Below are 923459 nucleotides of genomic sequence, written 5' to 3'. Positions count from 1 at the left end.
TGATATATTTGTATTCGCAACGGAAAAACGATTGACAAACAATTTTCGCGATCATATTACGGATTGTATAAATAAAGTATTTATTTACAAAACAACATCACTAAGGCAAATTCACAGAATAAATATATAGCTGAATGCACGAACCAGAAGTCAATTACTACACTGTTAAAAACATAAACGTTAAAGTGAAGTGATTTGCTGTTGAATTCGCACTAAGCCAAACATTTCAATGTGAAATGGGAATCTATTGAAATATATTAATGTGGAGATGAAATCAACAACAAATCACTACATTTGCAATTGTTATGTACATTTGTGTTGATATGCTTATGTTTGAGATACGAAACGTCAACTATTTAGAAATTACCAGCACATCACAATAAATTCAAAAGACTTGATTTTATTCTAAATTTTCCATTTTATTTTAGATTTTAGATTTTTCATTTTTATTTTAGAATTTAGATTTTTCATGTTTATTTTGTTTCAGGTTTTCAATTGGATTCACAGGCTGATCATCGCACCGTATCGGTGTGATCGATACCCGAGCTCTGTAAAAGACTAGTTTGATTATTTTTTGGATATCGAAGAAATGTGCTGCTTGCATCGTTCGCCACCGCCACTATTATTGTTTCGTTCTATATTTGTGACGTTTATCAATTGAAAGTGCAGCTGTTATTTAACTGATTTAAACAGTGGTGCAAATGCAAGAGATACTCGTTTAAATTTGGTGGTAATTTCTATTGAACAGTTTTCAACGCCATATCATTTCGTTGCAAACTGTAAATCATTTTGATCAACACTTAATGTCTTCAATTTACAGTTTCGTGTGATGAATTGAATCAAGTGCAAGAAAATTTGAAGTAAACGTGTTAATTTTTTACAGTGTAGTTGATAGATTTACCAATCGAACATAATAAAACACCTGGACGGAAATTTACTGATATATACACACTTCTGTGTCAAATACACTGGAATACGGTACGAATTGAGGCATGCCTCTGATCTTGAAAGTAGCATTCCCTACTCGACTATGAACTATAATCACGAATAAGCACACCTTCATTGTTTATCAAGTGTATCGAATAAAATTTGTTCGAAATTCTATATTATATGAATTGTCATTACAAACAGTAGTTTATTTCATCAAATGCTACCATCTCAACTAAAGTTCGTCTTGAATTATAAAATCTAATCAAAATTGTTCAATTGATTCCGTTTCGTTGTATTCTAACTCAGTCGATTAATGTTACTTTAATGGCTTTAAAGGCGGTGACGACAAACAAAAACGCTCATCCACGCTCCTCCATGTCAGTGACCGGAAAAGATTCAACACCTTCGAACAATCGGAAGTAATTAATCAGCCTAATCCGTTTCAGTTGCAAAGCAACTCTTACCTGTTGCCACTACGCAGCCGATCGAGGACACCCCTTCACCAAAACTGCATCTCCGCACCTTTTGCGCTATACCGTCTGTGCTTCCGGGCTTATCTGAACACGTTGCTTTATACGTTTAATCCGACAATGTTACCATAACTACAAACGTAAAATTAATTTCCCAATCCGCTCGATTGGGACCCCTTTTTTCGCAGTTGCAGTAGTACGTATACCCACCAGTAAGTATAATCAGCCGCACCACGCAAATCCGCTTAAACGACGCTCCAACACACAATGGTAATGATAGCAACAATAATAATAATGGGCACAACACAAAGAAGCCACAGTCAACAAGGGCTAGGAAAACCTGGAAAAGCTGCTTCCGAGCGGATCGACAGAAGTAATCCTATTTAATACATATATACATTTTTTTAAATCTTTCACTCCCTTGAGATTGAAACCATTCCGTCCAGAGCGTCCTGAATTTTCTCGACTCGTCGCGTTGAACAATGGCACCATTCAAGTGCACGTGTACCGAACAGGAAACAATATGCGTCTGATTATTCGCTTTTGCTTGCCTGTCGTCATTGTGCCGTTCAGTTGGTAATTGAATGCAGCATGCATATAGCAGGACACTTTCCTAACGGGCGCACGAAATTTACCGTCACGCAATTAGACAGTTCCGCGTGGCGAGCAAAATGGAAAATAGGAACTTGGAAGATGCACGCTAACGAGACACTTCCGGTTCGATTGTTACCCGGAAGATCAGATCAGTCATCAGTTGGGAAAATCGGAAACAATGCAAAATAAGAACGTACGCTTTTTTATTGTTCCCGTAGATGTTGTTGTTGTTGTTGTTGTCGTCATCGTCCTTGTCGATTTGGCTCTTGTGGGAAGTCGATTGTGCTTGTAGTTTGATTTTGGTTTCGGGGAGATTGGTTGATTGGTTTTTTTCTTGTGAAGTACATTTATTTTACCGATTTTCTTTGCTTCATCGTTTTTGCTTATATCTATAAATAGGATACAATTAGGACGATTTGGATCGCTAGTTTTCAACAGTAGGGTCTGCCGGTGGTAATGGGGTGATGTTTAGATGAACTTGCCGAAATGGAAATCTATGTACAATCGGAGGGGTGTGAGAGTTGTTGAATTAATCTGCTGGTGAGAGATGACATGTAATGTGGGGAATTGAATTCTTTTTTCTTGTTTTTCTTTATTGTGGTATTTAGAGCAAGTTTATGCAAATACTACAAGTCTTTCATTTCAATGCTATTGTGATTGATTTGGCTAAAAACGAAACTTGAACCACTCTATTATTCATCCTGATCTGGTATAGGTACCTACTGAAGTCTAAAAACGAACGTTGTAACTGAACACTAAGGAAACCAAGAAATAAAAAATACTTCGGTTTCCTGCAAGATTTCACACGGAATGGCAGTCGCTATATTCCTGTGCACATGCAATCTATTTAATTTATTTCCGCCTGGTCTTGGGCTTTTTACAATTTTACGTTTGGAACACGTAAACTACTTTTTCAATTGCTTAAATAAAGGGTTTCATCATTCATCATCAATAAGTTCGGAAAAAAACAGATTAATACACTTAAGGTTTATGAATTGGAATTATATTATTTTGCGAAAATGCTAGAGGGCAATAAAATATCTCTGATATGGTGTAGAATGAAACTATCGTCTGGAAAATTGAAAGAGCAAACAAAATATTTTTTTGTTCAAAAGGCTGGTAAAAAATATATCTGTAGAACCATATATAACGAAGTTGTTTGGACCCATGCTCAAGAACATTTAGAAATCAATCAGGGTTGATTTGAAAATCAATTTGTGCATTTAACCCTCTAGTGCCCAATGCCGCCATTTGGCGGGCTTCAGTCGAAGTTCTGGAAAGCTTCAATAAATACTTAAAAAGTATTTACAATGGTTCATAGTGATTTTACCGAAGCCCGTCTAGAAATTAACTTGGGCACTAGAGGGTTAACTAAGTTTTAAGAATTGAAAAATAATTTCTTTTGATTTTTTGTAGTAGTTGTCTTTCTTCAGATTTACTATTCTCTTATCTTCTTCATCGACCTCATTTTGAATTATCTCGCAAGTTACTGGGGGTCTAGTGTGGTGAAGGAATCATCCATTTTCACACAAGTTGAAAAATCGTTATTTGGTGTTTACCTGACTCGTACATTTGAGTACGGTATTCGTAACCAATTTTGTTTCCTATCCTGTGTACTGGCGAGTCAATTTGCGATACCCTTAAGGCGCAAAAACCGTACAACCATGCCGTACAGTTGTGTCCTGCTATTGGTGTGAAATAAGCCTCGGAGGTGAAAGAGGAGAGTCACATTATGTATTGCTACCACAGCACCTTCGCAATAAGAATATTGGAAAGGAATAAAATTCAGAATTTTAAATGATGCATAGCCAACACAGTTGGTCATATCATCCGTAGTGCTAGGTCAAGCTTATATTTGTGGACGAGCCTTCGTGGCTACGGCCTTTTTTACTTTTCAAATCACTTGCTACACGCAAAAGTTCAAGCTCTAATTAACCAATATGTCCTCTTAAAACGAAAAAAAAAAATGCTCTGAGTTCGCACAAAAAATATGTGAAATATAATATCTCTGTATCATACACACATCGATCAGAATATGTATCTTACACTCAAAAATTGTGATGTTTTTCGATAAACTTCGGTTTCGGACGAACGAACAGTTTTGGGTGTTCAAAAAACCGTGGTTCATTTTCGTAAGCCCGGAACACCTAAAAACACGGCCCGCAGTCAAAACAGTCGTTATTGATGTATTTTGCCACAGAATTACCCAACTGAAAGCTGAAGCCAAGGAGAACAACATTAGCCTCCAAACTTAAGTCACTGTAGACGGCGACGAGCTTGAGGTGGTCGGCGAGTTCGTACATTTGGGGTCCATTGGTGACCGCCGACAATAACCCCAGCAAAGAGATCCAAAAACGCATCCAGGCTGGAAATCGTGCCTACTTTTCACTTCGGAAGATATTTCGATCGAGTCGAGTGCAACGACGCACGAAGTTAATGCTGTACAAGACCCTGATAAGACCGATAGTCCTTAACAGAATCGAGACAACAATGCTTCTCGCAGAGGACCTTAACGCCCTTGGAGTTCTCGAAAGGAAGGTGTTGCGGACTATCTACGGCGGAGTACAGACGGACAACGGAGAATGGCGACGGCGCATGAGCCACGAGCTGCACGCGCTACTTGGAGAGAACCCCATTGTACACCTGGCGAAAGGCAATAGGTTGTGGTGGGCCAGTCACGTCGTAAGGATGCCGGACGACAACCCTGCGTAATTACTTCTCTTCACCAACCCTGCTGGCACCCGAAATACAGGGGCGCTGCGTTCACGATGACTCGACCAGATCAAAGGAGACTTGCGGGTGATAAGACGCCTTGGGAAATGGCGAAACACAACCCAAAACCGAACAACATGGTGACAACTTCTTGATACAGCGTGAGCCACCACGGCTCTCGTCTGATTGGTAAGGTAAGGTATGCCACAGAAATAAATGACGCTGGTACCAGCGGTACCAGTATTCGGCCATTTTAGGTTGTGTTCCGGAAACCGGAAGTCACCATCTTGGAATTCAAGATGGCGTCTGGGATCGTTTTCAGGTTACTTGGCATCATTTCGATTCCGAAATAACTCATATGGGGTGGTATTGGTCAATTATTACTGTTTACCGCAAACCGGTAGTCACTATCTTTAATTCAAAAATAACGTCTGAAGTTGATTTTTTGATCTCAGAGCATCAATTCAATTCCGAAAATACCAGTATTGGTTGGTATTCAACCATTTTGGTTGTTTTTCGGAAACTGGAAGTCGCTTTTTTGGAATCTAATATGGCATCTGGGGTCGTTTTCGGCTCTCTGTGTATCACCCCGGTTCCGAAAATAAATTTTAATAATTCGTTACTATGATCTCTAGAAGCCCCAGTGGAATCTCTTCTGGAAGGTCCATTTTTGGAATATATCACCAAAACACCCAAACATATCCTCAAAAAACCGAAGTAAGGAAATTATTTCGGGCCACCGCTCAAACGCAGCTAAAAAGAATCAGTGCCAAACCAGCGGAAAACCATTAACTTTTTAAGCATAGTGTAATAAATACACTGTTCATACAGTGCGAACTTTTGCCCCGTAAACTGCGTACTTTTGCCCGCTGGGTAAAAGTTTGCATCTGAGGTAAAAGTTCACATCTGAGTATTTTTTCTAAAAAGTGAAATTCTCATGCTACAAACAAAATTCGAAAAACTCTGGTAATACATTTTGAAGGCGAAATGTTCATGTACCGCTTAGAAACAAAACCGAAGTTTATGATAATTGTTAGCAATAGTTCTGTTGCAAGAACAATTAAGTGCGTACTTTTGCCCCTCACTACTCTACTAAGGTATAGTACATCGTCACCTGTGAGATTATTTTCACAAACACCACAGAGAACAGACCTTCATCTTTATATGAAGAAAAATTGAAAGTCGTGTGTAAAAATTTGAATCAATATACCTTTTTTTCTGTGTGGACTCATCTCTGCGACCAGAGATTAGATCTATTGTGATATTGCCCAGGTGTTTTCTGTACTTCGCACTTCATATTATTAGAAGTAGCACTATTGTGAGTGATACGCTTATTATTTATATTCGTGCTTGTGTGTAAGCTTTACCTTTCCATTTAAAGCTTAACAATATCGCCTAATTACAATACCCTGGAGAGAATTTTCATACGTCACTCACACCAGTTTTTTTAGTAGGGACTTATTTTTGTTAGAGGGAGAGTCAACAGGGGTACTGTAGACTTCAAATTGAAGAACGGGTCCGTGGTATAAAGCTTGAGAATAAACCCATGCTAAAGTCTTTTGACAACCAAATGGCCTGATTTTACTAAGATTCGAACCAACGACCACCCGCTTACCAAAGCGGACTCTGTAACCTTGCGGCCAGGAAGCTCCCATCAAAATACGTTAAAACACTAACAACATCTGTCTTGTAGTGTCTCACCCAAGTAACAAAACTGGTTTTATCAAAGATTCACAGCGCTGTTTGAAAATAAAATGAACGTCTGTTCCCTGTGCAAACATTATCATGTTAGTTATGGAAAAACTTCAGTTTCAGTCCTCTCAATCACACTGAACATTTTTTCCGTAACCAGTATCTTGCATGTCACACAGCATAACTTGTGCACTATAGAGTTTGCATGCAAGTTTCTGATTCCGGAAAAAATTGTTTAGTATGATTTAGAGTGCAACGAATTTCGCTTCGTTATAGTTTCTAGTATTAATTTTCATTATGTAAGAAGTTAAAATTGTATTCCATATCTTGTTTAGTTAATTTAATGTATTTTTGGATGTCTTGAGGTTGATGAATATCTTCTTTTGACAACTAATGCTTAAGCCGAAGAGCCACTTTACAGGAAAATGAACCTCTAGGTAATGATATATTGAATGTATAAATTGTGTAACTGTTTCTACAAAAAAATTTTTGGTCTTAATTCACTTGTAGAGCCTCCTTAAAGGATAGAGATTATTCGAAACGCCGGTGATAGAGGAAAATATCGTTTTCTTTTCACATTTTAAAGACTGCACCGAAAGAAATTCCTCTCTAGATTTTTAATTTCACAACTCTTTAGAAAACAACTTTCTTTGCCCCAAGTGAATCGAAACAACTAGGAAGTATAGCAACAGGTCAACATTCCATGTTAGCGTTACTAACCTAGGTGTTTGTGACCGGAAAGTGAATAATAACAATACTAGTTTACGTTCCGATAATTCTCATCGAAATCGATTATGTCTAAATAGCATGTTGATAAGTCTTTGTTTAGTGTAGCTGTCATGATTCGTTATACTGCATTATAAAATATACTGCAATCCATTCTCAGACTCTATGTGACAGAATATACACTATTATCAAGATCAAATTCTTTTACACCGTGTACAATATATTCCCATACATTTTTTATATCATTGTTGTGATAAATTGGTAGCACATACGCACAAATATGTATTGGTGTAATTTTGTACCATGTTCACACAGACTATTCAAGATGCAGTTTGTTCCCTTTCATTAAGTGTCCATTGTTTATCGACGATGAAACAATTTCGTGCCGAAGTGACAAAATGGTTTTTGGAAGGTGAGCGCCCAGGCCATATTTTCAAAATCCTGAAAAACCTGAGAGTAAAGCGTGATTATATCTATCGGACCATTAGAAGGTACCGTGACACTTCCTCACTGGATGACCGGAAGAGGTCCGGTCGGTCACGTTCAGCTAGGACTAAGCGAGTGGTTAAGATCGTAAGAGAACGAAATGGCTAATGGCCGCTGATCTTAATGTTTCCAAATCAACCATACACAACGTGCTGAAGCAAGACCTGAGATGCCAAGCTTTCAAGAAACGTAAAGTTCACGGAGTATCAGCAGCTTCGAAGACAAAAAGGTACGAAAGAACTACTCTCCTACTATCTCGGCACGCCGGAAAAGAATTCATCTTTTCGGATAAAAAATTATTTGTTCTGCAACAGTCTCACAATGTCCAAAATGACAGATTGTGGGCCTATTCTTCGCAGAATATCCCGGACAGTGACAGAAACGTGCCTTGGTTCCAAAGTGCCGCTTCAGTGATGGTTTGGGGAGGTATTTGCAAGCGAGGGAAGCTACCGCTTGTTTTCATTGAGAAAGACGTTAAAATTAACGTTATTTATTGCAAAACGGAAATTTTGAAGAAAGTTGTAAAGCCAAGCGTAGATAGAATGTACGGAGAAGATAGGCTTTTCTCGGGATAAAAACGGGACAAATGGGTTTAAAAAACGGGACACTTGATAAAATTCATTTTTGAAAATTTTTACCAACCAAAGCATTCACACAATTATTTATTGCTTTGATGAACTTGTCCGATCCTGAAGAATGTGATTTTTTGCAATAAGTTTCTGAAATTTGTCACATGATGATCGAAATTTTGACCAACAATTATCATGGTCTGAATTTTCAGTCGCGACTTTTTCATAAATTCACGATAGGGAATGGGAATGATAGGGGCGGTACTGTCAGGAAGACACAAAACTTACTCAGTAATATTAGAAAATCCTGGCTGCTTGGAAACTTATTTTCATTTAAGAAAATTTCAATGCGAAGCTCTATTTAAGATTTTTTCAAAGAGTATCCAAAAACGGTACAAAATGACAAAAAGACGGGAGGGTTAAAACAGTCGAAAAAACGGTACTATCCCGTTCAAAACGGTACGTCTGGTCAGCCTAGGAGAAGATCATTATGTGTTTCAACAGGGGGGCACCCTCTCACACAGCGAATCTGGTTTAGAACTGGTGTCAGAAAATTTGACCGACTTTTTGGCCAAAAATGAATAGCCTCCCAGTTCACCAGATCCGAATCCCTTGGATTATTTCGTATGGTCATACATGTTGTCGAAGATAAACGAGCAGAGGATACCTACATTGGCCCGATTCAGAACCGTAATCCTTCGTATATGGGACGAAATGCCCATGGAAGTCGTTCGTGCCGCCTTGAAATTGCACGAAATCTGCAAATGCATGACGAATCTGAAATCGGATACGTTTAAACCCAAAAGGCAAATCGTTTGTAATGACTGCCAGTCATTGACTGGTTTTATCGGAACGAGGATATCCACTTGAATTGTGCTTAAAACATCGTTAATTGTAATACAGGGTGAGGAATAATTATCCGTGGTTTTTGTTTCAGTGTATAACTAAGATTTGACAGATGTTGAAATGAGATTACCTATGCATGTGTAAACAAAACCACGAAATCTCCTTTGAAACAATGTTCATTAAGTGTCATAATGAAGTCAAGTCCATTACGCAGTGCGGTGATCGAGTTGTATAAACAAAAATAAAATCCCAACATCTCAAATTTGGTTCCATTTGCCTAGTTGGTTCTGAAGTTATGTAAAAGTTTGTGTTTCATTTTTATGGGAGCCTCCACATTTCCTTTACTTGTCTAATTTGGTTCTATTCATTAGCTCTCAAGTTAGGCAAAAATTTTGATGTGGGATAAGGGAGGGGTGTCGAACATGCACAGAAATATTTGTTGCTTCCAAAAACCTCAACATGCCAAATTTAGTTCCATATGCTTGATCAGTTCTTGAGTTATGCAAAAATTTGTGTTTCATTTGTATAGCAGCGCTTCCTTCTAGAGGAGGGAGGGGTCACAAATCAGCTTGTAAACCAGGTTTGTGAGAAAATGTTATTTTGTTTTCGGAAAAGTTTTATATCATTTGATTTTAAACTACTTTTCAAAACATAACTTTCTGATAGCTCTTGAAGTGGTTGAATTAGAACAATTTTGATTGAAGTGACTTAAAAAACAATCATTCTTATCTGCTTTTTCAGTTTCTAAGTAAGCTTATGGATCGCTTCTAGACCTAAAAACAAACTCCACTTTTGGTTAAACATAAAGATATCTTTTACGGGTGTAAAGCTATTAACGTTCTAATTTTGGAAATACGTCCTATTCAAATGTTGATATTTCTGAATGGGGCTAACGAAAAATATATCTTCTGTTTTCATTTGGAAGTGAAAATCGTGTGTTTCATCATGTTTAAAATGGAGATAAGTTATTTTTCTGAAACTGAAAAACTAAGTTTGAATCTGTTCATTTTTCTGAAAAAGGTATGTTTTGTACAGTATAGTTTATTATTTGGTTAAACTATTGTACATATTCTACGCTAAAGTTATAAATAAGCTATTTTAAGATAAGTTTCAGCAACGCAACATTTCCAGTTGGTCTCGAGATACGATGCTGGCCTAACAAGCCAGTCGTCGTGGGTTCGAGTCTCGACTCGGGAGAGACTGTTAGTGTCTGTAGGATCGCTAGCCCCGCAGTCGTCCTGTACATTAACTAGTTGACTACGAAGTCTGTGTTCAAGGTTAAGTTCCGAAACGGAATGTAGGACCAAGGCTTTGCTTTTTTTAGCTACGCAACGAAATAAAAAATTGTATCGTGTAGCGGGCTTGAAAGAAGGACAAATAAATTCATCTCTTGTCAGATAGCAGGAGTGCAGCACTCTTAGCCACGCAACAGTGAATCGGTATTGTGAGCTCTAAGATACTGGTGATTATCAACAATAACTACTGCTCGTTCCCAATGAAATTAAGCAAACGAGATGCATATTTCAGTTAGTTTCGAACATAACACGAAAACGTGAATTCAGCAGTCATAAATCGTATTCCACTGTTTCATGTGAAAGTTACTTTGCATTCCATGAAATGGCATCTTTGGCAGATGCCATTACACATTGATATTATTTTACACAATTGGTTTGTTTAGCTTCCCACGGATTTTTAACTTTTATATATCAGCTAAAAAGTGTAATTTTCTGCGCAAAACGTTTTTTTTTTTAAATTTATATCATTGTCCTTTGATTTTTGAATGATGAATAAAAATCGCTCCAAATCGCTTCAATGACAGTTGGTATATGGGCGAATTGTCATTGTAGCGATTTCGAGCAGATTTCGAGCAGTTTTGATTCGTGATTTAAAAATTGAAGGACAACGATAGAAATTTTTTGAAAATCACATTTTGCTTAAAAATTGCAGCTCTTTCAGATGATATGAAAAACTGATACAGATAAACAACCCAATTGGAATTAGGTTTCATAGTACCATTCTATCTCGATTATTCGGAATTTTCGACTCGATTACATTCGTCAACACAGGTGCCCTGCAAAAGCTCAACCAGAAACAAATGAAAGATTATAGCTATTCAACCACTAGGAATGGTTGCTTTAACGTTATGTTTACGAGGAAACTCATTCAAGTCTCTGAAAAACCTAAATTAACCCACCTAGCGGTCAGATCCAGCCTTTCTCATTCAAACTTTTTTTTATAAAAATAGATTTACTTGAACGCTTCAATCCAATAAATGTATATTCACTCTTTAGGTTATAAAATATTTATATTGCAATCTATACATATAAAAATGCAGTACAGTCTGTCTGTCTGTCTGAACCATATAGGCTCGAAAACTACCGAGCCGATCGAAGTGAAAATTTGTATGTAGGGGTTTTTGGTGCCGATAAAGGTTCCTATGATAGTTTGAGACCCCTCCCTCTTCTGAAAGTGAGGGGTCCCATACAAATGAAACATAAATCTCTGCACAACTGAAGAGCAAACCAAGTAAATGAAACCGAAGTTGGCATGTGGATGTTTTAAGGGGTAAAAAATATGTTCATAATAGTTGGACGCCCCTCCCTTTTCTGGAATGGAGGGGTTCCATGCAAATGAAACACAAATTTCTGCACATCTCGAGAGCTAACCAACTAAATGGAACCAAATTTGGCAGGTGAATGTTTCTAGAGGTAACAAATATGTTCCATAATCGACCTCAGGCAACATTTTGGATTGTAAGATGGCAAATTCCGGTTTCTGGAAAACAGCCAAAAATGGCCGATTTCCACCCAATATAACAATATCCGGATCTAGAATGATACACAGGAGCTAAAATCGACCACAGATACCATTTTGAATTCTAAGATGACGACTTCCGGTTTTGGGTGTTATTCGATCATTTTCGGCTGTTTCCCAGGAACATGTGCTTCCTGAAGAGGGAGGGGCGACGAACCATTATGGACATATTTGTTACCTCTAAAATCATTCAACCAGAATGACCCAACCAGAGGCCAGAAATTATCTTAAATACCATTTTGAAATCCAAGATGGCGATTTCCGGTTTGTGTAAAACAGCCTAAAATAACCAAATACTATCCAATATGAGTATCTCTGGAACCAGAATGATGCAATGAGCTTACAATTGACCTCAGGCACCATTTTGAATTGCTGAATGGCAACTTCTATGAAACAGTCGAAAATGACTGAATAATACTCAATATGGATATTTCCGTAATCGAGATGATGCATAGAAATCAAACATTGACCCTGGACACCATTTTGAATTTGAAGACGACCAATTTTGTTTGTGGAAAACAACCAAAATAACTAAATACCTCCCAATATGGGTATTTCCGGTGTCAGATTGAAGCCAGAAAGTCTGCTGAAAATGAACGAATACCACACAATATGAATATATATTCAGATTTAAGGCGATGTACAGAAGCCAAAAGTCGAGGATGTTGTCATTTCGATGAAACCAATCATTTCAAACGATTTGTTATTTGATTTTGATCATATCCTATGGTCGATTCGTCGTGCATTTGCAGACTTTGAACACATCGCAAGGAATCAATGAATTTGGAATGTTCAAACAGTACGGTTCTACATTTGAATTATATTGAGGCCACATATTTCGATCAAAGCAGGTATAGTTTTAAATAGTCTTTGAATTTCTTTTCTTTCCATAACTTTCGAGCCACATATCAAATTATTATGAAGTTTGTAATTTGTGAGTTCGAGAGATGACTCGTTCGTATGACACTTGCTATGTTCAAATAAATCATGTAATCATTGAAATAATAGACTTTCGTTGTTTTATTAACAATTAAATACATAACGGTTGCTCAAGTTCGATTATAATCAAATGAAATGGGAACGTATAGGGTAGCCAAACTTTGAAACCACGTGTCCAATCATAATTCATCAGTTAACCCTTAACTAGCCCGCTCATCTGATAATAATATTGATCAAATCGGTTGTGTAGTTTCTGAGATAATGGAGTTTCGTGATTTTCACATTTCGGTACATTACAGACGAAGTTACAGTTTGATTACAGTAAAATTCAAAAGGGTGTTATGAGGCAGCTAGACTTATTAATTGACACTAATTTTGTTGAAATCAGGCCAGCCATCTCTGAGAAGAGTGAGTGAGTCCAAGTAGCCGTCGGAATATGTTCCTTTTCATAGCTGGATTTCACATCACACACACACACATACAGAAAATGCTCAGCTCGTCGAACTGAGTCGAGTGATATACGACATTCGGCCCTTGTGAGCACTTTTATACCTTTAGTTTTTGCAGTGATTGCTATACCTTTCTAGGAGAAAGGCAAATCGGTACTAGCCAGGGGCACCAACATTCATAGGAATGGTTGAATATCTATAATTTTCCATTTATCCCCGGTTTGAGCTTTTGGAATGCACTTTTTTCATTTTGTCGACCAGTTATATTCAGACTTTACACTCGATTATACGAAGTTTTCTTTTGCTTCTTAAATGTTTTTATTTTGGATGTAGTGGTTGTATTTTGGAGAATAAGAGGCTGTAAAGGGGACGTTCAGTATAACTATTGAAACTAGATTATCCGTTTACGCTCAAACTCATGAACTCAAATAAGTATATTCATTTCATGTTTGTCATATATTTTGTGGACTATATTCTAGAATTAGAATTGTCCAAAAACAATACTCTAAAATAGAACAAGCAACAAAACGAAAGTACACATAATAAAATAACCTTACTTTAATTATCAAAATAAAAGCTACTCTGCGTCGCCGTCGCGCTTGAGCTGATATCTCGCGTTGAGGAGTTATTCTGACGAATGACAGATGTACGTCTCAATTATAACTATTGCTAGTAACGGTTCAGGCAAAAAGAAAACCTGAAAGAATTGATAGAATCATGCTAATTGTTATTTTTGTTTTTCAAAAGAGTTCAGTGAATTCAACACACTAAGCGACACTTGAGCCAAGAAACGATTTAGCGTCACTACACTTTGATTATTGGCGAAGCGATTGGCGGCGATTTAAAGCATAGTTGGCAAACTTGAGAAAAATAAGTCTACCATTGTAACAATCCAATTGTGATAAGAAGTTCTTATGTAGAGTTAATCTTCAATTCAAATGGATCAAATTTCATTTCAGTTTATTGAAAAACAAATCTTTTGTGTGGGATGTACAAAATATATTCTAAGAAATAAAAGATAAGTTCAGTCGAGTCATCTCTCACCATCAAATCATATCCGCAGAAAAACAAACAAACGTAACAACTTCAGCAGACCCATGTTCACTAATCTTTTTAATTAGATTCGCCTTCCTTCACAGAGTTACAGTTAGCCTACATTCAGCGGCATTCCATTTTCCATCGAGATAAGAAAAATTCTATACAAACTACAACGGGTACCTACGCTACGCTAGACAAACGGTTAAGCCTCCGGACATGGGGTCCATTCTGTGTTCTACTTAGGTCTGCTGCTGCTGATGCTGCTTCTGCAACGCTTTCGGTAGTCCTACGGCAGACGTAGCGGCGGCTGCCGCTGCAGCCAGGCTGCCAAACGCTGCCAGTGGATGTTGATGCTGGTGGTGCTGAGGATGGTGAAGATGATGATGAGCTGGTGTGAAACCTGGTAGCGACGGTAGTTTAGTTTTCTTCTCCGGTGGCTCCGACGGTTGCGGTTGCGACGAGGAATTCACCGACGACGGTGAGCTGGCATCGTCTGGTCGGAGCAGGGACTCTACGTCAAACTGCCGCTTGCGGGAGAAGCTCTCCATAGCACCTTTGATGATGGCCACTTGCTGCTGCTCGATGGCGCTCGGATATGCGCAAACAGTCGCTGCAGCCACCGCGGCTGCCTGCGACAAGGGTTCCGTAGCGGTTGGCATATAAGCAGCCGGGTTCAGAACCGGCGACGAAGGAATTGCTGGGAAAAACTGCCTCGGGGAGCTGTTGTCGAAAATATCGTCATCCGATGTGAGTCCCATGTGGCGGCGAACTTTCCGCTGAGCTTTTCTACGTCGGAAATCCCCTTTTAGGAAGTCTTCCACATTTGCCGGATGGACGGCCCAGTAGTGGCCCTTACCGTGGGCCGACCGACCAGCTTTAATGAAACAGTCATTCAACGAGAGATTGTGTCGTATCGAGTTGCGCCAACCTGGACCACGACTACGAAAATAGCTGTAGTTGTCCAATATGTGCTGGTATATGTCAGACAGCACCAGCTTCCTTTCCGGGGAGCTTAGAATCGCAATCGCGATCAATCCAATATAGCTATACTGGGGCTTTGGTGCAGAGGACAGTTTACTGGCGTCGGCTAGCAAGGCAGTCGGACCGACCTCAGCCGGATTCGTCACATATACCGACGGCTTGAAAAACCGGGACAACGTTCTCGGATCGGCCACTATGTTTCCGTAATTGAAAAACTGATTCGTCCGAAAACGCTCCACCATTGCATAGTTGTACAGCTGCAAGCTGTACTGGTCGAATTGCACTAGATCGGCACAATTTAACATGGTTCTAAATCTTCCGTTTTCTTCCTCCACTGTCACTGATTGCCGTAATACCGTTTCAATAGAACTTTTCACTGCACTTTTCCTGCAGAAACTAACTTGCAAACGGGTTTCCCGACGCGTGCACGCGGATTGAGTAATTAACGAAAAAACAAATCTCTTTTGGCTTCTTCACCTTCCAGCGGAATAGCACACTACTGGCCTATCAAGCGCGCGATCGTTTTCGAGAGCACACACTTCTGGTCGGCAGCAAATCAAACATCTACTGACTCCCGAACTCCGGACTGGGCTGCTGGCAAGCAGTCTGCTCGCGTAAACACATTCCAAACAACGCGGCCAGACGTTTGATTTTCCCCTTGGCCTGTGGCGGTGGTGGCGGCGGCGGTGAACGAAGTAGGCAAAGATTTATATAAATATTTGCGCAAACAAGGCGAGCACCAATCGGAATGCTGCTAGCGGCTCGCTGGCCACTCCTCCCGGATGAGTAGCGGTGCGCCGATTGGCCCAGGCAGCCAATCAGACCCGCACAAACATTGCAGCGCTTGCTTTGTGCCCGAGCATCAGGCATCGATGTGATGACGGCGCGGCGACGGAGATGTTTTCAGCCCACGAGAAGCAGGAGAGAGAGGGAACGGGGCGCAAACAAGCAGCATGATTTATGTTTTGCGATCTGTACTCTCTGCTTGTTTTGTGTATATACACAACAACCAAGCTTCCACCAAAGCAAGCACAAACAACCCTCCTTAAAACGGTGCGCTTTGCTCTGGTATAGGTGCCTAACAACAGTTTCGGTTCTGCTTTGTAGCTGCTGCCTTAGTTGTTGTTGTTGTTGTTGCTGCTGCTGATGATGATGGTGTTGTTGCTGAGCTGTTTTTGTGGGGAAAGATCGCGTGGATGGATGGATGGATGGATGTTATAAGAAGCGCAAGTACGATTCACGGAACGATGACTGGCCGGTAAATGGAGGATTGGAGTGTGGTGCCAAAACGTGATAAATTATTTTAAAACACCTCAACCCAGGCAGGGCCGACGGTGGCAGTGTTGGCGAATGAGTTTGTTTTCGTTTGTTTTAGTTGAATGGCATTCAAATGCTGATTGATATTTTTGTGCAATTGGCATTATAATGAATTTGTTAGTCTAGGTACCTTTATTACGAACATTATGGTCATATTTTTTTAATCGTGTTGCTTATAATGAGAGGTATAAGAGTTGTGTCATCCATTGTGATTGATCTTGAAATACAAAGATGCTCACTGTCAAATGTTAAATGAACAAAAAAATAAAAAATCACAGGAAGGTTGTGTGTAAAGCCACGACCGCAAGGTTGAAGTAGAATACTTTTACAAGAAAGATAACCCGGCTGCTTGCGTGTCAGTCATTTCTTCTAGTAAATAAACGTTGACCGTTCATTGGCAGTATTGTAATTTCTCTTTGTTTAATATTTTAAATGAAGTTTTTGATTTGCCTTACCGTGGTGAAACGTTCAGCTCTTTTTAAGGCGAAGTAGAGCTATACATTTCAACACATTTCGTCTTGCCGAATCGCATCGCGCCGTTATTTGCGCTCTGCATAACCGTAGCCAAACACTGAGCGACGCAAACACGTAATAATAGTCAGAGTATGCATGTAGATGAAGATAATTAACTTTGGATTATAGCGCAAAACGAGAAAATATTAACTCTTCAAATAATCATTTGTGTTCTTCAAATTTCAGTTGTTTAATTTAATATCCGTTGTAATGTTTGTTTATTATCTAATGAAGCTCTTATATAGGCCAAATGATGCATTCCCAATTTATTAGGTCCATAACTCTGCCGACTGTGCTTGGGAAAGCAATCGTATAATGAGCAATCAGAGGTCGAATTTTGTGTTTTGACAAGGCTTCAGAATTTTCAATAGTAAAAAGGTTCGAATAATAAAATTGCAATTTCATGCATTTGGTAGGAAAGAAATCTTAGAAGATATTCTAATCGATTGCTGCAAAAACGAAGGAAATCCATCGAAAACTAACTGATTTATTAGCATTTTAAATTGGACATATTTCTCACTTTTTTCAGTTTTAGATTTTCATTTCACATCCCTATGTAGCCGAACTTCCTGAGAGAAGTATTCTACTTCAAAATGCAATCAGAACGTTTCGTGCTCTGTTATGCAGATATGACATTTAGATGAGGACTTACACACCAAATTTTATTTGCTGGAAACCAGCAAAATTTTGCTGATTTTTGGTGTGCTGTATTTCCAGCAATCTGTTCAGCGAAATTAAATTTGCTGATCAATCAGCAATACTCAATTGCATAAAAATGACAGATCGCTTGCTGTATGTTCAGTAAAACAAAATACTGTTTGCTGGTTAGCCAGTTATTGTTTTTGCTGGAGTTCAGCAAGATTTAATACCGCTTGCTGATTTGTCAGCAATAAAGTTTTTGCTGAACGTTCAGCATAGCGGAGTACATTTTGCTGATTTTACAGTTATTGTTATTTTTTGCTGAACGTCCACTGGTTAACTTTTTTACTGGTTAACCAGTAGGGGCCTGAACACCATGTTTTGTTCAGGCATAAGCTTTCGCCCACCTGCAGAATCATAGCCAAATTACAGTTGATATTTTTCATATTCTTTATTTTATTTTAACATTATCCAACTTAACTGTAATTTAACTATGAATGTGCGCGGGCGTAATAAAATGCTTAGACAGAATATGGTAGCACGCACTATTGAATTTTCTTTATGTACTTCCAATAATAACTGAAAATAAAACGAAAATAAAAATTACAGAACATTGTGAACGAACATTAAAAATGAATGAAACAATAGTTTGAACTAAAAAAAAATATTACGGTAAAAATTTTAAATTTTTATTTCAATTGTAAAAGGAAGCTGTTAGCGGTGGTTGTAGGTTTCGTTATCTTGAGTACAGTTGAAGTGAAAAAAAAGGTAAAAATTCGAGAGTGATGGCTCGAATTTCGTATTGAAGTAATAATGCGATTTGATCAAAGTAAAAAAAGTAATGGGTAATTCGGACCCCGCATAGAAAACGTTTTTTCCTATACGAACGTACCCTTCTCCTGAACTGTATATGGGGGCCTTCACAATTAGGACTGGGTTTTTCGTGGCTTTATACCTCTGAGCATACTGATCGACATCTTCTTCTGGCTGAAAATAGAGAATATTATTTGACTGTAAATTCAGTACATATTTTTTTCATCGAAGAAATAACATACATCAATCCACTCTACAATTCTCTCCAGAAGGTTATTAACTTTCTGTGAACCGTCATTTGTCCGCTTCGCGCCGCGTGATGGATTTTTTTCCTTTGCGGATGAAATCTAAAAAAAAAACAAATTAATTTGGATTAATGCGTTTTTTTAAATAAACATAACGGTGACTTACGATCCGGTATTGTTGAGTGTAGGTGGGCAAATCTATTGGTATCTTTGATCTGCAATGAATCTAGTTCACCTTCGATGTTGGGATTAGCGGATGGAAACATGTCATTAAAATCCAAGTTAATCTATATGAAGACACATGACTAATAAAAATAGAAAAAAAATCTCACTTCAAAATTACCAAGGCTCCTCTGAACGCCGTAGAAAGTGGGAACATTTCCAACATTAGCTCGGGTTCGGTAACTTTTCTGCGATGCTCTTGGCGAATTTTGAAGGTCTTTATCCAGTTTGCTCGTATCATCTCTAGTGATTCGTCGGATGGCACGATGAATTTAAGGTTTTCAACGTAAAAATAACAAATATTAAAATGCGAAAGAAAGTAAACGAAAAATTGCCCGCAAATTTTAATTGGAATTTCAATTTTTTTTAATTATTAATTTTTTCGGAAAAGTTTCTTTTCTGTTTCGCTTACGCTGTAAAACTTCTAATTTGTATGTACGTTCAAACATCTCCTCACGTTTTGTTTGCAACTTTGTGAACTTCTAGTTTTTAAGGTACGAATTCAAATACATATGAAAAAACAAAAACTGTATAATCAAGAAAAAGGAATAGTTTTCCTCATTGAAATAACTTTAAAAAATTAAAAAAGAATTAAGATATCATTCTTTAGGACGCATAGATTATTTTGAATAATCACGAATAAACAAAAAAGGACATCCATAAATACGTAACGCAAAAAACCCAATTTTCGGACCCCTACCCCCCATATGTAACAAAACGTAACGCCAGCAACTACCCCCCATAAAAATTCCGTAACGCTGTAGAAGAATTTGCTAAACAAAAATGCTCGCTTTGGAGAGTCTCTTAAGAGATTTTTTGTTACGTAACGTTGATCTTACCTCCCCTATGCTAAGACAAGACGTGACAGCTGGTCACCGTTACATTCAACCAATTTGAACCGGCTGCTGATTGGCTGAATTCGATAACGCAATCGTCACGTAGAAAATACAACGAGGTTACTTTTCACTGTAAAGCAGTGATGCTGGAGAGTCATAATTTAGAAGAAACTTAGGAAGAAAAAATTTGATAATAGAAGTATGCTTTATTGAACATAAAAAAATAAATAAGAATTGAGTATTATTCGCCTATATATTGCAATTTTGATTTGTTTTATTTTAATTGACCTGCAGAAGTTGTTAAAAATAATCATTCTGGCATCAACGGTATGGAACGTTCAAAAAAATTTCGACGGGAATGACGGCCGTTATGAAAAGAAAAATAAGAAGCCGGCTGTCGCGTCTTGTCTTAGCCCCTATGTAAAGGATGGTAACGCTCAAGGATACCCTCTATCCCCCCTATGAGCGTTACGTAATTTATGATTGCGCCAAAGTTGTGTCGAACACATTTTTTTCACGTGTTAACTAAGAACAGTCCTCGAATTAACCTAAGCTTGCATCAGTGTCTATAACTTGAATAACTCTCGGATGGATGGACTCTTGGACAGCTACTTGGGAAAAAATCGACTAGTCTTTTCAATACTCTTCTCTTGAATTTATCCTACGTGATATAGTTTGCACTTAGTTTTGTCAGATTTACACTGTTTCTGCATGATTTGAATGGTCTTTTCAATTTCGATGGGTAGTGACGCGAAGGCATTGGTAAATTTAACTGCTGATTGAAATTTTCATGTAAATATCTATGTAGGAGCTAAAAGCCGCTGCTAAAACCCTTCTACAAATTAAGATCAGGACGATATGAAACTGACTTTATCGCAAACACGGTCCTATATAACAATACTATGTTATATCTGCATGCAAGTACAATCACCACATCGAAGATTTTCCCATAGAGGTACTGTTTGTATAATAAAACATATAACAAAATCGAATAAATGTTTTATATCAGAAATTCTTCTAGGGGCCGTCCAGCTTTTTGCTTCGCTTTCAAAAGCGAACTCTCGAAAGAGAACAAGAGCGTTGGAATGTTCAAATGTGGTTGTCATCACAGAGAAAATCGAGCTTTTGAATAAACACACACATCGGGGCCCTATTACAGAAGATGAGGCGAGCAACTCGCCTCGTGTTCAGTCACTGACGAGACGAGCCAAATGTTGTATTGCAGAACGCAAATGAAACTTGGCTGATGAAGCTGGGTCAAGAACGAGTCAAACAGTTTTGCAGAAGAGTCACTCGTCCAGCCGACTCGCCATCTGTAATACCATATTGGTCAGACTAGAAACTCGCCACTTGTCGTCTCCTGTAATAGCCCCCATCAAATGTTTTAAAACTATGTCGATTGTTATATGACTCTCCCTGTCAGGATTTCCTGATGGCAATCTTCATGTTGCCCCAACAGTGGGGGAATAATGGCTGTCTGGCGACACACGCTGAGAAAAACCGCGCTGCTCCTGAGACGTGGTGACCAACCACAGGGCTAGTGCTGCTGCTAAGGAAGGACGACTGCTGTTGTCGTTGTTGTCTAGAACTATTATGAGCGGCTCCAGCTGAAACAGGCTCTTATATAGGCCAAATAGCATGTTTTCAATTGCAAGGTATATGATTCTGTCGACCGTGCATGGGAAGCAATCATATAACGACCAATCAGAGGTCGAATTTTTCGTTTTGACAAGGCTTGGCTATTTTCAATAGTACCATAGTTTGAATAATAAAATTACAATTATCTTATTTTGGGAAGAATCTTAGAAGATTTTCCAATCTATTGCTGCAAGAACGAAGGAAATCCATCGAATACTAACCGATTTATTAGCATTTGAAATTGGACATATTTTTCACTTTTTTCGGTTTTAGATTTTCATTTCACATCCCTATGTAGCCGAACTTCCTGAGAGAAGTATTCTACTTCAAAAAATAGGACGCAAAGATAAAACATTAGACTTAGTTTAAAATAAAAATAACAAAGTATAGTCAGGGGAAAATTGAAAAGTAATCCAATTTCAGGCTAACAAAAAATAATGAAATAAAACTTGTCACTAGGGCTGCAGACCTGTGATCAAAAAATATCAAAGGGCTTAAATTTCTAAACGAAGAGACGAAAACAACCTTGACATTTCCTGCCTCGGGAAAATCTTAAATAGCAAATCGAAGTCAGAGCCGGCGTCACACTGTTTCCCGGAGTGGGTAATAAAGAATAGGGAAGGTTCATGGGTGGTCTTCCGGCAGTCACCCGGAACAATCGCCATAGCGGACGAAAACATGCGTGAAGGCATGTTTTTGAGTTCTTTCTTCGTTTTACTTATCACTTTGTTGGACAAAATTGTTGGAGTAGATCATACGCTTCAGTTTTGCCCAGAAACTCTCGATGGGGCCAGCTAAAGGAGGCTCCATCTCCTTCAAAGCTTTGAGAAGTGGCCCAACGGCAGATCCAGCCAGTACAATGTGTTTTCACCCTTATTCACCCACCCCACAGCCGCACCTTCTTGGTGAACTTGGTGTGTCAAATTAATTTCACCTTGGATCTCATTTCCTTCGTGGAGGAAGTGAAATACGAAATGCCCTGCCAGCCGTTGCCAGCCGTTGCCATCCATGTTCGCCAGGTAATTTTCACAATTTGGCCGGTGGCACCAACCTCCCGACCAAGCGCACGCAGCGATGTAGCCACTTTTCCCCCGGTCTTCCTTTTCAGCATCCTTTGGAGCTTCTTATCGCTCAGGGTCGTCGGCCGTTCGGAACCGGGTTTTCTTTTGATGCTTTGATTCTTATCCAATAGTGATAAGCTATTGTAGATGCCGAAACGGGCGCATCCGGCGTCCACAAAGTGTCGCACGATATCCGTTTTGACGCGGCGGGGTACCGTTCATTGAACGCGCACATTTTTGAATGAAGTAGTTTCACTGTTTTTGCCATTGGAGTTAGAGTTATTTTTTTCTACTGACTCATGGATTTGTATGATTGATGCTGCATGGGTTGTTTCGTTAGTGTGTAAAGGTAAACCCATGAAAAATCGACAATTTTTGTGCATTTTTGAATGCAAACGTTAAGGCTCAACAGTTTTTTCTCCTCGAAAAAAGTCTTCATCCAAAATTTAAACTTAAATGAATTTCTGGTAAGGCTTCACTTACAGTAGTGAAAGTCTCACTTGTTTGACCAATGAACAAAATTTGCACAAGAGTAGCTTTCAAAGTTTTTGAATTCTAAATTTTGTTTGATAGCAAATCGCTTAGAAATGTATGAAATCTGTAGCTTTATAAACTTTCGCTCAACGACATCCATTAAATGCGGTCGCTCGCACACGTGCGCGGCAATTTTTAGTTTCTAACATAGAAAACATTGCATTTTTTTTGGTTATAACCGAGAATTCCGTGTGGGTAAGTACCCACAGGGATAATTTTTCAGTAGTATTCCCATACTACCCACCAGGCATGTCCAAACCCACCACACCACTTGCGTGTGTGTTTTAGGCGATGCCACGGAGGGTATTTTCATTGCCCTTCAGTGCTTATACAAAACGGAAACCCCCAGTGTTCTAAATAAAACAGCGCTTCAGTAGCTTCGGCAAACACATGCCCGAGTGTTCCCGAATTCGTGAGCCCCCGGAAGCCCGCTTGCTAACACGTGTTTTCTCAAACGCATCATGTTTACAAAAGTACATATGAAAAAAATATTGCAGGTGTTTGTATGCGATGACTACCGTCAAGCTTTCCAATATTATACCATTGTCGATCTCGTCTTGGCGACCAATGCTTGTGTGTTCCCCGAAACTGCGAGCCCTCGGTTGCCTCATGTGCCGAAGTTAAAAAACCTTCGGCTCGCGTGTTCACGAATGGCTCTCCAGTGTTTTGTCTTCAGCTAGCGACGGAGGGTAATACGAAGAGCCCTGCGTGGTGTGTTTGTTAGCAGATGGGCCCCACGCGCTTTGGTGTGCTGTGTTTTCCCCATACCTGCTACCCACATCAACCGCCGGCCCTGGTCGAAGTTATTCGACAATATCAGCAAAATATTCTGACGAACATTTGCGAAATTATAAGTCTGGGATAATTTGAATCAATATCCCAAAAATGGTAAAAAATCATTGTAATGACAAACAAATTTTCAGTAGAACTCTTCAATTATAGAAGAGAATAAAACACAATAATTATAAACGGTTTTTATTGTCTCCTCTATGTTTTCTCCTCCTCGTTTTGTCCCCCAAAATCAGCAGTCTACATTCTTAAACTCACATCCTGATTTTATGATCTCCCTTCTTTTAACTGGCAAGAACTTGGTTTTTACTCCGTAGTTTCCAGTCTTCAATATTTAGAATCCGTATTTCAAAGATATGGTTATTGACTTAAGTCTTTTGAGTTATTTATAAAAAAGGGTCACTTTGTGCTGTTAGTTTTTATTTGGGTCACGACTAATTTTTGGAAAAAGTTTTTTCCAGAAGAAAAAAAATTAAGAATAAAATTGAATAATTTAAAAAAGTTTTCTTAAAAAATTTTTCGGTTAGCTTAAAAGTTTTCTAAAAAAAATCTTCGGTTAAGCTGTATAATAATTTTGTCCTTGAAATGCACTGTGAAAATGTGAAGTTTTTGAAATAATGTGAATTGTGTGAGATATTTAATTAAGATTTTTTTTTACTTTTCTTCAAGAATAACTTATTTTTCTCACAGTGTATATTTTGTTGGAACGACAAACATATTTTCTACAACTTTGTGGAAGACGTCACAAAAATCCAATAAAACATTCTGACTCATAATAATAAAAATAATAGTTTTATTGAAAATTTTAATTTCTTCGTCGAAACAAACGAGACTTTACAACGAAATCTAAAACCAATGCACTGCAATTTTCCATTTTTTTTTCCCTTAGAGGCGATTCAGCCAAAGGCTGAAAGCCTCTCTAATAAAGAAAAAAAAATTCTTTGTCCATCTATGTTAATATTTGAAATATTTTTTGAATTTATTTTTACTTTTCCTAGACCAACCAAGTTTCGAAAAAATGGACTAGCAAAGAAAACGTCACATTCAGTCTCATCAGAGAACAATAATGAACAAAAAAATTTGTTTCGGATTGTTTGAGGAGATTAGAATAATTAAGTTTAGAGCTGTCTTTATAGACCGTTACATTTTATTTTTTTGGTTAACGAATAAGGGACATTGTGAATTCTACCTCAGTAATAGCAATTATAATTTATTTGTTTGCAGGAATCATTAACATGGTTCCCCCCACAAGGCCGCATTGACTTTCATTGCAATAGAAGGAAGATGTTTGGCATAACTGTTTGACGAAATTGACGCAGTTTTTATGACTCACGGAATATATAGACGACCAGGTACGAGAACATTGTGAATGGAGATGTGAGATAGAAAAGAAGTTCCGGTTAAAGTGACTCGGAAGACATCAGAATGGAATATATTTTCTTCCCTTCTGCGTTGGAAACGGATTGCGATTGTTGACAATCCAGTATTTTAACCGTTGGAATTGAAGTGGTCTCAAAAATTCATGACCGTCTTCTGAAAGAGAGTTGACGTATAAACTGGAATCGATCACAACACTATCAATTTCCACATCTCGTACGAGAATATAAACTGGTATAAAAATCTGATGTAGAAATTTTATTAGCTTGAATAAGGTCCGTAACCACAACTCTTAACTTGTAAGGTCTGGCTTTAGAAATTTCAGTGATGGATTTGACAATCAATCTTAATAAAGTTTAACGCGTAGGAGAATTGAGAAAACAGTGGATAAAGGGTCAGGAGGTTTCGGAGTAATAGAAACATGTTCACCAATTTTTTTTCCATTCACTTTTTATTATGTGCAAAAGGCGTATTATGGCAGGGCAACAAAATTTGGAAATAGATAATAATTAAATAACAAAATAAATGTTACAAATGCAAAACAACAGAAAAAATACCCTGATTTCTTAATATTTTAAACTGCTTAAACTGGATCTCTTGAAATCTTAAATCCTCTTGGAAAACTTTGAACCTAGTATCCTGTAAAGCTACGAATCCTGGTATTTCCGATATTAACTCAATACTTCACATTTGAAATTGTGAAGAAAATTATTGACGGTAGCAGCTATAAAAAAGCGACACTTCAAAAGAAAAGATACCTGGGTTTATGACGAAATTATTGTCTTATTATCATCAACCTTGCCGAAAACACTATCCTGATCAAACAGTTGAAATGCTTAAATTTTTTCTATAATAGACACTCGGTTTTATCAAGATTTTTTTCTTAAAGTGTAAATTTTTCTCTGGAAAGACAAGAATACTATCTACAACTTTGCTGAAGATATCACATAAATCTAATAAGCCAGCTGGCCAGTTTTGTTAAAAAAATTAACTTTATTTTTCATTTAAACCATCAATGTTTAGCTTTTTTTTCTAGTTTTCATAAAAAAGCAGATTTTTTAATGAGGCTTTTTTAGATAATATATTTTATGCTTTTTAAAAATATTTTTTCTTGAAAAAAAAAATTTTTTTCTGTCATTTATATGTCAAATGAAAGGGTTAACTTTGCTGCCCAAAGTGGCAGAGTTTCGTTTCTGTGCAGTTTGTTTACATTGAGTTGTGAGCCATGGCAGAGTTAAGAGCAGCTGTTATCGCTGAATATGTGAAAGGGTACAAACCCGGACACATATTCAAACACCTTAAACCGCTCGGAATCAACCGAAAATTCGTGTACCGGACCATAAATCGGTACCTAGAGACCGTAGGCACCGAGGACAAGGCACGATCTTGACGACTAAGGTCTGTGAGCACTCCAAGGCTGAAAAAGATTACACTAGACCGGATTCGCCGGAATCCCACCCAATCTGCACGGAATCTGGCCAGGAACCTTGAAATGAACCGAGAATCAATCCGCCTGCTTCTGCGCAAGGATTTAAAACTTACACCGTACAAAAAACAGGTGGTTCATGGGGTTACTAAAGCTACAAAGGACAAGAGGTACCAACGGTCGCGGGAGTTGCTCGGTTGACGCGCAAATGACGAGATTATTTTTTCGGACGAGAAGCTGTTCGTTTTGGAGCAAACAGTCAATCGCCAAAATGATCGAGTTTGGAGTGTGAGCCTCCAACCAGCTCCTGCGGACAAGCTGAACGTTTCCCGGTTCCAAAATAAGACGTCAGTGATGGTTTGGGGAGTCATTTGCAAGAGAGGTTAACTGCCTTTTATTTTTATCGATAAAGGGGTCAAAATCAACGCAGCGTACTACCTGAACACGGTTTTGAATAAAAATGTTCTGCCTCAAGCTGAACTATTGCTTGAAGACGATTACTACTGCTTCCAGCAAGATGGCGCCCCATCCCACACCGCAAAGGTTGTTCAGGCGTGGTGTGAGGAAAACTTGACCGATTTCATTTCGAAGAATGAATGGCCTCCGTCGTCTTCGGATCTGAATCCACTGGAATATTTCGTGTAAGGATACATGATGTCGAAGCTGAACGACTATAAAATAACAAATTGGGAGCAATTCAAGCGAGTTATTACAAAAATCAGGGACGAGATGCCGATGGAGCACGTGCGCGCCGCTTGCGACGACTTTCCGAGACGTCTGAAGCTGGTTCGATCAGAGAAAGGTGGTGTAATTCCGAGATATCGTCTGTGAAGTATCTTTATGAGTTACTGATTAAAGCTATGAAAGCCAGATTCAGTTTTTTTCTTATTCTTTAAAATATTGAGATTTTCCCCTGTACAGTGTACATTACTTTAAAAAAAAAAACACTGTGTCGTGCTTGCAAAGATGAGAGTTATTAGCGATAGCGGATTCTTTTGCGTGTGATGAGACATTCCTTCATTCGCAAAAATAACGCCTGAACAGCAGTGTGTGTAGTTGATAGGGATGAGCAATAGAATAGTCTGCAGTGAAATGTGATACGAATATCTGGAGCCGTATCACCGTCGTTAACTCCGGCCCTCACAAGTTTCAATCTCACACCTCCAGTCATACAACAACCACAACCGACGGTGTATAGAACGTGTCAAAGTCGAACGACACGACCCAACATCAAACAACTACAAGATCCCATGGTTGACCATGGGTACTCGCAACAGCTGGAAGCGGTATTACCAATCTACCACTGAAAGAGAAATTTGGCACATGCTCTCTGTAAGATGACCGGAGGGACATATGCACCGCCATAACTAGCTCGGCTATAGCGGGACTAGGAACAGTCACCCCGAAGCGAAAAGAAGGCTGATTTGAGCACGTGTGAGAATGCTGCAGCACCGCACGAGAGCGAATGTGGAACGATATAAATATGCGCGGTCTGCCTGGTCCGGTCCTTCAAAAGAAAAAGCGCCGACAGGAAAAATATAGCGAAGCGATGGAACACCCGTATGTTTTACTGCGTTAGCGACCCCCGTATTTTCTCCAAGAAACTGAACAGCTCGGCCAGCTCGGCTATGTACCACAAGCCGATATGGACCGCGACCTGGAAGGAAATTTCCTGACGAGCGAATGTGAGGGGATCGGAAGGTGGAAACAGTACTAGGACGAGCACCTCAATCGTGATGTTACAGCAACCGAAGGTGGTGCGGCAATCAATCTAGAAGCACGTGCAGAATACGACAGGTTCCTGGCCTTAAGCTTTCAGGAGAGTGAGAGGGAAATCGGCAGGTTGAAAAACAATAAAGCCGCTGGCAGTGACCATTTACCAAGTGAGTTTCTGAAACAGGATTGCCAGGATTTGGGAGGATGAGATGATATCGGAGGTACGGATGGAAAGAATCATGTGTTCTATATACAAATAAGGTAGTAAGCTGAAATGTAGCAAGTATCGTGCAATCACGCCGCTAGCTTAGCGCTGCTTACAAGGTACCCTTTTAACTTCTTCACGGGACAATACCAGGCGGGATTCATTGGGGTTTGCATCAGCACGGGCTAGATCTTTGCACTGCGGCTAGTACCCAAGAAATGCCGCGAGTGCAACGTAACCACGCACCATTTATTCATCGACTTAAAAGTATGCATGAACACAGGTTCCCGGACAAACTTAGGCGATTGGTGAGATCGACGATTACCAGAGTGATGTGTACAGTGCGAGTTTCGGGGACATTCTCAAGTCCTTTCAAATTTCGAAGAGGGTTGCGGCGGAGTGATGGGCTTTCACGTCTGTTATTCAACATTGCCATGGAGATGATGAAGAAAAGCGGGAATAAACGCGAGAGGTACGATCTTCAGGCAGCCCGGTCAGTTACTCGGCTTTGCCGACGACATTGTCATTATGGCACGTAACTTTGAGATGTTGACGGAAACATACATCAAACTTAAAATAGAATCGCACTCATTTCGGACTCTGGAAAACACTTCGATCGAACCAAGTTTGTCACTCCACAAAGTGGCCATCTAAAAAACACTTATTAGATTAGTAACCCTCTACGGCCACGAAACATAGACCTTGCTCGCGGAGGATCAGCGTGCCCTCGGGGTTTTCGAACGGAAGGTGCTGCATACGATCTACGGTGGGATGCAGATGGAAGATGGGACAGGGAGACAATGATGAACGCGGTATTGGGGCGCGCAACGTGCCAAGAAGAGCTTCGCAGCCTATGCAGCATGCAAGAGTTGCAACGGATTGCATAGATCGGGTACAATTGCGTCGGCTCTCAGATACAACAACACAGGACTGATTGGTAAGATAAGGTAAGGAAATACAAAAAAAACACCAACGTTTTATAAATTTAATTGCTTTCAAGGTTTTTTTTGTTTCTGAGCTCATAGGGTATCGGCTCTATTATCGCCAGGTTTGTTTTATCATCGTCCAGGGGGTTCATGAAGTCATGGAGAACTAATGTTTCATAGGAAGCTGCTCTGCAATGTGAAGAACCATCATGCAAGAAATCTAGGACTCATTTATCCCGGGCTCTAGGATATCATGTAGCCCCCGGACAGCAATTGGATAAACCTGACGATAATAGAGCCCTATTACTTTGGGGTATTATAACGATTTTAACCTAGATCTGTATTTACTTATTTCTTTTCGATCGATTCGATTCGCGCTGAATCTATATCATGTTTGTGAATAAATGTTTAGAGAAGAAAAGGCAGTGATTTTCCTCTATGTAGCTGTCAAAATGCTGGTGCTGAATTGGACGTCTTTTTTTTATTTCAGGTGGAGGTGAAATTTGCAACCAAACGCCTGAGGTGACCAACCTCAGGGAGTGTGGGGTTGGTTTGAATCAGTGACCGGACCCACTAAAACCCCTCCTGTCTTCAGCCCATAATACTCCTCGGGACGACCGCTAAGTATTGCTTCGGGGAGCGGCTTTTATGCTTTGTGCAACCTCCTGGCTCTCTATCAAGTCTCTTAGCTAATTAGCTAACTAACTCGGAGACTGGCAGTTAGCTAACACTGGCGTGTTGGTGGTCAACCTGTCGCCTGCTTTGCAACTCTAGGACTATTTGAGAGGCAGTTGCACAAACCGCCCTCCAGATGTTCGGATTTTGACAGGATCTGTGTCAGGTAGAAGTTAACTTCTCCATGGCGTCTCCCGACTCACTTGGATACCACCGGAATAAGTCGGTGCGTCCAGCTTGCTTTCGTGGAATTGGACCATTCCTGCTGCCATCGATAGTGATCTTCTGGTGCCTCGTATGCCCCTTGTGTCACGTTGGTCGAAACATTCTACGTCCTTCCTAATGGCTATGCTGATAGGCATCATGCCGGACAGGACGCAGATTGCATCGTATTACACTGTACGAAACGCACTCGCAACCCTCAGGCACATGAGCCTGTAAGTACTTTCCAGTTTACCAAGATAACTGTTAGTACCTAGCGCTTTGGACCACACTGGGCCTCCATATCTAAGTATGGACGAAACCACGCTGGCAAGAAGATTACGCTTGCTGCCATTCACCGCTGAGCTATTCGACATCATTTGAGATAATGCTGCAATAGCCGTTGAAGCCCTCTTGCAAGCATAGTTGACGTGACTCTTATATGTGAGCTTATCGTCAGCCATAAACCCCAAGAGCTTCAAAGATCGCTTTGAGGTGATGGTACAGACTCTGACTCTGACCACCGCCTGTTGCTCTGATTTGCGATTATTCACAAACATGACCTCCGTCTTATGGTGCGCTAACTCCAGTTTGCTGGAATGCATCCAGTCTTCGACCTAGCGTATACAGTGCGCGGCCGTCAACTCGACCTCCTCGATCGACTCGCCGTAAACCTCTAGCGCTATGTCGTCTGCAAAGCCGACGATCATAACTCCTACAGGGAACTTGAGCTTCAGCACCCCGTCATACATGACATTCCACAACACCGGTCTCAGGATAGAACCCTGCGGAACTCCTGCGGTGATTGGGATGCCTTCTGACCCTCCTCCGTGTTGTAAACAAGTACTCGGTTCTGGAAGTAGTTTTTTATAATCTTGTACAGCGATACCGGTGCATGGATGCTCCTGAGCGCAAGCGCTATGGAGTCCCAACTGGTGCTATTGAACGCATTCTTCACGTCGAGCGTTACGATTGCGCAATATCGTACGCCCACAGACTAACAGACATAACACGTCGAACAAATTTTCAATAAAATCATCATTTGGATGATTTTAGTACTTTACGTTAGTAACACTAGCACCATCTGCTGTCGTGTTCGCGCTGCGTCAGGTATTTCGACATCAGCGCCAGCGTTACTGCATGTGTCAAATGGGGAACTACAAAATATGTATGGGATTACATGACAGCGCCCCAGACGACGTTTTCGCGCGATGACTGTTATTCGATTGAAAATTTGAAATGAACGTTTTTTGTGGCGATGGAGCTATTTATTCAGGTTACGTCTGTTAGTCTGTGGTATGCCCCTTCTTTTGCGCTGGAGTGCTACCTCCGCCGTCTTGGTGACGGAGAGGATAGCATCCAGCGTGGACCTGCCCTTCCGGAAAGCGAACTGGTTACTTGCCAGACCGTTTACACCCTCCGTGTACCTCACCAGTCTGTTGAGGATAATCCACTCAAGCACCTTGCCCGCAGTGTCCAGCAGGCAGATAGGGCTGTATGCCGATGGGTCCCCTGGCGGTCCCGGCTTTCGGCAGTAAGACCAAACTCCGCCGCTTCCACCTGTTCAGGAAGAGGCAGTCAGCCAGGCACCTCTGCATGACTGCCCGAAACAACCCAGGGGTCGTTTTAGTCGCCAGCCTGATTACCAGGTTATGGATTCTATCCGGTCCCGGTGCCTTGCTCACCTTTCAGGAGTTGGCGATCACGATGAGTTCCTCATTCGTAACCCTAACCTCTCCCTTAATTTCGACACGGCTGTCGTCGCTCACGGATCGGATGTTCGGCAGGTTGGCCGACCATCCCTGGTCTGTGTCTGAGAACTGGAACGTCGGACGTGAGACTCGACTGCCGGAGGCCAAGGACAAGGCTCGTGGTGAATTGGACGTCTAGATGGGTTTGTTTTACTCGGCAGCAGAAACAGTCATCGAGAGATTGTTCAGTTTAGCTTCGATCACGGTAAAAGACTAGCAAGATTCCGAAATTCCGTTAGTGGTACTAGCTATCCATTATGTATCCATTATGCCTCACATCCATTATGCCTCGTGTCTGTATGCCTAGCATACTATGCCTAACATCCATATGCCTAGCGTCCATATGCCTCGTGTCCAGTTCCCCAACACAGTACCCAACAGCTCGTAGCCTGCTTGGAGAGGTAAAAAAGTGTCTCCTTCCTTTCCCCCTTCTAATCTAGTTTAATTATGAAACTCATTAAAGCCTCTGGGAGAATGTTGGTGACTAGGGGCACAAAAATTCCCCGGAATGGTTATAAAGCTATTATCTTTATTTTTTCTAGTTTATGTTTACCAATGTAATCGATAGTTTCCAGCTCTACCTTTTCATTCGAGTGGAATCGCCAGAGAACTCTGTTTCCGACCGGGAAAACAGAAAATCTTTGCCCAGGGCCTAATATGGTGAATAAGGACGACGGAAAACCAGGTCGTAGCGTCATTTCTTCAATTTATTTTTTAATGAGCGAGAGCGCTATCTTGGTAAAAGAGCACTTTTTCGCAATATTGCAAAGACCGTTTTGACTCGATTTCAAAGTCTACCTTACAATGTATGGTTATCAATTGCTTCTCTATTATTTCCATGATGTGCTTTTCGAGTCCCAAACATTATTGACCAACACCAACTGATTGTTGTATTTTTGAGCGCTTCAGACGGTGCTTACCAGACAAAAGCTACTCAAACGACTGCGATTGGACCCTGAAGTGTGGTGGCAGATATCTGTTTTATACGTTATCACAAATCGCATCAAAAATTCCGTGCATCTGCCATTGTTCAGATACTCTGTGAAAAGTTTGACACGTTTGTGTTTTAGATCGTTGAGAAACGTGGCACTCATCGCGCGCACGGTTTCTTCATGTGTAAAAATTCATGGTCTGACTCACATAATTTTTTGTTGCGGCCATTCAAAATGACATCTCGATATTTCATGTTGCATTGGTCATGATGAAATAGAGCAAACCAATTCCGTATGGTTGAATTAGCTTGGACAGATTTTCATTGAACTGTTCACTTGAACTGTGTTTTTTCAAATTTTACAACATTAATCAAACTATATAAAAAACCAAATTCGTTTGGCATCCCTGTCCTAAACAAAGGAACCCGACCGAACATATTACGCTCCGTCGGTAATGGTGGTAGGTATGTAGGCACCAATAACAGCATTAGCAGCAGCATAAAAGCACTCTCATCTCATCCATGGCCAACTTACGAGTACTTTGGCATGATAGGCGACCGGTGGAGGATTCCTCGCAGAATTCCGATCCGAACGCTTTTGTTAGACTGCGCCCATTACAGCTGCTGCTGCTGCTGCTGGTGTTTGTGTTGTTGTTGATGATGTCTTTGATGCTGTCGCAGAAGTTATGATAGCGTTTAAAAGCAATCTTCTGGCCGTCCGTCCGTCCATCCCGTTGCGTCTCTCTCTCTGCCTCTCAGGCGTCGATACCGGAACGGCTGCTGTGTCAAGGGGAAGCAGGAGCTACAGAAAATAATATGGTAAGTACCGAGAGCACGGGAGCCCCCTCCAGCGTTACCGCCGGGGCGGTTCAGGCGAAACCCGGCAACCGACGACGAACGAGACTCCCTGGAGGAATTAATGGGAATAAAACGACGTAATTAAATCATACAACCGACGCTGTGAAAGCGAACAATAAGACCGTAGCGAGTGGGAGGGGGAAGCAAAAATTGAAATTCAGTCATCTCGTAACGTTCCGCTGGGTCCGTGTAACTTGCAATAGAATACATGGAATGCCAGGGGTAAGAGCAAAGCGGGAACACGACAGAGAAAAACGGAACAGTTTTTTTTTCTTCCGCTGCTGGATTTACATTTCGCTTTTCCGGCACGACACGGTAGTGCCAAGGCAGAGAGCAAAATGTTATCGAAGAAAATCCTAGTTCCGTGCGGGAGCAGTCGCGAGGACAGGCTGACGCGGTGGGTGAAGATGACATAAAAGGCAAGCGGGAAAATTTCCATGATTGAGTTAATAATATGTTCGTCGCCTTTTTTCTTCCATGCCGATGGTGTGTATCGTTTATGCAAATGCTTTTGTTTGAAAGGGAACTGGTTCGGTCGTTTTTGAGCGCCCAGTGACGGGGTGGAAATTTGGCTGAAAATCGATACTGAAAGTTGTTTACGAGCAATGATCGTATTTTATGTCGTTAGATAATTAAAAATAAAATTGTTTATAAAATAAATAAGTCGAGATCAAAACTTAAAAAGTGACTATCAAGAAAACATTATATTTTTAGTGCGTGAATTAGGTGGCCGAAAACTCGTTTACAATAAAGGAGGGGAAAGGGGCGGTTAAAACATTTGCATAAATCTGTCAAAAATTAAGATGGAAATTTTCAAACAATTTTTTACGCTAGGTTTCACGTGTGACCACTATTAGGGCCAAAACCAGGGGAAACCAGGGGATCCGATTGAGCTACGGTTACAGAAAGGTGTATGCTTTTTCCCCTTTTGTCAGTTTGCTTGTGCCTGCGAAGGCGGCGCAGGCAGGAAAGCAATATAATTATCTGCACGGATCTTTTATTCATTTCGGTTCCGTTCATGATGAAGCATCTGGAGGCTCCATTTTATTCGAAAACCCTGAGTCGTCTCTTCTAGGCAAGAAACCACCAGATGAATTATAATTTTCATTTCGACCTAACGTTATTTTCCCGATAGACAATTAAATAAATACCTTAACAGTGGTAGAGGTGAATTTCATAGCCTTATATAATGTGTAAAGCAGACTGTTTCCAACTGTGAATCCGGATTGGTTTTTTAGTTCAAGTAGTTTATATCAATCCAAAGTTAACTCTTGTTTGTTTTTATTGTTACTTGCAACAACTAGTAAGCCCAAACAGGAAACACATTTCGGAAAAAAATAGGTCCAAATTTGGAATACATATCCAGGCTTCCGTGGAGATACGAGCACGGCCCGAAATCAAACACGAGCCGAAAAAGCACTGATGATAATAACGCTGATGATGTTAATGTACAATCGATCGGCCGCCGGAGATAAGCGGCTGCCGCTCTTGTACCCAGCTAAGTGGATTCGTTTGATTGCGGCTAATTCTTTGTTTTAGTCGGAAGAATTATGCCGGTAATCTAGTTCGACAGGTGTCGAATGAAGCAAACACAGAACCGAAGGAAGCTCGGAGAAAATTTATTCATGTGAGGAGAAATAGCCATTAAAGCGAACCTAACACACAATAAATTGCTTTGGTGTGCGAGAGGAGCTGCAGGAACGATTGTCTGTTTATTAATTCCCAATAATTCAGTTACAAGATAAGGTAATAGTTGTAAAAGCTGTCAGTTTGATCTCTGCACTAGACAAAACATTTTTGTTATTACCAATTTAGTCATATTCAAATTTGAAATAATCAATAAACACTTATATGCTCTATATTTAGTACTGGAAAACTTTACATTATATGAACGAAAAGCTTTACTAGATATTGAAAAGTCAATTCATTATCTAGTTGACTAGTTGAGTTTATCACAGATAAACACAACTGAATCGCATTAACTCAGGGTATTTTCATTTTTCTGCACTAATTTCAATAAGTTTTGTTCCCACAATGATCCGGAAATTAAGTGGCATTTTCCGACAAATAAGTATATTTTGATTTTGAATTTGGCAATTTAATTGTGTTTCTGAGAAAATTCAACATGAAAAACATTAATTACTACTGATAATGAGCATACCTCGAGTTAAAACATTTTTAGGCAAATAAAAATCAAATTAACTCTGATTTGCATAAAAGAGACTGGGCGATTTTGATATCCTAGTGTATACCGGTGTATTATTTGTACATAGTTCAGAAGGTCTCGATGAGACAAGAAAAAGTTACTACGGTTCCAAAAAAATCTCTTTCATTAGATATTGTAAAATTTGATCGGGGATTACATCCAAAATTAAGGTAAAATAATAAGCTTTCAAATGCGTACTGTCCGCTGTAGCGCAAAACTGCGCAAATTGTAGTTTTAGTGAGAAAGGCGATAGCAGACTATTTTATGTAATTTTTTAAACTCGAAATTTTATCTAGGATTCAATTTATTCAAAACCATAATGCTCCATTATTGAAAATATGTGATACCGACATTAATCTATTGAGGATAAAATATAAATTTGGACAAAAATCACAAAATTTGTCATTAAAATTTTATTGTTATTGTTGTAATTGTTTCAGTCTTATTATTTCTCACAATGATTAATGAAATTGCGTCAATTCCTTAACAGATACAACTTCTGCTCAACGCTGTTTTGCTTGTAAAGCTACAATATTGGACTTTAACAACATTGAAAAGATGCGGACATTGAACGTTAACGAAGTTTGCTTGAATTACGGAATATCTTCGCTTCATGGTTGGCTGCGTTGTTTTGAGTGCATGATTTATATTTCATATTGGCTGGGATTCACGCACTGACGAAAATCTGGGTTCGAAACACAGCATGAATCCCCCAAGAAAAAAATCGGGCTAGACCAAATCGATGTTTTAGGTCAGCAATATTAATCAAACCGCAATACTATCTATAGGAAGGATGACCGAAGAGGCTCAGGAGAAGAGTAACTAAATAATTAAATATGCTTGAGAACATTTCACTCGCAAAAATAGTCCAAAAAATACTAATCATTATAAATTCTTATTTTTTCCACAGATCCAGTAGTTAACATTTATTTCGAAAAAGTGAAAAGTAATTGCAAAAAACTTCCAGATAAAGTAATATTTCTAATGAAGGAAACCGTTATTGAATCAGAGAGAGCTGATGATGAATCTGAACACAGTTATAAAGATGTAGAAAAAGAAAAGGAAGATTATGATTTCTCTGGTTTGTAATTAGTTTATATAACTTTTTTTTAATTTGAGTAAAAGAATCATTGATATTCAAGCAAACCTTGGTTTATTTGAGGGGTCGTCCAAAAACTACGTAATATTTCTCAGTAAGAAGGAAGCCCAGCGGCGTTGCTTGTGGTTAAAGATCATATAATACTATTTAATAAAAAATTAAAAGAAAAAGTGCCAGAAAATCATTAAAAGTTGGATTACGTGCTTTATGGACGGCCCCAAATAAAAAAATTGATGCCAGATTCGTCTTCAGCACCCCAAAATTATGTAAATACTCTATTTCTGCCGCATTTATCGAAACTTTTTTTGCTTGGCCATCCTTTGTATGAAGTCGCCTCACTGTGCTTGTGGTCCCCGTGGCTCTGTGGTTAGTGATATCGATGGCTAGCTCTCCCACATGGTTGTGATATCAGGTTCGATTCCCAATCAGGTCGAGGATCTTTTCGAGCTAGAAATTATCTTGACTCAGCACTGGGGCACGGTGTATCGTTGTACTCATCCTACACATGCAAAATGTGCCAAAAAACAATATCGATAACGAATTCTCTCAACTAGTTAATTTAGTTGGTCGAGAGCGCTATTAGCTCAACAGGCTAATGCGATATTGTTGTGGTTGTTGTTATTGTGGTTGCTGAGTCTTGTGCCTCTGAAAATCTGACGTGGTGGTTTGAAGTAGGAAATTTGTGGCTTCAGCACCGTTGCCCCCTAACAATAATTTTTATGCAAAACTAAAAAAAATACTCTCTTGAAATCGTGTAATGGCACTGGAAAGAATCAAAACAGCATCTGGAGTCAATTTAGGTTGTTTGGAAATTAGAGATGTTGACTTCTGGTTCTAGGATATGGCCAAATACCAACTTTGCCAGATCATTCCGATGAGATATAAAGGCCGCAAATGAACGCTAGTTGCAGCACGTCATTTTCAAAGAGCTACTTTGTTAATGTTGCTGCCGATACCCGAAAATATTAACTCTTTAATTGAGTATAAACTTTGTCATCAAAAGCACTATTTGTTGTTTGATTTAATATCGCATCTCTGTAATATCTTCGGCCGTGACAAAAGGGCATTCTTTTGATAACACAGTGAAAAGTTTTTCTCACGATGAAAATTTGAGGGATGATGGCTTTAATTGCCAGGATTTCATAAACGTTTGTGTGTTGCCCAGATACGGCAGGGCTTCTACTCGAAGAAGTGTCGGCAATCGCCGCCTCTGGTACCCGCTGGTACTTAGTTAGGGCCGTTCTAGAGACCACCCACTAGTAAAATGATTAGTTTGAGCAGAAGCGGGCTGTTATATAACCGAAATAGTTCATTCCTGGATAGCTAGAAATATAATTTTGTCGATCGTGTTAGTGAAAGCAATCATTAAGCGATCAATGGGAGCATCTGGAATCTGTGATTCAAATCTACAGACTTGATAATTTTTAAGGCTTGGGTATGCGCTGGAGGCAGATAACAGGAGGCTGATAACAAGAGATTCCACATGCCGTTACGTAACATTTTATCACGCCGCTTTTGGGTGTAGCATATTTCTGCAAGAAAAGGAAATTCAGTTCGTGTTGAGACATGGAGAAGAAGTCGAATTACAACCGTTTTTGTGAAGGCGTTCTAGTATTTTGAATGAAGTGTAATAAAATTACGTGAAACTAGTAATTATTCTACCGCTGCAACTTAGTCGTTAGGACCATCCTAATCACGATATTTTAGGTTAATGGTTGGTTTCATTGGTTGATTGACGAAATACGGTCATTCGTCACTATGATTAGTTTGAGCAAAGACATGCTCTTATATAGCCCAAAGAGTGTGTGCCTGGATTACTAGGTATGTAATTCTGTAAACCGTATTAGGGAAAGCAAAAATTAAGCGGCTAATCAGAAGATGAACTCTGCGTTTCAACATGGCTTGTCAATTTTCAATAGAACAATAGTTTGAATAATAATCAATTTACAATTTTCTGCATTTGGGTAAATACATAGGGCAGTTTGGGGTAATTTGGACCCCCTAAGGAAAACTCCTGTTATTTCGTAACCTGCTTTTTTCTATTCCATAAACGTAATGTTTTATAGTTATATTGATCTGTTTTCTATGTTTCTGCACGAAAAAATCATGATATTGAGGTCAAAGGAAAAAAAAATTAAGACAACTAAAAATAAAGATTTTTGATCATAAAAAAATCGTTCGGGGTGAAAATGGACAGCTATTGGGGTAATATGGACAGTGTTTAGGGTGATGTGGACAGGGTAAAAAATGTGAGTTTTATAGTATAGTGAAAGGTGGTATTAGGCATACGGAATGATAACTGCAATTCTTAGGCATTGCACAGTGGATCCACCATAGGCCAAAAAATTACCCTTTTCCAATTATTCATACTAGAAACTGAGTATGCGTTCGTGTGTTGCGCACGCGCGTTTGTGTGTGTGCGTGTGTGTGCGTGTGTGTGAGTGTGTGTGTGCGTGTGTGTGTGACTGTGTGTATATATGTGTGTGTGTGTCAGTGCACGTGTCATGTAAGTTTCATGAGAATCGGTTGATATACCAATTTTTGGCAGCACGTTGAATGTTGCTGTGTCAGGAAATTTCAATGATTTTTATGTTCGAAAATCACAATTTTAAGCTTAACTTCCATTACCTGTAACTCCCTAAATTTTGATGTGATTTTGGATCAACATTCTTCGTTTTGAAGGGGAACTTATGCTAGTTTTTTTTTTTTCATTTTCCAATGTTTACCAAAAATAAATAGTTTTTAAATCAAGTTTGCCTGAAAGCCAAAATTCATGTATTTCAGAACTCATGTGTACTCATGTGTCTTGTGAAACAAATCGGAATGATCGGATGATTAACAGCCTATGGGAAATTAACCGTACTTTTCGAACCTCTGGGTCCCGCTTTGCATATCGTCGTTCCAAATCCGTTAATCCCAAATCCGCGAAATGGGAAAATATATAACGAATGTACTTTGACGTACGATTTCTTATTTTTCCTTGAAAGGCCTATCAAATACCTTAAATTTTCCATTAAATATTTTAATCGGTTAAACGGCTTAAAAGTTAAAATTTTTTGAAAAATGATTGCCGATTTTTGGCAACCCTAATTCAAAAAGGGTCACACTAAGGACCAAACAAAAAAAATACGGGCATAAAGTTTTTCGATAAAGAACAAGTATACCAATGTTGAGCATGATCTGAACAGAAAAATAAATCTGATAATAAGAAAGGTTTAACGGCATTTTGGATGAATAACAATTTTTGACATCAGAAATGAGCTCAGCGCCCATAAATTGGCATTATACGTCATTTTCAATTATTTTAGAAAAACTTTTAGGTTTTTTTTTTCAACTTTTGTTCAGAAACCTGCCACTGAGCGGGGTATTGAAAACACTTCGTGTACAGATGAATCATCCCGGATTGCCCGCAATACTTTTTACAGGTCATCCTTTGTAGGGTTTGCAATATTCCCGGGAATCGATTTCCCGGGAAACGGGAATGAAAAATCGCATTTCCCGGGAATTCCCGGGAACCGGGAACGGACAATTTTTTTAGTAAAATGAGATTTTAAATGAAGTTCATCAGTAAAAGGTAACAAAAAATTGTTTCAAATCTCATTCTCAATTCGCATGAAAAACAAAAAAAAAAAAATTAAATACGAAACATATTCAAGTTAAAATAAAAAATTCGTGATCGATTTTTGTAGCATATATTTGCAGAAGAAGAGAATTAAGGGTCTTCATGTCGTCAAACAATCGCATCAGATCCGCTGACAATTTTCCGTTAAGCTCAAAAATGTTATTTCCTTCTGTAAAACTTTGCTCAAGTCTTCTGAATCACCGCTTATTTTCGATTTCTGGAATACTTTCAAATCACCGATTACAGTTTTTGCTACACTAAATTGAAAACTGGTGTCCAATTCTTTCAGTTTGTTGAAGAGAAAACTGAGTGTTAGGCAGGCATTGGACGCGAAAAATATTTGCTATATTCGGTACGGACTTATTGGGCAAAATATTTTTTACTCTACAGTAAATATTTACTGTTTAGTTAAGCGGTAGCAAACCTATTCGCTATTTTTTTTTCATTTAAATATATTTGCTATGCCATTGTGATTTTTTCAAACAAACTGCGTCTCAAATCTAGTTTTCATTGACAGAACAACATTTCAAACCCATTTGGAGTTTATATCATTAGGGGTACTGGGGGTAAGCCCGGCCCCCTAAGGAAAATGATTCGTTAGTAGGACTTGATGGCAAATATTTTTATATTTCTGTCACAGAATCATTGCCCAGATTGTTTTCAACAAGATATGATGACTGTCAGTACTTTCAAACTGTTATTTAATAAGGAACAGTGAAGTTTTGAACCTAAGATAAAAACGACGTTTAGCAACCAGTGCGGGTGAAACCGGCACCCCATGGGGGTAACACCGGCACCTAAGTTTGTTCATGAATTTACTCGAGTCAACTGAACCAATTTGAATTCTAAAACCGCCAAATGAGAGATCTTACATTTTTGTATGTTACTGTTGAATTTGGTTGTTGACGGTTAGCTGGTTCTGGGGAGATTGCCGGAACAAGTTCCGGTGAACGATATGCATAAACAATGAAAGAATGGCAAAATAACTATCCCACTCACCAAACAGGTGAGTACATCGCAACGATCGTTTTTTCGAGCGACGAGCAGTTTTTCGAGCTGCGGATCCATTTATTGAATAAATTTCTCTCAAACATTTTTCAAGCGCACTAAACCAATCGACAATAAATAGGCTTTCTTTTAATGTGACAACCGCGGCGCGTGTCAATCGATGACAGATACCAAATATTCAGCAATCGAAGCTAAGATTGCTGAATGTCGGTAAAGTAAAACGAATTGGTGAATTTTAGTTCTCATTTAGAGTGCTGGACCTTCAGTACATAGATTATACTCTTTAAATACAATAAATATTACTGAACTTGATTTGGGGAATTCGGTGTGACAGTGTTTAGAAACATATTACAATTTATTTGAATCGTTAGTATTGTTGGAAATATCATCACCAGAACACTACACTCAAAATAATTTTCACGTTATAGTTACCGGAAAAGTTATGTGAGTATTTTCCACTGTTATTTTCAAGTAAACTCTACGTGATTTTCATTTGAGTTCATCATGGCCTGGTTAGATAAATTGTTCTGTGAATTTTATGCAATTGACATATGCATTTCATGTGAGTTTCACGTAGAATTTACCTACCGGTAAAGCATTTTAGTATCTTATATCTACACTTAAAATTTTTTTCACATTATTGTTACGTGAAATTTCCTGTACTTATTCATTTTCTGTCATTTTGCATGATTTATGTGACAAACATAACATCTACGTGAAAATCACATGCATACTATGTTTTATCACGTAGTAACTTGGCAACGTCAAACAGAATGTCATAGAAGAAGTATCGCGTGAACTCTCTATGTGAAAATACACAGAAATCAAAATGGCGAAGCTGTTGTCTAACTCAGTCTCTGACAATAAAATAGAATTTCTCGACGGCTTGCCAATAAGTGAGCTTTCGAAAAACCGTACGAATTTGACATCAAGCCTTGAGCTTACAGGTTTCACACAGATTTAGTTCAAAGGTCGAGGAGTTTCCCATACATAAACAGTTGCAGCTTACAATAGTTATCGCCGGCAAATGTCGTAATATTTGTCCGTTTTTATGTCGTTTGATTCATTTACGAATCGGCGATTTTGCATGGCCGTGCGATTTATCAAGCAACATATTTCTATAGTTTCTAAAAACTATTTGCCGTCTTTTAATTGGGGAAACGAAATTTGGAAATTTTACGTTGTATCAAACGTAGTAGCTAGCAGATAATCGAATGCTTTCCATTTTACCGGTAGTTGAATTCTACGTGAAATTCACATAAAATGAATATGTCTGCTGTATAAAATTCATAGGATAAATCATATCACCAGATCACGATGAACTCAAATGACAATCACGTAGAATCTGCGTGAAAATGATAGTGGAAAATATTCACATAACTTATCCGGTAATTATGACGTGAAAATAATTTTGAGTGTATATAAGTTCTATACAACGTATAATTTTTCTAATTTTTAAGATACAGGAGATGGTTTTCGGAAATTCTCGAATATTTTGCATAATAAATCAACCAAGTAAAACGTACCAAGTAAACTCGATATCAAATTAATATGGTTTTCCACACCCAACGCAAACGGGGAACATTTTATTACCTTAGGGCAATTTTTTATTACTTATTGTGTCTTATGACTGCGCATTATACACAAATAGTAATAACCGAAAAGTAACAAAAATAATGACGGGCACACGCTTGTATGTGTTTCTGCAGTAGAACATACAGCCAAGCACCGCAGTGCATGTGTTAGCAAGACTTCACTCGCTGCATTTGTATTGATGCAACGGTCAGATTCATTTTTGCTTCCCTTCATCCCCACATAATGAGAATCTCACCCGTCAATGTCTAATTAGAAACACTTTCGTTTCGTCCCCCAGTGTTTACATGAAATGAAAATATGTTATACTGTCTGAACAGAGTTGCCGAAGTTGCGAATATTGTTCTGAATGGGCACGAGTTTTGTTTTTTCAAACAGGTGCAAATGAGTTTCCATGAACCAATGAGTATGTGTTTTGAATAGCTTGCAAGAAAGCGAATGCTTTTGTTTTTCTCTAACGCAGTTTACAGATCGTGATGTCATTTAAAGACGCATTTCAAATCTTTGAAATCATCAACGTTTGCATACTCTATGACGGGGAAAATGCTGCTTGGCAGCTCTTGTCATATTCTTCCTCTACTCCGTATGCATACAACGAGCGAACTAATACACGCTCACCGGATGAATTGGAGATTGAAGAAACTTGTAACATGTGCAACATATGCGACGGTGTGTGATTTTTTTTTTAACTTGAGATGGAAAGGGAGCAGTTTATGACAGAAAAAATCTTGCATGTGGTTGCACGACCATTATTAGATGGTCGTACTCCCGTAACACGTGCTAAATATTTGACAGTATATGTTGTTACTTGACTGGGGAAGATTTTTATTGCCTTTTTAGTAATAGGTTTGTTACCTTAAAGGCAATTTTGCGCTATTGCTTCTAAGGTAATAAGGAAAAGTTTTGCGTGCAGAAACTCATTTATTGACATATCAACGAGAACTTCTGTTTCATGTTCTGAAATTGTATCAGACTTCGCCATTTTGATTTCTGGATATTTTCGCACAGAGAATTCATGCGGTACTTCTTCTAGAACATTTTGTTTGACGTTGTCAAGTTCACGTAGATGGCATGTGATAAGACATATTATGCATGTGATTTTCACGTAGATGTTATGTTCGTCACATAAATCATGCAAAATGACAGAAAATGAACCATTACAGGATTTTTCACGTAACAATAACGTGAAAAATATTTTGAGTGTAGGAAATTGTACCGAAGTTTTGAATTGTTTGCTGAAAATGCTGTAACTGTTTTAAAACTGATAACGAGGTGAGTGCCTACATTGGAGAATTATAACATTGAGGTGTAAAAATCTATTCCTAGAGAAGATTTCCTCAAAACATCAAAATACTAAATAATTTTTTTTTTCTATGGCTATTTCAGCAACTGGCAACACTTTCGGTCAAAATTTACACATTAACGACCTTCAGCTTTTTGGTACTGCATACAATGTGTTCCGGTGTGATCGTAGCCCTCAAAATAGTTGTAAATCTCGTCTTGGAGGTGTGCTTGTTGCTGTTGCTCAATGTAATACTAGTAAAACTATATGTACAACTAACGGACAAAGCTTGGAACAGATTTGTGTGTCTTCCGTCGTCAAAGGCATAAAGCTGCTTATTTGTGCAGTGTATATTCCGCCAGACAGGAGCAGCGACATCTGCACTATGAATGACCACTTAGCAACTATTGACGAAATTAGAACGAATTCTACTCTAGAAGATACGATTCTCGTTTGTGGTGACTACAATCAACCACGCATGCAATGGATGAGTGGCATTGACGGTATTTATTGTAGTAATGGAAACCAACTTCCTCAATCAAGTAGTATTTTACTAGATGGCATGGATTTCATGAATTTAAGCCAGGCAAATCTCGTACGCAACCGCCTGAATCGTACACTTGATTTGGTTTTCTGCACTTTTGAGCAAAAGTTAAGTGTCAATGTTTGCCCTGTTCCGCTCTTACCAATCGACAGTCACCACCCACCGTTAGAGATGTCTTTGCCCGCTGTCACTGATGGTATCGCACCGATTGTTGCCAATGCTGAGCGAACGCTTAATTACCGTAGGATCAATTTTGCTGCTTTACTTGCGTACTTGTCAACGGTGAATTGGGATCTGCTTTTTGCTTCTAGTGACGTCGATGATATGGCTGATAAGTTTAGTGACGAAATATGCTCGTGGCTGCTGACAAATGTACCAACCAAACGTGCTGCAGCTTCGCCTGCGTGGAGTACACCGGGATTACGTAAACTAAAACGTGAGCGTAACGCATGTCAACGTAGATTGCGGCGCCATCGAACACTCGAACACAAGTATAATTTTCGGGTAGCCAGTAACGCTTACCGTCGAGTTAACGCTGCACTCTATAAGTCGTACGTCCTGAGAATTCAATCGAGTCTTCGGCGCAATCCGAAAGGTTTTTGGAACTTTGTAAATTCCAAACGGAATACTTCTTCGATCCCATCGAGTGTTTTCCTCGACGATGAAACCGCCTCGACTGCTGCAACCACATGTAACCTTTTTGCTAGACATTTTGCTTCGGTCTTCAACTCAGGTTGCACATCTCAGCAGGAGGCCGAGTACGCTGCCTCTGACGTCCCAGCTGATTTGGTTGATTTACGATCTTTCGTCATTACAAATGAAATGGTTGTTGAAGCAGCGAAGAAAATGAAGTGCTCCCATTCACGGTTTAACGGCATTTTGGATGAATAACAATTTTTGACATCAGAAATGAGCTCAGCGCCCATAAATTGGCATTATACGTCATTTTCAATTATTTTAGAAAAACTTTTAGGTTTTTTTTTTCAACTTTTGTTCAGAAACCTGCCACTGAGCGGGGTATTGAAAACACTTCGTGTACAGATGAATCATCCCGGATTGCCCGCAATACTTTTTACAGGTCATCCTTTGTAGGGTTTGCAATATTCCCGGGAATCGATTTCCCGGGAAACGGGAATGAAAAATCGCATTTCCCGGGAATTCCCGGGAACCGGGAACGGACAATTTTTTTAGTAAAATGAGATTTTAAATGAAGTTCATCAGTAAAAGGTAACAAAAAATTGTTTCAAATCTCATTCTCAATTCGCATGAAAAACAAAAAAAAAAAAATTAAATACGAAACATATTCAAGTTAAAATAAAAAATTCGTGATCGATTTTTGTAGCATATATTTGCAGAAGAAGAGAATTAAGGGTCTTCATGTCGTCAAACAATCGCATCAGATCCGCTGACAATTTTCCGTTAAGCTCAAAAATGTTATTTCCTTCTGTAAAACTTTGCTCAAGTCTTCTGAATCACCGCTTATTTTCGATTTCTGGAATACTTTCAAATCACCGATTACAGTTTTTGCTACACTAAATTGAAAACTGGTGTCCAATTCTTTCAGTTTGTTGAAGAGAAAACTGAGTGTTAGGCAGGCATTGGACGCGAAAAATATTTGCTATATTCGGTACGGACTTATTGGGCAAAATATTTTTTACTCTACAGTAAATATTTACTGTTTAGTTAAGCGGTAGCAAACCTATTCGCTATTTTTTTTTCATTTAAATATATTTGCTATGCCATTGTGATTTTTTCAAACAAACTGCGTCTCAAATCTAGTTTTCATTGACAGAACAACATTTCAAACCCATTTGGAGTTTATATCATTAGGGGTACTGGGGGTAAGCCCGGCCCCCTAAGGAAAATGATTCGTTAGTAGGACTTGATGGCAAATATTTTTATATTTCTGTCACAGAATCATTGCCCAGATTGTTTTCAACAAGATATGATGACTGTCAGTACTTTCAAACTGTTATTTAATAAGGAACAGTGAAGTTTTGAACCTAAGATAAAAACGACGTTTAGCAACCAGTGCGGGTGAAACCGGCACCCCATGGGGGTAACACCGGCACCTAAGTTTGTTCATGAATTTACTCGAGTCAACTGAACCAATTTGAATTCTAAAACCGCCAAATGAGAGATCTTACATTTTTGTATGTTACTGTTGAATTTGGTTGTTGACGGTTAGCTGGTTCTGGGGAGATTGCCGGAACAAGTTCCGGTGAACGATATGCATAAACAATGAAAGAATGGCAAAATAACTATCCCACTCACCAAACAGGTGAGTACATCGCAACGATCGTTTTTTCGAGCGACGAGCAGTTTTTCGAGCTGCGGATCCATTTATTGAATAAATTTCTCTCAAACATTTTTCAAGCGCACTAAACCAATCGACAATAAATAGGCTTTCTTTTAATGTGACAACCGCGGCGCGTGTCAATCGATGACAGATACCAAATATTCAGCAATCGAAGCTAAGATTGCTGAATGTCGGTAAAGTAAAACGAATTGGTGAATTTTAGTTCTCATTTAGAGTGCTGGACCTTCAGTACATAGATTATACTCTTTAAATACAATAAATATTACTGAACTTGATTTGGGGAATTCGGTGTGACAGTGTTTAGAAACATATTACAATTTATTTGAATCGTTAGTATTGTTGGAAATATCATCACCAGAACACTACACTCAAAATAATTTTCACGTTATAGTTACCGGAAAAGTTATGTGAGTATTTTCCACTGTTATTTTCAAGTAAACTCTACGTGATTTTCATTTGAGTTCATCATGGCCTGGTTAGATAAATTGTTCTGTGAATTTTATGCAATTGACATATGCATTTCATGTGAGTTTCACGTAGAATTTACCTACCGGTAAAGCATTTTAGTATCTTATATCTACACTTAAAATTTTTTTCACATTATTGTTACGTGAAATTTCCTGTACTTATTCATTTTCTGTCATTTTGCATGATTTATGTGACAAACATAACATCTACGTGAAAATCACATGCATACTATGTTTTATCACGTAGTAACTTGGCAACGTCAAACAGAATGTCATAGAAGAAGTATCGCGTGAACTCTCTATGTGAAAATACACAGAAATCAAAATGGCGAAGCTGTTGTCTAACTCAGTCTCTGACAATAAAATAGAATTTCTCGACGGCTTGCCAATAAGTGAGCTTTCGAAAAACCGTACGAATTTGACATCAAGCCTTGAGCTTACAGGTTTCACACAGATTTAGTTCAAAGGTCGAGGAGTTTCCCATACATAAACAGTTGCAGCTTACAATAGTTATCGCCGGCAAATGTCGTAATATTTGTCCGTTTTTATGTCGTTTGATTCATTTACGAATCGGCGATTTTGCATGGCCGTGCGATTTATCAAGCAACATATTTCTATAGTTTCTAAAAACTATTTGCCGTCTTTTAATTGGGGAAACGAAATTTGGAAATTTTACGTTGTATCAAACGTAGTAGCTAGCAGATAATCGAATGCTTTCCATTTTACCGGTAGTTGAATTCTACGTGAAATTCACATAAAATGAATATGTCTGCTGTATAAAATTCATAGGATAAATCATATCACCAGATCACGATGAACTCAAATGACAATCACGTAGAATCTGCGTGAAAATGATAGTGGAAAATATTCACATAACTTATCCGGTAATTATGACGTGAAAATAATTTTGAGTGTATATAAGTTCTATACAACGTATAATTTTTCTAATTTTTAAGATACAGGAGATGGTTTTCGGAAATTCTCGAATATTTTGCATAATAAATCAACCAAGTAAAACGTACCAAGTAAACTCGATATCAAATTAATATGGTTTTCCACACCCAACGCAAACGGGGAACATTTTATTACCTTAGGGCAATTTTTTATTACTTATTGTGTCTTATGACTGCGCATTATACACAAATAGTAATAACCGAAAAGTAACAAAAATAATGACGGGCACACGCTTGTATGTGTTTCTGCAGTAGAACATACAGCCAAGCACCGCAGTGCATGTGTTAGCAAGACTTCACTCGCTGCATTTGTATTGATGCAACGGTCAGATTCATTTTTGCTTCCCTTCATCCCCACATAATGAGAATCTCACCCGTCAATGTCTAATTAGAAACACTTTCGTTTCGTCCCCCAGTGTTTACATGAAATGAAAATATGTTATACTGTCTGAACAGAGTTGCCGAAGTTGCGAATATTGTTCTGAATGGGCACGAGTTTTGTTTTTTCAAACAGGTGCAAATGAGTTTCCATGAACCAATGAGTATGTGTTTTGAATAGCTTGCAAGAAAGCGAATGCTTTTGTTTTTCTCTAACGCAGTTTACAGATCGTGATGTCATTTAAAGACGCATTTCAAATCTTTGAAATCATCAACGTTTGCATACTCTATGACGGGGAAAATGCTGCTTGGCAGCTCTTGTCATATTCTTCCTCTACTCCGTATGCATACAACGAGCGAACTAATACACGCTCACCGGATGAATTGGAGATTGAAGAAACTTGTAACATGTGCAACATATGCGACGGTGTGTGATTTTTTTTTTAACTTGAGATGGAAAGGGAGCAGTTTATGACAGAAAAAATCTTGCATGTGGTTGCACGACCATTATTAGATGGTCGTACTCCCGTAACACGTGCTAAATATTTGACAGTATATGTTGTTACTTGACTGGGGAAGATTTTTATTGCCTTTTTAGTAATAGGTTTGTTACCTTAAAGGCAATTTTGCGCTATTGCTTCTAAGGTAATAAGGAAAAGTTTTGCGTGCAGAAACTCATTTATTGACATATCAACGAGAACTTCTGTTTCATGTTCTGAAATTGTATCAGACTTCGCCATTTTGATTTCTGGATATTTTCGCACAGAGAATTCATGCGGTACTTCTTCTAGAACATTTTGTTTGACGTTGTCAAGTTCACGTAGATGGCATGTGATAAGACATATTATGCATGTGATTTTCACGTAGATGTTATGTTCGTCACATAAATCATGCAAAATGACAGAAAATGAACCATTACAGGATTTTTCACGTAACAATAACGTGAAAAATATTTTGAGTGTAGGAAATTGTACCGAAGTTTTGAATTGTTTGCTGAAAATGCTGTAACTGTTTTAAAACTGATAACGAGGTGAGTGCCTACATTGGAGAATTATAACATTGAGGTGTAAAAATCTATTCCTAGAGAAGATTTCCTCAAAACATCAAAATACTAAATAATTTTTTTTTTCTATGGCTATTTCAGCAACTGGCAACACTTTCGGTCAAAATTTACACATTAACGACCTTCAGCTTTTTGGTACTGCATACAATGTGTTCCGGTGTGATCGTAGCCCTCAAAATAGTTGTAAATCTCGTCTTGGAGGTGTGCTTGTTGCTGTTGCTCAATGTAATACTAGTAAAACTATATGTACAACTAACGGACAAAGCTTGGAACAGATTTGTGTGTCTTCCGTCGTCAAAGGCATAAAGCTGCTTATTTGTGCAGTGTATATTCCGCCAGACAGGAGCAGCGACATCTGCACTATGAATGACCACTTAGCAACTATTGACGAAATTAGAACGAATTCTACTCTAGAAGATACGATTCTCGTTTGTGGTGACTACAATCAACCACGCATGCAATGGATGAGTGGCATTGACGGTATTTATTGTAGTAATGGAAACCAACTTCCTCAATCAAGTAGTATTTTACTAGATGGCATGGATTTCATGAATTTAAGCCAGGCAAATCTCGTACGCAACCGCCTGAATCGTACACTTGATTTGGTTTTCTGCACTTTTGAGCAAAAGTTAAGTGTCAATGTTTGCCCTGTTCCGCTCTTACCAATCGACAGTCACCACCCACCGTTAGAGATGTCTTTGCCCGCTGTCACTGATGGTATCGCACCGATTGTTGCCAATGCTGAGCGAACGCTTAATTACCGTAGGATCAATTTTGCTGCTTTACTTGCGTACTTGTCAACGGTGAATTGGGATCTGCTTTTTGCTTCTAGTGACGTCGATGATATGGCTGATAAGTTTAGTGACGAAATATGCTCGTGGCTGCTGACAAATGTACCAACCAAACGTGCTGCAGCTTCGCCTGCGTGGAGTACACCGGGATTACGTAAACTAAAACGTGAGCGTAACGCATGTCAACGTAGATTGCGGCGCCATCGAACACTCGAACACAAGTATAATTTTCGGGTAGCCAGTAACGCTTACCGTCGAGTTAACGCTGCACTCTATAAGTCGTACGTCCTGAGAATTCAATCGAGTCTTCGGCGCAATCCGAAAGGTTTTTGGAACTTTGTAAATTCCAAACGGAATACTTCTTCGATCCCATCGAGTGTTTTCCTCGACGATGAAACCGCCTCGACTGCTGCAACCACATGTAACCTTTTTGCTAGACATTTTGCTTCGGTCTTCAACTCAGGTTGCACATCTCAGCAGGAGGCCGAGTACGCTGCCTCTGACGTCCCAGCTGATTTGGTTGATTTACGATCTTTCGTCATTACAAATGAAATGGTTGTTGAAGCAGCGAAGAAAATGAAGTGCTCCCATTCACCTGGTCCAGATGGAGTTCCAGCTGTGGTTTTGACCCGTTGTATAGCTGCATTAGTAGATCCACTGTGCTGTATTTTCAACCGCTCGATCAATGAGGTAAAGTTTCCACTTTTGTGGAAGCAGTCCTACATGTTTCCTGTATACAAAAATGGCGATCGTAGAAACGTGTCAAACTACCGTGGAATAACAAGTCTCTCTGCTGCATCAAAACTTTTCGAGATTATTGTGTGCGGCGTACTGTTAGAGCGAACTAAAAATTACATCTCTTTTGATCAGCATGGTTTTATGCCTGGCCGATCGGTGGCTAGTAATTTACTGCAATTCACTTCCACCTGTATTGCGACCATGGAAATGAAGACTCAGATGGATGTGATATATACCGACTTGAAAGCCGCTTTTGACAAGATTGACCATCGAATATTGCTCTGTAAACTCTCTCGACTCGGTGCCTCAAGTAAACTAGTTCCATGGTTTGAATCGTACCTTTCGGATAGAGCACTGCGAGTTAAAATTGATTCCTGCACTTCGGAACCTTTCACTAATGCGTCAGGGATTCCTCAAGGAAGCAACCTGGGTCCACTGCTTTTCATACTATTTTTTAACGATGCCGCCCGATTGCTTGAGAATAACTGTAAACTGATTTATGCGGATGACCTGAAACTTTATTTCGTTGTGCGTTCCGTGGAGGACTGTGAACGTCTACAATTATTACTCAATATTTTTGCTAGTTGGTGTCAAAGAAATAAGCTAACTCTAAGTATTGGCAAATGAGTAGTAATTACATTTCATCGCATCTCCAAGCCTATTGAGTTTGCGTACGAAATTGATGGCGTTACACTAACGAGAGTAGATCAGGTAAACGACCTTGGCATCCTGCTAGATACGAAATTGACGTTTGACCTTCATCGCTCAGCGGTTATAGCCAAAGCGAGTCGTCAACTAGGATTTATCTCGAAAATAGCTGAGGATTTTTCCGATCCCCACTGTTTTAAGACACTATATTGTGCTCTAGTTCGTCCTCTTTTGGAAACTGCTGCTGTTGTATGGTGTCCACATCAAACCTCGTGGAGTATAAGAATCGAGCGCATACAGAAACGTTTCCTCAGACTGGCTCTAAAAGATTTACCATGGCGCAATCCATCGGAACTTCCTTCGTATCCTGACCGATGTCTACTCCTGGGTTTAGATACGCTGCAACGACGACGATCAATTCAGCAAGCGATTCTTATTGGGAAGCTTCTCAACGGAGAAATCGACTCAACTTGGCTGCTTTCGCTGCTTGGTTTGCGAGCACCGCAGAGAACGTTGCGCAACGATTCGTTACTTGTGCCTAGATTTCATCGAACATCTTATGGTTAAAATGAACCAGTCGCCGCGTGCATTCGTGCCTTTTCAGTAGTTGAAGACTTATTTTTATTCAACGAACCTATCCATCGATTCAAAAATAGGCTAATTAGTTCAACTTTGCTGTAATTTAGTTAAGGTTTTCAATTCATTAAAACTTAGTGTCAGATGAATTTAATCACAAATAAACAAATAAACAAATAAACATCTTTGCTAAAAACCTTGGCTATCATGCAAAAACCGAGATATAAGCAGAACAACAGTAGAAATTTTTAGCTAATCAGAGTATGTTTGACATGGAAAAACTTAGAAAAAAGATTAATTAAAACCAGAAAAAGTTCAACTGTATTGTGTTTGTCATGTGAAATTTTCTGAGAATCACGAAGAATTTATCAAATTTCAAATCAGAATATATTCATTTGCAGAAAAAAAGCAGTTTAATTTTTCGAATGCAGAAAGAACATATCTGGCAACACTGCCGCTTAGAATTTAAATTCAGTTTAGAATTTTATCCAAAAATAATATATCAGTTTGTTTCTATAGATTATATATTTGTTGCCATAATCACACACAATTACAAAGCACTTTAGTTCCAGTGGTAGCCACCACAAACTAATTGCTAACAATATTCAGAAAACTATTTAGCACGTTTCCATGGTACACTGGGGCCTTTTTACGCGGGTTTTTTATGCAGTTTTTTCAACACGATTTTTTTACAATAACGCGGATTATTTTTACTCGATTTGGAAGATTATTTGTACGCGATATCATATAAGTTCAGGATAAGTAAATCTACTCTAATCTTTTAAACGCGGTACAATCAGCCGCGTAAAAAAGACCCCAGTGTATCTCTTTTATACCAGCTAGAAAACTATGAAAATCATGTTTTGCACTGATACCCCACGGTGATCGTGTACAGTCAACAGTTTTTTTTTTCATAAAAAACAATTCAGTGAGTAAGAAAGTAACCAAGGTTAAGCACTAAAATAATAGATTATTTATTTACATCGAGTAAAACATGATTCATATCGGTCTAAGTTACAAAACAATCACATTTGATTTAAACATTTGCAAAAAAAACCGTACTTCTGTGTAAACCAAAGATAATGGCACTCAGAAGCATATTCAGCTTGGTAGGAAGTAATTAAACATGATATAAATACCAACCAATGCTACTGATCTTTAACCTCGCCTAATGCACAGTCAAAATATTTATTGTCGAGTAGCATGTTGTGGCAAAGTATTTATTTTCGCTTGTCATGTTTTAATGTTATGTCACACTAAGTGAAGTGCGTAGCTTTTAATGGGTCCTAAGTCTAGCACGAGTAACGCTGCCAGGCGGAGTGTCGAGGACGACAGCAGCAGCACACAGCAGTACACTGTACAAACCGACGAAAAACTCATCAGCAGCCACACTCTTGAAATCGTTGAACAGTGTGAATTGGAACGTGGAAATGTGGGAAAAATGAGAGTGTACCTACCTACCTACCAGAGGGGATTGACGGCCGGCGGCGGGCGGCGGTTGCGCGGCTCTACAACAATGGCCATTCGAAGACGTGCTGCATGCTCAAAGCGTTGCAATGGGACGAAACGAGTGCCGGCTGCCACAATTAGATGTCAATTGCTTTCTCGTCTGTGCCCCGTGAGTGAGAAACAGTATTTTCGCAGTTCTTTATAGGTTTTGTAGTGTGCGGACTACACAATGGAAGTGGATCACACGAGACAATCAACAAAAGCGGCGATTAGACACCCGACGATGGGCGAACGGAACGGACCTTATACGGAGAGAAGGCCTTCGTTTTGGCGGTGGGACTCATACGCCAGTTGAAAAATCGAACAAAGGACTTTGAAAGCTTCGTCAGCCTTGGAAGTGGGCTGATTTTTATCGGTTTTCTACACAGTGGCGAATGGAAATACGGGGCAAAAAAAAAACCGGTAGGTATTCACTGTAGAGAATTTGAAATTTGATTAGTTCCCTGGTTGTGATTGATCAAGGTTCAAGGCTACCAACGCTGAAAAAAGGTGAATTTGACACTGCTTTGTACCGATAAATTGCTTCAATTATTCAATTTTACGAACAATGAAACACGAGAAGGTGCTGAAGAACACAGAGAGCATCAAATTCTTGTTGGTTGGCGTTCAACAAAGACTAGCGATTGTTAAATTTTGCCTCCATGTCATTAAAATAAAACCGGTCGGCCATTTTTATTCCCACTGTTGGCACCATTAAGCAGCGGTGTGGCGGCTACCGTGCAACTGACCACAAGCCGCTCTCTAATAAGTCGACCGCGCTTGAAGCCGGCCACTCTCTGCTTACCGGAATCCACTTTTGCGCTAAACATCGCGCAAATCAATTCGTTTGTGGAATACAACAAAACAGTTAAATCAAACGAATTAACTGTAATTCAACAGAAGTGCTTTTGTTGTCGGCCGTCATGTTCGTGCCGCTGGAAAAAAAATGTGCGGATGTGTACACACCACAACCCACCACGGCACGCACATTCAGTTTCTCAACCGATTGAGGATAAAATATTGCTCTATCGCTCTTACACTGCTTTCTGTCGCGGATTTCTTTTTTATTATGAATTTGAGGCCGCGGCCTCCGATTGAAACACCATCAGGTAATCCGAATGCATGAAAAAAACAACCAAACGGCTATAACCGATAGAAACAATTCTGAAGCATGAGCAGGGCGAATAATCCACCTAAAAGATAGAAGCTTATGAACGAAATTAAAACAGAAAGCCACGAATGTGGTGTTCAACTCGATAATTTCACGATACCACCATTTTTTCTCTACCCATTGCCCAACCAGAACGCCAGCAATAATCAATAAGCAATATTAAAAGGCTCCAAACTATTAATTAGAGTCTGCAAACCGACTGAGGTTCGTTGATTGCCGCGGCACAAAAAACACCGCGAAAAAATGCACGGAGGAAAATAATTGTTTTAAATATTCATTGAATTGAAGCCGTTTTTGCTGCCTCCACCACCGCTCCTCCACACATTCATGGTTGGTTGTCAGAACTGGATCAGAGCAGCAGCAATTGTGTTTCTCGCATCCGTGGCCATTTCCGATGGACATCGTCTATTATATCTGGCCGGGCCTTGGCAGCTTGCGGATTGATGAAGGCAATCACCAGCGTCATCGTCAGCAGCTATCATCATCATCATCCGTGGGTTGGTTGGAAAATAGCGCCAACAATGCAAATCGGCGGCATCACGCGAGTGAGTGCGCGAGGTGCTTTCCTGTCTGGTCTGCTCACGAGCAGGCAGCAGCGGCTTCCACTGAACTCAAAATTTGTCGGCATTAATAATGAGTGTGCGCGCGATGCAAAGCGACTGTGTTGCGGCATCGCAAAGAGAGAAAAAAGGCGCTAAAAGCGATTCGGGCTAATTGATCGATCGATCTATTTCTTTATTCGTGGTTGTTGTTTTTTTACTCTCCTCCTATGCGTATCGTGGTGCCGCACCAATCGGCAGGCGATCGATTCGTTTTAGTAGGTCCGAAAGCGGTGATGCACACATTTCGCAGTTTGTACCCATCGTGAACTATTTTCCATGCGGGGACGAGAGGCGTAGGTTGGAAAATGTTGCTGCTTCGTGGGGTAAACCATTTTCCCTCAATACACAGACCAATTACAGCTTGGTGTAACCAGCTGTTGCTGGCTGTTACAATCCATGTTGAGAACCGAAATTGTTTCCCTGGAGAGAACTTTCATACTTTACTCAGACCAGTTTTATTATAATAGAGACTTGTTTTTGTTAGCAGGAGAATCAACAGGGGTACTGTAGAATTTCGATTGAAGGAAAGGTATGTGGTGGGGGCCTGAGAATAAACCCATGCTAAAGTCCTTTGCCAATCAAATAGCCTAAATAATATTTAGTTTTGAAAATTTTTAATTCTGAAAAAATTTTGGACTAACCAAATTGTTTGACCGAGCGTTACTGTATGTTGGATATCTACAACGAATTGACAATTAGGTTTTTTGGTTATATACGGTTATTTGATTTTTCTATATCAGCTAAAAGTGTGTAATTTTCTTAGTAAAATGTGACTTAAAAACAAATGTTGTTTTTCGATTTTTAAATAAGGAATTTAAATTCATTCTGTGCCGAACACGCATCAGTATCGGATGTGTTTGGTGATCGTTCCGATAGAATATAAAACAAAAGACGCGCGAGCAAGTGTTGGCATTGTTTGCCTGGTCGAGTGAAGGTTCAAGGTCGCCCGCCTTTGTGCAACTGTTTCGCATCGTGGCTGTTTGCTGGTGCGTAAGCCGATTTGGCTGCTAAGTGATTGTGCTACAGCAGTGGACGAGAATCTCAACACAAAGGAGGAAAAAGAAGAAGCCAACAGTTGACAGCGAGTTGTGTCGCTGTGCTGAGTGATCACACACCCGGCTCGCTGCTGGTGGCTGTTTGGAGCTGCTGTATTGGTGCTGCTGGCTGTAACGGCTGCAGCTTTGACCGTTCGGACAACCAACCCTGCTAAAAGGAGAAGTAAAGAGGTACGTGTTCTGTCGGCGCTAGTGCGCTAGATTTAGCGCGATGGATGTAGATCCCTCGCCTCCCGTGCCACCATCCCCGAACCCCTCCGACCCTGTCCCTCCTGCCAACCCTTCCTCTGTTAGTTCTCCAGTCCCCCCTCGCCCCAGGCTTTACCCGGACGGATCTCAGGGCAGCTTTACTGTTTTCTTTCGGCCAAAAGCAGGACCGAAATCGAAACCGTTAAACATCCTGCAGATTTCGAAAGACCTGACGGAGGGGTACAAGGCCGTGACCGAAATCTCCAAGGTCAGACCCAACAAGCTCCGTGTCGTGGTCAGCGACCTGGAACAGGCCAACGCTATTGCTCGCTCCGAGCTTTTCACACGCGAGTATCGCGTTTATATACCCGGAGTCTGTCCGTCGAGTGTATCTTGGCAAGCGGTTTTGGCTGCTTCAAAAATGCTTTGTGTCACGACGTAAAAGTCAAAATCATAGATTGCAAGCAATTGCGGTCTGTGTCTCTTGTCAACGGCACAAAAGTGTACACTCCATCAGACTCGTTTCGTGTTACGTTTGCCGGATCTGCTCTCCCTAGCCACGTCTCGATCGATCGGGTTCGTCTGCCTGTGCGATTGTATTTACCCCGTGTTATGAATTGCACCAATTGCAAGCAGCTAGGCCACACAGTCGCCTACTGCTGCAATAAGGCACGATGTAGCAAGTGTGGAGAAACTCATGCGGACGATTCTTGCAGTGTAAATGCTGAAAAATGTATTCACTGCGGGGAAAATCAGCATGAGCTCTCTACATGCCCGGTGTACATGCAGCGCAGAGATAAAATCAAGCGGTCACTTAAGGAGCGTTCAAAGCGATCTTACGCTGAGATGCTGAAGAAGACCGTGACAACTTCTACCATAACATCGAACCCCTTTGATCTGTTGTCCTCTGATGAAACCGATTCTGACGATTCACCAGCGGGAACAACTTCCCTGGGGCGTCTAGAAAGAGGAAAAATATTTCCTCTCCTAAACTTCCCCGAAAAGGTCCTAAGATTTCCCAAAGTGAAATGAAAGTTACAAACAAACCAAACAGTGCTGCGGAAAAACCGAAGCAAACTCCTCCTGGGCTTGCAAATTTAAAGTCCCAGAAGGAGTTCCCAGCACTGCCAGGAACATCTAAAACCCCAGTTGTTCCTTTTGCACTCCCAGTTGATGAAACAAACTCTGGATTAGTGAAATTTTCTGACATTGTGGACTGGATTTTTGAAACTTTCAATGTACCCGATCCAATTAAAATTTTTCTTACAGCATTCCTCCAAACAGTTAGATCATTTTTGAAGCAGTTGACTGCCCAATGGCCCCTCCTTGCAGCGATTGTATCCTTCGATGCCTAATTCATCTGCGTATACGAAGGATTCTATCTCTGTCTTACAGTGGAATTGTAGAAGTATTTTACCAAAAATGGATTCATTTAAAGTTTTAATAAATAGAAACAAATGCGATGCATTTTCCCTTTGTGAAACTTGGCTTACTTCAAATATTGATCTCAACTTCCATGATTTTAATATTATTCGCCTTGATCGAGACACCCCATATGGAGGAGTACTTCTAGGGATTAAAAAGTGCTATTCTTTCCTTAACCTCTTCTTAACCTCCCCTCGATTCCAGGCATCGAAGTTGTCGCATGTCAAATGACAATACAAGGTAAAGAGCTTTGTATTGCTTCAATATATATTCCTCCCAGAGCACAGGTTGGGCAACGGTTGCTCTTTGATTTAATAGAACTTCTTCCCTCGCCACGTTTGATTTTGGGAGACTTCAACTCTCATGGTGTGGCTTGGGGTTCCCCCTACAATGATAACCGCTCCTCTTTAATCTATAACCTTTGCGATGACTTCGACATGACTATTTTGAACAACGGTTAAATGACACGTATCCCGAAACCTCCAGCGCGCCCAAGCGCTTTGGATCTATCCTTATGTTCGACGTCGCTACGGTTGGATTGCACATGGAAGGTAATCCTCGATCCTCACGGTAGCGACCATCTGCCTATTCTTATATCAATTACTAACGGTTCAACTCGCATGCGACCAATTGACATTCCGTATGACCTCACACGGAATGTCGATTGGAAGTTATACGAGGAAATGATTTCAAAAGCGGTCGAGTCGATTCAACATCACCCACCACTTGAAGAATACAACCTCCTCGCGGGCTTAATCCTCGACGCCGCGTTGCAAGCCCGAACGAAGAAATATCCCGGCGTAACGATTAAAGAACGGCCTCCCACTCCGTGGTGGGACCAAGAGTGCTCCGATGTCTACACGCAAAGATCCGACGCGTTTTTGGCCTACCAGAAGGGAGGTATACCTGGCGACTATTTACGGTATTCGAAGCTTGATACCAAGCTTAAAAGCTTGGCTAAAGCAAAGAAACGCGGATATTGGCGTCGGTTCGTGAACGAGACGTCGAGGGAGACATCGATGAGCACTCTTTGGAACACAGCCCGAAGAATGCGGAATCGCGTAACGGTCAACGAAAGCGAGGAGTCTTCAAGTCGGTGGATATTTGATTTTGCCAGGAAAGTATGTCCGGACTCTGTTCCTGCGCAAAACTTTTTTCGCGATACGTCTCCGAGTCACGACGCGATAGAATCACCTTTTACGATGGCAGAATTTTCAGTTGCCCTCCTGTCCTGTAGCAATAACGCACCTGGGTTAGATAGAATCAAATTCAACTTGTTGAAGAATCTACCCGGCAATGCCAAGAGGCGCTTGTCGAACTTGTTCAATAAGTTCCTGGAGCAAAACATTGTACCGCAGGATTGGAGGCAAGTGAAGGTGATCGCCATCCAAAATCCAGGGAAACCAGCTTCTGATCACAACTCTTATAGGCCGATTGCAATGCTATCCTGTATCCGGAAATTGATGGAAAAAATGATACTCCGTCGTTTAGACCACTGGGTCGAATCAAATGGTCTACTATCAGATACTCAATTTGGCTTCCGCCGTGCCAAAGGGACGAATGATTGTCTTGCGTTGTTTTCAACAGATATTCAGCTGGCGTATGCTCGCAAAGAACAAATGGCGTCTGCGTTCTTGGACATTAAGGGGGCTTTTGATTCCGTTTCTATTGACATTCTTTCGGGTAAACTTCACCGACAAGGATTTTCTCCAATTTTGAACAATTTTTTGCACAATTTGCTGTCCGAAAAGCACATGCATTTTACGCACGGCGATTTGGCAACTTTTCGCATTAGCTACATGGGTCTTCCCCAGGGCTCATGTTTAAGCCCCCTTCTTTACAACTTTTATGTAAATGACATCGACGAATGTCTGGCAAATTCATGCACGATAAGACAACTTGCAGACGACAGTGTAATCACTGTTACAGGAGCCAAAGCTGCCGATTTGCAAGGATCATTGCAAGATACCTTGGACAATTTGTCTGCTTGGGCTTTACAGCTAGGTATCGAATTCTCTCCGGAAAAGACTGAGATAGTAGTTTTTTCTAGGAAGCATGAACCTGCTAAGCTTCAAACACAATTAATGGGTAAAACGATTTCTCAGGTTTAGGTACACAAATATCTTGGTGTCTGGTTCGGATCTAAAGGCACCTGGGGTTGTCACGTTAGGTATCTGATGAAAAAATGTCAACAAAGAGTGAATTTTCTTCGTACAATAACCGGACAATGGTGGGGAGCCCACCCAGGAGACCTAATAAGGCTTTACCAAACAACGATATTGTCTGTCATTGAGTACGGGTGTTTCTGCTTCCGCTCCGCAGCAAACACACATTTGATCAAACTGGAGCGAATACAATATCGTTGTTTGCGTATCGCCTTGGGTTGCATGCAGTCGACCCATACGATGAGTTTGGAGGTCTTAGCTGGAGTACTACCATTGAAAAACCGCTTCTGGAGCCTGTCTTCTCGCATTCTTATCAAATGTGAGGTTTTGAACCGTCCTGTGATTGAAAATTTTGAAAGGTTAATCGAGCTTAATTCTCAAACCCGTTTTATGACATTGTATTTCAATCACATGTCCCATAACATTAACCCTTCTTCGAATATTCCAAATCGTGTCGACTTATCAAATACTTCTGATTCTACTGTGTTTTTCGATTCATCCATGATAGAAGAAACTCGTGAAATCCCGGATCATTTACGCGTGCAGCAGATCCCCAAAATTTTTTCCAATAAATATCGAAACATCAACTGCGACAATATGTTCTACACTGACGGATCACTTCTTGATGGGTCCACTGGCTTTGGTATTTTCAATAACAATTTAACCGTCTCCCATAAGCTTGATAATCCTGCTTCTGTTTACGTCGCAGAATTGGCTGCAATTCAGTACACCCTAGGGATTATCGAAAAAATGCCCACGGACCATTATTTCATCTTTACGGACAGTCTCAGTTCCATTGAGGCTCTCCGATCGATGAAAGATGTTAAGCACTCTCCGTATTTCCTGGGGAAAATACGAGAACATCTGAGTGCTTTATCCGAAAAATCGTATCAGATTACCTTAGCGTGGGTCCCTTCTCACTGCTCGATACCGGGCAATGAGAAAGCGGACTCTTTGGCTAAGGTGGGCGCAACAAACGGTGGAATTTATGAAAGACCAATTGCCTTTAATGAATTTTTCTCATTTGTTCGTCAGAATACGATCATCAGTTGGCAAAATGCTTGGACCAGAGGGGAACTGGGAAGGTGGTTACATTCCATAATCCCCAAGGTGTCGACGAACCCGTGGTTCAAGGGGTTGGATGTAGGTCGGGATTTCATTTGCGTGATGTCCCGGCTTATGTCCAATCACTATAGATTTGACGCGCATCTCCGTCGTGTTGGGCTCGGGGAAAGTGGTATCTGTGCCTGTGGTGAAGGTTATCACGACATAGAGCACGTTGTTTGGTCATGCCCCGTACACCGTGACGCCAGGTCTAAATTAATAGCTTCCCTGCAGGCCGAAGGTAGGCAGTCGGCTGTTCCTGTTCGTGATGTCTTGGCGAGCCGTGACCTATCCTACATGTCCCTTATATACGTTTTCCTGAAATCCATCCACGCCCCAGTTTAGTCCTACCCCCTTCCGCCTGCATCCAGCCTAACGACAAGAACACGTTAAGACCCCGGATCCGGAAACAGCAATCAGACCCACACGATACTCTCAAGGCCCGAGGGAGATAACCCAATATGCCAGTCCGTAATATCTTGGCCCAGCAGCGGAACATGTGCTTACCAATGGCAATGAAAACCATCATACAGTAAACCAGTGCTTATAATGCAAAATATTATAGCTTTAAGTTAGATTTAGTTTCAGCTCGTAGTCGGCAGCGAGGATAAAAAATTTGCTTTTAGTTATTAAGATACTTTAGAAAGTAAGCTACCAGATATAATTAGCGCCGTTAAACATTAAATTGTATTTGTGCCGTGTCAAATAAATTATAGATGAACAATCGCGGTTTTTTTATACGCGGTTTTTTTACGAGGTTTTTTACGCGAATTTTTGAATTAACGCGGTTTTTTTACGCGGATTTTTGAATTAACGCGGTTTTTTTTTACGTGGATTTTTGAATTTGCGCGGTTTTTTACGCGGATTTTTGAATTAACGCGTTTTTTTTACGCGGTTTTTTTTACGAGGTACGTATCCCCGCGTAAAAAAAAACCTGACTGTACAGCAGAACCTTCTCAAAAAAGTAGAACGACTTTTGTCTTTTGCTGTCCGACGTTTCGTCACTGATCAGTGACATCATCGTGGAAACTGCAGGGGTTTAAAAGCTATTAGAATCCGTTCTACATATTAAAGTGGTTAACAAATATACTTACCTACTTACTTTCGTGATGAAACACAAATGTAACGCCAACGTTCATGGCGGTTTGTCTCCAGTTTCTTGAGCGTCTCCAATTCCGAGATCTTGGGGAACATACTTAAATGACGTAGCATTTTTTTGATGATTTTTTGAGACCCCCCTCTCCCCTCGTAGCATTTGGTCACAAAACCTAAACCACCCCGGAAAAAAAACGTAGCATTCGTTTACCCCCCCCCCCTCTCCGCTTCTGAAAAAACGTACAAAAATTCAATTTATTTAGGCGGAATTGTGAACGAGGTTTTTTTACGCGGATTTTTGATTTCACACTGATTTTTTATTTAACGCGGTTTTTACGCGGATTTCTGAATTAACGTGTTTTTTTACGCGATACCACGCTAATACAAAAACTTTTTCGCGAATTTTCGAATTCACGTGGGTTTGGAACCAGAACCGCTTAAGTGTTTATCTAGGAGAAGACTTAGTCCAAAAAATACCCGACGCCCTCCGAAAGATCCGGAATGGCGGTCTCGGTTTTTTCAAAGCCCTTCTTGCTGGTTCACTTAACGCGGATTTTTGATTGGCGCGTTTTTTACGCGGATTTTCGAACTAACGCGGTTTTTTACGAGATACGTATCCCCGGGTAATGCCTAATTTTCGAACTAACGCGGTTTTTTACGAGATACGTATCCCCGGGTAAACCTGACTGTAGTAACATACATACAAAAAAATACTTCAAAACAAAACCGTGTCTAATTAAATTTATTTACAACTTATAGACTCGTGACTGCATCTTCTGCTTCAAAGGGCTTATGTTTTGGTACAAGGAAACAACTGTGTTTAAACAACTTAGTATGATCCATGTCTGCAGAAAGCACAGAAACTATTCCGGAAATGGAACGAGTATCTTGTAGTTTTCACTATTTAAAGCCACAAAAAAGCAACGATTTTTGTATTCAAAGCAGATTGTGTGTTTGGAAATCCAAGTGAATGTTCATATAGCAGAGCTTTTAGAAGATTTCAGAATGCCACAGATTTCGAAAACATTTCGACAGATCTCGCTGCAATACTTTGTGCAATGTTTTAGCGTATTTTTAGTATACATTTTTCCTGCAAAAAAAATCAGTTTTTAAAAAAAATGCTACGTCGATTTTACTAGAACCCCCTCTCCCCCCTTGTCACAGCTTGTCACAAAATGATGATATCCCCCCTCCCCCCATGAATGCTACGTCATTTAAGTATGGTGCCTTGCTCCACTTGGTCCAACCACCTAGCTCGTTGCGCGCCGCTACGTCGCTACGTCTTGTACCGACCGGATTCGAGACGAACGCTATTTTTTCGGGATTCTTGTCCGGCATTCTTACAACATGTACCCTTCCCGCTTTAGCGACTTTCTAAATACTGTAAAGTGGCGCCAGCCTAACATACTACGCCAAACCTGGTCCTAAGCACACGTCGTTCGAAAATAGCCAGAGCCTGCAAGTCCTCCTCGAGCATTGTCCATGTCTCTTGTTCGTAGAGGACTACCGGTCTCATGAGTGTCTTGTACATGGTACACTTGTGGAGTAGGCACGACTTCCAGCTACAATACGTCTGCGGGTTTCTCTACTGTAGTTGTTGTCTGACGTTACCAATGATCCGTCAACCACTTCGAACTCAACTCCATTTATCGCTACGCTACGGCCTCTGCTAGCTCTATAGCGCTCAGTTTGCTCTTTTAAGCCTTGTTTAGGGTTCCAAGCGGAGTGAAAATCTCATACGAAATGTTCATTTTTTTCACGTGCGTGAAACACGCAGATTGTCGAAATTTTCCTTCGCTTGGAACTGTAAACAAATTCGATCCAGCGAAATAGAAAGTTGTGGATCGCAACTTTTACACTTGCGCTTGCTTTTTTCACGCATGGACACACTTGTGAAAAAGAAGCAGCTTGACTTTTCAGCGCGTTTTTTTCTGTCAGCTCCGGCCAATTATAACTTCACTCGAAGGGTAAACTCATGAATTTCACTTCGCATGTGTATTCCACAACCGAGTTTCACGACAGATTTCGCTAGCGAAAATTTACACTTTTTCACCTGTCAAATTTTTCACTTCGCTTGGAACTATAAACTATGCTTTAGCGGATAATTGGTCTTCGACGTAATCCAACTTTTCTGCTTCACGGTTCAGTACTGTTCAGCAACCGCCTGGTACGACCTTCCGACAAGGTCCGAGTCGTCAGCAAAGCAGATGAACTGGCTGGATTTGTTGAAAATCGCGCCTCCCTTGTTAAAGGCCGCACGTTTCATAACACCTTCAAACACAATGTTGAACAGGAGGCAGGAAAAACCGTTGCCTTTTCGAAATCCCTTGCGTGTTTTGATACCGCACCCAAAATCTTCACAAAGCACTGTACACCATCCATCGTGGCCTTAATCAGCCTTGTTAGTTTCGCAGGGAAGCCATTTTCGTCCATAATTTTTCATAATACTATACGGTCGATAGTGTCGTAAGCGACCTTAAAAGCGATGAATTGGAATTGCAGGATCTGCCTAAGCGTAAGGATTTGGTCCGTTGTCGATTCCCATAATCCTTCGTACGAGCAGCGTGAAACGGTGAAGATGATCTGGGAGAGCACTTTGTAGGCTGCGTTTAGAATCGTGATCGCTCGGTAGTTCTCACATTCCAACTCGTCGCCCTTCGTGTATTAAGCATATTACTCACTCCTTTCACTCCTCCGGTAGCTGTTCTGTATCCCTGATCCTGACTATCAGCGTTGTTTGGGATCCACATTTGGAATTTTGGTCCAATCGCATTGAGTGTATCCAAAAACGCTTCATCCGTCGTGATTGTCGTTCGTTACCGTGGAGAAATCCAGATAACTTGCCACCGTATGAGCAACTATGTGCATTAGTTGGTCTCACACCGCTCTTTTAACGACGGCAGGATCTCATCGTTAATATGGCCCACAAAATCCAGCTGGGTGTGACGACCTCAACGACATCAACCGCTGCTGCGTTTTGGGACTCACCGTACTAACTACGGCTCGCATGAACCAGTTCGACATATGGCCAGAGTTTATAACCATCCTCAGGATTTGAACTTTTAGATGTGAATAGTGTGAATTGTGCTGGTATTTCTATTTTTATTATTATGTTATATATATGATTTTTGGAAAAGATGCTGGGTTTTATGCTTTTCCCAGCCACATAGCTTTCATATTTCATTCATACCTTGAGTTGGTTGAAATTAATTCAATAAATATAAAGATAAATATAAATACAAGCTGACGCAGACAGGAAGTCAAACTTTTCTCTGCTCTGCTTGATAAGTTCCGCTGCTATGCAATCCCTTTCAGCTGATTGGTTGTTCTTGAGCTGTTTGATAGCATCCTTCACTTCATTTATCGTGGGTGGCGGTATATGTCTTCCTCATCCGCTGTGCTGACCAAGTTGTTCTTCCTACCGTCTTGGTTCTCTGCCTTTGCGCCATTCAGATGTTCATTGTAGTGCTACTTCCACCTGTCGATCACCTCACGTCAATTCGTCTAGATTATTTCCTCTTTATACCGATACATTTCACCTCGCGGTACAGAGCCTGCGGCACGAAGCGGCACTTTTTGTCCCGGAGAAGATGGGCCTACTGTCTTCGTTTGTGTTTGTATTGACTCACGTCATGACGGGTCCTGTGCTGCAGCATCAATGCCCGCACTGCATTCCTCTCGTCTAGAATCGTTTGACGCTCCTCGTCGAACCAGCCGTTACGTCGATTCCTCTCGACGAATCCAACAGCACCTTCCGTTATCACAGTACTCCAGCAGTTAAGCTAAGCTCACCCTCATCCGGCAACGCTGCCTCAAGGCTTTACACGTACTCAGTAGCGACATCAGAAAGTTTAAGTCGCTCCAATGCGCATGTTTTTGACAACCGAAAGCCTTTGGCGCATTTTGACCATCAGGAGATAGTGGTCAGAATCGACGTTTGCGCCACGATAGGTTCGGACGTCGATAATATCCGAGAAGTGCCTTCCATCAATCATAACGTGATCGATTTGTGATTCGGTCTGTTGTGGTGATCTCCAGGTGTACCCATATGGGAGGCTATGCTGAAAGTAGATGCTACGTATGACCAACATGGTGGAGGCGGCAAAGTCAATGAGTAGAAGGCCGTTTTCGTTTGTGAGCCGGTGTGCGCTGAACTTTCCAAAAACCGGGTTGAATTTCTCCTCCTAGTCAACCTGAGCATGGAAGGTATCTTTTGGCGTACTTGCAAAAAATTCTTCGCCCTTGCGTGCGACCTTCCGACAGTTAACCGGAACATTCGCCATGGCGGACGAAAACATGCGTGTAGGCATGTTTTCTAGTTCTCTCTTCATTTTATTTATCAATTCCTCCTCAGTTTTCACGACAAAATTGTTGACTTAGATCTTACGCTTCAGGTTTGCCCAGAAATCCTCGATGATGCGCAACTTTGGGACGTTTGGCGGGTTCACCTTTATGATATTTCTCGATGAACGACGCAACTTCTGGCAGGCACTTCGTACTATAAATTTCCTCGTTCACGGCCAGTTCAGAGCGAAAGAGAGCAGCTTTGACATCCCTTTCTCGCTGATTGTCAGCCACAGCAGCACCTTCTTGGGGAACTTGATGTGTGAAATAAACTCTACCTCGGTGCTCATTTATTTCGTGGGGGTAGTAAAATACGAAGTGCCCTGCCAGCCATTGCAATCCAGGGTGCGATAGGTTCTCACCATCACCACCACTATGTCATGATTTCCCGGGAAAATCGATTTGACCCTTATTCAGGTGCTGTTGCTCCGTCACTGCCTGCAGGTTCGAGGCTAGTGGTCGGGACTGCTGCTTCCTGACATGTATGGCCATATTCACCAGGTACTTACACCTACACTCACTATTTGGCCGGTTGCACCAACCTCCCGGCCTCTGTGTTTGCATTTTTTGATATTTCTTGTCGTTCAGGGTCGTCGGCCGTCCGGAACCGGGCTTTCTTTGAATGCTCTGATTGTTGCCCAAAAGTGCAAAGTTATTGTAGATGCCGAAACGGGCGTATGCGGTGTCCACGAACTGCCGCACGATGACCATTTTCAACGCGGTGGGGTGCCGTTCTTTGAACGCGCACACTCCTAAACGGAGTAGCTTCGCTGTTTTCGCCATCAAGGTTAGAGTTTAACTGATAGAGTTGTTTTTGCTGAGCCATGGGTCAATATGATTGATGCTGCATGCGTAGTTTCGTCACCGCAAACGTTAAAGACAAGCAATATGATCCACACGTGTTGATAATGTAAAATAGAAGTGATTGGCTCCTAAATTGTTTAAAAAAGCTTGTATTCCATGAAATTTTGAAGTGGCGTGTTTTGTCCAGACTGGGTATTTAATATACAGTTTCCCTACATTGCACATATAGTTTTCTAATATTTGTAGAGTTTATCAGATACACTAGTTGAAGAATAATAAGAGTTTGAAAGTCATTTTTCGAGGTGGAATTTTTTTTTACCTTTTGAACAAGAACAACCAACATTTTGTAAGATCATTCCACACCGCATGTCAATTCAATTTACTCAATTTTGGTTCACTCTTTGATGAGTTTTCTAGGGACCATTATCCAAAAATCCCTTGAAAACAAATACCTAACAAAAGTTAGTCGAGGAGTCCAAAAGAAATATAAATCATAGAGAACAGTGTTACCAGATATACTCTTTATACATTTTTTGGCAAACGAGTAAACTCTCATTCCAAATTTGATAATTTCATCTTAATCCTGAGAAACTTTTACATAAAATCCACTTATTACCCTGAGGTGTCTTAGTTTAAGGAAAAAAAAATTAAATATTCTTTGGTTTTCTTTTCTTTTCGAAGTTTTTAATATCTCCGGATATGCAATATCAATTGATATTCAATTAATTGTATTTTGAAGAGAAAATTTCGTTAATAAAATCCCGTTCTTTGTGATGTTTAAGTTAGGGTTTAAAAATTTCAAATTAACATAAAAAAAATCTGTTTCTCTTTGTACCCAAGCAACTGGCAACACCACCGGGTGAAATCTGTATATTTCTTGAATCACTTGAATAATTTTCTTCAAATAGCTTTATCCAGAATGTCCCAAAATCAATAGAGTTTCATAAATATTAACGAAATAGTAATATCAGATATTAGCAGAATAGGAATAGACATTGTAAGCAAATCAGAGTAAATTTGGTTTTATACCCAAAAATAGATGTCTGGGTGACAAGGGTTTTCATGTAATATATCCCAAAACGATGAAATGCCAGATAGGAAGTTATAACAAACTTATTTTCTGAAAAACGCAAATAAATTTTTCAAATTAAAAAATATCATATCTGGAAACGATGCCGCCTAAAATTGATATTTTTTTGAATTTTTTATTAACTTTCTCCAAAATATAATTTCCAGAAGGTCCATTGATATATCGTATCAGGAGATATAAAAAAAATCTTAGAAGAGAAAACTGCTTAAAACCAGGGAAATTTCAAATTTTTTCTTAAAAATGTTGAACTTGAGTTTTGAAGATAATACCTCGATGTGATAGGGTAAACAGCTAAGCAAAGCCATGGAGACTCGAACCTACGACGACTGGCTTGTTAGGCCAGAATTTTACCTCGAGACAAGTTGGGGGTGAACGGTAACAGACTTATAAATCGCCCACGTTATTCAAGACAAACACGTTAAACGTGGTACATTGTAATGCGTTACTTCCTTGCTGTGCAATATTTACTGTTTACTGCTCAATGTACATTGTGTTGCACATTAACATGACAACGTTATTTCGATCATAAATTTGAAGACTTTTTGTAATTATAAAATATTTTCGTAAGTTCGTTCAAGCACACGAAACTTTGAAATTTTTAAAAGGGTAAATACAATTATTTACCTTAATAACAGTGACTTCAAGTTATCCAAAATCCATTGGATGGGCTAAATATAAAATTGACTCAGGAAAACGATGAGAGTATCCAATTTAAAGTCAAGATAAACCTATTTGCCTCAAAATGCAGTTTAATTTTCCAAATGCAAAAAGAAGTTATCTGGCAACACTACTGCTTAAAACCAACTTTTCTTTTTTTGAATTTCTTGACTAATTTTGTTCAGAAATAATGCATCAGTTTTACGTAGCCATTTGTTTATAGATATAATTAAAAGGAAATAAGTGTTTTATTTATCGAAAAATGACCCTTCCATGAAAGAAGGAAGGGTCCACAAAAGGGATTTTTGCATAGTGACTTTATATGAATAATTCCTTAAAATTTAACCCTTACTTTGGGATTCCATCAGGGCCTGAGACATACAACTCTACATCCCAGTTGGTGATATCTTGACTCAGCGGAACAAGACATACGTATATGATGCTGATTTATAGCTACTTGAAAAACCTCAAGAGCGTCAATATAACAATGCCAACAAATTGAACCATAAGTAAAAACCATGCTAGTTTTAGTTCTAGATAAGGTTTAAGCTAGTAGTCTGCAGCGAGGAAAAAAATGGCTTTAGTTTATAAAACAACCTAGAAATAAGAAATTATTGGCTCCGTTAAACATCATATGTATTGTGCCATGTAAAATAAACTTTTTAAAAAAATAGCTGCTCAAAGTTTAAGTCAAATATGAGCAGGCCGTTGACACGGTTGCGCTCGTTTTGCCCACTTGATGGAGTGACTCATAATAAAACAAAATCGAAAATACAGATATATTGGTGAATACGATATGGAGGTTATGATGTTTTAAAGCTGGCGATGGCCGAGCGAATCAATAAAAAATAGGATTTCAGAGAAATTCATGCGATTCTGAATTTGGAAAAAAGGTGTTCATATGCCAAGGTTTTTTCATGACCCTTCTGTTCAAACATGCACGGTATCACAATTCCTGTGTAGCTTTCATTTCTCAGCATAATATTTATTTTATTAAATTTTTACCCATATCTTCCAAATATATACAGATCATCAGAATAAACCTCACCTTTTCCAAGCTCCAATTAATAAGGTAACTAATATCTCCCCGGTTTGCCTATTAACAGTCGTGAAGCAAGCTCCAGCCGATGAATGAACGTGAAGATTTCCAATCGAAAGATCTATATAGCCACTTGAGTAACGCTTCGACTGTTGGCTAACTTTTTTTGCCTATGGACCTTCCACTCCACAAATCGAAGCACTATTGTAATGATGACCACGCAGTCTCCCACTCCCGCCAGTGTTCCCTTTCCAACTGCTTGCCATAAACTAGGTTCTATTGAAAGCACACAATCACCTGGCACTTGGCATTTCCTTCTTAGTTCAATTCATTCAAGAAAATATCCCATTCAATTTCTGACTTTGTTGATTTTTGTTTCTCCAACCGGAGAGTATTCCGAAGGTTCGACCACCCAACCGAGCGCAGCGTCGATCGACAGGGTCTATCACAGTTGCACGATCGGGACCGGACCGAGTGCGATTTAGGTGCGCGATCCGGTCCGTGATCGACCACCACGATTCCAGCGGCCCCCAGATATCCGATCGAGTGTTTTGAAAATATTTACATCCAATTCCAAATAGAGATTCGGAAAACAACAACATTTTGGTTGTGGGATTGCTTCAGGTTCAGGTCCCTCGCCCTGTGGCAGATTGCGATACCGTTTATAACTAAGTAGGCTTTCTCATGTCCTCGGAGATATTCACCGGTGGAGTGACGACGGTCAAGAGTTGAAAACCGAACAAAAACTGCCCAATAAATAAACATGTCACGCGTGATCGGCTGCTCGAGAGAACGAGGGACGCACACTCGATATCAATCATAGGGTGCTTGGGACTTCGTGTTCGTGCGCAGCTGGACCCACGACAGCCAGAAGGGAGCGGACGCACTTGACGTTGGTTAGTAATATGTATTACCTACTTCGATCGATCCCGGTGCCCGGTCGTTCCTCTGTGCTGGCAGATGGCATCGTAAAAAGGGGTTATTGATTGGTGATGTGTGGTGTTAATTTGTTTGTTCCTTTCTTTCGCTCGAGTGGGGCTCGAAGTGGGCACGGACGAGAGGCCCACATTGCGCTGTGTATACAAATAGTACAAACATTCCATTCGGACGGGCTCCAGTCTGCACTGCACAGTCTGAGGTGGAGATTTGTTGTGACCGTTGCAATATTTGTCGCCCTGCATCGAACGCAGCTGATCGAGATGCCTGTGGTTAAAATGTTTGAAGCTTTGGAATTTGTTCGGTTGAAGCGGTCTATTGAATTAAATCTTCATTATTTTCTGTTGTTGAATTAGGTGAGTTGAGTTTTAATCCAAAATGCTTATTTTACCCTGTTGCTCTACAAGCAAACCTTATGCGCTTGAGCCCTCTTTACTCAGTTTTTCTCCGTTTCGATATTTATTCTTGCTGATCTTTGCAACAGTAGATTATTATCAAGCTACAATGGTTTGCTTTCGCAATGCTAGTTATTAATTTCACTTAAGAGACGCATTTTATGTAAGAGAGAAAGCGGATGAGAAATGAAAAATTAAACCATGATGCCAGAGATTTAGCGCACATGGGTTATGATAATTTTGCTGAGAATTTGTTTTGTCTCTTACAGCCTTCAACAAAGCTCAGGTGATATGTTGGATATTGTGTATATTAGGGTGGGGAAAAGTGATCGATTTTCCAGAGTCAAGTTTTATTTTGGTTTCTTTTGGATCCCATACAACTCCAAACTTACCTGAAGTCGATTGGTTTTGTCTTCGCTTGGCGCATTGCATTTCAAATTTGTATGAAAATTCATATAGGAAAACCGACTTTTTTGCATTTACCTTTCTAGAGAGCTCAATAATGCTCTAATAATGCACTACATTAAGTTAAAGTATAGTATTTTAGATGCCTTACAACTTTGCAGAAGACACTGAAGAGCTAGAATGTCTTCAAGAAGAGCTGAAGCTGTTCAAAGTTGAGTGTGTCGATTTAAATGCAGAAAATCTTGTTTTCAGTAGGATTCCCATCAGAAGTAACTTGTTGTAACGAGTTTATACACTCAGCTGGATCAAGCAAACAAATTTAGGTCAATATTCTAGGCGTAGGTTGAATCTACAACGTGTTTCAGAAGTTACTTCTGATGGAAATCTGACTGACGCCGGTACACTGGCAGTGTTGGCAGAAAAAATGATTTGCAACATAAATTTCGACATAATCAACTTTGAACAGCTCTAGTATTTTTTTTGGCACACCCTAGCTCTTTAGTGTCTTCGGCCAAGTTGTTAGGCATGTGAAGTCATGAAACCTATGGTTTGAGCCATTTTGAGCTCTTTAGAGTGGAAAATGCAAAAAAGTTGGGTTTTCCATTCAAATCTCCATATAAATTTTAAATGCAATGCGCCAAGCGGAGACAAAACCAATCGGCTTCCAATAAATGCAATCCTGGGGCCCCAAATAGAGCAAAAAAAAAACTTGGTTCTGGCTTTCTGCTATCAAGTTTCGTTTTTTCCATATAACGATTCCTCAACCTAATGTATATGCATGTCTCTGACTATTTGATCAATTTGCGTATATATGTGTAGCTGTATATACATAATCTCATGCCGACTTCATGCCAATGATCTTGAAAGTAACGGACCTAGTGTTTGGATCTTCTTCGGGGTCTCAACAAATATAACTGAAAATTTTTGACAAATAATAGTTTGTGTTATACGTCAACAATGCAGATTTCAGGTTATGTTTTTCCAATTTTTTTGATCATTAATATTTTCGTTCATAAATTGATAATCATAAAAACATATATAAATCTAAAGACTGCAAGACTCTCTGATGCAAAGTTGTACGGCAACGAGAAATATCTCGATATTAATCATTTTTATTTTTCTTTTAATTTTAAAATTGAGCAATGAATTTTTCCTACTTTTAGAGAGAAGCATAAGTTATTGATTTGTTACTGTTTATATTTGTTGATCGAACATACCACATTTTGCAGTCGATTATTCATCAAAGAAGCGAACGATTTCGTTTTTACTGATTGTTGTTTGCTTAGGTAATTGGTTCTGTAACCTCCAAGTTCGCTACAATGTTGCAATGTTATTGTTTTTGTCGTATGTTTGTATCTCGGTTTAAAAAGATTTTTTAATTATTAATCTACCTAAAAACGACATAAAGGTCGTCATCGAAGACGCAAACGCACAGGTTGGGAGGGAGGAATTCTTCCGTCCAGTCGTTGGAAAGCATAGCCTCAACTCGTCAACCAATGAAAACGGCCTGAGGCTGATAAACTTTGCCGCGGCCAGAGGAATGGCCATATGTAGCTCCTATTTTCCACGTTTGAATATTCGGAAACTTACCTGGAGGCATCCAAATGGAGAAGCCTGCTCTCAGATCGATCACGTACTGATTGACGGTTGGCACTTTTCGGGTGTTACTGATGTTAGGCATTTTTGGGGACCAAACATTGACTTGTCGAACGTGCTGAAATCTCGCTCAGAGAGGACGACGCGTTTCAACATTCAGCGGTTGAAAGCTGATGGCGTGGTAGCAGAATACGCCAGAGAGCTGGATCAACGGATCGCAGAACAGTAAGAGGAAGGAGTGGAAGATATAAATGGGCTGTGGAGCAGTATCCACGGCGCCATCGAAACGACTGTGAGAGAGGTGGTAGGCACGACGCGTGGAAGACAGCCAGAGAGCGACAGATGACAAGAACCGTGCCGGGAGCCGCATGCTCACTGCGGCTACGCGTCAGAACATAGAGAGGTACAGGGGGGCAACAGCTGCCGAAAATAGAACCCACCGTCGGAAAAGCGCGAGTACGAGGAGCAGGTGCTCGCCAGCGCAGAGTACAGCTATACTCAAAACGACGTGCGGAGATTCTATAGAACTGTCAACAGAGTCAGAAGCAGGAATTTCCCTGTGCCGGTCATTTGTAATGACAAGGTCGGCAACCTGCTTACTGATAAACTGACGGTTGCAGCCAGGTGGAAGGAGCATTTTCAAACGCTATTGAATGGTGAGGAGCCGGATGAGTAGAGCAGAATCAAGATGACGATTATGAGTGACGAACAAGCTGTGGAGCCACCAACACAGGAGGAGGTGATAAAGGTGAAAAGGCGATTAGTGAGCTGAAAAACGGCAAGGCCGCTGGGAAGGACGGTATCCCGGCTGAACTTCTAAAAGCGAGAAGCGAGCGGCTGTACTATGCGATCCACCGGATAATACTAAGGATCTGGGCGGATGAACAAGGGCCGAACGACTTGTTGAAAGGCCTCATATGCCCTATCTATAAGAAGGTCATCGACTGGATCGTTGCAACTATGGAGGCATAACGTTGCTCAACTCCGCCTATAAAGTGCTCTCCCGTATCCTGTTCTTCAGATTGAGACCGTTAACGGAATCCTTTGTTGGCGAAAACTAGGCTGGTTTTCGACAGGGGCGTTCCACGACGGATCAAATCTTCACCCTGCGACAGACACTCGATAAGTTCCGGGAGTACAACTTATCAACTCACCATCTATTTGTGGATTTCAAGGCGGCATACGACTCAGTGAAAAGATACGAGCTGGGGCAGATCATGCTGGAACACGGTTTCTCTACGAAACTAATTAAGCTGAGTCGTATGACGCTGGAGGGATCGAAATCATGCGTGCGGATAGCTGGCGAGACATCGGCCGCGTTCGTAACGTCGCATGGACTGAAGCAGGGGGATGCGCTCTCTATCTTACTATTCAACATCGCCCTTGAAGGTGTAGTACGAAGAGCAAACGTGGAAAGAAACGGTACGATCATCACGAAAGCTCACATGCTTCTTGGTTTTGCGGACGACATCGATATCATGGGTATCAACCGTAAGGCCGTGGAGGAGGTCTTCGTACCTTTTAAAAGGGAAGCAGTGAGATTGGGACTTGTCATTAACTCTGCCAAAATGAAGTACATGGTAGCTGGCAGAGAGCGTGGGAGTTCCCGTGGTGTTGGTGCTGAGGTGGAGATAGATGGGAAACGATTTGAAGTGGTTGACGAATTCGTTTATCTTGGTACGCTTGTGACATGTGACAACGATATGAGCCGTGAAGTGAAACGACGTACAATGTTCGACTGTTTACCTACAAACAATATGCAGCGCAGTCTGTCCTCTTTTTTGAATCTTCTCATTCTATCACCTATACCTCACCGCCTTCTTGTTGCATTAATCCTCTTTGTAAATATTTAAGACAATCATTAGGGTTTTTCATCATACAGCAGTTTTGTTCATCGTCACATCACTATTCCGTGGACTCGGATTTTGCCAGTTACGTTTTCTGGTCGTCGCAAAGGAGGCAAAGTCAAGGGAAAGACAAAGTTCCCTTAATCTCGAAATTAACAACTTCACACCATCAAATTGGTTATCCCAAATCGGATGTTATCCCAAACCTATTGCATGAAGACAGGCAGTCGTAATTCTATGTTAACCTTGCCGTCGTGTCTTATAAACAACCTCTTCAACTCTTTGATTTTCTATTGTTCTCGAGTATTAAATTCTTCAATTCACTAATCAAATTCTCATGTTGGCAATAGATTCTTCGACATTTCTATGCAGATTTCCTACTAAAATTTTTGATTTGAATGAAATGTTGCATAACAATTTGACTTAGCAAGCTAAGTATTTTCCGCAGGTGGAGGTTAAAGCTGGTGGAGGTGTATATACGCAATAAGTCATTTGCAGCTCCACGAACACCATAGATAAGTAAGTTATGATCCTCCTTCAAAGACACTAGATGCTATGTTAAGCTTACTTCCATTGCATCTATTTGTACAATTAGAAGCAGAAAAAAGCGCACTAAGGCTACAAAGAACAGAAAAGTTTCTTGAAGGAGACCTTAGGGGACACCTCAGTATACTTGAAAATTTCAAAATCAGTGCAATGTTATCTCAGGAAGACTGGATGGATAGGCAGTACAACTTTGAACGACTATTCCAAGTGACTGAGCCAAGTCGCACTGAATGGGAATCAGGTGGGCCTAGTATTCAACCAGGCTCAATAGTGTTCTACACGGATGGCTCCAGGTTAAACAATAGGGTTGGCGCTGGGGTGGCAGGCCCTGGAGTCAGTCTATCAATACCTATGGGAGAGTGGCCAACAGTATTTCAAGCAGAAATACAGGCAATAATTGAATGCGCTACAATTTGCTTACGACGTAACTATAGACATACAAATATATGCATTTTTTCGGATAGTCAAGCTGCACTAAAAGCACTGAAATCCGTTTCCTGTTCTTCGAAATTAGTATGGTGTTGTATTCAATTGCTACAGCAGGTGGCTAGAAATAGTAAAGTAAACTTATTCTGGGTACCTGTGCATTGCGGCATTGAAGGGAATGAAAAAGCTGATCTGTTGGCGAGAAATGGATCAATGCAGTTGTTCATAGGGCCAGAACCGTTTTGTGGGATCTCAGAATGTGCCCTCAAAATGGAACTTAAGAAGTGGGAACAATCAATGATAGAAAACATTTGGAAAAACAATAATTCAGCTCGACAATCGAAAAAATTTATTGCACCCCAAAAAACAGTAACCCAGCGATTGCTCAGTATCTCAAAAAAAGACTTATGTACCTACAGTGGCCTTGTAACGGGACACTGCCCAAGTAAATATCACTTTAAACAGATAGGTAAATTGCAAAATGATGCCTGTCGCTTTTGTAACCTAGATAAAGAAACCTCGGAACATTTATTATGTGACTGTGAAGCACTCTCTCAAAAGAGGAAGCAATTCTTTGATAAACACTTAATACAACCATTAGATATCTGGATGACTTCTCCCAATAAGGCAGTGAACTTTATTCGTTCAATAATACCTTATTGGGACGATGCCTATATTCAGCAAGTGGAAACCATTCAACCTAATAGTGGTACGACACCCTGATAAGGCTTACATCAAATAGGGGCCCGCCACAAAAGATCAAATCTCTGGTCGCAGTGGAAAATGTACCCAACAGGAAAAAAAAAAAAGTTATGATCCAAAGTCTAGAAATACTGCCCCTACCATTTTTTTCGTTCGAATACAGAATAGAGCGAGTCGACCAGATCACACAGTACATTGGCTGCACTCGAGCCAGATGTGAATCCGTATTGCATATTATATAGAACATTGTTTATTTGTTCATCGTCTTCGATCACATCGTACAGACTGGTTTGTCTTATGCTATATTTTTAATTCTATTTTTAAAACTATTTTTGGTCATGTTAAAGTCAAATAAATCACTGACGTCATTGAACCCTCTTAGGCAGGAACTGAGCGGATTGTTATAACCATAGCTTGTCCTGTGCCCGGGAATGGAGATCATTGTCCAGTATCGCAACTGGCGCTGAGGAACATTTATTTGGATTAGCAGGAGAAGGTCCGAGCAGTCAATATTGTTCGTTAGGACGTCGAAAACAAACAATCGTTGAAGTTTTATTCGTCTTGTTGACAGCAATTCCAGGTCAATCAAACGACATCGTTGCGAGTAGTCGGGCAGATGTACAGGGTCATTCCACGGTAGGTTACGAAGAGCAAAACGTAAAAAACATTTTTGAACTCGCTCACTGCGAATAACTTGAGAGGTATGGTACGGGGCCCATATGGGAGCAGCGTACTCCAGAACACTGCGTACTAAAGCACAGTATAGTGCCTTAAGCGCGTACACGTCAGTAAACTGTGAAGCATTGCGGCGAATGAATCCAAGGATCGAAGCAGCTTTAGCGGTAATGGCGGAGATGCGTTGGTTGAAGCGGAGCTTGGAATCGATAATTACACCCAAGTCACGGATAGACTGCACACGGTCCAGTGGACTTGTGTCGATGTTGTACTGATGACTAATCAAATTATGACAGCGACTGAAAGTGATCACCTTGCATTTGTTGATGTTCACACGCATCCCGTTCTCTTTGCACCAACGTGAAAGGATATCGATGTCTTTTTGTAAGCAAATACAATCCAACATGGACTTAATTATTCGGAAAATTTTCAGGTCAACGGCGAAAAGCAGCTTTGCAGAAGAAATTCGTTGACACAAGTCGTTAATGAAAAGCACGAAAATCAGCGGTCCCAGTACACTTCCCTGTGGAACTTCAGACGGGATGTCGACTTTCTAGAGCGTGCAGAGTTCACCTGGACGAATGCGCTTCTACCGGTCAAGTACGACATCAACCAGTCGGATATCCAATCGGGAAAGCCCATATGCCTAAGCTTCTCAATTGCGAAGGTGTGCAAAACGGTATCGAATGCTTTTGAGAAGTCGATGTATACCGAGTCCACTTGATTTCGACATTCAATTTCCCGAAATAATACGCTGGTGTAGCATAGCAAGTTAGTTGTTGTAGAGCGACGCGGGACGAAACCGTGCTGATCGGTCGATATTATCGATTTAACTGCGGATAGCATGACCCCATGCATCAGAGATTCAAGAAGCTTCCCTAGACAGCAGAGAATTGATATTCCGCGGTAGTTTTTCAATACTATAGGAGCTAATCCATCAGTTCCAGCCCCTTTCGAATCATCAAGCTTAGTAAGTGCTATGAACACATCCTCACGAGAGAAATTGAAAAACGGTAGACAAATGTCGTGAGAAAGTACGTGCTGAAAACAATTAGGATGGAGCTGAGGCGGCACAGTGTTAAACACGCTTTCAAAGAAGGACGAAAAAAAGTTTTTGGGGCTTCTTCGGGTGTGTTGGCAGTGGCTTGTCCGTAAAACACACCGTCCGGGACGAGATTACTAGCTTTTTGCTTTTTAACGAATTTCCAAAACGCAGTAGGATTATGCTTCAGGTTCGACTGTAGTTCATTTAAGTAGGCTCGATAGCATGTCGTTACTAGTTCCTTATAGGCTGTTTCTGCAAGTAAAGTAATTGCTCATTGGATTTATTGAGAAAAATCGTTTCCGCGCCTTGCGCAATTTGTTGCGCATATTCCTGAGCTCGACGACGACGTGACACCTTCGAATTAAGTATTTCGAACAGCTTGTCGTAGAACGAAAGAACAGCGTTGTCCTTCAATCAGCTGTACCCAGTTAACAGTTGAAAATTCAGCATTAAGAGAGCTAAAGTCACAGCTCCCAAAGTCAAAATCGAGTGAATCCGGCTGGCTGTTTCCGAGTTCAACATGCGTCGAACTACGCACATCAACTTGCAACTCAAACGGTGGATGGTGAAGGTCGATTGGTAAGAGCGGAAGCACGGGTGGCGAAATTTCAAAATCGTCCAGGGAACTCGTGAATGCCAGATCGAATGTTCTACCATTCGTGTTCAAAAAAGAATTCAATTGCACCAACCCGCATGTGGAAATGGATTCACAAAGCGAGTTCTTGCTCACTAGAGGCGTTAACTGTTATGCATCCATTGATATCATCATCAAAATTCCATTGAAGCTGGGGAAGATTGTAATCACCGAGAATTGAAACGATATCGCTTGCTGACGATTCATCGCAAACAGACTGAACAGCGGTTGTGTGGGAACAATATAGTGCGGTGTCAGAATTCGGTCGTAGGTAGATAGCGAAGATGTGCAGAGAACGGTCTGGTAACTTTATACACACAGCCACTTGCCACTTGCGCTGTTTAAAATAATTTATTAATCTACAAGTAGTTCACATCTTGTGGCCTAGTTTCAGCGAGAATGGCTTTTAACTAGATTGAAGCTTCTATTTTTAAATTGCGTTATGGGAAAAATCGGAAAGTTACACAATATTTTAACGTTTGCATAAAAAATTGACAAAATTGCCAATTTCTTATGGGTTTACCTTCACACGCATGGTCGATACTATGGGTAGTTCAATCATAGTAACCCATAAGTTAGCAGAAAAATGACTGCTCTATCAGTCAAACTCCAACCTTGATGGCGAAAACAATGAAGCTACTCCGTTCAGAAGTGTGCGCATTCAAAGAACCTGCCGTGCCGAAAACGGACATCGTGCGGCACTTTGTGGACGCCTAATACACCCGTTCCAGTATATACAACATCTTAGCACTATTGAATAACAATCAGAACATCGAAAGAAAGCCCGGTTTCGGATGGGCGACGACCCCGAGTGCCAAGAGGCTCAGGAAGCGACAGTTCCATTCATTTGTCTCGGAACTTCACGCAATGACGCAGCGGCAGTGGCTATTAAGATGGTCAAGTCGATTTTCCAGGCGAATCGCGACGTAGCGGCGATAATGAACAACGAGATTAATCTCTCCCAGAATGGCAACGACTGACAGGGCACTTCGTATTTTACTTCCCTCACAAAGGAAGCGAGGTGAATTTCATTTCACATACACAGACAAATAAAATTTTAAATTGTTAAAATATTTCATTAGAGGCCTTGAACGTGTTAGTAGTTAATTGTAATGGTATTGGGTTTATGAGTAATGACGTTGAAGGTAGTCAAGTTAAAGTATAGATGCGTTGAAGGTAATGTAATTATTTTACGATGATATCACTTTTCTATTTGCATCAATAAAAACTATATAATATATTCTATTATTTATTTCTGATTAACAAACTGAAAAAAATTAAACTCCAATTCCATAGACAAATGCAGTGGGTTATGATGATGAAATATAGTAAGAGAAATTTGTTTGTTATTTTAATTGAGAATAGGGTGTTAAAACTCTGTCCTGTATTTGATCTGAAACGATAAAGCATAACTTATAAATGCATGAGGCACTCCTAGCTCTATGTTTCACCGTACTGTTTTGTGAAGAGAATTGTTTTTTTTTGTGTTTTACTGGTGCTACTACTATACTACCAACCGACACGGCAACATTGCACAGTGCAACTATGGTAGGGCTATATTTATCTATACCTATATTTACCTAATCGCTCTTATTTGTCCAATTTACTAATGTTTCAGTGAGTCTTTGCATTGCAGTTTGCTCTGCTTTACTATTTTTTCAAAATGAAAAGAGTTTTATTTTACTTCTCGATTTACTCGAGTGGTTGGAAGTTTTACTTTGGCTAAAATAGTCAAATTCAACGGTAAATTGGACAAACAATAGCGATGAGATGAATATAGAAGCGGTTGCCCTATTTACTAGGATTTCAAAGCTCGCACACACGTTGCCAGTGTACCAGATAATTCTGGATTTAGCCAGATTTCTGATTGCGCATCAGACAAACAGATAAACCTCCGAATCTTCCAGCTATTTTAGAACTAGCCAGATTTTTGCTAGATTTTCTTTGCGCCGTCTGGCCAAAAGGTCATCAGCCTTTCTACCTACTTACCCGGTGAGAGCAAAAAAGGGTCATCACTTCAAATTATGCTAAAAACTAATCATTTGTCGCATGAAATGAGTGCCACTCTTTTCATTTTTACCAGATTTTATTTAAAACCTAGTGGCAACCCTGGATCAAACCCTGGCGACGATAGTCGAGGTGCCAACAAGGCATTGTAAATCAAACGTCAAGGAAGAACGAGAGAACGGAAGAACCAGAGCTAGATCTAAGTCCGTATTACATAAGATATAGAACATTGTGCTGTTTAAAAAAATTAATATTCTACAAGCAATTCACTGCTCACTCACTCACATTATATTTGAAAGACTTTATGCATCTAGTGGCCTAATTTCTGCGAGAATGGCTCTTAACTAGATGGCAGCTTCTATTTTTAAATGACGTTGTGGGAAAAAATCGGAAAAATACACAATATTTTAACCACAGACTAACAGACGTAACACTGGAACCTAGCTCCATCGCCACAAAAAACGTTCATTTCAAATTTTCATTCGAATAATAGTCATCGCGCGAAAACGTCGTCTGAGGCGCTGTCATGCAATCTCATACATATTTTGTAGTTCCCCATTTGACACATGCAGTAACGCTGGCGCTGATGTCGAAATACATGACGCAGCGCGAACATGACAGCAGATGGTGCTAGTGTTACTAACGTAAAGTACTGGAATTATCCAAACGATGATTTTATTGAAAATTTGTTCGACGTGTTATGTCTGTTAGTCTGTGTTTTAACGTTTGCATAAAAAATGGACAAAAATTGCCAATTTCTCATCGGTTTACCTTCACACACATGGACGAAACTATGGGTAGCTCAATCATAGTAACCCATGAGTCAGCAGAAAAAAGACAGCTCTATCAGTCAAACTCTAACCTTGATGGCAAAAATAGTGAACGGAGTAGTCAGAGGTGTGCGCATGGCGACGATAGTCGAGGTGCCAACAAGGCATTGTAAATCAAACGTCAAGGAAGAAAGATAATGTCAAAAAAGAAAAATTGGTACACTTTTCCTCTTAAAGTTTTTAGGAGTTCTCTGTTTTTTTTTTTTTTTGAGTCGCAAATAATGTTACTGTATTTGTGAAAGCCAGCGTTTTCCTGTTCATTTCAAAAAGCAAATTTTTATCTCTCATTCAAGTCTGCTATTTAATTTTTACGAAATATACTTTACTGTTGAAAAGATATTATCTATCATTATTTTCCTAGTTTGAGCTCAGGGGCAAAACTTGTGCTCACCATAGATCATTGCACACAAAAAACCATCTCTTTTATGACTGTTCAGAGAGGATAATTTACAAGGAGTTATTATTCAATTTTTTGGAAGTTAAAACAATTAGCAAAGCAAAGCAAAGCCTTGGTGCTACATTCCGTATCGGAACTCGATCTTCTATTTAATTATACACAGATTTCGTAGACAACCGTTTAGTGAACACGGCAATTGCAGGGCTAGCGCTACGATCCTACTATCCCTAACAGTCCCTCCCGAGCTGGGATTCAAACCTACGACGACTAGCTTCGAATCGCGAGACCAGCTTAGAGAATAAAGGGAAAACAATTACTTATAACAAAAAAATCGGATTCCTCTGCGCCTACGCGAGTTCCGTGTAGTAGAAAGCGAAAGCCTTATCACCGGACAGTAAAATAATGAAAAAGTCCGATCCAAAAATTGTACAAGTCTATGTGAAAGAACCTTTACGAACTATCAAATCTCTTTTTTTCTTCTTTCTTGTGATATCGTCGTGTAATAATCTATTATTATGTTTTGTATTCAAATCTGCAAAGACATCAAAATAAACACTGCTTTTTTAATAAAAAAAAGTAAATTTTGATTAAAAATACAGAACAGAGATATGAGAGACAAATGGTTTATTGAAGTTTAAGTTTTTGGGACTTATTTCAATTAAAATATTTTTAGGAAAAAATATTTCTTGATTTAATCAGTTGTTTGCAATCGAAAAGCTTATAACTCAAGTTGTTTTGAATTTGAAATCAGATTTTAAATAAATATAAAAATTCGCTGAATTTACCTCTGAAATTTTTTTGTTGAAACTTGTTTTTATTTAAAAACTTTTGGTTTCCTAAAGTTCAATTTTTCTATTTCGTTTTTTTAAATGATTCTTACGGAAATTTCAAATCATGAAACTCTTGCTGACTAACTTTCTAAATACATCCGTTTTTGATATATTTTAAAATTAAAATTTGAGAATTTCCATTTTTTCATCAAAATCAGATTTTGTGAGTTATTCGTGATTCTTCTGTAACAAACCCAGATTTATACAAATGTATTACAAAATTTACTCTCGCTGCGCAGCAAAGTTTCATTCAAATCAAAAATGATTTATATGGATAGATTTTTGGTATGTAATGGCGTTTGCTTTAAAACATTAACAAAATGCAAATGAGTTGTTTCATGCATCAGATGGAGACACAGTGCAATTTAATCTCAAAACTACTGTAAGTCGGGATAGCTTAAATCCAAAATGCCTCAACACAGGACAAGACACATTTATTTACATAGTGCATTTTGTAAATTTTTCTTGTTTGAAACAGATGACACCAAGAAGTTTTTGTACACATAAAGAAGCAACGACGAGATTTATTAATCTGGAATATTGTAAATATTTCACAATGTTAAGACACTGTCTTGATCCTAGGGTCTAAGGGTACGTGTTAACTAGTGTTTGATGAATATCCGTGTTCTGTGTGTACAGATTCATAGATTCAGGCAAAAAATAAAACGCAGATTATTCTGTACATGTAACAATCCTGGTTTTCACTGCAAAGTGGTCATTTTAGAGTATGTATTGTTTTTGTAATTGTGATTGTGTCAGCACAACCATGTTTAAAACCTGTAAAAACATCGACTCAGAGCACTCCTTTGTATGTCATCATTTTGCCATCATTTTGACGAATTTTAAAAAAAATAAATCCAGAAGTAGTGGCAATATTCGTTTCATTCGAAGAAAACAATGCTTCTTTCGTTATCGTCAGTTGTAGGAACGTTAGGCGAGAAACTTTTCCTCTGTAAATTATTCATCCCTTCAGGACTTGAGGGACAGTTTTTTGGTGTTAGTTCCATAATATTTTATTTTCCATATCGGGAAAAAAAATCTGAAAACCACAAAAGTGGGATCAAATGATGAAACCTGATGTTTTTTTTTTTGAGTATTTTTACTCAAACCGAAACCCTCTTGCATCCAGCAGTATACATACCCGAGCCACCCAAACGTCAACCAATTCCTCTGCGTGTTGCACCCACCCATCTGGGACTGTGTCAGCTCACTCGTTTCGAATTAAAAGAGGAAAAATAAACGAAACGTTACCAGTCGAAAGGCAACCACTGAGCAAATATTTGCGTTTCAAAAAGTGAGTGTTTTATTTTCTGCTATTTTCTATGCTTCTTTTGGTAAGTATGAGAAGGAGGACAAGACGTGCAAAATACCGGAGTAAACACTCATACACACAAAGTGCACAGTAGCGAGGGCGCACACGTACATCGATGCTGCTGGGCTGACTGACTGGTTGGCTGGGGTGGGGTGAAAATAGGGCGTGGCCAGTCCGCTATGCTCAAAGCAGTAGCAGCACAGCACTACGGGGTAAGCCATGCTTAAAGCAAAAGCAAGCATAAAGTGAAGGCATTCGAAGAGTTTGGCGCTTGGTTTGCTGCTGCTGGAGAATGCGCTTCGCTCCTTCTCGCTTACTCGCTCACGCTTGTTGTGCACGGTGAGTGCGGTTTTCCAGAGGATAGCATTTGGGTTGGATGGATTGAAATTTGATACAAAAACTTGAAATAAATGACGTGTAAATTGCTGCTCAACGACGACGAGCACGGCGACGATCGCAGCCGAAAACAAAAATAAAACCATATCGACGAACGCCCGCTCCGGTTCCCGGTCCGGCATTGGTAGATAGATTGCTAGGTAGGAAAACAAAAACCTTTTTCCTTTGCTGCTGGGAGGATGGGAAAAATACACCCCACAGTTGGTAGAAATATGCTTTTGTATATAAATGTAAGCTTTTGTGAAAAGTGCTGCGCTGCTGCCGTGCTTCTCGGAATTGAAATTTCCTTCTGCCGTTTGATTGTTGTTACGCTTGAGAGTGAGGTTACGAGATTCGATGGCTCGAGATAATCTATATGGAATGGAAATAGGTCGCAATATGGGTTTTGTCTAGTGTTCGTTGTCGACGAATGCTTTGTTTGCACGAACAACTAGTTTAACGTTTTGTAATACAATAACATAAAATCGAGTGATGCATTAAGCACAACAACATGTTGATAAAATCGAGGATATTTGCTTCATGCATTTTATATTCAATGTTAAAATAATATGATTCAGGACAGAAAGGTTAAATATAGGGTTGATAAATTTTGAAAGTAATAAGTAGAATAATGTGTTGGAATGGGAGCATAGGTTTATCGCTTCGCGTCCGAAAGGTGTGACAGATTTGTACTGGTTATCACGCGATTTAACTTGTATATAAAACAATTGATTGTGTAAAGTCCAAGCAGAATTTTATCGAAAATATATTAAGCCAAAATAAAACCATTTATAATTCGATAACCAGAAAACTTGGCGTTTGAATGAAGAAAAATGGAATTTTGTGGAATATATTTTCCTCAACTGAAACAATTATTAGGATTCTGATGTCAACCTCGACTATGACTTTGATCTCAACCTCGATTTCAACCCCAAGTCTGGTAAGTTGATGAGCATGAGCATGAGCATGAGCATGATTGACCGCCCGCGGTTGCTACTCCGTTATTGCCAGATCAGCTGTAATTACACAGAGAACCAACAGATGAGGCTTGGGACCAAAATGCATCCTCAATGTGTAAAAACTGGTGACCTTAATCTTTGTATTAGGCAATACCAGCGCCGGCCGCATCCGAATGCAGGTCAAAGAAGGAATTTGTATAGGAAAGTGTTGACGTGATACTCGCTTATTGGAAGCCGAGAACACCTCTGCACTTCCATGAGAAATCACTGGGATGTTGGAGAAAGGGCAAGGTACACAGCAGGGTTCGTTTTGGTAAACGATGCGCTGGTTTCGAGTGTCGGGTTCTTTAGAACAAGTATCGCGCGAACAAGTTCATTATATCCGCCACGATATTCATAATGCGATTCGAACTTATTCAGTTTGACAATGTAACACCGCAACAATAAATCGTACGCGAGAATACTAGACCTTTGATCAAATTGGGCAACTTTAAATGATATGGTATCTCCTCGTGAGGTGATCCTCTTTTCCTCTTTACACCGAAATGAAGGGCGCGTTGTTGATCTATCTTTAGATAATTCGACCTCATGAATGTATCTACGCGGAGTCTAGGGGTTCGTTCAACCGGACATTTCTACCTAACAAATCGACCAACGACGTTTCTCGTATACACTTTGTCTGCTCTAAAAAAAACGATACGATCCCGCGAAAAACACACCTGAAAAACAGAATATAACAATGATGCGCGCTTATTACGAAAACGAACCATGAGTATATTTCTTGCCAAACGGTCCGCGATGTAGCCTTTGCTACTCGTAGCCATCAGCTATTTGTCAATCCCGAGTACTTTCGAAGAAACGACTGCACGTCGGCCGACGCGATTCTTTAGAGGGTATACATTGTGTTTTCGTTAATCGCGATATTTATCGACCGGACGAAATCTTCGGTTAAACAGTCACAGTGAGACATGAACAAGTATCTGGGTATAGCCCTCGAAATCACTATATTCTAAAAACGTTCATATAAGTAAAATGCTCCTGAGCCGGAAACGCAGTTTACATCGAAGCACTATGCACGACCGCTCTATTCCCTCCTACCGACGCAGAAACTCGGGGACACGACTTTTCACGCCGATTCTATCTTAGTTGTCGATGCGAACGTTGCCTATTAAAAAAAAAAAAATGGCAAAGTTTCATGCATGCAAAGCCTTAATAATTTAAAAATGCAAATTTCCATATTGACCAATATATGGTCTTAAGTTTGTTAACAAAATGCCGACCTAGTCATGTTTGGAACATTGTATACAAAACATAAACAGCCCAAAAGCTAGAAAAATCGGAAAAGTGAAGCATAAGATTTCATGTATTATCACTGCACCATACTCCCAGCTTCCATAAACCACACCATTGCTCTCGAGGTGAGAACATGTTTGCTAATAAAACCCTACTTGAAGCCTGACCGTGCAAAACCGTGGTAGATGACGGATTCAAAGTATACTATGCGTTATATTGGCTCATTACTAAGTTGAGCTACCCATTACCTTATAATGAGTGTGATATTGTTGGAAAGATAGAAAAACGGCAAAGCTTGGTGCATCTAAAACATTAAGTGCAAACATCAGGTGTAGATGTACATACTAATCAAAAGTCTTGAAATTATTGACAGGACCAAACCAATCATGATTATTTCAGGCTGACTAAATAATCCTCGGAAGTCAAACTCGACTCCATTGAAGTTTCTATTATCGTCAGTGCGTTTAAAGATTCATGGCACACGACACATCAGTAAATACAATTTAATTAATCTATTCTACCATAAATTCTAATAAACAACACTATTACACAAAACCACACGAAAAAAGTCTCCAGAAAAACATCTTAATTGCACTCTGTTTTCTATTTGGACAATCGAAACTGTAACAGTTGAACATTCATAACGGCCACAATCAAAACGGCACGCTACGTCGTTCCTCAAACTGGCAACTACGTGGTATCCAGTGGGTCATCACATGATGTAAACCATATTCGAACGCGGACCAATTAGGAAAAAAAAATTCCAAAAGCGAATCGTGTATGTCGTATCGAGCCCGTTGATAAGTTAACCTACCTCACCTGACGATTCTCATTGCTTTTATTTGTGGTAGAAAAAAGTAAAACATTTCAAGACTCATCGCGCAAACAAAAAAAAAAACCCTACTCGCAGCCGAAAAGCTACCACACCTCGTGCACCCAACAGATCACACATTCACGCTTCCGCCAAAGTCCAAAGCCCGCTAAAAAACACTACACACATAGCCTTACATTCATGAAATGTTTGATACAAAAAAACATATACTCATCTGTTTTAGTTTGGTTATGCCTATGCCAGCGAAACAAACGCCGACTAGCACAGCGCAACGCTATTCTCTCCGCTCTCCAGGAAGTGCCGTTCTCTTCGTTCACACCACCATATGCACTCCATTATCGCACGTTAATAATGAACCGCTTGTTAGCGCGACGCACGAAGTAGGCACTCACACTCACGCAACCTAACTGGCCTAACAATTTTCAATTTGATTTCGTGGATAAATTATAACTCCCACGCATAGAACACTGTGTTTTTCACAAAACCTCCACTTTTCTCACTTAAACAAAGCATCACAGATCACAACTGTACACTTTTTAGCAAGTTACTTATAAATAAATAAGTAACTTAAAAATCAATAACTTTAACGGATTGCTTTCGGGGCACGTATTATCGGTTAGTCGCGTTGCCAGCTCCTCCTCTTCAACCCCAAGTCTGGTAAGTTGATGTCTTGAAAGTAAAATTTGTATGTAATTTTCATTTTGTAAATATTTATAACATTTTTCATGCAAAATATGCCGTTTAGATGCTTTTACACTGTAAGAAACTGTGTTTGCAGGCCAAAACAAAGAAGAATGAGAAATTTATGCTCCATTTTACAGATGATAAATATTCATGATGTAATATTATTCAACGCGCTGAGAAAACTATTGCTCAGCCTTCTAAATAACTTTTGGTAATCCAATGCGGCACACTGTTATTAAAGTTACATCCATTTTTTATAGGGGCCATCCACATACCACGTGGACAGATTTTTGACGATTTTGACCCCATGTGGACAAATGCCCATATAAATTCTTTTGACGTAGGACTACGTCTAACCGCACTATATCGAGATACATTCTGCGGAAACTAAAACCAAGGTGTAACGTTGGAATGAAAGATTTCAAACGGTAATACTGATGTAACCACATGATGGATTACAATAATCAATATGTCGTTGGATTGATAAAATGAGGGACAATTTTGTGATTCCTCAGTTATCATTATCAATTCATTGTTAAACAGTGAAAATTTCATAAAAGTTTGAAGGTCGAGTTTTCACGAACAATGTACCAATCACATGCGAGCACTCTTGGCACAGACTGCATGAGTAGACACCAACTGCCTGCTGTGACAGGGCCGGCGTTTCATGTGGGTAGTATGGGTAGTAGTACCCACTCGGAAAATATCCATGTGGGTACTTACCCACACGGAACTATCGGACAAAACCAAAAAAAGTAATGTTGCGAGCGACAGATTTTTCGATGGATATTGTTGAGCGAGAGGTTATAAATCTACAGATTTATGTTTGTAGTTTATGTTTGTAGTATGTATGTAGTTTCTCAGGGAAAAGGATTTTTTTATCAATTGTTTCTTTTACGATAGAGAATTTTATTTACGATAGAGTTCTAAAGATTAACAATGTTTTCTCGTGAAAGTTTCCCATGCCATATTTGAGCCTCAAAGCGTTTTACAGTTTTTTATCTCTTGTGTGTTCTGATGTAGCTCGAGTCTCCCAACGTAAAAGTTTTCATGTCCCTGATTTTTTTTTATTTTCAAACAAATTTTAATGAAATAACATCAGATCTCGATAATTCATGCATTTATAAAAGGTTTGCTATAAAAAAAAATCAATTCCGGAAACTTCAAGAACTCTTGTACATTTTGAGGATGGTCAAATAAGTGAGACTTTCGCGACTGTAAGTAAATCCTCATCAGAAGTCCGAAGACAAAATTGTTGAGCCCTAACGTTTGCATTAAAAAAATGCTCCAAAAATGCCGGATTTTCATGAGTTTACCTTTACACGCACTGACAAAACTACGCATGCAGCATCAATCATAGTATCTCATGAGTCAACAAAAAAAAAAAAATGACTCGAATTCTAACCGTAATGGTGAAAACAGTGAGGCTACTCCATTGAGAAGTGTGCGCGATCAAAGATACCGCAACGTCGAAAACGGACATCATACGGAAAAGGGACACCGGTTATGCTTGTTCCGGTATCTACAACATCTTGGCACTGTTGGAGTACAATCAGAGCATCGAAAGAAAGACCGGTTCCGTACGGCCGACGACCCTGAGCGACCAGAACCTCCAAAGAATGCTGAAGTGGAAGACCGAGGAAAAAGTGACTACATCGCTGCGTAGGCTCGATCGGGAGGTCGGTGCAACCGGCCAAATAGTGGAAAAGTACCTGGCGAACATGGACTTCAGAAAGCGGCAATGGACGGCCTCAGAGCTGCAGGCAATGACACAGTGTCAGCGGCTGATTAAGATGGTCGAGTCGATTTCTCCGGCAAAACGCGACGTGATGGTAGTGGTGGACGCCGAGACCAATCTCACCCTGGATGGCAACGACTGGCAGCCAGAAGCTCCGTACTGGTCGTGATCGGGGAAGTTTATAGTACGAAGTGCCAGTCCGAAGTTGCGTCGTATATTAAAAAATACCATAGGGGCGAATACGCGGTGCTCTGGCCGGATATGGAGTCGGCCTACTAATCAATGCAAACGTTGGAGGGGTGAAGTGGCTGAAAATCGATGCGGTACCCAGGTCGGCCAACCAACCCAACGTTCCTCAGCTGCGTCCCATTTAGAGTTTCTGAGCAAACCAGAAGCGTAAGACTAATTTCAATAATTTTGACGCGAAAATTGAGGAGGAATTGATAAATAAAACAAAGAAAGAATTCAAAAACATGCCTACACGCACACGCGTTAAAAAGAACTAGTTCATCTTAGTGAGCGGAACCGATCTGATCCGCTCACCATAGTGAACCCATCGCTTGCGCCACTGTAGATATAATAAGTCGTTATACACTGTGTGCGTGAAGAAATCACTCTCTCAGTTACAAAAATAAACTCCCACCGGGCAGTGTGTGCAGTTCATCGTTGGCGTGCTGAGATACGGGAACACAATAAGAGGGGGTGATTCGACTTTGGTTTAGAACTATTTATACCTTCCCCAGTAGTTTAATTGGCCAAAACACCTTGCCGGAGACAACGGAGATTGCGGGTTCGAGTCCCGTCTGGACGAGGGAAAATTTTTTCTAAGCCTAAAAGTCACACCTTCTATTCCCGTTCATTTTCGCATCCTCGCAAACTGCATACATTGCCCGCTTTACTAAACTTAAAATGTAAGTCATATGACAAAAAATGAAATTAGTTCGTAAAGTAAATTTAGCCAACGGAGCTCTTCCGTGATACGCGTTCGGAGTCTAGCCAGCAACTGACGTGTCTCATAGAGGTGGGCAATCCGCTCACGAACTGATCTAAAGAGCTGGTTCTTCAAAGTGAGTGAGTGATCTATCGCTCTTTTTTGAAGAGCGGTAACTCACCCCTTACTTCAAGCAAAAAGATGAAACCGATTTTGTTGATTAGACACCGCAAGCGAGAGCCATATGAATGTTTTACACCCCAAGCGCAAAGCGGCGTGCGACACTGCAATAGAACTCCCAGAAAATAGCTACCGCCGGCTGCCTGCTCTCCTATGCATAACCATCCACCCGCCGCGGGAATAAAAAATAAAATCTACTTGCCACAGTTCACACACAGCACACGGGCTGGCTAACGCCGGGACGCAAACGAAAAGTGGAACGAAAAGAGCGAAAGAACTGGTTCACTGCTCTTTTGAATCTATGCAGACAACCCGCTCCCGAGCTGATCAGAAAATCAGTTCTTTAAAAGATCGAAATCTTCTGATCGCGAGCGGATTGCCTGCGAGCTGAACAAAAGAGTCATCGGAAGAACCAGTTCTTCTGAGAGCGAAAGATTTCGCTCTTTCAAAGAACTGAATCTTTTGATCAGCCTGCGAGCGGATTGCCAGATCAGTGAATCAGTTCTTCCGTTCTTTTCGTTCCACATCCATTCGTGTGCGTACTCGGCGTTAGTCAACCCGTGTACCTGTGTATGGACTGTTGCAAGTTGTTTTTTTTTGCATGCTCTTGCGACTGGCTGGTGGCTGGGTGATGAAAAATGCAAGTCATGCATATCAGGGCAGACGTTTGGTTGCAGCTTGTTTCTGGGAGTTCTATTGTAATTTTGCGCGCGACCTTGCGCTTGGCAAATCGGGTGTAAAGCTTTCACCTGGCTCTCGCTTGCGGTGTCTGATAATTAGCTACACTGATAAAAACCAAAAATTATGTAGGAACGAAAAGAGCGAGTGAGCTGTTAAAAAGAACTAGTTCATCTTAGTGAGCGGGACCGCTCTGATCCGCTCACCATAGTGAACCATTTTTCCCACCTCTAGTGTCTCATCGCTTGCGCCACTGTAGATATAATAAGTCGTTATACACTGTGTGCGTGAAGAAATCACTCTCTCAGTTACAAAAATAAACTCCCACCGGGCAGTGTGTGCAGTTCATCGTTGGCGTGCTGAGATACGGGAACACAATAGTAGGGGGTGATTCGACTTTGGTTTAGAACTATTTATACCTTCCCCAGTAGTTTAATTGGCCAAAACACCTTGCCGGAGACAACGGAGATTGCGGGTTCGAGTCCCGTCTGGACGAGGGAAAAAATTTTCTAAGCCTAAGAGTCACACCTTCTATTCCCGTTCATTTTCGCATCCTCGCAAACTGCATACATTGCCCGCTTTACTAAACTCAAAATGTAAGTCATATGACAAAAAATGAAATTAGTTCGTAAAGTAAATTTAGCCAACGGAGCTCTTCCGTGATACGCGTTCGGAGTCTAGCCAGCAACTGACGTGTCTCGTAGAGGAGGGCAATCCGCTCACGAACTGATCTAAAGAGCTGGTTCTTCAAAGTGAGTGAGTGATCTATCGCTCTTTTTTAAAGAGCGGTAACTCACCCCTTACTTCAAGCAAAAAGCTGAAACCGATTTTGTTGATTAGACACCGCAAGCGAGAGCCATATGAATGTTTTACACCCCAAGCGCAAAGCGGCGTGCGACACTGCAATAGAACTCCCAGAAAATAGCTACCGCCGGCTGCCTGCTCTCCTATGCATAACCATCCACCCGCCGCGGGAATAAAAAATAAAATCTACTTGCCACAGTTCACACACAGCACACGGGCTGGCTAACGCCGGGACGCAAACGAAAAGTGGAACGAAAAGAGCGAAAGAACTGGTTCACTGCTCTTTTGAATCTATGCAGACAACCCGCTCCCGAGCTGATCAGAAAATCAGTTCTTTAAAAGATCGAAATCTTCTGATCGCGAGCGGATTGCCTGCGAGCTGAACAAAAGAGTCATCGGAAGAACCAGTTCTTCTGAGAGCGAAAGATTTCGCTCTTTCAAAGAACTGAATCTTTTGATCAGCCTGCGAGCGGATTGCCAGATCAGTGAATCAGTTCTTTCGTTCTTTTCGTTCCACATCCATTCGTGTGCGTACTCGGCGTTAGTCAACCCGTGTACCTGTGTATGGACTGTTGCAAGTTGTTTTTTTGCATGCTCTTGCGGCTGGCTGGTGGCTGGGTGATGAAAAATGCAAGTCATGCATATCAGGGCAGACGTTTGGTTGCAGCTTGTTTCTGGGAGTTTTATTGTAATTTTGCGCGCGACCTTGCGCTTGGCAAATCGGGTGTAAAGCTTTCACCTGGCTCTCGCTTGCGGTGTCTGATAATTAGCTAAACTGATAAAAACCAAAAATTATGTGGGAACGAAAAGAGCGAGTGAGCTGTTAAAAAGAACTAGTTCATCTTAGTGAGCGGAACCGATCTGATCCGCTCACCATAGTGAACCCATCGCTTGCGCCACTGTAGATATAATAAGTCGTTATACACTGTGTGCGTGAAGAAATCACTCTCTCAGTTACAAAAATAAACTCCCACCGGGCAGTGTGTGCAGTTCATCGTTGGCGTGCTGAGATACGGGAACACAATAAGAGGGGGTGATTCGACTTTGGTTTAGAACTATTTATACCTTCCCCAGTAGTTTAATTGGCCAAAACACCTTGCCGGAGACAACGGAGATTGCGGGTTCGAGTCCCGTCTGGACGAGGGAAAATTTTTTCTAAGCCTAAAAGTCACACCTTCTATTCCCGTTCATTTTCGCATCCTCGCAAACTACATACATTGCCCGCTTTACTAAACTGATCATTATATCACCGGCACATGTTCCGGTCGTATTCCAGGAACAGTTCTACCGGTTCCGGTCGTCCGCTTCGGCAACATGAAGAACCAAAATACCCTTCTTCTTTTGAAAGATGTTGAGGTTAAATTGATTTATATAATCAAGAAAACTAAGAAATATGATTAGACATTATCGCTCGGTTTTGGCACATGTGTGCCAAAATCGAGCCGTGCCAGAAGTAAAACGAGCTCAAATCAAACAGAGCCTCAAAGGGAAATATAAAACTATTGTAGTCCTACGTCAACTATGCGGCCGTGTCTTGGATACCACCCTCCTACTATTTTTTTTGTAAGGACCGTGGACATTACACAACACCCCACCCCCAAGCTGACCACGTGGTATGTGGATGGCCCCATAGCTCTAGGGTTTATGCAATAATTTCCAAACAGAATTACTTATTCTGAGAGAGGATTATAGAAACAGACTTTCAACTTGAGTGCGATACTTTTGTTTAATTAAATCAGCTTTTTATTCACCATTTCGATATCTTTAACACTTTTTCAAGCAAACTGAGAAAATAATTGCTAATACATGTTTTCAATAAACTAGAGAAAAACTCAATAAGAATTAAAAAAATGAATGCCCAAATTAAATATAACAATTTGATTAGATAAAGCTTAGCTTACGATTAAAATTTGCTTGATCGATTCTGTAAACGTCATTGAATCGCGTGTTAGCTTTCAATTGCAGAGACTAACGGCACGTTGTTTGCCTCTTGGTGAATTGTTATAGGAACAATGTTTGGAACGCTGCGTAGCCGAGGGTAAAACGAAAAATGCTTTCTGTAATATTTTTTAGAATTGTGTTTATATTTTAAAACACATTAGCTTATCATTGGAATCAAATCTTTCCAAGGCCTGGTTTGGCATCGTTAAGTAGAATCTCATCATATTTGTTTCTGTCAGCTCCTATTTGAAACAGATTATACTCTACATAGTTTTGTTTTGTGCAAACCATATGCCTTGCTGCCATTATTTTGGCTGTGTTTCATGCGAGAATACAGGAATGGGGAAATAGTGATCATACTCTTCTACTTAATTGAAAATCCCGTAGAAAAAAATATAAGAAAATCTTTTCAGTCCACAAAATTTACATTCTAGACATAAAAATGATAATAAATCTGATTTAAACTACCAAATATATGTAAAACAACAAAGATTGGCATCTCTGCTGGGAACAATAACATACAGTGTTGGATGAACATTTGCAACAAAAATCGTTCAAGCGTAGTTGGTATCGTCTCCGCAAACTACGCTGGTGACCAGGGTTCGAATCCAACCGCGGACATATGTGTCGATGGTTGTAGGGTGGCATGATCCACTTACAACCAACCCAACTGGTTTAGATTCGATTCTAGCCGACACCGGGAGATTTTCTGAGGCGAAAAATCTCTGGGATCACGCCTTCCATCACATGAGGAAGTAAAGCCTTTGGCGCCGGTCCGTCAATTTACGGGTCGTGATTTATGATCCTGGGAGTCGCATCCCCGGGTGATTGGCGCAACAAACAGTGACGGAACTAGGCGACGGAAAATAAGCGGGAATAAAAAAAAAGTTCAATTCATTGATATCCATCGTTTCATCGACACATAAACAAATAATCATTTTGTAGTTTACGGCACAGCAGTCTACTTTTGACCTACACAAATACCAACAAAGCATTGTTGACAAGCGACTTTTTGCGTTGGTCATTTGCAACAAGGTGTTCATTCTTATACTGTTGTTGGTTTCTTCGTAGAAAAGAAAACGAGCGTTGAGCAGTTGAATATTACGATAGAAATAGTTTTCACATAGCTCTTGTGGAAAGAAGGTAAAAATAATTTGATTTTCCTCTATAAATCCCAATGATTGTATATTTTGTATCTCTTGCATTGTCGAGCAGAAAAATGGCTCCCTACAGCTTCGGGATGGAGTTAACAATAAAGATCATCCATGATTATGTGAACGGTGTCACAAAAAAAAAACAAATATGAAATAGACAAGTTGACCGTATGAAGATTATGCATGGGAGGAAGACCTCGTTCTACCATCTCTAAGGGAGGACTTGAGGGAGCTCCGTAGCCGTAAGGTTACAGAGTCCGCTTTGGTAAGCAGGTGGTCGTGGGTTCGAATCTTAGTAGAATCAGGCCATTTGGTTGTCAAAGGACTTGAGCATGGGTTTGTTCTCAGGCTTTCCACTACGTACCCTTCCTTCAATCTGAATTCTACAGTACTCTTGTTGACTCTCCTTCGAACAAAAATCGGTCCCTATTATAATAAAACTGGTGTGAGTTACGTATGAAAGTTCTCTACAAAGAATTGTAATTAGGCGATATTGTTAGGATGGACAGAGGCTTGGTATAGCAGAGCAGTAAGCTTGAAACGGAAAGGTAAAAAACTTACACATAAGCATGGATATGAATGATAAGCGTATTACTTACTTCAATAGTGATACTGCTAATAATATGAAGTGTGGAGTACAGAGAACATCTGGGCAATATCACAATAGATCTAAGCTCTGGTCGCAGTGATGAGTCCACACAGAAAAAAGGGAGTACTCTTTGATCAACAGGTACATTAGAAAGGGTCCTACAAAATCGCCCTTCAAGGTACAAAAAGAATCGCAGCTCTTGGTAATCAGACGATGTGCCGTTGATACCGGATTATTGTCTCGACGTCCTGCGAAAAACCTTAAATTTTATCGAAGAACCAGAAAAAAGACTAGTATTTGCTCATTCTCATATTGGCTGGACTCCGCAGAAATGGTGTACGGTTCTATTTAGTGATGAGTCTGAGTTCAATATGTTTGGGAGCGACGGAAATTCTAGCGTACACTGATGGGTACTAACAAATAACTGTGAAACACGACGGAGGTAATGTGATGAAGTTGAGATATTTCTCTGCTAACGGTCTTGGTCCAATTCATCGGATCAATAAAATCATAGATCGTTTAATGTACAACAACATCATGAGAGTCGTTATGTTACTTTATGTCGAAAGGATAATGCCGATAAAGTGGATGTTTCAGCAAGATAGTACACCGCCAAAGTGGTCAAACAATGAAGTAGTGGTGATGGCCTGGTCTTCGCAATCTCTGGAACTCAATCCGATTGAGAATCTTTGGGAGATCGTAAACCGGAGAATCAATTGCACAGAGGTACGAAATAAAAATCAGTTATTTGAACAAATCCGAAAGGCTCCATCGCCACAAAAAAACGATTATTTCAAATTTCCAATCGAATAACACTCATCGCGCAACAACACCGTCTGGGGCACTGTCATGCAATTTCATACATATTTTGTAGTTACCTATTTGACACATGCAGTAACGCTAGCGCTGATGTCGAAATACACGACGCAATGCAAACACGGCAGCAGATGGTGCTACTGTTACTAATGTAAAGTACTGGAATCATCCGAACGATGATTTTATTAAAGATTTGTTCGAGGTGTTATGTCTGTTAGTCTGTGGTTTTAGTATATTTCACAAAGCAAAATAATATCGAGTATGTCTGAGCATTAATGGTTATGCGCTAATATCTAAAAGTGGTAGTCAAATTATATCTTATATTGAGTAAAAAAGTTTCAGATATCAATTGGTAGGTGTCTGATCTACGAAAACTGTCAGCAACATGTCGATTTTGCCCCAATTCTCCTAAAATACCAAAATAGGTTTATCTCGACGTTAAATTAACTTATTTGAAATCTGTTTAATGTAATGTCAAGAGTGTAAGTGATACTTAAAGATACAAAAACCATTTGTCTTCACATAATGCTCCGCTTTTTGCGGGGAGGGGGTCGCATTTAACTTTATCGAAGACGCGATGATTCCGGCTCATAGCTGAAGCGAGATTTTTATTTTTTGGCCGGTCCTGACCAAGATTGCAACCCCTTCCCCGCAAAAGGATGTTTGACATTTCAGCAATTATTCATTACCAATCTGTTACCTAAACATCAAAGCACTATATATTATCAAACTGCAGCTTCGAAATAACCGCAATGCCTTCAAAACTGTAATAAATTACAACTTTTTACATCACTGTATGTTTTCTCCAGGTGTTGTTTGGAATATTTTTCACAAATACCGGTTGAGTCGAATCGCTTTATAGTGACATCTCAAGGGACCGTCGTAATAGAGAAATGTCGCAATAGAACGATGAATTTTTTATGTATGTTTATCTGAAGGGACCATTGAAAATGCCGCTATAGATAGATTTGTCATTATAAAAAAGTCGTTATAGGTAGATTCAACTTTGCTTACTAGTCAGCTAACCACTCGAACTCTGTATACTTTTGTTTTACACTTTTTAAACTTGTAATCGTAAGTACCATTCGCTAAAAATCAGTCGAAACGGGCTAAAATCTGCCTCAAAATGGTGACGCGCTGGGAATTCACGGTTTTAGCTTTTTTTTATTTCAATTCAACAGCATGTGTCAAGCTGTGTGGCAGTGTTGTCAGCACTGTCAGTAGCATTGAGATTGAATGTTGCATGTGATGACTAGAACTTTTTCCGTTGTTTAAACTTAACGCTTTATAGTTCCAAATATTTCAACTAATTCAGAAGAATGAACTTAACAAATGTGAGTTTGACTTCCATTGCCTCTTTCAAAGCAGTCTGTTGAAGTATCTTGACAGTGTTCAACTGAAAATTGAACCAACTCTAGAAAAATCTATATGTTCTACTAAATTTGTTTAGGTTTGTTCAGTTTAAAAATGTTTCTTCATTAACTCTTTACGAGTTGTTTGTCGAGACTAAACCCTGAAAAGATAATCAGATTTTGACGTGCGTAAATAGATAATCATGAGTCAAATTGACTCCGACTCCTGATAAAAAAAATGCAAGTTTTTCTTCATAAATTATCGATAAATGGTTAACACATTGATAAATAGCAAAAACCTGAAATAAGGTTTCAATATATTTGTTTATTGTTTTGGAAAAAACGAAAAAGACCGATTCACACTTAGAAAAAAAAGTAATCTTGCTGAAAGCGAGGAGTCAAATTGACGCAGATTATTTTTCCAGTTTAAACGAAAAAAATCACAGGATGGTTGTGTGCGAAGCCACGACCGCAAGGTTGAAGTAGAATACTTTTTCACAGCTCTACTTACGGCTGTACATTAACCTACGGCCGGGCGAATCGATTCACGCCGCTTTTCGCGTTTAGCCTGGCAGAGGCCTAATGCGCACGGCCAACACAATAGAAAGGTGTTTTCACATTGAAAATTAGACACGGCTTTACTGGAGTAAGTGTTGGCAAATGCATCTACCGCTTATACCGCCGCTATTGTACGAAAGCGTGTCGTTTCATGTAGGGAATAATATCAACAACGAAAAATGACGCGCGTCTAAGCACACCCGAACTATTTCGCCGTGCCGCTTCCATTTCCTTCCTGATAACATCCGCCTCATGGAAGTACCGGCTGCACCTACCGCTGAGGCTGTTACCATACTGCTACTGGTACCCAAAACTATTAACTCTTCAAATTAAGTGTTTTATTTGTCCTCAAAAGAACAATTTCATATTGAATATAATGCAATCGCATCTCTGTAATATTACCGACAGTAATATTCTTCTGAACAAAATGATCCAACTTTTCCATTAGAGGAAGTGCCGGCTGATGTACGGCAAAAATCTCGCCCGATCGCTCGCGTTGGCGTTCGTTCTCAGGTAGAGGCCTGAGACGTGGTGACCAACCACAGGGCAAGTGATTTGTTTAATTTGAAGGCAGCCACAGGTGCAACCCGGACGGTCCATCCAGCTTACCTTCCGACTAATGAATGTAGCTAGTTTTCCCAGAAACACTCTTTCATAGCCGAAGGGTGCTACGAAATAGGCCACGCCTTTCAGTTCAGTTGTTCCATTCCCTAATGTTCTTCAGACAAATTATTCCACAATTCACATATGATTTTTGTATCCAGCGAATAAACACCGATGGTGCTCTCACACACGCAACGATTTTAACCCGTTTCTGCGTTCTAACAGGGCAGTTCATTGTTCAAAGTCGGTTATGCTGATCGCAGCCTTTGCGCTGCCCCTACCGTGGGGGGTTTACTAAATAAAGTAAAAATTAGACAACTACAACAGAATTTGATTGCATCCCGCACAGAATGTCCGCTTGTGTTGATTGTTTGCCAGAAAATTATTAAACTTCAATTATTTGTTTATTTGCCTTGAGAAAGGCATTTTGCGGTTCAAAATCGGTTGCTGATCGCAACTTTTGAGCTGCCTCAACAGTGGGGGAATTAAGATACACGGACAACATGGACTGTGGAAGCTATTTCACATTCAGTAAATTAGACGGGTGCGACAGATTTAAATTGCTAGGATCCAACACAGAATGGCTTGCTTGCGTTGTCAAAAATTATTAACTTTCAATGACTTGTTTATTTGCCTTGAAAAAGGCATTTTGATTTTCAAAATTGGATTTCCTGATGGCAATCTTCATGCTGCCCCAATACGGGAGGAATAATGGCAGTCTGGCGACACACGCTGAGAAAAACCGCGCTGCTCCTGAGACGTGATGACCAACCACAGGGCTAGTGCTGCTGCTAAGGAAGGACGACTGCTGTTGTCGCTGTCTTGAACTATTATGAGTGGCTTCGGCTGAAACAGGCTCTTATATAGGCCAAATAGCATGTTTTCAATTGCAAGGTATATGATTCTGTCGACCGTGCTTGGGAAGCAATCATATAACGACCAATCAGAAATCGAATTTTTCGTTTTGACAAGGCTTGGCTATTTTCAATAGTACGATAGTGCGAATAATGAAATTGCAATTATCTTCTTTTGGGAAGAATCTTAGGAGATTTTCCAAACTATTGCTACAAGAACGAAGGAAATCCATCAAATACTAACCGATTTATTAGCATTTGAAATTGGACATATTTTTCACTTTTTTCGGTTTTAGATTTTCATTTAACATCCCTATGTAGCCGAACTTCCTGAGAGAAGTATTCTACTTCAAAATCCCGGAGAATTTTGAAAAACTAATAAAACTTTAAATATAGTTTCTAGCTTCCTCCGAAACAATTTTAGGTACAGGGTTAGTAAAAGATTTTTTTTGTTCTAGTTTTACTGTCATCAAAATTTATAGGTATATTCCAAAGGTTGCAGGTTACACCGGTTTTGCATCCCGTTAATGAGTAGTCTTTTATATCAGCACTAGTTGGCCCGTAGTGGCTAGCCACTTTCAAATGAACTATTAAACGTGAGTATTTAATCTAAAATGATAAATTATTTTTTTTTGGAATATCCAGTTGAAGTTCAAGATGTAACTATGATTGCTCTATGTAACATTACTTACTCGATAAAGAATCTGCACAGCTGTCTTCTCCAATATCTAATATCTCTCCATTATTTGATTATTTTCAAAAAATTGTTTTCTAACGATTTAATTTTTCTAAAATTTCATAACTTGAATAATAGTTGATTTTCTCAATTGTTTGATGTTACATATGTTATATTCAAACTAAACTTACAAAATAACTAAAAATGAATATGATAGAAAAAAAAACAATTTACAAAAACCATTGCTCATTATTTTTTCATTGCTGGATTGCTCGAAAAAATATTCACACCATGCAAAAATTTGTCTCTGCAATTTGTTATTAACAATAGCAAAGCTTGGAATAACGAAGTACTCTCCTCTTTTAATCATTGATGGGTAGTTCAAATCTCTCTCTAATACTCCGATATAATTTCACACATGATAAATGACGTGCATGAAACATCTGTCATCTGCGTTCCATCACAGAAACCTTTTCTTGTGTTGCGTAACAACATAACAATCCTCATCCTATCACCACCACCTTTGTCTTCTTCTACATAAACAAACAAATGTTATTTGATAAACAATAAAATAAGTTGGCTCACTGTAGCGCAAAATATCTTAAATCAAAACAGTTGATCAGATTTTACATAACTTTTGAAAATAATGACCAATAGCTTAACCCGATCCCAGCGGAGAGAAATCAGTTTTTACCTCAAAAAATAAACTTCAAACTCTTATTACTCATCAACTATATACACAATTAACACAAACTGTATTGCATATTAAAGATCAATCTGTTCTCTAAGCTTACTGAATAATTCCATTGTGAAAATTTTTAAGTATAATTGTTGAACTTGAATCAAAGTTTCAATGTCACTCGTCGGGAATGAGTTTTATTTTATACTCAAATTTTTTTTGAAACAGCTAAAATTTTCATGTATCAGCAAAAGAATTATCCCATTCTCCGTACATCTTGAACGTCGTGGTATACTTAAAGAATTAATTTTGTGTAGGTGAAATTTTTTTTCAATTTTTAAGAATATCGAAAAAAATTGTATTGCTCTATCTTTGAGTACAACTTCTTGAGAACATTTTTGTAAATTTTGTTAGAGCTTTGAGTAATAGAGAGAAAGTTGGATAAATTTCAAGTGCGGCTTGTCACACGTTATAAGCTAAACTTGAAACTCGATATGGTGTTTGGCACAAAATGGTTTTACCGAGTTACAGCCGGTTTTCTTCGATTTTTTATAAATGTTCGTTATTAACGTCTTCGGTCGTAATTGATTTTTTAATAAACAAACAACTTTTTGCTACCGAACTGTACTATTGAAAAATACAATTTCAATGCATATAAAAATGGTTACACACTTAAAAAAATCCAAACTGCTTATTTTCTCGAGGAGAAAGGTTTATAATCACCATCATGTTCTTGACTTTTTCATAGTCTATCCACAATGAATTTCAACAGGTACTGCCATATTCCATCACTTGACAACCTAATTTAGATGGCAATTCCATGACGTTACAGAAATTATTTGACATTGTAACTATAAAGTAACGTTCATAATCAACTGACAGTGGTTTGGCTAACTTTAGATTTCATTTACATGCTTGATATCTTTGATACTATGTCTTTCTTACATCTCAAAATTGCCTTCCGCCCTTTATTACGTTTTTGGCGGATTTTGCCGATGCACCTGCATCAGAACCTAAAGCCATGTGCTAATTTAACACGTGTGCCGAATATTAGTTAAGACGCAGTTAGCTTTGATTTCCTTACGACTGGCTTCATACCAGGCGAGAGGAGGTGAGTGGAGGACTAAAAGCAAAGGTAACTTGTAGTCAGAACAGGAGTGTTTGCGTTGCTACCCACAAAAAACCAACAAACTTTAGTGTACCTCAGCTTCAGAGTTTGCTTGGGAAAAAGACAATTTGAGTAACTTTCGTTTGTCGTGCGCGTGACTGAAAGACAAGCAAACTGTATATATTCCGATTTTGTTCGATTTGCATAATAAATCGATTTTGCGAGTTCTATGTACTTGCTACTTTCAATCCAAAACAAACACAGCGACGCCATCTGCATATCACATCGTAGCTTCGAAAGCTTTCGAGTTTAATTCGACAAAGCTTGCTGCGTGATGGTGCTGTTCGGCTGGAAAAGTTTGAACACGTGCCATGCGCACTATAGTGAAGGTGCAGCATCCTGTGCACTTTTGCAGTTTCAGACGGCGGCTGCAGAAGCTGCAAGGATTTCCTACCGGATGGATGTGCACTTTTGTGTGGAATAAGTATCGTAGTGCAATTCCGTTTTAAATTGATTTATGACCGTACAAAACGTTTCATGTCATTCGTGTTTTAGTTCCTAATTAATTGGCTGCAGTTTAAAAGTATAGAACAAGAAATAAAGTGGAAAAACCCTTTACTTACAGATAGAGACAATCCAGACACGCCAGGATGCAATTTTCCAACATGGATGCACCAACTTCTACCCTTAGTCGGCTCAACGTTTCCGGACACATTTTAAACTATTGTTTTGACTGCCATAAAACGCCGATTTGAAGAATTTAGTTTTAATTACAAAGATGCTCAAATGTTAACAAATCATAAATGATCAAACTATCACCGTTTAGTTTGGCGGATTATGCAGGTTCTAATATAGTGTCTTTCTTTTATCCCTTCCCTTCTAATTAAACAGAAGACTCCACCCTAAATCTAGCTATCCACCCTCTATTCGGCGGAGGTGCTTGTCGGTGGCCAGGATGTGAACGGGTCTTCGACGATTTCGATGACTTCTATCAGCATCTACAGTCGGATCATATCAACGGGGATTACTCGGCCGCCCAGGCTCGCATTCAGATGGAGGTAGTCTGTCAGCTGCATTTGCAACTGCAAAAGGAACGGGACCGTCTGCAGGCAATGATTCTGCACTTGAACAGGAAAAATGAAATGGCGCGTATTCCGATGGCCGGCGCTGGTCCGTTTGCGCCGCAGATTCCACCGCCGCCACCACCGTATGAGTTTATCACCGGATTACGCTTTCCACCTGCGGCCGCAGCCGTTGCGGCAGTGGCTGCCGCTGGTAGTGACGGGGCGATGGCCGAGGTGGCGCTACAACTGACGAGCAAGCAGCATGCTGCAATGCATCACCACCACCAGCAGCAGCAGCAACATCAACATCAACAGCAGCAGGGTGGACGTGGCAGCAAGGGAGGATCGGGTGGAGGTATTCGTGCGAAATATTTTGCCGCGTCGCAACAGGAGCAACAAGACGTTGGTCCGGGTTTTAAGGAGATGAATTATCCGGACGTGCAGGATGGTGAGTTTGTGGATAAGTTTTTGGGCAGCATAGCAACCATCTTCACTCACAGCAATCGCCATGTTTTTCTTGTCGACAGATGTGCACAAAAATCGTGAATTCTATCGCAGCCACGATGTGCGACCACCGTTTACGTATGCTTCGCTGATTAGACAGGTTAGTTGTTGTTCAGTAATTAGGTTACAGTGCAATAAATTATTTTTATTTTTTAGGCAATAATCGAATCACCGGAGAAGCAGCTCACTTTGAACGAAATTTATAACTGGTTCCAGAATACGTTCTGCTACTTTCGACGAAATGCAGCGACATGGAAGGTAATGGCTTGTCCTTTCCCAAACTCTAAGCTCAAAGTTAGTGAGTAACTTCTGCTGATATTACTTGCCGAATTGGCCAATCAAACTCACGCCGCATCTAGCATTCTCTGAATGTACCATTAAATTTGACATTTTTTTCTCTCTCGCAATTGTCTCCGATAAAACTCGCATAAAACCAACTTTTTTCCTTTTTGGGGCCGGGGCGCACTTTTTCAAGAACGCCGTTCGGCACAACCTGTCGCTGCACAAGTGCTTCATGCGGGTCGAGAACATCAAGGGCGCCGTCTGGACCGTGAACGAGGCAGAGTTTTGCAAGCGTCGGCCCCAAAAGCTGGGAATAATGCAGTTTAAATTTCAGAACGCCCCCGCTCCCGGCCTGCTGACGACGGGTGGCAAGAAGCACAAGGCGATGTCGGGTCACCACCCGATCGGTCCCGGCGATGCCCTGTCGGCACCGATTCCATCGTCCATGGGTTCGACCCTGTCGGCACCGCCCTCCTCGCTGTCGATGGGGTTGAAACCTCCGCCCGGTGTTTTTTACTACAAACGGTTCGTTCTGTGCATCTGGAATGCCACAGTGTCTAGATTGCATTTTTTGCTCCTTTTTCTCAAATTCAATTTCAAACTTCTTTTGACTCGAATGGTCCCCCGCTTCGAGACGGGGGACCTTCGAGGTTTCTCTTAGATTCCAGTGTTTTGCGTCTTTTTCGAATGTGTGCTCTGCTAGGATTTTTTCGTATGATTCTCTAAGATATCTACGACGATAGTCGCTTGGTTGTAGTGCAATTTTCCAATTTAAGAAAATTGGAAAATGCCGCACTGTTACAGATAGGAATAACATTTGAGGTGGGTTTAAAATTAGCTGTTGAATTAGCTAAGCAAATATTGAATTGAATTGTTTCTTCCTCAAAGCCTAGGTTGTGTTGAATATAAATCTGTGACAATAAGCTAAACTGAAGCGACTATCAGTACAGTAAATCAGCTACTTGCTTATTGTGTCACTTGGACGCTCAAGCAAGTAACTGCCATAAGGTATTTTGCTTCCTAATCATTGAACAAGTCAACTTGTATTTCGTAAATTTGCTAGATCGCAAAATGCCTTGTGAAAAACTATCAAATCATTACCAGCCAAAGCCAACACAAACCACCACACATGTCGAATGGTTTGTGTCTTTGCTGTTTTTATTCCACTCGTTTATTTTATCTCTGCTCCCTGGTAGCGAAGCTTTGCATCACACCCACTAATGGCAGTATGAATGCAAAGCTTGCTGCGATATCCGATGCGACGCAACACAAATCAGCCCAAAGCGGCGGTGCTTTGTGTTGCGTGCTTGCTAGCTTGTTTATCACAAATAGACAAACATAGCTAGCAGTATAGTGATTATGGAATTTTCAATACCTTCAAGCGTTCTGCTTTCCACGAACGACAGTGTGGTGGATAGTGAACGCAGCGCATTAAGATATTTCCTAAGGCTCTGGTTATAGTCGACGCGAATAGCGGTGCAAGGCGATACCACTTGCCGTGCATCAATGTACAGCTCTACTTACGGCTGCACATTACCCTACGGCAAGGCGAATCGTCTCGGGCCGCTATTCGCGTATAGTGTCTTGTGGACGAGAATAGCGGTGCAAGGCAATACGCCTTGCCGTGCATCAATGTACAGCCCTACTTACGGCTGTACATTATCCTACGGCAAGGCGAATCGTTTCGGGCCGCTATTCGCGTATAATGTATTGTGGACGAGAATAGCGGTGCAAGGCGATACGCCTTGCCGTGCATCAATGTACAGCTCTACTTACGGCTGTACATTACCCTACGGCAAGGCGAATCGTTTCGGGCCGCTATTTGCGTATAGTGTATAGTGGACGAGAATAGCAGTGCAAGGCGATACGCCTTGCCGTGCATCAATGTACAGCTCTACTTACGGCTGTACATCACCCTACGGCAAGGCGAATCGTCTCGGACCGCTATTCGCGTATAGTGATAGTGGACGCGAATAGCGGTGCATGGCGATACGCCTTGCCGTGCATCAATGTACAGCTCTACTTACGGCTGTACATTATCCTACGGCAAGGCGAATCGTTTCGGGCCGCTATTCGCGTATAGTGTATAGTGGACGAGAATAGCAGTGCAAGGCGATACGCCTTGCCGTGCATCATTGTACAGCTCTACTTACGGCTGTACATTATCCTACGGCAAGGCGAATCGTTTCGGGCCGCTATTCGCGTATAGTGTATTGTGGACGAGAATAGCGGTGCAAGGCGATACGCCTTGCCGTGCATCAAAGTACAGCTCTACTTACGGCTGTACATTATCCTACGGCAAGGCGAATCGTTTCGGGCCGCTATTCGCGTATAGTGTATTGTGGACGAGAATAGCGGTGCAAGGCGATACGCCTTGCCCTGCATCAAAGTACAGCTCTACTTACGGCTGTTCATTATCCTACGGCAAGGCGAAACATTTCGGGCCGCTATTCGCGTATAGTGTATTGTGGACGAGAAAAGCGGTGCGAGGCGACACGCCTTGCCGTGCATCAAAGTACAGCTCTACTTACGGCTGTACATTATCCTACGGCAAGGCGAATCGTTTCGGGCCGCTATTCGCGTATAGTGTATTGTGGACGAGAATAGAGGTGCAAGGCGATACGCCTTGCCATGCATCAAAGTACAGCTCTACTTACGGCTGTACATTACCCTACGGCAAGGCGAATCGTCTCAGACCGCTATTCGCGTATAGTGTATTGTGGACGAGAGTAGCGGTGCAAGGCGATACGCCTTGCCGTGCATCAATGTACAGCTCTACTTACGGCTGTACATTACCCTACGGCAAGGCGAATCGTCCCGGACCGCTATTCGCGTATAGTGATAGTGGACGTGAATAGCGGTGCAAGGCGATACGCCTTGCCGTGCATCAATGTACAGCTCTACTTACGGCTGTACATTACCCTACGGCAAGGCGAATTGTTTCGGGCCGCTATTCGCGTATAGTGTATTGTGGACGAGAATAGCGGTGCAAGGCGATACGCCTTGCCGTGCATCAATGTACAGCTCTACTTACGGCTGTACATTATCCTACGGCAAGGCGAATCGTTTCGGGCCGCTATTCGCGTATAGTGTATTGTGGACGAGAATAGCGGTGCAAGGCGATACGCCTTGCCGTGCATCAAAGTACAGCTCTACTTACGGCTGTACATTATCCTACGGCAAGGCGAATCGTTTCGGGCCGCTATTCGCGTATAGTGTATTGTGGACGAGAATAGCGGTGCAAGGCGATACGCCTTGCCGTGCATCAATGTACAGCTCTACTTACGGCTGTACATTATCCTACGGCAAGGCGAATCGTTTCGGGCCGCTATTCGCGTATAGTGTATTGTGGACGAGAATAGAGGTGCAAGGCGATACGCCTTGCCGTGCATCAATGTACAGCTCTACTTACGGCTGTACATTATCCTACGGCAAGGCGAATCGTTTCGGGCCACTATTCGCGTATAGTGTATAGTGGACGCGAATAGCGGTGCAACGCGATACGCCTTGCCGTGCATCAATGTACAGCTCTACTTACGGCTGTACATTATCCTACGGCAAGGCGAATCGTTTCGGGCCGCTATTCGCGTATAGTGTATTGTGGACGAGAATAGAGGTGCAAGGCGATACGCCTTGCCGTGCATCAAAGTACAGCTCTACTTACGGCTGTACATTACCCTACGGCAAGGCGAATCGTCTCGGACCGCTATTCGCGTATAGTGTATTGTGGACGAGAATAGCGGTGCAAGGCGATACGCCTTGCCGTGCATCAATGTACAGCTCTACTTACGGCTGTACATTACCCTACGGCAAGGCGAATCGTCTCGGACCGCTATTCGCGTATAGTGATAGTGGACGCGAATAGCGGTGCAAGGCGATACGCCTTGCCGTGCATCAATGTACAGCTCTACTTACGGCTGTACATTATCCTACGGCAAGGTGAATCGTTTCGGGCCGCTATTCGCGTATAGTGTATTGTGGACGAGAATAGCGATGCAAGGCGATACGCCTTGCCGTGCATCAAAGTACAGCTCTACTTACGGCTGTACATTACCCTACGGCAAGGCGAATCGTCTCGCGCCGCTATTCTCGTGCACTGTAACCAGAGCTTAAAGGTGAAGTCATTACCATTAGCAGTGAGGGAATCAAAGCATAAGATTATAACGTAACACAGCGAAAAATAAACGTTTTGTGTCGCGTATCCGAATGGCTTGCTACGTTATGACGTCGTTTTCGTTACTGCACTTGATATTAAACCCAGGAGATGTCAAAATAGGCTGCGTTCACTGTCCACCATTATCGTCGGTGGAGAACGATGATGGTTGTAATGATAACAAACCTCGTAATGCAAGCTCAAGAACGCTTTAAACAGATTGAAAATTATACTTTTGACATCTCGTTAAATGTAACAAAATTTTATTTATTGCCATTTTGATCATTGATGAACGCCTTTCACTATTATTTCATTAGAGCATTTACAGCTCAAAACGTAAAAATATGTCATTTTTACCTTGCCCATTTCAGATTTCAATGAAACTTGGCTGATATGTGGCTATCACAAGAGTACTGATTTCGTTCTTTTTGAATCATATTTTTTTAACGATTGTATACACTTTAAAATGAAAAATAAATTGTTGAAGACATAATCTCTTGAAAATTACTGATCCGATCGAAATGGCATCCCTGACAAAACTTTATACGATTCAGTAATTTTAAAAGAATCAAAAAAGGTTCAAATTTGGACTTGCCCAAACAGTGAACTTTCGATTTTTTTCTTTGAAAAAAATTCTACCTTAACTTTTGTTCAGGAATCCACTACAGCCCTTGCAATTTGAATTTAACAGAAAAATCTTTTAACTTTATTCAGATACTCTTGGAATTTACTTCAACATTATTGAGCTTTGTTTAGGTTTTCATACAGAGCCAAGTATAGAATATTTTGCAATTCGAATGTATCAAAAAATGGTTTAAATTTGGGATTTCAATATTCTTCGCAATTAATTTGAAAACATACATTTTCCATATTGAAGCAGTAATATTTCTAGTTATCATTTTTAATGAATTTAAATGCTAATTGATTTCATGAACTTTATCAAATCAAAAAAGGGATCTACATGATATCTCTGACAAAACTGGAATAATTGAATCCTTAACTTTTCATACTTGCAATGACTTGAGAATGCACACTGGGAAAAAATTAACCCCAATTCCCACTAATTAGAAGCCGCTTGGCTGGCAAGCTGAAATATAGCATTTCTTATGTTAAATTGGTCAACAAATCGATTGGTGATGGTTTCATTTTGGGCAGGGCACGGGAAAGGGTCTATATTTCCAAAAATACGCAAATTTATGCTGAAAAGGGGCGAAATAGACCCTTTCCCGTGCCCTGCCTAAAATGGAACCATCGCCAATCGATTTGTTAACCAATTTTACATAAGAAATGCTATATTTCAGGTTGTTAGACCGGCGGCGATTATATAGTGGAAATGTGAGTTCCAGTTTTTCCACTAAATAATCGTCGCTAGACTGGAAACCTGAAATATAGCATTTCTTATGTAAAATTGGTCAACAAATCAATTGGTGATGGTTTCATTTTGGGCAGGGCACGGGAAATGGTCGATTTCGCCCCTTTTTACCCTATTTTAGCCTATTTTTGAAAATGTAGACCCTTTCCCGTGCCCTGCACAGAATGAAAATATCACCAATCGATTTATTGACCAATTTTACATAAGAAATGTTATATTTCAGGTTGCCAGCCCAGCGGCTTCTAATTAGTGGGAATTTGGGTTCATTTTTTCCCAGTGTGGAACGGTTGGACTCGCATAGAAGTATGTATAACACGATTTTTTTTTCGAAATATACTACTAGTGAAACTTTTTACTAAGCATCATCTAGTCATTTGCAAGAAATAGGTTAAATTGAAAAGGAGACAATGACGGACTTCTCACCATTTGATAACATGAATCTCTTATTTTTCTCCTTAAAAAAGACGAAAAATGCATGAGAAGATTTACATTGCATAAATTTTAACAGAATATTCCAGGGTTTTTAAAGAGTATACATCCTCCAAGATACGTTTATTAACTTCAGCTTTAATTTTGATGTCAGTTTAAGTTAACTTGTAGTTTATTACACTACTGTTTTTAGTTTTTTCGAGCAACGATTTTTTCTTAGAATAATTATAATTTTCATTGAAAAAGGCATCGTTATGTGGTAACCAACATATCAGTTTTTTTAATCAAAGACGCTCGCGTCCAGGCGAACATCGGTTAGGCTTGGAAATATTCCTTGATATATCCGTGATAATATTTATGATGCACTTAAAAAACTTTAAATACATTCAATCTATTCAACACGTCCTCTCATTTTCTCAACAAAAATCATTTTGTTTTTCTACCTTCTCAAAATTGTTTAGTAACTATCAATAGATGTGTTATAAGACGTGATCTGGATTGTAGAGTTTATTTTTGATGCACTATTATTCCAGGTTGGAAAAAAAGTTATTGGCAGCCCTGGTTGTTAGTTAGTGTTCTTGTCATATGCACATCAACAACAAACTTCGATAACACTCCGAACAATGTTAATCAGTAATATATTTATAATTATCCTACTGAAATTATGCTTCGAAAAAGCTGGATAATCACGATCACATTAATTTAGCATATCTTTCGCTTATCGCTGAATAATTCTGCGAAATTCATCGAACGAAAAGATTAGTACCAAAATTCTTAGAAGCGCGTCAAGTTTTCGACGGCTTCAATACCCAAGAAATAATTTTGTTGATTAACAGCTTGTTTTACTATAGTTAAGCCGAAATCCGCCTAACTGACGATGATAGGAGTTAAGGTCTAAACATAATTGATACGTTGCGGCTGCGTTTACGGCAATTTGATAGTTAGACAATACATTTTCTGTCAGATTAACGTCAACACAACGCGAACCTATCCATTATTGTGTTTGGGCTTATGAAGAAAAATTATCAAGAGTTAAATTTAAGGCAATTGTCTAAAATTTTATTTGAAAATATAAAAAAAAAAATGTTTCGGATTCTACACTGAAAAAAAAAAAAATTTGATCACAAGAAGTAATTTAAACAAACACTTACCAAGTTTTCTTTAAACTTAAATTTTTCAGATAAAGTTTTCCTGAACTTCTCAACCACGCACGTTTTATGAACATGGAAAAGTTTTGGTTAAATAACTTTTTTCGCTTAAGTGTACCTATTTTGATAAGGTCAGAAAAGTTTTAGGCAGCTAAGTTTTGCTAACTCATTTTTTGAAATCTCATTTGAAAGAAATCTGAGATGAGCATTTCTTAACTCATTTTTTGGTTTTAAAATCCTATTTTTAGTATGGGATTTCAAATTTATTCCTATATTTTTTCAAATTAAAACGTTGATACCTTAACTTTTCTGCATTATGTTGTCATCGAAGAATTATTAGTCAAGATTAGTTTCAAAATTGTTCTGAAAATTCGGAACATGATTGGCCAAAGCAAAAATAAGTTTGCCGTAGAGCTAAAATTGAAAAAAAAAGATTATACATTTTTAGTCATTCCTGTAAATTTTGGTGTTCCGAACCGAACCGTTCAATACTCAAGAAACAATTTTGTTGATTAACAGCTTGTTTTACTATAGTTAAGCCGAAATCCGCCTAACTGACGATGATAGGAGTTAAGGTCTAAGCATAATTGATACGTTGCGGCTGCGTTTGCGGCAATTTGATAGTTAGACAATACATTTTCTGTCAGATTAACGTCAACACAACGCAAACCTATCCATTGTGTTTGGGCGTTTAGAGAAAAATTATCACGAGTTAAATTTAAGTACACTAGTATTTATATGAGCAGTGCTAACGTAAGAGCTTCACAATACAACACTGATAGAACGGACACGTAAACGGGACCAGACAACAACACTTATTGCTCTTACTTAATATTAAGGATAAATTATGCAATTTACCTTTTTAGAGTCGACCGGTTTCGAGTATTTTTATACTCATCTACAGGAAATTTAAGGTAATTGTCTAAAATTTTATTTGAAAATATTAAAAAAAATAGGTTTCGGATTTTACACTGAAAAAAATTAATTTGAATACAAGAAGTAATTTAAACAAACACTCACCCAGTTTTCTTCGAACTTAAATTTTTCAGATAGATTTTTTTTGTCTAAAGTTTTCCTGAACTTTTCAACCACCAACACTGTTCCACGTTTCATGAACATGGAAAAGTTTTGGTTAAAATAACTTTCTTCGCTTAAGTGTACCTATTTTGATAAGTTCAGAAAAGTTTTAGGCAGCTAAATTTTGCTAACTGAGAAATCTTGTTTGAAAGAAATCTGAGATGAGCATTTTTTCGTTTTAAAATACTATTTTTAGTATGGGATCTCAAATTCCTTTCTATATTATTATCAAATTAAAACTCAGACAATTTGATAAAAGTCATACCTTGGCAACTTTTTTCTATCTTCTATCATTATTCAGTCACATCATTCTATAAATAAAATTCTGTTTTATTCAAATGTAAGTCTGGAAGTCTTGTTTAATGCAGAACTCAACGTTATTTAGTATAGTAAGGCCTACACACCCACAAAATTTTATTGCATTCTGAAAGGGTTCTACCAGCCCTTTCACGTCCTTCATGCACCATGATTGGGATGCTACAATGAATGGTAGTTAAATGTGAACCACCCTGTTCATGTCTGTATCAGGATTTGAGACGATAAATACACGAAGACTCAAAACTGACGTTAGCAGAGTCGTCGAAGGGGTGGAGAACATATTACGAACTATTATTATAGCGTCCGCCATTATAGCACGTAAAAAGCTTGATACTAGAGCGTAGCCATATTTGTGACCATAATCACCCGTGTATCACTTTTTAATGCTGTGTTTAACTAAATATTTGAGGTTTACCGTAAAAAAAGAACAAATTTTCAAACAAGAACAAACAGAAATTCACTTAAACATAATTTCTTATACTTTTATTATTTGTTAAGCGTCTTAATTTTTCACTAGATTAAATTTTAAAATTAAATAATCGAATTTTTATTGATACCGAAAATATTTAGTATCTTCCACAAACGATAAAGGAGAACACTGAAGGCAGCGTATTTGATAAATTTTTTGGAGATGAGGTTATGATCGATTGCGGTAATAGAGCGAAAAATGATCACCATCAAACCGTTATGTTACGGTTTCGCCCTTGTTACAACGATAGATGTAAACCGCACCTCCAAGAGCTGTCAACATGGATATACGCCATTATTAGTCGTGCAAAATTGAATACATGTTGCAGTGCACACTGGGACATAAGGGAATCTAGCGGCACGAAATTATTAGCGCTCTCAGAGTTTGAACAATCGGTTTCAGATCTTCTACAAAGTTTCTTGGTATAGTTAAGGCTTCATTTTGGATGTTTGAATTTGTTCGGACTTTAGCCGCGAAGGTAGCGCTGCGATGCTAACTTCTTTCCCTTACACGGTAGAGCTTTGCAGTTTTCGACAAAGTTGTATATCTTCAAATTCTATGAAATTTTAACTATACCAAGAAACTTTGTAAAAGATCGGAAACCGATTGGTCAACCCCTGAAAGCGCTAATAATTTCGTTCCGCTAGATTCCCTTCCTGGCCCAGTGTGCAGTGACATTCTACCTTCTCAGACTACATTTTTAACCCAAAAATGTTTTTTTTTCACTTTCCGGACTACACTTTTTCTGTCCCGGACTACACTTTTTCTGTCCCGACTACACTTTTTCTGTCCCGGACTACATCGAAAAGAAGCAGAGTGTATTTTGGGAGTGACCAACACACTCACACGTATGTGTCGAAACTGGCTTGTTTTGGTTCTCGTTCCACGTGTCAGGTAAACTTTTTTCAAAAAATTTGAAATATGTAATGGAAACGAGACAAAAAGACGATTGACAAATTGACAGCTCTTTTAATTATTACGCACACCAATGAAACTACGCCGAAAATGCTTTTTTGAGTTGAAAAGCGTAGTCCGGTAGGGTGTAGCTACACCGCGGAAACGAATTCGACATCAGAGAGGGTTAAAATTTGGAGAGTTGTTCGCATAAGTTCAATATGATAAAATTCCAACTTTGATGTCAATTGGACTTTGATGTCAATTTTATAAAAGGGAAATTGATCAAGGTATCCCAAATATAATTTACATTTAAATAATCAAATTGAGTTTTTCGGCAAATAAGTTACTATGTTTGGATTTTTAATCGACGACGAGTTACAGCAGTTTTAGAAATTATAGCTCAAATAAGTTTTGACCGGAAGTTTTGCCAGATGTTTGGATACACATTAAGGTGACAATGACTGTAAGGCAAAAATTTCTCAAACCGTTCAAAGTTGAACATGAAATTAGGAAAATATTTTTTTTCTTTCGATGAGACGACGAGATCTAATGGTATTTCTGAAAAAATTCTAGGCCTAAAATCGACTTTCTGGGACTTTGTCGTTTGTTCGTTAAACGAGGGATCACAACTCTTTCAAAACCACATGTAGATTATTTTGATGTTTATTATACATATTTACGTGATTTTGCATTAGGGTGGACAATTTGTTTTTCACTTGGTTAGTTTTATTCAGATAGGACCAGATCTCGACACTTGGAATCGAGAAATTTTTTTTTCAATTTTCCCAATTTTATGTACTCCGTTCTTGGTAGATTTTCGAACGCATTATAAGCAAATCAGAGAAACTTCAAATGTTTATCTTTAAAATGCAGTAACTCAAGTTTTACTTATAATACCTCAAGCTGATGAGTGTTTTTCAGGCAAAACTCTCTCAAAAACCAGCTGAATTTGTCAAATTCGACATTAAATCAGCTTTTACTCAGCATTTAACGAAAGATGCAATTTTTCAAATGCGTAAACAACATATCTGGCTACACCGCCATTCAATGTTGATATTTTTTTATAGGACTTTTTTCACTAATTTTCTTCTAAAATAATGGTTAAGTTTATTGCTAGATATAAGACTTTTGTAACCATAGTTGAAAGAAAATAAGGGTTTTGACGGTAAATGGCACTTCTATCAAAAAAGGTTCCACGGAACGAGGGGTCAAATTGACACCAAAGTTTAAACTTTGTCATAAACATCTTCTGTAAATGTTGTTGTTGTTAGACCCATATTTGAGTACGTTTGTGAGCAAGAACATTTGAGATAGAATGGCCAATATGTTCATGCATAATATAATCACAATAATTTATTTATCATGCGAAATATTTAAATTTGAATTATATGTATTTGAATTCGAATGTGCAAAAAATTTTTTTTAAAATGGAGAACAAATTTTCATATATATTCCAATGTTTCTTGGTTGTAAATATATTCCACTGTGTTATTATTGAGTAATGCCATGGAAAACAAATTTAAAAAAAAGTTCTTTAGCGTTTCATTTCCGATTTGACTGAAACTTTCCACAGTTGTTCCTTCATGGGCAAGAGGCCATTTTATGATATCACTTCTTCATGTAGACTCAAGACTGCTACTTCCAAAGTGCCTATCCAAAGTCGTGACTGATGAATGATACATTTTACACCAGAAAAAAGGCTTGTTTGATTGAAATGGTGTCTTCAAAAAAGTTGCAGGTAATAAAATTATCGTTCTAGGAGAAATATATACACCAAAAAATTTTTTTTTCTGGATCAAATTTTCCAAATTTTTACTAAATATTGAAAATCTCAAAAAGTATCTATTTTAAAAGTTTAGCTTTTTACACATTTAAGTCGACAATAGGCCGTTTGAATAAAAGAGTTTATTCTGCTTCTCCCATAAGATTTGCACGGGATGAGTAAAGCAAACGCTTTTATTCATAGGGCTTAAGGTTAGCTACAATCTGTCGACATTTGATGATGGTAAAATGAGAAAAAAAAGTTAGGATTTTAAAAACAAATATATTTTTATCCTAAGCTAAAATGGTTTGTGTGATTCATGATATGTCTTTTGTTTGATTCATGATATGTCTTTTTAGATAGCATTTTTTTCGTTCCAGAAAAAATGTATACCTTAAGAAGAAAAAAATCCTCTTAAGAAAAAGTTAAAAGAACCATTATAAATTGAATATCTACAAAAGTCTAGTTTCTAAACATCTGATTTTTTTTTTGTATAAAATCTACATATTTATGTCCAAATATTGATGCTCTTTGAAATGTGGTAGAATGAAAACTCAAAAATCATATTTTTTTGAAAATTATCAAAAAAATTTTTTTTATTTTTTCTACAATGTATATTATTTTTGAAAGAATAAAAATATCATCTACAACTTTATCAGAGTTACTATATCAATTAAACAAACCGTTTAGGTGCTAAAAATATTTTTTTCAATAATGGACACTCGGCGCAAGTGATTATCTCATAACTTGATGGTTTCGTATTGACATAATGATAGAAAATATTTGTAGTGTTCCAACAGTTTGTTTGATCGGTATGGTTTTTTTTGCCAAAGTTGTAGATAATAATTTTATCCTTCAAAAAAAAAAAAAAATACACAGGGAAAAAAATTATTCAATTTTTTTTACCATATTCTGAAAAGCATCAATATATAGACTATAATGTGTAGTTTTTGTGAAAAAACAAATTCTGATCTTTAAAAAGTAGACGTTTGTAGATATTCAGTTTATAATGATTCCTTTAACTTTTTCTAAAGAAGAATTTTTTTTACGGTTTATATTTCTTCTGTAACAATGAAAAAGCTATTCACAACTTTGCTGAGGACATATCATAAATCAAGCAAACAAAAAAATTTTTTTTGAAATTCTTAACTTTTTTGTTTCTCATTTTACAATCATCAAATTTTATCAGATTGTTGCAAACATTGTTATCTTAAAAGTGTAAGAAATTGTTTCAAAAAGGTATTTTATGAGATATTTTTTATTTTCACAATTTGAAAAACTTGACCGAGAAAAAACAATTTTTACAGTGTATATATTTTTTTAAGAACTGCAATTTTATTACCTACAACTTTGCTGAAGACACCATTTCAATCAAAGAAGCCGTTTTTCTGATATGAAATATTTTATCCATCAGTCACCTTTTCGGATAGCCCCCATTTGAAACAGCAGTCCTCAGTCTACATAAAGAACTGATATCAAATAATGTTCTCTTTATCAAAAAAAAAGAAGGAACAACTATGCAAAGTTTCAGCGAAACCGAAAATGATCGATTTGCTAATAGTCGCATCTTCTGAAGAAATCTATTATATTCACTTCTAAGGAAATAACTTCTCGAGGTTATTATGTACCATAATGGCGGACGCTACAATGTAAGTTTGTATCGTAATGCTTACACCAATTTTAGAATCTTTGGTGTTTTTTTCAACAAAAATTAGTGATTTTTTTTGTGTTTCAATGAAACACAAGAAGAATCGAAACTGACGTAAACGCTCTTTGCATTATAACGTCCTCCATTATGATGCTTATGTCGTGAAACGACTCAATGTCAGTTGACCTATCGTTTTTGATTTGCATAAAACTTTGAAAACGGATTTCATTTAGCAGAATGAATATTTTTCGCGCATAGAAAAAAATTTCAGAATGAACAGTAATTTTCTGTAAAGCTGTCTGCATTTTGGTATAGACTTTATTCAAAGCGTTGTACCTCAGAAAACTTTTGGTTGTACAGAAGAACTGTCTGAGAATGAATTGTAAGCAACTGATGATACGTTGTCAAAAATATGCAACGTGAAAAAACTGGTTTGATTAAAAATTGTCAATAAACATTAATTATTTTTAAAAATGGAGTTGAATTTTAGTGTTTAGTTTAAAAACTTTGATCAACGGTTTTTTAACGGTGCGTATTTTGCTTCACGAGGCATCATCAGTTCCTAACGATTTATTCTCAGACATTTTTTCCTCACAACCAGAGTTTTCTGACAATGCACACTGGGAAAAATGAGCTCAAATTCCCACTAATTAGAAGCCGCCGGACTGGCAACCTGAAATATGGCCTTTCTTATGTAAAATTGGTCAATAAATCGATTGGTGATATTTTCATTCTGTGCAGGGCACGGGAAAGGGTCTTTATTTCCAAAAAAAGCAAAAATATGGTGAAAAGGGGCAAAATCGACCATTTCCCGTGCCCCGCCCAAAATGAAACCATCACCAATTGATTTGTTGACAAATTTTACATAAGAAATGCTATATTCCAGGTTGCCAGTCTAACGGCTTCTAATTAGTGGAAACCCCGGAATGCACATTTCCACTAAATAATCGCTGTTGGGTTAACAACCTGAAATATAGCATTTCTTATGTAAAATTGATCAACAAATCGATTGGTGATAGTTTAATTTTGGGCAGGGCACGGTAAATGGTTTATTTTGCCTCTTTGCACCCTATTATTGCGTATTTTTGGAAATATAGACCCTTTCCCGTACCCTGCACAGAATGAAATTATCACCAATCGATTTATTGACCAATTTTACATAGAAAAGGCTATACTTCAGGTTGCCAGCCAAGCGGCTTCTAATTAGTAGGAATTTGGATTCATTTTTCCCAGTGTGCAATGCTTTAAGTAAAGTCCATGCCAAAATGCATACGGTTCTATAAAAACTTACTCTACATTCTAGATTTTTCCATCTTCGTAAAATATTTTGTTTGTTTGAGTCAAATACATGTGCGATGTTTATTGAAATGAAAAATGGTTGATTGACTATTTGTCATTTTGAGAAGGATTTATTTACTGTATTGAATGAAAATTATATTGATGATTTAATTATACTAAAAATAATAAACTATCGTATATAATCGGTGTATTCATTGTGTATGAGATGTAGAACTGATGTAAAACTTTTCACACCATGTACTTTCTAGTTGAGTGTAACATGTTTTAACTGTACTTTCTGTCTACTGAACAATCATTAGGAAGCATTCATATTGCACAGAGTTATTAATAATTGCGTTTCAGCTTCGTAATTGAATTGAAAGTGTATTTATATCTATAAAACAAGATCACTAAAACCACTTTTTTGAAAGTAAACTCTATTTGTAAACATCAATCGCTGCATAAAACTAGCAATGAATTTCTGCTCTCTCAGTTAGAAATACCTGATGGAGTAAAATAAGCAAATTTGCAGCTCGTGTACGGCGAATGCTACTGTTTTTATTTCAACGGAAAGCAGTGTCTTCAAAGTATTTCCAGCTCGAAACACTAGAAAAGGCCATTTGTCTATTAACTATTTTTAATTGGAATGAAATTTCACTGATGTGCTGGGTTTTCTTTTCTATCAAATATTATGTTTTGTCAAAAGTAAATTTTTGGAAGAGCGTACCAGATTTTTTTTTAAACTTGTTACTTGAAAATCGCCTATCCTTGTCTAACTTGGTCGCACAAGAAGATTTCAAGTTATAAATTTTGGAAAAAAAATCTCATTTTTCAATAAATATGCTCTTTTTAAATGTTAATTTTGACGAAAAAAAAGCAGATTTAATAAAAAATAAAATCAACATATTAGCATGTTTTAATTTTAATTAAATTTAGGCAAGACAAATGGATTTGCTGTTTGAGCCGGAAACGCTTCCGTTAAATTATATCTCAAAATGCGAATAAGATTGTCCAGGGGATCAAATTTTCAGGCTGTAAAAGACTACACTCTTCAGACATTTTCAACGCTCGTTCGGTCTTTGTGGATTGCCCCGATTCTCACGATTCACCTAGCGCTGAAAGCGCCAAAAATGTTTGCAGAAATTAGTATTTTACTGCTCCTAATTTGCTCTCCAGGTTCAATTTCGCCCTCTCTCTCTCACACTCATTCTTTTTTTGCTAAAAACCTTAATTCCGACTGTGAGTTAAAAACCAGTTGACACTATCAATTTTCCATCTGTTTCAACCGGCACGATAGTCATACAAGGTATAAAAACGCTACTATTATCCAACCCCTGTCACCGTTGAATTTTCCTCGTGTGTTCCTTCCTTCCGTTCTCTATCTCTTTCCCGCGCGTGCTGCTGCCGGTGCTGCTGCAGAACGCAATCAGGACGAACCTGTCGCTGCACAAGTGCTTCGTCCGGTACGAGGACGATTTCGGTTCGTTCTGGATGGTGGACGATCACGAGTTTTTGAAGCGGCGCCATTTATCGCGAGGGAGGCCCCGGAAGTACGACATCACGATGGCCCTGGAGGCGGACGAACACGGCGGTGGGCCGCTGAGTTCCGGAGCATCCTCCGGCAGCCTCCATCCGACGGCCGTGAGTGGAAACGGTGGTGGCGCCGTTCATGTGGGAGGCGCAATCGAGGAAACCACACCACCGCCACTGATCGGGGGGCTCTGCTTCGAACCGGGTGGCATTCCCGATCGGGTCGGAAGCATTGGACTGAGATCTCCGAAGCGGGAGTATATTAGACGGTAATTTGGTAACAATTGCTTTTCGTAGTGTGCAAGTAGAACCCTAGATTAAGTTTATCTGAATAAGATTAAGGTTTATTGAAAGGTCATATATAATCCAGAACAACGAAGTACTAGTTTTAAGTTTATTTCTAATGTACATTGCTTCACCTGAACTCGTTGAATTTAATTTTCGTCCGTCCTATAACAGGTTTAGGTTCGACTTTAGCAAGTACTACTGAATCAATTTCACAGGAAACGGATGGGTAAAACCAACGGAGAAACCGTCTACAGTGAGAATAGTTTATTAAATTGTGGTTTCATTTCAGATATTGCGTGTTATTTTTGAAAGGCTACTTCGAAGGTCATCCGTGCAAGTTCCTGACATTTGTTCCAAGGAAGGCCGTCAAACTTTCACACACCCTGGCATTGCAGCGAATGTCGACTCACGTGAATTTTAAGTTTTATTTTTTATGAAAATACTTTGTTACACTTAAAAGTGCCTTTTCAAATATTCTGGTTTTCAAAAAATTATATTTATTATCATGATTGCATAATTAGATGACAATTTTCTAAAACTACTTTTCCAAATTTAAATTTTCAGATTGTTGTGATTAGATGTACGAAAAATAATAAAATCTTACTTGGAAGCAGGTTCTCAACATAATGATAACTGAATTGAAGCAGAGTTGGCTATTCAGCCACTATCAAAAGTTGAGCGAGCTTCTCATAGTTCCGATGTAAATACAACAGATACACTAGAGTTTTGTCCTATCTTAGAGATGACAGTAATTGACCATTTCCTCCTTTCAGTTTCGTTTCAAAATGGTTCTAAATATTTTTCCTCTATTGGGAATGATGGAGCTGCCCTGAAATGGAGCTGAAATATATAAAAGGTAGGGCTTCTAATTATTACATCATTGCAATCAAAATCTTTCATCAAACAGAATTTCGTAAAAGTTTTTGCTAAAGCACTCAAACACGCCCTCAAACAGTACTCAAACACTAGGGATACCATCCGTCCTGATTTAGCAGGACATGTCCTGATTTTGAAGTCCTATTTGGGCGTCCTGATTTATTTTTTATATTTTAGCATTTGTCATGATTTTCTTGAGATATTTGACTTTGTTGTGTGGCAATGCAGATTTTTTCAGAATTGCTCGATAAGTGTTTACGATTTCAGGTCGCAACGCACACTGCGATCGAAATTCTTCATTGGTTGAATCTCACTAGAGTAATAAAAAGAATCTCTCACGCGTTGACCGTTACCATTAAGCATCTGGCATTTGTTAAGTTTAAGTTGAAACAGTTTACGTGTGTTCGATGAAAGTGGATCGTCAGAGATACACTCAGATTTTTTACTAGTTGTTTTTCTACACGGATTTTCGAATTAACGGTTTTTTCACGCGGATTTTTAAATCAAAGGATTTTCAAATCACGCGTTTTTATACGCGGATTTCTTTATCAACGCGTTTTTCCACGAGGTACGTATCCCCGCGTAAAAAAATACTAAGTAAATCAAATTTTACGTGTAATATTTGCTGATACTTCGAAGAATAGACTGACCTAGTCAAATTTTTGCCCAGAAAAGGTGTCGTGATTTCTAACTTCGACCAGATGGTATCCCTATCAAACACTGCCTCTTGTAATTTCATTATAAGCAGGTTGCATGCAAGGCTGAGGATACAAAAGTTATCATAAGCCTCAAGTTTGTATGCAGTTAGCTATAATATGTTTCCATCAAGTTCGTTTACATATATGTATACAGTGCATTTTCGATTTTATCACTGTCAAAATGAATTTTACCGTGAATTTGGCGAAACCGTGAATTTGGCGAAAAGATGAAAATTGAATTTTTTGTGTTGGATTCAATTGAAATTTATGATATTTTGACTAAAATGATGCTCTTTCATAGTTGAATGGAATATAAGTTCAAGATACAAATGAATAAACAAGAAAAGGTTAGTTTATGATATTTTCTCCATTGAATTTTCGTGGACTTTCTAACGAATATTATACATGCAATATCAATATGATTTGTACCGCTCATTCTTTAGCATAGCTAGCAGAGTCTAATGCTTGATTTTGTGAGATTGTCGAACCACATTTTATAATTTTTAAATCCACACTCTATGAAGACCAAACTGTAAGGCTATTTGAGTTGTTAACAGATCTTCTTTCTCAACTGCTCGAATAATACGTAATTTTTGCTTCAAAGTCAATGAAATACGTATTTCGTGGTTAATTTTTCTTAAAATTATGACACAAACTATTTGTAGCAAACATGTCACTTGGTTGCCTCAGAAAATTGATCAAATAAATTGAGTTCATAAAATCATACACATGCAAAGACTGATTCATTGGATGCCATTGCCGTTCTAACAAGAGTTGCCAATAAAATTTTCGATTTAACTGGAAAAAGGCTGAAGAAAAAACTGGGGAAAACTGGATCCCGAATAAATTAAAAAAAAAAGGAAAAAAAAGATTGTGAGGGAGCTTTTCTGTTATGGGGATTGAATCCAGTGTCAGTTTTGGGTACAGCATCTAAAGAGTAACTCTTCGCAAAAAATTACTCATTTTAATCAGAACTGTTTTGTTTTGGGCTTACATTTTGTTAAAATTACGGACTAAAAAATTTCCACTAACAGCGGCAAAATTTAAAATTACGCAATCAATCTATCTAAATTAAAAAAATAGAGCTTTTTCATTTACTTTCATCTTTAACAAAAGTATTAACATTTCAACATTTCCTTCCGTTACATCAGTGAAGTTTAAATTTCAATTACCGTAAAACGAGGCGACTTGCAACACTTTTCAGGTTCCTTACATCATAACTTCGTAATGCATGATTTTTTAAACTTTTGTACTCTGGGAAAGTTTTAATAGGTGCGTATACTTGCAAACGAAAATAGAAAAAGAAGTGATACAATTCATCAACTATTTGAAAAAAAAAAAAAAAATGAGTGTTGCAAGTCACCCCACCTGCGGGGTGACTTGCAACATATATTGATTTATTGAAATAACGGTGTTAAAACATGTTAATCATTTTGACCTTGGTGGTTACATTATCCTGTAGTGCAGGAGGAACAACGATAGGTGTTTCTGGTGCTGGTTAATCAATTTTCTTCTTCTTGCCAGTTGGTCCTGTTTTGTTTTTCGTAAACTTTGTCGCTGTTGTTAGCTTTTCCTGCAACTCTTCGGCAGTCACGGCCTGTCCAGGCTCAGTAATGAGTCGTTTCTTCCTAATTTGGCCGAATTCTGGGGACTTTCCAAATCGAGCCTCTTTTAAAACATTAATCAAAGCGTTGGACCACAATTTCCCATCTGGCGGGTTCTTTTTGCAATCCGGAAGCTTCTGCAACACTTGTTGCGGGTTTGAGGATATATTCCGGTTGTACGGAAACCATAGCGAGGATTGTTGGCAGCGTTTTCGAGACTTGCAATAGTTTTTTCCAGGAGACTAGGGAATAGATGTTTCGGTACAGTTCCGCATACTTTGCCTTGTATTCCAGCAGAATTTTTCTCCATTTAATTTTTAATGGACGGAAGAAGGCCACATCCAGCGGTTGGCAAAGGTGTGTGCTGTTTGGGGGGAGGAATATAAACTTTATGTTGTGTTCTTTGCACGTTAGTAACACTCGTAGGGATGTATGACTCGCCAAATCATCCCCAATGAGAGCTTTCGGAGCTCGACTTTCACTGTCGTCGTGATTTTTGTAATGTGGAAGCGCTACCTTGAAGAACCACTTTTCAAATAATTCGTTGTCGAACCAACCGCTTTTCGAGCATCCGTAAACGGTGTTCTTGGGACCTCCTGTAGTCCATGCGTTATACAAAAACCGGCTTTTGTATACAACAAAAGAGGGCAATAAAATACCGGATGCGGTTCCAGAAAACATCACAAATGTACTCATCGGTCTCGGTCTCAGCTCGGTACCTTCTCTCTTTAAATACCGTGAAAGCGTCGATGGGCACAAACGATGACGCTGAGCTGCTTTCCTGATGGACGACAAGTTCTTTTTAACTTCAAACGCTGCGTTTTCCAAGGTTTCTTTCGTAAAATTACCGTAAGCCCGGCTTCCGGTACGTCTTTTGTAGGTTCTAACCATATTTACCACTGCAATAGAAATGCTGCAAAAGGAAATCATCGAAAAAAATATATACCAAAATAAACACCCAGTTTTCAAACATTTAATATGATTGCACATCAACTGTTGCAGTCACTCTGTGGACGGATACTTTTTAAAAAGTTGAATGTCACGAAGCAGTTACAATAAAATTTCATGGTATTGCTGCATAAATGTATTCATTTTTGCATGCAGAATCCTTAGTTATGATCAATTTTAGAGAAGCTATTCATACATTGTCACATTAACTTACGATTGGCGATGTTTCAATATAAGCAGAAAAACTTAGTTCAGAAATTATGCCTGAGAAAACAATAAAAGCGCGTCTGTTTTGCAAACCAGTACACAAGGACAATGAATACAATGTAAACAACACATCCGTGATGACAACAATCATTGTTTATGTGCACGGTGAAAATAAAATAAAATCAAATAAAAACACTAGCGTTGCAAGTCACCCCGCTGTTGCAAGACGCCCCGTTTGACGGTATTTCTGACTTCGCTATCTTTTGGTATCTAATTCCTCCAAATTTTTTTAACTACTACGCAACAGAAAATAAATAGATTTTTTTTATGGTCTATTAAAATTTATTTGTTTGGTTTTATCTCAACCATGTCATGCAGTCTTTTTTCGACCGTGTTTTGTGCGAGAAGATAGTATATCATATATTTATCAATCTACAAAGTTTACGTTTTAAAAATATTTCCGAAAACCAATCGGAGCTTGAGTGAATGAAAAACTGGATAAAACTGGCAAATATCTGAAAAAACTGGACGATTTTGGGAATAAACTGTTTGACTGGATTACTTGAAAAAAACTGGAGGAATCCAGTTTAAACTGGAACATTGGCAGCCCTGGTTCTAACAACGGCTTGCGGTATTAGAAAACTACAATTCAACGACGTGATGCGGTGCTAATTTCAATTGAGACGCTGAAAGAAAGGAAAGAGCCTCTCTCTCCGTCACTCTCTCCGTCGATTGAAATATTCATTAGGTTCATTTGAAACGATCCGACGAACAACAGACGGAAAAGAGAGAAGGAAGTGATTCGTTGACAGCAGCCGAAAGGAATCAAGTGAAAATGAAACTGTACGAATCGAAATGACAGCGCGAGTATATCAGTTTCATTGTTTTGTTTGGAAAATGTAGAGCCCTGCTGTTGATAAAAGCGAAAAAGCACTGTACTAGCAAATTGCTCTCACGTAGTCATATTACTGTATAATCCTGACAAGTAAAATAGCACTGACAATTTATAATTTCTAGCAATTGAAATATTGTAGTTTCACATAATAGTAGGATTTTTTCAGTAAAAATTCAAAAATAAACATATTACTCTGAAACTGCTTGCTTTGAAAAATCAATTGCAAGATTTCGAGATTTTATTATAGCGAGAATCAGGAGCATTGATAAAACGCACTCGACAATTCAGACATGGACGTTTAATAGCAAAAATGTTGATAACATTTAGTATCACTCGTAGCACTTGAAAAAGATTAGGTTTTGGCTTACTCGTACAAGCGCACAGTCGGTTATTGAATACGCTCTGTAAGCGCCGGTCGAGAAGTGAGAAAATTCTGTGCCGGGATTCGTTTGGTGGTTCGACTATCCGATTTATTACCTTCTTGTTTTGATCAGCAGTGTAGTGAAATAGGGAATCATCGAAAAAATCGGTTGAAGTGATAGGTACCATTTTTCTGCTGAATCCATTTTGGCATTCTATTGGTGAAGTGGTCGAAACAAAACTCGTAGCTTACTTGGTTATTCTTTGCTAGACTAGTGACAAAGTGATAGTTTTCTAAAGGGACGACGGAGTCTACATAACCAAGTGGGATTCTAGTGACTACTGTGCAACTTCTGTGAGAAACTACCTCAACTAGGTGAGTACTAATACACCCAGAACTTAAGGTCGTCCGACCTTGTTCCCATATCTTAGTGAAAATGATCCTATAGAGATTGAATGACAGCCTCTGCAAACAACTCCATGGCCTCCAACTCTTTCCTAGTTACTCATCACTCTGAACCAATCCTATAATCTTGTTAATGCTGACCCATCCGCAATCCGAGATACAAAAGGCCTTAGATACCCCGTCGCTTATTTCCACAATTCAACTGAATCGCAAATGCTAGCCAGGGACGATCCTTGGAATCTAAGTTGGAACACACCACACACCGATTTTACTCGAGACTGGATTGCCGATCAATGCCATTAAAAACCTCGCAACGCTTCCTCCAACGATAGTCCGTATATAACGGCCATGCCCAAAAATCCTGGACCTTGAGAGAAAATTTCAGCAAATTCCTGGACCTCGTTTTCTGTTTGGAGACTTCAAAAGTCATCATCCAGAATGGGCGGCAAACGAATAACGAAATTATAAATATGACACGAAACAATCGCCAAGACCACACAAGAAACGGTGACCAATTGGAACTGGCATACTTCTCGAGAACTGTAGCGGCAGTGAGTCGAAATCGCTGCGATTCAGGAGGTTCGGTGGCCAAATTCCGGGGAAAGGGAATCTCTTGCAGTAGACCCTATATCACGCACTCTTTTAAGTAGGTACCACACCTGCTACAGTGGCGACAAAGCAGCGGAACGAGGCGTCGGTTTCGTAGTGCTGGGAAATCAGAGAACAAGATTCATCCGTTTGAGGCCCGTAGATGACCGTATATGCGTGTTGAGGATTAAGGGCAAATTGTTCAACTACAGTTCAACATCACGCACCGACAAACGACAAATCCAACGACGTCAAAGATGAGTTTTATGAAAAACTGGAACTAACCTATGACGAGGGCCCAAAAACAAGACGTTAAAATCGTGTTCGGAGATGCGAAAGCATTGGGAGGGAAGTATTCTTCCTATCTGCGTTTAAATATTCGGAAACACACCTGGAGGCATTCAAATTAAGAATCCTGCTTCCAAATCGATCAGGTACTGATTGGCGGTCAGCACTTTTCGGCTGTTACTGATGATAGGACTTTTCGGGGTCCAAACATTGACTTTGACCATTATTTTTTCGTTTGTAAGATCCGCGCACGGTTTTTGAACGTGCTGAATCTCGCACAGAAAGGACGATGCGTTTACAGGGCGATACAATGGTTGAAAGCTGATGGCGTGGTGGAAGAATACGCCAGAGATCTGGAGCAATGGATCGCAGAACAGCAGAGGGAACGACTGGAAGACATAAATGGGATGTGGAGTAATATTTACAGTGCCATTGAAACGACTGCGACAGAGGTGGTAAATACGACGCCGTGGAAGACAGCGTAACAGTGAACCACATGTTCACTGTGGCTACACGTCAGAACAGGGAGATACAGGCAAGCAAGAGCTGCCGAAAATAGAGTCCAATGTCGGAAGAAGCGCGAGCACGAGAAGCAGGAGCTAGCAAGCGTAGAGGACAACTCTAGAAACGACATGCGGTGTTTCTATAGAACAGTCAACAGGAGCAGGGATTCCGCTGTGCCGGTCATGTGCAATGATAAGGACGGCAACTTGCTTACGTATAAACCGACGGTTGTAGGACAGGTACAGGAGGAGGCTAAAAAGGCTATAACTGAGCGGAGAAACGGCAAGGCCGCTGGGGAGGATGGTATCCCGGCTGAACTTCTAAGAGCAGGAATCGAGCGGCTGTGCCATGCGATCCACCAGATCATTCGGGTGGACGAAGAAAAACCGAACGACTAGTTGGTAGACCTCATATGCCCAAGCAATAAGAAGAGCCATCGACTGGATTGTAGCAACTATCGAGGCATTACTTTACTCAACTCCGCAAATAAAGTGTTCTCCCGTATCATGTTCTTCAGATTGAGACCGTTAACGGAATCCTTCGTCGGCGAATACTAGGCTGGTTTTCGACAGGGGCGTTTCATGACGGATCAAATCTTCACCCTGCGACAGATCCTCGATAAGTTCCGGGAGTATAACCTGCAGACGCACCATCTGTTTGTGGATTTCAAGGCGGCATACGACTCAGTGAAAAGAAACGAGCTGTGGCAGATCATGCTGGAACACGGTTTCCTGAAGAAACTAATTAAGCTGAGTCGTATGTCGCTGGAGGGATCGAAATCATGCGTGCGGATAGCTGGTGAGACATCAGTCGCGTTCGTAACGTTAGATAGACTGAAACAGCTGGATGCGCTCTCCAACTTACTGTTTAACATCGCTTTCGAAGGTGCAGTACGAAGAACAAACGTGAAGGGAAACGGTACAATCATCACGAAATCTCTGTTGTTTCTTGGTTTTGCGGACGACATTGATATCATCGGTATCGACCGAAAGGCCGTGGAGAAGGCTTTCAGACCTATTAAGAGGGAAGCGGTGAGGTTGGGGCTCAACATTACCTCTTCCAAAACGAAGTACATGGTAGCTGGCAGGGAGCGTAGGACGTCCAGTGGTGTTGGTGCTGAGGTGGAGATTGATGAGAAATGATTTGGAGTGGTTGATGAATTTGTTTGTCTTGGTACGCTTGAGGCATGTGACAACGATATCAGCCGCGAAGTGAAACGACGAGTTGTAGTTGCAAACAGGGCCTTCTACGGACTACGTAACCAGCTAAGGTCCCGTAGTTTGCAAACTCGTACTAAACTAGCGCTGTATTGAACGCTGGTCCTTCCGGTTGCCCTTCACGGACATAAAGCTTGGAAAGTTTTGTTCGATACTCGGCCGTATCGATACTTGGCGATGAATAGGAAGATGGAGTGTGGCGCAGACGCATTAATCACGAGTTCTACCAGGTATACAAACATGCTGGCATAGTGAAGGTAATACAGCGGGGCCGGACATGTAGCCAGAATGTTTGACGAGAGAGCCGCCAAAACTATATTCAGCAGAGAACCAGGAAGAGGCCGTCGACTCCGTAGGCCACGCGCTCGGAAGAGGATGCCGGAGGTGACTGGAAAACGACTGCCCGAGACAGAAAAAGCTGGGCATCTCTAAGGCGTTCGGCTTTAGACCAGTGAACGGTCCGTCGGCCAACAAAGTAAAGTAAGCAAGTGAAGAACATACCCCCGAAGAAGTTTCAACTTCACAAAAATTCAACTCCGTGAACGGTAAGTGGTGAGTCGCAGTTATCGTCCTTAAGAACAGGTATACTCAAAATCCCGACATGATGATTAATGAACTTGCCAACCATTCCACAGATCTGTCAGCTATCGACAGTTACTTGATCGAAGTTAACCCTCTAGTGCCCAATACCGCCATTTGGCGGGCTTCAGTTGAAGTTTTGAAAAGCTTCAATATGTACTTAAAAAGTGTTTATAATGATTCATAGTGATTTTACCGAAGCCCGTTTAGAAATTAACTTGGGCACTAGAAGGTTAATCGAAAAAATGACTTCTTCGCCTAGATAGCCCGAAACACCCCTATTCTCGACCAGGCCCCAAAAATGTCATCAATGCCCCGTTAACTATGGCTGAACTCGATTTCAACCTATCCAAGGTCAAAAAATAGTCAAAAAAGAACGACGAGATAGGATGCCCTATGCTGAACAGTGTCTTCTAGGATTCGTCAATCACGAATGGACCGGAATAATCTTTTCAACGAGCTGTACTAACAGTTTGATTGTACCCATCCTCAATCAAAATTGTCAGAACAAGAACCCTGCTGTATATTGAAGACAATGGAGAGGTTGGTCCACAGTCTTTTCGGTCTTTACGGTGTTCTCGATTCTCGTCAACACGCTTTTTGATCAGGACTCGATCAGGTGAGCTGGTTTTGACCTGAAAGAGCCTACAATCGAGCCTCAACTCTGAAAGCCACATCCTCGGGTTAGCCAGGAAACATCCTCCACTTTATTAAAATATTTCTGATAGAGAGGACGTTCCAAGTAATAATAGGTGATAGAAACCCAAAGTTCGTCATGGAAATACGGAGTTCCTTCAAGTTCCGTCTTTGCAGTGACACTATTTCTCGTTCTCATGGACACAGTGTTTCTTAAGCTACCAAAAATGTTTATATACTGGCATACACGGACGATATCTTCCTAATTTGCACTGGATAAACAATGCCGGCCAATTTTCGGAAATCCATGGTGCGGTTAAAGCTTGGGTCTTTCGAAAAAATACCAAAAAACAAAAAGCATTCTCGAAGAGTTGCTCGACCGGAAGCTCACAGTTTAAGTCGCATTTCGGTAAGTTAAAGAACTCTGCGAAACTACTGTCAACCTCCTCAAAAGAATTTCCGGGCGCCACACGAATAGTGGTCGAGGAACCAGGCTCAAGCTGCCAAAGCCTTACTGGTGGACTTCAGGCTTCTCTACGGACTTGAAATAACCTGCAATGCCTCTACAGAGCAGTCTCCCCAGCTGGTCTCAAGGTACGATGTTGGCCTAACAAGCCAGTCATCGTAGGTTCGAGTCTTGACTCGGGAGAGACTGTTAGTGTCAGTAGGATCGTAGCGCTAGCCCCGGAATTGTCCTGTACACTTAACGGTTGGCTGCGAAGTCTGTGTATAGTGAACAGAAGGTCAAATTCCGAATCGGAATATAGCACCAAGGCTTTGCTTTTGCTTCTACAGAGCTCTACTTGGCCTTACATAAAATCAATCACTAAGAATAATGTCGAATCTGATTCCGTCTACTCCAACATATGCCACGCATGTAGAACTGGCTATGTTTCCGTTTGAAATAATGGTAAATATCGCCATAACTAAAAGAGAAACGAGTTATGATAGAGGGGTCCACCTACTCGCCGAGGTTTCGGTATAGACGGACATCTCGAAGACAAATTCTGCCGACTTCCAGCTGCACAGCGGAATCAGTCACAACCTTCACAGGAACTACGACTCCATCTGACATCATCAGTTCCTTCAGCTCGTTACCCATGGATTCAGGTAACTCAAAAATGCGCCAAACTAGACTGTGTAAGGCCTGTTCTCAGAAAAAAGCAACATTTTTATCCGTTTGTTACTTTTTCGCCCGCGGGTAATTGATAACAAGATGGGTATAACTAGTTTGGAGTGTATTACCATTAGTAACTAGTTTGGAGTGTATTAAATGGATCGGAAGACAACTGGGAAACACCCATACAACTGTGTCTCCGTTGGTAAATCGTTTGAGAAGTCTCAGACGTCAGAGCGGCGAGCTGGAAGTGGAAGAAAATCAAAAACAGCTGACTATGTGAAGGCCCGGAAGGATGATTTTAAATGTAATCCAAACCTTTCGTTCTGCAACGTGGCTCTATAGTGTCCCGAACCAGTTCAGCAAACCATGAAACGTGCTGGGCTTCGTGTATTCAAGGTCCGGAAAGAACCGAACCGGTGTCAATAACCAAACAAGGCGGCCAAGTCGCACACAAGAAAGCTGTATTGCGGGGGGTTAACGAAAACGATGTGTGTGGTTATGGAAAACCGATGTGTGTGGTTAGAAACCTAAATCAAGGCAGACGCAAAGCAGACACCGGGGCTGGAGTTCTACCTTGCCATATCACGGTTTGATGTTCCGGAAGACATGAGGAAGAAGAAAGTGAACAAATTCGCCAAAAAATACTTGCTCTGGCAGGTCATATGTCAATGCAGTAAACTGAGTTAACCGTACATCAAACGGGTACCATCAACAACGAAATTTACCGCACCGAGTGTCTCCCGAAGCGTCTGTTGCCCTTCTTGCAGTCCCACGGAGGCGAGACAATATTTTGGGCGGACCTGGCATCATGCCATTACGCGCGATCGACGTTAAATTGGTACAGAGACAATAGCGTTGTTTTTGTACCAAAAACCGCCAACCCTCAAATTCACCAGAGATTCGCCCGGTAGAAAGATTTAAAACTACAATGGAGGCAAGTCATCCAAGATGTTTAAAAACAAATTGCAGTTGAAGAGGTAATGGATGAAGATGACCAAAACAGGTCGGCTCCAGCGATTCTTAGCGATGGAAAGAATATTGAATAAAGAAATTATGCCATTCCCATTTACTGAAGCTTTCACGAAAATCCGACTTAAAATAAACTTTTAGTAAACACCTTTGTCTTGTAATTTTTTTCCTTTTTTTTTTCGTGTACTGGAACTACTCGGTTTTTTTTCAGCTGATCAATAATGTCCCTCGTGATGTCTTGGACATTGGCAACTTCAGATTCTCTGAACGTGACATCTTGATAGCAATACAATAAAAATGAAACCCTCAAGTGCTGTTGGTCCGAACGGCATTCCGTCCTCAAATTTTAATAAAATGCGCCGAGCCGCTCAGTTTTCCCCTTACCGTAATCGTTCTATCCTACACTGTGGAAAGAGTCGTTCATGTTCACAAAAAAGTAGACAAACGTAATGTGGCCAATTACCTCAGAATTAAATGGCATTGTGCTGGTTCCAAACTACTTGAGATTCTGGTAGAAGATGTCATATATTTCACCGGATCAACACGGATTCTTTTCCGGGTGATCTATTGGCACAAATCTTGTTCAAATTACGTCATATTGCCAGAAAAATATTAAAAATGGTGATCAAATCGACACAGTATCTACTGATTTAAGGGCCGCCTCTGACCGTGTTGACCATCGAATAATTAATAGCAAAACTGGACTTTATGGGATCCAGCGTTGGCTAGAGCCCTGGTTAATCGTCGCCTTTGCGTTAAGCTTGCTGCGGCGAAATCCGATTACTTCACAAACATCGCTGGCGTTCCCCAAGGCAGCAACCTTGGTCCACTATTATTTCAACGATGTATTCTGCTTCCAAATGCAGTAAGATGAGTGCATACTGACGACTTGAAGATATATTTTCATCATACGAAACATCGAAGACTGCAAGGAACTTCACTGGAAGATTGATCTCTTTCAAAATTGGTACCTGTGAAACCGAACGACTATCAGTGCCCAAAAATGCTGTATTATATCGTATACTCGTAAAACCGCAACAATTATACAAAATTACCAAATCTGTGATACTCAATTTAAGCGTGTAGATTCAGTAAATGATCTGGGGGTCATCCTGCGCACAAGTCCACTTTTCAATTCTCTCACGGCCTTACACCGGAGAGACTCGCTGAGACTGGAGTTACGGTGAGCGGAATACAGACGAAATGAACTGATAACCTTGATATGTCAGCACTTCAACGAAGTCCACGAGCTATTCGATTACACTGTGTCAGCACCTGTGTTCAAAAACAAACTATAATGACGTCAGGAATAGGTGAGTTTCTATCCATTGCTTTATCTCGCGGAAATATTCTCTTCCTGGTCTATCCTTTTCCGGTACACACTGCAATCTAACCGTGACTTCCGCTTAACTACGTAGTTCCCAGACAGCCACCCAAAAAATCTAAAAATTGTGTGCTAGCTAAGATATTACCAAAGTTGCATCATTCTACCATCTCTTGCACACTTCTCCCGTCAAGTGAAGCGAAAAGATCGCGGTTAGCCATGGCTTTCAGACATGAAACCAAAACTGGCTTAGAATGGAAAACCGAAATGGGAAACGAGAGAAAGAATAGCTTTCCACCCGCACACATAAGCTAAGCATATGCATTCGGATGGAGTCAAATTATAATGCAAGCATTTGTGTCAGCACGGCTGGCCACATACTATTGCAGACTGACACAAGGAGGCAACAGGAGGTTTTAAATTACCCTAAACCGAATCGTGACTAAAACAGAGCAAAGTACTGCAACAGTAAGCAACAATTTGTGTCGGCGAGCGGCCTTCGTTTCCATTCTCCGTCTTATGGCTGCTTAACGGAAAAAAAACGAAAGACGAATGTGACACGTCCTACGTGTTGCTCAACGAATGCTGAGCAGGCTAACGGGATTTTTTTTCTCGCTCCGAAGATGCAAATGTGGATGACGGCGACATCTTGCGAAAATAAAATGGAAGCAAAAACAGTCCATACAGTTGGTTTGATGAGCATAAAGTTTCTTTTTTAGCATCACACAGTGGCGTACTGTGGCAAAAGGAAACGATAGTGAAGCGTCACTGTTGTGCTTCCGAAAGACTCATCTCAGCTTTGCTATTTGTCAGCATTTTTAAGGGTGAAGAAGTTGTGTATGAAAGTGTATATATTGCAAAATGCAGATCTCCAGTTTCGGGTTCAACATTTATGGGATATCTTTTTTTTCTTGGTTGGATGACTGAAAGGAAAACGCAACTTTGATTGGAATTTTATTCTCAGTGAGAAAGTTTTTTTTATTGTCAGACAGTCTGAGCCTGGAAAGGTTTGAAATCTAGTAAGAATTGGGTTTCAAAATTAGTTTCCTGATTTTTATATATCAGCTGGAAGAGTGCAATGTTCTGAGCAAAACGTGATTTTAAAAAAATTTCTATTGTTGTCCTTCGATTTTTGAATGGAGAATAAAGAACTGCTCGAAATGCCTTAAATGACAATTCTCCCATATACCGCTTATGGGCGAAATGTCATTAAAGACATTTCTAGTAGTTTTTTTATTCTTCATTTAAAAATCGAAGGAAAACAATAAACATTTTTTAAAAACCACGTTTTGCTCAGAAAACCCGGCTTTTTCAAATGATATATAAAAACTGGTATAGCTTTAGCTGCAGAACAGAAAGTAATAACGCATTTAAAATTTACTCTTTTATGTACCAAACTACAAGACAACGTAAAAAAATGTGAAAAATTTAAAAAAACTCGATAAATTTCCTAATTAGTATCGATTGTCATTTATTTGACGTGTTTTATTAGTTGCTGAAACAATCTTCACAACACTTACCTGTGTACCATAGGAGTAAAACTAGTTTTCGTATTTTTTTTATTGATTTTTCGAGTGCCCATTTCGTTCCCAAGTAAAATTGCGCATTTAGTTTTTCCATCACTTTATTTCCAATATAGTACATTAAGTAAGCTGAAATTTATTCTTCACTTTCACTTCCACTGTAGTTTCGCTTGTGTGTATGTATTCTTTTGTTTTGTTTTTTTTTTCATCTTTTTTATCTGCCATTTATTTATTACAGTGTCACCCACTATACACTGACTGTTTAGCGGCCGTTAGTTGCCCGTGTTTTTTGTGAATGATTTTTTTTTTAATATTTCACGCGCGTGTGGCTGTCGTGTGTTCTTTTATTTCCACTCTCTGCCAGGTGTGCCCTATTTTTCTTAGCTGGTACACACATGGTTTATAAATATATAGAATTCAATATAAATATTTCTGCTAGCCTCTGGCGTGATCGCGTAACTTTTGCACGATCGCGGTGTGATTAAACTTTCATTCGTGACGTTGGGTCTTACGTCGGCAATAGTAAAATTAGCGCTCTGGTTTTTCCCCTACTACCTTCTATCTCTCTTTTTCTCTCTTGGTTATTCCGCTCCTCTCTAACCAGATTTCACGTTTTGTATATTTGCAGTTTTTTTGTCGTATTTTTGCTCAATTTTTGTATTTTATTCGTCAATGTATATTTTTATATAATAAGTTTTCATTTGTTTCTCTTAGCTTCTGTTTTGTTATCTATCAATAATAATCCATAATACATTGTTACTCTTGTTTTCTTTATCTTTTTATATTAATAATTATAATAGACAGCATAGCATAGGAAGACGTTAATACCTGCATTAGACATGATGTACAAAATTATATTTTCTCACAAAGAGATTCCGATTGTATTCTGCAAAAAGTACGTTTGAATTGATTTTTTTTGTTTGTTTTTATTTTGGTTTTTCGTAGTATTGTTTACACATTTTTAAATATTCGTTCGTTTGTTGGTTACTCAGCTTTTGTTCCTGTTTAACATTCCATTCTAAAGAGTAGTTTTTTTACGATAAGATTCAAGATTTGTTTTATTTGACCGACGAAGAATAACACTGCTAAAGATGAGTTTGTGTAGATGTGATTGGTAAATATGGGCGCAAAATGAAAACAAAATTCACTTGGCTGTCGAACGGCTTCCATGTAATGACAAACAACAACATTTCTGTTGACGATTTGTCCCATCAAGATAAGATGCTTTGCCGATGCTGCGAAACGGATACGGAGCTAAGAATCACGGGGCTGATTCGAGGAAAATCCAACATAAATTTGGATCGAATCAAATTTGCGTATGAAGTGATCCAATCCTCCTGGATTAGGGCCAAAGAATACGCCCAAGACCAGGGAGACGGTACATGTAGGCTATTTTAGATTATTATTCATCGCAGGCTGGAAGCGAGTTGTCCTCATCAAAAGCTGGGTTGCTACATGGGTATAAACTGTTGGATCCCAGGTAGCTTCCTGCTGCTTCTTGAGCGGAGAAACTTGAGGAGAATATGATGATTGTGATAAGAGTGGAATCACGCTCGGTTGTTCGTCGTTCGTTTGTTGGGGAAATGTGGAAAGGGGAAAGCGGAGGGGAAAGTGATCCGGAACAGGGTTACGTTGAATGTGAGCGTAATTTTGAACGTCCATAAAATTCAGTACATCAGATTGCACATTGCTGGGCGGAATAATAATGAGGACCTTGTTCGAGTTCATATTGAACTTTCAGCTTCGTTAACTGACTCCGCCGATGGTCGAACGTAAATCCTCCTGCCGGCACAACGGGCGCTTAATGTTTCGACTGCACCCAGACAAGAATGAACATCTCCTGAAGGGACTGAGAATTCATACCCGTGCACAGGGAGGCGATTTTTGTGGTTGAACTTCGTTTAAGGATTGCAAAATTGATAATGGCGTTTATTTATCAGAAACCAAATTAATGCAGTGTTAGTTGTTTGAAAAAAAAAGGACTTGTCTCAGAATTATGTAAATTGAATTATTCGAATCATCAAACTTTTCGGTGATGTTCAACTATCCTTTTAAATTTCTTCTTCAGAGTTGGAGTAAATCCTAACGTTAAAGCAAAGGTATTGTTGTCATCAACCAAGCTGAAATAAATCTCTGTCCGTGAGTTCAAGGCCAACGATCATCAGAGCCAGTCACGTCGTAAGGATGCCGGACGATAACCCTGTGAAATCACTTCTCTGCAGCAACCTTGCAGGCACCATAAACAGAGGGGCGCAGCGTGTACGATGGCTCGACCAGATCGAAAGAGACTTGCCTGGAGAACCGGTGAAACACAGCCCAAAACTGAGCAACAAGGCGACAACTAATTGATACAGCACGAGCCACCACGGCTCTCGTAAGTAAGGTAAGGTAAGATCATTACAGCCGTCGCGCCCCGTTTGTTGATTCTGTAGTCGAGGTCCTCTAGCCCACTTTTTTGTTGACATTTTTCTTCCTAACGGCCTTTCCACTCCCAGTCCGCTTATGGACGCTCCCAGTTGCTGCATACCAACATTTTTTTTCTTCGAACCACCTTTCTAGACGACCAATTTTACCGTTATCCAACCTGCGGAAGACCCTTAATAGTCTTACCGATCCATTGCTGTTATCTTGTTTTTCGTCCTAGTCGTCCCGGCCGTGAGTCTATTGTGTTAAAGCTGGGATCCTCCAAACTGCCTATCGTGGAAAGTATCTTATTGACAACAAGTCTTCATATCCGTATGGTTCTTCACTTCCTATTACTAGACAACGACAGGTAAAGCCACATTTATCATTCATTGTTGGTGGGATCAACAGTTTTTTCGCTGAGTACCATCTGACCTTCGTTGACGGATGCTTCGATACCCACGCTTCGACGGAATTGTGGCTCACCTCTAACACGATATCAAATCAACTACTCCATACCTCATACCTACTTCGTTTATCGCCAAGATCAAGCCAAGAAGTGGTGTACTACTCGCTATTCGCTCGAGCTTCAAATCATCTTTGGTAAGTTCTCTCGAAGGCGTATCAGCTGAACAACTACGGGTTGAAACTGCCACTCCCGACATAATGCTCTACGTATGTATATTTTACATACCTCCTCATCAAGTAATGATCTACTGGTGATGGTTTAAAGATCAGCTCACAACAACGTATTCACGATATTACCGGCAGTGTCATCTATGATTTCAATAGGGCCAATTTTGAAGGCAAGAATGTTTTCCCTGTGCGCGTCGAGGAGGATGATGTCTTTCAGGATTACAATGTTAACCTTGCTCGACCAATTTGTTCCCGCACTAACGCACTAACGAGCATCTGAAATACTCAACCGGATGCTGTCAACACCGGATTCGTTCGCTTACTTTAAAACGCTGTATTGATATACTTGCAACGCCGCTCGCCACAGTTTGCAACCACCTTACACCACAATGAAGGTTCCCCTGAATTCGATCAAACACAAAAATTCTCTGCAAATTAGTACGTCCGGGGTTAAGCGTTTCAAAGGTGATAAGTTTACAGTGGCTTCTATAACTAGGCATGATAATTGGATCCGACCAAGGAAACTGGCGAAGGCTGAATCGGATAAAGCAACGCTGGACTCTCTCTAATCGGATAATCTGTGTTGTATGACCTGGCAACCTGGCTGGCTGGTAAACGGCTGGATAATGCGTACACGTGGTCCTCAGCCTCTTCTCCAGCCACTCCTATTCCCACCTCCACGCGGTGCCAGCTGGGATACGAGCAACCAAGAGAAGATCGGGTAAACAACCCCAGTGGGAACTTGGTCGTATGCTGACAGGGAAGGAGGGCTCTTCTGAGTTTCCGAGCGTCTACCGTCCTCGTGCCAACGTGGGACTCTAAACAGTGTTATACACAATGGTTCTCCGGCGAGACAGAGGGTTTGTGCGCAGGCCTTACAAGCCGCCACCGTAAAACACTCACAAGTAATGAACGAGGAACAAAGAAATTCGGACTGGAACAATCGGCACAGACCCATGCGACGAAAACGGACTAACGGTTGGAAACTCGGGACGTGGATCTGCCGATCTCTAAATTTCCAAGGGAGCACTCGAGTGCTCTCCGAAGTATTGATATCCCGCAGACTCGACGTCGTAGCGCTGCAGGAGGTGTGCTGGAAGGGCTCAATGGTCATCTACTAGAGCTGCGGCAACACACATGAGCTGGGGACAGCTTTTATAGTGATGGGCGAGATGCGGAAACGGGTGATTGGGTGGTGGCCAAGCCTGCACAGCCCTCACCTCGGAAGTACCGAAGACGACAAGGATTGATTTTACGCGCAATAAAAAAGTACGACCACTGATCTTGATATCAGATCGTCATCGGGAATTTCAACGCTCAGATCGGCCAGGAGGAGGAATACAAACCGGTGGTTGGAGGGTTCAGCATGCACCAGCGGACCAACGAGATGAGCCTAAGACTCATCGACTTTGGCCGTGCGTAGTACCTGCTTCCAGCACAACCTCCTACACAAGTACACCTGGAGGTCACCAAATCAGACGGAAACACAAATCGACCATGTTCTGATTGATCACACTTCTCAGACATAATCGACGTCAGATCCTATAGCAGCGCTAACGTAGACTCGGACCACTACCTGATGATGGTTTAGATGCGCCAAAAACTCTCCGTTGTTAACAACATTCGGTACCGACGCCCGCTCCGATTAGATCTCGCGCGACTGAAGCAACCTAACGTCGCCGAAAACTATGGGCAACCACTCGAAGCTGCGCTGCCGGAAGAGGACTAGCTGGAGGAAGGTCTTCTCGAGGACTGTTGGAACACAATTAAAACAGCCATCAACAGCGTCATCGGGAATGTGGGACGAAATTAACGGAAGGAATGGTTCGACGACTAATGTAGGAGGGTGATGGATGAGGAGAATGCTGCGTGGGCGGCTAAGATGCGCAGTGCCACTCGTTAGAATGTGGAAAGACACCGACAGAAGAAGATGAAGCGAACCCAAATTTTCCGGGAGAAGAAGCGCCGCCCGGAGGAGGAGGAGCTTGAAGAGCTGGAACAGCTGCATCATTCTCAGGAAACGCTAAAGTTCTACCAGAAACTCCACGCACCCCGCAGAGGCTTTGTGCCGCGAATCGAAATGTACCGGGACAAAGGTGGTAGTTTTCTGACGGACGATCGTGAGGTGACCGAAAAGTTCAATCAATATATAAAAATTGTTTATAAAGTTTCAGAGTGATTTTCTCAAAGTCCGTCTGAAAAAAACTTGGGCACTAGAGGGTTAAGGATGCCATCAAGCAGCTGAAAAACATTAAATCGGCTGGGAAGGATGGCCTCGGAGTGGAGCTTATTAATATGGGTCCGGAGATGCTGGTCACCTGGTTGCACTGGCTGATTGCAAGAATTTGGATACAGACCAGCTACCGGAGGAGTGGAAGGATGGGGTTATCTGCCCTATCTATAAAAAGGCGACATATTGGACTGTGGGAACTATCGTGTGATCACCGTTCTGAATGCCGCCTACAAAGAGGTGTCCCCAATCATTTTCCGCCGCCTCTCATCCCTTGACAACAGATTTGTGGAAAGTTATCAGGCCGGCTTCGTGGGAGGACGGTCTACGACGGACCAAATCTTTACCCTACGGCAGATCCTCCAGAAATGCCGTGAATACAGAACCCCCACACACCGCCTATACATCGACTTTGAAGCCGCGTATGATACTATCAACCGAAAAGAGCTATGGAAGGTCATGGACGAAAACGGCTTTCCGGGGAAGCTGATTAGACTGTTGAAGGCTACGGTGGATGAGACGCAGTGCTGTGTGCGGATTTCGGGTGGATTGTCGGGTCCATTTGAATCCCGCAGGGGGCTTTATCCAACATTGCGATACAGGGTGTAATGGATCGAGCGGACATTAACACGCGGGGTACGATTTTCAACAAATCCAGTCAATTCGTTTGCTTTGCTGATGACATGGGCATTGTCGGCAAAACAACTGAGGCGGGGGCAGAACCAGAATAAAATGAAAAGCAACGAGGATTGGGTTGCAGATAAATAAGTTTAAAACGAAGTATATGCTAGCCGGTGGAACCGAAGCCGACCTACAACGCCTAGGCAGTGGCATTCGATCGACGGTGATGAGTTCGAGGTAGTTAATGAGCTTGTCTATCTTGGCTCACTGGTTGCTGAGGGCAATGATACCAGCCGAGAGATCCGAAGGCGTATTATCAGCGGAAGTCGTGCCTACTATGGGCTCCACAAGCAATTGCGGTCGAATAGACTGAGCCCCCGTACGAAGTGTAACCTGTATGAAACGCTCATAAGACCGGTTGTTCATTACGGGCATGAAACGTGTGCAATGCTCGAGAAGGACCTGCGAATGTTCGAAGTTTGCGAACGACGAGTACTGAGGACGATCTTTGGTGGCGGGCATGAGAACGGAATATGGAGGCGAATAATGAACCATGAGCTCGCGCAACTCTACGGTGAACCCAGTATTCAGAAGGTGGCTAAAGCTGGACGGATACGCTGGGTAGGGCATGTTGCAATACCCTGCGAAGATGGTGTCGGCCTCGAATCCGGTAGGAAGAAGACGACCAGGGGCGCAGCGGGCAAGATGGGTAAACCAGGTGGAGCTAGATCTGGCAGAGAGTACACGGTGTTCCAGGGATTGGAGAGCGGCAGCTGATAACCGAGTGAATTGGAAAAATCAGGCCATGTCATTATGATGGAATACCAAACAAATAATAAATAATTATAACCTGGCGACCACACGCATAACGCATAACTACTACAAGGTGCTCCGAACCAACAAGTAATCCAGCGCCTTGAGAGCAGAGGTGTCATTGAAATCGTTAGTGGTACTTGGTACGAATAAATTCTTGAGCTATGAAAGCTTTGGCAGTAGTGATGGAGATGTACTCGTCGAACTTGAGTTTACTATCAACGTTGACTTTAAAATCAAGGATAGAGGCAACGCGTAGCAAGGTCTCCAATAGGCTCCAATAGAATAATCGATTTCGATTTCAGTTTGCCGGCGAAAAAATGTAATGGATATGCAGTTCTCGATTCTCAGTTCCATCCCGTTTTTGAGACACCAAGGTCTCTAGGGCGTAGCAATCGAGGTGAGTCTTCACATTGCGATACATTTTTTAGGCGGCAGCGTACAGATATTTAACAGATTTCAAACTACAGTACAGACCGTTGATGCATGATATAAATATGAGCGGACTTAGAGCACTACCTTGTGGAACACCAGATGAAATGGAGAAGATGCGAGAATGTGAGCCGTTGACGTTGACGAAAGCATTTCACTCTGTCTGATAGGAGCATAGCTAATCCGTAATCTAGCATGGAAAGCCCAAGCAAAGGAGTTGAGCTATAGTATAACTGTGTGGCACTCAAACGCTTTTTTGAAGACGAAATATATGACATCGATCTATTGCTGGTTCTCGATTTCAGTTGAAAGGAAATTAGTGAACGCCATCAAATTCTTAGTTATTGACCGTTCCTTTACAAATCCGTGTTGAAACTTGGATATAAATAGTAGCGAAGCAGCGTAGAATGCATCGTGGACTAATCCTTCAAAGACATTCGCCAAGCAGCACAAAATTGAAACTCGCAATAATTCTCAAATGCGTGACTAGAGCCTGCTTTGTAAATCGGGCTGATTGAAGCGGGCAAACTAAAAAATGTACTTTGACGAAGCAAGCAATTAAAAGCGAGCAATTGAATTCCCGGTCTCTTGAAGCATCAAGCTTTCTCAAAGCAGACAACACATCATACTGGGATATTTCAACGAGTGGGAGATTCATGTTAATGGTTGGACAGCTTTTGAGACTCTCTGGCGATAATGTTGGTGAATTTATTTTATTTATAGGGTAATCTCGGCAGGAAAGCGATTGGAGCGTTTAGCAGTCGTCTTCATACAAGCAATGTAATTGAAAAATGTCACAGTTTGACATTTTTTGTGACGGGATTCAATTGCACGAAAATAACGGAGTTTCCGAACAACATTACGAAGATGCGGCAGCTCCTTTGTCTACCATGGATTCTTGCAAAGGTGTCGTCTACCCCCGATTCAGAAAAGAGTTGATGTTCGCTTAAATTCAATAAACTGTGTATTTGATGGAGAAGAAACCGTCGACTCAACTAGTACGATTTCCTGTTCAGTGGAAACGTTCGATGGCACCAGACCTTCGATGTTACCGTCATTATCCCATCACAAACGGCCACGATCTTGACGGAATCTGACATGCGTTCGCGAAGTTGCATGCGGGTAGTGGAACAGCGGTTGCGAATTGGGTCGAAGATAGATTTCGCGAACGTAAATTCTAGACTTCTGAAACCCTACGTGGACAATGGACTGCTCGAGGTTCTCGCAGTTACCGATAGTAACTGACCTGCATTCCAGAAAAACCTTAACTGCAATTAAAACTCCTCCGCAATGTTTTATTAACCGTCCTCTAGGGTTATTACAACATAACTCCGCCAATTTTGGAAGTTGTGCTGTACAGACGTTCTCCTGCGCTCACAAAATTTCCTTATATTCATATTGAAATTTCGTGTTCTTTGTGGTGTATCGGCTGGCTGGCATTGAGAGGTCAGCTTTCTCTCCTTCCGAGGACGATTTGCAGTGTGAACAAGAGGAAGTCTATCTCCACTCAACTACCCAAGAAGCAGGTGAGTCGCCGAAAGCAGGGCTCAGATGCATCTACATCCGAAGGAGATAATTCTAGACGTGCTGGCAAGCAGCCTGGACCAAAGGATTCCAACAAAATTGCAATATGAACACCCGTTTCAACAAATGTGCTGCTCTAAGCGAATTGAAATTTCCTAAATTGGAACTGAATTGGAATGTGCAAAATCTACCATCTTGGTGAGTTCTTCAAAAGTAATGAATCCCATCTGAAACCTAATGTTTCGAATTTCTTCCCAAACCACCGACTACTTCCTCTAGACCGCAGTAACTCTTCGGGTGGAGTAGTGGCCACTGCCGTTAGGAATAGCATCCAGTTCAAGCTGCTTCCATCCTTCCAACTCAGCCTCATCGATACAAACGTCCTCTTTCCTGCACAGTATACTATCCGACGTAAGCCCGCGTTCGGGATGGCTCAGATGTAACTCTTAAGAATAACATCATAGGGCTGATGAGGAGACACTGTAAGTTTCGCATCGCCGGGGACAACTCGCCGGTGAAATGGAGTTGATTCGAAAGAAGACTTTCATGGTCATTATTTTGGCTTTTGCAAGCCTCACATACTTCAACAAAGGTAGTTTTTCGACACTTGACATCTACATCACCAATGTATTTAGCCACATCGGCCATTCAACCGATCTCGAGGAGCTGATTTCCGACCAATGTTGGGTGCTGTTAAGTTTCGGTTCTGGTGTTGAGGTCAAACAGTAAACCCGTCGAGACTATCAACATGCCGACTGGTTAGCATTTGGGCGGAGTGTAGATCTGTGTGACAACTTTAATCGCAAATCGACACTACAAATACATGGGGCTATCGAGGAAATTTAAGCTCCCGTCATCGGGCTCAGGAAGAAAATATCAGAATGGTTCCGGTTGACCGTAACTACTTTAATTTTGATCCCACCATTAACAAACTAGTCAAGATTCGTGATATCTAACAGAGGCAATTCCAAGAAGACCTATTCTCTTCATGAAAAGAAAATTTCGTCAGATAATTTCACCAAAATAATTCGAGCTAGAGTTGAAGAGTTGCGTGACCGTAACTTCCTCTACTTTGTTAGTGGTCTAGGAAAGTACTCAAAACTCTTCTGGAAACTCACGAAAATGCTTGAAAATAAACCCGAACCAATCTTTCAGCTCTGCTCTGATAGGAAGACACTTACTAACGTCGGCTGAAAAGTCGAATGCTTTTGGAAATCATTTCCCTAGTTCTCATCAATTGGGTAACAGGGTTGAAAGTTCACTCGAAGATTCGAAATATGTTATTCCAGAGGAGCAGAGAGTTACGGTGGACGGCGTCAAAAACGCCGTCAAACAATTCAAAAACGTGGAAGCGCCAGTTTTCCAAGCAATATTTACACGGTGACAAAAAAGTCCGGTCACACTTTTTTGGGGTCGCCTGTAGCCTACACGTTGCATCTCTCTGGTGCCATCTATATGTCAAATGAATGGGTTAACTTTGCTACCCAAAGTGGCAGAGTTTCGTTTCTGTGCAGTTTGTTTACATTGAGTTGTGAGCCATGGCAGAGTTAAGAGCAGCTGTTATCGCTGAATATGTGAAAGGGTACAAACCCGGACACATATTCAAACACCTAAAACCGCTCGGAATCAACCGGAAATTCGTATACCGGACCATAAATCCGTCCCTAGAGACCGGAGGCACCGAGGACAAGGCACGATCTGGACGACCAAGGTCTGTGAGAACTCCAAGGCTGAAAAAGATTTTATGAGACCGGATTCGCCGGAATCCCGCCCAATCTCCACGGAAGCTGGCCAGGAACCTCAGAATGAACCGAGAATCAATCCGCCTGCTTCTGCGCAAGGAAATAAAAACTTACACCGTACAACAAAAACAGGTGGTTCATGGGGTTACCAAAGCTACAAAGGACAAGAGGTTCCAACGAGACAGTGGCTCGGTTGGCGCTCAGATGACGAAATTATTTTTTCGGACGAGAAGCTGTTCGTTTTGGAGCAAACAGTCAATCGCCAAAATGATCGAGTTTGGAGTGTGAGCCCCCAGCAAGCTCCTGCGGACATGCTGAACGTTTCCCGGTTTCAAAATAAGACGTCAGTGATGGTTTGAGGAGCCATTTGCAAGAGAGGTTAACTACCTCTTATTTTTATCGATAAAGGGGTCAAAATCAACGCAGCGTACTACCTGGACACGGTTTTGAATAAAAATGTTCTGCTTCAAGCTGAACTATTGTTTGAAGACGATTACTACTGCTTCCAGCAAGATGGCGCCCCATCCCACACCGCAAAGTTTGTTCAGGCGTGGTGTGAGGAAAGCTTGACCGATTTTATTTCGAAGAATGAATGGCCTCCGTCGTCTCCGGATCTGAACCCACTGGATTATTTCGTGTGGGGATACATGATGTCGAAGCTGAACGACTATAAAATAACAAATTTGGAGCAATTCAAGCGAGTTATCACGAAAATCGGGGACGAGATGCCGATGGAGCACTTGCGCGCAGCTTGCGACGACTTTCCGAGACGTCTGATGCTGGTTCGATCAGAGAAAGGTGGTGTAATTCCGAGATATCGTCTGTGAAGTATCTTTATGAGTTGCTGAATAAAGCTATGAAAGCCAGATTCAGATTTTCTTCTTATTCTTTGAAATTTTGAAATTCTCTTGTGTGACCGGACTTTTTTGTCACCCTGTAACATCAAGCTTAACTATTGAGGTGACGAGACATCTTGCAGCCTACAAATCCTTTGAACTTTGTGCTCCACTTTGTTGGAAAAGCCATTCACAGATCAAAGCCAGATGAAGACCCTATCTCGCCCAAACGCAATCACCCAATTAGCCTCCTCTGCGCTCTTTCCAAGCTATTCAAGAACCTAAAAACCTAAATTAATCCACCTAGCGGTCAGACCCAGCCTTTCTCATTCATACTTTTATTTGTAAAAACAGATTTACTAAATGGAACCATATTTGGCAGGTGAATGTTTTGAGTGGTAACAAATACCTCAGATCTCAGGCAACATTTTGGATATTGTTTTTGGCACATTTTGCATGTGTAGGATAAGTACAACGATACACCGTGCCCCAGTGCTGAGTCGAGAAAATTTCCAGTTCAAAAAGATCCTCGACATAAATATATCAATCAAAGCAGGTATAGTTTTAAATAGTCTTTGAATTTCTTTTTTTCCATAACTTTTGAGCCACATATCAAATTGTTATGAAGTTTGTTATTTGTAAGTTTGAGAGATGACTCGTTCGTATGACACTAGTTATGTTCAAATAAGTCATGTGAAATAATAGACTTTCATTGTTTTATTAACAATTTAATCAGTGGTGGGCACCGCTAACCGAAAATTTAGCGACGCTAATCGCTAAGTCGCTAACCGGAAAATTTAGCTCGATAAGCGCTAAACGCTAAACGCTAAACCCACATTAGCGGAACTTTCGCTAATCGCTAATCGCTAACTATTTAATATGTAAATAGTCATATCGCTATATTTATTGCTCGTGTTTTGTAAGATTTGGACCACTTTGATCTGTTTTGGTTAAACAAACGAAAACAATTACTTTTAAAGCTATTTACAGTAAGAGGTTCAAGAAACGGTATTCATATTTGATTTTGTAAAAACAAGAATAACAAAAGTTATTTAGCTTGCATTGAAAATAGATACTCTTAGGAATGTTTTCATAAAAATTCAATTATTATCTGAATCGAAAAAGTAGAACCAAAGTTGTCATAATTTCAAGCGCATTGCAATTTACCAAAGTTCTTGGTGTGCCGAAAATTCAATCTAGACCTTGTGCTTGCTCTTCAAAATGCTCCTGTGGCTTGTACGATAACTGAAACTCCATTCTAGGGTAAAAAAACTGACAAAAGTAACTTTCGCAGTAAAGTATGTTCATCTTTCGAAACAATTTACGTACGCCATCAGCAATTCAGTTTTTCTGAATATTTCTATTGTCGCTTGTCTACAAAATTTAGCGAATAAGCGATTAGCGTTTCGAAGGCCAAAATTTTAGCGACGCTAACAGTTTCGCTAACCAGCTCAAAAATTAGCGAAATCGCTAAATCGCTAACTGGATTTTAGCGTCGCTAATTAGCGAATTAGCGGATTAGCGGAATGGTGCCCACCACTGAATTTAATACATAACGGTGGCTTAAGTTCAATTATAATCAAATGAAAAGGGAACGTATAGGGCAGCCAAACTTTGAAACCACGTATTGAAGCATAATTCATCAGTTTTCTCTCAACTAGCCCGCTCATCTGATAATAATACTGATCAAATCGGTTGTGCAGTTTTTGAGATAATGAAGTTTCGTGATTTTCACATTTTAGTACTTTACAGAGGAAGTTACAGTCCGATTACAGTAAAATTCGATAGGGTGTTACGAGGCAGCTAGACTTATTAGTTGACACTAATTCTGTGGAAATCGGGTCAACCATCTCTGAGAAAAGTGAGTGAGTTCAAGTAGTCTTTGGAATATGTTCCTTTTCATAGCTGGATTTCACATTTTTAAACATAACAGGCAAAGGAATAGTCCGATTGCAAAACAAATCAATAGGGTCTTATGGGGCAACTAGACCCTCCATTTGAAACTGATTTTATGAAAATTGGTGCAGCCATCTCTGAGAAACATGAGTGAGATTAAACAGTCTTCGAAACACGTTTCTTGTCATAACTTTTGAACCACAAATTCAATCTTTATGAAATTCAAAAGTTAAAGGTTTTTCAGGTAGCCCGTTCATTTGAAATCAATTTTGTTTAAATCGGTTGTGTAGTTTCTGAGATAATGATGTTTCATGATTTTTACATTTTTTAACATAACCTCTAAACTAAAAATCCGATTACAATGAAATTTAATAGGGTCTTATGGGACAAAGAGACCTTTCATTTGCAAATAATTTCATGAAAATCGGTCCAGCCATCTCTGAGAAAAGTGAGTGAGAATAAAAATCTGCACATACACACACACACATACACCCACACACACATACAGAAAATGCTCAGCTCGTCGAGCTGAGTCGAGTGATGTATGCCATTCGGCCCTTTGGAGCACTTTTATACTTTCGGTTTTGCAAGTGATTGCTATACCTTTCTAGGAGAAATACAAAAACCTCGGCTGTTGGATTTTGCCGACTTCCATAACATCTTTCTTAAGGAATAGTTTGGTTTCCGCAAAAGCTACTCCACAGTTCACCAACTTGTGCGTGTCGCGGACATCATCAGGCGGAATAAAGCTGTCGCTAAAACAGCTGTTGCATGTTCGACAATGTCTGGCATGATGGCTTGATCTGCAAGCTGCAGCGATTCCCCTTTCCAATTTTAATGGTGAAGATTATCCAGACTTTGAATAAATTGAAGATGCAAAGAAGTTCGTTTTTTTTTTCAAGTATCGTTGTTGTCCAGTATCGGAACCACGCAATATCGTGTTGCTGTTCCTGGGGTAATGGTTTGGATATTCTTCTCGCGCTCCTTTGCAGGCATGAGAATGGAAAAGGATGGAGTTCTAAAATTTGTATTAACCGTTTTATTCTATAGCTAAGTTATAAATATCCACGCCCTTTTTCAAATTTCATCATTCTCTTAGTTTCGTGATGTGATATTATGACGATTATTCCGTATATCGTAGGAATGTACGAGAAATTAACCTCTCATTTTGTGTTAGCAAGCAGCAGAGTTGGGCTGATATTGAGTGTAGCACTCTCAACCATGACACAAAATATATCACGCTGTTCCGTGTTGCACCCGAGGCTGAATTCTATCGGGTTGGCTACCAGTGAGTTTGATGAAAAACAACTTTTGTAATTCTACGTCCAGGCTATGTTTGTGTACATATGCATATGTTGTGTACATATGCATATAGCTTCAATGTATTAAAAGAAACCCCAGATCTTTACGAAAATCCTAAACTTTCCACTTTTTTTCTAGCGAAACAATCCTTAAATTGGTTGTGAAATGGTGACAATAAACCGTGGAAAACAATAATAATAACAGTTTGTATAACAATTCATGACAAAAGAACATAAATTCGGAAATCTCTCGCAAAATGAATAAATACGGAAAAAAGACATAGGCACTTTGAGGGGAATAATTATAATAATAATTTACAAGCTTAAGCTTAAATAATACAGCGCTGAAAGAGGGCCATATTTTTTGAAAAAATAAAAATCTTCTACGCATATGCCTTAACGTTAATCTACTCGGAGATTTTCCACTTCAAAGTTTCTTGGATACTCTTCTTAGAGTGGCTCTAACCTCGAGTGTATTCCACCTCGAGCAATTCACTTAGTTTCATATGAAAACTGAGAAATTTTTTTTACTAGATACAGCTTCTGTGTGTCTGAATGAATATTTAAATTATCATTCTGGAAGCAAAAATTTTCAAAAGTAGTACTGTTTTTAAAGTATTTTGATGTTTTCTCTCTAAAACAGGTTGTTAACATTATCATTCTCTTAGCTCAAAGTGAATGTTTTTGACCGTTTCACAGTTTGTGCTCCGACATCAACTCTTAATCAGCTTCAAATTTCGATAAATTTCAATTTATTGAAGAGTATCCAAGAAATTTCAAAGTTGAATAACCCCGAGGAGAATAACGTTGAGGCATATGCGTAAAAGAATTTTTTACATCAAATGTAGCCCTCTCTCAGCCCCTGAAACACTCCTAGCAAGAAACCACCGTGTATATTGGCGTTCAAAAGAGTACAATAAATTTCGTGAAATATTTCAACTGAGTGCGAAATATTCCACACAAGCAAAGCTAGGAGTAATTGCCCAAATCCACTGTACAGCAACGCAAAACCGAAATATTTAAGAACGAACAAGTTGAAGAAATTCCCCGAAAAAAAAATCTGTATGACAAGCAATCCGCGCTCGTGGCTAAAAAAGTTATTCTTTCATCATCACTGGCACAATCAGCAAGAAAATTCTTCAGAAAGAGTGCCTATAAAAACCGGTTGTTGCCTTTCAGCAAACACCGCAATGGAAATGTTTCATTTTTGCTGGATCTGACATCAATAATGTCAATATTGTACCAAATCTCTTCATCCCTTCCAATTAATCTGAGATTCGGGCCAGCCCCCTGAGGGATATTGGGTTCTGAGGAAGCGACCGCTTTCTGAAAAGAGTGGGAGGATAAAAATGCCAAACATTTCCAACAAATCTGGACTAGAGCTGCCAGCAACGCTACTGAGAATACTTTTGAATAAACAGTCACACTTGATGTTTGTACTTTTTGTTCCAATTTTCGTGTGTCCAGATTATAATGAACTTAATATGGAACTCAAACCAAAATCCTGTACACGTCTATGGGCAGTTGCGTTCGAGCTTTAAAGACATAGCATCTGGAACCGCAAACCAGCAAATGCGAAGCATTTGGCACGGTTATCCAAAACCAAGTGGCTACAGGTGAGAGGCATTTGTAATTCACCCCGCAGCTAAAAGCATTAACGACTCTTCTGCCGGCCTCGATTCAAGGTCAGTTAATTTCAATTCCCTGGGTTTCGAAACGAAAATAGCAAACATACCGGAAACGAAATGCACTAGCATTATGTTTGCGAATATCCACTGTTGAAAAGCCATTCGGGCACTGAGAGCCTTCTAAAATTACTCAGCTTCAGTATTGCTGTGCTGAGGCATCGTTCGCATTCCAATCCTATTAAATTAGTGATCCCATAGTTTCTACGGCAGGAGTTGGCAAGAGGTCGAGTCGATGGATGGGGTGTTGAAAGGTTGGATCTTGGTAAAACCCCGGCCGGCAAGTATTTCTATTCCTAGAGTGCAAAATTCCGGTCCCGGCGCACTCGAAATTCTCACTGTTTTCAAGTATATCTCATGTCCACTCGGACCTAGGAGTATGGCTGAGCAAAATTTTGCATCCAACATGTGCATGTGATCTTGTAGGGACTTTTTTCGTGCTGGCTGCAGCATATGACCTGGCAAAGAGGACAAACGGGTTGCCGAAGCGAGATTAGGCGTATGTCTTGGCTGACCTCTACTCAGGTTCAGACCGAACGTTTGTGGGTGCTATGAGGAATGCCGTGTGGGAAGCAGATTTATTTTCGGAATGTCGCAAAGGTGAGTCTCAGGAGTACTCTCAAAAACCGAACTTTCACATTGAATTACAAAGCTACAAAAAAGCTTTTTCTGGGTACAAAGTCGTGCGTACACATTGCTATTTTTATTGAATTAAACTGAAAGAGCAATTTGTAAATTTTTGATTTACTTTTTTGACCTCTGTCTTTAACTGTCGGCTCTACCCGTTCCGTTGCCGATCACTAATCCTGTTATTTAAGGGAGTGTTAGCCTTACCAGCTGTTCCAGAGATTCCTAGCATATTAAAATTCGCTGGTCCTTCCGCCAAGCAAGGATAAATTTTCGGAAACGCTCGGTCGGTCGCTATGTCACAAACAGTCTGAAGCGTCTGAAGACGACCGTTCCGACACGAGACGTAGGTACACCCAAAATAACAACAACAGCAGGTGAGATAAGACAGACAAAATGCCGCTAGGCACGTTTTCCTTCCGGCGCGAGAAGAACCACCACGTGGTTGGACTTTACGTGCGGGCGTATGTGTGTACGTGCTTGTGTATATCCGCCCAGCAGCGTCTCCGTTCCGCTCTGTGGTGCTGCGACGGTCCTTCGCTAGCTGAGGGCTTCGTCTAACAGGAAAATATTTCGGTGGTTCCGGTTTCTGTGCAAATATTTTCCCCGGATGAATAGCAGAAATCCCAAAGAATGGAACCTCGTTTGCGGGCGAAAGCTTTTTCAGCCTACTGCGACGACGATGTGTTACCAAGTGCGGTACAATTTAGGTTAGGTGAGTGAATGTGTCAATAACCGGGGAGGAGGGGCAAAACCAAACCTGGATTATGAGTGAAGGCGGTTAATTAGGTGGATGGAATGATTCTTGACAGATTCCGGCGAGAGCAGAATGTTGCTGTTAAATTCGGTTTCAAAATGGATGTGTGTATTTAGGTTAAAATTTTGGTTTTCGAAATGGAATTGTTCTCGTGACTTTTATGTTTTTGTACGGTTGAATACTCTAGCGTTTGTAGAAAAATATAAATTTATATTCATGTCGTTTTCATTTTTTTTGTTTCATAAATAGTATATCATTCCGCGAGCAAGACAGCTTTCGACATGTTTTACGATTCCGTTTTTATGAGCCTTCTCCGCATTCATTCACGCCAATTCATGCATCGCTCACTTCTCACCCTGAACCCCGGTGATACATTATGTCAATTACATCGAAACATTATACATCTGCGTTCTAGGCGCCCCCTGGAAAAGTAGAGAAACTCAACGAGACTCTTACTGCTGCTTGTTCCAATTTCAATTATCCCCTTCGGGAAGGTAAACCTGAAAGAGAAAGTGTTGCCAACCGATTCCGTTTATCGTACCACTTTACAACCACACTCGGCGACTCTGACCAAGCGTATCGCCAACACCCGATGAAGGATAGTCCGAAAACAATCAGACCATTCTTTTGTGCCATCCGAAACTAATTCCACGATGAATAATTCATTACACGTAACGCCCGGTCGGGACAACTCCGAACTTCCCTTTACTTGGACCGGGAGACTTGGGTGGCCATACCAGTGTGACGACTATGCGCGCCAGTTATGGTATTTATTTCAGAAGGACGCGAAAAGGTGTATGGGTAATTTATTGCCCCCGGGCGGAGTCCATTTCGGAAAGGAAGGACGCGAGCCTCGGAAGCCGGCCGGCCGGACTTCGAGCGGAGAAAATGATGAAAGGTGTACCGCCATGATGGATAGTTAATTCATGAGACAATTTATGGTTGCTATCTTGGTCTAAAATTATGTTTAGAAATGAAATTACAATTATTTTTTTATTTTTAACAGAGAACAGCAAGTGCGTCACTTTGAAAGCATTGGTTTATTATGACGTTGATCATATAGTTTTCGGTTATTCTGCTATTGAAGCAGATTTGTGATTGAGGAAAACGCTTTCATGACATCTGTTTAGGTTTTTACTTTATTGTTTTTTATGTTCTCTGATCCAAATTTTGACACCCTTGATATATCAATACGCTTGTACATGCATAAAATGAATGGTGTTGAGTGAAATCAGGGCAGTTTACTTAACTTTTAAATCCTAGATAACGAATGTGTAGTAAATAAAAGCCCCTAATACTCTACCAAAGACTGATGGATCGATGTTAAGTCTTATGTAATGTCTAAGTCTCTAGTTTAGATCTTGAAATACTACAAACCCACCGAGACTGAATTAGTAAACCACTAAGATTTAAAAAAACTTGAAACAAGTCGCTTCAGAGGCATCACCAGCTACATTCGATCAAAGATCCGTTTCAATTTAAAAAATAAATAAATAAATGAATAAAATAAAGAAGAGCTCGCGTTCGATGATCATGGATTTGGTTCAAGCTTGAAAAACTGCTTTTTTTATCACGACAACGCTCTGCCATATGTTGCGCGATCATTTAGAAACTACACGCAAAAGTTGAAGTCTTGTACAATCATTGTGTCTTCCCGATTCGCACAAATGTTGCACAGAAATCGCACAATAAATGTGTGAAACGCATAACGCAACAGTTGTACTGCGAATACATTGACATAGATTGAAATCAGAATATGTATCATATACCGACACTTTATTTCTCACATCGAGTGTATAAGTGACTGCTCTTTCTCTCTTGCTCGTAGATTTTACATGCACGTGCGACGAGACTAGATACGTCACATATAATGTGCAGGTTGCTCTTTCGCTTCTTTTTCGGTTCGGGTTGCGACGCGCAAGACGATGTCTCGTCGCTTCACGAAATGAGCGAGACACCCGTGCTGTACATACTAGATGCCAGTGTTGTTAGTCTCACTCATACTGTCGATGCGTGCTTGCTGCTATCAAAGGAAATGCATGAAGAAGAAAAAGTATCTCGAAGGCGTGTGTGCAAAAGACTTGTAAAGCGTAACATATGTCTCGTCCTCAAGCAGAAAGGAGGAGAAAGGTTTTACTTCTCGCTCGCTTTGCAATGCTGCTTGATACCAGTTGAAACTGTTTAGGTGTAGTAGTTTGGAGCTACCAAATACATTGGAGCAACGCTAGAGCATTAATTGCGTTATGCCCAACACGCAATCATTGTACTGGTTCCGAATTACATCAACAATTGCGCTAAAAACGCACAATTTTGTACTGGTTTCGCACCATACAACTTTTGCGTGTACTTGGACAATACTGGGAAGTTTTTAGGCCTAGGACCTGCTACATTTGGAGTCCCATCTATAAAGCAAAATCTTTCAGAACTTACTAAAAAAACCCCGTGTATTCCAAAAAACAATCTCTGTGTTAAAATAAACACGAATTGAAGGATCCAACTTATCGAAACAGTCTATTGTGAATACTCTATTCACAATAATCATGTGGCCGTAATAGAAAAAGATATTTTGTCAATCCATTGTTACCAGATTGGTTTACCATTTACACGCTCTGCCAATAGATTATTGAGCCTTAGCAACGCGTTAAAGTTTCTTCTCCACCACCAAGAAGATCGGTCCTGGAAGTTCTGCAAGTAGAGCCTTATTTGCGTTGGGAGGGATCTCAAAATTCCACGAAGCTCAATAACTCCAATTACAAAACCTGCAAGTTCCGGACCAAAGCGGTACCAACCCAGAAAGATATGTGGACTTGCGAGAAAAAACGGCCCTCACGCAACACTAGAAGGTGAGGACGGTGAAACCATAGCGGGCGCAGTGGCTGGTTCTTTGGCGGCATGGATTGAATGCGATGAAAAAGCTCGTGCAACGATTCTGTTGCTGCAGGAGGAGCATCAATTTGAAGTTATTCAAGCAAACATCAAAAGAAGCGTGGGCAGCAATGACCAAACGATCACACGAACGTCATTCTATCCACTAGAGTTTCTCTCCTCTAACGAATGTGTTTGACGCGGTAGACGGAAGAGGACGTCTTGGACGAGTACCTCACGAGAATGGAGAATCTTTACAAGAAACTGTGTAGGAGAGGACCTGAAAGAAGATACCATGGTAGCCTGCGTCCTGCGAGGATTTCCGAATTCTTTGAGCTCGTTAGCTACTGAGAACGTCCGGGAGTGATTGCTGGACGAAACAAGCAGGCAAAACGTCACCGCGGCAAACTTTTCGATCATTCAATACGGTGCTAGTTCACATAAAATGTCCAATAACGATTTCTTCATGGACATCAGGCCAGCTACAGGTGAAGTAGAGTTGGCTGACGAGCGTGTAGTGGCGGTCACTGTACTGGCACTGGTGTTACTAACACACGAGGCATCGGCAGTTTGGGCATCGCGAACCGGATGTGCTCGAAATACTCATGAAGAAAGAGCTTGCCACTGAGATTTCTGTGGCAGATTGCGAATTGCTGTGGCTTTCTTCCCCAAAACCACCTACAACGGTTAGACCTCATCCACTCGGACGTATATGGATCATTGGAGATACTCTCGATGAGTGGGTTTCGTTACTTTGTTGCTTTTGTGGATTATCACAGTCGCTACTGTACTGTTTTCTTTTAACGGAAAAAGTCGAAGTCGCTAACCGGATCGTGGAGTACTGCAATTACGTCCATATACAGTTCGGAATGTATCCCAAGCGTATCAGGTCAGGTTTATCTGCAGAGGGGTGAATTCGAGCGATGGAGTTCTACCGCAATGTTCTCCGCAGCGAAGTGGAGTGACGGAGCAACGCAACCAATACATTATCGACACGTTTCAAGTCGGTGCATGTTGTTGGGTGCGGGAAAGGTGGCGAGATTCTGGAATTACCGCAACGGCGGTATATCAAAAAACCCACCTTTTTTCGCGTGCTGTGGAGATCACACCTTACGAGCTTTGGTGGGGGCACACCAGCCGAATGTCTCGCATCTGATCGTGTTCGGGTGCAGAGCGTTTCTTCATGTACCTAAGAAGAAGCGTAGCGAACTCCAGAACAAGTCAAAAGAAATGACGTTCGTTGAATATTTCACAAAGCCTACAGATTCATTAATCTGGCCTCTAACAGGTTGGTGGTTAGTCGAGACGTTCGTTTTATTGAGGAGGAGTTGGTGCAATCCGGTACTGACGTTCTCAAGCTAGGACGAGAAGTCGCCTGAAAACCTTCTACAATCGTTATCCTGGGGAGTTCTGATTCTAGTGTTCTACAGGCGTTACCGTCTAAGGCAGCAGAGGATTCCAAAGTCCTACAGAAGAATGAAAGAGACAACGAAGATGAAAACTGACCATTGAAGCACTCCCAGGGGCCGTCAGCTGTAAGTCGAAAATTGAGTAGTCACATGACGTAAACTGAAGCTCACCCATGGCTTCATTCAGAAGGCTGACATTGCGGCAGTTCCTGTCTATACAAAAACAGAGCTACAACTGAATCAATAAATCTTAACTTTGTCTGATTACGAAGCCAGATGCACAGATTAGTGTCTAGTTGCTCGGACGGAAGGGTAATGCTCGGCTGTTTCAGACTAGATAGTGCAAACCTCGAGGTTTTTTCGGACACAGCTTTGATTACACTGGGATCCAACAACGGTTACATAATCTCCTTCGGCGGCGGTGCGATTTGCTCTACGGGCGATAAGATAGCAAGCCTGCGTTGCCCCAAAGACAAGTTCATTGAAGTATGCCAAGAACTTCTCTGAATCGAGAAGCTGATAAACATTAGAGCAACCAAAGTATCATCCGGAAACAAAAGAGTGACATCCGGCCACAGCGAAGATATAAGCACGTGGGCACTAAATTCTAGTTAACTAACGACCTGGTATTAAAAAGTGTGCTACCAACAATGGTTGCGAATTGTCCGACGACGTTCAAGTGTGTCAAGGCTACGTAATCGATAGAGATCAGAATGCGGAGGGAGGTATTCCGGATCAAACTAGGGTAGATTGCGAAATGCAAATCGAACAAATTTTATAATGACACTACCTATCCATGGACACCAAGATGGCTGATAGGGAATCCAAATCATGCTGCAGTTTCTAATAATGGTCGTGGTCGTAATGAACAAAGCCCTTTCAGACAGTTAGGATTTTTGTAGTCACGGCCGATTTTCGTAATAATTTCCAATTGTTGATTCGCTTCCGATTTTATAGTTGGAATAATGCAAATGAGAAGTAAAAATGGTATCAAGTAAAGTGGTATCAAGGTCGTACATACAGTCAACTCTTCGGCTCAAGTCCATCAATGCGGCATTCGAAGATGATCGGGCTTAAATTATGGTGGAATGCCAGTTTCGATGATAACATTTGCTTGTAAACGGAAACAGTCATTAGTTGTACGGACTACTAAATAAAACTTTAAATCTTGCAAAACTGGCAATCAACCTATAATAGTGGCATAGCATCATTGACTAAAATCGCGAAAAGTAAAAGCCCCATGCTGCTACCTTGCGGAACATACATTAGTGAACTCCCGATAGATTAGTGAATTTCACCGAAGCACAAAAACCAAGATTCACACGTAAAATCCTATCACATAAGGACGACCTCAGCAATTTGAGGAACGGACGGGATGCTTTCTAGGGCGCTCCTTGTCCCATGTTTGAGGTATACCTTGATGTGAATTCCAGTAGGTTTATATAAGCTTAGCAGCTCGGCTTAAATCCATGCTGCGTGGTGGAAATGCAATTCTCAGGAGGTACAATAAAGTATAATATCTATAACTAGAATCTCGAACAGTTTAGAACCCGCTGAAAGATTAGTGATGCCACGTCATATCAGAGGCAACGTACAATATCGTCTGACCAACTGATGTCTAAGGCAACTGTCCTTGGTGCGATATCAAAATCGTCATTAAAAAACAAAAGCTTAGTTTTGGGAGGAAGATCTGTAATACAACAAAATCCAGTAATGCATCAATTTTGTAGCTTACCGAGAACTGGTAATCCGAAGTACCTTCATTTCCCGTAAACACATCAACATGACCAATCGAAGTGACCATGTTCTTATCAACAGGCGGTGCTTCTTCATCAATTACGTCGGATCAGAGCACTTTCTAATGGTTAATAATTAGAGCCTAAAGTTGTTAATTGTACAGAGCAATTCTCGATGAAACCAGGCCAGCAGATGCACAAGGTCTTTCAAATTTCATATAAATGTACATAGGTATTAGAAATAGAGAAAAAAATGATAATGCCATTTTTCTTTGATCGAATTTGTTGACCCCTCGGTCACCAAGGGGTGAAATAGTTTCTAGAAAAGTGGAATTTTCAGCAATTCTTGATGATTTATCTGAGCTATATCTCTGAAATTTGTAATGGAACCTGCAACAAGTAACACTTTTCTGTAAAGAGGAATGATAGGGCTTTCATTTGGAATGATCAGAATGTTGGCCACTATGTTGAATTTGGCCGCCATATTGGATTTCTGATGAAAAATGCAATTTTGGGCGTGTTTGCAACTACCGATTTTCAATGTGAGACCAGCATTGGAAAGCTGAGAAAAAATGCTATAAGATGCAAGAAAAAAATTAGGTGAGAATCAGTGTTAACCTACCAATTGAACGAATTTTTCGAACGCAGTTTCAAAATATCCTATGCATTCCGTAGTAGCCTGAGACCAAGTGGATGCGTATAACATGCCATATCAATATATATTGTAATCAGTTGAATATGCAACTAGTACGCACTATTTTCATTGTTATTAGTTATAATAATATATGCATCATGCTCGATGTTAGATATTATTTTTTTTATTTTAATATTTATTTCTGTTCTTTTTTGTGAGTTATTTTTACTCTCGAAGCAAATTGAATATTGTTAAGTATTGATTACGGCATGGAAATTCCACTCTACATACATGTGAAAATTGTTTTTCTTTAACGGGATATGGGTGAAGTTATATTAGTGTGAACGTACACTTTTAAAATGTAGGAAAAGATTTATTTTTAAAAATAGAACAATATGGTGAAGCAACAATAGGTATATACAGAATTATGGTCTAAAAAGGAGAATCAGGGTTTTGTGATGTGAAACTCCTTTGTCACAGTAGTTGATTGGATAAAGAATAATAATTTGCTATGTATAATAGTGAGATTGAATCTCATTTTGAATCGTCACACTATAATTTTCAGCGAAATCTGCATACACAATGGCTTCATTCGGGTTAAGATTGGCAATTATGTGGATTCAAAAAAACTATACGATATAGTGTTAAGCTTCATTTTATTCATGGCAATTTACCTTAAAGACAGAGAATGAGCTAAGCATTGTTTCAATGCAGGGCCGGATTTAGACGCTGTGGGGCCCGGGGCAAATTTGTTTGTGAGGCCCTCTTTTCTTAAAAGATTTAGAGGTATCGTTCTGGAAGGTGACGAGCAAAAAAAAAGGTCGCCCTAGGACTGGGGGGCCCCTTCAATCGGGAGGCCTGGGGCATTTGCCCCCCCTCAAATCCGGGCCTGTTTCAATGAACAATTTATCGCATTTCAAAAAATAATATTGGAGGGAAGAGTTCCTACATAGGGCTACTACGTTGATTGCACGGAATGCATGGATTAATTCAAAACTTTGTTTGGAAAATTCATTCAAATGGCAGGTTAATACTGATGCTCACCTCATTTTTTTCTTGCATCTCATATCATTTTTTTGGATATTATCGCCGTCAAAACCCTCACGTGGGGCAAACGTGGATTCTGACCATTATCTACTGATGATTTAAATGCGATTTTTGCTGTCAACAACATTTACTACTGTCGCTCACCACGGTATAATCTGGAGCAACTTAACCCTATCCCCGCGGAGAGAAATCAGTTTTATATCGAAATGACATTCAAACTCTTATATGTTAGTTGATGTCATATAGCATCACCCGCGGGGAATGGGTTAAGCTTCCTGAAGTCGGCACTAAGTATGCACGATGACCACTTAGAGCAAGGGTTTCGAAATCTTTTTCAAGCCAAAATATTTGGCGGAGCACCTGCATTGGTAATTCAATGAATAAATTGATTCTGAAATGCAGGTTGGTTAGCAAACACTTTGACTACAGTGTAAATCAAGGCACTGCTGTGACCTGTCGCCTCTAGCGAGGACGTTCCTATCTTAACCTCCTCGGGGTTCTGGGATACGAGAACCTTAGTGCAGATCAGGTCCCAACCTCGGCGGGAATCTCGGTCGTATGCTAACTTAGAAGAATGTCTGTAATCGCCTATTTGGTCAGTGTTAAACAGCGTCTGATTCGGAGCGGACGGCTGAACTAATATCCTACTACGAACAACTCAGTCGTAAATACGAATCGAAACTGTTGGTATGACCCAGAAAAACAAAAAGAGACAATGACTGTAAAATCGTTACTTGGAATATCAGTAAGATACTCGAACCAACACGTGTGGACATATTGAACAGAGAACAACGAAATGTGGAGGTGGAAGACACAGTCATCCAGGATGTGCGATCGCCGAACACGGGAGATCGTTAGTTCCGAGCAGTAGATCCTACCGCGGAGATAACTTTCAAATACTTCATCTACTACAATGGCAACAACAGAGATAAACGAGGCGTCAATTTCGTCATGTAAGGAAAACCAATCAAGCGTGTAATTAGTTGGAGGTTGAAGCCCCATCAGTGACCACTTATGCGTGTTTAGAATCAAGGGTAGACTCTTCAATTACAACCTGAACAGTACGCACCGACAAGAGACAAATCCGCTGATTTAAAACAAGGTTCAAAGGTTCTTTTCGAAAAAACATGCAGAGAGTTTCCAAAACATGATAGAAATATCGTCACCTGAGACACAAACGCACATGTGGATAGGATTAGTTCTTGCGGTTAGTGTTTGCACGGTGGTGTCAGCAAAATGTGTGACACGCCAAATGAGGAATACGTATTGAGAGTCTAGAGCAGCTAAAAAGCGTCTTCACCAACACAAGAACGATCTCTTGTGGAAGCTGACGTACGGTTCTAGGCACGACACTAGAGGGTTTTACAAAGTAGTCAACGATACTCGGAACTGCACTACACCAATCCCTGCCAAATGCAACGACACGGAAGGGAATCTGATAACCAGTGAGGCACTGGCAGTCATGCGATGAAAACAACATTTGCAGGTTTAACGGCGACGAGGAAAGAGCTGTCTGACAGAAAAAAAACTTCTTCTGCAATTGGTTTTAATTTTGATCAAAAACACAGCGCAGCACTTGCAAATACTTCGCGGAGCTCCAGGTGCTCCGCGCAACACGATTGAAGAATCCCTGCTCTAGAGGACTACTGGAATAATGTCAAAGCAGCCACTAACAGAGCGGCGAAACGTGTTATTGGGTTCGTTGAGAAATTTTGACGCTACGACTGTTTCGACGAGGAGAGTCAGTCAATTTTAGACAAGAAGAATGTAATGTGGGCATTAATGCTGCAGCAAAGGGCTCCTCAAAATATGGAGCGATACAAACAGATACAAAGACAGCAGACCTGTTTCTCTCGAGAGCCTGTCTTTTTCGGAATCTGGGATATAGAACATCTACCAAAATAGTGGAAGAAGGTAATCATATCACAGACAAACAGACGAAATTATTTTCGTGGATCAAAATAACGGTCAATTCAAACGTTTTTCAGTTGTGCGGAATAATACCGTCGCAGCGGTGGTACTCAGTTGACAGCTATCGCGAGCCGTGCTGCCAAAACAGCAGAAAGGTTGAAAATTTATCTTTTGTGGTCCAGTAGGTGTCGCACAAGTTAGTAGGAACCGTGTTTTTTTAGAATTTTGTACGAAGTGGTACGTCTGTTCGTCTGTGGTAATATGCCTAATTTAACGAAAAGGGCGACGAGCAGAGATGTAGGAACTCACGATTCTCAACGTAGCCTACAATGCTTCTGCGAATTATTTTATTTATTTGGCATTCCGTCATAATGACATGGCCTGATTTACAAAGATTCTCCAATTCACTCGGTTTTTAGCTGCCGCTTTCCAATCCCTGGGACACCGTATACTCTCTGCCAGATCTAGCTCCACCTTGTCTACCCATCTTGCCCGCTGCGCCCCTGGTCGTCTTCTTCCTACCGGATTCGAGGCAAATGCCATTTTTGCAGAGTAGTTGTCCGGCATTCTTGCAACATGCCCTGCCCAGCGTATCCGTCCAGCTTTAGCCACCTTTTGAATACTGCGTTTACCGTAGAGTTGCGCGAGCTCATGGTTCATTCTTCGCCTCCATATTCCGTTCTCCTGCAGGCCGTCAAAGATCGTCCTTAGTACTCGTCGTTCGCAAACTCCGAGCACTCGCAGGTCCTCCTCGAGCATTGCACACGTTTCATGCCCGTAGAAAAAAACCTTTTGTATGAGCGTTTTGTACAGGTTACGGGGGCTCAGTCTGTTCGACCCCAATTGCTTGTGGAGCCCATAGTAGGCACGACTTCCGCTGATAATACGCCTCCGGATCTCTCGGCTGGTATCATTGTCCTCAGTAACCAGTGAGCCAATATAGACAAACTCATCGACTACGTTGAACTCATCGCCGTCGACCGTAATGCTACTGCCTAGGCGTTTTCGGTCGGCTTCGGTTCCGCCGGCTAGCATATACTTCGTTTTAGACGTATTTATCTGCAACCCAATCCTCGCTGCTTCGCGTTTTAGTCTGGTGTACTGTTCTGCCACCGCCGCAGTTGTGTTGTTGACTGTATTTGTTGAAAATCGTACTCCGCGTGTTGATGTCCGATCGATTCATTACACCCTGTAGCGCAATGTTGATAAAACAATGGTTAGCAAGGAAGTTTGTGGGAAGTTATCAGGTCGGTTTTGTGGATAGGGGATTGAAAACGGATCAATTCTCCAAGCTGCGGCAAATCTTCCAAAAGTGTCACGAAATCGAGGCGCCACGCATCGGAGTACAGAAGAAAGGCGATAATCCGGTTAAAAGGCTTTCCAGAAATAACTATCCTGGCATCAGACACCACTAAAGTATTGCGAGAAGAAAGGCTAAATCGAATCGAGAGCGACCTGTAAGAGATGAGACGTCTGGAATCAAGGTTAAAGAACTTCACAAGCCCTAGGTAAAGTAAGTAGCTTTACTTTTACGAAATAAAAGTTTGTCAAATTGCAACAGACTTGGTTCGTTTTCTGGTACGCGCTGTTCCGGGTTTTGGTACAAGAGATAACGCGTTTACCTTTTGATTTAAACACAGTGAAATTCACAGTAATTAGTAGATATGCAGCTTTTAATTCTACTTTTATTCGATTCTATTCTCTTTGGATGGTTGATCTTTCTCGTTCAAATATACAGTGTGGTTTGCTTACACACTGGTGGGAGAAAAATGTTGTTTTGTCATATCTGACGATGGCTGAATAACAGTACGCCGAAACGTCATGTAAAACAAATATAGTGTGTATATTTCACCGAGAAAGATCAACCATCCAATGAGAATAAAGTTAGACGGTGACAAAAACCTCAAATAATTTTATTCGATTCGGTGTCATAGGGTAACCGCTCCTATATTCATCTCAATACCTATATTCATCTCATCACGCCTTTTGGATCGATTTATCGTCAAATTTTACGTTGTTTTCAACGTATAACTTTCAACCACTTGACAAAATCGAGAAGCAATTAAATTTACTTTCAAACATTTGTAGAAATTTGACGACAAATGAGAGAAATAAGATGAATATAGGTACAGCTAGCTGTTGAGGTGAATAATGGAGCGATTACCCTACATAAACTATACCAGAAGCATTTATTGCCAAAGCGTACTGCAGTTCGCAAGTATTGGGAGAGGAATTCTTTCGAGGATCTTCCAAAACCTAAATTGGAAATCACAAGAAGATCAAAGTGAGATTGAAGAGTTTTACATCTATATAAATATATAATAGACACATTATAAGCCACGGGTTTCCGATGAAAATAAAGAAAGTATCGGCGAAATTGATATCTAAACAATTTACATGGTAACCAGTAATAAGCGCCTTGCAACCATCAGAACATCAGAAACTTGGTACTTGGAGTACCTTGTTAAAACCTGGACGAGTTGGTTTTCTTGCAATGTTAGTGTTGCCTAAGGTTGATGAGTTTCGGTGCAGCCAGGGACGAGTACCTTGTTAAAACCTGGAAGAGTTGGTTTTCTTGCAATGTTTGTGTTGCCTAAGGTTGATGAGTTTCGGTGCAGCCAGGGACGAAACCTCATCAAATTGGCCTTGGCCCAAATGTCTTGATTGAAGATAGATGTTTATCGGTCATCAATTGCGTTAGGTTCTTCCTCAGGACAGTGGAACAAATTGAAAAATTCGAGGAATACAACTAACGAGCACCTAATCTGTTCGTAGATTTTTAAGCAGCGTACGATTCAGTGAAGAGAAACGAATTGTGATAAATAAAGCTTGAACACGGCCTGTCAACCAAGTAATCAAACTGATTCGTGTCGGAACGAATAAACATGATTAATGAATAGCATAATATTTCTCGAGTATAAATCCTCGGAATCAACTTTAGCAATATTCAACTATACTGACACTGAGTAGGCCTCAATAACGGAATTATACATGCAAATAACGATGCTTCTAGATAATCTTCAGCAAGTGTGAATGTTTTTGTCAAAACATTATATCATAATCGACCGTACTTTATTTCTATTTCTGTTCCGGGTTGGTCGGTCACGGTCCCCCACGTTACAACAGGTTTCACACCGCAACAGAAGAGAAAAAGAGAGAGAAAGAACCATTTCTCCACCGGTTACTGCCAGGCCATGAATCATTAACACCAAACCATGTGACAGAACGACACTGGAAGATAGTGATCAGAACCATTGTGAATGCACGTGACGCACGAAACTGTTTGCGGTAAACATTCATTACATTCTAGTTTCGGCTGCCCCCGGGGCAGTGGGGGGAAGGTGTATCAAAACTATTTCGCTTTCGGAAAATGTTTAACACCGGTACTGCGTGGGTTTTTTTCATGTCAGGAGGGGACAGACGGCGGTTGAATAATTAATGGAGAGCTTTCCAACGCGCTCGATGAAGTTTGTTCACGCGCGGCTCAGCTTCATCTCTTCTTTCGCCGGACAATAACGGTGCAGACGTTCCGGCTTTCATCTATGTGCACTTCGCAGCGAGGAATGGTCGTCGCTTTGCTAGAACATGTGTTTAGAGTAATGGATTTTAATTAGAGATTCTGGCTTGATAGAGGCGTATACGTTGTATTCATTCCGCTCTGTAGGGACTCGCGTCATCCCCGAGTGGGAATAATTTGGATTACGCTGGCAGCAATCATCGGAGGCTGGCTGATTTGAATGGCTGTAAAATTGAAGCCCATTAGCGAGAAAATTGGTTTCATAAGTTCAACCAATAAAGTTTGAGTGCCTCATTTGGCAGTGTTTACGATGCTATCAGGAACCGTTTAAAAGTTTATATTAAACTGGATCGGTCCCGCTGCGGGACCCTAATATTTTATTCGGTGCAAAGCACTGAGAAATGGAATCAGATATAGAGCAACGCAAAAAGTTGAATTGGCAACACTTTCTCCGGTTTTTCTACAGTCAGATAGTCTCCTATAAACAACAAACCACTGCTGAACACCAACTTTTTACTAAACACTTTTCTAACACCGTTTAATTATGAATATTCTAATAAGTTATTGTAATAAGCGAAACATCGTTAGGCTAACCAAAAAAATTGACGTAAACAAGTTTAGATTATATCTCTCATCACAGCCTGCTACAGCACAGTTTAACATTCACACACGTACACACACACACCCACAGCAGAGCAATCCGGTACCAACTTCAACAGCTATAATACGTATTCACCTTGTGTATTACCTAATTTTATCATTACAATCTCTGTTTTTTTTTTGTTTGATTCACAATCACTTAACATGTAGCCACGTATTGCTTAGTAAATGATATGTGTCATAGCGTGCTTTGCTTTGTTTGTTTTGTTTTGTTTTAGTTCCTCCGTCAAGCGCATTGCGTTTTGCTAAGGTTTTTAGGTTTCTTTTTTTTCGTTTTGTGCCTTTACATGTCGTTTGGAAGATTCATTTTTGGGTAGCTGGAAAAAAGCTGCGTATAACGGTTAACACACTCACACCTGCATGTCACAAATTGAAACAATAAAACGGAGAAGACGCCAAACGAAACTTACCGAGAGCTGTCGTGTCGATCCGCGGAGCGGTAGTTTGTTTGTTTACCTAGTTTCGTTTAATATATTACTTGTAGCCTAGAAGTTTTGTTCTTTTTTTTTGGAGATTTTTTATTTTTTCTTTTTCTCTGCAGTTTAAATATATCATTCACGTATAGATATGAAACATTGAGATTCTTGTCAGATTTGTCTTCTGTTGTCTATTTTCGTTTAGGAGTTAAGTCCTCGTTCCGTTTGACAGTTTTTTTGTTTGTTTTCTGCTGTTGCATTTGTATCGTTTAGTATTCCTATTTTATCATTGAGAGATAACAGCTTTCTATTTACAGTAGATTTTACCGCCAACATGTTGTCGGTGGCGTTTTTTCTTCTTTTTATTTTTGTTGTCTGAAGTGGACAGCGAACATAAAACATACCATTTCTTACCGTGTTTACTGCGGGGATCGCTTACTATGATGGGCTTATGTTTACGTTTAGTATTTTCAGTTCAAACTTGCTGTATGGTTTTTAGGACACAACTCGGAAAAACGATACTTGTGTTAGTGTGTTTCAAACGACATTTAAAGCTGTATAGTTTTGTTTTTACTTTTTTATCATATCAAATTTCCTATTTAATCCGTTCTATTTCTGCAGTATTGGCTTGGTTGCTTTAGAGTTCCACGCAACCTAGTTCAACTTTAACTCTCGTCCAATTTCGTCCGAACACTTAAATAAATCACCGCTCCAATTATTGGTGCGAAATTCCGTTATCCATTAATGTTGATTGGGGGCGTAGAAAATAACTTACATTTGCACCTTACTATCAAACAGTAATTGACCAGATTAGAAGGAATGTTTCGGTTGGTTTGCTCGTTTGATTTATCTCTATTAAATTTTCTGTTTTTGCGAAACGGTTGGATGGAAATTAATCCGATCTTTGCGGGGGCTTCACGTTCATTCGCTCGAGAGATTGAGAAAAAAAACCCTTTCCTTTTTATTTCTCAGAGCATGCATTCAACTTTGGCATATGCTTTAACAACAATAACAGAACAAAAACGGCTGCTAAAAGCTACAAGCCGGGTGCGTCACGATTTCTCCTAAATTAAATTATTTTCCAACATCACCGGTCTGACGGAACGAAAAATCACGGGTGGGGGGGTGGTCTGGCAGCACACGTAAAGCTTATTTTTTTTATGTGCTTTTCATAATTTCAACATCAACGAGAAGGCGGTGGGGAAATGGCCAGCAGATGCAGACCGGGGCGGGCTGTGTAAGGTTATTTCATCTGTGGAATTAATATTTGTTGTAGTCGAATAAAAGTAAACATGCAGCTGAAATAGCGCGAGTAGCCCAGGATTTGAACGGTTTCCTTTTTTGTGTATATGTCTGGATGTGAGGGCGAAGAAAAAAAGTAAGAGTGTTTCACTAGGGAGGAAAAATAAAATAAACTAAAAGGCAAACGCTCGAAACATCCAAAGTAGGCTGCCGGCCTTGATTATGTCGCTTGTTCTCAGTTTTTTTTACTGACGCTTTAAATTGGTAGAACATGTTCGTGGATTGCTTTCTTTTTTTTCGAGAAGGATGAAAGAAGAAATGTTTTTTTTTTATATTAATATTTTAACGTCTCATCTCGCCTCGTTTCAGCTCCCATTTTTAGCAGTTTGTTGCTTTTTGAGTAGTTTTTGTCACTGCTAGATAATTTGACAGGTATTTCAGGAATTGTGTAATTGGTCAAAAAAGCCATTGAATAGCATTTTTCAATTCTATGAGAGAAAACGATTTAGTTGGAAAACTCAATTATGTTATTATATAATGTTATTTGGGCAACAAATTTCTCAAGGTTCAGTTGCAATGCATAAAACATGGATGGATACACCGCTACACTCATGAGCCCATTCGGTAGTTGGCGAAGTTGGTTTTTGCATAGTTTTTGTTGCTCGAAGCGCTCAGCCGGTAAGATGTTGACCTGTTTATTTTGGAATTCGCAAGGCATAACATCAATCGACAATCTTGAACTTGGTAAAATATTCAATTAAAAATAATCGTACATTATGTGACAAAAGTGCTTTTTACCCATGACAATGCTTCCGCCCATACTGCTTGCGATACGACCGATAAATTGAAAGAATTGCGCTACGACCTGGTTTCTCACCCTCCTTATTCGCCAGGTTTAGCCCCGAGTGACTTTATCTTGTTTACGCCGTTGAAAATGTGACTCTTTGGCTGGTGATTTCACTTGAAAGTAGAGGTAGAGCTAAAAACAAACAGCTATTTTGATAAACTGGACGTTGAGCATTAGAAAACTGGTATTGAAACGTTAGAAAACCGCTACCATAAAAGCATCACTCTAAATGGAGAGTATATCGAAGATTAAATTAGTTTTTGACGTAGAGCTACGTTTTTAATAAGCCTACTACATTAAAAGTTTATAAGTCGGTTTGCTTTCAACCGATTTTCTTCATTCTTGCAGCAATAAATTATAAAATCATACCCGCATCTTCTTAAATTCAGAAAAATATTGTTTGATTATACGAACTATTGCACTATTGAAAATTGTCATGCTTGGTTGGAACGAAAATCACGTCCTTTGATTGCTCGCTTGCTGGCTTTCCCTAAACAGGTCGAGAAAATACTAAACCTAGCTAACCGTAGCATAGCGGATTGTGACCGTAGCAGTAGCGGATTGCGGCAGTATCAGCAGCGCGTTGCGCCAGTGTCGGTTGGCTTTCCGAATTTGTGTTCGGCTCAAACAAATTACTTGACATATCTCGGTAGCAGCGCGGTACTTTTCTATTCGTTTTGTCAAAGTGCCTGATTCCTCCACTGTCGGGGTAGCACTATTCAGTTTTGAACAGCAAACTGCCCTCCTCAGAGTAACTAAACAAATAACGAAGAGTTTCTTGAGTTGAGCAAGCAATAGTAGGCTTTATGACTCATTTATGGAACACTCTCTTCTCGTGCTTAGTTCTTTGTCAGTTATGCAATCGTGTATTAGATACCTCCTACCATTTTTTCATAAAAATTGTCGTTTTTTATTAGTAAGTGAAAGACTTTTTGGCCTATGTAGTAGACAAAAACACAAGCAACTCGTTAAAACATGGTGCTGCTAGGAGTCCTTAGAGATATATTTAATGACTGAGCACAGCGGGCATAATATTCCATAAGGCGGAAGTATATAAAGCCGCATTACAGAGGCATAATTGGAAAAGCGGCCACCGACCCACTGTAAAACGTGACGGCCTCTAGCAAACAAAGAACCGATTCGAAAACCTTACTTCGATATCCTTACAAGTAGCTGGAATATTCTTTATTTGTTAAAAATTCATCTGAGGAAAATAGTCGTAATCGTTAAGACGCACTTGTTAATGTAACTAAAAACTACGACGAACTCTCTTTGCGTGTGATGATGTGCCGAAATCAAAAAGATCTTCCAATTTAAAAAACGATCGAATGCAGCAAGCTAACGGGTCGTTAAATCGGAAATGAGTACGGTGAAAGCTAGGTTGTATCAATGCAGTAGAGCTACGCCTGTTACGGTTCTCCTTGGTTCAGTCTAGCCTTTACGAATAGGCTTGAATTATTGAGAACTGGAGCAGAGGGTCCAAAGCCCCTGTAAACGAGGATGGTTACAACAGCTCTTAACTATGGCTTTTGCGTAAAATCCAATGGTAAAAAGCCCTTAGCTAAGGTGTTATGCGACCCGTGCCGAAGGATGACGTGGGGGGGGGGGGGGGGGTTAACAAATACCCAGCCTCTAACGGAGCCTGTGGAGCACCAGGGCACCCTTCACAGTAATGCGCCCTTACTGCATCACGCGGGTCACTGATGCAGCGGACTCTTCTTTATCCAGTGACTCGTTGGAATTTTTTAGATAACATCAATTCACAAAATTCGGCCACCGGCAGCCTTTCTTTGCCAGTACCCATGGACTTATCAGAGCGCAGTCCCATAAAAACAAACGCACCGGGCAGAACGGAGGATATGGAGCATGAGAACGACTTCAACCTCGAGAGCAAATCGCTGGAAGGAGGACCCTCTGCTTCATCCTTAATCCTACTTTTTCCACAAGGGAATGACGAAAGTCAAATAGATTTATTTCCCGGTCCAGAGACAAGGCCCGATGACGAAGGGAAACCCGAGGCTCTCCTTCCGACAGAGCAGCTTGCTCAAACAAACCAAGTCGCCGTCAAGCGTCAGCGGTCGGACGACTTGGTGTCCCCAAATACCAGTACTAAGTGTCCACAGCCTAAAAAACTGCGGAACGGCACTGGTTTGGGGTCATTGGGTCCGAAGCCGCTTCCGACGGCCACATTTAGAGACATGGCGGGAGCTATAAGCCTTGCGGTTACTTTTGATACCCACCCCTGCTCCCTACTCTCAACGGACCAGCTTCAGACTGTCCGGACCTCCATCCTCGATCACATTGCTGACTAGGAAAATCCAACCACCAAGCCCGAGTTTAACGGTTGCCATCTGAAAAATGGCTTCCTTCAACTTGCCTGTGTCGACACCGACACAGTGCAGTGGTTGGAAAGGGAGGTACCTTCCCTCGTACCGAAGGCCAGACGCTATGTCGGTTACTTCGCGGAAGGTGCGAACTCTCCGGACGAGAAAATCCTTCGTTCACTCCAGAATCAGAATGACCATCTCTCTACCAAAATGTGGCGAGTCTGTAACCACAAATTGGTAAAGACCTTGGTCTAGCTAGTTCTGGATATTGACGTAGAATCGGCCAAACTCATCGAAAGTGGAAACCATGAACTGCACTACGGTTTCGGCAAAGCACGCATCCGAAATGTAAGTGGAAGGCCGAACGTCACAGGTAGGAAAGACTCCGTCGCAATGTCAGGGAAGGTACGTGCGGGTAACTCCTCCGGAAGTACCCTGCCACCACCCAGGCAAAGCGATTCTGCGAATGGGCTAAAGGTCCGCGTGGGAAGCTCCTCTGGGAGTGCCCCACAACCACCCAAACGCAACCCTGCGGCTGGGAAGGTACGCACAGGATGCTTCCTCGGGAGTGTCCTGTCACCACCCAAACAACGCAACCCCGCGGCTGCTCGGACGGTTCCGCTGAAGACTCGCAAGAGTGTGAACCAACAACCACCGAACAGTCGCACCCCCCCGGAGTCAAAAACCGCCACAGAGTGCGGGACGACCTTCTGTTGCCAGTCGACTGCTGCAACCGAAGCCGAACATTGAGGAAGAGCAACTTCCATCAACCAACCAAACCGCTGTTGACAGCCGTCAGCCAATACCCGGATCATCTTCCGATCCGGACAAAGACGGCAACTTCACTGCAAAGTGAGCAGCCTTCGTTGCGTGCAAACGAATCTCCATTATGCAAAAGGCGCCTCGGGTGTTCTTTGCAGGAGATTCGCCAGAGAGCAGCAAGCGGCTGCATTCATCTAAGAGCCGTGGATCAACGAATCCAATGTTCTCGGACTTAACGCTCCTAACAGTAGGTTAGTCTACTTCGACACGCAATCCAAACCAAGGACTACAATTCTGCTAAATAGAGAACTAAATTTTTTACCTAAAACAGGAGTTATCCAACGCGATGTCGTTGCCGTCACGGTTATAGCACCGACAACCAGAGGAAAGCAGGAGATGGTTGTCGCGTCGGCCTATTTCCCGGGCGACCAAAGTGATATACCGCCACCCGAAGTTGCTACGCTGCAAGGCCATCAACAAGCCGTTTCTGATCGGCTGCGATTCCAATGCCCACCACACGATCTGGGGCAGCTCGGATACCAACACAAGGGGTGAGTACCTACTTGAATACCTTACTTGTCAATGTATGTAATGTAGGGAATAACCCCACGCTGACAGACAGGAGGTCCTTGATCTCACTCTGTGTAGCGCCTCTATTTCTGAAAGAATTAAAATTTGACATGTCTTCGATGAACCTAGTTTGTCGGACCACAGGCACATTCTTTTTAATATAAAGGGCAAACCCTCTGAAAAGAGAGCTCCTTTAAGGAACACCTGATCGATTCACGAACTTTCAGTTAAAGCAACATTCGAAATTCAGTTTACCTGAATTCGACAGCAAATGATCTACAAAACAGAATCATGGATGCTTTAAATGAAAACTGTCCACTAACACAGCGGTCAGTATGCCGTGACGTAACCTGGGGGAATGATCAACTCAGTGACCTTCTTCGGAAAACTAGGCGGTTGTTCAACAGGGCAAAAGTCACATCTAACTGGGACGACTACAGAGCGTCCCTCACTAAGTACAACGCCGAGTTCTCATGAACTTCCACCTTCCCGGATCGACAGAGACTGAAGAACTGAATAGTGATGGGTCGCGGCGGGACAATTCGAGACATATGGCGTCTCGGGAGTCCATCCTACTGGCCCGTCGACTGTTCACGGAAGCTTTAATAGGTTGGGCTCTAAGCTCACTCGACCCTATTAAGTCTCCAGGTCCAGACGGCATACTACCCATCTTTCTACAAAATTGGCCGCAGCTGTCATGTCCGAACTCATAAACCTCTTCAGAGCCAGCTTTATCCTGCCCATATTCCGGATAACTGGCTGAAGGTGAAGGTAGTGGTTATCCACCAAGTTGGAAGAAAGGACAAAACCCTACCTAAAACTTTCAGACCCATAAGTCTGACTTCATCACTTCTCGAGTTGATGGAGAAAATAATGGATAAATATATCCGTGATGAGTTCCTTAGAGACTCCCCGCTGAATAGGAACCAACATGCCTATCAAAGTGGCAAGTCAACAGAAACTGCTCTTTACAGCTTAGTGACGTTGATTGAAAAGTCCCTGAGTCATCGGGAGACGGCGCTATGTGCCTCTCTTGATATTGAAGGAGCCTTCGATAACACGTTCTGTGCATCAATTAATACGGTTCTCTCCAATAAGGGAATCGACCACACTTCAAGGAACTGGATACATGCAATGCTCTCTAGCAGAGTGATCACAGCAACCTTGGGAGATTCGTCTGTAACAATGTCAGTGATCAAGGAATGCCCGCAAGGAGGAGTTTCCTCGTCCTTGTTATGGTCACTAGTTGTAGACGCACTTCTAAATAAGCTTTCACAGCTTGGATACGAGGTTTACGTCTAATTAGTGCTCCGCAATTGCAGAGTAAATGTTCCGAAGTTTCACTTTTTTAGTTGCAGAAGCGACAAATATCATCTTGGGTGAAACCAATTTTCAGAAGATGATGTTTGCTCGGACAGTGACCAGTTATTAGGCCAGTAAATATACTGAGATCGTTCTTATTGAGACTCAGCAACTTTTGAGAAATTTTTGTGTTTGGTGTTATAAATCTTTTTGATTGGTTAAAAGATTTCACTGCTTTCCAATTGGCTGCAATCTCTTGTTGTTTCCATTTCTTTAGTTCAGCCTTCAGAACAGTTTAGTTCTGAGATACCACAAAACGGTTCTGGATCAATGAAGGTTCATCTGCAACTTCATTGCACTCTATTCTGCAGTGACCAGGAATCCAGTGAAGATTTACAGAATTCAACTGGCAAATCCCTGTTTACATCTCAACCTTCTTTCTTGCCAAACTAAGAAATATCTACAACGAACGAAAATGCACTTTTTAAAGCACGCCAGATACTAGTTAACGTGATAGCAGCCGTCACCGCGCCTTCGTTCATCGATTCGCTAGTACGCAGGTTTTCGAATTATCATAAACTTCTACGCATTTTGAAATATTGGTATCGTTTCCTTCACAAAATATTACTTACAATCTGAGCCTTCTGCATCATCATCACATTCGTTCAAAGGAACTGCAAGAAGCCGAAGCCATCTTTATTCGTCTGGTGCAGCAATAGTCCATCGGCGAGTAATGGAAAACCTTGAAAATATAACGACCAATCTCTACTGAATCCAAAATTCATTGGTTTCAACCCTTTATTAGCAGTGATCAGATGATCAAAATCCAGGGTCGTCTAATGCTGGTAAAGGTCCTGTATTTTTCCTGTGTTCTAGAAAAAATAACAGGAGGGTTGTGTGCAAAGCCACGACCGCAAGGTTGAAGTAGAATACTTTTACAAGAAAGATAACCCGGCGTGTCAGTCATTTTTTCTAGTAAATAAACGTTGACTAATCAGATCAATTGAATTTTGCGCTTCAACAATAATTGACCATTTTCAATAATTTAGAAAGTTGCTTGTCATGGTTGGGGCTTGACAATTTTTAAATTTTGAGTTGATTTATTTTCGGATATCGTGCTCATGACTGAAGGAAAAGATAATTCAGTACGTTTTGAGACACGGAGATGAAGTAAAATTTATAACTTTTACAAATTTAAAAATGTGAATTAACTCACTAGAAATCAATAACTCTTCAATCAAGTTTTTATTTCATCCTGAAAAGGACAATTTGTTGTTCATTTTAGTATCGGATAAGATGCCGATCACATCTTTGCGTTATCACTGACAGGGCGAATAAAGTATTCCTTGTGATAAAGTAAACAATGATATGCTGATTTAACACTCAAAACTAGACGGCTCACGTGTTGTCAAAATGAGTCAACTTTTCATTGAATGCATTTACTAGTGCGCACTATCGCACAGAGATTGCATTTCACTAAAGTGCCTTACTGCATCAGCCGCTATCGATGCTGAGATCCACTGCAACTAGTTCGCTATTCATAGCCATGCCACAGTTGTGGCCGCTACACGCTGCCATTGGTATCCACTGTCCCTGTATCAGCTGGCCCAGCTGCTATTGTTGCAGGAATCCGCTGCAACTAGTGCGTTATCCATTGCTACGCCACAGCTGTGGCCGCCTTCCGCCATCGCTGGTATCCACTGCACTGCTAGTGCTGCTGCTATGGGAGAACGACTGCTGTTGTCGCTGTCTAGAACTATTATGAGCGGCTTCGGGTGAAACAAGCTTTTATATAGGCCAACTAGCATGACTTTAATTTCAAGGAATATGATTCTATCGACCGTGCTTGGGAAGCAATCATATAACGACCAATCAGAGGTCGAATTTTTTGTTTTTAAAAAGGCTTGATTATTTTCAATAGTACAATAGTGTGAATAATAAGATTAAAATTATCTTCTTCTGGGAAGAATCTTAGAAGATTTTCCAATCTATTGCTGCAAGGTTGAAGAAAATCCATCGAATACTAATCGATTTATTAGCATTTGAAATTGGACATATTTTTCACTTTTTTTGGTTTTAGAGTTTCATTTCACATCTCTATGTAGCCGAACTTCCTGAGAGATGTATTCTGCCGTTCTATGCATATTTGTCCCATGTTCCAAGTCATGCAAACGAGAAAAACGATGTTAAAGTTTTACAATGCTTTTACGCATTGCGCCAATGTGACAAATGCAGTCATGGGTTTCTAAGCAATTTTACCTTGCAATAGACTGTTTTCAATAAGTCTAGTTGAATGTTTTGCGGTTTAACACTCTTTGCCATAAAAATACCCACTGGGACAATAATGCCGAGAAATTTGCTTTACAATAGGTAATTTCTACGCATATCAGTCCCACCACGTGCATTCGATGTTTCCCAATACAAAGTTCGTTTTGGGGATATAAGGCTGTTTAATTTTTCACGAAAATGATCACGCCAATCGTGTTGTCTTTATAAGCAGGTGATGATAGTCGAGATAAGAGTTTAGTTAATTGAATAAGTATCGGATGATTTACAATTACAAAGGTGAATTGTTTTTTCAGAATGCCCATATTTGAACGTTGTTAGGCTTTCACCATTTTGGCTACACAAAAGACAGTTCTTATAACTTTCAATTAGTATGAATCTCATGAAGAAAAGGCATTCAGATTACAAACCAGCACACACGGTTTAGGTATTCCGAACAAAGATGTGAACGTACCGCATTTAAATAATCAAGCAAAGTGATTTTCGGTACCGAAATTCTGACACCCGTGATGTAGCCAAACGTTGTAAGGAGAAGTTTTTATTGCTCTGTAGCACTTCCCAAGTTGTTAATATGGAAATTAGTGATTAGTGGGATCGATTAGAATAGAAAAAATCTAGTGGGACAAATATGTGTAGAAAATCATCGATGGTACAAACAGGTTTGATATGGTTTTTCAAGACTTTCGGAACAAAGAATGTTATTTTTGAAAGTTTCTCAAAAATATACATGAAAATAGACTCATTGGGGATAAAACGAAAATCGACCAAAAGTAACATGGGACAACTATGCGTAGAACGGCAGTATTCTACTTCAACAAAAGTGATGTTACCAACCTTCGAGGGATTACATCGCTTTGTGCTGGATAAAAACTGTCTGAGCTCATGATCGGTGGCTCGTTGCAAAGGAGTGTTACGTTATACATTTCAACGGATCAGCATGTTTTTTTCCTGAAATCATTCTCCGAAAACCACTTCTTCTTTGCAAAACTAGGGAACACAGAATACCGTGATTTCCGAAGTACTTCAGGTGTACCTCAAGGTAGCAATGTGGGACCTTTGCCGTTTTCGCTGTATTACAACGATGTATGCTTGGCACTGCTTCAGGATGCAGAATCGTGTACGCCTGATCACCTCAAATCTGCTATGTAGTTCACTCAGTTAATGATTGTATTGAATTACAAAAACTGATTGACGTATTCCATGAATGGTATATTTGTAACCGTCCCGGTATCAGTTTTGCCAAGTGCTCCGTAATCAGCTTCAACCGAAAAACACCTAATCGAATACAGCTACTCCATTAACAGTAAGGATATTGAAAGAGTAACGATTGTTAAAGATCTTGGTGTTCTATTGGATACCGTGCTCATATTCCACGATCATTACAGCAGTATCATTTCCAAAGCAAACAAGATCCTGGGATTTGTAATGAAAATTGCTAATGAGTTCCGTGATGCGTACTGCTTGAGACCATTGGACTCGCTTGTACGCTCTACTTTCGAAACGGCGGCAGTTGTTTGTAGTCCTTATACTGGGTTTTGGACTACACAAACCGAGTCTGTACAGAGAAGGTTCATCAGCTACATACTTCGAGGCCACTCTTGGACTGATCCCGTGGAGCTTCCTTCATATACAGAGAAGTGCAGGCTGCTGGATAAGGATACATTAGAGAAAAGAAGAAATGATGTGTGTGCAAGAATCGTCAACCGAAAGTGCATTACCTGCGTAGAAGACCGCTCCAAACTGCTTCAGCAATTTGTGTCGGAGCTACCGTCCTCTCGAGTCACTGCAACCAGACCAAATACTACTACCATCGGGATTACTTATTTTTGAGAATATATAGTGAATTATTTGGTGTTATTCACGAGAGAGGTGCTTGCCAATTTGAATCTTTCTATTTCCAGACACTGAATCTGCGTACGATTAAATTAACCGTGGTTAGTTATGCAGTATTAGGCCAGCCGTAGCGGCTTCAAAACAAGCGCTGAGATTACGGGTGAGTAACAGAGTAAAAGTTCTGAAACCGAGGGATGAAGTCTAGTATTAACTGTTAAAAATTAATAAGATGGCGCATGAGCGGTTTTTCGTACAATGGAAAAGCGTTACACCCAAAAAAAAATCTACTCAGAAATCTCATCATCAAAATTTCAACTTAGGCTACCAGATTCTATTATCGCAACACTTGTCTTCAATTTCATGACAGTTTTAGGTAAAGCCACGGATTATGTTGAAAATGGATTGATTTAACTTTGGATGATTTTTACTATTTTAACTCTTTGCTTTTGCTTTTGAACAATTATCACGTTTTACTAAGCGATAAATTTTTGATACCTTGAAGAAATTGTTTGTAAATTTGTGAGGTTTCATTTTCAACGTGTAAAATTTTGCATTCACTTATCGCAAACCAACCCAGTCAGAAGCTCTCAAACTCTCAAATTAATAACAATGTCTTTGATTACCATCATCTCTCGAGACGATTTATTCTGTATCTGTGCTAAATTTAGAAGAAGAAAAAATCTAATTCAGCAGCAACCCGAAACACAGAAGAAGAAAAATCCGTTCTTTACCCTCATCAAATATTCATCGTTTTTTTGACTCTTGTCTCGCGCTCGAGAAGGGTCGTTCAGCCTCCTCAAAAAACAGAAAAAAACGAGAAAAATATAAATAAACGTCATCAACCAATTTTCCGAGATTTCCCGAGGCATTCGTTCATCTCACATCGGACGACCACGCGCGGATTGTCGCCTCCGCCTCCCCGCCCACGCCATTCGTTGAAAAATAAATATTTAGATTTTCGTCTAACGCTACCGTTTGCTCTAAGCAGCCGCCATTGCCGTCAAGTTTGCAATTGTAGAACCGACGAATGGAAAAACAAATCACCAACTTGACCTGTAGGCTCTCTTGCTTTAATGTCTAACTTTTTTTCTCCTAATTTTTGTGGTTGACTTTTTCTCTCTCTTTAAATATTCACTTTCTACTTCTGGTGGAACAACATGTTTCGGTTCTCTGCTTGAGTATTTGTTTACAGTTTTTCTCGGTCATCATTTAGGTCCATTTTTTAGCTTCTCAGTAGTAGAGAATAGGTTAGAACTTATCCGCTGGAATGATTGTTGATATATACTCTCGGGAAGGGTAAAATATTTGGGTTATAAGCAAATTTCGCGAATTCGATCGTGGTTTTTTTTTCAATCGTGAAGCTGCTTCAAAAAATATTAATTCATTGTGGGCAACCATTAGCTGCGAACTCACACACTCACTTACACTCATACACATACACACACAGAGATTTTCTAACCTACGGAGAACGAACTATCGGTTATGCTTCACAATTTATGTCCCCCGTGTGTACAATAGTTTTTATTTTTGGTTTGTTTTGCAATTATTGTGTACGTAAGTTGCGACTAGTTTACCATCCTTCCCGTCCGTATCCAGGATCAATAAAAAACGGGGAAAAATAGTTCCGTTAGCTAACCTCATCAACCGGGTGCTGATTTGACATCTCTGATCTGGGGGTCTGGCTTTCACTCGGGTTGTCTTTGGGAAATCAGTCTACCTCTTATTTTTTTTTTGTTCTGTGATATCTTTACTAACTGTCGCGTACGGAAAATTATACGCTCTACTTTGGCTCTGTACAGTAAGTGCTCGCTGTTGCTTTTTTTTGGTTCTGAAAAGTAAAACGTAGATGAAAAAGAATTATAGAGATTTCAAATATTAATTTTCACTCTAACTAGAATATATATTACAATGTAATATGATATAAGTAAGCCTGTATTCCCGAAAACTCATTTAGAGCCCGAGCTGCAACAAGTCACGCACAATTCCATTGACAAATCAGTGAATTTTATGTCCAGTAAGAGAAGGAATGGTAGACAGCAAAAAGTAATTGCCGTCAGTAAGTTTGTTTGCTCCGGTTGCTTTTATGTATAAACTAAAAGGACGGTTCTCAGCATCACAAAAAGATGATTTTTTCAAAGTTGATAATAAATTCAACATTACTTACGAACATCATACGAAGGACAAAAGTCAATAAAATGGTATTAAACCCCTGCTGAAGCATGAAGATTTTTCGACTAAATAACAATCACATATAATCGATTTTATTTCGTATTTTCCTAGGCCTATCTCTTGTTGTCGATTTTCATTCCCAAACCAGAGCCTTCCTATTTCGGTACACGTGTTCCAATCAAGTCAATTTGGACCCTCACTGCCATGACACGACGCTTTTTCCACCGTCTAGCGGGGAGGGTGAAAAATTATTGCTGTTCGAGCCCCAGATCCGGGTGCTTTTTCTTTCTTTTCGTCTCTAGTGACAGCGAATCTGTTCATCTCGGTAGACACTGATTCGATGATTTGTGAGCTGATGTCGAAATTATTTTCTTGATTATTTTCTATCACACTCATGTCGGTTTCTACCGGCTTCTTTGCTTTGAAACTCAACTGGACGCCAGTCCAAGCCATTATTGATACATCAGTTCTTCATATCCGTCAGGGGGATTGATATAATGGAAATTAATATTCAATTTATTCGATTGGGTTTAATGTAGCAATTCTCCTGTGAAGAAGATTGTCCCGATTCTAGTTGATCTGATTTTTATGAAGCTTTCATATGCACGGCCAAATCTAGCTTAAAATTCAAGCCCATTTGCTTTCCGGAAGCTATCTGTGCTTTACGGTTGATGAAATTTGGCAAACATTATCTATTAAATACCGATCAGAATAATCGCTTCCTCTTTCTGGTAGATTGAAGAAAAAAACTAAAACTGTTCCTTCAATTGTTCTACGAAAGAAGTAAAAGTAAGAATAAAAGCAGGCAAGCGTTGTTAAACAATTAAAGTCACTTTCTGCACGCCGTTTCATGTTCCATGTGGAATTGAAAAGTGTTTAAAAAACAAAAATTAAAAGTGATACTGTCAATAACCAATATGAAGCTCGAAACTTATATACTAATGTCCAATCGTGATACCTGCACGTACATTTTTAATAAACATTTCGACCCTCAACGCACTCTCACCAGCGAGAAACTGTGTCAGCGAATGAGATTCCGACATGCCGCCACAGTCGGCCCCGCTTCTGTCGCTGATGGCGCCGCTGCAGTGACCCATTCTTGGCGATAGACTATTACCGGCTGTTGTTGACCAAAAGTAATCCCCTGTTGGAAATATTCCGGTCAGGTTTTCAACATAAATGACACTTTGGAGTGTGTGTTTGGTTTGGAACAAAAATGGCCTAATGTGATTTCCGCCATTAGGCGGTAAAGTAGGTAGCAGCGTGCTGCTTTCAAAGGGTCACCCCGACCGGAGCTAGGAAGTAAGAGCAGTTTTAGTGTGGTTTAATATCTGATAGCATGTTTTTGAATTTTTGAGAAAATTTACTTGAGAATTTCCAACAGCGACAGAGACAGAGACTATCGGTAAAAATATAAAAAAAACTGTAGATACTATTTTCCTATTGGAATAACGGTGTTCATAATTTTTATCCTAGAAACTGAAGTTCCTTTTGTCATTTCGTCGCTTTTGTGCAACACTGGCACAACTCAAAATTGATGGTTTTGAAGAAGAAAGAAATTTGGACTCAAGCTGCTTCTACTCATATATCTGTTTTTATTTTTGAAAATTTTGAAACGGTTTTTTTAGTTTAAATAGTTTATTTGACACGGCACGATACAATTTATGTTTAACTGAGTGAAAGGGGTACGTGTACTAGTGCACTAGCATAAGTACAATGGATGTAGGTCCCTTACCCTTCATCCCCAAACCCACGCAAATTCAACCCTCCGGCTCACTTCTCTTCTGTCCCTGTTTTAGTCAATCATCGTCTCAGGCCTTTTGCAGACGGAGAGAAAGGCCACTTTATTGTCTACTTTCGGCCCAAAGCTGGACCGAAAACGAAACCGCTGGATCTGTTTTACTTTCTTAAATTACTTGACAGCTTACTTGAGAGCTTCGTGAATTAGAAAACAAATGCAAAATTTTTTGTTTCTGTTTTCGCCGATAATGTTGCTTCCGATCCAGAAGCTGTTATCGCTTCAGTGGATGTTTCTGTCGATTTGGTGGATTTCAGTACACTCTAAATTACTCCTGATATGATATTAGCCGCAAGTAAAAATTGAAGCGGTCGTGTACCCTAGTTCTGATGGTATACCAGCTACAGTTTTTGCTCGCTGTGCTTCAACACTAGTGGAACCCCTGTACGCATTTTCAACAAATCGTTCGAGCAAGCTAAATTTTCGGCAGTCGGGTATATTTCCTGTTTTAAAAAGTGGAGACCGTAAGAATGTAGGAACCTATCGTGGTATTACGAGCCTTTCTGCTACTTTGAATTTATTTGAGACTAGATGAACGTTCCCGGCGATGCTCGGGATCAAAAGTTTCAAAATAAGGAATCATTTTACCTTTATTATACTAAACAAAGGGTAAAAAATCGGTCGAAAAACGCAAAGGTCCGGAGGGCCGAACCTTATATACCATTCGACTCAGCTCGACTAACTGAGCAATGTCTGTTCGTGTGTATGTGTGTGTATATGTGTGTGTGTGTGTATGTATGTTGTCTGTATGTATGTGCCACAAAATAGTAACGCACCTTTCTTACAGAACGCAATATCCGATTTTGATGATCTTATATGCAAACGAAAGCTACTGTGCTCCCCCAGAATGCTACCGAGTGGATTTTTGATTAATGGCTTAGATTTTAAGATATTGATCGAAGAGTATTTTTTATATGAGACATTTAACTTTTAAGATAAAATAAATGTCACGGGGGGCCATGTGTTGTATACCAATCGACTCAGATCGACAAACTGAACAATTTCTGTATGTGTTTGTATGTGTGCCTGTACGTATGTATGTGTAAATATGTTGTTTATGTGTAGTATTTCAAAATCGAATCGAAAAAAAAAACAAAAAAATAAACGCTTTATTTATTTATGCAATGTTTGCAGCTTTAAAAGAGAGTCCCAGAGCTCTTTGGGAATCACATTGAGCAAGATATTTTTATTGGTAGCTTGAACTTTAGAATACTGACCTAAGGAGCCATCCACATACCACGTGGACAGATTTTTAACAATTTTGTCCCCCCCCTCCCCCTTCGTGGACAACTGCCCATATCAATTCTAAAAAAAATGTATGGACCGTGGACATTAGCCAACCCCCCCCCCCCAAAGCTGTCCACGTGGTATGTGGATGGCCCCTGAGTATATTTTAGACATGGGATATTTTACTTAAAGGATAATTTCTCTCTCTCTCTCTCTCTCTCTCTCTCTCTCTTCCTCTCTTTTTATTCTTTTATTCGTATCGCTATTCATTTCTCGAAGAAAAATAACGATCATCGACAACCTTGCATAATTTTAAGCCCGTCGTAGTGCGATTCAATTGTTGTTAATAAATGAACCTTTTGCTTTTAATAACTTTTTCTGAACAATTTTAAATATATCTTAGAGGTAACTGCAATGCCTACTTAGCTCCTGGTCCTGCATGCGAAGCTTTCGTTCTTACTTCCTTTTAAATATAAGGTAATCGCTCCATTATTCATCTCAACAGCTATATTCATCTTATTTCTCTCATTTGTCCAATTTACCGTCAAATTTCTACAAATATTTAAAGTAAATCTCTTTGCTTCTCGATTTTGTCAGGTGGTTGAAAGTCTTACGTTGAGAATATGGTTAAATTTGACGATGATTTGATCAAATGCGTGATGAGATGAATATAGGTACTGAGATGAATATAGGAGCAATAACCCTATATTGAATTGTACGTAGAACCAAGACTTTCGAAGAACAATAAGCATTTACAGCATTCTGAAATAAAGCATTGTAGCAAAATCTAGCCTCACAGCATGCAAATGTAACACAATTAGCGATCCGGATATTGTGGAAAGCTTTACCAAAGATGTATGATATGATACACTATGCTTATGTAAGATATAAATATTGCTTTCTCATTTCAAATTCAGTACAGAGAGAGTATCCATCCAAATTATCTTACTTCTTGTTATCGTAGCAAGTTTTATGAAGTCCCTGTTTCGGATTTCACCTTACAGCTTAGGCCTTCAAAAAGATTAATGTTCTCGACTACACTCTTGAAAGCCAAAATTTTTGAATGTTGCAAAAAACCTTCACTTTCAGATAAGGCAATTAAAATAAAATTGTATTGACAACTTTCATCAGTAGTTATATGATTTTCAATGACACATGATTCAAGAAACGTTCATATAATTGAGCAATTCTCGCTGAAACCAATTTAATATAAGTAAATTTAATATAAATCTACATAGTTGCTACAAATAGAGAAAAATTGATAATGCCAGTTTTGTTTGATCGAATTGGATGAACCCTCGGTCGCCAAGGGGTGAAATATTTTCTAAAAAAGTTGAAATTCTAGCATTTCTTGATGTTTTATTTGAGCTATATCTCTGAAATTCGTTATGAAAGCTACTACAAGTAGCACTTTTTTGTAAAGAGGAATGATAGAGCTTGTATCTGAAGTGATCATAATTTGGCCGCCATCTTGAATTTGGCCGCCGTCTTGGATTATATCAGGAAAATGCAATTTTGACCCTATTCGCAACTTCCGATTTTCAATCTGAGCAAGCATTGGAAGCTGAGAAAAAAATCTTCAAGATGCAATTGAAAAATTGAGTGAGCATCAGTGTTAACTCACCAATTGAACCAATTTTCCGAACGAATTTTAGAAAGCATTCAGTGTATTCCTGTACATTTCTGAAGTATATTTTTTTAGGATTTGTAGAAGTTTGCTGCAATCCGTAATAAATATACGATGCTGATTCATAATTCTAGGTCCTGCGATTTCTAAAAACTAAACCATTGTGGTATTCAAACTTGGATTATAGTGAATTAAAAACAAATATAACTGCATTGAATAAACATACATATTCGCAGTTCTAGTATGAAATCGAGAAAATTTATATCCATTACCGTTTCTGCCAAATTGATTATTTCAAAAATTTTCAAGTTTCTTTTAGCCTGCATTATTAAAGTTGGTTTGTGATCGAAAAATTAACACTCATATACATACTCTAGTGATAACATTCAGAATATTTGTAAAAAACACATCAGAATTTTACTCTATCTATTCCTTCTTTCGTGTTTTGTTCAACCTCTGGAATACTATCTATTAAATTCATTTAATTTATAATTGAAATCGGACTTTTTAAGTCGATATACGTTTTGGGTTTACTGGCATAATAAGCATATAGTAATAGATAGTATAACAAAGGTTTCTGCACCACTAGGTGGATTAATTTAGGTTTTTATAATTCATTGCATTATTAGCACAACTCACTTCAAAAATATTTCACATCTTATACGTCCAACATCACTGAGTACTTTAACATTCTGAGAACGCACAGAACGGAAATGCCCATATTGGATTGCATTTTGTGATTTGGGGACGGTTTACAGAAACTGGAAATCGCCATTTTGACGTATGGAGTTCGAAAGTTTCGGAAGTATTGGGATGGTTGGCTTTAGATTTAGATTATTTTCCTGAAACCAGAAGTCGTTATTTTGGAAAATGTTATGTGGGGTCATCCCAGTTCCGAATATACCACACTCGGGTGATAACCGGATATTCGTCAATTGTTAACACTGAAACCTCTTTTTATGTAACTTTTAGAAGAAAAAAATCAAAGTAAGAAGAATTTCGCGTGACCATTCATGCTTAGTTCTCCTCTATAATCATATCTAAAGAGATAACATGTGAATTTTTATAACGAAAATGTTTGTTGGTGTCCAAGGAACACGTCTGAGAAGAAGTTAACGTTCAAATCCACATAACTACGTAAAACTTCAAAAAATAAAAAGATTAAACCAATGAAATGCGGCCTTTCCTCCAGCCAAATGTTCCAAGATTTAGTTTTGGTAAAAGTAAAAAAGTATTTCGAGTCCCGTAATGTGTTACTATTCACAAAACTACGAAAACATCAGAAATGTATTTTATTTCTGCTCGACTCGCACCAAATTCTTCTGCAAGAAAATATTTGCAGATGTTGAACGTAGATTTTATTGAAAGAAAAAAAAATTATTTACAGGCGAATTGAGCTCATGCTCAAAAAGTCAAAATTTTGCATGTATTAAATGTATAATATATATAAATTTTAAAAAGAGTATTTTAATGTGTTTTTCTGTATGCAGAAAATCATCTTCAAACATACGTAGTTTTTAACAATTACATATTATAGCTTTGAATTTCGATTTAGAAGCAAATTGAGTTTAAATATTCATGATTTTGCTTGTTTAACGTAGTGTTGTGAATAATATCTCAATTTTCAGTAATCAAAAATCTGTTATTTTTACTCAAAAGTCTTTCCTGAACACAAACAAACATTTTAATGGATAAAATCATATATCATAGCTTTGAATTGAGATTTAGAGACAGACTGAGCCAAAATATTCATGATATTGCATGTTTTACTTAGTTTTGTGAATTAGGCGTCGTACACAAATTACGTAACGCTTAAAACCTAGATTTCAGACCCCTTCCCCCCCTATGTAATGATAAGTAACGTTCGATATGACTCCCCCCCTTAAAATTACGTAAAGCTGTCAGACCTGCCGCCCCTGAAAATTTCTAATTTTGAGCAAACATCACAGTTACATAACGGTCCCAAATACCCCCTCTCCCTTCTATGTAACAATAAGTAACGCAGACTTAACCCCCTTTCCCCTATTTATGCATTACGTAATTTGTGTAATCTTTATTTTCAGTTATCAGATAACTATTTTTTTATCTCGAATGTCATTCCTGAATATCAACGAACATTTTATTGAAAAAGAATCACGTGTCATTGCTTTGAATTCTGATTTAGAGACAAATTGAGCCCAAAATACTATGGTTTTGCATGTGTGTTTTTTCGTGTGGTTTCGTGGAAAATATTTAAATTCCAAATAATCAGATACGTATTTTTTTTCCCTCAAATATCTATCCTAAACACAACGAACATTTTATTAAAGTAAAAATCACAGATCATCAAATTCAGCAAAAAAGTAATGATTTTGCATGTTTCACGTAGTTTTATGAATAATATCTCGAGTTTTAGTAATCAGATACCTGTTATTTTTTCTCAAATGTCTTTCCTAAACATCAACGATCATTTTAATGAAAAACAGAATTACTGTCATCGCTTTGAATTTTGATTTGGAGACGAATTATGTATAAAAAGTCATAATTCTGCATGTTTACGTTGTTTTGCGAATAATATCTCAAGTTTTTGTGATCAGATACTAATTAGTTTTCTTAAATGTCTTTCCTGAACATTAACAAACATTTTAGCGAAAAAAGAGTCATATGTCATTGCTTTGAATTTTGATTTAGAGGCAAATTTAGCACAGAAAGTCATAATTTTGCATGTTTTACACAGTTTCGTGGATAATATCTCAAGTATTAGTAATTAGATATTTATTATTTTTTCTCAAACGTCTTTCTTAAACATCAACGAACATTTTAATGAAAAATGAATCACATGTCATCGCTTTGAATTTTGATTTGGAGACGAATAAAATATAAAAAGTCATAATTTTTCATGTTTTATGTAGTGTTGTGAATAATATCTCAAGTTTTAGTGATCAGATACTAATTATTTTTACTCAAATGTCTTTCCTGAACATTACTAACTTTTTAGTGAAAAAAATCATATGTCATCGCTTTGAATTTTGATTTAGAGGCAAATTTAGCACAGAAAGTCATAGTTTTGCATGTTTTACGTTGTTTTGTGAATAATATCTCAAGTATTAGTAATTAGATACCTATTATTTCTTCTCAAATGTCTTTACTGACCATCAGCGAACATTTTCATGTTAAAAAACCTACATTTCACCGCTTATTATTTTTGATTTAGAACGATCCAAAATGATGATGATTACTGTACACCTCAGGGACTGAGGGAATGATATCAATAAGATCAAGCGTAACGGAATTCCATTTTTATGTAGTAGATAGTTGAAAGCAATTTTATATTTGAACGGACAGAGTGCTATCAATACCGATCAACATGATTTTATGCCTAGCCGATCCTTTCGCGCAAACCTGTTATAATTCACGTCAATCCGTATTTCTGACATAAAGCAAAAGGCACAGGTTGATGCTATAAATACTGATTTGAAAGCAGCATTTGTTTATATTGGCCACAAGCTTCGACGAAGCAACGAAAACTTTAACGGTTCAGCGCTCCTCTGAAATTAACGGAATGGCTTAGTTTTTTTTGTGCGATAGAACTCTTCGTGTGCGGATTGATCGCTGTTTTTCGTCTCAGTTTACCAACGTTTTCGGTGTTCCTCAGGGCAGCAGCTTAAGGCCTCTGTTGTTCATTTTATTTTTCAACGACATTGTCTTGCTACTTGGAGCCGGCTGCAAATAAGTGTATTCTGATGATCTAAAATTATATATAGTAGTTCATTCGTTACGTTTGTTGATTGGTACCGACGGGATAGGCTTGTCCTTAGCGTTTTCAAATGTCAAGTTATGAACTATTACCGAAGAAGCAGTCTAATAACTTTCAGCTACCGTAAACTGGGGTGACTTTGATCACTTTTTTGATTGTATCTCAAATATTTTCAGAATATACTGAAAACAATATTCTTTGATATTTTTAAAATAAGTACTGGTATGCAATGAAAAAGATTCAGTCACTACTTCAAAAGTTTAGCAACAATTTTGCTGTTTTTAAATATGCTCTAAAAATTTTACACCAATAATCATTCCGGGGTGACATTGATCACTTCATTGTTTTGATGAATTTGGAGTAACACTTTGCTACTTTCACTAATTTGAACAGCCTTAAACAACTTAAACGAGTTTATAAATATGGAAAGCAATTTGGGGGCCATTCACATTCTACGTGAACAGTTTATAAACTGTCCAATGTCCAAGATTCATAAAAATTTTTTAGAATATATATGAATGATTATTCATTGAGAGAGAAGGTGGTCTTAAATCGTCAAAAACTAGTCCACGAGGAATATGACTTATGAAATTGTCCAAATTTGCATGTTACTTCACGCTTGGGTTTCTGTTAAGAAAAAATATGTAATACGCTGTGGAGAAAATTGGGACTCAACATTGCCTTCGAGCAAAAATAACAATAAAATGAATTGTTATAATATTTGTTCATCTTGAGAACTAATCTGGGAGCAAAATAAAAACACTTTACGTATTGCAACTTGTTGTTTTGAATCTGCTTGAACCGATTGTTTGTATGCAACAAAAATCGCCAAAATTACACTTTATTTTCAATTAATATTTTAGCATGAAAAACACTCTTTAAACAGCAGGAAATGCATGAATAGTAGCAATGCGAACATATATCCACACAATCAGTGAAGATTACGACAAATCCCAAGCACTACGAGCGCTTTTTTACCACATTTTCAGAAAAGAGGTATAGTGATCAAAGTCACCCCGGCGATCAAAGTCACCCCAGTTTACGGTACTGAATCGATGGACATGCCCTTAAGAGAGTAGACCAAGTCAACGAACATGCTGTCCTACTTGATGCTAAGTTTACCTTTAATCAGCATCGCTCGGCTGTTATCGCGAAAGCTTCACGTCAACATGAATTTATAATAAAAATTGCTCATGATTTCAAAATCCTCATTGCCTTGAGACTCTTAATTGCTTGTTGGTACGGCCTGTGATAGAGAATGCTGGCTCAATTTGTGTCCACATCAATTAGTGTGGAATACGCATCGAACGTGTTCAGAAAAGATTTCTATGATTAGCGCTAAGAGATCTACCTTGGTGGGATCCCGTCAATCCTCCGCCATATACTGATCGCTGTCATCTTCTTGGCCTAGAGACTGTGTAGACCACAACAGGAGGCGGCAAGAAACCGTCCGCTGATAAAAGTCATCGCATTTCGATACCAACAAATTTCTACCAATTTTTGAAAGTAAATCTACTTGCCTCTCGATTTTATAAAGTGGTTGAAAGTTCTAGGTTGAAAATATGGTAAAATTTGACGATAAATTAATCAAAAAGGCGTGATGAGATGAGATCAATATAGGAGCGATTACCCTTTTTGAGTTGGATGAATTTCCCATTAATGGTAATTATATTATCGTATTTGCAAAAAATTCTACGCCCTCGCGGGGGGCTTTTCGCCATGGCGGACAAAAGCGAAACATTCGCCATGGCGGACGAAAACTTGCGTGTAGGCATGTTTTTAAGCTCTTTCTTCGTTTTTTTTTTTCATTATTTCCTTCTCCGTTTTCGCGACAAAATTGTCGCAGCTGGGGGACGTTGAGCAGATTAGTCGATTTCGGTACCACATCGCTATTCAGCCGCTTCATCTCCTCCAACGAACGCTTCGAGTAGCGGGTCGACGCCAAATCTGACCAGAACACCATGTCTTCGCCCTTATGGTATTTCTTGATGACCGACGCACCTTCTGGCAGGCACTTCGTACTATAAATTTCCCCGTTCACGGCCAGCCCGGAGCGAAAGAAGAGCGGCTTTGACATCCCCTTCTCGCTGATTGTCAGCCACAGCAGCACCTTCTTGGGAAACTTGACCCTTACTATCACGCTAAAAATCCATCCCCAGGATACCTATAACTCGGTGACGGAATCGTGAAAGGAATCGCAAACACGATCTGGAGGATTCCCACTCACGATTCTTATTTCAAGAATCCTAGAGCCATATACAGGGCATTCCTGAGGATTATTTTTCAGGAATCCTTTTTAAGGACGCTCAGGAATCCAATGTGAGGAATCCTAGAGAATCTATGCGAATCGTATGTGTTCGTCCGGGAGTTGTGAAATAAATTTCACCTCGGAGCTCACAGCTGGGAGGAGTGAAATAGGAAGTACCCTGCCAGTCGTTGCCATCCAGGTTGATATAGGTCTCGTCGTTCATCACCACTGCCACGTCGCGATTCGCCGGGAAAATCGACTTGACCATCTTATTCAACCGCTGTCGCTGCGTCATTGCCTGCAGCTCCGAGACCAGTGGACGGCACTGTCGCTTCCTGACATGTGCGTCCATGTTCTCCAGATACTTTTTCACTGTTTTACCGCATGCACCAACCTCCCGGTAAAGTGCACGCAGCGATTTAGCCACTTTTCCCTCGGTCTTCCTCTTCAGCATCCTTTGAAGCTTCTTGTCGCTCAGGGTCGTTAGCCGTCCGGAACCGGGCTTTCTTTCGATGATCTGATCGTTGTCCAATAGTGTCAAGGCGTTTTAAATGCCGGAACGGGCATAACCGGCGTCCACAAAGTGCCGCACGATATCCGTTTTTGACGCGGCGGGGTATCGTTTTTTGAACGCGCACACTTCTCAACGGAGTAGCTTCACTTTTTTCGCCATCACAGTTAGAGTTTGACTGATAAAGCTGTCAAATTTTTTTTGCTAACTCATGGGTTACTATGATTGATGATGCATGAGTAGTTTCGTCAGTGCGATTAAAGGTAAACCCATGAAAAATCGGCAATTTTTGTCCATTTTTTTACCGCAAACTTTAGCAGACCTCCGCAGTGCGCACCTTCGTGCAAGACGGAGGATGCAACGCGCGCGAACCGCAGAACTTAAAATAGAGCACCAGCATGTGGATCTGTAATATCGGCGCCTCAGGGTGCAATAGAAGCGACTAAGAGGCGTATTCGCGCCTACATAGTAAACACCAGCGATGTTCGAGCGTATCATCGAGAGACTCTTTCCACGTCATGAGCCAAGTCCCTGGCCTCCAACTGTCGAGTCGTATGCCCGACGCTCCTGTAGCTCAAACACAAGTCAGAGATGGTCTGGCTATCTGTCGGACATTATATTTGTGAGCAACAGCACCGAGTTCTGAGGCTGAAGAGGAGGCAATTGTACCGAGTTCTAAGGCTGAGAAAGAGGCAAGAATTACAAATAAGGAGTTCACCGTAATCGCCAACCCCTTGAAGGTGAACAAGGTACCGGGACTGGATAGAATCTTGAACCTTACCATCAAGACGACCATAAAAGTGGTTTCCGGGTTGTTCCGAGTAGTCATGCAGAAGTGTCTGGATGAATGTCTCTTCCCGAAGAAGTAAAACGAAAAAGTAGATCCACGCTGGATGCTATCCTCTCCGTGACCAAGACGGTGGAGCTGGTGAAAAAAGCAAAGCCTTAGTGCTACATTCCGTTTCGGAACTTGACCTTCTGTTTATTTATACACAGACTTGGCAGCCGACTGTTTAGTGTACAGAACAATTGCGGGGCTAGCGCTACGAACCTACTGACACTCACAGTCTCTCCCGAGCCGAGACTCGAACCTACGACGACTGGCTTGTTAGGCCAGCATCGTACCTCGAGACCATCTGGGGTGGAGCTGGTAGTTCAACACAAAAAAGGGGCATTTACTATTCCGCTTCACGCTTGACGTGAAGAATGCGTTCAATAGCGCCAACTGCGACTAGCGCTTGCGTAGTACACGATTCTGGAAAATTACTTCCGGAATCGTGTACTACTTTACTACACGGAGTACCACAGTACAGGTGTCGGCTTTGCGGACAAAGGAATTATGGTTGAAGACAAGTTCACGTTTGAGAGCCGCGTCAACAATGCCTGTAAGAGGGCCTCAACAACTATTGTAGCACTATCAGAATGATTTCGATTAGCTCTGCAGTGTACGGCAGCAAGCGGAAACTTCTTGGCAGTGTGGTTTTGTCCATGCTTTGGTCTGGTAAATCAGTGTAGTCAAAAGCACTTGGTATTAGAAGGTATCGTGGTAAACTGGTAAGTACCAGATGGCAGCGAAAATGGGCCAATTCCCCGAAGGGTAGATGAGCGCACTGACTTGTTCCGGTGGTATTTGTTTGGGTTAAGAGAAGTGAATTTCCACTTGACACAGATCCTGTAAGGCCGTGGTTGCTGCAGACAGTATCTGCACAGGTTCCTCACGTGAAAACTGCTGAGCGTGTCTTCTTCTTATTCAGTCGTTGTGTGCGAGAGAAGAACGGGCCGTATAAGCGTAAAGAGAATTCATCGAGCACAAAAAGCCACTCCTTGTTATAATTCTTAACCGTCGTGCCGGGGAGAAAAGTGTGGCTTGGAGCGGGTCGAGTAGGGACGGTGCTACTGCTCTATTACCACTCCACATAAATTTAAACTCACTCCCTGATTTCTCTTCTCAGGTATTTGTGAGCAGAACAGCTACAACTGGAGAAAGAATAACGAACGTGCGAATAACGATGCGTACAGGGTCAGCATTAGAAATTATAGCAGCTGTACTCGCCCGTATGAGCTACGAAACACACGATCTTGCTCCCGCATCACTCAATCTTCACCATACTCATTGTTCACATTGTTGTTATAATAACATGGAGATGTTTCGTTTGGCCCCCCTCCTGAATTTTTTTATTTATGAGAAAGATTTATTTTGTTAATAAGAAGTCAAATCAAGGTATTATAGAATTCAGCGTGAAGGAGGGGTACATGGTAAGGGAGCCTCAGAATAACCCTTGCTTTATTCTTTTTTGACATCGAATTGCCCAAAATTCGAACCCATGCTTGACAAAGCGGACTCTGTAGCTTTGCGGCTTCGCGGCACCTATAATTATTTCTTTACCAGAATCCGATGGTCACGTGTCAGGGTGGTGGACGCGAGAGTACCAACGGTACCACACAGTGAGATGCTCGACGAATCTGGTGCATCTCGTTGGAAGACGACGAATGCGTACCAACACGAAATGGAGCGGAAATTCTCAGACGTAATGTTTTGACGGAATCTAAGATATGTCTATCCAAGTGACGACGCCATTTCTTTCGCCAATTGACAAGTTTGTAAACCCTTTTTTAAAATTCCGTAGTTCAGCCGGCGTTTTTTGGACCGCGTAAAGACAATGGCAATTATGACAAAAATTACAAAAAATATAGAAACAATTGACAAACAAATATGATAAAAACTGTGGATAAGATAAAAAGTGTAGCAAATTTTCAATTATTCAATTATTAAATACTTGAAATTCAATCCGTTTTTAATAGATTTACTTAAGTTTTAAGGCATTTTTCAGAAAAATAACCTATGCGTCCACCAAAACGCGGAAAATTGTGGCTTTGTGATGCTTACTGTTGTACTATTTAAAAATATAAATAGCCTTGTTATTTATATATACGCATATTTTAATCAATCAGAACTGGAAACAAGGCGAAAGATCAAGAGACATTCTCTATCTAAGTCTAAGCCAAACTAAAGAAAAAACCACTACCACACTGAAGCATACAAAAGATATGACTTCATGAACGATTTGTTGTTGTTGCTATTGTTGTTTATAACTCTCAGTAGTCACGCTTAAAAGCTGGCATACAGAAATGTAGTCTTCATTGTCTATCCGATCCAGGGATGGTATTCTACGCGATTTTTCGGGACTCGCAAGTACTCTACGTAGAAAACTGTACACTATGTTTTCTACGGTAGTAAACCTATTGCAAGTAGAAAACTCTCAAATACTCGAAAATTCACAGTATGAGCCATAAAATGCCATTCGCTGCGCTGATTAGGTGTATTTAAGTAACGGGAGAAATAATATAACAAAAAAAAGAAGCACGAAAGAAGCAAGAAAGTGTTTTTCCGGACTACTTTGTGATTATGGCGAAACAAGCAATGATAAAGAAACTCAAAAAAGCAAACAAAGTTTTCACTAAATAATTTCAATCATAATTCACGGTCCAACAACATATTTGTTGTCATCCAAAAATGTTAATAAAAGAAAAATCGCATAATATACGCACCATAATGCACCATGGCGAAAAATAACTCTGAAATGAGTAATATTTGACACATTTTCGTAAACGTGGAACGACTCATAAACTGAGTAAATCCGTAAATACGCATTATTAAGAAACAAGGCGTTTGAAAAACTGAGTGATCGTTACTCACTTTTTGGGTACAGTATAACTCAGTTTTGTGTTAAGTAATCACTCATTATTTGGGTTCTGAATTGCTACTTAATTTAAATTACAAATTTATATAAAGTTTCGAAGTTAAAATTAAACATATCTGGGTTTGTTGTTTGTACTGGCTAGAATATTTTACAAATGGGAGGTATTTCTAATCCGAAAACTTATGAAACACATCAAAAACAAATTCAATCGATGGAGATTAAAAGTAACGTTTTTTTAATGTCAAATTGGTTCTCAATTCACACAAAATAATTATCACAAATAAAAATAAATAATATTTTTAAACTCCAATTTTGTTTATTCTTCATGAAATCCACCACAAAAATCTCTTTGCAGGTGTTCGTAGAATACTCGTAGAATACTCGTTTTTGGTTAGGTATTCTACCAGAGGTATTCTACGTAGGAAACTCGTCGAAAACTACATGAGGTTTTCTACATGACATCCCTGATCCGATCACTGTTGCAAGAGGATGATTCACTGATAAATGAACCGGCAGCAAGCAAGAATGCGGTAAGCCGCAGCGCAGCAAGCGGCGATTTAGACAATTTCGAAGCCTTCCATAGCGAACGGACTAACACTGGTGATTGAAGATCCCCTCAACAGCGGTAGGTTTTGAAATTCCCGACTATGTGGGAAGCACCGTCATACAGGTTTGTCTTTAGCACTGCTTGACATATCTGGACATGTTAGTGATTCTGTCCGGATCTTGTGCGTTCGATTTCAGCCATTTGGTGTTGTTGGTGCGAAGAAATGATAAGAAAACTAGAATCACTCTGTGCCATCGAAAAATGTCAATCCGCAATGACGATTAATTAATCAAACTTGCTAGTTTCACTATTGTGACACACCGATGGCACTTTTCAGCGCCCTAAAAACTATTTGATTATAGTAGTTGTTAATTTAATGCTGATCGTCGAAATGTTGCTAATAGTAATAAAAAAGTTATTTTTGTAACAATCACTGTTTTTCAAACATTCAAAACTACATGCGAAACAACAGCTGAAAAAGTACCAATATCAAATAAGTCTGAGAGAGGGGCACAAATTGAAACTGAGAATCTCGAGAATTGTCCACTTTCGTATGCCATAAAATCAGGTATCTTTCAACGGGTTTCCTTCATTATTACAGCAATCCCTGCTAGAATTAGCTTTGCGTCCACAAAACAGTGGAAAATTGTGATGCTAACTATTTCACTATTGAGAAACATAGAGCCTTAATTCCGTTTCATCACATTTTAATTGCCTGGTAAATGTAACTAAATTCATTTCATCTTTCTTTCAACAGGACCAACATCAGAACATTGATTATTAGACTTTATGTGGATTCCACAAAATTTCATTCTTGACCTTCCTGACCTTCCTCCATGTGCATGTATCTCGCGACATTTTTCACCGTAAAGTGAAATGGTTAACAAATCTCATAATTATTTTTGAAAGTTCGATTTAAAAGAAACTGTGTGAAAATGTGTGATTTAATAATAAAATATTTCCTAAATTTTTAGTTTACAAAACTGTGCAAAAATTCCCCCAATTATGTTTTGTAGTAGATTTATTATTTTGCTGAGCACTGAAATAGGTCACACGACATACCAAACACCTTTAAAAGACCCTCGCTATTCGCACCAAACGGAGTGTAGAATTCATGTAGACCCCGAAAAAAAGCCAACCGGTTGTTTACATCTCGTTACAGCAACAAGATAGCGAACTAACTCGCATCCATGTGAGGCCCGGCTGTTTTTTCCACTTAGTTGCATACTCCTAGGCGCGTGTATCCAGAGCAGCACTTCCGTGTTCAAATAGCGAAAATTGCTATCGCAATTACGCAGAGTGCTCTTTCTCTATGGCGCAATGAAAAGATTCTCCCTGTCGCCGTTTTCCGTTCTCTGCTCTCTTACTCGCCATTAATGCTACGGTGCCAGAACGGGATTAATTGTTAAAACGGTTGAAATTGACTCTGACTCGGACTGGATCGGATTACTTGATGCACCGGGCGGCAGAAGTGCAGTCGTTTGTACACCGGCTGGAACGTGATCCACTTCATTGAACGTGGCGTTTAATTGGAACATTCTTTTTGTTTCAAACAGCTTTGAAATTTATTTTTGCATTCATTGAATCATCGGAAAAAATATTTCAGTTTGGCTTAACCTTTTAGACGTGGGACTACGTCTTTGTTTTCTATACTGGGATGCATTCTGTAAATTAGGAAACGAAACTGGCAAATGTTACGTCAGATTTCAAACGATAATTACAGCATAACCACATGATGGATAACAATAACCAATATATTGTTGGATAGATAAAACGTGTAACAATTTTATAATACGCTAGTCATCATTATTATTTCACTGCTCAACGGTGAAAATTGATAAAAAGTTACAAGAAAATTAACGCGAACAATGAACCAATCACACGCGAGCATTCCTAGCACAGATAATGTGAATGGACACCAACCATTCCCTGTGATATTTTCAGTTTCAATATAAAAAAATGGACAGAGTTTCCTCGTCCCAACAGGTCAATTTAAATTTGCTTCCATGAACTTAGACTAATTTGAAGTCTCGAAGGTAAACATCTTTTGAAAAGTTTTGAAACAAGCCTTTCACTTGAACTTCAACTTGAATTTCTAAACCTGCTGTCAGAGCAGAATAAAAACTGATGTCTTGAAAGAAAACACGCTGGTAAAAGCAACAATACCGTACAGTATAATACGCATAATATGTGGAGCAGAGCGCCGCTGGTCTCTCGTCGCCTATCATTGCAGTGGTACACGACTTCTATTTTCGTGAAATCAAGGAAAAAGTGCAATGCTGCTGCATTGGTAATGATTAAAAGTTTATCTCATGAATATGCTTACCTTAAGAAAAAAAAATAAACTACTCAACAAGAATAGAGCATTTTTGCAATGGTCATAAGATTTTTTTGCATTTTATCTTCGATATTCACTGAATGATCGTGATCGAAAGAATATATTTCTGGAAATACAGATTTATAGAAGCTTAACAGCCAGCGAATGCTTCTGAATATTTTGTCGATTCACTAGGATCTATTCTGAATATTTGTTCACATTTCCACATTGTTAGATGATGTATTTTTGTTTTCAACTTAACAAATAATATTCTTCCTTATATTAGCGGTCTTCGTAATACAGTTGTTGGCAAACGAAAAAAAATTGTCAATCAAAAAACAGAAATTAATCATTTCGTACTTTAACTTCCTTGGAATTGTTTTGATTGTTATGATTTATCGCTGGAACTTGTTGATTATTTTGTTCAACATATCTTCTTATGTTTCCCTATGAGTGAACCTATGGAACGGCTTCAAAATTATTTCCCTAATAAGATTTATATAATAAATTCGATTTGATCAGAATTAAATAAGACAAAATCGTGTATTATTATAACGTAGGTATTGTTGGATTCGGTTTATGAGGAAATAGAGTTATTTCTGATTCAGACGCATTGCGAGAAATTCTTGGTGCTTTTACAATAACAACGACATGCTTGTGCCTTGTTAAATAAATGTTGTTCGCACAAAAAAAAAAAACTACACAATATCGTTAAGTGTAATCGAAGTTCTTTCGAGTATTGCTCAATATATTTCTAAAAAGAAAATTTATGGGGAGGCTGCGTATAAAAAATACTTAAACCACAAAACAAACGTTTTGTTGCTGTCTGCAGATTCTGTAACCTTTGTAACTAAAAATCCTTCTAATTACAGTGTTTAGTCCCACGTCACCATTTCATACAACCCTAGGGCTGTATACCTTGTAGTATTTTGAGCTAAAAACCTTTTAGATACAAGTTATTCCTATGGGTGCTTTTCCTCTCGAAAAAAGATGTTGAACCTTTTGCGTTCCTTTTTTTTTCGCAGCTTGGTTATCCTAGGGTTGCTTTTATAATACAGCTCTTATGCGGGACGGATATATTTATCCACAAACCTCGAACCCAAACAGTTCGCTCACAGAGTGAGCACAATCCGATTCTGAAACATCCCATAAACCAAACACCTCCGGGAAATATAATCCGGTCGGGTGCAGTACAAGTTCATCCTTTTCCATCGGCCGGGGATCGGGCTGCTGGCATTGGAGACATTGATTATCCAGCAGCACCAGCGTCTCCTCGCTTTGCCACACCGGAGAAGTCACGAACCTTGACGAAAATAACCGAAAAGCCATCATCAACAAATGAAAAATGAAAAGATACTGGCTGGGTAACGCTCTTTATCAGGACTTCTCCGATCTGTTGGAGTGGGACCGAGCCCAAAACCGACGTTAACTGATGCTACTACAATCAATCCCCCGCGTGTAGCCCGGGCCCGGGTTTCGGTTCCGGTGGTCACCCACGTGCCTAGGTCGTAAATCTGACGCCTGTTGATTTCGAACCCACACAGGTTAGGAAAAAAAGAGAGTATTTTAAGATAATTTTACGGTCTGAAGAACGAAGTGTTCGCCGTTTTCCAGTAATCGTTAAGGTATAACCAACATTTAACCTGCTTTTTGTTAATCCGCTTATAGAGTGAATATAATTTAGAACCCAAGCTCGTATCCAAACTGAGTGAAGCAGAGTGAAAGAAAATGCGTGCAAGATTTGCTCATAATTTACGTAATTCAATACCAAACATTTCTCCGAATGGAACAAAACTTCCTTCGCCTGGGCTGAAGTGTAGAAAAATATGAACGTCAAACAGTATGACCGTCATCACTCACTCCCAGCTCCCCGGTCGTCATCCGTTATCGTCATCGCAGCGATCGACGGTAGCGCCATCACCGGGGATGACTTGGAAGCTGAAATCGGATCCACGTGCACACGTCCGATGGAAAATAACCACAGAGGACGGAGAGCTACACTCGCTTCCACACCCACCTAAGTCCGCATGTTTTTCTTCAGCTCAGGACAAACTTTGGTTTGAGGAAAGTGAAAGTCATTTCAGCCAGTGATTCTGGTGCTGGCACACGTGCGCTAATCTGTGTTCACGTTTTATCTATTAAGAGATGATTTGATCTGAAAAACATAATTAAAATGTTTGACTCTATGTTCTCCCATGTATCACTTTCCGCAGCCTTAATTGATGCCACGACATCACGCTTCATTGTTCGAAAACTATTCCCTTAATCGTTCGTAATCTGTCTGGTGTGAAACCCACCAATTAGCATAAACCGTTCCAGTTTGAGTTGTGAAACAGAAACCAGTATTCAGTTTTTTTTCTATACCCACAACCCACATCCCACATATTAATACCACACAGGACAGTTTATTAAATCACTCAGTGCAACCCATTAAAATACAGCGTGTTTTAAAACTCGAACCAACACGCACATGTTTGTGCCCCAACATGCGCGCCCACTCCAGTAATAATCTGTCATATTTTCTCTATAAAACGGGGGTAAACCGTGGCGGATAAAAACAAACAAGAGCCGTGACACCGACGGCGGTGGCGACGGCAGCGGCCAACCGTTGAAGTTCACCGCACACACAAGTTTGCATATGAATTAGATTTGAAATAAACACGCATTAATTTATGGCTGGGTGCAGCCATCCGGTGACGGGGCGTAAATTTATGCTCCCTCATTCGCGAGGAAATTCCTCACTCGTGGTTTTGTTGAAATGTGAAAACTGCACAATATCATTTAATATCAATCTGGCATTTGATTTAAAAAATCATTTTTTTATTTTAACAGTTTACACAGTGACTTTGGGATAGGCTATATGAGTTTAGAAAAAATGGCCTTGACTCGAACAACCGCAAGGTTTGGTCAAATTTATAATAAAATATTTTGGTTTGTCAACGGCTTTGGGTTTTTAAAACTGATGAAGCTTTTTAAGCTTAAGGTTTTGGAATTAAAACGAATCGAAACGTGCTCTAAGGTAAACCCCAACATCCTCGAAAAATCCCAAACATTGCCTACCTTATAACTTAAAATGTAAGTCATAGGACAAAAAAAGTAATTAGTTCATGAAGTGTAAAATGAATTATCTTACTTGTTACATTGCCGTTTTTTGATATCTAAGTTTTTCAATATTTAATGTTTTTCTTATGGTGATTTTCTATGAAAAAAATTATTTGTTTACAATTTTTAGAACTTTGCAAAACGACTATGTGACAAATTAGATAATCAATTTCCACATACTAAAACAAAATTTTATATCCACGACATGCAAAATACATCTTCAAATATACTTTAGTGAATAGCCAAAATACCCGAACACTTTACTTTATTTTGAACATCAGAATAAAAATCTCGAAAATTCTTAATTTTTCGATCTTCCAACGAAGGGGGATCCCCTGAATTCACATGAAAAATCTAGACAAATATTTTAACACTTGGATGCATCTGGTCGGGAATTGTTACGCACGTGCTGCTCTTATAGGTCCGCGTGTTCTTACAAGAAAGATACTCATCGTTCGTCTTCGCAATGAGTTTACTTCGCGTGCAACATTGTCCGGCTCAGTCACTTACCACGGTGACACAACCCTTCCTTTCTGTCGCAGTTGTGGAGATGCAGAGGAAAACTCGGTCTCCGACAACAACGACTGTTACAGCTCCTTTTTTACAACATAAGTCCGAACTCTAACGATCGTAAGGACGTGACTGGCATGGTTATCGATTCATGCAAATTCATGTTGTACACTGAAGATGGCAAACCAATAATCCCAAGTAGCCATATACCTCCCACACCTAAGATGGCAATGTGACGCGGATCTGAACGGTTATTTGCCCAGTAATGCATCGTCTGAACAAGAAATAGCACTTACTGAAACACTACTCGCCTGTGCTTTATTGCAATTGAACAATCTCACAAAATTGAATGGGCGCTGGCTGGACTTGCTCTTCTACTGAAGATGCCATGCCGGATTAGTCGAAGTAGACGAGCCCCCACACCCGCTGCTACCAGTTGATTGTCATCACAGACCATTCGTTGTATTGCTTGATGTTCGCTGCGATGTGTTCAAAGATTCGGATGGACTAACCGAAGTGGAGCTAAATTTCAGGCGGTGCGATTTTGATGTGCTGAATAATGCCATTGCCTCTATCGACTGGCAACAGCATCTGGTTGACAAATCCGTCGAATTGGATGTATCTACTTTCTATGATAAACTGTCTGAGGTAATCAACACACATGTTCCGCTTGTACGTCGTGCAATCCATACATCAACTCGCAGGTCTTGGTGGACTCCCGAGCTTCGCCACTCAAGGAACATGCTTCCGAAAATGAGAAAAAGCTTCTTCAAGTCGAAAACCCAAGAAAACCGCAGTGTGCTTCGGAATATGGAAGCTACGTGTAAGAATCTTCTTGCTGAGGGTGCTCACAGGGCGTATTTGCAAAATGTACAACAAAACCTAAGGCAAAATCCGGCCTCTTTCTGGTAATATGTAAATTGTAAAGTCACTGAAGGCTGGCCCTAGGATACCGTCCAGTTTACAACATGCGAGTAAAACCTCAAGTACGGCTGATGAAGCTGCTGAATTATTTTCCGACGTCTTCCAAACGCACTATTACCAGAAATTGAGAACATAAAACAAGTCGATGCTGTCTACGTCGATTTCTCTAAGGCTTTTGATGTTGTGCCACACGATTATGCCATCGAAAAACTCAAACGTATGGGGTTGATATTTGTTGACACTCTTGAGTGAAAGTGAAAAAAAGCATCCATATACGTTATTTTTTTTTTACAATCCTTTCAGAGTTCTCCCTTCCCGCTTTTTGCATGGAAGTGACAAAATCAGTTTATCAGTTAACGAAGATTGTCAAGGCATCGGTCAGTGTCAGTGAAAAAGTGTTTCGGTGAGGTTCATTTTGGTTGAGTGGACTGTTTGTTTTTCTTTTTCGCTTTGAAGTGAAGATCATTTGATTGGATTTGTCGTCAAATTTTATTCCGTAACCGTGAACGATGCGCGCGATCTATTTCATCTGAGTATAACAGCACGTTACTAGGACGAAAATCTAATGTATCTGAAAGAGTGCTGCGATCATTAGAAGTGAAAATTGAAAATGATTGGCTGTTATTTTCGAAGAATTTTGCTGGAGAAAATGACTTTTATCAGCACTGATGGGGTTTCCAGAGCACGTCACCGGATGGCTACTTTCATACCTCACTAACCGTAAAGCCTCAGTCTGCGTGAAATCCGTGTGTTCCAAAGAGTTCGCCCTCACGTCTGGTGTCCCACAGGGAAGCGTATTGGGTCCGCTTATATTTGTCTTGTTTGTAAACGACATATGCACTAGGCTGAAGTCCCAGAAACAGATGTTTGCTGATGACCTCAAATTCAATAGAGTAGTATCGTCACCTCTGGACTTTAACGAACTTTCACTATGGTGTTCACAAAATGGCATGAAAATGAACGCAGCGAAGTGCAAAATTCTTTCATTCACAAGACGCTCTGACTCTGTAAACCATACATATTACATTAATGGTAACGTGCTGGAGCGGGTCACTTCTATTCGCGATCTAGGAGTCACGATAGACTCTAAGCTCCGTTTTCATGATTATGTCTCAATCATTGCAGCCAAAGCGTTTGCAGTGCTCGGACTCATTCACTGATCTGAATTTGAATTTTTTATAATTAGGGAAAATAAGCAATATCCAAATTTTATCTTCAAAAAAATAAAAAATATGTAAAATTAGACAAAAAAGTTAATAATATCTGAAGTTAATAATATCAATGCTGTAGAGGAGAGCTATAGAGGGGTACTCTTAAAAGTTACGAAATGTTGACATAAGGGAAGAAGGATATAAGATCAGCGTTACGTTACGAAAAATCTCCGGGAAGGCTATATTAATTTACTCCAAAAATTGAAACATATCTCTTCGTTTCTCTTAAATCTAATTATTACACCACTGATACGGCTAGCTACTCTCAGGGCAACGAGGCGGAAGGAACGAAAAATTGGCACTTACGCGCTTCTCAAAAGTCTCACAATTCGGCCTTTCTCGCAATTAGTTAGAAACGCAATAGAATTTAAAGAAAAATATTATATATATTATAAGAAGGTTTAATTAAAAAGATTTTTTTGCTCTTAACTCTATTTTAAATGAAAAAAGGTTTTACAAATATTTACGTTGGCATGCGTTCTCGTTGCGGCCGTCGGTCGGTTGGGCGCCTGCGATGAACCGGGAACGTCTGCTGACCAGCGAGGTGCGTAGCTGAGCGAAGAGCCACTCGGAGAAGAAAACGGGTGAACGTACCTTGAGTGACGAACGATAGGGGTTATGTCAACTCGTGCTATCCCGTAAATGCCGTCCCTCTCGGCAGGCTGGGGAATTACTCTCCGCAACACAGAGATGTCTTGATATCCCACTAACGTGGTGGTGGGTTTTAGTCGGGGCGCGGACCGTGTGTTGATGGACGGTCTATAACTTCGCGACACGTGACACTAGCTTTACCTGTTGTGCACAATTGTCCTTTTGGAGTGGGTTTTTTTGGGGGAAGTGGGCACCGCACTAACAAGGATCGGGCGGATGCCAGGACAGTCGATCTATAACTTTAATATTCCGATCTTCCGCCGGCGAACTAGGAACCGAAGTTCACCACTCCGCGATGCTAACCACTTCTCTTCACTCTTGCCCGATCGTAACGTTTTGTCAATTTCTCTGATTGACCGCGTCGCGTTATCACGTCCCGACTCACACTAGTGTCTATCGTAGCAGAGAGTTCCCGTATCGCCCCAACTCCCTTTTATAGTCTCGCTCTTGCCTGTGTGGTTGTCTCCGGATGCATGCTGCCGCAGTTTGGGTCCCTATTGTGCTCCGCTTGCGTTTTGGAGTAACTCGACCCATATGGCAGATTTTACAGCTGACTCCTTTTAGTTTGAATTGACCGTTAGTGATCGTTACTCTAATATGAATCATTAGGATTTTGGGAGTGATTTTGCGCGACTTACTGCTGGTAGTTGATGGAAAGGAAATTACAGTGGAGCATGCAAGCGCTCTCTTTTAATATAGACAAATCTTTCCATCAACTTGATAATTAAGAATTAGTTTATACAATGCAAACTGTGTGCGTTGCCCTGTTTGAAAAATTGATTTCTCTAATAGTTTTAATTTTAGGTTTATTTTTTTACGATTGATTTTGAATCACTCCCACATCTATGTTTGCTGATCCAACTTTTACCCGCCACCCAGGCCAATTCACTTGTATTACCCAAACTTTCTAGATTTGGAAACGAGCCTGACTAACGAGCGCGACATCTCACGCGGTGGGCTGGACCAACAAACATAGGGTACGTTCCAAAATAGCATCGAATTTTGTCATACATTTGTCTTGTACATTTTTTTTTTGGCTTTTGAGAAGACGGTTGTAACCGTTGGTTACAAAATGAACAAATTTTTTTACTGCGGTACGTAATTTTCAGAATGGGGTAGGCAGTAGCATAACGTTCCGGTACATGTGGATGTCGCCTAAAATGTAAAATATGACATATACATTACCCGCTGTAAGTAGGGAATAGATTCGTTGAGTTTTGCGACTCCCAGTTTAAATATTGCAGCTCCCTCAAAATGTTTAGCATCACCTCAAATAGGCAGATATGTATCACATGTTTCCAACGACCTAGAAGGTTGCGGTCTTCAGCAAACTTATCAAGCAGGTCAAGAACTTTTGAATGATAGACAGTTTGATACGGAATTCCCTCGCTTTGACCTCAGTTCATCCCGCGATTCTGAAATCCTAGAAAACTACGGTCTTCAAAAAAGTTTTTGGGGCGTCAGGATAACTGGTCATTGAACAGTTTAATGGTTCTTCCCAGATATCTCCCAGATGATCTCGTGGTACGATGCTGGCCTAACGAGCCAGACGTCATAGGTTCGAGCCTCGGGAGAGACTGTTAGTGTCAGTGGATCATAGCGCTAGCCCCGCAATTGTCCTGTACACTAAACAATTGGCTGCGAAGTCTGTGTTTAACAAACAGAAAGTAAAGTTCCGATTTGGAATGTAGCACCAAGGTTTTGTTTTTTTTTAATGGTTCTTCCGCTAGGTAGTGCAAGTGTGCACGCATTTCTTTGTAATTTTCCAGTTGTTTAGAAGGTTAAGGATTTTTTGTTGAGCTTAGTTCAAAGTTCTGCCGATAAATCAGAATAGTGTACACACCATTTTCTTAATTTATCTCACAATTTTGACCTTTGACTGCGGTCTTCGGCAAAGTTGTTCAAAAACTTAGGGAAATCTGGTTGGTGATAAGTTTAGTGCAGATTTTTACTAATAAGTGCACATTAGAATATTTTTAATCGTATTTCGACTATAAATTATTCCGCGATTCATGTCGTAAAAAAAGAAATTGAAAACAAGAAATTGTAAATCAATCATTGCTGAGTACTGCATCTTTCCAAGTAATTGGATTCTCGACCAAAATTTAGCTCATAAGCTTCAAACCAAATCCACACCAGCGTCGCGAAGTGGTTTTATGTCCTACAAAACTGTCCATAAACTATGACCATGAACTTCGAACAACCTTGCTGAAGACCGCCACATTTCAAGTGAAATAATTCACTAAAAGTTAGAAGTTAGAAAAAAACATTGAACGCATCATGCATTCTAGTACTATGTTTTTGCAGAATTTCGGACTCAGCCATCAACCTTGACATTCTGAACAACTTTCCTGAAAACCACTGCTTCCAAAATGGTTGGGTTTCCAGAAAAAATAGTTCAAAATACTCAAAACTACATGCACATCAGCATTCTCGTTATTATTCATACATTTATTTTTTACTATTGATGCTTTATTAATTAATTATAGAAAAAATAAGCTTATTAGTTTAATGTGTTTTTTTATCTGACTAGGCCGATACAAATTTTTTTTTTCATTCTATGTCACCCTCTTCCCCCCTCCTTTAAAAAATGTTGAAAATTGTAACGGGAAGAAAAAATGTCAAGTTAATATTATTGGATTTTCGACAGCGTGTTTGCTCAAGCCAAATAATTAAAACAATAATATCAGCCTTATTAATCAATTACACTGAGCACTGATCAACAAAAAAAGACAAAATGTGACCCTTATGGTCAAACGTCAATACGTACGTCAATTGTTCCCACCCCGCTGCAACTCGAACGTTAACCGTGCGCCTCCTTTATTGTTGTTTCGATGGAGACGTTTAGGTCAAAGATATGAAAAACCACGTTGGATCACCTATCAGTATATGCATGATTTTTTCACACAGCCTCTTATCATACAAAATCAATCTGTGTCGAAAAACGAAAAAAAAAAATTCATTCGCATTTCTAGGGGTAATGAAATAAACTTTTAAACAGTTGTATGTAACATTGAAGCATACACGCAAAAACTCAAGTCTTGTACCATCATTGTACTTTCCGATTCGCACAAATTTTGTACTAAAATCGCACAATAAATGTGTGAAAAGGATAACGTAGCAGTTGAACTGCGTACACATTGACATAGATTGAAATCAGAATATATATCATATACCGACTCTTTATTTCCACATCGAGTGTATTTGTGACTGCTACTCATGGAGCAGTGCAAGCAGCGTACAACAAATTGTGAACTCACTAGATTTATATAGCCATAATACTCGATCGATTTATCTTTGGTCATTTAAAAGTACCATTGAATGATTTGCAAAAAATAACGAAGCAAAGTTCTGTTCACAACATTTTTTAACCAACGCTAGTTTCACCGAAAACCCTCCATTCCACGAAGCCACAAAAGTGTTGCTGATTCATTATGGCAGCACTTGTAAATTGTGAATAATTATTATTTGTCATCCTGTGCACGCGCTTTTTTCTCAAGCGACGAGAGAAATTTCTCTCTCGCTCGTAGAATTTCCATGTACGTGCGACAAGACTAGACACGTTACATATAATTTGCAGGTTGCTCTTTCACTTATCTTTTGGTTCTCTTTTGGGTCGGATTGCGACGCGCAAGGCGATGTCTATCGTCGCTTTACGAAATGAGCGAGACACCCGTGCTGTGCATCCTTGATACCAGTGTTGTGAGTCTCACTCATACTGTCGGTGCATACACTGGAGTCGCTTTTTACGCGGGTTGTTTTTATCCGTTCTTTAAAACGGGGTATTTTACAATAACGCGGATTATTTCTACTCGATTCGGAAGATTATTTGTACGCGGTATCAAATAAGTTTAGTATAAGTATATCTGATCTAATCTTTTAAATGCGGTTCAACCAACCGTGTAAAAAGCGACCCCAGTGTACTTGCTGCTACTCAGGAAAATGCATGAAGAAGAAAAAGTATCTCGAAGGCGTCTGTGCAAAAAGAAGCGTAGCATATGTCTCGTTCTCAAGGAGAGAGGAGGAGAAAGGTTTTACAGTTGGAACTGTTTAGGTGTAGTAGCTTGGAGCTGCCAAACACATTGAAAAAACGCTAAAGCGTTAATTGCGTTATGCCCAACACGCAATCATTGTACTGGTTCCAAACTACATCAACAATTGCGCTAAAAACGCACAATTTTGTACTGGTTCCGCACGATCCAACTTTTGCGTGTATTCTCCGATTGTTCTTGCACCTCGATAGTCGTATTAGGTGTTATTTTTTAATCTGTACAGCCAACTGAAAACAATCTTTTACATTCAACCATTTTAGTAGACTGCGCTATATGTTATGTCTTGTTAATTGGATTATTACCGAGCATCCTGAAACAACCACACTGATGAAGGGCTGGACTTTTGGTATATCAAATTTAAATATAAGTCGTAGTTGATCGATGTCCAGTCGAAAAAAGTTAGTGAAGAAGATTAACGGCTGCATGGCAGGTAACACTTCGAATCACATCCGTGAGTAGTTTATACAACTGAAATGATCGTTTAATTAAACATAATCATATTCGTGCTTAGTATTCATAATGGCGAAAATAGTTTCATTGTCACCTCATTATGATCTATGAATTATAAAACAGCTTTCAACCGGCTGTTTTGAAAGATGAAAATAAAACAGAACTGCAATATTGTAGAACAATCTTCAACTCTATCTACAAATTTTCATATTTTCTTAGATATCTGATTTCAGTGAAAATTATGGTCACTCTAATTTGTGATAACATAGAAACAACCGCCTCATCATATGTAGCAACTTTGTAGAAGAAATTTTGTCTCTAGAATATTGCTATCGAGCTCTTAATACAACGTTCCACCTCAACTCGTTCGCTTGAGCGCAGTGAAGTTTCTAACTAGGCGCCTCCACCGAGCCAGAAGTGAAAGGAGGCGCACGGTTATCGTTTGCGTTTGAGAGGTACACTTTATCGATGGCTAGAGGTACCAAAATTTCCTATAATCTTTGATTTTTTCCAGTTTGAGCGTTAGGGTTACACCCGTGTTGACCAGTGTGATAAACACTGATTTCGCCCTAGAGTTCAAACTCAAAAAAATATGAGAGATTGAAGTTTTTTAACCATTTCTATGAGTTTGAGTGTTCTAAGCTAGTTAGAAAATGTGTCAAAAGGCAGCCGAAAGCTATCAATTACCGCTTGGTTCGTCGGTAGTACGTTTGCTTACGGGTAATTCTTCCATTAAGTCGCTGAAGACTTTACGCACTGCCGAACTGGTTAAGAGCACTAAAATTTACAAATCGTTAAAAAGCAAACGAAGGAAGTTGGTCGACATAAGCGAAAAAATAGAGCTCAAACAGAAAAAAAGGAAGAACACTCTCTGAAATAGAGTAGCTCAAAAATCGACGTTTTTAAAATTTTCATTTCTCGTAAACTCGTAACTTTTGAGCCGTTTTACCGATTTTGATCATTTTGGCTGCAAATTTACGATGAATTAAGGGATGAACCCTAACTGTACTTCAAATAACATCTTTGTCGTCTTTAATTCCTCACGCGATTGTAGGCGTGATTCCAGAGATTTTTCGCCTTAGAAAACCTCCCGGTGTTGGCTGGGATTGAATCTAAGCCAGCTGAGTTGGTTGTGAGTGGATTACGTGGCCACACAACACCATCGAAACCAAAGTAGGCATTAACCCAAGCCACCGGCGTGATTGCCGGAGACGTTACCAACTACGCTAGACCGATGCCTTGAAGCATAGTTTCATCAAAATGTATAATTAATGTGACACAATTAATCAGAATTTAACACTTTCTTGTACCAATATAAAATTTATAGAGTTAATTTTTAATTTGCTTAATTTAAATTCAAAATAACTTAAACTTGACCTTTAATTAAACATGGTATTTTGTTCCTCTGTTCTGATTTTTTTACCAAATTTTTCGTCATAACTTTAATTTTCTATGTAAAAATAAAAAAAATTAACTCCTGTTAGTAGGTGACTTTAAATTGCATGTTTATTTATTTTTTTTTGGAGCTGAAAAAATTTTTTTCGGGATGCATATGATTTTGCAAGGTACGATCAATTCCCTTCAATTCATTTGCAGATACTTTTCCATGTAACAAAAGGTTTCTGAGAAACGATGCTGTGGATGAAAGCTATGCCAAAATGCATACGCCTTTTTAGAAAATTGTCTTTGGGTCTAAATTTATTTTCTCTCACGGAAAATACTCAGTAATCTGTCGAAACCGTGTGCAAAGATTCATTAAAATCAGAAATGGTCGATATTAAACGATAGGTCCTTTGGCATGGTTCTATATGAAACTCTTGAGTATGCAACTCAAATTGTTTGAGCATAGTCATGTGAAACCATGCTAACAATTGATTACCGTCAACTTGGGCATAATATAGCTGATAAGTAAAGAACTCTGTGCAAAATTTATTTCAGCGTCTTAAACAAAACTTATTTTCAATAACAATGAAAAACTTTTAGTTTAGTGGTTTTCGCCAAAATACTGATATTATAATCCTAGCAGAGGGTGGGCTTGTTTTGATTATGTCGCTTGCTTTTTCAATTTGTCCTGTATGTTCTCGCTTCGAGCATTTTGAAAACTTTTTTGTCTTTACTTGCTTATACCGACTTAATTTTTTAACATCAAAGAATAACATGCGTTCAGAGCGTGTTTTTCAGAGCGATGGAGGCGCCTTATTACTTATCATAGGCAACAAAAGTTTTTCCACACGGTAAAATGAAAATAATATAATTAGTTTTACAGACTAAAGAGTAATTTTTAATAGGGCGGATGTATTTTAGCATTCACTTTGTTTAAAGCATCATCGCTAAAAAACCTTTGATTTTAGAGAAAAACTATCTTAGAACGAGTTGTAAGAAACTAATAATATTTTGTATAATATAAACCCTGAAAAAACTTGCAAGAATTTCTTTCTGGCATTCCTCAACCTAAGTTTTTACCAACATTTATTCCAAATAATGTCCTGATAACTGAGCTCAAATAAAGTGTCTTCGTATAAACTACTACCAAAATCGATCATCGGGTTGACACCTCTGATTCACGAGAATATTTGAAACTTATTAGAAGAAACTTTCAGAAGGTAGGTCAACCAGTATTAACATACACACAATCTTGTCTGCCAACAGGATTACCGAAAGGATCAGGTTGGCCCATTCTACTGATTTCCCAGCACTAATTAAACTCTATTCGTACCGACTTCCTCAGGGACACAAATACTTCAAACTGGCATCTCATTCCAGCAAACAGTAGCAGAGTTTTTTTTTCTCAAACAGGATGTTTCTCCTCGGTCCGTCACGGTTGAGAGAAAAGTAGGGCGGCAAAAAACGGACAAAACTTTGCCGCATTGAATTTATATTTACATTATTCAGATGAAATGTTAATTTTCCAGTTTCCATCATGCCGCTGCGTCACACGTGTACGTGTCGTCCCAGGACAGCTTGCTTGCTGGGTGGGTTTACCAGAACAGACAACAGAAGGTCGCTCGCTAGCTGCTACCCAATGACCATGCGGGTAGAGTTCATTAAACATTTTGATAACTTTACCTACCCCGAATTTGTGAAACCGTTGACTGTCATGGTCGCCTTACATCTAAGCAAACAGTAGGGCTCCCAGCTTAAAGTTACCGATTTTCGTGTTACCAACAACCAGGAACCTTCAAACTCGATGAGGGAACACAATTAAAAACATTTCAGCCGAGTTTGACATGGTTGGGAGCCTCTGAAAAGCGTGTGGAAATGGGAAACAATGAATAGACACGGTCAGCAAATAAATAAAACCAAACCACACGCACTGCTGCAGCAGGATAATAGGAACGGTTCAGGTTGTCCGCTCTGCTGTGATTCTACATCAAGATCGGACTGAACAATGAATATTTTCCGTATCAACATTCCGCCGGATTTTTATGGCATCCGCGCATCACCGAAACGGAATGAAATTTAATTAAAATAGGTTACCCATACGATAGGTCTTCCGCCGCTCTCTGCTCTGCTCTGTCCGCACGTTTGTATCCCCGGCAGAAAGTGATTGTTTAGGACCTAACACATACTGATGGTAACTTTCACAATCGGATGTGGGTTGGGTTTTTTTTCTGTGAGTTGATTAAAATTTTCCACTCCATTGGAAGGAAAATCGAACCAGGCGATGACTCCGAAGCAACCATTGATGGATAAACACGCAGCCAGCTTGCGTTGAAAAGAAATCCGGACCGACGGTTGATTTGTCAATTTGCTTTAATTTCGATGACAGACAGAAGATATTGGAAGACAACAACACGTGGGGTGATGTATCGTGAACGTCATGTATCACACATGAGATGAAATGAAATTTAATTATTAGTGGACCGGTTTACTTCTGAGACTTCATGGCAAATCGTCAATTTTTAATAATGGTACTTCAGTGCAGAGCTCAGTGTATTAGGCGATAATCCGAGTGAAGTCTCAAACGTAAATAGTTTAAATTGGTCCCTTTGTCATGCATCGCCCTACAATGTTACTGTTCTTAATTTTAATATACCAAAGACGCTTTGTAATCCACTGTGAGAGGCCCAGAACAGATGCTGCCGACGTCAAGCGACCCATTTCATTTGCCGACGACGGTCAACAAAGTTTGCATTCATTGCACATTAAATACTATTTTGTTAGCCCCCGTTTCGGATGCACTGCCCCTGTTATGTCATGTCAATGTTCCCCGTTCGACTGTTTGTTGCTTATTACTGCAGCCAGGCCCTTATCGCTGAAGTATGGAAAGTTGCCAAAAACATCATGTTGAACAAAAGTCATAGCATGCCACTTTCGAAAACGGCGGAAAACTGCTAGATCCTATTGCAACAGATTGCTGCGATCCCAAACGCTTCTGTTTATTTCCAGCTGGAGTCTGTTGGTCGTAGGGAGGGGTTTAGGGGTGGAGCAAAATTTACTAAGTACATTCAACAAAAGGCATGTTGTCCAATATAGTGAGGGTTTTACGAGAACTTCTATTCGTGCTAGTTTAATATACGAATACCTCGGTGTTTGATAGAGAGAGAGAGCCAAAAATCCGACTACTGTAAATCGGAATTAGTTTTGCTGTTTCTCTGGGCGTATGTGTGCTTGTGGGGGACGGGAGTGAATTAGTTGGAAAGTTCGTTGGCCAAACTCAGCCCGGAGGAATGCCTGAGAGAGAGCAAGAAAAGTTTATCTTTATGTTGAAAATTTTCTAGTATATAACAGCTCCAAGGGTTTAATTGATTTCTCATGCTCCGAGAGAAGACTAGTTTTACCACTGAATCACTGTCACCGAAAACGTACCGGTGGCCTGGCACCGTGATTTTCATAGGCAAAGTTTTCTCTAAGCCGGGACAGAAAAAATCCTGCAGAATAAACTAACAGGATGGTCCGTTCGCTGTCGGTGAAAGTTTTCCACGTGAATCGATTTTAAGCTGTGAATTGATCTTTTGTCAGCGTAAAACATTTTAGGAGTTAGATGCTACCCAAAAACCGTACCATCCTCGGTGGACTGCAGATGGAGAATGGAACGTAAAGAAGGCGAATGAACCACGAAGTGCAGTAGCTGCTGTGAGAGCTAAAATTGGCAGGTTGCGATGGGCTGGACATGTCGTAAGGATGTCATACGACAGCCTGGTAAAGATGGTTCTTGAGACCATTTCGTCAGGGACGAGACGGAGAGGTGCACAAAGCAAAGCAAAGCACAAGGTGGCCAAAGCAATTAAACTCCCATAAATATTCCATTCAGTTACCAACACGCCACGCACCCGCAACATTATATTCGTGGTACTCTTGTATGAGTTTTTTTTTGTTCAACTGTGATGTCAGCAGCATATGCCATATTGAAACAGGAGCCGGTCTGCTGCCAGTTTCAATTTTGTCCCATTACACGTTTCGTTTCGTTTTTTTTTTCACTTTTGTAGCTCGTTTCCTGTGTCCTATCACCGATTTATGATTGCGATAAGTTGTCTGGTGCGGAGTTTCAGGGTGTGAAAAGGCGCGCGCATGCGTGTATAGATATGTGTGTCTGGACTGCACCTGTGGTTTTCCCACACTGTCGGCAGATCCACGATAACAGCCGACTCCGAGTGACGTGAGCGTTTTTATATTTTACGTTTTTTTTGCAGGGTTGTAGATTAATGTGCCTGCTGGTTCTACACTTGAGGTGCGAAAATTTTGAGGGGTGTCGGTTTTAAACCGGTCCGATAGGGGTTTTTATGTTTGTTTACACTTTTTATCTAAACACCATTAGTTGATGTTCCTTAAGAGAAGTGTGAATGATAAATGTCTATATTGATGCACAGTATCAAGGATGATTAGCAAAGATTTTATAAAAGTACAAAAACTATATATTAAATAGGTATGTAAGTCATTCAGAGCATGTGCATGGTTTGGAGGATACATATGTCTTTTGGGACTATTGGGGCTTATCATTTGTGGACATTAAAGCAAAGTTTTCAACGAAACTACTCATAACTCAATTGCCAATATGCATATTGACTATGAACAGAGCTATTCGTGGTAATTCAGAAAGATTTACTTAGCATTGTCAGACCAATTTAAAATAATCCCGTTTATTACTGTCTAGCTTCATAAAAGGATTTTAAGGTTACTGAGGTCATATAATCCCTTGAATTTTAGATGGGAGAAATTTGACACTTTGGCAAGTAGGGAGAGAAAACGTTTAAGCTTTTCTGCAATCGACTGCATATGACACGAAGACTTTTTTTCTTGTAGAGAAATGCTTGTGTCATTGCAGAACAACGACTTTGTGCATGCTGGAGGTTAGAAAGATATGAAGTGACTATATTGTACAGGACTGGAACCAACATTGAACCTTGAGGCACACCTGCTCTGATAGAGTTCAGATTCTGAATTCTGACAGACAACTTGCTGACTTCGATCAGTTAGGTACTACAGGCTGCGGGAACGCTCGAATATGCAACATATTCAATAGATTCAGTATTATAAGTACAAGTTACTAAATCAAATTTGGGTTGCGTTGTAATTCAAGCGCATACCCAGTAAAAAAACAATCTACGCCCTTTCTTACGCCACACCGACAGTGTAGGAGTAGATGTCGTATATATGGATTGCAATATCGGGGTTTTCTTCTACATTTTTAATTGATCTTCTTTAAGGCTAGAGAAGAAATCACTATATTCAGTGATGTCGAGTTCGGTGAATTTTTGCGCTCAGCGTGAGAGATTTTCTTTTTTCTTTTATTTCAACGTTTGCGCAAAAAAAAATGGCAAAAATTGCCGATTTTTCGTGGTTATACATACTGATAAACGACGAGACCTCTCTCACCCTGGATGGCAATGACTGGCTGGCCACTTTGTATTTTACTTCCTCCACGAAGAAAGTAAGCAACAACGAGAAGTTTCTTTCAAACACAGCTCTCCATGAGGGTTCTGCTGCTCTTCCGGTTTACTGCCGAAAATCCGCACGCAAGATCGTGAAACTACTTCGCAAGTTAGCTAACCTTAATACCTCCCATGGGAAATTTATCAAACTCAATTATCTGTCCTAGTTATTTTTTTACCACCATCCGAGAAAAGTTCATTTTTTCAACGCATACGTTATTTATTGTTTCCACAATTTTCGGATTTGAAACAACAAATCAGCCGGGTACCGCGTCGTTTCCAGTTTAAAACACGATACCGCACGCTATAATTGTTGTGCTCAGTATAATTAAATAATAAAGTAATAATATGCATTCTCAAAACAGACAAAGGGAGAGAGTTTTTCGGTGCAATGCTCGGTTTTTGGAGTTCGGCTTATAGTAATGGGTTATCTGAAGGTTTGAGTCGAGTGGCATTCTTAGTCTTATTGTTCATTGGTTTTTATAGTCGGGTAGATGAGTTCTCTCACAAGACAGAAAATATATATATATAGAGATCGTGAACTTTAAATGGAAGGTTGACAACTTGGAAAGAGCAGTAAACTTAGCTCGGGTCCTCACAAGTTCCTATCTCACTCCTCCACGAGTCATATAGTTACTACAGACTGCTAGCTGAACATGGACACAACTGATTGGCGTAGCCTGGGCAATATTGTCAATACGACAACAGTTCTGTGAGGGGGTTGACCATATTTCGGCGGTAGAAGAAATGCTTCCCCAACCCGAGCGTCTGTTCAACAAGATGGAGTGGCTCAAAGTAGTGTCTGTTCTCCATGCTAGGGGCGGCTGATCAACTCCCTGTCGCCAGCGTGGGACTCTGAACAGTGCTGTCACGATCGTCCTCTGGTGAGACAGGGGGTTGGTGCAGACCTTACGAGCCAGTCGAAAAATAATATTCAATATAGGAATCAAACAATGGAAAACGGACCGGACTAATCAGCATAGACACAGACAACGAAAACGGACTAACGATTGAAAGTTCGGATCAAGGAACTGCAACCTTTCCGACTCATCGGGTTCACAAATTCGGTATTGTAGCGCCGAACTGACAACAGTATGTGCAGGATTGAGAATTAGAGGCCGTTTTTTCATCGTTAGCATCACTAACGTTCACAGCCCTCACCTAGGAAGTAATTATGGTGAAAAAGAAGCCTTTTGCGCGCAGCTGGAGCAAACCACAGCCGCCAAAAATATGACGTCAAAATTGTCATCGGAAATCTTTTTTTTTATTAGCTTTCAGCCACAGGCTGGTTCGCCACCATATCATCATCGGAAATCTCAATGCTCAGGTCGACCAGGAGGAGAAATTTAGACCGGTCATTGGCTGCCGACTCATTGATTCCACCGCCTCCAAGAACATAACCTTTCTGAGCACCTTCCATTCAGCATACCCTTCCATATCGGTATACCTGGAGATCACCACAACAAACTGAATCGCGCAGCTGATTGACGCGAGACACTTTTCGGATATTGTCGACGTCTGAACCAATCGTGACGCAAATGTCAATTCTGCCCACTATCTTCTGATGGTCAAAATGCGCCAGAGATTTTCAGTTGTTAACAGCATCCGCTACCGTCGTCCGCCACGGTATGATCTGGAGCTACTTAAACTTCCCGAAGCAGTCACTGAGTACGTGCAAAGGCTTGAGGTAGCGTTGCTGGATGAGGGCGAGTTCATCGGAGCCCGTATGGAAAGAGGAATCGACGTAACGGCTGGTTTGACGAAGAGCGTCAGACGATATTAGACGAGAAGATTGGTGCTGATCCTTCGCGGGCATTGGTGCTTATGCAAACGACCCGTACAAACGTGATGCGATATAAATGCGCTGCCGACCTGGATGTGTAGATTGGGACTTCCCACACTACCATGTCAATGGATTATTACGATTGATAGCAAAAAAAGTCGCAAAAGGTCACACATTGGGTTTTTGTTAACTCTACACAATCTGCACGAAAATAACCAATCGTGCATGTGGCAACACTACAATACTCTCTCGCTAATGCTCTCTGGAAAGAGCGATCGAACATCCGCCACCACGGCGATCGAATAAGATTAGAGCCGCCATCACTTCCAAACTTGCTGCCATCGGAGGTGGAATTGCAGCCAAGATAAGGCACGTGAAATAATAAATTTATTTAAGTGATTACAACAAATCCCGGAACCAGCACCGGAAAAGATTTTTCTTCGTCCTGGGGTAAATTTATCAGCGCTAAATTCCCGCAAGGTGAGGTATCTGAATTCATGGGCCTAAAGCACTACATAATACGCCATCTTCCCAGATCGGCCACGCGGCGACGGCCTGAAACGATACGATAGCCAAACAATCAGAAGTGCACCAGAAAACGAGCGACAACAAGACACCTTTAAGGAGACAAGATTTAACCATCGCGCGGGCAAACCGTTTAAGTCCTTCAAAGACAAGAGACGCATCCGCAAGGGCTCTCCACGGAGGGCCTTTTATTCAGACAGTTCAGATTTTCCTCGCACCGGGTGACGTTAAAGGGTGGTAGTGCAGCAGAAACCATCCATTCCCGACAGGGAAGCAAGCACGCGCGGACAGAAGCGACAGGTAGCGGTCAATATGCAAAGGTGAAGAGGCCACGCACTGTCACGAAGCTTGAGTGACAAGGTGGTGCAGTAGATAACGAGGGCTGAAGGAGCATGCGAGTCAACCAAGTCCCAAGGAATCGGGACAAGTAACGGAGAAGTGCCAGGCGAAGCAGATTCGCAGGTGTTCTTATCAAGTGCCGTCAACCAAGCGCTTTCGACAAAAGCGCGAGCAGAAAACAGCGCAATACGTTAAGTTCGAGATCACTAGTAAGGAAGGGGAGCATGTGAGGTAGTTCGAGAATAATCGCCAAATATAAAATGTCAAACGCATGATTTACCTTTTTTCGTGCGAGTGGAGCACCTCTAAGGCTAGAGATATTAGCGCGATTTATTTGAGTGTTCAGAAAACGAGTTATAGGACCTGGCATGGAAGCCGTACAAGAAATGCTAGGTTCACAGGGTAACGGTGGCTACAACGAGGAAGAGGCTGAACAGAGCCAAACTGATACTTTCGGGCACGCAGGTCAGGAGTACGTGTTTTCGGATATGAAACTCCTTGTCCTGCAACAGCCGCACAATGTCCAAATGAAATCGTGAAATACAATGGTGTCGCTTCTACTGATGCTCAATCATCGACGGATCTTTTTACTTCAAAAATGTGTTTACCGAGAATACCGGTGAAAATAGTGAACCGATGTTTAATGACGGAGTAACATATCAGTTGTCACACATTAGCGTAGAGAATGGTATTCGAGAACTAGACTCGAAAAAGTCCACTGGCCCAGATCAATTATCGAACCAACTTTTGAAACAGTTTCTGCAGGAACTTGTGAAACCTCTTACATGGTTATTCAACTTCTCGCTCGCTTCCGGTGATTTTTTGTCAATTTGGAAATTACGCAAATTATGCCGGTACACACACGCTATGATGTAGAAAATTATCGTGGGATTGCGCTCATCAGATTTCTCCAGTGCAGCATGGATTTTTGAAAAAGTTATCCGTCGTTACAAACTTTTGTGAGTTTACCCCTTTGGTTACGGACTACATTTCCAAAGGGTTTTAAGTTGATTGTATTTATACAGACATGATCAAAGCCTTTGAAGCTGTTAGCATTGATAGCATATTAAGGGCAGTAGCAGACGCAGGAATTTGTGGCTCGCTCTTCAATTAACTCAAGCCCCTCTTGAACGTAGAGTGCAGTTTGTGAACATCCGGAGAAGTAGATCGAACTCGTTCAATGTCCAGTCAGGAGTACCACAAGGCAGCCATCTAGGCCCATTGCTGTTCGTGCTTTTCATAAATAAACTGCCTGATGTGATCTGCAATGCAATTGTTTTGATTTATCCAGATGATGTGAAATTGTTTATATCGATCAAACCTAATGACGACAGCCAAAGATTACAGAGTGATTTAGAAATTTTCGGAAGATTATGTGCTAGTCTACTATTATGTGCTAGACTACATGTAAACGCGAACAAATGCTCAGTACTGACATTTACTAGGAAAGCTCACCCCGTCATGCTTATTCAGATAATGTTGTACCACATGCTGAATATGTTCGCGATTTAGGCGTAACCTTCGACTGCACACTGTCTCTCACAAAACACATTGACAAAGTAAACGTGGATAGCTTGAAACTTTTCTCTCTCGTCAAAAGGTATAACCGAGACCTTGATGATCCTCATGCAATACTCGCAATCTACGAAGAACTTGTTAGAAGAAAACTAGATTTGGCAAGTGTCGTTTGGCGTAGTGATGGGAAATATCGCCCAAAACGGACATCGATAACAAAAAATGCTTCCGGGGTTTTTATCGATATTATCGATAAGCATCGATAATTTGACAGCTAACGTTTGCGGTAAAAAAAAATTTCAGATGGTGATGGAGAAAAACTCTTTCAGATGGTGATGAAAAAAAAAAAACTATGACCGATAATTGAGTTGGATAAATTTCCCATGGAAGATTATCATGTTTGCTTCCTCGCAAAAAAATATTACGTCCTTGCGTGCGGCCTTCCGGCAGTTAACCGGAACATTCGCCATGGCGGACGAAAACATGCGTGTGGCCATGTTTTTAAGCTCTTTCTTCGTTTTTTTTATTAATTCCTCCTCCGTTTTCCCGACAAAATTGTTGGAATAGATCTTGCGCTTCAAGTTTGCCCAGATATTCTCGATGTGAAGCAGGTTGGGGACATTGGGCGGATTCGCCGACTTCGATACCACATCGATATTCAGCCGCTCCATCTCCTCCAACGATCGCTTCGAGTAGTTGACCGACGTCAAATCTGGCCAGAACACCGTGTCTTCGCGCTTCTGGTATTTCTTAATGAACGACGCAACTTTTGTCAGGCACTTCGTACACGCAAAACTTTTTCTTATTACTTTAGAAGCAATAGCGCAAAATTACCTTTTAGGTAACAAATCCATAACTTAAAAAGCAATAAAATTCTTCTCCAGTCAAGTAACAACACATACTGTCATATATTTAGCACGTGTTATGAGAGTACGGCTATCTAATAATGGTCATTTCAACCACATGCAACGTTTTTTCTGTCGAAAAATGCTACCTCTCCACCTCAAGTCAAAAATAAATCACACACCGTAGCATAAGTTGCACATGTTACAAGTTTTTTCAATCTCCAATTCATCCGGTGGGCGTGTATTAGTTCGCTCGTTATATGCATACGGAGCAGCGAAAAAATATGACAAGAGCTGCCAAGCAACATTTTCCCCGTCATAGAGTATGCAAACGTTGATGATTTCAAAGACTTGAAGTGCGCTTTAAAATGATCACGATCTGTAAACTGCGTTAGAGAAAAATAAAAACATTCGCTTTCTTGCAAATTTACAGCACATAATCATTGGTTCATTAAAACTCATTTGGACCTGTTTGAATATACAAAACTCGTGCCCATCCAGAACAATATTCTCAACTTCGGCAACTCTGGTCAGACAGTATTACATTTTTCCATTTCAAGTAAACACTGAGGGACGAAACGAAAGTGTTTCTAATTGGACATTTGAGGTTGACGGTTGAGATTCTGATTGTGTGTGGATGAAGGGAGACAAAAATGAGCCAGATCGTTGCATCAATACAAATGCAGCGAGTGAAGTCTTGCCAACACATGCATTTCGGTGCTTGGCTGTATGTTCTCCTGCAGAAACACATACAAGCGTGTGGCCGTCATAATTTTTATTACTTTTTGTTTGTAACTTTTTGTGTATAATGCGCAGTCATAAGACACAAAAAGTAATAAAATATTCCCCGTTTGCGTTGGGTGTACTATAAATTTCCCCGTTCACGGCCAGCCCGGAGCGAAAGAAGAGCAACTTTGACATCCTTTCTCGCTGATTGTCAGCCACAGCCGCACCTTCTTGGGGAACTTGGTCTGTGAAATAAACTTTACCTCGGTGCTCACTTCCTTCGTGGGGGAGGTTAAATACGAAGAGCCCTGCTAGTCGTTGCCATCCAGGGTTAGATAGGTTTAGCCGTCCATCACCACTGCCACGTCGCGATTCGCCGGGAAAATCGGCTTGACCATCTTACTCAACCGCTGTCGCTGCGTCATTGTCTGCAGCTCCGAGACCAGTGGACGGGACTACCGCTTCCTGCATGTATGTCCATGTTCTCCAGATACTTTTTCACTGTTTTAGTTTTAGACTGTTTTTGTCAATTTTTTTTTTGCTAACCCATTGGTTACTATGATTGATGATGCATGAGTAGTTTCGTCAGTGCGATTAAAGGTAAACCCATGGAAAATCGGCAATTTTTTTCCATTTTTTTACCGCAAACGTTATTCGATAAATGCAATTTTGCTATATAAATTTGTTAAAAACAGAGACAGTGATGGCCCAAACAGAATGGATACGTTTGCGTTGCGTTGACGTCAATTTGACAGTAAATGTATGGGCTAACTGACAAATTGCCGCAAACGCAGCCGCAACGTATCCATTGTGTTAAGGCCCTGAATGACAAATTTTTCGGCACTGCGAATGAAAATTTAAACAACCGGACGAGTTAAACAGTTTGTTTTGGAAAGTCTTCGGGTTTTCCGCCGGGAGTGCCTTCTACCGAGTAGTTTCAAGCCGAAGTTCATTTTGTTCATTTGTTTATTTGTTTATTTGTGATTGAATTCATCTGACACTAAGTCTTAATGAATTGAAAACCTTAACTAAATTACAGCAAAGTCGAAATAATTAGCCTATTTTTGAATCGATGGATAGGTTCGTTAAATAAAAATTAGTCTTCAACTAATGAATAGGCACGATTGCACGCGGCGACTGGTTCATTATAACCATAAGATGTTCGATGAAATCTAGGCACAAGTAACGAATCGTTGCGCAATGTTCTCTGCGGTGCTCGCAAATCAAGCAGCGAAAGCAGCCAAGGTGAGTCGATTTCTCCGTTGAGAAGCTTTCCAATAAGAATCGCTTGCTGAATTGATCGTCGTCGTTGCAGCGTATCTAAACCCAGGAGTAGACATCGGTCAGGATACGAAGGAAGTTCCGATGGATTGCGCCATGGTTGAGTTATTCTCAAGCAATAGGGCGGCATCGTTAAAAAATAGTATGAAAAGCAGTGGACCCAGGTTGCTTCCTTGAGGAATCCCTGACGCATTAGTGAAAGGTTCCGAAGTGCAGGAATCAATTTTAACTCGCAGTGCTCTATCCGAAAGGTACGATTCAAACCATGAAACTAGTTTACTTGAGGCACCGTGTCGAAAGAGTTTCAATCTTGTCAAAAGCGGCTTTCAAGTCGGTATATATCACATGCATCTGAGCCTTCATTTCCATGGTCGCAATACAGGTGGAAGTGAATTGCAGTAAATTACTAGCCACCGATCGGCCGGGCATAAAACCATGCTGATCAAAAGAGATGTAATTTTTAGTTCACTCTAACAGTACGCCGCACACAATAATCTCGAAAAGTTTTGATGCAGCAGAGAGACTTGTTATTCCACGGTAGTTTGACACGTTTCTACGATCGCCATTTTTGTATACAGGAAACATGTAGGACTGCTTCCACAAAAATGGAAACTTTCCCTCATTGAACGAGCGGTTGAAAATACAGCACAGTGGATCTACTAATGCAGCTATACAACGGGTCAAAACCACAACTGGAACTCCATCTGGACCAGGTGAATAGGAGCACTTCAATTTCTTCGCTGCTTCAACAACCATTTCATTTGTAATGACGAAAGATCGTAAATCGACCAAATCAGCTGGGACGTCAGAGGCAGCGTACTCTGCCTCCTGCTGAGATGTACAACCTGAGTTGAAGACCGAAGCAAAATGTCTAGCAAAAAGGTTACATAAGGTTGCAGCAGTCGAGGCGGTTTCTTCGTCGAGGAAAACACTCGATGGGATCGAAGAAGTATTCCGTTTGGAATTTACAAAGTTCCAAAAACCTTTGGGATTGCGCCGAAGACTCGATTGAATTCTCAGGACGTACGACTTATAGAGTGCAGCGTTAACTCGACGGTAAGCGTTACTGGCTACCTGAAAATTATACTTGTGTTCGAGTGTTCGATGGCGCCGCAATCTACGTTGACATGCGTTACGCTCACGTTTCAGTTTACGTAATCCCGGTGTACTCCACGCAGGCGAAGCTGCAGCACGTTTGGTTGGTACATTTGTCAGCAGCCACGATCATATTTCGTCACTAAACTTATCAGCCATATCATCAACGTCACTAGAAGCAAAAAGCAGATCCCAATTCACCGTTGACAAGTTCGCAAGTAAAGCAGCAAAATTGATCCTACGGTAATTAAGCGTTCGCTCAGCATTGGCAACAATCGGTGCGATACCATCAGTGATGGCGGGCAAAGACATCTCTAACGGTGGGTGGTGACTGTCGATAGGTAAGAGCGGAACGGGGCAAACATTGACACCTAACTTTTGCTCAAAAGTGCAGAAAACCAAATCTAGTTTACGATTCAGGCGGTTGCGTACGAGATTTGCCTGGCTTAAATTCATGAAATCCATGCCATCTAGTAAAATACTACTTGATTGAGGAAGTTGGTTTCCATTACTACAATAAATACCGTCAATGCCCCTCATCCATTGCATGCGTGGTTGATTGTAGTCACCACAAACGAGAAACGTATCTTCTAGAGTAGAATTCGTTCTAATTTCGTCAATAGTTGCTAAGTGGTCATTCATAGTGCAGATGTCGCTGCTCCTGTCTGGCGGAATATACACTGCACAAATAAGCAGCTTTTTGCCTTTGACGACGGAAGACACACAAATCTGTTCCAAGCTTTGTCCGTTAGTTGTACATATAGTTTTACTAGTATTACATTGAGCAACAGCAACAAGCAGACTTCCAAGACAGGATTTACAACTATTTTGAGGGCTACGATCACACTGGAACACATTGTATGCAGTACCAAAAAGCTGAAGGTCGTTAATGTCATTGTTTAGTCCAGTTTCCGTCAAAATGATGACATCGTAAGAACATTCGCTAGCAGCCAGGAACAAGTCGTCAATTTTAGTGCGTAGGCCGCGGACGTTCTGATAGAAAATCCAAATGGCATCGTTGTCGTCGGGAGAAGTACGCTGCAACGTGCAACAATTTAGTGTTGGGTCGTTGTTTGTTAAATTAAGAGACTCGCTTTTGGCGGGAACCTGAAGGTTCCCACCATCCGTATAACATCGCAGAAAGGCAAAACTGTCGGCATTCTGTGCAGTCGTGCAGGATGCGTCATAGTTGGAGCTGCAGCTTACTGGGTGGAGTTTTTTGACTGGTCGATGAATTCTCTGAATCTAATTCCAATCGGCCAAGTAGCGGCATCTGAAGATTTGTCCTTTAAAGCTGGATCCAGACCAATTTTAAAGGAAACGAATGTCATGTTTGAAACATCCATTCCCTTTGGAACAAGACGAATGATATCCACTGGGTCAAATCCAAACATCTTCCCATAATTTTATTCACGTCATCATTTGTAATCATTGGTTGAAAGCCGGATAAATAAAGCCAGAACTTTGGCGGCGGTGCAGCAGCAGCAATTAACGAGACCGAGAGATCACTGATGTCGATTGATTTCGTGCCACGATCACTGGTAGGTAATACTATCTGCTCAGGCTCCTTACGACGGCGTTTAGCTCCTACTTTGGGCCACTGAATAATTTTCGGTTCACCTCCAACAGTTGAACAATCGGTTTTGCACACAAAATCATCTACTTTTTCATTTAAAACCTCAACCAAACCAGGGTGTCGGAGTCGGAAGGCGGCGGAGAACAATTTTTGCGTGTATCAGCAATGTACGAACGGATACTTCTGCCGTTCAGTTCAACTCGGCAGTCCGGACAAATAAATAATGCTTTGCCCTGCGTAAAGATATCTTTACACGAGCGTTGATTGAAACGAATAGGATGAGGCGAATATGATAAAATGTTTCACAGAAGCCGTAACAAACTGGCTCCAAATCGTGGACATCCAATTTGCATTCACCGCATATTTTGTTGTTATCCATTGTTGCTTTCCACTTCTCGTCTTTCGTTGGCGTGAAGAATAAACAATATGGGTGTATAGATGAATCTTAGCAGTTAACGTTCGTAAAAGTATTTGTGCCGTGTCAAATAAATTATAGATGAAGAAAAAAAAAACGTTCGTAAATATCTCTCAAAACCACTCAGAACAGAACTAAATAGCCAGTATTTTAGTGCTTATTGAAAGTAGGTACTACTACGCGACTGATTGACACGCTCTAAGTGAAATAACAAGTTAAATAAACTGATAAATATCGACATAAACGCACAGCACACAAACGATGTAGAATGACGTACACACATAGATTGTATACTATAATAAGGGAAATAATTGAAGCAGGCAAAATTCTATCAATTTTTAAATGGCCAAAACTTCACGAAAAATGAATCAATTCTGACAAAACAGGTTTCATTTTACTGGAAAACTGTCCTAGTTTCCTAGTATTACTTGAGAACTGGGCGTGACCAAGGGTCACTAAAAATGTTTCGGATTTCCGGAGTGCGTGCCAAAGTGTACATTTTTGCAACGCGTTTTCTGACATTCTGTTTCACTTAGGTTTATATGTTGTCAATAAATCAGAATTTATTTCGGGTTTATTGGTAGCCAAATTGAAAATTCGCCAAGGAATCATCGAAGTATGAATTTATTGAGTATGGGTGTTGATTTTGGCGGTTTTTTCCCTGTTGGGTACTAATTTTCTTTGAGCTTGCAGCACTCTAGCAGAATTACATCGAACATTGTGGGTGTGTAGGTCTTATTAAACCAAGCAACTTTGCAAACTTGTGTTTGAAAATTTATCTTGATTAAAATTTAAAAAGGTCAGATTATTTTCACGCGAATTTTATCTTAAAGGTTATTTAAGCAGATTTTCAAATTAACGTGTTTTTTTACGCGAATTTTTGAATTAAAGCGATTTATCAAGCCACCGTGTAAGAAAACCTGACTGTATTTGAACCTTTTTCTTATGAATCAATATATTTTAGTCAAAATTATCTGAACTTTCCTTCAAAAATATAAAAAAATGAGTTTAAGATCCTACTCTGAAAAAACTATAATTTTAGAAACTAAAAATGATTTTAGAAAATATCGGTGATCTCAGATTATTTTAAATGAAGTATTTTAGATAGACAATTTAGTTGCCTAAAACGATTTATGTATTGCAAAAATGTACACTTTGACACATTCTCTTAAAATCCGAAACATTTTCGGTGTAGGTTGGTCACACCAAGTTCCCAAGTAATGAGTAGTTTATGCTAAAGTCTCAGAAATCGAATGGTAGGTGTCTGATCTACGTAAAATGCCAGCAAAATGTCGATTTTGCCCCAATTCCCCTACAATACAAAAATAGGTTTATCTGCTGACATTCTACGTTGATCAGACACCTACCATTCGATTTCTGAGATTTTTTTACTCAGAATAAGATATAATTTGACTACCACTTCTTTAAGATATTAGCGAATCACCATTAATGCTCAGAAATAATCGTTATTATTTTGCTTTGTGAAATATACTAAAACTATGCCAAAACCGGTTTCGTAGAATCACCGTTTTGAGCTCAGTTTTTGTCCGATTTAAGATCTGTTTTTTTAAAGATGGTTAAAAAGATGCTTATATGTGGACAAACTCTTTGAATTTTGATATTTGGTCTTAAAACAAAATGGCGTCGAAAAAACATCAAAAATTACCGGTTTCCCAAAATTCAAAAGAGCGCCATTGTTGCCCCTTAAGTTAAAATATGTTCAAGCTCGGGGAAATTTAGTTTTGCATAAAAACACACAAAAAAATTATATATAGAAGCCAAGGCAGAAAAAAAAGTCGATATTTGTTGCACTGTGTAATTATCGTTAACGTCAAAAAATTAAATATAATATCGATGTCCGGCATTTATCGATATTATCGATAAGTTTTCCATTATTAGTTTGGCGGCCTTACTACGTAACTCACATATGAGGCGAATGCCAAATTAGGCAAAGCCTCTTTAAAAAAAAAAACTCACATACAGCGAATCGAAGCAGTCCAAAAATAATCTTAAAGTTTGCTCTTAGAAATTTCGGGTGGAATGGAGAAGAACTACCTCCCAATCAAGATCTGTGCTCTCTGGTGAACCTTGATACGATTAACTCACGACATGTGAAATTTATTATAAAGAACGTAATGTTAAATTTATTATTAGAAATGGGTAACGGGCTTTCAGCCTATATCCGAGTTCAGAATATAAATACAAAATTCCTGGTGAAGCGAGAATTTCACTGATTTTCTCGATAAGACTTCGTGGCCTCCCGGCTCCCTGAACCTTAATCTCCTGGGCTTTTATTTATAGTCATTCATGCTGATCAAGCAGAGCGAACATAAAGTGGACCAATTTAAGAAGCCTTTTTCCAAGCTCTGGGCCGAGATGCCGATGGATCAAGTGCGTATCGCTTACGATTCTGTTGAGAATCATCTTAGGCCCATCCTACAGTACAAAGAGGGGTCGCTCCCAGCCAATATGTCGCAAAGGTTTTTAATAAACATTACTGCAATAAAAATTGACCCAGAAATAAATCTCAATTGTATTTTAATTTTCCAGCGCATTTTTAAAGTGTATTCGAACCTCTTGAACACCCTGTACAAGCAACCGAACGCATCTCGCTATACGGATAAGTACGGATGAACGTGAGGTGTTCGACAGGTGTAAGTAGTACTTCATTGAACACCTGAATGGCTGAAAGGCAGAGGACCAATACAGCAGAAGGAACAACTTCGTCAGAACAGCGGATGAGGGGCCTTCCACGAGAAGTGTAGTTAAGGATGCTATTAAGCAGCTCAAAAATCACAAATCAGCTGGAAAAGATGGCATCACAGCGGAGCTTATCAAGATTAGCCAGGATTGGCTTTCTTTTTGCACCAGTTGATAGCCAGGATCTGATACACAGAAGAGCTACCGGAGGAGTGGAAGAAAATAGTAATATGTCGCTTTACAAGCAGGGCGACAAGTTGGAATGTGAGAATTACAGAGCGATCTCGATTCCCAACGCAGCCTACAAAGTGCTCTCTTATGTCGTTTTTGTTTTCGCGGGGTAGCTACACTTTTTCCGTGCTATACTTTGCAGCTTCAAATAAAATATTTTCAGTGTCATTGCATTGGTACGCGTAATAATGGGATAGCTGTCAGTTCGTTTTGTTTTGGTCATTATCGCATTCGTCATTTTGTCTCGTTTCCATTTCATATGTCCATTCGCAAATGTGCTAAGAAAAAATTTACCTGACACTTTACCACGTGGAACGAAAACAAAAACAAACCAGTTTTGACACATACGTGTGAATGTGTTGGTAACATCCTACAGTACACTCTGCTTTTTTCGGGTGTCGTCGGGGACAGAAAAAGTGTAGGGAGAGACAGAAAAAGGGTAGTCCGAAAAGTCAATTAAAACATTCTCGGTGTCAAAAGTGTCGTTTGAGTGTAGCTACACCGCGAAAACGAAAACTACATTAGATCATCTTTCGACGTCTCTCGTCGCTAAAAAGAAGGTTTGTCGGAAGTTATCAAGCCGATTTTGTGGATCGACGGTCGGTTCTTCTAAGGCATTACAAACGTACGCACCAATCGCGGTGCGGGTATTGGCTCGGAATACTACCTAGTTGCGGTATCTTAGCGCTCAAACCCCGCGGCTCAATGTTAAGCAGCTCCGGGACCCCCAGACTGCGGAGGAATACACGCAGCAGCTCGAAGCGGTACTACCCACGGCAGAAGGGCTTGGGGTATCGCCCCTCCAGGACACTAGGAGTGAAAGCACCGAGTGGCAGAAACGATTGGTACGACGGGCAGTGCGAGGCAGCGGTGAATGAGAAGAACCGGACCTGGGCGATATACCTGGGCAAGTCAACAAGAGAGAACAAGGCCAATTGAAAACAGGCACGGAACGACAATATTACGGTTTTTAGACGAAAGAAGCGCCAACAAGAGGATCGTGAACATGTACTGTATCAGTGATACGCGGAAGTTCTACGGAGAGGTAAACCAGTCTCGCAGAGGCTATGTGCCGCAAGCCGACATGTGCAACGACGCGAATGGGAACCTTCTCACGGATGCCAGCGAGGTGGTCGACAGGTGGAAGGAGTACTACAGTAAGCAGAAGCGGAGCAAGAACTGACCTAGGCGCGATATTCATGGAGGTCTTTGTATGATCGGGAAGCCGAAGAACAACAAAGCTGCAGAACTGTCAGACGAGTGGATGGAGAGAGTCGTCTGCCCCATCTACAAGAAGGGCGACAAGCTGGAATGTTGAAACTACCGCGATGCATCGCTTATCAATGCCGCCTACAAAATACTCACAGATCCTGTTCCGTCGTCTATCACCTTTTATCAGGAGGTTCGTGGACCAGTACCAAGCGGGCTTCATAGCAGCTCGTATCACCACGGACCAGATCTTCTCAATCCGACAAATCTTACAGAGATGTCGCGAGTACAACGTGCCCGCACATCACATCTTCATCGACTTCATGGCGGCTCATAATGCAGTCGATCGAGAACAGCTATGGAAGATCATGCACAACTGATCAAGGCAAGCATGATGCAAGTGATGTGCTACATGCATGTTTCGGGGATACTCTCGAGCCCTTTGAATCGCGCGGAGCGTTAAGACAAGGTGATGGACTTTGCTGTTTGCTCTTTAACATCGTTCTTAAGAGTTTGATCCGGAGGCGGGTATCAACACGAAAGGCACGATTTTCACAAGGCTTGCAGCTTCTGAGCTTCGCGGATGACTTTGACATCATAACACGTAACTTTGCAACGGCGCAGGAAGCTTACGCCCGACTGAAAGCCGAAGCCGGACGAATCGGACTAAATGCGTCGAGAACGAAATACATGCGAGCGAGAAAACAACATCAACCTCCCAATTCAAGTCTCTGTAGACGACGATGAGCCTAAGGTGGCCGCAAGTTGGTGTTTTTGGGGTCACTGGTGAACGCCGACAATAACACTAGCAAAGAGATCCATATACATCTAAGCTGGAAATCGTAACTACTTTTCATTCCGGAAGACGCTTCCACCGAGTCGAGTGCGACGACGCACGAGGTTGACGCTGTACAAAACTCTGATAAGACCGGTAGTTCTCTACGGAATCGAGACAACAACACTTCTCTTCTGTCCTTTCAATTCGCACATAATTTGCTTTGACTTAGCACAACCAATGCGTGAAACGTTATACAAGGTTATACAAGGAATACATTGACAAAGATCAAAATCAGAATATGTATCATACACACAAAAATCGTAATGTCTAGGTAAACTTCGGCGCTCAGTTTCGAGGCGCTCAAAAAACCGTTTTTTACTTTCGCCAGCCAGTGCGTATCAACGGCTCATGCATTCCTAAAAATCGTCAGCAACCGAAACAGCCAATAGCGAGCCTTGTTGCCGCAGAAGTTATTGGCGCTGGTGCCAGAACCAGGAACCGAATGCTTGTGAATAAAACCAGAGTCATAATTAAATGCAAAATGTTGGACAAATCTAATGTTTTTGTTTATTGTTAATGATTGAACGATGTTTTCAAATGATCTGATTCATGAAAGTGACTCGATCAGACAATAATTTCTTTAATTTAATTAGTACCCAACTTTTCAGTATTGATTGCTGCTTGCACTGTTGCCAGCCTTCGAACATCGGTTGATACTTTATAAGTGTAGTGGTTTGGAGCTTCGTAATACATTTAAAATACGCAAGAGCATCAAATGCGTTATGCCCAACGCACTTGCGTTGTGCTGGTTCTAAATCTAATAACTAAATGCGTTTATTTCGCTCATAAATTATCTGTGTGCGTACTCCAACTTTTGCGTGTAAAATACAGACGGACGACGGCGCAAGAACCACGAGTTGCACGCGCTACTCGAAGAGAACCCCATTGCCCACCTGGCGAAAGTCAATAGATTGCGGTGGGCCGGTCACGTCGTAGGGATGCCAGACGACAACCATGTGAAATCACTTCTCTTCAGCAATCCTGCCGACACCAACATTTTTGTAATTTGTTTCTAACTTTCATCTGAAACACTCGTACATGCGATGTTGTGTTGTTATGTTTCTTCAACGATACCCATTTCGCCTTGCTGGGTCTGTGTTGGATTATACCATGCTGGCTTTCCTCCAAGGTGAGCAGAATCGTTTCCCGTACCTTTTCATTCTCATTAGTCTAAGCCTCGGTCATAAATTCTCAGGTCCCTGGGTCTACCTACAAACTGTCAAAAATGTTCCCGTCTCAACAACACACTGTTACCAAAGCTGCAAAAACGTGATCGAAATTATTTTGACCCAAAAACATTGATTTTAGAGCCGTAACGTCCTCAGCAAAGTTGTTCCATTAATTATTTTTCATGTTATAGAAGTTGCAATTCCATGATTAATCCACTCAACAGTGAGAAACGAGTTATACTTTTCTCAATTTGGAATATAAAACTCCTCTTTGTTCAGCAAAGTTGTAGCAAATCTCAAAAGAAACAACTTTGTGGAAGACATCATACATCTATCTTTCTTTTTAAATGGCCTTTGCTGGAGTTTTCTTTACATTACTACTTAAACTATTTTTTGCTATTTAACTTTTTATAGTGATTTTCTACAATTTTTGAATGTTCTACAAAATTGTTTACGGAAAAAATAATATCTCCGAAGAAAGTTTATTTTTATCTCACATGTATTTTTGGTTGTTGACAATTTTTACTAGAATAATGCGCTAATTTACACTTATTACTCTCAACTCAAAAAATAATGATTTAAGAGTCGTAGTGTCTTCAGTAAAGTTGTTCTATAAATTATTTTCCACTTTGTAGAAGTAAGAATTTTGTGATTAATTTTACCTAGAAGTGAAAAATAAGTTTTATTTTTCTCATTTTTGCATATAAAAATCTACTTTACGGAGTAAAACTTTAGCACATTTTATAAGAAACAACTTTGTCGAAGACACTATACTTATATCTGCTAACTTAAATGAACTATTGTGAAGTTTTCTTTAGAATGTTCCTTAAAATCATTTTTTCAATATAACTTTTAACAGAGATTTTCTAAAATTTTTCAGTGTTCTACAATGTTGTTAACTATTATAAAACACACAAGTTCACCGAAGGAAGTTTATTTTTATCTCTTAAGTTTATTTAGTTATTGAAGATTTTTATTAAAATAATGCATTTATTTATTTACAAACATCTGCACAGGAGACAGCGAGAGACAAATGCCTATATCTGGATTTAATGATGTTTTATGTTATACCTCAATATAGAAAAGATTTAATCTGCAGATATTTGCAGATTTTAAAGATATCTGTTAGTAAATTAGAGCATTGTTTCAATAAAAATCGTCAATAACCGATGAAATATGAGAGATAAAAATAAACTTTCTTCGATAAAATTGTTTGTATGGTGATAGCAAACAACAATGTAGAACAGTGCAAAATTGTAGAAAATCACTAGTAAATGTTATATTGAAAAAATTGATTTTTAGTGGCAATCTGTAGAAAACTTCACAAAAATCAATTTTAAAACGCAGATAGAGGTATGGTACCTTCGAAAAAGTTGTTTCTTATTAAATGTACAACAACTTTGCCGAACAAAAAGAATTTTTATATGCAAAAATGAAAAAAGTAAAAATTGCTTCTCACTGTTAAGGAGATTAATCACAAAATTGCAACTTCTACAAAATAAAGAATAAATAATGGATCAACTTTCCTTAAGAAACTTTGGCTTTAAAATCTATTTTTTTGGGTCAAAATAATTTCGATCACGTTTTTGCAGCTTTGGAAACAGTGTGCAACGCTTGAATCGCAAACGATCATGTCTAGTAACTGGAATCGTTGAGCAAAAGAATTTTTTCCCACACACTTGAAAAAATTTGCCGAATTTCGGTATTATTTTATATTTTTAATCCCTCCAAATCTAGCCGAGAGGCGGCAAACTTGTTTAACGACCTTTCGGCTATATACTTCCTTTACGTACTTACTATACTTATACTTTTAAGGCGACAGACCGACTATCGATACAGTGCCGAATCCAGAATACGTTGCCATGTCCCTCGGTCTTGAGCTGCTATACTCCAATCGCCCCTAACACCTGTTTCGCGTGCATCCTCGACGACAGCACACATGCAACGAGTGCGGGGTCTACCCCGAAGTCGATGACCTCTTTCGGGATTCCTGCTAAATATAGCCTTCGCTTGACGCTCATTCGGCATTCTTGCTACATGTATGCCTGGTACACTTCATGGTTCATGCGTCTGCGCCAAACACCATTTTCTAGTTTGCCGCCAAGGATTGAACGCAAAATCCTACGCTCAAAAACACCAAGAGCTCGCCGATCAGCCTCTTTCAGCGTCCATGATTCATGGCCGTAGAGAGCCACCGGAAGAATCAGTGTTTTATAGAGTGCAAGTTTAGTACGGATTTGCTGACTGCGGGGTCTTAGCTGGTTACGTAATCTGTAAAAGGCCCTGTTTGCGGCTGCTATCCGCCTCTTTATCTCACGGCTAACCTCGTTGTCACATGTCACTAATGTTCCCAGGTAAATAAATTCGTCGACTACTTCAAATGTTTCCTCATCTAGCACCACCGCAGCACCAACCTCCGACGGACTACCACGCACCCTGCCAGCCACCATGTATTTCGTTTTGGCAGAGTTTATGACAAGCCCTAATCTCGCAGCTTCCCTCCTGAGAGGTCCGAAGGCCTCTTCCACAGCTCTACGGTTGATACCAATGATGTCGATATCGTCCGCGAAACCGGAAGATATCGGCGGGAATGCCGTCCCTTCCGGCTGCCTTGCAGTTTCTCAGCTCTTTTACTGCCTTTTGCACCTCGTCCATGGATGGTGGATCTGCAGCTTGACCATTATTCTCAATAGTCATCCTGCTCGTTTCGACCCCACTGTTTCTCTCACCGTTCAACAGCACACTGAAGTGTTCCTTCCAACGCCTGGCCACTTCTGTTTTATCGGTTATCAAGTTCCCCTCCCTATCGTTGCACATGACAGGGACTGACACATTTCGATTCCTGATTCCGTTGACCTTCTTGTAGAAGCTCCTCGCGTCGTGCCTGGAGAAGCAACCTTCCGCCTCCGCAAGAATACGCTCCCAATGCTGTCGTTTCTTCCGGCGATGGAGTCTCTTTTCAGCGGCTCTGGCATCTCGATATCCACCCACGCTCTGACGAGACACAGCCGTGGCCAACATGTGACCTCTGGCGCGGTTCTTCTCCTCCGTCACTCGTTAGCACTCAGCGTCAAACCACTCATTGGACGCAGCTGCCACAGTTGTACCCAACACTTATCGCGCTGTAGTGCTGATCGAACTGTGTATGTGCCTCCACTGCTCATTCAGGTTCCCTTCAACTGTTTCCTTAATCCGTTCATCAACCTTCTGCGAGTAGTCTGCAGCCACTCCTTCAGTTGATAGCCGCTGGATGTTCAACTGCATCCTCCTCGCTGCCTTGGATTCCAACACGTTGGACAGCCGGGCACGGATTTTGGCTACTACGAGATAGTGATCCGAGTCAACATTCGGTCCTCTGAACGACCTCACGTCTGTAACGTCTGAAAAGTGCCGTCCATCACTCAGAACGTGGTGAATTTGAGGGCTAGCTGCAGCCAAGGTAACAAGCCTCAGGCCATTGTCGTTCGTAGTAGAGTGGAAGCTTTCACTTCAAGTAACGGGGCGGAAGAAGTCTTCCTGTCCGACCTGTGCTTTTGCATCTTCGATGACGATCACATAAATGTCCTGGGCACTCATTGTATGTCTTTTCCAGGAGCTCATAGAACTCCTCCTTTTCGTCATCGGGTTTCTCGTTGGGCGGTGCGTACACATTTATTAGGCTGTAGCTGAAGAATTTGCCCTTAATTCTCAACACGCATAAACGGTCACTGATCGCCCTCCATCTAATGACGCGTTTCATCTGTTTTCCAATTAGCACGAAACCGACTCCTCTTTCTGCTTCCACGCCGCCGCTATGGTAGATGTGGTACTTGAATGAAGTGTCCGCAATAGGATCTACTGCCCGGAATTCGCGTTCTCCAGATTTCGGCCACCGCACCTCTTGGATAGCTGCAACCTTCACCTTCCGCCGCTCTCTAGCCAGGATACTTGCGCGTGCCGGTTCGAGTAGAGTCCTTACATTCCAAGTACCGAGTTTCCAATAATCGTTGTCCTTTTTCGTTTCTGTTCCGTATTTATATCTGAATTGTGCGTAGTATTTAATATTTGGTATGCTGCCTTACCAGGGCTGCGATACCTAGTCTCGCGACGGGGCTGCCGTCTTTGATATAGCTGGCGAGACACCACGTTTCATGATTCAGCCGCCTGCTCCGGATCAGACGCTGTTGTACGCCGCCCCTAACATGGTTACCCGATCTCCGCTAAGGTTGCTCGTATCCCGGTCGGCACCACGTGGAGGTTGGGATGGAAGTTGCTGGACAGAGGTGAATGACCACAATAGGATCTCAAGTGACATGCGTCCAATCATTCGCCAACCAAATATTATATAACCTGAATATTTCGGCTCAGTAAGGAGCTCATTTTTTAGCGGCATCCAATGGCAGAGAATAATTTCTTTAGAATTCAGTTGTTTTCTTTAAAAAATATAATTTATCTTTACTCGATGAGTAAATAAAGAATTTATTCATTTTGAAATTTGAACGTTTTTTTTTATATTTTGTACGCCAATGCACAGTGGGGAAACCAGCCAAAAAATTTTTTTTTCGTTAGCTGTCTCAGCTGTTAGCTGATGACCTGGCCATCAGCCAAAAATTTTTTTTTTCGTTAGCTGTCTCATAATATTTTTTCTTTATTGCTATAACATTCAAGTGTCTATATCCAAAATTTGGGCGCAATATTACAAAATCTGAATTTTGTATGACTTTTCAAAGCTTGGCGAACTGACGTTTTTTGTTTTTTTTTTTTATTTTTATTTTTTTTTTAATTAGTAGCTTTGTTAGTAGCTTAAGTATTTCTGATAAATATTAGTTAATTATGAGTATGTGTGTCCAATCACAAACGGTGACTTCTCAACACTGTTAGAAATTTGTGAGGTTTTTTGTCTTTTTTTTTAAAAAAAAAGATCATTACTTTGAAACGCTCTGCAGCTTCAATGACAGCTTGGATTTTTTTGACGTCAAAGGAAAAGTTGTTGTAAATATTGTGCAAAACAAACCCTTTCCATTAGATAGTGTAAAATTTGGTTATAGTAGACCTGACACTAAAAAAAAAAATTTAAAAACCTAAATTAATCCACCTAGCGGTCAGACCCAGCCTTTCTCATTCAAACTTATTATTTGTAAAATAGATTTACATGAACGCTTCAATCCAATAAATGTGTATTCACTTTTTGGGTTCTAAAATAATGATGTTGTAATAGAATATGAATATGAAATTTCACATAATGTAAATGCTCAAGAAATAGCGAAATAGAAAAAATGACTCTTAATTTCGAACAATTCAATCACGAGCGATACCGGGAACATTCAAATGGTACGACACCACATTTAAATTATATTGAGGCCACATATATTGATCAAAGCAGGTATAGTTTTAAATAGCCTTTGAATTTCTTTTCTTTCCATAACTTTTGAACCACATATCAAATTGTTATGAAGTTTGATATTTGTAAGTTTGAGAGATGACTCGTTCGTATGACACTAGTTATGTTCAAATGAGTCGTGTAATCTTTGAGATAATAGAATTTCGTTGTTTTATTAACAATTTAATACATAACGGTTGCTTAGTTCGATCATATCATAATTCATCAGTTAACCCTTAACTAGCCCGTTCATCTGATAATACTATTGATCAAATCGGTTGTGTACTTTCTGAGATAATGAAGTTTCGTGATTTTCACAATTCGGTTCATTACAGGCGAAGTTACAGTTCGATTACAGCAAAATTCAATAGGGTGTTATGAGATAGACCTTTCATTTGACACTAATTTCGTGAAAATCGATTCAGCCATTTTTGAGAAAAGTGAGTGAGTTTATGTATTCTTCGGAATATGTTTCTTTTCATAGCTAGATTTCACATTTTTAAACATAACAGGCAACGTAATAGTCCGATTGCAAAAAAATCAATAGGGTCTTATGGGGTAACTAGACCTTTCATATGACACTGATTTTGTGGAAATAGGTCCAGCCATCTCTGAGCAACATGAGTGAAATCAAACAGTCTCCAGAACACGTTTCTTTTCATAACTTTTGAACCACATGTTCAATCTATATAAAATTCAAAAGTTAAGGGTTCTTAAGATAGCCCGTTCATTTGATACTAATTCTATTGAAACCGGTTGTGTGGTTTCTTAGATATTGATGTTTCGTGATTTTCACATTTTTAAACATAACCTCTAAAATGAAAATCCAATTACAATGAAATTTAATAGGGTCTTATGGGGCAACCAAATTTAAATTTTGTTGAGGCCATATGTTTTGATCAAAGCAGTTACAGTTTTAAATAGTCTTTGAATATCGTTTCATTTCAAAACTTTCGAACCACATATCAAATTGCTATGAAATTTCTTACTTGTGAGTTTGAGAGACAGCCCGTTCAACTGACACTAGATATGTTCAAATAAGTCGTGTGATCTTTGAGATAATAGACTTTCGTTGTTTTCATAATTTAATACATAACGGTTGGAATAAAAATACGATTATAGACAAATCAAGTGGGAACCTATAGGAAAGCCAAACTTTTCATTTGACACAAAGATTGTTGAATTTTGTCCAGCCATTTTTGGGAAATCGAGTGAATTTTAAAAGTCACCGGAACATGTTTCATTACACAATTTTTGAACCACGTGTTTAATCACTATAAAATTCATCAATTAACCTTTAACTAGCCCGTTCATTTGATACCAATATTGTTCAAATCGGTTGTGTACTTTCTGAGGTAATGAAGTTTCGTGATTTTCATACTTTGATACATTACAGACAAAGTAACAGACCGATTACATTGAAATTCAATAGGGTATTATGAGGCAGCTAGACCTTTTATTTGACACTAATTTCGTGGAAATCGGTTCAGCCATCTCTGAGAAAAGTGAGTGATTTTAAGTAGTCTTCGGAATGTTTCTTTTCAAAGCTGGATTTCACATTTTTGAACATAACAGGCAAAGTAATAGTCAGATTGCGTAAAAAATCAATAGGGTCTTATGGGGTAACTAGACCTTTCAAATGATACTGATTTTGTGGAAATCGGTCCAGCCATCTCTGAGAAACATGAGTGAGATTAAACACTCTCCAGAACACGTTTATTCCCATAACTTTTGAACCATACGTTCAATCTTCATGAAACTCAAAAGTTAAGGGTTTTTTTAAGTAGCACGTTCATTTAAAACCAATTTTGTTAAAATCGGTGGAGTAGTTTCTAAGGTAATGATGTTTCGTGATTTTCACATTTTTAAACATAACCTCTAAACTAAAAATCCGATTGCAATGAATTCAATTGGGTCTTATGGGGCAACTAGACCTCTCATTTGCAATTAATTTTATGAAGATCGGTCAGCCATCTCTGAGAAAATCGAGTGAGATTGGGAGAGCGTTACATACACACTTACATACACACACACACATATACACACACACACACATATACACACACACACATACAGAAAATGCTCAGCTCGTCAAACTAAGTCGATTGATATACGTGATTCGACCCTTTGGAGCACTTTTATACCTTTGGTTTTTCCAGTGATTGCTATACCTTTCTAGGAGAAAAGCAAAACGTGATTTTCTGTAGAAAAGTAGCTTGAAAGTTTAGTTGCCGCTGTTTGCCACGGTTGTGACTTCATTCAAAATTTAGGTAAAAACGAAACCTTTCAAATGCATACTGTCCGCTTTAGCGCAAAACTGCGCAAATTGTCACTTCAGTGAAAAAAGCGATAGCAGATTTTTTTTAAGTTTTTATTTTCAAAGCTGAAATTTCATCCAGGATTAATTTTAATCACAACCATGATACCCCACTAATGAAAATTTATGATATCGTACTCAATCCGTAGTAATAAAATATAAATTTGGGCAAAAATCACAAAATTTATCAATGAAAAGTTCTAAAATAAGTGTTAAACAAAAAAAAATCTTTATGAAATTTTAACTATGTCAAACTTTGTCACTTTCTGCAAATTTAAATCAATATTTAAAACATTCAGCCCTTTTCAATTTATGATCATGAAATTCGCTAAACTGATTGAAGTGTCAAATACTAGCAGCAAATTCATACCATCAAACTCCGGCTAACAATAGCCCGTTTGAAGATTGCTTTTGCTTCGCACTCGTTTGCATACAAAAGTAAAGCACACATTTTGCTTTATGAGAAAAAAAAAACAAAGAACAGTCGGCGCTCTCCGCATCTTTTCGTATTCATTTAGAACGTTGTGTCATTCCAATGACTTGGTTTTCAAATTCATAAATTCGTTTTTTTTTTTTTTTTTTTTTTAAGGGGGGATTTGTTAGTAGCTTAAGTATTTATGATAAATATTAGTAAATAATGAGTTTGTGTGTCCAATCACAAATGGTGACTTCTCAACACTGTTAGAAATTTGTAATTTTAATTGTTAGGATTTGTTTGCTTTCGCAATTAGGACTTATCATTCGTAGGGATTTAAACCTACTTGTCAGAAAAGGGGAAGTAAACTTACAACTAACTTAATTGCCAACTTATTGAGCATGAGCATGAGCATGATTGACCGCCCGCGGTTGCTACTCCGTTATTGCCAGATCAGCTGTAATTACACAGAGAACCAACAGATGATGCTTGGGACCAACATGCATCCTCAATGTGTAAAAACTGGTGACCTTAATCTTTATATTAGGCAATACCAGCGCCGGCCGCATCCGAATGCAGGTCAAAGAAGGAATTTGTATAGGAAAATGTTGACGTGATACTCGCTTATTGGAAGCCGAGAACACCTCTGCACTTCCACGAGAAATCACTGGGATGTTGGAGAAAGGGCAAGGTACACAGCAGGGTTCGTTTTGGTAAACGATGCGCTGATTTCGAGTGTCGGGTTCTTTAGAACAAGTATCGCGCGAACAAGTTCATTATATCCGTCACGATATTCATAATGCGATTCGAAGTCATTCAGTTTGACAATGTAACACCGCAACAATAAATCGTACGCAAGGATACTGGACCTTTGATCAAATTGGGACAACTTCAAATATTATGATATCTCCTCGTAAGGTGATCCTCTTTACACCGAAATCAGTTGCGCGTTGTTGATCTATATGTAGATAATTCGACCTCATGGAGGTACCGACGAGGAGTCTCTAGGGGTTCGGTCAACCGGACATTTTCTACCTAACAGATCGACCAACGACGTTTCTCGTATATACTTTATCTGCTCTAAAAAAACGATAAGATACCGCGAAAAACGCTTATTACGAAAATAACCATGAGTATATTTCTAGCCAAACGTCGCGATCCTCTGCGTACGACGCACGCGATGTAGCCCATGCTACTCGTAGCAATCAGCTATTTGTCGATCCCGAGTCAATCCTAATCCCGAGAAGAAACGAACGCACGTCGGCCGTCGCGATTCTTGGGAAGGTATACATCGCGTTTTCGTTAATCGCGATATTTATCGACCGGACGAAATCTTCGGTTGAACAGTCACAGTGAGACATGAACAAGTATCTGGGTATACCCCTCGAAATCATTATATCCCGAAAACGTTAATATAAGTAAAATTCTCCCGAGCCGGAAACGCGGTTTACATCGAAACACTACGACATTTCACGCCGATTCTCTCTTAGTTGTCGATGCGAATGTTGCCTATTAAATAGAAAAATTGGCAAAGTTTCATGCATACAAAGCCTTAATAATTCAAAAATGAAAATTTCCATATTGACCATCCATCGAGCTAATATAGTCTTAAGTTTGTTAACAAAATGCCGACCTTGTCATTATTGGAACATAGTATACAAAACATAAGCAGCCCAAAAGCTAGAAAAATCGAAAAAGTGAAGCATAAGATTTCATGTATTATCCACAATCATTGCTTTCGAGGTGAACACATGTTTGGCTGATAGAACCCTACTTGAAGCCTGACCGTGCAAAAACGTGGTAGATGACGGATTCGAGGCATACTATGCGTCATGTTGGCTCATTACTAAGTTGAGCTACTCATTACCTTGGGTGTAATCCTGTTGGAAAGATAGAAAAATGGCAAAGCTTGGTGTATCTAAAACATTAAGTGCAAACATCAGGTGTAGATGTACATACTAATCCAAAGTCTTAAAATTATTGATAAGACCAAACCAATCATGATTATTTCAGGCTGACTAAATAGTCATCAGATGTCAAACTCAACTTTATTGAGTTTTCTATTACCTGTCATGCGAGAGTCAGTGCGTTCAAAAATTCATTGCACACGACATATCAGTGAATACATATCAATTAATCTATTCCACCATAAATTCTAATAAACAATACTATTACACAAAATTCGACAGGATTTATTCAAAGATTTTACTTAAACTACTTAATAGACTGATAGGACGATAGTTTCTAGGGTCCGAGTGAACTTTGTTTGGCTTCGGAATTGCTATATCCTTGGCGTGCTCGAATTTAAAATAAATGTCAAAAGCACGAGAGCTTTTCGGGATAATCTTTTTAAACAGCGGTTGTGTATTTGATCTATACCTGGGGCTATACTGTTTTTTAATTTTTTAAGGATGTTTGAGATTTCTTTGGGTTTTACCATGATCTGAGGGTCAAGGTTATTCACAGGGTGATTTGTGAGAAAATTTTCAACTATCGTGTTAACTTTCAGTTCTAAGGAACTTAGGTCTTGGAAAGTTGTATAATGTGCTCTGGAAAAATAGGTCCCAATTTCTTCACATTTTTCCCTGTCTGTTATCCAAAATTTACCGTCTTTTGAAAGTGCTGGAATAGATTTATGTTTGTTTTTCATGAGTTTGCTAAATTTCCAAAGTTTCCTATGATTATTTTGATCATTGTTCATACTAAGCGAGTTGTTTCACCATGATTTGTTTCTGATTTCTTCAATACGTTTTTTAACTAATTCACATGTGTAGTCATAAACTGCTTTGAGGTAAGAGTTTCTCCAATTACGTTGTCATTGTCTTCGGCGACTATTTCTTAATTTCATCAAGAGAAGTAGGGTAGGGAACATATTTAAGCAGCTTTAGGAGCCGCCTGTGTATTGAGACAAAATACTCGAAATCTGTAAGGTGAAATACAAACATAAGTATATCAATTTGTTCTCTATCTTTCTCTCTGTCAGCACTTATTTTCAAATTTTAAAACCGATTTAAGAAACTTCAACAATAATCAATTAAAGTTCCCTATCGAGGGACACTATTCTAATCACCCCGAACCTTTCATGCAGTTTGCATCTGTTTTGCAGGGGATTTTCTTCATCACCCAAATAGCGCCTGAATAGCTGCAAATTTTTACATAATCAATCCAACATGGACCTAATAACTCGGAAGATTTTTAGGTCGTCGGCGAAAAGCAGCTCACCAGAAGAAATTTGTTGGCACAAGTCGTTGATGAAGAGGACAAAAATCAGTGGTCCCAATACGTTTCCCTGTGGAACTCCAGACGGGATGATGGATTTTCTGGAGCGGGCAGAGTTCACTTGGACGAATGCGCTTCTACCGGTCAAGTACATTAACATATTAACCAGTCGGATATCCAATCGGGGAAGCTCATATGCCTCAGTTTCTCAATTGCGAACGGTATCGAATGCTTTTGAAAAGTCGATGTATACCGAGTCCACTTGATTACGACACTCAATTTCACGGAACGGTACGTTGGTGTAGCATAGCTAGTTAGTTGTTGTAGAGCGATTTGTCTAATCCGTGATGATAATTCGATATTATCGATTTCACTGCGGATAGCATGACCTCATGAACCCGAGATTCCAGGAGCTTTCCTAAACAACAGAGAATTGATATTCCGCCTTAATTTTCAACTTTTTGTGTACTGCCTGATTCGTGGACGGGTATTATTTTAGCCGTTTTCCATAAAGTCGGAATAGTTCTTTTATTCAGTGATCGATCAAACAACAACTTTACCGAATCAACCAGCGACTCGGCTTACTTTTTTAATACAATAGGAGCTAATCCGTCTGTTCCAGCTCTTTTCGATTCGTCAAGTTTAGTAAGCGCTATGAACACATCCTCAAGAGAAAAGTTTAAAAAACGGTAGACGGATGTCATGTGAAAGTACGTGTTGAAAGCAACCAGGGTGGGCTTTAGGCGACACTGTGTTAAACGCGCTTTCAAAGAAGCACGAAAAAAGGTTTGCCGAATCTTCGGGTGTGCTGGCAGTAGCTGCTCCGTAAATCATACCGTCCGGGATTACTAGCCCTTTGCTCTTTAACGAATTTCCAAAATGCAGTAGGGTTATGCTTCAGGCTCGACTACAGCTTATTCAGATGTAGCATATCGTTACTAGTTCCTTATAGGCTGTTTCTGTAAGGCGAAAAGATTCACGGTGCTCTTTGGATTTATTAAGAAAGAAATGTTTCCGCGCCTTGCGCAGTTTATTGCGCAAATTCCTGAGCTCGGCATTCCACCATGGTTTTCTACTGGTTACACGAACAGCGCGGCGACGGCGTGGCACTTTCGATTCCTACAACTAACTTAATTGCCAACTTATTGGCTATAAAGAGAGCTTATCGTAGCAATTGAGGATTGCAACGATTTTTGTCGAAAATTGTTAATAATTTTATTTGACATAGCTTCTAATGGTTCAACACCAGTAAGTCTATGTAATTCGAGTGTACCAAACCAAGGAGGACGCTTCAAAATCATTTTCAGAATTTTATTCTGAATCCTTTGGAGCGTTTTCTTCCTTGTTGAACAGCAACTTGACCAGATCGGTACAGCATAAAGCATTGCTGGTCTAAAAATTTTTTTGTAAATCAAAAGTTTGTTCTTTAAACAAAGTTTAGAATTCCTGTTAATAAGAGGATATAAACATCTCGTATATTTGATGCACTTGGCTTGTATACTCTCAATGTGCTCTTTGAAAATAAGTTTTTTATCATAAATTAGTCCCAAGTACTTAACCTTGTCGGACCAACTTAAAATAACCCCATTCATCTTGACAACGTGATTATTGTTTGGCTTGAGGAAAGAAGCCCTAGGCTTATGAGGAAAAATTATCATTTGAGTTTTAGAAGCATTGGGAGAGATTTTCCACTTTTGCAAGTAGGAAGAAAAGATATCTAAACTTTTCTGTAATCGACTGCATATGACACGAAGGCTTTTTCCTTTTACGGAAATGCTTGTGTCATCGCAGAACAATGACTTTGTGCATCCTGGAGGCAAATCAGGAAGATCTGAAGTGAATATGTTGTACAGGACTGGACCCAAGACTGAACCTTGAGGTACACCTGCTCTGACAGGAAATCTATCAGATTTTGAATTCTGATAGACAACTTGCAGAGTTCGATCAGTAAGATAATTTTTTAAAATTTCGATTAGGAAAATTGGAAAATTAAAAGTTTGCAATTTCGCAATCAAACCTTTATGCCAAACACTGTCGAATGCTTTTTCTATGTCTAAAAGAGCAGCTCCAGTGGAATAACCTTCAGATTTGTTAGCTCGTATCATATTAGTAACTCTGAGCAATTGATGAGTTGTGGAATGCCCATGGCGAAATCCAAACTGTTCATTTGCAAAAATTGAATTTTCGTTGATGTGTGACATCATTCTGTTAAGAATAATTCTCTCAAACAGTTTACTTATTGAAGAAAGCAAACTGATTGGTCGATAACTTGAAACTTCTGCTGGGTTCTTATCCGGTTTTAAAATTGGAGTAATTTTTGCATTTTTCCATAATTTGGGAAAATATGCAATTTTGAAGCAGCAATTGAAAATTTTTACTAAAAATTCCATTGTGCTCTCAGGGAGATGTTTGATTAGTATATTAAAGATTCCATCGTCACCAGGTGCTTTCATATTTTTTAAAATTTTAATAATTGATTTAATCTCATTCAAGTTAGTTTCAATTATTTCTGCAGGTAAAAAATTCTGGGAAGAAATTAAATCAAATTGACGTGTGACTTCATTTTCAATTGGACTCACAAAATTCAAATTTGAGTTATGAACACTCTCAAACTGCTGAGCAAGTCTTTGAGCCTTTCGTTCATTGGATACAAGAAAACGTTCACCATCTTTTAAAACTGGAATAGGCTTTGAAGGTTTCTTAAGAATCTTCGACAGCTTCCAAAATGGTTTTGAATATGGTATCAATTTTTCAACTTTAGTCTCAAAATTTTGATTTCTCAGAAGAGTAAATCTATGTTTAATCTCTTTCTGTAAATCTTTATAAATAGTTTTAAAAACAGGGTCACGAGAACGTTGATATTGACGTCTGCTGACATTTTTCAAACGAATTAGAAGTTGAAGATTTTCGTCAATTATTGATGAATCAAATTTCACTTGAGCCTTCGGAACAGAATAATTCCTGGCATCAACAATTGCACATTTTAATGCTTCCAAAGCGAAATCAATATTCACTTCGTTTTGCAAATCAAGCTCATTATTGAAATTTCTCTCAATATGAGTTTTGTATCTTTCCCAATTAGCCTTGTTATAATTAAAAACAGAGCTCATAGGGTTAAAAACTGATTCATGTGATAAAGAAAAAGTTATTGGAAGATGGTCAGAATCAAAGTCAGCATGTGTGACTACATACATGACTTTGATCTGTTAGCACCAAATCAATTGTTGAAGGGTTTCTTACAGAAGAAAAGCATGTAGGACTATTCGGAGACAAAATAGAATAGTATCCTGAAGAACAATCATTGAATAAAATTTTGCCATTGGAATTACTTTGAGAATTATTCCATGAACGATGTTTAGCGTTGAAATCGCCGATTATGAAAAATTTCGAACGATTTCTGGTGAGTTTTTGTAAATCACCTTTAAAATAATTTTTGTGCTCGCGTGTGCATTGAAATGGTAAATATGCTGCGGCAATAAATAAAATCCCAAGTTCAGTTTGAACTTCAATTCCCAAAGTTTCAATAACTTTCGTCTCAAGATGGGGAAGAGCCCGATGTTTGATTCGGCGATGAATAACAATTGCAACTCCACCGCCGGAACCCTGAATCCTATCATATCTATGAACCACGTAATTGGGATCATATTTTAATTTAATGTTAGGTTTCAAAAATGTTTCAGTAATAATTGCAATATGCACATTATTTACTGTTAAAAAATTAAAAAGCTCATTCTCATTGGCCTTCAATGAGCGAGCACTCCAATTTAATATTTTAATTGTTTTATTTAAAATCATTGCTAAATTTTAAATTAGAAACAATTTTAATAGTAAAATTTGTGCCTATTTGAATGGCTTCAAACATTGATTTTGCCTGCAACATGGCGTTCATAAGATCGAACATTGCCTGTTGCAAAAAAGAAAGTTTACCTGACGTAATAGGCCCCAGGCAGTTGACATTAGAAAAAATATTTTCGGTAGCAATATTAGCTGGAGTGATAGGTGTACAATTATTTTCTAGCGTGTTTTGCTTACCCATATTAACGGTCATTTTCGAACTACCAACACTAGGCGGTATAATGTTCGAACTATCGTAACCTGTGCATAAGTTAAACGGGTATGCAAAGGAGTAGGTAAACTATGCGTCACTGGTACGCTTGGAGAATTTTGTTTTGAAGTTGGTTTTAATTGAGAAATTGAATTTTGTTTACCTTGCCTTGCCTTAACAATTGCTAAACGGACTGGGCATTGATAAAAATTTGACATATGGTTGCCGTTACAATTCGCACAGCGAAAATTTTTACTCTCTTTCACAGGACATGTGTCCTTTTTGTGAGAAGAGTCTCCACAATTAAGACATTTTTGGTCCATGTTACAGAATTTGGAACCATGGCCATAACGTTGGCAAGTACGGCATTGGGTGATATGCTTTTCACCTCCGCCATACTTCCTATAAATTTCCCACTTTACACGCACATTATACAATGCATGTGCTTTTTCAAAAAATTTTAAGTTGTTAACCTCATTGCGGTTAAAATGAATTAAATAATTAACAAGGGAAATTCCAGTTCTCTGACTGTTTTCGCCTCGTGATTTTTGTTTCATTAGAATTACTGTTGAAGTAAGTTTGATCTCATCAACGGTTTGATCGTTGGTGAGACCTTTCAAGACAACCTTGAACGGCTTGGCGTTCTTGGTGTCATATGTAAAAAATTTGTACATCTTGTCAGTCAAATACTGAACAAGACGATCACGACCCTTTACTGAGTCGGCTAATAAGCGACATTCACCTCTACGGCCAATTTGATAGGTAACTTTAACGTCAGAAACAAACGTTGAAAGTTCCTTTTTGAATATATTAAATTCAGAAGAAATAGTTACCACAATAGGTGGAACTTTCTCCTTTTTTAAAGATTTTATATTCTGTATAGTTTCATTATTGGTAACTTCCATTTCACCAGCTTCATGCTCAAGCAAAATATCAAAAGGATTGTCACTACAGACACTCGAAGTGTCAGAAAGAGATGCCTCTCTTTTCCTCCCCGCAGCGATGCGAGGTTTCTTTTTCCGTCCAGCCATTTCAGGTGATACGAAAAAAGTTAAAACAAATGTTAAATTTAAAAGTAGGTAGTCTTGAGAAAGACTGATGGGAAATAACTTTCAGGTAGTCTTTAAAAGACACACTGACAAAACACAAACTTTGAAGCTATAGGCAGTCAAAGACCAGTCCACAAGCAACCGAAAAAACGTCTGATCTGTAGGACAGTTCAAGACGCACTGTTCATAAATTCGTTGAATTTTTTTATGGAGCCTTTAACTTCAGCGGCACCACCTAATTCAATGTCTAGTAAGTTGTCAATTCATGGTGTTATACATGTATTTAAATGTCCTCTTTCAACCATAGAAACCGGATTAGGAAGATGACATATATATATTTATATAAATATATATATATATATATATATATATATATATATATATATATATATATATATATATATATATATATATATATATATATATATATATATATATATATATATATATATATATATATATATATATATATATATATATATATATATATATGAATGAAACAATGAAACATCGAAAATTACTAGAAGAAATGAAAATTGCAGCGAAAGACATTTTCCCTGCTGATAAGTACCTATAATGAACTTCAAATTTTCTGGAAACAATTTAACACAAGATTTAAGCGATCACAGCGGAAGATGATGATGATGATGATGATGATGATGACTTTTTCAATTTGTAATTAGTTTGTATTACTTATGTTGTTTTAGTTTATTCAAAAAAATATATATATTTAGGCAAAATTTGTTTAGTTCGAGGGGTCGTCCATAAATTACGTATTCTTTTTTTCAATAAGGAGGACGCCCGGTGGCACTACTTGTGGTCAAAGATCATATAATTCTATAAAAAAAGGAAAAAAGTGCCAAAAAATATTTAAAATTGGGTTTCGTGCTTTATGGACGGCCCAAACAAAAAATGGATGCCAAATTCGTGTTAAGCGCCCAAAAATTATGTAAATACTAAGTTTTGTCGCATTTATCGACACTTTTTTTGCTTGGCCAGCCTTTGTATGGAGTCGCCTCACTGTGCAATGGAGCATTGAGTCAAACATTTACTCTAAAGCAACGTCTAATGCTCATCCTTAAACAAATACAATACATGATTTTAAAATTTACTTTCTCGGGTTCCTGCCATTTCACACGAATTTGTACTGCACTTTTCTCGGTTTCTGGCTTGTGAACATCTGTAGTTTGCACAAATTTTAGCAAAACTTTTATCTGCTTTTTGTTTGCTCTCACGTAACACGTTTGCACAAATTTGAATAAAGAAAAATGGCGGTTAGCTCATACATAAGAAATACAGCTGTGTTGCTGAAACTCGGCAGCGAGCGAAATTTGTGCCGAGATACCAGTAATGTTTTTGGTCTCCTCGGCATCAACAGTGTTTAACGATAAACAGACAGACGAGATTCGTCAAGCTCAGTTTTCTTTGGCGAAGTCTCGGCAAAATGATCTGATGTTTTTCGGTAACCTACTTTTTTGCTGGAATATCGGTTGAACTTCAAGTTGCCGAGTGAACTCGGATTTATTTTGCGCCGAGCTCGAGATTTAGTTTCAAGTTGCACTCCATTTCAGGGATTGGACAACTTTACTTCTTGATTTTCTAATCTGAAAATAATATGAGCTCTGCAATTCTCCTAATGATTTTATATTGCGGTGATCACACTACGATGCCATGCTGTCGATTATATTGCTTTTCAACAGTTATTCTGTATAGTTTGAACAAACCGTGATACATGTAATCAGTTTACCAGCTTATTTGTGGGACTGTGCGAATATTATCAATATGTGTCCGAAGTTTGTATTATCGTTCAGCAATTCGATTTTCTTTCGAATAAAGCAGCGATCTGTGGATTACGTAGCAATTCCTGCATACCATTCAAACGCAAGCTTAAAATAAGTCGCATAAATATTTCATGCAAGCACAGTTCCACCTGATTGCTCCCGAACTGTACTGTACTGGGATTTGGGGACCAACAACAGCTGCTGCATTTTACTAGGGTGGCAATTGGTTCGGATTGTGTCATTGAATTTAATGGACTAGTCGAGTCTTTGTTGCTCTCCTTTGTCTCCCGGTTGCATACCACCTCCACAAAGGTAGTTTTTTAATTATGAATCAACCAACAGTTCGGGAGTTTCTCTTTTATACTGTTGTCAGATGTGAAAGTAAACGAAAGATTGTGACCCCAACAGTTGTTTACTTTTTGTGAGAGAGAAGTTAATTGAATTTAAACATGGTCAGATTAGTTCGAATTAAAACATTCCAGGAGCTCGAGCTTAAAAATTACAGATAGGATAATTTAGCTTCTGTAAGTGGTTACATCGCAAATGGTCGGACCGTCCATTAAAAAGTCACCGCAAATTATTTAGGATTCAGTGTTGGCGAACCCAACCGAGAGCACACATACACGCAAAATCACCACCCGGCCATGATAACTGTATTAAAATGTAAAACAGCAGCCACAAACTAATACCGGAACCGCACACCGGCAAGGTGTATTTTACTCACTAACTATTAATATAAATTGGATTCATGAATATATATTATTAACTGCAATCGCTACCGTCGCATCGATTGCAAAGGCGTGGGAAACTTTCAACATAGAGGAGGATGGTTCGAAGTGTGTTATCCCACATACGAGCAACAACTATCGTTTCTGTGAACTCAGGATTATTACAAACAGGTGTCGAAGCTCTCCACGTGAAACCATGCCATGCTGGTTGGGACAGTAAAAGCCACGTTAACCATTACGATAAATACCAGAGCGACACAGTAGAAATTAATTTAGCAGAAACAAGCTTCAACAGAATTTTAATTGATGCTGGACCATCGTTTTATGTCATTAACTGAACATTTCCCCAAAAATTGGATTAATTGTTTTATGCTAATTTTTACCAAATTTTACACAGTGTACAGAACCGACTGCAACATTCTACGGAGTCTCACTAGAGTGTCTTCCAGTGGATCGTACCTTCACCGAGCGAAGCGTCTATAGCCATTCAATCGGGATCTCGGTTCCTCCCGCAGGTGTTGGCATCCGCCCCATTCCGAAAGAGAGAGAGAGAGAGAGAGAGAAGTGGTCCGGCGACCGTAGCTCAACCATTGATGTATTTCTGACTGCATGGTGTTGCATGTTTTATGAGCCTGGAACACGAATCTGAATGCCGCCACGGAGTCCCATTTCGACAGAAAGCTCATAGGCGAAACGGGGGGCGATGATGGCGACGCGCAAATTTGAATGAATTTTCACACCTGAACTCCAAACGAGTATAGATGATAACATGGTAAAGCAATTCAGGCGGAAAACGGAAGGGGTGAGTGGAACGGGATTGCAATGCAACGGTGCAGTGCAGGTAATTATGACGACGAGTGCGTTCATATTTGTACAATTATGCCGGCAGCAATCTTTCGGGGATGCGAGTCATTAATTAAATTGGTTTTTCGAGGTTTGCGAGGGTCGGTACGTGGTAGGGTTTGAATGCGTGAGGGTTTCACCAGTAACAATCTGCAGTAATCAGCTAGGACACCTGCACATTTGTAATTGGCAACTATTATATTATACGTGGTTATTCGATTATCAACAGATCAACAGATCTACAACAGTGAGCAGTGCACTAGAAATAAACATGATTTGCTATTCAGAATTCGAGAGTCCATTTTGTGCTCAATTAGTTGAATAAACCAAAATTGGTTTTCGAAATTGGAAGAGAAAAGTCGTACTAATTGGTAGTCGACAGGACTTCTGCATCGTTTAAGTGAAAAGTAAAAGCCAAGGCAGACGATGGGCCCGTAGAGAAATGTGGTAAACCCGCTCTAAATGGATCAGTTCCGCTTCCGTATATTGCTCAGCGGAGCCAGAAGAAAGTTTCAACCAACTATAGAAGGAGGGCAAAGTTAAATGGCCAACCCAACAGCCACGAGCCGATGGATCTAATTTAAATCCTCTTGGCTAGAACATTCCAACCTACCCTGAAATGAGATACGCTTTCAATTTATAACTGCTCTCAGCGGAAATTCATCATGCAATAAAGCGCATCAGAAAAATTAATTTCCTTAGTAAATCGTCTCCGAAACGTCGTTCATACGAAGTCCGTTGTTCACTCAACTGTCGCTCGAAGTGAACCATAGCAGACAATCGTTGGGTTTGGCCTTCTGCCCTAGCAACGACCGCACTGTAAGTGCTTTAATTGGAGTAGTTTTTGCCACCACGATGACCTATCTCGCTCTCTCCTCTGTGGACGGCCTCTCGTGACACAGATGACCTTTCGCTTGAATGCTTTTTTGGTGTGTATCGTGCAACCCCTCGACATCGTCATCGTCGGGGGTCGTGGGCAGAATGGAAAGCTCATTACAAGAAGCCGTTTTTATTCTTAGCTCTTCACTTCAGGAAGCTGAACTTCATTTACACTGCGTAATGGATTTCGTTTGAGATGTGCGAATCAGTGTGTGTGGGTGTTAAGAGACGGTGAACCACGTAGCTGCCAGCCAGTGCTCTTCTGTTCTGGTAATGCAATATTGGAACTGCCACTACTGCTGCAGTTGGGTAGGCTTCCAGTTACCTTCGCTTACGGGACGATAGTAGCTTGAGAAAGTTAATATTGCTACTGGAGGTATAGCAATATGAGAGGAAGTTTTTTCCTTTCAACAGAGAAGGTGAAATTGATTAAAATTTATCCCTTTGTTTGCATTTTCTTCAGCTTACAATTGTATGCAAACAGAATGGGCTCATCTGGCAAGTCATACTATGAAACGTTTTCAATTTGTCGAAAACCAAGTGTCCCAATTCAAAAACACGAATCCAACCTCAATCCCGAAAGCGAGTGTGGTTCTCAGAGCATGTCATCAACTGTGAACCAATTTTGTTGCGTTCACTCGATACCATCGAAAGGATGAAATTGTTCGAAAATAGATCTGGCAGATTTGCAGGATTTCATCATCCCTCCGTCCTCTGTACTCTTCCGTATTGCCAGCCTAAAAGCCTAGCCTGAGTGCACCGAACAAAATTCACCCGAAAAGCCATCCAATTTCCATGTGAGATAAGCTCATACGACACCCACTCACCGCTGCAGACTGGTGGAGCTTAACTAGGTCGACTGATAAGTTATTATCTGGTTAGAATCCGAGCTTTTCCGATTCCCCTGTCATCAAAAGAACGTGTTCGAGTCTCGGTGTCCTCTCCCAAATAGTGGTTATCGTAAATCCACAAACCAAAGCACGCAACCGTACTGACTGAACATATTCCAAACCAAAAATCCTCTCGTGCTACCGCTGCTTCCAATCAAAGCGCGTACCGCTCACTGTGGAGATGGTTGAAGGTCTATCATAAATTTGTTCATTGAATAGTGGCGTGCGTACGGGAGAGGTTGAATAAAAGAAAAACATTGCACTTATTTCAATTACCTTTAAACTAAGACACTAAGACTAAAAAATTTGAGTGATGGTGACTAATTCAGAGACTATTTAAGTTGAGTTGAAATTGAATTTTGTAACAGCTGCAAACAAAACATAAGACGAATTGAAGACTTAACTGTCATTCATTCATTTGATGTTTAAAAGAATTTTTCAACGATGTCATCTATATTTACGGGTCAAGAAATTAAAAGTAGGAGGTTGTATCCAAGACACGACCGCATAACTGACGTAGAACTACCACGCACGCTATTAGCAAATGCATTGTTGTAAGTGTTTCATTATTGAGTCATAAAGTCAGGTCAAGATCAAATCAAGAAACTCTTCAATAAAAACTGTGGTGGCTCTGAAAAAACCGTTCTAGAGTTGTTGATATACAGCAATAGTTAAATTGACTGCATTCGCTATGATCGATGATGATGGTTGCGCACTGTGAATTAGAAAAAAGTATGTATCACATCAATTATAAAGTTGTCAACCTTATATGAAACTGGGCCTGGAATATGAAGTCATCGCAAATAACGTGTGGTCACAGGGTTGAATACTTCGTTCCGCGTACTAAATATGGTAGAAAGAGGGAACTCTCGCTGATTTCAACAACAATCACAGATATCACTGGGAAGTGTGCATGTTCATCCATTAAATGAATTGGTTTAGTTTCAAAACATGAATTTTACGATTTGCTTGAATTCGGAGGTACCTATCCAGGGTTTTTTTCCCTTGAAAAAGGAATTTTAATGATCAAGATAGGATATTGATCGCAACCTTTGAGCAGCCTCAAGAGTGGGGGGATAAATACACTGAAAACACGAACTGTAAAAGCTGTTGCACATTCTGTAAATTAAGCAGCCGCAACAGATTTAAATTGTTAGGGTCCAGCACAGAATGCTTGCTTACGTTGTTAAAAATTATTAACTTGCGATGACTTGTTAATTCGCCTTGAAAAAGGCATTTTGCTGTTCAAAATTGGATTAGCTGATGGCAATCTTTATGCTGCCCCAACAGTGGAGGAATAATGGCAGTCTGGCGAGACACGCTAAGAAGAACCGCGCTGCTCCTGAGACATGGTGACCAATCCGCTGCACGCAAAAGTTCAAGCTTTAATCATCCAATGTGTCCTTTTAATTCGCACAGAATTTGCTCTGACTTCGCACAACCAATGCGTGATACGCATAACGAAAAAGTTGTACAAGCAATACATTGACAGAGATCAAAATCAGAATATGTATCATATACACAAAAATCGTAATGTCTCGGTAAACTTCGGCTTCGGGCGAACGATCAGTTTCGAGGCGCTCAAAAAACCGTTCCTTACTTTTGCGAGCCGGTGCGTATCAACGGCTCGTGCATCCCTAAAAATCGTCAGCAACCGAAACAGCCAATAGCGAGCCTTGTTGCCGCGGAAGTTATTGACGCTGGTGCCAGTAACGCAGAACCGAATGCATGTGAATGAAACCAGAGTCATAATTAAATGCAAAATGTTTTGGACTAATATCATGTTTTTGTTTATTGTTAATGATTGAATGATGTTTTCAAATGACCTGATTCATGAAAGTGAATCGATCAGACAATAATTTTTTCTATGGAGTCAGTACCCAACCTATCAGTATTGATTGCTGGTTGCACTGTTCTAACGATGCCAACCTTCTGAACATCGGCTGATGCTTTATAAGTGTAGTGGTTTGGAGCTGCGCAATACATTCAAAATACGCTAGAGCATTAAATGCGTTATGCCCAACGCACATTCGTTGTACTGGTTCCAATTTCAATCAGTAAATGCGCTAATTTCGCTCATAAATGATCTGGTTACGCACACGGTGGACGGTCCATCCAGCTCACCTTCCGACTAATGAATGTAGCTAGTTTTCCCAGAAACACTCTTTTATAGCTGAAGGGTGCTTCGTAATAGGCCACGCCTTTCAGTTCAGTTGTCACATTCTCTAATGTTCTTTGGACGAATTATTCCACAATTCGCGTTTGATTTTTGTATCCAGCTAGTAAACACCGATAGTACTCTCACACACGCAACGATATTACCCCTATCGTATTACGGCTTGTAATATCAAGCAAGCGATTTCGTTTGTCGCTGTTGCGTGTTGCATCATGTTGCAACTGAGCAGTTGAGCGACGACGCAATTCTGTTCATGCTGATTGATAGAATCGACTTGATATCAGTACTGCATATTCGAATTAACTGCCTTTGTGAATGCGTTCTAACAGGGCAGTTTGTTATTCAAAATCGGTTATATTGATCGCAGCCTTTGTGCTGTCCCAACAGTGGGGGTATTAACTAAATAAACTACAACAGAATTTGATTGCTAGGATCCCGCGAAGAATGTTTGCTTGTGTTGATGCTAGGAAATTTGCACCCTTCAATTACTTGTTTATTTGCCTTGAAAAAAGGCATTTTGCTGTTCAAAATCGGTTGCTGATCGCAACCTTTGTGCGCAGCATGCACTGTGGAAGCTATTTCACCTTCTGTAAATTAGACGGCCGTGACAGATGTAACTGCTAGAATCCGCACAGAATGCTTGCTTACGTTGTCAAAAATTATTAACTTTCAATGACTTGTTTATTTGCCTTGAAAAAAGGCATTTTGCTGTTCAAAATTGGATTTGGTGATGACGATCTTCATGCTGCCCTAACACGGGGGAATAATGGCAGTCTGGCGACACACGCTGAGAAGAACCGTGCTGCTCCTGAGATGTGGTGACCAACCACAGGGCTAGTGCTGCTGCTAAGGAAGGACGACTGCTGTTGACAACTTGTCGCTGTCCAGAATAATTATGAGCGGCTTCGGCTGAAACAGGCTCTTATATAGGCCAAATAGCATGTTTTCAATTGCAATGTATATGATTCTGTCGAACGTGCTTGGGAAGCAATCATATAACGACCAATCAGAGGACGTAATTTTTTTACAATAGTTTGCATAATCAATCAACAATTTTCTACAGTTGGGTGGATGCGTGTATAATTTTCCAAACAATTGCTGCAAAAATGAAGGAAATCGGTTGAAAACAAACCGATTTATAAGCATAAAAGGGACATATTTCGTCCCCTTCTCGTTAATAGTTTTCCTATTTACATCTCTATGTGGTAGGCTAAAGAAAAACGTAGTTCTACGTCAAAAAGTTAAAGGGTATGTGCTTGAGTGCGCAAACGTAGGCTTGACGTGGGACTATTGTGAGTGTGAAGATTTAATTCTGCCATAGCCATAGTATATAACACACACCAAACGTACAAATACCAAACACAACAATCCATGAACACTTCACAAAAAAACACATACACCTTTCATGAACCATAGCATACAAACTAATAGGAAAAATAATTAACTTGTTGCCTATAAAAGTATTCTGTCATGAATAAATTTACCTCGGATGAATGCATTTTTGTACACACATCCACGTTATACACACGCTATATACACACACTACTCACAAGCACACGCTCCTTAGACACACCCACGCTACTTACACACACATACACACACCACTTACATACACACGCCACTTACATACACACGCCACTTACACACATACACGCACACACGCCGCTCACACATACACACACACGCCACTCACACATACACACACGTCACTCACACATACACACACGCCACTCACACATACACACACGTCACTCACACATACACACACGTCACTCACACATACACACACGTCACTCACACATACACACACGTCACTCACACACACACGTCACTCACACACACACGTCACTCATACACACACGTCACTCACACACACATTCACACACACTCATTCACACACACACACACGCATTCACACACACGTCACTCACAACACACATTCACACACACACACAAACATTGACACACACAAACATTGACACACACATACACACACATTCACACACATACATTCACACACCCACATACACATATACACACGCTAACGCTACTCACACACACATACACACGCTAACGCTACTCACACACACACACACACACACACACACACACACACACACGCGCTAACGCTACTCACACACACACACACACACACACACATACACACGCTAACGCTTCTCACACACACACATACACACGCTAACGCTGCTCAGACACACACACTTGGTATACGACACACTATACCTACACAAATTACTATCGGCAGCATCCAAACGGCTTCCAAGTCTTCCAATGGTCCCTTCCAACGGCTTCCAAAGGTCCCCAGTGCCGATCACGTCCAGTTTTGGGCTGTATTCCAACAACGATATCTGAATTAGATTACCACTGGTGGGGTCCAACTCAGATCGAAGGAAAGCCGAACTGTTCGCTTTGACGGTCGACCAGGGAATGAGCGTCTCTCAACACGAAATGTCCTTTTATAGTGTCACTCAGTGTGGGGTGGGGAACTTGGGTGATCGGGGGAATAACCAATCACGTAGAAGCATCTCTGCTTTCTTTCTTCGTCGTTTACGTTGGGTGATGAATGCACTGCCAATTGGCTGGCATTGCTAACCAATGACTGAATGCGTGAAATCATTTCGTCTATGTTTTTGAAGTCTGCGTTAGGGAAATATACCAATCGTATGAAAAATGTATGTGGATATTCGACCTTCAAACTTTCCCGCAATTTTCACGGAGTAATAAGAAAATGGTAACTGAAATTATCATGTTATACAAATCTCGTATGTTTTAGCTTTCCAACGGTATATTAACTATTGAAATCGGAACAGTTGTTTGAGCGCTATTAGCATCTAAAATCTTCCATTCCGCCAACCAAAAACGTTACATGTTCAATCCAGTTTCCCAGAAGGTACCTTAGTATAGTGAAGAAAGACGTAGTCCCACGTCAAAAATTGTTTCCATCTTTTGCTGCAACAGAAACTGAAAGCATAACACTAATCACTAGATGTATCAAGCAACGTACACTTGGAAAAACGACACCCGAATTCTTAGAAATCATTCACCGCTTGGCTGGAAATTGGTGATAATTTCACTTGAGCCTGGATAAATCCGGTGTCCTGAAGGTAAAATTTCTAAGAAAATTTCGCCTAAATTGAACAAACAACAATCGGAACCAAATTTGGAAAACTTAAAAATTTGAAAACATATGTTTTTGATGCAAAAAAAGGGTTAAGATTGCAAAAAACAGTCAAACTGACGCCCTGAAGCAGCCTGATCTCACTTTTCAATCATCAATAATCTTTTTTGTTTCAATTCATTCCTCCATCTGGGACTTTTTATTAAAAGTTTTGTTATAACATCAAGTTCTCAGAACAAAATACTAAAAGGACAATTCGACACATTCTTTTTAAATTCAAAATTTGTTTTTGAATTTGTTTTTTTTTTTTGCTGAACATTTTACTATACAACCAAATGTTGATGAGGTACAATATTTCAAAAAAAGTGTATGTAATGCGCACATGCAAATTACTCTTGAGCCTAAAAAATCTTTTAACCTTTGGAAAAAATCCTCAGCTTGCTAAGTTAAATATATTTGCGAAATCTCGTTCAAATCAGACATGGTTGCTACTCGCTATGATAGGTCATTTGGGATGGCTCAATAGTAGATAAATGTCAGATAGTAGATAGTAAATAATATGTCAGATTCTGAAAATAAAACTGCAATTTTAAAATTTTCTAAGCCTAAAATGCATGTATCCATGTATCCTTGAGAATCCTAGAACACCAAAGTTATGAAATCGCGAAATTTCAAAGTCATAAAATTTTGATTAATTCAATGATCCAAAAAATCTCCATAATATTTAAAGTCAAACAAACCTCGAATCATGAAATTTCAAAATCCAGGATTTGTAAATCACAAGCTTCCAAAGTTCTAAAATTATATAATAGAAAATTAGATAATACCAAAATAACAGTGTTTTGTAAACCCAAAATCCAGAGATGAGAAAATTTTTAAATCCTACCGCACTGATGAAAAGTACATGTCGTAGTTCGAAATACGTACCTGCGGAGAAGCAAATTCAATATTTGCTTTTAAAGTTGATAGTATTATTCAATGGATTTTTTTTTTCATTCTTTGGATATTTATAATTCTAAAATCTTAAAATTACAAAACACCAAAATCCTAACATCTTTGAATCTCAAAGTCTTGAAACCTTAAAATAAAATATTCTATAACCCCGAAATTCTAAAATCTTAAGATGCCACAAAAGAATCGTTAAAACGTAAAATCCTGAAACTTTAAAGTCCTAAACATAACGAAATCCTGCTATTCTGATGAGATGAAATCTTGAAATCCATAGCCCTTACAGTCTTAAAATCTTTCATTCGTTTATCCGTTAAATTCTCAAATCTCCGAAGTTCTTAAATTCTAAGAACTCTCAAGCCTACAAAGCGAGAATGGTGCAAGTCTAAAATGTCCTAATGTGGTCTTGTAACCTAAACTTAAATATAAAAAAATCTAAAAACCGTAGAATTTTTCAATTTTCCAATTATCTAAATCCAAATCCAAACATCATAAAACATTGAAATCCTGAAACCCAAAAGTATTTACTTCAAGTACAGGTCGGACTCGATTATCTGGAGATTCGATTATCCGGAAACTCGATTATCCGGAATTCGATTATCCGGAATTTTAAGTTTTTGGTGTCCGTTTTCAATTTTTATTCCGGAAGTTTACCTTTACCATCCCTTTTGGCATATTTGTTGCCGTTTAAGTCACTTCCGGCATGTTTGGGACATGTTCGAACTAAGTGACAATAACCAATGTCCAATTAATTTCTTTTGCATCTCAAGATTTCACTCTTTTTCGCCTCAGAAATATTTTTTGGTTAAAATAAATGAAAGAAATATTTATTTTATGTTCGTTAATCGCAAAATTTTAGTATTTTTTGTGTGATTCGATTATCCGGAATGATTTTTTCTTATGTTCCGGATAATCGAGTCCGAATTCAAGGATATTGGAATCCTTGGATTTTAAAATACTAGTTACCTTAATACCTTCAGAGATACTAAAATAAAAAAATCTTAAACCCTTCTATCATAAAATACTTAACTCGCATATCCTGAAATCATAAATCTCAAAAATGCTAAAATGCTTTGATATTTCTATTTTGGAATCGTTAAATCTTTTAATTTCAAAAACTGAAATATCCGCGATACGAAAACACTGGAATCCTGAAGCTCTTGAATCTTAAAGTTCCTCTCCTGCTACTATGAAACAAAAAATGTTTAGACCTTCAACTCTTCTCAATCCTAAAATCTCATAATTTATTACAGCTTGAGGTCCTGAACTTCCAAAATTCAAAAATACTAAAATTCTACAATCCTGAAATCTTTAAATCCTAATACTTTATGGTCGTAACATCTCAATATCCGAGAGCTTTTGAGTCTCAAAATCCTAAAATCGCAACATTTAAAGATCCCAAAATTCACATTTTTTTGCATTCTCGCTTACTTTCCGTCGGTCTAGTTCCGCCGCTATTGTTGTGCCAATCACCGACGCCCGGGGAGGCGACTCCACTCAGGACCCTAACATACGACCCGTTGATTAACGGACCGGCGCCACCGGGTTTACTTCCTCATGCGATGGAAGGTGTGATCCTAGAGATTATTCGCCTCAGAAAGTTTTCCGGTGTCGGCTAAGATTGAATCTAGACCAGTTAGGTTGGTTGTAAGTGGATCACACCACTCCACAACCATCGACACCTATGTCGGCGTTGGGATTTGAAACCAGGCCACCAGCAAGGTTGGCGGAGATGTTGCCAACTACACTGGCCCCCCGCCAATTAACAAATTTTGAAAGTTCAAAATCTTAATATCGTTGAAACTCGAAATTTTGAAACCTCTACTGCTCAAATTGCTTGCATGATTCTTAAATCGTTAAGTCTTAATAGCTTATCACTCATAGGATTCCTGAAAATATACACCTTAAACCCTAAAATCGTAAACCATCATCACACTCCGAAGTCGTGAAATCACTAAATCCTGAATTATTTTGCAAAAAAAACACAAATATGTTTTTTCATAAAATCTTAGAATTTTAAAATCTCTCAATCCTGAAACGGTAAAATTTTAAATTTCCAAAGTCTGCAAACCGTAAACTGATTTGAAATACAATCCTGAAAGCTTTTCCGATTTTGTAGAAATGTAAATGTGGAAATTACAAATATTAAAATATTGAAATTTCTAAATTCTAAAAACAGTAAAAGCCAAAAAAACTAGAATCTATTTTTTTTTTCAAAACGTATATTTGACACGGCAATATAAAAACTAGAATCTTGAAATCCTAACATGATGAAATCAAGAATGAATTAAATCCTATGACTAAAAGTTTTCGAAACCAGGAATGCTAAAATGCTAAAATTATCCTTCAATTAAAAAATCTAATAATCGTGCATTCTCTAATCCTAAAGTTCTAACATTCCAAAATCCTGAAATTTGAAGATTCTGGGACTCCAAGCTCCTGAAATAATAACTAAGTACCTACCGTAAAAGCGACTAACTTTGATACCTTTTACCATATAATGTAAATGTATGATTCTTTAATGAATCCTTGAATGTTTGAATCATAAAACTCTATAACGTTGAATGATCTTTCAAAAAAATCCTAAAATAACTTATATCCCTACGCCTAGAGTTATCTCTAAACCTAAAATCTGACCAAAATTACCCTAGCTTGGAACCTGAAATCCAAAATCTTCAAATCCTAGATCCTTCATACTTATGAAACCTCAACTTATTACTTAAAATTAAATACAATAAAATCCTGAAATCGTTAAATTGTTGAATGATCCAACTGTCTAAATTCAAATTTGAACATCACAAAATATTTACATCCTTAAATGAAAAAATAACTAAGAGTTCCAAAATCCTGGATAATTATTTATTAGTAAGTAATAGTAAAAGTTTGTGTGGCCAATCATAAGTGGTGACTTAAAACACTGAAAACCCTTAAATCATAACAAACTCAACTCATCATATCTTAAAACTTAAAAATACTAGAATTCTTTGATCTTCTCTAATCCTCAAATGCTACAATCTCTAAATAATGAAGTGATAGGATTTCAGAATCCCATATCTTGAGACACTTGATTGTAAAATCCTAGACTTTATAAATCTTAAGCAAAAAAATTTCAAATTCCTATCCCACACTCCTGCTACTACGAATCCATAACATCTTAAGAACCTTAACTCTTTCTGGTCTTAAATTTCTGATCTTCTGAAATTTCTAACATGTTGAGGTCCTGAATTTACAAAATCCATTACATATCAAAATCCAAAAATCCTGCAATCTTCAAATCCTAAAATTATAGGATCATTAAATTCCAAAATCAAACAACTTTCAAATCGCAATATTTGAAAATCCCAATATCCAAAATTTCTAAAATTTTCAAATCCTAATATCGTTAAAACGTAATATCCTGGAACTCATAAGACTCAAACTACTTACATGATCCTTAAATAGTAAAGTCATGAATCCTATCATTCTCACTTGATAGAATCCTTACATATTAATCTTTGAAGTATGGAATCACAAATCCTTTCAACGTGTAATCCTAAAATTAGGGAATCCTATGTTCTTAGCCGTTCCAGCAGGTCTCGAGGTACGATGCTGGCCTAACAAGCCAGTTGTCGTAGGTTCAAGTCTCGGCTCAGGAGAGACTGTTAGTGTTAGTAGAATCGTAGCGCTACCCTGCGATTGTCCTGTACATTTAACAGTTGGCTGCGAAGTCTGCGTATAATAAACAGAAGGTCGAGTTCCGAATCAGAATGTAGCATCAAGGCTTTGCATTTTATGTTCTTAAACGCTGAAGCTCTTGAACAAAAAATTCATCATGTGTTAAAAGCCAAATTTCTAGAACAACAAAATTCTAAAAATGCCTAAAAGTTTGTAGTTTACATAAGTAAACACAAAATTGGTTAAACCAAAGTCATAAAACCTCCCATTCATGGATCTTGAAATCCAAAACCTCAATGTCTTGCGATACTAAAATATTTAAATATCAAAATTATAAGATCCGATTTCGTGGAAATCCTTAAATTGAAAATGCAATCATAAAATCCTGCAAAATCCTGCAATCCTAACACGATAAAATCCAACAGTAATACAATTTTGATAACATAAAATTTACTAATTTTAAAGTCCTTGAACTATGAGTGGAATCTATATATCTTGAAATTTTCAAATCCAGAAATACTAAGATTCTAAAACTATAAGCAAAGCAAAGCCTTGGTGCTACATTCCGATTCGGAACTTGACCTTCTGTTTATTTACACAGACTTCGCAGCCAACTGTTTAGTGTACAGGACAATTGCGGGGCTAGCGCTACGATCCTACTGACACTAACAGTCTCTCCCGAGCCGAGACTCGAACATACGACGACTGGCTTGTTAAGCCAGCATCGTACCTCGAGACCAGCTGAGAGAGTTAAGTTCTAAAACTATCAAATTCTTCAATACAGGAATAAAAAAATCATATATTATGTAATCCTAAGATTTTAACATCTTAAAACTCTGAAATCCCAAGTTTCTAAATAAATGCTTTTGTGCCTCAAATCTCAAGATGTTACAATCATACCCAAAGCATTTTATGTCTCTCAGGAATCGGAAAAGAGAGGACAATGATCCACCAACTACTAAACAACAAAGAAGCCTATTCTCGCGAAAAAATGTGTAATTTATTCGCGGTGTATTTTGCCGACGTTTATCCCCTGGAATCAATTTCCGCTCAGTTTCCCAATCATCGGTCTTTGCAATCGTTTAATAAAATAATCTACCTTTCCTACACTGTGGAAAGAGTCGTTCATGTTTCGTGTCCACAAAGGAGACATACGTAATGTGGCCAAATACTGCGGAATTACATCGCTTTGTACAGGTTCAAACTACTTGAGATTCTGGTAAGAGATATCATATTTTCTGCTTCCGTATCATATATTTCACCGGATCAACGCGAATTCTTTCCCTGGCGATTTATTGACACATATCTTGTTCACCTTACGTCATATTGCCTGAAGTAAAATCAATCGACACAGTATAAGTGATTTGAAGGTCGCCTTTGCCCGTGTTGTTACTAAGAAGCCGTTTATCACACGTTGACTATAGTCATATCTGGTAAATCATTGTCTTTGAGTTAAGCTTGCTACGGCGAAATTCGATTTCTTCACAAACTAATCTAGCGTTCCCCAAGGCAGCAACCTTGGTCCACTATATTATTTTTTCAACGACATATTTTGCTTGCTTTAGACTGTATACTCAGATAAGACTGGAAGAAATAAACAAAAAAAAAACAAACAGTTCCAAAATCTTATACCCATCAATCTCTAAATCCTAAATTTTTTTACTGGTAGAATCGTAAGATTGTCAAATTCAAAAATCATAAAACATCGAAATCCAAAATTATGACACATAAAAATTTGAATTGCGAGAAGCCCTAAAATTCAAAACTGAACAAAACCGTGAAATACTAAAATCTTAAATTCTGCAACTCTGAGATTCAAAATAATGAAATATTATAGCCCTTCAATCCTATAATCCTTCATCCTTTATCTCAAATCCCCAAGCTCCTAAAATTCTTGAATTTGACAAGTAAATATTGAAAAATTTAAAAAAAAAATCTTGAATCTAACCACTACAGCTGCTTTCCACGCTGTTGGATGAGTTTTCGATTACAGAATATTCATTAATTTTACCTGTCCTTTTTCCGAAAATTCATGTTAGTCCACAGGTGGAATAACAATACTCTTGGGTCTTTGTGTTAAGAATTAAGTAGAAATGGTTTAATTTTTTACGCGGATGTTGGAGTTTAAGCGACTGAATTCTTAAACCCAAAAATGATACTTTTCTATAAATCCCACAGTATTTACATTTAAATCTCTCAACCATGAAATCAAACAATCTCCGCATGCCGGAATCTTCACGTAGCTCTTAAATCTTAAATTACTAAATTTTAATGTAAGTGAAATTTTATATTACCAAAACCCAAAATTTTTAAATTTTCAAAGTCTGAAATCGGTAAATTTGAAAATCTGAAGACCCTAAAATCTAAAAATTTTAAGACCTTGAAGTTGAAGAATAAGTCCTTCAATACTTAATTCCTGTAGGGGAACTGCTCCATTATTCATCTCAGCCCGTATATTCATCTCATTCAACATGTAAACACAATTGAAAACAGGAAAAATGCATATTTTCTTCTTAAACCAATCTGCTAATCCATTCTTCTTCTTAGTTCCCTTTAGATTCCACATAAAATATAATCCCCAAAAACTCACTTAAAAGCACTAAATTTCATATTATAGTCAGGAATCTGCACTCGAAAATTCATTTAATTCAATCATCTACCTCAGAAAACAAAATCCGCGCATCGTTCTATACGGCTACAACGGGACTCGTTCAGCAGCCAACCAAAGTATTTTTCATCACTAGCGGACCACTTTTTATTTCAATCACTTAACAAAATCACTCACTACACTAAGAATTCTTCAATCTTGGAAATGTTCACCTCAAATTTCCTAAGACAAGCTTGAATTAGCAGAAATATATGAGGTGAATTTCTACAATTCCTAAATTTCAACTGTATGTATTTTCATCTGTTTTCACTGCGTTGAAGAAAATCAAGAGTTGCCAAATCAGTTCCTGTTAATACGAAAAAATCATACTGAAAATATTGAATTATTCCGACATAATTGACATGAATTTACAGCACTGTAGTGGTTACCTAGGTTAGCAGTTTTGCACGTAAACAACTGCAGCGAATATCTAGGTAACCTGTCGTAGGGCTGCGGCTACGTTCATTCATGATAATGTGTTTTATTCATGATTAACAATATGATGAATATCGGGGCGTCGTGAGATGAATAATTGAGCAGTGATTCAAGTTTTGAGATGGATATGGAAGCGTTGTGAAAAATGGTTTTGTTTTACAAATTCAGGATAAATCTAGCTAATTTTACCAAATATGCAATGCTAAACGAATCTATAAGAGTACGTAAGCATATTTAGTTTATTTGTTCAATGATTCCGTGAAAATTTGGTGTTTAAACCGTGCATTCTTCGTGAATATCGGTTTAATGAGATTAATAATGGAGCAGTTCCCCTAGTTGGAATTAAATCTTAATCTGAAAATCTTAGAATGCTTAACTTTCAAAATCTTATCTGAAGCTTAATCGTAAGATCTTTACATCCCTAAATTCTGAAATCTTTTAATCCCTCAATTTTAAAATCCCAAAATTCTTGATTCTCAAAATATGTTCAAGTCTTAAAATCCCACAGTTTTCGATCCTGAGGTTAAAATAATGAAAAGCTAGAGTCACAAATCCCAGTATTAAATAATCCAAAAATTCTAAAGTCACAGAGTTCTTAAGGTCAATTTTTTACCTGGCAAACATGAATGTCAACGACTGGCAGGGCACTTCGTATTTTACGATAGAAATGAGCTCCGAGGTGAAGATCATTTGACACACCAAGTTCCCCAAGAAGGTGCTGCTGTGGCTGACAATCAGCAAGAAGGGAATGTCACAACTGCTCTTCGTTCGCTCCGGACTGGCTGTGAAAGGGGAAATTTATAGTAAAAAGTGCCGGCCGGAAGGTACGTCGTCACTACTCGAAGCAATCGTTGAAGGAGATGGAGCGTCCTATAGCTGCGCCCTCTTGAGAATTTCTGGGCAGAACTGAAGCGAATTTCGAATCCTTTGATTTCAAAATTGTACTTCCTTTATATTCGAAATTCATGGGATTTTAAATTCCCAAACCCCAGGAATCTTTAACTCGTATAGCTCCAAAATTGAAAGAATTTTATATCCTACAATTCCGAGAGCCTCAAATCCTAATATCCTGAATTTGAAGAATTTTTCAATGCTCAATGACAAAGTTAAGAACGCAAATAAATAAAATTCAATTATATCGACGTATAGCATTCTGTTCACTTCGGTTATCGATGCAATAGCACCAAAACTGCGAGTTGACAGAATGCGCGTTAACAACCTTTGCTGTTGATCATTTCGAACCACATAATAAATCAGTTTAGTTTAGGCCTTCAGTTCACCAACAAGTAGCTTTTTAATTAATAAACGTACCGAACAATCCGAAATCTTAACTTCTATAATCCAGAAATCTTCAAATCATAAAATACTTGAGAATACTTGATGACATAAGAAAAATGTCATAGTCTTTGAATTCTAAGTTTGGCAACTTGCTTTCAAAAAATGTTATCCAAAAAATAGGAACCTCAAATTTCTAGAATAATGAAAAACTAATTCCTCGAAGTTTGAATTTCCAAACTCTTAAATTATTTTTATTTTCTGCTTACCTAAAATATATCGCATTTTCTGCTTCCATCCTTTTTAAAGAGAAATTGATGTGTATGAGAAATAAGACCACTTCATATGAATATCAGCAACTTGCACATAACAAGTCATATCTGAGCTTATTCCTCATTACTCCCGTAACCGAGTGAAATAACATGCCTATTTGATATTTTAATTCGCGTTTATTTTGGAATACATTAAATCTAACTGCAGAATTTAGGCCCAAAACCTAGCATATCATGCTTGTTGTCTGTTTACGTGAGCGTGTGTTTCTGGGTAAAGTTCGATCCCTTGCATGATTTTCAAGGCGAGAAGGCAAGCCGGCAGCATAGCCAGGTCTGGCTCGTTTTGCCAATCTCTCGCAAACCAATGACCACGCAGTATCGAACGATTTTTCATTTTCACCACTTTCGGCTAACAATCTCTCCTAGCCAGAGACTCGAGGACGACGATCCGAAAAACAAACATTTGCTCTGCGCTTTCCCTTTTTCGTTACTTGTTATTTTGTTTGTTTTTCATGAATAATCAAATGATTATCACTACTCGAGACGAGTGACGGTGGCTGTTGGCTTTTCGATGGCGTGTGGAAATATTTACATGAGCCATCGAAAGGTTATTGATGTTTTCTTTTTTTTTTGGTTCTTGTTTCACGCAAACCGTTAGCATTTAATAATTTTTTGCATGCAAATATTAAGTGACGTTGTTCGTTCGATTTCGTTTGCACGCCTGGCAGTGAATTCAATTGCCACCTGCACATAACGAAGGTCGTATGTGCACTGTCATATTCAATTCGAATAATCCAGCAGCCATTATAGGCAGCTAGCCTGCCGTGACCCCTGGGCAGCAGATATTCCCACTAGAAAACAGCATGTGAATGCTGTACACTTTTCCATTTAACCTGCAGGTGACATGTGGTTCACCGCACTCATCCATGCAAGGAGGGAAGCGGAGGGGTGGGACTACAATACGTACCAACCGGCTTAGAAGGCGAGGAATGATAAGAAAAAGCACTTTAGTCCTGCATATTATATCAGACGCTGGAGGACTATTCGGGGCCGAAAGAACCTACCTACTTGAGGTCGTTTATTTTCGCTTAGATCCGGAGATTCACACGTTCCATGCTTTACCTGGAAGGTTGCTCCCAACGTAAGTGTAGTGTGTGGAGTGGTAGCGTCACTTGACGTGCGAAACCAATCGCCTCCATTAGCTAACATTTCGCGGTCCGATGCTGTTTTTGCATGGTCTGTTGTTATATAAATCAGCGATGGAACTTCTATTGCTTCTTGTAGTCTTCTAATAGTGACAGAAAATATTTCTTGAAAATCTCATGTTATCTTATCGAAAGTGTAAGTTTTTCTTTCGCTCTCCGCGTGCAACATCTGCGTCTGACAATGACTATCAACTTCACTGAATGATTCAAATTAATGACGTGTTTATAGTCTCACGTAGCTGCTGGAGATTCCTCGTTCGTATCCTAAAAGTAGCATTGAACAACGAATGTTATTTTAAAACTGCTTGTAGTTTAGGGCAGCCATAAAATTTAAAACTTTATCGAATTCATCGCTACATAAATACAACAGTCAGTTTGCCAGGCGGATGACTAGAACCACCAGCTAAACCAGCTGCAAAACTACTCTCTCTCAAACTCTATTTCCTAGCGATGCGCTGCTATTTCCTAGGGTGGGATGCGCTGCACTTTCGCCGATTAGTAAACTGTTTAATTCAGTTTTCTTCCTCGCGCTGGATTCGCTGGCTTTGTCGGTTCGCCTGTTGAAACGGAAAAGGGCATCGGGGCCATCGCGAGTCTGCTTGTTTTGTCACTTCCGTTGGTCCCTCGGTACCAAACCCAAAACCGTACGCGCGTTGGTGAATCTTAAAAGCAAATAACAATTAGCAAACTATCGTTCTAGTCTCGTACGCTAGTAGGAAAAGTTTCCTCCAGTTGTACCTCGCAATCCCATTGAAAGCTGTTGTTTAACTACAATTATAAAATAAAAACCGAAATGGCTCACCACCCCATACTCAGCCGACAGCTTGGATTATTGCTTTTGGCGGGGACAAATTGAAAACAAGAGCTGCGCGAATATGAAGCTGTTTGTTTGTTTTTGCCAGGCATCAATGAATGTTATTACACACCGGATCCGGCTCGGATGGTGCGTATGTGCGCAGTAGTAATTATCATTTAATGGCAGCACTGCACGACAGAAGGAAAAACCATCAGCAGCAGCAGTATGGATTGTGAAACGAAATTTTGGATTCTGTTTGCGCGTGTTCTGAGTGCTCCATTTCGGCGGGCCTCTGTATTTACTTTTAGCTTATCTTTAATTAAACAGGTAGAGTCGAAATTGATTCCACAGGGGAAATTGTCAGCGTGATGGTACTATTGATTAAACAATTAAAACGATATTAGAATGGTGGACGAATTTCTTCGAAGCTGAAAGCCAGCCGGGCTAGGTTAGACCTAGATGGGGATATGTTCAAGTTTTGATAGCAAAACGCCGATTAGCTTTTAACGTATGAAATGTAAATCTGCACGCTCTTCTTCTTCATTTGCCGTTTCACCTATTTACATTTGGACCAGAAATAAACCAAAGCTCAGTCCTAACATGCACAATTCCACAATGATTATAAATAGAATATGGTTGTCCAATTCTATAAAAAACACCCTGAGACACCAACAAAATTTACTGTGCCTTAACATGCGAACAGAATAAGAAGGTGAGTGTATTCCCCAATTCACACACTAACACTAGTTCTCGTACTCGGTGTTCCTCAAAATGAAAGATATGACAATTAGGTTTTACCTATTTGTTATATTTCTTTGCTCATTTAGCCATCTTGGATTTCAACATGATATCTGGAATTGGTTTTCGATACCGAAAATATCGTAAACTGGGGTGACTTTGATCACTTTTTTTCATATATTTTAAATACAAAATTGTTTCTTATTTTTCAAATGAGTACTGGCATGCATTGAGCAAGATGCAGTTACTACTTTAAAATTTTAGCAACAATTCTGCTTTATTTAAATATACTCTAAAATATGTTCATCAATCATCATTCCGGGGTGGCTTTAATCACTTTATTGTTTGGAGAATAAAACATCTTAAACAAGTTTATGAATATGAGAAATAATCTGGGGGCCGTTCACATTCCACTTTAATAGTTTATGTTGACGAATGTCCAAAATTTATACAAAATTTTTATAAAATACATAAAAGATTTTCCACGGAGAGGGAAGGGGGTCTGAAATCACCGAAAACTAGTCCACGTAGAATATGGCTTATACAATAGTCCAAAGTTTCATGTTACGTGATGTCTAGGGTTAACGTTAAGAAGAAAACATGTACTACGCTGTTGAGGATGTTGGGACTCAACATTGGTTTTGAGAAAATTTTATCATTCAAAAAACTCCTTGAATAGCAGGAAATGCATGAGTTATGCTGTTTCCCTGTAACCAAAAGTTGCTATTTTCTTGAAATTGACTATTTCCAGGCTCTTTTTTAAAAACGCCTTTTTTAAAAAAGCCACGATCTTGGTTCAAGAGAAGGGAGAGGGGAGAAGGGAGAAGGGAGAAGGGAGAAGGGAGAAGGGAGAAGGGAGAAGGGAGAAGGGAGAAGGGAGAAGGAAGAAGGGAGAAGGGACAAGGGAGAAAGGAAGAAGGGAGAAGGGAGAAGGGAGAAGGGAGAAGGGAGAAGGGAGAAGGGAGAAGGGAGAAGGGAGAAGGGAGAAGGGAGAAGGGAGAAGGGAGAAGGGAGAAGGGAGAAGGGAGAAGGGAGAAGGGAGAAGGGAGAAGAGAGAAGGGAGAAGGGAGAAGGGAGAAGGGAGGAGGGAGAAGGGAGAAGGGAGAAGGGAGAAGGGAGAAGGGAGAAGGGAGAAGGGAGAAGGGAGAAGGGAGAAGGGAGAAGGGAGAAGGGAGAAGGGAGAAGGGAGAAGGGAGAAGGGAGAAGGGAGAAGGGAGAAGGAAGAAGGGAGAAGGGAGAAGGGAGAAGGGAGAAGGGAGGAAGGAGAAGGGAGAAGGGAGAAGGGAGAAGGGAGAAGGGAGAAGGGAGAATGGAGAAGGGAGAAGGGAGAAGGGAGAAGGGAGAAGGGAGAAGGGAGAAGGGAGAAGGGAGAAGGGAGAAGGGAGAAGGGAGAAGGAAGAATGGAGAAGGGAGAAGGGAGAAGGGAGAAGGGAGAAGGGAGAAGGGAGTAGGGAGAAGGGAGATGGGAAAAGGAGAAGGTAGAAGGGAGAAGGGAGAAGGGAGAAGGGAGAAGGGAGAAGGGAGAAGGGAGAAGGGAGAAGGGAGAAGGGAGAAGGGAGAAGGGAGAAGGGAGAAGGGAGAAGGGAGAAGGACGAATGGAGAATGGAGAAGCGAGAAGGGAGAAGGGAGAGGGGAGAAGGGAGAAGGGAGAAGGAAGAAGGGAGAAGGGAGAAGGGAGAAGGGAGAAGGGAGAAGGGAGAAGGAAGAATAGAGAAGGGAGAAGGAAAAAGGAGAAGGTAGAAGGTGGAAGGGAGAAGGAATAAGGCAGAAGGGAGAAGGGAGAAGGGAGAAGGGAGAAGTGAGAAGGGAGAAGGGAGAAGAGAGAAGGGAGAAGGGAGAAGGGAGAAGGGAGAAGGGAGAAAGGAGAAGGAGAAGGGAGAAGGGAGAAGGGAGAAGGGAGAAGGGAGAAGGGAGAAGGAAGAATGGAGAAGGGAGAAGGGAGAAGGGAGAAGGGAGAAGGGAGAAGGGAGAAGGGAGTAGGGAGTAGGGAGAAGGGAGATGGGAGAAGGGAGACGGGAGAAGGGAGAAGGGAGAAGGGAGAAGGGAGAAGGGAGAAGGGAGAAGGGAGAAGGGAGAAGGGAGAAGGGAGAAGAGAGAAGGGGGAAGGGAGAAGGGAGAAGGGAGAAGGGAGAAAGGAGAAGGGAGAAGGGAGAAGGGAGAAGGGAGAAGGGAGAAGGGAGAAGGGAGAAGGGAGAAGGGAGAAGGGAGAAGGGAGAAGGGAGAAGGGAGAAGGGAGAAGGGAGAAGGAGAAGGGGGAAGCGAGAAGGGGGAAGCGAGAAGGAAAAAGGGACATGGGACAAGGGAGAAGGGAGAAGGGAAAAGGAGAAGGTAGAAGGTAGAAGGGAAATGAGTCAAGGTTGAAGGGGTTGGGAAAGATGGAAGGTAAATGGTAGCTTATTCTCTCGAAGGTGAGCCCCGCCTCTCTGAGCGTTCGACCCAGCGTGGCCGGAGGGACGAACTGGAGGGTAGACGATGCCCACATGCATTTCGATGCCGAGATACATGAGGATTCCATAAAATAAAAACTTGTTGGAAGCAGTTGACTCCGCCTGCCTGCTGAGAAATTAGTTATCACACTATCGTGGGTGTGTGACCTCATCATGCTTAGGACTCGTCAGCCTAGAAATGGAAATCAGCGATATTGGAGCGTATCATCAAGAGACTTTCTCCATGCCATGAGCCAAGTCCCTGGCCTCTGGTTTTTGAGTCTCATATCCGACGTTCCGATCTCAGTCGGACAGATATTATAGATATAACGCTGAAATCTATAACACCTTTGCGTGACTTCCTCTGAACAAAAACATCAGTCTCTATTATTAATAAAACTGGCCAGAAGGACGCACGTCGAAACTTCTCCAGGGAATTATAATTAGTGACATTTGGCAAGAGGAACGAGCATCGGTATAGTAGAACAGTAAGCGTGTAAAAGGAAGAGTATCACATTACACACAAGCACTGATAAACAATAATAATAAGCATGCCACTTCTCAATATCGGTATTGCTAGAATAGAAGTGCGGGATACAGCAGACACCCGGGCATATCTCACAATATATCTACGATTCTGGTCGCAGTGAGGAAGTCCATACAGTAAAAAAGAAAGAAAGAACCTTTCGGCCATCCAGTTCGTGAGCGACAGCAGTCGTGTTGATTACCAACTCCTTGAAGGTGAGCAAGGTACGGGGACTGCGTACAATAGTGACAGCTGGGATTCAATAGCGCTCGCGCTCAGGAGTATTCATGTACCGGTGTAATTGAACAAGATTTCGGAAAATTACTTCCGTTATCGAGTACTAGTTTACAAAAGTGCATTCTAACCATCACTGGAGTACCCATCCTGGGCCTGATGTTGGGGAATGTCATGTACGATAAATTGTTTGAAGCTAATATTCCATGTAGGGGTTGTGATCGTCGGCTATGCGGACGATATAACGCTGGAGATCTACGGTATCGACTGATAGAAGAGGTCAAGTTCATGGCAGCGCACTGCATACGAAAGGTCAAGGACTAGATGTACTCCAGCAAACTGGAGTTAGCGCACTTCAAGACAGAGGTCACGGTTATGAGTAACCGTAAATCAGAGCAAGAGGAAGTGGTTCGAGTCGGGTTCTGCACCTTCTGGGGGTTATGGTTGACGACAAGCTTACGCTCAGAGCCACGTCAACTATGCCTCTAAGAGGGCCTATTGCAGCACTATCTCGAATGATGTTAAATAGCGCTGCCGTGTGCGGTAGCAGCGGAAACTTTTTGTCAACATGGTATCGTCCATATCTAGGTATGGTGAGGCTAGTGTGCGCTGGGTACTAACAATTATCGTGGGAAACTGGAAAGTACCATTAAGCTCGTGTGCTTGAGGATAGCCAGTGCATATTGAACAGTGTAATATGACGCAATCTTCGTCTTGTCCAGCATGATGTATAAGGTAGATGTAAAGTGTTTCGCTCAACGTGACACTAGGCATACAATGTACCAGAAGATTATTCTTGATAATCAGATGGCAGCAAAGGGTAGGCATCTTGATATTTCGGGAGGTGCCATGGAGAAGTTAACTTCCACCTGATACAAATCCGCCGAACATGTCTTCTTTGTATGGCCTCGTTTTGTGCGTGCGAGGAGTGACATGATGATAGTGAGTGGACCAGACACTACTCCGGATAACTTAGTTCAGAAGATGTGTAAAGCTCCGGATATCCGAGCGCGGATTGTGATGTCGTCTCTCAGACTGTCCTGAAACTACCACGTGTGTAGTGGGTTAACCATAAACATGCCAGAAGTAGTTTCCAGGTGGTTAGCTATGAGGTATAAGAGTAAAGCGAATGCATGAAGCACAAAAAACATGTTCCCGACGTAATACTTAGAAGATAAGGGTTGGAGTCTGGATGGGTCCTAGCGGGCTCGAATAAATTCAACCCCACTCTTTGAGCTCTCTCCTCAGGTGCCTGTGAGCAGATTTCCCCGCCACCTTTAAAAACAAAGACAAGCAGATGTATTAGGAAACAAGTTTTCTCGAACGCTAAATTTAAGTTGGGGGCAATTACCCTACGAACAATTAGGGAAATAGAACCTGGAACATTCGACATGGGTCTGACCATCGAAAAAAGAACCACTAGAGAAAACGTTAACATGATCGGTTTGAACGAAAACGCCAGCAAGTATTGAAAGGAAAAAAAGAGCTTGCATAAAACAACCTAAGCGTCGCCACGAAGAGGAAACACGGTCAAATATCGATGAGCTCGTAAAAATTTGACCATGATCATGAGGAGAAAGAAGCGCCAGTATCTGGCGCTCATATAACTATATTAATATGGTGAAAAAGCACTTAATCGGGTAAGTTCTAAGCTTAAGGAGGAAGAGAGACTGCCGCAGGAATGGATGAAAAGAGTTGTAAAAAATGGGAGATTGATTATAATGTAGCAACTTTCATGGCATAACATTGATAAACACTGCCTGGACCGTTCTCTCAAAGATCCTTTTCCATCGTTTATTTCGTTAAGCAAAAAATTTCGTAGGGCAGTATGAAGCGAGCTTAACACAAGCACTGGCTACTCTATTTCAAATTCTAAACCTCCGGCAGATCTTTCAAAAATGTTACGAGTTCAACATGCCAACACATCACATCTTCGTGGACTTCAAGCTAACCCATGACATAATCGATCGACACCAGTTATGGCAAATAATTTCCGAACACGACTTTTCAGAGCTGCCTTCGACCGAGTGATGTGCTACGTGTGTGTATCGGGACCCTTTCAAATACCTTCGAAGTGTGCAGAGAGTTGAGACGGGGAGATGGACCATCATGCTCGTCGTTTGACATTGCTCTTGAGGGTGAAATCCAACGAGCGAACATCAAAACAAGAGGCTCGATTTTCAGCAAAGGTAATCAACTCATAGTCTCTGCTGTCTTCTATGCCAGGAAAAGTAAAAACTAGCAAAGTAGGACTAGAAATCAATGCGTTGAAAACCAAGTATATGACAGATAGAAGTTCAAGAGGAACTAACATTCGCCTCCCACGAATGGTGATCATGGATGGCGATAAACTCGCATTCAGGCTGAAGTGAGGCTGTGAGTGAGTTTATTCAGGCTGAAGTGAGCGGGCAGGATTTTCATTTTCCTTTAGTGATTCAAGATTGGAGTTGCCTACTGAAGCTGGTGCACTCCGAGTGGGCGATTCTGTGGAGGTACCATCGTTTGAAAGAAGTCGCTTTTTAATTACATCCAGGGATAATACAGCAACGCACTTTTTCGAGCGGAAAAGCCACCCCTGGAAGCATTCCGGAATTGTAAACTGATGCTGAGAGACTAAGCGGAAAAAGGTAATTTTTCTGCGCATTGGCAATGGGACACAGAACGTCAACATAGGAGTCCTGGACCGTTGAGGTATCCGGCATCAAACTAAGTGTCCATATACGCCCGATCAGAATAGGTACGGACCGTACATTGGTTGGAGGAGGAAGCACGGTGCATGCTTAACGATGCAAGGCTTGACTAAGTTTGGGTGGAACAAACCGTTGGAGGATGCGTGTTCCGGAAGTAAGACATATCTGCAACACCTGAAAATACTTGGATCTCAGGTGACGAAGCACGTAGCATGCAGATGCAGCTGGGAATACGTGACCGATTCAACTCGGTAGGTCAGCTGATTTGCAACAAAAGCCAAGGCGCCAGGGGACGGGAGTGCTACTACCCAATACAAAGATTTTGTTGGCTATGAAGTATATTCTGGTGACAACCTTTCTCCCCAATTGGGATTTTTCAACGGCACGAAGCTCTGGAGTCTGAACTACGTCGAGATATACTTCCCTGTGGTGTGATATACGACTATTCGTTATCATTTGGTGTTGGCAGTGAAATACGATCTGAATATCGATTAGAAGGACCAAGTTCTGTTGGATTATCTGGAGTACCGGAGATTGAAGAAAAAGGAAAGTTGCGGCACGATAAGCAAGCGTACGTCCAAGGAACTAATGTATGCTTTGGTATGACCACCGACCGCGCACTCGGGCAAACGCTTAGCTTCGTACCGATTAACTAGAGTGTCTTACATTGGAATCGTGGACGTCTTCTATAGAAAATAGCTGGAACAAACAGCTAGATATCCGATAACATCATAGTCACATTTTCTTGGTGAAAAACGCAACACATAATGTGTTTTAATTTGCCATCCGCTTCATAATATTCCGCAACGTAAAAGCATCCCTGAAGTGATATTCTTTTGAAGCAGGTGAGTTTTTATCTCCCACAAACTTAAAAATGCTCGTTCAGTGGAAAAAACAAACAATGATACAGGGTCCTGCGTGCGATCAAGCAGTGTTTATTGAGACTTTTTACAACATATTAGCTGGGAGCACCCCCCATTTATGCTGTAAGATGAGCTTGAGACGTTTTTCAAAAGAATCGCAAGCAGCACGGACCTGATCCATCGGCTTCTCGTCCCAGATCGTAGAAAAGCGCTTTTTAAATTGGTCTATAATGCTCACTTTATGTTCAATCTGCTTGGCCAGCATGTAGGACTATACATACAAGGAAGTTCATGTCCGGGGAGATGCAAGGCCAGAAAATCTTATAGAGGAGGTCAGTCAAATTCTCCCGAAACCACGCTTGAACGATATTCGTGATATTGAAGGACGTTATGAACCTTCCCGTAGAGGTACCGAAGTGCCGGGGCCACAACATTCTCCAGAACATCGAAAGCACACAGCGGTGATTATCACGTTTTTTCTCGATAAACACCAGTGGAAGCTTTCCATGCCTAAATACGGCCTCAAATCATGTCCAACGCGGCGCGCTGAAATTGTAAGATGTTTCTGTAAGCGTGGGGATGCTAGCCGATATCGGCGCACACAGCTCATTATTTTGGACATTGTGCGTTTGTTGCAAGACAAAGAGTTTCTCAGCAGAAAACACGAACACCTCGCAAAAGTATTTTACTACGAGACGTCACGGTACTCCTCCATCGTGGGTGGTAAACAAACAACAAATGACTGCAAGTCGACACCGTGTGCGTCGGTAAGCCTATATTTGAGTCTTAAGCTGTCACCAATACACAGAATGCACATGACGCAAACCTACACAACAATGAACGGTTGTATCCGAACTTATTGAACACCCTGTTTATCCAAAACAAGAAAAGTTAGAAGAAAAATGTCCTCCGAAGACTTTGCTGAAGACGCCATTTTTCTAAAGTGCAATACTGAAAAGTTAGATTTTGTAGCGCCACTAACAGCCGAGCTCCTAATTTTTACTTGTTGTTATTAATAGTTGCTAAGAGTTCGGCTTCATCTCTCCCAGCTGGTCTCGAGGTAAGATGATGACCTAATAAGCCAGTCGTCGTAGGTACGAGTCTCGTCTCGGGAGAGACTGTTAGTGTCAGTAGGATCGTAGCGCTAGCCCCTTAATTGTCCTGTACACTCAACAGTTGGCTGCGAAGTCTGTGTATAATAAACAGAAGGTCGAGTTCCGAATCGGAATGTAGCATATAGAAAAAAAAAAAAAAGATTTCGGCTGTGAAGTTGCTATGTACGTTGGGTGTATTTTCGACTGAGATGTTGCAAGAAGCAGAACGACCTAATTTTTTAATACCCGACGTTTCGTAACCTGTCAGTGACATCTTCAGGGGAAACTGTGGGGATTCATCAAGGAATACACTGTATTCTGTTTTTACGCGATTGATGCATCCGTACAAAAAATAATCGGGTAAAAAAGTTGCGTTATTTTGAACAAATTGTGTAAAAAAGATCGCGTCCATTAGATAAAATTATCCGACACGTGTAAAAAAAATCGTGCATAATTAAATCACGTAAAAAACAATCGCGTAAAAAAAGAATACAGTGTAGTGGTCTTGTTTTGAAAATCCAAGTTGTTGCAATTACGAATGGCCAAGCTAATTGTCACTTGTCAGTGGCTATTGTGTCTGTTGCTTACATATATCCTGTTTATTCCTTGTCAAGATCAATATAACTGTCAACAAGCGAGTCGTTCTCGATGAACTCAATACAGCTTACGCAACAGTTTCATCTGGTCTCATGCCTCACGCCAACTAGTAACCCCATTACCTCCTTTTCTGTCTTCCAAATTTCACACTGATGTCCAATTTCCTTGAACCAAACTACTCTCCATAACGTCACTGTCCACCTCCGCTGTGAATTCACATTAATCACATCTAATAGATTTCTTAGTTTATTTAAAATAATTTTAAGTTGAAAATAATCGCGCTTTTTTGTAAATATCATAATTATAGAATGTACTCCGAATCGCCGTAAATAGTGTTAACGATTAGTGAAAACAGATCACTAATTCCTGATAAATCCTCGCAGTTTCCCCTGAAGATGTCACTGATCAATGACGAAACGTCGGACAGTAAAAAATAAAGTCGTTCTTTTTGTCACTAAACAACTCAGCCGAAAACACACCGAACGTACTTGTGGTCATTATTTCATGTTTTCTATGAACTAAATATCTTATGAAGATAGTATGTCAAAGAAAACCTGTATTGAGAAAGTATATCAAAAATTATAACGATTTTGAGGTCATTTTTTGGCAATAGCTCGGTCTAGTTATCTTGTTTTGTGTCTTCTATAAAATAAAGTTGTATGTTTTGTTTTCAAATGCAAATATATGCTGAACATTCATGCCTTCTAAATGCTACAGTTTCCTACTGGGAAGATTCCTAAAAAATAAGATCTCATGGACTAATCTGATATGAAATAGTTTATCTCCGAAATAAGATAAGTCAGAAGAAAGGTGTCTTAGGCAAAATATTTTGTGACTACATTATCTAAATTTCAGCTAAAGACACCATTCTCTAAACTGTAAAATTGAAAAGTAAAATTTTGCAACGCCACCCCGTCGTCTGTGAACTGTCTCGAAGATACCATTAAGTTAGGATGAAGGCAAAAGACGCTAAGGAATTGAGCTTCTTTTTTTTAACCACAGTGCAGTACAGTTTAAAATTCCTAAAAGTTTGAAATTTCTACTGTGAAACTAAAATTACGAATATTTGAACTTTTTGCCTGTTGTACTCTCAGTGTTTGGAAGACATTGTTAGTAACAGTTTTAGATCACGTTAATCCAAGTATTATAAGTGAGTGTGCAATATGGGAATTTTCTTATTGTTTCTGCACTGTAGAAATTCTCTCACTGATTCAACCTCACCAAAGTAAGCAATTCATTAAATTCTTTAACTGATTATACATGGTTTGAAAGTTGCGTGTACTACATTGCATACCCAGTATTTAAAGTGAAGAGTTTTTAAGTTTTTAAGGAATAAGAATGTATGGCCTCTTTATTTTGGAATATACACGGAATGAAATGTAGAATAGATTTTAAACAACAAATGTAATGTAAAAAATGTAATATTAACCTTCATTGCATCCAAAAAAAAACTTACGTTGTTTACCCTGGTGTGTGGTTTTCCACACATACAACATTCTAATTTGTTTTGGACAAGAAACAACTTAATTTTGCCACAAACTTATTTTTTTCATTGAGTGCATACATACCTGAAGCCATAGGTACCAAATAATCCTGTTTCGAAAATCGAATGAGGTATGTATGTGTGTGGAAGTATGTGTGCGGAAGTATGTGTATGAGTATGTGTGTATATTTTCATTCTTACGACCCTAATATATCGATTTTCTCAGCATCGGCTGAACCGATTCGATTGTTCTTAGTCGCGTTTGAACGAGCTAAAAGTCTAGTTATTTGACGAAAAAAAATCGTTTTGATACGAAGGTTCATTCAGAAATGACGTAACGAAATGTGGTCAGCTTATATAGGAACTGATAAACTAATCGATTTTTTCTGTCAGCGGTTTGACTGATTTGAGTCCTTCTGGTGCTAGATGCGTTTGTTAGGATTTGGAGGGTAGATTTATATTCAAAAATATACTTAAAATTAAATGATAATTTCCAGAGGTACGTTGAAAAGAAAAAACAAAACAAAACTTGTGGAAACGCCTAGTACATTGCAGTATCTTGGAGGTAACTAATTGAATGATATTATGCGTAGTGTACAAAAACAATCTTGAAAAATACATTTGAATTATCTCAGCAATGGATGTATTGATTTGATTTTTTTGGCTGCAATAAGAAGGGCTTGAAGTTGGAGGCCATTAGGTCATCATCGGACATTTGTTTGATCCGATGGTTCATGCAAAAGTTACAAAACAAAACGTGTTTACATGATATGAGACCAATTAAACATGCTATGAAAGCAATTGAACAAAAAAAATCCTAACATCGGTTTGACCAAATGAAGCAATTTGGTGCTAGGAATGTTCGTAAGAATATTCTGAAATCTATGCTAAGTAAAGTAAGCAAAGCCTTGGTGCTACATTCCGATTCGTTCATTATACACAGACTTCGCAGTCAAATGTTTAGTGTAAAGGACAGCGCTACGATCCTACTAACACTAACAGTTTCTCCCGAGCCGAGACTCGAACCCACGACGACTGGCTTGTTAGCCATTTCGGGAGATCCATTCTAAATTTATTTCAATATACCTAAAAGTGCGTGTATACTTGTCTCGCAGAAGACATAAAACTGTGTAAATGTTGAACACTGCTCAACCAGGCTGTGGAATTACTAAATAGGTACTTTTAGCATTAGCGTATTCGTAACCCATATGTGTGAAAATTCTCACACTGGGATGAAACAAATAAACACATACTTTTACACATGTCCCACGTAGCCTTTTGATTGATTTGGTTTTGATGCGAATTGAAAGATGCACCGTTATACATTTCTAAAATCAGTCGAACCGTTGAAAAAAAAAATCAATTAGTTTATCAGTTCCCATGTAAATTGATCATCTTTTGTTACGTCATTTTTGAATGAACCTTCGGATCAAAACGATATTTTCTATCAACTAGCTAGACTTTAAGCTCTTTAAAACGCGACTAAGAACAATAGAATCGGTTCAGCCGTTGCTGAGAAAATCGAGATATATTGGTCGTAAGAATGAATATAAACACACATACACATACTTCCGCACACATACACACCTTATTCGATTTTTGAAACAGGATTAATTAGTACCTATAGCTTCAGGTATGAAAGCACTCAATGAAAATAATATGTTTGGGGCAAAATTAAGTTGTTTCTTGTCCAAAATAAATTCGAGTGTTGTATGTGTGGAAATCCACACACCAGGGTAAACAACGTAAGTTTATAAATATCTCATCAACCAAAAATATTTTTCCCTTGGAGAAAATGTATTTTGGGTAAGATTGATGGTTTAGGAATTGTCAAGAAGTTTCATCAAAATCGATCGAGAAGTTTTCGAAAAAAAATCAAAACAAAATTCATTTGTGTGGTTTCCCACACAAGGGTTCAATGAAGGTTAATATTAATATTAAAACACTATTTTTTTTTTTTTACATTTCGTTGGTTTGCTTTCGTCTCGATTACACGCAAATTGTTCATCCCCGTTTGAGTTCGCAAAATAACAATACACAACTTCGTAAGGGTGTTTTTTTTTTTGTCGATTAGTTCTTGTGCTGCGCGATAACTACAAGTCAACTACAAGTGGCATCTACAAGGTCGCGTGTAGGATACGGCCACTGTGTCACAACACGAAGCTGGATCGTCATTGTTTGTTCTGCGGAGACGCTCGATTAATCCTACTATCAGCCGTGAGGTCGTGACTTAGACGTTCGGTGAAGTATTCACTTTAGAATTTTTATCATTATTATTAATATTATTATTATTATTGTTATTATTATAATAATAATTATTATTATTATTATTGTAGAATTTTGACACTTCTCAGCAGATTTGCTGGAAAATTTCACCTACCCCGAGTTATCAAATATGCCAAAGGGGTTAGGCTCTGTGGATCTCATTAACCAGTTAACTTACATCCTAACGTCGTTTGCTTCGATGGATCAGTTATGATGATTCAGGAACCTTCGAACTGTGTTGCAGGTCCCAAGAATCACCGCTTTTTGTATTATTATTATTATTATCAATTCCCATCAATTCCCCTCTACCTTCCCCGCTACCTAGCCCCGTACCAAGGGTACCGGCAACACGGGTGAAAGCTTACCCAGATGCTTCGAAAGGTCCGTTCGTAGTTTACTTCAGGCCCATGAAGAAGCCTCTAAATATTATTCAAATCGGCAAGGACCTGGCAAAACAGTTTTCGGACGTAACCGAAATTACAAAGGTTAGACCGAACAAACTGCGAGTTGTTGTGAGTAGCTTGAAGCAAGCAAACGCAATTGCTAGCTACGAGCTCTTCACGAGAGAGTACCGCGTGTACATCCCTGCCAAGGACGTGGAGATCGACGGTGTGGTTACCGAAGGAATCCTAACGGTCGATGACATTTTGCGTCACGGGGTTGGCTGCTTCAAGAACCCCCTGATTCAAGATGTAAAGATACTGGATGTCAAGCAATTGCATTGAGTATACATCGAAGAAGGGAAGAAGAAATTCCTCCCTTCGGATTCCTTCCGTGTAACATTCGCCGGATCCGCACTGCCGAACTACATCTCTTTGGACAGGGTTCGTCTGCCTGTACGCCTGTTCGTACCGCGGGTCATGCATTGCCAAAACTGCAAGCAGTTAGGTCATACAGCCACCTACTGCTGCAACAAGGCACGCTGCAGCAAGTGCGGAGGCAACCATGCTGAGAACGCTTGCAGTGAGAATACTGAAAAGTGTCTTTACTGCGAGGGAACTCGGCATGACCTTTCGGCGTGTCCCGCGTACAAACAGCGCGAGGAAAAAATTAAGCGTTCCCTCAAGGAACGATCAAAGCGCTCTTTCGCAGAAATGCTGAAGAGTGCTGAGCCACCCTCGACAGGAAACATCTTTTCCTTTTTGCCAACCGATGAGGGTACATCTGACGATCCCGTCGAAGGGTGTTCTTATGCCATGCTAGAAGGATCTAGGAAGAGGAGAATGATCAACTCTCCTAATCTTTCTCGCAAAGGTCGTAAGATAACCCTTAGCGGAATGACCAATAAGCCAACACAAAAAGGAAGCGGTGAAGAAAAACCGAAGCAAGTACCTCCCGGTTTTAATTTTAAATCAAACCAGGAGTACCCACCGCTTCCTGGGGAACCAAAAACCCCTCGTGCACCCATTCCTCGATCAGAAGATACAAAAGAAACAGGGTTCATAAAATTTTCTGATATTGTGGACTGGATATTTAAAACATTCAACATACCAGATCCCCTACAAAATATTCTTCTTGCCCTTCTTCCTACAGTGAAAACCTTTTTGAAGCAACTAGCAGCAACTTGGCCCCTCATTTCAGCTATCATATCTTTCGATGACTAATACGGCGAAAGAGGTTAGGAATTTTATAACTGTATTACAGTGGAACTGCAGAAGTATCATCCCCAAATTCGATCTATTTTCTCATTTAATAAATACATACAATTGTGACGCATTTGCGCTCTGTGAAACCTTTCTCAATTCGAACGATCAACTCAATTTCCACGATTTTAACATTATTCGTCGAGATCGAGACTCACACGGTGGAGGGGTACTTTTAGGGATTAAAAAGTGCTATTCCTTCTTCCGAATCGACCTCCCCTCGATCTCGAATATTGAAGTCGTTGCCATTCAAACGAATATGAATGGAAAAGACCTATGCTTTGTTTCGTTATATATCCCTCCATCCGCGCGGATTGAACAGAGGCAACTCACTGATATAGCAGAGTTGCTTCCCGCGCCTTTTTTGATATTGGGAGATTTTAATTCTCACTGTTCGCTATGGGGGTCGCTGTACGACGACAACCGATCTTCTTTAATCTGTAACTTAATCGACGACTTCAATATGACACTTTTGAATACTGGGGAAGCGACACGTGTACCTAATCCTCCAGCACGTGAAAGCGTGCTTGACCTATCCCTTTACTCGACATCACCAGCGTTAGATTGCCAGTGGAAAGTAATCAACGATCCCCACGGTAGTGATCACCTACCAATCGTTATCTCAATTGCTAATGGGTCAACTCCAACGGATCCAATCAATATTGCGTATAACCTCACACGTAACATTGATTGGAAGTCCTATGAGACCATAATATCGCAAAGAATCGAGTCCCACGTGGAACTTCCTCCGGAGGTAGAATACGCGTTCCTTTCTGGCTTGATCATCGACGCCGCGACACAAGTTCAGACGAAACCGATACCCGGGGTAACGATTAGACGGCGCCCTCCCTCCAAGTGGTGGGACAAAGAGTGCTCAGACCTGTACGCGCGGAGGTCCTCGGTGTATTTGGCCTTCCGAGAACAAGGCACTATCGATTTGCTCCGAAAGTACGATGTACTGGATAGACAAATGAAGAGTTTGATAAAAGCAAAAAACGCGGATACTGGCGGCGGTTTGTGAACGCGTTGTCGAGGGAAACAGCGATGAGCACTCTTTGGGATACCGCCAGGCGCATGCGGAATCGTAACGTTTCGAATGAGTCCGAGGAGTATTCAGATCGCTGGAAACTCGATTTCGCCAAAAAGGTCTGTCCGGACTCTGTCTCCGAACAGAAGACCTTTCGCGACGCGTTTTTAGTAGCTACGGAAGAGCCTCCATTTTCGATGTTGGAATTTTCAATGGCTCTCCTATCGTGCAACAATAAAGCTCCAGGGTTGGATAGAATTAAATTCAACTTGTTAAAGAATCTACCCGACTCTGCAAAAAGACGCTTGTTGAACTTGTTCAACAAGTTCCTTGAGCTGAGCGGGGGCCTAGTGTGGTTGGTAACGTCTCCGCCAACCACGCTCGACGCCTGGGTTCGAATCCCACCGCCGACATAGGTGTCAATGGTTGGGAGGTGGCGTGATCCACTCACAACCAACCCAACTGGTCTAGATTCAATCCTAGCCGACACCGGGAGATTTTCTGAGGCGAAAAAATCTCTGGGATCACGCCTTCCATCGCATGAGGAAGTAAAGCCGTTGGCGCCGGTCCGTTAATAAACGGGTCGTGAGTTAGGGTCCTGGGTGTGGAGTCGCCTCCCTGGGCGTCGGTGATTGGCCACAACAGTGGCGGAACCAGACCGACGGAAAATAAGCGAGAATAAAAAAAAATTTCCTTAAGCTAAACATTGTTCCGCACAACTGCCTCCAGTCCAGGTAAAAGTCATTGCTATTCAAAAACCCGGAAAACCCGCCTCCGATCACCATTCTTATAGGCCGATTGCTATGCTCTCTTGCCTCCGGAAATTAATGGAGAAAATGATCCTCTTACGGTTAGACAAATGGGTCGAAACAAATGGGTTACTTTCAGATACTCAATTTGGCTTTCGCCGGGGCAAAGGAACGAACGATTGCCTAGCGTTGCTTTCTACCGAAATTCAACTCGCCTTTGCTCGAAAAGAGCAAATGGCTTCTGCGTTCTTGGACATTAAGGGGGCTTTTGACTCTGTCTCTGTTGAAGTTTTAACCGAGAAACTTAATTCGCAGGGACTTTCACCAAATTTGAATAATTTTTTGCTCAATTTGTTGTCAGAAAAGCATCTCACATGGCGACTCGACAACTTCCCGAATTAGTTACATGGGCCTTCCCCAGGGCTCATGTTTAAGCCCTCTCTTATATAATTTTTACGTCAATGAGATCGATAAATGTCTTGCAAATTCATGCACGCTACGGCAACTTGCAGACGATAGCGTTGTATCCATTACTGGAAGCGAGGCTAACGATCTGCAAGGACCATTGCAAGATACCTTAGACAATTTGTCTGAATGGGCTCTTAAGCTGAGTATCGAATTCTCTCCGGAGAAAACTGAGCTGGTCGTTTTTTCTAGGAAGCATAACCCAGCTCAGCTGCAGCTCCTACTAACGGGTAAAACAATCACTCAGGTTTTAGTCGCTAATTATCTCGGGGTCTGGTTCGACTCTAAATGCACCTGGGCTAGCCATATTAGGTATCTGACACGAAAATGCCAACAGAGGATTAATTTTCTTCGTACGATTACCAGAACCTGGTGGGGAGCCCACCCAGGAGACCTTCTAAGGCTTTACCAAACAACGATATTGTCTGTAATTGAGTACGGGTGTTTCTGCTTCCGCTCACGCTCCTCAAACACACATTTGATCAAACTGGAACGAAAACAATATCGTTGTTTGCGTATTGCCTTAGGTTGCATGCAGTCGACCCATACGATGAGTCTTGAAGTGCTAGCGGGTATTCTTCCGTTGAAACATCGTTTTTGGAATCTCTCTTACCGGTTGCTTATTCGATGCACAGTTATGAACCCATTAGTAATTGAAAATTTCGAGAGGTTGGTCGACCTTCAATCTCAATCCAGATTTATGACTTTATATTTTGACTATATGGCTCAAGATATTAATCCTTCTTCATACGATTCCTCCAATGTCGCACTTTTAGATACTTCTAATAATGCTATATTCTTCGACACCACCATGAAACAAGACATTTCTGGTATCCCGGATCAATTGCGACCCCAAGAGAACCCTAAGACTTTTTTCCAATAAGTTTAAACATGTTAGTTATGATAAAAGGTTTTACACTGACGGATCTAATCTAGATGAGTCCACTGGCTTCGGTGTTTTCCACGAAAATTTTACCACCTCCTACAAACTCGATACTCCTGCTTCCGTGTACGTCGCAGAACTTGCTGCCATTCAGTACTCTCTTGGGATCATCGAAACCCTGCCCATAGCCCACTACTTCATCTTCACAGACAGTTTCAGTGCCATTGAGGCTCTGCGATCGATGAAGACTGTGAAGCACACCCCGTACTTCCTGGGGAAAATACGGCGGTTTTTAAGTGCTTTAACAGATAAAAATTACCGGGTTACCTTAGCGTGGGTTCCTTCTCATTGTTCTATTCCGGGCAATGAAAAGGCTGACGCTTTAGCTAAGGTGGGTGCTATTGATGGCGATATTTATGTAAGACCAATTGCTTATGATGAATTTTATAGCATTTTGCGTCAGAGAACACTCAACAGTTGGCAATCATCATGGAACTCAGATGAACTGGAACGGTGGCTACATTCCATTTTTCCTAAGGTATCGACGAAAGCATGGTTCAAGGGGTTGGATGTAGGTCGGGACTTCATTCGCGTGATATCCAGACTTATGTCCAATCACTATACGTTAAACACGCATCTCTTTCGTATAGGGCATGTAGACAGTAATCACTGCGTTTGTGGCGATGGCTACCATGATATCGAGCATGTTGTTTGGTCGTGTACCGAATACTGTGGTGCTAGGTCCGAGCTTATAGGTTGCCTTCGGGCCCGAGGAAAACAACCGAACGTACCCGTTAGAGACATTCTGGGAAGCGGTGATCTCCAGTGCATGACACAGCTATTCGGGTTTATAAAAAATGCTGGCATTAAAATTTGATTTCTTTTATCTATTTGCTAGAATACAATTTCTGTCACAAACTGAAAGAGAATGATACATTCGGCTGGAGACACCAAAACGAAGACTCGGCTTCTCTATGTTTACGCAGACACCTCAGATCAAATCTGCTCAAATAGAACATCACTGGTTAGCCACGTACAAATGAATACATTCTGTAATATAAAATAGTTAAAAACAAAATTATAACACCCCTCCTCTCACCTTAAATCCCCACTAGCTCGTAGTCGGCCGCGAGAATAAAAAAAGGCCTCCCTCTTTTCCCTGCTAATTAAGAATTAAAAAAATGTACTTGGTTCAGTTAAACATAAATTGTATCGTGCCGTGTCAAACAAACTATTTAAAAACACTATTTATTTTTCTAATACTCACCACACATCTCGTCTCGCAATCCGTCCCATTACTATTTAAGTCGTTTCGTAGTTTGTTTGGCTGCGTTGTGCATATTTCTCGTCTACATTTATCCTCTCTTTTTGTTTTATTTTCACTTCACCTTTCTACAATGTTCTAACACTCGAGATAGCTGCCCTTTGTAAAAATTATTTTCTCAACAATTGAGATGCGACTGCGATTCGGCGATGACAACGACAGGGATGACTGTTTTGCTGTGAGAATTACGACTGGGACGTAAGGGAATACCAAGTGGTGGCCGAACTCCGCCGATAGAAGTAGACTAGCGCCACCAGACTGCATTGGATCGCTAGCAAATTCCGACAGAGTCCTGCCGAAACGGTCTGAAAATTTGACGTTTGCACTGCGTCCGATTTGGCGTGCGCCAAGGAACCCGTGGACGGTTCCGGTGACGTCATGTCGTTCTGCTCAATGTCCACTGGAAAAAAGAAATGAATATCATAATATAATAATAAGTAATTCTAGTCAAAGCTTGGTTATAGATTTCATCACAGTTCTTTGCGAATCTTTAAAATTTTGCAAATACAACAGAACGTGAAAACACCAACAATCGTGGTGGTAGATAAATCTAAATTATATGTGGTAGAAAACTTTTTCACTCGTCAGTTAATTGTAAAGTTGAGCTTTCAAATTTTGTCTGGTAAAGCAAATGGGAATTTCATCAACTATTGGCGAGTGCAACGAAAATTATTACAATGCTCAAACACGGCAGTCAAACAATACCCTAAACTCACAACCCCTAATGCACTGCGCACACAACTTGTTTACAACCTCATTTTCGCACACTTAATTGGGATGCTTGTTCGGTCTAAATGTGCATGTCGTACAAACCACCGCGCCACAGTAGGGGTGCGGTAGTCAAAAACAGAATAAAATCCCCGTCATTACCGTTGGCTGCCATTTAAATGAATATATTACTCAGCAAGTATGCCACCCGCAACGGCAAACTGACTGCCTGGTTCTCCAGTACTGACAGCATCGTCATCATCGTCGTCTGAAAATCAAGACCCCTCGGGGTCTAGTGGGAAATACTGCATTTACACCACATCAGCAGTGAAGTCCACGGAACGGAACGCGAATCGGACTGCTCGTTTCGCACACTCCCAAACACATTCATACAGCAAGAGAGAAATAACATAGAAAAGAAAATTTGTGTCACATAAAAGTCCTAGTGACAAAACGAGCAGCGATGACCTTTCCTTTACAGCATCCCCTGCATACAACCGACCGACGCCCTCAGGGGCGGGAGGGAAAACTGCGACTGCCACGCTAATGCCGGTGAAAAGTACTGGAGGACAATGAAGTTCAGCTGTACTGAGTGCAGCTGACATGCTGGTGGAAAACTTGCAAGCCAGTTTTTCGTTTCCATTTTTCCCTCGTGGTGCATGTGTGCATGCCAGAGAGAACTGACAGAATGACAACCGTTTCCCGGATGGCTAAGTGTATGTCCTAATAGTAATAGCTGCTAATGTAATGAGAAGCGTTTTGTGCACGGTTGTCTCCGCTTAGTAGCGGAGAAACCTAATACCGAAATAAATTATCTGGACGGAAAAGTTAACCGCAAACACGGAAAGGGTTTTCAGGTGGTTTCGTTTATTACTTTTGCGCTTTTTTTCCTGAATCGTTCTCAAATTGGTGGTTAAAACTGACATAACCTCGCGAATTCACACCACATCCGATAAAGATTATGTGTAAAACATGCTCCCGACATTGTCGTTAATCATTACCCACTTCCGCTCGGTCGTTGCAGACGGTATTCATTGTCAGTTCTGGTGACACATTGGCTGATATCAACCGGCAGAAGGGAGCGCAAGGGCCGGAAGGCATTGATGAATTGCACCCAATATATCCTGCCGCTGTCGGTAGACTACATTTCGCGCTGAATTTTCAATTACAGTCGAAAATGGATCGCTTTCGGTGTCGTGCCGTGGCGTGTGCCAACGGTTTTGTTTTGAGTTATTAACGGTAATTAGTCATTCATGACGGGGTCTAGCTGAAAGTTTTTCGTTTTTTCGGCTGCTCGGTGAGAGTTGATTTGGCCCAGCAATACCGTCAATTTGTTAACTAAACGGAGCGAGTGCGTGCTGGTAATTATCCATTTGGGCGAATTATGGGTGAGGAAAGAATATTATCAAACGATGAATAAAAAGTGTTATTGCAAGTTGACGTGAAATTGAGAGTGTTCTGCGGTAATAGCAAAGATAATTATCCCAAATGGAGTATTTCCACAAAAAAGTATCGTTTAGTATCTTCAATAGCAAGGAGTCAACGTGTCAACACGATGTTACAGATACTACACAACGGTAGATTTGTAAAACATTGAAAAGAGATGGGATATTCAATCCGAAAAAAAATTAAGAGAGCGCAATGTACTGATTACTGAACAAATTTCGACGTTGAAATTCCAATGCCGTTAAATGGTTAAAGGTTTATTTCGAAAAATGTTCTGTTTTGAACGATAAAAGTTACTTTTCTCTTTGAAAATCTCATATCAACGATAATTATTCTACACCTCCATATAAATAATACATATTCAAACATATGTTTGAACAGAAAGTGATGCTGTACATTGCTATTTCTGAGAGAGGTGTTTCTAGATCATGGTTCAAGCTCAGAAGTTATATTCCAAGAAGGACTGTTCGTAGAAAATATTGATTCCATTTCTTCAAAATGTCATACTGATGGGAGGTATCCATTTTGGTTAGATAAAGCAGCATCACATTACGCTAGAAAAAAAAAACAAACAATAATTTACAAGCAACCCCTCGACCCCATTTGTATGCAAATTAGGTAACCGAACGAGTCTGCCTCAGTGTCGCCCAATTGAAAATTTCTTTGGGCTTTTGAACTCCTTGGTACACAAAAATAACAGGAGAGCAATGAACTACAAATAGTTGATTGGTAGAATAAAGAGATGCATTCGGAAAGTCAACGTGAAGGCCATGCATCGCTTTTGTTCCGGAAACGTAGAAGAGTCTCCTGTTTTTCGTTAATAATAAATATATATTCAAAAACAAAACCAGTTTTTCTTCAAATAAATCTACCTATTTTGACCGCAGTAAAAAAAAATAAGTTTTTAGTTATCACGCGTTAACTTGTAACGAAAAAAATATCGTAGATGTTCGAAGAGAGCTGTTCATTGGTTTACGCGCAGTCGAATCACTAATATCCAATATAAAATTCAATCCAGTTTATTTCACAAATTTCCGGTAGTCTGAGTGTCTTTTATAATACATAATCATATAAATTTCGATAGGAAAAGTTACAATAAGTTAAATCGAGCTTGCACAATAAAATGTATAAAGTTGCTTTTATAGTTTTTTTTTATTGGAAGGTCCGTTTTTATTCTCGGCAACATTTTATTTTCTTCGTCAATGTAAAAGAAGAACCGGAACGACTTCGAGGCAGACCTCGCACGCGCTGGATGTGTGCTGTCGACGAGAATACCAGAGCGGTGGGTGTAAGGGGAGACTGGAGAGGAACAGTCCAAGACCGTGCTTTGTGGAGGCGTATTCTGAATTCGGCATAGGATCTCAACGATCTGTCGGCATTAAAGTAGAGTAAGCAAGTTAGTTAAGGAATTATAACATTGGTCAACACAGGTTTTACCCTGGAGCTCAATCTGGAAACAGAGATTATAGCTTTTTATCTATTTCTATTTCTAAATAGCTTTTTACCTGTTTATCTACTTGGCACTTGGAATGTGAGGACTCTGCTCGACCGGCAAGCGCGGCCACCTTAGCCAAAGAGCTACGGAAGGCAAAAGTGAAGTTTACAGCCATTCAAGAGGTGCGTTTGCCTGAAACCGTAAATTCCGGGTGGTTGAACCGGCCACGGGCACATCTTTCAAGTACCCCATCTACTACAGTGGCGGTGATAGTGCGTAACGGGGCGTCGGTTTCGTGCTCATAGGGGAACAGATGAAGCGTGTCATTAGGTGGAGGCCTATTAATGACCGTCTATGCGTATTGAGGATCAAAGGCAGATTCTTTAATTACAATTATCAATTATCAACGTGTACGCGTCGACAAACAATAAAACCGATGTTGTAAAGGAGGAGTTCTATGAGCTCCTCGAGAAAACGTATGGAGAGTGCCTACAACACGATACAAAGATCGCCAACGTAGATACGAACGCACAAGTCGGACGAGAGGAGTTCTTTCGTCCCGTTGTTGGTAGGGAAAGCCTTCAATCTACCACCAACGACAACGGCTTGAGGCTAGTGAACTTCGCCGCGGTCAGGAGAATGGTCATCTGTAGTACCCATTTTGCGCGTCACCCCGATGAAGAGGCCTACTCTCAAATCGACCACATGCTGATCGACTGCCAGCACCTTTCAGACGTCATAGATGTGGTCATTCACCTTTGTCCAGCAACTCCTATCCCAACCTCTACGAGGTGCCGACCAGAATACGAGTAACCTTAGCGGAGATCGGGTAACCAACCCCCGGCGGAAACTATGGTCGTATGCTGACTGGGAAGGGGGATCGTACGCGGCTGTATCCCCATGTTAGGAGGGGCGTAGAACAGCGTCTGACCCGGAGCGGGCGACTGAATTACGGAACGCGGTGCCTCGCCAGCTATATCTAAGACAGCAGCACCGTCGCGAGACAAGGTATCGCAGCGCTCTTGAGGCAGCATACCGAAGGTTAAATACTACGCACAATCCAGATATAAATACGGAACGGAATAATCGACATGGACCTAGGCGAACGAAAAAGGACAACGATTATTGGAAACTCGGTACTTGCAGTGTAAGGAGGTGAGGTGGCCGAAAACGGGAGATGCCGAAGTCCGGGCAGATGATCCTATTGAGGGCACTTCATTTAAGTACCACATCTACTACAGCGGGGGCGAGAAAGCAGGAAAGGTAGTCAGTTTCGTACTCATAGGGAAACAGATGAAGCGTGTCATTAGATGGAGGCCGATCAGTGACCGTAAATGCGTGTTGAGAATTATGTGCAAATTTTTCAACTACAGCCTGATAAATGTGTATGCACCGAGCAACGATAAACTCGATGAAGAAAATGAGAAGTTCTTTTTCCTGGAAAAAACTTATAATGAGTGCCCAGGCCACGACATCAAGATCGTCACCGGAAATGCAATGCGCAGGTTGAGCAGGAGAACTTCTTCTGACACGTGATTGTTAGAGAAAGCTTACACTCAACTACGAACGACAACGGCCTGAGGTTTGTCAATTTCGCCGCAGTTAGTAGTATGGCTATCTGTAGCATTTATTTTGCACGCCGGTATATACGTAAGCACACCTGAAGGCACCCAAATGGAGAGGCCTGCTCTCAGATCGACCATGTTCTGATTGATGGTCGGCACTTTTCAGATGTTACAGACGAGAGGTCGTTTAGAGGATCAAACGTTGGCTCGGATCATTATCTCGTGGTATCCAAGGTTCGCACCCGGAGGTCCGACGTGTTAAAATTCAGGACGACAAGGAGGATACAGTTGAACATCCAGCGGCTATCAACTGGAGAAGTGGTTACAGATTACCTGCTGCAGGTTGTTGAGCGGATCGAAGAACCAGTTGGAGGTAGCCTGCGGGAGAAGTATTGGGTACATCTGCGACAGCCACGTCCAATGAGTAGTTTGACGCTGAGTGTCAGCGAGCTAAGGATGAAAAGAACCGCCCCAAAGTTCACATATTAGCCACGGCTGTGACTCGTCAGAGCGTAGGATGATACCGGGAAGCTAGAGCTGCTGAAAAAAGACTCCATCGCCGGAAGAAACGACTGCATTGAAAGCGGATTCTTGTGGAAACGGAAGGTTGCTTTTCCAGGCACGAAGATAAAATCGGGAGCGAACAGCTGTATCGTGCTTTACACCGGATCATGCTGAGAGTGTGGTCCGATGAAAAGTTGCCCTTGGGCTGGTTGGAGAGTCTCATATGTCCGATCTACAAGAAAGGCACTGGACTGGAATGTAGTAATTATCGGGGTATAACCCTTCTCAACACCGTTTACAAGATTCTCTCCCGTATTCTGTTCCAAATACTGAGGCCGTTGTCGGAGACCTTTGTTGGCGATTACCAATGTGGTTTCCGAGGGGGACGCTCCACTACGGACCAAAGGTTCACCCTGCGCCAGATCCTCAATGAATTTCGAGAATTCAACCAGCAAACGCACCATCTGTTCATTGACTTTAAAGCAGCGTACGTTACAGTTAAGAGAAATGAGTTATGGTGAATTATGCTCGAACATGGTTTTCCAAAAAAAAAATAATCAGGCTGGTGCGTGCCACCGTTGAAGGCTCTACATAATGCGTCGGGAGAGCCGGTGAGACATCGGACTCATTAGTAACGTTAGATGGTTTAAAGCAGGGAGACGGGCTGTCAAACTCGGAGGGCTGGCGTACAAAGAAGCGGCACCATCATTACGAAGTCTCACATGCTTCTAGGTTTTGTGGACGATATCGACATCATTGGTATCAACCGTAGAGTAGTGGAAGAGGCCTTCGGACCTCTCACGAGGGAAGCTGCGAGAATAGGGCTCATCATCAACTCTGCCATGCCACATGTTACAACGAGGTTAGCCGTGAGATTAAAAGGCGGATAGCAGCTGCAATCAGGACCTTTCACGGATTGTGTAACCAGCTGAGGTCCCGTAGTCTGTAAACCCGTACCAAACTTGCACTCTACAAAACATCAATTCATTCCGTGGCTCTCTACGTTGAAAGAGGCCGATCAGCGAGCTCTTAGTGTTTTTGAGCGCAGCGTTTTGCGTTCAATCCTTGGGGGCAACTAGAAAACGGTGTTTGGCGCAGACGCATGAAACATAAAGTGTACCAGGTGTACAAATCGGCGGAAGAGATAAGCTGATAAAACACGGCAGTTTCCAATGGACTGGGCATGTAGCTAGAATGCCGGAAGAACGACCAGCGAAGACTACTTTTAGCTGAAATCCCGACAGAGTCCGTCGACTTCGAGGTAGGCCCCGCACTTGTTGGATGTGTGCTGTCAACGAGGATGCCCACGAAATAGGTGTTAGGGGAAATTCGATCCGTCGCCGTAAAACTAAGGTAAATAAATAAAATGTGCGGTCCTTTCGAGGGCCAAACATCGATTCGGATCACTATCTCGTGGCAGGCAAGATTCGCACCCAGCTGTCTAACGCATTTAAATCGAGATCGGCGGAGAAGATACATCTGGAAAGTTGATAGACGGATCGGTGAGCCGTCTAGAGTAGACCTGAACGAGCAGTGGAAGCAAATCCGTGATGCGGTCAGCAAAACAGCGCGAGAAGTGATAGGCATGACAACTGGTACCACGCGTAGTGGGTGGTTTGATGCTGAGTGTCTAGAGGTGACGGAAGAGAAGAACCTGGTCTACGCCAACACGATAGTAGCAGCTAATCGTGTGACGCGTCAGATGCGGAAGAAATACCGGGAGGCAAGAGCTGCCTAAAAGAAGCTTCACTGCTGTAAGAAACGAGAGCACTACGATTGCGTCCTCGCGGAGGCGGAGAATTGCTTCAATAGAATGACTAACGAAGCCAAGAACCGGACCGTGTCATTACCATGTGTAATGACAGGGATAGGATCCTGATAACCGCTGGTGGCCAGTGAAGATGGTCGGGTTTCGGGTTTGAAAACCTAAAACCCGAACCCGACCCGAACCCGACCCGTACCCGTAGGGTTCGGGTTCGAAAAAATTTGAAAGCGTCGGGTTCGGATCGGGTCAGGGTTTGAAAATTTTTGAAAGTGTCGGGTTCGGGCTTGATGGAAAAAAAAATCAGGTTCAGGTCGGGTTCGGGTTTGAAAATGTCGGGTTTGAGTTTCAAAACCCGACACCCGACTATATCAAATAAGCTTATTTATAAGATAATGATGTCTAATTTCATAAATCATAAAAATCACTAACATTTTATTACCATGCGAAGCTCAAAGCTTCAGGGCAGCCTCAAATTGGTTTAAAAAATCGACCTCCAACAAAAAAACTCGGGTTCGGGTCGGGCTCGGGTTTCACAGTTTCGGGTTCGGGTCGGGTTCGGGTTTCACAAAAATAAAATTTTCGGGTTCGGGTTTCAACCGAAAAAAAATTCGGGTACGGGTCGGATACAGGTTTGAAAAGAGCCAAACCCGACCATCTCTAGTGGCCAGGCGTTAGAAGCAACATTTTGAAGTGGTGTTTAGTGGCGAGAAAGGCAGGAGAGTCGTCGAAGGAACAGGATAGAAGTTGGGGAGGGCGGACAAGCTTTGGACCCATTAACATTGGACGCATAAATGGCCCTTAGCATTGAAGGAAGCTTGCAGAGCTGAAGAACCACAAAGCCACTGGGAAGAACGGCTTACCGAGTTCAAAGTCAGGAGCGAGCGGCTATGTAACTTGCCTCAACTCCGCTTACAAAATTTTCTCCCGTATCCTCTTCCAGCGACTGAGACCGTTGCAGGAAGCCTTTGTTGAAGAATACCAATGCGGTTTTCGAGTGGGATCTACAACGGACCAGATTTTCAGACAGATCCTCGACAAGTTACGAGAACACAACGTTGGTGTTGGCAGTTGGTGTTAACCGTAGAGCAGTTGAGTAGGCCTTCATGGCTCTCAAAAGGGAAGCTGCGAGAATGGGACTCACCATCAGCACTGCCAAAACGAACTACATTGTGGTTGGCGGAAAGCGTGTTAGTTTTGCGGATGTTGGTGCTGCAGTGGAGATGGATGGGGATACTTTTGAAGTGGTCCACGAATTTGTTTATCTTGGTACTCTCGTGACATGTGACGACGAGGTGAGCCGCGAGGTGAAGAGACGGATTGCGGCAGCGATTAGGGCTTATAAGACCGGGCGATAAGACCGAGTTTTGTGGAGCCGTATTATGAATTCGGCATAGGATCTCAACGATCTGTCGCCATAAAAGTAAGGTTAGTAAGTTAAATTTGGAATTATAACACTGGTCAACACAGGTTTTGCCCTTGAGCTCAATCTGAAAAAAGAGTCTGAAAACATAACGCATTTCTGAGCTCAAAGGCCCCACAATTTACAAGAACGGTTAGAAACCTATAACCTTTTTTCCAGTTTGCGCTCTAGACCAAAGCTATATGTTCAACTGGTCGAAAAAAAGCGAAGATAATTTGAGAGTAGAATGTGCGAAAACCAATCGTTCATTCCTTGTTCGACCGCTGTGCGGACGGGTTTTCACTCGCCCTATGAAAGTTCCTTGTACTAGTGCGCTAGCTTAACTCTCTAGTGCCCAAATTAATTTCTAAACGGACTTCGATAAAATCATTATAAACCATTATAAACACTTTTTAAATATTTATTAAAGCTTTTCGGAACTTCGACTGAAGCCCGCCAAATGGCGGCATTGGGCACTAGAGGGTGAAGCGCAATGGATGTTGATCCCTTACCCCCACTGCTTCGTTAGCGAAACCTCCTGACTCTGTCATTCCTTTTCACTTCTCTCCTGTCACCGCTTTAGTCATCCCTCCTGTCAGACTTTACCCAGACGGAAAAAATGGTCCTCTAATTATAATTTTTTTCCTGTACAGAATTTCTCACTCCGACCAGAAGCGTTGTGATATATGCGCGGGTGTCTGCTGTATCCCGCACTTCTAACATTAGAAATACTGTGGCATTCTTATTATTATTATTTTATCTGTGCTTGTGAGTAAGGAGATGTTACTCTTCCTTTCACACGCTATCGGTTCTACTATACCGAGCCTCCTTCTTCCTGCCAAATATCACCAATTATAATTTCCTGTAAAAGTTTCGTCGTGCGTCCTTCTAGTCAGTTTTATTGATAAGAGGGACTTAATTTTTTTGTCAAGAGTTCATCATAGAGGAAGGGTAAGTGGTGGGGTGCCTGAGAATAAAACCATGCTCAAGTCCTTTTTTGACACCGAATGGCCTGATTCTACTATGATTCGGCTGGGCTCCGCCTCTGATTATATACTTTCGACCCAAAGTAGGGCTGAAGTCAAATGCTTCGAATATATGGCAAATTCCGCACGATCTGACGATTGCAATTCCAAAGGTTAGACCAAACAAGCTCAGGCCTATTCCGAGCCGAGCGGGAGTATAGAGTATACATACCAACACGAAAGGTGGTGATCGATGTTGTGTGTTGTGTTACTGCTCAGCCTGAAGGGCTTTTGCCAAAGCCCCTAGTCCCTGGTCGTTCCTCTGGGGACTGTTTGGGGTTGGGTTCCCAAGACCTCTTTTCTTTACTCCCTGTCGGCCGTGAGAGACTCGAAGGTCCTCAGGGTCGGCTCCGGGTCTACTTCGGCACCAAAAATTAAACTAATTTATATTTTTACTACTTTTAATTTCAAACAGCCACTCACTCTGTTTTTCCGAATGTGGGAGAGGCACGTGGCCTGCGCTGTTGGCTCTAGTGGTACCGCTGCTGCTCTGCACGATGCTCGCCGCGATGTTCGTCGCGATGCCGTTGGTGGAGGGGACAACAGCCCGTCGCAGTCCCTGTCCAGGAAGACTACGACCTCAAAAGCTGCGTCAAACCGGGGATCCGGTCGGTTGCTATTCCGCGTGGATTCAGCCAGACTATGGTAACGGGTCCTGACTTGTTTTTCTTAACCGGCGCATTAACTTTTTGGTGCTAAGTTTCACTTAAATGGCACGAAATGGCCTTCCTTCGTATAGAATAGGTTCTCGTGGTGGGGTCTTCACCCAGTAATCACGTCTTTACTCGTCGCCGGTCAAGTCAAGAAGACAGTATCCGGCTCCCAAGCTTCTCTACTACCTATCAGCATCTCTATCTGCAACTCTCTCCGTGCATAGTGCAGCAGATTTCATGCGGTGTATCAGCAGGGTTGTATTTTCAGTTTTTAGTACAAATTGTTTTTAATTGTTTATGACGTTATTGTTCACTGGAGTTTAAATATTAATTTTAGTCCCTACATTTAATTATTTTAACACTCTGACATTTTTAACATTTGATAGATAAGAAAGTATTTTAACAAACATAATAGAACATAATTACAATTAAACGCATGCCCAACCTAAACATAAACAAAAAACATAACATCGAGATAGTAACTACTACACTACACTATTATTCCCTTGCTTGCACTTTCCTGCATGGGCATTGTAGGGCAAGAGTTGCGCAACGGTAACAGTTGTGACCGATACGAATCTGTCCGTCGAGTCTTGAAGCATGCTGTAGGCTGTTTTAAGAGCAGCAGCCTTCCTGCGGTAAAAATACTAGACTGCAAAAATTTGTCATCAGTATCACTCGTAGAGGATAAGAAAACCTACACCCCGTCAGATTGTATCGAGTCACATTTGCCGGATCTGCACTACCAACTACCGGGTTCGTCAGCCTGTGCGGCTATATGTGCCCCGTGTCGTGAACTGCCTTCATTGTAAACAGTTAGGCCATACAGCCGCTTACTTCTTCAATAAGGCACGTTGTGGCAAGTGCAGTGAGAATCATGTTAAGGATTCCTGCAGTATGGGAAAAATTGAGCGATCTTTTGAAGAGCGCACGTCTATAACATCGAGCCCCTTTGATCCGCTATCTCCTCTGTTGACAATATCAATAAAGTGCTGCGGAAAAACCAAACCACACACCTCCAGGGTTTGGAGATTTAAAGTCCCATAAGGAGTTTTATGAGAACGAGCTCTTCCAGGAGCATCTAAAACCCCAGTTGTTCCTTTGCACATCCAGATAACCAAATAAACTCTAGAGTTTTCTGACGATGTGGACTGAACTAGATTCTGAAAATGTCGTTAAGCCTGTCAGCTCCATAGTTACCAGGTCGACCTACGGAGTATTATAACTGCAGTAAACGACTCCATCCACCTGGGCAACAACCTTTTGAATCGGTGTTTCATGCAGGTTTCTAAACTGGAAAGTCACCTCTCAGGCGAGTGTCCGAATTTGCACATCCTTCCTCAGGACTTCCTCGGCTACCGTTTTATGTAGGTAGCGTCCTTAGGATGCTTCATCCATTTTCAAATCCTTAAGCTGAGCTTCGCCTTTCATTGTCTTGAAGACTTCAAAGTACTTTGATCCGTCAACTTGAGTATGTGGGCGTCTTCTTTTCTCCCCGCTTCACCTGCAAAAGGAATACTGGCTTCAACGGTTTCCCCAGCCACTCTTCTCTCCTGATTCTATCGGGGTTCTTGAACGCGTTGGTGTGTGAGCCTAGAGGCCTATCACCACCAAGCGTTTCTTGATGTTTTCGGCGGCTGCTTCCCGCGATACTCACCTCATTCTTTCAGCAACCTGTCCTGTATAGTAGAACGAAGAGGCGTCCATCAGTTACAGTTCCCCTTTCGGGTCCTTGACTCTTTTTCGACCTGTCAGGTTTTACGGGATGTTGCTTGTTTTTCAAAATCTGCGTTCGATAGTAATTAACTTGCGATGAAAACTAAACAAGCATGAAGTTTGCAGTAAAAAAAATGTTACGCATTTATGTAATTGTGCCCAGTATGATTACATAATTATATTGATTTTCCAAATTATACCAAGGGAGATGGTTTCTGTTTTTCGATACAATGACGTTCGGCTTCGACTTTCGCTAGTGCTAGGTCGTTCTGCAAATTTGTGTTGCGTAGATCTATAGAATGGTTATTTATTGGAATCTACACTCTAATACTGTTTTCCCTTCTTATTAAGTCGAGTGCCTCGCACAAGGCATTAGGAAATATTCGATAGACGGTGAATCTGAATCGGATGGATACGGACATTTTACCCGGTTAAACACTTTTAATTTTTAATTCTTCTATAGATTTTTGACAAATAATGATTTATATAATCATTTATTTGTATAATTGATGTTGAAAGTCGACGTCAAAAGAGTCAAAAACAACTATATTCTGATTGGTTTGAAATCTTTTTGAACAAATGTGCACTCATGGAACTTTGCAAGTTTTTACATTTTGTGAATGTCGTTTTAGCTCGAGCAAGCGCTATCTAGTTTACTTCAGTTCCACAATTTTTTTTTATTTACTATTCATTTATTTTATAAATTTTGTGACCGGTACATTTACTATTTTTCCGCGCTCATTTTGGATTGGAATTTGGAATTTGGATTGGAAATTAGAATTCCATGTCACAGTTCATGTTTAAAGACTGGTCGCTGGGATAATATTCAGCTGTTTTTGTTCACAACTGTTGACCACAAATGTATGTGAGAGCTTGAAATAAAAAGTGCAACACGTATCTGCACACTGTCACCCTTTGAATCTGCATTTTCTCTTTCCTGCTTTAATGAATTATGCAAAACAAAACTGTTGCATCTAGAACATTCTTTCAAGTTATAGAAACAGCAAAAGGACTGAAGACCTTGTTAAACCGTTTGATTCCAGTACGAATTGATTCGTCCAGCGGATAGGCGGACTCTCTCAGCAAGCTGCTGGAAGATGGAAAAGTGTAAAATTCTGGTAACCCGTTTCAAGGAAGTTCTACGATCGCTGGACGATGAAGCCGACTACTTCCGCCCATTTCAATTTGCTCTGGTGATCGGCGGTAATCGTTTCTAAATCGAAATACCATCAAATTTTGCCTATAATCTTTGTTCATTTTGCCAGGGATCTACCTAAAAACCAACAACGTACACTTGAGACGATTGTTTGCGTTCATTCGTATTTTGATTATCCTAATGATTGTGTTTGTACTGGATCGCATATATATGTGCGTTTATGAGTGGAAGTCCGAGGCTGACACTTTCGGAGTGGTCGCTTTTCTTACCGAGACCGTCGTAATCATAATCCGTGCCGGAGCAACCTGGTATTATCGCGAGCATCTGGGACAGGTCCGAGGTTATCTGTCGTGTATGTTGAACAACCGAACGGATCGAGTGGACGGCCGAAATCAATCGTACCGGATAATACGATCGGTCTCATTTTGGGTGCTGATTTGCTTTGTAGTTGATTGTATTCTTATCCGTGTGTTTGGGCTCTACAACACTAAGATGCTCGCCACTCCAGACAACTTAGCCGGGCTGGGACCCCATTGGAAGTTGTTCGGTGACAATTTCACTAACTGCATGTTTCTCGTAATTTCATTGTTGTCTGTGGCCAATCTGACGGTACAAAATTCGGTTCTGATGGGATTCTACCAAGCAATGCAGGATCTTATCAACGCGTATGCAACTTTATTTTCGCGTGTTGATGAAGAGATCGGACTGATCTTTAGTGAAAAAGCAAAAGAGTTGCAGGATTTCGAAAAAGATATGCTGTTTTGGAAACTGTTGAAACAAGAGTTGAGAGCCACAATAATCAGTCACAACGAACTGTTGGAGCAATTGAGCTATGTAAAGCGCTTTCTAAGCATCACGTTTTCAGTTATGTTTTATCTGCATTTCCTATCACTAACTTGTGCTTTGTTTTACTGTATTTACAAAGGACTATCAATCGATTCGATTATAGAGGGTAGTTACATCCTAGTGAGTTTGGCAGAAATGTTTTGGATATTTAGGCTTGTTGACGATCTTAACAAGGCGGTAAACTTTTTTCAATTCCAAAGGAATTTTCCTTTCAATTGATTTTTTTACAGAACAAAAGTGTTTCCCTCGCCATCTACAACCTGGACTGGCATCAACGGTTTAAGTTCGTTCCGGCTTTCCAGTCGGACTATCGACACGTCCGTGCAGCGTTGCTGCTTGGAATGATAACGTCCCAGAGGACGCTTGGGATTAGTTGTGCCGGAATATTTGAGATTTCTATTGAAGCTTTTGGACAGTTTATTTTAAAGATGTATAATGTGCTTACTTTTCTGCTGAACATGATTCTCTGAATGTGCGGAGGTTTTTTTATTGTATAAGTGATTGTCGTTTGTATTTATAAGAATTAGAATATTTGTCTAAAATAAAAAATACCGTTAAAATGAGCATCCCCTGATGGAAAGTCGTTAAGTCTTATGACAATTGATATTTAGCAGGTTTGTAGCATAAATAATGTGAGCAAATTGCTAGAATATAATAACTTCGTTACTACCCGAGACACAGTGTATCACAAACTACGGATATGTTGTGATATCAGGTGAAATATCAAGCACAGTTTGTGTTGTTTTTTCACGTCAAATAAATATTCGCACACATACTGTCACTTGGAGAAATATACACTGAAAAAAAAAACATTGCTTTTTTTATTCTTTTCTATAAGTATGAATTTCCGTAACACAGTTGAGCTTATTGATATTATTCCTTTCATTTCTAAGTTCTATTCGGCTGTAGAATAACAAAATAATATCCAAATCGAGGTGATGCCTGCAAGCTAACAATCCACTTCAGACGCCATTCTGAAGTTCAACATAACAACTTCCGGTTACTGTAAGAAACCCTACCAAACATCATCTACTTTGAGTGTTCCCGAAACTGGGATATTACTAAAGAGCCAGGAACGAACTCCTGAAGTCATTTCAAAATCTAAAATGTCGACTTTCACTGAGAAAGTACCTTTAACGGTATTTCAAGAATTGGGATGCTGGCTGGTTAGAAGCCAGAACAAAGCCCAGCCGCTATTTTAATTCAAGACTGCGACTTCCGATTTCTGAATAACAGCCAAAAAAGTTCATATACCATTCAATAAAGATACTTTTGGAATCGGGTTGAAAAAAGAAACTGGAAATCAACTTCAACTATTTTGACAAAGGTATGACCTCTATATTTTGAGATAAGAATTGATTTGTGTACCTTAACTTTCTATCGAACAGTACGATACGATCTATTACAGGTCGTTGAGCGATGGAATTAAACCAAAATGATCTATTATCTCCATATTCACCAAATACTACCTCTAAGTTTTCGTTCATCTGGTCTTAGTGTGTAATGTTATGTTCATGAAGTATAGACTCGAATGGATAAAATATTTTTAACCGTGTTTCCGCGGAGAAAAATTAGTTTTTTTTACCACGAAAAATGACCCTAAAACTCTTATTATTCAGCAACTACATATACAATTGGTACAAACTCTATTGCATATTGTGGAACGATCGGTTCACTAACCGTATTGAATAGTTTCATCGTTAAAAAACTCAAGCATAGTTGTTAAAGTGTAACCAAAGTTTGGATGTCAGGTGATGTCATATGGCATCACCCGCGGGGAACGGAAAGACTATCACCTTGTCGAAGTCCCCTGCACGATTCACCCGAAATCCGCACACAGCACTGCGTCTCATCCACCGTAGCCTTTATGAGTCTAATCAGCTTTCCCGGGAAGCCGTTTTCGTCCATGACCTTCCATAGCTCTTTTCGGTCGGTAGTATCATACGTGGCTTTGAAGTCGATGAATAGGTGGTGTGTGGGGGCTCTGTATTCACGGCATTTCTGAAGGATTTGCCGTATGGTGAAGTCCGTCCCGTCGTTCATGGTCTTCAACTAGAAGGTTTGCGTGCTAGTACTAAGCGGAGAAGCCCACGCCGCCTTGGGCCGTGGTCATCTCATTCAGATCTTACAGAAATGGTACTACGTGCACACACATCACATCTTCATTTACATCACGACGCCCTACGATACAGGCGATCGAAAACAGCTATTGCAGACCATGCACGGTTTCTCGTGGTGAAACTGATGTGCTACGTGCGTGTTGCGAAAATACTCTCGAGTTCCTTTGAATCGTGAAAAGGGTTAAGACATAATGATGGACTTTCTTGTTAACTGTTCAACAACGCTCTTGATGGTTTGACCTTGAGGGCGCACGATTTGCACGAGGCTCATTCAGCTTATGGCTTTAGCGGATAACATAGCATGTAGTTTAGATGAGCAGAGTAAGCCTATTTATGCCCTATTGAGAGTCAAAGCCAGATGAATCAGACTGCTCTAGGGAGAGCAGCATCAGCCTACCAATTCAAGTCTCTGTAGCCTGAGATGAACTTAAGGTGATCGACGAACTCGTGTATTTGGAATTATTGCTCACAAAAAGCCTGTACTCAAAATACTACAAGGTATACAGCCCTAGCAGTTGTATGAAATGGTGACGTAGGACAAATATATATATATATTTATTTTAACTCTTGTTCAACATATTTCACTAAGCCTGTTATATACCGTGTATCTCACACAGGTATAAGGGCTCCACTTGCTATTGTGTCAAGAACAAGAATGAAGTTGAATTTTCTACACGAAGTCTTTTGTTTCGAGTTGAGTGTAGATGTTTGCGTTAAAGGCGTGGCCACGCAGTCTCGATAAAGAGAAACGAAACGAAACACTTTGTTGAGTGGGAATACATAGGCAATGGAATTTATTCCATCCTTTTTATTATTATCCGTGCTCGGTAAACAAGGCAATAGCGAGGGAAATGTATGGAAAAGCTTGACCTTGGAACTTTTCACCTATTTTCACCACTAAGCAGTAAAGCAATAATGTTAAACATTATATCAAACAATTGTCACACATTTCATCTATCCACCGATACATAAATGACTTAGATGCATTGAGTCGTTCGCTTGCTATACTGCCGTTCCAAGCATAGTTGTCCCAGCGTGCATAAGGTTTGTGTAGAACATGGGACCACTATGATTGGAACGGCAGTATAATCATTTGAAATCTGACGCAACATTAGCCAGTTTCTTTTCAATTTTATAAAATGTAATCTAGCGAAGAAAAAAAAGCCGTAGCCCTACGTCAAAAAACGCACCAGACGAAAATGTTCGCTAAAAATTTATTTTAAATCGGATTCTCTTGAAACTTTCAGGGAATGAACTAATATATATGGTTTATGATTCGACCTTTTTGGTTACTTTCATCCATTTTTTTTTCAACTCCAACTCGTTCTTACACACCTTGGAGGATTTTCGAACTTTGGCCTTCATTATGGTCCAAATCCTTCCACTGGACGAATCTATGGTGAATTTTGGGAGTTGGACAACGTTATTGTCTCTGTACCAATTCAACGTCGATCGCGCGTAATGGCATGATTCCAGGTCCGGCCAAAACAATGTTTCGCCTCCGTGGGACCGCTGGAAGGGCAACAGACGCTTCTGGAGACACTCGGTGCGGTAAATTCCACTGTTGATGGTAGCAAACAGTTTTTGGCGAATTTGTTCACTTTTTTTTAGAAAATTAAACCGTGATTGGGCAGCGTAGAACTTCAGCTCCGGTATCTGCTTTGCGTCTGCCTTGATGTAGATTCTCAGAGTGGCGAGCAAAACTCTCTGGCGATTTTCTTCTTGTTTCGATGACATCTCTATAACTGAACGGTTTGTTATGAAACATTGCACGTGAAAAAACTGTAATTACTGTTACTGTTACAAACTGTTCGAATCTCGGCTGGGAGAGACCATTAGAGTCAATAGGCGTGGCGCTAGGCCCACAGTTGTCCTGTACACTAACGGTTGGCTGCGAAGTCTGTGAGCTTGACAACCGAACATTTCATTGCTCCTCCGTCAGCGATCTAAGCTTGGGAAGTTGCACAAGGAATCACGTCATCTTCAGTGTTCAGCAATTCAGTAGCTACCACTTTGTATGGATCGATATCGGCACCAGCCAGGTCATTACGATCGTTAGGGTAAGGAAGGATGTTGTAAGGAAGCAGGTGTAACAATCGTTGTTGTCAGAGACCGAGTTTACCTCTGCATCTCCATGATTGCGGCAGAAAGGCATAGTTGTGTCACCGTAGTAAGTGATTGAGCCGTACAGTGTTGCGCGCGAAGTAAACTAATTGCTAAGACAAATAATGGCCTTTGCTTTTTAGTAAAACTGACAATGTCACGAAAAATAAACGAGAAGAGATTATAAACTTGACATGCAAAGGGTGTACGGAATCAAATTGCATCATTTTCAAAAGGCTGTAACATTTTACTCATTGCGTATTTCCTGTTGAACATTAAACACTCAGCTGCTAATTTAATCTTTGCTAAGATGGAAGCGGAAGAACAGAAGAGGCGTAAAGAACCTTTGCATACATTTTAAATCGGTACAATGAGCGTTTGACCATCGACCGGAAAAAAGTGGCCAAAATGGATCTCGGTATAGTATGGCTAAAACAGCATTTCAGTAAAACTTTCGTCCAAGATGTGAAAAAACGTGAAGGATTGCACACATACGATCGTAATGAATGAAATTAACGACAGAATACGGTTGCAGATTTTGACGAAATCACATTGCCTCGTTATGTATGACGAGACATATATAGAAGCAGACATTCGGCAGCTTCCGGGGCTCCAGTACTTCACCGCTCATCATAAATTCCTGAGGACGTTAGAAAGCAGAAGGTTTCAAAGTTTGTCAAAAATTATATGGTTTAGCAAGCATTTTGTCCGTATGGAGAGCGAAGCACCCCATTCGTGACAACCGGGACGCTCAATGGGCAGGTATACTTGAAAGAATATCTTCAAAAGCGTTTTCTTCCACTTCTGAGGCCACACAATGGTCCGACAACTTTCTGGCCTGATGTAGCGCCGTGTCATTACTCGAAAGATGTTTTGGAGTGGTACGAGTCTAAACAAGTCAATTTCGTACCGAAGCATCTCAATCCTCCCAACGCACCTGAACTGCGGCTGGGCCATCATGAAGCAAGCACTTCGGAAACATCCGAAAACATCCGATCAAAAACGAGCGGGTCCAAACGTTGTAAAGTTCGTGCATTAGGATATGGAGATGAAATTGAATAAATCTAATAGTGAAAAAAACTAAATAACATGTTATTTTACTACCTGAAAGTTAGAATACGATTGGTTGGATGAGTGAAATTTACCAAATCTTTTTTTGTGATACAATTTGATTCCGTACTCTCTAAACCTATTCTCGGCGGAGAGAAATCCGTTCTTTCGAACTAATTTGTATTCTTGACAACGACTTTTACCTGTCCCGTCTGGAAGCGGTATATTTTTTCAAGTCTGTATCATATTTTCAGTTCGCTTATTTTTCGCTTCTCCAGCTGCACGCACTGTCTGTCCTCAATGAAATCAGTTTAATCTAAAAAAAGAACTTTAAACTCTTATTATTAATCAACTATATGCACAATTGACACAAACTGTATTGCGGAACAGAGTGGGCTATGTGCCATCGAGCAAATTGTTCAGGAGAAGCAATTTTCGAAAAATTCTGTTCAACGGATTCTTTCAAACAAAATGTTCTAATATAAAGGTTATGAAGTGGTTTAACATTGGGATACATAGAGTTAACAGAATCTTTGCGAAATCGGTGATTTTATCTCACCAATATACATAGACCACTCTGACTTCATATATATATTCACTGGAATCCTCGAATCGTTTCGGAACAGAGTGGTCTATGTACACAAACCTGGTAAAAGACAAAGAAAATGATGGTAATTTGTATTAAATGGCTAGTATCACATGTTATATGATACATATAGCATGTCATATGTAAGATGTCACGTGTAACATTACATGTAACACAACATGTTTCATAATACATAATACTTCACATGTTACATTTTTTGTGTTACATTACATGTAAAATGTTACATATCACGTGTTACATGTACAGAACAAGTGACATGTTACTTATCACCTGTAATATGCTACATGTTACGAGTTACATGATAGTATTACACCGATTTTTGTACATAGACCACTCTGGTCCGAAACAGAATGGTCATTCTGTTTCGGAACAAAAAACAGTAGTGTGAGCTAGTCAATCTTAAATTAAACTTAAGAAGCACTCTAACTAGCTGAGTCCCGGCCTTTTTCAAACACGTCATGGTCAGGCAACGTATAGCGGAGAACTACTTCAGGTTGCCTATTGAATAACCTTAACAGTGGTAGTAGACTGAGCGACGACTTTACTCTCAGACTACACAACACAGCTAGCCAGCATAGGGATGTGTTTTAATATACTCTCCTCAGGCCTTTCGGAGACTTGTAACTTCTTACATTCGGCCATCCTGCCTATCTCCGTCCCGGAGATATTCTATATTAATTATTTGTTGGCAATTCAACACGTTCCATTGCCTTTGATATTACTTTATTTCAAACAGTAACTCTCAAAGGACTGTTACTGAACCATTTCTTCATTCACACAGTTACTCTCAAAGTACCGTAACCTATCAAATCATTAATTCCAACTGCAGCTCGTTAATAACCTTCGCAGAAGATCCAAAGTATCATTTGGGCCTCCTCACTTTGTACACGCATTTTGATTACCTAATTTTAGGTTCACTGAGGCTCGCTCATTAAGTATTTTTGAATGATCGTGTACATTATAGCAAACAATTCAACCCTGAGTCGATTGAGAGACGATGCAAACTGTCAAAAGCGAAAAGGAAGAACAAAAGAAAACAACTTCTCACCAGTACAGCAGCAGTCTCATTCGTCTCGCAGCAAACGATAGTATTTATCGTCAGCAGAATCGGAATGTATTTACTTTCCTGAATCGATAAGGATAACTACTCAGCACATCAAAACGGCTGGCTCTCATAGTATCGTCGTGAATCCAATTGATTACCCCCGCAAGAGCAACTTGCTGGAATGATCGAGATCTACCTCCATGGAAGTGCATCGACCACTTCGCAGTGATGAGAATCACCAAGCAGCCACACAGTATAGCCATTGCCGCCAAATTGAATCCAAAACAAATTGTTTGTTTTTGCCTTTCTCCTAGAAAGGTATAGCAATCACTTGCAAAACCGAAAGTATAAAAGTGCTCCAAAGGGCCGAATGGCATATATCACTCGACTCAGCTCGACGAGCTGAGCATTTTCTGTATGTGTGTGTGTGTGTGTGTGTGTGTGTGTGTGTGTGTGTGTGTGTGTATGTGTGAGTGTGTGTGTGTATGTGCAGATTTTTATTCTCACTCACTTTTCTCAAAGTTGGCTGGACCGATTTTCATGAAATTAATTGCAAATGAAAGGACCTGTTGTCCCAAAAGACCCTATTAAATTTTATTGTAATCGGATTTTTAGTTTAGAGGTTATGTATTAAAATGTAAAAATCACTGCACATCATTATCTCGCAAACTACACAACCGATTTGAACAAAATTGATTTCAAATGAACGGGCTACCTTAAAAACCCTTATATTTTGAATTTTATAAAATTGAACTTGTGGTTTAAAAGTTATGAAAAGAAACGTGTTCTGAAGACTGTTTAATCTCACTCATGTTTCTCGGAGATGGCTGGACCGGTTTTAATAAAATCAGTGTCAAATGGAAGGTCTAGTTGCCTCATGAGACCCTATTGATTTTTTTTGCAATCGGACTATTACTTTGCCTGTTATGTTTAAAAATGTGAAATCCAGCTAAGAAAAGGAACATATTCCGGAGACTACTTGGACTCACTCACTTTTCTCAAAGATGACTGACCCGATTTCCACAAAATTAGTGTCAAATGAAATGTCTAGCTGCCTCATAACACCCTATTGAATTTAACTGTAACTTCGTCTGTAATGTATCGAAATGTGAAAATCACGAAGCTTCATTATCTCAGAAACTACACAACCGATTTGAACAATATGGATATAAAATGAACGAGTTAAGGGTTAACTGATGAATTATGATTGAACACTTGGTTTAAAAGTTTGGCTGCCCTATACGTTCCCATTTCATTTGATTATAATCGAACTTAAGCAACCGTTATGTATTAAATTGTTAATAAAACAACTAAAGTCTATTATCTCAAAGATTACATGACTTATTTGAACATATCTAGTGTCATACGAACGAGTCATCTCTCGAACTTACAAATAACAAACTTCATAACAATTTGATATGTGGCTCAAAAGTTATGGAAATGGAAGAAATTCAAAGACTATTTAAAACTATACCTGCTTTTATCGATACATGTGGCCTCAACATAGTTTAAATGTGGTATCGTACTATTTGAACGTTCCAAATTTATTGATTCCTTGCGATGTGTTAAAAGTCTGCGAATGCACGACGAATCGGTCATAGGATATGATCAAAGTCACATAACAAATCGTTTGAAATGATTGGGTTTATCGAAATGACGATATCTTCGACTTTCACAATATTCTCGACAACGCCTTAATTCTGAATATATTCATATTGGGTGGTATTCGGTCATTTTTAGCAGATTTTCTGGCATCAATCTGACACCGGAAATACCCATATTGGGAGGTTTTTAGTTATTTTGGTTGTTTTCCATAAACAAAAAGTGGTCGTCTTTAAATTCAAAATGTTTGGTTTCTATGCATCATCTCGATTACAGAAATATTCATATTGAGTATTATTCGGTCATTTTCGACTGTTTCCTAAAAGTTGCCATTTATCAATTCAAAATGGTGCCTGAGGTCAATTGTTAGCTCATTGCATCATTCTGGTTCCAGATATACTCATATTGGGTGGTATTTGGTTATTTTAGGCTGTTTTTCACAAACCGGAAGTCGCCATCTTGGATTTCAAAATGGTATTTAAGATAATTTCTAGCCTCTGAGCGTCATTCTGGTTGGAGAAACACCCATATTGGGTGTTATTCGATCATTTTCGGCTGTTTCCCAGGAACCGGAAGTCGCCAACCTAGAATCCAAAATGGGATGTGTGGTCGATTTCAGCTGCTGTGTATCATTCTAGATCCGGAGTTACTCATGTCAGACGGAAATCGGCCATTTTTGGCTGTTTTCCAGAAACCAGAAGTTGCCATCCTACAATTCATAGTGGTGTTCTTGCAACATCCTGGCTCCGGAGATACTCATATTGGGTGGTATTTGGTCACTTTGGGCTGTTTTTCAGAAACCGAAAGTCGTCATTTTGAAATTTGAAATTGCCTGTGAAATCAATATCTGTCATCTGGGCGTAATTCTGGTTCCGAAAATATTCATATTGAATGGTATTTGGTCATTTTCGGCTGTTTAACAGACACCGGAAGTCACCATCTTAAAATTCAAGATTGTGTCTGTGATCAATTTTTAGCTTCTGTGCATCTTTCTGGTTCCGGAGATACTCATATTTAATGGGAATCGGAAAAAATGTTGCCTAAGGTCGATTATGGCACATTTTTTTTACCAGTAAAACATTCACCTGCCAAATTCGGTTCCATTTAGTTGGTTAGCTCTCGAGATGTGCAGAAATTTGTGTTTCATTTTTATGGCATCCCTCCCTTCCAAAAGAAGGAGGGGTGTCAAAACATCATGGACATATTTTTTACCCCTTAAAACATCTACATGCCAAATTCGGTTTCATTTGCTTGGTTTGTTCTCGAGTTGTGCAATGTTTCATTTGTATGGGAACCCTCCCTTCCAGAAAAGAGAGAGGTCTCAAACTATCATGGGAACCTTATCGGCACCAAAAACCCCTACATACAAATTTTCACGCCGATCGGTTCGGTAATTTTCGAGCCTATATGGGTAAGACAGACAGACAGACCGGATAACTTTTTCATATGTATAGATTACAACATCAATATTTTTTAAGAGTGAATATACATTTATTGGATTGAAGCGTTCATGTAAATCTATTTTTACAAATAAAAGTTTGAATGAGAAAGGCTGGGTCTGACCGCTAGGTGGATTAATTTAGGTTTTTTTTAATACTGTCATTCATGGGTAGAGACGACGTAATTTTGATCGAACTTAAAACAATCAGGTTGGAAATGATTTATTCAGTAAAGTAGTAATTTAAATTAAATGCTATCTCTATTGAATGGTAACCTAACTTTTCTTTTAGGCTTAGTGATATGTAGTGTCATATTCTCTGCAACAGGAAATTTATCTGCTAGCGGCTGATTTCAAAGTATAGTTCAAAGCGCTTCGATCTCATCATCTTCTTCAACCTCAGGAAAACTATCTTCTGGCGGCTGACCCCACGGTTTCATTTTATCTGCTGCATAGACGGATTCGAAAGGTCTCTGAGTAACTTGGGTTGCCGGTGTATCCTTTATAACATAACGGTCTGCCTCTAACACCTTCTCAACTATGTAAGGTCCTCGGTATCGTGGCATTAGTTTCCGAGAGCTTCCATCCACTGGAGGTTCATACCGTAGGAGTACCAAATCGCCTTCTTTGTACGTTTGGGGAGCCTTGTGCAACGAGTTGTATCGTTCTGCTTGTTTCTGAGCGTTCCGGGTCATCAATTCTAAAGCTTTCTCTCTGATCTATGGTAGCAATTGCTTTTCTGAACCTAAATTAGCTTCATCCCGAAGAGCGTTTAGCAGTTTATTCTTCAGTACATTCCTTGGTCGATACCCAAACAACACAAACTGTGGTGTTTCTCCAGTGGTACTATTTTTCATTGTATTCATGGCCCATTGTACTGCAGGTAAATTCAAGTCCCAATCGCGTTCGTCAGTACTTAACGCAAAGCATTTCAAGGCATTGGTGACGTATTGGAAACATCTTTAAATTTGTCCATTTCCTCGAGGTGTTTAAGCTGCTACGAGGGAATGTTCCACGTCAGCTTCTGCACAAAACTCCGCAAATGCTTTTGACGTAAAAGCCGCTCCCCTGTCAGACACGACTATTTTCGGCATTCCAAAATATTGTGAAACTTCTTTTAGGACAGAAATAACCCCTGATGTACTGCAGCTTTTTGTGGGACGCAAAATTATGAACCTAGTGAACGCATCGATTATACCAAGGACCTGAGTGTTATGCCTCTTGCTTTTCGGGAAAGGACCACAATAGTCCATATGAACTACCCAGAATGGAGTAGGTTGTTTCATGTGAGTATGAATTTGAATTCGCGTTTCGTCCAACCCTCGCTTGTTAGCAGCACACTCTATGCAACATTTCACATATTGTTTGATGAAAGTGTTCATGTTCTCAAACCAAAAGTCTTGACTTACCAACTAACCAACGATTGTTCTCTCTATGCCAGGGTGGCCCATATTGTCGTGCATAGATTTGACGACATGGAAACGAACTTTAGTGGGAACTACAAACTTGAGTCCACCTGTTGTGTCAAGAAATATGCGTCCGTTTACTAATTTGTAGCTTTTCATAATATCTTTTTCGGGTGTTAATAATCCTTCTAACATTTTCCTAACCTTGCAGATTTTACCATCCTGCAACCGACGTGCAGCCACCCAGTCAAAGCTATCCACATTTATCAGCATCGTTTGCTCGCTTTCTGGAACACGTCGAACCACATTCCGGTTCAGGCTGTCAACATGATCCATACATCGTTCGGATCTGATCTTCAAATCAAACGAAAACTCCTGAATGGTTAGCCACCACCGTGCGATTCGAGGATTAAGTTCTTTTTTCGCTCGGTCAATGCCAACGACTGGCAATCTGCATAGACAGTAAAGTATTTGTTGAGAAGATAGTAGCGGAATTTATTAAAGCTTTCCACGACAGCCAACGCTTCCAATTCGTAGCTGTGATATCTGGTTTCAGCATCGGTCGTTGCTCTGCTAAAATACATGACCTTGTGCTTGGCGATTTTCGTTAATCTGGATAAGTATACCTGCCAACCCAAAGCTACTTGCGTCACAATGAACTTCATGTTCGAGCTTCGGATTGTATAATGTTAAGACAGGCCGACGAGTTAAGGCAAATTTGAGGCTCTCGAATGCTTCTTGTTCAGCTTTGCCCCAGATGAATTGCACTTTTCCTGTGAGCCGCGTCAATGGAGCTGCAATTTGTCCATAGTTTTGTACGAAACGACGGAAATATCCGGTTAGTCCCAGGAATTGCCTGACAGCTCTTGCATTTTCGGGTGTGGGAAACTTTTCTACGGCTTCAGTTTTGTTATCTCCAGGTGTAACGCATCCTTCAGCTACGTCGTGCCCTAAATACAAAATCGACCGTTTCAAAATTCACACTTTCCCACCTTGAGTGTCATCCCGGACTTGGCCACCTCAATTAAAAAACGTTCTAGCAATTCCAAATTTTCTTCCTCTGTTGCCGTGGCAATCACTGCATCATCCATGTGAAACGAAACTCCTTGATCTCGCAGCGGTTCAACGATTTTACCCATTACTCGGCCAAACACGCCAGGGGAATTTGAAAGACCAAATGGTACACGCTTGAATTGGTATTGACCATCCGGCGTGACGAAAGCAGTGTATTTTCTGGAATCTTCAGCTACGCCTATTTGAAGGTAACCGTTCATCATATCCAATACGGTAAATACACGTTTGCCACTACGATAATCCACGCACATTCGGTATCCACCAGTACGCTTTGGAACGATTACCACGGGACTAGCAAACTCTGACGAAGATTCCTCAATAATGTCGTTTTCTAGAAGATTCTTTATTTCATCTTGCAAATACTTCCGCTGACCATAAGCTACCCTGTATGGTACGTGTCGAACAACTCTGTCCTCTTTTAGCGAAATGTGCATTTTCTCGATGTCTGTGTACCCGAGTTCACGCAGATTTACAGCAAAGCAGTTTCGATAGTTGTTGATTAGGTTTACTTTCTTTCTTTTATGTCGACCGTGGTGGATGGTTCAACAATTATATCGGCAATTGTCAACAGCGCTTTCACAGGATGCCCTTTTTTTTGCTTCCAAATTCATAATTGTATTTTTATCATTCTCACAAGTGATAGTAACTGTATTTAGTGATTTAATAACAGTCACACCCTTCTTATTGAAGAAGTCGTCGCCTACCAGTAAGTCATAGTTCAATAATGCATCAGGAACAATCAAAATTTTCATTTCGTTGGCATATCCATCTATTTGGATTGTCGCTGTCACAACTCCTAAGGTTTTACACTCACCACCACCAAATCCTTTTAATATCGACGTGTCACTTTCGATGCCCAATCTCAATCTTTTCGCTACCGTCAGTGCGTGGCCTGTTGTCCGATGACTTTCTAATTGGCGTTCTATTAGCCCCAAAGCGCCCGGCCACATCAGAATCGCGTTTTTCAGTGTCCTTCGTTGCGCGTTCTACTCGAATCAGTGCATTTAGAAACTGAGGCAAGGTTTGAGCTGGATCTCGTGCCAGGATCGCACGTGTGGAAGCATACGGAAGACCTTTGATAAGATATTGCCTGATTAAGTCATCGGAAAGCCTTATTTTTCGACCCAAAGCAACGGTTTCGTGAAAATATGATTCCACTGACTGATCGGGCTTTCTCTTCAAGTTTATTATCCTCTTGTGGATAGCGGCGGTATCAATAACTGTAAGAAAGTTTTCTAAAAATTTCTCCTTGAACAGTTCCCAGATGCGAAGTTACTGCTTACATCCATCAAACCAAAACTTCGCTGGGCCCTTGAGTCGCATGCAGGCATATAGCAACGTGCGTCTAGTATCCCAGCCGAAAATCTCAGCCATCGAATCAATTTCATTCAGCCATTCTGCTGCTGATTGGTTGCGATTATGGTCCGGATCGAATTCGGTTATTATTACTTCTACTTCATTGGCCCGCATTGCCAGACCCATATCTTGAGGTTCAACAACTCTCGGGTAACGTTGTCCGGCACGATTTCGGTTCAACGAATTCAAGTTCACTGTTTCAAAAACTATTTTTAATTATTGATCCAGCACATAACTAGCCACTTTCACTTACCGCTTCTGGTTCTTTTAATGACTTTTCAATAGACTGCAAAAAAGAACGATGACGGGCAGCAAATCGATGCTGAATTGAAATATTCATTACTACAGTTGCCATAAAGCACTTTGTTAGTGTATTGAAAATAACTTACCAAAACTTTGATTTAAATATTGAATTAAGACGAATCAACCGGTGATATCAATTTGAAAAAAGATTTTAACTTTCTGCATGAAATTCCACAAGGCGTCCTGATCAAGCGAAAATGGAGATTTTCTTCTATGATGATACGCACACACTTGCAATCACTCATGCTCTCTTTCGTTCAACTCTCTCAAGGGCGCCCAATTCAAACATCTCACGCACACTCACTCAAAGTACATAGGAAGACAAAAAGGTATGTATTTTAAGTATTATATTATATTGTATTACGAATGAATGCAGAAAATGTTTCACACAATTGCGATTGTGATGGCTGTGTGTTGTGAATTATAAGCATATATATTTATCTACCGTCGCATGTAGCGTTATGTATGCTCGTACCTACCTTTTTTATTGTAATTAACCCAGAGACGCCATTTGCGAGGAACGATGAATCTCATCTTGTTTCTGTTCGATATTATCTTATTTTAAGCTTACCGTCAGGAACCTTAAGGAACCTTAAGGAAATTAACCTTAAGAAACACTCTAACTAGCTGAGTCCCGGCCTTTTTCAATCACGTCATGGTCAGGCAGCGTATAGCAGAGAACTACTTCAGGTTTCCCATTGAATAACCTTAACAGTGGTAGTAGACTGAGCGACGACTTTACTCTCAGACTACAGAACTCAGCTAGCCAGTATAGGGATGTGTTTTAATATACTCTCCTCAGGCCTTTCGGAGACTTGTAACTTCTTACAGTAGCACTTTAACTAGAAAGAGAAAACTTAACCTAATGCTTCTTAAGCTTGAGGGAAGTTCTATCCAGTTTAGCGAAGGGGTTAAATTTCTATGAATAACTCTAGATGCGAAACCTCACTGGAACGCTTATCTAGACATTGCAGTAAGCAAAGCGGTCAGTGCGTTCTGGTTCTGGTTACGGTTGGCAGGAAATGGCGCCTAAGACCAAAAATGGTTAGATGGATCTACACATCCAGCATACTTCCGAAAATAACATACGCTTCCTTAGTGTGGTGGCAATAAAAAAACAAAAGAGGCTACTGCAAGAACAAAGCTAGCAAAGCTTCAGAGACTGGCGTGTATTGCCATAACTGAAGATATGTGCAGCACTTCATCGAAAGTGTTGGATGCAATTCTTCACCTGTTGCCTCTGCATGAATTTGTGCAGTTAGAAGCCGAAAGGAGCGCCTTGCGGCTCAAACTTCTTAAAGAGGTCTAACCTGGTGATCTTGTTGGTCATCTGAGTATTTTGCAACACTTTAAAAGAGAGTCTTTGTTGAGCATGTGCGGAGACTGGATGGAACCTTCGGACAACTACGACATTCCCTATAAGGTGCGTGAAGCATCGCGCTCCGACTGAGAGTGCGGAGTTTATATGGTCCGTCAGGGGTCAACAGTATTCTTTACGGACGGCTCAAAAATCGGCTTGAAAACTGCTGCGGAAATCTTCGGTCCGGGTGTACAGATATCAGTGGCAATGGGCGTTGACGCGCCTACTGTATTCCAAGCGAAGATTTACGCTATAATCGAATGTGTCAACGTTTGCCTGAAGAGAAACTACAAACATGCGAATATTTGCATTTCCTCTGATAGTCAAGCGTCACTAAAGGCTCTTTGTGCTCACAAGTGTACGTCAAAAATCGTGTGGCAGTGCGTCCTCTCACTGTGGAGGATGTGTCGTATGAACTCTGTCAATTTGAACTGGGTTCCCGGGCACAGCGGCAAAGACGGTGCATTATACATGAGCAGAATCAATTTTCTTAGTAAGGGCTGCTTGCAACCGAGTGAGATTTGATCTGCTAATCCTGGTAAAGTAGTTGGCTTTATAGACGCATTCTATCTGACTGGGAGCGTGCCGAGGCAACCGGCCATTCACTCGATCAATAGGTGGTGTCATGGTACGTATAGTAATGGGGATATAATACAATAGTTCTAATTAATGGACGCAGTAGTCTAGTTCCAAAAAATCGGTGCGCGTCAATACAGAAAAAATAGGGCCTTGAAGTTAGCGGCAAGAGTTACATACGCTTACAGCTGATCGTTGTGATGAAACTTGACACATATTTACCGGGGAACGTGGTGTGTGGTTTACTTTTGCAGCGGATGTTGATGACGTAATCCCTGGGGTAGGAACTCTCCTATCGAAATGATTGCACGTTGATACTGAAGCAGCGCCGGCGAGTGTTGTAATTAGAGTAGTACATGATGTGATCGTCGACGACCTGTATGGATTTATTGTTTCGCCTTGATGAGCTATGAAGCGGTGAGGTGGTTGTCGCTGGAAGCACCTCCGAAAAATGTTACTTTTGCTGCCGCAAGCAGTTTCCTGTCGGTCTGCCTATTACTGATTGAGTTATTGGACCGGCTGTTGACATTCGTGTTATTGGTCGTTTCTGCAAGCACATCCCTGTCAGACAGAAATGTACGATTATTGTTTATATTGCTGCTGTCTTAATCGTCCCAATACTTTAGTAGCTTCCAGACTCGCTTATTTCCAATGGTTCTCAAACCGGTACAGCAAGACGCGGCTAATGATGGCGTTGAAGGTACAGCTAATGAAGATACGGCCAAACCTAATCCCCGTTTCGTTGCTCCACTCGTTACTTGATCTTTGTTTCGGTTGGCAGCAAGCATTGAATTCGATAAATGTCGAATCTCGTCTAACAGGTCGTCATGATTGCATTTCCGAATTGAAGATTCGTAAACTTCAGTTAGCACAGAACTTCGTTCATTACATTCACTCATCGTAGACTCCAACCTACCCAGGAGCTGTTGGCCAAAAAATAGAGTCATCGCAATGCATCCAAGCAAAGACTATCTAAGACTATCTAGCTAAGGTCGCGTCTTCAACTAACTTAAACTTACAGTTATACGAAACCCATATCAATAAGAAGTGTGAACATCGGACGAATCTATCATTGAATGCTTGACAAAAGTTGTACGATAGCTAAGACACAATACGTTATTTAGATTTCAAACATAATCGCAAGTTGCGAAAATTTTGCACAAATTTGATGTGGCTTTTGCATGTCCTAAACGCATTGTTTAATTTTCTCAACAAAAGCAGTCAATCCGGAACACGAAATGATCTTAAATGGAAGCTGCCTTTTCCATGCCATCTCTGCCAGCCACAGGCAAAGGAAACAACAACGATGCTACAATGCTTAACACAACATGATGAAGAGGGGAAAAAATAATGCAGGCACAACAAGGCATTTCCTGCGAACCACTCAAGCGGATAGTTGGAAAGAAGTCGAAGAAAAAAATCACAAGAAATTTCTTCAGAAAAAAAAATGCTTTTCGTTGCATCTCTGCCATCTGGTTGCTAGCTGGGGTTCACGACGATTCCGAGATGGTCATAGAAACTAGTTTGTACTTTGCTTTTATTCTCCGCCTGCCTGCCGATGTGGCCTGCGCGAGGTTCCAGGACAAAAGCATCCGCCCCCCTTTCACCCAGCTGAGGGTGGAACTGATAGCCATAATAACGATCATAATGATGATGGCAGGGAAAAAATGTTACGGGAATGAAGGCCATTCTTTATAACGGGTTTCTTCCCCTGCTGAAAAGAATGCAGCAAGCAGAGAAATCTGAATATGATCTGATTTTGTTGCTGAAAGATGTTCATTATAATATTGCAGCAGATAATGATTTCATTCTAGTTGGTAGTTCAATACGAACGAACAACGATTTGTTTTATTTTATCTGTGTCGCATCAAAAGTTACTTACGTTTGATGAGGGACGTTTTGTAGTCCGCGTACTGTTCGCCCTGCTCCACGTGGGCCGGAATCGTTGCCAGACAGGTTATCTCTATCCGGCCGAGATTGTTCGTTAGGGCTTCGGTGATCCGTATCGATAATTGGCTGTAACTAGCGGATACACGGTGTATTTTGCGCTGTTCCAGCCCGCCGCCCCCAGTCGCATCATTCACGTGCCGTCGGTATTTGTGCTCGAAGGAATTGCTGTTGGGTGAAAGAAAAAAAACACCGCTGAAAAAAAAATTTTCTAACCAAGCAAATTCAGTAAAAGAGACAAAATCGTGTGGAACTTTTTCGTCGCACCCAGGCTTCGAAACGGTCAGCATTTTCATTTGATCTCGCTTCCTCATCGTGCATCACAGTCGGCTTTCGCTCGTAAATGTAAAACAACCGTCGCCTCTCAAACAAAGAAAAGGATGGTCATTCGACACTCGCGCATCAAAGAGATTCACACTGCCATTCGTTTGGCGATGTTATTTCGGCCTATTTCTGTCTTCTTCGTTCTATTTATGTTGATAAATATTATTACAAGCACAATGATATAAATAATTTCCGAAATATCCGCACCCAACGTGCGTAATTCTCATTTCTAGAAAAAATGTTAAAATACGTTTGAGGAAAAAAACGTCGTGGCGGCGGTGTTCGTTTGACATGTTCGTTCAAGACTGTATTAAGACAGCGAGCCTTGCTAGCGTCAGAGGAAGAAGAAGACGATTATCGCAGTAAAAAGTGGTTCGACCGTGACCATTTCGAAGCCTGGTCGCACCAAAAAAAAGGGTAGGAGATAAAAACCATATGACTGAGCATCCAACGCAAAGCCATCCGATAACTTCCGAAGTGAAAATCAAACTTTTCCGATCATCAATTTGCAGTCGCAAATCGTCGAGCCAGCAAAAGTTACTTTCGATCAAAGCATAGGACAAATGGATTCGACTTTTTTTTCTCTCTTTTGCTCAACTTTTGCTGTCTGCTGCATTCGGGAAAAGTTGAAGGCTAGCAAATAGCTCCAGCAACGGTGACCTTCGGCGTTGGAGATAAACTTATTCTAGTGTTCTCGACGAGCGACGGATTGAACCGTTCCATAGCCGTGGGCAGGATTTTTGTTTGGGAAAGATAAAATCGACTCTGATAAGAACAATAACCTTCCCCAAAATTTTAATTTTGATTAATGGTTTCTCACATCAATAGAATCACCACAGAGAATCACCACAGAGAGAAGAATTACAAAAGGTGAAATCTCTGGTAACTTGCTCTCCATGGGAGTAAGCTAGAACGAAATTGAACGAGTCGCCTGATATGATGAATTTGCTCGTCAAATAAATGAATGCACAAAAAACAAGTCAATACAAAGTTTTATATTTTACTAAGCAAGTAGCCACCCGAAGTTGCTGCGCTCGTGCGGTACTGCAAGGCCATCAACAAGCCGTTTCTGATCGGCAGCGTTGCCAACGCTCACCACACGATCTGGGGCAGCTCGGACACCAACACCAGGGGTGAGTACCTACTTGAATACCTTACTTCTAACGATGTCAATGTATGTAATGTAGGGAATAACCCCACGTTTATCAACGCTATCAGACAGGAGGTCCTTGATCTCACTCTGTGTAGCGCCTCTATTTCTGAAAGGATTAAAAATTGGCAAGTCTCCGATGAAACTAGTTTGTCGGACCACAGACACATCGTTTTTTATATAAAGGCTAACCCTCTGAAAAGAGAGCTGTTCAGAAATCCTAAGAATACAGATTGGGAATCCTTTAAGGAACACCTGATCGATTCACGAACTTTCAGTTACAGCAACATTCGAAATTCAGTTGACCTGAATTCAGCAGCAAATGATCTACAAAACAGAATCATGGATGCTTTCGACGCTAACTGTCCACTAACACAGCGGACAGTATGCCGTGACGTACCCTGGTGGAATGATCAACTTAGTGACCTTCGTCGGGAAACTAGGCGGTTGTTCAACAGGGCAAAAGTCACGTCTAACTGGGACGACTACAGGGCGTCCCTCACTAAGTACAACGCCGAGCTACGCAAGGCTAAACGGAAATCCAGAGTTAGTTTCTGTGAAGGAATCCAAACTCTGCCGGAAGCTACGCGGCTCCAAAAGGCGATGTCCAAAGACCATACTAACGGTTTAGGACAGGTGAGGAAAGAGGATGGATGCCTCACTGTCACTACCAAGGAAACGCTGGAGGTTTTTATAAACACCCACTTTCCTGGATCAACAGAGACCGAAGAACTGAATAGTGATGGGTCGCGGCAGGACAATTTGAGACATATGGCGTCTCGGGAGTCCATCCTGCTGGCCCGTCGACTGTTCACGAAAGCTTCAATAGGTTGGGCTCTAAGCTCATTCGACCCTATGAAGTCTCCTGGTCCAGACGGCATACCACCCATCTTTCTACAAAAATCGGCCGCAGTTATCATGTCCGAACTCATCAACCTCTTCAGAGCCAGCTTTATCCTGGGCCATATTCCGGATAACTGGCTGAAGGTGAAGGTAGTGTTTATCCCCAAAGATGGAAGAAAGGACAAAACCCTACCTAAAACTTTCAGACCCATAATTCTGACTTCATCGCTTCTCAAGTTGATGGAGAAAATAATGAATAAATATATCCGTGATGAGTTTCTTAAAGACTCCCCGCTGAACAGGAACCAACATGCCTATCAAAGCGGCAAGTCAACAGAACTGCTCTTCACAGCTTAGTGACGTTGATTGAAAAGTCCCTGAGTTATCAGGAGACGGCGCTATGTGCCTTTCTTGATATTGAAGGGGCCTTCGATAACACGTCCCTTGCATCAATTGATACGGCTCTTTCTCATAAGGGAATCGACCAAACTTCAAGGAACTGGATACACGCAATGCCCTCTAGCAGAGTGATCACAGCAACCTTGGGAGTTTCGTCTGAAACAATGTCTGTGATCAAGGGATGCCCGCAAGGAGGAGTTCTCTCGCCCTTGTTATGGTCACTAGTTGTCGACGCACTTCTCAACAAGCTTTCACAGCTAAACAGTTTATCTATCCGAACCCTGGAACCGCCAGAAAGCTACTTAGTCCAAATCGTAGTGACCTACGGATAATCACGGGACTCCTCACCGGACACTGTCCCGCTTTTTATCATTTAAAGAAAATCGGCGTAGTGTTGAACGACACCTGCCGATTCTGCAAATCTGAACCAGAGAGTTCAGAGCATTTGCTTTGCTCTTGCGAAGCTCTTGCTTCCTCTAGGTACAACTTCTTAGGAAGTTACCTTTAACTCCATACCAAGCATGGAGCTCCAATCCCAAGCAGGTCATTAGTTTCATCAACTATGTTGTACCTAATTGGGGTACAGGTTTACAACAAAACAGTTCTACTCCATCAATGAGTACGAACAATCCGTAACCTGTGCACAGCAATCGGGGCCCGCTACAAAAGACAATCAGCAAGAATGTCGCAGTGGCATTTCAGTACCCAGTGCCTTTCAGGCATACAGAAAAAAAAGCAAGTATTTCTCACTAAAACTTTTTTTTACTCATGAAATAGGTCTAACAGCTGCAAGACTGAATGTTGCTTTCGAGTTATGCAAAATATTATATTTGAGAGGATTACCAGATAAGTTTTTAGAGGATTTTTAAAGTGATAATCTGTTATCGTCATTTTTTGACGTATAACTAGGCGTTTGAGGAAGGTCTCCTATAAAAATGGAAAATGAAAACATAAAATTGGTTTATGCAACTAAGTTTACGCCTACAATTTTGTCAGTGAATAGCTGGACACGTGTTACTTAAGACCCTATTGTGGCCATCCACCACTGCCCAGCAACTCCTGGCCCAACCTCCACGAGGTACCAGGAAGCGGGTTACTTAAGCAGAACCTAAGTAACCAACCTTCGGCGGAAACTTTGGTTGTATGCAACTGTGTCTATTAGTTAGGGGTGGTGTGCAACAGTGTCTGACCCGGAACGAGTAGCTGAATCATAAAATGCGGTGCCCTGCCAGCCATATCTAGGACGGTAGTTCCGTCGCGAGACGAGGTATCGCAGTCCTAGTAAGGTGGCATGCCGAAAATGAATTACTACGATTAAAAGAGGAGATTGTTGGAAACTCGGTAATTGGTTTCCTGTTTATATTCCTGTATGGACTTATCAGCGCGACCACAAACATTGATCTTTTATAACATCACCCGGGTGTTTGCTGTAATTCGCATTTTTTTATTAGCATTATCACTATTCAAAGTAGGTGACATGATTATTTTAATTCGTGCTTATGTGAATGCTTTTTCACTCTTCCTTTCTACGCTTACCACTCCGAGCCTCAAATATTATCCTCAATTATAATTCGCTGGAGAGTTTTCAACTGAACGTCCTTCTGGACAGTTTTATTTTAAAGGGGATTTTTTTTTGTCAAGGGATATTTGTCGAGGTTTTGTAGAATTCAACGTGAAGGAAGCCTGAGAATAAACCCATGCAAGTCCGTTTACATCGAATAGTCTGGATCCGCTGGTCAAAGTGGATTCTCTAACCTGTCCACTACAAACCCCTATTGTTTTTTGCTAATTGGGAAACAAATGAAGCGTTCCGATGGATGTAGGCCGCGCATGCTTGTCCGAAATAAAGAGAAAAATCTTCAATTACTGCCTAACTGTTCTCTATGCACCGATAAATGGATTTATCATTGATGACGAGAAAGATGAGTTCCATGAGCTCCTTGAAAAGAGTACAGAAAGTGTATGAGACACAACACCAAACAACACCAAGCTCGTCAGCGGAGATGCGGATGTGCAGGTCGGATTTCTCCCGCCCCGAAATTAGTGGAGAAAGGCACCATTCTACTACGAACGACTACGGTCTGAAGCATATCAATTTCGTTGCAGCTCTAGTACTTATTTAAAAAACCAGGAACCGAAACGTATTAATCTCTGTTATGAGTAGTAACGGAGAAACGAGCTGATTGTTGACCAAATGTTGGAAACAACGTTAAGGAAAACGGGACGTCGAAAGGAGCAGAATCCAGATTGAGGTTGATGGATAAGCTGTTAACCCTTTTCATCCATGGACAAGGTGAAGAAAGTAGTGAAAATGCTGAGGAACGGCTACCCTACATTCCGCCGAACCATTCAAAATCAGGTGCTATCCATTAGATCATGCTGAGAAGGTGGCCTGATAAAGAATTGTCTTCGGACTGGTTGGAAGGTTTCCTAGACCAGATCTACAAGAAAGGCTACGCCTCGACGATAGCAATTTGCGAGGCATAACTCTTCTCAAATTCTCTCCCTCATCGTGATCCACACACTGAGGCCGTTTTAACAAACCTTTGTTGGCAAATACCAATGTAGGTTATCGTTGTTATTAACCTTGCTGCAAATTCTTAATAAATATCGAGAATTTAACTTGCAGACGTTCATCTGTTCATAAACTTCAAAGCAGCGAACGGTTCAGTTAGGAGAAATTATGACGCTTTATGACGTATTAAGCTGAACATAGGTTCCCAATAAAGTAATTAGACTGCACCATGCCACCCTAGAAAGTTTCACATCGACCATTAACTGGTTTAAAGCAGAGTGACAGGCTGCCAACCTTTTTGTTCAGCATCGTATTGAATGGTCTTGTGCAGAAGGCTGCCGTGCAAAGAAGTGGCACCATCATTACGTAAAATCACATGCTTCTTAAACTTGGGAATGAAATCAGGGAATAAAACATCATCGTAAAGTGGTGGAAGAGACCTTTGAGCTTGTCATAAACAAATTTAAAGGCGACTGTAACATCAAAATTCAAGGGAAATACGGCTTTCTCAGTCTTAGGGGTGTACTAAAACGCTACTAGGTTTTATGTCCGACGTTTCAGCCTTTGAACTTGGCCGTTTTTCGTTCAGCGTACAAAGCTTTACGATAGGTTGTCATAGCTCTCTATAGAATCTCTTTCAAAGTACCACATCACAAAGCACGATGCGTTGGTGGATTTAATTTCTATTTCTCGGGCTTTTTATCGCACCTCTGGTAACACCGAAATGGACTCTCACTTATAATCCTATCCAATAAATTTACTCGATATGTGCTCTATTTTCAACAATGACATTCTCGAGACGACGCCGAAAGCTAGAACATGCCTTTTAAACGTAGTTCTCCGCCATCAACCGCCATGGGCACGCTATGTTAGAGTTTAAAGTGCTTCTGAAGAACGACAAATCTTTCGGCCAAAATTTCAAATTTTCCATTAACCAGTGTTGGATCCAATTTAACGCATGACATGGCGCTCCATACACTTCGGTATTGATTTTAACACCATTATTAATAAAAAAGGCGGCATTTTAAAACCGGTGGTCGCTACCAAGCCAGATGTTTGGTTTGAAACTTAAACTTGACTTTCTCAGGGACATCCTCAACTTTCTTCGGTGAGCTGGAGGAAGGTCTTTCCTGAGGACTGTTGGAACACAATTAAAACAGCCACCAACAGCGCAGCGGAGAACGTCATCGGGCATATGAGACGAACCCAACGGTAGGAGTGGCTCGACGACGAATGTAGGAGGGTGATGGATGAGGGGAATGCTGCGCGGGCGGCTAAAATGCGCAGTGCCACTCGTCAGAATGTGGAAAGATACCGACAGAAGAAAATGCAGCGAACCCAAATTTTCCGGGAGAAGAAGCACCGCCTGGAGGAGAAGGAGTTTGCAGAGCTGGAACAGCTGCATCATTCTCAGGAAACGCGAAAGTTCTACCAGGAACTCCACGCATCCCGCAGAGGCTTTGTGCCGCAAGTCAAAATGTGCCGGGATAAAGGTGGTAGTATTCTGACGGACGATCGTGAGGTGACCGAAAGGTGGAAGCAGCACTTCACCGAACATCTGAATGGCGCCGAGGCAGGAGACCATGGCGGCGGAAAAAGCGATCCCACCGGTGCAACAAATGTAGAAGACGTGCCGGCCGCAACGATAAGCGAAGTTGAGGATGTCATCAAGCAGCTGAAAAACCATAAATCGGCTGGGAAGGATGGCTTTTTAGCTTTTTAGCTTATTAAGAAGGGCTCGGAGAAGCTGGCCACCTGTTTGCACCGGCTGATTGCTAGAATTTGGGATACAGAACAGCTACCGAAGGAGTGGAAGGATGGGGTTATCTGCCTTATCTATAATAAAGGCGACATATTGGACTGTGGAAACTATCGTGCGATCACCGTCCTGAATGCCGCCTACAAAGTGCTTTCCCAAATCATTTTCCGAAGACTCACACCCCTAGCCAACAGATTTGTGGAAAGTTATCAGGCCGACTTCGTGGAAGGATTGTCTACGACGTAACAAATTTTAACCATACGGCAGATCCTCCAGAAATGCCGTGAATACAGAACCCCCACGCACCACCTAATCATCGACTTTAGAGCCGTGTATGACACTATCAACCGAAAAGAGCTATGGAAGGTCATGGACGAAACCGGCTTTCCGGGGAAGCTGATGAGACTGATGAAAGCTACTCTGGATTAGACGCAGTGCTGTGCGCGGATTTCGAGTGGAATTTTGGGTCCATTTGAATCCCGCAGGGGGCTTCAACAGGGTGATGGCCTGTTATTCAACATTGCGCTACAGGGTGTAATGAATCGAGCGGACATCAACACGCGGGGTACGATTTTCAACAAATCCAGTCAATTCGTTTGCTTTGCTGTTGATATGGACATTGTCGGCAGAACAACTGCGGTGGTTGCAGGACAATACACCAGACCAAAACGGGAAGCAGCGAGGTTTGGGTTGCAGATAAATACGTCTAAAACGAAGTATATGCTAGCTGGTGGAACCGAAGCCGACCGACAACGCCTTGACAGTAGTATTACGATCGACGGTGATGAGTTCTATCTTGGCTCACTGGTTACTGAGGACAATGATACCAACCGAGAGATCCGGAGGCGTATTATCAGCGGAAGTCGTGCCTACTGAGCCCCCGTACGAAGTGTAACCTGTACAAAACGCTCATAAGACCGGTTGTTGAAACGTGGACAATGCTCGAGGAGGACCTGCGAGTGCTCGGAGTTTTCGAACGACGAGTACTAAGGACAATCTTTGGCGACGTGCAGGAGAACGGAATATGGAAGAAGAATGAACCATGAGCTCGTGCAACTCCACGGTTAACCCAGTATTCAGAAGGTGGCTAAAGCTGGACGGATACGCTGGGCAGGATATGTTGCAAGAATGCCGGACAACTACCCTGCGAAGATGGTGTTTGCCTCGAATCCGGTAGGAAGAAGACGACCAGGGGCGCAGCGGGCAAGATGGGTAGACCAGGTGGAGCTAGATCTAACAGAGAGTAAACGGTGTCCCAGGGATTGGAGAGCGGCAGCTAAAACCGAGTGAATTGGAGAAACTTTGTTAATCAGGCCATGTCATTATGACGGAATGCCAAATCTATACATATAAAAATGCAGCTCTGTCTGTCTGTCTGTCTGTCTGTCTATCTGTCTGTCTGTTCCATATAGGCTTGGGAACTACCGAACCGATCGGCGTGAAATTTTGTATATAGAGTTCGAGACCCCTCCCTCTTCTGGAAGGGAGGGATCCCATACAAAAGAAACACAAATTCATGCACATTTCAAAAATTAACCAAGCAAATGGAACCAAATTTGGCCGGTGGATGTTTTAAGGGATAACAAATATATCCATAATAGTTTGACACCCCTACCTCTACTAAAAAGGAAGGGGTTCCATACAAATGAAACACAAATTCATGTACTTCTCGAAAACTAATCAAGCAAATGGAACCAAATTTGGCGGGTGGATGTTTCTAGGGGTAGCAAATATATCCATAATGGTTTGACACCCCTCCCTTTTCTGAAAGGGAGGGGTCCGATACAAATGAAACACAAACTCATGCACATCTCGAAAACACACCAAGCAAATGGAACCAAATTTGGCGGGTGGTTGTTTTTAGGGGTATCAAATATATCCGCCTTCCCCCTTTCAAAAGGGAGGGGTCCCATACAAAAGAAACACAAATTACGCACAGCTCGAGAACCAATCCACCAAAGAAAACCAAATTTGGCATGTAAATGTTTTTAGAGGTGACAAATATGTCCATAATGGTTCGACACCCCTCCCTCTTTTGTGAGGGAGGGGTTCCAAACAAATGAAACACAAATTTCTGCACATCTCGAGAACTAACTAAAAAAATGAAACCAAATTCGGCAGGTGAATATTTTTAGGGGTAACAAAGATGTCTATAATGTTTCAACACCCCTCCTTCTTCTGAATGGAGGGGTTCCACACAAATTTCTGCACATCTCGAGAAATATTCAAGCAAATGGAAACAAATTTGATATGTTGAGGTTTCTGGAAGCAAGAAAAGTTTTCGACTCCAGACGCCATTGATAAATTCAAGATGGAAACTTCCGGTTTCTATCCGTAAAATGTCTCCAAATATCATTTTTAAATCCAAAATGGTGACATCCGGTTTCTGAAAAAACAGCGGGATATGAGCAAATACCACCCAGTATGGGTATTTCCGAAATCGTGATGATGCACTGAAACCACAAATCGACCTCCGACAACATTTTGAGTTGTAAAATAGCGACTTCCGGTGAATGGAAAACTGCCGAAAATGACCAAATACCTCCTAATATGGGTGTTTTTTTTTTACCAGAATGACGCTCAAAGACCAGAAATTGTCTCCAAATGCCATTTTGAAATGATGATGATGATGATGATGGTCCCACCTCATACCCCTACATCGGTTTGAGCTGGTCGATTTATCTAAGTAAGATATTATATAGAGTCATACAATGTAACCAGTTGACAAACAAATAACGGACTGGTTATTAATACAGACATAGTAACCCTTCAAAAGAATACCAATAATTTGAAAATAAATAAAAAATAAACGATTTTTCAATAACATTGATCCAAGGCTCATCCAGAACGTTTCCAACCCGAAAATTATCTGGACTTGGTTAGGAATTGAACCTAACATTTAGGAGCGTTAACTAATCAGAATTGGTTCTGGATAACGATCCAGAAATACGAGAGAGATCCTATGACACTATAATTCCCGATAACGAGCTCTACAGTCCACAGGCAAACCCAAGCCTTTTCAGTTTTTTTCTCCGAACCCTTTTTTTAAATCGTAAAAGCAAATAAATTAAGAAAATAAAGGTGACAGCAACCCAAAAAGCAACTTATCAACCCGTTATGCTTTTTGTTTCAATTTCAGGGTTTTAAACCTGATGTACTCAATATCCAGATTGTCTTTGTCAGTCTACGCGCGCGTGGCTCAAACATGTGTAGCCGACTCATTTTTTTTTAACTCTAATATTAATTATTATATAACTATATTCAAACAAAAATCCATTATCATCAATGAACATAATAACTTGATGTACCCAATAAATTAGAAAAAAAGTTTAAATTTTACAATCTTCGTCATTAATTTACAAAAAATTCTATATAATCTGTCTACAAGACAGACTTCATGTGTGAAATACAAAGCCTTTTAAACTCCGCCATTGTTGCTGAACGTTTTACTTGTCTTGGCATCGAATTGAAAAAGTTTATTCCTTTGTACAACAGAGAGTTCTGTGATCTTCCGAATAAAAAATGTGGTGTTCTAGCATCATCCGCGTTTCTAGTGTTGTACCTATGAAAATCACTTCCTATATCAATTCGATCACACAAATAGCGAGGCAGCTTAGTATTCAAAATCTTATATAGAAACACCATTGTCAAAAAATATACTCTTTGCTTCACAGAAAGCCATTGCAATGCGTCCAGCATAAAACTCGAGGAAGTGTATCTATTACATCTTAATATTAATCGCATTTCTTTATTTTGTCTGCAGTCTCAACATTTGTGTATTGTTTGCAAGAAATATTATGGATGAACAAAAATCTATATGTGGTGAAATGATTGACTTATAAAGACTAATTTTACTACTAACAGTCAATTCATTTTTCAAACGGCACAAAATACCGTATTTTTTCGCCATTTTCTTGATGACATTATCTATGTGAGACTTGAAAGTTAATTTGTCATCAATAATAACTCCAAGATACTTTAACTCATTTACGCGATCAATCGTCTCACCATCAATTACAATGTTTACGTCTGGTCTGGAGTTGGCAGAAGAAATAATCAAGTACTGTGTTTTACTAATATTCAATTTAAGCTGTTTAAACTTTAACCAATTCGCCAGATAATGTAAATCTTGATTCAAAAGTGCAACAATATCGTTTGGATTTTTCGCTGCAATGAACAGAACAGTGTCATCGGCAAATAAATTTATATCGCAAAACCGTAAAACTCGCTTCATGTCATTAATATAAATTATGAACAAAATGGGCCCCAAAACATTTCCTTGCGGTACACCAAGTGTATTAGCAATGGAATCCGATTCAAAATCATTAAAACGAGTCTTCTGAGTTCTAGCACACAAATAGCTTTCAAACCATTTATATGCTGTCCCTACGATACCAAAGCGCTCCAATGTTTGCAACAATAAGGGCCTAGAAATTGTTTTAAAAGCGCGTTTTAGATCCAAAAATACAGCAAGAATAGTTTCTTTAGCCTCGATTTTTTCTTTCCATTTTGCTAACACCAGATTCAATGCAGACTCACAAGAGTGCCCCTCTCGATAACCTGATTGCTCTGGAATTAGCAAATCATTACGATTTAAATAATCCATCAGCTGGCCTTTTACAACAAGTTCTAATATTTTCTCTAATGTGTGCAACATGTTAATGGGACGGAACTCTTCGGCTTTATCCGTCCCAGTAATCTTGGGGATAGGAACCACAAGTGATTCCTTCCAAACTTCAGGCACGTGCCCTGTTTGCAGTGATTCATTAATAAGGTCCAGCAGATCGTGTCCAATGACATGAAAGCAATCTTGTATTACTTTTGCGTTGACATTGTCGATACCAGCCGATCTCTCCAAAGAAAAACAAATATCTCTCAACTCTGCAAAAGTAATAGGATGAAAACCATCAAAGCTACAGTTATTATTGATCGGCTGTATTATCTCGTCCGGCTCATTGACCAAATCAATGCTATGATATATCGATTGAACACTGTTAACGAAATAATTGTTAAATTTATTTACTATTACTCGCGCCGATTGTTCTTCTAAGCCATTAAAAGTTATGGATTGTGGGCTACAATCTTTACTTTTCATTAGTTTCTTCAAAATTTTCCATAACTGTTTGCTGTTATTTTGATGTTGATCAATCTTCCGCTGTATATATTCACACCGAGCCTTTTTCAAGGCACGTGAATACATGTTACGCGCCGCGGTGTACCTATACCAATCATCGTTACTGTTACTTCTGTAAAACTGCTTGTACCTTTTATCTCTTTTTCGTTTTAAACGCAGAAGATCTAAAGTGTACCAGCTGTTTGCATTATGCAAGTTTACATGTTTTTCTAAAACTAAACTATTGGTACATTCTTTCAGCGTGTTGGTAAGAACAGCTGCTTTATTGTCCAAATCACCAGTTACTGGTTGAAAATCCAAGCTTCTCGAAACAAGTTGAGACACTGCTTGTTTCGAATATCTGTTCCAGCACTTTATCTTTACTTTATCATCACGGTTTTGGTCATTCTCAATAAAAACAAAAATTGTCTCATGATCTGTAATTTTGTAATCGGCCTCTGTAAAGGAATGAACATTATCAAAATTTGAAAACACGTGATCTATTAATGTACGAGATTGTCTGGAAATTCTTGTATATTGACAAACAGTTTGTCGCAAATTGAAAAAATCTGCTAATTGCTCTAATTGATTCGAATTTGGTTCATTAAGCCAATTAATATTAAAGTCACCAGCGATAACGTTTAATTTATTTAAGTCTACAAAACTCTCCCACCAGTTATCTAAAATTTCCAAAAAAACGCTGGTCACTTGAACTGGGGGAATGGTATACAATTCCGAAATTTCCCATCGTCACGCCTCTTTCAACTGATATACCCAGGAACCAATTGTTTTCAACACATTCGTTTAACCGAGTGTTGAATTTAACAGATTCCTTGGCGTAAATAGCAACCCCTCCAGTATGTCTGGAGTGTGAAAGGCAAAAAGCAACTTTGTAACCCGGTATGTTATATTGATCGAATGCATCAGCTTCTACTATATGAGTTTCAGCCAGCAATACCAACATCGGACGTGTTCTTTCCACAAAATGCCGCAATGCAGCATAAGTTGTTGATAAACCAGCAATATTTAGATAAACTATCTCTCGCTTCCTCTCACATTGCATTTGCTTCAGCTGCTATTTACTTAACAACATGTTGCTTTTTCTTTTTTCAAACAGTCTCCGATATACCGGACACTGCGTGCTAAATGCTGGATGTTTTACGTCCAAGTTCAAATGAAATTCTTTCTTATATTTTAAACAATTTACGCAGTTAAAATCAGTCGATGAGCATTCCGATGTCTTATGTAGTCCGCTACACTTGGAGCATGTTTCAGGATTAACACACTCTGTGCTTTTATGACCAAATTCTCCACATTTAAAGCAACGTAAAACATTGACGGCCTCTTGAATCGAACACCTATCCCACCCAATGTTTACTTTACCAGCAGTCATCAAGTGGTTAAAAGTGTCCTTATCAACTTCAATAATAGTGTTATACTTATTATATTTGAAGCTTGAATTTACAAATTGAGCAATAACTTTGACTTCATTGATACCGAGGTCTTCATTTTGACTTTTTAACAAGTCGATAAAGACTTCGGGGGAATATTGATCACTCATTCCCACAATTTTCAACTTAGGCTTAGCGGTTGTAGGAATAACAGCATTATATTTTTCACCTAAATTGCTTCAATGTCCTTTTTCACGACTTCAATGTTAACCCCTATGGCACACTCAGCAATTATCGAACCTGCTTTCCCGTTTCTAAAGTTTCTAATTTTGTGTATTTTAGGATCTAAATTATTTTTCAAAAAAATTCTAGTATCTTCACTAGATTGAGAAGACTCGACTGGTTTAATCACAATGACCGGCCGAGTCTTACGGTTTTCCACTCGCTTCAATTTATTTGCATTCCCACTTGACCCCGCTAAAATGTTCGCGTATGTCAAAGCATTTTCAGAAACAAAAACCTCGTCGTTTTGCTTAGCTACGTCTTCAATTGGTTCGTGACAATACACTCTTGATCTCCGTCAGCTCACTACTCATAGCATCATCTTTCCCGCCGTCTTCTTGGGCCGATAAACATGAAGCACATTTGAAAACAATATTTTCATTATCGTTAACGACTCTTGCCGCTATTTTAGTGAGCGGTGTACAAACTCGATGAAATCGAGAATTGCACTTGCCCACACAAACTACGGGATCATCGCTAACACGAACTACATTACCACACTTTGCACAGTCCATAATAAACAAACAAACAACCGCCGGCCGGACTCGTCCAGCAGCAATGGTAAAGGCTAAAGGCTAAAGGCAACGAACAATGCAAAAATATAACAATGAATGTTTCAACCAGCAGCCGTAGCGTCTATGTGATATAGATGCGCTGATCGGCGCTGACACAAATTAAATCAATAAAAAACGAATAAATCGAAAGCATGCAAATACACTTCTACTTATCCGTTTAGGTTTCCAATTTGGCCGTCGGATCACTAGCACTAGATCACCTAAAGCACTTGATTTCACACACAAAAAAGCGTTTTAATGTTGACACTAGTGGTACACAAGCTACCATGTTCACCATTCACCATTCACCCAAATCCAAGATGGTGACTTCCGGTTTCTGAAAAACAGCGGCAAATGACCAAATATGGGTATTTCCGGGATTGTTATGATGACTCAGACAACATTATGAATTGTAAGATGACGACTTCCGGTGAATGGGAAACTGCCGAAAATGACCAAATACCACCCAATATGGGTGTTTCTTCAACCAGAATGACGCTCAGAAGCCAGAAATCGTCTCCAAATACCATTTTGAAATCCAAGATAGCGACTTCCGCTTTCCGAAAAACAGCCAAAAATGGCCGATTTCCATTCAATATGAGATGCTGCGATACCAGAATGATACACAGGAGCTAAAATCGTCCACAGACACCATTTTGAATTCTAAGATGGTGACTTCCGGTTTCTGGAAAACAGCCGAAAATGCCTAAATGACACCTATTATTGATTTTTCTTAAACCAGAATGACGCTCAGGGGCCAAAAATTGTCTTCAAATGCCATTTTAAAATCCAGGATGGTGGTTTCCGGTTTCTGAACAGCCTAAAGTGACCAAATACCACCCAATATGAGCGTTTCCTCAACCAGATTGATGCACAAAGCTAAAAATTGACCTCAGACACCATTTTGAATTGCAAAATGGCAACTTCTGGGAAACAGCCGAATACTACTACATATGAATATTTCTGTAATAGAAACGATGTATAGAAGACAAGCATTCACCCTGGACACCATCTTGAATTGGAAGATGACCACTTTCAGTTTCTGACAAACAATGAAAATAACTGAATACCACCCAATATGAGTATTTCCGGAATAGAGGTGATGTACTAAAGTCAAAAGACGAGGATGTTGTCATTCCGATAAAACCAATAATTTCAAACGATTTAAACAAATCGCAAGAAATCAATGAATTTGGAATGTTGAAAATTACTAAATTTAACACAAAAATAGGCGGGACGAAGTTTGCCGGGTCAGCTAGTAAATAAATAATAATGGTAGATGTGGTAGATTGTTGAAGTGAAAGAAAGTCCTGATGAATATAGTACTGCGAATCTCTCAATTTTATCGGAAGCACCCGAGTGCTTAGGGGCCATCCACATACCACGTGGACATCTTTGGGGAGGGGGGTTGGCTAATATCCACGGTCCATACATTTTATTTTTAGAATTTATATGGGCAGTTGTCCACGGAGGGGGAGGGGGGGGGGTGTTAAAATCGTTAAAAATCTGTCCACGTGGTATGTGGATGGCCCCTTACTGATGATTGCATAACCACAAATTCGATACCGTAACGTTACACGTGGTGTACCGCATACATTCTATGGTAGGTAATTTCCGCGATGGTCATACCATTTACCAGAGCTACAGTGATACAGCTGCAGCTGCGTATAGCTTATTGTAAAAGTGGGTCATTGAATGGGAATGATTTAGGATAATCACTTCCTGAATATGCCGACGATAGCGGCCTAAAACTCGTTGACCTCGCCGCCTTGAAGATCATGGCGGTAAGTATTATCTTTTTGCAGTACAGCCTCCCAGGTCAATACACCTGGAGGTTACAAAACTAAAGCAGCTATGACCTGACAGAATATGTGTCAAGTGGTAGTTAACTTCACCATGGCGCCTCCCGATCAATCTGTATATCTCCACAATAAGTCGGTGCGTCCATCTACCCTTCGCGGAACTGGACCATTTCCGCTGCCATCTGATCATCGAGAATGATCTTCTGTTACCTCGAATGCCTCTTTTGTCACGTTGATCGGAGCACTCTATATCCTCCTTAATGGCAGTGCTGATAGGCATCATGCTGGACAAGATGTAGATTACGGCATACGACACACGATACGCACTCGCAACCCTTAGGCACATGAGTCTGTAGGTACTTTTCAGTTTTCCATGATAAATATGAGTACCGTAAACTGGGGTGACTTTGATCACCGGGGTGACTTTGATCACAGTACCTCTTTTTCGATAATGTGGTAAAAAAGCGCTCTTAGTGCTTGGGATTTGTCGTAATCTTCACTGATTGTGTGGATATATGTCTGCACTGCTACTATTCATGAATTTCCTGCTATTTTAATAGTGTTTTTCATGCTAAAATATTAATTGAAAATAAAGTATATTTTTGGCGATTTTTGTGGCATACAAACAATCGGTTCAAGCAGATTAAAAACAACAAGCTGTAATATGTAAAGTTCTTTTATTTTGTTCCCAGACTAGTTCTTAAGATCAACAAATACTATAACAATGCATTTCATTGTTATTTTTGCAAGTTTTTCCTCGAAGGCAATGTTGAGTCCCAATAATCTCCACAGCGTACTACATATTTCTCCTTAACAGAAACCCAAGACGTGAAGTAACATGCAAATTGGTACAATTGCATAGGTCATATTTCACGTGGACTGGTTTTGATGATTTTAGACCACCTTCCCTCTCAGTGGATTTTCATTTATATATATTCTAAAAATTTTGTATGAATCTTGGACATTCGCCAACATAAACTGTTCACGTAGAATGTGAATGGCCCCAAAATTGCTTTCCATATTTCTGAACTCGTTTAAGTCGTTTAAGGCTGTTTAATTTAGTGAAAGTAGCAAAGCGTTACTCCAAATTCTTAAAAGTAATGAAGTGATCAAAGTTACCCGGAATGAAGATTGGTGTAAAATGTTTAGAGCATATTTAAAAATCACAGGAGGGTTGTGTGCAAAGCCACGACCGCAAGGTTGAAGAATACTTTTACAGAAGAGATAACCCGGCTGCTTGCGTGTCTGTCATTTTTTCTAAAAAATAAACGTTAACCGTTATTGGCAGTGTTGTAATTTCTCTTTGTTAGATATTTTGAATTAAGTTTATTGAATATTTTTAAAATTTTGCGCAAATGAGAAGTTGAAGTGCTTCCGAATTGTAATATGCACATTCAATACGACATAATTGAACAGAAACGGAACAAAGGCTACCGTTTTGCAGAACGCGAATGACGGCGCGATGCGATTCGCCTTGCCGTAAAGAAATGTGCAGCTATTTATACGGCGAAGTAGATCTAAACATTTCAAGACATTTCGTCTTGCCGAATCGCATCGCGCCGTCATTCGCTTTCTCCAAGCGGCGCAAACACGTAATAACAGTCAGAGAATGCATGTAGATGAAGATAATCATCTTTGGAGTATGGCGCAAAACAAGAAAATATTAACTCTTCAAATATTCTTTTGTTGTCCTTATAAGGACAGTTGATCAATACAATATCTAATGAAATGTTTATCACATCTTTGTGATACCCCGCAAGTGGGGGTTAAGCCACACAGGCAACAGTGGAAAACTGTTTCCACACTAAAAACTAGACACAGCCAGCATTCATAAAAAGGTTGTGTGTTGCCAAAATATGGCAAAGCTTTTCACTGGAGGAAGTACACAAGTGTATATTTAAAATCGGATATGATACTGATTGCATTTTGATGCTATCCCTAGCAGTGGGAAGAAGGCATCTTTCTGATAACACAGCATAAAGCTGTTTTCACATTGAAAATTTGACGCCTCACATATATTGAATGCCAGTATTCCAAAACGTTAGTGTCTATATGAGCCTATATGAGGAAACTTTTCACTGGAGAAAACGTCGGTTAATGCACCTACTACTGATGCCGTCTGCTACCGCATGAAGGCAGCTTTTCGCTAGAGAAAGTGCTGCTGCATCACATCAGCAGACCCTGCCTGCCAGTTGTCCTGCCACTATGGCTGCTACTGCTGCCACACAAAGGCAACTTCTTGATGGACTAGGTGCCACTGCACCTACCGCAGCTGATATCCGCTGCAGCTTTCAATGTTGCTGCTATCCGCTACCTTTGCTGCTAAGTGAAGACCATATTGGTCCGTGTTCGAAACTACGATGACTGATTTAGGTAGATGCAGGCTCTTTTATAGGCCATAATAATGCATTTCCAATTTACTAGGTCTATAATTGGGAACCGTGCTTGGGAAAGCAATTGTATAACGACCAATCAGAGGTAGAATTTTGCGTTTTGACAAGGCTTGACAATTTTAAATAGTACCATATGTCGAATAATAAAATTGCAATTTCCTGCATTTGGTAGGAATCTTAGAAGATTTTCCAATCGATTGCCGCAAAAACGAAGGAAATCCATCAGGAATTGACCGATTTATTAGCATCTGAAATTAGACATATTTTTCACTATTTCCGGTTTTAGATATTTATTTCACATCCCTATGTGGCCGAACTTCCTGAGAGAAGTATTCTACTTCAAAACAGCAAAATTGTTACTAAACTTTCGAAGTAGTGACTGTATCTTTCTCAATACATGCCAGTTCTTATTTTAAAAATATCAAACAATATTGTTTTCAGTATTTTCTGAAAATATTTGAGATACAATCAAAAAAGTGATCAAAGTCACCCCAGTTTACGGTACTTAGGGCATTGTACCCCGCTGGCTCACCATATTTATTTAAGTATCGATGAAACGACGCTTGCAAGTACTCTGCGCTTGCTACCGTATACCGCTGAACTATTCGACATCTTTCAAGATAGTACAGTACTGCCATAGCAGTTGATGCCTTTTTGCAGACATAGTTGACGTGGCTCTTGAACGTAAGTTTGTCGTCAACCATGCCCCCAAAAGTTTCAAAGATCGCTTTGAGGTAATGGTACATTTGACCACCGCCTGTTGCTCTGATTTACGATTATTCACCACATGCAGTGTATGCAGTGGACGGTTATCAGCTCGGCCTCTCCGATCGACTCGTCGTAGACCTCCAGCGATATGTCGTCCACAAAGCCGACGATCACAACCCCTAAAAGGAACTTTATCTTCAACACTTTGTCGTAAAGAACCGTCCACATCATCGGGCACACTGATTGGGACACACTTCTGACCCTCCTCCGTGTTGTAACCTAGTACTCGACGGACCGCTGTTCTCACCGTCACCAACACGGCCAGCATTCGGCAATAACACCAGTTTCTGTCACTTTCACCTCTCCGGGATGGGACAGTCATCCAGGCACTTGTGCACTTCTTCTTGATGGCCAGGTTCTGGATTCCATCCAGTCCTAGTGACTTGCTCACCTTTGAGGAGTTGGCACTTACAATGAGTTCCTCATTTGTAACTCTTGTCTTCTTCACAATCACGGTACGGCTGGCGTCGCTCACGGATTGGTTGTCCGGCAGGTTGGCAGACCATCCCTCCATCTGTGTCTGAGATACTGGATCGTCAGATGTGAGATTGGGCCGCCGAAGGTCTAGTATTCGGCTCGTGGCATGAAAAAACTCCCTCGATGATACGCTCCAGCATCGCCGGTGATCGCAAATGGTGGCCGAAAAGTTACCCGTCAGAATGTGGAAAGTAATAAGCTGATAAGGAGACAACCAAACCACCCGATTTTCGGTAAAAAAAAACGCCGCCATAACATGGCACTTCGGAATGGTGTTCAGTAAGAGGATCAAGACGAAAACGAAGCTTACGGAGCACGACAAAAACGCAAGATTTGAGAAACCAAACAGCTGCCGGACTAGTGCAAGGGTGGGGTCATCTACAAAAAAGGAGGCAGACTGAACTATGAGAACTATCGTTGCGATTACCAATCTGAAAGCCGCCTACAAAGTGCTTTCCCAAGTCATCTCACAACGTCTGTCGTGTGAAGATATCTAGCCTTGTTTTTCTTGTAGATCCTCAAAGAGTGCTCTGATTACAAAGACGCTACGCAAAGAGTTATGGAAGATTATGAACGAGAACGGCTATCCCGGTAATGCTGATCCGACTGATGAAGGCCACGATGGAAAATCGAACAGATTTAGCCCTCACACAAGATATACCCAGTACAAAGCACTCATAGGACTGGCTGTCCTCTACGGGAACGAGACGTGGGCACTATTCGAGGAAGACCTGCGAGCATTTGGAGTTTTCGAATGACGATTGCTAAGAACCATTTTTGGTGGCGTGCTGGAAGACAGTGTACGGCAACGAAGGATGAATCATGAGCGAAGGTTTTCGAAGCCAGGTAGACACGTTGGGCCGGATATGTTGCACGAACACATTACCCTGTAAAACTAGCGTTCGCTGAAAATCCGGTTAATAGATGACGAAGATGAGCGCAGCGAGCAAAGGTGATTAGACCAAGTGTAGCAAGACCTGGCAAGCCCATGGGATTGGAGAAACACGGCCAGGAAATAGGCTTTGCAATCCCGGGAGCAATTTCCCGGGAAATACCTTAACCCGGGATTACCGGATCCCGGGAACAGAAATATTAATTCCCGGGATTCCCGAGGTCAACGCAAAGTTTCGTGAGATTTATTATAGTATCCTATGCAATGGAGCAATAAAATAAATACCCTATATAACGTGAAACTGACGTCATCAAACTGTATAGCAGCACTAAAGAGGGCATTAAACGGAGCAAATGTTTGCTTAAAGTATTAGTCAATATGTGTTTGCCGGGTAATATACAAATATTTGCTTCAATTATTTGTCAAAATAATTTTGACTGTCTTATTCAATAAACGAAGAATTAGGCAATTATTTGCTTCGTCCAATTTCTTTGCTAGTTAGTTCACTGCTGAGGGAATAATTTCTTGAATTTTACCTTTGGTCATTGATAAGGATTTTTGAAACCAATAAATTGAAATAAATCATTCAAAGAAACTCAAAGTCAGTGTATTTATTTATTATTACATGTTGATTACGTAGACATTTAAATGCTTTAAAACTGATTTGTGTCTTATTGAACTGATTGTTTAGTATTCTATCGTTTCCTTCCAGTTTGTCTCGGTCTTTCACAGAAAACCGTTGCATGGTGAAATAAATTGGGGAGCTCCGTAGCTGTAAGGTTACAGAGTCCACTTTGGTAAGCGGGTGATCGTGGGTTCGAATCTTAATAGAATCAGGCCAGTTGGTTGTCAAAGGACTTTAAGCATGGGTTTATTGCCAAGCTCCCCACCACGTACCCTTTCTTCAATCTGGATTCTACAGTACCCCTGTTGACTCTCCTCCTAACAAAAATAAGTCCCTATTATAATAAAACTGGTGTGAATAACATATGAAAGTTCTCTCCAGGGAATTGTAGTTTTGAGCAAATATTTGCAATGGTGCAATAGTATAGCTTATACATTAGCCTGAAAAAATATTTTAGCTCTAAAAGTCCGTACCAAATAAAGCAAAAAATTTCCTTTTCCAATGCCTGCCCAACACTGAGTTCTTTTCAACAAACTAAAAGAATAGAACACCACTTTATAATGAAATGTAGTAAGAGCTGGAACGGTGATCTGCAAGTATTCTAAAAATCAAAGATCAGCGGATTTGAGCAGTTTTCCAGAAAGAAATTACATTATTTGAGTACAACGCAAAATCGTCAGCGGATCTGGAGTGATTGTTTGGCGACACAAAGACTCTTAAACCTTCTTTTGTATGAATATTTGCAACAAAAATTAAACGCAAATTTTTGATGTTAACTTGACTGATTCGTTTTTTCAACTCGTTTTTTATGTGAATTGAGAAAATGTAAACGATTTTTTGTTACCTTTCACTGAGAAACTTTATTCAAATTCTCTTTGATTTTTTTTCATTCCCGGTACCCGGGATTTCCCGGGAAATGCGATTTTTTATTCCCGTTTCCCAGGAAATCAATTCCCGGGAATATTGCAAACCCTACCAGGAATATATATTGTTGATCAGTATATAACGTAACACGTTCGAATTTCAAAAACTAGATCAGTTTCAACCTTTTTTCTCCGCGTACCTCTAGGCGATATTTTTCATATCAAATGTACTCCCTGGCTTAGAATGTTCTAGCAGAGTGGGAGAGAGTAGTAATAGATCATGTTGTGGTAGTCTAGTTCAAATTTAAAATTCAATTCGATTGCTGCAGTCATGTTTTAAGAGCGAGTTTGAACAACAAATAAAGTATTAAAAAGGAAAATTGCTTTGTCCGCCACTACTGATTTTTCTTTCGGGTACCTCCTGAAAGCTTTCGCTTACCCCAGGTTGAAAATCGCAGATATACAACATTTAATTTTTAACGAAAATCAAATAATTTGCTCTGATTGTTCACGCACTCTGCTGCTGACAGTGCTGACAACACTGGCGCTCAGTTTGACAGTTGAGCTAAGACTAGAAAAAAAACAAAAACCATAATTCCACAATGCACCACCATTTTGAAATAAGTTTCAACCCGTTCCGATCGATTTTTCACGGAAAGTAGTCACGATCGCGATGTTTATTAGTGTAAAAGGAGAAGTTTACCGAGTTTGAGTGGTTACGTGACCCGTAAGAACCGGTGAGGCGGAAAAATTTTAGACAACACCTGGTGAAGAGAACCTGTTGTGTGAAGATTAGCAATTCAGTGGAGTTTTAAAGGCTTAACGGTAAATTCAACAGCAGTTTGGTAATAAATAATAGTAAGGTGAGTAGATAAATCTACGATATTTCATTAAGCTTTCTCCGAAATGTGTTAGTATGCGCGAGAAAGCCGTCCACGCTGCCATACAAGGATTCCATTCTAACTCCCATTAATCAAAATTATACTTTTCTAGCTATTTTATCTGCAGTATGATGATAAATTGTCTCAGGTTTTACTGTACCACTAACTTTGCATTAAATTGGTTCCTACACATAATTTTATTTCCAACTCTCCAAAAGCTTTTGGGAAGGCAACTTAAACCCCCAATCTTTCCACAGCCGCACGGCTATGGGCTGTTGCCATGCTCCATCATGCAGAAGGATTAACCTACGATACGTGAGATGGTGATGCTTTGCGCTGCCGCCAACGACATGACAGTTACTAACACAGTGTGACAACCTACCGCAAGGTGGCGACAGAAGTCTAGAGAAGGAGCCGAATTTTATTTTCATCGACAGTAGAGCAGCTTTGAAGTTAGATCAATGAAAGGGGGGGAACGTTCCTGAAAAGTTGCTGAAGTACACTCTGGCACGCGAGTTGATCAACACGTAATTTGTTGAGATTTATTACGCCGAAAAAAAAAAACAATCAAGAAGTATTTCCTCGGTAAGGTGTGCGTGTTACCGGGGTGCGTGAACATGAGTACCAGACGCGGCAGGTCGGATAAATTTCTGGTCCCATCACTTGTGAAGCACTTTAGGAGAAGTTTTATTGCAACAATTTCTGGGTGGCGGTGGGTGGTCGTAAAGACTAACGGGTTCACGCAAAAAAGCAAACCGGCTGCCTGCTGTTAACGCTGGAATGGTGAAATATGGTTCCCATAATAGCGAGCAGAGAATTAGGCGGTTATGGATGGCCAAAAATGTCGGGAAATTGTTATTATCTTGGATATTGCATTTCCAAATTGGGCAAATCTTAAGCGGAGATAAAAAGGGTGCAAAGATGAAAACAGTAAAACATTCAAAGCAAGATTTATATTGAATCTGTAATAAATATAGAGCACCCTTCTTGCATGGGCAAACAAGTATCAGATTGAAAAGGGCTAAAATATACTATAGTTTGGGAGGCAAGAGAGAGAGAGAGAGAGAGAGAGAGAGAGAGAAACACCGAAAGCTGCTGCATGCAATATTACGATATTTCTACTACTTCCGTTGAGCAGAAACTGCATTGCACGGGCTGTCGATACCAGTTTTTCCCAACGGGTCCGCTGTCATGCGGAAAATCCACTACGACGCCAGGAACGGCATCAACCGAGCAACGCAGTGAACAGTGAGAGTTGCAATTTATACACGTTCCCACCGCTTCAAGCTGCCAGCCAAAAGACAGACTCTTTAACCAAAGTTTGCTCATATGAGCCGGACGATGATATAATGAAAAATTTTGAACATATGAGACGATGCTATCAAAGTTCAGGTTTTGCGGACAATGCAGTATGAAGCAAAACAAGTCGTTGGAAACTGTCAAAACATGTATGGACTATTGCTTGGAAGAAGACTTTTTACTGCCGATTACAAATTGTTGATGTAATTTTTTTTAATGAAAAACTTCCACTTTAGTGGCATCCATAAACCTAATTTCTACCTAGTGTTTTAAAAAAAAACTTTGATTTAACTATTCTGCCTTCACGCACACGCTTCACGCAGCAAAAGAAATAAGAATAATACCCTACGCCTAGAAGCGAGCTAATATCGAAAAACAATCAATTTCCGAACTGTTTCATTCCGAATGAAAGAAGCGCCACAGCTACTAATGCTAAAGTTTCCGTTTTCAGTCCGTCCATTTTCGGCATATGTTCTCATCTCATCACGATGAAGTTTTACCATTTTGATTGCAGATCGCGTTCGATCGGAAAACTTTCCGGGCAAAATTCTGTACTATAAAACAGAAAACTTTTCATCCATCCGATTCCTCCAGGCAAAATCGCGCCGTCTCTGCGTATAGTGCCGTGGTCACGAAGTTGATTATTTTTTAATGCTGGTAGTTGAGGATCTTTTGAAAGTAAAAACTCTGGGCTGCTGTCGTTTTGAGTTTGGATTAGAATATCTTCTTGCTGTCGTTATGTGGCAGGCTGGAATTGCTTCCAGCTAGAACCACCATGCATAACGGCGGATTAGCGTTCAACATGAAATCACAGAGAAACATTATATGTAATCAGAATAACTTCCGTTCCAACCATTTCATTTTTTTCACACCTTCAAAACAGAAGTTTCACCGAACAAACAATCGAACAGTTCAACAATTCAGTCGACTAATCCAGCCAAAGACCAACCGACCAATTTTCGCATTTTCAACTGTCCGTTCCTCATTTCTACTATCAATCTTGTGCATACAGCTATGCAATGTTTTTCACCTCCACTCTTTCTTACTCCACGGTTGCAGCAGCTTGTTGTTCTCGGTGTGTTATAATTGGTGCAACATGCTGGGCTCCAGTGCGCTTCGAGATGGCGAAGATGGCAGCCAGTAGTCAGCAACAATGAGAATCAATCATACGCAATGCAAGACACAAATTGATGATACACCTTCCCCCTCCTACTGGCATTGGTGCTACACAGCACACAATTGGAAGAAGTTCTTAGAAGCAAATGCGGACATTGCATGATGTTTCGTATCGTTCGAAAAGGAAGGCGTTCCGACATGTCTGCATTCCAGTTTGTATGTTTATCTTGGTATGTACAATAGTTGGTTTGGAGGGGAGTGAGGAAAGTTGTCGTCTTTCAACGTTTATGAGTCATGGTATGTTATAGCAGTGAAATACCTATTTCATTTCCTATTATTTATTACCAAATGACACATTCAGAACGCGTCCGTCTGGTTCTGTTCAGGTTAGGCGAGGGAAGAGCAAAAGCACGTTTGTTTGGTCGGGGGAGCCGCGGACAACTAGAGGTGGAAAAAGGATATTATCAACAATCCTCTCACGTACGTGTCATTGGAGGTACACACGGACGATGAATGGCGTCTCAGTGCGGCTTTCCTATTGTGCGCACCTTAGGGGGTTCCTCAAAATGTTTACGGCACTAGATGGAAATGTGTGTGCACTGCTCGGATTTTTACCTTTGCTCCCACGCCGGTGACATGCGGCAGTCCTCACTTTCATAAATGGATGATAAAACTGTGGGATAACAGGTGAGCAGGTGAGGATCCCGAGGGAAGATAAGCAGTAGCGCAACCATACATACAACAATGTAATTCGCATCAGCCATGTTGATGCGGTTGTGTGTGCATTGTTGTTCAAACAGAGGGCACCGTTGAATCAAGTGCACTGGCCAGTTGGGAGATAGCGATGGGAACATGGAACGCCTTCGCAGTCCTCGCAGCATTGTTTATTTGAAGCGGTACAATCCATTTGTTCATTGACTCGTTCGTACAATCGCGCCCTGCACAGTGACAGCAGTGCAGAATTTATTGCTTGTGCTAGAACTAACGCATTTCAACAGCGAAATGTCTTATTTGATTGATGCGGTAAAATTTGGAAAACCTGACTATAGTGACTTATCATATATGTCATATGGTTATGACCATTTTTAGTTTAGCTTAAACTTTACATAGACGTTTCGATAGGAGAAAGATGCCAATTTGTACAATAGCTCTAAATGGTATATTTTGCCTATAGAAACTATGCAATGATTCAGCTAAATCGAAAATGAAAATTCAAAAAAAATATATAAAAACTGGGACATTTTTTGTGGAACTGCTCTTGATGGTACTATGACACCGTTGATCTTATTCAAAATAAACAATACAATTTCAATTTTTCCATCATTAAAAGTAGTAGCAATATTGAAGATGTATTTAACTTTTATAATCTTCTTCATATTTTGGACATTTTAATTATTTTATCAGATATAAAATTCTTGGTATTATTAGGTGTGCAAGTATGCTCTCGCTGGTTTTTTTTTTTCAATTAAAAAGCAACTTTATTTTTATATGATTGAATGATTTAAGCAGTATGTGACCGAGCGTTGTCATTCGGTAGAATTACTTTTTAGTACGTCTCCTCGTACGATGGTCGTTTTGCGCTTAGGGCTCGGCTTAATCACATCAATTGAGGTCGATAACGTTCCCCTGAGATGGTTTCTTCGTTTTCAACAGCTCATAATAAATAGGTAACTCCGACCTTCCTTTTTTCTATTCAGTAATTTGTACAGGACAATTGCGGGGCTGGTACTCTGATCCTACTGACACTAACAGTCTCTCCCAAGCCGAGGTTCGTACATAGGACGACTGGGTTGTTAGAACAGCACCATTCTTCGAGACCAGTCACCAAGCGTCCCACCATGTTCGACCCACCGCGGCTTATTGAAAGTTCTCTTCTAGCAAGGCGTGCAGCTCATAGTTTATACGCCTTCGCCATTCTTCATTCGAAAACTCCAAGGGTATTCATTATTTCGTGAGAAGCGTTGTAAATACGATTCAGAAGAGGACTTTCAGTGTAATCAGGGTTTCGTACAGCGTAAACACATGTGTCGTTACACTCGATTCGATCGAAGTGTCTTCAAATGTGAGGAATTTAAATTGATATATAACCGAGTCTATATTAGGCTGTCCCAAAAATCTGTTCGATTCCTAAGTTTTTCCATATATTTTTTTATTTTTGTGGGATTATATTGAATATTTTGCATGGTTTGGTTCAGCATCACATTCAATTATTTGACTTACAGAGCCCATTGAACATCACAAAAAAGTGAATTTTTCTTATAATTTTCAGATAAAACCTTTCAAAACACATTTGAAAAATGTTTTTGATCAAGATCTGAAATTTTTATTGCGAAGCGGGATTCAAGACGAAAATTTACATGAAAAAAGATCCTTGATATCTTATCGGGGGGCTTACATATTGGCGTTTTTACATGTGATGGAAAATTATGCATTTTCTCAAAAATGCCACTAGCGCTCAATATCTCCATTGCACAGTGTTTTGTTTTGCCGTTTGTGCATATAATTTCCTAAATAGTGATTCAAATGTTGATTATAGCCATAAGGTATTTTCGGAAAAGTTTCAGGATATTCAAAAATGCATCTTTTAATGTAAAAAGATGAATGATTAATTCACCAATGAGTGAGATAAAGAATTTACTTTTTAATCAGAATAAGATAGACGCAAGGTGTCTTCGACAAAGTTTTAGGTTATCTGAAAACAAGAAACTTTTTCGAAGACGTCATGTTTCTATCTCTCACTTATTACGAGCAATATTGAGTTTTCTATTAGAAGGCACTAAAATCACAATTTTCGTTTTTACTTTTTTCGTGGATTTTTCCGAATTATTAAACCTTCTACTAAGTTATCAGACATCTAAAATTGCATTTGTTTTCTTAACATTGTTATTTTTTATCTCCCAAAATAAAACAGTTTTTAAACATATTTGTTAAAATGCATAGTTTTCCATCACATAGAAAAATGCCAATATCTCAGTTCCCCGATAAGATATCAAGTATCTTTTTCCACGTTAATTTTCGTCGTAAATCCCGCTTTGCAATGAAAATTTCATTTCTTAATAAAAAAAAATTTTTATTTGTGTTTTGAAGGGTTTTATCTACAAATTATTAGAAAACATATATTTTTTATGATGTTTAATGGGCTCTGGGAGTCAAAAAACTGAATGCAATGCTTAACCAAACCATGCAAAATATTCAAAAACAACACCACAAAAATAAAAAAATATATGGAAAAATTTAGGAATCGAACAGAATTGAAAAAAGTGCAATAGAGTGAGTTTGTAGCTTAAAAAAGTCATTTTTTCATAAATCACGTTTGGGCAACCTGAAAACAAATTTTTAGAAAGTCGAAATATTCTACAAAAATGCTATAAATAACATTATCTTTCAATTTAGGGCTGAGCACCTTGACTCCAGCAGAAATTATCAAAGTGTATTTTTTCCTAAAAATTGGAGTGTTCGTGTAAATCTATTTTAACAAGTTATAAGTTCGAATGAGAAAGGCTGGGTCTCACCGCTAGGTGGATTAATTTGGGTTTTTAGTAAGATTTGTTACTTTGATCTTTTATGGTAGGTCGGGGGTGATACATAGTGGCCCATAAGGCTACATGACGGCCTTCGCTAGCCATGGTTTTCCGGCTTCGGGTAGCATTCCATGGGACTATATAGGTGGCTACTCATAGTGAACAAAGATCGCGGTTGGGAGAGGGACCCAATTAACTAAAATGAAAAGATACACAAAAACAAAAGCTGGAGAGGATAGATTACCAAATCCATTCGCTAGAGGTGGCATTCAAAGTATATCACCTTACACTAACCCCTAAAACAAATCAGGAGTATCCTCGAAACACACTGGTAGCACATGACGCAGATGCATGGTGGCATTGATAAATCGCGTTAGTTTATCCGGGAACCCATTGTCATGCATGATCTGCCAAAGATGTTCTCAATCGTCTGTATCGTAGGCCGCCGTGAAGTCAATTAAGATGTGATTTGTGGACACGTTGTATTTGCGACATTTCTAAAAGGTCTGTCGGATTGAAAAGATCTGGTCCATGGTGGCGCGGGCTTCCATAGAACTCGCTTGGTACTGGCCAACGAACCTCCTGGTTAAAAGTGATAAACGACGGAACAGGATCTGCGAGAGTATTTCGTAAGCGGTATTGATAAGCGAGAGGCAATAGTTGTGTCACTCCAGCTTGTCACCTACACTGAAGTCGTTTTTTACACGGTTGGTTGAACCGCATTTAAAAGATTATATTTGTTTAACTGATATTAAACTTATTTGATACCGCTAGCAAATAATCTTTTAAATCGCGTAAAAATAATCCGCGTTATAGTAAATCAACCGCGTTCGAAAAAACGCGTGAATACAACCCACGTAAAAAACGACCCCAGTATATTTTGTAGATATGGCAGGCATATCCACTTGCCTAGCGGCTTTTCCTCCTCCCGAACCCTAGAAATAACCCAATGCAGCGCACTAGCCAGCATTTCTCTACCATACTTAAAGAGCTCACTTGGCAGTCCGTCTTTGCCAACAGCAAGCGCGGCCTTCAACTCGACCTCGCTAACTGACTCGTCGTAGACTTCTAGAGTTATGTCGTCCGTAAAGCCCACAATCACCGCTCCCAGTGGGAGCTTAAGCTTTAGTCCACCGTTATACATGACATTCAACAATACCGGACCCAGGATGGAACCTTGCGGTACCTCTGCGGTAATTGGGACGCATTTCTAACCCTCGTGTGTGCTGTTGACCGGCACTCAATTATGACAGTAACTTTCCAGAATCTTGTACAGTGGCACCGGTACTCCGAGACTCCGAAGCGCGTAGGCTATGGAGTCCGACCTGACGCTATTTTTTACATATAGTGTAACAATTGCGCAATAACGAACTCTCCTTGTTTAATGCTGGAGTGCTACCTCGGCCGTCTCGGTGACGGAGAGAATAGCTTCCTACGTGGACCGACCTTTGCGGAAGCTGAAATGGTTGCTTGACAGTCCGGTTCACACCCGGTTAATCTCACAAGTCTGTTGAATACCTTCTCAAGCACCTTGTCCGCTGTCTCTTGCAGACAGATTGGTCTATATGCCGATGGGTCACCTGGTGGTTTCTCGGTCTTCGGCAGTAATACCAGTCTCTGTCGCTTCCACTTATCCGGGAAGAGACAGTCGTCTGAGCATTATTGCATGATGGCCGTCTTAATGGTCAGGTTCGGGATTTCGTCCCGTCCCGGTGTCTTGCTCACCTTTAGGGAGTTTGTGATCTCACTGAGTTCACCGTCCGTTTCCTTGCTGCTTCGTCGACCTATGCGCGGCTGTTGTCACTCGCTGTTTGTGGTGACTAAGCAGCCGAAGACCAGGGTTTTTGCTCGTGGTGTGGGCAAAGTTTCTCAATTATTCACTTCAACATCGCTGGTGATTGCTCTGCCGTGGCTGACGAGCCTCTGGTCTTTGCCTAACGACCCTATACTGCCCCTGTTTACATAGTTGACGTAAGAGCCAAAATGACCAAAATGCACTTTTTCATTGATTCAGCTTCCTTTCTCTAAGATACATACATTACAAACGAAAAGAAAACTATTTTGTTCTGAAACTTTTGAGAAATATTGGAAAAACATTTTGGCGTAACTGCCAATTGGTTTCAAAACTGGCGTCACTCCATACAAGGTGCAATTGTCTATGTTAAGTCGCTTGATTCGACTGTCTAATTACTGTCTGTTCGCCTAGGTTAAGTCGTTTAACTCGACGAATATTCCATGGAAAGGGAAAAGGGGGATTGAATTCTTGTATTGTATATTAACATTTTTACAAACACTCAGCCTCAACAAGGTCTAAAGACACTGGTCCTTTCCCCATACCAGTGGATATTTGCATCAAATGAAATAATTAAAACGTGTGTGTATATTACGGTGGGTAAACTTAATTGATTTGCCAGAACGTTTTTATGGTTCTATTTGGAGCCCCAAACAATCCTCACACTACCAGAAGTGGATTGATCGATAGCTCTCTAGGAAGAAACATGTGAAAAAGGTTTCCTATACTAATTTTCATACAAATTTATGTACATGCATACAATGATGGTGATCGGCGATAAAATCAGCAATAAACATGCGAACTTTTTCAGCGTGTGAGTCAACTTCGTCTCTCAGTCGGTTCTAAAGCAGGTATTAGACGACGCAAATATTTGCTATTTTTGGTACGATTTTTATTTGCACAAAATAAATTCTGTATTAAAAAATAGCAAATATTTGCTTCGTCTAATGCCTGCTTAACATTCATCGTACGATATGCCAGTCCGAGTGAACCAATTCGGAGATTCGCTGAGATAATTCATTCTCTCTCAGAGATGGAATTTCCAATAGCTCTACAAACCAATGATTCACTCTTCTCTGATAGAAACCAAGTGTTAAAACAGAAGGGAAGCATCGCGAGACGATAATTATCGGAAAAAAGAAGCGATTGCGATCGCTTGAACAATTATCCCCCTTTCTTTCCGAGTCGCAAGTGTTGACAGTAAAATAGGTTTTTCATCGTTTAACAAAATGTTGCCTGCTGTTGTCATTGTCAACTCAATGTTCTTTTGTTCTTCGGTTTATTTGCATCGAAGGTTTGTTCGCTGATGTATGTTGGCCGATATCAAAGTTTTTCTTAAACAAGCAAAAAACCTGCACAAATTTTGGAAAAAAATCCGCAAATATAAATAGATTCGAAAAAGCTTGCAAGTTATGCACATAGTAACAACAAATATTTGCCATTTGAAAAAAACAAAATCGGCAACGGACTCTGAAAATCTGCATTTTACAGACAATTCTGTAAATCTGGTATCGCTGTTTTGTGCTGCCTTTTAGTTGGTCTAACGCTTGCAGTTTTTTCACTTTCTGAGTTTTTGGTTTGCGACACAATTTTACGATTATCGGGACACTCTCACTCACAAGGTGATTCAAACCAAAAATTTTCGTTCCACGGCCCGATCGGATCGGGAGACGATAATGAATTACCTATTTAACCCGATGAGAGAATCGAGAAAGCGTATGAACAAGCGACGATAAACTCGCATACAGTTAACAGGCTATAAAGTTCACGGAGTATTCTTTCGGCAGTTCATTTGTCACACAAGTTCTCTTCTCGTGAGACGAAACAAAATATCGCGTATTATGCGTGATCAGAATCCAATAGGATTCTCTCATGATAATTCTCTGATACGATTTTAACCATCCTTGCATGCATATGTAATGCACCAATCAAAGGCACGAGTAATTCATATCCGGCAGGTTCAGCATTGTCAGGGGGCCTAAATTGAACTAAAAAAAACTTTATCCTGGCTCTGTGCTGTCAAGTTTGCATTTTTCCATGTAACAATTACCCACCTCAGCGTAAATGTAAGTCTTTATGCATGTGTTTGTGTGTGTATGTGTGCGTGTTTGTTTGTGTGTTTGTGCGTTTTTGTATAATTGAAACTGCCGATGGACAATTACTGACATTTGACCGAAACACGATTGATCAAACTGAATCAACTACGAGGCAGAGTGGGATGTAGTCGAGTTTTTACGCCAAGCTATGCGAACAATCAGCGAGAAAAATGCATGTTTATTCGCATAAAATGGCATAGCGGTTTTTCTGGATCAATCAACTACTTAATTACTACGGGCAGACTCGTTTAATCCATGGGGCCTCTATTCAAACATCAATCTTCATAAAATTGACAGACTATTTCGTTGAAATTGTATCTCAATATAATGATTTGGGTTAAAATAACAAAAACCCGTTTTTCTCGCAATGATGGTGTTGGTTGTTACGTCAACTATGTAAACAGGGGCAGTATAGGCGTCACCCCATGGGTTCGTGTTGGCACTATCGCGCCTGGCGCTTCATTCTTCGCGCATCGGCGAGCACGCGTTCCGCCTCACACGAAGGCACACACTGCGGAGGTTGGCTATCCCGTCGGTCCACCAGTATGCCGGAGGCCTTCCATTTCTCCAGTGGTCGGTATTAGTGTGGCCGGTATTAGTGTGTCCCGGGCTGCCGAATGTCACGTCGATGATCGATTTCGCACCGTTTCTGCTGTAGATACTTTTAGCATCGACATTGGCCAGATCTAAGTTGAGCTTCACCAAAGCTTTCAACAAATCTGGCCCCTCTGATTAGGGCAGCGACTTCCCCACTCAACAACCCAAGCGTCGAAGTCACCCGCCATCACCAACGGCTTTAGTCCCGTTAGTTCCACGGTTACACAGTAGACCATCTAAGCGGGCCTTTCTGTTAACCAACAGTAGTATACTCCGTCCACCTTGGCAACCACGCAGCCCTCATTCGAGGTCAACACAATCTCCTGAGCTGGGAACCCGCCTGTGGTTCGTATGGCCGCCATCCCAGGTTTTTCCGCTGCCCAGTTACCGTTTCCGGTTCGGATACGGTAGGGGTCCGGTACGATAGCTATGTCCAACAACGACTCAGTGGCTGCTTGGTATAGCAGTTGCTGTGCCGCGTAGCAGTGGTTCAGTTTTAATTGCGTCACCCTCACTCCTGCGGTTTGGTAGACGATTTGCTAACCGGACACTTGGGGACTCCCGTGACGTGCTTAGCGTCCCGCTTACTGGTCCATATCAAGCACTTAGGAAGTGCCCTGCATTCCTGCGCTTTATGGCTTACACCACCTGTCTGGCCATTTACACAACCACGACTTATGTCCCCGCTCGAAGCACCTAAAGCAAATATCGGACAGCTGGAGGATGCCCAGCGGGCATAGCGACCAGCCCACCTTCAGCTTGGTTTTCTTCAGGGCTTAGCTTCCTTCTATCGATGGAAGCTTTACCCCAGAAGGACCCAAATTGCCTCTACGGCCACCACAACAACACATTCCTGTTCAAAGGCTTGTGTAATGTCCCACCTTTCGGTGATTTCATCTAGGTTCTTAAGCTGAAGAGTCACCTCTGGGGTGAGGACCCAATCTTGCACGTTCTTCCCTAATACCTCCTGGGCTACCTCTTTGTTGGTAGCTCCCTTCCCCTTCACATCTCCTCCGCAGGTCTGGAGCTGGTTGATTTTGAACTTGGTTAGGTTCGGCTATGTCATGTGTGATACATGACAAGCGTGATGTCGGCAATTACATAACATCATTATGCACTGGGTCTAAGCTTTTTGAAATTTTAGTTAGAGATGTTCTATTTGCTGCAGTCCGTTCATATATTTCACCTGCTCAACATGGTTTCTTCAAGGGACGGTCAATTGACACTAACCTCGCAGAATTCTCATCACTTTGCACCAAGGCAATGGAGGACGGAAATCAAATTGATACAATCTACACAGATCTTAAGGCTGCCTTCGATCGTGTTGACCATCAATTGTTGCTAACTAAAATTGAGCGTTTAGGTGCCTCTCCGCACTTCGTTAAATGGTTGGGATCCTACTTGATCAACCGTAAGCTGAACATCAAACTTGGATCGACTTTCTCTTACAGCTTCACAAACAGCTCCGGAGTGCCTCAGGGAAGCAACTTGGAGCCTTTACTGTACTCGATTTTCTTCAACGATGTCTTGCTATACCTACCTCCTGGCTGTAAGCTAACGTATGCTGATGATCTTAAAATCTTCGTCATTGTCGAATCAGTAGATGATTGCATTGAACTACAGCGACTGATCAAAATATTCGAGAAATGGTGCATGTGGAACCAGCTTATCATCAGCGTACAGAAATGCTGTGTCATATCCTTCACGAGAGAGAAATCTGCCATTGAGTGGGCTTACGAAATCAACGGACGTCCGGTCGTCAGAGTTGGTGTTGTGCGAGACCTTGGATTTTTATTGGACTCACAGCTTTCGTTCTGAGATCATTACTCGAATATTATTGCTAAAGCAAACAGAAACTTAGGATTCATCATTAGAGCTGCCAAAAATTTCCGTGACCCCTACTGCCTGCGATCACTGTTCTACGCCCTTGTTCGCTCAGTACTGGAAACAGCTTCAATCATTTGGAGCCCCTACATAAACTGTTGGGCCACTAGAATCGAAGCTATACAGTCGCGATTCTCAAAATTAGCACTAAGGTTGCTTCCTTGGAGTAACCCAACGAACTTACCACCCTATGAGGATCGATGCCGTCTCCTTAACATGGAAACTCTGCAGTGTCGGCGGAATTCAGCTAGAGCAATGTTTGCTGCCTAGTTGTTGCTTGGAAATATTGACTCTCCCAACCTTCTGGAGCAAATCAACCTGAATGTGCCGGTAGTATCTTTAAGATCTAGTTACTGTTTAAGACTTAACCTCAGACGAACTAACTACGGGAAAAATGAACCTGTTTTAGCGATTTGTGAAGAATTTAATGAAGTGTACCATCTATTCGATTTTTGTCAATCCTGTGAAATTTTTAAAAACCGTCTGAAACTATTCAACTTGGCCGCTTAAGTGTATTTGTAATAGTTAATAGTTTAAGTTTTATTCATGTAGACAAATGTAGGCAGATGAATTAATAAACCAATAATAATAATATTAACAATGATTGACAGGTTTAAGCACAAGCATCCTGCAACTAGGTAGTGGTACATGTCAACATCCGCACCGTGATTGGTCTTCAAGAAGCTGCAAATTTCATGCTTCGCCGGCCGTTGTAGTTCAGCTCAGTGTGCAGGCTATGGGGGCTGATCACCGGTTTGTACATCTCTTCACCTCCGATCTGACCTACTGTTTACTATACTTCTGTTTATTATACACAACAGACTTCGCAGCCAACCATTAAGTGTACAGGACAATTACGGGGCTAGTGCTACGATCCTACTGACACTAACAGTCTCTCCCGAGTCAAGACTCGAGCCTACGACAACTGGATTATTAGGCCAGCATCGTACCTCGAGACCAGCTGGGAAGGCTTTGACATTATTAAATTTTTCAATTTTTCACACGTTCCACATTTCTATTATTTGTAATTAGTAACTTTGTAACTTTCTACTATCACTATTTTGTTTGACGGAGGATGATGTAGTGTGCCTCCACGTGGTGCCACCTGGATAACGTTATAATGTAGCGACACCCTTGACTTCATGACTACATCGCTGCGTCTCGCCAGCGAGCGTGGCAGCCCTACCACGAGATGTAGGTATCGCAGCCCTGGTGACGCTGTATACCGAACCCAGACAGTGGCGTTGGTTCAAAGTGATGGGTAATAAGTCACACGGTGTCGGCCAAGGACTGACTTCATATAGGGGTCGATAATCAAGAGCAAATTGTTCAACTACAGCATGGTTAACTCTTACGCACCGACTAACGATAAATCTGACGACATCGAGGACGAGTACTACGGAAATCTAGGGGGGATAAGTTCTCAAACCGTTATTGTTGTTGAAAACGCACCGGTCGGGAAAATATAGATGAACTGTAAAAAAATATGTTTGGTGTCATTGAAATAACTCAAGAAGGGAGGTGGGGACGACGAGTGGAGGACAACATAACGTGTGATTCAATGCCGGCTGCCAATTTCTTTAGAATAGTCAACAATGCCAGGGCATGTAGCTAGAATGCCGGATAGCTACCCTGCAAAATTGGTGTTCGCTTTAAATCCGGCGGGAACGAGAAGGCGAGGGGCGCAACGAGCGAGATGGGTGGACCAAATGGAGCACGATCGGCAAAGTACCGGGTGCCCGCGGAACTGGAGGCAGGCAGCCATGGACCGAGTGAATTGGCGGAGCCACGTTATGCAGGCCATGTCTTAGGACGTACGGCCATCTAACAACAACAACAGTCAACAAAGATACGAGTATGAAATAGATGATTAGCGAGTTGAAAAATTAAAGCTACTGGAAAAGATGGTTTTCCAGCCGAACTTCTGAAAGCGGGACCAAGCTAGTTAACGAGAGGGATGCTATACGACGGATCAAATTCTTCCCTTAGGACAGACTCTAGATAAGTTTCGGGATCACGGCTTGCAAACTCAGCATCTATTTTTGAATTTCAAAGCGGCGTACGACGCAGTCAAGCGAAATGAGCTAGGGCATATAAAGCTAGAGCACGTTTTTCGTGACGTTGGATAAACTTGAGCAAGAGGACGCGCTTTTAAACCTTCATGTAACATTACTTTTAAGTGCGAAGTACGAAGAACAAACGTGGAAAAAAACGGCACCATCATTATAGAACTTCATATGCCAAGAAGGCTTTGCGAATGACATCGATATCATGGGAATAAAACGAAGTCAAACGACGAGTTGTAGCTACAAATACGACTGTTTGCGAGAATACGTAGCCAGCTGAAGTTCCGTAGCTTGCAGACTCGTTCTTAACGAGTGCTGTATAGAACGTTGATTCGCCCGGTTGTCCTCTACAGTTATGAATCATGAAAGCTGAAGTAAACCGATCGACGAGTGCTCGGTGTTTTTGAGCTTAAGGGCTGCGTCGATTACTTGGCGGCAAGTTAGAAGATGGAGAGTAGCGAAAGTTTGCAAATATACTGACATAGTGACAAGTGATGAAACATGGCAGATTGCATTGGGCTGGGCATGTAACCAGAATGGCTGACGTAAAAGTTGCCGAACCTGGGTATCCAACTTTCATTCGGCATTGGATCACTTGGTTTCATTGCATTTTTTTCCAGTATCCATATTAATATTGATGTTGGTTATTTTAATTTTTGTTTTGGTACATATGTTGGAGGAAATGAAAAAGTATTACAAAATAATATAGAACAAACGAGAATAACTTTTCCATTTTCTAACTATGACGTGATGTGAAATGCCCAACTAAATTCATAACAAAACCTTACCTGTGCGTTCCTTTCTAAAAAGGCGAGGATAACAACATTTCAACAAACAGATAATGCAATTACATTACCTCCGCGGAATATACAGAATCAGGCTATGTAGTGAAAAGCAGAAGAGATTTCGGCACGGCCAACATTTACAAAAGTGTAAAGCTCCGGTAAAAAATGTTAACGTTATCAAAATGAAAAGGCAAAATAATCAAGCTTTTTGAATCCTGTACGGGAATCTGGTTGCCTCGCGTGAAGCTCCCGAAAGAGCAGCTTCTGATAAAAATGATCATAATAATAACAATCATCGCGATACCAACATTAAAAATTTCTACCCTCGAAAGCGTTCGCAGTTGCATATTATTAAGTTATTCTGCTTGGCAAAACACCGCGCTCTTTTTTTCCCGTTTCCTAACCAGGAAACGGTAGAGGGGCAGTGAAGCCCGTAATCCGGCTCGCTGTTTTTCTTATTCGCGTTGCTTGTTCCGTTCAACGGTGCGCTGAGGGGTGTTTTGATTGATGACTTTTTTCAGGTTCATTTCATAAAAATATTCCCGTTCTCTTATGCTAAACTTGAGGCGGCCTGAACTCGCAACGTTCACGAAGAGTGACTGTTTACCAAAATTGTTGCTCACATCCGCTACCGTCCCGCCACCGCAGCCAGAGGGGGTACGAGAAAAGTACATTATCACGGTGAAATTCTCTTCAGCAAACTGAGGAAATGATGCGTGAGAACAGTTGCGGATGTTATTTTTACCAATTTCCCACTTTTTTTTCTTCTTCCTATAATGATTTTAGTCCCAAGGCACTCGATGACGAAACTAGCCAGAACTGTCATAACATCTCAAACAATCAATCACTTACCGATGCTTCCGATACAAATTATCAAAGTGTTGCTCCTGTCGCTGCTGCTGTTGCTTATTGTCGTAGTGCACGTTTGTGTGATAGTCGCCTCTAAGCCAGGAAGTCTTTTTATCACTCTCCTCTTCCTCATCCGCCTCATCACCCATCCGATCACCACCCATGGTAAACACCCCGATACCACCGCTCCTCTCGCGCTCCCGGTGGTGTGTCTTCATGCCGAAGTTGTACCCCGCGTCAAAACTGTTGTATCCAGTGTTGGGCTGAATCTGGAAGCCACCCTCGCCATTATAACCGACGTTTGCGGCTTTACCGGACGGCTGGGAGTAGCCGTTGAACCCGTTAATGCCAGCTAGCGAAGCCTTGGCCGCCTTCACTTGGAGCTCTTCGTCGACGGCTGAGGAGAGAATAAACAAACATTCATCAGTTGTGTATAGTCCGGATTTTACCATTCCACTATTTCGAGAGCCCTTAAAGCGCTGTACAACATATTTCTCGTAAAAGTTTTATTTCAAGCAAAACAAGCACTGGAAATAAAACAGTTTTAATCACCATGGCACAAAGTGACAGCACAGCGGATACGAGGAATAGCCGTGTGCATGGCAAAGGAGTTAACTTCAAGTATAAAGCGTTAGTATGCGCGCTGCCTGTGCCCCAGAGAGTGATTTCGCCATAGACGAAAATAAAAAACGAACAGACAAAGTGCACTCTGCCGCTCACTTGCCGCATCTTACTTTAGTGCAGTGTAATGGTAAAAAATGAGAAGCTGTAATGAAACCTGTTACCCCCCTCACTAATGTACAGAATAATAGCGAACATACTTCAACGGACTTCTGTGTAGCAAAAAGAGAAGATTAAACAATTGCCTAGGTCACAGCTAGGTTTAACTTCTAGACAAAGTAGGGTTTTATGAGCTTGAGGTACTTTTCGTGGAGGTTGTATTCCATAGTGAAATTGATTATTTTAAACGCTATATCTTGTGTTGATTATTAAAATGATATTATGCTTTTGACTGAAGAATGAATTGAATGGAGAACTTCGTCTTTAAACAAGGTCTTCAGGGGCGTAAAATAAAATTCTCAATCATAGCAGAGGATGAAACCATGTCAACTTCAAATGCTTATCACTCGGTAAGTTTTCGACGGATTTCCTCTGTTCTTGCGTAAAATAAAATTCTCAATCATAGCAGAGGATGAAACCATGTCAACTTCAAATGCTTATCACTCGGTAAGTTTTCGACGGATTTCCTCTGTTCTTGCACCAAACAACTGGAAAACAAGCTATATACTAAAAAGGTTTTTTTATCTCGTCTAAAAAGATTATTTAAGTTTACAAATGAGGCTGAGAGTGCTGCACCTCCTACAATTTGCTTCCGACCATCAACACGATACAAAGTGTTCTTTTGCTGCGTGGCTGAGAACTCCATCGGTTCAGTCCCACTATTTGTCAATACGAAATGATGTTTTGTGTAAACGTATTACATACGAAATAAAATGAAAACTGGGAAAATGAAATAGATTGAAGAAAATGGAGAAGCCACTTACAATTTAAATCAGAAAAAATCAGTGCGAATAAAAATGCATTTGGAAAAGTATGCACGATTACGGTTTCTCGGATAAACTAAAACAAATATGGAAGATGTGCGCAGCCAGAGTTTCTGGAACAATCGTACGGCAAGGTGATGTACTATCGTGTTTGCTATTTAACATTGTTTTGAAAGGTGTAATACGTAGGTCTGGTGGTGACACGACAACGTTTTGAGTAAAATAAACGGACAAAAATCGCCGAGTTTTCATGGGTTTACACTTATCGCACTAACGAAACTATGCATGCAGCATCAAACAGATTAACCCATGATTCAGTAGAAAAAAAATTGACAGCTCTATCAGTCAAACTCTAAACGTGATGGCGAAAACAATGTTCAGAAATGTGCGCGTTCAAAGAACGATACCCGTCACGTCAAAAAAGGACAGTGTGCGGCAGTTCGGCGTATCCGAATACGCCCGTTCTGGCATCTACAACATTTTGGCACTGTTGGACAACAATCAAAGCATTGAAAGAAAGCCAGACGGCTGACAACCCTGACCGGCAAGAAGCCCTTAAGAATGCTAAAGAAGAAGCCCAAGGGAAAAGTGGCTACAGCGCTGCATGTGCTTGCCCGGGAGGTCGGTACAACCGGCCAAACAGTGAAAAAGCTCCTGGCGAGCATGGACATACATGTCAAGAAGCAGCAGTACAGTCCGCTAGTCTCGGAGCCACAGGTAAGTTCAAATCGATTTTCCCGCAAATCACGACGTGCCGGTGGTAATGGATGACGAGGTTTGGCTCACCCTGGATGGCAACGACTGACAGGGCGCTTCGTATTTTACTTCCTCCACAAAGAGAGTGAGTACCGAGGTGAAGTTTATTTCACACACCAAGTTCCCCAAGAAGGTGCTGCTGTGGCTGACAATCAGCGAGAAGAGGATGTCAAAGCTGGTCTTCTCTAGCTCCGGACTGGCCTTCAACGGGGAAATTTATAGTATGAAGTGCCGGCCAAAAGTTGCGTCGTTCATCAAGAAATACCATACGCGGTATTTTGGCCGGATCTGGCATATCGATGTGGTACCTAAGTTGCGTCTCTTCGAGGATTTCTAGGCAAGACTGTAGCGTTAGATCTTCTCCAATAAATTGGTCGCGAAACGCAGGTGGGATCGATGCATTAATCGAAAATAAATTTAAAAACATGCCTACACGGATGTTTTCATTCGCCATGGTGAATGTTTGGGTGACTTTCCATAAGGCCGCACGCAAGGCCGTACTTTTTTTTGCGAATAAGCTAACACAATTACCTTCCATGGGAAATTTATCAAACTCGATTATTTTAATTTTAATTTTAATTTTAATTGTTCCATTATTCATTTCATTAAGCTGAAATTCACGAAGAATGCACGGATTAAATATCAAATTTAACGAAATCATTGGACAAATAAACAAAATACGCTCACATGCTCTTATGGAATCGTCCAGTATTGGAAATTTAGTAAACACAGCTTGATATATCCTGAATTTCGTAAAACAAACCATTTTTCACAACGCTTCCATATCCATCTCAAAACTTAAATCACTGCTCAATTATTCATCTCACGATGCCCCCATATTCATCACACTGTTAATCATGAATGAATCACACTTCCATGAATGAACGTAACCGCAAACCGTAAGTTACCTAGGTATCCGATGTAGTTGTTTACGTGCAAAATTGGTAACCCAGGTATCCACTGCAGTGCTGTCGGTTTCTGTCAATTATGTCGGAATAATTCAACATTTTCAGTATGATCTTTTCGTTTTAACAGAAACTGATTTAGCATTAGATTTTGATTTTCTTTAATGCAGTGGAAAACAGATGAAAATACATACAGTTGAAATTTAGGATTTGTTAATATGCATCTCATACATTTCTGCTAAATAACGTTATAAGGTAATTGAAAAAAATGAGTTTTCGAGTGCAGATGCCCGACTAAAATATCAAATTTAGAGCTTTTAAGTGAGTTTTTGAGGATTTTACTTTAACAAAAATCTAAAGTGATTAGTAGATTGGGTTAGTTAGAAAATATGCCTTTTTTACTATTTTCAATCGTGTTTTCATGTTGTATAAGATGAATAAATGGGCTGAGATGAATAATAGAACAGTTCCCTCAGTTATGTTATTATCAACATCCGAAAAAAGTCCATTTTTTTACCGCATTCGTTATCAGGAGGTCTGTTCAGCTTTCTGGCTTCACTGATGATATTAAAGTCGTAGCACAAAACCTTGCGAAGATGACAGAGACGTACATCAGACCGAAGTCTGAAGCCGGACGGATAGAGCTGGCCATAAACGCACCGAAGACTAAGTACACGAGAAGAAGAGGTTTAGGAGAAGACAGAGTCAACCCTCCACCACGAATTCAGATTAGCAGTGATAAAATTGAGGTGATAGACGAGTTCGTGTTCCTAGGCTCATTGGTGACTGCTGACGACGACACCAGCAGAGAAATTCTGCTACGTCTCATGGCAGGAAATCGTCCGCTTAAATAAAAATTCCCAACGCACGAGTTGACCATCTAGAAAACGCTGATCAGACCGGTAGCCCTCTGCGACCACGAAACTTGCACGATTCTCGTGGATGGCCAACACGCCATTGGAGTCGAGCTGGAAATGCATTTTTCCAGTATTGTGGCAGGGAATTCATCAGGGCCGGGAGAGTTAGAGTATTTCAACTTAGTAACAGCGGCAATGTGTTCAACAACTCAGTATGTTCAATGTGCAACAACTCAGTAACTTTGTAAAGATTGATAATAGCCCCGGTTACGTCCTTCGGTTGGTTAAGGAAAGAGAAAAAACAATCGTTGTTTCCAGAGATCGAGTTTATTTTTGCATCTCTAATCACTATAACGTAAAAAGGTTATGACACCATGGTAAGTGACTGATTTTTATACTTTTATCCACGCTTACATATAGACTCTACTGGTTTTCTTTACCGAGCCTCGTTGCCCGGACGAACTCGTAAGTTTCGCATAGATTCTCTAGGATTTCTCACATTGAAATCGTGGGCGTCTTCGATAAAGAATCCTAAAATAAAGTGAGCGTTAGACCGCCTTGTCTATGGAAGCAGGATTCTTGAATGAGAATACTCGACCGGATACTCGGGTGCCTGTTTAGGTTTCATTGGACGAAATTTCTGAATACACCTCAACCAATAGTGATAAAAATATGTAACATCTCAGAACTCATTAGAAAACAGCTTTTTTATTTCTACTAGAATCCCTGGTAGAAACTATTCCGGAAAAAACCGTACAATTGACCTGTTGAAGTAATTTTGTGTTTTGATGAAAGATCCTTATTTTACTTTGAAGAAAAACGAAAAAAAGCGAAATTGTTCTGTTTATTACTTTATGTATGTCATCTCATTATATGCATATGGGTCATTCCATACGAAGTGACCAAGAAAAAGCACAAACTTGGACGCGACCATCACAGATTTTGCTCAAAGTTGGAGAGAATTATTCATCTACTGTCACTTTGGAAAAATCCCAAATTTGGTGTCGATTGGAATACCCCTGGCTCTGTGGGACCCCCCTGTTTATTGCAAAGTCACGCATTTTTTGTTCAAAATCTCCTTTTTCTTTTTCTTACAATTCATAGACGTAAGATGTGTTTGAATAAAATAAGCCAAGGAATCCAGAAAAAATATAAGTTTTGACCGGAAGTGTTGCCAAATAAATTATTTTTGTATTTGAAAACTAAATTAATATTTTATGATATGCGACGCGAACAGAATGCTACCATGTTTGTCGATATACACTAAGATCGCTTTTTACGCGGGTTTTTTTTAAGCGGCTTTTTTTACGCGGATTCCGGAATTTACGCGGTTTTTTTTACGCGGATTCCGGAATGTACGTGTTTTTTTTACGTGGATTCCGGAATTTACGCGGTATTTTTTCTTTGCACGGATTTCGGTTTCCCTTCACTCGGAATGCAAAATCAACGATGGTTTTTTTTAAGCGGATTCCGGAATTTACGCGGTTTTTTTACGCGGATTCCGTAATTTACGCGGTTTTTTTACTCGGTTTTTTTTTACGCGGCACGTATCTCCCGCGTAAAAAGCGACTTTAGTGTAATTGAATTTTATTGATTTGCGTTCTTAACTTATACGCTACCTGCCATCAGGGATGCCACATATACAGATTTTTCTGTATTTCACAGATTTTTGAACTGAAAAAGCAATACAGAATCTGTATTACAGAATTACAGAGTATTGCTAAAAATACAGATTTCACAGTTTTTTTTCGTTATACCGACCTGAAATCAATTTGAGAAGTTTGATATGACCGTTTATATAAAAATAAGTTATCTAGTAACAATTATCAATTATTGGGATTATTTTTTAGTTTGAATTGGTGATGAATTTCCATGCACCAATTTTCTGCTAATACGAATTCAAGTCTATTTTTTCGTGGTTCGATTCTACGTGGATCTATCCGGAAAATCTTCAGTACCGAAAAAACTTCCATCAGAATCCAGGGAATCATTTAAGATATCTCCAAAAGTGATGCCCGAACCTCAAACGGATTTTGATCATCTTGAAATTTGTTGTCGGATGCAGGGCCGGCGTCACATTATTTTCCCGATTGGGTAATAAGGAATAAGGAAGTCTCATGGGTGACAAAGGCGTAGCCTGGGGGCGACTTACTGATACCTGAACATAATTTTACAAAAAATCGACAGTGCATCAACAATAGAATGCCAATGAATGTTTAGAAGATATTTGATTTTCGAATTTTTCCAGTAGTAATGTTTGCATTAAAAAATGAATTTTTTTCGGATTGTGATAGCAAAAAACCAAGACAGATAATTCATTTTAATGAATTTCCCATGGTAATTATATAAGCTCACTTACAAAAGGAATTTCACGCCCTTGCTAGCGGCCTTCCGGGAGTGTAACGGAATATTCGATATGGTGGACGAAAAACATTAAGGCATGTTTTTGATTTTTTTCTTCTCTTTGTTTATCAATTTCTTCTCAATTTTCGCGATAAAATTGTTGGAGTAGGTCTTACGCTTCTGGTTTGCCCAGAAACCCTGGGTACCGCATCGATTTTCAGCCGCTTCATCTCCTCCAACAATTGCTTTGAGTAGTGGGCCGACACCAGATCCGGCCAGAGCACGGCGTCTTCGCCCCTATGGTATTTCTTGATGAACGACTCGGCTTCCGGCAGGCACTTCGTACTATAAATTTCCCCGTACACGGCCAGTACGGAGCTTCTCACTGATTGTCAGCCACAGCGGTCCCTTTTTTGAGAACTTGGTGTGTAAAATTAACCCTCTAGTGCCCAGCACCGCCTTTAGATGGTCTTCAGTTAAACCTCTAAAAAGGCTTAATCAATACTTAAAAGATGTTTATAAAATCTCGCAGTGATTTTTTCGAAGTACGTCTAAAAACTAACTTGGGCACTAGAGGGTTAAGTTCACCTCAAAGCTCACTTCCTTCGTGGGGGAAGTGAAATACGGAATGCCCTGCCAGTCGTTGCCAGATAGCTCTCGATGTCGACCACCACCATCATGTCGCGATTCACCGGAAAAATCGACTCGACCATCTTACTCTGCCGCTGCCACTGCGTCATTGCCTGCAGCTCCGAGACCAATGGGCGAGACTGTCCATTCTCATGTCCATGTTTGCCAGTTACTTTTCCACTGTTTGGCCGGTCGTCGGCCGTCCGGAACCGGTCTTTTTTCGATGCACTGATTGTAGTCTAAAAGTGCCAAGATGTTGTGGATACCGAAACAAGCGTAACTTTTCCGTACGATGTCCGCATTCGACGCGGCGGGGTAAAGTTCTTTGATCGTGCACACTTCTGAGCGGAGAAGCTTAACTGTTTTCGTCATTACGGTTTGAGTTCGAGACAATTTTTTTCTGCTGACTCATGGGTTACTATGATTGATGCAGCATGGGTAGTTTCGTCAGTGCGTGTAGAGGTAAACCCATGAAATCGGCATTTTGAGCAGGTTTTTAATGCAAGCGTTAGAGCTAAACAGCTTTGTCTTCTCGAAAAAAGTCTCCATCCGAAATTTGAGCTTAATCGGACTTCTGATAAGGTTTCACAGTCGTGAAAGTCTTACATTTTTGACCAACCTAAAAATGCACAAGAATAGTTCTTAAAGTTTTCGAAATCGATTTTTTTTATAGAAAATCTCTTAGAAATGGCGAGATCTGCCGTTATTTCATAAAAAATTGTTTTAAAAAAATTAACTTACAGGGAAATGGAAACTTTTGCGCTGGGAAACCCGATCTACGCCAGAACACACAAGAGACACTCCCAGCTCGAACATTTCTTTCATCGATCAAAAAACTGTAACTTTGACCGCTTTAAGGCTCTACTTCCCGAAATCCGATTGATCTCAAAATTGGCATGAGAAATTTTAATGTGAAAACAAAACTTTAGAACTCTATCGTAAATGAAATTTAGAACTCTATCATACATGAAATTCTCTATTGTAAATGATACAATTAAAAAATAATCCTTTTCCCTGAAAACTTTACAACTGTACATAAATCTGTAGATTTATAACCTTTCGCTCAACGATATCCATCAAAAAATCTGTCGCTCGCAACGTTACATTTTTTTTTGTTTTGTCCGATAGTTCCGTGTGGGTAAGTACACATATGGATATTTTCCGAGTGGGTACCACTACCCATACTACCCACATGAACCGCCGGCCCTGGTCGGATAAACCAACTGCAGTCCCGCCTTAAGTTTTTTCATCCAAATCCTCACCGGATGAGCTTTCATCGGTTCCGTATATCTCGAGATTTTCCAACGCCGACGTTTTTTAAACTGTTTTCAGGGACATACACTTCCGGACTGCGAAGGATTGACGGCTTTTCGCGGCAACGAATAACAACACGTCAACACGCACTATAGCATCAACATGGCAATGTGACTGACTTGCTGTTACTTTTCTCTCCGGTGTAGAATGTAACGGCAAGTCTGTCACACTCAATTTTTTTAACATGAAATCAATGATTTCAGTGGTTTTTACAACGAAATTAGTGCAGGCTAGTATGCAAACTATATTTTAGCATGAATATTGTTAAAATAATTCATCTTAAATAAGTGATAACTGAGCGTGAATAAAATATCTTTCGAAGCTGTTTTCTCGATTTCATATTTTTACAGATGGGACTGACTTGCGGTTACGGGCAGTGTAGGCGGAATGGTGATTTCAAGTTTCCGTTACAGATCATTTTTTTAATAAATGCACACTCTTCTGCTTATTTAGAACGCATACTTTTAATATACAGTTGAAACCAGAAATTGCAACCAGAAATTACTTATATTAAGTAAACGAAAACTTTAAACAATAAATTCATCAAAACCTGTATAAACATCACGTAAAGAAAAATGAATATTCTAAGTAAAAATGTTTTCATCCAACATTCTGAGTTTGCTCGATACAGATTTTTTATACAAATTTTTTGGCCCAAGATACAGGTATTTTCAAAGAAAAATACAGATATAAATGTGACAACCCTGCGGTGGTGTAATCGGAAACGCATCTGACCGGAGATTAGAAATTGTGGGTTCGAGTCCCACCTGCTGGACTATATTTTTCGTAAATTTCTAAATAACTATTTCCCCAGTTAGTACATTTTTCAATCGTCAGCTCCACATTTACTGCTTGAAACTTGTTTTTAAATTATTTTAAATTCATGCATCAATTCAACCCCAGAAAAAAAAATCTCGAAAGTTGCTGAGACCTAATAACTGGCCACTGTATGAGCAAACATCATCTTCAGAGAATTGGTTTCACCCAAGATGATATGTGTCGCAATTACGGAGCACTAATTAGACGCAGACTTCAGTACTTCAATAAGCGCTCCCTAGAACCCAAGGAAATCTGGTCTGGGCCGCCAGTCAGGGTAACTAGCTTCATAAAACAAGTTTTTCTCGATTGGCACCTATCTCGCTATAGCTCGCCGTCTATCACTTTCTCAATAAGTGGTAGACAAGCTTGAAGCGCAGTACAGCAAACTGGGACATACCACAATAGTTCAAATAAATGGACGCAGTGGTCTGAAAAACCCCCCCAAAAGGAAAAATCACAGGAGGGTTGTGTGCAAAGCCACGACCGCAAGGTTGAAGTAGAATACTTTTACAGAAGGGATAACCCGGCTGCTTGCGTGTCTGTCATTTTTTCTTAAAAATAAACGTTAACCGTTATTGGCAGTATTGTAATTTCTCTTTGTTAGATATTTTGAATGAAGTTTATTGAATATTTTTAAAATTTTGCGCAAATGAGATGTTGAAGTGCTTCCGAATTGTAATATGCACATTCAATACGACATAATTGAACAGAAACGGAACAAAGGCTACCGTTTTGCAGAACGCGAATGACGGCGCGATGCGATTCGCCTTGCCGTAAAGAAATGTGCAGCTATTTATACGGCGACATTTCAAGACATTTCGTCTTGCCGAATCGCATCGCGCCGTCATTCGCTTTCTCCAAGCGGCGCAAACACGTAATAACAGTCAGAGAATGCATGTAGATGAAGATAATCATCTTTGGAGTATGGCGCAAAACAAGAAAATATTAACTCTTCAAATATTCTTTTGTTGTCCTTATAAGGACAGTTGATCAATACAATATCTAATGAAATGTTTATCACATCTTTGTGATACCCCGCAAGTGGGGGTTAAGCCACACAGGCAACAGTGGAAAACTGTTTCCACACTAAAAACTAGACACAGCCAGCATTCATAAAAAGGTTGTGTGTTGCCAAAATATGGCAAAGCTTTTCACTGGAGGAAGTACACAAGTGTATATTTAAAATCGGATATGATACTGATTGCATTTTGATGCTATCCCTAGCAGTGGGAAGAAGGCATCTTTCTGATAACACAGCATAAAGCTGTTTTCACATCGAAAATTTGACGCCTCACATATATTGAATGCCAGTATTCCAAAACGTTAGTGTCTATATGAGCCTATATGAGGAAACTTTTCACTGGAGAAAACGTCGGTTAATGCACCTACTACTGATGCCGTGTGCTACCGCATGAAGGCAGCTTTTCACTAGAGAAAGTGCTGCTGCATCACATCAGCAGACCTTGCCTGCCAGTTGTCCTGCCACTATGGCTGCTACTGCTGCCACACAAAGGCAACTTCTTGATGGACTAGGTGCCACTGCACCTACCGCAGCTGATATCCGCTGCAGCTTTCAATGTTGCTGCTATCCGCTACCTTTGCTGCTAAGTGAAGACCATATTGGTCCGTGTTCGAAACTACGATGACTGATTTAGGTAGATGCAGGCTCTTTTATAGGCCAGAATAATGCATTTCCAATTTACTAGGTCTATAATTCTATCGACCGTGCTTGGGAAAGCAATTGTATAACGACCAATCAGAGGTAGAATTTTGCGTTTTGACAAGGCTTGACAATTTTGAATAGTACCATATGTCGAATAATAAAATTGCAATTTCCTGCATTTGGTAGGAATCTTAGAAGATTTTCCAATCGATTGCTGCAAAAACGAAGGAAATCCATTAGAAATTGACCGATTTATTAGCATCTGAAATTGGACATATTTTTCACTATTTCCGGTCTTAGATTTTCATTTCACATCCCTATGTGGCCGAACTTCCTGAGAGAAGTATTCTACTTCAAAAAAACCGAATAAAATAATTATCTTCCCAGGGTTAAAAGTAGCGATTACCTGCAAACTTACTGACAATTTTCCGCCGCTAGATGGCATCGCTAGCTAAATTATTTCGTTTTTTTTTATAATATTTTTCATATATCTCAAAAACGTGATAAAACTGAAATGCTTTGCGTGATAAATTCGAGAGTGATAAAAACGAACCGTAAAAATTGACACTGTAGGGCAATGCAAAATAAATCAGAATTTTGTTTATGATGTTGTTCTGAATGAAAAAGTAGGAGGGTGGTATTCAAGACACGACCGCATGACGTTGACTACCGTATTCTTAAAAAAAAAAAAAAATCCATTGAAGCAAATAGTAGAGGGAATTGCAACGCTTCTTTTACAAAACTTCTGTAACAAAATTTCGAGGCTCCAAAAGGTACCAGTTTCCGATTATTCTCGTCCAGAATTCCAGCCATTTTAGTATTTTGCAGTAGCCATTTATTACTAACAGCCACCAGCATAACGGGTGAAACCGGCACGAGATGACCGGTACTATTTTGTCTTTCCTCCTTTCAGCTGCTAACACCTAGCGCTGTCGTGAAATTAACATCAACATAAACATGCATTTTCGCAAGGTTTTTTTCCGCTAGCAACAGCAATTGTAAAACATAAAATTCAACTGACCGCTTCTATTATAAAACTGCGAGGCACCAAAAGGTGCCAGTTGCCGATTTCTTGTTTACTGGTTTCTGTCCAGAATTCCAGCCATTTTAGTATTTTGCAGTAGCCACCAGCATCACGGGTCAAACCAGCACGAGATGACCGGTACTGTTTTGTTTTTCCTCCTTTTAGCTGCTAACACCGAGCGTCCGTATGTACCCGGTACGGTTTAATAATGAAACTGATGAGGTGAAATGTTCGAACGATACGTTTTATACCAAGGCTTCGTCAGATAATTAGAAAGAGGGAGGGGCTACATAGATGATGGAATGGTAGAGACAAATGTTTCTTGAAAGCTGCGCCGGCCGCTGTCATAATATTAACACCAACACAAACATGCATTTTTGCAAGGTTTTTTTCCGCTAGCAGCAGCATTTGGTAAAACAGAAAATTCAATTAGCCGCTTCTGTACCGAAATTTCGAGGCACCAAAAGGTGCCAGTTGCCGATTATAGTTTCCTGGTTAGTCCGTCCAGAATTCCAGCCATTTAAGTGTTTTTTTTCAGTAGCCATTTACTACTAAAGCCACCAGCATTACGGGTGAAACCGGCACGAGATGACCGGTACTATTTTGTATTTCCTCCTTTCAGCTGCTATCACCTAGCGTCCGTCTGTCACTGGTGCGGTTTTGGAATCAGAATGATGGGCGCCGGCCGCTGTCGTAAAATTAACACCAACAAAAAAATGCATATTTGCAAGGTTTTTTCCGCCAGCAGCAGCATAAACATCGGAAACCGAAAGTGACAACAACAATAACAACAAAGTCAGATCGATTGTATCCGTTAGTGTCGACTGTGCTTGGGAAGAGAGGTAGTGATTGGCTGCGCGGTATGATTTAGACAATCGATATTAATTACCAATTTTTCAATAGTGTATCTGAAACAATAGTTTGTTTTTGTTACATAAATTTAAACCTCGAAAACCTGATTATAGATGACTGCAAAATAAGCGCTCAAAACCTGACCACTTTTCTCTGGTTTTTCCTGGTTGAATTACTAGATTTTCAAATTCAGGAGCCTAACTTCGATATAGACGTTAGTCAACGTCAAAAAAATGACATAACCAGCTATGTACAAACACGTAACATTCTGATTAATCCAGTCGAAGAAACCGAAGACTCTGGCTGTGTACTTTAATTCGATTAAATTCGCAAATCATCTCTAAATTGAACGTCCAAACCATACACAGATAACGGACCGTGTGCGAATTGCCCAAAAACCTTTTCCACAGAAATCAAAACGGTCTGTCGGAAAGCTTCAGATAAATGGGATGTAAATTAATTGTAAATGTACTTCCCATCCAGTGGAATTTCCACCGCTTTCAACGTAACTATCTACTTTCCTACACCGAGAGTCGAGAGAGAATTTCCAAGTGATAGAACACATTGTTTTCCCTCCGGAGCGTGGCACAATGTTTGTGTGCTTTGAAACTGGAAACCGTAAAAGTAAATATTGTACGAATTCGTTCGTTTGAACATAAGTGGAGCAACGAAAAAAAAAGTTTTATTTGCAGATTGAACTTGCTGTTTTGCTACACGGACGGAGGATGGGACAGCCGCGAAGCGGAGAACAATTCCATTTGCTGTGGTTTATGGTGTGTTCCCAATTAGGGTGGTATCTTTAACGGCGGAAGCCATGAAAAATACCGTTCGTCTCCGCGGAGAAACAATTTACCTAATTCGCCTTCGGGACATAACAAACCCACCGAATATCATTAAAATTTATCAAGAGTTCCAAGCTTCCCAGTTACAGGCGAACATTGTAAGCGCGTTTCCACGTTCACTCGGAGACACGTTCTCGGTTAATGGCCGGCATTCATTTCACACTTTGTATCGTCTTTTACATTTCGTTCCCATCCCCGATGGACAAGACAGTGCGAGTTCGGTCGTTTTTACGTTTTATGCCGTCTTTTCTAATGCCTTCTTGGCACACAACAGACACATTAAGGTGATGACCTTCGCAAGCTTTCCCCGATTCAATCTAGCGCCCTCTTCCCCCCCTTCTGGCTCCAGACGCCAGGAGAAACGAAGAATTTATCTCTAATGTTTTAATTACCTTTTGCCTTTAGCTTCAGATCCTTCAGGCTGTTCCCGGTTCCGGAGCCTCCAATTGTGGACCCACTGGCGCCAGTGTTGGCCGGTGAATCGACTATTACTTTTCCGTGATACACCGACTGGAAAGCACTACCCGAGGATGGTAGCGTCTGCTGCTGCTTCGTCCGGTGACTGTTCTTCGAGCTGTGATGGATCTGCCGGACGTGTGCGTCAGCCACCTGGTGGTGAACGGGGAACAAAGAGCAGAGTAGTCATTAACGGATAAGTTACGAGTCGTACGGTAAGGAAAGCATCGAACCTTTCGCGGTGTTTGTTGAAGATAAACAAAGAACCCCACGCCCACGGCGGACAAAATGACTTTGAGTGGGCAGAGGAGGTATGACCTGTAGTGGCGTTGTTTACTATCTTGCAAAGTTCGTCTACGGTTCATCGAAACAAAAACCAAGGAAAGGTCAGAAGCACGCGAACCCACGCTAGAAAAAGGTTAGAGTGCGGGCGAACAACTTTTCAAGGAAGGTCGCCGCTATCTTCTAAATCTACTTCAAACATTCAATTTCAGCATGAGACTGTTTCCTTCCCAGGAGACAGCCATCAATTTGAAATCACCACCAAAAAGCGACGGACATAAACGGAAACTAACTACCGCGGACAAACAAACAAAATAAACATCCGGCGGGCTGAAACCAAATTATACCGAGAGATAATAGATAACGAACCTGTTTCCCATTAATTAGCCAGGTGATGTGCGGAGCTGGCCGGGCCCGAGACGTGGTACAGTTGGCCACCAGCATATCGCCGTAGTAGAGCTGCTTTTTTGCGAATTCTATCGTTGGTGGGCCTTTCTGGGGAACTGCAAGCAAAAACAAACAAATAAAAGAGAGAGAAGGAAAATTGAATTGGTATTCTGAAAAATAAGTTCGTCTGTAGGTTGAAAAACGCGCTGGACTGTGTACAGACTTTTCACAGCCGGTATCCAGCGGGTTGAACTTACGCATGACGTGCAGTGGTTCATCGTTGGACGCCTTCGTATAGATGGGAGTGTCGGTCGAGACCTCGCAATAATAGGAACCGGATGCTTCGTAGTCAACGTTTTTCAACGTCAGCGTGGAAGGAGTCACCTTTTTCCACTGCGAGGCGAAAAACGAGCCGGAACGGGCGGAAGGAAGAGGAAGTGCTGATTAGTGAAATTGCTCAATTATGCCGCTTGACCGGTGGGTGGAGTGCTACATTAGCGAACGGGGCACGGGAGGCTACTTAATTCGACACTAAAAGGAAATTGAATCAAGCAGCATTAAACACGCCATTCTACCGGACAGTGCGAAGCACTTGCGGGATGAAGGTCAACATCACCCCCGGGGCGCACTTACGTACAGTCACTCACTAACCGTGTGCGGACATGCACTAGTAGTAGCAGCTGTTGGAAATTTTATGTTTATGCTAAAAGAAGCCTCCCTGCGCATCCATTTGCCCCGCTCCAAATAAGGGTAATCATACTCACATCTATCTCGGCGCCCGGAATCGAAAAGTTCCGGTACGGTGGGTTCCGGCCCTTGATGTATTCGAATATTTTACTGCCTCCCTTCAGGAACGTTACCTGCAGCACGTCGGGCACACGTTTATTGTTTGTTCCACGGTGGTCGAGCACGAATGAAAAAGAAAAAAAAATAATCAAAGCAAAAAGTTGTGTAACGGAAGCAAGTTAGATTTTATGGCCTTTTGTTTTTTACTGCTTTTGAATGTGGGTACTTGGAAGGTTCCGGGAAATCGTAAGTTTTCGAAATCTAAGCTGTGGCTGACTATTTTCTTGAGTACCTCATTGTGAAACCGTTAGGTAAAGAATCAACATGCGAATTCCAGCAAACAAAAGTTCTGATTAAATACTCAATGAATCTTACACAACGCACAAAAAAGCATATTACATTTAATGTATCCGTAATTCGTTGAATCAGTGACCGTTCATTGACAAACGTTCGTGGTTGAATAAAAAAGATGAATGAGCAAAACCATGAATTTAATTTTTCTTACGTCTTACGAATCTTACGAACTAATTTGTAAGTACTTAGATGCAATATTAACGTCTAGTTTGAACAATTGATATTTTAGCTTTTTATGTTTAATGATATTCACGTACGAATTCTTCATCATAATCTCACAATCTTGCTCAAAATCGAAATAAAATTTTGTATATAATATTACTGCTATTTTTGCGCATACCTACTAACGACACATATACACAGTGAAATCACAAGTACATGTTGTTGAAGGATGAAAGAATTTTCATGAACATCTTGTAAACATATGTAATAGCCTTGAGAATCGCGAAATATTGTGCAATCCGCAATAAAATGATGATCCGTGAATTTAAATCTCATATGCTAATAAGAGATTTCTGAATTATTTAATTTTATTGGCTTCATGGCGTAAGGTGCCTTGAGGCGCAGACTGTCAGAGTGGAGCGCTTGCAACAATCCTGCTTTGGAGTCTACAAACAAACTGTCTTTCTGAAGATTACTTGAATTTTTCATGAAGATGAATGATTTTTTTTTTTTTTTTCAAAGAAATCTGCATTCTAAACAGAATGAAGCATATGAATTTCGACGTTTGAAAAACACAAACCCACATCCACGTGGAGGATGCTTCCATTTTTGTCCACAAAAGCAATAAAAACGGTCCTTCTCAAGACCAAGACAACTATCACTAACGAGTTTGATGATGAGTTCGTGTTTCGAATACAACTCTCTATTTCTTTTTTGTTTCTTAGTATACGTAATTTTTTCTCGAATCTCACGAATCGTTTCAAGTAAGATTTTAATCGTCTAATACTTAACCACAATCGATTACCTTTTCAATTTCACAATTTTTTTCGGGGGACATAGTTTTTTTGGAAGGAATTGAATTCTATAACTTTGCCGAAAACACTATGCTCATTCTAAACGCTTTGGCTGTAGAAATATTTTTTATTTCCGATAGCGCACTCTTTGGGGAATTAAGAATATTTTTACAGTCAAAATAGCTTTTTTGATTGGCATGGTCTCTTTGGCAAAGTTGTAGATAATAATTTTGTCTTTCCATAAAAAAATGTACCCAGAGAGAAAAAATTAATTTTGTTTTTTTCCAAAAATCATCGGTTTAGTTAAATTATTTCATTTCAATTTATTTCTAGCACCCATATGTTATGTTTGATCGGTATAATGTCTTCGGCGAAGTTGTAAATAATATTTTTTTTCCTGCTGTATTTTATTATTATTATTTTTTATCATACATTCTTTATGTGTTTGCTTATGAAGATAGATGACATTTTCCGTACATGCACTGGTAAACGTGCATAGACCAGTTTGCGAGGTGGTAGAATACTAATGGAAGGTGGAAAGGTATGGTTTTAGTCTCAGGTTAAGGGAACTTCTTTTTTGTTAACAATGATGACGTGAACTTCAAAAACATTGTGAAGGGGACAATGTTCGATGGATTTTTACAAGATTTTTTCACATTAAGCGGCATTAAGCAATGCAGAGTACCGTTTCAAATGGCACTTTCTCGTTGATCGAGATCTACGTCACAACCCAGAAGCACGTGCTGTTTTGTCTCTTTTTTGCAACTTATTCGCACGAGTATCTTCTTCCTCGCCTGTATGTATTTCTCTGGTAGAATACACGGTATTTGCTGATGTTGATGTTGCTTTTGCATGCGTTCCATGTTTAACCGTGTGTGTTGTTTTGCTTGTCCAGTGAATTGTCGCATCTCGGTGCTCCGATTATTGCACTTGCCGATAACATTTTTAGTTGTGGTAGCTGCGTGAACGCGTGGATGATCTGTTTGGATGACTTTATGCGGTAACTAGTTGTAGAAAGGAGCGACACGTCTGTGCGAGCGCTGCCAAGTTGTTGTTATAACTTATTTCAATTCATGTTTTCAACCGCAGAAAGGAGTACAGTAACAACTATTGATATGTCATGAATTAGTCTCATAAAAGTTCATCACTTTTTTCAGAACACAATAAAACGAACACTTTTCATATGTTTTCCGAATCCATTCATATCTTGCAGGGTGGTTTTCGGTTTTTCAATCAATATGAGTTGCTAAACAATTTTCTGCTTCAACTATCCGACGTTTCGATGATATATTTCATCTTTTTCTAGGAATTAGAGACTAAATCGTTTGTTGTCATTTATATGTATACATGTCAAAATTATGTATCGTCGTAAAATGGCGTCCAACTAAACTTGGTTCTGGTATGTTGTTATCACTATTGTCTGTTATAATTGTTTTAACTGTTTGCGGGCAAAAAATCGGGGCTGCACGGTTTGAATTTTGGATTTAGCTTTTTTTTTATATCTGTTTTTATTATTTTCTTTTGCGTTTTCTACGTTAAAGATTTGAAAGTTTCAGCTGTGGCAGGTAGTCAACCGACATTTTCTTTACATGCCCTGATACTTCTTGTTGCATATTATAATTCATTACACACTACCCGTCATAAGTTTGGAATCGCTTTGCTGAGTATTGCAACACCCAGTTTGAATATTGCAACACCCCGAAAAGTTTAGCATCACATAAAATGGGCAGATTTATGTTACTCTATTTTTCGATTCTGGAAACCTAGATAGTTGTGGTGTTCAGCAATGTTGCTCAGGAAGTCAAGGGCTTGTAAGTTGCAGACAGTATAGTGCGGAATTCAGCCACAACTGTGCGCTAGTGTGCATGTAGTTTCGAGTGTTTTGAACGTTATTTAGCTAAATAATCCCACCATTCAGAGAGTTTCGATTTTCAGCAAAGTTACTCAGGAGGTCAAGGGCTTGTAATTGGCGGACAGTATAGTGCGGAATTCAGCCGCAACGCAGCGCTACTGTGCATTTAGTTTTGAGCGTTTCGAATTCAGTTTAGCTCAATAATCCCATCATTTAGAGAGTTGCGATTTTCAGCAAAGTTACTCAAAAGATCAAGAGTTTCTGGTTGACTAAAAGTTTAGTTCGGAATTTTTCTTCAATGTGCTGCTAGTGTGCATAAAGTTTCTAGTGTTTTCAACTTACTCTATCTTAAACTCTGTTCAGATAGTTGCAATGCTCAGTAACACAGTAACACTTTTTATTTACGCGATTCTATAAGCACCGATTGTTCACACACGACGAAGTTTAACCAATTTGAGTGTTGACAGTTTGATCGCTTCAAACAATACGTAAGCTTGTGAGTGTCTATTATAAAGAAATGCTTTCATTTGAGGAGGTTACAACAAGTAGCATCCGACTGTGTTGGTATGTTGACAGTTTGATCACCAACCTTCACAACCCGTTTTACAATAGGGAAAATTTACGATATCGCGACTAAACATATTACCTCGGCTGCAAACAGTTGCAGTAGACATGCCTCTAACTGTATTTCGACATGTTTGACCAGAACTGGTGGCACAAGCCAACACTGCAACTTTGTGGGTAGTAATAATCACGCGATAAGTTGAAGTCTAAATACGAAAAACTGCATACACCCTAGCGCTGCACAGCAGGGTAATTCAGTATTAAATTGTCTACTATGAAGAAGTTTTTAGCCTCCTGAACAAGTTTGCTGAACACCGCAACTTTCTAGCAGGTCGGAATCGTGAGATTAGTTAAGTTCAAAATACGACACATTGTGCACCCACTAGCGCCACATAGCGGTGAAATTTCACACTGAATTGGCTACCATACAGTAGCCTTCGACCTTCTGATCGAATTTGCTGAAAACCGCAGCTTTCTAGGTTGTCAAAAACACGAGATATCCGCCTATTCCAGGTGATGCTAAACTTTTCGTTGCTAAAGGTGTTGCAATATTCAAACTAGGTGTTGCAACACTTAGTAAAGCGATTCCAAACTTATGACGGGTAGTGTACGTGACTATATGTAATCCAATTAAATCATATCTCTCTTTACATTCTAATATTCCTTCCTTATTGTAGGTTTGACGATGCTTTGCGATGGTTACAGAGCATTTTCGTTTTCGAGCACAGTTTTTCAAGCACTCCTCCTAGTCGAGCAATTTTTCCGAGTCAAGTACTGCTACTTGCAAACAGAAACTCACGTACTCTTTTACAGTCGCTGAGCAGAAATACAAAATAGTTTTTGTGTGTCGGTGCGCGGAATGCATGAAGAATCTTATCGTTCGTGCAAAAGTCTTGACAGCGTAGCATATGTCTCGTTCAGGAAGCAAGCAGGAAGGAGGAGGAATGTTTTGCTTCTCGCTCGCTTTGCAACGCTGCTGGGGAGGAAGTTTCCCCTACGGCCAATATCGATCACCCTTCACTATTGCGCCATGCTGCCTGATTTTCTCCCGTTAGTTCCAGCATTGATTTTTGAGCCTACAACTCCGCAACGGAAAGAGCACAGCTTTCAACTCGACCTCTTTCATGGCCTCCCCTTACCAACACGCAGAGAATCCTGAGTAAGAATCCCCAGGATACTTATAACTTCGTGACGGAATCGTGAAAGGAATCGCAAACACGATCCGGAGGATTCCCACTCACGATTCTTATTCAAGAATCCTAGATCCATATACAGGGCATTCCTGAGGATTATTTTTTCAGGAATCCTTCTTAAGGACGCTCACGAATCCAATGTGAGGAATCCTAGAGAATCTATGCGAATCGTATGTGTTCGTCCGGTTTGCCATTGACTTGTAAAGTTATGTCGTCCTCAAATCCAACAATCACCACTCCGAGAGGGAGCTCTAGAATCAACCCCCCTTCATACAATGCATTCCACAGCACCGGGTCCAGGATTTTAAACCCTCGTCTTTGTTGTAAACGAATATACGATTCAGAAAGTATTTTCCTGGAATTTTATACAGCGATACCGGCACGCTGAGACTTCGTAGCAGTGCTGATAAAAGTCATTTTCCCCAGCAAAATTCTTCGAAAATTACAGCCAATCATTTACAATTTTCACTTTCAACGATCGCAGCACTCTTTCAGATACACTAGATTTTCGTCCTAGTAACGTGTTGTTATACTCAGATGAAATAGATCGCGCGCATCGTTCACGGTTACGGAATAAAATTTGACGAGAAATCCAACCAAATGATCTTCACTTCAAAGCGAAAAAGAAATAGATGAAGAAAAAAAAAGCGAAAAAGAAAAACAAACAGTCCACTCAACCAAAATGAACCTCACCGAAACACTTTTTCACTGACACTGACCGATGCCTTGACAATCTTCGTTAACTGATAAACTGATTTTGTTGTCTTGCTTCCATCGCATGAAATATAATGAGGTGTTTCGACAGTTCACTTCCATGCAAAAAGCGGGAAGGGAGAACTCTGAAAGGATTGTAAAAAAATAACGTTTATGGATGCTTTTTTTCATTTTCACTCAAGAGCGTCAACAAATATCAACCCTGCTCCGTAGCGCAAGAGCTGTAGAGTCCCAACTAGCTCTATTAATTGCATTTTTCACGTCGAGCGTGGCGATTGCACAATAGCGCATGACCCTCATTTTACGTTGTAAAACTATCTCAGCTGTCTTAGTGACAGAGAGAGAAGCATCTAACCTTATGGAAACTAAACTGATTACTTGATATACCATTTTCACCATCAGTGAATTTCACATGTCAATTGAAGATAATCCTCTCAAGCATCATGCTCACTGCGTCTAGCAGACAAATTGGTCTCCTAGTGGTTTACCGGCCTTCGGCAGCAAAACCAGTCACTGTCGCTCCCACTTATCCGGGAAAAGGCAGTCATCTAAGCGTTTTCGCATGACCGTCCTGGCTACTTTTATTGCCAGGTTTGGAATTCCGTGTAGTCCCGGAGCCTTACCCATCTTCAAAGAGTTTGCGATTACAAAGAGTTCCTCATTCGTTCCCTCATACCGTCTCCTCAACCTCTGCACGGCTGCCGTCACTCACAGTTTATGCTATTTCGACAACCAGAAGCCAGGGACTTGGATCGAAGCGTGGAAATAGTCTTTCAATGATCCGCACCAATATCGCTGGTGATTACTTGGCCGGTGCCGACCCTCATCTGGCCTTGGCAATTACGATCCTGTAGGCATCACCCTATGGATTCGTATTGGCACTAGCGCATAATCTGTCAAAAATGTTTTCCTACCACCTTCGTAATTTAAACTAGCAATGCTCACAACTTGGGCGATCATCTGGGTCACCTCCCGATAGGCCAACGCGGCGGAGCATAGCAACTGCAGTAGAATATTCCGCCCACTTTGACAACTCTTGCAGCGGGAACCTGCCTGTTGTCCATATGATCGCTGACCAGACATGTCTGATTCCCAGTTACTGTTTCCGAGTGGGATGCAGTACGGGTCCTATACGATGGCAATGTCAGACTGTGACTCGCACGCTGCTTGGTATGGCGCTTAGTAACCGACTTGCTTGCCGGGCACTTAGGGCCTCCCGTGATGTGATTATCATTCCGTCTACCGCCCATACAGAACGCTTGAGAGGCTTCTTACAACCTTTCGCTACATGGCTGCACCTCCACATCCTCTGCAAAACTTAGACCACGACCAAGATCTATACCGGCTCGCAAAGCATCTGTAGCAAACGTTAAGCTGCTGGAGGACTCCCAGGGAGCATATCGACTAGCTCATCTTTGGTGTGGCTATTTTCAGGACTTTACTACCCTCCTCAGATGAAAACTTTGTTGTAGCTACTTGAGTCCCTGCTGGGCCGTTTCGAAGACGGATGGCTTATCGAGAACTTGTGCAATGTTGCACCCTTCTATGATATCGTCTAGGTTCTTAAACTCCTCCTGGAAAGCACCTTTTCAACTACCATTTTATAGGTTTGCCTTTGTGGGGAGTTTCAGGTTTTTTTTATCCTCGCTTTGTTTTCCGTCGGTCTAGTTCCGCAACTCTAGTTATGCCAATTACCAACGCCCAGGGAGGCGACTCCAGCCAGGACTTTAACTCATGACCCGTTGATTAACGAACCGGCACCAACGGCTTTACTTTCTCATGCGATGGCAGGCGTGATCCCAGAGATTTTTCGCCTCAGAAAATCTCCCGGTGTCGGCTATGATTGGATCTAGACCAGTTGGGTTGGTTGTGAGTGGATCACGGCACCCCACAACCAGCGACACCTATGTCGGCGATGGGTCTCGAGCCCAGGCGACGAGCGTGGTTGGCGGAGACGCTACCAACAGTTTCAGGATTTGGTTTGCACGCATTATCGTTAGCGTTTTTTTGCTCTAAGCCAGATAGCGCTATTTAATCGCTTCATATGCTGTTTACGCACGCTTTTCCGCAGCCTTAATCCTCTTCAAGGTTACGGCAAACTACGAACTTGCATCATTGATGCAGAGAGCTAACCACAGAAGACTCTGTATTAGGTATTTCTACATGTTGCTACGTTCGTCCATAAACTTTAGTTGAACAGGTAGAGCTTCCCCACTTGAGAGCGTATTCATCTGGCTTTTACCGTTGCTACTAGTAAGGCACCAGAGATACACTTTTGATCTTTCCCCTTGGTGGTGGTCCTAGGCGTTTGCGCTTCGCCACCGTTCTTTATCGCTATCATTGGTCTTTGGCGTACTCGTCTCTGCATCAACTTTGCCCTCTCCGGTTGGTGTCGCATTAGGCGTACCAGCCTTCGCGTCAACCTTCCCTGCATCTGTTGGTCTCGGTGAGGACCGTGCTAGGTCGGCTCTTCCAAATGGGTTAAGCAACCCATCACCTTCTACCGTCAATTCCTTGTTCTCTACTTTAGAATTAATTTCAGTTTGAATGGACCCCTCTCCCAGCTGCTATCATTGTCCAGTGCAATAGTCGCTAGGGAAGGCCGACCTCCTGCCGAATTCCCACCTGGCAATGAACGTGGAACGTACTGAAAGGCTTGCTAAGTTTTACGGGACGGAGGCATTCGTTGTCACCTCGTCATTTCAAGCCGATGTCATACAACATTGCTCGAAAGCCCGATGCAAACGCCAGCTCAAATACGCGCAACCTCAGCATCCTTGTTTGCCGCCACCAGTATTGAAAATTGGCACCTTACCAGTATCGATCCCGATGAGCTTACCTTACCTCATCAAACAGTCCCAAACCGTGGTGTGGCTTTTGCTGTACGTAAGAATATTTTCCATTCCACTCGGTCCAGGGCTGCAGTTCACCAGCTCTGCAGCCTGCGTACAGTCCGTGGGTCGTCTTCCACCTGATCGATCCACCATGCCAGCTGTGCACCTTTTCGTCTCGTCCCTGACGGATTGGTCTCAAGAACCGTCAATACCGGGCTGTCGTCCGATATCCTTACGACATGCCCATCCCAACGTAACCTGCCAATAGTAGCGGTGTGGACGATAAATGGCTATGCTACACACATCACTCGATCCATCGTCGATCTGACCGACCGCGTTAGTTTGTCCGGAAATCCATATTTGTGCATAATTTTCCATAGCTGATCTCGATCGAATGTGTCATATGCCGATTTTAAATCGATGAAGAAGTGGTTTATGGGCACGTTGTATTCGCGGCATTTTTGCATAACCTGCCGAACCACGAATATTTGATCCGTGGTGGCGTGGGCACCCATGAATCCCGCCTAGTGACGGCCTGGCTTTGCAAGAGGTGATGGTCGACGACAAAGTATTTGGGAGAGTACCTTGTAGGCGGCGTTCAGTAGAGTCCTTGCCCGGTAATTGTCGCCCTTTTTGTAGACGGGACACACAATACTTTGTATCCACTCCTCTGGTTCTCCACAGTATTTCAACAGCTCGCTGTGAAGTTGGTCAACTCCAGCAGCTTTAATATTTTTCAGCTGACCAATCTCCTCCGCCATCTCCAGGAAATCGGGGACTGGTATCCTGTTGTCTTCTGCTCGTGCACCAACATCAGTTGCCATACCGTCCTCGCGCTCTACTGCATTGCCGTTCAGATGCTCATCGAAGTGCTGCTTCCACCTTTCGACCAAACTCGTCCGCAATATTTGCACTATATTTGCACTGCGGTAAGTACGAACGTTGATGATGTCGGAGCTGCCGTCAGTTAGATCGTGGTTGATTCTCAGTCTGTTGGTCGGGTAATCTGCAGGTGGATTTGTGGATATTCTTGTGGGGTAAGAAGGTATTTCAGACTACCATACCACGGGAGATCGCATTGTTTATGCACCGATGGCCGTTAACATTAGACACGGCGTGCAGACTATCTAGCCCAATTACCAGTCTGTATATTGCCTCCCGTCCATTCATGTCCCCAATGACGACTTTCACGTCCTGTCGCGGGCAGCTATCGTTGACCTGCTCCAAATGCGCGTAGAACGTTTCCTTCTCGTCATCGGGTCTTCCTGGGCAGTGCATGTCGATGTTGCTATAGTTGAAGAACAGGCCCATTATCCTCAACATGCACATCCTTGATCGGCTGCCACCCCATCACGCGTTGGCGCATCTTGCCCAGTACTATGAAGCCGGTTCCCAGCTCGCTGGTGGTGCCACAATTCTAGTAGAAAGTAGCCGCCCAGTGCCCGCTTTTCTATACCTTCTGTCCTGTCCGACAAAGCTCCTGCAGCGCTACAAGTTCGAAGTTACGTGGATGTAGGTCGTCGTAGATAATCCTGTCGCATCCGTGAAAGCAGAGCGATTTTCAGTTTCGTGTCCCAAGTTTACAATTCTAGTCCTTATTTTTTTGCCTATGTCCATGCCGATTGTTCCGATCCGTATTATCTCTTAATTGTAATATGTAATATGTTATCCGGCGTTGGGTCTTCCCCGACCCCCTGTCTCGTTGAGGGACCATCGTGTCAGCTCTGTTTAGAGTCCCGCGCTGACACCAGGACATTGATCAGCCGCTCTTAACATGAAGATCAGACGCTGTTTTGAGCCGCACCATCTTGATGAACAGACGCTCGAGTTGGCGAAGCATTTGCTCAACCGCCGGAGTATGGCTTACGCGCCAATGATCGCGTCGCACCTTCTCACTTAGCTATATTCGGATGACAAGACAACATTGCCCGGGCAACATCAACCAGTTGTGTCCTTGTTTGCATCGGCAGTCTATTGTAATCATATGACTCGTAGAGGTGTGAGAGAGAAACTTATGAGGGCCGAAGCTATGTTTGACGCTCTTTCCAGGTTGTCAACTCACCATTCAATGATTTGTGAATGATGAAAATATTGTTAATGAATCCTAAATAACGTACCTTTACGTACGTACAAACACAAATCTGTAAAATATTTAATATTATAAACATTAAGGTCGTATTTTTATGAGCATCTCTTTTTCCATGGTACTTGAAGCTCTTATTCCGTTGACGCCCTAAGCACCTGAAATTTATCGGTCAGCATTTTTTGCGTTAGATGTATGCAACAGCTTTCTTTATTAAAATTTTTCGTAGAGTTGAAACAAGCACAATTTTGAATACGCCTTGATGTAAGATTTCACTTTCTGTTTTCGAAAAACATTTATGTTTAACAAAACAGCGAGAAAAGCGTCTGATGGTTAAAAAATCTAATCAAGAACGGCGTAAGAAACTCTGATGCTTGGGTCCAATACAATTTCATATAGACGCAAAATTTTCTATCCTTCTCCACATTCACAGCGCATTGAGTAAAATTTCGTAATGTTATAGTATGCGAATTTGCTGATATGCAACAAAACAAATTAGTACAATAAGCTATCAAACCAAAAGAAATTTTCACTTAGGAATCATTATACTACGCTCAAATATCGTTTTAGTGAGAACAGATAGAACGAAAATTAAAAAACAAAAGCAATCAATTTTTCGCATTATTCCGATTCTTTTTGTATTCCCACCGTCGATTTTTTCGCCCAATTGGTGGACTTGTTGCATTCCCGAAACCTTTCCACTATCCTTTCCGCTGGTCATCACCTACCTTGTACAGAATATTCGGGGCCGCATCGTTTTCACAGTACAGCGCCACTGCGCTGCCCCGTTCCACGTACTTTTTCACCACCAGCTGCACGTTCAGTACTGATTGTCCATCTGGAAGTGAAAGAACGGAAAGAGAAGGATGAAAAAAAAAAATCAAGCAGTCTAAATATCGATTCGCAATAGCTTCCATCCGGAAAAGCTTTGCTTTTCACTGGAAGGACACCGATAACAATTTGAATAATCAATCGGATCCGTTGGATCGCGACGCTGTGTGTTTTATTATCTTTTTTTTTTCAAACGTAAATTGATGAAATCCTGTCTCAATATGGAATGTTTCCGGATAAGCTGAATGAACATGATTTTTGCACCAGTTGAACTGATAGTATCAAAACACGGAAGAGATCGTTTTCGCTACAAAATCATGACACACAAATTTTTGAAAAGAATTCTATAATGACAGTGCGAAAAGTACTGTCAGGCAAACATCAACGCGTGACAGGCTACTGAAGAATACACGTTCTGCATAGCAACCCGGGAGTTAGACGCGAATAGAATTGATTCGTTAATTTACGCTAAATTAATTATTAGCTCTCCACCGTTGCCACGGATGAGGTTGTTCTGTGCCTGCCTAGTCGAAAAGTCAATTAATTCTAGTAAAGCGAAGCATTTGGCAAATAAAGAAAAAAAACTAGCAAAATCTCTAATCCAATCAATCCAGCTGAAAATCGAGAATCGGTAAAGTCACATTCTCCAATCATCCGCCTAACGAACTATGAAGTAACCTTCGCAGTGTTGGCCCACTTGCAACCATCGAATGAAAAGTTGCGTAGCAAGTTTTCTAGCAAGCGAATTCAGGTGTTCAATAAAATCCCAATTCAGCCTTAATTGACTGAATCGGTTCATTGCAAACAAACTCGAATTGGGTCACAGCCAGAAAGCATAAAGATGTGATCTAACATTTTAGCTCCAGTCATAAAAAGAATCAAATTTTACGCTTGGTGTAAAATTGGCCTCAGTTTGAGGTTCAGTTAGTAAATTTGTATCCCGTCGCTAAATAGATAAATATGAACCGTATCTCGGAGCTGTGTTTTCAATTTCCAACTAAATAAAGTTTAATGCGTAAACACCGGCTAGAACACCGACCACCCGAAAGACAGTCACCAGCAGCCGAGTCCATCCATCATCGATCGCACCGCAGTCCTATACTTAGTAATATCATCGAACAAACATTAATTAACTCGCCGGCCGTCCGCATTATTTACCCCCACAACCCCTTTCAATCGACAAAAGTCGCTGAAACGTTTCCCCCTTACCTTTTCCTTTCCCTCTTTGGAGGAAAGTTTAAATCACTACCAGCCGGTATGTCCTCATAGACTGACATCAACTCTCAGCAGCGCGCAGTAAAGAAAACTTTTGACTTCGGCTTTGTCCCCTTCCAACGGAATACCGGCAGATAGAAAGCCGCAGCAGTTAGCAATCGACTAAACCCTCGTGACTTCGGTCGGATCTAAATGGGACAGAACCGGGAACCGAGCGGAAGGGGTTCTTGGTAGCAAAATAAATTGTCAAAGTTTAATCACTCTCGCTGCTTGGTGACTGCTCCTCCAGCTGGTCTTCGTCTCTGTGTGTATTTGTCTTTGTGTGTGTGTGTGTGTGTGTGTGTGTGCTTGTGTCTGTTTGTATTTGACCCAAGCACACTAACCCTGGTACGATGTAAAAGTGGTTATAAGGAATCTGCTGAGGTTTCCAGGCGATTTATAAGAAATTCTTTACATTCCATCGACATGGCGGTGGCCTACAAACCAAAACCCATTTACCAGTTCCACCAGACGCAATCCCACACGAGCTGCGGATGATTACGCGGATGGTTGCAAGGCACCAGGTGCGCAGAGCTCTGGATGCAATTTACCGGAAAACTGTTGAGCTGGCACGAAGCTGGAGCGGGTGCAGATTGGAAACGCAGAACTTTTGCTGTTGGTCATTTGCTCCGACAACGACAATTAATGTGGCAATAAAAATATTTCATTAGGAAATAAAATTGATTTATATTATGCAACGAAGCTGAAAAACAAATTCCACACGACATTTGTTTATATTATAATGCGAGTAATCGAATTATAGTTGAAAATAAATAGGAAACAACAAATTGAAATACGGAATGAGAAAACACTACCACGGTTGACTTCAGACTTGAGTACCGTGTTTTCCTACTGAACGTTGTTTCTTTCTCTGCCAAAACTTGGAGACGGCGGGCGTCAGGTTTGCGTCAGATTCACCAGACTGCACATGTCCGTAAGCACTAAGTCCAATGAAGCCTTGCTGCTCGATCTCGGTTACTTGGGAAAGGGTGCATGGGAACTTCTACCCGTGCACCACCACTCGTAGGTTGTCTTCGCTCCGCACTCGTGGATCTCCAATTCGGTGACTAAATTTTCTCTTTTTCATTAGAGAAATCACGCGCGTCCCGGTATCCAATGTTCACTCATCGGTCAAAAGAGTGACTTCGATTTCCTCCTCGTTGTCCCGGGTAATTCTTCCCAACCTATCCGATTTTCATCGCCGAATTCGTGCCCTGCCGTTTCGCGGCTTCATGTAGAAGTTTTCTCTTGACATGTTCTAGGGTCAGGTCCTCATCTGACCGGGTCTCTAAGGCGGTGGTAAAGGTATCAAACGAGGTTGGAAGACTCCTTGCAAGGCTGCCGAAGAGTTCCTCCATAGCTACAACGAGGTTCTTAACGTAAGAATAACCTTTTGGTCCTAAAGCGCTTTCCAGGGCTTTCTTTCTTTGTCTTCAATGGACGAATCGGTACATATGGATTGTCTTCGATTATCAACCTGATAGCTACCCTGGCCTTGGCATCTCTAGCGATCTAAATAACCTCAGAGATTGATATCACGCCGGGCATAAGTCTTTCTGCACCATGAGAAGTTCCTCCTTGAAGCGCCGGATTGCGTAGTGTGAATTGTTCAGCTTTTGTTGATTGAATCGGCTTCCGTCCATACTTTAATTTAACTTTACTTTTACAAAGATGGAAGCTGGATCGCAAATTGACGCTGTTTATACAGATATTAAGGCCGCTTTTGACACAGTAGATCATCGAATACTTTTACATAAGCTTTCTAAACTCGGTATTTCTGAGAGACTAACCTCTTGGCTGAGCTCGTATCTTTTAGACCGCACCTTGAGTATTAAGCTGGATTCTGCAGTTTCACGGACATTTAGCAACACTTCCGGAGTCCCTTAGGGCAGTAATCTGGGTCCACTGCTGTTTGCTTTATACTTCAATGGCATTGCCATTTTGCTAGGAGCCGGGTGCGTATTGGTATATGCCGACGATCTAAAGATCTACCTTGTTGTGAATTCTGTCCAGGACTGCCAACGCCTGCAAGCACTGTTGGACACGTTTACTGAATAGTGTAACAGAAACAAGCTCACAATAAGCATCGCTAAATGTGTGGTCATAACATTTCATCGTTGTCATGTGCCTATTTTTTTTAATTACCAGATAAATGGATGTGTTCTCGAACGCGTAGATCAGATCAACGATCTTGGAGTTATGTTGGATCATAAGCTCACTTTCAATCAACATTATACTGTTGTCATATACAAAGCCTCGAAACAACTTGGTTTCATCACCAAAATTGCTCCAGATTTTACAGATCCACACTGCTTGAAAGCATTGTATTATGCATTAGTTCGACCAATCCTTGAAAATGCCTGCATCATCTGGAATCCTTATGACCTGTGCTGGAAAAACAGAATAGAACGCGTTCAACGAAGATTTGTTCGTATCGCTCTCCGAAATTTACCCTGGAGTAGACCCAATAATTTTCCCTGCTACGAAGACCGTTGTAAACTGTTAGATTTGGATACACTGGAGAGTCGTCGGAAGATTCAACAAGCTACCTTCGTAGCCAAGCTACTGAGCAATGAACTTGATGCCTCGCAAATTTCACCTTGATTTTCGAGCACCAAGTAGACTGCTTCGTTCGTCAAACTTACAGACAACTAGGTCTCATCGGACCTTGTACGGCTTTTTTGAACCACTGTCGTCATGCATCCGTACCTTCTCGCTGGTTGAACATTTATTCGATTTAGGGAATGTTTCCTCACGTGCTTTTGGTAAAATAATCTCAAGGTCTGAGATGTTGCAATAGTTTTCGATTTAAGTTTTTCATGTAGATAATATTAAAATTGTCAGATGAATCGACCAAAATACAAATACAGAGATCCTATACCAAATCCGGAATACGTCCGCATAAAACTGCCTCATAGTTTTCGGTCTAGACTCTAGAGTCTTTGCTGAATATTTTCTTTGTAGATCCACCAAACGAACCACTTGGTCAACCACACTGCAAGCAGCCATGTTTCATCAGCTTGACAATATCAACAAGTTTGTGTTCCTCGCACAGCTCATGATTTCTGCGCCTGGGCCACCCCCTAGTTTCTAGTTTGCCACGTTTGATTCTACGCTCGAAGACCCCAAGCGCTCGTTGATCGGCCTTCTTTCACTTCCAAGATTCAGGTCTTTATCAAACTTTACGAGTGTACAAAGATAAACAGATTCATCAATTACTTCGAAAGTATCCTCATCCAACACCAACACCCGTAGGACTACTACGCTCTATGCCAGCCACCATGTACTTCATTTCGACAGCGTTTATGATATGTACAATTCTCGTAACTTCCTTTCCTCCACAGCTCTACGATAAACACCGATAATATCAACTTGCGAAGCTTAGAAGCACGTGAGGTTTCGTGATGATGGTTTCGCTTCTCTGCTCTTCATATAGTACAGCAAGAGCCCGACTCATTGCTTCAGACCATCCAACATCACTAACGCGTCTAAAAAATTCGCCCGCTGTCTTAATACTTGATATGAAACCGTCAAGAGCCGCAAGTATCAGCTCAATCAATTAGGAAACTTTGTTCATGAATGATCTGCCACAACTTGTTAAGTATCACTGAATCGTACGTCGTCTCGTAGTCTATGGCAGATGGCAGTTTACGTCCAATTTTTCAGAAAAATCTTGAGAAAGGAAATTGTCCATACTTGCCCATCACCTTTTTAGTAGCATTGTGGAACAAAATAAAACTGAACTGGTTTGAACAGTTATTGATTAACACCTAAAACAAAATATTTTCTTCAATGTCTATGCAGCTGTTGGGATTTGCATACGCCAGGGAGCATGCCCAACAGCGGGAAGAAGAGCTCCGCCAGCGAGAACAGCAAGAGCAGAAGTTATTGAACATTTTTAAATGACGCCTTTCTTGTAACTCTCATGGAATACGCGATTGCAGACGAGCTAGGAGTGTCAGGACAGTCGAGCGCATGCCCTGCGTATCCATCGGGTAGAAAAAGAGCGGTGTCTGCGAGAAAAGCTACAGAAGGAGAACTCAAACAATCCAGGTCAACCAGAAATGAGGTGAATCCACCGGTTCTAGGTCAAATCGAGGAACCCGCGGAGAGGCAGAGAACTATCAGTGAAAGTATTAGAAAGAATAGTGAATAAAAAAGTGTTACAACTTGCAGAGCAGTGGGATCAAAAGTTGGCCAACCTGTTCAAAAGCGCAGATGAACAGCACGAACAAAACAGTTTAAATATGTTATTCTCAGTCAGAAAGCTCCACACTTAATGCATTCGAGCCACTCATCCAACATTTCCCATTGGGTTGCTTTCAAACGCATCCAAAAAATCGCGTCACGGCCTATTACAATTTTTCCGATCTTCAAATCGAGCAATCGGTATACCTTGCTCTCAGAACAGTACCCAACACACATCATATTCACTGCCTCGTTGTTGAGTTGTTTTACCGTTTCTGATTAAGTACCTAGACATGAGCACTATCGCTAAATATCTTCATGTGGCTCAAATTTCGCTTCTTGCTGAACCATATCCCATACGGCACGTCACCAATTACTCGGAACTCTGCTCTGAATATACACAGCCCTGAATTCGTTCGACGTATATGTTGTATGCTGTATACTTTTTATTGTATTGTACATTAATCATAACATAAACATTCTCAAATAATAACATTTTCCTCGATATATTCCTAAATCAGTTTGACAATTCCTCGGACTTGATCACAGACTCCAACGCAGAAAAGTCACGAATCATGGATGTTATCGGTGCTTGGTACCCAAACATGCTTCGATGAGGGCATGAGGAACTGAGGGCAGTTCACTTCACTATTCGAAGCTTCCCTACGAATACCTGCCGGAGCGGTTTTCTCCTCTCATTATGAAAAAAAGCAAAGCCTTGGTGCTACATTCCGTATCGGAACTCGACCTTCTGTTTATTGTACACAGACTTCGCAGCCAACTGTTAAGTGTACAGGACAATTGCGAAGCTAACGCTACGATCCTACTGACACTAACAGTCTCTCCCGAGCCGAGACTCTAACCTACGACGATTTGCTTGTTAGGCCAGTATCGTACCTCGAGATTAGCTGGGAGAGTTTGTGAATAGGGTGTTAAAAATAAATGGCTCACGCCATGGTAGGTTATGCAAAGATTTGTTGAAATAGAAGAAAGCAGAAGGAAGGAAAAAGGAAGAAATAGTCGGAGTATAGGTCTCACGAGCAATACAGCACTTTCAAACATGACGGATCGTTGAAATTTCGAACTATCTTGGAGATGAATCCCAGTTGTGGGTTTGTTTTTATAACAATCTAGTACTGGATTGAAGTTCATCTACGGGCCTAGTAGAATACCAAGATCTGTCATACGATGAACTCAGCGAAGCATCACTTCAATGGTACAGTAGTTGTATAGAGTCGGGCTCATAGAGCGACGGAACGTCATCACCGCACTTTTTGGAACATCAATGATGAGTTTATTTCGACGACACCAGTCAACGAAGTTTTAAGCAAAGCCTGAAGACGATAGCAATCCTCCATCAAGTGAACTACAACATACAGTTTAGGATCATCTACATAAATGAGTAGACATCTAACTCCCAACAGAGTTGCCACATCATTGAAGAGTATTGTGAGCAGAAATGGGCTCAGGCTGCTTCCTTGTGGTACCCCGAAAGTGCTGATAAACGCTGAAGGAACACATCAACCGAGTCGCACCCGATGGGTTCTCTCAGTCAAGTACTTCATGTACTTTTCGGACGCTCCAAGTCCTGAGAACTTGCATAGTAGAATTTTATGGGTGAATACAAAACCCCTGTCAAAGTAATTCCGTACCCTACACGGTGACAAAAAAGTCCGGTCACACTTTTCTGGGGTCGTCTGTAGCCTACACGTTGCATCTCTCTGGTGCCATCTACATGTCAAATGAAAGGGTTAACTTTGTTGCCCAAAGTGGCAGAGTTTCGTTTCTGTGCAGTTTGTTTACATTGAGTTGTGAGCCACGGCAGAGTTAAGAGCAGCTGTTATCGCTGAATATGTGAAAGGGTACAAACCCGGACACATATTCAAACACCTAAAACCGCTCGGAATCAACCGGAAATTCGTGTACCGGACCATAAATCGGTACCTAGAGACCGGAGGGACCGAGGACAAAGCACGATCTGGACGACCAAGGTATGTGAGAACTCCAAGGCTGAAAAAGATTATACGAGACCGGATTCGCCGGAATCCCGCCCAATCTGCACGGAAGCTGGCCAGGAACCTTAAAATGAACCGAGAATCAATCCGCCTGCTTCTGCGCAAGAATTTAAAACTTACACCGTACAAAAAACAGGTGGTTCATGGGGTTACCAAAGCTACAAATGACAAGAGGTACCAACGAGACAGTTGCTCGGTTGGCGCTCAGATGACGAAATTATTTTTTCGGACGAGAAGCTGTTCGTTTTGGAGCAAACAGTCAATCGCCAAAATAATCGAGTTTGGAGTGTGAGCCCCCAGCAAGCTCCTGCGGACAAGCTGAACGTTTCCCGGTTTCAAAATAAGACGTCAGTGATGGTTTGAGGAGCCATTTGCAAGAAAGGTAAACTGCCTCTTATTTTTATCGATAAAGGGTTCAAAATCAACGCAGCGTACTACCTGGTCACGGTTTTGAATAAAAATGTTCTGCCTCAAGCTGAACTATTGTTTGAAGACGATTACTACTGCTTCCAGCAAGATGGTGCCCCATCCCACACCGCAAAGTTTGTTCAGGCGTGGTGTGAGGAAAGCTTGACCGATTTCATTTCGAAGAATGAATGGCCTCCATCGTCTCCGGATCTGAACCCACTGGATTATCTCATGTGGGGATACATGATGTCGAAGCTGAACGACTATAAAATAACAAAATTGGAGCAATTCAAGCGAGTTATCACGAAAATCTGGGACGTGATGCCGATGGAGCACGTGCGCGCCGCTTGCGACGACTTTCCGAGACGTCTGAAGCTGGTTCGATCAGAGAAAGGTGGTGTAATTCCGCGATATCGTCTGTGAAGTATCTTTATGAGTTACTGAATAAAGCTATGAAAGCCACATTCAGATTTTCTTCTTATTCTTTGAAATATTGAGATTTTTCTGTGTGACCGGACTTTTTTGTCACCCTGTAGTTACTAAACGCCCGGGAATGAATTCATGCTGCTTAGTTGAAATGTAGTTTTCAGTGTGATTCAAGATAGTATCACTCCAGATTATTTCTAGCTTGGACACGCCGAGAGACTGTTAATACCACGATAGTTTATTGTGTACCCCTTGTCTCCAGCCTTGAAAAAAGGAAGCATAAAGGACTTCTTTTATAATACTTAAAAGATGCTTGAAAGATGCATTAAGAATCGCTGCTATAGGATCGGCTAAGGTAGTTGAGCACTTGCAGAAAATTACTGCCGGGATCTCATCCGGAGCAAGCGAGTTCTTGAGTTGAGTTTAGTTTCGCTACTGGAAGTGCCATAGCTGGATTAAATACGCAAGATCAAAGAAGTCAGTGGAAGTATTAGTCTTTGAACAGAGGACAATTAGCGATGGTGATGTGGAATCTGCTGCTTCTAGATTCCGCATCAATATTACTAACTGTCCTCTTTTCAAAGACTAATGCGAAGTTTCAGCACTTGCGGTGTCTACCGGTCAAAAGTCTCTAAAGGGCTGTTCCTGGACGGCTGACTGGATTCTCGGTAGAAAGTTTTTGAGTTGCCGTGGCCCCCAATTTAATGGGAGTCGAAGACCAATGATTCATGCTGAATCCTCGAAAAGCTCGTACAGAAAGTGGAAAATCTAAAACCAGGTTACACTGGGCGCAGGACAATATTAAATTCCCAGATAGCAAGCCATTGGTCGAGCGTTAAATGACCCTAACTGGGAATATCCACTCAATAAGGATGCTCAGTTATTATAAATGATTTCGAAGCGGAAGGCTACATCCAAGTAGAAGGAAAGAAATGGCAGCATTCAATCTTTTACCTTTCTTTCCGTTTGGTCCAGAGTTCAAACAAACCTGGATGGATACGGGATATTGAGCATACGGCCGCAAAAATAAACGGTATGTCACTGAACATTATGCTCCTAAAGGGTCCAAATCTATTTACTGTACAGACCGGTAATCAGACCAGATAGCCTGCATGCCGTGTCTAATGATAACGGCCATAGGTGCGCAAACTTTGCGGCCTCCAGTGGTATGGTAGTCCGAAGTACCTTCTTCCGCCACAAAGGTATCCATAAATCCAACTGGAGATCACCCGACCAACCGACAGAGAACCAAATCGACCACGTTTTAATCGACGGCAGGTTCTACTTCGAACGTCGCGACCAAATATTGAGCAACTGCGGGACGCCGAGGCTGCACAGGAATACGCGCAGCAACTGGAGACAGCGCTATCCACGTAAGAGCAGCTTAGCGCAGCAACTCTTGAAGATGGCTGGAGGAGCATCCGATTCGTCATAGGTAGCACTGCTGTAGTGCTATTAGGTACAAGAGCTCCGAGTCATAGAAATGATTCAAACCACTGCGAATGCAAACGAATAGTCGAGGAGAAGAACGCAGCACGGGCCAGAATGCTGCAACATCGTACAAGAGCGAACGTTGAATGATACCGACAGGTTCGGAACAGTCAAAACTCAGTCCTCCGATGGAAGAAGCACTAGCAACAGGATCGAGGTCGCGTAGCGATAGAACCGCGAATACAACATGCCCACACATCATTTGTTTATCGGCGTACGATACAAACGATCAAGACCAGCTATGACAAATTATGCACGATTATGCACGAGGAGGACGCTCCGATCAGACCGGTAGTCCTCCACGGGCATGAGACATGGAAAACGCTTGTGGAGGACCAATGCGCCCTTGCGGTTTTCGAGCGGAAAGTGTTGCGGACCACCTTCGGTAGACTGCAGTTGGAGAACGGAGTGTGGAGAAGGCGAATGAACCACGAACTGCAGAAGCTGCTTGGGACCGCTAAGTTAGGCAGGTTGCGTTGGACAGGGCATGTTGAAAGGATGTCGGACGACAGCCCTGTATAAATGGTTCTTGAACCAACCCGTCAGGGACGAGGCGAAGAGGTGCACAGCGGGCAAGGTGGATCGATCAGGTGGAAGACAATCTGCGGACCCTACGTAGACTGCAGAGCTGCAACTGCAGCCATGGACCGAGTGAAACGGAGACGACTTTTACCTATTGGGACTGTTTGGTAAAGTAAGTATCTGAATGCAACGGCCCAAGGCGATAGCGATGATCCAGAAGAAGCATTACGTCGATGATTTTTCCGACAGCGTCGACGGTGGAGTGATATTAGACCTGACGGGCACCTTCTGCGGAAGACCCAAGTGCTTCGACACTCAACGATAGATGGGGCAAGTGGAAGGAACCAGTTTTATGATGAGGATAACCAATCCCGTAAATGGCGAGTCCAGATATGTGCAATGGGGATGGGAACCTTCTCACGGATGCCAGCGAGGTGATCGACAGGTGGAAGGAGTACTTCGATGGACACCTGAATGGAGAAACAGTGAACAGAAGCGGAGCAGGAACTGACCTAGGAGCACAAGCAGCGGATGACCGAGTACCAGCCCCAGATATTCATGAAGTTCTTCGTGAGATCGGGAAGCTGAAAAACAATAAAGCCGCAGGCAAAGACGGACTGCCGAGCGAGCTCTTAAAACATGGAAGAGAGGCGCTGGCTAGAGCGCTGCAATGGGTCATTTCCAGGATTTGGGAGGAGGAAAAACTGCCAGACGAGTGGATGGAGGCAGTCATCTGTCCCATCTACAAGAAGGGCGACAAGCTGGAGTGCCGCAACTACAGCGGTATCTCGCTTATCAATGCCGCTCACAAAATACTCTCACAGATCCTGTTCCGTCGTCTATCACCTTCAACCAGGAGGTTCGTGGATCAGTACCAAGCGGGTTTCATGGGAGCCCGTGCCACCACGGACCAGATCTTCTCAATTCGGTAGATCTTACAGAAATGTCGCGAGTACAACGTGCCCACACATAACATCTTCATTGACTTCACGGCGGCCTATGAAACAGTCGATCGAGAACAGCTATGGCAGATCATGCACGACAACGGATTTCCAGATAAACTGACTCGATTGATCAGAGCCACCATTGCGCAAGTGATGTGCTACGTGCGTGTTTCGGGGATACTCTCGAGTCCCTTTGAATCACGCAGAGGATTGAGACAAGGTGATGGACTTTCTTGTTTGCTGTTTAACATCGCCCTTGAGGGTGTGATCCGGAGGGCGGGCATCGACACGAGGGGCACAATTTTCACAAGGTCTGTTCAGCTTCTGGGCTTCGCTGATGACTTCGACATCATATCACGTAACTTTGCGATGGCGGAGGAAACTTATGCCCGACTGAAAGTCGAAGCTGGACGGATCGAACTGCGGATAAATGCGTCGAAAACAAAATACATGCGAGCGAGAGGCTCCAAGGAGAACAACATCAGCCTCCCAACTCAAGTATCTGTAGACGGTGATGAGATTGAGGTGGTCAATAAGTTCGTGTATTTGGGGTCACTGGTGACTGCCGACAATAACACCAGCAAAGAGATCCAGAGACGCATCCAGGCAGAAAATCGTGCCTACTTTTCACTTCGGAAGACACTTCGATCGAATCGAGTGCGACGACGCACGAAGTTGACGCTGTACAAAACCCTGATAAGACCGGTAGTCCTCTACGGGATCGAGACAACAACGCTTCTCGCGGAGGACCTCAACGCTCTTGGAGTTTTCGAACGGAAGGTGCTGCGGACTATCTACGGTGGAGTACAGACGGACGACGGAGAATGGCGACGGCGCATGAACCACGAACTGCACGCGCTGCTTGGAGAGAATCCCATTGCACACCTGGCGAAAGGCAATAGGTTGCGTCGTAAGCTTTTCAGCAACCCTACCGGCACCAGAAATAGAGGGGCGCAGCGTGCACGATGGCTCGACCAGATCGAAGGAGACTTGCGGGTGATGAGACGCCTGGGGAACTGGCGAAACACAGCCCAAAACCGAGCAACATGGCGACAAATTCTTGATACAGCACGAGCCACCACGGCTCTCGTCTGATTGGTAAGGTAAGGTAGATATGTGCAATGACGTAGAGGGCAACCTGATCACAAGCGAGTGTAGGTGTTAAACTCGTTAAAACAGTTTTACTATGAGCAACTCTTATTTAAAGGCTTTGCAGACGATCTGAACATGATAACCAGAAACTTTGGGACAATGGGGGCAACCTACGTCCAACTAAAAGTTAATCCCAGAAGACTTGGACTAAAAATCAATGCGTCGAAAACAATGTAGGTATATGATGAAAAAAGCTCAAAAGAAACTAACACTTGCCTCCCATAGACGGTGATCAGGAACGACGGTGAACTTGAAGTTGTGAATGAGGTCGTATGTTCGGGATCCCTGGTAACAGTCAACAATAACACAAGTAAAAAGATCCAACTACGCATTCGAGCTGGAAAGTGTGCCTACATTGCACTTACGGGACGTTTCCATCTAGAAGAATATACCGCTGCACGAAACTAACAATGTACAAAACCCCAGTTAGCTCAGTATTACTCTATCACCTTAAAACCGCAACGCCGTTTCTGGAGAACATACGCACACTGGCACTGGCGGAAAGTGTTGCGGATAATATTTAGTAGAGTACAAATCGGGCCGGCCATGTCACGAGAATGCCGGATGAAAGTGCGGTTGAATCGAAAAATCCAACCAGGAAGAGGAAGGCCCAACGTACTAGAAGATAGCTTGACCAGGTTGAAAACGATTCAACGGCTCATCACTCACAGAGAAGCACTGAAAGAGAAGCATAGGTTTATCGCAGAATCGTTCGTGACATTTCTGGCCGAAGCTAAGTACACGATTAATTATCGGACGTTGACTTTCCTATCACTGGCGAGAGTACAACAGGAATCGTTATCGTCGCACTATTTTCTGCTGTTCAGCTCTAGTGGAGGTCATCAGTCAGTCAAAGCGCCGACGGATGGCAAGAAAGCGTTGAAGAATAGCTCCCCAACTATTCAACTTTAAAATTGGATCGGAATATTACAATTAACTATTGTGCAAATGTTTTCCGATCAATAATGTAAATGTGAGAACACTGCTATGAAAGCACCCTCTAACGTTAAAATATGTTTTTCATTCAAGTACTGAAAGTTAACACCAAATAATCAAAATCAACCTTGCGTCTGCATTGCTTTGTGAACAATGGAGACGCTACAAAACAACAAACAACATAATAATGCAACAAAACGGCTATCGATTGTAATCGACATTTTCCGATCTGAAATTTGTTTTTAACCCCTATCTTTCAAACCTCAAACCATGAAGCGAGCAGTCGTTAACCACATATCAATCCGAGTGAATACCTTTCGTTCTCGTGGCAAATAAAAATAATGATAGTGGGGAAAAGGAAGTGTTCAAAGCGGGTAGTAAAATCAACCATTGATTGAAATTTTATACTGCTTTTGCAGTGTTGATTCCACTGCTAAACGCTAACACGATCGCTTTAGCACATTCACCTGCCGACGTTTTTGTTGATGATGATGATGATGGCGATGACGATGACGATGATGATTATCATAAAGAGGTAGAACACGGAAGCGCAAAGGAATAACAATAGCGATTTGTGATCCGAAAGAACCTGGGTTACTCTCGAGGCTCAAGTGGGCTATTGGCTGCACAAACAACGGATGGGTTTTCTGTTTATGCACTCAATCGTTACTCGCCGGGGAAGAGTCCATAGTTTATCCGTATGGTACGAAGTATTTGATTTTCATATGAATGATTTAGTCTTTTCTGGAATAGGAGGAGAGGGGACAAGGAAAGCGCTGAACTGGAGTACACATCTTCATAGCTCGAGTGTTTTCCTTTACGTTCCAATCGGAGCCCCCAAGAATGGGATGCACTGAAACTTGTTTGGCTTTCACTCGTCTCCGCGGGATAAGACATCAAACGAGAGCGCAATAGAAACTGAACGTCGAGCTGATGTAATTGAGTGTGTTTTTCTTGGTTCAGCAGGTTGTGGAAAGCAGAACCGAAACATTTGCCTTTCTCGAGGGGTTGTTAGCACTTGTATGGTTCTGTGTCAGAGTTTACGTTTGAAATTAGAAGCGAATTTTCATCCGCTTTCTCGTTCATCCTATCCTTGAGGCGTTGTTTTTATTATTAGCTTGAATCAAATTATCAAAGTTATGTCATAACTAAGTGTAATCAAATTTAATCCACACCTCAACAATGTTTGTGATATATATATATATATATATATATATATATATATATATATATATATATATATATATATATATATATATATATATATATAAATATATATTTATATATATATATATATATATATATATATATATATATATATATATATATATATATATATATATATATATATATATATATATATATATATATATATATATATATATTATAATTTTATTTACTAGGATGATGATAAGCATGATAAATCTTGCAAAGAGTGAGTAAACGTTTGAACAGTACTTGAAAACACGAGCAATCAACTTGACAGTCAGCCGATAAATCAACATTTCACAGCTCAGCTCGCTCGTTCTGCAATCATTATTGTATCCTATCGATAAAAAAAATATGCACCTCCTAGCAGAGGCACCTGTCGACAAAATTGTTTCATTCATAAGTAATCGTGTTGGAATTCGAAACAAGGTAGAAAAGTGCAATTACTCTTCTATTATGTTTCCCCGAGGAAAGTCAAACAAGAAAGCGAAACAAGAACGAGCAGAGCAAACCGAATTGATTGGAGTCGTTCGACGCAGCGAACGTTTATTCGACTGGAAAAGGAAAATCTAATTATAAAGATACCGTAACGTGGGCCGCTTCCCAGAAAGACAACCAGGTCCGACCTTTTGTCATCGTTCTTATCTTCCGGTGACATAACTTTCGCCAAAAACGGCAGTATCTTTGAAGTATTCTACTATCGTTGCATGAAATTTCTTCACCTTTCGGGAAATAAAAAAAAAAACATGAAAATCGATTTTTTATTCCTCCGGCTACGATCCGACATCATTATGCGCTACACAAATGCGTTTGCACGGTACGGATTCAGGTGAACCATCGTTAGCCACCGAAATATTTTTTTTTTTGGCAGAAGATGCGAAGCCTTTGGTTTCATGGCAAGCTGTTTGCCCGGGGACAGTTGTTAGAAGAAGTGAAAATTTTCGTAATTTGTGATGCAGAGTGACTGAACACGGTAGCCGTGTTAAGTATAAGAAGGCTGGTTTGCTGGATTGTAATTAATTGGTGTTTAAAAAGATAGGTATCTAAGCAATGGCATTAAACGCCCTTTGAAAACGTCTGCGAAATTTGATGTTTTAATGATTGATTGTTCTGTTCTAGAAAATATTAACCACACTATCAATCTTCTTTCCTCAGCTTAACCGCTGTTAACATTTATCATACGTTTTGATTTTTAATTTTATTTTTGAGTGAATCAAAAACGAGTCACGTCTGGATGGGGTATATTTGTTCTAAGCATGAGGAGCATCTTCAGTTCTCGTTCATTTTTCGTATTTTCTTAAATTACCTACCTTGCCTGCTTTGCAGTGGTCGTAGAACATAAAATAAAATAAGTTCTCGTAAAGCTCTTCTTGTTTTATTCAGATTGACCTAGTTTTTTATTTGCCGATTTCGTCGGTGCTGTTAATTAAATGTACATATTACGTTTGAAGGATACAAAATAATCGTCGTATATAATAAATAACTTAATCAAACCGAAATTACCCGAAATGAAACTCTCCCAATTCAATTATTTCGTTCTCAGCACTCTATTCAATTTATACGTCTTGAAAATTAAATGCTCCTCCATTTCGCTCACGAAAAAGGATATGTTGTGTCTCCGTGCAAGTGACAGTGACACACCCCCGTCACGAAAATCTATAAATTAATTGAAGCTGACTTGTCAAATAAATTCAACATATGCAAACCCAGCTCCTAAGCATCCCGACGAGGAATTTTCATTCAGTTCCACGTAAACATATTATTTGCTCCTGTTTGTCAGTACGGTCGACTTCAGAGACACGCACTTGCTTTTTCGCTTCTCCCCCCTCTTCTGCTGCCTGTGGGTAGCTACTTGTAATTTGAGTGGGTTTCTTTGTTTGTTACTTTCCAGTACAAGTTGATTTTATTTTCAACATATGAAGTCAAAGTCAAAGTGGAAAAAACGCAAGTGGGTGGAGGTAATTGACAACCTACTGGCCTACTTAACTATGCATATGCTCTGGGATGGCTGTAGAAAAATCAACAGGCTGCTCCTGTTGATGGTTGTGTTTCCCCCTACCTCCCACACACACTCACACACATCAAGCGATTGATCTTTCGCATAGCAGAACCCACCTACGGGGGCCGGCAAATCCTGCGATACGGTCCCAACCTACGCATCGAAAGGCTGAGTGGAATGCTAGGAAGGACAAAAGCTAACCTGCGGTAAACCGGAGGCGTTCTGTTTCAATTTGTGTTGCCCCATTGAAAGCTTAACCGGCCGACTGCAAGCTGGCGGCCGACAGGCTCAGAGCGTACAGAAGGTCAAAGGGTGCGAAATACCTGGAGGCGAAAGAAGAATGAAGACTCTGGCCGGCAATAAAATACTCCACTTCATTACTTTGTGCAAACTTATTTCGAGACTTGATTTGCTGACTCAACGAAACTTAATCTGAAAAATTCGCAGAAATCTCAAAATAATATTTGCAGCATTTCACAAAGAATGTGACGATGGAACCATCAAACGCATGTCATCGCCATTACCCACCGCCATTAGTTATTTCCAGCAAACCGAAAGTGATAACCGAGCGCGCACCGATAATGGAAAACGGTAAAACGACACACATTACGGAACTGCCTATGAAATCACCAGACCAAGGAGGAATCCTGTATAGACACGCTCAACACAATTTACCGTTACTCGTACCGTACCGTCGCCGTAGTCTGCTGATACAGGTTGGAGAAGGGGACTGAAACCGCAGCCTAAAGCCACAGTGCAGGCGAGATCTTCAAGACGCTACACACCCATAAATACACACACACACGTCCATACCGGAAGGGTAGTCGGATTTCCTTCAACTGTTCCGAAAGCCATTTCCTTCATTAAACTTACACTCCTCTGCTCACCCGGACAGGTAGTAACGAACGAAGATACGACTTTACGGTCGAGTAGTGCGGGGCAAAAGTTCGTGTTGATGTTTTTGAAGCCTATGAGCAAAAAAAAAGTGACAACACTGTATGAGTTTGACGCCTAAGTGTTGAGAATGTTTCTGTGGCAAAATTACGAAGCTTGAAGGTTTTACCTCTTCAAATTCAACTAAAAGGCAAAATAACATCCGAATTGTCATTGTCAATTCTTTGTAAATTGAATCAAGTATATTGCTTTGAGATGGATTTTTGGGTTGTCAGTTCTAAATAAGCACAATTTTTGCATGAAAGAATGAAGAAACCTCAAACGTAGGTTACAAAAAATCAGACTACATCAGAGATTGCCAAAGGGTGGCGATGTTCGGACCAGGGATCTACATTTTCGAAACAAAGCAAAGAAACTGAATATATCGCGCTGTCATTTCGATTCGAACAGTTTCATTTTCATTCGATTCCTTTCGGCTACTGTCATCGAATCACTTCTTTTTCTCGTTCCCATCCTTCGTTCATCGTATCATTTCAAATGAAAACGGATGACTATTTCGATTGACGAAGAGAGAAACTCTTTCCTTTCCTTCAGCGTGTCAATTGAAACCAGCATTATATAGCTTCGTTTGATGGTAGTTGTCTCACATCACAAGACGAACGGTTATGGCATCCAATAAATACGTCACGCAAGCTCCGATCAATATTTCGGAGATTTTTATTGCTGTTCGGGTTGTGTGGTGTTGGTGTCCTCCGATTCATATCGTCACGATTTTCTTTTCTCCCTCTTCCAACTAAATACATGGAGTACTGTATGGAAGCCCCTGTCTTCTTCAGCGCTCATTGCCATTTTCAATTGAGAATCGTCTGACGCTGATAATGTCCGCCTTCAATTGAAAATATTTGCTTTCCTTCAACCCTTCAGGTTTCGAAATCAAAGCAAGAGATTTCGTGTAGTTTTCATGTGACCCACAAAGTGCTCGAAAATAATACAAAAGTTTTTCTATTGAAAGCGACGTGTCAAAGCGTCTTGAAACCTGATAATTCTCATTTGAAAATTACTTTCTCAGGTTCTGGCTCGGACACCGATAAAGTCCTGTGACAACGGCTCGAACGAGCGAAATGGCACCTGGCAGGTTTGCCAGTACGTTCCGAGTCCATTGACTGGTGGGTAGAAGAAAGGAGTAGAATCAAATGTTTATTCCTGACTAACGCTGCTGGCCGGGGGCGACATGCCTGCTCATTAGGCGCTATGGCGGCCTACTCTAGCCATGACTTCACAACTTCGGTGTAGATCACCATGGAACCATATAGGCGACTACTCCAGCATGAATAATGATAGCGGCTGGAAGAGGGACTCATTTGACTAAATAAGTTTAAGCAAAAAAACCACAACGGGCACAGAGGAACTACCAGACCCTTCGCGCGTTCAGGCTTCCAACGATCTCCGCAGGAGAAAGCGGAGTCGGATGCATCGGGATCTGAGAGTAGAAAGGCGACAACCACGGCTGTCCGGCTTCGGAATACCATAAATGAAAAATGAAAAACAGGTGGTGGCCGAGAAGGAGGCTAGAACCAGGAGGGTGACTGCATTCAAACAGGTGCAGACAGACGCCCCATCTTTCGGAACGGTCTGCTTCACGGTTCAGGTCGAAAAGCGGCCTGAGAAAATAAAGAACATGAGGAGCGAAACCCAGTCCAAAGATTTAGGGGCTTATGTTCGTCGACCGCGCACTGGCGAAATGATTTTTGAGTTCCGCAGAGTCGCGAAAAACATGGGCGCTACCTACAAGATAGTAGCCGAGCAGGTTCTAGAGAAGGAGGTTCAAGTTCGGGCCTTCTCCTAAAAGGCGACTCTCAAGCTTGAAAACCTAGATGAAATCTACGAGGGGTGTGACGTTTCATGAGCCAAGCTGAAATGCACCCTGGACATACTTCAGCAACCGGATGTTTATTTCAGGACCTGTAGTAAGGGACCCGAGTAGACTATAAAGCGTAAGACCTCAGGGTCCAAGCGCCCGCATGCTTCGGAAAACGGGACACCAAGAACTTTATGGGAGGTTCGACCAGTATACCAAGCAACCTCTACATCGCCATCATATTGGACTCCTACCGCATCCCTCTCGGAAATGGTAACCGAGTCGCAGATAAGCCCAGTATGGCGGCCATATGGACAACGAACAGACTCCCGATTCAGAAGGTTGTGTCAACCTCAAACGAAGGATACACGGTTGCTAAGGCCTCTACTGCAGCTGTTGCGCTCTGCCACGTCGGTCCATCGAAGCGTTTATTTAGATGATCGACCTTGGGCTGTTGAGTGGGAAAGTCCGCTGTACAAACTAGAGGGGTCAGAACTTGTTGGAAGCTTTAGCCAAGCTTAGCCTAGCTCTGACCAACGTTGTGACCAACGGGTAGAGCCAACACTTTAACAGTCCGCGGGGGAAAGATCTCCAATTTCGATACCGAGGTTTTGAGGAGGCATCCAAGAGAGAGTTCGAGGTGACAGGTAGCCTTAGGCTCCATCCGAGTGGTAACCAATTAGTAACTACAATATCGCGGGCTGGACTCTTCAGTCTAGAAATTGGAAGTGGCCGGTACACTAATGGACTGTCGCAATAGTGGATCTTCGCAGTGCGTGTCTCCATGCAAGATGGATGGCGATCACCAGCAATGTTGGAGCCTATCATCGGGGGCCTTTTTTGACGCCATGAGTCAAGTCCCTGGTCTCAGACTGTCGAGTCTCACGTTCGAAGTTCCATAATGTCAGATATAGACCAGAAGTTGTCGGCCAACCTGCCAGACATCCAGAAATCGTGAGCGACAGCAGTCGTCTCGAGTATGATGAGGAGGCAAGGGCCACGAATGAAGAACTCACCGTGATCACCAACTATTCAAAGGTAAGCGAGGTACCGGGACTGGATGGAATCCCAAACGTGATCATCAAGGTGGCTGTCAAAATGGCCCCGGGCTTTTCCAGGAAGTTAGGCAGAAGTACTTGGATGAGTGCCTCTTCCTGGCTGGCTGGGATGCTATCCTCTCCATCACCAAAACGGCAAAGATGGCAGTCCAGCGCAAAAGAAGGGTTATTTGCTATTGTGGCTATATAGAATCAACAGCATATAGTTCAACAGCGTTATCTATGCTTCAATAGCTCTGGCGCTTAAGAGCATACAAGATTTTGGAAAATTACCTCCGGAATCGAGTACTAATCTAAAATACGGAAGAGGATCAGAAATGCGTCCCAACTACAGCAAGAGTACCGCAAGGTTTCACCCTGGGCCCAATATTGTGGATAGTCGTTTACGATGGAGTGTTGTACAGGTTGTGATCGTCGGCTTTGCGGAGGATATAATGCTGGATGTCTACGGCGAGTCGATTGGAAAGGTCCAATGGACGGCCGCGCACTACATACGCAAGGTCGAAGACTGGATGCACTCCAGCATCTGTAGTTAGCACACCATAACACGGCGATCGCGGTGTTGAATAATCGTAAATCAGAGCAACATGCGATATTTAGAGTCGGAGACTGCCCCATCACCTCAAACCACTCTATGGAGCTCTTGAGGGTTATGGTCGACGACAAGTAACAGTTTGGGAGTCACGTCGACTATGCCTGTAGAGGGGTCTCATCGGCTATTGCAGCACTATCTCGTATGATATTTAATATCTCAGCGGTGTATGGCAATAAGCGAAAACTTCTTGCCAGCGTAGTTTCGTGATAACTTAGGCTCAGTGTGATCCAAAGCTCTAGGTACTAACAGTTACCGCGGTAAACTGGAAAGTACCTACAGGCTCATGTACCTGAGGTTGGCAAGTGCGTACCATTCAATGTCATACGACGCAATCTGGGTCTTGTCCGGTATGAAGCCTATCGGAACCGCCATTAAGGAGAACAAAAAACACTTCAACCAATGTCCCGATCACGGCGAGAATGCTCCAATTCCACGAAGGACGCACCAACTTATTCCGGAGGTATCCGGTCGGCTCGGAAAGTTTAATGACGAACTGAACTTCCACCTGACACAGATCCTGTCGGGCCATGGTTGCTTCAGGCGATATCTGCATAGGTTCGGACATGCAGAGTTCCTCATGTGTTCCGAGAGCATGGATGCGAAAGAGACGTATGCCCACGTTTTATAGGTGCGAAAAGTGAATGGGCCAGGTACTACCCCGGATAACCTAATCCGGAGGATGTGCGACAACCCGAACACCTAGAGCGCGGTTTGTGCAACCGCCTTGCAAATTGTCTTGGAACTGCAACGTGTGTAGTGGCTCAACCACCAACACGCCAGTGATAGATAATTGCCGTCTGCATGTTATTATCTAGGAGCTTATATGAGTAAAGAGGGTTGCATCACGCACAAAAGCCACTCCCTGACGTAATACTTAATCGTCGTCCCAGGATGAAAAATATTGAAGACTGGAGTGGTTTTTAGAGGATCCGGAACAGGCCTAGTAGGTGTCTGGGGGAGTGTAACTACTCCAGCTGACTGACCTAGGAGCACCAGCAGCAAATGACCGAGTACTAGCTCCCGATGTTCATGAAGATAAAGAGATAAAGGAGCTGAAGAACAACAAAACCGCAGGTAAAGACGGACTGCCAAGCGAGCAATTCAAGCATGGTAGAGAAGCGCTGACTGGTGTAAGATGAGAAGAATGCTTCGTGGGTATTAATATTGCGTCGAGCCATACATCAGAGCGAAGAAGAGACAGCGAAACCAACCATTCTTGGAGACGAAACACCGCCTGGAAGAGGCGAATTTCGAGGGACACAGCTGAGTCCCGCTTATGAGTCGCGAAAGTTTACCAGCCACTAAACACATCCCGCACAGGCTTACAGGTATAGGTTTGGATACTGCAGCGGAGAAGTTATATGTCCTATTTACATAAAAGGTCACAAACTGGACTGTGAGAACTATCGTGCCATCACCATCCTGAATTCCGCCTACAAAGTGTTTGCCCAATTCATTTTCTAACGGCTGGTAGTAAATGAATTAATGGAAAGTTACCAAGTTAGCTTCGTGGAAGGCTAGTCAACAACGGGCTAGATCTTTACTTTGCGGTAGATCCTCCAAAAATTCCGTGACTACAGACTCCCTAAGCAATTGATTTTAAAGCTGAATATGGTACAATTGACCGAAAAGAGCTGGCGATCGACGGCGATGAGCTCAAAATAGTCGCGAATTTGTTGAATTTAACCCTCGTACAAAGTGTATCCTGCGGAAAAAGCTTATGGACGTGGACACAGCTCGTGAAGGACCTGCGAGCACTCGAGTTTTTGAACGTGCAGGGAGACGGTGTGTGGCAGCGGAGGCTGAATCATGTTTTCTAACAACACATTGGCGAATCCAGTATCTCGAAAGAGAAGGGAGCTCCGTAGCCGCAAGGTTACAGAGTCCGCTTTGGTAAGCGAGTGGTCGTGGGTTGAATCTTAGTAGAATCAGGCCATTTGGTTGTCAAAAGACTTTAGCGTGGGTGTATTCTCATGTTTCCCACCACGTACTCTTCCTTCAATCTGAATTGTACAATACCTCTGTTGACTCTCCTTCTAAAAAAAGAAGTTATTATAATAAAACTGGTGTGAGTAACGTATGAAAGTTCTCTCCAGGGAATTGTAAATAGGCGATATTGTTAGGATGGACAGAGGCTCAGTACAGTAGAGTAGTAAGCTTGAAACGGAATGGTGAAACTTACACACAAGCACGGATATGAATGATAAGCATATCACTTACTACAATAGTGATACCGCCAATAATATGCTGTGATAGCAGCGGCAAAAAAAAATTTACAGTATCTCCCCGTCCCAATAGGTCAACTAACGTTTGCTTCTATGAGCCTAGACTGTTTTGATGTCTTGAAGGTGAAGCTTTTTCGAAAAGTTCGTAACCACTTCCACAATCAGACAGTTTTACGTTCTGCTGTTAGAATACATTTGGCACAGGCAACAGTACTGCACCGAGCAATGTATGAATAGAGCGCTGGTCAGGGCAGAAGAACTTGATATTCATTCGTGTGCAGCCAAGCCAAAAGCTATGCTGGGTTAAAGCGTAAGTGTCGTTTTGCGATCTGGAACACAATCGAATTGCCGTTTGAATTGTCTTCTTCTTCTTCTTGTTTCGTATAGTAGCAAATATCAGTATTCAATATGACTATTCGGGTGCCGCAAAATACGCTGCGCCACCGGGGACAACAAAATTCTGTACGTGTCGGTAGAGGCAGATAGCAGAGTATTTAAATTCGGTGCATTGTATAGATAAAATTCGTTGTTTAGTTTTGAACTCTACTCCGGTTTTTTTTCAGATTTATTAAAATAACTAAATATAGAGTATTTAAAAGACAATAGAGAACCAAAATGCTCCGTATAGATCATTCAAAAGGTAATTAAACGAGCTGTACTGATGATTATATTTTGCTAGCTAAATGAATTAAGTTCAATATGACAATCCTATTGGCATCCCGCAGTGGTGGTATAGAGGAAAACCAAATTCATTTCATCTTGATATTAGAGTTACCACATTTGTATTTCTATTGTTCAATTAATTTTTTTTTTACATTATTATCTTCAAGATAATATTACTTTCCATAACCTTACATGTAATTGAACAACACTGTGCGAACATCAATTGCTGAGGCTAATGTTGTTTATCATACCAGCCCGGTTTATTTTTGAAGATAACAGACAAATGATTTTCGAATATGACAACTCCGTTGTGTTTTCATTCCGCGTCGAACACTCGACAGAAACGGACGTGCAAAGTGGTCGTTCTATTACAATCCGGTCCGTGTGTACGAATAGCCAAACAAAAGAGTGTATTATTCGCGCTAAAGGCCAACTAGATTGTGAGTTGTGTCGATACGTTCTGTACCCGGCTCACAACTTTGGCTGTATTGGTGCAAAATACCAGCTGCAGTTTTGATCTGTGCACCGTGAATAGATCTTTTTAATCCAAGCCCATCAGTTGACAGTCGAGTCCGTGTCGCTGTGCTGAGTGATCTCACACCCGGCTCACTGCTGGTGGCTGTATTGGTGCTGCTGTACTGGTGCTGCTGGCTGCTTTGGGTGCAGCTTCGAACGATCGGACAACCACTGCTGGAAGGAAGAAGTAAAGAGGTACGTGTTCTTGTCGGCGCTAGTGCGCTAGTGCGCTACATTTAGCGCAATGGATATAGATCCCTCGCCTCCCGTGCCACCATCCCCGAACCCCCCTGACCCTGACCCTTCTGTTACCCCTTCCCCTGTTCATTCTCCAGTCCCCCCTCGCCCCAGGCTTTACCCGGACGGATCTCAACAGGGCAGCTATACTGTTTATTTTCGTCCAAAGGCAGGAGTGAATTCAAAGCATTTAAACATACTGCAAATTGCTAAAGACCTGACGAAGGGGTACAAGGCCGTGACCGAAATTTCCAAGGTCCGACCTAACAAGCTCCGTGTCGTGGTCAGTGATCTGGCACAGGCCAATGCTATCGCTTGCTCTGAGCTCTTCACACGCGAGTATCGCGTCTACATACCCGCACGAGACGTGGAGATCGACGGTGTCATAACCGATTCGAGTCTGTCTGTCGAGTGTATCCTAAAAAGCGCAACCGGTTGCTTGAAAAATACCGAAACACAGGCGAAGATTTTGGATTGTAAGCAATTGCGGTCCATGTCTCTCGTCGGCGGTAAAAAAGTTTACACTCCGTCAGACTCGTTTCGCGTTACGTTTGCCGGATCTGCACTCCCTAGCCACGTCTCGATCGACCGGGTTCGTCTGCCTGTGCGATTGTATGTACCCCGTGTTATGAATTGCACCAATTGCAAGCAGTTAGGCCACACAGCCGCCTACTGCTGCAATGAGGCACGATGTAGCAAGTGTGGGGAGACTCATGCGGAAGATTCTTGCAGTGTTAATGCTGAAAAATGTATTCACTGTGGGGAAAACCAGCATGAGCTCTCAACATGCCCCGTGTACATGCAGCGCAGAGATAAAATCAAGCGGTCACTTAAGGAGCGTTCAAAGCGTTCTTACGCTGAGATGTTGAAGAAGACCGTGACCATTTCTACCATAACATCGAACCCCTTTGATCTGTTGCCCTCTGATGAAACCGATTCTGACGATTCATCAGCGGGAACATCTTATGCCAATCCTGGGGAGTCTAGGAAGAGGAAAAATGTTTCTTCTCCTAAACTTCCCCGTAAAGGTCCTAAGATTTCCCAAAGTGTAATGAAAAGTACGAACAAACCAAACAGTGCTGCGGAAAAACCGAAGCAAACTCCTCCTGGGCTTGCAAATTTAAAGTCCCAGAAGGAGTTCCCAGCACTGCCAGGAACATCTAAAACCCCAGTTGTTCCTTTTGCACATCCAGTTGATGAAACAAACTCTGGATTAGTGAAATTTTCTGACATTGTGGACTGGATTTTTGAAAATTTCAATGTACCCGATCCAATTAAAATTTTTCTTACAGCATTCCTCCCAACAGTTAGATCATTTTTGAAGCAGTTGACTGCCCAATGGCCCCTCCTTGCAGCGATTGTATCTTTCGATGCCTAATTCAACTGCGTATATGAAGGATTCTATCTCTGTCTTACAGTGGAATTGTAGAAGTATTTTACCAAAAATTGATTCGTTTAAAGTTTTGATAAATAAAAACAAATGCGATGCATTTTCCCTTTGTGAAACTTGGCTTACTTCAAATATTGATCTCAACTTCCATGATTTTAATATTATTCGCCTTGATCGAGACACCCCATATGGAGGAGTACTTTTAGGGATTAAAAAGTGCTATTCTTTCTATCGTATTAACCTCCCCTCGATTCCAGGCATCGAAGTTGTCGCATGTCAAATGACAATACAAGGTAAAGAGCTTTGTATTGCCTCAATATATATTCCTCCCAGAGCACAGGTTGGGCAACGGCTGCTCTTTGATTTAATAGAACTTCTCCCTCGCCACGTTTGATTTTGGGAGACTTCAACTCTCATGGCGTGGCTTGTGGTTCCCCATACAATGATAACCGCTCCTCTTTAATCTATAACCTTTGCGATGACTTCGACATGACTATTTTAAACAACGGTGAAATGACACGTATCCCGAAACCTCCAGCGCGCCCAAGCGCTTTGGATCTATCCTTATGTTCGACGTCGCTACGGTTGGATTGCACATGGAAGGTAATCCTTGATCCTCACGGTAGCGACCATTTGCCTATTCTTATTTCAATTAATAACGGGTCAACTCGCATGCGACCAATTGACATTCCGTATGACCTCACACGGAATGTCGATTGGAAGTTATACGAGGAAATGATTTCAAAAGCGGTCGAGTCGATTCAACATCATCCACCACTTGAAGAATACAACCTCCTCGCGGGCTTGATTCTCGACGCCGCGTTGCAAGCCCAAACGAAGAAATATCCCGGCGTAACGATCAAAGAACGGCCTCCCACTCCGTGGTGGGACCAAGAGTGCTCCGATGTCTACACGCAAAGATCCGACGCGTATCTGACCTTCCGGGATACAGACGATGCCGACGACTTTAAACGTTATTCGGAGCTTGATACCAAGTTTAAAAGCTTGACTAAGGCAAAGAAACGCGGATATTGGCGTCGGTTCGTAAACGAGACGTCGAGGGAGACATCAATGAGCACTCTTTGGAACACAGCCCGAAGAATGCGGAATCGCGTAACGGTCAACGAAAGCGAGGAGTCTTCAAGTAGGTGGATATTTGATTTTGCCAGGAAAGTATGTCCGGACTCTGTTCCTGAGCAAAACATTGTTCGCGATGCGTCTCCGGGCCACGACGCGATTGAATCACCTTTTACGATGGCAGAATTTTCAGTTGCCCTCCTGTCCTGTAACAATAACGCGCCTGGGTTAGATAGAATCAAATTCAACTTGTTGAAGAATCTACCCGGCAATGCCAAGAGGCGCTTGTTGAACTTGTTCAATAAGTTCCTGGATCAAAATATTGTACCGCAGGATTGGAGGCAAGTGAAGGTGATCGACATCCAAAAACCAGGGAAACCAGCTTCTGATCACAACTCTTATAGGCCGATTGCAATGCTATCCTGTATCCGGAAATTGATGGAAAAAATGATACTCCGTCGTTTAGACCATTGGGTCGAATCAAATGGTCTACTATCAGATACTCAATTTGGCTTCCGCCGTGCCAAAGGGACGAATGATTGTCTTGCGTTGCTTTCAACAGATATTCAGCTGGCGTATGCTCGCAAAGAACAAATGGCGTCTGCGTTCTTGGACATTAAGGGGGCTTTTGATTCCGTTTCTATTGACATTCTTTCGGGTAAACTTCACCGACAAGGATTTTCTCCAATTTTGAACAATTTTTTGCACAATTTGTTGTCCGAAAAGCACATGCATTTTACGCACGGCGATTTGGCAACTTTTCGCATTAGCTACATGGGTCTTCCCCAGGGCTCATGTTTAAGCCCCCTTCTTTACAACTTTTATGTAAATGACATCGACGAATGTCTGGCAAACTCATGCACGATAAGACAACTTGCAGACGACAGTGTAATCTCTGTTACAGGAGCCAAAGCTGCCGATTTGCAAGGACCATTGCAAGATACCTTGGACAATTTGTCTGCTTGGGCTTTATAGCTAGGTATCGAATTCTCTCCGGAGAAGACTGAGATAGTAGTTTTTTCTAGGAAGCATGAACCTGCTCAACTTCAAACACAATTAATGGGTAAAACGATTTCTCAGGTTTTGGTACACAAATATCTTGGTGTCTGGTTCGACTCTAAAGGCACCTGGGGTTGTCACGTGAGGTATCTGATGAAAAAATGTCAACAAAGAGTGAATTTTCTTTGTACAATAACCGGACAATGGTGGGGAGCCCACCCAGGAGACCTTATAAGGCTTTACCAAACAACGATATTGTCTGTTATTGAATACGGGTGTTTCTGCTTCCGCTCCGCAGCAAACACACATTTGATCAAACTGGAGCGAATACAATATCGTTGTTTGCGTATCGCCTTAGGTTGCATGCAGTCGACCCATACGATGAGTTTGGAGGTCTTAGCTGGAGTACTACCATTGAAAAACCGCTTCTGGAGCCTGTCTTCTCGTATTCTTATCAAATGTGAGGTCTTGAACCGTCCCGTGATTGAAAATTTTGAAAGGTTAATCGAACTTAATTCTCAAACCCGTTTTATGACATTGTATTTCAATCACATGTCCCAAAATATTAACCCTTCTTCGAATATTCCAAATCGTGTCGACTTATCAAATACTTCTGATTCTACTGTGTTTTTCGATACATCCATGATAGAAGAAACTCGTGGAATCCCGGATCATTTACGCGTGCAGCAGATCCCCAAAATTTTTTCCAATAAATATCGAAACATCAACTGCGACAATATGTACTACACTGACGGATCACTTCTTGATGGGTCCACTGGCTTCGGTATCTTCAATAACAATTTAACCGTCTCCCATAAGCTCGATAATCCTGCTTCTGTTTACGTCGCAGAATTAGCTGCAATTCAATACACCCTAGGGATTATCGAAAAAATGCCCACGGACCATTATTTCATCTTTACGGACAGTCTCAGTTCCATTGAGGCTCTCCGATCGATGAAAGATGTTAAGCACTCTCCGTATTTCCTGGGGAAAATACGGGAACATCTGAGTGCTTTATCCGAAAAATCTACTCAGATTACCTTAGCGTGGGTCCCTTCTCATTGCTCGATACCGGGTAATGAGAAGCGGACTCTTTGGCTAAGGTGGGCGCAACAAACGGTGATATTTATGTAAGACCAATTGCCTTTAATGAATTTTTCGCATTTGTACGTCAGAATACGATCATCAGTTGGCAAAATTCTTGGACCAAGGGGGAACTGGGAAGGTGGTTACATTCCATAATCCCCAAGGTGTCGACGAACCCGTGGTTCAAGGGGTTTGATGTAGGTCGGGATTTCATTTGCGTGATGTCCCGGCTTATGTCCAATCACTATAGATTTGACGCGCATCTCCGTCGTGTTGGGCTCGGGGAGAGTGGTATCTGTGCTTGTGGTGAAGGTTATCACGACATAGAGCACGTTGTTTGGTCATGCCCTGTACACCGTGACGCCAGGTCTAGATTAATAGCTTCCCTGCAGGCCGAAGGTAGGCAGCCGGCTGTTCCTGTTCGTGATGTCTTGGCGAGCCGTGACCTATCCTAAATGTCCCTTATATACGTTTTCCTGAAATCCATCCACGCCCTAGTTTAGTCCTATCCCCTTCCGCCTACATCCAACCAAACGACAAGAACACGTTAAGACCCCGGATCCGGAAACAGCAACTAGACCCGCACGATACTCTCAGGCCCCGAGGGAGACAACCCAATATGCCAGTCCGTAATATCTTGGCCCAGCAGCGGAACATATTCAATATGCTGCTTACCTATGGCGATGGAAAATCATCAAACAACAAACCAGTGCTTTTCATGCAAAACATTCTAGCTTAAGTTAGATTTAGTTTCAGCTCGTAGTCGGCAGCGAGGATAAAAAATTTGCTTTTAGTTATTAAGATACTTTAGAAAGTAAGCTACCAGATATAATTGGCGCCGTTAAACATTGAATTGTATTTGTGCCGTGTCAAATAAACTATAGATGAGGAAAAGAAAAAAAACTTCGTTGTGTTTTGGTGTCTTGAAACTGATTCATTTATTTCTGATTCTGTTTACTGATAAACTGTTTAAATTGACCTGAATTGAATGGTAAATTTAAAAAAAAAATTCTATATGTATTATAATGAAAGGTATTCATCAATATTGTAAAATAGAGTTCTGCCAGTTAATAATAAAAATACAGACCCTGTTCGATTTTGGAAACACGTCAGAATTTTTTCTGTTGCCAAAATCGAACCATGCCAAAAATGAACAGTTCTCTTTTCATGACTTTTTTACTTTTTGAACGACCAAAGACGAGTAGATATGACCACCAATAAGCTAGTTTTAGTTCCAAGTCGTTTGAGGTGTCGCTTGATGAAATTAGGCTGACGACCCAGATACTGATACTACCACCCGAGTAATTAGAGGCTGCTTTGATCGTGATCATTATTTTACCGAACCATGTACCGGTCATTTCTCAAGAACCATTTTAACGATTCCAATCGCTTCGGTAACATGTGTGCAAAATTGAACCGTGCCAAAAGTGAAACGAGCTCAAATCAAACAGAGCCTCAAAAGGAAATATAAACTATTGTAGTCCTACGTCAACTAAACGGTCGTGTTTTGTATACCACCCTCCTACTTTTTTTAAAGAGAGGCATTGACTAGCACGCTGATTTGGGTCATTTCTAGGCTTTGGGAGGAGGATCGAAACTATCAGACTAGTTTACGGAGGAAGTCGTCTGTCCCATCTAAATATGGGAGACAAGCTGGAGTTCCGCAGCTACCGCAACATCATGCTTTATAATGCTCTCGTAGATTCTGTTCCGTCGTCTATCATCTTTAACAAGGAGGTTCGTGAGCCAGCACCAAGCAAACATTATTGGAGCCCGTGTCCCCACAGAAATGTCAAGAAAACAACATGCCCACCCATCACATCTTCATTAACTTCACGGCGGTTTACGACACAGTCGGTCGAGAACAACTACGGAAGATCATGCACGACCACGTATTCCCGGATAAGCTGACGATAGTACAAAAGTTTTAAATATTGGACGCAGTAGCCTAATTCCAGTTCAGCTTCTGGGTTTCACAGATGACTGCGACATCATAACAAGTAACTTTGCGATGGCCGAGAACACCTACGCTCGATTGGAAGCCACGACGAATTGGACTGCGGATAAGTGCGTCGAAAACAATATAGGTACATGCGAGCGAGAGGCTCCAAGAAGAACAGCATCAACCTCCCAACTCAAGACGACGAGTTCGTGTATTTGACCGTCGACAATAACACCAGCAAGGAGATCCAGAGACGCATCCAGGCTGGAAATCGTGCCTGTTCTTCACCCCGAAAGACAATTCGATCGAATCGAATTCAATTTTTCATATTTCTAAGCATTTCAACTTCTGTTTCTTTTATCTTTTATCTTGGATTTTATCATGCTTCATGTACTTTTCAAGCCCTCTGTAGGAACCCAGTAAGATGCTACTCTAATAAACCAGTCGTCAGATGGTCGAAGCTTGGCTGAGAGAGACCGTTACCGTCAACACGATTGGTGTACACCAACGGTTGTTAGTGAAGTTAGTGCCGAACAAATTGAAGATTGAAGTTCGAATCAGTAGGTTTTACCAGAGTAAATGCGATATTTTCCTATGGGTGATTGTACGTTGCACTTTCTCGAACAAGAAATCGTTATTTCGTCAAAATACTCATCATGGTGAATGAAGGATAAGACTGCAACAATAACAACGGATTGATTTCGTAGCTGAGTGAGGTCAAAAGTTGAGTTGAAAATTTTGGTTTGTACAAGCTATGACCAAAGTTACCATGATCCATTAAAGTTCTTCGAAAGCAATCTATAAGAATGACGTTAACAGTTTTTTAAAGTGCAGTGTTATTTTGCTCGAGGAGATCCCGATCTACGAACCGCGCTGATGATTTGGTTCTCAAGTATTTATAGCCATCCACACACGGATTGAGAAATTCTCTCTTCTGGTTAAACGGTTCTATCAAACACCAGCTCTCCTGGTATTTGGATAAAGTTCTGCAAATTGTCATTTTTTTTGTTTGGTTGAGTATATTTCAAAAATTTCCAGGGAACGTCTACTATACATTCATCGTTATTACTCTCATCGAGCCGAGGAAGTACACGCAGTGGCTCTAACCAAAATTCATATTTTTTGGTGAAATACTTTCTTATTCGATGACAGTCCTCCCATCTCTAGTCATTCTTTGACCTGAAAATAATCTATGAGTTTTACTCTTCAAGAATAAAGGCCTCTACATAAATGAAATATATTTTACTTATCTCGATCGTTGTTTTCTATATGATTTTACTTGAATACACGAAGTAATAAAGTTCTTAAATTTATCACAATAACAATTTTGAGGAAAGATGTAGATATTTTTTGCACTGATCCATATCTGGCTACATTTGTACGTAATTTCAAATAACATGCTTTTTCCATTTAAACTTTAACCATTCTATTTCTTTAGCACTTTTATTGCGCAAACAGTTAGGAGCAAAACTTTTGCCCCACCTTACTCTTGACATAAACCTCTCTGGAAACGCCTTTACCATTGTGACCCACAACCGACGAATGCGAATAAATGACATCAGGCAAAAAAAACGACAAAACACGTTGAGGAATTTCGGTTGCAGGCTCTTCGTGACTGGGCGAAAAAGTTCGGTTCAGATTCTTCAAAATCATACCTTTTTTGGTGAAATTAAAGCTTCATCCACTGTGCACCGGTTTGGTCCGGGGTCTCCGTTTTGTAGCCGTTGTGACGTCATCCTACCATCCTGACACCGGAGAAAAGGTGTAATTTGCCATTCTACCGCTAGTGGTAAATTCTTCGGTTCGCTTGAATCATCACCGCCAAATCGATAATGGAAAACATCATTTTGTCGTTCGTTCGTTCGTTTCGTCAAAAGCCGCAACGCGAGGACAAAAGGTTGGACGAGCATCGAAATGTAATGACAAACTGTTGCTTTACAGCTATTGTTAGGGTTCCCTGCGGACCGAATCTGTAGACGATTTACATGAGTTTTTTTTTGAAGCCCCAATTTCCGGGAAGTGAGGAATGCCATCGTAAATTTGGTCAAAAATCGAAGCAAATCGGAAGGGGGGAAACTTCTCAAGCGTTTTTGGAAAGGGTTGATTTATGAACGGGGTTTACTCCGACCGATAAGAGTTTATTCCTGTCTGACTCAGGTTTCGTGCCGCAGGCACATCCGGAAGCGGAACCGCCGGAGCGCAGGTGATTGTATCGTTGGAAGGTGGGTATCATGTTTGACAGCAAATTCGCAATAAATAAGAATACAGTCAGTCGTGCATGATGAAAAATAAAAACGAATTTAATCTGACAAAGGTTTGGAAATTTGAGCACTTGGCCTAATGATTTTTTGAAGGAAACTTGCTGTATAAAAAAACAGATTTTTTTTTTCTCTCAGAAATACTTCAAACATAAGTTTGTGTCGACCCGATTGCGCCATCCCTGTGAACCATGAATATGACATGAAGACGAGCAAAAATTTGGTTCGCTTGCGTCTATTCAAACGACTGTCCGCCATCGTTGCTGTGCTTATATTGGTTTTACGACATCCCGCTTTTCAAACAAAATTTTACCCCACACGGAGTGTAACGAGTAAGCAAACAAGCCGATATGTTGCCTGACAGTTAGGAGCCACAGTCGCAGGTTTGCCGAAACACAAACAACACCCGTCGTCGTGGGCTCCGAAGCTAGGTGCTTCTCTCGTGGCTGTGGTTTCGCTCGTTTGAGTTTGTTTGTCTCCCAATTGCTGACTTAATAGCCTAGTCATTCACCTTCTGTTTAACAAGTAGATTTTTATCTGTACCTGTTCCAGAATAGAGCAACAATTTTTGATCAATTATTATCACCATCAGTGGAACCAGATATGTAAAGCGTATCGGATTGAACACATAAATCCTGCCGATCCCAAAATAGGTTACAGGTAGCCAGCCAGTATGGAACCGAAAACACCTGTTATCCTCACGACAAACAAAACCATGTTGCCACATCGTCGACTGCACCGAGCAATCCAATCCACAACCGACAACCGACCTGACTTCGGGGCAGAAATGTCGGTGGTGAAACCATAATGTTATTTCAATCCAACGCACGACCAGCACCGGAGCAACTTCCCGCTGGAAAAAGTCGTGAATTATTCAACACGAAATTATATGTATGTATCGAAAAGCGGGAAAGTTTTTCTTTCTTTCCTATCGATGAAAACGTGCGGTCAATCGTCGGTCGTCGGAGGAAAAATCGATCAAAATCGGGCTGACGTACAGAGCAAGCTTTAAAACAGTAGAAAATATTAGGCGTAGATATTAGACTACGGAATTTGCATGATATACATGATTCATGATTTAAAAATCGAATTTACCAATAAATATAATTATAACGAAATTTATAGGTCATTTTTTTATATTTTGACTTTTTTGTTTTTAATTTTTAAACGACTGTCAATTATTAGCTTTCACTAAAAATCAGATTTTCAGTTTATCTCATGATGCGACGAAAATGGTACTTAAACGATTTCACAATCGTTTCCCAGTACTCTGCAAAAAGTGGAGAGCGAGCTGGATGGAAAATGATGCCAGTTTTTGCCTAGCAAAGACCCCATTTCGCTGACTGTAACAACCGCAAATACTCTTTCTGCTAGCTCTGCTCCTACCAAAGCGATTGCATTGTCGCAGTGCTACTCAAAGAACCCGATCGCGTTTGGTGACAAAGACAGCGTTTCTGCACCCTATGGACGCTCTGGTCGACCCCGGGATTCACGGCCTGCACCAACATGCAAACGAACAGCATGACGTATACTTCAGCGGACGAACGAGCAACGACCCAAAGTAATCTATTTGACGTGAAACGTCGGGTAAGCTACCATAATCTGATTTTCTGTGGTAGGATTGCGCCGGAAGCAGGTGATTCTTCGGCGAAAGACCTCACGAACCAAGTCACGATCCCGGAGTGACCAATGACGTTAACGAATGGTAGTGAGAATCAGTTACGGTCCACCGTGAAGTGTATGTAGATGAACTAATCTGGCGATGAGGGCGCTCAGACTATGTTTGACTGGAAACAGAATCAGAAAGCGAGTATCGGACGGTGCGTTTAGGTTTTTCAACCCTCCGTCCCTCCAAAGTACTCCGAAATCATCTTTCGACCCTGGCTGCGTGCTCGAACTGATTTCTACCGTGCAGTTGAACTTCTGTTAGGAATCCCTGGTGCTGGTCCGGGCGAGCCAGAGATTTCAATGCGTAGTCCACTTCTTGAAGCGATAGTGAGGACAACACGCGTTAATTTATCGAAACTGAAAGCAGTACGCGACGAAGCGTGTTAGCTTGGCTCCAAGAACTCGCTAGAGATGATTTTGTTGCGTTGCAGTAGATGTAGGGAAGCCAACTGACGCATCTCCTCCGTTCCGTATTCTTGTTCGACAGGACTCTTCTTGGAACCTGCAGTGGAATAAGCTTTTTATTGTCTGAACAATACCTCTTTCTGCTTCTTTTGCAAGCTCCTAGTTTCTCGACATATGCGTTGCCTAAAGAGATTGGATGAAGATTTTAGCGCTCACGACCACGGGTCCTAAGAGTCCAAGCGGGTCGAAAAGTTGAACCATGTCCGACATGACAATCCGCTTGGTTACAACCTCTATATCTGAGAGAGAAAGAAGAGAGAACCACAACAACCTCAAAGCTTTAAAGGCTCGCGAGCTATCGAGCTCTGATTCTGCGGAGTTCTTCTGGTGGCGACTGTATAGCAGACTGTATAGCCCACTTGCGAAGTACGAAACCACCGGACTTCATCATCTCCATCAGCTGCTTGCAAGTTTCGATTATCGTGTCATGGTCATAATGTCCAGAGAGAACGCCGTCTACGTAGATGCCTTTCCAAATCACTGGAACGAGCAGCGATGTCCGTCGTCGGTGGCTAATTGGTTTAGAATGCGAGCTGCATGGAATGGTAAACTTGCAAGATCGTAAATGACGGTATTTAGTTTATATTTGTGGATTGTTTCTGATGGATTGTTATGCCAGAGGATTTGCTGGAACTATAGGTCATCTGGGTGGACCCACTCCTGGCGGAACATCTTTTTCGCATCGGCGGATATATCGAATCGTGGACGATAGAAGTTGATGATGGTAGTAAACAGAGGTGGCTGAATAGTTGGTCCGACTCATAGGGCATTATTCAGCATCAGGAACGTTGACGAAATCTTCAAAAATTTCGAAAATTTCCGTTGGTGCCATAGTCCTTATGATTTGAAGCTTCAGTAATATAAACTAGTTATGTGAAAAACACTATTTGGATGACACCATGAAAACAAACCGGTTCAGAAAAGCTAAGGTTCTTCTGAACCAATTGTCCGAGGGCCGCCATCGATCATTGCTGTTTACCAATGAAAAAAAAATTACTATCGAGCAGCATCACAATCACCAGTATGGGATGGAATGACTCACACCGGTGAAACCCTTTTGATCTTTATCGACAAAGCTGTAAAAGTGAACCAAGCAGTGTATCAGAAGCTACTGACTGACTCAGTACTGGGCAGCACAACATTTCGGCAATAACGACTGGATTTTTCAGCAAGACTGGGCACCGGCTTATGGGGCAAGAAAGACTGTTATTTTTTGTGAACGCCTTTTTCCGAGCTGTTTGAGGAAAGAAGAATGGACTACCAACTCACTGGATTTTAACTCAATGGACTATTCGGTTTGGTCCATCTTGTACACTGTTTTGTAGTACGGACACCCTGTACTCGTATTTTGGTGATTGAATAGCCGGTACAGATATATTCATCGATTAAAAACCATTTTTCCATTTACTGGAATCTTCCAAGAACGGCAAAGTACGAATCTCCAAGCATTTTCACCTTATCTTTCTTGAGCGGCAAACGAACGATGTACTGGCCTGTTTCGTCACGAGAGACGAAGAGGAGTAAGACCATCACCGTAGTCGAAATTCCCGACTTCTCAGAATCGTTTCAGCATAGGCGTATCTTCTACGCAGATTTGGCAGAACGGTTCTGAAGTTGGATGCTCTAGCTTTCAACAGATTTATAACAGTGTTTTGCTGGGTAGGATAGCCAGCGGCGAAATAGAGTTGCTGGTTTTAGAGGAGCTCGAAGAATAGACCGGTTCCGATTATTATGTCAGTGGAAGATTTCTAAAAATTCTCCAGCGAGAGACGCCAATGTGGTGACTAGGCAGCGAGACGGTAAGTTTCTGCAGCACTAAGCCGTCCAGTTGGCTCATGAAGCTCACGTAACGAGAGGCGAGTGATATTTGATAGCAAGTTGTCTAAAGGTTTTGACATAGCGCTTCGGAGATGAAACTTGGCTGTGATCCACTATCCAGGAGGACTCTGGCAATGACGGATTTGTTATCAATATCTTTCACTACAACCACTGCTGTTGACAGAATGCCTGTTGACAGGCAGTGGAAGAAGGACCAACATCGACCGTCTACGAGCGAACCGACGAGCTGAGGCAATCACTAGCTTTTGCAACGGAGAGTCTCCGAGAAGAATTGGAGCGAAGTGTGACATTTGTCACGACTGCGAAGGGGATGCTGCAGCGGTTTGATGCACCGATAATAGCTCGACTATTGACGCTAGTTGTGAACCAGAAGTCAACGAGAGAGGGGGCGGATATAACATTATATAATATAACATTGCTTTTTGGAGCAGCTCTTGCAGAACCCGTTGGAGCAGTTCTTCGCTTGATGTGTTCTCTTGAGACAGTTAATGCACGGTCTTCGCGAATGATTCTTCGCGACTTCGAATCGTTGTTCGGGAGAGAGCTGATCATATCAGAACAGAAAGTGAACCTGCTTAAAATTGATGGCTGCCTGCCTTCAATTTTGCGGGCACCCGGTGCTCTGAAGGTCATGCTCCATCTGCTCCAACCATCTCGCTCTTTGCGCCCCTCGTCTTCTTGTTCCTACCAAATTTGAAGCGAACACCAATTTTGCAGGGTAGCTACCCGGCATTCTAGCTACATGCCCTGCCCAGCGTATCTTTCCTGTTTCAGCCACTTGCTGAATACTGGGCTCGCCGAAGAAGCGCGCAAGCTCCTACGCCTCCAGACTCCGTTCTCCTGCACACCACCAAAAAAGGTTTTAGCACCCAACGTTCACAAACTCTGAGCTCTCGCAAGTCCTCATCAAACATCCTCCACGTCTAATGCCCATAGAGACCGACCAGTCTTATTGGCGTTTTTCACAGAATACACTTGGTGTAGAGACTCAGGTTTCGCGACCTTAGTTTTTTTATGGAGCCCATAGTAGACACGACTTTCTCCGATAATACGCCTTCCAATCTACTGGTTGGTACTGATGTTTTCAGCTACCAGAGAGCCTAGGTACACAAACGCATCGACTACCTCGAACTCATCCCCGTCGATTGTTACCGTATTGCCTAGTCGCGTCCTGTCGTGCTCGGACCCGCCCACAAGCAAATACTTTGTTTCGGACGTACATATTAACCTCCAATCCGATCCTATCTGTTCCACGTTTCAGTCGGCCATACTGGTCTGCCACCGTCTCAAATTTTCTGTTAGCAGTATCCAAGTCGTCTGCAAAGCGAATTAATTAACACACCCGTCTCCTAAAACCCTCCAGCAGGACGTTGAACATTAGGCAGGAGAGACCGTAACCGTCAACGCCCCCTGTGGAACTCGAAGAAGTCCGACGTATCACCCGAAATCCTCACATAACACTTCACATTCTCCATCGTAGCCATATCAGCTCTTATCAGCTTCCCCGGAAAGCCTTTTTTGTCAAGGATTTGCCATCGCCCTTGTCGGTTTCTTGTGTCATATACGGCTTTAAGATCGACGAAAACATGGTGTGTAGGGACTCTGAACTCGAGGCATTTTCGAAGGATCTGCCGCAGTGTAAAGTGCGTCAGTCGTAGACCGTCCTTCCTAAAACCGGCCTGGTAGCTTCCTACGAATCTGCTGGTTAATGGTGGCAGACGTGACCTTTGTAGGCGGCATTTAAGCCTGTGAACACTCGATAGTTTGCTCCCTTCTTGTAGATGGGGCAGATAACCCCTTCTTTTCACTCCTCCGGTATCTGTTCTGTTTCCCAGATCTCGACGTTCAGCCTGTGCAGCGAGCTGGCCAATAAATTTCGCTTCGATGGCGTCCTTTTCTGCAGATTTGTTATTCATGAGCTGCCGGATCGCAGCCTAAACTTTGCTCTTTGTTGGGGGTTGTACATATTCGCCATCCGTTACACCGACCACGTCTTCTCCGCTCCTTTTTTTTTCTTCACAAATAACTCTCCGCTCCTGATGTCTACACGATTTGGCCCGTGGGACAAAGCCTCTGCGAGATGCGTTAGGCTTTTAAAAAAATTTCGTGTCTCCGTTCCAGCCTACATCGCTCCACATTCTATCGGGTGGCTCTACGCAGCTCGCACTGCGTTCTTCTCGTCCAACATCTGTGGACATTCTTAGTCAAACCACTCGTTACGCCGTTTCGGTAACACGTGTCCCAGGACTTCTTCCGCAGAACTTCTGATAGCTATATTACAGCGTTCCTCTAGAGAGGCATCTTCAGGCTCCCCCTTTCTGGCAGTACAGCTTCGAGCGAAGACGCGTGAAGCGTTTCGACGTCATATTGCTTCAGTCGCGCGAGATTATTTACAACGAACAGTTTCCAGTGTATCTTAATCATCACTAGGTAGTGTTCCGAATCGATGTTAGTGTTTCGATGTGCTCTGACGTCGATAATGTCCGAGAAGTGCCAACCATCTATTAAAACGTGTTCGATTAGGTTGTAGTCCCTGAAATGAAATGATGATGATGATGATGGTCCCACCTCATACCGCTACATCGGTTTGAGCTGGTCGATTTATCTAAGTAAGATATTATATAGAGTCATACGATGTAACCAGTTGACAAACAAATAACGGACTGGTTATTAATACAGACATAGTAACCCTTCAAAAAAATACCAATAATTTGAAAATAAATAAAAAATAAACGATTTTTCAACAACATTGATCCAAGGCTCATCCAGAACGTTTCCAACCCGAAAATTATCTGGACTTGGTTAGGAATTGAACCTAACATTTAGGTGCGTTAACTAATCAGAATTGGTTCTGGATAACGATCCAGAACTACGAGAGAGATCCTATCAATGAACATAATAACTTAATGTACCCAATAAATTAGAAAAAAAGTTTAAATTTTACAATCTTCGTCCATAATTTACAAAAATTTTTGTATAATCTGTCTACAAGACAGACTTTATGTGTGAAATACAAACTCCGCCATTGTTGCTGAACGTTTTACTTGTCTTGGCATCGAATTGAAAAAGTTAATTCCTTTGTACAACAGAGAGTTCTGTGATCTTCCGAATAAAAAATGTGGTGTTCCAGCATCATCCGCGTTTCTAGTGTTGTACCTATGAAAATCACTTCCTATATCAATTCGATCACACAAATAGCGAGGCAGCTTAGTATTCAAAATCTTATATAGAAACACCATTTTCAAAAAATATACTCTTTGCTTCACAGAAAGCCATTGCAATGCGTCCAGCATAAAACTCGAGGAAGTGTATCTATTACATCTTAATATTAATCGCATTTCTTTATTTTGTAAGCGCTGTATTATGGATGAACAAAAATCTATATGTGGTGAATTGATTGACTTATAAAGACTAATTTTACTACTAACAGTCAATTCATTTTCCAAACGGCACAAAATACCGTATTTTTTCGCCATTTTCTTGATGACATTATCTATGTGAGACTTGAAAGATAATTTGTCATCAATAATAACTCCAAGATACTTTAATTCATTTACTCGATCAATCGTCTCACCATCAATTATAATGTTTACGTCTGGTCTGGGGTTGGCAGAAGAAATGATCAAGTACTGTGTTTTACTAATATTCAATTTAAGCTGTTTAAACTTTAACCAATTCGCCAGATAATGTAAATCTTGATTCAAAAGTGCAACAATATCGTTAGGATTTTTCGCTGCAATGAACAGAACAGTGTCATTGGCAAATAAATTTATATCGCAAAACCGTAAAATTCGCTTCATGTCATTAATATAAATTATGAACAAAATGGGCCCCAAAACACTTCCTTGCGGTACACCAAGTGTATAAGTAATGGAATCCGATTCAAAATCATTAAAACGAGTCTTCTGAGTTCTAGCACACAAGTAGCTTTCAAACCATTTATATGCTGTCCGTACGATACCAAAGCGCTCCAATGTTTGCAGCAATAAGGGCCTAGAAATTGTTTCAAAAGCGCGTTTTAGATCCAAAAATACAGCAAGAATAGTTTCTTTAGCCTCGATTTATTCTTTCCATTTTGCTAACACCAGATTCAATGCAGACTCACAAGAGTGCCCCTCTCGATAACCTGATTGCTCTGGAATTAGCAAATCATTACAATTTAAATAATCCATCAGCTGACCTTTTACAACAAGTTCTAATGTTTTCTCTAATGTGTGCAACATGTTAATGGGACGGAACTCTTCGGCTTTATCCGTCCCAGTAATCTTGGGGATAGGAACCACAAGTGATTCCTTCCAAACTTCAGGCACGTGCCCCGTTTGCAGTGATTCATTAATAAGGTCCAGCAGATCGTGTCCAATGACATGAAAGCAATCTTGTATTACTTTTGCGTTGACATTGTCGATACCAGCCGATCTCTCCAAGAAAAAACAAATATCTTTCAACTCTGCAAAAGTAATAGGATGAAAACCATCAAAGCTACAGTTATTATTGATCGGCTGTATTATCTCGTCCGGCTCATTGACCAATTCAATGCTTTGATTGATCGATTGAACACTGTGTACGAAATAACTGTTAAATTTATTTACTATTGCTCGTGCCGATTGTTCTTCTTTCATTAGTTTCTTTAAAATTTTCCATAACTGTTTGCTGTTATTTTGATGTTGATCAATCTTCCGCTGTATATATTCACACCGGGCCTTTTTCAAGGCACGTGAATACATGTTACGCGCCGCGGTGTACCTATACCAATCATCGTTACTGTTACTTCTGTAAAACTGCTTGTACCTTATATCTCATTTTCGTTTTAAACGCAGAAGATCTAAAGTGTACCAGCTGTTTGCATTATGCAAGTTTACATGTTTTTCTAAAACTAAACTATTGGTACATTCTTTCAGCGTGTTGGTAAGAACAGCTGCTTTATTGTCCAAATCATCAGTTACTGGTTGAAAATCCAAGCTTCTCGAAACAAGTTGAGACACTGCTTGTTTCGAATATCTGTTCCAGCACTTTATCTCTACTTTATCATCATGATCTGTAATTTTGTAATCGGCCTCTGCAAAGGACTGAACATTATCAAAATTTGAAAACACGTGATCTATTAATGTACGAGATTGTCTGGAAATTCTTGTATATTGACAAACAGTTTGTCGCAAATTAAAAAAAAATCTGCTAATTGCTTTAATTGATTCGAATTTGGTTCATTAAGCCAATTAATATTAAAATCACCAGCGATAACGTTTAATTTATTTAAATCTACAAAACTCTCCCACCAGTTATCTAAAATTTCCAAAAAACGCTGGTCACTTGAACTGGGGGAATGGTTTAGAATTCCGAAATTTCCCATCGTCATGCCTCTTTCAACTGATATACCCAGGAACCAATTGTTTTCAACACATTCGTTTAACCGAGTTTTGAATTTAACAGATTCCTTGGCGTAAATAGCAACCCCTCCAGTATGTCTGGAGTGTGAAAGGCAAAAAGCAACGTTATAACCCGGTATGTTATATTGATCAAATGCATCAGCTTCTACTATATGAGTTTCAGCCAGCAATACTAACATCGGACGTGTTCTTTCCACAAAATGCCGCAATGCGGCATAAGTTGTAGATAAACCAGCAATATTTAGATAAACTATCTCTCGCTTCCTCTCACATTGTATTTGCTTCAGCTGCTATTTACTTAACAACATGTTGCTTTTTCTTTTTCAAACAGTCTCCGATATACCGGACACTGCGTGCTAAATGCTGGATGTTTTACGTCCAAGTTCAAATGAAATTCTTTCTTAGATTTTAAACAATTTCCGCAGTTAAAATCAGTCGATGAGCATTCCGATGTCCTATTTAGTCCGCTACACTTGGAGCATGTTTCAGGATTAACACACTCTGTGCTTTTATGACCAAATTCTCCACATTTAAAGCAACGTAAAATATTGACGGCCTCTTGAATCGAACACCTATCCCACCCAATGTTTACTTTACCAGCAGTCATCAAGTGGTTAAAAGTGTCCTTATCAACTTCAATAATAGTGTTATACTTATTATATTACTCATTTCAGCATGTTTATCCCGATCATTTTTACCAATAACATATATTTTAAAATCATCCAGATTTCTGGCAACATTGGCTTCAATGCTTGCCATACTCTCACGAAGAGAGTTGCTGATCGATTTTAAAATACTATCGATACCGTTAGCAATCGCGCTGTTTATCTGGGTTTCGATTCCGCTTTGAGTATCTGTGAGCGACTGAGACAAAGATGACAATACACTCTTGATCTCTGTCAGCTCACTACTCATAGCATCATCTTTTCCGCCGTCTTCTTGGGCCGATAAACATGAAGCACATTTGAAAACAATATTTTCATTATCGTTAACGACTTTCGCCGCTATTTTAGTGAGCGGTGTACAAACTCGATGAAATCGAGAATTGCACTTGCCCACGCAAACTACGGGATCGTCGCTAACACGAACTACATAACCACACTTTGCACAGTCCATAGTAAACAAACAAACAACCGCCGGCCGGACTCGTCCAGCAGCAACGGCAAAGGCTAAAGGCAACGAACAATGCAAAAATATAACAATGAATGTTTCAACCAGCAGCCGTAGCGTCTATGTGATATAAATGCGCTGATCGGCGCTGACACAAATTAAATCAATAAAAAACGAATAAATCGAAAGCAAGCAAATACACTTCTACTTATCCGTTTAGGTTTCCAATTTAGTCGTCGGATCACTAGCACTAGATCACCTGAAGCACTTGATTTCGCACACAAAAAAGCGTTTTAATGTTGACACTAGTGGTACACAAGCTACCATGTACACCATTCACCATTCATGATGATAATCGTGACAGCAGGTTTTGAGAAGCGGTCGTATTCAAGCATGGAAAGGTTCACTCACTAGCAATATTTCATGCAAATGTGTTTTTTGATTCATCAGTTATCGTACAACTATTTTCACTCGCGTACAAGTTTTCCATAAAAACGCTGCTGATTGTTTTTCGCTTCTAAGAGTTCCGAATACCATAGAAGGAGACTGAATGAATCAAACACGATAGTGTTTTTTGTATCCAAGTTCACTTGCATTCAACATTATCGCGAGAATCTTTAAGATATTATCGCCAGTGATACAAAATTATGAATCCAAATGAACGTTAGATTGCGTTCAATTGTTTGCTTACCAGAGCAAGCAGGTATCATCAATGCTAACGGAAATTGTAGCATGGTGCATTAGCATGTGTTCCTTGAAATCACCAATAATCATCGTGGTATATCACGGTGAAAGCACGACGTGGAGTAGCCGAGTTCCGCCTACAAGCAACCAACATTTGAAAGAATCATTGCGATCGCTTGAGTGCAATCGTTTACGATTCTTTCGTGAAACACTCGCTATATGTTGCCCGCTCCGCCTAAAGCAGGCAATACTGAAACAAAATCATCAAAGAAAGCTACCATATATTTCTTTGCTCTAAGTTGTCTCTTGAATGCGTGAGAATGTGTAACTTTTAATAGCGATGGTTTGCTAGGATTAAAAGCTTATAAATAGCACGTTCAGAAATGATACCCGAATGATTGTTATGCGATACGAGTTTTTCCATCCTTGGTCGTATTAACTGTATCGTATCCAACGTATCAAACTGCGCGTAAAATTCATCTTTGTCGTCATCAATACTTCCGAGGTGTGGGCTATGCACGTTAATAATACTAATGTTGAAGAAACGGCCTTTACTCCTCAATCTGCACATTAAACTGGGACACGGCTACTTGGGAAAAAAGCGATGGTGTAATTTTTTCGCTCCCATGCACTTTCCGTGTTCCTGATGGGTCCTATAACAACTGTGAAACTTTTCAGATCGATCGGCGTAACTATATTTTTGCGCCCGATTTTTAAAGTTTCTATACGATTTTATATAGGAAAAACCACTTTTTCAAAACTTATTCTCTAGAGATGTCCAGTTGGCTCTTAAAAATATATCGATACATGATATTTGTAGGATATTTTCCTGGGAAAATCTCTTCTCAATACCGTAAGACGCTACGATGCCTGTAGAAAAAGTTATTTACCCCAAACTGATTGAATGTCTGACTAACGGCTCACCATTGAATTTTTCCAGCAACACTGATACAGCATGCTACTGTAACGGTTGTTATAGGACCCATAAGGAACACGAAAAGTGCATGGGAGCTTGAATCGATTTTTTGTCCCACCCTACTGCACATTTCAGAACTGGTCGGCTACCTCCCTATCACCCACTTCTGAGTGCTTCCACAATTCTGGTAGATGGTATGACCGTCCCTTTCCAGCATACCTCTTGCATCGCTACAATGCTGAGTTTGAGGGTCTTCAATTCTCAATCGTTAGTACGTTTTCGTTGCTTAGAATCTTGCCAATTGTTCCGGTTCATAATTAACGTTGTTGCATTCATAACGTTTGTTTTCTAATGGTGCGCGCTTGCAAGGCCAGCGACCAACCCCTCTATGTCCAGGGCCGGCGTCACACTATTTTTCCGAGTGGGTAGTAAAGAATGGGGAAGGTTAATGAGTGGCCTTCCGGTAGTTAACCGGAACAATCGCTATGGCGGACGAGAACATGCGTGTAGGCATGTTTTGAGTTCTTTCTTCGTTTTATTTATCAATTTTCGCGACAAAATTGTTGGAGTAGATCTTATTCTTCAGTTTTGCCAAGAAGCTCTCGTTGAGGCCAGCTAGGGGACGCTCCATCTTGTCCAACGATTGCTTTGAGTAGTGGGTCGACGGCAGATCCTGCCAGTACACCGCGTTTTCGCCCTAATGGTATTTCTTGATGAACGAAACTTCCGGCAGGCACTTCTTACTATGAATTTCCCCGTTCACGGCCAGTCCGGAAAAAAGAGCAAGTTGGACATCCCCTTCTCGCTAATTGTTAGCCACAGCAGCACCTTCTTGGGGAACTTGGTGTGTGAAATGAAATTCCCCTCGGAGCTAACGTCTTCGTGAAGGAAATAAAATACTAAGCGCCCTGCCAGTTGTTGCCATCCATGTTCGCCAAGCAGTTTTCACAGTTTGGCCGGTGGCACTAACCGTCCGACCAAGCGCATGCAGCGATGTAGCCACTTTTCCCTCTGTCTTCCTCTTCAGCATCCTTTGGAGCTTCTTATCGCTCAGAGTCGTCCGGAACTGGGTTTTCTTTCGATGCTTTGATTGTTGTCCAAACGAGCCAAGTTCATATAGATGTCGAAACGGGTGTATGCGGCGTCCACAAAGTGTCGCACGTCCACGAAGTGTTGGACTTCTGGTAAGGCTTTACTTACAGCAGTGAAAGTCTCTCTTTTCTGACCAATGAAAAAATGCACAAGAGTAGCTCTTAAAGTTTTGGGAATCGAAATTTTGTTGCAAATCGCTTAGAAATGCATGAAATCTGTAAATATCCATTGAAAAATGGTCGCTCGCACATGTGCAGGGCAATTTTAAGTTTCAAACATAGAAAACATTACATTTTTTTGGTTTTATCTGATAATTCCGTCTGGGTAAGTACCCACAGGGATATTTTCCTAGTGGGTACTACTACCCATACTACCCACATCAAACGCCGACCCTGTCTATGTCGCAGGAGGACCATCGTAGTGCCATTATATATTTTATATATTTTTATCGATTTTTGAGAAGTCTAAGATTTTATAGATTATATAGGTTATATAGATTTTATAGATTTTATGAGTTTCATGGGTTTTACAGATTTTATAGATTTATAGATTTATAGATTTCATAGATTTTATAGATTTTATTGATTTTATAGATTTTATTGATTTTATAGATTTTATAGATTTGATGGATTTTATAGATTTTATAGATTTTATAGATATTATAGATTTTATAGATTTTATAAATTTTATAGATTTTATAGATTTTATAGATTTTATAGATTTTATAGATTTTATAGATTTAATAGATTTTATAGATTTTATAGATTTTATAGATTTTATAGATTTTATAGATTTTATAGATTTTATAGATTTTATAGATTTTATAGATTTTATAGATTTTATAGATTTTATAGATTTTATAGATATTATAGATTTTATAGATTTTATAGATTTTATAGATTTTATAGATTTTATAGATTTTATAGATTTTATAGATTTTATAGATTTTATAGATTTTATAGATTTCATAGATTTTATGGATTTTACAGATTTTATAAATTTTATAGATTTTATAGATTTTATGGATTTTATAGATTTTATAGATTTTATAGATTTTGTAGATTTTATAGATTATACAGATATTATAGATTTTATAGATTTTTTAGATTTTATGAATTTTATAGATTTTATAGATTTTATAGATTTTACAGATTTTATAGATTTTATAGATTATATAGATATTATAGATTTTATAGATTTTTTAGATTTTATGAATTTTATGAATTTTATAGATTTTATAGATTTTAAAGATTTTATAGATTTTATAGATTTTATAGATTTTATAGATATTATAGATTTTATAGATTTTATAGGTTTTATGGATTTTATAGGTTTTTTAGATTTTATAGATTTTATAGATTTTATAGATTTTATAGATTTTATAGATTTTATAGATTTTATAGATTTTATGGATTTTACAGATTTTATAAATTTTATTGATTTTATAGATATTAGAGATTTTATAGATTTTATAGATTTTAGAGATTCTAGAGATTTCATAGATTTTATAGATTTCATAGATTTTATAGATTTTATAGATATTATAGATTTTAAATATTTTATAGATTTTACAGATCTTATAGATTTTATAGATTTTATAGATTTTATAGATTTTATAGATTTTATAGATTTTATAGATTCTATATTTTATGTGAAGAAAAAAAAAATAGATTCTATAGATTTTATAGATTTTATAGATTTTATAGATTTTATAGATTTTATAGATTTTATAGATTTTATAGATTTTATAGATTTTATAGATTTTATAGATTTTATAGATTTTATAGATTTTATATATTTTATAGATTTTATAGTTTTTATAGATTTTATAGATTTTATAGATTTAATAGATTTCATAGATTTTATAGATTTTATAGATTTTATAGATTTTATAGATTTTATAGATTTTAAAGATTTTATAGATTTTATAGGTTTTAAAGATTTTATAGATTTTATAGATTTTATAGATTTTTTAGATTTTATAGATTTTATAGATATTATTGATTCTACAGATTCTATAGATTTTATAGATTTTGTAGATCTTAAAGATTTTACAGATTTTATAGACTTTTTAGATTTAATTGATTTTATATATTTTATAGATTTTATAGATTCTAAAGATTTTATTATTTTATTATTTATTTGATTTAATAGATTTTATAGATTTTAAAGATTTTATGAATTTTATAGATTTTATACATTTTTTAGATTTCATAGATTCTATAGATTTTATGGATTTTATAAATTTTATAGATATTATAGATTTTAAAGATATTATGAATTTTATATATTTTATACATTTTTTAGATTTTATAGATTCTATAGATTTTATGGATTTTATAAATTTTAAGGATTTTATAAATTTTATGGATTTTATAGATTTCATAGATTTTATAGATTTTATAGATTTTATAGATTTTATAGATTTTATAGATTTCATAGATTCTATAGATTCTATAGATTTTATAGATTTTATAGATTTTATAGATTTTATAGATTTTATAGATTTTATAGATTTTATAGATTTTATAGATTTTATAGATTTTATAGATTTTATAGATATTATAGATTTTATAGATTTTTTAGATTTTATAGATTTTATAGATTTTATAGATTTTATCGATTTTATATATTTTATAGATTTTATCAATTTTCATAGATTTTTTAGATTTTATAGATTTTATTAATTTTATAGATTTTATGCATTTTATAGATTTTATAGATTTTATGGCTTATATTGATTTTATCAAATATTTAAATTTATTTATTTATTCCGTCAAGTAAATGTTTTGTAGATTTTATAAATTCTATAGATTTTATAGATTTTATAGATTTCATAGATTTCATGGATTTTACAGATTTTATAGGTTTATAAATTTTATAGATTTTTTAGACTCTATAGATTTTATAGATATTATAGATTTTATTGATAATAAATAGACTTTGTTATTTTAAACATGATTTCTGACTTTATGAATTTGATATACTTTTAAAATCTTAACCCTCTAGTGCCCAGTGCCACCTCTAGACGGTCTGCAGTTAAACCTTTATAAAACTTCAATAAGAACTTTTTTTTTATTTTTTTTTTTAAATAATGAGTATGTGTGTCCAATCACAAATGGTGGCTTTTCAACACTGTTAGAAATTTGTAATTTTAATTGTTAGGATTTGTTTGCTTTCGGAAATTGGACTTATCATTCGTAGGGATTTAAACCTACTTGTCAGAAAAGGGGAAGTAAACTTACAACTAACTTAATTGCTAACTTATTGGCTATAAAGAGAGCTTATCGTAGCAGTTGAGAATTGCAACGATTTTTGTCGAAAATTGTTAATAATTTTATTTGACATAGCTTCTAATGGTTCGAATGGTTTTAAAGGACGCTTCAAAATTCAATAAGAACTTGAAAAATGTTTATAAAGCTTCATGATGATTTTTTAGAAGTCCATCTAAAAACTATTTTGGGCACTAGAGGGTTAAGATGAAACTGGATGGAAGCTGTTTGTTTTAACTTTTAGGTTAATTTTTATTTCACTTGACGATTTTGAACGGTAAAATTCCAGCTTCCACCAAATAAATAGCGCTCGAATTGCTTCCTATGCAGGCGTCAGCGCTGCAAACAATTGTTCGAAGTTTCACCTACGTAATTTTAAAAATTTCGAGAAAATTATCTTGCAAAATTCGAACCAAATACGGGCTCGGAATTTCACCTTAGGCTGCTTTTTTTTTGCTTACATCTTTTATGTTTTGAAATTTTTCCAACATAGTTCACCTACCGATATATATATCTTCAATTAGTTAATAACTAATTAATTAATAATAAATAACCATTAGCTACGGTATGATTCAATTATATACCTAGTTATACAATAATAAGCTTTTATTTCAAAATAAAGCTGTAAACAAGATAGCAAAATACCGTATGATTGTAATCATTCTTTTCTGTGCTCGTAACAGTATATCATAATGATTAATTACAATAATTACAAAATATCAACGTTTGTGAATCTGTAGAACCAGAAAGGTCAAACATCTTTGTAACATATTTACTATTCAATCCGCACTTAGCGAGCCGCGTCCTGCAGCACGACAGAAAAGCTTTGGCTCCTTACGACCTTTCCCTAGCCGAAACGATACCTCTGAACCGGAAATTAATAATTTACGGTAAGCTTTTGCCGCCTCACCCATCTCCTGCCGCATGTGGTGCTAGTACCACCAGCAACTAGGCTCACGTAATAGGCATCTTGGAAGTAGACTTAGCAAGTTAAGCAAGTATGAACGTAATTGACAGATGGCATGTTTATTTTTGGCCTCCATACGAAAACGTGAAGGATGAAAGGTCACAAGGAATCAATTTCAATTACCGACACTTTGTCGATTTTGTTCCGGTTTCAGTTTTAGGTTTAAATGTATTATTCCTTTATTCTAGTAAATTGGTTCTAAAATTTCAGCAAACAGCATTGTGGTGGAAAACTCTTTTAGTAAAATGCACTTGTGGTACTGTGCCAAAGTTTGCATCCGTATTCTTACATAAAAGGGAAGGCGTAGTTTCTCAGTATAAACAGACCATTGTAGGTTCAAATTTCAAAAGTTGTTACAAAATTTGAACGTAACCTGATAGCACTCAGGAAAAACTATGCATGACAACGGCAACAAGGAACAACTTGACAGAGCAGTTATTCTAGCCTGCCTGTTGATGTCGCTAGCTCTACCTTCTGCCACCCAAGGGCGGAAGGGCATCGAAAAGTTTATCTTTTGCTCACGTTTCGTACATAATGATGGCAGTTTTACACGCCAGAGTATCCAACGGCAACATTAAGGAAGCCATTGTCCACACCGTCGCAGCAATATTCTAGGCTGCAAGGCATCGCCATCGTCAGCATCTCCGTTTTGCCGGTGCTGCCCATTAGATTGCTGGGGACAGATAACGACATTCCAATCGATGTCAATCTTTTCTGTTTCATTTGGTTCTCGTATCTCGTAAGCAATTACCGTTCATTGCTGGGGCAGAGCCATCGTATACATACACATACACATACATACACTCATCTCACCCATCCAAGTGACGTTGTCTAAGAAATAATCGGCACGTAAGCGAGTAAAATGTTCCCAAGCAAAAACTTTGTTTATCCCTTCGTCCGTCCGTCCGTCGTTAATCCGGGCGATCCGTCTTCGATTGAATCATTTATGAAGCTTCTTCATCACACTTAAACACGCAGACACATACACACGGATAGCGCACACATACGGCCATAAAGAAGTGACTTAAACTGCTTAACAGATTGAAATTATATGGATAGAGACCAAACCATTCACCCACCGAAGGTCTTTTTTCGGGCGAGAGTGCATTGATTTGGTTCCTGTAATCGGTGTTTTTTTTTATTTTATTTTCCTGCACATAAATTCTCGTTCGGTTCGGGGAAACGGTGATAAAATGGGAACGTCAAAAAGTTAAGCCCTATCCTGTGTGTGGGTGGCTGTTTAGCTCGAAATTACCGTCGCACTCACGAAAAAGGGTTGTTCGGCAAAGGTTTGTTTTTGGACGGAGCACGCACCATGCATAAAAGTTTATATGTAAATAAAACAGTTATTAAAATGTTTATGGAGGAAAAAGGTGTGGACATGAAATATGGGAAATTGCTGCAATATCGCGTAACAGTATCCAAATTTCTATTTCCGTTCATATGGTGCTGTCCCATTTTCTTTGTCTATTGGCCACTTTGTTACGCTGTCTTGTTTGTCACTATTTCCATTTGATATTTTTTACATATCACAATCACATGTCGTGTCTAGGAACCTTTATTCACATGGTACACGCAAGAGATGAATGGTGCGAAACCACATCAATATTGTGCGAAACTGACACAACTGATCATTTTGATGGAAACCTGTACAACGAATGTTCGATGGACACGACACATTTGATGCTGTAACGTATATTATATGTACTATGTTTCACGATTTTTGTGATTATGATATATATTCTGATTTCGATCTCTGACAATGTATTCACTGTTCAACTGTTGCATTTTGCATTTCACACATTTGTTGTGGGAATTCAGAGCGATCAATGTGCGTTTCGAGAGGACACATTGGTTGATTAGGGATTTTTGCGCGTATAAAAAAACCCATCAGCTCTCCAATTCGGCAATTTGTCTCATTGCAGTGCAATTTTTTAAAAGTGCAAAAAGTACTCCTTGTAGTTTGCCTTTAAAGCATCGATTGTTAAGGCAGCAATAACTGAGTGCATGTCTCACTGTCTAAAGTGGAGAAATTTTTCTATACTCAAATATAATGTGGCTGGGTGGGTTAATGGAAAGTGAATACGGAAAATGCGTACGTCGCAGTACATACCACAAAAGAAATTTTTCGTATCTGGAGAATACGCAATTTCTCCGTATGTCTCCAATCGCACAAAGATAATAATAATGCAAATTCATGTATTATTCATGTATAATTTTCGATAGAAGTGCATGAGAGAGGGAAAGAAACTGGCAACAAGGTCGATTGTTTGTGCGCGTTTTTATCACAACGTAATTTCTTCATTTAAAGTGTGTTTTGCGAGAACATGAATATGCTGAAAAAAAAGTCCAAAACAAACAGCATCGGTCAAACCGAGAACCACAAAGATGTACGACGACATCTTTTGCAAAAAAAAATGCATGTATTATAATGGATGACGAGACCTCCGTAGAACTGGACTATACACACCTTGATTTCATCGCCGACTACTCAACAGCTAATAAATTCAGTAAATTTAGTTTCGGCATTTTTCAGCAGGATTTTCAAGAACTTCGGCAAACAAAATGTCAATGCTTGCTGGTTTACAGTAGATTGATATGATTGCCGAATGTTCGTCAAAAAAAATTTCTGACATTTGTTTAAAACTTTGCCGAGCTTGGACCGAGATCAAACTTTCACACACAACATTTATTTGACACGGCACAATACCAGTGTGTAAAACTTTGTCAGGACGACAGTTCTACACGGTACGGGGAGGAAAAACTCTTGAGAAAGAGAAGACGTAAATTTACACCGAAAAATTTGAGAAAAAGGCTTTGGTATGGCAAGCAATACGCGAGTGTGGTAAATTTTCTCAGCTATTCTTTACAAGTTATATTATGAACACTGAGACAAACATTAAAGAATGCTTGCAAAAGAGATTGCTGCTCGTAATCAGTCAACATACAGCCTTAGTAGTGTTTTGGTCTGATTTTGCTGGGGTTTGAAGATAACCAGGTAATATTTGTGCCAAAGTACGTGGATCCGCTAAACTGCCCGGAAATACGCATTATTAGTAAAGGTAAACCTCAGGAAACATGTCAAAGCAGCAGATACAGTGGAAAAATTCAAAAAATTCTTGATCAAAGTGGCCACTTCCGTTAGGAGAGCGTCTGTGCGAACCTTATGAAGGCGGTTAGAGGAAAAGTCCGTCATCTTCGATACGGTAAATGATGAGAAAGAGCCTAAGACAGTATTTGTAAGTTAATATATTAAAGAAAATGGTCACATAATAAAAAACTTGGAAATTAAGATACCCATTATTAGGTTATGGGCTCATACTTCCTAATGCGGTCTATAACAATGAAACTGAAGATTTTGCATAGTCATTTCGATTCGAACAGTTTCATTTTTAGTTGATTCCTCTCCGCTACTGTCATCGAAGCACGGTGAACATTTTGCTGTAAAACAGAGTTTATCATGAGTTTTTCCCGTCTCTTGTTCATCGGATCATTTCAAATGAAACTAATGACTGTATCAATCGACGGAGAGAGAGACTCTTTCCTTTTCTTCAGCGTGTCAATTAAAATTAGTACAGCATCGCGTCGTTTGATGATAGTTTTCTAGTACCGCAAGCCGCAGTTAAATACGTCACGTAAGTTTCGATCAATATTTAGGAGATTTTTTTTTGCTGTTGATCACTGATCACTACGGATTGTGTTGGCATTCTCCGTTTAAGCGGTTTTCATGACCAATTACGCAAAACTGCTGTTAAAACTAGAAATACTATCAGAACCTCCTGATAACCGCTATAAGTTTGCTTTACAGCCAGGTGGCCCACCCTTGCCAAGCTTATTGAAGCAATTATAAGAATGGCAAAAAAACTGCTTTAAAACCATATGGAAAGAGTACCGCATACTATAAGCAGCTGGCATTACCTCTTTGAGAGCGCAATAAGTTTGGTTGCATTATTGCGCTCTGCTACTTGCCACAATAAGTCCAATTCAACTTTTCATTGCTTGACAGCAACCGTAATAAGTTGATTTGTTGTGCCGTTCCTGCACACACACCAGAACATCACGCCACTTTTTTTTAATAAGGAAATCTCTCGCCGCGGGAGAAATGTTTCACCTGTGTTGGTTATCTTCGTGCAATCGATTTTATTTGATGGTGATATTGTAGAAAGATAAGAATTAAAGAGGGGTTTTTGGTAGGTTTTGTACCTCTCAAACATATGCGCATGAAATTTTGTCGGGCATTTTGAGAACATAGGCGCTTAAAATTTATGCGCCATCAAAATAGTACGGGCTTACAAAAATGATTTCATTGTTAGCAAAAATGAATTTGATTGTTTCAGCTCAGTTTTTCAGAAAAAAAATCTAGCCGTGTTCTTTAATACAGAGATAGATTAAAATCAACTTTGGATGTTCAATTTATTTGTTAGTCATATGAGAGTTCGCGTAGGTGCGAGCAGCCTTCAATATCTCGTTCAACGCCGTCAACGCGAATTCCAATCAACTGTCATGATGTTGTGTTTTGTTTTTGCTTCGACCTGTTTTTGTTTTCTTCGTTTTTCAATTACCGAATCAAATCAACCAAATGTCAAACCATATCATCTCACTGTAATGTGAACACCCGAAGTGATATTCGATATCATCTGGCGATATCAGGTGATATGCGACACAGTCAGAGCAAGGCATAAAGTAGCTCTGCAGGAAAGAGTTGATGGCAAATGCCGCAGGAAAACACGTCCCTAGAATGATTTAATAAGTTGATGTTATCGCTAACGTTTGAGCCTAAAATCTTTAAAAAACAAATATCAAAAACTCTAAACTTTTTATCGCGTAAGACCGTAGCTGCCAAAAGAATGGTGATGAAAAATTGAAGTTCACGTTGCGATTTGGATTCCAGCCAGAAATCGTCTTGAAAATGTAGTAAAATTTGTTTCTGGAACTTTTCCAGTTTAATCGCAATACAAAGAAATTGTTATCTATCCCGAAGCATATCATGAATTCTCATCCGAGCAACGAACCAAAACCAAAACCAAATGATAACGCGTGTTTTATTCTTACTTCGCTAGTACAATACATACAATTAAATCAAGCGAAGCAACAGTTTCCGCGGGATATTATCTTCCCACCAGATAAACAAAGCCAAACTCCGCCAACAGTTTCCGCCCGCTAGCTCGCCTCCCACAAATCTCGGGGCAGCTCAAATGTCAGAAGCAATTTCCCAATCAGCCTCCGCATTTACTGCCGAAAGTACGCCTTTCGATACCAGGCAATAGCACAATGATTACGCCCGTCATATGCACACACATATTCGGTATTTCATTCTTCGCCCACACTCTCTCTTTCTCATTCTATTGCCGTACATTCTAGGACCCTACTGTGGTGCCAGTTCCAAACCATTCAGCAGAATCATCGCTTCCGTCGCCACGACTATCTTAGAATATGACTCCAGCAAGAATAATGATGCTCAATTTTCCGGCATTGTGAATTATTTATGACTTACACAATGTACGTGCTTTCCGCAGCCTTACTCACACTCACACACACACATATTCACAAATACTGCCGAACGAGAAAAAAAAATCGAGCGTGGATTCTATGGAAGTTCCAAATTGGCCGTAGCGAAGGGGCGCGAGCGTGGGGGGCAGACCTCAAGGGATGAGACGCCATATAGCATATTCTTACTTTCTTTGTACGTGGATTGGCCCTCGGCAGCAGGCGCCTATCGTGTGCCGTGTGCTGCGGCATAGTCATAATCAAACATTACGTAATGCATAGAAGCAGTTCAAAGATGGTTCTCCCACGGAATCGTACCTTCGGGTGCGGGCATAAAATTTCCCCTCTGTTTTTTTTTTTTTTTTTCATCTGGACCGGTTCACGTTCGCTTTCCGGTTCTATTTATTCCACTTCGTTTCCGAATGTATGGCATTTTTGCTATTGAAAATTATCAGGGCGGAATGAAACAAGATAACAAGATTTCCATATTTGTGTGGTTAGTCAAACTCGGCCGGTGCGGTCTCTGCGGTCCAGCCCGGTTCCGGCCGATCGCAATCTTAGGCCGAAATTGTTGAACGCAGCCAGGCGGGAAAGTTAAATGCGAGATAATTTCCTATTAGCTTTGTTGTGGGAAAATTGAAAACGCCAAAACTCATCCCTTTTGCTTCGTGAAGCAAAAGAGCGCAACATTACAACCCGATTTGTTTCAATACTCGCATCCCAACGCTCAATTAAACCTAGATTGAATTTCGTCAATTTCGTTTCCCCGACCGCTTTCTGATGAAAAGAAAGCTGTTACGGTAACGGCATCATTTTCACGGCTTCAATTTTCCACAACTTTAGAGAGGTTCCTCACCTTCCTCTCCCGCCACACTACTATCCGGACTGAGCGGCGGCACCTCACCCTGTCTATCATTGCCCTTTGTTATTACAACGAGAAAAATCTTGCTTACCGGGCAACTTTTTATCTCTTCTCAGGCCGTAAAATATTGCGGTTACATCGAACCTGCCTCCTGGACAATCTCTTCAATCACTCGCGAACATAACGCAGAAGGAGATCAGATTTCGGCACTAAAACTCACCGAACCCCACCAGGGCCGAAACTTACGTTTTTTTATAAACCCGCACCCCACACCCACCCACACTTTCCTTCGTAAACTAATTCCACAAAATCCGTCTTCCAAAGACGGATGCGGTGAGAATGATGAGGCTCCGGTTGGAGGTGAAACAACTTTTCCATCCCATCAGGCTGCTTCCGACGGAAATTACACGCTTTTGCCATGTTTCGACAGTCGGAAAATCTTGTTCAACCTGATGAGGACGACCATGATGATGATGATGATGATGACGACGACGACAACGACGACGGAGGCGTCTGCGATGATAACGCCGATGGGAGAGGAAAATGAGAAACGGGAGCATCCGCTCCGTTCTGTTTTGATAACTTTTATGAAAAGGAAACGCCCGAGAAGAAGGATCTGTGCCAGGTGCCGACGAAACTTGATTGAAACGACGACGACGACGAGTACGACGTAATCCTTTCGATGGCGCCAAATGTCGCTTCTGTCACCAGTCACTGGACTCCGGCAGGTCGGCGGAGAGCATCAATCATTTACATATTTATTTATTATTCATCAACAGTTTACGGAGTGCCGCCGTGGGAGTCATGCACTGCACCTTGTCTTTGAGTGCTCGTGTGTCCTGCCGTGTGTGGGCGTACGTACGTACCACCATGACAACCACGCAGGCTGCTGCATCCCATCATTCAATGTGAGAGTGTCTTCGTGAGCGGCCACACTTTCTACCAGCAGCAAATTTCTAACTCGATTAGTAAGGAAAATGTTACGCAGAGGCAAAGTTTGCGGCCAAGGAGAGTGCCAGGGGTTAGAGACGAAAAACATACTGGCCGGAAATAGATTTCCTAGCTCGACCCGGCCAGACCGGCCAGAAAAGTATCCGACGGCAATCGAGGGTCCTTCTTCTTCTTTTTTTTTTAAGTAGAATACTTCTCTCAGGAAGTTCGGCTTCATAGGCTGTGAAATGAAAATCTAAAACCGAAAAAAGTGAAAAATTTGTCCAATGTCAAATGCTAATAAATCGGTTAGTATTCGATGGATTCCCTTCGTTCTTGCAGCAATAGCTTGGAAAATCTTCTAAGATTCTTCCCAAATGCAGATAATTGTAATTTTATTTTTCAAACTATTGTACTATTGAAAATAGTCAAGCCTTGTCAAAACGAAAACTTCGGCCTCTGATTGGTCGTTATATGATTGCTACCCAAGCACGGTCGACAGAATCATAGACCTTGCCATTTGAAATGTGCTATTTGGCCTATATAAGAGCCTGTTTCAGCCGAAGCCGCTCATTATAATTCTACACTGCAACAACAGCAGTCCTCCCTTAGCAGCAGCAGTAGCAATGCAGCGGATAACGGCCACAGCTGTGGTATGGCAACGGATAGCGGAGCGCGTCTCAGCATCGATAGCAGGACCAGGTGATGCAGGGCAGCGGATACCAATGGCAACGGAAGCGTCCACTACTGTGACAACGGGGATAGCGCAGCGGTTGACGTTGGTCTCAGCAGCAATATAAGCAGGGCCAGCTGATGCAGTGTGGCATTTTAGTGAAATGCTGTCTCTGAGCGATAGCAAGCACACTAGCAAATGCATCCAATGAAAAGAACGTTCTGGAAAGCTGCTCAGTTTTTATTTCCCCCCAAGGAATACTTTATTCGCACTGCCAGTGATAACGCAACGATGTGATCGGCATCTTACCAGACATTAAATTAAACAAAAAATTGTCCTTTTCAGGATGAAATAAAAACCTAATTGAAGAGTTAATTTCTTAGTTTCTTGAATCAATTTACACTTTCAAGAAATTTAGAACAGATATATATTTGGCTTCATCTCCGTGTCTCAGACCGTACTGAATTACCTTTACCTGCAGTCATGAGCACATCATCCGAAAAGCTTTCATTATCTGCATAAAAAATAATTTTTCGCATAATTAAAATTCAAAAATTATCAAGTCCAAATCATGACAAGCAACTATATTATTGAGAATGGTCAATCCTTGTTGAAGCGCAAAATTCGACCGATCTGATTAGTCGTTAATATGATTGCTTCACAAGCACGGTCGACAGAATCATAGACCTTGCCATTTTATAAGAGCCTGTTTCAGTCGAAGCCGCTCATAATAGTTCTAGACAGCGACAACAGCAGTCTTCCATTAGCAGCAGCAGTAGCAGTGCAGTAGATACCAGGCGGATAGCGGCTTCAGCTGTGGCATAGCAATGGATAATGCACTAGTTGCAGCGGATCTCAGCTTCGATAGCAGCTGGGCCAGCTGATGCAGGGACAGCGGATACCAATAGCAGCGTATAGCGGCTAAAACATTGGCATGGCTACGGATAGCGTAGCAGTTGCAGCGGGTTTAGCAACGATAGCAGCTGATGCAGTGAGGCACTTTAGTGAAATGCAGTCTCTATGCGATAGCGGGCACTACTAAATGCATTCAATTAGAAATGTTGACTCATTTTGACAACACATAAGCCGTCTAGTTTTGAGTGTTAAATCAGCTTTTCACTGTTTATTTTATCACAAGAAAAACTTTATTCGCACTGTCAGTGATAACGCTAAGATAAAATCGGTATCTTCTCCGATATTGAATTGAACAAATTAAAAAATGACTGACACGCAAGCAGCTGGGTTTTCTTTCTTGTAAAAGTATTCTACTTCATCCTTGCGGTCGTGGCTTTGCTCACAACCCTCCTGTGATTTTATGTTGCAAAAACTTGAGTAACATATTGCGAGGCATGTTACATGCTGACGGCTTCACAGGTCAGAGGAAGCATCCAGAGTCGGTAAGCCTTTGGACAAACTTTCGGAACAAGTGAATTTTATTGAAAGATCAAAGCGATAAGAGAGGTTCGCTCTAATGGACAACAGCAAGCTGTGTTTTGCAGCCATTAAGCTTTTACTGGTGGTGTCTGTTGGATGTCAAATTTTGAATTACTTTTGTATTTGTTTTCTATACTTTATCACCAAAATAATAAAAGCTATTATGAATTCGCCCGAAAAACAAGATAAGATCGACAAACTGAGCAAAGTTTGCCAAGTAGATGATTGTATATTATGAGTTATTATCAATCATTGCTTGATTAATGATACATATCTGAAATTCTGTATATAGTATAAAATAAGGTTCAGAAAAGAAACAACATTAAAACCAGCAACACTGTACTGGTTTGACAGGTAATCGAGCCACCTGCTCGTAAGTGTTTTTGTTTGTGATTTGGATGACGCATGCTGGAGAAATGAGATAATTTTCGATGTTATTTCATTAGTTTTCTGTAACATCACACGGCATTGTTAAAACACAAAAACCAAATTGCGGCGAGAGTAGGTACATGTTTGTTTCCTTTGCCCATTGAAATGCTTTCGAAAAGCAATCTCTACGAATTATTATTTTTCTTCAGAACATACAAAACCAAAACGAGCCAAAAAGTTTAAATGACGATTGTTTTTCTTCGACTATCTCGATGCCCAAGGTCATGGACGGTTTCAACCGGTTTTTACAGGTCAGAGCATTTCGAAAATAACTTTTTTACGGTTGAATCAGTGATCTGTGACGGTTTGCCTTTGAGTTTGCTGAAGCGAGCAATGTTACTCATAAATTCCACGAAACAACGGCCATGATAGTTCTACAGATTCAAGATAATCACAGATTCACGTGCTCTCGATACCACAAACTCCAACCGCTCCATCTTTAAGGCTTGCAGAAACTGTTTTACCTCCCATTCTGGAGGAGTGAACCAAGTGCGATAACGAAAATTGCGGATACGTTGCCCAAACAGCATGACAAACCGGAGCGTTATGATGCTTTAAATCTGCTGCCTTCAACTTTGGAAAGAGTCCCATCTTTAGTAAAAAAAATAAAAAAAAAACCTTCGGCGAAACGTAAATTGAAACTGAGGTTTCAGAGAAACTGAAAGCACAATGAAGTTAAAGCCATCGAGATGCTCAAAACAAAACTGAGCATGAGCATGAGCATGAGCATGATTGACCGCCCGCGGTTGCTACTCCGTTATTGCCAGATCAGCTGTAATTACACAGAGAACCAACAGATGATGCTCGGGACCAACATGCATCCTCAATGTGTAAAAACTGGAGATCTTAATCTTTATGTAAGGCAATACCAGCGCCGGCCGCATCCGAATGCAGGTCAAAGGAGGAGTTTGTATGGGAATATGTTGACGTGATACTCGCTTTATTGGAAGCCGAGAACACCTCTGCACTTCCACGAGAAATCACTGGGATGTTGGAGAAAGGGCAGGGTATACAGCAGGGTTCGTTTTGGTGAACGATTTTCTAGTTTCACTTATTTCGAGTGTCGGGTTCTTTAGACTACATGTCGCGCCTAAAAGTTCATTACATCCGCCACGAAATTCATAATGTGTTCCAAACTTTTTTAGTTTGATGAAGTAACACCGCAATAATAAGCATACGCAAGATACTGGACTTAATCGGACATCTCCTCGTAAGGTGAACCTCTTTATACCGAAAATTATTGCGCGTTGTTGATTTATCTGTAGAATCTACAGTATAGATAATACGACCTCATGGAATATATCGACGCGGAGTCTTTTGGGGTTTGGTCAACCGGACATTTAGTTTTCTACCTTACAGATCGAGTAGCGACGTCTCTCGTATAGACTTCGTCTGTTCTAAAAGAAAAAACGCTACGATACCGCGAAAAACACACCTGAAAAACCTGATGTCACGAATATTTGGTGAAAAAAAAGGTGAACCCGTCGTTAGTGGCCAGAGTTAATTAGATGAAGAAAGTATAAATGAGCGGGACAAAGTTTGCCGAATAGCTAACCTCTAGCAAGCTATATACGATTTCAACACGACGTACCGATATGGAAGCTATCAATCTCGTGAATTCTATACGCGCCATACACACGGGTAGACGCACGAGAGAATATTCCTATTAAATTTACAACTTGGCAACACTCATGCATCCAAAGCTCGAAAAATATAAAAAAGCATGTGAGCATGAGTAACAATACTACATTCCTAATAAATTTGCAAAATGCCAATGTTGTCATTATTGGTTTTATGGTTTCGAACCCGTGTCATCTTTCGAAGCTAGAAAAAAAAAAATTCAAAAGCTAAAAAAATCCAAAATAGAAATAAGAGAACATATCTAACAAAATAAAACCATCGTATTTTTAAGTATTCCAAAATCCAAATACACTTTCTTTGGCGGTGCAAGTAAAATTTTGACGCAGCTCGCAATCGGAAATGAGATGCTCAAAACAAAACTGAGTACGGAAAGACAATCCTGCAAGAGCTTTTGTAAACCTCTAACGATTTTTCTCTGTTTCGATTTTTTTGGTCAATCCCAATAATACGTAGCTTCAATATTACTTGAAATTTGAAATAAAAGTGGAGTAAAAATACACTCCAGTAATTATTAAAGAGCATGTACTTTTGTTTTAGATTTGACACATGAATTTTTAATCATTTAAAATGCAAGTTTTCGTTTGAAATTCAATGAAGAGTGAACATTACGATTTCAACATTTAGATGCATAACAAATACCAGAATCCAGTTTTTTTGGAAAACGAGAACAGATCCGCACTATTTGAAAGAGAAGATTATCTCTCTAGAGGTAAACAACACTGTTTGCTGCACAGAGCCGTGGAAAAGAGACGGATTTTAATCCGGTTTACTTACTAGAATGAAGCATAACATTACGTGAGTAGTCTTGCATCAGCTGACTCTTCTGTGTGTGATGAGACATTCCTTTCCGTCTATAAATTACGCTTGCACAGCAGTGTGTGTAGTTAAGGATGAGTAATAGAATAAGTCGGCAGTGAAATGTGATACGATATAGATTGTGGAACAGTCCCAGCGTCCCCCGTAGTTTAATTGGTCAAAACACCATGCCAGAGACAGGGAGATTGCGGGTTCAAGTCCCGACGGGATGCGGCATATTTTCCAAATCCAAATCTGTATCATATTTCCAGTTCGCTTATTTTTCGCTTTCCCTCTGAAGTCTTGCCCCACCTTGTTCAACATATACTGAAGAAGTAGGTACATCTATTACCATCTGTAAAAAATCTTAAAATCTTCAATCATCAAAAAGTTGAGTAATACCCCGATTTATCACTAATGAAATGTGGATGACTCCTTTCAAGTTCGTAGTAAAACCATAAATAATAGCTCCTCTCAGTTCGCCTCGAGGCCAAATTGGTTAACTTACATATTCTATATCAAATGAACATAGATACCAACAACAGCGAATTTCGAGAAGTTCAGCAATATTTATTGCTTTTGGATTTATCAACACCTCAGAAAACAGAACTGTAACTCAAGGATTTAATCTGTAATAAATCCGTGCAGTTGGTTGGTAGAACCCCGGCACACGGATCACTCGAGACCCTAGTGTAGTCATCCACCTCCGTTTAGCAGCTCCTATCCCAACCTCCACAAAATGCCGACCGGGATACGAGTAACTCTAGCGGAAATCAGGTAACCAACCACTGATTAAAACTTTGGTCGTATGCTGACTAGGAAGGCAAGTCGTACGCGGCTATCTCTCCATGTTACGGGTGGCGTGCAACAGCTTCTGACCCGGACCGGGCAGCTTAATCATGAGGTGCGGTGCCCCGCCAGCTATATATAAGACGAAAGCCCCATTGCGAGACCAGGTATCGTTGTCCTAAGATAGCATACCGAATTCAAATTACTACGAACAACCCAGATAATAATACGGAACGGATTAATCGGCATAGACCCACGCGAACTACAACTATCATAGTAAACTCGGTACTTGGAATGTAAGCACACTACTCGAATCGGCACGTGCATGTATTCTGGCTAGACAACTGCGGACGATGAATGTGGAGGTCCCAGCTATCCAGAAGGTTCGGTGCCCCAAAACCGGGAATTCCGGCAGCAGATGCTACTACAGTGGCGGCGTAAATGCCGAAGGAGGAGTCGGTTTCAGGGATTTGGGATACACATTTGAGGAAATCTATGATCTAACTGAAAAGATGTACAGTGAGTGCCTAGGACATGACATCAAAATCGTCATCGGGGATGCAAATGCGCAGGTCGGACAGGAAGGCTTCTTTCGCCCCGTAATTGGCAGAGAAATAAATTTCGCTGCAGCCAATGGCATGGTTATCTATAACACTTATTTTCCAGACGTTACAGACGCTTTTTATTGTTCAGAAGTTACATACATAAGGTTGTTCAGAACCAAACGTTGACTCGGATCACTATCTCATGGTATCCAAGATCCACCCAGGTTGCCCAACGTATTGAAATCAAGAACAACGGGGAAGATACGGTTGAGCATCCAACGGTTATCAGAAAAGTGGCTGCAGAATACTCGCAGAAAGTTGATGAACGGATCGATGAGCAAGTTGACATATTCACAGTAGAAACAGCAGTGCGAAAAGTGTTGGGTACAGCTGCGACAACCACGCCCAACGTGTGGTTTGACGCTGAGTGTCAGCAAGCGATGGATGAGGAGAACCACGCCACGTTTCACATATTGACTACGGCTGTTACACGTCAGTGCGCAAGAAGATACGAGCAGCTGAAGCCGTTGAAAAGAGACTCCACCGCCGAAAGAAACATCAGCATTGGAAGCGTGTTCTTGTGGAGGCGGAGGGCTGCTTCTCCAGGTACGATGCGAGGTGCTTCTACTAAAAGATTAACGGAATTAGGAACGGAAACGTGTTTGCACCTATCATGTGCAACGCCTCCCTGTCGTTACATTGGTGACAGTGAGGTTAGTCGTGAGATAAAGAGGCGGATAGCGACACAAAACAGAGCCTTCTACGGATTACGTAAACAGCTGAAGTCCCGCAGCCTGAAAACCCGTATAGAACTAGCACTCTATAAACACTAATTCTCCCGGTGGTTCACTATGCTCATGGATCATCGACACTGAAAGAGGCTGATAGAGGCCGTCGACTTCGAGGTAGACCCCGTAGTCGTTGGATTTGTACTGTGGACGAGGATGCCCGCGTAATAGGTGTTAGAGACTGTGGGATAGCAAACCTGGACCGGGCGGTTGAATCATGGAATGCGTTGCCTCGACAGCTCTGCCGTAGACGATAGCCCCGTCGCGAGACTAGTAAGTTAGCATACCGAACTTTAATTACTACAGGATCTGTGTCAGATGGAAATTTACTTCCGCCTCTCGATCTATCTGGCTACCGCCAGGATAAGTCGATGTGTCCATCTACCTTCGGTAGAATTGGACCATTTCCGTTGCCACCTGGCTATCGAATTCTAACTTGTGGTGTTACGTATACCTCTTGTGTCACATTGGTAGAGGCACTTTGCTGATGGGCATCATGCTAGCCATAGCGCATATTGCTTTCTATGACACGGTTCGATACGCGCATGCGATCCTCAAGCACATGCGCCTGTAGGTACATTCCAGTTCACCGCGGTAACTAGAACTACCCAACGCTTTTGACCACACAGGTCTGCCATACCTGAGCATAAACGCTGCCACGCTAGCATGGAACTTGCGCCTGCTACTGTATAACACTGATGTAGTCAACAATGTTCCCAAACGTGTGCTTCTCGTCGACCTTCACTCCTAGGATCGCTTGAAGGCAATAGTGCTCCCAACAGCACTAATAAACGACTTCTGTTTCTATTTACGGTTGTTAGATGACCTCCATCTTATGGTGCGCTAACTCCAGTTTCCTGAAGTGCATTCGAGCCTCAACAACGCGTATGGATAGCGCGAATTTCAACTCGACATCGTTGATTGACTCGCTCTAGGCTTCTAGAGTTATGTCGTCCACAACGCCTACAATCTCCGCTCTCGGTGGGAGCTTGAGTTTCAGCACACCGTCGTACATGGCATTGCTCCGAAGCGCATAGGCTATAGGGTTCCAGCTAGCACTACTGAATGCGTGTTTCACGTTCAGCTTGACGATTGCGGAATGACGAATGTCCCTCCTTTTAGACTGGAGTGCTACCTCGGCCATCTTGGTGATGGAGAAAATAGCATCCATCGTGGACCTACCTTTACGGAAGTCGACTTGGTTGCTTAACAGACCTGTTTTGCTCTCGGTGAATCTCACGAATCTGTTGATAATTACCCTCTCAAGCACCTTGAACACTATGTCTATCAGACAGTGTGGTCTATATGCAGATGGGTCACTTGGTGTTTTTCGGATCTTCGGTAATAATACCAGTCTCTGTCGCTTCCATTTGACCGGGAAGAAGCAGTCGTCTATGGATTTCTGCATAACCGCCCTGAACAACCCGGAGACTACCTTAACGACCGTCGTAATGGCCAGGTTCGTTATACCATCCGGTTCCACTGCCTTGCTCGCCTTCGGGGAGTTTGCGATCTTAATGAGTTCATCGTCCGTTATCCTTGCCGCCTCCTCGACTCCTGCGTGGCTTCCGTCACTCACTCTTAGCTCGGGAATTTTTTTTAATAATTGGCTCCAACATCACTGGTGATTGCTCTGCCGGAGCTAACACGGGTTTGGTCGCGGCCGTTGCTATCCTGGAGGCCCACGGGTTGATATTGGCAACAGAACTTCATTCTCTCAAGTTGAAGCTGACATTGGGTGCCTCCCGTGTCAATTCTCAGTGAAAATCCCGCAGTGAAAAAATGATATTGTGCAGGAAAATGTTAAAATTGTTTGATCTGAGCCAATCCATTGCTTAATGTCGATGAAGCAGATAAGCATCTAAATCCTCAAACACATAAATCTCTAAAACAACACAGCCATAACTAGTTTTGTGGAATGGTATATTAATCGTGGGATAACTTCGGAGAGTTTAGGGACGAATGGCCGTTTGGGGTAAAAGTCCCTTCAAAAAAAATCAATTAATCAATCAATCGAGGAGTTTGCGGGGTAGCATTAGAGTTAATGTGCTGTAACAGTTCTGTACAGTCGATAACAATTTCTATTATGTCGAAAACAAACACTCTTTGCAGCTTGATTCGGTGGGCTACGAAAGTTTCCAAGTTAAGAAGCATGCAACGCGCGGTGTAGTCTGGTAAGTTTACTGGATCATTGCACGATGGTTGGCGCAAAGAATACCGAATGAATGTATCCACTCTAATTTCACGGCGTGCGCTAGTTGTTATGGTGCCCAAACCTTAACTGCGTACTCAAGGATGCTCCGAACCAATGCACAGAAGAGAGTTTTCAGAGTGTATAAATCAGTGAAATGGTGCGACTGCCTTCGAATGAATCCGAGTACTGCAAACGCTTTGGCTGCAGTGATTGAGACATGATCGTGAAATCGGAGTTTCGAGTCTATCGTGACTCTTAGATCGCGAATAGAAGTTATCTGCTCAAGTACGTTACCACCACAATGTAATATGCATGATTCACAGAGTCAGAGCGTCTTGTGATTGGAACAATTTTACACTTCGCTGTGTTCATTTCATGCCATTTTGTAAACACCATAGTTAGAGTTCGGTCTTGCAAAGCAAGACAGTCCAGAGGTGACGACACTACTCTATAGAATTTGAGGTCATCAGCAAACATCTGCTTCTGAGACTTCAATCTAGAGCATATGTCGTTCACAAACAAGATAAATATAAATGGACAAAGGACCCATTACGCATCCCTGTGGGACACCAGACGTGAGGGCGAATTCTTTAGAACAGACGAAATTCACGCAGACTAAGGCTTTACGGCTAGTGAGGTATGAGTGTAGCAATTCGGTGACGTGCTCTGGAAACCTCATACATTTTAGTTTCGCAGTAATTAGTGCTACCACTGTCAACTAATGGAAGCGAGAAGTAATTTCATTTTCAGCTCGGTAGTGCTATCGAAACAGACTCGCCTACTGGTCTTTATTGCGCTCTTTAGCGTTACTCGCTGTCCGGCGCTTGGATCTTTGCACATCGGTATGCGCACGTTGAATCCTTCGTCTCACACGTCAGGCACGCACTGCAGAGGGCAACTATCGTGTCGGTCCATCATTACTACTTTCGCAAATACATCCGCATCGGTATGCCGCGAATAGTTGAAGTATTAGCCCTACCTGTCACTTGCCGCCTCATGTCCACATTGTAGCTAACCTACTGTTTGTGATCATTCCCGAGCTTCTGAACGTCTCGTCGATGATTGACTCCGTTTCTAATACAGGTGCTTTCAGCGCCGAGGTCCAAGTTGAGCATCGCCGAAGCGACGTTAGACCCGTTAGCTCCACGGTTACCAGAACATTTGGGTGAACCTTTCTGTAGACCAACGCGGCGGAGCATAGCAACTGCAGTAGAATACTCCCCCACGTTGGCAACCACGTAACCCCCGTGCAAGGTCGACACTATCTCCTGAACTGAGAGCCTGTCCGCCGTCCATATGACCGCCATCCTGGACATATCTGCTACCCACTTAGCGTTTCCGGGAGGGATGCGATAGGGGTCCGATACGATGGCAATGTCCGACATTTACCTGGGATGCGTGGCAGTGGTCCAGGTCTATTTACGTCATCCCCACGCAGTCGGGCACGTGGGGCCTACCGTGACGTGCTCAGGGTCCCGTTTACCGGTGCATACCAAACATTTGGGAGGCGCCTCGCAGTCCCGCGCTTTATGGTCTGCACCACCGCAACGTCGACACAAGCTAGACCTGTCGGGCCCTTTACACGCTTAGGATTTATGTCCCCTCTCGAAACACCTGAAGCAAACGTCAAGCTGTTGGAGGATGTCCAGCGGGTATAGCGACCAACCGACCTTTAGTTCGGCTTTCTTCGGGGCTTAGCTTCCCTTCACCGATGGGTGCTTTGTGATGGTTATCTGGATCCCAGCAGGGCCCTTCCAGATGCAAGTTGCCTCCAGGCCACCATCACTCTACATTCCTTTCGAAGGCTTTTACAATGTCTCACCCTTCGATGATTTCATCCAGGGTTTTAAGCTAGAGAGTCACCTTTGGAGTGAGATCTCTAACTGGCACGTCATTGCCTAAAATTTCGAGTTACCTGATTGTAAGTAGCTCCCCTAGTAGCTGGCATAGTCATGGCGCCAGTTTTTTTGGGACGCGCACGGTATAATTTACATCGACTATTTCTGAAATGGAAAAACCATCAATAGCGACTATTACATCGAGTAATTGGTGTTTTTGAAAGACGTTAATAAGCAAGGCAAACTCAGCTTTGTGGGTTTGCTCCAAGATGAGCGAACAACTTGGGGCTTGAAACTAAAAATGGTGATGTGGGTGTACACCGCAATAGTGAGGCTTCGAATTTCTTACGCTCCATTAGTATGGTGGCCTAAAAACCAAGGAGACCATGGCAACGAAGAAGCTAGATAAACTTCAGCGGCTAACTTGTATTGCCACTACCGGAGGAATGCGGAGTACACCTTCTAAAGCATGAGAAGCTATCCTCCATCTACTTCCTTTGAATCAACACGTTCAACGAGAGGCCAAGAAAAGTTCACTTAAGCTCAAACGACAAAAGATGATACTAGACAGGGAAAAGATAGGTCACTCGAAGATCTTGAATATCCTACCTGCTGAACCAGTAACGAACATGAACAGTGATTGGAAGGAACCTAGATCCAACTACGACATCGTTAAAAATCTGTCCACGTGGTATATGGATGGCCCCTAACTCCAAACACCAAAATTTCTCAAAAGTTGCTGAGTCTCAATGAGAGCGATCCCAGTGCATTCACTGGCCTAATAACTGGTCACTGTCCGAGCAAACATCATCTTCTGAAACTTGGTTTAACCCAAGATGATATTTGTCGCTTCTGCAACTCAGAAAGCGAAACCTCGGAACATTTGCTCTGCAATTCCGGAGCACTAATTAGACACAGACTTCAGTACTTCAATAAGGGCTCCCTAATACCCAAGGAAATCTGGTCTGCGCCGCCAGTCAGGGTAACTAGTTCCATAAAACAAGTTATTCTCGATTGGCACCTATCTCGCTATACTGCCCATAATTCAGAAATTGGCTAATATGCCATAGGCATCGAATCGAGAAAAACGCATTTTAAAGTTTCTTGTCGGTACAACATATTTTGACTGTCCATGACAACTTTTTTATATAGTATATCACCCTTCATATATGCTGGAACCTTGCCGTTGAGTTGAAACAGAGAAATCTGCAGGAAAATTCCATCCGCCACGCAGTAGCCATTTTTTCAATTATAAACGAAAGGTCAGTTGACAATCCGGTGTGCAATTTGGCTAATATCCATACGATGTGAATTATATCGTGCTCGTTTGTGACGAAAATGGTTTTGAATTTAATAAAACAATACGGAAGCGCAAGTGAGGACGAAAAGGACGACGAGACAATTGTTTCGTGCAACAATATAACAATATAACGAAAATATTATCATTCATAATAATCTTACAATAATCTTACTTTCCTATTTTTGCTCATCAAATCCAAAATAAAATCTGAATCTTTTCTTCAATATTAATTCAAATCGAATAGCTAAATAGCATTTTCAAGAATGTAAAGATTTATGACAGATGAAAACAGTCACACGTTTTGATCATTGGGTTTCGCAGCACAACAAATAAATGCTTGTTGCATATTCTTCGTTCAAATATTCTTTGTTTAAATAGTCTTCATAAAAACGGTTAAATTTGATGTAAGGGCCTTACGATCGCTTACCTGTCGCCAGTAACCACAAGTATACAACACACTTTCGAAAATTAGACGAAACAAAGTACAGTAATAATACACTGGGTCGTGGACATGACACATATTGGATATTAGCCAACTTCTCAATTATTTTGGATATTAGCCAAAATTGTTTGACATTTGCTGCCTTCCCAAATGCATTTTTTGACAATCGGCTTCCGTAGAGACCTTGTTTAGGGTGTTTACCATCACGAGAAACTGTTTTATCGTTTTTGGTAAAAATGACATATTAGCCAATTTTTGAATTATGGGCAGTATAGCTCGCCGTCTATCACTTCCTCAAAAAGTGGTAGACAAGCTTGAAGCGCAGTACGTCAAACCGGGACATACCACAATAGTTCAAATAAGTGGGCGCAGTGGTACAAAAACCGCCCCAACAGAAAAAAAACGATTCCAATAGGCGGGTTAGTGCATTTAGGTGATGGTAGCGGCCCTACTCGCTCCGTCAGAGCTGCTTACGGGTACCGTGGCTTTTATGGGGAGCCAACGGCCCAGTGTCCGATTTTTCGTTTGCTATCAGTGGACACACACCTCTCATGCATGTCCTCGGCGGTCACCAAGCCAACTCGAGAAGGCATGAAACTCTACCAACGCGATGCCCAGTTTGAGAGGAATCGGATGGTTGCAGGCTGTAGGTTGCTGATAACGAACCACCCTCAGCTAAGAAGGTTAGGTGGTATCATTCCCGGACTGGCAGTAGAAGATAGTTGAAGCCGGGAGTTCCATTTTATGTAGGTTCTATAAAATCTTCCCCAACGACTTCTGGCTAGTCGGCGCCACCAAATGCGCCTTAACCGAAAACTGTCAGTTCTTCAAAGGGGCAACTGAGCATTAAAAGTAAGCAGTCCTGTAATGCAGGAAAGCTATTGCAACCCTGATGTGATATACTGCCCCTGGTAATAATACAGCTACTAGAACCCCGTCACTTCAGTATCGTAGCGCTGCAAGAGCTTTGCCGGAAAGGCATGAGCGCACGGAGGATATGTGGCTTTAGAGCCCAGTACTATCACATCAAACGTGCTGGGTATCGGCATTATCGCATTGGGCAAGATTCAAAGTCGTGTGATCAAGTGGCAGGCGATCAACGACGGAATATGTGTTTTGATAAAAGGCCGGCTCTACAATTACTCTATAATAAACTACCCACATGCAGAAAGACCCAATTCGGAAAAGAAATGTTCTATGCGCAATCAGAGAGTGTCTTCAACAGCTGCTAGCGATGGGACATCAAGATCGTCATCAGGGATATGAACGTTTAGATCGAAAGGGAAGACATGTATAAACCAGTGATCGGTCAAGATAGTCTGCACACCGAGACAAACAGTAAAAGCCATCGACCTGATCTGAACACGGCAAAAAAATTACAAAATGCAGGTTGCCACACAAGCAAGGCAAAACCTTCAGGCTACCTGCTGCTTAAACCGGAAGACATGTTCAGAACTGAGTGCGCGGAGTTGCTTGTTTGCTCGCCATCCAGCTAGTCTTCCTGCTCAGTTTCTTGTTCGACCAGATCGTCAACACCACTGTCGATTGGATTTCTCTGGACAATTTCCTCCGTAAATTGGTCAACTTTCTCTTACTCCTCTTGATCGTGGATCAAACGCACCACCAATCTTTCTTCAATGTGGTCTGCAGCATTTGTGTCCCACGGAGAGCGGCTCTCGTCGCACTTGATGTCACGAGCAATCACGATGTTTCGAGCATTCTTGTCCAACAGTCGGTAGCTATTGGCTGCACACCTGACTCCGATTCAACCAAATTTGCAATGGCACCCTGCACCACAATTTCCACAACGTAAAATATTTCTCTTTAATTTGTTTATTCGTTTACTATTATTTATTCGACAGAGATTAAAGATAAGTCTGCTACATGAGCCATTGCAATCGTTTCATCGTTCTTCTTCATCGTTACAAAGTGGTCGCTGAATACAACTTCTACACCGCCTTTGTTAGCGTTTAACGGAGGTTATACCTGCGGGCCGGGAAAACTCTAGAATCGCCTGTTTCAAAACCATCCTATGCTAAGACCTAAAAGTATTACGTTATTTGTTTGAAGCGAATGTTTTCAACTCGTTTTGGTTATACATACAATAAATTCAAATTCGATTACAATGCTTTTTTTTCTGCCGTATGTAACATGGTCACATTTTGACTTATATAGATATTGAACAAATGGACGATTAGAGTTATTCCAATGTTAGGAATTATTATTATAGTATGATTTGTTATCCGTATGGTTCACCAAAATCTTCGTTGTATTCTGGTTCACTATTGTGGTGATAATTATTGCACCAACTTCAAATCGAATATCTAGATAAGAATGGCACAAGACGCAAGTATGCAAATATCTCAGACACGCACCTTTTCGAGCGAACGTACAAAGCTTATGCGGCTCTCTGCTGCGGTTCGCATAGCTTCTATGAAAGTCCCCCCTTAACCAGAGGATACTCGGTTAATCTTTATTCCGTCTTTCCACGGTATTCTCTCCGTCGGGCAAGATCTCTTTTAGTAGGGGAATTCTTAGTAGTCAGCAGAATCTGAGATGGCTTAATTTAAACGGCTTGAACGAAAAAGAGATGCCAGTCCGGATTAACAACGAATTGGTTGTTGGGAGAACCTGTCGTTTGGAAAGGTCGTTGTCCTGTTTCGGCTAGATAACGTACTTCCGGTTCAAATTTCCCGAAGATTGCTCACTATTTAACTGAGGGATTCTCGCAGCGTCCAGCTTTATTTAACCTGGTTCGCGAATGTAAGTGGAGTGTTGGATCCGCGCGTTGTCGAGTGATTAAAAATAATTAGGTAAAGTGAGTGAAGTTTTTACAGTCTAGCCAGTAACAGTGATGTTTTTCCCCCCGTAAATAGGAGACAGAATTTAGTGCCTAGAATAATTTGTGCGGTATCGTGTGCGTGAAAGGCCTGAGAATATAAGGTAAAATGGATTTAAAAAAATAATTTCGTACACCGCGCCCTAACGCGTTTGAACAGCCGTTCAAACGGCTTTTTGTCTATTAGCGAACAATTCCCACCACCGCTAAGTGAACCATAGGAAACGGTCCTATCGATGCACGTGGAACGTGCTGCTTTGTCAACCACTTCTAGCGAAACCAGGATCGCTTTGCCCGCCACGGCTTAGAATTGGCTAACGGTCATCCACGGTTCAGTCCGAACCCCGCCGATTCTTCAAGCGTTTTCAACATATCGACAGAAACGAAATTTACCACGTCCCTCGTCGGCGTCATCGCAACCACCAGCGACGCCATCGTTTCGTCGCACCGCCGCCATTTTTTCGTAGCACCGTCGGCAGTCATTGAGGTATGCTCCCGAGCACTACAAAAGTCTACGGTCAGTGAGTACTCAAACCCTTTTTTCATAACATGCGCATGTAAAGTGTAATAGGAGATGATATAATAAAATAACCCGTTCGAAAGAAGAGGCCCGATTAGAAATCGCTAGAACCAAAACCGCACACTATAGGTCAATAGATAGAAAGAGGAAAGAAGTGAGAGATGGGACAGTAGGTAGATTGGAGGAGAGGTCGGCAAAGGCCTAAGATAAAGATGCGTGTAAATTAGCTAAAAATAAACAAGTGCACTATGTACCGATGTTACCGATTATGTAAACCCACAAATCAGTTGAGATCATTTTGGCGAATATGAGAAGCTACCCCCGTTGATTGGTTCGGTCTGTTAGGAAGTTCGTTTTCTTCTTTTTTACTCCAAGTAAGGATTGCTTGGGAATCTCAATCCCCTTCACCCACCTTACCGACCGAAACGGTTAGTTTGATTGGAGTCTGTTCCCCGTGATAATAAAGTAGTGGGTGGTGGATTTTTGCTAACTGGCCGAGCGACGGGTTGTTTCAAAGACCTCTTCTGCGTTTTTCCACTGGCGTTGAATTTTCAGATAGCCGTTTAAGTTGGTTGTTGTTGGTACCTTCGCGATTCACAGCTCGGGTTCTTTTACTGAATCCGCCCTGAAAGGAGATCTCTTGCCGGGCAAATACGACACGATGGTTGATCCCCTCCGGGGGTGGCGCATTTAAGTCAACCGTTTGAGTTCCGTCAGAACGAGAATCACCGCACGCGTGACAATCGTCCGCGTTACACGTATTAGCAACAGTCACGGAATATACCTCATAAGCATATAAATCGTGTTAGTTTTGAAAAACTTTCACGCTTCCTCGAGCGTGCGCATCGACGAATAACTTTCTCTTAAGTGAAAATTTATTTGCTTTTGATACATCCCAATACATTCCTAAGGTTTCACTCATCCTAGCCGATGCTGAACACTGCAAAGCCAAAATAAATGTGCGCAAAGTTTCCCAGACGGACCGGCATCGAATCGATAGGCAAGTTCAACACACTGTTTCCACCGTAACATATTACTCGGAAATGAATTGCTTCATTTTGCGTTTATGTTCATTATTTAGTTAAACAACTCGCAAATTTCATTATTAGAACTGTTCAATCAAATGTAAGCAGAATAAAACTTAAAGATTCTACCAGTAAAATCAAATATTCCGCGAAGGACTTTCCCTAATCTGCTCGAAAAAGTTTCCCATTCTTTGCTCGTACTTTCTGCAATATGAGATTCGGAAGTCTCCAGGGACTGGCAAACTCTGTGCCCAACCGTGAATACCAATCGGAAGCAGAAACCCCACCGAGAGCTCGTCAATTGATTCGAACAAACATCAAATTACAGTCAGATAAAACATCAACCAATGTGCACAGACTAGAAATTTTCAGCAGAAAATTTCCGTCCTCACAACCTCCGAAGCCACGTGATAGCGGGAAAAGTTTCAGCAGCAGCCCATTTTAGGAACCCAACGCAACACACACACACACAAAAGCTTTCTCCTGGGTGTAGGCATCAAATTAACACATCATAAAGAATAACCGCATCCGAAGTGGCAACATGAAGGGTGGCACGTTGGCGGAAGAAAAGTTTCAGACATTTGCGGCCTCCCCCTCGATAAAGTTCAGCTGTTTCGTGTGGCTGCAACTGACTATAATAATATTCGCCTAAAACTACAATAATGATCATAGTGCAAGCCGTTTTCCGAGTGGAAGGTAAAGAAAATATGTTTTTGTACTCACGTAAGGCATGCACATAAATATGTACGTGCACTACGGGTATCTTTCATTAAATTTACGAGAGCCCAAAAAGGCGCGCCTGTGTTTCCGAGCAGAAGTTTCTGCTTATTATCAGTGATAAACTTTCTACTTTTACGGTTAGCTTCGTAGGATAAACTTCTCTACATCCGTCGGCTCTGAATAGCGGCATCTTTCTTCCGCGGTTGCTGCACCAAGTCTTAATTTAATTGCGAAACGCGTGAGCATGTTTTCATGGGAACTCGTGGAACGTGACTCTGCCACTATGCGGGGACGAAAAAATGCATTAACTCCAACAAATACACCATTAGTCTGTTTTATTGTGTCCCAACACTAATTAAATTTTTCACTTCCACAGAATCGTATGACATCTCATGACATTACCTAAATTGATTATCGACCGCTGAAGTGAAATGCCCATTTTTTTCCTAAAATGAGCAAAACGTGCACCGACACCATTAAAACTAGAACTAGATAGGTCGGAATCTACCCTCCCTGTGGAATCCATTCGAAAGGCTCAGCATGTCAGCTTGATTGCCCTTATCGGAAGGCATTACACCATCAGGTTCCGAAAATCCCTACCCAGCTACTGTGTAGACTGCTTCCGTGCCAACCCTCAAGGTAGGAGGAATTGGTACGGTAAAAAGACAAAAAGTTATCTTCTTCGCCAAATCGATAGCAACCACCTCATCTCCTCTATCTTTCGGCAATGGAATGTCAGTTCAGTGAGCCGCAAAGCAACCTCCGATGCTTTTTATTGTCGCTCTTCGTTCGTTTCGTTGCTGCACCTTCGCTTCGGTAGACAACGGGAATATTTCGCAGGAAATCGAATTGGACCGGGAAAATCCTATTCTGTGATTACGGGATTACGACGTTAAAGTCTGCCTCCGTGAATTCGCTCGCTGCCAGTAGACGAAATGGAGATGCGCGTTGTTTCCATGGAACGACACATGGCGATGCGAAACGACTCATATTAGCGCATGACATGAACTTACGAGCAATTTTTTAGGTGGGGAAGCATCCCAACAGCTGGTGCGCACATTACAGGTTGGACTCGGAGCCGCACTTAAAATGGGTGATGGGTCCTATTTTCAAGCAACGGTTGAGACGCGGAAACTCCCGCAATTAATTATAACCTGTCGGAGTCGTTTGTATAGCTGTTGTATTTTTGAATCCCAAAACTGTAGGCCTTTCAGAGACTGCTCAGCTCTCATCAAAGTATTCACTTCCGTAGTTTCATGGTTTGTGATGCCTCATGTTTCTACGGTTTATTTTTTTATGTTTGAACAATTAGAATTCTATTTTACAATTATTTGACCAGCTTTCATGATTCAATTTCCTTTTTATGATTCATTTTTTAAAGATTTCTGCAGCAATTTCTATTTCAGGTCATTCTCATATTTCCACGTACCCTAATTTTCAAGTTCCTTAACATACTTTTTTATTTCACAACTTGTGCTTAACGTAAACTTCGAAGTTTACAAAAAATCTAGGGGTATGTTGAACAATTTTCTGGAAGTCTCCAATTTTTCAATTTTTTTTGCCTCCGATATGACATACGCGATTAAAAGTTGTTATCAATGTCTGGTTTCTTTGACGAAAAAAAATGTCTGTTTTGATGTTATCGCAGTAAGCTAACCAGAAATTTATCAAGAAGCGCTGGAATACTTGCTGCCGTTCAGTTAAATTCTCAAATTAATCTTAGTCTCGATGCCAGATTGCGATTTTCTGGAACAAATAACCCTGGAGGATAGCTGAGTTATTTCAAATTAGTAACTATGGTCAATTGCTACTCTCTTTCCGTCCAATATGATTGCTTCCCAAGCACGGTCGACAGAATCATATACCTTGCAATTGAAAACACGCTATTTGGCCTATATAAGAGCCTGTTTCAGCCGAAGCCGCTCATAATAGTTCTGGACAGCGACAAGTTGTCAACAGCAGTCGTCCTTTCTTAGCAGCAGCACTAGCCTTGTGGTTGGTCACCACGTCTCAGGAGCAGCACGGTTCTTCTCAGCGTGTGTCGCCAGACTGCCATTATTCCCCCGTGTTAGGGCAGCATGAAGATCGTCATCACCAAATCCAATTTTGATCAGCAAAATGCCTTTTTTCAAGGCAAATAAACAAGTCATTGAAAGTTAATAATTTTGACAACGCAAGCAAGCATTCTGTGCGGATTCTAGCAGTTACATCTGTCGCGGCCGTCTAATTTACAGAAGGTGAAATAGCTTCCACAGTGCATGTTGTCCGTGTATCTTAACTCCCCCACTGTTGGGGCAGCACAATGGTTGCGATCAGCAACCGATTATGAACAGCAAAATGCCTTTTTTCAAGGCAAATAAACAAGTAATTGAAGGGTGACAATTCCCGAGCATCAACACAAGCAAACATTCTTCGCGGGATCCTAGCAATCAAATTCTGTTCTGGTTTATTTAGTTAATACCCCCACTGTTGGGACAGCACAAAGACTGCGATCAACATAACCGATTTTGAATAACAAACTGCCCTGATAGAACGCATTCACAAAGGCGGTTAATTCGAATATGCAGAGCTAATATGAAGTCGATTCAATCAATCAGCATTAACAGAATTTCGTCGTCTCCCAGCTGCCAAGTTGCAACATGATGCAACGAGCAAACGAAACCGCTTGATGTTACAAACCGCAATAAAATAGGGGTAAAACCGTTGCGTGTGTGAGAGCGGTGTTTATTCGCTGGAAACAAATATCGAATGCGAATTGTGGAATAATTCGTCTAAAGAATATAAGAGAATTAGACAACTGAACAGAAAGGCGTGGCCTATAACGTAGCACCCTTCGGCTATAAAAGAGTGTTTCTGGGAAAACTAGCTGTTGACAGCAGTAGAAGCAGATACAGCGCTTAGAAGTAACAGCGGCTTGCGCCTGTGGCTGCCTTCAAATTAAATAAATCACTTGCGCTGTGGTTGGTCACCATGTCTCAGTAGCAGCGCAGTTCTTCTCAGCGTGCCTCGCCAGACTGCCATTATTCCCCCACTGTTTAGGCAGCATAAAGATCGTCATCACTAAATCCAATTTTGAACAGCAAAATACCTTTTTGACGTAGAACTACGTTAGCATACTGCACAGGGATGCAAACTGAAAAACTGGGACGAAATTTGTCCCTTTTCAAATGCTTATAGGTCGTTTGGTTTTCAACCGATTTTCTTCATTCTTGCAGCAATCGATTGGGAAATTATACACGCATCTGCCCAAATGCAGAAAAATGTTGTTTAAATCTACGAACTATTGCACTATTGGAAATTGTCAAGGCTTGTTGGAATAAAAATAACGTCCTCTGATTGGTCGCTTGCTTGCTGTGTGTGTATGATATTGTATGATGTGTGTATGATATGGTATGATGTGTGTATGATATGGTATGATGTGTGTATGATATGGTATGATGTGTGTATGGTATGATGATATGGTGTGATGTGTGTGTGTATCATATGATATGATGTGTGTGTGTGTCTGTATGATATGGTATGATGTGTAAGTGTCTGTATGATATGGTATGATGTGTTTGTGTCCATGATATGGTATGATTTGTGTGTGTGCTGTGTATGGTTTTTAACTCGGCACGTTCTGCTAACTGGTGAATCCGGTTAACGAAATTCACAACCCTTCATTAGTAGACATTATAACTCATTACCCACGTAAAAATATTGGTTTTATCAAAGTTTTATAGCGCTCAATACAGCCAAAAAAGCGCTATGAAACTTTGATAAATCCAGTTGTGTTACTAGGGTAATGAAACCCTCAATGCATTTGTTAATAGTGTACGTAGTTCTACGTCATTTATGCGGTCGTGTCTTGGATACAACCTCCTACTTTTTGTAGATGTTTAAATAAAGCTCAAAAATGTTGATGCGATATCTGATACAGGCAGATAGCACAAAGAGGAAAATTAGGGTGGAATGTCAATCTTGTGTACACTTGCAACAATATTTGAAACAATCTGAACTTTATAGGGCTGTATATTCACTGATATTAGATCACATCATGGAACCTAATGTGCAACATGAACTATTCAACAACACCCTTTTTGTACCCTGGTAGCTCTCAATAAGTACAATTTCTGGTTCAGAAGGTTGCGTCAACACCAAACGAAGGACATCCCGTTGCCAAGGTGAACAGAGTGTTCTACTGAGTTGCTACACTTCGCCACGTTGGTCTATTGAAAGGTAGATAGTCGACCTCGTAACCATAGAGCTGACGGGCCGAACGCCGTTTGTGGTAGCGGGTGACTTCATCGCTTGGACAGTTGGGTGTGGAAGACACTGTACGAACCAGAGGGGTCTGATATTGTTGTAAACTTTAGCAAAGCTCAACATAGACCTGACCAACGTTGGGACCAGCAGTACATTCAGTAGAAATGGTGCGGAGTCGATCTTGAACGTGACGTTTACCAGACCAGCCCAGGATTGATCACGAACTGATTGGTCTCACTACCAAAGGCTGCGAAACCGCCAATGCACTCGATAACGACAGCTAGGACTCCATAGCGTTGCGCTCAGGAGCACCCATATTGAATTGAGTACTAGTTTACAGCACGGACGAGGGTCAGATTTGCGTCCCGATCACCACAGGAGTACCGGGGGTGGCGAGGTGTTGAAGCTGGAATTTTCTGTAGAGGATGTGATCGTCGGCTTTGCGAATGACATAACGCTGGAGATCTACGATGAGCCGGTCGGAGAGGTCAAGCAGATGGCCGCGCAGTGCATACGCATGGTCGAAGACTGGATGCACTCCAGTGACCGACATGATGTCTTTTAGCATCGCTATCATAGAGAACATAGAGTGCTCCGATCAACGTGACACAAGAGGCATACAAGGTAATTCTCAATGAACAGATGGCTGCGGTAATGATCCAATTCCGCGACAAATAGATGGACGCACCGACTTATCTCGGAGATATCCGGATGGGTAGGAAGGCGCCACGGAGAAGTAAACTTCTACCTGACACAGATTTTGTCAGGCTATGGCTGTTTCAGGCAGTATCTACACAGGATCGGGCACACGGGGTCCCCATATGTCCCAAGTGCGTGAATGAAGAGGAGACGGGTGAACATGTCTTCTTCTGTTCTTTGCGCGTGTAGAGGCGACATGATGGTAGTGAGCGGGCCAGACCATATTCCGAACATTTTAGTTTGGAAGTTGTCTGTAGACCCGAACATTTGGAATCCACCACCAACACTCCAGAGCACAGCACTGTGGGGCGACTCCATACAAAGGCTGGCCAAGCAAAAAAAAGTGTCGATAAATGCGACAAAAACTTGGTACCGTAAACTGGGGTGACTTTGATCACTTTTTTGATTGTATCTCAAATATTTTCAGAATATACTGAAAACAATATTCTGTGATATATTCAAAATAAGTACTGGCATGTATTGAGAAAGATTCAGTCACTACTTCAAAAGTTTGGCAAAAATTTTGCTGTTTTTAAAAATGCTCTAAAAATTTTACACCAATCATCATTCCGGGGTGACTTTGATCACTTCATGTTTTTGATGTATTTGGAGTAACACTTTGCTACATTCACTAAATTGAACAGCTTTAAACGACTTAAACGAGTTTATAAATATGAAAAGCAATTTGGGGGCCATTCAGGGAGCTGGCATCGCTGGCGACGTGTGTAGACGCTTTGTTTATTGTGTCCGTGGTAATCGCGTTTTATTGTGGTATATAGCACGATAAATTCTGAATTTCGTGTGGTAATTGTGGGTAAAAGTCTTTCGAGTGTTATAACAGTGTTTTAAAAGTGTTTTGGAAGTAAAACGATCTGGAAATTTAAAGTTTTATTGCCGTTTTTTTTTTCACAATTTGTCGCCTAGCAAATGGCTGCTTTTAAAGCGCAGTGTTGTGTTGGTGACTTTCCTTTGATACGGTAGTGTGCAAGCTTATTCTCCGCCGACGGCACGATCTGCTGAGAGGCAGAAACTGAGAGAGCGGCAGTTGTAACCATAGAAACAAGTTGCCTATACTTGTTTGCGTGCGAGCGGAGGCATGTTTGGTTTGCTGAAAGCTGATTCAATGGCTAAGATAAGTGCATACATTTACAGACATGTTTGTTTACAGTATGATTTTTTAGCGATGAATTTGTGCGTCATTTAATGGCGAATTCATCTTTCATGTGTAGCTACCACAGCGTAGCATTTTCGTACTGTTCTGTCATTCATTTATGCACCGCATGAAAAGGTATACCAGACGATTGCTGTTTATCTATTTTGCGATATTTCATAATGTTAAAATTGTCTTGAATTTCCGAACTGAAATATATCTGATGACTATGTTTTTATATCCATTGTCATTCCTTTTCTATTTATGACTTCACTAGCTTTTGAATAATTATTTTTACGCCATAGCTAAGTTTTGTTAAATATGTTAAATTTTTATAGGCGCAGATCCAAAACGGTGAAATGAATAATAATTGTTCTGGCATTTTGTAAAGGGTTCAGGAATACTGTAATGGTGTGTCAAGCTCGTTTCCGCAGCTGTGCAACACCGTTCTGGACTACACTTTACAGCACGAAAACGAACACGCAAGCGACGCTACACTCAGTTGTCATATTTTTCGTACGGCATTTGAGAGCATTTGTTTTTGTTATAAGTGTTTTGAGACTGCACCCTGTTTCTTTCGGGTGTAGTCCAGGATAAAGTGTGTAGTCGGATACAGAAAAAGTATAGTCCGGAAAGTGAAAAAAAAAGTACAGGACAAAACTGTAGTCCGGGTGTGAACGTGCCGCGGAGACGAGTTCGACATTACTTATGCTTTTACGCATGTCGTTTGACAAAAAGGTCCCTATTGCTCAGCTTAATAATGAGCCAACATAACGCGTAACATTACTTGAACTCGTCACCCAGAGAGTACTGGTGTGGTTTGTGGAATTCAGAGTATGGTGCATTGTTGCTAGTCGAAGTCGAAATCTTATAATTAAATTTTTTCGATTTGTCTAGTTTTTCAACAGAGGTTTTTGTATACTATGTCCCAATAATGACTAGTTCGGCATTTTGTCAACAAACTTAAGATATATATTTTGGTCAATCTGCATTTTTCAAATTATTGGGGCTTTGGATGCATGAAACTTTGCCAATTTTTCTATTTGATAGGCAACACTCGCATCGACAGCTAATAGAGAATCGGCGTGAAATATCGTGCTCCCGAGCGTCTCCGTCGGTAGTCGGGGATTGAGCGGTCGTGCATAATGCTTTGGTAAAACGCGTCTCCGGCCCGGGAGAGTTTTATGATATCTTAGTTCGAATCGTCCACTTAGTGTGGTATACCATTTTGCGTTTCACTAGGATGTACCAAACTTACCTGTGCGTGACCCTACAACACTCTTTAGTTTATTACTGCTTTAAATCGGTCTCAAACCAAAAAAATCGCTTTTATAGAACAGACGAACAGTATAAAAGAAACGTCGTTAGTCAACCTGTTAGGCTCACAGCCAGATGCCCGGGTGACCGAATATCTAGAGACTTCGCGTCGATACCTTTCATGAGGTCGTATTTTCTACAGATTGGTTATAATTTTCGATATAAATAGGTCACTTCACGAAGAAGTGATAGGAGTCGCGAGGCGTTAACGTGGACTCAACTCTTGTAGCTTTCGTAACATTGTGTAGTCAGCTGAGATCAATCAATGGGAGATACGTTTCGGTAGTTGCATAATTACATAAACAGATGTTCAAATATTTGAGTCGGTCTTGATTGAGTCATTGGTCCGGTATCTTCGCGTGCGCTTTATTTTTGCGGTGTTACTTCATCTAACATATTGATCGCGTTATGACTTCCGTGGAAGGTATAATGAACTCGTGCGTGCGATATTCATTATTATGAACCCGGTACTCGAACTCAGCGCATCGTTTACCAAAACGAAACCTGCTGCAAACCTTAACCTTTTCTCCAACATCCCAGTGATTTCTCGTGGAAGTGCAGAGGTGTTCTCGGCTTCCAATAAAGTATCACGTCAACATATTCCTATACACACTCCTTCTTTGACCTGCATTCGGATGCGGCCGGCGCTGGTATTGCCTAATATAAAGTTTAAGGTCACCAGTTTTTACACATTGAAGATGAATGTTAGTCCCAAGCATCATCTGTTGGTTCTCTGTGCAATTACCGCTGATCTGGCAATAACGGAGTAGCAACCGCGGGCGGTCAATCATGCTCATGCTCATGCTCATGAAAAGCAATTTGGGGGCCATTCACATTCTACGTAAACAGTTTATAATGGCGAAGGTCCAAGATTCATACAAATTTTTTTGAATATATATGAATGATTATCCAGTGAGAGGGAAGGTGGTCTAAAATCATGAAAAACTAGTCCACGAGTAATATGACTTATGAAATTGTCCAAATTTGCATGTTACTTCACGTCTTGGGTTTTTGTTAAGAAGAAATATGTAATACGCTGTGGAGTGCCTTCGAGGAAAAACTTGCAAAAATAACAATAAAATGTGTTGTTATAATATTTGTTCATCCTAAGAACTAATCTAGGAACAAAATAAAAAAAAACTTTACGGATTACAACTTGTTGTTTTGAATTTGCTTGAACCGATTGTTTGTATGCAATAAAAATCGCCAAAAATACACTTTATTTTCAATTAATATTTTAGCATGAAAAACACTCTTCAAATAGCAGGAAATGCATGAATAGTAGCAATGCAGACATATATCCACACAATCAGTGAAGATTACGACAAATCCCAAGCACTATGAGCGCTTTTTTACCACATTTTCAAAAAAGAGGCCCAGTGATCAAAGTTACCCCTGTGATCAAAGTCACCCCAGTTTACGGTATTTACATAATTTTGGGGCGCTAAACACGAATTTGGCATCCATTTTTTGTTTGGGGCCGTCCACAAAGTACGAAAGCCAATTTTTATATTTATTGGCGTTTTTTTCCTTTTTTATAGAATTATATTATCTTTGACCACAAGTAGTGCCACCGGGCGTCCTTCCCATTGAAAAAAAAACGTAATTTATGGACGACCCCTCGAACTAAACAAATTTTGCCTATATATATATATATATATATATTTTAATAAACTAAAACAACATAAGTAATACAAACTCATTACAAATTGAAAAAATCATCAATTGCATCATCATCTTTCGCTGTGATCGCTTAAATCTCGTGTTGAATTGTTTCCAGAAAATTTGTAGTTCATTATACTTATCAGCAGGAAAAATGTCTTTCGCTGCAATTTTCATTTCTTCTAGTTATTTTCGATATTTCATTGTTTCATATATATGTTATCTTCCTAATCCGGGTTCTATGGTTGAAAGAGGACATTCAAATACATGTATAACGGCATGAATTGACAACTTACTAGACATTGAATTAGGTGGTGCCGCTGAAGTTGAAGGCTCCATAATAAAATTCGACGAATTTATGAATTTGAAAACCAAGACACTGGAATGACACAACGTTCTAAATGAATACGAAAATATGCGGAGGGCGACGACTGTTCTTTGTTTTTTTTTTCTCATATAGCAAAATGTGTGTTTTACTTTTGTATGCAAACGAGTGCGAAGCAAAAGCAATCTTCAAACAAGCTATTGTTGGCCGGAGTTTGATGGTATGAATTTGCTGCTAATATTTGACACTCCAATCAGTTTAACGAATTTCATGATCGTAAATTGAAAAGGGCTGAATGTTTTTAGTATTGTTTTAAACTTGCAGAAAGTGATAAAGTTTGAGATAATTAAAATTTCAGATTCGTTTACTGTTTTCTTGTTTAACACTTATTTTATAACTTTTCATTGATAAATTTTGTGATTTTTGCCCAAATTTATATTTTATCCTTACGGATTGAGTACGATATTATAAATTTTCATTAATGGGGTATCATGGTTATGATTAAATTCAATCCTGGATGAAATTTCAACTTCAAAAATAAAAACTACAAAAATCTGCTCTCGCTTTTTTCACTAAAGTGACAATTTGCGCAGTTTTGCGCAGCAGCGGACAATATGCATTTGAAAGCTTACGTTTTTACCTAAATTTTGAATGTAGTCACAACCGTGGCAAACTGTGGCAACTAAACTTTTAAGCTACTTTTCTACAAAAATCCCGTTTTTTTCAATTTTTTTAAATTTATCTAATGAAATGTTTGTTTTGCAAATATTTGTTTAATGTTTGTTTTGCACAATATTTACAACAACTTTTCCTTTGACGTCAAAAAAATCCATGCTATCATTGAAGCTACAGAGCGTTTCAAAGTAATGTACTTTTTTTCAAGAAAAAGACAAAAACCGTCAGTTCGCCAAGCTTTGAAAAGTCATAAAAAATTCAGATTTTATGATATTGCGCCCAAATTTTGGATGTAGACACTTGGATGTTATAGCAATAAAGGAAAAATTTTATGAAACAGCTAACGAAAAAAATTTTTTTTTGGCTGATGGCCAGCGATTCCCCACTGTGCACAGTGGTCCAATAGGGCAAAAAGTGAAGCCTAATACCATAGCGCAGTTAACCTGAATGATGCATTATTACAAATTATCTAAAATTATGGAAAATGCACTATATAAAAAATAAAAAAATTGCTATCGTAGAGATAAAATAATAGACAGTTCAAGAAAGTTGTAGAAAACATAAAAATATGAAACTTTGCTGGACAAACAATAATCCTATCTTTATTGGTTACTTGAAATTTAGTATTGTGTACTTAGCTTTTGTTGGTTCATTTTACGAGAAAATGTGATTCGAAGGAATTGTTAAGGCACACGGAACAACATTTTTTCCAACAATCTAACATCTTCAGGACTTTTCCTTACAAAGCGATATAGAAAATAAGCTATATCGCAGCTATTTTTTTCGAAAACTTCAAGAACGTATAAGGTAAAAAGAAGCAGTGATGTCCATACTTTTTCTTGAAGTTAGAGTACGGCGAGCATATGTTACCGTAGGTTTTCATATATTGAAAACACTAATTTTTTTGTGATAAGAGATAGATAAATGATTTATTTGACAAAGATTCAGAACGTGTAAAAATATGAATTTTTGCTGGAAATACGAAATTCCTCTTTTCATTGGGTACAAAGCTACAAAATATTTTATATGAAAGATACTTGAAAATTATTTTTTTTGTGCGTCATTATTCATCATTTTTCGTAGTTTTACCTCTTTTAGTTTCTCTATTTCTCTAATTTTTGGTATGTATTTTGCTATAATATTTCAATCGAATGTTTTCTGTTCTTGTTTGTGCAGCCTTCTGTTTTTGTTTTCAGTTTTGGTAATTAATTTTCATTTATTCTGTTTCTCGTTTTCAACTACTCTATCTATTTTATTCCCCTCTATTCATACAATGAGATTTCTCTTAGATCTTGTCTGTTCTAAATTTCTGTTTTGATATTTTTTAGTTTCCATCATTTGGGTTGATCTCCTCTTTTTCTACTTTTCATTTTGCTTATTCTTTCGATATTCTATCTCACTATCACTCTGCTTTTCTGTTTGTCCATATTTCTTTGTATATAATTCATATATTTTTGCACTTTTTTCCATTTTCTATTATTTTTTTATGACCAACAGATGTGTATTAGAATATACCGTACTATTTTCTAATATTCGAATTGATTTGTGCTTCTTTTTCGCTTTAACCCAATATCTTGTTTCATAGTTTTTTTTTATTTTTTCTGCAAGTTTCTAAATCTTCGAAAGTTCGAAATGTTACATTTTTTGCCCGATTTTAAATGGTTATAAATCTGTTAATTTTTAACGGATTTCTTTCATTTTTACAACAATCGATTGCAAAATTAGTTGCACGCTAACCAAATGCGCAATATTGTGATACTATGACCTGAACTATATTGCTTTTGAAAAATGTGGAGCTTAATTTTAGACGCAGATTTCGTCCAATTTTATTTGTTTATTAAGATTCCATGTTTTTGAATAATTAAAAATAATTTTATTATTGACTAAAGTCAGAGCACACCACTGTTACAAAATAACGATTGTATTTTGTAGTCTTATTCTATGTTAATGCCGTCAAACGTGGAATTTTGTTCAGAGTATATTGATTTGTTTAATTTAAACCCTAAACGTCAATGCATTTTTTTATAACAATTTTTCAAATTTTTTTGCGCATCATTTTTTTTATATTTTTTTTCTTTCTTATCAATCCTGGGTAACTTTGATCACTTTATTTTTGTGGTGAATTTGGAGTGAAACTTTGCTGCTTTAACAAATTTGAACATCCTAAAACGACTTCAATGAGTTTATAAATATTAGAAAAATTTGGAGGCCATCGACATTCCACACGAGCAGTTTATCTTGACGATGTCCATGATTCATACAAAATTGTTAGCATATAGAGTAGTGAGGGGTAAAAGTACGCACTTAATTGTTTTTGCAACAGAACTATTGGAAACAATTTTTATAAAATTCCGTTTTGTTTCCAAGCGGTACATGAACCATTTGTCATTAAAATGTATTACCAGAGTTTTTCGAATTTTGTTTGTAGCATGAGAATTTCACTTTTTAGAAAAAATACTCAAAAGCGAACTTTTACCCAGCATGCGGGGCAAAGGTACGCAGTTTACGGGGCAAAAGTTCGCACTGCATGAATAGTGTATTTATTACACTGTCCTCAATAAAGTTAATCGTTTTTTGCTAGTTTTGCACTTATTCTTTTAAACTGCTTTAGAGCGGTGCCCGAAACAATTTTCTTATTTCCGGAAATCCAGTTGTTAGGGATATTTTCCGAGTTTTAGAAACTTTATGAATATTTGAACAGAATCTTACAATTATTGGTTCAAAGATCATAAAATTACTTCCACGGGCCGGGTTTTGGGTGTTTTGGTGATATGCCCCGAAAATGAACCATCCGGAATAGATCCCACTGGGGCTTCTAGAGATCCGAATACGACACCAGATGCCATACTAGATTCCAAAATAGCGACTTCCGGTTTCCGCAAAACAACCATAAATGTTTGAATACCACCCGATATGGGTATTTTCGGAATCGAATTGATGCTCTGAGGTCGCTATTTTTGAATTAAAGATGATGACTTCCGGTTTGCGGTAAACAGTAAAAATTGACCAAACACCACCTTATATGAGTTAATTCGGATTCGGAATGATGTCAAGAGACCTGAAAACGATTCCAGACGCCATCTTGAATTTCAAGATGGTGACTTCCGGCTTCCGGAACACAACCCAACGAATACCGATGTGTGTATTTCACGGATCGGGATGATGCGCAGACACCAGAAATCAACTTTTACGCGATTTTCAAATTCAAGATGGTGACTTCCGGTTTCTGAAAAACATTCAAAATTGACCAAATACCATGACACTTTTGGATTCAAAATGATTCCAAGAGACCTGAACACGACACCAGACGAGTCAAAAGTCACCATCTAGAATTTTAAAATTGCGTCTGAAGTCGATGTCCAGTCTCAGGGCGACATTTTATTTCCAGTAACATATTGAGGGGTACTCGACCACTTTGGGTTGTTTCCCGGAAATCTTGGAATCCAAAACGTCGCTATCCACGCTCTGGACATCATCTCGATTACGAAAATACACTTATTAGAGAGTATTTGACCATCTTAGGTTGTTTTCGAGAAACCGAAAATTACCATCTTGAAGTTCAAAATGGCGTCGATCTGTGGGCATCATCCTGGTTGCGAAAATAAATATTGGATGGTATTTGACCTTGTTTTTTCATTGTTTCTATGGCTTCTACAAGCCCCAATCTATCGCGAAGGACCATTTTGAAAGCATATCAACAAAACCATTAAAATGGTTGTGAGATTCTATTAATTAAATCATAAAACCATAATATTCCTTAGTTTCGGAGCATATTCGCATATCACTGGTTATTCTTGAGTAATTTCTGTACAAAAACATTGTTGTTAAACGCCTTTTTTCATTACGGTTAATGGCACTTAGTGCGAACTTTTTCCCCAGGCTCTATGCGTACTTTTGCCCCACAATGAGTTTTCCAGCTGGTTTGAGTTTTATGACAAACTTCAAAATATTTTCGGCAAAACAAATTCACACTACAAACCACAATTATACAATAGATTTTTGGGTTCTGTTGATTTCGAGGTTCTGTAGTTTTCCAATAGGTCAATCATAGTTCCCAAAACTGAGAAAATTAGATCAAAACAGCTCAAAACACAATTTTCCTCATAGCTTTGCACCATTTCAACGGAATCTTATGTGTTTACACGTGTGATTACCTGACGTTATAATACTGCAAATTCATACAATGTTGCCAGTTTATTTTGCTCGTATGCTTCGAAAAGGCCAATGCGTACTTTTACCCCGTGCGTACTTTTGCCCCTCATTACACTATATATGAATGAATGAGGGAAGGGGGTCTAAAAACATCAAAAACTAGTTCACATAGAATATGGTTTATTTAATAGTCCAAAGTTGCTTGTAACGTAACGTCTTGTGTAATACGCTGTTGAAATAATTGGTACTCAATATTGCCTTTTGAGGAACAAGTTGCAAAAATAATAATGAAACAAGTAGTGATAAAACGTTTTTATCTTAAGAATTGATCTGGTAACAAAATTACGAAAGAGCTTTAACGTGTTGCAGCTTTACGTATTGCAACTTGCTGTTTTGTATCTGCTAGAACCGATTGTTTGTATGCAATTAAAATCGTTCGAAATTCAGTTTATTTTCAATTCATATTTTAGCAAGAAACGCAAACTATATGTCGAATTGCATTTAAAGAAATGCCTCCATAGTTTATGATAGAAAATTTCATAATATTCCATACGAATTTAAATGATATTGCATATAATTTTGGAACAAAATCGTGGCTTAAGTCAGAAGCATGCTTGTCATTCTCCTCAGTATGTGGAAAGAGCTTAGAAAAAATTCACCCTTCCAGTATGTGCCTGCATGTAGCAAATGCTTTCACCACACTGCTTCTTTCTCATTCATTGTTTTGCTTTCGTCTCGATTAGACGCAAATTGTTTATCTCCGTTTGAGTTCGCAAAACAACAGTACACGAGTTATCGTACGGGTGTTTTTTTGTCGATTAGTTCTTGTGTTGCGCGATAACAATAGCCTGTTGTATATCGGCAGAAACATCTGCACACTGGTAGGGGCAGGCTACCCCGCCAGTGATTCGATACGCAGCTGATATATCAGCAAGAATAATTTTCCCGCACCGCTGTTACCCCGCTAGCAGCACGGACCACCATACGATCGAGCGAGTGGAAGTCAACTACAAGTGGCATCTACAAGGTCGCGTGTAAGAAACGGCCACTGTGTCACAACACGAAGCTGGATCGTCATTGTTTGTTCTGCGGAGACACTCGATTAATCCAACTATCAGCCGTGAGGTCGTGACTTAGACGTTCGGTGAAGTATTACATTTAGAATTTTTACTATAATTATCAATATTATTACTATGTTATAATATTATTATTAATATTATTATTGATATTATTATTATTGTTATTATTATTATTATAACTATAATTATTATTATTATTATTATTATTATTATTATTATTATTATTATTATTATTATTATTATTATTATTACTATTGTTATTAGTATTAGTATTACTGTCTTTTTTTTATTTGATCCATTGTAGATTGAAAAATTGTTTTTAAAATTTAATATCAACTACTGAACCCCCCCCCCCCCCCCCATATTCGAATTTTTATCGTTTGTGGTGTGCGGTAGAGCGTAACGCTCCCGCAAAATGGACGACATGCAGGTGCAACTTTTCCTGGATGTGGAAACAAACGGGGAAGAAATTGAAATTTCTCCCATCAGCTCACCCCTACCTTCCCCTGTGCCCTCCCCTTTGCCAAGTCCTGTACCAAGAGTACCGGAAGTACGGGTAAAAGCTTACCCAGATGCCGCTGGCGGTTCCTACGTTGTTTTTTTCCGGCCCATAAAGAAGCCATTGAATATTATTCAAATTGGCAAAGACCTGGCAAAACATTTTTCGGCCGTAACCGAGATTACGAAGGTGAGGCCGAACAAACTGCGAGTTGTCGTGAGTAGCTTGAAGCAAGCAAACGAAATTGCTGGCTACGAGCTCTTCACGAGAGAGTATCGCGTGTACATCCCTGCCAAGGATGTAGAAATCGACGGTGTGGTTACCGAGGGGAATCTCACTGTCGATGACATTTTGCGTCATGGAGTTGGCTGTTTTAAAAACCCCTTGATGCAAAGTGTAAAGATACTGGATGTCAAGCAATTGCATTCAGTATCCATCGAAGAAGGGAAGAAGAAATTCCTCCCTTCGGATTCCTTTCGAGTAACATTCGCCGGATCCGCGCTGCCGAACTACGTCCGCTTGGACAGGGTTCGTCTACCTGTACGCCTGTTCGTACCGCGGGTCATGCAATGCCAAAACTGAGGGCAGTTAGGTCACACAGCCACCTACTGCTGCAACAAGGCACGCTGTAGCAAGTGCGGAGGCAATCATGCTGAGAACGCTTGCAGTGGGGATACTGAAAAGTGTCTTTATTGCGAGGGAACTCGGCATGACCTTCCGGCGTGTCCCGCGTACAAACAGCGCGAGGAAAAAATAAAGCGTTCCCTTAAGGAACGATCAAAGCGCTCTTTTGCAGAAATGCTTAAGAGGGCTGAGCCACCCTTGACAGGAAACATCTTTTCCTTCTTGCCAACTGATGAGGGTACATCTGACGATCCCGTCGAAGGGTGTTCCTATGCCTTGCCAGAGGGATCTAGGAAGAGGAGAATGCTCAACTCTCCTAATCTTTCTCGCAAAGGTCGTAAGATAACCCCTAGCGGAATGACCAATAAGACAACACAAAAAGGAAGCGGTGAAGAAAAACCGAAGCAAGTACCCCCCGGTTTTAATTTCAAATCAAACCAGGAGTACCCACCGCTTCCTGGGGCACCAAAAACCCCTCGTGCACCCATTTCTCGATCAGAAGATAAAAAAGAAACAGGGTTCATAAAATTTTCTGATATTGTGGACTGGATATTTAAAACATTCAACATACCTGATCCCCTACAAAATATTCTTCTTGCCCTTCTTCCTACAGTGAAAACCTTTTTGAAGCAACTAGCAGCAACTTGGCCCCTCATTTCAGCTGTTATATCTTTCGATGACTAATACGGCGAAAGAGGTTAGGAATTTTTTCACTGTATTACAGTGGAATTGCAGAAGTATCATCCCCAAATTCGATTTATTTTCTCATTTGATGAATACATACAATTGTGACGCATTCGCGCTCTGTGAAACCTTTCTCAATTCGAACGATCAACTCAATTTCCACGATTTTAACATTATTCGTCGAGATCGAGACTCACACGGTGGAGGGGTACTTTTAGGGATCAAAAGGTGCTATTCTTTTTTCAGAATCGACCTCCCCTCGATCTCAAATATTGAAGTTGTTGCCATTCAAACGAATATGAATGGAAAAGACCTTTGCCTTGTTTCGTTATATATTCCCCCATCCGCGCGGATTGAACAGAAGCAACTCCTTGATATAGCAGAATTGCTTCCCGCACCTTTTTTGATTTTGGGAGATTTTAACTCTCACTGTTCGCTATGGGGGTCGCTGTACGACAACAACCGATCTTCTTTAATTTGTAACTTGATCGACGACTTCAATATTCAATATACGTAATATTGATTGGAAGTGTTATGAGTCTATTATAGCGCAATCTATCGAGACTCACGAGGAACTTCCTCCGGAGGAAGAATACGCGTTCTTAGCTGGCTTGATAATCGACGCCGCGACTCAAGCTCAGACGCAACCGATACCCGGGGTAACGATTAGACAGCGCCCTCCCAACAAATGGTGGGACAAAGAGTGCTCTGAGCTGTACGCGCGAAGGTCCGCGGCGTATAAGGACTACCGGGAGTACGGCACTGTCAACCTGCTTCGAAAGTACGGGGCACTGGGCAGGCAGATGAAGAGCTTAGTAAAGGCGAAAAAACGCGGGTACTGGCGGCGGTTCTAAAACGCGTTGTCGAGGGAAACAGCGATGAGCACTCTTTGGGATACCGCCAGGCGCATGCGGAACCGTGACGTTCCGAATGAGAGTGAGGAGTATTCAGATCGCTGGATACTCGATTTTGCCAAAAAGGTCTGTCCGGACTCTGTACCGGAACAGAAAACCTTTCGCGACGCGTTTTTAGTAACTACGGAAGAGCCTCCATTTTCGATGTTGGAATTTTCAATGGCTCTCCTGTCGTGCAACAATAAGGCTCCAGGGTTAGATAGAATAAAATTCAACCCGTTGAAGAATCTACCCGACTCTGCAAAAAGACGCTTGTTGAATTTGTTCAACAAGTTTCTTGAGCTAAATATTGTTCCGCATGACTGGAGGGAGGTAAAAGTCATTGCTATTGGGAAACCCGGGAAACCTGCCTCTGATCACAATTCATATAGGCCGATTGCGATGCTCTCTTGCCTCCGGAAATTAATGGAGAAAATGATCCTCTTACGGTTAGACAAATGGGTCGAAACAAACGGTTTACTTTCAGATACTCAATTTGGCTTTCGCCGGGGCAAAGGGACGAACGATTGCCTAGCGTTGCTTTCTACTAAAATTCAAGTCGCATTTGCTCGGAAAGAGCAAATGGCTTCTGCGTTCTTGGATATTAAGGGGGCTTTTGACTCTGTCTCTGTAGAAGTTTTAAGCGCGAAACTTCAATCGCAGGGACTTTCACCAAATTTGAATAACTTTTTGCTCAACTTGTTGTCAGAAAAGCATATGTATTTCTCACATGGCGATTCGACAACTTCCCGATTTAGTTACATGGGCCTTCCCCAGGGCTCATGTTTAAGTCCTCTCTTATATTTTTTTTACGTCAATGACTTCGATGAATGTCTTGCAAATTCATGCACGCTAAGGCGACTTGCAGACGATAGCGTTGTATCCATTACTGGAAGCGAGACTAACGATCTGCAAAGACCATTGCAAGATACCTTAGACAATTTGTCTGAATGGGCTCTTAAGCTGGGTATCGAATTCTCTCCGGAGAAAACTGAGTTGGTCGTTTTTTCTAGGAAGCATAACCCAGCTCAGCTGCAGCTCGTACTAACGGGTAAAACGATCTCTCAGGTTTTAGTCGCTAAATATCTCGGGGTCTGGTTCGACTCTAAATGCACCTGGGCTTGTCATATTAGGTATCGGACACGAAAATGCCAACAGAGGATTAATTTTCTTCGTACGATTACCGGAACCTGGTGGGGAGCCCACCCAGGAGACCTTCTGAGGTCATACCAAACAACAATACTGTCAGTTCTTGAGTACGGTTGTTTCTGCTTTCGCTCCGCTGCGAACACGCATATTTAGAAACTAGAAAGAATACAATATCGTTGTTTGCGTATTGCCTTGGGTTGCATGCAGTCGACCCATACGATGAGTCTTGAAGTGTTAGCGGGTATTCTTCCGTTGAAACATCGTTTTTGGAATCTCTCTTACCGGTTGCTAATTCGATGCACAGTTATGAACCCATTAGTAATTGAAAATTTCGAGAGGTTGGTCGACCTTCAATCTCAATCCAGATTTATGATTTTATATTTTGACTATATGGCTCAAGATATTAATCCTTCTTCATACGATTCCTCCAATGTCGCACTTTTAGATACTTCTAATAATGCTATATTCTTCGACACCACCATGAAACAAGACATTTCTGGTATCCCGGATCAATTGCGACCCCAAGAGATCCCTAAGATTTTTTCCAATAAGTTTAAACATGTTAGTTATGATAAAAGGTTTTACACTGACGGTTCTAATCTAGATGAGTCCACTGGCTTCGGTGTTTTCCACCAAAAATTTTCCGCCTCCTACAAACTCGATGCTCCTGCTTCCGTGTACGTCGCAGAACTTGCTGCTATTCAGTACTCTCTTGGAATCATCGAAACCCTACCCATAGACCACTACTTCATCTTCACAGATAGTCTCAGTGCCATTGAGGCTCTGCGATCGATGAAGCCTGTGAAGCACACCCCGTATTTCCTGGGGAAAATACGGCGGTTTTTAAGTGCTTTAACAGATAAAAATTACCGGGTTACCTTAGCGTGGGTCCCTTCTCATTGCTCGATTCCGGGTAATGAAAAGGCTGACTCTTTAGCTAAGGTGGGTGCTATTGATGGCGATATTTATGAAAGACCAATTGCTTATGATGAATTTTATAGCATTTTGCGTCAGAGAACACTCAACAGTTGGCAATCATCATGGAACTCAGATGAACTGGGACGGTGGCTACATTCCATTTTTCCTAAGGTATCGACGAAAGCATGGTTCAAGGGGTTGGATGTAGGTCGGGACTTCATTCGCGTGATGTCCAGACTTATGTCCAATCACTACACGTTAAACACGCATCTCTTTCGTATAGGGCTTGTAGACAGTAATCACTGCGTTTGTGGCGATGGCTACCATGACATCGAGCATGTTGTTTGGTCGTGTGCCGAATTCTGTGATGTTAGGTCCGAGCTTATAGATTCCCTCCGGGCCCGACGAAAACAACCGAACGTACCCGTTAGAGACATTCTGGGAAGCGGTGATCTCCAGTACATGACACAACTGTACTGTTATTTGAAAAAGACTGACATTAAAATTTAATATTCTTTTGTCTATTTGTCAGAATACCCGTATACGACGCTGGAGACACGAACACGAAGAGCCTAAATCTATGTTTAAAAAAACAAAAAAGAACACCAGTCGAAACACAAATAGATCGTATATCTTAATTAGTTTTAAGCAAGAATTGTATTTCCCTCCTCTCACCTTAAATCCCCACTAGCTCGTAGTCGGCCGCGAGAATAAATAAAAGGCCTCCCTCTTTTCCCTGCTAACGTAGAATTAATACGAATTGTACTTGGCACAGTAAAACAGAAAATGTATCGTGCCGTGTCAAATAAACTAATTTTAAACCTTAAAAAACTGCTTCTTTCTCCACTCCAAAGTGTCTCAACCAACTTACAGAGAGACAAACACACTTCCAGCTCACCCAACATCTGATAGAAACAAGAGGGGTGAATCACTCTACAGAGAAAACGCAGAAGTACACCACAGTGTCCACTGGCGAGTAGTCCGGAAAGTGTAAAAAAACCTACCGGGCAAAAGTGTAGTTCTCGTGTTGCTACACCACGAAAACGAATTCAACCAGGCTAAACTTGACCGGCACGAGCAACGCAGTCTTTTTTTGTCATCGTGCCATAATTTGTCACTAGTGTTGAACACTTGAAATTAATGTACGGCTAATTTATGCGGTCCTTTTTTCACATACTATAGCGAAGACATATGTTTCGTAAAAATCTAAAACTACCAAACCTATTGACTACTATTTCAAGACTATGGTGGCTATTTATACCTCACTTCTGACACCATGAAATGCGGAGCCTACCCTGTAGACTCCGTCAGGACATATGATAATTCTTAATAATTCATCAAAGTCCTGTACGCACGGACCAGGCGGAACGCTTGATGAAACAAGATTAAATTTATTACAATAATTCAACTTTATTCTATTCTATCACAAGAATCGGAGAGAAACAATTCTCTTGTCCGATTTTTCGTTCTGGCCTCGTCTAATGCTAACACTTTTAATTACTTAGCTAATCACTTGCATTTTTCTGTCTCGCTCAATTTACTCGCGGACACACACTCGTTATTTACTTAATCGATTATTATATACGTTTTATGTTTACTTATTCGGTTTTAGCCATGTGGCCGTCATCGTTTCATTACCAACGAAAATAGAGCGTTGAATTTCAAATTTGAATGCTGAAGCAAAATTTAGTAACATTACCATGAAATAACTAAAAAATTGCTAAAAGCGTTCAATGCGCTTATATTTCATACACGCGCGACTACTATTTCAGAACCTGTTCATTCGAAATTCAGTTTATTTACAATTCATATTTTAGCAAGAAACGCAAACTTTATGTCGAATTGCATCCAAAGAAATGCCTCCATAGTTTATGATAGAAAATTTCATAATATTCCATACGAATTTAAATGATATTACATATAATTTTGGAACAAAATCGTGGCTTAAGTCAGAAAAAAAATTCAATTTTTTCCCATAAAATCAATCAATCAATTAAAAAATCAATCAAAAAAATCAATTTTTTCCCCAAAAATTGAAAATCAATTTTTTCCCATAATGTCATTACCATCCTAATATTTGAGATACATGATGCGTCTCCTTCAAGCATTACAATAACTAACCGCCTCCATTAATGAGTTGCAGTAGCTTTTTCAATGGAGGCGCTTGGCAGTTTTATCCTATTAACCAATCAAAATTTTTTTGATAAAAAAGCATTATAATGATTTTGGTCATGCATTCCCGCATATTTTCAAATATAAGTTCGAAAAAAAAAACATTTTTATTTAATGTTATTATTATTCTTCCCTTTTCTGGTCTTTTCATCATCTAATTTTTTATTCAAGTGTGATTTTTTCGTACCGTTCTTTTGATTTATTTTTCTATTATTATTTCTGCTCTGGCTAAATTTGTGATTACCTGATTTGCATATTTTCTTCTCTGAATTTTTTAATTTATTGCTGTCTGACATTGTGATTTTCAGGTTTTCAGATTTGCACATTTCCGGATGTTTAGATTTTCGGCATCTCAGATTTTCATAAATTCAGATATTCAGATTACCTAATAACCAGATGTTCAGATATTGAGATTTTCATAAACTCAGATACTCATATATTCAGACTTTTAGATTTCCAGGCTTTCAGGATCTTAAATGTTTAGATTTTTAAACTTTTAGTTTGACAGATTCGTAGACTCTTTCAGATTACAGATTTCTGATTTTTTTTTTATAGAGTATATTTTTTCTGGAAGGGTAAAATTACAGTCCACAAAAATTCAAACTTTTTTCAGTATTCATTTCTACATGATCAGACAACCATCAATGTTCAGGTAAACTTCTGTAGTTTTTATAAAAAAAAATAAAAAATTTAAGATATTTATATAAAAAATATTTTTCTCGTTAAAATTTTTTTTGCTGTGTGTATTTTTTCGGAAAGACAAAATTATTTTCTATAAATTTGCTGAAAACGTCACACCGATCAACACTCTAAAAATATTTATGTCAATACTTTTTTTTTCATAAATCCTGTTCACAAATCAGCCGTATTTCAAAAAAAAAAATCCGATATCACTAAATGGCATCATTAGCCCATAAAACATTTGTGCGAAATTTTGACCAAATCAGAAATATCAATTGAAAATATATATTAACCTTGGGACAATTTTTATGGAACTCATTTGTTATTTTGATTTTCAGGATCTTCTTTGTTGTGTTCTCTTTTGTTTCTCATTTTTAATTCCTTCAATTTTAAATTTGTCAGATTATTACCATGTTTTTATCGCTTCTATAACCCAAAACGAAATAATGTGCAAAGTTTAACATAATATTTACATAATATAAATATCTAAAATTTAGCAATTCATGAGAAAAAAAATCAACAGTCTGTATCGAACTTGGCCTGAAAATCTCCTTCGACCTTCGCCTCATTCGCCAAAGCTGTTCCGAAAGGCATTCGTGCGTGTAAAAGGGATTCGCGTGACAATCCGAGCATTCTGTTTTCCATCCATCGGTTACGGGACACCGATGGAATGCTGACCGTAGCCGACAGTGACGCTGACCACAGACAAGCGTGCGGTCTAGCGTGCGGAAGTGACACGAAGCCACGAGTGGTAATACAATAAAGCTGGGATATTTAAAAGCTGCTTTAAAACTGAGTATAAAACTATTCACATTTCGGTATGCGGGAAGCTATCGATGTAAATATCGTGGCTTAAAAAAAGCACGATACGATAAGTACTTTCCGCACTGTTGTTATTGGGTCGATTTTCCGCGGAAAAGCTGTTGCGCACCCCATGGTTGCAGTGGAATGATAAACAATTTCGAGCTCTGTAAAGCCTGTTGCACATTACCAATGGTCTGCCACTTGACAACGACCGCACGGAAAATGTTGCCCTACTTTTGTGTGCTTCGTGGCACGGAAAATTGGAGCCCGGTATTTTCACAATGTGTGCATTGCACCCGAAATTGCGAAAGTATCATCTGAGTTTCAGGCAAAAAAAAAACTAAATAGAATCTTCCTATTCCATGCAATAGAGGAATAATTTATTTTGAGTAACTTTTAATCAGATTATGTAGATATTGTTGGAACGTTTTTTTCCAACGCTGCGAATGAATGAGATAAACGACAAATTGAATAAAAAAACACAATATCGACGGCGTTTTTCCCCTGGTACAAGCCAATAGCGAATCAATTCCTTTTCCGGTTGACATTTCTGACGACCGGTGCGGCGCACAGTGGGGGATCGCTGGCCATCGACCACCTAAAATTGAGAATTAGAATTTCCAATCAATTATATTTGTCCTATACTGCCGTTCTACGCATAATTGGCCTACGTTAATGGGAAACTCCGTAGAAACTGGGTCAACTACGCGTAGGATGGCAGTATAGTAGTATACTATTAAAACGTCAGAATACAAACTTTTATAGAGTAACGGAGGTATTTTGGCCAGCTTTGGGAAGTGTTCGCACAGTTCATTAAAAACAAACACAATTTTTTAAAATAAATACCTACTCTATTATACCATTGTTAAAAGTTAGGTGTCTATTTTAATATACACCGTTCAACAATGCAATATTATTATTATTATTATTATTTATTTGTCCAGTAGTGTAAAGGTTGACCTTTTTAATTTGACTACTTCCGGTTTAACATTCGTCTCTCAATCATTTTTGTGTTAAGTAATTGATTTACCTAACCTCACCTAATCTCTCTAAGCGTGGTTCCAGAAATTCAAACAGTCTCTCTTGAACATTACCTCCGATGCAGAACTTTTTACTCTGGCTGGCAACATATTCCAGCTAACGACTCCTCTAACGAACAAGGAATTTCTATAGATTGAAGAACTATTTGATGGTACAACTAAGTTTTGAAGACGTCGACCGCGTGATGGAATCAGTTTTCTGTGAAGTGATGACGGTATACAAGTTGTCATGAGCTTTTTCATAAAAACACAGGAACGATACGCATATAATTTTTGAAGTGGGCATCCAATAAGATTTGAGTGCAAATGACTTACACGGGAGTAGCGATTCAGCCCATAAACAAATCTCACGCAACAGTTCAGGGCAACACTTAGTTTACGCAGTTCACCGGCACCTGGATCGATGTGAACCACATCTCCGAATAGAAAATGAGGAAGAATCAAACTTTTAAACAGCTTCAGTCGGGTACGAACTGGAGCAGAGGTAGCACAACTATATAGCGTTCGTAAACCGGAATAAATTTTCCCACATTGTTGTCGTATAAGTCCATCCCATTTTAGATCGTTGCGAAAGACGTAGCCCAGGTTGTTTGCATTATCTGTCCAGTGAATTACTTCTCCGTCCATAATAACGTCAGGCAGTGTATTATGGTGAGCAACATTCCGTGTTCTGGTTTTTATTAATAGGGCTTTACTTTTGCTTTTATTGACAAGCAGTCCATTTCGGCGAGACCATTGTGTAATCCTTGCAAGATCCTCGTTAACCAATTCAACAATTTCGCTGGAACCAAGACCCAACCGGCTTATGTACAACTGTACATCATCAGCATACAACTGAATGGTGCAGTACTTTAGAACATTAGGCAGATCATTAATGTAGCAGCAAAACAACAGCGGGCCAAGAACAGATCCTTGCGGCACTCCTGAAGTGATCACAGAACTATTTGATCGTCGATCTCCACAGAAAACGGTTTGTTTTCTATCTGTTAGATATGAGTTGATTAGATTTACTGCACCAGAACTGACATTAAACTGTGATTGCAGTTTTACGCAGAGCCTGTGATGATTGATTGTATCGAACGCTTTGGAGAAATCTAGCAACAATAGTATAGAGCCAGCCTTTTTATCAAACGCAACAGCTAGATCATCGTACACCCGGATGATCGCTGTTTTAATGCTGTGACCTTTTCGAAAACCTGCTTGAAACTCTGATAGTAAATTGTTTCCGGTGATGTAAGAAGTCATCTGCTTCCCAATTAGCTTTTCGAAGACTTTCGAGAGAGCGCAGAGGATGCTTATAGGCCTCAAGTTTGTTATTGAAGTCAAATGGCGCTGCTTTCGGACAGGAATTATTTTCGCATGTTTCCAGCAAGAGGGAAAAACACTGCTTTGTATAATGACATTGAAGATATGCGTAATTTGATTGACGACCAACGGTAATATGACCTTAATAAATTTTATCGGCAGATCATCGAGTCCTGTTGCATTCGATTGCACGTCCCAAACAGCATTGACAACTTCCCAGTTTTCCACAGTACGAAATGAAAAACTATGAGGTGAGCTAGGATAAGCTCGGTTGCTTCTACCACCATTGTTGCTCACAGTAAAGTTCGACACAAACGCACGATTAATTTCATCGGGGTCAAGATAGCAGTTGTCACATGCTGGTTGCTTGCCAACACCCAGCTTCTTCACCCGCTGCCAGAGATCTTTAGCAGAGATTCTACTGTCGAGGAACCGGCTCATGTATTGTGCTTTAGCTCTCGAAACCAAATAATTCGTTTGATTCCTTAATCTTTTGTAGAGTTGTCTTGCTTGATCCTTCCGTTCGGTTGGGGCCTTCCGCCAGTCTCGATATGCCATATTTCTTTCCATTAAAGACTTGCGCACTTCTGAACTCATCCACGCGTTTGATGTTTTTCTGTTGTTCGCAAGACGAAGTGGTATATGTTCATTATGAATGCTCGTGATATGCTCATTGAAAAACTCAACTAGGTCATTGGCATCACCGATAGCATAAAACTGATTCCAAGGGATACAATCGATGGCATTTGCTATAGCATTTGGGTCAAAATTAATATAATCTCGGTATTTCTGAACGGTTGTTACGGGAATAACATTAAAATCCAATGAACTAAAAATAAGATCGTGTTGCGAAAGTCCTGGGAAGCCAACTTGGTTGAAGCGCAGCATTTTTCTTCGATCACTCAGGATGAGTAAATCCAGTTGAGAGCAGCCGCTCCGGTGGAAGAAAGTCGGCTCATCACCAATAGACGTAAGAGATAAACTCTGAAGCGTTGATTCAAACTGATCCCGTTTTCTGCTCGGCCGAGAGAGGTCGGTATTAAAATCTCCAATGAGCACGATGTTCTCGTAGCAAACGGCAAAGTCAGTCAGTTTTTGGTGCAGGAAATTTGAACAGTCATTGTCAGGTGGATTATAGACACACATAACGAGAACCTTTTCATTGTCTAAACATAACTCCACGGCAAGGCATTCAGTCATTTCATCCGATGCATCTGTAATGTTTGTTCTGTAAACTTCTGATGAGCGAAACCCGTCTTTACAGTACAATACGATACCACCACCTCGTCTATAAAGTCTATCGTTGCGTATAATTGAGTATCCAGGAACTGCAATTACATTATTGCTGATTTTCGGCGTCAACCATGATTCTGTAAAGCACGCCAGTCCAATTTTCGAATTTTCTAGGAGGAGTTTTACTTCATCTAACTTACTAGTTTTCCTTGCACAGAGACTTTGAGCATTACCATGACAAATGTTTAGTTTGCCCGAAATCAGCACTGCATTAATTACTGCACCAGGAATGTTCGTTGAGAGAGTACTAGTCATCGATGCCATCAGACAGAAAAGTAATTTTAGAGAGCTGTACCGCTAAAGAGAGATAGTAACTAATTTCTAAGATCTAATTTCCAATTTCTTATCTTAAAATTATAGTTATTACAATAAAATTAACATAAATCTTTCAATAGAATACAAACACTGCTTTTGCTCATACAATTAGACACAATACAATCAATTACATATAAACATACTTCGAAAATAGAGTCAAGTTGATATTTACAATATTGTACTTTAAAAATCATCCAGCTGCTCTTCGGAGAGGACTGCTACAGGTTGACCATCCGTTGCTACTTTCACATACACCGTCCCAAGCTTTGTAAAAACCGAGGAAAACTTGCCAGCCTTTTTCATGCGCAGAGCCGCCGTTTTCACTTTTCGTGCTGCTACCGTCAAGTTTTCATTTATGTAAATTCTGCGCGTTGAGTTTATGCCAATATGGTTTAACTGTAAATTTCGTTTGTGTAAGTAAGCACCGTAGAAGTTATCACGAGCATTTTTCAAAGCAAACTGCAGCACCACCAAATTCTCGTCACCGTCCTTTAATGCTTTTGATTTCATGCGTCTCACGTCAACCAGCGGGGGAGCAGTTGCACCGAGACCAAGTTGCTTGCATATCGCATTGAAGTATGCGCATAGATCCTCACCATTCATGAACGGGATACCACTGATGATCAACTCATTGCGATTCTCAAGGTTGTCAAATGCCGAAGAAATTTTGTCGACTCTTTCATTCAATTTATCTAGTGCGATATCGTGATTGTTCAGTTTTGTGCTACATTCCGTCCTGAGCGAGTTAATATCCTGCGACACAGTCTCAAGTTTATCTTCCAGTTCGAGCCTCACCGTTTCAATTTTGGTATGCAAATTTTTCCGCAGATCGTCAATCATTCCCCTGGTTTCAGCAAACTGATTCATCAGCATTTGAACTGCAGATTCTAACGTAAGTGAATTAACATTATCATCGTTATCAACTCGAGAACGTTTAGTAGAGTTTGTTTTGATGTGCGCAGCTCCAGGGGGTGTTCTCGCTAGATTCGACATCGTTACGAGAGAGCGACACAGACAATCAATTATCGGTATGTGTAGGGTATCAGATTTTATAGCACCACAATACAATACGCTGCCGCTGGATATTAAATGTAAGCGTTGCGAAAACGAAATTTTTGCACTGAGTATTCCTTTCCTTTTATAACGAGAACTTGCTGGATAACATGTACAATACTGCAGCCGGTAGTCAGAGATACGGTGGCGGTAGTTTCAACGATAAAAACAGCGAATGCACTCCACTTTCGAAGTTTGTTTCTGCACTCTATAGACAATGCATCTTAGCGCGTCACAGATCACAGACATCAGTTAAATTGATAAATTAAGAAGTAATTACCTGTAAATTGTCTCAAGCTGCTTCTTTGTTCACGTGCAACGGCCGAACGGTAATAAAGGGAGATGTCAAAACATGGCATGGCCAAAATATGTTTGCTTCAGAAAGAGGCAAACATATTTCGGCCATGCGTTTAACCACTTTTTCAGCTTTTACCAACATGTTAGAGTATGCAAACTGTTTCTATGACATTTTATTAATGTTACTACAACAACGAATTGTTTCAAAAGCATACATATTTGTTACAATAGCTTCCGGACGTTGACTTGTATATTACCACTTCCTCTTGACTTTGGGTTGACTCAGCCATGACTTTGAATATGTATGAACTAATTCCAAAACAACACTACCTAGAGCCAGTTTTTCGCCGAAAATTATAGTGTAGTATGATTCTTAGGTGTGTCATTCAATGTTGCATGCATAGTTTTCTAATATTCATTGAATTTTTCAGATAAAATTCGTAAAGTGTTACCGGGTGGGCCAAAATATGCATGTGGGCCAAAATACTCCCGTTACCCTAATATTCAATCGAAATTTGAATCTTGAGTCTAGCTGCCAAATTACGAGCTGTTTGGAATTGATGCAATATAAAGGCTCCGGAGAATAGAGATTGTGATTTGATGCTCAAATTTCATAAAAACTAGACAATTTTAAAGTATGAATACACTATACTGAGTCCCATTGTGCGGTGAACCGATGGCCCGATCTGTTATGTCTCCCTCAGTCAACAGTAGGAATAGCACCAGCAGCAGCAGCAAACACAAACCAAAAAGGGTCATAAAAGTTGAACAAACAAAACCGGGGCGGAATTGAAATTGATGTTTGATTGTGAACACCGCGTGTGTTTCCGGTGCGCGCGGATTTCGATCTGTTCAAAACGAAGGCAATGAAAAAAATCAACGGCAATGAGAATTAAATCCTGTTCAGATGTTTTCCTTTTTTTCTTTTGTTTTTTTTCCACATTTCCATGATTCGACTGATTTTCCGATGCATGTTTACATGTTTCCGCCATTGCTGGGGAGAGCACCTGGCTAGGGTGTTTTGCATCTGTCATGAATTACAGCCATTTGCAAATTGATAGTAGTAGGTTTCATAAAATGGAAAACTCTCGCTGGTTTTTGAGTGATTATAAATGTCATCATTGCAATGAAGAATCAAACAATTTAAAAATAATATAAATAAAAATAATAATGATCGGGAATAGTACTTTAATTTATGAGCAATACAAAAAAAAAATGTACATAAACAGATAAAATTTCCAAAATTTTCACTACACCATCTTATTGCTAAAAAATCATTTAGTTGTTCTTTCATGCCCGATGAAACCACAACGTTTGCGAACGGGAATTTCGCACACTTTCCATTAAAATGCAAATTAGATAAATCTTATTTTTTATTTCACTCGCATTCCAACGACGCAGAACCGTCGAGGCCGGAACTTTGCCAGTTGTCAGTACCGAAGGAACAGGGACATCAAAATGAGATGGAAATTCCAGGGATGTTGGCCAGCCTGCCACAGTGGTCATTATTCTTGCAAACGTAATTTTACGACCCCATAAACAGCGTGTTGATTTTTGCTCTCGCGTCAGTATGCCCGAGAGCAGGCGGGAAAAACTAAATAAATATACGCTAGTGCTGTGCTGTAGCTTGAATCTCTGGCTGAATGGTTATATTCTGCATCCTGTCGAAAATTCATTTTAGTTTCACCAAGACAAAACCGAAACTTAATACCTTGACCGTATTCGCCACGTCCATCTTTTGTTCATTTTTCATGTTTTGTAGGGTTGGTTATACTCACCTGGAAAAAAGAAAAAGAAACATTATTTAATTAGCGCGCATATTTAATAAATTATTATATGGAAAATTCGCAATTTAAATTCCATTTGTTTTATATACCAACTGCATATAAAATTTGATGATTCCACATTGCGAAAATTATCAAATAAAACGATTTTTATTTCATGATCCAAATCTGGATAGGCATTCCCTTTATCATTTATGAAAATATATATAATGGTTATTTCATAGTCGGTTGCTATTCACACATCGCATGAATAGTTCACTTTCCTTCTACCAACAAAAATATGTGAAGATGCAATTGAGTGAATCTAATTGGTAACTGTTGGTTAACGGTTTTTTGGTCTACATCTTGTGAATGTATAAATGTAATGAAACAAAATCGATTGGCTGAGAAAACATCACACACGTGAACGCACCTACTCTTCACGAACCAATTGCGCGTTAACTGATTTCTACAAAAGATTGGTTTTACCGATTGAATTTAATTGAAAAGTATAAATTTTTTACGAGCACTTGTATTTCATTCCACCAGTGGGCAGCGCTTCAAGCTCTTCATTCATTTTCGCTCTGAGCTTTTAATCTGTCCGTCCACAAACCCAGTTGGCATCAATTGAAAACATACAAAAAGCACCCTCCTTTTTTCATTAAAAATAATTTATAGATGGGATTATAAGCAATAAACCAACTAAATCAGGAGCCTGCACGATTGAGCTACTCATTAATCAACTTTATCAGATCATGTATATTGACTCTTTTCGTTGGCCTTTTTGATGAATAATTGTGGGACTACGTCTTATTTTACTATACTGATGTACATTCTGTGAAAACTAGAATAGGCATGTAACGTTTTAGGTTGGAGGAATGGGAGTTTCAAGATGCTAATAGCTCTCAAACAACTGTACAGATTTCAAAAGGTAATACACCGTTGGATACCTAAAATCTGCAAGATTTGTATATAATGATAATTATATTTGAAATTTGCTTGGTGGAAATTACGGAATAGTTTCAAGGTCAAATATCCACATACATTTTCCATGCGATTGGTTCATTTCCCTAACGCAGACATTAAAAACATATACGAAATGATTCCACGCGTTCAGTCATTGGCTAGGAATGCCAGCCAATAGGTATCACATTCATCAACCAACGTAAGTGACCTGGTAAGGAAGCAGAAATGCCATCACGTGATTGATTCTTCCCCCAATCATCCAGTTCTCCATACTGAATGGTGCTATAAAAGGTAATTAGCATGGAGAGAAGCTCATTCCCTGGTCGACCGCCAAGGCGAACAGTATGGTTTCCCTTTGATCTGCGTTGGACCCCACCACTGATAATACAAATTAGATTTCGGTGCTAGAATACAGCCCGAAACTGGACGAGGCCAGCACTGGGAGCCATTGGAAGCCTTGGAACTTCCAAGTTTGAAGCCGTTTGGATACTGCCGATATTATTTGTATAGGTGAAGTGTGTGGTAAAGAGCGTGTGTGTATAAAGGCGTGTGGGCGTTTATAGCATGAGTGTGAGAGTGTGAGTGTGTGTGTGTATGTGTGCGTATAGCGTAAGTGTTTGCGTATAGCGTGTGTGCGTATATAGCGTGTTGTGTATATAGCGCGTGTGTGTATAGCGTGATGCCAACCAAAATGGTCATCTCGAATTTCAAAAAAAAACCTATACAAAATGTTCACCTGCCCGAAAAAAACACCCTGTGCGAAATTCCAGCTCAATCGGACTTAAAATGGAGCGGCGCAAAGCGGTTGAAGTTTGGTTTTTTTGAAATCTGAAAAATCACCCAAGGGAGGGGGAGGAGGGGTGCGTGAAATTTCGGTTTTCGAAAAAAAAAATTTTGATGCTTTAACTTTAAGAAAAAGTATTGACATCATGATTCAACTAGCCCCTTTTTACCTTTATGCTTCTCTATAACCACGTTTTCCTGTAAATGTAACTAACAAAGTTAAGTAAAAACTAACAAATGTAACTAACAAAGTTAAGTAAAAACTAGCAAAGTTTTATATTTTGAACAAATAAATCATGCCTCTATCTCTTAACACAAAAAAGTTACTATTTTTGATATATGAAAACCTGCTGTAACATATGATCGCCGTACTCTAATATGGATGGGTTGGGACAAATGGAACCTACAAAAGTTTATAGTACTTCAGCTTAACTTCAAGGAAAAATATTGACATCATGATTCCACTAGCCCCTTTTCAACCTATACGTTCTGGAAGTTATCGAAAAAATAAGGTAAAATATAATATAACTTTGTAAGGAAAAGTCCTGGAGATGTATGATCTTTGAAAAAAAAAAGGTGTATTTGATGTGCCCTAGCAACTCCTCCAAACAATACTTTCGTGTAAAATGCACTAACGAAATCTAAGTACAAAAATTTAAATTTTAAACGAGTTCCATATAATATATTTTAAAATTTTGTACCGAATAAAGGTAGGATTTTCATTTGTACAACAAAGTTTCATATTTTTGAATCTTCTACAAAAAAAATCAAAGCCTTGGTGCTACATTCCTATTCGGAACTTGACCTTCTGTTTACTATACACAGACTTCGCAGCCAACCGTTAAGTGTACAGGACAATTGCGGGGCCAGCGCTACGATCCTACAGACACTAACAGTTTCTCCCGAGTCAAGACTCGAACCTACGACGACTGGCTTGTTAGGCCAGCATCGTACCTCAAGACTAGCTGGAAAAGCAGAATCTTCTACAACTCTTCTCAATAAACTACTTCTCTATCTTATTACACAAAAAAAGTTAGTTTTGTTTATTTTGGGTATAGTAAACTGTTCATAATTTTCGATAATTTACGATTATGCGGGATTATTCATACAAACAATTGTTCCGAAGACACTATTAAACTAGCATGAAGGTGGAAGGTGCAATGGAATTAAGTTCCACTTTCTGCCTCACTGGACCACTGTACAGTGGTGACGATGTGTTAGTGAAGTCCGAGGTGAAGTCATTCATAATTACGTGCGATCATTGCGAAAAAATGTATTTTCGTGGAGCGACAGCAGAAGAAAGTTCTGCGGAACCAACAAGTGGTCATGGGTTAATCGTCACAGCAGCTGATCGCTACGCAGGCTTTCACGAATCCATCTCGCGACGAGGTTATTTTCGGTTTTCTCTCGAGCAACATGGCGGAGTTTGTGTTTGCGGCTAATCAACAAACTGAATGAAGCGAAGGCTCTGACCCGCCAGCAAGGTTTGCAGCAGTATAACAGCCTGATACATCTAACCGTCCTGGTGAAAAATGCGTCATCGGTAAACTTTGTTGCCTACAACAACTATTAAAAGTCCAATCACCAACCACGTGTCAAAAGAGGTTGAGAGGTTGAGACCTTGTAGATGGCTGAATCTATATAGAATATAATTATCACCGAAAATCTTCAGTTCAACGCAGGTTAAACGGCTACAGACCGACATTTATGAAGCCATTGGGACCATTAAAGATCGAAGCACAGTTAGGTACATTCACTTCACAAATCACATTTCACAAAGGTTACTTAATTTCAATTAAAAAAAAAATTAAGAGTGTGTACGTTTGGACCAGGGGGTAGAAGTGGCTGCTGGATTGCCTATGGAACAGCATACCCAACATCGCCTCCTTTGAGAACCAACCGTTAGTTCTTTGGAGTCTTCTCGCATGCGCAAGCAACAGTAGGGGAGAGTGGGTAACCGCGTCAGCAATTTGATTTTCGAGTTTGCTTGTTAAGTTATTGTTTTTATTTATCTAAACACGGTTTTCATATTATCCTGCGATAACGTCATTAGTTTTGCGTGAAGTCAAAGTCAAATTTGAACTTACAGGTGAAAAATACAGCCGCAATTTTGCGTGTTGTAAAGGTGTACTCTCAACTCACATGTAAGCGTAAGTTCTTAAGGAATGCTGTTCCTAGCTTGTTACTTGTAGACAACATCGCTTAACTGCTCTCTGTTGATTTTTGTAAACAAACAACGTCATATTGGGTTACGATAAAACTGCCTGACTTCACCCTCTTGGTTATGACAAACAAGTTTTTCAACAGCTTTTTTATCAGTGCCTTCTGAGCTTGTCTCTTTCAGTTGTCAATCGGACTCATGTGTGGTATGTTTAGTCTTAAAATTATTATTTATTTCGTAAACCGAAACCAAAATCTAACCGGAACGATTGAAGTACAAATTTAACGAGGTATTTTAGGGGCTAGACAACTTCATTTTTAAGAAAAATATTTCGGCAATATTATACGATATTGGTGGATATATTTTTATATGTATTGTTTATCTGTCACATTCTTATCACTCCGACAGATTCGACAATAATGTGCTGTCAAGGAGTTGTGATAAAAGTAGAGGGGTGCTTGAAAATGCAAGGATATATACTTTGTATACGGAAACGATTTCCCGGATCCCGGGAACAGAAATATTGATTTCCGGGATCCCGGGATTCCCAAGTTCCGCGAAAAATTTTCTTGAGTTGCAAATATAACGAAGAAAACCGTTTTGATATGTTTGAACTTCGTTTAAATATGATAGTGGTCAATCTAGAGTCCAAAATTCAATATTTTAAATTTTCAGTATTATTCAGTAAAAGGAGGCGATATCTTGTACTGTTTTTGAGTAATTAAGAAAAGCAACCCGCGTAAAAAACGGTTTGAAAAAAGACCTTACTGTATTTAGTATTTTATCGTTTCCTTCCGGTTTGTCTTGGTCTTGCACAGAAAACCACCGAATGGCAAAATAACGAAATATGGTAATTAATCAACCAAAATTCTTCTCCGGAATATATTCAATTACACTCGATAGAACTTCATTTACACCTGGTGACTTTGTATCAATAGTGTTTTTTTTTTGTGCAAACAACATTTAACAATTCAAAGTTTAAACAGATTCATTTTTTTGCTTCACAAGTTTGTTACATTTGCCAACAAATACATTCACTGTATTACGAAGACAGCTAATATAAGTATATTATTTTATTCGTAAAGTTAAAAATAAAAAATAATTCACAGATCTGAAATGTAAAAAAAGATTCTGAATAGATCTTAGTAAATGGACAAAAAATTCATAAGCACTCGCCGGCCCTTACTCTTCTGTAAATTAATATTTTTAGCAACTTACTCATTCGATATTATGTCGGTCACGATTTTTGGTGAATATCGGAGATAAAAAAAAATAAAAATACATTATAACCGTTGTAAAAATGTTCAATTCTTGTTGAGTAATTCATGGTTATTATGGTAATCATATTCATGAATTAAACTTTCAATCACCATCAATAGCAGCATTCCAGTGTTGATTGCACGCAAATAGAAGTCGTGCCCGCTGCAACGATAGACAACGAGAAACTAGCGGCGCTCTGCTCCACATATACTCTAGGGTACTGTTGCTTTTACCAGCATGTTTTCTTTCAAGACATCAGTTTCTATTTCGCTTTAACAGCAGGTTTCAAAATTATTCAAGAAGAGAGGTTGTTCTAAACTTTTAGAAAAACCTTCACCTTCGAGACATCAAATTAGTCTAGGTTCATGGAAGCAAACATAAATTGACCTATTGGGACGGGGACACCCTGTATTTTTTTTTTTTTTTTGGATATTGATACAGGGAATGGTTGGTGTCTATTCATGTCGTCTGTGGTAGGAATTCTCGCATATGATTGGTTTATTGTTCGCGTAAATTTGTCTTTGACACTTTTTATCGATTTTTATCGCTTTGCAATGAAAAAATAATGATAACTAGCATATTACAAAATTGTTCAATATTTTATCTATCCACCAACATAACGGTTACTGTTACCCATCATGTGGTTATGCTGTTATTATCGTTACAAATCTGACGCAACATTTGCCAGTTTTATTTCCAATTGTACAGAATTCATACCAGTATGAAAAACGAAGACGTAGTCCCATGTCAAAAAATGTCGGTACTTCGGATAATTGAGTCCGAGCTGAATTACTGATTTTTATACGAAATTGTTCAACTACTACTGTCTGTCTGACAGTTGATTGCTTTCCAGGACTTTGCTATCGCTGTCAAATCTCATATATTTGCTGCGTACCCAACATCTCGACAGTCAGCGGTTTCCCTGACAGATATGAAAGAAGTCCAGAAAAAACTTCGTTCAACTTGAATTGGTTGCAGGATTAACTCTTCACTCTCACATTAGAAAGAGATAGCATGATTTCATCCCCTTTTTGCTTTGTCGCAACCCGTGCTGCCTGTTTCATGACATTTATGCAGCGTCGCTTCTTTTTTCTGGTTGAAGACTGGCGAAAGGGTTGCCACTACTCCAAAGCATTGAGGTGTTCGTAGGATAGTGTGTGTGAATTTTTCTACTGTATGTGTGTGGTATGCGTTTTGTCTCTTATTTCTCACTCTCTGAATGATAGACACTAAAATTATGATAGACTATCTTGAAACACAATGTTTATGTCAATAATTTTTCTCCAACACTACCAAAATTACCTGTTCACATCACTAGGCCTAAACTGTACGCCACACTTCCGATCAGAAACTTTAGCTATGAGGCGCCGGTCTAGAGTAGCGGGAGGTCATTCGGTCATCGATTGTTGACGCCGAGAGTGGAGATATAGGAGACAATAGAAAGTGAGGCAACGTGAATGTAGAAGTGATAAAGGCCATTTAGAAATAGGATATTAGATTAATTTAAGAAGCAGTTACAGAAACAGTGCAAACGGTAGATTCATCGGTATCAAGTGGTAAAAAATATTATTATTACATTATTGGAAATATATCAACAGAGCTGCGAATTTTCACTGTCTGCAACAGAGTATCAGTTGAAATTGAAGGCTGTAAATGTCGATTTCAGCACGAACGAGCTGGAAATGAAATTACTTTCAGGTTCAATCGGTTGACAGTGGTAATAATGACTACTTCGATTTCGCACGCGCTGTGCTGTTTTAGCGATGTTCATGTATTTCAGAATGTAGAAGCTCAATATTCAACACGTTTCTAGACAATATAATTTTTTTCACTGACAAGATTTTCAAGAAGAATTGACACGGGTGGCACTCAATATCAGTCACAATCTGAGAGAATGAAATTGCTGTTGTGTGATACTCATTTTGCAGTTACTAAATCTGACGTGACGTGAAAAGGAAGCAGAAATGCCATAATATCGAAATTGGCTACTTACATCTAGGTTGGCAAAAAACACTTGTTAAAAGGGGTTCTTCATTCTGTGCCGAACACGCATCAGTACTGGACGTGTTTGGTGATCGGTCCGATAGAGTATAAAACAAAAGACGTGTGAACAAGTGTTGGCATTGTTTGCCTGGTCAAGTGAAATAAATCCGGGTTCAAGGTCGTGCCTTTGTGCAACTGTTTCGCATCGTGACTGCCAGCTGGTGCGTAAGCCGATTTGGCTGCTGGCTGGATTGTGCTACAGCAGTGGACGAGACACAAACGAGGAAAAAGAAGAAGCCATCAGTGTCAGCGAGTTGTATCGCTGTGTGGAGTGATCTCACACCTGGCTCGCTGCTGGTGGCTGTTTGGTGCTGCTGTATTGGTGCTGCTGGCTGTAACGGCTGCTACTTCGAACGATCGGACAACCAACCTTACTGGAAGGGAGAAATAAAAAGGTACGTGTTCTTGTCAGCGCTAGTGCGCTAGACTTAGCGCGATGGATGTAGATCCCTCGCCTCCCGCGCCACCATCCCCGAACCCCTCTGACCCTGACCCTTCTGTTACCCCCTCCCCTGTTCATTCTTCAGTCCCCCCTCGCCCCAGGCTTTACCCAGACGGAGCCCAGGGCAGCTATACTGTTTATTTTCGGCCAAAGGCAGGACCGAAATCGAAAAAGTTGAACCTCTTACAGATTTCTAAAGACCTGACGAAGGAGTACAAGGGCGTGACCGAAATTTCCAAGGTCCGGCCTAACAAGCTCCGTGTCGTGGTCGGTAACCTGAAAGAGGCCAACGATATAGCTTGCTCTGAGCTCTTCACACGCGAGTATCGCGTTTACATACCCGCACGAGACGTGGAGATCGACGGTGTCATAACCGATTCGAGTCTGTCCGTCGAGTGTATACTGCAAAGTGCCAAAGGGTGCTTTAAGAACAAAACGTGTCCCGAAGTAAAGGTGCTCGACTGCAAGCAATTGCGGTCAGCATCGATCATCGGTGGCAAAACAGTATACACTCCGTCAGACTCGATCCGAGTTACGTTCGCCGGGTCTGCACTACCAAGCCACGTCTCGATCCACCGGGTTCGTCTCCCTGTGAGGCTCTACGTACCCCGCGTCATGAACTGCCTGAATTGCAAGCAGTTAGGCCATACAGCCGCCTACTGCTGCAATAAGGCACGTTGTGGCAAGTGTGGGGAGTCTCATGCGGAAGACTCTTGCAGTGTTAACGCTGAAAAGTGTATTCACTGCGGAGAAAATCTGCATGAGCTCTCGACATGTGCGGTGTACATGCAGCGCAGGGATAAAATAAAACGGTCTCTCAAAGAGCGTTCAAAGCGTTCCTGCGCTGACATGCTGAAGAAGACCGTTACCACTTCTCCCGTTACTTCGAACCCCTTCGATCTGTTGTCCTCTGATGAAACCGATTCTGACGATTCACCAGCGGGAGCATCTTACGCCAATCCTGGGGAGTCTAGAAAGAGGAAAAATATTTCCTCTCCTAAACTTCCCAGAAAAGGTCCTAAGATTTCTCAAAGTGAAATGAAAGTTACAAACAAACCAAACAGTGCTGCGGAAAAACCGAAGCAAACTCCTCCTGGGCTGGCAAATTTAAAGTCCCAGAAGGAGTTCCCAGCACTGCCAGGAACATCTAAAACCCCAGTTGCTCCTTTTACACTCCCAGTTGATGAAACAAACTCTGGATTAGTGAAATTTTCTTACATTGTGGACTGGATTTTTGAAACTTTCAATGTACCCGATCCAATTAAAATTTTTCTTACAGCATTCCTCCCAACAGTTAGATCATTTTTGAAGCAGTTGACTGCCCAATGGCCTCTCCTTGCAGCGATTGTATCCTTCGATGCCTAATTCAACTGCGTATATGAAGGATTCTATCTCTGTCTTACAGTGGAATTGTAGAAGTATTTTACCAAAAATTGATTCGTTTAAAGTTTTGATAAATAAAAACAAATGCGATGCATTTTCCCTTTGTGAAACTTGGCTTACTTCAAATATTGATCTCAACTTCCATGATTTTAATATTATTCGCCTTGATCGAGACACCCCATATGGAGGAGTACTTTTAGGGATTAAAAAGTGCTATTCTTTCTATCGTATTAACCTCCCCTCGATTCCAGGCATCGAAGTTGTCGCATGTCAAATGACAATACAAGGTAAAGAGCTTTGTATTGCCTCAATATATATTCCCCCCAGAGCACAGGTTGGGCAACGGCTGCTCTTTGATTTAATAGAACTTCTTCCCTCGCCACGTTTGATTTTGGGAGACTTCAACTCTCATGGCGTGGCTTGGGGTTCCCCATACAATGATAACCGCTCCTCTTTAATCTATAACCTTTGCGATGACTTCGACATGACTATTTTAAACAACGGTGAAATGACACGTATCCCGAAACCTCCAGCGCGCCCAAGCGCTTTGGATCTATCCTTATGTTCGACGTCGCTACGGTTGGATTGCACATGGAAGGTAATCCTCGATCCTCACGGTAGCGACCATCTGCCTATTCTTATTTCAATTACTAACGGGTCAACTCGCATGCGACCAATTGACATTCCGTATGACCTCACACGAAATGTCGATTGGAAGTTATACGAGGAAATGATTTCAAAAGCGGTCGAGTCGATTCAACATCATTCACCACTTGAAGAATACAACCTCTTGCGGGCTTGATTCTCGACGCCGCGTTGCAAGCCCAAACGAAGAAATATCCCGGCGTAACGATCAAAGAACGGCCTCCCACTCCGTGGTGGGACCAAGAGTGCTCCGATGTCTACACGCAAAGATCCGACGCGTTTAAGGCCTACCAGACGGGAGGTATACCTGGCGACTATTTACGGTATTCGGAGCTTGATACCAAAGTATGTCCGGACTCTGTTCCTGAGCAAAATATTGTTCGCGATGCGTCTCCGGGCCACGACGCGATAGAATCACCTTTTACGATGGCAGAATTTTCAGTTACCCTCCTGTCCTGTAACAATAACGCGCCTGGATTAGATAGAATCAAATTCAACTTGTTGAAGAATCTACCCGGCAATGCCAAGAGGCGCTTGTTGAACTTGTTCAATAAGTTCCTGGTGCAAAACATTGTACCGCAGGATTGGAGGCAAGTGAAGGTGATCGCCATCCAAAAACCAGGGAAACCAGCTTCTGATCACAACTCTTATAGGCCGATTGCAATGCTATCCTGTATCCGGAAATTGATGGAAAAAATGATACTCCGTCGTTTAGACCACTGGGTCGAATCAAATGGTCTACTATCAGAAACTCAATTTGGCTTCCGCCGTGCCAAAGGGACGAATGATTGTCTTGCGTTGCTTTCAACAGATATTCAGCTGGCGTATGCTCGTAAAGAACAAATGGCGTCTGCGTTCTTGGACATTAAGGGGGCTTTTGATTCCGTTTCTATTGACATTCTTTCGGGTAAACTTCACCGACAAGGATTTTCTCCAATTTTGAACAATTTTTTGCACAATTTGTTGTCCGAAAAGCACATGCATTTTACGCATGGCGATTTGGCAACTTTTCGCATTAGCTACATGGGTCTTCCCCAGGGCTCATGTTTAAGCCCCCTTCTTTACAACTTTTATGTAAATGACATCGACGAATGTATGGCAAATTCATGCACGATAAGACAACTTGCAGACGACAGTGTAATCTCTGTTACAGGAGCCAAAGCTGCCGATTTGCAAGGACCATTGCAAGATACCTTGGACAATTTGTCTGCTTGGGCTTTACAGCTAGGTATCGAATTCTCTCCGGAGAAGACTGAGATAGTAGTTTTTTCTAGGAAGCATGAACCTGCTCAGCTTCAAACACAATTAATGGGTAAAACGATTTCTCAGGTTTTGGTACACAAATATCTTGGTGTCTGGTTCGACTCTAAAGGCACCTGGGGTTGTCACGTGAGGTATCTGATGAAAAAATGTCAACAAAGAGTGAATTTTCTTCGTACAATAACCGGACAATGGTGGGGAGCCCATCCAGGAGACCTTATAAGGCTTTACCAAACAACGATATTGTCTGTTATTGAATACGGGTGTTTCTGCTTCCGCTCCGCAGCAAACACACATTTGATCAAACTGGAGCGAATACAATATCGTTGTTTGCGTATCGCCTTAGGTTGCATGCAGTCGACCCATACGATGAGTTTGGAGGTTTTAGCTGGAGTACTACCATTGAAAACCCGCTTCTGGAGCCTGTCTTCTCGTATTCTAATCAAATGTGAGGTCTTGAACCGTCCCGTGATTGAAAATTTTGAAAGGTTAATCGAACTTCATTCTCAAACCCGTTTTATGACATTGTATTTCAATCACATGTCCCAAAATATTAACCCTTCTTCGAATATTCCAAATCGTGTCGACTTATCAAATACTTCTGATTCTACTGTGTTTTTCGATACATCCATGATAGAAGAAACTCGTGGAATCCCGGATCATTTACGCGTGCAGCAGATCCCTAAAATTTTTTCCAATAAATATCGAAACATCAACTGCGACAATATGTACTACACTGACGGATCACTTCTTGATGGGTCCACTGGCTTCGGTATCTTCAATAACAATTTAACCGTCTCCCATAAGCTCGATAATCCTGCTTCTGTTTACGTCGCAGAATTAGCTGCAATTCAGTACACCCTAGGGATTATCGAAAAAATGCCCACGGACCATTATTTCATCTTTACGGACAGTCTCAGTTCCATTGAGGCTCTCCGATCGATGAAAGATGTTAAGCACTCTCCGTATTTCCTGGGGAAAATACGGGAACATCTGAGTGCTTTATCCGAAAAATCTACTCAGATTACCTTAGCGTGGGTCCCTTCTCACTGCTCGATACCGGGTAATGAGAAAGCGGACTCTTTGGCTAAGGTGGGCGCAACAAACGGTGATATTTATGAAAGACCAATTGCCTTTAATGAATTTTTCGCACTTGTACGTCAGAATACGATCATCAGTTGGCAAAATGCTTGGACCAGAGGGGAATTGGGAAGGTGGTTACATTCCATAATCCCCAAAGTATCGACGAACCCGTGGTTCAAGGGGTTGGATGTAGGTCGGGATTTCATTTGCGTGATGTCCCGGCTTATGTCCAATCACTATAGATTTGACGCGCTCCTCCGTCGTGTTGGGCTCGGGGAAAGTGGTATCTGTGCCTGTGGTGAAGGTTATCACGACATAGAGCATGTGGTTTGGTCATGCCCTGTACACCGTGACGCCAGGTCTAAATTAATAGCTTCCCTGCAGGCCGAGGGTAGACAGCCGGCTGTTCCTGTTCGTGATGTCTTGGCGAGCCGTGACCTATCCTACATGTCCCTTATATACGTTTTCCTGAAATCCATCCACGCCCCAGTCTAGTCCCGTTCCCCTCCGTCTACACCCAACAAAACGACAAGAACACGTTTGAACCTTAAGCACAAAACCAGCAACCAGACCCCGCACAATAGAACCAGGACCCAAGGACTACGAGCCTCTGTCCCAACTCACGACATCGTGGCTCAGCAGAACGAATCCATACATGCCATTCGACGATTATCAGACGACCATTGAACAACAAAACACTGATTGGAAATCCCATGCTAGTTTTAAGTTAGACTTAATTTCAGCTCGTAGTCGGCAGCGAGGATAAAAAATTTGCTTTAGTTTTTAAGTCATCAGATATAATTGGCGCCGTTAAACATTAAATTGTATTTGTGCCGTGTCAAATAAATGTTATGTGAAGAAAAAAAAAAAAAAAAAAAGGGGTTCTAAATCTAGTGACTAACTAATTAGATGGACGTTCTGTATACAAATGTGAGTAATCTACATACTAAAGGTCTAAATTGAATTTGGTACCGAGCACGTACCGAGGTCAGGGAAAAACTAATAATCTAATATTAACTAGGTAAAATATCATTCATTGATAGAAACATCAAAATAATTAAAATATATACATTGCAGTTTGAGCTGCATTGAAGCAGTGGCCCTGAAAAACGTCCAAACGGAATTTGTGGTGATTGACAGCCTCTGAATATCATTCCGGCTCCGTAAAAATTTGTATTGGGTGGCATTTACCCATATTTTACTGTTTTCCAGAAACCAAAACTGGCCATATTGGAATACTTTTGGCTCTGGAAATATCCATATTGGATGATCTTCGGCCATTTCTGGGACACGAAAGTCACCGTCTTGTATTTCAAAATGGCCTCTGGTATCGATTTCCGGTCTCTGGACATGAACATGTAACTACTATAGTGGGCGATATTGGACCATTTTGACTGTTTTACAGGAACCGAAAATCGCCATCTTGGATTTCAAAATGGCATGTGAAGTCTATTTCTAGCTTCCAGATAACATCCCTGTTTGGAAAATAGTCATATTGGGTATACCACGGCCATTTTTAGCTGTTTAGGTGATATTCTACCATTTTTGGATGTTTTCAAAAAAAAAAAAAAAGAATTTCAATATAGTGTCTGGAGACGACTTCCGGACTCTGGTGATCATTACTATTCCGGAAATATTAATATTGCATGGTATTTGATCTTGTTTTCAACTCTGATTGGTCGATATCTGCGTTAAAAACAACGTTCGACATTTTCCAATAGTTAGCATCATTGAGTTACCATTTATTGCATTTGGTGCACAAGTAGCTAGATTTTCAATAAGTTGCTGCAGAAACGAAGCTAATCTGTTGGAAAATAATTGAGTTATAAGCGTTCGACATTTGGATAGCAAATTTTACATGTTCATACTTAAAATTTTCATTATACAACCACCTCTAGAGAAGCTTGTCGAAAGACCTAGTTCTACGTCAAAACATCTTCCAAGTACGATACAAAGTATAAATGTCGTTATTAACCCCTTATAAATTGAATCCAACGCTGAATCGCTGCTGAATTGTTGCTTGAGTGTTACACGTAAATTAGGAAAAGTATTTCGCGCCAATTATTAGGTAAAATTAAAAACATCCTTTTAGAATGCAAATTTTTAAATCAAAAACACTAAAAGGCTTGATAACATTAAAAGTTCGAAGAAGTCTTCAATTTGCAATGGTCCAAATGTTCACGTTGTTTAAAATCCTTGGCATGTTTGAAGAAATCAACGTATAAACTCATTACTAGTTTAAGGACTTCAAGGTAGCGTACGATTCAGTTAGACGAATCGATTTCTAGTTAATTTTGTTCGATGTGTTCGTTTCCAACAAAATTGATTGAGCTTTTTTGATCCACATTGCTTCGAAGGAAGCGGTGTCATGTACTCGAAGTTCCATATTCGCTTCTCAAAATGTATTGGTATTGACATAGTCTGGATACAGGCAGAAAATATCCCTGTAGTTGCTGTAGTAGATGATTTTTTACTGCATAAACGCTGTGAGCTTTTTATATTAATTTTTCGGTGCCACATGAAGAAACAATAAACAATCAGCGTTACAGAAAAGTCTAACCCGACTTTTTTTGACAACATTATAGTATTGAATATCTGACGCTCCAAAGTACAAATGTTTCACCGATTCTATCTTCTAACTTTAAGCAAGGTAATTTGTTATGAAACATATCACAGATATAACAGACATTACGTAGCATTGTGCCATCCGCTTTGCTATCGCCGAACAATACTGCGAAATGGTCCAGAAAACCAATAAAAGCGTCTCGTCATAAATCAGAGAACCCACGTTAAAGATTTAAATGGCATTTGCATGATCGAAATGGTGACCGCAATTTTTTTTTGCGGCAAAGAAAAAAGAAACCTCAAAGGCAAGCATAACCCAAACGGCCTTGAATATTTGGATGTTTTACGCTTTCGCTTATATATCTTCGAGCCATCAAGGCGAGGACCCCAAACAGCGACAGATGGCGACGACCGCTTCCGGGGGAAATTAATCATAATTAATGGGAACTGTTTGGGGGTGGTTTCGTTTTCGCTGTCACGTCGATTTGTCGGCTTCTTTCACGGTGGCACGTTTACTGTGCTGAGGCTAATGAAAGTAAATTTTGGTTAGGACACTTGTGGATGCTACCAGCCGAAATTGCAGCAAGGATTTTTTTCTGCGGTACACTGGCATCTGCTGTGACATCTCAGGCGAATAAATCTGTCCGCTGGCGAAATAGATATCCATTAGAGAAGCCTATGAAGCGTAAAGCTCTTTGGTGAACCTGTTGTTGCGGTCATTTTTCATGCTTACAGACAGGTTTTTTAAGGTCCTGCCATAGCTTACAGAGTAATTTAGTTGTTTGGTCAGTGAAGAAACAGTGAAACACATTAGTTACAATTAATAAAAAGATATTTTTTGCATAAGATCCGTCAACATTATGTTCGAGTTAACCAGCTCAACAGCAGAAAACATTACAACGATGCCACGTCGTTCCACGTGTCAATAACTGTCATCGTTGTGCCACAATCGGCGCTGTTGCTATCATCGATCTAGACAAGCCAAGGCTGCTTGTTCTGCCATTCCAGCAAGTGGCCACTCTGTTCCAGCTGGAATCTGCGCAGCAAAACGAGGAACGTTTTTTTTTGTCTTTTTATGCCTATTTTTAGAGTAAAATCAACACATAAAAACTCGTTCTAGATTCCTCCTTTTTCTTCGAACTGATGATGACTAGTGCAAAGGAGAAAGAATCGACATCATAGGAATCAATATATATTTCAGAAATTTACCGAACGTGCCGGGACTCTGGTGCTGGTGCCGGAGAAACGTGCAGAATACAAAACACATCCAACACAAAATCCAGTATTGAAATTTTTATATGACATCGTAAAAAGTGAAAATACATTGCGTCGGACGGCCGAAATCGAAGCATATTGTGAAAACCGAATGGCTCGAACGTTTTTTTTTTTGGTTTATGACTAAAGCTTTCACATGGGTGTATAATAAAGTTCTGTTTTTCGAACAGAAGTTTCGATAATATTCTCATAAAACCAAGTACACGGAAATGGGATTTTCAAAGCAGTCCAAATATATGATACTGTTTGAAGTGAGCATACTTCATCTCTAGCGCTTTCCCCGGATTTGCCCCGTGTATGGGGAACACAAACAAACGCAATCGCAAACGTCAAAGCCAAGAGTTAGACTCGTCGAACTTAGAGTCAGCTCGGGGGTGGGGCTCGCCGATGCGTCTCTCGCGTCCTCTTGTTATATATTTGCAATTCAATTTCCGCTAGCAAAATGCAGCAGCAGTTTCGAGTCTCTCCCTCGAATCTGCTCGCTCGTAACCGGCGACCGAAACTGACAGTTTCCAGCACAACACTCATCATCATGCGCTACGTTCCCGCAGCAAGCTCATCATCGGCATCCGATCGAAGCAGCCTGGCTGACTGACAGACGCAGCAAACCAAGCACAGTGTGATGCATGATGAATATTGCACCGGTTCTGCTTGGCTTTCACATCTTCACGTTCAGGGACGTGGGCAGGGTTTTCGCTTGGGGGGAGGAAGGATTTAATCAAATGATATTTCAAATCTTTAAAACAAGCTGGTATGACCATACAAGGAAAAATAGTTGAAAAGGTTGTTTATAAGACACGACCACAATGTTAACGTAGAATTACGACAGTCTGTCTCATGTCAATATGTTTCTTGCAATAGATTTTGGAATACATTCGATTGATGTTAATCAATTTGATGGTGTGAAGTAAAAAGTTCAGTAAAAAGTTCTGTTCAATACAATTTTTTACTAAAGTAAGCTTGGATGGAGACGTTGTTTAATTGACTTAAAGTCATTCGAAAACAATATTGAAGGTTGCCTGCAAACAGTTAAAGGTAGAGTACCACTTTACTGCCAAAATGAAACATCGTGGGTTGAACTGAATCCTGCTGGATAAAACTGAAACTCATTTTTAATCCATTAATTAAAAAAACATATGGTCGTCCTTGAGAGGACGGTGTTGGTTCTACATTTTATGAACCTAGGGTACCACGGGGGTGAGATTGAGCCAAAACGGGAAATGTTTGTATGTTAAATTACTTGAGAATTCTAGAACCTACTACCTCAAATCCAATACTTTATGAAACGTGACATATTTATTCACAATTCCAAATAAAATATAGATAATATCAGTGAACTGTTTTACTTAAATAATGTTTCAAAGTACAGGGTGAAAAACATGCGCAAATAACGTTATCCAAAAATGTTCAAGGCAAACCAACCCGTTCAAGAAATCTCATCAACTTACTGCTCAGTTGCTACTTTAGGATGTAGTCTCGAATGTGTTGAGGAAATATTATGCATAAAATCTGTGTTGGCTCAGAAAATAATGTTTTTCCAAACTGTACACTTTTCGAGCCCTTTTGAGGTGAGATTGTGCCAAGCTATGATGAATGGTACAATGTACGGAATTCATATTTACGATTAAATTATATCAGTATACACCAAAACACTTGCATTGTTTACATAGGATGTGTTGTCTAGCCAAGGTATTATTTGAAATAATGACTAAAAGTTTGAGAACAGTAAGCTAACAATTGTTAGATAGAAATTTACACTGACTGACATTACTTATGGAATGTAACAAAATTTTGTACACCGATTCTATGACTTTTTCAGCGAAGAAGGAGTGTTGTGGGTACGTTTCCAGCAGTTTTGAGATCTCCAATGGAATATACAGTGGTCAATGATATATAATAATTGAAACAAAAAGTCTTCTCAGGACTTATGTCCTAACGTTTTCATTTCTAAGCTACCTGGAGACTCCACTATGTGAATAGAGAGTATTAGAGACTGTATATAAGCCACGTTCTCATAACTGGTTACTCTAGAAATCGATTTGATCAAGTCATACATTTTTCTACAATTCATATGAAACGTAGTTTCTGGTTAATAGTCCACGTTATTTATGGTCGACTCTATATTTACTGTTTTATCATATCATTCATGTGAATTATTCGTAGATACTAGGGCGCCAATCAACGTATGAAAAAAAAGTGACCAGAAAATTTGAAAAAAAAACCATACAAAATGTTCACCTGCTCGAAAAAACACCCTGTGCAAAATTTCAGCTTAATCGGACTTAACATGGGGTGGCGCAAAGCGATTGAAGTTTGGCTTTTTTGAAAACCGAAAAGTCACCCAAGGGGGGGGGGGGTTTTCGTGAAATTTCGGTTTTCGAAATTTTTTTCGATGCCAAATCACTTAAAAACGCATGAAAAGTCGAGAATTGGTGTCATCTGAAAAAAAATTTATTTACGGAAATTTACTCTCTGGGACTTTGTCGTTTTTTTTAATTGTGGTAGGCGGAGTTCAAAATGTTTAGAATTTATCTTTTGAAATTGATCACTAGTCTCTCGAAATAGCTTGTATAATGATATACACTATAACTAGCATCGAATACATTATGTTTCATTAGGGTGGTTCATTTATTCGACATAGGGTGGTTCATAATATTGTGTAAAAATGAGTATAAAATGGAAACAATCACTTTTCACTGAATACCAATAGAAAAATTCCTGAAAATATAATATTTGTTATATCATTGTCGTTAGGGTGGCAATGTTGAATTGGACAAATTATAAGTAAAATGGCAAAATATTACAAAACAAATTTACAAAATGTATCAAACTACTCTGTGCAAAAAAAAAATTATCTCAACCAAAATTAAGATTGGGTCTCGTGGAAAATGTTGAATGCCTTCATGTCATTTGAAAAATCACACAAGGGTGGTACATGGAATTTTAATATTTGAAAAATGTTTTCGATTCCAAGTGTCTTAAACTTTAATATGAAACGGTGGAAACTGATGGAATTTGTTATATTACTTTGTTTGAAAAATCTACCCTCTAAGACACTTGCACTCGTCGTTCGAATGTTGTACCAGACAATTTATTCGTTTTATTTACCACAAGAATGTCCTTTGCCAACACTTGATTGAACACACAGTGCTCTGGCTTATATAATCGGACAAAAGACTGTATCGATGTAATTCAGTGATAATGTGAGTATAGGGATCTCAATCAGATAAGCAACACAACTGACTCGTCCTTTCTGGGTTTGCGTCGTTTTGACAGTTCGACCATACATTTTCTGTCAAGTTTACATCATCAGAACGTGAACGTGCCGGTGTGCGGTGTGACATCTTCGGCAAAGTTGTAGATAATAGTTTTGTTTTTTTAAGAAAAAATATACACTCTAAAAACAAATTACTCATTTAAAAAAAATAAAAGAAAGTTATAAATTAATTATCGACAACAACTGATTTTTTTTATAAAAACTACGAAAGTTTTCCTAAACAACGAAACCGGCCATGGAATCAGAAAAAAAAATTATATATTTAATTTTTTTTTTTTTGACAGGGTACATTTTTTTTGAAGGAACGAAGTTATTATTGACAACTTTGCCAGATACACTATGCCAATCAAATAAACCGTTTTGGCTGTAAAAATATTCTTGATTCCTTATATAGTGCTCTATTGGAAATTAAAAATATGTCTACAGTCGAACGGCATAGTGTCGTCGGCAAAGTTGTAGATAATATTTTGTCCTTAGAAAAAAAATTGCCTTTTTTTAAAAAAAAGGGGAAAATAAATTTTTTTTTCAAAAAAATTTTTTTTTCAACAAGTGATAACTTATTTTTTTTTTTTTATTTCTGTATGATCGGACTGGTTTCATTGTTTTGGTAATCTTTCGTAGGTTTTATTAAAAAAATCAAGTTTTTAAAAATGAGCCCCTTTGAATAATAAATTTTTAATCTTTCTTCTAACTTTTGAACGAATAATTTTTTGAGTGTTATTTTTTTTGGTAAGACCGAATTATTATCTACAGCTTTGTCGAAGACGTCACAATAATCAAACGAACCGAAGTGCTTTTTTTATTTTATACTAATTTTTACACAATATTATGAACCACCCTATGCCGAATAAATGAACCACCCTAATGTAACATAATGTATTCGATGCTAGTTATAGTGTATATCATTGTACAAGCTATTTCGAGAGACTAGTGATCAATTTCAAAAAATAAATTCTAAACATTTTAAACTCCGCCTTACACAATTGAAAAAAACGACTAAGTCCCAGAGAGTAAATTTTTGCAAAAAAAAAATTTTTCAGATGACACCAATTCTCGACGTTTCATGCGTTTTTAAGTGATTTGGCATCAAAAAAAATTTCGAAAACCGAAATCTCACGTACCCCCCCCCCCCCCCCTTGGGTGATTTTTCGGTTTTCAAAAAAGCCAAACTTCAATCGCTTTGCGCCACCCCATTTTAAGTCCGATTGAGCTGAAATTTTGCACAGGGTGTTTTTTCGAGCAGGTGAACATTTTGTATAGGGTTTTTTTTTTTAAATTCGAGATGACCATTTTGCCTGGCACCCTAGTAGATACACTACTGTTCATTTTCCAGGTGTTGAAGTCAACTTTGTGTTTTTGGCACAATTTCACCCCATAGAAGGGGTGATATAAGGCCAAAGTTTATTTAATTTTAGCAGAGTTATAGTTTATTCTAACTAAACCATATTTGCGGCAGTCGTTAACTAAACATTTAAGTGTGCATTGACGTGATTTGGATCAAACTCATTGCCTAAATGTGTACATTACAAGCTAAGGAACAAAATGTATCCTTTTTGGCACAATCTCACCCCGGTAGACGGTACCAAGAATTTATGCCCAACACGAAATTAACGGGATTTTGTTTTTGCCTACTTTGGCTCCTTCGCCTCGTTTAAACAATTCGAGATGGCAAATTTGACTGAACGGAAAAACGATGTGAGCATGAACAAAACTGCTACCTGTATACCTACCTGAATACCTACGGAGAAGACAAACGCAACAAGCAGGTGGTGCGGTGTAGATGAAAGAATAAGGAAATACGAAAAAGAGGATGTACTTTGCTGCACACTGTAAGTATACAGACGAACGTTTGAGCAGTCAAGTTCAGACTTCCGTATGTTTGCTGTTATCAGGAGAGCTAGCCAAGCACACTGGATCCGGACGACCAGCGAAGAATATATTTAGCCTCTATCGGGATTTCTGCTAAATATATTCTTCGCTGGTCGTTCTCCCGGCATTCTAGCTACATGCCCTTCCCACTGCAACCTGCTGTATTTTATCCGCTTAACTATATCCGCCAATTTGTACACCTTGTACACTTCATGGTTCATGCGTCTGCGCCAAACACCATTTTCTAGTTTGCCGCCAAGGATTGAACGCAAAACCTTACGCTCAAAAACACCAAGAGCTCGCCGATCGGCCTTTTTCAACGTCCAAGCTTCATGGCCGTAGAGGGCCACGGGAAGAATTAATGTTTTGTAGAGTGCAAGTTTAGTACGGGTTTGCAGAATACGGGACCTCAGCTGGTTACGAAACCCGTAGAAGGCCTTATTTGCAGCTGCTATTCGTCTTTTTATCTCACGGCTAACCTCGTTGTCACATGTCACTAGTGTACCCAAATAAATAAATTCGTCAACTACTTCAAAAGTTTCCCCATCTAACACCACCTCAGCACCAACATCCGTCGGACTACCACGCTCTCTACCAGTCGCCATGTATTCCGTTTTAGCAGAGTTAATGATGAGCCTTACTCTCGCAGCTTTCCTCGAGAGGTCCGAAAGCCTCTTCCACAGAACTACGGTTGATACCAATGATGTCGATATCATCCGCAAAACCTAGAAGGATGTGAGACTTCGTAATGATGGTGCCGCTTCTTTGCACGCCAGCCCTCCGTATAGCACCCTCCAATGCGATGTTGAACAATAAGTTTGACAGCCCGTCTTCCTGCTTCAAACCATCTAACGTCACGAAGGAGTCCGATATCTCACCGGCTATCCTGACGGATGATATAGAGCCTGCAAGGGTGGCACGTGTCAGCTTAATTAGTTTTGCCGGGAAACCATGTTTGACCATAATTCGCCAAAGCTCATTTCTCTTCACTAAATCGTACGCTGCCTTGAAGTTAATGAACAAATGGTGCGTCTGCAGGTTAAATTCTCGAAATTTATCGAGAATCTGACGCAGGGTAAACATTCGGTCCGTAGTTGAGCGTTCCCCTCGAAAACCACATTGGTAATCGCCAACAAAGGACTCCGACAACGGCCTCTGTCAATGGAACAGAATACGGGAGAGAATTTTGTAAACGGTGTTGAGAAGGGTTATGCCCCGCTAATTACTACAGTCCAGGCGGTGGCATTCTTCTAGATTGGACATATGAGACCCTCCAACCAGTCCGAAGGCAATTCTTCATCGGACCACACTCTCAGCATGATCCGGTGTAAAGCACGATACAGCTGTTCGCTACCGGCTTTAAAAAGTTCGGCTGGAATGCCGTCCTTACCAGCTGCCTTGCAGTTCCTCAGCACTTTCACTGCTTTTTTAACCTCAACTTGTCCAGCAACTCCTATCCCAAACTTCACGAGGTGCCGACCGGGATACGAGTAACCTTAGCGGAGATCGGGTAACCAACTCCCGGCGGAAACATGTATAAATAAATTAAAAGGCAATTAGTGAGCAAAAAATCGGCAATGCTGCTTCGAAAGACAGTATCCCGGCCGAATTTCTGAAAGCGGAACACTCTACGACGATTCAAGTTTTTACCTTGCGACAGATAGGTTTCGGAAATACAACCATCTATTTGTAGATTTCAAAGCGGCGTACGATTCAGTGGAGCGAAACGTACTCTAATGAATGATGCTAAAACACGTTTTTCCTACGAAACTGATGGCGGATGACATCGATAAAATCGGTAGCAATCGTTTGAGCTTGTTGCTGCTACTGGCGATAAACCCTCCTATGCGAATTTTGCTAGAGATTCGGATGAATATGACTCGAAGAGGAAAAAACGAAAAGGTGCTGATAATTTAAACACCAACCGACAAAAACGTAAAGTTTCGTCTAGAAATTCAGCGACGCTTTCTTCTGATGCAGTAGACCCCATGCTCAGGAAAATGCCGTAACAATGTGAGGCAACCCTTGGACAATCCGTTCAGCAACCTTCAACCCTCTTTCTACGAAGAACTACGAAACACAAACCCTATGCTATGTTGCAACAAAATGAATAAACTAATGCGCGACAAATCGACGACACATCAATGATGAAAACATAAATTAAAACAAAGTATTAACTTGTCATTTGGGGTTAAGGGAGTAGTCAAAATAAGTAGAATAGGCAAAATTTTGATCAACTTTGAAATGCTCTAACTTTGCCATATATTGTTCGATTTTAATAATTCGAGTTTAATTTAGTTAACTTTTAAGGTCTCATTTTCTGACCACAGGTGTGGTTTCAGGTCACCAGATGTAGGAAATATTCCTGAGTTCCAGTAGGTATGGCAAAACTTCTTATTTTCAGATGCATTTGGTTATGGGTTGCCTGATAAAAATGCTTATTTGCATCAGGAGCATAAATAGGAGAACCGCTCTCAAGGCGAATGGTTCATCAAGATCAGGAATCAACCAAGGACTCATTCGAAGACGGCTATTCTTCATCCGGAAGTCCTCAGCGAAACCTTATTTATATAGCGTGTGACACCTTTAGCTCCAGGATTTTTCATTAAGAATCTTTCAAAACCTACTTATTTTGACTATCCCCTGTACATGAATCCAACTGCGCACAACTCCAAAACATCAATTTAACTCTATGCTTATGAGAAACAACATTGCGGTGCTTGCCTAGATGAAGCCGCTCTCTTCTACAATCATTCGCCGCATGAGGTTATTTAAAATGATATCATGTTATATAACAATATAAATTGTAATAAGAAAATGAATAATATGAAACTGAGAATTAGAAAATGAAATGTGAACAAAAAACGATTGGTTTGAATCAGTTTATTCATCTTCGTCACATTATTCATCAACTTATAAACTCCACATGCGCAAGAAATCTTTTAAAATAATCCGAGACGCATAGACACAATAAAAAATGGCCCATTTCGCAGATGCCCTTTGATTCAAATTCAGAAACTATCTACAAAACTAAGGGGAATACTCTGAGAAATCTAGAATCGATCCCGAATGGCTATATTTTGCTGTAAATGCAGGCATTGTACTAGAAACAACGTGTAACTTCATCCGAGTAGTTGAAACATTTGTAGACTCCAACACAGCATTAATGCGAATGATCCACTCTGATCGTCTGGACCGGTTGTGGGCGGGTGTGACCAACACAAACTCCCTAAAAACCAGTTCCTAACGCACGACTCTGCTCCTGTTCCTTCGACGTTCACCATTCCACACATAGCAGCGCAGTCATTTCAATCACTCGCTACCGCTATCGACTCACATAAAACTTAACCGCAGCCTCGTGTACTTCTGAATCCTTCCACATCGTTCCCCACCCAGTCCCCAGTGCACAGTGGTCCAATGAGGCAGGAAGTGGAACTTAATTCAATAGCGCCTTTCAACTTCATCTTAGCTTAATAGTATCTTCAGAGCAATTGTTTGTATGAATGACCCGCATAATTGCAAATTGTCAAAAAATATGAAAAGTTTACTATACTAAAACTAAAAAAATTAACTTTTTTGTGTTAAGAGATAGAAGAATAGTTTATTCGGCAAAGTTGTATAAAATTAAAAAATATGAAACTTTGTTGAACAAATGAAAATCCTATCTCTTTTCGGTACAAAGTTATAAAGTACACTACATGGAACTTATTTAAAAGTTAGTTTTTTGTACTTAACTTTTGTTAGTTGCATTTTACACGAGAGTGTAGTTCGAAAGAATTATTAGAACACATAAAACACACATTTTTGCCGAAGACCATATATCTCCATGACTTTTCCTTACAAAGTTACATCATATTTTAGCTTATTTTTTCGATAACTTCAAGAACGTATAGGTTAAAAAAGGGGCAAGTGGAATCATGATGTCAATATTTTTGCTTGCAGTTAAGCTGAAGTACTATAAACTTCTTCAGGTTCCATTTGTCCCAATCCACTCATTTTAGAGTACGGCGAGCATATGGTACAGTAGGTTTTCATATATTAAATATTCTAACTTTTTTATGTTAAGAGATAGAGGAATGGTTTATTCGGCAAATTTTTAGAACATACAAAAATATGAAACTTTGTTGAACAAACAAAATTTCTATCTTCATTGGGAACAGAGTTACAGAGTATTTCATGTAAAAGTTACTTGAAGGTTAGTTTTTTGTATTTAACTTTTGTTAGTTACATTTTACAAGAAAACGTTGTTCTAAAGAAGCATTTTGGCATACAAAACACACGTTTTTGTTGAAGGTCACACATCTCCAGGACTTATCCCAACAAAGATGTAGTACATTTCAGCATATTTTTTCGATAACTTTAAGAACGTATAAAGGAAAAAGGGGCAAGTGGAATCATGATGTCAATTCTTTTTCTCAAAGTTTAGCTCAAATGCTCAAAACTACTATAAGTTACATCCGTCCCAATCCACCTAATCTTTATTCTATACGATGTTAAAGTTATCGAAAAAATATGCTGGAATGCACTATAACTTTGTAAGGAAAAGTCCTGGAGATGTGTGGCCTTCAACAAAAACAAGTGTTTTGTATGTCCAAATGCTTCTTTAGAACAACGTTTTCTTGTAAAATGTAACTAACAAAAGTTAAATACAAAAAACTAGCTTTTAAGTAACTTTTACATGAAATACTCTGTAACTCTATTCCCAATGAAGATAGAAATTTTGTTTGTTTAACAAAGTTTCATATTTTTGTATGTTTTAAAAATTTGCCGAATAAACCATTCCTCTATCTCTTAACACAAAAAAGTTAAAAAAACACAAAAAAGTTAATAATTTAATATATGAAAACCTACTGTAACATATGCTCGCCGTACTCTAAAATGAGTGGATTGGGACAAATGGAACCTGAAGAAGTTTATAGTACTTCAGCTTAACTTCAAGGAAAAGTAATGACATCATGATTCCACTTGCCCCTTTTTAACCTATACGTTCTTGAAGTTATCGAAAAAATAATCTAAAATATGGTATAACTTTGTAAGGAAAAGTCCTGGAGATATATGGTCTTCGGCAAAAATGTGAGTTTTATGTGTCGTAACAATTCCTCCGAACTAAACTTTCGTGTAAAATGCAACTAACAAAAGTTAAGTACAAAAAACTAACTTTTAAATAAGTTCCATGTAGTGTACTTTATAACTTTGTACCGAAAAGAGATAGGATTTTCATTTGTTCAACAAAGTTTCATATTTTTTAATTTTATACAACTTTGCTGAATAAACTATTCTTCTATCTCTTAACACAAAAAAGTTAATTTTTTTAGTTTTAGTATAGTAAACTTTTCATATTTTTTGATAATTTGCAATTATGCGGGTCATTCATACAAACAATTGCTCCGAAGACACTATTAAGCTAGGATGAAGTTGAAAGGCGCTATGGAATCAAGTTCCACTTTTTGCCTTATTGGACCACTGTGCAGTGGGATGACAATGCCCGAAAGTGATGACGATGGCACACTTTACGGCACACAAGTGCTAAGCTGTGTACAGACGGAATCACTTTAAAACAAATCTTTGACGGTGAATTTTTTCTCACAAAAAATCAATTTATATTCACTAACAAGAGCCTACACTAAAAAGCTCTCAAATGAGCTCTCGGCAAGAGGCTGTCTATCGTTACGAAAAAAAAGAAAGCCAGAAGATTTTAAGCCTTTCATTTATCGGCCGGCGTCTACGTCTACGCTGCTGATGGCGGCCTCAATTCCATACTTTTTATCCCGAGACCAGGCTACCCAACTTTGCATCATCCGGTGCGCGCACCGCGTGGAAAGGCAAAAGTGCACAGCGTTTTTCATCCCCGATTTCTACCTTTTTCTCTGTTCCTGCACATCAACCCACCCAACTCACAGCAGCGGAACAGGAGCACTGATCTGGAATTATTTGAAATTTATGTTTAGCTGTTTTATGATTTTGTTTTCAGCCTTCGGTGTACCTAGGGAAAAAAGAACGCTATAAAAACTATAAAAGCGCTCTAAATTTTGTTTGCTTCTAACGCCCGAGCAATTTGCGTTCGCGTGGGTTAAAGTTTCCGGATTTAATCAAATGATACGAGATGGTTTTATGTGCTGTGTTATGACTGCGAGGTTTGTGGAGTTAAATTGCAACTAAGTTAGAATTATAACGTTGTTGGCCTTTTAATTGGAGCTCATAGAGCAATGTTAAACATAATAGTTGCCTCAGTTTCATCCTACGCTTGCGCTTAGTGTAGCAGAGCTGATAATCTATTCGTAATTTATTGTAATCTAATGCAATTGTTCAGATTAGGTTGTTCAATGGTATGTAGAGCTTCGTGTTAATTATCGCATACGTCAAGGCTGCGTTTGTGCACTCGGTCACAGTCTCTCTACTGTTTTATTTGAATATCAGGTCAATAATCGAAACAACGGGCAACAAAAAAAAGTTTATTTTATTGGTTACCCAAATCAAAAACGGCGGCAACCTACGTCAAACACAGCTAAAGTTGTAGACAGTGTTCAGTGTTTCCAATTGACGTTTCCCATTACCACTTAGTAAGGTGGTATAAGATATTGCACGACTTTTGTCTGGCTTTGAACGCAAGTGTCATCGAATGAATACTTTAAAATATTATGCTTACGATACTCAAGTTGCTAGAAATTGAAATGCAAACTTAATATTTACACTTCCCTGTTGATCTCGTTATATGATGCCAAGCCAGTCGTCGTATATTCAGACCCCAACTCGGAAAAGACTGTTAGGATCGTAGTGTGATTGTACTGCATACAAAAAGTTGACTATAAATTCCGAACCCGAAAAACTCATCAATCAATCAGTCAAAGCAGTCAAAGTTTTATCTTTTTAACTGATGAAGAAAAAAGCACAAGTCCATGATATTGTCGACAAGGATGTAAATTATCGATCACGCTCATTATTTTCGGTAGCCGATAGCTACTTTGTATGACGAACTTGAAGTCCTCGAGCCGTACTACAACATTGTCGAAGATAGTATTGTTCGTACTCAAACACCGGATTTCCAAATTAATGTTGTCATTCGTTCGTTAACTACCAAACAAAACAAAATCGCCATTTAAATTGCCTTCTGACCTGTACTCATGCTCATGAAGCCAAGAATTTTTTAAGTCGCGCTTGTGTAACCGATATGGTACTGACTTTGGGTGATTTTTACCACCTAATTCGAAGTGGAAATTTGACGACAAAATGAACGGTTAAATACTCTCAAATACAACATCGTTTCGCTAACATCAATGGAAATATCTTTGATTCAAAAATTCACCAGAGGATCTGGACTTACACACGCCATTTGTTTTACTGTTTGATGTAAGCCCCAACAATTGTGTGTGATTATCATTATTATTTATTGTTTACTGTTCAATAGCGTAAGGCGAACATATTTAATTTGCTATCTCCAAATATCGATGTAGTCGCACTTTCATAATTATCTTAAATCTAACCATTTACCGACGGTTCCAAAAATCTAAGATCGAGTGAACCTGGCATTCAATACCATTAACTGAGATTCTCTATTGTAAATCGGGTCAGTTGACAGTGTTTTATCAGCCTTCTATGACAAGCTCTATGTGGTTCATAACGGTTTTGTTTTATGGAAAAAACGATTGCTCAACTCGACCTTTAACCAACCCGAGTGAACAGGTAGTGCAGGTTAGAGTGTTAACCGTCCGCTGGTGGAAGACTTCGCATTTCGATGCCGAGGTATTCGAAGAGGCAATGAGAAGAGAGCGCGAGGGGTGCAGTTGGCTCCACCCGACTGCTGACCAACTAGTTGCCATGCTATCGCGGCCGTGCGCCGCCACCATGCCTAGGACTCGCTAACCTAGATATGGGAAGCCACTGGGTTACTGGTGGACGGACGCGATAGCCGACCTTCGACCGTGCAAGACGGAGGATGCAGCCTGCGCGAAACGAAGAGGAGAGGACAGAGCGCCGTGCAGCATTCGGTTCTGCAAGATCGATGCTAAAGAGTGCGATAGAAGGCAAGCAAGAGGGCCTGCTTCGATAGGCTAGGTGTGAGTGCCAATACGAATCTATGGGGTAACGCCTAAAGGATCGTAATGGCCAAGACCAAAGGGGCGCTGGCGCCCGAGAGCGGTCACTAGCGATGTTGGAGCGTATCGTCGAGGGGCTCTTTCCACGCCACGAGCCAAGCCCTTGGCCTCTGGCGGTTATGTCTCACGTCCGACGTTCGTCTCAGATATAGACCAGAGATGGTCGGCTAGCCTACCGAACATCCTATCCGTGATCGACTATAGCCGTGTCAAAGTTGAGGAGGAGGCAAGGGTTACAAATGAGGAACTCACCGTGATCTCCAACTCCCTAATGGTAAGAAAGGCACCGGGACCGGGTGGCATCCCTAACCAGCCAATCAGGCTAGCGATAAAAACGCTCCCCGGGCAGACATGCAAAAGTGCCTGGATGACTGTCTCTTTCCGGACAAGTGGAAGCGGAAGAGACTGGTCTAACTACTGAAGGCTGGAAAGCCACCAGGGGACCCATCGGCACATAGGCCTATCTGCCTACTGAAAACTGCGGGCAAGGAGGAGGATTGAGAGGATTATCCTTAACACACTGGTGATGTACACGGAGGGTGTAAACGGTTTGGCAAGTAACCAGATCTGTTTCCGGAAGGGCAGGTCCACGCTGAATGCTATCGTCGTTGTCACCAAGACGGCGGAGATAGCACTCCAGCGCAAGAAAAGGGAAATACGCTATTGCGCAATCGTCTCGCTCGACCTGAAGAATGCGTTCAATAACGCCGATTGGGACTCCATGAAACTCGCGCTCAGGAGCATCCATGTACCGGTGTCGCTGCACAAGATTCTGGAAAATTACATCCAGAATCGAGTACTTGTTTACAACACGAGGGAGAGTCAGAAGTGTGTCGCAATCACCGCAGGAATTCCGCAAGGTTCTATCCTGAGCCCGGTGTTGTGGAATGTCAGGTATAACGGGGTGTAGAAACTCCTGTAGGGGTTGCAGACGACATAACGCTAGAGGTTTACAGCGAGTCGATCGAGGAGGTCGAGTTGACGGCCGCACACTGTATACGCAAGGTCGAGGACTGGATGCGGTCTGGGAAACTGGAGCTAGCGCATCATAAGACGGAGGTCATGATTGTGAACATCCGTGAATCGGCTCAAAGCGTTCTCTGAAGCTCTTGGGGGTTATAATTGACGACAAGCTGACGTTTGGGAGTCACGCTACTATGCCCGCAGGAAGGCCTCATTGGCTATTGCAGCACTATTGCGTATGATGTCCAATAGCTCAGCGGTTTATGGCAGCAAGCGAAGACTTCTTGCCAGCGTGGTTTCGTTCATACTTAGGTATGGTGGGCCAGTGTGGTCCAGTGTGGTCCAGAGCGCTAGGTACTAACAGTCACCGCGGTAAACTGGAATTTACATACAGGCTCATGTGCCCGAGAGATGCGAGTGCGTGTCGTACGGTGTCATACGCAGGCTTTGTTTTGCTCATCTTTATCTTAACGAGAAAACAGTTTTCTTCCCTCTTAATAACTGTGAGCTTACATTCAATGTGCATCACACCATCTGCTGTAGAAAGAGCGCAAAGTAATAGTTTCTCTGACAAAAAAACGCCCCTGAATTGACAGAGCAAAAACCCAGTAAAACTCTTTTGAATTGCTCATCCGCGCACACAAGAAAAGGGAAATAAATTGCTCGGCGATCAACTGCGCATTGCGTTACCGTTCTCATCGCTCTGGGGTGCGGCAAAAACAGTAGAAAATCAAACTTTCTGCAGAATACGCACCCATGGTGATTTGTGAATCTTCCTATAATATTAAATTCGAAAACGGTTAGGATGTGGCTTCAATGTGAACCTAAATGTTTTGATATTTGGCTATCTTCTCTTCTAGTAAAGGAGAAGCTAACGAAAACTACTCACTTTTAAACTGAGAGAGCAAACAAATGTTTACCCCTCACACGCGATGAGTGTAAAGAAACAATGCGACTGAAATACTCTACGCCTGAATGTGGATAATTACTCACTCTGTGTGAGAGAAAGTCTAGTTCTCCAAGGGTTTTGCCAGGTAGAGAAGGAAATTTGAGCAAAAATCAAGAGAACGGAAGAAGCCTGGTCATACGATACAATCTGGAGGATAGAGAATGCTTCGACCAACGTGGCACAGAGGGCATATGAGATACTAGAAGGTCATTCTCGATGCTCCGCTTGCCGCGGGAATGGTCTAACCCCACAAAGGGCAGATGGACGCACCGATTTATTCTGGAGATAACCGGTTAGGTCGGGAGGCGCCATGGCGAAGTGAACTTTCACCTGAAGCAGATCCATGTTTGCTTCAGACAATATCTGCACAGGTTCGAACACGCAGGGTCCCCCATGTATCCCGAGTGCGTGAAGGAGGAGACTGATGAGCATGTCCTCTTCGTATGCCCCCGTTTCGTAAGAGCGACGAGCGACATGATGGCTGTGAGCGGGCCTGGCACTACTCCGGACAATCTAGTCCGAATGATGTGCGACAACCCGGACATCTGGATCGAGGCCTGTGCGACCGCTTCCCCGATCGTCCTGGAGCTGCAACGCGTGTGGCGGGTCAACCACCAACGCGCGAGTGGTTTCTAACTACCAATCTTCAGGTAGTTAGCTAGGAGGTTATAAGTAAAGATGATGCATCACGCACAAAAGCCACTCCCCGACGTAGTACTTAACCGTCGTTCCGGAAAAACCAGGGCTGGAAACTGTAGGGGTTTCAGGGGGTCGGGACAGGGACTAGTAGGTGTTTGAGGGAGTGTAACTACCCCAGCACCTCTCCCCTAGTTTCATCCCCACACCCTGAGTTCTCTTCTTGGGTGTCTGTTCGCACCTTCCCCCGCCACCTTAAAAAAAAAAATACGGAGTAACCACAAACAAATTTGGCATCGATCATCACAGGTTCTGCTCGAAGTTGGGGAAATTATTCATCTAGTGTCACATTGGAAAAATCCTGGTTTTGGTATCGATCGAAATACCAAGATCACAAGCTAGTCATGAAAGCATTTCGGTCAGGGATGTAGCCAAAAAGTTGAATCTGTCCATGTCTCTCGCTCAGAGAGCCAAGAAACGAGAGGGACCTCAAATCGTAACGAACGGTAAAATGCGGTGGGGATGTCACGAGCCCGAAAACTGTACACTCAGATGCTGATTGTCTCAACATGGATAATGGTACTCACGTCAATGTGGACTTAAAGCGGTTTCTGGGGTAAATGTTCTTCACCGTCTCGCACAGGGTTGATGTTCCGGAGGAAGTAAGAAAGCAGGAACTTTCAAACTTTGCCAAGAAATACATGATTCGGCAAGCGAGATCTACCTCAAGGATTGTCTACAGAAGCGTCTGCTTCCTCTGTTGAACCCCACGAGGGACCTACGATCTTCTGGCCAAATCTAGCTTCAAGCCACTTTTCAAATTATGTCCTGGAGTAGTACGAAGACGAAACCAATGGAGGTCACTTGCATAACCTAGGACATAACACCCACAACGAACCGGAACTAACACCTATAAAAAAAACCTGGGTTGTTATGAAGCAAACACTACGGAAGCATTTCAAGGAGATCAAATCTGAGTGAAACAAAGAAGAGACGTGAAACAAAGTAGAAAAAGTGGGTTTTCGTAGAAGAGGCCACAACCAAATGTTATTCATAACCTAATGAGATTTTTTCTCGATATTAATTTATCGGTTGGTGTATGTTTTGTATCTTGAGTGTCTCAAGCAATCATTAATATTTCAGTCAAACTTCTAAGCAAAAAGAATTTGCTTCTAACGTCCTGGCTTCGTAATTTTCAACCAACCAAAAAAAAAAAACAACCTAATATCACAAAGAACAAATTTTCAGCAAATCACCCAATAAAATGCCTACTATTGATTAACCCAACTAATGACATCTGAGATAAAAACCTGTTTTATAAATCGGCGTTGTGTTAAACATTCCGATCGCATGTTTTACACGTATTGCGGTAATTATTATTTACTTTTCGCATGAAGGAAACGGAGTAAATCCCTATCTTGATTTCAGTTTTCCGTGTAATTAGCAGATTACACGCTCAAATGTTAATACCAGGAACGGTTTTGATTACTTTTTACACCACAAGAGAATGGTGATTTCACTTTGCTCCCAAGTGGCTGAGTGCCCGATCCTGCTCGGGATTTTATTTTAATATAATTGTGTATAACTTGCTTGAAAGCAGCCAATGCTTTCTCTAAACGCTCAACATGGGATGGCTTCGCTCCTTCAACTTCCAGTGTATTAATGCTAAATGTTGGATGGAGGATTAAACCCTGTACTATATAATTGCGGTTTTCTCTGCGATACATAATAAGCCAAAAACAAATAAAATGGTAGCAACAAAATCAAAGTTAAGACTGTTATCTGTAAAAATTCTTATGATGGAGAAAGAATACTTCTCTTAAAATAAAAAAATATGATATAACAACTATTCACGTTCCTAACAATCCAAGTGTCTCCTAGAAAATAAAATTAGGTGAAATGATTTTGGAAGAAATGTGACAAAATAGCTTTATGGTTTTGATACCTAAAAAGATTTCATAAAATTTGAATATAGATATACAACAAATCTTCAGTAAAAATTACCTTTTCGCAAAATAACTGACTTTTGAATAGTTGATATATATTCTTTAACACTTAAAAAGACATCAACAATACATTACAGGAAATGATTGTTTGATTTAAACGCCGTTCGACAACTGTGCTTTTGGCCTTTGTGATACCAACACTATGTGCCAAACTTTGTAATACGGTCTAAAACCAATTTTCGCTAAAAAATCATTTTATACTTGTTGCTCACTGGCTTATGAGAAATCAAAATTTCATGATAACTTCATTAACATTCACGAAACAAGAACAGTAAATTGCAATAAACGTTTTCTAATATCATTAGTTCCAAATCCAACGGATGCTTAAACTAGCATCATTGAACGGAACCTAAATGCTTTACAGCAGAATCCGTCAGCACTCTCGCTGCTCGCAAATGAAATTGCTTCGAAATCAGTTCATCATCCGCGAAGTCCCATTTCGGCTCCCGCGCTCCCACTACTGCTCCAATTTTTCCGCGTTCGGATAAAGTCAACACCGCCATTTAGGCAAACCGTAAGACACTGTTGCTATTGCTGCCGAATTCGACATCTGCAATCCGCACGTTTCAGTCTCTCTATTTATCTCTCTCTTTTGCCTGGCGGTGAAACCGAACGAAGCGAACCGCTTCGATTATGAGTAGACAGATGGCGTTCGCGTATTTTGTGACAGCGAACCCCTAAAGGCTGCAGGCCGGTCGGGGCTGTTGGATGTGCTTCGTGGACAGAAGTTGGGTGACACAGAAGCGGAAGATATACAAGTGTCATTCCTTGTGCAAATTTGAAACTGTGTTATTGACAGAAATCTTCGCCGAGAAGATAAGCGCTGGATAGACTGGGTTTTAGTGCTGTTCAGTTCAGGTTGAAGCTAAAATGATTGGGTTTGCTTTTATTGCGTTGGATGTTGCGAAGGGATTTTATTAAATTTGCTGCGAGCTGACTGTTTCTTGATTACTCAAACTAAGAGAAAGCTAAATTGGTTATTGAATTAAAACTATCTTCTATCTATTTCGTGTAGCTTGGTTTGCTCAGATTTTTGGATATTGATTATCTAACTCTCAAAGTTCCGATAATCTAAAAATTGTTTTGTTTTGACTTGCTAAAAGTCTCTGACTTTCTCGTTGAACTTTCCCACAGTGATTATTTTTATCTCCAACCGACACTCAAACAAAATTTTTTGCTCGTTTTGAGTCTCGCAAAATAAAACATAAAAAGGTACGAACAGAACAAAAGTGAACGGGAAAAAAAATCCACATCCGTAATGCAGCACTGCTATCCGACGTTCCAACGCCGGGTGCTAAGCTATCAGACAAGAAATTACATTTCTTCACTCGAACAGCGTGCCGAAAGCGATGCCAAGATGGTGGCAATTCTCGTCGAAAAATTGAGCCAGAGTACGATTGAACGAACTAAGAACGGCAGAATCGCGAATAATGAAAACGGAAACGAACGAAATTAGCCTACACAGGCGTCCGCAATCGAAGCGAATCGAAAACTTTTTCTTTTCAATGACTTTTTTTGTTCCCCTGCTATCCTAATTCCTTCAGCGAACAGTTTTTTTTTATTTCACCAGCTGTGAAGGAGCGCCGGAGCGATTCCGATAATGAAGATAATTATCGGTCGGTGCGGTTGCTTGCTAAGAACCCGGCACTTCCTCACCACATCTTGCTGCCTCCATCGGCATCGCTACCTTCCTTGCGCGCTTCGATAACTTCCGCAATGGTTCTGCTGTGTGGATCCGCTGGGGTAATATTTGTTCCAAATGAATTTTACTACTTTCGATTTCCGCTCGTTTGCTTGATTTTAAGGGTGTGGTGGAGTACAGGGAATTTATTGCAGTGATTTAGGATTGTAATAAACTAGTAGTTCTGGTCATTTAGTGGAAAAAAGTAGGAAAACGCAAAATTTTAAAAAAATGAGAATACCGTAAACACGGCCAAAACTTCCAAAGTATTAACCCTCTAGTGCCCAATGCCACCTTTTGGCGGCATAAGTCAAACCTCTAAAAAGCTTCAATAAACACTTAGAAAGTGTTTATTATGATTTATAGTGATTTTACCGAAGCCCGTCTAGAAATTAACTTGGGCACTAGAGGGTTAAATCTCGAAAACAGTAAAAGAAAAAAGCCTTAGAAAAGGAAAGTAATAGTAAAAAAACAGAATCAGTGAGACGTACCCTCTCTCACTGATTCTGTTTGACCATTACAGCAACCGCAACACACAATGAGAAGAAATCGATTAAACGAGTAAGAAGTGAAAAAATAAGATTCAATTAAAAAACTTTACCGCGAAACAAACTAAATAATAATATGAAGAAAAACAGAAGGACAGAAAAAATAAAACAGAAAACAAAAAATTAAAAAATACAGCGGCAGAACAAAATTTAAAACAATAGAAATTACATATATAATTTGATGAAAAAAATCGAAAACATTGAAAGAACTAACATTAAAAAGAGATAGTCAATAATAAATATTAATACCAAATAAAGGAGGTGAGAAATTATCAAAGCAATCGCAAACCACAACAAAAAAATGTGGAAAAATCAAAGTGATATAACATGATCATAAGGCAGACATAAGAGTAAAATAAAGTGATAGGAAAATAGTAATTAAAAGAAAACTCAGTTACACAAACAAAAAACAGTTTAGAATCCAAATAAAAAGTCAGAAGAGAGAAAAATAAAACAAAAACTCTTCAATTCAAAGTTGAAAAAATTCGTTAAGCAAACAAAGAAATCTTCCAAATTCAAATCAGACGTAATAACAAGACGAACAGGAGCTTTTCCGTGCCAAATGACCTACGATCGAATATCGACCATTTTTCATTTGACTGGGACTTTGCACACGTCTCTTATGAAGAGAATGTATATATTTTGGCATTTGCTTTTTTTTTACAAATTTGTAAACATGACAAATATTATAATAATTTTATATTTTCCGCATTCAAAAGTTCACAATTTTCGTCGAAAACAATCAAACCCGTACTTTTTCGTCGAGTTATTAGGGGGCCATATCCAAAATAGGGTGACCCTCAAAACTGACTGTATTCTATATAAAAATTCATAACTTTTGGTACAAATGAGCGGTTTTTGATCTTTCTAGATAAAATTAGAGGTAATTATTTGTAGTTTGAGGAAAAAATTACCAAGGTATCAAATCTGTGCAAGAAATGCAGGAAATATAAACTTATTAATATTTTTGTCATGTTTTTAAATTGAGTTTATTTAAATGTAAGAAGTATCATATTTTTCAAAATATCTTCTTAGAATGAGTAGAATGTGTCTTTCAAAATGGAACCAGTAAATATATTTTCGTTGTTTCTCCGAATGAAAAAGAACGACAAACAAATAAATAAGGTATTTTCAATAAAAAACATCAATAACTTAAAAAGCCCTAAAAGATGTTCAGGGACAGTTTTAATGTGAATATTGGGTTTGAAAAATAAGAGTAAAAAAAATTTTTTTTTTTCAATCTTAATCGGTTGTTTTCAAAGATAGAGAAAAATTTTATTCTTCAAAGTTGCTTTCTATTACCGGGACTACAACATTGTAGACTACTTTTTTTCAATCTACGCAAATAAAAGAGTTTAATACCTAATTCCATCGAAAATTTGAATCACCCTAGTTTTCAATAATTTTCAAATACGCGCTCCGTCATAAATCTGTTGAAGCAAGTTTTTTTTAGAAAATATTACTATCGATCTCTAGATCCTAATTAAACCATAAATTTCGTGTCTATACCAATGTGTAGTGAAAGCAACAGAACATAAAGAAAATAAATTAATGTTTTTTTAAAAACAAATGAAGAAGACAAACTTGGGAAGCACATTAAATTACGAACAAAAAAAAAATTATAAAATTTAAGAAGTAACAATCATTGAATGAAGAGGGAACAAATGAAGAATTTTCTATGTTTTTTTCCCAACGATATCCAGCTTGGTGAAAAAATCAGAAAACATAAAAAATTAATTTAAATTGATGAATGAATGAAAAGGTAACAAACGGTGAATTTTTGAGGTTTTTTTCCCTACGAAATCCAACTTGGAGACAAAATCAGAAAACATAAAAAAATAATTGAAATTGCAAATTGAAAACAAAAATGAATACAAACACAACATAATGGATAACAGGTTATAAAAAACAATAAAAGCCTTTTCAACCAAATTTGAATGACAGAAAATATGGCAAAACAGTAAGAGCCAAAAACAATGAAAACCGAAAGAAAACGATTAGGAACCTAGACAAACAATAGTAAGAGATAAACGCAAGAAAACAAAGAGAACATAAACATGAAACTAAGAACTTTAAAGAAATAAAGATGAAACTATCACAAAAATCGAGAAAAGACAATTAAAAAGCATGACACGGGGAGCTTTCGTACGTCAGCAATAATAAGAAAACTGCAATTAAATTAACAAATGAAATTAACAATAAGAAATAGAGTTGTTCACAAAAAGTTTTCTTGATAACAAAATATCAAATGGAGTCAATAAAAATCAAACCTGATAATAAACAATCTAGAATCAATAGATAAATCTACAAATTACTAAATATAAAATGTAAGACATAACCGAATGTATTTATGAAGAAAACAAAGAAAAATAAATACCCAAGTGTTGGAGTCAGGCTTCTGAAAATGACTGCATTATCGTGACAGCAAATTTTAAAACAATTCGGCTCTCATTGCATCGCACAGCTCTCGCTGCTCCCGATACGTTCGGTAAACAGTCCGATAGCGTCTGACTGTTATTTTCCACCTCTTTATGTCTGGTGGTTCTTTCAAGCTGTCGCTAATGACAGCCTTTACAGCGCGAAATCCTTCGGCATAAATCCAAGCGGACTATCAGGTGATTATGATTCACGAGAGTAAGGCCGATGCTATAACGCAAAGAGGTTTTTTGCCGTATAAGGACTAATATCAACAATGGTAAAGTATATAAAACGGTTTGTTACGTGTTCATCATGGCATCGGTCTAAGACAGAGGAGAAACGAAGTAGCGCGAGTCCAATATCATGGATGGCAGCAGCAGCTGATCAGCAGGCAAAACAACAAAGCAAACACAACGGCACAATAAAAGGAAAAAAAATAACATAATTCAAAACTCAAAAACAAACAAAAGAATAAAATAAAGGAAAACCTAGGCAGTAGGTACAGACGGTTGAAAAGCATTACAAGGGAAGTATGCATGCGTTGGAAATTTTAAGAGTACTGGAAAAAACAAAAAAATCATATAATTCGTGAAATGTAGAACGTTAAACAAAACATGAAGAAACAGAAAAAATGCGAAACCGTAAATAGATAGTATATTAAAGGGGCAATGTCTACAGTTTTACGATAATGTGAAAAATTATCGAGCACAGAACCTTCTGTGGCTTAGACTTTGAAAGACTTTGCTTATCCAAACTCTGACTTGAACCCACAATCTCCGATGTCTCCGGCATGCTGTTTTGGACAACATAACTACTGGGGAGGCCATTTTTTCTAAGAAAATTATCACCATCTACTATTGTGTCCCTTTCCCAGCACGCCTCGAGCAACCACATATACTGCCTTGTGAAAGTTATTTTAGTAACTGAGAGAGTGTCTCTCTTTCATACGCTGTGTATAACGACTCACTATACCTACGGCTTGTGAGTAACCGAGATGCTCAGTTGATAGCGAAACTATCACCACAATAAATAAAGATGAAACTTAAACAGTTTTCAAGTATCGAATATTGAGAATAAAATTATAAAAAAATTTATTTATTTATTAATTTTTTTTATGATTGCTCTAATAAAAAACCTAAATAATGCTATAATGAAAAACCTAAATAAGAGCAAATATGGCGAAACATTTAGAAGAATGAAAATATAAGTGAACGAACATTCATTAGAGTTTAAACTCGAATAGATAGAACTGTATCGCCTTCCTTGGTGAGTCCTGACTGGACGGTTACGGACATTTTACCCAATTATATGCCCTTTTTTATGGACTTTCTAGCTCTTGGACAAATTCTGATAATTCTGATAATTTTGATAAGGGAATCGCTCTTTTATTCATTTCAGTATTCTGATTTCATCTCTCCATTCAGTTCAGTAAGTTAAAAGCGACGAAAAGAGCGAAACAAGAGCGATGAGAAGAATATAGGTGCTAGGATGAATATCGGAGTGGTTCCCTTACTTGTTCTTCATTGAATAACTTAAGACTCGATTTTTTTTGTTTAGTTCCTAGGGTACTGCTTTATGAATTAGGGTGGTGCAAAAATCGACCTATTTGAATTTTTTTTTATTTTGAAAAGTTTGTGGCTTCATGCCGTTTGACCAACCATCTTCCTAGGACAAATCTAAGGTCTTTTAAGGAAAAATATGAGATCGTATGGTAGTTTATTCTTATGTCATTTGAGATATAATAGACGACATATTTTCTTCTCAGCAATTTAAATTTTCCTCTCCTCATGCATCTTGTAGCACTGGAAGCGGTTTACAAGTCTATATAAAAATGCTTGAGACTACTGAAAAAACCTTCACGTAAATTTCCAAATTAATAATTTTGTTTTAATATACGAAACTGAGTATTTTACAACTGACCACCATTCGTCTCCATAGTCTTAATTTTTCAAAATATCTCCCTATGAGCAAGAAATAACAAATAATTTTAAATCAATTAGAAAAAACAACAGAGATAAAGCAAACTTTAGAAAAAAAACAATATAAAATAAATAAATCGATGAATTACTAAAATTATGATATATCCTACAAAGACTTCCTTACCTCACCTCACCAAAACACAAATATAAGAAAAAATGAAGAAAACAGTTGAACAGAATAACATAAGTTAATAAACCAAGAAAAATAAACAAAAACATTAATAAACAGTACACACCACAGTAGAAAAGGATAAAGAAGGTAAACTACCGTTTTTGGACCTTCTTGTTACTAGGAAAGAAAACAACACGCTAAATTTGGGATATACCGCAAACCAACATCAACAGACCGCTACATAACTTGCGATTCAAACCATTTTGGTGCACAGAAACAAGCAGCCTTCCACTCGATGGCGCACCGTCTCTTCAACGTTCCGCTAGAAGAAGAGGAATTCAACACGGAGAGAAATAAAAGCCGTAAAGCTGCTGAACTGAATGGATATGACTGGAAGTTTGTTGAAAAAATCCTTCGGAAACACGAACGCAAAAAACATCGCCAGAATGTAACAACACTACAACCGGAGAGAGATGAAACAATCCGAAGAATCGTCTTGCCGTTCTACCCAGAAATCACCAACCCCATGAGGAACACACTAGAACAGCATAAATTTGCGGTTATCCACAAAAGCGGAAACACCCTAAGGGAATTACTGTGCAATCTCAAAAATTAAGTCCCCCCCGATGAACGATCCGGGATTTACCAAATAGGTTGTAAAAATTGCACAGCAGTTTATATAGGACAAACCCGCCGCAAATTTAAAACTCGCTTAAAAGAGCATAAACATGCTGTAAAAAACAATAAAGCTAGTGTTTCAAGTGTAGCCGCACACTCATCCAGTTTGAAACACGATATCGACTGGGAGAGCGCAAAACTAATTAAAACGGTCAGGAAGGTTTCTCTGTTGAATGCATGGGAATCAATGCTCATTGCTAATGCGGAGAGACCTCTAATGAACGAAGATGAGTCACCAATCATATCGTCTCTCTTTAGCCTAGCTAGGAAGAGAGCCCAGAGCCCCGCATCTCTCTGAGTCTTTGAAGCTGCAGCAGCACATCTTGTTATCAGTTGGGCATCAGGCCTCGTCCTGTAGATGAGCATGATAATGCTCGAAACCGGTCGACGCTAAAAGGTAAATTTTAGAATTTAACCTAATATTAAGTAAGAGCAATAAGTGTTGTTGTCTGGTCCCGTTTACGTTTACGTGTCCGTTCTATCAGTATAGTACACACCAAGCTTCGGAAAAGTACTGCGGTGCTGCGGCACTATACTGGTGACTGTTCTCTCTTGCAACTCTAACAGCCTCATGATTAAGCTATTCAAGAGGGCTCACATACAACTAAAGGCTACTCAAGCAACTAAACTGTGTTGTGTCGCACACGACAGGTCATTTATGTGCATGTATTTTGTTTGTTAGGACATGACAGTCTAGTTTGTTAATTTGTTAATGCGCTATGAAGGCTGTTATTAGTGACAGATTTGAAGAATCAACAGACATAAGGAGATAAAAAAAATCTCCCGTTTGGCATTGCATATGTCGTCTGTGGTTGTCGGGCTTTGTGCCGAACGTATGTGAAGCAGGACGAGCTGTTCAACACAATGTGAAACGAATTAGTCTAAAATTTGCTGTCACGGAAAGACAGTCTTTTTCAGAAGGACAAACATGAACACTAAAAACCAGAAAAATCGATAGACAAGAGAAAAAAAACCAAGCAAAAAACAATCTGGGGAATAATGACACATAGCAGAAAACTATTACACTGAAAAAAGTTTGAACAAAAAATCCAAAATTATAATCGCTAAACAGGACGAAAACCGGCAAACAAAATTGGAGGTAATAAAAACCAAAGTTTTCTATTCTACAATATTTAACTCTAATAAAACAAAAATACAGGCCCTGTTCGATTTTGGCAACATGTACAGATTTTATTTTTTTATGATGCCTACCGCACTGAAGCGAAAATGTAATTCAAGCGTCAGTGGTCGTCCTCAGTTTTTATGTTGCCGAAATTGATCCGTGCCAAAAACGAAACGTGACAAAATCGAACGAGGTCTGTGTAATAAATACTGAAAGAGTGTTAACAAAAACAAACTTTAAAGACAAGAGAGAACAATAAAAACCATCATTAAATGGTTAAACGACAACGAGCACTAAAAACTATTTCTCTCATATATAAAACAAAAATAAAAGTAAATAAAACTCATATTGAACAATGCAGGAAAAAACATAATGAAACAAAAAGTCTCATAAATAAGAACACAAAGATAAAAAAATAAAGACTGCGACTGAATTGTTAGCTGAACAAATTTGAATTGAAAAGTATTTGAGAAAATTACATAATTGGCACTAACGATAACTAAAAAAAACAACAGAACAAGTTAAGCAAGCAAACTTCGGTAATTCGGTAAGAAAATATATTCGAAATGAAAATTACTTTTTGGACAGAAATCAACTGAAGTTACAAAGAAACGGTAATAGAGATTTATTTTTCAACTAAAATAAAATGACGGATATTGAAAGACAGTAAATAAAAATAATATTGAACGATAGTGAAAGAAAAATACGGATATTAAGTGAAAACATGGAAAACAGAAGTGAAGCGTACAGTTAAACTAGATAAAATAAACCAAAAATACTAAAACTAGAGAAAACATGGAAAATATGAAGAATAAAGTGAAACAGCAACTCCTGTTGGAATAATTTCAGAACAGAGAGTTAGGAGAGAACGATGAAAATAGAAAATATCGAAAATACCGACTGGAACAAAAATAATGTATTTGAAATGCCTTAAAACTTTCAATACCCCGAAAAACTAATAAAAAACTGACTGGCAAGAAATGAAAAATTTAAAAATAGCGATCCACCAGAGAAACCACAACACCGAAGCGCAATTTACTCCCAGATCCTGAAAGCGAAGTGCTTCCGATCGGAAAATAATATTGACAACACCGTCTTCCCTCCCTCCATGTATTCTCCGCGGTTCTCCAGAAACCGAAATCCCCGGCTTACCGCGGTTGCTTTGCTGTCTCGAGCAAGCGTTAATTAAAAATTGCCACATGCCGCGCGTGCCCGGGAGATACAAAGTTATTTTCAGACTGTGTAGGTACTGCAGCAGGTCCCTTTAACAAAATTACGTTCCGCGCCGAGATGTGCCTTGTGGTGGCAAGCGCTTGTCAGTCAGTAATTCCGCTGTGAACGGTTGCTTCAGGGGCTTCGGGATGGCCAAATCTGGTCGGCTTTTTATCAGATCAGGTCAGATCAGGTGTCATAGGTAACAGGCGGGGGTAGGGCACGAGTAGTAGCTAATTGTTTAATTATAGGCTGCTAATTGGCTTCGTTTAGCTAACATGCTGGTGGTGATAATTATCATCTAGCTACTAGAGATTTATTTTCCTTTCTCTTTCGACTGTAATGTGATACTTTGCCTCGGGGCTGCTGAACACAGTTTATTACATGCTGGTAAGTATACTTCGTTATCTACTAGTTGCTTGAGAGCTTATAATAAAAATTCATTAACTGTGAATCAATTCCGGTTAGATGTTCTTTGTTTCACCTGTTTCGGGCAGGATTTATACACACTTCCAATGTTTATCACCACGTTAACACTTTACCAAGCTACGAGAATTGCTTATATCGCAGCACTTTGGTTGAGGCCAGGACGCTGAAGCTGACGTCCACGTGTAAACGGCAGAAACCAATTTCCGGAAACTAATTACCAGGAAAATTGCCACTCTGGCGAGCGGCCGAGCGGCTTAATTGCTGACGGATGACACCGAGGTAAGGTTGTAGTACGCGTTACTAGCGGACACCAACGGTGGCGGCAACGGCGGTGGGAAACTCAGAGTTCGCACAGAGATGATGACGAGTATGATACTAATCGACCGGTCAACAAAACGGAGAAATGCTATACATGCCAATCATCTTGACAGGATACTGTATTACTAGTTGGGCAGATAGTACTCCCGAGAAAGCTCACCGAGCAAGAGACCGTGGATCTTGGATCACCGGGTCGGCTTGCTGCGGGGTAATCGGAGGGGCTACGCGCGGAAAAGTTGTGCAAGAACTATTGTATTCCTAGGAGGTTTCTTTTTTTACCTTAAATGGATAAACTGTTCGATTTCTGAGTTTTGAATTTAATATCAAATATGTGCGTGTGGGTATGTGTGGGGTGGGCGCTAGCGAAACAAATTCCTGCTCTCGGTACGTACCGGCTACTTCGATGTGATGCTACGTGGCTGTTGCTGCGAAGCTGCGTTGCTGGTTGCGGGGGAGGGGGAAACTCGCTGCTGTTCTGCGCTGCTCTGGTATGACCAAAATCGCAATGGCGGATGCGTGGTTTGGCGGGGAAGCGGGTTCTTCAGCGTCTTCCTTCGTTGACTCAATCGATGGGCCACGGACGAGACCGTATTGACGCCACCGAGAAGGGTCCTCCTTTACGATCAGGGCCAATTGCCCGAGGATTCCGCGGGCTCGTCGCTGCCCGAAGCTCCTTTACGGTTAGACGTAGGTAGATTTCACCACCTAGGCCGACTCGTGTGAAGTGAGAGAACGACGTTTCGTTTGGTGAAAAAAATCAGAAAGAAAAAAGGTCCTGAATGCACTCTTTTTTTGGCTAATATTCGGCACTCACTTAGCTATTTTATATTTTATTCTATATCTCTACTCACTTGCTTCTCACACGAACGCTGCGGTACTTCTCACCGTTTGGCGGTTTTTCAACGCTTGATTTCCCCTCCTTTTACCACCCACCATTTTCTTCCCTTTTCCTGCATTTTGATTATGCCCACCCCCTCAGGGTTGTATTTCGCTGATATTGTATAACAGTTCTTAACCGCGTTTAGCTTGGCCCGTTTCAGTATAACATTTTTTTTGTGTTTGTGTATCCTACTAATCTAACTAATAACATTATTTTTATCTTAATTTACTAATCCTACTAACAAACTACATGAAAATAAATTAGAAACACAATAGTTACAATATACATACAGCACATTTTAAAAATTACTAAGGACGATTTGTAACAACGGTTACACTATCCTCCCGCCTCGGTAAAATAAATAATTAACGTACGTTTTATTATTTATTTTAACCTAAACAAAGTAGTAACTTATTAAATAATTTTTCAAGACAAATACCATTTTACAAACAAAATTCTCTAACCGACACGGAACAGTAAAATTCTTGCTAAAACGATTGGGGACATGGAACAACAATTCAAAATCAACTGATAATTAAAAGCTAGTTTTCACTAGGAAAACTGCCATAATCAAACATATGCGATTTTATCCTGTGTGTATGCAAATTATAGCACGATCCCCAAATTACGGTGTAAACGATCTCTGCAGTTCATCCGCTCATTAGGTTTGTTCCGCTATACTGGGTATATTCGGGATGAGCTGATGAAGCATTATCAGTCGGTGTCGATCTGCAGTTCAACTGGGATCGGACAACAGAAACTACCATATGCGTGGACGATATTTTTTTCAACAAAGTTAATTAATTTTGATTTTACTACTGGTGAATCACAAGATAAGTAAATTTTATTATGTATCGTGGTCTTGTTAAGTTGATTTCCGTTCATTTCCAGCCTCATTCCATCGGATGGCCATACCGATCTTCACAGGAATAATTCTGATAACAAACTTTATCATGGTGGATTCTTTATCTCAAGTTTGTTCATTGTAAAGTGGTATGTAAGCTTTGATAGTTGCATCTGACGGCATCGATTTTCGCATTTTCTATTGTGTATGGCGCCATATCTAAAACTTCTACTCTTCTAATTCTTTTTTTTTAATGTTACCTACAATCTATCTCTTACTAACTATGACGTCACCTAATAATGTACATAAATAAATTGGGAGAGATTTAATTCGTTTAGCGAGCGCTCCCTGATCTCTCTAACTACAACACAAATACCGATCCAGACGATCTCCTCTCTGAGCTGCCCTGGAGAAATGACACTGTGCTAACGGCGAGATATCCCCCAACAGGAGCAGCTCTCAGAGAGCCGGTTCTTCAAACATGGCGGATTTGTTTACTTCCCCGACTAAGTACCTCGCAAAGTGCAACTGCATATGCATAAATGAGGAACATAGAGTTTTTTTTTTCAATGTTGTTAATTTTTTTAGCTATCTGCTGTACCCGGGCGAAGGTCTGCAGCGGAAAATATCCCCAAGGATTTCCCATTCTCGTCTGCAACCTCGTATGAGCTCGTTCCCCGTCGGGCAATGATTATGCACGGAGTATATACTGGCCCATATTTCGCATTATACTTTGCGACAGCAACGGATTGTTTAAAGTTACGCTTGTAGACCTTTTGCCCTATCTGGTAAGTTGGACAAAACCTTTTATGCCTCAAATTGTATGCTTTAGTGGTTTTCTCATGGCTTTTGCCTAAGTTTTTCTTCACGATCTGGAACAACTTTTTGTTCACTTCACCGCGTAGCTCGTCCCGTTCGCTGAATGGAATGTCCCTTACTTCTCTATCGCGTAGATGTTCGTCACCTTTCGTGATCATCTCGTGCCCATAGAGTATACGGTAAGGGGTGTAGCCAGTAGATGAATGGATGGTTGTATTCAACATTTCTTCTACCTCAGCAATTCTCGTATCCCATAGTCTTTGATCCTCCTGCATATAGGTACGGAGACAAGCATTGATTGTTCTGTTCACCCGTTCCACTGGATTTGCCTGACTGTGGTGGCGGGAATTGAGCCAATGCTGTATATTCCAACACTTTAGCAAACCCTTAAATTCCTTACCCACAAAAGTTGTAGCATTATCCGTAATCACAACTTCTGGGGTACCGAAACGTCTGAGCCAAAGACTTTCCACGATCCTACAGACTTCTTTACTCTCAATCTTCCGTATCGGCGCTAGCAGAATCCATTTCGAGAACAGGTCCATCATGACCATCAAATGGCAATTCCCCTTTTTGCTACGAGGAAGACTTTGAATAAAATCCAAAGCTAGAATCTGGAAAGGTTTGTTGCTCATCCTTTGATTTCCCATTGTTGGGGCAGTTGGTAAAGTTGACGGCTTACACTGTTTGCATATCTTGCAAGACTGCACATAGCGTTTGGCTTGCAGGGCCATTTTTGGCCAAAAGTATCGCAATTTTAAGCGGTGAATAAATTTTTCGTATCCAGGATGCAGTACCTGATCATGCTCCTGAAACAAAACTTCTTTTCTAACCTGGTCTGGTAAGCAAAGCTTCCATTCATATCGGTAATCCATTACATCGGTAGGGGATGCAACAAATTTATACATTTTGTTGTTTTCTATTTTGAAGTCAGCAAAATCGTGTGGATTATCTTGCACTTTTTGAAAGGTTTTGGTGTACCAATCATCCTGGCTAATATCTATCGCTTCTACAGCACGCGACAGGGCATCCGGAACCACGTTTTCGGAACCCTTGCGATGCTTTATGATCATGTCGTGCTGTTGTAACAACATGCTCCAGCGGCTTAGCTTGGATGAGGGTTTCCATTTAGAGTTCATGATGAAGGAGAGTGCTGACGAATCTGTAATCAGAGTGAATTTAGTCCCTTCCACATATGGTCTAAACTTCTCTATCGCCTCTAGGGCGGCGACTCCCTCCTTCTCTGCTGCCTTCCATGCCCTCTGTGATGTCGACAGCTTGCGCGAGAAGTAGGCAATCACATGCTCCTTCTGGTTTTCGTCTTCTTGTGTCAATATTCCAGCGATGGCCAAATCACTAGCATCGGTCTGAATAGTGAACGGCTTTTCAAAATTTGGGCACGCCAAAATCGGGGCGCATATTAATTTTTCCTTCAAGGTGGAGAACGCTTGTTCGGCCGCTTCTCCCCACTTGACGACTTTCGCTTTACCTTTTAGTAAATCCGTTAGGGGCGCCGACAGTTCACTGAATCCCTCGATAAACCGCCGATAGTAATTTACCATCCCCAAAAATCGTCTCAGTGACCTGACCGATTTGGGACGTTCAAAATTAACTATGGCCTCAATTCTATCAGGATTCGGTCTCACTCCCGACTTCGACAAAACAAAGCCTAAATAGGGTAGCTCCGGCAAACAAAATTTGGATTTTTCCAAATTTATCGAAAGATTGGCCTCTCTCAATCGCCTAGCCACTTCTATAAGGCTCTGTATGTGCTCTTCAAACGTGTTGCTTACAATGACTATATCGTCAAGATAAACAAACACGTTTGGCTCAAGCTCGCCATAACCCAGAACTTGATCCATTAATCTGGATAACGTCGCCGGACTGTTCACCAACCCAAAGGGCAACCTAGTGAACTGGAACAGTCCTTTTCCAAAGACTCGGAAAGCTGTATATTTGCGAGATTCTGGATCCAGCGGAATCTGCCAAAAGGCTTTTGACAAGTCGATGGTGGATAGATATTTTGATGCTCCAAGCCTTCCCAATATGCGATCCTGATGCGGAAGGGGGTACGCGTCTCTGCGAGTTCGCAAATTTAACTTTCTTGCGTCTAGACACATTCGTACCTTGAGGTTGTCATTATCATCGCCAGAATCTCCTTTCTTTATCACCGGGACTATCAATAGCGCCCAGTCGCTGTTGGATCTCTCGACGACCCCTGATTCAATCCATTGGTCCAGCTCCTTGTTCACACTTTTCTGAACTTCTGGTGACCAGGGGTACGGGTTCATTCTAACGGGGCCAGCATTTTGGAACTCTTCGTCAAACTCTATTTTGTGTGAAATGAGTGGGGTTACCCCTAATTTTTCTCCCTCTCTAAAAGCTTTAAATTGCAGTTTTATTTCCTCCAACTGTTTTCTCTGACTATCGGTTAAAACTTCCTCTTCATGCTCAACTTCTGCTCCCGGTGCTTCACCTAGCATTGCGATTTCTGAAGTGACGGTTGGTTCGATATTGAAAACTTTCCAGAAATTCATCCCCAAAATAAGGCGACGGTTGAGTGTTGGTGCCACGATCGTGGTTATCATTCTGGTCACGCCGTTGAACGTAACGGGCAAGTCTATAAGACCTTTGACTTCTAAAGTGGATCCTCCTGCTGTTGTAAGTTTTAGGTGTGTGGGCTGTAATTTTAATTTCAAGTCTCGTATAAGCTTACCGCTACCGATTCCTAACACTGTCATTTGTGCCCCACAATCTAGCAGTCCTATCACCTCTACACCCATTACATCCACCTTGACGAATGGCCGGTTATCTCCCTCAACACGCAAAATCAACTCGTCGACTTCTGCTCTGGTCGAGACGAATTTAGTTAGAGGCTTTTTGTTGAACAATCGACGACCTCTCACGCCGACGTTCTTTCGTTTTTTAAACAAAATGAGCATTTAGCTGTGGTAAACCCGTGAAATCCACATTTTTCGCAAAATATTTGCCTTTCCATCAGGCACGCGCTATAGTGGTGATAATTGCCACGACAGTTGAAGCAGACTGTTTTCCCCGGAATTTTATACTCGGCTAACCTTCGTTCCATGGTTCCTCTACTGCTTCCTTCTTGTGGGTCTTGTCGGCTAGACAAATATTTTCCATTGGCTTTTCCTGATTGCCCCGCATTTCCACTTTGCTCCCTAGTTGTAGTTGGGTTCCTTTTCCATTCATCTGGCTTTGCATTTTGCCACCGGTTATGCTTTTTCTGCTCTCCATCATTCCAGTTCCTCTGATTCACTCTCGACTCGCGATACGGCATATTTGCCGTTACCTCATGTACTTGTGCATTTCTAGTTCGTTGCTCTCCTTCCTTTTTATACAAAAACCAATTTGCCGAATCTAATTTGCGTCCCCAAACCTTCAACATTCTAAGCGTTCGAACCCCTTTCACCAACAGCGCATTCTTGTAGTCCGACCTTAAGTTTCGGAATACAATGTCGAATTTCCGCTGTTCTGATGGTGGCACAGCCATTTGATCAAAAATGGTTTTAATGGCGTTATAAAAATCTTGAAATTTCTCGTTATACTTTTGCCTTCTTTGAGACGCTTGCTCTTCATAGCGAAAATCCATATCGGGAGGTTGAAATTCCAGTTTCAACTCCGTTATCAATTCTCGCCAGTTTCGAAACTCGTTATTCTTTTTACCTTCAATAAACCATGTTCTGGCATCCCCGGTAAACAAATGTATCGCTTCCCTAAACAGGTCATGCTTACTCAAATTTTCAGCTTCTGCCATGAATTCTATTTCGGTTACAAATTTATTCAAACTTTTGCCATCATCTTTTCCATCGTACCTAAGCTTCCAATCTGACACGGGTCTTGGGTTTCGTTTCCTATTTCTCTCTTCCTTTTCAAGCTCATCTTGACTTTCATTTCCGCTTTCCTCCGAATCTGCGGAAAAACTTCTATTTTCAGATTCCTCTTCAGATGATTCTGACTCATCCTCACTGGTATTCCTATTACAACTCTGTCTTTTACTTTTTCTACTCCTCGGTTGGTTTTTCTCTGACATTTTTCTCTCTAGTTTTCTGTTATTCTCTTTCCTATTCTGTACTTCTGTTCTAATTTCCTTTCCTTTTCCATTCACAGGTAAACCTTTTTTTTCGCGCTTGGTCGAAACGACTAAGTCTTTAAACTTGGCTGTAATCATTTTGTCCATATGATCAATCAACTTTTGAAAGAGATCCTCATTCGGTTTCTGTTTTTCATTCTGCCTATCTCGCGGAGTGCTAGTGTTCTTCAGTAATTCCTCATTCTCTTTACATGGTTCATCTTCCTCAACGGAATCACTACTTTCATTTTCCAGTTCTTGGACGCTCAGTTGGCTCAAATCTTTCAATAGTCTCTTCTGTGTTTCTTTTACTGCGTCCGGGTCATTGGACAGCAAAGAGAAATGGTCATTTAACAACATCAATGCTGTTCCTTCCAATCCCTCAGTGTCAAAATTCTGTTTTAATCGTACCAACCGGAAATACAAATGCACCAGCCTGGTTTGTAACTGGGCTAATTCTGTTTTCTTTGCTTTCCTATGCTCTAACGCGTATCTAATTTTGGCGAGTTTCTCGTCTATCAGACGGAACTCTTCCTCACATCTATCGTTTTCTATCGAATTTATGATAAAATCTGCTCTTTGCCTATCTTTCCTCATCACGCTTCGTAATTTCCTCTTCTTTACATCTCTAGATTCACCACTAGCAAATTGAACATCGCGGATAAATAATTCGTGCTCCACTTCGTCGTCCAGAAGGTGATTTACGTTCATGGAACGATATTGGAGTGTGTATTCCGAATTCATCGCCAATTGATTTTTATAATTTAAAACCGCAAAATGAATAATTTTCAAAATTTTATCAATAATATTTTTTTTTTTTATAATCAAAGAACAATGCAAAATAAATATGTTGAACCAATAATTATATGCTTTTGTAAAATTAAATGATATAATAAATCGTGCTATATTTTGTGTTTTGGTTGTGTTGTGTTTTATTCATTCAGGACCTTTTGTGTCTCGGTGTTATTTCACCAAATTTTGTTGTTCCACCCGCCAAATGTTTTGTACCAAAGATTTTACCGTAAGTATTTTACTTTTCTACTCTTTTCGTTTCCGTTCCTAGGCCAATGTCTTGCAACTTTGCTTAATAAATCGTACTTTGCTGCGTTTGGTTCTCATACACATTCAACCAAAGTTAGAATGTGTACTCACCTGCCGCCTTGCTAAAAAAAATCCTTAGATTTTTTAAATTCTACTCGATCCTCCGATTACTAACGAAATTTACGTTGGGCGCCAATTATTACTAGTTGGGCAGATAGTACTCCCGAGAAAGCTCACCGAGCAAGAGACCGTGGATCTTGGATCACCGGGTCGGCTTGCTGCGGGGTAATCGGAGGGGCTACGCGCGGAAAAGTTGTGCAAGAACTATTGTATTCCTAGGAGGTTTCTTTTTTTACCTTAAATGGATAAACTGTTCGATTTCTGAGTTTTGAATTTAATATCAAATATGTGCGTGTGGGTATGTGTGGGGTGGGCGCTAGCGAAACAAATTCCTGCTCTCGGTACGTACCGGCTACTTCGATGTGATGCTACGTGGCTGTTGCTGCGAAGCTGCGTTGCTGGTTGCGGGGAGGGGGAAACTCGCTGCTGTTCTGCGCTGCTCTGGTATGACCAAAATCGCAATGGCGGATGCGTGGTTTGGCGGGGAAGCGGGTTCTTCAGCGTCTTCCTTCGTTGACTCAATCGATGGGCCACGGACGAGACCGTATTGACGCCACCGAGAAGGGTCCTCCTTTACGATCAGGGCCAATTGCCCGAGGATTCCGCGGGCTCGTCGCTGCCCGAAGCTCCTTTACGGTTAGACGTAGGTAGATTTCACCACCTAGGCCGACTCGTGTGAAGTGAGAGAACGACGTTTCGTTTGGTGAAAAAAATCAGAAAGAAAAAAGGTCCTGAATGCACTCTTTTTTTGGCTAATATTCGGCACTCACTTAGCTATTTTATATTTTATTCTATATCTCTACTCACTTGCTTCTCACACGAACGCTGCGGTACTTCTCACCGTTTGGCGGTTTTTCAACGCTTGATTTCCCCTCCTTTTACCACCCACCATTTTCTTCCCTTTTCCTGCATTTTGATTATGCCCACCCCCTCAGGGTTGTATTTCGCTGATATTGTATAACAGTTCTTAACCGCGTTTAGCTTGGCCCGTTTCAGTATAACATTTTTTTTGTGTTTGTGTATCCTACTAATCTAACTAATAACATTATTTTTATCTTAATTTACTAATCCTACTAACAAACTACATGAAAATAAATTAGAAACACAATAGTTACAATATACATACAGCACATTTTAAAAATTACTAAGGACGATTTGTAACAACGGTTACAACTGATACGAAGCCTCGTACGCTCACCTGTCCGTTCTGTCACGACTGCAGAAGGATGCTGAGCAAGGATTGGTTTATCTTCTCGTTTTTTTTTCTGTCATTTTCTCGCAGGTCTATTAGTTCGTATAAACATAAACGTACGCCGGCCGTTGTGTCGGCTGTCAGTCCCGTGTCTGTTGGTATAACTTCTGTGGAATTATTAATAGCGTCGATCACACGATTTGACGTCAGCAAGGTAATTAAGAGAAAGGTTTGCCACAGTTGTGATGCTTTTCGATCGGTGCCGTTGCGGAGTTCATTGTCGGTGTCAATATTGAGTCGCGCTTTGAATGGATGTTGATCCGATTGATTGCCGGGTGTAACAATGGAAATGATTTGTCTTTAACAGTGAGAAGCTTGGCAGTAGTGCAGGTGTTGATATGATAAAGACTATTAGCTGATTAACTCACGCATCTATGAGCAGGATAATTGATGGCTTTGACGATTCGCATTCAGTATCGACCGATTCTGTTTGATTTATTTCTCTGTTTTAATGTCGCTCAGAAAGTAAATGCAATTTATATAAGACTTTAATCAAGGTCCACCTTGTATACTGCAGTGGAAAGAATTGTTCTCAACAGTCACCTTCTCCTTCCGTTTTCTATTTGGCTCTCTTAGCAGCAGCACAGCATCTTAACCTTCCAGTTGGTCTCGAGCTACGATGCTGGCCTAACGAGTCAGTCGTCGTAGGTACGAGTCTCGGCTCGGGAGAGACTGTTAATGTCAGTATGATCGTAGCGCCCGCAATTGTCCTGTACATCAAACCGCTGGCTGTGAAGTCGGTGTATAATAAACAGAAGGTCAAATTCCGAACCGGAATGTAGCACCAAGGCTTTGCTTTGCTTAGCAGCCGCAGGGGTTGTGGAAACAGCAGAAGACGGCAAATGATGCCTCGGTAAATTAGATTTATATGTCAGCACAAAGTACTTCATGCTAACGGAAATATAACTTTAGAAGTATCATCTGAACGGAGTGCCTATTATTCGTAAAAATATTTTTAGTGCAAAATGGATTGCTTGATTTTTTTGTTGATTAGTGTCTCCAGCAAAGTTGCAGATAATACATTTTTCCATCCAAAAAACATATACACTGAGCGAATAAAATGAAAAATAATTTTTTTTTGCGGTATATATTTAATTCGGAAGGACAAAACAACTATCTACAACTTCACCTAGGGTATCGGCACAATTATCGTCAGGTATAACCAATCATCGTCCGGTGGTTTAATGAAGCCCTAGAGAACTAATCTTCTGCAGGAAGATGCTCTGCCTTACAAAGAACGATTATGCAAGAAATTAACGCTCTAGGACATTATTTACTCCCTGATATCAATTGGTAAAACCTGCCGATAATAGAACCGACACCCTATGGCATCATGCCAATTTAATAAACCGTTCTGGAATATAAATAACACAAGATGACTTCTTTAGCACATTGACACATTTGTGTAAAACAAAATCATATGAGAAAGACAATTAAAAAAGTAATAAAAGTTGCATAGTTATTTCCTATGGCAGTGGTTCTCAACCTGAGGTACGCGTACCCTAGGGGTACGCAGAAGCCTTCAGGGGGTACATGAAAGAAAAATCAGTAATGGCGGACAAAGCAATTTTCCAATTTTCCTTGTTCTTAAAACATGACTGTAGCATTTAAACAAACCGTAATTCAGTTTGAAACCTGAACTAAATTACCACAACATGATCTACCACTACCACTACTCTCCCACTCTGCGAAAACATTCTAAGCGTTCTAAGGGGGTATAATTGATTTAAAGGCTATCGCCAAGGGGTACGCGGATGAGCACTGTTTGAGAACCACTGTCCTATTGGATTGCTCTGATGCATACGATCGCAGAATAATTTTCTACTCGCCTCTATTTATTCATTTGCGGTTTATTATATGTTCTATTCTTTCTCTGTTTGCTTATTTACAATGAGAATGCTGTTGGGGCCGCGCACAAATGTGTTCGATTCATTTCAATATTGTTTGTGTTCCAGATTTGAGACCGATTTTACCCACATACAGTAGAGTGCTATGGGGGTCACCCACAGGTGGTTGTGATATATCACATTGAAATGCAAAATATTATACTTCATGATGTTAACCCAATTGAAACTAGCGTACCTTAGGCAGGCTGTTGAGGCTACGCACAAATGTGTGGGAACAAATGCAAAAGTTATTATATTTTAATTTTTGAAATCGAGTAAGTAACTTGCAAAAGGTAGGTACGATAAACTAGATTTTGAGAAACTTTTTATAACTCTGTATCCAATGATACTCGAAAGTTTGTTTATTTAGCAAAGTTTAATATTATGAATTAATTACTTTACTTACAGACCGATTATCATTAGAATATTCCTATCAACTGGGTATATCAACTGGAACCGATTTGCATTGCCCTGTGACGAAGATCGAGAAGTCACTGAAATATAAAAAGAATGCGGTCTACGCTTTTCTTGATATTGAGGAAGCTTTTGATAACACGTCCTTTGTATCAATCATCACGGCTCTACAAAATGAAGAGTCGACAATACTACAATGAGCTGGACCCAAGCAATGCTTTCGGGTAGGAAGATCACGGCTGGGACAATGGGAGATACACCTGTCACAGTAGAGGCAGTAAAAGGGTGTCCTCACAGAAATTCTCTCTCCACTGTTATGGTCACTGGTGGTAGGTAGACGTTCTCCTAACCAAGCTATCTCAGTTACCCTACGATGTGATTGATTATGACGACGACACGTAGTGCTTGCTGTTCGGGGGAAATGTGATGCAACTTTTTTAGTCGTATGCAAACGGCTTTTAACATCTTCTCCCAGTGGTGCTTAGAAGAAGGGCTGAGCATACCAAGCGAAGAATACATTCGATCACTCGTCCGCTATTTAATGAGGTAAGACTGAGTTTCAGGAATGACACCAAATATCTTGGAATCATTCTGGATAAGAAGCTTAACTTGACTGCTCAACTGGACTATGCTATCAAGGAGGCAACTTCAGCGACCTTGGCTTGCAGTACACTGTTCGGCAAGATCTGGGGACTAAAACCACTATTAGCGCCCGGGGTTTACGTTACCATTGCTCGGCCACGTGTTACCTACCCAGCTCTCGTATGGTGGCCTGAGATAAAAAAAAAACCGACAGATCAGGCAAAACATACCAAAATTCAACGACTGGCCTGTGTTTCAGTTACCAGTGCCCTACACACAATGCCGACTGGAGCCAGGAAAGCCATGCTCTGCTTACTATCTCTATATCTGATATCTATATGTGATATCTATATCTACATCGAAATCGAAGGAAATAAACATGCTGACAGCCTGGGACGGAGATCTGCTCAACAATGCATTGGACCTGAACCGTTTCTGAGTACCTCTACATTCGCAATTAAAGCCGGACTAAGGAAATGGGAAAAGCAAGGTCCGGGTCAGACGCTGTTGTACACCGCCCCTGACTTGGCGAGGTAGCAGCGTACGATCCCCTGACTGAGAAAGTCAGTATACAATCAAAGTTTCCACCGGGGGTTGGTTACCCGATCTCCGCTAAGGTTACTCGTATTCCGATGGATGAAGTGGATAACCACAATAGGGTCCCAAATGACACGTGCTCAGCTCGACGTGAAGAATGCGTTCAATAGCACCAGTTGAGACACCAAAGCACTCGACAACATTTTGGGAAATTAATCCCAGAATCGAGTACTAGTTTACAACACGGATGAGGGTCAGAAGTGTGTCTCAATCACCGAAGAAGTACCGCAAGGTTTCATGCTGAGCCAACTGTTAAGGAATATCATATACGCCGGAGTGTTGAAGCTAATGTTCCCTGTAGGGGTTGTGTTCGTCGGCTTTGCGGACGATATAACGCTAGAGTTCTACGGCGAGTCAATCGGAGAAGTTGAGTTGATGGCCGCTCATTGCATACGCAAGGTCGGGGACTGGATGCACTTCAGGTTCATAAGAAGAAGTTCACGGTTATGAACAACCGTTAATCGGAGCAATATGCGGTGGTTAGAGTCGGAGACTGCACCATCACCTCAAAGCACTTTATGCTGGACGACAAGCTCGCATTTAAGAGCCATGTAACTATGCTTGTAAAAGGGCTTCAACGGCTATTTAGCGGTGTACTGTAGCAAGAGGACTTCTGGCCATAATCGTCCATAACTAGATATTGTGGGCCACTGTGGTCCAAAGATAAACGTGTTAAACTGGAAAGTACCTAGAGGCTCATGTATCTGAGGGTAGCCAGTGCGTATCGTACAGCGTCATTCGACGCAATCTGCGTCTGTCCGACAAGATGCTTAACAGCATCACCATTAAAGAGGATATACAGTGTACGACTAACGTGATACAAGAGGCATACGAGGTACCAGAGGATCATTCTCGATGACCAGATGGCAGCAGTAATGGTCCTATTCCGCGAATTGCGTAATTGAACGCACTGGCTTATTCCGGAGGTACCAGAATGGATCGGAAGACGCCAAGGAGAAGTGAGCGTCCTCCTCACACAGATCCTGTCAGGCATGGTTGTTTTTGGCAATATCTACACTGGTGGCGCGTGGATGTGGAGGATACCGCAGAGCATGCCTGCTTCATATGCCCCGGTTGGTGCGTACAAGAAGCGACATGATGGTAGTGAGCGGTCGGAAGTCGCCATATTAGCTTTTAAAATGGCGTCTGAGATCTGATCATCCCTATTCCGAAAATACTTATAATGGAAGATACTTGTTCGTTCTACAGTAAAATGCACCAGAAAAATGAAATCAACAATATGAATTAGATTAACTGTGTTACAGAATTTCAACAGGATGATGCGACGAAAGTGTTTTAAAAGAGTTTCATTTGAAACAGCAACCAAACTGTTCTTAATTGATCTTCAACACAGTAAGTGCCACCTCAACATATATTGTTAAAACTGATCTAAACTCCGGAGACCAGCTACAGATTGCATTTAGTGATGTCATTTCCTTCTGAATATGTTACCACTGAATGCCATTCTTTATCTAGCGTACGCAGAAAGATTTTTGACGTAGGACTACGTCTTTGTTTTCTATACTAGATTACACTTTGTGAAAATGAAAATGAAACTGGCAAATATTGCGTCAGATTTCAAACGGTTATAGCAAGCGAACGACTTAATGCATCTTAGTCATTTATATGTTGGTGGATAGATAAAATGTGTAACAATTTTTTGATATTATGTTCAACATTGTTGCTTTACTGCTTAATGGTGGAAAAAGGTGAAAAGTTCCAAGGTCAAGCTTTCCCATACATTTCCCTTGTTCTTGGCTTGCTTCCCAAGCACAGATAACAATAACATGGACGAAATAAATTCCACTGCCTACATATTTTGACTCAACAAAGTGTTTTGGTTTGTTTGTCTTTGTCTAAGCTGCGTGTCCACGCCTTAATGGTAAAAATCTACGCTAAACTCGATACAAAAGACTGCGTGTGGAAAATTCAGCTTCAGTTTAGTTTGTTCCACAATAGCGAGTGCGGTGCAGCTGTTAAGCTTTGCGACATTGAGAAACGAGAGCTGCATACGAGTCAACTTCCAGGCACCGCGGAGCATGTTACCTGTATTCTGCACACGGCCATCGTACCATCGTACGCTGCAGGATATTTTGCTAGCACAGCTGCTGGAGGGCACAGCGGAGAGCAAATTTTATACGCGGCCAACAAAATAATCGATGCTACCGGTGGTGGTGTGATTATCAGCATTCTGTAGCATACATTTCGAGCTGAAGATTATCGAATCGGTTCTTTTTAGAACTATAAATGCTTGAAGATAGAGTTATGAGAATTTTCACAACTACTACTAGTGTGAAATGTTCATCTATTTCTAAATAATCATTTTTACAATAACGACCAGGACGCACCAAAGATAAACGGTAGTGTTACCTATGAATAGTTTGTCACAAGATATAACCCTCATTTCAAGAATTTTCACTGCTAAATTGAGTGATTTTCCGGTTTAATTGTTTGTTTGTGTTCACTCGAACACCGTTATCAGTCAAATATCAGCAACGAAAATTAGTTAATCTAAGAACCAGAGTGATTTTCGCATCGGGAAAGCAAAAACTTTCTTTTGATGCTTATAAAAATCACTCAGTAGTATTGAAGATGTGTTGGTTTGTTTCTCTTTCTTTCTATAAGCTACGTGGCCACGCCTTAATGGTAAAAATCTACGCTGAACTCGATACAAAAGACTGCGTGTAGAAAATTCAGCTTCAGTTTAGTTTGTTACACAAAGGCGAGAGCAGTGCAGCTGTTAAAGGTACGCGACATTGAGAAACGAGAGCTGCATACGAGTCAACTTCCAGGCACTGCGGAACTATGTTACACCTTTATTTTGCATACGGCAGCAATACTTACCATCGTTCGATGCAGGATATTTTGCTAGCACAGCTACTGGAGGGCACAGCGGAGAGCAAATTTTATGCGCGGCCAACAAAATATTCATGGTGCGATTATCAGCGTTCTGTAGCACGAATTTTTAACTGAATATTATGGAATCGGTTCTTTTCAGAACTATAGATGCTTGAAAATAAGAGTTATGAGAATTTTCGCAACTACTACTAGTGTAAAATTTTCATGTATTCATGCATCGTTAGTTTTAAAATAACGACTATCAAAAACAAACGGTAGTGTTACCTATGAACAGTTTAGCGCAGCATATAATAATATTTAGTTTAGCATATATTATATATTTAGTCCTACGTCACCATTTCATACAACCCCTAGGGTTGTATACCTTGTAGTATTTTACTCCCCGTTCATTTTACTGCTGTATTATGCATGTTTTTTTATATCTGCACGAATAGCAGGAATAGGACATTCATGAATTAAATTTCTGCGCGCTACAGCAGACATGTAATACTAAGTATACAATAATTTCTCCATCATTAATAGCATTCACTTTCAGCGTTTGAAAATTGAATTCCACTTTCCAAGTCACTATAATTATACAAGGTTAACTAAACCATGCAATGCAATATATACATGCACGAGAAAGGAATAAAATGTACGAGAGCTTGTTTTTTATTTGGTTCAGTTCACACGTTGATTGATTATGATTATGAATGACAAAAGCAGCATTTTAGAATGCAGCAGGTAAACTGAATATGATTTCAAGGTTCGATGAGCGATATTGCAAATTTGACAGATTGTCCCGGTAATCACGAAGCTTGACAGGACGAATTAATTAATATATCAACGTTTTGACAACGCTTCGCTCTAAACACGTGTTAACCTAGATAAATAGCACTGAGTTAAACTTTGGTTTTTTTTTTTTTGTAAAAAGATTAGTTTATTTCTACATATGTTTTACTATGGAAGATCACGTAATAATAATCCTTATTACAAGATATTGTCTTCTCACTTTAAAATTATTTCCATATCCTCCAACTTTGTTGGCGATTCTCAATTAATTTTCTGAATTTTTAGCTTCCAACAGTGAACGTGAACCGTTCAGTACACTCGCCGTGGCACCGTTCGAGGTAGTCACTTACCGCAGTTACACCGAGTGCAGCCAGTGACACGCTCTTTAGTGTGCAAACAACTATCCGTTCGTGTGTTTCCTTGCATCAAACGAACTTCTCACTATCCAATTGCACTTCAACCGTACGAGCGTTCGCTGATGAACTCAGCTGCACCTAGTGAACGGCTAATGATTATCACTTGAGTGTTTGCACTGCGAATAGTGAAGAGGGAAAAAAACTCTACACAAACACAACGTAACTGTACGAGGACTTTTAGTAGTGCATAGTAAATTTTATTTAGGATGTTGTCAACAAACTTGCACCCATTCGGTGCGACTTTTTACTGTGTACATGTGAGTAAAACTACAAAACGCGTAGCGCAACATGTCTCCTCTGTTATCTGTGTATACTTTCGAACTTCCGACGTGTTTTTTCCCGGTTCGAACGTTCTCTCTTCAAGTGTAGAAGGATTGCAGAGCAGGCGAGGTGACGGCAAAGGCAGCGAACCAGGCTAAGATTGCTTTGAGCGAACTTGTTGTTGTTGTTGATGTTATAGTTGATGTCTTAGGAAGTGGTAACGACGGATGCACTACTAGCTGCATAAAAATTGCATCTGAAGAGAGACTGAAACAGAGAGAGACAGAGAGGGCGCGACTTTCCAAGGACACTGAACGAACTGTGGTGCCCAGGTCATAAGCTAGAGGAGGGGGGAAATGGTATCGACATGGGTGATAAACATCGTCAGTCGCTGCTGTCCGCCGCTCGGTTTTTGTTTTTCGCATCGGTCGATCGAATTGGTGTGTCGGCAGCCGGAGAAAGTGAAGACAACGTGCTGAAATATTCAGAGCCAGATTTGTATTATTCACTCCGGTTTTGATTGGCACGGACTAGCACCGACTGGAAGGGCAAATGCTTTCTCGGTCAATGAAACTGATGTTTTGAAAATGAGCTCATTAATAAAATTAATATAGTACGATTTGTTCGTGTTTCCAATTACATTTTCTAGTCCAAGAGCAGTTTACGAGCACAGATCGGTGTTTTATTGTCGCTTTACCCGAGAACGGTTTGCGAGTACCAAATACAAATCAGCCGACGGGCTATTAATATTGAGCGATGCATCACCGAACGCCATAGCGACCGGTTGACAGGGAAGGACAAAAACACTAATTTCGACTGAAATTGTTGTAATTTAGCGATAATCTGCTCTGCTTTGGTGAGTAACGAATCGGCAGAGAAGGGAGGGAAACTTAATTCCAGTGGCATTCGTGGCGTCATACCTCCGTGAACAAGGGAGGACTTCGTGCAGAGATCGAAATTCGCTGAGTGACACGTACAGAGCAAAGTTGTTTATATTCGAAAGAAAATAGCAAAACTTTTGTTACCGTTGGGATTCACTCTGGTCGCAGCAGGCGAGAAAGTGTGCCGCCTGTCAGTAGACTGGGATGGTTTTGTCAAGGGGATTGGAATGTCAAAATCTTGCAGCCCGTGTTGGACTCAACCGAGCGTGAATTTTTGGCTGAATATCCATAGAATAAAATTATGAAAGCTAATTTCAACAATTTAATTATAATTAAGTATGCATTCTAATAGAACTAATTTGAAAGCAAACAGATATGCAGACACTTGGCATCTGTCGCCTCTACATTTGAAAATTGTTGAAATGTATAGACTAATGTATGTTTCAAATGCGCTTAAGATAATAGACAGACAACTTGATAGATACGTATTTTAAACTTTCTACTGACGACTTCGCTGAGAAATATTCTAACCTATTTTTTCACAGAGTATTCCACAGTGTGGCACCACTTGTGTGCGAATTCCGAGAATTAATAATCCATGTATTTATTATTATCACAGAGAATATAACGACGCAAAATAGTACACTTCAAAACGCAAGAAGTGCCCCAAATGACGCAGCCCTAAACTATCATCAAGGAGCTAACTGCGAAAAGAATTACTAAAGAGAGATCCGTTGTATTCCGGTGAATCGGTTACTGACAGCACCTGTTTTTTATTTTTTGTGAAGCACGCCGACAAAAGACTCATTCATGGGCGTATGGAAAAGACCTCTAAAGTCACTTTTGTCTCAATCTATATCCCCTTTTCCATTAGATAGCTTCAGTAGAGCATCACGGTGCTCGACTGTCACTGGCTGCCGGCTGTGCAAGTTTACACTGGCAACGGTGCAAGAAAGCCAACACATCGCTAAGTTATAGGCTTATTTTTCTCGAGAGTAACACCGGCAAAACCCGGATCCACCGGAGATTGTAGCGCACGGAGAAAAATTGCTCCCAGCGATTGTGATAAATTGACTGCAAACTACTGCTTTCAGCGATTAAAATCTCGATTGGCTGAACCATTGCACTAGTGGATCCGATTTTCCCATTGCAACAAAAAAACCGGAATAAATAAATTTTCCCTCATGTGTCGCAGCACGAAATCGAAACGGCGGAATAACGTGGCGTAGGCATGGCGACAGCGAAGCCTACCCCGGACGACGACTACTGGAACGAGAACGTGTTCAACATGTGAGCTGATGGAAAAATAAGCCCAACAGCTGCTACTGTTCTGAGATGGAAAGTCAACGTTGTAACGAAAATTATTTTGCCTGCTCGACGCGACACAGGTACCTTTCGTTATGATGCCACTCCTCTGGGAGACAGGTTATGAGCCGTTTGTTTTGTTTTTTTTCTTCTTCTCCTTTTGCTGCAGGAACCTTTTAGCGCCATGTTATTGAGATGTTTCACATGTTTTTGCGATGATGAAAGGGGAGATTAGTCGGGCTGGATTGTTTTAATGGAAAATAATCCCTATCAGATGAACGGAGAAATATTTTTCCCTGAAAAAGTCGATGCACTCGTTTTGAAAGCTACCGACAAGAAAAGCTTGTTCGATTGTATTTTTATTTTGATGGAAAAGGTTTAAAACTGCGTACCTTGCAATCAGTGATATACTTAGGAAATAATTGTATTGATAATCGACTTCAATTCGTTACTCCGTCCATACCTGTTCTATCAGCTTCAATTGCAGCTGTCTATGAAACGTTTATAACCATCCACAGAACCAACTCAACTAGCCGTTGTGAAACTAAGCTGAGTAGAAGAAAACATTGCAATAAGTGCTTAATTTTAACTTCAACAAACTAATGCAGGAGCAGCTTTGGCCTTGAGAAACTGCAAAAAAAAATAACATTCACGTTGTTTGCTAACCATCCGCGCTGTGGAATGGAATCAGGTGATTCTGGTATTAACCGTAAAGTATCGATTGTATTGCCAGTATCGTCTTGCGTCAGATGATGGCGTCAGGGAAGGTACGTGCTGGCAACTCCTCTGCGAGTGCCCCGCCACCATCCAGGCAAAGCGATCAAGCGAATGGGCTGAAGGTACGAGTGGGAAACTCCTCCGGGAATGCCTCACTACCACCCAAATGCAACCCTGCGGCTGAGAAGGTACGAGCAGGATGCTCCCCCGGGAGTGCCCTGCCACCACTCAAACAACGCAACCCCGCGGCTGCTAGGACGGTTCCGCTGAAGACTCGCAACAGTGCGAAGCATCAACCACCCCCCGCACCCCTCGGAATCAAAAATCGCCACAGAGTGCGGGTCGACCTTCTGTTGCCAATCGACTGCTGCAACCGAAGCCAAACAGTGAGGAAGAACAACTTCCATCAACCAGCCTAACCGCTGTTGGCAGTCGTCAGCCAATACCCGGAGCATCTTCCGATCCGGACAAAGACGGCAACCTCACTGCAAAGTGAGCAGCCCTCGCTGCGGGCAAGCGAATCTCAATCACGCAAAAGGCGCCTCGAGTGTTCTTTGCAGGATATTCGCTAAAGAACTCATCCAGGAGTCGTGGATCAACGAATCCAAAGATCTCGGACTTAACGCTCCTAACGGTAGGTTAATCTTCTGCGACACGCAGTCCAAGCCAAAGACTGCAATTCTACTAAATAGAGAACTAAAATGTTTACCTATTACAGATGCCGTTGCCATCACGGTTGATGTACCAGCAACCAGAGGAGAGCAGGAGATGGTTGTCGCGTCGGCCTACTTCCCGGGCGACCAAGGCGAATACCACAATATATCTAACTAATGGTAGCAATGGTTTAAAGCTCCTACAAGGGAAGGCGAATACCGCCACCCGAAGTTGCTGCGCTCGTGCGGTACTGCAAGCCATCAACAAGCCGTTTCTGATCGGCTACGATGCCAACGCCCACCACACGATCTGGGGCAGCTCGTACACCCACAACAGGAGTGAGTACCTACTTAAATACCTTACTTCGAACGATGTCAATGTATGTAATGTAAGGAATAACCCCACTTTTATCAACGCTATCAGGCAGGAGGTTCTTGATTTCACTCTGTGTAGCGCCTCTATTTGCGGAAGGATAAAAAATTGGCATGTCTCCGATGAACCTAGTTTGTCGGATCACAGACACATTGTTTTTAACATAGAGGCTAACCCTGTGAGCTGTTCAGAAATCCTCAGAATACAGATTGAGAATCCCTCATGAAACACCTGATCGATTCACGAACTTTCAGTTACAGCAACATTCGAAATTCAGTTGACCTGAACTCGGCAGCAAATGATCTACAAAACAGAATCATGGATGTTTTTAATGCAAACTGTCCACTAACACAGCGGTCTGTATGCCGTGACGTACCCTGGTGGAATGATCAACTTAGTGACCTTCGTCGGAAAACTAGGCGGTTGTTCAACAGGGCAAAAGTCACGTATAACTGGGACGACTACAGAGCGTCCTCACTAAGTACAACGCCAAGCTACGCAAGGCTAAACGGAAACCCAGAGTTAGTTTCTGTGAAAGAATCCAAACTCTGCCGGAAGCTACGCGGCTCAAAAAGACGATGTCCAAAGACCATACTAACGGTTTAGGACAAGTAAGGAAAGAGGATGGATGCCTCACTGTCACTACCGAGGAAACGTTGGAGGTTCTTATGAACACCCTCTTTCCTTGATCGACAGAGACCGAAGAACTGAATAGTGATGGGTCCCGGCGGGACGATTCGAGACATATGGCGTCTCGGGAGTCTATCCTGCTGGCTCGTTGACTGTTCACGGAAGCTTCAATAGGTTGGGCTCTAAGCTCGTTCGAACCTATGAAGTCTCCAGGTCCAGACGCCATACTACCCATCTTTCTACAAAATTCGGACGCAGCTATTACGCCCGAAATCGTCAACCTCTTCAGAGCCAGCTTTATGCTGGGCCATATTGCAGAGAACTGGCTGAAGATGAAGGTAGTGTTTATCCCCGAAGTTGGAAGGAAAAGACAAAACCCTACCTAAGACTTTCAGACCCATAAGTCTAACTTCATCACTTCTCAAGTTGAAGGAGAAAATAATGGATAAATATATCTGTGACGAGTTTTTTTAAAGACTCCCCGCCGCATAGGAACCAACATGCCTATCAAAGTGGCAAGTCAATAGAAACTGCTCTTCACAGCTTAGTGACGTTGATTGAAAAGTCTCTGGAATATCAAGAGACGGCGCTATGTGCCTTTCTTGATATTGAAGGGGCCTTCGATAACACGTCCTTTTCATCAATTAATACGGCTCTCTTCAATAAGGTAATCGACCACACTTCAAGGAACTGGATACACGCAATGCTCTATAGCAGAGTGATCACAGCAACCTTGGGAGATTCGTCTGTTACAATGTCGGTGATCGAAGGATGCCCGCAAGGAGGAGTTCTCTCGTTCTTGCAATGGTCACTAGTTGTCGACACACTACTTAATAAGCTTTCACAGCTTCGTTACGAGGTCATTGGATATGCTGATGACATCGTCCCCATCGTCAGAGGTGAACACGACGCAACTCTGTCGAGCCGAATGCAAGTGGCTCTGAATGCCACCATGTTATGGCGTCTACAGGAGGGTCTAGACATAAACCCCTCAAAAACAGTCCTAATTCCGATTAGTAGGCGAAGGAAAATCTCCATCACTCCTCCAACACTGAATGGAGTTAGACTGAGCTTCAGCAATGAAGTCAAATACCTCGGAATCATTCTGGATAAGAAACTGAACTGGTCTGCACAACTGGATCATGCCGCTAAGAAAGCGACCTCGGCGATCTGAGCCTGCAGAACTCTGTTCCGTATGACCTGGGGACTGAAACCAGACTTGGCACTCTGGTCTTACAAGACTATTGCCCGACCAAGAATCACCTGTGCTGCCCTTGTGTGGGGGCCTAAGGTGAACGAAGTGACTGCCCAAGCCAAACTCAAAAAAGTGCAACGACTTGCATGTCTTTCGGTTACCGGTGCTATGCGAACAACTCCAACTGCAGCCATGGATGCTATGCTCTGCCTACTACCTCTACATCTTTATGTTAAAAAGGAAGCAGAGCTTGGCGCTCTAAGGTTGCAAAGGAGGAAAACTATACTCGAAGGGGGCCAAATCGGCCACCTTCGAATACTTAGGGAGTTAAAACTAACTCCGCTATTAACTACAGTCACCGACTGGATGGACGTTAGGACCAACATGGATATTCCGTATAGAGTGATTGAAACAAACCGCTCTATGTGGAACAATGGAGGGCCTAATCTTCCACCTGGCATCATCAGTTTTTATACAAGTGGCTCGAAAATGGGATCCCTTACGGGATCTGGTATATATGGAACCGGTATCAGGGAAACGTTTTTCCTGGGAAAATGGCCCACCGTTTTCCAAGCAAAGGTATATGTCATATATATCTGCGCAGGAATATGTCTAAAACCCAACCACAGACATGCGAAAATCGGTATATTTTCAGACCGTCAAGCAGCACTACTAGCACCTAAGGCCGTCAAATGCGCTTCCAAACAGTGGGTCACGAAATTCTGATACTAAAATCAAAAACAAAACAATGTTCTAACAGTACAGTTACTGTCTGGGCTTGCACTCAGTGATACATATAATCTTCTTAGTATGAAAAAAGACTATGTTCCACTTACTTACTTACTTACTTAACTTTTAAGGCGACAGACCGATTATCGATCCAGTGCCGAATCCAGAATACGTCGCCATGTCCCTCGGTCTTGAGCTGCGATCCTCCAATCTCCCCTAACACCTATTTCGCGTGCATCCTCGTCGACAGCACACATCCAACGAGTGCGGGGTCTACCCCGAAGTCGACGATCTCTATCGGGATTCCTGCTAAATATAGCCTTCGCTTGACGCTCATTCGGTATTCTCGCTACATGTCCAGCCCACTGAAGCCTGCCGTGTTTTATCCGCTTGACTATATCCGCCGATTTGTATGCCTGGTACACTTCATAGTTTATGCGTCTGCGCTAAACACCATTTTCTAGTTTGCCGCCAAGGATTGAACGCAAAATCCTACGCACAAAAACACCAAGAGCTCGGCGATCAGCCTCTTTCAGCGTCCATGATTCATGGCCGTAGAGAGCCACCGGAAGAATCAGTGTTTTATAGAGTGCAAGTTTAGAACGAGAAGGCGAGGGGCGCAACGAGCGAGATGGGTGGACCAGATGGAGCACGATCTGCAAAGTACCGGGTGCCCGCGGAACTGGAGGCAGGCAGCCATGGACCGAGTGAATTGGCGGAACCACGTTATGCAGGCCATGTCTTAGGACGTACGGTCATCTATATAAGTAAGTAAGTAAGCTTAGTACGGATTTTCAGACTGCGGAACCTTAGCTGGTTACGTAATCCGTAAAAGGCCCTGTTTGCGGCTGCTATCCGCCTCTTTATCTCACGGCTAACCTCGTTGTCACATGTCTCTAATGTTCCCAGGTAAATAAATTCGTCAACTACTTCAAATGTTTCCCCATCTAGCACCACCGCAGCACCAACCTCCGACGGACTACCACGCACTCTGCAAGCCACCATGTATTTCGTTTTGGCAGAGTTTATGACAAGCCCAAATCTCGCAGCTTTCCTCCTGAGAGGTCCGAAGGCCTTTTCCACAGCTCTACGATTGATACCAATGATGTCGATATCGTCCGCAAAACCGAGAAGCATGTGCGACTTCGTAATTATGGTACCGCTTCTCTGCACACCAGCCCCCCGTATAGCACCTTCCAATGCGATGTTGAACAATAAGTTCGACAGCCCGTCGCCCTGCTTCAAACCATCTAACGTCACGAATGAGTCCGATATCTCACCGGCTATCCTGACGCTTGATGTAGAACCTTCAAGGGTGGCACGTATCAGCCTAATCAGCTTTGTTGGGAAGCCAGTATCGATCATAATCTGACATAACTCATTTCTCTTAACTGAATCGTACGCTGCCCTGAAGTCTATGAACAGATGGTGCGTCTGCAGTTGAATTCTCGAAATTTTTCGATGATTTGTCGCAGGGAAACATTTGGTCCGTCGTGGAGCGTCCCCCTCGAAAACCGCATTGGTACTCGCCAACAAAGGTCTCCTGCAACGGCCCCAGTCTGTGGAACAGGATGCGGGAGAGAATTTTGTACACGGTATTGAGAAGAGTTATGCCCCGATAGTTGCTACAGTCCAGGCGATGACCTTTTTTATAGATCGGGCATATGAGACCCTCCAACCAGTCCGAGGGCAATTCTTCATCAGACCACACTCTCAGCATGTTCCACTACCCCTAGGAAAACTATTTTCCTGGGCCCATAATCTACTGGTCGGTGAATTGACATAAAAAAGCAAAGCCTTGGTGCTACATTCTGATTCGAAATAGTGCACTTTACAGGACAATTGCGGGGCTAGCGTTACGATCCTTGTGACACTTACAAGCTCGAACCTACGACGGCTGGCTTGCAGCCATGATGTAAACAGTGAACTGTGCTGCCCGAATGCGGGTTTATCATAGCAACACGACACGACATTTCCTGCAACCACCACGTACTGTTAGTGTTGGAGTTAGACAGACGCCACAAAAAGCGAAACTTGGAACACCAGAGCCAGTGTCAGTGTAATATTTTCGGCCCCGGTGTCTCAGGCATTGGCAAACACCGGAACCGAGGGCTTTAACTTCGGAAAACACTGGTCAACAATGTGAGTATATATTTCAAAACGTTTTGCTTCGCATTAAGCCTAGCATAGTCATATGGCAGTGACCGAGGTGTTTTTACGAAGTTTAATCATTCGTCTACGGTGATTAAGTGAAACTGCAGCGTTGTACCAGGGAAGTTGTTTTTATGCCATACGCACGAGTTTTTTCTGGACAGCTTCTATGCGGTCAGCCAAAATCTTGTTGAATTCATTCTAAGCAACAACAACAAACTCTAGCATAGAACGTAGCAGGATAAAGTACAATAATTTCATGCAAACTAGATTTTGGAAACCATCGGCGATTCTGAAGATTGATCCCAGCTACCTGTTGGATCTTGGGATGACATCTGTGTCCGGAATGTAAACTGCTTATCCAAAATTACGCCATGATCTCTAGCTTGGCACACGTGCTGGAGAGCTTGCCCAGAACAGCTATATGGAAAGCTGATTGGTTGTAGCTTTCTGCTGAACGTTACATGTTTCTACGCACAGCGTAAGAAGATTTAGATTTCTCCAAGCGCCGAAGGCATCAAGCAACTTTTGTAGTTCCAGGCAGTCACCAGGGCAGGCTAGAGTCATGCAGATTTTCACATCGTCCGCAAAGAGGAGCGTGCGCCTCGCGGTAATATAGCTGCAACATCGTTGAAGCAAAATGAGAACAAGAGTGGACCCAGAATGCTTTCTTACGGTACTTCTGGAGAAGTAGTGAATGGCTCATTTGTCCCCTTTTGTACGAATCGGTGTGAGCATTGACTTTTTCCATTGTGCAGGAATAATCCTTGCTGCAGAGAGATTTGAAACGGCTTGACCAGAGGCACCAATAGTCCCGTTGAGCAATTTTTCAAAATTGATGGCGGGATTCTGTCTGGTCCTGCACACTTAAAATTTTTTGCCGGGTCTCGGTAACTTATTAACTTATTGCGGTTGAAAAAATAATGACAGCTATCACATTATTTCGTAAATCTCGGTTCATCCAACTAAAATTTCGGCACAAAATATCCGAAATCTCGGTGTAATACAAAAGCTGAAACACTCCACTTGGAGTGTTTCAGCTTTTGTATACCACTCATAACATGCTCTTTTGTGACTCGGAATACTCCACAATCGAAGCTGTCCTGCGGAGTATTTCGTTATGCAGCAACGATCAGCTGCTTTAAACTGTTCAGCAAATAGTTCGCACTTTGAAGAAGCTGTGTTAGCATATAAATCACTGGAAAACATCGAAACTGGTATAGACTGTTCCGAAAATTATAAATACATTTTCTTTCTTGAATAAAACAAAAAATACAGGATTTTTCGGGTCATTTTATTCTGAAATATAGATAATAAGTGTTTTCTTTCCAGTTTCAATTCAAGTTGGGATTATATTTCGTAGGATACGCGAGCTCTCTAACTTTTCTCTTAACACTACTCATAAGCTTTTACACAGTGTGTTCTCCGACCATTTTTACCACTTTAAGCCAATCTTTTTTAAATTTTCCAACATTGTCCGCTGGTTTGACATATTTCCTCAGCTTTACCTTGATCAAAGCCCAAAAAGTTTCAATAGGGCGAATTTCAGGGCAGTTTGAAGGATTCATCTCCTTTAGGACACATGTGACATTATTTGTTTTATACCACCCTAGTGCATCCTTAGAGTAATGCAGGGAGCAAGATCGGGCCAAAAGATTGGAGGATTGTTATGCTGCTTAACCATGGGTAACAACCTTTTCTGTAAACACTCTTTCACGTTAATTTTACCATTCATTGTGTCATTCGTAATGAATGGACGAGATATTTTCCCACATCCACAAATGGCCTGCCAAACCATTACCTTCTTGCCGAATTTTTCGGTGTAAATGGCTTTCACTGGTCCAGGGACATCCTTTCCCTTCGGTGATGTATAAAATTGCGGTCCTGGCAGAGTCTTATAGTCCAGTTTTATGTAGGTTTCGTCATCCATGATAACACGCCCCATTTTTTTGGTCAGAAGTTTGTCATAAAGCTTCCGAGCTCTCGGTTTCACAGATTCAGCTTGTTTTGGATTTCGTTTTGGCTGCTTCTGCTTTCGACGGGTCTGCAGACCCATTCTTCCCTTGGCACGCATAACGTTACTCGCCGAGGTTCCAAGCTTTCTCGCCACATCTCGTACTGATACTGAAGGATGCCGCTTGTAGTATTCCTTAACCTTTTTGTCCATTGTGGGATCAACAGGCCCGGGTTTTCTACCACGTCTTGGGGCATCAGTAAATGTGCACTCTTCACAATACTTCCGCAATGCGGTTTGAACTGCTCCGACACTTATACCTTCTTCTCTGGCTAATTTTCTTATAGAAAGACCACTCATGGTGCCCCATTTGTGCACAATTCGCTTTCGTTGCTCGGGAGAAAGGCCACGCATTTTCAAAATTTCGCACTAAATTTTAGAAAAAAGGACAGCATCTGTTTCTTTTGGATGTAAACAACAGGACGCAGCCAACGTTTGGTTGAATACTGCTCGTTATTTGAAATGACGGTTGATCGTAAGTGTATTTATAATTATCGGAACGGTCTATAATGCATCTTTCTTCCGTTTGGATCGGCTTGAAGTTTTTTGAATTCGCTCAATGTAACGAGAATTTAGAAATCTATTGTATAGTTTGTGCCTGTTGTTAGCAAGTCTAAGCTGCTTCTTTGCTAAAAAAACGTGCGATGTTTTTTATAGCTTCGCTCAGCAGAGCAGAGGACGATTCCATTACGTTTGATTTCACGAAGATGTTGGTTTACTCAAGCAGATTTTATCTGTGATCGTTGAAATGGAATATAAGCTTCGATTAATGTTCATATCTCTGCGTTGAACATGTCGTCAATATCTGTCAGATCTCAATGCGAGTTCAAAAACTGCCAGTCATTTACTGATAACATTCTAACAAAGTGGCGTTCAATTACTACTTCAAGAGCAATAGGTACTTTCTCAGTCACCATCACGTCCAGAGCAGGATGATCCAGGTTAATATTCATAATTGCCTCGTCGGCCTCCATCACGGAGCAGTTTTGAAGAGCCAGCTCGTTTACTCGTTTAGTCGGTCAAGAGTTCTAGAGCAAGAACCCAAGTAACACGCGTTGTTATAGAATAGTTGACGTTACCTATTCCATGACATCTCTATCACCAGAAAAGCGCAAAAATTAAAGGCTGCTACAGTTCAAGTACCGATACTATATTAAGTATCACATAACTGCATGAAAGCAAGCCAACTTGATAGAATGAAATGGCAATATACATCTCGAGTACTAGCCTACGGCAGTGCACAAATCTGTTGCTATGACAACAGCTAAACAGCGCATGCGCAAATGTGTTGTTTTGCGCAGTGCAACTAGATCAACAATCGAGTTTATCAGTGGCAGTTTCAATTCATTATAAATTGATGATAAAAAATAATATTTAACCTTTAACAGAGAAAGCGTTAGATATACGATAACAAAATTTGGAGTGATTCTGGCTACACTGCAAGCGTTTTGTTTATCATCTGATGGCACATTTTGACCCACTTCGAATAAATATAGAAATCGTTTAAATAATTAAAATATTAATTTGATCAAGTAATTTTACGTTGGCTGCTGAATACTACCACCCTTGTCCTAAGGAAAAGCCCATTACAGGTACGTAGTGTTGTTATTAGATGATGTAATGTCTTACGAAAAGACGAAGTGAGAAAATTGTTATTGTTGAGCTCATGTCATCAAAAACATCTCCAAAAGCAACAATATTCAAGCCTGTTTTCGGAATTTGCTGTTAGTACACTTATGTGACTACTTTCATTGTAACCTATTTTCTAACATATTTTGTGTGTTACTTGGGAACTGTCCCAGTTGTTGGATGTTGTTTTGTTTACTTCTTCATCGTTGAGGGAATTGGTCGATGTCAGACCCGTGATCGTAGATGGTTGACTATCGCATCAGTTCCACTTCTTCACTTTTTTTTCAAGTCAGTTGCATGTTTTAGTTATCTATTCGGCACTTTCTGCTTCATATTAATTCTGCTTTGCGTCTCTTCGGCTTTGCATCCATTCGATATACTATGCCTGACTGAGACCCGATCATTAATATCACGCTTTTTGTTTTGTTATTCCATGTCATGTCGTGCGTCACATGCTACGTCAAAATTTATCAACTCGCGTTAATCACATGGTGCTATTTAGTTCAGTATCAAATTTAATGCGATTACTTGGTGCCAAATAATCGATTCGTGGTAAAAATCGGACACCACAAAGTATAGGCGGTTCTGGAAAATTAAGTACCGTTTCCACTTACTGTCAGCCTTTTACATAATGCACAGATTTCGAAGAAAGTAATTGGATAAATGGTAAAGCCAATAGCACCGAATGAATCGGACTTGTTTTCCAATTAATAAAGTGGGACAAACAATCGACCACCGCTCGCTCGGTTTAGCAGAAGCAGACACAAAACTCGATAACCTGCGTGGCACGTTTTTCAATTGTAGTACAGGTATGGGATTCTATCGATTCGTGGCTAAAAAGCTCATTACCAAATAAATGTAGTTCGAAGATTCAACCGCTTCGAGTGCGAACGAGTGTTCCACACCAATTCGCTCGTTAGTGCCGCAGGTTTGGCTCCGCTCCTGCCTGCAGTGAAACGTTTTTGATTGAGTGAGTCGTTCTGGCACGGAAATAATGTCCAAAGTCGTTTCCTCCAATATGTATCGCCTCACTAGGTCGGTATATATTCGTTTAGGCATTCGAATGTTATGACGCAGAACTATCACTTGGTATGTGAGTAGTACCACTTCTCGAATCTACCCTTTACAAGCTGACTTGGGGCACACGCGAGTGAAACAGGAAACAGCAAAATAATGAAAAAGTTTACCGTGGCAAAAAAAAACACAATCGTTGTTATTCCTTCGATTGCAGCTTGTTGTGCGATGAAGCGGAACCCGGCCAGTCGGTGCCGGGTTAAAAATAAAGAGAAAGTTCCAAACGACCACTAGGAGGACGAAAGAACCTAGACCGGCGGTGCGGTAGTGAATTCGAATGAAGAATCTGTGGATCGGCGATGATGGCGTAAATCGTATTACCAAGCTGGCACAGGCTGGTACCGCCGCCAGGAATAAATGGAAAGTAGAGGAAAACACACAAAAGGAAAATAGAGCAAGCTTCAAGCTGAAATTAAAGGTAGCACAAGCGTTATGGAGCCAATTTGATTAAATCAATTATTTTGAACGAGCGTCGCTGTTTAGCCGCAATCGACCGAAACGGTCGCTCTGCACTACGGTGGCTTAAAATTTACCCAGAGGAACCAGTAGAGCTCGGCTCAAAGCATGTCAATGTAAATGAGGACTGAGTTTAACACGTGTTTTTTTCTCTTGTTTTCCTCCAATTTGTGTACGTAATTGTTCATGACATATAAACTTTCGTTTGGGTTTAGGGTTTGAAATTATGTACATTTCAGTGTAGTGTGCCGGAAACGTGTATACAAGCTGATGAAGGACGGCCGTAGTTGAGATTAAAGTTTTATTAGCTGGGTCGGAAGCTATGAAAAAGAGCTAATTGCGCGGGTCATGTTGAATTACAACAGCCGGGTTGAAGTGGGCTCTGAAAGCGCCAGTACCGGGTACAGGATTTGATACTAGGTATGAACAAATTGGAATTTTGAGCTTTTCTATTATTCACTTTTTCTACTTACATCGCTAAGGCAAAAATAAATCTTTTCAATTTTATTAGAGGTAACCTCATTTTGAACTTTATAATTATTCATTAACAAACAGTCAAGTACAGTAACACAGTATTTTTTCCATAACGCAAGTATGTCCACCCTGCATGTTTTTAGAAATTTTGGGGAGCTCGTCTACGTACAATATCGAGGTATGACTGAAGATTTTTATTTAATTTATTTTAAGACATTTAAAAGGGTGTTACTCAATAATGTAGTTATCTATAATCATGACCAGGGAAACACTGGCATCATTTTTCTTTTCCGTTCCATACTGGAAACTAACATCATTACCAGTGCAAATCTCGAGTTTTTAGATGTATTCATACTACAGCTGAAAAGAGAGATGAACAACAAATAATTTGAAATGTGGATTATAGAATGTAGCCAAGATTGGAAAAGCGTAACAAAAAAAAGTGCATTTTGAAAGCTTCCAGTGAGCTAAATTCGAATATCTTTGTCTTGATAGGTAGCAGAAATATTTCCTAAAATTCACAAATTACTCAAAGAGCTTTACATCGACATCCAAGAATGCTCTGATCGTTTGTTCCATACAAACAAAAGGAAGATGGATTACCAGTTGAGATGTTTTTTGATGATTTGTCTGCTAACACAGCCTCGTTCGAGTGCGAACAATTTGCAACTGCAAAGCAACTTTTTCGTCTGCAGTTGCTGCGCCACTTTTTTTTCAAGGTGGTAGGGAAATCTGTAAACAGACACCTGAAAAGAGAACTCAGGGTGTGGGGATGGGACTAGGGGAGAGATGCTGTGGTAGTTACAATCCCCCAAACACCTACTGATCCCTGTCCCGACCCACTAAAACCCCTCCAGTCTCCAGCTCTGGTCTTCCCGGAGCGACGGTTAAGTTTTACGTCGGAGAGTGGCTTTTGTGCGTGATGCACCCTCTTTACTTTTATAACCTCCTAGCTAACTACCTGGAGACTGTTAGTTAACTACCACTGGTGATTGACCCACCACACTCCAGATGTCCGGGTCGCCGCACATCCTTCGGACTAGATTGTCCGGAGTAGTGCCAAGCCCGCTCACAGCCATCATGTCGCTACTCACTCTTACGAAACGGGGGCATACAGCAGTCTTCTCCATCTCCACGCACTCGGGACACATGGGAGCCCCCGCGTGACCGAACCAGTGCAGATATTGCCTGAAGCAACTATGGCCTGACAGGATCTGTGTCAGGTAGAAGTTCACTTCACCATGGCGCCTCCCGACCCAACCGGATATCTCTGGAATAAGTCGGTGCGTCCAGCTGCTCTTTGTGAAGATAGACCATTCCCGCTGCCGGTGGAGTATCGAGAATGACCTTCTGGTACCTTGTATGCCCTTTGTGTCACGTTGGTCGAAACATTCTCTGTCCTCCTTGACGGCGATGCTGATAGACATCATGCCGGACAAGACACAGTTTACATCATATGACACCGTATGATACGCAACTCTCAGTTACCGCGGTAACTGTTAGTACCTAGCGCTCTGGACCACACTGGCTCACCATACTTAAGTATAGACGAAACCACGCTAGCAAGAAGTCTTCGCTTGCTGCCATAAGCCGCTGAGCTAATTGACATCATACGAGTTAGTGCTGCAATAGCCGATGAGGCCCCTTTTACAGGCAAAACCGACGTGACTCCCGAACGTGAGCTTATCGTCTACCATAACCCCCAAGAGCTTCAGAGATCGCTTCGAGGTAATGGTACAGTCTCCAACTCTGACCACCGCCTGTTGCTTCGTCTTATGATGCGCTAGCTTAACTTTCCTGGAGCGCGTCCGGTCCTAGACCTTGCGTATACAGTGCGCGGACGTTAACTCGACCTCCTCGATTAACTCGCCGTAAACCTCCAGCGTTATGTCGTCTGCAAAACCGACGATCAAAACTTCTACACGGAACTTCAGTCTCAACACCCCGTCGCACATGATATTCCATAACACTGGACCCAGGATAAAACCTTGCGGATCTCCTGAGGTGATTGGGACGCACTTCTGACCCTCTTCGTGTTGTAAACAATTACTCGATTACTGGAAGTAATTTTCCAGAATCTTGTACAGCGACATAGCGCGAGCGCTATGAAGTCCCTACTGGCGCTATTGAACGCATTCTTCACGTTGAGCGTGACGATCACGCAATAGCGTATTCCCCTTCTCTTGCGCTGAAGTTCCTCCGCTGTCTCGGCGACGGAAAAGGTGGCATCCAGCGTGGACCTGCCTTTCCGGAAGCCGAACTGGTTACTTGCTAGACCGTGTACACCCTCCGTGTACCTCACCAGTCTGTTGAGGTTAATCCTCTTAAGCACCTAGTCTGTGGTGTCCAGCAGGCAGATGGGCCTATATGCCGATGGGTCCCCTGGTGGTTTCCCAGCCTTCGGCAGTGAGACCAGTCTCTGCCATTTCTACCTGTCCTGAAAGAGGCCGTTTTTATCGCCAGCCTGATTGCCAGGTTAGAGATACCATCCGGTCCCGGTGTCTTGTTCACCTTTAGGGATTTGGCGATCACGATGAGTTCCTCATTCGTAACCCTTGCCTTCTCCTCAACCTCGACAGCTGTCGTCGCTCACGGTTTGGATGTTCGGTAGGCTGGCCGACCTTCCCTGGTCTATGTCTGAGAGACTGGTACGTCGGACGTGAGACTCGACCGCCGTAGGCCAAGGGCTTGGCTTGTGGGGCGGAAAGAGTCTCTCGATGATACGCTCGCACATAGCCTATCGAAGCAGGCCCTCTTGCTAGCCCTTATTGCACTCTTTAGCATCGATCTTGCAGAACCGAATGCTGCGCGGTGCTCTGTCCTCTCTTCTTCGTTTCGCGACCGGTGCATCCTCTGTCTTGCACGGAGGCACGCACTGCAAAGGACGGCTATCGCGTTCGTCCACCAGCAAACCGGTGGCTTCCCATTCCTAGATTGGAGAGTCCTAGGCATGGTGGCGTCACACTTCCGCGATAGCATGGCAACTAGTTGGTCAGCAGTGGGATGGAGCCAACTGCCCCCCTCGCGCTCTCTTCTCATTGCCTTTTCAAATACCTCGGCATCGAAGTGCGATGCCTTCCACCCGCGGACGGTCGGAGTGTTGGCTCTACCCGTCGCTTGCCGCCTCTCGTTGTTGTCTACACTGTAGCAGACCGGCTGGTTGTCGCTATTAGTGTAGCCATCGTCTGCCCTCCAGTTCTTGATCAGTCCTGGGCTGGAGGACGTCACGTCAATGATCGACTTGCACCATTTCTACCTAATGTACTTTTGTTCCCAACGTTGGCCAGATCCAGGTTGCGCTTTTCCAAAACCTCCCACAAGATCCGCCCCCTCTGGTTCGTGAAGCGGCTTCCCCACTCGACAACCCGAGCGTTGAATTCGTCCGCCACCACCAATCGCGTTAGGCCCGTTAGCTCCATGGATAAAAGGTCGACCATCTGGGCGAACCTTTCAGTAGACCAACATGACGGAGCATAGCAACTGCAGTAGAAAACTCCGTTCACCTTGGCAACTACGTACCCTTCTTCTGAGGTTGAAACAACCACCCGAACCGGGAACTTGCTCGTCGTCGATATGGCCGTCATACTGGACCTATCCGCAACCCAGTTACCGTTTCCGGGAGGGATGCGGTAGGGATCCGATATAATGGCGATGTCCGACAACGACTCAGTGGTTGCTTGGTGTAGCAGCTGCTGGGCCGCGAAGCACTGGATCAGGTTCAGTTGCGTCACCCTTACGCCCGTTACCATCTGGGCACCTGGGGCCTTCCATAAAGTGTTTCGCGTTCTGTTTCCCGGAACATACCATACGCTTGGGAGACTCCCCACAGTTCTTTGCTTTATGGCCTGTACCTCCACATCGCCTGCACAACTGGCTTCTGTTGGGCCCCTTGCAGGTCCAGGATTTATGCGTCGTACACAAAATACGTAACGCATGAAGGGGAGGAGGGGGGTTAAGTCTGCGTTACTTATTGTTACATAGGGGGGAGAGGGGGTAGTTGAGATCGTTACGTAACTGTGATGTTTGCTCAAAAGTGCAAATTTGGAGGGGGGGACAGGTTGTCCAGCGTAACGTAATTTTAGGAGAGGGAGTCATATCGAACGTTACTTATCGTTACATAGGGGGGAGGGGGTCTGAAATCAAGGTTTTTAGCGTTACGTAGTTTGTGTACGACGCCTTATGTCCTCTCTCAAAGCACCGGAAGCAAATTTCCGGTTGCTGTAGTATGCTCAGCGACTCGCCAAGATGGCCGCTGTGCCATCTTTGCGCGTCGCACCTTCCCGACACTTTCTACCCTCTATGGTAGTACAAAGGTTGCCCGTAGTAGCCTCCACCTCGGCCGGTTTCACAGCGGGACTTGAACCGGTTGGTGTGCTTTCTCGCGAGAGTAGCACGACCAACCATTTCTTGGTGTTCCCGGGGGCCGAGCAAGCCGCCGCGAACGAGGGGGCGTCTGTCTGCACCTCTTTGGATGCAGTCGCCCTCCTGATTCTGGCCGCCTTCTCGGCTACCTTCACTCGAGCTACGAGTGCTTCGTACTCTTTCCTGGCTTCGTCAATGGTGCTCCGAAGCAGGAGGAGGCTCTGCTTCAGGTCACCATCGATATTTCGCCTGTTCGCTGAGAACTCTATATAGCGTCAATTGTTCGGACAGCGCCGCTACTCTCAGGGATTTGGTAATCCATCCGCATCCGTCTCTTTTGACTGAGCTCATCTCGAAGTTAAATGGGTCCCCCTTCCAGCCGCTATCCTTGTCCATGATGGAGTAGTCGCCTTATGAGCAACTATGACTCCACCGACCAAGCAATGAACTCGGAACTTACTGAAAAGCCTGCCAGGTTTTATGGGACGGAAACCCCTGCACCGGGTACCACCTCACCGTTTCAAGCCGTTGTCACACGACTTTACTAAGGGAGCTCGATGCAGGTGCGAGCCCGAGGACGAAGTACCATTACGAAATCCAACTTATATCCATTTACTACGCTGCCAGTTGCCATAATTGGGACCTTACAGGCATCAGTCCCAATGGACGAGTTAGTGCATTTGGGTGATGGAAGCGGCTCTATTCGCTCCGTCAGAGGTGCTTCCAGGTATTTGTGGCGTTTGCGAGGAATCGACTGTCCCTAATTCGACCCTCACCACCCCTAGGCTACCTCCCGCTGCTGGTGCGGGACTGTTAGGTACTGTCAGTGGTCGCACATGTATTGTGTGTCCTCGACGATTGCCACACTTCGACCCTCGGTGGCATGCAGCTCTCCCAAAATGGCACGTCTAAAAGTGTTTGAGAGTGCGTTCTCTCATTTTGAAAGCTGTACCTTAAGAGCCATCCATATTCCACTTGGACAGTTTTGGGGGGGGATCTGTGAAATATCCACGAGCCATGCAAATTTTCCAGAATTTATATGGGCAGGTGTTTACGGTGAAAAATGATTAAAAATCTGTCCGCGTGGAATGGACTCTTACGAACTCTGTCAATTTATAATGTGTTCCGGTTTAAATCCAACTTATGTAAACACTCGGAAGAACAACAGGTGACAGCTAACTGTCAGAAGATGTAACCAGTCTAAAAGGGCAATAAAGCCAAAAGTTAAAATTGAGGATGAATATTGCCGGATCAGCTGTGGTTACACAGAGAACCAACGGATGATGCTTGGAAACGCCAAAAGCTAAATTGGTCTGGTAATCCGGGTAAGATAATTGGCTTCATTTTACCTGATATGAAGCGTGTCGAGGTAACCGGCTAACCACTCAATCAATAGTGGGGGACTGGTGACCCTCTAAGTCACGTATAGCAATAGTGATATACTACAAAAGCTCTAACTAATGGACGCAGTAGTCTATCAACTCTGGTGGACTGCAGTTGGAGAACGGAACGTGGAAAAGGCGAATAAACCACGAATCACAGGAGCTAATTGCAAATGAAAGGTGTAGTTACCCCATAAGTTGCTATTGAATTTCATTGTAATCGGATTTTTGGTTTAGAGGTTATGTATCAAAATGTAAAAATCACGAAACATCAATATCTCAAAAACTACACAACCGATTTTAACAAAACTGATGTCAAATGAACGGACTATCTTCAGAACTCTCAACTTATATATTTCATAATGATTGAACATATGGTTCAAAAGTTATGTAAAGAAATGTTTTCCAGAGGCTGTTTAAACTCACTCACTTTCCTCAGAGATGGCTGGACCGATTTTCACAAAATTAGTCTCGATTTAAAAGGCCTAGTTGTACCATAGGTTGGTATTGAATTTCATTGTAGTCGGTTTGTAACTTTGTCCGTTATTTAAAGAAATGTCAAATCACGTTATAAAACCAAAACATATACCAAAGACTGCTTGAACTCACTTACTTTTCTTAGAAATGGCTAGACCGGTTTCACGAAATTAGTTGAAAATGAAAGGTCTACTGGTCTTATAACACCCTATTGAACTCCATTGTAATCGGATTTTCAGTTTAGGCACCGTGTATCAAAATGTGAAAATCACGAAATTTCATTATCTCAGAAACTAAACAGCCGATTTAAACAAAACTGGTGCAAAATGAACGGCCTGTCTTGAAGATCCTCAACTAATGACATGTAGCTCAAAATTATGTATAAAAGATATGTATAAAAGAAGGAAATCACGTTTTGTAAAGAAACATATCCCAAAGACTGCTTAAGCTCACTCAATTTTTTCAGAATGGTTGGACCGATTTTCACTAAATTATTCTCAAGTAAAAGATCTAGTTGCGCAATACAATCCTATTTAATTACACTGTTATCGGACTTTAACTTTGTCCGTTATGTACCAAATTGTTAAAATCATAAAACTTAACTAGGTACCACAGAAACTACACAAGTGATCTGAACAAAGCTGGATTCAATGAATCAAATAAGCTTGTCTTTAAAACCATCATAATGTTTAAGCATGTGGTTTAGAAGTTATGGAAAGAAAAGTAGCTCGGAGACTGTTTAAAACTATAGCAACGATCAAAATATGTGGCCTCAACATTTTTCAAATTTGATGTTGTACTATCACCAGATTAGGCAGAATTTGGCCATTTTAGGAAGTATTCCGGCAACCAGTGAAGTAGTCAAGGAGACTGCGGGTTCAAGTCCCGTCTGGATGCGGTATGTTTTTCCAAATCTGTATCATATTTTCAGTTCGCTTATTTTTTGCTTCCCCGGCTGCACACACTGTCTACCTTTAATGAACTTGAATGTTACGGGTTAAAGCCTTTGTTAAAGATATAAATTAATTCGAAAAAATTTAGCCCCACGGAGCACCTTCCGTTGTTGTGTTGCACTCTCAGGCATGACTCAGACTGGCTTTATTCATGATATTTGCATGTGTAAGTGTCAATGTATGCTCATACAGGTCGGACACGATTATTTACAGTCTCCAAAACTTTCACTATATATAATCGAATCAGAAAAAAAAATTTTTTTGTTTATTTTGCATAAATATTTTGTTGTTTTTGAATAAATAAGTAGGATTTTTTTGACTAACCCCCTTAAAGTCGCAAAAAACCTATCTTACAAAAATATATGTATATATAATCGAATCAGAAAAAAAATTTTATTGTTTATTTTGTATACATCTTTTGTTGCTTTTAAATAAATCAGTGGAATTTTTTTGACTAACCCCCTTAAAGTCACAAAAAACCTTTCTTACAAAAATATATGTATTGATTTCAACTTCATAAAAATTAGTATTTGAAAAGAGTCAATCTCTTTCACCTAAACTTCAACATTGAAAAAGTAATATTAGGGTCCATTCAAATTTAACGTGGCATAAATATTGGACTTCCGGAAAACCCTCACCACTTTGTCTAGCATGTTTCCAATACTCAGCACACCATGCATAAAAATTTCCTCAGCCCTGCTTGCGTTATGTAACATATGAACGGACTTTTATGAATCAATAAGGGAGCGCTTATTTTAAACGTAACGCAAGAATAATTATTGTTGATCTCCTTTCCCCCTTTGCACAGTGGTCTAAACTCGAAAAAACGTGATCGTTTTAGATTTGACTGTGAAATATTGATTTCATGTACCCAGTGTCTTCAGCAAGTTTATTTCATATAACAAGGCCTTTTCTTTGGCGTTTTCGGTTTTTTGATCAAGCCCCCTAGCAGTTAGATAAAAAAAATATTTTTTCTGATTTTCAAAATACCCGATTGCTTCCTACAGCAAAGTTGTAGAAAAATTTATAAGAAAAAGAATTGCCGAACACTGTAATCTTCTATCTGTACGTCTGATATGACGAGTTAGAGTTTTACGAGGAACAGTCCTCAAAATTAGTTTTTTGTCCATAACTTTTTCTGTAATCGTCGAAACAGTTCAAGATGTTCTAAGATTTCGTTTACTTTGCTAAACCTCGCATTTTTGTAGAATATATTGGTTTGATATTTTCATTTGTTCTAAAGATCTTTCTAGTTTTTTGCTGAAAATAGCCATATTTTGAGTCCATATTTCTCCGAAGTTTGCAGATAGTAGCAAACCAGACTGTATGCATTTGAAAGTTTGTCAAAATAACTGCATTACTTGTAAGAGTTCAACTGTTTCCAGTTGTATCCAACCGAGAACTGAATGAAAAGAAAACAACTCTCTAAATGAGTTTTTTGTCCATAACTTTTTCTGTAATCGTCGAAACAGTTCAAGATGTTCTAAGATTCTGTTCATTCTTCTATACCTCGCGTTTTTGTAGAATATATTGGTTTGATATTTTCATGTAATGATATTTTTAGTTTTTTGCTGAAAATAGCCATATTTTGAGTCCTTATTTCTCAGAAGGTTGCAGATAGTAGCAAACCAGACTATATGCATTTGAAAGTTTGTCGAAAGAATTGCATTATCCAACCGAGTACAGAATGAAAGGAAAACACCCCTCGTAACAGTCAGATTCAACAGTTATGACGTATAAAATTCAAGTATTTAGTAAATAAAAAATAAATTTTATACTTTATGTTTTCAGTTTTTAATGATTTACTTTACGTCAGATGCTTCCGATGATTCCAAATCTTCTTCTGTTTTAGTTAAATCTAACAAATAGTTGATAAACTTCGCTCAGTTTTACAAATGATGCTACGTTTGCTAGAAATAAGTGGATCCGATAGCTCCAGCAAGCGGTGAAGAATATCGGTGTTTGTAGCCACCCGCGAAATTTTACAGGAATGATGTTCACATGTTTCCCGTATAATTTTGTTTAATGCTTCCTGTGCTTCTTCCGAGAGCTGTCCTATCGGAACCAGAAACTGGTGAGCAATCTGTGCACCGTGAATCAGTATTTTGTGTACTGACGCAGGTAGATAGTACCATGGATATAACTCCACTAATTTTCACGCCGTGTCGATGGCGAAGGATGGCTCAACAACGCTTCAGTACATTTATATCAAGTCCTGTGGAAAAAATACAGGATTATAAATGCAAGCAAATAATTTGCAATTTTCGAAGAAATATGGACTGGAAATATATCTATTTTCAACAAAAAACTAGAAATATCTTTACAACAAATGAAAATATCAAACCAATATATTCTACAAAAACGCGAGGTTTAGCAGAAGGAACAGAATCTTAGAACATCTTGAATTGTTTCGACGATTACAGAAAAAGTTATGGACAAAAATATCATTTTGAGGGGTGTTTTCTTTTCATTCAGTACTCGGTTGGATACAACTGGAAACAGTTGAACTCTTATAAGTGATGCAGTTCTTTTGACAAAATTTCAAAATGCATACAGTCTGGTTTGCTACTATCTGCAAACTTCGGAGAAATATGGACTCAAAATATGGATATTTTCAGCAAAAAACTAGAAAGATCTTTAGAACAAATGAAAATATCAAACCAATATATTCTACAAAATTGCGAGGTTTAGCAAAATGAACGAAATCTTAGAACTTCTTGAACTTTTTCGACGATTACAGAAAAAGTTTTGGACAAAAAACAAATTTTGAGGACTGTTCCTCGTTAAACTCTATATCGTCATATCAGACGTACAGATAGAAGATTACAGTGTTCAACAATTCGTTTTCTTATAGATTTTCCTACGACTTTGCTAAAGAAAGCAATCGGGTGTATTGAAAATTAGAAAAAATAATTTTCTTATCTAACTACTAGGGGGATTGAAACCGAAAACGCCAAAAGAAAGGCCTTGTTATATGGAATAAATCTGCTGAAGACACTGGGTACATAAAATCAATATTTCACAGTCAAATCTAAAACGATCACGATTTTTCGAGTTTAGACCACTGTGCTTTGCCATGCTTTTTGTTTAACCCAACCCAACACTCTTTCCCGTTTCCTGAGCGTTACATAATATGTAAACGTTCCCTGGCGATATTTCTGTTTTAAATCAGCTTTACTTTACTTGAAACATTATGGCTCAAAAATCAACGTTTTGGGTCAAAAAATGTTGCGTTACTTCATATTCGACTGAAGGGAACGTCCATTAATTATGTACCGTAAATAAAAACTATTTTCGACCCCCTCTTTCCTCTAGGTAACGCTCTTTGTATAGATCTTCAAAATTTTTAGTATTGATTGCGACGTTTTGTCAGATCTCTACCTACCCTTAAGCGTTACGTATTTTTGGACAATCCCTATACGACATTGCTGCTTTAGGTAAGTTATATTTAAAATTGAAAAAAAAAAATTTTTATGATTCGATTATATACAATTTTATATACCTATAATCGAATCATATATAATCGAGTCTGTATACAATCGAGTCCAACCTGTATGTATGTGAATGTTAGGTTTTGAATGTTCGTTATAGTTGTGCTGTTTGCTACCAGAAATTCGTTATTTAAAGTGGAAAATAAATCCAGCAGAAATTTTCAAGGAGTATTTTTTTAAATGGGAGTGTTGTGTAATTCTATTTGAACAAATTATAAGTTCGAATGAGAAAGGCTGGGTCTCACCACTAGGTGGATTAATTTGTTTTTTTTTCTTTGTTTTTTGTTAATCTTACATGTCGGTCAATCCCTATTGAGTGTAGTAGAACAGAGAATATATTACAAATAGCGACCGAAACACGACATAACCGGGGATAAATAAATTGTTATTTGCTGATATATTTTATATAGCGGAATTTAGAGGAAAACTTTAATTTGAAGATTGAATGGTAGAATGTTGCACTTCAAATCCTTATCCCTTCTCTTTGAGTACCATTCAAGGACGTTCAAGAAAGGTATCACAGCTGGCACGCCTTATTGAGGCATACAGGCCCACATAAAAATCAAATATTGCACGAATGACATCAAAGTAACCATTCTTATACTTCCGATTATACCTAACATAGGGTAGGGAACATATCTAAGCAGCTTTAGGAACCGCCTGTGTATTCAGACGAAATACTCGAAATGTGTTGGGTGAAATTCAAACAGTAGTATATCTATCTGTTCGCTATCGTTTTCTCTGTCAGAACTTGTTTTCAGATTGTAAAACTAAGTTAGCAAACTTCAACAATCATCAATTAAAGTTACCAATCGAGGGACACTATTCCAATCACCCCGAACCTATTTTAAGCAGTTTCCATCTGTTTTGCAGGCGTTTTTTTTTTCAGCACCCGAAGTGGCTCCTGAATGGCTGCAATATAGGTCGACTTGTTTCTAATGGTGATTTCTGTGTTATTTCTCTTTGATTAACGGTATTTCATATATTCGTTAGACAGCTAGACAATCAAAATCTTCGTTTCCATCATTGAAATTGTCGATAGTGATCAAAATGCAGGAGTTTGATGCCTGTTTTCTTCAATTGATTAAAATAGGTGCTACTGTTTAAGCCGTTCCTTACCCTACGTCCCCATACAAAATGATCAAATAGATTCAGATTCTGTGATGAGACAGGCCATTCTTGGGACAGTAGAGAAGGGGTAAATTGTGACGACACAAATGTTGATTGACGAGAAAAAGTAGAATCCTGTCGAAAGCTACATTTTTCAAAGCCGGGAGCTACGAATGCCTCTTCCAAACATGTTCGATGTAATTATACCTCTTCTTGGTACGAATTACAAAGCTCTCGTTGAAGTAGCCGTTTCAAATTATCACAAGGTCGAATTTTAAAGATACTAAATGTCCCTCGTGCTAGATCAATTCCTTGAAAATATACCCCAAAAATACCTGCTACTCAAAGGTAAAGATCTGAGAGGTGTTACCGGCGTGTCAGTAGCAGAAAATCAACATCCGGTCTTATCAGTAGGAGCCGCTGTGTTTTCGCAGCTTCTAGATGAGAGTAAATATTTTGGCACGAACAAATTTTCATATTTATTATTATCGACGGGTAAAGTGGTGCCTTCGAAGATTTTTTTCCGTAATTTAAGCTCCGCTTTGTGCCGTTTGTCACGAACGTAATTTTCCTTTTTTCTTACTTTAATGTACGCAACCAAGATCAAAGAGCAAAACGAAATGGACAATTCACCCGAAAACATTTTGTATAATATAGTGTATAATTTATGCTCTCTGTCATCCAGAGTAACCACTTCCGGAGGACATGCTCTATCAAACGAGTACACTCCCGCCTGGTTTTATTAGTCAGGACTCACATCACGCTTCGCAGCCCAAAACGAGGCCCGGATTGGTTACTCTCTTTATTCTTAATTGTAGCTGGATGTACCTGAAAACAGCAAAAAAGATCCAGCAGCCTGTCTACACTGCCAGTGCAACCTGTTGATGATGGTCACAGAACCGAATCTATATATAGCTGGCCAACGACACTTCGACCCTCGCTCATTCCGTTTTCCTTCCCGTCCTCTCCCCGACCAGCCAAACGAAACGGAACGATAAGTACTACCAATAGCGCTATGAACGGTGAAATTGATAGCCTGGCATCTTTCGACCTGATTAATGGGAAAATGAGCTTTACTTCAGAAATTTTTGATTGAGTTATCCACCCACCACCGCCCGCATCATTTGACGTAATGGTGTCATCTTATGAATCGCGGAGATGATAGATTGAAATTGTTCTCGGCATTTTACCAATATTGCTTTATGACTTTCGAAGAAACGATTCCCGCTCGATCGACTGAGCCGACTTTTGGGTTGTATGTATGTTTATGCGTGTTATGTGTGCTAACGCGTTTTGACATTTGACACCAGATTTAATCAAACAGAGTGCTTGCTGACTCCGGCTAAGGGTAGTCCACAACAATTCTGCCCAACCAGTCATAAAGTGGCTGATTTTTACGGTAACGAGCGGAAAACTTGCACTGGTCGTGGGAAGAAGATGACGGTGCGAATGGTTTCACCTCGGCATTTTCGCAGCCGACCGAAGCAGACACGCAGAGACCATTAGTGTATTATTTACTTCGGAAAATCTGTCAATGATATCGAATCTTTCGGCCAACGAGCAGACTAAAGGGCATCTGGTATGTTCATGCTTTTTTATGGGTGCATAACCTCTGAGCCAATCACGGAAAATTAAAACAACACTCTGGGGTCGATATTATGGTTTTTACGGCCAAATCAGCTCCATATTTTTCATTTTAATTTTTGTAATGTCGTTCTACTTAAAATATTCATGCATTTGCTATTCCTTTCCGCGCAAGTGACTCTAGCGGCGTCGTTCAAGCAGATTAGTTTATCAATCAAATCGTTATAAGAAGAAAAAACTGTCATCAGTTTTGTTGCATATTCCAGTGCACATGTTACATGCACATATTCCGGTGCACATGTTAGTTTCGCTCCAGCTGTTCAAATATTGAAAATCGTGTCCGGCTCAATAGAGCGAACGGACGCAATCCACTGAGGAGGAAAGTTTGAGAATTGAATTTCGTGTAGTAATTGACAAAAATTAACCGAAGACATAACTAGTTTGTATGCTTGAAAAAAATCGGCTAATCTTTCCATTGATTATTGACAACCACGCGCCTCCATTCACTACCATACGACGGTGGCGCTAGGTATTTCGATCTAATTGAGTGTCATGCAATCAGCACTCAATTTTAAAATTTGCTTCGTGTGATAAATTATATCAAATTACGAGGGTGAGTCCCGTCCTACACAGCGAAATTAAAGTCCTCCATCGCTAGACTAGCAAAAGCAGAACGACGAAGGCAGCGCAAACAAGGCCCCCCGAGCTGACGTCGTCATCAGACGACCGTACCGCTTTTCTGTCTATCAAAGACGCTAGCGACCACTTGAGTGTCCTTGAAGGCAAGTACCTGCCTACGGTTCGCTTCCTATGGCCCTACCCCGACCAAAGAGGATGGAGAAAATAAGAAAGTAAAAAAGACCTGCAACTGTCATACAGTAGCCGAAGATATCAAAAGATACGGTGCGGTTGCAGCTCAGTGGGACTGCATTAACCTTCAGCTTCATGTTATTTTTGTGAAAACTGCGGTCGCGTGGCTCTATACAGCCTTCCAAGAGCGAAGCTTCACCTTGAACATTCGTCACACGTAGTGGTCAAGCAAGCCAAACCGTTGAAACAGTTTATTATTTGTTTGATTTTTGCCTGATACTAACTAACCAACTGTCTGTGCTCAGTAGAATTCTCAAAAGATTACTGACCAAAACATTGAAGAAGGTCCCACGCATCTACAAATGAAAGCAAATTAAGTGAGTAATTTTTTCTAAAGGGCTTACATTTGCACATATGTCTTTTTAAGAAAAAAGACGCTGAAAAGAGCAACAAAGTTTCATTAAATTTTCTTCCAGCAGAAGGAAAATTTCGAAGAAGTTATCCATTGTAGCTACAAAAAGCCAACGGCCCGCACCAGCATGGATGTGAAACAAAAAGTGCATTTGCAGTCAGCAAAGTTCCGCTCGAAAGCGGTAATCTCATTTTGTTGATTCTTTTGGGCAGAATTTGAAGCAGAGTTGAAACTTTACCCGCTTCTGATGTGCCTCCCACTCGGTCCCGAAGAGCACTGCTCGAATGTTTCATCAGTGTTTGTACAAATTCAATTACCGCATCGTAGCCAGCCTTCATTCCTTGCGAAAATAAAAGCCAAAAGACCAAAAATGGTGATGGCCCAGATGATGGGATTGAAGTTAAGATAATTGCCCTATTTTTCAGGACTGACGCGTAATGATAAAAATCAACCCATCCAGAATGTCGCTTTAGTATAGCAAAAATAATAGATAAAATGGATGAGAAACCACCACGAAACCACCCGTTATTCCGTGGGCCTACTTGAAAACTCCAATCGTGTGCCTTATCTCGAGACAGAACGAAGCTCCCAAGTAAACCCACATCACACAGTTTCGATGTGATACATTCTTCGTCGAGAGTGGTTCGACGTCTTGTAGTCGTTGCTGGCAGTCGTGACAGCGCAAATCGTATTAAATGTTCTGTTAACAATGTTACACAGTCTTGCAGAGAGAACAGTAACGTACAACAAATGGGATGTGGTCTAGATCAGCTTGGATTGCGGATACGGATTTGGCCCGAGATATGATTTGCACATTTTTGTGGCAACAGAATATGTAATTCATAGCTGTGATTGTCAAATTGGGTTTGGCCCAAGTCAGTTTTAGGAACTTTAGCATAAGCTGATGGATGCATACAAATTGTCCATCACGACTCTTGTCGGTTGTTTACCATGACTAAGTCATCATCATTCTTAACGATGTAAGTTGCAATCATTCTTTACGATATAAGTAACATACTAGAGAAATTATTTACTAACTGTTGCAGTTAGATTCTAAGCAAATTAAGTGCAGTTTAAGTTTATTTTTTGACTGCCATCTCCAGAATCAGTCATGCTTTATTTTATATTGTTGCTGTGAATATTTTTGAAAATTCGGCAAATTAATGAGTTCTAGTGCTTTTTTATTTTTTAAATATAATATACACAAAAAATAAGTTTACAATACTCGACGGTTGGGAGGAATACATGATCGTTACCAGTGCTCTGGAAGGTTTTATAATATCCTAAGAAATGGATTTTTTGCGTCTCAAAGGACGGTACGGAAATATAATAGATATATAAAAATGCTGCCATGTAAAAATTGGTCAGATTAGTGACGCTGGTACTTCAATGATTTATTATCATATATACGAGTTTCACAATCACTGCCTGAATTGTAAGTTTTATTAACTATCCCTGAACACCTAACCCTGCACACCAAATTTATTGATTATAGGGCCTTCGAAAACAAATTTCAGTCCATCTCAAGTCCAGTCCATCTTAAGTCCAGTCCATCTCAAGTGTGCAAGAAGAAAAGGCAAACGAGCCAATAAGCTCTTTAAGTTTGGCTAAAAATTTGGGGAAGTGTACATATGGTCACTATAAAAAATCCCAACCTCATGCCGATTGGATCTCTCGCTACGAGTGACCTCCCCCTTTTTTATGATTGTTTATTAATTTGTTTAGAGACCTTTCAACCTTTGCGGTCATGGTTAGCCGTTGTCAAATTTCATAATTTTCTTTTAATTATATTTCCATTAACACTGAAAAAAATTACCTCTGAATTGTTTTCAAAAAATAATTAAAATTACTTAAAACGTGTTTAAAAGTCGTTAAAATTGTATAAAATAATCAAATTGCCGTCATATTTTTATTCATAACAGTTGTTCAGCATTTATTTGAAAACCGTGTATACCTTCGGTAAGTCTTCCTGAAATCGTGGAAAAAGCTTGAAAAGTTCATCAACAGTCATAGAAAAACTGTCGAAATCAAGGTTGCATATTCAACTTTAGGGAGTTTTTTCGCCGCATTCCGATAGCTCGCTCTACAAACTTGTAGTCCCTAAACAGTATTCCAAGTTTGTCTAATATTGCAATGCTCTATATCTTATACCTGACGTGCAAGAGCCCATATTCAGTGTAATATTTAGCCAATATTCGTGGCAAATATCATGATGTTCACCGCGAATATTGGCTTAATGTCCGACTGAGTATGGGCTCTCACATTTTGAAGGCCGTTCAATAATCACGTAAGCATATTTTTTCATGTTTTCAAAACATATTTTTAAACAACAAAAAATGATCAAAACGGAAACATAAATCTTTACGAAACTTCCAATATTCCGCCGAATTCGCGAAAAAATCTTGAATACATTATTCAATTAATATTATAGAGAAGTCGATAAAAAAAATAATATAAGATAGATACACGTAATCAAAAATCTTACCAAGGTTACGTTAAAATAACTCTTACGTGAAAATACGTGAAATTTCAAAATATGTTATTCTAAACAAGATGTTTAAAGATGGTATAAAAATTTCGTGACGCATTCAAAAAATCATAGAAAATCGATCTTTTAACGACTTTTCTACAGATTTTCGAAAATTTCTAACAATTTCTAGACTTTGTGCAAATATTTTTTTTACATATATTCACAATGTTCTGGACGGTTTTTGATTATGTCAAATGAAAGTTGTCAAAAAGTCATTGCCAACGATTCAAAAAGATATCAAAATATGATGTGAAGGTCGTTGAAATGAGTACTGTAAAAAACTGTACCATCGAATGTTTTAAAAACATGTGCGTCCTAAAATTATTCTAAATTGCTAGTCAATAAAATTTGTTGAGAACTAGTCAAATAAAATAATAACATATGCATTGAACATCAACAAAAAATCGTAAAAAAAAAACGTTCAAAATTCAAATTTCATCATTAAAAAATCGGTTCGTTATGGTTTGTTATGACTGTACGTTGAAAAACTGAAACCTGAATGTGGAACTGGTGACAGCTGCCAAGTACATCGAGGAAAAAGAGTTATTACGAAACCGGTTCAACGGAGCAGCATGAATCTCTGACTTCCGATCCGGGAATACTGTAATTCCTTTTAAAGCAGCAAATTCATAACGCTCCATTTGTAACGGAACTCGAACATATGGTTAATTATACACAGACTTCGCACCAGCTGCCACCGGCTCACAATGGTCGGAAATTTGAAATTTCCGACCAAAATTCATTTTTATTTTATTCATATAAGAAAAGTTTTGTACTGACAAGGGGCTGTCTATTAACCGTCGAATAAACGTAAATAACTCGTCAGTGGACCGAGATAAACGATTACTGTTTTCAGCAAAGATGTACATAATAATAAACGCTTTTATGTGAACAAAAAAATAATAATAATAAACGCTTCTTATGGCTTTAAGAATCAGTTCGCGATTTGTCCGCAGAGATGGCGCACGAATCTTGAAGGGAACATCCAAGAGATATTGTTTCTTCAACAAAGTTGTAAAGCTATTCAATTCAAACAAAACGACCGAAGACGAAACAATTTAACAAATCACGATTGTAGAGACAGTTTTCACTGATCTTGTTTGTAAAAAACTGTTTTAAAACGGTGCTTGATCAGTTCAATGCAATCATTTATAACATTTTCTGTTCTAGGTTGTATGAACAAACTCGCTAAGAGCAAGCGCACCGGTGAGTTGCCATTTGAGTTGTTATTTTCACAACGCTGGCCGTTGCTGTTTTGGATAGCAACCGATGTTCGCACCGGTCGTTGCTATTGGGGATTACCAATTCATCTATTTCTTTTTAACGCCGGCAGTTGCTAATTTCTAAAGACCGTCACTAGCTAGCATTAGCAAATTGTTAGTGTGTGTCGTATTTCCCAAAAATTCTGCACATCTAGTAATAAGCAATTTATCTGTCCGTCAATTGTTTCCGGAATGATCTGCGTTCTTTCTGCTTCATAAAATATCCCCTTTATTTCAAGCAACTCTGTTTTAACTTTGTTTCCGTTCTCCCAAATTATCGATAGCACAATTCTGTTGCAGGTTTCTTCGTTGGTGCGTGCATGGATTTTTTTTATCCTTTTATGTTTAATTAAAGTAATTGCCTACAATAACTATTATACTCAAAATCGGCGAACTGTCCTCAATTGCATTTTGTACTTTGTGCTGTCTCGATTCTTACAATTTGCTATTAATATTTGCAAATTTGCAGCCAAACAAAATTTCAATGTAGAACGCGAAAATTGTTCTCGAGTCTTCGGCTGATTCTAGTGACGAAGAAAATGATTTCGTGAAACAAATCTTTTCATACGCGAGTATGAAAAGGATTTTTGGAAAGATTCGGGGTGGCTCTCAGCCTGGAAAACGGTAAAATATTGAACAATATGCTGAGGAAGTTTGCCATCCAGCGTTTTAACAATTTTTTTTTTCAGAAAACCGGTCTAAACCGATGACCATTTCCGACGCCGCTTTTGAATTCATCTTACGTTGTTTTCGAAGATTAAAACAGCTGTAGATGCGAAAAATGGTTTTTTATTCAACAACCGGATGCAACGGGAAAATTGAGACTAACATGCCTTCAAAAGAGTCAGCAGCAATAGTCGGTAATACTCCCGAGCAATTCGCTCAAACCTTCCAGGTTTATTGAAATAATGACATGGTTGACCTATCTTGTGAGGACTTGAGCTTGTTTCTTCGTGTAGATTAGAGTGCCAACCAAAATGGTCATGTCGAATTTCAAAAAAAAAAACTATAAAGGTTTACCCGCCCGAAAAAACACCCTGTGTAAAATTTCATCTCAATCAAAATTAAAATAGAATGGTTCACGCCGATGCTTGCGTCCTACGACGTGCTTAACCAAGGCAAAGCATTTCGTCTTCCGGGGCCGACCAATTATGTTCGAAACACTCATCATTTCCATAATATTTTTACGAACATTTACTATCGAGCACAACAAAACAAACAACAGTTTGAAATTATTCATCGAATAGCAACGATGCGGCACGTTGCTATCGCGTTGCCAAATTTAATAACTCGCTACTGCCCGAGGTGGGGATTGCTATTTCCCAAACCAACATAGCAACGACCGGTGCGGTTGCCGCATTATGGTGGGAGTTGCCAAACTAGCTTCAGAAACTTCAATTTAGCCACCGGTGGGCTTGCTCTAAGTCGATCTTATCAACTTCCTCGTAAGACATTGCTCGCTTCTTCGTAAAACACTTGAATAAAACTTCAGAACTGTAAAGCACACATAAAACTTTGTTTCCTCCACATACACAAGCAACCAGACCGACTCAAAGGTATGTATTAGTATCAGTCAGCCATAAAAGACATATGAGCCGCATGATTCAAGAGCATAACAATATGTTGTGAGATTGACGGTTAACTCAATGGAATTTTGTGTATGAAAAACCTGCAATGTTGGAGAGTTCGACCATGAGAACCTCCATTTGTTTATGCTGTATGCCGATAGATCCGGTACACAGCTTCTACTTCGGCTGTAACTAACGAGTAAATGCCCAAATGCAAGCTCGAACCATTTGTTTAACTCTGGCAGTAATATTTGTGTTTGGTGAGAGAAGTATGCGAGTGGTGTTTCATGGCCGTGTTTTCATAAAACAAACACTGGGAATCATTTTTTGGATAATAATTCATTTTTTAATCGGTTTAGTATGATTTCACATGAATAATCGCTAAGTCTCTTAGCGATGTTGTAATGGGTTAACAAAATAAATTTCAGAAAAAAACTTTGGGTTGATAAAAAAAACATCGTTTGAAAATAATAAAGATACACGCGAAAATCAATTTATTGCTAATATTGCCCATTTTTTCAAACAAAATGAAAAAAATATTTTTTTTACTAAAGTGTGTACAACTGAATAATCATACTAATTTTAAGTTTTTCCGGTATATTTTTGAACCTAAGCATGACATACGTTGATAAGTCTCCATAAAACTTCAAAAAATTAAATAAAAAATTAAAAATTTTAAATTATCTATTTCTACATAAACGCAAATTTTACTCAAACTTTTAACATATGTTTTAAACAGTGTATATTCTAATGAACCAATTAGTCTAATAATTTCACTTTTTTTAGTGTGTTTTGAACCAAATTGCTATAATATACGAAAAACTTTGTTGATGAGTTACTCAAAAATTGCAAAAAATGGAAAATTTTTAATCATCTTTTTCCACCAAAACGCAAATTTTCCGCAAACTTTTAACACATATTCTTGAAGGGAACAAGTAGGGCTCTCAGAAACACTATCAGGTGCTGTGCTTATACGTGCTTACATTTAATGTTTGTGAGGGTCAAAATTAGGAAAATTACGCATATTTACAATGATAGCTTTAGCAGGTTTTTATATATTCCAAAATATTCAGAAAAACTATTTTTCTCCGTTTCTGAAATACAGTCATGGAGAAAAAAATAAATACACTTGCAGTGTTGGATGATTCTTCGTATTTGTGCACTGATTTTAATCGTTGTATGATGTTATGTTACGTCATTAAGATCTGCAGACACTCTTTTTGAAAGAAGAACGGAGAAATAACTAGAGAAATTTCTTTGTCGGTTATTCTGAAATTTTTTTGCGTGAGTTAGTGTTTTTAAAATGGCGACAAAAATACATACACTATTAAAATTATATACAAAACAATCCAAATTAGCTTTATTTCTCTACATATTGTTAGCAAAGTGATTTTTTACTTTACAAAACTCACTTTCAAAATTTTGTGGGCTGTTTTTTGTTTTGTAAAGCCATATTCAATCTTCGTGGAATGTTTACCCCCAGATTTTCACGAGTAGAAGCTGAACTAGCATTTCACGCTGCCTGTCCGACGTTCCATGAGTCTGTTTTATTCTTTGGATGATGCTTTGCAACCTAGACTTTTCCAATCTTCCATAGAATTTCTAAAGGATTTAAATTAGGAGTCTGCGCTGGTCAAACTAATAATTTTATATTTTCGTTTGAAAATCATCTTCGTGTTTTCAACATACAGCATTGAAAACACGGAGATGATTTTCAAACGAAAATATAAAATTATTAGTTTGACCAGCGCGGACTCCTAATTTAAATCCTTTAGAAATTCTATGGATGATTGGGAAAGTCTAGGTTGCAAAGCATCATCCAAAGAATAAAACAGACTCATGGAACGTCGGACAGGCAGCGTGAAATGCTAATTCAGCTTCTACTCGTGAAAACCTGGGGGTAAACATTCCATGAAGATTGAATATGGCTTTACAAGACAAAAAACAGGCCACAAAATTTGAAAGTGAGTTTTGTAACGTGAAAAAACACTTTGCTAACAATATGTAGAGAAATAAAACTAATTTGGATTCGTTTGTATATATATTTCAATAGTGTGTTTATTTTTGTCGCCACTTTAAAAACATTAACTCGCGCAAAAATATTTCGGAATCACCGACAAAGAAATTTCTCCAGTTATTTCTCCGTGCCTCTTTTAAAAAGAGTGTTTGCAGTTCATAAAGACGTAACATAACATCATACAACAATTAAAATCAGTGTGCAAATACGAAAAATTATCCAACACTGCAAGTGTATTTATTATTTTCTCCATGACTGTAGGAAACTTTGAAGGCATTTTTCAACATAAACCGTTTTTTGTATCAAAATTCCATTCAAAAATTATGAAAATATAGATAAAATACTGCAAAATCATGTGCTCAAAACATCCTGAATATGAAATTCACCCAAATTCACCCAACCCATTCACCAGCCGCGCGAGCGAGCAAAAACTTGCCACAGTTCACCCAGGCTCGAATGCCGGCAAATAACGAGTATGCATACGAATGAATAGCAAAAGTGGAACGAAAAGAGCGATAGAACTGGTTCACTGATCTTTTGAATCTAGATAGATGCAGGCAATCTGCTGTCGAGCTGGTCAGAAGAGTCAGTTCTTAGGAAGAACGAAATCTTTTGATCACTCTCAGAGGAACTGGTTCTTCCGATGAACTGGCTCTTTTGATCAGCTTGTAGGCAATCCACTCGCGATGTTCTCAAACCTGAAAAAACGTGAACGAGATTCCTTAGACCTAGAAACTGATTCTAGAACCGTTATATCTCCAGCAAAGTTTTTCATTTATTATATTTCATTTTATGGAAACTGCAATTTTGTGATTATTCCACACCTACATGCTAGAAACAAGTTCGTGTTTACATATAAAAACCCACTTTGGTCGGCGAAGTTATAGCAAGTTTTATAATAAACAACTTTGTCGAAGACACTATTCTTCTATCTGCCTATATGTGGAGCTTTCTATAAAATAATCCTAAAATTAAATATTATCAATCAGCGCTGCCAACCTTCACTGTCATGAATGGATTTTTAGTAGACATTGAAATCTGTGACTTTCAATTTTCAGCAAACGAGCTGAGAATTAAAAAGACTTTCGGCTCCAGTAAGTTAACGGTGATAACAGCATTTCTGTGATTTCGCACACGCTGTGTTGCTTTAGCGATGTTTATGCAGTTGAGAATGAAGATTATATAGTTATATTATTATATAGTTCATCGACTTCATGCAATGAATTAGCTCAAATCAAATAAATTAGATATTAAATGAGCAATCTTATTTCTTTCAATGACCGGACTTTCATTGAAAACCAGACTTCTTCCGTTCTCTTTTTGCCAAAATTTCCTTTTCTACCTGCCAAACCCCTTGGAGAACTAGACTTTCCCCCACACAGAGTGAGTAATTATCCACCATTAGGCGTAGAGTATTTCAGTGGCAGAGTTACTTTTCACTCTTTATCATCACGTGTTAGGGATAAACATTTATTTGCTCTCTCAGCTTAAGAGGGAGTAGTTTTCGTTATTTTCTCTTTCACTAGAAGAGAAGTTGGCCAAATATCAAAACATTTAGGTTCACATTGAAGCCACATCCTAACCGTTTTCGAATTTAATATTACAGGAAGATTCACAACTCACCATGGGTGCGTATTCTGCAGAAAGTTCGATTTTATACTGTTTTTGCCGCACCCCTGAGCGATGAGAACGGTAACGCAATGCTCAGTTGGTCGCCGAGCAATTTATTTCATTTTTCTTGCGTGCGCGGATGAGCAATTTACAAGAGTTTCACTGGATTTTTGCTATCTCAAATTAGGAGCGTTTGCCTGTTGAAAACTGACACCACTGCCGCCGAAGATCGTTTCAACTTGAGACAGTGAAAATGCGGTTTTCGTCATTTTCGTACGCAGTGTCGAAAATATGCAGCACTGAATCACAATACAACTTTTTATAGTGATTTTCTACAATTTTGTATTGTTTTATAATGTTGGTTGCTATAACAGAATAGTAACCTTTACAGAAAAGTTCAGTGTTGTCTTTTATATTTCTTTGTTCATTGAACATTTTTCCCAAAATAATGCGCTTACTCTCAGATATTTTCAAAATCTGATAATATCTACAGACAAAACCTTTTCTATATTGAAGTAATAATCGATTCAATCCAGACACAGGTATTTGTCTCTCTTTATAGAAATATAAGATATTAAAATAAACTTTCCTCAGTGAAATTGTATGTTTTGTTATAACAAACAATATTTTTTATTCTCGCTTATTTTCCGTCGGTCTAGTTCCGTCACTGTTGTTGTGCCAATCACCGACGCAGAGGGAGGCGACTCCACCCTAACTTACGACCCGTTGCCGTTCATCCGGCGTTAACGGCTTTACTTTCACATGCGATGGAAGGTGTGGTCTCAGAGATTTGTCCCCCCAGAAAATCTCCCGGTGTATCGGCTAGAAATAAATCTAGACCCGTTGGGTTGATTGTAAGTGGATCACGCCACCCCACAGCCATCGACACCTATGTCGACGTAGGGATTCGAACCCAAGCCACCAGCATGGTTGGCGGAGATGTAAATTATAGAAAGCCACCATAAAAAATATTAAAAAAAAAATTTAGGGGGCATTCTATGGAAAAACCACACAAAAGTTCATTTAAATTTAAAGATTGAAATATGATGTCTACGATAATGTTTTGCCTTCTTGCCTTCCTTTTAGAAAGGCATTGCAATCACTAGCAAAACCGAAGGTAGCAAAGTACTCCAAAGGGCCGAATGGCATATATCACTCCACTCAGTTCGACGAGCTGAGCATTTTCTGTATGTGTGTGTATGTGTGTGTAAGTGCAACTTTTAAATCTCACTCATGGCTGGACCGGTTTTCATAAAACTATTCTCAAGTAAATGGTCTAGTTGCCCATTAAACCCTATTAAATTTTATTGTAATCGGATTTTTAGTTTGTATGTTATTTAACAAAATGTGAAAATCACGATGGTTCATTATCTCAGAAACTTTACCACTGATTTTAAACAAAATTGGGTTTACAAAAGACGAAACGAAGTACTGTGCTTGCGTTATGATGATAAAACTAAAATGAAAAACTATATATGCTGGCAGTAAGATCTTGCTATGGGGGAGGGGGGGTATCAAAAAATCTTACGATGTCTTACAAGGGAGGAAGGGGGTTTGAAAAAGTGGAAAAATATGCTTACGTATTTATTGAACGTCCCCTAAGTTCCTGTGACCTGTGTGATCGATCACTTCGGGTAAAATTGGGAGCGTGCATCTCAACTCCGTTTGTAAACTTGAGTGGTGCACCTCAAGGAAGTAACTTGGGATCGCTGCTTTTTACAATATTTTTAAATGATGTTAGTATTTTGCTTGATGATGGATGTGAACTTATATAACCGGATAACCTCAAACTATATTTCACCGTGGAGTGCATAGAAGATTGCCACCGTTTGCAGCAGTTACTGGATACGTTCGTAGAATGGTGCTCTCGTAATAAGCTGATTGTCACCATCCCTAAATGCTCTGTAACGACATTTCATTAGAACTCGCAGCCTATAATGTTCAACTACCACATCGATGGAGTTGTGCTCAAACGGGTTGAAGAGATGAATGACTTGGGTGTGGCAAAATGAAAAACTCTCCTTTGCTAGTCGTCGATCGGCCATCATTGCTAAGGCTAATAGTCAACTGGGGTTTATAACCAAAATAGCCAAAGATCAGCTCGTAGTCGGCAGCAAGGATAACAAATTAACTTTTAGTTTTTTAAATAAATTTGCTTTTAGTTTTAGATTTTTATGATCCGTAATGCATGAAAGCTCTGTATTGCTTTTTAGTTCGACCCATTGAATTGAAAGAGTTCCAAAAAGATCTATCCGAATTGCTTTAGGAATTTGCCATGGTGTAACCCACAGGATCGGCCTCCATACGGTGATCGGTGCAAGTTTGTCAATCATGACACCCTAGCTCGACGGCAGGAGATTCAGCTGGCAACATTTATCGCTAAGCTGTAGACTGTCTCAGACTGCTATCATTACTTGATATTCGTGCTCCATCGCGGGTTCTAAGGACGTCACCACTTCTCCAAACATGGTTTCATCGCCAGCGCTTGGATTTAATGAGCCTATGCCTTCGATGATACATGCATTTACTGCTGCTGAACATTGATTGAAATTTGGTGAACGTTTCAGTTGTTTCTCCAGTAGAGTAGTACGGTCTGCTTGCTTGACGTTGACGGTAATGATATATTCATATTCATTAAGACTTTATGTTAAATGGACAAATAAACTAACAAACTGCCATTTTTTCAGCTTCCTGATTTTAGCTGTTGAATTTAACGTTAGCCACTAAACACTTTAACTAATTAGCAAAATGGTGCCCACCACAATGAATATCATATTGAACAAAAGAAAAAACTATAATTTACAAAACTCGGGCTCCGATGTCAATGAAAACTGTATTTGAATGTCTTCAAGAATTGAGTAGCAAATAACCTATGAATTACATTTTGAACGGGGGCATAATTGCTGCTTCAAAATTCACGCCGAGTATGCGTTATGTATAAAGTTGTGTCTGATCAAAACCCAGAACTGGAAACTCAGAACAGATTGCTTTTGACTAATCAATAACATTGATGTCCAATCACGAGATGAACCCCTTTAAATTTGTACTTCCACCGCGAACACAGAAGATGTAAGTGTGAACAACAAAACCAACCCCGTTTTGAAGGGACTTGCATGTATGCATGTTCAACCATTTCCGCTTCCCAGCAACTATTGTGACGGTTCCCGGACCGGTCGTAAATTTCTGCGGTAAACCGACCTGATGCAATCCATCCCAAATGGAAGCAGTTTCAATTTACTTTATCCGATTGAAAACATTTCATGGCCCGATTTCACTCCTGTCCCTGCCCCCGTTCTAAAATCAAACATTAATCGATCCACCGATCTCGAAGTCGGTGAAGACGGAGGCAAAACGATCGAATATCGCGGAACGAAATGCAGCACAGAGAGAACATAAAATCGCACACAAGTGTAACATTCCCGATTCATTCGTTCTAAATTAACGGTAGGTCAGAAAACCGACGAAAAAAACCAGCTCTTCGTTGCCCACCTCGGTCGTATTTCGCACAAATCAAAGAAACTAGCAGCTGTCAAAATTACCAATTACAGCCCGAGCGCGGATTAATGTTTCAGCACCGTTGCAAGCCACTCTCAGGGTTTCTCCGTCATTGAAAAGCTTTAATGTTTCCGCTGCTGACTTCTAATCTATTTCGAAGGTGTTTTTCTCTCACTCCCGGTAACGATCGACCATAACCGTAAAGCTTTATAGCCTCTACCAGCTGTTAGCACACCTTCCCCCCTTTTCTCACCGTCGACGCGTCAGCTTAGATAAAAACTACCCCGAACTGTTTTGGCCCCGTCCTTCTCTACGCTACTTTTGAGAGAAATTGAATTTATGCCCTCCGGTGGCATGGTCGGCCCACTTAAGTCTGACAGGCACTGGTTTCGTGTCTGCAAAAGACACTGAACACCAAACGCCGTAAATAATGGCCATAAATAACGCGCGTGGCGAGGCTGGCTGATCGCGAAATTCTTCAGGGTCCCATGATGGTAAATTACCTTTGCTTGTTCACCGCCCGTTCCCCCCTTCTCGCGCTTATTATGATAGCAAGACCTATCTTTGAACATCCGCGGGCCATGTGTGGGAAATTTTACCGCTTCGGTTAAGGTATTTACCGTTGCTTGAGCCGAGCTGCTTTATTGTTCTCTACGGTTGCGTGCATCTATGTGTGTATGTGTGCACGTGACACACACAACTGGTGAACAACTGTTTTCGGTTACACGACGGCAATTAGGATTAAAGTCTAAAGCTACACAACTTCAAGTAGAATCCTACATGGCATGACTGAACTTAAACATATTTGCTCCTGAGGGCAAAATCTGACTGTGCGGAATTGAACAAAACCTCTCCGGATTAAGGGATGATGTTGACAAAAGTTCTACTCGGTCCTGGTAGAAACTGCTTTAAACGGGGGAATCAGGAGCTATGGACTAACGGAGATGCGTTTATTAATTGAATAGAAGAGTTGGAATTGAATTTGACAGTAGAAGGATGTTACGCCCACTCTCTCAGTTTTTGGCAGCTTAACAACTATTTGATAAACAAATTATTGGTTTTTGCATGTTCTGTGGGTAATATACTTATCCCAATTGAGCTCAAAACAAAATATGTTTTATCAAAAACATTTTTATATATTCTGAATTTTTTAATACGTAACCCACATTTTATGCTAAAAATAATGCATATACTACAAAACAAACAATTCTACAAAAAAAGAAATTTTTACTAACAAAACCATTCCTTTTTCAAATCATTTTTTCGAAAAAAATTGTTATAAATTATTAATTAATATTTTATAATTTTTAATTTTTTATAAATTAATTAAAAAAAAAAAGGTCAGTAAATAAATTGTGAAAATTGGTTAAATATTTATGCATACAAAATATATTTATTGAAGTATTTTTTTCGAAAAACAGATTGCCTTATAGTTTCAACAATTCACAAGATAAGAACTTTTAAAGTGCAATTGTTTTCAAACTTTTAAAAGTTGTGGAGTAAAAAAATATCTCCGATAAGGTGGAAAACCACATGGCTACTATACGGTGGACTGAAGGGAGGGATATAAAACCAAAATATGACCACGTCCCATACAATTTTTCACATATATTCTCCAAAAAAAGTACTTTTGGTAGAAGTGAAAATTCGTAAAAATATTTATTGTTACCAACTGTTGTTTTGTTTTTTTGTTTCCCTTTTCACTGTAACAGAAGTCTTATATCAAGCAGCAATAGATGTTAGCTTATTATCAAAAAAAATTTGAAGAGGTTGTATATGAGACACGACCGCAAATTCAAAGTTGAATTATGAGAGGCTGTGTCATGTCAATGTATTTTTTGCAATAGATTGGAGAATACACTCGATTGGAGCTAATCAAATCGGCCTGGAGCGCAGAATTCAGTACTAATTTTCATTCATTCCTCTTTTTTTAATGATTGGTTTTAATTTCGGGTGATATTCAGCTATTTTTGACTGGTTTCCTGAAACTGGAAGTCACCATCTTGGCAACAAAGGTGTGCATAAGCACAATTACGGGAATACCAGTAAGTTTCACGGAAAGTCTACAAAAATGAACGAGTGTAGAGCATTTGAAATCGGGCGATTTTCGTGACGCTCTTAATGATTAGATTTTTAGTTTGCCGTAAGACGTAATTCTTCGTCAAAATTGGCCATGAATTACGAGTGCCCTCAAATTGAAAGCTTAATTTTATCCACAGCACTGCAAAAGGCTATTGTTTCTTCGCATTTATTAAAATTTGATTTTAGTCTACCTATTTCATGCTATGGATGGATGGATGATAATAAGCATGGCTTATCTTTTAATTTTCTTCTAAAGTTTTGATTTTAGTTTTTTTTTCCACATCTCCGGACATGTTATATCAATGGTCACTCTAGTAATTGCCTTTTAACCCTTCATCGCTCATAGGGAATCACGCACAAAATCAACCTAACAAAAAAGATCTCATATACTTTTTTGCTAACAATAAATAGTAATATAAATTTACAAAATTCTGGCACTATATCTGCCACTAACCGTTTATGTAATAAAACGTTGGTTGCAATATAGTTGCCACTGCCCAAATTCTGGACAAAAACAATCATGACTGCGGAAATCGGCGGCGATATAGTTGCCACTAATTTTAAGCGGCAGAGTTGCTAGATATGTTATTTTTGTTGGTGAAAAAATGAATGTCACTTTTAAACAAATGAGACTATCCTTTGAGGAATACTCGAGTTATAGCTTTTAATGATTAATTTACATTGATTTGCTTATACAGGTAAGTTCCGTTTTTAACACGATCAGTTTTTGGCACGTTCCGATTTTGGCAACTTTTGGTTCCGTTTTTGGCACCACATTTTTTTTTCTAATTCTTTCTAATCTTTTACTGATTGGCGGCTCAAAACTAATCCTCATAGTTCTCTACTAGTGTAAATACATACAATATATGACACATTTTTGACAAATCGACTCAGAGGCTGGCAATGTTCTTTTAGAATTTAATAAACATTTGTCAGTGTGTAGGCCTTACTACACTAGAAAATTTTGCATACTTTTCTATTGCAAATTCATCCAGACTATCATTTGAAAATGTCTGAAGTTTGAACCTCTTTTCCATATATCGATATATCTAAATAATGAAAAACCAAAAAATGATTTGAAAAAAAAGGTCATCTCAGATTTTTTCAGACACTGGTTTTTTAGATAAACAATTCAAGAGTATGAAAAATGTTCGAATAAAACGCATGCAATTTTTTGTAAATGAAAGATTATTCCCATGTTTTCTTTTTGTTTAGATGAATAATGAAAGTTTGTCTCCAACTTCAGAAACATAAATTACTCAACAAAGCGTATAACAAGACAAAGAATGTACTCTTTTCGAAAAAAAATTCATTAAAAAAGTAAGCTATAAAATCTTTGTTACAACCAAATTTTCTCAATTTCGAAAAAAAACAACATTGATGCGAAACATTGCGAGCTTTGAATCACGAAAATACAAAAAAAAATATTTCTTCACATTTTAGTTGGTAAATAATATTTCTTAAGATAAAAATAATCGACTAGCTTTACTTAAAATTTTATAACAAATTATCAATTATGGCCTTTTGAGCGATTTAAATTTTTTGAAGATAAAAATGCTACAAGAACAAACAGCACTGTTTTTCCACGTTGTTATCTTTTTACATATTTTGGACGCTGTTCCGAGGAACATTCTGTTTAATTCATTTGGTTATGAATTACTTAAAGAGATTGAGTAATAACAAAATTTTTTTCACAAAGCTACCTCTCTCAACCGTAATTTAGCACTTCACTCAATAATACCCAATGACTCTTCAGCAATAAGATAAGATTAAGAAGAATATATGGGGCTGATCCTTCGTTGCGCCTTAAATGATCAGTTGAATTATCACTCGTGAGACAAAATTAAAGACACTTTAGGGTGAATGTAATGTCTAACTAATATTTAAATGTTGTTTACCAATATTCAAAATGATAAAAAAGCAAAAATATGCTTAGAAAAAAAAAGTTCGGTTTTTGGCACTGTTCCATTTTTGGCAACTGAAAATCGAGGAGCGTGTTGCCAAAAACGGAACATACCTGTAATATCTTTTTCCTAGTTTTCTTGACATTTGCAGTAAAACTTACGATTCAAAAGAATTAGAATATGTTTCAAATGATTGCATTAATTTTAGCAGTGGCAGCAATGGTTGTTTCATGCTAAATGAATAATATCGTTCTCTGTATATTTTCAATGCAATTTTTTAATACAATCTGTGGTTGAGCTTAAGCTTGACGACCCCACATTTTTAGGTAGGAAGGTTTACCGGTTGAACAAAAACCGGTAAAACCGATATTTTTTCAGTACCGAAATACCGGTATTGGAGAGGCGAAAAAACCGGTATTTTCGGTAATTTTCTTTAAATTGAAAAAACAAAACTTGTCACAATATTCATAAATCATTTTTAGGCTTATAAATGCTACTCACTTAGGTAGGCGTTACAAATCACATGACGATTTATACAGGGTATTAGGTAGCTCACTTTTAATCAAATCCTTTGAGGGGTGATTGAGGACCCTATTTATTCTCTTCTATTTATTCTACCACAAAAGATCAACACATTGGTCGCAGTGGTCCAAATCTTACAAAAGAAGAGGACCCTATTTGATGAAAAAAATCCTTCTGCGCATATGGTCAAAATTTAACTACTGAAGAGTTATTCTCTCCTTTTAGTTTTCAGTTTTGTTCACCCTCAACGATGTCTATCACAAGAAGTATGATAGTGATAGCTAGCTCAGTTCTGTTGGTTCTTTTTGAGAGCTGAGAAAATTTTGTAATCAATGGTGTCTCAAAAATTCAGGAATTTCTGCTCGTTAAAGGCGATGTGTTTGTGTGTATCGATAATATGTCAAAAAACTTCATATCAATAAAGCAAAACATTTATTGTTTAAGTAGAACAGCTGATCTCTTTACACACTCATATTCTCAGAGGCAACACATGGGTTTTAAACCTACCGGTTTAACTACAAATTATGAAAATCATGGTTTGAGACAGTAATCACAATCATGTCAACGAAAATACGCAAGTCATAATTCATTTTGTGCTATTTAAAAGTAAAACTAAAAAAATAATAAATAAATATAAATTTGGATTAGAAATTTATTTTCTGTTGATACAAAGTCTTTACAGGATGAAATGATCAACCAATGAAGAATTTTATCCTAAAAATTACTGCTCTTTGAAAAAGTGAAATTTAAATTGCTGTAGCAACTAGCTGCATGTACCCGGCCTTACTCGTGTAAAATTTCTGCTTTTTCTATCATTTTCTATATTTTTATATATTTTTCACCAACCTCTCATTTCAAATATTTATTTCCATTTCAGTTACAAACTTCTTCATATTGCACATTTTTCGTTTCTCCATCAGTAGCTAAAGTTAATAAAATAATTATAATAATAAATAATTTGGACGAAGCATCGAACAAAATAAAGAAGTATTTACCTTAGATTAAGATTAACTAATTTTTAACCAGTGTTGTTAGTCTTGCTCGTAAGCAGCATACAACACCTCATGTGAGGTTCTCGGTGTCACCGCTTTCACACAGTAGAGAATTCTCAATTCAAGCTATTTCTCGTTCTTTCCTGCTTTCTTTCTTACTCCCGAGATCATATGCAGACACTCCCGCCTACTCTTCTCGTGTGTACTCGTGTATACCTACTCCTCTACTCGCGAGAACGACCAGCCGAAGACAATTGATTCAAGATGCTTTGCGATGGTTGCAAAGGGAAAAAAATGATAGGGTATCGGACTACTCCGGCAGCAGTTCGCTTCGGCTGGTTTTGCATAAGACTGCTGTAAAAAACATACCGAAGCAGTCCGATACCCTACATGTTGCCCCACTGTCGGCTGTCGGTGCATGTCGGTATGAAAGCATTTTTGTTTTCGAGCACAGTTTTTCAAGCACTCCTTCAAGCAAGCAATTTTAGTCGAGTACTCCTACTCACTAGCAGAAACTCGCGACTCTTTTACGGTAGCTGAGAAGTAATACGGAAGAGTTTGTTCGTGTCGGTGCGTGCTAGCTACCACTCAGGGGAATGCATGAAGAAGAAAGAGTATCTCCAGAACGTGTGTGCGAAAGACTTGAGGAGCGTAGCATATGTCTCGTTCTAAAGCAGAAAGGAGAAGAAAGGTTTTGCTGCTCGCTCGATTTGCAACGCTGTTTGAAACTAAGCTTTGCGATGTGAACGAAAATTTTTAAAAAATCTGCATGTTTTTTCGTTATTACATGAGTATTGAAATTATGTTCTTCGTAATCATATCATTAGATTCATTCATTGGAGTTTCTCAAACACTGTTATTCAGTGTTGTATCTGAGTCGTATACCACAAGAAATCAAAACACTGGTCGCGGAGGTCCTAATCTTACAAAAAAAGCTGGATCGTAATGAAGCATAGATACTCATAAATGCAAAAACATAATCATGCAGCGACACGTCCATACATAGATGCAACCTGAGACGCTAAGCAAAAAATGAATTTCAAATCCAAATTTATGTAGGTAACGTCTTCGGCAGTGGCTTAATTCGACAGGTTTTGCATAAGACTGCGATAGAAAACCGGCCGAAGAAAACCACTATCGGAGACGTTCGACACCCTTTAATATATTTTTTTAGTTTTATTTTAAAATAGTACAGAGAGTGACTTGCGTTTTTTTCGCGGGTAATCATCATTACTTCCCCAAACTATGATTCTAGGAATTTTTGTAGTTGAAAAAGTAGGTTTAACGACCACGAGTCACCCCTAGTTTGTATTAATCCGAAAAAATGAAAATACCGGTTTTTATTTCTATGAATACCGAAATACCGGTTTTTCGAAAAGTCGGTAATACCGACCACCCTAGTATAAGGCTACTTGGGATCAGTTTACCATTTTCTGTGTACAACAATTCAGTAGCTTCCGCTTTGTATAGATCGATAACGGCGCCGGCCACGTCCTCACGATCGTGGGTGAGGAAGGAAGTTGTAAGCATGCTTGGTTTCGATCTTTTTCTTTTCTCATTGGTCTGTATTTTGTCATGGAGAATTCGAGCAAGTCATATATGAAGAACTTGTAAAGATACTCTATCTCTACAACTTGTCCAACCATTGCACACCGGGAAAAAATGAACCCAAATTCCCACTAGTGAGAAGCCGCTGGGCTGGCAATCTGAAATATAGCATTTCCAAAGCTCAAATCGGAAAAAGCTATTCAACCATTTTTATGAATTTCGGTGCCCCTAGCCATTACCAAGACACGTCAACTTACATTAGAGCGTCGTATAGAAGTTGCTCGCCAGGTTCGTCGCTTTATCATTATATTTACGAGAAAACTCATTTAACTCTCTTGAACAACAACGGTAATGGCTAGGAATTGCGTTTTTTTATTATTCTACCCTTCTATGTATTAACACTGATATCAATTGACTTTATAAAATATAGGTAATTTGAAAATTGCGTTTATTTTTCATTGACAGTAAACTTACGAGTACTGTACTGTCGTTCTAAGCAGGCTTCCCTTCTCTACCTGACTCCTGACGCCTTGGAGAACTAGACTTTCTCTCACACAGAGTGAGTAACTAACCTCATTCAGTCGTAGAGTATTTCAGACGCAGAGTTCATTTTCACTCCTAATAATCGCGTGCGAGGAGTAAACAATTGTGTTCTCTCTCAGTTTAAGAGAGAGCAGTTTTCGTTAGCTTTTCCGTTACTAAAAGAGAAGTTGGCCAAAGAACAAAACATGCACAATTACTCGGAATCCACTATAACTTGACTTGGTTCCTTTCTGCCAGTTGTTCTGGTGAAAGGATGCACTCCCATACATAATAATTTAATAATGATAATAATAATTTGCCATTACGCAACAGACAATGAATTCGACCTATCACGAAGTTAAGCGGAAACGGAAAAGGAAACTTGTGAATTCTGTAAATGTAACTTGAAAATTGAACGGAATAGTAATGTGAGGACGAACGAAATTGCTACCTGTATGATATTAGAACCCGTTTGAATGTCCTAAATATCTAAGGAGAGAACTGACGTAACAAGCAGTCGGCGCAGCGCCGGTGATAGAACGAGAGAATTCAAAAAAATTCAAAAAAGAGGTTGAACTGAGCTGCACATTGTTTTTAGGTATAGACACGAACTTTGTGCACGAGATACAGTAATTTGTCGTTAACAAGTATATCGTTGAAAGCGCAGAATATTACCAAAAGTGACAAGAAAAAGAAGAAGCCTCAAAGTAAGGAAACCTATGTCAGTGAAGATCAGACTTCGTTACGTTTGCTGTTGCCTGGAGAGACAACCAAGCACGCTGTGTCCGAATAAGGTAAAACTGCTAATAAAGTAAAACTGTTAATAAATCCACCATGTCGAAGTAAATTATTTTATCCCTCCTGCCAAGTGCAAATAACAATCGACCCTCCTCAAACCCACAAACACGTTCTTGAAGCAGGGCTGAAATTTCGCACCATGCAAATTCTTAAAAGGTATTATGAAACGGGGTGGAATTGATCAATTTTTATAATATTTTCCAATCAACCCGCTTCATGTACATTTTTCCCGAAATAGTAGGATGTATTTGAAACAAGTACTGGTAGGTACTCAAGAAAACCTCCATCGCTATTGGAGGAATTTCTATCGTTTAATTTATGGAATAAATTCGAGAGTTCTATAAAATATCAATAACAGCTAGTTTGGAAACGAAAATAATGATTTTAAGGTTCACCAAATCACGAGATTCAATTTACTAAATTGTTCCTAGTTTCCTGTGAAACCATCAGTATTTCATTGATTGTATGACATAATCATTGCTGAAAATTATATTTTTGTTGAGTTTTTATTAAACTTTACTCATTTTTCCAAATTAAACGTAGTTTAACCTGAATTAAAGTTACTTTAGATAATTTCAGTGTTTTTCTGTTATTTTGAAATTTGTTTGATCAAATTTGATTAGGTTTTGACTGCGTTAGAAGATTTTTTTGGAAATATGTAAAATTGCCCCGGGCATGCAAAGGTTATCTTTGACAAGTACGTGATTCTGGTAAAAGTTGCATTTTAGGACACAACATTGCCTAGTGTTGTATCTTTTGATCAGTATATTTTATCACGAATTTTCAAGTAATCAATTTCACCCCACTAATCAATTTCACCCCATTCCACGAACCCTAAAAATCCTTAAAAAAGTGTTATTTTTGACGTAGGACAACGTCTAACCGCAGTATATCGAGATACATTCTGAGGAAACTAAAAACCAAGGTGTAACGTCGGTATGAAAGATTTCAAACGGTAATACTGATGTAACCACATGATGGATCACAATGATCAATATGTCGTTAGATTGATAAAATAATGGACAATTTTTTTATTCTTCAGTTATCATTATCAATTCATTGTTAAACAGTGAAAATTTCATAAAAGTTTCAAAGTCGAATTTTCACGAACAATGTACCAATCACATGCGAGCACGCCTAGCACAGACTTCATGAGTGGACACCAAGGGCCTGCTATGATATCCTGTATAGCAGTGGCAAAAAAAAATTAGACGGAATCTCCCCGTCCCAATAGGTCAACTAATGTTTGCTTTCATGGGCCTAAACTAATTTGATGTCTTGAAGGTGAAGCTTTTTCGAAAAGTTCGTTACCACCTCCACTATCAGACAATCTTACGTTCTGCTGTAAGAATGTCATTAAAACTGATGTCTTGAAAGAAAACATGCTTGCACAGGCAACAGTACTGCACCGAGCAATGTATGAACAGAGCGCTGGCGCTGGTCTGGTCACTCGTCGTCTATGAGTGCTTAAGTACTCGATATTCTTTTGTGTGCAGCGAAGCCAAGTGAAGACTACATTGCCGCTGTCGACGCACAGCTAGGCGTGTTTGGTTAATGTGTAGGTATCATTTTGCGATCTGGAACACAATCGAATTACCGTTTGAATTGTCATCTTCTTCTTCTTGTTTGGAATAGTAACAAAGATCAGAACTCAATATGATTGTTCAGTTACCGCGAAAGACGCTGCGCTGCCGGGGACAACAAAATTCTATATGTGTCGTTAAAAGCAGATAGCAGGGTAAATAAATTTGGTGCATATTACAAATAAAATGCGTTGTTTATTTTTAAGCTTTACACTCTGATTTATTCAGAATTATTCAAATAACTAAATATAGCGTATTTAAAAAACAATAGAAAACTAAAGTGCTCCTCACAGATCTTTGAATAGATAGTTGAACGAGCTGTACTGATGATTATAGGTAATGCTAGTTAAATGAATTTAGTTCAATATAACAATCCCGCGGTGGCGGTATATAGGAAAACCAAGTTCATTTCATCTTGTTATTAGAGTTCCCACATTTGTATGTTATTTGTATTTTCCAATTAGTTTTTTTGACAATTTCAGCTTCAAAATATTACCTTACTTGTAACTGTACAGCACCATGCAAACATTAATTGCTGAGGCTAATGTTGCTTATCATTCGAGTCCGGTTTATTTTTAAAGATAAGAGACAATTGACTTTTGAAACTGATTAAATTTTTTTCTGATTCTGTTTACTGATAAAATGTTTAAATTGACCTGAATTGAATGTTAACATGTTCGTAAAATTCTATATCAATGTTGAATTTTCTGTGAATATACATTTTCGACTGAAAAATGTAATTCTTTATCGTTATTTTTTCCACGAACTTGTAACTGCAGGAAAACTTTTTTGTGACATCTTTGCCGCTTTGTGGTCGGTGAGTGAGCTTTCTTTCACAAGACAAATAAATATAGAAAAAAGTTGAATTTCTACTAAATCGTACTCAATTTAGATCTGTATAGAAGGTAACCTTTTCGCGTATTGAAGGAAATTGACTGTATCAGAATGAAAGCTATTCATAAATGTTAAAGAGAATATTTTTTTCTTCTAAACTAGAGTGCTGCAAATAAATAATCGAAATACAGACCCCGTACGATTTTGGCAACACGCCAGAATTTTGCTGTGTTTGCTGTTGCCAAAATCGAACCATACCAAAAGTTAACGGTTCTCTTTTCATGACTATTTTTCTACTATTTAAGTGGCCTATGACGACCTTAACAATTGATATGGCCACCAATGAACTAGTTTTAGTTCCAAGTCGTTTCAGGTATCGCTTGATGAATTTAGGCTAACGACCTAGATACTTAATATTACCACCCTAAAAATTAGAGGCATAGTACTGCTTTGATCATGATCAGGAACAGGAACCATTTTACCGATTCCGGTCATTCGCTTCGGCAACATAAAGAACCAAAATGCTTTTCTTCTGGAGGATGTTGAGCTTAAATTGGTGGAAAAAATCAAGAAAACTAAAAGATGTAATTAATGTGTGCCAAAATCGAACCGTGTCAGAAGTAAAACGAGTTCAAATCGAACAGAGCCACAAAAGGACATACAAAACTATTGAAGTCCTACGTCAACTATGCGGTCGTATCCTGAAAACCACCCTCCTACTGTTTTCACTAAATGCGATTGCAATGAGCAGAAAATTAACAGACTTACCGGGGCTCACTAACTGTGACAACACCATGACGCTTCATAATACCCCGAAATCATTTATTTTGAGTACTTAATGTCAGGCTTGTCGTTTCTCCTTAGAGAATCACTGGTGGACAAAGCGACGCACTGGCTTGAAGAGAGCAGCAAGTCATGTGTATCTGAGTAGCTTGACTTGTTCAAAAAACAGCACGGTAGAATCTGAAATAATTCTCCACAGAGATAATAAACTAGTATGATTACATGAAAGGACATTACGCACAGTAACTACACAACAGGGCTCACTGCAGCGCTTTTGCTGTGTGTCTCTTATGGGGTAATATTTACCGGTTTTTTTTTTCTTGTCATTTTGTTATTGGCTCAAATTTTTTTTTTTTTTTTTTTTTTTTTCAGGGTTAAGTGTGCCAAAATTGTTAATAAGGCTCATTTTTGATTTTATTCAAAAGGTCTTTTTTTTTTTTTTTTTTTTTTTTGACATTGTAAGAATTTGTTTATTTCTAAGTTAAAAGCTTTAACAGATAATATTTACATTTCAACAATCTAATTCAAACTCCAGTGAAGTTAGGTCAATATCATTAGTATTACAATGTATAAGAAAGCTTGAATATTTTGCAAACAATGTCAAAATTTTAGTTTTTATTGTTTTTCGCAGGTTTCTCAACTGTGGTCTCAAGAGTTCTCCTATCTGAAGTCTGCGCCATCCGTTCAGCAGCATGTTCACCTTCCGTTGTAGTAAACTCCAGGCTGGTTCCACACGCCTGCATTCGCTCAGTTTGTGCTCCAATGTCTCAACAGCGTTATTGCAATATAAGCAATTTTCACCGTCGGCTCTGTTCATCCGAAACATCAGCTTTCGGTGTTCAAGTTTTCTATTGATCAATAGAAACAAGACACTCCTTTCGCTTGAATTAATGCCTCGTATATTTTTCCAAATCAGCCGCCAATCTGCTGTGGGGTAGTCATTGGACACCGTGGGTGAATCAGTCTGTTCAACGTAGTAATTATGAAGCGTTTCTACGGATATATTTCGTTGGACATGTGGAGGTAGTGTTCGGAAATTTAAAATTATTTTTAAACAAGGACAATCTATGGGTGGGGTAGGATTTGCTTAGGAAAAAAAGGACATATAGAAAGGGAGGGAGTTCATGTCATTCATATGCCGATTGATTAGAAGCGCTTTGCACTTGAGTGCCGGTAAATGTAGTTTCAAACCACCTGCCTCCTTGCTTCGCGCCAGCTGTTGCATTGGTACACATGCCATAATACCACGCCACAGAAACATTCTCATAGTCGAAGTCAGTTTTGCCGTATGGGCGGCAGTTGGAGTGAGAATCGATGCGAGATACCAGATCTTTGACGTTATGAACGTGTTGAGGAGTATAACTTTCTGGTATAAGTTGAGTGAACGGAGTGAGTGTAGATAAATCTGCCTGGAGAAACTCAATACGATCGCATCCCAGTTCAGTTTATTCATCTGCCGAATGGAGTTAGCGAAGGTCACTCCCAACACACGGACGGTGTTTTCGTTTCGTAGCCATGGCACGGTGAGTGGCATGACATCGGTATACCCCACTGATAACGAAGTAGATTTCTCCAGGCTCAGTTTTGCTCCCGAGACGCGTTCAAAGCGTTGCAGTGTTTCTCGAATCTGATCCATTCTTGTCAGGCAAGTGCATATCACCGTCACATCGTCGGCATATGCGACAACGAGATCAGACTCACAGATCTCTTCCAGTCGTTTGAGCAGTGGGTGTAAATAGATCACGAACAGGTGCATTGAGAGCGGATCCCCTTGGCGAACCGATCTCTGGATGGGGAAGGCTGCTGAGAGATGTCCATTTATCAACAAGCGAGAAGACGAGAGCTCTCCGATCTTTTGAAGAAGGCGCACGAGATTCGGGTTAAACCCGAGCGAGCACATGTTACGAAAAAGGAAAGATCGGTCCACAACGTCGAAAGCATGACGAAGATCGAAGGATGCCAGCAAGCCACGTTGTTTACGTTTAATCAGTTGTGCGACACGATCCTTCATAGCGAGAGTAGCCTGGAAAATATTTCGGCCAGTGTTAGCGCATTTCTGGCTCTCGGTAAGCACGTGGTGGGTGCTCATGACACTCTCCAGACGCTGTTTGAGAATGCGTGATAAAATCTTGTAGTCGAAATTTAGTAGCGAGATCGGCCTGTAAGCGCTCGCTGTTTGACCATTGCCCTTCTTTTTGACGAGCACGATCACACCATCAACGAAATCGGCCGGAAAGTTTCCCGACAAAGCCTCGTTTATGACGAGGGTGAGCTCTCTCCATATCACATCGAAAGTTTTAAGATAGAACTCTCGAGGCAGGGAATCTCCACCGGGGGATTTATTTTGGCTGCTAGATTTGATGGCTGTGTAAATTTCAGCCGCTGTTATGTCGTGCATGCAGGACTCACTTACCGGATCGTTTTCTGGAATCATTCTCTCGCATTCGAATGTGTTCTCCGTATCTTCTTCCGTCTCACCCACAGCATACAGAGATTGGTAGAAGTGAAGCATGTGCCGTTCGATTTCGGTAGCGTCGTCGATGAGTTGGTTTTCTTCGTCGCGTAGCTGTGAAATATTTGTTTTTCTTCTGCGTCTGTCGCCCAGCTGGAACATTGATATTGGTTCTCCCGCTATAAATGATTCATTTAAGCGCATAAACGCCTGCGTGAAATTGCGCTGCAGAGTTAGCATTTTCGCTTTCACCCGGTTTATCGTACATAGCATTTCTGGGTTTTGGAAATAGCCATCGTACGCTTGCCGTAATTCTCTATATAAACGTTGATGTTTTTGATGAAAGTCATCAAAGGCCAGCTTCGATTTCCAACGGAAGAAAGATTTTATTCTCGGTTTAGCGTACGATAGCCACCACTGCATCCATGAGGGATAGTTTCGTTTCTGACGAGTCCAGTATTGCCATTTAAACTGCAATTCGTTTATGTTTTCTGTTGTCAACAAATGGGGACGTAGGGACCAAAAACCGCGTCCTGGCTCATGGCCTGATTGAGGAAGGCAAATGCGTGCTGTTAACGCCTTATGATCCGTAAAACAACACACATGCGCATCGGTTGACCTTAACATACCTCGTAGTCCTGGGCTAACATAGATGCGGTCTAACCGAGATGATGAGTTGTGTGAAATGTAGGTGTAGCCAAGGGTAGTTGGGTGAAATTGTTCCCAAACATCGAGAAGGTTTAGCTGCTGCACAGTTACAGAAAGAGCGGGACTGTGGTTGCTTCCAGTAGCATCACATCGCCGCACAACACAGTTGAAATCACCTCCTATCAATGTGTGTTCTGTAGGATGACGAATATAGTAAGCGAGAGTACTATTGAAGAGACGCTCTCTCTCCGCTCGTAGGGCCGTACCAGATGGAGCGTAAACGTTGGTTGTGTTTTGAAGCCGTATTGCGATTATTCGTCCATCGAGACTCTTCTCAACGTTCGAGAAACGCAGGTGATCTTTCAGTGCTATTGCTGTTCCTCTACGGGAGTAATCTATATTACACACAACGTTGTACCCAGGCAGACTGATTTGATCATTTTCTACTTCCTGCAAAAGTGCAATGTCTATGCTCATTGTTTGTAGAAACGTCCTAAGCGCGTTTAGTTTTGTTGAGTTTGTGATGGTGTTTATATTTATCGATGCGATGTTATAGCTAACGAGATCCATTAAATATTATATAGTCTAAAGAGATCTATATATTATCAACTTCAATCTCCTCAACTTCTTCGTCGTCAGCGTTGTTTTGTCGCGATTTCTTGCCTGGCGGCCGACCAATTCGGCGCTTGCTGCTTCCTGAAGCTGATGAACAGTCTGTGTCATTTCCATCGGTTGAGGTAGTTTGTCGGGTAGTCATTCTGTTGGTAGTAGCTACCATTGCCGGAGGAGCCATGAGCGTCACGAGTTGATCGGAAATGTTCGTTTTCGCGAACTTCAGATCGATAGTGTTCGGTACAGAGAGCTTCGTGTGAGCTAAGGGCAGCTTCGGAGCTACCGGTGCAGGTTTAGCTATGCCTGGTCTTTGAAATAGCGGATTCGGTTTTGGTTTTTCATTTTTTCCTCCCTCTCCGGGCTTGGGACCGAAAGGTTTGGCGGCGGCTGTGTTCTTCTGTGTAGTAACAGAGGGTTTCGTGGCGGATTTTTGTCCCGTTTGTTTTGCAACATTTGCGTATGTCTTCTGCACCAGCAGCTTTTTATTCTGCACACACGAGATGCCGTTGTGAATAAATTCGCTGCAGTGGCGACATGTTTGCAACTGGCCGAAGTACGTCACACTTGTCGTTTGTCCATCAATCGTGATGTAGCTTTCAATATTGCGCTTTACCATCATGCGCACTATTTTGCTTCCCGTCGAAAGACCACCGAAGCGATATTTACTGTCCCATACGTGATCGGTTACCGACAGAACCTCACCGTAGTCACTTAGAAATTCGGCAATTTGCTCGTTCGTTATGTCTTCGGACAAGTCCGATAACTTTACTTCTACCGCTCCGTCCTCCAGTGTAATCCGAAGCGTGTAGATTTTGCCATCTACTTCGGTTTCGTGCTTTTTGTCGTGTTCTGCTACGATCTTCTGCGCCAGCTCCAGGTCAACGACCTTCACAAAAGCACATCCAAGTGTCTTACTTGGTTGAAGACGAAGCACCTGTTCGTACTGTAGACCCAACACGGTACCGACAAACTCGTGAAGCTCTTCAAAGGACGGCTTTTTCGGTACGTTCGCGTAGTCGATGCGAAACGTGTTTTCGCGTCGAACACTCATCGCGCAGATAAACGCGGCGAAAAATCACTCAAAACGGTACTTAAACGAAATGGCGTTGTTAAATAGCTTGCGTATGACTTCCAGAGAAAAAACACGTCTGCTTTCTTCGAAAGTTGAGCGCTAACTAATTGTCATCTTCTTCTTCTTGTTTGGAATAGTAACAAAGATCAGAACTCAATATGATTGTTCAGTTACCGCGAAAGACGCTGCGCTGCCTGGGACAACAAAATTCTATATGTGTCGTTAAAAGCAGATAGCAGGGTAAATAAATTTGGTGCATATTACAAATAAAATGCGTTGTTTATTTTAAGCTTTACACTCTGATTTATTCAGAATTATTCAAATAACTAAATATAGCGTATTTAAAAAAATATAGAAAACTAAAGTGCTCCTCACAGATCTTTGAATAGATAGTTGAACGAGCTGTACTGATGATTATAGGTAATGCTAGTTAAATGAATTTAGTTCAATATAACAATCCCGCGGTGGCGGTATATAGGAAAACCAAGTTCATTTCATCTTGTTATTAGAGTTCCCACATTTGTATGTTATTTGTATTTTCCAATTAGTTTTTTTGACAATTTCAGCTTCAAAATATTACCTTACTTGTAACTGTACAGCACCATGCAAACATTAATTGCTGAGGCTAATGTTGCTTATCATTCGAGTCCGATTTATTTTTAAAGATGAGAGACAATTGACTTTTGAAACTGATTAAATTTTTTTCTGATTCTGTTTACTGATAAAATGTTTAAATTGACCTGAATTGAATGTTAACATGTTCGTAAAATTCTATATCAATGTTGAATTTTCTGTGAATATACATTTTCGACTGAAAAATGTAATTCTTTATCGTTATTTTTTCCACGAACTTGTAACTGCAGGAAAACTTTTTTGTGACATCTTTGCCGCTTTGTGGTCGGTGAGTGAGCTTTCTTTCACAAGACAAATAAATATAGAAAGAAGTTGAATTTCTACTAAATCGTACTCAATTTAGATCTGTATAGAAGGTAACCTTTTCGCGTATTGAAGGAAATTGACTGTATCAGAATGAAAGCTATTCATAAATGTTAAAGAGAATATTTTTTTCTTCTAAACTAGAGTGCTGCAAATAAATAATCGAAATACAGACCCCGTACGATTTTGGCAACACGCCAGAATTTTGCTGTGTTTGCTGTTGCCAAAATCGAACCATACCAAAAGTTAACGGTTCTCTTTTCATGACTATTTTTCTACTATTTAAGTGGCCTATGACGACCTTAACAGTTGATATGGCCACCAATGAACTAGTTTTAGTTCCAAGTCGTTTCAGGTATCGCTTGATGAATTTAGGCTAACGACCTAGATACTTAATATTACCACCCTAAAAATTAGAGGCATAGTACTGCTTTGATCATGATCAGGAACAGGAACCATTTTACCGATTCCGGTCATTCGCTTCGGCAACATAAAGAACCAAAATGCTTTTCTTCTGGAGGATGTTGAGCTTAAATTGGTGGAAAAAATCAAGAAAACTAAAAAATGTAATTAATGTGTGCCAAAATCGAACCGTGTCAGAAGTAAAACGAGTTCAAATCGAACAGAGCCACAAAAAGACATACAAAACTATTGAAGTCCTACGTCAACTATGCGGTCGTATCCTGAATACCACCCTCCTACTTTTTTCACTAAATGCGATTGCAATGAGCAGAAAATTAACAGACTTACCGGGGCTCACTAACTGTGACAACACCATGACGCTTCATAATACCCCGAAATCATTTATTTTGAGTACTTAATGTCAGGCTTGTCGTTTCTCCTTAGAGAATCACTGGTGGACAAAGCGACGCACTGGCTTGAAGAGAGCAGCAAGTCATGTGTATCTGAGTAGCTTGACTTGTTCAAAAAACAGCACGGTAGAATCTGAAATAATTCTCCACAGAGATAATAAACTAGTATGATTACATGAAAGGACATTACGCACAGTAACTACACAACAGGGCTCACTGCAGCGCTTTTGCTGTGTGTCTCTTATGGGGTAATATTTACCGGTTTTTTTTTTCTTGTCATTTTGTTATTGGCTCAAATCATGCTAAAACACAAACAATATCGCACGCAAGCCTGGGGGGCTTTTGCGGTCTCGATCAACTAGATTAGTTGAGAGAATTCGTTATCGATATTGTTTTTGGCACATTTTGCATGTGTAGGATAAGTACAACGATACACCGTGCCCCAGTGCTGAGTCGAGAAAATTTCCAACTCGAAAAGATCCTCGACCTGATCGGGAATCGAACCCGATATCACAACCATGTTGGAGAGCTAGCCGACCGACATCGCTAACCACAGAACCACGGGGACCAATTCATGCTAAAACTATCCTAGAATCAAAATCTACATCGCCCAAGTACTGATCTAAACTCAAAATTCGTTTAAATCACTTTTTTACCGAACAACTTTTATGCTCCAAAATAACATTTTTCGTTTATTTTGGCCATGCTTGTTTTTTGTTTTTAATTTCGAGGCTTTGTAAACCAGTAGAAGTTACCTATGATCGATATCGTGTTTCAAATGCGAAGTATAGAGGTCGCTGCATCAAGTTTCGACCGTTACAGCGTCTCTACAGCACGTGTTTACTCACAATTTCCATTTGTTTAGTCGATCAGCCGTTCTCGTGGTGTACGTTCTTTGTTTGAGGTTTTTGATACTTTTTAACTGTGAGTTATCCTCAAAAATACTTAAATATGAGTGACAAGTTTGAGTTTTGCGTGAGATCGGACGCCAACCGCGTCAAAATCACTGAGCATCGCATGTCTGATATCGCGAAAGAGGCTAGGCGCAACCATACATCAGATAACAAAAAGGAAGAAGAGGATATTAAAGCCCAGAAAGGACAACTTTACGGCGAAGAGATAGCTGACGGAATGTAAAAAAAATATTAAGGGGCTTTATTATTGCGATTCTTAAGATTTATAGCATTTTGAAACTTTAAACGCGTTTTTCTCATAACCATGTTTTCAAAATCGGCGAGCAGTAGAACTGAAAAAGTTTACATCCAATTGAATTGAAATTTTAACTGTAGCTTCTTCACTAGATTATCTAGTGAAGTACACACGATTTTAGCGATTGATTAACAACAACAAAAGTTATAAACAATTAAAGTCGATTTTTTTTGTCGTAAATGAATGTTTTTCTTCAAACCGTTGCCATTTTGCGAAGAAAAATTCTAAAAATATAATCATGTGTACTTCACTAGCGACACTTACGTAGATAAAGAAAAAAAAATTGTTTTGGTTGTAGGTGAAGTTGGGCACGACTTCTACTGATCGCCGCGGAACAACTTTTAAAAAAAAGTGGTTTACGGCAATTGCTGCACAGCTGCCATTTTGTGAAAAAAGCTGCAATAGTTTTTTTTCTATTCTCTAAGCGTTGCTTAATTCAACGATATATAATTTATATATCTTACATCTCAAATGTCCTTTAGAAAAATTCATGAATAAAGCCTTGTTTTTTGGGCATTTGGTAGATATTACTCCTTAAGCATATATCAAAGGAGGGGAGCATCTGGGTAAAAAAGTAGATTGCGTTGTTTACTTTGCATCTCGAAACTGAAAAAAAAACGCGCCACCCGTCACGCATGTTTTTTCTTCGAATGCCTTCGAATTTTTCTCAGCATTACGTACCACGGTGTACCTCTGTGTATTCTCACTAGAGTGGTTCACTAGAGATGGTCGGGTCTGATGGTTTTCAAACCCGTACCCGACCCGAACCACTCGTGTTCTTTTTCTGCGAGTGGCAGAAACACAGCACAAAGCAGAATAAACGAGTTTACCGGAAAAATATTAATTCACGCTGCGCTCATGCTGGGTAGAAAGTGAGCGGTGAATATTCTCTCAGTGCTTTCCGCATATTAAAGAGAATAACAAGCTTGGTTAATGTTACAACTTTGCAAAACATTGCGGAGAGAAAATGGCAAAATTTTATCTTGCAATCTGTCGTCTACGAGGCTCCTTCCCTATTGAAAATTCATCATATAACATTTTATCCTTGTGATCTTTCTGTGTTTGGTTTACATAATTGCGGGCACGTGATTGGTTTAATTATAAGTCATATTGGTTATGAATTTTAAGCACTTTACTATGGAAAATTATTTCAAGAATTGGTTTCACAAAGCAAATTTTGTTTTCTCCATCCAACGAGATATCATTAAATAAAATCTACTCAGCGGCAACAAATTTTTAACAGTTTTTGGCATCCCACCCTACTATAGTATTAAGTTACTCTAGGTCAAAAAAATATTACAGGAAATACAATTGGATGCTCCATCATTCTGATCACGAGACAATGGCAACTTATTTCACTTATTAGTAGTAAACATCAGTTCTGTTACAGGTCGATACTCCAGTGTTAAAACCAATCAAAAGCATTAGATGTACGAGCAGTTGAATGGTGGAATATCATCAATTGATTGTTAATTTCCGTAGCTCGTATCCTGCATTGTTTTGCTACCGTACATTCACTAAACTATGCACAGCCCTTTCTCCCTTTCCAACTCATTCAGCATGTAACTTCTTGCTGGTAGGTACCATTTTGAACAATGTAAATAAAGGCCGTAGGCGTACAACCGAGATGCACAGCCTGCTCGATATGATGATAACAGGTGGTGTACACTCATCAAGTGTGCTTTACCGACTTGCAACTTGCTCTATCTAGCACGCGAGTATTGTTTTTGTTTGGCTGCATCTTCGCCGTAGGCACCGACTGGCTCTCAATTGAAATTCGAAACCAAGACGTCTGCGGCCTGCTGTCGAATGCCGTCATCGCTATCATATCACTAATTCGTAGATCAATCGCTTTCGGCGGTTTTCTACCGCGACATTAGTCAACAGATTTTACCAACAGTTGCGTTTGTTCCGCAGCACAATGTGCATACAGCAGCAGCTCGAGAGTAGATTTCATTCGCTTCTTCAATGTCGATTAGCATAACCCAAGCAAACGTAATTATTACGCTTCGTTCTCCCATTACACCCGTGCTAAATCATAATGTACGCTGATACCGCCTTCCGTGCTATGCGAGAACCAGACTACATGGGGGCAGAATGTTCGTATCCTTCCGAACAATGGGGCCGTTTATTGATTCTCCCCGCAGATAGCAGGCGGTGTAGTTAATTGCTAACGTTTAACTCAGTTACAATTGATGCTTTTCTATCAACCTCACGGCCAAACGTGACTGAACGATTCTCCGGAGGCGGCACTGTGCCGACCTGGGACGGGCTTGAAATCAATAAACGGTAATTATCGCCTTCAGCCACCCCAGCCAACCAAGCTTTCTTAGCCAAATATGAAGAAATATCCTTCACAGCTGGGGCCATTCATGGCGTGTTATGTTGTGTACAAGCTAACGGAATCGAATCAACTCAACCGGGAGCGATGGAGCGAAAACTAATTCGCATCTTCAGTGTAGGCGGCGGTACCCCGATGGCTCTGACAGACAACTTGTAGGCCTTTTCCGGTGACATCCAATTATTGTCGATGAGATGGGCACACACACACGCTCCAGCATTAGTTAACACTAGGGCCCAACGAACAACAACCCGGGGGAAATATTGGGTGCACAACTGTGACCATCACAAATGGAATGATTTAATAGAACTTGACAAGATAATCGGAAGTGTGGAACTTTTTTTCCCTGTAATAGCAGTAACCTCTAGCGCGTAACCTTGCTAAAACCAATACTTATTGAATGGGCCTGATTCAGTCACGCTTTCTAAGTCAAGGATATTTCTAATTGACGGGAGTTCAGCCCCCCAATTGTTTCGTCGTAACTGCCAGGGAGGAAGTTACCAGTGTGGAAAACTTCGAACCGTGTTTGTCAGTTCCGGCATGTTTGTAGTTGTTTGCTTATTGGGGCCTGTTTTCGGTGACGAAACGAACCGAGTCGTGTTATTCCGCCGGTCACCGTTCAGCTCGATCCTGCTGAACTGTGCTAATCTTGCACGGTTTTCTAACGAAGGTGAGTGGGCAGAAAAGGAGAAAAAAAAGAACCGAAGGTGAAACACAGGAACGTGGTTCGAGGGGTTCGACAGCTTGATTTGAGTGAGTGACTGACTGAGTGAACGTTGGCATTTAGGGGATTATTGGAATAATGAAGTTTAGTGTTGTCTGGTTTTTGTTTGAGAAGCTCTCTTCCCCTCCTCCATCTTCGAAGACCACATTATTGTGCTCGAACCAGTCAAATTGGATCCGACATGGTTCGTTTCGCTCGGTTTGGCTTTCCTCCAGAACCCGCTCCTCCGCATTCAAAGAATGTCGAGAGCTTTCTTCCAGCTGGCTAAAAATTGCCTGCTGGAACAAGGAGCTGATTATGACAAGAAATAAGCAGAAAACGTAAACCATGGAGCGAGGGTTTCGTCCTGCTAACGGAGAAGCACAATCAGAGGCAGAATGGTCGAATGAACCCTTTTAATTTTGCTTCTAGAGGTGCAATCGCTTTCGGAGTTTTTATTCCGCCACTTGGGAAACAATGAGTTAATTTGGCTCTCGGTGTTCGAGTTTTTATCGTTTATTATTGGTTCGATTTGGTTTTCATTATGGATAAACAGGCTTTTTTATTCTTTTAACCCTTAAATGCGCAATGTTGTTTCAAAACAACACTACTAAAAACGTTTTAAAATATACGTATTTTAGTATTTTTCAGAAATATAATTTTAAGCTCTAGACTCTAACTAAGCTCTCTAGACTCTAACGAAGAAAACTTAACAGCTGGAAGTACTGTATTTGAATGTTTTGTTTTTATTTTTGCTGTCAAAATCTCGGAAACGAAAAAAAAACATGGCGAGATTCCCGACTGGCGGTGACTGTCTTTGAAAATAAATTTTAAAGTGGTTTAGTGGTCAGTGAAAATGTCTGAATTATCAGTACTTATACTAACAAAAGGTCAAGTTTAAAGTTACTGTTAACAAAAGTAATTGTTAAGACTTTATTCTGCGATTAAGTCACAGTGTTGTTTAAAAACAACATAGTAATATTTGCACATTGAAAAGTAAATCTTTCAATTTTTTTATGCATATTGGTTACTTTTAAGGCAGTAAACCTGTTGAAACTAAATTTTATGTTTTTAGATGATTTTTTAACGTCGCGCGCCTTTAAGGGTTAATTTAGGCATTCCACGCAATTTTGCGAATGGATCCAGATGATTATTTTAGATTTAGTCACAACTTTGCACTGTTATTTGCTTTTGAAGCGATATTATTTTGTGATATAAATCTTTCAAATGAACTACTGCTAATATTTCAAATACCATTTCAAGCATACCTACGACTGCTCGGAGAGGCCCTCAATAGGATTGATGGGAAGCCTGTGAAAATTACAGCTAGTAAACAGCAATTGAACTGCTAATCGAAACTAATGAAGAAGAGTATTCCGAGTTAGTGATTTTCATTGTTTTCATTTTATTTTTCCAAATGCTCAAATTTTCTTTACCAAATACCTTGGAGAAGAACCTGAAATGCATTGTAACAACGGTGTTAAACGTCCATCGACTGCGTTGTAAAAGTACCTCGTCACCACAGAACTGGATTTGGTGTCTCGCTGCACTAAATTTTTTTCTAAAAATTTCTCTGTCCGGAAGTCTTGTATTTTTACCAGGATCATTGCGGACCCGCGATTGGTCAATTTAAAATCAAGTTGGATATGAAATTTAGCAAACGTTTCAGAACATAGTTGCATAAACTGGAGTAATTTATTCTCTATACAACGATATATCAATGACTAAAACCCGTTCAGTGTTAATAAAGTGGTAAAGTGGAGTGAGACGTAATTCTACGTAAAAAAAAATTCATCATAGAGCAGTATAGTCGCAATATTTATACGCTGTTCGCTTTGTACGTTCGTTCTCAGTATTATTTCTTCTTGCAAGTTTTTATTTTTTTTTATTGAAAGCAAGAACGTCGAGTACCTTGGAATGCCATCTGGATTTCGTCAAGGGGACTACCATGGTTGGATTCAAGTTACCCCTTCGAGTACCATTTGAAGATATCACTGATAGTGACTGCGTGGAGCAGTGGGTTGACGGGTCCCACCAGGTAACGAAGCCAAAGTCCATCTGTTGCAGCAACATCCATCATTAAGAAACTCAACCCAAGTAGGCCCTGTCCTCAGGTTTGTCGGACTTAGTGAACTTATATATGAGAGAAATGACATGGCACTCATCGTTAAGGCAACTATCACACCAAAACCAAATTACGGCAGTGCAAAATTGTGCAGCTCGCTTGTTTTGATGTCGATAGTTGCTTTAACGGTGAGTGTCTTGGCGACTTTTTAGTTTATAGGCTGACTAGTAGGACCAAACGCCGAATCGGCAACAGCGCAAACAATAAGGTTGCGCTGCTGCCGATAGAAAATGGCAACAGCGAGTCCGTCGCTGAGGGAGAGCGAGTCCCTCCATAATTTCCCCGCTAATGCTCCAGGCGGAGCTTTCTAAACTATCACCAGAATCTCTCTGCAAAATACGTAGCTAAGGCGCCAAAAACCTGTGCTCCAACTTGAAGAAGTACCATAAGGTGAGCGAGCTACCCGCAACGCACCATTTGCCCTATTACACACACGACAATCTATCAACGAAGCCACTGAAAGTGGTACTGCGTGGACCTCTAACTACCGAGATGTGCCGTTCTCCACTGGGTGTTCTTGGTACATTTCACAGTAGCACCGTATCGTCCTCCCGAAACTGCAAACGACCCTTTACTATCTACGGAGAAACTAGTAAAAATTATTTCCGCTGGATTCGAAAAGCAGCGTAGGTAAGTGCAAAACCCGAAGTCAGCAGCTTGCTAACATCTGCGGCCTAATCTCCTCACAATATCCCTATATGCTCGTCATTGTTTCAAATTAAAACGCTGGTTCTCTCTAGAATAAACATTTTGAGCTCCTCGATTTCCCTGGCGATAAGGAAATCGATATTACCGTCATAGCGGAGACTTATCTGAAGCCGGAAGTTACCGTCTTCATTCCGGGCAGCTACGACTAGATAGGATCGGTGTAGGGGAAGTTACAGTCGCGGTGAGGTGCAACATCAAACGTCGCCTGCTGCCAAGTGTCGAGCTTAAGACAATCGAAGACATCGGGGTTGACATCAAAACCAGCAGCGAACTGTCCCAAGCAAACCACCACCAGAGACAATACTCAATGGGACACCGCCGCTTATGTCTGCTAATAAATCACACCAGTGAACGCAACTGTTTGTGTGTTGGCAACTATTTGAGAATTGTAAAAACTATTGAATTTTCCATTCACATCAGAACTAGATGTCGTTGCTTGGCTAAGAGTATAAAGCGGTTTATCGTCAGATGGAAAAGTTAAAACTTAATAGCAAAGAGCCAAAATAAAATGCAATAAAATTTTGGAGCCCGCAAAAACCCTGAACTTATCGGAAGTCAATTACTGGTGACTCCGCTTATCGTATTGCATTTTATATTTGTATGAAGATTTCTAACAGATAACTTGCTTTTTGCAACCTTGAACCACCTTAATGAGTATTGTGCGCATCCGCTTTCTACCACACGGCTCTCGCCCAAATTTTGAGCTGTTGTCAAAATCAGCACCACGGGCTCATGGACGAATGGTAGTAAGACGCAATGGAGTTATATGGGAAAAAAATGATTTTGATAAAAACAGATTGCGTTTAGTGAAGGTAAGTACCAGAAAGTCGGAATAAAATATATAGAAGACATTTGATAGCTGTATTCTCGGTCAATGAGCAAAATACTTGGAGAAATTTCGATTTTACTACCACTGCTTGCTATTGAACATTTTTTTCAGGTGTCCCATTATGAGCTGCTGTCAAAAACAACACCACGGGCTCTAGACGAATTGTAATAAGACAAAATGGAGGTACTTTGGAAAAACCTATTTTTTAATAAAAATAATTTGCATCTATTAAAAGTGAGTACTAGAAAGTTAGAATAACATGTATAGAAGGCATTTGATTGATGTTTCCTTGGAGTAATTAACAAAATACTCGGAGAAACTTCGATTTAACTACCACTGAAAAAGCGCCAAATCTTGGCATTGAAAAATTTTTCAAGTGTCCCATTACGAAACAAGGTGGCCAAGGTGATTCGGCTGCAGGCGAAGTACATCAATGCGGGGGACCTGAACACCTGGCACGAGGTGTGGAGCAATCGGTGGTAAAACAGAAACGGCATCATCCTGGCGGAGAACCTTGTAACCGTACACTACAGCACTTTGGCCTTACCAGAACCTCCCGGTCCAGACTCACTCCGTCTTGGAAATATTTCTGACCAAAATGGCCATCTCCGAGGTTCCAGTCGTTCTTGAAGAGTTATCGTTAGACCTTTACCCTTTGTGTTGTTGACCTTGGACGCCATTGCTGAGACGGTGAAACTACCATCGCGCCTGCTGGGTCCAGAGGAACTTCGATGAAACCATCAACATCGACAACGCTTTAAATTCTTCGGAGAAGTTTGATCAGGCGTTAAAATGCCTCCTTCGTGCGATTGCCGTCGCCCGCAAAAACTCAGGTGAGTATCGCTCACCATATTGACAAACCATCAAGAATATCTTTGAGGCGCCAGGAACCGATTGAGGACTTGAGGACCATGAGAAATCGACTGTTCAAGGTTATTAGGAAGCGAATTTAAGGTCCGCAAAACCATAAGTTTGACCAAAAGCTCCGCCAGACCCCTCCAAACTGAAGAACCTGGGTAAGCTCCCCAAACAGTTTGGAGAGACAATTCAGAGCCGTCTGCTTCCATTCACCGATGAGAATGATGTTCTTACCGCGATCATGTGTAATGGTCGCGTCATCCGAGCTCTGATTCGCAAGCTGCAGGGAAGCCCGGATGCTCTGAATGAGTATTATTACCAGCTGGAAAATTGTGAACAATGTGACTAATTTTTTTTTCACGATAAGCAACGCGGCTAAGACCTATACTATTTCCACATTCCGAGCTTTGTCTGCAGAATCGGATGGCTGTCTACAAACAGATCATTTAATGCACATTGGAATTTCTGAGCGTGTGCAACACATTGATTTGAAAATTATCTCAAACAAGCGTGCCGCACGAAGTACCTTCATCCCCCGCAAAGATATCCACAAAGCCACCTGAAGATCACCTGTTTTAAAAAAAGAGAATCAAATCGACCACGTTCTAATCTACGGTAAATTCTTTTCACACGTCATCAACGATTATCCATCCTTAAGACCATTACCTCGTTGCAGTATGTATGCGCTCAGTACTTTCAAGGGTGCGAAACACGCGTCAAAGTCGTCCACCACGACCAAACATCGGGCAACTACGGGATGCCGCAGTTGCACGGGAGTACGCGCAGCAGCTGGAAGAAGCATTACCAACGGAAGAACAGTTTGGCACAGCTACTCTTGAAGATAGGTCACAGGTAGTACTGCTGTAGCGGCACTAGGTGCAATGACTCCGAACAAGAGAAATGACTGGTTTGACAACGAGTACAAACAATTAGTGGAAGAGAAGAATGCAGCACGAGCGAGAATGCTGCAACACCGAACGCGGGCGAACGTGGATCGCTACCGACGGGTACGGAATAGGCAAAACTTGATCTTACAGAAAATGAAGCGCCAACAGGAAGGTCGAGATCGCGAGGCAATGAAAGAACTATACCATGCGAATGACATACAAAAATTCTACGAGAAGCTGTAAGGGCTATGTTTTAGAAGCCGACATGAGCAGGGACCTGGACAACAACCTTCTCACGAACAAGTGTGATGTGATTGATGTAGCAGAGGACGACGACGAAGCGGTAGTAGATCCCGGTGTACGCGCAGATGACGACAGAATTTTAGCCCCTGGCCACCAGGACGTTAAAAAGGAGATCGGTGGGCTGAAAAACAACAAAGCAGCTGGAGTAGACCAACTCCCCAGCGAACTGTTGAAACACGGTGGTGATTCACTAACTAAGGCGCTACACTGGGCTTTTGCCAAGATTTGGGACGAGAAGGTAGTACCGGATGAGTGGATAAAGGGTACAGTGTGCCCAATCTACAAAAAGGGCGACAAGTTGGATTGCTGCAACTACCGTGCAATCACGCTGCTGAACTCCACCTATAAGGTACTCTCTAAAGTTCTGTGCCGTCCCCTATCACCGTTTGTGAAGGAGTTTGTGGGGCAATATCAAGCGAGATTTATGGATGCCCGCGCCACTAGGACCAATTATTCGCGGTACGGCAGGTCCTACAGAAATGCCGTGAATAGAATGAGAACACACAACATTTGTTCATCGATTTTAAACCGGCGTACGACACAATCGATCGAGATCAGGCTATGGCAGATTATGCACGGTTAAGGTTTCCCAGATAAACTGACGATTGGTCAAGTTCACGCTGAATCGGATGACGTGTGTAGTTCAAGTTTCGGGGACACTCTCGAGTCCCTTCGAATCTCGAAGAGGGTTATGGCAAGGTGATGGATTATCGTGCTTAATATTCAACATCGCTTTAGAAGATATGATACGTAGAGCTAGCATCGACACGAGTGGCAAGATATTTAAGAGATCTGTTCAGCTCTTTGGCTTCGCCGATGACATTGATATTGTAGCACGAACCCTTGAGAAGATAACGGAGACTGAAACTAATTGCAACTGGCCATTAACGCGTCGAAGACTAAATACATGAAATGAAGAGGTTCGATAGAAGACAGTATTAACCTCCCAGCAAGAATTCATATTAGCGATCATTAAATCTAAGTGCTAGACGAGTTCGTGTACCTGGGCTCATGGGTGACTGCTGACAACAACACCAGCAGAGAAATTCGACGGCGCTTTATGACAGAAAAATCGTATGACTCCTATAGAAGCTCCGCTCAAATAAAATCCTCCACCGCACGAAGTTAACCATCTACAAAACACTGATCAGACCGGTAGTCTTCTACGGCCACGAAACCTGGACCCTTCTCGTGGAGGACCACCGCGCCCTTGGGATTTTCGAACGGAAGGTGTTGCGTACCATCTGTGGTGGAGTGCAGATGAAAGAAGAATCATGGCGGAGGCGGATGAACCTCGAGTTGCATCAGCTGCTGGGGAGTGGTTTAAACGGTGAAAATCGGTAGACTACGGTGGGATGGGCATGTCGTTAGGATGTCAGACGACAACCCGATGAAAATGGTTCTTGATAACGACCCGACTGGAACGTGGCGACGCACAGTGGAACACTTAGAACATCAAACCTGATCATAATTATTTTAAAAGAATTTTGCACTGAAAACGTATCATATTGTGATAATAAAAACAAATGATTGGATTTGGATACACCTGGGTATTTGGAGCGACTAGCATATATGCTAAGTACACATTTCTGTTCGATTAACATTCTTTAACAATCTCCATCGTTGTTTAATTTTAAAATCACTTGTTTATCTTCGGAACGTTATATTTTAGCTCACGGTATCAAAGCGTCATTATCATGCACAAAAAACTGTGGAATTGCGGTCGGTTCAAACCTCTCGTTAAGACCGTAAACATAACTTTTGGATGTTGATGAGCTGTCAAGTGATCAAGCATACATCGCACTTCAAAATGAAACACTACAATACAAAGTTGATTTACTTTGAATTTTTCACTTATGATCAGGTATTAAACGTATTTACTCCTATGTGCGACGAGTAGCGCAGCGAGCAAGGTGGCTCGATCAACTGAAAAACGGCCTCCGCAACCGACATGGCTGATAAGCTGCAGCCATGGACCGAATTGAATGAAGACGAATTCTTCGAACAGCGAGAGACACTTCGGCCTGATGCTGACTGGTAAAATAAGGTAAAGTAAAGAACACAAAAAAGAAGAAGAAAAAAAATAAAAAATTAGTAAACAAATTTCACGGGGGTCTTGTGACCCATGGGTCTTCGTGGCTCTGTGGTTGGCGATGTCGATCGGCTAACTCACCCACAGGGTTGTGATATCGGGTTCGAATCCTGATCAGGTCGAGGATCTTTTCGAACTGTAAATTATCTCGACTCAACACTGGGGCACGGTATGTCGTTGGGAGCTCCGTAGCCGCAAGGTTACAGAGTCCGCTTTGGTAAGCGGGTGGTCGTGGGTTCGAATCTTAGTAGAATCAGGCCATTTGGTTGTCAAAGGACTTTTAGCATGGGTTTATTCTCAGGCTCCCCACCACGTCCCCTTCTTCAATCTGGACTCTACAGTACCCCTGTTGACTCTCTCCATAACAAAAATAATAAAATAATTTTAATAAAACTGGTGTGAGTAACATATGAAAGTTCTCTCCAAGGTATTGTAGTTAGGCGATATTGTTAGGATGTGGACGGAGGTGGTTAGCTTGAAACGGAATGGTAAAAAAAAATTACACACAAGCACTGTTATGAATGATAAGGGTATCACTTATTTCAATAGTGTTACTGCTAATAATATGAAATGCGGAGTACAGAAAACACCTGGGTGATGACTCCACACAGGAAAAAGGGTATATCGTTGTGAAATGTGCCAAAAACAATACCCATAACGAGTTCTCTCAACTTATCTAGTTGTTCGAGACCGCTTTTAGTCCCATAGGCTAGCATGTGATATTGTATTGTGTATCGTGACACCTAAGTACTTGAAGAAAATTCATTCAACTTTTCAAGATCAAAGATATATCAATTTATTCAAGTGATAAAAGGTATTTAAGTAATAAAAGGTAGAGAAAATAACTTAAAATATTCTAGGGGAGTGTATAATTTTACGAAGATAACTTGCATCAACTATGACGTAAATTTTTAATTCTAAATCAATGTTAGAGGAGCCGGAACTCGCTAGAGTCTGCTCCAGGTAGAGTCGAGACATTTTCTCTAGGTATTATAGCTTGTCTCGATAACCCAGGTATATTTTAACTATCTTCGAATCACTATGAATTGGACGTGGAAATCCTGCGTGAAAGATGTTGAAGTTTCATTCAAAAATTAAGTGCCAGCTAACAAATAGACCAATGCTTTCAAACAATTTTGGTGCCAGGTTTCGTGTATGAAAAAATCTGAAACACGTTTTCGAGGCTTTTTTTCTATTCACAAAGCTTACTAAGTTTACAAAGCTTCAATCTACAGATTAGTTCTCCATGTAGACTTACTCACTTTGTTCAGAATGGTTGGATCTATTATGAGATCAGATTAGTTAGTTAACAAATTGTGAAAAGTCCCATAGAAATAGCACTTTTGGAGATTAGTACTTTACGATAAAATTTAATGACACGGTCGCTATGTAGAATTGTTACCAGAACTCTTGATTGACAAAGTCCTGCCACATACTTGCATGAAACACTATCATACATTATTGCTGTGAAACTTTTTTTCGAAAAATACGATATCTTAGTTGAGATGTAAAAAATACAAGGCCAACGAGTGTGATGGATATAAACACAAATTCGAATTGTGAATAGTACTATAAAAACGATCGTTACCGATACGTGCAACGAACTTTTTTCTGCGGGCAGATAGATTTATTTCCATTCTCATTAGCAAAAAAAAAAAAATAAATAAAAATGTGACACTCATACAAGAAAAATGCATTTTCAACTCAATTACCAACAACGCAAAGCTGAGCGTTGTTGGTAATTGAGGAGTTTTTTAAAAATATTTAATTTATAATTATATGTTTGTGTTTTTTTATTCGAAAAATAATCTCTTTGTCTCACGGTGTACATTTTTTCTGGAAGGATCAAACCGAACGTTCGGGCTTCAATTTTATTTCTTTTTAATAGATTTTTTTTACTTTTTTGTTTTACATTTCTCTATGATCGGAAAGCTATCAATGTTTAGCTAATCTGTTATAGTATTTATAAAAATGGATTTTTTTTTAAAATGTTTTTTACATAATCAATTTTGATTTTTTCGCATTTTTTCAAACATTTTTTTCAGGAAGACAATATTATCTAAAACTTTGCCGAAGATGTCACACCAAATAAACAAACCATCACGAACAGGAACAGCCAGTACTGTATTTATTATTAAACCTAACTCATAAATTGTATATTTTCAATTAAAAGATTCGAGGTCTTTACGGGTGCTTGGAGGTTTCACTAAGAATGAACCAAAGGGGATTTCTCCGTCCCACTTCATCAATACCTAAAAAGTGAAATGATGAATAACTGCAAATATTTCGTTGAAATTATAAATGTTAGTGTTGTATTGTGCATAAATATATAGAATACAAAATTTTAAGTTTTGAAATTTTCAATAAAAAAAGGAAAAAAAAGAAACAGCTAATCTTTGAAACCTTTTTTTAAAATGGTTTTACTCAAAAGGTACGATTTGAAAATTCTATTTAGAGGAAATTACACTCATTTGCAAAATCGAGAACTTTGGCAGCTTCGTGAAGCCCCTAGACGAATATAAAATTAAATGGCCAAATGTGATATATCTTGAATAATCATGACAATATTATAAATGGTGTTCAACATCGCCTCAATTTCTCTCGGTCAATCGGAGTTTCAAATCGTTTTTTCGATCGACCTAAATACTCATAATTTGTAGTTTGGAAACTTCTAATGATGATTACCTTCCGCCATCTGCCGTTTACGGATGCCTATGTTGGCCCATTCCGTTTTACTTTCTTCTGCTGCTTTATTCCAACGGCGGAAGTTTGCGCCACAATTAATCAACCTTGGCAACGAATTATATTGTCACAATCAACCACTGCACCATCCGCTGATATGTTCGAAGATATGCCCCCACTCTTTCATGCCCAAGCAGGTTTTCCATAATTAATGACGCTCGTTGCGACGGGAAGTTACTACAAATTTCACACAAAAGGTCAAGCCCCTTCAGGGCCAACAGCCTCAATACACCGCGTCGCTGGCAGCTGATGGAATATTCCGAATCTAACGCACGATGAAAATTTAATTCTGTGTTTATTCCCTAACCCCGACAGCTGAAATCCAATTGGCTGGTTGGATTACACCAAGCTGAGCGCACGGGAAAATAAAAACAGTGAGATTATTTTTTCTCCCTCCTCCCTTAACGATGGAACTAAGCCATTGTTTCGTTTTTGTGTCCGAACAAACTTCAGAACGAACAACGGAATTTCATAATCACATAACGGAACAGTCGACAGTTATTTTCGTCAATGCACGTCCTGGAGCTGCTTCGAGAGTCACTTTGAGACTAGGTTGGCTCGGTATCAAAAGAATATCTCCAACAGCTTGTCATTGGGTTGGTATGGAGCAGCTGGAGCAGTCGTCTAGTGTTGAATCGTAACGCTATCATTCGGTGGAGTGTGTCCGCAATGAGAGGAAAAGTCAACTGGGTGCTGCGAGCTGCGACGCCCGCCATCGGCAGTTGAGTCTGTCGACGTCGGACAGCAGATGGGTGAAGCTAGCAGTTGTTTAAAGTGGCGAGAATGGGTTGGCCAGGTTCAAAATCTCTTGGTTAAACGAATTAGGTGCAATTAAACATTTAACCCTGCGGGGATTTACTCAGTGCGATGCGGTGTTTGAGTTTCTGTTGGATACTACCTATTGACCCACTTAAGTTTGGAACATTGTAGTGAGTGGTAGAAGATAATTTGCAGATTTCGACATTACTAGTTCATTACGTGTTTGTTTTGAGTTAAAGTTCAGTGTTTCATTGTTTGAGTCTGCAAACTACGAATTTGCTCGATAATACCATTAGCTTTTAGATTCATACTGTGTGCAACAATGCGCCTCCATCAAACACAGAAAATGGTGACCCATGGTTGGTTTAGGTTCCTCTAAATTTATGTGTAAGATAAATCATGACTAAAATCACAAAATGATTTTTTTCTCGAAAATAAAGCCGACACATAAAGAGTTTTTCTTCAACTATTTAAATGTGGAATTCAACAGGTTTTTCAAAAGTAATTAAATTTTACAAATTTAAGTTTCTTTTAACCACTTTCTTCATAAATATGATAATGTAAATGCAAATCAAATTTCGTACTTGTTTCTCGTTGTTAACAATTTGTCATTACTTTAAAACGATTGAATCTCGGAAAACATTTTTTTAGAAATGTTCAAAAAGGCAGTAAGTTCCGAATCTTTCTCCCGAACAGTATTTTTGGCAAAGGAAATTTTAGCAGCCGAAAAATAAAAATCGAGTGGCAGAATAAAAGCCGGAAAAACTCTTTTTACATTTTGAATCTAGTATTTAATTACAGTTCGATTGTTATTATTATAATTAACAGTGAGCAGAGTTTTTTCACAAAGTTGATGCTAAGAACTAGTAAGACTCTAACCATCAGAGGATTGTGATTGTTTCATTGTCTAGTGCCCAAGCTATTTTTCAGACGTACCTCGGTAAAATCTCTATGAATCTTTATTAACATTTTTTCAATTATTTATTGAAGCTTTTCAAATGTTCAACTGGAACGTGTATAAAGGCGGCACTGGGCACTAGAGGGTCAATGACTTCTCAACTAAATGCAGAGCTTTAATCGTGTGCCCCGTGGCATTCCGTGTTAAATTAGACCTTAAGTAACATGCAGAGGAAACATTATTTCAGCTATCACAAAATTATCAAGAAGGCTACCAATAAAATTCGGTCTGTGCTACTGTGGCACTGGACATTAATAAAGCTTGAGTTATTTTAGCGCTACAATTAATGAATAAAGCGAGCATTCCTGACTTCGCAGAACATACCGGTTCCGTGACCAGGATCCCCTCGCTGCACACTACGAAAATTGGACGCTTATTATAATTATTGCTGCTCAGCAATAAAGAAGAGTAGGTACGCTGTAACAGGGCGATTTGTAAAACAAATGATTGTTCTTCGGAGCTGCCGTTTCCTCTGAGATACTTTAATTTCTGCTGACTAATCGACTATGCAAGGCTTAGTCAAAGCAAAGACCCGGTAATTTTCTCTCCAACGCATTTCACTGTCTTTCCCGATGCGTATAGATTTTTCATTTATTTTTCATAGTTCTACTGTGATTGGTTGAATTTAAAGACACTTGGAGTTCACACACATTGCTGGCAGGCAAAAACTTGTGATTGTTGAAGCAAATTATTTTGTAACCATTATTGTTACTTCGAAGAGCTTTCAGGAAATAGTTCTCAGGAATTTTGCTGATGAAGTACGAAGAATGCCTTCAGGCATAAAATTCGATACGGCTACCACTCGGTAAAGTATGTTTCCGTTGAAAAATTTGCTTTGAAATTCGTGATCTGGGAAAAGCTTCGTAGCTGCAAACAGAAAACCTAGGTTCTGGTTACGAAAAAAAAAATGGAATCGAAAAGGTAAAAAAAGTGGCTAGAAAATGTAGAGCTGCGGAAACAAAGAGATCAATAAAATAACCACTCAGGTTGACCAATAGTGTGGTGTTCAAACCGAGATGGAGGATATTCGTAGGAAAGAACAGAAATGCGTCAGAACCGCAAACAAATGCAAAGCTGGTATAATTTTTTCTGACAGTACAATAAACAATTTATAATTTGATATTTCGCACGTTTAACCAGTTACGCTACGAGAAAACTTTTTTAATTCACCTAAAAATGGTCCCTCCGGAACACATTCTACTAGGACTTCTAGTGGCTGTAGAAACAATTAATTAAAACAAGGTTAAATATCATCATATATCATCATATGGGTATTTTCAGGACCATGGTGATATCCTGAGACCATAAAACAACCTAATGGCGACTCCCGGTTCCTAGAAAAGAACCCAAGATGGCCGAATACCATCCAATATGGGTGTTTCCGACATCGGGATAATCCCCAGATTGACCCAGAATACCCAAAACATCATTTTTATTCCAAAATGGCAACTACTAAAAACGGCTTTATACTTCCCAATATGACCGGAAAATAACTCCAGATGCCCTTTCCAAATTTCTGCCATTTACGGTTGTTCGCAGTAGCCGTAAGTTGCCATTTTTAGTGATATATGAAGTCCGTTTCTCCCAGCTCTCCCAACTAGTCTCGAGGTACGATGCTGGCCTAACAAGCCAGTCGTTGTAGGTTCGAGTCTCGGCTCGGGAGAGACTGTTAGTGTCATTAGGATCGTAGCGCTAGCCCCGCAATTGTCCTGTACACTTAACAGTTGGCTGCGAAGTCTGTGTATAATAATCAGAAGGTCGAGTTCCGATACGGTCGATTTTTTATTTCTGTAAAGCATGCTGGTTCTGAAAATACCCAAATGAGGTGGAAATCAGTAATTTAAAACTGTTTCTCTTTAAACCGGACGACGTTATCTTAGATTCCAAACTGATTCCAAAGAATTTTTGGCTTCTGTGCATCATTACGATTCCGGAAATTAGGTAATATTTTGATACTTTCGGCTGTTTATCAGAAACCGGAGGTCGCCATCTTGGATTTCGAAATGGCAAATGGAGTCTTGGCATTATTCTGGATTTTGAAATACCGATATTGGGTGTCATCCGGCCATTTTCGGCTATTTTTTAAAAACCATAAATTTCCATCTTTTGGATTTAAAAATAGCATCTGTAGTCGATATTTGGCTGCTGTGCATCATCTTGATTATTTTACGCTGTTTTCCGGAAAAGTGGTTTAAATATTTGATTCATTTGCAAGGGAGACCCTTCAAGATTATGGAGGGGTGTCAAGCCACCATAGAAACATTTCTATTCCGAAAATTCCCCAATGATGAATTTGGTTTCATTTGCTTGATTAGTTTACGAGCTATGCAGAAATAAGTATTTGATTTGTACAGAAGCACTCCCTTCCAGAAGAGAGAAGTGTGTCGAACCATCATAAAAATATTCCTTGCTCCAAAAACCGTTACATGCTAGATTTGGTTCCACTAACTTGATTAGTTCTTGAGTTGTTCAGAAATTTTTGTTTTTGCCTTTCTCCTAGCAATACAGCAATCACTATACAGCAATCACTGGAAAAACCAAAGGTATGAAAGTGGTTCCAATGACCGAATGTCATATACCACTCAACCCCTTTCGACGAACTGAGCATTTTCTGTATGTATGTATGTATGTGTGTATGTGTGTGTGTGTTTGTGTGTGTATGTGCAACTTTTTTTTCTTACCCACTTTTCTCAGAGATGGCTGGACCGATTTCTATGAAGTTAATTGCAAATGAAAGGTCTAGTTGCGCCAAAGGTTGCTATTGAATTTCATTGTAATTGGATTGTTAGTTTTGAGGTTATGTATTAAAATGTAAAAATCACGAAACATCAACATCTCAGAAACCACATAACCGATTTTAATAAAACTGGTTTCAAATGATTAAGCTTTCTCTAAAACCCTTAACTTTTGAATTTCGTAATGATTGAACATATGGTTCAAAAGTTATGTAAAGGAAAGTTATCCTGAGGTTATTTAAACTCACTCATTTTTCTCAGAGATGGCTGAACCGATTTTCACAAAATCAGTGTCAAATGAAAGGTATAGTAGCCCCATAGGTTGCTCTTGAATTTCATTGTAATAGGTTTGTAGATTTGTCCGTTGTTCATAAAAATGTGAAATCACATAATGAAAGTAAGCATATTGACCTTCTCCTGACGATCACTGGCTAATTAAAAGTAGAAAAGTGATAACATCAATATTCTAGTACACAAAGAGTGGCTATACCTTCATTGTATTGTATTTGACAATTTAGGGATTTTTCCCAGAAACCGGAAGCTGCAAAATCGGGTTTCAAATCGAAATATGGAGTTTACTACCGGCTTGCGAGCCCGGGATAATGTTCCTGAAAAATATTGGGTAATGTTTGTCCCTTTGAGGTTGTTTTCCAGAAATTGGAAGCAACTATGTATCTAGAAATTTTAAAATGGCGTCCTAAGTTGATTCCTGGCTTCTGGGTGTAACGTTTCCGCAATACTCATAATGGATGATATTTGGTCATCTTAAGTTGTTTTCCAGAAACTGAAAGTCGGCATCTTCGCCATCGAAATACCCGGATTGGGCAAATTTTGGCCATTTTAGGATGTATTCCGGCAACCAGAAGTATCATCACAGCCCTCTTTCAATATTTCATGTATTTCGCTCTAGAGTGTCATTTGGAGAACAATACACTCGCGACCTTCGGCCGACCCGTTTTAAAATTCACAATATTTCCAGAAATATAAATAGATGTGCCTTTATTGCACAAATCTAAAATATCCCTAAAAAGACAGAAAAATGAGGTTACAATTCTTTTAATCTGCTCATTACATGCACGTGATAGACCCAAACAAGTTAAATAAAAATGAGAAGTCCTAAAATTAGAATTTATCACGAAAATGAAAAAAGAAATTTTCGACGCAAATTTTCAAAAATGTTTTTCTCGAAACTATGAGTTTTGAGTTGTGCCAGTATTGAATTCAACTGACGATATGTAGAGTAAAAAATATCTGAGTTTAATATACAATTCATTGAATGACGCTTTTTGTCAATCATCAAACGTGCAATATATTTTTATTAGACATTCTGATATCATATGGATGTTGCAAATCCGGAAAACATAGACACGATAATTGGATCTCATGCGATCATACAACATCGTATTCGGCCTCGCGTCCATGCGGCCTCGCGTCCATTCGGCCTCACGTCCATTTGGCCTTACGTCCATTCGGCCTCGCGTCCGTTATGCTCTGTGGCAGTATGCCTCGTATCCATTATGCCCCACATTCTTCACATTATGCCTCACGTTCTTTGCCAAGACAAGAAAAACAGTTCCGTACAGCAGTTTTACTTTAAACAGCTTCAACTAAAAATAGGTTTTATTTAATCTATGAACTAAAATAAACATATTTAGCTCACAAATCTAGTTTTTCCTTGCATGCGATTTCCCCAACCATAAACTGCCTGAATTTTTTTTAGCTAAAAACAACAAAGCCGCTGGGAAAGACGGCTTACCGGTCGAGCTTTTCAAAGTTGGGAGCGAGCGGCTGTGTAGTGCAATTCACCAGATTATCCTAAGGGTATGGTCTGAGGAACAACTACCTACGGACTGGTTGGAAGGGCTCATATGCCCTATCTACAAGAAGGGACATAGACTCAAGTGTAGTAATTATCGAGGCATAACCCTCCTCAATTCCGCTTACAAAATTCTCTCCCGTATCCTGTTCCAGCGACTGAGGCCGTTGCAGGAAGCCTTTGTTGGAGAATACCTATGCGGTTTTCGAGTGGGGCGATCTACAACGGACCAGATGTTCACCTTGAGACAGATCCTCGACAAGTTTCGAGAACACAACCTGCAGACACACCATTTGTTAATAGACTTTCGAGCGGCGTACGATACAGTGAAACGCAACGAGCTGTGGCAAATAATGCTAGAACATGGTTTCCCAACTAAACTGATTAAACTGATACGTGCGACGTTCGACGGTTTCACATCATGCGTCAGGACAGCGGGCGAGTTTTCGGACGTGTTTGTGACGTTGGATGGTCTGAAGCAAGGTGACGGGCTCTCGATCTTGCTGTTCAACATAGCTTTGGAAGGTGCGATACGAAGGGCAGGTGTGCAGAGGAGCGGCACCATCATCACTAAGTCTCACATGCTTCTGGGCTTTGCGGACGACTTTGATATATTTGGTGTTAACCGTAGAGCAGTTGAGGAGGCCTTTACGGCTCTCAAAAGGGAAGCTGCGAGAATTGGACTCACCATAAACACTGCCAAAACGAAGTACATGGTGGCTGGCAGAGAGCGTGGTAGTTCTACGGGTGTTGGTGCTTCGGTGGAGATGGATGGGGATACTTTCGAAGTGGTCGACGAATTTATATATCTTGGTACTCTCGTGATATGTGACAACGAGGTGAGCCGCGAAGTGAAGAGGCGGATTGCGGCGGCGAATAGGGCTTATTACGGATTGCGTAGCCTACAGATCCGTACGAAATTTGCGCTCTATAGGACTCTGATCCTCCCGGTCGCGCTCTACGGACATGAATCGTGGACGTGGAAGGAGGCCGATCGACGAGCGCTTGGGGTCTTCGAGCATAGAATCCTGCGATCAATACTCGGAGGCAAACTAGAGAACAGGGTGTGGCGCAGGCGCATGAATCACGAGCAGTACGAAGTATACAAACACGCTGATATTGTCAAGCTGATGAAACACGGCAGGTTACAGTGGGCTGGCCATGTAGCACGAACGGCGGATGAGCGACCGGCAAAAATAATATTTAGTAGAGAACCGGATAGAGGCCGACGACTTCGAGGCAGACCGCGCACGCGCTGGATGTGTGCTATCGACGAAGATGCCAGAGCAGCGGGAGACTGGAGAGCAGCAGCCCAAGACCGAGTTTTGTGGAGACGTATTCTGGATTCGGCATAGGATCTTAAAGATCTGTCACCATAAAAGTAAAAGTAAAGTAAGTAAACTGCCTGAATAATCGCCACCGACTGTAATTAAAATATACCATTAAATATCGGTATCACTTCTCCCATCTATATTCGCTTACTGCAACACTCTTTTTCACTTCCAACTGATCTGCTGCCGCTCATGGCAAGTCCGTCCCAATTGCATTTTTATCAATTTTGAGTTTATTTATGGAATCAATTGCTTTTTATATCTACTTTCGATAGAACAAATATTTTTGAATACTTCGTTCCGAGGAACTATGAAAAAAATAGCAAGTCGGTTTGTCCCATAGCAAAAGTGATCACAAGTCGGTCCCATTGAAAAAAAACCTTCGTAATTTAACCCCACAGCAAATAATGATTATGAAAAATGTGATATTTACCACAACTTATGGTCTTCAGGTTTGGAATTGGATGTACCAAGTGATATTCGATAGGAGGTGTGATTGAATTTTACGCGTTTTACAACGTGTGGCTCTAGCTGATAGTACAATGTTTTCTTCAAAACAAAGTTTCTACCAGTAGCTTCCTTCAGCTGTTGTTTGTTGACAGTGAACGCTTTAGGAGTGTCACTGTATTGTTAGTGAAAGCATTCTTTACTAAATACTACATTTCGTATTTTATGTAAAGATGTGGTTAAGAATTTTTCAATTATTGTCGTGAATTTCGTTTTGAAGAAATTGTCAGTTATACCAAATACTTCGGTACACTACTTAGCTGTTTTTAACGGAGCAAACATTTTCCTAAGCTATGGGTGTTCTTTCATATTTGCTTCCACTGCTACGTGGAAGCTGTCCGCCGTCACGAACGTGTGACCGCTCTTAGAGAAAATTTGAACAAGTTCCTACACCTAAACTGATTTTGAATTCATCAGTAGTATCAAATGTAAAAACGAAATCTTATTTTATTTTGAGCGGCGCAGTTGGTACATTGTGTTATGCTTCTCACAAAAAACTTGTTTAATGAAGTACGAGAAAGGTCATTTATGAATTGACCAGCGATGGATTCATTCCAAACGCAAGCTATAGCACCGCCATCGATTTGCAGCAGTTTGTTTTTCATCACCGGTCGTAGCTGGCTATGGGACTGACTTGCTATCATTCTGGCTACGTACCGTGGAAGTAATCGCATGTGAGTCCCAGCTTATTATTTTCAACAAATTTTATTCAAATTTCGGTGTTTATGCAAGTTTTATGATGCAAAAGTGTTAGATTGTCATTGCAGTACTAAATTCTGTTGCTGGTCTTGATTGAAAAAGCATTTAAGTGCAAAATTGCACTTAAAGTGTTACGATTTTTAATTGCTGTTTTCTCGTCAGCACCAAAAAGCAAATGGGACGGACTTGCTATGAGCGGCAGTCTATCTTTCCGAACTTTACTTTAACTCTCAAATTTGCTACTAATTTCCCGTAAATTCTATCTTAAACCACGCCAGAATCTCTTTTACCTTCCTGCTTTTTAAAATATCTATTTGTTTGCAACTTTCTATGCTTCTATGCTCTAAAACTATCCTTCTGTCATTTCAACTCCTTCACCTTCTGATATTTCTGGCTTATTCCACTAAACATGTAGCGACGCGGCAGAAACATGACCAGTGTGGCCAGAACAAATAGGTTGTTAGGTATGAAGTTTTCCTCAACCACGATTACAGCCATATATTTCGTACTCCAGCACGGCACAAAACGAGCAAAATATTGTATTGTGTTTATTCAATACAGAGATTCTTGATTTGAGCAAGCAATAGTAAATTTTATGACTCATTAATGAATCAATCTAAACAATGCATTTGTTAATAATGTGCATAGTTCTACGTAGCCAGCATTCCAAAACCGTTTGTGTGTTGCCAGAACATGGTTGAACTTTTTACTCGAGAAAGTGCCGGCCAACCCTCTGTATTTATCACTGCTGGTACCAGAAAATATCAACTCTTCAATTGAGTATTTAATTTGTCCTCAAAAGGTCATTTTGTTCAATTTAATAGCGGATATGGTGCTGATCACATCTCCGTCGCTATCTTCGACGGTGGGAATAAAGCATACTTCTGTTAACACAGTGGAAAGCTCATAGTGAAAATTTGACGACCCACATATTTTGAAAGCCAGCATAACAAAACGTTTGTGTGCTGCCAAAAGAGGGTAGCTTTCTATTGAAGTGCCGGTCGATGAACCTACTGTTGATGCTGCCGCTACTGCTGCAACTCGCTGCTACTCAATGAGGACCGTCCTAGTGGCCATATACCAGTAAAATGATTGGTGTACTAGAAATTCAATTCTGTTGACCGTGCTAGGGAAAGCAAGCATTAAGCGACCAATCAGAGGTCGAAATCTGCGCTTCAAAAAGGCTTGACGGCTTTCAATAGTACAATAGTTCGAATAATTAAATTGCAATTTCCTTCATTTAAGCAGATACATATGTAATTTCCAAATAATTTGCTGCAAGATAAAAAAAATCCATTAAAAATTTAAGTCGGTTAGTTTTCAATGGATTTCCTTCGTTCTTGCAGCAATCGATTGGAAAATTATATATGCATCTACACAAATGCGGAAATTGCAATTTGATTAGTAATATTTGAAACTGGACGTATTTTTCTCTATTTTAGCTCATTTTTTTTTCAATCAAGGGGGTTTCAATTGAGGATTGTAACGATTTTCAACGAAAATAGGTATTTTTTTGACATAGCTTCTAATGGTTCAACACCAGTAAATTTATGTGATTCGAATGCACCAAACCAAAATCCTTTGAAGCCTTTTTTTCCTTGTTGAACAACAACATGACCAGATCGGTACTGCATTAGACATTGCTATTCTAAAAATTTGTTTGTAGATCAAAAGTTTATTCTTCAAACAAAGTTAGGGATTTCTATTAATTAGAGAATATAAACATCTCGTATATTTAATGCACTTGCCTTGTATACTCTCAATGTGCTCTTTGAAAATAATTTTTTTATAAATAAATTGTCGCAAGTACTTAACCTTGTCAGACCAGTTTAAAATAATTCCATCCTTCTTGATAACGTGATTATTATTTGCTATGAGGAAAGAAGCACAAAGCCGATGAGGAAATATTTTCAATTCAGTTTTGAAAGCATTTGGGAAAACTTTCCATTTTTGCAAATAGAAAAAATATATCTGAAATTTTCTGCAACCGTCGGCAAATGACGCGGAGAAATTTTTCGTATTACGGAAATGGTAGTGTCATCGCAGAACAGTGACTTTGTGCATCCTGGAGGTAAATCAGGTATATCTGAAGTAATTATGTAATACTGAACCTTGAAGCACACCTGCTCTGTTTGGAAATCTATCAGATGTTGAATTCCGGTAGACTGCCTGCAGAATTCGATCACTAAGATATTTTTTTGAAATTTTGATTAGAAAAATTGATGAACTATATGTTAGTAATATCGCAATCAAACCTTCATCCCAAATAATGCTTTTTCTATATCTAGAATAGCAGCTCTAGTGGAATAATCTTCAGATTTGTTGGGTCGTATCATCTTAGTAACTCTGAGCAATCGATGAGTAAACTCTTTTCGCTTTTATATTTTCATTTTACACTTCTATTTGGCCGAACTTTCTGAGAGACGTTATACTACGTCAAATTGACATAATAAAGACAATAATTTAAATTTCTAGTGCATCAAAATTTGTGACGGTCTCATAGTCTTACACGGCTTTAGGCCTGGTAGATCGGTTACAACGAATTTGATGCATTTTACGTCAGAAAGTATAACAAATATGGAGAAATAAGCGCAAGTCGTTGCTATATATACAAACTTAAAGGCAGCTTTCGACAAAATTGACCATCCAATACTGCATAACAAGCTGTCTTGGCTTGAGATTTCTACTCAATTGGTGTCCTGGTTAGTATCATGCTTAACGAATCGGATGCGGATTAATGGTTGCGTATCGAGAGCATTTACAAACAATTCCGGCGTTCCACAAGGAAGTAATCTTGGTCCGCTACTATTCACTCTATTCTTCAGTGACACTGCTTTGATTTTAAATAGAGGTTGTTTAAAATCGGTGTATGCTGACGATTTGAAGTTATATACTGCTATACAAACGCAGGAGGATTGTTGCCGTTTACAAACCTTTCCAATTTTGTTTGTTGATTAGTTGATTGGATAAAAATAAATTGGTTGTTAGCATGGAAAAATGTCAAGTCATCTGGTTCCATCGTAAATCACAACCAATTATGCATGATTATTGTATTGACGGCATCGCGCTCACTAGAATAATCGAAGTAACTGACTTAGGGATCCTGTTGGACTCGAAAATGACATTAGATTTGTACCGCTCAGGGTTGGTTTCTAAAGCAACAAGAGCTTTGTATCCAGATGTCTAAGGACTTTTCTGACCCGCATTGTTGGCACTGTACAGTGCAATTGTACGACCGATTTTAGAAAATGCTAGTATTGTATGGAACCCCTATCAGGTCACGCGAAACTTTAGGATTGAACGGGTCAAAAACGGTTCATCCGATTGGCACTGCGGAACTTACTATGGAAAACCCCGACAACTTGCCTCCGTACTCTAATAGATGCCGACTACTGAGTTTAGACACTCGAACACGCGTAACGCCAAAGATGATAGAAACATGTGACATGTAGTAAAATATTATTTTCTGAATTGGTTTTCTATTATCAAAACCTAAATTAATCCACCTAGAGGTGCAGAAACCTTTATTATACTATCTATTACTATATACTTATTATGCCAGTAAACCCAAAACGTATATCGACTTAAGAAGTCTGATTTCAGTAATAAATTAAATGAATTTAAAAGATAGTATTCCAGAGGTTGAACACGACACGAAAGAAAGAATAGATAAAATCAAATTCTGATGTGGTTTCCACAAATATTCTGAATATTATCACTAGAGTATGTATATGAGTGATAATTTTTCGATCACAAACCAATTTTTTGAATGCTGGCTAGAAGAAACTTGAAAATTTTTGAAATAATCGAGCTGGGGGAAACGGTGATAGATAAAAATAATACAGATTTCATACTAGAACTGCGAATATGTATGTTTATTCAATGCAGTTCTATTTGTTTTTAATTCCCTATAAACCAAGTTTGAATACCATAATGGTTTAGTTTTTATAAATCGTAGGACCTAGAATTATGAACCAGTATCGTATATTTATCACGGATTGCAGCAAACTTCTACAAATCTCAAGAAATTATAGTTCAGAAATATACAGGAATACACTGAATGCTTTCTAAAATTCGTTCGGAAAATTGGTTCAATTGGTGGGTTAACACTGATGCTCACTCAACTACATCTTGAACACAATTACATCTTGAAGAATTTTTTCTTAGCTTTTCAATGCTTGTCTCAGATTGAAAATCGGTAGTTGCGAACAGGGTCAAAATTGCATTTTCCTGATATAATCCAAAATAGCGGCAAAATTCAAGATGGCGGCCCAAAATTCTGATCGCTTCAAATGAAAGCCCTGTCGTTCCTCTTTACAGAAAAGTGCTACTTGTAGTAGGTTTCATAACGAATTTCAGAGATATAGCTCAAACAAAACATCAAGAATTGCTAGAATTTCAACTTTTTTAGAAAATATTTCACCCCTTGGCGACCGAGGGGTCATCAAATTCGATCAAACAAAATTGGCATTATCTATTTTTCTCTATTTCTAACAACTATGTGAATTTATATTAAATTCGAAAGACCTTGTGCACCTAGTAGCTTGTTTTCAGCGAGAATTGCTCAATTATATAAACGTTTTTTGAATCATGTTTCATTGAAATTCATCTACTGATGAACGTTGTCAATACAATTTAAAGAATGGAGGTTCTTCGCAACATTCAAAAATATTGACTTTTAAGAGTGTAGTCTAATTTTAATCTTTTTAAAGGCCTAAGCTGTAAGGTGAAATCCGAAACAGGGACTTCATGAAACTTGCTACGGTAACAAGAAGTAAGAGAATTTGGATGGATACTCTGATTGCACTGAATTCGAAATGAGAAAGCAATATTTATATCTTACATAAGCACAGTGCACAATGGTCCAGAAACCAAACTTAGGAGGAAATTTTGGTCTAGAGCTCTATAGGAACATTTTAGAGAAAAACTTTCTTCTACAAAGTTGTTACATATGATAAAGCGCTCATTGAAAAATTATCAAAAATAAGGGTGACCAACATTTTCGATGCAATCAAGTATCTAACTTTTTTATCTTTGTAGATAGAAGAAAAATTTGTTCTACAATGTTATAGCTCTATTAATTTCAAGTAACTTTATCAAATAAAGTTTTTCTCTATCTTTGAAAACAACCGATTTATATAGAAAAAAACATATTTTACGCTCTAACTTTATTATTTCAAGTTTCATCTCAAAACTGTCTTTGAACGACTTTTAAAGTTTTTTAAGAGAATCAATTTGCAATGCTGACATCGTAAATATATCAATTTTACTCAAAGTTATTAATATTTTTCATCAAAAAATAGGCGTTTTTCATTTGTATGTCATTCATTTTGGGGCCAACACAAAAAAAATAACTCTTGGTCTCATTTTGAAAGGCATACTTGACTCTATAAATGGAGGAACTTTTAGAGATATGTTATTTTTTGAATTTGAGTAAAATCAATTTAAAAACAAGCCGAAAATTTCAATGATTTTATACATTATGCATATAAAAGCACCCAGATTTATTTTTTGGTATTTTTTCTTATAATTAGACGTAATTACCTTCAATTTGACCCAAAAAGATCAAAAATCGATCAACTGGTTCAAAAGTTACAATTTTTTTTTAAATTAAATACATCGAACACAGTCGTTTTTTATGGTCACCCTATTTCGAAGTTGGTCACGCAAAGTGCTTCAATTGTGCTCAAAATCGCAGGGATGCATCTATGTTGAAAATAATCAAACCCGTATTGTTTCGTTGGGTTGTTAAGGGGACCAGCTCCAAAACAGAGTGACCATAAAAAACGGCTATATTCGATGTATTTTATTTAAAAAAATTCCTAACTTTTGAACCAGTTGATCGATTTTCGATCTTTTTGAGTCAAATTGAAGGTAATTACGTCTAGTTATAAGAAAAAATACCAAAAAATAAATCTGGGTGCTTTTATATGCATAATGTATAAAATTATTGAAATTTTCGTCTTTTTTTAAATTGCATTTACTCAAATTTAAAAAATAACATGTCTCTAAAAGTTCCTCCATTTATAGAGCCAAGTATGGCCTTCAAAATGAGACCAAGAGATATTTTTCATGTTTGCCCCAAATGAATGACATACAAATGAAAAACGCATATTTTTTGATGAAAAATATTAATAACTTCGAGTAAAATTGATATATTTACGATGTCAGCATTGCAAATTGATTCTCTTAAAAAACTTTAAAAGTCGTTCAAAGACAGTTTTGAGATGAAACTTGAAATAATAAAGTTAGAGCGTAAAATATGTTTTTTCTATATAAATCGGTTGTTTTCAAAGATAGAGAAAAACTTTATTTAACAAAGTTACCTAAAATTAGTAGATCTATAACATTGTAGAACAAATTTTTCTTCTATCTACAAAGATAGAAAAGTTAGATACTTGATTGCATCGCAAATGTTGGTCACCCTAATTTTTGATAATTTTTCAATGCGCGCTTTATCATATGTAATAACTTTGTAGAAGAAAGTTTTTCTCTAAAATGTTGCTATAGAGCTCTAGACCCAAATTTCCCCTAAATTCGGTTTCTGGACCGTTGTGCAGTGTATCATATCATACATCTTTGGTAAAGCTTTCTGAAATATCCGGATCGCTAATTGTGTTACATTTGCATGCTGTGAGGTTAGATTTTGCCACAATGCTTGATTTCAGAATGCTGTAAATGCTTCTCTTTCTTCGCAAATCTGGGTTCTACGTACAATTTAATATAGGGTAATCGCTCCTATATTCATCTCAGTACCTATATTCATCTCATCACGCCTTTTTGATCAATTTATCGTCAAATTTAACCATATTTTCAACGTAAGACTTTCAACCACTTGACAAGGTCGAGGAGCAAAGAAAGTTACTTTCAAAATTTGTAGAAATTTGACGGTGAATTGGACAAATGAGAAAAATAAGATGAAAATAGGTGCACCTAGTTGTTGAGCTGAATAATGGAGCGATTACCTTATGTTTCAAAGGAAGTGAGAACGGAAGCTTCGCATGCGAGAACAGGAGCTAAGTAGGCATTGCAGCTTTCTCTAAAATATATTTAAAATTGTTCAGAAAAAGTTATTAAAAGCAAAAGGTTCATTTATTTACAACAATTGAGCCGCACAACGAAGGGCTTAAAAATTATGCAAGGTTGTCGATGATCGTTATTTTTCTTCGAGAAATGAATAGCAATACGAATAAAAAATAGAGAGAGATAGAGAGAGAGAAAGGGAGAGAGAGAAAGAAAGAGAGAGAGAGAGAAATTATCCTAAAAGTAAAATAACCCATGTCTAAAATATACTTAGGTCAATATTCCAAAGCTCAAGCTTCCAATAAAACAAAATCTTGCTCGGTGTGATTTCCAAAGAACTCTGGGGCTCTCTGTTAAACCTGCGAACATTAAATAAATAAATAAAGTGTTTTTTTGTTTTTTTTTTTCAATTCAATTTTGGAATACTATACATAAACAACATATTTACACATACATACGTACAGGCACACATACACATACATACAGAAATTGTTCAGTTTGTTGATCGGAGTCGATTGTTGTACAAAACATGGCCCTCCGTGACATTTATTTTATCTTAAAAGTTAAATGTCTTATAGCAAGAATACTCTTTGATCAATATCTTAAAATCTAAGCCATCAATCAAAAATCCACTCCATTCTGGGGTAGCACAGTAGCTTTCGTTTGCGTATAAGATCATCAAAATCGGATATTCCGTTCTGTAAGAAAGGTGCGTTAGTATTTTGCGGCACATACATAGAGACAACATTCATACACACACACATACACACGAACAGACATTGCTCAGTTCGTCGAGCTGAGTCGAATGGTATATACGGTTCGGCCCTCCGGACCTTGGATCTATTTTGCGTTTTTCGACCGATTTTATAACCTTTGTTCAGTATAACAAAGGTAAAATCTACACATTTTGGTACACGTAGCTTTCAATCTGCCGTATGACGCTACCTGTTCTCAAATTTTAAGGAACAACGCACATTCACAGCACAAAATAAGAAATTCGAACACTATTTCAAAACTGACTTATTTGAAAATTAATTAGCTGAAAATATTATAACTTGAGAACTACAAACCCGATCGAAACTTATTGCCTGCGTTATAAAAGAGATGGGGTTGTTTTTTTAGTTTAGGACCAAATTTCCGAAAAAATAATAATTTTTATGAAAATAATATCGTTGATTTTGTTTTTGGTATTACATTTTTTAGCAAGAAAACTGAAATTATTACCAACAATTTTCTGGAATTTTTTAGAGCCTGTTTCTGCACATGTTGCCATTTACGCAGAATTAAAACACTTTTTTGTGAAGGTAAACCTAAAACATTCCATGTAAAATTCGAAAAGAGGCAGTAGCAAGTTGTAAGAGATGAACATAACTCTGTGAAACACAATATTTTTATAACAAGTCAAAATCAACGTAAAATCACAAACGTTGGGGAAGCAAAGATGTTCTCCTTTTTAACTTGTAAATTTGTACCTATTGCAATATTCTTAAAGAACAATTAGGGAATAAACATCCTAAAAAAATAGGTTTCCCAATGATCTAATTTTAATTTGAAAAAGTAACAATAATGTATGATCTGCTATCAATGGTATCAGTGGTTTAGTCTCCTACAGGAAAAAAGCATGCGTTCTTGAGATATTTCAATTGAAGTTGTGTTACAACTGGTAAGTAAAAAAAATGATGACCAGAATAGAAAATGTATAGAGAAAAATCTATTTTCAACAAAGTAAAAAACTAAGTAGATGCAGGAGGAGACGGGAATGGAACTAACTAAAAGATCATAACTTACAACGTAGAAGAAGGAGGGAAGGGGAGAGAAGACGTTATTTGAGAACGAAACAAAATTGCAATCAGCTTTTTATTATAAACTCCGATAAACTGCCAAACTTTTATAACATTGAAAGAAATTTTATTCACCACAATCGACTAGAATCAAAGTTGAAAACGTCGGCCTTCGCCTTCGCCAAGTCGATCCACACGCCGAATTTATCAAAATTCACAGCAGCTGCTTCCAATTTCACCGCAAAGCAATGCCACACGGTATGCATTCTTTTATAATCTCCCTGTTTTCCCCATCAAAATTACATTCAACAGACTCATAAAAGCGACGCTGCGAAATGATTCATTACTCTAGCATACCAAATCTCGGCTCGAGAGCGTGATTTGCGAATCATTGCCCATTTCGCAGCTCTCATAAAACAAACCGGATTTGTCAAATCTGTTTTCCATTCTTCGGCATAAAGCCTGGGTGGATTTGGAAACGGATGGGAAAAAAAGAGAATAAAAGATACAACGATGGCGGTAATAACCATAGCGGCTCCGCCTGATCACACCAATATAGAATTCGGCCTTTTTGCTAAGCTCGGAGGGAATAAAAAAGATTTGCTGCAGTACTCACTTGTTCGCACGTGGATGATTGCGACGATCAACAGCAGGAAAGTTATCCAAATTTTATCCATTATCCTGGTGACAGTATATCTGCGGTGAGGTTACCTTTTGCGGGAGAAAAAAAATTCTACAGGACCGAGGACCTAAGCGTACGTTAAACGGTGCTTTCGAAACGGATTGTGCTGCCGCTGTTTTATATTTATTTTTGTTCTATTTATTTTTCACCCTATTCCGCTATTCCGTACTTTTGCGTGTAGGTATTTTGTCACGGAGCGAGCCAGATAAGAGAGTAGGTTTTAAGAAATAGCAAATGGCACGCGAGTTGACTTCCTAATGGCGGTCTGTCCCGGGTTCGGTGGATGGTTCTGGCGTGTGGGTGATGATACGAATTGGTTGGGTAGGGAGGGTTGTTCTGTGCGCGTTTCGACTGCTAATGATCGTCGTTTTGCCCGGATTTCCTCGTTTCGTTGGATTATGATTCCATTCGGTGCGGCTGCGACACTTTGTAACAAAAAGGAACAATTAAGCCCGGTTTGTTGTTTTGATGCTATTAATGCTTTTTACCAAAATATACTAAACGAAGTAAATCGCACTACAGGGCAATAGAGCACTATTCTTGCAGAACCGAAAACAAACTTTTCTTTTGTTTTAGAAAGTGCACTTTTCACTTTCCCAGTAGAACAATAGAACACTCTTTTTTTACAGTGCACTCTGAAGAAATTGGGACGTTAGCACCTCTCTCTTCCACAGCTGCTGATTTATGCGCTGATCACTCTGACTCCGATTTTATCCGACCGCCGAACGAACACTCGGCTCCACATAGCCCAAATATTTACTGTCTGTGTCACCACACTTTATTTCGCTACGACCAAACCACCGCAAGCCGGCGGTGGCGAAAAAAATGCTTTTTATCTACTGCCAACGCTCGAGAGTAAAATTTATTCCGCAAACGTTTTACACTTTTTTCATCATCCTTCATTAATAATCCGAGCCGTAAATTTTCCCCGCACTCCTCTGCGACGGAATCACCAAGATCTTCAGCCGCTACTCCACTTCACCTGCGGTGACTCTTTCCTGCAACCGGACACAATCACTAACACAGGCCAACCCAAAACACACACACATACAAACACATGCACACACAGATACACTGTTAACCACACACTCGCGAGCGCACTTCGCGTAGGTCAACTTCGAGGACTGGTACAGTCCACACCGCACAGCCACTAGAAATATTAGACGACTCTTCGCAAAATCCCGGTTTTCCCGGATCGTCGCACTCGCCCCTGAATGTGGGAGAGAAAATCGCAATTAGCTGGAACGTCTGCCCGAGCGAAAAACTATCACTGACTGGCGCTTCCTAGTGGGGCTTCACATTCTACACCTGCGAGGCGTCGAATTCACTGCCATTGATTCATGACCACCCTAGTGGAACCATCAACAGAGACCCGATGGCAGCGGAAGCTAACATCAGCGACCGGGCGAGGGTGCGGAGGTTAATCTTCACACCTGACACAAACCCCTTCCACGCACTTCCGCGGTCACTTCCTTCCAGAGAGAAAGCGAAAGCGAGAGAGATAGAGAGAGAGCCTCCAGCGGATCGAATCCGATGGAAACTATAGATTACTGCCGAAACCACCTTCACACTCACTGTGCACACTTCACTTCACTGCTGTTCACCTCCGTACTCAGCCCTAACGGAAGTGGGTGAGGGGTTGCAAAATGCACACAAATTCCCGAACAGCAAACACACACGGGCAACTGGCCCACTTCCGGCTTTCCGCAACTGCGTTCTATGTTCGTTCTCACCCCCTTCGGATGGTTTGCTGCAACACAGTGACGGGTGGTTCGCGGTTCCGGATTTTCGTCTCCAGTGGAAGAAATTTTGCTCACGTTGCTTTCCACGGTTTCGCCCTGACTGGCGAGCACTGGCTAACCGAGCTGCTGGTGGACCTTCCCAAGCAAGAAGCTGTTGCTGCACACAGTGAATCGTACAAGGTCTCTCTTTCTCTCTCCGATCCTGCTTCCCACTCCCACTGGAAGGTTAAAACCAAAACAACAACAAACTTGGCTCTTTCGTTGGAAGGACATGCGAGAGTGAGTGCCGAAAGCAACAGAGCCATAATTGGGGCCACAGCAGGTTGGAAAAACATTCACCATTCGATAGCAACAAGCAGACGTCCGTGCCATGCTTGCTAGCAAAAAGAGAGAGGGTGGCGCATCAGCTGCTACGAGCGACAGGATGAAATGATGAACGATGGTGAACCCGAACGGGTAGCAACAGGAGTTCAGCCACGGATTGCTTCGATTATGAGTGTGAAAATTGCATAGCTGTGCGATGAAGAATGGTTTTGATTTTTGCTAGGAAAATTCGATGGAAAAAGTAGGGGCAAGTGGAGCAAAAAAATTATCTTTGGGGCCGTTCCTAAACCACGTGGTCATATTTTGATCACTTTTTATACCCCCCGTGGTCTTACGTGGTCTTTTGACCAACCCCTCCCCCTCCTCCTTGCGACATTAACCACGTGGTCTTTTCATTTGTCAAGTGCCAGATATTCGCTTAAATTTTTTACATTTTCATTATTATAAGGATGCTTGTGGCGAAAATGGGTTAACACTTCAGGGAAGTACTTACACGATTATTTATTTATTAACCGTAAAATATACATTGATGACGGTGTGGGTATTCCTACTTCACCAATGATAACGAGTAGGGGGCTGTTTTGCTTAATCAAACATTTTCAGCTTGAAAAGCTAGTAGAATTTTTATCTCTTTAAATTGGGTTAACAATATGCTGATATCTTGAATACATTAAAAACTTCTATCATCTATTAAATTTTCCTCAAGAATAACTTTTCAAATTGAGACAGATGTGAAAATCGTTGGAAAATTTTCACTTTGTACTAAAGATGAAAAACATTCATCTCACTTCAAATTCTGGTTTTACTTTTGAAATTCATATTTCTTTCTGTAAATTTTACGTTTGACTGCAAAAAACGATATTTCATGTCATTTAGATCAGAAATGCTCTTAGTGAACACACACCGATAGCGGGGGCCTAGTGTGGTTGGTAACGTCTCCGCCAACCACGCTCGACGCCTGGGTTCGAATCCCACCGCCGACATAGGTGTCGATGGTTGTGAGGTGGCGTGATCCACTCTGGTCTAGATTCAATCCTAGCCGACACCGGGAGATTTTCTGAGGCGAAAAATCTCTGGGATCACGCCTTCCATCGCATGAGGAAGTAAAGCCGTTGGCGCCAGTCCGTTAATAAACGGGTCGTGAGTTAGGGACCTGGGTGTGGAGTCGCCTCCCTGGGCGTCGGTAATTGGCCACAACGGTGGCGGAAATAGACCGACGGAAAATAAGCGAGAATAAAAAAAAACACATCCACAAATGAAATCGTTTTCGAGAATTTTCAAGAAGTTCAATTAATTTCATTTACTTATGTTTATTATTTTTCATCTTACTTTTTACATGTTTTTCATGTTGTCATTACTTCATTTAGGATTTTTTTTTGGTATGCCTAAAGGGCATTGAGCAGAAGTGCGACTGTGACAGGAAAAATTGTCTTTGCTTCACACAGATTACAGGATGCTCGAACTCATTGATGGAGTTGAACTAGTTGATTGTGAGCATGTGCCCCAATTCGGAACAACATGGTTGATGAAACCAGTGACCGATTTGGGATCGGTGCTCCATACATGGTATGGAGTTGAGAGGTAACTTCCGAAGAAATTGAAATTCGATGAAGCAAGAGCTCCGCAAAAGCAGAGAAAATGTGCTGAACAGTGTCCGGTGAGGAGTCCCGTGATGATTCGTAGTTCACTACGAGTTGAACAAAGTAGCCTTAGGGTAACCGGTTGGGGTAGATAAATTGCTTAGCTTGTCTACAACCCTGCACACGTTGACAATGAGATGCCTTTTCTAGCTCTTCCCATGTACTTAGTTCGCCTTTAATGGCAGATATGGAGATACCCAGAAACGGTTCCGGTCCAATGAATCCTGAGCAGCAGCAGCTGAGCAGATCCTTGTCTTACTAGGCTGTCGGCATGTTCATTTTTCTCGATTTCACAATGTCCGGGTACCCAAAGTAACATAAATTTGTTGAGGCGGGAAAGTGCCCTGAGTGTTGCAATGCACTCCCAGACTAGTCTAGAAACACATGTGGCAGACTTTAATGCCAATAGTGCGGTCTGACTGTCTGAGAAGATTCCGATGTCCGCATGTCTATAGTTGCGCTTCAGACATAGCATAGCACAGATATGTACACTGTACCGCATTTAAAAGATTAGATTCGATATATTTATACTAAACATATTTGATACCGCGTACAAATAATCTTCCGAATCGAGTAAAAATAATCCGCGTTATTGTAAAAATATCCCGTTTAAAAAAACGCATAGAAACAACCCGCGTAAAAAGCGACCCCAGCGTATTGCGTACACCCCTGCTTGAAAGACGGTTGGAGATCTTGTATGCCTGAAGAGCACTGGTTTCTGAAATCCCACTGCGACATTCTTGCTGATTGTCTTCTGTGCCGAACCCCGACTCTGCTTGATGATAGCCTTGCAGTACCGCACGAGCGCAGCAACTTCGAGTATTGGTATATCGCCTTGGTCGCCCGAGAAGTAGGCCGATGCGACAACCATCTCCTGCTTTCCTCTGTTTGTCGGTACTTCAACCGTGACGGCACAACATCACGTTGAATAAATTCTGTAATAGGTAAAAATTTAGTTCTCTATTCAGCAGAATTGCAGTCTTTGGTTTGGACTGCGTGTCGCAGTAGATTAACCTACCGCTAGGAGCTTTAAGTCCGAAAACTTTGGATTCGTTGATCCATGGATCCTGGATGAGTGCAGCCGCTAGCTGCTCTTTAGCGAATCTCCTGCAAAGAACACCCGAGGCGCCTTTTGCGTGATGGTGATTCACTTGCACGCAGCGAAGGCTGCTCACTTTGCAGTGAAGTTGCCGTCTTTGTCCGGATCGGAAGATGATCCTGGTATTGGCTGACGGCTGCCAACAGCGGTTAGGCTGGATGCTGGAAGTTGTTCTTCCTTACTGTTTGGCTTCGGTTGCAGCAGTCGAGTGGCAACAGAAGGTCGACCCGCACTCTGTGGCGGTTTTTGACTCCGGGGGGTGCGACTGTTCGGTGGTTGATGCTTCACACTCTTGCGAGTCTTCGGCGGAACCGTCCGAGCAGCCGCGGGGTTGCATTGTTTGGGTGGTGACAGGGCACTCTCGGGGGAGCATCCTGCGCGTACCTTCCCAGCCGTAGGGTAGCGTTTGGGTGGTTGTGGGGCACTCCCGGAGGAGTTTCCCACGCGAACCTTTAGCCCATTCGCAGGATCGCTTTGCCTGGGTGGTGGCAGGGTACTCCCGGAGGAGTTACCCGCACGTACCTTCCCTGACGTTGCGACGGAGTCTTTTCTGCCTGTGAGGGTCGGCCTTCCGCCTTCCTTTCGGATACGTGATTTGCCGAAACCGTAGTGCAGCTCGTGGTTTCCACTCTCAATGAGTTTGGCCGATTCTTCGTCAACATCCAGAAACAGCGTCGTTGTGTCGTTGTCGGCACAGGCAAGTTGCAGGAAGCCGTTTTTTAGATGGCAACCGTTAAACTTGGGCTCGGTGGCCGAGTTTTCCTGATCAGCAATGTGATCGAGGATGGAGGCTCGGACAGTCTGAAGCTGGTCCGTTGTAAGTAGGGAGCTGGGGTGGGTAGCAGAAGTAACCGCAAGGCTTATAGCTCCAACGGGAGCGGTTTTGGATCCGATGACCCCAAACCAGTGCCGTTCCACAGTTTTGACGTAGGACTACGTCTTACCACACTATATCGAGATACATTCTGCGGAAAACTAAAACCAATATGTGACGTTGGAATGAAAGATTTCAAACGGTAATACTGGTGTAACCACTTGACGGATCACATTAATCAGTATGTCATTGGATTGATGATGGACAATTTTGTGATTCTTAAGTTATCATTATTGCTTCATTGTTGAACAGTGAAAATTGGTGGAAAGTTTCAAGGTCGAATTTTTACGAACAATGTACCCATCACATGCGCGCACGCCTGACACAGACTTCATGAGACACCAGCTGCCTGCTATGACAACCTTTATATCAGTGGCAAAAAAAATTGACAGAGTCTCCCCGTCCCAATAGCTCAACTAATATTTTCTTCTATGAGCCTAGACTATTCTGATGTCTTAAAAGTGAAGCTTTTTCGGAAAGTTCGTAACAACCTCCTCTATCAGACAAATAAACAATCTACTCTTAAAATGTTATCAAAACTGATGTCTTGAAGGAAAACATGTTGGCACAAGCAACAGTATCGCACCGAGCCATGTATGAATAGAGCACTGGTCGCTCGTCGTCAGTGCAGTAGAACTCGATTTCCATTTGTGTGCAGCCAAGCCAAGTGAAAACTACATTGCCACTGCCGACATACAGTGATGCGTGTTAGGCTAACCCGTAGATGTCGTGTTGTGATCTGGAAGACAATCGAATTTGCCTTTTTCTTTTCTGTTGTATAGAAGCATGTTGCATCCAGTATGTGATTACTGGATGTGATTAAAAATCGTGCAAATTCAACCAGTCAGAAGCTTGCTTCCCCGTTGTTCATTCCGTTTTGGTCGTCGTGACAAGTAGATGGCATTTGAACTGCAACCGTAGTGATTTTTATTTCCATGTTGTAAAGATAAAAACTCCATTGAGTTGCTACCTTGTTCAGATAAAATTCGTTGTCTATTTTTGAATTCTTTACTCTGTTTTTCTCGGATTGAGGCTATCTAAAAGACAATAAAAAACCAAAATGCTCCGTAGAGATCTTTAAACAGCTAGCTAAACGAGCTGTACTAGGATATTTTTCCAGCTAAATGAATTTAATTCAATGTGACAAACCTAGTTGCATCACGCGGTTGTGTATAGAGAAAAACCAAATTCATTGCATCTGGACGTTAGTGTTTCAACATTTATATTCGTATTTTTCAATTGAAAAAAAAAATACATCAGAAACTGCAAGAAAACATATGTACACAACCTTCCATTGTCATACTTGTAATTTGATCTCCCAAATTGATTGGCAGTTTTTGGAAAACGTGCCTTCCCTCGATGATGCAATCAGTTAATTTAACGACACGGTAATGAACACACTCTTTCACTATGTCCCTCCTCGCTGGCCGGTACCAAAACCTTCATGGTCCAACACTCGCTTGCGGCATCTTAAACGACAGCGGTCGTCGGCATTGCGTAAATATTTAAAAACGCGAAACCCGTCAATGAAACAACAATTCAATCTTGCTAGTAATTCTTATCGAATTTATAATCGCTACCTGTACAGACGATATTCTGTGCGCAGAACAGTCTAAGACGAAATCCACGGTGTTTTTGGTCGTTCGTCAACAGCAAAAGGAAAGAAGAAGGCCTACCAAAAAATATGTTTTTGGGCGATCGTCAAGCTAACACGGCATCTGAGAAGTGCGCCTTATTTGCTCAACACTTTCAACAGATTTTTCGCAGCTCTACGGCTACAGCTGCAGAAATTGGCTCAGCTTTAAATGGTATCCTCAGAGACGTCATTGACTTTAGCTCATTCATAATAACTAACCGCCAAGTGGAAGCTGCAATCGACAAAATGAATTCTTTCGCTCCTGGGCCTGATGACATTCCTTCTTGCGTCCTGAAAAAATGTAAAGCTGTGTTCGTACGCCCACTAAGCTTGCTATCCAATTTGTCGCTTCGACGATGGGTTTTCCCTACCAGCTGGAAATTATCGATTATGTTCCCTGTGCACAAAAAAGGTGACAAACGAAATGTGCAGAACTACAGAGGCATAACTTCTCTCTGCGCTTGCTCAAAAGTATTTGAAATTTGTTTTTTTTTTGTAAGATTTAAACCACTGCAACCATGATTTTGATCTTTTGTCGTATACCTCTTCTTTAGTCTAGGTACTCGTGGCAGACATATCACTATTGATGGAAGTGATCGTCGTTGTCATATCGCACCCTTTCTCCCAATTAGGCACTGAATTTCGTATGAAATGTATTACCTCATTAGGATTCGCAGACCAGACCTCAAAAGGCTCCAAAATTCCTTTTCCAAAGGCTCTTATTCTGCGCTGTATAAGTGCACTGCAGTGGCAGAGCAAATGTTCTGCAGTTTCACATTCGAACCCGCAGAGACGACAAATTGCGTCATCTGACTGACCAATTTGTTTCAGGTGATGCTTACTTGGACAGTGTCCTGTAAACAGTCCAGTAATTGTCCTTAGTCCCTTTTTATTTAAACTAAGCAATTGCTGGCTTTTCTTCACGCTAGGAGGTCTGAAGCGAATGAGTTCATAGAAGGTCGATTTCCTTATCAAATAATAATCAATAAAAACACATCCTCCAAAACAAATATTTAGGATAATAATTTATGATGCACTTTTCGCTAGCTGCAAGCAGTACATCACGATCGATCAACACGGTTTTTATCCAAAGAGCTCTACTGCTACCAACCTCGTGCAATTCACTGCAATATGTTTACAAAATATGACCGAAGGTGCCCAAATCGATGCGGTTTATACTGATTGGAAAGCTGCATTTGACTGCGTCGACCATGGTATCCTTCTCGCTAAGATGGAGAAACTTGGATTGGTCCCTGCTGTTGTACAATGGCTGAGGTCGTATTTGGTTAATCGTACACTTTACGTAAAGATTGGATCACAGCATTCTTCCAATTTTTTGAATGTATCAGGCGTTCCGCAGGGCAGTAATTTAAGACCAATGCTCTTTGCACTGTATATAAATGACGCATCTCTGATATTGCCAGACAATTGCCGTATATTTTTTGCAGATTAACATCATCAGTTGTACAAGATAATACGAAATACTGCAGAATGTCTCGAACTCCAGCGACTAGTCGACCTTTTTATCAAGTGGTACTCCAAAAATCAATTGACAGTTAGTATTCAGAAATGTTGTGTGATTTCGTTCCATAGGAAAAATAATCCGGAAACGTTTGGATATACAATGGTTGGCCAAACTCTGACAAGAGTTAACCAGGTTCGAGATTTGGGAGTAACGTTGGATGCAGCGGTGTCTTTCAGGCCACACTACAATGAGATTGTAACAATGGCGTATCGACAACTTGGTTTTATTTTCAAGATAGCCGCAGAATTTCATGATTCACTGTGCCTTCGATCATTATATTATCCCTTGATGCGATCTGTTCTGGAAACTAATTCCGTAGTGTGGTGTCCATATAACGCAAACTGGATTGTCAGAATCGAATCAGTGCAACGGAAATTTGTACGGTACGCCCTTCATTTCCTTCCGTGGCGAGATCCGTAGCAGCTATCGGCATATTCTGATCGCTGCCTGCATGGAAACACTGCAACAAAGACGTTTCAATTCACAGGCTTTATTTGTGTTCGAAATTTTAACTGGTGAAACCGATGCCCCGACAATTTTGAAGCAGTTACATCTGTATGCTCCAGAGAGGCCATTACGGCGAAGAAACTTCCTTTCGCTACCGCAACGTTCTTCGTCATATGGGTAACACGATCACATCCGTTCTATATCAGCTAGCTTCAACGTTGTAGCAGATCTAGCCGACTTCAACATCTCGGTACTATCGTTCAAGCATATTCTCCGTATACGACAGGCTTAAATGTTTTCGAAGTGGACTTTATTATCTGTAAACACTAAGTAGTAATAAGTAGTTTATTTTATCATTAAGACCACCAATGTGTCGGATGATTCAAGACCAACAATAAACAATAAACAATTAAACAACAATTTGCAAACATCAATAGGTGAAGTTAATGTTGTTTGTCAAACCGGGCTAGGTTTATTTTTGAACGATTGCCGCTCGTTTTTGGTTCACGTGTACCAAAGTCGAACCGTGCCAAAATTGAACCGTGCCGAAAGTGAAACGTGGCCAAATCGAACAGAGCCTACGTCAACCATGCGGTCGTGTCTGGGATAGCACCCTCTTACTATCTTAGGCTGTTGACACTTACCACTAGTGTTTGGGGATACCAAGTCATTTGCTCAGATTTTTGCTCAGTCGCCGCTATTACGCGTTAGAAAGTCGCTTGACAAGGGGTGCCGATGATTTGGGTTTCCCTTCGTCTTTGGGCCTTGTTTCTGGACCGGGAAGTAAGTCCATTTGACTTTCGCCATTCCCTTGTGGAGAACGTACAATTAAGGATGAAGCAGAGGGTCCTCCGTCCAGCGATTCGCTGTCGAGGTTGAAATCATCCTCATACTCCATCTCCTCCGTTCCGCTCGGTGCGTTTGTTTTCAAAGGACTGCGCTCCGTTAAGTCCATGGGTACCGACAAAGAAAGGCGTCGGTAGCCGAGTTTTATGAAGTTATATCGTCCATTGAATTCCGCTGGGTAAGGCAGGGTCCACTGCATCGGTGAACCGCGTGATGCAGTAAGGGCTTATTACTGTGAAGGGTGCCCTGGTGCTCCACGGGCTCCGTTAGTGGCTGGGAATTTGTTCTCCTTCCATCCAGTCTGAGACTATTGTTACTAAAGGTGTTGGCTTGAACTCCTTCAGGATCCTTAGGTGTCCCGTTAGGTCACCTTCGAGCATCGTTGTGTTTCTTCGTAGCCTAAGTGCATCAAACTCTGTCTCCTTCATCACATGCAGATATAGAGGCAGTAAGCAGAGCATGGCTTCCATGGATGTAGTTGGCGTTATGCTCAGGGCACTGATAAATGAAAGACAGGCCAGTCGTTGAAATTTTTCCTGAGCTGTCGTTTCAATTACCTTAGGCGACCATACTAGGGCTGCGTTGGTTATACATAGCCGAGCAATGGTGATGTGAGACCAGTGTGCTAATTGTGGATTTAGCCCCTAGGTCTTGCCGAGCAATGTAATGCAAGCTTAGATCGCTAAAGTTGCCTTCTTGATACCATAATCTAGTTGTGCCGTCCAATCTAGTTTTTATCCAGAATTATTGCAAGATATTTGGTCTCATTGCTGAAACTCAGTTTTACCCCATTCAGTAATGGAGGAGTGATTGAATGCACTCTTCATTAGGTAAAGGGTATAATGACTGTTTTAGTGGGATTAATGTTCAGTCATTCTTCTAAGCACCACTGGGAGGTGGTGTTTAGAGCCGTTTGTATTCGACTAGCAAGAGTAGCATCGCGTTTTCCCCTAACAATAAGGACTACGTTATCGGCATAACCAATGACTTCGTAGCCTAGCTGCGATAGCTTAGTGAGAAGAGCGTCTGCCACCAGTGACCATAGCAGTGGAGAGAGAATTCCTTCCTGAGGCACCCTTTTACTGCCCCAACTGTGACAGAGGTAGCTGTGATCTTCCTGCTCGAAAGCATTGCTTGATTCTAGCTCATTGTAGTTTTATCGACTCCTAGCAGTCGAGCAGTATGAATTGATGCAAAGGACGTGTTATCGAAAGCTCATTATCAATCTCAATATCAAGAAAAGCGCAGACCGCTGTTTCTTTATATGTTAGTGTCTTCTCGATCTTCGTCAGTAGGCAATGCAAAGCGGTTACTGTAGATTTGCCCTGTTGATAGACATATTGATGCTTATGCAAGGGCGAATCCTTCAGAAACTCGCTGCTGATGTAGTTATCCGTAATTTTCTCCATTAACTTGAAAAGCGTTGACGTCAGACTTATAGGTCTGAAAGCCTTTGTCAAAGTTTTTTCTTTTTTGCCCGGCTCCAGTATAAACACCACCTTAACGTTCCTGAAGCTGACCGGGATGTGCCCCAGAGAACAGTAGGCTCGAAAAAGGTTGATGAGTTCGGACATGATGATTCCGTCCGATTTTTGCAGAAAGATTGGTAGAATGCCATCCGGTCCCGATGACTTCATAAGCTCAAAAGAGCTTAGTGCTCAGTTGATAGAAGTCTTCGTGAACAATCGACGAGCAAGCACTACGGAGTCACGTGACGTCAAGCGTCCTGATCCGAGGCTTTGTTGCTCATCAACGTTCAACTCGGTGGTCACTGTCGAGCCAGCAAAGTGAACGTTCATAAGAACATCCAGCATTCCTTTGGTAGTGACATCCGTACTTCCGTTTTCCCTTTTTAATTGCCCAAGACCATTCGTGTGATCTTTGAACATCTCTTTTGGCAGTCGCGTAGGTCAGGTATAGTATGATTGTCCTCACAGAATCGGACTCTGGATCTCGCGTAGCTCGGCGTTGTATTTTGTAAGGGATGCTCTCATCCCAATTGGACGTGATTTTGGCTCTATTGAACAGGCGTCTAGCTTCCATGCGAAGGTTGCTAAGAGTTTCGTTCCACCAGGGCATATCATGGCAGACTGTCCGTTTCGTTAACGGACAGTTTGATTTGAAAGCTTCCGCGATCCTATGCTGTAGGTCACTCACTGCGATATCCAGTTCAACTGAAGTTCGAATATTTATATGGCAGGATGTCCTTGAGTGAACCATATGTTCCTTGAAAAAGTTCCAGTTGGTTTTCTTAGGATTCCTAAAGTGTTTTTCTCTAAGTGGAGTAGCCTCGATGTCAAATCTGATATGTCTGATAAACTAGGTTCATCAGAGACATGTCAGTTTTGACATTCTCCGTTATCGAGGCGCTACATGGAGTGAGCACTAGTCCTCTTGTCTGGTAGCATTACTAAAACTTGGTTCGTTCCCTACATTGCACACATTTACGTTGTTAGAAGTAAAGTATTCAAGCACACACCTTGCGTGTTCACATCCGAGCTTCTTCAGATTGCGTGGTGCGCGTTGGCATTGCAGTCGACGATGAGTGGCTTATTGGTGCCTCGACAGTACCGTACAAGCGCTGTAGCTTCGTATGGTGGTATATAGTCCACGTTCCCCGGGAAGTAAGCGGAGGCAACGACCATTTCCTGAGTGCCGTTGGTTGACTTTCACCGCCATGGCAACCAAATCCCGTTGGATGAATTCTGCAATGGGAACAAATTTAATATTTCAGTTCAACAGAATTGCAGTACTAGGGTTTGACGCTTGGCTGCAATAGATCAGCTCACCGTTTGGATTGACTAAGTGGACGACGCATCCTTCATCGGATCTTGTGGAGTTCCGAATGAGGAACGGCTGCTATCAACGGTGACGCTGGGTTGGGTTGTCTGCGCAGCAGGCTCCTGTTGCTGCAGACGGTAGGCGACAGTAGAGAAAAGAAGTACGAGTAGAAGTACGACTTCCACGTTTTGACGGAATGATGCTCTGAGGGTTGCGACTGCTCAGATGGTCACGCTTACTCCTCTTTCAATTTTTCGGTGGAACTTTCTTCGCTGTCGCTGGATTGCAACGTGCAGGTGGTAGTGGTGCACTCCCTGAGGAGTCTCCGAACGTACCTTTCCTGTCTTTGCAACATAGCCCTTCACGCCTGTGTTCGAAGACTTTCTGCTTAGTTCAGCAGGAAGCTTTGTGCCGCTATTTGGTTCGCAGATTGTTGGCCCAGCTCCACCATCAGTGGCATACTCGCCATGCGCGTGTGGAAAAACAGTCGCTCTGGTTTTGGAGTAGACGGAGAATTCTCTCATTCGTTGTGTCCTGCCTTTGGCAGGTCCTTCGTGTGGGATACACGAGCGTGTGCTCCCTTTCACGGTTTGAGAGAAGACACCAGCCATCTGTGGCTGTGTCGCATAGTCAAGGTGTAGGAGCCCATTTTTAGTAGGCAGCTCCGGAACTTAGGCCTGATGGCGAATGGTTCCTGGTCCGCAATGCAGTCCAGGAAGGCGTCGCGAACAGTTTTTAGATGTTCGGAGGTAAGTAGGGAAACTGGATAGTCGATCCATGTGATAGACAGGCTTGTTGCCTCCAGCATCTCGCTATGCGTTACCCCTGCCATTTGACGCGGTGCAGAAGGTTTCGCGCATGCCAAGTCCCGAGGTTCTCTGCAGCTCAGGGCTTTAGCGCTCGTGGTTGGCAATACTGTATCAGTCGATCGTTGTCGCAGTCAATCTGGACGATTGAGTGACGTACTAAACTAGTGGCCTCCTCGCGTGAGTGGCCTTGGCTTAGCAGTCTCTTCAGGCGCCGTCGTTGCGATTGGGAAAGCCGTTTGACAGGAGCACGAGATGATTCAGGTTTCCATTTGTCATTCGGCTGCGTCACTGGATCGGGAAAACAGCCCGACGGGCTCTTCTCTTTCCCACTAGGCGAACCAAGGATTAGTGATGAAACCGCAATGATTCTTTGTCGAGGTTGAAGTCCTTCTCCAGTTTCATCTCCTCGGTTCTGGCTGTTGCGTGCGGCCTTGTAGGGCTGTACACAATGGAGCTTGTTAACTCCTCTTGTTGTTTATGTATTGAATCCAGTTTTGATCCAACGAGTTTGCCACTAAAGGAAGGGATCCTCTGCGTGTTACGGTGGCCTACCGCAGAAGGCTAGAATACTGAGAAAAGGCGCACAGGTATTCCATAGGCCTCGTTAGCGACTGGGAATTTGTTAACCCACACCACTTGGCAAACGAGCAATTCCGATCTATTATTATTCATTTTACTAATTATCATGATTTTTTGTTAAAAAAAGAGAGTAAATAACAGTGTATCTCTCCTACACTCACTTAACTTAACCACAGCCGGAGCAGTCCCTGACACCACACTTTCCCCTTTCACCGCACCACACCTCTGCTACTACTCAGTCTGCATTATATTCCTTTGTTGCGCTTCTTTTCCCCCTTTAACGACGGGCGTAGGAGAGAAAAACACACAAGCGACTCGCCTCTAAGAGCCGATGTAGTCTAATCATGTGTTTCATTACGGATTGAGAGGATTCAGGTTTAGTTGCAATCTGAACACATCATGAGTTGTGCAGACCGGGATAGAGCGACGATTTCGTCATATTCGTCTGATTTTCATTATTGATGAACGGTCTCGATAAGTTGTTGGTAGAGATAAATAACCATGCGTTCACTTCATTTCATAACGATGGATGCGTATTGCAATACTACTCGTTTTCGGTTCAACAGCAGTTTTATGAACGTAATCATGTTAAACAAATGTATCTTCGGTAAACCTACAGATCAGAATATCCAAGTATAACCCAATCATTTTTAAAGAACTTTGTTGGAGCTAAGCACCGTCGTTCTGTATGAGTACAGTAATCAGCAGTTTGGATTGTGGGAATTCAAATTTTTCTTTGACAAAACCTAAATTTGTATTAGGTATATCAAAACCTTCTTTCTCTCTCCAACTATCTTAATTCAATTCACTATCCCATCTTGACAAATGTAGTTTTGTCTAAACTGTTTGATGTATCTCCTGTTCTGCTTTTTTTTCCTGTTTGTAGAAGAATGTAACATTGAGTAAAACAAAATGAATAGCCATTGTAGTAATATTTTGCAAGTTTTGTTATGTTTAAAGTAATTCAGGTATTTCAGGTATTCGGGTATTTTCAACACACACTATACGAAAAAGTTACGGCAAAAGTTCTAACTGCTTTGAATCAGTTTTTCGGCATTGATTTTTTCGCAAAATTGACATTATTATCATTTTAACTCAAACACAAAATTTAAGCAATTGTTTAATAATGATCGAGTAACGGTCACGAAATACATAAAATGATCAATTTAAAGTATCTACTCTCACGAATATGCTTTTCTCTCGTTTTGAAGTTATGTACAAATTTTTTTTTTTACAAATTTTTTTATTTGTACAAATATTTATAGCATGTATAAAGAATGAAAGGTTAATATTCTCACAGGTTGATTACGCGAAGAATAAATTCTCACGTATAGAATGTATTTATGTATTATTTTATGAATCTAATCTTGGAGCGCTCTCGAAAACCATCTCATCAAGTATGGAAAATTATAAAATACGCTACCAGATGAAGGCGCATTTTGATTCACATTTTTTCCTCTACTGCACATTCCAGTACTGATTTCAAAAGCGTGTTTAAATGTTGCACCAAGAGGTAAAAAAACGATTTGTTTACATTTGTAAGTATCGTTCTCTAGCTCTGAAAAACGCGGAGATTTTTTCCACACGCTGATGTGGCAGAAAATGTAAATGGATTCTCACCATTATCAACACGAAGACACGGAGCAGCTCAGCACTTCCACCGTGGATGACGGAGGGGATGTCGCAGTGGGTGCAATCAATCCGGAAATTGAAAGCAATAGACTTCCAACACCGCCGAAGCTGCAGCCGAGGTATGTATCTTCATGCAATCTTTTATCGCACCGATTGATTCGCTCCACTTTCTTCCCTGTACCTCACGACAGGAGATCGAATGATTCGGGGCACAGTTGGCATAAATCAGGTGCGGCAGCCTCGGTGCAGACCTTAGTCTGTATCCTTCGTATCTCTGTAGGTGCGGTATCATCTCGTCTACAGCTCACATGGCAGGTCTCAAGCCGGCCAGAAGCAGGCGAATAATTGAAAAGAAATGTCTGTTAACCCGGTTCTCGTATCTTGCTGTGGGTTGATGGTTTGCTAGACACCAACATGCACACCCACTTACATTTGCCCCCTCCGAGACGTACACTGGAGAAAACTGCTGCCATTGCACATTTAAATGATTGCATGAGAACAATAGATTTATCAGCAGCTGTCATCCGGGATCCTCGCAGGAATCGGCAAAGCAACGAAGGAATTTCACCTTGCTTGGCAGCTGGAGGGAGCTGTAAATTTGTGTATGAAGCTGCCGCATTAAATGCGAAATGACGATGGTTTGCACACTGCCGGTTTTGAGGGGCGGTTTGCTTCTTTTTGTTCTGCTTCTTCCTCTTTCAGCCAGAGTCGGTTGAGCAGAGCAGCAACTGAGCGTCGTAGTCGACTCTATTGTGGAATGCCGATTGTTTGTATGCACACTATTTTACGCTTCGTTTCTCAAAGAAGCGCTCATTTTACTTGCTGATGCACAATCAGCAGCAGAGTGTTGGTTCAGGTAATTTTGCAGTGGTGTTTGATTAGGAAAATTGTAGCGTAGGAATGTGGATGGTTATTATGATTAGATTATTTTATGCTCAATCTTCCTGTATATAATAAATCGAATTAAAATTAAATAAGAGCTATCCTCCAACATGCTATCATTTTTCAAACAAATTATCAGAATCAACAATGGAACAAATCCTTCCACCAACAAATTCACTCTCGATGGGAGTGCTCAACAAGGACTGAAAAATTGCCAATCTTACCTCTGTGTAGTACTGGGTTTACCAAACTAAAATTGCTGTCGTTTTACCGCAAGCAATGAGAAGTTCGCACCTGTTCAGCGGACACTCGAGTGAAATTCCACCGGAGTGAGAAAGGTGCGGTAAACAGTTGGAAATAAGAGGGGGAACTTTAGGACACTATCCACCAGTACCTTCTTCGCGAGTTGACAACGAGAAAAACGGTCAGCGAGTAAGGGGGTTATTCCTAAACCACGTGCCAAAAATTTGGTAAATTTTTCGAAAAAAAAGTATTAATGTATTAAAGCTTTTCTAAGAAAGTCGTGTCGAATATTTTATTTTAGGAAAATCGTTCGTGATCTTCAACAAACCTCCACCATCTCTTTCCTAAATGACCACGTGGTTTATCAACGACCTACAGTAGAGCGGAGCAAAATAAGAAAAAAAGTTGCACCGACAACTGCATTTTTCAAATATCCCTGCCTGCGTTCATCCAGGAAACTATTTCAATTCCGGCAAACTGTCGAAAATCAACTGCCTTTTTTGCTTCGTTTCTTTCCCTTCTCGCACTAGTTACTTACTACTGCACGCCTCGCCACCACCCCAAGCGTGCGAGAGCGTGACAAAAAATTTAACTAAACGTGGAAGTGGTTGGGCACGAAGAAAGAACTTTCAAAAAGAACTGCTCACAGTGGAAACCGGTTGAAGTTTCAGTTCAAATAGCTCATTTGTCACCCGCCAACTGTTTGCGTTCGGTAGCGACATTTCTGCTATAGAAACGATCCCGGATAGAAGGACTCGATTCTATTAGCAACGGGCCGAAATAAAAATTACCCACCCGTTGTTGTTGTGCTCAAATGCTGGTGACGCAAAATTGGCGGTTCGCATGTTGCGAGCTGGGCTGTTTTTTCGATGACATGAAATTAATTGGCTTAGTGAGATATTTTGAAGGGTCAACCTATTGGATGTTAAGACGTGCCTTGTGATAGCTTAGGAAGCACAATTTCGGGGAAAGTTTTGCTCTTTATTTATAACAATACCATCAGTCGATTTGATAAGTCATGTTGTTTCGAAATAGCCGAGCGAATGGTCGGGGCGGGGATTGCAAAGGTCAGAGACGGGACACACAAAGCGCTTCTAATGAGAAAGTTGGGAAATAAATAAGCGGAAGCTCATCTAGTCAATGGCATAATTATTTCTCAGGGCTCTGACGACATTGCTTCTGACTTGGGGTGCCATAACGGCAACGATCCCAAAATCGTATTTCTTCTGGTGAATCAAAAATTCTACGCGTCCCAGTTTGCTGCCTTTAATCCATGAAGTGCTGTGAATATTTTAGGTCACATTCCGGGCACAAGACAGCCAACCGAAAATGTCAAAACAGTACAGAAAAAATAAAATCATCTTAAGTTTCGTATGCCATCTGTTTACTCATGGGGGAGAGAACCTTTCGCCAAACCTTTTTCATGTTACAATATGAGCAATGCCTGTCCTGGGTGTTTGTCTTTCAGAAATGCATCTTGCCTGAACACGCCTGGAGACTCAATTACATTCGTTGCTTTACGAGTGGCCGCCTGATTCTGCTGGTGGTGGGATGATCCTTGACAGGATATTTTTTATCCATTACATGGTTGCTGAGGTGGAAGCAGCATTCAATCATCCACGCTAGATAATTACTATCATCTTTTAAAATTTGTTGAGTTTTCCATGCTTTTTTTTCTTTTTTCACGCAGCTGCTCCACTTTAATCGCACATCGTAGCAACCAACAGTGGAGGTCGTGCGGGACTTGAAAGGTTCATTTCTTTGGCACCACTGGCAAAGAAGCAAGAACTTCTCGCTCACACTACAGTTCATCTGTATGGTTGCATAGTTGGAACCATGGCAATTAATCTTCGCCTACTAGATGAGAGCAGACTTCGTCGTTCGCCTGAGTGTACGAATTTAATTTAACGTTCTTCATAAATCTCCGCTGCAGCAGGCAAACTGTTTTAATATCTCGAACAGCGTTCGAGGATCGTTTTGTTTTTGCTCCAACAGGGTGAAATAATCCTGCCAGTGGGAGGAGCTAAATTGGTGTTTACATGCTAAAGAAACCGAAGATGCAACAAATCACCGATTTATCACATTTTCACATTTACTCGTCGTCAATCTATTTTTCATCAGCATTTTTTACGTAGGACTACGTTTTTCTTCGCTATACTGGGCTACATTCTGTGAAACCCGAAATTAGCATGTCACGTTAGTTTTTAAATGCTAAAAGCTTTCGGACAACGAAACAAAATATGATAATTGATGTGTCGTTGGATGATTAAAATATACAGCATTTTTATGATATGTTAATTATTATCGCCGTTTTAGTTGGTAAACGGCTGGGCAATGCGTACCAGCAGTACACCCGTACTAGTTGGCATAAAATAGACCCCAGTGTGGTCCATAGCATAATGCCCAGCAACTCCTTTCCCTACCTCCACGTGGTACCGACTGGGATACGAGCAACCAAGGTAAGATCGGTTAACCGGTGGGAACTTGGTCGTATGCTGACATGGAAGGGGGAGCTGTTCTCCTTTGAGAGCAGCTTGCCTAAGCGTCTGTTTCCCAGGTTAGGGGCGGCTCAAACAGCGAATGATCCGGTGCGGACGGCTGAACTTTGAAATGCGGTGTCTAGCCAGCTACACCCAAGACGGCAGCCCCGTCGCGAGACTAGGCATTGCAGCCCTAGTAAGGCAGCATGCTGAAATAAACATACTATGAACAATCCAGAGAATGATACGAATCGGAACAATCGGTATAGACCTAGGCAGACGAAAAAGGACAACGATTGGAAACTTAAATTGGAATGTTAGGACTCTTGGCCAGAGAGCTACGGAAGGCAAAAGTGTAAGTAGCAGCCATACAAGAGGTGCGTTGGTCTAAAACCGGAGAACGTGAATTCTGGGCGGTTGTTCCGACCGCGGGCACTTCTTTCAAGTATCACATCTACTACACCCAACGCAAACGGGGAACATTTTATTACTTTAGGGCAGTTTTTTATTACTTTTTGTGTCTTTTGACTGCGCATTATACACAAAAAGTAACAAATAAAAAGTAATAAAAACTATGACGGCCACACGCTTGTATGTGTTTCTGCAGGAGAACATACAGCCAAGCACCGCAATGAATGTGTTAGCAAAACTTCACTCGCTGCATTTGTATTGATGCAACGATCTGGTTCATTTTTGTCTCCCTTCATCCACACATAATCAGAATCTCAACCGTCAACCTCAAATGTCCAATTAGAAACACTTTCGTTTCGTCCCCCAGTGTTTACTTGAAATGGAAATATGTAATACTATCTGACCAGAGTTGCCGAAGTTGCGAATATTGTTCTGGATGGGCACAAGTTTTGTATTTTCTAACAGGTCCAAATGAGTTTCCATGAACCAATGATTATGTGCTGTACTATCTACTGTACATCTTGCAAGAAAGCGAATGTTTTTGTTTTTCTCTAACGCAGTTTACAGATCGTGATGTCATTCTAAGGCGCATTTCAATTCTTCGAAATCATCAACGTTTGCATACTCTATGACGGGAAAAATGCTGCTTGGCAGCTCTTGTCATATTTTTTCTCTACTCCGTATGCATACAACGAGCGAACTAATGCACGCACTCCGGATGAATTAGAGATTGAAGAAACTTGTAAGGCCTCTGCCAGGCTGAACGCCAACACGAGCGATGGGGCGAGATTTTTGCCGTAGGTTAATGAACAGCTCTACTTACGGCTGTTTATTTACCTAAAAACAATATCGCACGCTTAGCCTTGGGGCTAATAGCGGTCTCGATCAACTAGATTAGTTGTGAGATTTCGTTATCGATATTGTTTTTTGGCACATTTTGCATGTGTAGGATAAGTACAACGATACACCGTGCCCCAGTGCTGAGTCGAGAAAATTTCCAGCTCGAAAAGATCCTCGACTCGATCGGGAAACGAACCCGATATCACAACCGTGTGGGAGAGCTAGCCGACCGACATCGCTAACCACAGAACCACGGGGACCACGCTCTGTGTATTTACCTACGGCAAGAATTTCGCCCGATCGCTCGCGTTGGCATTCAGCCTAGCAGATGCCTAACATGTGCAACATATGCGACTGTGTGTGATTTTTTTTTACTTAAGACGGAAAGGGAGCATTTTTCGACAGAAAAAAATTTTGCATGTGGTTGAAATGACCATTATTAGATAGTCGTACTCCCGTAACACGTGCTGAATATATGACAGTATGTGTTGTTACTTGACTGTGGAAGAATTTTATTGCCTTTTAAGTAAAGGATTTGTTACTTAAAAGGCAATTTTGCGCTATTCCTTCTAAAGTAATAAGGAAAAGTTTTGCGTGTACAGTGGCGGCGACAGGGCGGAACGAGGCGTCGGTTTCGTGCTGCTTGGAAACCAAATGAAGCGTGTTATTAGGTGGAGGCCTATTACTGACCGTCTATGCGTATTGAGGACCAAGGGCAGATTCTTCAATTATAGCCTTATCCACGTGTACGATCCGACAAACGATAAAACCGATGACGTAAAGGATGAGTTCTATGAGCTCCTTGAGAAAACGTATGGAGAGTGCCCACAACACGATCTTTATCGTCATCGGAGATACGAACGCACAAGTCGGATGAGAGGAGTTCTTTCGTCCCGTTATTGGTAGGGAAAGCCTTCACTCTACCACCAACGACAACGGCTTGAGGTTACTGAACTTCGCAGCGGGCAGGGTAATAGCCATCTGTAGTACCCATTTTGCACGTCTGAAAATTCGGAAGCACACCTGGAGACACCCCAATGGAGATGCCTGCTCCCAGATCGACCACATGCTGATCGACGGCCGGCACTTTTCAGACGTCATAGATGTGCGGTCCTTTCGAGGGCCAAACATCGACTTGGATCACTATCTCGTGGAAGGCAAGATTCGCGCCCGGTTGTCCAACGTATTTAAATCGAGATCGGCGAGAAACATACGTCTGGACATCCAGAGGTTATCAGCGGAAGGAGTTGCTGCAGAGTATGATCAGAAAGATGATACACGGATCGGTGAACCAGCTGGAGTGGACCTGAACGAGAAGTGGAAGCACATCCATGATGCGGTCAGCGAAACAGCGCGAGAAGTGATAGGCATGACAACGGGAACCACGCGTAGTGGGTGGTTCGATGCTGAGTGTCTAGAGGTGACGGAAGAGAAGAAACGAGCCTAAGCCAACACGGTAGTAGCAGCTAATCGTGTAACGCGTCACATGCGGGAGAAATACCGGGAGGCAAGAGCTGCCGAAAAGAGGCTTCATCGCCGTAAGAAACGTAAGCACTACGATCGCGTCCTCGTGGAGGCGTAAAATTGCTTCACCAGGCACGACACGAGAAGTTTCTATAGAACGATCAACGGAATCAGGAGCCGGACCGTGCCAGTACCTGCCATGTGCAATGACAGGGAGGGGAACCTGATTACCGATAAATCGCAGGGAGGCAGGCGTTGGAAGCAACATTTTGAACTGGTGTTGAACGAGGAGGAAGGTAGGAGAGTCGTCGAGGGGAACAGGATAGGGATTGGGGAGGACGGACAAGCTGTGGACCAACCAACATTGGACGACATGAAGAATGCTAAAAGAGCTAAAGAACCACAAAGCCGCTGGAAAGGACGGCTTACCGGCCGAGCTTTTCAAAGTCGAGAGCGAGCGGCTGTATAGTGCAACTCACCAGATTATCCTAAGGGTATGGTCTGAGGAACAACTACCTACGGGCTGGTTGGAAGGACTCATATGCCCTATCTACAAGAAGGGGCATAGGCTGGCTCGACTGTAGTAATTATCGAGGCATAACCCTTCTCAATTCCGCTTACAAAACTCTCTCCCGTATCCTTTTTCAGCGACTGAGGCCGTTGCAGGAAGCCTTTGTTGGAGAATATCAATGCGGTTTTAAAGTGAGGCGATCTACAACGGACCAGATGTTTACCTTGAGACAGATTCTCGACAAGTTTCGAGAACACAACTTGCAGACGCATCATCTGTTTGTTGACCTTAAGGCGGCGTACGACACAGTGAAACGCAACGAGCTTTTGCAAATAATGCTAGAACATGGTTTCGCAACAAAACTAGTCAAACAGTTACGTGCGACTCTTGACGGTTTCACATCATGATATACCAGTACTCTTGATATACCAGTACCGAAGAGAACAAAGAATTCGGGTTCGATTCCCGATCGAGTCGAGATTCTTTTCGAGCTGGAAATTTTCTCGACTCAGCACTGGGGCACGGTGTATCGTTGTACACATACAAAATGTGCCAAAAACAATATCGAGAACGTATTCTCTCAACTAATCTAGTTGATCGAGACCGCTATTAGCCTCAAGGCTAAGCGTATTGTTTTTAAGCAGGTATGAATGGTATAAGTATAATAAAATTTTGAGTGTAAAATGCGTTCGCTCCATCGCTAGATGTACTAAAATAAAGAGATTTTGTCTCGTTTTTTGGTTCTTTAGTTGAACAGATGTGATACAACCCTTAACCTGTTAAGTGAAGCGGATGAGGCATTTGTGTACTTAAATTGTCCATATGAGAAATAAAATATGGAAGAATCATCGACTTGAACATTTTTATTTTCGTAGTTGTGTCCAGGTGCTTTGCTACCATATTCAGACACTTTAAAGTGCCGTAAATTCTGCCACATTGAGAATTTATATATGAATCCCATGTCAAGTTTGAGGTGAACATTATACCGATATTTTCTAATTTATTCAAATACTCGACAATCTGACCGTCTAAAATCAATTTAGGTCGAGTAGGTGGATTTTTCTGTTGACTAATTAACATCGCTTGGTTTTAGAAGGGTCAACCAAAAGTAGATTGCTTTTAGACCATCGAAATACCTTTTGTAAATCATGATTGATTTTTCGGGCCATATCCATTATATTGATATTACCAGCGACACCTGAATAAATTTGGACATCATCGGCAAACATGTGAATGGCACAAAACTCCAGAGATGATGGCAAATCATTTATAAACAGAGAAAAGAGTAATGGACCCAACACTGAACTTTGTGGAACTCCTGATTCAATTGCACTGAATGAAGACATAAAATTATTGTGAACAACAGTCTGAAATCGTCCATTCAGGCATGATTTAATTAGGTTAGCAACGCTCTGACTAAAATTGAATTGTGATATTAACTTGTTGACCAGTTTACATTACGGGTATATCGCCCACTCCCCGTCATAGCAGTCGTTTCTGCCACTCGTTGCTTCCACTTCGAGTGTTGTCGTTGTGGTCTCCCCGATAGCTGTGGGACTGCTACACCAGCTGTCTTCGAGAAGCGATGCGCCTAGCCCCTCCGCCGTGGGTAGTACCGCTTCGAGCTGTTCCTCCGCAGCCTGAGGGTCCCGGAGATGCTTGATGTTGAGCCGCGGGGTTCGGCGATGTCGCGCGTGGTATACGGTCAACAGTTTTGAGTGCAAAGTTACCGCAACTAGGTTGTGTTCCGAGTCAATACTCGCAACGCGATTGGTGCTTACGTTTGTAATGTCTGAGAAGAACCAGCCGTCGATGAGAACATGGTCAATTTTGTTTGCTGTATGTTGGTCAGGTGATCTCCAGGTGGTTTCGTGGATGTCCTTCCGGGGAAAGAAGGTACTTCGGACTGCCAGTGCTCGGGAAGCTGTGAAGTTCACGCAGTGCTCGCCGCTGTCGTTTGTCACGGTGTGCAGGCTGTATAGGTCGATCACCGGCTTATATATGTCTCTACGCAAGCAGCTGTCTTAGAGTTGCTCCAGAACGTTTCTTTCTCTACATCGGGTCTTCCTTGTAGTTGTAGAACTGGCTTTTTATTCTCAACAAACACAACCTTGATCACACGACTCTGCATCCTGCTCAGCACTATAAAGCCGGTACCCTGATCACTGGTTGTGCCACCGCTCTGGTTGTACTGTGCCCTGCGGGCACGAATCCTCCGTACCTTCTCTACTTTTTGGCAAAAATCCTGAAGCGCAACGATGTAAAAGTGGCGGGGTTCTAACCGATCCACCAGAATCCGGTCGCTACCCGGGGCGTTCTGCGATCTACAACTCCATGTACTGAGCTTCCAATCGTCGTATAGGTCGTTGCCGATTGTTCTGGTTCGTATTCAGTTTTTGTTTATTCGTAGTATTTTAATTACGGCATACTGCCTCACTAGGGCTGCAAATGCCTATCCTCGTAATGGGGCTGCCGTCTTAGGTGAAACTGGCGAGACGCCGCATTTCATATTTCAGCCGTGCTCTTCGAATCAGGCGCTGTTTGAGCCGCCCTTAACAGGGAGAACAGACGATCTGGCAAGCTGCCCTCATAGAAGAACAGCTCCCCCCAACAGCTCACCGATCTTCCCTCGTATCCCTGTCGGTACCACGTGGAGGTATGGAAAGGAGTTGCTGGGCATTGTGCTTTGGACCACACTGGAGTCTATTTTATACCAACTAGTTTGGGCTTACCAATTATATCTTACAAAAGGAAAAAAAAAAACAACATTCCAATCACACCCTTGGACACTACACCGTAGAAAGGTGTTTTCAAATAAAAGATTTAAGAGTGGTTATGGATTCTGAGTTGCCATTTATTGATCACTTCAACACGTTTATCAACAAAAAAAAGATATGTTTTAACAGTTTCAGTTGTCAAAATTTCAATTGAGGAACATTTCATACAAAAATAAAAGTTAAGGAAAGGTTATAGAAGGCTTGTGCTAGTTTCGTCTAATTTCCAGGTTTTTTAAAAGTGTCACTAAATTTTCTGTTGGAAGTAAAATTTTGAGGGAGGTCAAGGGGCCAAGCCCTCTCTGCGAGCGGCTGAATCATGAAATGCGATGCCTCACCTCACCAGCGGCGTAAAAGCAAAAAGTGGAGTCGTGCTCGTACAAAATCAAGAACCGGGAGGGAAACCTGATTACCGATAAATCAGAGATGGCCATACGTTGGAAATATTTTAGTGCACTGTTGAACGCCAAAAGAGACAGAGGCGTCGAAAGAAGCAGTATGGAAATTGAAGATGGTGGGCAAGCTGTGGATCCAAAAACCATGGACGAGCTGAAAAAAGCAGTTAAAAGGCTGCGAAACTGCAAGGTAGATGGGCAGGCCGGCATTCCTGCCAAACTTTGCAAAGTCGGGATCTAACAACTGTGTCGTGTCATCTATCGGATCATGCTGAAAGTGTGGGTTGATTACGAATTGCCCTCGGACTGGTAGGACTGTAGTAACTATCGGGGCATATCTCTTCTTATTACCGTGTATGAAATTCTCTCCTGCATCCTATTCCACAGACTGAGGCCGTTGCTGGAATTTTTATCGGCGAGTACAAATGTGATTTTTGATAGGGACACTACACTGCGGACCAAATGCCCTCACGAAAAATCATCGATAAAATTCGAGAATTCGACTTGCTGACTCACTATCTGTTCATAGACTTCAGAGTAGCACACGATTCAGTTAACAGAAATCAGTTATGACATATTATGCTCGAGCATGGTTTGCCAACAAAACTAATTGGACAGTTTCGTGCAACCTTTGACTATTCCATAACATGCGTCAGGGTAGCCGGTGAGTTAACGAACGCTTTCTCGACATTAGATGATTCAAAGCAGGATCACCACATGTCAAACTTATTATTCAACATCACATTGAATGATCCTATACGGAGGGCTGGAGTACATAGAAATGGCACCATCACTACGAGTTCTCCTAAGTTTTGTGGACGTTATCTATATCATTAACCACAGAGCGGTGGGAGAGGCCTTTGGACCTCTCAAAAGGCAAGACAGGGCCTGCCATAAACCAATGCGTGCCATCCGTTTGACTCAGCCTCATCGAAGCAGTCTGCGTCAAAATCACCGCCACCTGTATCATTGCGGATGACATCAAGAAACGGAGTTGTCCTGTTGGAAGTCCTCGTTCCAACACGGTTATAACAAGTTCCAACTCCTACAAGCCTCACATACTTCAGCAAAGGTGAGTTTTCCAACCTTGAGATCTTCATCACCAACGTATTCCACAATATCGGCAATCAAGCCGTTTCTAGGAGCAGAGTTCCGTCCATTATCCAGTGCTGTTGAGTATCAGTTCTGGGGTTAAGGTCGAGACTATCACCATGTAAATTGGTTGGCTACGGCCGCAAAACTAGACTACCGAAGACATCGCTGTCGAGTAGATACAAACTGCCGTTCATCTGGCCCAGGAAAAACTATCAGAGATCCGGTAAACCGTTCGACGAAATTAGTGAGGCTTTGCAGTATCTCCTGGAGGTAATTCTAGTTCCCGTGAAAAGAAAAAATGGACAGAAACTCTCACAAAAATAATTCGAGCTAGAGTTGAAGATTTGCGTAATCATAACTTATCCTAAATTAGTTATTGATCTAGATCTTCTCGAAACTCACCATGGGTGAAAAAACTTCACTCCCCTGTCTGATGGAGACATTTACTAACACTGGCTGAAAGGTCATATGCCCTTGAAATTTTTTTCTCAGTTCTCATCAATTAGGCAACAGGATTGTAAGTTCTCTCGAAGACCTCGTGTCTAATATCATTCACACAGTCGAACAAACTCGTAACGGATGAGCAGACAGTGTTAGCTAACAAGCCAAAGTCGTTTCCATCCTAATGCCAAGCAAAAACCTACCTCCTCCGAAGGCAATAGCCCAATAAGTTCGAATAGCTCATACAACTCTAGTTGTTGGATTTCACCGACACCCACAACATTTTCCTTCAGAAGCAGTTTCGCTTTCGCATGGATCACTCCACCACCTTGTAGATATTGTCACCTATCCACGACCATAGCCAAGCACCTTGAAAAGTTAGCAGTTTTCTAATGAAGAACCATCTCAAATACATGTCAAACATTGGACTACACGACAGCACTACAGGACGTCAAACACGACATGACTAAAGTGAGTGACTCTTGCATGTCCATTGTATTTTACTATACCTCTAAACATTTTTACTACAAAAAAAAAAGCTTCTCTTGAAAAAGGCCGCCAAAAACGACCGAAACGTCGGGCAATTGATACAGATTGTCGTCCGGCATAATGACCTGGTCTATAGGCAGCAGAGATTCAATTTTCCAATCTTTATGGTAAAGGTTTATCAAAAACTATCTCTCGGCCAGAACATTCCTATGACACTTTTAACATTAATGCCGAGGTTCCCCGAAGAAGTAGCCTCGAACCCAATTCTCTTCAACAACTTTATATCAGACATCCCTGATAAAAGTAAACTATCTCTATATGCCACTGATACCGCACTTATATACAAGGGTCAGGTGTTCAGAGCTCTGACAAGAAAACTTTAGCAAGGCCTTGGAAGTACGACAAAAGGCCTCAAGGTAATTGCTAGCCGGGTTTACTTACGGAAAAACTTTATTGAAATCTACTCTCAGGCGGCTGGAGGCACCGACATTTTCAGGACCCGTAAAAGGCTATATATAGCTATATAAACATTGTTATTTGTTACCTCACAGTAAATCAATCATGCACTCTGGTATCCAAGAATGGGCAGCTCAAAAAGGAAATTAAGCCGAAAGTAAGCTGTGAATTCCCGTTAGAAGAAGATATACACTTGTTTGGACGTGATGTTCTCATCTCTGAGCATTCATCTGAACTTTAAGTTCTCTTTTCGCTCGGCTACAGCATGATGTGGCCGGTTTTGGAGGTCCGAATCCATTTTCCAGGCACGAGAGCGATAGCGTAGCGAGAGTTTTTTATGTTCCAAGGCGTTGGTCATTTCGACTACGGCTAACGACATATCTGATGACGGAAAAAATTAATCGATTTTTAAAATTTAGCAGATTTTGTATATATTGCTTACCAGAATAATTTTTAATAAACGCTTGAAACGAAAATATTGCCTACACAACTTATTTCATTTATATCACCAACAAACTGCATCAAAATCAAAACAAACTAGAGAACTGCCAGACGTAAGTTCACATTTCGTTCTGCGTGTACTTTTTCTGAACTTCAAAGTTCGGAAAAAGTTCCGCGGCAGCCTTTTCTGAACCTCAGAGTTCACATAAAATTACGCGTGTACTTTATCTGAACCTCCAAGCTGAAAGAGAGAACCGGTATGCTCCTAGCTATGAGCATGTAGGTAACAGAGAGAAATCAGCACATCGAGTAAAATCGATGCTGACCTCATATAACGAGAACGGAGCAGTGGTATGAATCTGGGCTCCAAAGCGGGAAGACTCGAGTTCGAATCTGGTGTGGTGGTAAGTTGCAAAAAATTAGGAAATATAATAATAAATAAAGCCAGGCAAATTATTCTTCTGATCTAAAATTCCTCCAGTACATGCTAAATGATAAGTTAGAAAAAAAAAACGAAAAATAAAAAAATACTCAAGTTGTTTTTTATTCTGAGTTTTTCGAAGTTTCATTTCCAAGCTGAACAGAGCTCTATACAGCGACCCAACTCAACTTAATGTGAACTGTGTGTGCAGTTTAGAAGCTGCTTTGCATGCTACTCGGAGTTTATTCATCAAATACGAACTTGAAAGTACGGTTAATTACTTAAAAATTGAGCTGAATAGAATTCTATTCATGATCGTTAGTTCGGCTGATTAGACTATGAAATCTACTTTTAACCGAACTTTTGGTTACTTGGGTAATCTTTCATTTTTTCCTGTTTGAACTCAATATGGGTATTCATGTCGAGCTCGTAAACAAATACCCAGCCGTAAAAATACTCACCTCCATTGACGAGTAATGGAAGATACACAGTTTACGGCTGGGTATTCGTATACGAGCTTGATGTGTTAAAGTTGAGTAAGGTTTATGTCTTTTCTTGTTGTTGAAATGTTTTGCCTCAATTTTGGGTTTGATTGGAAAAATTGTTTTCTATTCTTGCTTCGCTCAGTCGAGTATCTTCCAATGATTTTTAACATGCTTTTTAATATTCATCCGTATATCCTTGATATGTCTATTCTTTATTCTCCTTATCCAGGTTATTAATATCCAGTTATGGAAAAAGATGTCAAAATAAGAAAAATAAACCATAAGTAATTAAAAACCTCAATTAAAGATTAGATAAGAACCCAAGGCTGCGCGGAATTTCGTAAAATTTCAATTCTGAAAGTAAACAAAATTCTTCGTAAAATAACTAAAATTCATAGACCTTAAGTTAAATTTTCGGTGGATTGTAGTTAATATGGGAAATTTCGAAAGGGCTTGGATATCTGATGTATTCATACAATCTCTTTGCTGCCAAATATCAAATTGTGTTATTGTGTTATTGTACAGTTCGTTTCTGTAAACCTATAGGGGAACTGCTCCATTATTCATCTCATTAAGCCGATATTCACGAAGAATGCACGGATTAAACACCAATTTTTCACGAAATCATTGAACAAATAAACAAAATGCGCTTACGTGCTCTTATGGAATCGCTCAGCATTGTATATTTAGTAAACTTAGCTAGATTTATCCTGAATTTTGTAAAATAAACTTACGTGCTCTTATGGAATCGTTCGGAATTGTATATTTAGTAAACTTAGCTAGATTTATCCTGAATTTTGTAAAATAAACCATTTTTCACAACGCTTCCATATCCATCTCAAAACTTGAATCACTACTCAATTATTCATCTCACGACGCCCCCATATTCATCACACTGTTAATCATGAATGAATCACATTATCATAAATAAACGTAGCCGCAGCCCGTTGTAGTAGGTTACCTAGATATCCGCTGCAGTTGTTTACGTGCAAAATTGGTAACCTAGGTAACCACTGCAGTGCTTTCGATTTATGTCAATGATGTCGGAATAATTTAACATTTCCAGTAAGATTTTTTCGTAGTAACAGAAACTGATTTGGCTACTTTTGCTTCTCTTCAACGCTGTGAAAACAGATGAAAATACATATAGTATTTCATTTAGGAATTGTAGAAATTCATCTCATATATTTCTGCTAATTCAAGCTTGTTTTTTGGAAATTTGAGGTGTACATTTCAAAGATTAAAGTATTCTCAGTGTAGTGATTTTGTTTAGTGATTAAAATAAAAAGTGGTACGCTAGTGATGGAAAAAAACTTTGGTTGGCTGCTGAACGAGTCCCATTGTAGCCGTACAGAACAATGCGCGGATTTTGTTTTCTGAGGTAGGTGATTGAATTAAATGAGTTTTCGAGTGCAGATGCCCGGCTATAATATCAAATTTAGAGCGTTTAAGTGAGTTTTTGGGGATTCTACTTTATGAGAAATCTAAAGTGAACTAAGAAGAATCCATTCCATGGATTAGTAGATTGGTTTAGTTAGAAAATATGCGTTTTTTTTTTTGTTTTCAATTGTGTTTCCATGTTGTATGAGATGAATATATGGGCTGAGATGAATAATGAAGCAGTTCCCCTATTTATTGCTGAAGAACCACAACTCCCGAAAAAACGAAGTTTCTTGTAATACTGAAATTTACCATTTATAAAATATCTTAAACTTACTTATTATGATTTTTTTATAAAGTTCCACTTCAAAATAAATAAATTTAAAGAGGAATTTTACCTCTTTTCATATACAATTTATTGCCTATTTTCGTAACAAAAATTTAAATTAACTTAAAAATGAATGTATTTACAAATTTGTTCATCATATTTTTTTTGTAGAAAATGATTACTCCATTTTTTAAACCATTCCTCAAAATGTTCCGAATAAAAAAAATGCTTTAATTCTTCAAACGAAATCTCTTGCATGTAAACTCGTTCAGAAATCTCCGAGACAAATAAATTGAAAGCCGTTATTGGAATCTATCGGTTTTCAATAATAAATAAGAAAATGTCAACGACTCAAATATCCAGAAAATAAAAAAATGTCAACGACTCAAATATCCAGAGAATTCAGTTATCAGAAGTGAAATATTATTCAAAACCCCAGGTAATCGTATCGAAACTGTAGTGGAATACGAGCGACAGACATCGAATTCAATTTGTTATGATTGCTGATAGGTAAACAAAAACCTACGAGGCCGCATCAAAAATGCACCTACTATGACAGTGTATTAGTGAACACAACACAGTCTAACAAAAATCCTACCGACCAACAGAAAAAATAAAACATTTTTTCATACCTGCAGTACGAAAAATTCCTCTTAGCAGGTAAGCCAAGTAATTTAAAAAGGTTGGCACGACACCCATTCCATCACATTCGTTGTTGATTTCCTCGTGTTGTCAGAGGTGTGTTCAAGTTATTCTCACAAGCCGGTGGTATAAAATGGCCGTCATTATTGTCAAAATTGTTTTGCCCTGCGAATTTCCTGGCGATGCCGTTAGCTAACGGTTATCGTACTCTAAGGAAATTTCGCAGAGGCAATATCACGTTTCGAAAACATCTTGCAGTACCAGAAAGATGGAGTATGCTCCGAGAGAGCTGTAATAAAGCAAGTTAGTATTCGTTGTGCCGCAGTTAAAACGAGTGTAGTAGTGTGTTATTTATTTTGTGTCAAATGTTGATGCCTTATGACTGATTCCATTTCATTTGTCTTTGTAGCTTCCCATTCAATCCAAACTTTGAATCAGACGAGGAACAACCGATTAGCAGTTTTAGCAATGTTTTTAACAAAATAGTTTAATAAATAGTAGTTTAAGGTTCTGTTCACGACAATAAACCATCTATTTACAAAATAACTGTTTTTCTTTAGTTATTTATATCGAAAGAGAACAAAATGTGAAAAACCATATAAAATCTGCGCGTTGTTTCTTTGAACTAAGATTGAGTAGTCAGCAATTTCAATTTTTCAAGGCTCTCACTTCCTTTCACGATATCCTGCAACAATTCAAAGATTCCCAACAGGCTAATTAATCAACTTTTCACCCTCAATCATTCGGAAACCTCCGAAGCGCGCCGTCTGTCTCTTTTCCGGCATTAAAACGGATCAAAACCAATCCCAGCTCGGAAGTTAAAACGGATTACAACCCAAAACTGACAGGGTTTATTACTCAGCTTTGCGGCGCAATAATTCCTTTCTAAGCTGCTGCCACCGAGGCTGTCGGTTGGACACTTGTACAAAGTTCAGGTATGGAAACCCGATAAACACTAGCACCTGCCCCAGCGCACTGCCGTACCGCAGTCCTCCAGCCGATTGAACATACACCACTCGAGTCGACGAGCAACTCGGCTCGGGTATGGGTCGAACGACTTATTTTTTCCTCCCCTACTTTCAACATTATTCTTCCTCCGATGACAACCCATACAGGATAGAAGCGTCTAATCCAGCCCGGCAATCTGAGTGAGTAAATGGAAGTTTCAAATAAAATGAAACCCATTTAGCATCGTTGCCAGCCAGGCTACACCCTCATCCAGGCTCGCACAGTAGCGACGTTTCTTCACAAACAAAAGTGGAAGACAAAATTAAGCAGCAAGCGGGCTTAAATGACAGCATCGATGTTGAATAATGTGTTTACCTGTATATCTTCCAGAATAAAAAAAAATCAACTACCAGCCAATGATGCGCAGTTTTCCCGATGGGAGAAGATCGTATTTGGTAGAAAAAAAGGGCGCTCGCCTAATTTGAAAATAATTCCAGAGCTAGATTGATTTTACAAGACCCGCCAGAGACGACAGAACAACGAGATGTACAGTCTCGCGCCCTTCACGCGAATTCATTAGCAACACAGCAACCAGAAGCTCGAGTAACCCTACCCGGTAACACTCGATCCTAATGGTACCCGTGTGCTCCGCAGACGGAAGCCTAAGTATCTTGTTATTGCTTGCATGCGCGCCAACTGAAGGCCATAACGCGAAACCGGACTCCCACCGCGTGCGAGCCAGCCGGGGACACATCCATCCTGGCACTTTAGAATACCCGGACACGGTAGGGGCAACCGGAAAAGGGTCAACATCTGCCGGGAGCGCAGAGTACTCGCACCAGTTGCCTTCTTCTTGCTTTATAGGATCAGTACATAAATCACAAGCACGCCATTATTATTCAATTATTTGTGTCGTTGGAATATAAATATATTCGAACATGTATCATCTTTCAGCCTGTAAGGCCCACATTGTTGAAGTGATGTGGGGGCAACAATAAAAAAACACTCGAACGGCCATCAGCAAAATGATTTTAATGTGTAAAACATAAAAATAATAGAAAATGTTTGTCATCTAACCTAGTCAAGCGTGAGGGATGATCAATACTGCAAAAAAATGTGGTGAACATGAAAATAATCTCCTAATAAAATTTAGTTTCAAAACAAAATGCACTTGAATTTCAACTAAAAGGAAATTAAATTTAAATTAAAGTTGTACTGAATTGGGTATCAATTGACTTATCAGTGGATATTAGATGGATTATTATTAAATGATTGAATTTTTAATGGTTTCGGAATTGCTTTGAGTTGAAAATGGATTGGTTTTGGACAGAATTTTTTTGAATTGGAATTGGATCGCATTCAAATAGAATTCAGATCGAATTGGACTAGATATAGGAATCTCACCAAAATATAAACCAAGTCCAATCCAAACACAATCAATGCCTAATCCACTCCAAATCCAATTGGATTAAAATAGAATTTTGATTTGATTTAGGGTGGATTTCAATTTGTATTTGGGATGGTATCTAAAACTTACTATTAGATTCGATTTTAGGTCGAATTTAACACCGAACTAGAAATTATTATTTTGGACACATTCCGATTGAAGTCAAGAGTATATTTCCACCATTAGTTGTTTGGAGTGTCAATTCAAGAGCATTAAATTTGTTGAATTTTAATATGACTTTGGTTTTATGTTTGATTCAAGTTTGAGATTTTTTTACTTTGAAAAAATATCAATTTTCGAATTGATTTCAGGATTGGATTCGAAATTCAAGCCAGATCGATTGAGAATTGAATTTGAAATATGACAATTCAATTCAGCAAAAGATTTCTATTCAATTCAATAAAAAAAAGTATTAGTGTTTCTACCTAGGTCTTTTTTATGCTTAAACCTGGGAGGGAGAAACGAATATTACACTCAAAACAGAGAACTCTCACATGCGTCGTTTTCTGATAGCGTGTAACTATCTTCTTGCTGTAATACATGCATGACTCAAACGAAGTTTTTAGAAACGGGCTAATTTTCCGAGTCTGTGTTTTTTTTTTTTCTAATTGCCGTTGTATAAAAGTTTCTTCAGAGTTCTGAGTTCGACCGTGATGAAGTGTGTTCGAAATTGTAACCAAAGCCTTAAATCTAAAGAAGCGCAAGTTTAATGACCGCAGTACGCTAGCATGATTGTTACTTTAACCTTATGAAATTTATTATATTACGTCAAAACAAACCAAAATATTTTGTAGAACGAAAATGAATACAAAAACTGTTTGCGATGAATATATTTTCGAGCAACGCGATACCGTTCTGTTATAACAATACTCATTCCCGAAAAATGCTTTTCTTTTCTTGGCTCAAATTCAAACAGTCAATGACAGCTCATTCTGGTTCATTTTGACACTCACACAGCTTCGTAGCCGTTTCTCCCTCCCAGGCTTAAACCAATATTGACCTTCTCGTTCTATTAGGACGAAAGTAAGAAAGCTGCGAGCGGGTTCTCTCTACCTCTGGAATCCCCGAAAAATCGCGCACGCGGGCTGTGTGAGATACCGTGCTATGTACCATACTTTGGCCGACTTTCGTTGTTTGTTATTCTTAACGGTTCCTTTTAGTCCACTTGACAAAACGTGCAAATGTTGCTACTTTAGCCTAATCTACGTAAACGCAGGCTTTTTGTACTAGTTTACGTTGGGTTTTCACTGGACGAATCCGGTAAAAGACCGATTCCTTTCCGGGTTCTTATTATGTTATCTAATTAGCAAGTGCGGGGCAGGAACTATGGATGACGTTACATCCGCCCCCACTTCAAAATGATGTAAGTCTTCTTGAAAAGAAAGACTGACATAAGCTTGTCTGACTCAAACTTTAATTGCGCCGATTCGCCTTCCTTGAAGTCGTTTTTGATGTCATCAATATTTTCATCTCTCTCAGTAGTACTGCAACCAACCTCCTCTGGCCGTCGACACAGCCCTTGAGTTTACTCTCTTTGTAACATACTGGCGTTCTATGATGTAACCCTCTCAGCATTGTTTCTGTCAACTCCGTTATATTCGTCTCATCGTAGCAATGGACTTCTTAACTCAATTCTACTAATCCTACATGCTTAACATCGTTCGCCGCTGGACCGTTGACCGGTCTAGGTTCTTCAGTCATCTTCTACACCAGTAGAACGTGCATCGTTTTCCACTGCGTACATCGACCACGTTCCTGCTCCTCTGCTGAAGATAGTTTTGGCGGCTCTCTCGTCAGGCATTTTGACTACATGTCCATCGGATGTCGGATCGTCTAACATTGAAAGCAGGGGCCGGGAATTCATCAACGCTTCAATTTGGGCCAAAACGGTGGACAAATCTTCAAACGACACACGTGATGAACCGAGCTAACGATACAAATGCTTCTTGACCACTTTAACGGCAGCCTCCCAGAGACCGCCGAAGTGCGGTGCTTTCGGTGGTGTCTCAAAGCTAAAACCCGGCGTTGATAAGTCACTGACTAGCTCTAAGTGAACCAAATGAAGAGGCACAGATACGCTTTCGCAGGAGCAGTGCACTCGTGTATCAGTTTTAAGTAGAACGGTCCAGCGTAATCGACACCCGTAATACTAAACGGGCGGCTTTGGATTATTTCGTGCGTAGGTAACTGGCCGATTTGTTGTTGCGCAGGTACCGGATCGAAGATCGAGTGTAGCGGAAGCATCTATGAGCGAGTAGCGGCAAAAATTCTTGGCATTAAGGAGAAGCCGTCCCCTGGCGTGAAACATTTGGTGGTGGTAATGTTGGGTAAATAACAAGGAAAAGCGATAAAAGCTGGAAAGCAAGGCAGGATACTTTACTTGATAGGGCGATTGAGACAAGTTGAGCCGACCTCCAACCCTCAACACTCCCTTACGGTCTAAGAATGAATTCAGTCTGCGTATTTTGGAGCGTTTACCTACCGATTTCCCTTCCTTCAAATTTTCCAACTCAGAGACGAAGATGCCACTCTGAGCAAGCCGAATCAAAGCGGTTTTGGTTTGGGCAAGCTGTTCCACTGGTAGCGTTTCCACTGAAAGGTACTGGATTCGGGCTCGGGAGAGGCTATGTTCTAGTCTTGGCACAGTTATTCATATTGAAGCGAAGGCAATATCATCGAAAACATTCGCACGGTAATGTTAGCTAGCTAGGACCTTGACTCCACAACGCACTGTTCAGGAACTCTTCTATGGACGTTCCGCATGAAACAAGATTGGCCGGATTTTCGGTGCCCGCGATATGGTTACAGCGGCAACCATGCGTGAAATGTTGAACCTCTGAAACGCGATTTATAACAAACATTCGCCAGCGATTCGGTGAGAATCGAAGCCGTTCAAGTATGACGGATGAATCGGACCATAGATATGACGAACAAATGCCGATGTCAATCGCGCGCTTTATCCTGTGATGCAGATGCGCAGCCAGAACCGCAGCGCACAGCTCAAGAAAAGCAATACTTGATCGCTTCAGCGGAACAACTAGAGGCTTGGAGCCAAATAGCTGTATCCGTAAGATCCCCTGCGGATGTTCACAGCGAGCGTTAGTGCACGCACCGTGAATTCTCTCGTAGATTGCGCGCCTATTTGATTTTCCCGCAATCCTTTCAGTACCGGTTCGATGCCGGTTCGATGTGCATTTTCACAGATCCAATCTAAGCTTTTTCAACAATTCGTTTAGCTCTGTACGAAGACGGCTGGTTTCATTGACAATCTGCGCACCACCAATGAAATCGTCCACATAAATATTCTTACGCAAAGCTTTACTGCCGAATAAGTACGGCTCTTCTGCGTCATCCGCTAACTGCTGATGGCCGAGCTGCTGGCCCCCACGGGTCGACGCCTGGCGACCGTCCAGGCCATGCACGCGTTGTGTGACCACCAATAGGTGTGTGATAGCATCGATTAGTCCCGGACCGGCAGCGGAAGCTTGCCTAGGGAGTGGTGGGGTTTCGGGCATTGGGCAGTCAATTCCCTGTGAAAGCCGCGGCCACCCGTAAGCAGCTTCGACGGAGCGCGTAGTACCGCTCCCATCACCCAAATGCACTAACCCGCCTATTGGGGCCAATATCAATACCAATTATGGTGTACTAGTCCGTGTGTTTTAGATTGTTGAGATGGAATACGGTTTTATACCACGAAGTTGGGCTGGCACCTGCACCGAGCTCGCAGGGGTTTCCGTCCCGTAAAACCTGGCAGGCTTTTCAGTGCGTTCCGCGGTCATTACCTGATAGGAATCAGGCAGGAGTGGGATCAGATGCCCTTTCCTGACTTACGCCGGTCGGGAGGCGTCATAGTTGCTAATGAGGGGCTATGACGCCTTTCACTAGCCATGACCTCCCTGCTCCGGCATAGGCCACCATGGGACCAGATAGGCGACCACTCCACCAAGACCAAGGATAGCGCCTGGAAGAGGGACCCCATTTACCAAAATGTTCATGTTACAAAACGACGAGGATACGAAGGTAGTGGAAAGGGCGGAACCCATTTGCCAGGCGGAGCATCGCACAGTCTCCCCCGAGACTGGCTGATGCCAGTAAAGGCGGCGCACAACCGGAACGACAAAGATTGGCGGCAAAGTGGATACACCTAAGACCGCCAAAGACGGGAGCGGATCTCCGGAGCTATGCCACTCTCAGCAGTAGAAAGCCACATGTATAAGTTCCCAAGTGTAGAGGCGGTGTCCGTACAACTTGATGAAATACTTAAGTTCAGGACTACTTCCTCATGCGATGGAAGGCGTGATCCAGAGATTTTTCGCCTCAGAAAATCTCCCGGTGTCGGCCAGGGTTTGAATCTAGACCAGTTGGGTTGGTTGTGAGTGGCTGGCCCATCAGCTCAGCCAAGTAGAGAACCGACGAACGGCGAAGCCACGGGAGGCCTCAAGCGTCCGGCTGCACGGCCGGCTACTAAACCGCAGCCTTGAGGGTGATACAATTAAACCTGAATCACTGCTGAGCGGCGCAGCAGTTGCTACACCAAGCGGCTGCTAAGTCGTTGTCGGACGTGGCCATCGTTTCGGACCCCTACCGCATCCCAACCGGAAACGGTAACTGGGTATCGGACAAGTCTGGGAAGACGGCCGTATGCACGACAGGCAGGTCCCCGATTCAGGAGATTGTGTCCAGCGAGGGGTACGTAATAGCCAAAGTGGATGGAGTATTCTACTGCAGTTGCTATGCTCCGCCAAGTTGGTCTACTGAAACGTTCGCACAGATGGTCGACCAAGCAACCGTGGAACTGACGGGCCTATGACCGTTGGTGGTTGCGGGTGACTGCAACGCTTGGGCTGTCGACTGGGGAAGTCGCTGTACAAACCAGAGGGGCCTGATTTTGTTGAAAGCTTTAGCAAACCTCAACTTAGACTTGGCTAACGTTGGCACGAAATGCACCTACAGCAGGAACGGTGCGAAATCGATTATTGATGTGACGTTCTGCAGCCCGGGACTGATCACGAACTGGAGGGTAGACGACAGCAACACGAATAGCGATCACCAATCGGTCCGCTATGAGGTAGGCGTGCGGAAGCAAGCAGCGAGTAGGGCCAATATTCCATCCTTCTACGGCTGGAAAACATTGCATTTCGATGCAGATGCTTTTGGGCAGGCCATTAGATGGAAGCACGAAGGGGGTGAACCACACCCGGGTGCGGACCATCTAAATTCGATGTTGTCATGGGCGTGCGACGTCACGATGCCTAGGTCTCGTCCGCCTAGGGAGGTAGACCACCGACATACTGGTGGAGCGAAATGATAACCGGCCTACGTAGTGCATGCCTCCGTGCAAGACGGAGGATGCAACGCGCGTTCCGACAAGCAAAGAGAGGAGCGCGGTGCCGCATTCAGATCCGCTAAGGCAACGCTTAAGAGCGCAATTAGAGCCAGTAAACGAGCCTGTTTCGAACGACTATGCGCCAGTACCAATTCGAACCCGTGGGGTGACGCCTACAGGATCGTTATGACCAAGACTAGAGGTGCGCTAGCCCCGGCTCAACAATCACTAAAACTCCCTAAAGATAGGCGAAGCGCCGGGACCAGATGGAATCCCAAACTTGGCCATCAAGGAAGCCCCGGGGTTGTTCAGGGCGGTCATGCAGAAATGCCTTGACGACTGCCTCTTCCCGGACGTGTGGAAGCGCCAGAGGCTGGTACTGTTGCCGAAGGTAGGGAAACCTCCAGGTGACCCATCGGCCAATTTGCCTGCTGGACACGGCGTGCAAGGTGCTTGAGAGGGTAATCCTCAATAGATTGGTGAAATATAGAGAAAGTGAGAACGGTATAACAAGTAACCAGTTCGGTTTTCGAAAAGGTAGGTCCACGGTGGATGCAATTCTCTACGTCACTAGAACGGCCGAGGTTGCAATCCAACGTAAAGGGAGGGGCATTCGTTATTACGCGATCGTCACGCTCGACGTGAAGAACGCATTTAACAGTGCCAGCTGGGACTCCATAGCCTTAGCGCTACAGAGCTTCAGAGTGCCGGTGCCGTTGTACAAGAGGGTCAGAAAAGCGCCCCAGTTACCGCAGGTGTACCGCAAGGTTCCATCCTGGGTCCGGTATTGTGGAATGCCATATATGACGACGTGTTAAAACTAACACTCCCTCCAGGGGTGGGGATTGTGGGCTTCGCCGACGATATAACTCTTAAGGTCTTTGGCGAGTCAATTAGAGAGGTGGAGTTAAAGGCCGCGCTATCCATACGTGTAGTGGAAGACTGGATGCACTCCAGGAAACTGGAGCTAGCGCACCATAAGACAAGGGTTATCGTTGTTAATAACAGGAAATCGGAGCAGGAGGCATCGATCAGTGCTGGCGCATGCACTATCGCCTCAAAACGCTCCTTGAAGCTTCTGGGGGTAATGATCGATGACAAGCTCACATTCGGGAGCCACATCGATTATACCTGCAAGAAAGCTTCCATGGCTGTAGCGGCGCTATCCCGTATCGTTGATGGACACACCGACTCGTTCCAGAGTTAGCATGCTGGATCAATAGGAGCCATGAGGAAGTAACCTTCCATCTGACACAGATCCTGTCAGGCCATGGCTGCTTTAGGCAGTACCTGCATAGGTTCGGGTATGCCGAGTCCCCTATGTGCTCCGCATGTACGGGTGCGCAAGAAAACGCGAAGATGGTGTTCTTCACATGTCCGCTTTTCGAGCGGATAATGCACGGAATGCTGGCAACAAGTGGGACGGACACCACGCCAGAAAATATTGTGCGTAGGATGTGCGAAAATAGGGAAATCTGGAGTGCGGTCATCAAGGCCGCATCACAGATCGTAAATATTTTGCAAGGCACCAATCGACGGGAAACCATCGACATGCCCCAGTTATTTAGTAGCTAACTAACTGGCCTGAAAAGGTTGCTCTGCTACCCGTACAGGTAAGTGCGGAAAAGCACGACTGGCCCTATCCCTGAAGTAATGCCTAACGGCGGCCCCGGGGAGACCAAGGGCTATAGCTGTCCAGCTTAAGGTAGCTCAGCATGGGTAAAAGCTAACTGCTGAAGATGTGCTGGCACCTCACGCACAACATTTACAGGGCATTTTGGTCAAAAATGAAATCATCTGCTAGAATTGAGACCAAAACTTCATCGTCCGAAGGAAAACAATGTTACCAGTAGCTGTCAAACTCAGATGCATGACGTCACCGTGCAATGGTCTATATAGACTTCAAGACAGCGCACACTGCGTTAAATGTATGTTAACAAGAGAAAGTCAAAACTGCCTAATTCAATTGAACACATTGATGTAATAAGGAAACCTTTAGGGCTACTAATCGCATAAAGGTCTTTTGAGATTCACTGAATCGCACAAATGTCCCAAACGCCAACTTCTCATTCATTTATCAGAAGCCATTATTTTGGTACACTCGTAAGTGTGAACGAGGTGAGTCGCGAGGTGAAGAGACGGATTGCGACAGTGAACAGGACTTCTTATGAGTTGTGTAGGGTCCTGCAGCCTACAAATCGAAATTTGCTTTGAGAATTTTTATAGCGTCCTACGGACATGAATCATAGACGTCATCAATCACGAAAGTAACCAGCGTTTTTGAGCGCCCCAAAACTGATCGTTTGCCCTAAACCGAAGTCAACCGAAACACTACGATTTTGTGTGTATTTCAGATATTCTGATTTTAATCTCTGTAAATGCATTCATTTCGCAACTGTTGCGTTATCCTCCTAATACATTTGTTGTGTAAGAGCCAGAGCGTTTATTGTGCATGTTGAGAGGACACACCGGATGATGTAAGCTTGAACTTTTGCGTGAAGTACTATTCGAACGACGCAATATGTATGGAACATGGCAGGTGAGTTCGGACTTTCGTTTTGAGCGTTTTCTTGTATAATTCAATAACTTTGGTAGTATGAGGCCGAACGTTGTCATGCAATAAAATCACTTCTTCGTATCTCAGCTTGTACTGTCGCTGTTTTTAGCGCAGTGCTATATTCCGATTCGGAACTTGACCTTCTGTTCATTTATACTCAGACTTCGCAGCCGACTGTTAAGTGTACAGGACAATCACGGCGCATGCGCTACGATCCTACTGACACTAACAGTCTCTCCCGAGCCGATACTCGAACCTACGACGACTGGCTTGTAAGGCCATCATCGTACCTCGAGACCATCTGGGAGACATTCCTGCATATAAATAGTTCTTTTTTCGCTGCTAGAACAGTTTCTCACAAGCAAAAAACGACGCTCAACGTCCTTCAGCTTCAAATCACAAGAAAATTAAATTATTCGATTTTTTTTTTCTTCATCTATAATTTATTTGACACGGCACAAATACAATTTAATGTTTAACGGCGCCAATTATATCTGGTAGCTTACTTTCTAAAGTATCTTAATAACTAAAAGCATATTTTTTATCCTCGCTGCCGACTACGAGCTGAAACTAAATCTAACTTAAAGCTAGAATGTTTTGCATTAAAAGCACTGATTTGTTGTTTGATGGTTTTCTATCGCCATAGGTAAGCAGCCTATTGAATATGTTCCGCTGCTGAGCCAAGATATTATGGACTGGCATATTGGGTTGTCTCCCTCGGGACCTGAGAGTATCGTGCGGGTCTAGTTGCTGTTTCCGGATCCGGGGTCTTTACGTGTTCTTGTCGTTTGGTTGGATGTAGGCGGAAGGGAATAGGACTAAACTGGGGCGTGGATGGATTTCAGGAAAACGTATATAAAGGACATGTAGGATAGGTCACGGCTCGCCAAGACATCACGAACAGGAACAGCCGGCTGCCTACTTTCGGCCTGCAGGGAAGCTATTAATTTAGACCTGGCGTCACGGTGTACAGGGCATGACCAAACCACATGCTCTATGTCGTGATAACCTTCACCACAGGCACAGATACCACTTTCCCCGAGCCCAACACGACGGAGATGCGCGTCAAATCTATAGTGATTGGACATAAGCCGGGACATCACGCAAATGAAATCCCGACCTAGATCCAACCCCTTGAATCACGGGTTCGTCGACACCTTGGGGATTATGGAATATAACCACCTTCCCAGTTCCCCTCAGGTCCAAGCATTTTGCCAACTGATGATCGTATTCTGACGTACAAGTGCGAAAAAATCATTGAAGGCAATTGGTCTTTCATAAATATCACCGTTTGTTGCGCCCACCTTAGCCAAAGAGTCCGCTTTCTCATTGCCCGGTATCGAGCAGTGAGAAGGGACCCACGCTAAGGTAATCTGAAACGATTTTTCGGATAAAGCACTCAGATGTTCCCGTATTTTCCCCAGGAAATACGGAGAGTGCTTAACAACCTTCATCGATCGGAGAGCCTCAATGGAACTGAGACTGTCCGTAAAGATGAAATAATGGTCCTTGGGTATTTTTTCGATAATCCCTAGGGTGTACTGAATTGCAGCTAATTCTGCGACGTAAACAGAAGCAGGATTATCGAGTTTATGGGAGACGGTTAAATTGTTATTGAAGATACCGAAGCCAGTGGACCCATCAAGAAGTGATCCGTCAGTGTAGAACATATTGTTGCAGTTGATGTTTCGATATTTATTGGAAAAAATTTTGGGGATCTGCTGCACGCGTAAATGATCCGGGATTCCACGAGTCTCTTCTATCATGGATGTATCGAAAAACACAGTAGAATCAGAAGTATTTGATAAGTCGACACGATGTGGAATATTCGAAGAAGGGTTACTATTTTGGGACATGTGATTGAAATACAATGTCATAAAACGGGTTTGAGAATTAAGTTCGATTAACCTTTCAAAATTTTCAATCACGGGACAGTTCGAGACCTCACAATTGATAAGAATACGAGAAGGCAGGCTCCAGAAGCGGTTTTTTCAATGGTAGTACTCCAGCTAAGAACTCTAAACTCATCGTATGGGTCGACTGCATGCAACCTAAGGCGATACGCAAACAACGATATTGTATTCGCTCCAGTTTGATAAAATGTGTGTTTGCTGCGAAGCGGAAGCAGAAACACCCGTATTCAATAACAGACAATATCGTTGTTTGGTAAAGCCTTATAAGGTCTCCTGAATGGGCTCCCTACCATTGTCCGGTTATTGTACGAAGAAAATTCCCTAATTCTTCGATTTTGAATAATTCCTAAAGCATGCAATCGCTTAGAACTAGGTTAGTGACCTACTACTCTTTATACCAAAGCCAGCTCTTCCTTCGTTTGACACGGATCCTCATCAAGCAATTCCTCCAATTCAGTGTCTTCGAATGTTTTTGACCTCCCTTCATGCGGACAGTCGTTAGCTTCGAAACTACCGTTACGGCACGTTGTTTCACTCAGAGCAACATTTCCGTTATTTTTTTCAACTCTCGATGCACTTCAGTCACTGTTTTCATTGGAAGAAATGAGAAAAATAACACTGACATTTTCTTGATTGTGAATTTTTGCAAAATCTGAACTTTTTATGCTTACCTTGGGTTTTTTTTTCGCATGACTAACGAAACGATTGTTGTGAATACTTTCAAGCTATAAAGTTGTTTTATGGGATCAAACCGGTTCTAAATTTTTTTACGCATTTTTGACGCCTCTTAGTCAAATAATTTCAATTCAGATGAAAGAGCATTACCTTTAATTAGTATCTCCAACAGGATCATAGTCATCAGAGGCGTTTTGCACAAGTTTTACATTAAACTAAGATTGATTTTCTTCTACTGGCCTATGTTAATTCATTTATTGTTTATTGTTTTTTGTTGGAATTATATTTTGTTAGGAATCGAGGATCCACAAACGTTACTGATGACTGTTCGATTTCGTAGTTTGTTTTTCTATTCGTAAATAGTTTTTACATAACAAAAAGCTTGTTCAGCTGCTTGCTTTCCGATTATACAACTGGGCTTGCAACAGCCCACCCACAACCGCCGTCTATTCTCGAACATCACGAACTAAACACAAATCAAACAGAGCATCTCGTCCGGATCATGTGTGTGTTCAAGTTATCCCTTTTTGCTGAAACCGACCGGCAAGAGCGTCGTTAAGAAAACGAACAAGGAGGATGGTTTCTCATGGATAAGCACACCAATGAAGTGGTCAGGAAATTTAAAAATATTAAACGGTTGACCGCCTCTGACTCTGATCCAGAATGAAGATCAAACATTCACACGCACATACACGCGTCGGACTCTAGCAACTCCACTGAAAACCACAATTCCCAACATAAATTTCCATCAACCATCAACGCAACAGTTCCATCCGAGGTATTTATTCTTTGCCGGTTCAGCGTGTGGGCGTCGGAATGAAACGGGATTTTGGAGCTAGCTTCGGCTTCGGTCGAACATAAATATTACTCGGCAGCACCAACCCTACTGCACCAGCCGGCCGCCACCATGACAGTAGCCGGTAGTGAATAAACGAATGAAAAATTGCAAATTTCCGCAAAACATTACAGCAGTAACGCGTAATCGACCGATTGTTCATAAATTGTTCGCCGTTTCTGGCATCATTCCTTTGTTGTGGTTTGTTTCGTCTGGTTCGGAGGAACTTTTGCGATGTGGCGTTCCGATTATCAAAGCGAAATTGCTTGTAAATTCATCTGAGTTCTCATCAGCTACTCGCACACATAAAAAAAATTAAAAGCTTACCCCCTATCTACCTATTAGCGTTCAAACTGTTTCACCAAGCTAATCCTGATCACGTTAGTCACTTAAATTATCGTTAGTGGTGTACTCATTGCCTTCTAACCCCACCCGCGCGCTAGCCCAGCTAACGCCTGCCACACGAATACGAAAATAAAATTTCCACCACCAACCGACCATCCTGGGTTGGATTCTAGTACATATCAGACTATCTCACGGTAAGCACGATCGAAAGAGCCGGTCCTAATAACGCCACACCGCGCACCTCTTTGCCGCCGCCGCCACTATTGCAAGCAATGGCGGTCTCAATTTATGAACAGGATTAAAAGCTTCTAGCCCACGGCGGGCAGGCAACCGGTACTTCGCGGTTTGCTCGTAAATCAATATACCGAGACTTGCATAATCCGTGAGCAGCAGCGCTGCTAGCCGCAGGGCACAAGCAGAAAGAATGTTTTCTTCTCGAAATATTCGAAACTTTGGAAATTAAAACAGACAGCAAAACAAAGAACGTTACGTCACGGAACGTGAAGTTCGGTAGCGGTGGGATGCATTCAGGCACCATCAAAAAGGGGCCAAACAAAACTTGTTTGTGGAAATCTCCTACGACGAGTATTATTACAAATTGCATCTTCACAAAACAACATTTAAGTGGTTGTTTGCAAATGATTACCATGTTGCTTTTGTTGTTCTAAGGCGAAATATCCCTCTCCTCCTTCTATCATCTTCTAGAACAATGGCGTATATACCGTTATTTAGACTAGAATAAATTTTTTTATATCAATTTTTTCTCTTAAAACGATCAAAAATCAATTGATATATTTAGATGTTCATGAAATGCTTTGACACGAAGATAGCTTTCTTCCTGTATGAACGTACTCTCTGCGTCCAAAATCGTTGATCTATTGTGAGATAATGACCTGATGTCTGCTGTTTCCCGCACTTTTATTATTAGCAGTACTGTTATTGAGATGTGGCATGATTTACTTTTCCGTGCTTGTGGGTAATATGATTTTAACCTTCCTTCTATGCTGACTGCACTTCTATACCGAGCTTCGTTTCACCATAAAATATCGCCAGTTATAATTCACTGGATAAGTTTCGTTGTGCGTCCTTCTGTCCAGGTTTATTATAAGAGGGACTTATTTCGTTAAAAAAAAGTCATGATAAACTATAAAATTGGGAAAACGGAAGATGAACATTAGAATTAAACTTAAATCTGAATTCAGTGTTTAACAACTGATCGGAAGATAAATTTTTTCTCTATTTTGGTAAAATATTCGGACTTAGGTATGATGTAGTATGAGAAATTATGATGCAATGCTGAAATTCAAGAACACATGCGTAGGTTTAAGGGGGTCCCCCATCATCAGTGGCTTCAAAACAAAAGATAGGTTTCCTTGATTTAAAATTAAGTTTTGACACGAGAATAAAACAGTCGATGTGCTTGTTTATAAGACACGACCGCTAGGTTAACGTAGAGCTACGGCTTTCTATGTGATGAAATGACAGAATGTGAAGAGGGGGATGGTCTGCGCTGCACATTGTTTGTAGGTATAGAGACGAACGTTCTGCGCGTAATATATTAGATTTATTAAACTGTATGTCCGCCAACAAGCGTAACGTTAAGATGGCACCGAAGACGAGTGGCAAAGCAACCAAGTACAGACTTCCATACGTTTGCTGTTGCAAGGAAAGCTAACCAAGCGCGCTGGGTTCGAAGCTAGAGTTGAACTGAACTATTACGAAATACACCAGCTCGAAGTAAATTATTTCATTCCTCCTGTCTAATACAAACTGCGGTCGGCCACAAACACTTTATTGAAACAATGTTGAATTTTCTTAACTTGCAAGTTATGAAATGTTTCACTACAGTTTATTTCAAGCGAGTAAACAAAAAGTGGCGCTAAAAGTCCTTGAAATAGAACTGTTTCTCACTGAAATAAGGTAAAATAAATACTGCTAGAAAAAACCCTTCTTAGCACCTCGAAATAATTTATTTGAAGTAGTAAAACAGTGTGGGTGGATCTAAATTCTGCTTTGCATAAGGAAATTCTTTCAAAAATAACTCTTTTTATCACTGTTAGTAACGTTTTGACGAAGAAAAATAACAAATACTTAAATTTTATAATTTTAAGGTGCTAAAAAGTGCCATTGGTGTCCCACAGTAGAAAGTATGTTCAATTTATCGTCACTGCCGAACACCATTTACCAATGACACAGGATAATTCTGAATTTTTTTTATTATATAATCACACACTGCACTGCTTATCGCAAACAACACCTATTACAAGTGAACACACGCTATCATTACTTGACTTAGCTTAGCTTAGATGAATTCTGACTGTACATACTATGGTTGCTACTCCGTAATGGGTACGAGCCGCTCAAGATGGACAATGAAACAACTGATACCTCTGCACCCCTACAAAGAACGCGGAAAGAAGTTTTTGCTATTGGGTTTAGTTTTAAAACAGTATTCACTTTGATAAGTGACATGACCATGAATTAATTGGATTATTGTTGAAGGTACCGAAGCCAGTGGACCTATTGAGAAGTGATCAGTCAGTATAAAACGCATTGTCGTAGTTGATGTTTTTATATTTCTAGAGAAACATTTCAAAAGGTCCTATCTGCTTTGATCGATTTTTTGATCGATCACTTTCATTTAATCACCACAACTCATTAAACACCTTTTATGACGCGTTATTTGTACAAGTTGATAGCGGAGGGACCACTCTTGCCTTTTGAACGAAAACCACGCTTGGGAGAGTCCCTAGAGCTGAACCATTACCAAAATGAAAAGACCCTTCGGAAAAACGATGAAAGCAGATAGGACCTTTTGAAATGTTTATCTAGATTTGTAAAAGAAAATTTTAGGGATCTGCTGCACGAGTGAGTGATCCGGGATTCCTCGAGTTTCTTCCATCATGAATGTATCAAAATACACAGTAGAAACAGAAGTATCTAACAAGTTGACACGATTGGAGGTGTATGAGGAAGGATTTATACTTTGAGACATGTTATTGAAATACCCAGTCATGGAACGGGTTTGAGAATTAAGTTCAACTAGCCTATCGAAATTTTCAATTACCAAGGGGTTCAAAACCTCACATTTGATGAGCATACGATTAGTCAGATCCCAAAAGCGGTCTTTTAATGGGACAACGCACGCCAAAACTTCCAAACTCATCGTATGGGTCGAATGCATGCAACCTAAAGTAATACGCAAACAACGATATTGCAATCGTTCCAGCTTGATTAAATGGGTATTTGCAGCAGAGCGGAAGCAGAAACACCCGTACTCAAGCACCGACGATATCGTTGTTTGGTAAAGCCTTATTAGGTCTCCTGGGTGGGCGCCCCACCATGATCCAGTAATTGTCCGGAGAAAATTCACTCTCTGTTGACATTTTTTCACCAAATACCGTACGTGACATCCCCAGGTGCCTTTCGAATCGATCCAAACACCAAAATACACTAAAGTCGCTTTTTACGAGGGGGATACATGCCGCGTAAATAAACCGCGTAAAAAACCGCGTAAATTCCGGAATCCGCGTAAAAAACCCGCGTGAAAAAAAACGCGTAACAAGCGACCTTAGTGTATTTATATACCAAAACCTGAGAAATCGTTTCACCCATTAACTGTAAGTGGAGCTGAGCAGGCTCGCGCTTCCTAGAAAAAAACTACTGTCTCAGTCTTCTCCGGAGAGAATTCGATACCTGGCTATAAAGCCCAAGCAGACAAATTGTCCAAGGTATCTTGCAATGATCCTTGCAAATCGGCGCTTTGGCTCCTGTAACACAGACCACGCTGTTGTCTGCCAGTTGTCTTATCGTGCATAAATTTGCCATACATGCGTCAATGTCATTTACATAAAAATTGTAAAGAAGGGGGCTTAAGCATGAGCCCTGGAGAAGACCCATGTAGCAAATACGAAATGTTGCCAAATCACCATGCGCAAAATGCATATGTCCGAAAGGACAACAAATTATGCAAAAAAATGTTTAGAATTGGAGAAAACCCTGGTCGGTGAAGTTTGCCCGAAAGAATATCAAAAGAAACGGAGTCAAAAGCCCCCTTAATGTCCAAGAACACAGATGCCAGTTGTTCTTTGCGAGCATACTTACTTACTTCAGCAGCCTAGAGCCGTGGTGGCTTGTGCCGTAACAAGAATTTTCCTCCATTCTACTCGGTCCTGGGCTACTCGTCGCCAATTTCCTAGACGTCTCGATACTCGCAGATCCGCTTCAACCTGATCAAGCCATCTAGCACGTTGGGCCCCTCTATTCCTGGTGCAGGTAGGGTCCTTGAAGAGAACCGATTTTACCGCGCTGTCATCCGGCATCCTCACGACATGCCCTGCCCATCGTAGCCTCCCGACCTTCATCAGGTGTGCAATGGGAATCTCTCCAAGTAGTGTCTGTAGCTCGTGGTTCATACGCCTATGCCACTCTCCGCTTTCGGTTTGTACTCCACCAAATATTGTCCGCAACACATTCCGTTCAAATACGGCTAGTGCGCGTATGTCCTCTGTGAGCAGCGTCACGGTTTCGAGTCCATAGAGAACTACGGGTCTAATTAGGGTTTTGTACATCGTCAGTTTCGTGCGGCGGCGTATGCTCCTGGAACGAAGTGTCCTGCGAAGGGCTAAGTAGGCTCGATTTCCAGCTTGAATACGTCGTTGGACCTCCTTATTTATGTTATTGTCGGCGGTTACAAGAGATTCCAAGTATACGAACTCCTCTACCACTTCGAGTTCGTCGCCGTCCATGACCACTGTCCGTGGGAGGCCAATGTTAGTTTCTTTCGAGCCTCTTCCTATCATATTTCTAGTCCAACTCTTCTAGCTTCCACTCTAAGTCTTGCTTAGATTGCCTCCACCGTCGCTGAGTTTCTTGTAATAATGTCCTGGTCGTCTGACTACTTTTGCTGAAAATTGTGCCTCTCGTTTCGATGCCCGCCCGTCGGATTACACCCTCTAGGGCAATGTTGAACAGTGGGCAGGATAATCCATCTCCTTGTCTCAACCCTCTGCGCGCTTCGAAGGGGTTCGAGAGTGTCCCCGACACGCACACATAACACATCACTCGGTCTAAGGTAGCTTTGATAAGTCGTGTAAGTTTATCCGGAAAACCGTAGTCGTGCATTATTTGCCATAGCTGGTCTCGATCGACTGTATCATACGCTGCCTTGAAGTCCACGAAGACATGATGTGTGGGCACGTTGTACTCCCGGCATTTCTGAAGGATCTGCCGGAGAGTGAAAATTTGATCCGTAGTTGCGCGTGCTAGTGTGAAGCCCGCTTGATACTGCCCTTCGAATTCTTTCGCTAAAGAAGATAGACGGCGGAGTAGGATCTGGGAGAGGACTTTGTAGGCAGCGTTGATCAGCGTAATGCCGCGGTAGTTGCTGCATTGTAGCCGATCGCCTTTTTTATAGATGGGGCATACAACTCCTTCCATCCATTCCTCCGGTAGTCTCTCTTCTTCCCAAATCCTAGAGATTACCCAGTGGAGTGCCGTTGCTAGAGCCTCTTTTCCGTGTTTATAGAGCTCTGCCGGGAGCCTGTCTTTGCCGGCGGCTCTGTTGTTCTTAAGTGCACCCATTTTCCATTCGATCTCCAGGATATCAGGAACTGGGACACAACTATCGTATGTAGGCACTCCAAGGATAACTTCCCTTCCGCCTCCTTCCGTTGCTCCGCTATTGAAGTGCTCATCGAAGAACTGCTGCCACCTATCAACCACCTGGCGCTCGCTTGTGATCAGATTTCCCTCCACGTCCCTACACATATCTGGACTCGGTGTGTAGCCTTTACGGGATTGGTTCACTTTTTCAAAAAACTTGCGTGTATCGTTAGCCCGAAACAGTTGCTCCAGCTCTTCACGATCTCTGTCCTCCTGCTGACGCTTCTTCCTTCGCAGAATCGTGGTCAACTCATTTCGTTCTCGTCGGTATGTGGCCGCCTTCTCTCTTGTGGCGATGCTTAGATAATTTTTCCGCGCGCGTAGTTCTCTGCAGCCTGCGGGTTGGTCAACTGCCGGATGTTTGGCCGGGGAGGACGGTTCTGACGTGTGTGAAATATCGTGGATAGTTTTGAGCGCACATGTACTGCTACTAGATGGTGGTCTGAGTCGATATCCGCACCCCGGAGGGAGCGTATGTTTGTAATGTTTGAGAAAAATCGGCCTTCAATGAGAACGTGGTCAATTTGATTTGTTGTACGGTGGTCAGGTGATCTCAAGGTGGCTTTGTGGATATCTTTGCGTGGAAAGAAGGTGCTTCTAATCACTAGGCCTCGGGAAGCTACGAAGTTGATGCATCGTTGGCCGTTGTCGTTCGTATCGGTGTGTAGGCTGTGAGGCCCTATCACCGGTCTATACATCGCTTCCCTACCAACCTGGGAGTTCATATCCCCGATGACGATTTTGATGGCCCGTGACGAGCAGCCGTCGTATGTTGCCTCCAACTGCACGTAGAACGATTCCTTCTCGTCGTCAGGTCTACCTTCGTGCGGGCAGTGCACGTTGATTGCGAGCATACGCCAGCTGATTATCTCTGGAAAGCAACACAAGATTCGTTCCTTTGGCACGGCGGAAACCAAATTGAGGATCTGATAGGAGACCATTTGATTCGACTCAATGGTCTAAACGACGGAGTATCATTTTCTCCATCAATTTCCGGATACAGGATAGCATTTCAATCGACCTATAAAAGTTGTGATCGGAGGCTGGTTTTCCCGGTTTTTGGATGGCGACTACCTTCACTTGCCTCCAATCCTGCGGTACAATGTTTTGCTCCAGGAGCTTATTAAACAAGTTCAACAAGCGCCTCTTGGCATTGCCGGTTAGATTCTTCAACAAATTGAATTTGATTCTGTCTCACCCAGGTGCGTTATTGTTACAAGACAGGAGGTCAACTGAAAATTCTGCCATCGTAAACGGTGATTCTATCGCGTCGTGGCCCGGAGACGTTTCACGAACAAAGTTTTGCGCAGTAACAGGGTTCGGACATACTTTCCTGGCAAAGTCAAATATCCATCGACTTGAAGACTCCTCGCTTTCGTTGACCGTTATACGATTTCGCATTCTGTGTGGCTGTGTTTCAAAGAGTGCTCATCGATGTCTCCCTCGACGTTTCGTTTACGAACCGACGCCAATATCCGCGTTTTTTTGCCCGGGTTAACTTTTAAACTTGGTCTCAAGCTCCGAATACCGCTAAAAGTCGTCGGGTTTACCTTTCTCCCAAAAGAAGGCCTTAAACGCATCGGATTTTTCCGTGTAGACATCGGAGCACTCTTTGTCCCACCACGGAGTGGGAGGCCGTTCTTTGTTCGTCTCGCGGCGTCGAGAATCAAGCCCGCGGGGAGGTTGTATTTTTCAAGTGGTGGGTGATGTTGAATCGACTCAACAGCTTCTGAAATCATTTCCTCGTATAACTTCCAATCGATATTCCGTGCGAGGTCATACGGAATATCAACTGATCGCGTGCGAGTCGAACCATTATCAATTGAAATTTGAATAGGCAAATGATCGCTACCGTGGGGACTACCTTCCATATGCAATCCAACCGTAGCGATGTTGAACATAAAGATAAATCTAAAGCACTGGGGCGCGCTGGAGGTTTCAGAACGCGTGTCATGTCCCCGTTGTTTAATATTGTCATGTCGAAGTCGTCGCAGAGGTTATAGATCAAAGAGGAACGGTTATCATTATAAGGGGAACCCCAAGCCACGCCGTGAGAGTTAAAATTTCCCAAAATCAAACGTGGGGAGGGAAGATGTTCTATTAAATCAAAGAGCAGCCGTGGCTCTTTACCTTGTATTGTCATTTGACATGCGACAGCTTCGACGCCCGGGACCGAGGGGAGGTTAATACGCAAGTTCATTAAGCAGACAGTATGTGAAGTAGGGAAAGCGAAAAATAAGCGGACTCGAAATATGATACAGACTTAGAAAAATATACCGCATCCTTGCGTGTTAACGGGTAAAAAGCCGTTGTTGAAAATAGAAATTTAGTTCGAAAGGTTAATACGATAGAAAGAATAGCACTTCTTAATCCCTAGAAGCACTCCTGGAGATGATCCTTCTACAATTCCACTGTAAAATAGAGATAGAATCCTTCATCTCAGTCGATGAATTAGCCATCGAGGGATTCGATCGCTGAAAGAAGAGGCCATTTAGAAGTCAACTGCTTCAAAAACGTTTTAACTATTGGTAGAAATGCCAGCAGAAGACTTTTAAGAGGATCAGTTATGTTAAAATTTTCAAAAGTCCAGTCCACAATATCTGAAAACTTCAACAGTCCAGATTTTGGCTGAATCTTGGACGAAGAATAAGGAACAGCTGGGTTATTTGATGTTCCTGGAAGTGCCGGAAACTCCTTACTTGAATTCAATTTTGCCAATCCCGAAGAAGTTTGATTTTAGGATTTTCTACAGCACTTTTTTGTTTCTTAGTATCAGCCACTTCAGATGGAGACCTAGGGGAGGTTTTTTCTCTTCCTAGATTTTCCGGGTTCAACAAAAGAAGGTTCCCCAACTGAATCGTCAGAATCAGACTCATCGGATGACAAGACCTTAAAAAGATTCGGGGAAACCTGTTTGGTGGCAGCGGCCTCTTTGAGCATTTCTGTGAAAATGCACTTAGAGCGCTCTTTCAGAGACCGCTTGATCTTCTCTTGGCGCTGTTTGCACGCTTTGCTTTTTTGCTTTATTTAACTATTTATAATTCTCTTTTGCCAGCACTTTATTTTTTTTGTTACACTGTCTCCAGCCGGGGTGAAATTGTGCCATCCTACCCGTGACTTGTCAGTGTCCGGGTCGAAAGACTAGTCTTTCTTGGTTAGGTATTCGAGGACACTTATTCAAAGAAGTTTGGTCTTGTGATCGCCATGATATGGCTGACAAACGATGAGTTTGTATAGCACAAATTCACTCCGGTTTACAATATTTTTGCATTTTTATTTGCTAAATCGTTTTTATTCATCTCTGTTTCTTTGCTACCTGTTAAACTTTCTTGCTTTACGCACCCTTTTCGCCGTTTTCCGATTAAATCACATCTCTTTTACTTGCAGTATTTTTTAAGTTAAGTTGTTGCTGCCTTATTTTTTGCTATACTCTTTCTTTTTTATCTTATCTCTCAATATATCGTAATTATTTTTAATTTATTTTTACTTATTCAATTCCTTTCTTCGTTGCTTGATTTATTTCTCCTCTGGTTTTTCGTTCCTTCCTAGATAATTTATACTCTATGTTTCTCCATTTTCCTTTTGTGTTCGTTTTTTTTCAGTTTTTATTTTTTCTATGTTCATTTTTATTTCCCTCTCGTTTATTTCTCTTATAAATTTGTGTTTCTGTTTTTGCTTATTCGCTTTTTTTGCTTTTCTTCGCTCATTATTTTCTGTTCGTTGTTCTTGCTATTCTATAACATTCCTTATTCATTTACATAAAAAAAAACACAATTTTTTCGTTGCTTCTGCCTAACTGTTCTCATATACATCTTTCACTTTTTCCTCTTTATTTTTTGTTTTTTTTTTTTGTTTCTGTTTCTTATTTCATTAGATGCTTAAGCGTTAGGTATATTTCCGCTTGAGCTGTCTCAAAGAACTAGAACGACCTTTGTTTTTCACCATGAGACGTTTCGCCACTGATTAGTAACATCTTCAGAGGAAACATAAGCCGTTTTTTTTTTTCTTTAAATTCGTCAAGCTCACGATTAGTGTTAAAGTTAATATTGAGTATTTATTGCAGTTGGTTCTTATTCGCTGCTCTCGTCTTTCAGTCTTGTTTGTTTTTATCATTCCTTTTATGCATGCTTGCTCTCTACTTCTATTGATTTTTATCATTTATTCTCTTTTCTGTAGCATTTATTATGACCTTAACTTAATTTATTTTTTTGCTCCATCTTTCTGATGAGATAGTAAACAAAAATAAAATATATTTTCCTGTTCCAGCTTATATATTTACCTCCTTCATTTTTCTCTACTTTTTCAATAGACAATTTTCTAACGAGAAAAACCTTGATTTCTTTTGTGAGAATTTGGAACTCGATAAACCAGCGTCTCCATTGAATGTGTTGGTTAACAGTTTAAAAAGGGCACGCATGGTTATTTACCTTTTTGGTGAACTGAAATCGGCTCAGCTCTGATTATCTTAGCACAATTACCAGGATCATATCAGTACACCTGATCCCCCAGAGGGCCTCGAAGTACGTTGCTGGCCTGACAAGCCAGTCATCGTAGGTTCGAGTCTCGGCTCGGGAAAGACTGTTAGTGTCAGTAGGATCGTAACGCTAGCCCCGCCATTGTCCTGTGAAACTTAACAGTCGACTGCGAAGTCTGTGTATAAATGAACAGAAGGTCAAGTTCCGAATCGGAATGTAGCACCAAGGCTTTGGGTTTTTTTTTATCAGTACACCTAGGCCCTCATCACGGTGACATCACCGTTTAACTTCGTGTTTCAAAGTTGTAAGTTTAACGTGAAACACGGCTTCTGTCAAAAACACAAATTTTCCCCTCATATAAAATCAAAATCATTCCGAATCTACCATACTCCTTACTACCAGCAACACGAGACGGTTGAAATTTTGGCATATTTGAGCAGTAGCAGATAATGAGTGGAATGAGGTACGCAACTCCGTTGGCAAATTTGTACGAATTAAATTAACTTTCTGCACCACTTGATTCCTTTAATTTGGAATTTCTACACGCTGCTGTGTACCTGTGTCAAGTAACGCAGCTGGTGGGAATCCACGCGACATGTTGTTGAGATAATTATTCGCCGGAATTAAAGTGTAAAACGAATATGCCTCCTTTATTACATCGGGTGACAGCATTGGAACAAGCGATGTTGGCGATCCCTAGCAGACTGGAACAAATATTTACTCCCAATAATTAGTTTGCATGGTGGATGCAAAGCAATCATTCTCCGAAATGACAGGTGGCTCTTCAACTATTTTTAGCTTTTTTTTTTCTCTATTTCGTTTGACTCGCTATATTTGGAATCAACATCAAAAAGACATCATAGACAGATGACGACCCCACTTTCAGCAGCTTTTCTTCCGCCGGAGAAAACATTCAAGCGTAGCAGCTGCTATGTTAAGGCTTTTCCTGCCAGTCTCAGTATACACTTCCAGCGGGCCTGAGGCAACAAACTGTCGACTGATGACATTTGCCCGTTCCGACGTTCACTTGGCACCATCTCCGTAGATTTGGCGAAGCAAACGCGGAGTTCCGTTCCGCCGTCGTGGAGGCATTTCTTTGTCAAAATGTAGCTGTAGCCTGTCTGTACCTGATACTGATACCTTGGCTTTGTCCTGTGCATGAACTTATGTATACAAACCCACACACACACCCACTCACACATAGACCAATACGTCGGCAAAGTTTGTGAATGTCCTCTTTGCCAAACTTGCAAAATCACCGTCAAGAAAGTACCAGTGTGGCCTGCCGGTGAAGGGGAACGAATTCTTTTCACTTTTACCGGAGGATTGGTGCCGCTTTCCGCTTTCCGTTCTACATCTTGCGTCTTCTTCTCCTGTAGTCCACCCCGAAGAAGCCACGAGGGATTTTGCAGTAGACCATTTGCACGTCAGGCACGTCTTCCAGCCAAAGTCGTTTACGTTGGCTCTCTGCTATATTACACCTGCCAGCAGGCCTCACACACAAGAAGGACTTTTGTAAAACGGTACGGTTCGGCTTTCACGACGTCAGCCGTCAGATGATCATCGCACGTAAAGTGATTGGAAAGCAGACCGAACGGCAATTTGGCAGCATCGAGACGTGGATTGGAGCGAAGAGTTTTTGGGAAACTGAGAACCGAAATAGTTGCTCACTGTTGAGTGATTTCGCCGCTGACATGTTGCCGTCATATAGATCACGGTGGTAAGCACAGTACGTGTAAGGTGTTTTTCGATACTGTGGCTGTCGGTAGAAAACAGGGCGATTTTGTACGCAGTGAAAATTGGTTAGAATCACTAACGCGTTCTTTTCGAAAAATTCTGCTTAAATATATTCTATAATACATCTGGCAAGTCTTGCACCATTGATACAATTTGACGGACATCGGTCGTGAAAAGTTCCCGGCAGTAGGTATTCACTTTTCACTTGTTACCACCGTATCGTTTGGATCGTTCATCGAAACCACTCCCGTTGAATTGCCATTCTTTGCATTCTAATAACGTCTCCCCTGGTCTGGTGTACTTTGCTGTATGTAACCGACCAATGGCATGAACATTGCAGGAACATTGAATGAAATGGCTAGCTCGAGAATTGAATCCCACTCTAGAGAGAGGGCATCGAAATCGACACATTTCGCCTAACAGCTTAATGCATACTGAAATGTTCAATGAACAGGAAAATACCTGAATAATTCTTGAATGCATTTAATAGAGTTCCAGATTTGAATTTATTGGCTATATAAACAAAGCTCCGCCGCACTAAACGGTTCAATTTCATCAAAGGGCTGAATGTTTTCTGGCTATTTATGCATTCATTCGTTCAGTATAAATTGCTGCCAGCGCTTCAAATTGGCGAATGCAAAAAATAATGTCTATTTATATACCTACTGTTATTGAATGGAATAATTTTGTTCAACTGTTCCATGACGAGCAAAAGTTCCACTGTCATGCAATTTTCATTCGTTTTTCTTCGTTTTTTCGAGAAAAAGGAAAGCCAAGATGTTCGTCAGTCGCAGCGCAAATCAATTTGTTTGATTTCCACCGTTTGAGATTTTCTGAAAATTTATTTCTACAAGCTACAACAAAGCTTGCACTTTTATTTTGTAAATTCGGTTGTCGTACTGCATATTGACATTCCGCAATTAGTGATGGATTGAATAAGCACTATTTCGAAAGAAACCGCCTTCGGATCAATTTTTGTGTTTTATTTTGAGCACTCTAGCTGCTTTGTTTTCATTTTTGCTTCGTCTAATCATACGAACGGTGAAGATAATTCGGTTGGATTTTCAGTGAATTTCATTGCGTGACCGTGAACGATGCGCGCGAAATATTTGATTGAAGTATGACAGCTTGTTACAGGAATGAAATTCTACTGTATCTGAAAGGGTCCTGTGTTCATTGGAAGTGAAAATTGAAAATAATTGGTTGTAATTTGCGAAGAATTACGCTAGCGTTTGTTTGGAACTCTTTAGACGTAACATCCGTTGCAAAGGAGGTGAACAATGGAAAAATCACCGTCGTTGTACGCTTCCGTATGAATCCGTCTACGTGTCAGAGATGAGAGGCTTACAGATTCCATCACGACAGACTCAAATAGTTGCGAGATAGCACTCAGATCAGAGATTCCCTGGTAATTTTCGTTGTTTCTCTTGTCATCTTTCATGTAAACGAGAATCATGAAAATGGATTTCTACACAGATGAGAAGTTGCTAGTCGAAAATGATAGACGCTCCGCCCGTCGCCTTGAAGTTAAACGAATGATGTGTCTGCAGGTTGTGTTCTCCAAACTTGTCAAGGATTTGTCTCGTCCCACTCGAAAACCACACTAGTTACTTACTCTACATTTATGGCGACAGGTCGGTAACGATCCACTGCCGAATCCAGAATTTGTCTCCACACCTTTCGATCTCGGACTAGTCTTCTCAAATCACCCCTAGCATGCGAATGTCTTCATTCACACCACACATCCAACGTGTACGGGGTCTTCCACGGAGTCGCAGACCTCTGTCAAACTCACTACTGAGTATTATTTTCGTTGGTCGCTCCTTCAACTTTCATGCTGGCCACTGTAGCCTGCCGTATTTTATCAGCTTGATGATATCCGCATGTTGGTATATTTGGGACACCTTCTGATTCATGCGAATGTGCTAAACTCCATTCTTCAGTTTTCCAAAAGTATTGAACGCAGGATTCTACGCTCGAAGACTTTAAGTGCTCGTCGGTCGGCCTCCTTCATCGACCAATACTCATGGCCGCTTGACTTCGCGGCTAACGTCATTGTCACACGTTACGAGAATACCAAGGAACATAAATTCGTCGACTACTTCATAGATGCCACCATCTATCACAATCTCAGTACCAAGACTCAACGAACTTCTACGCTCTCCACCAGTCACCATGCACTTTGTTTTGAGAGAGTTGATGCTAAGTCCAATTTTATCTGCTTCCCTCTTAAAAGGCACGAAAACCTCATCCTCTGCTCTGCGACAGAACATAAGAGACTTCGAGATAATAGTACCGCTTCTTTGCGAGCCAGCTCTCCGTACTTCACCCTCCGAGGCAATGTTGAACAACAGGTTCGAGAACCCGTCTCCCTACTCCAGACCGTCTAACGTCACGAATGGACCCGAAATTACGCCCGCTATCCTAACGCATGATGCTAAACCGTCAAAGGTGGCACGAATCAGCTTAATTAGTTTTGTCGGGAAACCATGATCAAGGATAATCTGCCATAATTCGTTGCTCTCAACTGAATCGTATGCCCCTTTTAATTCTATAAACAGATGATGCAACTTTACTTCTCTGAAGTTGTCAAGGATTTGACGCAAGCTGAATATTTCTGCCGTGTCAAATAAATGTTGTGCGAACAAAAAAGAGCTGAACATTTAGTCCGTTGTAGATCGCCCTTCCCGGAAACCACACTGGTACTCTCCGGCAAAGGCTTGATGATAGCCTGCATGCCGTGTCTAAAGATAACGGCCATCGGTGCTTAAACTTTGCGGCCTCCCGTGGTACGGTAGTCCTCCGCAAAGATATCCACAAATCCACCTGGAGATCACCCGACCAATAGACAGAGAGCCAACTCGACCACGTTCTAATCGACGGCAGGTTCTTCTCCGACATCATCAACGTTCGCACCTACCGCAGTGCAAATATAGATTCGGACCACTACCTAGTAGCTGTGTACATGCGCTCAAAACTATCGACGGTGTATAACACCCGCCGAAGTCGAACGCCGCGACCAAATATTGAGCAACTGCGAGACGCCGAGGCTGCACAGAAATACGCGCAGCAGCTGGAGGAAGCGCTACCCACGGAAGAGCAGCTTGGCGCAGCTACCCTTGAAGATGGCTGGAGAAGCATCCGATTCGCCAGAGGAAGCACTGCTGTAGTGCTAGTAGGTACAAGGGCCCCGAAACCTATAAATGACTGGTTTGACGGCGAATGCAAACGGTTAGTCGAGGAGAAGAATGCAGCACGGGTGAGAATGCTACAACACCGCACGAGAGCGAACGTGGTACGATACCGACAGGCGCGGAACAGCCAAACCCGAGTCTCTGAAGGAAAAAGCGCCAGCAAGAAGACCGAGATCGCGTAGCGATGGAAGAGCTGTACCATGCTAACGACACACGGAAGTTTTACGAGAAGCTGAACAGCTCTCGGAGAGGCTTCGTGCCACAAGCCAATATGTGGAGGAGCTTGGACGGCATCCTCCTTACAGACGAGTGTGAGGTGATCGAAAGGTGGAAGCAGCACTTCGACGAGCATCTGAACGGCTATGCAGTAGAGCCCGAGGACGGTATGGCAACTGATCTTGATACACGAGCAGAAGACATCAGGATTCCAGCCCCCGATCTCCTGGAGGTGGAGGAGGAAATTGGTCGGCTGGAAAACAATAAAGCTGCTGGAGTGGACCAACTTCCCAGCGAGCTATTGAAATACAATGGAGGAGCACTGGCTAGAGCCGTGCACGTGAAGAACGAGTACCAGTAGAGGGTATTGTGTGCCCCATCTATAAAAAGGGCGACAAGCTGGAGTGCTGCGACTATCGGACAATCACTCTGCTGAACGCCACCTACAAGATACTCTCCAAAATACTCTGCCGTCGACTATCATCATTTGCGAATTTCATGAGTGCCCGTGCCACCACGGATCAGATATTCGCGGTTCGGCAGGTTATGCAGAAATGCCGCGAATATAACGTGCCCACACATCATTCGTTCATCGATTTTAAATCGGCGTATGGCACAATCGATCGGGACCAGCTACGGCAAACTATGACGACTACGGATTTCCGAACAAACTAACGTGGTTGGTCAAAGCGACGATGGATCGAGTGATGTGTGTAGTTCGAGTATCCAGGGCACTCTCGAGCCACTTCGAAACCCGAAAAGGTCTAAGGCAAGGTGATGGTCTCTCATGCTTACAGTTTAACATTGCCCTGGAAGGCGTCATTAGAAGAGCGGGGATTAACACGAATGGCACGATATTCCAAAAGTCGGTTCAACTGTTTGGTTTTGCCGACGATATCGACATTGTGGCTCGAACCTTTGTGATATGGCGGATACGTACATCGGACTAAAGGCTAAAGCCAAACTGATTGGACTGGTCATCAATGCATCGAAGACGAAATACATGAAAGGAAGGAGTTCACGAGAAGATAGTACTAACCTCCCACCTCGAGTTCAAGTTGGTGGTGATGACATCGAGGTGGTCGACGAGTTCATGTATCTGGGCTCACTGGTAACTGCCGACAACGATATCAGCAGAGAAATTCAACGGCGCATTATGGCAGGAAATCGTGCATGCTTTGGTCTCTGGAGGACGCTCCGATCGAGTAGAATTCGTCGCCGCACCAAGCTAACCATCTACAAGACGCTGATCAGACCGGTAGTCCTCTACGGGCATGAGACATAAACTATGCTTGTGTACGACCAACACCAGGGCTTCTAGCGGAAGGTGTTGCGTACCATCTTCGGTGGACTGCAGATGCGATGCAGAAAACGGAGTGTGGAGAAGGCGAATGAACCACGAACTGCAGAGCTGGCAAACTGTAGCCATGGACCGAGTGGATTGGAGACGACTCTTACGTACAGCAAAGGCCACACCACGGCTTGGGACTGTCTGGTAAGGTAAGATCGCATGGCTACCGACTTCTAATCGGTTATCAGGCTCCCTTCCTTGTCGTAACAGATAGCAGGGATTGGCACCGTCCGCTTCCTGATTCCATTTACCACTTTATAGAAACTTTCCGTCTCCGCAAGAGATCGTTCGCAGTGCTCGCGTTTCTTGCGTTGATGGAGATTCTTTTCGGCCGCTAAAACTTTCGATAACTCTCCCTTATCTGGCGAGCCACACAATTTACTGTCATTATCATGCAAGCACGGACCCGGTTTTTCTCGTCCGTCACCTTTTGGCACTCCGCATCGAACGGTTCTTGCAATCGTGCCCAACACCTCTCGCGCTGTATTGCTGACCGCACCGCGGATATGTCTCTACTGTGCCCCTGGTTCCTACCACGAGATAGTGGTCTGAGTCGACGTTTGGGCCACGGAAGAACTACACATCGATGACATCTGAGAAATGTTGACCCTCAACCAGAATATGGTCGATCTGAGAGCAGGTTGCGCCATTGGGGTGTTGCCATGTGTATTTCCGGATATCGTTTAGTGCTACAAATTGCCATTCCACTGGATGCGGCAAAGTTCAACTACCTCGGGCCATATTCATTACTGAAAGCATGGAGGCTGTGTCCAACAATAATGGGATGGAAGAACTGCTCCCACCCAACCTTTGCGTTTGTGTCCGATGACGATCTTTTCATCATGTTTTGGCCATTCTTCATGTGTCTTATCGTGGAGCTTATAGAAAGTCTTTTCACATCATCCGGTTCGTTATTTGTTGATGCGTATACATTGATCAGGCTGTAATTGAAGAATCTGTCCTTGATTCTCAACACGCATAAACGGTTACAGATGGGTCTCCACCTAATGACACGCTTGAACTGTTTTCTTTGTATGACGAAACCGACGCCTCGTTCACCTCTGTCGCCGCCACTGTAGCAGATGTGGTATTTGAAAGTTAGCAACAGGATCTACTGCTCTGAACTCACGGTAACTCGTCTCTGGCCACCGCACTTCCTGGGTGGTAGTGACTTTCACTTTTCGCAGCTTCCTGGCTAAGATGCCCACACGTGCTGGTTAGAGTAGAGTTCTGATGTTCCAAGTACAGAGTTTCCAATCATTTCCCCTCTTCGTTTTATCGTAGCAGGGTACTTTCGGCATACTGCCTAACCTGAGCCGCGATGTCCAGTCTCGCGACGGTTCTGCCGTCTTAGGTATAGCTGGTGAGAAACAGCGTGTCATAATTCAGCCGTCCGCTCAGGATCAGTCGCTGTTCGAGTCGTTCCTGACATGGGAAACAGACGCTGCCCTTCAAGCTCCAACTCCCCTGTTAGTACCATGTGGAGGTAGGAGTTACTGGGCAGCATGCTCTGGACCACAATGGGATCTATTTTATGTCCCAGCCGTTTACCAACCACACTTGTATTTATCGACAAAGGCTTCTTGCAACAGCCTCAGTCTATAAAACAGGTTGCGGCAAAGAACTTGGCATGCGGAATTATGCCTCGTCATTGCCAGCGTCGATTCTAAGTCCCTTCGTATAGATAAGGTATATGACTCCTTCCAGCAATGTAGTTTCTTCTTTGAACATACCCTCTGGATCCCGACTTTGTAAAGTTCGGCCGGTAAGCCACAGCTTGTCCATCCTCCTCAATTTCAATCCTGTTCCTCTCGACAACTCTCCTACATTGCTCACTGTTCAACACCATTTCGAATACAGGTAGGGGCCTAGCGAAGTTGGTAACGTATCCTCCAACCACGCTGGTGGCCTGGGTTCGAATCCTACCGCCTACATAAGTTTCGATGGTTGTTGGGTGGCGTGATCCACTCTAGGTTAAATTCTAGCCGACGCCGGGAGATTTTCTGAGACGATTTTCTAAGTTCACGTCTTCCATCGCATGAGAAAATAAAGCCGTTGGCGCCGATCCGTTAATCGACGAGTCGTAAGTAGGGATGCTGGGTGGACTCGCCTCCCCGGGTGTCGTTACACATCGCAGAAACTGGTACGGTTCAGTTCCTAACTTCATAACTCGCTCTATGGAAGCTCTTCATGACATGCCTCCATGTTCTGGCGCACCCTGTAAGGCGTGTTGTGGGCATCCATGCGTTTTTCAATTTTTTATTCATGCTTGATCATATCCCGTGCATTTAAGCTATACTTTATTGAACATTTTTTTAGAAAGTTATAGTTTCAATACTTTTTTTAGTATAATTTATCAGTTCTGGGCAACCTACCATTTTTCTTAGCTAAGTAGCCAAATTCGTTATAATAATTTGTGTTATCCTTTTCTACTGTAAATACTATTAATTTCGTTAGGATAAGTTACAAAAAGTTGGAAAGAGTTTTGAAATTTCGTTGCTCAAACTTAATTGCTCATTTCTATTATCATTAACATTATTATAAATTCTCGACAATATTTGGTTTTCTTCGTCAATGAAAACTAGAGAAAGCAAGTTTGTTTCTTCTACTTTAAATCAAATAAATTGAAAAAAATATAATCCATTGCACCGTCGTTCATTGCCGAATCAAATTGAAGGCGATGTTCTCCCGAAGTGGAATCGAACCGACAGCAGGGTCAAGTCGATTCTTGTTGATTTCGTAGCGCATAAAATCCTTGGAATTGTTCGGGAGGAACAAACGGCAACTGAAATGTGGAAGGTTCTAGAAGAAACCTTCGCGAAGAAATTCGTTTCAAGTAAAACGTTGCTAAACTGTTGGTACGGTTACGATAGGAGGAAACTCATTTCGTTCCATCTCACGATCTCTTCCGGCAACTCGAGACCGCTACAGCAAAAATGGAAGAAGGAGACTTAGTAGCTACAGCTATGGCTTCTGGCACTTGAGAATCTTTAGGAGATGGACCTGGACCTGGAAATGATACAGCAGCAACTGATGATCGAAGATATAAAAGCTGCGGCGTTCATCGAAGAGAGGAAGAAGTTCTAGCAGAAGTTTACTTGCAGGTGCCATCGCTGTGGCAAGATCTGGTACATGCGGCTCATGATAAATGGTGACCAGAAAAAGTCTGAAGTCGGAAAGACTCGGGATGCAAATCTGCGGTCCATGCGAAAGCAGGAAGATTCTTTCATCATCGATGTGGCCAAAATACAGTGGTCGGAATGTGTACTAGAGAAATCAAAGGTATGTCAAACAAAGAAGTTGAATTCACCATTCATAATGTGGTACTGTCGCCGGAACTTCGGGGGAACTTGCTCTAGGCCAATAGGTCGGCATTCACTGCTCGCGGTGGCGGGGACTGCGCGGAACACTAGAAGGACGGTGAACGGTGTGGTGTCCCTTTATGGCAATATTTCGAGGAAGCAATTATATGGAGGGTCGTATGGGTCACTAAATGACCTTGCGAAACACACGATGAACAACGAACATTAATCCGATCGGATTCTGCGATACATGTGTTATGGTGAAGCAGTGCCCATTTGATGGTGTTCATTCAAGCCTATTCACCACAGCGAAACGGGGTAACTGAACATTTCAATCGAATGCTTGTAAGAAGGGAAAGATCATTTCTGCATGGTTCTCCGTAGATTCCGACCACAAGGAAGCGGCTCTTACAGCAACGTACCTCCCACGTCGTTGTCCTACGGTGGCTATAGCTGGACACGTAACCTCTGGATCTCGAACCAGCTAAGAAACAAAATTAGGCCCCAAGATATAGTAACGATTGGCTAAACTCCGGATAGATACCGGCTTTGGGACGAAATGACGAGGAAAACCGTTATTGCAAGAACTTTAGGTTCAACGAAGAAAGTTCACTTAGACCACCAATCATTCATAATCCAGAAGGGGAGAAATAGAACAGTCCTGATGATCATTTACCACATAAAGTCTCTAATGAAGAGTTCTATGATGGCGTTCCACGTGAAGGTAGGAACAGAGAAGAAACACCAGTAGAAATAACCCCAGGGTCGCTTCCTTTGTAACAAAAAAGTAAAAACAGTGCAGAGTCAACCACTAGACGCATCAAACGGAAGTGTAAACTCCCAGGTGAGTTGTTTGTTTTCTTAATTAAGTAACAGGAGTCCAGAAATAGGACCTCGAATATCACGAGACCTATGCACCGATAGCTAAGCAGTCGAGTGTTCAAGCAGTTGCTCTGAAAAGAGACGTGAAGACGGCTTCTCTGAATGGCGAACTCCAAGGGACAATTTTTATGTCTGTACCTGGATGGACTGAAACAGGGGGATGCGCTCTCTAACTTACTGTTATCGCCCTTGAAGGTGCAGTACGAAGACCAAACGTGGAAAGAAACGGTACGATCATCACGAAATCTCACATGCTTCTAGGTTTTGCGGACGACATCGATATCATTGGTATCGACCTTAGGGTCGTGGGGGAGGGGCCTTCGTACCTTTCAAGAGGGAAGCAGCGAGATTAGGACTAGTCATTAACTCTACCAAAACAAAGTACGTGGTAACTGGTAAGGAGCGTGGAAGTTCCCGTGGTGTTGGTGCTGAGCTGGAGATTGATATGGAACGATTTGAAGTGGTTGACGAATTCGTTTATCTTGGTACGCTCGTGACATGTGACAACGTCATGAGTCGTGAAGTGAAACGACCAGTTGCAGCTGCGAAGACTACGTAACCAGCTAAGGTCCCATAGTTTGCAAACTCGTACAAAACTAGCGCTGTATAGGACGCTGATACTCCCGGTGGCCCTTTACGGACATGAAGCATGGACGCTGAAGGAAGCTGATCGACGAGTGCTTGGAGTTTTTGAGCGTAAAGCTCTGCGATCGATAATTGGCGGTAAACTGGAAGATGGTGTGTAACGCAGACGAATGAATCACGAGTTGTACCAGGTATACAAACATGCTGATATAGTGAATACAGCGGAGCAGGCTTCAGTGGGCTGGACATGCAGCCAAAATGCCTAACGAGAGAGCCGCAAAAACTATCTCAGTAGAGAACCAGGAAGAGGCCATCGACTCCGTGGTAGGCCTCGCACGCGGTGAATGTGCGCGGTGAAAAAGATGCGCGATCTTCTGGTGTACGAGAGGACTGGAGAACGGCTGCCCAAGACAGAAGTAGCTTACCTTACCATACCAGTCAGCTCCAGGCGAAGTGTCTTTTGCTGTTCGAAGAAGTCGTCTCCATTCAATTCGGTCAATGGCTGCAGCTCGCCAGCCATGTCGTCTGCGGAGGAACGCAGGTCGTCTTCCACTTGATTGAGCCACCTTGCTCGCTGCGCGCCCCATCGCCCCGTTCCAGTCGGGCTATTATCAAGAACCATTTTCACCTGGTTGTCGTCCGACATCCTAACGACATGCCCAGCCCACCGTAGTCTCCCGATTTTCGTCGTTTGTACGATGAGTAGTTCTCCCATCAGCTGATGCAACTCGTGGTTCATCCGCCTCCGCCATGATCCATCTTCCATCTGCACTCCACCACAGATGGTACGCAGCACTTTCCGTTCGAAAACCCCAAGGGCGCGTTAGTTTCCCACGGTTCAGCTTTCGTGGCCGTAGAGGACTACCGGTCTGATCAGTGTTTTGTAGATGGTTAACTTCGTGCGGCGGCGGATTTTATTCGAGCGGAGCGTCCTTCGGAGACCAAATTAAGCACGATTTCCTGCCATAAGGCGTAGACGAATTGCTCTGCTGGTGCCGTTGTCAGTAGTCACCAGTGAGCCCACATACACGAATTCGTCTACCACCTCGATTTCATCACCGCTAATATGAATTCGTGGCGGGAGGTTTACACTGTCTTCTCTGGAACCTCTTCCTCTCATGTACTTGGTTTTCAACTTTCAATCTGATGTACGTTTCCGTCATTTTTTGAACGGTTCGTGCTACAATATCAATGTCATCGGCGAAGCCAAAGAGCTGAACAGACCTTCTAAAAATCGTGCCACTCGTGTCTATACCAGCCCTACGTATCACACCCTCCAAAGCGATGTTAAATAGCAAGCACGATAATCCATCACCTTGCCGTAACCCTCTTCGAGATTCAAAGGGACTTGAGAGTGTCCCCGAAACACGAACTACGCACATCACCCGATCCATCGTCGACTTGACCAACCATGCCAGTTTATCCGGAAAACCGTAATCGTGCATAATCTGCCATAGCTGATCTCGAACGATTGTGTCGTATGCCGATTTAAAATCGATGAACAAATGATGTGTGGGCACGTTATGCTCTGTAGGACCTGCCGTACAGCGAATATTTGGTCCGTGGTGGCACGGGCACCCATAAATCCCGCTTGGTATTGCCCCACGAATTCACTAGCAAACGGTGATAGTCGACGGCACAGCATTTGAGAGAGTACCTTTTAGGCGGCGTTTAGCAACGTGATTGCGCGGTAGTTGCAGCAATCCAACTTGTCTGTCGCCTTTTTTGTAGATGGGGCACACTGTACCCTCCATCCACTCCTCTGGTACTGCCTCCTCCTCCAAAATCTTGGCAATAACCCAGTGTAGCGCCTTAGCCAGTGATTCACCACCGTGTCTCAACAGCTCGCTGGGGAGTTGGTCAGCTCCAGCGGCTTTATTGTTTTTCAGCCGGCCGATCTCTTCTCTAACCTCCTGGAGGTCAGGGGCTGGAACTCTGTCGTCATCTGCGCGTACACCGAGATCTACTACCACTCCATCGTCGTCCTCTGCTACATCGCCATTAAGGTGCTCATCGTAGAACTGCTTCCACCTGTCAATCACCTCACACTTGTTCGTGAGAAGGTTGCCGTCCAGGTCTCTGCACATGTCGGCTTGTGGCACATAGCCTTTGCGGAAACTGTTCAGCTTCTCGTAGAATTTTCGTGTGTCATTCGCACCGTACAGTTCCTCCATCGCCTCGCGATGTCGATCTTCCTCCTGGCGCTTCTTCTTCCGTACGACCGAGTTTTGCCTGTTCCGTGCGCGTCGGTAGCACTCCACGTTCGCCCTCGTTTGGTGTTACAGCATTCTCGCTCGTGCTGCATTCTTCTCTTCCACTAACTGTTTGCACTCATCGTCAAACCAGTCGTTTCTTCTTTTCGGAGCCTTAGTACCAAGTGCCGCTACAGCAGTACTACCTATGGCTGATCTAGTGTCCCTCCAGCCATCTTCAAGAGTAGCTGCGCCAAGCTGCTCTTCCGTTGGTAATGCTGCTTCCAGCTGCCGCGCGTACTCCCGTGCAACCTCGGCGTCCCGTAGTTGCCCGATGTTTGGTCGCGGTGGGCGTCGAAAGTTTTGAGCGCATGCATACTGCAACGAGGTAATGGTCCGAATCAATATTCGCACTGCGGTAGGTGCGATCGTTGATGACTTCTGAGTAGAATTTACCATCGATTAGAACGTGGTCGATTTGGTTCTCCAGTTGTAAATCAGGTGATCTCCAGGCGGCTTTGTGGATGTCTTTGCGGGGAAAGAAGGTACTTCTGACTACCATACCGCGGGAGGCTGCAAAGTTTACACATCGTTGGCCGTTATCATTTGATGCGGCGTGCAGGCTATTCGGCCCGATCACCGGTCTGTACATTGCCTCCCGTCCTATCTGAGCGTTCATATCACCGATGACGATCTTAACGTCCTGTTGCGGACAGCTATCATACACCTGCTCCAGTTGCGCATAGAACGCTTTTTTCTCATCGTCGGCTCTTACTTCGTGTGAACAGTGCACGTTAATGATGCTGTAATTAATGAACCGGCCCCTAAATCTCAACTTTCACATCCTCGCACTGATCGGCTGCCGTCGATAACGCGTTGGCGCATCCCAGCACTATAAAGCCCGTCCTAAACTCGTTGGTAGTGCCACAGCTCTGATAAAAGGTAGCCTCTCGATGTCCGCCTTTTCATGCCTTCTGTCCCGACCAGCAAAGTTCCTGCAGTGCTACGATTGCGAAGTTGATTGAGTTCATCAAATATGATCCTGTCGCAGCCGTGAAAGCCTAACGATCTGCAGTTCCATGTACCGAGTTTCCAATTGTAGTCCTTATTTCGTCGCCTAGGTCTGTGCCGATTGTTCCGATCCGTATTAATTTTTTCGATATTTGTTTATTTGTTTCAACTGGTAGTTTATTGTATCATATGACTCGTGGAGGCGTGAGATAGGAACTTATAAGGACCGGAGCTAAATTTGACGCTCCTTCCAAGTTGTCAACTCACCATTTGAAAACAGAAGGAGCTGGACATCTCTAATTCGTTCGACCCTAGACCGGTGAACGGTCCGTTAGCCAACAAAGTAAAGCAAAGTAAATACCTGATGGCATCGAAGCGGATCCTTTTACAATTTGGCAGTTACAATAGTTCTTGTGTAGTCTCGAGCAGACTCCCAAATGTTGAAACGAGGAAGCATTTTGATACGACATACAAGTTACCGCAATCTCTTGGTTTGGTATGTGAGAGCAAAAAGGAGAGACATATTTTTTGCACGAACAATACTTCCAAATCTACCACAAAATATTCTTGAGCTCTCAAATTGATCACTTTATGAGCCCGATTACAGAAGGCGACTGTTTGCTTAGGAATATGAAAACAGCAATATTAGTTTTGTATTTCATAAACTTGAGTAAAGAAAGGTTAACGAGAATAAGGTTAACGAGAATGTTAATGAGAACAGCAAAAGTTCTCTTCTGTTCTAGCAACAAAGACACTACAAATATGTTTAACCGAAACAAACCTACAAGTTGTGAAAATTCTAATTTGATATCAATATTTCTCCCCTTGCTCCTATTATTTGTAAATGTTCAAAGAACTTGAATTTTTAACTATCTTGAGTGCATTTTTCAAGAGTGAAAGTTGAATATTTTTTAGGGAAAGGTTAACAGTTACTGCAACTTTCATGTATTGTATTTTATGGAGGTCGAAAACTATAGTATTACTTTAAAAAACGAACATAAGAGAAAAGTAAAAAAAATGTTTTGTTGTGCTACTTTTGTAATTACATTCGTCATTACAATAGTAACTTGATAGGCCTTGAAATCCAAGACATTTGAAAAACATACTAAACAAACTGCATAAGTGCATTTGTTCTCATCTGTTATTTTGTGGTTTTCCTGTGTACCAAGGATCAGCTGCGTTATCTGAGCTTGCACACGAAGGTAATGTTTCCAGAGAATGTCCTTTCCTGTCATATCATGCCACTCGCCTACATAGCTTATGTCCCCAGCGATGCAGATTGGAAGAGAATCCCTCGATGGACATCCACTCCGAAGGCAGTGTCTGCCAAAGCAAAACCAAACTAAAAGTATGTAAACGGAAAATATACACCTCTCGTATATATGTCCGATTCGAACCGAACCTTACACTTCTAATAGAATTTTAACCTGATATCAGTGAGTCAGTTTGTTTTCCGTTCCTCGACATAATAGAACATCTAGGGAACCGCAAAACGGTAACATACAAGTGTGGTTTTGTCTGTCCCAGCGCAGAAGTCCCTGGGATTGGACTGTAAGCAACGAACGGTGCGTGGTGCTGCGTTTAATTTACGCATCTTTCAAAAACGTTGGCAGCATGCCATATTCCTTGTCGAACACCGGCCCTGCGTGTGTTTGTGTACATTCCTTAGGGACCAGCTACCAGATGGAACGGAACGAGACAAAGATACGCAACACATCTAGGCCTAGCCCGTTAGAGTAGTAACTCTGCCTAGGTTGTGGAAGGGTTGGATGATATTTGGAATTTCAAACAATATAAAATAATTATCCTATCGTTCAGGGAACCGGCGGTTGGCATTATTCGGACGGTGTAGCATGGTGTAAATATTATCATTGTACGCTGCAAAAACACCGGAAGTGGGTGGCAGTAGCGCCTTAGTTTTATATGGTTGTGTTGCATGTGTGCGAATTGCGGTCTGTGGTAATTGTGCTTACGGTTAAGCTTGTGCGTCGTAACTTTTGCTTCAAATGATTTCTCATTAAAATTGAAAAACTGTGATACTGGCGTTGCTTGAGCAGACTAGGTTAGCGTATCAGCAGTTTGTTGTAACGAATATCACAAGCATTATCTCAAAACGATAATTTATAGCTACTCCAACGCAATGGAACTTTTCTAGTAAGGGCTTTTATCCATTACATTTAGAGCATTTCGAAAAACCAAAACGCAATGAAGAGCAATCCCGTAAGCCGGAACTAATTCGTTCCTTCGTGCTGGAGCTTCTTCAAAGCGCAAAACCCGTGCCAGAAGTTGATGAATTTCCATTTCTCATGGCACCTAGGCCGGGGTGAGACGCGCAAAAGCGCCGCTTCGAGAACAATCCAGATGCGAGCAGTCACGTTTCGGCTTCTTTTTTTGGATGTTTTCGAACGAGAGGGTAGGATATTGTGCTACCCGTTAGTTCTGAGCAGCGACTGAGCTGCTCTTGGCTGTTGATTGCTTTCCGCTCTACTGTAGGCATTCTTCTGTACCGTAACGCAGACAGCGAACAAAGTAAATAAATCACGCCAAGCTAAGCGAATGAAGTGCAAAAAAACCTAAATTAATCCACCTAGCGGTCAGACCCAGCCTTTCTTATTCAAACTTTTATTTGTGAAAATTGATTTACATGAACGCTTCAATCCAATGAGCGTAAATTCACTCTTTAGGTTCTAAAATATTGATGATGTGATCTATACATATAAAAATGTAGTCCGGTCTGTCTGTCTGTTTGATCCATATAGGCTCGAAAACTACCGAACCGATCGACGTGAAAATTTGTATGCAGGGGTTTTTGGTCCCGATAAAGGTTCCAATGATAAATTGAGACCCCTCCCTCTTCTGGAAAGGAGGGGTCCAATACAAATGAAACATACATTTCTGCACAACTCAAGAACAAACCAAGCAAATGAAACCGAATTTGGCATGTGGATGTTTTAAAGGGTAATAAATATGTCCATAATGGTTCGACGCCCCTCCCTCTTCTGTAAGACATGTTTCTGCACAAATTTCTGCACATCTCGAGAACTAATCAACTAAATGGAACCTTATTTGGCAGGTGAATGTTTTTAGTGGTAACAAATATGTTCCATAATCGACCTCAGGCAACATTTTGGATTGTAAGATGACAACTTCCGGTTTCTGGAAAACAGCCAAAAATGGACGTTTTCCACCCAATATAATAAAATCCGGATAAAGAAAGATACACAAAAGCTAAATTCGACCACAGATACCATTTTGAATTGAAGGATGGCGACTTCCGGTTTCGGAAAAACAGCGGCATACGACCAAATACCACCCAATATGGGTATTTTCGGAATCGTAATGATGCACTGGAGCCACAAATCGACTTCAGACACCATTATGAATTGTAGGATGGCAACTTGTGGTTCCTGGAAAACAGCCAAAAATGGCCGATTTCCGTCTATCATGAGTATCTCCGGATCCAGAATGATACACAGCAGCTGAAATCGACCACAGACCCCATTTTGGATTCTAGGTTGGCGACTTCCGGTTCCTGGGAAACAGCGGAAAATTATCGAATTACACCCAATATTGGTGTTTCTTCAACCAGAATGACGCTCAGAAGCCAGAAATTATTTTAAATACCATTTTGAAATCCAAGATGGTGACTTCCAGTTTGTGAAAAGAGCCTAAAATAACCAAATACCATCCAATATGAGTATCTCTGGAACCAGAATGATGCAATGAGCTAACAATTGACCTCAGGCACCATTTTGAATCGCTAAATGGCAAAATATAGAGGAAACAGTCGAAAATGACCAAATAATACTTAACATGAATATTTCCGTAATCGAGATGATGCATAGAAACCAAACATTGACCCTTGACACCATTTTGAAGTTAAAGACGACCACTGTTAGTTTCTGGAAAACTACCAAAATAACTAAATACCTCCCAATATGAGCATTTCCGGTGTCAGATTGATGCCAGAAAATTTGCTAAAAATGACCGAATACCACAATATATGAATATATTCAGAATTAGGGCGATGTACAGAAGCCAAAAGTCGAGGATGTTGTCATTTCGATAAAACCAATCATTTCAAACGATTTGTCTTTTGACTTTGATCATATCCCATGGCCGATTCGTCGTGCATTTGCAGACTTTAAACACATCGCAAGGAATCAATGAATTTGGAACGTTCGAATAGTACAAAAACAAATTTAAATTATGTTGAGACTACATATATCAATCAAAGCAGGTATAGTTTTAAATAGCCTTTGAATTTCTTTTCTTTCCAAAACTTTTGAGCCACATATCAAATTGTTATGAAGTTTGTTATTTGTAAGTTCGAGAGATGACTCGTTCTTATGATACTAGTTATGTTCAAATTAGTCATGTAATCTTTGAAATAATAGACTTTCGTTGTTTAATTAACAATTTAATACATAACGGTGGCTTAAGTTCAATTAAAATCAAATAAAATGGGAACGTATAGGGCAGCCAAACTTTGAAACCACGTGTTCAATCATAATTCATCAATTAATCCTTTACTAGCCCGCTCATCTGATAATAATTTTGATCAAATCGGTTCTGTAGTTTCTGAGATAATGAAGTTTCGTGATTTTCACAATTTGGTACTTTACAGACGAAGTTACAGTCCGATTACAGTAAAATTCAATAGGGTGTTACGAGGCAGCTAGACTTATTAGTTGACACTAATTTTGTGGAAATCGGGTCAGCCATCTCTGAGAAAAAAGAGTGAGTTCAAGTAGTCTTCGGAATATGTTCCTTTTCATAGCTGGATTTCACATTTTTAAACATAACAGGCAAAGTAATAGTCTGATTGCAAAACAAATCAATAAGGTCTTATGGGGCAACTAGACCTTCCATTTGACACTGGTTTTATGAAAATCGGTTCAGCCATCTCTGAGAAACATGAGTGAGATTAAGTAGTCTTCAAAACACGTCATAACTTTTGAACCACAAGTTCAATCTTTATGAAATTAGAAAGTTAAGGGTATTTCAGGTGGCCCGTTCATTTAAAATCAATTTTGTTCAAAACGGTTGTGTAGTTTTTGAGATAATGATGTTTCATTATTTTTACATTTTGATACATAACCTCTAAACCAAAAATCCGATTACGATGAAATTTAACAGGGTCTTACGGGACAACGAGACCTTTCATTTGCAATTAATTTCATGAAAATCGGTCCCGCCATCTCTGAGAAAAGTGAGTGAGAATAAAAATCTGCACATACACACACACACATACACACACACACACACACACACACACACACACACACACACACACACACACACGCACACACATACGGAAAATGCTCAGCTCGTCGAGCTGAGTCGAGTGATATATGCCATTCGGCCCTTTGGAGCACTTTTATACTTTCGGTTTTGCAAGTGATTGCTATACCTTTCTAGGAGAAAGGCAAAACGCAACGCCACCGCTCTATAGCGAATGTTTATGTTGGACATGAATTGCAGGCCGTCCGAAAATGAAGAAGGAAGGTGTAGCATTCACACGGCAAGCAGCTCTAGTTGAAACCTGATGAAAATCTGCGTAAACTTATTAAATTTTTCAGCCGCGGCACCCAGCCGTGATGGTGAGAATATAAAAGGTAAAAGGTGGGATTTTTTTCATGAAATGTAAGAGGGTTAAAACGGGAATCAGTTTTTGTAGTGCAGTCGAGATTCGCAAGAAAGATGAACCATGATTCAGCCCGCTGAAAACGAAAAAAAGTTCACAGGAGATACAAGCATCTTAAGAGAGATGTTTCAAACACAACATAACAAGAACGTTAAAAATGATAGGAGACGCTACATATATCATCCAGTGAGAATGCTATATTGATCCAAAAGTCGAGAGGGTGAATCGGGAAAAAAAAATAATTGGATTGTTAAAGTGAAACGGTTGTAAACTAATTTAATTCATTTTTTATTAAAAAATTCTGAAATGGTTCTAGAAATGCTCTGAAATTTTTCTATAACGAATGAAAAGATTCTGAACCAAAATTATTCTAAACAGTTCTGGAAATGCTTCCTAAATAGTTCCAAAAAGATTTTGAATTTAGTTTAAAATGACTCATTATGATGTTAAAATGAAACCTTCCTTGGTTTTAGAATAATTTTCGAACAATAAAGATTTAAAAACAATTTTAAAATATTTTTTGATTATTCTTGGAAGGCATTAGTATGATACTGAAACGACCTTGAAGCAATTATAAAATTATTACATAAAAAATTTGAAATGATTCTAAAATGTTTCTTGAAAAAAAATAATTAACAATTATGTAAAATACTAAATAAAAACACTGGTATTCAACCATTCCTGTAAATTTTGGTGCCCCTATCTACTACCGTTTTTTCAAAAACTTGAATGAGTTTTCTCGTAGACATAACGTTGAAGCGACGAACCCGACGAACAATTACTATGGAAACTCTCACGTAAGTTGACGCGTATAGGTAACGGCTAGGGGCACCAGAATTCATATGAATGTTTGAATAGCTATAATCTTTCTTTTTTTCCAGTTTGAGCTTTGGGAATGCACTTTTTTCATTTTGTCAACCAGTGTAATAAACAATAATTCTTAAATGATAGTGAAAAAGTTCTATAATGATTTAAAAATAATTCTAGAACAATTCACATGTTTTGTCCTCGAGCTCAAACGGGTCAAATATGAATGATTATGAATTTTAAACCATTCCTGATTTTTGATGCCCCTAGCGAAATGCGTCAAAAGGCCACAGAGTAATTGCTCGTTGGCTTACGAGAAAACTTCATTTACGTCTCTGAAGATTTTACGCACTTCCGAACTTGTTGGAGCTTGTGGAAGCAAAACTTACAGGAACACAACTATAATCTTGAATTTTTTCCAGTTTGAGCTCCAGAGTAAATACCAGTAGAGTTTTTTTTGCTTTAGTCGACTAGTTGTCAATCCAGGTTTGTCAAATAGCTCAAACTAAAAATAAATAAAAGCCTTTTTTTGTTTTTTTTTTTTGCTTGAAGCTTTTTAACCGTTCCTGTGAATTTTAGTGCTCTTAGTTAGACCGGAAGTGTGTAATATTTTCTGAGATTTGAATGAAGTTTTCCAATTAGGGGAGGGAGAAGCGATGAACCCGGCGAGCCTTTTGAAGCACTATATCCATGCTAGAGGTACCAGAAACTGACAGGAATAGTTTTACAGCTATTATCTTTTTTTTAGTTTGTGCTCGTGGATAACCGGTTTAACACAGGTTCAACAGAGTGTTGTTCTCAAATAATCTGAAATTAATTTCAAAATAATTCAAAAATTATACCGAAATGATTTAACAATGACTTTTAAACAATTCTAATATAAATGTGAAGTGATTTCAAAACGTTATAGACAATTCCAAATAATCCAAAGAATTTCAAGATCATCCTGTAAATTAAATCTATAATATTCCGTAAATAATTCTGGAAAGATTATTAAACGATTATTAATGATTTTGAATTAATAATTACAGAATAATTCTAAAATAATTCTGAAACAATTTTTAAGCGATTCCAAATTAATTCTTCCGTGATTCAACAATGTTTCCCAAATGATTCCAGAATGACTCTAAAATGCTTTTGAAATGAAAGTGGTTCTAAAAAATCCTGAAATGACTCCAAATCTATTCTTATAAATAGTGCCTGTAAATGTTCGCTTGGATGATTTAGACTCGACTTCAGAATCGGAATCGTGTGAGCTTTTTGCAACTTTGTTCGCATCAGTGTTTGTGATAGAGTTGCCTCTGATGCCGAGGCGGATATTGCGGCGGCTGATGTTCCGGCCGATTTGATTGATTTGACAACATTTGAAATTATCCGTTATATGGAAACAATCTTTTATGTTCCCAGTCCTAAAATCTGGTGATCCTCAAAATGTAAGAAATTATCGAGGCATAACTAGTCTCTCAGCTGGTTCTAAGTTGTGCGAAATTATTGTTAGTAACGTAATGCTCGATTCCACTGAAAATTACATCTCTACCGCCCAACATGGTTTCATGCCGAACCGCTCAGTTCATAGTAACTTACTGGAATTTACTTCGATGTGCATTTCACATATCGAGCAAAAAGCGCAAGTTGATGCCATCTACACTGATTTGAAGGCAGCTTTCGATCGTATTGACCATATCATACTTTTGCGTAAAATGTCACGGCTAGGAGCATCGCGTCCACTTGTGGAATGGTTAAGTTCGTTCACTGTTTAACAGTAACGATGTGGACTTGATGGCAGCAAACTTCTGCTCAGTTGTTGGTTCATGGCTTAGAGAAAATTTACCATTTGTGAAACAGCCTTCCACTCCAGCTTGGAGTAATCACAGCTTAAGAGTTTTAAAGCGTAAACGAAACGCATGCCTGCGCAGGCTTCGCCGTTTGCGGTCTTACGAATCTAAACAAAATTTTTAAACGCTCAAGTGAAGAATATCGGCGGTTAAACTCTAGTCTTTACAAATCATATGTTCTGGGAGTTCAAACAGACTTGCGCAGAAATCCGAAAAAATTTTGGAATTTCGTTAATTCAAAACGGAAAAGTCGCTCAACTCCTTCGGACGTCTATTTGGAGGAAATGGTATCCTGCTCGGACTCTGACTCTTGTGAGCTTTTTGCGAAGTTTTTCTCTTCAGTATTTGCCACGGATTGTGCCTCAAATGACAATGCTCGGCGTGCTGCGGCTAATGTGCCAGCCGACCTTGTTGATCTTGACATTTTTGAAGTCACACATGACATGATTACTACCGCCGCTAAGAAACTTAAATGTTCGTACACTGTTGGTCCCGACGGAATACCGGCCGTTCTTTTGTGCCGTTGTATTGATATTCTGGCTGCTCCACATTGCACAATTTTCACCCAATCTTTGGCTCAAGGGAAGTTTCCTGAGGTATGGAAGCACTCCTATATGTTTCCGGTTTTTAAAAGTGGTGATCGACGAAATGTCAAAAACTACCGTGGAATAACTAATCTGTCAGCTGCGTCTAAATTGTTCGAGATCATTGTAAGCTCTATTGTATTGAATTGCACACGCAACTACATTTCTTCGGACCAGCATGGTTTTGTTCCTGGGCGATCTGTAACAACAAATCTGATGGATTTCACGTCGAATTGTATTTCTGAACTCGAACGAAACGTACAGGTTGACGTTATTTACACTGACCTCAAAGCTGCCTTCGACCGAATTGATCATCGAATACTGCTGAACAAAATTTCCCGTCTTGGTGCTTCATCACGGTTCGTTAAATGGCTTGAATCATTCCTGTGTAATAGAATTTTGCAAGTTAAGCTTGGATCAGGTGTATCGTCTGCGTTCACGAACAAGTCTGGCGTACCACAGGGTAGTAACCTAGGACCGCTTCTTTTCATTATATTCTTCAATGACGTTGCTGATGCACTTGGGATTGGTTGCAGATTAGTTTACGCCGATGATTTAAAAATTTACTTGACGATTCGCACCATCGAGGATTGTTATCATCTACAATCACTTTTAAATACCTTTGTGACGTGGTGTAAACTAAACTCGCTAATTCTAAGTACTGCTAAATGTGAAGTGATAACCTTTCACCGCATTGAACGGCCAATACTTTTTGATTATGCTGTCGACGGAGAAGTGCTGCGCAGAGTAGATTACGTCAACGACCTTGGAGTTATACTTGACAGAAAGCTGACCTTCGATAGTCACCGTACTGCAATTATTTCGAAAGCAAGTCGGCAATTAGGATTCATCGCAAAAATTGGACGTGACTTCAAGGATCCCCATTGTCTAAAAGCCTTATACTGCTCACTTGTACGACCCCTAGTAGAAAACGTAAGTGTGGTTTGGAGTCCGCACCAGCTTTCATGGAACCTGCGCCTCGAGCGTATACAGAAACGTTTCGTCCGATTGGCCCTGAAAGAACTACCTTGGCGTGATCCTACGAATCTGCCACCCTACCCGGATCGTTGCCGCCTGCTTGGACTAGACACTCTAGAGCACCGCCGCAAAGTACAACAGGCTGTATGCATTGCCAAGATTCTAAACGCTCCCCGAAGTTGCTGTCATTGATGAATTTCCGTGCATCTCAACGTATGCTGAGGCCCTCTTCGATGCTTTTGAACCAATTCCATCGCACGAACTATGGTTATTATGAACCTGTTGCCTTTTGTGTGAGAACATTCACGAGTGTCGAGCATCTTTTTGATTTTGGTGTGCCTAGTCATATTTTTAAACGTAGGTTAACTAATTCTAGTTACTTTTAATGATTATCCTTTGTCATTAAGACTTTATGTCAGATGATGCACTTAGAAATAAACAAATAAACAAATTTATGTGGAAGGATACTGCGTGTGAAACATCGTTCTTGTGTCTCGTCGCAATTCACTAAAAAATCGGGAGTTCCGCAAGGTAGCAATATGGGGCCTTTGCTTTTCGCTCTATTCTTCAATGATGCAATGCTACGGTTAGGAGTTGGCTGTAGGTTGGTATATGCGGATGATCTTAAGCTATATCTGGTAGTTCATACAATCGACGATTGTCGTCGTTTGCAACATTTGTTAAATTTATTCGTCGAGTGGTGCCATAAGAACTGGCTGATAATTAATATTAGAAAATGTGAGGTAATGATATTCCACCGCATTTTAAATCCGATCATATTCGAATACCGCATTGATGGACTTGAGCTGAGAAGAGTTGACTGTGTTTGCGACCTTGGTATTCAGCTCGACGCTAAACTCACTTTCTACCTACATCATACCAGCTTAATTTCAAAAGCGAGTCGACAGCTGGGATTCATTGCAAAAATTGGCCGTGACTTCAAAGACCCTCACTGCTTCAAAGCCTTATACTGCTCTCTAGTACGACCACTTCTTGAAAATTGTAGCTCGGTCTGGTTCTCTCATCAGTTAACTTGGTGTCTACGGATCGAACGTGTTCAGAAGAGATTTGTCCGACTGGTATTACGTGACCTTCCCTGGCGTGATGCGAAAAATCTTCCTCCGTATCCTGACCGCTGTCGATTACTTGGCCTCGACACGCTCGAGCGTCGTCGCAAAATCCAGCAAGCTGCATCTGTTGCCAAAATATTGAATGGCGAAATAGATTCGCCGACGCTCTTGTTCCAGTTAAACTTCCGTGCCCCTTAACGTTCCTTACGTTCAAGTGGCGTACTACAAACCGCATTCCGGACGTCGTTTGGATTTAACGAACCTACGACCGCTGGACCTTTTCGAGCGTAGAAGATTTGTTTGAGGTTGGCGAACCATCCCGCAAGTTTGTGAATAAGTTGAAAAATTCGAATATTTTGTAAACTTGACGCTATTTTTATTATTTATTACGACTACATACTGTCAGATAAATTATTGAATAAAATTAAAATTAAAATTAAAATAAAAAATATAATTTAACACTGATTTTAGAATGATTCTGAAATTATTTCAAAATGATAGAAACCTAAAATTATACTGAAATGATGCAAAAGCAATTTCGAAATGAATTAGAAATGATTCCATATAAAATTCTAACTGTTCCTTAGGCAATTGTAAACCTGATTCAAACATACTTTTAATGGATTCTAAAATAATTCTTAAAATCCGGACTACAATTCCAAATGATATGAAAAGCATTCCCAAACAAATCGTATACAGGGAGTTGGAGAGCTCACTTAAAATCCTTTAAGGAGTGATAGAGAACCTTATTTAATGAAAAAAACCTTCTACGCATATGACCAAAATTTAGCTACTAATGTGAAAACATTGGTTTTGTTGTCAACCAAATTAAACATTAAAGTCTACCCTACGAGTTGTTCTTTGACACCAAGCATCTCACTCTTTTAGTTTAGCTGCTTTTTCACTTTTGTATAGTAAGATTCACAATTTTATGCTCCACTGAAACCGACATAACTGAGCTAGCTATCTTACTTCTTGTGCTAGACCTCGTTAAAGGCAAACATAACCGAAAACTGAAAAAAAAAATAACTCTGCAGTAGTTAAATTTTGGCCATATGTGTAGAAGGATTTTTTTTTTCTTTCATCTGCTTTATCGACCTTATCATCGCCTCAAGCTTATATATAATGTGCATATCATGAGCAAATTGTGTGAGTTGAAACCCCATTTTTTCATTCGTTTTAGGACATTCTGAATTTGAGCGGTATAGACGCATTATAACCCTAGATTTTTGTGAATTTTTAAAAACGTGTTTGTGGTATGAAACCTGTCAGTATTTCGCATCATTTGACACCAGTTGAAATACACAAGTAAGTGCGGAGAAAATAACGACCACCCCTGGATTCCGGACTTGTTGCTAGAGTGATTTGATCAAACAAACTCTACTTAAACCTAACCTACTGAAACCCCGGAGAGCAACTATTCTCTTTTCTGATTTTTCTCCCTTGTCCTTTTCTAGGTTTTCAATTCTTTCCTTTGTCCTTGTCACTTGTTTTTTTTTTGTTGCCTACTGATTTCGCTGCCATGGAGCCGTCGTTGTTTCTTATACGGGAAACAGGGTGTTTAGTATCAGCACTTTTGCGACGAACAAATGGCGGGGAATTTTGATATTTCAGATTAAGCAACGGAAGGTTTCATTGGATGTCTGTCTATCTGTGGAAATGAATTTTGTGGCTATAACTGGTGCTGGAAAAGGGCCTGCATGGGGCTTTTATGAAGAAGACGAAACTTTTTAGATCTCTGCCGCAAAACGAACTTCGAGAAAACGATTTACATTGGCGCCCTACTGTTCATGTCATACGATAAAAAGAAATCGAATGTTGTTATCTAATTGACCATTGACTGAACTCTACGCAACATTTGTTTAAACAGCATGTGCGTTGCACGGTAAGCGATATCGCTAATGATAGCAGGTAAACACTTCATCTTTTACGTTGTTCTCTCCTATTCTATCCCTTCAATATTCTCCCGTGCTTCATTTATCCCTGATTAGATTGAATCAGCTTACTCTCACTCTCTCTCTCTCACTCTCCCTCTCTCTCTGAACCTGCCTTTCTCTTCAATATTCCCAAGATTCACGTTTTTTTGACGTGGGACACGTCTTTGTTGACTATACTGGGATGCATTCTGTAAAATTGGAAATGAAACGGGCAAATGTTGCGTCAGATTTCAAACGCTAATATCAGCATAACCACATGATGGATAACAATAACCAATATGTTGTTGGATAGATAAAATGTATAACAATTTTGTGATGTGTTTATTATCACTCTAATTTCATTGCTAAGCGGTAAAATTGATAATAATTTCAATAACAATTTTACGCGAATAATGAACCAATTACCTGCGAGCATTCCTAGCACAGACGACGTGAATGGACACCATCCGTTCCCTGTATCAATTTCGAAATAAAAATTGACAGAGTCTCCCCGTCCCAATAGGTCAATTTATTTTTGCTTCCATGAGCTTAGACTAATATGATGTCTCGAAGGTAAAAGTTTTCCTAAAAGTTTGAAACAATATCCATCCTTGAACAATCTCTAAACCTGCGTGTTAGGTACTGTAGAACCTAATAAAAACTGATGTCTTGAAAGAAAACATGCCAGTAAAAGCAACAGTACCAGTGGAGTATAGAACCGCAGGTCTCTCGTCGTCTATGATTGCATTGGTACTCTTCTATTCGTACTGCAGCAGTACTATTCGTATTGCAGTGGTAATCTTTTGTTCGTACATTTCTATTCGTATGCAATTGAGGAAAAACTACAATGCTGCTGTTGATGGTGATTGAAAGTTTATTTCATAAATATGATTGCCATGAATTACTCAACAAGAATTGTAAATTTTTGCAACGGATATTTATTTAATTTTATCTTCGATATTCACTAAATAATCGAAAGAGTAAATTCCTACATATATACATTTATAGAAGAGTAAGAACCTGCGAATGCTTGTGATTTTTTAGTTTATTTAGTAAGATTCGTACAGAATCTCTTTTTATATTTCAAAATTGTTAGATGATATATTATTATTCTAAGCTTTACCATAATAAACGTATATTTCCTGTCTTCGTAATACAGCGAATGTAGTTGCAGGCAAATGAAAAAATTGTCAAGCAAAAAATAAAAATGTAATTGTGGATTTCTACGATTTTTTGCTGGAACTTGTTAGGAATTTTGTTCAAAATATTTTCTTATGTTTTCCAATTGATGAACCTTTGTAAGGGCTTCCATATTATTTTGAAAGTAAGATCCATACTATAGATTTGATTTAGTTAGTTAAATAAGACAAAACCATTCATTATGATAACGTAAGCATTATTGGATTTAGTTTTTGAGGATATAGAGATAATTCTGACTTTGACGCATTATGAGAAATTCTTGGTGCTTCTTCAACAAGCACGATATGCTTGTGCCTTGTTAAATACATATTTTTTTGCACAAAACAAAAAATATTAAAGGCATAATATCGTCAAATATAAATGATATTTCTTCGAGTGTTGTTGAATATATTCCAAAAATTGATTTCCAGGGGAGGCTGAAAATAAACACATTGATTCTGTCTGCAGACTCTGTATATTTTGTAACAAAAAATCCCCTAATTACAGTGTTTAGTCCCACGTCACCATTTCATACAACCCTAGGGCTGTATACTTTGTAGTATTTTGGCTAGGTTATAGATGATTCAAATCTTACACTAAAAGTTTTTTCAATAGATGTGAGAGAAATATTTGAAAACGACGCAAAATGACGAAAAACTTTTTTTTTTTTGAGTTAGAATTATTACGATAAGATTTTATGCAGAATAAAAGACAGACTCGTGGGAAAATAATTAAAAAAATATGTAAGAATAGGATGTCAAAATAAGCTCAGAGCCACTTTTGCCAGTAATTCAACCGGTTTTTTTGAGCAAAAAAAATGAAACAATGAGAAAAAGGTTATGAATAAACGCGAATCTATTACAGAGGCTTGAATAACTCAAATAATGAGCAATAGCAAATTAAATATGGAATTCACTTAAAACACTGTGTTAGTTTGCCTAAACAGAAAATAATTCCAAATTAGGGGGAATCGATAACATCTTTTTTTAAATTTCTTTTTCTGTTTTTTTTTCTCAGTGTATTGTTTTGGAAAAGCATCTTTAATTCCCTACAACTCGTTCTCAAAAGTACATCATAGTACATTTTTATGCAACTAAAGATGTCTAAGCTACAATACTTTTAATGAAGATACGCTTATACGCGCTGTTTAAAAATCATTATTGAGTCAAAAAAACCCGAGCAAAATAATCAGTGCAAAGTTTCATTGGAATCAAAACTAATGAATCAAATTTCTTTGCAATTACATGTTACATGTCACCTAGCATGAGTTTTTCCCCATGGGAAAAAGTCGATTACACGTTCAAAGACCATTAACAACAATTTAACTGCCGTTCTGTTACCTCTTTAAGTACGAGAGGGCGTTATTTTTACATCTTCTCGGAAATATATGCGACCACATATTAAGTGAACGATTTTGTGTACACTGTTTTTTAAGCAAGCACCCATTGAAATTGAAGTTTGGTTGGTAAATTTCCATGATATGGTTGTCAATTCTATCAAATAAATTGAATTATCATCCATACGAAGGTACTTCATAAAGACTGAAATTCTCGTGTCTATAGACATATGGGAAAGGAAACAAAAAAAAAACAAACATTGTTGTATCGTCCGCTTTGTCCACCGGCAGGGTGTTTAAATACCCTGCCACTTGATGCCCCTCCGAGTACAGCGGTCAAAGGGGCTCCAGCCAAATGGAATTAACTGCTTCCTCCTTAACTAGCGTCGTTTTTCTTTCAAAACCAATTACCCAACGACATCGTTAAAGGTAGCGTGGAACCGCGCCGCTTCCAAACTTCCCCGTTTTTTTTTTTTTGTTTCAATTTTTTGTTCTCTCTTTTTCGCGTTACCAACGTTATACGATACCATCCTGTGCTCCCCGGTGGGAAAGGATTAGACTCGGGTCCGCTCCGTTGAAGAACACCGCATATAATCCGATTAAATGTCATCGAACAGTTTCAGTTTTCTTTTCGCAACGCTGGCAATTGGGCACCCGTTACCGAGAAACAGCATAAGTGACTGAAGCTTCCGGAAATTGGTTGTAAAAACAACTTCTCCGTCTGTTTTAATTATTTCCCGGCGCTAGCGCAGGCAGGCTTTGCAGGCGGTTCCGCAGCGAATTGGTGGCCGTTTAGCGGGATTCTGGTTTTCAGCGTTCTATTTTCGTTGAAGAGGGTTTTTGTTTAATTTATTTCGCCACCAACCCAATCAACAAACGGTGTTCGAACAATGTTCAGCCTATCGAATTGTACAGCGTATAAATTAAATTGATTTTTGTTTGTTAAAAGTTCAATGCCTTGGCCTTGGTACATTTTCAATGTTTACAGTTGTAATTTCTCACGGGGAAAAGTTTTGAACGATTCTTTCGTTCAAATTAGTCGCTAGTTAATACGTCGATCGAAACAAATGTGCTATATTTAGTTGTACCTTTAAACTTTCCTCTAGCTCTCCTTTCCGCCATCGGTAAACTACCGGTTGTAAACTTTGTATTTTCATTCTAGAAGGTGCTCGGGTCCTTCGTAGAATGAAAGTTTGGACGAAGTTAAATTTCACGGTATTAATTAGCGCGCTGTGATTGGCACTCTGATGTTGTTGCCCAATTAAATCGTAAAACAGAAACTAGCTATTTACCTTTTTCCTGTGGTACTGAAATAGCGTTATTTCACGTTAACTTGATAAAGCAGTTAGTTCGAAAATTACCGAGCTGATTGTTCTTGACAGTTTTAAGATGGTGCAAAAATGTTCGTTTCCGGAATATGACTTCTCTTTTTGAAACTTATGATATATAATTACATATTTAGTTTTTACCATTTTGTTATTATGACAAATTCAAACTAAGGGAAGTTTTTTATTGTTCGATTGACGATATTTTAGTGTTCAACGATGATGACCTCGTTCCCCAACAACGGTAACGGAAATACATAGCGCCCACATTTTCAGTCCACAAGTGCGCAAGAAACACCGTTCTTCGAATACCTACGTTGATACCGAAGCACAAATATTGGCACGTCCTGTCAGCAAGTGGATGCACCGGATCCTGGCCACGCGTGTTGTCGGGTTTTCATCGGCAGAGGGTAAGCTAGTAAGCACGGATGGTGTTGATACAACCCCAATGGATCCACTAACTACTGTTATGCCGTCGTCAAACTGCACATAACGAACAAACATCACTCAAAGTCTGGAGATTCCCGTGTGGTGCGGTGCAGTGCAGTGAGGTTCCAGCCCACGCAACAATTCCGTGCACAAATTAGGGTGTTGATCGATTGAGATTGAGATAAATTGCTTATTCTGCTTGCACAGGTGGGTGGGAATATTGGGACGATAAACGTGACGCCGCCGCAACACCGTGTGACCTTCGATGTGCGCGGCTGAAACTGCATTGGGAATTACCACATCAATCGGTCATTTTATTGATGTTTGCGTGCGGCGGCCTCGAAGATGGAGTGTTGTCTTTGAAGGTTGTTTGGTGGGTTCAAATGTGCAGCAGTGATACTGTATTGTTGCATTTGTTAACTACGTTGAATAATTAAGCACGTTAGATTGATTGGTTAAAGTGGCTGCGGGTGAGGGATTAATTTGATAGATTTTAATCTGTTAATTGCAGGCGCCGTGATTGAGTGCGTGAATAATGTGCCATGCAATTTTTTCTTGTTTATCAACTTCGTTTTCTGGTTGCAGAAAAAACCAACCAATTTTTTTTCTAAATGTCGGCAAAAATATGATTTGAGATTGAAATTTACATAGAAATCGAGAAAGAACAACCAACAAAAATATTTCATGGCCTGAATCCTAGTTTTATACAATGTTGCCCAAGCTCGATTTTTTTAACTTTGTCACAATCGGTCTCATTCTAGGATGAACTTCTAGCATACTTGTTGAGTTATGCTTTTCCTTAGTTTAGGAGGCAAAGTCTTCTATTGGGTAACAATTAATGGATACCGAGTAAAGCTGCGCGAAAAGGTTGGTCGTGAATTAAAAAATTGACGCTAAGAAGTTTTTTTTTTCTTTTCGGTCGCAATTATGCTTTTAAATTCGAGCATTTTACCGTTTGATATTCATCTTTGAATCTTTCCGACACGCACTCAGTCGTTTTCAAATTAATTATGTCTTTCCTCCATTACTAACTGCCCCGAAGAGCTGCTAATAGTCTTGAGTGAAAGAACTTTCTATTCATCTTTCATCTAGCCTTTGATTGAATAAATAGTGATTGTACTGCAGGAATCGAAACTCCAGAAATATACAGAGTCTTAGGCTTACGCTTATTTGAGAATTATTGTAAAGTTCTGGGTCTCGAGAATAGTTTCTTTGCTATTTTTTAGAAAACTGCTAAGAAACCTTACTCCTACCATGATGATACTTTACCCACTCATATTTAAGCTAACCTCCATTTAAATGAAATACACAAATATCGTGCGATTATTGACATTGCTTACATTGACTTTGCTTTTTTTTTTATTTTTACTGGTTTGCGTTAAATTTCCACTTCTGGTTAAATAAAGTATTCAAAAAAAATTTGGCTAGGCCAGAAATAATAACATCGTTGAAATCGGTTAAGACCAATTCAATATAAAATACTACAGATAAATGATTTCAACAAACCTGATTTCGAAGAATACTATTTATTTAATGGACAAACTGGCGAAAAAGTGAGAAATTTTAATAAAAATGTCAGATTAAAATTATTATACTCAGCCTAGGTTAACTCAAAGAAATATGCTTCAAATTAAAAACCGTTTGCATAAAAAAATAGACAAAAACTGCCGAATTTTCAATGAGTTTACCTTCACACGCACTGACGAAACTACCCATGCAGCATCACGACCGACGACCCTAAGCGACAAGAAGCTCAAAAGGATGCTGGAAAGGAAAAAGTGGCCACATTGCACCGTGGCTGGAGAGTAAAAAGTGGCTACATCGCACCGTGCGCTTGGCTGGGTACCTGGAGAAGATGGACATACATGTCAAGAAGCGGCAGTTCTGTCCACTGGTCTCGAAGCCGCAGGCAATGACGCTACGGCAGCGGCTGATTAGGATGCTCAAATCGATTTTCCCGGCGAATCGCGTCGTGGCGGTGGAAATAGACGACGAGATATATGTTACCCTGGATGGCAACGACTGGCAGGGCACATCATAGAAGCAAGTGAGTTCCGAGGTGAAGTTCATTTCGTACACCAAGTTCCCCAAGCAGATCCTTCTGTGGCTGACAATCAGTGAAAAGAGGATATCAAAGCCGCTCTTCTTTCGCTCCGGCGATAACGCGCTGATCTGGCCAGATCTGGCGTCGGTCCATTACTCGAAGCGATCGTTGGAGAAGATGGAGCGGCCGAATATCTATACGGTACCCAAGTTGGCGAACCCATCCAATGTCCACAAGCTGCGTCCCATCGAGAATTTCTGAGCAAATCAGAAGCGTAAGATCTACTTTTTGTTTTTCGAATGGTGGATGGGGAATTTGCAAACAGACACCTGAGTAGAGAACTCAGGTTGTGGGATTGAAACTGGCAGAGTGATTCTGGGGTAGTTACAATCCCCCAAACATCTTTCCGGCCTGTTCCGGACCCACTAAAACCACGCCAGTCTCCAGCCCTAATCTTCCCGGGAGGACTAGATTGTCCGGAGAAGTGCCTGGCCGGCTCACTGCGATCATGTCACTCTTCGCACAAACGTCCAAAACGTGGACATGCGAAGAAGACATGCTCAGAAGTCTCTTCCACATCCACGCACACGGGACATATGAGGGACTCAGCATGTCCGAGCCTGTGCAGATATCGCCTGAACTATGGCCTGGCAAGATCTGTTTCATGTGAAAGTTCCCTTCACCAACCTAATACCTCCGGAATAATTCGATGCGGCGGCCATCTACCCTTCGTGATATTGGGCCACTCCCGCTGCCATCGGGATTTCGAGAATGACCTTCTGTTTCCTCGTATGCCTCTCACGTTGATCGAAGCAATCTCTGTCCTCCTTAATGGCGACGCTGATAGGCATCATGCCGGACAAGTCACAGATTGCGTCGTATGACATTGTACAGTACGCACTCGTAACCCTCTGGCACATGACCCTGTAGGTACTTTCCAGTTTGCCACGGTAACTGTTAGTACTTAGAGCTCTGGACCACACTGGCCCACCATACCTTAGTATGGATTCTTGCTCGCTGCCATTCACCGCTGAGCTATTGGACATCATACGAGATAGTGCTGGAATAACCAGTGAGGCCCTCCCACAGGCATAGTCGACGTGACGGCATTCTCCGACTCTAACCACAGTCTGTTGCTCCGATATACGATTATTCACAACCATGACCTCCGTCTTATGATCTATCTCCAGTTTTCCAAAGCGCTTCCAGTCTTCGACCTTGAGTATACAGTGCGCGACCGTCAACTCGAGCTCCTCGATCGACTCGCCGTAAACCTCTAGCGTTATGTCATCTGCGAAGCCGACGATCACAACTCCTACAGGGAACTAGAGTTTCGAACATGACAATCCACAACAGCGGTCCCAGGTTAGAACCTTACGGATCTCCTGCGGTGATTGGAAGGCACTTCTGACCCTCCTCTGTGGAAGTAATTCTCCAGTATCTTTAACAGCGAAACCGGTGCATGTATGCATCTGAGCGCAAGCGCTATGGTGTCCTAACTGGCGCTATTGATCGTATTCTTCACGCCAAGCGTGACGATTGTGCAATAGCGTATGTTCTTCCCCCTGGCGGTGTTTCTCAGCCTTTGGCAGTAAGACCAGTCTCTGCCGCTTCCGTCTATCCGGGAAGAGACAATCATCCAGGCAGGGAGTTGGCGATCACGATGAGTTCTTCATTCGTAACCCTTACCTCTCCCTTGACCTTGACACTGCTGTCGTCGCTCACGGTTTGGATGTTCGGTAGATTGGCCGACCATCGCTGGTCTGTGTCTGAGATACTGAAACGTTGGACGTGAGACTCGGCTGCCGGAGACCAGGGACTGGGCTCGTGGTATGGAAAGAGTCCCACGATGATACGCTGCAGCATGGCTGGTTATCGCTCTGCAGGCACCAACGCGCCCTTAGTCGTGACCATCACGATTCTGTAGGCGTCACCCCAGCGATTCGTATTGGCACTCGCGCATAGCCTATCGTAGCAGGCCCGGTTGCTTGCCCTTATCTCACTCTTTAGTGCTGAACATGCAAAACCGAATGCCGACTAGCGCTCAACCCTCTGTCCTCTGTTCCACCAGTAAACCGGTGACTTACCGTTCCTAGGTTGGCGAGTCCTAGGCATGGTGGCGTCACACCCCGCGATATTATGGCAACTAGTTAGTCAGAAGTCGGACGGAGCCAACTGCCCCCATTGCGCTCTCTACTCATTGCCTCTTCGAATACCTTGGCATCGAAATGCGACGTTTTCCACCCGCGGACGGTCGGAATGTTGGCTCCACCCGTCACTTGCCACCTCGCGTTGTTGTCTACGCTATAGCAAACCGACTGGTGGTCGCTAATAGTGTATCCATCGTCTTCCCACTCAACATCCCAAGCGTTGAAGTCGCCCGCAACCTCCAGCGGCGTTAGGCCCGTAAGCTTCATGGATAACAGGTTCACCATCTGGGTGTACCTTTCGGTAGACCAACGTGGCGGAGCATAGCAACTGCAGTAGACTACTCCGTTCACCTTGGCAACCGTGTATCCTTCTTTTGAGTCCGGTTGTTGGAGTAAACCCAGGAGGCATACTGACCAGCCGACCTAAAGCTTGCCTTCCTTTAGGGGCAGGTCGCATCCACCGACACTAGTCGGAAGAAGGCCACAACGTCACATTGTTTTTTTGATTTTATGTAACGTACGAATAAGTAACAACAAAAAGGAAGATAACAAAAGATAGGTCTTCGATTATTGAACAAATTGGCATGAAAAACTCATATTCGAGAAAGTGGCACTTACGTCACTTTGTCATCTCACGGCAGTTGAGCTCCTCATTTTTTGTCAAAACTTCAGAGTACTTAGACTCGTCAATCTTGAGTATGAGGGCATTTCCCCTGTTTTTTGCCTTCTTGACCTTTAGTGTTTTGTCGTCGCTCCGTCTTGGCGCGTTTTTCCCTTCCTAGTGCCATTTTCCTACCACGGTAACCCATGGGCTTCCCGCAGTGCCTTACCCCGTAGAGCAGATCGCAGCTAATGAGAGGGGATCGGTCTGAAGCAGCTTAGATTTAGTTGCCCTCATGGTTTCCACCTCCTTTATGGACGCTTCAACCCGGACCACAAGTTAGGCGTACGCCGTTGAGCTTCGTCGATGGTGGTCCGAAGTAGGAGGAGGCTCTACTTCAGAACCCTGGCGATATTGCTCCTATTCGCCGCAAGCTCGATGATCGCATCGAGCTGTTCGGACAGCGTGGCTTGCCCCAACCCTTTTCGATGACCTTGACTAGCAGGGGACCATTGACCGTTGTATGCGGTGTGGAAACTGGCGTGTTGGCCTTTCCGCTCCCGGGTCCCGGATTCATCTTTTCTACGAAGACCACAAGATGCCACCTTGCACGAATGGATTTGGTAGTCCCGTCGCACCCGCCACTTGTTTTTTATTTGCGTATATTCTTGTTAATGGAGTTCCTCTTCCAGTCACTATCCTCGTTCATAATGGAGTAGTCGCCTGGTTCCATGGTGGTCTATGCCGAAGCAGTGGAATCATGACTAGGATGGGTCGCTTATAACACCTCATGACCAACTTTGATGCTCCCGACTGGCGTAAGTCAGGAAAAGGATTGTAGATTGTAGTGATTATTATTAATATTATTTTTGTTATTATTATGCTAGATTCTTGCGGGTACTTGTGGTTTTTGCGTGGTTATGCTGATGACGTAGTTCTTATTGGACGAGGAAAATGTTATGCAAATTTATCTAGTCGTATGCAAACAGCTCTTAACACCAATTTTCAGAGGTGCTATGCTTAGAAAAAGGGCTAAACTCTAACCCTTGGGAATATCTTACTCGATCAATCACTCCTCCGTTACTGATTGTGGTGAGACTGGGTATCAGCTATGAAACCAAACAACTTCGAATTATTCTGGATAGAGAGTTGAACTGGACTGCTCAACGAGATTGCGCTATCAAGAAGGTGATTCCAGCGGTCTGGGCTTGCAGCACACTGTTCGGAGTTTTAAACCACAATTGGCACTCTGGTCACATATAACCTACGCAGCCCTCGTATGGTGGTCTAAGGTAAATGAAACGACCTTAGATTCTGGGGTAGTTACAATCCCCCAAACATCTTTCCGGCCTGTTCCGGACCCACTAAAACCACGCCAGTCTCCAGCCCTAATCTTCCCGGGAGGACTAGATTGTCCGGAGAAGTGCCTGGCCGGCTCACTGCGATCATGTCACTCTTCGCACAAACGTCCAAAACGTGGACATGCGAAGAAGACATGCTCAGAAGTCTCTTCCACATCCACGCACACGGGACATATGAGGGACTCAGCATGTCCGAGCCTGTGCAGATATCGCCTGAACTATGGCCTGGCAAGATCTGTTTCATGTGAAAGTTCCCTTCACCAACCTAATACCTCCGGAATAATTCGATGCGGCGGCCATCTACCCTTCGTGATATTGGGCCACTCCCGCTGCCATCGGGATTTCGAGAATGACCTTCTGTTTCCTCGTATGCCTCTCACGTTGATCGAAGCAATCTCTGTCCTCCTTAATGGCGACGCTGATAGGCATCATGCCGGACAAGTCACAGATTGCGTCGTATGACATTGTACAGTACGCACTCGTAACCCTCTGGCACATGACCCTGTAGGTACTTTCCAGTTTGCCACGGTAACTGTTAGTACTTAGAGCTCTGGACCACACTGGCCCACCATACCTTAGTATGGATTCTTGCTCGCTGCCATTCACCGCTGAGCTATTGGACATCATACGAGATAGTGCTGGAATAACCAGTGAGGCCCTCCCACAGGCATAGTCGACGTGACGGCATTCTCCGACTCTAACCACAGTCTGTTGCTCCGATATACGATTATTCACAACCATGACCTCCGTCTTATGATCTATCTCCAGTTTTCCAAAGCGCTTCCAGTCTTCGACCTTGAGTATACAGTGCGCGACCGTCAACTCGAGCTCCTCGATCGACTCGCCGTAAACCTCTAGCGTTATGTCATCTGCGAAGCCGACGATCACAACTCCTACAGGGAACTAGAGTTTCGAACATGACAATCCACAACAGCGGTCCCAGGTTAGAACCTTACGGATCTCCTGCGGTGATTGGAAGGCACTTCTGACCCTCCTCTGTGGAAGTAATTCTCCAGTATCTTTAACAGCGAAACCGGTGCATGTATGCATCTGAGCGCAAGCGCTATGGTGTCCTAACTGGCGCTATTGATCGTATTCTTCACGCCAAGCGTGACGATTGTGCAATAGCGTATGTTCTTCCCCCTGGCGGTGTTTCTCAGCCTTTGGCAGTAAGACCAGTCTCTGCCGCTTCCGTCTATCCGGGAAGAGACAATCATCCAGGCAGGGAGTTGGCGATCACGATGAGTTCTTCATTCGTAACCCTTACCTCTCCCTTGACCTTGACACTGCTGTCGTCGCTCACGGTTTGGATGTTCGGTAGATTGGCCGACCATCGCTGGTCTGTGTCTGAGATACTGAAACGTTGGACGTGAGACTCGGCTGCCGGAGACCAGGGACTGGGCTCGTGGTATGGAAAGAGTCCCACGATGATACGCTGCAGCATGGCTGGTTATCGCTCTGCAGGCACCAACGCGCCCTTAGTCGTGACCATCACGATTCTGTAGGCGTCACCCCAGCGATTCGTATTGGCACTCGCGCATAGCCTATCGTAGCAGGCCCGGTTGCTTGCCCTTATCTCACTCTTTAGTGCTGAACATGCAAAACCGAATGCCGACTAGCGCTCAACCCTCTGTCCTCTGTTCCACCAGTAAACCGGTGACTTACCGTTCCTAGGTTGGCGAGTCCTAGGCATGGTGGCGTCACACCCCGCGATATTATGGCAACTAGTTAGTCAGAAGTCGGACGGAGCCAACTGCCCCCATTGCGCTCTCTACTCATTGCCTCTTCGAATACCTTGGCATCGAAATGCGACGTTTTCCACCCGCGGACGGTCGGAATGTTGGCTCCACCCGTCACTTGCCACCTCGCGTTGTTGTCTACGCTATAGCAAACCGACTGGTGGTCGCTATTAGTGTATCCATCGTCTTCCCACTCAACATCCCAAGCGTTGAAGTCGCCCGCAACCTCCAGCGGCGTTAGGCCCGTAAGCTTCATGGATAACAGGTTCACCATCTGGGTGTACCTTTCGGTAGACCAACGTGGCGGAGCATAGCAACTGCAGTAGACTACTCCGTTCACCTTGGCAACCGTGTATCCTTCTTTTGAGTCCGGTTGTTGGAGTAAACCCAGGAGGCATACTGACCAGCCGACCTAAAGCTTGCCTTCCTTTAGGGGCAGGTCGCATCCACCGACACTAGTCGGAAGAAGGCCACAACGTCACATTGTTTTTTTGATTTTATGTAACGTACGAATAAGTAACAACAAAAAGGAAGATAACAAAAGATAGGTCTTCGATTATTGAACAAATTGGCATGAAAAACTCATATTCGAGAAAGTGGCACTTACGTCACTTTGTCATCTCACGGCAGTTGAGCTCCTCATTTTTTGTCAAAACTTCAGAGTACTTAGACTCGTCAATCTTGAGCATGAGGGCATTTCCCCTGTTTTTTGCCTTCTTGACCTTTGGTGTTTTGTCGTCGCTCCGTCTTGGCGCGTTTTTCCCTTCCTAGTGCCATTTTCCTACCACGGTAACCCATGGGCTTCCCGCAGTGCCTTACCCCGTAGAGCAGATCGCAGCTAATGAGAGGGGATCGGTCTGAAGCAGCTTAGATTTAGTTGCCCTCATGGTTTCCACCTCCTTTATGGACGCTTCAACCCGGACCACAAGTTAGGCGTACGCCGTTGAGCTTCGTCGATGGTGGTCCGAAGTAGGAGGAGGCTCTACTTCAGAACCCTGGCGATATTGCTCCTATTCGCCGCAAGCTCGATGATCGCATCGAGCTGTTCGGACAGCGTGGCTTGCCCCAACCCTTTTCGATGACCTTGACTAGCAGGGGACCATTGACCGTTGTATCCGGTGTGGAAACTGGCGTGTTGGCCTTTCCGCTCCCGGGTCCCGGATTCATCTTTTCTACGAAGACCACAAGATGCCACCTTGCACGAATGGATTTGGTAGTCCCGTCGCACCCGCCACTTGTTTTTTATTTGCGTATATTCTTGTTAATGGAGTTCCTCTTCCAGTCACTATCCTCGTTCATAATGGAGTAGTCGCCTGGTTCCATGGTGGTCTATGCCGAAGCAGTGGAATCATGACTAGGATGGGTCGCTTATAACACCTCATGACCAACTTTGATGCTCCCGACTGGCGTAAGTCAGGAAAAGGATTGTAGATTGTAGTGATTATTATTAATATTATTTTTGTTATTATTATGCTAGATTCTTGCGGGTACTTGTGGTTTTTGCGTGGTTATGCTGATGACGTAGTTCTTATTGGACGAGGAAAATGTTATGCAAATTTATCTAGTCGTATGCAAACAGCTCTTAACACCAATTTTCAGAGGTGCTATGCTTAGAAAAAGGGCTAAACTCTAACCCTTGGGAATATCTTACTCGATCAATCACTCCTCCGTTACTGATTGTGGTGAGACTGGGTATCAGCTATGAAACCAAACAACTTCGAATTATTCTGGATAGAGAGTTGAACTGGACTGCTCAACGAGATTGCGCTATCAAGAAGGTGATTCCAGCGGTCTGGGCTTGCAGCACACTGTTCGGAGTTTTAAACCACAATTGGCACTCTGGTCACATATAACCTACGCAGCCCTCGTATGGTGGTCTAAGGTAAATGAAACGACAGTTCGAGCAAAACTTAAGAAAGTTCAACTACTGGTCTTACAAATACCATGTCTTGCGTACAACGCTGACTGCAGCTATGGACACAATGCAAAAGAAGAAAGAGGAGCTTGGTGCACAAAGGCTACGAATAAATATAACGATTCACCACCGGTGTCGTCTTCAGAATAATAACTCCGAGTAATAAATAGACAGAACAAAGATCTTAAAATAAAACTATTGTAGCTTAGCCTATTAATGGCTGCATCTTAGAAAAACTTGTACACAGTGCACTTACGTTATACCATAGCGAACCCGACCAGCAAAAGTTACTATAAAAATTGTAAATAGGATATAGCACCGAGGGAAAGAAGGAATCGAGCTTTTAGACAAATATTTTATGTATTATAAGCTGCTTATGCTGTTCAACTCGCTGCTATTCAGAAAAGTTTACAATACTCTACGGACTGTTCGGTGGGAAATTTACCGAAACGCAGTTAGCTGGCTAACTGAAGGAAGAAAATGACTTTGTTCATCCGCTTCATTCTCGTGAATCTCGAGCAATGGAAGCTTTACCCAAAAACGAAAGGCACAACTACCAACACGGAAATGAGTTACCCACTCTCTATTTCTCTCTCTCCCTCTCTCGCAAAGCTCGTGCGTGTGCGTGAGCATGAGCGATGGCCACCAAGTGGGTGGAAAATGGTTTCCAGTGAAAATGCTCTTCTAATATGTCTCGGAACAGATGGCTGCTTAGGTCAACCCTTGAGGGCAGCCGAGTGGTCAATTGATCCTGTCCACGCTGAGTGAAATTCTCCCGGGTGCAACAAGCTAAGCTGCTGGTTTCGTGTCGTTCTTCGCCGGAACCGGGCCATGCGTGCGATGGTGGGAGGGTCATGAGAGCCGCCCGTCCGAGGACGGTCACGGCTGTGGCATAGAATAGGAACCTTGCGGAGGGAGAGTCAGAGAGTGCAATCAACTGCACACATTTGGTGGTTTTGCTCGTCGCTTGGCTCGGAAATACAACAAGTGTTAATGTCATCACACCCGAAGACGATTTCCTGATGGTTGTTCGCTGCATTTTGCTGACAGTAATGTGGATGTTTCCTGCTGGTATGCGTCGTTGTTGATTTTGCGCTTGCTGCGTGCAACAGTTTGACTCACGATGAATCTTGATGATGGAAAGTTGTTCTCTTCGAGGTTAGATTTCAAAGGGGAATTTGTTTTTTTTTAACAACGTTGGTAGCACTCAAGAAAAAAAAGAAAACTAGCATCCTATTTCCGCAATTTTCTTATCCACGGAAGTGTCCCTTTCAATATGCAAGGGAAATGAGCAGTTAATTAGCACATTAGCAACACACTCTTCATTACATTTATTGCGTTTTCGTGTACACAGTTTCCGTGTTGCTGCCGAGTGGTCGCTTGGGTGTTCTGGTTAGTAGGACTTGGAGGGATTTTACGTGAGCTCGTCTATGAAGCTTGCAACACCCTCTCAAATTTCCGGGGTACATTATAAAATAAAAAAAAAAAACTAGACTTGTCTATTAAAAGAGAGACATTAAATCACTTTAAATCAATATCCAACATGGTGACTTCCAATTTTTGGAAGCTAAAAACGCTCTAAAGACAGAAAAATGTTGTCTAAAAAATTGATAGTGCTGATGCAGACAAATTTTACACACCATTTGTTCTTAAAAAATTTTAAATAAAAGATTTCTTAAATGACCGGTATAACCAAACTGCCAAAGTTAACCCGAAATCTAAAAAGGTATTACTAACGTCTAAGTGGATTGGTCTAAAATCCCTCTCATTAGCAACCCTCTACATAAAGATGGCATCGCGGCAATGCGGGGGTAGCCCTCGTGACTTTATCGCATCCCATCTTAGGCTGTAGTGGCTTTGGTTGCGTCGATTTTCAAAACGAAAATTACTTCGAAAGTACGTGCCCCGAGCGGATGGCATACTGGCTTGCTTCTTTTTTTTACAGGAAAAAGCTACCTCCACCTTCTTCCCACTCACACACACACGCTTTCGGCTATCGTTGCTTCTTTTTCTTTCCGCCATGACGCCCAACTAAGCCCGCACGTGTAGATTTATTACAGATTAGAGCTAACCTTTAATGAGCTATTGCTTCTTGTTTTACAACCAACCCACCACTAGCACTGGCTTGTGGGCGACGGGCTCGAAGATAGAAGAACGCGACCACCTTTTACAACATAGCTCGTGCACTTTGGCGCCTTACTAAGTATACTGTGTAGTGTAGAGTTGTGTATCGTGCCGCCCATGTTGCAAGAAAGGTGTGATTACTATGGCAAGCTTCTGCTGGTTTAGTTTACTATGGGGTGGTGCTGATGACGGGGTGGTATAAAGCTGCCAGGCTCCAACAGATTTCAAAAGTTAGATTACGATACGTCCCTGTGATTGTGTGAAGGTGTGTGTGGGAGAAAAAAATGTGCTTTGCTTGAACGAACGCGATCGTGTGCTTTGGTAATGCCGTTAGCCGACGGTCTAGCTCTAGTTGAAAAAGCAAAAGTGAACCAAGTGGTGTTGGTTTACAGGACTTGAGAATCACTAATAAATAGCGAAGTTGAGTTATATTTATTTTATTTTATAGAAAACTTCCTGCAAAAGGTCGCAAGTCATACCGAGAAGAGCTTTCGGAAGAACAGCTAAAAAGATGGTTGGATATTCTGTTATTATAAATGCAATAAAACATCAGTCTCGCCGTCTGAAGATTTATTTATATTACTGCCAAGCCTTGGACAAAAAAAACTTGCCTAGTAAGGCCAAAACAAGCAATCAAATTCTAAACCGGACATAAAGACATAAACTTTTACTGAGCGCTTTGGTAACTGCAACGTCTCTCGATGACAACTTCGGGTTCGGTTAGAAAAGAGCCACCACTTTGTTATTAGCGTCGAGCTGCTCAAAAAACCATCATCTGCCGTTTCCTAACTATTCCTTACTATTCAAAAATCTATCACCACCAGGCAATCTATTCAGGTTAGGAAAGGAAAAACAGTTCGAAGTTTGGAGTTTAATTAATTGATTTTATGTAGTACAATAACGCATGTCAACTGGTGCTTTGTCTTGGTTAAATAACACTTCATCACAAATTTGGCCGTTTATTTTTAATTTTTATATCAAATGCCTTCTTCACTGAAAATTAAAAAATTACCAGAATTCAACAGCGCAAGTAGTAATATGTATAGTTGACAGAAGAAAATCAATGAATGTATTACTTAGCAAATATTTAGATTCCTGTACAAACAATTATTTTTTGACGAATTTTATAAAATCTTTCTAATAGCGTAGTTCATTTGAAACTGTATGTTAAAAAGCTCTAATAAAAATTATCAGTCTTGTTGTAGTCTTGATTTACCAAAAAAGATATTAAAACTATTCGACTAATAGCACGTTTCCCAGTCAGTTATTTATCCTCAGTGTACTGAAAAAAGTTCGGATTTTTAATCGTTAGTATTCTGTCAATCAACCTAAATGACACAAAACTATCGTTAATAAAAGACCTAAAAAAACAAATCTAAACATATAAAAATGCAGCCCTGTCTGTCTGTCTGATCCATATTGGCTCGGAAACTACTGCACCGATCGGCGTGAAATTTTGTATATAGGGGTTCTAGGGACCGGGAAAGGTTCCTCAAATAGTTCGAGACCCATTCCTATTCTGGAAGGGAGGGGCCCAATACAAAATAAACACAAACTGCACAAACTGCAGAACTTATCAAGTACATGGAACCAAATTTGACATGTAAAAGTTCTTTTAAGGTAAAAATTATTTCAATGGTAGTTCGATACCCCTCCCTCTTCTGGAATGAAGGGGTCTTCTCAAATGAAACAGCAGATTTCGCACAGCTCGAGAACCAATCAAGCAAATACAACCAAATTTGGCATCCGATCTTTTGTAGGGGTCACAAATATGTCCATAGTGGTTCTACACCCCTCCCTCTTCTGTAAAAGAGGGGTCCCATGCGAATGAAACACAAATTTCTTCACATCTCGAGAACTAATCAAGTAAATGGAATCAAATTCGGTCTGTGAAAGTTATCAAAGCCAAAAAATATTTCCATGACGGTTTGAGACCCCCCCCCTTTTCTGAAATGGAGACGCCCAAAACACATGAAACACAAATTTCTCACAACCCGAGAACCAATCAAGCAAACACAACCAAATACGGCATGTTAAAGTTTTTGGAAGCAAGGAAAATGTTCATGGTGGTTTTACACCCCTCCCTTTTCTGTAAGAGAGGGCTGCTATACAAATGAAACACAAATTTCTTCACATCTCGAGACCCAGTCAAGTATATGGAACCAAATTTGGCATGTAAAAATTTTTGATGCCGAAAATTATTTACATGGTGGTTCGGAACCCCTTCCTCTTCTAGAATCAGAGGGGTCCCTTACAAATGAAACAAATTTCGCACAACTCGAGCAAATACAACTAAATTTGGCACGTGAATGTTTCTGAGAGTAACAGATATGTTCATGCTGGTTCGACACCCCTTCCTCTTCCATAAGGAAGGGATCCCATACAAATGAAACACAAATTTCGCACAACTCGAGAACCAATCAAGCATATACAACCTAATTTGGCATGTAAATGTTTTCAGGGGTAACAAATATGTTCATAATGGTTCGACACCCCTCCCTCTTCTGAAAGAGAGGGCTCCCATTCAAATGAAACACATATTTCTTCACAACTCCAGAACTAATAAAGTAAATGAAACTAAGTTTGGCATGTAAAGGTTTTTGGGAGTAGAAAAATATTTTAGTGGTGGTTGGACACTCCTCCCTCTTCTCAAAAGAAGAGCTTTTATACAAATCGAATATAAATTTCTATGGTGGTTTGGCAACTTCTCCGTACTCTGGAAGGAGGTAAGGTCTTCCAAAAAATTTAAATAGATATTTCAACCAGTTTATTCGGAATACAGTCTTAAATGATTTAGTTTAAGACAGAAACTTCCGGTTTCTGGAAAACATCTAAACATAACCGAATACCACCCAACCAGAATGACGCGCAAATGCCAAAAATTTTCTCCAAATTCTGAAATCGAACCTAAAGTTACCGAATACTTCCCAATAAGGATGTTTCCAGAATCGAGGTGATGTAGAGAATCCGATAAAATCAATCATTTCAAATGATTTGTCTTTTGATTTTGATCGTATCCAATATTTAATTTCGTCATACATTTGCAGACTATGAACAAATCTCAAGGAATAAATCGGATTGTTTGAAATTATTTTAATGAAGAAAAAAAATGGACGGGACGAAGTTTGCCGAGTCAGCTAAAAAAATATACAAATTCAATACAATACGCTGGAATGACAAAAAATAACACAAACGATGACGACAGTAATAAATCGGCAATTACCAGAAAATAATACAAAAATTATACAGAAGTGACGCAGAAAATAGCACAGAAATAAGTTTAAGAAGCATAATTGGAATATTACCAAATTGTCATCAAAATAATACCTAAACGGCAGTAGAATAACATATATATAAAAACAACCTAAAGTGGAACAAAGCACAAATAAAACATGATCACAGACATTATGTCAAACATTATGTGACTCAAGGTTACAAAAACATAACAACAAACAACAAAATAACAAATATAACACAAAATGGCAAAACAACAGTAACGTCAAGAACCAACATAAAAATATATCAAAATAATTCGCATAAAAAGGCACACTAACTGTAGAATAGAAATACATTGAACAACAGTTAAGTATACCCAAAAAAACAACATATTTAATGTGTATTTAATGTAATTCGATTGCTTATAGTAGGATTTTTTTTTTTTCATATTTCAAATATGACTTTTTTCCGCAAGTTTTGAAACACGTGTTCAATCATTACAAAATTCATCAGTTAACCCTTCACTACCGTTCATCTGATATCAGTATTGTTCAAATCGGTTGTGTAGTTTCTGAGATAATGAAGTTTCGTGATTTTCACATTTTGATACATCACAGACAAAGTTACAGCTCGATTATAGTAAGATTCAATAGGGTTCTGAGGCAACTAGACCTTTCATTTGACACCAATTTTGTTCGGTTCAGCCATCTCTGAGAAAAGTGAGTGAGTTTAAGTAGTCTTCGGAATATGTTTCTTTTCATAGCTTGATTTCACATTTTTAAACATAACAGGCAAAGTAAAAGTCCGATTGCAAAAAAATCAATAGGTTTATCGGGCAACTAAACCTTCTATATGACACTGATTCTATGAAAATCGGTCCAGCCATCTCTGAGAAACATATGTGAGATAAAATAGTCTCCAGAACACGTTTCTTTCCATGACTTTTGAACCACATGTCCAATCTTTATAAAATTCAAAAGCTAAGGTTTTTTAGATAACTCCTTCATTTAAAACCAATTTTGCTGAATCGGTAGTGTAGTTTCTGAGACAATGAACTTTCGCGATTTTCACATTTTGATATTTAACATATAAATTGAAAATCCGATTACAATAAAATTTAATAGGGTTTTATGGTGCAACTAGACCTTTCATTTGAGAATAATTTTTTGAAAATCGATCTAGCCATCTCTGAAAAAATCGAGTGAGATTGAGAAGTAGCACATACACACACACATACAAAAAATGCGTCGAACTGAGTCGAGTGATATATGCCATTCAACTCTTTGGAGCACTTTTATACCTTCGATTTTGCCAGTGTTTGCTATACCTTTCTAGGAGAATGGCAAAAACACAAAAAAAATATACATGAAGTAGTTAAAAATTCAAAAACTGGAAACGGATCGATGCTACAATGCACACTGGGCCAGAAATGTAATCTAGCGGAACGAAATTAATAGCGCTCTTAGGGTTTGACCAATCGGTTTCCGATCTTCTACAAAGTTTCTTGGTATAGTTAGAGCGTCGTTTTGGATGTTTGAATTGGTGCGGAATGTAGCCGCAAAGGAGGCGTTGCGATGCCAACTTCTTTCCCTTACAAGAAATTAATTCGGGTGAACTCATAAAATTATCACATAAAAACGTGAAATTCAGACAAATTTTACAAAAACTCGTAGATCTCTGAAACTTGAAGAGTTAGAAATTTTGTATACTGTGTAAAGTTTCATAGAATTTAGAGATCTATAACTTTGTTCAATACCGCAAAGCTCTAGCGTGTAAAAGAAAGAAGTTGGCATCGTGACGCCACCTTCGCGGCTATATTCCGAACCAATTCAAACGTCCAAAATGACGCCCTAACTATACCAAGAAACTTTGCAGGAGATCGGAAACCGATTGGTCAAACCCTAAGAGCGCTATTAATTTCGTTCCGCTAGATTCCATTTCTGGCCCAGTGTGTAATGTAATCAGTATATTACCAAAATGGCAGAAAATCAAACAAACAGGAAAAATATTACAGAAAAAATGGCATTAAAAATAATAACAAATAAAACCACACAAAAATGTAAAAGACATACAGATGTGCCACTCAATGAGGATCCTTTCGTTAAGGAAAATAATGGATTTTGTTTAGTAAGTAATAATGCCGCTGGTGTCGCCATGAGCATCATGAGCAAAGATAAGTACCATCAGTAATGTCGCTGGTGTCGCTAAAATCTAGGACAAAAACCTAAATTAATCCACCAAGTGGTGCAGAAACCTTTGTTATACTAATTATTACTTTAAACATATTTGGCCAGTCACTTACAAATCGTATACCATCATAAGTCCAATTTCTGTAATGAATGAAATGAATTTGAAAGATACTTTTCAGAGAGTTAACCAAAGACGATCATTGAATTAAAGCTTGACGTGGTTTTTGCAAATAATATGAATGTTATCACTGGAGTACATGAGTCTTAGTTTTTCGATCACAAACCAATTTTTTAAATGCTGGCTAGAAGTGAATGAATTTTTTTTTTTTTTGAGATAATCGAACGTGAGGAAAGAGTAAGAGATAACAATGATGCTGATTTCACACTAGAACAGCAAACATGTATGTTAGTTTAATGCGATTCTACTTATTCGCTTTATTTTCATAAATCGCAGGACCTAAATTTATGAATCAGCATCAAGTTTTTTTCTCTAAATATAGTTTAGAATTATACTTTTATAGACTTTTTAAATCTTTCTGAGATAACGAGAAGTGGAATAACATGGATACTCTGTTTGCACTTAGTCTTAAATTAGAAAGCAATATTTATATCTTACATGAGCATAGTGTATCATATCATAGAGATAAGTAACTTTTCACCTGCGCACACTAGTAAACGTGTATAGCCATGTAGAGTTGCTTCAACACTTTTTCCTAATTTTGCCGATTACGTTCATCAGCTACTTTAGATTCCTGGTTACAAATTTAATACATTAAATAAGTATTCAACTGAAAATTATTCCAGCTGTTCAAAACGTAGCATTGCAAACAAAACAGCGATTTATTTGTGTTTTTCTCAATGGGTGGCACTAACACATTCGTACGTAAATAGGTCTATACATCTTTGGTAAAGCTTTTCAAAATATCTGCATTTCATTTGAGCATGCGAACTGTGGGATCAGATTTTGCTACAATGCTTGGCTCCCGAAAGCTGTAAATGTTTCTTACTCTTCGCAAATCTAGGTTCAACGTACAATTTAGTATATATATTGTATAAGAAGTGAGGACGGGAGCTTCGGATGAAAAGGAGCTAAGTAAGCATTGCAGTTTCTTCTAAAATCTGGTTCAAATTTCCAAGAAAAAGCTTAAGGGTAATTTATTTACACCAGTTAAGACGTACTACGAAGAGTGTAAAGATTATGAAAAGTTGTCCATGATTGTTGATTTCCTTTGAGAAATAAAAAGCGAAACGAAAAAAGAGGGATAGAGAAGAGGAAAGAGCAGTGAGAGAGAAAAATTATCCAGAAAGTAAAATATCCCATGTCTAAAATATACTTTGATCAAAACTCTACAGTTTAAGCAACCAATAAAAGATCGCACTCAGTATGATTTTCAAAGATCTCTGGGGCTTTCATTTGAGCATGCGAACATCAAATTCGGAATAAACGTTCTGTAAAGAGAGTTTTTTTTGTTACTTTTCTTTTTTGGGTCGATTTTGATATACTACACATATAAACAACATATTTACACATACATACGTACAGGTACACATACACAAACATACATAAATTGTTCAATTCGTCGATATGAGTAAATTGGTATACAACACATGGCTCTCCGTGCCATTAATTTTGCCTTAAAAGTTAAACTTCTTATATAAAAAATACTCTTTGATCAATATTTTAAAATCTAAGCCACTAATCAAAAATCCACTCGGTAGCTTCCTGGGGGAGCACAGTAGCTTTCGTTTGCGTATAAGATCATTGAAATCGGATATTGCGTTCTGTAAGAAAGGTGCGTTAGTATTTTGCGGCACATACATACAGACAACATACATACGCACACACACATACACACACACATACACACGAACAGACATTGCTCAGTTCGTCGAGCTGAGTCGAATGGTATATACGATTCGACCCTCCGGATCATGGATCTATTTTGCGTTTTTCGACCGATTTTATAACCTTTGTTTAGTATAACAAAGGTAAAACCTCATTCTGTGCCGAACACGCATCAGCATCGGTTGTGTTTCGAATTTTCTCCGATAAAATCAAAACGTGTGCACAAGTGCTGGCATTCTTTGGCCCGGTGTCTTTTGTTTAGATTGCTGTTTCGCATTCAAGGTCAAGTGCTTTTGTGTAACTGTGTCGCTTTGTAGCTGCCTGCTGTCGAACGATTTGGTGGTGAGTGCAGTGTACTCCTGTGGACGTTCATCCAACACGAAGGAGAGAAGAAAAGGAAGGTACGTGCTTCTTGTCTGTCCCATCAGCGCGCTAGTTTTAGCGCGATGGATGTAGATCCCCCATCTCCCACACCACCATCCTCAAATCCCCTCGACCCTGTCCCTCCTGCCCCTCCTTCTACTGATAATTCTTCAGCTTCCTCACGTGTCAGGTTGTATCCAGACGGATCGACGCTTCCAGTGGCAGTTTACCTCAGGCCTAAAGCAGGGCCGAAATCGAAATCATTGAATATATTACAGATTTCGAAAGACCTGACGTCACACTATAAAGCTGTGACTGAAATTTCTAAAATCAGGCCGAACAAGCTCCGTGTCGTGGTCAATGACCTTAAAGAGGCCAACTATATAGCTTGCTCCGAGCTCTTTACACGGGAATACCGCCGTGTCTATGTACCCGCTAGAGATGTGGAGATCGACGGCGTCGTGACCGATTCGAGTCTTTCCGTGGAGTGTATATTGAAAAGTGCTAAAGGGTGCTTCAAGAGCAGCAGATGTCCCGATGCGAAGGTGCTCGACTGCAAGCAATTGCGGTTGGTATCGCTCGTCGGTGACAAAAAAGTTTACACTCCGTCAGACTCGTTTCGAGTTACGTTCGCCGGGTCTGCACTACCAAGCCACATCTCGATCCACCGGGTTCGTCTCCCTGTGAGGCTCTACGTGCCCCGCGTCATGAACTGCCTGAATTGCAAGCAGTTAGGCCATACAGCCGCCTACTGCTGCAATAAGGCACGTTGTGGCAAGTGTGGGGAGTCTCATGCGGAAGATTCTTGCAGTGTTAACGCTGAAAAGTGTATTCACTGCGGGGAAAATCTGCATGAGCTCTCGACATGTGCGGTGTACATGCAGCGCAGGGATAAAATAAAACGGTCTCTCAAAGAGCGTTCAAAGCGTTCCTACGCTGACATGCTGAAGAAGACCGTTACCACTTCTCCCGTTACTTCGAACCCCTTCGATCTGTTGTCCTCTGATGAAACCGATTCTGACGATTCACCAGCGGGAACATCCTATGCCAATCCTGGGGAGTCTAGATCTCTAGGATTCTTTCTATCGTATTAACCTCCCCTCGATTTCAGGCATCGAAGTTGTCGCATGTCAAATGACAATTCAAGGTAAAGAGCTTTGTATTGCCTCAATATATATTTCTCCCAGAGCACAGCTTGGGCAACGGCTGCTCTTTGATTTAATAGAGCTTCTTCCCTCGCCACGTTTGATTTGGGAGACTTCAACTCTCATGGTGTGGCTTGGGGTTCCCCTTACAATGATAACCGCTCCTCTTTAATCTATAACCTTTGCGATGACTTCGACATGACTATTTTAAACAACGGTGAAATGACACGTATCCCGAAACCTCCAGCGCGCCCAAGCGCTTTGGATCTATCCTTATGTTCGACGTCGCTACGGTTGGATTGCACATGGAAGGTAATCCTCGATCCTCACGGTAGCGACCATTTGCCTATTCTTATTTCAATTACTAACGGATCAACTCGCATGCGACCAATTGACATTCCGTATGACCTCACACGGAATGTCGATTGGAAGTTATACGAGGAAATGATTTCAAAAGCGGTCGAGTCGATTCAACATCATCCACCACTTGAAGAATACAACCTCCTCGCGAGCTTGATACTCGATGCCGCGTTGCAAGCCCAAACGAGGAAATATCCCGGCGTAACGATCAAAGAACGGCCTCCAACTCCGTGGTGGGACAAAGAGTGCTCCGATGTCTACACGCAAAGATCCGACGCGTTTTTGGCCTTCCAGAAGGGAGGTATACCTGGCGACTATATACGGTATTCGGAGCTTGATACCAAGCTTAAAAGCTTGGCTAAAGCAAAGAAACGCGGATATTGGCGTCGGTTCGTGAACGAGGCGTCGAGGGAGACATCGATGAGCACTCTTTGGAACACAGCCCGAAGAATGCGGAATCGCGTAACGGTCAACGAAAGCGAGGAGTCTTCAAGTCGGTGGATATTTGATTTTGCCAGGAAAGTATGTCCGGACTCTGCTCCTGAGCAAAACATTGTTCGCGATGCGTCTCCGGGCCACGACGCGATAGAATCACCTTTTACGATGGCAGAATTTTCAGTTGCCCTCCTGTCCTGTAACAATAACGCGCCTGGATTAGATAGAATCAAATTCAACTTGTTGAAGAATCTACCCGGCAATGCCAAGAGGCGCTTGTTGAACTTGTTCAATAAGTTCCTGGAGCAAAACATTGTACCGCAGGATTGGAGGCAAGTGAAGGTGATCGCCATCCAAAAACCAGGGAAACCAGCTTCTGATCACAACTCTTATAGGCCGATTGCAATGCTATCCTGTATTCGGAAATTGATGGAAAAAATGATACTCCGTCGTTTAGACCACTGGGTCGAATCAAATGGTCTACTATCAGATACTCAATTTGGCTTCCGCCGTGCCAAAGGGACGAATGCTTGTCTTGCGTTGCTTTCAACAGATATTCAGCTGGCGTATGCTCGCAAAGAACAAATGGCGTCTGCGTTCTTGGACATTAAAGGGGCTTTTGATTCCGTTTCTATTGACATTCTTTCGGGTAAACTTCACCGACAAGGATTTTCTCCAATTTTGAACAATTTTTTGCACAATTTGTTGTCCGAAAAGCATATGCATTTTACGCATGGAGATTTGGCAACTTTTCGAATTAGCTACATGGGTCTTCCCCAGGGCTCATGTTTAAGCCCCCTTCTTTACAATTTTTATGTAAATGACATTGACGAATGTCTGGCAAATTCATGCACTTGCAGGCGACAGTGTAATCTCTGTTACAGGAGCCAAAGCTGCCGATTTGCAAGGACCATTGCAAGATACCTTGGACAATTTGTCTGCTTGGGCTTTACAGCTAGGTATCGAATTCTCTCCGGAGAAGACTGAGATAGTAGTTTTTCTAGGAAGCATGAACCTGCTCAGCTTCAAACACAATTAATGGGTAAAACGATTTCTCAGGGTTTGGTACACAAATATCTTGGTGTCTGGTTCGACTCTAAAGGCACCTGGGGTTGTCACGTGAGGTATCTGATGAAAAAATGTCAACAAAGAGTGAATTTTCTTCGTACAATAACCGGACAATGGTGGGGAGCCCATCCAGGAGACCTTACAAGACTTTACCAAACAACGATATTGTCTGTTATTGAACACGGGTGTTGCTGCTTCCGCTCCGCAGCAAACACACATTTGATCAAACTGGAGCGAATACAATATCGTTGTTTGCGTATCGCCTTGGGTTGCATGCAGTCGACCCATACGATGAGTTTGGAGGTCTTAGCTGGAGTAATACCATTGAAAAACCGCTTCTGGAGCCTGTCTTCTCGTATTCTTATCAAATGTGAGGTCTTGAACCGTCCCGTGATTGAAAATTTTGAAAGGTTAATCGAGCTTAATTCTCAAACCCGTTTTATGACATTGTATTTCAATCACATGTCCCAAAATATTAACCCTTCTTCGAATATTCCAAATCGTGTCGACTTATCAAATACTTCTGATTCTACTGTGTTTTTCGATACATCCATGATAGAAGAAACTCGTGGAAGTCCGGATTATTTACGCGAGCAGCAGATCCCCAAAATTTTTTCCAATAAATATCGAAATATCAACTGCAACAATATGTTCTACACTGACGGATCTCTTCTTGATGGGTCCACTGGCTTCGGTATCTTCAATAACAATTTAACCGTCTCCCATAAGCTCGATAATCCTGCTTCTGTTTACGTCGCAGAATTAGCTGCAATTCAGTACACCCTAGGGATTATCGAAAAAATGCCCACGGACCATTATTTCATCTTTACGGACAGTTTCAGTTCCATTGAGGCTCTCCGATCGATGAAAGATGTTAAGCACTCTCCGTATTTCCCGGGGAAAATACGGGAACATCTGAGTGCTTTATCCGAAAAATCTTCTCAGATTACCTTAGGGTGGGTCCCTTCTCACTGCTCGATACCGGGCAATGAGAAAGCGGACTCTTTGGCTAAGGTGGGCGCAACAAACGGTGAAATTTATGAAAGACCAATTGCTTTTAATGAATTTTTTGCATTTGTACGTCAGAATACGATCATCAGTTGGCAAAATTCTTGGACCAGAGGGGAACTGGGAAGGTGGTTACATTCCATTATACCCAAGGTATCGACGAATCCGTGGTTCAAGGGGTTGGATGTAGGTCGAGATTTCATTTGCGTGATGTCTCGGCTTATGTCCAATTACTCTAGATTTGATGCGCATCTCCGTCGTATTGGGCTCGGGGAAAGTGGTATCTGTGCTTGTGGTGAAGGTTATCACGACATAGAGCACGTTGTTTGGTCATGCCCTGTCCACCGTGACGCCAGGTCTAAATTAGTAGCTTCCCTTGAGGCCGGAGGTAGACGGCCAGCTGTACCTGTTCGTGATGACTTGGCGAGCCGTGACATACCCTACATGACCCTTATATACGTTTTCCTAAAATCCATCAATGCCCCAGTCTAGTCCCGTTCCCCCCCGTCTACACCCAACAAAACGACAAGAACACGTTTGAACCTTAAGCACAGATTTTGAAATCAGCAACTGCACCCCACTCGAATTCGCCACCCGAGGCCTTCAGTGATATCTTGGCTCAGCGGCACATACCATATGGCCACTTGAACACTAGCGAACAACAACAACGAACCATAACCAGCAACTAGACCCCGCACAATACCTCCAGGACCCGAGGATACAAGCCCCTGCCCCAGCTCATGACATCGGCCATTCGAAGAGCACCAGACGACCATTCAACAACAAAACACTGATTGAAAAATTCATGCTAGTTTTAAGTTAGACTTAATTTCAGCTCGTAGTCGGCAGTGAGGATAAAAATTTGCTTTTAGTTTTTAAGTCACCAGATATAATTGGCGCCGTTAAACATTAAATTGTATTTTTGCCGTGTCAAATAAATGATATATGAGGAAAAAAAAGGTAAAACCGTTTAACGAAAATTAGTCAGTAGCCAGTAAGCTTTTTTTTAAGGTGGTTTTTTTAAGGTATTGTATGCACAAGTGTATCAAAAGTCCCCACCAAGTCCCCACCCTCTTACCACGAAAGTAAACCATGCGCTCCATTTAATTATCAAACCAATGGAGACTCCAAGTTAACTTTTGTATAGCGTTCTAGGGAAAGAATTTAGATATAAATTTGGTTTTAGAGCTCGATAGCAGTAGGAGTTTCAGAGAAAAACTTTCTTTTACAAAGGTGCTACATAGAAAAGGAGCTAACAAACTTTAATTCTATCTACAAAGATTCGAAAGTTAGATATCTAATTTCATTGAAAGTTTTCGGTCACCGTAATATGTTAAAAAATCTGGATTAATCCACCTTGTAGTGCAGAAACCTTCGTTATACTAACTATTACTACATATAAATTTATACTAACTATTAAACCATAAATCGTTTAAATAAATTCAAAAGGTAGTTTTCCAGAGGGTGAACCAAATAACATCACTGAATCAAACCTCGATAAAGTTCTCACATACATTCTCAATTCCACAACGGCTTCGTTTTCAAAAATCGCGAGATCCAGAAAAGAAAATAATGATTATGGGTCATTCCATACGAAGTGTACATGCCACTTGGACACGACCATCACAGATTTTGTGCAAAGTTGGTGGAATTATTCATCTACTGTCACTTTGGACAAATCCTAATTTTGGTGTCGATTAGAATACCCTCCGCTCTCCAGGACCCACCTCTTTATTGCAAAGTCGCGCAATTTTTGTCAAAAATCTATTTTTTTATATTTCTTACAATTCATAGACGTAAGATGTCCGAAAAATATTGATAGATGATTTTTGAAGAAAATAAACCAAGGAATCCAGAAAAAATATAAGTTTTGGCCGGAAGTGTTGCCAGATGAATTATTTTTGTATTTGAAAACTAAATTTACGTTTTTCGACAAATGCAGCAATTTTTATTTAAAATTTGATAATTTCATCGTGTTTCTTGAAAAATTTCACATAAGAAACAACTATCATCCCGAGGTAATATGAGTCAATCTCGAGATATAACATTTTTACGAAAATAGTTGTAAATTTCGTAATTATTTTATTTTATAATTTATAGACGTTAGACACCCGAAAAATAGTGATAGGTGAATTTTGAGGAAAATAAACCAAGGAATCCAGAAAAAATATTTTTTTTTGCCCGGAAGTGTTGCCAGATAGATTATTTTTGTATTTTAAAACTAAATTTGCATTTTTCGGCCAATGCAGCTAATTTTATTTAAAATTCGATGGTTTCATCGTGTTTCGCAGAAAATTTTACGTAAGAAGCACTTACCACTCCGTGGTAATATGAGCCAATCTTGAGATATAACATTTTTACGAAAAATTAATTACGAAATTCTGAACTATTTTCGTAAATGTGAAATTTTCCAAGGAACACGATGAAATTATCAAATTTAAATAAAAATGGCTGCATTTGTCGAAAAATGTAAATTTAGTATTCAAATACAAAAATAATTTATCTGGCAACACTTTCTGTCAAAACTTTTATTTTTTCTGGATTCCTTGGTTTATTTCCTTCAAAAATCATTCATCAGTATTTTTTGGACATCTTACGTCTATGAAATGTAAGAAAAAGAAAAAAGAGCTTTTGAACAAAAAATGCGTGACTTTGCATAAAACAGGGAGGTCCCACAGAGCGGGGTATTCCAATCGACACCAAATTTGGGATTTTCCCAAAGTGACAGTAGATGAATAATTCTCCCAACTTTGAGCAAAATCTGTGATGGTCGTGTCCAAGTTTGTGCTTTTTCGTGGTCACTTCGTATGGAATGACCCTTATAGATTATGGTTTTGCATCGAATATATCCTAAGAATTGCAGCAAAGTCCTACAAACTTGCTCTAAAGAAAGTATAGTTCAGAATTATACAGTGCGTTGAATGCTTTGTTACCATAGAAAAGTTGCTTGAATCATATGTGTGATTATTTCAAGAAATCAACGAAAAATTTGATAAAATCTGTGAGGATCAAGTGCTAAAACCATTCGTTGTTTTGCTTTCGTCTCGATTAGACGCAAATTGTTTATCTCCGTTTGAGTTCGGTGTTTTTTGTCGATTAGTTCTTGTGTTGCGCGATAACAATAGCCTGTTGTATATCGGCAGAAACATCTGCACACTGGTAGGGGCAGGCTACCCCGCCAGTGATTCGATACGCAGCTGATATATCAGCAAGAATAATTCTCCCGCACCGCTGTTACCCCGCTAGCAGCACGGACCACCATACGATCGAGCGAGTGGAAATCAACTACAAGTGGCATCTACAAGGTCGCGTGTAAGATACGGCCACTGTGTCACAACACGAAGCTGGATCGTCATTGTTTGTTCTGCGGAGACACTCGATTAATCCAACTATCAGCCGTGAGGTCGTGACTTAGACGTTCGGTGAAGTATTACCTTTAGAATTTTTACTATTATTATCAATATTATTGCTATGTTATAATATTATTATTAATATTATTATTGATACTATTATTATTGTTATTATTATTATTTTTACTACAATTATTATTATTATTATTATGACTATTGTTATTAGTATTAGTATTACTGTCTTTTTTTTATTTGATCCATTGTAGATTGAAAAATTGTTTTTAAAATTTAATATCAACTACTTGAACCCCCCCCCCCCCACATTCGAATATTTATCGTATTTATCGTTTGTGTGCGGTAGAGCGTAACGCTCCCGCAAAATGGACGACATGCAGGTGCAACTTTTCCTGGATGTGGAAACAAACGGGGAAGAAATTGAAATTTCTCCCATCAGCTCACCCCTACCTTCTCCTGTGCCCTCCCCTTTGCCAAGTCCTGTACCAAGAGTACCGGAAGTACGGGTAAAAGCTCACCCAGATGCCGCTGGCGGTCCCTACGCTGTTTTTTTCCAGCCCATAAAGAAGCCATTGAATATTATTCAAATTGGCAAAGACCTGGCAAAACATTTTTCGGCCGTAACCGAGATTACGAAGGCCGAACAAACTGCGAGTTGTCGTGAGTAGCTTGAAGCAAGCAAACGAAATTGCTGGCTACGAGCTCTTCCGAGAGAGTGTCGCGTGTACATCCCTGCCAAGGATGTAGAAATCGACGGTGTGGTTACCGAGGGGAATCTCACTGTCGATGACCTTTTGCGTCATGGAGTTGGCTGTTTTAAAACTCCCTTGATGCAAAGTGTAAAGATACTGGATTGCAGGCAATTGCATTCAGTATCCATCGAAGAAGGGAAGAAGAAATTCCTCTCTTCGGATTCCTTCCGAGTAACATTCGCCGGATCCGCGCTGCCGAACTACGTCCGCTTGGACAGGGTTCGTCTACCTGTACGCCTGTTCGTACCGCGGGTCATGCATTGCCAAAACTGTAAGCAGTTAGGTCACACAGCCACCTACTGCTGCAACAAGGCACGCTGTAGCAAGTGCGGAGGCAATCATGCTGAGAACGCTTGCAGTGGGGATACTGAAAAGTGTCTTTATTGCGAGGGAACTCGGCATGACCTTCCGGCATGTCCCGCGTACAAACAGCGCGAGGAAAAAATTAAGCGTTCCCTTAAGGAACGATCAAAACGCTCATTTGCAGAAATGCTTAAGAGGGCTGAGCCACCCTCGACAGGAAACATCTTTTCCTTCTTGCCAACTGATGAGGGTACATCTGACGATCCCGTCGAAGGGTGTTCCTATGCCTTGCCAGAGGGATCTAGGAAGAGGAGAATGCTCAACTCTCCTAATCTTTCTCGCAAAGTTCGTAAGATAACCCCTAGTGGATTGACCAGTAAGACAACACAAAAAGGAAGCGGTGAAGAAAAACCGAAGCAAGTACCCCCCGGTCTTAATTTCAAATCAAACCAGGAGTACCCACCGCTTCCTGGGGCACCAAAAACCCTCGTGCACCCATTTCTCGATCAGAAGACATAAAAGAAACAGGGTTCATAAAATTCTCTGATATTGTGGACTGGATATTTAAAACATTCAACATACCAGATCCCCTTCAAAACATTCTTCTTGCCCTTCTCCCTACAGTGAAAACCTATTTGAAGCAACTCACAGCAACTTGGCCCCTCATTTCAGCTATCGTATCTTTCAATGACTAATACGTCGAAAGAGGTTAGGAATTTCGTCACTGTGTTACAGTGGAACTGCAGAAGTATCATCCCCAAATTTGATTTATTTTCACATTTGTTAAACACATACAATTGTGATGCGTTCGCGCTCTGTGAAACTTTTCTCAATTCAAGTGACCAACTTAATTTCCACAAAAAGTTATATATTCCCCCATCCACGCGGATTGAACAGAAGCAACTACTTGATATAGCAGAATTGCTTCCCGCACCTTTTTTGATTTTGGGAGATTTTAACTCTCACTGTTCGCTATGGGGGTCGCTGTACGACGACAACCGATCTTCTTTAATTTGTAACTTGATCGACGACTTCAATATGACACTTTTGAATACTGGGGAAGCGACACGTGTACCTAATCCTCCAGCACGTGAAAGCGTGCTTGACCTATCCCTCTGCTCGACATCACTAGCGTTAGATTGCCAGTGGAAAGTAATCAACGATCCCCACGGTAGTGATCATCTTCCAATCGTTATATCAATTGCTAATGGTTCAACTCCCCCGAATCCAATCAATATTTCCTACGACCTTACACGTAATATTGATTGGAAGCGTTATGAGTCTATTATAGCGCAATCTATCGAGACTCACGAGGAACTTCCTCCTGAGGAAGAATACGTGTTCTTAGCTGGCTTGATAATCGACGCCGCGACTCAAGCTCAGACGAAACCGATACCCGGGGTAACGATTAGACAGCGCCCTCCCAACAAATGGTGGGACAAAGAGTGCTCTGAGCTGTACGCGTGAAGGTCCGCGGCGTATAAGGACTACCGGGAGTACGGCACTGTCAACCTACTTCGAAAGTACGAGGCACTGGGCAGGCAGATGAAGAGCTTAGTAAAGGCGAAAAAACGCGGGTACTGGTGGCGGTTCGTAAACGCGTTGTCGAGGGAAACAGCGATGAGCACTCTTTGGGATACCGCCAGGCGCATGCGGAACCGTGACGTTTCGAATGAGAGTGAGGAGTATTCAGATCGCTGGACACTCGATTTTGCCAAAAAGGTCTGTCCGGACTCTGTACCGGAACAGAAAACCTTTCGCGACGCGTTATTAGTAACTACGGAAGAGCCTCCATTTTCGATGTTGGAATTTTCAATGGCTCTCCTGTCGTGCAACAATAAGGCTCCAGGGTTAGATAGAATAAAATTCAACCTGTTGAAGAATCTACCCGACTCTGCAAAAAGACGCTTGTTGAATTTGTTCAACAAGTTTCTTGAGCTAAATATTGTTCCGCATGACTGGAGGGAGGAAAAAGTCATTGCTATTCGGTAACCCGGGAAACCTGCCTCTGATCACAATTCATATAGGCCGATTGCGATGCTCTCTTGCCTCCGGAAATTAATGGAGAAAATGATCCTCTTACGGTTAGACAAATGGGTCGAAACTTTCAGATACTCAATTTGGCTTTCGTCGGGGCAAAGGGACGAACGATTGCCTAGCGTTGCTTTCTACTGAAATTCAACTCGCATTAGCTTGAAAAGAGCAAATGGTTTCTGCGTTCTTGGATATTAAGGGGGCTTTTGACTTTGTCTCTGTAGAAGTTTTAAGCGCGAAACTTCATTCGCAGGGACTTTCACCAAATTTGAATAACTTTTTGCTCAATTTGTTGTCAGAAAAGCATATGTATTTCTCACATGGCGATTCGACAACTTCCTGAATTAGTTACATGGGTCTTGCCCAGGTTTCATGTTTAAGTCCTCTCTTATATAATTTTTACGTCAATGACATCGATGAATGTCTTGCAAATTCATGCACGCTGAGGCAACTTGCAGACGATAGCGTTGTATCCATTACTGGAAGCGAGGCTAACGATCTGCAAGGACCATTGCAAGATACCTTAGACAATTTGTCTGAATGGGCTCTTAAGCTAGGTATCGAATTCTCTCCGGAGAAAACTGAGTTGGTCGTTTTTTCTAGGAAGCATAACCCAGCTCAGCTGCAGCTCCTACTAACGGGTAAAACGATCTCTCAGGTTTTAGTCGCTGAATATCTCGGGGTCTGGTTCGACTCTAAATGCACCTGGGCTTGTCATATTAGGTATCTGACACAAAAATGCCAACAGAGGATTAGTTTTCTTCGTACGATTACCGGAACTTGGTGGGGTGCTCACCCAGGAGACCTTCTAAGGTTATACCAAACAACGATATTGTCAGTTCTTGAGTACGGCTGTTTCTGCTTTCGCTCCGCCGCGAACACGCACATTATAAAATTAGAGAGAATACAATATCGTTGTTTGAGTATTGCCTTGGGTTGCATGCAGTCGACCCATACGATGAGTCTTGAAGTGTTAGCGGGTATTCTTCCGTTGAAACATCGTTTTTGGAATCTCTCTTACCGGTTGCTAATTCGATGCACAGTTATGAACCCATTAGTAATTGAAAATTTCGAGAGGTTGGTCGACCTTCAATCTCAATCCAGATTTATGACTTTATATTTTGACTATATGACTCAAGATATTAATCCTTCTTCATACGATTCCTCCAATGTCGCACTTTTAGATACTTCTAATAATGCTATATTCTTCGACACCACCATGAAACAAGACATTTCTGGTATCCCGGATCAATTGCGACCCCAAGAGATCCCTAAGATTTTTTCCAATAAGTTTAAACATGTTAGTTATGATAAAAGGTTTTACACTGACGGATCTAATCTAGATGAGTCCACTGGCTTCGGTGTTCTCCACGAAAATTTTACCGCCGCCTACAAACTCGATGCTCCTGCTTGCGTGTACGTCGCAGAACTTGCTGCTATTCAGTACTCTCTTGGAATCATCGAAACCCTACCCATAGACCACTACTTCAGCTTCACAGATAGTCTCAGTGCCATTGAGGCTCTGCGATCGATGAAGCCTGTGAAGCACACCCCGTATTTCCTGGGGAAAATACGGCGGTTTTTAAGTGCTTTAACAGATAAAAATTACCGGGTTACCTTAGCGTGAGTCCCTTCTCATTGCTCGATTCCGGGTAATGAAAAGGCTGACTCTTTAGCTAAGGTGGGTGCTATTGATGGCGATATTTATAAAAGACCAATTGCTTATGTAAATTTTATAGCATTTTGCGTCAGAGAACACTCAAAAGTTGGCAATCATCATGGAACTCAGATGAACTGGGACGGTGGCTACATTCCATTTTTCCTAAGGTATCGACGAAAGCATGGTTCAAGCGGTTGGATGTCGGTCGGGACTTCATTCGCGTGATGTCCAGACTTATGTCCAATCACTACACGTTAAACACGCATCTCTTTCGTATAGGGCTTGTAGACAGTAATCACTGTGGCGATGGCTACCATGACATCGAGCATGTTGTTTGTTTCAAACAATTCTATTGACCCGCGCGCGCTCTTGTGTCAGCAATTTTAAGTATATTTTCAACACCGCGTAGTAATCGATTGCAATTTTTTTTCTATACCGTACCGGCGCGTAACGTAAATATAAAATGCATTGCTGTGTAAAAACATGCAGTATCGGCGACGATCGCTTCCTATGGAAGTGTGAATTTTGCTCCAAATATTTTCACGCGGCATGTATTGGAGTTCAACGGCACCAGGAGAATTATATCACGCGCTTCATGATACCACTGTGCGAGGAGTGCCAGCATCATCTGAAAGCTGGAATTGATACTAGTAAGGTGCTAAACGATCAAAAGGAGCTGATAATCTCAATCAAAGCCCAAACTGAAGCCAACTCTCAGATTGCTGCTGAACTCAAAAAGCTCAATGCAATGGATGAGCTGTTTGGTCATATGGAGCACCAGCTGATGGAATCCGTGTCAGCGATAAACCAGAACACAGCAACAAAAGTCGATAGTGCTGTGTCCGCATTATCGCTTGACAGGGAAACCAGCAAAACCGCGAAGAATTCGGAGCTCATTGAAATTAAAAACCACATCACGAAGCTTCTTGATGTATCAATGGAAGCTACAAGGGACCGAATTGAAGGGTATGTAACAGATCTCACAACAGACCTCGTTGCAGATCTCAAGCGAATTAGTGATAATTTAGAAAACCTAGGTAGCCTCACGAAGGACATGAAAGTGCACTGTAACGAAAACAGTTCTGTTCAATCCCGCTCCACGCAGGAGGCTCTAAATAAAGTTAGCGGTGATGTTTTATTTGAAGTAAAATCACTCAGCAATGCGATTTGTAGTCTGGAAGAAAACATTAAAAATACTCGATCGCAATCAGAATCCTAGCTTGATGGAAGAGTTACTTGATCAATCAGCAAAATTAATAGAAGGTTGGCGAATGCTCGGATCAAAAAAAGTGTGGCGTGCTGACTGGACAGATTACGACAAACGTAAGTTGCGCCGCGTTCATCAGCAAAAGGTTAAAGATAAAGCCATAAAGCAGAGAAAAGCCAATAAAAAGTATTGGAATCTGAATAACAAATCCAACATTACACGCAACCGCACAAGTAATAACAACCGGAATGATCTACCCACACACAGCTATTACAACTACAACAACACCAAAAATATTGACAACAGCAACATAAACCACAACGTACCTTCATGTAGTTACCAAAATTGCGGCAGTACGAGGATCAATCAGACCAACCATAAACCTGTAAACAATTCTCTCTCGGATAAAGGGCTACTAGCAGCTGCGAAAACAACATTTTCAAAGCCTCCGGTACAAACACAGCATGGTATTAGGTTCCAACGTGGTGAAGTACTGAATCCATATCCAGCAGATTGTCAACTTCCACAAGTAAACCTGGTTTCTGCGATAGAGCGTTCCGGTACTTCTCCAATTACAACACTCGCCGGCGCTGCTTCAGTATCAACGTGCAACCATTTCGAAAGAACCGTTCTTACCCCAGGGATTACGTCATCAACCTCCGCTGCAAACGTAAACAACACATCACGTTCCCCGGCAAACATGTGTCATGTTTCATCACAACGATCAGCTGGAGGTGAGTGTAACTCTTGCCGCCAACTTCAAGGGCCTAATTTTCTTCTGTATTGACGCGCACCGATAGTGTAAGCGAAAACTTAACGAGTAATTCAAGACGTGGCTCTGAAGAGTTTGTAATTTATTGCCAGAATTTTAACAGAATGAGTAGTTCAAAAAAATTGATATTCTTAGTAAAAAGATAAGTGGTTGTATGTATTTAATCATTATAGGAACGGAAACAAGTTGGTCTGAAAGTATAAAGAGTGAGGAGGTTTTTGGAAACAGTTATCAAGTATTCAGAAGCGATCGTGATCTTTTGTTAACTGATAAAAAATCTGGTGGCGGTGTACTAGTAGCCGTCAAGACAAACTTCGATGCAGAGTTGGTCCCAACGATGAAGTATAAAGAATTTGACGATGTTTGAGTCAAAACTGTATTGAACGGTCAATGCCACATTTTTGCAGCAGTATACCTCCCTCCACAATTTGCAAAAAAAAACAATATTATGAATTATTTTTAGAAACCGCCAACTCAGTAATTTGTAACTCTGACCCGGAAATTAAAATTCATATATACGGCGAGTTCAATCAAAAAGATGCAGACTTCATCAAGGACTGCGATAACGAATCACTGTTGCTTCCTATAGTAGGAGATAACGAGGCACTACAGCAAATTTTCGACACGACAAGTCAGTTAGGATTATATCAAGTAAACGCAATATGAAATGAACTGAACTGTTTTTTAGATCTCTTGTTCACAAACTGCACTGAAGATTTTAGCGTAGATAAAGCCGTTGATCCTCTATGGAAAAATGAGAAATTTCATACAGCCATTGAGTATTCATTGAACATAGATAGCACTAGATCACGTCCCAATGATAGTGAATTTGAGTATATGTATGACTTTAAAAAAGCTAATTTAACAGAAATCGACCGTAAACTCAGTGTAGTCGACTGGCAATCACTTTTGCAAGGCAAAGAGGATATTGAAAAAGCCGCGAATACGTTTCTCTCTCTATTATACGAAATTATAAATGATACAGTTCCTAGGACGAAAAAACGCACTAACTTTTGTTTCAAAGATCCCGTATGGTACACGCAACAGATCAGAAACTTGAAAAACAAAAAACAGAAAGCCCATAAAATGTTCAAACACCATAAATGTGAGACCAATCTGGAACGATACAAGAACAAATGCAGCGAACTAGATGCAGAAATCTCATCAGCTTATGAGAATTATAACTCTAGGGTAGAAAGTAATATCAAATCTGATCCAAAGCAGTTTTACCGTTTTGCAAAGGAAAAAATGAAAACTAATAATTTTCCATCACGCATGCATTTTGAAGGTAACGAAAGTACCGAGTCTCAGCTTATTTGCAACCAATTTGCGAAATTTTTCCAGACCGTTTACAAAAACCCGGATGAAAATAGAGGTTTTAACTACTTCACGCATTTACCTTAATGTACCAATAGTGTATCAGTTCAAAATATACCTGTTCAAGAATTATTAACATCATTAGAATCCCTATGCAACTAAGGGTGCTGGGCCAGATGGAGCTCCACCATCTATGCTAAAAACATTTGCTTCTTCTTTTGTAAAACCACTGTTTTGGCTTTTCAATCTTTCAATCAAAACAGGTGAATTTCCTTCCATGTGGAAAAAATAATTTCTCATCCCGATCTTTAAGTCAGGTAAACGCTCTGATATAAAAAATTATCGCGGCATAGCAATCATCTCTTGTATTCCGAAACTATTTGAACCAATCGTTAATAAACGAATTTTCGAACAGGTGAAAAATAGTATTACAATCAACCAACATGGTTTTTTCAAAGGAAGGTCCACAGCTACTAATCTATTAGAATTCGTTAATTTCACACTCGCTGCAATGGATAGAGGTAACTACGTTGAATACCGATTATATACCGATTATAGTAAAGCTTTCGATAGAGTCGATATAACATTACTGATTTTCAAACTAAAACGCATTGGACTAGATAACCAACTCGTGAAATGGATTGAATCTTATTTGGCGAACAGAACACAATTTGTCCGTTTCCAAGGCCATCTCTCTGATCCGGTGAAGGTAACATCTGGGGTTCCGCAAGGATCACATTTAGGACCCTTACTATTCATTTTGTTCGTTAATGATGTAACCTTTTTACTTAACCAGATCAAAATTTTAATCTATGCCGTCGATATGAAATTGTATATGGAGATTAAAAATCAGTCTGACCTCGAATTGTTCCAGTTGCAGATCAATACCTTCTATACTTGGTGTCTGAAAAGCTTACTTGATATAAATATTAAGAAATGTAATGTCATATCATATACAAGAAAACTTTCAACGCAAACTAAGAACTATTACATAGGCCAAAAACTTGTAGAGAGATGTACTAAAATGAGAAACTTAGGAGTGATCCTCGATTCAAAACTCACTTTCGTGAATCATTATAACACAATAATCAACAAAGCCAACAGTATGCTTGGTTTTATTAAACGTTTCAGTTATCATTTCAAGAACCCATACACAATAAAAACTCTTTTTGTGAGCTATGTTCGATCAATATTAGAGTACTGCAGTATAGTTTGGTCCCCATATCAAGAAGTTCATATCAATCGTATTGAATCAGTTCAAAAACAATTTCTGGTTTTTGCATTAAGAAAACTCAATTGGGCATCATATCCTCTCCCTTCTTACGAATCTCGCTGCATTCTTATTAATGTCGAAACTCTGAAGAAACGACGAGAAACAACCATGATTACCTTTGTAAACGATATAATCTCACAACGTGTTAATTCACCAAATCTGCTGGAAACTCTTAACTTTTATGCTCCTTCTCGTCCTTTAAGAACGCGCAATATTTTTACTATTAATAATTACCGGTCACTGTACGCCAAACATGGACCAATTAACAGCATCATGAACGCCTACAACAAACACTGCGAGATTATAGACGTTACCATGTCCCGGAACGCATTAAAAAGCGCATTACGTGCTAGAACTCGATAGCTTAAGATTAACGTATACATTAGAATTGTAGTCTACATTGATTGACGGAATAAATTCACTTTACTAACAAGGTTTGGTCGTGTGCCGAATTCTGTGATGTTAGGTCCGAGCTTATAGATTCCCTCCGGGCCCGAGGAAAACAACCGAACGTTCCCGTTAGAGACATTCTGGGAAGCGGTGATCTTCAGTACATGACACAACTGTACTGTTGTTTGAAAAAGACTGACATTAAAATTTAATATTCTTTTGTCTATTTGTCAGAATACCCGTATACGACGCTGGAGACACGAACACGAAGAGCCTAAATCTATGTTTAAAAAAAAAAGAGCACCAGTCGAAACACAAATAGATCGTATAACTTAATTAGTTTTAAGCAAGAATTGTATCTCCCCTCCTCTCACCTTAAATCCCCACTAGCTCGTAGTCGGCCGCGAGAATAAAAAAAAGGCCTCCCTCTTTTCCCTGCTGACGTAGAATTAATACGAATTGTACTTGGCTCAGTAAAACAGAAAATGTATCGTGCCGTGTCAAATAAACTAATTTTAAACCAAGTGCTAAAAGATTTCATTTAAACTCCTATAACTGCTGTTGAAATGTCAATTCCTAGTACACATCAAATGCTGTTAAGAGTTGTTAAATTAATTCTATTTCAAATGCATTTTTTCAAAATAAAGTTTTTCGCAAGACTTAAGAATTTTGACTGTTTAAAGTGTACTCGGGAACGTAACTCTTGTTGGAGACCTAGGCTGTATGGTAAAATCTGAAACACTTTTAGAACTTTATAAAACTTGCTGCCAAACCGAGGATCGGGATGACATGGATACTCTGTTTGACTGACCTTTAAATAAATTTTAAATAAATTTAGAAAACAATATTTATATTATACAAAAGCAAAGTGTTTCAAGTAAACGAGAACAGGACTTATATAAGCATTGCAGTTTCCTCTGAAATCTATTGAATATTGTTAGTAAAAAGCTATTAAAAATAAATGGTTCATTTATTTACACCAGTTAGAACGAACTACACAGAGTATGAAAAATATGCACAGATGTCTTATACGTTTAGTTTCTTCTGAGAAATAAATAGTAGTTGAAAAAAATGAGAGAGTGAGAGAAAGAGAGATAGTGATATAAAAAAAGTAGGGAACCTGTATATTAGAGAAATGATAAGACACTCACCGTTAAGGCAACTGTCAACATCAAAACGGATAACAGCAATGCAAAATTATACAGATCGCCCGTTTTGATGTTGACAGTTGCCTTAACGGTGAGTGTCTAGGCGTCTCTCTGGTGTATAGGCTGAGTAAAAAAAAGTAGGAGGGTGGTATTCAAGACACGACCGCATCACGTTGACTACCGTATTCTTAAAAAAAAAAAAATATTCCATTGAAGCAAATAGTAGAGGGAATTGCAACGCTTCTTTTACAAAACTTCTGTAACAAAATTTCGAGGCTCCAAAAGGTACCAGTTTCCGATTATTCTCGTCCAGAATTCCAGCCATTTTAGTATTTTGCAGTAGCCACCAGCATCACGGGTCAAACCGGCACGAGATGACCGGTACTATTTTGTTTTTCCTCCTTTTAGCTGCTAACACCGAGCGTCCGTATGTACCCGGTACGGTTTAATAATGAAACTGATGGGGTGAAATGTTCGAACGATACGTTTTATACCAAGGCTTCGTCAGATAATTAGAAAAAGGGAGGGGCTACATAGATGATGGAATGGTAGAGACAAATGTTTCTTGAAAGCTGCGCCGGCCGCTGTCGTAATATTAACACCAACACAAACATGCATTTTTGCAAGGTTTTTTCCGCTAGCAGCAGCATTTGGTAAAACAGAAAATTCAATTTGCCGCTTCTGTAACAAAATTTCGAGGCACCAAAAGGTGCCAGTTGCCGATTATATTGTTGTTTTCTGGTTAATCTACTAAAAGCCACCAGCATAACGGGTGAAACCGGCACGAGATGACCGGTACTATTTTGTCTTTCCTCCTTTCAGCTGCTAACACCTAGCGCTGTCGTGAAATTAACATCAACATAAACATGCATTTTTGGAAGGTTTTTTCCGCTAGCAACAGCAATTGTAAAACATAAAATTCAACTAACCGCTTCAATTATAAAACTGCTAGGCACCAAAAGGTGCCAGTTGCCGATTTATTGTTTACTGGTTTCCGTCCAGAATTCCAGTCATTTTAGTATTTTGCAGTAGCCACCAGCATCACGGGTCAAACCGGCACGAGATGACCGGTACTATTTTGTTTTTCCTCCTTTTAGCTGCTAACACCGAGCGTCCGTATGTACCCGGTACGGTTTAATAATGAAACTGATGGGGTGAAATGTTCGAACGATACGTTTTATACCAAGGCTTCGTCAGATAATTAGAAAAAGGGAGGGGCTACATAGATGATGGAATGGTAGAGACAAATGTTTCTTGAAAGCTGCGCCGGCCGCTGTCGTAATATTAACACCAACACAAACATGCATTTTTGCAAGGTTTTTTCCGCTAGCAGCAGCATTTGGTAAAATAGAAAATTCAATTAGCCGCTTCTGTACCAAAATTTCGAGGCACCAAAAGGTGCCAGTTGCCGATTATAGTTTCCTGGTTAGTCCGTCCAGAATTCCAGCCATTTAAGTGTTTTGCAGTAGCCATTTACTACTAAAGCCACCAGCATTACGGGTGAAACCGGCACGAGATGACCGGTACTATTTTGTATTTCCTCCTTTCAGCTGCTATCACCTAGCGTCCGCATGTCACTGGTGCGGTTTTGGAATCAGAATGATGGGGCGCCGGCCGCTGTCGTAAAATTAACACCAACAAAAAGATGCATATTTGCAAGGTTTTTTCCGCTAGTAGCAGCATAAACATCGGAAACAGAAAGTGACAACAACAATAACAACAAAGTCAGATCGATTGTATCCGTTAGTGTCGACTGTGCTTGGGAAGAGAGGTAGTGATTGGCTGCGCGGTATGATTTAGACAATCGATATTAATTACCAAATTTTCAATAGTGTATCTCAAACAATCATTTGTTTTTGTTACATAAATTTAACCGTAAAAGAATTTCTGATCGATTGATGCCAAAACCTCGAAAACCTGATTATAGATGACTGCAAAATAAGCGCTCAAAACCTGACCACTTTTCTCTGGTTTTCCCTGGTTGAATTACTAGATTTTCAAATTCAGGGGCCTAACTTCGATATAGACGTTAGTCAACGTCAAAAGGATAGAGAGAGAAATGATCCAAAAAGTAAAATACTCCATGTTTAAAAATTCTTTCGTAAATATTCTAAAAATCAAGCAACCAATAAAAAACTCGCTCAATATGATTTTCACAAGGGCTTGGAGCTTCTATTTGCACTTATAAACACTTAAATCGAATCATGCATTCGGTGAAAGGTGGGATTTTTTCGTTTTTTTTTTGTTCGATTTTGATATACTACACATATAAACAACATATTTACAAATACTAACGTACGTTTTCAAACATCTTGGAACTTCTTCGAAAATCCGCTAAGAATAAAACACTGCGCAGTGGTTCATTAATTAATATAAACTACATCCAGAATGATGTTAATCTTCAAAGAGTTGTTCAAGAATACAAAAGTAATAATTCCTTATTGAAATCAGTTCACCCTGACATTTTATATTGAAATGTTTTATGACGATAAAATCGGGTTAAAAATGTGATAAAATCGGAGGCCAACAAAATCGGGGCGTGATATAATCGGGTGATTACTGTACTTCATAAAAATTAAACCGTTAGAATATAGCACAAAACTAACGCAAATAAATGCAAAATGGCGTAGAAAGAACAAAAATAACACAGAAAAAGATACAACGGTTACCAAAAAGAGGAAACAGAAATCTTAATCCCAAAATCTTCCGAAAATAACTTGGAAATTACACAAAAAGAACACAAAAAGGACAAAAAAAAAAAAAAATATTCTTAAAGCGTTTTCGAAACAGCTACACAAAATAACAATATGGTACAAAGATAATTAACGTGGTCACCAAAATAACCAAGAAATGACCAAAAAAATATTCCAAAATGACATGAAAAGAGAAAAGAGAGTTTAAATAATGCAGAAGTAACAAACAATGTTTATGTCATTTAATATACCCGATGCGTCTCCATCAACCATGGTAATATTTCATTATATGGAGACGCATGGTGATCCTTAAAATATTCAGTGACATTGAAGATTGAAACAAACTTATATCTCCAGAATGAAAAATACCCTTTTTTCTAAATTTGATAAAGTGTGCAAGCGATACAAAATAGCTATTTAGCGTGGCCGTCTTATACGTCTTGCGGTGGTGTAATCGGACACGCATCTGACCAGAGATTAGAAGTTGTGGGTTCGAGTCCCACCTGCTGGACTATATTTTTCGTAAATTTCTAATTAACTATTTCCCCAGTTAGTACAGTTTTCAATCGTCAGCTCCACATTTACTACTTAACGAAAAGAAATACAAATAGCTTGACTTGCATTATAGTCATTAAAAATAAAAAAGATAAATAATAACTAAATCCGTAAACTTTGATATCACAACCAGTTACCTGTGCAATTTCTCTTGTGCTTTTAATGCTTGATAACTGGTCAAAACTTGGGACTGGGATTGCTATTTGGATTGGGATTGGGGCTGGGATTGGGATCGGAATTGGGATTGGGATTGGGATTGGGATTGGGATTGGGATTGGGATTGGGATTGGGATTGGGATTGGGATTGGGATTGGGATTGGGATTGGGATTGGGATTGGAATTGGGATTGGGATTGGAATTGGGATTGGAATTGGGATTGGGATTGGGATTGGGATTGGGATTGGGATTGGGATTGGGATTGGGATTGGGATTGGGATTGGGATTGGGATTGGGATCGGGATTGGGATTGGGATTGGGATTGGGATTGGGATTGGGATTGGGATTGGGATTGGGATTGGGATTGGGATTGGGATTGGGATTGGGATTGGGATTGGGATTGGGATTGGGATTGGGATTGGGATTGGGATTGGGATTGGGATTGGGATTGGGATTGGGATTGGGATTGGGATTGGGATTGGGATTGGGATTGGGATTGGGATTGGGATTGGGATTGGGATTGGGATTGGGATTGGGATTGGGATTGGGATTGGGATTGGGATTGGGATTGGGATTGGGATTGGGATTGGGTTCGGGAGTGGGATTGGGATTGGGATTGGGATTGGGATTGGGATTGGGATTGGGATTGGGAATGGGAATGGGATTGGGATTGGGATTGGGATTGGGATTGGGATTGGGATTGGGATTGGGATTGGGATTGGGATTGGGATTGGGATTGGGATTGGGATTGGGATTGGGATTGGGATTGGGATTGGGATTGGGATTGGGATTGGGATTGGGATTGGGATTGGGATTGGGATTGGGATTGGGATTGGGATTGGGATTGGGATTGGGATTGGGATTGGGATTGGGATTGGGATTGGGATTGGGATTGGGATTGGGATTGGGATTGGGATTGGGATTGGGATTGGGATTGGGATTGGGATTGGGATTGGGATTGGGATTGGGATTGGGATTGGGATTGGGATTGGGATTGGGATTGGGATTGGGATTGGGATTGGGATTGGGATTGGGATTGGGATTGGGATTGGGATTGGGATTGGGATTGGGATTGGGATTGGGATTGGGATTGGGATTGGGATTGGGATTGGGATTGGGATTGGGATTGGGATTGGGATTGGGATTGGAATTGGAATTGGGAATGGGATTGGGATTGGGATTGGGATTGGGATTGGAATTGGGATTGGGATTAGGATTGTGATTGGGATTGGGAGTGGGATTGGGATTGGGATTGGGATTGGGATTGGGGTTGGGTTGGGGTTGGGTTGGGTTTGGGATTGGGTTGGGATTGGGATTGGGATTGGGATTGGGATTGGGGTTTGGGATTGGATTGGGATTGGGATTGGGATTGGGATTGGGATTGGGATTGGGATTGGGATTGGGTTGGGATTGGGGATTGGGATTGGATTGGGATTGGGTGGGGTTGGGATTGGATGGGATTAGGATTGGGATTGGGATTGGGATTGGGATTGGGATTGGTATTGGGATTGGGATTGGGATTGGGATTGGGATTGGGATTGGGATTGGGATTGGGATTGGGATTGGGATTGGGATTGGGATTGGGATTGGGATTGGGATTGGGATTGGGATTGGGATTGGGATTGGGATTGGGATTGGGATTGGGATTGGGATTGGGATTGGGATTGGGATTGGGATTAGGATTGGGATTGGGATTGAAATTGGGATTGGGATTAGGATTGGGATTGGGATTGGAATTGGCATTGGCATTGAAATTGTAATTGGAATTTAGATTGAAACTGGAATTGTGATTATTTTATTTCGGTTTGGAATCGAAATTGATTTCGATACTAACCCTCTAGTCTAGACGGGCTTGGGTAAAATCACTATGAACCATTATATATTCTTTTTTAGTATTTACTGAAGCTTTTTTAAAGTTTGACTGAAGCCCGCCAAAAGGCGGCATTGGGCACTAGAGGGTTAAATTTGTATTTGAGTTTAAAATTGGAATTGGAATTGAGTTCTAAATAGAAATTGGAATTTCAATAATTTTCCTACTCTCACAAAATAGCATCAATTTGAATGAATCTTCGGCCCTGTTCATATGATTACGAGAACAACATCAAGCTGAAAGTAATTAACTGCAACTTGGTAGTGGGCGAAGCAAAAACCATCGAATAAATTTCACTCAGCTAGGCGGGATTTTACTTCCCTCGCCACCCTTGTATGTTGTGAATGTTGTGTTTGTAAAGTTTATTTTACTGCGCCCTCTTGAGCTGAAAGATTTCCCGTCGAAGACGATAGAAGCTAAAACGCCATTGAAGGTATCCTGAGTGAAGTCCGTTTCTCGTCTTCTGGCAAAAGCATCAGGTTGGATACGTTCGCATACCGTCAGGTGTGAAACATTAGTTTCCCTCCCCACCTAACTTCTTCCTAATAGTACAAAGATGCTCGAAACATCCTGCGTTGGCGGAAGCCGAAATGCTTCAAGGTTACACTCAAAGGTGCGCGAGGTGTTACCGACCGAAACGGAACGAGAAGCGAAAGGCAGAGTGGGCTGCGGCAAAACATGTGAAAAATAATGGTAGCATACCGGATGCTTGACTCTCCGTATCCTTCTGGTGTGCTGAGAGCTGTTGGCATTTTGCGCTGGTAAATGAAGCTGACAACCGTAAAGAAAGAATTTCATTCGACAGTTTTAAATTCATCTTTGGGCAACGCGTTGATGGAAGGTTTAGTGGAAACTACTAGCACACCCGTTTTAGTGCAGATTAGTGGATCCCTCTAGTGCAAATATGAACGAAATAATGCACTTATTCATTTACTGGAAAATTACATTTAAAGACAAACGATCGTTTTGTGGAAACACCGTTTTTTATCCATACTCAAAAGGCTGTGTGTAGAGCTAGCTCTCATGGCTAATTATTTTCTTTTGAAAACCTGAGAAAGTATTTTCCAGCCTAATTAAATAGGAGAAAAAAAATTCATCCACCTAATAGTGGAATTTCACCTGCTTCATCCCATTTCGGATTATGCCTTATTTAAATTTGAATTGACTACAAACGCTTTTAAATGGATCGAAAGGAAGTTTTTCAGAAACAAATATATTAAAACGAAAATGGCAAGATAGAATCGATTGTTACATTTATTGAAATACTTACTCTTACAGCAAACCCATGAGCTTTTTTGGACGAGGAAGATAAAATAGCAAAAAGTATACTCTCGACCACGGAAAGCAATAAACCCTGTTCCAGGCATCCAAGTCGGCATCAACAGCTCCTGGTCGGTTCAAAAAGCAAAAAAAAAACAACTCGGTAAACGTTAGATCTGCTTTTTAAAGAACATTAAATCCATCAACACTTCTCTGGGTAAAACTCTAGCAACGCCACGTTTGTTTTATTCTATTTTAAGTTGACTTCGATTGAAATGTGCAAAACATGATGTCCTACTAACTTCGATTGTATGTTTACTTTATTCGTTCAGTGTATTTGCGTTCGTTATGTTCATCCAACTATAAAGATAACATATCGTAGTGCTCGAAACACATTAAAAATAAATAAAGTTATTTTCCGCACCCTTCTGTATCGGTGCTAGTCGATTAACTATTTATGGTGTTCGATGGGGGTGGTTGTGGGGTTAACTTCAAACGTTCGCTTTTACGCCTGGATGTTATTTCGAGCCAATGGACTGATGTTGGAACGGAACTGTTTCATAAATTCATCATTTTATACGATCAACAAACCTCCCTGCCCACATCAAATTGGCAAAAGCCACTAGTCGAGTCACTAGCCACTTGCTTGCCACTTGTCACCCACAATGTTCATTTAATTTACGTGAACTGGGGCCCCGTCACCGAACCGGGATTGTTTATTAATAGCACAGCATCAGCAGGTTAGCGCACACGGAAACAACCCAGCATCATTTGAAAGTTGACACCGGGGCTGCAAGCTAGGCGCCTGGCATCAGAACGTCACTGTCATCACGGTCATTTCCCTCTACCCACGCGGTACCTGCTTTGATAAAGAATGGTATCCCGGTAGTGTGACCGTGCTAAAAATAACATCCATGCTGCGATAAATCCCCCTCCTGTTCGATGGACTTCAGAGCCTTCACGGCCGCATGAGCTCATTTGATTGTTACTAATCCTAGCTGTCACCAATTAGCCAGAACAATGATTTCGAAAATGGAAAACAACACAGAATATATTTCTACACAAGGATTGATTAGCAGAAACCCGTAAATATGTCGTCACCGTATCTTCATTATTAGTTTTCGTACTGGTCTGGAGGAGAATAAATATTTAAGCTTGTCTTTGAGTAACCCGTTTCTGAGCAAAACCAAAATCCAATTCAAATCCAACTTAAATTCAATTAGAATGCAATATTAATCCAAATTAAATTAAATTTAATTGCCGAGAACTCAACAGCTGATGATTTTTTTTTCAAGAGCTTCTGCGAACTAAATTTCAATACTTGCTGGTTTACGATAGAGCGATAAAAGGTATCAGTTTGTCAGAGGAGTTAATGATTTACTAGAGCCTTAACTTTTGTATGATGGTTCTTCGCAGGGCCGGATTTACGATTGTGGGGGCCCGGGGCCCAGTTATAGTGCGGGGCCCCAAAATAAAACAAAACCATTTTTTTATCGTACGAGGTAAAAACATTTATTTGCTATTGAAAAATTACCAAAAATTTGTTAGAATTTTCTCTTAAGCCCTATTTAGAGTTCCAAGCGAGGTGAAAATCTCATGCAAAACGTTCATTTTTTCACGCTCGTGAAAAATGCAAACTGCAAAAATTTCACTTCGCTTGGAACTGTAAACAAATTCGATCCAGCGAAATCAAAGGTTGTGGATCTCATCTTTTTCACTTGGGTTTATTTTTTTTCCCGGATGCAAACGCTAGTGAAAAAAGCAGCAGCAAGCGAAAACTTGCGTGCGTTTCTATTCTGTCAGTTGCAGCCAATTTTCACTTCGCTCGGAGTGTAAACTCGTGAGTTTCACTTCACTTAAACTATAAACTGCAGACTGGTGAAATACCTGCGTGTTCCACAAACGGGTTTTCACGACAGATTTCGCAAGCGAAAATTTACGCTTTTTCACTTGTCAAATGTTTCTCTTCGCTTGGAACTGTAAACTATGCTTTACGAGTTTTTTTGCAGAAAATTTATTGATTAAATAATCAACATTCAACTTTTTCAGTATACTCGTACTCGAAACTTAATAATGCTAAGTTTGACTGTCTTTCATTATTCACAGTGGTACGCACTGTGCGGTATTTTTAATAAGTTTGATCTTCGATTTTTTTTCTCGATACCTAAAAAAAACTACCGCAATTTGAAAAAATTGCGATCCACAGGCAAAAATTTGCACACAATTTGAGAAAGACTGCGCAAATATAAGACGATTCTGACAATAATAGAAACTAGGAAAAAACTACGCACATCTGCAGGTCAATTTTGCACACGAACTCAGAAAATCTGCATTTTGCAAAGCACATTTGGTATCCCTGATTCGGACAAGTTAGCAAAAGCAATGCATTAAAAAACTCGTGGGTTATTTTCTTTCTCTGCTTTACTTCCCATGTGCGTTGGTTCGATTCAAATGGTGTGTTAATGTGTGTCATTCCAAGAGAATCCAAGGTGAACTCTTATGGATGTAGTTGTGATATTGGCGCTCGCGAAAAAATAAAACTGAAGGAAAGTGTCAGATTGAAATGTTCTGTTCAAATTTTCTTACTGTAAATCAAACTTTTGATTGAATCTCATTTTTTAAAAAAGAAAAAATCTTTTTCTTGATTTGTTGGGGCCCCAAAAATGTGGAGGCCCGGGGCCCGGCCCCCCTGGGCCCCCCCATAAATCCGGCTCTGGTTCTTCGTAACGCAAAGCTTCTTCTTGCAGAAGTTAGTTTCCGATGGCTTCATTAAACCCCCTGACAATAGTAGGACAAACCTGACGATAATAGAACTGATACTCTGTACGCTGAATGTTCATCGAAATGTGTTGCTGACATTTGCAAAAAATCGTCAAGTTCGATCGCATGAAAGGACAATACGTTCAATAACTACACAACAGTGACCTCTGCGGTGCTTTTACTGTGTGTCTCTTAAGCAAATGTCAAATGAGGGAAAATGTAGGTAAAGATTAGATTGCGTTGTTTGCATTGTATCTCAAAACTGAAAATAGTTGGTTTGGTCGATTTTTCCGGCGAATCGCGACGTAGCGCTGAGTAAGCGCTGGTAATGTACGACGAGACCTATCTCACTGTGGATGGCAACGACTGGCAGGGCACTTCGTATTTTACTGCCCCCACGAAGGAAATGAGTTCCGAGGTTAAGTTCATTTCTCACAGCAATTTCCCCAAGAAGGTGCTTTTGTGGGAAAGGGATACCAAAGCCGCTTTTGTGCTTTTGAGGGAAACCAATGCTGCTCTTTTTTCGCTTCGGACTGACTGAGGAAATTCATAGTACGAAATTCCTGCCAAAGTTTCCGTCGTTCGACAAGAAATATCATAAGAGCGAAGACGCGGTGTTCTGACAGTATCTGGCGTCGGCCCACTACTCGAAGCGCTCGTTGTAGGAGCGGCTGAAAAACGATGTGGTACCCAAGTCGACGAACCTCTCCAACATCCCCCCACTGCGTACTCCCCGTCCTTTCCCCGTCGGCATCGCTGTAGACAACGAGCTCCGCATTGCTTTGCATGCTGTACCGCCGATTGCCTGTAGTTCAATTTCAAAAATTCTTCAAGTGGCGGAAAACCCTCTTCACTGCCTCGTAATGCGTCCGTTTCGAGCTGCTACTAAATTTGCCTACAGCAAGGTCGAGCTTCGCCGTATAGTCGAGTACCACATTACCGGCGTGTTAAGCACGTCGTAGTCGAACACCCCTTGGTGAGTAAGCGGGCCTTGCATCGCTCATTCCACGTTTCGTTTTAAAGACTCACTTGTTTTTGGTCGCCTTTGTGCTCTTTCATAGCCACCATGCACAGCTCTCGGTCTGGTCTACTAAACGCCTTGTTGTACGTAATTGATGCAACCATCTGCATGACATCCTGAGCAGAAGCACATCATGTGTTACTCGGCATCGACTACTGGGACATATTCAGCACACATGGAGTCATTGCCCTTGCCTATAGGCCATGGAGTCATTGCCCTTGCCTAAAGGCCGGTGCTAATTCTGCCTGCTCAGGTGCTGCCACACCACGGTGACCCTCGTTCACGATCTTTACATAAAGGCTAATAACGATTTCATAGGTCCCCAGCTGACCTCAGCATAACCAACGAACACACATTTTGTCGATTTTGAGTCCAGAACTTTCCTCTTCTGCGTCGGTACGTGTCATGCATGTGACGAATCATAATCTTTTCAAGTGGCCAACATAGGGTTTCTTTCCTGATCATGCCTCTTCGGGCACCTTCCAGGGCACCTGCTTCTTCGAATCAATCCAGAGTCACGATGCTTTCTACCTTGGCCGTCATGCAGTTCATGCAGTTCTTGTTTTGCTTGGAAACTCGATCCAGGCCTGGTCATGGTCGAAATACCACTCATCTTGGTCTATGTTGGCCATTATCAAAACTGCGGCCCCCTTCAAGTCCTGTATGATTTTGCACAAGCCTGCTCTAATGCTTCCAAGCCCATCTCCGGCGCATAGTACATTGCCAATGCCATCAATCCATGAAACCTCAGTCACTGAAAACTTGAATTCTGCTAGATTGCGTTATTTTGCGCAGCTTCTGCATCCATCACAAAGCTGCGATTTGTATTTTGGAAGATTAGGCAGATTTTGGACAGTGCCTTAATCGTCCTCATCCCCGACTCCTCCACTTTTCGGCATTACAGAGCTCCAAGAATCTTTCCAGAACAACGTCAACTTCATGGCAATGGAACCATTCTTGAATTCCAACGCTTAGCAGAGCAAAGCAGATACCACTCCACTTTGCTCTTGAAAATTTTTCATCTGTTTCAAAAATCTATTCTGTGAAAATGTTCATTAAAAATTTCATTGAATATTCAATCCGAATCCCATTAAAACTTTATCCAAATTCAATCCAAATCCAAATGCAATCAAATCCTAATCGAAAATAAAATAAATCCATTCGAAATCGAATCCAATTAAAGTCCAACTAAAATCTAATCCAAATCCAATAAAAATACCTATTCAACTCCAACTCAAAATACATTCAAAACTAAATCCCAATTCTAGCCAAATCGTTTCCAAATCCAACACAAATCCAACCAAAATCCAAGTTATTCTAGCCCAATCCAAACCTTGGCTTGATCCAAATCCAAAATCTTGGCTTGATCCAAATCCAAATTCAGTCCAAATTAAACCAAATTCAATCCATATCCAATCCAAAACCATCCCGATCAAACTATTATAACAAACGGGTATCACAAATATATCAGAACTTGATAGAAATAACGAACCGGAAATATTCTTGATATGCCAGAATGATAAAAAGCATAGTAATATACCATATTCTGTTATCATACACTAGAGTGTTCCAAAATGTGTCTTTTCTAAAGCATATTTATAACAAAATTTGTTATTCAATAAACAAAATGTTGCACATTCCAACTAATACTGATCTTTTCCTGCCAAAAACCTCACAAAACTTGCTATAATTTGTAATAATCAGTAAGTAATTTCAATAGGAATTTTGCTGTTTTAACTAGTAACGAGACCAAGTTTAGAACACAAGTTGATACAAACAACAAACACACAAAATATTAATATTTGATATAATCCTGAAATTTTTCACTGATCAGGATCCCATATCTAACAAAAATCTAATCTAAAGTTAATCCAAATCCAATTCAAAACAAAAACAAATCCGAATCAATTTTAAATCAAACCCAAATACAATCTGAGTCATATTCAAATCCAATTAAAATCCTATGTAAATCCAAATCCAATCCAAATCCAATCGAAATCCAATCCAAATCCAATCCAAAACCAATCCAAATCCAATCCAAATCCAATCCAAATCCAATCCAAATCCAATCCAAATCCAATCCAAACCCAATCCAAATCCAATCCAAATCCAATACAAATCCAATCCAAATCCAATCCAAATCCAATCCAAATCCAATCCAAATCCAATCCAAATCCAATCCACAACCAATCCACATCCAATCCAAATCCAATCCAAATCCAGTCCAAAACCAGTCCAAATCCAATCCAAATCCAATCCAGATCCAATCCAAATCCAATCCAAATCAAATCCAAATCCAATCCAAATCCAATCCAAATCTAATCCAAATCCAATCCAAATCGAATCCAAATCCAATCCAAATCCAATCCAAATCAAATCCAAATCCAATCCAAATCCAATCCAAATCCAATCCAAATCCAATCCAAATCCAATCCAAATCCAATCCAAATCCAATCCAAATCCAATCCAAATCCAATCCAAACCCAATCCAAATCCAATCCAAATCCAATCCAAATCCAGTCCAAATCCAGTTCAAATCCAATCCAAATCCAATCCAGATCCAATCTAAATCCAATCCAAATCAAATCCAAATCCAATCCAAATCAAATCCAAATCTAATCCAAATCCAATCCAAATCCAATCCAAATCAAATCCAAATCCAATCCAAATCCAACCCAAATCCAATCCATATCCAATCCACATCCAATCCAAATCCAATTCAAATCCAATCCAAATCCATTCAATATCCAATCCACATCCAATCCAAGTCCAATCCAAATCCAGTCCAAATCCAATCCAAATCCATCCAGATTCAATCCAAATCCAATCCAAATCAAATCCAAATCCAATCCAAATCCAATCCAAATCCAATCCAAATCCAATCCAAATCCAATCCAAATCTAATCCAAATCCAATTTAAATCCAATCCAAATCCAATCCAAATCCAATCCAAATCCAATCCAAATCCAAATCCAAATCCAAATCCAATCCAAATCCAATCCAAATCAAATCCAAATCCAAATCCGATCCAAATTCAATCCAAATCCAATCCAAATCCAATCCAAATCCAATCCATATCCAATCCAAATCTAATCCAAATCAAATCCAAATCAAATCCAAATCCAATCCAAATCCAATCCAAATCCAATCCAAATCCAATCCAAATCCGATCCAAATCCAATCCAAATCTCATTCAATCCAAATTCAACCGAAATTCAATCGAACTTCAAAATTCAATCCAAATCCAATCGAAATCCATTCTAAATTCAGTTCAAATCCAATCCAAATCCAATCCACATTCAATCCAAATCCAATCCAAATCCAATCCAAATCCAATCCAAATCCAATTAAGTTCCAATCCACATCCAATCCAAATCCAACCCAAATCCAACCCAAATCCAATCCAAATCCAATCCAAATCCAATCCAAATCCAATCCAAATCCAATCCAAATCCAATCCAAATCCAATCCAAATCCAATCCAAATCCAATCCAAATCCAAATCCAAATCCAATCCAAATCCAATCCAAAACCAATCCAAATCCAATCCAAATCCAATCCAAATCCAATCCAAATCCAATCCAAATCCAATCCAAATCCAATCCAATCCAAATCCAATCCAAATCCAGTCCAAAACCAATCCAAATCCAATCCAAATCCAATCCGAATCCAATCCAAATCCAATCCAAATCTAATCCAAATCCAATCCAAATCCAATCCAAATCCAATTCAAATCCAATCAAAATCCAATCCACATTCAATTCAAATACGATCCATATCCAATTCGAGTTCAATCTAAAACCAATTTAAACCCTATCTCATCTTATTCTGATCCAAATCCAGCCCCAATTGAATCAAATCTATTCCAAATCCAATCCAACTCAAAATTGAACCAAATCCAATCTAAATGCGATAAAAATAAGATCCAAATTTGATTCAAATTCAATTCGAATCCATTTCTCATCAAATCCCAATTTAGGTTGAATTAAAATCAAATTGAATTGAATTCAATGATATTCTCGTCTAATATCAAGTTGAATTTTAAATTTGAATCGCCATCTGTATTAGTATTCAAGAAAGTTGGAGTGACAGAGATTTTTGCGGGTTGAGGATATCTAGCCTTATCACCTTGTATTGAAATTACTCCAACCGTAAAGAACGTAAGACAAAATCAACTTCCATCGTGTTTTGAACCTTAAATCCGACCTAAATCTGGTGGTTGGAATACACAGTTTTAGAAACTTCAAGTTGAAAACATTCTTTGTTTTCGTTATTGCATCGATGTTTTCCTTCCTCTGTTTCTCGATTAATCGTCTGAAGATCGTAAAAGTTTCCTACTCTTATCAACCGCCAAACCAGTGATAATAGTAAAACACAATGATGCATTGATTTTTATCGCACATCAGATAGCCTTTTTCCAAATGAGAGATTGCCCTTTACTTTCCTGTAATTGATATCTTAAAGTGCTCCCACGTAATCCGTTAATCGATTACCGAGCCAAACTGCTACCACCGGCTGCCTTCCCCAAAACCAATCGCGATTTCTACCGAAGCGACGAGCCAACAACGAAACGAAATATCCTTTCATAAAAGCTACATTTTCAATGGTTCATCTTATGTTTATTACCGCCATCATCGCACAGATACAAGCCTCTCTGATCGGGTCCGGACTGGCTTACGTGTTGGAAGCAGAAGTGAACGAACCACCAACGAACGAACGTAGTGAAACCCAATCCAGAGTGAAGCGTTTATTGACCATCAATTTTCCCGCTACTCACCACCGAGGTGCCCCCGTCCGTTGTTACCGGATGTGCCATTTTTTCTTCTTTTTTCAATACATTCAACCGGTAGTAACAGCAAGTACCTACGCTCTTCTAGACAGCAGATTGTTGCTAGTATGTACCTAACACGCGTTGCAGTGCAGCCCAATTTGGCTCGGTCTGCAGCATGACGCGAGAAGGAAAAGTTTCAAGTAGGAAAAGGGAGACCAAACTGTTGAACGTCATGCTACTGACAGTTCTGTATTATTTTATCATGAGCTGTTTTCCGTTTTCCCGCTCCACACCCGGCAGGGAAGCGAAAACGGATTCAGTTTCCCGAGTGGTGTTCGGTGTCTGTGGGGCACAATTCGCGTTTCGGTTGAAATGATTCATAAGGGCCCCTGCCTGTCATTAGAGAATTGTGGTGCTGTATTTCACACCTCGTTCCTCAATAAAGCGGAATTACGACCACACGGGCAGAACCATGTGAACGGACACTCAAATTAGAAACACGGGTGTGCAAGCTTCCTAGTTAGAGACTGATAAGGAGATAGTGTTTCTGTTGATTTTTGCAAAGCATAACGGTCGCGCCTCATTTCACCGGGAAGGGCAATGAAAGTGCTGTTAGTGTTTGTTTAGCGATAGTCGGAGTGACTACGCGGAAGCGAAAAAAAAGAGCGCTGGTTGTGTAGATGATATGTGAAAGGAAAATCTACAAAGCTCTAGGATAAACAATGGCTGCCACTTGTTGTTCCACCTTTGTTTGGTTCGCTTTAGCGCGGCGGTGGGGCTTGGAATGCGTTCAGCAGGGCGTAAGTTTGTTTTACTGACGGTGTGTCACGCTGCTTCCATAAAAGGGTCTTATGTTTTGTTTCGAGATGCCTGAGTCATACGCAGCCCAACAGCTTTTTTTTCTCATGGGAATCCATTTGTCATCTTGGAGTTGTTTTCTTCTTAGTTTGGCGAATCACTTTCCTTACTCACAGTTAAAAGTATTTAAGGGTTTTCATGTTTTGCTCGTGTCGTTTCGATCAATCTCTGGTATCGAAATATGTATCAATATTCTCTGGAATCAGGGCTCGATGATCACCTACCACGACCTGTAACACCAAACGGTTTTTTCGGTCTAGCCGGCGACATGGGACTTTCACCTGACCCAGCACGTGGATAGGGTTGCCACCAAAACTTTGAAGACGGAAGTTGGTTGGTTGTAGTAAGGGACGAGGATTTCTGGACAGCTTAACGAGATAATCAAAGCCAATGAGACTTGTATTGGCTCCGGTATCTAGCTCACATAGTACTGCGTTCCATTGCTTGGCAAATTTTAGTTCCAACTCTGCTAAGACACTGCCTCCACTGCTCTGCCCATAATTCAAAAATTGGCTAATATGCCATAAGCATCAAATCGTTTTTTGTCGGCACAACATATTTTGACTGTTCATGACAACTTTTTTATTGAGTATATAATCCTTCATACATGCTTAAACCTTGCCGTTGAGTTGAAACAGAGAAATCTGTAGAATAATTCCATCCGCCACGTATTTTTAACACAGTAGCCGTTTTTTCAATTATAAACGAAAGGTCAGTTGACAAAACGGTGTGCAATTTGGCTAATATCCATACGATGTGAATTATATCGTACTCGTTGGTGATAAAAATGGTTTTAAATTTGATAAAACAACACGGAAACACAAATGAGGATGAAAAGGACGACGAGATAATTGTTACGTGCAGCAATATAACAATATAACGAGCATATTATTATTCATGGTAATCTCACAATCCACTTTCCTGTTTTTTTTCTCATCAAATCCAAAATAAATCTGAATCTTCTCTTTATTAATATTACTCCTAATCATAAAGCTAAACATCATTTTTGAAATATAAAGATTTATGACAGAAGGAAACAGTCACACGTTTTGATCATTGGGTTTCGCAGCACAACAAAAAAAATCTTGTAGCATCAAATATTCTTCGTGAACAAGTCAAATTTGATGCAAGGGCCTTACGATCGCTTACCTGTCGCCAAGCTACAACACACTTTCGAAAGTAAGACGAAACACAGTACAGTAATAATACACTGGTTCGTGAACATGCCACAGGTTCACAAGATATTAGCCAACTTCTCAATTATTTTGGATATTAGCCAAAATTGTTTCACGTTTGCTGCCTTCCCAAATGCATTTTTTTAAATATCGGCTTCCATAGGGACCTTGTTTAGGGTGTGTACCATCACGAGAAACTGTTTTCTCGATTTTGGTAAAAATGGCATATTAGCCAATTTTTGAATTATGGGCAGTGCTGGAATTGTCATATACTTTTCCGATTTCGTATTCTACTTCACTCGGTTGCGACGATGCATCACTATCGCAGTCAGATTCCGATCCTTCTGTATCACTTCCTTCTCACACTTGTTTCACCTTTTTGAACTTTCGACTCTTGGGTTTTCCACTTGCTTTACATACTTTTCCAAAGTGATTCTTGCCATGGCAACGATGGCAGCGCAACTCATGTCTGTCACCGCAAAACTTACATCTGGGCAGGGATACCAAATGTGCAGGTTTGTCTGCCAAACGCAGATTTTTGTAGTCCGTGTGCAGATTTTCAGAGATTTGCAGATATTTGCAGTTTTTCCACGATTTCTGCAGATTTTTGTCAGAGTCTCCTCATATTTGCGCAGATTTTCTCAAAATGTGTGCAGATTTTTACAGATTTTTGCCCGCGTGAGCGAAATTTTTCGGATCACGGGTAGATTTTTTTCAGATTTCGAGCACATTTTTCCGGTTTTTCGAGCAGTTGCAGACATTTTTCAAAAACATCTGGCATCTCTGCATCTGGGTGTAGAAGTTTTTGACTCCCCTTTTTCTTTTCGAATTTTGTTTACTTCCGATTGTTTAACCGATACACCGAGTTCTACTGCTCCTGCCGAGGCAATTTCTTCAGCCCTACACAAGTCGACTACTCTCTCAAAGGTAATGTCAGACATGGTTATAAGCTTCGAACGAAGGTGTGGCCACTTGTTAGATGTTACCAACTTGAATGTTGTCAGTTCCGTAGTCAGGTTACCTAACTTGGCTAACCTGGCTAGCATCTGCAACCTAGAGCAAAAATCATCTGTGGATTCTCCTTGCATTTGCACTGCACTGAAAAAATCTAGACGATCCACATTCACATTTCGTTTTGGTACGACAATTGCTTTGATAGCTTTCAAGGTCTCTTCCGGATTCACTTTTTTCGAGCGGATTCACCGGTTATGGACAAAAGGAAACTTACTTTCTTTGAATTGTCCGTGGCTGGCCACTGCTGCATGCCAATGGCGCTAGCATACTCCTTCTAACTTTTTTCGAAGAAGTCGAAATTCTCGGCCATGTCTCCCTCAAGCGCTAACGGTGAAGGTAGTGGAACAGGTACTCCAGATGCGCATGGTTGTTGCGGCTGTTGACCTACGTCGTTCCTTCTCGATGTGTGCATTGATTGCATTAGATCGCGAAGCATCTGGGCTTGGTGCTCCATAAATTCTCTGAACTGGTTCGGGTCCATTTCGATGAAGACCTCCGAGCAATAAAACCGATTTTCAAAATGGCTATCACAGCGACGCCCGATCCAACATTTTCGCTCTGGAGTTTTACTTATAACTCTCCGCGATTTCAACGATGACGCCGGCAACTTTCAGAATCACACGTCAGCTTCTGACACCATGTTCTATTCCGCGATATAAAATATGAAACTACTTTTATATTTATTAATTATGTTTATTCAACGATCTGTACCGTGTGAGATCTCAAACTATAATGGCGCCAGAAATCAAGTAAAAGAGAGTTTATGTATTTAGTACAAAGAATAGCACACTGAACAGAGAAAGCACATACTATTCATCAAATACAGCATATAATTTTTCACTAACGCAAATCACATTCCTTTCATATGTAAACGATAAATATCATGTGGAAAATACATACATGTTATTGCGTCCTTACGATAACACTCATCTGTCAAAACGATAAACTGTATGTGATTCAACGATACGCGTTTTGACAATTGAAAGGTATTTGATTTGCAGATGTGAAAATTTCATTGCTGTCTTCCCTGTCACAGTGCTTCAAGATGGCGTCAACAAAAGAAGAATTGCTTTCTGATCTAGGTTTTTCGGAAGAATCTCTCGAAATTTCGAGCCGTAATTATTAATAACAAATGTTGGAGTGCTGAAAATACTAATCTTTTCTAATTCTAGGCTGCGGAATTCACTTCTACGAGCTGCTTATGTATACGGCGGACGATTTTAGAAAAAATCTTAACCAGACTAATGTTGCTTGGAGCTGCGAAGCTTTTTACGACTTCGTGCAGGCGTGGAGAACACGGAATGTAAGCTTTTCGTTTCTTATAATATTTACTGATTCTAATCCCAATACGAAAACTTACTGCTACTTTATATACAATCATCTTTATTATTCTCCACAGAAATTAACAATATCGAAAGTGTTTTTAAGTGATCTGACGGCTCCGGAAATACCTGTTGCAGTTAACAGTGGCCAAGCAAGTCAAATTAGTGGCCAAATCGAAACAGATAAAGACCGATTGCCATCAGACGCGGATACCGACAGCTCAGCAAGCGACGAAGATTTTGACGGCGGAAACATTAAGCAAAGCAGCGAAGACAAACACCCAACAGAAATCCAACCGGATGTTGTCGATGGTGCCAGCGGATCACAAATAAAGCAACGCGAAACCATTCCTACGCCGAGCTTCCTGCAATCACCTCTAGAAGCTACGGAAGAAGGTAAAGCTATTATAGAGCAAGCACAAATAGGAGAGCTCTCTGACGAAAAGCAACTTCAACTTGCGGGAACGATTGCGAGATTTCACCTGGAAATGAAAAAAATTACGCACGGAGGATCTAGAAAACTATTCGTTAGCTGTTACGAGTCTCTTCAAGTCTGAGCGGAAGGTTATGTCAGCGTTATTTTAATACATTCTGTAAATTCAATTGGTAAACTTTATAGGAAAACTATTTCATCTGCAGAGGAGGTGAACGACGGAATAACGGCGGTAGGATTCCCAACAAAATTTCGAACCTTAAACAAAAGAAAAGAAAAAGTGAAAAAAAAGAAAAGTAACATCTGAAACAACTAAACGTGCGCGGTCCAGTTGATCCATCCTTTAATCCGGCTTCCATTGAAGCGGCAGATTGGTTGATATTAAACCAGGAACCATGGTCTGTTGTGCTGGAAAAGTGGCCATTAAGCTTTAGTGTTAGACAGCAATATCTTGGAAGTGGCAGTTTAATACCCATACTTTTTTCATCTTACCCTCATTACAAGCTTTACCATGGATACCAGCTCGTAAGTATAATTCGGACAGTAGAGTAAGGTGGGGCTTAATAACTTTTTTGGTGATGACACTAATTTTTCAGGATGTGTAACGTGTTTTCGACTATGTATCACGTGTTCATAGTTCATATTTGCATATTGCTTGTTTTTAATAAATAAAATATTTTTTTCGCTAAGTTTCTTAAGCGATTCACACTTTTGAAAAAACGTGTTCTCTCGTCGTACGCTATATAATTTGAAGTAAACCTTAATTGCAGCAGCAGTTTTGCTCATGATGTACTTAATAATATGCTTTTTAGCATAAATAAATGTAAAATAATCATGAATATCACAATCGTGAACTATATTAATGATTGGGGCAGCATGGGTCACCAAAGACGAGACAGTATAGTTTGCATCGACAGCTGATTTTTCAATGTTAACGTTTCTGTTTTAAGGCTAGATTCGACGTAAAAGGTGTTGTCACTACGGAAAAAACTTTCATTGTTTTAATAAGCCGACAATAGAGAAGTTCTACAAAATGCAGCAGAAAGCAATCGTCGAGAAAAATTTAACCCCTTTGGCGGTATAACAGGGCAAAAAAAACAACCTTTTTTGAAAATTCTGTAAAAGCGAACCAACACTTGATTTTTATTATTTTATAGCATAATTTAATAAAATATACATAACTTCAAAATATTCATCTGAAAGGTAGACCGAAACTATCTTCAGTTACGCGATATTGAAAATTTTGCTTACGTGACCCATCTTGCCCCCCTTACCCTAAATTTGTTACTTTTATGTTTATCTTTTTTTTTATTAGATTGATATTGACTACAAATTTCTAAACATCGGTGCATCCAATGGAGTGCAGAAGTTGGAATCTGCAACAGCCGCTAGTTCTTCATTCATCGCAAAATAAGCCGCCGATCCGTCAGCTGTAGGATTATTGAAATATTTAACCAACTGCGACATTAACCAAGGTGATGAATGTTACATTTTATGTTTTGTTTTAAATGTTGCTTATTTTTTCGTTTTAGATACCAAGCTCTCCTAAGTTCTCCCACCAAACATTGTTTCTACAAAGTTTAAGCCAACGATTTACGAGGCTCAGGAGGATTCGATAATATTTGTAGATTCTAGTGACCAAATTACTACGAAGTTAAAATCCACCTATAAATTATATGCGGATAAAAAGCTTCCGATTTCGCCCAAGCTAGTTGCTGTCGGAACAGGATTGGACACACTAACCGGAAGATTTTATGTGCATCATCCGGATTTCTGCTTCGAGTTACCAACGGCTACAAGGGCCATCGACGTGCTGATCAAAACCACACACACATTTGGTTTAAAGTACTCGAAGATATCAAAAATCGTTTGGCATTTTATAAGTTCCTTCGCTTACAACATTGAACATCCTGAGACCTACGCCAGTGTTAACAGGCTCAATAATTTTATTGCTCTAGTGGAAAGCACCTCTACCGAGAATGTTTAGATGTATGTTCGAATACTGTAACATATCTTTCAAAGCCGCTGAATATATTACACATTTGAGAGATTTCCATAGAGTCCCCGTAAATCATCACTACAGATGCACCGTGCCTTCATGCAGACAAACTTTTTCCAAACAATATCCGTTCAAAAAACACATATTTCGCCACGAGGAACAAATCAGTCAAGAATGCAATCAAATACCATTGCACGTCGATCGTCCGTTAGTATCAGTTGCTAATGAGAGTAATGATTTTAAAAGACAGAAAATAAGCGAAGTAGACATAAGTAATCCAGTAGTCGAATCGACAGACAGACTAAATGGAATCGACAAATCAGCACCAGCATTAACTTTAAGTTTACACGCGAAAGCTAACATGAGTAGAAAAGACGTATACGATATCCAGAGAAAAATAAAGTTAATGTTCGAAGAGACGGCAAATCAATTACACGAGCTTCAAATGATACCACCTGATGCAGAAGCAAATTTTTATTATGAAAATTATATTTAAAAACTGAAAAATTTTTTAGTCCCGTAAGTTCTGATTTTAAGCTTTTTAATCATTTGAAAAATACAAACCGCTTTGAGTTACCATCTATCACAATCATAAATAACAAAGAAGAGCTGGAATCGAAAGAGATAGATATGGAATGTGATACAGATACTGTAATAAATAAAAGTTACATGATTAAAATGCCCCTTAAATTTCAAATTAAATCATTTTTACAATCTAATAAAACATTCAGTATAATGTTAGAAAACGCAGAAAAACTAGAAAGCTCCGGAAAAATTTGCAATTTTGTAAATGGCTCTAAATGGAAATAAGTACGTCAAAAATATCAGGGAGATTCAGTCATTCCTCTTTGGCTTTATGCAGAAGAGTTTGAGATTAATGACTCTCAAAGTTCCCACTCTAACAGACATTCTGTTTGTGGCATTTATTATAATTTTCCCACAATTCCATCTGAGTTCAGCTCAAAGCTTTGCAACATATTCGTAGCCGGTATGGTTAAAAATACTGACATGAAACATAACTGTATTAACAAACTTATCACTGTTTTATTAAATGACTTTAAATCATTCGAAGAAAAAGGAATACAATTAAATATTGATGGAAAGTTAGAAAATGTAAGAATCGTTTTGGGTTTACTTCAGGGCGATAATTTGGGTATACACACTTAATTGTAGTTTTCTAGTGGATTTAATGCTACATTTTACTGTCGCTTTTGCCGTAGATCAAAAGAGTTGTTAAAATCAGATTTCAAGGAGCATGCAGACTGTTTACGCAGAAGGCTAGACTACGACGAGGATGTTGAAGAAAACAAACAGAGCGAAACAGGCATCACTGAAAAATCTAGTTTTAATCAGCTACCGTCTTTTCACGTTACTGAGAATAAAAGTGTCGACGCAATGCACGATCTTTTCAGTAACGGGATTTGCAAATACGGATTGGTAGAAATATTAAATTTTTACATATATGAAAAACAATATTTTACCATACAAGATTTCAATGACCAGAGAAAAAAAATTAGTAAAAACTGCTTGGATAGCGAATTGCAAAGAATGCCTGACATTTCAAGTCATTTCAGCAGCAAAGACAAGAGGAAAACTGTATTGTTAAAATTGACATCTAGTGAAATGCGTTTCTTGATTCATTACTTTCCTTTAATTGCGGGTCGATTTATTCCAAGAGGAGATAAGGTTTGGACCTATTGTGTGGCGTTAGTAAAACTAGTTGAAATGTGTCTAAAACGATCATTCACGGAAACAGAAATCGATAAGCTTCAGGAAGCTATCACCATGCGTCACGAGCTGTACAAAAAATTATTTAATAAGGATTTAAAACCGAAGCAACATTTTGTCGTTCACTACCCTTCTGTAATTCGAACTTCAGGCCCTGTAGAGCAGATGATGTGTTTTCGAAACGAGGCAAATCATAAGAATTTCAAACAATACGCTCACATCATGTCGTCACGCAAGAGCATTTCTTACACTTTATACGTTAAAGCATCTATGAAGTTTGCTTACGATTTACTTAACGAGAATTTTTTAAAGGTTGAGTTGAATAACAATTTTGAATTTACTGATAATCGTTTGCGCTATTACTTCAAAGATATTGCTCAGTTAACTATCTTAAACAATGGTTTTGATGTCATGATGTCTAAAAAGATTAACTATAAAGGTACTGTTTATAAATCTGGAAGTTTCATTGCGTTAGGTGGTAAAAATGGTTTAAGCTTGTATCAAGTAGTGGAAATCGTTCACCAGAATTGTGGTTACTTTTTAATAACTCAATACTGGAAAGAAGGTCACTTCGACGAGCATTATATGGGCTTCAAGGCAATAGAATCAATCCCAACTTATAAAATCATAGATATTGAAGAAATTAAGAATCCACCAATAATGTTACACAGAATTGAAGAGCTATTTTACTTTCGTTTAAAACCTAGTTTTAATGATTAATGAAATATTTTTAATTTTATGTATATAGCATACAATAAATAAAATCACACATTGTTACTTGTTACTGGACTGTTTGATTTGATTACAAAAAAATAAGCCATTTTAAAACAACTGTTAAAAATCACATAATAGTTATGTCTCTACGATAATGACTTTCATCAAACTCTCACATAACAATCATGTGAATATTCCAATGAATCTAATCCAATTTAATTTGTGAAACGTTATGTGATTTCCAAATAAGGTTCATGTGAAAAACTATATGGAAAATAACTATATGCCTTTTCAGATGAATTACACATGATTTATAGTTTCAGTGCAGTATGAGTAGTACACATGAGGGGCACTTCAAAGTAATCTAGAACATGAGTTATTATTTACGAGCGTGTATATAACTAGAGTGGCGCCGTGTCATCCAAAGGAACGCTGGTAACACTGGTAACACTGGTAACACTGAATATCCCTTCTCTTTTCTCCGCACGAATTTAATAGGTTGTTTTCTCAGTTAGAATGACTTTGACTGATAATTTTTGTTCCAATTTTGCCAGTGTCGCCTCTCTCTATATATACAGGCCTTCTAGGTCAATGAACTGTAAACTGGTAAGGCAAATCTTTCAAAGGGCCCTTTTTTGTCAATGACGTAGAAGTTTAGGAACAATCTCCATATATCAATGCTCGGCACATTTTTCCAAGAATTTTCCACAAGTTATGACAGTTTACGGCTAAAAAAGCTTTTTTGTGCCAATAAACAATGATACTAGCTTGTTTTTGGACATCTACGTCACAACCCAAAAGCACGTGGTTTTTGCCTGTTTTTCGCTACTAATGCAGACAAATGTCTTCTTCTTCCTAACCTATATATACCTCATTGACTCTAGGTGGCATTTGCCCAATGGAATATAGAAAGGTACGGAGATGGTTTAAGTCTCAGGTTTAATTGGCCCTTAATTTATCAACATTGATAACGTAGAAGTTCAAAAACAATGTTCGGTATTTTTTTCGAAAAATGGCCACAAGTTATGACAGTTTACGGCTGAAAAAGCCTTCCTGTGTCAACAAACAATGCGGAATATAATTTCAAATGGCATTTGCTTGTTTTTGAAGATCTACGTCACAACCCAAAAGCACGTGGTTTTGCCTATTTTTCGCTACTAATAAAGACAAGTGTCTTTTTGTCCCCACCTATGTACACACGCTCACTCAGTTTCGCAATCAGTTTCGCTAAAACCGTATGTACTCGAAATCGAGTAGAAGTTGTTCTACTCATTTTTGAGTACCACCGAATGTTATAAAAATTGAGTAAATATTACCCATATTATACCTGATGCGCGATGCGTAAAAGTTACTCATTTTCGATTCAAAAATGAGTACTTTAAGCACAGAGAACAGGCGTTCATCTTATTTTCAAAAGATGTGTAAAAACTTGCAACCGTCATTGAACAGTAAGTGGTAATGCTCCCGCTATGTGGCGCTCGTGTCGCTTAAAAACCAAGCACAGATATCGATAAAATATCGATACAGCGATATTTATGCAGTGCAACTGGGGCACCACAAAACAGATGTCGTTAGTGTATTAATGAATTTGGATTCAAATTTTTACACACGATTTTCAAATTTCTTTATAAGAACATGAATGTCTGTTCTCTGTGCTTTAAGCTTCAATGAGGGAATTTCGGAAAAATTATCATTATTGACTCGATATTATTATATTTTGCCTTTCTAATGAATTTTATTTAAAAAAAGGCTTATTTCAAGAAATTTACCTTTGTTCGCCAGGACACGGGAGATCTTTGAATTTATTCGCCGTATATCCAACCAACGAGTCCTGGTGAAAAAGAAAAATTGGCATTAGTTGCAATCAATTATTTCAAATTACGAATTATTTACCGATAACAACTAATTTCAAACATTTCTATTTCTTCCTTTTTCAGACGGTTTGCTTGGTTTGCTGTTTGCTTTTAATTGCAAAAAAATAACAAAAACAGCACGCAAGCACCAGTTACCCAATTTTGAGGAAATTTGCCGCCATGATCAATTTAATTCTACTCATTTTTTGACGTCTTCGAACAACTGAAAAAAAATGATTAAAATTCAACTCAGCCGCTGAGTAGCCCAGAGTGAGCGTGTTCCTCATTGGCATTTGCCAACGAAAACTGGTTCGGCAGAACGTTCAGTCCGTTGTACAATTTTTCGAATATAAGTCGGACACGATTATCTGGGACTCGGTAATCCGGAATTTTGGACTCGATTATCCTGAATATGTGTTTTTTGTTTGTTTCTAATGTTTATTTTTAAATTTCACCTTTTTTATCTCTTTCGAATATTCGGTACCATTTTTAGGTAGAATAACAAAAGATAACAATTATTTTTGGTTTGTTGATTTCAAATTTAAATATTTTTTTTGTGATTCCATTCTCCGGAAAATTCGATTATCAGGAGTGAACATTTTTTCGATACTCCGAATAATCGAGTCCGTCTTGTATAGATTTCTGCTACCCCCATTTTGTCTGGTTAATTTTTGACTTATTGGAGCCGAAGGAGTGAGAAAACTGTATAACTCTTACTTTAATTTGTTTTTAGAAATGGATTTTTTAAATCATATTTTAATTTGCATACCGATGGAAACCATGTCAAAGAAAAAAAATCGAAAGAAAAGACTCAAATAACTCATGATAAAGCTCATGGAATGTTCTATCACAAATCGATGATTTTTAAGTGGTACCATTGGAATTTTATTCCAATTCACAACAATCAACACAATTTCCAGTGTTTTTCAATAGGAAATTCACTTTGGCATTAAAAAAATCTAAAATTATTCGCGACACCTATTATATGATATGATGAAACTTGAACAGTAAAAAGTATAATGTCTCAATAAAACGCCATTTAGAAAGTTTTTTATTGCTCTGCAAATTTCATAAAAAAATCAGTGTATCAAGATTTTTTTTTCAAGACGGCGGGGAAATCTGCTTACACCTGGGAAGATAGCTCATGGAGTGAGGTTGAATTTTGTTACAATTCACTTGCTTCTAGTTGCTTTTTACTTCCCAGCTTTGGGTCGTTACTGTGGTCTCCTGTAGAAAATTCAATTGGGCGGACTTTCAACCCACCTCAATCGTTGCTCACTGAGCGAAATTCACGGATTACACACTAATACTGAGCGGAAACAAGTCAAAAGGACTCACAATTAATTTAACAAAGAACAGCCTGAAAATTACGAGACCATACAAAATTTTTATTAAAATTGCTTTTCGCGGGAAGGGAGAGTTAGTAGGGATTTATTTTTACTTGCGCATATCTTTTTTCACGATGAGACGTCCGTCGGGCACTCCGCTCGGTGGGGGTGTAGATGTTGATTGGGTGGCTTGGCTGCGTTGCTGTTTTAGAGATGCGGTGATTTCGCTGGTCGGATCCGGTCTTCTGGTCAACTGGGCGTTATAGTATCGGACGCAGCGGCGTCGGTGGTCACCGGTGGGGCGTCACAAGGGTAGCACCGGCTTGTCGATCGCTGGATAATCGGCTGGCGGGTAACCCGGAGGGTGTCACTGTTGCACTATGGATGACTTCAACTGGCTTCAACTCGCCTTTCACCACGGCCGCGGTTTTCAACGACGCGCCAAAACTAAGCGTACAAAATGGCCTTCCAATTTGGCCACAAAAGGTCTCACTCAGGGCGTTATTCCGCCAAAACTTTGTAGCTGGATCTACAACGCGCGACTACACTCCTCCGGGTTATAATCAAAAATTCTCCCGCATATTTGCTATCCGACCTTTTTATTTACAACCAGTCCGCTTTCCATCGTAGACCCTCCCTGCCGCGTAGCGCACCACCCCGTTGTTTGTACCCGACGACTCGAAGCTTTTATAAACTTATCGTTTAGTTTGGTGCCAGGGTTTCATTTATCATTATTTGATTTTTTTTTTAGAACAATTTATTGATTTGACCTAATCTACGACTTGTTTTCTCTTAAATTCGAATTTTATATACATGCAAAATACAACAAAATAGTTTAAATAAATAATTCATATAAACAAACAATAGAAATAATTTATATACAAAAACTAAGCAAAATGGCACCAAACGAGGCTATTAAACAAAAATTAAACAAAACTCAAACATAACAATGGAGTATGTATATGCGTAATTTTTGCTTAGACATTTACTGACAATTATTTATACGCGTAAACAAACAACAGGCATCGTCAAACACAAATTGTGGACTTGGCACTGCGGTTTGCTAACACGAAAAAAAATACAATATAAATAGGAGTAAAGATCAAGCTGGCTCAGCTTAATACTTAATGACGGTTAAGTATTACGTCGGGAAGTGGCTTTTTGTGCTTCATGCTCCTACTTTACTCCGATTCCCGATAGGTAACCCCCTGGAGACTGGAGTATCTGACAGGCGACTGCACAAATCGCATACCGGATGTCTGGGTCTTCGCACATCTTTCGAACTAAGTTGTCTGGCCCGCTCACTACGAAGAAGATATGCTCAGCGGGCTCCTCTACATCCAGGCTCTCGAACCACTTTAGGGACTCCGCGTGCCCAAGACTGTGTAGATACTGCCTGAAGCAGGCATGGCCTGACAGAATTTGTGTCAGATAGAAGTTTACGGAAGGTAGATATCTCCCTTCGCAGAATTTACCCATTCCCGCTGCCATCGATCACCGAGAATGATCTTCGGCCCCTTGCCCCTTGTGTCACGTTGATCGAAGCACTCTACATCCTACTTAATGGCAATGCTGATAGGCATCATACCGGACAAGATGCAGATACGCACTCACAACCCTCAGGTACATTAGCCTGTAGGTACTTTCCAGTTTACCAGGATAACTATTAGTACTAGTGCTTTGGACCACGCTGGCCCACCATACCTAAGTATGGACGAAACCACGCTGGCAAAAAGTTTCCGCTTGGTGTGCAGATAGTGCTGCAATAGCCGTTGAGGCCCTCTTACAGATATATTTGACGTGGCTCTTGAACGTAAGCTTGTCATTAACCATAGCCCTCAGCTTCAAAAATCGTTTTGAGGTAAAGGCAGTCTTTGACTCTGACCACCACTTGTTGCTCGTATTTACGGTCATTCACACTCGTGACCTGCACCTTATGGTGCGCCAACTCCAATTTCCTAGAGTGCATCCAGTCCTCTCCGAACGTAGATCGTAGATCTTCCAGGATTTTGTACAGCGAAAATGGTACATGGATGCCCCAGAGCGCAAGTGCTATAGAGTCCCAGTAGGACTAATGTCAAGCGTGATGATTGCGCAATAGCGAATACTCCTTCTTTTGCGCCGCCACCTGCGCCGTCTTGGTAACGGAGAGAATAGCATCCAGCGTAGACCTACATACACGCGCTGTGTACCTCACCAGTCTGTTTAGAATAAGCCTCTTAAGCACCTTGCCGGTAGTGTCCAGCAGACAGATGGGTCTGTATGCCAATAAGTCCCCTGGCCCTGAAACCGCCCTGGGACCGCTGTAATAGCCGTCTTGATGGTCAGGTGCGGGATTTCATCCAGTCCCGGTGCATTGGTCACTTTAAGAAATTTGGCGATCACATTAAGTTCCTTATTCGTAACCCTTGCCTCCTCCTCAACCTCGACACGGCTGTCGTCGCTCACGGATTGGATGTCCGACAGATTGGCCGACCATCTCTAGTCTGTATCTGAGATACTGGAACATCGGACGTGAGACTGAACCGCGGGAGGCCAAGGACTCGGCTCATGGCGTGGAAAAAGTCCCTCGATAACAGGCTGCGGCATCGCTACTGATCGCTCTGCAGGCGCCAACACGCCTTTGGTCTTGACCATTACGATCCTGTAAGCGTTACCCCACGGATTGGTATTGGCCCTCACGCATAGCCTATCAAAACAAGCCTTCTTGCTTACCTTAATAGCACTCTTTAGTACCCGAATGCTGCGCAGCGCTCTACTCTGAGTTCCTCGGTTCGCGCTCGATGGATCCTCTGTCTTGCACGAAAGCATGCACTGCGGAGATCAGCAGTAAACCGTTGGCTTTCCATTCCTAGATTGGCAGGTTCTAGGCATGTTGGTGTCGCACGCCCGCGATAATGTGGCCACTAATTGGTCAGCACTCGGGCCAGCTGTGTTTTTATTGCCTCCTTGAATACCTCGATGCCTTCCACCCGCGGACGATTGATGTGTTGGCTCTACCTTCGCTTGCCGCCTCACGTTGTGATCTGCTTTTACCCATGCTGAGCAACCTTAAGCTGGACAGCTAATGCCCTTGGTCTCCCCGGGACCGCCGTTAGGCATTAGTTCAGGGAGAGGGCCAGTCGTGCTTTTTAGCACTTACCTCTACGGGTAGCAGAGCAGCCTATTCAGGCCAGTTAGTTAGCTACTACTAACTGGGGCACGTCGATGGTTTCCCGTCGATTGGTGCCCTGCAAAATATTTACGATCTGTGATGCGGCCTTGATGACTGCATCCCAGATTTCCCTATTCTCGCACATCCTACGCACAATATTCTCTGGCGTGATGTCCGTCCCACTTATTGCCAGCATTTCGTACCTTATCCGCTCGAAACGCGGACATGTGAAGAACACATGCTCCGCGTTTTCTTCCGCACCCGTACATGCGGGGCACATAGGGGACTCGGCAGCCATGGCCTGACAGGATCTGTGTCAGATGGAAGGTTACTTCCCCATGGCGCCTATTAATCCAGCATGCTGGAATGAGTCGGTGTGTCCATCTAGCTTTTGTAGTGTTAGACCACTCTCGCTGCCACCTAGCCATTGAAGATGACCGTATGGTGTTGCGTATACCCCTCGTGTCGCGTTGGTCGATGCACTCTACATCCTCTTTGACGATGATGCTGATGAGCATCATGCCAGCCAAGACACAGACCGCCTTGTACGACACTGTTCGGTATGCGCACGCGACCCTTAGGCACATTAGCCTGTACGTACTCTCGAGTTTGCCGCGATGGCACGAGGTACCCAATACCTTGGACCACACTGGCCCTCCATACCTGAGTATGGAAATAGTCACGCTAACAAAGTCTTTGCGCCTGCTGCTACGTCGATCGATCTTAACCCACAGAAGCTCCAAGGAGCGTTTTGAGGTGATAGTGCACGCACCAGCACTGATCGATGCCTCCTGCTCCAACTTTCTGTTATTTACAACAATAACCTCTGTCTTATGGTGCGCTAGCTCCAGTTTCCTGGAGTGCATCCAGTTTTCTACTACGCGTATGGATAGCGCGGCCTTCAACTCCACCTCTCTAATTGACTCGCCATAGACCTCAAAAGTTATATCGTCGGCGAAGCCCATAATCACCACCCCTGGTGGGAATGTTAGTTTTAACACGTTGTCATTCATGGCATTCCACAGTATAGCAAACCGACTTGGTGGTCGCTATTGAAGTAGCCATCGTTTACCTGCCAGTTCGTGATGATTCTTGGACTAGAGAACGTCTCGTCTAAGATCGACTCCGTACCATTTGTGTTAAATGTGTTTGGTCCCAAGCTTTGAGTGTATCAAAGCGAAGCCTTGGTGCTACATTCCGATTCGGAGCTCGACCTGCTGTTTATTATACACAGACTTCGCAGCCAACTGTTAAGTGTACAGGACAATTGCGGGGCTAGCGCTACGATCCTACTGACACTAACAGTCTCTCCCAAACCGGGACTCGAACCTGCGACGACTGGCTTGTTAGGCCAGCATCGTACCTCAAGACCAGCTGGAAGGGTCTTTGAGTGTATCAAGATAAACAAATTCATCAACCACTTCCAAAGTATCCCCATCAATCACCACCGCAGCATCAACGTACGTGCGATAACAACGCTTACGGCCAGTAACTATGTTTATTGTGAGTCCCATTCCCTTCTGAAAGCAATAAAAGTCTCCTCCTCAGCTCTACGATTTACACTGAGGATATCGATGTTGTCCACAAAGGCTAGAAGCTGCTGCTCCGCCTACGCTTCGTATAGCACCCTATAAAATTATGTAGAACAGAAAAATTAAGAGTCCGTCTTTTTACTTTAGACCATCCAACGTCACAAACGCGTCGGAAAATCTGCCAGTTATCCTGATGCATGATGCGAAACCGTCAAGAATCGCACCTATCATTTCAATTTTTTTATTGGGAAATTATGTTCACGCATAACTGCCACAGCTACATGCGTTTCACTAAATCTTACGCCGTTTATAGAAAAATGATTATGTGTTCTCGAAACTAGTCGAGGATATGCCTCAAGAACAACTGGTCCGTTGTAGATCATCCCGCTTGAAAACCGCACAGAAGTTCACCAACAAAGGCTCCCTGCAACTACCTCAGTCTATAGAACAGGTCGCGGGAGATAATTTTTATATACAGAATTGAGGAGGGTTATGCCTCGACAGTTGCTACAGTCGAGTCTATTTCCCTTCTCATACATCAGGCATATATAGACCGTTCCGATAATTATAAATACACTTACGATCAACCGTCATTTCAAAAAACGTGCAGTATTCAACCAAACGTTGGCTGCGTCCTGTTGTTTACATCCAAAAGAAACAGATGCTGTCATTTTTTCTAACATTTAGTGCGAAATTTTGAAAATGCGTGGCCTTTCGCCCGAGCAAAAAAAGCGAATTGTGCACAAATAGGGCACCGTGAGTGGTCTTTCTATAAGAAAATTAGCCAGTGAAGAAGGTATGAGTGTCGGAGCAGTTCAAACCGCATTGCGGAAGTATTGTGAAGAGTGCACATTTACTGATGCCCCGAGACCTGGTAGAAAACCCGGGCCTGTTGATCCCACAATGGACAAAAAGGTTAAGGAATACTACAAGCGGCATCCTTCAGTATCAGTACGAGATGTGGCGAGAAAGCTTGGAACCTCGGCGAGTAACGTTATGCGTGCGAAGGGAAGAATGGGTCTGCAGACCCGTCGGAAGCAGAAGCAGCCAAAACGAAATCCAAAACAAGCTGAATCTGTGAAACCGAGAGCTCTGAAGCTTTTTGACAAACTTCTGACCAAAAAAATGGGGTGTGTTATCATGGATGACGAAACCTACATAAAACTGGACTATAAGACTCTGCCAGGACCGCAATTTTATACATCACCGAAGGGAAAGGATGTCCCTGGACCAGTGAAAGCCATTTACACCGAAAAATTCGGCAAGAAGGTAATGGTTTGGCAGGCCATTTGTGAATGTGGGAAAATATCTCGTCCATTCATTACGAATGACACAATGAATGGTAAAATTAACGTGAAAGAGTGTTTGCAGAAAAGGTTGTTACCCATGGTTAAGCAGCATAACAATCCTCCAATCTTTTGGCCCGATCTTGCTTCCTGCCATTACTCTAAGGATGCACTAGGGTGATATAAAACAAATAATGTCACATGTGTCCCAAAGGATCTGAATCCTCCAAACTGCCCTGAAATTCGCCCTATTGAAACTTTTTGGGCTTTGACCAAAGCAAAGCTGAGGAAATATGTCAAACCAGCGGACAATGTTGAAAAATTTAAAAAAGATTGGCTTAAAGTGGTAACAATGGTCGGAGAACACACTGTGCAAAAGCTTATGAGTAGTGTTAAGAGCAAATTTAGAGAACTCGCGTTCCTACGAAAAATAATTCCAACTTGAATTGAAACTGGAAAGAAAACACTTATTATCTATATTTCAGAATAAAATGACCCGAAAAATCCTGTATTTTTTGTTTTATTGAAGAAAGAAGATGTATTTATTATTTTCGGAACAGTCTATAAGTCCTTCCAACCAGTCCGCAGTCCCAGTTTCTACTCAGACCATACCCTCAGGATAATCTGGTGATTTGCTTTATACAGACGCTCGCTGCCGACATTAAAATGTATGGTTCTTCAACTCTCTAACCTCTTTCCAACTCACGTGCCAGAAGGGTCGCATACTCCGAAACGCACCGTAATAACAAAAGCAACCGGAGTAACCTAAACTGAAAATCATTACGTTCAGATGAACAATTTGGATCTCCCTATAGTTTATTTCCCCTGCCGTCACGGGACACTACGTGCTTCCTCGATCGCAAGCACCTCTCAGCAAATGTGCTTTAAATGCTCACCGGGGTAATTGACAAAAGTTTGAAGTGGGTGACGATATCGAGGATCACATCGTAAATATGAGTGATATTTTCGTCAGGTGGACTATGTCCGGTGTGTACCTGGATCGACTACTACAGGTGATTATCGTATAGCGGAGTCTTTCATCATCAATACACTTACGACGGCTCTGGAGTGCAAGAACCTTGAACACCTAGCGAGAATGTTCGATCTTTTTACAAAACCAATGAGAAACAGGTGTTCAGGTGTTCCGCGAGGCAGCAACTTGGGGCCACTACTACTCACCATGTTTTTCAACGATGTCTGCCTACCACTGCCAAAAGCCTGCAAATTACTGTACGCTGGTACCTTATAGATGTATTACCTAATTAAAACTTCTGTCGACCGTGAAATCCTACAAAGTGTAATCAACAGATTTTTCGACTGGTGTCAATACAACATGATGGTTATCAGTGTATCAAAATGTTCATTGATTACTTTCATTGAACTATCGTATAGGTGATGAAACCATTACCAGAACTAACGTAGTACGAGATCTTGAGGTTATGCTTGATGCATATGTATTTGAACTTCCGGGGAGACTAGAGTCACATCATCAACAAATCTAAGCGGAATCTTGGGTTCTTTCTCTGTATGTCAACCGAATTTCGTGATCCTTACTGCCAGCGCTCTTTCTATTATAGCCTATTGTGATCTTTGAATGGGCTGTATCATCTGAAGGTCATCGAGTTCGTTCAAGCGGTTGAAAAGAAACATCACAATTCACTGTGTCTACACGAATGGCACCACGAAACCTGAAGTAACCCACGAAATCGAGCGGACAAACCTGGAACTTGGCATCAAGATCCATGACTGTGGAAGACGGGTGCAAAGCTGCATTCAAAGTAAAATGACTCGAACACCTTTCCCCAAGAAAGTGAATGAACAACCGGAGGACGTATTTGATCTCATCTATGCATACCAATGAAGACTGTGACTATAGTCTATAGATACTTTATGTGTCGTGTCGAAACTTATCGTTTGGGGAGGAACATCACGGAAGGGTTTTTTTTTTTTTTTTCGAAGCATCCAAGTGTTTCAAAGAACCCCGCAATAGTATGGAAATTATCCAAATTGCTCACTACCGGAAAATGACTGACATCTTCATTGGAACCTAACCCAAATGACTGCTTCGTGTGAAGTTAGATGCTGCAATATATTGAAACTAGTTGGTTCTTCACGAGCCTACCAGTCTCAACAATGTATTCTAGATGAAAAGGCCTACCAGTCTCAACAATGTATTCTAGATAGTCAACTTGGGGTTAGTCGATCGGAGCGTCGTTGGTAGTCTGCAGTAAGTATGTTTTCCTACCATATAGCGCCCACAAGTTTCTTTGTTGGTGTTGTTGGCGGCGGTTTAAAAGGAGTCCACATACACAAACTCTTGAATCAAAAGGTTCGAACCACGAAGTCAGAAAGTTGCACGGGCTTCCGGCATATCGTTGGTCCCTGCGCACATCGGTTTGCACCACTTAACCTTTGCGGCAACTGTTCAGTTTCTCGTAGAACTTTCGCAAATCGTTCGCTTGGTGTATCCCCTCCATCACTTCGCGATCGCGGTAGTTGGTTTTTTCGGTGGAATGAGTTTCTGTGGCTGCTGCGCACCGGTGTCCAACTGTTACTTAACATTTGGTCGCGACGTTCTACTTCGAGGCGTGTTATACAACGTCAACAATTTTAGCACATCCATACAGCTAAAGACTGGAACGCCCAAAAATTGGTCAACAAAAAAATCGTTTCTTTCAGTCAAAATTCATGATACAAAAAAATTTTTTTTTTTTTTTTTTGGTAGTTCAACTTATATATTTATAGGAAAAAATGTTCGTTTATTGTTTTGGTTTGCCAAATCCAAACTGCCGTGCCTTCCGCTTAATCCCTTTCATTAAATTTTGTACAGTGGTCTTATCGACCATATTCGTCACCGAACGCAAGCTAGATTTATTCTGCTGCTCATTTTCGATGGATTTATTAGTGTTTTTGATATTCCGTTTGACCAAGTCTCAATGATGTTCGATAGGACGGAGTTCTGGGCTATTAGGAGGATTGTGGTTTTTGGGTACCACAACCACGTTGTTCGTATCATACCACTCGATCGCCTTTTTCCCGTAGTAGTAGGTTGCCATGTCCGACCAGAACAGCACAGGTCTGTTATATTGCTCTAGGGAAGGTAGCAGTCGGTTTTCCAGGCACTCCTGGACATAGATCTCTTGTTTGATGGTTTCGTAGTGATGGAAATGCCTCTTTTTAGACCACACGTGTATATGGCCTATTGTTCGCCGCAACAGCCCCTCGTATAGTTCCACTAACGGTTGCTAACGCGACCTGCTATACTCATCCACTGAACTGAGAGAAGTCATGTGTCAAACTGGATGACTGGCGATAATGGCAAATAGAATAGAAGAGGACAGATGAGATAAGGAGAAGAAATTGATATCGAAACTTAAAGAGACGGTGAGAATATAGCAAATTTAAGTTAAAATATATTTTTTGTTACTAAATAAGTTGGGCCGATATATTTATAGGCATTATCATTGAATTAAATAAAATTCTGTTGTGGATCAGGGAAAAATATTAAATAGGAGACTGAATTGTGAGTAGAATTGAACATTTTTGCTATAACCTTGCTATCATTGTAATAAATAATTTTATAGTTTTAAGCTGCAAAAAACTCGAAATTATAGAGTTTTATATACTGCTGGAAGAACTCCATCAACTGTCCCAACACCTATCAGACGAAGTATTTTTTCGGGAACTTCGATAGTTTGATGGTTTTGAAAATTTAGGCCACCTTCCCTATATCTGGTACGGTATAAAATTCCTGTCCCGGAAGCTGCTTGAAATAAACCTTCACATAAGTTTCGTCACCCACAGTCGAACTTTGTAAGCAGATTACAGTTTTCCGGACCACCGCTTTGCCTAGGTGTTTTGTTCAAAATCTGGGTTCGTCACCTTCCACGTCCTAAACGTCGACAACCCGGCTCGTTTCTTGGCCCGCTGCACATTATTATGGGAGACAATGAGCTTGCCAGTGACGTATCTGATGGAGAGGTTAGGATTCCGCTTATATTTCACTGCCATCTTCTTCATCGTCGCTGCCACATCCGAATTACGATTGCCGCCGCTTCGAGGCTTCCTGGCGGTCGACAGACGCTCCTCGAACACTTTTAAAACATATATTACGGTCGATTTGGCCACATCCAGCAATTCTGCCAACTTGGCGTGCGAGAACGTCGGATTCTCTTGCTGCGCGAGCAAAATTTTGACACGCTGTTTCTCTTGCTTGGACGCCATTTTGAAAACTGGAGAGCAACCAGTGAAAACTCATTTTGGCAATCGTTGTATATACACTTAACTTCCAAATGCAACATTTCAAGGTTTTTTTAATGCATTTTTAACCGAAATACACCAATTTGAAGTCGACCAATTTTTGCGCGTTCCAGTCTTTACAAGGTAGGTGAACCGAAACCGAAATTATGTTCGAAACTCGTTCCATGTTCTAGTTTATGACATATTCATTCTCTCATTTATTTATTCATTATTTGTTATTCATTTCACTCCGAGTGTCTATAAAAGCATTCTACAGTACACTAAATGCTAATATCGACAGCTACCGAGAGAATTATATCTGGATTTTATTCAATGGCGAAGTACGACGACCAGATTGTTTTCTTTTCCCTGATTTATTTGACACGCGCTCTCGATGTGGTTATTACACCCACATGCTTTCTATTTGCTATAAAACTCGGTATAACTGGAAAAGCGGTAATTATGCGGGTAATGAAAAACTTCTGTTACGTGCAGATATAAAGCAGAATCAAGTTGAGTGCACAACAATTTTGCTGTTATGTCTTTCAAGAGCCATCAAACTAAACGATTTGGTCTTACAATTTGACCATTAATCCGACAATGGATTTTTACTGTAACTAATGCCAGTTTAGAATCGTTTCCCACGATCCACAACAAACCGAGGCACGGTGTTGCAAGTAAAGGACCGAAACTCCTAAATCGCCGGGGGCACAATACCCGGCGTCAGGATAAGGCATAAGAGGTTTCGATTAATGACCTTCTAGCACGAAAGCGATGATGTATCCCTAGCTGCTGCATGGGTTAACTTTTAATTTGCCCTATGATATGTATAAGACCCAATTTTAAACCGGATGATAGCAGCAGTAAAAAATGAACTGCCCAGATTTCAATCATAATAACTTAACTCCCGATAGCAAGCGGATACACCAACCGATTTGTCCAAAACGTAACACTGAGAAACCGCGAGCTCACGCGGTTTGGCAAAACTGTTCGGTTTCGGGAAAAACAATCACGGTTCGTTCTTGTCGCCAGGTTTATTTAACAACCGTGTCCGGAGAGTTTTCTACTGATTCGATTTTTATGGCCGGTGCCTGAGGTGCTTTACTACCGAAGAATATCGATTTTACAATTTGGCGTTATCGCTCCGTTCGACTTTTGTCACCTGTCGCGGAAACATGCGAGACACCCGGTGAACAGGTTCGGAACAGTTTTGGGGCGAAGATCGCGGCGGGTACCAACCGATTTTAGCAGGTATTGTTACTTTATCGTTTACAGAGAATCAAACGCGATTTTCCACACAGTATCGTACAGAGGTCGCTTGTACGTATCTACTATAGCCGCTACCTGGAATTACGTCTTTTTATTGTTATTATTATACGACCACTTATTTTTAACACTACTGCGAACGAATTTTGCCGTGCGTGCGATTTCCGTTTGGAATATTTATAGCGCACTAATGTTGTTTTGACTTTTTGGACGTAAGTATCCTATAAATTTCATTTTTCTTCCTGCCAAAATAGCAAAAAATGGTTTGCAAAAAAACACAAATATGTCAAAATACATATAACCCGGAACCTAGCTGTGAGACCCAGCCTTTCTCACTCGAACTTTCAATTTTTTAATAAAGATTTACACACACACTTCAATTTTTAGAAGGTCGGACTCGTTTTATATATAGACTTAATTATATCTCATTCGATTATTTTTTTGTAGGCGGCATTGATAAACGAGATGCCGCGGTAGTTGCGGCTCTCCAGCCTCTTCTTGTAGATGGGACAGATAACTCCCTCCATCCACTCGTCTGGCAGTTTTTCCTCCTCCCAAATCCTGGAAATGACTCAGGGCAGCGCTCGGCAGTCCGTCTTTGCCTGCGGCTTTATTGTTTTTCAGTTTCCCGATCTCACAAAGAACTTCGTGAATATCGGGAGCTGGTACTCGGTCATCCGCTGCTGGTGCTCCTAGGTCAGTTCCTGCTCCGCTTCTGTTTACTGTTTCGCCATTCAGGTGTCCATCGAAGTACTCCTTCAACCTGTCGACCACCTCGCTGGCATCCGTGAGAAGGTCCGCGTCGTTGCACATGTCGGCTTGCGACACATAGCCTCTGCGGGACTGGTTTACCTTCTCATAGAATTTCCGCGTTTCACTGGCACGGTATAGCTGCTCCAGCTCCTCATGCCTACGATCCTCTTGCTGGCGCTTCTTTCGTCTAAGAATCGTGGTCATGTCGTTCCGTGCCCGTTTGTAATTGGCCTTGTTTTCTCTCGTTGACCTGCCCAAGTATATCGCCCAGGTCCGGTTCTTCTCATTCACCGCTGCCTCGCACTCCCCGTCATACCAGTCGTTTCTGCCACTCGGTGCTTCCACTCCTAGTGTCGCCGTTGCGGTCTCCACGATAGCTGTGTGAATGCTGCACCAGCCGTCTTCGAGAGGCAACTCAAGGCCTTAAACAAAACAAAATCTACCATGATCCCAAAATTAAGCTCAAAATAGAGAAAAAATGTTTCTAAGGGACATGAGTTCAAATTAGAGCATGGTCAAATATATAAAACTCAAAATCCGAAAAACCTTTTCTGAAATCCAACAAAAAATAGTGACTAACAAGAGCAAAAAAAACATCAGAACAATCAGAAAGAAAATGATCCTGAGGATAAAGGCTGACAAATTCAGCCTGAGTAAAATTTCATCAGGTATTTGAGCAGGGTATTCAGTCCGTAATTGAAGATCGCGGGAAAAGGGGACTCTTCCACCATAACCCTTTAGAAATCTAAGCGCTTGACAGCGATCCTCTTGACATAATATCGGCCGGATTCTACTTGGTAGGAATTACGGCCGGGTTCTGCTTGGTAGGAATTCCCATGTCAAGCTCTCCGTTTTAGTGATAATCTCAGTAACTCGGTTTCGAACAAACACCTGGATAAATTTCAGTGGCCTGCGTGACCAACAACATCATCGTATGTCATTTTCAAGGACTGCATCACATCTACCACCAGTTGAGATAGCAGACGAGCCATCAGCAGCTCTTTCTCCAATCCAATCCAATCAGCATAAGCCAACCCAACAAAAGGTCTCATGTTTTTATCATGTACGAACTCCAATATATTGTACCATTAGCATTAGCATAGAATATTCCCCACTCGTTTGAAGACTGTGGTTGTTTCTGATAACAAACTCCGTAGTGTGGTGTCCATTCAACGCAAACTGGATTGCAAGAATTGAATCCGTGCAAAGGAAATTTGTACGGTACGCTTTACGTTTTCTTCCGTGGCGAGACCCGCAGCAGCTACCGGCGTACTCGGATCGCTGCCAGCTTTTGGGCATGGAAACACTGCAGCAAAGACGTTTCGATACACAGGCTGTGTTTGTCTTCAAAATTTTAACCGGTGAAATCGACGCCCCGAAAATTCTGCAGCAGTTAAATTTGTATGCTCCGGAAAGGTCTTTAAGGCGGAGAAACTTTCTATCGCTACCGCATCGCACTGCATCATATGGGCAACACGACCCCGTTCGTTTCATGTCAGCTAGCTTCAACGTCGTAGCAGATTCATTCGATTTTAACATCTCAGTAACCACATTCAAACAAATTCTTCGTAGACGACAGGTTTAATTGTTTTTGAGGCGTGTTTCAATTGTTTTTAAAGTGTTTCTTATCGTTTGTTAATATTAATTAGCATTTAGTTAGTAATATATATTATCATTAAGACCACCAATGTGTCAGATGATTTAACAATAAATAACAAATAACAAATAACAAATAACAAATAACGCTACAGATATCCTACCACAGATAACGCTTCAGAATATCCTGCCGGGCAGAGTTGGCATTTCGCATAGGCGATCCACTGACGTGCAAGAATCGTACGAATACGAACAAAGAGGAGACAGAGCATAACTCACCACACCGAGAAAGAGATTTTTTGACGTAGGACTACGTCTAACCGCACTATATCGAGATACATTCCGCGAAAACTAAAACCAATATGTAACGTCGGAATGAAAGATTTCAAACGGTTATACTGATGTAACCACATGATGGATCACAATAGTCAATATGTCGTTGGATTGATAAAATAATGGACAATTTTGTGATTCTTCAATTTTCATTATCACTTCATTGTTTAACATTGGAAATTGAATAAAAGTTTCAAGGTCGAATTTTCACGAACAATGTACCAATCATATGCGAGCACGCCTGGCACAGACTTCAAGAATAGACACCAACTGCCTGCTGAGATATCCCGTATAGCAGTGGCAAAAAAAAATTCGACAGAATCTCCCCGTCCCAATAGGTCAACTAATGTTAGCTTCCATGAGCCTAGACTATTTTGATGTCTTGAAGGAGAAGCTTTTTCGGAAAGTTCGTAACCACCTCCTCTGTCAGACAGTATTACGTTCTGCTGTTAATATATATGTTAATGTTAATAAAACTGATGTTTTGAAGGAGAATATGTTGGCACAGGCAACAGTACTGCACCGAGCAATGTATGAACAGAGCGCTGGTTACTCGTCGTCTATCAGTGAAGAAAAACTCGATATTCATTTTTGTGCAGTCCAGCCAAGTGAAAACTACATTGCCGCTGTTGACGCACAGTGGGGCGTAGAACACAATCGAATAGCCGTTTGAATTGTCTTCTTCTTCTTCTTCTTGTTTCGTATAGCAGCAAATATAAGAATTCAATATGATTTTCGGGTGTCGCAAAATACAACGCGTCGCCGTGGACAACAAAATGCGTTGTTTATTTTTTAACTCTACACTCTGCTTTTTCAGATTTATTTGAATAACTAAATATAGAATATTGAAAAGACAATAAACAACCAATATGCTCCGTACAGATCTTTGAATAGGTAGTGCTGTACTGATTATTGTACGAGCTAAATGAATTTAGTCCAATATGACAATACTAGTTGCATCCCGCGGTGGCGGCATAGAGGAAAACCAAATTCATTTCATCTTGATATTAGAGTTCCGACATTAGCACTTGTATTTTTCAATTGAAAATTTTTATTGAATTAGCATTTGCAAGAAAATATTACATTCCATAACCTTACTTGTAATTGAACAACGCTATGCAAACATTAATTGCTGAGGCTAATGTTGTGCATCACTCTAGCCCAGTTTATTGTCGAAGATAACGGACATATAAGATTCAAATATGGTATCTTCGTTGTTCATTGGTATCTTGTAACTAATCAAGTTTTTTCTGATTGATTGTATACTGATAAAATGTTTAAATTGACCTGAATTGAACGTTAACATGTTCATAAAATTCTATGTCAATTTCAAATTTTCTAAGAATATTCATTTTCTACTAAACAGTTTTACTTTTACTATTTAAACTAATAAACTACTTTTACTTCGTTATCGATATTTTCTCCACGAGCTTGTAACTGCAGGAAAAAAAATTATGTGACATCTTTGCCGCTTTGTGATCAGTGAGCCAACTTCAACAAGACAAATAGATATAGAAGGAAGTTTAATTTCTACTAAATCGTACTCAATTAAATATTTTATAGAAGGTTGCCTTCTCGCGTAATAAAGAAAATTCGCTGTATTAGAATAAAAGGTATTCATCAATGGTCCAGAAACCTAATTTAAGGGGAAATTTGGGTCTAGAGTTCTATAGCAATAATTTGGGGTGACCAAAATTTTCGATGCTATCAAGTATATAACTTTTTTATTTTTGTAGATAGAAAACCTTGTTTTACAATTTTATAGCTCTAGTTACTTTGTGAAAAAAAAGTTTTTCTCTAAAACATTGCTATAGAGCTCTAGACCCAAATTTGGTTTCTGGACCATTGTGAATGTTAAAGAGATTGTTTTCTTTTAAGATAGAGTGCTGCAAAGAAATAATCAAAATACAGACCCCGTTCGATTTTGGCAACTCGCCAGAATTTCTTCTGTTGCCAAAATCGAACCATGCCAAAAATGAACGGTTCTTTTTTCATGACTTTTTTGACATTTTAAGTGGTCAAAGACGACCTTAATAGTAGAAATGGCCACCAATGAACTAGTTTTAGTTCCCAGTCGTTTGAAGTGTCGCTTGATGAATTTGGGCTGACGACCTAGATACTTGATATTACCACCCGAACCAAAATACTTTCCTTTTGGAAGATGTTGAGCTTAAATTGGTTAAAATAAATCAAGCAATCTACAAAAGTAAAACGGGCTTAAATCAAACATAGCTTCAAAATAAAAATATAAAATTATTGTAGTCCTACGTCAACTATGCGGTCGTGTCTTGGATACCACCCTCCTACTATTTCTTTTAGTGACAAATATGCCGCACGAGAGTGTGCGCTAGTGCTTGATAGACTAAGTGCGAGTGCGTTACATTCTCTTCCAAAAAGTTGCTCTCTTGCGCTCTCATCTACATTCACCCGTGTGCGACGCTATAGCGTACACTGGTGCGAAGAAACATCAGTTGTTGGTCTCTATCTTGTACGTCATACAGATTTGACCAGATTGCAGCAATTTTTGTTTAACGCGTTCCAGCGCTAGTCAAAAAATGAACCGATGTGAAGAACACTTGTGTCATGACATGGGCGTAGGCAGGATTTGGATCATGGGGGCAAGCTTTTCAAAATTGTAAAATGGAAGTTATTATTCGAAAAATGAATGATCGATGTACTCAATTCGCTCTTTACGCGGAAGATACGTGACGCATAAAAGCTCCGCGAAAAAAAAACGCGTAAATCCAGAATAAATAAAGAGCCCTAATTCAAAATACCCGTGAACAAATCGACTAAAGTGTACTAGTACTCTTTTGTACGTAAGAGACGTGATAAGTCGTGTGCGCCGCCGCCATAGGTGATTCTAAATCGGTGCTCCGCCAAGGATATTTTTCGACGCCAATGACTGTGAATGCTAGTTTTCTGTTCATTCTTGTTAATTTTACTGGTGGTTTGTGAAAATTATCGAGTACAGATTATACCTATGCTAGTGTTATTCATACAAATTTTAATGTGGTATAAGTGGAATAAGACATTTCAAATTGGTTTACAACGAATATGAAATATTTGATTTATTTTCTCACTCTTATCCAATCGCTAAAAAGTATATTTGTATGGCAGGTTCTATTAGATATTGATTCGATAGCCTGTTGATTACAACAACATAAAATTCGATTGCTTAAAAAATGTTTGCAGAATGTTTTCCTCGTAGTAAAGTCTCTTTCTGAACATACTCATTCAGAGCACGAAAAAAGAATGGAAAAGCGGAAACGGAAAGAGCATATGAGAGCATATCTCCATAACACCCAAAACCATAAATATGTCCTGTGAATATAATTTTGTAAACTCTGAACCAATAGTAGTAAGATTCCGTTGAAATATTTATAAAATTTTTCCGCTTCGGAACATATCCCCGAAAAACCGAATTTCCAGCAATGTGTATATTCTTCCAGAATAAAACTATGAAATTTCGTCTTGTGAAACCTAAAATGGTATTTGGGTACCCCGTCGAGCACATAACGGTTAAAGAAATATTTATATATTGAAAATATAAAATACGAGCACAGACTAACAGACATAACACTTCTAATAAATTTTCATCAAAATCATTGTTCGGACGATTCCAGTACTTTACGTAAGTAACACTAGCACCATCTGCTGTCGTGTTCGCGCTGCGTCATGCATTTCGACACCAGCGCTAGCATTACGGCATGTGTCAAATGGGGAACCACAAAATATGTATGAGATTGCATGACAGCGCCCCAAGCGGCGGTGTCGCGTGAAGACTGTTATTGGATTGGGAATTTGAAATGATCGTTTTTTTGTGACGATGGAGCTAGGTTCCAGTGTTACGTCTGTTAGTTTGTGATACAAGGTTGGCTTTGCGAAAATAATCTGCCAAAACATGTCTATTTTGTGATTTTAATTAAGTTAGACAAGGCTGTTTTTTTGCCTTTCTCCTAGAAAGGTCTATCAAACACTTGCAAAACCGAAAGTATAAAAGTGCTCCAAAGGACCGAATGGCATATATCACTCGACTCAGCTCGACGAGCTGAGCATTTTCTGTATGTGTGTGTGTGTGTGTATGTGCAGATTTTTATTCTCACTCACTTTTCTCGGAGATGGCTGGACCGATTTTCATGAAATCAATTGCAAATGAAAGGTCTTGTTGCCCCATAAGACCCTAATGAATTTTATTGTAATCGGATATTTAGTTTAGAGGTTATGATTAAAAACGTGAAAATCATGAAACATCAATATCTCAGAAACTACACAACCGATTTGAACAAAATTGGTCTCAAAAGAACGGGCTACATAGAAAACCCCAAAGTTTTAAATTTCATGAAAATTGAACATGTAGTTCAAAAGTTATGACAAGAAACGTGTTTTGAAGACTACTTAATCTCACTCATGTTTCTCAGAGATGGCTGAGCCGATTTTCATAAAATCAGTGTCAAATGAAAGGTCTTGTTGCCCCATAAGACCCTATTGATTTGTTTTGCAATCGAATTATTACTTACCTGTTATGTTTAAACATGTGAAATCCAGCTTTGAAAAGGAACATATTTCGAAGACTACTTGAACTCACTCACTTTTCTCAGAGATGGCTGACCCGATTTCCACAAAATTAGTGTCAAATGAATGGTCTAGCTGCCTCACACCCTAATGAATTTTACTGTAATCGAACTGTAACTTCATTTGTAATGTGCCGACTTGTGAAAATCACGAAACTTCATTATCTCAGAAACTACACAACCGATTTGATAATTATTATCAGATAAGCGGGCTAGTTAAGTGTTAACTGATGAATTATGATTGAACACATGGTTTCAAAGTTTGGCTGCCCTACACGTTCCCATTTCATTTGATTTTGATCGAACTTAAGCAACCGTTATGTATTAAATTTTTAATAAAACAACGAAAGTATATTATCTCAAAGATTACATGACTTATTTGAACATAACTAGTGTCATACGAACGAGTCATCTCTCAAACTTACAAATAACAAACTTCATAACAATTTGATATGTGGTTCAAAAGTTATGGAAAGAAGAGAAATTCAAAAACTATTTAAAACTATACCTGCTTTGACCGATATATGTGGCCTCAACATAATTTAAATGTGGTGTCGTACTATTTGAACGTTCCAAGTTCATTGATTCCTTGCGGTTTGTTTGAAGTCTGCAAATGCACGACGAATCGGCCATAGGATATGATCAAAGTCAAATAACAAATCGTTTGAAATGATTGGTTTTATCGAAATGACAACATCCTCGTCTTTTGGATTCTGTACATCGCCTTAATTCTGAATAGTTCATATTGGGTGGTATTCTGTCATTATCAGCAGACTTTCTGGCATCAATCTGACACCGGAAATACCCATATTGGGAGGTATTTTTGGTTGTTCTCCAGAAACTAAAAGTGGTCGTCTTCAAATTCAAAATAGTGTCCAGGGTCAATGTTTGGTTTCTATGCATCATCACGTTTACGGAAATATCCATATTGAGTATTATTCGGTCATTTCCGACTATTGCCTATAAGTTGCCATTTACAATTCAAAATGGTGCCTGAGGTGAATTGTTAGCTCCTTGCATCATTCTGGTTCCAGAGATACTCATATTGGATAGTATTTGTTTATTTTAGGCTGTTTTTCACAAACCTGTAGTCGCCATCTTGGATTTCAAAATGGTATTTAGGATACTGGTTATTCAGAAGCCGAAAGTCGTCATTTTTGACTTTAAAACTGCCTGTGAAATCAATTTCTGTCATCTGGGCGTAATTATGGTTCCGAAAACATTCATATTGAATGGTATTTGGTCATTTCCGGATGTTTGCCAGACACCGGAAGTCACCATCTTAAAATTCAAGATTGTGTCTGTGATCAATTTTTAGCTTCTGTGCATCTTTCTGGTTCCATAAATACTAATATTTAAAGGGAATCGTCCATTTCAGGCTGTTTTCCAGAAACCGGAAGATGCCATCTTACAATTCAAAATGTTGTCTGAAGTCGATTTGTGGCTCCAGTGCATCATTACGATTTCGAAAATACCCATATTGGGTGGTATTTGGTCATTTGCCGCTGTTTTCCCAACACCGGAAGTCGCCATTTTGGATTTCATAATGGCATTTGGAGACAATTTCTGTATTTTGAACGGCATACTGGTTAAAGAAAAACTCATATTGGGTGGTATTTGGTCATTTTCCGCTGTTTTCAGAAACCGGAAGTTGCCATCTTACAATCCAAAATGTTGTCTGAGGTCGATTATGGAACATATTTGTTACCACTAAAACATTCACCTGCCAATATGGTTCCATTGAGTAGATTAGTTCGCGAGATGTGCAGAAATTTGTGAAGAAACATGTACTTCCAGAAGAGGGAGGGGCGTCAAACCATTATGGACATATTTGTTACCTCTAAAAACATTCACATACCAAATTTGGTTGTATTTTCTTGATTGGCTCTTGAGCTGTGTGAAATTTGTGTTTCATTTTTATGGGACCCCTCCCTTATAGAAGAGGGATTCGGGTGTCAAACATTATGTACATAATTGTTACCACTGAAAACATTTACCTGCCAAATTTTGTTCCATTTGGTTGATTAGTTCTCGAGATGTGCACAAATTTGTGTTTCATCCAACTATTATGGACATATTAGTTACCCCTCAAAACATCCACATGCCAAATTCGGTTTCATTTGCTTGGTTTGTTCTTGAGTTGTGCAGAAATTCATGTTTCATTTGTATGGGACCCCTCCCTTCAAGAAGAGGGAGGGGTCTCAAACTATCATAGGAACCTTTATCGGCACCAAAAACCCCTACATACAAATTTTCACGTCGATCGGTTCGGTAGTTTTCGGGCCTACATGGATCAGACAGACAGACAGACTTGACTGCATTTTTATATGTAAAGATTACAACATCAATATTTTAGAACCTAAAGAGTGAATATACATTTATTGGATTGAAGCGTTCATGTAAATCTATTTTTACAAATGAAAAATTGAATGAGAAAGGCTGGGTCTGACCGCTAGGTGGATTAATTTAGGTTTTCACGAATACATTGCTTATGTCTCATTTCTAGACTCTGTTAACGGTAATGTTCATTTAGACTCCTCCTGGTACATCCGAGAAAAGCATGTATTGGAAAAAAACACCATTTTAGTAAAAGCTGAAAATCAAGGAATTTTATTTTTGAACATTGTGCTATATCACAAGACACCAGGATTCATGTCTGCTATTACGGCGCGTAAAATGCTTAATAAGAATGTTTTTAGTAAAAAATTATCAACCGGCAATAATGAATTCATTAGTCTGAAATTTCCGTGCAGCTAGCTCTGCAACGCTAGAAATCTCACTGGAGCGTGCGCGTCGGTGAGTTTATCTTCATTCGCCTTGGTGAATTTGTAGCGAACCTATACATTAGAGAAATGACAAGACACTCTCCGTTAAGGCAACTGTCAACATCAAAACGGATAACGGCAATGCGAAATGATACAACTCGCCCGTTTTGATGTTGACAGTTGCCTTAACGGTGAGTGTCTTGTCATTTCTCTAATGTATAGGTTCGCTATGAATTTGGGAGTAGTTTTCTACGCTGTAGCGCAGCCCAGCGTTGAGAGCTTTTTATTTGTTTTTTTTTTTCACACTCATTGTCGCGCACGTACACAGAAAGCGTGGTGAGCACGGACAAAAGAGAAGCGTTCTCGTTACAGTTCGAAAAGTGTGAAGTGAAATTGGAATTTCTCTTTACCGCACAGAGGATACGGACAACTCTGCTGCCGGGTTGTGGTTGACATCATAATATACATTGGGCTACTCAATACTTTACGACTCTATCTTAGTGCAGGTCTGCTGCAATCCTTTATCCATCGTATCCATCTAGGGCAGCGGTTTTCAACCGGGGGGGAATTCCCCCCTAGGGGGGAATTTGACCGTTGCAGGGGGGGAATTGCGAGTGGAAAAATTTCACATGTAATGCGCTTTTGTGATTGACGGTGGTGCGACATTTTTTTCAGTGTCCAATGAATTAGCTCGCAAAAAACCTATGCAGCAGTTGCGAATAATTTTGCTCTACACGCTCACTCTGGGCTACTCAGCGGTTGAGTTGAATTTTAATCATATTTTCAGTTGTTCGAAGATGTCAAATTATGAGTAGAATTAAATTGATCATGGCGGCAAATTTCCTCAAAATTGGGTAACTGGTGCTTGCGTGTTGTTTTTGTTATTTTTTTGCAATTAAAAGCAAACAGAAAACCAAGCTAACCGTCTGAAAAAAGAAAGAAAGAGAAATGTTTGAAATTAATTGTTATCGGTAGGTAATTCATAATTTGAAATAATTGACTGCAACTAATGCCAATTTTTCTTTTTCACCAGGACTCGTTGGTTGGATATACGGCGAATAAATTCAAAGATCTCCCGTGTCCCAGCGAACAAAGGTAAATTTCTTGAAATAAGCCTTTTTTAAAATAAAATTCATTAAAAAGGCAAAATATAATAATATCGAGTCAATAATGATAATTTTTCCGAAATTCCCTCATTGAAGCTTAAAGTACTCATTTTTGAGTAGAAAATGAGTAACATTTACGCATCGCGCATCAGGTATAATATGGGTAATATTTACTCAATTTTTACAACATTCGGTGGTACTCAAAAATGAGTAAAACAACTTCTACTAAATTTTGAGTACATACGGTTTTAGCGAAACTGATTAGGTTTTGACTCAGTTCTGGGTTATCTAGAGTGAGCGTGTATAGGCATTCATACGTCAAATCTCGCCAACCATGTGAACATCGTCAACAAGCACATTTCTCGCCAAACATGTGAAAAAGGCACACCTTCACAAGAGATGCTGAATTGTATGCCCGTGAATTGATGTTCTCCTGTTCCTGCTTGAAATCTGATAAAAATTAAAGTTTGAAAAGTCTTATATTTTTTAATTACTACAACTTCTCTTTCATGGTGCCAATAGGGGGGAAAAGCTTGTGTAAATTATCAAAAGGGGGTGCATGAACTGAAGAAGGTTGAAATCCACTGATCTAGGGCATCTTCGTAGGGTTGCACTCATGCATACGGAACTTCTTCAAAACTTTATCAATGCTAGTTGCCAGCTAGAAGTGCCTTTTCCCCAATATCTGGTCATACTCAATTTTCATGCCGGAGAAATATCACAGCTCGCCGCAATTCGCAATCTTATAGAACACTTCTTCTACCGTCTTGAGTTGTACTCCCTTGATCAACAGGTCATCGACGTATTCAACCAGGTAGACATCATCGATCTCTCTCTCGACGATCTGTGTACTTAAGCAATAGTCATTTTACGGTCTCTTGAGCTTCAACTTTACTTGGTTCTCGTTCTAGCATTTGAAAGCCTCGAGGCCATACAAGGACCGCAACTTCTGTAACTGGCAAATTGTATGAAGATCCGCTTCGATAACATCAGGTACAGCAATGAAAATTGTCTCTTGGAATTCCCCATGCAGAGAGACCATCCGCACATCCGTCTGGTGTACGACTATTCCTCTTCTCATCGGACTGCTAGAGCAATCCGAATCGTCGGCAACTTGGATCCTGGTGCATTGGTTTCGTTATAATCGAGACCAGGAAGAAATCCTTTACTCCTCATGAACGCATCACCTTCCATCACACGTGGCTGTTCTTCATGGATTGCAGTTCATCACGGATAGTCAGTGGTCCTTGTCGTCTTTCCCCTTGATTTCATTATAAGGTGATGATGGATGTGTAGAATCAAAAGTTCCACCAGAAGAGGTTGCTTTAAACCCGGTTAGGAAATCGAGCCACTGATTTGCATCCTCCAAATGAGGATCACTAGATCCAAAGTTTAGGTAGAACTAGTTCTTCCGATTGCAGACTTTTTCTGGTCACCTGGGACTTTCTATCGACTTTCTTCCCGATTTCTTCGAATTCTTCTATCGAGGCAGGATGGCGTGAACTATTAAAACGTTCATTATTGCTGCTGATATGCCTTCGTCAATTCCAACAGATCCTTGAAGTTACCTTTGGACATAGGTTTCAGTTAAATCAATCCATCGACGTGGATGACCCACTTAGTTTCGAATTGCTCACGTAGTTGGGTGTAGTACCCTAGTAACAATATTGGTTTTATTAAAGTTTTATAGAGCATTATACAGCCAAAAAAGCACTATAAAACTTTGATAAAACCAGTATTGTTACTTGGGTAGTTATCTTGTATCATCTTCGCAGTGATGAGGCCAGCTGCATCACCTACCAAGGCCTTATCAAGGTAATGTAGCTCAACGCCTTCGGAGTCTCCACTTATAACGACCAAGTCGTCAAACATGGCTTTAAATTTCAGCCAATTTTCCACACCACCATCAAAGGAGAGTATCGGTGTTCTCAAAGGATGGTTCTGTCACTAGATCCAGTGACCGCAAAGGATGGACCACTAGTGTTGTTCCACTGGATCCAGTGACTGCAGAAGGAGCCTTCGTGGGCTCTTCTATTTTGACCCATGGAATTTTTCAAATCACTTGACGGTGGGTTTCAGTGTAACTTTTTTGATGGGATTGATGAAGCTTTAGATGCAGTGAGGCTAATAGACATTCTATTTTGGACCTAAAAAAAGGCGTTCGATACCATCGATCACGAAATTTTACGTCAGAAGCTAAAACATGATAGGATAAAGGGGTTTCCCAATCAACTACTATTGTATTGTCTTTCAAACCGGACTCAGCACGTCTAGATAAACAGAGCAAGAAGCATTTATCGCCAGTTGAGAGTAGGTGTCCTACAAGGAAGCAAACTCAGACCCCTGTTGTTCCTGATATACGGACATGACTCTTCCAACCTCGAAATGAACGAAAAGCCTCGTATCCTGCAACAAACGTAAACTACATAACTTAGTAAATGTCTGAAGACATGGCAATACTCCAAGAATATTCCTGTGAACATTTTCACGAAGCTTAGGTCACTCCAACGACTACGAAATCATTACCTCAAAGCAGTCTGCAAGAAACCGAAAACAGAAAATGGATCGCAAATCCAGCAAAGAATTGTGCAAATGGTTTTGAAAACTAAAAAAGTTGTAAAAGATTGAGCGATGAACTGTGACCGGGTTTTTCCTGTCTTTTGAAAACTACTCTTTTAACCCGTAAAGACCCGGGACGGAACTTTTTTTTTGAAAATGGTCGTTCTCAGCAATGCTGCGGCCGATTTGAGTAAACCCGGAATATTATTCAAGGGGAATAGTTGCTCTAAGTTTTAGTAAGGGTGCCACCCCTCTGAACCCCTCCCAGTTTATGTGAGACCCAAATATGTCTGTGCCTTTCTTTATTTTTTCCTACTGATTGAACAAACGCATGGGTTTATCATACGTATCAAATGTCCTTTGCATCAAATCATGTCGAGTAGATGAAATACGATTAACAAAAGTAAATTTTGAAGTTACCAAATTATTTCAGTGCAAAATCACATAACTACGTAATTTCATAGAAAGTCAAAAAACAGGTTCTACTGAGGGAGATTGTAGCTGTGTTCTTCAAGTTTTCTACTCTACATTTTTAGAATTAGGTGTTATAAGTCCAAATATGTTAAAAGATTCATTCTAGCATACACAGATTTTGAGAAAAACAAGTTTGAATTCACTAAAGTACGAATTTTCATGGCAATTCGATTTTCTCAGTCTCTCACAGTAGGTTTCTATTTTGTTTTTCCATTTTTCAACTTTACATTTTTAGAAAAAGGTCTCCTGAATTCAAATATGGCGAAAGATTTATTCTAGCATGAACAGATTTTGAGAAAAACAAGTTTGAATTCACTAAAGTACGAATTTTCATGGAAATTCGATTTTCTCAGTCTCTCACAGTAGGTTTCTATTTTGTTTTTCCATTTTTCAACTTTACATTTTTAGAAAAAGGTCTCCTGAATTCAAATATGGCGAAAGATTTATTCTAGCATGAACAGATTTTGAGAAAAACAAGTTTGAATTCACTAAAGTACGAATTTTCATGGAAATTCGATTTTCTCAGTCTCTCACAGTAGGTTTCTATTTTGTTTTTCCATTTTTTAACTTTGCATTTTTAGAAAAAGGTCTCTTGAATTCAAATATGGCGAAAGATTTATTCTAGCATGAACAGATTTTGAGAAAAACAAGTTTGAATTCACTAAAGTACGAATTTTCATGGAAATTCGATTTTCTCAGTCTCTCACAGTAGGTTTCTAATTTGTTTTTCCATTTTTCAACTTTGCATTTTTAGAAAAAGGTCTCCTGAATTCAAATATGGCGAAAGATTTATTCTAGCATGAACAGATTTTGAGAAAAACAAGTTTGAATTCACTAAAGTACGAATTTTCATGGAAACTCGATTTTCTCAGTCTCTCACAGTAGGTTTCTATTTTGTTTTTCCATTTTTCAACTTTACATTTTTAGAAAAAGGTCTCCTGAATTCAAATATGGCAAAAGATTTATTCTAGCATGAACAGATTTTGAGAAAAACAAGTTTGAATTCACTAAAGTACGAATTTTCATGGAAATTCGATTTTCTCAGTCTCTCACAGTAGGTTTCTATTTTGTTTTTCCATTTTTCAACTTTACATTTTTAGAAAAAGGTCTCCTGAATTCAAATATGGCGAAAGATTTATTCTAGCATGAACAGATTTTGAGAAAAACAAGTTTGAATTCACTAAAGTACGAATTTTCATGGAAATTCGATTTTCTCAGTCTCTCACAGTAGGTTTCTATTTTGTTTTTCCATTTTTCAACTTTGCATTTTTAGAAAAAGGTCTCTTGAATTCAAATATGGCGAAAGATTTATTCTAGCATGAACAGATTTTGAGAAAAACAAGTTTGAATTCACTAAAGTACGAATTTTCATGGAAATTCGATTTTCTCAGTCTCTCACAGTAGGTTTCTAATTTGTTTTTCCATTTTTCAACTTTGCATTTTTAGAAAAAGGTCTCCTGAATTCAAATATGGCGGAAGATTTATTCTAGCATGAACAGATTTTGAGAAAAACAAGTTTGAATTCACTAAAGTACGAATTTTCATGGAAATTCGATTTTCTCAGTCTCTCACAGTAGGTTTCTAATTTGTTTTTCCATTTTTCAACTTTGCATTTTTAGAAAAAGGTCTCCTGAATTCAAATATGGCGAAAGATTTATTCTAGCATGAACAGATTTTGAGAAAAACAAGTTTGAATTCACTAAAGTACGAATTTTCATGGAAATTCGATTTTCTCAGTCTCTCACAGTAGGTTTCTAATTTGTTTTTCCATTTTTCAACTTTGCATTTTTAGAAAAAGGTCTCCTGAATTCAAATATGGCAAAAGATTTATTCTAGCATGAACAGATTTTGAGAAAAACAAGTTTGAATTCACTAAAGTACGAATTTTCATGGAAATTTGATTTTCTCAGTCTCTCACAGTAGATTTTTGTTTTATTTTTCCATTTTTCAACTTTGCATTTTTATAAAAGGTTTCCTGAATCCAAATATGGCGAAAGATTTATTCTAGCATGAACTGATTTTGAGAAAAACGAGTTTGAACTCACTAATGTACGAATTTCCATGTAAACATTCGGATAGGTGCAGTAGAAAAACTATTCAATGGAGTTATTTCATTTATTCCTAAAAAAAACTTCTTATATCGTTTGTTCACCGTTTCTTCTTCGTGCAGTTGGAACACACCGTATTAGTTGTTTCAATTGAACAGTTTTTGCATACATACTCCTCACAATTGCAACATTTTACCAAGGTAAAAGAAACACGCCTCTTTGAACATTTTTGGCAACGTTGCTTGCGTTCTGCCTTTTGTACGAGGTGCACTGGAGTAGTTCCGGATGTATTGCAAGTTTCGCATTTGATGAAAGATTTGTCGGCAATATGATTTTTGCAGTATCTCTTCTTGCACATTATGCATTCATTGCAAGCTGTTACACGACACAGAGCACAGTATTCTGGTTGCTCGTTGATGAACGATTTGATGCGCGTAGATAGTTCCAGAGGGAGATGGCCCTTAGCAACTCGTTGTCGCATATAATCGATTGCAAGTTCTTCTGACAAAATCCGTAGAAATTCGGATCGTCGACCGTCCTTCGAAGGGTGCCATGTTTGATGAAGATCTGTAAACAACTTATAGCTATTCAAGCAAGCTATGTCAATCATATCGCAGAAAACTTTTTTACTCCACACTTTGCTGCGTCTCTGAACAGTGATACTTCTCGTAAGTTGATCACCCATATCCACCCCACCTTTTGTTTCATTATAAAATTTATTCACATCAGGTTTTCCTCTTGGATTTGTAACTTTTTTGAAGCTTTTGGTGGTCAGCATGATGACTGGTTTATTTCTCTTCTTCTCCAAGTAAGAAGTTAGAGTTTTTACACCATTGTACCCTTCGAGAGTAGAGCCTGGTTCACGAGCCTTCGCATTCAGAAACTCGGGTGGTATGGAAGGTTTGTTCGACCGCATTGTTCCAGTGTAGAGGGTTTTCAACTTCCATAAGTCATCTGCCAGTTCAGTAGTTGTAAAAAGATTGTCAGCGGTCACTTCACGCCATGTATTAGTGAAAGGTTCCACCAAGTCTTTCACTACTCGCATTCCCTGGCCTTTCTCGGGAGTGTTATTCACTTTCCCAGTGTATACTTGAAGGTTCATGATATAACCATTTGCGGTCGAAAAAATCCAAATTTTTATACCATACTTTCCCGGTTTGCTCTTCATATAAATACGGAAAGAGCAACGCCCTTTGACGAAAAAACATTATATCATTAGATTGATTATTTAAATCATTATTAAAATTGTTACTTACCCCTGAACAAACACAGCCTTTCGTCTATTGTTAAATTTCGAGGTGGAACGTAACTTTTCTGACAATTCCTTACAAATATGTTGAATATTGTCCGAATTGGTTCAAGCTTATCTTGCGAAATCTTGAACCTCTCGGCTCTAGTTGTTCGATCGTCAAACCGGATAAAATAGAGCAATTCCTTGAACCGATTTTTGCTCATAGCATAACTATAGAACGGTACCTTCCATGCTTCAAATGTTGTATACATCTCATCGATATTCATATTATTATGATGATTTCGACCAGCAGCAATCAATACAGCAATAAATCCCCAGAGTTCAAATTCATCAACCGGCTTCCAGATGATTTTTTGCGTAATAGCATGTTGTTCTCCATTTAAGTTTGTACATCGAACAACTTCTTTTATTATGTCACTGGAGAAAAATATCTGGAATGCCTCTCGAACAGTGTGCACATTACGGCAGTGGGGTGCTGGACCTACGACAGACTCGTGAAATTCACCAGTTGACTCACGATCTGTAGGTGGTTCAAAAGTCCAGCGCATTCCATTTTTTCCTATATATTCATCTGCTGTATCACTGCTTTTAAAAATATTATATAAAAAATTAAGAAATTCCACCGAGCATTATAATATTGACTAACAATAACGAGTCGTCATCGGCGTCATCTGTGCTAGTATCCAGGTCCGAGATAGTTCCGTCTGAAAGACTATCGTTATCCACGCCATCTTCAAAAGCTTCCTCATCATAATCCATTTTATATCCTCACAAGAAAACTTCCTGTTTCTTCAAAAACGATATCGCAAACAGAATTCGAATGAACTTGCTCTGACTACAGTTTGTCAACACGTCTACTCTATAGCCACCACTATTAGAATACTGATTATGCTTCTGATAATCCGCATAGCGGATAGGATTACTTTGGGATTCTTTTCGGCAGGTGTTCGGTATTCCATTCGGCAGGTATGTCATGAGACTACCGTAGAAAATCTGCCGAAGCAAAACGCTCGAAGTAGTCCCGATATCCTACGATAAATCGCGAGTCTAGTGTAGATGAGAGAAACTTCGCGTACCTTGCTTAGGCAGGTGTGCCATAAGAAGAAAATCTGCCGAAGTAGTCCCGATTTCCCTTCTTATAGGTCACGAATCTTGTGTTGACGAAAGTAACTTCGGGTTACTTTCTGTGGTCCACCACAGTACAAAGTACAGCACTGTTCACAAGAATACCTTAACACAAACGTTTTGCGGTGCCAGTGCTCACATCGATTTTTTTTATCTTCGTTGGTTTGGTTAGTTATTCGTAGTTCCGACCGTAGTCTCCGTATAAATTGTCCAAGAAAACAAAAAAAAAACTCTATCGTCCGCTTTATTTACTCTAAAAACTAATCACAAGCCACGTGCCTCTTTTTTTTGTTTTAAAACTTAAAAGGCTTTAATTTTTTTTTCAGTTCGTATATTTCTAAACCAACCCGAGATTCCGTATGGTTTATAAATATATGAGTTCTGCTCTATGCTATAAACCAAAACTTTGATACCGAGTTGCTGGTATCTAGTTAGATACAGATATAATTACTTGTCTAAGACGTACATACTTTGATAATTTTAACCATGTTTCACTCAAAATCTGTTCATGCTAGAATAAATCTTTCGCCATATTTGAATTCAGGAGACCTTTTTCTAAAAATGCTAAGTTGAAAAATGGAAAAACAAAATAGAAACCTACTGTGAGAGACTGAGAAAATCGAATTTCCATGAAAATTCGTACTTTAGTGAATTCAAACTTGTTTTTCTCAAAATCTGTTCATGCTAGAATAAATCTTTCGCCATATTTGAATTCAGGAGACCTTTTTCTAAAAATGTAAAGTTGAAAAATGGAAAAACAAAATAGAAACCTACTGTGAGAGACTGAGAAAATCGAATTGCCATGAAAATTCGTACTTTAGTGAATTCAAACTTGTTTTTCTCAAAATCTGTGTATGCTAGAATGAATCTTTTAACATATTTGGACTTATAAAACCTAATTCTAAAAATGTAGAGTAGAAAACTTGAAGGACACAGCTACAATCTCCCTCAGTAGAACCTGTTTTTTGACTTTCTATGAAAATACGTAGTTATGTGATTTTGCACTGAAATAATTTGGTAACTTCAAAATTTACTTTTGTTAATCGTATTTCATTTACTCGACATGATTTGATGCAAAGGACATTTGATACGTATGATAAATCCATGCGTTTGTTCAATCAGTAGGAAAAAATAAAAAAAGGCACAGACATATTTGGGTCTCACATAAACTGGGAGGGGTTCAGAGGGGTGGCACCCTTACTAAAACTTAGAGCAACTATTCCCCTTGAATAATATTCCGGGTTTACTCAAATCGGCCGCAGCATTGCTGAGAACGACCATTTTCAAAAAAAAAGTTCCGTCCCGGGTCTTTACGGGTTAAGAAAGGTTAAAAACAAGAATATAACTGAGAATCCGACTGAGAATTGAGAAAGAACGCTTCTTGAAGCAAAAATAAGCTGAAGAATGATGCCTTATCGAGATCAGCATTAAGTAAAAAAAATTAAAAGTCCTGGGAAGTAAAATATCCACCAATTTAAAACAGAAAAAACGCTTCATAAAGCCAGAAAATAAAAACAAAAAATATGCTTAGAATTGCGAAAAAAACTGAAATGAAATCTGGGATCACGCCTTCCATCGCATTAGAAGTAAAGCCGTTGGTGCCGGTCCGTTAATCAACGGGTCGTAAGTTAGGGTCCTGAGTGAAGTCGCCTCCCGGGCGTCGGTTTTTGGCACAGCAACAGTGGCGGAGTTGGACCGACGGAAAATAAACGAGAATAAAAAAAAACATCCTAAAATAAGTTGAGGGAAACGAAACGAAACGCTCATAAATACCAAAATAGGCAAACAAAATGTTCCGAAAGTGACATCAGAATAGTGAAAAAAAGTTTTTGAAAGGCGCACATATTCAAAAACGTCACTGATTAAAAATAAAGCTCGAAATATCTGTCAAACGCCTCTAAAATCCAGAAGGACCATAAGAGTAGTTGTAAATTAACACTAGAATGGAAATAAAACTCTTCTAGGCAAATCAACAAAATGGCAAAATGGTAAATTCTGAATACTGAGAATATCAAACATTGCAATTTGGCCTTTAGATTAACCACTGTCATAACGTATGAGGAAAAAATCCAAACAAACTTTCAATTCCAAACTAAAATCTTGCGCAACTTATTTTTCTATACTTTGTTTATTCAAGTAATGTAACTCATTAACAAACCTCATAGAAAAAACTTAGCTCCACATCGCGCTGATTTCCTGATCCTCTGGGGTACTTGCTTTATGGTTTCCTAAATTCCGGATGTTTCAATTGTTTTGAGCTCCTTCTTGATTTTTCTGTCAAACAATCGACGTTTTTTGCTCTGTAACCTTCATGGTAGACCATTCGCTTCAAATTTGCTTAGAAAGTTTCGATATACTGCAGTTGTGGCACATTTTGAAGATTGTATCCTTTCGTAATAAACCCGATATTGCCTTGCCACAAATCCACTAAAGTTGGATAAGCACAGTGTGACAATGCAACGTCTGGCCAAAACACTACTTTGTCATTTTTATGGGACTTTTCTAAGTTTTAAAGCCATTTCTTGCAGATACTTTTTCACCGTTTTTGGATCAATCTAATATTTATTGCTCAGCTCACGATATGATTTCGCCACCGATCAGGCGTTTCCACCCTCAATTTCGCTCAAAGTTTGCTCTCTTGCAAAGTGCATTTTCGTCCGGAACTATATTTTCTTTTGAAGGTATTTCCATTCTCGAAGAGTTTGACAGTAATGTATATAGATGTTTTTTTTATATCCAAGATATTTAAAATAGTGGAACACTTCACTTAAGGATTTTTCTTTATTTCGCTCACAAAAATTAAAAATCAATTTACGACGGTCTTCTTCCGACAACGCCTTTCTCTCAACTAAGTGTCACGTGACAGAATCGACTGGTCGTGTTACCAGTTTTATAAAGGTAGATCTTTATTTTGTGGAAAAGGATTTTTCGATTTGTGCAGCACTTCGAAATCGTAGAGCAATTTAAAAGTTGTTCGGATTTTTTTCCTCACACGTTAGTCAAACAAAGTTCAAACATTTAAGGATGGTTTTGCCTTTCTCCTAGAAGGGTATAGCAATCACTTGCAAAACCGAAAGTATAAAAGTGCTCCAAAGGGCCGAATGGCATATATCACTCGACTCAGCTCGACGAGCTGAGCATTTTCTGTATGTGTGTGTGTATGTGTGTGTGTATGTGCAGATTTTTATTCTCACTCACTTTTCTCAGAGATGGCTGGACCGATTTTCATGAAATCAATTGCAAATGAAAGGTCTTGTTGCCCCATAAGACCTTATTGAATTTTATTGTACACATTTTATTGGGCTACATAGAAAACCCTTAACTTTTGAATTTCATAAAGATTTAACTTGTGATTCAAAAGTTATGAAAAGAAACGTGTTCTGAACTCATGTTTCTCAGAGATGGCTGTATCGATTTTCATAAAATCAGTGTCAAATGGAAGGTCTAATTGCCTCATAAGACCCTATTGATTTGTTTTGCAATCGAACTATTACTTTGCCTGTTATGTTTAAAAATGTGAAATCCAGCTATGCAAAGGAACATATTCCGAAGACTACTTGGACTCACTCACTTTTCTCAGAGATGGCCGACCCGATTTCCACAAAATTAGTGTCAAATGAATGGTCTAGCTGCCTCAGAAGACCCTATTGAATTTTACTGCAATCGAACTGTAACTTCATTTGTAATGTGCCGACTTGTGAAAATCACGAAACTTCATTATCTCAGGAACTACACAACCGATTTGATTATTATTATCAGATGAGCGGGCTAGTTAAGAGTTAAATGATGAATTATGATTGAACACGTGGTTTCAAAGTTTGGCTGCCCTACACGTTCCCATTTCATTTGATTATAATCGAACTTAAGCAACCGTTATGTATTAAATTGTTAATAAAACAACGAAAGTCTATTATCTCAAAAATTACATGACTTATTTGAACATAACTAGTGTCATACGAACGAGTCATCTCTCAAACTTACAAATAACAAACTTCATAACAATTTGATATGTGGCTCAAAAGTTATGGAAAGAAGAGAAATTCAAAGACTATTTAAAACTATACCTGCTTTGATCGATATATGTGACCTCAACATAATTTAAATGTGGTGTCGTACTATTTGAACGTTCCAAGTTCATTGATTCCTTGCGGTTTGTTTGAAGTCTGCAAATGCACGACGAATCGGCCATAGGATATGATCAAAGTCAAATAACAAATCGTTTGAAATGATTGGTTTTATCGAAATGACAACATCCTCGTCTTTTGGCTTCTGTACATCGCCTTAATTCTGAATAGTTCATATTGGGTGGTATTCTGTCATTATCAGCAGACTTTCTGGCATCAATCTGACACCGGAAATACCCATATTGGGAGGTATTTTTGGTTGTTTTCCAGAAACTAAAAGTGGTCGTCTTCAAATTCAAAATAGTGTCCAGGGTCAATGTTTGGTTTCTATGCATCATCACGTTTACGGAAATATCCATATTGAGTATTATTCGGTCATTTCCGACTATTGCCTATAAGTTGCCATTTAGCAATTCAAAATGATGCCTGAGGTCAATTATTAGCTCCTTGCATCATTCTGGTTCCAGAGATACTCATATTGGATAGTATTTGTTTATTTTAGGCTGTTTTTCACAAAGCGGTAGTCGCAATCTTGGATTTCAAAATGGTATTTAGGATACTGGTTAAAGAAAAACTCATATTGGGTGATATTTGGTCACTTTGGACTGTTTTTCAGAAGCCAAAAGTCGCCATTTTGGACTTTAAAAGTGCCTGTGAAATCAATTTCTGTCATATGGACGTAATTCTGGTTCCGAAAACATTCATATTGAATGGTATTTGGTCATTTCCGGCTGTTTGCCAGACACCGGAAGTCACCATGTTAAAATTCAAGATTGTGTCTGTGATCAATTTTTAGCTTCAGTGCATCTTTCTGGTTCCAGAAATACTAATATTTAATGGGAATCGTCCACTTCAGGCTGTTTTCCAGAAACCGGAAGTTGCCATCTTACAATTCAAAATGTTGTCTGAAGTCGATTTGTGGCTCCAGTGCATCATTACGGTTCCGGAAATACACATATTGGGTGGTATTTGGTCGTTTGTCGCTGTTTTTCCGAAACCGAAAGTCGCCATTTTGGATTTCATAATGGCATTTGGAGACAATTTTTGGATTTTGAACGGCATACTGGTTAAAGAAAAACTCATATTGGGTGGTATTTGGCCATTTTCGGCTGTTTTCCAGAAACCGGAAGTTGCCATCTTACAATCCAAAATGTTGTCTGAGGTCGATTATGGAACATATTTGTTACCTCTAAAAACATTCACATACCAAATTTGGTTGTCTTTTCTTGATTGGTTCTTGAGCTGTGCGAAATTTGTGTTTCATTTTCATGGGATCCCTCCCTTATAGAAGAGGGAGTCGGGTTTCAAACCATTATGTACATATTTGTTACCACTAAAAACATTTACCTGCCAAATTTTGTTCCATTTGGTTGATTAGTTCTCGAGATGTGCACAAATTTGTGTTTCATCCAACTATTATGGACATATTAGTTACCCCTTAAAACATCCACATGCCAAATTCGGTTTCATTTGCTTGGTTTGTTCTTGAGTTGTGCAGAAATTTATGTTTCATTTGCTATCTGTGGTCGATTTTAGCTCCTGTGTATTATTCTAGATCCGGATATTAGTATATTGGGTGGAAATCGGCCATTTTCGGCTTTTTCTCAGAAACCGGAAGTTGCCATCTTACAATCCAAAATGTTGTCTGAGGTCGATTATGGAACATATTTGTTACCTCTAAAAACATTCACATACCAAATTTGGTTGTCTTTTCTTGATTAGTTCTTGAGCTGTGCGAAATTTGTGTTTCTATTTCATGGGATCCCTCCCTTTTAGAAGAGGGAGTCGGGTTTCAAACCATTATGTACATATTTGTTACCACTAAAAACATGTACCTGCGAAATTTTGTTCCATTTGGTTGATTAGTTCTCGAGATGTGCACAAATTTGTGTTTCATCCAACTATTATGGACATATTAGTTATTTGTATGGGACCCCTCCCTTCCAGAAGAGGGATGGGTCTCAAACTATCATAGGAACCTTTATCGGCACCAAAAACCCCTACATACAAATTTTCACGTCGATCGGTTCGGTAGTTTTCGGGCCTATATGGATCAGACAGACAGACAGACTTGACTGCATTTTAATATGTAAAGATTACAACATCAATATTTTAGAACCTGAAGAGTGAATATACATTTATTGGATTGAAGCGTTCATGTAAATCTATTTTTACAAATAAAAAATTGAATGTGAAAGGCTGGGTCTGACCGGCTAGGTGGATTAATTTAGGTTTTTCGCTAAATTTCCAACTCGAAACGTCCTTTTTTACGCAGTCCCATACAAATTTTCAACTTATCCTCTGCGTGAAAAGAGCTCGAAGTCCAAATTTGAGCACAGAGTGAGGAACAAACGTTTCTGAAGGCCAGAAATAAATCTCTAGTTAAAATCAAAATAACGAAAATAAACCTTTTGGCTAATAGATGTGAATGATTCCAAATTGAGCTAATAATGGTTAGAAAACAAAGTCATAGAAAGGTCGAACTGTAAACTATACGAATTGAACTCAGAATAATAAGAAAATACGCCTAACTACTAGGCCGTTACAAATTTTATTTATATTTTATGTAATCACTTCAAAACTGTTGAAAATTGGAAAGGAAAGAAAAAAGTAAGACAAATATTTACTTAATAATAATACCACAGATAACAGATATCCAAGCTAGAACAAAAAACTCCAGAAATCGCAAATATAAACTGGGATTGAATGAAATTGTCGATTATGTACAAATTACAACTGCTCAAAATTTCTACATTAAAAAAACGGCAACGCTTCTTATTGCAATAATATCGATGAGAGCTGGAAAACTATCGATTTTATCGAATCATTGACCACTAATTGTTCTTAGCGCCACCATACTGCGTATTGCAACATGCTAAAAAACCGTTGCGTCGTTTTACACATGAAGCAAAATTGGCTTGGATGTCTGTTATCTGTGATAATACCTAATAAAAATATGTTGATTTTCAACATTCGTTTGCATGCAAGTTACAAACGTCGTAATTAGCACAGCATTTATTTTTAATTTATTCTTTTTTTTTATCGTGTTGCCCACCACCCTGCCAACTTTAAAAACCTTCAAATAATTCATAATTTGTTTCAGCCTTATTTCGAACTATTTATTCCGTATGAAATATTTATTTCGGATTCCCGATTTAAGCGTGTTCACTAAAAGCTAACCATAATGAGACAAAGTTTCTTCAGTGCAAGATTGCATACAAGAATCTTTCGAACAGTTTTAACATCTTTCAGAATTTGAACTAACAGTGCTTGTTTTTAGTATTGTTGAAAAACCTCAAATTAATATGATGTACAATTGACAATACAATTGAACGACAATTTTTCTAAGACATGTAATAATTATACAACATATTTTTTTCACATTTCTTACATTTTTTCGAGACATATTGCATATCGTGAATTGATTTTTGAGTCGGGTTTCACCGAATAATAGTGCTGGAAAAAAGTTTTTGTGAAAAGTACCGAATTTTCAGTTTACAGAATAATGGTTTTAACTCGAGGAGCTTGTCTAGGGTAAGTCACATTGAGTCAAGAATAATTCGGTTTTTAATTTTTTTCTTACCATCATGTTCCGTTGAATATTCCGTCGTCCGTTCGGCCTCGGAAATCCTGGCAACGCTTTTTCGCCCCAAAAATGAAAAAAAGTATCGAGAAATTTGACAATTCTGGCAATATTCACGCTACTATTAAAAAACTTACAGAGATTTGTTTGCAATTTAAACATGATGATTCAACAAAATTACATGTATCATAAAAATCAGGACAAATGCTAGAATATGAAAAATAAATCAGGACGCCCCAATAGGATTTCAAAATCAGGACATGTCCTGCTAAATCAGCACGGATGATATCCCTATTTATAAGTAATCTATAAGTGTTTTTAGTTACAGAGAAATGTAATCATTCAGTAAGATCTTCAGACTCCGGGTGTTATCGGGTGAACGCGAATTTTCTTCTGGCTAGCGAAGTTATTTCGAACCCGCTCTGGAAACGGCATGAATGAAAATATATTAAACGAAAAACAGTAATCAATTTAGACGATTTGTTTCCAAATCCTGCGTGTCTAATTACCGAGACTTTAAAAACTCAAAAATTAAGCGAATTGCTTTAAAAGTTTTTGGTAGTAATTTTGTGAATTTCACCAAATGGAACTTTAAAGTTTTGACGTAGAGCTACGTAGATTAGATCAATAATGAACTAGCTTTGTTTGAGTAATTAGGCTGATACAAATTTTGAACTCTTTTTATGTCCAAAGTTATCAAAGATAGTCAAGGGGAGGGCTGCCGGTACTTGCATAATTGTCCCATACTGATTTTGGTCACTTTTGAGTTATCATCGGGAATCGACTTAATTGTTATCATATTTTCTGGAAAAAAATTAAAATTGATACTTTTGTATGAAAAAACATGGAAAAAATACCAAGTTGTATTTGTCCCATATTGAAAGTACCCGCATTACAGTCCCACTGCATAGTGGTACAAACTGCAAACATATAATTTTGTTCAGATTCGGATTCGGATTATTTTAGGCATATAGAAGTATGCCATTTAATTAACTAGACTAATGTTATTTTTCTGTAGTACAATCTACGTTGCCAATGATACTGCCGGTTGCTGGTTGAATTTATTTGTGATGGGACAAAATATGCGAGTACTTTTGAAATGTACTTGCATAATTTGTCCCATTTTGTCTTTTTTTTCAAGTTATATAACCAAAACCACAAATAACAGATATCCAAGCTAGAACAAAAAACTCCAGAAATCGTGTGTAAGATTTCAAATTCTTACTCGTTTGGAATGCTAACGACATCTTTCTGCAACTTGCGACTTTAACCGCTTTAGTGATGGCAGCGCTGGATTATAGTCAAAGCTGCCAGACGCATGAGAGTTCTCACAAATAGTAGAGTCACTGTTTTTGCAACGATACAACACTGTTTTTGTGAGGTTTGTGTATTTTTCTGTTTTCATATCAACACTAACACAAACAAACTTATCGCAAATATAAACTGGAATTGAACAAAATTTATCGATTATGTACAAATTACGACTGCTCAAAATTTCTACATTAAAAAACGGCAACGCTTCTTATTCCAATAATATCGATAAGAGCTGGAAAACTATCGATTTTATCGAATCATTGACCACTAAGTGTTCTTAGCGCCACCATACTGCGTATTGCGACATGCTGAAAAACCGTTGCGTCTTTTTACACATGAAGCAAAACTAGCTTGGATGTCTGTTATCTGTGGTAAAACCAATTCCATCCATGTTTTTTTGTTCTCAACGATAAACTTGTGCTGCCATGAAACTGTTATGGTCATTGGTTCTGGATGTAATTGCTGGAAATCCGAAAATTAACGGATAATATTAAATCGCCGTTTTCTCAACATGTTTGTTGTTGGGTACCGGCAGAGGGCGAAAAATAAAAAACACCGACACGAAAAAAAGAATATCACTTAATTATAATTATTAGCTATTTTGCCTGCCTTTTGACGACACTTTCGCTATCACTGGAGTTGTTTGTTGCTAAATTTAGCATATACCTACCATAACCAAAATATTAACAAAACGGCTTGAACTTTTTTTTGTTCCCCTTCTAATTTTCAAGATTTTTGAAGGGGTGGAAGTGACAAAAAATAAAAATAAAATTTATAATGGCCTAAGCATTTTATTTTAGCTGTAGTGTAAATGCAGTATGATACAAATTTCAATACATTAGTTCTTTATGTTTTAGAAGTAAGGTAATGCCACTTAAAATTCACCTTAAACTTTGTGTTCTTGTGTTGTTTGTGATAAGTCTTATTTGAAAATTGAGAATCGTTCAATTGAATTGATAAAAGTTAAAATTGTAAATTAGAAAATGATAAAGTTTTATTGATTAAAAAGGGGTAAAATAAAATGCATGAATAATGCAACTCGCATTTAAAGCTCAAATCGATAGATTAGTAAAAGCACATTTCACTATTAGGGGAATTGTCAGTTTTTCATAATGAACAACCACAAAAATGAACAACTAGATAGATATCATACTCAACATCGTACGTTTGAACGAGTATACTCAGCTCCACACGTCTAGTATGCGTCTACTAGGTTTCTCGCGCATGGTAACACATTCTTTCCATGCTGTTTCCAATTCTACAACATCATACAACACGTGCTTGAGAAAGGCAAAACATACAAGCAGTAACGAATAAATTGATTTCGCGAACTACAGTCTATCCGATTATGTCGAGTCCAACAAACTCAATCAAGCATTCATCCCCATGCATACAGGTACCGGTACGGGTGGAATTGAAAGTGAAACTCATCAATCTCGATTATTATCCCCAACGTAGATGAACATTTAGCCCCATGTAGGAATGATCAATTATTGACAGTAATGTTTGATATCAATACTTTTTATGAATTGTTGCAAAAAGCAAACAACAGTTGATCTGTTGGAACAAAAAGGTTTATCGAATTTTCACTGACCCATAAGTAGATGAGTTCGACCTTGAATTTTTTCATCAACCTTCAATACCTATCACACTTTATTGAAACCAAAAAAATAGTTAATGCGTTGACAATTCGAACACCACCAAACCGACTCAGCGTTGGTTCATGTGTGTTGTTTTGCTCGCACACACAAAAAAACTTCGCGAACAAATTGCCATAACAACGTCATCGCCGGCGGTCGTCGAAAGAGAATCGCACTCGTAGTCGCAGTTCTAGACAGTATCCGCAGGCGGAAGGAGCTTAATTTCGACGCGATCGCAACCGGCAGCGTGTAGAGCATTTAATATTGCTAATAAGTCCCCCTTGGTGTTCATATTTTACTTCCACTTAACCTTAAGGCAGCAATCGTAACTTGATCGACTGCAAAAAACACGCGTGAATCTGATAGGCTGTGACACTTGTGCTTTCGACGAAATGGCTGGTTTGATCCAACGGCACGGTTCCTTTCTGGTGCATCGATTTCTCACCAGTGGCAAGAAGATTGTGAGTTTAGTAGATAATTTTATGTCCCCTTACATAACTTCTACCTAATAATCTATGGGTAAAGTGAACGCATGTCAGTCGATATTACGCCTGCACTGCTGCGGTCGTGGCGCTACAAATGTTGGTGAAATCTTATCAGTGCCACAGTCACTCTCTGTCCCGTCCCGGCGCACATTCGATATCGAGTGGAGGTGTGGTTGTGACGAACGAACGGTTAACGAAACAACAACCGGTCCCGTATTTTAAAATAGAATAAACTTGTTTTCAAAATACACCGCTGATTAGAGACGCACACATATGTTGCCAGCCGGGGCGAAACGTCGCAAATTGCGCGTTGTTTACATGGTGGAACCGATCGACAGTACCCACTATGAACTACGGCGCAAGTTGGTTAACCTAGCGCTTGTAACCAAGTTCCTCAAAGATTGGCAAAAGGGAGACAAAACATAAATTGTTTTGAGTACAGGAATAATGACGTGTTTAAATATTTCTAAACTTAAACAATGGTTCCACAGATAATAGACTCAATAATAGAGGTTCAGTCCTAATTAACCAAATAACTGAGTTAAAATATGATCAAAATTGGAAGGCATACCTAATTGATTGGTTTAAAATAAAATTTACTCTGGTTTTGATTTTCAGTCATTCCTTATCCGTTTGTTTCGATCTTCTTGATATTTTACCTTGGTTTTTTTTAAATTTGTATTTTTAACAAACTCAACACAGAACTGATGAACAATAGTCCAAATTTCGATACAACGTTTATAGATACGATATGGTCAAACAATCTGAAACTATTCCAGGGGATCTGATAAACATTCAGAGCAAAATGAAGTGCAACTAATAGAATTTGTCCCTATTTCGTCATAATATTTTCAATATACACCTCTAAAGAAAAACGTAGGTCTACGTCAAAACAACGGAGAACCTAAAGGAAAAATAGAATTCAGATCCAATAGATTTTCAAATCAAGTTTCTATTTCCGATTTAACCCAGTGTGTGTCTTGTACAGTCTAAGGTCTCAGCCTCGGATATAGTTTCCGTCTGTGTTACTTAATGAGATGTAACCTAATGCCATGCAGTATGAATGTTAATCATTCAGTTTAGTTAAACTTTGTTTCTTTTTTCAACGAAACTGATTCTTGCCGTTTTCCTATTTGTCTTTTACTGTTTTTACTAGGTTCTGTTTGATTTTTTCTATTCCACTGTTTTATTTCCTTTTTAATTTACCAGCATTTCGAATTGCTACTCATCTACTTTTTCTATTTTTCTGAGTTTTTCTATTTTCTTTTTATTTTTTGTCTTCTCAATCTTTTTTTATTGCAACAGATTCTAATTTTTATTATTCTTATTTTTCTTTTTGTTATTTTCGATATATTTTATGTTATGCTTCCAGTTCTTTATGATGATTCCCTGATTTTCCGTTATGCTCATCCATTTTCTGTTTATTTTTGGTTTCATTTTCGAACTTTAGTTCCAAGTGCTCTCTATTTCTATTTATTTCTAAACAGACCAAACTTTGGGTTAGTCTAAGACTTAATCCAAGACTTAATTTCCATGGTTTTCATTTATTTTTATTTTTCTCTTTTATTTCTCTGCGTTTCTTTTTATCTACATTTTTCGTTGTTTTTTTTCTCTTCATTTGATTCAGTCATATCTCTGATATTATTTTCAGGTTTATTCTCTCTATACCCCTTCTTTGTTTTATTTTGATGTTCACAACTTGTTGTGTTATTCTTTTTTTTCTCTTCATTTTTTTTGGTAATGTTCTAGGCTCATTCTTTGTATTTAATTCATATGATCAGTTTAGGTTTTTTTTTTGTTTCTGGGTTTCTTTTACACTGTTTCTTCAGTATTTCTCTGTTCCTTTTTGTTTTTTTTTTTTGTGCAATATTTCCCATCTTTGCATTATGTTTATTTTTTCGTTTTGCGGTTTACTGTCTTCTTTATCTTTTTCCAATTTTCTCTTTTTTGTTTCTCATTTGAATTTTTATAATTTTTCTTGCTGTTCCTGTTTCATTCCTGTTGTAGTTGCTGTTCCTGTACCTTCTCCTGCTATTCATGTTCTTGTTTCTGTTCCTGTTTTTGTTCCTGTTGCTGTTCCTGTTTCTTTTCCTGGTCCTGTTCCTTTTCCTGTTCTTGTTCCTGTTGATGATCTTGGTATTGTTCTTGGTCTTGGTTTTGGTCTTGGTCTTGGTTTTGGTCTTGGTCTTGGTCTTGGTCTTGGTCTTGGTCTTGGTCTTGGTCTTGGTCTTGGTCTTGGTCTTGGTCTTGGTCTTGGTCTTGGTCTTGGTCTTGGTCTAGGTCTTGGTCTTGGTTTTGGTCTTGGTCTTGGTTTTGGTTTTGGTCTTGGTCTTGGTCTTGGTCTTGGTTTTGGTCTCGGTCTTGGTTTTGGTCTTGGTTTTGGTCCTGGTCGTGGTCTTAGTCTTGGTCTTGGTCTTGGTCTGGGTCTTGGTCTTGTTCTTGGTCTTGGTCTTGGTCTTGTTCTTGGTCTTGGTTTTGGTCTTGGTCTTGGTCTTAGTCGTGGTCTCTAACTCTGTCATTGATTTTTTTTGTCTTCTACTTTGACTTAGACTTCATTTTAACCACGACCTTATACATTATTACTTTAGTTTTGATCATAGTCTCTAACTGTTCCTTTATTTTTGTACTCCTCAACAGGCCCGCTGCAGATCTGTGCCGTTTTCGGCAAGAATTCACACCAGTAGCCAGCTGGCGAAGCTAGTTTCCTTCAATCTGTCTGACATTGGTGAAGGCATCCGAGAGGTAACCGTGAAGGAATGGTACGTCAAGGAAGGAGACAATGTCGAGCAGTTTGACAACCTATGCGAAGTGCAGAGTGATAAGGCATCCGTCACCATTACCAGCCGTTACGAGGGTAAAATTGTTAAGCTACACAAACAGGTAGACCAGATTGCCCTCGTCGGTAGTCCGCTACTGGATTTTGATGTAGAAGATGAGGATGCAGGTGAAAGTAGCAGTAGCAGTAGCAGTTCGGAATCCGATGAGGAAGTGCTACAGCAACCGGTGATGGCTGCTGCGGGACACGGAGGAACCATGGTTGCGTTGACACCCTGTGGTAAAGTACTTGCCACGCCCGCAGTTCGCCGGATAGCCATGGAGCATAAAGTTGACTTACACAAGGTGAAACCAACCGGTCGAAATGGACGCGTCCTGAAGGGAGATGTTCTGGAATATTTGAATATAATCCCAGAAGGAACTGTCAAACCGCATCCTACATTGCTAAGAGGGCAAGCGCCTGTAACCAGTCAAGTGGAGAAAGATAAGACAACACTCGAAACTGTTGTACCACTCAAGGGAGTAGCTAAAATAATGGTTAAATCAATGACCGAATGTTTGGTAAGCTGATCTCCAATTCCTTTACGATCTCTAATAATTTAACTTCATTTACAGAAAATACCTCATTTCGCATACAGCGACGAAATCGATGTTTCCAAACTGGTCAGCATGCGAGAAAGCCTTAAAGAGGAAGCCCTTGCTCAGGGGGTCAAGCTGACGTTTACGCCTTTCTTCGTGAAGGCCGCTTCAATCGCGCTCAAGCAGTTCCCCATTTTGAACAGTTCGTTCGACGCAGCCAACGAAAGCTTAATTTATAAATCCTATCATAACATAAGTATCGCAATGCAAACCCCCCAAGGCTTGGTGGTACCAAATGTGAAGAACGTCGAACGAAAGTCAATCCTCGAAATCGCAGTCGATTTAGGTGCCCTTCAGGAGCGAGGACTTGCTGGTCATCTTACACCAGGCGATTTCGCCAACGGAACGTTCTCCCTTTCCAACATTGGGATGGTAAATCAATCGCTTATTCAAGACTTAACTTGGATTTAAACTCCGTCGTTTCCTTTCAGGTCGGTGGCACTTACACTCATCCTTGCATCCTGGCACCACAGGTGGCAATCGGTGCGATCGGACAAACTCGACGACTGCCCCGAATCGATGCCAGTGGAAATGTGGTTGGGGCTCACATTATGACGGTCAGCTGGTCAGCGGATCATCGGGTTATCGATGGTGTTACTATGGCGAGCTTCTCGAACGCGTGGAAAAAGTGGCTCGAAAATCCTCACCTCTTTTTACTGGCTGCCAAGTAGAGTCGGGCGGACACGGGAATAAAAATCTGTAACGAATGCATTTAATAACAGATTCCATTCTGATGCTACATGAACCAATATTGCATTTACTTGAATCACCTTCTCATTGTGAGAGATTGTTATTTTTTATATGTATGTAGTTAGGATGTTCTCAACTGTAGAACCATGTGAACGTGGAATGTGTTCCAAAGCAGGGCTGTATATAATAGGAAATGAATTGACTTCAAGCATAGTATGGTTCAATTTATTCCGAAATAAAACATACGAAATCGAAGAAAATTTTTTTGGGAACTAAAAAATAACTGGTTTTTATGACTACACTATCAAACAAACAATAGCTAAGCTAACTAAACACGTGTATGTATATTGCTTTTATGAGTTAACATCTAAAAACTCATTCTACCTATTTTTGACCGTGATGCATTGAGCTTTGGGTCCCGGTTCAGTGGTGTGGAATGACAATTGTTCTAGGGGTGTTCAGAATTTATTCACGGATGTTACAGTCCAAAAACGAGAGAGAAGGAAAAGAGCGATCCGCATGAATGTTTTCAATTTTGATACGTGAGCGCCAAAAACTCGTCTCGCCTGCGTAGGTATTCCCGGTAGCGATTTTCAGCGAACCTGAAACAAATTAAATATAGATTGAGAGCACTGTGTTAGAATTGTTTAATCGTTCTTCGAACTTTTTACGGAACTTAAATCGTTATTTTATTAAATCTGAATCGTAATTCGAGATTATGAATTCGGACTCTGTTTACGCTTTCTAATATCATAATTTTCGCCAAACATATGCCATATGTAAACAAGCCAAATTTTCTGGTTTTTGATTAATACAAGTGAAATCTGCCCTTACCAATAAGATTTATTGATAAAAGAATTTACTTTTAATCAAACAATCTTATTTGTATGGGTAGATTAAGCTTGTATTCATCGAAAAACGTAGGCCCTTTTCACATGTTTAGCGAGAATTGAAATTTAGTCAGAATGTGAGGTACATAGTTTCGATCGTTAAACATTATTGTACACAAATCAAAACTCTTAGAAAATATTTGGATCTAACCGTAGAGATTATTTGAGCATTATAAACGATTCCTTAGAATATTTCGTATGAAATTTATTGAATCTATTAAAAATGGTTTCTTCCATTGTCTGGGAGATGTGTTACATTACACAACTCTGAAGCCATCTGCTGTTATACAATGAGAATCAGAGATTGTTTTATAATGGCTTCGAAACGGGTCGGACGAGGCTCCATCATCTAGACTCTGCACATGAAGCCTTCGATGAGGTTAACGATTTTTTCTCAAACTTTTTTACTCTCAAGGCGTGCTTTAATTGGTCAAAACTTTCCTCGTACCCGATAAATACCTAGCAGAGACTCTCGAATTTCATTGACCTGCTTCAGGATAATTCGAAGCATAAGATTATGGTCTACACAAGATCCTCCGGTACGTTGTTTTTTTTTCTGTATACGCTCTGATCCAAAAACTTCACACAGAACTTCTAGAGCCATTCACAGTAACATATTCGTAAACAGTTTATACACCGTTCGCATTTCATACATCGGATGACTGTTTGTGGATTCTGCCGAAGTTTTAATGGCTGGTTGGTCGTCGAAATGTGGAAAAGTTATTCAAAGCAGTCAAAACAGCGTTTCAGCCGATCAGTAAATAACTGCATTTTGAACCGAACACTTGATAACTTCAAACGTGTTTGGTTATCGCTCCGATAGAACACAATATGGGAAATTGTTTTCCCGGTCCCTGTTTATTAGGTCGCTACGCTGTATACAATTAATACGCGCTCTAGGCCACACGCCTTTGTGTAACTGTGTCGCTTTGCAGCTGCTTACTGCTGCATCAGAAGATTTGTGTTTCAAGTGCTGTGTGCTTCGGTGTACGAATGCCTTACGCAAAACAAGAAAGGAAACGAAGTACATGCTTCTTGGCTTTTGTGGTGTAGATTTTTCCAAATCCTCGAAACCTCCCAACCCTGACCTCCAGCAGTGCAAGCTATTTCAGGAATCTTGCCTTTCCTGTTGTTAAGATACTAGACTGCAAGCAATAGAGGTCCGTGTCGATTGTCGGAGTAAAACAGTATATGCGTCATCAGACTCGTTTCCTGTACACTTATATGTACTAGAGTGCCAATAAAAATCGATTTCTCGAATATCGTTTAGCGGTAGGGCTCAAAAATTTCGTCTTCTCGAAAAAAGTCCCCATGCGACATTTCAGCTCGATCGGACATCTGGAACAAAGCAAAGTTTCACGAAAAATATCGATGAAAAAAGCACAGGTAGTGGTGATACATGAAATTGCCGAAATCGGATTTTTTTTATATGCCATATGTCTTAGAAATGAATGAAACGTCGAGATTTGGTGCTGCCTACTGCTGCAATAAGGTACGGTACTGTAAATGTGGGGAGAATCATTCTGAGAAATCGGGCAGTGGAAATGCTGAAAAATATATCCATTGCGGGAAAATTCAGTACGAGCTCTCGACAAGTGGTATATATATATACAGTGCAAAGTTAAATTAAAACGGTCGTACGCTGACATGCTCAAGAAAACCACGACGACTTCTTCCATGACAGTGAAAACGACGCTGATGATTCACTAGCGGGAACTGCTCATCCTAATTCTGGAGAGTCTAGAAAAAGAAAAAAAAACCCTTTCTTATCTAAACTTCCCACACAAGGCCCCAAGATTTCCTAAAGTAAAAGAAAGGATAGTACAACCAAAAGTGCTGCGGAAAAAACGAAGCAAAATTCTTCTGAACTCGCCAATTTGAGCTCCCAGAAGAAGTTCCCAGCACTTTTAGAAATATCTGAATGTTAGTTGTTCCTCTTACACATGATAAAATAAATTCTGGACTGGTGGGCGGGGGCCCTAGCGTAGTTGGTAATATCTCCGCCAACCACGCTGATGACCTGGGTTCAAATCCCAAGGCCGACATGTCGATGATTGTGGGGTGGCGTGATCCACTCACAACCAACCCAACTGGTCTATCATAGCTAACACCGGGTGATTTTCTGAAACGACAAATCTCTAGGATCACGCCTTCTATCGCATGAGGAAGTAAAGCCGTTGGCGCCGGTCCGTTAATCAATGGGTCGTTAGTTGTTAGGGTCCTGGATGGAGACGCCTTCCCGGGGCGTTGGTGATTGGCAAAACATCAGTGGCCTCCAAACAGTTAGATCACTTTTTGAGCATTTGGCTGTCCAATGGCACCTCCTCGCTGCGATCGTATCCTCCGATGGCGAATTCAACCCCGCACAGCACAGGTTGAGCAGCGGCTGCTCTTGGATTTAAAAGAACTTCTTCTCTCACCACGTCTGATTTCGGGAGATTTCAACTCTTACGGCGTGGCCTTATTTGGTTGATAAACGGCTGGGCAATGCGTACCAGCAGTACAATCCGTACTATTTGACATAAAATAGACCCAGTGTGGTCCAGAGTAAATGCCCAGCAACTCCTGTCCCTACCTCCAGGTAGTACTAACGAGCAAGCAAAGAAAGATCGGTGATCCGGTGGGAACTTGGTCGTATGCTTACGTGAAAGGAGAAGCTGTTTTCCTTGGAGAGCAGCTTGTCTAGGGTTAGGGGCAGCTCAAACAGTGACTGATCCAGAGCGGACGGTTGAACTATAAAATGCGATGACTCGCCAGCAGCCCTAGAAAGGCAGCATGCTAAAATAAACATACTACGAACAACTCAGAGAATGATACGAATCGAAACAATCGGTATAGACCTAAGCAAACGAAAAAGAACAACAATTGGAAACTTGGCACTTGAAATGTTAGGACTCTGCTCAAACCGGCACGCGCGAGCATCTTGGCCAGAGAGCTGCGGAGGACAAAAGTGGAGGTAGCAACTATACAAGAGGTGCGTTAGGCAAGAACCGGAGAACATGAATTCCGGGCGGTTGAGCCGACCGCGGGCACTTCTTTCAATGACCACATCTACTACAGTAGCGGCGACAGAGCGGAATGAGGGGTCGGTTTCGTGCTACTAGGAAACCAAATGAAGCGTGGGGAAAGCCTATCAATGACCGGCTATGCGTATTGAGGCTCAAGGGCAGGTTCTTCAATTACAGCCTTATAAACGTGTACGACAAACGATAAAACCGACGACTTAAGAAGGAGTTCTATGATCTTCTTGAGAAAACGTATGGAGAGTACCCACAACACGACATAAAGATCGTCATCAGAGGTATAAACGCACAAGTCCTTTCATCCTGTTATTGGTAGGGAAAGCCTTCACTCTACCACCAACGACAACGGCTTGAGGACTCATTTTGCACGTCTGGACATTCGGAAGCACACCCGGAGACACCCCAATGGAGAGGCCTGCTCCCAGATCGACCACATGCTGATCAACGGACGGCTCTTTTCAGACGTCCTAGATGTGCAGTACTTTCGAGGGCCTAACATCGATTCGAATCACTATCTCGAGGTAGACGCCCGGCTGTCTGCCGTATTTAAACCGAGATCGGCTAGGAAAATACGTCTGGACATCCAGAGGTCACCAGCGGAAGGAGTTGCTGCAGAGTATACTCGTTGATAGACGGATCGATGAACCAGCTGGAGTGGACCTGCACGAGCAGTGAAAGCACATCTATGAAGCGATCAACGAAACGCGAGAAGTGATAGGCATGACAACAAATGCTGAGAGTCGAGAGATAACGGATGAGAAGAACCGGGCCTACGCTAACACGTTAGTAGCAGCTATGACGCGACAGATGCGGGGGAAATACCGGGAGACAAAAGCTGCCGAAAAGAGGCTTCACCGCCGTAAAAAACGTGAGCACTACGATCGCGTCCTCGGGGAGGCGGAGAATTGCTTCACCAGGCACGAATGAACGGATTCAGGAACCGGACCGTGCCAGAACCTGGCACGTGTAATGACAGGAATGGGAACCTGATTGCCGATAAATCGTAGGTGGCCAGGCTTTGGGAGCAACATTTTGAAGTGGTGTTGAAGGGTGAGGAAGGTAGGAGTTTTATTGTGGCGTACTCTGGATTCGGCATAGGATGTCAACGATCTGTCGCTATAAAAGTTAAGGTAAGTAAGTAACCGCTACTCTTTGAACTTTTATCTCTGCGACGACTTTAACAACGGTGAAATTACTCGTGTCCCAAAACCACCAGCCCGTCCAAGCGCTTGGATCTAACTTTATGTTCTACGTCCCTACGGTTGGATTGCACATGCATGTTTACCTATCTTTATTTCAAACTAGAAACAATCGTTCGTTACGTTCGAGCATAACGCTTCCCGTAGCTCGGGGCAAAAGGACTCTTTGCAAACAAATTCTTTGCTTACATTTCATATCGTTTCCAGCATTGTCCGAAAGCCTCATCGGCGGTCATGGACCGTTGAAAAGCTACGATCGGTTCTAGAGGCAACCAAAAACGGTGTTTCCAAAAACCGTACCGCTCGAGTATATGGAATTCCAAAGAAAACCGTTTTGCCATTATTCATTAGATGACAAAATGAGCCGTAATGCCCAATATTGTGGTGCATTCTGCCCCGTGGAAAAGTGTCATTTTACCTCATTTGCATGGTGCTTCTTGCTCCTTTGTTGCGGTGCATTTTACCCTAGCAAGGATGTATTTTGCCTCGATTGACGACTTTTATAAATTATTATACTCACTTAAAAATGAGTATTATGCATTTTCTAAAATGTTTCAGCATCAAATGCGAGTTTGAAATAAGGGTTATAACGGCATTTATATTTTGATCAGTATATAACATTGATTTTATCTCTCAGCTTTAACAAGAATATACTCTGCTTTCGTCATTCTAACTTTTACAAAAAAACTAACTTAAAAAAGTGTCGATACAAAATTTTCAAATACTCACTGTATAAAATCAAACGCAATCGTCGAGTGCTCCGCCTGGATGAGCGCCCAAACGGTCCACAAATAATGCGACGCCAGCGCAAACTGATTCACCTGCACGTACAATCGCTCGACATCACTATCGTTACAATGAGGTCCAATGAACTCGTCCAAATAGACCCTTAACCATCGCAACTGAAATTCTTTCCTCGGATAGCGATCGTAATCAATCTCATCGATTCCTACAAATTAAAAAAAAAATATACACTGATTATTTACTATCTCTGGTGATATTTTTTAAATCCGCCTTCGTACCTGCAAACTCCGTAAAATGATTACCAATATCGAACGCCTGATGGTTATATGCAGCGTACTCGTAGTCGATGAACGTGACTCGATCACGCTCGGCATTGTAGATCACATTCCCCAACAGTAAATCGTTATGGCAAAACACCACCGGACTCGCTAGCTGGTTCAGTTTGTCGTACAGTTCATCGAAGTCACGTCTTAGCACTGTCACATTCGGAAATATCTTTGATATCCTGTCAGAGTAGAAACGAGATTCAATTAGTCAATCTGATAATTCCAGCTTGTTGTAACTCACCTTTTGTGTTTCACCGGGTCGCTAAAAGTCTGCGGTATGAGTTTAAGGAACTGATCGAGCTTATCCGGTAGCATGGGATGCCTAACGGAACCGGCCTGTTCAACCTTGTGCATCTGAGCCATCCGTTTAGCCACCAGACGCCAGACGCGTTCCTCCCGGCAGCTTTCCGGTGTCAGCGTTACGCCGGGCACGTACTCATACGCAAGTCCATTCCGAAACGTGGCATACAGCGACGGAGCATACCCATATCGGTGCAACAGTTGAATGTTCTCCGTTTCCTTCTTACGATCGATTAGCAAATCCGTTTTGTTCCCATAGACCCGCACCAGCACGACATCGCCTGCGCTGCCGTCACCCTCGAGGTCACCGTCTTCATCGCCGCGGTTATTGTTCTGATTGAAGCATCCGACCAGTTTGTTCGTGATTCCGTCGGTGAAGAGCTGAAAAAATGGGAGGTGTTTATTGATGGAGTGTAAATTGAATCAAACTAACAGTGGGTAACAATGATGATTGTAATTTGCCCTACTAGCACATCCCGAAGAATGATCTGTAACTGCGACATTAGAGTGATAGCTTTGGTATAGGGGGCATCTTTACGGTGACAATCAAGACACGTGTTACGACCGGACTCAATCACGAAGCAGCATCCATTATTCTCGATATCGATCTACGCGACAGATATTGATTATCTAATTGCACTGAACGGTTTCTTCGCGAGTGTCACTCGTCAAAATGTTTTGTTTCCGTCAGGTCACAAATGTTTATTAAAAAGCCACCTCTGTATCTTTTCCCGGAAATTGTACTGACAATCATAATTTAAAATATAAAAGGGGCTAGACTTAAGTGCACAGCCATCACGTAAGACTACGGATGATACAACGAATTTCGTTAGTTCTAAGATTGGTAAGAACAACTCCCAGTACGGTTATTCGCTTCATGCGAAGTGTAATACCAGACTGGACTAATGCTATTGGTCATATCATGACGGCCACTTCCAATAGTGGTACGTGATCCTGACTTAGCAAAATTAAAAAGGGCATATGTCACAAAAGATCAAAAAATTGGTCGCAGTGATAAAATACCCAACACGAAAAAAAAAGATTGGTAAAAAGATATTTTCTAATCTTGCTTTATATCTGTTGGGAACATGGAGAAGAGCAATCAACAGAAATGTTGATATGGTGATAGATGAATTGTAAAGATTTTATCTCCGTAAATAGCTCTACCCAGTGAGGAAAAATATTTGCTTCACAGATATATAGCCAATTCTAGAGTATTGTACCCTTCAACACAGCCTCTATACACCCCTTCACAATCCAAGAAGACTTTTTTGTTTTCGGAAAAAAAAAACAATACAGAACAAATTACACAATTGCGAGTTTGAATTTCTTCATCATCAATCAAATACACAATATTATCTAGCACTTTTCCCGAAGCTTCAAAAACGTGATTGAGATTATTTTATCCCCAAAAACTCAAATTAATCCACCTATCGGGGAGACCCAACCTTTCTCATTCGAACTTTTTTATTTGTTAAAATAGATTTACCCGAGCACTTCAATTTTCGAAAAAAAAATACACCTTGATTATACACAAAATATCCCCCCTCCCCTTTGAAAAAAAAAACAATATCGATACCGAATTCTCTTAACTAATCTAGTTGATCGAGACCGCTATTAGCCCCAAGGCTAAGCGTGCGATATTGTTGTTATACGGAATAAAATCTCTTTGCGTCTTGCGAAACTGCGAAAATGACATAACTTGAAAAAAAAGAGAAGCCAATTACAACATAATCCTAAAATAAACATCTCAAAGCGAAATGATACAAAGCCTTGGTGCTACATTCCGATTCGGAACTCGACCTTCTGTTTATTATACACAGACTTCGCAGCCAACTGTTAAGCATACAGGACAATTGCGGGGCTAGCGCTACAATCCTACTGGCACTAACAGTCTCTCTCGAGTCGAAACTCGAACCTATGACGACTGACTTGTTAGGCCAAATCGTACCTCGAGACCAGCTGTGACCAGCTTCTCTCATAGTGATTCAGTAATTTTCACGTATTCGCGCATTCTATTATCGCTCAGATTTCCGCCTGAAATACTGTTGGCTAGGCGAAATGATATTACAATTAAAATCCCTCTGAAACAAACACCGGGTAATACATTTAGAAGACGTTAGTGAACGCGTTTTATTCCAATTTTCCAACTGTGGTCAAAATCACTTACAAAACGCAGTAGTTTTAAGTTCACCGCATCTCGATTATATTTTGCATAAACAGCGGAATAAACAGAACTAATCTGATTTCAAAAAAAGTTTGGTGTGTTGTGCTAAAAATGCTGAATTCATTTCAGAAAGTGCACTTCATTGCAAATGTTGGAACTTAAGGAAGACGGTAAATTCGACGTCATAGCAACATTTAGGATTCCATTCTCATATTTGCCACCAACGCCAGTCAACATGAACGGAATTGTGTTGTCTCCCAGTCGCACAGCTGTAATATGCAACATACAGCAGCGTAGTAAACTGTGCTATCTGCTTCCAGTTAACACCAGAAGAGTTTGATTGCCTTCCTTGCAAACTGCAACACGATACAGCGTGTAATTTTGTTCCGTGACCAAGAGCTCCGTCGCACAGTGGTCTAGAACTGTATGTAACCAGAAAAAAGTCAATTTTTGAACTTAATGCATCGAGCAGGCACTCTTCGGGAATCATTTTTGCAAAGTTTGAACTTTGTGGTGATAATTTTTAATGTTCAGATTATTAATGTTGCCATACAATTACCTTGGTTGAAAAAGTAGGCTTCTCACAGCTCACAGCTTCTCTATTTTCACGTTGTTTATTTATTGAACAATGCAGAAGTAGTAATAAATGTTACAATAATAACGAATTGATTATATGGCCTTACTCTATCATTCCAACAACTTCAGATATCCTTTTCAGAGATGTTTTATGGAAATAAGCCCTACACGAAATAAGTATGATCACATACATGGCTCTCCAACTTCAAGTAGAGTTTTAAATCATAGAAAAAGCATTCGACAGTGTTTGGCATAAAGGTTTGATTGCGAAATTGCAAACTTTTAATTTTCCAATTTTCCTAATCAAAATTTTAAAAAATTATCTTACTGATCGAACTCTGCAGGTTGTCTATCAGAATTCAAAATCTGATAGATTTCCTGTCAGAGCAGGTGTGCCTCAAGGTTCAGTCTTGGGTCCAGTCCTGTACAACATATTCACTTCAGATCTTCCTGCTTTGCCTCCAGGATGCACAAAGTCAATGTTCTGCGATGACACCAGCATTTCCGTAAAAGGAAAAAGTCTTCGTGTCATATGCAGTCGATTGCAGAAAAGTTTAGATATTTTTTCTTCCTACTTGCAAAAGTAGAAAATCTCTCCCAATGCTTCTAAAACTCAAATGATAATTTTTCCGCATAAGCCTAGGGCTTCTTTCCTCAAGCCAAACAATAATCACGTTGTCAAGATGAATGGGGTTATTTTACGTTGGTCTGACAAGGTTAAGTACTTGGGACTAATTTATGATAAAAAACTTATTTTCAAAGAGCACATTGAGAGTATACAAGCCAATTGCATCAAATATACGAGATGTTTATATCTTCTCATTAACAGGAATTCTAAACTTTGTTTAAAGAACAAACTTTTGATTTACAAACAAATTTTTAGACCAGCAATGCTTTATGTTGTACCGATCTGGTCAAGTTGCTGTTCAACAAGGAAGAAAACGCTCCAAAGGATTCAGAATAAAATTCTAAAAATGATTTTGAAGCGTCCTCCTTGGTTTGGTACACTCGAATTACATAGACTTACTGGTGTTGAACCAGTAAGATAGAAATTCCGAAATTAAGAATTATATCTACTCTTAACAAGTTTTCGAAATTAGTGATTTTCACGTATTTTCGAGCGTTTTCAATATTAAAAAAGTTATCAAATCTCACGGAATCCGATCATATAATCATCGGGGGAATGAAAGTTCATAACATCACGAACACATTCTCGCAAATTTCTCATCCGGTAATGTCCGGATTGACATTTGCGACCCGTTTGAAAAATGTTGTTTATGACGAATTTTGACGTTAAGTGTTCACGCGTACACGGGAAATTAAAAAATCACAGGAAAAGAAGGCCACGACCACAAGGTTGAAGTAGAATACTTTTACAAGAAAGATAACCCGGCTGCTTGCTCAGTCATTTTGAAATCGGATTTGTTTCGTATACACCGCTTGTTAAGCACAGTATCAACAAATCGTAATAAACATCAAATTGCTGTGCATTTGCAGCAGCATCAAACCTCAGTTGCAGTTTATTAATAACCATTCATTATGCTCTTCCAAAAACATTTAGTAGCCTTGAAAAAGGCCGATTGCTGTAATTGCAATTTTCATTCAATTATTGCATAAATGCTTAATGAGCAGATATACCCGCTGCAACTGCTACGCTATCCGTAGCCATGACACAGTTGTGGCCGCTATACGCTGCCATTGGTATCCGCTGCCCCTGCATCAGCTGGCCCAGCTGCTATCGATGCTGAGATCCGCTGCAACTAGTGCGCTATCCATTGCCATGCCACAGCTGAGGCCACTATCCGCTATCGCTATCCACTGCACTGCTACAGCTGCTACTAAAGGATGACTGCTGTTGTCGCTGTTCAGAACCATAATGAGCGGCTTCGGCCGAAACAGGTTCTTTTATAGGCCAAATAGCATATTTTAAATTGCAAGGTATATGATTCTGTCGACCGTGCTTGGGAAGCAATCATATAACGACCAATCAGAGGTCGAATTTTTCGTTTTGACAAGGCTTGACTATTTTCAATAGTACAATAGTTTGAATAATAAAATTACAATTATCTTCATTTGGGAAGAATCTTAGAAGATTTTCCAATCTATTGCTGCGAGAACGAAGGAAATGCATCGAATACTAACCGATTTATCAGCATTTGAAATTGGATATATATTTTACTTTTTTCGGTTTTAGTTTTTAATTTTACATCCCTATGTAGCCGAACTTCCGGAGAGAAGTATTTTACTTCAAAAAAATACCTGATGGGTGCCTGCCTCACGCTTAAAACAGTGTTTCAGCTTAACAAAGATGAAATGAGATTAGTTTAGTGAATGAATTTCAACTAATTTAAGTTAACTTAAGAATAACTTGATACACAGAATCAATAACCCGGGTAAATAACACTCCGTACAAAAGGCTTTTTGCAACCTACGCAGGTTCTACGAGGCATCACATAATTTGTGAGCATCAAATTGATAATTCTAAATGAAGATATTTTGCTACATCATTTTTCTGGTAAATTCTTTGATTTGTTTCGCTGCCGGTTTGGCGAAAACAAATCATACGAGCGTATTACTTCATCTGCTCACTAACATTAATGAAGACACACAGGCTATGTAAATGTAAACACTAAGTTGTGTGTGTAATATTTTGAGTTGCGCTTTGATACAATACTCGAACCAGGCACTTCCACTTCTCACTTAAATAATTTCCAAAATATTGCTAAATAGCAGTGAAAATAATTTTGGACAGGTTTTCACTAGAGTTACTCCTCTGTGCGACGGCGAGAGAGGTGTAATATGCAGCAAACAACAGCGTATTAAACTGAAGAAACAACAAACAACAGCATACTAAACTGCAGAAGAATTTGATTGTCTTTTTTCCGAGAGGTAGGTACGACGTGTAGAACGAGGAAAACCGGGCCAGAAATTGTATGCTCACTGTGACTACGCGTCAGAACAGAAGCCAGAACTGCTGAAAATGAAGTCCATCGTGGAAGAAGCGCGAGAACGAAAAGAAGATACAACGCAGAGAACATACGGGGCTTCTAGAGAACGGTCAACAGGAACTTCCCGATGCCTGATATGTGAAGACAAGGACGGAAGACGAAACCCTGATCACCGACCAGCCAGATCCAGTGAAACGAACATTTCCAGACATTTTTAAACAATGAAGAGTTTGGAAACAGGAGAAGGATGAGAACTATTTTTTGTTTTCTTGTAGGAAACCGAACCACTGCGACCATTATTTGATCTATTGTGGTATGCCACAACTTACTCTAATTGCGTACGAGCAGGTCCATCACTATTCTGCGAGTTGATTTCCTTGCTACATTGTACATTTATCCCAGTTGGACAACGCACTCCGTATGAAATTTATTACCTCGACGTTTATCATTATCAAGTTTGCCGCGCTTCTTGAGATGATACTTGCTCGTACAGTACCCTGTGAATGTCCGGAGGTCTTTCTTATTAAACCTAAAAAGAACGAAGCTCTTCTCGTGATTTTGCTCTATGATTTTTCACGATTATCGTAATTCGCCTGTGATATTCCAGTTTGCTTTGATAGGTAGTTGCTTTCTCCCATAATGATTCAATATTTTCACGTATTCGCGCATTTTATTATCGCTCATATTTTCGCCTGGAACACTGTTGGCTAATGTCCAATGGGGAAAAATTCAATTATAACTGGCCCTGTGAATCCCGCTCCCGCGGAATCGTTCATTCTAGAACCGTGTGTATAAAAGCAAAGTGAGCCGTCATGAATTCTGGGCCCACCTTGTTCCCAACTTTCCCTTTCTGTCGATTGTATTTTGTAGGGAATTTCCAAGTTTGGTTTTATTCCATCCAATCATCGTTGCTCCTCATATGATTATTCCTTTGGAAATCTTTTAGTATTTTCAAGTGTCCTGTTTGATCTACTTTTTTCAGATTAAACTGCTGAATCACCTGATGGAGTGGAAGAAGGTGAAGTATTGCATCTAAGACTTTCAATGGAGTACTTTTCATAGCTCCACAAATCGATTGTCCTGTGATCTTTGGATTTTACCAAGCTTAGCTCGAGCGAATGTTTCAGTTGTTTTCGGCCACCAAACCAAGGATGAGAACTATAAATGACGGTCAAACGGTAAAGCCACCAACCCAATACCAAAGTCAGAGAGCTATTCGTGAACTGAAAACGAGAGAGAAGCAGTTTAGTTGTGCTTCGCCAAGAAACGGTGCATGGTACCTGCTAAGAAGAATGGAACCTCCAGTGGAATTAGATGAGGGACGATTAGAGGTGGTTGAGGAATTCATATATCTTACTTGCAGAACACTGATCCTCCTGGTGGCGTGGCAGGTTTCAGTGGGCTAGACAGGTCAAGAGCCGCCAATATTATCTTCAGCAGAGAGCTAGGAAGAGGACGTCGTCTCCTAGTACTACGCACCCGTTGTTCGAGCACTGTTGAGTAAGATGCACGCTGTTGAAGATGGCGGCGAAAGACCGTTAATCCTAACAATTTGTAACTCGTTGTGAAATAGCAAACAATTTGGTTGATTTTAGCGTTGCACCGAATAATAGGGCTGGAAAAAAGTTTTTTTTGTGAAAAGTACCGAATTTTCAGTTTACAGAATAATGGGTTTAACTTGCGCTTGTCTAGGGTAAGTCCAGTAAGTCAAGAATAATTTGTTTTTTAATTTTTCTCATCTTATCTTCCTGTTACGTTGAATATTCGGCCGTCCGTTCAGAACATGATTATTAAATAAGAAAATTGAAAACCAAATTACTCATGAATTCGAGCGGATTACCCTAGACAAGTTCTAGTTTAAATATTTATTCGATAATCCGAATATTCGGTAATTTTCAGAAATAACTTTTTCCCAGCCCTATTATGCGATGCATCTCTTGTTGATTTACAGCTTGTTAAGCTGCTATTAAACAGATTTCGGCTGAACGATAACCAGCTGTTAAACAACAAAATAGGGTGTTAGAGTTCTAGATACGTTTGGGAATAGTTGCAACTTGCATAAGTCTGCAATATCGACTCAGTGAAGCTTTGTTGTCGAAGCTTTTGGTCCTTTTACGTGAGGTTTATCATAGACTCTTCAAAACAAGGCACGTGGTCGCTACCTAGGACAGTTGAAGTTCCCATGAAATTATATACCTAGGAAATAAAAAGGAAATTTATATACCTCAGTCATTTTTTCTAGTAAATAAACGTTTACCATTCATTGGCAGTATTGTAATTTCTTTTTGTTTGATATTTTGAACGAAGTTCATTGAATATTTTTAAATTTTGTGCAAATGAGAAGTTGAAGTGCTGCCGAATTGTAATATGCACATTTAATACGACATCATTAAACGGGAACGGAGCAAAGGCCACGGTTATGCAGAACGCGAATGACGGCGCGATGCGATTCGCCTTACCGTGGTGAAATGTACAGCTCTTTTTAAGGCGAAGTAGAGCTATACATTTCAACACATTTCGTCTTGCCGAATCGCATCGCGCCGTTATTTACGTTCTGCATGACCGTAGCCAAACACTAAGCGACGCAAACACGTAATAATAGTCAGAGTACGCATGTAGATGAAGATAATTAAATTTGGATTATAGCGCAAAACGAGAAAATATTAAAACTTCAAATATTCATTTGTGTTCTTCAAATTTCAGTTGTTCAATTTAATATCCGATGAAATGTCTGTTTATTATCTGATGAAGCTCTTATAAAGGCCAAATGATGCATTCCCAATTTACTAGGTCCATAACTCTGCCGGCCGTGCTTGGGAAAGTGCGGTATAACGACCAATCAGAGGTCGAATTTCGTGTTTTGACAAGGCTTAAGAATTTTCAATAGTACAATAGTTCGAATGATAAAATTGCAATTTCATGCATTTGGTGGGAATCTTAGATTTTCTAATCGATTGCTGCAGAAACGAAGGAAATCCATCGAAAACTAACCGATTTATTAGCATTTGAAATTTTTCTCATTTTTTTCAGTTTAAGATTTTCATTTCACATCCCTATGTAGCCGAACTTCCTGAGAGAAGTATTCTACTTCAAATTAAATCTTCATTAATTCATTTGTTGTCCTTATAAGGACAATTGTTCAATTTATCATAGGATGTAGTGTTTATCTTACATCTCTGTGTTACCTTGACAGTGAGGACTAGGGCGCACGGTCATACACAATAAGAAAGGTGTTTTCACATTGGAAACTAGACACGGCTTTACTGGAGGAAGTGTTGGCAAATGCATCTACCGCTAATACCGCCGCTATCATACGAAAGGGCGTCGTTTCATGTGGGGAATTTCAACAACGAAAAATGACGCGCGTCTAAGCATAACCCGAACTGTTTCGCCGTGCTGCTTCCTTTTACTTCCACACCGGCCTCAGGGAAGTACCGGCTGCATCTGCATCTACCGCTGAGGCTGTCACTAAACTGCTATTGGTACCGAAAGCTATAACCTCTGCAAAAAATAAGTGTCAAAAGAACAATTGTTCAATTCAAAATCGGATTTACGCAATCGCATCTCTGTAATATTACCGACAATAATATTCTTCTGAACAAAATGATACAACTTTCCCATTAGGCCTATGCCATAATAGACGCGAAAAGCGACGCGAACCGATTCGCTCGGCTGTAGGTTAATGTACAGCCATCAGTAGAGCTGTACATTAACCTACGGCCGAGAAAATCGGTTCGCGCCGCTATTCGCGTCTACTATGGCAGAGGCCTTAGAGAAAGTTGCTGGCTGATGTATTCACTTCATGCAAGCCTGCTGCTGATGCTTCCCGCTACCACACTGAAACAGCATTTTAGTGAAGGGAGTGTCGTTGCATCAGCTGACCCTGCTATTATCGATGCTGATATACCGGCTGCAACAGCTACGCTATGCATAGCCATGCCACAGTTGTGGCCGCTATACGCTGGCCCAACTGCTGAGCAACTGCAACGCTATCCGTAGCCATGCCACAGTTGTGGCCGCTATACGCTGCCATTGGTATCCGCTGTACCTGAATCTGCTAACCCAGCTGCTATCGGACGAGAACCGGTGTTTTCAACATGGTATGATCGTTGACGAGCTGCTATCGATGCTGAGATCCGCTGAAACTGCTACGCTTATGCGCAGCCATGCCACAGTTGTGGCCGCTATCCGCTATCGATGGTACCCACTGCACTGCTCCCGCTGCTGCTAAGGGAAGACTGCTGTTGTCGCTGTTCAGAACTATTATGAGCGGCTTCGACTAAAACAGGCTCTTATATAGGGATGAAAATAGGAATAAATTATGTTTCGTACGTGGTGGAATGATATAACTTGAAAAATATGTGTGACTTCATTCTGGCTCAGAGCGATCATTTGATAAGCTCCACCTCTTTTTTCAGTTTCTAAAGTTTTTCCTCAGTTTCGTAGCACGGATGTGGACATTCTGTCGAGCCGGACCGATAGCACTCTCATTGAAGCAACAAAATAACATGTTTTGTGTCGTGTTGCGCAGCTTGATTGAAGAAAATGTTCTCGTTCCCGTGTCGCATGGAAGCAGATTATTGCGTGTTTGATATTGCCGATGGTAGACATGAGCTGCTGTGATGTTAAACTTCAACCGTCTTCTACAAGACGTTACACCCTTGTTCATGAAGGGTTGTGAATTTTCTAAAATAGACTCAGCATCGTGAGCAGAACGTGCTGACTGCTGTACATTTGCAGCAGCATTAAACCTCAGTTGCAGTTTATTGATAACCATTCAATATGCTCTTCGAAATACATTTAGTAGCTTTGAAAAAGGCCGATCGCTGCAATTGCAATTTCATTCAATTATTGCATTATTTCATTCAAGTCAGATAGCGTGCAATATCCGCTCTGACATAATAATTGTTTCGAATGTTGTGGAATGATATACCTAACTTGAAAAATATGTGTGACTTAATCATTTCCAGTTATACCATACACTACAACGTTCGAAAAAAAAAACTGTGGAAGCTATTTCACATTCAGTAAACTAGACGGCCTCGACAGATGTAACTGCTAGAATCCGCACAGAATGCTTGCTTACGTCGTCAAAAATTATTAACTTTCAATGACTTGCTTATTTGCCTTGAAAAAAGGCATTTTGCTGTTCAAAATTGGATTTGGTGATGACGATCTTTATGCTCCCCCAACAGTGGGGGAATAATGGCAGTCTGGCGAGGCACGCTGAGAAGAACCGCGCTGCTCCTGAGACGTGGTGACCAACCACAGGGCTAGTGCTGCTGCTAAGGAAGGACGACTGCAGTTGTCGCTGTCTAGAACTATTATGAGCGGCTCCGGCTGAAACAGGCTCTTATATAGGCCAAATAGCATGTTTTCAATTGCAAGGTGTATGATCCTGTCGACCGTGCTTGGGAAGCAAGCATATAACGACCAATCAGAGGTCGAATTTTTCGTTTTGACAAGGCTTGACTATTTTCAATAGTAAAATAGTGTGAATAATAAAATTACAATTATCTTATTTTGGAAAGAATCTTAGAAGATTTTCCAATCTATTGCTGCAAGAACGAAGGAAATCCATCGAATAATAACCGATTTATTAGCATTTGAAATTGGACATATTTTTCACTTTTTCGGTTTTAGATTTTCATTTCACATCTCTATGTAGCCGAACTTCCTGAGAGAAGTATTCTACTTCAAAACTAAGTCACCCGTTCAATGGAAAATCAGGAACTTCAATGCATCCGAAGCCTAAAATTAAATGAAAAACAAAGGGACATATTCAACAAAATAGAGTTCTTTGTTCGTTACAAAATGCCAAACTTATCATAATCAGAATGGGGTCATCATGGAGTCGTGTCGACATACAAGTCTTCGATATAAATTTTCATAAACATTCTATATGTTTTTTTTTTTATTCTCGCTTATTTTCCGTCGGTCTAGTTCCGTCACTGTTGTGGCCAATCACCGACGCCCAGGGAGGCGACTCCACACCCAGGACCCTAACTCACGACCCGTTTATTAACGGACCGGCGCCAACGGCTTTACTTTCTCATGCGATGAAAGGCGTGATCCCAGAGATTTTTCGCCTCAGAAAATCTCCCGGTGTCGGCTAGGATTGAATCTAGACCAGTTGGGTTGGTTGTGAGTGGATCACGCCACCTCACAACCATCGACACCTATGTCGGCGGTGGGATTCGAACCCAGGCGTCGAGCGTGGTTGGCGGAGACGTTACCAACCACACTAGGCCCCCGCTCACTCATTCTATATGTGATAAAACAATAATAAAAACTAGGGATATTATGAAGTAAAAGCTCAAAACTCAACGAATACCCGAAAAGTTTTGGTTATATACATTTGAAAAATATTGAGGCACTCTACAACTTTATCCGCCTCATTAATCTTGGCGACAGCAATCACAAATGATTTATTAAAACTTTAGTCACGTGCCCAGTGCAATGACTTATCAACGAGGTCTAACAAGCCATTCGGTTGCGAATATTTGTGTTAAATTATTCAGCTATTAGTACATTGTCATGTTGAACATATTGGTTTTATGAACTACCAGTAATGATAGTCACTATCTAATGATCCATAATAGTTTCTATGAATGGTTGTACCGAGCAACACTGCAAACAGCCAACTGGTACCCCACATTACTGTGCCTATTATGGTCACTCGGAAACTAGTTACCAACGGATAGGTACACTTGCAGCACATGACCGGGATTCACCTTATACCTACAACCGGTTAGACAATTGTCGTTATTTCTATATAACTCTAGGTCAGTGGTTTTCAACCTTCTTCAGTTCATGCACCCCCTTTTGATAATTTTTACAAGCTTTTCCCCCCCTATGGGCACCATGAAAGAAAAGCTGTAGTAATTAAAAAATATAAGGCTTTTTAAACTTTAATTTCGACCAGGTTTCAAGCAGGAGCAGGAGAACACCAATACACGGGCATACAATTCAGCATCTCTTGTGAAGGTGTGTGTGACGATTTATTGTTAACAAGCACATTTGAAAAAAAAAATGAAAAAAATGTCGCACCACCGTCAATCACAAAAGCCCATTACATGTGAAATTTTTCCACTCGCAATTCCCCCCCTGCAACGGTTAAATTCCCCCCTAGGGGGGAATTCCACCCCGGTTGAAAACCGCTGCTCTAGGTTAACTAACGGGGGTTTGAAATACAGTTAAAAAATCGCAGACAATTCGTTCTGCGGTTTTTTTTTGTGCAACTAACAATGATTAAAATATCAGAAGACTTATGTTGTGCTCAATTTACATTGTAAAAGCAATAACACACCTATCCTTCTAAGTAGACTGTTGACGAGTGGTTTGCCTTCACCGGGATATAACTTTTTTCTAGCGAATTCATTGACTCAACCGTACGCAAAACGTATAATTCGTGAGTAAAGGAAAGTAAATAGTAAAAGGATATGAACAGTCTAAAATTGAAGAAAAAAATATGAGAGCGCTAAAAACTTCAATGGAATCAGGGTATTCGAATAGATTTAAGAGATTGTGTTTATGTAAAATGCAAAAAATAAAATTTTGAAAAAATTCAAATGGTCTAACAATTTTTTAACTGAAGCTAAAATAATAGTTAGAGCTATTATTTCAAAAAACTCATTAAAAAGGTCAGGTCTGTCGAATTAATCTGAAATATTCGAAATTAAGAAGTTTGTTTTGAGTGTTAGGTTTATTGTCAGTTGCATCCTCTCATTTCATTTATCAGCTTATTCAAAAGATCTAAACATTCATTTGGTTAAACCCGCCTGCAAACGCTTATGACTTGTCATATTCTTTTTTTATTGCAGTAGGTACTTTTTACAACAACCATCAGTCTTCACCTCTAATGGCACACTCGCACTAACTATTCTACAGGTGCATAGAGCAAGACTCTCGAACCAACCTTGAACCGTATGCTGTCGCAACGCCAGTGCGGTCTGATAGCCTTTAGCACTTGCTCGGCACCGCGAATCACGTCATGCTCATCGACGGTTAGCTCTAGCATGGGCACCGCCGTCTCGGCCATCCTATCCTAGGCGTTGTTGCGGTGCGCCAATCTGCTTTGCGTAGAAACGCAGCGAGGCACTCGGTCCCGAAACCCGGTCACACTCTTTTCTGGCGCGATAGTAATCCACGCGACTTCACGGTTACGGACGACACACTGTTAAAAGATTGTACAAACAATGTTTTACAGCCTCTCAATAAAATCCACAATAATGACGAAGAGATTAGCCAAAAACTGTAGCACAGAAATGATTTATTCCGTTGACCCTCGGTTTACTGCAGATAAGCGCGGTCGCTTCGAGACAAACTGTTTCTGAGCCTGCTAATAAACTAAATCAATATTTTCACCAGGATTACGAGAATTCTTCCCAGGAACGTTTCCGTCTCGCGAGTCACTTCGTTAATTCGTTCACTCACTCTACCCGGTACGGAATGTGCAATCATTCGTCGTTCTCTATCGGCTAGTGTATTGAGTCATGGCACAACGAAAGTTTTGATGCAATCACTCGCGGTGAAACATTAAATTCCAACAAAATAAAAACACGCACCAATCCTTATCACAGATTCCAACAGCGAAGCACACACATCAAGCACCGATGGACGATCAAAGCAAACTGAATAATGACAGACGAGCGGCTGGCTGGAAAACTTGTACAAAACAACCAATCGGCGCACACACCAACTGAGGCAATCCGTGTGGGGCTTTGAGTGTTGGAGGGTTTGTTCTATAGATGTTCTATAGGCAAGAGTGTCCTATCGGCTCTCTAACGATTCTGTATGATTTTATGCTGGTCGAGCAGTCGATCGTTGTTGCATTTGCGTTCGATTCGATAGACTTCGGTTGGTCTGCCTTCGACAATGCAGTTTTTGTGTGTTTTATATCTCACATGAATTACAAGACTTTATTTCACTTCAATTGAAAAATTGGTTGTTCAAACGTACAATCAACTTCTACTTCAACAAATATTACGAAAAGTGAAACCGATAAAACCTAGGCTTTACGCTTCACTTTCACTATATCTATTTTTCATAGAACCAAAAAAATATTGAATGCGCAAGTAAGTTCTCGATGTTTTTTTGGTATAAAAATGCAATGCAGCAGTTATTTAGAAATCATTCAACGTATTACCCATCGCTAGATACAACCGTGTACCATCTTTCTAGCAGAGCTCAGATACCGTCACGATAAAAGTGTTCATCTTTCCAGGCCATCAAGCCATATTTTGATGTCTTTATATCGGCAGAACCGCTGATCTGCCTAGACAATGTGCCATCGACCGAAACAAGTACCTAATAGGTGAGAGGTGGTGGTAGAACATCCAGTTTGAGCGTTTCTGTAAGTTATAAAAACTTTGGCAGTATGAGGCCGTGCGTTTTCATGCGGTAGAATCTCTTTTTCATGTTTCTACTCGTATTGCGGCCGTTTTTCGCGCATTGCTTGGCTTAATCGCATCGATTGAATTTCATACCGTTCCTCAGTGATGGTTTCGTTAGGTTTCAAAACATCATATTCAATAACACCGTCCTAGTCCCATCGAATACACAGCATAACCTTTGCAGCGTAGAAGCGAAGCGAAGACGTAGATGCATGACCGGTTGTGCTCATGTCTTTCTTTTCTTGAAGTGGCTGTAATGAATGCATTTTCCATCATCGACCATGGCGCGATGAAGAAATCTGTCCCTCTTTTGTCGCTGGAGCAGTTACAGGTAAGAAACGACGCTTAATATTTTGATTTCAGATCATAAGAAAGCCAAGTTACTTGTTTTTCAACTGATTCCCAAAGCATGTGAAATGGCTTGGCGGGTAACTCCTTGACAATGGCTTGGCGGGTAACTCCTTATTCCGAAGCAAGCTGTTCCTGCGTTTGGCATGGATCCGCAGCATCAGTTTTTTTGACTTTCCCTCACACGACCAATCACGGCACGTTGTGTTCCTTAGAGCAGCATTTTCGTAAAGTGTTTCAACTCTCAATGCGCTTCAGCCGTTATTTTCTGCGAATGAAATGAGAAAAGTAACACTTCCCGCAAATGAGGATAATTCGGCACAAAATCAAACATTTTCACACCACTAAAAGCTGCGGGAACACCACAATAAAAACTCTAACGTATCAAATCAGTTTCTACCAGGTGTTTCAGCTTGGTTCATCATGTTTTTGATATGACAAAATCGACAAATGACAAATCTTACTGCTATCGACAGATAGTGTGAACGTAGTTACACACCTAATAATCACGATCAAGAAAATTAGTTGAAAGAAATTAAACTACCAACTGATGTAGTATTTCAATTTAAAACTTAAATTTAGACAATTTAATAAAACATTGTATAGTTTGAAAGATCAGAGTAAGCGTCGTAATGGAACAAACGATTCAATCCGATATAGATGCGCTGAATTGGTGTACGCTAAATGGAATGAAAGTGAGTGTGCAGAAGTGTAATGTTGTCTCATTTTGCAGAAACAGGTAAACCGCTCTGTTCGACTATAAGATGGAAACAGTCACTATCACTCGAGCGAATTCCGTGAAATATTTGGGTATCCTTCTGGACAGCAAACTGTGTTTCGCTCAACATGTTACAGTTACTATTACTACTGCTAAAGCCCATGCTGTACTACAGTCATGGAGAAAAAAATAATTACACTTGCAGTGTTGGATGATTTTTCGTATTTGCGCACTGATTTTAATTGTTGTACGATGTTATGTTGCGTCTTTACGATCTGCAGACGCTCTTTTTTAAAGAGAAACGGAGAAATAACTGGAGAAATTTCTTTGTCGCTGATTCCAAATATTTTTTGCGTTAGTGTTTTTAGAGTGGCGAAAAAAATAAATACATCCTAATCATACAGCATTGAAAACAAGAAAATGATTTTCAAACGAAAATATAGAATTATTAGTTTGACCAGCGCAGACTTTTAATTTAAATCCTTTAGAAATTCTATGGAAGATTGGGAAAGTCTAAGTTGCAAAGCATCATCCAAAGAATAAAACAGACTTATGGAACGTCGGACAGGCAGTGTGAAATGCTAGTTCAGCTTCTACTCGTGAAAACCTGGTGGTAAGCATACCCGGAAGATTGAATATGGCTTTACAAAACAAAGGACAAGCCACGAAATTTGAAAGTGAGTTTTGTAACGTCAAAGGTCACTTTGCTAACGATATGTAGAGAAATGAAGCTAATTTGGATTGTTTTGTATATATATTTCAATAGAGTATTTATTTTTGTTGCCACTTTAAAAACATTAACTCACGCACAAATTTTTCGGAATCACCGACAAAAAAAATTCTTCAGTCATTTCTCCGTGCCTCTTTTAAAAAGAGTGTCTGCGGATCATAATGACGTAACATAACATCATACAACAATTGAAATCAGTGCGCAAATACGAAAAATTATCCAACACAAAAAGTGTATTTATTATTTTCTCCATGACTGTAGGCTTCATAATAAGGAACACGCAGTGGCTTAATGATATTTTAAGTCCCTGAAGTCCCTCAACTGTGCGCTAGTGCGAAGTGACCTTAAGTCCCTCTACTGTGCGCTAGTACGCAGTATACTTGAATACGGAGTACTTTTTTGGTCACCCTATCAAGCTGTTGAATCCAACCAGATTGAACGAATCCAGCGTAATTTTGTTCGGTAAGCTCTGAGAATGCTGCCTTGGGAAGGCCGAAGAGGCCCTTGTTGTTCGAAAAAGTCGTCTTCACTTAATTCGGTCCATGGCTGCAGCTCGCCAGCCATGTTTATTGCGGAGGCCCTGCAGGTCGTCTTTCACTTGATCGAGTCACCTTGCTTGCTGCGCGCATCGTTGCCTCGTTCCAGTCGGGTCGTTTTCGAGACCATTTCCACCGGACTGTCGTCCGACATCCCTACAACATGCCCCGCCCATCGTAATCCCGACTTTCACCGTTTGAACGATGAACAGCTGATGAGCGATTTGTTCCTGCAAAAGCGGAATACACTTTTCATCACCTCAAGCACCTTGAATGGACAGGTCACAGGTGTATTCGAAAGAGTGTCTTCAAAAAAACGGCTTCTTTCATGCTACTACACGAAGGCGAAAACTGTCGATTTCTTGCCGCAAGTTCTTAACCCTCGAAATATAACGGAGCTGCGCCCAATCCAGAAATACTGTACTGCTATAGAGGAGCATCTTCTGAAACATCCTAAATTACTAAAGACAGTTAAAAAAATGAAGAAACCATGGGTAAATAGGTAAAAAACGCCAAAGTCGCACGAAACTTTATGGCCGGGGCTAATTGAAAAAGTGCGGGCTAATGAATATAAAGGCGTAAAAAACAAATGATGGAAAAACGAACTTTAATTTGTGTTACATCCTGAGAAATTTATGTCAATCGATAAAATCTGAATTTCGGGTTTTAATCTTGTGTGCGCGGAGGTTAACCCTTTATCACGACAACGATGTGGTTTTCTTCTAAAAGGATATCACTGGAAAGGTGAGTGACGAGATGGTGAAACAAAATGACCGCTCGAGAGTCAGAGTGTCACATTCAGCTATCATTTGCCGTAATAAATGCTTCTTGGTTGCTGTTCTTGAGCCAAGCCCGGATTTAAGGAGGGGGAGGGGCAAATGCCCCTAGCCTTACGACATTAGGGGCCCCCCTAGACCTGGGCCAGACGTGAAGACAGAGTGGAGACCATTTTTTTTGCTCGTCACCTTCCAGCGAAGTGTGGGTTATTTCAAAATTTAAAAATTTCTTACCTCACCTAATTTTTTTTAGAAAATAGGACCCCATGAAAATAATCTGCCCCGGGCCCCCCAGCATCTAAATCCGGCCCTGTCTTTACCCATAGCCCAACCTTCAGTTTCTGTGCACTTGCTGAAAGTTTTCGCTTCATCATCTACAGATAAAATTTCTGTGTCATGATTCCGCCAATGAATTTAGATTTTTGATTCTCAAATGATCTACCAAGTTTGTAGACATTGTTTTCTTCAAAACATACTCAAGAACGTTAATATACGACACTTCATCGATTAAAGTTCGCTGCAGTGTTGTTGTAACCGGCGTTGACTGTTTGCAATAATCTACGCCTATCTACGCATGCGCCAGAATACACCATCGGAACGAAATTCGACTACCAGAGGCGCTGAAAAAAACATGTTCTGCTAGGAAGCAATACGATATTCGGTCAATAGTTAACCTTTCGACAGATTAAAAAGCAATCATCAGCGTAATTCCATCACACTTAGATTATGTCTGATAATTACCCGCGTGAAGATTAGCTTTTAAAACTTTATAAACTCATTCAAGGCATTGCGTGCCTTCTTCAAAGCAATAACATACACAAATGTGAACGCAGCTTTACTATGTAAAATAAGCTGTCTAGTTTCAAAATTCTGTGATGGATATTGTAGTTTATTGTTAAACATCTATACTCGAACTTACTTTCTAATTTCCTCACAATATAAATGCGAAATAACACTTCTGATAGTGTTGTAGTTATTATCGAAAAACAATTTCAGCTTGTCATGGCAGATCTGTGGATTGGTGATCGTAAAGCAGCGCTCCATGTCGGAAATAAAAGTAACCGAAATGGTATACCATTCGCCAGGTTTCAAGATCAGCTCTTCAAAAAACAGATCCGCTACGCTAACCGCAGAAAAGTCTCTGTTTTCGTAATCGATTCGAACATGGTTCAGCGTATCCAAATTTTCCGCAATCTCCACCTCGATTGAGACTACCGTTTCGGGCGACTTTACGAACACTCCGATCCCAAAAAATGACAAGCTGTGCGAGTGATCGACGGAGAACTTGAGGTCCGTATGCTCGGACAGTGACATATTGCCGAAGAAACGCAGCTTCGAACAATTGTACGACCGCTTGGCACTGATGATCAATTGCAGTTCGGTCAAGGATTCCTGTTCGTTGCACTTTTTCCATTCACGAAGCGCTTGGAAGAGTTGCTCATCTGTGCAGTTGATTTTTCTGCTAGCAAAAATTATTTCCAGTGATTTTCGATCCAACCCGCAGAAGTCGTCGCTATGGAAAAACCCTAACGGGTTTCTTCGAATCAGTGCCAGACATTTCTCGTTAATAAACGAAAACTCATACTGTCGATTCTGGGCGAAGATCTTCAAGGCGTTGCAAGCGTTGATGTGTTTTTCCAGAAAGCTAACAGCGCGTCGACGCAATTCATTCAGCATATACTTTTGTGCATGTACGTAAATTTCCAACGCGTTCTCAACCGTCATCCTAACCTTGCCACAGTAGATAAAGCGCAAAATATCGAGAAAAATGTCCGCTTCCATGTCCAGTACTTCGATCTGCTCCGAACTGGACTCCTTGAAGTTACCGTTGAACATAGCGTTGAAGTATTCAGATGCAATAATCAGCAGCAACTTGTGTGCGTAGATTGGCTGTCGTTTCTCCCCCACCAAAAAGGTGACATCCGACTGAAATTGATTATTGATTAGCGCTTCTCGGCGCTTAATGAATGGAACGTCGTATCTGAGCCCACTGCCGGATTCCATGCTGTATGAGGACTAAAAATGGAAATAAGTTTGACACATTAGCTTAGTACTTTAACACTGCGTACTCATACCTGTTCTGCTGCCGGTAGCATACCAGTGAGATTCGTCGGATCCATACGTCAGACCACACTGAAAAAGGAGCACAACGAAAAACACAATCAAACAAAATAACAGCGGTAACAAATGTTGTGTTCCTAGACATCCTTTATTTACACTGGACTGTAATTGTAAGTACGCCTACATAATATAAAATAGAGGATCAACAAAATTCTTCTAACACGAGAGAAATCTGAACTTTTTAAGCCTACTTAAAAACATACGATTATTTCTTCAACTTTGGCACCCGCTCCTTACAGTGCAAATGCGCGATCGCACAATATGTGCTGTCACAGCGGCCGTACAAGACGTTGGCGATTGACATCTTGATGCGATCATGGTGAATCTTCGGGTTCTGAATGGTAAAAGGTTCCAGTGCCGGTGTGATGTTCAGTGAAATCTTGTAAATCTTGTGAGGGATCAGCACGATTTGCTCGAAAAACAGATTAGCCACATCCACCGTTACGAAGTCATCGTTTTCGTACTCGAACTGATCATACTTAATCTCGAGATCGTTCTCCCAAATTTTGACATCGATCGAGATGACTCTAGCGGCAGACTTGATGAACACCCCGATACCAAACATGAGTACGATTGTCTCCGAGGTTATAGAAAATCCAAAGTCGTTCGGTTCCGATCCCGATGATGGCCCGAAAAGACGCAGTTTGTAGCAATCGTAAGATCGCTTGGCGTTCTTTATGATTGCCTTGAGCTCGTCCACGTTTTCTGTTTCATGATTTTTCTCCCAAATGTCCAACGCCCCCATCAACTGATCGTCGGTGCAATTTATTTTCTTCGATCTAAATATTAGACTGAGGGATTCTCGATCGATAATGGCAAATTCCTCGTGGTTGAAGTAATACAGCGGGTTGTTACAAATGATCTGTAAGCATTCTTCATCTACAAACTGGAAACCGTAAAACCTATTCTGGGTAAAAATTTTCAGTACGTTATCAGAGTCGATACTGCGTTCCAGGAAGCTGGAAGCCATGGCAAGCAATTCCATAAGCATGTATTTGCTCGAATGAATGTAAATCTCATGAATGTTACTAAAGGTCAGTTCGATCTTGCCGCAATAAATAAACTTCATAATCTCCAGGAATATTTCCGGTTCCACATCCTCAATGACTATTTCGTTTTCGCCGGATTCCCGAAAGTTGCCATTGAACATGGCAAAAAAATACTCCGAAGCCGCAATAAGAAACAGCTTGTGCGCGTAAATCCGTTGCTTCCGCTTGGTTCCAACCAGAAATACTACATCCGACATGAACTCGTTGTTCACCAGGAATGCCTTGCGGTCGAAAGTTGATCTACCATACTTCAGCGTCAGCTCTTCTTTGCCTGTCGGACCTGGACCTGGTTTAGATGCAGCCATGATCTACGAGAAAAAGGAGAAAATGCATAACACCAATAAGTGCTGCTCAAAGGAATTCGTGTAATTCATGCATTAACAGTATTAGAAAAACGCAGCTAGTAATGGAAAAACGCAATATAATAGTGACATATGCATTTTCCCATTTTTCGCACCCAAATGCCAACGCACTACACTAGTTTCTACCGAGCAATCGCAAAATACACACTTTTAACGAAAAATCAATGTGGATCCCATCGTCCAATAGAAGAGACCACTTTTTGAACCCCTTACCAGAGTGATAAGGCAGGGTGTGTTACACTTACCAATAACCTGGTGTTCGCTTCACACAATTACTCCCGGATGGTTTTATTCCAGCTTTGCAACTCTGCTAACATGGCAAATAGAGATTTGCTCTGACAGGTTTTACATCACTAGTTCAAAATTCGCCGGACAATACAAAATAATAATTATCACTTTGTTCGAACGTTTGCTTTTGCTGCAGCAATAAAGAATTAAAGAATCAACTTTTTGTAGAGACTATCGAATAGTAACGATAAACGTCAAACTGTTTTAGGGCTCCCAGACTGAATTGCAAGAAGACAGAAAGTGGGCATGCATAAATCTAGTATTTCACTAGCAAGATAAATCGTGATTTGAACGCAACTAGCAGATTTCAATCATATGTAGTACAGCACTCGTTCGCTAATTGCACGCGATTGAGTTGCACTGCGTTTTTATTGCACGTCCGTTAGTTGCACGAAAGTGCAATTAAAAAGCAGTTTTGCGTCAAACTACACGTGGTTTTTGAAGCTAACGTCTCTCTGTCAAGTTTTGCGAGGGGATACTGAATGCGCGAAATATTTAATTACCTGAAAATAAATTCAATATTTTTAATTTTTTTATTTTAGATTCCGGTTGTATGTACTAAATAACAAATATACATAATCACATTGCACGTTTGCCCAATTTGTTTTCAATTATAGTCGATCTAATTAATTTCAATTTGATCACTTGTGTCGAATCCTCACTGAAATGTCGCATTAAGCTGTCCACACACTGAACAGCTTCTGAAAACGTGGGATTCTCTGAAATACAGTAATGTTCGTTACACTCCAACTAAGTTGCAATGCATGAAGAAATCTGACTGGTTCGAAATTGGTTCGTAAACGGATACACGAAAACCAAACATTAGCGCACCCCCCTAAAAATTTTTGACAGTTTTGAGTTCATGCAATTAAAAAGCCCATCCGCTAGTTGCACTGCAACTTTCGTGCAATTAGCGCACGAGTGCAGCACTCGTTCGCTAATTGCACGCGATTTAGTTGCACTGCGTTTTAATTGCACGTCCGTTAGTTGCACGAAAGTGCAATTAAAAAGCAGTTTTGCGTCAAACTACACGTGGTTTTTGAAGCTAACGTCTCTCTGTCAAGTTTTGCGAGGGGATACTGAATGCGCGAAATATTCAATTACCTGAAAATAAATTCAATATTTTTAATTTTGTTATTTTAGATTCCGGTTGTATGTACTAAATAACAAATATACATAATCACATTGCACGTTTGCCCAATTTGTTTTCAATTATAGTCGATCTAATTAATTTCAATTTGATCACTTGTGTCGAATCCTCACTGAAATGTCGCATTAAGTTGTCCACACACTGAACAGCTTCTGAAAACATGGGATTCTCTGAAATACAGTAATGTTCGTTACACTCCAACTAAGTTGCAATGCATGAAGAAATCTGACTGGTTCGAAATTGGTTCGTAAACGGATACACGAAAACCAAACATTAGCGCACCCCCCTAAAAATTTTTGACAGTTTTGAGTTCATGCAATTAAAAAGCCCATCCGCTAGTTGCACTGCAACTTTCGTGCAATTAGCGCACGAGTGCTGTAGCTGAAGAGTCGAAGTAACTTTTTATCATCAACAAGCACAGAGGTTTGTTTCACTTCTACCGCTTTGTTCCTGGGTCAAGTCAGCGCCAGATAAGATTCTAGAATCATAAATAAACAATAGTATCAGCTCTTGAGCCTCCGGAGCCAATCAAATCGACAAGGATGCCTGAGAAACCTTGGGCAGACTCAGTAGCAGATTTCATTGGACCTTTGCCTTCTGGAAATGATTTGATATTAATCGTGGACCATTTTAGCCGGTTCGTTGAAGTCATTGTCATGAAGCAGATTACAGCAATCCTAAAAGCTTTTCACGAGACCTTCTGTCGGTTTGGTATGCAAGAAACTCTAAAGACAGATAGCGGATCGCAGTTCATAGGCGAGGAAGTCCTAAACAATTGCGAGCTGTATAATATTGAGGTGAGAAAGACAACGCCGTACTGGCCGCAGGCGAACGGGGAGGTCGAGAGAGTGAATGGGATGATCGGGAAATATCCGAAGATAAGTCAGGCTGAAGATATGGATTGGATTTGGAATATGCGGATGTGCGTGTTAATGTACAATTCAACGCCGCACAGTACAACAGGGGTGGGGGTGTCTGTCCTCGTGTTTGGTATAATAACAGGCTAACAGACATAACACTTCGAACAAATTTTCAATAAAATTATCGTTTGGATAATACCAGTACTTCACGTTAGTAACACTAGCACCATTTACGTGTTCGCGCTGCGTCTTGTTTTCCGACACCAGCGCTAACGTACGTGCACGTGTCAAATTGAGAACCACAAAATATGTACGAGATTGCATGATAGGCGGTGTTGAACTTTCAGTCGTTGTTGCTGCGGACGCATCGAAAACCGGAGTTGGTGCTATCATTCTCCACAAGTTTCCGAATGTAAGCATGAAAGCCATTCAACGCGCTTCACGTTCCCCTTACTAAAGCAGAGCAAACGTGACGACAACCGGAGAAAGAAGCATTAGCCCTGATGTTTACTCCGTACACCAAAGTTCCACAAAATGCTCCTGAGACGGACATTCACACTCTAAACGGACTACAAACCACTGTTGTCAATTTTCGGATCAAAGTAAGCTTACCAGCACATCTGTTCAACTGAAGAATCAAAAATGAGACAAAATCTGTTTATTTTTAGTATCTACATCTAGCGGTGGAGAGAACACATTTTACACTCGAAATTTTATTACGCTTATATTCCATTCATTCAATAAAAGAACTGTATGAGCTCTCGCCGCTTTTCTCCGAGAGAATCCTTTGTTCTCCCCGGTGCTGGTATAGAGAGGGTGCCTTTTCATGATAATCGTACAGTACCACCCGCATACGTGCAACGGTTTTATGTAGGTATATTTTTAATGAATTTCATAGTTGCCCAAGTTGAACTTGACTAAAGACAATCATTTTTCTACACTAAACCTAATGTCGTAATCAGTGCTGTGTATAGCGCGTCCATTACTTGCAATGTTAGGTATAAAAAACGGTACGAGAAAAAAATATTGTCGTTGGTCGAGAAATTCAGCTCCAACTCCAACGAAGATATTCAAGTAAATCAACTAACAGGTTAAAATAGTTTCAACAGTCGCAAGATATACAATCCAAGAAAATTTGTTAAACAATGTAAAAATAGTTGAAAGATTTTTAGTTTAATTTGTTCTATTGACGTTGATTGTGAATTGTTACTGAATTTCCGCTTTGTAGATCTGTTGAATGCGGTCCTGTCTTAACTTGATTTCGATAGATTCAACCTGGGAGGGAGAAACGGATCCGAAGCTGTGTGAGTGTCAAAATTAACCAGAATGAGTTCTCATTGACTGTCAATTTGAACCAAGGAAAAAAAAGTATTTTTTTGCAATGAGTATTGTTATAACAGAACGTTATCGCGTTGCTCGAAAATATATTCTTCGCAAACAGTTTTTGTATTCATTGTCGTTCTACAAAATATTTTGGTTTGTTTTGACGTAAAATAATAAAATTCATAAGCTTTAAGTAACAATCATGCTAGCGTACTGCGATTATTAAACTTGCGCTTCTTTGGATTTAAGGCTTTGGTTACAATTTCGAACACACTTCATCACGGTCGAACTCGAAACTTTGAAGAAACTTCTATACAACGGTAAATTGAAAAGAAAACACAGACTCGGAAAATTAGTCTGTAAAATTTGCACATTCAGTATTCCTGATGTTTCTAAAAACTTCGTTTGAGTCATGCATGTGTTACAGCAAGAAGATAGTTACACGCTCTCAGAAAACGATGCATGTGCGTGTTCTCTGTTTTGAGTGTAGTATTCGTTTCTCCCTCCCAGGATTCAACTATTCAAGATCACCTTTTTGTCTGGTCATTGAAGCAAAGAAAAATTATTTTTTGGTGCATGCTCAAACTATTGGAGCGAACTGTTCGAACGATGCACTGTAAAATCAATGTAGGATGGAACAGCAAAAAATGAATGCGAAAGCTTGTGTACCGATTTGCTGCAGAGTTTTGTTCGAAGTTGCATATCTGTTCTGTCTGTGATACCGGTGCACATGGTAAAACGCCCGCATCGCTGGGCTCACATTCTGCTGAGTTAAGACTTCGACATTTGCTACGAGTTTAGACGCGCCGACATGCTTTCCAATCAAGGCAGTACCGTAGTCATGGTGCACTTCAGACTAGCCGTGGTCCAACATTCACATCGACTATGCTGGACCGGTCGATGGCTACTATATTCTGGTGATCATCAAACCACTCACTAGATGGCATGAGGTAACCAAAACGTCAACTTACCGTTTTCCTCGACGAATTTGGAGTTCAACGGGAATCCAACGTAGTTGATACAAGTATCCTGGAAGCTCCTGCTCCTGTTGGATATGAAGAAGTCCGAAAAATTCCCTCGTTACCAGTTCCATCACTACCTACGACCAAAGAACAAAAACCCCTCGATACTGAATAACAGCTACCCTAGATTTCAAGGGTATTAATTGTTTCAAGGCGGGACTCCCACTGAATATTAATAAAGGTTTTCAACTTGGATGAGAAAATTCTTTGTGTTTAATCTGATTCTAATGCTAAACTGGGATACAATTGTATCGCGTTTAGTTTCTGCATTTTAAGATAGAGTTTGAATTCGATTTGTTTCACAAGAAAAGCTCTACAATTATCGTCACTCCTCTCACGAATCAAAGTAAATTTATCTGCGTCGGTGATCCCGTCAGTCGTCGCAATAGTCTAACCGAAACTCGTTATCCCGATCGACATGAACCGGTGCCTGTTGCAGTGGACACAACTTTTGCCACGATCGGTGCTCCAGGGTCTGCACGATCATATATGCTACGTAAATCCGTGGCGCCGCCAGCAACCGCCAAGAGAGCGGGTTTAAGGGATTTGTTTTGTACTCCCAGGTTAGAAAGGCTTTCTTTGGTAAACCAACGTCCTTTCCTGCCATAACCGCTGAATAATTCTTACCAGGTTCGAAGTACATCGCTTCCTTGGAGAACTCCATCTGGTCCGATTTTTCGCGCTGCATACCAAACATTTTCAATATCATGCGACCAATTTCGCCACCATGTATCAGGCTTTCTTCACTATCGGAAAGCACCAGGGTCACCTTATAGTGGGTTCCTGTTAATCAATGTATAATGTTAAAATGACGATTACAAATAACTAAAAAAAAACTTACGACAATACGGCGAATCATCGCCCGTAATCATATAAGCCCGGATGGGTCGTGGTTCCACCATCACGCCCTGCTCGATCAATCTCCGGTAACTTATCGGCGCATTCGGTCCAAAGTCGATGCAATAGTGGCCATCCACGTCGCATTCGAAGCAATCACCGGCAAGAAATTTTTCCCACGATTCACAACCGATCGCGACCCACGGACAACGCTGTGGGATGGAATCAGTGTACAACTGATGGCAGCGTAAATGATTGCAGCCGAAAAATTCCTGAAATCCCCAGAAGAACGAATCCTCGTGCTTGCTGATAAACTTCTCCATCGGGTCATTACATCCCACCTGGTTACTACCTCCGTTTGGATAGAAATCAACATGACCAATGGCCTGGTACATACCTAGACCGCCAGGCCGAGGCCAACGTTCCACCCACGGAGTAGAATCCGTATGAACGATATCAACAAACTTAGCGTCTGATGAATCCAACCGCACGATCGGATCTGTATCTGAAAACATGGGTTCGGCTGGGTCCATCCCAGTTATTCGGCCCAGCTTAAGACCGAAATCTCTCTGCAGATAGTATCCGACGTACCCACATACATGCGATCCCAGTGAGTGTCCCAGCACATGAACCTTATCTAAGTTTTTCATTCCAAGTTCCTGGTAGAGCATGTGAATAACATGAGCAGCGATTGCACCGACCAATCGAATATCGGCCACGCATTGGGTGTACGGAGGCACCGATCCCTTACGCCAGTCGATAACCACAACCGTTGCCGTTCCATCCGGGTCATTTTCCAAAAAGGTATTTACAAAAGATTGGATCTTAAAAGAAACATGTTTATAATACTTCACAACGGGTTCAACTCTGGAGATGCACAACTTACCCAAGGACGATCACCAGACTCAATGTATCCATGGGTTACAAAATAAATCCAACCCTTCGGGTTGATATTAAGATCGCGCACTGCGTCAGGATCGTTGATGTCTATAAAACGCGGGTGTTCTCGCACTGGTTTGTTAAATACCGGAAACCGCACGTCTATTTGAGCCGGTGTTCGTGGGTGATATGCCAAGGGTCGCTTCTCGTCAACCCAAGGATAGGTCAGCGGAAAGCATCCGTACACTCCATAGCAACGTGTGTTGTCCGAAGCTGAAACCGATTACGACATGTGTTAATGTTGGTCTTTGTACTCTTCGGGGTGGCATGCTAAAATAGGTTCATTTGTTTACTTCCAAACGATCGTTGTATAGGTCAAGGTCGATTGATTACAATTACAAGACGCAATATTATCGCTGCACCACGGAAAATAGATTCAATCTCATGCAAGTTTTCCTATAGCCACGTTATCGCCAGAAGCACTTACTTAGAGTTACATTAAAATTACTGGTGCTGCTAACGTTGTGGATCGCGTTGTATAGGCTGTTGTTCCATTGATGATTAGCCATCAACAGCATGGTTTGTAGTAGTATTCCGGTAGTGTTTGTTATTGCCATCTTTTGACGTCGATTCTTCTGTTCTTATCAGTATTTAGCATCTACAGCTACATTCACTTAAAAAAACTAATTGAAAATAAGTACGGCTGTTGTAATTGTAAAATAACCGCCCGGTTTCCGATGGTGCAATTTGTCAATAATTCTGACAATAAATCCAATTACTAACTATTTTGTTCACACGAGTTCAGAATAGCAAACCGCTTCAGCGAACGCTGTCATTATCTTCAATAACTAGTAATTAATCCATTCGCGACCAGTCTTCCGAACTTGCTGGCTGGCACCCGACGACTGTCGACATCCCGGATGAGTGCCGTCGATTATCAACCGCGAGAGACGCTGCTGGACCTGCTTGGATTGCTCTTTTGAGCCCGTCGAACGCGAATGCGAGATCTGCCATGTTAGCAAAACTGATAGCGACGGCGTAAGCTCAGTGGCGAATCATCTACAGACCGACGAATGCTTGAAGCTCTGCTCAAGGTAAACGAACGGCTGTTGAACTAATTCGAAACATGTTTTACAATGTTTAAAGGTTTATTAGAAAATGTTTTTGCTCTGAAATCACTCAAAGTATTGTTCATCGTTTTCCATTACTTTTTGCAATCTTTTTGGCAGAGAACGGGTATCAACACGAAAGAATTCTTGGTTTTTGACTCGATGAATGAATCAATCTAATTTAAGTATCTTTTAAGTTGTCGAAGTGTTGCTCTGACAGACCGTAACTAATGAAATTCAGATCGAGCGAAGTCTGGTGAATATAGTGAGTGGGGCAGAACTTCCCATTTTATCGATTCTGAATAAGTTTTCACTACTTTTGCTTTATAGGGTCTGGCATTGCCGTAAAGCAAAATCACCTTGGTGTGTCGATATTCAAACAGCGAACGTGTTATTCTCAATACCCGAATCAAACGCGTCCTTATGAAGAGGGTCCCCAGTTCATAAGAGCTTACGCCTAGCTGATCCCACCATAAGTAACAGGATGACCTTTTTTCCTATGAATATACTGCTTAGACGTAGACGTCAACCCACGATTTGCTATGTTTAGAATTGTCGTACCACACTCTTCTTTTGTCACCAAAAAATTCTTCCTTGACTTTAAGGCGTTTTCCAAACATCGATAAGTCAACCGCAAGCGATTCGGACAGCTTTATAAATGTTTGACACGGGTCTTCATCAAGCAATGTTACCAATTCTTTATCTACTGTCCAAGACGTTCTTAGTCTTCCAAGACATAATTTCCACTTTCAAAACAGTGTCAATCCATATCATCCCACAGTAGTGGGAACACCCAAAGTGATACCCGATATCATCTGGCGACATTAGAAGATATGCGGCGTAGTCTGAACAAGACATTGAAGTGAAGTGAGATAAGTGAAAAAAAGTGGCATTATTGTATGAGTTATTAATGATGACCTTTTGTATAACATGCGCCCAGCGTGTTGCCCCATCTACGATCGAGCCTGTTAGTAAACACGAACACCCCGACGAGTGGCGAACTACCGAACTGCCGGTACCCGGATAACTGTCCCATAATAAAAAACAACATGTTGAGAAAACGGCGATTTAATATTATCCGTGAATTTTCGGATTTCCAGCAATTACATCCAGAACCAATGACCATAACAGCTTAATGGCACCACAAGTTTATCGTTGAGAACAAAAAACTATGGATGGAATTGGTTTTACGTTATATAACTTGAAAAAAAAGACAAAATGGGACAAAATATGCGGGTACATTTCAAAAGTACTCGCATATTTTGTCCCATCACATATAAATTCAACCAGCAACCGGCAGTATCATTGGCAACGTAGATTGTACTAGGGGAAAGTAGGTAAAGACGGACACCCTAAGGTTTAATCTAAATAATTGCTTAGGTATTGCTATTTAGATCGCAGTAGTCATACAAATTGAAACTTAAGGTCATTTGTTTTCATAATCATTTTTGGTATTAGTGAACGTCCTCCAAGTTTTATGTGTTTTGGGTCTTCAAGAATAAGACTACAAATTGCTGTTTTTTTTGACATGGTTGGGAAAGACGGACACTTGGGGTGGGTAAGATGGACACTACGAAGGTAAAGGTGGACACTCACAAAAAAGATGTAGTACGTTGAGTATTCTTTTGATTTATGTGTTAAGTGATGGCCATACATTACTCTACATTATTAGAGTCCATCTATACATCACGTGAACAGTTTGAGATCGTCTGGCCCGACCTGGTTGTGAATTTTTCAAAAGATCGTAGCTCTTCATCGGAACATCGAAAATCTGCTGGATTTTCACTAGAAAACCAAGGAAAGACTAATTAATCACTTTACTATTGTGAACAAATGAAAACACGTAAGTTTCACGAGTTTTTCACTATTTTCCGTGGAATAAAAATTACATCAAATTGCGCGTTCACGAAAATATTCTTTGTTTTACTTACAAATTTGACAGTTTGCTTGCTGAAAACCGATAATGCAACTCAAAAGCATTAACACACTATAAAGAAGGCATTCGCATCACTCAGCTGTCATAATACATTCTAGTTTGTGAAATATTAAAAGTGTCCATCTTACCCGCAGTGTCCGTCTTTACCTACTTTCCCCTACAGAAAAACAACATTAGTCTAGTTAGTTAAATGCATGGGCGCAACTACGGGGGGGCTTCAGCCCCCCCTGGAACGTGTTTAGCCCCCCCTAGAATTTCCCAGAGAATGATTGTATTCAATATATATATACATTCCATACTACTTATCAGAGTATCAAAATCCACACAAATTGAGATGTCGTCATTCATTGGCTAAGAACTAGTTCTGCACCCAGGATCGATTCTCAACCCTTGCTCTCTTACTCACCTTACCAGTCAGACGAGAGCTGTAGTAACTCGTGCTGTATCAAGTAATCGCCAGTTTACTCGGTTTTGGGCTGTGTTTCACCAGTTCCCCAGACGTCTCATCACTCGCAAGTCTCTTTCGATCTGTTCGAGCCATCATGCACGCTGCGCCCCTTAATTTCTTGTGCCGGTAGGGTTGCTGAAGAGAAGTGATTTCACATGGTTGTCGTCCGGCATTCTTACGATGTGACCGGCCCACCGCAACCTAATGTCTTTCGCTAGGTGTGCAATGGGGTTCTCTCCAAGCAGCGCTTGTAGCTCATGGTTCATGCGCTGTAGCCATTATCCGTCGTCCGCTTGTGCTCTACCGTAGATAGTCACCTTCTGTTCGCCGATAGGCACCTTCTGTTCGAAAATATCAAAAGGACTTCCGTAGAGGACTACCGGTTATCAGGCTTATGTAGTTTTTTGTATCGAAGTGGTCATGTCCGATCATCACCGTGATTGGTGCGTACGTTTGTAATGTCTGAGAAGAACGGGCCGTCGTTGAGAACGTGGTCAATTTGTTTTGCTGTACGTTGGTCAAGGAAGAAGGGCTTTGGACTGCTAATCCGCGGGAAGCTGCGAAGTTGGTGCATAGCAGGCTGTGCGGGCCGATAACCGGCTTATATAAGTCCATCCTTCCGTTCATGTCCCCAACGACGATCTTGATATCTCTACGCGAACAGCTATCGTAGAGTTTCTCCAGCTGTGCGTAGAACGCTTCTTTCCCTGTATCAGGTATCAGGGCAGTGCACATTGGGAATAGTGTAGTTGTGGAACCGGCCTTTAATTCTCAACAAACAACCTGTCGCTGATTGCCTGCCGCTTTGGTGGTACTGTGCCTTGTGGCCACAAATCCACTGTACCTTCTCTCCTTTCAGGCAAAGCTCCTGGAGCGCAACGATGTCGAAGTGGCGGGGTTCTAGCTGATCCAGCAGAACCCGGTCGACATCCGGGTCATTAAGCGATCTACTGTTACATGTACTTAGCTTCTAATCGTCGTCCTTATTTCGTCGGCTGGGTCATTGCCGATTGTTCCGGTTCGTTTTGAATTCTTGATTCTCCGTAGTATGTTTATTTCAGTATGCTGCCTTACTAGGGCTGCGATGCCTAGTCTTGCGACGGAGCTGCCGCCATGGATGTAGCCGGCGAGACGCCGCATTTCATAGTTCAACCGTCCGGTCCGGATCAGTCGCTGTTTGAGCCGCCCCTAGCCTGTGGGGTAGACGCGCAGACAACCTGCTCTCTAAGGAGAACAACTACCCCACCGGTTCACCGGTTTTTCCTTGGTTGCTCGTATCCCAGTCGGTACCACGTGGAGGTAGGAATAGGGCATTATGCCTTGAACCACAGTGGGGTCTATTTTATTCTAACTAGTACGGGTGAACTGTTAAAAAGCACTGCCCAGCCGTTTACCAAATCTAGCTCTCCTCAATATCGCATCATTGTTGCTGAAAGAGCTAGGCGTTGACGATGTGTTCAAGATATTCAGTACATCTTCGGAGATTCTATCCCGAAGTGATTTTTTCGGCTTTTACGATACTATTTTAAGCGTCATTAAAAAAGCATATTCAAACTCTTTTTTCTCTTTTTTAAAATGACATACATGAAAACTAGCCCCCCCTAGAAATTTTCCTTAGTTGCGCCCATGGTTAAATGACATACTTCTATACGCCTAAAATAATCCAATATACACTAATCTGGAGCAAAAATATATGTTTGCAGTTTTTACCACTATGCAGTGGGACTGTAATGCGGGTATTTTCAATATGGGACAAAAACAACTTGGTATTTTTTCCATGTTTTTCCATACAAAAGTATCAATTTTAATTTTTTTCCAGAAAATATTATAACAATTAACCCTTTCCCGCTCATGGTGACTCTAGAGCACCAAGAATTACAATCATCATATCTTGACATAAAATAGTTTGTTGTGCTTACGATTGTTCCATAAACTTTTATATGCTGCCTCAGAGCATCACTGGGCATTTTCTTCAAAATACTATAGTTGACAGTAGTTTTACTTAGTCTACAAAGTGTTCAGCTGGAATTTTCTCGTGAAGCTATAAATTTTTATTATAAACCTTGTGAGCGGGAGAGGGTTAAGTCGATTCCCGATGATTACTCAGAAGTGACCAAAATCAGTATGGGACAGTTATGCGGGTACCGGCAGCAAAGCAGTTGGCCAACGTCATCATATGTTTGTTCCTTACTCACTCATAAAGTTTCATTCTTGTGGAGCAGACAATAAAATACTTTTACTTGCATACTTTTAATTCGCAGCGTTTTCTTTCTTAAGAAGAAATACCTTGAACTTTCTCTCTATTCGTTTCTGCTTGTTCCCTGTACTGCCTATAATCGCATATCAGTCCCATCTGGAAAATTATCGAGTTAAGAAAACAGCGCTTGAAGATATTTTTCTTGTTTTGCGAATTTCACTTGTTTGGGGTGGGTTATTCTAATTTTTACGTCAAAATGTAATGAAATAGACCTCAATCATAACTTCTACATTGAAGAATTGCCTTTTTCGTAAAAATTACAATGAAAAACAAGGAAGAGACTGATGTGCGATGATTTAGGCCATCGAGTAGCAAAATAATCGCATACCAGTCTCACTTTCAACCGCTCGGTGCAGGAGTAGTCATATTTTTCTCGAGTATTTTGAATATGGGCAGACGTTCATGGCCGCAGATAACTTCTAAATATGATGCATGGAGAATGACGGAGACGTCCACCCATTACTTACCCCGTCTTTAAGATCGTCGTTGAAAAAGCAATTATTTGAAATAACCTTGCATTAATTAACTATTTGATGATTTTTTAACAGTAAAAAGCTTGTAAAACAGCACCAAGTATTTATTATATGAGTTGAAGAAAAAAAATATGGCCATATTCAGGAAAAACATTTGGTGGGACTGATATGCGATTATTTTTAAGATGGGACAATTTGACCTCACATGTTTTTCTGACTTCTTCGAATAAAATATAGTTTTTTGTTTCCTTAATCGATAGGTAGTAGAGCAAAAATAGATAGAATTTGATATTTAACTCAAAAACGATGAAAATCCATATGGGACTGGTATGCGATTATAGGCAGTGTAAGTCTTTATTATACAACAGGTTACGGAGTCCAGTACGTAAAACCCACGAAAAATCCGCTAGTGCAGTGAAAATAAGAGTTTGGACTTTTTTTGGTTCGTGAAAACTGTCGATACCACGCGGTTTAGGTCCAGAACAAAATGGCTAATGCCACGAGATTTCCTTCCCAAGCTTAAGCTGCACAATTGGCCGCCCTGGAAACAACGGTTGGAGTGGTTGCTGGAAAATGAGTTGTGGAAGATTGTCAGTGGTTTCCTGCTAAACCTGAGAGGAGCACATCACGTCTGTTGAAAATATTTCATACCGACCTATGCGGTCCCATGGAAACCGTTACACCTTCTTTCTAGGAATCGTTACGTGATGGCTTCAATCGATGATTCAAGCCGTTATACGGTGGTCCACTTGCTTCGGAAAGAGAGCAGCAATCGTTATACAGTATTCACCACAGCAAAACGGGGTCGCCGAATGGAAAAATAGATCACAGCAGAAGATGACGATTTGCTTGCTGGCAAACATGGCAAAGTTATACTGGGGTGAAGCAGTAAGCACGGCAGCGCACCTACAGAACCGCCCTACCATCCCGAGTGATTCCAGCAACACCGTTTGAATTGTGGACTGGACGTAAAATGGTGTCTTCGGCTGCGAAGCCTGTGTGCACATTCCAGATGTGAAGCGATCGAATTTCCTCGAGCACGGCGATGAGTTAAAGCTGCAGCAACTGGATGTGAGACCTGAAGACTCCAAACAGAAGGTCGAGATCTTGTGTAGTCCAATGGAACCGGAAGCAGAACAGGTAGTGAAAGCAGCTTCGAAGGCTGGGACGATGCAAATGGCGGGTCGAATCAAGAAGACTTCATCGAATTTGATACCGAAGGCAAAGCAGGAGAAGCCGAATATGAAACTGACTCATACGGCGTAGGCAAGGAGAACCACAACCATGCATACTGTTCGGACGTTTATGCTCCAGTTACCCGTTACAGTTCTGGCGTCCATTACATATGTGGGGTTAGCGTTACGTACTTTATGGATGTCCCCTTACCTCAATGGAACCTTGGAGGAGGAGGTCTATTTGCGTCACCCCCCCGACTATGAAGCTGCAGGCTCGGAGAGTTTGGTTTGTCGTCTCAAGAAAAACGTTTATAGGCTTAAACAGAGTGCTCGTCGCTGGAATCGCGCTGTTGGAGCTCAAACAATGCCAGCCCGATCTTTGTTTGTATCTACGAGAAGACAGTGAAAAGACGGTTATTCTTCTGGTGTATGTCAAAACGACAAACTGGTGGGTTGTAATATTGGAGGTCTTATACGCACCGTCTATGCCGCCCTTCGTGACGCTTTCGAAGTAACCAATCTAAAACCAGTACGTCAGTTTCTGGAATTAGAATTTTTGCGCGATGAGGGGTATCATAGTATTCGTTTGACTGGCTATATCGAGACGCTGCTGATCATGTTTTAGATGAGCGAACATCTATGGAGTCAGAATATCAAGATAAAACGGAAGACAGTGACCGGTTAACGAGATATCAAAGTCTTGTTGGCGACCTATTGTACGTCGCAGTGAATGCCAGACCGGACATTGCGGCGTGTGTTTTTATGCTTGAGCCAGCTAACGGAAAGAGATTGGAAAACTGCAAAACGCAGCGCAAGATACATATACAGCTTCAATTCAAATTCGGACCAGGAAGTGTCTGGAGTCTTGTCGGGTACTCTGACGCCGGCTGGTCCTGCTATCAAGTCAGCAAACGGTCGACTACAGGGTTTACATTTTTCTCCGGCTCCGAACTTATTGCATGGGTTAGTCAGCGTTAAACATGTGTAAGCTTGTTCACAATGGAGGCCGAGTATGTCTCGCTAAGTGGTAGCTGATCTGGTTGCGCAGACTCTTCAATGAGCTCGGCGAAGACACTAGAAAGACGACAGCCATATTCGAGAACAACTAGAGTTGTCTTAGTTTCGTGAAAGCGGGGCTTACCAACAAACGGTCGAAGCACATCGACACCAAGAATCATTTCGTGAAGGATCTCTGCGTTCAAGAAGATTTGAAGCTCGTCTATTGCCCGTCGGATAAAATGATCGCGGGCGCACTAACCAAGTCTTTGGATACCGCGCGCATGGGCCTTGGCCGTTGGTCGGTGCACATTACGAAGGATTGTAAAATTCATAAATAACCATTTTTGTATAACATACGCCCAGCGTCTTACCCCATCTACGATCGAGCCTGTTGGTGAACACGTACACCACGACGAGCGGCGAACTACCGAAGCAGTTCGCCACCGCCATCATATTTTCGTTCCTTACTCACCGTAAAGTTTCACTCTTGTAGAGCCGACAGTAAAACACTTTTACCCGCATACTTTTAATTCGTTTCGCTTTCTTTCTAAAGAAGAAATATCTTGAACTTTCTCGCTAATCGTTTCCGCTTTTTCCCTGTAAGTCTTTAATATACCACAATTTTCAACTAGACATTTTAGCCTGAAGCGCTACGAGAGAGATTCTGCATATGTGTGAAAAAGGGACTGAAACCAACCTGAACCGTATTTTGTTACTTTTAGTTTTTAGCTTTATATGTCTAATGCGCGGCCATAAGACACAAAAAGTAATAAAATCTTACTCAAAAGTAACAATATCCTTTCCGGTTGAATGGTTTGGGTGTACCGTCCGGAAATTTCGTACGTAAGAAGGTTATTGTAATTTCCTGGCTTGCAAGCAATGAAACAGGACGCTAAGACTAAATCTGATGAGCCAAAGATGCATGCTGATGGATGACAAAACCCTCTACAATTATTGGCCAACGTGTTGTCTAAATGTGCAAATATAAATATGAAATTTAAAAAAATATCATTTACCAATGTTTTACAACAGACTAACAGACGTAACACTGAAACCTAGCTCTATCGCCACAAAAAAACGTTCATTTCAAATTTTCAACCGAATAACAGTCATCGCGCGAAAACGTCGTCTGGGGCGCTGTCATGCAATCTCATACATATTTTGTAGTTCCCCATTTGACACATGCATTAACGCTGGCGCTGATGTCTAAATACATGACGCAGCGCGAATACTACAGCAGATGGTGCTAATGTTACTAACGTAAAGTACTGGAATCATCCAAACGATGATTTTATTGAAATTTTGTTCGACGTGTTATGCCTGTTAGTCTGTGGTTTTACTATCTATTTCAGTGTTCTGTTGTGTACTTTCGATCAAAAATTAGTTTCACTGCAGCTAATGTGTGTAAATCGATTGAGAAGAAAAATAATACTTACATAGAAAAAGACACAATTATGGGTAACTTTTGACATTCAAGATCATTTAGTCTTTAAAATCATCATAACCCATCACATAAGTTATTTTATTGTTGTAAAAGCTTGATAATAAATTTATTTATTTTGTATTCATGCATTACCATGCAAAAGTAATGAAAATAGCCAAAATATGAACTTATTCACAATTGTGCACCGCGAAAAGTGACACTGCTATACACTGCACCGAGCAGAATTATTATTTTTAGTGACATTTGCAAATTCAAATCATTTCAATTGTATAAATAACTGAGTGCAAAAAAACAGGGCCAATGAAAATTGTTCAGTTTCGTGAGAATAGACATACTTTCGTGAAAGTGACCCATAATTGTACCTGACCCATGAATGTGAAGGTACTGTACGTCAAAATAGACTGTGAACAACTCCAAAGTCTGAAATTCTACAAGGCCACTGCCAGAGAGGCTGTCCCCAGGAAATTTAATTTCTCGTCACAAACAAGGCAATCGATTCGAAACTGCAGAGGGAAAAGTGCCTGCAGTAACGACTCCTTCCGGTTATTAAGACTTACAAAGGTCCGGTGAAGTTTTAGTTGGCAAGCCTGTACTGTTAAATGGTGCTTCAAGAGCATGAAATCTAAAAAACTAGGGCAGACTGTTTACATCTCAGGTTTAAAGGGCTTTTGTTTATCAACATGTTCAATGTGAGCTTCATAACCAATGTTCGGTAGTTTTTTTCAAGAGGTTTGGCAGTTTCCGACTAAAAATACTTTCCTGCACCATTAAAAAAAACGGAACACCATTTCAAAAGGCATTCGCTCGTTGACGGGTATCTACTTTACTTTACAACCCAAAAGCACGTATTTTTACCTATTTTTCACTAATAATGTGGACAAATGTTTTCTCCTTCCTCTCCTAAATATAGCTCATTTCTTTGACGATACCGTAAAAATGGAGTCAATTACATTGAAAAAGACCTTTTTCCTTCCGATTCCGGCCAATTGTCAATCGGAAATTGAAGAAGAGTGCCAAAGTGATTCGGGGTGCTGCAGATATAAGGAATACATACACGATTGAAATGGCCGCTGAGGTTAATCAACAGAAAGTCCAGAGTTTGAAGACGGCTATCCGGGAAATAAGTAAGAAATTCATCAAAACTACCAATAACGGAATTTTTTTTTGAATAGATTCTTGAATAATCTGCATTATTAGATATGAAACACTATCCAATTCCGAGGCAGAAGTAATTTTGTGATTTTGGATTCTAAATCAATCAAGCTTTATACAATGCATATGACTTCCGTTTACCCATTGATATTTTTTTACCGCATTTAATTTGGATTCCCACTATACCGGCGTTTGTCAATTTCGAATCACCATCAGGGCCGTTGCCTCGTCAATGCGAGAAAAAAACGCTCCGCTGAACTTTGGAACCCCATGAGATACAGTAAACTGGTACTGGCAGATCCGGTATGGTATTTGATTAAACATTGTAATTATACATATGTGTATATGTATTTCATTGTCACTGATAGCCTAGTTGTAGAATTACGCTCTGCTTTTACTAGTTTGCTCCTGAAAAAATCACTTTTTGTTGTGCGTCGGAGGTCATCACCACGTTAAGGTAGTCTTCCAGTTAAGTAGGTTTAAATTTCTTAATGAACAAACCCTAGCGATTCCAAACTTCCAGACCAAAAAAATACAATCGATTTACTGGTTAAAAAACTAACACTATAGTTTATGTCAATTAGACGAAACCTATGGACAAAATTCTCGACGAATGGCTGACGTCAAAATGCAATCAATTCCTGCCACAGTGTCGGACTACAATCTCTACTGACGATGACGAAAGAACCGCGTGCGCACATCGCCTTCACCGGGTCGTAACAGAACAACCGGCAGCGCACTGTAAGAAACTTCGTAATCACCGCTGATAAGGCGCGAGGAGCGGATTGTAGTTCTATGTGCAACCAAAAAGCGCGTGTTGTTTAATGTTTTGCCACTGGCGTAATATATTTTTCTAACATAGTCTAGTCTAATATAAATAAGAAAGTTTGCATTGATACGGCGATTACTGATACACACTGCTGGCGGAAGGGTTCGGAGTTAGACTTTTTAGTGAAGTACGGTCTCCAAGGGCTTTGGGTAATTTTTACATTTTTCCTCGGTGAAAAGACTATCCGAGTTGCTCGTTACCGGAATGTTGTAATTCGGACAAAGTCGAATCTTCATCTGATGCTCCAGAGACTGCAAGATGATGTACTCGATGTAGACGCGTGGTGAGCTGAGGATTCGCCAGGTCAAGGGATTCAGGAAACTGGTGTTATATTCCCAGCTGACAGTCAGTTTACGTGGCTTTCCGACGCTGCCTCCTGGGAGAACACGAGTGTAGTTTCTACCCGGTTCATACAATCTGAAACAACAAAAGAACTGTTAAGACTATTCAACAAGCAACTGATCAAGGATGCTTACTCTGATTCGGTGGAGAAAGCCATCTTCTCTGAACGTTCGCCTCTATTACCAAAGATGTTCAAGTGGAAGCGACCAATTTCACCACCATGCAAGACGCTTTCCTCGGTGCCGGAAACCTTGATCTGTACCTTGTAGTGAATTCTGCAGAACGGTTCCGACGGCTTCGTCATCAAGTAAGCCTGGATATCTCGACTACCAATCAGTTGATTAGTTTTCATCATCCTGCGGTAACTTCCGAAGCTTTTAAACCCAAAGGTGAAGCACATGTGACCGTCCCGATCACATTCCAAGCAATCACCAGCCAGGAACTTCTCATAACTCTCACAAGTAATCGCCGTGAAGGGACACTTGCTCTGGATGCTCTCGATGAAATAATCTACCGATCGCACGTGACTACAGCTGAAGAACTGATACATGCTGGAAATAAATGAACCATCCTTGCGCTTCCAAAAAGTCTGCTCACAGCCCGGTTGATTGAAGCCCCCGTTGGGGTAAAAATCCAAATGCCCTATTGGCTCATACAATCCGAGACCAATTTTCGGCACAAATGGCGTGGCGTCACTGTGAATCACATCCACGAATTTGGCGTCCGTGGTGTCCAACCGTACAATAGGATCAGTTTCCGTAAACGCCAACTCTGCCGGATCTAAACCGGTAATGCGACCGAGCATCAGTTTAAAGTCTTTTTGCAAGAAATAACCGGTGTATCCGGAAAGATGTGCCCCCAGCGAGTGACCGATCATATGAACGTTATCTAAATTTTTGAGCTTTAGCACATCCTGTAAAAAATAAAAAAACAACCACGGGTGTTAGAGTTAATAACATCTCAACGAAAAAAAAATACTAACAAAGATCATGTGTATCACATGCGCCGTAATTGCGCCAACAAGACGAATATTGGCACTCGCTTGGTTGTACGGGGGACTCGAACCACCACCCCAGTCGATCACGATACACGTTGCCGTTCCTTCCTCGTCCTGATCGAGCAGCGAGTTGATCATCTGCTCGACCCATTTTGCCTTGCCGGACTGCAGGAAACCATGCGTCACAAAATAAATTCGACCGGTCGGGTTGATGCCGATGTCGGGCAGCTCGTCCGGGTTGTCCAGATTGATGAACTTCGGAATGGAGCGTGTCTGTTTGTTGAACACCGGGAAGCGCACATTTATCTTTTCCGGTGGCTCCGGATACAGTGCAATTGGGCGCCGCTCACCTGTCCAGGGCCCGGTGATTTCGAAACAGCCGTACACACCGTAGCAAACCTTGTTGGTTGGGTCTGTCGATGAGAAAATGATAGAGACGTATTTTAAATGTTTTTGTGAACAAAAGAAAGAGACAAAGAATGTAAAGCATAAAGCGAGAATCATTTTTTTTTTACTCATCATCGCGTAAGATTATTTGAATTATTAATTAAAAAACGTTTGTCAATAGTGCAATTGGGTCCCAAAGTTTTTTAAGGTTTTCAGATTTTCATATATCAGCTGAAAGAGAGCAATTTTCTGAGCAAAACGTGGTTTTTAAGAAATGTTAATCGTTGTCCCTCGGTTTTTAAGAGAAGAATGAAAACCTGCTCGAAATTCTATAAATGACAGTTCTCCCATACAGTGTGAAGTGTCATTTAAGACATTCTGAGCAATTTTTTATTCTTCATATGAAAATCGAGGGAAAACGATAAACTTTATTTAAAACATTCACATTTCGCTCAGAAAACTAAAATGATATATAAAAACTGGTATAGCTTCAGGACCCAATTGGTGCACAACGCTCAATCAATTAGTACATTATGACTCACACTCATTAGTTTCGCAAGCCGATAGCTCATTGAAGGGGCACAATTCTGAACAACTTTGTATGATGGGCTAGAAGTCTTGAAGGCAACATTGTCGAAGAGAATTACACTCGTACTCGAACACCGTAGCCGTGAGAGCAATTCCAGCAAATTATCGCGATCGTGATAGTTATTATGAGCGCGAGTGATTATTTGCAGTATTGTTTTTTACTGCGCATAAATGCGTTTTTTTTTTCTAGTCCAATTGTTTCTTCCTCTCCACTACGCTGTCACTTTTAAGTTTTTAGGCTAATTTGAAATCTTTTTTCATAAACATTGTGTTGACTCTTTGAGGAACTCACAAGTAAGCTGTGAACTGAATTTAAAACCAGTTTTGTCTTATATCTCATTTTAGCTGAATTTTGAATCAATTTCTGCTTTGCCATTTGCATTTGGGAACGTTCTACAACAATTAGCATGAGTTGGCAGTACTCAGACAGAGATAGTCGGAGAGAATGTTGTAAGCCGAAAAAAACAGTCAAAATCTAGGCCAAACGAACAAGAAAGATAACACCATATTGAGAGGTACTGCAACAGGAAGGTGTTTATTTTTATACGATCGTCTAGTTAGCAATAGAACTAACAATAATATGAGAATACTTCAAATGACATTAACACGGTGATTTTCAACCGGAGGTTCACAAACCTTTTTTATGGTTGAACAAAATAATTATCAATGATGGTGGTATGTATCGTCATTACGAGTCCAATGAAAAAGTTAGTTATGGGTATTCATGTCGCGCTCGTAAACAAATACCCAGCCGTAAAAATACTCACCTCCATTGACGAGTAATGGAAGATACACAGTTTACGGCTCGGTATTCATATACGAGCTCGATGTGAAGACCCCTAGTAATTTTAGTATATGTCCAGCCGAAGCTAGGACAGAAAAAGTTAGTCAACATTACGCATTGAGCAGAGATTTGACACCTCTGACATGTACAACCCAGTTGCCAAATTGGCGGTTTTTCATCGCCTATTTCTCTCTCTCTCTCCCAAGTATAAATGACAGTTCTAGTAGAAGGTATGCTACATTTTTGTCTATCCACGCACACAAACAAATCTCGTTATGAAAATGTTTGCGTTTTGTATGGAATCCGGAACATTTTTGGGAATTTCTCGTTTCAAATTGTTTTATATTTGATTTTTTTGGTTGGAGAGTGAATCTCCAGTTGAAACACACTAGAAATTGATATTATATGAGATTTAGTGTGAAAAATGGCGACAATATGTCGAAATAAAATATATAAAAATGCTATATTGGAGCATAATCTTAGTCATTGTCCTAGCTCATGACTTTTGTTACTGTATGAAACAAAAGCGGCTCTATTCAGAGTCGCTATTAGAGTACAAGAAAAAAACGGAAAGTGCGAAAAGTTTCATTAAGCAGACAGTATGTGCAGTAGGAAAAGCAAAAAATAAGCGAATTGGAAATATAATACAGATTTCCACAACCTATATCGTATCACACTCCACATTCTATTGCTCATCCCTAACTACACACACAGAAGAGTCAGCTGATGATTACCGCCAAAAAAATTACAGGCAAAACTTTGAAAAACAGCATGTTTTACCTAAACCACAGCATGTTTATGTATTTCTCTCAAATAAAACATGTTTCAACATCATTTCTATAACTTTCCAGGAAAGTATGTTTCATAAGTTTAGTTTAAAATGCATAATCATTTTAAATCTTATACAAAATTAGAAAAAGCTCATAACGCTCACTAATACTAATGCATCGACGTGAATAGCATACCTTCTAGAATTGTCATTTATACTTCTCTCTCTCTCCCTCTCTCTCTCTCTCTCTCTCTGAGTATTTCTAAGCTGAATGATGTTCATTTTCACCTGTTCCTCTTGTTAGAATTATAATCACTGTATATTTTGCTAGTCTGGTAGAGTGGATTAGGAAACCAATCAAATCTGTCAAAACGGGAACCGGGTCAATGAAGTTTCTATCCAATTAGAATAAAAGAAAGGTGGGGAGGAAACTGACTAACAATTGCACGCACCCCTCCGCTCGTCCCCCTCTGTCCACAGTTGATGCCGTATAGTGACGTAGCTATTTGGGTTTACCATTGATTTCGTCTAGTTGTTTACTTTTGAAGCATTCACTAATACAAGAAAAATGCGCTCTCCTCCTCACCTCTCTTTTATACTCATTGGCTTCTATCCTACTCCCTATTGTTTTGACAGTTTAAATTGGTTTCCGAATCCACTCCGCCAGACTAGTAAAATAGACAGTGAAAATAGTTAGTATTATGCAAAGGTAGCGCAGCCCTATCTCAACTCTATACGGTTGACAGTTGGCAACATATCGAGGGTATAATTTGAAGGAATGACAGATGCCCAGCAAATATTCCACATACCTGCCACTTCAGTCAAAAAGACTCTTTACTCTTTTAAATAATACAAATAATAGCCTGCTGTTATCCCCCCATTTTTGACGTCTTACGGCAACATATGTAGGCGTACAAATTCAAAAACCAAAAACAATGAGAGCGTCATGAAAATTGTAAACTTTCAAATCTTTGAGACTTAGTCAGTTTCCAACCGATTTACTTCATTCTTAACAGCAATCGACGGCCAACAGAAAGGTGTTGGGCTATATAAAAGCCTGCTTCTGCTCTGTTGGGCTAAATAAAAGCCTACTTCTGCTCAAACCAATCATTTTACTAATGGATAGTGGAAAGAACGGTCCCCAACTAGTAGCTCATAGCAGCAGCGGATGGTAATATCGGTAACGGCAGCGGTATATTCGATCACTGTTTCAAGTGGATAATTTACTGGGAACTGAATCAACCAGCCGCAAGCGGAGCTACAGTAGGTAGCGATCTGAGCACCTTCCACAGTGCTAGATTTTGGATCTCCTTTCTGTGTGGGAAGCACCATCGACGCGCAGGCATATCCTCAATTTTGTGGAAACTAACATCAACCGTTCTTTTAAGGACGAACACATATTTTCAATTGGAGTAGAAAAAATAAGAGTTCCACAACTGAGTACCTGCTACGGTAATCGTGAGTTTACTATCAAGAAACGGAGTGCTACTTACTCCTAGAGATTGTAATATCACAAAGTGTTTTCGAAGTAATTGCTTTTAATAAAACTGCTCCCATTATGGTGCTATACAACAACAGTAATAGTCTACTATGAAAAAAAAACTGTAACTTTTTTGTTTCGCTTGGAATTGAAAGCTGTCTTCAGCAAAGTTATAGATAATTTCATTAGAAACAACTTTGCTAACTAGGCTTTCTTTATGTAGACTTTGAGAAAACAACAATGTCCGTAAATTGAGTTTCTGCTGTGTGAATTATTGTTAAAATTGCTTATATATTTTGAACCCGAAAAAATCTCAGCACTATGCATAAAATTTTTAAAAAATTATAAGGCCTAAAATGTACTTAAAGGAGTTGTATGGGAAAATCAAATTTTTTGATAAAAAAAGATTGCATATAGTAAAAGTAAGTACTAGAAAGTTGGAATAATATAAAAACAGCGTAACTAATAGCAGTTTTTCCGGTCATTAAGTAAATTGCTCGTGGAAATTTCGATATTACTACCACTACCATTACTTGCCATCTCTTAGAATTGAACATTTGTAGAGCAACATTTCAAAAGGATCTATCTGCTTTGATCGATTTTTTTATCGATCGATTTCTTTCAACCGCCACGGCTTATTAAACACGTTTCATGATATGTCCTTTACACCATTTGATAGCGGAGAATCTAAACTAGCTTTTTAAATAAAAACCACGTTGGGTGTAGTTACTTTTGCTGAACTATTAAACAAATGAAAAGTCAATCAAGAAAATCGATGAAAGTAGATAGATCCTGTCAAAAGGATTGTTACTCTACATTTTTTCGGGTGTCCCATTAAACCTTGAAATTAAATCATGTACTTATTTTTTGTAAATGCTTGTGTCTTGAGTTAATAATTGAAAAACGTGTAATATGTATGACAATTCCGGAAATGACAATCGACTGTCATATGTAAATTTTATTACATTGTTACTATTTTCGTTCTTGGTCTCAACTGTCTTTTGAAAGTATTTTTTAATTTTTGTGCTAAATTTAAATAATTTTTTTCTTGGATTAGAAAAGGTTTAAACCGGTTCGAGGAAATTTTCGATTTTTTGCTTACCTTCAGATGCATTAACTTTCTATTTAAAATGTTTTCAGTCAGTTTGCTTCTCGGAGTTTGTTGGAAAAATGTTCTTCTTGCAGCTTCTACAGGAGCTTCCTGTCATATAAGCTAACTTTTGAATCCTTGTTATATTTTTGATCTCTTCGAGTGGTTTTCAACTATTTTAGAAATCAATTTTTATTTCGGCCATTTCTTTATTTTAGAAGCACTTTTCAGGATTTTTGAACCATATTTTGGCTATTTCCTGTTTGGCCTCCAATTCTATTTTGCTAAAGGTCGTTTTAGAGTGACTTTTGGAGTTTATTGTGTTGTTTTTCTGGCGTTGTGATTCGTATTATTCAACGCATAACTAGTGATTATACCTCTTTCTGTTTCTTCTGGACTATGAAGACGTTTGCAAGTATTGAAATCTAAATACTTTAGTGGTTTCAAAAAATTTTGCACCAACTAACGTGAGATCAATATTCCAGCTTTTTTTGACAAAAAAGGACAAAAAATTCCAGTAACATTTTAAATCATTGTGTTTGCAAACTATTCCATCCTCTTAACCATTCACAGCAGAATTTGAAAGCAATATCTGCTTCACCCTTTCCTGATCTCTTGGAGCGGGGTGAAACCGCTTAAGCCTGAATTTTGAAAGAATTCTCTTTATTTATAGCTCTTCTGGTCTAGGATGTGGATTTGAACTGAATTTGTATTTTTTTTCTTTATTGCTCACATGTTATGTATTTTCTAATTTAAAAAAGTGAAGCCAGGAAAAAATACAAAACCAGCACTAGAAGCAGATTATATATTCTAATAATATCTCATAGGGTGGTGAAAATAAATCAGCCGACAAATCGCAATCGAAGTAAAGTTAAACTTGAACACAAAAAAAAAACAGTTTTTGATTCAAAAATTTGCTTGCTTCTTCTCCTTGTTCAGATGTTTAGCGAAATGGTTATCAAGCCTAGAGCTATTGGAGATTTAGAGGACAGCAAGATTATCCCCTAAAAAGAAGGTTAACGCCCGAACAAAACCCTCTCTGTTTTATAAACCGTTATATTTGATAGCAGTGGATTGCGTGGTTCTGCTTATATAAAAAGCTAAATTACGATTCTAATCTTGCTTAATCCATTTAAAAGTTTGACTATGTACTCCTTTATTTGGTGTAGTAGACATAGCCATATTTGACCAGATAAGGATCCATGTGAGGATGGCATACATTCCCCATCAGGTGAATCAACATAAATATTTATTTCTATATATAGTGCATGTTGTTCATTTCTAAAAATATGTCCTATGCCTTCAATGCAGTTTAGAACTGAATGCCTCGGGGTGAATTGAAATTACTTTGATTGGAAATGTCAACTCATGATAACGCCCTTCGACTCTCAAGTAGTAAATTTAAAGGTGAGTTGGATTAGTATACTCAAATATTATTTCAATATTACTTTCCAAGTAGCGAACTATTTTTGCGTTTCTATAAGCAGACATAGGTTTGGAGCACTTTAAGGGAGTACATTTTATTAATCACTTGAACACAGTTTGAAATGTCTTGATTTTTATGTTTCTCATACCGAGGATATAATTCATCAGAACACGAGTTCATTGTCACTTCCTTTGACAAAAAACTATAGATATATAGATTTGACTCCTACAAACGGTTCTTATATTCATCCAAGATCAATGTCTTATTATATAATCATTTCACATAGGCTAGGATGAGACCAATATACAAAAAATAGAAAACAGCACGCAATTTTGATAGAAAATAATCTTTACCGGCTCGATACTCTTCATTAAATACGACACTCGGTGTCATCAGGCTGTCGTTCTGCTTGTGGTTGGTGAAATACATCATCGTATAAAACAATACGGTACCGTTTGAGAAATTCATTTTTCAACGGTTCACATCGACAGAACACTACCAATCGCCAAAAAATATTTCTTATCAATAGCTGCGTCGGTAGAAATTTGCACACTTTCTCGTACTCCAAACGTCGTTCGGTAATCAGCTTAAGCTCAGCTCAATCCTTTATCGTTCAAATTTCAATCAGAATTTACTACTCTGTGTTATTCTAGTTCACATTTGTAGATTAGCAAGCACGATCCAGCTTCAAACCGGCACGTTTTCAATTATGGAAAAGTTTAGGGATCACCTGAATACACTCTTTTGTTCATACAACACAATTAACGGGTGACTGCACTCACTTCCCTGTTGGCGATCTGCCCAAATCATAAAGACGGTTTTCACTTGTCAAAAGAATTATTTCTTGTTCGCTTTCTCAAGAACCTCACTCGGCTGAAGATGATAAATGACTGACTGGTGGAATTTTAAAAGTACTAGCTTTTAATAGTAGACGCTGGACTCCGCCTCCGCCGGCCTATCGCACCCCGGTGTACGTTTCGTACTACATGATCATTCACAGCTTGAAAGAGCGCGAAGCGCCTAGAATAGCGCCGCTGTGGGATTCGATGGAGGCGCCAGGCTGTGGTTCTAGTGAACCTGCTGTGTGTGCGGTATGCTTAAGTGCACAAGAGAAGAGCATTGAGTGAATTCGATGAACGACGTTGTACGAAAAGGGCCGCATTAAGACGTATTTTGTTTTGAATCTCACCAACCGATCATTTCTTCGAACAAAAATGTAAATGATTTGCGATCGTTCAGAAGAATTAACTATATTATTTAATCATTATATGCTCGACGGGGTACCCAGTTACCAAGGACGAAATTTCATAGTTCACTTCAATCAATAGTAATGAACATCAATTTGTGATAAAATTAATTTTTATATAGCAGCAGGGCGGTCAATGAGGGGAGGGGGGGGGGAATTAAACTTTTTACCCCTCATGTGCCATACGAGGTACAGAACTTATCTATTCTACCGCTTGACTTCGTCGTTGGACTAAGTCCAGTAAGCGATAGTATTCAAAATTTAGAATCCAGTAGACTTACGGGGTACTCGGCTACCCACAAATTGTCATGTCTCTTGAAAAATAAATCACTTTCTTACCTGAAATCATATAATAACCAATTTCCAGTCACAATTTAGACTTGCGGTTCAATTCATCTCTAGAGAATATGTTTTGAAAAAGTGGATTTTCTCATATAAAATCATATGGAAGCTTTAAAAATCGGGCGCATAAATATAGTTCCACCGATTGATTTGAAAAATTACACAGCTGTTATAGGACCCATAAGGAACACGAAAAGTGCATGGGGGCTAACATTTAGTTTCTGTCCCACCCTAATGGGCATATTGTATTCATGACACTTCTGCATAAACTGACGAACCGCGAGTATCTGATCCGTAGTGGCGCAGGCATTCATGAATCCATATTCCATATTGCTTTTGATTTTCCTGTCTATAGATGATTCGTCGAATGATACCTTGAGATGTAATCACGCAATTCCCCTCTCCATTCCTAGTTCAGCTCCTGTGGGATATGTAGTCATTTCAGAACTTATCTTATTCTGCCGCTCCATTTCGTCGTTGGACCGAGTCCAGTAAGGGATAGTATTCCAAATTTTGAATCCAGTAGACTTAGGGCATCTTCAGCGGTGGTCTATTTTTGAAACAAATTTATATTAGATTTACGAAACCTGGATAGAACCAGCTAATATAGACCAACTTTTCGTTCTCCGCACCGGTGTTGTATATCTTGTTGTTTTAAACCGCTGACATCTGTCACACTGTCAACAATTCAATACCCCATGTTATCAGTTTATGAGACTTGAATTGAAAAGCACTCAATATTTAACAAACGGAAATTCGATAATTTTTACGCACATTAAACGATTACTTTGGCAACAACAAGACTTTATGGATTTGACGGTTTGACCCGAGCGTTTGAGACATTTCTCAGGATGGATTGGTAGGATCGAAAAATTTCTGCTACAAGTAGGGCTTCGGAGGATAGCGAAAAATATTTGATCGCGTAGATGTTCATCTTCCGTTCTCGTCCCATCAATCTTTCAAAATCTTGCAGTTCTACAAACGTTGGTTGGGTTTTGAGGATATTAAAACAAGCTTGGGGTGGCATTGCGCAGCTCGATTCGAACGATTTTCGCTATTTTCGAGTAGGTCACATACTGCCAGTTATGCTTCAAGCTCAAAAGGAGCTGTTATTGTCATTTGTCCTGCGGCTCATCTAACCCGCAAAGTTGAAAAAATAGGAAAACGAAACATAACGCCCTCAGCGCTCATTTAGTTTTGTTCGAGTTGCTCGAAATGAAATGCGCAATGTCACCCCAGCATTTTGAACGTTTTCCGTTCAGTGTCTTCGAGGAACATTTTTCTGGCCTCTCAAGGTCTCCTCTAGTCCCACTACAATTAAGGCGATTAACAAATAGCCAACATATTTGTCATTCTGGTAGTTGATGGTTGCAAACCAACTAGTTGAACCTGCGGTTATGGTCTTCCAGAATTCCCCCTTTTGCTGGTCGGTTTCTTTGAAGCCAAAAACGACAAACCTGTTCTTTTTCTTCTTCAGAAAAACCACAAAAACATATTGTGAATTGTCATGAAAAATCTTTGTTTTGTTTATTTCCCAACACTCGCAAAACGTTTATATGGAAATAGCTAAAAATGTGGTATTCAATTAAAATATGACATTTACCCACCTGTTGGTAGCGTACAAAGGGTTTTAGAACGATCTATTTCTTGTTCCAAAAAGTGACAAAAATAGACCAAAACGTATACCAGTTTAAAATTTTTTCGATTCAGATCTGGTATAAAACAAAATTTACACCACCACAGCAGTGAATTTGAATTTGTTCCAAAAAAATAGAACAAAACAACGAATTGGACCACCGCTGAAGATGCCCTTACACTCCGTTCCAAAATGAGGAGCATTATTTGCCACGGTGCTCCCACAGACCGTAATTATTTAAAAAAATGCACCAAAGAATCTGAGTACACCATTCGATTCGTTATGACGTCCAGAATGTCAAAATTTCAAAATCATCGTACGGTACATTTTTGAGTAATGCCCTTTTGAAGGTCACAAAGTACAAAAAAGTGATATAAAAACGACGAAATACTTATTGTAAAGCACGTTTTTCAACCACCATTTTATGAAATAACTTGCAAAACAGTTTCTACACATTCCAAGGGTTATATTTCAAGACATTACCAATTGGTGGAAAGATTTAATAGAAAATCCCACAGTGCATAGTGGTTTAAAATCTAAAAATCGTGATCGTCCTAGATTTGACTGTGAAAAATTGATTTTACAATTGTTACATACAACAAGGCCTTGCTTTTGGCGCTTTTTGGTTTTCGATCAATCCACCTAACAGTTAGATAAAAAAAAAAAAATTTCTAATTTTCAATATACCAGATTGCTTTCTTTAGCAAAGTTGTCGAAAATTTAAAAAGAAAAACAATTGCCGAATACTGCGATGTCCTATCTGTACGTTGGACACGACAAAATAAAGTTTTTTGTAGAGCACCCCTCTTTAAAATCAGTTTTTGTCTATAACTTTTTCCATGATTGTCAAAACAATATTTTTTTTAAATTCTTGAGAGAATATCAGTTGTTTGAATAAAATCTTAGAACATCTTGCATTGTTTTGACCATTACAGACAAAATTATTCTCGTCTTGTGCAGGGACTGAGTGACGTATCAGCTCAGCATTTTGTCCTTCTCGAGCAATACTGTCCACCTCTTCGTTTCCAGCGATTCCCTGGTGACCAGGAACCCAGCATAGTGAGCTTTCCTTATCCTTCAACTCTTTTTCGATTTTTTGAACGTAACGGTGGTGACTTTCCTTTTTCTAGTTCCTGTAAGCAACTTGCTGAGTCTGTAAAGATAACACTTCTATTTTTAATTTTTCTTGCTGCTTCCGCAATTGCTGCAGCTTCCGCAGAGTATACTGAGCATTGGTTATGCAGACTTCTACTTAGCCGCTAGTTTGGACCCAAGATTCCAACTCCAACTTTGCATTGTGCTAGCGATCCGTCCGTGAACCAAAGGTCATAGCCAGAGTATTTATTTTGTACATGGCTGTTGTATAAATGTTGGGCAATCAACCGACTTTGACCCATTTTAAATCTATTTTTTAAAAACCAATCAATTTTTGGGTTCGGTTGGTACCACGGTCTATCTAGTTTAGTATAGATTTTTGTGATCTTTGGGAGTTTTTGATCGGTTAGTGTCTCTAGCGCTTGATTAGTTTTATCCCATATTGTTTTGGTTGTAGCTTTTTCCCTTTCCATAATCCTGCAAGCAGTTTTTGCTAGTGTTAAAGTTGCAACATATTCTACGGAAGTCGTCCTGCTTCTACCATCATATGTTGAATTGGTGTTGTTCGGATAGCGACGGACGCTATCCGGATGATAGCGTTGCAGGTTGGGGTGAGCTGCACGCCAAAATTTATTTATCGCCGTACACTCCGTTCCAAAATGAGGAGCATTATTTGCCTTTATGATCGGCGGAACACCAAACCTTCCAAACATAATAGCCAATTTTCTTCCCACATCAGTTGCTGTAGTAGACTCCATTTTGCAAACCTCGTTAAATCGAGAATAATAATCGATCACTACGAGCTGGCTCCGACCTTCTAGCAATTGACTAAGGAAATCTACCGCTAGTGTATGCCAGGGATAGGACGGAAGCTGGTTGCGAGTCATTGCTTCCGGTGGATCCGGTGTTGATACAAGAGTACATTCTCTACAGCCTTTTACGTAGTTCTTGACATCGCCGTCTATTTTCGGCCACCAAACGTTTGACCTTGAATGATTCTCCATCATCGTGATTCCCGGGTGACCATCGTAGGCAGCAAACAGCACTCTATTCCAAAGAGATTTCGTTTTTACAATCCGTCTCGTCAGCCGTCGAAGGGCGCCAAATGAGTGGGCGGAAAATTGTTTAAAAAAATTAAACTCGAATCTTAACAATAATTTGAATGATAGCCAGTTTAATCATTTTTCGATGTTCACCAACTGTTTGTCGGTCCGAATAGGTTCCACTCGTATGCATTCATCTGCGATGTTGTCCCGTATGGAATGGTTTTTGATCACTGGTTTCGGGCTCATCGCTATGCAACTACGGTTGTCATTATAGATGATCGTCATCGGTTGCAACATCATGCAGAAAACTAGCCAAATTGTTTCAGCAATATCAACACCCAACACCGCGTGCTTATAGCTTGACCCCGAGACTGTGGTCCTAAACTTCGAACGAAAAGTTACTCCCTGATTTGCGAACCACGCACTATGTCCGCCTTAGTGTAAGGGAAACAATCTTCGTTGAATTTGACGTTTCTTGTAATAACTATTTTGCTCGTCAAAATGTCCCAAAGCTGGTATCTATTCGGAGCGTAGCCAATTATTACACTTTTTTGGCTTTTGGGGATCTAAGTTCGTTTCCCTGCAATACATCCGAAAATCCGTATCCTGCCAAGGGCTGGTTCAGCGTTCGTCCACTCCTCTGCAAGGGCTACGTTCCAGATAAAGTCACCGTAAGGCAACCGTTTAGGAGGAAGCCACCTCCGACCACAACATCTTCGCACCTTCTGAATTGGGCAGAATACATTTTAGCTTTCCAAACACCATCTGATTGAAGCTTTCAGCTACCCCGTTTTGCTGTGGGGTTCCTTGATTCTTGTTGTAGTTGAATTGCTCATTTGAAAAATACTAAAATACATTTGAAGTCTCTCTTGAACTCCGCTCAGTCTTGGCTATCGCGAGCAGTGAGTACTTCAATACCAGCTTGTATGTAAGAGCTTCTTGACCAAGAGCAAGTTTCCCGAAGATACTTCTTTGTTAGACATACGATGAATTACTCCATCATATTTTCCGACTAGCGTCACGGCCTTCTTGACCATATCGATAACGAGAGCATCTTTCATTTTCCGCATTGACCGCAGATGACATGCAGTCTTCACGAAATGATCACTGCATCCTTTGCCTAGGTAGAACTGGATCTTCCTAGTATCAGATTTTTTTCTGGTCTACTGCCTTCTTACGACAGCCGCTATTCTGCATGTGCTCGACCTTGCCAGAACGATGACAGTTGCCGGTAAACTGCTGCTTCTTCGTACCTCTGACGAGTCGCACACCACTCAAGTCATCCCTAGGGTCAGCCCTCTTTCTGTTTTCCTTCAACATCCACTGTTTGACCATGAAGATTCCTTCCTTCTTCCGTAATCGTGATAACTGCTTTATAAGCAACGTTTACCATGTTTACTGGATTTAAAAAAAAAAATCACAAGAAGGTTGTATGCAAAGCCACGACCGCAAGGTTGAAGTAGAATACTTTTACAAGAAAGATAACCTGGCTGCTTGCGTGTCAGTCATTTTTTCTAGTAAATAAACGTTGACCGTTCATTGGCAGTATTGTTATTTCTTTTTGTCTGATATTTTGAATGAAGTTCATTGGATATTTTTAAATTTTGTGCAAATGAGAAGTTGAAGTGCTGCCGAATTGTAATATGCACATTTAATACGACATCATAAAACGGGAACGGAACAAAGGCTACGGTTATGCAGAACGCGAATGCCGGCGCGATGCGATTCGCCTTACCGTGGTGAAATGTACAACTCTTTTTAAGGCGAAGTAGAGCTATACATTTCAACAGATTTCGTCTTGCCGAATCGCATCGCGCCGTTATTTGCGTTCTGCATGACCGTAGCCAAACACTAAGCGACGCAAACACGTAATAATAATCAGAGTATGCATGTAGATGAAGATAATTAACTTTGGATTATAGCGCAAAACGAGAAAATATTAACTCTTCAAATAATCATTTGTGTTCTTCAAATTTCAGTTGTTCAATTTAATATCCGATGAAATGTTTGTTTATTATCTGATGAAGCTCTTATATAGGCCAAATGATGCATTCCCAATTTACTAAGTCCATAACTCTGCCGACCGTGCTTGGGAAAGCGCGGTATAACGACCAATCAGAGGTTGAATTTTGTGTTTTGACAAGGCTTAAGAGTTTTCAATAGTACAATAGTTCTAATGATAAAATTGCAATGTCATGCATTTGGTAGGAATCTTAGAAGATTTTATAATCGATTGCTGCAAAAACGAAGGAAATCCATCGAAAACTAACCGATTTATTAGCATTTGAAATTTTTCTCACTTTTTTCAGTTTTAGATTTTCATTTTACATCCCTATGTAGTCGAACTTCCTGAGAGAAGTATTCTAATTCAAAATTAAATCTTCATTAATTCATTTGTTGTCCTTATAAGGACAATTGTTCAATTTATCATTGATAGTGAGGACTAAGGCGCACGGTCAACACAATGAGAAAGGTGTTTTCACATTGAAAACTAGACACGGCTTTACTGGAGGAAGTGTTGGCAAATGCATCTACCGCTAATACCACCGCTATCATACGAAAGCGCGTCGTGCTGCTCCCATTTACCTTTACATCGGCCTCAGGGAAGTACCGGCTGCATCTGCATCTACCGCTGAGGCTGTCACTATACTGCTATTGGTACCAAAAGCTATTAACTCTTCAAATAAGTGTGTTATTTGTTCTCAAAAGAACAATTGTTCAATTCAAAATCGGATTTACGTAATCGCATCTCTGTAATATTACCGACAATAATATTCTTCTGAACAAACTGATACAACTTTCCCATTAGGCCTCTGCCATAATAGACGCGAAATGCGACGCGAACCGATTCGCTCAGCTGTAGGTTAATGTACAGCCATCAGTAGAGCTGTACATCAACCTACGGCCGAGCGAATCAGTTCGCGCCGCTTTTCGCGTCTACTATGGCAGAGGCCTTAGAGAAAGTTGCTGGCTGATGTATTCACTTCCTGCAAGCCTGCTGCTGATGCTTCCCGCTACCACACTGAAACAGCATTTTAGTGAAAGGAGTGTCGTTGCATCAGCTGACCCTGCTACTATCGATGCTGATATACCCGCTGCAACAGCTACGCCATGCATAGCCATGCCACAGTTGTGGCCGCTATACGCTGGCCCAACTGCTGAGCAACTGTAACGCTATCCGTAGCCATGCCACAGTTGTGGCCGCCATTGGTATCCGCTGTACCTGCATCTGCTGGCCCTGCTGCTATCGATGGTGAGATCCGCTGAAACTGCTACGCTTATTCGCAGCCATACCACAGTTGTGGCCGCTATCCGCTATCGATGGTACCCACTGCTCACTCCCGCTGCTGCTAAGGGAGGACTGCTGTCGTCGCTGTTCAGAACTACTATGAGCGGCTTCGACTAAAACACGCTATTATATAGGGATGAAAATAGGAATGAATTATTTTACGTACGTGGTGGAATGATACAACTTGAAAAATATGTGTGACTTCATTCTGGTTCAGAGCGATCATTTGATAAGCTCCACCTCTTTTTTCAGTTTCTAAAGTTTTTCCTCAGTTTCGTAGCACGGATGCACAAAAATGATTTCTTGTGAACATTCTGTCGAGCCGGACCGATAGCACTCTCATTGAAGCAACAAAATAACATGTTTTGTGTCGTGTTGTGCAGCTTGGTTGAAGAAAATGTTCCCGTCCCCATGTCGCATGTAAGCAGATTATTGCTTTCAGTAGACAGTAGATAGTGTATCCAGCGAATAAACACCGATGGTGCTCTCACACACGCAACGGTTTTAACCCGTATCTTATTGCGGTTTGTAACATCAAGCGATTTCGTTTGCTCGCTGTTGCGTGTTGCATCATGTTGCAACTTGGCAACTGGGAGACGACGAAATTCTGTTTACGCTGATTGATTGAATCGTCTTCATATTAGCTCTGCATAGTCGAACTGACTGCTTTGGTGGATGCGTTCTAACAGGGCAGTTTATTATTCAATGTCGGTTATGCTGATCGCAGCGTTTGCGCTGCCCCTACAGTGGGGAGTTTACTAAATAAAGTAAAAATTAGACAACTACAACAGAATTCGATTGCATCCCGCACAGAATGTCTGCTTGTGTTGATGCCAGAAAACTGTTAACCTTCAATTATTTTTTTATTTGCCTTCAAAAAAGCATTTTGCTGTTCAAAATCGGTTGCTAATTACAACCTTTGAGCTGCCCTAACATTGGGGGAATTAAGATACACGGACAACATGCACTGTGGAAGCTATTTCACATTCAGTAAATTAGACGGGTGCGACAAATTTAAATTGCTAGGATGCAACACAGAATACTTGCTGGCGTTGACAAAAATTATTAACTTTCAATGACTTGTTTATTTGCCTTCAAAAAGGCGTTTTGATTTCCAAAATTGGATTTCCTGATGGCAATCTTCATGCTGCCCCAACACGGGGGGAATAATGGCTGTCTGGCGACACACCCTGAGAAAAACCGCTCTGCTCCTGAGACGTGGTGACCAACCACAGGGCTAGTGCTGCTGCTAAGGAAGGACGACTGCTGTTGTCGCTGTACACACGCTGAGAAAAATCGGAGGGAGGACTGCTGTCGTCGCTGTTCAGAACTACTATGAGCGGCTTCGACTAAAACACGCTATTATATAGGGATGAAAATAGGAATGAATTATTTTACGTACGTGGTGGAATGATACAACTTGAAAAATATGTGTGACTTCATTCTGGTTCAGAGCGATCATTTGATAAGCTCCACCTCTTTTTTCAGTTTCTAAAGTTTTTCCTCAGTTTCGTAGCACGGATGCACAAAAATGATTTCTTGTGAACATTCTGTCGAGCCGGACCGATAGCACTCTCATTGAAGCAACAAAATAACATGTTTTGTGTCGTGTTGTGCAGCTTGGTTGAAGAAAATGTTCCCGTCCCCATGTCGCATGTAAGCAGATTATTGCTTTCAGTAGACAGTAGATAGTGTATCCAGCGAATAAACACCGATGGTGCTCTCACACACGCAACGGTTTTAACCCGTATCTTATTGCGGTTTGTAACATCAAGCGATTTCGTTTGCTCGCTGTTGCGTGTTGCATCATGTTGCAACTTGGCAACTGGGAGACGACGAAATTCTGTTTACGCTGATTGATTGAATCGTCTTCATATTAGCTCTGCATAGTCGAACTGACTGCTTTGGTGGATGCGTTCTAACAGGGCAGTTTATTATTCAATGTCGGTTATGCTGATCGCAGCGTTTGCGCTGCCCCTACAGTGGGGAGTTTACTAAATAAAGTAAAAATTAGACAACTACAACAGAATTCGATTGCATCCCGCACAGAATGTCTGCTTGTGTTGATGCCAGAAAACTGTTAACCTTCAATTATTTTTTTATTTGCCTTCAAAAAAGCATTTTGCTGTTCAAAATCGGTTGCTAATTACAACCTTTGAGCTGCCCTAACATTGGGGGAATTAAGATACACGGACAACATGCACTGTGGAAGCTATTTCACATTCAGTAAATTAGACGGGTGCGACAAATTTAAATTGCTAGGATGCAACACAGAATACTTGCTGGCGTTGACAAAAATTATTAACTTTCAATGACTTGTTTATTTGCCTTCAAAAAGGCGTTTTGATTTCCAAAATTGGATTTCCTGATGGCAATCTTCATGCTGCCCCAACACGGGGGGAATAATGGCTGTCTGGCGACACACCCTGAGAAAAACCGCTCTGCTCCTGAGACGTGGTGACCAACCACAGGGCTAGTGCTGCTGCTAAGGAAGGACGACTGCTGTTGTCGCTGTACACACGCTGAGAAAAATCGCGCTGCTCCTGAGACGTGGTGACCAACCACAGAGCTAGTGCTGCTGCTAAGGAAGGACGACTGCTGTTGTCGCTGTCTAGAACTATTATGAGCGGCTCCGGCTAAAACAGGCTCTTATATAGGCCAAATAGCATGTTTTCAATTGCAAGGTATATGATCCTGTCGACCGTGCTTGGGAAGCAAGCATATAACGACCAATCAGAGGTCGAATTTTTCGTTTTGACAAGGCTTGACTATTTTCAATAGTACAATAGTGTGAATAATAAAATTACAATTATCTTATTTTGGGAAAAATCTTAGAAGAATTTCCAATCTATTGCTGCAAGAACGAAGGAAATCCATCGAATACTAACCGATTTATTAGCATTTGAAATTGGACATATTTTTCACTTTTTTCGGTTTTAGATTTTCATTTCACATCCCTATGTAGCCGAACTTCCTGAGAGAAGTATTCTACTTCAAAAATCATTTCAGAGACTTCCACATTTCAGGTGCTGTTTGCTTCTGCCGGACAAATTCAAAGATTCCATCCGTTGTGAATCCAATGAGAATTGACTTGACCTCTCTGTCGGTGTGAATATTTAATTGAAAAACCTCTTTACGTCTTCCCCATGTGCGTTTATCGACTTCTCAAGGACTACTTGGCATTGCCTACTGCTTTGAAAATGCTCATATTATAAATTTAACAATGATGAGCGGGAAGTAGCACTCGAAACCACATTCGGAAACTTGTTGCCTCAGCCGGATCATAAAATCGTCCTAACTTTTGTTTGAGCTGGCGGAGCTTGCGACGTTCCGATGTTGTTTGGTTCCAGGATTCGCAAAATTTATCAAGTTGGTCGACCGTCGCATCGTACCAGATTGGAACCAGGAAAACTACCGACATACGGTCACGATCTTTCAATGCCTTAAACACGGTTTGAAAAGCTGGGCCACCTAGATGCTTCGCTTTCAAAACCTGCTGATCCGTTATGCCATAAGCCGCGAAATAGCATCCAAAGAACCCTTTCATTCTTTTGCCAATATGACTGTCTCAATCTGGTTGCATCTGAAAGGTATTATTTGGTCGCAGTAAATATTTGGTCGCAACGTTCGACTCCCGCGTCTATTATACACTATCGAGAGTTTTGTGCGCATGTACACAGCTTCTAGGTAGTGGTCCGAATCTATATTCGCACTGCAGTTGGTGCAAACGTTGATAACGCCGGAGAAGAACCTGCCGTCTATTGGAACGCAGTCGATTTGATTCTCTGCATCTTGGTCGGGTCTCCAGGTGGTTTTGTGAATCTCTTTGTAGGGAGAGAGGCTGCGAAGTTTACGCGCCGATGGCCGTTATCATTGGATACAACGTGCAGGATATCTGACCCGGCTACTGGTCTGTAAATTCATGTTCCCAATGACGACTTACACGTCTCGTCGCGAACAGGTATCGTAGACTTGTTCAAGGTGCGCGAAGAATTTCTCGTCGTCGAGTCGCTGGTGGTACCACAGCTCTGGTAGAAAGTAGCCACCCGGTGCCCGCTTTTCCATACCTTCAGCCCTGTCCAAAAAAGTTCCTGCAGCGACTTCGAAGTTGCGTTGATGTGGTTCATCTGGTCGACAAAATTCGAAAAAATGCTGCCCTAGAGCTGAAAATGGTTGCCCTAGAAAGATTACAGCTTTTCATCCATTCCTATGAAATTTGGTGCCTGCAGCCACTGTCAAAACACGTCAACTTACGTCAAAGTATCGCATAGTAATTGGTCGCTTCAACGTTATGTTTACGAAAAAACTAATTTAAGTCTCTGAAAAAATGTTGGTGGCTAGGAACACCAAAATTCACAGGAATTGTTAAAAATCTATAATCTGTCTTTTTGAAGTAGAATACTTCTCTCAGGAAGTTGGGCTACATAGGGATGTGAAATGAAAATCTAAAACCGAAAAAAGTGAAAAATATGTCCAATTTCAAATGTTAATAAATCGGTCAGTATTCGATGGATTTCCTTCATTCTTGCAGTAATAGATTGGAAAATCTTCTAAGATTCTTCCCAAAAGAAGATAATTGTAATTTTATTATTCACACTATTGTACTATTGAAAATAGTCAAGCCTTGTCAAAACGAAAAATTCGACCTCTGATTGGTCGTTATATGATTACTTCCCAAGCACGGTCGACAGAATCATATACCTTGCAATTTAAAACATGCTATTTTGCCTATATAAGAGCCTGTTTCAGCCGAAGCCGCTCATAATAGTTCTAGACAGTCGTCCTCCCTTAGCAGCAGCACTAACAGTGCAGTGGATACCAGCGATGGCGGAAAGCGGCCACAGCTGTGGCGTAGCAATGGATAGCGCACTAGTTGCAGCGGATTCCAGCAACGATAGCAGCTGGGTCAGCTGATGCAGGGACAGTGAATACCAATGGCAGCGTATGGCGGCCATAACTGTGGCATGGCTATGGATAGCAAACTAGTTGCAGCGGATCTCAGCATCGATAGCGGCTGATGTAGTGAGGCACTTTAGTGAAATGCAGTCTCTGAGCGATAATGGGCAATAGTTAATGCATTCAATGAAAAGTTGACTCATTTTGACAACACGTGGGCCGTCTAGTTTTGAGTGTTAAATCAGCTTTTCACTGTTTATTTTATCACAAGGAATATTTTATTCACACTGTCAGTGATAACGCAAAAATGTGATCGGCATCTTATCCGATACTAAAATGAACAACAAATTTTCCTTTTCAGGATGAAATAAAAACTTGATTGAAGAGTTAAAATTTTCTAATGAGTTAATTCACATTTTTAAATTTGTAAAAGTTATAAATTTTACTTTATCTCCGTGTCTTAGAACGTACTGAATTATCTTTTCGTTTAGTCATGAGCACGACATCCGAAAAAAATTCATCTCAAAACCTAAGAATTGTCAAGCCTCAACCATGACAAGCAACTTGCTATATCATTGAAAATGGTCATCTTTGTTGAAGCGCAAAATTCTGATTAGTCAACGTTTATTTACTAGAAAAAACGACTGACACGCAGCCGGGTTATCTTTCTTGTAAAAGTATTCTACTTCAAACTTGCGGTCGTGGCTTTGCACACAACCCTCCTGTTTTTTTTTGCAGTTTAAGCTTTAGGACCACACCTGTGTTGAAAACCCAAAAAGAAAACATGACAAAAACAAATAGGAACGAATGATGATAAAATCGAAAAAGCACTGTATTTCTTTGTAGGGGAACTGCTCCATTCATCTCATTAAGCCGATATTCACGAAGAATGCACGAATTAAACAACAAATTTCCATGAAATCATTGAACATATAAACAAAATACGCTTACGTGCTCTTATAGAATCGTTCAGTATTGCATATTTAGTAAACTTAGTTAGATTTATCCTGAATTTTGTAAAAAAAAAAACATTTTGCACAACGCTTCCATATCCATCTCAAAACTTAAATCACTGCTTAATTATTCATCTCACGACGCCCCCATATTCATCACACTGCAGTGCACTATTAATCATGAATGAATCACATAATCATGAATGAACGTAGCCGCAGCCCGTCGTAGTAGGTTACCTAGATATCCGCTGTAGTTGTTTACGTGCAAATATGGTAACCTAGGTAACCACGGCAGTGCTGTTCATTTATGTTAATTATGTCGGAATAATTCAACATTTTCAGTATGATTTGTTCGTATTAACAAAAACCGATTTGGCAACTTTTGATTTTCTTCAAAGCAGTGAAAACAGATGAAAATACATACAGTTGAAATTTAGGTATTGTAGAAATTCATCTCATATATTTCTGCTAATTCAAGCTGGTTTTTGGAAATTTGAGGTGAACGTTTCAAAGATTAAAGAATTCTTAGTGTAATTCTTAGTGATTAATATAAAAAATTGTCCGCTAGTGATGAAAAAAACTTTGGTTGGCTGCTGAACGAGTCCCGCTGTAGCCGTACAGAACAATGCGCGGATTTGGGTTTCTGAGGTAGGTGATTGAATTAAATGAGTTTTCGAGTGCAGATGTCTGACTATTATATCAAATTTAGAGCTTTTAAGTGAGTTTTTGAGGATTCTACTTTATGCGAAATCTAAAGTGAACTAAGGAGAATACATTCCATGGATTAGCAGATTGATTTAGTTAGAAAATATGCGATTTTTTCTGTTTTCAATTGTGTTTTCATGTTGTATGAGATGAATATATGGGCTGAGATGAATAATGGAGCAGTTCCCCTATCACTTTACTCTATTATGCCGAAATATTTCTAGAGCTTGCATTTCCCGACGGTTTTCAGCTTTCTGGGATTGGGGAAATAAAAATTCAACTTTCCGGGAAATCCCGGGATTCCGAGAAATAAGAAAAAATGCAAGGAAAAGTAAAAAAGCAGCGATTTATTTAATTTAGATATTTTTGTCATATAGAAATAGCATTACAATGACGTTTCAAGGATAAAAGGGCCTATTAGGCAGCCGTCATAAATGTTTTGCTGAATTATCGATCGGAAACAATGAAGTTACTTGAATGCTGCTGGGGGCCTTCCCTCGAATGCTTCGTCATTTATGGATGTTGCCTTGCAGTTTTGTGACGAAATGTACCACGAGGGGGAGGGTGGGGGTTGAGCTACGTAGCAAATATGAAACTAAGAAAAAACATAATAATTATCTAGAAGGGAGTCTGACTTTGTGACGAAATGCTATGATGGGGGATGTTAAAAAACCTTTAAAAACCCTACGTCATTTATGGATGTTCCCTTGATTTTCAGTCATATAATGTGCTACATAACCGATTTCTCCATAAATATTTGTCAAAAGTCTTGTAGTTCCCGTCTACAAATAAATATGGGATTACCGCTAGTAAAATAACAATATACCAGCGAAGTTTTCAACCTATGTCCCTTGGTGAATCTTCGTATGCGATAAAGTAGCTTCTAACTTTTCGGCCTAGCAAGATGCTGCGTAAAATAAGTGAGCAATGTGATATTGATTTGTAAAACTTGCCAAAACCAATTACATTATAGTATTTTCCGGAAGAAAACTATCAAAACTTGTAGCCATCAAACTAAAGAATTGCTGCGTAGCCGCAAGGTTACAGAGTCCGCTTCGTCAAGCGAATGGTCATAGGTTTGAAACTTTGTAGAATCAGGCCATTCGATGTCAAAACTGGACTTAAATGGGTTCATTCTCAGACTCCCCACCACTTACCCTTCCTATACGTTGAAATCAATTACACCTTTGCGTGACTTCCTCTTAACAAAAACATAAGTCCCTCTTATTAATAAAACTGGTCAAAAGGACGCATGACGGGGAATTATAATAGGTGATATTTGCCAAAAGGAACGAGTATCGGTATAGTAAAACAGTAAGCATGTAAAAGGAAGGTTGTATCACACTACACACAAACACTGATAAACAATAATGAGCAGGCCATTTCTCAATAGCGGTATTGGTAATAACACAGTGCAACAATTTTTTTGCTTTGTACCTATGTATGATTTTTTTATGAAGTTTGATGCGAAAATGAATTTCCCTGAGTTTGAACATATTTCAACTTAAGCGGCAACAATGGCGCCATTTTGAATTTTTGAGAAACCGGTAATTTTTGTGGTTTTTTTCGACGCCATTTTGTTTTGAGGCCAAATATCAAAATTGTAAGAGTTTGTCCACATATAAGCATCCTTTTACCCATCTTTTGAAAAAAAAAACAGATCTTAAATCGGACAAAAACTGAGCTCAAAACGGTGATTCTACAAAACCGGCTTTGGCATAGTTTTAGTATATTTCACAAAGCAAAGTAATATCGATTATTTCTGAGTATTAATGGTGACTCGCTAATATCTTAAAGTGGTGGTCAAATTATATCTTATTTTGAGTAAAAAAGTCTCAGAAATCGAATGGTAGGTGTCTGATCTACGTAAAATGTCAGCAAAATGTCGATTTTGCCCCAATTTCCCTACAATACTAAAATAAGTTTATCTGCTGGGATACAGCAGACACCCGGGCATATCTCACAATAGATCTACGATTCTGGTCGCAGTGAGTTGATACAGAAAAAAAATGCTTTTACTATATGTGCGGGTAAATGTAGCTGAAAATGCTGAGAATGGCCCGAAAAAACCAGTGCGCCTGAATTACCCTCCCCTACCCTACGTTACTAGAACAGTAAGCGTTTAAGAAAAGGTAAAACCATATTACACACAGGTGCTTATTACGGGAGTCACTTCACGGTGAAATATATTTCACTTTCACGCTCAATTCACTTTTCGAGACCTATTCCCGATTCCACCTCAAGTGAGGTGACAAAAATAACCTCCGTGAAGTGAGATTGACAGTGAGAGTGAAATGAGCGAGTTTCCCAGCTCAAAAATTTTTAAGTCCCGGAAAGTCGATTGAGCTGAAATTTCGTATGAGGACATTTTTCGACAAGAGGAAACTTTTGAGCCCTACCACTAAACGAAATTTGAAGGTAATTTTTTCCCTTACGTTCCATTGGCCGCAGCTCAAAAATTTGTGAGTCCTAGAAAGTCGATTTTTATCAAGGAAAAAAATAAGATTAGCCTTGTTACTGGAAAATAAATCCTATACTAAGGCCACTTTTTACGCGGGGTTTTTTCACGCGGATTTTTTTACGCGGATTCCGGAATTTACGCGGTATTTTTTTTTTTGCGCAGATTTCGGTTCCTCTTCACTCGGATTCCGGAATTTACGCGTTTTTTCTACGCGGATTCCGGAATTCACGCGTTTTTTTACGCGGATTCCGGAATTTACGCGGTTTTTTTACGCGGCATTTATCCCCCGCGTAAAAAGCGACTTTAGTGTATTATCACTAGATTACAAATCAATCGTTTTTTAAACTTCCCTATCTTCGTGAAATAATTTCACCGTTCAAAATGGTCGTGAAATAATTCCACGCGAAACGTCGCTTTTTCCGTTTCCACTTCACTCATATGACACTCATAATAACCCAGGTTTCATGGCAGATGTCACCTTGCGACGTATTCCCCACTTACGGGAGTCCCGTAATAGGACTTCATTCACTCCACTCTGATTTCACCGTGAAGTGACTCCCGTAATAAGCACCACAAGCATGGATGAATAATAAGCATGTCACTTCTCAATAGCGGCATTTCTTATAAAAAATGCGGAATCCCGCTGACACCCGGGCATATCTCACAATAGATCAACGATTCTGGTAGCAGTCAGCAAGTTCATACAGAAAAAAAACACATTTATCTGAGTTTTGCTGGTTTTTGTTAACAACTGGATTCTAATTTCTTGTCTATACGCATTTGACGTACTCTCGTGAAATATTCTCATTTTTTCGAAACGATTTTACTTGCTAAATTTCTATTTTCTAGCAAGATATTCTAGACTACTCTTACTTTAACTTAATTTCATCAAAATTATTTTTTTTACCGCTTGAAAAAAAAAAACGAAATAAGTATCACTTTCAACACGCTAGATGAAAATTGACCTATTAAAAAATCACAGGAGGGTTGTGTGCAAAGCCACGACCGCAAGGTTGAAGTAGAATACTTTTACAAGAAAGATAACCCGGCTGCTTGCGTGTCAGTCATTTTTCCTAGCAAATAAATGTTGACCGCTCATTGGCAGTATTGAAAATTCTGTGCAAATGAAGTTGAAGTACTACTCAATTTCAGTTTGCACATATAAATACGATCTCACTGAACAGGAAAAGAACAAACTCTTTGCGGCGCAAATAAGTTTCAACGGTCAGAGTATATGTACATATGAATTCAAATTAAGATAATTTACTTTTGGTTAAAGCTGACAGTTTGTTCTTGAAGTTAAAATCGGATATGACGCTGATTGCACCTCTGTGTTACGCCGATAGCGGGAGTTATGGTGAACTTGCGTATGACGAAGGCATCGTATTACCTGTTTTATTGAATGGGAGAGAGGGGAATATTGTAAAATTTTGTAAACATTTAACTCAAACAATATTACCAAATCGTAGTCAGGCACTCTGACAACAAAGTTTAAGGCTGTTTTCACACTGAAAATCAGACAGCCAGCAGAAGTTTTGTTTGCCAAAATCCAGAATGCCGAACAGCCGTAAAGAGAGTTGTTTATTTACCTACGGAAAGTTTCTCGCCCCATCGCTCGCGTTCGCGTTCACCATGGCAGAGGCCCAACTGTCTTTGTGAACGCGTTCTAACAGGGCAGTTTGTTATTCAATGATCGCAGCCTTTGCGCTGCCCCTACAGTGGGGGGTTTACTCAATAAAGTAAAAATTAGACAATTACAATAGAATTTGATTGCATCCCGCACAGAATGTCTGCTTGTGTTGATGCCAGAAAATTATTAACCTTCAATTACTTGTTTATTTGGCTTGAAAAAGGCATTTTGCGGTTCAAAATCGGTTGCTGATCGCAACTGTTGAGCTGCCCTAACAGTGCGGGAATTAAGATACACGGACATGCGACGGACACGGACAACATGCTCTGTGGAAGCTATTTCACATTCAGTAAATTAGACGGGTGCGACAGATTTAAATTGCTAGGATCCAACACAGAATGCTTGCTTGCGTTGTCAAAAATAATTAACTTTCAATGACTTTTGAAAAAGGCATTATGATTTTCAAAATTGGATTTCCTGATGGCAATCTTCATACTGCCCCAACACGGGGAGAATAATGGCAGTCTGGCGACACACGCTGAGAAGAACCGCGCTGCTCCTGAGACGTGATGATCAACCACAGGGCTAGTGCTGCTGCTAAGGAAGGACGATTGCTGTTGTCGCTGTCTAGAACTATTATGAGCGGCTTCGGCTGAAACAGGCTCTTATATAGGCCAAATAGCATGTTTTCAATTGCAAGGTATATGATTCTGTCGACCGTGCTTGGGAAGCAATCATATAACGACCAATCAGAGGTCGAATTTTTCGTTTTTGACAAGGCTTGACTATTTTCAATAGTACAATAGTGTGAATAATAAAATTACAATTATCTTCTTTTGGGAAGAATCTTAGAAGATTTTCCAATCTATTGCTGCAAGAACGAAGGAAATCCATCAAATACTAACCGATTTATTAGCATTCAAAATTGGACATATTTTTCACTTTTTTCGGTTTTAGATTTTCATTTCACATCCCTATGTAGCCGAACTTCCTGAGAGAAGTATTCTACTTCAAAAAAAACCGGAGTCAGACAGCATTTTGGAGCTGATTAAACCCGATTTCTAAATATGAGCGAGTATCTAATCTAATAAACGAGGAGATTTCAAGTCGCATGAACCCATAAAATTATTGTATGTAGATAAAATGGTTTATTCAAACAAAATCTATTACCCCACATTTCAGATTTAAATCGGTTTCGTCGACATCGAAACTTACGGATTTCCGACTATCGCTTCAGACTTTGACACTGCCTTTTTCTTAAGTATGCATATCAATTTCAAATTGCACGAAAACCGGTTACTGAAATCAGCTCCACCAGTGAGAATCCGCCTTGTGAATAGCGTTTTGACCAAAGTCCAACCGTTTTATTTTCAAGCGCCTGTGATCCTGTCTTAACAAAGTAAAAACAA

General features: G+C 40.5%; 10 protein-coding genes and 1 long non-coding RNA gene across 32 annotated transcripts; 4 read left to right on the top strand and 7 right to left on the bottom strand.

The window, feature by feature from the left end:
* Nucleotides 1-1225: 1225 nt before the first annotated feature.
* LOC129733917 (fork head domain-containing protein FD5) lies at nt 1226-15866 on the bottom strand. The gene has a single exon (XM_055695537.1). It carries the CDS (start codon nt 15549-15551, stop codon nt 14505-14507), a length of 1047 nt encoding a protein of 348 aa, XP_055551512.1. The 5' UTR covers nt 15552-15866; the 3' UTR covers nt 1226-14504.
* A 2791-nt stretch (nt 15867-18657) lies between these two features.
* LOC129718650 (uncharacterized) lies at nt 18658-18962 on the bottom strand. Its single transcript, XR_008726986.1, has 3 exons — nt 18940-18962; nt 18771-18875; nt 18658-18702 (listed from the first exon to the last, which is right to left on the bottom strand). It is a non-coding gene; the product is annotated as an uncharacterized LOC129718650 (long non-coding RNA).
* Nucleotides 18963-105242: 86280 nt separating this feature from the next.
* LOC129726441 (forkhead box protein P1-B-like) lies at nt 105243-123755 on the top strand. Of its 8 annotated transcripts, none has more exons than XR_008728343.1 (6): nt 105243-106334; nt 106387-106490; nt 106547-106648; nt 106866-107197; nt 122643-123267; nt 123331-123755. XR_008728343.1 is itself a non-coding variant. In XM_055683162.1 (6 exons), the coding sequence occupies exons 1-5, from the start codon at nt 105875-105877 to the stop codon at nt 123241-123243; spliced, it is 1077 nt and encodes a 358-aa protein (XP_055539137.1). In that variant the 5' UTR covers nt 105243-105874; the 3' UTR covers nt 123244-123267; nt 123331-123755. The 8 variants fall into 8 exon arrangements, 7 of the variants coding, with proteins under 7 accessions (XP_055539137.1, XP_055539159.1, XP_055539152.1 ...); XM_055683162.1 differs by lacking the exon at nt 106866-107197 and having other exon boundaries at nt 122643-123022; nt 123213-123267; XM_055683184.1 differs by having other exon boundaries at nt 106866-106949; nt 107007-107197; nt 122643-123755.
* Nucleotides 123756-137866: 14111 nt separating this feature from the next.
* LOC129726403 (uncharacterized) lies at nt 137867-651863 on the bottom strand. 10 transcript variants are annotated; one of them, XM_055683068.1, is made up of 12 exons: nt 651454-651852; nt 650509-651230; nt 649955-650445; nt 389609-389718; nt 378309-378404; nt 377802-377937; nt 377527-377660; nt 376812-377028; nt 362874-363267; nt 323770-324002; nt 291573-292029; nt 137867-182478 (listed from the first exon to the last, which is right to left on the bottom strand). In XM_055683068.1, exons 3-11 carry the CDS (start codon nt 650013-650015, stop codon nt 291815-291817), a joined length of 1596 nt encoding a protein of 531 aa, XP_055539043.1. In that variant the 5' UTR covers nt 650016-650445; nt 650509-651230; nt 651454-651852; the 3' UTR covers nt 137867-182478; nt 291573-291814. The 10 variants fall into 10 exon arrangements, with proteins under 10 accessions (XP_055539043.1, XP_055539026.1, XP_055539079.1 ...); XM_055683051.1 differs by having other exon boundaries at nt 649955-651018; nt 651072-651230; XM_055683104.1 differs by having other exon boundaries at nt 649955-651018; nt 651838-651863.
* Nucleotides 304923-306455, top strand: LOC129726436 (uncharacterized). Its single transcript, XM_055683128.1, has 3 exons — nt 304923-305048; nt 305111-306024; nt 306078-306455. The coding sequence occupies exons 1-3, from the start codon at nt 304943-304945 to the stop codon at nt 306315-306317; spliced, it is 1260 nt and encodes a 419-aa protein (XP_055539103.1). The 5' UTR covers nt 304923-304942; the 3' UTR covers nt 306318-306455.
* A 139607-nt stretch (nt 651864-791470) lies between the features above and the next one.
* LOC129729021 (uncharacterized) lies at nt 791471-800076 on the top strand. Of its 4 annotated transcripts, none has more exons than XM_055687517.1 (6): nt 791471-791563; nt 794847-794925; nt 794983-795113; nt 795210-795696; nt 795752-796090; nt 796881-800076. In XM_055687517.1, the coding sequence occupies exons 1-4, from the start codon at nt 791486-791488 to the stop codon at nt 795687-795689; spliced, it is 768 nt and encodes a 255-aa protein (XP_055543492.1). In that variant the 5' UTR covers nt 791471-791485; the 3' UTR covers nt 795690-795696; nt 795752-796090; nt 796881-800076. The 4 variants fall into 4 exon arrangements, with proteins under 4 accessions (XP_055543492.1, XP_055543480.1, XP_055543474.1 ...); XM_055687505.1 differs by having other exon boundaries at nt 791498-791563; XM_055687499.1 differs by lacking the exon at nt 791471-791563 and having other exon boundaries at nt 794840-794925.
* Nucleotides 800077-844049: 43973 nt separating this feature from the next.
* LOC129731057 (lipoamide acyltransferase component of branched-chain alpha-keto acid dehydrogenase complex, mitochondrial) lies at nt 844050-848554 on the top strand. The gene is made up of 4 exons (XM_055690797.1): nt 844050-844371; nt 847033-847731; nt 847786-848181; nt 848241-848554. Exons 1-4 carry the CDS (start codon nt 844303-844305, stop codon nt 848478-848480), a joined length of 1404 nt encoding a protein of 467 aa, XP_055546772.1. The 5' UTR covers nt 844050-844302; the 3' UTR covers nt 848481-848554.
* Nucleotides 848555-848709: 155 nt separating this feature from the next.
* LOC129731064 (ethanolamine kinase) lies at nt 848710-869315 on the bottom strand. Its single transcript, XM_055690807.1, has 5 exons — nt 868591-869315; nt 854923-855362; nt 854634-854860; nt 854341-854560; nt 848710-849101 (listed from the first exon to the last, which is right to left on the bottom strand). The coding sequence occupies exons 1-5, from the start codon at nt 868711-868713 to the stop codon at nt 849029-849031; spliced, it is 1083 nt and encodes a 360-aa protein (XP_055546782.1). The 5' UTR covers nt 868714-869315; the 3' UTR covers nt 848710-849028.
* A 4728-nt stretch (nt 869316-874043) lies between these two features.
* Nucleotides 874044-877161, bottom strand: LOC129722533 (BTB/POZ domain-containing protein 6-B-like). Of its 2 annotated transcripts, XM_055676052.1 has the most exons (3): nt 876953-877161; nt 875251-875308; nt 874044-875191 (listed from the first exon to the last, which is right to left on the bottom strand). In XM_055676052.1, the coding sequence occupies exons 2-3, from the start codon at nt 875293-875295 to the stop codon at nt 874091-874093; spliced, it is 1146 nt and encodes a 381-aa protein (XP_055532027.1). In that variant the 5' UTR covers nt 875296-875308; nt 876953-877161; the 3' UTR covers nt 874044-874090. The 2 variants fall into 2 exon arrangements, with proteins under 2 accessions (XP_055532027.1, XP_055532018.1); XM_055676043.1 differs by lacking the exons at nt 874044-875191; nt 875251-875308 and adding an exon at nt 875366-876653 and having other exon boundaries at nt 876953-877159.
* Nucleotides 877162-881540: 4379 nt separating this feature from the next.
* On the bottom strand, nt 881541-884016 carry LOC129724549 (pancreatic triacylglycerol lipase-like). Its single transcript, XM_055679540.1, has 4 exons — nt 883554-884016; nt 883074-883339; nt 882192-883011; nt 881541-882133 (listed from the first exon to the last, which is right to left on the bottom strand). Exons 1-4 carry the CDS (start codon nt 883681-883683, stop codon nt 881724-881726), a joined length of 1626 nt encoding a protein of 541 aa, XP_055535515.1. The 5' UTR covers nt 883684-884016; the 3' UTR covers nt 881541-881723.
* A 10881-nt stretch (nt 884017-894897) lies between these two features.
* Nucleotides 894898-903682, bottom strand: LOC129717895 (pancreatic lipase-related protein 2-like). Of its 2 annotated transcripts, none has more exons than XM_055668162.1 (4): nt 903534-903682; nt 896213-896640; nt 895365-896143; nt 894898-895305 (listed from the first exon to the last, which is right to left on the bottom strand). In XM_055668162.1, exons 1-4 carry the CDS (start codon nt 903559-903561, stop codon nt 895008-895010), a joined length of 1533 nt encoding a protein of 510 aa, XP_055524137.1. In that variant the 5' UTR covers nt 903562-903682; the 3' UTR covers nt 894898-895007. The 2 variants fall into 2 exon arrangements, with proteins under 2 accessions (XP_055524137.1, XP_055524136.1); XM_055668161.1 differs by having other exon boundaries at nt 903105-903658.
* Nucleotides 903683-923459: the final 19777 nt, after the last annotated feature.

Source organism: Wyeomyia smithii, chromosome 1 (genome assembly GCF_029784165.1).
Source record: "Wyeomyia smithii strain HCP4-BCI-WySm-NY-G18 chromosome 1, ASM2978416v1, whole genome shotgun sequence".
NCBI classification, from domain to species: Eukaryota; Metazoa; Arthropoda; class Insecta; order Diptera; family Culicidae; genus Wyeomyia; species Wyeomyia smithii.
The sequence above is the reverse complement of the archived record's forward strand: the minus strand, read 5'-3'. Positions and strand labels throughout refer to the sequence as shown.

Coding starts and splice junctions, on each gene's coding strand:
- LOC129733917 (XM_055695537.1), bottom strand. CDS start 15,551: ATGTTAAATTGTGCCGATCTAGTGCAATTCGACCAGTACAGCTTGCAG.
- LOC129726441 (XM_055683138.1), top strand. CDS start 105,875: ATGGAGGTAGTCTGTCAGCTGCATTTGCAACTGCAAAAGGAACGGGAC. Junction 106,335..106,386: donor TTATCCGGACGTGCAGGATG/GTGAGTTTGTGG, acceptor CTTCACTCACAG/CAATCGCCATGTTTTTCTTG. Junction 107,198..122,642: donor GGTGTTTTTTACTACAAACG/GTTCGTTCTGTG, acceptor GTGCTGCTGCAG/AACGCAATCAGGACGAACCT.
- LOC129726436 (XM_055683128.1), top strand. CDS start 304,943: ATGGAAAAGTGTAAAATTCTGGTAACCCGTTTCAAGGAAGTTCTACGA. Junction 305,049..305,110: donor ATTTGCTCTGGTGATCGGCG/GTAATCGTTTCT, acceptor TCATTTTGCCAG/GGATCTACCTAAAAACCAAC. Junction 306,025..306,077: donor TTGACGATCTTAACAAGGCG/GTAAACTTTTTT, acceptor ATTTTTTTACAG/AACAAAAGTGTTTCCCTCGC.
- LOC129726403 (XM_055683104.1), bottom strand. CDS start 650,015: ATGGATAAAATTTGGATAACTTTCCTGCTGTTGATCGTCGCAATCATC. Junction 377,029..377,526: donor GGCTAATTAATGGGAAACAG/GTTCGTTATCTA, acceptor GTTCACCACCAG/GTGGCTGACGCACACGTCCG. Junction 363,268..376,811: donor TCTGAAGCTAAAGGCAAAAG/GTAATTAAAACA, acceptor TTCTCTCCTCAG/CCGTCGACGAAGAGCTCCAA.
- LOC129729021 (XM_055687505.1), top strand. CDS start 798,960: ATGCACGATCTTTTCAGTAACGGGATTTGCAAATACGGATTGGTAGAA.
- LOC129731057 (XM_055690797.1), top strand. CDS start 844,303: ATGGCTGGTTTGATCCAACGGCACGGTTCCTTTCTGGTGCATCGATTT. Junction 847,732..847,785: donor AATCAATGACCGAATGTTTG/GTAAGCTGATCT, acceptor CTTCATTTACAG/AAAATACCTCATTTCGCATA. Junction 848,182..848,240: donor CCCTTTCCAACATTGGGATG/GTAAATCAATCG, acceptor GTTTCCTTTCAG/GTCGGTGGCACTTACACTCA.
- LOC129731064 (XM_055690807.1), bottom strand. CDS start 868,713: ATGGCCGAGACGGCGGTGCCCATGCTAGAGCTAACCGTCGATGAGCAT. Junction 855,363..868,590: donor GCGACAGCATACGGTTCAAG/GTTGGTTCGAGA, acceptor CCATTTTTTCAG/CTCTTCACCGACGGAATCAC. Junction 854,861..854,922: donor GACCCGGTGAAACACAAAAG/GTGAGTTACAAC, acceptor CTACTCTGACAG/GATATCAAAGATATTTCCGA.
- LOC129722533 (XM_055676043.1), bottom strand. CDS start 876,650: ATGGCTGCATCTAAACCAGGTCCAGGTCCGACAGGCAAAGAAGAGCTG.
- LOC129724549 (XM_055679540.1), bottom strand. CDS start 883,683: ATGGCAATAACAAACACTACCGGAATACTACTACAAACCATGCTGTTG. Junction 883,012..883,073: donor AGTCTGGTGATCGTCCTTGG/GTAAGTTGTGCA, acceptor GTTTCTTTTAAG/ATCCAATCTTTTGTAAATAC. Junction 882,134..882,191: donor CGATGATTCGCCGTATTGTC/GTAAGTTTTTTT, acceptor ATTGATTAACAG/GAACCCACTATAAGGTGACC.
- LOC129717895 (XM_055668161.1), bottom strand. CDS start 903,219: ATGAATTTCTCAAACGGTACCGTATTGTTTTATACGATGATGTATTTC. Junction 896,641..903,104: donor TAATGAAGAGTATCGAGCCG/GTAAAGATTATT, acceptor TCTCATCGACAG/ACCCAACCAACAAGGTTTGC. Junction 896,144..896,212: donor ATGTGATACACATGATCTTT/GTTAGTATTTTT, acceptor TATTTTTTACAG/GATGTGCTAAAGCTCAAAAA.